Source organism: Rhinatrema bivittatum, chromosome 1 (assembly GCF_901001135.1).
Source record: "Rhinatrema bivittatum chromosome 1, aRhiBiv1.1, whole genome shotgun sequence".
In the NCBI taxonomy this organism is placed as follows: domain Eukaryota; kingdom Metazoa; phylum Chordata; class Amphibia; order Gymnophiona; family Rhinatrematidae; genus Rhinatrema; species Rhinatrema bivittatum.
The window spans coordinates 341066794-342147342 of record NC_042615.1 but is presented as its reverse complement, the minus strand read 5'-3'; the positions used below and the strand labels follow the sequence as shown (position 1 = coordinate 342147342).

At 44.3% G+C, this 1080549-nt stretch overlaps 6 protein-coding genes, 4 long non-coding RNA genes and 1 pseudogene across 25 annotated transcripts in view; 5 read left to right on the top strand and 6 right to left on the bottom strand.

The window, feature by feature from the left end:
- Positions 1-78318: 78318 nt before the first annotated feature.
- On the top strand, positions 78319-81273 carry LOC115090258 (t-SNARE domain-containing protein 1-like). 2 transcript variants are annotated; one of them, XR_003856356.1, is made up of 3 exons: positions 78319-78794; positions 78907-78957; positions 79465-81273. XR_003856356.1 is itself a non-coding variant. In XM_029599138.1 (2 exons), the coding sequence occupies exons 1-2, from the start codon at positions 78323-78325 to the stop codon at positions 79587-79589; spliced, it is 597 nt and encodes a 198-aa protein (XP_029454998.1). In that variant the 5' UTR covers positions 78319-78322; the 3' UTR covers positions 79590-81273. The 2 variants fall into 2 exon arrangements, 1 of the variants encoding a protein (XP_029454998.1); XM_029599138.1 differs by lacking the exon at positions 78907-78957.
- A 39903-nt stretch (positions 81274-121176) lies between these two features.
- On the bottom strand, positions 121177-129413 carry LOC115090251. The gene is made up of 3 exons (XR_003856353.1): positions 129147-129413; positions 121550-121624; positions 121177-121443 (listed from the first exon to the last, which is right to left on the bottom strand). It is a non-coding gene; the product is annotated as an uncharacterized LOC115090251 (long non-coding RNA).
- A 31-nt stretch (positions 129414-129444) lies between these two features.
- On the top strand, positions 129445-433122 carry LIN54 (lin-54 DREAM MuvB core complex component). Of its 2 annotated transcripts, none has more exons than XM_029599095.1 (14): positions 129445-129711; positions 187922-188025; positions 227921-228651; positions 273122-273245; positions 279855-279988; positions 296297-296513; positions 318282-318355; positions 318539-318736; positions 355672-355763; positions 360745-360816; positions 363434-363536; positions 378819-378956; positions 408032-408234; positions 427985-433122. In XM_029599095.1, exons 3-14 carry the CDS (start codon positions 227956-227958, stop codon positions 428184-428186), a joined length of 2253 nt encoding a protein of 750 aa, XP_029454955.1. In that variant the 5' UTR covers positions 129445-129711; positions 187922-188025; positions 227921-227955; the 3' UTR covers positions 428187-433122. The 2 variants fall into 2 exon arrangements, with proteins under 2 accessions (XP_029454955.1, XP_029454947.1); XM_029599087.1 differs by having other exon boundaries at positions 129445-129755.
- Positions 431545-458171, bottom strand: LOC115090253. Its single transcript, XR_003856354.1, has 2 exons — positions 456956-458171; positions 431545-432377 (listed from the first exon to the last, which is right to left on the bottom strand). It is a non-coding gene; the product is annotated as an uncharacterized LOC115090253 (long non-coding RNA).
- Positions 458172-459536: 1365 nt separating this feature from the next.
- Positions 459537-463823, bottom strand: LOC115090248. The gene is made up of 3 exons (XR_003856352.1): positions 463291-463823; positions 462871-462909; positions 459537-460274 (listed from the first exon to the last, which is right to left on the bottom strand). It is a non-coding gene; the product is annotated as an uncharacterized LOC115090248 (long non-coding RNA).
- A 179-nt stretch (positions 463824-464002) lies between these two features.
- On the top strand, positions 464003-700322 carry SEC31A (SEC31 homolog A, COPII coat complex component). Of its 12 annotated transcripts, none has more exons than XM_029598987.1 (29): positions 464003-464136; positions 471515-471594; positions 474450-474573; positions 507326-507524; positions 509738-509833; positions 511700-511840; positions 513291-513433; positions 525570-525669; positions 526341-526502; positions 535680-535832; positions 537662-537889; positions 546654-546728; positions 547545-547595; positions 548675-548752; positions 567477-567549; positions 574217-574395; positions 579637-579763; positions 598748-598893; positions 600653-600826; positions 609115-609279; positions 618139-618231; positions 619021-619147; positions 620359-620715; positions 642280-642318; positions 646711-646769; positions 662108-662383; positions 664173-664292; positions 679081-679152; positions 698959-700322. In XM_029598987.1, exons 2-29 carry the CDS (start codon positions 471516-471518, stop codon positions 699136-699138), a joined length of 3816 nt encoding a protein of 1271 aa, XP_029454847.1. In that variant the 5' UTR covers positions 464003-464136; position 471515; the 3' UTR covers positions 699139-700322. The 12 variants fall into 12 exon arrangements, with proteins under 12 accessions (XP_029454847.1, XP_029454868.1, XP_029454838.1 ...); XM_029599008.1 differs by having other exon boundaries at positions 464003-464222; positions 620359-620670; XM_029598978.1 differs by having other exon boundaries at positions 464003-464222.
- On the bottom strand, positions 612872-612971 carry LOC115082775 (annotated as a pseudogene).
- Positions 700323-706925: 6603 nt separating the features above from the next.
- LOC115090188 lies at positions 706926-720541 on the top strand. Of its 2 annotated transcripts, XR_003856333.1 has the most exons (5): positions 706926-707533; positions 710813-710929; positions 712240-712310; positions 717553-717751; positions 718237-720541. It is a non-coding gene; the product is annotated as an uncharacterized LOC115090188 (long non-coding RNA). The 2 variants fall into 2 exon arrangements; XR_003856328.1 differs by having other exon boundaries at positions 706926-710929.
- A 4825-nt stretch (positions 720542-725366) lies between these two features.
- SCD5 (stearoyl-CoA desaturase 5) lies at positions 725367-852474 on the top strand. The gene is made up of 5 exons (XM_029598957.1): positions 725367-725774; positions 785382-785512; positions 804333-804538; positions 831436-831668; positions 851739-852474. The coding sequence occupies exons 1-5, from the start codon at positions 725573-725575 to the stop codon at positions 851927-851929; spliced, it is 963 nt and encodes a 320-aa protein (XP_029454817.1). The 5' UTR covers positions 725367-725572; the 3' UTR covers positions 851930-852474.
- Positions 852475-889166: 36692 nt separating this feature from the next.
- EPGN (epithelial mitogen) lies at positions 889167-914471 on the bottom strand. Of its 2 annotated transcripts, XR_003856326.1 has the most exons (6): positions 914379-914471; positions 912826-912915; positions 908424-908541; positions 901178-901330; positions 893270-893387; positions 889167-892411 (listed from the first exon to the last, which is right to left on the bottom strand). XR_003856326.1 is itself a non-coding variant. In XM_029598942.1 (5 exons), the coding sequence occupies exons 1-5, from the start codon at positions 914407-914409 to the stop codon at positions 893327-893329; spliced, it is 453 nt and encodes a 150-aa protein (XP_029454802.1). In that variant the 5' UTR covers positions 914410-914471; the 3' UTR covers positions 892928-893326. The 2 variants fall into 2 exon arrangements, 1 of the variants encoding a protein (XP_029454802.1); XM_029598942.1 differs by lacking the exon at positions 889167-892411 and having other exon boundaries at positions 892928-893387.
- Positions 914472-933165: 18694 nt separating this feature from the next.
- The window catches only part of MTHFD2L (methylenetetrahydrofolate dehydrogenase (NADP+ dependent) 2 like), a 342461-nt gene continuing 195077 nt past the window's right edge, over positions 933166-1080549 (bottom strand). The window contains exons 6-8 of the mRNA XM_029598931.1: positions 1008340-1008432; positions 955022-955147; positions 933166-933317 (exon numbers count right to left, since the gene is read on the bottom strand). Coding sequence (XP_029454791.1) covers positions 933205-933317; positions 955022-955147; positions 1008340-1008432 — 332 coding nt within the window. The 3' untranslated portion in view covers positions 933166-933204. The remainder of the gene's footprint in view (positions 933318-955021; positions 955148-1008339; positions 1008433-1080549) is intronic.

Sequence of the window (1080549 nt, the reverse complement as noted above, 5' to 3'; positions counted from 1 at the left end):
GTTAAGAATTATGCATTTATATTAGATTTTACAAGAAAAAGATTATTTAGTCTTCTGAGATTAAAAAAAAAAATAAATATATATATATATATATATATATATATCATGACAAGTATCTTATGTTTACGTGTACTACTATAGTGCCAACCAGAAAAGCCTGCAAAAAAGAAATTTGAACTGTTATGGCATTAGGGTTATTGTAATGCATGATAGGTGTGGGCACTCTCAGAAAGCCATGAGTAAATTACAATTAAAATATAACAAACCTAACACACCAAAACAGCACTAACTTCCAGCACTTAAAAAGTAACAAGCTTACCTATGAAAAGGCAACACTGCAAATATTGTACCAGGCCCTAAAAGACCAATACACCTTTTATTAGGAAAACAGAACAAGCCAAGCTGCTATAGATTCCTACATGCTAGCAAAAGCCCTCTCCTTGGTCACACATGCAGCCCCTCACCAATTACATAAAAATAGAAACCATGAAGTATAATAAACATACAGGCAAAAACTGAACTAGAAACTGCTACATCAGTGCAACAATGGAAAAACAGAACTATCACTAATTCCCAGCCATTAAACAAAATCAAGAAATATATAATAAATATATTAATCATAATAGTATAAACATACTAATAAAACATATTTCAAAACAGTTGAATGGAAGATCCAATAATTAAAATACACAATTTGTTTTAAATTTCCCAAATACCTTTAAAATATTTCAAAACAACAAATAACATCCAAAAATTAAAACTATGATGATAAAATAATGCATGCTCTCCATACCTGGGAACTTTTGATTTCCAGCCACTCTGAGATTATCGTGGATTAGTGGGAGAGGGATACATATACTTTCTGTTCCCTCTCTCATAGATATAGATATACATCTATATATACACATACATATGCTCCCACTTGCATGTGCTCCTTCTTACAAACACATGCTTACACACACCCTATCACACATGCTCCCTCTTACATGCACACACACACACACACACACACACGCTCCCTCTCTCACATATACATGCTCACACACACACAAAGAGAAGTGGCAGGCCTGGACTCCCACCCACTCAGAGAACACCCTATGCTTTAATACCACAACCTTTCCTGCTATAACCTGAATAATTTACTGCTCAGAAGAACTTGCTACTTACTATTTAGACTTCTTACTCCATTTCCCTAGAGCTTGGTCTCTGCACTTGTTTCAGTGCTCCCTCACACACACACATGCTCAGATATACACAGTGACTCTCTCCCTCACAAACACCAAGGTCTCTCTCGTCAGCCTGGGCCCTCCTCTTCTTCACTTCCACTGAGGGGCAGGTTGGGGACTGTCTCATGGACTTTTTTTTTTCTTCTGGCTGCGTGGCTGATTGGGAATCAATGGACAGCCCTGCAGCTCTATCATCTTGGCTATGGGACGCATTGACAACCGCCGGGCAGCCCCGCAGCGCTCTCATCTGGGCCACGCGGTGGGTTGACAACCACCAGGCAGCCCCACAGCTCTATTTTCTTGGCCACACACCGGGTTAGGAACCGCTGGGCAGCCCCGGAACCACTGGACAGCTTTGACATTAGCTTCTTCAGGCTGCTTGTCAGGTTCCCACCAGGTGTGCAGCAGTTTCTTTCTCATCTCGGGCACTTGGTGTATTGCAGTCCAGTGGCAGCGGCATTTTTTCATTTTGTCGCCGGCCCTACGGCTTTCTCTTGACTTTAGGCCCTAGTGCCTCCAGGCTGCTGCCCCCTTCAGGCCACTACCCTGTGCAAGTACCTGGTTTGCATAGAGGGTTGCACCGGCCCTGAGGAAAGCTTCCTGAACTTGACTTGTAATTCACGCAGATGTCTATTGCCCTTTCACCTACAGCTATCTGTTGGTAGCACAGGTTTGTTACTTCCTCCGGTGTCTGTACAGGACTGAGGGGGAAAAAAAACCCCACCCTCCTGCTGATTATATGCATTTATTCCACTGCACTTTCTCTAACTGAGCATGCTCTATGCAAGTCTCTCTCAATGCTTCTTACCATATAAATATGGTGCAAGGAAGTTACACAGAGAACCTGGACCTTTTCCCTTTAAATCCTGGAGTCTCTGGATTAAACATGAAACCCCCAGTATAGAAATGAGGATTAATTCCACAGTTTGGAACTGGTGCAGCTCCAAATGCTTCATTATAAGTTCATTATAGATCAATGTAATGTTATTCTGCCACTTGTGCCACCTCTGGATGAACTGAGCCCATAAGTTTATAAACTGTTTAGGCAGGATTGATAAAACCCATATATGATTTCTTCTATAATACTTGAGTTTAGGATGCCATGTAAATATCATTCAGGCCTGGATTTGCCAATAGGCGCAAAGCCCTGTGCCTAGAGAAGCAGAATTGCTGCCTTCCAACTGTTCTCTCTCTCTGCATCCAGCTCCATCGCCTCCCTTCCTAGGCAGTGTGCAGGGTGTGAGACTGAAGGGGACAGAACAGACCAAGGAAAAAACTACTTTACTCCCTAATCCAGCCACTTCCTTCCTTCCAAATTAAATCCATTGCTCTGCTCTTCTTGTTGGCTGAAAGCAGCTACAGTGATGGAGATATAAACTGGGGATAAGAGGGGAGATCATGTGAGTGGGAGGGAATGGAAAAGGGGGGGGGGGGGGATGAGAGGAAGATCAGCTCAGGGGTAAAGAGAGGCTGAAGGACAAAAGGGGATCTTTATAGGCAGGTTAGGAGTGGCTGAAAGAAGGATTATTGGGGGGCATGTGTGTGTGAGAGAAAGGATCTGCCCTGGGTGTGTGTGTATGTGTGTGTGAGAGAGAGAGGATCTGCCCTGGGTGTGTGTGTATGTGTGTGTGTGTGAGAGAGAGGATCTGCCCTGGGTGTGTGTGTATGTGTGTGTGAGAGAGGAAGGATCTGCCCTGGGTGTGTGTATGTATGTGTGTGCCAGATTGGGTGGGAGGTTAGAACAGGAGAGGGATCCAAGAGGGGAGAACAAGACCCCATAGCAGGGTAGGGGTACCTCCATTGCATCACTCAGTACCTAACCATAATTCGGATCCATCCTCCCTTCATCTTTCTTTTTTTTAATCCACATAATCTTGTTTTTATTATTTTCTTTTGTTGATGCAACAGAGAATATATAAAATTGGTTGAAATGCAACCACTGCAAATCAAAAGTTCAGTTATTACAGCATTTTTTTTTTATAGACCATCTATATCCACCCATTCACTCACACACCCATTTCTCTTCCAAGATATTTAGACATCAAACTAAACCTATAAGCAATAGATTATAATAACCTCTTCTTTACAACTCGATGGAGTTAGACTCCAAAAAAAATCCCATACTTTTCAATAGTCCTTATTTAAAAGGTTTCTGCTACATTTTCAAAATCACAGTTTTCCAATATGCCAGTCTATCGTGCGAAAATCACATCGTCTCTGATGTAGCAATATCTTTTATCCAAACTTTTAAAATACAAAGTTTAGCTAACAATATGGCAACTTGAGCAAATTTAGAAAAACCTTTAGATAGTCCCACTGCATGCAACCCAATAATAAAGGCTCACCTAAAAATGGTGGTTTAAAGGCTACAACTTGCTAAATAATTTATAAAAGAGCTCAGAAATCATACAACTTAACACAAAGTAAAAAAAAATTGGATTAACGACCTTCATTTTACAATTGTGACATAAATTAAACAATCTGTCTGGTGTTTAAGTCCTATGCAAGATTTTAAATTGCATTTCATAGAGCTTTACATTCCCTGATAAAGATTGCAAAGTTTTAAATAATTGACTCAAGGACTCCCCTGTCAGGTGAGATTCCTGCTCAGCATTCCATTTGAAACTAATTTTTCAAGGAGTACAGTAGAAGTCTTTTCCAAACATAATTTATACTAGAACCTAATCTTATTGCTCTTAGTCCCTGAAACACTTAATTGATGAGTCAAAGAATTAAAACAAAACAAATCTTGATTCTGTCAAACAAGTTCAGAAATGTAATGCTAAGCCTGGAGGTATACATAAAACTGTCGAGAGGAAATTGCAAAGTCAGCTTAGAGTTGATCAAAAGAATAAACAGGACTTCAAGCCAGGCAGAATAAATTAGAAATATTTTTAATACCTTTAAGGCGCCATTCTGCAAACGTTCTACTATGGAGACCACGTAGAAAATGTGTTTCTCACTAATGGCAATATGCTGAAACATTCCAAGAAAATCCCCACCTGTAGCAGTAGCTGGTAGAAATTTTACATTTGATTAACAGAATTTAATCTGGTAACCTTAGGCTACAAATTCTTTAGTTTTAGGGAGCAGTCAAATACATTTTAGGAGGTAGTTAGTCAGTTTATTAGCAGCATAAGTAAAATAATTGAATACAGTACAATTATTTTCTTACCTTTTGGTTTGTTACAGTTTACAAGCATAAATCATTGTCATGGGAGATCAACAGAACTTATAAGCATTATCTCCAAGTCCAACTTGCACTTAGGAATTTACGTAATGCCAATTGAAGTAACCCAGTTTATAGGTAATTAAGCCAGTGTGCTCGCCCATATCCAGTCCAGGTTACATTCCTTGTGAAGTCAGGAAAACTGTTTTAATATGCCATGGGGTAATCCAGCAACTCTCCATGCAGGCAAATGACAGAAGGAAACCCAAAAGGTCGCACAGACATCTCCGTGAGAGATGTCAGCAAAATAGCTGATTTACTAGCTTGCCAAAGTTTTTCAGAGGAATAGTTGGCAAAACTTTAATCTGCGACTGCTCATTATCCTACCAAATCGGACACCACTCAAAAAATCCGCCTTTAAGTTTCTCTCAGACCACACAACACAAGATCGCACACAACAAAAGAAGGCTTATCATGATCCCCACTTTCACCCGCAAACAAGCCATCAGTCTCTCACTCATTTCCATCATTTTGCTCAATGCCCAATCCCTTCAGAAGAAAACCCATCTCCTACATGACATTCTCACCGACTCAAAGCCAGAAATATGTGCTGTTACTGAAACCTGGTTTAAACAACATGATACACCCCTCATCAACCAACTGCCCACTGACAACTACGACATTTTCTCAATCCCACGTAAAAAGAAGAGAGGAGGTGGCCTACTCTTAGCTGTAAAAAAGGAGCTCCAACTTCTATCCCAGAAGTGCGATCTCCCAAAACAGTACGAAGTAGGTCTTTTCAAATCTAAGTCGCTTCAAATCTGTCTTATTTACACCCCCCCTGGACTACTAGAGAAAGATTCATCCCCCCTTATTGAATTCTTTGCAAATTCCCTTTCTAATGACATACCCACGATTCTCCTTGGAGACTTTAACTTACACGTGGATGCCCGCCCACAATCCCCGGCCTGTGAAGCCTTCATTTCCTCCCTCGAAGCTCTGGGTTTCTACCAAATTGTTCAATCCCCTACACACAAAGCTGGCCACACCCTAGATCTGATTTTCATCAACTCACCCATCAACATAAGCAATCCCCCCTCATGCCTGGCAGTACCCTGGTCTGATCATTCCTTGATTCTTACTAAACTCACTCTCCCGCAAGCCTCACCCACATTACCTTCCCAGCCCATATCCTTTAGATACCGTAAAACCTGTAATGTGGAAACTATTACACAAGCATGCTCTGACTTAGACAGTCAAATTGACCTCTCCTCCCCAGATAACGCCTTCTCCTCTTGGGTTAACATCACACAGAACATTGCAAACAAGCATTGCCCTATCACAACTAAAACACTCAACCCAAACCGTAGAAACAGAAAACCCTGGTACACACATGATCTCAAAATGCTTAAAACTCAGCTTAGAGCTGCCGAGAGGTGCTGGCGCAAACACCTCTCCCCTGCAGCCAAGACCACCTATTACCAACGCATGCACGAATACAGAAATGCCATCCTCCATACTAAACGCGATTATTATGCCAGAAAAATACACGGTCTCCAACACAACCCCAAGGCCCTCTTTACTATGGTTGCGGACCTTACCACTCCCTCCCACACCCAGCAACCAGCAACCCCCCACAAGAACCGATGCAACGATTTAGCGCACTTTTTCAGAGATAAAGTTGCATCCATCACGGCACACTTCTCACACAATAACAACAATGTTCCTCTACCCAGTATCAGCTCTGCAGCAAATCTTTCCGTTTTCGACTCAACTTCCTCCTTAGAAGTTGAGAACATCCTAAGAAAGATGAAACCCTCCTCTCATCCCTCTGAAACTATCCCCTCTAAGCTTCTCCTATCTATACCCAAAGTTATTGCCAAACCCCTATCCTACATTTTCAGCTGCTCCCTAGAGCAAGGCACAGTTCCTAACTTCCTCAAACAAGCAGTAGTAAAACCGCTACTCAAAAAACCCAATCTCGATCCTGCCACACTGTCCAACTACAGACCAGTTTCCAACCTGCCCCTACTCACCAAAATTCTTGAAAAACTAGTTAACTCTCGCCTCTCTCTCCACCTTGAACAACATAGCATTCTCCCATCTACCCAACATGGTTTCCGGAAGCATTTAAGTACCGAAACCCTGCTACTCTCTCTTTCTGACACTCTTATCAGAGGAACCGACTCAGGATCCTCCTATCTGATTGCCATGCTAGACATTTCTGCTGCGTTTGACACCGTCAACCACTCTATCCTCCTCAACATCCTCAGTAGCATTGGGATTTCTGGAATCGCACTATCCTGGATACAATCCTATCTCCAAAATCGCTTCTTCACCGTCCTAGTTGATAACAATGAATCTGAACCCATTAGTCTCCCCCAAGGTGTTCCCCAGGGCTCTTCCCTCTCCTCCACCCTCTTTAATATCTACATGCTTCCCCTTACCACCCTCCTCTCAAAACTTCACATCAAGCACTTCATCTATGCAGACGATGTGCAAATTCTCTTCCCCTTTTCTGACTCCCTTCAAACTGCCCTACAAAACTGGGAATCATGCCTCTCAGCCATTAACCAACTCTTCACAGACATGCACTTGGCACTAAATCCCAACAAAACTGAACTTCTAATCATCTCTAATAAGCACCCTCTCCCAGCTATCCCACCCTCTCATGCATCTACATCTTTCTCTACACACACTCGCAACCTAGGTGTACTCATTGATAACCATCTCACTTTCAAACCATTCATTAACTCTATCATAAAGGACTGCTACTTTAAGCTACAAACAATAAAAAAACTTAGACCATTACTTCACTTTTCCGACACTTGCACAGTTCTTCAGTCTATTATCCTGTCTAAAATAGACTACTGCAACGCTCTCCTCCTTGGCATCCCCTCAACGCATACTAAACCTTTACAACTTTTGCAAAATGCCGCAGCTCGTATTTTGACTAACTCTAGAAAAAGAGACCACATTACCCCCACACTTATTGAGCTACACTGGCTCCCAATACCCTCCGAATACTTTACAAAGCGCTCTCCCTCATCCATAAAAGTCTGTTGAATGATAACCTTAATTGGATCAACCCCCCCCCCTCCTCCCCCGCACATCTAATAGATCTACTCGCCCAGCCCTACAAGGAACCCTCTGTAAACAATCTATCAAATCTATCAAACTCTCCTCTACCATGAGCAGAGCATTTTCCCTAGCTGGCCCCACTATATGGAACTCCTTACCGCCTGAACTTCGCATTGAGACCTCTACTCCTAAATTCAAAAAAAACCTCAAAACCTGGCTGTTTCTTCAAGCTTACCCACTATCCCCCCCCTCCCACGCAGAAAAATCACCAACAACAAGCGTGTAACAAGTCGAGTAACTGACCAAGAATGCCTTATCGATGTATGACTAAGAATGCCTGCTGATTTTGTACTTTGTACTCTCCTATTTATGTATATAGTTGATGGTATCCATTTAATTATTTGGAATACTGCCTCGCCTAACCAGTATTTTTACCCTCCCCCTGTTTAATGTATTCTTTTGGTTTTTGGTTACATGTAAGGGCCCTGCCCGAAAGTTATTTATATTCTGCTGTTATATGTAAGGGCTCCGCCCAAAAGTTTTTGTTATTTGTGAACCGATGCGATGTGCAAACGAACATCGATATAAAAGAGACTTTAAATAAATAAATAAAACAGTTGCCTCCACTTTACGGAGCAAACTGTACTGAGTATGAAACCCCGTCATAGCTTGCAGGTTCACTGCAGCAATCAAAGTTCTGTTAGCAAAACTCTCTCGGCTGAACTTTGGAGAAAGCCATGGGGAACAGCTCTTAGCAAAGGCTCTTTTGGATAATGTCTGACATCTGGGCAACTGAGTCTTTTTTTTTTTTTTTTCTCTCTCTCTCTGACTCAAACCTCATTGAAGCTCCAGTGTTGATCTGGTACCACCTCCTATAGACACAGGATCAATGGGATGTAAACGATGACGTCTGAGTTCCGATGGACAGGAATATTTCCTGGTGGTTAATGAAGTTCAGAAAGTTCAAAAAGAGGTTCTAGGATAATACCCATTTCATAGCTGGATACAAAGTTTTAACCAAAGACATGCTTCACAGTTTTATTTATTTATTTATTTTTAATTTTTATATACCGAAGTTCTTGTGAGAATTACAAATCACTCCGGTTTACATAAAACGATGAACTGCCCAACAGAGAGAGGGGCTTTACATAGAACCATAGAACAGATGAACAATATAACTGGGTGACAATTTAACATAGTAATAGATAAATATAATATAATATATACGATTTAACTATTTAACGTCGAAATAATGACATGTTAAAGCTACAATATAAATACAATAAAAATATGAATATGATGAACTTTTGGACTCAAAGATTGATTGAACAGTTGCAGAGTCCTGATAGTAGGACTTGGTGAGAACCTTGGACCCAGTTCTTGGGTCCAATGTTCTCCTCTCATTTGGGAGGTGATAACAGCTCTCTGATATGGAGAAACAAATACAATGTTTTCTCCTCTGTATAAATCACAATTTCATATAAAGTTGCCATAATGGCTGCAGATTCCATGTTTGTGTTACTTAGGGCTGCACCTTTAGGGTCAGTTTGTGTGGATAGCAGTAGACTTCAAGTTCATGATGCACATCCTTATTTAGGGTCACTGGCGTTTCTCCTACACACCAGCTACACAAATATTGCCAGGTCTGCTTGACTAGTTGTAGCAATGGATAAGATCCTCTATTCCATGGAACGGTGGCATCCCGCATACATAAGATTCCCCATTTCAAAAATCTTATAGGTCACGGATTCCACCAATCCAGCAGTGCAGAACTCATGAGAATCAACAAATCACTCCCAATAAAATCAAATTTGGCGAGATACATTATAGAATCTAAAAACCAGCAAGAGCAAACAACCCAAAGATCTGTCATTCATGAGATTCTGCTAGCTAATATGCCTCGTCTTTCCCTTCCATAAAAAACAATGACAAGTAATTTTAATTATTATATCTGAGCATTTTAGCCAGCAGGGAAGCATTTGCAACCTATATAATAGTTTAAGGAAAAGCAACATTTTAAACAAAGCTCCTCTGCCATAATGGACAGTGGAAAGTCACTCTAAGCTTGCAGCTGTTGCTGAAAGCTGTCTATTAAAAGCAAGATCTTAAGCCCATAAATATCTTTCCAGCAAGATGTAAACTTTAAAACCAAATATGTTAAGTGAGGAGATGTCCAGCACAAATGAAATTCACCTTGCCAGTTTTCTTTCACCTTGGAATTCAATGGCAATACTTCAAATTTTGCCTGTTCCATTGCTGCATCAACTTTATGGAACTCTTTACCAATAGATATTAAGCAATGTGATTCACTCAAGATGTTTCGAAAACTGATTAAAATATTTTTTATTTAATCTGGCCTACAATTAACATTATTATTCTTTTGTTGTTTTTTTTTTATACATGGTTTTACTTTTATTTAAGTGAGTTTCATTTTAGTATATTTAAGCTGTACATAATTTATTTTGCCACTATATATTACTTATTCTATTATGTTTTTTACATTGTGTATGTCTGGTTGTTTTATTATATTATGTATGTAAATTTTATTCTCTGCCTAGGCCTTTTAGTGTTGGGTGGGTTATAAATCCAAATAAATGAAAATGAAATAAACGTATTCCAGCACATTTACCAAAATCTGAAAAAAATTGTAAAATGAGACTCAAGTAATCTGAGAGATTAACTATAAAAAGTGGAATATCATCTACAAACAAACATACTAAATCTTCTGCTTTGAGGAACTGAATTGGAGTCTGCGGATCATAGAAACATAGATATGACAGCAGAAAATGACCAAACGGTCCATCCAGTCTGCCCAGCAAGCTCATGGCATCATCTGCGCCATACAATTTCCCCCCATACCTAGCAGTCTCCCAGCCCATCAAGCTAGGGGTCATGTTGGTTGCTGTTTGAGACCAATTATCCCATCACATCTTGCCGTTGAAGCAGAGAGAATGATGGAGTTGTATCAACAGTATGAAGGCTTATTGGTTAACCTTTAGGGATCCACAGTATTTATCCCATGCCCCTTTGAAATCTTTCACTGATTTAGTCTTCACCACCTCCTCTGGAAGGGCATTCCAGGCATCCACCACCCTCTATGTGAAGAAATATTTCCTGATGTTCCTGATGAGTCATCCTCCCTGGAGTTTCATTACATGCCCCCCTAGTTCTATTGATTTCTTTCCAACTGAAAAGGTTTGTCAATTGTGCATCATTAAAACCTTTCAGATATCTGAAGGTCTGTATCATAAACCCCCTGCACCTCCTCTCTTCCAGGGTATACATATTTAGGTCCTTCAACCTCTCCTCAAAAGTCATTTGATGGAGACCACCCACCATTTTTATTGCCCATCTCTGAACTGCCTCCATCCTGTCTCTGTCCCTTTTGAGATACGGTCTCCAGAACTGAACACAATTCTCCAGGTGAGGCCTCACCAATGACCAATTCAAGGGAATTCTCCCCTCCTTTTTCTTACTGGTTATTCCTCTCTCTATGCAGCCCAGCATTCTTCTGGCTTTAGCTATCGCCTTGTCACATTGCTTCGCCGTCTTCAGATTGCTAGCCACTATCACCCCAAGGTCTCTCTTTTGCTCCGTGCACAACAGCCCTTCATCCTCCATCACATACAGCTATTTTGGATTACCATACCCCAGATGTATGACTCTGCACTTATTGACATTGAAGCCCAGGTGCCATATCTTTGACCACTGTTCAGCCTCCTTAAATCGCATCTCATTCTCTCTACTCCTGGCGTGTCCACACTGTTGTAGATCTTAGTATCATCTGCAAATAAACAAACTTTACCTTCAGTCCCTTCTGTTATGTCGCTCACAAAGATATTGAACAGAACCGGTCCCAACACCGATCCTTGTGGCATTCCGCTTAACACCATTCTCTCTTCAGAGTAGGTTCCATTTACCATCACACGACACACGCTGTCTTCTGTCCATCAACCAATTTGTAACCAATGCCACCACCTTGGTCCTCTGCAGGACTGTATCAAAAGCTTTTCTGAAATTCAAGTAGATCACATTCTTCCTCGATCCAATTCTTTAGTCACCCAATCAAAAAAATCAATCGGATTTGTATGACAGGACCTTCCCCTGGTGAATCCATGCTGCCTCGGGTCTAGCAATCCTCCTGACTGCAGATAGTTCACTATTCTTTCCTTCAGAAGAGTTTCTAATTTTCCCACCACCAAGATGAAGCTAACCGGCCTGTAGTTTCCAGCCTCCTCTGCTTCTACTCTTGTGAAGAGGGACCACAGTCGCTCTAATCCAATCACTTGGCACCGCTCCTGTTTCCAGGGATCTATTGAACACACAGCAGACCCGGCAGCAGATCTCTGAGCTCCCTCAGTATCCTGGGATGAACCTCATCAGGCTGCATGGTTTTGTCCACTTTCAGTTTTCCTAGCTCTTCCCATAAATTTTCTTCTGTAAATGGAGTTTCGTCTACTCCACTCCCCTCCAGTTTCTTGTTAACTAGCGATCGTCCTCCTCCCGAGTCTTCTTTAGTGAACACCGAACTGAAGTATTTGTTTAATATTTCTGCCATTTCTTTGTCTCTCTCCACACATTGATCCTTGTCACCTTTTAATTTCACTCTACTGCTTCAGACCTTTCTGCTTCTCTGATGTATCTGAAAAATGTTTTGTCACCTCGCTTTACCTCTTAGGCAATCCTTTCTTTCCGCCTTACTTTTTGCTTTCTTGATTACTTTTTGTCTCCCTCAGTTTCACCAGATATGTTTCCCTGTGTCCCACTTTTTGGGAGTCTTTATATTTCTTGAATGCTGTTCTTTTTCTTTTTTTCTGTCAACCACCTCCCTTGAGAACCAGATCAGTTTCTTATTTCTCTTACTTTTGTTTACTTTTCTAACATATAGATTTGTTGCTTTTGTAATTGCTCCTTTTAGTTTGGCCCACTGTTGTTCCACTCTCCCATTTTCTCCCAGTCTTCTAGTTCTACCTCCAGCTACGTCCCCATTTCAACAAAGTGCATATTTTTGAAATTCAAAACTCGAGTCTTTGTGTGACTTCTCCATGTCTTGTTTGCGATGTCAAACCATACCATCTGATGATCACTGGTGCTGAGATGGGCACCCACCCAGACATTAGAGACATTCTCCCCATTAGTGAGCACTAGGTCGAATATAGCTCCCTCCCTCGTGGGTTCTATTACATTGTTTGAAGAGAGCCCCTTGCAGGGCATCCACTATCTCTCTGCGACTGGTAGATTCTGCAGAAGGGATTCTCCAGTCTATGTCCGGCATACTAAAGTCTCCAACAATCAGCATTTCTCCTTTCCTTTCCACCTTTTGGATGTCTTCGACCAGATCTCTGTCCAATTCTTTTGTTTGAGTTTAAGGCCTGAAAGCCACAGCAGTAATGGATGAACCATCATCTTTTTTTAAGACAGCCCATAATGCTTCTTTACCCCACTTTCCTTGCAGTTCAGATGCATAAAGAATTATTCCTCCCTCCTTTCTGGCCTCTCTGTCTTCCTTAACAAGTTTATAGCCCGGTATGGCTGTATCCCAATCATGAGAATCTGTGAACCATGTCTCCGTGACAGCAACAACGTCCAAGTCTGCCTTCACCATTAAGGCCTATAAGTCTGAGATTTTATTGTCCAAACTACGAGCATTTGTAGACACAGCTTTCCAATTTTGTTCCTTTGATTTGTTGCAATTCCTAGGCACCTTTTTTGTGCTGATTGATTTTATTTTCTCCTCCCACATACTGTATTGCTTGGGGATGACATCAATTTCATTGGCCATCTCCTGCCATCCCCATTATTTAATTTAAATGTCTGATAATATATGATCTGAATTTCTTGCTTAGCATTCTCCTTCCTGTAACAAACAATTGTAGGCCATCCTTACCATATAGCCTTTTACCGCTCCATACATGACCCCAGCCTCCAATGTATCCAAACCCATTTTCTGTTCACCACGTTTTGAGCCAGGAATTGAAGTTATTTATATGGCATAGCTTCTCGTTTCGCTTTCCATGAACAGGTAATAACTTCCGAAAAGGAAATAGCCTTTGCAGTGTGAATGGAACCTACTCTGAAGAGAGAACGCTGTAAGTAAGTAGGAGGAGGGGAAAGGGACAGTGTATGTGTGCACCCTCTCACACACGTTTCCACTTACAGGCTCCCCCACCCTTCACACATCTCATACAAGCCCCCACCACTCCTCCATCCCATTCCTCACATGTATGCCCCTCCAACTCCCCCCCCCCCCCCCACAATACACATATCCCACATGCAGCAACACACACACACCACCATGACACCCTTCTCCACCCCTCCTCCACATATACACATAAATATGGGGGAGAAGGGGAGGCAGCAGCCCCTCACACACACGGAGGAGGAAAAGAGGAAAGAGTATGTACACAAACTCATTCCTGCCAATCTTCCACCTCCCCTTCCTGACAACAGCCCCCCCCCCCATAGAAACACACTACCCACACCTCCCACTGCACACATTCTCCCTCCTCTCCCCTTCCCCATGTACACACACAGGATGAGGAGTGAGGAAGAGCATGCCCTGCCATGACAATCAAATTCCCCTCCCACACACACAGGGAAGATATCTTTCAAAACCTTTGCATGTATGTATATGGGAATGCGCAAAGTTGCTACAAGTGTTTTATAACCTGCGCGCAAACAATATACACAGGTTATAAAATACAAGTACATATGCATGTAAACATGATTGCGTATGTAAAAAAAAACCCAACAAAGATGCTACCTAGCTGGATAAGTTGGAATTTAGTGGGATAAGTGTGCATAAATGATATACTCACATATTTGTACTTCAAATTTTAAAGGGATACGCGAGTAGATTTTACCCACATTATATAGATGCATCCCCCCCCCGGAAGTTGGCTTTTACACGTGTAGGTTGGGGGATTTTCTAACATGCACAGCAAAGAAATAACCAGTTTTACTAATTAGTTTACCAATTCACCAAATCTATCCGCAGCCTATTAAGACCCTCCTGACTTTTTAGACTGAAGTCCCCTCATTCCACCCAGACCCCCTACCCAATCATTTTTTTCACTTTATGATGTTTATGATCACTTACTCTTGATATTGAACAGGAGTAAATATATGCGAGTTAGTTGCCACATATATGCGCGGAAATTGCTTATAAAATAGCCACATACTGGCATAAATGGTAGCAGCTGCCCAGAATGCTCTTGGTCTGCCCCTTTTTTTTTTACATGTATACATTTACTCGTGGATCCTTTTTTACATGTGTATGCTGAGGTTTTGAATGGTACTCACTCATATAAGCATCTGCTTCATTATAAGCTCCTGTCCAGTTCCTGACAGTATCCATGCCGCTCCATTTAACAGCATTTTTCAAATAAATGCCACAAATAACATCCTTTTGAACAATAACCCTTGTTGAGTTTTTCACCTTTTTGGTTTTATTTACCGGCATCCTATTAATTAATTTTGGCCCGTTTCACTGACAGCGCTTTTCATCAAAACAAAAATGGCTGCAGAACCTCCCTTTTGGAATCTGCCGACGTTACTTTCCCCCAACAAATTTAATGTGTTACACCTCCATTCTTTAATTTCCTTTTTTCTTTAGGTATGTAGAATGTTTTAGAATAGGTTCCTGTTTATATAGGTCTAATTTTTAATCTATGTTTTTTAATTTGATATTTTAATTTGATATTTAATGTTTTAACTGTTTTATTGTATTCTGTCCTCAAAAGTGTATTTGATGACAATTCTGTTCTGTGTAAACCGATGTGATATTCTGAATTGAATGTCGGTATAGAAAAACAAATAAATAAATAAATAAGGATTAACACCAAAATGGCCGCAACAATGCCAACGCCATTTTCCTTATTTAGATCTCTCCATATTTGGAAGCACTCTGTCACTTCCTGCTGTTCACACAGTTGATGGATTTCCCTTAAATACGGCGTTTTGGCAGCGGCACAGCTGTCAGCCGCGGACAAGAAAAAACGAAGCAGGTAGCATACAGCTGGGCAGACTTAAGTCTCATGAAAAGATTTGTTTTCGGCAACAAGTTTTTCAAAAAAACTCTTTCAACTTTAGCAACTTATTTTAAGAATGTTATTTTATTGTTGTTGCAGCAAAGATAATTTTCATTATCAGCGTGCATAGATGACCACAGCAAAGTGATTTAGTAAGTGTTTCTTCCACTATTAAGCCATATTTATTTATTTTATTTATTTATAACTTTTATATACCGGCATTCGTAAAAAAAAACATCATGTCGGTTTACAGACAACTGAGAAAGGAAATTACAATGATAGATGGAGGAAGGATAGGAAGTTAAAAGGTGACAACTTTACTGTAGAGCCAACGGGCGCCACAGTTATTAAATGAGATTACATGTGGTTAACCAGGTTGGACATAATTAATTATATACAAGAGACGACAAAGTGGGGGGTAGCGCGGGGGTGGGGGATGAAGCGCATAGGGGAGGCGGGGTGGGGTAGGAACTGTACAAGGGGGCAGGGGGTGGCGATGGGAAGGAGAGGTGGTGACTGAATATCAGGAAGCCATAATATGGATGGGGTGGTGAGGGAGGGAGGGTGTGTAGGGGGGCGGGGGACACTGTACTAGGGAGAGGGAAATAATGAGTGTTGAGGAGAAGTCAAATGCTAGGGTTGAGAGGCGTTGGGATAGGCCTGTTTAAATAACCAGGTCTTCATTCCTTTTTTGAATTGATTAAGTGAAGGTTCTAGTCGGAGCTCAGTGGGGAGGGAGTTCCAAAGGGTGGGGCCGGCGATGGAGAAGGCTCTCGCTCTGGTGTTTGTGAGGTGAGCAATTTTGAGTGAAGGGGTGTGGAGGGTGCCCGCAAGGGAGTTTCTGGTAGGACGGTTGGCCTGGTGGAAGTGTGGCATATCTTCAATCCAGGGGGAGTTATTTTTATATAGCGTGTTATGTATGATAGTGAGTGTTTTGTATTGAGAGCGATAGGTGATTGGTAGCCAGTGGAGGTTTTGTAATATGGGAGTAATATGATCAGTCTTTCTTGAGTTTGTAAGGATGCGAGCCATGGCATTTTGTAAGATTTGGAGGGGTTTGATTGTGGAAGCTGGAAGGCCTATTAGCAGTGAGTTGCAATAGTCAAGTTTTGATAGTATAGTGGTTTGCATAACAGTGCGGAAGTCATGTGCGTGGAGGAGAGGCTTAAGTTTTTTGAGGGTTTGGAGTTTATAGAAGCCCCCTTTTAGGAGCGATTTGATGTGGGATTTGAAGCTAAGTTGTGTATCTAAGAGAACTCCTAGATCTCTGACAGTGGACGGAGGTGTGAGATTTTGTGAAGTGTTCTGTTGCAGTTGGTGAATGGATAAGCTGGGTTGATTAGTAATAATTAGGATTTCAGTTTTTGAAGTATTGAGTGCAAGGTGTAGGTTGGAAAGGAGGGCGTTGATAGATGTGAGGCATGTCTCCCAGAAGTGCAGGGTTTCGTTGAGGGAGTTTTGGATGGGGATAAGTATTTGTACGTCGTCAGCGTACAAGAAGAATTTTAGTCCCAGTTTGGATAATAAGTGGCAAAGAGGGAGAAGGTAGATGTTAAAGAGGGTGGAGGAAAGGGAGGAGCCCTGGGGTACGCCTTGTGAAAGAGGAATGTGTGTGGATTCGGATTTATCAAGTTTGACTAAGTACTTTCTGTGGTCAAGGTAGGAGGAGAACCATGATAGGGCTGTGTTAGAGATGCCTATCTCTGCTAAGCGTGATATTAAGATTTTGTGGTTCACCGTATCAAAAGCTGCTGAGATATCTAAGAGGGCTAGAATGTATGATTGGCCGTGGTCCATGCCTTTTAGGATGGTGTCTGTTATTGCAAGTAGGAGCTTTTCCGTGCTTCGGTTTTTGCGAAAGCCGTACTGGGCGGGGGTGGAGGATATTGTTATCTTCTAGGAAGTCGGTAAGTTGTGTGTTGACCACTTTCTCCAGAATTTTAGAAATAAAAGGTAGGTTGGAGATGGGCCTGTAGTTTGCTGGATCATTTTGGTCGAGGGTGGGCTTTTTAGTAGGGGCTTTACGATGGCGAGTTTAAGCGGGTCGGGAACCGTCCCGAAGGTAAGGGAGCAGTTTATGATATCCGCTAACGGTCTTGCTATGACGGAAGGGATAGTGAGGAGGAGTTTAGATGGGATGTTGTCGGCGATGTGGGTGGCTGGCCGCATCTTTTTTAGGATGGAGTTGACTTCCATCGTAGTGGTGAGATCAAGGGATGTGAGGTTAATGTTGTTGGTGGTGGGTGGGAGGTCGATGTGAGTGGGTTTGGGGGGGAGACGATTGAGAATGTTGGTGATTTTGTTTTTAAAGTGATCTGCTAGTTTATTGCATTTCTCTATGCTATTATCTTCCTGGGGGGAAGGAGTGGTGGACTTTGTGAGTTCTGCTACATAGGAGAATAGGGCGGTAGGGTTGAATTTGTAGCTGTGAATTTTTGCTGCATAGAAGTCACGTTTGGCGTGGAGTGTTGCTTGTCGGTATAGGTGTAGGGTGTGTTTGTAGGCTACTTTGAGTGTGGGGGTGGGTTGTTTTCGCCAGGAGCGTTCTTTGGCTCTAAGGTCTTGTTTTAATTTTTTGAGTTCACAGGTGTACCATGGTTTTCTTTCTGTTTGGTTGGGGTTTATTACTTTGTGGATGGTGGGACAGATGTTGTTGGCTATGTCAGCAGTAAGCTTATCCCATGACAGGAGAGCATTATCTGGGTTGGTGAGGTCGAGGTTTTCACTTACGTTATTGAAGGCTTGGGAGAGTTCTTCTGAGGAGCATGGTCTACGGTAGGAAATTGTCTTTTTGTGTGATTTGGTGTTGGAGGCATTTATGTTGGTGTTGGTGTTGATGTTGATGTTGAGCTGGGCGTTGATGAGGCAATGGTCGGACCAGGGGATGGGTGTGGTGATTGGTGCATGGGGTGTAGAGAAGCTAGTATTAGCAAAAAGGAGGTCGAGTGTGTGCCCAGCTTTGTGCGTGGGATTGGTGATGAGCTGTTTAAAGCCCAGGGCTTTGAGAGAGACAAGTAGGGTTTCGCAGGATGTGGTGAGGGGGTGGATGTCTACGTGGAGGTTGAAATCTCCGAGTATTACTGCTGGGGTGTCTGGCTTTATATTGTTAGTAATGTATTCAATGAGGGGGGACGGGTCCTGTTCCAGAATGCCGGGAGGGGCGTAGATGAGGCAGACCTGCAGGGTTTTAGATTTAAAGAGCCCAATCTCGAGTCTCGGGGGGGAGGGGGAGTTGGTCTGTAGTTTGAGGTGCAGGTATTTCTTGGCGGCAAGGAGAATGCCACCTCCTCTTTTATTTTTGGGCCTAGGGATGGAGAAGATGTCATATGTCTGTGTTGGGAGTTGGTTGATGAAGACCTGGTCTGAGTTCTTTAGCCATGATTCAGTAATGGCACAGATATCAGGGCTGGTGTCTGTGAGTAGGTCTTGTAGGATTGGTGCTTTCTTTATGATTGATTGGGCGTTGCAGAGGGTGATGGCTAGGGTGGCCAGACCCAATAGTTGTGTGAGGGGTGTGATCATGATGGGCACTAGTGATCAAACTGATAGCGATTATGCATTATTAATGGGCTCACTCACATTTTCATTTTGTCTCGCATAGTGGGCTAATTAAAGCTGATCTTATCCACACATAACCACGTCCTCCTGAAGCTCCCTGAAGAAGGAGTTTCACACTCTGAAACCCTGCAGCGTCTGAGGACCGACTTCAGGACCACATTAAGGAGATAAGTGCACATTATAAGCCTTTCAATTGTGCACTACTTTGAGATATCTACAGCCACAGCTAGGACAATAAGTGACCGATGATTAAACTAGTCCTCGTGCTTTAAAGGCTTCACCTATAAGCCACTAGCACCAGAGACACCATATGATGGTCACTTTAAATTTTCATTAAGTGATGTAACAAGAGTCTTTTACCATAGCAGAATATTTATTCTAGTGTTGAATTCTTTGTTTCTGCTTTCTTTGGGTTTTATTTCACTTGAGGTTTTGAAAATAGCATACAATTGTGTATAGGCTATTTTAAATGGATAAGTGCTGTTTTTATACATGGGCAACTTTTTAAAAGTCACCTTAAAGTGAGGAGAGGGGAGCAAAATGGAAAGTATGAGGGGGGAGCACACATACATATATCCCCCTCACATGATCACCTCTACCTGCCTCTATATATACACAGGGGTGAGGAGAGAGGGAAACTGTCCCCAGTATACACACATTCTCTTTACCACCCCCCCCCCAACACCACCACCACTGGTAGTCTCCCATTCCCCACACACACATCTACACCACTTTACTCATCCTGTACCTACATCCCTCCCCCCCCCCCCACACACACACAGGGGCGAGGAGACAGCAACAAAGCGGAGAGTGCAAGGGGAAAAGAATGCCCCTAGCCATATATACACACCCCCAACTCACCCCCTACACCCCTTCCACACACATTCTCCCACTGACAAAGTTGGTGAGCAAAGCCAATCTACCCCAGAGCTGCCTCACGAACCAAGCTTCGGGGGAGGGGGGGGGGGAGATAGGAAAGCCCAGTAATTCAACTACTGGGAAAATTTTGAGCTATATTAAAACATTAAGATAAAATCTCTCAAATTGGCAATTGAAAAATATTTTAAAAAAGCTAAAGAGCCTACCCTATACACTGGTATTTTCAGAGCACCATGCTCCTTTTCATGCAATTTGCTTATTGCATCAGCCAGCCTTTGGGCCGGATTTTAAGAATTACGCGCAGGCATAGATTTGTGCGCACAACCCGTCGCGCATGAATCTACGCCCGATTTTATAACATGTGCGCGTGCAGCCGCGCACATGTTATAAAATACAGGGTTGGCGCGTGCAAGGGGGTGCACACTTGTGCACCTTGTAAGCGCCGAGCCCTAGGGAGCCCCGATGGCTTTCCCCGTTCCCTCTGCCCCTCCACCTTCCCATCCCTTCCCCTATCTAACCTGCCCCCCCAGCCCTACCTAAATTCCCCCCTACCTTTATTTTGTTATTTACGCCTGCCTCTGGGCAGGTGTAGGTTGTGCGCACCAGCCAAGTGCCGGCGCATGATCCCCTGGCACGGTCGCTGTGCCGGAGGCCCCAGGACATGCGCGCGTCGCCGGGCCTATGCAAAATAGGCTCGGCACGTGCAGGAGCGGGTTTTAAAGAGTTGCGTGTGTAACCCTTTTAAAATCCACCCCTAAATGTATTGTCATAAACCACACACATCCAATTCAAGATTTGAATAGTAAAACACAATGTTAAGCTTTATAGAAGGGATGGTCAACTCTGGTCCTCGAGAGCCACAAACGGGCCAGGTTTTCAGGATATCCACTATGAATATGGATGAGAAAGATTTGCATACAATAGAGGCAGTGCATGAAAATCTATCTCATGCATAGTCATTGCGGGTATCCTAAAAACCTGGCCTGTTTGTGGCTCTCCAGGATTGGAGTTGGCCATTCCTGCTTTATAGTATAAAAATATAAACATTCATTTGTCAGCCAGCTATTTGAGACCTTGGTTAAACATTCCCTACAAGTGGAGTCCACTCTAGCCTGCAGAGAGGCAAAAGCCCTTGCTAATTGTGCCCTGAAAAGGACTGAGTCCACCTGATGATGGTAAATGTTGGCCATATTTATGTGAAGAGAATCCTACTGGGTCTCCACTAAGAAGACCATACCATTAGGGCAGGTAGAGATAAAACATTTCAAGTGGTTTGCACCTCCCCCAAGTAAGCTGCTGTGTTGGTTGCTTCTTACTGCTATAAAAAGGGGAAACAGCTAGCAAGAGTGTGGATTTTTAGTTAGTCTTCTGAGCAGACAGGATGTTGCTGTTCCTGGTTGTGTTTTGTTTTTGGGCGATGACCCTTTGGGCCTTATGGATTAAGGCCTGGGTATGGTGCCTCTTTTCCCAATTTTAATGAATATTATTTTCTTCTGGTCTTGTGTGCCACTTTTGTTGAAGGATGTTTTTATCCATAACTTCCTTTATTTATTTTTTTGTTTGCATGTTGAAGACTGTTTTTTTTTTTTTTTTTTTAAATTTTGCCAGTTAACTAAATTTCTCTTACCACCATTGGGCGGAGTCCCTGATCCAGAGAAATCCACTGACTCTTCAGAGAGAGTGCAAAGGAATGGATCTTCATTTATTCCTGGAAGAAAGGAGAACTCTGGCAACCCAACCAGTACTGACCGCTACTAATATCAGGATATTCTGGGAGAAGACGGGATAAAAAGTAAAAAGCCTGTTCGTGACATTTGAATGACAAATGGGAATTTGAGATTAATATACCATCTAAACTGAGAATGTAATGGACTGCTTTGAACAAGGACTTGTAAATTGTTATTCATCTCACCTTACAATTAATTAGAAGTAAAGTTATGTTGGAGCCATAGTCATCGTCCAGAGTGATTACTACTGTATAAACTGTTAAGCGATATTGGGGGCCTTGGAAATTATTCTCCCCCCGTACACACAGTGGACTTGTGAAAGGTATAGGAAGTTTGGACATCTTAAGCCTTTGGAACAGACGTTAACCCTTGCACGCCTCAATGAAGACCTCCGCCCAGGCGTTACACATGTTTTGCTTATCATTTAATTTTTGCCTTGCTGCCACTTTCTGTTCCTGGGTTAATCAAATAACTTGATTATCAGTTTCAGGTCATGGTAAAGAAACTAAAAGTTTATGGGAATCCCCAGGGCCGGCTGTAGGCTAATCGGCACCCTATGTGTAAACTGAATATGGTGCCACTCTCCTCCCCCACCCCCCTACCTTTTAGTAGTGGCAGCCGCACCAGCACAGCATCCCCTCTTTTCTCTCCGCTACTCAGTATCCTCTTCTCTCCCCCCCCCCCCTCCTACCCTTTGACCAGCGTTATTATCCTCTCAACCTCCTCTCTTTTTCCTGCCCCCCCTACACAGTGTGGAAGGATGTGGGGAGAGGGGGTGTGGCATGGCACCACCCCCCTCACATGGCGCTCTGTGCAGTCACACACCCCAAACGCCAGCCCTGGTAACCCAAAAACACCCAACTAAAAGGCAGGATATTCATCTTCCATCACCTGATTTTTGTGGGTAGCAAGAGCACTGGGCACCTGTCTGCCATGACTGTGTCATAATCCTGGCGATGTAATAATTCTGGTGATGTGGCACTTCTGTGACACGGCAGGTGTGAGGTGGTTTAAAGTTCTGAATACTTTCAGCATTTTTCTTTCATCAGTGCTGCTGCTTGTGGAAACGTGGGACTGTGTGTTAGTATGAAGGAATAATTTTAAGAGAAGTGATTATCCAAAAGGTAATATAATTGTTGTAATTTATGTCACAGTCCATTTAATACTTGTAGGTGGGCAAGGCATATATTTTTAGTACATTTCAGGAAAGAAATATGCGAATAGTTTCAGATTGTCTATCTGTGACCTGTGCTGGATCAGGGAAAGCTTAAAGCTGCTGCTGCTTCTGGGACAGGAGGCTGGGACTTCTTTGCCTCTCTCCCTTCCCCCTTCGGTTCCTCAGTACAGTTTTCCCTCCTCCAGATGGCCAATACTGGCTCCATGCAGCAGAAGATGATGCAGTATTAAGCACTAACCGTCTTGCTGTCTGCTTTGAGGGAGAATCAGGAGGGAAGGGGGAAGGAGTTAAAGGCAGACTAGAGAGAGGGTTTAGGGCCCATGATTGCAGAGCTGGGGAAGTTCCTGGGTGGTAGTTCCGTATTAGGAGCTACCACCCAACAAAAAGATCTAGGCATCATAGTGGATAATACTTTAAAATTGTCGGCTCAGTGTGCTGCAGCAGTCAAAAAAGCAAATAGAATGTTAGGAATTATTAGGAAGGGAATGGTTAATAAAACGGAAAATGTCATAATGCCTCTATATCGCGCCATGGTGAGACCACACCTTGAATACTGTGTACAATTCTGGTCACCGCGATGGAGAAGGTACAGAGAAGGGCGTCCAAAATGATAAAGGGGATGGAACAGCTCCCCTATGAGGAAAGGCTGAAGAGGTTAGGGCTGTTCAGCTTGGAGAAGAGACGGCTGAGAGGGGATATGATAGAGGTCTTTAAGATCATGAGAGGTCTTGAACAGGTAAATGTGAATTGGTTATTTACACTTTTGGATAATAGGACTAGGGGGCATTCCATGAAGTTAGCAAGTAGCACATTTAAGACTAATTGGAGAAAATTCTTTTTCACTCAACGCACAATAAAGCTCTGGAATTTGTGGTTAGTGCAGTTAGTGTAGCTGGGTTCAAAAAAGGTTTGGATAAGTTCTTGGAGGGAGAAGTCCATTAACTGCTATTAATCAAGTCCATTAACTGCTATTAATCAATCACATAACCCCTGTTCTGAAGAGCCTTCACTGGCTACTGGTCGAACAAAGAATAAAGTTCAAAACCTTAACAATCCTACACAACGCGATTTACAGACCAGATAACACCATCCTCGATAACATGCTCCAAACACACAAACCGCAACGCACAACAAGAACCTCAAGCAAACTGCTCCTAGCCATACCCTCTCTTCCATCAGCTAAGCACTCCAACACTAGGAACAGAGCCTTCTCCATTGCGGGACCAAAAGCATGGAACTCCCTACCTGACTACCTAAGTTCACTCAGAGACATAAAATCCTTCAAAAAGGAACTCAAAACATGGATTTTCAGACAGACTTTCACAGATGATGTTGGCTAAGCATACATCAAACACACACACAAGAGACTCACTGACTTTACCCTGTTTTCATGGAATTTATGCATCAGCACCCGTTTATACCCTGATTAGACAATATTTATACATAGTTTGACATGTTTAACCTCAAATTTTTCTATGATGTTTCCGTTACATCTAGCTAACATGATACCCGTTTTATTGTTCGTTGTCTGTATCAAGTTGTTACACTGTAAACCGGAGAGAAGGCAGATTGCTATACTTCGGTATAGAAAAGACTTTAAATAAATAAATAAATAAATAAGTTTACTTAGGGAATAGCCACTGCTATTAATTGCATCAGTAGCATGGGATCTTCTTAGTGTTTGGGTAATTGTCAGGTTCTTGTGGCCTGGTTTGGCCTCTGTTGGAAACAGGATGCTGGGCTTGATGGACCCTTGGTCTGACCCAGCATGGCAATTTCCTATGTTCTTAAGAAGGAGCCCTGGTGTATGGCTGGTGCAGCAATGACCAGACAAAAGTAAATTGGGAGGGGATATGAACTGGGGGGAAAAAAGTCCCAGGTAGTTATGACTGAAGATTCAGGGCATCAGATCCCAGCCCTGGTTCTGACTGAGATGGAAACCCAAAGGAACAGGAGGAAATTGTTAAAAAAAAAAAACAAAAAAAGAGAAACTTTAACCAATAGACCCACGCCCTAGGCAAAAATCTGGGAGCAGCAGGCTGGTTGAAGATTTTCTGTCTCCTAGCTCACTCAGTAGGGAACAGCCCTCTCCAATGGCTCCCCTCCCCTCCCCAGCAATGTGCAGGGAGCAAGAGAGGAGGAAATGAGGCTGGAGCAGGCAGCACTGAGCAGTAAAGCTGTTCTGTTCACTAATTCAGCTGCTCTCCTCCTGCCCTATGTAGGGAACAGGCCCGGTGCTACTGGATGTGCAAACCGTGCGATTGCAGGAAGAGGCCCGTGCTGCCGCTGTTGGACCTGAGCCCACCGGCGGCAGACGTAGGAGACCACAGCAGAGGAAGCCCGTCCTCCAGCTCCTCCTCTGGTGCTGGCCCCGCAGTATTGAAGACTCACGGTGCTAGAACTTCCTGTATTCTCGTGAGATGAGATTACAGTGAGTGTTGAATTATTGTGGTGCTAGCACAGGAAGAGGAGCTGCAGCATGGCTTTTCTCCACAAAGGAACAGGCTGGCAGCAGCAGCAGAGGAGGAATGACCCATGGACCCTGACTGCCTGGTCTGTATGTGTGTGTGTGTGTGTGAGAACAGGAGGCTGCCTAGAATGAGTGGGTGTGTGAATGGGAGATTGCTAGTGATGGGTGTGTGTTGGGAGGCTGCCTGGTATGGGTGTGTGTGTGTGTGTGTGTGAATGAAAGGCTGCCTGTGATTGTGTGTGTATGGGAGGCTGCCTGGGATGGGTGTGTGTGTGTGAATGAAAGGCTGCCTGTGATTGTGTGTGTATGCAAGGCTGCCTGTGATGGGGGTTTGTATGTGTGAATGGGAGGCTGCCTGGGGTGTATGTGTGTGAGAGAATTGGAGCTTGCCTGGGATGGGTGTGTGTGTGTTGAGAATTGGAGCCTGCCTGGGGTGGGTGAGTATGAGTGTGTGCACATGCATGCATAGAGCCTGCCTGGGATGGGTGTGTGTGTGTTGAGAATTGGAGCCTGCCTGGGGTGGGTGAGTATGAGTGTGTGCACATGCATGCATGGAGCCTGCCTGGGATGGGTGTGTGTGTGTTGAGAATTGGAGCCTGCCTGGGGTGGGTGAGTATGAGTGTGTGCACATGCATGCATGGAGCCTGCCTGGGATGAGCAGGGTGTGTGAGTGTCAGAATGGGGGCCTGCTGGGATTTGGGTGGATGGGAATGGGAGCCTGCCTGGGGTGTGTGCGGGTAAATGGGAGCTTGTCTGGGGGGGTGGGGGGGTGTGTGTGAGAGAGAGAGAAAATGGGGGGTGCAGGTGGATTCCAACCTGCCAGCAGCTGAAATGAAGATGAGGGCTTGGGGCTGCTGGTAGATCCCAGCCAAAGAAGAGCTGGAGATGCTTGCGGGTTTGTCTGAAAGGGGAGCGTATGTGTGTATGTGAATGAGTTTGTGTGTGTATATAAGAAAGAGAGGAGAAAGTTTGTGCATCCCACTCCCACTACTCCATGACAATCCCAGGGTGATGGGAAATCAAAAGTTCCCAGGTATAGAGAGCGTGAATTTTTAAAATAATTTTTAGCTTTATTTTTCAGATGTTATTTGCTGTGTCTGCTGTTTTGAAATATTTTATTGCTGTTTGGGACATTTAAAAAAACTTGTATATGAGTTTTTAATTATTTGATCTTTTATTCATCAGCTTTTTTTGAAATATTATTAGTAGTATGTCTTTTAGTATTATTATGTATTTATTTTATTTCTTGATTTTGTTGTTTGATGTTTAGGAATGGTGATGGTTCTGTTTTTTCATTTTTCATGTTTCCAGTTCAGTTTTTGTCTGTGCATTTGTATTTCTACTTATGATTGCTCTATTCTGTACTTGGTGAGGGTCTGTGTATGTTCTGCATGTGTGACTGAGGTGAGGTATTCTCCTAATAGGAAGTGTTTTAGTGTATTTGGGCTTTCAAAGAGTTAAGCACACATCCACCATTCATCACAATAAGCCTAATACCATATGGTTTCCAAGTGTCTTTTTTGCAGGGATTTCTGGTTGGCATCACAGCAGTCCCTTATAATGTAAGTGATATTTTTACCTCAGAATACTGTACTTTGATATTTTTCATGTAAAATATAAATGCATAACTCTTAACTGTGTGTGTGTAATGGGGCAGGGGTGTGTGTGTGTGGGGGGGGGATGTGCACGTTGTGCAAGGCTATAAGATTTGCCTAGGGCACCAGCCATTGGTATCGGGTTTGTATGTGTGTGAGTTTTTAAAGTTTGTATCAATGAAGGGAGCTGGTCTTTTTTTTTTTTTTGTTGGGCCCGGGACAGAGAATGAATGAAGTGTGTGTGTGTGGGGGCAGCACAGTAATTGTTTGCACAGGGAAGCAAAAAACCTAGCACCTGCCCTGGTAGGGAACAGTAGAGGAGGAGTGATTCTGGAAGGGACAAAGCAGAGCAAATTATTCTGCTCCCCCTACCTTTCTGTCCTTTGCAGGAAAAGGAGAGAACTGGTGAGGCTGATAAAACTGCAGAGAGCAAAGAGCCACTCTGCTCCCTAATCTAGCCCTCCCCTCTTGTCTGCCCTTGATCTCCTCCTCAACATTTCTAGAGCCTGTATAAACAACACATAAGAGACAATCTTGACAGTCCCTGCTCAGTAGAATTTATATGATAGAGGTATAATCTGGGGATGAAAGGGAGGATCAGTGTGGGGGAGAGTAGTTAGGGGCCTAAAGAAAGATAATTTTGGAGAAGCTGAAGACTGAAGAGAGAGGCTGAGTGCATGTGTCTGTGTGAGAGAGAGGGCTCAGGGCCAGTGCATCCCATTAGGCGAACTAGACTGTCGCCTAAGGCACCAACCATTAGGGGGGGGCTGAAGAGCAGCCATGTGGGGCTGCGAGGGGAGCCTATTCTGCTCCCAGCAGAGAGGAGTAGACTCTCCGCGGGCCGCAAGTGGTGCCCATCCTGCTCGCGGCCCAGAGAAGCGCACCCTCAGTGGGCCATGAGTGGCATCTCGGTGAATGAGGTAGGAGTCAGGACCGGGGTTGGGGGCGGGCGCAAGGCAAAAGGTTCGCTTAGGGTTTCTAATACCCCTGCACTGGCCCTGAGAGGGCTATATGGGGTGCAATGTGTGTGTGAGAGAAGGGATCAGTCCTGGTTATGTATATGCATACTTGATTAGGTGGGAAATTAGAGAGGTGGTGGGGGATATAAGGGGAGCAGGAGGACAGCTGGATAGGGCCAACCCTCCTCTCCTCTCCACCCCCACCCCACCTTGATCTCAGATTCTATGGCCCAGATCCTGAATACTTCTTCCTACCTCTTGTTTTCCACAGATCCTGAAACCCTCAGCCCCAACCCTCCCTCCTTTGATTCACCTTCTTACTCCCTCCTTGAAGGGAGTAAGAATTCTTGCAGCAGAGTATACCCTTGAGCTGCTGTAGGAAATCTTAAGGCTGTGCCTTAGACCTTCACTCCCTGTTTCCTGACTTTCCAGAGGGGAAGGGGAATGGTAGCACTAACGCTGTAACTAGGAACAGCAAAGACCTACAAGTGTTTGAGTCAGTGCAGTGTGAATCACCTTAATGTCTGGTCCCCCTTAACAGCAGGCAGGCTCAGCCTGGCGCCCCCTGTTGGCAGTAAACCTCTGCTGCTGCTGTTTCTGCCTGTGGGCTGTTTGTTTTTTGTTTTCTGGAAGGATCTGCAGGAGCAGGACGGGGAAGATTTGGCTCTCTTCCGTCTGAGGTAATTCATCATCAGGAGCTCGGCAGAGGATAGCGGGGAAGCCAGGGAGGCATTTTCTGCTTAAAGGGAGCCTCAGATTGTGAAGTTTGGGGTGAGACCGGGGTTTGGTGGGCACACGTGGCTGCATGGAAAGGATATTGCATGGAGGTAAGAGTAGTGCCAGCCAGCACTCGGTTTCTGGATGTGCCTTTTGATTTTTGAAGAGAGGAGCTGGGACCCAAGTCGTGCTCCCGGCCTTGCAGCACGGTGGGTGCTGCCGAGAGGAGGCAGACTCTGAAATCCCCCATCGGAGAGATTGCTGGAAGAACCTGAGCGGGCCAGACTTCTGAAATGGGGCGACGACCAGGGTGGGGGTTCATCTTTGGCGTTCCCCCATCCTGCCAAATCTTGCTGTTCCGACTCTGTTCCTCTCCTGCCATAGTCAGTAACGGTGTCTGTGCACCCTGAAAGCGCAAGCCCCTCTGAGCAGCCGCCACAGCAGGCATTTTGAAATTGTAAAAACTTTTTTTTTTTTTTTTTTGTACTTGGTTAGACATGGAAGTCCCAATGGTTCAGCACAGCCTGAGATTATATAAGGAGAAAGACACTTTTTGCCAGGGATTACTTTGTAGATTAGGAAGTAGAATTTGTGGGGTGGGGGGGGGGAGAGGGTGAAGAGCTGGATATGACTTGTGTGAGGGAGAAGAGCCTGGGCCGGCTATGATCAAAGGGCTGCCACCTTTTCCACAGAGCACGACTGGACACTGGAGGACGCATCTCCCCTCCTGCGCCAAAGAGTAGCAGGTAGGAGTGCCACCAGGTCGCCACCATGGATTGCCTGCTGGCCTTGCCTGACTGGGTTTTACCAAATCGGGCAGTTGTGCTGGCATAACTGAGAGGCCATGGGGGGGAGAAAGGCCCGAGAGACGGATAATATAGTGTGGCCCACTGCCCCGTCTCGGGATAAACCACTCCAACACACTATCTGCTCTGCCTCCTTTGGGGCCAGAAATGATCCACTCCAAGACCCACTCCCAAGTACTCCTTTCTTGCAGGGGTGCAGAACTGAATTCCACCACTGGCTCTACTCTGTCTCCTCGAGTACCAGAAAAAAGGTGGCAGAAGGCCATTATGGGTTGTTTTGCTAGAAATTAAGCCCTGGGTAACCAGACACAAAAAGAGGTTGAATTAGTACAAGTTAGAAACTTGTGAGCTGTAATGTTAATCATCAAGGCCAGGGCTGAAACCTTGACAACTGGCACTGCTGCTCATAAATTTCAGACTTGCCGCTAATCCAATCTCTTTTGTACTTGTATTTTGCTGTGCAATGTCTGCTTCAGTATCATCCCTACCCCCCTCCCTCCATTCCCTATAGAACAGGAGGGAAGGGGCAGAGTGGCTGTTCTCTGTCTGTTCCAGGCTAATCCCCCCCCTCCTCTCCTCTTCCCTGCAGGCCTCCTGAAGAGGAGAGGAGGGAGACTTTAAGTCCCTGTCATGTCAGTAGAGAACACACACACACAGTAGTTTTTTTTTTTTTGCTCTCCACCTTTCCCTGCCACACCCTTTCTCTGTGCTTGTTTTTTCACCATCCGCCCTTCCTCACTGTATCATGTCTTATCCCTTATTATTCAAACCCCCTTAGACCCTTTCATCCCCTTTTTTGAGTTGTTGTCCATCCTCTTCCATCTTTGCTTCACCCTCTCCTATAAAATGTCTATTTTGGCATTTATGTAGTGCTTTATAGCAAATTAAAAAAATCATACAATCTAAATGGGTACCTGAGGCAGTGTCAGATGAAGCAACACTGACAGTGCCTTCGCCAGCGGCTCAACTCTCTGCCCAGGAATTGCACAAACTATGGGAACGGACCAATTGCCTTCAGCTTTGCCGCCGTCCACCCTGCCTCAGATGTAGCCAAGGCTCACAGAGTGTCAGTGGGAGAAGCAGGGTTTGAAGCCAGGTCTCTGTTCCCAGACAATTACTCTAATCTCTAGGGCAGTGATTCTCAACTGGTGTGTCGCCAAGCACCGGCAGGTGTGTCGCGGCTCCAGGTGTCCCAGTGCCCCACTTGTGCTTCCCTTCTCCCCAGGGGTGAGGCCAGGCCAGCGGCGGCTGATAAGTGGAGGTCAGGCTTATTGGGCCAAACAATGAGAAGAGGCTCCATGTGAGCTTGTGTGTGTTTGAATGGCAGCTTTGTGTGCCTGTGGTAGAATGGATGCATGAGTAGCAGCGCTGTGTGTGCCTGTTGTAGAATGGGTGCCTGGGTGAGAGCTTGTGTGTGTGTATGGTACAATGGGTGCGTGAGTGGCAGCTGTGTGTGTGTGTGGTACAATGGGTGCGTGAGTGGCAGCTGTGTGTGTGTGTGTGTGTGGTACAATGGGTGCGTGAGTGGCAGCTGTGTGTGTGTGGTAGAATGGGTGCGTGAGTGGCAGCTGTGTGGGTTGTAGAATGGGAGGAAGAGCATTTGTGTGTGATTGAGAGCTTGTATGTAAATGAGAGAGTATGTGTATGATTGAGAGAGAGACTGGTCAGGGAGGTGACTGGTGTGAGTGTGGGAGAGACAGACACTGGTCAGGGAGTTGACTGGGGTATGTGTGAGGAAGAGAGACTGTGTGTGAGTGACTGGTTGTGGGCCCTAAGGAAGAGGACTGTGAAGACAGAGCTTCAGCAGCCACTACTGCTTCTGGTGTGTGCTATTGGTCTGGAAGGGAAAGGAGTAGGAGAGTTGCTGGAGAGGGTAAGTAAGGTGGCTTTTTAAGTTTATTTTTCTTGATTGACTACCATTTTAATTATTGGGTATTATGTGATGTGTCTGATGTTTTGAAATATTTTATTGATATTTGGACAATTTTTAATAATTTTTATGAGTTAATTGTTGGATGTTATTCTGTTCGTCATTGTTTTGCAACATTTATTAGTATAGTTTTACAATTATTTCTGTGTGGGGATCTATAGCAGCTTGGCTTGCTCTGTTTTGGGGCCTGGTTAAATATTTGTAGCATTGCCTTTCCATAAATAGGGTTGTTACTGTTTGAGTGTGTTCCATAATGCAGGTGCAACTTTGTGTAGATTAGTTTGTGTGCATTATTATGTTAGATGCTATATTTCTCTTTCCATTTCTCCAGGTTCGCATTGCATGCAGAGTGGTTGTTTTGGTTTTCCATTTCAGTTTGTCACCATATTTATAATTTGTGGTCTTTCTGTATTTGGTGAAGGTAGGTTCTGTGTGTGTGACCGAGGTGAGGTATTTTACCAGCATGTAGGCATTTGATTTAATCTTATGTGTTGTGTTTTCTCAAAAGGACATGCATTAGTGGTAAATTACTGTCTTTTCATAAGGAGGGGTATTGTGCCTGCCAGTAAAGAGTTTGTTTTGCTTTTACTGAGATGTCATCAGAACCAGAATATCTATTTTTGTTTGAGTTGTATGGGCAATGCCCTAGTTCTGCTCTGCACCCATTGTTGGAGGTCGGGGGGTGGTTGGGGTTCCTGAGGATGCAGAATGTGTATTTACATTTAGCCCCGTGACAGTCACATGTTCAGTGTGTCACGCATGTGAGAACCGTCTGTCAGGTGTGTCCCGGCTGAAAAAAGTTTGAGAACCACTGTTCCCTGTACGTACCTGGAGCAGTCCATGCTCCCCTCCAGCAGATGGAGACAGAAAAAGACTTTGAGGACTCTGTCCTGTACCCCTGAGGTGCCACCTAGTGTCTGCCAGTATTTTTCTGTCTCCAGATAGAGGAGGTGCAAAACCTAATGTCTGATAGAGCTGCTGAGTTTAGGATTGGATTTGGTCTGACTTTAGTCTCTTAGCGCTTGATTTTACAAGGGAAGCTTAGTTTAAGGATCCCTTTAAATTAAAAAAAAAAGTTTGGTTAGATCAGTGATCAGACAGTTGCGAATAGCCTCCCAGGGGGTTGGCAGGTCCTGGTGGGACCATCCCCCCTGGTATTTGAGGTTGGAGAGCAACCCTGAAACTGCCACGGCAAGGGCTGATACCGGAGGTCCTGGCTCACTCACCTTCAGCCAGGTAAAAAAAAAATATATATATATATATAAAATTGTGTGTTTGGGGCTCTCCGGCTGTTCGTGCGTTCCATTTTCGCCGCATTTTCATTGATTTTCGCCACTTTCCTGGCCCAGTTTTTGACCGGGAAATTCAGCCGTTGCGGTTCTTTTTCGGGGAGAGCCAAAATCGAGGCTGGGGATATGCCCTGTGGTGCGGCCTGCTTGGCCTGTGGCAGTGCGCGTGGATTTCCCGCGCTGGGGTCTGCACAGCCTGTTTGTCAGGCGGAGAAGGGCTTCCTTCCGATGTCGTTTTTCGCCATCCTTTTCAGTTCCTATGAGCTCCCGGGGGTTTGTCTTGGTCGAGCTGGTTCTTTTTTCGGGCCCCGATCCTAATTTAGCTCGGGGATCATGCCGCATGGTCTGGCCTGCAGGCCGGAGTTCGTACCAGGTGCTTGTTGGGAGGGGAAGGCTCTTCGGGGAAGCCGATTCTGGCGAAATCGCATCGCAGCAGCTCTAGAGCACGCAGGGACCCTGGGAGGGCAGAATTGCTGCGGCAGCCTCAGGTCCTTTTTCTTCTCATCACAGGTACTGAAGCCTTACTGCGAACGTTCAGAGAGCAGGAGAAGACTGCCTTGGGGGAGGGGAGCTCTCCGTCACCTCTTTCGCTGCGTCCTGCTGCCCCTGGGGGGGGGGGGGGGGGCGACTTGCAGGCAGTGCAGAGCTAGGACTCGGATGAGTCTTCTTCCTCGTGCTCCTCCGATTTTGTTTTGTTGCTGCATAAATCCTTCAAAGCTCGAAAAGCAGCAAAGAGCCAGGGTACTAAGGTACCCCATGAGGTCCTGCCATCGCTGGGGTCTGGGACAGGAGCTTCATCACTCCACAAGCATACCAAGTCACACAGTGGCATAGAAGCCCCCAAGGCCAAACATCCTCTCTGGTCCTTTTCCTGTCAGGTGGACAGTTCAGATACAGACGGGGTGGATGAAGGCGAGTCTCCTCCGCAAGCCTCTGGTGAGGGACCGGATGCGGATCAGGATCACCAGCTCCAGCTGGCCAAGCCAGTAGATGCACCTTAGAGGTTTTTGGCTCTTTAAAAAAAAAAAAAATGTACTCGAGATTGTGGAAAACAGCGGCAGAAGGCGCAGCAAGTTCCTTTGAGCCTCCCAGGGGACCATCCCCCCTGGTATCAGAGGCAAAAGAGCAGGGGGTTGAAGACCCGGGGACTGCTACAGCCGGCGGGTGATACTAGGGAGCCCGGTTCACTCACCCGCAGCAGGCAGCCCAGCACAGTCTTCGGAGCACTGTGAAAATAAATAAAAAAAAAAAAAAAAAGGTAAACGTTTTTTTTCTGGTCAGCCGGTCCAGCATTCTCTCCAGCTCCTCTCTGCCTGCCTTACCGCCGCGTTTCAGCTCGTGCGAAGGCCCCTGCCACCTGGTCTATTTTTGGCGCGCTTACCTCAGCTGATCGGAGCTAAATTTAGCCCAAGGCTATGCCTCGTGGTGTGGCCTGTTCCGCGTGCGGCAGTGCGCGCACCCACTTCTCTAGAGCCGGCATGTGTGCAGATTGTGGCTTGGGAGGTGAAGGACCTCTGGGAGGTCCGCTGAGGGGAATCCCTGTGGCAGCAGCAGTTCTTCATGACGCCCAGAGCCTGGGAGGCTTAACAGCTCAGCCGCCTGATCCGTTCTTGCTTAGTGCAGGGACGGAGGCCATTTTGAAAACGTTTAGGGATGCAGAGAGCCGCGATGGAGGCACGGATCGGGCTGATACTTCGGATGGTGATCCTGAGGGGGCCTCAGATGGGTCTTCTTCGTCATTCTCCTCAGACTTGGTGAAGTTTTTTCACAAAATGTTCAAGGCACGGAGAGTGTCCAAACACAAGAGAGGCAAGGTCTCTGAGGTTCACGCCTCCCTTAAGCACCCCAAGTCCCTGCCAGTGAAGGGGGGGGGGGCATACTAAGTCTAAGCGCCCTCTCAGATCCGTGGCAGGTCCGGATGATTCGTCTTCGTCTATCTGATGGAGGAGACCCTTCCCCGCAAGACCTTCAGGGGGTAGACACAGGCCAAGATGGTCAGCCCTTGGTGCCCAAGCAGGGAGGCGCTTCTGCAGTGGACGGTGATGATCCCAAGGTGATACGCTTGTTCCAGAGAGATAAATTGGGTCCACTTATCCCGAATATTCTGGAAGAGCTCGGAATTGAAGTCTCGCAGGAGAATTCGCATATGGGAGCGGTGGATCCAGTGATGTTAGGTCTAAGAGGTCTGGCTCGCTCTTTTCCCTTTCATATGTCTGTCGCTGACCTCTTGTTCCGGGAGTAGGACACTCCGGATCTAGGTTTGAAAGTCAGCTGCGCTATGGATAAGTTGTACCCGCTACCGGAGGATGCGCTGGAGCTGCTCAGGGTACCCAAGGTGGATGCGGCAGTCTCTGTAGTCACTACAGAGACCACCATCCCAGACACGGGAGCGAAGGCCCTAAAAGATTTGCAGGACCAAAAGTTGGAGGTACAGCTTAAAAAAGATATTTGAGACCTCCTCCCTGGGAATGTGGGCGGCCATATGCAGCAGTTTTGCTCTGCGTGTGAGTCTGCGTTGGGTGCAGCACTTACAATCTTTGGTATCCCTTTCGGAAATGGACGCGGCTCAGGCTGGACATTTGGAGGCGGTGGTGGCATACAGTGCGGATGCACTGTATGATCTCCTGCGCACGTCTGGAATAACAATGTTCTCCGCCGTTTCGGCTCGCAGGCTCCTTTGGCTCAGAAATTGGTTGGCGGATGTCTCCTCGAAAGCTCAGCTGAGTTCCTTGCCTTTCAAGGGAAAGCTGCTCTTCGGCCAACAGAGGACATGATTAAGTCTCTGGGAGAGAATATGGTCCACAAGCTGCCAGAGGACAGACCCAGGAGCAGAGGCTCTTTTCCTCAGAGGTCCAGATTCCGGGGGAATTGTCGTTTTTGGGCCTCATGGTCTTCTGGATCCTCCTCTTGTCAGGCTCCCAGCCGTGATGGATTCGGCAAGGTCCAGTCTTCTTTGGTGGCTGTGTCCAGATTACGACGGGGTGTGTGAATTTGGAAATTCCCTCCTGGATAGTGGTAACCACCAATGCCAGCCTCTCCGGGTGGGGAGCGGTTTGTCGAGGAACAGCAGTGCAAGGTCAGTGGATGAGGTTGGAGTCTTCTTGGTCGATCAATCGGTTGGAGACCAGAGCGGTTCAGTTGGCGCTTCAGGCCCTCCTTCCCTTAGTAGAGGGGAGATCAGTGCAGATTCTCTCCGACAATGCGAATACGATGGCTTACAACAATAGTCAGGGCAGAACTCAGAGTCCTCCGGTGGCGAAGGAGGCTCAACTTTTAATCAGCTTGGGCGGAACAGCACTTGTACAGGATAGCAGCCTCTCACATTGCTGGAGTGGACAATGTGCAGGCCGATTTTCTCAGCTGCCACAAGTTGGATCCAGGAGAGTGGGAACTCTCAGACAATTTTTCAGTCTCCTGTGCAACCGATGGACCAGGCCCGTGATGGACCTGTTGGCGAAGTATCACAATGCCAAAGCTCCTCAATTTTTTCAGTCGTCGAAGAGAGCCAGGAGCGAAGGTGTAGTCGCTCTGGTGCTTCCCTGCCAAAGGACATTCTGTTGTACGTCTTTCCGCTGTGGCTGTTGGTCGGCAAGGTTCTACGCCGCATTGAGGCTCATTCAGGCAAGGTGATACTCGTCACGCCAGAGTGGCAGACGCGCCCGTGGTTTGCAGACCTTCTCAATCTGGTGGTAGACGGCCCGCTGAGATTTCATCTGTCCCCGAGTCTGCTGCGACAAGGTCCCGTTTATTTCACAGAGGTAGATCAATTTTGTCTAGCGGCATGGCTTTTGAAAGGCGGAGATTGAGAAATAAGGGTTACTCGGAGGAGGTGATTACTACGCTTTTGCAGACTCATAAACCTTCTACCTCCATAGCCTACGTCAGAGTTTGGGGTATTTTTGAGGACTGGTGCCTGAACCACGCGGTGGAGCCAACCAGGGCTATTATCCGGATGTTCTGGACTTTCTGCAGGCAGGTCTAGTAAAAAGTCTAATTTTCAATTCCCTACAAGTTCAGATGGCAGCCCTTGGTAGTTTTCGGGGAAAGGTACAGGGCCTCGCTCTAGCGTCTTATCCGGATGTGGTTCATTTTCTGCGTGGCATTAAATATCGTCGTCCTCCGATTCGGAAACCCTGTCCTTCGTGGAAGCTAAACCTGGTTCTCCGTGCCCTTTTGTAATGCGCCTTTCGAGCCGCTGACGCAGGCGACCTTGAAAGATCTGACGTTGAAGGTCATTTTCCTTGTGTCTGTCGTATTGGCGCGGTGTGTTTCGGCGCTACAGGCCTTATTTTGTCAGGAGCCCTTCTTAAGAATTTCTAACAATGAAGTTTCTTTACGAACGGTTTCCTCCTTTCTTCTGAAAGTAGTGTCCTCTTTTCATTTGAATCAGACGGTGGTGCTCTCATCCTTGGCGGGCCTAGATCTTTCTACTTCTGAGTCTAGGGAGTTAAGACAGTTGGACGTCATACCTTTACCAGACATTATCGACTGGATGTCCGGGCCCCAGAGCCTGGTTCTTTTGGAGCCCGTGTACTCCGAGCCGGACTCTCTCCCCCCCTGGTTAGGAAAGCTTTGGTACATCCCAGCTGTCCTGGACTGATCCGGGTACGTACAGGAAAAGGAAAATTGGTTCTTACCTGCTAATTTTCGTTCCTGTAGTCCAGATGCCCACCTGGGGGAAAATGGAGAGTCCGCTTGGTAGCTGATCATTTTTTCTGCAAGTTTTATTGAATGCCCCCCTCTTCAGGGAAAGGTTTTATGCATGTTGTTCATTCATTCATAAGGTTTCCGGTGTTTTCATTTCCTCTGCTCTTCAGGGGGAAGTGGTTTTATGGGTTTTCTAATTACTCTTGGGTACAGTATAATACTGGCAGACACTAGGTGGCACCTCAGGGGTATAGGACAGAGTCCGCAAAGTCTTTTTCTGTCTCCATTTGCTGGAGGGGAGGCAAAACCCAACTGTCCTGGACTGATTCGTGGAACTACAGGAAGGAAAATTAGCAGGTAAGAACCAATTTTCCTCTGTAGGGCACCATCTGTTCTCCTAGATTTCTCACCCTTCTATCTTTCCTTTGAATTCTGCAACGTCCCTCCCCTCCCTTTCTGTTCAGGATTTGATCACCCCTGCCCTGAGTCCTCTCCGTGCTCATGGGGGTTGGGGGTGGGGCTGCTGACTGACCCCAGCACTCTGAGCGTCATGCAGGGATCCTGGCATTCTGCATCTTGGATGCTTGGGAGGCAGAGGTGCGGGTGACAGACTTGTCTGTCAGGACACAGAGCTGCCAGAACTAGCTAGTGCAGTAGGGAATAATTGCAGGTGATAGGATTTGGGCTCCTTTGGGAGGGGAATAGGACAGGCTTGTAGTGAGAAATGGAGGGAGAATAAAGAACAGAAAGAAACAAGTCTAGAATTGCATGGCAACTTGGCAAATACATTTTATAACCCCCATAAATTGCTTGTATATGTCTTATAGTTGTACCTGAGGAGTAGGATGGCTGTGTGTATGGAGAAGGGCCTATGGGGTGGGATGGGTGTGGGTGAGGAGTATGTTTTGTGGAGTTGGAAGGGTGTTGATATTTATAGGAGAACCCAAAGTATCTTGCACCCTTCTCCCCACTGTTTCCCCATGCTCTCTGCCTTGCCTACCTACACATTGCCACCTGCAGAGTAGAAAGTGTGTTGGGGTAGGTGGTAGCAGTAGTAGCAGGGCTTCAGCTGCACAAGCTCCAGTTTCTCCAGATCTTGGACTGGCAGGGCCTGGAGATGCTCGACAGCTGCACTGCTTCTCCCTTCCTGTGATGTATGATGGGACAGACAGATGGGCAAAGTGAAAGCAAAGATAGGAGAACTAAAATAGAGAGGAAAAAACAATCCATATGTACACACAGATTAGAAACTTTTTTTATTTTCAATTAAAAGTCTTATAATGAAAGACTTTTAGAGAGAAATACTTTGGTGCATGTTAAATAATGTAGAAAAATACATATATATATATATATATATATATATATATATATATCGGACATATGGGAACAGACACGAAAAGGAATTGAATTAGCACAAATTTGAATCTTGTGAACAGTAGTGCCAGTTGTCAAGACTTCAACCCTTGCTACTGACCATTTGTGTAACATATATAAAAAATGCACAATCTTAAGAGCCTAAAGACTCTCAAATATAAATATGGGCCGTTAGAGTAAAAACTGCGGGAGAGCCGGTGCTCTGAGGTGAGCGCCCGCTCTCCCGACGCGCTGAGGCCACTCTCCTGGGCGCACGATCGAGTATTTAAATGAGGGCCCATGGTAAAAGGAGGCGCTAGGGACACTGGCGCATCCCTAGCGCCTCCTTTTTGACAGAAGCGGCGGCTGTCAGCGGGTTTGACAGCCGACGCTCAATTTTACCGGCGTCTGTTCTCGAACCCGCTGACAGCCAGGGGTTCGGAAAACAGACGCCGGCTCAATTGAGCGTCCATCTTCCAACCCACGGGCAGATTAAAAAAAATTTTTTTTTGTTAAATTTTTGATTTTTTAATTTTGGGGCCTCAGACTTAATATCGCTAGGATATTAAGTCAGAGGGTGTACAGAAAAGCAGTTTTTTCTGCTTTTCTGTACACTTTCCATGTGCAGGCCAAAATTAACGCCTACCTTTGGGTAGGCGCTAATTTCTGAAAGTAAAATAGCGGTGATGTATATCTATACGTACTGCGGTATATAAAAATCTATAAATAAATAAATAAAATGTGCGGCTTGGCTGCACATTTTACTTTCTGTATCGCGCGGGAATAACTAATAGGCCCATCAACATGCATTTGCATGTTGCGGGCGCTATTAGTTTCGGGGGTGGGGGGGGTGGCCTCGCGTTTTCGACGCATTATTACCCCTTACTGTATAAGGGGTAAAAATAGCGCGTTGAAAACACGCGGCCAAACCGGGGCTAAAGGAGCACTCGGCTGAGCGCTCCGTACTGAATCGGCCCGATAGTAAGAGCATGAGAGGTGGCAGGATCGGTGGCAATGTTTGATTTTTTTTTCTTTATCTCTTATGCTTTTAGTTCCATTCCTCAGGACTACATCCCAGCAACTTAAAAAGAAAATATTTCCTCTACCCCCACCCTGGGCAATCGCGTCCACCTAAAAATCTGTTCACATTAATTTTAATTTTCCAAGGAAACTGCTTCAGAGCTGCAGCCTGAATACTGCTTAGCTATTTATGATTGAGAGAGACTCGCTTAGATAGATTTTTTTTTTTTTTAACTTGATTCAGTTAGATATAGTAACATACATATAAATGACGGCAGAAAAAGACCAAATGATCCGGCCACTCTGCCCAGCAAGCTTCTTATGGTAGTATCTGCAGCGCTGATTTTCTCTTAAGGTTAGCAACTGCTGCTCCGTGCAGTTATTCCTAAGCCTTATGCTTGATGTGCTTTGCTTATGGATTTGGCCTAGAAGCAGTCCTGTGTTATGAATGTATATGAAAGATGTATGCATGGACAAAAGCCATTTGGGCTTTCAGTTTATTTGAAACTGGGGTTGAGGTGCAAATGAAGGCTCATGGCACCAAAACTCTCTGGGGATTTCCCCCCCCCCCCCCCCACCCCTCCTTGTCCAGGGCTACAAACTGCACCTCTGAGCAGTAGAAGCCTTAACCTGGGAATAGAACCTAGGTCTTGAGCACTGCCACTGGGCCAGTCCTCTCTGGGCAAGTTTGATTTCCACATAGCTAGAGTTCTTTGTTTTAAAGGTATTTTCAGAGCAGTAGCAGCCCTGGGAAAAGAGGAAGATGGAGAGCCAACATACAAAGTGAGAAAAGGCAAGCAGGGGAGAAGTGGGAAGGAGGGCTGCACAGTGAGATAAAAGGAAAGAGGAAACAAGAAAAGTGAAGATAGGTGTTCAAAGAGAGAAGAAGAAAATATGAAGAGACACAAGGAAGCGACAGAATTTAGATGGAGAGATGAAAAAGTGCCAGAGACTCAGACTGGTTGGGAAAAGGTTTTTGTAATTTTTTTGTCAGCTTCTGTTTACTGTACAAAATGTTGCCTACTGCAGGCCTAAAGCATTTGCCGGTCAGGCTGTGGAGTTGGAGCTGTGGGGATAATGTGCTCCATTTTGACAGGATGGTGCTATTGCTGTGGGCAGGTTACAACTCTAGAGCACATGGTGCCACCCCTCCACAGCCCCCAGCTGTGAGTGTCAGACAAAGAGAAGGGTACAACATATCTCAATGATCTGTTGCTGTGATTGACCTCAGGATAATGCTGAATTTCAGCAGGGCCCAGCAGCTGGCGCTGTATCTTAGTTTGGTGCCTTACTTTTGATTCTAACAATTCATGCTAATTTGTTTTATATTTCCAGTGCTTAGGGCAGTGATGTCTCATCTTATTTGTCACTTAATAATGATGCTGATCTCATGGGGAGTGAATGACTTGATGAGCTGGCCCAGAGGTACAGAGCATTTCACCTCTGTGTTTACCTGTTCAAGGGTATGAAAATCAAACATTCACTGGCTTACATGAAGCAAGTTAGTGGTATCAGTCCAGTTCTAGTTAGCCAGGTATCCATCTCTTTGAAAACCATCCACCAATGTGCCACTAACTGGTACTGTGTTGTTTTGCCAGTCTCCACTGAGAGTGAGAGTCATGCATGGCTGTGGTAACTCCCTATCATTTAGGAACAGTCCTAAAATAGGATACTGGGACACATTGGGGAAATCTTGCACTGACTGTACTATACATATTCTGTGAGTAGTGCTGTCTATCTGGCACCTTCTACAAGCAGAAGGCAGAAATATATATATATATATATATATACCTCATATAGTTGTCTGATTCTGGGCAGCAGAGTCAGGTCCTTCTGCTGTTTCTTGAGTGAGATGTTCTAGATCTGCCAACTAGGCAAACTTTAAGGGAAAAGGTAAAAAAATGAACTGTGAAGAAGTACTTCTGATACAGTGTCGAAAACATGTTCCATACCTTCCAAACTAGTTCACTAAAGAATGTATTTATGTATTTTCAGACTGTGTGTAGTTTGGATGCTCGTTGCTGCCGTTTAAATGAATTGCCTCGCCATGATTACAGTAGCGGTGCACATAAATTGTGGATGATTTACTGCTGAGGCAGAGCTGCTGTGACACGTCTGGTACTGTGACACGTTGACCGTTCTGATAATGTACATGCTTGGTCATTTGCAGCTGGTCCTCATTTGGCAGTGCTGCAGCTTGTGGAAATATGGGGCTGCCATTAGAGTGGAGAAACAGATTGTGAAGGATGAGCAGTTACTTCAGAAGGTAAGCTGCTTACCAGATACTAGTAGTTTGCAGTAGAAAATATTTATTTACATTAATTACTCCTTTAAAATCAAAAGATATCAAGGAGAGTTGCATAATATGGGTAGACATAAAATCTTATTTTACAATACAAAAACAAACCATACAATGAAAACCCACGTTTTACTTTTCAACTGTAAAACTATCATTCCTCTTCATCAAGCCAAACCAGTCCAGACGCATGGGTTATGCCTCCCAACTAGTAGATGGAGGTGGAGACTAACAGATTTGCTGATATCACTCTTTATAGGCTCCCATGCTGACCTCAGCTTGCCGATATATTCTCTGTCTAACAGCAGATGGCAAGCAAGCATCCTGTGCTGTGAGCTGAGGCTTGGTGACGGTGGAAATTTGGATGGCAGCTCTTCAGGTGAAAGTCTGGTACTCCTCTCTGAGCTGAGCACAGCCAGTGGACCCAGGGGGCTTCCAGTTGTTGGAACAGGGTTTTTCCTGGCTACGGTTGCTGGAATTGTCCTCTTCCCCCCCCCCCCCCCCCCCCACCCCATGCTTTATCTCTCCTTTTTTGCGGTCTCTCCTCTCCTTAGAAATAGAAAAAAAAAAAGACTAAACAAGGCACTCTTCTCTCTTTTTTTCCCCCCTTCTTTTTCCTGAGCCCTGTGGTTCCTGCTTGTTAAAGTTGGGTTAAAAAAGTACTCCAGTCACCTCCTTGCCTAGTCTTATCTCTTTCTGTCTCTCACACACACTCCAGTCACCTCCTTGCCCAGTCTTATCTCTCTCTGTCTCTCACACACACTCCAGTCACCTCCTTGCCCAGTCTTATCTCTCTCTGTCTCTCACACACACTCCAGTCACCTCCTTGCCCAGTCTTATCTCTCTCTGTCTCTCACACATACTCCAGTCACCTCCTTGCCCAGTCTTATCTCTCTCTGTCTCTCACACACACCCCAGTCACCTCCCTGCTCAGTCTCTGTGTCTCACACACACTTTGCTTTGAGACCCAATGCTGTGTTCCCCTTTAATTTTGCAGTGGCAGATTTCCTAGTGCTGCCGCTGCCTTCTCAGCCGCACTGAAGCAGCAAACATTCCCTCTACATACCCGGATCAGTCCAGATTCCTGGATTCTGTCCACTCCCTAGCAGATGGAGGCAGAAAAAGTTCCAACTGACTCCGTCCCTTCCGTGAGGTGCACCTACAGTACGTCAGTATTTTTTCTGCCTCCAGCAGATGGTGGAGGTGCAAAACCTACAGTCAGGTTTTTAGTCAGTTTTAAAATAAAAAAGAAAAAATAGCTATTTTTCTTGTAAAATTTAACCTTTTCTTTTAGTATTCCTTATTTTACTTTACTTTCTAAGAAATTTTTTTTGGAAGAAGGGTAAGCGGACATTAGCCTCCCAGGGAGTTGCAGGTCCTGAGGGAACCATCCTCCCTGGTATGGTTCCCTCAGGCTCTTGGCTTTAGGGGTTGAGAACCCTTGGCCTCAGTTTGCTGCAGCTTTTGGGGTGATACTGGAGAGCCTGGTTCTCTCACCCCACGGAGCAGAGGACTCAACTTCTTTCAGGTCGTATAAAAATAAATAAATGAAGTATTACTTAATTATAGCATTTTTACTTTGCCGGTTGGACTCCCTGTTGCCTTTTTCGCTGCTTTGGGCGGTCGGCGGGCTTTTTCTTTCGCTTTCATTTTCTCCTCAGCCGGCTCTTTTTTTTTTACACAAATGTCGCTCGGTCCGGCCTGCTGCGCGTGTGGAGACATGCGGGCGAGAGTCTCTTGCGACGGCTTATGCTCCTCCTGCCTCCCTGGGGGAGGGGGGGGGGGAGGGATCTTCAGGGGCAGCTGGGGGTGCTGTTTCTTTCTCTCTCCGTCGCTCTGTTAGACCGGGACGCTGGCGTCTTTCTGCTGCAGACTCCTTCCCGTTTACTGCTTCATTTCTGGCTCTGTTCGCACTGCTCCAGTCGCAGCGGAGGGGGGGAGGGGGTTTCCTCTCCTTCTCTTTCTCCACAGCAATTAGCCTCTGAGGGAGGTGATTTTTTTGCTAATTCAGCTGCTGCTGCTGCTGAGGAGAGTCTTGAGGGGACTTCAGACTCCTCCTCTTCATTTTCTTCCGACTTTGTTATGGTTTTACATAAAACCTATAAGGCCAGAAAGTCTTCAAAAAAGAATCCTGAGGGGATTTCTTTATTAGTTCAGCTGTCTCATAAAGCAGCTTCTAAAAGGAACAAATCCTCGCAGGGGATGGATGTTCCAAAACTTAAACGCTCTCATAGGACTCCGGTGTCTCGGCCCTTACCTGACACTTCTTCTGACACCTCAGAGTCAGACCAGGGTGACCCAAGTGACATTTCTCCTCAGGATCCTGATTCTGCTGCTGGTCAAGATCCTTTGCCCTCTCAGGGTCCTCATGTGGTCGAAGGCGGTGATCCTAAGGTGGTCCGCCTCTTTAGGAAGGATATGCTTATTCCTCTCATTCCTGCTATTCCTGAGAAGTTGGGAATTGATTCCCAGCCAGAGGATTCTCGTATTGGTTCAATTGACCTGTCATGGTTGGTCTTCATGGTCCAACTCTGTCTTTTCCTTTTCATCTTTCAGTAACAGACTTATTATTTCGCGAATGGGACACTCTGTGACTTGGGATTAAAGGTCAGCAAGGCCATGGATAAGCTATATCCACTGCCTGAGGATGTTTTGGACCTTTTGCGGGTTCCCAAGGTTAATGCAGCGGTCTCTGCTGTTACCAAAAAGACCACAGTCCCGGTTACCTGCTCTACAGCTCTCAAAGATCTTCAGGATCGAAAGCTAGAGGTTCAACTTAAAAAGATTTTTGAAGTTTAGGCTCTTAAGGTCTGAGCTGCTATGTGTAGCAGTTTCGCTTTAAGAGCAGGACTCCGCTGGGTTCAGCTCCTGCAGAATAATTCTTCTCTTTTTGAGTCTGAAGCTATTCAAGCTGGGTGTTTGGAAGCCACTGTTGCTTACAGTGCTGACGCTCTTTATGAATTGTTACGTACCTCAGCCAGATCGATGGTTTCGGCTGTCTCTACCCACAGACTTCTCTGGTTAAGACACTGGTCTGTGGATGTCTCTTCCAAAGCTCAATTGGGATCTTTACCTTTTAAGGGTAAACTTCTCTTTGGGAAAGATCTTGAATACTTGATTCATTCCTTAGGAGAAAATAAGGTACATCGTCTGCCTGAGGATAGGCCCAAGACAAGGGGATCGTTACCTTCCAGATCCCGTTTCCGAGGAAACCACAGGTTTTGCTCCTCCCGCTCTTCAGGTTCTTCTTTTCGGCAACAGCCAGCTAGACAGCAATCTTGGCGTCAGTCCTTTCGAGGACGTTGTTATGGGAGACCTGGTCCCTTCCAATCCTCTGGTGGAGCGAAAACTTCTCAATGAGATGAGGCTGGTCCTTTCCTCGGTTCCGGTAGTGGGAAACAGATTGTCTCTCTATTTCGAGGAATGGGCCAAAATAACATCGGGTCAGTGGCTCCTTACTGTGATAAAACAAGGCTACGCTTTAGATTTTGTATGGCGCCCTCGCAACCGTTTTCTCGTCTCTCCATGCTCTTATGCTCAAAAGTTTCAGGTGGTGTGGGAAACCTTACATCACCTAAGCGAGCTCGGGCCATTGTGCCATTACTTCTGTTGGAGCGACAAACGGGCCGTTATTCCATCTACTTTGTCGTACCCAAAAAAGACGGCACATTTCGTCCCAATCTGGACTTTAAAAGAGTCAATCGATGTCTGCGAATCCCAAGGTTTCGCATGGAAACCTTAAGAGCGGTCTTGGCATCCGTCCACAAAGGCGAGTTCCTAGCTTCCTTGGAGCTGACCGAAGCGTATCTTCACATAGGAATTAGTTCCAACCATCAGACGTTTCTCCGCTTCTCGATACTGGGGGACCACTTCCAATTGTGCGCTCTCCCATTTGGTCTCGCCACAGTGCCCAGGACCTTTAACAAAATAATGGTTGTAGTAGCCGCACAGCTCCGACGAGAGGGATTGTTTGTTCATCCCTACCTAGACAATTGGCTCATTCGAGCAAAGTCGGAACATCTCTGTCACTCAGCTGTGTCTTGAGTTCTTCAGCTACTGCAGTCATTAGGCTGGGTTGTCAACCCGGCGAAGAGCCACTTAGTGCCATCCCAGTCCTTGGAGTTAGACACCCGACAGGGGAACGTTTGTCTCACGGAAGAACGGATCATCAAAATGCAGGGTCAGATTCGAGTCTTGTTGTCCAAGACTCCTCCCAGAGTCTGGCATCAACAGGTTCTAGTCTCCATGGCTTCCACTTTGGACTTAGTTCCGTGGGCCTTTGCTCATTTGAGACCACTTCAGTCAGCATTGCTCTCCTGCTGGAATCCGGTGTTGGAACAGTTTCATCTTCCCCTTCCTCTTCCAGACTCTGCTCGTTCCGGTCTCAATTGGTGGCTCCTATCGCAAAATTTGCATCTTGGAGTAGACCTAGTGGCTCCAGTGTGGACAGTAGTCACTACAGATGCCAGTCTATCTGGCTGGGGGGCAGTTTGTCTCGGCAAGTCTATTCAGGGCCAGTGGTCTCCAGAGGGATCTTGTTGTTCGATCAATCATTTAGAGACCAGAGCGGTGAGGCTGGCCTTACAGGCTTTTCTTCTGCTTCTTCAGGGAAAGTCAGTCAGAATCCTTTCTGACAATGTGAAGACAGTGGCTTATATCAACCGCTAAGGGGGAACCAAGAGCCTTCCGGTGGCATTTGAGGCTCAGCTCTTGATAGCATGAGAGGAACGCATTGCAGCGTCTCACATCGCCGGGCTCGACAACATTCAAGCAGACTTTCTCAGTCGCCATCGTCTAGATCCCGGAGAGTGGGAACTTTCCGAGCAGGTTTTCATCTCATATGCAAAAAGTGGTCCACGCCGAGCATGGACCTGATGGCAACGTTCCAGAACTCCAAGGCTCCACGCTTCTTCAGTTGACGTCAGGAGCCAGGGGCAGAAGGAGAAGATGCCTTGGTTCTTCTTTGGCCAATGAACATTCTGCTTTATGTGTTTCCTCCTTGGCCTCTCATCGGCAAGATTCTTCGGCGCATAGAATCTCATCCGTAGGAGGTGATTGTCAACCACATAGTGGACGGTCTGCTTCACTTTTGGGACCTTCCGAATCTTCTCTGCCAAGGTCCCGTTTGTTTGGAAGAGGCAGATCGCTTCTCTCTAGTGGTCTGAATTTTGAAAGGCATCATTTGAAGGATAAGGGTTATTTTGATGAGGTGGTTACTACTCTTCTCAGGACAAGAAAAACCTCTACTTTCCTGGCTTATGTCAGGGTTTGGGGAGTTTTCAAATCCTGGTGTGAGGAGAATCAGGTGGTTCCTACTCGGGCTTTGATTCCTGAAATTTTGTCTTTTTTGCAGGCTGATCTGGCTAAGGGCTTATCTTACATTTCTCTCAGGGTACAGGTAGCAGCTCTAGGTTGCTTCCGTGGGAAGATTAAAGGAGTCACTCTGACTTTTCATCCTGATGTAGCTCGTTTTCTTTGGGGAGCAAAACACTTGCGTCATCCTTTTAAAAATATTTGCCCTTCATGGATTTTGAATTTGGTTCTTAAAGCTCTTTGTACGGTGCCCTTTGAGCCTCTGAGAAGGGCTACTCTTAAGGATCTCACGTTAAAGGTGATTTTTCTGGTGGCTGTTTCTTCAGCCCGTAGGGTTTCTGAGCTTCAGGCTTTGTCCTGTAGGGAGCGATTTTTAAGGATTACAGATTCTGGAGTTTCTTTGAGGACTGTTCCGTCTTTTCTTCCGAAAGTGGTTTCTTCCTTTCACTTGAATCAGTCGATTGATCTGCCATCTTTTCCTGCTTCACAGCCTTCGGATCCTCAGTCTAGAGACTTGAGAAAGCTAGATGTGTGGCAGAGTCTGTGTGTTACCTCGAGGTCATCCTGATTCAGACAGACAATCAGGTGGCCATGTGGTACATCAACAAGCAGGGAGGCACAGGCTCCTTCCTTCTGTGTCAGGAAGCTGCGCAGATTTGGGCGGAAGCGCTCTCCCACTCGATGTACCTCAGGGCCACCTACTTGCCGGGAGTGGACAATGTCTTGGCAGACAAACTGAGTCGCGTCTTCCAACCACATGAGTGGTCTCTCAACCCCTCGGTAGTGACCTCAATCTTCCGACAATGGGGATACCCCCAGACAGACCTCTTTGTGTCCCCTCAGAACCACAAAGTCGACAATTTCTGCTCCCTCATTCGGAGCGAGTGCTCTCCGCCCAGAGGCGCATTCTCCCTCTCGTGGGCAACCGGTCTGCTCTATGCATTCCCTCCACTTCCTCTTCTCTCGAAGACTCTCGTGAAGCTACGTCGGGACAAGGGAACCATGATCCTGATAGCACCTCACTGGCCACGCCAAGTGTGGTTTCCCATACTTCAGGATCTCTCCATCCGCAGGCACAATCCCTTGGGAACGGACCCACATCTCATTACTCAAAACAATGGATGCCTACACCATCCCAATCTTCAGGCCTTGTCTCTGACGGCATGGATGTTGAAAGGTTAATCCTCCAACCGCTTAACCTTTCAGATTCGGTTTCTCGTGTCCTGATTGCTTCATGGAAGCCTTCCACGAGAAAATCTTATTCCTATAAATGGAAAAGTTACACATCATAGTGCACCTCACAGTCCCTTGATCCCTTTTCCTGTCCAATCCCAAGGTTTTTGGACTATCTCTGGCATTTGTCAGAATCAGGTCTAAAGACCTCTTCCATCAGAATGCATGTGAGTGTGGTAGCCGCCTTCCATAAAGGTGTCGGGGATGTTCCTACAACCCCTCATAACACACTTTTTGAAGGGCTTGCTCCATATCAAGCCACCCTTACATCCTCCGGCCCCTTCTTGGGACCTTAATCTGGTTCTCGGTCGGCTCATGAAACCACCATTCGTGCCTCTTCACTCCTGTGACCTAAAATATCTCACATGGAAAGTGATTTTCCTTTTGGCTTTCACTTCAGCTCGCAGGTTTAGTGAGTTACAGGCCCTAGTTACCTATCCGCCTTACACTAAACTCCTGCAGGACCGGGCGGTACTCTGCACTCACCCTAAGTTTTTACCTAAGGTAGTTTCGGAGTTTCACATTAATCAATCCATCATACTGCCTACCTTCTTTCCCAGGTCCCATTCCAATCCAGGGGAACAGGCTCTGCATACCCTTGACTGTAAACAGGCTCTAGCTTTCTACCTAGACCGTACAGCTGCCCACAGGAAGAGCACTCAGTTGTTCGTCTCTTTCCATCCCAACAAATTAGGGCAACCTGTGGGTAAGCAGACTCTCTCCTCCTGGTTGGCGGACTGCATATCTTTTTGCTATCAGCAAGCAGGCATTCCTTTTCAAGACCTTGTTAAAGCACACTCTGTGAGAGCCATGGCGACTTCAGTAGCACACCTACGATTGGTGCCGCTTCCTGACATTTGCAGGGCTGCCACCTGGAGTTCTCTCCATACTTTTGCAGCCTACTATTGCTTGGTCAAAGCCGGAAAACAAGATTCCATCTTCGGCCAATCTGTCCTGCGTAATTTATTTCCAACGTGTGACGTACCTACACCATTATGCCTGCCCGGTGGGGTTCAGGATGCCCTCTACCAAATTCTACCCCAGTTGTTGTGCCTGTTGCTCGCCATTGGGTACATTTGGTGCATGTTCGGACATCCTCAGCTCGGTACTCACCCATGTGTGAGGACTACCATCCTGCTTGTCCTGTGAGAAAGCAAATGTTGCTTACCTGTAACAGGTGTTCTCACAGGACAGCAGGATGTTAGTCCTCACGAAACCCGCCCGCCACCCCGCGGTGTTGGGTTCATAACGTTTTGTTTTATTTTTTCGGCACTGCCTGTAGCTATCAAATAAGACTGAAGGGGGACCTCTGCTGGCTGCAGGGTTGGTGCCATGCTGGGCATGCCCAGTAGGGGCCAGTCAAAGTTCTAGAAACTTTGATAGAAGTTTTCCGTGATTAGGCTTCAACCTGATGATGTCACCCATATGTGAGGACTAACATCCTGCTGTCCTGTGAGAACACCTGTTACAGGTAAGCAACATTTGCTATATGCAGACTCTGGAATCAAGTAAAAGAGAGACTAAAGCAGCCAAGCGGGCCAAACGCTTTACCGACGTCCATCGTCGGGCCGCACCCCTGTTCTGACTTGGCCAGAAAGTCTGGCTCAGTACAAAACATATTTGATTGCGCCTACCATCTCAACGACTAGCCCCCAGATTCAGAGGGCCTTCCCCAATTCTTCAACGCATTGGTGCAGTCATCTATCAGTTGCAACTCCCTGCCTCCATGGGAATCCACAACACGTTCCACGTGTTGCTATTGAAACCCTTAGTCCTGTCCTGGCCTTCCCGAAGGCCGCCTCCTCCCACATAACATACAGCTGAACCAGAGAATACGCTACAAGTCAAGGAGGTCCTGGAGGTTCGACATCAACGGGGCCATTGGGAGTACCTCCTGTCATGGGAGGGTTTCGGCCCGGAGGAAAACTCCTGGGAACCCTCTCACCACATCTACAACAAGGCCATGCTCCTTCCACAGGGACCATCCAGAGAAGCCTAAGCCGGTAAGGGGGAGGCCTAGAAGGGGGGGTACTGTTGTGCGTCCCGGCTGCGAGGGTGCCGCGACCGGGCCTGCTCACCTGGTGTTACCTTCCACAAGCGCAGGCTTGCCTGCCTGGCGTCCCCGTCGCTCACCGCGACCTCCCTCGGCATTTCCTGAAAGCCTGCTCCCTTTTTTTTTTTTTTTTGCTTAAACAAACCCACAGTAGTTTAATACAGCAATATCAATATCTAGGACAATATAGAGAATATAAGTCTAGCACTGCACAGAACACAGAAAAATATATGCAAGAAGTCCTCTGAAATAAGGATAAAATAAACTTTTTCTCCTTAGCTCTCCCCCAGAAGCTGTAGTTGTGCTGTCTACTTGAAGATCAAAGCAGACATGTTGGGCATGCTCAGTATGCCTAGTCAAAGTTCTAGAAACTTTGACATAAGTTTTCTACATTGGGGCTCCACTGGACAACGTCATCCATGTATGAGGACTAAATCCTGCTGTCCTTGGAGAACACCTGTTAGAGGTAAGCAACTGCTTTTTTAATCATATTATTTTACATTTTTAGATTTTATTTCATGTGCTTACTGTTTTGAAATATTTGGTGTTTGGGAAATATTAGAAAAAATGTATGTGAATTCTTCTCATTATTGGATGTTTTCAAGCTGTTTTGACAATTTGCTTGATGTTTTGTGAGGAATGGTTATTCTGTTTGTCCATTGTTGCGCTGCATAACACAGTTGGATTTGTGGTTTCCAAAGCATTTGTGTGAGCATATGTGTGAGCAAAAGAGAACAAACGAGGCAGTGGGCATATGTATGAGCAAGAGGATTCTTTAAGCCAGTGGGCTTGTGTGTGAGCCTAAGAGAGAGAGAGAGTGAGCATGTGTATGTGAGGAAGAGCGAGTCATTGAACATGCTTCTACTCCCGAAACTTCTTAATACCAAAAAAGACAGGAGGCATTCGCCCTATATTAGACCTTCGTGCCCTAAACAAACATCTTCAGAAAGAAGTTTCGGATGGTAACCTTAGGCTCCTTACTACCGCTTCTCCAACAAGGGGATTGGCTTTCCTCTCTAGATCTCAAAGACGTGTACATGCACATAGCAATTACCCCGTCTCACAGAAAGTACCTCTGGTTCTTTGTCGGAAGCCAACACTTCCAGTACCGGGTACTTCCATTCGGCCTTGCATCAGCCCCTCGTGTCTTCATGAAATGCCTGGCAGTAGTAGCCGCATACTTAAGAAGACTAGGCACTCAGGTCTATCCTTATCTAGACGACTGGTTACTGACTGCTTGGTCACCGGAGAGGGTTCTTCACTCCCTCCATCTTACAGTGCGGCTGCTACTATCCTTGGGATTTCTAATCAGTTATCAGAAGTCCCATCTAATTTCGTCTCAAATCCTCTCCTTTATCAGAGCGGATCTCGACACAATCCAAGCAAGGGCTTTTCTTCCCAGGGACTGAGCTCATATGCTGGTGGTGCTGGCACACACTATACAGTCTCACCGAACCACAACAGCTCGTCATGTACTCGACTTGCTGGGACATATGGCATCCTCAGTCCATGTTACCCCAATGGCTCGCCTTGCCATGAGAGTAACGCAGTGGACATTAAAATCCCAGTGGTCACAGGCACGTCATTCAATGTCCAACATTGTCCATGTCACCAGGCAGCTTCGCCTCTCACTGGCGTGGTGGATCCAGGAGTCCCACCTGCTCAAAGGGCTACTGTTTCAAGCTCCAGAACCTCAGATAGCAAATGTTGCTTACCTGATGTAACAGGTGTTCTCACAGGACAGCAGGATGTTAGTCCTCACAAATGGGTGACATCGAGGATGGAGCCCTGTACGGAAAACTTTTCTGTCAAAGTTTCAACAAGCTTTGACTGACACTGGCACACTGGGTGCACTGAGCATGCCCAGCCTGCAATTATCCCTGTGAGCCACAGGTGTCTCCCTCAGTCTCGTCTTATAGCTAAAAAGCGCAAGCGAAACTAAAATAAAAGTATACAGACCCAACTCCGCGGGGTGGCGGGCGGGTTTCGTGAGGACTAACATCCTGCTGTCCTGTGAGAACACCTGTTACATCAGGTAAGCAACATTTGCTTTCTCACAGGACAAGCAGGATGGTAGTCCTCACAAATGGGTGAGTACCGAGCTGAGGATGCCCGGGAATGCACTAGATACACCGCAGATGCGCAAAGGCGTAACGACTGAGGTGGAAATGGGAACGGAGGGCATCCGCAACACCATAATGGGTTCGTGGAAGGATGTTGGGTAGTGAATTGAAAAAAGTAAGAGTAGGCGGACTGGCCAAACATGGAGCATGCTGGCTAGTCAAATGTAAGCAATAATAGGCTGCGAAGGTATGGAGAGGACTCCAGGCTGCAACCTGATAAAAAAGTACAAGCAGCAGTAACCAAAGGGAAGCTGTTAAGGCTAAGACGGACACAACAGTATGTGGATACCCACAGTGTTGTAGTGAAATGTCTGCTTGTTGGTAGGAAAGGAAATATAGACCACTTAATCAGAAGGATTAGGTCTGTGTGGCCACTGGAAGTAGCAGCTTGACCTTGCATGAAGGAAAGAGTCAAGTGGAATTCACATGGAATGCAGTGCAATGTAGATAGAATGTAAGCGCAGCATTACTGTCCAGGAATGTGGAAAACCCACTCTCTCCCTAGGGCGAGAGAGAGAGGTTAGGAAAAATTAATAGAGTATTTCCTGAGGAAAGGAGATACAACATCTACCTGAAAAGGATAGAAAGTTGAATGCGTAGAACTACTCAGTGGCAGAGGAACGGAGTCAGGTGAGTATGGAAAGAGTGCATAACTCACGGACCCTGCTGGCAGGAATGACATTAAGAGGGAAAGAAGTTCCCTTGCCAAACTGTGGAAGAGAGGAATGGAAAGGCTCAAACGTAGAATGTATGAGACTTATAAGGAGAATATATATGTTCATTCCGTGATTAGAGAAATAGAGGCGGCTTGATCAGTGGATAATCCATGGTAAGCCGACTCAGAGAGGATTACCGAATACGGGAACCCAACTCCCAAAACGATACACCTCCTAAGAGAAAGGTGTATCTATGTGGAGGATGTCTGGAGAACAGAATCCGAGGGAGTAAGAAAAAATGGTGGAAAAGTAAAAGGGGTAATACCTCTTTTTTTTTTTTTTTTTTTTAGCGTCAGGAGGTAAAGCCTGCCATATTAAACGGCAAGATTTATGTTTAGAAGGTTATGTGACGCTACCAGAACCTAAGAACATCAGTAAGTCTATGATTTGGGACTGACTGGTGAGGGAATAAAAGGTTACTGATATGATGGATTGAGAAGTATGGGAAGCATACTGATCTCAGTCAGGGAGTGGGGAAAAGAATACTGAACCCCATCCCAGTTCAACATTAGAAGAATGCTGGCTACGAGAGGCAGCAGAAGAGATATATTGAAGAGGCCTTTGATGGAAGAAAAGGCATCTAAGGGAACGCATAGGAAACATGTGCAGGGAGCAGAACCTGTGCATCGTATGGAATGATGCAGACGCCGAGGAAAGTTTAGTTAAACTCAGCGTTAAAAGATTTGCCCTGTACACATGTAATTGAGACCATTCGAGAGGATAGAACCTACGTGGAGAAGGTCTGATAGAGCGTTCATTAAATCTCTTAGATATGTGGCCCAAGGTCGCATGAAGTGAACAAGGGCCAAGGGTAGAGCTGCGCAGCTGTCTAGCAGAGCAGCTAAGAGGTAATGCGTGCTTATGAGTTGGAAAGCACATTGTCCCTATGCTGTCTGTCTGTATGCACAAAGAATTGTTGCAAAAGCAGTATTGGAAGGCATAAGGGCATAACTCATGGGTGCAACGTCCAGGAAGTTTATGAGAAACTATGCTGGAGTGCAATAGATGCATAATGGGTTGAAAGCTTTCAGGAGAAACTTTATAACCCTAAGGAATTGCGAGCAAGAGTCGAAGGAGACTAGGTCCTAGTTCGAACTGGGATAAGAATCAGGGATGAAAGCAATGAAACCACTTAGGTCCATTGAGTATAGAATGTCACTGAATATAACCCATAGCAGTTTTGAATTATGAGAAAAATGCATAGTGGGAAGAAACCCCATAGCCCAACCATGAAAAGTTGAAAGGCTGAGGTTATGGAAAATATGCGCAGGGACATATAACAATGTATCAGAATGTCTGTGCGCATGCTGGACAAGAGGGTCTTAAGACTGTGGTGTCCAGAAGTGTTACAGAAGGGATTTATGGCAGTGACAGTAATCCCAGTTAGTAAATGTATAGTGAGTCCTGAAAAAAGTGAGAGCTCCTTGCATGTACTGAAAGTGGTTAGCAGTAGTCTATGCAAGGAAAGTGAATGATGTTACACTCCGCAGAGAAAACAGCATTCACCAACAGTGATGCAAGAGACAGTTCACTTACCGAAGCTGGTGCCAGCGGCAGAGCTTGGGGTTGTAATGTTGACTCACCATAAAGCACATAGAAACATTAAAATAATGTACTTACTGCAGTATGGAGTGATGGTAACCAAAGATACCATTGTACCTGTGACGTCTAAAGAAAGTTGGATTTTCTTAGGTCCAGGATGTGCGGAGAGTAACTATTTTCTGTTAAAAGAAAGAATAGTGCAATTAAAACTCCCCAACCCCCCTCCCTTCTCCCCTCTGCACTTCGTAGCGCCTGGGGGAGTGTACCGGGACTTTGGTACAAGGTGGGGTGGCCGCTCTGATATCTGACCAGATGGGAGACCAGGAGGTGTCCCAATGGAGGATATCATGTAGGCTCCTGCAGGTGTGTGAGCGGTAAGTGGTACCCGCATTTCTGTATGCTGTACAAGGAGACACTGAGACCTGTGGCCAGGCCTCAAGGTGGACTTGTACATGGGGCAATGGTTGCTGAATCTCATGTTTAGCAGATCAGCCAATGCAGCTGGACCTTGGTTGGGAGGGAACCAAGAGTCAGAGCATTGGTCGGCACAGGGACTTGTTACTGACAAGAGAAGAAGCCCTGCTGCAATCCCAAGAAGATAGAGGGGTTCTCCTGATATTGTGGCTAACATAGCTAACATAGCGATATGTGACACTAATACAGTTCTAAAAGGCACATGACCCAGAACTTTTCGAACCACGGTCCGAATGGGAGAACACAACTCTATGGGAATGCCGCCGAAGCGGGTACTTACCATCCGACGTGGATCGCCGCAAGACGAGCCGGTGAAGATTGTTGACTCCGACGGTCTCCGGAGTCCTCGAGGGTAAGGCCGGGGACGTAAACGTCCATCTCGCTCTGAAACCCGGTATGGTGGCACAGGTACAGAGGAGACAGGCCAGGCGTGAGTGGCGTTTAGACTGCTAAGTGTAACAGATGGCCATAGTCCCACACCACTTGACGGTGGGGCACGCCAGGAACAGAGGAGCCCTAACGGAACTCATGTTCCCTTCCCTCGTCACAGCGGCTCGATGTGTCATGACGCCAATGCAGAAGCCGTCGGACCTGGATCCGGAAGTTCTGGATCACCAAGGACTGCCAAAACTGTAGGAACAGTGCTGATGGCAGTGGTGATGTCGCTCTGCCCGAGCGTTGTCCAGCCTGGAGAAGGATGGCACCGATGTGCTGGATGGCGTCAGCGGCGGACGATCACGATGTCGGCGATGATGGGTGCCACGGTGCTCGGCCCGGTCTTTCCCCAGCGCCGAGATGGAAGCCCTCGTCGTCCTGGAAGGCGATCGATGACGAACTGTCAGCACGCCTGCTCTGCTCCTGACACAATGGAGTGTCTTAAGCTAATTACGGGGCTTAAAAAAGAACCCAAAGCGTGGAGCAATGTGAGGAGGCGAGGGTATTATGTGGCGGTGCTATGTCGGTATTGACGATATTGAAGGCAACCTAAGGGGCTTCGAGGATATCATCAAAATGGGTATGAAAAATCGTCGATGACTGGCCAGGAGAATGATGACAGTGACGGGCACTGACAGCACTGGCATAGGTATCTTTGAAACGATGTGGAATCGAATAATCGAAAAACATTGCCGTTATTGAAAAAGATACCGGCATCGACTGAGTCGAAGTCGAATCAATAGGGCGTCAAGGACACCGAAGGAAAACGGAGGTGTCGAGGGCATCGATGCATGGAGGCGGGCATTTATGCCGATTGTGGCATGGCCACGGGCATCAACTATAGGGCCACAGACGTTGACGGTATCGATTTGGACAGACTCAGATTTCCAAGTGTACATGGCATCGGTGCCCCAGACACGTGTGTCGGTGTCATCGATATGGACACGTATGGAATCGATGGCATGGATCTCCCAGTCGATGAATTCCATCCCGGCATCAACGCCAGTCCTGGAATCAGCATGGGCATCGATGCCAGCCATAAGGCTGGCATTGGCATCAACACCCATCCACGGAATCGAGCCGGCATGGATACCCACCGATGGGACCCACCTGGGCATCGAATTTCACCGATGGGAGCAGCCTGGCATCGACTGCCCTCGATGGATGCATTCTAACATAGATGCCCATGGATGAAACACCTGGGCATCGGTGTCCATCGATGCAAAAGGACCTGGCACCGATGCCACCGACGGACAAGCCATCCGGCACCGATGCCATTGACGGACAAATCATCCGGCACCGATGTCCATCGATGGACAAGCCATCCGGCACTGATGTCCACCGATGGGGACCATCCAGCATCGATGCCCACCGACGAAATCGATGTGGCACCGATGCCCACCGACGGAAAAGGGCCGGACATCGGTGGGGAGGATGGGGCATCGATGGCATCCCCAAAAAGGGGGTGGCATCGATGAAGTGACCCTGGGATCGTTAAAAAGTGTCTCGGGCAACGGTGGCGGCGACCCGAGTATGCATGGCAGTGACTAACAGCGTGTGCGTCAATGGCATGCATCCGGGTAGGGACGGCACCGAGGAAGCCCAAGGGAAAAAAAACAGTGCGTAGGAGGAAAAAAGCCTGGTAGCACTGAAAAGCAAAAAACATGGATAAAGGCATCAGGGCACCGTGGGGGGAGGGGCGCTGATGACATATAAAAGCCCAGGGCAGTTTAGGAGGGTACCGGTGTAGTGATAGGTATCGACTGCGTGAGGGTACCAGGGAACGAAGAACTTGAAGCTACAGAGGTCCTAAAGTTAAGGAAAAAATCCCTACCCCACTAGCATAAGCAAGCAGAGTGTCACAGAGACACTCGCAAGCTGTTTAAAGTTAACTGAAAAATGGGGGAAGGGAAGGCTTCAGTCGGTTAACAGCCTTAAGATAGTGACAGGAACCGACCGAAAAAATAAGAATTAGTACTCACCGAGCGTCGTAAAAACGTACGCGGAGGGAGACCTGTGCAGGGAAAAGTGTTTTTTGAAGTGAAAAGTTAAGTGTTTCCATGAGGTAATTAGTTAAAAAAATCCTCACAGAGCTCCAACCGCTATGCTTACTGCAGAGCGGAAAAAAGAAGACTGAGGGAGACACCTGTGGCTCACAGGGATAATTGCAGGCTGGGCATGCTCAGTGCACCCAGTGTGCCAGTGTCAGTCAAAGCTTGTTGAAACTTTGACAGAAAAGTTTTCCGTACAGGGCTCCATCCTCGATGTCACCCATTTGTGAGGACTACCATCCTGCTTGTCCTGTGAGAAAATCTTAACAACCGATGCTTCCACTCTAGGTTGGGGAACACATGTCAACCACCTGCAGACTCAGGGAACCTGGTCAGCAGAGAAGTCACAACATCAAATAAATTTTCTGGAGCTCCGAGTGATCAGATATGCTCTCTGCGTGTTCAAGGATTGCTTGTCCAACAAAACAATCCTAATCCAAACGGACAACCAGGTAGCGATGTGGTACATCAACAAGGAGGGTGGGACCAGTTCTTACCTCCTATGTCAGGAAGTAGCACAAATTTGGGCCTTAGCTCTCTCTCATGCCATGCTACTGAGAGAGACCTACCTGGCGCGTGTGGAGAATGTTCTAGCGGACAAACTCAGTTGAACATTTCAGCCCCACGAGTGGTCCCTCAACCCCGCGGTGGTGACTGGATATTTCAGAAGTTGGGGGTATCCGAGCATCAACCTCTTTGCGTCGGTTCACAATTGCAGGCCTTCCACTACAGGGACTCCATTAGAGCAATGGCAACATCAGTAGCACACCTTCGGTCTGTACCTCTTGCTGACATCTGCAGAGCTGCAACTTGGAGTTCTCTCCATACCTTTGCAGCCCATTATTGCCTGGACAAGGCTGGCACACATGATTCTATCTTTGGCCAATCTGTTCTGCGCAATTTATTCTCAGCTTAATACCCAACTTCCTTCCTACATCCCGCTGGGAATTTCAGGCTGCTCGTTACCCAAAATCACCCCTGTTGTTGTGCCTGTTGCACGTCTTTGGGTAACTAAGGGAGAAACGAATTGCAACTCTTACGTTGAATAATTTTCAAAACTACGTGATTTTCAGGGAAAAGGTATCCACAGAAAAAAAAGGTGCAGATCTCTGGGTGTACTTTGCCCCTAGGCACTTTTCAAAAGGGAAAGTACCTGCATATTTTCTTTTGGTGCAAAATCTGCAGAGAAAAGTACCTGCAGATTTTGGAAATATCCTCATAGTTTTGAAAATTGTCTCTCTAATGTGTGCATATATCATCCATCTATATTACTTTTTTAATATTTGGGGGTTTTTACATTTTTTTAACCAGGCAGTATTCTCCTGCTTCTTCTGGTCTTTTCCTCATTCACAACTTGCTCTTCCATGGCTGTGGTCCTATACGCCTTCATTCACAGCTACCTCAGACAATTGCCTCATTTTCAGCCCCCTTCCCATCTAGCCCAGCCTTCGCAGGGATAGTGCTCTGATTTGAGATGCATGGCCTGCAGTTCTCTCCTCATCCCAGCACAAGCGTGCTCTTGAGCTCATCAGTAGATAATTCTATTCTGTGGTGGCTGGCAGGGGAGGACTCCTCCTCCTCAGGTGTTTTGGATATTGTCTCTGCGGCATGGTACAGAAACCGAGTTTGAGAATTCAACTCATCTCTCCCACTTGGTAATGCAGAACCTTTGGGCTTGCCTTTTCCTGCTACATTTTCTTTTTATGATGTGACACGATGTGAGGAGACATTTTTCTTCAGTATACGACAATAGATTACTGATTAGAGCAAGGAAAAATAAAATTTTGAAACTGACAACACAATATGTTTATGGTGGTTACTATGAAACTGTATGGTACTGTAAGTTCCCTGTACATACTAGGATCAGTCCAGACGGTGGGTTATGTCCCCCGTCCAGCAGATGGAGTCAGAGCAAACTTCGAAGGGTGCTGGCATATAAGCCGGTGCGCCCCTCCTGTATCCTCAGTATCTCTATGACTCCAGCAGATATGAGGAGGGGAACCCATTTTTCCCCTACTTAGTGGCTTGTCACTTTTTTCATTATTCTATCTTTCTTCTGGTGGATCAAGCTATTAGCACAGATAAAAAAAAAAAAAAAAATAGAAAAGGATTAAGTTTTGTTCCTTTCTGTGGTGAGCCGGCTCGGCTTGCTTCGCCTTAATACTTGCCATCTGGACTGCCTCTTCTTTCCCTCTCTCCGTCTTTCTTACTACCTCGAAGGGGTACAGGGTAAGTGTTTTGGGGAAGATTTTGTATTTCTTCTTGCAGCTTCCGTTTGGCGTTCTCCTGAGGTGGATGCTGGTGGGGCCAGCCTCTCCCCTCACCCCAGTCGCGGTCTCTCACCCTCTCCCCGTGGTCCCGTGACGTCACATTCCCCGGGACCGCAGGCGGCATGGACGTCTCATTCCCCTGCCGCCCTCGGGGCTGTAGGGGCTGTGTTTGAGTCTAGCTTGGGCGCGGACGGCCCGCTCCTCCCGCGGTGAGATTTCTCGTGGCTGCCTCGGGTGCCTTGTGCCCCCCCCCTCCCCGGACGCTCGTGATGCTGCGCGTCCGTTGCTCAGCTTGTGGCGGCCCGGGACAAGCCGCATCGAGGGACGGCCTCTGCGGCAGGTGCCTCCCCGGGGGGGAGACTAGCACCGCTCCCTCAACTGCTTTCTCCGCCGCGCTCCGAGCGCCGCGGGCCTCGAGGGTTGGCCCCGCCCTCGTCTTTGGCGGGAGCGGTGGCCATCTTGGAATTGGAAAGTTCTGACGCCGAGGAACCCACGGAGGATTTTTTGCCACTGGCGCCCCCGAGCCTGGATCCGGGGCCTCTTCCCTCCACCTCCGGGCTCTCCAGGGACCCCCTTCCCACCCCACCAGCGGGGCCACCCGGTTTCTCGGCGGATTTTGTGGTGCTCATGCACCAAGCGTACCTGCAGAGCCTGAATCCGCAGGGGGGCTCTGTCCCCGCGCCCTCTCCCGCTAAGGTTCCAAGGGTTGCAGGTGTGTCGGTTGCGGGATTGGGGGCCGGGGAAGGCACCCCAGGGCTCCCCCGAGCACGCCCGCGCCCCTGCCGGGCCCGGGGGGCGACCCGGCGTCGCTAGCGGACGACGAGACACTTCTAGCAGCGCACCTGGAATGCGACGACCCACGGGTTCTGCGGATCTTCCGCAAGGAGGAATTGGCGGATCTCATTCCCCACGTGCTTCAAGAATTAGACCTTGACCCCCCGGTCGAGCCCCTGGGGCCTCCAGCGCCTTCCGTGGCCTCCGCTACTTCTAAGGGTGACCCTGTCTTAGCGGGTTTACGTCCCCTGGCGAGAACGTTTCTGATTCATGATTTGTTCCTACAGCTCCTCGTGAGGGAGTGGGATAACCCGGAGGCGTCCCTTCGGGTTGGCAGGGCCATGGATAAGCTCTATCCCCTCCCGAGCGATTTTCTAGATCTTCTGAAGGTCCCCAAGGTGGACTCAGCGGTTTCCGCCGTCACAAAAAGGACCACGATTCCGGTCACGGGGGGCACTGCCCTACGTGATATTCAGGACAGGAAGTTGGAAGTCGCCCTCAAGAAGATTTATGAGGTCTCGGCACTGGGGTCCGAGCGGCCATCTGCGGTTCCCTTATCCAGAGAGCCGGTCTTAGATGGGTCCAACAGCTCCTCACCTCCCAGCAGTTGCCACCGGACGAGGCGGCCCAGGCTGACCGGCTGGAGGCGGTCATTGCTTACGGAGCGGACACTTTACACGACTTGCTGCGGGTCCTGGCGAGGACCATGGCATCGGCGGTGTCCGCCAGGCGCCTCCTGTGGCTTCGGAATTGGGCAGCGGACGCTTCCTCCAAGGCTAGCCTGGGGGCTCTACCCTTCAAGGGCAGGTACCTTTTTGGGGAAGACTTGGATCAGATTATCAAGACCTTGGGAGAAAACTCTGTCCACAAGCTTCCCGAGGACCGTCATCGGTCATTTCGTCCGTCCGCAGGGACTCCTAGGAACAGGTACCGCACTCAGAGGCGCTACAGGGGTTCCAGACAGCAAGGTCTGAGAACACCGTCAACCCGGTCGCAGTCTTGGACTCGGCCCTTTCGGGGCCGCAGACCCTCCAGGGACTCCTCGGCTCAGGGAGCCCCCGGCAAGACAGCACAATGATGCCAGGCCGGCCCTCTCCTCGCTACCCCGGATTGGGGGTCGCATCGCCCAGTTTTACGGGGAGTGGGCCAACATCACCACGGACCGCTGGGTCCTCGACATCCTAAGACATGGTTACGCGTTGGAATTTGTCCGGTTTCCCAGGGACAGGTTCATCTTTTCTCCCTGCGGGTCCAGCATCAAGCGGCTGGGGATACAGCGGACGCTGGACCGGCTCCTGGATCTAGGAGCCATTGCGCCCGTTCCCTCAGGAGAGGTGGGCTCGGGACATTATTCAATTTACTTCGTGGTTCCCAAAAAGGACGGTTCCTTTCGCCCTATTCTGGACCTCAAGGAGGTCAACAGGATGCTGTGGATCTCCAGGTTTCGTATGGAAACGCTCTGCTCCGTCATCGCGGCGGTTCATCAGGGGGAGTTCCTAGCCTCCATCGATCTCATGGAAGCATATCTTCATATTCCGATCCGCCCGGACCATTGGAGGTTCCTTCGCTTCAAGATCTTGGGTCGACACTTCCAGTTCCAGGTGCTGCCCTTCGGTCTGGCAACCGCGCCCAGGACCTTTACCAAGGTTATGGTGGTGGTGGCGAAGGCACTACGGAGGGAAGGCATTCTGGTCCACCCTTATTTGGACGACTGGCTCATCAGAGCGAAGTCCTTGCCGCAGGGGCGGGCGGCGGTCGACAGAGCGGTGTCCTTTCTACAGTCTCTTGGCTGGGTAGTGAACTTCAGCAAGAGCAGTCTGCTACCGTCCCAACAGTTGGACTTCCTAGGAGCGCACTTCGACACGGAACAGGGCAAGGTCTTCCTGCGGCCGGACAAGGCGCAAGCCCTGAGGGAGCTAATCATCAGGTTTTCTGCTCTTCCGGTGCACACGGCGTGGGACTACCTTCAGGTCCTAGGCTCCATGGCGTTCGCGATCAGCCTCGTCCCCTGGGCCTTTGTTCATTTGAGGCCCCTGCAAATGTCCCTTCTCTCGAGATGGAAGCCGGTCTCCCGGGACTATCAGGCGATTCTTCCTCTCCCTCCGGCCGCCAGGGCCAGCTTGCGGTGGTGGCTGGATCCCAGGAACCTATCCCAAGGATGCCCCCTGGAGACACCGGACTGGATTGTAGTCACGACCGATGCCAGTCTGTCAGGCTGGGGGGCAGTGTGTCTCCGGAGCTCGGCGCAAGGCCTGTGGACGAGGGAACAGGCGGCCTGGCCAATCAACCGCCTGGAGACCCGGGCGGTACGGCTGGTTCTCGTGCAGTTCCTGCCCATGATCAGAGGACGAGCGGTCCGAGTTCTCTCGGACAATGCGACTACGGTGGCTTACATCAACCAGCAAGGGGGCACCAGAAGCAGACTGGTGGCGCTGGAAGCGGCTCGATTGATGGCTTGGGCGGAACATTTCCTGGAACGTCTGGAGGCCTCTCACATCGCCGGGGTGGACAACGTCCAGGCGGACTATCTGAGTCGTCAGGTGTTGGATCCGGGAGAGTGGTCTCTCTCCGAGGCGATGGCTCTCATTGTCCGACGCTGGGGGACGCCCGCGTTGGATCTCATGGCGTCAGCGGTCAATGCAAAAGCTCCTCGGTTCTTCAGCCGCCGGCGGGAGCGCGGCGCGGAGGGCGTCGACGCCCTCGTCCTTCCATGGCCTCCTCAGCTGTTGCTCTACGTCTTTCCCCCTTGGCCCCTCGTGGGCAAGGTGCTACGGAGGATCGAGAGACACAGCGGTCGAGTCATCCTAGTGGCTCCGGAGTGGCCGCGGCGCCCGTGGTTCGCGGACCTTCTTCGCCTGGCGGTGGGCGAGCCCCTTCGACTCTCGCACCTCCCACGTCTGCTCCGCCAGGGCCCGGTATTTTCGGAGCAGGCGGAACACTTGTCTTGCGGCGTGGCTTATGAGAGGAGGGGCATCCTGCGCAAGGGCTACGCTGGTCCCGTGGTAGATACGCTCCTCCAGGCGCGGAAGACCTCAACATCGGTCGCGTATGTGCGGGTATGGAAGGTTTTTGAGGTCTGGTGCTCGGCGCGGGGTGCTCTCGCGACAGCGGTCTCCCATCCTCAGGTGCTGGCGTTTCTACAGGAGGGGCTGGAGATGGGCCTCTCCTACAATTCCCTGCGAGTACAGGTCTCAGCGCTCGCCTCGCTGGCTCGTGCTTCGGGAAGGTCTGACCCGTCGTCTCATCCGGACATCTCGCGGTTCCTCCGGGGAGTTAAGCACCTACGCCCGCCGGTGCGTCCGCTCTGTCCTTCGTGGAATCTCAACCTGGTGTTGCGGGCCCTAGGGGGGGCCCCCTTCGAACCGCTGCGGCAGGCTACACTCAAAGACATCACCCTGAAGACGGTCTTCCTGGTCGCCATCGCTTCGGCGCGGCGCATCTCCGAGCTGCAAGCTCTTTCGTGCAGGGAGCCCTTTCTCCGGTTCACGGACTCCGGGGTTCACATCCGGACTGTCCCTTCGTTCCTGCCTAAGGTGGTTTCCTCTTTCCACGTGAACCAGGTAGTGGAGCTGCCAGCCTTCCCGGCTGATGCCCCCATGTCTCTTCAGCGACTAGACGTGAAGCGCTCCCTTCTACGTTATTTGGAGGTGACTAATGAGTTCCGGGTCTCCGATCACCTTTTCGTGCTCTGGTCGGGGCCTAGAAAGGGGCGTCAGGCGTCCAAGACTACGATTGCGCGCTGGCTCAAGGAGGCGGTGACTTCGGCGTACATCGATTCCGGGAAAGAACCCCCGATGGGTGTCAAGGCCCATTCTCTCCGTGCCCAGGCCGCCTCCTGCGCGGAGTCCCAGCTCGTCTCTGTGCAGGAAATCTGTTGAGCGGCGACCTGGAAGTCTCTTCACACGTTCTCCAGACATTACCGGCTTCATGTACAGGTATCTGAGTCTGGTTCCTTTGGGGACAGGGTTCTTCGAGCAGGCTTCCCGGGGACCCACCCGGTTTAGGGAAGCTTTGGTACATCCCACCGTCTGGACTGATCCTAGTACGTACAGGGAAAAGAAAATTACTTCTTACCTGCTAATTTTCGTTCCTGTAGTACTATGGATCAGTCCAGACGCCCTCCCTGGTCGTTTTTGGGATCTAGGGGGGAACCTGCTCGCTCATCTCTCCTGTCTTACTGTTCTCAGGGTATTCGCTCTTCGGGGCTTTCTGACTGCGAGTTTGTGTTTTTTATATGTTTGGACAGTTCTTATTGCACGTTGCATAGTTCTTCACTGTTTACAGTTTATTGTTCAGGGTTTTGCTTGATCCATCTGCCTTGTTCTGTCCAGTATTCTGCCTTGGCTTTGATATTCTCGATACTGAGGATACAGGAGGGGCGCACCGGCTTATATGCCAGCACCCTCCGAAGTTTGCTCTGACTCCATCTGCTGGATGGGGGACATAACCCACCGTCTGGACTGATCCATAGTACTACAGGAACGAAAATTAGCAGGTAAGAAGTAATTTCCTTATGCACTTGTTAAAGATGGTAAATTGAGACTTTATGATAAGCATATGCAATTATATGTGAAAACCTAGTCAAAAGTCTAAAATAAGGTGAATATAAAAGAACTGAACATTATGTCCAGTAAAAAGGTTGTAAAATAAAACAGTTTTATGGTGAATAATATAGTTTAATGGAGAGAGAGATTGATTTCAAGGCTACACATCTAGGAATAAATTAGAAACATTCTACAGGCATTAAATGTTTTTGAAATGACATGTTTTTGTTTCCATAGGTTTAAAAAGAAGTGAAAGGAGACAAATGTGAATATCCTTTTCATATATTTGACATTCCACAGTTATACATTTTAAATTTAAAATTATACTATTGTGTACATATCAGTACGTATTATGATTTAGGGAAAAACCTGTACGTGTCAGTGCCAAGTCTGTGGGCAATTTTACCTGTGGGCTGTGCAGTAATTCTCAAGAGAGTTTATGAGCATACTTTCCCTTTTGATAAACTGCCTCAGAAAAATGTACATTCAGAGATTTGCACCTGCTTTTTGTTGGGATACTTCTTACCCTAAAAAAAAAACCCCATCTAGTTTTGAAAATGTGAAAATAGGTGCATTGTTACATCCCCTGCCTAATCCCACCCCCAGGAATGATTTTGCTCGATGGGGGTAAAAGTACATGCATTGTGGCACAACTCATACATGTTTTTCCCCACATAAAGGGTGGGCAATTTTGAAAATGCCATTTCATCCAGGTAAGATATTATTGCGTCTGTCGGTCTCAGAAGGCTTCGCCCGACATGCCTCACCTCTATTTCAGCCTTCTTCACCAGCCTTAGGAGAATGGCATCCATAGCGTCTCCTTGCCACACCCTCCGGCATCCCTGGAGCGGCTTTGGCGCAGCGTCCCGCCATGTTGACCTGAGGCCTCCTAGGGCGTGCGCATGCCTCATGTCTTTATAGCAGTGTTGGCCCAAACCTCGGGGGCGTCCCCCTCGAGTGACGTCACTGCTTCCAACTACAAAAGGTTGACCATTTGCTGACTTTCGCCGAGTTAGCAACGGATTGGATTCGTTCCGGTCTGAAGCTGCTCTGCTGCTGCTGGAAGCTATCTTCACCCTCCGGGGTTCTACTAACTTGGGTACCTGCTCCTTGGGGGTCCTTTGCTTATTTCCCGGTGCCTATCCTGAACCCAGGTACTGGCTCCTCGAAGGCCTGTGTGTCTATCCTGGTGCCTACTACCAATTCTTCTACCTGCTGGAACACTACCTATCAGCTACAGAGAGTGAGTACTACATCTCTCAGTCTGTTCATCTACAGCTCCTCATTGCCTATCTGCATCGGGCCCTACACCACTATTGCGGAACGGGTCTTCTCTGCTGAGGATCACAGACTTTTGCTTCCTATCCTCTCTCTACTGCTTACTGGGAACTCTATCTACTCAGCTACAAGGGAGTGTGTAATAACATCTGCCAGTCTGTCTCTCCTACAGTTCCTCACTGGATATCTGCATCGGGGCCTTATACCATCATTGTGGGACGGGTCTCCTCTGCCGAGGATCACAGACTGTTGCTAGTTAATACTCTCTACTGCCACCTCTGGTTGAACCATACAAGCTGCTTAATAAAGATATATTCTCTGTGTTTGTGCATCTGAGTCTAGCCTGGTGCTACAGTTCCCTATGGGACTCTTCCCCATGGGAGTCACTATCACTGTTGCCCCTAAGAATTCACCAAACACCTCAATATCATAACAGATTGCTAACTCCATGGATTCGGCTCAGCTCACCGCGTTGCAGGCCATTCTAGGCCTGGCCTAGCAAATCACCGATCAACAGAACCCGCTGGATAGCTTGATTGTGGCCTTACTGCACTCACAGTTGAACACTTCTACTACCTCAGGTAAAGAAGAAATACTGCCAGTAGTGATGGTTAAAACAGTTGTATCCCTCTCCGCTCCTATTCGCTTCTCAGGGGAAGCCTGGAGATGCAGGGGATTCCTCAACCAATGCTGTATGCATTTTGCACTTCAACTTAATAATTTTCCCACAGCTTATGCCAAGACAACATATATCATATCTTATCTGGATGGAAGGGCACTAGCTTGGGCTTCTCCGCTGTGGGAGCAAGATGATCCCGTCCTGAGGGATCTTCCTGGGTTTTTGGAACTGTTCAAATCCATATTTGATGACCCTGCCGGGTAAACAACCACAGGATCCACATTGTTTCATCTACAGCAAAGTAATAAACCTTTACCAGACCGCCACTGAGTATAAAACTTTGGCTTCAGAGTTGAATTGGGACTTGAGATGCTTGAAGACCCTTTTCTTTGAAGGCCTGAACTCCCGCCTGAAAGATGAATTGGCGGCTTGAGAAATGCCTGAGACCTTGGAGGAACTGATGAAGTTAGCCACAAGAATTGACCAACGATTTTGGGATAAGATTAAAGAGGTTAAAGGTTCCAAGAGACCTAGCCAGGGAGAAATCAGAGTCAAAACTATACCTAAGCCTATTCAGTCTAAATCGGTTGCTGGCGAAGAAGACCCTATTCAACTAGGCCATAGTCACCTGACTTCTAAGGAGAGAAGAACGTGGAGAAGATTAGGCCTCTGCATGTATTGTGGTCAAGCAGGCCATGCGGTACAACATGCCCTATCTGTCCGGGAACGGTCAGACTTAAGTCCTGTGGGAGGACTCTTCTTAGGTCTAACTGCACCTTCTCCTCCACTCTCTTCCAGTCTCCTTGATAACCGGACCACTTGAATTCCAGACTCTTGTCCTAGCGGACTCCGGGGCAGAAGGGAATTTTATACTGAGACATCTAGTGGAACATTTGCGAATCTCCACTAAGACTATGAAGCCTCCGCTTCTGTTACTCTCTATCCATGGGGAGCCCTTACCGGGTGAAGTAACCCTACAAACAGAACCGGTCAGTTTAAGGACTGGAGCTCTTCATACGGAATCCATTTCCTTCTTCGTGCTAGAAAAGGCTATGCACCCCTTAGTACTCGGGTTACCATGGCTACAACAGCACATGCCTCAATTCAACTGGGCTTCTCTGGAGCTTTCACGTTGGGGCCCAGATTGTCATGGCAAATGTCTGAAGGAAGTTTCACCATTACCCTGTATGCCTACGACTCCGTTGATGCCTGGGTTACCACCTCAATACGAATCATTTCAAGATGTGTTCTCTAAAGAAGCCACAGATATACTTCCCCCACACAGATCTTATGACTGTGCGATCAATTTGAAACCGAATACCGAACCACCTAAGGGAAGAGTTTACCCCCTCTTGGAGGTGGAAAATAAAGCGATGTCTGAATACATCCAAGAAAATCTGCAAAAAGGTTTCATAAGGCCATCCAAGTCTCCTGCAGGAGCAGGGTTTTTCTTTGTGGGGAAGAAGGACGGTATCCTACGTCCATGCATTGATTATCAAGGTCTAAACGAGATCACGGTCAACGACCGCTATCCCTTACCACTCATCTCAGAGCTGTTTGACCGCTTACAGGGTGCTAATATCTTCTCCAAGCTGGATCTTAAAGGAGCATTTAACCTTGTTCGTATTTGTTCAGGTGACGAATGGAAGACAGCTTTTAACACCAGGGATGGACACTTTGAGTATTTGGTGATGCCCTTCGGCTTATTCAACGCCCCAGCTGTCTTCCAAAACATGATGAACGATATCCTGCGTGACCTACTCTACCAATGTGTCATTGTCTATTTGGACGACATCCTGATCTTCTGTCAAGTTCTGAATACCCACATTATGGAGGTCCAAATGCGAATTCCACAAGGAATCTGTACCGTTCCTAGGGTACATAGTGTCTAACAAGGGGTTCCAGATGGACGCACAAAAACTGGAGAGCATTCAGAAATGGTCCTAATCCACTGGTCTAAAGGCCCTCAGAAGGTTTCTGGGATTTACAAATTACTATTGAACCTTCATTAAGAATTACTCCTCACTGAATGTGCCTTTAACAGCTCTGACAAAGAAGGGTGCCAACGTTGCCAATTGGTCTATAGAGGCTGTCACTGCTTTCCAAAACCTGAAGGACGCTTTCTCCAGCAAGCCATATCTACATCACCCGGATCCTACACACCCCTTTATTGTTGAGGTGGATGCCTCTGATGTTGGCTTAGGGGTTGTTTTAAGTCAAACCAGTGACTCCAAGATCCTACAGCCATGTTCCTTCTTCTCCAGACGATTCACACCGTCTGAGAGGAACTATGGAATCTGAGATAAAGAATTGTTGGCGATAAAGATGGTTTTTGAAGAGTGGAGACCCTGGCTCGAGGGTGCTCAACACCAGATTACGGTTTTTACTGACCATAAAAACCTAGAATACCTTTGTCACGCCTAGTGCCTCAACCATAAACAGGCGAGGTGGTTCCTGTTCTTTATCAGGTTTGATTTCATCTTTAAGTACCGATCTGGAGATAAAAACGTCAGAGCGGATGCCCTATCTCGCTCCTTCTTATCTGAATATGTGCCTGACGCTCTGCAACACATCATTGAACCTGAGAGAGTCATTCTATCTGCTACTCACCCAGTACCTGCGGGCAAAACGATTGTGCCTATCAATCTCCGAAAGAAAGTACTAGCATGGGCTCATGACTGTAGACTGGCTGGACATCCCGGTCAAAGGAGAACACTGGCAAAGCTGCAAAAATTCTACTGGTGGCCGTCTATGAGAGAAGACGCCTTTGCTTATGTAGCGGCCTGTACCAACTTTGCCAGATAAAAACCTCCGTCCGGACGTTCCTGGGGTCAGCTACAACCTTTACCCATACCGCATGAGCTCTGGACACACATCACCACGGACTTCGTGGTGGACTTACCCCTCTCCGGGGGCAACAACACTATCTGGGTAACGGTGGACAGATTCTCAAAGATGGCTCACTTTGTGGTGCTTCCTGGCTTACCATCTGCCAGTGAACTTGCAAAGCTTTTCATCAGCCACATATTCCGCCTGCACAGAATACTGAAGCACATCGTCTCAGACAGAGGCGTACAATTCATAGCCAAATTCTGGAAGGCTCTTTGCAAGAAGTTTGATATGACACTCGACTCCACGTCATCTTTCCATCCGCAGTCGAACGGCCAAACTGAGAGGATGAACCGTACTCTCAAACAGTTCCTCAGAACCTACGTCTCTTCACGCCAGAATGACTGGGCTGAACTTCTACCGTGGGCCGAGTTTTCCATCAACTCTCATCCAGCAACATCTGCTGGATCAACACCATTCGAAGTGGTATATGGACGACTACCTTCACCACCTTTGCTTCTTCCGCTTTCAGTGTTGTCCCCGCCAGCACAAGCCACTGCCGATGAGATTCGCCAACTTTGGAAGAAGACAAAGGAGATGCTCATCAAAGCTGGAATTCGAGCAAAACGAGACTATGACATTCATCACGGCAAGGCTCCTGAACTCAAGCCTGGTGATAAGGTCTGGTTGTCTACAAAGCACCTTAGATTGAAGTTGCCATTTGCTCGCTTCGCTCCACACTATGTCGGACCGTTCCCCATCCTCCGACGTCTGAGCAATGTCTCCTACAGTCTCAAACTTAGTCCAGCAATGAAGATCCATAACGCGTTTCACGTTTCATTATTGAAACCGCTCATTCTCAACAAATTCAGCACCAAGACACCAGATCCCCCTCCTGTTGACGCAGAAGAGGACATTGAGTACAAAGTAGACTCTATACTTGATGTAAGGAAGAGAGGCAGAGTATGGGAATACCTCCTGTCATGGGAGGGCTATGGACCAGAAAATAACTCATGGGAACCTGTGTCTAACATTCTGGACAAAGAGATGCTGAACCAGTATCATCGTTCACATCCTCGGAAACCAAGACCAGGTAGGAGGTCTGGAGGAGGTCCTTTGATGGGGGGTTCAGTTGCGTCCATCGGTCTTAGACGGCTTCGCCCGACATGCCTCATCTCTATTTCAGTCTTCTCCACCAGCCTCGAGAGAATGGCGTCCGTAGCGTCTCCTTGCCGCACCCTCCGGCGTCCCCAGAGTGGCTTTGGCGCGGTGTCCCGCCATGTTGACCTGAGGCCTCCTAGGGCGCGCGCATGCCTCACATGTTATAGCAGTGTTGGCGCGAGCCTCGGGGGCGTCCTCCTCGAGTGACGTCACTGCTTCCGACTACAAAAGGTTGCCCATTTGCTGACTCTCGCAGAGTTAGCAACGGATTGGATTCGTTCCGGTCTGAAGCTGCTGTGCTGCTGCTGGAAGCTATCTTCACCCTCCGGGGTTCTACTAACTTGGGTACCTGCTCCTCGCGGGCCCTTTGCTTATTTCCAGGTGCCTATCCTAAACCCAGGTACTTGCTCCTCTAGGGCCTGTGTTTCTATCCTGGTGCCTGCTACCAATTCTTCTACCTGCTGGAACACTACCTATCAGCTACAGAGAGTGAGTACTACATCTCCCAGTCTGTTCATCTACAGCTCCTCGTTGCCTATCTGCATCAGGCCCTACACCACCATTGTGGAACGGGTCTCCTCCGCCAAGGATCACAGACTGTTGCTATCTAATACACTCTCTACTGCCACCTCTGGTGAACCATACAAGCTGCATAATAAAGATATATTCTCTGTGTTTGTGCATCTGAGTCTAGCCTGGTACTACAGTTCCCTGCGGAGCTCTTCCCCATGGGCGTCACTATCACTGTTGCCCCTAAGAATCCACCAAACACCTTGATTTCATAACAGATATCCATTTGCATAGGTAATTGGTTTTTGAAAATTGCCTCCTTAATGTACAATTGAAGAAGTTAATATCTATTTTATTTACATCTTTCTCTATTTCTTTCTTACCAAAAACAAAGTTTCCATGGTCTTTTTTTTTTTTTAATCACACTGATATTGCAGATATGGCAGTGGTCCTTTTTTACAGCCATGTCAGACAATAAGACCCCTGGTTTTTAAAGGTGCTTAAGCTTCACTGCTTAATGCCCCTCTCAGAAACCCATGCATGCTGCATTAAAAGCCGAGGAGAAGCCCGTGATTTTCTTAATTGTTCCATTTGTTTATGTATGTCTCTCAGGACTTTAAAACAGCATGGACTGCGTTTATAGGATTTATTTTAGACAATTTTGAATCCTATCTCCTGATCCCCAGAGAACCGTTTCAATATGCAGGACTGGGAAAGGATGTATTACTTATCATCCTGCTACACCAGTCCAGAAGCGTGGGTTTACTCCCCCTACTTAGCAGATGGAGACAGAGGATGTACCTTTTTCTGTGATGTCATCACTGATAGTTACCATGGTGTAGCTCCAGTAAAAGGACCATATTCTCTTCAGCAAATGGTAGGACATCTGGTACTGGTGCAGCAGGATTCTATTTCCCAGGTTTTTGATTTTGGTTTGGCTGGTTGAAAATTTCTTGAACAGCTTTTTTTTTTGGCTGTGTGGGTCAAGCTCCTGGTTTTCCAGTTCAGAGACCCTGCCTGTAAACTCCCAACCCCAGAAAGGGTTTGATAGAATTTAGAGGGTGGGAGTTTTTTTTTGTGCCTCAGGAGAATCCTATAGTAAAACTATCCTACCACCCTCCCACATTTTTTTTCTATTCCTTTTTATCTCATTTTCAAGTCTTACTAAAGTTAGAAACAAAACATTAAACCGAAGTTTCATACACTGCTGAAGTAGAAACAGAGGGTTCCTGAATTTTCCAGGGGAGGAAGGGGAGAGCAGCCTCTTAGTGGTTGAACCCTTTCTCCTGCCTCTACCCTTTTTTCCATACCGTTTGCTCCAGCCATGAGGGATAGCTGTTGAGCATGGTCAGTGCTGTGTGGCATGTATTTGAGTGTGTGTTTGAGTAGTGCTGCCGACTTCTCCTGCCCTGTCTCATTTATGAGAAAGCCAGATTCCTCTATTCTCAGGCAGGCCAAGCCCCACAAGTGGGTTATGCACTTCTACCAGGAGATGGAGTAAAAACTGACGTTACGGATATATAGCCCTGCCCCGACATCAGCCCGCCAGTATTTTCTGACTCCAGCAGATGATGGACATACATTTCCCTACTGGGGATTGCTTGTAGTAAAAAAGAAAATGGGAAGCTGGATAGCACTGCTGGCCTCCTGAGGTGATACCGGTGGGTCCCTCTTTCAGTTGAGTGCCTTGTGTCCGATAGCCTTTTTCAGGCATGGACATACAAAAAAAAAAAAGTGGTTGCAGGCCGAAAGAGGCTCAGCGGTGAAGGCTTTCACTCTCTTCCCCCATAGCCAGAGACCCATTCTTGCTTTTAGCCAGGGAGGGCTGAACTCAGGTAAAAAAAACAAAAAACAAACAAAGTTGAACGGTTAGGGAGGTTTTCTTTTCCCCTTTTCTTTCTTATGGGGGGGGGGGGGGTGTGTGTCTTCCTTTCTCAGCGTGGGTGTTTGGCTTCTTCCCGCTCATGTCTCTGGAGAGTTTAGTGAAGTGTGGAGGCAGCGCAGGCTTGGAGGGTTGAGCAGCCTCTGGCTAGGACCCGCTCCCAGGTTTTGTATCTCTGGCCACGAGGTAGGCCACGGTGGCACCTTTGCACGCTTTTGTGTGTGCCTTCTCGCCACACGGCGGTGTGGTGAAATCAGTGTGCTCATGAGAGCCAAATTGTACACACAAAGCTGTGGCCTCCGTTTGTGCACGTAATTCTGTGGTCTGCCGATGTGCGCATTTTGAGCGCGTAGCTGAGTACTTTTTGCGCGTATTGTGTGTGTAGCTGAGCATGTTTTCTGCGCAGATATTCTGCGCATAGCTGAGTGTATTCTTGAGCACATATCTTATTAAGATATGGGGCCGGTGTCAAAGAAGTCTAAGGGCTTAGCAATTTGTGCTGCTTGCTGTATAAGGGCGATATAGCCAAGGCTTTCTGTGAGTCTGTGTCAGTGCTGCCTGGATGCTTGAGGTGACTTGCTCGCTAGTGATTTTGCCGACGCTGTTCCATCCCCTCGGTCAGAGGGGAGTGGGACTGTAGGCGACACAACAAGGATGTCCCCTTCTTCCGTTGATCCAATGGCAGAGACGTCTTCAGGAGATACTCGCTCACAAGACATCAGGTTTGGGTGTTTGGTGTGGACCCAACCTCCTTTTTCTGGGTGGAATTTTTCTAGGGACTATAGACTTTTCTACAGGGGCTCTGTTCAGAGACAGTAATGCCTCCTAAATCAGGGTCTCCACTTGTCCGCCACTGCAATCAAACTCCGCGGTACAGCAGTCCCTGATGGTGTTCAGGAGGATGTGGATCAGGATAACACTGACGACTATTTTGATTTCTCAGCACTTGAGGAAGGGGAAATTCCCCCGGATTTAGAGCCATATAGAACCCTGCTCTGTTTCTTTCATAGAGATAAGTTGCCGGGTCTGTTATCTCAGACTCTGAAGACTCTTGGGGTGGCCGGGAGTGACTCTATGAATGCATAGCAGAAGGACTCAATATTGGTCACCCTATGCAAAGTGTCATGTTTCTTTTCCTTCCTGAATGCGATTCAAGAATTGATCGACCTTGAATGGATATGCCAGAGGCAAGCTTGAAAGGGGAGCACACCTTGGCGGATTTGTATCCCTTGAATTCAAAGGCAAGAGAGCAGTTGTGTTTCCCAAAGGTGGATGCACTGATTTATTCTGTTACTGAGCCTTTGAGGCCATGGCGATCAATTTGCAAATTGCTTCTTGTTGTTCCCTAATGGCTCGAGCTAGTCTGTCTCTCTCTCAGGATTCCTAGGGAGTGGATTCGAATAAACTGATACTTCACGCATAACCAGCACAGCTCTCTGCTTCAACGGCAGGGGAGAAGAAAAACTGATACTTCACGCATGTCCAGCACAGCTCTCTGCTTCAATGGCAGGGGAGAAGAAAAACTGATACTTCACGCATATCCAGCACAGCTCTCTGCTTCAACGGCAGGGGAGAAGAAAAACTGATACTTCACGCATGTCCAGCACAGCTCTCTGCTTCAACGGCAGAGGAGAAGAAAAACTGATACTTCACGCATGTCCAGCACAGCTCTCTGCTTCAACGGCAGGGGAGAAGAAAAACTGATACTTCACGCATATCCAGCATAGCTCTTTGCTTCAACGGCAGGAGAGAAGAAAAACTGATACTTCACGCATATCCAGCATAGCTCTCTGCTTCAACGGCAGGGGGGAAGAAAAATAAGGGCTGAATAACATAGTCTGGGTAAAACAAATAAGCATGGGTGTAGCTTGCTTATTGCGGCGGTTACTACCCCTAACTAATCAAGCTTGATATTTCACTTGGATGCAGCTCCATCACTGCTCTCTACATCAGTGGTGGGGTGGAAGGGAAATAGAACCAAAGAGCTAAGAGAAACAGATAAGTATGAGAAAAAAAAATGTGTGAAGCTTGCTGGGCAGACTGGATGGGCCGTTTGGTCTTCTTCTGCCGTCATTTCTATGTTTCTGTGTTTCTATGAATAGCAGAGCAGTAATGGAACTGGGAGCCGCCTTAGCTGATGTGGACTGTGACCTTGTACGCACCACCGACAGAGGTGTTGCTTCCGTGATAGCGGTTAGACTTCAGCTGTGGCTGCAAATTTGGTTGACAGACAATATTTCTAAGTCCAGTCTCACTAGATTGCCCTTCAAGTATTCTCTTTTGTTTGGCAGTGAGTTGGAGAAGATGGCAAATAGATGGGGGGAAGCCCAGGTTCCTAGTTTGCTGGAGGATAAGAAGCTGGCTTCATGTTCTTTTTGGGCAAGTGGCCACTCTCGAGACTACAGGCGATTTCATCCTTATTGGGGGGGAGGGGTGCGTCTTCTCAGAGACCTTGTCCCTTTGGTGGGTATCTGTCCTTTTGCCCCAGAAGGCCTCAGAAGGATGTAGACTCCAGGAGTAGAGCCTCTCAGTGGTCTAAATGAAAGTTCGCAGACTCACCTGCTGGTGCAGGAAATATGCAGGTGCCTATCTCACTTTTATCAGAGGTGGGTCCCAGATCATGTCAGACCAATGGGTCCTGGAAAAGATACGGGACAGCTAGGCTCTTGAATTACTTCGCATTCCTCTGGATGCCTTTATGATTTCTCCATGCCACTCCCTCAGAACAGGGTGGCAGTGGAGACTACCTTATGGAGGCTATTGAAGGAAAATACAGGCTGCTATTCCATCTATTTTTTGTACCCAAGAAGGAAGGGTGTTTTCAACCCATCCTGGATCTCAAAGGAGTCAATCAACATTTAAGGGTGACTCATTTTTGAATGGAGACTGCATTATGTAATAATGGCAACAAATTCCAGAATTTAATTGTGCGTTGAGTGAAAAAGAACTTTCTCCGATTAGTTTTAAATGTGCTACATGCTAACTTCATGGAGTGCCCCCTAGTCCTTCTATTATCCAAAAGAGTAAATAACTGATTCACATTTACCTGTTCCAGACCTCTCATGATTTTAAACACCTCTATCGCATCCCCTCTCAGTCATCTCTTCTCCAAGCTGAACAGTCGTAACCTCTTTAGTCTTTCCTCATAGGGGAGCTGTTTCATCCCCTTTATCATTTTGGTCGCTCTTCTCTGTACCTTTTTTTGGTCGCCCTTCTCTATACCTTTTTCCAGTATGTTGTAGTGTCACCATCCTCCTGTTCGTTGGGGAGGGGTGGGCTGTTAAATTTTGTATGTTTTACATCTTGGCTTGGATACAGTTCAATACTGAAGGACTTGCAGTGTCAGTAAAAGTTTATCTGTTTTCATCTGCTGGCAGGGATACAAATCCCAGGAGTCTGGACTGATCTGTGGTACTACAAGAACGAAAATTAGCAGTTGAGAACCAGTTTTCCTTTCGGCTACCTACTTATGGGCCAATACAGTACCGACGCGTAAAAAAAAGTGTGGCAGTGCCGGGCGCCTGTGCGTTTGATGCGTGCACATTTTGGTTCGCAATCCGCTCGATTCAGTATTCAAATTAGACTTAAATCTAAGCGGCGCCAAAGGAGCGCCAAAAGCACGCCTATGAAGCAGTAGGCATTCGCAGTCCATTTTACTGTATAGAGCAGTATACAGCGCCTATACAGTATCCAGGGTGCGCTGGCGCCATACCTGTCATTTCAAATGTCATTTCAGCAGGTAAGTGGATAGTTCTTTTCTACAGACCCCGCATGGACACCGGGGCCGCTGCCCTGAGCATCCGAATGTCCTTGATCGGAGACACCCCCCCCCCCCCCCACCTTCCACGTCCGGGCGCTCAAGGATGTGCAAGGACGTCTGGGCGTCTGTGAAGGTCGGGGCTTCCGTTCATGGACGTTCCTGCCTCTTTCCGGACGTCCATGATCGGAGGCCCCGCTGCCTTTGGTTCCCCCATGTCCCTACTGCTACAAACTTTTCAGGCGCTCAAGGCAGCGGCCCCTCCGCCGCAGGCCACGGACATTGGAAGGTTACGTGGCCGGCGAACATGGATGTTCCCGCCTCTTTCTCGCCACTCTCCATGGCCTGGACATCCACGGTGGCAGGTCTGTTTTTCATTTTCCTGATTTCAATATATGTTGCCCCTCTTCTTTCCGGGTAATTCTGTTTTTGATGTTCATGATTTTCACTGTGACTGTTTGCTGTATATGTGCCCCTCTTCTTTCAGGGTTTTGACTCTTCGCTGTATGCTCTCCATGTGCCCCTGTTCCTTTGTGGTCATCCTTTTGTTAATTTTCATTAGTCATTAAACCCTTTCCTCCTTGTTATTTTCTTCGATTCAGACAATGATGCGAGGAAAACATTGCATTGCACAGGTAGAGGTGGAGTCCGGAGATCGGCAACCACTACTGGAAGGCACTTCAGGCTCTTGCTTGATGCTGTCCTTGGGCCTCTCTAGTTTCTGGGTCACTATATTTCATTTATACAGCTTTTGTCAATTTCCGTCATGCTGTCTCCCCATTCATTAATCACCATTCCTTTTTTTTTTTTTTTCCATTCAGGTATTAATATGCCGGGAAAACATACAATTGCTGAGGTCGAGGAGTATTCCATTGATCATGAACAACAGGAAGGCACTACTTCTAGCCAGCCATCCAAAAAGCGAACCCGTAACGCTCGCTTCACGGATGAAGAAAAGGAGTTATTGTGCCGTGCTGTCTGTGAAAAATATAAAGTTCTATTCCAGTCCAAGGTTTTGTGCTCCACGAAGAAAAGGATTTGGGAAAAGATCGCACAGGATGTGAGCTCCCTTTCGGTCACACCCAGGGATGTTAAACAGGTACAGCACTGGTGGCGCGACACCAGAAAAGAGGTGAAAGAGAAGGCCTCAAAAATTGACGCATCGGCAAAGAGGACCAGTGGAGGGCCACCGTGTCATATAGTGCTGACACCAATGGAGGAGCTGGTTCTCCGAACTGTGAGGCCGGAGGTCGTGGTAGGTGTGCAGACCCAGTTCGGCGCTGACACAGCAGCAAGTGAAGGTATGCATTTACATATATCTTGTTAGCATTGCATGTAAACTTTATGGCTCATGAGGGGTTAACTGATGTTTGATCGCTCTTTTTCTTTTCTTGATTTCCACTTTTTTCCTAGAGTTCTTTAGAGATGTGTGGGAATGATTACCCTACCGTCATCCTCCTTATGGTAATACTATCCTAATAAATGTTGACAATATGGCACATCTCTCTTTACTTTTTCTGTTACAAGAATTCTTGTTCGATTTGTTAAATTCATAAATATAAAGAAATATATAATGATATATAAATATATATATTTTGTTCTCCGGATTGAAAATTTGGCTAGACTTAACACATGCATCCATGAGCCACTTGTTTAGAGTATGACAACTGTACTGCTATAACGTCCTATGCACTCTTCAGAGGTTATTGAATAATTATTTCCTGCTTCTGGAATAGCTTCTTCTCTCCTTGGCGATTCTCCCATCAACTGTTCTTTGACCATAAACACATAGAAATTGAACTCTTGCACCTTAAAACCATTAGGCCAACTTTCAGGATATGTTACAAAAAAAGATTATGAAATTTCAAGGTGGCTTGTGATAAGAACACCTGGAGTTGATGAGTAGCCTAATGGTTAGAACAGCAGGCTACAAACTATAACTGCAACCTCTTTCTCTATTTTTATCCACAGATAGAGTGGACGATGGTGACGTAACCAGCGAAGAATCCATTCCCACGCCAGATGAATTTATGTTCCCCATGTCCAACGCTGACTCCCCAGCCAACACATGTCCACAGAGGAAGTGGTTACACTGAACCTGTTTGATGTGTCTTCTGTCAGCCAACCACATGAGGCATCGGTACCCCTGGCACATGGGGATTCAGCAGCCCTGGAACCATTTGTAGAGTCGCAACCATCTCTGCTACAGGCTGATGCTCCACCAGTACTGGAAACTAGCAGGACATATAAATAGTTTAACAGTACATACATGGATATGCAACACTGTGGATTCTCAGGTGTACATAGTTTTACTAAAGTTTGTATTCTTAAATGAGCTATGCGATCTTATCTAAGCTTTTACTACAGTCAGTAGCCTCAGGGATGCCTAATTCTAGACGCCGGAGGAAGGAGTCCGTATAGGCGTCCATGGACCCCCGGAGCCTCAGGGCGCCTAGTAGACGCTGGAGGAAGGCCTGGCGCGGCTTCCATCTCTCCAGCATCCATAGAGGCGTCCATGTCTCCATTGGACCACCGGAGTCTCAGAACGCCTAGTAGATGCCGGAGGAAGGCCTGGCGCGGCTTCCATCTCTCCGGCGTTCGTAGAGGCGTCCATGTCTCTGCTGGACCCCCGGAGCCTCAGAGACGTCCAGAGATGGATGGTACGGTTGAACACATACCTCCTCTGGTCTTGCTGTCGGGTTCTCCTGTTGGCTGGGTTCTCCTGTTGGCCTCTCCAGTCAGCCTTCTAGAATTCGCTTGCTGAACATTTCTTATTCTCCTTCTCAACTGAATGAAAAAGATCGCCAAAGCCAATATATACATGTTGTCCATGACGCTGTCCGGTCCGAAGCTGACTGAACACCACACTAACGCCAGGGTCAGGATAAGCGGTAATATAGAGGTTAAAGACGCGGTAAATATGCTGGTTAAAGACACGATAATTTGGGCACGCGTTACTGTATCGGGGGGAATAGCTAATCTGATCATTATCATACCATATTCATGCGGCGGGCGCAAATGGATACGCGTCTTTTTCGGCACGCACTAAGGACACGTAAAAGCCGATACTGAATCACATGTCCGTCTTACTCGCTCAAAACGTGTGTCTAAAGCTGGTTAAAACCCGCACAACCGCGGCCACGCTTTACTGTATCGGCCCGTTAGTCAGATAAGTACTTACCAGCAAAGTAGCTACCACTGATCGCTGCCAGATATTCAGCTGCCGCTACTTAGCCAGTAAGTCACTACTTAGCTGACTAATTAGCACTGAATATCAGTGCCTCTGTTTTATGTAAGTGTTTTCTATTAAATATTTTAAAACTGTGTTTGTTTTATTGTAATCCTCTTTGGCCAATTGTTTTTGAGAAAGGCAGAATATAAATTTTTTCAAATTTCTTATTGCTTTGACCTAAGAATACTAGCCTTTTGCTGGAGCATCACCATATAAGTACTAGCGGTGATGACAGAAAAAAAGATGTGACCGTTATCTCATGCATCTGGACTGATGTAGCAGGATTCAAGGAAAGGAATTTATCGGTAAGACTAAATTTCTCCTTACACATCAGTGTGAGTACCTCATGCTAATATGAAAAGAAACAGCAGAGTGAACTGTAGGATTCTGTATTATGTGGTGCAGTGGTGCTTGTTGACATGATAATGTGTAGATATTATATACGACAGATTAGTTGCAACTAATTTGTGGGTGAGAATATGAAAACATCTTGTAATGGAAATAAAATATAAATGTTTAATGTAGATTTTTACAGAACAGTGTCAGTGTTACCTGAGAGAGTGCAGCAGTAGATACATTGGTGTGCAGTCACAATTCTGAAGTTTGTATTAGTGTAAAACTGTTATAGAAGATACTAGAAGTATAAAGTAGGATTGAATATAGCTTATCTTGTAGGAGTACTCTAATGCAATTGTTCTTAGCCTGGTCATTGGGACCCATACGGCCAGGCTGGATTGTAGATATCCATAATGAATATCATTTGCATACAATGGAGGCAAATCATACAAATCTGTCTTATGCATGTTCATTGTGGATATCCTGAACATCAGACTGTCCAGGTGGATCCATAAATTACTGCTCAAGTGTGCTTGTACATGGCCTGACATGTGCCCTTAATGTCAGCGCTCAGGGTTGGGTTATAGACTTTGCTTCAAGATAGAAATTAGAGAGACTAGGAAACAGATGAGATAGATAAACAGAGCTATCCCTTACTAACTAGGCTTCAAGTGGAGGCCCTCTGGTCCAGTGGTTCTCTGAGGACAAGCAGGATGGCAGTCCTCACACATGGATGACATCATCCAATGGAGCCCAGCACATAATAAAATTTCTAGAACTTTAACTGAGCCTCACCAAGCATGCCCACAGCCTGCATTATACCTCACATCCACGCGGTGTCCCTTCAGTCTTTTTCTCCTGAGCCTAGTGGTCGCAGTAGCAGTTTTGGAGAGTCTTTTTTCTTCATGGGGTTTTTGCTTTTTGCGTTTTTTCTTGTTTGTTTCTCACCATTCGCAGGATCCTGTGGTCTTCCCAATAGTGTCCCTAGATACGTTTTCCAATGATTTTTATAAGTTTCTTTTCACAGTCATTCCCTTCTGGGCAGTGGTTCCATCACTGCTGACAGCCATCGGTGATCACTGCCATCGAGTTCAATATTGTGTCCCTTTTCTTTCACAGTGCCATGTCTTTAGGGTTCCATCAGTGCCCTCGATGCAACAGGACTATGTCTATCATGGATCCCCATGATAAGTGTGTCTTCTACTTGGGGGCATTGTGTGATATCCGAGGTTACCGCAAATGTGTAGAAATGACCCCAAAAAGACACAGGTCCTGCTTGGAGGTGATGGAATGTCTCTTTCACTACTGGAAGACTGATGCATCGGAGGCATCAACTTTTGATGACCACGGAGGTGAAGTCATTGGCATCGGTGGGGCCATCGGCTCGGCTCTTTCAGTGCCGACGACCGATAAGGAACCAGGAGACAGGATCAACCAGCACATCCCAGTTGCAGAAGGTCTTGGGTTTGTCCTTTTCGAACTCTGCATTGAATAAGACCCATGCCAAGCATTGAGAGAAGCTGAAGAAGCACCGGCATCGGTCTCCACAGTGCACATTACAGAGCACGTTGGCAGTCCAACAGCTGCCGAAAACCCCTCAAAGAAGCCCTGTGGTGAAGAGAGCTCATCCTGAAAGAATCCTAGTGGTTTGCTATTATCTGCAGCAGTCCTGGTGTCAGCCACTGATTCTCCTCTCGTTTCTGAGAAGGACATAGTCACTCCTCATACCTCCCAGTCTGTATTGAGGAGGAGTTGGAGAGATGCATCCATTTGGCTATGGAAAAGGTGGTGCAGAACCTTGGTGCCACGCATCGATGGTACTGAGAGTGGCATCATCGTTTCTTGAGCTGCTGCTTGATTTGCTATAGGTGCTCGCCGATGCTGTACCAGCACCGGTGTCCATGCCCAATCTGTCACTGAGACCTGGAAGAATGTCAGGGTCAGTAACTGCTGGTTTTCCCTGTCTCCTCGTGAGAGGAAACCTCTCTCCAAGGGGATGGGAGTCCTCAGGGTCCTGGGCCCATCATCAGCTATAACGGTCACTGGCCTGTTGGCTGGAGACAGAGCGCTCAGAGATCCCTCCCTTGGACGCTGCAGAAGGTCAGAATCTTATTACTCCTGGGGGTGTGGAGGCTCAGTCGTTGGTTCAGATGATGGATCATCAGCGGGCCTCCCCTTCGACCTCTCACCTCCACCTGAGGACCTCTGCTTTGCAAGTTTTGTATGCTTAATGATGGACACCATCCATTTGTTACAAGATGTTGGATATCCTTCAGTAGGTGGAGCCTCCTAAGAAGATCATGGCAATCCTAGTGCATGAGATCCTCCAGGAGGTGCTGTTGGGAATGTGGGAGGAAAGACTAAAGAGGTTAGGACTTTTCAGCTTGGAGAAGAGACGACTGAGGGGGGATATGATAGAGGTGTTTAAAATCATGAGAGGTCTAGAACGGGTAGATGTGAATCGGTTATTTACTCTTTCGGATAGTAGAAAGACTAGGGGGCACTCCATGAAGTTAGCATGGGGCACATTTAAAACTAATCGGAGAAAGTTCTTTTTTACTCAATGCACAATTAAACTCTGGAATTTGTTGCCAGAGAATGTGGTTAGTGCAGTTAGTATAGCTGTGTTTAAAAAAGGATTGGATAAGTTCTTGGAGGAGAAGTCCATTACCTGCTATTAAGTTCACTTAGGGGCGGATTTTCAGAGCCCTGCTCGCGTAAATCCGCCCAAAACCGGGCGGATTTACGCGAGCAGGGCCCTGCGCGCCGGGAAGCCTATTTACATAGGCCTCCCGGCGCGCGCAGAGCCCCGGGACTCGCGTAAGTCCCGGGGTTCTCGGAGGGGGGCGTGTCAGGGGCGTGTCAGGGGGCGGGCCCGGTCGTCGCGGCGTTCCGGGGGCGTGTCGGCAGCGTTTTGGGGGCGGGTACGGGGGCGTGGCTACGGCCCGGGGGCGTGGCCGCGCCCTCCGTACCCGCCCCCAGGTTGCGGCCCGGCGCGCAGCAGGCCCGCTGGCGCGCGGGGATTTACGTCTCCCTCCGGGAGGCGTAAATCCCCCGACAAAGGTAAGGGGGGGGTGTAGACAGGGCCGGGTGGGTGGGTTAGGTAGGGGAAGGGAGGGTAAGGTGAGGGGAGGGCAAAGGAAAGTTCCCTCCGAGGCCGCTCCGATTTCGGAGCGGCCTTGGAGGGAACGGGGGGAGGCAGCGCGGCTCGGCGCGCGCAGGCTATACAAAATCGATAGCCTTGCGCGCGCCGATCCAGGATTTTAGTGGATACGCGCGGCTCCGCGCGTATCTACTAAAATCCAGCGTACTTTTGCTTGAGTCTGATGCGCAAGCAAAAGTAGGCTGATCGCGCTTCTTTTAAAATCTACCCCTTAGAGAATAGCCACTGCCATTAGTAATGGTTACATGGAATAGACTTAGTTTTTGGGTTCTTGCCAGGTTCTTATGGCCTGGATTGGCCACTGTTGGAAACAGGATGCTGGGCTTGATGGACCCTTGGTCTGACCCAGTATGGCATTTTCTTATGTTCTTATCCCTCTCTCAGTAGTTCCCGTGAACAGGAAGGCAGACGTTTATCTTCTCCAGCAGGCTCTCGGATTCAACAGGCACCAGCTACCGCACCAGTCTGTGGTGGTTGAATCCGCTTTCGAGAAGGCCTTGTGCTTCAGGACCCATTCCTCTGTGCCTCTGTGGAGGGATCCTTGCATCATGGATACTCTTGGAAGGAAAGTTTTGCAGAGCACCATGATCATAGCCCACATAGCTGCCTACCAGCTCTTCCTGGGCTAGTACATGTGGGACATCCTGAAGTAGATGCAGGAACTGGCTGAGCAATTGCCTTAGAATCAGCAAGACACCCTCTAGCCACTGGAGACCAAGAGTCTGGTGTGTGGAAAACATGGGGTCTGTTCGACCTTTGAAGATATTGAGGTGGCATAGAGAGTCTTCCATTGGGATAAGGGCACATAGACTTGCCTGGCTGCACAACTCTAAGCTTCGTTTAGAGGTACAGAAAAAGCTTGTTGATATACTGTGTACTGAAGAGAATCTCTTTGGAGATCAGGTTAAGGACGCAGTGGCACAAATCTGAGATCATTGTCTGACGCTGCAGCAGTTCTCTAGACCTGCCCTCCTTCTCCAGGAGATATTTGATATTTATTTTATTTAAAGCTTCTTTTTTTATACCGGTATTAGGGTTACATCATACCGGTTTACATCCGAACTGAAGGTGGAAAATATATCAAACAGGTACAGGGGATGGGACTACAGAGAACAAGGGAGAAAAATAACCGGAAAATAGCAAACAAGAGATCAGGCTGTATAAAATAACAAGTAAACAATGTAACATAACATAATAAATATGTTCAGATCACGTACTGATGCAGCAAAGGGATTAAGACGCAAAGGATCTAATCTGGGTAAGCCTGTTTGAAAAGCCAGGCCTTTAATTTAATTTATTTTTGAATTTGATGGTACAAGGCTCAAGTCGGAGGTTTGTGGGTAGTAGATTCCAGTGGGTGGGACCAGCAATGGAGAGGGCTCGATCCCTTGTGGAGGTGAGGTGTGCCTTCTTGAGGGATGGGATGTGGAGGGTTCCTTTATTGATTGCTTTGGTGGGGCGGTTAGAGAGTGTGAAGTGGAATGGCTCATCAGGCCAGTTGGAGTTGTGTCTGCAGATGGTTTTGTGAATAATAGTAAGGGTTTTATAGAGGATACGCGAGGGGATCGGGAGTCAATGAAGGTCTTTAAGGGATAGGGGTGATGTGGTCAAGTTTACGGGCATTTGTGATAGTTCTCGCTACTACATTCTGGAGCATTTGAAGCAGTTTTATGGTGGAGTAGGGGGAGGCCTAGGAGTAGGGAGTTGCAGTAGTCCATTTTGGATGAGAGGGTGGCCTGAATGACGGTACGGAAATCATGGGTATGGAGTAAAGATTTTAGTTTTTTCAGAACATTAAGCTTAAAGAAACCTTCCTTGAGGATAGTGTTGATATATTTTTTCAGGTTCAATTGCTGGTCTATCAAGACACCTAGATTTATTTATTTATTTATTTAACACTTTTTTATACCGACCTTCATAGTAAATAAACCATATCGGATCGGTTTTCATAAAACAAGGGTATAACAGAAGCAATAAATAAAAGTAATTAACAAGAAAAGAGAATAAGATAAAGTTACATTTAACAAGGAGTAAAAAACTTGGGAAGCTTAAGAGCTGGAAGGAAGTTAAAGGCCAAAAAAATAATTAAAGAAGCATAGTCCAAAAGGAATTTGGATTAATGCAAAAGATGCTTTATTCAGTAAGTGCCAGAGTTCTTCGTTTGAATGGATGTAGGACTTTAATCTTCTACGTCCAAGTGAGGAAAAAGAAGACTAAGGGTTTGTCTGGAGGATCATCGAAGGCTTGGTGGAATAGCCACGTCTTAAGTCTTTATTTGAACGTAATGAGACAGGGTTCTAGTCGGAGGCTTGAAGGAATGTTGTTCCAAATAGATGGACCTGCTATTGAAAAAGCTCGGTCTTTGGTCGAGGAAAGGCGTGAGGCTTTAGTTGGGGGGTAATTCAAAGTACCTTTATGATTATCTCTAATTGGCCTATTGGAGGAATGAAGTTTGAAGGGTATTTCAAGGCTGAGATGGAGTTGGTGATGGATGGATTTATGTATTAGGGTAATTGCTTTGTAAAGGATTCTGAAATTTACCGGTAGCCAATGTAGGTTTCTGAGGATGGGTGAGATGATCTCATACAAAGGGCTGAGCGGAGATGGAACTATATAATACCGCATCGTTTGCCAGGGATGGTTTAGGGATTTGGTGCTGGGATATGAAGAGAAGTTAAGTTTTGGTGGTGTTTAAGGTGAGGTGGAGATTCGTGAGTAGGGTGTTAATGGAAGCAAGACATTTCTCCCAGAATTTTAGAGATTCTGAGATAGTCATGAATTGGTATGATGATTTGGACATCATCGGCATATAAGTAGAATTTGAGGCTAAGGTCGGATAGGAGCTGGCAGAGGGGTGAGGTAAATATTGAATAGGGTGGATGAGAGGGAGGAACCTTGTGGGACTCCTTGGGAGAGGGAGTAATGGGTAGATTCAGAGTTGCCTATTTTGACAGAGAATTGTCTATTGGACAGGTAGGATTTAAACCAAAGGAGGGCTGAACCTGAGATGGTTATGTCAGATAGGCGGGAGAGGAAGGTGGTTGTGGCTTATTGTGTTGAACGCAGAGGAGATGTCAAGTACAGCAAGAAGGCAGCAGTGACCTTGGGCCAGCGCTGTGCTATTTACTATAATGTAAGTATATTGTTTTATTTTTCCTGTATGTATCGCTCTGTTTGTTTATACACAGTATATGATTTACATTAAAGAATAATAAAGAAAAATAGAATCAGAGTTGTTCTTTTAAACAATTTTAACTTTGCATTGGGTCTTTTGACTGTGCCAAAGGAGAGGGAGCAATTAATGATGTCAGCTAGAGGTTTGGCGATAGTGTTAGGAATAGTTAGGAGTGCTTTGGTGGGGATAGTGTCTGTAGGGTGGGATGCAAGTTTAATCTTTTTAAGAATGGATTCAATTTCCTTGGAGGAGGTGAAGTCAAGGGAGTCGAGGAAAGCAGTTGATAAGCTTGGACCAGGAGGGGTGGGAGGTGGGGTGAGGGGGAATCTGAGGAGGATGTTTGCTATTTTTTTGTGGAAGTACAGTGCTAGTTCTTCACATTTGCTACTAGCTTCGTTGGTAGGGATGGGGGGAGGGGAGGATTTAGTGAGATCCACAACGAAGGAGAAAAGGGCTTTGGGGTTGTACATGTATTCATGTATTTTAGAAGCATAAAAGTCTCGTTTGGACTTGTGTGAAGAGTCTATAGGAGTGCAGGGCAGATTTGTAGAAGGAAGCATGTTGAGGTGAGGGGTCTTTACGCCAGATTCTCTCTCTCCGTCTGAGATGATTTTTCATTATTTTTAACTCAGCAGTGTACCATGGTGTTTTATTTTTTGAAGCTGGGTGCAAATCACATCTGGTGATCAGACATAAATTATTTGCAATGTCATGAGTGAGGTTGCTCCACAAGGCAAGAGCAGCTTCAGGATTGGTGCAGTCGAGTTTGGACAGAGAGTTGGAGAAAGCAGAGATTAGGTCCTCGCTGGAGCAGGATTTTCTGAAGACAATGGTGGTACTTTGTGCAGGGTCGCAAATGGACGGGGCATTTATGGAGAGTAGAGTTTCGATGAGGGAATGGTCCGACCAAGGAACAGGGGTGCATAAGGGTGTGTTAGATGAATGGATACAGGAATTAATGAAGATAAGATCTAGGGTGTGCCTGGCTTTATTAGTGGGGGAGGAGATGATTTGTTTAAAGCCAATGGCGTGCAGTAAATTAAGTAAGATTTCACAGGACGATGAAAGGGGGAGGAGTCTACATGGAGATTAAAGTATCCTAGTATAATGGCTGGGATTTCGATGTTGATGTTATCAGATATGAATTCAATAAGAGGGGAAGGGTTGAGGTTTAAGAGGCCAGGAGGGGCAGATTTGTAGTTCAGGTGATTTGAACAGACCAATTTCAAATCTGGGAGGAGTCAATGTTCACAGGTTTGAGTTTTAGATGCTTTTTAACTGTTAAAGGAGGCCTCCACCTCTTTTCTTAGGACTAGGGATGGTGAGGATATCGTAAGAGAGCGTGGGGAGCTGATTAAGGAGGACAATGTTAGAATCCTTGAGCCAGGTTTTTGTGACGGCGCAAATTTCAGGCTTGCAGTCAAGTAGTAGATCGTTAAGGATTGGGGTTTTTTTTGGAGAGAGATTGAGCATTGAAAAGAACTATGGGATAGGGTTGTGAGTCCTAGTAGCTGTGTCAGGGGGGAGATGAGGATGGGGAGAAGGAATTTGTGATGGGCGGGTGAGTAGGTATGAGGGAGGAATGGGGGGTCTGCGGGATGGGTGGTGAATGCGGGGGATTGGGTAGGTTGTCATGATAAGGCCAGGGAGAGAGAGAAAGGAGGCAAAAGAGAGCAATGATAGCAGTAATAGACAGCCAAGGGGGGAATAGGGGAGGGACAAAGAAGAAGGATGGTTGAGTTAGTAGGGGTCTAGTTAACAGTAATTAGCCTGGTTACATTAGGGATGGCAAATACAATTGTAAGAGATGTACAGTTAACAATGGGAATACTGTAGTAAGGTAGAGGTAAACAATAGTGATGCTGTACTTCAGAGAAGGTATATCTGCAGGGGAGCAGCGGGTTATAGCAACAGTTCTGGTTACAATGGTTTAATCAGATAAGCATTGAGGGATAGGAAGGTTATAGGAGATGAGGGAGAGGAGAGAAGGAAGGAGCTGGGTAGTAGGGAATGTGGAGTAAGGGGGAGCACAAGTCGTGCGACGCCAGGCGCAGTTTTTAAATGTCCTCCAGCCCCGGTGATGACGCTCTCGGGGGGGGGGGGGGGGTGGTTACAGGCCGCGTGCGGAGGAGAGTGGGTCCAAGGGGCCGCGTGGCTCGAGGAGGCTCCTGGGACCCCGGTGGGTCGGTGCCGATAGCACAGGAGGCAGCGGTCCGGGGAACAGGCAAGGGGAGCCAAGAAAGGAGGTACATGCGGTTGGCGCGGTTTTTAAATGTCCTTCGGTCCCGGTGATGAAGCTCTCGGGGGGGGGGGGGGGTTTACAGGCCGCAGGAGTCATTTCTTCCACTGAGGCAACACTATCTTCCACTCCCTCGGTCCCGTGCTCAGCAGGCCCCTTGCAGCTGCCCTGGGATGGGGTTTTGATTGGACCATGGCAAGATCCCAGAATTCATTCTGCAGGACTTGCCAGTCAGGGGCAAGCTACGGGTCTAAGCAAATCGATGGCCCAGTGTGACATCTGACATTTGTGGGTCCTGGGCATTTTCCAGAGAAGGGTACAAATTAAACCTATTGGGAATCCCACCAAATTGCCTTCCGTACCCATCTTGAAGTCGACCAGTGCATCAGGAAATGCTGCTCATGGAGCTCTCTTCCCGCTTAATGGCCAGAGTGGTTGAGACCATTCTACCAGGCGAAAGAGGGCAGGGATTCTACTCCAAGTACGTCCTGATTCCAAAGAAAACAGGGAGATTCCATCCCATCCTCGTCCCGAGGGCCTTGAAAAAGTTCATTAAAAATATATTTTAGATGGTTTGATAGGCACCTTGATCCCTTTTCTGCAAAAAGGGGACTGGCTTTGCTCTTTTGCTCTCAAGGATGCCTATACTCACATTGAGAATATTCCCCAGTCAAAGGAAATATCTTAGGTTCATAGTAGAAAACCAGCACCTCCAGTATCGTGTTCTGCCGCTTGGGCTTGCATCCACCCTGCATATATTCACAAAATGTTTGGCCATGGTGGTGACACGCCTGCACAAGCTGGGAGTGCACGTGTTTCCCTGTCTGGATGATCTGCTAGTCAAGAACACATCTTGGGCAGGAGCTGAAATGTCCATGCGCCTGACCATCCGGGAGTTGGAGTTACTAGTGTTTGTCATCAACTACCCTAAGTCTCATCTCTGCCCATCACCTTAGTTGGAGTTTATAGGAGCTTTGCTAGACACTACTCAGGCAAGATCCTTTCTTCTGCAGCAAAGGGCCACAACCGTGATGGCCACAGCAGAGGAGGTCCAAAAGAACATCAGCTTGGCTCATGTTGAGGCTGTTGGGCCACATGGCCACAACGGAGCATGTTACTCTCATGGCACATCTGTACATGAGAAGAGCCCAATGGACCTTGAGGTCACAGTGGCTTAAAGCCACTCGACCTCCGGCACTACATCCATGTCACTCAGCTGCTAAGGGATTCCCTTTCCTGTTGGCGTAACAATTCCAATCTGGTTTTTGGGAGTACCTTTCAAAATGCCTCAGATTCAAATTGTTCTAACCATAGATGCATCCAATCTGGGTTGGGGAGCTCATATTGATGGGCTCTGCATCCAGGGTTCTTGGTTTGCCAGGGAATGTCATTACAAGTTACAATTATAAAGCTAGTTTTGTACTCAAAACTGATACAGAGAGATTTGGACATGATTTATCACATTTACCAATTAATATTGATTACTAACTATGTTACTGAACCTTTTTGGCACCTGTGTAAACTGATATAGTTTAGCATCATTACTTTTATATGCCTTACTATAAACCGTTGTGACGGTATCCATCTTAATGACGGTATAGAAAAGATTTAAAATAAATAAATATCAAATAAACTTCCTGGAGCTTCAGGCAATTCAATATGCTTTGTGGGCTTTCAGAGATGGGTTATCAACAAAGTTATCCTTGTTGAGATGGACAGTCAAGGAACGATGTACTATATCAGCAGTGGACTCATAACTCCTGTGTCATGAGACTGTCCAACTGTGGTCTTGAGCTATCTCTTGGTGATGGTGCTCTGTGCCACTTATCTGGCTGGCATGGAGAACATGTTGACAGACAGACTGAGTCGGTCCTTAAAACCTCATGAATGGTCCCTAGATCAAGGGGTGGCAAATGGGCTCTTTCGGCTCTAGGGCATCCTGGAGGTGGATCTGTCCATGGCTTCTTGGAACAGAAAGGTTCCCCTCTTCTGCTTCACACATAGGGCATGCAGCAAGCTAGCCTCTGATGCCTTTGCCCTTCATTGAAGTCAGAGACTTCTCTTGCACATATCCTCCAGTTCCACTGGTAGCGAAGACTTTGTTTAAGCTCAAGGTGGATGGGGGAACCACGATCCTCATCGCCCCCTATTAGCCGAGACAGGTTTGGTTTTCATTCTGTGGAAGATATCCGTTCAGGCACTGATCAAACTGGGGACTTCTCAGTTCTCATCACTCAGGTCTAAGGCAAATTGTACCATCCCAACCTCCGTTCCCTCTTGTTCACCACTTGGATTTTGAGAGACTGATTCTGAAACCACTTTCCTTTTCTCAGGATGTGTCTTGTGTCCTCTTGGCTTCCAGAAAGCCATCTACTAGGAAGTCCTATGGACTAAAGTGGTTCAAATTTGCTGCATGGTGTATGCTCAAGACCCTAGATCCTTTCTCTTGCTCCACTCAAAAACTGCTTGACTGCCTTCTACATCTCTCTAAAGCTAGTCTTAAGACCAACTTGGTCAGGGTTCACCTTAGTGCAATTAATTCATATCATCACCATGTAGAAGGTAAGCCCATCTCTGTACAGCCTTTAATCACATGTTTCATGCGGGGTTTGCTTCATTTGAAGTCACCCGTCAGACATCCTGCTGTGCCATGGGAACTCAACATGGTTTTGTCCCAGCTGATGAAAGCTCTCTTTGAGCCACTGCACTCCTGTAACCTGAAGTACCTGACCCCCAAGGTCATATTTTAGGGTGGCAGTTACTTCAGCGCACAGGGTACATGAACTTTAGCTCTTGATGAATTATCCACTTTCACAAAATATTTTCATGAGGGTTGTCTTACGTACGCACCCTAAATTCCTGTTTAAGATAGTGTCAAACTTCCTTCTTTACCAGTTAGTTGTCCTTCCAACATTTTTCCCCAGGCCACATGCTCAGCAAGCTGAATAAGCCCTGTACAGTTTGGACTGCAAGAGAACCTTGGCCTTCCATCTATAGTGTACAGGAGCCCATAGAAAGTCCACTTAGCTTTTTATTTCCTTTTATTAGAACAAGCTGGTGATCGCTATTGCCAAACAGATGCTCTCCAGTTGTCTAATAGTGCTTCTCCTTCTGTTATATCCAAGTGGGCTTGGCTTTGGTGGGCCTTGTCAAGGCTCACTTATTCGGGACATGGCAGCATTGGTGGCTCACTTGTGATCAGTTCCTATGGAGGAGATCTGCAAGGCTTCAATGTGGAGTTCTCTCCACTCATTCACATCAAATTATTGTTTGGATAGGGATGGCCAATATGACAGCAGGTTTGGCCAGTCTGCCTTTTGGAACTTATTTGTGGTGTAGAGCCCTGCTCTGTTCCCACTTAAGGCTTATTTTTTGGAGTTTTTAAAATATTTTTATTGGCAAAAACAAACATTTCCATGACATAGAAACCACAATAACCATAAACAGTGTCCAATATTCTTAAACCTAATGTATTATACTACTGACAATAAACATTTAACTCTCTTTTTAGTTCCCCCCCCCCCCCCCCCCCCCCGGTATGTCACACATCTGAGATTTCCTCTTCATTAAGTACAATAGAACAGCTTTAAAAATAAAACACAATGATTAGAAAAATAAATAAATTTCCCCTTCCGGGTGTCCAGTAACCATCCCCCTTGTTAGGAACCCAAGCACCCTTCCCCTCCGCTGCTGACTTGAAGAACCATTGCGTCATTCTTCAGAAAGTTTTATACCAATGTAGAAACGGTTCCCAGAGTCCGATGTGAAATGCCATCTTGTCCATCTGTCCTGCTCGCAGATAGTACCAATAGTGCACCGACCATAGTCTTTTTATGACTGATTCCGCTGTTGGGGGAACTTCCTTGCACCAGTGTGAGGCCAATCCTGACGGATGGCACAGAATATATGGTTAATCAGACCCCGCACCTGAGATGACCACTCCGTGGGATAAGCAGACAGTAGAAATATTTCAGGGATGAAAAAATTTCCACCCCCAACATCTGCACAATAATGGTCCCAACCCAACTCCAGTAGGGCACTACCTTAGGACACGTCCACCAGATATGCATGAAAGAGTCCTCCTCCATACAGTTCCTCCAACAGGTAGCGACTTTGCCCGGATACATTTTGCTCAGTTTAAGGGGAGTTACGTACCATTGATACAACAATTTGTAGTTCGTTTCCACGGTATTAGCGGAGATAGAACGTTTGGCAATATTCAAATAACGTGTCCATTGTTTAATAGTCCACAAGTGCCCCCAGTCCTGTTCCTATTATAGAAACATAGAAATGACTGCAGAAGACGACCAATGGCCCATCCAGTCTGCCCAGCAAGCTTTCGCACTTTTTTTTTCCTCATACTTACCTGTTACTCTTGGCCCTTAGTAACCTTTTGGTTCTGTTTCCCTTCCCCCCTCCATTAATGTAGAGAGCAGTGTTGGAACTGCACCTAAGTGAAATGTCTAGTTAATTAGTTAGGGATAGTAACCGCCACAATAAGCAAGCTACACCCATGCTTGTTTACCCCGACTATGTAATTCAGTCCTTGTTGGTTGTTGTTTGTATATAGATCCACTTTTCTTCATTCCCCCTAACATTGAAGCAGAGAGCCATGCTGGATATGCATTGAAAGTGAAATATCAGACTTTCTCCCTTGCCGTTGAAGCAGAGAGTAATATGCATTGAAAGTGAAGTATCAGGCTTATTTGGTTTAAAGTAGTATCCGCTGTAACAAGCAAGCTACTACCTGCTTTTTTGTGAATGGAAATCCTTTTTTTTTCCCCCCCACATTACCTCTTGCCATTGAAGCTTAGAGCAATGTTGGAGTCGCATAACTGTGTATGTTTATTGAATGAGGGTATTATCTTCGAGCCACCCACTCTTCATACACATCCTCTAGACTTTATGGATCCACAGTGTTTATCCCATGCCCCTTTGAAGTCTTTCACGGTTCTGGTCTTCACCACTTCCTCTGGAAGGGCATTCCAGGCATCCATCACCCTCTTCGTGAAGAAATACTTCCTGATATTGGTTCTGAATGTTCCTGGAGTTTTAAAACGTGACCCCTGGTTCTGCTGATTTTTTTTCCGACGGAAAAGGCTTGTCGTTATCTTTGGATCATTAAAACCTTTCAAGTATCTGAAAGTCTGTATCATATCACCTCTGTTCCTCCTTTTCTCCAGGATGTACATATTTAGATTCTTCAATCTCTCCTCATAAGACATTCGATGAAGACCCTCCACCTTTTTTGTCGCCCTTCTCTGGACCGCCTCCATCCTGTCTCTGTCCCTTCGTAGATGTGGTCTCCAGAAATGAGCACAGTACTCCAGGTGAGGCCTCACCAAGCACCTGTACAAGGGGATAATCACTTCCCTTTTCTTACTCGATAATTCCTCTTTCTATGCAGCTCAGCAATCTTCTGGCATTAGCTATCGCCGTGTCACATTGTTTCGCCAAATTCAGATCATTAGACACTATCACCCCTAGGTCTCTCTCCTGCTCCGTGGACATCAGCCCTTCACCCCCCATCGAATACAGTTCTTTCGGATTTCCACACCCCATATGCATGACTTTGCACTTCTTGGCATTGAATCTCAGCTGCCATATCTTAGACCACTCTTCCAGCTTCCTTAAATCCTGTTTCATTCTCTCCACTCCTTCTGGCGTGTCCACTCTGTTGCAGATCTTAGTGTCATCCGCAAACAGACAAACCTTACCTTCTATCTCGTCCGCTATGTTGCTCACATAGATAATGAACAGGACCGGTCCCAACACTGATCCTTGCGGCACTCTGCTCAACACCGCTCTCTCTTCAGAGTAAGTTCCATTTACCATCACACATTGTCGTCTGTCCGTCAACCAGTTTGCAATCCAGGCCACCACCTCGGGACTCACTCCTAAGCTTCTCATTTTATTCACCAGCCTCCTGTGCGGGACCGTATCAAAAGCCTTGCTGAAATCCAAGTAGATGTCATCGAGCACTTTTCCTTGATCCAATTGCCTAGTCACCGAGTCGAAAAGTCAATCAGATTTGTCTGACAGGATCTTCCCCTGGTGAATCCATGCTTCCTCTGGTCCAACAATTCTTCAGACTGTAGATAGTTCACTATTCTCTCTTTCAGCATTGACTCCATCACTTTACCCACCTCTGAAGTGAGGCTAACCGGCCTGTAGTTTCCAGCCTCCTCTCTGCTCCCACTCTTGTGAACGGGACCATCACCGCTCTTCTCCAATCACTCGGCACCACTCCCGTTTCTAGTGATGTATTGAACAGGTCTCTCAGCGGACCCGCCAGCACATCTCTGAGCTCCCTCAGTATCCTGGGATGAACCTCATCAGGCCCCATGGGTTTGTCCACTTTGTTTTCCCAGCTCTTCCCACACATTCTTCACTGTAAACGGAGTAACATCTACTCCACTCCCCTCCAGTTTCTTGTTAACTAGTGACGGTACTTCACCTGGGTCCTCTTTAGTGAACACCGAACTGAAGTATTCATTTAGTATTTCTGCCATTTCTTCGTCTCTCTCTACACATTGATCCTTTTCACCTTTCAATTTCACTATACCACTTTGAACTTTTCTCCTTTCTCTGATGTATCTGAAAAATGTTTTGTCACCTCTCCTTACCTCTTTGGCAATCCTTTCTTCCATTTGACTTTTTGCCTTCTTGATTACTTTCTTTGTCTCCCTCAGATGTACCAGATATTCTTCTTTGTGCTCTTCTCTTTGGGATCCTTTATTTCTTGAATGCTGTTCTTTTAGCTTTTATTTTGTCAGCCACTTCCTTTGAGAACCATATAGGTTTCATTTTTCATTTGCTTTTCTTTACTTGTCTAACATATAGATTAGTTGCCTTGATAATTGCTCCTTTTAGTTTGGTCCACTGTTGATCCACATCTCTCTTATTCTCCCAGCCTTTTAGTTCTTCCTCCAGGTACTTCCCCATTTCCTCAAAGTCCGTGTTTTTGAACTGCAAAACTCGGGTCTTTGTGCTTCTTCTACGTATCCTTTGTGCGATATGAAACCATACCGTTTGATCACTTATGCTGAGGTGGGCGCCCACTTGGACATCAGAGACATTATCTCCATTAGTGAGCACTAAATTGAGTATAGCTCCCTCTCTCGTGGATTCCATTACCATTTGTTTAAACAAAGCCCCTTGCGGGGCATCCACTATTTCTCTACTATTGTTAGATTCAGCAGAAGGTATTCTCCAGTCTACATCAGGCAGATTAAAGTCTCCAACGATCACCACTTCTCCCTTCTTTCCCATTTTTTGGATGTCTTCAACCAGATCTCTGTCATGCTCTTCCTTTTGATTTGGAGGCCAGTAAACCACTACAATATAAATGGATGACCCATCATCTTTTTTTAGGTCAGCACATAGTGCTTTTTCATTGCCCCATCTTCCTTGCAGCTCAGATGCTTGGATATTGTTTCTGACATAAAGAGCCACTCCTCCCCCTTTCCTATTCTCTCTGTCCTTAACAAGTTGTAACCCGGTATGGCCGTATCCCAATCATGAGATTCCGTGAACCACGTCTCCGTGACATCAACAATGTCCAAGTCTACCTCCACCATTAGGACTTGCAGATCTGGGATTTTATTGCCCAAGCTATGAGCATTTGTGCTCATAGCTTTCCAGCATTTCTCATTCAGTTTACTGCTTTTCCTGGACTCCTTTTGTGACTTTAGTTGAGTTTTGTTATTCACTTCAACGTTTCCCTTTGCGATTGTGCAAAGGAAAGGATTAGTGCTTCTGATGACAGTCTTACTTCGCAATGAGCTTTTTCCTTTGGTTACTGATCTGGAATTTCCGTATGCATTGGGTTTCTTCTCTCTTCTCAGATAACACTTCAATATTTTTCTCAAGAACTTCTTCAGTATTTAATACAGAGAAGGCTTTTTGTTCTAGTTGTACTTGATACAGTGTGTGTCTCCGCATCACAGGTCTAATTCTACCAGAGCCCACTGTAATCCTGTTGTTTTTTGAGTTCCTTAATGCCCTGTGTGAGTGGAGGGGTAGATTTGTGGGCTGCACAGCTGTCAAGAACGGGTGTCTGTGGGTCACAGATCTTATCCTACCTGAGCCCACTGTGTAACTCTTTTTTCTTGACTCCTGGTTTTTCTGTGGTAATGGGGAATTTAGTCCTGAATATTGAAAAGTGGTCGAGACTTTCTTTATTGTAACTAATTCAGCTTTAACTTCAGCCAGCTCCTTTTTCAAGGAAGAGAGTTCTGCACAGATGGGGCAAGGCCTAAGTTTCCAGATGATTTCCCTCAGAATAAAGGCTCCACAATAGCTACATTGGATAGTCCTCATTTTGGTAATTTATTGATGGTTAACAGCTAAGGAATTACCAATTTACTAATTTGTCTTGTTGCCAATTATGATTTTCTAGCGTGTAGCAGATGGACTCAAAACAAATGGGTATAGTGTGCTCATGCTAGCAGTTGGAGACGGATCTGAAGTCAGCACGGGTACATATACCCCCACAGGAAGTGTAGCAAATCAGTAATTTCCGTCTCCAAAGCAGTTTGGAGCTACCTCACGCTCGCTGAGCGTGTTTCCAAATTCTAACGACTAAATTCATAGAAGAAACCTACTGAAGACAAGCCCCGCACTCCTGTGGTGATACCAGGTGGTCACTCACCCAGTTGAGTTTCCCGAGCTGACTTCCGTGGCCCCTCTGAGGTAAGAGCCTCGGTCCGGTGTCCGGTTCGCGGCAGGGACCCAGCCCCCGAGTGAGAAGGGCTCGGGCGCGGCTTGGCCCCCGAGCGAGACTAGTTCGGGCGCGGCCTAGAGGCAGCCTCTGTCCTGGCGTGGACTTGGCCCCTGAGCAAGACGAGTTCGGGTGCGGCCTAGAGGCAGCGGGTGCACTTCCTTAAGCGCGGCGGTGAAGGTACTCACCCTCTCCCCCCGCAGCCGGAGACCGCCCGGGTCGCAGCTGGGAAGCGCTGAAGACAAGGTAAGGCGTACATCTTTACTTGGTCTCCGAGGAAGTGTGGACTAACTGGGCCTGCCTACGAGGCAGCCCGCCAAGGAGGTCGCCATTTTGCCTGCTTACTCATCTTCGCCAACTAAGTGCACGTTGCTAAGCGCACGCGATAGGCGCACGTCGTTCGCGCACGCGTTAGGTGCACGTTGTTCGCGCACGTTGACTAAGCGCACGCTACTAGGATACGCGCACATTTATAAGACGCCCGTTATAGGCGCACGTTCATAAGACGCCCATTCTAGGCGCATGCTGTTAAGCGCACTTGTTAGGCGCACATCGTTGAGCGACACCGAATTTCAGGCGAATGGAGCATAAGAGAGCCCATGCGTCCACAGAGCTGGCACCTCCAGAATCAGGCATGAAAGCTCTAAGCCTCTGCTCAGCATGCAACCTCAGAGCCCCACAGAGCGAGGAAGCAGACTCACTATGTGTCCAATGTGAGGAGGCCATGGGAGTTCCAGGACAGGACCGGTCCCAGCCCAGCGGTTCCTCAGGGAACACACCGGACTTAGCAGGCCGCGGCGAGCAGCCAGGGAACCCGAGAGACCTGGTGCCCCTACAGCCAGATCCGGCTTCGCTTTCCTGGGTGGAATTATTCAAGGGGATTCACGCCTTTGTCCAGATGCAGTCTGCTCCTCGTATGGGTCTTTCCGTCCCGGTTGGCGCGGCCACTCGCCAGATCAATGAGACGCTTCATCAACTCTCCACCAATACTCAGGACCTGTCCTCCTCCAGGAGGCTGGCGAAATTGGGGCCAAGGAAGTCTTTCTTTCACTAAAGAAAGTACTATCCTCCACCTCCTCGCTCCCGTCAACACCATCAGGGCTCCCATGGCCAGCCTAAGCAGGAAAGAGACCTCAAGCCCAAACGGCTCCTCAGTCAACTCCGGGGATGGGATTTTCACTGGCCCATAGGGAGCATAGGCCAGTTGCCCGTATTCAGGACGATGGACCCTCTGGTCGAGGGAAGGCTGCGGTCTGTTATAAACCTGTTGCCCACTGTAACCTCGTAACAGTGGGTTTTGTCCATTGTCTGTCACGGGTACCAATTGAATCTATTGGGATTCCTGCCAAATTGCCCTCCCTATCCATTTTGGGGGCCAGTAGCCCATCAGAAGGTACTATTAGCGGAGCTCTCTTCCCTCTTAATGGCAGAGCGGTTGTGCCTGTACCACCAGGGCAAAAAGGCTAAGAATTCTACTCCAGGTACTTCCTGATTCCAAAGAGAAAAGGAGGACTCCATCCCATCCTAGACCTAAGGGCCTTGAACAGGTTTCTAAAAAAAAATAAAAGAAAATTTCAAGATAGTTTCCCTGAGCACCTTGATCCCCTTTTGCAAATTAGGGACTGACTATGCATACACACATATTGAGATCTTCCCTGGTCATAAGAAGTATCTCCGATTTGTCGAGGGAAAACAGCACTTCCAGTACTGGGTATTGCCATTTGGGCTTGTGTCAGCCGCACAGGTCTTCACAAAATGCCTGGACGTGGTGGCGATGCACCTCCGCAGGCTAGGAGTGCATGTTTTCCCGTATATGGATTTTTGGCTGATCAAGAGCATGTCTCAGTCAAGCAACGTCAGGTCCATGTGTTTGACCTTTCAGGTGTTGGAATCACTAGAGTTTGTTCTCAACTACCCAAAGTCCTATCTTAGCCTATCGCTTCAGTTGGACTTCATAGGAGCCCTGCTAGACATGGCTTAGGCCAAAGCCTTCCTGCCTCGCCAGAGGGCCGTCACCGTGACGACCTTCACAGCAGAGATCCAACAGATTGAGTAGGTGTCAGTTTGGCACATGTTGAGGTTGTTGGGTCATATGGCCGCAACTGTCCATGTCACTCCCTTAGCACGTTTACACATGCGTGGAACCTGAGGTTGCAATGGCGCAAGGCCACTCAAAGCCTTCAGTATTGCATCCAAGTCACCCTGTCTTTCCAGGACTCACTGTCCTAGTGGTAGGTACTTTCAAATCTGGAACAGGGGATCTCATTTATAAGTCCTCCTACCTGGATGTATCCACCCTGTAATGGGGAGCTCATGTAGGTGGGCTCAGGAATGCTTTTGTCAAATCAACTTCCTGGAGCTTCGGGCAATCAGTTACACCCTATGGGCTTTCAGAGATCGGCTGTTAAACAAAGTTGTCCTGATCCACACAGACAACCATGTAACTATTTATTTATTTGAAAGTATTTATATCCTGCCCCTCCCAAGTTCGGGGCGGGTTACAATGTAACATACATAGCATTATTTAAAATACACATAGTAAAATAAGACACAAAACATCTTAAATGAAATAAAATACAGGTATAGCTTGGAAACAATCAATAAATAAGAGATGAACTAAAAGATAGGACTAATTCACTTGTAAGGTTTTGCATAGATCAGGAAAGGCCTGAATAAAGATATGTCAACAAGCGGGGAGGCATGGGATCCTGTGGATGCAGGCTATGAATTGGATTGTATTGCTGTTTGTTGCGTGGCATCAGTTATTGCAGCCCGAAGGCTCCTTTGGCGACAGAACTGGTCCGTTGATACAATTTCAAAGTCTAATCTTACCAAGTTACCTTTTAAGGGACACTTATTATTTGGGGAGAATTAGAGAAGATGGCGGATCGGTGGGCAGATTCCAAATTTCCTTGATTGCCCAAGGACAGGAGGTCAACTCTCCGGTTTTCCTCTGTGAGGGGCGTTTTCGGAGTTCTTGGCATTTTCGCCCTTCTAGAGGTTCAGGTAATCAGGTCCCGCACATTTTGGAGATCTCAGTCCTTTCAAACAAAAAAGTCAGATAAGGGCAACATCTCTGGTTCTGGAGCTCCTCGATCCTCCCAATGAAATTTTGGGGGTCCATCCTCCGGTTCCAAATATAGGCAGGTGCCTATCTCAATTTTATTGGAGATGGACCCACATCACTACCAACCAGTGGGTTTTGGAGATGATGTGGGATAGGTACGCTCTGCAGCTTATCCGTTCTCTCTGATGCTTTTATGGTTTCCCTTTGCAACTCCGTAGAAAAACGGGCAGTGGTCCAGTCCACATTACAGCGACTGATCACTCTGAAGGCTACTATTGCAGTTCCAAAAATTAAGAAGATACAGGCCGTAATTCTTTTTGCTTTGCGGTCCCCAAGAAGGAGGTATCCTTTTGACCTATCCTAGATCTGAAGGGATTGATTTGATCCCTTCGGGTTACCCATTTTCAGATGGAAACCTTAAGGTCAGTAATTTTGATGGTACAGAAGGGGGAGTTTCTTACTTCACTAGACCTCTGAGGCTTACTTGCATATTCCGATTTGCAAACAGCATCAGCATTATTTGCATTTTACGGTGTTAAGTCAGCATTAACAGTTTCTGGAGTTGCCCTTCGACTTGGCTACAGCACCCAGGACCTTTTCCAAGGTGTTGGTGGTCGTGGCCTCGGTATTTCACAAGGAAGGAATTCTAGTTCATCCGTATTTGGATGACCAGCTAATACGAGCCAAGTTGGAAGCAGAGAGCTGCGTGGTGTTAAGCAGGTTGATTCAGTTGCTGCACCACCTGGAATGGGTAGTGAATTTGGCCAAGAGCAGTCTACAGCCATTTCAGGTTCTGGATTATCTGGGCATCCGGTTCAATCGGCTCAGGGCAAGGTATTTCTTTAGGAGTTGCGCATCCAGAAGATCTGGGAACAGGTCCGGGCCTTGCAGTCGGCGATCTGTCCATTGTTGTGGTATACCTACAGACTCCGGGATCAGTGGCCGTGATGTTAGAGATTGTATCTTGGATGTGTGCACATACGCGTCCTCTGCAAAGGTCTCTCCTGGCCTGATGGAATCCTCAGACTCAGGAGTATAATGTACAATTGACCTTGCTGCCAGAAGTGAGGCAAAAGTTACTCTGGTGGCTACAGATGGAGCATCTTGAAAGAGGAATGGATTTGGAGACTCCCGACTGGTTGGTAGTCACGACAGATGTGAGTCTCCAGGGCTGGGGGACTCACTTTCAGGTGTTAGTGGCATGGGGCAGTGGGCTGCCGAAGAGACGTCTTGATCCATCAACCAACTAGAAGCCTGAACAATTCGGCTAGCCTTCCTGCAGTTCGCAGACCGGTTGGATGGGAAAGCTGTGAGAATGATGTCTGACAATGCTACAGCGGTGGTCTACATAAATCATCAAGGGGGAACTCAAAGTCAGAAAGTCTCCCAGGAAATGGCTATCCTTCTGCTGTGGGTGGAGCAACATTTGCAGGTGTTATCGGGCTCTCATATAGCAGGGGTCGATAACATTTGGGTGGATTATCTCAGTCATCACAAGTTGGATTCGGGAGAATGGGAATTGGTTCCCGAAGTTTTTCGCCGCCTCATGAATCGGTGGGATTGTCCTTTTCTGAATCTGATGGTGAGTTGAAAAATGTGAAGGTGGAGCTGTTGAGCCGGAGGTAGGGTTGACGCTACCTGTAGGAGGGATCCTATGGGTCCCTCGGCAGGCGGAGAGGGTTGACGGACGGAGGCCAGCTGGCTCTTCACCAATATCAGCCCTCGTTTCCTGTGGGTTGAGCTTTTGGGTGCCGGGGCCGGCTGGACTTAGATGGCTTCTATCAGTGGTCGTCGATGGGTGGATCAAGGTCAGCCCAGAGGCAGCAACTAGCATAGGTAACAGTCTGTACTGGACGAGGTGGAGTCCCAGAGACCCGGGCGCCAATAGGAACACAGTCTGACAGAGGGCGCCCGAGCAAGAGCAGGCTGAAGCCTGAATGAACCACGTCCAGGACAAAGGCTGAAGAGGCGTCTTTAAACAAGCTGGGTTCAGGACTGGTGGGAGGCTGGAAGCAGTAGCAAGCAAGGCTGAGGTCTGGACGAGGAGAGAGTCAAAGGATGGTCAGACGAAGCAGAAGTCCAGGGCTGGAGAGAAGCAACGACGTGGTCAGGCGATGCAAAGGTCCGGGGTTGGAGAGAGGCAACGGAGTAGTCAGGCGATGCAGAGGTCTGGGGCTGGAGAGAGGCAACGGAGTAGTCAGGCAATGCAGAGGTCTGGGGCTGGAGAGAGGCAATGCAGACGATGCAGAGGTCAAACCAGGTTAGCAATCCGAAGGAGAGACTAAGGAACAGAAACTCAGGAACAAGGAAACAGGAACGAAGACAATCAGGAACCAGGAACAGTAGAAGTAATGAGCACTTGACTAGCAAGGTGACCTGTTGCAAAGGCGATTTGAGAGAGCGGAGCCCAGGCTTATATACTGGAGCTCTGCCGATGTCATCATCCAGGACCACGGCCAGGTTCCCGCCACGGGCTCTATGAAAGGATCAGCTGTGCGCAGACGCACTCCTAGGGAGGGGCGCGGCACTGGTCGGGACGGCTTCTCTCCGCGCTCCACACGGAAAGCCCCGACACGGAACATCAGGAACTGCGGCAGAGCTGGAGGCCCCTGGGCGGCCCGAGGACGGAGCTGGCGGCCCACAGCCGCCAGAGATGAGGGACCAGGTGCTGGATCACTTTGAAAGAGGTGAGGGGGCCAAGCTGCAGGCCTTCCGTGGCTGGTGCGCGTAACAGGAGTGCTTTTTCAGTCAGACAAGGGATGTACATGCACTCTGAGTGGATGTGCTAGTTCACTTTTGGCTCCTGGAAAAGTTGCTCTGTTTTCCACCGAGGCCCATGATTGCTGGTTGATTCAGAGGAAAGCGCAATATCCAGACTTTGTGCTCTTGGTGGCCCTGGATTGGCTGCACAGATCATGGTACGTGGATCTACGTTGTTTTCTGGTGGAAGGTCCATTGCAGCTCCCTCTTCTTGGCGGGCTTCTGTGGCAAGGTCCAATATTTTGTGACTATCCGGATCAGTTTTATCTTATGTTTTGGCCCTTGAGAGGGCTCAGCTCTTGAAATGGGGCTATTCAGCAGCAGTTGTGGATACTCTCTTAAGAGCACGCTTGTTTTCAACATCATTGGCCTATATTTGGGTGTGGTGAGTCTTTGAGCATTGATGTCAGGAGCTCTCTTGTTTTCCCACCTCAGTGGCTATCCCCTTAATCTTGGATTTTTTATAGGAAGGTCTGAGTAAGGGTTTGGCTATGAACATGCTAAAGTTGCAGGTGGCTGCCATAGCGTGTTATGGGGTCACGTTCAGGGGAGACTCCTCTCTTCGTATCCAGATGTGTCTAGATTTTTGAGAGAGTGCAACACCTTATGCCCCCTTTGTGTTTCCCAGTGCCTTTATGGGATTTGAATCTGGTCCTCCTCTTTCTGGTGGATCTGATGTTTCACCCAATTTGAGGTATTTCTTTGTGGTATTTCTGGTCGCTATTTGTTCGACTAGTCAGATTTTGGAACTACAAGCCTTGTGTTTTTTTTTTTTTCGTTTTTTTTTGTAATTTAAAGTTTACTAAGGTCAACTGAAACTGTCATGCACAACTTTGGTGTACAAAAGCCAACTTAATATAATATACATTATTGACCAGACATTTACATTTCCCCCTGCTCCTCCTTCCCCCTCCCCCTTGACCATCCATCATCTTTTATATAAGTGAATTAGAAAGTAAAGAAAGTATGAAAAAATAAAGCAAGAGGCATCTGAAGTAGAAGAAAACATCTTGTTGTCTGTTGTAATTTTCAGAAAAGCCCTAACCTAGAATGTCATAATTTAGATTTCTTTACCTATTCCTCATATAAATGCCATGATTTGGAGAATGTATCCATAGTGTCCAGTCGTATCGCCATCAGCTTATTCATATAGTAGACAGTAGATAGTTTCTGTAAGATCTCTGTTGTTCCTGGACATACTTCTTGTTTCCATATGGCCGCAATGCCCAGTCATGTTGCTAGTATTATCTGAATTGCTAATGTCTGATGATATTTAAGATCTGAAATAGGAAAAGTTAATCGGCAGCATTTAAGATCTTTCTGGATTTGTTGCACAAATATCTCAGATATTATCTGGAAAATAGAGTCCCAAAGTCTGGATACAACCGGACACGAACACCAAATGTGTTGTGGGGAACACGCCTTCTGGTCGTCACGGCGTTCTCTGTGTCGGGCCGACCACCCCCGGCCTACCACACAGCTCAGAACGCCGCCATCCTGTCCTCGGCGGAGCTCTCCCTAGGCGCACATGCGGGAGGCTCCGCCTCTTTAAGGGCTCAGCGTCGGAATCTCCGGGCCAGGCTCCTATGATGTCAGCTCCTTCTATGACGTCAGGAGGCAGCCCTATATATTTCAAGCTTCTCTGCTGTTGGTTGCCTTTGCAACAGCTTTTCTCCTTGGAGAACTCATTGATCCTGTGCCTGATTCTGTTCTTATTCCAGACTCTGTGCCAGCTCCTGACTCCGCGCCAGCTCCTGACTCTGCTCCAGCTCCAGATTCAGCTCCGTCCTTCATCCTTCAGTCCTGCGTATCTCCTTGACTTGATCTCCTGGTACTGACCCTTGGCTTGCTTCACTTTCTTCCTGTCTGCCGCCCGCATTGACTCCTGGCCTAGTTTCATCGTTTCTGCTCCTCTGCTGCCTGCCTCGGACTCCAGACCGGACTTTCGTGTATTGCACCTTTGCTGCCAGCCCTGACCCAGACATCTGACCTCGTCTCTGCCTCGCCTGTCCTGCTTCATCTAGGCAACCAGCACCTAAGTCCTGCTGGCCCCGGTACCCAAGGGCTCAACCTGCGGGGAATGAGGGCTGGTATAGGTGAAACTCTAGTTGGGTTGACCTTACCGGCTCCACCTACCGGTGACTGGTTCCACGTAGAGCCTTCCCTCTGTGATATACCAACTCCCGTCTCGGCTCAAGGATCCTTGAACATAACAGAAACCGGACACGACCACCAAATGTGCAATGATTTACCCTCTTGGATAGCATTGCAGTCGCTTGAAAAATCAATTGTAGTACTTACCAAGGAATTTATCGATATAAACACATCATACCCCATGCACCATCATACCCCATGCACCATCATACCCCATACCTCATGCACCATCATACCCCAAACACATCATACCCCATGCACCAAAAAGGAACCTTCGATCAACGAACAAAGGCCGCCTCAAAATACCTGATGTAAGATCCACTCATCTGAAGACAACTCGTGAGAGAGCTATTTCTCTCGCCAGCCCCGCCCTTTGGAACACATTACCAAGCGAAATAAGAACGCAACCTGATATCAAAACCTTTAAAAAAGATTTGAAAACCTGGATGTTCACAAGAGCCTATGCAAATGATCTCATCCATCAACACACCAAGAACTCCACACAAACCTCCACACCCTCAAAGAAACATAAAAAACTTCTAAGACAACGCAAGAAAACACTAAGAAAACACCAAGAAAAGTCCACAGCAAAACATAAAGCATCTAAGAAAACCTAAGAATTCACAAGACACTCCACATAGCCACATCCAATGGGCTAGCATAACCACCTAAACTATATAACAACCATGATGTAAATTATATTGTCAAAAAATGATTTAACAATGTTCTCTAATACAACTCAATTTTTGTTTATCTAATGTAATTATTCAGAACTGTTATGACGGCAAATCAACGTTTAACTAATGTAACTATTGTGAACCATTATGATGGTGAAACTGAATGACTGTATACAAAACATGTTAAATAAAAAAATAAAATATAAAAAATAAAATTATTTTGAATGCCAATGGAATAGTACAACAAAACTTAAAACTGGAATCAATGGAAGGACAATTGAAAGAAGTGGAAAAGTTGCAGTCTAATTTAATACAAAGTGAAACTGTGGTTAATAAGAGGCTCGAGAATATTGAAAATTCTCTGAGGGCACATAATTTATGATTCCTGAACTTTCCTGTGTTGAGGAATATTTCTCCTTTAGATTTGTTCAGATTATATATATCACAGATTCTGAAGATTCCAGAAGAGGCAAAGCCACTAGTGACTAAAGCCTATTATCTCCCATATGTTGAAGCTAATCGTGAAAATATTGAGGAACAAATATTGCCTGATGTGACTACATTGCTTGAGTCTTCACAGGAGATGATTGTGGCGCAAACGAGACCGTTGCTTGTGTCTTTCCCATTTCTGATGGATAAGAACAATGTCTTTAAACATTACTTCAGGAATAATCAAGCAATGTTTTTTGGACATAAAATATGGTGTTGCCCAGATTTGGTAAAATGTACTCAAATAAGAAGAAAATTATTTCTTAATATGAGATCGGAAGCACTGCAAAAGGGAGTGCGGTTTAAACTGTGTTTTCTCTGTCAGTGTAGTATTATCTATCAGGACCAAAATTATGTTTTTTGAACCATCACAGCGTAGGGCTTTCTTAGACTCTCGCTCCTAGATTGCTCCACTGTTTGGTAAGAGTAGGAAACAAGGTGTTGAATCTTCTCCGGCTACCTTAATATACAATGATTGTAATATTACTTATTGAAGTTATAACGCTCTGTTACTTAGGGCTCTCCCATATTTCCTTTACTTCATTTAAGTACAGTCTGACAATTAGAAATGTTACAAAGGAAAATTAGTTCTTACCTGATAATTTTCGTTCCTGTAGTACCACGGATCAGTCCAGACACCTGGGTTGTGACTCCGCACCAGCAGATGGAGACAGAGCAAAGCTTGACGGGCTCCCTACATACAGTAAGGTACCACCCACAGCCCCTCAGTAGAACGTAATGTCAAAGCAAAGAAATGCCCGACTAACTAACTATGAACTCTTTAACGTAGGCCAATTCACAAAAACACCCCTGGCTGAAACAGAACAGTCAGAACCAGAAGCGAACGGCCTTGTTCCAAAATTAGAATAATGTAGTATTCGCAACAGGAATAAACGATGATCTAATGCAAACCGAGCGGACTCTCCCTCTCTTCAGCGCTAAACCAGAACAGACGGGCGGGAGCCTGGACTGATCCGTGGTACTACAGGAACGAAAATTATCAGGTAAGAACTAATTTTCCTTTCCCTGTACGTACCCGGATCAGTCCAGACACCTGGGATGTACCAGAGCTAATTACCGAGGGTGGGAAGCAGAGAGTCCCGCTCGGAAAACACTCGCTCCAAACCCTTGAGACTCAGCTGCCTGGACATCAAGCCTGTAATGCCTAGTAAAAGTATGCAACGACTTCCACGTCGCCGCTCTACAGATCTCCTGCGTGGACACCTGAGACACCTCAGCCCAGGACGTGGCTTGCACCCGAGTCGAATGAGCTCGAAGCCCCTTAGGCGCCAACTTGCCCTGCAGAAGATACGCCGACCCAATCGCCTCCTTGAGCCAATGCGCAATTGTGGCACGCGAAGCCGCAGCCCCCCTGCGAGACCCAGAGCAGAGAACAAACAGGTGGTCAGAAACCCGGAACGGATTCGTAACCTCCAGATAACGAATTAGAATCCTGCGAACATAGAGTTTCCTTAACTCTTTTGACCCTTTGTCCATCTGATCCATGGCCGAAAATCCTGGAAGGTCCACAGACTGATTCAAGTGAAAAGAGGACACCACTTTGGGCAAAAAGGACGGAACAGTCCGCAGAGAGACTCCGGCCTCTGAAAATCGCAAAAATGGTTCTCTACAAGACAGAGCCTGTAGTTCTGAAACTCGACGAGCGGACGTAATTGCGACCAGAAACACCGTCTTCAAAGTAAGATCCTTCAGTGTCGCCCGCTTGATTGGTTCAAATGGCGCTCCACAAAGAGCTGAAAGCACGCAGTTTAAATTCCAAGATGGACAAGGACTCCGTACCGGTGGGCGTAAATGTTTAGCCCCACGAAGAAAACGCGTCACATCCGGATGGCAAGCCAAGGAAACTCCTTGGACCTTACCTCTAAGGCAACCAAGTGCAGCTATCTGGACCTTTAGGGTACTCCAGGACAGCCCCTTCGAGAGGCCCTCTTGGAGGAAAGAGAGGACCTCCGGCACAGCTGGCCGTATGGGGTTTACTTCGTGAGAACTACACCAGTCCTCGAAAACTGTCCAAACCCGCATATAGGTTAAGGACGTGGACTGCTTTCTAGCTCTCAACAGAGTAGCTATCACTGCCTCGGAGTACCCCTTAGTCTTCAAGCGCGCCCTTTCAAAAGCCAAGCCGCGAGACAAAAGTGATCCGCATCCTCCAAACAGACGGGTCCTTGACGAAGGATGATTGCGTCTCCGTGAAACTGAAGCGGAGGCTCCGCCGCCAGCTGAATGAGGTCCGCGAACCACGGACGCCTTGGCCACTCCTGCGCAACCAAGATCACCGCCGCCGGATGTAACTCGATTCGCCGCAGAACCATGCCTATCAGGGGCCACGGAGGGAATACATAGAGCAACACGTCCGTGGGCCAGGGAAGCACTATTGCATCGACTCCTTCCGCGCCCCGCTCCCTCCGGCTGAAGAATCGCGGAGCCTTTGAGTTTTGAGCGGTGGCCATCAGATCCAGGTGTGGCTGTTCCCACCTGGCACAGATGAGACGATATGCTACCTCCGGTAGCTCCCATTCTCCTGGATCCAGCCGATGTCGGCTGAGGAAGTCCGCTTGGATGTTGTCTACTCCGGCGATGTGAGACGCCGCTATGCTGCTGAGGTGTTGCTTCGCCCAGCACATCAACTGGCTCGCCTCCTCCGCCACTTGCTGGCTTCTTGTTCCTCCCTGGCGATTGATATAGGCCACCGTGGTTGCGTTGTCCGACAGAACCTGGACCGCCCGGCCCCGTATCCACGGGAGAAAAGCTCGCAACGCCAACGCTACCGCCCTGGTCTCTAACCGGTTGATGGACCACAGCGACTGCTGGATTGACCACTGACCTTGCACCGAGCGTCCCCCACAGACCGCCCCCCAACCAGAGAGACTGGCGTCCGTCGTCACCACCGTCCAAGAGGGCATGAGCAGAGAAACACCGCACGTCAGATGGTCGGTGAAGAGCCACCACTGCAGGCTGGCCCTGGCACGGACTGTGAGGGGCAGCGGCCGATGAAACTCCTCCGATGCCGGCTTCCAGCGGGAAAGTAACGCTGATTGTAACGGTCGCAGATGAGCGAAAGCCCAGGGGACCAAGGCGAGCGTCGATGCCATGGAACCCAAAACCATCAGGTAATCGCATACCAGTGGGCACCTCATGGCCAATAGGCGTCTCACCTGCCTCTGGAGCTTGACCACTCTCTCCTGAGTCAGAGACCCCCTGGCCCTTTCGGTGTCGAACAGGGCCCCCAGGTATTCTAATCTCTGTGTAGGCTGTAGATGACACTTGGATAGGTTGACCACCCAGCCGAGAGACCGCAAGAGCTGCAGGACCCTGGCAATTGCTTGCCGGCACTCAGCTTCGGATTTGGCCCGAATGAGCCAATCGTCTAGGTAAGGGTGTACCAGGAGCCCTTCCCTCCAGAGCTGGACAGCCACCACCACCATAACCTTGGTAAAGGTGCGTGGAGCCGTGGTGAGGCCGAAGGGAAGAGCCCTGAACTGATAGTGTCTGCCTAGGATGCAAAACCTCAAATATCTGTGATAGGCCGGCTGAATCCCGATGTGAAGATACGCTTCCGTAAGATCCAGTGACACAAGGAACTCGCCCGGACGAACCGCGGCCACCACCGAGCGGATCGTCTCCATCTTGAAACGCGGAACGCGAAGACACCTGTTGACTCCTTTTAGGTCGAGAATGGGACGGAACGCGCCGTCTTTCTTTGGGACCACGAAGTAAATGGAGTACCTTCCCATGCCCCGTTGTCTCGATGGCACGGGCGTAATGGCGCCCAGATCTTCCAGGCGCCGGAGGGTCGCCCTTACAGCGGCGCGCTTGTCTATAGCCTTGCAGGGAGATACGAGGAACTTGTCCACCGGCAGACGTGCAAAATCTAACGCGTAACCGCGTCTTACCACGCCGAGGACCCACTGGTCTGAAGTTATCTTGGTCCATTCCTCGTAAAACAACGCGAGCCTCGCCTCCACGCTTGGTATGGCTTCTGGAGGCTGCAGCGAGGAATGAACCCGTCTCGTTTCATTGGGCCGACTTGGACCCCGATCCCGACGAGGGTCCACCTGTTCTGTTGAACTTCTTACCTCGAGAATGGGGTACCCCGGAATTGGGTCTGAAGGTGAGTAAGGCCATGGACAAGCTGTATCCTCTGCCTGAGGATGTTTTGGAATTACTGCGTCTCCCATGAGGAGGATCTGGCAGGGCCTGATCGGTAGGCCTGACCCGCCCCAGCCGATCTCTGCGGCCTTTGGCGCCGGTTAGCCCGAAAACGGTTTCTAGATGAAAAGGTTGAACGAGGTCTGGTCCTGTCCTCCGGCAACTTAAAAGCCTTGTTCTCGCTCAGCAACTGCTTACCAAACAGTAGCTTCCCCTTAAAAGGCAAGGAGCCCAAGTGAGCCTTAGACGTACCATCCGCAGCTCAGTTACGGAGCCAGAGGAGACGGCGAGCAGAGACTGCCGACACCATAGCCCTGGCCAAAGTCCTCAGCAAATCATGCATAGCATCTGCGCTGTAAGCTATCACCGCTTCCAAGTGATCCGCCTGCGAGGCCTCCCCATCTGAGAGGCCTGCATTCGCCTGTAAATTTTGGGCCCAGCGGAGCCCAGCCCGCAACGCAAAATTACTACAAATGGCCGCCCGGACTCCCAGGGCGGATACTTCAAAAACCTTTTTGAGTTGTACCTCCAGCTTCCGATCCTGGATATCTCTGAGCGCTGTGGCACCTGTGACGGGAATGGTAGACCTCTTCGTTACTGCCGACACCGCGGCGTCCACTCGCGGGAGACGCAGTAATTCCAAAACATCCTCAGGCAGAGGATACAGCTTGTCCATGGCCTTACTCACCTTCAGACCCAATTCCGGGGTATCCCATTCTCGAAAAAGAATATCGGATGCCGAAAAATGAAACGGGAAAGCCACCGGGGGCCCAGCTAGGCCTAAGAGTTCCAGATCCATATTAGCACCCTGGCGGGCTTCCACCGGCGGGGCCTCCACCCCGAGCTCCTCGAGGATCGCCGGGATAAGGGGGGACTGCTCATCTCTCCTGAAGAGCCGCACTACCTTGGGATCATCCCCATCCGCTGTCAGCGCTCCCTTGCTTGTTCCCGGCTGGGCTGGACCCTGATCATCGGGCCCCTCAGGCCCTCCTGTGGTCCCCGCGACAGACCCCTCCTCCGAGGAGGAGGTAGACTCCGTTTCCGAGTCCCGAGGGGCTCCTCGCGTCAGTCTCTTTTCCCTGGATGGGCCCGATAAGTCCCTATGTCGGGCCGACCTCTTCTGGGGGTGAGAGCGTCCCTCCCTGCCCCCTGGGACCTTCCTGGGCTTGTGCTTGGACCGCTTATATTTTGCCAACTTTTTAAGCAACAAAGCAAAATCCTCGGAGAAGGACTCCTCTGAGTCAGAGGAGCCCTCCCCCGAGACACAATTTCCCGATTCTAGGCCCCCTGGGGGCTCCCCCTCCGAGGTCCGATGCTGAGGAGAAAGTGGAGGTGGCTGGGTGCCATGTTCTATGGCTTTCCTCGTGGCCTCCCGGACGGAATTCAAAATGGCCGCCATTCCCGCGCTAAGCGGGAACGGATCAGCCCCGTCGACTCCTGAAGACATGGCGCGCGGCGGCGACCGGGACGCCCGAGAACGGCCCCCCCGACCGCCCTCCGACGGACCCTCGCCTCCAGAAACACAATTTGCACATATGCCGTCGCGGGAGACCCGCGCGCGGCAAGCTGCCCCTTTAGGCATCCCGGACCGGAGAAGGAAGAAAACCAAGAAAAGAAAAAAAAATTCGCCGACTCTGATCCTCCTATGCCGCCCCGACAGAGGGAAGAGAGAGAGAGAGACGGCGCGGAAAAAATAAAATCTCAAAACTTTTTTTTTTTTTTTTTGAATACTTAGCCGCTGGCCCAGGTGCTGAAACCTTTCCGCTCCAGCGGGGGTGAGTGAACCGGGCTCCCCGGTGTCACCCCCGACGCTGCTGCCAGGCACGGCCGGGTCCTCGACCCTCAGCAGCGGCCTCAACCAGGGGGGGATGGTCCCCTCAGGACCTGCCAAAAACCCCCCCTGGGAGGCTCCACAGACGGAAGACTTCTTCTAAATTTTTTTTTTTTTTAAATTAAGGTAAGCTTTAACCCCTACAGATATTCTCTATTCTATCTTTTTTTTTTTTTTTTTTAAATTTATTATCCCTGACTAGCTAAACCCCAGGGATCCCAGAGACTGTGGGTGGACCTGCCCCATCTGCTGGAGACAGAGAAAGACTGAGGGGCTGTGGGTGACACCTTACTGTATATAGGGAGCCCGTCAAGCTTTGCTCTGTCTCCATCTGCTGGTGCGGAGTCACAACCCAGGTGTCTGGACTGATCCGGGTACGTACAGGGAATTATATTTAGTAATTTATAAATTTCTTTCTGTACTTTCAATTACAAAGCAAGTGGATACTTGTCTGCATATTAGAATATGATAAAAAAAAAAAACAAACAAAAAAAAACAAAACATTGCAGGCTCACACTTTGAGGAGCGCAGTGCCGGAAAAGGAAGCGTAAGGTAATCAGGCCAAAGGTCATTGCGAGGAAAGAAAGATCATTAGGGATTATGATAGAGGACCTATTGTTGGGGGAGGGTGAGAAAGGGCTGGGAGGTGAAAGAGGTATTATATGTATATGGTGGGGGAGGGAGAAGTGAGGAGGTTCTGAGAGGGGGATCAATAGAGAAATGAGGAAGATGTGGAGGATAAGTATGACAGAGGGGAATGGGATAGCAGTGTGTGTGTGTAGGTGCACAAGCTGAATATGGGCATCCCAGCTTTCAAGATGACCTAGAGCGGCACCTTAAGTAACTGCTTTTGGGGCTGATGCAATAAGACACGTGCAGAAACCAGTAGCTCTTATTGAGCCCTTCTTTCCTAACATGCGTGCAGCCACATCCCCCGACTGCCTGCTACAATATTTAAATGAGAGGTAGTGTTCAAAAGCGCGCACTTACAGAGAATTGAGCATCCATAGCACTCAATAGTTTATTGCAGGGGCGCCCAATTGCAATGGGCGCTCAATGCGAACATCTGTTTTGATCTCACTTCATTTTTTGCTGTAATTCACTTCAACAACCTCAGCAAAATATTAGGCACCCCTTCCAATGGACATGCAAATTGTACGGTGATAAGAAAAGGGTTTTTTTGTTTTTTTTATAAAGTGTAAATATACAATTATTTTTCTCCACCAAAAGCAGTAAATTAAAGGTCTGTAATGATACTAAGGGGGTGGACACACTAATACGGAGAACCTATTTTTTTAATGTTTTTCATGAGTCCTTGACTGCAAGCTGACTTTACTCCATTTCAGAGGCTGGAGTTAAATTTGCCACGTTAAAAAGTGTGTGTTGGGCACCCAGCGCTTAACTGCTAATGTCCTCATCTACATGCAATTGACAACCAGTGGGAGCTGTCAGGTTTGCGTTTGTTAGGGCACATGTTTTGGATGCGCTAATCTCCTTACTGCATCTGGCACTAGCCTAGCACTTCCAACCACCTGTAAACCCGTGCACTAGGCTGGGAGCACTTTATTGCATCGGCCCCTCTTTCTTGCTTCCTGACCTGGCTTGCAAGGCTCAAGAGCAGCTGCTGTGCCCCTTCCTTTCCCTCTACAGCCCATTTCTAACCTCCTCCTGCCCCATGCTCTTCTGTCTCCTGTGGAGTTCAAACAGCTGATTTGCATGGGGGAGAGAAGACCCAGCAGCAAGAAGTTAGAAGCACTGGCCACCAGCTCTATTCTCCAATCAGTCAAGCTGGGTGGGAGGGGCTTGGAACGTGACCAACATAAGAAAGAGGAGGGTTTGGAAAGTGGAGAAGATGCAAGTTGAGTGCATTGAAAGGTGAGGGAGAGGGAGGAATTAATACAGCACTAACATAAAAGATCTCTCTCCTTCCCCATTTAGCAGACTTCAGAGGATGGAAGTTAGACATTGAAAAGGGAGGGAAAGGAGGTGGATGGAAATTGAGGGGAGAAGGAAGTGAGAACCTCTGTTCAGTGCTCCCAGCTGTTGCCCCCTCAACTCTTCTTCATGGTGGGAGCCCCTATCACCCTTTCTCCCCCCTCCCCCCCCCGCAAAGACAAACTCTGAACTCGTTAAGCAGGGCTATGCAGCCCTATTCCTGCTTACCTAGGGCATTTTTTGCTTGGGGTTTTCAGCCCTTTCTACTTATAGAAACTTAGAAAATGACAGCAGAAAAGGATGAAACAGTCCATCCAGTCTGCCCAGGAAGCTTATGGCAGTGGCGTAGCCACGGGTGGGCCTGGGTGGGCAGGTGCCCACCTAACTTAGACCCAGGCCCACCCAACTGGCACCGGAACTGCAAGGCTGTCGCGGGATCCCATCCCCGCGACAGCGAACAAGAGAACCCACGCCTCGCGCGCCATCACGGCACACGTGGGGAAGCGCTGCTGCGGCCGTATGGCCAACCGGTCTTCCTGTTCGGGGGGGGGGGGAGCGGAAGCGCCGCGTGCAGCTTCCGCTTCCTCCCCCCAATGCAGGAAGATCATCTGCCTCTCCTGCTGCCACCTGTTCTCCTGCTATCTTCGGACCAAACGGCCCGCCGAACTTCCTGTTTGGGGGAGCGGAAGCGCTGCGCACAGCTTCCGCTTTCTCCCCCAGAGCAGGAAGATCAGCTGCCTCTCCTGCTGCCACCGGCCTCCTGCTATCTTCGGGCGTCGGGCCGTACTGCCCGCCGATCTTCCTGCTTAGGGGGGGGGGGGGGGAGGAAGCGGACGTTGTGCGCTGCGCTTCCGCTCCCCCCCCCCGACAGGAAGTTCGGCGGGCAGTACGGCCCGACGCCCGAAGATAGCAGGAGGCCGGTGGCAGCAGGAGAGGCAGCTGATCTTCCTGCTCTGGGGGAGAAAGCGGAAGCTGTGCACGTGCTTGAATGTGTATGTGTGGATGAGAATGGGAGTGTGTGTGGGTGAGAATGGAAGCTTGAATATGTGGGTGAATGGGAGCTCGAATGTGTGTATGTGTGGTTGAGAATGGGAGCTTGAATGTGTGTATATATGGGTGAGAATGAGAGCCTGGGTTTGTGTGGGTGGGTGAGAATGGAAGCTTGAATATGTGGATAAGAATGGGTGCTTGAATGTGTGTATGTGTGGGTGAGAATAGTACCTTAAATGTGTATATGTATGGATGAGAATGGGAGCTTGAATATGTGTGGGTGAGAATGGGAGTCTGGGTGAGAATGGGTGCCTGGATGTGCGTCTGTGTGTGCATAAGAATATAAGCCTGGGGAGGGGTGAGAAAGTGAGAACTTGAATGTGAGCTTGTGGGGGGGGGGGGGGGGGGGGAGAGCATATGAGAGTGACAGCTTGAGTGTGTGAGAGGGAGTCTGTGAGAGAAAGCGTGTATGTGTGTGTGTGGAAGGGAAGAAGACAGTAATAGAAGAAAGACACTGAAAAGGAATTAGGAAATGAGCTATAAGGGAAAACATGGGAAAAAGAGACCAGGACCAACTGATTAGAAAAATACAAAGATCAGACGACAAAGGTAAAAATATATATCTATATTTTGAGATGTTAGCAATTTAAATATAAGCAACACAACCGCTCTCTCAAAATTTATGGACAGGTAGGAGCTGTGTATAAAATCGTAATAATAAGAAGGCTAAAGTACCACAAATCACCGTGAATTATGTTTGTATCATTAAGTAAACCTCATACTTAGGCGTAGATGTGAAAGCTATGCTGCATAATTTGGCATTATTTATCAGTAAAAAAAACAACTAGTAGACCTGCATGCCTACAGTCCACCCATGTTAACCTTGTGCCCACCCAAAAAATCAATTCTGGCTATGCCACTGGCTTATGGTAGAATCTGCTGCACCATACAGGTTACCACCTTACTTAGTTTCCCAAATCATCAGTCAGGGCCCTTGTTGGTTGCTGTCTGAGTTTAATTCCCTGTTATCTCTTGTAGTTGAAGCAGAGACACAATGTTTGAGTTGCATCCAAAGTATCAGGCTTATTGGTTATTTATTTTCTACATCCACCTCACATAAACACAACAGTGCTAATATACGGGCCAATTCAGTATGGTATGCTCGGCCGAGTGCACCGTTAGCCCCCATTTGGCTGCGTGTTTGACGCGCTATTTTTACACTTATACAGTAAGGAGAAATAGCACATGTAACATGCGCGGCCAACCCCCCCCCCCCCCCCGAAACTAATAGTGCCTGCAACATGCAAATGCATGTTGATGAGCCTATTAATTATTCCTGTGCAATTCAGAAAGTAACGCCTGCCCAAAGGCAGGAGAGTTAATTTTGGCCAGCACCGGGAAAGTGTACAGAAAAGCAGAAAAAAATGCTTTTCTGTACACCCTCCGACTTAATCTCATAGCGAAATTAAGTCGGAGGCCCAAAAATAAAAAAAAAAATTAAAAATCTGCCCATGCCCGCGGGTTGGAAGACGTATGCTCAATTATGCTGGCGTCCGTTTTCTGAACCTGTGGCTGTCAGTGGGTTTGACAACAGACGCCGGCACAATTATTTATTTATTTTATTTTAAATTCTTTTAATATACCGATGCTCAAGACAAGTCTTATCGTACCGGTTTACAGTAAACGTTGGCTGTCAAACCCGCTGACAGCTGCCGCTTCTGTCAAAGAGGCGCTAGGGATGCGCTAGTGTCCCTAGCGCCTCCTTTTTACCGCGGGCCCTACTTTGCATAGCTTGGCTTAGTGAATCGCGCACCCAGGAGAGTGGGTGCTCACTTGCTCTCCTGTGCGGTTTACTCTCTCAGCCCAATAATAACTATTGAAGTGATAAGTAGTAGGGAATGGAGGTTACAGAGAGAGGAGCACAGGAGACATTTTAGGAAAATAAAATCGGGGGCAGCGGGGTGAAGAGAAAATGGTGGTACACGAAGCAAATATATGCAAATTTATGCAAATATAGGGGTGGGAAGTTCCCCTCCCCCTTTGGTCCTCAAGTGTCAAGTCTTAATCTGTGACAAAAGTTGCCAACCATTGTGCTGCCGCAGAGTGCGTCGAGCCAAAGCTTGAAAAAATTTGTAGGAGTTTAATTCCCGCCGCATTTTAAGTCCCATGTGGAGCATAGGGCAAGGACAGTGAACGTCAGCCGGGAAATGAGTGCGTGCTCCGGCCAGTTAGCTGGCACGCACTGGGAGAAGGGGCAATGCTGCAAAAAATAAACAAAAACAAACCCATGGGCTTGGATCACATTTTATACCAAGATCCTGTCTCTACGAGCAAAGAGAACCAAATACAGTGGCTATCTTGGGAATGAAAAAGCAGTTTATCGGATTTCTTAATACAGACTTTCTCTATAAATTCCAAACAGGCCTACATTCTACGTGTTATATATTGTTCTCAATTTCCATTAACCCTCATTTAACTGATACTTTTATTGCCGATATTTCACATAGACACAACAGGAAATACATCTCTAAAATCAAACATAACTGTTACACAAACGTTGACATTTTTAGAATATATTATTACTTTTTGCATGCAACGTAGTAATCCTTCGCAATTATAATTCACAGTACAATGAAGGCAAACAGAAGAAAATGCAAGAGCAACCCTTTCTAACCCTCGGAACGTACTTGCGAGGTGACGTGAACCACGTTTCCAAGGAGGGCTGCGCAATATTATGGGATGGCGGAGGAGGAATGGCGCTCGGCGCGTGATTTTGAACAAACGGGATTGTGTGTGTAAGAAGCTGCAGGCTGAGCGGTGCGTGCGGGACTCCGGGAGCGGCAGGCGCGCCTGTCTTCATCTCCTTCGCCTCCATACCGGGGTGGTGGAGCAGCGTTGCGCGATGCAGGAGGAAGGTGTGGGGTGGAGGAAGAAAAGTCTGCACCGCGGGGGCCTCCATCTGTCCATCCGGGCAGCGGCGTTTGGAATTGCAGGTAAAAGGAGCTGCCGAGTTTCTGCGAAAAAGCATGGAGGGCGAGCGACATTTGATGTCAGTCTGGGCTGCAGGCAGCTTGATCCGATCCGATCGTGGCAAGATTGTGTACACACACATACACGGGGATACATTCGATCTCGGGAAGGTGACAAGGTGGCATATGGCTGTAGCCGACGTGATTTCACCACTGAAGCTTCAATCCGTCATCTGCAAGCCTTCCACTATATATATACAAAAGCGAAGATTGTCATCTTTCTGCGAAAGTGGTGCTCTGGGGTCTGGATGGTCCACTATCCAAAACCCAACCATAATTTTCAGTGTTTTCACAGCTCATTGCTATAATGTTCTGGTTTTTGTAGGCTTTCTGTTGATGACAGTTTAATTAACGTGGATATTAAGGTTCACCCAAATGGTTTTAGAAAGGGTTGCTCTTGCATTTTCTTCTGTTTGCCTTCATTGTACTGTGAATTATAATTGCGAAGGATTACTACATTGCATGCAAAAAGTAATAATATATTCTAAAAATGTCAACGTTTGTGTAACCGTTATGTTTGATTTTAGAGATGTATTTCCTGTTGTGTCTATGTGAAATATCGGCAATAAAAGTTATCAGTTAAATGAGGGTTAATGGAAATTGAGAACAATATATAACACGTAGAATGTAGGCCTGTTCGGAATTTATAGAGAAAGTCTGTATTAAGAAATCCGATAAACTGCTTTTTCATTCCCAAGATAGCCACTGTATTTGGTTCTCTTTGCTCGTAGAGACAGGATCTTGGTATAAAATGTGATCCAAGCCCATGGGTTTGTTTTTGTTTATTTTTTGCAGCATTGGTCCTCAACTCAGAGCCCCTGGGCTGTTGAATGTTCATCCTGTGTTTTTTTTTTTTTTAAAGACTGATTTGGAAAGGCCTAAAGCCTCCATGGCTCCTAGTGTTTGTTGTTTAAGCCTGAAGATATAAACAACATTTGGAGTAATAGTTTGTAGATTACCTGGATTATGGATTTTCAGATCTTAATATAAATATTCACTGAATCTGAGTTTAAATATGGTTTTAATTTCAGAGGTATCAAAATATATTATTATATTGTGTAACTCTTGGTATTTGTTAATATGATTACATCCACTCTTTTATTCTTAAATTGTAAAGATGGCGTAGGTACCTGCTTCATATTAAGGGTTCAGTTTGTAAAAATCATTCACTCTGATCCGGGGGGGGGGATATAGAAAAGCCCCTGAAATGAGTGGGGTGTCGGCTACACACTTATTCTCCAAATGCCCGGGACTGGGGCGCTCGGTTTTTGTAAGGCAGCAGCTTGGTGCTGTGTAACCAGAGCATGTACCTGGGCCCGAGCTCTCCAAAACCCCACTTGTAGCCTTCCTCTGCCCCGATCCCTCCCGGGAGCAGCAGGACGGCAGGAAGCGGCTGGAGCGCCTTTCTGGCCGCAGCTCCCCCGAGGCCTGCAGTCAGTGCGTGCGTGCAGCTCGGTCCCTGCAATTCCAGAAGGGTTGTGTTGTGTTCCCCTCCCCCCCCCCCGTGTTTGTTTTTGTTTGTGCAGTGCTATGCTCAGGGTGTGCTTCCATGGCTGTCTTGTTGCTGCTGCTCAGGGTTGCCAGGTTTTCATGAAAGAACAAGCACTTTTTTCCAAAAAAACAAGCCCAAAAAAAAAAACCCAAAACAGGTGAAATTGAAACACCAATGTCTGTGAGTCGCATAGATGACAAAGGAGCTTAGCTTTTTGCATGTTTCTCTGTTTTAGCATGTTACAGAAGGTCTGCATGATGTGCACGAATGGCACACTTACAAAATTTGCACGTAGCCTTATTCTCATTGCTGAAAACAGGCTGAATCCATGCTTTTAGTTCACGTTCCTCTTCCCATGCTTTGTAGTACTTTTTACTGTATTTAGCCCAGTTCTTTACTGTAGCCATAGTAGATCAAAACCATTTAGTAGTGTAGCAGCCAAGGATGGAAACAGTAGGTATAGACTGGCTTTCTTACAGAGGTGATCTTCTACAGGGAGAAGAAATGAAAGAAAAAAAAAAAAAAGCAAAATTAGAGGAAAGCAAAAGTGGTGTAGAAAAATAGCATTACAAGTTTCCATGTCACATTTTTTTACCTGTAGTCAGCAGGTATGGACAAGCTTTCTTTTTGTCAAAATAAGGGTTGGTTTTTTTTTATAAAAGGTGATCAGCTACAGGGAAGAAATGAGAAAAAAAAAATAGATGAAATCAAGTGGAGTAGAACAAATTGGAGAAATTACTTACCTGATAATTTTGTTTTCCTTGGTGTAGACAGATGGACTCAGGACCAATGGGTATAGTGTACTCCTGTTAGCAGCTGGAGACGGATCAGATTCCAATCTGACGTCAGCCCCTAGTACAGTGATGGCTAACCTTTTGCGCTCAGTGTGTCAAAATTCATAAAAAAACAGAGCATAACTCGGGTGGTGTGTCACTTCTAGAAAAATCCATAATTTTGTGATTTGTAGCTCTAATATTAATAACAAGTTATAATTTTAATGTTCTGTATTTATTAATAAAGCAAAAACAAATAATTATTTACCTTACCTGCTTAGTGACTTTTTTTTGCTGAATTTCATTGGCTAAATCTTCAATTAAAACACTCTCTCCCCCTCCACCCCCCCCCCCCAAACTTTCACTCCCCTGGATTTTCTCAAACACACTCATGCTCTCACACTCACTGGTTCCCCCCACCCCCACACACACACTGACCCCCAGGCAGGCTCCCATTCATTTTCACACCACTCCCGCTCCATCCTCCAGGCAGGCACCCATGCATTCACACACATACACCCCCATGCAGAGTCCCATTCATTCACATGCACACACTAAAGGCAGACACCCCTCTCTTTTGCCAGCAACCTCAGAACCTCTCTCATTCCTCTGCTGCCACTGTCATTGCTGCCGCATGGCTATTGGGGAGGTGCCAATTGCTGCTACTGGCACTGAAGCCCATTCTGCTGCCTCCTCTGTGCAGGCCCCGTGGGCTTCCACTTTCTCCATGCTGATCTCGTACATTGTGAGATCCACATAGAGAAAGTGCTATTCTTGCACATTCCCAAAGATTACATGTGCCAATCACTAAAAAGTAATTTATTTTGTTTTTTTACCTTTGCTGTCTGATCTTCATTTTCTAATTGGTTGGTCACAGGCTTTTTTTCCCACCTTCCCTTTCTTATTTTTTTTGCCAATTCCTTTTATATTGTCTTTTTTTTCTGTTTCTTTTCTCTCCATCTTCTTCCCTCAAACACACAGGTTCTCATTCTCACATGCTCTTCTCTCTCACACACACACAGGCTCTCACTGTCACATGCATTCTCTCATACAATCATTCATACACACATGCTCTCACTGGCACATGCTGTCTGACTCACACACACAGGCTCTCTCTCACTCCCATATGCTGTCTTGCTCAAGCACATGCCGTCTCTGCAAACATTCAAGTCCTCACTCACACACAATCTCTCAACTCATCTCATACACACACACACACACACCCTCTACAGACCCTCAGCCTCTCTCTCACCTCTGGGCCTCCTTCGCGGGTCATCGCAGGATGGGCTCTGTGGCAGCCCTGCTACCAGGCCTCTTCCTCTTCTCGAGCCGCTGCGACTTGGGATTCGCGGCTGCCCGTAAACGCAAGCGCTGCTCCTCTCCTGCACGCGCCGATGCTTCACCTCCTTCCAGCCCACGTGGCTTCGGCGACGTTTACTTCCGGGGCCGCACAGGCAGGAAGGAGGAGGAGCATCAGCGCGTTTAAACGTGATCTTTTTCTTCGGGCCGCGGCCCTGCCTATCTGCCTATCGCTGCGCCCGGGGGCATTGGGGGGGGGTGGAGGGATACTAAAAAACTAGTTTTAAAGGGTCGGCGCAGCCAATAAAAAAAAAAATTCCCGATAGTCCACGAAACGCTGTGCGTGTCAGCAAAAAGTCTCGGAGTGTCACCTCTGACACACGTGTCATAGGTTAGCCATCACTGCCCTAGTACACATACCCCTGCAGGAAGTGCAGCTCCTCGGTATTCTTCCTTGAAAAGCGTTGTGGATATATATGTGACTGACTGATTGATTAACTTCATATTATGAAGCTGGAGACCGCCAGTGTACTCAACCGGAAAGCGTCGACACCGGACAGGGTGGACATCTTAGGTAAATAAAGACATGGCTTACCCATAACTCATTGGCACAATGCCTCAGGGCAGCCCAGGGTGGGATGCTGAGTCCATCTGTCTACACTAAGGAAAACGAAATTATCAGGTAAGTAATTTCTCCATTTCCTAGCGTGTAGCAGATGGACTCAGGACCAATGGGATGTATAAAAGCTACTCCCGAATCGGGTGGGAGGCTGCCCGTGGTCCACTTAGAATTGTCCTTGCAAATGCCGTGTCCTCCTGAGCCTGTACGTCCAGACGGTAGAATCTGGAGAAAGTGTGGATAGAGGACCACGTTGCCGCTCTACAGATGTCCGCAGGTGAAAGCATTCTAGTCTCTGCCCAGGACACCGCCTGGGCTCTGGTTGAATGGGCCTTGACTTGTAGTGGTGGAGGTTTTCCTGCTTCTACGTAGGCCGCCTTAATGACTTCTTTGATCCAGCGGGCAATGGTTGCCCGCGAGGCCGCTTCCCCTTGCCTCTTTCTGCTGTGAAGGACGAAAAGGTGGTCTGTCTTTCGTACCGGTTCCGACCTTTCCAAATATCTGGCTAGGAGTCTGCCGATGTCGAGGTGACGTAGGCTACGGTCTTTTCCCGAGTTCTTCACACCGTCCATCGTTAGTAGTGCGATGGTTTGAGGTGGAAGTGTGAGACCACTTTGGGGAGGAAGGAGGGAACTGTGCGTAGTTGGATGGACCCCGGGGTGAATCTGAAGAACGGTTCACGGCAGGACAGTGCTTGTAGCTCCGAGATGCGGCGGGCCAAACACACGGCCAGCAAGAACACTGTCTTTAAGGTTAACAGACGGAGAGATAGGCCTCGGAGGGGTCTGAAGGCAGATCCCGCTAGGAACTCCAAGACGAGGTTGAGGTTCCACAGAGGTGTACCGTCCACCTTAGAGGTGGGCAAATGTGTTTGACTCCTTTCAGGAAGCGTGATACATCCGGGTGCGAGGCTATGCTGTTGCCCTCGCTCCTGGAGCCATAGCATGACAATGCTGCTATCTGTACCTTGATGGAATTGAGGGACAGACCCTTCTGTAGCCCATTCTGTAAGAATTCCAGGATCACGGGAACTCTGGAGGGGCATGGCTTGACGTTGTGGTCTTCGCACCAGGCCTTGAAGACTCTCCAAATCCTTATGTACGTTAGAGATGTGGAGAACTTGCGTGCTCGGAGGAGAGTATCTATTACTGCCCCCGAGTATCCGCTCTTCCTCAGTCGAGCCCTCTCAATGGCCAGACCGTAAGCGAGAATTGAGTCGGGTCCTCGTGAAGGATCGAGCCTTGTTGGAGCAGGTGGCAGGGGTAGTGGGTTCCCTGCCAGCAGTCTTCTCATGTCTGCGTACCAGGGTCTTCTTGGCCAATCCGGGGCCACTAGGAGAACTAGTCCCCTGTGTCGCTGTATCTTGTGAATGATTGCGCCCAGCAAGGGCCCCGGCGGGAAGGCGTATAGAAGGGTCCCCGGAGGCCAGGGCTGTACCAGGGCATCGATCCCCTGGGACTGCGGGTCCCGTCTGCGGCTGAAGTATCTGGGTACTTGAGCATTGGATCTGCTTGCCAGAAGGTCCATGTTTGGGATCCCCCACCGATTCACTATCATTTGGAAGGCTGTGTATGACAGTTTCCATTCTCCTGGGTTTAGACTTTCTCTGCTGAGGAAGTCTGCCTCGATGTTGTTTTTCCCGGCAATGTGGATGGCCGAGATCTCCTGGAGATTTGCTTCCACCCACGCCATCAGGAGGTCTATTTCTAGGGACACCTGTTGGCTTCTGGTTCCGCCCTGTCGGTTGATGTAGGCCACCATCATGGCGTTGTCAGACATCACTCTGACCGCTTTGCCTCGAAGTCTGTGGGCAAACCGCAGGCAGGCTAATCTGGCTGCCCCCACTTCTAGGTGGTTGATGTTCCATCCCGCCTCTTCTGCGTTCCACTGCCCTTGGGCGGTCAGCTTTCGCAGTGTGCTCCCCATCCGTGTAGGCTGGCATCTGTGGTGAGCAGGGTCCAGGTCGGGGAGGATAGGCTTGATCCTCGGCTCAGGTGGCTGTTCTGCAGCCACCACCGTAGCTGGGTCTGGACGCTGCCCGGGAGTGGAAGGCGTACGGTGTAGTTCTGGGACCGTGGACTCCACCACGTTAGAAGTGAGCGCTGTAGAGGTCTCATGTGTGCTCGCGCCCATGGCACTACTTCCAGCGTGGACACCATCAGTCCGAGGACTTGCAGGTAATCCCATGCTGTGGGACGAGGAACGCTCAGCAAAGTCTGAAGCCGGCCCTGCAGCTTTGACCTCCTCGCGGGGGTCAGGCTGACCTTGTCTTCCTTGGTGTCGAATTGGACTCCTAGGTATTCCAGCGACTGTGCGGGCTGTAGGGAGCTTTTGTTTATGTTGACCACCCATCCTAGGCTTTCCAGTAGTGCTATGACTCTGCTGGTTGCTTGGTGGCTTTCCTCCGGTGACTTCGCCCTGATCAGCCAATCGTCCAGGTAGGGATGAACGAGGATTCCCTCCTTTCTGAGTGTTGCCGCCACTATTACTATTACCTTGGTGAACGTCTGGGGTGCTGTGGCTAACCCGAAGGGTAGTGCCCGGAACCGATAGTGACGATTCAGGACCTTGAAGCGTAGGAAGCGCTGGTGTTCCTGATGCATTGGGATGTGTAAGTAGGCCTCAGACAGATCCAGGGATGTGAGGAACTCTCCTGGTTGTATTGCCCATATGACGGATCGTAAGGTTTCCATGCGGAAGCGGGGAACCCTTAGGTGGCGGTTGACCGACTTGAGGTCCAGGATGGGCCTGAATGTGCCCTCTTTCTTGGGTACGATGAAGTAAATGGAGTAATGTCCAGTATTCATTTCCCGTATAGGCACCGGGGTTATGGCCTCGAGGGTCAGAAGCCCGTTCAGTGTAGCTTCCACTGCCGCCCTCTTGAGGGGGTCGTGGCAGGGAGATTCCACGAATTTGTCGGGGGGAGTTCGATTGAAGTCCAGGTAGTACCCCTCCCGGATGATGGCTAGGACCCATTTGTCCGTAGTTATCTCGACCCATCTGCGGTAGAATAAGGCTAGTCTGCCCCTATAGCATCTTCCCTTGGATGGGTCGGCTGATTCTCATTGTGGGGTGCGGCCGGAGCCTGCACTCGCACTGGTTCCTCTCTTGGTGTGCTGGTTCCGAAAGGACTGGTTCCTGCCCGTAGGGCAGGGTGCTCGATAGTTGCTTTTGAAAAGGTTGAAGCGCTGTGAGCTTCTGCCTCTGGCGGATCTGTGGAAGGGACGCTGGTTTCTCTTCGTCTTGTTTTCCGGCAGGCGCGGTAATGGGGAGTCACCCCATTTGTTGGCCAGTTTCTCTAGTTCGCTGCCGAAGAGGAGGGATCCTTTGAAGGGCATCTTTGTTAGACTCGTCTTGGAAGAGGCGTCCGCCGACCAATTTCGGAGCCAGAGCTGTCTTCTGGCTGCCACAGTGGACGAGACTCCTTTGGCTGTTGTATGCACTAGATCGGAAGCCGTGCCGGTGAGAAAGGACAGAGCTGATTCCATGTCCTCTCCCGGGGTGCTGTTCCTGGCTTGAGATAGGCAGGCACATGTCACCACGGTGCAGCAGGCCGCAATCTGAAGGGACAGAGCTGCAACCTCGAATGACTGCTTTAGCAAGGCTTCTAGGCGCCGGTCATGAGCGTCCTTGAGCGCCGCTCCTCCCTCCACTGGGATGGTAGTGCGCTTAGCGACCGCGCAGACCATGGCGTCCACCCTAGGGCATGCCAGGAGTTCTTTGGTCGCTGGGTCCAGGGAATACATGGCCAACAGTGCGCGACCCCCTTTGAATGAGGACTCTGGAGCATTCCACTCTAGGTCAATTAGCTGTTGTGCCGCCTGTAAGAGAGGAAAATGGCGAGACGTCTGATGAAGGCCCTCCAGCAGGGGGTTCATTCTAGGTTCCCCTGAGGGCCCTTGGCCCGGGATAGCGAGTTCCGTTAGACATTGGGATACTAGGTCCGGGAGCTCATCCTTTGTGAAGAAGCATCTCATGGTTCGGTGTGGCTCTGTCCCTGGGGGGAGTTCCCCTTCTTCCAGGGGCTCAATTTCCTCTTCAGAGTGGTCTGTGTCCCCGTAGGCGGAACTTCTGGACGGTGTGGACCTGTGCCTAGGCCTTGAGGGTCCTGGGGCATGAGGGTCCTCCGGAGGCGCCTGTGGCTGGACCTCCCGGGGTTCAGTTTGCATCCTGACAAAGGCGTGAATCTCCTTGAACAGCTCCACCCAGGATATCGAAGCTGGGTCTAAGTTGAGGGGCGCCGGTTCTCTGGGAGTCCCTGAGTGCGGGGTGGACTCCCTGGGGCCTGCTAGGTCCGGGGTGCCCCCTGAAGAGCTAGCATTGGGCCCTGGCCTGGATCTCCCAGGACCTCCTCCAACTGTGCGCACAGGGCGTCGGCCTCCTCGCTCTGTGCTGCTCCGACATGGCATGCTTGGCAGAGGCCTTGCGCTTTTATGCCCGACTCTGGAGGTGCCATGACTGTGGCCACGTGAGCTCTTGTGCGCTCCAGTGCGCCTCAGATATGCGCGGAGATGTGCGCCTAGCCGCAGATAGGCGCCTTGTTCCGTGCGCGCAACTTATGCGTGTGAGGTATTATGTGCGCTCGAGTTGAACGGCGAGGCGAGTCTGGTCAAGATGGTAACCTCCTCGGAGGGTCTCCACGGGGGTAGACCCTCTGGAACAGCCGGGGCCTAGCCATGCTAGGGCGGATCAACCTGGCAGCACTGGCTCCAATCGGCGGCCTGTGCTCCTCTTCGATCCTCGGAGACAGTTTACATAGAAGATTTCTACCTTACCTTGTCTGCTGCGCTTCCCGGTTTTGTCCCGGGCGGTCTCCGGCTGCGGGGGGGGAGAGGGCAAATACCTTCAACGCCGCGCTCGAGGAATGCAGCCGCTGCCTCTCAGCCGTGCCCGAAATCGAGGGCTAAGTCCCTGCTGAGATTTGGCCACCGGACTGAGGCTCACCTCTGAGGGACCAGAGGGTATCACCGCAGGAGAGCCGGGCTAGTCTTCAGGTAAACTTTTCTTCTTAAATTTGGGTTTTTCCTTGAATTTTGGTTCTAACACTCAGTGTGCAAATAGTCCCCAACTGCTTTGGAGACGGAACATACTGAGGAGCTGCACTTCCTGCAGGGGGTATATGTATGAGCGGCTGACGTCAGATTGAAATCTGATCGGTCTCCAACTGCTAACAGGAGTACACTATACCCATTGGTCCTGAGTCCATTTGCTACACGCTAGGAAATAAAAGATACCAGCCCCTCTCATTCCCCCCTCCGAGCACATCCCTGGCACCCACACACTCACTCATTCCCCCCTCCGAGCACATCCCTGGCCCCCACACACTCACTCATTCCCCCCTCCGAGCGCATCCCTGGCCCCCACACACTCACTCATTCCCCCCTCCGAGCGCATCCCTGGCCCCCACACACTCACTCATTCCCCCCTCCGAACACATCTCTGGCCCCCACACACTCACTCATTCCCCCCTCCCAACATACTAATTCCTCCCCTCCTGATACCTGGCTGTAGCTGCACAGTCTGAAGATTCCTTTGCTGTTGCCCTCCAATGCCCTGCTGCTGGCCTTCCCGTTCCAGGTCTGCCAACAAAAATGTGCTCCTGAGGTATCCATCAACAAGGCTTGCCGCTCACTATTTGAATCCTGCTCTGATTGGCTTACTGCTGCACTATACGGATAGGGTGTGTCGGATATGGACAGGCTTCATCGCAGCAGCAGCCAATCACTGTAACATCAGAGCACAAGTCCCGCCCAACAAGCCCAAAAAAAAAACGCGACTGGCGGAAAAAATAGCCCAATTAAAAGCAACCAGCGAATCGGAAAAAAAAAAAACGCGAATGACTAGGAAAAGAAGCCCAATCTCGCGGTAAATAAGCGAGGTTGGGCAACGCTGCTCCTGCGAGTTTCTCCCGCTGTTGCCGCCTCATTCTCACCGGCTGGGAGAGGGGCGGTGGAGGGAGGGGGGATGAGGATGACGAAGTGAAAATGGCGGATCTTTCGAAATCCAATCCCGGCCCTTGACATACGGAGAGAGAGGGGGGACAACGAGCGGCGGGCAGAGCCGGAGGTAACTGAGGACCGGGCCGCGGTCTTGCTCTTGTTCTTGTTATGGTGAGGGGCTGCGGCCGCTGCGCCTAGTACCGGGGAGAGGGGGGGAGCCAAGGCCTAACCAACCCCGCCGAGGACAGTGACACACACACACACACTTGCACAAAGGGGGACGCACATAACACCTTTCTTTCTCCCTAAACCCTCTTAAAATTATATTATTCGGAAGTGAGTTGCTTTTTGCCAGCTTATTTTTAGAGCTTTTAGAAGAAAAACAAACTGCTGCTGTATTAAGCCGCAGCCTCTGTTAAGCACTCCTCCCTTTCTTTAGCTTTTTTGATTCTTCGGTGTTTTAATCTTTTTTTTAAATCTAATTATATCGTGGCTGGCATTGGCCCAATGTTGAGCTTTTTTTTTTTTTGTTTTTGTTTTGTCGATTTTACTGGCTTTTTTTTTTTTTCTACCTACCCCCCCCCCCCAGGATGAGTAGGACTGGAACTGGATGCTTCTCTCCAGCTCACACCCTTCCAATTGCTCCTGCAATGGTCAGGGACAAATGGACACTTCACCTCCATAGCCAAACCTGCTCTTGGGACTAGCACAACACTAGTTTTAGTTCCATTTTGTAAGGGCTGTAAGCAATAACAGAATGTGTGCAGTGCATTGTGTCCCTGTCTGGACCCCTTTTCCTACAAAACCGAAAAAGCTAATGGCACTGGCTAGCTGTTTTGGGCTTAAAATGTAACTATTTTTAGAAACAGTTTTTTGTTTATTTTAATCTGATGCCCCCCCCCCCGGAGTTATGTGATGCAAAACTTATTGATCTTGTGTTTCTGGCACCCAGGAAACACGGGTTGAAAACTTTTAAATGAATTCCTTGCTGTGTATTTTCAATTATATTATGTGAGCAAAACTTGCCCTCCAGATGATAAGAGTCTGTGCTTTTAAATTATCTTTTGGTCTTTTATTCATAGTGGTTGCTCAACTGTCTTGGTTAAAATTTCATTGAGACTGGAGTACATTGTGATGTCATTAGGTATTCAGAAAACTGCCTTTCTATTGGTCCTTGTCTGCTGATGTGCTGACCATGTGTCAGCAGAGCTTCTGCCTTTCACATCCTCCTTTTCAGTATCCTTAAAAAACCCCCCCAAAAAACAGACTGCTTGCTGTGCAGTCCTGGAGGCTGCCATTTGAAGTGGCAAACATTTGGGGGAGAGGAAGATATTGTGGTCCTTTCTCTCTCTCTCATTTTTTTTTGTCACATTAGCTGCTGTATAATACCTATATCTAAGGGTCTAGCTCAGGGTGGGCAAACATTTTTGTTTTATTTTAACACTGCCCCTCCCCCACTACTAGACTGGAGCTCTGAGGGGAACCCCCAGTACAGGCAAGAGCCAATAATGAGGCCCTGTTTAAAACAGTTTCCCATTACTGGACTGGCAGAACATTTTGAAGGAAGAGGGTATAAAAAATGGTTTACATTTTGTCCTTATAATATGGAACTGTCTTGTTTTAATGTTGTATCATAGTGGTTACATTCCAGATTTAGGCTGTTATTGGTATGGGTTTTGGTTATTTGTGTTATAGGCTTTTGTTTTTGGTAACTGATTATTCAGTTCTGTTGATCCTGAGCAATAATGTGTCCCTGATTTATCTCATTATTAGAGAATCATTACTTCATCATGTTTTGAATGGCAGGACTTTAAAAACAGAGCAGAATCTGAAATAACTTTATTCTTTTATCTTTCTGGAACTTTTGTAAAAAATGTTTGAAGCATCTTATTAAATATAACTTCTCAAATTGTGTTTTATTTATTTATTTGCTTGCAGTTGTCCCAGGTCATCCTAGCATAGGAATTGAAAGATGTTTTGGTGCTTCCTGTTTCTCCCACATTTGATTAGCAGTAAGGAAACATAAAAATGCCTGGGGCTCGGCGCTCCTCTGATATGTTTCTTAACTTGAATTCCCAAAATTAAATGTCAGCTGCTCAGTTTCATACCAGTGGGAAGTTAAATAAAGAGAGAGCTCACTGGCTCACATCTATTTTTTTTTTTAAGTTCTTTAAGTTCTTGGTGAGATGGTGCTTTGTGGCTTTTTGAATTTGTGATGTAAAATTTCTACAGTCATGCTCAAACAGTTATGGGTTGGACTCTATCATCATCAAGTAAGAATCTGTGATATTTAGATACATTTTCTTATTTCCTTATTTTTTGTTTCAGGTTATTTAGATATATTTTTTAAAGAATGTGGGTTTCTGGATTTGTTTGTTCACATTTACTGTTTTATTGTTACATTAAAAAAAAAAAAAAAGAAGACTGTATGGTCAGTGGGGGCGTTTTCTCTTGCTCTTCCAAGTGCTTCTGCTTGAGGATCCTGAAACGCAGAACTACATACTTTTTGTGTCACTTAAAAAAAACCCCAAACAAACCCCAAAACCCCCCCATGGAATGTGGACTCTGACATAGAGATGCCACCTACTGTCTATATAAATTGGTATGAAGCTTAAGAAAACAGACTCTCCAAAAAAGGAAAAAGATGAAGGGGGATGTTATGGGAGATTTTTCCCCTTCTGAATAGAATGTTTGTTCTTTTTGGTTAAACAAAATAAATAAGACCCAATCAAACAAATCAAGAACTCAACACAAAATCTTTTTGGTTGGCATATCTCAAAATATAGAGTTTTGACTTTGACAGCTGTGTTGCATTTTGGTTGGACTTCTTATACCGTTCAGTTCTGGTACTGTCATGTAGTGCTATAGAAGTGTTAAGTTGTAGTATTAGTGGTGGTGGTAGTAGTTGGCTAGATTCCTCAAAAGATCAATTTTTATTTTTCTTACGTGTACTGTTCCATTATGGGAGCTTATTCTTAGGCCGTCCTTCCTTTCTTTTTTTTTTTTTTGACTCAGCAGTTTCCTTCAGCTTAGTCAGAAGCCGGGCTGGGATTTGGCGCCATGTGCTTTCATCTGCAACATCCTGGCGATTTCTCCCTTATTTTATATCCCTTCGTCCCCAACATAACCTAGTTTGGTCATTGCAGTGACAGTCCTGGGCCAAGGGGGCATACGCCAGGGCTCCCTTTGTGGCTCTGAATCTGTTCACCTGGAGTTGCCTTTGAGCAATGACCATGACTTACCTTTCATTCGGGGCTATGAAACCGCTTCAGTGTTCCCAACTCCAGATGACCCAGGGAGTGGAAGACGTGATTCTATGATCAAGCAGAGGCCTTCCATGTGGCTGTGCACAGCACTTGCCAGCTGATCCACAGAGCTGAACACCTCCTTTTGTCTTAATGTGAGATGCTGTAATCAAGTGATACAAAGGGTAATAAGAAAAACATGCTAGAAATATGCCACAAGTAAGAGGAGTGCCGAGGAATGTGAGACCTTATGCTGAATAGGAAGGAAAAGCTAATAGTTAACACTGAAAAAATGGCTGTGCTTGAGTGAATGTGCACAAGTCACCAAAGATGTTTTATGATAAACGTTTTCCCCCCGAAGAAGAATTATTTTCATTGATAAGCAGGCTTGTTCACCCATGCTGTCTGGGTGATGTCATCTGGTTGTCATGGGGTGGAGCTTTCTCTCTAAGTTTGAAGACTTTTCGTCTGCGGCTATGTGGCTGATTCCTGTGCGCATTGAGCGTTCTCCCCAGTTTTTGTTTTTCCCATGCTTTGCATGGACGTGTGAGGCTGTTCTCTCTACTTTCTCCTCAGTAAAGTTAAAAAAAAAAATCAATTTAAAATGTCCAAGTCGGGATTTAAATTCGGTGAATGTGGAAACATCATGTCGGTGACCAGTGGGCACAAACTGCTATTTGTGCCTTGGTTCCGAGCATGATTAAGCGCTCTGTGAGGAATGCGGGAGAATGTGTCCCAGAGCTCAGCGCCACCGAGCGGCTTGGAGAAGAGACGACTGAGGGGGGATATGATAGAGGTGTTTAAAATCATGAGAGGTCTAGAATGGGTAGATGGGAATCGGTTATTTACTCTTTCGGATAGTAGAAGGACTAGGGGGCACTCCATGAAGTTAGCATGGGGCACATTTAAAACTAATCGGAGAAAGTTCTTTTTTACTCAACGCACAATTAAACTCTGGAATTTCTTGCCAGAGGATGTGGTTAGTGCAGTTAGTATAGCTGTGTTTAAAAAAGGATTGGATAGGTTCTTGGAGGAGAAGTCCATTACCTGCTATTAAGTTCACTTAAAGAATAGCCACTGCCATTAGCAATGGTTACATGGAATAGACTTAGTTTTTGGGTACTTGCCAGGTTCTTATGGCCTGGATTGGCCACTGTTGGAAGCAAGATGCTGGGCTTGATGGACCCTTGGTCTGACCCAGTATGGCATTTTCTTATGTTCTTATGTTTCTTATCCTTCAACTAAGAGAAGAAAGGTCCAGATCTTATGTTCAGTCTCCAGCAGATGGAAGATCAACCCAGTCATCCCCAGGACCGAAGACCTCACATCCAGATCGAGCGAGATGCTCTTCCTTGCTCGGATCCAAATCAAATGCACACAGGAGTGCACCAAATACATTGGCACACAGTGGTGCCTCAATAACATTGACGCACATAAAGGCACAGGAAACATCGGTGCACAACTCTGCGCTGCAGACATCGACGTGCGGGAAGGCACCTTCAGAGCATGTCGCTCCAAACACATTGATGCACATTGGACCTCTGTCTTCGGTGTCCCAAAGAGCCAACTCAGTAAACACAGTCGGAGAAATCTATCTTACTGGTGGAATTCAATCTTATAAAAAATGTATTGTATAACCAGATCTGTCATCATTGGGAAATACAGTGAAATCACCATCTCACAATCCCTTCTTACAGTTGTCTGACCAGGAAATGTCTAATCACCAATGGAGCTGATCTCCTCGCCAGAATCTAGTCAGTACAAAGGGGAGCTCTCATGCCTACATCACCACCCTCTTCTTTACACGAACCCTTATTGGACAAGCCAAAAATACAACTATCAATCTCCAGTGCCTAGACCTGCTGCACCAAGAGAAAACATCTTAAAAGCAGCAATACCTTTGTCTCGGCAACATAGATCCACATCTCATCGATCTACTAGCTATGCATCCTCGTTGGGAAGGTCTCAGCCACCTGTCAGCCTTCATGATCATAAATACAGATCAGTGGCGGATGAAACACTGACACAAAACTTCCATTTTGAAGTCCTTTTTTGATAATCTACCTACTCAGCAGGAGACTGGGACACCCTCATTCCCCACTTCAATCAGAAGCAGGTCATTCTTATCTCTAACCTCACTCCTTCACCTTCAAAGCTGAGCATTAGCCCGCAGGACTCCCAACAGCCCTCCAGGCTCGCCAGTTTTGTCTCACTGTCCTGATGAGACTCCTACCTTCCTTCCTGGGGGACTCAATGGGCATCCCTTCAGAAGAACTGGCTCAACCATCATCACCTCCAGAGGACCTAACTTATTCCAAGTTTTTAGAAAAAGTGGGAATTCTATTAAAAATTGAAACTAGGAAGGTGCCCGATCCTAGGACTGAGATGATGGGCATTTTTGAAGATTTTAGAGGTGCCATTAGAGCCTGCCACACTCCCTTCTCATTTGTTACTGGATTCAGTCATGGATAGAGTTGGGAATCCCCTAACTCTCTGGTCATAATGTCCAGGAAGCTGGCTCTCAAATATAAAATGCAAAAATCCATCCACTACATTATGGTTTAAATTCCGCATGCCTCAATTGTGGTAGAATCTGCAACGAAAAAGGCAAAGAAAACGAGATTGCATTCTGATACACCGCCTGGAAAAGATGGCAAGTTTGCTAAATGAATTTGGCAGGAGGGTTTTTCAGAATTCCATGCTCGATGCTTGAATTCACAAACATCTATTTTATATAATGCAATATTTGTATGAATGCGTTCAAAATCTGATACCCTTTATCTCACAGCAACAAGGAGATACGGGAACACCTCAGCTGCTTGCAGACTTTTATAAGAGGGCTTACATCACTTTTTCAGAACAACCCATAAGGGATTCAGTACTTCAGCCAGATCCTCAGCAGCTTCTCTGGCGGCTAAATGTATAGCATTGCTCCATTCTAGTGCAGAAAGAGGATGTGTATGATAAATTAGCAAACTTACCGTTTCTTTGGTGAGAAACTGAGGGAAACAGTTTCTCAAATGAAAGAGCATAATGTAGCAATGTAATGTTTAACATCTCCAACTGAAACACCATCTTCTAATTGAAAATATTTTCTAACCTACAAGAAAAACTTCTACCCACGTAGATCATACAAGGGCTACCAAAATTATTACCATCCCTACTGACCTCCCGCCTGTCAGCAGCAGCAACAAAAGAACCACCCAAGGGGGTCAATGACCTCAGAAAGTGCAACAATCATAGTCCCAGAAGCAACAGAGTTTTTAAGGGCCAGTCAGCTGCAACACCCACGACATGTTGGGGGAGCAGAATTTCATCCTTCTTTCATGCTTGGTCAAAGAAGATAACTGATTAGAGGGTTCTGAAGATAATTTCCCAAGGTTACAGGCTACAGTTCACTTGAATATGAACCTGTGTTACCACACTTAGTAGCCTGCACCAGCAGGCAGTTTCACATACCATTGCTTCATCAGGAAGTAAGAACTCTATTGGACCAACAAGCAATCTGTCCTCTTCCAACTTACCAGATACACAAGGGCTACTACTCCCAGTGCTTCCCCATTTCCAAGAAATCGGGAGGTCTCAGTCCAATCCTAGACTTTCCTAGCGTGTAGCAGATGGACTTGGGACCAATGGATATAGTGTGCTCTTGATAGCAGTTGGAGACGGAGTCAGATTTCAATCTGACATCAGCACTACATATACCCGTGCACGAGGCTCTGTTCCTCAGTTTTTTCCGTCTCCATAGCAGTTCGGGACTTCACACACGCTTGCAGAACGTTAGAAAACCAAACTCCAAATTCAAAGAAGAAAGAATCTTACCTACAGACTAGCCCCGCTCTCCTGCAGTGATACCTAAGGGTCCCTCCCCCAGTCGAGAATTCCTGAGGTGATTTGCGAGATCCCTCAGAGGTAAGCCTCGGTCCCGGCGTGGACTTAGCCCCCGGTGAAGGGAGAGGCTGAGAGGCAGCCTCGGTCCGGTTGCCGACCCGGCGTGGATTTTGCACCCTGAAAAGGGAGCGGCTGAAAGGCAGCAGGTGCAAGACCGAGTGCAGCGGTGAAGTTTTTCTCCTCTCCCTCACAGCCGGAGATCGCCCGGCAAGAGACCGGGAAGCGCAGAGACAAGGTAAGGTAGAAAACTTTTTTTCTCTAAGTCTCTGGTCTTCAAGGCTCTGATAACCGCACAGATCGTCCCTCCGGCGTCTGTCTAATCGGGTTGAGCAGCCCCGTCCGGGCTAGAACCTGACGGTCCTCCCATGTCGAGACCCTCCGGGGGGGGCACCAACTTGCCCGTGTGGTCGCCAGCTCCATTTCCCCCCTTAGTCGCCGCTTGTCCGCACAACTGAGCCGTGCACAGCAGCGAGCCGGGCGCATAAAATACTTGTGCGCGCAGTGCTGTGCGCATATACGCCGTGCGCACAGCCACGCGTGCATTTTCTGTACCTAGATGCATAACGTAGACGCACCCGGAACGCATAACCAGGCCTCTCAGCATGCACATCTGTACAAGATACACGCACAAATCATGGCACCACCATCCAAGACAGCTAAAGGTCCAGTCCTCTGCCCGGCATGCCACCTGAGAGCGGCACAGCCCGAGGTGACCTCTGCCCTGTGCCTGTTGTGTGAAGAAGCTAGGCAGGAGGCGGGACAAGGTCCCCCTCAGCCTGTAGAGGACTCCGGGTCTACCAGCGAGACTACCCCGGACCTCTCCATTCCTGACTCGGCCCTCCCATAGTCGGGGCCCTTGGGGAGCGCCGCCGGACCCAATGCGGTCTCAGGCAACTTCACCTGGGCAGGATTCTTCGTGGAACTACAATCCTACATCCACGCACAGACAGGACCACCAGCGGCACAACCACAACCACCGCCAGTGGCCCAGAACCTCCCAGGGCCTGCCCGGCCTCCGTCAGATGAGCCGCCTCTGGACAAATACCTCCCCTTAGGGGACACAGATGATTCGGAGGAGGAACCAGAACCCCTGGAAGAAGGGGAACTCCCTCCAGGAACGGAACCGCATCACACTATGACGTGCTTCTTCCCAAAAGACGTATTATCAGATCTAGTAGCCACAAGTCTGAAGCATTGGCCATTCTGGACACATGCAACACAGCAGAGTCCAAGGCTAGCCCCTTCCTGGCCGGGCTCTGCCAAACCTCACGCCATTTCCCTATGCTATCGACCTGGAATGGGACGCCCCAGAGGCCATCTTCAAGGGGAGTCGAGCCCTAGAAGCTCTCTACCCCTTGGACCCCGTGACAAAGGAACTCCTGAGGTTTCCCATGGTCGACGCCTTGGTCTGCGCCAACACAAAGCGCACCACCATACCAGTCAAGGGTGGAGCTTCTCTCAAGGATGCCAATGACAGATGTCAGGAGTCCATCCTCAAGCAGTCTCACGATGTATCAGCTATGACCCTACAGATCGCTGCTTGCTGCGCCATGGTAACACGCGCCTGCCTGGCGATGGCCAGGGACACAACTATGCCAATGGAGGCATTAGACCTGGCAATATCATTCCTCACGGATGCGACCTCAGACCTGGTGCGCACTTCAGCCGGGAGCCTCTAGTCCATAGTGGCAGCCAGAAGACAGCGTCCTCTAAGACGAGGCTCACGAGAATGCCCTTTAGAGGATCACTCCTCTTCGGAAGCGACCTGGACAAACTAGCCGACAAATGGGGCGAGTCCCCAGTACCCCGTCTACCGGAGGACAGGAACAAGAGGAACCAATGCCCCTTTCCCTGGTCACCCAAGGGCAGAGGATCCCAGCATTTATAGACCATACAAAAACACTTACCAAGCCCCCCGCCGGCAAGGGGCAGTCCTTTCGGAACAGACACAAAAAAGGAGCCAGCTCAGGACCAGGCCCCAGCCGCAACACACAATGAGAATCAGCAGACCCATCTACAGGAAGAGATCAGAGGTGGCAGGCTTGCCCTTTTCTACCAAAGATGGGTCGAGAGAACGTCGGACAATTGGGTCCTATCCATCATCCGAGAGGGATACTACCTGGACTTCCACAGCATCCCTCCGGACAAGTTAGTGATTTCTCCGTGCCACGACCCCTCCAAGAGGAAGGCAGTGGAAACCACACATCAAAGCTACTTGCCCTAAAGGCAATAACACCGGTGCCTCCGCACCAACAAAATTTGGGGCACTATTCCATCTACTTCATCGTGCCCAAGAAAGAGGGAACATTCCGGCCCATACTGGACCTCAAGACCGTCATTCGCTACCTGAAGGTACCCCACTTCCACATGGAAACCCTGCATGCAGTCATGAGGGCGGTACAACTGGGAGAATTCCTGACCTCCCTGGATCTGTCAGAAGCCTATCTCCACATACCGATCCATCGCACCCACCAGCGTTTTACGCTTCGATATTGGGCCATCACTACCAGTTCCAGGCCCTACCATTCGGGCTGGCTACAGCTCCCTGAACATTCACCAAGATCATGGTGGGAGTAGCGGCAGCACTGAGGAAAGAGGGAATCCTCGTGCATCCATATTTGGACGATTGGCTGATCAGAGCGAAATCGCCAGAAGAAAGCCAGCAGGCAACCACCAGAGTCAAGGAACTACTGCCGAACCTCGGGTGGGTCGTCAACACACCCAAGAGCCACCTGCAGTCCTCCCAATGCCTGGAATACCTGGGAGTCCAGTTCGACTCCAAAGGGAACAGTCACCCTTCCCCCGAGAAGGAGATTGGAACAACTACGAGCATTGTTGTATTCCACTCTCCCCACGGCGTGGCACTATCTCCAAGTCCTCGGACTCATGGCATCAACCATAGAAGTCATCCCGTGGGCAAGGGCCCACATGCGGCCCTTACAATACTCCCTACTGTCTCGATGGAGCCCAATGTCTCAAAACTTCTCCGCCCCCCCCCCCCCGGCTACCAGTGAAGGTTTGGAACCAACTACAGTGGTGACTACAAGAAGCCCACCTGAGCGAGGGAAAAAGCCTATATCCACCGGAATGGACCTTGCTCACCACGGACGCAAGCCTGCGGGGATGGGGAGCCCGCTGCCAGGAGCTAGCGGCTCAAGGGCAATGGAACGAAGAAGAGTCGGCATGGAACATAAACCGACTGGAAGCCCTAGCAGTCAGACTAGCCTGCCTACGTTTCAGCCACAGACTTCGGGGCAAATCAGTCAGTCATGTCAGACAGCACTACAACAGTGGTCTACATCAACCTCCAGGGGGGAACCAGGAGCCAGCAGGTGTCCCTGGAAATAGAACCCCTAGTGACGTGGGCAGAATCAAATCTACAAGGGATATCAGCTGCCCACATTGCGGGAAAAGACAACGTCATGGCAGACTACCTCTGCAGAGAGAGTCTGGATCCAGGGGAATGGACACTGTTGACGACAGCCTTCCAGCGGATAGTAAACCACTGGGGAACACCAGCCATTCTGGCAACTGGGTCCAATGCCCGGGTTCCCAAGTTCTTCAGCCGAAGACGGGAACCAATGTCCCAGGGAATCGACGCCTTCGTCCAGATCTGGCATCAGGAGGATCTACTGTATGCCTTCCCTCCATGGCCACTACTGGGCAGAATCATCCGTAAGAAAGAGCACCACAGAGGGCTGGTACTTCTAGTGGCCCTGGATTGGCCAAGAAGGCCGTAAGTACATAGATATGCGAAGACTTCTGGCGGGGAAGCCCTCTACGCCTACCTCCATACAGGGATCTACACCAGCAAGGACCAATCCTTCACGAAGACCCAACAAAATTCTCGCTTACGGTCTGGCCATTGAGAGGTCTTGCTTGAAAAAGAGTGGATACTCAGGACCAGTAATTGACACATTGCTCTGAACGTGCAAGTTCTCCACCTCCTTAACATACATACGAGTATGGAGAATATTCTAAGCCTGGTGCGAGGACCACGACATCCTTCCACGGACCGTCAAAATCCCCATGATCCTGGAATTTCTGCAGGACGGTGTGAACAAAGGGTTGTCTCTCAAGTCCTTCAAGGTACAACTGGCCGCCCTGGCCAGCTTCAGACCCAGGGTGAAAGGCAACAGCCTAGCAGCCCACCCAGATGTCTCCCACTTCTTAAAAGGGGTCAAGCACATTCGACCACCTCTAAAGTGGCCGATACCTCTATGGAATCTCAATCTAGTGTTAGACTTCCTAGCAGGAGCCTCGTTCAGACCAACTTGTGGTCTGACCCTATGGCTCCTGACCTTGAAGACGGCGTTCCTTGTGGCGATTTGCTCCAGCCTGTCGAATCTCCGAACTTCATGCCGGGAGCCAATCCTCAGATTCACGCCGGGATCCATACAGCTGCGCACTGTACCCTCCATCCTGCCAAAGGTGGTTTCTCACTTCCATTTAAACCAAACCATCTTGCTGCCATCTCCAGATGAGCATAAGGCCTCAGAAGACTCGCGCCTTCTTCGCCACCTGAACCTCGGCAGACTCCTAGTCCGATACCTGAAAAGATCGGAACCTGTACGAAAGATGGACTATCTGTTCGTTCTTCACAGCGGGAAGAGGCAAGGGGAAGCGACCTCGCTGCAATCATTGCCCGCTGGATCAAAGAAGTAATCAAGACGGCCTACGTAGAGGCAGGGAAGCCCCCACCTCTACAAGTCAAGGCTCATTCCACAAGGGCCCAGGCAGTGTCCTGGGCAGAATCCAAGATGCTGTCACCTGCAGAGATCTGTCGTGCGGCAACGTGGTCCTCCAGCCACACCTTCTCGAGATTCTATCGCCTGGATGTTCAGGCCAAGGAGGACCCAGCATTCGCAAAGGCAATACTAAATGGGCCACGGGCAGCCTCCTGCTCGGTTCGGGAGTAGTTTTTGTACATTCCATTGGTCCTGAGTCCATCTGCTACACGCTAGGAAATGGAGAAATTACTTACCTGATAATTTAATTTTCCTTAGTGTAGACAGATGGTCTCAGCACCCTGCCCATGGCTGCCTCGCAATCAAGAAGCCCAGGGGGCACCTCCCCCGAGTGCAACACAAGCACGGGTAAGCCAACCCTTATTTCTACTTCAGACACCCTTATTATCAGGTGTCTGCGCTTCTTGGTTGAATGCCCCAGCGGTCTCCAGCTAGAAACCTCGTCATCCAATCCGAGTAATCAAGTTTCAAGTTAATCAAGTTAACCAAATTAATCAAAATTATCAAACACACATATATCCATAATTGCTTTTCGAGGAGAAAACTGAGGAACAGAGCCTCGTGTATGGGTATATGTAGTGCTGACGTCAGATTGAAATCTGACTCCGTCTCCAACTATGAGGAGCACACTATACCCACTGGTCCTGAGTCCATCTGTCTACACTAAGGAAAATTAAATTATCAGGTAAGTAATTTCTCCATTAAGTTTTCCCAAGTTTGTCAAGAGATAAAATTCAAGATGACTTCTTTGAAATCAATTCTCCCTTTCCTGCAACCCAACGACTGGATGTGCTCTTTGGACCTAAAGGATGCCTACACTCGCATTCCCATCACAGAGCCTATTGGCTGGCTGTATCTTTGTTTCTAAATTCGGGACCATCTTCAGTACAAGGTACTCCCCTTTGGACTCTCATCTGCCCCGAGAATATTCACAAAATGTTTTGTGGTAGTTGTGGCTCACTTACGGGAACAAGGGATCTGTAAATTCCCATACCTTGACGACTGGCTGATTGTGTCTCCAAATCTGGGCACACTACAGGATCACCTAAAGGAGATAATTCAATGCTTAGACGACTTGGGCTGATCATAAATGATGAGAAAACCTAACTTCACCCAACTCAAACTATTTAGTTCATAGGGGCAAGAATTCACATCCTACTATGCAGGGCTTTTCTACCTTAGGATAGTGCTCAGACCATGTGCTCTCAATGTCAAATTCTCTTCAAATAGAATGTAACAATGGTACGCTGAGTATTTGTCTTATTGGGACACATGACAGCAGCAATTCATGTTGTTCCTCACACTTGACGCCACATGAGATGACTTCAATGGGGGGATTAAAGTTTCAATGGAATAGACGCCGCCAAATGATGTCAAAGAGAATTCAGCTCAGTCTCGATGAAAAAAGATATATAAAGGGGTGGATGAAACCTTTTGGTATTATCCAAGGGAGCACCATTCAGAAATCCTCTCCAACAATTGATCATTACAACAGATGCATCGAAGAGAGAATGGGGAATCACCTACTACAGTGGAAAACCCAAGTCTTATGGTCAAGGGCAGAAAGCCACCTACAGATAAATCTCTTGGAACTAATAGCCATAAAACATGCACTTTACACATTCCATTCAACAATTCGAATATCTATACTGATCTGCACGGGCCATCAAGTAGCTATGTTCTCTGTAATCAAAGGAGGATCAGGTTCCAGGACTCACTGCAAAGAAGTGGTCCAGATCTGCGTATGATCAGAACCGAATGGAATATTTCTCCAAGCATCATACATACGGGGATTGGCAAACACTGAAGTGGACAAACTAAGCAGGATTTTTCATTTATTTTATTTATTTATTTAGCATTTTTATATACCGACGTTCTCGATACAAATATCAAATCAGGTTGGTTTACATAAAACAAAACAATCGCGGTGAGGCGTACATGGCTTCCTTGATCAAAAAATAGCGGGCGATCTATTCGATAGCTGGGGAACACCTTGCGTGGATCTTTTCTCAACAGATTTCAACATGAAGGTGGCGGTCTTCTGTTCGATTCTCCCATCAATCGCAGAATATCCCAGGATGCGTTTCTAATCCCATGGACAGACGGCCTTTTTTTATGCCTATCCTCCAATTCCGCTCATATCTCGAACAATACAGAAATGTATATTGGACAAGGCAGAAAAATAAAATTGTGGTTCTGGCGTGGCCGTGACAACCATGGTTTGCTTATCTAATACAACTCTCGAGTCAACCACCAATGTTTTCTAGGAAACAGTGCAAGAATTCTAACCCAGAAGCTGGGGGCGTTCATTCACCCAATGCACTCCTCTCTTCAGCTCATACCATGGAGATTGAGCAGGAGATATTAGGTCATCTCCAACTGCCACCACAAATCACGGAAGTTTTCATAGCAGCCAGGAAACCATCCACAAAAAGGAACTACTCCTTCAAATGGAACAGATATTCTAATTGGTGTGTCCAATGGAACATCGATACCTTCATTTGCTCCCCAAAAGCTTTACTGACGTAGCTACACTCTTTTTACCTTGGGTTTAATAGTGACTTCAATCCGAGTTCACTTGAGCACTATAGCAGCATATTCCTTCACAGATGAAGGTTCCTCAATCTCTTCTCATCTATTCATTTCGAAGTTTATGAGAGGGTTTTACTGCCTATTCACCTCCCCCCCCCCCCCCCCCCCCCCCAATACAGAAACCTCTGGTTCCATGGGATATGAATGTTGTCCTAGACAGCCTAATGAGGGCTCCCTTTGAACTTATGGAGTTCTCGTCTTTAAAACATATCACTTGGAAGATACTTTTCCTGGGAGTATCATGTTGGCCAGGACAGTAAGTGATCTCCAGGCTCTGATAATTATCCATAGCTTCAGTTTCATCGACAAGGTCCTACTATGGACTTGCACGTCCTTTTTACCGAAGGTGGTTTCAGCTTTTCACTTAAAAAAAAAAAAAAGTCATTACTAACCTTTTTCCCTAAACCTCTTGTGACTAAAAGGGAAAGAGGGGGTGCATTAAGAAAGCGGGTGCTGACTGTTCAGCGCCTGCTTTGTGCGCCAAAGTATTGCATCGGCCCCTAGGTGTTTCCCTTGCATGATGGCTGAGATTCCTTCCTTCCCTCTGCAGCATTGTCAGCCCAGGGAGCAGAAGCTGTGCCTGGGGATTGATCCTGGGCCTACTACATGACAGGGGACACCACTGTATCTGAGCCAGCTGTTTATGCTAATTTTTGTGGGCTTTTTTTTTTTCTGTGCTAATTCTTTTAAACAGACAAGTTATAAGTAGTACAAACTTAGAAGATCATACATACAGGTCGATACAGTAAAGTGTGCTCCGTCGGAGCGCACTGTCAGCCTGCTCTGGACGCGTGTTTTCCCTTACCCCTTATTCAGTAAGGGGAGGAAAACACGCGGCCCACCCGCGGCACCTAATAGCACCCTCAACATGCAAATGCATGTTGATGGCCCTATTAGGTATGCGCGCGGGATCCAGTAAGTAAAATGTGCAGCCAAGCCGCACATTTTACTCTAAGAAATTAGCGCCGACCTCTAATTTCTTCCGGCGCCAGGAAAGTGCACAGAAAAGCAGTAAAAACTGCTTTTCTGTGCACCCTCCGACTTAATATCATGGCGATATTAAGTCGGAGGTCCCCAAAAGTAAAAAAAAGTAAAAAAAAAAAAAAAAAAAAAAATTGAATTCGGCCCGCGGCTGTCGGGCCGAAAACCGGACGCTCAATTTTGCCGGCGTCCGGTTTCCGAGCCCGTGGCTGTCAGCGGGCTCGAGAACAGACACCGGCAAAATTGAGCGTCGGCTGTCAAACTCACTGACAGCCGCCGCTCCAGGCCAAAAGGAGGCGCTAGGGTCGCGCTAGTGTCCCTAGCACCTCCTTTCCCTCGTTTGCACCGCGTCGCCTAATTTGCATGCTGGAGCATACTGGATAGCTCGCACCGGCGAAGGGCCGGTGCGTGCGCCGGGAGAGCGGGCGTTCGTCCGCTCTCCCGCGGTTTTACAGTATCGGGCTGATAATGTGCAGAAAATCACAACAGAAAAGCCAAAACAAATTATACAGTTGCAGAATAATAGTTTGAAAACCTTCCCAAAATCATATTTTGAGCTTAATTTCTCAGTGCGAGCAATCTTAAATAACTGAGAATGCCAGTTAGCAATAGAAGGTGCACCTTTCAAAACTGAGCTGTGGATAATCTGACTGCTAATAATATTTGAAACTCCTTTTAGCTTTAGATGATATCAGTGTAGAGTATCCTAGATCTCCACTGTTCAAGATGGTTTAGTTTAGCTTATTTCTTGATTAATTGCGTATCCTACGTTTGTAAATCAGAGAGATGTACAATAAATTTTAGAAACTAACATAGCATTACTAAGCAATAACAAAACATAACCATAAAATAAATATATTCAGCAAGAATAACAGTAAGCAAAATCTGTAAAAGTAGACAAAATTCTTCCTTTTAACTAAACATAAATATAAAGATACAAGGGGCAATGTTAACTAAAGGAAAAAACGTAACTGTTTGGATAAGCTTTCAAAAACAGAAAACTCTTCAAGGCCTTTCTAAATTTAAGATAATCTTTCTCTAAACGTAATATTTGTGCAAAAGATTTTACAAAGGCTCGTGCTAAATAAGAAAAACTAATTTTCCTGGTTCCTTCCAGCCTGATGTCTTTTGGAGAGGGTAGCACTAACAATTCCTGCTGTGATGAATGGGAGCAGTCATCCTGGAAGATGGGGAACAGCAAGACTGGAAAGAAATGGAAGGGTTTCCTCATCACAGAGCCTTAAAAGTCCCTTAGATCCCCAGACTAGAATTTTTGCAGTTTGCAGACCAGCCTTGCAGGCACTTCCACAGAGGCCTGTCTGGATTGGTCAGCAGTGCATTATAAAAGCAGGCTGTGCACAAGGAGCAGCATGGCATTCTGAGTTGGGTTTTGCGTAAGGAGAGTTGGAGTACTCCCATCTTTGAGTCCCAGAGCGTGATACAGGGATAATGTCTTTTCTGTTTTGTTGAGTTTGGGAGGGTTGAGTTGGGTGGGTAGTGTGGTTGCTGATCCCTATTCTGGCTTTGCAGCTGATTGAAAGGAAAGCACTCTGAACGGTGGATGTTGGGGAGGTACCCGTAATGGAGAAGGTTTTCATGGGTAATGATTCAGATGGACTGAATCAAATCACGGTGAACCTAGAAGATGTGGTAGGCCTGATTGACAAACTGAAGAGTAGTAAATCACCTGGACCGGATGGTATACACCCCAGAGTTCTGAAGGAACTAAAAAATGAAATTTCAGACCTATTAGTAAAAATTTGTAACTTAGCATTAAAATCATCCATTGTACCTGAAGACTGGAGGTTAGCAAATGTAACCCCAATATTTAAAAAGGGCTCAAGGGGCGATCCGGGAAACTACAGACAGGTTAGCCTGACTTCAGTTTCAGGAAAAATAGTGGAAAGTGTTCTAAACATCAAAATCACAGAACATATAGAAAGACATGGTTTAATGGAACAAAGTCAGCATGGCTTTAACCAGGGCAAGTCTTGCCTCACAAATCTGCTTCACTTTTTTGAAGGAGTTAATAAACATGTGGATAAAGGTGAACCGGTAGATATAGTATACTTGGATTTTCAGAAGGCGTTTGACAAAGTTCCTCATGAGAGGCTTCTAGGAAAAGTAAAAAGTTATGGGATAGGTGGCAATGTCCTTTCGTGGATTGCAAACTGGCTAAAAGACAGGAAACAGAGTAGGATTAAATGGGCCATTTTCTCAGTGGAAGGGAGTGGACAGTGGAGTGCCTCAGGGATCTGTATTGGGACCCTTACTTTTCAATATATTTATAAATGATCTGGAAAGAAATACGACGAGTGAGATAATCAAATTTGCAGATGAGACAAAATTGTTCAGAGTAGTTAAATCACAAGCAGATTGTGATAAATTGCAGGAAGACCTTGTGAGACTGGAAAATTGGGCATCCAAATGGCAGATGAAATTTAATGTGGATAAGTGCAAGGTGATGCATATAGGGAAAAATAACCCATGCTATAATTACACAATGTTGGGTTCCATATTAGGTGCTACAACCCAAGAAAGAGATCTAGGTGTCATAGTGGATAACACATTGAAATCGTCGGTACAGTGTGCTGCGGCAGTCAAAAAAGCAAACGGAATGCTGGGAATTATTAGAAAGGGAATGGTGAATAAAACGGAAAATGTCATAATGCCTCTGTATCGCTCCATGGTGAGACCGCACCTTGAATACTGTGTACAATTCTGGTCGCCGCATCTCAAAAAAGATATAATTGCGATGGAGAAGGTACAGAGAAGGGCTACCAAAATGATAAGGGGAATGGAACAACTCCCCTATGAAGAAAGACTAAAGAGGTTAGGACTTTTCAGCTTGGAGAAGAGACGACTGAGGGGGGATATGATAGAGGTGTTTAAAATCATGAGAGGTCTAGAACGGGTAGATGTGAATAGGTTATTTACTCTTTCGGATAGTAGAAAGACTAGGGGGCACTCCATGAAGTTAGCATGGGGCACATTTAAAACTAATCGGAGAAAGTTCTTTTTTACTCAACGCACAATTAAACTCTGGAATTTGTTGCCAGAGGATATGGTTAGTGCAGTTAGTGTAGCTGTGTTTATAAAAGGATTGCATAAGTTCTTGGAGGAGAAGTCCATTACCTTCTATTAATTAAGTTGACTTAGAAAATAGCCACTGCTATTACTAGCAACATGGAATAGACTTAGTTTTTGGGTACTTGCCAGGCACTTGTAGCCTGGATTGGCCACTGTTGGAAACAGGATGCTGGGATTGATGGACTCTTGGTCTGACCCAGTATGGCATGTTCTTAATATCTAGTTAATTTTTTTGGTGAATTGGACTTTAAATATTTTTAGTTGCAGTAAACCTTTTGGTGAAACCCCACCAGTGTCAAGGGTGCCCTCAAGCAAGGACCATCCAGTCATGAGTACTGTGGATTCAGAGAGTTTAAGGGAAGTGAGAGACTGTGCTTTGCTCTTTTAGAGCCCTGGAGGTATGTTTGATTTATTTGAGTAATTTATAGCCCGCACAATTTGCGTGCCTTTGGTGTGTAACACAAGTTACATCACAATCATTACATAAAGCAAAATAACACAATAAAACCTTACAGTAGCAATTAAAATCTACATAAATTAACAGTAAAAACAAAATATAACATGACAAGGTGACAAAAAAATAAAATAACTAAGGCATCATCCAAAAACTTATTTTAAAAATAAATTTAAAACGTTTTCAGCTATTCCAAGAATTTATAGTTAAAAGCTTGTAAGCTAGTTTTAAAATAAAATGTTTCACCTGTTTCCTGAATGTAACATAGCATTCAATTAATCAAAATTTGCCTGGCAGACTGTTCCATAGTAATGACGCAGCTATACAGAAAGTTCTTTCTCTAGTTTCCATGGATTGTGCTTTTTTCATTGATGGAACATCAAGCAAATTACAGCCCGATGACCTCAAACAACTCTGCAGTTTATACATTTTCAAAAGTGAGCCTATGCAAAGGGGAGTGTCTGGACTTAATGTCACAATTTTAAATGAACTTTCCATAGAATGGGGAGCCATTTTAGTGACAATAAAGCTGGCATATGGTCATAAAACCTTGCTCCTGCTAAGAACCTTGCTGCAGCATTGTGAATAGCTTGCAAGTATTCAACCCCCTAAAAATTAGATTTGTGTGGATTACAAATGACACACAGATTGTTCCAGACAGTATGTTTGAAAATTTACTTTAAGAGCATACTGGTTTACAAAGTCACAATTCATTTTCTCTGCATTTTTTGTACAATAAAATAAATTGAAAAAACAAATGCTGCTTGCATAAGTATTCAACCCCAGTGCTGTGGAAGCTCCAAGTTTAAATAGATGAAAGATATTGCCCTAACAATTGGCTGACATTTGGGCACTACCTGTGAATCATAAAAAAAAAACAGTCAGCTTTTCTGGATAAAAATAAATGAAATACTAGCCAGCCTAAAACTCATTCTCAATTTTGACAAGACTGAATTAATACTTCTAGACAGACAGAACAACTTCCCTCAAGTACCACCCCTTAACCTCATGAAACAAAACACAATTATTTCTCCAATCAATGCTGCCCGCAACCTTGGAGTAATTATTGACAAAGAACTCTCTTTCAAAAATCATATCTCAACTAAAATCAAAGATGGTTATCACAAACTACTTATACTCCATCATCTAAAACCTTTCTTATCCAACAACGATTTCAGATCAGTACTTCAATTATTAATTTTCTCCAACATAGACTACTGCAACTCTCTCCTATTCAACTTGCCTCTAAATACCATTCTCCCTCTACAGATCCTGCAGAACGCAGCTGCAAGAATCCTCACAGGATCAAAAAAGCATGACCACATCACTCCAACACTTATTGCACTTCACTGGCTACCAATTAGATACAAGATTGAATACAAAGTCCTAACCATTTTACATAAAATTATATACGAAAAACAAGAAAATTGGCTAAGTCCCTATATACAACTACATACACCAAGAAGAAACCTTAGATCAGCAAATAAGGGACTCCTAAAAGCACCACCAACGCACTCAAATCAACTCACCTCAACCCAAAACAGAGCAATCTCCCTTGGCAGGCCAAAAATATGAAACTCCCTACCAACTGAGCTTAGAACTCAAAACCTAAAAACCTTCAAAAAAGATCTAAAAACTTGGTTATTCAACAAAGCATACCAACTCACCCAATGAACAACAAAATTACTGCACATTCCAATCCTCCTTCAAGAAATGAAATTCATCACATCTATGTTTCTATAAATTTTATGTAACATTATACGTTATAACCTTGCTTAACAACAGTTTGTATATTGAAACCCTGTTTACCCCCTTATCCCTGTAACCTTATATTTTGTAAAGCATTATGATGGCGTTATTTTGATGTTTCCGAATGACGGTATATAAAACTTGTTAAATAAATAAAAATAAATAAATAAAATAACCTAATTCCAGTACCATTGGTCAGAATGTGAATCTGAAGGAAAACTGTGAAAATGAAGACTAAAGAGCATTCTAAGGAAATTAAAATTATAGACATGCACAAGATAAGAAAAGGCTACAAAATAATATCCATGCCCTTGGATGTTCCAGTGAGCACTGTTGGATCAATTTATGAAGAAATGGAAGTTGCATCATACTACTCAGACACTGCCTAGATAAGGCTGTCCCTCAAAACTTGTCAGAGCAAGGAGACTTGTGAGGGAAGCCACAGAGAGGCCAGGAAACACTTTGAAAGAGCTACAGAGTTCTACGACTGAGATTGTAGTGGAGCTGCACCAGTCAACCCTATCAAGAGCTCTGCATCCAACTGGCTTGCGTGGAAGTGTGGCTAGAAAGAAGCCATTACTGAAGAAAAACCACATCAAAGCACATCTGGATTTGTCAGAAAACAGAGTGATCCAGCTAAAATTTGGGATAAGGTTTTGTGGTTAGATAAGACAAAAATGGAGCTTTTTTGGCCAAAATTCACAACGGTATCTGGTGGATAAGCCCTATGTGCGTCCAAACTGGGAGATACTCGCATGTCTCTAGCTGGCATGCACCGTGCAGATTTTAAGAAGCTCCCTTGTTCACGTGTATTTCCCGGTATGCGCACACATCCAAAAGTTCAAAAAGGGAGCATGGGTGTGGCAGGGAAGTCCAAAAGATGGTGTGTAAATACATGCACAAGCACACACCAGAGGTCCCCACTGCATAACTTTATTTATACTATTGCTGGTGTGGAAGTCCAAAAAAAAAAAAATCAAGGCTAGCCAGCAGGATTTTAAGGGTCGGGTCTAACAGGAGAAGGGAGCCTGGGGGGAGGGGTTTAGGAAGTCCTATCCCTACACTGGGCGAGCTAGGAAAAGGGTAAGTAGTCTCGATGCCCACCCGTTATAAAATACTCCCCACTTACATGGTAGATACAGCATTTGAGCGCATCTATATAAAAGTGAGCGCACATGTAGGCACGTACAGCTGATTTTTATAACATACACGCATATGTGCACGCATGTTATAAAATCGCCGCGTCCAGGAAATTCGCATGTGCATGTGCACGCACGCAGGTCTTAAAATTCATCTCTGTGTGGCAAAAACCTAACACTGCCTATTCCTCAGCAAATGCCATCCCAACAGTAAAGTAAGGGACTGGCAGCAGCATGTTGTGGGAATGCTTTTCCTCAGCGGGGACTGGGCATCTTTTAAAATTGAAAGACGGCTAGATGGTGCAACATACAGGGAGATACCGCAAGACAACCTGCTTTAGTCTGCTAGAAAACTAAAACTTTCAGCAGGACCATGATCCCAAGCACAAGGCCAAATCAACACAGGAGTGGTTGAACAACAAAAAGACGAATGTACTACAATGGCTAAGTCAAAAAATCCAGATCTCAATTCAATTGAGAATCTATGGTACAATCTGAAATTGGTTGGATGATGCTTATGGGCTTCAACCTGAGCAACCTGGAGCAAATCTGCCATGAAGAATGGGAAAAAATCATTCCCAAACAGTGTGCAAAGCTGAAAGAAACACCCCAACAGACTTTAAAGCTGTTATTGCAGCAAAAGATGATTCTACCAAGTACTAGTTTGAAAGGGTTGAATACTTATGTAAGCCGCATTTTTCAGTTTTTATTTCTCTGCATTTTTTGTAAAATAAAATTAATAAATTGTGATCTTGAAAATTTACTTTAAGAGCATACTGGTTTGCATTAAATACACTGATTTTTCCAGACAGTATAAGTATCATTTGCAATCCACACATTTAACTTTTTAGGGTGTCGCATACTTTTGCAAGCCACTGTATGCTGGGATCCCCACATACAGAGCATTACAGTAATCCAGTTTTGAGATTACTGGAGAATGGACAATTGTATAAAAATCAGGAGGGTTTAGAAATGGTTTTAACCCTCTCAGTGCACAAAGCTTGATTAATACACACTTGTGGCAACTGTTCTTATTTGTTACTTTAAAGATAAATCAGGTTCAAGCTGCACCTCCAAGTTGTTTTATTACTGATTGATCTTATTTTCCAGTCTTCAAATTTTAAAAGTAGGATAAATATCAGTGGGAATTCTACAGGGGACTATTATGTTTGTTTTTCCGATGTATAATGCTAACTTATGTAAATTTCCTACAAACTCCATAGTTTCTCCTAGACTTGATGTTAATTGGTATAAAAAATTGTATATCATCTGCATATAGTCTGTAGCCTACTCCCAAATTGGCAAGCAGGCTACAGACTGGCCAAAACTAGATATTAAAAAGAAGGGCCAACAAAGTGAATCCCTGAGGCACGCCAGTTAATACCAGGTACCAATCAGATTGCTTACTTTAACTTTGTACATCCAATTTGAAAAGAAGAATGTAATCTAGTCTAGCAAGAGTCTGGAAATTCCCATTCTTCTAAGATGAGATGACAAAACTTGGTGATTAATAGTATTGTATGTGGCTGAGATGTCCAACAGAACTAGGACATTTCTGCTGGACATTTCAAAGCCATGCCTAAACACATCCATCATGGATAGAAGCAGAGTCTTTGTATTATGCTTAAGCGAAAAGCCAAACTGATATGTACCACAAATGTCATTTTCATCCAAGATTTGTTGCAACTGCTTCAGAACTGTTTTCTCCACTATTTTCAACACAAATAAGGATGAGTTGGGACAATAGTAAGTGGATCCAGTTTTTTTTATAATTGACGTAACTATAGCCTTATTTTCTTTGGGGAAAAAAAAAAAGAGGGTCAGTTCCTTCTTCTAAAGAAGCATTTACTATCCTTGAGATAAGTTGCAAAATCATTGCATAAGGATTCAGGTCACATGGGGACATTTTTTTAAGCTTCCAATGATTTGAACTATTTATATTTTGGAGACATTTTCTTTAGAAGAATGTACTCATTCCTGGGAAAATGTGAATATCTTTATGTATAAGGAAAATGTTTTACAAACGTTTTGTATCTTTTGAATAAATCATGGCAAAAGTTTTGAAACTTAACACACTGTCATCAGAATGAGAAAAATAATGATTTTGTATAATGTGGCATAAAGTATTAACTGACTAGTTGATTTGCTGGCAGATTGTATTTATTTTTTTATAGTAATGCTCTTTTTTTTGCTTTCTTACGTAGTTCTATAATGTTTGAAGCAAGTGAGATACAGATTTCTTTCTAAGGATGTCTGATGTTTATACCATTTCCTTTCCTCTTTTCTCATTTTACATTTTGCTTGTCTATATTCTTTATTATATTGGTGCATCATAATGTAACTTTTTTAAAGGGGCAAATTAGTATATTTCTGTAGATAATACATTGTGCTGTGTGGTCACTAGATCAGTCATAGTGCTCTGTGCTGGGAGAGCTAAACTAAGCATCACAAGTTCCTTTAATTGGTAACTGTCTGTATGTCCTTGGGCCATAAATGAGATTCCTGTATTATAGCAGCATTTCTCGCTTATTGGACAGAGCAATTTAAAAGACATCAATCTACGATCAGACCATAGTATTTTATCAATTTGTATAGTGGGAATTCTTGTAATCTAAAAGCCTCACTTAAGAATATAGATCGAGTGTGGGTCCTCGTGTGTAGACTGAATAATTTCTTCCAGGCCTAAGGCCGACATTGATTTAAAAAAAAAAAAAAAAAAGAAAAATCATGACAAGTATTAGGTAATGGCACTTTGTTTACCTGGATAATAAAGTCATCTAGTATCAGCATGGGATTTAGTTTAATTTTTGTAGCTATTGAGGTTTCTATAACTGGTGAAAAATTATATCACCATTTCCTAGCGTGTAGCAGATGGACTCAGGACCAATGGGTAAGGTGTACTCCTGATAGCAGTTGGAGACGGATCAGATTTCAATCTGACGTCAGCCCTAATACATATACCCCTGCAGGAAGTGCAGCTCTTCAGTATTTTCCGTCTCCATAGCAGTTAGGGACTACCTACACGCTCTCACAGCGTTAAAGTAAATTTAACGGAGAAAACCTGAAACAAGAAATCTTACCTGTACAGACGAGCCTCACTCTCTTGCGCTGACACCCTCTGGTCCCTCCCCCGGTTGAGAATTCCCGAGGTGATTTCTGCGATCTCATTTATAACGTAGCATGAAGCTGGTTTCTTCATTGTGTAACTGTTGGCAGATTCTCTTCCAGCTAATACTGCAATATCACCGTTTTTGCAAATATCAAGGCTTTATGCATCCAAAGTCGAACAATCTTCTGTCCAATAGCTATTCCACTCAAATTATCAAAAAGGAGTACCTTAGGTTGAAATGGAAACAATACCCCAGTGACTTGTTGAATATAGTTTACAATAGATTTCCAATATTGGCATATTTTAGGGTACATCCAAAACTGGTGACCTAAAGTACCCAGTACTGGGTTACACTTAATGCAGTTATCTGTTGTAAGCTATTTTAATAAGAAAAGCCATTCCCTGGGGTAAATAATATTGCATAAGGAATTTGTAATGCACTTTTTGCATCCCTACATTAGTGGTGAATGATTTTATTCTCTTACAGCAGTAGGCATACTGAACTACTGTCAGATCAAGTTCCAACCTCGATTTCCAGCCCCCTTAAAATCTTCTCATAATCGACATTGGGCTTTTTACTCATCAGAGTGTGATGGAGAGAATATTGTATGTCTCACTGGATCCTCTGCATCGAACATATCTGATAGAAACTCTCTATTTTCATGTGCTTAATTTTGTATTCGAAGGGTCTGAATATAAATTGTAAATATGTATAAAAGTGTTTATCTAAATCCTCAGATCATGTCTTGAAAAGTTCTTATACCGTAGTTCCCTCCTCAGTTAGGAATTGAGATTGGTTCCCCATATCGCAAACATCTTATCCTGAGTCCCAGGCACAAATTGTGTATTGCCCCTAGTAGACAACAATTGCGAAATAGCGCTATCCAAGTGGAGTAAAGAATATCTCCAGGTATGGACCAATGGGGTATTCAGTGGACTATTTTTAAGACAACTTGGTATAGTTGCTAGTTTAGAATGTAATACAAAATTCACTGTCCTACTCCTGTCCTCTTCCATGCCAACTTGCTTACAAACAGACTGAAATATATTTTCCAGATTGGTTCTCCCAGAACAAGTAGGGCTTGGTCTTTGACAGGAAATCTAGTATCAATGTGCAAAAACTGTTAATAGCCATGGAGCATTGTCATTCGGGGCAAGTCCTGGACCCTCTGTTCATGGGACTTGATACCCAAAAGGCATGTGATCAGGTGTCCTGGTCCTTTTTGAAATATGTTTTGCAGGAAAAAAATCTATGACAGAAAACCGCATTATATTCTAGCCAAATGCCCAAATTTATGCTACTGGCTACCTTTCAAAATCCTTTGCTTTAGAGGAATTAGACAGGAATGTCACTTGCTCCCTCTGCTCTTTATCTTGAATTTAGAGCCTTTGATTCATAAACTTGAAGAGACTCCAAATATTATGGGCCTGCAACTGGGGCTGAGGTGTTTAAAGATCTTACTATTTGCAGATAATATTGATGGTTTTATTAAATGCTCATCTCTTATTACCTGCAGTGCTTGAAATATTTACTAACTATGATAGTTTTTCAGATTTCAAATTTAATCTTGGTAAAACTGAAGCCTTAGATATTGGAGGCACTCTGCAAAAACAATTGGCTTAATTTCCCCTTAAGGTGGACAGAAAATACTATTAAGTATTTATTTATTTAAAAACCTTATATCCCGCTTCCTCCTATGCAATAGTTTAATGCGAGCAACAATCAAGCATTCATAAAATATACATACACTTGTATATACTGTATACCAGAATTCCCAGAAATTTTAAAACCAAATATTCCCCTATTAATAATTCAATCATAAATTCCTAAGCAATTGAACTCAACTGGATTAACTAAGCAAATGCATTGGGAAACTATGTTTTTAGGCCCTTTCTAAAATGTTTTTAAGTCAGACTTCTAACTTAGCTTGATTGGAATAGCATTCCACATAGAGGGGGCTATGAAAGACCAAGCTCTCCTACAAACTAATTGTGAATGAAACTCTCAAGTTGGAGGAAGATTTAACAGCCCTATTCCCTCTAAGCGGTCCTTAAAGAGTTTCAAATTAAACTGACTAATTAGTCCAACTTTCCAGTATCCTTACAAGGTAGGATGGCATTGCTGAAAATATTAACCCCTAAGTTATTCTGGGGTTGATTATAATAAGACCCGTGGCAAATCAGGAGCTAGTTATGTGCACTAGTTTTAATTACCGTGTGCAGCTAAAGCTGGCACCTCCACAAGATGTTAAAAAAAAAAATTATATAAATGATTTGCAGACAGAAATCCACGCAGTCATGAAGAAGCACGCGTACCTAAGCGAGGTAAGGCCCTATGTAATAAATGGCCGCATTCGCGCTGAAAAGCCGCACTGATAATCCATGCATAAAAGCGAGCGACAGAGTCTCTCTATTAAGTGAAAGTATGCCCCTGTAATGTACATAAGAACATAAGATATGCCATACTGGTCAGACCAAGAGTCCATCAAGCCCAGTATCCTGTTTCCAACAGTAGCCTATCCAAGTCACAAATACCTGGTGAGTATCCAAACATTAGATAAAATCACAAGCTACTATTACTTATTAATTACTGTCATAGCAGTTTATGGATTTATCCTCTAGGACCTTATCCAAATCAAACACAGTTACAACTAACTGCTGTAACCACATCCTCTGGCAATGAATTCCAGAGCTTAACTATGCACTGAGTGCAAAAGAAGTTTCTTCAATTTGCTTTAATTGAGCTACTTGCTAACTTCATGGAGTGCCCCCCTGATCTTTCTATTATCTGAGACAGTAAATAACCGATTTACATTAACTTGTTCAAGTCCTTTCATGATTTTGTAGACTTCTATCATATTCTCTCCCCCCCCCCCCCCTCAGTTGTCTGTTCTCCAAACTAAACAGCCCTGACTTCTTTAGCCTTTCCTCATATGGCAGCCATTCCATACCCCTTATTTTGGTCGCCCTTCTCTGCACTTTCTCCAGTGCAGCTATATCCTTTTTGAGATGTGGTGACCAGAACTGCACACAGTGTTCGAGGTGTGGTCTCACCATGGAGCGATACAGAGGCATTATGACATCCTCCGTTTTATTTTCCATTCCCTTCTTAATAATTCCTAATATTCTGTTTGCTTTTTTGATCACTACAGCAGACTAGGCTGATGATTTCAATGTATTGCCCACTGTGACGCCAAGATCTCTTTCCTGGGTGGTAAATCCTAAGATAGAACTTAACATTGTGTAACTACAGCAAGGGTTATTTTTCTCTATGTGCATCAATTGCACTTGTCCACATTAAATTTCATCTGCCATTTGGAAGCCCAATCTTCCAGTCTTCCAAGATCCTCCTGCAATTCATCACAATCCACTTGAGATTTAACTACTCTGCATAATTTTGTGTCATCTGCAAATTTGATCACCTCGCTCGTTGTACCCCTTTCCAGATCATTTATAAATATATTAAAAAGCACCGATCCTAGTACAGATCCCTGAGGCACTCCGCTATTTACCTTTTTCTACTGTGAAAACTGACCATTTAATCCTACTCTCTGTTTCCTGTCTTTTAACCAACTTGCAATCCACAAAAGGAGATTGCCTCCTATCCCATGACATTTTAGTTTTCTTAGAAGCCTCTCATGCGAGACTTTGTCAACACCTTTTGAAAATCCAAATACACTACATCTACCGGTTCACCTTTGTCCACATGTTTATTAACCCCTTCAAAAAAAATATAGGAGATTTGAGAGACAAGACTTCCCTTGGGTAAATCATGCTGGCTGTGTCCTATCAAACCATGTGTATCTACCGTATTTTTCGCACTATAAGACGCACCTGACCATAAGAAGCACCTAGGGTTTAGAGGAGGAAAATAAGAAAAAAAAATATTCTGAACCAAATGGTGTGCTAAAATATTTAATAAAAGAACACTTTATGGCTCTCACCCAATCCCCTTCTCCAATCCACCCACTCAGCAGCATCTCCCTCTGTACCTCCCATCCCCTGTATGCAAATTTCCCTCTCTTGAACTCCCCCTATCCCCAACGTAGCAGCATTCACCCCCACGTTACCAGCAGTGGCTCCAGGCTCTCATGCTGCTCTTTGCCTTTTTGTCCCTCCTTCGGCAGGATGCCTGCACATGCTTGGTCTGGTTCCCACACTCTATAGCACTTCCGCCAGGAGAGGGAGGAGGCAGGATCTGAAATGCCATGTTAGCAGCATGCGCTTGAGCCCACTCTGCCTTCCAGCGGTGGCGAAACCTCTCCCTCGGCGGTTAGCCTGGTTCGGGCATTAAAAAAAGAAAAAAAAAAAGCTCACCGCTTCGCCACAAACCGGCTCCGTTTTCGGGTGGGGGACAGGCGCAAAGCGCAGATTGCCGTGTATGATATGCCGCACTACGCGCCCGTCCCCCGCCTGAAAACGGAGCCGGTTTGCGGCGAAGCGGTGAGCTTTTTTTTTTTTAATTTTAATGCCCGAACTGGGCTATCCGCCAAGGGAGAGGTTTTGCACGGTCTGTGTCGCTATATTTGCTCCATAAGATGCACGGACATTTCCCCTCCACTTTTGGGGGGGAAAAAAGTGCATCTTATGGAGCGAAAAATGCGGTAAATGTTCCTTACAAAACTGAATCCCTCTTCCTTGCACCATCGTCTCATCCAAGCATTGAGACTCCGGAGCTCTGCCTGCCTCTGGGGACCTGCGCATGGAACAGGGAGTATTTCAGAAAATGCTACCCTGGAGGTTCTGGATTTAAGCTTTCTACCTAAGAGCCTAAATTTGGCTTCCAGAACCTCCCTCCCACATTTTCTTATGTCGTTGGTGCCCACATGTACCATGACAGCCGGCTCCTTCCCAGCACTGTCTAAAGTCCTATGTGATGCAAGATTTTTTAAGTCAAAATGACCAGACATTTTGGAAGTGACAAAAACAGGACTCAAAAACCTAGGCTTATCACACCCCTCTCCTTTTCCCCTATCATTGGAATATCTTTGAGTCACTTATTACATCCATACTACTTTAAAGCTCCAGTAATGTCATCTTTTGTTCATTTGAATTCTGACCTGAAGAAAGCTAGTCAAGAAACATTGTTATTCCAATATAAAGGTATCGCCGCACATATTTGGTTTTTTTTGCTTAGGTAAATCAGTATCTGTATGTCATCTTCCACTAGATGAAGGTTAATAAATTAAAATTCAATGCAGAAAAGACAAGTACTATGGGTAGGAAAATAAGAGCATAATAACTATTTCTTCTACTTTAATTTTGGACACTATTTCACTGACATTAAAAGATGAAGTTTGCAACTTGCAAATTATCATAGATGCTCACCTGAAATTTGACAGATTACTAAAGTTTTCAGGAGGCCCCACAGTCAGACTAGTTGGTCAAATTTATATCTGGAATGCAATGTTCTAAACATGGCAATAGAAACACCGGCAGTTTCACATTTGAGTGACTGCAACTCTCTATACGTGGGTATTCCTGAAGTATTAATTTTAAAAAAAAAAATCTGTAAACAAAAACTTTTCCAAAACTGTGCAGAAGAGTTGCAACAGGGACCAAAAAATTGGGAGTATTACTCCTAGAGCTTGGGTGGATTGCAAAGCATACCTAGTGTAGCCAGTATAGAGAAACTCTCATGCTCTGAATCGGGGAGGGAGTGAAATGGAAATCACATGACTATTGCTTTGTCTCCAGTGTCACGCAATGGGCCGATACCCCTGATATCAACATTATCTAGCTGAACGACAACAGGACTGAGCAAAGAAGGAAACTTAGACAAAGTGAATATCCTCCCATGTCTGAGCAAGCAAGAAGAATCTACAGTTCTCAGCAAAGAGATTGCATAATATGTCCATTCTTGGTATTCCATTTCTATGCAATAAAACACTATAATGGTCAACATCAACAGCAAAAGCAGCAGAAACCAGAAGGAAGTTGACGACAACCACCGAGGCATCCTGATCCCAGGCTACTGGTCAGAGTGCGAGATCAGCTGATTGGGTGAGAGGCTTCCTTAGTCTTGAGCTTAACTAGATATATTACAGAGAAAACATGAGTTAAGCAGCTGTATCTAATAGGAATGTGCATTCATTTAAAATTAATGGATAAAACATGATGAATGAGTCCATATTAGTTTTATTTATAATCCCCAAAACAAATGGCAGGGTCCCACAAATGAAGCAAAAAATGTCTCATTTGTTTATGATTCCCATTCAGGTCTATGTCCCATTGACGTTTATGGCTGTTGTACTGCTGTGGGGGAAAAAAAAGGCCACCTGGTAACTATAGCAACCAACTCTTGCTTCTGTGACCTCACAGCCTGGTCAGAGCCAAGGCAGGGCTGGAGGCAGCAAGCAGCAGCAGTAGCTCTCTCCTGAGAGAGGAAACTACAGCTTAGTTTCCCCTCATTTCTGCTGCATCTTATTCTTATTTTTTTGTCTTTTTTACTTTTTTCCCTTAAAGGAAGCAGGATTTTCTGTTTCTTCCCCCCCCCCCCTTTTTTTTTTTTTTTTTTTTTTTTTACCCCTTTCACCTTAGCTTTCCCTAAAGAAACAGGCTTCCTTTTTCTGCTTCTCCCCTCCCCCTATTCCATCCATTCTCTCTTGGCTGTTTTTGCTTTTCTCTTGGGCTCCACACCACCAGGAGTCCTATTGCTCCAGAAGGTAAGCTCTCTGTTTGGGGGTGCTTTTTGGGGTGGCAGCGATGACTGTATACAGTCTTGTGCCATATTAATAACTTGTGCCTGGCCGGGGGGGGGGGGGGAGCAATAGCCAAGTGGAAAATTGGGGGGGGGTGTTTCCTCCTTCCTCCTTCCTTTGATCTTTCTTTCCCCATTTTTCTTCTATTTATTTTATTTAACATTTTTTGTATACTGTTGCTCAGAGTCCATTGAAATGGAATTCTACCTATTCTTTTCCTGCCCATTCAACCTCCCTCCATTTTTTCCTCCTCATTTGAGGAATAATCTCTTCATTTAGTTCTATTTTTAGCCAGAGGGTTAGCTTTTCTCCCTGTGTTTGTATCCATTTGTGTGTTTGAACCCAGCCCTACCCTGCTTTACTAAGTTATTTTTCTTTACTTTTTGCATTCACAAACAGACAAGTTTAAACCAGATTAAAATATATTTTTTAATTTGGTCCCCTCCCCCTTTTGCATTAGTTTCCTCTTTTATAGAATTTAAAAAGCTTACAAGCAGCTGGGTTATCCCTACATTGGGTCTCTTCCCCCCCCCCCCCCCCCCCCCCCCCCCCACTGTCCTTTTTTGACACTTACTGGTTGCACTTAAGTCAACCCACGTACCTGACTGAAGTTAAGTCAAATTAAAATTTTTTATTTAAAAATGTTCCCCCTTCTCTTCCCCACCTTTTTTCATTATTCCCTCTGGCACTTCTTTCAGTGTACTGCCTCCAGATTTTATACAAAAGCCCTGAAAAGCTAAATATGCCTAAAAAAAAAGACTGGAAAACACAAGAACAGGACATTTCTACATTCCTCTCTGTCCAAGAGCAATTAACTGCCTGCCACTATACTCCACAGTTACTGCCAACCACCACCGCTCACCCCTTGGATATGGAAATACAAAATGTTTCTATGGAGCCTTCTCTAACTCAAGAGGACATCCAACCAGCCTCTATAAAACCAAAAACTACCACCACAACAGCTCAAGAACAAGTTCAGCCTCGCATCATTGGGACTGAACCGCCAAAGTTCTTTTTCTATTCCCAACACCAGCATTAGAGAACTTGTTCAAGTGGTCCAGAATCCCAAGACGACCCCACCTAGACCCAATGCCTCATACCCCAAGGTATGCAGTCACTTCTCAGGAAGCAAGCATCAACTACTGATGCCCATTGGGGGTACTATCCAATTCCTGACAGGAGACCAGCCACTATCATCTAAGAGGGGTCCAATAATCTAACCCCAAGTGCTGCACAGACTATTTATTTTATTTATTTATTTCTTTTGTATACCGACATTCGATCAAAATATCACATCGGTTTCCAGATAACAGGTTGAATAGGGCGAGAACTGCCCTATTTTACATTGTAACAAGATAATTAATTAAACAATTAATACAAGAAACATTGTAACAGCTGAATATACTTAAATGTGGGTATAGAGAAATGGCCTATAGCCTATGTACAATATGATTTGGTTACGAGTAGAGAGGGGACAGGGAGGAGGGAGTGCAGGGAGGGGGAGAGGGAGGGAAAGGAGGGGGGAGGGGAGGTGAAGGGGGGGGGGAGGGGGGGGTTATGCGTTAGGGCAAGGTAGTAGTAGACTAATCCAAAACCTACAAAATGTGTCAACCTCAAACCCGCAGGAACTTTGAAATTACTACAAAGCGGGAAAGCACCATCATCTCCAGTAGGGGACATCATTGTGAGAGGAACCTTTGTGCCGAACTGGGAGGGTACCTGACTGCCCCAACAGCCCCGGGTGGGAATGTTACAAACCCTTGCCCTGAACTGGGAGGGCATGTATCTACCCCAACAACCCTGGGAGGGAATATTGTAAACTCCTGTACCAGAATGGGAAGCTACCTCTCAAGCTGTTAGTGGGGGGTGGGGGGAACACCATCAGGGCTCTACTCGGCAAAGGTGGGGAGCCAGGCTCTACTCTGGGGATTAGCCCTGGGATAGTAGGCTGTGAGGGGGAGGAGGGAATGTGTGTGGGGGTCTGGTTGAGTCGAAAGAGGACATGGGGTATATGTTGGAACCAGGGAACGCAGTGCCTGGTCTGGAATTGATAATACTCATCCTCTTCCAGCGGTGGTCATTAACTTCCAGCCCACTGTCCCAGGAGGCACCAACCAAGACATTAAGTCAGCCAGATCCAGGGGGAGGGGTATCCAAAAGAAGGAAACATTTTATTAGAGAGAACAGAGTACAGAATCCTTTCAGTTGTCATCCAGTGCACCCAAGGGAGCATCTCTTAACCCCTTCTTAGTAAGGGGAGCAAGAGAGGTGAATAGCATGGATCCTCTCATCCCACTGGAAGGGCTGGATCTCTTCCTGCGAGCAAGGATGGGCAGACAAAGTAAGGTGGACGCAGCTCTCAAAAGATGGCTTGTCTCGCTTGACCCCATACTACCTGCAAGAGTGCCTTCCCAGTTTCTGGACCAAAATTTTGGAATTCACTTCCCATTGACCTGAGACAAAGTGGCTCACTTAAGATTTTTAGAAAAGAAATGAAAACCTCTCTTTTTAAATTGGCATATTATTAAGTTTACCTTTTTAAGTTGCCTCATTTTAAGTTAACTTTTTTCCTTTTAATTCTGAAATGTATTTTGTTTTATTACTGAGTTATATTATTTATTTGTGGTTTTTATTGGTTTTATTTGATTTCAGTTTTGATATGTGCTGGTTTAGTTTTCTTTTTATAATCATTTAATGTATGTTTTATTTTAATTTATGATTATGTATGTAAAGATGTTCATCGCCTAGGCCTTTTGTGTTAGGAAATCCAAATAAATGTAAATCTTAAAGAGAGCAAACATTTGGGCTTGGAGGACATGAAACGAGTCCAGGGCGTTCTGCAAGCAGCTGGCATCCTTTCCCTAGATGCTAGTATAGCTGCAGACAATACCCTGGAAAGAAATACGACGAGTGAGATAATCAAATTTGCAGATGAGACAAAATTGTTCAGAGTAGTTAAATCACAAGCAGATTGTGATAAATTGCAGGAAGACCTTGTGAGACTGGAAAATTGGGCATCCAAATGGCAGATGAAATTTAATGTGGATAAGTGCAAGGTGATGCATATAGGGAAAAATAACCCATGCTATAATTACACAATGTTGGGTTCCATATTAGGTGCTACAACTCAAGAAAGAGATCTAGGTGTCATAGTGGATAACACATTGAAATCGTCGGTACAGTGTGCTGCGGCAGTCAAAAAAGCAAACAGAATGTTGGGAATTATTAGGGAATGGTGAATAAAACGGAAAATGTCATAATGCCTCTGTATCGCTCCATGGTGTGTACAATTCTGGTCGCCGCATCTCAAAAAAGATATAATTGCGATGGAGAAGGTACAGAGAAGGGCTACCAAAATAAGGGGAATGGAACAACTCCCCTATGAGGAAAGACTAAAGAGGTTAGGTCTTTTCAGCTTGGAGAAGAGACGACTGAGGGGGGATATGATAGAGGTGTTTAAAATCATGAGAGGTCTAGAACGGGTAGATGTGAATCGGTTATTTACTCTTTCGGATAGTAGAAAGACTAGGGGGCACTCCATGAAGTTAGCATGGGGCACATTTAAAACTAATCGGAGAAAGTTCTTTTTTACTCAACGCACAATTAAACTCTGGAATTTGTTGCCAGAGGATGTGGTTAGTGCAGTTAGTATAGCTGTGTTTAAAAAAGGATTGGATAAGTTCTTGGAGGAGAAATCCATTAACTGCTATTAAGTTCACTTAGAGAATAGCCACTGCCATTAGCAATGGTAACATGGAATAGACTTAGTTTTTGGGTACTTGCGAGGTTCTTATGGCCTGGATTGGCTACTGTTGGAAACAGGATGCTGGGCTTGATGGACCCTTGGTCTGACCCAGTATGGCATTTTATTATGTTCTTATGTTTCTTAACATTCTTAACACCAAAAACTGCAAGGAAAGTCTCTGCAGGAGCTGGGTACTCTCCTTCCTTTGGAAAGGAGGGGGGATACTCCATAAACTTCCTGCAGGAGACAGACTCCACTCCAGAGGTGAAGTAACTTTGGATAACATCACTAAATTCAGGTAATTACATAGAAAAAAGAAAAAAATAATCATGTTATTCCAATTAAGTCCACATTATTTGGGAAGCCTTTTCACAAAGAAATTATATTAAGAAATATTCATGACCCTATATGAATAAATGGAGAATTATTTTCTAATTGACCAGCATTATTTATCCAATATAACTATTACAAATCCCTCATCCACCTTTATCAGAAAGGAATACCTCCAGGTGAGAAGGTTCAAGAAATGCGAACTTATTTTTTTGAAGTGTAATAAGACACAGGGAAATTTGCCTCATCATAAGAAATTGTTTTCTTCTCCGCTGTGTATTCCTTGACACATCTGGGAAAACCTGGACTAATTTACCACAAAAAGAAAAACTTTTATTTTTAAAATATTTTTGCAGAACAAGATTTTTATTCTGCTCCAATCCAAAAGCCACTATCAAAGTGGCTTTTGTAGGGATGTCATCAGTTGAAGCCTCTAGGAATGATGTTAAATTTGGACTATTAGTAATTAATACATCTATCCCACCTTCAGGAGCTATACTTTCTCTCTTAAGATATCTTTTACAAATTTTTTAAATAATTCCTGTGCTGACAGTAACCTTGTATATAGAAAATTCAAAAAACATAAGTTTTTACTACGCAAGTTATTTTCCAAACACTCCAAATTTTTATATATTATCAAGGTGTCTTTTATGAAGGTAGTCCCAGTTGCCTTTAAAGATGTTATCTGTGTGCCCAAACTGCACTTGAGGCCTCAGTTTGTTCTATTACCGTGATCCTCCATTTTCCCCTTTATCTCATTAGAAAATTTTGTGGATTGGGTTATGGATTGGGACCACCTCCTCTCCATCTTTGTAATAGCTTTCTAAACATCCACTAGAGCAGTGGTTCTCAACCTTTTTTCTGTCTGGATACACCTGACAGATGGTTCTCACATGCATGACACTGAACCCATGATTGTCACGGGGCTAGATGTAAAAGTACAGTTTGCATCCATGGGAACCCCCCCCTCGCCCCTGACCCACAATAATGGATGTAAAGCAGAATTAGGACATTCCCCATACAACTCACCCTACAAAAAAGATATTTTGGTTCTGGTGTCATCTCAGTAACAGCAACTCAAACTCCTTCTACTTTCATGCTCAATAGCCCTACTTATGAAAAGACAGCAGTTTACCACCAATGCATGTCCTCTTGAGAAAACACAACACATAAGATTGATACAAACACTTACATGCTAGTAAAATATCTCACCTCAGTAACACAAACAGAACCAACCTAACATACTCCCAGGATCTGCAGTTATGTACATAAACTACTCCGCACACAGTTACACCTGTATTATGGAATACACTCAAACAGGAGCAACCCTATCTATGAAAAGGCAATGCTACAAATATTAAATCAGGCCCTGAAAACCAATGCACCTCTTATTAGGAAAACAGAACTAGCAAGCAGCTATAGGTCCCCACACAGAAATAATTGTAAAACTATACTAATAAGCAGAATAAATGTTTCAAAACAGCTATGAACAGAATAACATCCAACAATTAAAAACTCATAAAAACTATTAAAAATTCTCCAAACACCAATAAAATATTTTAAAAAAGCAGACCCATTATATAATATTAAATAATTAAAATGGCAGTCAATCAAGAAAGATAAACTTAAAAAGCCACCTTTACTTACCCCCCTCCAGCAGCTCTCCTACTCCTGTCATTCCCCCCAGCTGCGACAACACCATCTTTGATTAACAACCGTTAACATAGCCAAGAACTATGAGGGTGGGAGGGCAGGAAACATGGTCTGGATCCAGCTGATTGGCTACCCTGACCCAGAGGGAACCAATGAATTCCCGCCCCCCCCCCCCCCCCCCCCCCGGAGGATCGGATTCGTCCTCGGGGACGGCGTCCAATGGGTGAGCAATCCGGCGCGGGCTTGCGCGCATGGCGGCCCATCTCTACCCGGGTGCCAGCGCAGTTTGTGCCTGGCACCCACATTACGCCTGGGCACCCTGGTACCTTATCGGGGTGCCCTTCTCGTCTTGCATTAATAGAACAGACATTCTCCATATAACTTGTTTTGGTCATTTGTCAGTAGATCCTAGCAGATAAGAGACAGAACAATGGTCTGAAATCACTGAGGCTTCTGTCTGAGCCCCCTCCATTCTACCAAACACTTGTTAAGAGACCAACAAATCAGTTTGTGTTTTTGCATAATGGGCCCTTGCCTGGTAAGGATAATCCCCTAAAGGTAGGGTTTAGGATTCTCCAAACATCCAGTAAGACTAGATGCTTGCATAAAAAGGAAATACCCTTTTGAGCCTGCATATTGGTATCATTGCTTTTGGGAAAATGATCCAAATCTGGGTTTGCAATGCAGTGTAAATTCCCACTCAATATAATAGGTAAGTCGACTAAAGATAAAACTGTGAAATTAGAGTAACAAAAAAATTATGCTCATAATAATTAGGTGCAATCACAGGGTCCAATGTAATAAACTATGCAAAACCTGCCACGGGTTTTCTCCGTGCCGAATGTGTTATTACATACACATGCAAGATCAGTGCGGGTTTTGCACAAGTGCATGCAAATGGCATATAAAGGAGACATTTATCCATTCACGGGCTTTGCAGGGAGTTACGCTAGCAGGGAGAATGGTTAGTGTAGGTATTTTTGGGGTTTTTTTTAAGCATGTTTTTAGCACCTGGGTCAGGTCAAGAGTTAAGTGAAAGTGCCTGCCTGGAAGTGGATCACAATTGCTCCTTCTGCTTTGGTGGTTTTTGATCCCAGTCTCTGTGATGCTGTGGCTCTGGGTGGTGTTGGCACTTGTCTGTAGCCTTTAGAGATTGCCAGTTCGTCCATCCTAGCGCCTGCTCTGTCCTGGCAGGGTCGATCCATTTTGAGTATCCCTGAGCACCCAGCAAAGAAAAGTCTGCATGGACATACAACCACACCAATGCCAGCAATGGAGTAAAAGGGCCAAAGCGGTAGGAGCTGAAACAATTTATTTTCGAATAGTAGTAACTTGAAATACTTAGAAATGAGTTTGCAGCATTTTTCCAGTAGTGCCTATTTTAGTGCCTGTTTTTCCCATGCTCTTCTGCATTGGAGCTTTTATGTGGGTATTAGCGCATGTATTAGGTATTATGCAGGTTTTTTTGTGCATATCTCATTTGGATACCATCCCCTTATTATATCCGATGGAGGTATCTGCTTTTGCTATGTGAGCTAAAAAAAAAAAATAAATAAACGCAGGTAAATAATGCTGATTTCAGCACGGGTTTTATTACATCGGCCCCACAGAGAGTAAAATAACATGTTCTCCAAACAATTTCCCCAACTTCCCTGTACGTACCAGGATCAGTCCAGACAGTGGGTTATGTCCCCCAGTCCAGCAGATGGAGTCAGAACAGACTTCGAGGGGGCGTACTCCTATATACCCACACCCCCTCTGCAGGAGTTCAGTATCTTCTGACTCCAGCAGATGAGAGTAGGGGAATCTGTGCTTCCCCAGTTTTAACAGGAATTTCCTTTGCTGTTTTCTGTGTTCTTTTTCTTTAGCTTGTCTTTAACTTTTTCTGCTGTTTTGGTTCACGTATCTACCCTCTTTGTCCACCACAGACTTCTCTAATTTAAAGGGTACTTATATATCAGTATCGTCACTCCCTCAATCTTAGTGGTCCCATGTGCAAAACAGACCTGGGAGACCCACTTCCTTTTTAACTTGAGATGCTCTTCCCTGGAATGATGAGTTTCTTGTAAAAATATAACATTACGATTCAGTTTTGGCAAATGAATAAGTACTTCTTCTCTTTTTAGTGGGGGATGCCAAGCCTTATTCCAAGATATAAAATTAATCCTAGGACAGGTCTTCCTAAATCTGTCCTGGGGACCCCACAGTCAGTTGGGTTTTCAGGATATCCACACTGAATATGCCTGAGATAAATTTGCATACCATGGGAGACTCAGTATATGCAAATGTATGTCATGCATATTCATTGTGGATATCCTGAAAACCCAACTGGCTGTGGGGTCCCCAGGACAGGTTTGGGAAGCCTCGGCCTAGGCATTCATTCCTCCTCGTAGCCAACTATATTCACCCAAAGAACAGTACTTGGTAAGAGGTCTGTACCATTCCAGCTTGAGCTACAGACCTCTCAGTATTGCAAAGAAAGTGCAGTCCACAAGAGAGAGGGAAATGATCCCTTACCTCTTCACACATTGGAAACCACAATCCATCCCATCCCTCCTCTTCACCCAAATTGCCCACCAACATAAACACTTCCAAGTTTCTGAAAAACACCACTCCCACTAGAGTCTGAGTCATTTCAATATGTTCAGGTGCCACTCCCTGCTGATAAAAATGCATTTTTCCCCTGGTGAGCCGTACACTACCTGAGCAGTCTGTGAAGCAACTGGCTGACACATCAGTTGCAAGTGCCAGAAACAGAAGGTCGTATGCATGAGAAAAATCAAATAGTGCACTTTTGTCTTCACAGTCCCCTGCATTACCCTGTGTGTGAGAACTGTAGAAAGTAAAATGAGAGAACACATTGATTACTAATCTTGTCATAAAGTGGAACAAGAGTTCAACTGTTCTACGTTTCCTAGGAAAATTGTTTTGGTTACCCCAACATTATCTCACATTTCCATAAAGTGGTAAAAGGTAAATGATAGCGTCTGATACATAATTCAGTGTTCATATCTTTCCTGTTTGCTTGTAGTTCAACTTTACAGGATTCTCATAGCACAAATCCACTCCATGATCTGGCTAATTAGTATGCACTGGCACACATTTTTTGCCCTTGCTGAGGCTTGGCTCAAAGGATCCTGAGAAACAGCAAGCGTGCTAAATGTATGCACCACAAATAGAATTGTCACTTGCATGTAAAGGCAGTAATTTAAAATAAAACAAGCCAAAACAAAAGAGAACTATCTTTCCGAGGCCCACGATGCAGAGCAGTACAAAAACACAAAATAAACAGTGGGTACGTTCCCATGCACACTATTGTATGATTGTAAAAGCGAAAACTTTCTGCAACACTGTCCGAAATCGTAATTGTAAAACCCAGTATATTGTAGACGCTCCATACCTCGGAAGGAATGCAATTAATTGGACTACACACATTATCCTGAACTTCCATCAAGTTTCTGCAGATATACCTTCGCTTCTGATACAGGTTCTAACATTTGTATCCTGCCATTGTGCCACGATTTTAACTTTGTGGGATAGTATGGTAGTAATACTTTGTGGGATAGTATGGTAGTAATACCGAATGGTTAAATGCATCCCTACGCATACATACTCCGGCACATAATCTAAGATCCTCGGGGAAAGCATTACTTACGATCCCCTTACCTAAATTAGCCCATTTGAGCTCAGTCAGAGAGAGGACTCTCTCCCTGGCTGGCCCAAAAATTTGGAATGCATTACCGCTTGATATCAGAACAGAATCTTGCATTCAGAAGTTTAAAAAACTTATAAAGACCTGGTTATTTGAACAGGCATTCAATGAAGTAACGGGAGTCAATAGGTTAAGCTTGGTCTTATACTATTAAGCTGTTTTACTTCATTTGAGTATTAGTGATATTAAGAAGAGGGTATAAGCCAACTAATATGGGGATTACGAAGGATAGGGTCTACTGTTTTTTAGAGCCAGAGAAACTGGTTGGAATAAGGATACACAATGATAGAACTAGCTGAAGAAGTAATGTTCAGAAATGAATAATGGGGATGAGGTATTAATTAGGATTAGTTCTATCTGTTAATTTTTTTTATTTTTGTTAGTCATGATTTTAATATTTTACCTTATTTTATTTTTATTGTTAACAAATTGAGATGTATTTTAGATACTGATAAATATTTGTTGTACTGTTAACCGACCTGATATCTTGTGAGGAAGGTTGGTATACAAAAATGATCAATAAATAAATAGTTTATAAAGAGCATAAATAGAATAAAGAGTGGAGGAGTAGCCTAGTGGTTAGAGCAGTGAGCTATGAACCAGGAGACCAGGGTTCGAGTCCTGCTGTCGCTACTTGTGACCTTGGGCAAGTCACTTTAACCTCCATTGCCTCAGGTACAAACTTACGGGCAGATACAGAAAGAAGCATGGGAGAGCTGGCGAGTGCCTGCTCTCCCAACATGCACCCAGGCCACTCTCCTGGGCACGCGATTCAGTAAAGAAAGACATGCAAATTAGGGCTGCTTCTGTCTTTTTGACAGAAGGCAGCGGCTGTCAGCGGGTCTGACAGCCAATGCTCAATTTTACCCGCGTCGGTTCTCGAACCCGCTGACAGCCACGGGTTCGGAAAATGGACGCCGGCAAAACTGAGCATCTGTCTTCCAACCCGCGGGCAGATTTTAAATTTTTTTTATTTTTGGGACCTCCGACTTAATATTGCTATGATATTAAGTTGGAGGTCCCAAAAATACACCCTCCAACTCAGGACACAGGCATGGACAATGGTATTTTGGTTTTTACTCTTTTTTTTTTTTTTTTTCTTCTCTGTATAACATTGTATACGAGGCGCAATACAAGGGAAAAATCATAAATGCACTCCAGGCACCTACTGGATGGAGAAGCCAGAGCTGTTGAAGACCCCAGGGCTTTTTTTTCCCCCAAACTCATTACAGAGCACTTGCTCCCTTATTTGTAGACACATGTACTCACAGTCACATGAGCCTTGGTCTCCACACTCATGAACATGCAACCTCCTTCCATATATAACTCTCCAGGCCCTATTGTGTTGGTTTACAGGCAGGGTACTGAAATTTGTTTCAAGACTTGCTTGCCATGTTCTCCTGCTTTCTCTCCCACCCCACCCACATGCAGTCCTCTCTTCCAGCCAACCCCTCAACTACCTCACAATCTGCCTTCTCTCATAAGAACATAAGAAATGCCATACTGTGCTAGACATGGGATTCAGAGTCTCGGAAGACTGCACTTCCCATGTTGGAGGTTGCCTCCTGAACTACATAGATGTTTGAAGTGTTCTCAACCCTCAGCATCTTTACTGTACTGCTTATGGGAGTGTGGAAGTATACAAGTTTGGCAATCTGTGAAAACACATGTTATCTCTTACTGTCCCAGCTACAGCCTAGTCAGCAGCAGTTTGTTGTTTAGGTCATATGAGTATGATTGCGCAACTCAGATTAGCCCACAAACTGTTGCTGGTTAAAGGATGCCTAGTGGCATTACATCTTATACTCTGTAATTGGTTGGAACCGTTAGGTCCGACCTTGTTGTCATGGAAAGCTTCTTTTACGAATGTATAACTGTTAGAGCAGAAAATGGCACGAGGAAGTTACAAGAAATCGCAAAGGCAGGCGCTATAAATATGGGCACCTTATGTGAAAACACTCCCCTTGGAATTTTAAATTAAAGTGGACTCCAACTTGATCAGCAAGTGAGTCTGGCTTAGACCATATGTCGTGTTTGTAATCTGATGCTAAGCATTCTATTATGAGCGTGTACATGTTATGGATGAACGGTGGGGGATGGGGGGGGGGTATTGGTGCTTTGTAAAAGCTTTTGTATATGTTGTTGCATATTATATGATATATTATTTAGAATGTAAATAACTAAAAATATTTCAAACAAATCTTACATGCTATCCCCTAGATTCATCATGTTATAAAATCTGGGGTCGGCACGCGCAAGGGGATCCCCGATGGTTTTTTTTTTTTTTTGCGATTTTCCCCCAGCCCTAACTAAATCCCCCCCTCACCTTTTATTTCCGAAGTTACGCCTGCCGGCTCGCCATTCCCCATGCCGGGGGCCACTGTGCCAGAGGACTCTGGACTCGCCCCCTTTCCGCCCCTTTTTCGAAGCCCTGGGACATACGCGTGTCCTGGGGCTTGCGCGCGCCTCCGAGCCTATGCAAGATAGGCTCGGCGCGCGCAGGGGCAGCTTTTCGGGGGTTACGCGCATATCCCTTTGAAAATCTGCCCCCATCTGTCTAAATGCTAAGAAATGATAAACTACTATTTACCTGATAATTTTCTTTTCTTTAGTATAACAGCTGGATCCACCTTCTTGCCCTTGGGTGCTAGCGGGTTGTGCTATTGGCCTCGTGCGTGGCTGCATGTTTCTAGCGGTAACTGGAAAGTTTTAAGCCAGTCCCTAGACTAGTTTTAATACATTCTTTGTCTGAGCTCGGTGTTTCCTGTTGGCTGAGTGCTGGAATGGTTACCGTATATACTCATGTATAAGTCAAGAAATTTTGTGCCAGAAAATAAGCCCAAAAAGCTGGCTTGACTTATACATCCGTAGTATAGTTTGTCAAAATTTTGTTTAAAAAACCAAAACGAGCTCCAACCCTTATATAGAAACATAGAAATGACGGCAGAAGAAGACCAAACGGCCCATCCAGTCTGCCCAGCAAGCTTCACATTTTTTTCTCATACTTATCTGTTTCTCTTAGCTCTTTGGTTCTATTTCCCTTCCACCCCCACCATTAATGTAGAGAGCAGTGATGGAGCTGCAACCAAGTGAAATATCAAGCTTGATTAGTTAGGGGTAGTAGGGGTAGTAACCGCCGCAATAAGCAAGCTACACCCATGTTTATTTGTTTTACCCAGACTGTGTTATTCAGCCCTTATTGGTTGTTTTTCTTCTCCCCTGCCGTTGAAGCAGGGAGCTATGCTGGATATGCGTGTAGTATCAGTTTTTCTTCTCCCCTGCCGTTGAAGCAGAGAGCTATGCTGGATATGCGTGAAGTATCAGTTTTTCTTCTCCCCTGCGGTTGAAGCAGGATATGCATTGAAAGTGAAGTATCAGGCTTATTTGGTTTGGGGTAGTAACCGCCGTAACAAGCCAGCTACTCCCCGCTTTGTGAGTGCGAATCCTTTTTTCTTCTCCCCTGCCGTTGAAGCAGAGAGCTATGCTGGATATGCGTGAAGTATCAGTTTTTCTTCTCCCCTGCCGTTGAAGCAGAGAGCTATGCTGGATATGCGTGAAGTATCAGTTTTTCTTCTCCCCTGCCGTTGAAGCAGAGAGCTATGCGTGAAGTATCAGTTTTTCTTCTCCCCTGCTGTTGAAGCAGGGAGCTATGCTGGATATGCGTGAAGTATCAGTTTTTCTTCTCCCCTGCCGTTGAAGCAGAGAGCTATGCTGGATATGCGTGAAGTATCAGTTTTTCTTCTCCCCTGCCGTTGAAGCAGAGAGCTATGCGTGAAGTATCAGTTTTTCTTCTCCCCTGCTGTTGAAGCAGGGAGCTATGCTGGATATGCGTGAAGTATCAGTTTTTCTTCTCCCCTGCCGTTGAAGCAGAGAGCTATGCTGGATATGCATTGAAAGTGAAGTATCAGGCTTATTTGGTTTGGGGTAGTAACCGTCGTAACAAGCCAGCTACTCCCCACTTTGTGAGTGCGAATCCTTTTTTCCACATTTCCTCTTGCTGTTGTAGCTTAGAGTGATGTTGGAGTCACAGTAACCATGTGTATGTTTATTGAATAAGGGTATTATCTCCAGGCAGTAGCCGTCATTCTGGCGAGCCACCCACTCTTTATTGACGGCCTCTTGATTTTATGGATCCACAGTGTTTATCCCATGCCCCTTTGAAGTCCTTCACAGTTCTGTGAAGGACTTCAAAGGAACTGTGAAGGACACAGTTACTTCATTAAATGTAAAGCCCCCTCCCCCCCCCCCCCCCGACTCACCCAAAGTCCCTGGTGATCCAGCGGGGGGCCCAGGAGTGATCTCTCGCTCCTGGGCCATCTACTGCAGTAATCAAAATGGTGCTGGTGGCCCTTCAGCCTTACCATGTGTCAGGGCTACTGGTGCCATTGGCCAGCCCGTGTCACATGATAGGAGCAAGAGCTCACTCCTGGGCCCCCTGCTGGACCACTAGGGACTTTGAGTGCATCTTGGGGGGGGGGGGTCGGGAGGGAGGGGGGCTTTATATTTAATGATGTTTAAAGGGTTGGGGTGTTTAGTTTTGTGTTTTTTTTTTCCCATATAAAATTTTATTAGCGAGAGAGTACAATTAACAAACATTCGTTAGTACAATAAATCTTCACCATCAGTATTCATTCAATCCTATACAATATTCCTCCACCCTACCCCATACACTTTGCAATAATGGAATGAATGAAATAAGGTTAAACAGTGTAGACTCCACTGAGTACTCATAATCAATATAACTTCCCCATCATCAACCACAGGTTTCTGTCATCAGCTTTCGGAAGTGCAAGAAGCTCCCTTCCATATGCATTAACTTCATTTACTATGTGTTTCACACCAGGAATTCAGAGGCTCTCAAACCCTTTGGTACATTTTCAAATGATTATAGTGCAGTGCTATAATATTCTAGATTCTGTATGTTATACAATCTTTTAATAACAATCTGTAGAGATGGTGTATCTGAGCGGCTATTTAGATTTGTTGGCATAAATTTATTTTATTTTATTTAGATTTATATTCTACATTTTATGGTGCACGGAGCATGAACCGCATGGACGATGGGTACATACTATAATATCTGAATTATAACCACACGTCACATCCGATCACAAAAATTCTAAGAAAACACTGGGATATTCTGAAAAACCTCGATTGCTTTCCAAATACCAGACTCCTTATTGCAAACAAAAGAGAGCGTATTCTAAAAGATATGTTGGTACCATCTGCCCTTCCACGTCCTTTAGTAAAAGATATCAGACCACCTGGACATCGTCCATGTGGTTCATGCTCAGTCTGTCATGTAAACATGAAGACAGATTGCATTTTGATTAAAGGCCAAAGCAACCCCTTTAAACTAAGAACATTTACGAACTGTAAAAGTGAGGGAGTAGTTTATGCTGCCAGATGCCCATGTGATAAGTGGTACATTGGGAAAACCATACGTCCCTTACACAAACGAATAGTGGAACATAAAAGTGGAATCAAAAGAAAGGTAGAGGGCAAACCTTTGCTTGAACATTCTGTGTCCGCTGATCATAAATTTGAAGATTACAGAGTTTGTGTGCTGTGCAAACCAAAATTGTCATGGAGAGGAGGAGATATGGACAAGTTACTCTTAAGAACAGAGCAAAGACTTATATTTTTAAATTTAATACAATGTATCTAGCTGGCTTGAATCTAGATATTGAATATACTGTATTTTTATGATCTTCAGTAAGGTCCAACAATGTTTTTAAGTTCGATTTTATATTTTCAGCGTTTAATAATTTTTTTCAATTTTACTAGTTTTGATTTTAAATTAAAATTTTTTTAAATGATTTTTTGCAATTTTACATTAGATCAATATCATTTTTAAGACTTTCTTTAAAATATATTTTACCTAAGTTTTGTTTTTAATGACATTCCAATTTGATTTTAGGTTTGTTTTTTTTTAAATCTTTTAACACACTTCTAGTTTTCTTTTTGACTTTTAGACCATTTAAATTTATTTTATTGACTTGTGATATTTGGAATATTGGCTTGCAATCCCTTACCAGCATTATCTTGTTTTCAAGTTTTAAATATTTTTAGTAAATCAATATAACTTTAATAATTAATTTTGGTTGGTTTAATTTTAATTTTTAATCTTTTAGTTAAGGTTGCCTACAAAAGATAATATTCCTAAATAGAGTGGTCAGTGTTTTCGTTTTAGTTTTTTAATGGGAGATATGCAGCGCTAAAATGATTGACAGGAGTATAGAAGGAAATGACGTCACATTTTTGGCACTCTTGTTGAAATGCTGAGACGAGTATATAAGAAACCTTTGTTTATCGCGGTAACCTGCTATTTCGATATCATTGATTGGAGAAATATCGCTATTCCTTCCAAGTTATATTTTAAGGTATGTGGGCAAACTAAATGGTTTTTCGTATGAATGGTTTATGCCTCTACTGTATCACTTGATTGCTGAATCGCCCTATAGTACATTTGCACTGTGTGTTGTTTGACCATTACACAGGTACCGGGTTCAACCGCTGCTGCCTGTATGAGAAGATAAAATGTACTTTTGTAAATATTAACAGGCTCCTGACAATTATATATATTTTTTTCCCCCTAAAGTAATCTTTATTTCCAAATTTTTCGATTCACTTGAGGCACAACTCTCTAGAATGTTTACTGTACAATCACCAGAGCCAAAATTTAAATACTGCATCTTTGAAGAAATGATAGTTATAAATTCTCTTGTGAAAATAGAAGCGGGTCCTCTCCAAGTTATTATTATTTTTATCATTCAAAATTTTATTTTTGTTTTTATCACTTGATTACCGAACCTCATTGCATGTACTTTGACTACTATACAGGTACCGGAGCCATAAGTCAAACGCTGCGGCCGGTATGGGAAGATAAAACTAAAAATGTACCTTCATAAATATTAACAGGCTCCTGATATTTTTTCCCGCTAAAGTCATCTCCATCTGAAAAATTTTCGATTTACTTGAAGCACGACTCACCAGAATGGTTCCTACACAATCACCGGAGCCATAATTTAAATGCTGCAGCTATGATGAAATGATAGTTTCAAACAATCAGATCCCACATAAAGTGTCCTTAAGAAATTTACTCGTGTAAATATGAGCGGGTCCTCTCCAAGTTATTTTTAAATTTTATGATTTAATTTGATATTCTAAGTGACTGCGCCAATTTGATTACCCTATAGTTTTACAGTTACCTTAGTACTTTATCTCTTAATATTTGTTTTATTCTTATTTTATATATAATTTTTTTTTAAAAGGTCATTTTTAACTCTATGGTTTTTAGTATTTGTGTTAAGTTTTTTTTAAGTACCACATCTATTACCCAGATAATAAAAATCAATCTGTACAAGTGGAGGTCTTATGAAAATAAAAATCCTTATTCCCAGCTTTTGTAGGACTAGCCACCAACCTATATCACAAGTGATTAAACAAGGTAAAAAAAAACAACTTTTTCATTATTTTATCATTTTATCATTTTTATTTCATCGATGTACTTTTTAACTTTGTATATTTATTTTTAGTAAAAACATTCCATAATCACATATGGTGCCTTGATACACAATCCATATTTTACTCAGAATCAAGGTAATATTTTATGTAAAATAAGGTCTTTTCTCTGTTCTTGATTTTAACATATAAACTGTCGTCCTCTTTGTTCATAGATTTTAACTGTATTTTGTTCAATTTTATTATTTAACTTAAATTTTAATCTTCCACCCTATCTATTATTATTTAATATTGGGTTGTTTTTAAATTACTATTCACTATTAATAGGTTTGTTTTTAAATTACTATTTGTTATTAATATTAAAATTTATGTAATTTCAGAGCCCCTGATGCAGCCATAAAAGGCGAAACTTTGGCCAGAGTTGGGCTGTGTATAATCAATCAATAAATCTTCTTTCCAAGGCTCGGGTCTTGCTTTGTTTTTTCACATTTGTAATAGCTATTCAGCCTTAGGCGATCAAGTGGAGGAGTAGCTTAATTAGAGCAGCAAGCTGGAAACCAGGGTTCCAACCCTCTTTCTCCCACAGATATTCCCTGTGATTTTGAGCAAGCTACTTCACTCTCTATTGTCTCAGGTTTAGCTAAGATTGTAAGTTTTCTTGGGTAGGAAAATAATTTGCCTTGAGCTTGGATTTCAAAAAGAGTATATCTAAATACCTCTCTATCTAGGTATAGCTGTATCTGTGTATCTATGTATTTATAGATATACTTCTTATCTCCTTGCTGTGATATTGGTCTGGTTCAGAGGAAATTTTAAGAAATCTTAAACCTGTATAGACCTCCTTAAAATTCCTGTGAATCCCCTGTACTTCTGATTTATACTGTATTCCAGTGTTTCCCTGCCAGTGTATCTTCAGACATGATCAGGTGTGCAATAGAAAAGTTGTCATTGCCTGATACGCAGATCCAGACCAGTACCTGGGCTCTGGTCTCAGTACCTCACTGCAACAAGAGTCACTAGTGGTGGCTATAAATGTGTAGGAGCTCCTTTCTGAGAGTATATGTAATCATTCATGTCCCCTTCCTGTCTACAGTATGAGCCCTGTAGTAGGGTAATTAATGGGTGGCATGCAGAGCCATGGATAGCTGGGCCCTGCTGTGTTTGGCATACATATAACCATCATATTTGCCCTCCTGAGCTTCCTCCTTTGAATCCTTCCAGCCTCTGTCTTATCTTCAAGTTGAGTGAGATAGGTAGAGCACGCACTGAACACTGAATATGAATCATTCTGAATTTTGGGAGCAGTAATGAAGGGGCTATAGCAACCAAGCTATGCAGCAACCAAGATAACCAACTGATCCTGCTGCTTGTTCATGCAGACTTCAACCGTTTCCTTTGCTTGTGTATAGAGGGAACTGGCCCATTGTGACAAGTTCATGTGTGTGTCTTTCCCTTCTATACCTTTGTTTAAAATTTGGAAGAGAGACTGGGGGTGGGGGTGGAGGGGTGTGTGTGCTTTTATTGCTTTTCTAGCTCATCTTTTGGCCATACGAGTTCTTTCTATGTCCACATTGCCTACCCCATGGAGGATGGTGTGCCACTCAACATTGTTTATGTAGGTTTGCCTTGGGCTTGAAAAGGTTGGGAAACATAGTCATATTCTATGCAGGGATGGACTTCTCAATAAGTAGAGGGTAGAGGTGCCAGTGCAGCACAATCACTGTTAGTGGAGTAAGATCGCCAGCAGCAATTTCTGTGCGGCTGCATCATGCGCAGGCCAGTAATCATCATTAGAGGGGACTGTGACTTTGTGGGTGAGGGCAGCTGATGTTATAAATCTGCTATTGATTGTATGGTATTTAGCAAATTCTTCACTAATTAGTCCCAAATCTAATATTGTCCCATATTTATTTATTCAATTTATATGCCAATTTTCTGTAGTAGCTCAAGGTGGTAAACAGCATAAACTTAAGATACAAACAATAACCAATAACACAAAGCTAAAAATCACACAACATATAAAATAAGCCATATGCATTTGGAAAGCTCAACACTATATATTTATGTCCAGAATTAGACCCACTAACTCATAAGAATAGCTGTAAAAACATAAAAAACACATTCAAGAAAGTCAATAGTACATAGTGTCAGTAAAACACATAAATTAATAAATTAAAAGGTGAGAACTAGAGGATACATTTAAATTACAAAAGTCTGCTGGAATGTGTCTAAATATTAGACTTTAAGAAGGCGCTTTTCAGCACTTTTTCAAACAAAGATATGACTCAGAATTTTAGAACAAATATAATTTTTAATATATCATATCTTTGGAAGAACAGGAGCTATCCTTCAAGATGGGCATAGCAACGCTGTGTCTTGTAATATCTAGTACACACTGTTTTTTTATACTTTCAACTATACATAGAAAATGCTTGTGAGAAAATCCTTCACCAATTTGTCAATGTCATAAACTAAACTTGTCTATTCTGAAAACAATCTCCTCCCACCATAAAAGTTCCTTTATCAACATGGCTTTGATGCACTTTGTTTCTTCTGATCTCCTTTTGATCTTCTGTGTTGTGTATACAGATAGTAAGTCTGTGTTCTGAATAGATAGTAGGCCTGAATTCTGTTGCTGGTGCCAGACCTTTAATTAAAGCTGTAACCTCTGGAATCTTCAGTTCACCTGGCTCCTGTTAGTTGAGATAGGAATCTGTGAGACACAAGCTTGTATTTTGGTTTCTGTGAGAACCAAGCTTCCTTGTATTATGATTTAAATATTGCCATTGATGCCCACCTGGCCTTTAATTATAGGCTTTGCAGAGCCTACAAGTTTCCCAGATCTTCCACATTCTTGAGTCTGAGGTGGTCAGAAGTTCACAATATTTCAGCAGTGTCAGTCTGAAGCAGCCTGCTGAGGATTCTGGGAATGGCTAAATGAGCCAAAGTTCTGAATCATATCAAATGCCAGGTGTTTACCAATTACCTAAAAGTAAAAACAATAAAAAAAATTCTGAATGTTGGCATATTTCTTTTGCTAATCTGTTCCATTACTTAAGTTAGATTGAGGAAAAGACCCTGATATATATAATCATCTATTTCTTTGCAATTGAACAGAGAAGAAGCCTTCCTGAACTGATTGTAAAGCTCTGGGAAGGGTATATATTGAAAGCCTTTCCTCTAAACATACTGGATCTATCCAATGCAGAGCCTTAAATCAGTATTAGCACTTTAAACTGGACATAAGTGACTAGGAGCCAATGTACTGGCCTTTCATCCTGTTAGTGCCAGTCAACAGCTGAACAGCTGTATTCTGTATTACTTGTAGTTTTTGGGTTATATTTCCTGGTAGTCTGATTTGCAGTGCATTGTAAGCTTTAATTGCAGAATGAGTAATGAGTGCCAAGTTGCCTGTCAAGGAGAGGTTAGAGATGATGTAATTGCCTGAGCAAAAAGTATTCTTCACGATCATAGTAATATGAGGTCCTATAGTAAGCCTGGTATCTAACATGACCTCTAAATTTTCATATCTCATTTCACATGAAGTGTCAGCTCCTTCAATATAAACCGGCTGATGACAGCTAATGACCTAAATTTATTAATCCAAAGCATCTCTGACTTAGATGGATTTAATTTCAATTAATTATTATTCTGTAACAATACTGGCTGCTAGGTGCGCCCCCCCCCCCCCCCCCCCTGACAGCAGGAGCCCTCAGTGGGCCATGTTCGGACCTGCTCTAGCCTCTGCCTTGAAGGCTATATGATACAGCAAGGCCAGTCCTATAAAACTCTCCCTCACAGGTTACCCCCTTCCTCAGTGTGGAATCTCTTCTGTGCTTGTCCACATATTCTTTGATTAGCGTCCCTCTTCTGGGATTCCTTGTTCTTGTATGCCTTACCTAGTTCCATGCTCTGTCTTGTTTTAGGCCTCCCAGTGACTTTTCTTGCCTGTTTATTCCTAGCTTTTCTCCTATCCTGTGTCAGGCCTCCCAGTGGCCCCTTGTCCATGCGACTATCTGTTCTGTGCTTTGTCTTGTTCCTTGTTTGGTCTTTGGATCTACTTTGTGTTATGCTTATTTTCCATTCCTTGCTTTTTGCTGCCTGTTGGTTCCAGTGGGTGCCCTGTCCCTGACTCTATGCACCGCCACCTGCCAGCTACCAGCACTGGAGGGCCCAACCCGAAGGGAAGATAGCTGATTAGGAAGAAGACCTACTGGTATCCTGCCTGCTCTTGACCCCTGCAGAAGACCTCGTGCCTGATCTGCCTGCATACCCCTGCATAGGGGATACCTTCAAATTGGCCAGCATGGCTGTGACATGTTCACCCAGCTGGCAATAGCATTTAGACATGCATTAAGATTTCAAAGATTCCACTCTGTTTGGACCCAAACTAATATGCAGTTGTCTGTCATCTGCAAAACAGACATATCTATCTACTTCCCCAAAGGTCGTAGATAGATATTGAAAAGCATTGGTAATAACTCAGAGCCTTGTGGTATTTGACAAGACAAAGACCATGGCAAGGAAGAACACTTTCCAAAAGACATATTGCATTCTATCAGATAAAAAAAAAAAAAAAAAAGATTCAGATTGGTGAAAAGCAGCTTTTAAATCCCAGGTTTAACAGTCTATACATTAAAATATCATGATTGTGATGAATGTGGATGATATGATCAGAATAGTATCTCAGCCCTTCTTGGAATCTTTATGCAGATCATACAACAGAGTTATAAATGTAGTTTTGGTCCCATAACTAGGTTTAAAGATAGATTGAAGCATATGTAAATAATTTTAAACCCACTAATAAATCTTGGAACTAATTAGTAAACACTTGTTCAATCATTTCTCTTAGGGAAGAGTTGTTAAACATTAAAAGGTGAATTTTAAAAGCCTGGTGCGCACATCAGTTAGGGGATGCATGCACAAATCAGGGTGTGGTAACTTCTTCCACATTCTAGAATGGTTCAGAGAAGATATTCTGATCAAAGGAAGGTAGCCTTTAACTTCTGAAGACAATCATGAATGTATTGCACCACAGATGTTAAGGCTAAATTCCTCTGAACAGAATATCTTCTCTCAACCATTCTGGAATTTGGAAGAAGCTGTTCAACACCTCCTACGTTCTTTATATTGATTGTTTGATTCTGTTTCATGTGCCTCTACAGCCTCTATTAGAGCATGATATATGGTTTGGCTGCAAGACGGCATTCACAAAAAATACATGGAAGACTACCTCTTTGGAGAGAAATTCTGAGAAACAGTCTCCTAGATAAAGGGCCAAAATTTGGCAGTACATTCTTTCTCCTTGTCACCTGAACACCCCGATGCAACGCCCATACAGTCTGTACAAATGACACTGTTTTCACAGATTTTTTTTTTTTGTCCTTTTCAACAGTGCCGGCTTATGGCACAGCATTAATAGTAACTTCTGGCCAAGCCTAGCCAGTGTGAATAATGTTGCCAAAAATCACTCAACAGCCTAGCCCAAGCCAAGGCCTAAGTAGTGCAGCATTACCAAGAACTAATAGAGCAAAAAAATCCCATTTATAATTGTGAGGCTAACTCTTAATAACTCTCCTATATTAAAATTCACTGAAGACTCTAAATCCCAACCTACAAATTTCAGAAAAGGGCCACAAATTCGCAAAACATTTTGATAGTGGTCTCTCACATAGAAATTAACAAGTTCAGTGGTGAAAATCTTCCAGATCATTTGTAGCCACTCATCTATTGATGGAATAATCTGTCGTCTTCACGGTTTGGCTGTTACACCTTGCTGCAGCCAGCAGATAGATCACTAAAGGAATGCCCTCCACCACCGTTACCTCCCTGCCAGGTGGAGCCTGGCCCAACACAGGGAGACCCAATAGAATTTCTGTGTTTCTATGAATTATAGCAGGGCCAAATAGAAGAAATATTAAACTCTATGAATCAACGAGAACACTTCTTTCCAATACATCACTAGTCTAGGGCAAGTCCACCACATATGAAACATAGCCTACTTCCAACCTCTCCAGCACCTATTTGGGTTAATGAGCTCTATTTTATATAGCCTTATGGGAGTGTTGTATCAATGGAACATGATTTTCAATCCATTCTCTTTTGAACAAATTACCCTGATTTAATCGTAATATTATATGCTCCCAATCTTCATCCTTTATTTCTCTGCCAATGTCTTTATCTCATAAATCTTTGTAGACATTAATCAAATCAACTGACTTGGCCATTACCATGTGATATAACTTTGAAAACAAGCCTTTATTGCAAAAAGGAGATTCTCCTTAAAACAGTAGGCACAAGAGAACCTGAAAGGACATACAAGGGGGGAAGGCATGATTTTTCCATTTCAATCCAGTGTTTACTAATAAGTGCTTTGCCCATTACACAATACTTTTCAAATTAACAGCCCTCAAGTACATCCCAAAATCTGGTAAAACTTAAACCCCTTGTGTCTTTAGATCTGTCAATGCTCTATGCCAGACTTGCACTCTTTTTTTTTTTTTTTTTCTCTCCACATAAATTTGGATATAACAGATTTTAGTTTGGATAAAAAATGAACTGAAAGTGTAATTGGGAGTATCTCAAAGAAGAACAAAACTTAGTAATATATTTGTTTTAACAGTAGATACTCTACCAAACCAAGATAGAGAATAAGTTGTCTATGTTTGAAGCTCGAGTTGATGGCCTTTAATAAAGAAATAGTTGTCCAGATGACCTGGAATCTGGACTCCCAGATACTTCAGAAGCCCTGAAGCCTGTTGGAAAGGGGATTTCTTTTTATTGGCTATTCTCTGGATACAGGTTCATCTGAGATTCAGCACCTCGAAGAAAAGTTAGTGAATGCCAGACAATCATCCACTGCCTTCCATATCTGCAGTTCTATCACAACAGGGTGGTTCTTCAAACCCAATCAAAATTTCTACCGAAATTAGTCTCAGCTTTCCATATGAATCCATCCTGTGTACCATGTACTTTCTTCCCTCGGCTCTATGCGCACGAGAGAGAAAAAGCCCTCCATACTCTGGACTGCAAACAGGCCTTGGCATTTTACAAATGATGTAGTCAATGTCATTGTCAAACTAACCAGTTTTTTGTCTTGTATGACCCTAACTTTCTTGGAATAGCAGTTGCCAAATGGATTTTTATCCAGTTGGATAGCCACTTGCATCCATCACTGCTATGATTTAACAGGACTTCTTTGAGTCTGTAAGTTGATTATCCAGTACAAACTGTGGCTTCTTCTGTTAATTTTATTTATTTATTTTATTTATTTAAAAGTGTTCTATACCGATGTTAGTCGAAACATCACCTCGGTTTACATGGAACAAAAGCAACGGAAATTACAAGTAACAGGGGGAGGGTAAGGGGTACAAAAAACCATAAGGAGAGCAGAGAAGCATAGGAACAAACAACAAGTGAACTATAATGTCATAAGAACAAGGTCATAGTCAAATTCAGGTCATGATCCATCACAATTCAATATTCATCAAGGGTGTTGGGGAAAGGCTTGTTTGAATAGCCAGGTTTTGAGCTGGGCTCTGAATTTGGTGATGCAAGGTTCAAGTCTGAGGTGGGTTGGGAGTGAGTTCCAGTGCATAGGTCCAGCAATGGAGAGCGCCCGATCCCTTGTAGCTGTGAGGTGTGCTTTCTTTAGGGATGGCACATGGAGGGACCCTTTGGTGGTGGTCCTTGTCGGTCGATTCAAGCAGGTAAATTGGAGGGGATCTGCCAGCCAGTTGGAGTGATGGGAATATAAGGCTTTATGTATAATGGTTAGGGATTTAAAGAGGATGCGGGAGGGAATAGGGAGCCAGTGTAGGTCCTTCAGTATAGGGGAAATATGGTCGTATTTGTGAGCGTTGGAGAGGGTTCTGGCTACAGTGTTCTGTAGCATTTGGAGGGGCTTTAAGGAGGAGTAGGGTAGGCCAAGAAAGAGGGAGTTACAGTAATCCATCTTGGATGCCAGTGTAGCCTGGACGACAGTGCGCAAGTCACTAGCGTGAAGGAGAGGTTTCAGGTTTTTTAAGACTTTAAGTTTGAAGAAACCCTCTTTGAGTATGGCACTGATATGTTTTTTGAAGTTCAGTTGTTGGTCGATTAGGACCCCCAGGTTCCTTGCGCAGGGCTGTGCATGAGGAATCTTGATAGCAGAGTCAATTGAGAGTGCGGGATTAGTAGGGGGGTGATGGGATATGAGGAGGAGTTCAGTTTTGGCAGTGTTTAGAGCAAGGTGGAGGTTGGTAAGTAAGGAGTTGATGGCAGCGAGATGGTTTCCCCAGGATTCAAGGGTGTCAGATAGGGAGCCTTGAATGGGTATGATGATTTGCACATCATCAGCGTAGAGAGAGAATTTGAGGCCAAGTTCTGATAAGAGTTTGCACAAGGGGGTGAGGTAAATGTTAAAGAGGGTAGAAGAGAGGGAGGAGCCTTGGGGGACTCCTTGGGCGAGGGCGTAGTGGGAGGACTCAGCATTGCCTATTTTCACAGTGAATTTCCTATTGTCGAGGTAGGATGAGAACCACTTAAGGGCTGTGCCGGAAAGGCCAATGTCGGTTAGGCGGGCAAGGAGGTGGGTGTGATTTATGGTGTCAAAAGCTGCTGAAATGTCCAGTAGAGCAAGAAGGTAGCTGTGACCTTGATCCATTCCCCTGAGTAAGTAGTCAAGGAAAGTAAGAGGGTCTCAGTGTTGAGGTGTTTACGGAAGCCAAATTGAGAGGGGTGGAGAAGGTTGTGAGTTTCAAGGAATTCTGTAAGTTGCGAGTTGACGACCTTCTCCATGATTTTTGAGATGAAAGGGAGATTGGAGATAGGGCGAAAGTTGGCGGGGTCCTTGGGGTCAAGTGCAGGTTTTTTGAGCAGTGGTTTGACCACAGCATGTTTGAGTGGGTCAGGGACAATGCCTGAAGAGAGGGAGCAATTGATAACATCTGCAATGGGTTTGGAAATGATGTCAGGTATGGTGAGGAGGGCTTTGGTGGGGATAGTGTCTGATGGATGAGTCGCAGGTTTCATCTTTGAGAAGTACCCATTGAAGATATCTGCAAAGTTGCAACGACATCATCAGTACACATTCATGTCCCACTTGTGTGTTGATAATGTTACAAAGACTGCTAGTAGATTTGGACAAGCAGTTTTGCAAACTCTATTCTTGCTGAAGTCCACAGTCTAGTCTGGGTAGCTTAGTAAGTAATCATTCTGCTGCAACCCTCAGCTTGGGAATCCCCACATGTAATTGCTAATTCAGCCTGCTTATTGATGTAAAAAGCATGTTTGCTTACCATAAACAGTGTTTTCCATAGATAGGATGAATTAGCCATTGAATACTTGCCCACCTCCCTGGAGAGTAGGTGTTACTAACTGAGGAGGCTTAAGAGGCAACACCCGCATGGAAGCTCCCACATTAGAGCTCGGAGTTCTACAGCTTGGAGAGAGAAGTCCATTCAGTGCCACCGGATGACACCCACACACAATGGCTAATTCATTCAGTTATCTACGGAAAACATGTTTTCATGTTCTTGTAATTTCTCAGAGGGCCAGATGTTCCATGTCCACATTAACATTTTTGTCTAAGCTTTCAGATGCAGTCATGATCTTGCTGATTTCTGGTTACTTTGTTCTGGCTTGCACTTAACATCCCTATATGTGCCTCAGTCCCCAGTAGTGCTTTTTTAGAATCTGCAAAGAACTGAGGTGATCTTTATTTATTTCTTTATTTCTTTATTTTTAACCTACAGGTCTACCAGCTGTCATTTCTGTGAAGACGTTTTTACCTCATTCAAATTAAACAGGAACCGATACACTCATACGTGAACACTGATCCAACGATATGGATTAAGAGGTAAAGCTAATCTTTAAAAATGTAGTAAAAACCAATGGTTACCCACAATGTAGTATGGTATGAGGAAAACCATCCTCTCAGTGTGAGTTACAGGCCCACTTCCTCCATGAATTATTTGTCATATGATAACATATTACTTTAGTACATCAAAACTGTAATTATAGCAGAAGTTATATTTTAAGATTTGTATGTTTATTAGTTTTATTTAGATACTCAGTTCAACTAATTCTCTCAAAACAAGCAGAATCACCAGTCACGTATCACTATTACTTTGTGCTACTTGGATTTTTGCAGAGCTAATATTTTTTGGCACAATTCTGGAAATGCACAGAATTTCCTGTGCTCCCACGTCCTGCAGCTTGCCTTAATTCAGTTTTTTCTGCATAGCTGATTGAAAGTGTTTTCCTCGAGAGCAGTGCTATTTTTAGTCTTTTGGCTGCTTTTTTTTTTTTTTCCTGTTTCAGCTGTTTTCTTCATCTTAGTGTGTAATTCAGAATGATTTTTTTGCAACTCTGATAGGAAAATTTCAATATACTGAAAACCTATTTTTTTTTCATACTGTGATCTGCTTTATGCCATGGCTGTAGTCTGACCTCCTAGCTACAGTCAGACCTCCCAGCTGCAGTTTTTCTTCAGTAAGAATTTCTTCTTGATTTCAATTTAATTTTTCATGCCATGTTTGAGAAGACAGCCAGTGACTTTGTTTTTTGCCCCAAGTGCAGACAGAAGATTTTCATCAAGGATCATCACACTGTCTGCTTCGGTGCTTGGGTAAAGATCATAGCTCAACCCATTGTAACCAGAAATGTGGGGTACATTTTCCAAAATGTTCCATTACCATGTTTGGCAAGTTCAATATTTTTCAGGTGATTATCCCTAAGAAGTATATAAGAGTTGCATGAAATATGTATTTTGTATTCATTTGTAAACAGCATGATAAATGCACTCACATTGACATGTTAATCCAAACCAAAAATTAAGTTCTAATTCACTTAATTGGCTGTGCAGGTCAAATCAAAACCAAAACTAAAATTCAGTAAAACTAAAACTGATTCATTTTTGTTTCACTTCAAATACAACAGACACGCAGAGCAGTGTCTCATTTCTTTTCCTGAGCTGGGAAAATTGGAAGTGTTTACTTAAGATGTATTATCTTTTTAGTGCTTTTGATTTGAAGTACTATTTGTAATGCCTCATCAGAAATAAACAAGCATGCGGCATCACTATATTGACGTTGAAGTTACTAAAGGAAGGGAAAAAACTGATATAAATACTGCATACAAGAGTATGCTAATAATGCAATAAGAATGAAAAAGCATTTAATAAAAATGTAGAAACTGTCCTGAAAGAATTCAAGGCACATACAGTAGGTTAATACAATGAAGTGGTGAAACATGGGAAAGCGCTCCTTCAGGATTCCTATGTAAGTAAACAAATTTAGTTAAATAGGGGCTTCTCAACCCCATCCTCAGGGACTGAGAACCCTAGCCAGTCTAGTTTTCAGGATTGCCATAATAAATATGCATATGAGAGATTTGAGTGCAATGCCTCTATTGTATGCAAATCTATGCCATGCATCTTCATTGTGGAGATCCTGAAAACCTGACTGGTTAGGTGTGTCCTGAAGACTGTGTTAAGAACACTTGAATTAAACGGCACACAGTATAGATGCTAACATCTATATTGTTTTAAAATTGTGGTCTTCAACATTTTCAGACTCAGGACCCACCTTTAGCCTGAATATGCTTTGTAATAGAATCCACTCTTTAACATGAGGACGCGGGCTTGGCCTTTCCCTTTCCCTTTCCCTGGAGTGACTCACCTTTCGTTGTCCTGTCCTTCCATCCCACCCCTATCTCTGTAGGCCAATGGGCAAGTGATGTCAGAGGTACGGGGGAGGGAGCAGTCGAAGAGTGTTGTCACCTAGGGCCTTTTTAAACCTGATTTCCTCAGGCGCACATCCTTTGTTTCGCAGACATTCATTCATGTGCTGATGCTCGCGGTCGCTGCTCTTGATTTTGCGGACATTTGTGTGCTGAGGTCTCCTCACGGTTGCTGAAGCATGCTAGGGAACAGGGGACTCGATTTCTGACATCATTAGTTTCCTCCAGATGCACGAAGCTGTGCGGTGCAAAAAGGTCTGGTTGAAGTGGTCCTGCTCAAGTGTACCGAGTGACTGCAGCCCACTTTTGTCAAAAGGCACGATCAGGGTGGAGGAAGTGACGTCATGCGCTCGGATGACTGCTTGATCCATGAGCTCCGGGCCAAAGAATCGTAAATCCCCCTCTATCAGTTGTAATCTGCCAAGAAACTTATCTGCTACCGAAGCGATTTCACTGCTGGGCTTGAACAGCGGTGGATTCCCGATGAAGACCGGCCTAGGGATTCGCCACCCAGGCCGGCCCAGGAGATACCACATGGTCTGCCGAGCGTGGCTCTGTCACGGCCAAGCTCGGCAGACCATGTGGTATCTCCTGGGCCGGCTCGGGCCTGTGTGAGGAGGAGTCTGGCAGTTCAAAGACTGTGCCGGTGAGCGAGCAGAGCCGTGCTTCACTCCTGCCCCCAGCTATCGACCCTGCTATCACTCGGGAGGATTTTTGTAGCTGGTTTCGGGAGATAAAAGACAGCATGGATTCTCTGAAGGAAGAATTGAGGGCAATTGCAGGGGAAATGAGGCGCGAATGTGCAGTGCTAGGAGACTGCGTGGACTCTCTGGAAACCCAAGTCAGTGAGCAGGAGACAGCAACTCAGCGTGGCCTCATTCAAGTCAAACAAGAAATAGCAGATCAGCAAGCCTGGTTAGAAGACCTGGAAAATCGCTCCAGGCGAGTGAATGAGGATCAGGGAAGTCCCTGAAGGGGACACCTATCTGGATTGTGCTAAGATAGTGCAAGAAATATGTGGTCTCATACTCGCTGGCTCCGATATTACAGAATCAGCAGACTTCCCAGTATTAAACCTGAGAGAGCTCACAGGGCTTTGGCCAGACCCAGAGGAAATGCTTCAAGAGACACAATAGTATGCTTTCATGAATATGCTTTAAAAGAACAGATTATGCGTAAAGCAAGACAAATTAAGGATCTACAATGGCATGGAGAAAAAATTGAGAATTTCCAGGATGATTTTCCAGGACGGACGATTCGGAAAAGGAGGGGGTTTCGGGATATCCTGCAAATTTTGAGAGTAAATAATCATCGCTATAAATGGCTTTTCCCATTTGGACTGCAGTTTATGATTCAGGGTGTAACAAACAAGGTGAAATCTGTGCGGGAAGCTGAAGAACGTCTGCGTGCGACGGGCCTTATGAAACCTGGGGATGAAGCAGTGGGTTTTCTCGCTATACACCCAGCCGGAGAAAAATCCCAATGTTGGCAACGTGTTCAGCATGGGGGCAAGCATCTTCGCAGACAATCCGGAGGATCATCACCAGCGGGGGATTCTAACACCTGAAATGTTGAGACTTTTGTTGCTGCATTTTGTATGCAAGTTTCTTCTCTATCTTTTCTCTCAACACTAGTTTTAACACTGCAGGGCTAACATACCAGTCGCAGTAGTCGTTATAGTTGGTGGTTTGCTAACTTTAATCTTTATGAAGCCTGTTTTAAGGGATTTCAATATATGTATTATTTGTTAGTGGCCCCTTGCTTCGGGGGCCTGAGGATACTTCAGATATCTGAGTGTCATGTGTGATGTCAGTACACAGCTTCAGCAATGGAGCACTTGGGGGAGGGGGGCTAGCTGGGTAAATGCTGGGTTGGTACTTAGAGTTGAGTTGTTGGGGATACCTAATGTGTCATGGGGTGACCAGCTGTTTCGGGGTGGGGTAACTTCACAGCAGCTGTACCGGATATATATATCTCGAACTTGGACTGCATATCAGGTGGACGTCTCTGTCTGGGTGAACAAGTCGATAGTCTTTGAGTTTTCACAGTCTCATGGGTGACCCCAAAATTTGCTCCTGGAATGTTAAGGGACTGAATTCAGATTGTAAGAGAAAATATTTAATTCAGGATGCCCTCAGGGACAAAGTTGATATTCTGTTATGTCAGGAAACCCATTTGAAGGGGAGATATGAAAAATTGATGATGTCACATCATTTCCCTATGCAATATTATGCTGCTGCTACCAAAGATAATAAATATGGGGGGTGGGCATTCTCTTCTCTAAGGCCCTAACTGTGAATGTAATCTCCGTTCTTCGGGATACAGCAGGGAGATATCTCATCTTGAAGTTTCTTATAGATAAATCTCTATATACATTGGTGAATATCCATGTTCACAATTCTGGACAAGGGCAGTTTCTGCAGAAGTTATCGGGTACTATGAAAAATTGGGTTGAAGGGACTCTCATCATAGGGGGAGGACTTTAATATGACCAGATATCCTTTCTTAGACTCCAGCGGAGGTAGTGGGGGCTGTTCCGGCTCTCATAGAAAGAGCCTGAAATTTTTTATGAGGGAGTGGAATCTCATTGATGTATGGCGATTACTTAATCCCTCTGAATGAAATTACACCTTTTTTTCTAAAGCACATCAATCCTATTCCTAAATTGATTTCTTTTTAGTAGAAAAGTCTCTGGGGCTATTTCAGCTGATCGGACCTTATTAACCAATCACGTGGTCTGACCATGCAGCCATCTGGATTTTATTTAGAGGATTGGGTATGCAGACGGGGGAAAAATTCTGGAGATTGAATGAAAGTATACTAAATGGTCAGGATTATTGCACACGTCTAGAAAATGAGATGTCCCAATATTTGTTGGAAAATAAAAATGGAGAGGTGACAGCGACCACGGTATGGGAGTGCTTTAAGGCGGTGGCTAGAGGGAAGTTGATTGCGAGGGCCTCCTATCTACGTAAGGAGGAGAATTCGAAGAGGGTGGCTTTGCTCAAACAGATTGGAAAAGTCGAACTTAGACAAACAGGGTCCGAATCCTAGTCTGGGCTCCCATCTGGAACAACTATGCAGGGACTTGCATGATTTATCTTTGAAAGATATTGCATTTCATTTGGATAAGTCTAAGCAGGAGTTCTTTGAGGGGGGTAATAAAGCAGGTCGTTTATTAGCTCGGAAACGTAAGGCGCGAGCGACTCATAATCAAACTTTAAAAATTCGTAACTCTCAAGGTGAGATGATCAGACAATGAGGGGATCTGACACCAATTCACACAGTTTTACCAACAGTTATATACTAGGAGGGCAGATATATCCCGGGCAGCGATTCATGAGTACCTGAGAGATATTCCACACTTGGAGGACTCCCATATGGTAGCTATTAATGATGGGATTACTGAGATGGAGGTGGATCAGGCTATAAAAGATCTGAAATTGGGAAAGGCTCCTAGAATTGATGGCTTTTCGGCCGGCTTTTATAAAAAAATTTAGAACGGTAATAACACAACCTTTAACTGAGGCATTTAACAGCCTTTTGACCGATGGTTGCTTCACACCGCATACTAATAATGCTGGCATAACCAACTTAGCCAAACCGGGCAGGGATACTACACAATGTGGATCTTACCACCCCATATCGCTTATCAATTTGGATATGAAACTGTTGGCGAAAATCCTAGCCACACGGTTAGGTCGGGTGGCTTCACTGTTGATCCATCCAGACCAAACTGGCTTTGTAAGAGGAGGTTAGCTGCTGACAGTGTAAGGAGGGTGGTGGATATCATTGCACGCGCTCAATCCTCTCTACTACTCCCTATGATTTTATTTACAGTGGACGCAGAAAAAGCGTTTGATCTCGTCCATTGGGATTACTTGTTTGTGGTGCTAGAGCGTATGGGGCTCGGAGGGAATTTCCTAACATGGATTCAATGACTATATGACCATCCTAGCGCTTGTATCAAAGTAAATGGGGGATATTCAAAGTCCTTTGGTATTGAGCGTGGGACTCGACAGGGCTGCCCCTTATCCCCGCTTCTTTTTGCCTTATATCTGGAACTGTTAGCCATCAAGATTAGGGGGAACCCTGAGACCGAAGGGGTCAAGGTTGGGGACCAAGAATATACCCTTCCACTGTTTGCTGATGACATTTTATTTACCATCATGCACCCTGTTACTTTCCTTCAACCCCTGGTTGACGAGTTTAAAAGTTTTAGCGCTGTATCAGGTTATAAAATGAATATGGATAAATCTGAAATGCTGAATATTAGCCTGGATGACACTCAATTACGGCAGATAAAATTGGCTTTCCCTTTCAAATTGGTTCCCAATGCTCTAAAATATCTTGGGGTGAAAATTAGTGCAAAGTCGCAGGATCTTTATAAGATTAACTATGAGGTCTTATGGGGGAAGATTCTAGCTGATCTCCAAAACTGGGAATGTACAGATATCTCATGGTTGGGTAGAATATCTACTATCAAAATGAATGTGCTTCCCAGACTGGGCTATTTATTTCAGACTCTTCCAGTTGAAAATCCAGTCAAAGCACTACAAATCTGGCAGAGGAAATTTTCAGTTTATATGGAAAAGACGACCACTTCGCATTAAACATTCAATTATGTACCTCCCCAAACATAGAGGGGGTCTAGGTGTGCCCTGTCTCCAATGGTACTATGTTGCCTCCCAATTATGCCCGCTCATTGACTGGCATTCTCATAATACTAATAAAAGATGGGTACAGTTGGAGAAGGACTTTTTATCTGGGCTAGACCCAGCTTCCCAGGTGTGGCTCCCGTGTTCTGTTTGATCACAACAGCTAGCTAACACTCCCTCTGTGGCACATACTTTAAAAATTTGGGATCATTGGAAATCACATCTGGTGGGTGAAAGAACTTATTGTTTAAGTAGGCCAATATTCCTTAACCCTCAGTTTCCCCCGGGGATGTCTAGAACTTGAGCAATCTGGTGGGAGGATCATAATTGTTTCCAACTAGGGCATTTTTGGCACGGGGCAAGGTACGTGAATTTTCAGACCTGCAGCAGAAACACAATTTACTTCCTTCTGATTATTTCTTTTATTGTCAGGTACGATCTTATATTTCCCAAATACGGATGAAAGAAGACTTGGGCAAGGGTAGATTTTTATTCGAGGAGTTCTGCGAGCATTCTGATAAGAATAAAAGGCATATTTCTCGTATTTATACCCTCCTAAATGGGTCCTATACAGATCGCACCAGTACATATCTGGGCTTGGGAGGCTGATCTGGGGGCAAATCTACTGGTACAACTGTCACAATGCGTCTTATCCATTAGATGTAGCTCCATATCGGCATCTTTGATAGAACATGGTTATAAAATGCTCTACAGGTGGTATTTTACCCCGATTAAGCTGCATAGGATGTATAGTGGTATATCAGCGCAATGCTGGCGAGTATGTGGTAACTTGGGAACTTAAAGTTGTCAAAGTGAGGATATGAACCAATTTTGTACCAAACTGTATCGGAGATCACATGTATCACAACAAAAGAGCCAATACAAATTTGTAAATAATCCCCAAAAAATTCAGACGCTATAACTGGTAATGAGAAAGATCATCTATTATCATGACCTTCATAATAGGCTTCATCGTATGAGCTTTCGCATATATAAACTCTGCCTTATATATAATCATGGGTCATTACAGTCCTGATTTCAACTGTGATGTTAATCTTGCATTTTTTAAAGAATTTTTTCTGCATATAAAATAGAATTTCTTAAAAAATAAAAACTGTATTGTGCTGAATTACTGCACTTATCTTTGAAACACTTTTCACATCATCCACATTCATAGCAATCTTGCTGAAATCCACAAGAAGCTGGTGACCCGACACGGGACCATGTTTCGGACTGCTACTAAATTTCTTCAGTCCTTTTTCAAGGGTGGTTATTTCTGCGTCAAAACACAACATTTCTATGAACATACAATAAAAATATTTCAATGAATATTGCAATGATACTGGACCTCAGTTATTCCGCAAACAGCAAAATGTCTCTATGTACTCATGATTATTTTCATGGTTATTTCAAAATGATCAAGCAAATGGCGACCTGGCGTTTTTTGTGTTCTTGATATCCGGAACCCAACCGGAACCCTCTTAAATGCTGAGTGAAGTTCCGCCTGGTATGCAAATGCTATTACTGACGTCACACTGACCTTTTTTAATGCATATCACATCAAAGAATACCATTCAATGGAGGCATTTAAGCCTTCCGGGATGACTGTGTTGAGCCTAAACATCCACTGTTGTTCCTTCAAGTTTAACACTTTATTAATATCTCCCCCGCGTGGATGTTCGTGCACTTTTTCAAGAATATATTGTGTTGAATAATGAGATCATTTTGTCCTACACTGTGAACATAATGGGGTAGATTTTATAATTGTATGTGCGCGCGTACTTTTGTTCGCGCACCAGGCATGAACAAAAGTACGCCGGATTTTATAAGATACGCGCGTAGCCGCGCTTATCTTATAAAATCCGTGGTCGGCGCGTGCAAGGGGGTGCACATTTATGCAATTTGCACACGCCGAGCCCTCCGTGCGCTGCCCGTTCACCCCGAGGCCACTCCGAAATCGGAGCGGCCTCGGAGGAAACTTTCCTTCCGCCTCCCCCCACCTTCCCCTCCCTTCCCCTACATAACCCAACCCCCCGGCCCTATCTAAACCCCCCCCCTTACCTCTGTTGCAGAAGTTACGCCTGCTCGAAGCAGGCGTAACTTTGCGCGCGCCGGGCCGGCTGCCGCACGCCGTGTTCCAGTCCGGAGGCCGCAGCCACGCCCCTGGAACACCCCCGGGCCAAAACCACGCCCGTGGTACCGTCCCCGGATGATGTGCCAACCGCGTCACGCCCCCCAACATGCCCTCCAATGATGCGCTGCCCGCGTCACACCTCCCAACATGCCCACCCCAAGAAAGCCCCGGGACTTGCGTGCGTCCCGGGGCTTTGCGCGCACCGGAAGCCTATGCAATATAGGCTCGGCGCATGCAAGGGGGTTTTAAAAAGGTTACGCGTGTACCTTATGCGCGTAACCCTTTTAAAATCCGGCCCAGTATTTCTAATTGTACACTGTTCTTTAAAATTATAAAAAAAAAAAAAAAAAAAAAGGCATGATCAGGAAGGCAAACACGAACGCGTGAGTAAATAGCAGGTAAAGGTGACCTGCGCCATTCTTGAGCATGCATTCAGGCCGGCGGCAAGTGAAGGCGACTGAGGCCTTTAGATTGGGGCTCGTAATCAGGACCGACAGCATGGGAAGGCGATCGCAGCAGTGTACGTGCTGCAGGACAAGCTGCATCGGTAAAGGGGGGCCTAGTTGAAGAAGTGAACACCTGCTAGGATGCTCCATGTTTGGTGAAAGACTCCATTATGGCAGATGCGGCATCAGAACACAACCTATGCTCTGGCGGGAGTTATAAGATCCTTCGCAGCCAGGAAGGGGATGCCAGCAGTGAGAGCAGTTCGAAAGAAAAGTGCAGAGGGGGAGGTGCATACAACTCGGAGGGTCCAAACAGCTTCACTTCTTAGTGATCCCGAGCATGTGCAGGCAGCACCGGGTACTGAGCAGGCACAGACCACGCTGTCCCAGCTCAGTGTGGAGCACAGCAACCATCTGGGCGGTGCAACACATATGGGGCCCCCTCATTGTCGGGTTGGCAGGGCAACTCAGTTGGATGCATAGGCTGGTATGACTTTGAACCCCTTATTCCACGGTACACAATGAGCATCTGGTCCAGGGTGGCCTTACCCCCAACAAATACAGCAGTTGCCACAAGCGGCCTGGTCATGGGGCTCTAATCCAAGCATTCCTTCCAGAGAGATGTCGCAGGCTATGGCCATCTCTCAATGGGCCCCAACAGGGCACAGTCAATATATTGTCCCTTCACACCTTTGGGAGTGTTGGCCTCCTCCCGCTTCTGGGGCTTATGGTGCTATTTCGCAGAGTACATGTCAGGGAGTTGAATCAATGGCTGCAACGCTTCCCGAGAGCCATCTGCAGCCAGCAGCTCACTCAGAAGATAGAGCGACGCAGGACTCGTCTCAGCTTGCAAGGCCTGCAATGTCCAATAATGGAGAAACGCCGCAGTTGGATGTTGGATGGCGAGTCACGTATTGCTTCAGCAGACAACACTTCTCGAGACACTGCAGATGACCGCGCAGAATCCACAATGGATGAGTCTTCTAGGGGAGGGGGCAGCAGTAATAGTTCTGGTACTGAGGCAGCACAGGTGAAGTCAGGTGGAATGAAAGGGAAGAGGAAGTGCAGGAATAGATTGGTCTCTAGTTCAGATAACTCTTCTAACATTTCAGACTCTGAGACCCTCCCCGAAGCTAGCCAGAGTAGAACAGGCGAGGATAAGGTCGCGGCATCCAGGGGTCCTCTAGCATTGACTACGTTATCTCAATTGTGGGAGAGCGTTCCCAGGGCACTACGTAAGAAGCTACGAAAGAATCATAGCAGGGAGGAGGAGGGAGACAAAAAGAAGAAGAAGAAAAGAGGGTGTGACATGTGGCTCGGATAAGAAGGTACCTAGGAATATTTTTAACTGGATAAGGGTATTTTTGAGAGTGATGAGTGTCATAGGCCAGGAAGACCTGGCTCAGTCTGGTTCCTTGTTTTATCCTCGAAGCATACAAAGAGTATGATGGGCATGGCTCAATTATGACTTAACACATCAGGGACAAGATGGAAGAGAATTGGTTCATGTACTAGAGACCTCAAGGCATTGGCTTGTGGCTTAAGCAAATGGCTGCTAAAGCTTCAGATGCAGGAGCGTGTACACTGCATTCTGCAAAAGGCGGGCAATAAACAGTGCAGGTAGTGGGGCAAAATTTTGGGTCACACAATATTTGGTGGAGATATAATAAATCATCATGAACTTTCCAGGATTACAGGTTTAAGCACACCTGTTCTATTTGTGCTGCCCTGCATCCTGTGAGCAGATGCCCGAAGAAGAACACTTCCTGGAGTTCTATAAAATCAAGATGAGTTTGGGAAATTTCTCAAGTCCCTGATGAAAGTCAGTGCTATGGAGGATTGGTTGAATCCTTATCTGAGAAGGAAGGAGGCTCAGAAGTTGGCAGAAGGTTTCAGATGAGGGTTCATCATCCCCTTTCAGGGCTCGATTAATCCCATTGATTACAGCAACGCCCCATCATGCAACAGAAGCTTGACTTCGAATTGGCCATAGGAAGGATGGCAGGCCCATTTCGTGGTCCACCACTGAATGCGATGGTGCTTTCTCCATTTGCAGTTGTACCTAAGAAAGAGCCGGGCAAATTCCAGCTCATACAGAATTTGTCATACCCATGGGGAGCAACTGTGAATGATTGTTTGCTGGCGGAGGAATGCACCGTTCAATACGCATCATTCAACTCTGCGATAACCCTATTGCGGGAATGTGGGCAGGGCGCGCAGATGGCAAAAACTGACATCAAATTGGCATTCCCTTTCCTTTCTGTGCATCCTTCCAGTTTTCCCTTGTTGGGTTTTAAGTTTCATGGCATGTACTATTTCGATAAATGCATGCTGATGGGGTGTCCTATATCATGTGCATTCTTCGACCTATTTAATTCCTTTCTTCATTGGGTCAAAGTTCACCGATCAGGTTTGAGCAATGTCAACCATTATCTAGATGATTTCTTGTTCGTAGGCCCAAAGGATTCTGAGGCTTGTGTCGTTTTACTTCACACATTTCAGGATATTGCTTCTAGCTAACAACAAAATAGAAGGCCAGTCTTCCATATTTACATTCTTGGGAATAGAGCTAGATTTGGTCGAGGTTGTCAGCAGACAAATTGCAGAAGCTCCGGTCTCTGTTACATTAGGCTTTGGCAGCAAAGAATTTAATATTGACCTCTGTGCGGTCCCTCATTGATAGCCTCAACTTGGCCTGCAGGGTGATCCATATCAGGAAGGTGCTTTTAAGACTGACTGCAGCAACCACGGGTGTCCAAAGACAGCATCATCTCAACAGCTTGATGAGAACTCTCAAGATGACCTAGTTTTGTGGGTCTCTTTCCTGAACCAATTTAATGGCGCTTCCATGTGACAGGAAGTGCCAGTGTTCAGCCACAATATGAATATATATTCAGATGCCTCAGGTGGATGGGGTTTCGATGTATACCGTCAGGGCTCCTGGTGTGCTGTGCCTTGGCACATGGAGTGGGGCTTTACCGGATTAACAGGGAGCATCATCTTCCTCAAACTATTTCCCATTTTAGTGGCGTTAGTAATTTGAAGTAATAAGTTTTGAAACAAACAGGTTATATTTTGGTGTGATAACCAATCAGTAATACAAGTTATCAACAGACATCCAGAGCAGCAGAACTTTTGCGGGAGGTAATACTTACTTATTTACACTTAAATATGACATACGAACGTGTCATGTCCCAAGAATAAACAATAGTATTGCTGACTTGCTATCTCATGCTAAATGGGATTTTTTTTGAAAATAGGATCCTGAGGCAGATGAGGATGGAATTCTGGTTCCCGACCACCTATGTGCAGTTTGAATGAGACCTTCAGCAACGCTCCATAGCTACTGCAACTTGGGCTGCATACTGCAGAACATACGAGACAGTATCCAAATTTCATTCCCGAAGATCTAATAGTTGAATATTTATCCTTGCCTAATGAGAATGGTCTGTTACGGGCATCTCTTATCAATCATTTAGCTGGGCTGGCTTTCTTCATGAAGGCACGGGGTTGGGAGGATCCCACCAAGACGTTTATGGTACAAAAGATGTTGAAAGGTTGAGCAAAGGTAGCGGGGCCTCCAAGAGATTCGAGGCATCCTACAACACACGAGTTGTTAGTCCAGTTGTGGCACATATTGAAATCAATCTGCGAATCTGAATTTGAAAACTCACATGGCTTAGAGTAAAACCTTGAGCACACACCATGACTGGTAGGTTGGCCAGAGGACAGATGGGCTACCTATCTAGGGAATCTACATACCGGGGCTAGTCAAGATGCCTACCAAACAGCTAATCTGGAAGAGAGGGCCACCTTACCCTGAAGTCAAGGCAGCTATTTTAGGGAGAGCAGGGCTTACTCAGAAGCCTACCAACAGCGATTTCAGTAGGAAATTCTACAGGCTGGACAAAACCCTGGAAAGCTATTCCACAGGCTTAAAGATGCTGCGTGGAAGTGGTTGCACCTGGAAGGGAAAACTGGAGTGGAAGTAGCCAAAGCAGTTCTGCTGAAACAGTTCCAGGACATCCTTGACCCGCCCATGCTGTAGTGGGTTTTTCGACATCCTAGGCTTACAGTTGAAAAGGCCCTGGAAGTAGCAGGGGGGCCTATCATCAGGCCCAGACCATATCTGAATCACTATGTTTCCAAGAGAAACCCCTCAACTTGGATAGAAGTCAGAGGTCCGACTGGACTTTTCACCTCACCTGCAATCCTCAGACGACCATGCTTTAGTCGAGGAGAAAGGGGACATTTTGTCAGGACTGTCTCTGCAGAGAAGATGAGTTGATGGGCATTAATGCTGTAACTCCATACTTTTGTAACTTTGTGGATGTCTCCAACCAGTGAGTTTCTACGTTTGTGATCTTGGTCGAGCTAGATCGTGTTCCAACACAAGCATTGGTGGACTCTGGGAATGTGAAAATGCTCATTTGGAAGGACTTAGTGAAGTGATTCCAAAATGACAAAGTAGTGACCCTGGCATGCATTCATCGGGACCATCTACAATATCCCACAAGCCAGGTACAACTGAAAACCCCAGCAAGCCAAGATACTGTTGATATCGAGAGTACGCCCTTGACTACTAAACCTCATGAGCATTGGACAGGACTGGCCAAAGTTCAAGTGTTTCTGGTACCAGCTTACAACAGGTTTATCCAGCTACAACCAGGAAGAATCGGAGTTTCCAGAACGTTTCATTGTATGACTCTTCTCTTTTCCATAAAGACTCGAAGACTCCTAAGGCTTGGAGGCAACGCCGACAGGACAAATACAACTACACTGCTAATCTTGAGGCAGCCAGGGGGAAGGATTTGAATTTGAGGGAGAGCAACCACCCACCTAGAATGTCCTTACTGGCCCCTTGGAGTGGGATCCATAGGGTGATCTGCGAAGCTTTAGGTGGGTAAAGAGGGAGGATGAATCCTTTAAGTGGACTCAAAAGCATATGCAAAAGGTGGATGGAAAGGTAGTCCCTGGAGCGCAGCTTATAGACCCTGTTCCTCCCTATTTTGTGATAAAAAGGGATTTACTTGACAAACAAAAAGGGAAGTGTGGAAGGGGAAGTGATAGAACAACTCCTGCTTCCCAAACCTTATCATCAGCAAGACATACAGTTAGCACATGGTCTTTTTCTAGGGGATTACCTGTGGGAGAAAGAAACCTGGGAAAAGATTCTGGCACAATTCTATTGGCTGGGCTTTCATAAACAGGTCCAGTTGTATTGCCAGTCCTGCCCTATCTGCCAGCTGACAAAGTCTGCCTGAGTACAGGCGGTACCTCTCAACCTGTAATCAACACTCTTTTTGAAAGAATGGGCATAGATCTTGTGGAGCCACTAGAGAGATCAACTCGAAGAAATAAATACATTCTCATCATACTAGACTATGCCACCAGATATCTGGAAGCAGTGCCACTATAGAATATGAAGACCCAGACGGTGGTGACCGCCCTAATGGAGGATTTTTTCATGACTTGGGCTGCCAAGGAGATCCTGATGGATCAGGGTACCCTTTTCATCTCCAAGGTCATGAAGCAACTTTGCACCTTGCTCAAGGTAAAACTTTCTGTGGACTTCAGTGTATCACCCCAGACTGGTTGAGTGCTTCAATCAGACGCTTAAACAAATGTTGAGGAAATTTGTGGATGAAGACAGTAAGAACTGGGACACATTACTACACTATGTGCTGTTTGCAATCCGCAAAGTACCTCAGAGCTGAATGGGCTTGTCCCCATTTGAATTATCTGGATAAAGATAGAGAGGAATCTTGAACATAGCTCGTGAGACCTGGGAAGATGAAGTGAACCCTGGGCAGAACCTAGTGGACTATGTGCTCTGAGTACAAGATAGCCTCAAAAATGCTGGGGAGGCAGCCCGCCCGTTTCTGGAAAAGGCTCAAGTTCCCAAGCTTGAGCTTACAATCATCCCACAGTCCAACAAGTTTTCCAGTTGGGGGACTGTGTCCTTGTCCGCTTCCCGTTGTAAGAAAGCAAGCTGTTAGTCCATTGGCAAGGACCCTATGAAGTTTTGGAGAAAACAGGGCCTGTGGATTACAAATTAGATCAGCCAGATAAACAGGGGGAAAAAAACCTCAAAACTGCCACATAAACCTCCTGAACAAATGGTTAGCACAGAATTGCAGCATGGTACAGGAAGGAGAGTTTGGCCCAGAAGTGACCGAAGTGAACCGAGCCCAAGTTCCTTTCAGAGAGCAGCTATCCAGTGCCCAGGCAGCTCGCTCTAATAGTGCATACTGCTACTGTTCCTAGTTATATTGTTATATTATCCAAGTTGTTCACTCCCTTGTTCATTGTAAGACATATGTTGTCATTGTTTTCTACTTGTTATAATGTAAACCGGAGTGATAAGTAATTCTGTTACCTGAACTTCGGTATAAAAAAAATGTTATAAATAAATAAATCAGCTAGTAGAGAAAAGCAAGGAAATCTTCTTGAATCTGCCTGTTGTACCCACTTGGTGAAAGATGGCATCATAACGTCTCGTGGAGTTGTGGTATGCCAACAACCCTATCAGATTCCCAAGGCCAGGCGCTGTGTCATCGAGACTGAAGTAAAGGAGCTCAAGGTTAATAGAGGAGTCTATCAGTGATTGTTCCTCACCCATAGTATTGCTGCCGAAGTTAGATGGGAGCATAAAGTTCTGTATCAACTTTAAAATGGTCAACAAAGTCTCATAACTCAATGCCTATCTGATGCCATGAGTGGATGAACTGATTGAACGTCTGAGGTTGACCCAGTTCATTTCTACCCACAGTCTTATCAAAGGGTATTGGCAGGGGCCTCTCATGTCCTTGACAAAAGAGAAGATTGTGTTCTCAACACCCGGTGGATTTTTCCAGTTCACCATACTTCCTTTTAGCCTTCATGGCAACCCCGCAATATTTCAACAATTGGTCGACTGCCTCTCCTCCCACATCAAGGGTACGCAGCCATCTACTTGGATGACATTGTGGTCTACAGTCTTGATTGGAAGACACATCTTAGCCAACTCCAGATCGTACTAACCAGTCTGAAGAAAGCAGGACTAATCTTTAAAAGTGCTTGCTGGGAAGGCAAGAGGTCCAATATCTTGGCTACACCCTGGGGAAGGGTAGGGTCCATCCACAGACCAGGAAGATCGAGGTTATCACCCGGGTACCAGTCCCGCAAACAAGTGAAAGTGAGAGCATTCCTGGGCCTTACGGTATACTACAGAAGGTTTATTCCAAACTACTTAGAGAAGGTTCAGCTCCTCACAAGACTGTTGGTAAAGAAAGCACCAGAGAAGGTCCAGTGGTCAGAGGAAACAGAGAAAGGGCTTCAGGACCCTGAAAGAGGTGATATGCTCTGAGCCGGTCTTGATAAGCCTTGGCTTCACCAAACCCTTCACGGTGCAAACCGGTAACTCAGAAGTCAGCTTGAGAGCAGTCTTAGTCCAGGAGAAGGATGGCCAAGAACATCCTGTGTCATACATAAGCCGGACGCTGATGTCACTCGAGAGGTGTTACTCAACAGTTGTGAAGGAGGCCTTGGCAGTCAAGTGGGCCTTAGAGGCCTTGCGCTATTACTTGCTGGGATGGCAGTTCACACTCATAATGATGAAGATGGTTCCTGGCCCTTGAACTATAAGATCCAAAATACGACAGGAAGGGAGAATGCCATGAAGATTTCCTATCAAGAGAGGTGTCCCTTGTGCAGGTAGAGGCTCATCCGGCAAGGCTGAGCTGAGGGGGGCATATGTGAGGGAGTGTACAGAAAACTCCTTCAGACTAACTTAAAGAAGCGGGCATAGCTAGCTCGCCTGATCTTCCTTAAGGTTGAGACCCACAGGGAATCCCGGGTGAAGGGAGGAGCCTACTACATTTAAAGTTTGAGAGTGACAATTGTTAAGACTTGTCTTAAATCAAGATGAGTTGCCTACATTGTTTTGCTTTGCACTGCACTGTGTTATCTGAGAAAGACCCGAACTCTAAGGCGAGCTGACTGTTTTTTGTTTTGCTGTGTATGTTGCCCAATTTCACTGTAAATAAACTGAACTTAAGGAACAGCTAGAGTCTGCTTCCTTTTTCCTCTGCCAATTCCCAAGCCACTACTGCTTGAGTTACCACAACCTGGCTATTTTAAAATTGGCCGCATAATTTTATTCGGCAAATGTTTATGATAGCAATATGGAACAACCAGAGTTTGCAGGGGTAAGTTATTCAGATAACTCAGCTCTTCCATATAACAACTCTGGAACACCTCTTGCTTATTCGGCCAAATTCTAGTCAGACAATTAGTTATCTGCCTAGAATTTAGCCAAATAAGTGACCACATTTTCATTTAACTGGATAAAGTCTTCGTTATCCACTAAGTGTGTTTGAATATGGACCTCCTCATACCTGTTTACATATAACCTAGTAAACCATCAATTTCGGGCACTGCCACCATATATGTACTGTTGCCCACATTGGCACCAACATAAATCTTTACTGCTAGGGTAAATCCTACTAAACCTATTTGGTGTAAGATATCACCTAAAATACACTTTGTAGTTATTCTCTATAAGATTAGCAGAGATGGATTTATTAATGTATTTTATAATGCTTCACCATTCTTTCTCAGAAAGAATAGTGCGAAAGTCCTTTTCCCAGCTTACCATATGTTTATATTTAAATGTAGCAACAGTGTTAAGAATTTGATATAGTTTGGAAATAAGGCTTTTAGTATATTGCCCACTCTTGCATAATAGTTCAAAGCAAGTCTTATTATTAAGGAGAGCCCCGCCGACGGAGGAGCCGTGCTGAAAAGCGCCCGGGTGAGAAGGACCAACCCGCTTGAGTTTCCAGCTGATTTCTGCATCTGACGTCATTTTGCCCTGCCTGCTGCACATATTTAAATCGGCGTGCAGCAGCCGGCGTGCAGCCGAAGCCGCACGCCCCTGGGGGAAATTTTCTTTGCTGGAAATCGACTGAGATTCGGCCACCAATGGGGAAAACGAGAAAAATAAGATCTTTGGCGTCCACCCCCGTTGGAAATGTGATCAGAGGACTGATGGACCAACACATACTCAGACGGGTGAGTCAGTCCTCTAGAGAGGTTATTCCTGATATCTCCTTCTCCTCCGGAGCCTCTACTAGCCCTGCCCAAAACCAGGACCTCAATACACCCTCTGTGGAAAACAGGGCTAGTAAATGTACTAACCCTGAATTGATGGTTTTAACATCTCTAGTTACCAGAGGGAGTACTCCACCTAGACAGGAAGAAACTTCTCTGTCTACAGATTTAGAGACAGAGATGCCAAACCCTGATAATATAACTTTGGTGGATGTCTGGAGAGCTGTCAATAAAATGGAAAAGATGCTATCTTTGTCCATGGTACAATCTTCCAAATTTTCCAAGGAGACCAGGAATATGCTGGAAGACCACAGCAAGCGTATTGTGCAGTTGGAAGCAGCAAGCGTGACCACCTCTTCACAAATAATGTCATTACAAACATCAGGGACTACTTTTATGAAGGACTCCCTAATGATTTATAAGCAACTAGAAGGGCTTGAGAATGTTATGAGAAACAAAAATTTGAGATTATTGAACTTTCCAATTACCAGATTAATTTCAGGTCAGGAAATGTTTAAAAAATATGTAAAACGTTTTGAGTATTACAAAAGATATTCTTATATCTAAATGTTATTACGTGTCTAGTATGAAAAGAGAGGAGGTTTCACGGGAAGGGGAACTAGATATTATCACCACAGCCCAAATTTAACAGCCTTTTTGGAGTCATCTATGGATGATATTCCAACTAGAGCCACCTTTATATAGTGGCTTTTGCTCTTGAGCAAGATAAAAATCTGGTTCTTCAGAAGTATTTTAAAAGTAAAGATTTATCTTTCTGTGGCCAAAAGGTCCAGATATTCCCAGACGTCTCCAGAAGCACTCAGTTAAGGCGTAAGCAGTTCCTAACAATGAAACAGAGAGTAACTTGGCCTTGGGGCCACATTCTCTCTTAAATTTCCGTGCAAGTGCTTGGTCACTTTTCTTAAAAATAAGTTTATCTTTATGGAACCTGCACACCTAGAGGTATTTCTGTAGATAAGGGAGGGTGAGTACATATTGATAGCTCCAGTTGGGGTTAGTTAACTGGTGAAATTTTTGTTATTCCTCCATTACACAAATATTGTGATCCTTTGTTGTTCTTCTTTTTTGAGCTCCCCTATAATGTGGACTTTAAAACTTGGAATTACAAGTAAAAGTTTTCTTTGATTTTTCCTAGAAATTTTGCTTTTTGTAACCCATAACTATTCTTTGTTTCTATCATTGTAAAATGTATAAGAAATTAATAAACTATAAATAAAAAAAAAACCAAAAACCCCCCCCCCCAAGTCTTATTATGCAATAGGTTTAATTTAACTGCTGTACTACTTAAAAAAAAAATTAATTTTGGTGTAGTGAAAGTGATCACTTGATAGATGATATTTTGCGCACACAGCCTCAAAAAAGAAAAGCTGATTCTGAATATTAAATTGAGCCAACCTACAAAGGCTCTTAGATTCCCACACCCTGATCAACTTTGCTGCCCAGGCAGAAAGGCCAGATTGTAATAAATAGGAGAAATAAATCCTATATCAGTTAAGATCTTTCCTCAGCTGAAATGTATGCTTAATGTATGGACTCATATGTGATAAAATACATGAATTAAAGGCAACCATATGACAGATTTTAATGGTATCCCTTCCACATAGCTCAGTTCTATGGAAACCCACTTTTAACTCCAAAATCAGACTGCCACTCTGCCATTACTCAAAGTTGAGCTGGTAACTAAAAGTTCTTAAGGATCTAATCACCACATTTAATCTAATTGATATATGGTGTCAGCTGCACCCTACTAAAAAGGATTTCATGTTTTATTCGCCCAGACGTATGTTCAGCAGGATTGATTATTTTTTCTGTATCCTCAATTTACTATCGAAAACACCTGATAATGTAAGAGACATATTATCACTATCAGACCCCCACCCGTTGAGAGTCCGTTTGTCTTGAGTCCATTAAATCCAAAATCTTCGCATGGAGACTCAATACTTCCCTATTGGGGGACAAATGCTTTCCTGACCTTCTCAGAGAAGCAGTTGCAGAATTTAACACTTATAATCTTGACCAAGAATATACACCAGTTCTTCAATGGGAAGCCTTTAAAACTTTTTTCTGAGAGAGAATAATTAGTTATGCTAGCTACCTCCAAAAAGAGAGAGAGAAAAAAGGAAATCTCGTTAGTAGCTAAAATTAGAGAATCTGAATTCTAGCACAAACAAACTTGTTCAGTTCGTACCCTTAAATTTTTGAGGCAGTATAGCCAAGAGCTAAAGTCACTTGAAATTGGCAAAGTTGGGAAGGCTGCGAAGTACACTAAGCTAATGTTCTATGAGTATGGGGATAAACCAGGGGCCTTCCTGGCTAGAGCAGTTAAAAGAGGGCTTGTAAATCATACATTACACTAGTAAGGAAGGAATTGGGTAGTCTTACCACAAAATCCCAGGAAATTGAGAATGCCTTTGTGCAATACTTCTCTACTCTCTATAGGGACTCTGATGGGACCACTCGAGCTGATATTGAAAATTTCCTGCAGGGTTTGGGATTCTTTCTCATGAGGTTGTGCAAAAGGACAAGCAGGCTGTATCCATTTCGCTGCTTGAAATACAAGCGGCAGTAAAAGTCTTGCCAGGAAGAAAGTGTCCAGGCCCAGAAGACTCTTCCTAGGCCTGCAAGTTTTGGTTTCAACTGACTTATTAATGAGTATAGTTCTTTACATAAAGCTCTTTTGGATTTCTAATAACAAAAAAACACCAGATATTTAAAACCATTTATAATACTTTAAAATATGAAAGACTTTCTGGGCCCCCGCCCGTCCTCAGATCTATCAGGAATAATTCAGACTTTTCAAAGTTAGCTTTGTATTCTGACATGTTTCCATACTTTGAAAGAAGAGTGAGAAGGGCTGGGCCAGATGTTCAAGGAGCTGTAAAGTACATCAACACATCAGCATGCAGGGATATTTTATGAACTCACCCCTTAAATCGGATCCCCTGGATATCTGGAAGTTGCCTAATAGCAACTGTTAGAGGTTAGACAGCCAGATCAAATAGTAAGGGTGAGAAAGGGCAACTCTGCCTAGTACTCCAAGCAATATTAAAAAAGGAGGACAGAGACCCATTTATATTGAGGCATCCCTTGGCTTAATCATACATGGCCTTAATCCAGGCACTAAAATGGGCAGATAACCCAGTGTGTTCTAAGACTGCAAAGAAGAAAGGCCACGTCAAGTGATCAAACGCCTTTTCTGCATCTAACAACGAGGCCGTGCCCTCTGGAATACCATGCCCCCTGAACTCCGCCTCGAGCCTTGCACATTGAAATTAAAAAAAAACAAAAAACTAAAGACCTGGCTTTTTAAACAGGCATATATATACAGAATAGGTCTTAACAGTTTATCATATTTAAGGCGTATCACCCTCTTCCACTGATACTTTACTCTCCTGACCTTTACCTGAAATCTTCCCCTCTTGACTCCACCCTGCATCGTTCCTACCAACATTTTGCCTTCTCCACCTTGTCTCATCTACCCCTTTATTGTATAATGCAGTTTTCTTTTCGCCCATTGTTATTCTCTATCCCATTTATCCCATGCTTCTCCCTTTGCATATCCCCTTTCTCCCCCTCCCCTCCCTTCAGTACTTTCTTTTTAGACCCCTCCCCATTCCCTTCAAAATTTTAGATAAACCTTACTCTTTTCCCCCTTTTAAGTTATTTGTCTAGTTATATTGAATTATGCTGCTCTCCTGATCACCCCAGTTGTTAATTTACTTTAGTCGCCCCCCTATTCATTTATTTACCTGGTTATATTGTATAATGCAGTTTACTGTTTGCTTCAATTTTATGAACTATCCCTCTGACTTCATGCTCCTCCCTCTTTACATATTCTCTCTTTCTCCCTCTGCTCCCCTTCCCCCCTCCACTGTTTTATGTATTTCAATTTAGTTCTATGTAAACCAATATGATGTACCCACGAATACCGGTATAAAAAAGCTGCTAAATAAATAAAATAACAAGACTATCAGGCCAGACATCACTCATAATTTGGTCAAATGTAAAAAATTGAGAAGTGTCCAAGTATTATTTATTATTATTATTAATTATTTTTATATACCGACATTCGATCTCAATTGAGATATCACACCGGTTTACATTCAGGTACTGTAGGTATTTCTCTATCCCCAGAGGGCTTACAATCTAAACTTTTGTACCTGGGGCAATGGAGGGTAAAGTGACTTGCCCAAGGTCACAAGGAGCGACAGCGGGACTTGAACCCTGGTTTCCTGGTTCATAGTCCACTGCTCTAATCACTAGGCTATTCCTCCTTGAGGTCGGCACGCACAAGGGGTGCACACTAGTGCAAATTGTGTGCGCCGAGCCCTCTGGAAGCCCCGCTGGTTTTCCCTGTTCTCTTCGAGGCTGCTCCGAAATTGAGGCGGCCTTGGAGGGAACTTTCTTTCCCCCCTCCACCTTCCCCTCCCTGTCCTACCCCCCCCCCCCCCCCCCCCCCCCGTACCATTGTTTTGGAAGTTACGCCTTCCAGCCGACTGCTAGCATGCAATCCTCTGCAATGGCTGCTGTTTCGGAGTCCTCGGCCACGCCTCTTGGACTGCACCCTGGACCGCCCAGCCCCGGGACATATGCGCGTCCCGGGGCTTTATGTGCACTGCCAGGCCTTTTGAAAATAGGCCCAGCACACGTAACCCCCCTATGTGTGTAAATCCTCAAATCTGCCCCATTATTCTTTATAGAATCAGATAATAGAGATCTCTGAATCCTTGATTCTAAATATGGCACTTGGTACTTTAGATTTCAATTTCAAAGACAGTATGCCTTAGATACCTACATGCCTCCAGCTTCCACTCACCCCCAACCACCAGGTTTAGTGTTTACAACCAAGCCCTATGGGACAATCACATCTGTTCTGACCCATCAGAGAGGGACCTTCATCTGGAGAAATTACAATGAACATTCTTGGAATTTCAGTACACACCCAATGAGGTGAGAAAAAGCAACAGAGCCAGACAAATATCCAGGCACACTGCTACAGGATCAACCCCCAAAAGAAAACAGAACACCTCTGGTGGTTACCTGTATTCCAGTTGAAACCACTGAAACATATCTATGATCTGCAACCCATCCTGGATAATGATACTACCCTCTCACAGGTCATGAGTGGCAAGCCTATCCTGGCTTACGGGCAGACCCCCAACCTCAAACGGATAATCACAAGCAACCATAAACTGTACAACGACGACACCAACTCAGGAATTAGACCCTGCCAGAAACCCAGATGCCAACTCTGTCTTCATGTTAACCCAGACAACACCATCATAGGACTCAACATCAGCTACAACATCTGGAGCTCATTCACCTGCTCTTCTTCCATTATAATATATGCCATCACCTGCCAGCAATGTCCCTTTTCCTAGCGTGTAGCAGATGGACTCAGGACCAATGGGTATAGTGTACTCCTGATAGCAGTTGGAGACGGATCAGATTTCAATCTGACGTCAGCCCTAGTACATCTACCCCTGCAGGAAGTGCAGCTCTTCAGTATTTTCCATCTCCATAGCAGTTAGGGACTACCTGCACGCTCTCACAGCGTTAAAGTAAATTTAACGGAGAAAACCCGAAACAAGAAATCTTACCTGTACAGATGAGCCCCGCTCTCCTGCGGTGACACCCTCGGGTCCCTCCCCCATTTGAAAATTCCTGAGGTGATTTCTGCGATCCCTCAGAGGTGAGCCTAGGTCCGGCGGCCAACCCACGGCAGGGACCTAGTCCCCGATTTCGGGCGCGGCTGAGAGGCAGCAAGTGCAACCTCGAGCGCGGCGGTGAAGGTATTTCCCCTCTCCCCTCACAGCTGGAGACTGCCCGGAACGAAACCGGAAGCGCCGAGACAAGGTAAGGTAGAAATCTTCTTTAAAGACTCCGGTCTCCGAAACTCGAGGAGTCGCACAGGTCGCCGGCCGGGACCAGTGCCCCACCGGGTTGATCCACCCTAGCAGGGCTACGCTCCGGTTAGATCCAAGGGTCCTCCCATGTGGAGACCCTCCGAGGTGGTCACCATCTTATCCGCGTGGTCGCTGTCGCCATTTGGCCCTGTTCGCCGCCCTGTCCACCGTCTCGATCCGTGCGCACAAAGGGCGAGCCGGGCGCACAACATCGCACGCTCAAGTACCGTGGCCACAAATTATGCGCTTAACACGCGCTTACTGTGCCGGGTGCATATCTACGACTTGTGCGCACACCAGCGTGCACATCCTAAGCGCACACCCATTCCACGCGCTCATAGTCGACGCACTGGAGCGCATAACAGATTTTATGCGCCTACATCCATGGCACCACCAGAAAAGGAGCTCAAGGCTCAGGGCCTCTGCATGCCACAGCAGAGCCGTACAACACGAAGAGGCCAACGCCCTGTGTATCTAGTGCGAGGAGGCCCTGGGGGATCCAGCCCAGGGCCAGCCCCATCTGGGACTGAGAGCTAGCTCCTCAATAAGTACCCCGGACCTAGCAAATTCCAGCGGGATCCCCCCCTCAAACGGGGTCCCCCAGGGACACAGCGCCTCCTAGCTTGGACCCAGCGTCTATCTCCTGGGTGGAATTCTTCAAAGGCCTGCACACCTTCGTCCACATGCAGACGGGGCCTCCGATAACACGGCCACAGCCTTCACCAGAGGACCTTTATGCCCCGGGCCCCTCTAGGCCCAGAGAAGTGAATCCCCACCGCCCAGAAGCCCCACCTATGGGGACACAGACAACTCAGAGGAGGAATCAGAGCCCCTGGAGGAGGGGGAACTACCGGGGACAGAGCCTCACCGGACCATGAGACGCTTCTTCACCATGGACGAACTTCCAGACCTGGTCATCCACAGCCTGAAAGAGCTTGCTATCCCTGGCACAAGTGCCTCGGGGGAGCCCAAGACGAATCCCCTGCTAGAGGGACTCCGTCAGACCTCCCGCTATTTCCCTCTGTTATAAGCCGTTCAACAGCTAATTGATCTGGAATGGATTGCACCAGAGTCTACATTCAAAGGGGAACGGGCTATGGCAGCCATGTATCCTCTGGACCCGGCGGCCAAAGACCTTCTGACATGCCCAAAAGTGGATGCTATGGTCTGTGCGGTCTCGAAGCGCACTACTATCCCAGTGGAGGGAGGTGCAGCACTCAAAGATGCGCAAGACAGACGTCTGGAACCCATCCTTAAACAGTCCTTTGGCGTCGCCACTATGTCCCTACAAATAGCAGCCTGCTGCACCGTGGTGACATGTGCCTGCCTATCACAGATCAGGAGCAACACTCCTGGGGAAGCCATGGAACCAGCAGTATCATTCCTCGTGGATGTTGCGAGGAATTATTTTTTTTCCTGGCACTGAAGTCAGGCTAACTTGTCTTTAGTTTCCTGGATCGCTCCTGGAGCCCTTTTTAAATATTGGGGTTACATTAGCTTTCCTCCAGTCTTCAGGTAGAATGGATGATTTTAATGATGGATTACAAATTTTTACTAATAGATCTGAAATTTCATTTTTTTAGTTCCTTCAGAACCCTGGGGTGTATACCATCCAGTCAGTGTGATTTACTGCTCTTCAGTTTAGCAATCAGGCCTACCACATCTTCTAGGTTTACCGTGATTTGGTTCAGTCCATCTGAATCATTACTCATAAAAACTTTCTCCAGAACGAGTATCTCCCCAACATCCTTTTCAGTAAACACCGAAGCAAAGAAATCATTTAATCTTTCCGCAATGGCCTTATCTTCTCTAAGTGCCCCTTTAACCCCTCAATCATCTAACAGTCCAACTGACTCCCTAGTAGGCTTTCTGCTTTGGATATATTTTAAAAACTTTTTACTGTGAATTTTTGCCTTTACAGCCAACTTCTTTTCAAGTTCTCTTAGCCTGTTTTATCAATGTCTTATATTTAACTTGCCAACGTTTATGCTTTATCGTATTTTCTTCCGTTGGATCCTTCTTCCAATTTTTGAATGAAGATCTTTTGGCTAAAATAGCCTCTTTCTCCTCACCTTTTAACCATGCCGGTAATTGTTTTGCCTTCCTTCCACCTTTCTTAATGTGTGGAATACATCCGGACTGTGCTTCTAGGATGGTATTTTTTTTTTTTAACAATGTCCATGCCTCTTGCACACTTTTTACCTTTGTAGCTCCTCCTTTGTTTTTTTTTAACTATTTTTCTCACTTTATCAACGTTTCCCTTTTAAAAGTTTAGCACTAGAGCTGTGGATTTGCTTACTGTCCCCCTTCCAGACATTAATTCAAATTTGATCATATTATGTCCTTTGTATCTGTCCTTTGTATCTTGTTTGAGGTGTAGAACCCAAGTCTGTTCCTGCCTAGGGCCTTTTCTTTGTTTTTAGGCTGTCCCTCACCCCCAAATACCAACAAAACTAGTTTTTGTGTTTTTGTGCCCCATTGGCACCTAGTTTGGGTGTTTGTTTTGGTCCCCTTCTTTGTTGGGGGTCAGCCTGTAGTTAGGATTCACCCATGTGTGAGGACTACCATCCTGCTTGACCTTTGAGAAAACAGAGTTGTTTACCTGTAACAAGTGTTCTCTGAGGATAGCAAATTTTTAATCCTCATGAAACCTGCCAGCCACCCTGCGGAATTGGGTTTCCACTATGTATGTGTGTTCTCCATTTTTTAAAATTTAATCCTTGTCTATATTATAAGACTGAGGGGACGCCACATGGATGTATGGTATAATGTATGCTGTGCATGCTCAATGAGTCTCAAAAGTTCTAGAACTTTGACATAAGTTTTCCGTGCTGAGCTCCTTTCCGATGTCACCCATGTGTGTGAGGACTAACATCCTGCTTGTCCTTGGAGAGCTCCTGTTACAGGTAAGCAACTTTGCTTTCCAAAAATGTCAGAAGAAAGTATGCCTCAGACTCTGGAGATTTCCCCATAATCTGCATGTTTATGCACTTCTTTCAGTGAGTAAGCAGAGCTGCCTGGCCAGCAGAGTGCATGGTGATTGCTAGGATTCTGTAGCAGGAGGCAGTTGCTGCATTGATAATAACATTAAAAAATTGAATAATACTGTTTAAGCTATGTCAAACACTTTACAAAATTTATACATTTTAACAAAATTTATAACAAACCTGACTATACAATAAAAACTATCTAATTCACACACATTCATACTTCATTAAAAAATACAAAATCTAGGAAATACAAAATATCTGAAATATGTAAACATGGACCATATGAGTGAACATACCAAAGATTGGTTTAACTAAATTTCTAAACAAAATCCTCACTATATATATTTTCCCATATAATTCTTTTAAAAATTCTTCCATAATATAATCCCAACTTTTCTACAGTGTTCTCCTATAGTCGCTCTTCTGTCAATGATGTTTTTGTCATGTTCTCCAATGAAAGCCGTAGTACAATGTCATTCCTTCTATCATTATATCAAGGAAAATCACACACAAAAACGTGGTATGTAATCGGACGTGTTTACCCTCATACGTGAGTGGCTATTCATATACACCAAACCCGGTGTTTCAAACCATTCAAGCACTTAAAATTTAATGTGCAAGCACTCAATAAATAATCACAGGGTATCCCAGAGTCTCCTTTTTTTTGTAATTTTTCAAATTTTTTTGGAGAGTCCTTCTATTACCAAACACGTAGTACAAGTGCCGTACTGAAATAAATACTGTTCCTTCTGAATTTTAACGAAGGTAAACTTCTTTTCTTTTCAGCATGAACTTCTAACGACATTTAAGTATGGAAAAGTCTACTTATCTTAAACTTTTCCAAAAATTAAGAACAATGGCTCCTCAGCCTTGTTCAGCAAAAGCTTTTTTACGTGTTTGGTAATAGAAGGACTCTCCAAAAAAATTGAAAAATTACAAAAAAAAAAGGAGAATCTGGGATACCCTGTGATTTATTTATTGAGTGCTTGCACATTTAAATTTTAAGTGCTTGAATGGTTTGAAACACCGGGTTCAGTGTATATGAATAGCCACTCACGTATGAGGGTAAACCCGTCCGATTACATACCACGTTTTTGTGTGTGATTTTCCTTGATATAGTGTTACCATATCACATACTTTACCAGTTCTTTTGATTTTTGTGATTCCTTCTATCATGTCATCCGACAAAGAATTCTGTTTCACCCTCCATAAAAAGGACTTCTTCAGGGGGATATTCAGTACGACGCCACTATAACATAAATTACTTCAACCAAACCAAAAAATTATTCAAAACACCAACCTTCCTTATATAGACTCATTTACCAATTACAACCATCTTACTATTTTTATGAACGCTGAGCCTTCCGACTCTCTGCACTAAAATTTGTCTGGCTGATATACTATAGATCACTAGTTGATGATGTTTATTATGATGGGGAAACATTTAGACAGCTTAATGACATGGAGTTTTATAAGGAAATAACAGAGGACCCAACTCCCAGTCTACATAGGGAGGTGAAAGTAATATTAGATCAGGCATTGAGGGATAAGATCATCAACCCTAGAGAATTTAATTTTTTACATACTACTCATCTGAAAACACCCTACTTTTTATATCATACTTAAAATTCATAAGTGTTTGGTTAATCCTTCAGGCAGGCCCATTGTATCTGTTATTGGTTCTGTGTTAGAACCCTTAGCCAAATTTATTGACCATACCTTGCAACCCATAGCGACACTAATCCCTTCTCATGTGAAAGATTTGATGGATTTTATCAATCAACTTTCTGCTTTGCCTCCAGTGGAACCCGAGTGGATTTTAGTTACAGTTGACATTGCGTCGTTGAATACAAATATCCCGCAAAAAGAAGTGTTGCATATCATTAATAGAACCACTGACAATATTGAGATGTCTTAGAAGAGATGGGATTTTGTGTTAAAAATTGCCGATGTCACCTTAACTAACAATTTTTTCTCGTATAAAACACGGGATATATATATATATATATATATATATATATATATATATATATATATATATATTTTTTTTTTTTATAGATCAAAGGGATCCCCATGGGATCCTCTATGGCTCCTACAGTGGCTTGTCTTTATGTCGCTCTTTTTGAAGAGAGATTTGTGTATAACACTAACCTATTTGAAAAAGTCATCTTTTGGAAACGTTATGGAAGGGCAGTAGTAGGGATTTGGATACATTTATTGAAATGATAAAATTCTAGGGATAGTAACTTAGGTTTTACAGTGATGTATGACAAAGTATCAATTTCATTTTTGGATATGTCTATATATATATATACATGAAACTTAGTGACGGCAGTTCATCGGAAGTCGGTAGATAAAAATACCTTACTGCATAATTCAAGCTTTCATCCCGTTAAATTAAAAAAAATAAATTTCCTATTGGCCAATTTTTAAGATTTAGACTAATATGTTCAACTGTAGAGGAATATAAGTTTCAAGCGCAGATTCTTAAAGAGAAATTTATGGCCCGGGTATATTCTCGATAAAAGAGGGCTCTATATGCTAACAGAAAATATTTTAGTGAAGTCTGATAAATCAGAGCCCTCTAGAATTATCTGCTCTATTCCCTATTCTACTAGGACATCTTCTATTAAAGAAATTGTGTTAAAGTATTGGCATTTGTTATCCCCTTTGAATAACTTCACGGAACCGCCTGTTTTTGCCATAAAATTTACAGGAATATTTAACTTGTTGAAAGGATGCAGTAGATATAATAGATACACAGAGAGGACAGGGGGCATGTGGCACATGTTCTGTGTGTCCACATGTCTTAAGCTTGTAGACGTTTAATCACCCTAATTTAAAATGGGCTTATAAGGTATCAAAATTATATACGTGATATATGCGATAAATTGCCCATGTGGTCTTATTTATATAGGACAAACTGCATTCCATTAAAAGTAGGATTATTGAACATAAGAGCCACATTAGATCTAGGAAGTCTAGTTGACCATTGAGTTGAGAAACATCATTCTTTGGAGGACTTGAAATTTTTTGTAGTACAGAGGTTACAATTGAAAAATGGAGGGGATTTATATTTAGCATTGAGGCAATTAGAGCAGCATTTTATTTTTGCATGGAGAACGATGTCTCTGAGTCTTAACGGTCCTATTGAGTGATCGACTTTCTTATGAAAGATGTCAGCTTTTATTGTTAGGTCCATTAACAATGTCACATTTGATATAGTTTGGGCTTAGGAACAAATTAATGAGTTTTTGATAAGTAGGCTGGCTTTAAAGCCTTTTTGAGCAGCGCGGCCCATTTAATATCTGTTTGGGAGATGTAGGTTAGTTTATTAATTAATGATTGAGGTTATCGGGGGCATGTGAGACCATTATTGGGTCTAGAGTTGTCTAAATTGATGGTGCAGGTCAGAAGGAATATTTTTGGTTGATTATTTAAGCGTTATAAAGTGATTTAAATTAAATGTTTGTGAGGTCCATATGAGCTATATAAATTATCCTAGAATTGTTTAGATTGGCGATGTAGACTAGTAGGAATATTATTGTTGATCATTTAAGTGTTGTAAAATGATTACAATTAAATGTTCGTGAGCTCTACATGAGCTATATAAATAATCCCTGTGTTGAGAGGTCTATGTTACGTAATTCTGTATACGTGATGTTTCCTACTTCCGGCGGGATGGTAAGCAGTGTTTATGATTTGCGGAAGGTTGTGTTTAATATATGGTTTAGTCTAAGGTTTAAAATTTCGATTTGAAATAGGTGATTTATTAATTTTTTTGTATTTTTTAGTGATCTATAGGATATCAGACAAATTTTAAGTGCAGAGAGTCTGAAAACTCAGTGTTCATAAAAATAGTAAGATGTTTGGAATCGGTAAAAGAAGATAGTCTATGTAAGGAAGGTTGAGGTAAACGTGGTTGTGTGTATGTATATGTGTGTGTTGTTTTGAATTATCTTTTGGTGTAAGTGATAGTTTTTGGTTAATGTAGTTTAGTTTGTTATAGTGGCGTCATATCGAATATGTTCCTGAAGAAGCCCGTTTAATGGAGGGCAAAACAAAGAATTATTTGTCGGATGACATGATAGAAGAGTCTTCACAGGAGAGTACTCTAGAGGAATGACATTGCAGTACAGCTTTCATTGGAGAACATGGCATAAAAATGTCATTGACAGAAGAGTTGCTATAGGAGAACACTGTAGAAAAATTGGGATTATATTATAGAAGAATTTTTAAAAGTATATGGGAACAATATATGTAGTGAGGATTTTGTGTAGAAATTGAGTTAAATCAATCTTTGGTATGTTCACTCATAATATGGTCCATGTTTACATATTTCAGATATTTTATATTTCTGAGATTTTGTATTTTTTAATGAAGTATGAATGTGTGATGGTATGTGTGAGTTAGATTTTATTGTATAGTCAGGCTTGTTATGAATTTTGTAAAGTGGTTGACATAACATTAAAAAATTGAATGATATTGTTTAATCAATTATTTTCTCATTGAGTGGATGGAACATTGATATTAGGAGAAAATATAGACTCTACCTTCAGTGGCATTGATAATAACAGCATATTGTGAGGCAGGATGATTAGTCTTCTCTCCCACAGTGTCTTTCTTAGTTCTGTGACTTGTGCATTGAGGACACAAATGGACCAGTCATTTTGTCAGGACTCTCCGGTATCTTTAACCAGGAGGCTTAAGTTAGTGAGACTGTGTATCATGAATATTAATAGAACCTTTATGCAAATATGAAAAAGGTTGTCGTAGTAGGTATTCCGGAAAGGTATTCCAAGATTTCATGAAAATCTGTTCAGTGAGTGTGTGTATCTTACACATGTGTTGCCTGTTTAAAATATGGCATCTCCTTTACTAGCAATATAAGGTAACACCCTAAGGTTTTCCTCTTGTCCCTCAGAAGGTCATTTTAACAAAAATGTTGACCTAAGCTCCAATTTTTGCCCTAATTACACCTTTATAAAGGCTTAGGCAATGGAAGGATTTAGCACATGCAAATGAAGAGTTATAAGGTAAGTTGTAACTTATAAACCCTTGGGGTAAGACATTCTCTTCTCTAGTATACCACAGGATTTGTGCTACTCATTAATTGTATCGTTCTATTAATATACAGTCCTGTGCATACTATCAGAACTACCTATACAGAACTGCTACTTTGCCAGAACTTAAGGTTTTTCTAATGAATATAAAATGTCAGGAAGTCTTTGGTAAACTGGGATTTGCATTTTTATTACAGTAGCATCCTTGATATTGAAATGCCCAAATCCCACAAAAATTCCTCAGTAGATCTGGAGGTCAGGGTAACCAAAATATGTACCATAATTAACCCTTTATAGTAAATGTTCTCAACCCAATTTTCATGCCTTCTGTATGCATATTCATTGTCATTTTCAAGGTAATCACAATGAATATGCATGAGATGTGTGTGCACATCCCTAATGCAAATACATTTTTGTGTTTTTCATTCATTTTGCTTTATTTTGCCTTATTTTGGTTTGTCTTTTTAGTAACTGGAAGATATCAGATTCGCTTGATGTCCTTCCCCCCCACCCCTTTTCTCCCTTCTGTCTCCCCTTTCCCCTTCACAAATGACAGGAATCTTTGTTTGGAACAATAAAGGCCGCAGTTTATTAACCCTGCCCGAGCCCTCAACCAATTCATACAATACATACCCCATTTTTACACATTTTAATTGTGCCCCCCACCTCTTCCAGTGGTAGAGCTTGATACAATCCTCTGAGCATCGGCCCCCCTCCTGCTCATTGTCAATCTCGTGTAGCAGCCCCCCCGCACCACACGAGATTCCCCCCTTCTTCCAACTTTTAATCATAACATAAATTCAAAACCTTATGGGCTCGGGTTTCCCGCCATAGGAACAATGATGATTCCCTTATCATTGTTCCCCCCCCCACTGCGGCCTCCTGTGTAATTATCATTTGTTCCAAACCCTCCTGTATGTCATTATTAAACAGATCGATGCCTATATCAGATAAATGCACCCCATCTGCCCGGAAGAAACCCGGAATCACCTCCCAGGCCCATTCATGTCGTACCCAAAACCCCCCTTGCTGTACCACCCATTTCCCAATTTGCTTGTTCATCTTCTTCACACTCTTGCACCATAACGGTATTCCCAGAAATTTTATCCTCAAAATGATATCAGACCACCCCAATTTCGTTTCAGGCATCACGTTGAACAATGTACTGAAGTCCTTCTTGATTTTTGCAGTCAAGTCCTTGCATGCCCCCCGTCCAATATCATTGCCCCCCAAATGTATTAACAACAATTTCGGCATCTTCAGCTCCAGCACGCAGTTTTTTAAGAAAGGTAACAGTCCATCCCATGTCATCCCCCGACGACTGAGCCATCTGACATTCCAGTGCCGTCTGTCCAACTCCAAATGTGTTCCATAAGGTCGCCGTTCAGCTCTATGTTGCGCCCAATGAATAAAGGAATGGCCCACTACCCAGGCCCATTCACACTCCCCCTGACTCTTTCTCCTCTCTGCAAGAAACACATCAATATTAATACCAGCCCTCAGTACTGATTTTTCTTTTTTTTTTTTTTTTTTTGAACGCCACTTATTGATCTTTCCGGACATATGTCAAAAATGCATTGGACTTCCAGCGCCCTATCGATTGTATGGCACTGCTGGTAAGACCCCTCTCTGCCGCCGATGGTAAGACCCCTCTCTGCCGCTGATGTCGCCGCCTCAATCCTAAACGAATGGGAAGTATACCTCTGTTCATCCCATCCCACAAACCGCAACACTTTTTTCAAAACTTGTACAAACTGGTAAACCGTAACCGGCGAACCATCCTGGTGTAACAACAGTAAACCGCCCTTCCAAGGCCTTACTGCCACAAAGCGCTGCAGACTCTGTATGGGGCACACCAGTTCATCCACCGCTGGAACTAATGTTACTACTTGCCCTTTTCCTAACTGGTCCACCTTAGAACGATGAATGCAAATCGTCACGTACTTATGACAAATCCACACATTCTCTGATAACAAGCCCGTTCCAGAATCGCTCCATTTAGATGTGGCAACCAACTCATTCACCCGCATAGCGCCAAAAAATGCTTACACAAACGCGGACTGAAATAGGAGCGCTTCATAACTAGACACACAAACCGCCGGCAAACTGCCTACCAACACTCCCAAATCTTCATAACGAATAGGGAGTCTCTTATCAGGCGACCATCCCTTCTCCCTTTTCCACCCTCTTAACACCCGTTGTAAGAGAAAACTCCCTCCGGGATTCCCCCATCCCTTCAACTTCTGAAAAAATGAAAAACCCGCCAAATATGAATGCACTACTGCCACCGAATATCCCTTGGCCTTTGCCCATAACACAAATTCCACCATCCCCTTATCTTGTACCGGACCTCCCTTCCATCCCCTTCCTTCCAAATACTGACTTATCACTCCACATCCTCTCTGATACGTTTTCCAAGTGGCTGGCGCCAACGACTTCTCGATCAACGTCCACGCGGAAACCTTCCCAGCCTCCACATGTGCTCTGGGAACTGCTCCCCTTCGGACCGTGCTCCCGGCGCTAGTGCTCTGAATTCCTGCCACTTAAAACGAGAGAGTGCATCCGCTATTACATTCTGCTCCCCCGGCACATACCTCGCTCTAATAGTGACATTCAAGGTCAAACATTGGAAAACTAATTCCCTCAATTCCGACACTCTGGGACATTTTGCGGACAATCGGTTAATAACTTGAATGACGCCCAAGTTATCACACCAGAACAAGACTTTCTTATTAACTAACCATTTTCCCCATATACAGAGCGCCACTACAATGGGGAATAGTTCCAGAAAATTTATGTTCTCGAGCAACCCATCCGCCTGCCACTCTGCCGGCCATTTTGCAGCGCACCAGCGCCCTTGAAAATAGGCTCCAAAGCCTACTCCACCCGCTGCGTCTGTAAATAATTCTAACTCCCCGTTGGTTACCTCCCCGCTTTGCATAATACATACCCCGTTGAATGTCTGTAGAAATTCCTCCCAAACCCTTAATTCCTCCTTTACCTTCCGCGTCACCCTGATGAAATGGTGACTAGCACGTATACCCGCTGTACTACCCGATAGCCGCCTAATAAATGCTCTACCCATTGGGATCACTCTACAAGCGAAGTTCAATGCCCCTATCAGTGACTGCATTTCACGTAGTGTAACCTTTTTTGCCCTTGCTACTCTCGTGACTAAACTGTGTAATCTCCGCACCTTTTCTTCCGGTAAGCGAGCTTCCATTGCCACGGAATCAAGCTCAATTCCCAAAAATACCAAACTCGATACAGGCCCTTCAGTCTTCTTCTCTGCTACCGGTACCCCAAACTTGTTCGCTACCTGCAAGAAACCCCCTAACTGCCTTTTACAAATGTCCGACTTAACGGGCCCCACAAATAAAAAATCATCTAAATAAGGTACAATGCTGCCCAACCCATTACTTTGTTCGACTACCCAATGCAAGAAAGTGCTGAACGCATCGAAAAAAGCGCACGACACTGCACATCCCATCGGTAAACATTTATCTATATAATGTTTGCCCTCAAACTGAAAACCCAACAATGGAAAGCAGCTCGGGTGAATGGGGAGCAATCGAAACGCCGATTCGATATCTGCTTTCGCTAATAGCGCCCCTTTTCCTGCAGACTGAACCTGGCTCACTGCTTCATCAAACGAGGCGTATCGCACAGAACAAAATTCCCGTGGTATCTGATCATTCACCGAGGAGCCTCTAGGATGAGACAAATTTAATATAAACCTGAACTTACCCCCCTCCTTCGGTATCACTGCTACAGGAGATAGGTACATATCGACGTATGGCTGCGACTCGAACGGCCCCGCCACTCTCCCTAACCTAATTTCCGTCCCTATTTTATCCCGAACTATCTCAGCATATGTTCTGGCAGACCTAGCATTCCTACCCCTCCCCCCACGACTTGAACCCGCAAATGGGATCACAAAACCTTCCTTAAACCCCTCCCATAAGAATTGCCCAACGTTACCCTTGGGATACTTAGCCAACCATGGCCTCATCGCAGTCAACGATACCGGAGAAATGGCCACCTCATTCAAACCCTCAAATTTTTCCGCTTTTTCCTGGTAACCCACTAGCTTGTCCGCATTTGAGTGCAGAATGAGCTCCTCCGCAGGTAGCACACATGTGTCTGAACTTGCAGTCTGGGAATAAGCAGGCTGCCCTATTAAATCTCCAGCACATGTCATTCCCTCCCCCTTTAGGCCTAACTCCCTGCAATCCCTTCCCTGCCAATCCCCCCGTCCGAAAGGACTGCCCTGCCTCGCTAATACCTCGAAACCCCTTAACCTCGCTACCGCCACTATTCCCCACACCAACTGCCTTCTGTCCCCTCACACCCTTATAGGACATTTGTGTTAACCACAAATTAATATCTTGCGATCCCCACAACATTGCTCTATTCCCCGCCATCTTGTCCCGGAATTTCTCGTCATAGTTGAGCCAGGCCCAACCTTCGTAATCCCGGAACGCTCCCAATATGCTATCAGCATATGCTAATAAAGCCCCATACTGTGAAGAGTCGTAATGTCCCACTGCACTTGCTAACCTTAAGAATCCCCTCACCCAATTAACTATATTCTTCGCAACTTTAACCCCACCTGACTTATTTTGTTTCTTTTTGTCCTTCTTTTTACTCTTCTTCACACCTCTCCTCCCTTCCAATACTTTACAAGCCTTCCCGGACGCCAACATAGTCTACTAATCTCCAACTACACCTTGGTTATCCATTCTATTGTTTTACATATGTAATTTAATAACATATCCTTTCTCTTCCTTCTCATCCAAGTTCTTATCACCCTGTTATATGTAACTGCCTTTTCAGCACCTTTGTTATAGTTATGTTTTCTATGCACCCCTGTTTTATGTGAACCAGCATGATGTGACTGCTGTCTCGAATGCCGGTATATAAAAAAATTTGAAATAAAAAATAAAATTCCAATAACCTAAAAATATTCACATATCTTCTCTTACGAATCCGTCTCCGCATTTTCCTAGGAACTCCCTCCCATAGCTCCTCTAATGTCGCACACGCGGACTGCCCTGCCCCATGTAATGGCCCTTCTGCCAACACTGCAGGATATTTCGGACCTGACTCCGAAGACTCCTCCGAGTCAGAGTCACTATCAGACGAACTACTCGAAACCATCACCTTTTTCTTCTTTGCCTTCCCCTTGCTAGACTTTTTCCTTTTTAATGCCTCACCTGAACCTTGTGCTGCCACCCCCACTCGCTGAGCAATTGTATCCCGACTTCCCCTCTCCGGCCTGAACCTCGTCCCGCTTTGTCGTCTTCGAAGTCCCTGTCCCTCCATGCTTCTTGCCGCGATGTCCCCGGCCTTGCATCTTCCTCCGTCTCTGAAAGACAAAATACCTCCCTTCCTTTCCATTTACTAGGCCCTGTCCCACACCAACCCTGCACCTCCCTATTTCCCCCACTACTAATATTAACCTTAAACGACGGGCCCTCTGAACCACTCCTTGCTGCTAGACCCACCGGACCACTGCTGGGCACCTGCGCCCTATTCCCCAAGCTATTCTGTTCCCATGCCAACCATCCCCCAAAATCCTGACCTTCATACCTATTAAAATCACCTTGGATCCCTAACCCCTGCCACCCATACGGAACATCCCCTACCTTGCTGTCCTCAGACGACCCTCCCAATCTACTCCTAACTTCCTTGCCCTCCTGTCCTTGTATTCCAACCCCCACACTTCTCCCCAGACGCTCCTTGAGATCCGCTCCCGGGAACGGGCTTGGGAGGTAAGCCCCCTCCCCCAACCTGGACAACGCTGATCTTCTGGCCGCCCTTCCCATGCTCCTCGGGTTAATTCTGGGCGCCCGACGGGGCAAGGATTCTGTCGCCCCCTGAGCACACCTGCCCCGCCACCCTCCCGCAACGCCCCGAGCTCTCCCCCTCCCCCTGCTCGCTAATTGATTCCGCGGGGTAGCCTGGGACGCCATCACAGGGCGAACCGGCGATTGCCCCGCCCCTAAGGCACGCGAAGGCGTCGCTCGCACGGGGCTTGGCGCTGGAGCGACGGCCACCCCATCCGCTTGCCTGTCCGGGGGGCAGGAAGGCTCGCCCGGGTCCAAAAAACTAAAAGACAAAGAGGAGGCGTTCAGGGACACCTCCGCTATGTCCTCGCTCACTGCGGCCGCAGGGGGCGGAGGCACGTCCGCGGCGTCAGCGCCGACGTCATCATCGACGTCATCGGGCTCAGGGCCGCTCTCACCGGAATCGGCGGCCGCGGCCTCCAGCAAACTTTCTGGGAGAGTGGCAGACGGCCCGACAAAAACAGGACGCGGAGGGGCCAGGAAAGTAAGCGGCGCTCGCGGGGGCGGGTGAAGGGGGCGGGGGGGCGCGCGCGGTCTGGAAGAGGAGGGCTGAGGCGGCAGGCGCAACGGCAGGGGGGTGAGCTCTGGGAGGCCGGGGAAGGGGCCGGCCGCGGGCAGGAGCCTTCTTAGGCGTACTCGCTGAGGGGGGGGTTCCGGCGCAGGAAAAGGAAAATTTGTGATATAAGCTAAAAAACACTATATTTCTTTTACTTATTTTTATTATTTTTTTTTTATGTTTTAAAACGCAACGAAGACAGTCCCCCACTGCAATTATACTAGCGTCGGAACTCTGATAATAGTGCTTGATATCTCCTATAGGTATTATTTATTTTTCTTTAACAAGGTACCTACTATAATTTGCCTCAATGCTGCTCCCTATCAAGAAAAAGCCTCTGCCAGCTGCCTCAGCCGTTCCTCTCAGCCTGAGGCGCGAAACCGCTTTCCCTTTATATCCTCCCCCTTCCACCAATCCCTGTCTCCCCATTCAAAATACGTCTCTTCTATTGGCTAACTTCACCCTACCCCCCCCTTTATCCCTGCATCGACCTTTTCAACTCATCTTTTTTAACCCCTACCGCTCACTTTACTTCAGTTACCAGCGTGGAGCTAGACAAGCTAACTCCACTTCATTTTTGTTAAGTTTTGGTAGTTTGTGCTCAAATGTCATTTTTCAAGCATAAAATTGAATCATTTTATGTGTGCAAAAAATGTGCATACATAAACTACTGAAACAAATGCACATCTTTAATTTGCATACATTACGTCAAAGAGTGAAGTTAATGTGTGCCTTGTCCTCATGTATATTAATTTTGGTTATCCTGATTGGGTGATCTGAGCTGAGAACTGTAATCTAACAAACATTTGCTAACACATCTTCTACATATTTATTGTGGATATCCTGAAAACTAGACCTGTTTAGGAGTTCAAGGATCAAATTTAGGAATGACTCATTTACAGTATATGAATTTAATTTTTATTATGCAAAGCGCACAGGACTTTTTTATGTAGCAGGTGGCACTATGCTTGGTGTACTCCATCTCTCTCTGTCTTACTCATTTTTATAAATATACTATGAAGTAATGATATTTTGTAATAGGAGCTAAAACAGTGACAAAACCGAAGCAATCATGAAATACAAAAGACACAAAGGAATTTTAGTTGGGGAGATAGGGAGAAGACCTCAGACAAAGTATTTTTCTCTTGACATTCTCATTGTTTATATGTTTGTGTAGGAGGAATTATAATTGAAGTTAATTAATTTAGGAGCCACAGCTTGGTCCAATGACTTTTACTATAATATAGAAGGTAGAAAATTGGTAATGCATAACCTGGTTTTAAAATCTTGTTGCAGTGCCTTGTGGTTGACCTGGTGCCAGAAGACTTAACATGGAGGTGGTGTCAGCAGAGGTGAACAGCTTACTTCCAGAGGAGATAATGGACACAGAGATAGCTCTGGGGGATGATGACAGCATTGAGGCAGTCACCGTGGCGTCACCTGTGGGTGAATCTATTCCCATGGAAACAGAGCTAGAGGAAATAGTAGATGTAAACCAAACCAATGATTCTTCAACCATATCAACAACTGCAGAGCCAGTTGCCATGACTAGAAATCATGCTAGTCAAGTTACAGCAATTGCCACAGGCTCTAAACCTGAATCCTCCACTTCTGTAGCCACTGCCTTTCAAGGTGGCCTCCATAAACTTAGTGTTCAAATGCCTGTGAGTCTATCGGCCAATCAGATCATTTTGAATAAGGTGCCTCAGCCATCTGACCTTAAGCCTGGAAGTCCAGTTGTGAAACAGGAGGGTCAAAAACTGATTGTAACAACTTTGGGGAAGTCTGGCCATCCAATTGTCTTGACATTACCACAGAGCCAACTTCCCCTTACACAGAAAGCTACAGCCCTGACCCAGCCTGGCGATACTAAGTTGCCTTCACAGCAGATCAAGGTTGTTACCATTGGAGGGAGATCAGAGGTTAAACCTGTCATTGGTGTTTCGACCCTGACGCCTGGAAGTCAGCTGATCAGTACTGCTGCCAAGTCATCTGTGCTGCAGACCCAGCAGCTGAAGACAGTGCAGGTAAAAGGGTTTGCCGAGGAACCCCAGCTGTGCCACTACTGGTTAGCAGTTGCTGGTGCATTTAGGAGTAATTTTGTTGGCAGGTGTTTGGGGGTTGATAGTGAGGATGTAAACGTTTATAGCTTAGAAGTGCTTCACATGGCATTTTCAGCATATAGGAATGTGTTAGTCTTTGAGTTTAAATGTTTTTATTTATTTTTTTTAATTTTATTCCAGGAGCATAGTAGGTTATCTAAACTTGAACAGTGAATGGACTGAGCATTTTCAGTTGTGGTTTTTTTTTTTTTTTTTGGAAAAGCTTAATGTTAACCAAGATTGAAATGTAAGTAGCAAGCAGCTTTTCTGATGAGGGGTAAAATGAACTTTGCTTATTCTTGCAAATGTAATACAAATAATTTTTGCAAGTCCCTTAGCCCACCTGATGACATATCCTTAGAAATTTTTTTTCCCTCTGGCTTTCCAGTGTTTTGTCTGAAATCACTATTGCTGGAGTATAATTAGCCTAAAGTGTATGAGCAGAGACTGAATACTAACAAGTGAAAGACAATCCCCTTGCCTCCCTCCAAAATTTTAGCATAAATGGGAATCAAGAAAATATGCTTTTAGTATCCATGAAAGCTATTTGGATAGATTTGGACAGAATAAAGAATGTTTTTTTTATTTTTTATTTTTATATTATAAAGCTATTTCACTACCCCCTTTTCTCCACTTTTTCTTCTTTTGTTGTCTCTGCCACTTCCCTTTCCCCAGGTAGCATGCATAGAAAGCACAGGAGACTCTCACTGGCCCGAGGGCTGGAGCGGGGGTGTCTGTTAGGTGATTGGCAGAGGCCACCATTGTAGCAGCAGCTCTGGACCTAAGCTCACCACCTTTGTGGTGGGTGAAGGCCCAGCTAGCCGTAGCAGTTTGGGATTTCAGCCTAGATCACCTATGCTGTAGACCACAGCAATACAATCTGAGCTATGGATAGGCTTTAAAGCTACTTTTATTCACAAATGTGCAGTAATTTCTCTGTTCTGGTAGTTCATTATTTTATAATAACTGTGAAGTCTTCCCTACTATTCACATGAAGGCATACATATGTGCAGTACTGCAGTGTTACTCAACCCCCAAGACCAGGAGCTGCTTAGTGGCTCTTTAAATATGATTGCCTGCTTGTTCAAACCTTTTAGGGTTTGTTTGTATATTTAAATAGTCTTTCTCACTCAGGGGCCAAGTGCACTGTATAACCCACACTCCAACGCGGGTTAAATAGGCACTAATCCCCTTATTGCATTAGGGGGTGGATTAGCGCTTATTTAACCCGCGTCGGATGCGGAGTGAATGTAATAGCGCTCATCACATGCAAATGCATGTGAATGAGGCTATTACTCATTCACTCCGCATGCAAAAAAATAAATGTGCGTCTCAGATGGACATTTATCGCTCAGCTATTAATGCCTGCCTGGAGCCAATATCGGCGGCCATTTTCATTATTGGCAGGTGGCCGGTTATGAAAACTGACGCCGAGTTTACTGGCATCGGTCTTCATAACCGGCAGCCGCAGCAGGGTCGCATTAGTAAGCGACCCTAGCACAACCCCCTAATTTTGGTATTGCATGACTTCACCCTTGTGGGCGCCATGCGCGCATAAGGAAAGCGGGCGCTGACTTTTCGACGCCCGCTTTCCATGCTTTATATTGCATCGGCCCCTCAGTGCTTCCTCTGTTTGCTGGCAAGTTAGATACAGTTTTCAGGGTGTCTGCAGTGAATAATCATGCAATGTGTGTTTGTATGAATTTGCTCTATAGCCTGGGGTAATTTGAATACCAGACTTTGGGAAGGAACTATGATGCTTTTGGCAGTTTGCTATCAAATCACACTCTGCCATTCCCTCAGATGTACTGAATACAGGGCCAATGTTGGTGAGGAGAAGGGTGGGGGATAATAAGGGACCCCCACATACCTGCTCAGAGTTGAAAGAAGCACAGCTCAGGGCTGGAAATGTCTGGTAGAGATCTCCAAGTGGCAGCATAAGAAAGGAAAATCAATACAAAGCCTATGAACCGGTGTGAGCTCACAGACCCTAGGATATCTTTACCATCTCTTCCTGCATGTACGTCCTTTTACTGCTGAAATCTGTTCAAGGGACAGGGCCTGTAAGTACTCATTGGCTCTCAGGCCCTGTTCTGGTTTTCCTTCCTATTGTGCTGCAGCCTAACAATCTTCTTTCGTTCCAACCAGCCAAATTAGGTGAGGGCTGTTTGAGGGTGGGTGGTGGGAAGGAACTATGGAGGCGTGAGAGGATCCAAGAAGAGACTATCCAGAGGGAGCAGCAGGAGGGAGAGAAGATCTTTGTGAGGGGATCTAATAGGATGGAGAGGGCCATTGGGAAAGGGAGGAAGAAGATGAGCTAGGAAGGCACCATGAGCAGGGTGGTAGAGGAGCTTGGAAAAGGCTGGTGAGGTGGGAAGGAAGGATAGGAATAAGAGGGGCCTTGGTGGGGGAGGGGCAGATAGGCAGTTAAAAGGGCCATAGAATGGGAATAAGAGAACCCAGGAAGGGGCCATGGGTGAAGAAGTAGGAGGGAGGTAATAGAGAATGGGGCCATTAAAGGGGAATTATGAGGGAAAGGACTGAGAAGAGGATAAGTAGGTGGTGTTCAAGGATGGGAGGGGAGTGGATGGGGAAGAGAATTAAGAAAGGGGCTATGGCAGGGAGAAATAGGAGCGAGAGGACCTGGGATTGCGTGCCCCCTTCCCAAGTTGCGGCCTTGGGCCCTAGTATGTCTAAAACTGGCTCTGACTGGATGTATCTTAACGCAACACTGTGTGTGTGTCTGTGTGTAAGTATGGAATTGTAACAAACACTGTTATGTTTTAATTAAACAAAATACATTACCTTTTATTAGAAAACAATATTTTATTCTTTTAATTATCACATGCTATAAAGTATTTTAAATAATAATTAGCACATATATACACTCTAATTTACTAGTGTGAGAATCTGTCTGTGTTAAAAGTCCATATAGCAGATTGGTTTATAAATGTCTTTCCAGAACACTGTTGAAGACTCTCAATATCATCCACAAATCCCTGCACACCAAAAAAAAACATGCCCTGGCTCAATGAGCACCTCCAGTTTTGCACCCAGAGCAGACCCACCAGAACCCAACAGTTGGCAACCCTACACTCCCTCCCACAAGGCCGTAAAACTCAAATGCACCGCGGACCACGCCCTCTCCATAACAGGTCCTACACTTTGGAATAAAATGCCGCCTAGCCTTCGCCAGGAACAATGCCCTAAGAAATTTAAGCAGAACCTCAAGACCTGGCTTTTCAAGCAAGCTTACACTTGAACTTTAACTACCCATGCCCCCCTCCCCCTTTTGATCAAATAATTCCTTCCACCGTAGTGATTCTATGGCTGCATGCTTTTACATTGCCATTTTTCAAGATCCAGTAGTGAGTAATTCATCATTATGCCAAGGAGAGAGAATCATTTCTTTGCCAATGATGTTGAAACAACAATAAATCATTTGCCACCATTATGAAGAATAATGACTCTTTATTAGATGTAAAAAAAACCCAAAAAACAATTTACAGTCTGTTTATAGATTTTCCCAGCATTTTTTTCTATCAGTGTCATCACTTGGTTCCAAAAGGCTTGCAATTTATGACACTGAGTAACATGTGGCATAAGTTACCAGTACAATAATTACATTTTAAACAAATATCAGAGTCCCATAAACACATCTTAGCATCCATTGCTCTCGTAATATAAATGTGAAATAGTATTTTATACTCGATTTCTCTAAGGTTAGCAAGTAGTAAATACCGATAGACTGCAATAAAGATGGCACTGATGTCATTATCTAATACTAGCCCAATACTAGCCCCAAATCTGTGCTCCACTGCGACGCCAATTTAAGTAAGTGGAACGTACTAAACAGTTTTTTGATAGACATTATCAAATACCATTTTTGTTGAATTTAGGTAAGGTTTCAATGAAAGCTTCGACTTCTTCAGAAAATGTAATCTGGCTAAAGTCTCCATGACATGTTTTTAAACAGTAATGTCTAGTCTGAAGATAGGCAAAAAATGATTTATAGGAATCTCCCATTGATCTCTGCTGAAACATGTATAGACAGTACAATTCTGGGTGTATCAAATGATTAAAGAAATAAAGCTCCATCTTTCCCCATAAGTAAAATACTGAGCTATTAAGCGCAATAGGAAAATCTCTATTACCTGTTAATAAAAAAAAAAAAAAGCACTTTGTGCATTCTCTCCCTCCACCATTTCCGTGCTTTCCAAAAAGCTGTGATCCAGAATTTGGAAAGATTCAGCAAATGCATAGCATCGCTAGGAAGATGTAATATATTAGTGAGCTTGAAGGGTCAGGACCACTCTTCTGTAGTCCCTCGCTATCAGACTTTTTGTGCAGTGACACCCAATCTTGAATATAGTGAATAAGAGAGGCTACGATAAATAATCGCAGATCAGGTACAGCTAAACCTCCAAACTTTTTATCTCCCATTAGGATATCCAATTTTAATCGATCCCTTTTGTTACCTCAGATAAAAGCAGAGACCATAGTTCTATAAGATCTAATCTTTTAAATTTCTTAGTCACTTGGGAATTGCCTGCAAGCAGTATATTTTGGGCAGAATGACTATCTTCACCAACTCACATGGTCATATATTTAAGGGGAGTGACAAGCATTTATTAAATAGGACTTTCAACTTCCATAGAGTATCATTAACATTATAGTCGTATAGGTCTTGTGCTGTATGGTCAGCTATATACCCAAATATTGCCTTTTATCTAGTGTCTGTTTTAAAGGAAAGAATCCCTGCCATCTGTTTTGTAAGGTTGGGTCTGAAGGAAACACCTCCAATTTACCATAGTTGATTTTTTAGACCCAAAAAAGATCCGAACATTTTGATTCCATAAGACTAGCATGTCATCTGCGAAGAAACTGAGTTTTATTTATTTTCTCTTAATAAAAATGTCTTGAAACATGGGCAAATTTAGCAATTTAATGGCCAAAGTTTCGAAGGCCAAAACATATAGTAATAGAGACAAAGAACAACCTTGTCTTTTTTTTTCCCTTTATATTTCCAAAATATACATCGATACCTTGATTCAAAGAAAAGTCAGAACAATTATAGTCAAGAATATTAGGAAATTATTTTCAACAAGTAATATAACACACTATAAATTGTCTCCAGAAACGGACCACATATCTGGGGAGAAACAAAAAGCAATTAAGAGTAATGAAAAGAAAGAAAACACCACCTAATTATATAAGGACCTATAAAGCTTATGACTGATCATGCATTACACCTAAAGGGGTAGTTCTGTTTTGCAAAGAATTTTCCGAATGGATAGGATCCAAAAATATATATTGCATTCCTTGATTCTTAAGAATGCACTTACAGGGAAACCTCAGTACAAATGATGCACCTAAGGCTAAAACTCTAGGCTTCTTCAAAAGAAAAACCCTACATCTAGTTTACAACATAACATAAATTGCCGTACTGGGTCAGACCAAGAGTCCATCAAGCCCAGCAATCTTGTTCCAACAGTGGCCAATCCAGGCTACAAGTACCTGGCAAGTACCAAAACACTAAGTAGTTCTCATGCTACTGATGCCAGCAATAGCAGTGGCTATTCTCTAAGACAACTTGATTAATAGCAGTTAAAGGACTTCTCCTCCAAGAACTTATCCAAACCTTTTTTAAACCCAGCTACACTAACTGCACTAACCATATCCTCTGGCAACAAATTCTAGAGCTTAATTGCACATTGAGTGAAAAATAATTTTCTCCTATTAATTTTAAATGTGCTACTTGCTAACTTCATGGGGTGCCCCCTAGTACTTCTATTATCCGAAAGAGTAAATAACCAATTCACATTTACCCATTCTAGACCTCTCATTATTTTAAAGACCTCTATCCTATCCCCCCTCAGCCGTCTCTTCTTCAAGCTGAACAGCCCTAACCTCTTTAGCCGTTCCTCATAGGGGAGCTGTTCCATCCCCTTTATCATTTTGGTCATCTTTCTCTGTACCTTCTCCCTCGCAACTATATATTTTTTGAGATGCGGCAACCAGAATTGTACACAGTATTCAAGGTACGGTCTCACCATGGAGCGATACAGAGGCATTGTGACATTTTCTATTTTATTAACCATTGCCTTCCTAATAATTCATTACATTGTTTGCTTTTTTGACTGCTGCAGCACACTGAGCTGACAATTTCAAAGTATTATCCACTATGATGCCTAGATCTTTTTCCTAGGTGGTAGCTCCTAATATGGAAGCTAACATCATATAACTACAGTGAGGGTTATTTTTCCCTATATGCAACACCTTGCACTTGTCCACATTAAATTTCATCTGCCATTTGGATGCCCAATCTTCCAGTCTTGCAAGGTCCTCCTGTAATGTATCACAATCCGCTTGTGATTTAACTACTGTGAATCATTTTGTATCATCTGCAAATTTGATAACCTCACTTATCGTATTCCTTTCCAGATCATTTATAAATATATTGAAAAGCACCGGTCCAAGTACAGATCCCTGAGGCACTCCACTGGTTACCCTTTTCCACTCTTTAGATACAAATCACTAAAGAGTAGCGCTGTCAAACCGTTTCAGAGCTAGATTGCTCCTGAAAGGCAGAGATATCTAAATAAGGAGAAGGAGGTACTCCAACCAAATTAGGAGCTAAAAGTTTCTCAGGGAGTATGAAGAATGTTGATGAGAATACATTTTTTAAATATTGAACTGCTAGCTTAAAACTCAGATAGGTAATGCAATATAACACCAAGTCACAACACACCTTTCCATTTGAGGCGAGTTCTGTAATCCATTGAAAGCAAAGTATGCGCAATGATAGCTATCTATTCATAGGATTTTTGTATCCCCCAATACAAGTTGTGAAAGTATCACACATTCTGTTGCAGCTTATCCACAAAGTCCTTTGCCTCCCAACTCGAAATGAACATCTTGGTCATTTATAAAAAACATTCAGATGGGCAGGAAACTGCAGTGAAAATGTTACTCTTTTGTGATAAAAAAAAATTGGGTGTAATAAGGAGTGAATTCTTTGCGGCTTGCTAGAACCTTGGAAAAATTTAAGAAAATCAAAAGCTTGTTGCTATCGTTCTTTAGTTCTTCTTAATTACGATAGGCCATTAGTATTTTCATTTCATCAGTATTGTTGAGGTATTTAACTATAACTTGACATGACCTACTTTACACTGAAGAACCAGCTCCTAGGGAGCCAGGGTTTACAGAATTTAATCAGAATCTCACCTTACAGGGGCGATCCGGGAAACTACAGACTGGTTAGCCTGACTTCAGTGCCAGGAAAAATAGTGGAAAGTGTTCTAAACATCAAAATCACAGAACATATAGAAAGACATGGTTTAATGGAACAAAGTCAGCATGGCTTTACCCAGGGCAAGTCTTGCCTCACAAATCTGCTTCACTTTTTTGAAGGAGTTAATAAACATGTGGATAAAGGTGAACCGGTAGATATAGTATACTTGGATTTTCAGAAGGCGTTTGACAAAGTTCCTCATGAGAGGCTTCTAGGAAAAGTAAAAAGTCATGGGATAGGTGGCGATGTCCTTTCCTGTCTTTTAGCCAGTTTGCAATCCATGAAACAGAGAGTAGGATTACATGGACAATTTTCTCAGTGGAAGGGAGTGGACAGTGGAGTGCCTCAGGGAACTGTATTGGGACCCTTACTTTTCAATATATTTATAAATGATCTGGAAAGAAATACGAGTGAGATAATCAAATTTGCAGATGACACAAAATTGTTCAGAGTAGTTAAATCACAAGCAGATTGTGATAAATTGCAGGAAGAGCTTGTGAGGCTGGAAAATTGGGCATCCAAATGGCAGATGAAACTTAATGTGGATAAGTGCAAGGTGATGCATATAGGGAAAAATAACCCATGCTATATTACACAATGTTGGGTTCCATATTAGGTGCTACAACCCAAGAAAGAGATCTAGGTGTCATAGTGGATAACACATTGAAATCGTCAGTACAGTGTGCTGCGGCAGTCAAAAAAGCAAACAGAATTTTGGGAATTATTAGAAAGGGAATGGTGAATAAAACGGAAAATGTCATAATGCCTCTGTATCGCTCCATGGTGAGACCGCACCTTGAATACTGTGTACAGTTCTGGTTGCCGCATCTCAAAAAAGATATAATTGCGATGGAGAAGGTACATAGAAGGGCTACCAAAATGATAAGGGGAATGGAACAACTCCCCTATGAGGAAAGACTAAAGAGGTTAGGACTTTTCAGCTTGGAGAAGAGACGACTGAGGGGGGATATGATAGAGGTCTAGAACAGGTAGATGTGAATCGGTTATTTACTCTTTCGGATAGTAGAAAGACTAGGGGACACTCCATGAAGTTAGCATGGGGCACATTTAAAACTAATCGGAGAAAGTTCTTTTTTACTCAACGCACAATTAAACTCTGGAATTTGTTGCCAGAGGATGTGGTTAGTGCAGTTAGTATAGCTGTGTTTAAAAAAGGATTGGATAAGTTCTTGGAGGAGAAGTCCATTACCTGCTATTAAGTTCACTTAGAGAATAGCCACTGCCATTAGCAATGGTTACATGGAATAGACTTAGTTTTTGGGTACTTGCCCGGTTCTTATGGCCTGGATTGGCCACTGTTGGAAACAGGATGCTGGGCTTGATGGACCCTTGGTCTGACCCAGTATGGCATTTTCTTACGTTCTTATGTTCTTACAGTGACTCAGGAACTCGCAGAATATGTAAGTTGTTGTTTTGGCTGTGATTTTCAAGCTCATCAAGTTTATTTTCCAGATTGTTTCTTTCTCTGTGTTTGTGTTACCTAGGGAATCCAGAAGGTCTCATGGATTGAGCCTTTATTTAGTCCCATTAAATTGCATTATAATGTAATACTTTGTCTCTTAGCTCATCAACAGACAATTGTAGCTTTTGCAGTTGATCATTGACTGCAGCTGTGATGGCACTCGTGAGTTCTCTAAGTACCACTTCAGATAAGCCTAGTCTCCAGCGGCATCTTGTCATCTGCGTTGGACACCTTATCCATCTCTAATTGCTTCGATCGCCCAGCCATCTCTCTGAGTTTTTTTTAATAACAAAATTATCTATAAAATCAGGGAGCTTACAATATATAAATCTTGAGGAATTTCAAGGTTCTTATTCCCAGAGGACAAGCAGGAGGGCAGTCCTCATACATGGGTGACATCGGATGAAGCCTGGCATGGAAAACTTATGTCAAAGTTTCTAGTTCTTTGACTGAGCCTTTAAGCTTGCTCAGGCGTGCATTATACCACAAGTCTACGTGGGGTCCCCTTCAGTCTCTTCTCTTCCATGGAACCTGTCATCTCGCAGTTGGGTGAGAGTGTCACTTTTGCCAAATGTTTGGCCTTATTTCTAAAATTTAGCTGTGATTTCTTTTTGGCTGCCTCTTTCGGTCGATACTGGATCCCCGTTGGTTCTCTCTCCTGTTAGCATCCTAGATAGTTTTTTTTTTACATTTATCGGTAAGATTTTTGTTACTGATACCCCCATGGCGGCGGTGTGCTCTGTGCCCACTGACCATGAATGATTGCTGCCATTGATTTTTATCTTGCATCCCTCTTATTTCTTGACATGTCTACTTATGGATTTAAGCAGTGCCCTAGGTGTACAAGGATTTTGTCTATCAGACGCCCCATAATAGATGTGTGTCCTGCATTGCATGACATCTGGGGTTACAGCAAGTGTGCCAGGATGACACCAAAGGAATGAAAGATCTGGCTTGACAAGATGAAGCACCTCTTCAGGCCAGAGGAGACCTATCCATTGGTATCGGAGGCATCAGCATTGAAGGACCTTGGAGCTGCACTGATGAGCACCAAGCCATCAACATCAGCAGGGCCTTCCGTTCTGTTAAGCTTATCAGCAGAGAGAGACATTGGAGACTGGCCATTGTTGAGCTCTTCTAAGTCAAGAATGTCTGGTTTGTCTCCCTTGACACCAGGGAAGGACCGAGCCGAGCATCGCGGCAAGTCGAGGTAGCATTGGCATCCGTTCCCGTCTATACACCAGTTTCTGTTGTGATGCCTTTGAAACGTCCTGGCGACAAGGACAGCTAGTCCTCCATTGATGCTGAAGATGCTCCACAGACTCCATCGGTCTCGATGCCAGCCAATGATCCTCTCTCGGTTATGAGGCGGATCTGGTTACATCTCTTGGCTTCGAGCCTGTTTTGGCATCAGCAATGTTAGAGGAGGAATTGGAGAGATATGGGCAGCTGGCCACTGAGAAGGCAAATGTGCAGGCTTGGTGTTGCGGTACTGACTGCACCGGCACCTTTGCTCCTCGATCTGCTACTGGAATCCCTGGATTTGCTCATTGATGTTACCAACCCAGCCAGCGATGGTTCTTGGGGTGGCATTGATGCCCTGCTGGGCACCACAGTTTCCTGCTGATCCGGTCGTCATTGCCAGTTCCTCGGAGGAGGAAGCTCCCATAATGTCTGAGCCACCACATCCAGTTCCATCGGTGACTGCCCTGCTCGGCAAGAGCGTCCTAGGGCCCGTCCCAGTCAGTGACAATGGGGACAAGGGCACTTATTATCCCTGGGGGGGCTGATACATCTTTGGTCTCTGACAATGCTTCGGAGGGTCTCCTCCAAAATCCATCTCCTCCAGAAGGGTGAATGACGTCTCGCCAGAGGAACTCACCTTCACAGGTTTTGTTCAGTTCGTGGCAGAGGCCATCCTTTTCATTTGATTACTGAAGAGGATACCAGGCACAAAATGCTACATATCCTCCAGTTCATGGAGCCTCCCAAGGATATTGTGCTAGTCCCAGTACATGAGATCCTTGTGGAGTTACTGTTGAGGATGTGGGAACACCCCCTCAGACTGCCTCCTGAAGGAGGGGAGGACACTATCTCATCCAAATGGCTCTCAAGCTACCCCACCAGTCAATGGTCATTGAATCTGCTCTCAAAAAGGCCAGGCACTCTAGAATCCATTCCTCAGTGCTCCCAGGGAAGGATCACAGAGCAATGGATGCTCTTGGGAGGAAGTTGGTTCAGGGTTCTATGCTTATTGCCCTCATAGTGCCTACCAGCTCTATAAGAGCCAGTATGTGCAGGATGTTGCCAAGTATTTTTCTCAGCAGCAGCAAGACACCCCTCCTATCACTGGTGCATGAGGGCCTGGAGTACAGAAAACATGAGGTCCATTCGACCTACAATGTTTTTTAGGCTGCATCGAGGGTTTCTGCAACAGGAGTCAACACCTGCAGGCTTGCATGGTTGCGAGACTTGGATCTCAGACTAAAGGTGCAAGAGTGACTTGCTGAAGTACTGTGTACAGGGGAGAATCTCTTCGAAGATAAGGTCACGGATGCAGGCTGAGACTACCATGCGATCCTTCAGCAGCTCTCCATTAGCACTCCGGACCCACACTCATCCAGGAGGTCATTGATGTCCAGGTCTAGGAAGTCCTTTCGTCCAAGGAATTATTATCCTCCGTCTCCTTGTTCCTATCAGTCTCATCAAGGATCTCGTGGCCGCTCCTTGCAACGAAGAGCCCCGAAGCCCCAGCCGGCACCTCGGTCAACTCCAGGGATGAGGTTTTTACTGCATTATAGGGAACATAGCCCAGTCGCCCATGCCCAGGGCAGTGGATATGCTGTCAGGGAAGGCTGCATTTTTTTTGAACTGGTTGCCAGTGTAACCCTCAGACCAGTGAGTTCTTCCCATTGTCCGCTAAGGGTACCGATTGAACTGATTGGATATCCACCAAATTCTACCCAAGTCTGTTCTAGGACCTCAGTAGCACACCAGGAGATACTAGTAGTGGGGCTCTCCTCTGTCTGATGGCTAGAGCGGTCAAATCTGTTTCACCAGTGCAAAGATGTGCGGGGATTTTACTCTTGGTACTTATTCCTGATACAAAGAAAACAGTAGGACTCCGAATCCTAGAACTAAGGGCCTTGAACAAATTAATCAAAAAGGAAAAGTTCAAGATGGTTTCCCTGGTTACTTTGATCCTTTTCTTGCAAAATGGGGACTGACTATATACTCCCTGGATCTGAAAGTCGCTTACACCCATATCAAGATCTTACCAAGTCACTGGCAGTATCTCAGATTCGTGGTTTGAAAACAGAGCTTCCAGTATCACGTGCTGCTATTTGGGCTCACATCAGCCCCATATGTCTTTTTGAAATGCCTGGCCATGGGTGTGGTACACATTTGCAGGCTGGGAGTTCATGTTTTCTTCTATCTGGATGCTTGGCTCGTCAAGAGCACTTCTCAGGTGGAGGCCAACGAGTCCATGCCCTTGATCATCCAAGTGCTGGAGACACTAGGGTTTGTCATCAACTATGCTAAATCCCATCTTAGCCCATCACTTCACTTGGACTTTATTGGAGCCCTGATAGACATAGCTCAGGCCAAGGCCTTCCTGCCTCAACAAAAGACCAGCAACCTGATGAAGATCGCAGCGGGAATTCAGCAGAGCCGCAGGTGTCAGCTTGGCACATGTTGAGGCTGTTGAACTATATGGCCATAACAGTTCATGTCACTCCGTTGGCATGTTTACACATGCAAAAGGCTCAGTGGACCCTGAGGTTGCAGTGGTATCAGGCAACGCAGAACTCCAGGATTGCATCCCATTCACTTCGTCTTTCCGGGACTCTGTGTCCTGGTGGTGAATAATTTAAAAATTGGAATGAGGGATCTCCTTTCAAAGTCCTCCTATCCAAATTGTCATAACCACAGATGTGTCCACCCTGGGTTGGGGAGCTCACGTATTTGCACTCAGGGTCTATGGTCCTCTCAGGAATGTCTTCATCAAATCAACTTTCTGGAGCTCCACGTGATAAGAGATATGCTCTGGCCATTCAGAGATTGGCTGTCCAACAAAATTGTCCTGATTCAAACCGACAACCAAGTGGCAATGTGGTATGTCAACAAGTAGGGAGGTATGGGATCATACTACTTGTGCCAGGAAGCAGTCCAGATCTGGTCATGAGTCCTCTTGTCACAGGATGATGCTCAGGTCTATGTACCTGGCTGGAACAGAGAATGTAATAGCGGACAGACTGTTGCACCTTCAGACCCCTCGAATGGACTCTGTACCAAGGGGCTGCTAATCAGATCTTATGCCTCTGGGGAACCCCTTATGTGGATCTCTTTGCAACGCCTTGTAGAGGCCATGCTGCAAGCCAGCCTCAGACTCATTAGCCCAGCTTTGGCGCAAGGCTGTCTGGTATGTGTATTATCCAGCTCTGTTGGTAGCGAAGACTCTCTTGAAGTGTCTTGTTGACAAAGGGGCTATGATTTTCACAGCTCTTCATTGGCTGAGACAAGCCTGGTTTTCGCTGCTCAGGAAGATGTCCATATGGAAGCCGATGAGGCTGGGGACTTGCCCAGATCTCATTACACAGGATCGAGGCAGGTTACGACATCCCAACCTCCAGGCCCTGTCGCCTACAGCCTGGATCTTAATAGTGCAACCACTCTATCTCTAGAAAGATGCGACTTGGGTCCTGGTGGCTTTCAGAAGGCTTTCCTATAGAAAGTCCTATGGATGGAAGTGAAGGTGGTTTTCTGTGTGTTGTAAGTAGATCAGTTTTCCTACTCCCCCAAAAAACTTCTTTACTGTCTTCTACACATGTCGAAAGCTGGCTTGAAGACCAACTCTGTTAGAGTTAATCTGAGTGCAATTGGTGCATACCACCTTGGTGTAGATGGCATGCCCATCTCTGTACAGCCTGTAATTGTACATTTTCCTGCCAAGAGATCCCTAAGGCCCTCTGGCTCTGTAAACATATAGTTTTCCCCATCTAACTTAATAATGCACCTGCATGGATATTTTTTTTTTTAATTATCTTTATTTATTCATTTAACATTAATGAAAAGAACGGTGCACAGAACTATCATGACAACACATAACAACCATCCTTGGTAACTGTGCCACAACAACACTATAGCTAAGAACAATATCAGCTGTGTGTCCCCCCCCCCCCCTTACTAACTCCCGCAGATCAAGGCTGTGCTGATGAGCCTCACAAGTCAGGCAAACGCCATCAAGAGTTCTATCCACCTAGCAGTCATCGCAGAGCCAACAAGTTGTTCCGGGCTGTAGTGGGTAGTGCTGTCAAATATGGTCTCCAGACCGACATACCGTAAGCATATGCCTTAGAAGACGTGCGGTGAGCTGTTAGGATTTCAAAAGTTGCCATACGGTGAAGTCGTATTCTCCAGTACGTAGCCGTGGGGGCCTCCAAGACAGTCCAGTGTTCCAAAATGGATTTAACGGCTATCAAAAACATTTTTTGTAACAATAACCTGCATGGATATTTTAGCATAAAATATCCACCTTTATCTAAATACCTCTTTCCTATGAGAGAGGAATTTTTTCCTGCGTATCTGAGTAATTTTAATAAGATCTGGAAAGATACATACTCTTTCCCCATAAAAAGTATTAAGTCTATTTCGGAAGAAAAATTTCAGGATATTATCCCTGTTGGTTGCAAATGCAAACTGGATTAATAATGTTCCCCTTTCTTTCACAACCAAATCTTGCTGAGACTTTTGCAATAAATCAGATAAGTTTATAGAACTATTTTGGGTTACTTCTGTTTCTAGTTTTTCCTTTTCTTTTCCTTTATCGCTCACTATGAGTTGATCTTCCTTTATCACTTTTCTCATGGTCCTCAAATGAAAAGCCTTCACAATAACTGGCAAACATTTATCTGAAATTTTTAATATCTGCAACATATATTCTCTAAATAACTCCAACGGGTCTATTTTTTTGATAATAGGGAAGTTGTTTACTCTTAGATTTAGAGATTTTACTGAGTTTTCAAGATTTTCTAATCTCTTATTTATAGTTCCCTCAGCCGTAATCTGATAACTTTGAACTTTTTCAATTTGTGAAACACGTGTAGTCAAGACATTAATTTCTTTATTTTGTTTTCCTAACTCTTGGGTATTTTGAACCGAAGAGTTGGTCGTTTTCATCACTGCACCAGTTAATTTATTAATCGAATCATCCAGTTTCACCAAATAATTCCACAAACTTTCTAATGTTACATTTGCTGGTTTTTTTAACTGAACATCAGATTTTATAACCACTTCAATATTATCCTGTTTTTCTTCAAATAGTTCAAACAACTTAGGAGTACTAGTCTCTTTTGGGGTCAGCTTTGATTTTTCTAAAATACTCAGATGTTTCAATTGCTCAGATAGATCTAAATCTTTAACAGGCAGCACACTTTCATTTACTAGCTCAGAAGGTCTCTGAGTCTCTGTCTGCAGATTCCCTGGATTTTCTAGAGTAGAACCTTCCACTCTTCCAGCGGGAGGTGGTGTGTCCGGTGCCCCTGGACTTAACGATGTTTCTATGACCTGGGGGGAGGCATTCCGCTCTAATGCTACTCCCCCAGCGGTTTGTTCAACAGGGGTAATTGATATAGAGTCTATCCATTCTGTTACAGTTTTTTGTCCAGAATCTACCATAGCCACCCCAATTGGAGGCCTTAACTTGGCCTTCCTCTTGGTGTGTGGCATGTTTATACAGGAAATATAAGAGAAAAGAAAAATAAGAACTGGACACTAACTCATACAGAGTGGAACAATGCATATAATTCTCACTATGAGGTTCACTTGGGAGGCATTTTAAAGGAGAAAACTAGTAAAATTATGTAATCCTACCTGAGGTAAAAATTTAAACTTGTAAAATTCCAAGCGGCAAATTCGGCAAATCCCGGCAAAGCCCTGCTTTGCCGCGCGCCCCTTAAACGCGCAGCGGCTCTGCTGCGCGCAGCTGGGGATTAGAAATTTAGAGTCTGTTTCCGGGCTCAGGCCACGCCCCTCACTCAACGAATCAGCTGGGGTAGATCTTCTCCGTAGGGGCAGGCAAGGCTTACCCCCGGGACCCTGCTGCAGGTAATAGCGTCTCTCCTTTCTACCTCCTATTCTCAAACAATTCTAAATGCCAATGGATCAAAGCACTATCCTGAGCAGCAGCTATTTTAAAGTCTTGAAAAGATGAATTCTTAGATAACAAAACCTGAATTTTAGCACCATGTTTAATGCTATTTGATTGCATCATGGCTAATTGACCTCTAACCAGATCAACAGAAGTATTGAAGAATGTAATCGCTTTCTACACATCCTCAAGAATAATTGTGGTGTTTTCACCAAAGTAGATTTCCAAGAACATAAAAAAATGCCTTACTGGGTCAGACCAAGGGTCCATCAAGCCCAGTATCCTGTTTCCAACAGTGGCCAATCCAAGTCACAAATACCTGGCAAGTACCCAAACATTAGATCACAAGTTACTATTGCTTATTAATTACCGTAATAGCAGTTTATGGATTAATCTCTAGGAACTTATCCAAACCTTTTTTATACCCAGTAACACTAACTGCTGAAACCACATCCTCTGGCAATGAGTTCCAGAATTTAACTATGCGCTGAGTGAAAAATAATTCTTTGATTTGTTTTAAATGAGCTACTTGCTAACTTCATGGAAATCCCTCTGGTCCTTCTATTATCTGAGAGAGTAAATAACCAATTTACATTAACAAGTTTTTTCATGATTTTGTAGACTTCTATCATATCCTCCCTCAGTTGTCCCTTCTCCAAACTGAACAGCCCTAACTTCTTTAGCCTTTCCTCATAGGGTAGTCTTTCCATGTCCCATATCATTTTGGTCGCCCTTCTCTGCACTTTCTCCAGTGCAGCTATATCCTTTTTGAGATATGGTGACTAGAATTGCACACAGTATTCAAGGTGCAGTCTGACAGAATCCTCAGAATATTGTTGATAAAGTATTGGGGACTGAAAACAGATCCTCACATCAGATATACAACCAACACTGTTCCTCATTGTTAATAGTAATGGAGATGGAAGACTATCATCGCGACTCAAGGTGGTTTATTCTGGCAGTCCCGGTGCTGTGTCTTGCCCAGGGTCTGCAGCGAGCAAAACGACTGATTATCCCAGGCCTCACATATGGGTGACATCATTGATGGAGCCCTATTGCGGAAAACTTTCTGTCAAAGTTTCTAGAAACTTTTGACTGGCCCTGTGAGGCCACTGAGCATGCCCAGCATGCCATGATATTCTCTGCCACAGGGGTTTCTCTTCAGTCTTCGTTTTTCCGTGCTGCTGTAGTCATCACGGAGCAGGAGCCTTTGTGAGTTTCCTCACACTTTTTTGTCTGACTAAAAGTCACTTTTCACATTCATTCTCTCCCACATCGAGATCTCTCAGGTTTCCACCGGCTGGTGAGTAAATCTTTGTCTCGTTTTTACTCTGAGTAAAAATTTTTCCCCTCACATTTTCTTCTCATTCATAGACGGCTGTCAACGTTAAAATGGCCAAGGGATTTAAAAGATGTCCCATCTGTAATTGGACAATGTCCATTACAGACCCACACCTAGAGTGTGTGCTTTGTTTAGGGGAAAAACACGACGTAACAACCTGCGCCAAATGCGCAGAAATGACCGCGAAGGGAAGAAAGGCCCGCCAAGAAAAGATGGAGCATTTATTCCATCTACAACTTCTGCCATCTCCCTCGACATCGACTAAATTGTCTCCGGCCAGAGTCTCAAAGTGTATAATTTTGAAAAAGTGTCATCCGGAAGGGTCGGGGGACCATCCATCGCCAACGTCATTGATAACATCGACGAAGTCAGCGACCGAACACCGTTCAAAGCACTTCCATCGGCACAGACACCCATCGATACCAGAGGCGCTTCTCTTCTTGGAGGAATTGACTGCGAAACGGCCTAGAATCCAGGAAACACCGGTACCTCCGGCGCCGAGGCCTTCATCCCATGGAGACGCACCAGTTGTCGAACCTCCACAGGGCTCTGTGGAAGGAACATCGACACTGCCACCGCATACAGCTGCTCTGCCTGCACCAGCTGTTATGCAGGAATTGTCAGATTTTATCCGTCAAGCAGTGCTCCAGGCCTTAAAGGATCAACAGACGTCGATTCCGGCGTCCGATGCCGGTGCCCCCACCGATGCTGGTACCTGTACTGATGCCTATGGTTCCACCTATGCCAGTGCCTACACCGATGCAGACAACCCCACCGATGCCGGTGCCTGCACCGATGTCGGTACCACAGCCTAAGTCGATGCCGAGGCGACCATCGATACCGACATCGATGCCATCGATGCCGATGTCACCTGGGGCTCCAGGACATCCTGAGGTTGCGCTGTACCAACTTCTTATGAAGAAATTCAATGAAATCATGGGTCCCATCCAAGCCACGAGAAGACATTCCTGGACGGATACCTATAGATGATCCGCAGCCAGGTCCTTCTGGACTTCCTCGTCCACCAAGATCTTCTCCAATGTCTCCACATCTGGACGATCCATATGATACATGGGATGACTGGCATACAGACACTTCCTCTGAAGGATTTATGTCAGATCCTTCCCCTCCAAAACAAAGGAAGAAATCTCCACCGGAGGATTTATCCTTCTCAAACTTTGTTCAGGATATGGCGGACACCATACCCTTCACCCTGGTAACTGAGGAAGATGCTAGACAGCAAACACTGTGGATCCTCCAAAACAAATATTAGCCATTCCTGTCCATGAAGTCCTCCTAGACTTACAGCATAGGCTCTGGAAGCAGTCATGCTCAATACCTGCTATCAATAAAAGAGTGGATACTACTTATTTGGTACAGTCTGTTCCCGGCTACCAAAAAGCACAACTTCCACACCAATTGGTGGTTGTCGAATCCGCACAAAAGAAATCAAAAAGGATAAGGCCGCATTCCTCCACTCCTCCAGGCAAGGATCATAGATTCTTGGATTCCCTGGGTAGGAAAATTTATCAAGGAGCCATGTTAAATACGAGAATTTTATCATATCAGTTATACATGACTCAATATCAAAGGAATCTGTGGAAACAAATGCAGGAATTTTCCACTTCATTACCACAGCAATATCAGGAAGCAGCCCAAACAATTATTCACAAGGGACTTGAAGCTGGCAAGCACGAAGTCAGAGCCGCTTATGATGGCTTTGAAACAGCATCCAGGGTAGCGGCCTCTGGTATAAGTGCGAGACGTTGGGCATGGCTTAAAGCTTCAGACCTCATGCCTGAGGTCCAGGAAAAGTTAGTTGACTTACCATGTATTGGTGACAACCTTTTTGGTTCTAAAGTGCAAGATGCTGTAGCACAATTAAAAGAACACACAGAAACCCTGCACCAACTATCATTAGTTCCACAGGATTCTGCTCCCCAGTCATCTCGCCGGCCTCCAAGAAAAGAATCTAGACGGCCCTTCTATTGACAGAGGCATTATTACCCTCCAGCATCAAGGAGCAGATCTACTAGGCCGCAGCAAAGAGCTCAGCCCAGACAACCTAGGGCGGCTAGGCCTCAACCTCTGCCACAGACGGGACCGGCTGCAGGCTTTTGAGGCTTTTTCCAGAGACCAAAGCTATCTCTTCAATCCTCAACCAGATCTTCCGGTAGGAGGCCGAGTATCCTCCTTCTACAACCATTGGCTACAAATAACAACAGACCAATGGGTACTTGCAATAATATCTCGAGGTTACCAACTCAATTTTCTCTCAATTCCAGGAGATTCTCCTCCGAGACCTCTTCCTCTAAGCAAAAATCACATAATCCACTTACAAGTAGAATTATCCACCCTTCTGAGAGCCAGAGCTGTAGAGCCGGTGCCCCGGACTCAGCTTGGCAGAGGATTCTATTCCCGCTATTTCCTCATTCCAAAGAAAACCGGAGGCCTACGTCCCATCCTAGACCTCAGAAATCTCAACAAATTTCTGAAAAAAGAAAAGTTCAGGATGGTTTCTCTAGGAACCATGCTTCCACTTCTTCAAACAGGAGATTGGCTTTGCTCTCTGGATCTTCAAGACGCTTACACTCACATACCAATATTCCCTCCTCATCGCAAGTATCTGCGCTTCATGGTGGGTCATTAACATTTCCAGTACAGAGTACTCCCTTTCGGACTTGCCTCTGCTCCCAGAGTATTCACCAAATGACTGGCAATAATAGCAGCACACTTGCACAAGGAAAGTGTCCATGTCTTTCCCTATCTAGACGACTGGCTCATCAGAAGTCAATCTCAACAAGGAGCTCTGGCTTCTCTCAGTCAAACAATTACTCTACTTCACTCCATGGGTTTTCTCATCAATTATCAAAAGTCCCATCTCACCTGCTTCAATTCATAGGAGCAGAATTGAACACCAACCTCTCAAAAGCCTTTTTACCCGAGGATCGGGCAGAAACACTTTCCCTATTGGCAAACTCGCTTCACTCAAAGAAACGAGCAACAAGCTCATCAGTTTCTATACCTTACATTATGGCCACATGGCCTCCACAGTTCATGTCACTCCTATGGCAAGGTTAGCCATGAGGGAAACTCAATGGACTTTAAGATCACAATGGATCCAAGCCATTCAACCACTGTCCTCTCCAATTCAAGTAACCCACCAGCTACGTTCATCTCTACTTTGGTGGGCGAACAGGGACAACTTGCGCAAGGGCCTACCCTTCCAACAACCAGTCTCACAGATAACTTTAACTACAGATGCATCCACCTTGGGTTGGGGAGCTCACATAAACAATCTCCAAACCCAGGGTACTTGGACAAAGTTCGAAGCAACATTTCAAATCAATTTCCTAGAACTTCGAGCTATACGTTATGCGCTGCATGCGTTCAAGGACTGCCTTTCACACAAGACTGTTTTGATCCAAATGGACAACACAGTAGCCATGTGGTACGTCAACAAACAGGGAGGTACGGGCTCGTATCTCCTTTGTCAAGAAGCTGCACAGATTTGGGACTGGGCCCTGACCACTCCATGTTTCTGCGGGCCACTTATCTGGCAGGCATTCACAATGGTGGCAGATAGACTCAGTCATCAGTTCCAACCACACGAATGGTCCCTGGACAAATTCTGCGCTAGACCCAGTATTTCTTTGTAATCTTCATAATATACTTTAATGCATTTTTGCTGATCCCATTAAGCAGTTGTTTTGTATCTTAGAAGTCTTTCCTTATCATGGGCCTCCTTTGCCTTTGAACAAAGTGAAAAGCTGCACAGAACAAGGCATTTTTTAAAAACATTTGGTAAGTTTTTGTTTGCTAGCTATTGGAAAGAAAGTGGTTTGCTGAATATAGCTCAATTGTATTCTGAGGCAGTTTACCCTTCCACAACTCCTTAAGAAATGCCTTAGTTTCTGTGCTCTCATCTCGTCTTCCCCCCCCCCCCCCTTTTTTTTTTAACCATTAAAAAAAAAAAAAAAAGCCCAAGATGAGGGAGATGGTTTGAAACTTACAAGTTGTTTTTAAGGAAATGGAAAACAAACACATGTGGGTTGGGTGGCTTATATTTTCATGAAATCATTACATTAACAAGATATAGTGTTCTTAGAATATGCTTGTTAGTAAGTTTTCAGTTCTGGACAGGGACTGAGACAGCTATCAGAGGGTCTGTATAGAGCAGAGCTTTCCAAACTTTTCATGTTGGTGACACACTTTTTAGACAAACATAATTTCACGACACGGTAATTCAGTCTACTAGTAAACCAGAGGTTAAAGGTTAAATGAACGAAACATATTTCGACAATTTATGTATGTTTCCTTAAATATATACATAAATAAAATGTTTCACAACACAACCTATCTCATGAAAACCTTAAATTTATATTAAAAATATATATTCCAAGATTCATGTTGTTGTTATAATTTATGAGAAACAATAATAAAACAAATTCTGTCCCCCACACACTCATCTCTCTCCTCCCCCCAGAACATGTCTGGCCCCCACACACTCATATCTCTCCCCATCAAGCACATGTCTGTCCCCCCAGCACGTTTGCCCCCCACTCACTCATCTCTCTCCCCCCAGCACATGTCTGGCCCCCACACTCATGTACCTCGTCTTTTTGATTGTTGCCAGTTAAGTGCTTCACTCCCTTCCATGATCACCAGACACTGCTGCTTGCAGTCAGTACTCCTCATGGCCAGGCCTCATCGGCAGCAGCAGCCAATGCAAGGATGGCTGGGCTCGTTTCACCCACCAAGCCCCCCAAAAAAAACGCGATTGACAGCAAAAATCACCCAATAATAAGCAACCCATAAACTGAAAAAAAAAAGTGAATCTCTAGAAAAAAAAAAGCCCAAACTCGCATCAGAGTTGACCAGGCTTGCGCGACACACCTGCACACTGCAGGCGACACACTAACGTGTCCCGACACACAGTTTGGAAAGCTCTGGTATAGAGAATAGACCTGTGGGTCTGCATTGGCCTCCAGCCCCAGGCCATTGTGTGTCTGGTTTTTCAGTGCAGGACCTCAGTATTAAACCATAGAAAAATCTTTCAATATCCTTGTTCCTCTGACTGTGAAATAAAGACCGTTTTGATTGTATCCTGTTTTGGAGTACTTTGGCTATGCTACAACTGGCTGTGTACCAAGATCGCACACTGCTCTGATCTGAAATGACCTCACGGTGTTCCTGCTTTGAGCTTGAGTCATGCCATTTGCAGTTGTTTCAGTAAAGCTGCAGCATTAATTACTGGCAATGGAATTCATAGTGGGGTGATTGGTGGTAGAGGATTCACAGGCTCCTGGAATATTAAGATATACGGGTATCCTCCCACCCCATACTCTCACATTTCTCCTGCCATCTCCGAGTCATGTGGTAGTAATAAACCCTAGGAATTATCACTTTCCACTTCACCCTGGTGGTGACTGATAGATTGTTATGCTGAGGGGATTTTTTTTGTTTGTTTTTTTTTTTTATTTTGGCAGGGCACACTAGAGTTGTGATTTGAATACCAAATGTTGATGAGAAGCTTTTTTTCATATTTATCTTCTACTTATCAGTACTTAACCTCTAACTACTTACCAGATAACAAATATGAGTACCATTCAAATTATATTTATCCCTGTAGCAAAGTAACTTTTTAGAGTATAAGGATTTGTCATTTAAAAAAATCCAACAGAATCTTGAATAATTTTCTGCCTTCCCTCAATTCAGTGAATAAATTAGGTGTTCAAATGCATATTCTTTGATATTATCTACATATACATATATATCTGTTTACTCATCTCTGTATAAATTTTCTACAGCTATATATCTATTTACCTATATACTGCATATGTATAGCTGTTCTCTAAATACAGTATTTATCTAGATGTCCAGATTTTCTGTCAAGATAGTTATAGCAGTTTAAACTTGTGTGTGTGTATGTGTGTATATATATATATATATATATATATATATATATATATATATATATAAAATCTAGGACTTGATTTACCCCACATAAATGTGGTTACTGAAGGGTGCCTGCCCAAAAAGTTAAGCCAAGAAACCTAAACATTTGGTGCAACCTGAAAAAAAATTATTTGGGGGCGTAGGAGGAAGAACTATAAAAATTACTCTTTCCCTGTTTCAGAAAGTTTCTCATGCAAGAGATGCTTCTAAGCAATCGGTGCTACTTTTCCCAGCCTGTAAACACCAATATTCAATATAACATGCATTCTTTCTTTTGTCCTTTTATGTCAGTTTTTCCTTTCATTCAATTCTTTATTCCCAGTCTTATACTTATTCAGTCATATCTCAATTAATCACTTCTGAACTCGACACACTTTCTATGTAAAAACATTTTCATGCATCAATTTGTCTATGCTATTAGCATTCCATTGGACTATATTTGCAATGCATTTTATGAATAACAATTCGTATCTAATAGTTATGATTACAACTTGGATGAAGAATTACATATAAGATTAGTGATAGGAAGTCAGAATAAGCTCTCAAAGAATGTTTTATTTGTTTTTAAGAAGCCTCTCATATGGACATTTTTATTTTTGGCCTACCATATAAGCCTTTTTGCAAACAGAAAATAGAAATATCTAAAGTTCCTAATCCTTTCATGGTATCCAGTGGTTGAAAACATTATCGCTTTGTTGGCCTACACACAGATAAGAGAATTAACCGTTATCCTCCCCTAGAATCAAAAGGGTTACCAATTTAATTCTGTTCCTGTACAACCATCATCTGGGGGAGGGTAAGGGTTAATTTTATTATCTGTTTGTAGGCCAACAAAGTTACAATATTGTCAACCACTGGATACCATGAAAGGATTAAGAACTTTAGATATTTCTATTTCTGTTTGCAAAGAGGCTTATATGGTGGTCAAAAATGTCCATATGAGAGGCTTCTTAGAGACAAATTAGGGCATTTATTTTTCTATCAAACAGGCTACTGCACACCCATTTCACTTATGCCCCTCCTTCACATCACATAGACTGCCACTGTTCATTCTTCATATTTTTTTTCTTGCATACATATGCAAGAAATGTTTCTAGGCCCTGATTGCAGTTGAATTAATCTTGATTAATATAGCTATATAATGAAATGATAATATGCACACTGAAATCTGTTTGTAAATCTGATTAACACTTATCTATAGTCAATTCACTGTTTAATTCGTCCCCCTGACCTTTTAAAAACCAGTTAAGAATGTGCGATGTAAGAAAAGATATATACTGTATGATATTACCTTTAAAAATTATCACAGCTTTTAAGTATTTTCTTTATGAAAGCCTCCAGATGATTTCTTTGTTGAAGCTTTGAGAGAATTATTCCTTCAGGAACTGGGAAGTGAGTTTTGAAGTTAAAATCTCCAAGTGAAGCACACTGGGGTTCATGTGAATGTCTTCTAAGGCTACCTTGACCTGGAGTGAAGAAAATGACTGATTACAATGCAAATATAATAAACTAGTTGTGTACATTGTCTAGTTTTCAGTAGTACCACTGGTAGTACATACTAAGACTGTATTATAGTCAGATGATTATAAAAACTTTATTGAAAGCATACCAAAACGTGTGTGTGTGTTGGTGCCCCTAAAGAATATACATATACAGACAGACAGAAATTTGTATGTGATAAATGAGGATGATGCATAGAATTCTAAGGCTGTGGTATAAGACTTCTAAATGATGGATGACACCTTCTGCTTTAGTCCTCTGCCTCAGGGTCACAGAAAAAGGTAGTCACCGCTGCAGCCTCCTACCACCAAGCTATTGAGAGAAGAATCTGCTGATATGCCCAGGCAGGGAGATCAGGTTATTTTGAAGGAAGAACTGGACTGAGAGTGGGGGAAGAGGCTGAATATGAGAGAGGAGGAAAGAGATGCAGAGAGTGTTGGAATGAGGCACTGGAAGAGGGCAGGGAGCAACCCCCCCCCCCCCCAAAACTCCTCAAAAATTACAAAGGGAAAATAAGATAAATTATAAGAAAAATCCAATTTCTTTGTTCCTGTAAAAATTGGTCCAGCACTCCCTTTTACTGTTTTTACCTCTGCCTAGATATGTGGAATGACTCAGTCAAAGAAGTGGAAATGCTGTAAGGATAGTAGTAATAGAATATTGTGCTGTATGTCCAAAAATTGAGGACAGATGGTAGATATTATTTTTTCCTCCATGATTTCAGGTTTGAGTCCCATGATTGGGATATAGCTGTGCCATCCTATAGTCTGTTCAGAAAAGGCAGGAAGAGGGGGAGGATCAGCACTTTTAAAAAAAATAAATATTAAAGCAACTGAAATGTAGGGCTCTCTGAGGGAGGAAGGAAGCATCTTGGGTTATTTTAGAAATAGAGAATGGCACATCCATTTTATAAAGGTATGACGTACAGACTTGATGCAGGGCAGTTAGAAGGCTGCACTTGATGAACCCCTGATTTTCTTTCTAGCTAACCAACTATGGATGCAGCTCCATCACCGCTCTCTACATTAATGGCGGGGGTGGAAGGGAATTAGAACCAAGAGCTAAGAGAAACGGATAAGTATGAGAGAAAAAATGAGGGAAGCTTGCTGGGCAGACTGGATGGGCCATTTGGTCTTCTTCTGCCGTCATTTCTATGTTTTTATGTTTCTATGTTTCTATGTAATGTAAGATGTAGAATTTGTATACATATGCACCCTTGTGATTTACATTTCTTTATTGTGTACTAGCTACACATTGAGACGGTCCACCCAGAAACTGTGTGTCCATCCTTATTGAATAGCTCTGTTTTAGTGAACCCCTTGCAGATTGAATACTGGCATAAAATAGTGTTATGGAATTGAAAGAAGGATGCATTTTAGGCATTACTGAAAGACATTGCAGTACTATGTAACTCACTAAAGTCTCACCTGATACGGTGCTGCTATACACATTATGTAAGTTTTATTTTGTAATATTTCATAGAAACATAAAAATATAGTGGCAGAAAAAGACCATACGGCTTATCCTATCGGCCCATCCTCATAACTGCTCAGCTTTACAATCTGTACCATTCCCTCAGAGATCTCTGTTCGCTTGTCCCATGCGTTCTTGAATTCCGATACTGTCCTTGTCTCCACTGAGAGGCTGTTCTATGAGATTTTCTGTCATCTGCAAAAAGACAAACTTTTCCCGATAGTCCTTCTGCAATATCACTTAGAAAAATGTTGAAAAGATCTGTTCTAAGGATTGATCCCTGCAGCATCCTTCCAGTAACACCTCTTTCTGTGGAGTAAACTCCATTACTACTATTCTTGTCGCCTCCCACTCAACCAGTTTCTAACCCATCAGACACTTTAAGGGCCATACCAATGGCACTTAGTTTATAAGTCTTATGTTAAGTCGCCTATGCAAAACTGTGTTAAAGACCTTATTGAAATCCAAGTACTCTACATCTAATGCTCTCACTGGATCCAAAAGTCACTCAGTCAAAGAAATTTATCAGATTCTTCTGAAAAAAAGACCTACCTGGTAAAACCAATGCTGCCTTGGACCTTGCAATCTGTTGAATTCCAGAAACTACACTATGCTCTGTTTTAGCAGTGATTCCATTAATTTGGTCACTTCAGAGATCAGACTAACCAGCCTTTTCCTAGCACTAAGGCAGATGGATTCAGGACCAGTGGGTTATGCACCTCTGCCAGCAGATGGAGATGGAGCAAACTGATGTCACAGTATATATACTCCTACAGTAACTGCCTGCCAGTATTCACAGTCTCCTGCAGATGGCAGACATACATCTCCCTACTTACTGGGGATTGCTTCAAGTTTCAGAGGAGAAAGAAACAAATTTAATTTGCCCCACTCTCCTGTGGTGATACCAAATAGGTCCCTCTCCAGTTGAGAATTCCTGAGGTGATTTCTGTGGTCCCTCAGATGAGTGCCTCAGTCTGGTAGCTGACCTTTGAGCTGGTGTGGATTTAGCTGAACACCCCCCCCCTCCCCCCCGAAAAAAAACAAAAAAACCCACAGCTGAATGGCAAGCGAGTATAAGAAGCCAAGTGTGGCGGTGATGGTATTTACCCTCTGCCCCCGCAGTTGGAGACCATGCTTGTACTCAGCAGGGACAGGCTGAGCTCAGGTAGTCTTTAAATTTATTTATTTATTTATACATACAACTTTATATACCGACTTTCAAGTACATGTCAAGCCGGTTTACAATTATCGAAATTGCAGTAGCAAAATCAAACTAATAGATAAGTTTTATAACAATTTATTAAGTTTACATTCATTCAATAATAAAATAAAATTATACTTAAAATTTAAACAATAAAAACACTAAATCAATCTCATCAATAAAATAATTCTAAAATTAATAAAAATAAAGACCTCTAATACCACCAGAACAATTACCCCACCCTCTCAAATCCCTGTTCCTCCCACCAAGGAAATGGTAAAAAACCTCACTTCCTCACATAGCCTGCTTAGGTCAATTAATATGACTAAAAGCCTGCTGAAATAGCCAGGTCTTAATCTGCTTCTTGAAATTGGGAAAGTTGTCCTCTAGGCGAATATCAGCTGGGAGAGTGTTCCACAACTTGGGACCTGCCAGGGAGAGAGACCTCTCTCTGACTGATCCCAAGCGCACCAGTTTGGGAGATGGAATTGTTAATAATGCTTGTCCTGCTGATCTCAAATTCCTAGATAGTACATGCAGACGTAAGGAGGCATTCAGCCAATCAGAATTGGAACTATAAATAGCTTTGTGGATAAGTGTAAAACACTTATAATGAATACGGTACTGTACCGGAAGCCAATGTAGCTTCATCAGCACGGGTGAGATATGGTCGCATCTATTTGAATTAGCTAAAAGACGGGCCACAGCATTCTGCAATAGTTGCAATGGGCGAATGGTAGATAATGGAACTCCCAAAAGCAACGCATTGCAATAATCTATTTTCGGTAAAATCAAAGCCTGTAATACAATTCTAAAGTCATTAGTATGCAGTAAAGGCTTCAGTTTTCTTAGAACTCTTAATTTATAAAAGCCATCTTTTATAATAGCTTTTATAAAAGATGGTTTTATATGGTTTAAGGAGAGAAACGGGAGTTGATTATGGATTCCTCCCTTTACCCCTTCCGGTTTCTATGCTCGTCAAGTGATCCGATGGCTGTTCCCACCTCCGATGGTGATGGGGGAGGGGGGGGGCAGCCTGGCAGGTTGAGCAGCCCTTGTAGATAGGCCACGTTCTGAGGCTCAGCTAGTTTGCCACGTGGAAGGCTGCAGAGGTGCCTTAACCTGCTTTCGATGCACCGTATACGGCCCTCTTCAGTTTCGTCGGATCGTGACTGGTGTGGCCTTGTGCGTTTTGTTGTGTGACTAGTTCACCTAGTTAAGAGCATAGGAGTGCCTACAGGGCGCCCAAATTGTGTGCACACGCACATGCCCTTTTTTATGCCCATACGCACGAACGTGCTTGTTTTTATGTGCATTCCCTGAGTGTCCTGTTGAAACTCAAGTGAGCACTTATTTTGGCACAGTGTTGTGATTGGCGCCTTGTCCTGTGTGTGGCGTGCCATATTCTGGCATCTCAGCCTGGCGCTATTTGGAAGCTTAGGGGGAATTACTCCCCTCTGATTTTACTAAGCCCGGTTCTTCCCGGCATAGTGTGGGAATGGAGAAAGAGCTGCCAGAAGAGTCATCTGATCTTGGGATAGCAGGAGAAGGTAGTTCAATGGCTCAAGACCCCTGCTCCCAGGCCTTGGCATGGATCCTTCTGACCTTTCTTCAAGTGCAGCCCTCAGCCCCGACCAATCTTGCAAGGCCAGAGTCACAGGTGGGGACCTCTTTCTCACCTGGTACTATGGTTGAGCGCCGAAGTACGCCTAGATCAGCAGCAGGTCTTCCTGATAGGTATCCAGATGGTATGGATGACAAGGCCGATCCTGTCTCTCTGGAAGATTGGGAATTTTACCTGGGACTAAAATGGTATAGGACCATGTTGCGGTTCCTTCTTAGAGATGTCTGATTTTCTAGACATTAAAGATGCTAGGAATACCTGGGACTGATTCCATGTCTGAGCAAACAAAAAAAAAATTCATTTTGGTTTCTTTGCATAAGGCCATTCAAGAACTGATCTTGAGTGCGGTGCCCTGGAATCTAATTTTGAAGGGGCTCGGGTTTTTGAAGGCCTGGCTCCACTGACGAGAGAGCGCTTGCATTTTCCGAAATTGTATGTGCTTGTCTCTGCTGTCTCCCAGCAGAAGACTATCCCCGTGGAGGGAGGAGTGGTTTTGCAGGACGTGCATGATAGAAGGATTGAGGCCATCCTTAAGCAAGCATTTGATGCAGTGGCAATGACCTTGCAGAGACCTTCTTGTTGTTCTCTGGTGGCGCATTCTTGTTTACTTCTCTCTCAGGAGATCAATGAAACTGCAGTGTGTTCCAGGGCAGTTTGGGGCCAGCAGCTGCCTTTTTGGTAGATGCAAGCTGTGATTTGGTCCGCACCTCAGCCAGAGGGGTGGCTTCAGTAATAGCAAACAGGTGTTAATTATGGATGAGAAATTAGTCTGCCGATGCAGCCTCCAAGGCTAACATCAAGAAATAGCCCTTTAAAGGCTCGCTTTTGTTTGGGAGTGAGTTGGAGAAACCAGCCAGTAAGTGCGGCGAATTCCCGGTTCCTCAGTTGCTGGAGGACAGGAAGCAGACGCCACTATCTTTTGGCATGAGAGGTTGTGCTAGGGGATCCAAGTGTTTTCGACCCTAGAGAGGAGTGATCTTTCAGAGGACTCGACCTTTCATAGGTCTCAGTCCTTTCGTCCCAGACAGCCCAGCTGGAATGTGGGCTCAGGTAGTGAAACCGCCCAAGCCTCCCAATGAAGGTTTGCTGACACACCCCCAGAAGCAGGAGATAGGGGGAGACCTCTGGTTGCCGCATCTCAAAAAAGATATAGTTGCAATGGAGAAGATACAGAGAAGGGCAACCAAAATGATAAAGGGGATGGAACAGCACCCCTATGAGAAAAGGCTGAAGAGGTTAGGGCTGTTCAGCTTGGAGAAGAGACAACTAAGGGGGGGATATGATAGAAGTCTTTAAGATCATGAGAGGTCTTGAATGAGTAGATGTGAATCGGTTATTTACACTTTCTGATAATAGAAGGACTAGGGGCATTCCATGAAGTTAGCAAGTAGCACATTTAAGACTAATAGGAGAAAATTCTTTTTCATTCAAAACACAATTAAGCTCTGGAATTTGTTGCCAGAGGATGTGGTTAGTGCAGTTAGTAGCTGGGTTCAAAAAAGGTTTGGATAAGTTCTTGGAGGAGAAGTCCATTAATTGCTATTAATCAAGTTTACTTAGGGAATAGCCACTGCTATTAATTGCATCAGTAGCATGGGATCTTCTTGGTGTTTTGGTAATTGCCAGGTTCTTGTGGCCTGGTTTGGCCTCTGTTGGAAACAGGATGCTGGCTTGATGGACCCTTGGTCTGACCCATCATGGCAGTTTCGTATGTTCTTATGTTCTCTCTCTCTTTTATCAGAGGTGGGTTGAAATCACATTGGATCACTGGATTCTGGAGGTGATATGAGAGGGATATGCGCTGGAGTTTCGCAGTATTTCCCTGGACATGTTCATGGTATTTCCCTGCCATTCTCCACAGAAAAAGCAGGCAGTGGAGTGTACATTGTCAAGGCTTCTCATTCTGGGGCTGTGGTTCTAGTGTCCACGTCTCAAGAAAATACAGGTCAATTTTCCCTTTATTGCATTATGCCCAAGAAGAAGGGCTATGTTCGTCCTATCCTGGACCTCAAAAGGGTCAATAGTCATTTGAGGGTGACTCATTTTCGCATGGAAACATTGCGCTTAGTGGTAATGGCCGTGCTGTCGGAATTTCTGACCTCCTTGGATCTTCTGAAGCGAACCTGCATATTCCCATCTGACTAGATCACCAACATTTTCTGTGATTTGCAGTTTTGGAAAGCCATTATCAGTTTAGAGCCCTGCCTTTTGGCCTGGCCACCACTTCTAGAACGTTTTACAAGGCTATGGTAGTGGTGGCAGAGTTGAGAAAGGATGGGATCCTGGTACACCTGTATTTGTACGACTGGCTGATTTGGGCCAAGTTTCTGAAAGAGAGCTGCTTGGTGACCCACAAGGTGATCTCCCAGTTACAAGAGATTGGCTGAAGATCAGTCTTCAGCCATCTGAGTTGCTAGAGTATCTCAGTGATTGGTTCGACACAAAGCAGGGCAAGGTTTTCGTGCTGGAAGCTCATATGCAGAAGTTGATGGCGCAGGTGTGTCTTGATGAATACAATATGCCCGACAGTGTGGTCCCATCTGCAGGTACTCTGGTGGCAACCCTGGAAATGGTGCTGTGGGCAAGGGTGCATCTGTGTCCTCTTCAGCGCTTCCTGCTGTCTTGTTGGAGCCCACAGTCTCATAACTATTTGATTCGGCTCCACCTGCCAATGGAGGTCTGCTCTCAACTACAGTGGTGGTTACAAGCGGATTGCTTAAGAAAGGGAGTCTCCCTAAAATCACCGGACTGGCTAGTACTCACGACAGATACGAGCCTCCAGGGTTGGGGAGCTCACCATCAGGAACTGACAGCGCAAAGTTGCTAAAGTACAGAAGAATCTCTCTGGAACATCAGTCATCTGGAAGCTAGGGCAGTCTGGTTGGCATGCTTGTAGTTCAGTGGCAGGTTGCAGGGTCGGGCATTCTAGATAATGTTGGACAGTTCAACGACAGTGGCGTACGTCAATCAGTAGGGAGGAACCAAGAGCCAGCAAGTGTCGCAGGAGATAGAACAACTTATGGAATAGGCGGAACTGCACCTTCAGGAGATTCTGGCCTTGCACATTGCAGGAAAAGACAATGTGAGAGCAGACTTTCTCAGCAGGAAGAGCCTTGACCCAGGAAAATGGATATTGCCAGACGAAGTGTTTCAGCTGATAGTGGATCGCTGGGGCCTTCTGTTTCTAGACCTGCTGGAGAATTCTTGCAATGCGAAGGTTCCTTGATTCTTCAGTCGCAGGAGAGATCCGAAGTCCTTGGGTATCGATGCTCTCATGCAGAAATGCCAGAGGACAAACCTGCTATATGCCTTTCCCCATGTCTCATGTTGGGGTTGAATGGTTCAGAAAGACGAGGGTCACAGAGGGGACGGGGCTTCTGGTGGCACCAGATTGGCCCAGGAGACAATGGTATTTGGATCTGTGAAGGCTCCTGGTGGACTCCCCTCTCCGACTTCCAGCACACAGGAATCTGTTGCAGCAGGGATCTGTTCTTCACGAAGATCTGACTCTATTTTGTCTTACAGTAGGGTTCATGAGAGGGCTCACTTGCTGAAGCATGGATATTCTACTGCAGTGATTGCCACCTTGCTATGAGCGAGAAAGTTCTTCACTTCCTTAGCCTATGTGTGGGTTTGACAAGTGTTTGCAACTTGGTGTGAAGATCAAGGTGTTCTTCCTCATTTGGTTCAGATCCCGCTCATTTAGAATTTTGGCAGGATGGATTGAATAAGAAGTTGATCCTTAATTCCTAAAAGTGCAAGTAGCGGCTCTTGTCTATTTCAGGGGGCAGGTAAATGGTGGTCCCTTTTCAGCTTATCCCAATGTGGCCTGTTTCTTGAAAGGAGTAAAACAACTCCGTCCTCTCTTGCAGTTATCGGTGCCCTTGTGAAGTCTCAATCTGGTTTTCGTTTTCTTAGTGGGCCCTACATTTAGACCGATGCATTACCTTTCCTTGTGCTTACAGACCTTGAAAGTGGTGTTTCTTGTGGTGATTTATTCTGCGCGTAGAATTTCTGAGCTGTAGGCCTTGTCTTGCCGGGAGCCATTCCTCTGAGTGACTCCAGGGGCGATACAGCTACGTTCTGTTCCTTCCGTTTTACCCAAAGTGCTCTTAGATTTTCAGTCGAATCAGTCCATTTTCCTGCTGTCTCTGGATAGGGAAAGAGATGTGAAGGAATATCTGTTGTGACCCTTGTACATCAAGAGGCATATAAGGTATCTGGAAGTTTCTAAACCTTTCTGGTAGATGGACCTGTCCTCCACAGTGGTAGTAAACAGGGCGAGCCGCCTTGGCAGCCTACAATAGCTCACTGGATTAGGGAAGTGGTCACAGCCACGAATATGAATGCTGAACAGCTGTTACCTAGTCAGATTAGGGCTCATTCCACTAGGGCTCAGGCAGTGTCATGGGTGGAAGTTAGATTGTGTCGCCCATTGATATTTGCTAAGTTGCAGCGTGGTCCTCCTTACACAAATTTTTACATGTATTATCGTCTGGATGTGCAGGCCTGGGAGGACTCAGCCTTTGTACGTGTGGTTTTGACTGGACTGCAGGCATCCTCCCGCCCTATTCGGGAGTAGCTTGGGTACATCCTAACGGTCCTGAATCCATCTGTCTGGGTGCTAGGAAATGAGAAATTACTACTTACCTGATAATTTCTTTTTCTTAAACCACACAGATGGATTCAGCTTCCTGTCCTTGGCTGCCAAATGGTTGTGTTATGGTGGTCCTAAGTGGCTAAATATTCTGGGAGTTACTGGTAAATGTTAGTCCAGGCCCTAGCCTAGTTTTAATGCATTCTTTGTCTGAGTTCAGTGTTTTCCTGTTGGCTGAGAGTTGAAATATTTATCTGTTATTAATCAAGTTTTTGCTAGTCTGTCCACAGTTGGCTTTTGAATAGAATACTGGCAGGCTGATGTCACTGCAAGAGTAGATATACTGTGATGTCAGTTTGCTCTGTCTCCATCTGCTGGTAGAAGTGCATAACCCACTGGTCCTGAATCCATCTGTGTGGTTTAAGGAAAAGGAAATTATCGAGTAAGTAGTAATTTCTCAGTAGTTCTCAGCCTCCTCATTTCTACTTTTGTGCATAGGAACCACATTCACCTGTCTTCAGTCCCCAGAAGTACTACTGCCAGAATGTTTAAGTCCCCTTAATATCGTTTGAAGTATCCTGTCTGGTTCCATCATTTTATCTACTTTAGCTCCTTATGAACACTTTTCTGAGAATCAATTGAAGTTTTCTTCATTGACAAGCATGATTAAATCAACCATAAATCAGAAGGTGATGTCATCTGACAGTACTGACATGGACCCAGCTCTCGGAGCTCCAAAATATTTCTGAGCATGCGTAAGAGTTTCTGTGCACAGCAGCTGCCTTGTAAGCCCCTCAGTTTTCCTTCATCCACACTGATGGAATCCCTCTCTTCCTCTATTTTGGCAATTTTTACTATTAGTATCTCATTTCTTTTTTTTTTTTTGTGCCATTGCCTCAGTAGTCCCTCAAAAAGGAATTTTAAGTCCCACCTTTAAGAAAAAAAAATATCAAAACGGAAAATTTTAAACCCAAGATGTTCCCCAACAGCAGGTTTCACATATTTACGGACACCCATTCCAAATGCTATTTCTGCCTGGGCCCAGATCATAATGATTTGAACTGTCCTAGTTGTTTCCGAATATCCCCATGGATGATTCAGTTCCACACCTGGAAGATGGAATTGCAGTGTGTGGCATCGGGCAAGGCTCTGAAGTCCTGGTGTGATGGTAGGCCTTGCAGTCACCCACCTCCTGGAATAAGACCTCTTTGGCTTCCCATTGCCACATGAATCAGCAGAGATCATGTCTGGAATCACTCTCCCCCTTATCCTGCATCTGTTGGGAAAGCTCCCCCTGTTGGTGTCATCTCAAGATCTGCCTATGAATGAGCTTGACACTGAAGCCTAAAGCTCAGGAAGGGATGCTTAGAAGAGCACTTAAACAGCATGAAGGATCCCCCTCTGGAGCTTTCTCTCTCAGCGCAGGACTCTTCTGGAGTGGGTCCCGTCTTGATGGTGCAGAAAATACTTTAGGTCAACTAGAGAACAGCTCTTTGATGCAGATGATGTCTTCCATGGCACAGGGAGGATCCATGGCGGTGGGCAATTTGTTTTTCTTAGTCTTGATGCCATCCATGGTACGTTCAGTTACTTTGGTGTGGAGTGTGCCAGTACTGGCCAAAATATGGAGCACTTGGCACTGAGACAGAAGCATGGAAAGAGGATCTTGGCATGGAGAGAATCCTTGCTGGCGCTGATGGTTTAGCCAGACTTCAGCTAGTGGGGCCCATCAGTGTGGCTGATGTGGAGCATACCAGCATCAAGTGTGTCCAAGTTCCAAGTGTCCACCAAGCTCCTTCAAAGTCCCCATCTACAGCTAGCTGAGGTGCTGAGAAATCTCTTTACTACTTTGATTCCTGAGTATCAGAGAGGTAAAATGAAACTCATATTCAGGATTGAGGAATTTTTCCCACTTGGTGGGTTTCAGGGGATTCTTTAAGATGTCTAAGCGTTGCCTCATGCTTAAAGAGCTTCTCCAGCAGGAGTAAGTCCACTCATCATTATGGCTATTACTTCCCCACCCCTGCAGAAATTTGGAGTTGACTTGGATCAGTCAGAGTTCTTGCTGGTCCTCTCTATTTTGGAGCACCAGAGATCCTCTCCTTATCAGCCTTCTTTGTCCATGTCATATTGGATTGTGTCACGACGGCTGGATGAGGAAGGGTCCACAGGAATGCTTTCCAACCCCTTTCTGGCTTTTACCAAGGCATACCTTACCTCCTGATGACCTAAATTGCTCTCAGTTCTTGGAGATGATGTTGAGCATATTGTTTATTTTCAGGAAGGAAGAAGATTCAATAGTGGATATTTTCAGTCTGTTGTTCATCTGGCCCTAACAGAATCCACCTTGTCCCAGTCCATGGTTTTTTACAGGACCTTCAGCTAAGGATATGGCAGAATCTTCTGTCTTGCTTGCCCATGGCATGCAAGTTCAACTTAATCTACAGAGTTCAGGCCTGTTCAGGATTTTGTGTGGTCCAGTTTCTGCACCATTTGTGATGGGAGAGTTAGCTTTAAAGCATGCAAAACATTCTAGGGAACTTTCTAAGAAGCCTTCTGGGAAGGACCAGAAAGCCCTGGATTCTTTCAGAAAGAAAGTCTTTCAGGCATCAAATGCTGAATGCCAAGATTGCAGCCCACCAGCTTTTCATAGTGCAGTTCCTGCATGAGTGTGTGCAAAACCTTAAACTTCTGGTGAACTCAGAATCCTCCTCAGGCTGAGTTCCAGTGTGCATTGGCAGATGAATGCAAAAACAGCTCATCTGTTCCACTTATGAGGCTTTTGAGCCTGTGGCTAGAACCTTAGCAGTATCTGTTGGAGCCAGGAGGCTCACCTGCCTTTGGGAAGATGTTCCATGCATGGGAGAGAACATGTTTAGAGACAAGGTGCAGAAGAAATGGTTGCTGATCAAGGAGTATCAGTGCACTTTGCAGTTGCTGTCTATGCTGCCAGACCAATCCACTGTGCCCAGATGTCTGTATAAGAATTACAGGTGACCATTTTAACAAAGAAGGCCCTTCCGCTCTTTCCAGAAGTAACTGACGTTGACAACTCCTGTCTTAGAGGTCTTAATGGGCAACTCCTGTCTTAAAGGGAAAGGCAACAGCCTAAGGTTAAACAGCCCTGATGCCCACTTTATCACCCTTTTCCAGTAAGGGGAAGTATCCAATTGTCCTTGCCAGAATAGAGCTGTTTCATGAAGGCTGTGGGTTCTGAGAATTGTGGAATGTGGCTATCTCTTGCAGTTTTCATACCCTCTTCTGTATCAGCAGACTCTGGCTCCCAATTCAACCACACCTAGTTGACTTAGCTACAGCAGAAGGCTATAGTTTGTCCTTTCTTGAGAGTGTGGCACAGAGTTCAATTATTGGTAATTCTTAATTCTCAAGAAATGGGATTGGTTAAGGCCCATCCTGAATCTGTCAAACTTAAGCAAGTTACTAATTTGGGAGAGGTTCAAAATGAATTTGCTTCAGACAATTCTGCTGTTCATTCAGTCAAAGGAGTGGCTGTGCACTCTGGACATGAAAGATGCATATACTCGCATCCCTTTTTAATCTCATCTGAAATTCCTCAGGTTTGTGATGGACCATATTCATTGTCAGTACACTATGCTCTGGTTCGGCCTTTCTGTTGATCTGAGAGTGTTCACGAAGTAACTGGCAGTAGTTACAGTTCAGCTACAGCAGTAAGGAATCTCTGTTCCCATACCTAGATGATTACCGGTAGTTAGAAGTTGGGCCCCTCTTTGACAGGTATCCTGGAGTCCTTCTGCCCAACCATTCAACTTCTTCAATCCCTTGATCCCATCCCAGAGGATCCATTTTAATGGCGTCTATATCAAATTGCTTCTGGAGAAAGCCTTCCTGCCAGTCAAGAGGGAGCTTCAAAGGGGACTGTGTGTCAGCAAGGGCAGTCCTTGAGTCACATGATGTTGTGGTTCATGTAGTTCCTCTGGCTCATCTTCACATGTATGGCCTTCAATAGGCCCTCAAGGATCAGTAGGATTTATTGTTCCAACTTTTATGACATCTGCTATCCTTGTCTCCTAAGATTCTGGTCTCTGCAATGGTGGATAAACTTGAAAGTTCTTGCCCCTAGGACTCCCATTGAGAATCCCAGCATATCAAGTGGTACTGTCTACCAGTGCTTCCACCAGAGGTTTAGGAACACACACAGCAATTTGTAGACCCAGGTAGTGTGGTCCAAAGTGGGAAGTCATCTCATTGCAACCTTCTGGAACTGCGGTTCATTTGGTATGCTTTCATACAAGAGAATCTTGATTTAGACAGATAAATCAGGTGGCCATGTTTTGTATGAACAGACAAGATGGTATGGGCTTGTACGTTCTCTGCAAAGAAGGCCTAGTACATCTGGTCATGGGTTTGTCATCACAGTTCTTAATTCCTAGGCATCCAGAATATACTTACAGACTGGCTCACAAGAGAGAATGTATTTATTTATTTATTTGTGGCTTTTATATACCGAACATCGTAAGGTACATCTGATCGGTTTACAATAGAACTTCAAAATCAGCAACAAGGCTTTACATATAACTTAAAGTTAACAGATTATAATTAAGAACTTGTAATTAACAATTAACAGTGATTACAACAGGATTAAATGGAGGGGCAGTAGCAAGGGAAGGAAAGGGGGAGGGAAAGGAAGAATAGGGAGGAGGGGGAGGCAAGTTGACTAGGGTTGTAAATATTTATTTACATAATTTACAATTATGCATTTGCATAGACAATGATAAAATTGCATAGGCAATGATAAAATGCATAGACAATGATATGTGGGCATTTACCAGCAAATTGAGTTTATAAAATTGGAATTATATGTGAGTCCAATGACTTAGAAGTATAGAATTCATTGGGGTTGAGCTGTAGAAAGGAGGAAAAGTAGTGAGTGAGGGGAGAAAGTAGTGACTGAGGGGAGAAAGAGGTGAATAGAGTGAAAAGGAGGAGAGAAGAGGAGAAAAGAGTGAATGAGGGGCTGTGGATAGGCTGAGTGAGGGGGAAAGGGAATGAAGCTAAGTAGAAAGGACGGGCTGCAAAAGAAGAGTGCAATGTAGTACTAAGAGTATGCTTTGGTGAAGAGCCAGGTTTTGAGTTTTTGTTTGAATGTTTTATGGCAGTCCTCTTGGCGTAAATCTACTGGCATTGTATTCCAGATGGTGGGCCCAGATACTGAGAGTAAACGTGCTCTGGTGGAGGCCAGTTTAGTGGACTTGTGTGGAGGGGTTTGCATAGTTGCAAGGTATTGGTGTCTAGACGGTTTTGAAGCCTGGTAGAATCTAAGGGAGCCGTTAAGCCAGTACATTTCAGGGTTGTGAAGGGCTTTATGAATAAGAGAGAGGATCTTGTATTGAATGCGTGATGTAATAGGGAGCCAATGTAGATCCATGAGTACAGGTGTTATGTGTTCATTGCGGCGCGTATTGGTTAGAATTCGAGCAGCAGTGTTCTGGAGAATTTGTAGGGGTTGGATGGCGTTTTTAGGTAAACCCAGGAGGAGGGAATTACAATAGTCAAGTTTGGAAAGGATTGTTGCTTGAAGTACAGTGCGGAAGTCAGGGGGGTGTAATAGAGGTTTCAATTTTTTTAGGGTTGGAGTTTGAGGAAACCATGTCTTAGAGTATTGCTAATGAACTTCTTCAGGCTAAAGTGATTGTCAAGGATGACCCCTAGGTCTCTGGCTTGTTGGGAGAGCTGTAAAGAAGAAGAGGGTTGGGGAGATGGGAGGGGAAGGGGAAAGGGGTGATTTTGGGGTGTGATTAGCATGATTTCAGTTTTCACGGTATTAAGGGCAAGATGAATAGAATTTAGGAGCTTGTTGATTGAGAGAAGCGTGGAGTTCCAGATTTTCATGGCATTAGGGAGTGTGTCTGATTATAGGGATAAGTATCTGTACATCGTCTGCATAGATGTAATGAGGAAGTTTGAGACTGGAGAGAAGATGACAGGGGTAGGAAATAAATATTGAAGAGGGTGGATGACAGAGAGGAGCCTTGCGGGACTCCTTGGTCAAGTGGAATAGCCTTGGACTCATGGTTTCCTAGTTTAATTCTAAAGTTGCGATTACTGAGATATGAGTGGAACCAGCTTAGGGTGGAACCGGATATTCCAATTTCAGAGAGTCGTTGGAGTAGAACGTTATGACTAATGGTATCAAATGCTGCAGAGATGTCTAGAAAGGCAAGAAGGAATGATTGCCCTTTGTCAAGACCTTTCAGTAGATGATCAGAGAGGGAGAGTGGAAGGGTCTCCATACTGTGGAATTTCCGGAAGCCGTACTGGGAAGGGGAGAGGATTTGATTATCCTTGAGATATTCTGTGAGCTGTTTATTGATAGTTTTTTCAAGAAGTTTAGAGATAAACGGGAGGTTTGAAATGGGGCGGTAGTTGGAAAGGTCAGAGGGATCAAGATTCGGTCTCTTCAAAATAGGCTTAACAATAGCTTGCTTGAGGGAATCTGGTACAAAGCCAGAATTGATCGATGAGTTTATGATATTAGCTATAGGTTTAGCAATAAGTTTAGGTATAGTTAGGAGGAGTTTGGTAGGAATCGTGTCTGAGGGGTGGGAGGATGGCCTGGCCTTCTTGAGGAAGGATTCTATTTCAAGGGCAGTGGTAGTCTAGAGTGGACAAGCCCTTAACAGGGTTTCTAGGAAGTGACTGGTGGATATCATGGTGGGGTGGTGTAGGAGATGTGGGGGTAGGGAAGAGAGTTAGCAGCTTGCTGATTTTATTATGGAAGAATGTAGCCAGTTCTTCGCATTTTGTTTTCGCAACATCCTCAGGTATGTTGGGGGGTGTTGACTTAGTGAGGGAAGAAACATAGTCAAATAGTGCTTTTGGGTTGAATTGGAATTGATGTATTTTGGATGCATAGTAGTCTCTTTTGGTCTTATTTAACTTTTCACTGTAGGTATGTAGGGAGGATTTGAACTGTGCTCGGCATGAAGGGGATGGATTGCTGTGCCAGACCTTTTCTAATTTTCTAAGATGTTGTTTAAGGTTTCTCAGTTCTTGTGTATACCAAGGTTTTTTTCTATTATTGCACTGAGGGTAGATATGCTTAGTTTGCAAGGGGCAGACGGTGTTAGCAATTGAGGTGGTGATGTCCTGCCAGGAGGCAAGAGCTGTGTCCGCGTTTGAGAGATCAAGGTCATTTAGTTTATTGGAAGTAGCTGAAATAAGGTCGTCACTACTACAGATTTTCCTGTAGTGAATTGTCTTGTTGTGTTAGGAGGGCATGGGGGGGGGGGGGGGGTTCTTGATAGAGCAGGATGCTCTAATGAGGTAGTGGTCAGACCAGGGTATTGGAGTACAGGAGGGTATGTTAGTCTGTATCAGGGAGTTGGTGAATAGGAGGTCAAGGGTATGACCAGCCTTATGGGTTGGGCGGTTTATGGACTGTGTGAAGCCTAGGGCAGATAAGGATTCTAGAAATAACTCGCATGAGGTTGTATGAGGTAGACTGTCAACATGTATGTTGAAGTCGCCTAGGATGATTGCTGGGGTATCCATGGTGATGTTTTTGACAATGTGTTCAATAAGGGGTGAAGGATCACTATCAAGAATCAGAGGATCACAAACCATCTGTTCCATCATTGGGGAACCCAGATAATAGACTTATTCGTTTCAGAACCAGAAGGTCAGATGACTCTGTTCCATGAGACTGAGCTGCTATAGGTCAGCTCCTGATGCTTTTGTGCTAGACTGGAATGTATGTTTACCTACTGTATGCATACTTCCACTCATCGCCAGGACTGTCCAGAGGATTCTGCAAAACAGGGTAAGGATTATACTCATAGCCCTGTCTTGGACCTGTCAGGTGAGGTATTCTTACCTCCTCCATCTGTTGGTTCAGCCCCTGTTCTAGCTGGGACTATCTTCGATTCTCATCACCCAGGAGAACAGAAAACTGCCACCCAAATCTTCTTCTTCCATCCTTGGCATTCACGACATGGATGTTGAATACATAGTATGCTGCTTGCTCTTTCTCAGGCTTGTAGAGGACATTTTGATCTCATTTAGGAAAACTTTAACCAGGAGATCTTACAGCTTTAAGTGGAAGAGGTTCTCTGCATAGTGTGAGTCAGTCATCTGGACCCCTTCACTTGTGATCTGAGAGATCTTCTCTGTTTCTTCTTCCTATTGTCATTAGTCTTCAGTCAAGATACATCTCGATGCCATTGCAGTTTATTGTTAGTAAGTGATCAGAAAACCCATCTTGAGGCTTGTCAAACCTCCAGTAAGTAAACCACCAGTACCATGGAATCTTAATGTGGTCCTGGCCCAACTTGTGAGACCTCCCCTTGAACCTGTCAAGTTGGTGGACTTGAAATTTCTCATCTAGAAAGGTCAGTTTCTTGTGGCCATTGCCTCGGTAGGCAGAGTGAGTGAATTTCATTTTCCTGTCTTATTTACTATACTTTTTTCACAAGTTATTTTTCCTCGTCCTAAATTTCTTCTGTATGTGGTATCTGCATTCCACATCAATCAAGCGATTGTGCTGCCTACATTCTTTTTAAAACTGCATGAACCGGCTCTTCACTCTTTGGACTGTAAGAGAGTCCCAGCATATTTCCTACAGAGGACTCTGCCTCTCCATCAAGCTTCTCAGTTTTTTGTCCTTCAATCCCAACAGGTTGGGAAGGACAGTAACCAAAAGAACTCTTTCCAGTTAGCTAGTGTACTGTATAGCACACTGCTACACTCTGGCTGGATTACAGCTTGCAGACTGTGTCAAGGATCCTCAAGCATGAGTGATGGTGAATTCAGTGGCTCATCTGAGGGTGACTTTTATTGAAGATGTCTGCAAAACTGCTACTTGGTTGTCTGCTCACATCTCCACGTCCCACTACTGCTTGGACAGTATCTTTGGCCAAGCAATTTTGCGCAGCCTGTTCATCCAGTAGTCTGCTCTCTACTGGGAGGGTTCTGGGCTGTCATTTCTGCAAGACAACCCCGAATTTGAGACTCCCAGGTCAGTCAGGTTATGGCTAATTTAATCTTGCGTGTCAATGGAGAAAGCAAAGTTGCTTACCTGTAACCAAGGTTCTCTATTGTCAGCAGGCTAAATCAGCAGTATATGTATTACAAACCCACCTCCCTGGAGAGTTGACTACTACGTTTAAGCTTAAACTCTGGAAGAGCATGAGGGACTCATGAGGTAGCGGTTGCATACGGAAATTCCTGCACATGCGCAGAAAGAATTCTGAGCTCTGAAAGCTAAGTCCATGTTGACACCATAGAATATCACCCACTGATTATGGCTGATTTATCTTGCTGTCTGTGGAAAACTTTGCTTTCCTTTCATAGTTTTTATTTTCATCTTACTATTCTGAAACCCCAGAAAAACATGGTGGAGTCCCTTTTTGCGGAGCAGGTTGAGGCAGCTTGGCTCACTCCTGTAAAAACCCCCCTCTCCTATGATGGAGAATAAAACAACCTTTCATGTCCTCTTCTTGCATACAGTATGTTGCGAGTGTCGGCCGCGGAGACCCGCAGCCGGACTCTCCCACCTACCGGCGCAGTCGACCCCCGCCACCTCGGGTCCAGGAGCCTCGCTATGGCCGGCGGCCATGGTTGGTGCGCTCCACCGCGTTCTTCCTCTTCGGTGCTCTTGCAGCGCGCGGGACGGCATGTCAGATCCTGTTCATTTCAGTCGGATTATTATTTTGTATAGCTTGCAGTGCATAAGTCATATTTTTCTTTTGTTTTTATATATTTCATATGAACTTCTCTTTTTTTAATTGTGAATTTTTTTAATTTTTATAACTCATCCTGAACTTTGGAGAGTGTAGGTAACAAGTTCTTTGAAATCAATAAATAAAATACTAGAAGTTGTAAATGGCAGTGTGCAGATAGGTCATTGTTTTTCCCACTCCGCTGTTTGTTTGGTCATGTAACTACAAGAATGTTTACCTTCTGCTGCTGCTCCTAGTGCGTGTGACCTCTACTTGATGCTCATCTGGCTGTTATTGACTAGGCTTCAGTTTATTCAGTAACCAAAGCTTGGGCAATCCTATATTAACCATTTGGTGCTGCCACGACAGAGACAAACTTTTTTAAACTACCATTTTTCCATCACAAAATTCTTGAGAGCATATATATGGGAACTATGTTTTTACACAGTAGCAAAATTTGAGCAAATGAAAGTCCAAACAGTATTATTTTTATTGGCTACCAAGGAGAGCATGCTGTTTTAGAACTATAACTGTACTAATCAATAGATGGGCTTGCTCTGCAATTTTGATTACTACAATTAAAGTTCTAAGGTAAAGAGGAAAAGACAATTGAATTGAACATGTAAATTTTAAGCTCTGAGAGTAGCCAGTTTATCTCTGTCTTCCCATAGTCCATTTATGAATGATGTTCAAAGGCAATACATGGCCTTTTCTTGTGACATACTTGTGCCTGAACTTATTTCTTAAATGTAAGTGAATCTGCATTCTGCTCTTCATGTTCATAAATAGAGCAAGTACATAAATGCAGCCTCAGCACCTATTGGTTGGTAGTAATGAGGGACAGAGATGGATAATGAGCAAGAATAAGAGAGACAGTCACCCTGGCAACACTTTTCAGAAATGGGGGAAAAAAAAAATCTGGGTCCATCTAGTTAGCTCCAGATTGAAATGGAGAGTAACAACATCCCCAATCTTTCTCTGAACACTGCAGAGTGTAACCTAGTATTGAGACAGATCTGTGCCATGAATTAGAGCAGTTGTGGTTTTCATGAATATAAATCCTTGTGTTTTTCAGATTGCCAAGAAGACTCCTGCATCATCATCTGGCCCAATGATCACGAAACTAATCATTGCAAAACCAATAAATAGCAAAGCAGTAACTACGGGACAGACAACTGCAGTGTCTTCAGTACTCACAGGTGGTATTTCAGGACAGATTCTTCAGCTATCTACTGAAAATATTCACAGTGAAATTACTTGCATGTGTTTTATGTACTTGCTGTTCAGGAATTCTATATTTATTGTTAATTGCCATAAATTGGTCTTGAAGATGTCTTGCTCCCCTGATGGTTGGGATGCAGATCTCCCTGTTATAGGGTGTCAAGTTGTCTTTTTGTAAAGGGGAGGCCAAAATATCTGAATGGTTGTTGAGAAACTATGGGGATAAAGAATGGTTGATAAGCAGGTAATAAACATTTTAAATAAAGAGTGCTGAATTGTGCAAGCAGTTTTGATTTTACATTTTCAACTTATTGTTGTGATCATTTGCGGATAAGCCTAATAGAAAACTTAACATACAGAAGTTTACTTCTCAAAAAAAGATACCTATACTTTGAGGTGTGGTTATCTTTTCTTTAATTCAAAACTCAGCCTCTGAAGGTCTTTTCATGCATATTTTAGCATTGCAAACAGTTAATGAGCTGCTTTGCATGAATTTGCATAAAACTGTGCAAGGGTAAACTTATATACATGCATTTACAAATCTTTTTTGTGCACCAAGTAGACTTTGTGAAATTTGGCACATTTCAATACATAGGCATCTATGGCTTAAACTGTTCTGTTTCTCCATAGGCATTTCGTGCTAAGCAATTATTTTTTTGTAGTTTTTCTTTGTTTTGTAGGATCCATGGCATAAAAGTTCTGATTCTTAATGATACAATTTTAGTTTGTTTGAAACAGTGTCTTCTTCGAACCACTCATGGTGGGTGATTATTTGATTCTTATATTTTAAAGAGAGAAAACCTTATGACACATAAACCAGACATGTTCCATAAGAACATAAGAATTTCCATACTGAGACCAAGGATCCATCAAGCGCAGTATCCAATTTCCAGCATTAGCCAACCCAGGTCACAAGTACCTGGCAGGATCCCAAATAGTAAATTGATGCAATGCTGCTAGCCCCCAGGGATAAGTAGTGACTTTCCCCAAGTCTACCTGGTTAATAATGATTTATGGACTTTTCCTCCAGGAACTTGTTCAAACCTTTTTTTAATCCTATGTATGTTAAGTGCCTTTACCACATTCTCTGGCAATGAATTACAGAGCTTAATTGTCCAGTGTGTGAAAAAATATTTTCTCTGTGTAACCCTTTTTCTGAATGTGTACTGTTCTAAGGGCACACACAAGAGTTTTATATCGGGGGCTGTTTTCACTATTTCTCTTCCCCTCCTTTTAGTTCCACAAGGTGTGAGTCCTTTCTCTGGGGTTGAAGGCAGACCTTCTTGGCCCAGGCAGTGGTGTGTATTTTCCTTAAGTGTAAGCACCGCTGGAACTGTTAGATGCTGTGATGAAATGCTGTGGCTGGGACAGACAGGTGGGACATAGATTGGGTGTTCAAAATGACTTTATTGATATGTAGCTCAAATGTCTAATCAAGTTGTATGTGATCCTTTATACAATCACTGCTTTAGTTGAGGACTGTACACTTAGTCTATATACTCTATTCTCCTAGGACAAGCAGGATGGTAGTCCTCACACATGGGTGACATCATCGAATGGAGCCCGGCACGGAAAACTTATGGCAAAATTTCTGAAACTTTCACTAGGCACACTGAGCATGCCCGAATCCTTGCGTCCATGCGGGGTCCCTCTTCAGTCTCTATTTTTTCCACAGCTATCGCATCGCGGTTTCTGAGCTCGTATAAAATCTCTAACACTAACACTAATGTTTTGGAAAACTTTCACCTACTTTTTCGGCCAGGGTCTGTGGTCTGCTCAAGAAGTACAATGGCAGATCAACTTCTTGGAGCTTCGGTGGATCAGGTACGCTCTAGGGACTTTCAGGGATCGACTGTCCAGCAAAATCGTCCTGATCCAAACAGACAACCAAGTGACCATATGGTATGTAAACAAGCAGGTATGCACGGAGTTGTAACTCCTGTGTCAGGAGGCAGTACAGATTTGGTCCTGGGCTCTGTCTGATGGGATGGTGCTCCAGGCCATGTACCTGGATGGAATGGAGAATGGCATAGATGACAGGCTGAGACACACCTTCAGAGCCCACGAGTGGTCACTCGACCAGGGGGTAGTGAACCGGATCTTCTGCCTTTGGGGAAACCCAGACATTGGCTTCTTCACGTCCCCTTACAACAGGATAGTGACTCAGTTCTGCTTCCCTGTACAGGTCGGATGGCAAACCAGCCTCGGACGCCTTAGCCCGTCATTGGAACAAGGGTCTTCTGTATGCGTATCCTCCGCTCCTTCTGGTCGCGAAGATCGCCTGAAGCTCCAACGTTACTGGGGAACATGATCCTTATGGTCCTCCCGTTGGCCAAGACATGTCTGGTTTCCACTCCGGGAGTTATCCTTCCCGAAACCGATCAGTGTAGTTTCTTCCCCAGATCTCATCATGCAGGATCAGGGCAGGCTGTGGCATCCCAATCTCTAGGCCCTGTCGCTCACAACCTGGATGTTGAGAGGCTGATTTTGCAGCCGCTGGATCTTTCTGAGGATGTGTCTCTGGTTCTGGTAGCTTCTAGAAAGCCTTCCACTAGAAAGTCCTACAGACTGAAATGGAGGAGTTTTCCATGTGGTGTGAGCAAAAGGCCCTAGATCAGTGATGGCGAACTCCAGTCCTCGAGTGCCACAAACAGGCCAGGTTTTCAGGATATCCACAATGAATATGCATGAGATAGATTTGCATACATTGGAGACTGACCCCGCTTGGACACGTGGTATAGGGCATGCTGGGCATGCTCTGTGCCAAGTCAAAGTTGTAGAAAATTTGACATACGTTTTTCGTGTCAGGGCTCCACCTGATGATGTCACCCATGTGTGAGGACTAACATCCTGCTGTCCTAGAGAACATCTGTTACAGGTGAGCAACTGTGCTATCTACTTATTCATGTTTGCAGGCAACTATTAAAATATGAAATCTTCCTAATGTAGCTGTTGACTAATGCAACATGAAAACTGCTGAAAAAGAAACGTAATGGAGAAAAAATGTAGCAATCGTGTATTGCACTCACTGCGCCAACCCTCTTCTTTAAAATCTCCCAGATCAGTCCTGTCTTGTTGTGGCGACATTCGATCTCTATGACCTCAGTCAGCAAGGGTGGAGATAGGTAATAAGGGGATGCACATGTTCACTGACTCTGGATTCCGTCACTCAGCAGCTTGGCCAGTGTGATTTTGAAGGGTCTTCCATAAGCAGGGGAGCGGTGCTTGGCAAATCAGTAGTTTTTGAAGGGTTTGCTTTTGCCACATCTTTTTTATAGAATAAAGAGGAAAGTTGCCCTATGCTTGCATCGCTGGTATGCAAATAGAGCTCTGCCTCCTGAGGGAGGAGGTGTAGCTTTATTGCAGATGCAACTTTTTGCATAGAAAAAAAAGATTGATGTAAACAACCCCCTATGCCTGATTTTTATGAACTGAACTTGTACAAAAAAGCATTCTCGAATCAGTCTAGCAACATGTAGGGGCCGATGCAATAAGACTCGCAGCAAAACAGGTGCTAGTTATGAGCGCGGGTTTTGATCACCACTCGCGGTTGAAGCTGCCGTTTTCGCGGGATGTAAAAAAACATAAATTATGCAAATGATGTGTTTGCAGAAATCCACACACAAATGGGAAAATGTGTGTACCTAAGCACGGTAAGGACCTATGTAATAAGCGGCCACATCCACACTCAAAACCTGCGCCGATAATCCACACTTAAAAGTGAGCGAGCGAACAGTTCTTTTTATTTTATATACTGTCAATCTGTAGACAATCTAGATGGTGTACAATTAAGAAAAATACAAAGTATTTTAATATTTCAAATAACTGCTGCAGAAAACATAGCAAATATTTTCATGGATGCTAATTCACACTGTCATAGCAGCATGCTAGGTGTTCAGAGACGGACACCAATCTGGATGTTCGAGTGCCGACATAGGTACTCAGCCGGGAGTGAATATGGGTGCTCAGCAAATGTTAATGCTCAGGTGCTAAGCTAGGCGCTTACTTGGTCGCAAATCTATATGATCAGGCACCCAGAAAAATGCCTAGCTAAGCTGGCCACTCGGATGCCGAGGTAGGCGCTCAGCTTAGTGATTTTCAGGACGCTTGGACGCCGACAAAGCCCCCCTGAGTCAGCACAGACACTTAACTCGTGCCCTGACCATGGAGGTAAAATACCCGCTTTAAAAAACCAACACTAGCATTAGTGCGGCTCCCTGCATTGCTTATCATTAGCTAATCACCTCCTTTGCTTGCCTTTAGCATGCATTTGCGCAGGAAAAAACGTGGGTCTGTGAGCACTTTCATACGTGCTTTTTTCCCCCGCACACAAAACCCTTATTACATCCCCGTATAGGGATTTACGCGGGAAAACGCATGTACAGGCGCGCACAAATCCATACAACCTTTACAACATTCTGTAGCTAGACTAATCGCTGGAACAAAAAAAATATGATCATATCACACCCACTCTCATTAACTTACACTGGCTCCCTATTAGAGCCAGAATTAAATATAAGATATTAACAATAATACATAAACTTGTAAATAATTCTGATACATCATGGGTTGGTTCTAAACTACATATTAATACTCCAACATGCTCTTTAAGATCCCAAAATAAAGGTCTGCTCGAAATTCCATCCATTAGAATTGCTCATAAAGGTGAAGTAAGAGAGAAAGCTTTTTCTATTGCCGGATCAGCACTTTGGAATACACTTCCTGACTGAGATCGATGACTGACTTAAAATTGTTCAGAAAAGGGCTCAAAACATGGCTGTTTAAGGAAGAATATGGTTAAACTGTCAAGACATAACTATATATATATATCCCAGAGTGTAAATTTAGTCTTTTTTTTGTTTTATAGTTTTCTTTTAATATTTTATCATTTGTTTTTTAAAATTCCCTGATTTTTTTTTTTATCTGTTTATGATATGATGATATTGTGAGAGCTGTTTGTTTTTATGTTGCTTTATTATGTATGTTAAGTTGTATACCGTTTTGATCTCCTTTTTTGGAACAGCAGTATTAAAGAGTTTTAAAAATAAATAAATAAAACCCACGGCTGCTTCAGCACACATTATTACATTGACACTTTAAGTTTTATTGTAATGTTGCTTTTTAATTGTTGCTAATGTTTGTTTTTTTGTACCCTGCCCTGAACATAGGAAGGGCAAGTAACACGTTTTAAATAATAAATAATGCCAATGACACATTAAAATCTGTGAATGATGCTTCGTTCTAGTCAGATGTTTTGAGAGAGAGGTCCCCTGCTAATTCCTTTTAAAAAGCCCTTTTATATTCTTTTCAGTTTGATCAGATTCTCCCTCAACAAACTTTTTCCCTGGACAAAAAAAACAGTACAGACTGTATTTTCTTGTTAAATCCTCTAGCCTTGTATTCATTTATTGGCCATTCCCTAAATATGAACCAGGTGATATTGAACTGATTGAACAATATAGTCCAGTTAACAATGAATGAATGAATGTGGAGCCTGCCCTGTCTCACTTATGCTGTTATGTGGACACAGGTGATACCATAGTGCTTGGATTGTTGCTTCTTGTGCAGGATCTTTTGTCTAGAAGTTGAAACTCAGTGTGTGCCATGCTGTCACATTTTCCTGAATAAGCTTTGAATAACTAAGCACTATGCATGTCTGAGCTTGGAAAAAGTATATAGATATAAAAAAATGTACCATCTGTGTTGTTTCTCAGGTACTATTTTTTTTAAATAACTTTCTCATTTGATTTTATGACAAAATTACATGCTTTTAAAGAGTAATGAAATGATGACAATAAAGGGATCATCTCATTTTTCAGCAGCCTAAAACTGCTATATGCATTGCAAGTGATATCACAGTGTTCAAATTTAGAAGAAACATATGAATGTTAGGTATAGGGTGGGAGAGCAATGGTGACACTAATTGTTTTGGTCCAGTAATTGATCTCGAAAGGTTGAAATCATAGTAGTGTGGGACTGGAGAGTTGCCTGCTAAATAAGTGAATTGCCTGCAAAGCTCAGAAATACTGTGACATACAAGATTCTTCTGTCACTGCTGTCATGAGATCATAGTTTAGTCTGTTTTCTAAATTGTATGCCAATATATGCTGCTTTTTAGTGTATAGGATGAATTGGGTCAGCTGCTAGGAAATAGAGAAGTGGATCATAGTAATATTGGGATTGCCTGGATTTTGTGTGGACAACATACAAACTCAAGTCCATTACCAACAAATTCCATAGGAACAACAGCTGCTTTCCCTGAAATAGTCCAGCATTATTGAAATAGATTATGAAAATGGGTAAAAAAAGAAAAAAAGAGCAGGGAAATGTTGGAATACTCCAGAAATAAATGGAGGCCCAATTTGGGTACTTTGTAAAGTACATAAAAGAGAAGGAACTCATTTTTGTGGTAGTACTCTTCTACAATTTTGGTCCTGTGTTGCTGTATTGGATGGTGCATGAGATGTCCATTGCATGACAATGTTGCTTGTCATCGCTATTTATGTATGAAAAGTAAAATTCATACATGAGGGAACTGTGCATTGCAGAGTATAACCAGGTTGACATTGTGGCTGTATTATTTGCAGGTAGGGTCCTGACACACAATATTCCTGGAACACCACCTAAGGCTATTTCCATCTCTGAAAGTGGCGTGATCGGGACAGCAGCACAACAGACAGCCAATAAAATAGCTATATCACCAATGAAATCCCCCAATAAGGTAAATAATGGGTTTCTGGGTGTTAATTGAGCACATTGGAATTTAGAAATAAAATTAAAAAAAAAAAGTTTTAAGATGCAAGATACAGTTTATGTAAAAGATCTTTTTTTCTTGTTTATAGTGTGCTTTTTAAGTTGTGATTACATTTCGATAACTGCCATTAGCAGCAGAACAAAGTTTTAGTATTAATAGGCTTTCATCCCAATTTTAGATACAATTTTGGGTAATAATTAATATCAGTTTTCTTAACATAAAATGATTCGTTCTATGCACTTGATTGAATTCATAGTTGGTAGCCATTGTTTTTCTTTTTCATAAAATTTATATGTTCTCTCCTTTTTGTTTTTTATTTTATTTTTAATGCATTTCAAATTAAACACAAGAATTCCTTGTAACAGAAATAAGAGATAGACAAAATATAAAACAGGTACCATAAATAAACAGGCAAAATAGAAAATTCTAGTCAACCTCGAATGATAAATACAAAACAGGATATCAAGAGAGATATAAGAAGCAAATGTTTAAGACCATGAAAATGAAAAAAAGAAAATGAGAGACAAACACCAGTTATGTCATTAAATATCCGAACTATAAAGAGTGGCAAATAGGCGTGCGAATCTAAGAACGACCAGAATGAAGATGGTTCAAAGAATACATAATTCACATTAAGATGTCTAACAAGGCATTTACAGGGATAACGCAAAATAACCAAAGCGATTTATCTGCCACAAGCCACAGAAGAAGCTGTTGGAATTCAGTCTCAGGAATCTACATTAGACCTTACAAATATTTTGGAAATATCTGAAACTACAGAGATTTCACAGAGAGGAACTCTTGGTGAAGATTATTTTTTTTTTGTCTGATAGGAATAACGTTTTAAAATATTTCTTTCATAATCGATTACTTCTGTTTTCTGGGCAAAATGTATGGGTTTGTCCTGATGTTACTGAGCAATGCAGTTCGTCAGAAAAGATTTCTTTCAATGCCTTCTGAAGTGGTGTCTCCAGACTTGTTTCCTGAAATCCAGGAGCTTTTTGCTCCAGGTGCAGATGTACAGCCTTTCACCAGCTGGTAGACAATCAAACATATGGCACTCAGTACAAAAGACTGGAAGGCCCCCATCTCGCTGCTGGACTATTGTCTGCATCTTAATGTTGTTGAGTTCTTAATTTGGGTTGCTAAGGGAGAAGGGATGCATAAATTAAAGTCCTTTAATTTTATTTGGTGTATTTAATGTTAATTTGGCAGTGACCTGAAGGGGACAATAATTAATCTATTGACAAGGATTGGGTGGTTTCCTTAAATTTGGATAAATCCCTGACTGATTTTTGGTGTGAAAATGTATCTTAAATGGGACAAGAGTCTGTAAATCAAAGAATAAACTTAGTGGTAGGTGGGAGATGGGGTGGATAGGATGGAAAGAAAGACACACTAAAATTTTTCTTTTCTTTTAATCTGGCACATTAACACACAAATTGCCTAGCTTTCTTTTTAATTAAGCCCACAAACTAAAGATTAATTTACTTAATTTCATCTCTCCTCCAAAGTTTAAGACCCAAAATTAGCCAGCAAAGCAATAATCACCAATCCTTTTCAGCAACCAGTAAAATCTTCCACTCTTAATAATCTTTCAGGAGTATTTGCTTTCTTATTGATTCTCTACCATCTTGGGTTGATGACCATACAAGATACCATACTTGATCCAGCACCCCTTGCCCTATATCCTGCCAACAAGCCAAACATTTACCAAAAACTAGTGAGGCTCTTGCCCAACAACAGACCTTCTAGGACCCTGTGACTTTACTGGACAGTACCTGGCACTGACCCAGTTGGTTTCTGAAAAGTTGCAGCATTCCTACAATTTTGGTAGGTCATGTTTCTTCCTATACCCTTTTTTTGCCCTTAACACCTCTCCCTTTGCCTCTGATCTTGAGGTAATGAAGTGTGGGTTTTTTTGCAATACTGCAACCGCCCAAATCTGTTTCTACCACTATTGGTAAATTTGACAGCAGATAAAGATCAATAGGCCCATTTGATCTGCCCAATTTCACTCTTAGAGCAATGCCACAGACTCCAGCCAGCCTCTGGCTTTCATTTTACTATTTTGCCACTAGGGATTCTCTCTGATTTTTTTTTTTTAATTCCTTTTCCTCTTTTGTCTTCACCATGCTACTGGAACGCCCATTCTATACATCTGCCACTCTATACATCTGCCACTCTTAAAAAAAAAATATATATATATATATATTTTTAAAGTTGTGCCTCTGTTTAATGGAACTTTGTATTGTGACCTCCTATTCTTTCTTCTTAAAAAGATTTGCTTCTTGTGCCTGATTTTATACATTTGAGGTATTTGAATGTCTCTATCATACCTCTCATGTTGCTGCTCTTCTCTAGGGCAGTGGTTCTCAACTTTTTTTCTGTTGGGACACACCTGACAGATGGTTCTCACATGTGTGACACACTGCTGCTCGGGGCTGATTCTGCCACTACTTTTAAATGCAGCATGGCTCTTCCTTCTTCCCATTCGCCCCACTACAAATCGCTTACTCTTCCGGGCTGTGGGGTGGGAAGAAGAAAAGGCCATGTCACTGTTACCAGCTTCCACTAACACAGCTGCTGTTCCATCCCCAGGCTTGAACGTGCTGAATGGCAGCAGTGTTAATGGAACAATATCTGCCTCTCGCTGGGGTGGAGGAGAGGGAAGGAAGAGCAGCCAGACCAGCGGGAGACCAGGAAGTACGTGACATACCTGCTGGTATTTGGTGACACACCAGTTGAGAATCACTGCTCTAGGGCAGGGGTGAGCAAACTAGGAGGCAGACCCCCCAGAGGGGACCTGAACAATCCTGAAGGGGGGGCCCACTGGCTGCCCATTCAAGGAAGAAAAAATGGCTTTGCTGTTGAATCTCTTTGATGTGGAGGCACTGCAAACTTATGAGGAAGGGAGCTGCTAGAATGTAGTGACATCATTGTAAGCATTCCATAGCTTAACCATGTGTGTATTGCAGTAGGTCAGGGAGAGGAGCTGCTTCTACTGTGCTGGGCTTGGGTGGAGAGATGTTTATTTTGTGACAGAACTGGACATGGGAGCAGCCATTGCAGTGTTCTACAACGCAGGAAGTTCTGCCACTCACAGACTTCAGCCCAGGAGGACTTCCTGCTGCTGCAGGGTCCCTACCCAGGGAGAGAGATTATAGCTATTGCCCACCAGAGGAGGAGAATGGGCAGAAAGGCCAGAGAGAATGAGGAGACAGAGGAGGGAGAGGGAATAGGTGGATAAGGAAGAAAAAAGGCAAAAAGTTTAAAACAAGTTAAAAAAAAAAAAAAAAAAAAAAAAGCAAATAACATGAGAAAATAAAAAGATGAGTAAACTAAGAATAATTAGTGAACACAGTAAAAATGCAAAAATAAAGTAGGAGGGAGTTTTTCTTAGCTTTTAAAAATGTTGGCTGGCACCTAAGTTTTTTTGAAAAATTTTCCAGCCCTTACTTATTGTGGTGTGTACCCTATGTGTAGTGTGGAGAGTGTCTTTGTTTGTGTGTGTGGTCTATGCCTGTCTCTCTGTGTCTGGGTGGGGTGTGTCTGCCAGTCTTGATATGTTGTCTATGCCTTTCTGTCTGTTTATGGTGTATCTGTGTGTCGGTCTTCTGACTGGGAGTGGAATGCTGGTGTCTCTGTGCTTATCTATCTGAGTGTTTGGTTTTTATCTCTCTATGGGTGTCTATGTCTAGATTTGGGGTATCTTTGTCTCTCCATTTCTCTCTGGGTGTCGGGTAACTATATCTATTTGTCTGGCTGACGACTTGGGTTGCAGTGTTTGTGTCTGTGTATAAGGTATATCTTTCTGTCTCTATCTGGATATAGGGTCTCTGTGTGAGAGCTTATTTCTTTCAGCACCTTGAAAAGAAACAAAATGGGGGCTTTGAGCCATTGATCAGCAGTGAAGCTGGTTGGTGAATATCCTTCATGTGCTTATGTGTGTGTGTGAGTTTATAGACACACATACAGTATATATAGTGTACCCAACTTGGGAGACCCTAACCAATTACATGAATGAAAAGGAGACTGCGGCTGAAAAGGTTTGCTTGCCCCTGATGTAGGGTATATAGATTCAGGCCCTTAAGTCTCATTTCATTTGGCGTTTGATGCAGATCCCACACCATTTTGGTAGTTTTTGTTTGAACCATCTCCAGCCTGTCTCTTTTTTTTTTTTTTTTTTTTTTTTTTTTTTTTGGTGGTGCAGCCTCCAGGACTCAACAAAATATCCTAGGTGAGGTCTTATCACTAACTCTGTACAAATGCATTATCCTCTCCCTTTTTTGCTGGTTATTCCTTTCCCTGTGCACACTAGCATCCCTCTGGCTTTGAGGAATCAAAAAAACAAAGAGTAGCCGAAAGTCCTTTATATTAACTGAAACAACAAAATGTGCTTTACAAACGCTCGAACCTAATAAAAAATTAATTAATTTGTCCCTGTAATGAAAAACCAAAAACAAAATACAATGACAAATTAATTTTTTGTTAGGCTTGAGCATTTGTAAAGCACATTTTGTTGTTTCAGTTAATATAATTAATTTTATATGTGCTTTCATCTTGCTGTAATTCCTTTCTTTTTTTCTCCTTATTTGTCTTCCAGAACATGTCTGTACCCTTCTTTATTTGTAATTTGAATAGATATTTATTTTTATTAATTATTTTATATGATTACTATTTTTCTGTATGCTCAATTGCTTATGTTAAGTAAATTTTGTGTCTGTTTTTTTATTTTATATTTTTAATTTTTTAATTTAAATTCTTAATTTAGATTATTTATTTTATAGCCCCTGAAGCAGCCCCTTGATGGGCGAAACTCAGGCCTAGAGATGGGCAATTAATAAACAGATTTTCAAAGGACTTTCGGCTACTCTTTGTTTTTTTTTTTGATTCCTCACGGCTTTTCTAGATAGTCTTCCTCTCTGTTTTTTTGGATCCACCCCTCTGGCTTTGGCCACCACTGTTTCTCGTTATTTTGCTAATCTGAGATCATCAACACTATCACCCTGAGTTCTCTCTTCCTGGTTGGTGCACCTCAATTTCATGTCCTCTGTTATGTACCTCTCCATTGGTTTTCTCTACTGTTTTGCATCAAATTTTAATTTACAAGCACTCAACTGCCTTGAGCTTTCTTAGATCACATTTCTTTGTTTGCTTCCTCAAGGGTGTTCACGGTATTGTAGATCTTAGTGTCATTTGCAAAAAGACACATTTTTTTTCCATCTCATCTCCCCCCCCCCCCCCCCCCCAAATATTGCTTACAAAGATATTAAACAGAATCAACCCCAGGACAGATTTCTGAAACATTCCACTAATCGACTTTAAGAACATAAGAAAATGCCATACTGGGTCAGACCAAGGGTCCATCAAACCCAGCATCCTGTTTCCAATAGTGGCCAATCCAAGCCATAAGAACCTGGCAAGTACCCAAAAACTAAGTCTATTCCATGTTCCCATTGCTAATGTCAGTGGCTAATCTCTAAGTGAACTTAATAGCAGGTAATGGACTTCTCCTCCAAGAACTTATCCAATCCTTTTTTAAACACAGCTATACTAACTGCACTGACACATCCTCTGGTAACAAATTCCAGAGTTTAATTGTGCGTTGAGTAAAAAAGAACTTTCTCCGATTAGTTTTAAATGTGCCCCATGCTAACTTCATGGAGTGCCCCCTAGTCTGTCTTCTATCCGAAAGAGTAAATAACCGATTCACATCTACCTGTTGTAGACCTCTCATGATTTTAAACACCTCTATCATATCCCCCCTCAGTCGTCTCTTCTCCAAGCTGAAAAGTCCTAACCTCTTTAGTCTTTCCTCGTAGGGAAGTTGTTCCATTCCCCTTATCATTTTGGTAGCCCTTCTCTGTACCTTCTCCATCGCAATTATATCTTTTTTGAGATGCGGCGACCAGAATTGTACACAGTATTCAAGGTGCGGTCTCACCATGGAGCGATACAGAGGCATTATGACATTTTCCGTTTTATTCACCATTCCCTTTCTAATAATTCCTAACATTCTGTTTGCTTTTTTGACTGCCGCAGCACACTGAACCGACGATTTCAATGTGTTATCCACTATGACACCTAGATCTCTTTCTTGGGTTGTAGCACCTAATATGGAACCCAACATTGTGTAATTATAGCATGGGTTATTTTTCCCTATATGCATCACCTTGCACTTATCCACATTAAATTTCATCTGCCATTTGGATGCCCAATTTTCCAGTCTCACAAGGTCTTCCTGCAATTTATCACAATCTGCTTGTGATTTAACTACTCTGAACAATTTTGTGTCATCTGCAAATTTGATTATCTCACTCGTCGTATTTCTTTCCAGATCATTTATAAATATATTGAAAAGTAAGGGTCCCAATACAGATCCCTGAGGCACTCCACTGTCCACTCCCTTCCACTGTGAAAATTGCCCATTTAATCCTACTCTCTGTTTCCTGTCTTTTAGCCAGTTTGCAATCCACGAAAGGACATCGCCACCTATCCCATGACTTTTTACTTTTCCTAGAAGCCTCTCATGAGGAACTTTCTCAAAGCCTTCTGAAAATCCAGGTATACTACATCTACTGGTTCACCTTTATCCACATGATTATTAACTCCTTCAAATAGGTGAAGCAGATTTGTGAGGCAAGACTTGCCCTGGGTAAAGCCATGCTGACTTTGTTCCATTAAACCATGTCTTTCTCTATGTTCTGTGATTTTGATGTTTAGAATAATTTCCACTATTTTTCCTGGCACTGAAGTCAGGCTAACCGGTCTGTAGTTTCCCAGATCGCCCCTGGAGCCCTTTTTAAATATTGGGGTTACATTTGCTATTCTCCAGTCTTCAGGTACAATGGATGATTTTAATGATAGGTTACAAATTTTTACTAATAGGGTCTGAAATTTCATTTTTTAGTTCCTTCAGAACTCTGGGGTGTATACCATCCGGTCCAGGTGATTTACTACTCTTCAGTTTGTCAATCAGGCCTACCACATCTTCTAGGTTCACCGTGATTTGATTCAGTCCATCTGAATCATTACCCATGAAAACCTTCTCCATTACGGGTACCTCCCCAACATCCTCTTCAGTAAACACCGAAGCAAAGAAATCATTTAATCTTTCCGCGATGGCCTTTTCTTCTCTAAGTGCCCCTTTAACCCCTCGATCATCTAACGGTCCAACTGACTCCCTCACAGGCTTTCTGCTTCGGATATATTTAAAAACGTTTTTACTGTGAGTTTTTGCCTCTACAGCCAACTTCTTTTCAAATTCTTTCTTAGCCTGTCTTATCAATGTCTTACATTTTACTTATTTATTATTTATTTATTTATTTAAACAAATTTATATACCGTTTTCCAGTAAAATTTACCGATCAAAGCGGTTTACAGTAATACAAACCTTAAATTATTAAAGGTTAAAATAATTTGTATTAAAACTTAAAATAACTAAGTATGAATAAAAATACATCATGGTTACATTATCAATAAAAATAAAAATGATTAAGAGAGAGAGTGGCCAATTTTCATTAAAAAAATTAAAAGCAGGAAAAGTAAAGTAAGCTATGTAAACACACATGATTTGTCTTATACTTTCTATTAAGGAACTTCTACATCTTTGAACGCTTCCTGAAAAAGATAGGTTTTTAACGCCTTCTTAAAATCCTTACGATTATTTATCAACCTAGGTGGGTCTGGCAGTGAGTTCCACATTATGGGGCCAGCAACCGAGAACGCTCTATTCCTAGTCATGCTTAATGCCGCGTTTTTCACTGAGGGAATTTCTAGCAGATTCTTCCCCGTAGATCTCCGTTCTCGTTGAGGTCTGTAAAAATGTAACGTGAAACACATCCAAGTAGATTCAATGTTATTCAAGAGAGAGTGAATTAACATAATGATTTTATATTGAATCCTGTATTTAACTGGAAGCCAGTGTAAGTTGTACAGAATTGGTGAGATATGTTGCTTTAATGGGGTACCGGTGAGGAGTCTAGCTGCTGAATTCAATATCAATTGTAACGGTCTAATGGAGGAATCTGGCAATCCCAAATATAGACCGTTACAATAGTCTAGACCAGATAAAATTAATGCTTGAAGCACAGAACGATAATCATGAGGAAATAAAAGAGGGTGTAATCGTTTGAGAACATGTAGTTTAAAAAATGAGGTTTTCACCACTTTTGAGATGTGTTGTTTTAAGGATAGATTAGTGTCTACCCACACACCAAGATTACGTGCAAGTTTGGTAACTTGAATGGTTTCTTTGCCAACTACTAAACTAGTAGGCGGTGCGTTATCTTGCCAACGTTTATGCTTTATCCTATTTTCTTCTGTTGGTTCCTTTATCCTATTATCCTATTATCCTATTTTCTTCTGTTGGTTCCTTCTTCCAATTTTTGAATGAAGATCTTTTGGCTAAAATAGCTTCTTTCACCTTCCCTTTTAACCATGCCGGTAATCGTTTTGCCTTCTTTCCACCTATCTTAATGTGTGGAATACATCTAGACTGTGCTTCTAGAATGGTATTTTTTAACAATGACCATGCCTCTTGGACATTTTTTACTTTTGTAGCTGCTCCTTTCAGTTTTTTTCTAACTATTTTTCTCATTTTATCATAAGAACATAAGAAAATGCCATACTGGGTCAGACCAAGGGTCCATCAAGCCCAGCATCCTGTTTCCAAAAGTGGCCAATCCAGGCCATAAGAACCTGGCAAGTACCCAAAAAAAAGTTTATAAAGGTGCCATCTGCCTCATTTTTCCATAATCTTCCATAATAAAAAAAAAAAAAAAAAAAAATCACATCAACACTAGGAATACACTTGCAACCAAAATATTTACAAGTTAGGAGACAAACTGGCTATCACGTGAGAGGAAACTGTGCGTCTCATCCACGCATTGAGACTCCGGATCTCTGCCTGCCTCTGGTGACCTGCGCGTGGAACAGGGAGCATTTCAGAGAATGCTACCCTGGAGGTTCTGGATTTAAGCTTTCTACCTAAGAGCCTAAATTTGGCTTCCAGAACTTCCCTCCCACATTTTCCTATGTTGTTGGTGCCCACATGTACCACGACAGCCGGCTCCTCCCCAGCACTGTCTAAAATCCTATCTAGGTGACGCGTGAGGTCTGCCACCTTCGCACCAGGTAGGCATGTTACCAGGTGATACTCACACCCACCAGCCACCCAGCTATCTACATTCCTAATAATTGAATCACCAACTATGACGGCCGACCTAACCCTTCCCTCCTGGGCAGTAGGCCTTGGGGAGATATCCTCAGTGCGAAAGGACAATGCATTACCTGGAGAGCAGGTCCTTGCTACAGGATCCTTTCCTGCTGCACCTGGTTGGTGCTCTCCCTTCATAAGACCTTCTTCCTCCAAGGCAGCACCAGGGCTGCCAGTCTGAAGTTGGGACTTGACTACTGTGTCCCTAAAGGTCTCATCTATATACCTCTCTGTCTGCCTCAGCTCCTCCAGGTCTGCCACTCTAGCCTCCAGAGATCGTGAAGTTGGCTCAGCTCATGAAAGCTCCTTTTGAGCCACTGCGTTCTTGTGACCTCAAGTACCTGACCTGGATGGTCATGTTTTTGGTTGGGTCATGTCAGCGTGCAGAGTCAGTGAGCTTCAGTCTTAGTGACATATCCACCCTACACGAAGTTCTTCCATGATAGGTTGATTCTGCGCATGCTTCCTAATTTCCTGCCTAAGCTGGTAATTGATTTCTATCTTAACCAATCATCTTGCCCACCTTTTTTCCCAGGCCTCATTCACACCAGGATGAATGGGCTCTGCACAGTCTGGATTGCAAGAGAGCCTTTGCCTATGGCCTGCTGTGTGCTCCAAGCAGAAGGCTGTTTCTGCAACTCTTCAGTCTTTTGACAGGAATAGATTAGGAGTTTCAGTTGTTAAGCAGACCCTGTCCATCTGGCTGGCAGATTGCATCTTCTTCTGCTATGCTCAAGTGGGACTGCAGCTTGAGGGCATGTCAAGGCTTATTCTGTCAGAGCCATGGCAACTTCAGTGGCCCATTTAAGAGCTGTCCCTGTGAACGAGTTCTGCAAGGCTGCAATGTGGGGGTTCTCTCCACACTTTTGCCTCTCACTACTGTCTGGACAGGGATGGCCGATGCGATAGCAGCTTCAGCCAGTCTGTTCTTCAAAATTTTTCAACTGTAGAACCCAACTCTTCCTGCATATGGCCCATTGTTCGGGTTCAGGCTGTCTCCCTCTGTTAACAGCACCAGTGTTGTGCCAGTTGGCACATGGTTAGGTGTCTGTTGGTCTTGCTTGTTGTTCGGGAACAACATGTAGCTAGGGATTTACCCATGTGTGAGGACTACCATCCTGCTTGTCCTAGGAGAAAGCAGAATTGCTTACCTGTAACAGGTGTTCTCCTATGACAGCAGGATGTTAGTTGTCACGAAACCTGCCCGCCACACCACGGAGTTGGGTTTCTCCTATGTTTATTTTATTTCTTTCTAATTCTGTATTGCATGACTAAAGAGGGGACCCTGTGTGCATAGTGGCATGTTGGGCAGCTGATGATGTCATCTATGTGTGATGACTAACATCCTGCTGTCCTAGGAGAACACCTGTTACAGGTAAGGTAAGCAACTCTGCTTTATCAGAACCCCAAATTAGGGGCTCTTCATCCAGATACTCAATTGTAGCAGAGTCTAGTAGCTGTAGACCAGGCTGTTCCTCTAAAGCTTTAATTGGAGCGAACCCCCCCCAATTCCTCTGATCACTGAAGTCCTGGACTTGCTAGCCCGTACCCTTGGGCTCTTATGAGGACTCTACAGGAATACAATCAGATCCTCCAGAGCATATTTTCCCTCTGGAAGATCTCACCTATTCAAAATTCGTGGATAAATTAGAAGCAGCACCTGTCTATGTCCATAAGGATAAAGACCCATGTACCAAACTATTTGGAATTCTCAAAATTCTGAATACTCCTGCTGAACCTGCTGCTTTACCACTTCACTATATTCTCACAATTCTACTCATTAAACTATGGGAAACATCTGTTTCAGAAACCCCCACTACTCAAATGTTAGATCTGAAGTACAGTATTCAATAATCACCAGGCTTTGGTATGGTGCATCTGTGGTGGAATCTACCATGAAAAAATGCAGATTCCAAAGATCATAATCTGGACAATTTTGGCAAAATAATTTTTCAGAATGTTATGCTTTCTGTTCACATTAATGTTCATGAATTCTACAAGGTGCAATGATTGTCTTCAAATGCTAAAACCATACTTACCTTCCTCTGACTAGAATGCACTTCCTCAATCTTTCTGGGATGCAGAAGAGAGGCTGTCTGACACCTGCTCCATTCAGTTTATGAATTGTTTGATTCTGCTGTATATACCTCTGCAGCTTCTATCGGTGTACGACAAATGGCATGGTCGAGAGTCAGTACCATCTGTGAGGATGTCCACAAAACGTTGGCAGATCTCCCATACTTGGGAGAGAAGCTTTGAGAATCAGTCTCCCAGATAAGACTAGAATGTGGCAGTGTAGTCTCTCTGCATGGTGCCTGAGCATCCTGCTACACTGTGGCATCCATATTATCTATACAAATGACCTTATTTTTACAGATGACCTTAACCGGCCTTTTCAGCAGTACTATCTTCCACCATTTCCGGCCCACTGACAGTAGCAACTTTCAGCCAAGCCTAGACAATGCAAACACTTTCAGCCGAAACAAGCTCAACAGGTCCAACCTAAACCAGGGCCATGTTTTTGATTCCATTTCTGTATCCCTACTGGTAATGGGACAAATTCATCATTTTCTGAAAAAATGGTATTCTAACAAAGGACTCTTGGATACTCAAAATTGAGCAGTATGGGTACCAGCTGCATTTCTCCCAAGTCCCATCCCTTCTTCACTATGTGCCTTCCCATCCAAATCTGTTTCATCTCCCTCAGATTCAACTGGAAGTGCAATTGATTCTCAATCATCAGGCAGTAGAGCTGATCAGGGTTTCTACTCCAGATACTTCGTTATCCCCAGGAATTCGGGGGGATTGCGACCAATCCTGGACTTGAGGTGTCTCAACAAACATATGTACCTTCGATCTCAAGGATGCATATACTTGCACCCTAATTTATCCCTCCTATTGGCATTTCCTAGAATTACAGGTAGATTCTTCCTACTACCAGTAGAAAGTCCTTTCTTCCGCTCCCAGGGTTTTCACAAACTGCCTTGCGGTGGTGACAGAACACCTGCATTGTCAGGGAGTGCAAGTCTTTCCCTGCCTTGACAATTGGTTAATCACAGCGCAGTCACGAGAAACAGTTCTCCACTATTGCTTCCTGCAGAGCTAGAATTTCTGATCAACTTCAAGAAGTCAAACCTGGGCCCCAAGCAGTGCCTTCAATTAATAGGGGAACTCATAGGCTTAACATTATTGAAAGCATTCTTGCCCAACAACTGGAAAATTACCATGATTTTGCTAATCCAGCAGCAATTCTCCAATCCAAGAATTATGGCCAGAAAGCTCCTCATATAATTGGGTCACACAGCGGCAGCCATCCATGTAGTTCCACTGACCCGTCTTCACATCAGATACCTTCAGTGGGGTCTCATATCGCAATGTGATTAATTCACGCAATCTCTCTCTTCAATAGTGAGTATCACAAACCAGTGGCACAGGCGTTTACATTGGTAATCACAATCCCATGAGCTTTGGGATGGTACCCCACTTTGACTAAGCCCCCATCAGCTCATCCTTACAAGTAGTGCTATCAGGGGTTGGGGTACTCATGTGGGATTCTTCCACACCCAGGGAACTTGGTCCTATCACGAGAGTTCCTTTTAAATCAGTCTTCTGGAGCAGAGATTGATATGACATGCCTTCACCACAATCACATCCCTCCTCCAAGGGAGGAGAATTCTAATTCATATGGACAATCAGGTCACCATGTTCTGTGTCACCAAACAAGGGGGAATAGAATCATGGCCTCTGTTGAGATGCACTGAAAATATTTATTTATTTTTATTTAAAATCTTTTCTATACCGTCGCTAAGTTATATACCATCGCAACGGTTTACATGTAGGCACATATTTAATGTAAGTAAAAGTGTACTATAGTACATTCTAACAGGTGCCGTCAAAGGTTCGGTTACAATATATCATTAGACAAAATAATTTTTAGAGAAGTGGGTCATGACCGAGTGTACTGAAAGTACTTTTATGGGTAATTTTATTATACATAGTGTTATCAATATGCTAGTTGTGATGTGGGGTTCATAGACTACTCTACTGTATTGTCATAAGTACTGTGTGTCGGTGTTTATCTGCTTATTCCTGAATAATTTCTATTCTCCCGTCTCCTTGTAAAATGCCTGTTTAAAAAGCCATGTTTTTAAACTTTTCTTAAATGCCTTGAGATCACTTTGTAATCTGATCTCTGGAGGCATTGTGTTCCAAATTGTGGGTCCTGCTAATGATAACGCCCTTTCCCTCACTTGGGTTAGTCTTGCTGTTTTAACTGAAGGGATGGTTAGGAGTGCTTTATTTGCTGATCGGAGATTTCTGTGTGGGATGTGTACCCGTAATGCTGTGTTTAGCCATCTGATTTCTCATCATGAATTAGTTTATGGATGGTACATAGGGTTTTGTATTTAATTCTGTGTTCAATCGGTAACCAATGTAGTTCCGCTAGGGTTTCGGTTATGTGGTCCCTCCTCCTTTTTCCGGTTAGTATTCTAGCTGCTGTGTTCTGAAGTATTTGAAGTGGTCTTAACGTAGTATTTGGTAGTCCTAGCAGCAGGGCATTACAGTAATCCATGCTGGAGAAAATTAGTGCCTGTAGAATTGTTCGGAAATCATTTTGAGTTAGTAGTGGTTTTAGTTTTCTGAGTACCATGAGTTTTGAAAATATGGAGCTGGGTTGAATTACATTGGGCAACTCTTTAGGCTACCTACTGGGCATCTCCAACTTTCTAGCAGATTGCCTCAGCAGAGTATTTAGATCTCAATAGTGCAGCAATCAGTAGTAAACAAACTGACTTCTGAGGTCTACAGACAGTGGACTTGTTTACATTACAGCAAAACACAAAACTGTCAATTCTGCTTAGTTCCATCATGTAACTACCACAGGATGCTTTCCTAGTTAATTGGGGCCAAAACCTCATGTTCACTTTTCCACAGATATCCCTTATCGCCAAAATAGTGCAGAAAGTTCTTCAAGACTGCACCTATCTGATCCTAATTACAATGTGTGGCTCAGACAGATTTAGTAAGCATATTTTGTCAACCTTTCCAGCAGGCCTCCCATACCTCTAGACCCTGCTCTTTTAATTCAAAATGAGGGGACACTCTTTCATCCCAATCTGTCAGCCCTCCATCATACAGTTTGGATGTTGAGTGCACAGTGATAGCAGATCCAAAATTACATTGAAAATCAAAGATGTATTAATTTCATAGGAAACCTTCAACCAAAAAAAACAAACTGTATCTTCAAGACTATTCTCCATCTGGTATTAACTGCATGTTTCTGATACTTTTTCATGTGAGCCTCCACAACTATTGCAATACTTGCTTCATTTTTCTAACTCAGCCTTGCCATTCCTCAATGAGTGTTAATCTGAGCACCATCTTGGCATACCATGCCTTTTTGGACAACAAACCAATCTCTATTCACCTGCTTGTATCTTATTCTATGAAAAGGCTCTTGCACATCAGACCCTCGATACAGAAACCACCTCTTTCATGGGATCTCAATGTGGTCCTCTTTCAATTGATGAAGTCTCCTTTTGAGCCATTAGAGTCCGTTTTCTTGAAATTCCTCACTTAGAAGATACTTGCTCATTGTGGACACCACGGTGAGAATAATTACTGAACTCCAAACTCTCATCCACTACCCTCCGTATCAACAGTTTTATCACAACTCTGGACTGCAGATAGGCCCTAGCATATTATAAGAGATGTACACAATCTCATTATTAAACCAACAAGCTCTTTGTCTCCTTTGATCCTAACCATTGGGGATACCAATAGCTAAACAAACTTTATCCAATTGGATAGCTGAGTGCATTCATCACTGCTACAACTAGGCAGGATTGCAACTTAGACTCAATTAAAACTCATCAGGTATGTGCCATGGCTACTTTTGCCACTCATTTCTGAAACGTACCAATCAAAGACATTTGCAAAGCTGTAATGTGGTCTTTTGTTCACATATTTGACTCATTACTGCCTTGAAAATCTTTCAAGGACAGTCAGCAAGTTTGGACATGCAGTTTTTGCTCAATCTATTCTCTCTGTAGTCCACTCTCCACGGTGCTGATGTACTTAAGTGTCTCACCACTGCAATCCTTAACTTGGGAGTTTCTACATGTAATGGTTAATTCAGCCTGCTTATCAATGGAAAAAGCAAGTTTGATCACCATAAACGTTGTTTTCCATAGATGATAGGATGAATTAGCCATGGAATACCCGCCCACCTCTCTGGAAAGTCGTCAACATACCTAGATTCAGCTCTGATACTGAATGAGGAGGCTCACGAGTCAGTGCTCAATAAAGCTCAAAGCTATACAAGTGTGGAGAGACAAGGCTGTTCGGTGCCACCGGATGATGACACCTACATGTAATGGCTAATTCACCTGATAGGGAAAAATATGTGCAGTTTTCAATGAATATATGTTTTTTGAAAATATGTGATTAAAAGATGTTATGCATATTTTTGTGTTAATTTAAATTTGTGGCTCTACTACTGTTTTTTTTTTTTGTAATGTTTTCTTTTTTGTGGAAGGTTGTTTATTATCCAATTATTTTGCAAAAGCTACTTTCCCGAAATGTATGTGTGTGTTTCAGGAACAAACCTGAAGCTTTTTGAACAAATGAATATGATTTACTAATTTTCTGGTTGATTTTACTTGCCTGTGACTTTTTAACTGACTGGTAGATTTTTCTCAAACTTGGAGGAAGAATTTGGCATGGAACACAAAGATAAATTTTATAGTCTTGTGGTAATGGTGATTCTTCAAATCTTTAAGTTCTACAGGCTGCATTCACATTCAGCAAAGACCTACATGTGTTTACTATTAGATGCGTGTGTCTGATGTCCTGATTTGGTGGTAGTTGCAAAATTTTCTCACATTCACCAATCCAAACAGCAATGCAGCCTAACCATTGGCGATGGCCATTTGCTACCTATAAATATCACCAAGGCAAGAGCCTGCAAGTATGGAAACAGATGTCCAGGCAGGTTCATTCTTTGCAAGCTTTCTTGTCCCAATGACTGTGTTGCCTTTTGTTTTTTCTGACAGACAGTGAAATCCAGTGTGCAGACTCTCACAGTCGGAGGAGTGAGTGCCCCTCAGTTTAAGACTATCATTCCTCTGGCCACAGCACCCAATGTTCAGCAGATTCAGGTACCTGGCAGCAAATTCCATTATGTTCGTCTCGTCACCGCCACAACAGCAAACACCTCCAGTCAGTCTGCCAACCAGAATCCCAGCATTAACACTCAGCCTCTCCAGCAAGGTCAGTCCTCTTATTCTTAAGAAGTGTTGTGTGTTCCTCCATCCCCTTGTCAAAAAACAATGTCTCTTGGCAAAATGTTTGTGAGAGAGAGGTTTTCAAAAGAAGTGACTGACAAAATGATTAAAAAAAATAGCATTCTAAATGTACAAAGGATCTCAGGAAGGGAAGCACAGGGAAAAATATCTGAAAAGGCTGAGGGAAGCAGGGAAGTTAGGATAGCACAGGCAGAGAGAGAGAAATAGTTAATGAACTACAGTATTTTCACAAGACAATTTTTAAAGATATTTTAATGAAAGGAAGAAATACCAAAGGTAGGACGTTAAGACTGAGCTGAAAAGGAGGGATGTGTGGATTGTGGTATGAAAAATACAGAAATAATGAATTCATATTTTTGTTCAATGTGTACCAAAGAAAGGGGTTTGAGAGAGCAGATGGCAGGAATACATTTGGTAGAGAGGTAGATATCATTTTATTTATAGAGGGGAGGGGGGGTCACATGGAACTAGCAAAATTGAGAGTCGACAAGATAGCGGAACTCAGAAGTTCTGCCAGCTCCACTGGATAGTTCAGTTTAACAGTCCTTACAGACAGGAATGCTTCCGCAGAACTGGAGACAGGCAAGTATTGTCCCTTTTCACAAAAGTGATTATAGAGAGGAGTCTGGTAACTGCCAATTAATCTGATTTTGGTAGTGGGTAAATGAATAACAGAATGTCTTAAATCCAAAAAAATTTTACAAGATCAAGACAGCATCATTTTACCAGATAGAAATCATGTCAGTCTAATCAATTTTTTTTGATTGGGTGAGAACAGAATTAGATTTGGGGTAAGCACTGGATGTGTGGTATACTTCAGTTTCTGTAAGGCTTTTGACTCTGTTCCACACAGAAGGCTCATAAGTAAACCATGCAGCCCAAGAGTGGATTCAAAATTGGTAAACTGAGTTTAGATACTGTTTAAGTGATAGGCAAGAGAGGAAGAGGTAAATGGAAAGTACTTTAATGAAAAGTGGGTATCAGTAGAGTGCCACAGGGAGCAGTCTTGGGATCAGATTTGTTCAATATTTTCATAAGTGATATTGCAAATTGTCTAATAGGAAAGGAGGTTTTTTTGGATGATACTAAAATCTGTAACTCAAAATGGAATAGAAAAAATGAGACATGATCTGGATAGGCTTGAGAAATAGTTACCAATTTGGCAGTAGTGTTACAAAAAAAAAACAATAGTCATGCATCTGGGGTGCAAAGCTCCAAGAGAACAGGGGTGTGAGACACTTATGTTCCCTAGTCAGAAGAGAAACGGGAAAACAGAGAAATGCAAATTCCACAAAACAAAACTGGAAACAGTCACATATCTCATTGCTGGGTGTTGACATACTGACATCAGAAAGGCACAAATAGATGGCACAGCTCATCCACTGGAAATTGTGTGAATATTATAACATTGCTGTAACAGAAAAGCACTAGGATCAAAACCTTGACAGAATGGCAAAGAATGAAGAAATTGTGATCATTTAGAACATTCCCCTTCCAACAGATAGAAAGCAGGGTACAAGAAAACCAGATACTATGGTAAAGGAGAAAAATCCAAGAACATTGCTAATAGAAGTGTCAGTACCAAGCAACTATTCTGTGGAGCATCTGGAGAGCGAGATAATCCTCCAGTAATTAGAGACCAAGAAAATACGGCAGAATGATACAGATATATTCTTAGTTGTATTGGCACCCACTAGGCTGATTATAAAGAACATCCAAGCATACCATGATATATTACCTGTGCATATTACATCCTATGAACTCCAGAGGGAGTTCATAGGATGTAATATGCAAATATTAAGAATAGCATTAGCAATAAATTTGAAAGACTGAGATCATTTTCAGTATACCTTAGATTAGGAATGCGCAAAACAAACCTATTTGGAGACACTAACCCTGAGAAGAATCTTGAGGTAATTATATTTGATGATCTTAAGGTCGCAAAAAAATGTGACAAGACAATGGCAAGAGGAAGAAGAATGCTAGGATGCATGAGAGGCATTGTAGAAAACAAAATGATAATGTCTGCATTCAAATCATTGTTGGTATTAATCTGGAGTGTTGGTAGTTGTGGAGATCATATCTCAGAAGAAGTAGATAAAACAGTTGAATCCCAGAGCTGATTATCTAAATGGTTCAGAGCCTAGTCAATAAACTATGAAATGAGACTTACGGACCCCTTAACACCGTATATATACCCTTAGGTGTAGGGGTCATCAAACAAATGGAGAAGGGCCACATTGAATTTTTCAAATTACTGAGAGAGCCAAATGAAAATTTTCATGATCTAGATCTGAGGAAATATATCAAGTACAAGTGAAATGCAAACTTCAAAGCATAATAAATTAATATATTCACACCACAGCATTAAACTTCCATTGAGAATGATGTGCCTGCTTCATACTAGCTTTTATTTAGCATAAAAATGTAATAAACCATCTAAATTAGCCGCCAGGTAGGACGCTAAAGAAGAGAGCTCCGTGGCGTTTTTCTTATCTTGGCTAAATTCGGATAAAATATGCCTCACACCAAACGTAAGGGGAAAGTTCGGGGGACCATTACGAGCTCCCCGAACATAGACCCTTACCAGCCACGGATTGAAGGCTTCTTTTCAGGAGCAACAGGAACGCCAGAAGGGCTGGTCGCTGGAGTGGAGTCCGGTGAACGAGCGGACCCCTCCTTGACCCCGGATGTGACACTGAGCCCCGGTGAGCCGACCAAGCCTGCACCACCGAGAAGCACAGCTGACTCTATGCCCGAGGAGACTCCAGGCGTGTTGCAATTTGCGCCGGAGGAATCGTCTTCGGAGGACCTAGGGGTGGAAGGAGAGAGTGTGTACACCCCTCAGTGACGAGGCTGGAGCAGTTTCGGGGACGGGTGGTGGAGGAGAGCAGACGACCCGTTTCGCAGAAAGATCAGCGAGAACCATCAAAACAGCAGCACTGCAGGAAAGGGGTGAGTCAAGTAAAGAAACCCCTCAACTGGAAATACATATTGGGAAACCTGAGGATGTGACCCTTGGGAAAGTTTGGTATGCTTTAAAGGCAATAGACATTGCTTTGAAGTCGATAGCCCAATCTATGACTGAAATAAAAACGCAAGTTCAAGGGAATACTATAAAGATTGGGACTCTGGAAAATAAGATCCATGATCAGGAAGAAAACCTTAAAAAAATGGAGTTTATTCAACAGAACACTATGAAATCAGAAAACGCCATGGAGAGAAGACTGGAGAAAGTAGAAAATAATTTGAGAATGTTAAATTTGAGGGTAATTAACTTCCCAGTGGTGAGATTAATTTCGCCTATAGATTTGTTTAAAACCTATATGAAAGATATTTTAAAAATTCCTGAATCTTCATTTCCTGTATGCACTAGGGCATATTACCTGCCTCAAGGGACCCCTCAGATAGAACAAGTAAATCTACCTGCTATGGCTATTTCTGAAATACTGGAACTATCCATAGAGACTGAAGTCAAAGAAAGGAAAGCTTTATTAATTTCTTTCGCTTTCTTATCAGATCGTAACTATGTTCTGAAAAAATTCCTTAGGAATAGAACAGCTTTGTTTTACGGTGCTAAGTTGTGGATTTATCCTGATTTAGTTAAAATAACCCAGCAACGTAGGAAGGAATTCCTCAATATGAAGCAAAGGGTACTAAATTTAGGTGCCCGATATGTATTAAAATTTCCGTGTAAATGCTGTGTTAGTTATCAAGGAAATAATTATGTTTTCTTTGACCCAAACCAGCTCAGGGAATTTTTAGTTGGTCACCCCATTGAAATACCTACAGTGTGATCGGCTATAATAAATGTAGTTGCTCACCTACCTATTCCACTTGTAAAAAGTATGTTAGTAAAAGTTAGCTTAAATTTGTTCAATTTACTTCTTGCCTCAAATTCTTATATTTAGGAATGCATATGGAAGGCAATTATTTTTCTTATTAGGTTATTTTTCCTTTTTGATATATTGGTTACCTTATTCCAGATATGTACCGTATTTCATCTTAAGAAATAATTCATGATGTATAATTGTGAAATTTTGAAAAAGAAAATAAAAAAAAAAAAACCATCTAAATTAATATCTTCTGTTTTAATATCACTTCACTGGCTACCTATTCATATGTGAATTAAATTTAAGATTTTGATCTTAATTCCAATAAGAACAAAACTCCTCCATGCTAACTAGCTATGTGACCCCTAGCTTTGTTTCTTTTGTTTTTTTATGTATATATATATATATAATGTAAGCCGAGTAGACCTGTGTATAGGCAACCTATAAATTGTGAAATAAATAAATCTATAAGGCTTTGAGTCATGATGTACCTGAATGAATTAGCATTCTGTTGAAATTTTGCATGCCTTTGCAAGCTCTATGATCTGTAAGCAAGAATTTCTTGGATGTTCCCTTTTGTATGATCAGTCCTTCTTGCTGAGATGCATGAGAGTTTTTTCAGTAGCGGGTCCACTGTTTTAGAAATTCATCCTGGAGCACCTAAGAGTTGAAATAGCTTGACAACCTTCAGGAAGCATCTAAAAGCCTTTCTATTTACTCAGCAAGGTTGAGGCAATGAAGAGCGTTTGTTGGTCATATGTGGTAATTTGACCCTTTTGGTTATAGGAGCCAATGTAATAAGCTGTGCTGTGCCTACCCATAGGATTTTACTTCAGTTTTAGTGCAGGTTTTTCGGTGCTGACCTAACTCTGGCACGTAGTATGGGTTCTAGTGCCAAGAAACCTGCACTAAGAAACCCTTAGTGCTTATTGCAGGTGCATGAAAATGAAGTTAATAGCTATTACAAGGCAATGCAGAAAGCTGTGGGGCAGGGAGACATTTTAATGCGTGTCTAACACAGGAAATTTAATGCCAGGGTCAGGGCAGGAATAAAATGTCACATTTCTGGTAGCCATTTTAGTCTGTTGCATTGCTGTGTATAGGTGCTTTTCACAGGACAAGCAGGATGGTAGTCCTCACATATGGGTGACATCACAGGATGGAGCCCAATCACGGAACACTTTTGTCAAAGATTCTAGAACTTTGACTGGCCCCTACTGGGTATGCCCAGCATGGCACCAACCCTGCAGCCAGCAGGGGTCCCCCTTCAGTCTTCTTTTTTTCCTTGCAGCAGGAGCCACACAGTTAAGGAGCTCCACAGAGATTCCTGACAGGAATTTTCCTCACGGAATTACTACAACTTTTCTTAACCCACAGGGTCCCTCCTTCAATTTTTTCAAGCCGTGGTACTCCGGTAAGTTTTCTACCCGATTTCGGTTGATTCCTGTTGACTTAGGCCCTTGTGGCCTACTGGCCATCGACCGTACCGCGGCTCTGATTTTTCATGGCCATGGCATCTGGGTTCTGTTAGTGCCCGGATTGCAATCGCACCATGTCCATAACAGACCCTCATAAGGTCTGTGTAATGTGTCTCTGATGTGAGCTCGATGTCCTGACCTGCACCAAATGTGCCCTAATGACACCAAAAGGTCGCAAGGCCAGAATGGAGAAGATGGAACTTCTCTTCCGTGCTCAAACCCCAACGCCATCCATTGCATCAACGTCGTCAGAACCGGCACCGTCAATTTTGTGCCAGTATCGACCACCGACCGGTGACCGTCCGGCATCGACGACTTCTCTGCCTTCAACCACCTCTACTCCCCCTCAGGACCGAGGGGATCGTAGAGAGAAAATCACCACCAACATTGGAAGTCTCGGACCATCGAGGGAGCGAAATCATCGACCTCGCCATTGTCCAAGCCGCTGTCGAAGAAACCCCGTCCAGAAAAGGCACCGACTTTTTTGGCGACCAGGTCACCGAGGCAATCCTCACCCGAAAGGGGATTGGGAGCTGCGACTCCGCCTTTAACGGTGGGCCCTCCGGCTATACCTCTGCCTCCTTCTTCTGTTCCGGAGCCGGGGCTGCTTGCTCCAGGTCTCCGAGAAGAACTGGACCGGCTGGTTCAGGAGGCCATCGACAAGGCGATGCATCGACTCCAAGTTCCTCCGACACCGGTACCGATCATGGAACTGACCACTGACCCGATTCCGGCAGCATTGGCACCGCTGCTCTTGAAGTTGGAAGCGCTCATTGCCGCTTTTCCACCGATGGATCCTGGGTCATCGATGGCTCCGGTGCCCCCTCCGCTTACCTTGTCATCGGGAGGAGAAACACCGTTCCGCATCCCTTCATCGGGAGTCCTACCGATGCTTCAGCCATCGATGCCGATACGTCCGGCGCTACCGATCCATTCAGCGATGCCCTCGATGCCTGCACCGGTGCCTTCGATGCCTTCATCGGTGCCTCCAATTATTCCTTCGATTCCTTCGGAGCCTAGACCAGGAACCTCATGGATTCCACCTCTCCGTCCCCCTTGGGCTCCTAGAGGGGCAGGTGCTGATCCCTACGATACCTGGACTGATGATTCTTCACCAGACACTGATGACCTGCCTTCACCACCACCTCCTACTGAAAGCAGAAAGTGTTCTCCTCCAGAGGACCTTTCCTTCATAAATTTTGTGAAGGAGATGTCTGAATTGATTCCCTTCCAATTACAGACCGAACAAGATGATAGGCATCAAATGATGGAGCTGTTGCAATTCCTGGATGCACCCAAGGAAATAACCTCCATCCCTATTCACCAGGTTCTTCTGGATCTCCTCAAAAAGAAATGGGAACACCCTGGCTCTGTTGCTCCAGTCAACAGGAAGGCTGACACCACTTATTTGGAACAGTCAGCCCCAGGTTTTCAAAAACCTCAATTGGATCACCAATCTGTGGTTGTAGAATCTGCCCAAAAAAGGGCAAAGAGATCAAAACCCCACACTTCCTTTCCCCCAGGCAAGGAGCAAAAATTTCTAGATGCCATTGGTCTCCGGGTCTTCCAGGGCTCAATGCTCATCTCCCGAATCGCCTCTTATCAGCTCTATATGACCCAATACAACAGGGTCTTATTTAAGCAGATACAAGACTTGACAGACTCCCTGCCTCAGCAATTTCAAGATCAGCTCCAAACCCTAGTAAACAAGGGTTTTGAAGCAGGCAAGCATGAAATAAGATCATCTTACGATATTTGACCCTGCTACCAGGGTATCTGCAGGCAAAAGCTTTTCTACCTCGACAACAAGCTCTCACTCTCTTGTCTCTTGCACACCAGCTGCAGTCTCAGCACTCCACGACTGCACACCACTTTCTCATCCTACTGGGACACATGGCGTCCTCAGTTCAGGTCACCCCAATGGCCCGCCTAGCCATGAGAGACATGCAGTGGACTCTAAGGTTACAATGGACTCAATGCATTCAGCCCCTGTCAACCATTGTCCACGTCACCGACTCACTCCGTCAGTCTCTCGCCTGGTGGAAAAATCAGATCAATCTCCTCCAAGGCTTGCCTTTCCAGGCTCCAGACCCTCAAATAACTCTCACCACCGATGCTTCCAACTTCGGCTGGAGAGCCCATGTGGCCAATCTGCAGACACAAGGAACTTGGTCTCCAGAGGAAGCCAAACACCAGATCAATTTCCTGGAGCTTCAAGCAATCAGAGATGCTCTCAGAGTATTTCAGGATCGCCTCTCCAACCAAGTCATCCTGATTCAGACGGACAACCAGGTGGCCATGTGGTACATCAACAAACAAGGAAGCACGGGCTCCTACCTCCTGTGTCAGGTAGCTGCGCAGATATGGGAGGAGGCCCTCTCCCACTCTATGCACCTCAGGGCCACCTACTTGCTGGGAGTGGACAATGTGTTGGCAGACAAGCTGAGTCGCACCTTTCAACCGCACGAGTGGTCTCTCAACCCCTCAATAGCGGACTCGATCTTCCAACAATGGGGTTACCCTCAAATATACCTCTTTGCTTCACCTCAAAACCGCAAAGTAGAGAACTTCTGCTCTCTCACTCGCAGCCAACACTATCAACCAAGAGATGCATTCTCCCTCTCATGGACACCCGGTCTCCTATATGCATTCTCTCCACTTCCATTTTTCTCCAAGACTCTCATGAAGTTATGTCAGGACAAGGGAACCATGATTCTGATAGCACCTCACTGGCCATGCCAAGTTTGGTTTCCAATACTTAAGGATCTCTCCATTCGCAGGCACATTCCCTTGGGAAAGGACCCGCTTCTGATTAAGCAAAACGATGGGTGCCTGCGCCATCCCAATCTTCAAGCCTTGTCCCTGACGGCATGGATGTTGAAAGGTTAATCCTTCAGCCACTTAACATTTCTGAATCAGTTTCCCGTGTCCTGATTGCTTCACGGAAGCCTTCCACGAGAAAATCCTCCCTTTACAAATGGAACATATTTCAGTCATGGTGCTCTTCTCAATCCCTTGACCTCTTTACCTGTCCAATCACAAAGTTTCTGGACTATCTCTGGCACTTGTCGGAGTCAGGTCTAAAAACTTCCTCCAACAGAATGCATGTTAGTGTGGTGGCCACCTTCCATAAAGGTGTCGGGGATGTTCCCATATCAGTATAACCCCTTGTAACATGTTTTCTGAAGGGCTTGCTTCACAGATTCCTTCGGAGCCTAGACCAGGACCCTCAGGGATTCCACCTTCCCGTCCCCCTTGGGCTTCTAGAGGGGCAGGTGTTGATCCCTACGATACCTCAAGGGCTTGCTTCACCGTGCTGAGAGTAGAGTACTGGTTCTATTGCCTTGGACTGGAGAAGGAGGGAGACATCCTGTTCCAGAAGGATGGAGTGATCGGATGTTCTCCATGTCGGTAGAGGTGGGGAGTCCTCCGGCCCCTTCTTGGGACCTCAACCTGGTTTTGGGTCAGCTCATGAAACCACCATTTGAGCCTCTCCAATCCTGTGAACTTCGCTATCTCACATGGAAAGTGATTTTCCTTTTGGAAATCACTTCGGCTCGCAGAGTTAGTGAATTACAGGCCCTAGTTACCTATCCGCCTCGCATTAAACTTCTGCAGGACTGGGCAGTACTCCACACTCAAAGTTCTTGCCTAAGGTAGTATCAGAGTTCATCTCAATAAATCCATTATACTACCTACCTTTTTTCCCAGGCCCCATTCCAATCCAGGAGAGCAGACTCTGCATACCCTTGACTGTAAACGGGCTCTAGCGTTCTACCTAGACAGTACAGCTGCCCACAGGAAAAGCATTCAATTGTTTGTCTCTTTCCATTCCATCAAATTGGGGCAGCCTGTGGGTAAATAGACTCTCTCCTCCTGGTTAGTGGACTTCATATCCTTTTGCTATCAGCAAGCAGGCATTCCACTTCAAGACCATGTTAAAGCACACTCTGTGAGGGTCATGGCGACTTCAGTAGCACAACTACGCTCGGTGCCGCTTCCTGACATTTGCAGGGCTGCCACCTGGAGTTCTCTCCATACCTTTACAGCCCAAAAGATTCCATCTTCGGCCAACTTCGGCCAATCTGTCCTGCATAACCTATTCACAACTTGACGTACCAACACCCTTCCGCCTGTCCGGTAGGGTTCAGGATGCCCTCGGCCAAATTTCACCCCAGTCCCTAGTGCCTTGCACACCTGGGTACATTTGGTGCATACTCAGACATCCTCAGCTCTGTTCTCACCCATATGTGAGGACTACCATCCTGCTTGTCCTGTGAGAAAGCAAATGTTGCTTACCTGTAACAGGTGTTAAGAACATAAGAACAAGGGTCCATCAAGCCCAGCATCCTGTTTCCAACAGTGGCCAATCCAGGCCATAAGAACCTGGCAAGTGCCCAAAAACTACGTCTATTCCATGTTACAGTTGCTAGTAATAGCAGTGGTTATCTAAATCAACTTAATAGCAGGTAATGGACTTCTTCTCCAAGAACTTATCCAATCCTTTTTTAAACACAGCTATACTAACTGTACTAACCACATCTTCTGGCAACAAATTCCAGAGTTTAATTGTGCGTTGAGTAAAAAAGAACTTTCTCCGATTAGTTTTAAATGTGCCACATGCTAACTTCATGGAGTGCCCCCTAGTCTTTCTATTATCCGAAAGAGTAAAAAAATGATTCACATCTACCCGTTCTAGACCTCTCATGATTTTAAACGCCTCTATCATATCCCCCCTCAGCTGTCTCTTCTCCAAGCTGAAAAGTCCTAACTTCTTTAGTCTTTCCTCATAAGGGAGCTGTTCCATTCCCTTTATCATTTTGGTCACCCTTCTCTGTACCTTCTCTATCGCAATTATATCTTTTTTGAGATACGGACGACCAGAATTGTACACGGTATTCAAGGTGCGGTCTCACCATGGAGCGATACAGAGGCATTATGACATTTTCCGTTTTATTCACCATTCCCTTTCTAATAATTCCCAACCATTCTGTTTGCTTTTTTGGCTGCCGCAGCACATTGAACCAACAATTTGAATGTGTTATCCACTATGACGCCTAGATCTCTTTTTTGGGTAGTAGCACCTAATATGGAACCTAACATTGTGTAACTAATAGCATGGGTTATTTTTCCCTATATGCATCACCTTGCACTTATCCACATTAAATTTCATTTGTCATTTTGATGCCCAATTTTCCAGCCTCACAAGGTCTTCCTGCAATTTATCACAATCTGCTTGTGATTTAACTACTCTGAACAATTTTGTATCATCTGCAAATTTGATTACCTCATTTGTCGTATTTCTTTCCAGGTCATTTATATTATGCTATAATTGTTTTTTGTAAAATAGGGCGGACTACGCCTTATTCCCTTGGTTATCTGGAAACCGATGTGATATCTCGATTGAATGTCGGTATATAAAAGAAATAAATAAATAAATAAATAAATTTTGAAAAATAAGGGTCCCAATACAGATCCCTGAGGCACTCCACTGCCCACACCCTTCCACTGAGAAAATTGTCCATTTAATCCTACTCTCTGTTTCCTGTCTTTTAGCCAGTTTGTAATCCACAAAAGGACATCGCCACCTATGCCATGACTTTTTATTTTTCCTAGAAGCCTCTCATGAGGAACTTTGTCAAATGCCTTCTGAAAATCCAAGTACACTACATCTACAGGTTCATCTTTATCCACATGTTTATTAACTCCTTCAAAAAAGTGAAACAGATTTGAGAGGCAAGACTTGCCTTGGGTAAAGCCATGCTGACTTTGTTCTATTAAACTATGTCTTTCTATATGTTCTGTGATTTTGATGTTTAGAATACTTTCCACTATTTTTCCTGGCACTGAAGTCAGGCTAACCGGTCTGTAGTTTCCCGGATCGCCCCTGGAGCCCTATTTAAATATGGGGGTTACATTAGCTATCCTCCAGTCTTCGGGTAGAATGGATGATTTTAATGACAGGTTACAAATTTTTACTAATAGGTCTGAAATTTCATTTTTTAGTTCCTTCAGAATTCTGAGGTGTATACCATCCAGTCTAGGTGATTTACTACTCTTAAGGACAGCAGGATGGTAGTCCTTATGAAACCCGCCCGCCGCCCCGCGGTGTTGGGTTCGTTGCGTTTCTTATTATATTTTTCAGTACTTCCTGTAGCTTTTTAAACAAGACTGAAAGGGGACCCCTGCTGGCTGCAGGGTTTGTGCCATGCTGGGCATGCCCAGTAGGGGCCAGTCAAAGTTCTAGAAACTTTGACAAAAGTGTTCCGTGATTGGGCCCCATCCTGTGATGTCACCCATTTGTCCTGTGAGAACACCTGTTACAGGTAAGCAACACTTGCTTTTTCTGTGCCAAACACACAGATTATGTAAAGTTTTTTGGTTCTTTTTTTTTTTTTTTTTTGATGGTTTGATATTTTTGGTAGATGAACCAAAGAATTAGAGCAGCAGAAGTTTGAGAGGGAAGAGATAGAAATAAGATGCTTTATCTTCGAAGAAACGAGGAGGGTCCGAGAGCTGTCCTGGCTCAAGCTGCTCTCAGAAGGGCACACAGGCAGTGGATATTTTGCCTGAGGACAACACTGCTGGAGTTACTGGAGACAGATGTAGTGCAGATGTAGTGTATGACATCATCTCTGATTTCTCTATGAAGAAATCAGAGATGATGTCCTCTAACTGATCATGGATGTACAATTCCAGGCTTGTCAAGCTTCTGTCTACCTGCATTTTCTTGCCACTGGCTCATTCCAGAATATAGTGGATTTGGTGGCTGGGATGGACCAGTCATTGTTTTCAAGGCATTTCAGCTAGGTATTAAGAGCTTTGATGAAACAGGTCAGGGAGTTTATCCACAGCAGCTTAGAGTAACAGGAGATGACACATTTTTCTCCATATAGCTGGCATGCCAAATATAATGGGTGTAATTGATTGCACCTTTGTCTTTCTCCCCCTCCCTCCCACGTGAGAGAAAAATGGTATACTGTACCATGAAGCATTTCCACTCCCTGAATGTGCAAGTTATGTGAAATGTGTACATGAAGATCCTTAGAGTTTCCAGGTGTTCTAGAAGCAGCCATGACTCCTTCATTCTTGTGCAATCAGCACTGGCTCAGAATTTCACCGAAAGGAAATACAGCAAAGGCTGGTTGCTCGATAAATTTGAAAGAGAAGTTAGATAAAAAGCATAAGCTAAAATGTCAACATGTAAGCTCTCTAGGCTGGGCGCCAAAAGCAGAATAGTGCACGCTTTCTGCTGCATGGTGCCAAAAGCGTGTACTGTTCTGCCGTACAATGAAATATTGTTTAGGGTGGTTATCAAAGGCAGAATAGTACACGTTTTCTGGTACATAGTATCAAAAAGCGTACTATTCCCACTACACATGTAAGCTCTCAAGGATGGGTGAAAATTTAAAGTCTAAGCTTTTTGGGGTGGGTAACAAAAACAATAGTACGTACTTTCCAATTTTTGCAGGAGATGCTTTTATGGCTGCAAAGCACAGCTGCTCGCATCCCTGTCTGTAACATGTTCAGCAAATGAAATCAGATATAACATGGTGCACACTAGAACCAGAGCGGTCACAGAATGTACATATGGTGTTTTGAAAAGCCAGTTCTGCCGCCTTGACTACTCTGGAGGGAGCACTACAGTAGTGGCAGATATCATCGTGGTTTGCTGTATGCTTCACAATATTGCCCTCTGGCATGGCTTTCCTCAAGACATGGTTCTGGATCTGGAGCCAAAGCTGATATGAATACCTGCCGCATACTGAGATTCTATATATATCACAAAAAACTGCTTCACCTTCGTGTAACACTTAATCACACCACTCACAAAACACTAGGTTTGTATTGGAAGAATCTACCATATTCAGGTAGGACAGACCATTCAACCAGACCTCATACACAATATCCAGTGCTTCAATGCACGGAACTGATACCACATATTTTGAATAAACTTATGTGTGGAGTGGTTCTAATCATTGGTCATTGGTTGTTAGGTTCAATTTCTTATTTTTCATTTTTTACTTTTTTTTCTTTCTTTTGATTTTTGCATTTGTGGAAAGTACTTATCTTAAAAGACGTTTTTGTTTATACGAAGTACTTATCTTAAACAATGTTTGCAGCTGATGTCTTTAAACTTAGGACCGGAACACCGGAGAAAAAGAAACAACTACGCCCGACGCGGCTCACGTTTCTTGTCTTGCTTCTTCAGGGGCTCTTAATAAGTTGTATCAGTTATAACGACTCATGTCTCCCGACTTCCACAGTCTGCAAAACAGGATGGAGGAACAGCTGTTTTGCAGACTGTGGAAGTCGGGAGACATGAGTCGTTATAACTGATACAACTTATTAAGAGCCCCTGAAGAAGCAAGACAAGAAACGTGAGCCGCGTCGGGCGTAGTTGTTTCTTTTTCTCCGGTGTTCCGGTCCTAAGTTTAAAGACATCAGCTGCAAACATTGTTTAAGATAAGTACTTCGTATAAACAAAAACGTCTTTTAAGATAAGTACTTTCCACAAATGCAAAAATCAAAAGAAAGAAAAAAAAGTAAAAAATGAAAAATAAGAAATTGAACCTAACAACCAATGACCAATGATTAGAACCACTCCACACATAAGTTTATTCAAAATATGTGGTATCAGTTCCGTGCATTGAAGCACTGGATATTGTGTATGAGGTCTGGTTGAATGGTCTGTCCTACCTGAATATGGTAGATTCTTCCAATACAAACCTAGTGTTTTGTGAGTGGTGTGGCATACTGAGATTCGGCAATGGGAAAGAGCTCCCTCGCAGGGTCATAGCGGACTATTTTGGAGCTATATATCAACACACGGGGGAGGGGGATGAGTTGGGGGCAGGGAGAGTTGTGTGGAAGAGATAGTATTCTTACTGCAACATTTGTCTTTTCTTAGATTGGCATGAAGCCCAGGGAGAATGAATGTCAGGAGAAATATCCACTGTGGCCATCTACATGTTTTTAATATTTTCTGATTTTAAATGTTTTTGATGTGTTGTGGCCATGTATCAGCTTTTTAATATTTTTAATATGTTTTTGAAGTTAATAAGGTGAAGGTTTTTTTTTAAATTTTCAAATTTTCACATTATTACATGTAATCTTATCAATTTAGAACACGGTACATATTTTCAACATATAATTCTTTTCAATATATAATATTAAACCATATATTTTAACATTTCCGAATATATGTACCTAAATATAAAAATCATGGGGGGCAAAGAAAAATATGAGAGAGTATAAGAAGAAAAAAGTGACATTTTTAATGATAGATTGCTCTGATTCTTCATTGGTGTGACTCGTTTTTATCACAAGCCTGTCATGTTTGGGCCAGAGATTTCTGCACTCTGGCCCAAGGATGCAGCACCTGAGGTACCTGTGACAAGCCCTGAATCCTTGGCCCAAGGAGGCAGCGCCTTTGGCACCCGTGAAAGGGAGGTCCTGTAACCTTGGTACCTGTCAAACAATCAAAAAACCTCTTAAAAAAGTTATGTGGAGTGGAAAAAGTAATCATCATTAACTTCAACAGAAACTGTAAAGCCACATAAATTATCATCTAGGCATCAACACCCAAAGGTGGAATAGAATTTTTTCTTCTCATTTAAATGACCTCATACATAGGCATATTGTGTAATGCTAAATAGCATGTTAGATAGTACGCCATTCAATATAATCATAGGTCAGCCGTGAATGAGCATTTTAAATTTGCTTCGTGAGATAGTCCAGGAAGATTCCCAATTGTTCAAAATGTCACATACAAATTTTGCAAAAAGATATTTCAAATATCGCTGAATTGACTTAGCTTTCAAATAGCGTGAAGAAACGCCATGTTCTTAATGAGAGAGGCTCAGATATTGGAAGCCCGACACAGGATCCGTGTTTCGGCTATGCCTTCATCGGGGGCCGAAATTAACTGCAATGATAAAAAAACATTTTGCACTGAAATTCATAAAGAATTATATACTTGCAATGACTATATACGGAAGTGGGATACCAACTGATGGAACGCGGCTCAGCTTGCCGACCTGCCGGTAATATGTTTCTTCAACCGGAGAACGCTCTCGTGCCAATATTTAAAATACCCCCCAACCAATCAGGTAATGCCACGTGAGAAAAAAAATTGACGTCATAAGTTGCTAGGGGCTCCCCAGCTCTTTAAATGAGAGAATACCATTCCACAATAAGATTTAAACCGTAAGGCTGCACAGAATTTAAATTAAAGATCCATTGTTGTTGCTTTAAGTTTAAAAGTTTTTGTGGATCACCCCTCTTCCCTGAGAGATTGATGATATCTATCACTCTCCACTTTAGATCCACGAATTTATGTTTTTCAGATAGAGTGGGTGCTATAATCGGAGCTTGAACTTTCTCTGTCGCAAGACAACTGCGATGTTCAATGAGTCTGGTACGAATCGAATGTTTAGTCCTGCCCACATAGATATTGTCACAAGGGCAAACAATAATGTAGATGACATAAGAAGAGAGACCATCAAAGTGAAAATTAGTCCATCTTATTCTCCCAGAGTTATATTTCCAAGATGGTCCAGACATTGTTTGGGCACAAACAGAACTTTTCATACAGGGACAAAGACCAGGCGGTAAAGATGGCTGGATGCCAGCGTCAGGTAGTAAAAAAGTGTGTGTGAGTATATCCCTCAAATTCTTGCCCCGATTGTATGCAATTATAGGTTAATCAGAGAATACCGGATGAATCTTCAAAATATGCCAGAATTTTCGAATAATTGATGCAATCTATGTGGGCAGGACTAAACTTTGGATTCGTACCAGACTCATTGAGCATCGCAGTTGTCTTGCGACAGAGAAAGTTCAAGCTCTGATTGTGGAACACTGTCTATCTGAAAAACATAAATTTGTGGCTCTAAAGTGGAGAGTGATAGACATCATCAATCTCTCGGGGAGGGAGGGTGATCCACAAAAACATTTAAACTTAAAGGAACAACAATGGATCTTTAATTTAAATTCTGTGCAGCCTTACGGTTTAAATCTTATTCTGGAATGGTATTCTCTCATTTAAAGAGCTGGGGAGCCCCTAGCAGCTTATGACGTCAATTTTTTTTCTCACATGGCATTACCTGATTGGTTGGGGGGTATTTTAAATATTGGCACGAGAGCATTCTCCGGTTGAAGAAACATATTACCGGCAGGTCGGCAAGCTGAGCCGCGTTCCATCAGTTGGTATCCCACTTCCGTATAAAGTCATTGCAAGTATATAATTCTTTATGAATTTCAGTGCAAAATGTTTTTTTATCATTGCAGTTAATTTCGGCCCCGATGAAGGCATAGCCGAAACACGGATCCTGTGTCGGGCTTCCAATATCTGAGCCTCTCTCATTAAGAACATGGCGTTTCTTCACGCTATTTGAAAGCTAAGTCAATTCAGCGATATTTGAAATATCTTTTTGCAAAATTTGTATGTGACATTTTGAACAATTGGGAATCTTCCTGGACTATCTCACGAAGCAAATTTAAAATGCTCATTCACGGCTGACCTATGATTATATTGATTGGCGTACTATCTAACATGCTATTTAGCATCACACAATATGCCTATTATGAGGTCATTTAAATAAGAAGAAAACATTCTATTTCACCTTTGGGTGTTGATGCCTAGTTGATAATTTATGTGGCTTTACAGCTCCTTGGTACCTGTGACAGGCTGTGCATACTTGGCCCAAGGAGGTAGTGCCTATGGCACCCGTGACATGGAAGCCCTATGTTCTTGGCCCAAGGAAGCAGCACCTGTGGCATTTATAACAGGGAGAATCTGCCTTCTTGGCCCAAGGAGGCAGCGCCTGTGGTGCCTGTGTTATCCTTGGCCTAAGGAGACAGCACCTGTGGCACCTATGAAGCACAGGTCTGGAAACCTTTAGTCTGAGGATTGGACCCTTGGCTCTTAACACAGGTTGATCACCCAGGCCGAAGGGAGGAAAGGAAACGCTCATGAGCAATTTGCAACCAAAAAAAAAAAGAAAAACAAGTAAAATTTTCAGATTGTTTATTTGACTTTAAAAGCTATTGCACAAGTACAAACTAAGACTGACTTACAAGTAATTACATAAAATGCAAAGGTTGCGTATGTAGCAAAAGTCCACAAATTCTAACAGGTCCATAAACTATAGAAATTTTTGGAAGACCCATGTTGACAGCCTGCAAAGTGGATGAAATATTCCCCATCTGAAGGACGAGTTATAGATAATCCACCATTTCAGCAAAACAGCGGCAATGAGCGATGAGAAACAAAACCACTATTTCTGAGGACTGCAGTGATGAGTGCTGATGATGATGTACACCTCCAAAAAGAAGGGAAAAGAAAAACAAAAGTGAGAAATGCAGATCAGAAGCCTAGAAATTTGACCATTCAGTGTCCACTGTGGAACCAGCATGAATAGCACTCTGGATTTTCTGTGCATAAATATTCACGGGAGGAGAGGAGACCAGTGTCAGTGGTGTGGTGAGTTAAAGGCTCAAACAAGGCGTTCAAGTGGGAGAAATATCCACATAGAGACGAGGCATCCAAGTGGTTGAAGCATCTTCGCTGGAAGGAAGAGCAGGAGCATAACCACCCTTTCTGTAAACTGCAGCAAAGAATGTCAATGATGCACCCATCTGGAAAAGAAAGAGAAAAAAAAGCGAGAAATTTAAATCTGAAGTTGTCCAGCACCGAACAGGGAGCCAGCAAGAATAGTACTGTGGAATATTGGAGTGTTAAATACTCACAGGAAGAGAAGAGACAAATGTCTGTAGTGAGTCAAGCAATGACAGAGATGAGAGGGGAAGCATATGTGCAGAGACACAAAGCATTGGAGTGGAAAAAACCTCTGCATTGGAAGGAAAAGCAGGAGCGTAACCACCATTTGTGCAAACTGCAGTGATGAGTGCCGATGATACACCCACCTGCATAAAAAAAAAGTAAAAAAAAAGAAAAGTAAAAATGCAACTTGGGGGCATGAGATTGGCCACTCAATGCCCAGTAATGCACAGAAATGTAGGTTTGCAAATACTCACAGAAGGAGAAGAGACCAGCGTTGGTAGCAAAGTGAGCATTGGCTTAAATGAGGCTTCCAAGTGGGGCTTACTTGGAACTATACCATTGGAAAATAGAGCCTTTTCCACCATGCATCCTTGAGAAGATAGTGCAGTGGAGAAACCCTTCATGTCAATTGTGCAGACCACACCATGATTGACATCCAGTTGTAACCAGACACCTGGACATAAGCATCCTTCACATCAGTGCCACCACTCCAGTTTACCATTGGCAGTTGATAGCTAAGATCCACAAGTTGAGTCGTGTAGCTGTTCCTATGGGAGATTATTCCTGAGACTATCATTGGTGGGCCGGATGGGGGATCAGAGACGGTTATAGGTGGTCCAGCATGGCAGTTGATAGCCAGTGTTTTGCTGTTCCCCTGGGAAATGGTTCCTTTGGCACCTTTCCCTGCTGGTGTGGATAGTCTATTTATTTATTTATTTATTTTCATTTCTTCTATACCGACGTTCCTGTATGGAAATACAGATCACACCAGTTTACAATGAACACATAACAGTCGCTTGGTGGCGATACAAGGAACAATTACAATTTGCAATTTAAAACAAGGAACAATTAAATCAAATAGAAAAATAACTTCAGTACAGGTTAAATCAACAGTTACATCATGTAGATGAATAATTTAGTAAAGAGAAAAAATAACTTCAGAGCATTTCAAGATTATTATTATGTTACAATCAAGAAATGAACCGGAAAAAACTATGGAGCTGTAGAGTTTTAGGTGGAGAACTCACAGCTTGAGGAGCTGGTTAAGGGAGAGCATTAGGTTGTTAAATATCTGCTGAGTTACAGGATAAATACAGGTTAACCTGAGCAGGTAGGATAGTAGATTAGAGTCGAACAGGACTGGGATGCCCTAAGGGAAGGACTATAAGGTACAGGATATGAAGAGGGCAGATGAGCACGCTAGATTTGAAGGGGGGGCCCCTGAAAAGGGCTGGGAGGATTAATTCGAGAGTGAGACATAACCTAGACTGGGAGGCGGCTTCAGAGAGAGCTTAACTCTCCGTCAAAGGCTTGGCTGAAGAGCCAAGTTTTAAGTTTTGTTTTGGTTTTTTTTGAATGTCTGACAGAGTTCTAGTCGGAGATCAGGAGGGAGAGTATTCCAGAGGGTGGGACCCACTGTGGATAAGGCACACTTCCTTAAGGATGTTTTTGCAGGGGGGGGCATAGAGAGTGCCTTTGTAGGCTCTTCTGATGGGTCTGTCCGATGTGTGTGGACGTAGCTGGAAGCTTAGCTTGAGGGGGGAGATGTTGTGAATGTCTTTGTGGATCATCATGAGGACTTTGAAGAGAATCCTGAATTTGATGGGTAACCAGTGGAGTTCCTGAAGGATCGGGGAGATGTGCTCTCTTCTGTTCGAGCTGGTGAGAATCCTGGCGGCGGCATTCTGCACAATCTGCAGGGGTTTAATGGCGATTGCAGGGAGACCGAGGAGGAGGGAGTTGCAGTAATCAACTTTCGATAGGATGATCGATTGAAGCACCAGCCGGAAGTCTCGGAAGTGAAGGAGGGGTTTCAGTTTAAGAACTTGCAATTTGAAAAAACATTCTTTTGTGGTGTTTTGTACAAATTTTTTTAGGTTTAGTTGGTTATCAAGCAGAACCCCTAAATCTCTAACTGATGATGAGTGATTGATAGTTGTTTTGGCGAATTGGGAGGAGCTTGGGGAGTTGAGGAGAACGTTGTTTTCATCCAGCAAGATGATAAGAATCTCCATCTTATTGGTGTTGAGGACGAGGTTAAGGCTGGTGAGGAGGCGGTTGATTGCTTGGAGACAGCTATTCCAGTGAGACCATGTTTTTTGAAGAGAGCACAAGGAAGAGGACCTTTGCTGAATCAGTCCCTATCCTTTGGAACTTCCTGCTTCTGGGCATCAGGCTTACACTTAATCTGACTTTTAGGAAAATTGAAATCTTGGCTATTTGTCAAAGTTTGAGTGCTATGACTTTGGTCTCTGTCAACTGGGATTTCTTGTCTCACCTGACCAATGACTGATTTCCCTACTCTTCCCTCTTCCTCTGACCAATCAAAATTCCTGATTGCTCGATTGTCTCTTTGCTTGTTTCAACCCTGGATTACTTCAGACAGCTTGTCCTCTGCCTACTCAAAAATTCTTAATTGAATTGTTGTATTTCACTCTTAGTTTAGTTTATCTTATTACTGCTTTTCATTATGTTTCTTCCTGAATAATTGTCCTCTTATTACTGCTTTACGTTTGCCTTATCCCTTATCCTTATTTATTACCTACTCATTGTACTCGTTTTTGTACTCTTGGTTCGGGCTATGTAACATGCTGTGATCTCTTCTGTTAGAAGAGCATGAAATAAACAAACGATGATGATGACCAAGAAGAAAAGTGATTGCAACTCAAGTTTTGTTGTCTTAATATGAGGAAAGTCATCCTAATGGGCTGCAAAGATTGCAGCTACAAGGGATAGGAGCAATAGAAAATTCCAGACTTCTTAGGGAAGCTTTGGAGGCAGGGGCGGCCAGATTGATTCCAGCATGCTGTATTTATACCTGATTATATTTTGTACTGGATTTCAATTCTGGAAGAAGTAATTTTTGTCACCTCAATCACTTTTTACATTTTGCATCAGTAAATTTTCATGTGTTTGGAACAGCAATTTGGAGTGAGAAGTATTTTATTTCCTGTACCTTTATCCTGATTCTTAAGGACTTTTAAGCATGTCCTGAAGAATATCGGGGCTGTGCCAAGTTTTGCTTGGTTTCAGCAGCAGCAGTGTTAACCCCCTTTGCCAGGAAGACTGGAGAATGGGTTTACAATGAGAATGTAGCTTTTTTTTTTTTTTTAAATCAGCGTGTTCTTTGTAGAGCACACAGTGCTATTCTAGTGTTTTATGCCTGCGGGGAAGCTTTGCTATGAAGCTAACCTTAAGGTTGATTAGGTAGGAGAGGCTTGTTTGAGCAGCATAACTGTGTTTGTATTATAGTATAGCTGTACCATACTTTACATGTTCTCTGGGTAAAGTGAAGGATGGCTAGCAGTACTGGCTGACACTTGGAGTAAAAGCCAAATGTATTCAAAATGTTAAAAGAAAAAAAGCATATGTGTTAAAATTGAATAAAGTATTTTGACTCACCAGACTGAATGTTCTTTCTGGGCATGTCACCTGGTATGATAACATTGTTGGGGGGGAGAGAGGCCAGGCAGAGGGGGAGGGGTGGGGGGCAAGAGAAATAGGGGAATCAGAAAAATAAATGAGCTTTTTCAGTGTTTAAACATGTGTTCCTGTTTTGTAAATTTAGTGCTTTTTATAATTTAACTGTACATGTATATAGGTGTAATTTATGTGACATGTTGTCTTTTCATTAGCTAAGCCAGTGGTGGTCAATGCAGCGCCAGTCCGGATGTCCGTTCCTATTGTTCCAGCTCAGACTGTCAAGCAGGTGAGAGGTCTTTGAAAGACTTGGCTTTGATCTTGTCTCTGTTCACGATTTTTTTTTTTTTTAACTTCATTGAAATCTAAATAAATACAGTCTTTTCAAACAAAATAATTACTCAACACCTCTCAAGATGATTGAGATATGGCATTCATTATGAGGATTTCCTGTGCATAATTTTCATTCCAGGTGGCTCCAAAACCGGTCAGCACAAGCTCTCAGATCGTGACTACCAGCCAGCCACAGCAGCGGCTTATTATGCCTGCTACTCCCTTGCCGCAGATTCAGCCAAACCTCACTAACTTTCCTCCAGGAACAGTCCTGGCACCAGCACCTGGGGCAGGAAATGTGGGATATGCAGTTCTTCCGGCTCAATATGTCACTCAGGTATCTGGAATATGAAAACATAGTACTACAGCAGACAATGTGAGAAAAAAGTGGTCCAATACTGCCACTCGAGACATGAGTTTGTCTGTCCAGGGCTGAGGATGCTGCAGAAGCAGCATTCACGGCCCCTGGTGAAATAGAGTCCCAGCCATTGTTCAATATTTTGACATTTTCTGGTCAGATTAAGGGTATATGCATGCTGGGTACCAGAGGGAGCTATGCTCTCTGGCCCCTCTGGCTGAGCATTGTCATTATGATGGATGGGCTGGATGAGAAGAGGTTGAAATGGTGGAGGGGTGATGGGTAAGCAAAGGTTGTTGATGAATGCTGATGGCACTACAGCAATAGTAGAAGCCAGTTAAAAGTGAACTGGAAATCCAAATGAGCAGGAAGAAACTACCAGGCCAACTGCACCCTAGACCTCTATGCAAATTCTTGTATCTGTTGGCAATTTTGGGATTGGTGCTAGGGAGAATGGTCTGTTGAAAGCTGCAGGTAGTAAGAGGGCCTTGAAACCTTCACTTCCAGCCTTCTACCTACAGGGAGACCTGAAACATCTGTTATAGTAGTGTTATTGAATGGGGAAAGGGGAGGTAGGGGATAGATAGAAAAAGGGAGTCTAAAAATAAATGAGGCTTAAATACTTGTTCCTGTTTTGTAAACTGTGTTTTTGTAATTTAGCCAGCTTTCTAAGGTTTAGTATAGATAAAGCGTACTAGTTTTTACATTGTGTGTATTGTCAAACGCTAAGAGGTCAAAAATAAGTTTCTGATATCAAGTACTGGTGCACATTTGTGTGCAGGCTTTAATGGTTTTTAAAATCCTGATGTATCTTAGCCTATGGTGGTAATGTACTTAAACAGCTTCTGAATCAGATGCTTGTGATCATCCAGTTATAACCAGTGCTCACTTTTTCTGCCTGGGAAAGACAAAAGACCAAATCAGCCATATTAAGATGAAAACTCTGAGCTCTTCAAGTTTCCACAGATACAGATGCTACTATCTTTAACATAGCTTTTTGTCAGGCCTATATGTTAGGATCTAAAAGTTATAAGAAGATACTGCAAATGGTGTAGTCATCACAACATTAAGCTGCAAGTCTAAAGCTTAAGCCCAGAATAAAACTCCAATCCCAGATTTTGTATGGTGTATGTGAACCTTTTTCTCTTTACTACCTCCTGCTTTATTTTTATGTAATTGCAATTGGTCACAATAATATTTTCCCTCTTCCCTTACCCCATGAAGCTGTGATAAGAAAATAAGATATGCCATGCTGAATCAGACCATTGAGCCCAGCATCCTATCCATCAGTGGCCAGTTCGGGTTACAAGGATCCAGAAGATCCCAAATGTATATCTGTTTCTTGTTACTCACTCCCAGGAATACGTGATGGCTTTCCTAAGTCTGCCTAGCTAATATACAGGTCAATCCAGTAACGAGTGGTTGGAAGAGCTGCGATAGTGCCCGGCGCACCCGCGGTTGCCGCACGCACAGTCCAGCTCACCTACCGCTCGATCCTGTATGAAAATAGCTTGCAAATGCAAGCTGCGTCTAAGAAGCGTCCGTGAAGCGTTAGGCCCGCGCAACCCATTTTACTGTATAGAGCGCTATACAGCGCCTATACAGTAACCTGGATGCGCGGGCCTAACGCTTCACAGACACGCTGGTATCTGTCATTTCAAATGACATTTGAAATGACAGGTAACAGGAAGTGAACGGTTCTCCGACGCTCGGGATTGTCAGCCATCTCTCCCCTCCTCCCGAAGCAAGCAACGAAAGCGGAAAAAAATCGAAAAAAAAAAGTAGGGAGAGAGAGGGGAGAGAGGACAGGCAATCCTACGCTTGGGATTGCCAGTCCTCTCTCCCCTCCTCTCGAAGCAAGGCGCGAAAAGTAGCCTTGCTCCGGGAGGAGGGGAGAGAGGACTGTCAGTGTAAAGCAACGAAGCAACTTACTTTTTTTTGCAGCCCCCCTCCGGAGACGGACATCGGCGACGACTGACGCGGCTCCCCTGCCTCCAGCTGCCCGCGAAGATGGACGAATCGCACGGGCGAAAGCGGCCCCTGTGCGTGCAATTGGGCCGCTCAAGACGTGACGCCAAACGTCGTGATGTCACGCCTTGAGCGGCTCAATTGCACGAACAGGAGCTGCTTTCGCCCATGCGATGCGTCTATCTTCGCGGGCAGCTGGAGGCAGGGGAGGGGAGCCGCGGTCCCTCGTCGCCGATGTCTGTCTCCGGAGGGGGGCTGCAAAAAAAGTAAGTCGCTTTACACTGCCAGTCCTCTCTCCCCTCCTCCCGGAGCAAGGCTGCTTTTCGCGCCTTGCTTCGGGAAGAGGGGAGAGAGGACTGGCAATCTCGAGCGTAGGATTGCCCATCCTCTCTCCCCCCTCTCTCTCTTGCAAATTTTTTTTCCGCTTTTGTTGCTTCGGGAGGAGGGGAGAGGACTGGGGCTGCCCCGGAGACCAGCACCCATGGACGCGGCCAGGGCAGGTGAGCAGGGGCTGGGGGAAAGTTTGCCGCCTACCCTTACCCCTGCCTCTAACGCAGGGGTAAGGGTAGGCGGTAAGTTAGCAGGTTAAACGCGTGGCAAAACGGCAGGGTAAAAAAGCGATAGTCAGGGCGCGCGTTACTGGATGGTAGGGAATAGCTAATTCGATCGTTTACATGTAATATACATGCCGCGTGCGGAAGGGGTTACCCGGGGATTTAAGGACGCGGTAAGAGTAGGTTAAAGGGGATTGTGGATCGCAGGAAGGGCTAACGCGGCCGGAAAGTGAGTAGAAAGCGGGTTAGGAGCGGGGTAAACGCAGCCGCACTTTACTGGATTGACCTGATAGTAATTGTTTATGGACTTTTCCTCCAGGAACTTGCCCAAACCTCTTGAAAATTCTGCTATGTTAGTCTCGTTCACCACATCCTCTGGCAACTCATGTGCTGAGTAAAAAAGTACTTTCTACAATTTGTTTTGTATCTTCTGGTTGTGTGTTTCCTGGCATGTCCCCTTGTTTTAGTATTATTGTAAGGGATAAATATCCTATAATATCCCCGCTGTCTTCTCTTTTCCAAGCTGAAAAGCCGTAACCTGTTTAACCTTTCTTCATAACAGAGCCACTTTATGTTCCCCTTTACTATACCTTTTCTAGTTCTACTATGTCTTCTATAAAATGAATGACCCAGACCTGAATACACTATTCAAGGTGCATCATGTTTCAATACAGAGCCATTATGATAGTCTCAGTTTTATTCTCCATTACTTTCCATATAATTTCTTACATTCCATTTGTATGCTGAGCTGAGGATTTCAGAGTATTGTCTACAAAGACTCTATGGTCCTTTTCTGAGTGGTGAGTTCTGTTACAGAAGCTAGTTTTGTGTATCTGTTATTAGGATAATTTTTCCCTATATGGATCACTTTACACATCCATATTAAATTTCATCTGCCATTCAGATGCCCATTCTAAACTTACAAAGTCCTTCTGCAATTCCTCAAAATCTGTTGCTGTTTTAACAACTTTGAAAAATTTTATGTTGTACAAATTTGATCACCTCACTTGTTCCCTTTTCCAGATCATTCCTGAATATGTTAAACAACATAACTCCCAGTACAGATCCCTGGGACACTCAACTGTTGACCTTTTCCCATTTGGAAAATTGGCCACAGTTAGTCCTACTCTGTTTTCTGTCTTTTAATTATTTTCTAATCAACAGTAGAACACTGCTTCTTATCCCATGACTTTTTAATTTCATGAGAAGAGTCCCTCATGAAGGACTTCTATTTATTTATGTATTTATTTATTTAGAACCTCTTAATAATCGCACAATCCAATGATGTAGGCAATTTACAAACATTCATAAAATATTAATAGAATCAAAACATTAACTCTTAACATATATAATGTTCTTAAAGCAATACATGTCCCTGAGATGCTACAATATCATAAATTAAAAAAAATATATCTCTAATAGGACATAACTTAAAAACATTGGGGCAGATTTTAAAAGCCCTACACGCACCGAGCCTATTTTGCTTAGGCCCGGCGACATGCATATGTCCCGGGGCTTGAAAAAAGGGGCGGGGCGGGGACATGGCCAGAGGCCTCCGAAGGGTCACTAGGCCAGGGGATTGTGCGCCGGCACACGCAACTTGCATAATAAAGGTATGGGATGGTTTTAGGTAGGGCTGGGGGGCGGGTTAGGGTAGGGGAAGGGAGGGGAAGGTGGGGAGGGGGCAGAGGGAACAGGGAAAGCCATTGGGGCTCCCCTAGGGCTCGACGTGCCGACCCCGGATTTTATAACATGCACGCAGCTGCACGCGCATGTTATAAAATCGGGCGTAGATTTGTGCGCGCCGGGTTGCACGCGCAAAGCTACACCCGCACGTGCAACCATTATTGGGACATTATCCTGTTATCCATCTGTTAGGAGAAAAATATTATCCCTAAACCCATGTCATTTATGAATTACTTTTCTAAAAGCTCTGGCATAGAATTCGAGAGCTTTGGACCCACATTAGAAAGAGCTCGTTCTCTCACCAGACTGAGGGGTGTTGCACGTATATTTTGAACTTCAAAGAGACCCTTATCTGCAGATCTAAGTGAGCGAGACAGTGAATTTATTTAAAGCATTGAACCCAGCTATGGCATGCTAGTGTTAAGTGTTTTAAAAATCAAGAATAATATCTTAAGTTCTATTCTCTATATTATAGATAACCAATGAGAGGGGCCGGGGCAGGTTTTATTTGGTCCATATCTACTTAATCCATAAAGAATGCAAGTTGCTAAATTCTGTAAAATTTATAGGTCTCATAAAGTACTCTTTGAAAGACCCAAATAAAAGGATTTACAGTAATTGATACTAGAAAAAATTAACAATTGTAAAACTGTTTGAAAATACTAGATGGCAATAGTGACCTCAGATGGCATAATATTCTCAGTTTATAACAGCCGGATTTTATAACAGCACTGATTTGAGATTTCAGAGGCAAATCTGGGTCAAGAAATACATCATCATGAACACGAAATATTTTTGAAAATTTTATATCTTGACCTTTAAAGGACAACGATAAAGACTCATTGAACACTAACTTTCTTCCAAATTCTATTATCTCTTTCTTAGAGACATTCAAGTCTAGTCTGTCGCGGTATAACAATTTCTGAATCATCCCCAAACAAATCTATATCATCTTCAGGATATATTCCATAGAGTAGGTTATAGGTATTAAGAATTGCAAATCATCTGCAAAACCCTGAAGGTCAGGCCCAGCCCCATCAGCACCTTATAGAATGGTGACATTCTAGATATAAAATAGAGTTGCAGAGAGGGCCAAAGCAGTCGAACCTGTCCCACCAGAGAAAAGAGGGCAGGGATTTTATTCCTGATACCAAAGAAAATAGGGGGACTCCGTCCCATCCTAGACCTAAGGGCCTTCAACAAATTTCTGAAAAAGAAAAAGTTCAAGATGGCTTCCCTCGGCACTAAATCCCTTTCTTGTAAAGAGGAGACTGGCTATGCTCTCTCAATCTCAATACGTTACCCGAACCTAGGAGTTAATTTATGTTTCATTGTTTAACAGGTTATATCTATATTTCTGAGCTCTTGTTTGCCAGTTCCCGGCTAACCTTCTCTTTGTTCCTTGTAGTCGCATCCCCTGTCCCTGTTTGATGTATTTTCTACCTCAGTTCAGATGTAAACCGGTATGATGTAACCACTAATACCGGCACAAATAAACAAATAAATAAATAAACCTGGAGGACATGTATACCCATATCAAATACACCGGAAGTATCTCCAATATGTGGTGGAAATTCAGCACTTCCAGTGTCCACCCCACATGTCTTTACAAAATGCCTAACCATGGCGGCGGCAGACTTACGCAAGCTGGGAGTCCATATTTTCCCCCATCTGGATGATTGGCTGGTCAAGGGCATCTCTTGGGCAGATACTGAGGCATCCATGCATTCGACCATCTGGTACTAGAGTCACTAGGGTTCGTCATCAACTACCCTATCGGAGCACTGCGAGATACGACTCAGGCCAAGGCCTACCTGCTATGGCAATGACCTATCAACCTGATGACCATCACAGCAGGGATTCAACAGAGCCAGCAGGTTTAAGTCTGGAGCCATGTTGAGGTTGCTAGGCCATGTGGCCGCTAGAGTGCATGTTACTCCCCTGGCATGGCTGCCCATGAGGAGCACCCAGTGGACCCTAAAGTCCCAGTGGCATCCGAGACTCCATCCGAATTTCTCCAGTACTCTTTGTCTTTGTGGCAGTACATTTCCAATCTTGAACGGGGGGTTACCTTCCAAAGACCCCAGGTTCAAATTATGTTGGCAATGGATGCGTCCACCCTGGGCTGATGGACATGCCACCCGGAGTTTGTGGTCCACCCAAGAAAAGCATTGTCAGATCAATTTTCGGGAGCTTTGGGTGATCAGGTATGCTCTGTGGGCTTTCAGAGATTGGCTATCCATCAAAATTGTCCTGATACAGACCACCGACTAAGTTGCATTGTGGTAGTCAACAAGCAGGGAGGCAGGGGCTCATATCCCCTGTGTCAGGAAGTGTTTCAAATCTGGTCATGGTCTTATTTCCACAAGATGGTGCTCAGGGCCATGTATCTTGCTGGTGTGGAAAACGTATTGGCAAACAGGCTGAATTGTGCCTTCAGGCCCCATGAATGGGCTCTGTATTAGGGTGTAGTAAATTAGATCTTCTGCCTCTGGGGGAGCCCAGACAGGGATCTATCTACTGCACCTTTGAACAGTAAGGTTCCTCAGTTCTCCTCCCTGTACAGGACTTATGGCAGGCCAGCCTCAAATGCTTTGCCCAGCACCGGGACGAGAATCTTGTGTACGTGAATCCTCCAGCTCAACTTGCAGCAAATACTTTGTTGAAGCTTTGCGAGGACAGGGGGACTATGATTCTCATAGTCCCTCATTGGCCAAGACAGGTCTGGTTTCCACTCCTATGGGAGATATCCATCCGGAAACTGATCAGACTGGGGACTTCCCCAGATCTCATCACACAGGATCGGGGCAGGTTGCATCATTCCAACCTTCAGGCTTTGTCACTGACAGCCTGAATGTTGAGAGGATGACTCTCCAACCTCTCAAGTCTTTCAGAAGGATGTGCCTCATGTCCTGGTGGCTTCCAGAAAGCCTTCCATCAGAAAGTCATATGGGCTAAAGTGCAGGAGATTCTCCATGTGATGTGAGCAAAAGGCCTTAGATCCTTTCTCCTGCCTGACACACAACCTGTTTGACTACCTTTTACACATTTCAGAGGTTGGTCTTAAAATCAGCTCTGTGAGGGATCACCTGAGTGCGATTGGTACATATTATCCCAGTGTAGAGGGTAAGCCCATCTCTGTCCAGCCTATAGTTATAAGGTTCATTGGAGGTCTGCTTCAGTTGAAGCCTCCCCTAAGGCCTCTCTGAAGGTTCTGGGACCTCACTGTGTGGTACAGGTGCAACTGGTGAAAACTCCTTTTAAGTTGCTGTGTTCCTGTGACCTGAAGTACCTGACCTGGAAGGTCATATTTTTGGTGGCAGTCACTTCAGCACATAGGGTCAGCGAGCTCCAGGCTTTAGTGACTTTAACACTGGGAGGTGGTATGAATGCTCCTATCTTGGCTCCCATTTTCAACACCTGAAACGTAATAACAGACTGAGTCTCTGATTGGATATATAAGGCTGCAGCTTTTATTGCTTTTCATAATCAAAAAGTTTCCCTCTGGGTACCCAAGCCATTTTATCACCCCTAACACAAGTCTTGTCACGAATACCTTGTCATCTGCCGTGGTCCTAGCAAGTTGGCCATACTGTATCAGACTCCCCCCCCCCCCCCCCCCCCCCACCTTGTTACCGGAAAACTACAGACCAGTTAGCCTGACTTCAGTGCCAGGAAAAATAGTGGAAAGTGTTCTAAATATCAAAATCACAGAACATATAGAAAGACATGGTTTAATGGAACAAAGTCGGCATGGCTTTATCAAGGCAAGTCTTGCCTCACAAATCTGCTTCTCTTTTTTGAAGGAGTTAATAAACATGTGGATAAAGGTGAACTAGTAGATGTAGTGTATTTGTATTTTCAGAAGGCGTTTGACAAAGTTCCTCATGAGAGGTTTCTAGGAAAAATAAAAAGTCATGGGATAGGTGGCGATGTCCTTTCGTGGATTACAAACTGGTTCAAAGACAGGAAACAGAGTAGGATTAAATGGACAATTTTCTCAGTGGAGGGGGGTGGGCAGTGGCGTGCCTCAGGGATCTGTACTTGGACTGATGCTTTTCAATATAAATATAAATGATCTGGAAAGGAATATGACAAGTGAGGTAATCAAATTTGCAGATGATATAAAATTATTCAGAGTAGTTAAATTACAAGCAGATTGTGATAAATTACAGGAGGACCTTGTGAAATTGGAAAATTGGGCATCCAAATGGCAGATGAAATTTAATGTGCATAAGTGCAAGGTGATGCATATAGTTACATGATGTTAGGTTCCATATTAGGAGCTACTACAGCCCAGGAAAGAGATCTAGGCGTCATAGTGGATAATACATTGTCAGCTCAGTGTGCTGTGGTTGTCAAAAAAGGAAACAGAATGTTAGGAATTATTAGAAAGGGAATGGTGAATAAAATGGAAAATGTCATAATGCCTCTGTATTGCTCCATGGTGAGACCGCACCTTGAATACTATGTACAAATCTGGTTGCCGCATCTTAAAAAAGATATAGTTGCGATGGAGAAGGTACAGAGAAGGGCGACCAAAATGATAAAGGGGATGGAACAGCTCCCCTATGAGGAAAGACTAAAGAGGTTAGGGCTGTTCAGCTTGGAGAAGAGACTGTGGAGGGAGGATATGATAGAGGTGTTTAAAATCATGAGAGGTTTAGAACGGGTAAATGTGAATCTGTTATTTACTCTTTCAGATAATAGAAAGGACTAGGGGGCACTCCATGAAGTTATCATGTAGCACATTTAAAATTAATCGGAGAAAATACTTTTTCACTCAGTTCACAATTAAACTCTGGAATTTGTTGCCAGGGGATGTGGATAGTGCAGTTAATGTAGCTGGGTTTCAAAAAGGTTTGGATAAGTTCTTGAAGGAGAAGTCCATTACCTGCTATTAATCAAATTGACTTAGAAAATAGCCACTGCTATTACTAGCATCAGTAGCATGGGATATACTTAGTGTTTGGGTACTTGCCAGGTTCTTGTAGCCTGGATTGGCCACTGTTGGAAACAGGATGCTGGGCTTGATGGACTCTTGGTCTGACCCAGTATGGCAATTTCTTATGTTCTTATGTTCTAACTGTCGTCTAAGCATTAACAGTATTGCATTAACTTCCATCACCCTTTATTCCACCTTTCTCATTTTGATACCTAGTGACCCCAGGAATAGGGAATAAAGTTGGGTGGATGTGTGGGAACATTTGCTGACCAGGAGAAAAAAGGATATTCCGTTGGCAACATCCAGTATTTAACTGCCGTCCTTCGTCATCTCTAGGCACCATCCTGGCTGCCTCTCCTGCCTGGCCCGTAACCCCCCTCCCTTCGCCAGTTTTCACTGGCTCTCGACAGCCTACTCAACGCACTGTGCAGCGACCCAGGAATATGATGTCTGTGCCCAGCGGACATACCCGCTCTCAGCATCAAGTGAGTGCTGCTGGGAACCTGCTCCTTGCAATATTATCTCTTTTTCCCACTGGCTGTTCTTCTCCCTTCTGGCTTTTGCTGTTGCCTTATCTACCTATTTGGCCACTTCAGCATCATCAGATATGATCACTCCCAGATCCTGCTCTTATTTTGTGTCCAGAATAACTTCATCCCCTAACTGTGTAGGGTTTTTACATTCCAGCATTAAATCTTAGCTGCCAAATTCTAAATACTCCTCAAGCTTTTCTAGTTCTCTCATTATGTTTTCCACGCCTTCTAGGATGTCTACCATGTTACAGGTTTTGGTATCATCCATAAAAAGGCAAACCTTTATCATATAGTCCTTCTGTAATACTGCTTATGAGAATGTTGAACAAAACTGGATGAAGGATTTACCTCTCTGTTCACACCATTAGTAACCCTCCTTTTCTCCAAGCAAACACAGTGTATCACTACCCTTTGTTGACTCTCACTCAACTAGTTTCTAACCCAGTCTGTCACATTAGGACTCATATCTAGGGTATTCAGTTTGTTTGTCACCTATGCAAAATAATGTCAAAGACCTTGCTAAAATGCAATTTCCTAGCATGTAGCAGATGGACTCAGGACCAATGGGTATAGTGTACTCCTGATAGCAGTTGGAGACAGATCAGATTTCAATCTGACGTCAGCCCTAGTACATATACCCCTGCAAGAAGTGCAGCTCTTCGGTATTTTCCGTCTCCATAATAGTTAGGGACTACCTGCACATTCTTACAGCGTTAGAGTAAATTTACCAGAGAAAACCCAAAATAAGAAGAAATCTTACCTCTACAGATGGGCCCTGCTCTCCTGCGGTGACACCCTCTGGTCCCTCCCCCAGTTGAGATTTCCCGAGGTAATTTCCGCGATCCCTCGGAGGTGAGCCTCGGTCTGGCGGCCGACCCTTGGCGGGGACCTAGCCCCCGATTTCAGGCGTGGCTGAGAGGCAGTGGGTGCAACCTCGAGTGCGGCGGTAAAGGTATTTCCCCTCTCCCTCCACAGCCGGAGACAGCCCGGAATGAAACCGGGAAGCGCCGAGACAAAGTAAGGTAGAAATCTTCTTTAAAGACTCCGGTCTCCGAAGCTCGAGGAGTCGCTTACTTCACCGGCCAGGACCAGTGCCACCGGGTTGATGCGCCCTAGCAGGGCTAGGCCCCGGTTAGATCCAAGGGTCCTCCCATGTGAAGACCCTCCGAGGTGGTCGCCATATTGTCCGCGTGGTTGCCGTCGCCATTTTGGCCCTGTTCGTTGCCTGGTCCGCCGTCTCGATCCGTGCGCACAAATTACTTGTGCGCACAACATCGCACGCTCAAGTACTGTGTGCACAAGTTACGCGCGTAACGTGCTTACTGTGCCGGGCGCATATCTGCGACTTTTGCGCACACCCATTCCACGCGCACATATTCGACGCACCGGAGCGCATAACAGATTTTTTACGTGCCTACATCCATGGCACCACCGGAAAAGGAGCTCAAGGCCTCTGTCCAGCATGCCACATCAGAGCCGCGCAACACGAAGAGGCCAACATCCTGTGTATCCAGTGCGAGGAGGCCCTGGGGGATCCAGCCCAGGGCCAGCCCCAACTGGGACTGAGTGCTACCTCCTCCATAAGTACCCCGGACCTAGCGAGTCCCAGTGAGACCCCCTCTCAAACAGGACCCCTCCAGGGACACAGCGCCTCCTAGCTTGGACCCAGCATCTATCTCCTGGGTGGAATTCTTCAAAGGTCTGCACACCTTCGTTCACATGCAGACGGAGCCTCCGATAACATGGCCACAGCCTCCACGAGAGGACCTTTACGCCCCGGGCCCCTCTAGACCCAGAGAAGTGAATCCACCGCCCAGAAGCCCCGCCTACGGGGACACGGACAACTTGGAGGAGGAATCAGAGCCTCTGGAGGAGGGGGAACTCCCTCCGGCGACACAGCCTCACTGGATCATGAGACGCTTCTTCACCAAGGATGAGCTTCCAGACTTGGTCACCCACAGCCTGAAGGAGCTTGCTATCCCGGGCACAAGTGCCTCGGGGGAGCCTAAGACGAACTCCCTGCTAGAGGGACTCCGTCAGACCTCCCACCATTTCCCTCTGTTACAAGCCGTCCAACAGCTAATTGACCTGGAATGGATGGCTCTAGAGTCTACATTCAAAGGGGTCGGGCTATGGCAGCCATGTATCCTCTGGACCCAGCGGCCAAAGACCTTCTGACATGCCCAAAAGTGGATGCCATGGTCTGCGCGGTCTCGAAGCGCACTACTATCCCAGTGAAGGGAGGTGCAGCACTCAAAGATGCTCAAGACAGACGTCTGGAATCCATCCTTAAACAGTCCTTTGACGTCGCCACTATGTCCCTACAGATAGCGGCCTGCTGCACCGTGGTGACACATGCCTGCCTATCACAGACCAGGAGCAACACTTCTAGGGAAAGCCATGGAACCAGCAGTATCATTCCTCGCGGATGCTGCTTCCGACCTGGTGCGCACTGCTGCTAGAGGAGTGTCATCAGCTGTGGCAGCCAGGAGGCAACTCTGGCTCTGAAGCTGGTCGGCTGTCGCATTTTCCAAAACGAGACTCACAAGGATGCCGTTCAAGGGATCCCTCCTGTTCGGCAGCGAACTAGAGAAACTTGCTAACAAATCGGGTGAGTCCCCACTGCTGCGGCTACCGGAAGACAGGAATAAGAAAAACCAGCGAACCTTCCCCCGATCTTCCAGGGGCAGAGGTTCACAGCGCTTCAATCCATACAGAAACACTTATGAAGCGCCTCATCCTACAGGCAGGAACCTGTCCTTTCGGAACAAGCACAACAAAAGGGGAACCAGCTCGGGACCAGGCCCCAGCCGCACCCCACAAGGAGAATCAGCCGACCCGTCCAAAGGAAGAAACCAAAGGGGGCAGACTTGCCCTATTCTACCAAAGATGGGTCGAGATAACCGGACAAGTGGGTCCTAACCATCATTTGAGAGGGGTACTACCTGGATTTCCTCCAAACCCCCCCCCCCCCCCAAGACAAGTTCGTGGAATCCCCCTGCCACGACCTCTCCAAGAGAGTGGCAGTGGAAGCTACACTGTCCAGATTACTGGCCCTAGAGGCCATAACCCCAGTGCCTCCATAACAAATAAATACTGGGCATTATTCCATTTATTTTATCGTCACCAAGAAAGAGGGAACGTTCAGGCCCATCCTGTACCTCAAGTCGGTTAACCGTCACCTGAGGATTCCCCGCTTCCGCATGGAAACCCTACGCTCTGTAATAAGGGCGATACAACCGGGAGAGTTTCTCACATCCCTGGATATGTCGGAAGCCTACCTACACATCCTGATCCATCAAGAACATCAGCGCTTCCTACGCTTCAAAATCCTGGACCGTCACTACCAGTTCTGGGCACTACCCTTTGGGTTAGCCACAGCACCCCGGACGTTCACCAAGATGATAGTGGTGGTGGCAGCAACACTGAGGAAGGAAGGAATCCTCGTACACCTTTACCTAGACGATTGACTGATCAGGGCGAAATCCCCAAAGGAAAGTCACCAGGCAACCAACAAAGCCAAAACTCTACTGGAGAGCCTCGGATGGGTGGTCAACACAAACAAGAGCTGTCTGCAGCCCTCACAGTTCTAGAATACTTAGGAGTCCGATTCGATACCAAAGAAGACAAGGTCATCCTGACACCAAAAAGGAGATCAAAACTGATGAACCAATTATAAGCCCTGCTGAGCGAACCTTGCCCCACAGCATGGGATTACCTACAAGTCCTCGGTCTCATGGCATCCACACTGGAAGTAGTGCCATGGGCACGAGCTCACATGAGACCCCTACAGCGCTCACTTCTATCGCAATGGAATCCACTGTCCCAGAACTACACCGTATGTCTACAGCTCCCAGGCAGAGTTCGGACCCAACTACGATGGTGGCTACAAGATGGCCACCTGAGCCAGGGAACAAGACTATCCTTACCTACCTGGATCCTGCTCACCACAGATGCCAGCCTACGAGGATGGGGAGCATACTGCGAAGAGCTAACCGCCCAAGGGCAGTGGAACGCAGAAGAGTCGGGATGGAGCATCAATCGCCTAGAAGCCCGGGCAGTCAGACCAGCCTGCCTTTGGTTCGGTCACAGACTCAGCAGTCAGAGTAATGTTGGACAACGCCACAACAGTGGCCTACATCAACTGTCAGGGAGGAACCAGAAGCCAACAGGTTATCTCAGCAGAGAAAGTCTAGACCCAGGAGAATGGAAGCTGTCGACCGCAGCGTTCCAACTGATAGTGAACTGTTGGGGAACACCAACCATGTACCTTCTGGCAAACCGGTCCAATGCCCAAGTGCCCAGTTACTTCAGCCGCAGGCGGGGACCTCAGTCCCAGGGGATCGATACCCTGGTACAGGCCTGGAGAGAGGAGACTCTGCTATACGCCTTCCCGCCATGGCCCCTTTTGGGTGCAATCATTTACAAGAGAGAACAACACAGGGGACCAGTACTTCTTGTGGCCCCGGACTGGTCAAGAAGACCATGGTACGCAGATATGCGAAGACTACTGACAGGGACCCCCCTGCCACTATCTCCACACAGAGACCTGCTCCAACAAGGGCTGATCCTCCACGAGGATCCAGCTCGATTCTCTCTTACGGTCTGGCCATTGAGAGGGCTCGCCTGAGAGAGCAGATACTCGGGGGCTGTAATTGACACCCTGCTCTGAGCACGCAAGTTCTCCACATCTCTAACATACATAAGGATTTGGAGAGTATTCGAAGCCTGATGCGAGGACCACGACATCATACCACGCTCAGTCAAAATTCCTGCGGTCCTGGAATTCCTACAGAAGGGATTGTCCCTCAACTCCATTAAGGTACAGGTGGCCGCATTGTCATGCTACGGAACCAAGAGCGAGAGCGACAGCATAATCTCTCACCCGGATGTTTCCCGCTTCCTGAAAGGAGTCAAGCACATCCGACCACCCCTAAAGTGCCGGTACCTCTTTGGAACCTCAACCTGGTCCTGGATTTCTTAGCAGGAGCCTCTTTCAGACCTCTCCGTGGCCTGTCTCTCCGACTATTAACATTGAAGACAGCCTTCCTGATGGCAGTTTGTTCAGCCCGTCGTATATCCGAGCTACAAGCACTGTCCTACCATGAGCCGTTTCTCAAGCTCACCCCGGGAACCATCCAGTTACGCACGGTTCCCTCATTCCTCCCCAAAGTGGTGTCTCACTTCCATCTCAACCAAACCATCTCGCTGCCATCGCCAGATGAGCATAAGAATTCGGAAGAGGCTCGAAGTCTACGACACCTCAACATTGGCAGACTCCTTTCCAGATACCTGGAAATGTCGTAACCCATACGAAAAACGGACCACCTATTCGTCCATCACAGCGGGAAGAGGCAAGGGGAAGCAGCCTCACGAGAAACCATAGCCCGCTGGATCAAAGAAGTCATCAAGGCGGCCTACGTAGAAGTAGGCAAGCCGCTGCCTCTACAAGTTAAGGCCCATTCTACTAGAGCCCAGGCAGTGTCCTGGGCAGAAACCAAGATGCTGTCACCCGCCGAGATCTGCAGGGCGGCGACATGGTCCTCCATCCACACCTTCTCCAGGTTTTACCGCCTGGATGTTCAGGCTCGGGAGGACACAGCATTTGCAAGGGCAGTACTAAGTGGGTCATGGGCAGCCTCCCACCTGGTTCGGGAGTAGCTTTTATACATCCCGTTGGTCCTGAGTCCATCTGCTACACGCTAGAAAATGGAGAAATTACTTACCTGATAATTTCGTTTTCCTTAGTGTAGACAGATGGACTCAGCTTCCCACCCACGGCTGCCGTTACTCATGGAATCCTCAGAGGACATCCCCGGGAGCAAGTGATCAAGGGTTAAGCCATGCTTTCCTTCGTCTAGGACACCCATCCTACCGGGTGTCAACTTTTCCCAGTTGAGGGCACTGGCGATGTCCTGCTATAACCAGTTCAAGTTAATCAAGTTATGAAGTTATTCAAGTTATTCAAATTAGTCAGACAAACATATATCCACAATGCTTTGCGAGGAGAATACTGACGAGCTGCACTTCCTGCAGGGATATATGTACTACGGCTGACGTCAGATTGAAATCTGATCAGTCTCCAACTGCTATCAGGAGTACACTATACCCATTGGTCCTGAGTCCATCTGTCTACACTAAGGAAAATGAAATTATCAGGTAAGTAATTTCTCTAATATACTACATCTAATGCTCTCCCCAATTTAATTCAAGCAGTTAGAAATTGATTAGCATTATCCAACAAGACCATGCTGCTGTGGATACTGTAATAAATTTCAGAAGCTGCACCATTCTTGTTTTAGCAGTGACTCCATTAATTTACTCACCACCAAGGTCAAATTAACCTACCTGTAATTTCCAACTTCCTCATTCCTTGCATTTTTGTACACACATATTTCTGTCTCCAGTCCTTTTGAACCACTCCTGACTCTTTAAAAAAAAAAAAAACCAAAAAAAACAAACAAACAACAAAAACAAACTTGAAAAAGTCAGCCAATGGAGCCACTAGAACATCCCTAAGTTACCATAATACCCTTGGATATATTCCATCCAGCTCCATTGTTTTATCTCCTTTTGCTGGCTCCTCATAAACACAATATTCTGAAAAATGTTTTGAGGTTTACTTCACTTCCTTTCCTATTTGATGCAGTTTTCTGTGGTCCTATTCCAAGACATTCCTGAGTGAATACTTTAAAGGACCAAATGGTCCATCCAGTCTGCCCAGCATGCTTATGGTAGTATGTGCTGTGTCGAGTAGGTTACCCCTATGCTTATCAGTTTCCCATCCCGTACAGGTCCGGGGTCTCAGTTGCTGTTTGAATCCAATTCCATGTTATGCCTTGCCATTGAAGCAAAGATCAGTGTTGGCATGGCATGAAAATATCAGGCTTATTGGTTAAGGGTAGTAACTGATGTATCATGGAGGTAACTTGCTGATGCGAATGTTACTATTTTTTATTTATTATATTTTTAAAACATTTGTTACTCACCCTTCTGTGTTCAGGGGGGGTACAGCAAAACATACATAATTGTTAAAAAGTAAATGGGAATATAAAACAACTCAGCACATATAATAAAATATAACAAAAACATAAAAAACCAGAATCATAAAACTCTAAAAAGACTAACTAAAATGAAATAAAATCTAAAATGTCTAAAAACTAAAAACAGTCTAATATGAGAATGGAAGCCTGCCAAACAGAGGGGATTATGTTTAATCTGTCTGACTCTGGAATGCTTTCTTGAATAAGAAGGTTTTCAAAGCTTTTTTAAAAAAGGATTTTTCAGTAAGCCGTCTCAGTTCAAATGACAGAGAGTTCCATAGTGGAGGGCCTGCAGATGAAAAAGAACGCTCTTGAGTTTCTTCCAAGTGAACATCCCTAGGAGAGGGAACATCAAGGAGTAGTTGAGAAGGAGGATCTTAATGTTCCAATAAGAGCATGAATCTTAAGAATTGATGTGATTCATGGTGAATGAATATTGTGACAATGTACAATTGTTGCCAACTTATAATCTATTTGAAATGAAATGGGGAGCTAATGTAAGGATTCTAAAACAGGTGTATTATGTTCATGAATTGGAGTTCCTGTCAGTAACCTGGCAGTTGCATTCTGAGTGATTTGTAATAGATGTATGGTATGTGCAGATACTGGAATTCCTTATTAATTGGTCTAATCAATACTTGTAATGAGAAGTGACTGTAAAACAGAACAAAAATCAGATGTAGTTAAGAGGTTTTAAATGACGAAGCAGTCTAAGTTTATAAAAAGAGGACTGCATCAGTGCCTTAACATGATCGTGCATTGATAGAGCTGGGTCAATGACGACACCTGGATTGCAAACTTCTGAGAGAATTGAATTGTTTGATTGTTGAAAATAAAATTGTTAGGAATCTTTGGGTTTGGAAAGCTGGACAAAATATCAGTTTTATAAATAATAAGAGCTAGTTTATTACTGTTGAATTGTTGATAAACAGGACCTGAGGAATGATTCAGTTTGTGTCCAGGTTTCTTTAAGAAGAAAGAAAAATTGTATGTCGTCCACATAAAGTGTGAAGCGGCACAAAGATGCGAGATAGATGTTAAACAAGGTGGTGGAAAGAGCAGATCCTTGCAGAACACCAGAAAATTGATGATCCCAAGAGGAGGAGTGAGATTGGAATGAGACCTGTTGAGTTATACTAGAAAGAAACTAAGTGAAACAGGAAAGAACAGCACCAGAAATCCCAAGCAAGCATAGCCTAAATAGAAGGATTTGGTGATCTACAGTGTTGAAAGCGGAAGAGATATCAAGGAGACATAGAAGGGAGGAAGTGACATCTGTCCTTGCAAATGGCGGCTTAAACCAGGAGCTCTGCATTGCTTCTGAATAAAAGTGGTTAAATTAGTGTTCAGGGCATATTTGGAAAGCCTATTTCATCAGACAAGTATCAGGCAGATAATGGTGACCCAGTGGCGTACAATGGACTTGACAGAATTCTCCTATCCTGGGAGCACAGCACATATGAAAGAGACTGACCCCGGCGATGTGGAGGGGAGTGTGTTGGAGCGGAATGCGGCGATTGGGTCCACCATGAATGCCAGTGGCGAGACAGGCCCAACAAGGGAAGAATTCCTTGCCTGGTTCAGGGATTTAAAAACGTATATTGCTGAGGTCAAGCAAGAAATACATGAGGCTGTCGGTGACCTGCGCCGAGAAGTTGACGACCTGGGACAAAGAGTGCACAAGCTGGAGCAAACCTCGGACGAACAAGCTGCAATCATGACGCATGTGAAGCAGCTGAAGCAAACGACAGCTAAGCTTTCTGATGCATCCGTCGGACTCAGACGGCTTCACCCTTTATGCCTCACCTTTATTCACGCTTTCTCCACTAGCCTCGGGAAGATGGCTACCTCCGTGTCTACAAGCCGTGCTCCCCGGCATTCTCAGAACGGCTATGGCAAGGCAATCCGCCATGTTTCTCCTGAGGGCCTCCTAGGGTGCTCACGCCACCCACGTCTTTATCCAAGCTATGGCACGAACCCCGGGGGCGTCCCCCTCGAGTGATATCACGCCATCCGGGTATTTAGCCTGCCCTTCGTTTGCTAACAGATTGAGTTAGCAAGGATTGGATTCGTCCGGTCTGAGCTACTCTACGCTTCCTGCTGCTGCTGGAAGCTCTCTCTGCCCTTCGGGGTTCTTTCACCTACTTGGGTACCTGCTCCTCGGGAGCCCTATGCTTTCTTCCAGGTGCCTGTCCAGGAAACCAGGTACTTGCTCCTCGAGGGCCTGTGCTGTCTGCCTTGGTGCCTGTAAACCAACTACTTCTGCCTGCTGGGATCTACATCTATACAGCTACAAGTTAGTGAATAATCTAACCATTGTCAGTCTGTCTCACCTACAGCTCCTTACTGAGAATCTACATTGGAGCTCCTTACACCACCATTGTGGGACTGGTCTCCTCAGCCGAAGACCCCTAGACTGTCTCTACAGGATCGACTCACTACTGCCACCTCTGGTGGTAACTTCAAGCTGTATAATAAAAGAATATCTTCTGTGTTTGTACGTCCTGAGTCTAGCCTAGTACTGCAGTTCCTCTTGGGGTTCCTCCCCATGTGAGTGGCCATCACTGCAGTACCCAAGAATCCACTCAAACACCTCAAAGCCATAACACTTTCCTCTGAATTAGAGGACTTAGGAAATAGATCACGGAGGAACAATTTTAGAATCAGGGATGTTCCTGAGAAGGAGGGTAATACAGACTATGCTCTACTAGTCAAGGACATCTGCAAAGCAATTTTGAGCTCTGATTCCTCTGGACCTCCATATCAGAATGTGAAGATAGATTGGGCCAATAGGTCACTGGGGAAATAGGTAATAACCAACCTTGAGACATTATAGCCTGTTTGCATGATTTTCCTGTGAAAGAAGCCATTATGCAGAAAGCAAGATCTATGGACATTATTTCTTGGAAAGGAATGAAATTACAAATATTTAATGACGTTTCAGCCCTTACGCTACAAAGGCGCAAGGCTATGAAAAATATCACAGAATCTTTGAGGACTGAAAACATTAGATATAAGTGGATCTATCCATTTGGACTATCTTTCACTATCAGTGGCCATACTCTTGGTGCCACCTTGCCGGAGTCAGCGAAGAGCCTCCTTTGGCAGAAAGGAATTGAAATTAAAGTGATCAAAGATGACAACCAGACTGGTCCGAGGAAGGAAACAACTTAATGGCAATGAATTGATAAAGGTGGCAAGCGGCTGAAGAGAAATTCCAGCGGTTATCTTGCTGTGCTTGGTTCTGGTACTTGAAAAGTGATAAGGACTCCTAGTTATAATGCATTTGTCAACATCTGACTCTTTCACCTGGGAAGCAAAGAACCATAGTCCTGAGGTATCATAGACTGAATCATAGACTGATAGCCTGCTGTCATTCTCTTTTACCTCAGAGGTGGTGAAGTAGATTTTTGATATGTTCCCTCCGGTTACAACAGGAAGGCCCAACACAGAGCAGCCTTGCGCTTCAATATAAGTGTTGGCAAGAAGAAACATGGGAGAAGGGGTGTACTCATCATGAGTATAATCGTCAGTACACTTGAGGTTGCGTCCATAACCAGTAGGGCAGGTTCCTCGAATCCTTTTCTCAGCCTCCATAGGGCACAGCTGGCGAATTGCATGGACTGACTGGTTGCTTCTGCTGTGGTCACATCGAGGTAAAGTCCTGTTGAAGCATGAGGGATAGGTGAGGCATTTATGTTTATAGTCCCCGCAGTATGAAGGATGTGCCCCGGGGAGAGCCACCACCTTGTTGTTGACCTTGTACAGATGAAGTCATGTTTAGTTCATGGTCAAAACATACATGCACAAAACTCCATCGTGCAGACAGACGATATTTCACCACACAATAGTAGCCCCTTTTGTAGGTAACGGTCATCATATTGGTACAGTTTGCCCAGGGTGTGACACCCTCCGGTTGAAAACACCACCCTGCCTGTTTGGTGCGCAGGGGTAGGGCATAAGGGTTAGTGTGGGTAAGAGAGACAGCAGTAGGTGCAATATAAGTATCTCAATTGAGGATGGAGGATTCATTACAAGAACAAACCCAGAGCCATCTGGCTGATGATGATAACATAGCCAGCAATCTGAAAGATTCAAAACTTTTTGCAGTGTTTTAGTATAGGCCAGATAAGTCTGTACATGGGGCCCCAGATAGGGCCATACCTCTGCGGAGTGCAAATGAACCAGAAGGAAAAGCAGGATCATGTCTGTTCCAGTAGCCTTGTGAGAGAGTTCTATGACCCGGAGCTTCCTGCTGTTGTAGTACTGTAGGCCTTTTTACAGTGAGAAAGGTGTATCCAGGTAGGGTGTCCTTCTAATTTTACTGCAGAATGTGAGGTTAAAAGTTTCTGATAGGGGCCCCTCCTCTTGGGGGCCCAAGGAGTTATTTCGTTGGAAAATCTTCAGAAAAACAAAATCACCTGTTTGCACACTCTCAGTAGGCACAGGGTCCACTGGAAGAAAAGATGCTCGTACTTTCTGCCAGTGTGAAGTCAAAACTTTCTGCAACATTACAAATAATGGTTATGATATACCTTCTGGGAAAATATGAGAGCAGTGGAGGGTTTTGGTATTAGACCAATAGCCATTGGTTGTCCAGTGACAAATGGGGTAAGCCCTGTCTTGGAATGAGGTGATGTCCGCAGAGCCATTAGTGCTAAGGGAGAGCTCATAGCCAAGTTACGTGTGTTGCAGCCATGAAAATGCCCAGCTTAGTTTTCAGCCTGCCATTGAAGTTTTTCCTATAAGGGCAGAGGCTTGAGGTCTGTAAGGGGTGTGGAATCTGAGAGAGATGCCTAATGCCCTGCTTAAACTGTCATTAACAAAGTGTGTCCCTTGATCACTATCAATTGATCCTAGGATTCCATATCTTGGAATAAATTCTCTCAGCAAACTCTTAGCTACAGAGATTGCATCTGCCCTCACTACTAGAAAAGCCTCCCCCCCCCCCCCCCCCCCACCCTGAGAGAGAGCAAAAACATTGTTAGTGCCTACTTGTAATTTTGACATAGAGGTAATTTGATAAAATCAATTTGAATTTGTAAGAGGGCCTAGGGGGCGCTTTAGGCATGCAGGAGCGATGACCAAGCCCTTGGAGGCCTTGTACAAAATATATTGCATACACTGAGAACATATGGTAATAGCTAGAGTCCTGACTGCTGAAACCATCCCCCACCAGTGGTGAAAGAACATGGCCATTAATGCTGCAGGAGCTGCATGAGATGCCTGATGAAGAGAAAGTAAAATATGGGGCAGTATATGTCGGGGGGGGGCCACTACTTCGCCATTTGGGCCGAACCATATTTGATCTTGTCTCTGATTTTGGATAGTGGCCCCTCCTTTTGCCCACAACTTCCAATAATCCTTATCTTGTGCCTGCCACTGAATCAAATTTTAATATTAAAGACTTTGTTTTCTCTATGTGGTGTGTGTGTTAGCAAATGGCATCCTGCAATTCCCACAGTATTGTTGGTCAGAGCTGCATGTTTGGCTGTCTGATCTGCCAAGTTATTCCCTCTGGCTACAGTTGAATCTTCCTTGCTATGCCCTGCACATTTAACTACTGCCAGCTCAAGAGGCAACAAGAAAGCTTCTAGCAAAGCTTTAACAAAGGACCCATTCTTAATCATTCCTCCATTAGCTGTTAACCCCCCCCCCCCCTCTCATTCTCCACAATGCCCCATCATCATGGACCACCCCAAAGGCATAATGGGAGTCAGTATAAACAGTGAGACGTAATCCCTTTCCTCTAAAACAGGTCCGAGTAAGGGCTACCAATTCTGCTGTCTGTGCTGAGTGTGCATGAATGAGAGGTTCTGCTTCTAGCACTTCCCACTGGGTACATACAGCATATCCAACTTTCAGTGAACCTGTATCATCATGGAGAGCAAAGCAATCTACAGAATAAACTGCGTTAGCATTAGAAAGAGGGATATCTTTTAAGCCTTTCCTGGGCTGCAGTTCATATTCCATTAGAATTGCACAATCATGGTCTGGGGTTTCTAAGTCACTTATTTCTGGTAGTAAAGTAGCAGGGGTGAGAGCATGACAGTGATGAAAGATAACATTCCCTGATTGTAAAAGGAGTTCGTTTTTTTTTTTCTTTCTTTTTTCTCTTCTTTAGGTAGCAAGAGACCTAAATATTTCATTTATAATTGACATATTTGAAGTTTACCTTTTAATACCTTAAGACCTAATGAATGCAGGAAACACAGCTCTACTTCAGTATGGCCTAGGCAAAACTGTGTGAGACAATACAAGAAGATCATTAACAAACTAAAGTATCTTAACTCTTTGGGATAACTGTCAGGTGAGGTAGAATGCATGAGACTATAAATGATGTAAGTCATGGTTAATTCTGAATCCTTAAATTTAATACTGGCCAGGATTTATTTTTTTGTGTGATTAACTCTAATTACAGACACTTAGAAAAACAGGGGTGTGATGCATCTGGTATCATTAGGATACGACATAATTTTTTTTTTTTTACAAATACTTTAGCATTGCATATATATATAATTAACATTACCAAGCCATAGTTTATTCTTCTAATGCTTCCCATCCTTCTAGATTACTGCACCTATTAATTAATCTTGGGGATACCAAGCATTACTTCCACTGGTTCCAAATTCCACATCATCTAAAACCCATTTACTTTACTATTCCATTTTCTTAAGTGTTTATTAATAGATGAAAATATATATAATGTGAAGCAGTGAAAACTCAGGGGACCCAGAGCACAATTCATGAATACCAATTCTGTTCCCTGTGCAGACATTTCTGATGGTAGTGAGAACTGTTCACATCTAAGCACTTGGTGTGCAGAATTATACTGAACAGCAGCAAATCCTGGGTTTGATTTTGTACAGGACCCATCTGTAAACCAAAAATTTCCTTCTGCTAGGGGTTCATTAGATATAACAACCTTAGGTTGGGGAAGCCCAGTTATTCCATATGGGGAATTGGGTATGCTCCCTCTAGAAGGACCTGAATAAAATTAAATGTGGAATTAATTGTCTAATGGGATACTATAGAAGTCAATAATATGGCTGAATATGTACCAAGTCTCGTAGGTAAAGGAGATGTGGGCATCCCCTAAAAGTATTCTAACTTCATGGGAAGTATGTAAAACAATTAAAATCCCTGGTGCATGTGCTTGCAATTTACAGATAGCTTCTGCACATGCCACAATCCCTAATTCACAATCTGAAAACCCCTGTTCTATCACACCAAACGAACCAGAGAAATAAGCCATGGGGGGTTATATTGTCATGCTGAGAAGCAGCCGCTGCCCATCCTTCAGACCCATGATATACCCAGAAATCAATCTCATAACTTAAATCAACAAGAGCCAAACTAGGTGCATTCAATAGTGACTGTACTAGATCCTGTATAATTTCTGAGTCTTCTGCAGTTAGTCAATTTATTTTCACTAGCAGGGCTCCCTTTAAGATGCCTTCTATGTAATTTGACCTAGCTGACTACAAGCATGCAGCAAGCTGGATATAAGCACTATGGTCACCTGAAAAGATAGGAATTCAGAGCAGCCATAGCAGGAGCATAGGGTGGGGGCATCTTACTCCATTCAGTGTCATCAAGAACAGAATCCCTTTGCCTATAGACTTGCAAATGTTTATCTAACGAATGTCCTTTTACATACTTAAACCAATTTAACAAGAAGGTTGGTTTCCATGAACTTTCCTATTATCTACTAGATGACTCCCTGTCACCACAAAAAAATTAATGAAAAATCAAATATATGTCCTATGTCTGCTCTAAAATCTTATAAGTTTATTGTTTAAAAACCCAATATTTTATTAACTTCTAACCAAATTCAATGTTAGCCAGCCAGAGAAGGCTGACGAAACCAAACTTTCTGAAAGAATCTATTAAATCACTTACTGTAACCTTTCTCCAAAACTTTAATTCCTCATCAGTCTGCTTATATCTTTCAAACAAAAGCAAGTCATGTAAACCAGTTCTCCCCCATTGTGTCCTACTGTGCATATGAATCGCCTGGAGCTTTACCCTTCCACCTTCTCTTTACTTGCTAACCCACAGGTCGATCCAGTAAGGCCGCGGTAGAAACAGTGCGGTAGTGTCAGGTAGTGTCAGGCGCACCCTTCCTCCCCGCACGCACAGTTCTCTTCACTAACTCCCCGATACTCTCCTCTAATCGCATGCAAATTCATGCCGCGGCTTTAAAGCGGTAGGGAAGGGTTATGCCCGCGTAACCCATTTTACTGTATAGGCGCTTAATACAGCGCCTATACATTAACCTGGGTGCGCTGGTACCTGTCATTTCAAATGACATTTGAAATGACAGGCACCAGGAAGTGTAAAAATCAAAATTTTTAAATACCTGTCGGAGGGCCGCGTGGGTCCAGGCGGCCGGCGGGATCCGGGGGGCCGGTGGTCGAGTGTTAAATCTAGGCCGCGGGCGGGTGGACGCGTGTTAGTTTCAGACGGCCGCGTGGGTACAGGCGGGCGGCGGCGGGAGCCGGGTGGTTGCGTGTTAAATCTAGGCCGCGGGCAGGTGGGCGCCTGTTCCAGGCAGCGGCGGCGGGGGGACACGCGTTAGTTCGAGACGGCCGGCGGGTGGTCGCGTGTTAAATCTAGGCCGGGTCCGCACAGGCGCGCATTCATTCATCCAGGCGGAGGAGCCGGTGGCGAAAGCAGCCGGCTCCTCCGCCTGGATGAATGAATTCATTCACTGCCGGTGGGGGCTGCCTCTCCGGCAGCCCCCACCGGCAGTGAATGAATGAATGTGCGCCTGTGCGATCCCTGCGATTCGGCGCTCAAGGCAGTCACATGCCGTGACGTCACGCCGTGGGGGGCTGCCGGCAGTGAATGAATGCGCGCCTGTGCGGACCCGGCCTAGATTTAACACGCGACTACCCGCCGCCCGCCAGCCGTCTCGAACTAACGCGTGTCCCCCTGCCGCCACTGCCTGGAACAGGCGCCCACCCGCCCGCGGCCTAGATTTAACACGCGACCACCCGCCGCCCGCCGGCCGTCTCGAACTAACGCGTGTCCCCCCGCCGCCGCTGCCTGGAACAGGCGCCCACCCGCCCGCGGCCTAGATTTAACACGCGACCACCCGGCTCCTGCCGCCGCCGGCCGCCTGGAACCACGCGGCCCTCCGACAGGTATTTAAAAATTTTTATTTTTTCTTCTGACAGGTTTTATGTGTCCCACATCATTACATTTTCTCGATCATCTCTGTATCGCTTTTTTTTTAAATTGTGTTTTATTGTTTTGAGTATCTTAAGCGGTGTCGATGGATTTGTTACTAGACTCACAGTCCTAACTCCTACTAGGGGGAGGCAGTAAACTAACACGTTACGGCCGCGGCAAAACAGTGCGTTACTAATGAGAGAACCTGAGTGCCCGTTACGGTATCGGAGGGGAATAGCTAATTCCTTCATTATACAGCTAATTCGTTCATTTACATGCCGGGTGCGGGAAGGGTTACGCGTCTGTTTTAAGAAGCGCTACGGACGCGCAAAACTGGAGACTGTATCGCTGGTTTGCCTTACGCGTCCGAATTGTGCGCAGCGAGCTCGTTACAGACGAGAAATCTTCAACTGAACTTTACTGGATCGACCTGCCAGTTAACTCTCCAGCTTCCAGTGCCCTTTCAAGTGCTGAAACTGCCATACAATTGTAATGCAGACCCCATACACTGCAATGCATTACACTACATCAGAAATCAGACATAAATAAAAAACCAGATTGCAAACTACACTTTCCCTTTTTTATGTTTCTCTAATAATCCCTCAGCCTCGCAAGCAGGGCATGGGCTTATAGCCATAGGCTAACTGGCACTGTTGTTAAATCTCCTTGTATAGTTTTTTTCCAGTACACATTTATTTAAAAAATATACAGACAAACAATTCACAGTCACCCTTAATAAGTTCTTCTTAAGTAGAATAGTCTACAATGGGCATTTCCAAAGTAGATCAAAAGAAATAGTGAACTTGGCCAAAAAGAAATCTTTCAAACCAATCTACCATAGCAGAAATTGTGAGGGAACCTTTTTTTTTTAAACTAAAAATCCTTTTAACTGCCGTAATTTTTCTAAATTAAAAGTACCTTCAGCTGGAAATACTCCCTTAGTGGCAAGATGCCATTCAAACATATATCGGACTGATTGTGGTCCATAATTTTTCCACATATAGTGGGCTGGAGTTTGTAATGGTGGTTTTGGTATTTCTTTGCTGGGTACATCTCCCTTTTTTTTTTTTTTTTTTTTTAAAGCAGCTATTCTTTGTCTGATTCAGACACTCCCCTTCCAAGATTTCCGAATAAATCTGGTATCCTCTTGTCTATTCTAGCGTTTTACTTTTTTTTTTTTTTTTTAATCATAAGCAGGGGTGTACTTCCCATAGTTATCCTAGCCTTTTCCTAGGCTATATTCCCAGGGAATTCATTTCTCTGTATCCCAGTCCTAGACTTTCCCAGAGAATTTGTCTCCCTGATTTTGGTCCATCTAGACCAGGGGTGGGCAATTAATTTTCCCATGGGGCCGCATGAGAAATTGGGATGGTTTTAGAGGGCCGGACTAATATAATTAACTCAGTTCTCAATAGCCCTACTTATGAAAAGACAGCAGTTTACCACCAATGTATGTCCTCTGAGAAAACACAACAAATAAGACCGATACAAACGCTTACATGCTAGCAAAATATCTCATCTCGGTAACAGACACAGAACCGACCTAACATACTCCCAGGATCTGTAGTAATGCACATAAACTAATCCGCACACAGTTACACCTGTATTATGGAATACCTATCTATGGAGCAACCCTATCTATGAAAAGGCAACACTACAAATATTACATCAGACCCTAAACACCAATACACCTCTTATTAGGAAAACAGAACTAACAAGCAGCTATAGATCCCCAAACAGAAATAATTGTAAAACTATACTAATAAGCAGAATAAATGTTTCTAAACAGCTATGAACAGAATAACATCCAACAATTAAAAACTCATAAAAACTATTAAACATTCTCCAAACACCAATAAAATATTTCAAAAAAGCAGACATCACACAATTAAAATGGCAGTCAAGAAAAATAAACTTAAAGCCACCTTTACTTACCCCCTCCAGCAGCTCTCCTACTCCCCTTCCCTGCAGGCCATGGCACACACCAGAAGCAGCAGTAGAAGCTAAGCTCTATACTTATGGTCCTCTTCCTTAGTGCCCATGTCTCTCACACACACACACCATACCAGTCATGCCCCCATGACCAGTTTCTGTCTCTCACACACCAATCATCTCCCAAACAGTCTTTGGCACACACACACCAGTCACCTTCCTGAACAGTTTCTCTCATGCCATACACACACACACACACACACACACAGGCTTCCCACTCCCGTGTTCTACTTGCATATATGGTCTTCTCACTCTCATAATCACTTTCTCTGTCTCTCTCTCTCACACACACACACACTCACTCACCAGTCTCTCACTCCCATGCTTGTTCTCTCCACATGCACAGGCTTCTCATTCCCAAAATCACTTTCTTTCTCTCTCTCTCACACACACACACCAGTCTCTCACTCCCATGTTCTCTTTCAGATATACCGGCTTCTCCCTCCCATGATGTGTCTCACACACACCCGGGTTTCTCACTCCCATGCTCACTCTTCACATGCACAGGCTTCTCATTCCCATAATCACTTTTTCTCTCTCTCTCTCACTCACACACACACACACACACACACACACACACACCAGTCACCTGATCTCACTCATGCATACACACACACACAGGCTTCCCACTCCCAAGTTCTCTTTCAGATATACAGGCTTCTCCCTCCCATGCTGTGTCTCACACACACCCAGGTTTCTCACTCTCATGCTCACTCTCTTCACATGCACAGGCTTCTCATTCCCATAATCACTTTCTCTCTGTTACACACACACCAGTCACTCTCATTTCCATGCTCACTCTCCATGTGCACAGGCTTCTCATTCCCTGAATCACATTCTCTCACATTCACACACACCAGTCTTTTTCTCTCACACACACAGTCACCTTACCAAGCAGTCTCTCTCTCTCATGCATGCACACTCACCCAGGTTTCTCACTCCCACAACTCCAGGCTTCTTATGCTCATGCTTTCCCACATACCCAGACTTCTCACTTCCATGCTTTTTCTCTCACACACACACACACACATCAGTCACCTCCCTGAGCAATCACTTTCATTGTCTCTCACATACACACACACATCAGCTCTCTGACCACTCAATCACACACAGGCTGGCTGGCTGCTTCTCACTCTCTCTTACTCACTTCCTCTTCCCCCTACATATGTCACGGAGTTTTTTGCCGGTCCGCGGCGCGCGCTCCCAGTCTCTCCCGCTGCCGTTGCCGCTGGGCTGTCAGCACGTTCAAGCCCAGTGGGAACGGCAGCGGTGTTGGAAGAAGCTGTGGCACCCGCGGCTGGCCTTTTCTTCTTCCCGCGCCTGCCCCCCCCTCCTCCCGTGACCCGAAACAGGAAGTGATACACGGAGCGGTGTGCGGGAAGGAGAAAGAGCCGTGCCGCGTCGGCTGCAGCATCGGCCCCCGAGCAATTGAACCAGCCGGCAATCGAGAAAGGAGTCAGCAGCATGAGCCCCCACAGGCCAAGAAAGAAGAATCCCTTCGGCCGCGGGAGGCTCATGCTGCTGACTCTTCTCGATTGCCGGCTGGTTCAATTGCTCGGGGGCCGATGCTGAAGCCGACGCGGCACGGCTCTTTCTCCTTCCCGCGCACCGCTCCGTGTATCACTTCCTGTTTCGGGTCACGGGAGGAGGGGGGGGGCAGGCGTGGGAAGAAGAAAAGGCCAGCCGCGGGTGCCACAGCTTCTTCCAACACTGCTGCCGTTCCCACTGGGCTTGAACGTGCTGACAGCCCAGTGGCAACGGCAGCGGGAGAGACCGGGAGCCTTGCCCAGCACCGGCCCGATTGGCCGGTGCTGGGCAAGGCTTGCCCAGCACCGGCCAATCGGACAGCGTGCCTTCGCTCGAGTCACTCCCTCCTCCCCCCCGGACGCTGTAAAAAAAAAACCCAGTTCATTCTCCGTTCCTTCGCTCCCCGATTGGCCGGCCAATCGGGGAGCGAGGGAGCGGAGAATGAACTGCTGCCTTCCCTCTGCAAGGGAAGGCAGCAGTGCCTCATTCCCCGTCTGCTCTCAGCAGTGGGCGGGCCGGATTCAGACCGTAGGCGGGCCGGATTCAGCCCGCGGGCCGCCCCTTGCCCAGGTCTGATCTAGACTGTCGCAGCCTATTTACCGTAGGCTGTATACCCAGGGATTCCACTGGGCCCAGTATTTTTTTTCTTGGGAGTCTAACTCCCGAAATTCCGTTTCCTGGAGCCCTGCTCCCTGTAATAGTGCAAAAAACAATAATCAAGCACATTTCCCTTAAAGGTCTCAATGTTAGTGCAATACAAATGGTACAGCACAAAACAAAAACAAGGAGAAAAGGATTAAAAATACCTTCAGGGATCTTGTGTCCTGTATTCCGTTCGAATTGAGAGAGGGGCTCAAGGGCTGTGCTGTCCTGCTTCAGGTCAGCAGGCGTCCTCTTTCCAGCTGCTCTCCTGCAGGCCAGCATCCCCTCTTCGAATCCCAGAACAATGCACAATCTGTAATGAAAAACGTTTACCAAGGACACAACAGACAGTGTATTTCGCATGATCAAAAGCCTTTATTTCTTATACGCATAAGGAAGTCAGCTCCTAAGTTGGAGAAACTGACTTGATTAGATATTCAATTGGCTAGCCTTAAATACAGTTTTGCCCTAGTAATTAAAATAACACTCCTTTGATTTAAGGTCACAAGGTGAAAAGAAACATTTGCTTACATTTAACATTCCAAAGGGTCCTGGGAACACTAGCTAACCTTGAAGACATGCATCTTTTATAATTCTTCATTGTGGGCCTAAGATTACAAAGAGATACACTATTTCTTCTGTTATCTAAACATGAGACAGTTTCAGAGGGGGCCTCAAAATGCAAGCAGTGCCTCCTGGAGTTCCACTAAACAGATGCCTACCATAAATTTTATTATCACAGGAGCCTTTGGCGACGGCGATTAGATGCAATGGTGACATCAAAGGGATTACTGTAGGTCATGCACAATTTAAGGTTTCCCTATTTGTGGATGATATTCTTTTCTATTGTTAATCCACATCTATCTCTATCAGATTTGGTAAAATTTCTGGTTTTAAAGTAAATGAGTAAGTTGGAAATATTGAATGTTTTCTTATCTGAATCCCAAGTCCTTAGACTTAAAGAGAGTTTCTCCTTTAAGTGGATGCATTGCAGCATTCGCTAATTGGGTATTCTCCTAGGGCGGACTGGAGACAGTTGTTTACTCAGAATTATTGTCCTTTATTAGAGAAAACCTTTAAAGATTTGGATATTTGGGTTCCTTATAACTTTTCCTGGATAGGTGTAGAATAGCTATTATTAAAATGACAATTTTGCCCAAATGGCTATACCTTTTCCAGACTCTACCTATTGATATCCTGGCTAAATTTTTGAAATCTTTACATACAAACATCTTTCATTTTATCTGGAGGAGGTGACCACCCAGGGTAGCAAGAAGGATGCTATTTTTGCCTAAACGGAAGGAGGGATTGGCTGTACCAAACTTTACACAAATATTTTTGCTGCATAACTGAGGGCTATTTATGAATGGTCAGCTAGGTCCTCTATGAAGCAATGGATATATATAGAACAAGCTAATGTCCACAGAGGCTCCTTATACTCGAGAACTTGGGGACTGCCAGTGAAAGATGGCTTTAGCGTAGTACCCAATCCTTTTACTAAACTGATTTTAAAATTATGGAGGTCTATCTTGACAGGACACAAATTCCTCTCTTCCCTGTTACCCTTGGGTCTTTGCAAGGGTTTGTACTCCTTGACTAAATTGAGGCATATTCAGGCATTGGCATCAAGTGGGGGTGGGGGGGGGGGGGGTGGCGTGGTGCTGTGGGCAATTGATTGTTTAAAAATGTTACCATTTTCTGATATACAGCTACAGTTTAGCCTCCCTGATTCTGAATACTTTCATTACCTCCAGCTGCAACAGTGTCTTTCTAGCCCAACACTGTAGAGGCATGTGGCTCGAGAAAGGACCGACTTTGAAGATATGTGTTTTCAACATACTGTGACCAAAGGTTTGATTTCCAAGCTGTACACTTGGTTATTGTCTAAGCAGTTATCTTCCTTTAAGCAACTCTTGGGTTGGGAATTAGATTGGAGGCTTACATGGATCGAGAACAATGGGAGAATTGCTACAATACCATAGCAAAAAGTTATATTTCGGCCAATATTGTAGAAACTAACTGACGGGGAGAGGAGAGACCCGAAGAATATTATCTATTACCTTCAACTTGTTTCCTGACCTGAATCAGCTAAGGGTGAGGACGCTATCCTGGCCCCGACGGCATGAAAAGTCACCCCTATGACATCATCAAGGAAGGCCTTTAAAACTGGCCCCTCCTGCCTTAATTCTACGGGGAGAGGAGAGACCCGAAGAATATTGCCTATTACCTTCAACTTGTTTCCTGACCTGAATCAGCTGAGGGTGAGGATGCTATCCCAGCCCCGATGGCGTGAAAGATCTCCCCTGTGACATCATCAAGGAGGAACCGGAAGGCCTTTAAAACTGGCCCCCTCCTGCAGCGCGCAGGTGTCGCTGGCACACTGCCGAAGCCGTGCGTGCCTAAGGAGCGCGTGGCTTTGTCGGAACATCGCTGATTGGCGAGGACTTATGGAAAAAAAGAAGTGGTTTTGAGAATTTCTGTAAATATTATCTTTTTTCTTTTTTGTCTCTTCTCTTTCTTCAATGCCCCCAATCCAGGGGTTTAAAGCAGTTAATCACAGAGATAAACATAGGATCTGATCTTGTTACCTTGAATACTATTTCCTATCCTTATGCCTCATACCAAGAGGAAAGCTCGGAAAAGGGAGTCTCTGACGTCGTCTCCCTTATCTATACCATCTCAGCCTCAAATTTCCTCCTTCTTTATGGCAACAGCTGGTTCGAGGCCGGAGGAAGGGGCTGCAGTGGATGACGCTTTAGAGCGAGAAACGATTCCACAGTCCGAAGTCATCTCTTTAAGTCCTGGCGCTCCTAGTACTCCCTCCCCCGCCACTTGCAAATTCAAAAGTGTTTGTTGTACCCCTTACGTTGGATGAGGGCTCCGAGGATATAAGTATTACCTCAAAGGAAGGCTTGAGGAGAGGAGACCAAGCCGCAGGGGGAGAGGAGGAATTCAGGTTTGAGCCGGAGATAATTCTACAGCAGAAGTCATCGGAGATTACCAGGGATTCGTTATGGTCAGCAGTTAAATCTTTGGAACTGGCAATAATTAAGCTGACTCAAACAGCTACAAATTTCCAGCATAGAGTATCTAATTTGGAAAACAGTTTCTCTATGTAATAATGAATTGGTTACGAGTGATGAGCGGTTGGAAAAGGTGGAAACTGTACAAAAATAATTTGGTTAAGTCTGAAGTAATCAATGTAAAGAAATTAGAATTTCTTGAGAATTCTTAGAAATATTCCAACCTGAGGATCTTGAACTTTCCCATGCAGAATCTAATATCTGCAAGGGAAATGTTCAAGGAATATTTACAATATATATTGAAAATGCCTAGTCAATCAATACCGGCATTAGTGAAAGTTATTATTTGCCTTTAAGATTTGAAAGAGAAAATCATGTGGGAAATTTGCAGCCAGAAGTCACCATCAATATGTCTGAGGTAATAGAAACTTCAATTAATACAGATATACCTGTTGCGGTCCCGGTCGCTAGACTTGCGACCGGGCCCTTACCTTCCTCTCTCGCCGCGGCCTGCAACGGGGTCCGGTGTTTCTCGGCCCTACCTGGCCTCTCCGCGGCGGTGTCTCCACGAGGGAGACGCCGCCGAGTCCCGATTCTGACTCCACCCTTCCCAGGGTGCGTGAGGGAAACTGTTTTAAAGATTCAATTGCAGGAAGCTCCGGCCCGCCTCCTTGATGACGTCAGATGCCGGCAAGGTATTTAAGCCCGGGATCTGGCTAAGGAGGGTGCCTAGCAACGAGGTTCTCTCCTTGGAGGCACCAGTTACTGTGTTTCTGATTCTGGTCCTTCTGTCTTTCTGATCCTGGTTCTGCTGTTCCTGATCCCGCTCATCTTCCAGATTCTTCTCGGCTTATCTCCTTGGTTCCTGTTCCCGGTTCACCTCTGATACTCCATGTCTATCACCTGTCTCGACTCCTGCTCCGTCCTCGCTTTGGTCTCGCTACTGCCACCTAAGTCCCAGCGGTCCGGATCCTCAAGGGCTCCTCCTGAGGGGATCTCTGATCTCCAGGATGAAGATTCTGTTCCTGCGTTCATCTTTGTACCACCTCTCGGCCTGTCTCATCTCCGTGGAGCGCTCTCTTCCAACCATCTTCCTCCACCAGGTCGGCCCAAGGGTCCACTGTCCAGTTCGCAACAGTTTGCAACATATCCCTTAGAGCTACACTTCTTGTATCCTTTCTGTTTTCAACAGAGAGAGATACTGTTCTCCGTTTATTTCTCAGGCATCGCTTAGAGAAATTCCATGGACAACGGGTATGGATATATCCAAACCTAGCAAGGACGGCCCAAATGAAAAGGAAAGAATTCCTGAGATTAAAATCGGAAGTTCTTGCCAGGGGTGCTGGATTTATATTGAAATTTCCATGCAGATGTGAAATAAAGTACTTGGAACATATATATGTCTTTTTTGAGATACCCCAGTTGCAGGCATTCCTGGAATCCCATCCCCCAAATGCGGGAATTGGTTAAGAGCAAATAGAGGTCCAGCTGTTATCTCTGAATAGACAAGAGAGGTGATTTTATCACCTTCTCTGTATTATATGTTTCCTTTAAATCGCTCATTTGAAATTAGAAAAAAGAGAATGTTATTATGAACTATGGAATGTATTACCTTTTTTCATTTATTTCTTTATCTGTCTACAACTACAAATATTTGTTATGATTTTGAAAATGCAGAAATAAAAAATTAAAAAAAAAGAAACTAACTATAATCAAGGTTGGAGTATGTGTAATATGGAAGGTACATTTAACCACGTGTGGTGGTTGTGCCTGAAGATCGTGCCCTTCTGGAGGTGGATTGCTGTGGTGCTCTTTGAGCTGACTGAATTGAAAATACCTTTTGACTTGGGGATATACCTCCTGTCCCAATACCCACAGGCTTGGCCATCTGTTGAGAAGTCTTTAGTAAATCATATTCTTTATGCAGCAAGGCAAGTAATTGCAGTGCATTAGAAGAGGGAGGCAGTCCTATCCATAACATTGCTCCTTCAGAGGCTTTGAAAGGTGCATTCCATATTCGAGTTTGGGAACCCTTTCTTTGTTGGTATCAGCAATTCTAACAGTGACCACCCCTGGAAATGGTAGAAATCTGTTTTGTCATTTCACTTGGTACACTTTATCTATTGTCATATGTCTCATACGTGGTACGTGAAATATCATTTATCTGAGTTTTATATGCCTGTACCTATTGCCATGGATGTTGTTCTGAACTGGCTTAGTTGGGGGAGGGGGGAATAATTTTTGGAATAAAAAATTGTTGGCACTTTGGCAATTATCTATATGCTAATTAGTAGCATTTGCATGGCTGTGGACTGATGCTAACACTGAAATGCTGTATTTTGTATGATTGCTTCTGCTGACTTTAATAAACTTTAAATATTAAAAAAAAAAACTTCTCACCGTGTCAAAGGTAGAAAGAAGAAGTAATTCTGTACTGTGATGTTTCCTGAAGCCAAATTGGTATTAGTCAAGGATATTATTAATTTCGAGAAAATTGAGTTGATGCAGAACAGTCATTTCTACTATTTTTGCTAAAAATGGTAATGAAGAAATAGGGTGGTAATTCAAAAGTAGGGTAGGATCAGCGGAAGCTTTTTTGATTATTGGCCAGATTGTTGCTTCTTTAAGGGAATCTGGAAGAAAGCCAGACTTTAATGAAGATTTAGTGAAATTAGTTATGACAGAGACTATATCTAGATTTAATGCTTTCAATAGCATGGTAGAGCATAGATTAAGGAGAAGGGTTCATTTTATTAATTATACGTATAATCTCTGCCTCTGAGACAGCTTCAAATGCATCCCAAGATGATCCATCAAAATGTAATCATCAAAAACATTACTAGTTACACTAGCAAAGCTGTTAGTCACATTTTTTGTTTTGTTATTAAAATGTAATACACATGTCTCTGCAATGTTCATTCCCTGGGAGGCTGCTGGCAAAACAGCTGCATCGGGGTTGAGTGTGATTACCCTTAACCAATTAGCCTGATACTTTGATGCAACGCCAACATTGCTCTCTGCTTCAATGGCAAGGCGTAACAGGGAATTGGATTCAAACAGCAGCCAACTAGGGCCCTGACCTTTACTGTCTGGGAAACTGATAAGCATGGGGGTAACCTACTTGGCGCAACAGATATTACCATAAGCTTGCTGGGCAGACTGGATGGACCATTTGGTCCTTTTGTGCCGTCGTTTCTGTTTCTATGAACAGAAATATTTATTCCTCTTTCTCCCTATCAGCCTCTACATATTCCCCCCTCCCCCATAGAATACCACTAGCATATCACACAAACAAAAAAAAAAAGTGTTACCATATTTGCTATTTTTTCTTCCATTTGTGCCCTGCCTTTCCCAACTCCTTTAGCAGCTTCTTTTAGCTTTTTCTATCACCTGCCTTTCTCTTTCTTTGATTTCTAATAATTTATGAAGACTAATCTTTATTCCCCTTACATTTCAGCCACTTCCTTAAAAATCCACAGTGGGCTGTCTTTCATCTTGGCTTTAACTTCCCCTGCATTTTTAGCTTTGCCCACTGATCATCTGCTTCCTCTAGATTTTCCCACCCGTTAATGGTGCCTGGAAGTACTTCACCATCTTAACAAAAGTTAGTTTACCTCAAATTTGAAGGAACCACCATTGGGTTGTTCTAGTTCTTCTACTGGTCATCTTATTTTTACAAGAATGGGACATTGTTCAGCGGTATAAGAATGCTAGAATGTAGAATTCTTTGTTTGTTTACATTTATTTGTTTATGCTGTAAACTCTCAAAGTCTTTATGATTTAAAAAATTCACTCTGTATTGATTTTGCTTTGTATTTTATTAGTTACAGCAGTCGTCATATGTGCCTATAGCAAGCAGTGCTGGCTTCACTGGAACATCTAACATTCAGACCCAGGCCAGGATACCATTCAATGGGTAAGTATTAGCGCAGAAATAAAAGCAGGCTGAAAATGATTGACATTCTGTGCTTGATCTTTAAGGACATTCAAAAACAATATATTGGGGTAATTGCCATACATGGGCACAGGGTTCCAAAGTAGTCACAATAGTCAGTCGAAGAGATGGTGTACTGGACCAATGGGATGAATTGCTCACTGCACAAGGCTGATCAAGCCACTTTGTGAGTGGTATTAATGGTTTCTTAAGGCATAAACTGAAATTTTACTACAGGAATCCTCTGTCTCGGTTGTTAATGCTGATGACTAAATATAGACAGACTGTAGGCAAGTAGCTGTGGTTTTGTCAAAAGTCTGTTTATTTACAGAAGTAAATGCACTTCAAGGTCCAATCCATAAGGAAACAATTACAGTAAATGGTCTTCAGTCAAAATTCTGCTACAATATAGTATCCTCCAAACACATTTCTTGGTGACTTGAAAATATGGAGTATTTACTGCCAGGAGATTGAGGAGTAATTACAGCACTGTTGGACGAAGTCCTTGCTTACGAAAGCTAATGGTTTTGATTTCAACCATCTAGGAAATCCCAGTCACCAGTCTCTTACTACAATGCACTCAATTCTCAGCATTAAAATATTACTCAGACAGTACCTCCTTTAGATAGGAAACCTTAGAAGATATATTGCATAATGTGCTTATAAACCAACAAAATAGGCCCAGCCTAGAAGCATACTGAAAACCTGAAACCTTCCATGCCTTGAGTAATAGCCGTGCCAGAAAGACGTTGGTCCTTCAATAAGAACATAAGAAAGAACATAAGAACTTGCCATACTGGGTCAGACCAAGGGTCCATCAAGCCTAGCATCCTGTTTCCAACAGTGGCCAATCCATTGTCTGTTGCAGAACAAATCTTCTATCATCTTTTTTAGATAAGGTAAATTATATCTAGTGCTTTGTTATACAGTGACGTCACGTTTCTGCATTTCCATTGGGCGCACTTGATAGGTTCTGGGAGGATTAGCCACTTTAAAACTGCAGGGGCATTATGTGCATGCGCGGCGTTTTTCCCAGTGGAGATTTTCGCATGTTTATAGGCAGCTGTATGCGCAATCCATAAGTATGTGGACAGTTCATTATTTTATACCAAGATTGGTAACGCAGGAGTTGATGTTTAATGCGGGTTGTTATGTGCATTTTTTTTTAAAAATATTAATAGTAATAGTTTATTGTTTTTGTTTGCGATGGATTGAAGTAAGCCATTTTGGCCATAGTTGGAATGTTCTTTACAGCGCTGTATGTTTTGTCAGTGAGTGCAATGTAAACATTGAGACATGATGGATTAAATAGGTGCAGGGGAACACTAATGTGAATAATTTATTATTTATTTAAATGAGTAAGGAATAGTGACCAATGATATTCAATGAGAATCATTGTGGAAATTTGATGTCCTACAGCATATACTGCAGGAATGAAGATCTATGACAATAGTTGTTGCTTGATTAATATATTGGAGGTATTTCTGAAGTAGGATGAGTTTAATCTTCTCCCTCTGAAGAAGCTGCTTAGATGAAACAGTTGGGCCCATGGTCAGGGCATTTACATTCTCCATTAGTAACTGGAGTGATGTTGTGGTGACACTTATGGTCTCACATTTATGTGATTGATAATTGTGGATATTTTATGAATGAATGTGAATGGTGTATCATGTGAGTGAGTATAAGGATGAAACATAGAAATGACGGCAGAAGAAGACCAAACGGCCCATCCAGTCTGCCCAGTAAGCTTTGCACTTTTTTTTTCTCATACTTCTGTTAGTCTTGGCTCTTAGTAACCTTTTGGTTCTATTTCCCGTCCACCCCCACCATTAATGTAGAGAACAGTGTTGGAAGTGCATCTAAATGAATATCCAGCTTAGTTAGGGGTAGTAACCACCGCAATAAGCAAGCTACACCCATGCTTTTGTTTACTCAGACTATGTAATTCAGTCCTTGTTGGTGGTTGTCTGGATATAGATCCATTTTTCTTCATTCCCCCTGCCGTTGAAGCAGAGAGCTATGCTGGGTATGCGTGAAGTATCGGTCTTTCTCCCCTGCCATTGAAGCAGAGAGCTATGCTGGATATGTATTAAAAGTGAAGTATCAGGCTTATTTGGTTTGGGGTAGTAACCGCCGTAACAAGCAAGCTACTCCCCACTTTTTTTGTGAATGCAAATCCTTTTTTCCACTTTTCCTCTTGCCGTTGAAGTTTAGAGCATTGTTGGAGTCGCATCAACTGTGTGAATGTTAATTGAATAAGGGTATTATCTCCAGGCAGTAGCCGTTATTCCCGCGAGCCACTCACCCTTCATTCACGTCCTCTAGACTTTATGGATCCACAGTGTTTATCCCACGCCCCTTTGAAGTCCTGGTGTGGGGGTTTATTTTAATATGTTATATATTTTTGTGTGTTGTAACCCTATTACACATATATATGCAATTTTATCTTTTGTATAAACTACTTCAGTTAGCTGTGTATGTGACATTTTTCAATAAAAGGTTATTTGTGCTATGTTTGTATAAATAAGGATTCCTTTCTATTGTTATATTTTTTTCTGTTATGCCATCAGACAATTGACAATTGTTACATTGCTAACTAACTGCAATCAGTGGTAGACCACATCCAAAGCTTTGTAATCCAGTTTCACTGGGTAGTAGTTAGCTGGGTAATAAGCTGATCCAAACTAAGCAAATATACACTGGAAGCTATAGAGCAGCCACATGCAAGGAATCAGAAATTTGATTCCTACACTGGAATTTATCACCTGAAGAACACTTCAGTGTTAGCAGGCAAGAATTAGCCAGTAGAATGGTTAAAATTGCCTTATGTCCCAGCCTCCACATTTCATGCTAGTAGTGCTGGGCCTATCTGTTTACGGAGTCAACAGTACTAACATTTAATGCCCTTTCTGCCCTTCTAGAGTCGCTAATAAGCGAAGGTCGCAATATTGTAATTACGAATAAAATTCATAACCTGGGAGTAATATTTAGATACTGGTTTATCAGTGCAATCACACACATCTGAAACTGTAAAATTTGTATTTTACAGATTACAACTTCTTAAATGTCTCAAATCTTTACTAAATGTAAACGATTTCAGACTAGTTTTACAAGCTTTGATTTTCACCAAACTTGATTACTGTAATGCCGTATACTTGGGATTGCCCAAATACATGTTGTACCCACTGCAGGTGGTACAGAATGCAGCAGCACTCATACTAACTAATGTTAGCCACCATAATCATATATACCCCTGTACTAGTCTCCTTACATTGGTTACCAGTATTCTTTCGAATCCAATACAAGGTGTTGACAATTCTTTTTAAGTTAATTCATGATGACTCGCCGGTTTGGACTTGTATTTTACTGCAGATATCCAGACTATCAAGATATCTACGTTCATTAAACAAAAATTTACTCCAAGTATCAACAACAAGAGTCGCAAGGCTTGACATTGCTAGGAATAGAGCATTCTCTATTGCAGGACCTAGATACTGGAATGCTCTATTCGACTTATTGAGAACATGTGCAGATTTGAAAATCTTGAAGCACAATCTGAAAACATTCAAGACAGCATTTGATATTAATACTGGAGCACATTCTTATTTGTGCTGGTAATTTTTATTAATGATTATTTAAGTTTCTTTTGTAATGTTTGTCTCCATCTTGTTTCAGTTGCACCGTAGCTTGGTATAAACTTTGTCTTTGCGTAGGCATCATAAACTATATAAGACAAAGAAAGGCTGAATTGAATCTATCTTGTATCTTTTTTGTAAAGGTTGTTTTAAATTATATATGTAATCATGTAAATCACTACAAACATGTTTGGAAAAGTGGTATATGAATGCTTAAATAAATAAATGACTTCTTCAGTGGTACATTGAATTTAATAAGAAAGATAATGCTGGGGCTGGTGATAGCTGTTTTTCTTAACAAGCATTTTCTATTGAACCTTTCTTCATTAAGTGGGGTATTATTTGTACCTTTCGGGGCTGATATAGAACCACGTAGCAACTAGTTAAGTTAACCAGATATAGCTATCCAGCTAACTTAACGAGGATGTTCAGGGCACGGCTGTACCGCTGAATATATCCGGCTATCTTAAAGTTAGCCAGATAAGTGTATATCTGGCTTATGCGTCTAACTCTGCTCCTCCCTGAAATGCCTCCCGCCTGACCATGGAATGCCTCCAACTTATGCAGCTAAATTCTAGCCACATATGGCTTCTAAAATTGCTGCTTTGCCATTTAGACGGATAACTTTTCAGTTCTCCGTCTAAATGGCTTCTGAATATCGGCCTCTTCTTTTATTGAGCCAGAGCCACAATAAAGTTTAATGTGAAATCCAGAAGCCCTGTATGATATGTATGTGCTGCTGTGGCACACCAGATACTGTTCCTAAATATCTATTTGTAATAGGAATGGTGGACTGTGCACTAATACTCAGGATGATGTTTAAGTTTGCACAGTACAAAAAAAAGATGACTATAGAATAGGTTTCCAGATGACTTTATTTATTTACTCTTTCGGATAGTAGAAAGACTAGGGGACACTCCATGAAGTTAGCATGGGGCACATTTAAAACTAATCGGAGAAAGTTCTTTTTTACTCAACGCACAATTAAACTCTGGAATTTGTTGCCAGAGAATGTGGTTCGTGCAGTAAGTATAGCTGTATTTAAAAAAGGATTGGATAAGTTCTTGGAGGAGAAGTCCATTACCCGCTATTAAGTTCACTTAGAGAATAGCCACTGCCATTAGCAATGGTTACATGGAATAGACTTAGTTTTTTGGGTACTTGCCAGGTTCTTATGGCCTGGATTGGCCACTGTTGGAAACAGGATGCTGGGCTTGATGGACCCTTGGTCTGACCCAGTATGGCATTTTCTTATGTTCTTATGTTCTTATGACTAAAGTAATTAATACGTTATAGAAAAGAAATGGTGTGTTTTTTTCTTTTTCCAGGATAATTCCATCAGAGTCCACAAGCAGACCTAGAAAACCATGCAACTGTACAAAGTCTCTGTGTTTGAAACTGTAAGTAAATATTCTGTTGTCATATTTTCTTTAGTACTGATATATTTTGAATCCTACAGTGGGAAGGGTAACCGATTACTCCAGTCTGCACAAAGAGCATATTACTGCTGGAAAATGGAAATGACCTCTCACAGTTTAAAAATTTGTTTCAAAAAAGGAAATAGCATTTAATGTGTGGAGTCCTTCATTTTCAGTTTTTATTTTTCTCTGTTTTCCCAGGAATTTATCAGGGTTTATTATGACCAGAACAAAAACAGGAGAAAATCAGTGGAGCAAAAATTTTCATCATTTTTCCGGGAGAATATTGGAATTTATTTTGGTAGATAGAAACCTCCCACTGTGTCCCATTCCCTTCCAACCCACCTAAACAGCCTCCTCTCAAATGATTCTTCAGGTGATCCTGAACCCTTTACCCCTCTCCCCAGCATTTCCCCTTTTTCTCCCACTCTTCTGCTCTTTCATTGTCTCCCTTCTTTCCAAAAATCTCCTTCCCTCCTGCCTCCAAGAATACCCAGAAAAAAAACTTCCTCCCTCCCAAGGATTACCCCACCTTTCTCTCGCCCTTCACAGAATCCCCCCTCTCTCTGCCCCTCACAAAATCTGCCTCCCCTCAAACATTATTCATCTTACTGGCTGTGGTGATGCCCAAGCTCCTCGTCCCTCCAATTTCAGCAGAATGCTCATGTTCCCAAGCTCTGCACTGAGCCCAAAAGGCAGGGATCCTGCCAGAAACGTCTTCTGGTGGGGGACTTCCACTCATATGTGCTTGTGTGACTCTGAAATCATGTTCTGGCCAATGCTTCGGTTCCAGCCCTTTCCTGGTGCTAAATCAGCAGCCCAACCTTTCTCTCAATGGCAGCCATGCTTTCCTACAGGACTAAAGAGGAGCCTTGCAGCCTCAGTTCCTTGTGACCCTAGCTCTACCCTGGGAAAGCTAGGGTCACGCAGAACTCCAGGTGCATGGAGCTGATGTAATCAGAACTAAGCTTACAAGGCTCCTCTCAGCGTATGGAGATGAGGTAAACAAAGCTGAGCCTACAAGGCACCTCTTGGCTCCTGTAGGAGAAGCGTGGCTGCCATTGGGAGAAGGTATTAGGCATATTTTCACTTCTTGGGGGAGGAGGGAGGGACTTGAATATTGCAGGCTCTTCTGCCTACACTGGCTTCGGGGAGGTTTGCAAATGCATCCGCAGTTGTTCAAAGTGCACAAAATTAGGGCGAAAACCTGTTTAAACAGATGTTGTCCTTTAGAAAAATCCAGGAATTCACAGGTGAAAACCTGTTTAAACTGAAAATGAAGGTCCCTATTAATGTGGAATCTCCCTTCCTTATTTTCAAAGGGTGTAAGGTATTGGGCTAAATAATGAATGAATTTCTTGGAGCCAGTTAAGCATTCATCATCCTATTCTATAAGACCTCATGTATGACTGCAGAGCATTAATACCCAACTGATGCTGCAATGCTGTTGGTTAAAGTATCTTTCAGGCCGATACAGTAAAGTGCGCTCCGGTGGAGTGCACTGTTAGCCGTGTTTGGCAACGCGTTTTAGACGCGCTGTTTTTACCCCTTATACAGTAAGGGGTAATAGCGAGTCGAAAATGCGCGGCCAACCCCCTCGAAACTAATAGCCCCCGCAACATGCAAATGCATGTTGATGGGCCTATTGGTTATTCCCGCGCGATACAGAAAGTAAAATGTGCAGCCAAGCCGCACATTTCACTTTCAGAAATTAACGCCTGCCAAAGGTTGGCGTTAATTTCGTCCGGCTCCAGGAAGTGTACAGAAAAGCAGAAAAAAATGCTTTTCTGTACACCCTCCGACTTAATATCATAGCAATATTAAGTTGGAGCCCCCAAAATTTAAGAAAAAATCAAAAATTAAAAAAAAAAAAAAATCTGCCCACTGGTTGGAAGACGGATGCTCAATTTAGCCGGCGTCTGTTTTCCAAACCTCTGGCTGTCAGCGGGTTCGAGAACTGACGCCGGTAAAATTGAGCGTCGACTGTCAAACCCGCTGACAGTCGCCGCTTCTGTCAAAAAGGATGCGCTAGTGTCCTTAGCGCCTCCTTTTACCGCGGGCCCTAATTTACATACCTGGGCTTTCTGAATCGCGCGCCCAGAAGAGTGGCCTGTGCGCGCTTCGGGAGAGCGGGCGCTCGCCGGCTCTCTCGCGCGTTTTTCTGTATCGGCCTGTTTGTTGTTTATTTTCTTGTACCGTGTAGTTGATTTTCTCTGTAGTTTCTAAACAGTGAGGTTTAATGGCTTAAAATCTTATTAAAACAGACATCTCGCCTCACCAAAATGTATAATGAAATTATTTTCTTGTTAATTAGACACCTAGCACTTAATGATTTATGCTCTAGCTTACATAGTTTTCTTGATATCCCTTATTTGCTCAATATAAGAATAATCTAGACGTTATAGTATATGAGCATTCAAGGCCACAAAATTCCATTTTTCTGCTGTGACTGCAAGCCTCAGTCAAATATATTTCCATGGTTTTATAGAGAAATCTTTGAAAGAAAAAAACAGTAGTGGGCCTAAAAGTAGGAGAGCTTATAATGGGCAGTAATACGGAACCTAGATTTGTGAGTTCTCCTGTGACCCTGACATTTCAGATACTGCGACTGTTTTGCGAATGGGGAGTTCTGCAACAACTGTAACTGTACAAACTGTTACAACAACTTGGAACATGAAAATGAAAGGCAAAAAGCGATAAAGGTAAATAACTTATTTCTAAAATGTACTTGTCAGTCTTGTAGTTACAGCCCATAATGATGGTTATGATGAAATGAGAAATATTTGTAAAGTTTTTATAGTATTTAAGGTGAACAAAAATGGGAAAAAAAATTTCTAATATAAGCATGTCTAGTAATCAATCTGATCTGTTGTACACTTAGCTGGAAGGAACATCTCACAAGCTTTACAGCTTTCTCAAAATAGTGGCTGGCCTTGAAGTTATTGTGACCAACCAACCTCCTTTGTTATTGAAGGACCATCATTAACAGCTGCATTGCATTTTCTGTGTATTCTTTATCTTTTTCTAGGCTTTTTATTTTTCTCTAGGCCTTTGTGATTTAACATCCTTTTTATCTCATCTGCAGGCTGTGATACTTTTTATTGGCAGTATCTTTTTTTTAAAGTACATTTTTATTGTGTCTCAATAAACCAAACCTAGAACTTTGTAGAACTACAGAAATATATTGACTAAAAATTGGCTTAGTAAATCTGGATACATCTGAATAGTATATGAAGCAACATTAATCACTAAACTTTCTCTAGAAAATAACAGAGAACTTAAAACCGCATAACTCTATTCCCTCATATTACTATATGTCATTACACAAAAGAAAGTCTGTATAACATAGGCAATTTCCAAGAAGAAAAGCAATCTCACCTTTCTATTGCTCATAACTAGCATGATGCAGTCATGCATACTTTGAGATGAATGCAGAAATAAGTCCTCTTAACCAGGGAACTTTCATTTACCTTTTTCCTCCAGAGATGTTAGGTAATATTTACATGGCTCTTCTGTTCAGCTTGGAGAAGAGACGGCTGAGGGGGGATATGATAGAGGTCTCTAAGATCATGAGATGTCTTGAACGAGTAGATGTGAATCGGTTATTTACACTTTTGAATAATAGAAGGACTAGCGGGCATTCCATGAAGTTAGCAAGTCGCACATTTAAGACTAATCAGAGAAAATTCTTTTTCACTCAACGCCCAGTTAAGCTCTGGAATTTGTTGCAGAGGATGTGGTTAGTGCAGTTTGTGTAGCTGGGTTTAAAGAAGGTTTGGATAAGTTCTTGGAGGAGAAGTCCATTAACTGCTATTAATCAAGTTGACTTAGGGAATGGCATCTACTATTATTGGCATCAGTAGCATGGGATGATCTTAGTGTTTGGGTACTTGCCAGGTTCTTGTGGCCTGGTTTTGGCCTCTGTTGGAAACAGGATGTTTGGCTTGATGGACCCTTGGCCTGACCCAGCATGGCAATTTCTTATTTTCTTATGTTCTAGCAAGGAGAGTATATATGGACTCCAAATTTTAAGACAGCTGTTTTATGCTTGAAGTGTTGAAGCTCTTCCAGTCATCATCTCCATAGTCATCATGCAGTGTAACTGTGTCCTTCAAAGGATATGATCAGGAGTAGAAGGTTGCAGCCCACACAGCATAATACACTTCTGGTGATGAGGCTCTTTTTTTCTAACAAATAGGCAAACAAATTTGTTCTGCAATTTAACACAGATTAGATGATCCAGAACATGTAAACTTAACGAAGGTCTTACTTACCTTGTCCACTGACATTCTCCAAAATAATGCTACCATTTGGCACGACTACAGACAGTGAATGTAAATAGCCTCTTTCATTGCATATTTTAGGCATACTTATAAAGTAGCTACACTTAATTTGAATGCCTTTCTGGGGGAAATATAAGTATAAAATCAGTTAGCTGAAATTTTTTTTGTGAGGCTTTTAAATCTCATTTAAGACTGCTAAATTGATTTTATCTGATTGCCAGTTCAGCCATGAACATAAGAATTGTCATACTGGGTCAGATCGAGGGTCCATCAAGCCCAGTATCCTGTTTCCAACAGTGACCAATCCAAGTCACAAGTACCTGTTAAGATCCCAGACAATAAATAGGTCCCATGCTGCTGTTGTGCAATAAGTAATGGCTATTCCCTAAGTCTACCTGGTTAATAATTTATAGACTTCTCCTCCAGGAATTTGTCCAAACCTTTATTAAACCTAGGTAAGGCTAATTGCCTTAACTTCATCCTCCCGCAAGGAATTCCAGAACGTTTTTGTGCGTTAGGTGAAAAATAATATTCTACGATTTGTTTTGAATGTGCAACTTTTTTTTTGAAAGATTAAGTAACTGATTGACATTTATAGACCTCTTATCTTATCCCCTCTCAGCTATCTTTTCTCCAAGCTGAACAGCCCCAACCTCTTTAACCTTTCCTTACATAGGAGCGATTTCATCCCTTTTTATCATTAGGGTAGCCCTTCTCTGTATCTTTTCCAATGCAGCCAGAACGCCACACAGTACTCAAGTGTGGCCTTACCATGGAGCAATACAGAGATGATAGGATATGCTCAGTTTTATTCTCCATTCTTTTCCTAATAATTCCTAATGTTTGCTTATTTGACCACTTCCATACACTGTGCCAAGGATTTCAAAGTATTGTCCACTATCTTTTTTCCTAGGTGGCAACTCCTAATATGGAGCATAACATTGTGTAACTACAATATGGGTTACTTTTCCTCATGTGCATCACTTTGCAGTTGTCCACATTAACTTTCATCTGCCATTTGAATGCCCAGTCTTCCAGTCTCGCAAGGTCCACCTGCAATTTTTCACAATCTGCTTGCGATTTAACACAGGTATAATTTTGTGTTATTACAAATTTGATCACTTCACTCATCTTTTTCCAGATCATTTATAAATATATTAAAAGCACCGTTCCACAGTACAGATCCCTGAGGCACCTCACTGTTTACCCTTCTCCACTGAGAAACTGATCATTTAATCGTATTCTGTATCCTATCTTTTAACTAGTTTGCAGTCCACAATATAGAACCTTACCTCCTATCTCAAGAATTTTTAATATTTTGAAGTCTCCCATTTTGAAAATCCAAATATACTGCATCCACCAGCTTGTCATTTCCACATATTTATTAACCCCTTCAAAAAATGTAGCATAAGAACATAAGACATGCCATACTGGATCAGACCAAAGGTCCATTGAGCCCAGTATCCTGTTTCTAATAGTGTCCAATCCAAGTCACAAGTACTTGACAGGATCCCAAGGGGTGGGTAGATTTCAAGATGCTTATCCCAAGAATAAGTAGTGGATTTCTGCAACTCTACTTTAATAATGGTTAATAGACTTTTCCTCCAGAAACTCGTCCAAACTTTTTTAAATGCAACTGTACTAACAGCTTTCACTGCTTCCTCTGGCAATGAATTCCAGAGCTTAATTATGTGTTGATTAAAAACAAAATTTCTCTTATTAGTTTTAAATGTATTATCTAGTAACTTCATTGTGTGTCCCCTGGTCTTTGTACTTTTTGAAAGAGTAAACAACTTGTTGTTTACTTGTTCCATTCTACTCGTTATTTTATAAACCTCTGTCATATCTCCCCTCAGCCCTCTCTTCTCCAGGCTGAAGAGTCCTAACTTCTTTAGCCTTTCTTCATAGGGGAATTGTTCCATTCCTTTTATCGTTTTGGTCATGCTTCTCTGTACCTTTTCTAATTCTGCTATATCTTTTTTGAGATGTGATGACCAGAGCTGCAAGCATTATTCAAGATGAGGTCGCACATAAAGAAGGAGCGAAACAGAAGCAGTATGATATTCTCTGTTTTATTCCCCTTTCCTTTCCTAACAATCCCTAGCATTCTATTTGCTTTCCTGGCTGCTGCTGCACATTGAGCAGAAGATTTCAATGTATTTTCAATGATGACATCTAGATCATTTTCCTGAATGGTGACTGCTAATGTGGAACCTTGCATTGTGTAGCCATAATTTGGGTTATTCTTCCCTAAGTGCATTATTTTGCATTTGTCCACATTAAATTTCATTTGCTATTTGCATGCCCAGTCTCCCAGTTTTGCAATGTCCTCTTGCAATTTCTCACAATCCTTTTGTGATTTAACAACTTTGAATAATTGTGTCATCAGCAAATGTGATCACCTCACTTGTTGTTTTCATTTCCAGGTCATTTATAAATATATTAAAAATAAGTAGTCCCAGAACATATTCCTGGGGCACTCCACTATTCATCTTTCTCCATTGGGAAAATTTACCATTTAGTCCTACTCTCTGTTTTCTATCTTTTGACCATTTGGCAGGCCACAATAGGACACTGCCACCTATCCCGTGACTTTAAAATTTCCTAAGAAGTCTTTTATGAGAGACTTTATCAAATGCTTTCTGGAAATCCAGCTACGCTATATCAATTGGCTCACCTTTATCCACATGTTTGTTTATGCCCTCAGAAAAATATAGCTAATTTGTGAGGCAAGACTTCCCTTGGTTAAATTCATATTGACTTTGTCCGATTAAACTATGCCTATCTGTATGTTCAGCAATTATGTTCTTTATAATAGTTTCTACCCTTTTGCCTGGCACAGACATCACTCGCTGGTCTGTAGTTTCCTGGGTCACCCTTGATCCCTTATTAAAAATTGGGTTACATTGGCAAGCCTCCAGTTTTCAAGTACCATAGATGATGTTAGTGATCGTTTGCAAATTTCCAATAGCAGGTCTGCAATTTCATTTCTTAGTTTTTTCAGCACTCTGGGATGGATACTATCTGGTCCAGGTGATTTGCTACTCTTTAGTTTGTCAGTTTGCCCTAGTACATCTTCCAGGTTCACTGAGATTTGTTTCAGTTCCTCTGAATCATCACCTTTGAATATCATTTCTGGCATGGGTATATAAACTTTTTTTTTTTTTTTTTAAAGAAGCCATACAGATTAGACTAGGGTAGGCAACTCTGGTCCTTGATTGCCACATGTCAGGCAGGCTTTCAGGATATCCACAGTGAATATGCATGTGGTGTGTTTACATGCCATAGAAGGCAGTGCATGCAAATGCATCTCGTGAATATTGAGTGTAGATATCTTGAAAACTTGGTTTGCGAGACTGGATTTGCCTACCCGTGAATTAGGTAAAGGGATTTTGTTTTGTTTTTCTTTTGACACAGCAACTTCCATTTATGCCAGTGGTTCTCATCCCAGTCCTCAGAGCATATCTAGCCAGTCAGGTTTTCAGGCTATCCACAGTTAATATGCATGAAATAGATTTGCATCCATTGCCTTCATTGTATGCAAATCTGTTTCATTCATATTCTTTGTGGATAGTGTGAAAACCTGACTGACTTGGTTTATCCTGAAGACTAAATGTAGAACCCTTGTATAATACAAACTTTGTAGTGGTAGATCTGGGCCGGGGGCTCTGCATTCATGGCATCTGCATTCATAGATCCGGAATCCAGCCACTAGATGTCAAATTGAAGCAATGACCACATTTCCTCTTCAATAGCTGCAAACATTGCCTTTGCAGCATTCCCGTCCTCTGCCAACCCAGGGAGCAGAAGACCTGAACAGGGATTGTACTGGGGACCTTCTGCATGACAGTGAACAGCATTTGCCAGTGGGCTGGCCTAAGACAAAAATATTTTAATAGAAGAAAGAAAAACAATTTCATGAATCAACTCAAATAATTTGAAAGCCTGGCAATCAACTAAGATTATAGTATTCAAATAATAATAAACTTGTAAATAAGCAAATAAATCATTATTGGAGAGACCAAATTCTTTTTTCAACTTCTGAAATGAGCAAATTGTGCATTCATCAGGTATTAAAATTGAGCTAATTTGTAATAACCTTTGTTGAGCCCATTTCTGGTCATTTGCCTCTGTATATGAGACAGAGAGACTGCCTCTGTATTTGTGTTTGAGAGAGGGTAGTTAGTTCCCTTCACTCTATAACAGTCTCATAGTGTCTGAAAATCTAAAAATCCCAGGTATGGCGAGTGTAGGATTTTTTTTTTATCCTTATTGTTGGGTATTATTTGATATTGGGTGTTTTGAAATATTTTATTGGTGTATGTTAACTTTTTAAATTTTTGAGTGCATTTTTAATTATTGGATTTTGTTCTGTTCATCAGCTGGTTTGACGTATTCATTTTATTGGTATGGTTGATGTATATTTCTTGATTATATTTGATGTTTAACATGGAATAGTGGTGATTCATTTTTTCCCCTTGTTGCATTGCCTAGAGAGTCCAGCTTGTTGTGGTTTCCAGTACAGTTTTTGTCTGCACATTTCTGTTTATACTTTATGGTTTCTCTATTCTGTATTTGGCAAGGATCTGTTTATGTTCTGTCTGTGTGACCGAGGTGAGAAATACTGCTACCATGTGATTTCTGTGTAGGGATGTAAAACAGCCTGAATTATTATGTTTTGTTTTATTTTAAAGAAGGTGTATTGGTGTTTTAGGGCCTAGTGTAATATTTGCAGTGTTGCCTTTTCATGGATAGGGTTGTTACTGTTTGAATCTGGGCAGTTAATGTGTTATGGTATGGCAGGTTTGCTGTAGGTTCTTTTATTTTAATAATCTGTTTGAGAGTCTCAACATCAACAGGATAATCCAATGCAGCACATAAAACATGATGACTGTAAGATATATATTACAAAATAGAAGATCAAAATACTCAACATCAATGATACAAAAGAAAGTAGAGATGGACTCCCTGATTACTAAAATATTTTTGTAGCCCCCCCACCACTACCAATACTAACACTCACACTAACATACCAAACATACTCTGTCATTCAACACATTCTAAGTGATTCAGGACAGTTGTAGCCAAAACAAAATGGCATCAGGCAAATCAATAAAAAAAACAAGAAGGAAACCATATCACCCCTGCTGAATCAGTCACCATATCTGGAAATAGGTCTTAGGGTCAATGTACATTTAGGGTTGGAAACCTTACTTTCAGCAATAGCCTCCATCACTGCCTTAGCTTGCATAGAAGTCAACCATGTACGGAATGAAATCCAAACTTGTAAAATTGTTTTTTTTTTCCCTAAAAATGCACCTCCCCCTTTAGGGAGGGAACATTCCCTGTCAAACAGATGTAAATTAATCATTTTGCCTGACCAGGGAACAGAAATATCAAACCTTTTCCAGTTATGCGCAGATCCAGGATCAATTTGCAACAACCAGTGAACATGTGGCAAAGAATCCCCTCCTGAGCGCCACATTTCGAATAAAAGGCATCATTCCATAATTTCATTCTTGCACCCCTAGACCTGGTAAGGTAATACCTGTGGATGAGTTTAAATTGAGATGCTCTCAAAGTAGCAGTTAAGAGATGCTTATACACCAAAGAAAGAGCCCTGGGTATGTCCCTTTCATCCAAGACAAAGCCCAAGTCTTTGCCCCAGACCAAAGCTAATTTGTGTAGATGATGATCTTTAAAAAGGTTATGGAGCATCAGTACCCATGTTGATTTTTTATTGAATTTAGGAGTGGTGTTTAAAAAAAAAAAAAATTTCTTCATCTGAGAAATATAGTTTCACCATTGAACCCTTCATCTGAGAAATATAGTTTCATCTGAGAAATATAGTTTCACCATTGAACCACTAATGCTGGGCTTGGAAGTAGGCAAAAAATGTGAAACAGGTAGCATCCCTTGATCACTATCTTGGGATAAATTCTCTCAATAGAATCTTAGCAATAGAGCAGGGGTCGGGAACCTATGGCTCGCGAGCCAGATGTGGCTCTTTTGATGGCTGCATCTGGCTCGCAGACAAATTTTTAATAAAAAAGTATGCACTAACGATGGTTTGCTGTTTCTCAGGATGGTGGGGGGGGGGGGGGGGGGGTGCTTTCCCAGTGGTAAAGGCAGATGCAATCTCTATAGCAGGGGTCGGGAACCTTTTTGGCTGAGAGCCATGAACGGCACATATTTTAAAAATGTAATTCCGTGAGAGCCATACAAGACCTACCAAATTAATTTACTACAACCCCCACCCTCCTGACCCCCCCCCCCCAAGATCTGCCATAAGTCCCTGGTGGTCCAGCGGGGGCCTCCAGTAGTAAAATATCAGGTATCCCCCTACATGACCTCAGGCTCACCAGTCTGTAGTTTTCTGAATTACCTCTGGAACCCTTTTAAAAACTGGCTTTACATTGGCTGCCCTCCAATCTTTAGGTACTGTAGCTGATTTTAATGATAGTTTACTGATTGCCAATAGTAGATCTGCAATTTCATTTTTCAGTTATTTCAGCACTCTGGGATGTATACAATCTGATCTAGGTGATTTGCTACTCTAGTTTTGTCATTTTGCCCTATTACATCTTTAAGATTCACTGAGATTTATTTAATTTTCTCTGAATCATCATCTTTAAAAATCTCTTCGATATGGGTATCTGCTTCAGCATAAAACAAGGCAGGTAAAAATCCATACACATATAACACGAAATCCAATCCGTAGCACATTAATTTACAAATTTCTTTATATCTGAAAGTTGACTTATGACAAGAGTTCACGATGTCAGACTGAGAGTATGCAAGTGATTATATACAACTTGAACATACTATTTCCTAGCGTGTAGCAGATGGACTCAGGACCAAGGGGTATAGTGTGCTCCTGATAGCAGTTTGAGACAGATTAGATTTCAATCTGACGTCAGCCCTAGTACATATATCCCTGCAGGAAGCTCTGCTCTTCAGTATTTTCCATCTCCATAGCAGTTCGGGACTCTATAAACACTTGCACAGCGTTAGAGTATTCTAACCAAAGAAATCCAAAACAAACAAGAAAACTTACCTCTACAGACGAGCCCCGCTCTCCTGCGGTGATACCTACGGGTCCCTCCCCCAGTCAAGATTCCTGAGGTGATTTCCACGATCCCTCAGAGGTAGGCCTCAGTCCGGCAGCCGGCTCCCGGCGAGGACTTAGTCCCCGGCAACGGGTGCGGCTGAGAGGCAGCAGGTGCAACTTCGAGCGTGGCGGTGAAGGTACTTTTCCCTCTTCCCCCCACAGCCAGAGACTGCCCGGGAAACGCCGAGACAAGGTAAGGTAGAAAACTTCCTAAAAGTCTCCGGTCTCCGAGGCTCGAATAGTCACACAGATCGTGAACCGGCGTCAGTGCTACCGGGTTGATCAGCCCTATCCAGGCTAGACCCCGGTCTGACACGAGGGTCCTCCCATGTGGAGACCCTCCGAGGTGGTAGCCATATTGCTTGCGTGGTCGCCGTCGCCATTTTCACTTGATCGCTGCCCTGTCCGCCAATTCGATCCGTACACACAGAGGCGAGCCGTGTACACAAAATCACTTGCGCTCACAGCCACACGCTTCACTGTGCCGGGCACATAAGTAAACCCCGTGCACGCACAACTTCGGTGCACCCGGAGCGCATAACTAAGCCTCCTGGCGTACACTTGAACGCACAAACCGGAGTTTTCTGCAATCCTACACACACAAACCATGGCACCACCGGACAAGAAGCTCAAGGCTCAGGGCATCTGCCCAGCATGCCACATCAGAGGTGCGCAGCACGAAGAGGCCACGGCCCTGTGTCTACAGTGCGAGGAGGCTCTGGGTGAACCAGGCCAAGGTCCTCTCCAGCTGGCACTGGGATCCAGATCCACAGACATTATACTGGATCCTGCTACCCCCCCGGCGGAAGCCTCCCCCAGCATCTTTCTCCTGAGTAGAATTCTTCAAAGGCTTACATACCTTTATCCACATGCAACCGGCACCCCCGAAGCCACAGCCTGCCCCAGAGGACCCGAACATCCCGGGGCCCTCTAAACCCACTGCAAGGATGTTGGGACCGGTCCCAACACCGCAAGGATCGGTGTTGGGACCGGTCCTGTTCAATATCTTTGTGAGCGACATTGCGGACGGGATAGAAGGTAAGATTTGTCTTTTTGCGGACGACACTAACATCTGCAACAGGGTGGACACGCCGGAAGGAGTGGAGAGAATGAGACGGGATTTAAGGAAACTGGAAGAGTGGTCGAAGATATGGCAGCTGAGATTCAATGCCAAGAAGTGCAAAGTCATGCATATGGGGAGTGGAAATCCTAATGAACTGTATTCAATGGGGGGGGGGGGGGGGGGGAAGGCTGATGTGCACGGAGCAGGAGAGAGACCTTGGGGTTATAGTGTCTAATGATATGAAGTCTGCGAAACAATGCGACAAGGCGATAGCAAAAGCCAGAAGAATGCTAGGCTGCATAGAGAGGAATATCGAGTAAGAAAAGGGATGTGATTATCCCCTTGTACAGGTCCTTGGTGAAGCTTCACCTGGAGTACTGTGTTCAGTTCTGGAGACCGTATCTACAAAGAGACAGAGACAAGATTGAAGCGGTGCAGAGAAGGGTGACCAGAAAGGTGGAGGGTCTTCATCGGATGTCATACGAGGAGAGATTGAAGAATCTAAATATGTACACCCTGGAGGAAAGGAGGAGCAGGGGTGATATGATTCAGACTTTCAGATACTTGAAAAACTTTAACGATCCAAAGACAACGACAAACATTTTCCGTCAGAAAAAAATCAGCAGAACCAGAGGTCATAAGCTGAGGCTCCAAGGAGGAAGACTAAGAACCAATGTCAGGAAGTATTTCTTCACGGAGAGAGTGGTGGATGCCTGGAATGCCCTTCCGGAGGAAGTGGTGAAGTCCAAAACTGCGAAGGACTTCAAAGGGGCGTGGGATAAACACTGTTGATCCATCAGGTCTAGAGGAAGCGTATAAAGAGGAGGCAGCAAAACACTGTACGGAGCGGCAGTAGCCACAGAGGCATTCACAGAGCGGGATGCCAGTGGCCAGTGGTTGGTGTTCCACCTTCACGGAGCGGAAGGATGGAGGGCTGCCATCTCCAAATTAAAAAAAAAAAGAAAAAAACAACAAAAAAACAGGGATGGGTTCATGGGCTATAGCTATTACCAATTATTAGGCTTATTCAATTACCAATTATTAGGCATTTCAATATTAGATGATAGTTAATGTGACCTTCAAGGCATACTTCACTTTCAATGCATATCCAGCATAGCTCTCTGCTACAACGGCAGGGGAGAAGAAAAACTAATACTTCACGCATATCCAGCATTGCTCTCTGCTTCAACGGCAGGGGAGAAGTAAAACTAATACTTCTCTGCTTCAACGGCAGAGAGCTATGCTGCCGCTTAACCAACTAATCAAACTTAATCTTTCACTTGGAAGCAGCTCCATCACTGCTCTCTATATTAATGGTGGGGGTGAAAGGGAAATAGAACCTAAGGTTACTAAGAGCCAAGAGAAACAGATAAGTATGAGAAAAAAGAAGTGTGAAGCTTGCTGGGCAGACTGGATGGGCCGATTGGTCTTCTTCTGCCGTCATTTTCTATGTTTCTATGTTTCTAAGTGCCCCTCCCATCTCAAAGCCCCAACTTTGGGGACATAGGCACCTTGGACGAGGATCAAGGCTCCCTGGAGGAAGGGGAAATCCCTCCAGGAACGGAACCTTACTGAACCATGAGGCGTTTCTTCGCTAAAGACGAACTATCAGACCTCGTGGCTCACAGCCTGAAAGAGCTTGCTATCCCAGGCACGAGTGCCAATGGGGAACCGAAGATGAACCCCCTCCTCGTGGGACTCCGTCAGGCCTCCCGCCATTTCCCTTTGCTGCAGACCTTTCAATAGCTGATTGACTGAATGGGGGGCTCCGGAGGCCACGTTCCGCAAAGTGGATGCCATGGTCTGCGCGGTCTCAAAGCGTACTACCATCCTAGTAGAGGGAGGAGCGACACTCAAGGATGCCCAGGACAGACGTCTCGAATCCATCCTTAAACAGTCATTTGACGTTTCAGCTATGTCACTACAGATCACAGCCTGCTGTGCCGTGGTGACATGCGCCTGCTTATCAAAGACCAGGAACGCCACCACACCAGTCGAAGCCCTAGAACCAGCAGTATCATTCCTCACGGATGCGACCTCTGACCTGGTGCACACCTCAGCCAGAGGTGTTTCGTCATTTGTGACAGCCAGAAGACAACTCTGGCTCAGAAGCTGGTCAGCCGACGCGACATCCAAAACGAGACTCACGAGAATGCCCTTTAAGAGAAACCTCCTGTTTGGAAGCGAACTGGAGAAGTTAGCCGACAAATCGGGTGAATCCCCAGTACCGCGGCTACCGGAGGACAAGAACAAGAGAAGCCAGCGCCCCTCCCCCCGAACATCTAAGGGCAGGGGATCACAGCGCTTCAAATCGTACAGAAGTACATATCAAGCATCTCGCCCCGCAAGTAGGGGCCAGTCTTCTCGGAACAAACACAACAAAAGGGGAGCCGGCGCTGGTCCAGGCCCCAGCCGCACCCTGCAATGAAGATCAGCCGACCCATCCACAGGAAGAAGCCATAGGGGGCAGGCTTGCCCTATTCTACCAAAGATGGGTCGACATAACTTCGGACAAGTGGGTCCTAACCATCATTTGAGAGGGATATTATCTGGACTTCCACAACATCCCTCCGGACAAGTTTATGAAGTCTCCCTGCCACAACGCTTTCAAGAGGACGGTAGTGGAATCTACACTGACCAAATTGCTCGACTTAAAGGCCATAACGCTGGTGCCCACACAACCAGAAAATACGGGGCACTATTCCATCTGTTTTATCGTTCCCAAGAAAGAGGGTACGTTCTGGCCCATCCTGGACCTCAAGTCAGTCAACCGCCACCTGAGGGTACTTTGCTTCCGCATGGAAACCCTACGCTCAGTCATAAGGGTGATACAGCCGGGAGAATTTCTCACATCCCTAGATCTGTCAGAAGCCTACCTACACATCCCGGTCCATCACGCGCATCAGTGTTTTTTACACTTCGCGATCCTGGACCACCACTACCAGTTCTGGGCACTACCCTTCGGGCTAGCCACAGCACCCTGAACGATCACCAAAATCATGGTTGTAGTGGCGGCGACACTGAGGAAAGAAGGAGTCCTCGTACACCCATATCTGGACGATTGGCTGATCAGGGCAAAGTCCACAGAGGAAAGTCATCAGAATTTGAAAACAATACATTCTGTCAGGCCAATACAGAATGGTGTGCTCGGCTGAGCGCACTGTTAGCCCCCATCTGGACGCGCGTTTTTGACGCGCTGTTATTACCCCTTATACAGTAAGGGGTAATAGCACGAGGAAAACTTATGTCCAACCCCCCAAAAACTAATAGCACCCGCAATGTGCAAATGCATGTTGATGAGCCTATTAGTTATTCCTGCGCCATACAGAAAGTAAAATGTGCAGCCAAGCCGCACATTTTACTCTCAGAAATTAACACCTGCCCAAAGGCAGGTGTTAATTTCAGCTGGCACCAGGAAAGTGTACAGAAAGCAGAAAAAACTGCTTTTCTCTACACCCTCTGACTTAATATCATAGCGATATTAAGTCGGAGGCCCCAAAAATAAAACAAAATAAAAAATCGTAAAAATTTGCCGGCGTCCGTTTTCCAAACCCGAAGCTGTCAGTGGGTTTGACAACAGACGCCGGTAAAATTAAGCGTCTGCTGTGAAACCCGCTGACAGCCGCCGCTTCTGCCGATCAGAAGGCGCTAAGGAGGAGCTAGGGACACTAGCTCATCCCTATTACCGCGGGCCCTCATTGAATACAAAATTGCGCGCCCAGGAGAGTGGCCTGGGTGTACGTCGGGAGAGCGGGCGCTCGCCTTGGAGCGCCGGCTCTCCCGTGCATTTTACTGTATCGGCCCGTATGGTATTATCATCTTTAGACTATTGTAATGCACTTTATTTAGGTCTTCCTCAAAAATCTTTGAGAGCTTTACAACTTGTTCAAAACTCTGCAGTAAGGATCATTTCAGGGACCTCAATATGAGAACACATATCACCGATTCTAGTCAATCTACACCTTTTACCTATTATTTGGAGGATTCACTTAAAAATCAATATATTAGTGTTTAAAGGGCTAAATGGAATAATTCCATCCAGTCTCAATGCAGCTCTGAAACTAGATTGGCCATCTCGATGTCTAAGGTCCTTGCAACAATATCTGCTGTCTGTACCATCTCCAAAGCTTGTTCGGTTAGATGAAACACGGGAAAGGCTATTTTATGTACAAGGTCCACTGCTTTGGAATTCACTTCCTTTAAAATTAAAAGAAGACATTTCTTTAACGAAATTTAGGAAATCTCTTAAGACCTTTTTATTTAGTCAGGCATTTGTCGGTGCATAGCTCTTGTGCACCTATAGGTATGTTTAGTTTTGTAAAATGTCAGATTAATAATCTGTTTTTATGAACTGAAATTAGTTTAAACATATTAGTGTAATGTCTTTTTATTCTTAAAATGTGATTAGATTTTATGTATATATTTTTGTCAACCGCATAGAAATTTTCGATATGTGGTATAGAAATTTTTAAATAAATAAAATGTGGTCCTCCTTATACACTTTTTCCAGGTTTTATCATCTGGATGTGCAGGCCCAGGAAGATGCAGCCTTTGCATGTGTGGTGTTGACTGGACCGTGGGCAGCCTCCCACCCTGTTGGGGAGTAGCTTGGGTACATCCCAGTGGTCCTGAGTCCATCTGTCTGCATGCTAGGAAATGGAGAAATTACTTAACTGATAATTTTGTTTTCCTTAGCGGAGACAGATGGACTCAGCTTCCCACCTATGGCTGCCTAATGAGTGTGTCAATAGCCCTTCTGTGGGACTCTGGGGTCCCAAGGGATTATTAGTAAGTGTTCATCCAGTCCCTAGCTTGGGGTACCTAGAATCTTACATGAGTTCAGTGTTTATGGTTGGTTGAGTACAGTTCTGGTTACCTGCTTTTAATTTTGTTTTTAACCAAGTTTTTTGCTAGTCTGCCCACAGTTGCTTTTGAAGAGAATACTGGCAGGCTGCGGTCACTACAGGGTTATATATATACTGTGATGTCAGCTTGCTCTGTCTCCATCTGCTGGCAAGGGAGCATAAACCCACTAGTCCTGAGTTCATCTGTCTACACTAAGGAAAACAAAATTGTCAGGTAAGTAATTTCTCCATTAGTGCTCATTCTGTTGCAGGTGTGAGAGGAAATGGTTGTCTGCTTGTACTGTGGCACAATTTATTATTCTGCTGGGAATTGCCCCATAATGCAGCAAGGTATGCATTTTATTCATAAATGGTTGTGTATATATTTATATTTTATTTTAAAGAACATTTAGAACTCCCTGGGATTTATATGGGATGTCGTCCTCATTTTGTTTTACAAAAGGAGATCTTCTAGTGGTACGATACAGTAAAGTCAACTATTCTCTAGTGAAGCAATGAAATTGATGTCTGGTAAAGCTGATGACTAATCAGATACTGTGACTACCTGAAAACTTGAGATAGCTGGATTCCTAACAGTTTCCAGTGAGGAAAAATGAAGTGTAAACCAAGCCTGGGTGCTCTTGTTCTATCATTTAATGCACATCTTGGATTTGTATTTCTAGGCATGCCTTGATAGAAACCCAGAAGCCTTTAAACCAAAAATAGGAAAAGGAAAAGAAGGGGAATCGGATCGGCGGCACAGCAAGGGCTGTAACTGCAAACGGTCGGGATGTCTTAAAAATTATTGTGAATGCTATGAGGTAAGCCTTTTGAAAGCAGTACTCCAGTTTCTCCTGTCCAAATGTTATCTTTCCATATTACCTTTTTTCAATGGTGGGGATCATGCTTGTTGCACCCATATACAAATACAAAGTTACAGAGTAGAACAGTTAGTAGTAACTTTATACAATAGCCATTATTACAGCTAGGTATAATCTAAGCCTAGATATAGAATACAAAGATAGGGGGCACTGGTTCCAGTCATGGTCTTCCTCCTGTCCTGGAAGAGGAAATGATCAGGGTATTTACGCATAGAGACACATACACATACAATACTGTCACTATTGTCCCAGTCTAATAACTTTCTACCCCAACATTCGCCCCTCCTCCACCCGTGTACAACTATAAGGCTGGCATGTACACAATTTATCTGCTATACCCGCAAAAGGAAGTGGTGCCGTATAACATATACCTAAATTTATGTGCTACATGTAGTTATTTCTTGTGTGCATTATCTTCAAAGCATCCAAGACACATGCTCATTCCACAGGGGTCTGTTGTCTCCTCTTCAAGGCTGCATAGTGTTCCCAGCCTTGGGGATAGCTGTGATTTCAATACAAAGCACACTTTAGACCTAATCTTCCCTCTTGAAGAAATCACACCAGGGAGGATATTTATAGAAAGATAGAAACATAGAAATGATGGCAGTAAAAGACCAAACGGACCATCAGTCTGCCCAGCAAGCTCCCACACTTACTTTCCCATACTTATCTGTTTCACCGACCACCAAGTTCAGGGCCCTTGTTGGTAACTGTTTGATTCAAATTTCCTGCCACCCCTTGCCATTACTGCAGAGAGTATTGTTGGAGTTGCATCAAAGGTGAAGCATAAGGCTTAATGGTTAAGGGTAGTAACCACTGCATCAAGCAAGTTACCCCGATGCTTCTTTACCCAGACTGCACAGATCAATACCTTGTTGGATGTTGTCTGAATGTAAATCCTCTTTTCCACATTTCCCCCTGCCGTTGAAGCAGAGAGGACGCTGTATATGCATTCAAAGTGAAGTATCAGGCTTAATTGGTTTAGGGTAGTAACCGCCACAATAAGCAAGCTACCCCACGCATATTTGTTTCCCCAGACTGTGTAGTTCAGTCCTTGTTAGTTGTCTGAATGCAAATCCTCTCTTCCACATTTCCCCTTGCTGTTGAAGCAGAGAGCACTGTTGGCGTTGCATTAATCATGTGAAGGGTTATTGATTAAGAGTATCAACAGGTAGTAGCCACCATTTTAGCAAGCCACCCCCATGGCTCTTCTCTTCAGTCCCATCCCTCTAGCCTTTATGGCTCCACAGTATTTATCCCATGCCCCTTTGAAATCCTCCACAGTTTTAATCTTAACACTTCCTTCGGAAGGGCATTCCAGGCATCCACCACCCTCTCCGTGAAGAAATACTTCCTGACATTCTTTGAGTCTTCCTCCCTGGAGTTTCAAATCGTGGCCCTTAGTTCTACTGATTTTTTTCCAACGGAAAAGGTTTGTTGTTGACCATAGATCATTAAAACCTTTCAAGTATCCGAAAGTCTGTATCATATCTCCCTTGCTCCTCCTCTCCTCCAGGGTATACATAGTTAGGTTCTTCAGTCTCTCCTCACAAGTCATTTTATGAAGACCATCCACCTTTTTGGTCGCCCTTCTCTGGACCGCCTCCATCCTGTCTCTGTCTCTTTGGAGATACGGTCTCTACAACTGAACACAGTACTCCAGGTGAGGCCTCACCAAGACCCTGTACAAAGGGGATCATCACTTCCTTTCTCTTACTAGGTATTCCTCTCTCTTTGCAGCCCAGCATTCTTCTGGCTTTAGTTATTGCCTTGTTACATTGTTTCGCCAACTTCAGATCGTTAGACACTATCACCCCAAGGTCTCTCTCCTGCTCCGTGCACATCAGCCCTTCACCCCCCATCAAATACAGTTCTTTCGGATTTCCACACCCCATATGCATGACTCTGCACTTCTTGGCACTGAATCTCAGCTGCCATATCTTCGACCACTCTTCCAGTTTCCTTAAATTCCGTCTCATTCTCTCCACTCCTTCCAGCGTGTCCACTCTGTTGCAGATCTTAGTATCATCCGCAAAAAGACAAACCTTACCTTCTATCCCGTCTGCAATGTCGCTCACAAAAATATTGAATAGGATCGGTCCCAACACCGATCCTTGCGGCACTCCGCTTAACACCGCACTCTCTTCAGAGTAAGTTTCATTTACCATCACACATTGTCTTCTGTCCGTCAACCAGTTTGCAATCCAGGCCACCAGCTTGGCAATCACTCCTAAGCTTCTCATTTTATTCACAAGTCTCCTGTGCGGGACCGTATCAAAAGCTTTGCTGAAATCCAAGTAGATGACATCAAGCGCTCTTCCTCAATCCAATACCCTAGTCACCCAATCAAAAAAGTCAATCAGATTTGTCTGACAGGACCATCCCCTGGTGAATTCATGCTGCCTCTGGTCCAGCAGTTCTTCCGACTGTAGATAGTTCATTATTCTTTCTTTCAGCAGCGACTCCAATACTTTTCCCACCACCGAGGTGAGGCTAACTGGCCTGTAGTTTCCAGCCTCCTCTCTGCTCCCACTCTTGTGAAGAGGGACCACTGCCACTCTTCTCCATTCACTCGGCACCACTCCCGTTTCTAGGGATCTATTGAACAGATGGATCTATTGAACAGGTCACACAGCGGACCCGCCAGCACATCTCTGAGCTCCCTCAGTATGCTGGGATGAACCTCATCAGGCCCCGTGGCTTTGTGCACTTTCAGTTTTCCTAGCTCTTTCCAAACATTCTCTTCTGTAAGCGGAGTTTCATCTATTCCACTCCCCTCCAGTTTCTTGTTAACTAGCGACTGTCCTTCTCCAGGGTCCTCTTTAGTGAACACCGAACTAAAGTATTCGTTTAATATTTCTGCCATTTCTTCATCTTTCTCCATACATTGATCCTTTTCACCTTTCAGTTTCACTATACCACTTTGGACTTTTCTCCTTTCTCTGATGTATCTGAAAGTTGTTTTGTCACCTCACTTTACCTCTTTGGCAATCCTTTCTTCCACTTGACATTTTGCTTTCTTGATTACTTTCTTCGTCTCCCTCATTTCCACCAGATATTCTTCCTTGTGAATCCTCCCTTTGGGATCCTTTATATTTCTTAAATGCTGATCTTTTAGCTTTTATTTTATCAGCCACCTCCTTTGAGAACCAGATAGGGTTATTCAGGCCTGAAACAGGAGTTCCAGAATTCCCAGGTGTCAAAACATTTGCTTGACATGACAGAACAAGAATACTGTCAGGATGGAAAAGACGCATTGTGCAATGATCAGGACAACAATGGGATGTACCATGTAGTGCATGGACCACATGAGCCGATGGAAATCCTAGGAGGCATTTCACCATAGAGTGTTAGCAGAAGCCTCTAAATCAAGAGCAAAGATTGTGAGCTGTATCTGCAAATGGAGAAGAGAAAATTGTAGTTTAAATACGCTGGTAATCACATCTAGTTTACCCCAGTGCCAGTTTTCTCAATCATTAACCCTAGATTTGTTATTTTTCTAACAGTCAGGTGAGTGTCACTTGTAGTCTAATCATACATGAGTCTCAGTGTTATAAACAATTAAACCAAACCCCAAAACTTAGTTCATTGTGATCATAAAACATAAAGATCCCATCATCAGCTAGTGTTTCGTGGCATAAACTGCTTCAGGGGATATATAACCTTTCTGAAAAATGGTGGTTAGAATCGGTGGAACACATCATGTCTTGACGTTTTATGATCACATTGAACTAAGTTTTGGGGTTGGGGCTGGGAGGGGGTGTGATTGGGAAAGGAAGTGGTACATTTTTGTAAATGTATTTTTCCATCGTCAATTGCTTCCCAAGATGGCATCTCCACATGGGATACAGGGATGCTGGCAGACAAATGCAGCTGTTCTGTAACGCAGGACACTGTGCCTGCTTGTGTCACCATCTGCACAGCATGCAATTCCATCAAAGATTTACTGATCCAGGCAGTATTACAGTCTTTGTCCCCAGAATTAACACCTAGAGGTTGGAAAATGGGCGCATTGCTGATACGTCACTGGTTTGCAGATTTTCCTCTTCAATCCTTGAAGTGCTTCATTGGCAGACTCACTATTCCTTTTATTTCTGTTCCAGGTTTTCGCTTCTGTTTTATGTATTTAAATCAGCATGGGAGTCAATGTATACTACTACTTTTTGAGTCACATTTTATTCTTATGATGCTTTTATTAATAGCTAGGCTGGGGGGTTTAGGGGACTTCTCAGATTTGGGTTTAATGGGAAGGAAGTTTGAAATGGGGGTGGCTTAGTATTGCAGAGCCCTTACCTGGAGGATCTCATGTAAGGGCAATATGCTTTTTAAAGTTTGGTTGTTGGTTCTTTTTAGGAGTTTTGGTGATTATGGTGGAATTGAGTTGGACTGTGAGGGATGAAGAGTACCCTGCTTAGCCTCTTCTGAGCTCTGGTTTCATGGGTAGGCTATAGGTTGGTTGGGCTGTTATGTAATTTTAGGTTTCCAGGTTTTAAAAGGCAGACAATGCTTACTTTATCAAGTACCTAACAAGCCATGGGGCTTTTTGTTATTGGCCCTGGTGTATTATATACGGCTGATGGGTATGCAAGTTAATTTTGACCTGCTTAATGTTGGAGGTGTCACCTCCCCTATCGAAAGGAAACAAATCTTTCACTATCTTAAGAGACAACAAGCTCAGGTGGCCATGTTCATGCAAGAGACTAACCTTATCGATGAGTGATACAAAACACTCTGCAGAGATTGGGTGGGACAGGTATTCTGTACCTCATACAAGTCCAAAAGTGGGGGAGTATGCATATTGATGCATAGAGCATTACCTTTCAAGGTTCAAAAGATCAAATGGCAGATGGCAGGCATAGTCTTATAGAGGGGACTTTATATGATCAGGCTGTGGCTATGGGGAATATTTATGGTTCTAACAAAGATCAAAATAACTTTTACCAGCAGTGGTAGAAGGTAATTCCCATATTTAGCTGTAACCTGTACATATTCTCTATTTATTGACTCCCTGTACATATTTTCTCCTCCTGTACCCGTCCTCACCCCCCCCCGCCCCCCCCCTCGTCAAGATCACCCTCACCCCTCCCTCCCCTAGTTTTCGAGTTTTTACTATGTTACTATGCTCATGTTACACACAGTTCTTTGTAAAGGCTCCGCCTATATTTATCTTGGTTTGTAAGTTATCTGTAAACCGGCACGATGTGCAAACGGTTGCCGGTATATAAAATTAAATAAATAAATAAATAAAAAAAAATAATCCCATAGTTGCTGCAGGAGATTGGAATACTTGTCTGGATCCTCATGTTACAGATCCGTTCAATCTAGATTGTTTGTAAAACAAAACAAGGGGCTATGGACTCTGATTCATAGGTTGAGCTTTGTAGATGTTTGGCACGTGCAGTCCCTTTGCTTTGGGAATTATACCCTTTTCCCCCAAGTTTATGAATCTTACAGCCATCTGAATTTCTTTCTCTGCTCCCACTGCCTTTTGGGAAGAGCATACATGGCTGACATTCTATCCTAAAGTTTAAAAAAACAAAAAAAAAACAAAAAAAAAAAAGGATGTGTGGCACAGCGTAGGCTGTTCTGCTTTGTTGCACACTTATACATTTATTTAAAGCAATGAAGATAGCAGCAGTCCTTAGTTGAAAAACATGTACATTCCTCGACAAGGCCTTGTGTCACACAGTAGCTGCATCAGGAGTAACAGCAGACAATCACATCATCAAAACAGAACAATTCATTTTAGTAGTTAATTGTGGTATTCATCTTCTGAACCACCTCAAAAGAATGTAGTAAGGAAAAAAAGGGGGGACTGCTTAGGAATGCAGTCCGGCCAGATGCCATGGGAAGCGCTGCCGCAGTGGTCAGAAACACACCAGGGCTCTCACCGCTCCCCCGAGGAGTTGCCAAAAAATTTTTGTCACTCTTCACAATCATTTTAAGATTTCTTTTTAACTTGTCAAAGATATGCTGCGGTTTCTGCCTTAAGAACATAAGAACATGCCATACTGGGTCAGACCAAGGGTCCATCAAGCCCAGCATCCTGTTTCCAACTGTGGCCAATCCAGGCCATAAGAACCTGGCAAGTTCCCAAAAACTAAGTCTATCGCATGCTACTGTTGCTAGTAATAGCAGTGGCTATTTTCTAAGTCAGCTTAATTAATAGCAGGTAATGGTGACTTCTCCTCCAAGAACTTATCCAATCCTTTTTTAAACACAGCTACACTAACTGCACTAACCACATCCTCTGGCAACAAATTCCAGAATTTTTCCCTTCAAAAATCGTTAGAGAAAAGCTGCAATGCTACCCCCTCCATTTTTTTTCCCCACTTACTACATTCTTTCGAGGTTGGTTCAGAAGATGAATACCACAATTAACTACTAAAATGAATTGTTCTGTTTTGATGATGTGATTGTCTGCTGTTACTCCTGATGCAGCTACTGTGTGACACAAGGCCTTGTCGAGGAATGTACATGTTTTTCAACTAAGGACTGCTGCTATCTTCATTGCTTTAAATAAATGTATAAGTTTGCAAAAAGCAGAACAGCCTACGTTTTGCGACGCATCCTTTCTTTTTTTTACTTGAAATTGCATGTGTGCGCCTTTTACTCCTCATTCCTTTTTGTTCATTGATTTTCTATCCTGTCATATTTCAGATTATAGTCTGGTGGTGCAGTCGTCGAATATCTCCCAGGCCCTAACAGGGCGCACGTGGAAACATAATTTGTTAGTATTGGGCAGAGAAGATTTTGCAGCTATGATGTGCACAGCTATTTAGGAATTTTTCGAAGTTCATTTAACAAATGACCCTACCTCATAGTCTTGTGAGAAACATCAAAGCAGTTCTTAGGGGCAGTATAATCAGTTTTATTATCCATCTCAAAAAGACCAGGTTAAAGAGGGAGAAATCTCATGAGAAGAAGGATTGCTATCCTTGAGAGGAAACATAAGCTTACTTGTCCTGAAAAGGTATGGAAGCAGTTACTGAAGAGTCATTAAGAACTGGAAAGTCTGAAAATTGATCAGCTTGAGAAATTCCTTAGATTTGTGTGTCAAAAATTCTCTGAGATGGCAATAGAGTGGGTAAGCTGCTCGTGAATATGCACTGCAACCAGTCCCTAGGCAATACAGTCACTGTCTACAACAAAAGTGGTCAGATCTCTTACCAACTCTGGGAACTTGATGAAATCTTCAAGTCCTTCTTTGCTGAAATGTATTAAGGAAAGGAAAGTTGTTCTTATTTGATAGAAGCTTACCTTGAAAAGATGGTCCTGCCTAAACTCACTGAGGAGCAAAATAAAAGGTTGGTAGGCCCTATATCATTACTCAAAGTGCAGAAGGCTTTACAGAGTCTCCCGAATGGCAAGTGTCCTGGACCCAGTGACTGTCTTAGACGACTTTAAGGTAAAAGTATTTCTCCCAGAGCTTGCTCCTTTGTTGCTAGATACTTTTGATCACTGGATAGAGCATCCTTTACAGCCATATAGGCGGATAGATGCTAATATAGTTTGATTCACAAGAAGGATCATGATGAGTTAGATCTAGCCCCATACCAGGCCATTTTGCTACTAAACACATGTAAAGATTTTAGCTAAAGTACTACAGCTTAGATTGGAAAATATCATACCATAATTTGTCAAAGATGATCAACAGGGTTCATAAAGGGGCAGCTTTCTATAGAAAACACTAGGAGAGTTTTCAGTATTATGCTGTTGGCCAAGTAATTTAAAATCCCAGAGTTGATTATGGCCCTAGATGCTAAAAAGACCTTTGATAGGCTGAGTTGGCCCTTCCTTTTTGCAGTGTTAACGTCTTTTAACTTTAATATGAGGTTTCTTTAGTGGATAAGAGCTTTATAGTTTTGACTAGTGGATTTCTGTTTGACTTTTCTCATTGGACAGGGACCTGGACAGAGTTGCCCACTCTTCCCTCTCTTGTTTAATAGAGCCATTGGGGCCTTGACTCAAGTGATTAGATCAGATGTTGGTAAAGCTGGCTTCTACTTCTGTGGCAGATCTTAGATTTCATTGTATGCAGATGATGCTCTGTTGTTCTTAACTAATGTTAAAATATCTGCTCTCAGGTTGCTTGAAATTGTTCTTGAATATGGTAGGGTATCCGAGTATAAGATTAACTCTCAAAAATCAGTTTGAAGTGGGTAGGCTGAATGGTGATTATTATGTCATAGTTTATACAACACACTTATTTATAAATATAGAAGTTTTACTTATAATTCTGAAAATCAACAATGAAAGCATACAAGATTAGATTTTACATTAAGAATATATACAAAGATACTTCCCCTCAAATTGCCAGTGTGAGTCATATATATCTTGAAAAATCAGTCACTTTAATATCCATCAAGCTTTTCTTCTGAGATGTTCTTTCTTCTGATCTAACCAGTCTGTCTTGACTTTGGTCTGTTATGTCCCAGTTTCTTCTCTGGACTATTCCCATATGTTCTTGTCATTTGTTGAGGCCTCAACTGTCTGTGCTAATCATATCAGCATCAGTTAGGTGTGGTTAGGTTGCTGCAGATCTGTTTACTCTGATATCTGCACAGTTACCCTCATAAGTAACTGTTCATTAATATATCAGAATGTATGACTTGTTTTTTGTTACAAGCAAGCTAAGAACAATGGCATATTTATTCTCAGATCTTACAGGAGTTTTGTCAAGCAATTGCCCTAGCAATATTAATGGTTATTTATTTATTTGTGTTTTTTCTATACCGGCATTCGCAATAGGTATCACATCATGCCGGTTTACAATTAACAAAGGGGTGTCAAAAGAAGATACAATAAAAACATTAAAAGGTGCTGAACTAAAACGTTACAGTTACAATAAAACAGGGAAATACACAACTGGGAGCAGAAAAGGCGATAGGAATTTAACAGAAACTAACAAAAATTACAAACTTTTGGTATTTACTAAGTTATGGAATTTTGCAATGTTGTTGTTTACCGTGTTAAGGTAAAGTCTGAGAGTCTGTTAATGGAGAGTTAAGGCTCTATTAATGGTTAGTTAAGGTTCAGTTGGGGTCTGGGAAGGCTTTCTTAAATAACCACGTTTTGAGTCTTTTCCTGAATGTTGGAAGGCAGGGTTCCTGTCGTAGATCCGGTGGAATGGAGTTCCAAAGAGGTGGTCCTGCTGTGGAGAATGCCCTGTCTCTGAAGGTTATATGATGAGAGGTTTTAGAGTGTGGTACCTGTAGAGATTCTCTATAGGACTCTCTGATGGGTCTGGAGGAGATGTGTTTTCTGAATGGGATTTGTAGGTTGAGCGGCAAGTATTGATGGATAGCTTTGTAGATAGTGGTAATGGACTTATATATAATTCTATAGTGAATTGGCAACCAATGTAGGTCTTTGAGGATTGGAGATATGTGATCTCTTCTCCTTGTGTTTGTCAATATTCTGGCTGCCGTGTTTTGAACCATCTGAAGAGGTTTAGTGTGAGATGAGGGGAGACCTAATAATATAGCGTTGCAATAATCTAACTTAGAGAAGGTTATTGCTTGCAGGACAGTTCTGTAGTCATGAGAGTGGAAAAGTGGTTTTATTCTTTTTAAGACATGAAGTTTATGAAAGCAGACCTTGGTAGTTTGGTTAATAAATGATTTCAGGTTTAGCCGATTATCAATGATAGCTCCCAGGTCTCTTACTTGTGATATTTGTAAGTTGGCTGGTGGATTTGTAGTGATGTTAATGTTTTCCGGGGATATGAGAAGGAGTTCGCTTTTTGAAGAATTTAGGATTAAGTTTAGGCTGGAGAGGAGGCAGTTGATTTCTAGAAGGCACTTTTTCCAGAATTCTACAGTTTTTGTGATGGATTCTTTGAGGGGGATGACGATCTGGATATCGTCGGCGTATAAAAGGTATTTTAGGTTCAGATTGGTTAACAGCTGACAGAGAGGGAGAAGGTAAATGTTAAAGAGCGTGGGTGAGAGGGTGGAGCCCTGCGGAACTCCTAGAGAGGAAGGATAACGCTGAGATTCTTTGTTATGTATTTTGATCTTGTAGCCTCTGTTCCCAAGGAATGTTTTGAACCAGGCCAGTGCCGTACCTGTTATGCCGATGTTCGCTAACTGATTTAGGAGGATGGAGTGGTTAACAGTATCAAATGCAGAGGAGAGGTCCAGGAGGATCAGTAAGTAGGCATGACCTTTGTCGAGGCCCATGATGAGGTAATCTGTCAGGGATATGAGAAGTGATTCGGTACTTAATGATTTTCGGAAGCCATATTGAGTAGGGAACAGAATTTTGTGGTCTTCAAGGTAGTCCGATAATTTAGTGTTAACTAATTTTTCCATGACCTTGGCTATGAAATGGAGGTTAGAGATTGGACGAAAGTTGGTAGGATCTTTAGGATCTAAGTTTGGTTTTTTTAAGAGTGGTTTGATGGAGGCCATTTTAAGGTCGTCTGGATAGATTACATGGGATAAAGAACAATTGATAATGTATCCCAGAGCTTTGGAGATGGTGTCTGGGATTAGCAGAAGCAGTTTGGTCGGGATATGGTCAAATGGATGCGACGAGGGTTTCATTTTCTTCATTACTGTTTGGATCTCTGAAGTTGTGATGGGTTCGAAGGTTTGGAGAGAAATGCCTTTGTTGGGGTAGAGATATGTGCTAGATGGTGAACAGGTATTAGACTTCAGTTGTGTTAGAAGGTTAGAGATTTTATTGTTGAAGAAGAGGGCCAACTCATCTGCTTTTTCTTGCGCTTGGTTAAGTGGAATGTCAGGTGCATTGGTTTGTGTTAAATTGGATACATAAGCAAAAAGGGCTTTTGAGTCGAAAATAAGGTGATTGATCTTATGAGCGTAGAAGTCCCTTTTTGTTTTTAATGTAGAGCTCTTGTATAAGTGGAGGGTGAGTTTGTAAGCGGAGAGGGAGGTCGCAGATTGTGCTTTACGCCATTTGCTTTCTTTCTGTCGAAGGGAATGTTTGAGTTTTTGAAGTTCTTCGTTAAACCATGGTTGTCTTTTGGATGCGTTGTGTTTGGGTTTTTTTGTTGCCAGTGGACAGAGTTTGTTAGCTGCCGTTTCAGTTATATTGGACCAGGAGAGGAGGGCTAGATTAGAAGTGGAGACGTCTATGAGAGGGAGTTCTAAGACTAGGTGTTTGTGGAGGTCATCGGAGGAGCAAGATTTCCTGTAAGTAAATTGTGGTTGAGGGAAGTGTTTGTTGCTCGTTTGTGCTAATGAGATGGTAGAGATTAATGCATGGTCTGACCAGGGGGACTGGTTTGCAGACATGTTGTGCTGAGTATGAGATGCCTGAGTTCACAAAGATGAGATCCAAGGTGTGACCCGCTCTGTGGGTAGGTTTGTTGATTATCTGCTTGAATCCCATGGCTGACATGGCGGTTAAGAATGTTTCACAGTTGGTTGAGAGACAGGGGTCGCCTACATGTAAGTTAAAATCTCCAAGGATTATGGCTGGGGACTCCAAATTTAGGTGAGTCGCTGTTAATTCCAGAATGGGTGAGGCGTCAGAGTCTAGAAGGCCTGGGGGGAATAGACAAGAAGGATTTGAAGATGGTCTGATTTGAAAAGGCCTGTTTCAATTATGGTAGGTGAATTAACTGGGTATTGTGCGAGTCTCAGGTCTTTTTTGGCTGCTAGGAGAATACCCCCGCCCTTTTTTCTGTCAGGGAATGGAGAAAAAGTCATAGGTTTGTGTTGGTAGTTGGTTTATTAGTGCAGTGTCCGTAGGTTTGAGCCATGTTTCTGTTATGGCGCAGAAGTCCGGATTTGCATCCAGCAAAAGGTCATTGAGTATTAGCATTTTCTTGTAGAGAGATTGGGCGTCGAAAAGGATCAGGGAGAAAAGAGCTAGACCTAGAATTTGTGTAATAGGGGAAATCATGATGAGAATGAGGGATTTGTAGGTGTGTGGATGGGAAATCATGGAGGTTATCTTTGTTCCACTAATTTTTATCAAGTTACAAATTTCTTCCCATTAACTAAATAACTCCTTAATAATTTTTCCACAGAGTTGTTCCCTTTTGGACCTAGAAATAGAGCTTATATCCCTAATTGCCTTTCTCATTTTAAATTAGCTAATGATGGGTTTAAATATCTGGGAATCTTTAACCCTAAAGCATGGTCTGATATTTATAAATCTAATAGTGTACCAATGATTGGTAAGATACGGGAGGATTTGAAGTCCTGTGAAAGCCTCTCAGTATTCTGGGCTGGTCGAATTGGAATGTTTAAGATGAGCCTGCTGCCAAGACTAATATATTTATTCCATCATTTGCCTTTTCCTCTGTTTATGCTTCTTTTTTTTTATAATGTTAATGTTATGATGTCTTAGTTCACATGGCAGGGGAAGGTACCATATTTATTAAAGCTGAGCACCTTATTGCACACAGATGAATGGGATCATGGTGCTTCCTAACTTGCTTGGCTATTACTAGGTATCTAGGCTGGCCTGTCTGCAGGCATGGCTAGTCAGAGGTTATAGACAAGTGTAGCTTTCTCTTGAGGCTGTTGCAGTGAGGGGATGGGCCCTTACTGTTATTGCTCCCCCTTCCTCTCTTCAGGCCTGCCAAGTGTTATGCTCTCATCCCATAGTCGGAAATTAAAAAAAAAAAAAATGTATAATCCAAACAAAATTAACCTCCCAGCTTAATTGTAGCTTTGGGAGGACCTGGTTCTTAAATATCTCCATTGAGCAACTGTTAGTCTGGCTTTTACTTAGAAGAGAAAAAAATGATATGCAATACTTCATCTTTCATTATATGTATTAAAGATAAAATTCTATAAGGCTATGGCATAGTAGCTCTATTCATCTGCTCTCTCCCTCCAGCCCCTGGGGCTTATTCCCTAATCTTTCATTAACAGGGCATGTTAGCCAATCAGTGCTTTATTCCCTGATGACGAGCATTCTTACATCACATCATAATTCTTATTGATACATAATTTGTCCAATCACAGACCTAATTTAGGGTCTGCTACCAATCATTCAACCAAGTCTAAATACTAAAGCAAATGTCCATTTTTCATACATATTACCCTGTTTCCCCGAAAATAAGACATCCCCCGAAAATAAGACCTAGTAGAGGTTTTGCTGAATTGTTAAATATAAGACCTCCCCCGAAAGTAAGACCTAGCAAAGTTTTTATTTGGGAGCATGCCCGTCGCACAGAACACCAGAGCATGCAGCTGTGATTTTTTTACCCTGCAGGATTCACAGTTGTCATCACAAACCAGCATAACCAGACAACTATTCAGAATATGATAAATGTTCATTTTTTTGTTCAACAATATATGTGAATTCTTCTTCATGGAAAAATAAGACATCCCCTGAAAATAAGGCCTAGTGCATCTTTGGTAGCAAATATTAATATAAGACACTGTCTTATTTTCGGGGAAATACGGTAGGTGTCATAACTTGCAAAATCTGATGCTACATAGCACAATCTATCCTTCAAGTCAGCACGTAGCCTGCTCCATATTTTGACTACAAAATGTTCAAAACAAAATTCTAATAGTACATGCACTACTTGAGATAATAGCAACTGAGAACAATAACATGCTTGTTAAGCTCTACAAAATATTTCTTTTTCTTATAAATCCACTGTGCTTCTCTATATAGTCAATCCATCAAATATAAGAGACTTTTTTAAGAAACCAGAAAAAGGTATTTTTAACTCTATTCTAAACCATCAATCACTTGGTCAGGTTATGGTGTGCTCTCTGTAAACAGCTACACATTAACACAGGTCCTTACTCTCCCTTTGTGTTGCTGAAAGACAATCTGAGTATTTCAATTATTACTTTCCACTGTGAATTGACAGATTGATGTAATGCTGGCTTATGATTCCTTGTTCAACTTTGGGATTAAAATGGATGAGTATCTTTCAGATCCTTGAAAAGTAAGTTTGGCCTTGGGATGGAGACACAAGCTGTCTTTGACAGGATTAATCATCCACATAAAAAAATGCAAATCTTGCTCAACTAATCAATCTCAAATAAAAAGAGAGACAAGAACAAAGAATAATGAAAAATGCCACTCTACTTCTTATAAATAGTGTATATAATGAAAGGGTTTCAGTAAGCCGGTAAAAACTGTCTGGCTGTAACTTACAGCCAGACAGTCCTGTCTATCATTAACCCTGAAGTCACTATTTTTTTCAGTGTTTTATATTGATTGTGCAAAGACTCATGCAACATCTAAAACCACTCTTTGTAATTATGCATAAATAAGCAATGACAAAATTTTTTAACAAAAACTGCCCTCTATGTGGATACAGTCACCAACACTGAAATCTCAAAGTCCTGACACCAGATGGTGTTTTGTAATCCGATTGCATCAAGGGAATGTATATATCAAACTTATTTGAAAGGTAGTAGTTGATGTGGGTCTAGACCTCACTGCTTGTCAAAACCATGGTATCCCAGGTAAGGGGCTCCTGAAGGCAATTATCAAAAGGTCAAAGATGTGAATGATGACAGAAACTATCAATGATGTCTCATGAAGAATAGCTAACCGGTCAAAGTCATTAATCTCACACCATGGAGAACATGATCATGTCACTTAGAGCACTATGACATCCCTCCAAAACTGCAATAAGAAAAATAAAATCAATAGCATAGCAAGATAACGGTCTATGTTCAATCTGTCATCTGCAACAGTATTTAGCCAATAAATCCACAGCTGTTCTTTTTGTTGGAAAATTAAGCCATCCCCCTACAAGTCAGGGAACAAGACCTCTATAAAGCAAAATCTCAGGTCATTAATAGAATGCATACAAACCAAGCAGTGTATAACCAGTGGAACAATTAAATGTTTGTTGATAAGCTCCTATGCTGTATTATCCTAGTGCAACACTGAATGTAGTCTTTTCTACACATGCCTTCTGACACGGACATATGATAAGTTAAACCACACCGTACCTGATGGGGTAATCTGCTGATACTGTCCTCACAGTTTCAGTTGGTAATGATATGGTCTTCACAGGTTCAGTTTGTAATGATATACAGCCGACTGAACAAGACCTACATGGACAATGACCTCCTACCATGGCATCTACTATGACTCGTTCACTAAAATCAGAATGGACCAGGCTATCCTGAAGATTGGTCCCACGAATGTAGGAAAATCCTGAATCTCAGGATACAATTGTAGCACATGCCACTGCTTCAAAATGGCTTCCCAAACCACATTCACACGTGCTGAAACTGGTAGGACTCAGGTCAATCTGTAGTCATCTTGCGGGGATCTAGGTATTTAAAAAAAAACCCACGATGGCAATACTTAGCATGAAGAAAGGCTCTGCAGACAATGTGTGCTTGATAACCTTGGTCGATAAATTGCCATAATATAGGCTTGAGAACAAAAATCTTCCTGGGATGTGCAAATCTGACGAATTCTAAGAAATTGACTGATTGAAAGGCTTAGTTTCAAATGCCTTAGATGAGCACTATCAAATCGTAGAAGGCTATTGCAGTCTATGGTTTTACAGAAGAGAGTGGTATAAAAGCCTGTCTCAGTCTTAATAATCATTAGATCCAAAAAGGCTATCTGATGTAGTTTTAAATCTGCTGAAAACTTCAAGTGAGGGTTCAGTCCATTTAACCATTCAACAAAATGAGAAAATTCTGATCGGGAACCCTGTCATAAGACAAAAACATCATCTATATATTGTCTCCAAACCAATAGGTGTCGCTCAAAAGGATGAGATGTTTGCCAGCTGGCCTCAAAGTGGCCCATATAGAGATTAGCCAAAACAGGGGCCATAATAGCCCTCATCACAATCCCTTGGATCTGTTGAAAAAAATGCCTATTAAAAGCAAAAAAACATTTTTATTAAGGCAATATCTAATAGCATAACATAGTAGGTATCTGATGTGGCCGTGAATGAGATTCATAATAAAACTCAGCAATCTCCATGGTTTGCTGTTGGGGGATGATAGTATATAGAGCTGTCACATCAAGTGTGCCCAAATGTGTGTCAGATATGTCTTGGTGAAAAGACTCCAATTGAATTGTCATCACCTAGGAGTGCTTCACATATGATGGAAGAGAAGGCACAAAAGGAGCTCAAAAAAAAAATTATCAATGAACTGTGACAGTGATTCCAACAGGGAACCCCAGCTACACGATATAGGTCACTTGGTGGGGAGGGAGGGGGGCAGGTTGATTACTATTCTTGTGGATCTTAGATAAAATATAAATCACTGGAACGTTTGGATGTTTTTTTCTTGAGTAAATTTCATCTTCTGTATGGGGATCCAAGATGGCCGACTGTATGAGACGCACTTGAGATGCTCTCATCGGGCGCTGGACTACATCAAATATGCCTCAATCTGGCAGGAAGCACTGGGCCAGGGAGTGTGAAGTATTGCCTTTACCTCCTTCATTTCATTTCCTGGGCCCGATGGATGCCCATGTGTGCTGGGGATCTTTCGATCCAGGAGAAAGTTTGCTGGAGGTGAGTCGAGAGGAAGTGGAACCTGACCCCCTCCCTGAAATCCTAACATCTTTTTCCCTGAAGCAACTGACGGCCCCGGTAAATCCCGCGGAGGCTAGAACAGAGAATGTGGTGGCGGTCCGTCTTGAGTCAAACGCTCTAGCCACACGAGTGGTCACTGGACCCAGCAATGGTGGCCTGGATCCACTACGGATGTGGATCTCTTTGCCTCCCCCCAGAACTGCAAGGTGAGCAAATTCTGCTCCCTGTTCCAAAGAGATGGACTTCCAGCCTCGGATGCTTTTGCCCACATTTGGGTCAAGGGTTATCAGTATGCATATCCTCCTTTTCCACTGATCATGAAGACTCTCCTGAAGCTCCAACAGTTCCAGGGAACCATGATCCTGGTAGCTCCTTATTGGCTAAGACAGGTTTAGTTCCTGCTCCTGCGGGACTTGTTAGTCAGAAAGCCCGTTTGTCTGTGGACTTTGCCCAATTTGATTACACAGAATCAGGGCAGACTGCGCCATCTGAACCTCCAGGCGTTAGTCTTGACGGCCTGGATGTTGAGCGACTAGTCCTGCAGTCCCTGGACCTCTGTGATGATGTGTCTCAAGTGCTGGTAGCTTCTAGGAAGCCTTCCGCCAGGGAGTCTTACCAACTGGACATGTACAGGTTTAACACTCATAGACAAAGGGTAAGTTACAAAAGTGTCCCTTCACCTGCCCCACTCCAAAATTGCTGGACTATCTGGCACCGCTCAGAGGCTGGGTTAAAAACCAGTTCAGCGTGCACCTGAGTGCCACCAGCACATACCATAAAGGTATCGTTGGTATGCCCGTTTCTGTCCAGCCCATTGTGGGGCGATTTCTGCAGGGCTTGCTTCAGCTGAAGCCTCCCCTTCGGCCTCCTGTTGCATCCTGGAACTTCAATGTAGTATTGGCGCACCTCATGCGTGACCCCTTTGAGCCCTTGCACTCTTGTGATCTTAAGTTCCTGACCTGGAAGGTTCTCTCACTGGTGGGGGTCAGTTCGGCACACAGGGGTAGTGAACTTCAGGTGTTGGTTACCTATCTGCCCTACATGAAATTCTTTCATGATAGGGTAGTTCTGCGTACGCACCCCAAGTTCCAGCCTAAGGGTGTGACTGATTTCCATCTTAATCAGTCCATCATTCTGCCCATCTTTTTTCAAGGCTCCATTCTCACCAAGGCGAACAAGCTCTGCACAGTTTGGACTGCAAGAGGGCTTTAGCTTTCTATCTCGAGCGCACAGCAGGCCACAGACAGTCCACGCAATTCTTTATATTCTTCGACAGCAACAAGCTGGGTGTTGCAGTGGGCAAACAAACTCTGTCCAACTGGCTAGCGGATTGTATTTCCTTCTGCTATGTGCAGGTGGGCCTTCAGCTTGGAGGCCAAGTAAAGGCTGAATCTGTGAGAGCCATGGCGGCATCGGTTGCCCACTTGTAAGCAGTTCCCATTGCTGAAATCTGCAAGGCCATAACATGGAGCTCCCTACACATGTTCGCTGCCCACTACTGTCTGGACAAGGTTGGTCAACAGGACAGTAGCTTTGGCCAATCTTTTTTTCACAACCTCATCCTGGCTTAAAACCTAACTCTCCTGCCTAGGGCTCATAGTTCAGGTTCAGGCTGTCTCTCTGTTACCAACAGCACCACAGTTATTTTTGTGCCTGTTGGCACCCGGTTCGGTGCCTGTTGGTCATAGTTGTTGTCGGGAGCAGCCTGTAGCTTGGTATTGACCCATCTGTGAGGACTACCATCCTGCTTGTCCTAGGAGAAAGCAGAGTTGCTTACCTGTAACAGGTATTCTCCTAGAACAGCAGGATGTTAGTCCTCAGGAAATCCGCCCACCGCCCCGCGAAGTTAGGTTTTTCCTGTGTTTTGTTATTTTATTTTCTCGCTTATGAATTCTATGTTACGAGATTGGAGGGGGGGACCCTGCGTGGGTGCACAGATAGTGGCATGCTGGGCTTGCTCAGTGTACCAGTCAAAGTTCTAGAAACTTTGAAAAAAGTTTTCTGTACCAGGCTGTATCTGATGATGTCACCCATCTGTGAGGACTAATATCCTTCTGTCCTAGGAGAACACCTGTTACAGGTAAGCAACTCTCCTAATCATATCTGCTAGTTGGCAGTTGACCTCAGCTTCGTAAAAACACCAGTCCATCACTACTGTCTTGCTATCTTTGGTAGCTGATTTAATAACTAGCTGAGGAGAAAGTTGCAATGCATGTAAAGGCTGAAATTCTTCTTTGGTAAAGTTGCAAAACATCCTATGATGATCAGCCACTGCTAGTCTATTGTTATGAAGGACCAGCGAATGTAAAGTTTTAATTGAAGGGATCATCGGGACTTGGGGAGTCCAAGTGGATGGATTGTACATAATTGACCCCAAGGTGTAAAGTCTGGGATATGACAGCAAGACTAAGTGGCAAAAAGACCCCAAGGTATTACAGGATGGGTATAGCAGCAAGGCAGAGTTGCATGAAAGATGTCTGTTTTCCAGTTGAACCACTTACTAGTTGTCAGATTTTATACAAAATAATAATCTGTCATCAGTATCACTTTTGTGGCATAAGCTTTTATTATATTCCTTACTTGAAATAGATCTTGCTGGTGGATGGAATTTTGTTTTTTTTATGAAATTTGCTTTCTGATTTAAATTTTTGTCACAATCAGAACATGCAAATGGTCTCTACTTAGTGTGGTTTTCTTGGTTATTTGTGAGGATTGCTTTATTAAGAAAGCTTTTCCCATATTCTGTAGCTGAAGACAGTCTCCTTTTTTATTTTCTGGTGTTGCATTAGGTCTCTCAACCTACTGAAACCTTAACCACATTCAGAACATGTAAAAGGTCTCTCCTGTGCTTATTTTGTCTTGTGCCTGCATTTCTTCCTTCTGACTGAGGGTTTTTGAAGACAACCCACATCAGCATAACCAAGAAAGAAGAAGAGTGGGAGAACTAGGCTGAGATACAAACAGTAAACTACACTGAGGCACCAAAACTCCCATGCTGGTACATAATAAGCATGTTAGGTAAGTAGAGCGGTAACAAGCAGGATCCCTATGGTAGTACATCTGGTGCCTGCCAGGTAGGCAGAGTAGAAGCAGGACCTTCACTGTGTTTTCACTCATCTTGCCACTCGAAATTCTGGAAACCCAAGCTAAGGCAGATTGATTTAAAAAAACAAACAGCTTTTACATCAACTCTGGAGTCTTAAGTGATGAGGGCTCATGATATACTCTGTCATTGAGAAGACACATACATTGATTGGTTGGCAAGAAAGATAACGCTAAGCCACCTTGGTTAGATCTGGCCAGACTGCAGACGTGTGCCCAATATGCCAGTGCATCGTTATCCTTGTCCTTGATGGACTTTGCAAGCTAGTGTGTGCCAGCTGCTTTAGCTAAGTCTGGAGAGATAGTTCTTTGTGGACAACATGGCTTTGGCATATTGAAGTGGGGGAGGACATGGTAGCTGACATCTCCATTGTGCTTCAGCCTCTGATGTTCCTGTTCACATAGCCTAGCTACCAGCATCTCCTTCATGAATGTGAAATGCTGGGACTAGAAGGTGAGACTCCTTTTCAATGATGGATCACAAAGTGTAGGAAGCATCTATGTATTGTTTTCTGTGAAAGATTTCGTCTCTTGCACCTGCTGCTGCAAAGAATCTAGAAACTGTAACACCTCTTCTTCCATTCCCTTTTCCTCATGGAAGGCCTCTAACTTTTCCTCCAGAATATTTACTCTAGGGATGACCCCATCCAGGTTGGTGCTTCTGGAACTCCTCCATAGTATCTGAAGGGCTTCAGGATTTGTACCAGCTGCTTGATCACTACCCAGTCATGCCCCAGGGGGGCAATGCACACCCATCTCTGTTTCCAGAGACAGATCATGAAGTGGTGACTGCTGTGCCAGTAACCTCTGCAGCATCATATAGGTGGAATTCTAACAGGTGCCAACATCTTGAATCAGATGCTTGTGAGGCATCCCTCACTGCCAAGTGCAAGTGTGCAAAGCAGTGGACACCCTGCAAGCCCTCATCTTCTATTGCCTTTTCCATATTTGCATTACATGCTGTCAAAAAAAAAAAAACCTGCCTGACGACTCCTGCTTCTCCAGTCTAGCTGCCAACCCTCCAGCATCTTGCTTATGTCTGATAGAATATAGCAGAATGTATGAGGTTTATGCATTGTGTGCAGCAAAGCCCTCCTGCACACTGATAATACTTTCCCACTAGAGCTGCTGCCAGTCCCTTTCTCAGCCAGGTCCCCTCAGTGTGCTGTCAAGGAGAGGTAAGAGTCCATAGTATTCATGCTAGCCAGCTGCACCTGCCTGTACAGGGTGAGGATGACCTACCTACTAAATGGAGGGCATTTTGTAATTGGGGGCTAACACATAAAGCCCATTTTTGCCACTACCTGCAGAGGCTGGTCCTCAAGAGCAATCATTTTACCAATGCTCCTTGTTACTACTTTAGATCTGCCTGCCTTTCACCCTGGGACAGTGTTAAGGAGCATTGCCCCATTTCCTTTATGGTGGGTTGCCACTTCGGACACATGGCTGTGGACTCCTGGCCTGCCACCTGACTACTGGAAAGGACCTCAGTTTGGGGAAAAGTGTTCCCCTTTTCAGCTTCTTTCCTCTGACTTTTATTTCGAGTGGCAGAAGAGATCCCTAAGCTAGTACAGCCACCCACCCTTGATGCCAATGCTAGCAGGTGCATACCAGCATTCGTGAGATGCCTCACTTACATCTCTTGACTGATATCTTGACTGAGCAAAATGTGGGTCCTTCCTCACTTAAAAGTGCCTCCAGATCATAAATTTCTTCTGTGATCCCTTTTCTACATCCTTGGAGGTTGATAGTGGCACTGGAGTTCAGGTAGAGGATGAACATTGAGGAAAACTGCCAGGAGCTTCGCTCAAGATCTCTATGGTGCTTCTTGCTCTTCTGGGGGTTGATCTCAACATCGACTGTATCCTCTCCTCTATCACTGAACTAGAGGCTGAGATGCTACGGACTAAACTTTCCAAATCTTCTTTGGCTACCAGTTCTTCAGTATCTTCTGATTCAGAGAATCCCATACAGGATTCTTCTTCTGAATTAGTTGGTGCAAATATTGCCTTCACTGCCGCAGAAGCACAAATGAAAAAGGAGCTCAATGCTGGTTTGGGGCGTTGTCCTTCTGCTATCCCTACCCTGCTTAATGCCACTCTTGGATGACTCTCTTATCTTTTTACTCTGATCTAAAACAAGAGGGAGAGAACAGACAGTGGTGGCACACGCTCTCCAAATTTCAATTTCTTCTGCATTGAGCTGCCTTTCTCTCAGGCCATTCTGGACCTTAAAAAAGTCTCTCTTTAATTTAGGTTCTGGACTGCCTTTTTTTTTTTTTTTTTATTGCTGCCAGCCCTGCCAAGATAGTCTCCTTTCTCTTTTCCTTTCATGATAGAATTTGCTGAAATGCACTGCCTACTAGGGGTTTGGATATTACAAATTAATTTGATACTGTAACTGTACCTTCACTCATAATACCACTTGTTTGAAGAACTGTATCACACAGAAACATATACAGTGTATGTGTGCTGTGCTATGCGTAGTATTTCTGATTGGCTCGCACACAAAAAAATGGTTAAACATTAATAGACAAATAAGACTGGCATTCTGGTAAGACTCTTCTCTTCAGTCTCTGAGTATGCTATGCTTACCTCACTGTCCTGACACAAAACAAATCACTAACACTTCACAACTACAATCTCCATAGTCTCCTACCTGAGCCTCCCCCGGTGAAAAGAAAATTCAGAATCAACAGCAGTGCACTGCCTCTCTTCCTGGAGCAGTGAGTGAGACCACTGCAGTGCAGAGAAGATTAGAAGCAGTCCTTCACCAGTACCTAATCCAAAAGTTAAGCTTTTAATAACAAAAACTGAGAGCTTCTAGCATGTCCTTCTCTGTAAAGAGCTAGAGAGGAAATACAGATTGCTTCTTGCACATGCTCGGACTTTACAGTGGGAGGATATCAGCGTTACTTGATCCAGATAGCAGCTAAAGGCTAGTTAAAAAGATGTTTCTCCATGATTTGTTCTCTGGCTAGTCTCCTTGCCAACTTGTCCTGTCTTGTCTCTGATAAGGAGATGAGGTCACACAGGCAAGAGCTGGTTGCTATAGTTACCATTTTTTTTTCTCGGCAGTACGCAACCAAGATTTCAATGAGCCACTGAATTGAATAGGAAACATAAACAAATGGGACAAAGAATATTAGTTTCATTTGTGGAACTGCTTGTATTTGTTTTTTTTGGGGGAGGGGCATAAATATACAAAAATGGGTTCATTTATTAAATTTTGCCCATTTGTTTCTAATGAATACACATTCCTAATTTGCACTGTGTCCAGAGTAGCAAGAGAACAGAGCAGTGCTTGCCGCAGGAAAATGCAAAGTTAAATGTGGGAGGAGTGAATAAAAATTAATATAAAAAGAATATCTGAAAAGAGAAAGGAAGGTTTAAAAAAATATAGAATCTGTTTATTGTTGCCTTTCAAAGTAGTTTTATTGTTATAATATGAATTTGCATGTTGAATAGTGTGTGTGCCATGTGTAGGCGCCTGCTGGGTGAAATTCTGCAGCTTGCACTTCCCCAGATTGGTCCTTGCTACAGTATCCCTGCGCCCCCCACAAAACCTGGAAATGGCTTGAAGCAGAGTTGAGTCCGGACATACACAGGTTAAATGCAAAGCTGTTCAGTAAGGCTGTGGTTTTTCCCCAGCACAGCTGCTTCCACAAATAGAATCCAATCACACGGTGCCTGCTCCATCACTACTGCTATAACAGCAATTGATTTAAACTAATTTTGTTTTTCCTGGCACAACTGTTCCTCCACAATACAGTTCAATCAGGCTGTGCCTGTCCCAGCACTACAGTGTATAACAGCAAAGGCTTTAAACTCAGTTTCTTAAAGCTGTGCTTGTCCTGGCACAACTGTTCCTTCAAAATACAGTTCAGTCAGGCTTTGCCTAACAGTCCAACCTCAGTCACAAACACTCTGAAATTCCCCTCTCTCAGCTCAGTGCTTCTCCAGAGCTGAGGGGGATTGCCACCTCCCCCTTCTGTAGGAAAACCAAAAACTCACATTTCAAACTCTCATATCTCAGCATTTTCCTACTCCACCCACTGCAATCCAAGGGGCACTTACTCTAATGTCCATTACCAGCTGCTTCCTCCTCCTTCTAGTTTTCCCACCAGCTTTGTATATTGGGTTGCTCTCCTCTAATCAGGTTGCTACCTCGTCCTGATCATGCGCAACTTCCTGGTTTCTCAGCTCCGTAGCCCTCTGGGAGATGTAGACATCCCCTCCCCCACCAGAGCTTCTGCCTGCAGTGGTTTTCTCCTGCGCTCCATTTTCCTCTATCCTCAGAATTGGGATGTACCTCCCATTACATGTTAGTCCTTTTCAATAGTCAATAAACAAAACTATATAAAGTAATACCTTTTTATTAAAATAATTTAATATGTTTCATGATTAGCCTTAGGAAGATAATTCTCCCATTCTCAGGACCAAAAAATATATTGTCTTTACATAAAGTGAAGCATAATTACATTACAAGGAGTGAGGGAGCTGATGTGTTTGCAGAGTGATGATAAAGTGAGAGAGACAGTAGAATATTATAGTTAATATTAAAATCAGTTATTTCTTTCTATGACAGTTTTTGAAGTGTTTGATCAGCCTAATATCAAATGTCTTATGCAACTGCCTGTTTCTGAATCTGATGCAGTACTCAGGTCTCAAAAAACTTTCCCTCACAGATGTATTGCCTTACTCTTTTTTTGGTGATTTTCAACCTTGTGTAGGTTAATTCTTGTCTTTAACATCTGGCCTGTTTGATCAATGTAGCCCCCCTCTTCACTTTTTCTGCATTGAATGATATATTCTACATTAGTGCATTCTGGGTGGAAAGGCTGAAGCTGTGGGTAGAAAGAATTGAGGAGGGAGAGGGCTTGGAGCCCACTTGACTTTGGCAAAAAGATTAATTTTTCATACTCCTGCAGGAAAACCTGGTGTACTGTTTATCTATCATGCAATGTTTGCCGATCTAACCAGACAACTCATAAACAATGTAAATTCCTGGAAACAGTTTGGGGTTTCTATACAGTTATCAACATTAAGGAAGCTTGGACTGGCCTTCAACAGATACAGACTTTAGTGCTGCTTTTCAACTTCTGGACATAATTAAGGCTGTTGGCTCATTCAAGACTGGGAAAAGTGGTAGCCCAGATAATTTAGATCCAGAATATTTTATCCATCTTGGTGATCCTGGTGTCTCATGGTGTTAGCATTTCTATGCCAACTTCCTAAACTGACTAAAAAAAATCCCTTATGTATTTGCTAATATCGTGGCTCAAGAAGAATATATACTGGATGCGATATACAACAATACACCCAACTGGTGTGTAAGCGCCGCATCAACAAGCCTGTCGACGTGTTCAATCTAAAGGACTTGAACCGTCCGGTCTACACATCATTTGCGGCTTGACGGCTGTAAACAGTGTTGAAAAACAAAATAAATTTCAAAATTACAAAAGAGCTCAAAAGAGCTTCTCTCTTGTGTCAATTCAATTGTATCTTCCGACTAGCCCGGCAGATTCATGCCGGTGCTGCTTCAGTTCTCTCTGCGTCTGTCCCAGTTACATAGTCAAGGGTGACCCGAACTAATTTTTATGTGCATTCAGCTGTTTATAATGTTTAATGATGCGGAAATCCTCTGTCCCGATTTGAAGACATCGATGTGAGACCTTTGGTTCACTATCAACAGATATCGACCCCTGATGAAGCTGCTGTTCCGCAGCGAAACACCGGCCACTGTCAGGTTGGCTAAATTGGTACAGTCGGGGTGCACATGATTTTCAGTTGACTCAAGCAGGCTAATATTGCCGCATCATTAAATATTATAAACAGCTGAATGCACATAAAAATAAGTTCGGGTCACCCTCGACTATGTAACTGGGACAGACGCAGAGAGAACTGAAGCTGCACCGGCATGAGTCTGCAGGGCTAGTCAGAAGATACAATTGAATTGACACAAGAGAGAAGCTCTTTTGAGCTATTTTGTAATTTTGAAATTTATTTTGTTTTTCAACACTGTTTACAGCCGTCAAGCCGCAAATGATGTGTAGACCGGGACGGTTCAGGTCCTTTAGATTGAACACGTCGGCAGGCTTGCTGATGCGGCGCTTACACACCAGCTGGGTGTATTGTTGTATATCGCATCCAGTATACATTCTTCTTGAGCCACGATATTAGCAAATACATAAGAGGTGCCTTTTTTGTTTGGTTATTGATTAATTTTCACAAGACCTATTGAGCGCTCTTTGTTTCGTAGAGTTTGTTAAAAAAAAATCCCTAACATCTGGCATATACAACAGGATAAGCCAGCAAAAGATCCTAACAGCTGTAAACCTATTAGCCTCCTCTGTCAGTTTCAAATGAAGTAAAAGGCTGTTGATGTAATGTTCAGATATTGCACTTTAGTGCACATAATTAGTGTGCATCTGCAATTACTACTCTACTGTAATTGTTATGGCATAATCTGATTTCTATATTGACAGTCTGTCAACACCTAGGCTATCCAAAAATAAGATATTCTTTCACCTAATCAGCTGAGGCCACACACACTGGCACTAGGAGATGTACCTTTTAATTGGCTGGAACCTTTCTCCCCTTTGGCTTATCTTTTGTTAGTCTGCTGCTGTTTTTCTGTGGGTGCTGCTAATGTCTGTAAAAGCAGAAGTTTATACTGCGGTTTAGAACATAAGAACAGCCATACTGAGTTAGTCCAAAAGTTCATCAAGCCCAGAGTCCAAGTCACAAGTACCTGGCAGGATCTCAAATAGATGGATTCCATGCTGCTTATCCCAGGGATAAGCAGTGGATTTCCCCAAGTTTATCTAGTTAATGGTTTATGGATTTTCCTCCAGGAACTTGTCCAAACCTTTTTTAAATCCAGCTACACTACTTGCAAATCCCTTGTCAATGAATTCTAGAGTTTAATTGGGTGTTGAGTGAAAAAATATTTTCTCCAGTTTGTTTTAAATGTGCTACTTAGTAACTTCATGGAGTGTCCCCTAAGTCTCTCTATTTTTTGAAAAAGTAAATAACTGATTTGCATTAACCTATTCCCTTCTAGTCATGATTTTATAGACTTCTGTCATATCTTCCCTCAGCTCTCTCTTCTCCAAGCTGAAGAGTCCTAACCTCTTAGCCTTTCCTCATATAGGAGCTGTTACATCCCCTTTGTCATTTTGATCTCCTTTCTCGGTAACTTTTCTGTTTGAGATGTAGTGATCAGAATCTCGTTCAGTACTGTAGATGCTGTTTCACCTGGAGTGATACAGAGGTATTATAATATTCTCCATTTTATTCTCCAGTCCCTTCCTAATAATGCCTAACATTCTTTTTGCCTTTTTGACCACACCGCACAGTGAGCTAATGATTTCAATGTATTGTCCACAATGACGCCTAGATCCTCTTCTGGGTGGAGACTCCTAATATGGAACTTAAGATTCGTTGGGAGTAGTTTTCCCTATGTGTATCATTTTGCCCTTGTCTATATTAAATTTCATCTACCATTTGATTGCCTAGTCTCCTGGTCTCGCAAGGTCCTCCTGCAATTTCTCACAACAATTTGGAATAATTGTATCATCTACAAATTTGATCACCTCACTTTCCAAATAATTTATAAATGCTGTATGTTAAAAAGCTCTAGTCCCAATACAGATCCGTGGGGCATTCACTATTTACCTTCCTCCATTGAGTAAAATTCTCTGTTTCCTATCTTTTAACCAGTTTGCAGTCCACAATAGGACATTGCCTCCTATTCCATGACATTTTAGTTTTCTGAGAAGTCTTTCATGGAGGACTTTGTCAAACACTTTCTGAAAAACCAGATGCACTATATCCACTGGCTCACCATCATCCACATGTTTATTAAGCCTTTCAAAAAATGTAGCAGACTGGTGAGGTAATATTTATTCTGGGTAAATCCATGTTGGCTGTGTCTCATTAAACCATGTCTGACTATATGTTTTGTAATTTTATTTTTGCAGACAGTTGAAAACTGTCATTGGTTCCTTGCAACTTCTGCATCTCCATGAACGTATTCAGCATGCATCTGTTGACTAGGGATTCTCACGATCAACTAAGTCCCACTGGATGTTGATCAGGGAGATGTTTACTTGGTCTATTGTAAAATATGAAGTTGTCATAATGAGTAGATTTCTATTACCCAATTTTCCTATTGACTTTCATTTCGATAATTATTTATTTATTTTATTTCGTTTTATATACCGTCACTCTGAGTCCATTATAACGGTTCACAACAAATCAAAATACAATATTTCTTACAACTAGTGTACATAATAAGGCCTAAAAAACTGCATCATATCATAACAGAAGTAATGTCATAAATTTAGATACAAAGGTTCCTAGAACCATAAAACATCAAAAAAACTCAAATCTCTTCATAAAACTTAAAACTATACTTAGTTTTATTTTGTGATTTATTCATTAATTAAAACAAATATTAATACAGTCAGTAGTTGTTCTTCCATATCATAGTTCTATTATTATATTGTAAACTAGGTATGAAATTTGGGCATCCTATTCAATTCAACTTTTCTTTCAACCTCAAAACTGTTGCACAAAGTGCTTTTTTAAAATTGACTTTTGCGAAGACTGAAGCTCTTACCTGAACCCTACCAATTTTCACAAAGTTCTGCAGTCACTTGTTCTTACTAAACTCCACTATTGCAATTCTGTTTACCTTGTTTTTCCTGCATGTGTATTAAAAGCACTTCAAATAGTTCAAAATTCAGCTGTTAGAATATTGACTCAACTTGCTCCGTTCAATCATATTACCCCTGTTCTTTAGTTTCTTCATTGGTGGCCTGTTCAGTGGAGGATAAGTTTCAAGATTTTGATTTAAAATACAAGGCCTTCAGTAGTGATGCACCATCATGTATTAGTTTGCTTTTAAAAATCTACAGTCTGACTTGGAATCCTTTGTTGGTCGCTGCGTTCTTGATATTCCCACTATATGGTCAATTCTCTTGCCAGTCCTTTGTTGTGGAATGCCCTGCCAGCGCAGCTTTGGAAAGAACCATGCCAAAACCTTCAAAAAGAATTTAAAGTCATTATTATTTAAATAAGTTTTTGAATTACATTAGTCTATCAGTTGCTGATACTTCGGTTGGAGTAGTACCACGAATATCGCACATTTATGTCTCCTCTCTGCAGCAGCTTTGTTTTAATTGGGCTTCATTTTTGAAGCCCAATTAACAATTAATGTAACAATTATAGTAGGCCTGTTGCTGTATCTGTGTCTTATTATAATTATGCATGTTTTTACTTTAAGCTGTCAGAACTTTGGATTGTTCGTCGTATAAATATTCTAAATCATTTAAATAAATCCATAAATCTCACTAAATAGTTTGCAAATACCAAATATATGACCAAACAGTGGATAACTGTTGCCATCACTGAATTGTGCCTTACTTTTTTTCCAGGCTAAAATCATGTGTTCTTCTATATGCAAATGCATTGGATGTAAGAACTTCGAAGAAAGTCCCGAACGAAAGACATTAATGCACTTGGCAGATGCAGCCGAAGTCAGAGTCCAGCAACAGACTGCTGCAAAAACAAAGCTCTCTTCGCAGATTTCAGATCTCCTAACCAGGCCAGCACCAACACTAACTAGTGGCGGGGGGAAGTAAGTTAATGAAACAGCACCAGTTACCATACTTTGCTTCAAGTATAGTTCCTTCTTTTCTTAGCTACATCCTAACAAAAATCTTGCAGCTGTGTCAGAATCTGGCATTAAAATGTAAATGGGAGAACAAACATATTGACATAGGCAATATGCTTTGCTCTATTTCAAGAGACTAAGGATCACATCTCCTGTTCTTTGGAGCCAGATGGAGGTAGGTTCCCACAGAGGCAACATACTTGATCCCGGGGAGGAAGGGACGTCATCTGTCACTACTGCAACAATCTCTCCCAGCCAAAGGAGTGGCAATGAGGAATAGTCTTTGGTGACTTCCTCCAGCCTAGGAAGGAATCTTGAATGTTACCTGGGCATATGGAGGGTTATCAGTGGAGAGTGCCTTAGGAATCAGTGCTGGATCCAGTTTTGTTCAATATTTTCATAAGTAATATTGTAGAGATGTTAGCAGGAAAGATTTATCTCTTTGCAGATGACAAAATCTGCAACAGGGTAGGTATTCCAGGTAGAGTAGTTAAAATGAGGAATGGTATTGGAAGCTTGAGGAGTGGTCAAGATTGTGACAACTAAAATTTAATGTAAAAAAATGAGTCACGCATTTAGGATGCAGAAATCCAAGATGGCAGGAGAGAGATCTCTAAACAGTCATACCTGATGATTTCAACAATACAACAGTGTGACAAGGCAGTGCCAAGAGCTAGAGAAATAACATGCATAGGGAAAGTTGTCACCAGTAGAAAAAAAAAGTGATGATGATTCAGTAAAGGTAATTACTAAGATCTAATCTAGGGCCTGATGTAATAAAATGTGAGTAAAAAGTAAGCTACATTTTAGCTTTTTTTTTTTTTTTTTACTCATGCATAGGGACCTTCGTTTTCAGTTTTTATTTTATTTTGCCTGGGAATTTCAATATTAAAACACAAGAAATCCGTGGAAAAATGATTTTTCTTCTAGGACAAGCAGGATGGTAGCCCTCACACATGGGTGACATCATCAGATGGAGCACGTCACATAACACTTCTGTCAAAGTTTCTAGAACTTTGACTGGCATACTGAGCATGCCCAGCATGCCACTATCCTCATGGCCATGCGGGGTCCCCCTTCAGTCTTTTTCTTTCCATGGTGCTGTTGCCTAGTGGCAGTGGAGCTCTGCTCTGTCTTTTTCAGAGTTGTTCTTGCTTTTGCGGTTTCCATCGCATCCACACTGGGGTCTCTCTTCCTTAGTCAGTAGGGCGGCACGGTAAGTTTTATACCTTCTTTGAGGTCTGTTCTCAGGGTTTTTGGAGTCTGTGGCTACCCAGCCCAAAGCATGGCTTCCTCAGGGTTTCGTCAGTGCCCCCATTGTCCGCGGACCATGTCTCTGACTGATCCGCATGACGTTTGTATACTTTGCCGGGGGGGGGGGGGGGGGGGGGGGGGGGGGCAATCGCACGATGTCCAGTTTGCCGGTTCTACAACCAGATGACCTGAAAGGTCGCCAGGCACGTTTGGATAAAATGGAAATGCTTTTCAGCTCTGGGAAATTGGGGCCGTCCATGCTGGCATCCGGCGTATTGACACCACAGGGTTGGGGGGAGCCCATGGACACCAAATCATCGATGTCCACTCCCACCCCATCTCCTCTTCCTGAGAAGGGTGCCGGGAACTGACTTGTCGTATTGTTGCGGTCCAGGACATCAGATTCCTCTCCTTCCTCAGCACTGGGGAAAGAGCGGGTCAAGCACCATGGGAGATCGAGGAAAGCAGAGTTGCTTACCTGTAACAGGTGTTCTCACAGGACAGCAGGATGTTAGTCCTCACACATGGGTGACATCAGGATGGAGCCCAATCACGGAACACTTTTTTCAAAGTTTCTAGAACTTTGACTGGCACCTACTGGGCATGCCCAGCATGGCACCAACCCTGCAACCTGCAGAGGTCCCCCTTCAGTCTTGTGTATAGTAAAAGTACGTGCGAAAAATAAAATAAATCGCAAGCAAACCCAACTCTGTGGGGTGGCGTGCTGGTTTCGTGAGGACTAACATCCTGCTGTCTTGAGAACACCTGTTACAGGTAAGCAACTCTGCTTTCTCACAGGACAAGCAGGATGGTAGTCCTCACACATGGGTGAACAGCGAGCTGAGGATGCCTGAGCAAAGCACCAAATGCAACCAAAGACGTGCAACAGGCACAACAACAGGGGTGGATTTGGGAGGAGGGCATCCTGAAAACCCATAACGGGTCGCTGGTAGAATGTTGGTTATTAAGCTTGAGAATAGGTTGCGCAGAACAGACTGGCCAAAAATGGAATCTTGCCTGCCAGCCTTATCCAAGCAATAATGGGCTGCGAAGGTATGGAGAGAGAGCTCCAGGTCACAGCTTGACAAATATAGATAAGTGGAATCGAACGGAGGTGTGCCACTGAAGTTGCAACGGCCCTAACAGAGTGTGCTTTCACACGGTCTTGTAGTGGAATGCCTGCTTGCTGGTAGCAGAAGGAGATACAGTCCGCGAGCCAGGAGGAAAGGGGCTGTTTTCCCACTGGATTTCCCAACTTGATGTTATCGAAGGAAACAAATAATTGGGTGGTTTTCCTGTGGACTGACATGTGGTCTAAATAAAATGCCAGGGCACGTTTCCAGCCCAGGGAATGAAGAGCCCTTTCTCCTGGGTTTGAATGGGGCCTTGGAAAGAAAGTAGGTAAAATGATGGATTGATTAAGATGAAATTCCGACACTACCTTTGGTAAAAACTTAGGGTGTGTACGGAGGACTATTCTGTCGTGCAGAAATTTAGTATAAGGCGGGTAGGTGACTAATGCGTGTAACTCACTAACTCTGCGAGCGGATGTTATAGCAAGAAGAAAAATTACTTTCCTGGTGAGATAGCTGAGATCGCAGGATTGGACAGGCTCAAATGGAAGTTTCATGAGCTGTCCCAAGACCACGTTAAGGTCCCAAGCAGGGGCCAGAGGACACAAGGGAGGTTTGAGGTGGAGCAAACCTCTCATGAAGTGTGTGACTACGTGTGGAAATAGAGACATCTCCTACTCCATTGTGGAAAGCGGCTACCGCACTGACATGTACTCTTATAGAGGAAGTTTTCAGGCCCGACTGAGAGATGCCAGAGATAGTCCAGAAACTTCGTGGTGGAACAAGCAAAGGGGTTGAAGGACATAGACGTGCACCAGACCGTAAACCTGTTCCATTTAGAGCAATAAGAGCGCCTCGTGGAAGGCTTTCGTGAAGCTACCAGGACTCGCGATACTGACTCCGAAAGGTTAAGGGGTCAGAGTATCAGCCTTCCAACATCCAGGCCATCAGATACAGGGCCAGGAGGTTGGGGTGGCGCAAGCGCCCGTTGTTCTGAGTTATCAGTAGCGGGTCTGTCCCCAGGCGAAAACACTGGCATACTGAGAGGTCCTGGAGGATTGGGAACCAGGCTTGGCGTGGCCAGTGAGGAGCTATCAGAATCATTGAGCCCTTGTCCCTTCGTAACTTCACAAGAGTCTTGGAGATGAGTGGAAGTGGAGGGTACACATAGAGGAGACCTGTGGACCACGAGAGGGCGAACGCATCCCTCGGCTCTGAGTGGTGGCTGCGAGTGAGCAAGCAGAATTCTATACCTTGCGGTTGTGGATGGATGCAAAGAGGTCCAGTCGTGGTTAACCCCAGCGTTGAAAGAGTGTGTCCGCCACTGTGGGGTTGAAGGACCACCCATGCGGATGAAAGGTTCGACTCAACTCGTCTGCCAGAGCGTTGTCCACGCCCACCAAGTTGATCACCTTGAGAAACATCGCGTGGGAAAGAGCCCATGCCCATATCTGCGCAGCTTCCCACACTGAAGCTAGGAGCCCGTTCCTCCTTGCTTGTTGATGTACCACATCGTCACCTGGCTGTCGGTCTGAATCAGGATGGCTTTGCCTGAGAGGCAATCCTGAAAAACCCAGAGGGCATATCTGATCGCCCGAAGGTCCAAGAAATTTCTGATGTTTGACTTCCTGTAGAGACCAGGTTCCCTGAGTCTGCAGGTTGTTGACATGAGCACCCCACCCTAGGATGGAGGCGTCTTCTGTTAGGATAATTTGAGGTTATGGAGCCTGAAAAGGAAGGCCTTGAAGAAGATTGGAGTGTTGCATCCACCAGGCCAGCGACAGGCGGAGCTGCTTGGTAACGTGGACAATGCTGGACATTGGAAGATGAGCCTGAGCCCACTGGGATCGCAAGGTCCACCGTGTCACTCTCATGGCCAAGCGGGCCATGGGCGTGACATGTACCGAGGATGCCATATGACCCAGCAGGATGAGAAAATGACGAGCTGTCGAGAAATCTCGAGCCTGGAGGTATTGTGCCAGGGACGTGAGAGTGTAAGCTCGATCTCGAGGGAGGAAGGCCTTTACCTGTATGGTGTTCAGATCTGCCCCTGTGAAGGATAGGGTTTGAGATGGAATTAGTTTGGACTTGGCATAGTTGACTAGAAACCCGAGAGACATAAGTGTATTGAGGGTTAGACGTAAGGATTCTAGTGCGTGGTTTTGGGTCGGAATCCTTACCAACCAATTGTCGAGATAAAGGTAGACATGAACTCCTTGACCCCTCAGGTAGGGCGCGACTACTACGAGGCACTTGGTGAAGACTCGAGGTACAGACGCCAGGCCGAAAGGGAGGACCCGGTACTGGAAGTGCCCGGGGCCGACTAGGAACCGAAGGAATTTTCGGTGAGACGGAGTGATGGCAATGTGTGCGTATGCGTCCTGAAGATCTAGAGAGAAAAGCCAATCTTCTCTTTGCAGTAGAGGAAGTAGGGAACCCAGGGTTACCATTTTGAATTTTTCTTTCTGCAGATTCTTGTTCAGGGCAAGTAGGTCCAGGATGGGACGAATGCCCCCTGATTTTTTTGGGATGAGAAAATACCGAGAATAGAACCCCTGCCTCTGCTGGGAGAGGGGCACCGGTTCTATTGCCCAGGATTCGAGGAGGACTGAAACCTCCTCCTCCAGTTGAGAATGGTCGGATGACCCCCACGTCGGCAGAGGTGGGGAGTGCTCTGGCACAATCAGGAAGTTGAGGTGGTACCCTTGGGACACTACAGCCAGGACCCACTGATTGGAAGTGATTGTGTGCCATATATGTTGGTGAAGTGGCACAGTCGACCGCCGACTGGTACGGACGGTAGAAGAGGTTGGCTTATGCTCTCCAGCGAGGAGTCAAAACCCAGCAGCTGGGCCCAGTTGAGGGGCTGGCTGAGTCTTCTGAGGTCGGTCTTGCCTGGGCTGACCTTTCTGGTAAGGCCTGGAAGGACAACCTCGAGCGGCAGGAGGATAATATCTCCGTGGCTTGAAAGACTGTCGCTTAGAGTCCCTTCGGAATGTCCTCTTAGAAGTGGACGGGAAATCAGAAGGTACTGAGGAAAGTTGGCGCAGCGTTTCATGGTGGTCCTTTAGCTGTGCCACTGTTTCCTGGATTTTGTCCTCAAAGAGATTATCTCCAGCGCGCAGGGTAGGTCTGCTAACTGGTCCTGCACCTCTGGTTGTAGGTCTGAGGACTTCAGCCAGGCCCACCTTCTTGCACTAATATACTGGGTCATGTATAACTGGTAGGAAGCAATGCGAGAAATGAGCATTGAGCCATGGAAGACATGCCTGCCAGATGCATCCAGGGACCTCTGTTCTTTCCCTGAAGGTATGGAGGAATGAGGTTTAGAACGTCGAGCCTTCTTCTGGGCTGACTCCACAACCACAGAATGGTGATCCATCTGTGGTCTTTGAAACCCAGGGGCTGTCTGGACAAGGTAGGTGACATCTGTCTTTCGGTTGACAGGTGGCACCGAGCTTGGGTGCTCCCAATTCCTTTTCAGTAGGTCAATTAGGATTTCATGAATAGGAATCGACATGATCTCCTTAGGGGCATCAAGAAACTGGAGTACTTCCAGCATCTTGTGCCTCGAGTCCTCTTCTGTCTGAAGCTGAAATGGAATTGTTTCAGACATTTCTTTTATGAAATTAATAAAAGACAGATCCTCTGGAGGAGATCGTCTTCTTTCCTCAGGAGAGGGCTCTGAAGGCAGATCATCAGAATCCTAGGAAGAATCATCGGTTCAAGGATCCCCAGCCCCCATAGGATTACCAGAGGTAAGAAAAGGCATTAGTCCTGAAGGATCAGGCCTAGGCATCGATGGTACCGGAGGAGGCACAGACGGCATCGATGGTGGCACCGATGGAGGACGATGCAGTACCGATGGCAGTATAGGTACTGATGGGACCGGTGTCATCGGACGAGTCTGTGGCAAGATCCCAGATGGCGGTATGGGTATTGGTGTTTCTTCATCTTCCGATGATAAAGGTATTGGCGTGGAAGGCGGTGGACATACCGGTACTCTTGGTTCCACCAGTGGAAGCGCACCGATCAGCACATCCAGTCTGCCTAAAAGCGGTGCAAGCACATGGGTATTGGGTCGGTGACTGGGGCTGGCATCGGTGACGGCGCCGATGGAGGTCGGAAGCCCTGAAGTGCTTTACCCGATGGCCTCTTGTATCATCCGATCCAATTCCTCGTGGAAGCCTGGGGCATGTAACCCCAGCTCCAGAGTGGGAGGCAATAGTGGCGTAGCCGGAGGGTCCACCAGTAAAAGTGGAGTCGCGGCTCCCTGCACTGATAAAGGTGACCCGGTCGCAGAGGAGGATGGGGCCTTCTCTAGACGGGATTTCTTTGTCGGTGGCTCTGCCGATGCCGAGGGCTTGCCTGGATCAGCGGATTGAGCCTTCCGATGCCGGTGGCGACAGTTTTCACGATGATCTTCTCGATCCTTTTCCTGAGGCGATGAGGAAGAAGTTGACACCTTTAGAGTAGACAATGACGGTCGGGCAGCCCCAGTGTCCCGCTGCTGGCGAGAGGTCGATGGCTCAGACTATGTTGAGGTGGTCGATGGAGTCAGGGGTGTTTTGACTGAAAAAGAAACTCTATCTTCTCTGAACGGGCCTTACGGCCCTTCGGCGTCATTTGGGCACATTTGGTGCAAGTTAAAATGTCATGGTCAGACCCCCAAACACAGTACACAAACTCTATGCGGGTCTGTGATGGACATTGTCTGAGGACAGTCGGGGTACCGACGAAAACCCGACGCCATGGCTTCGACAAAAATTTAGCCGCGGTGTGTTCAATGGCTGTTAGGCCTGAAGGGAAAACTCGAAGGGAATCGACCGCAAACAAGGGGTAAAGCCTTACCTTTCGACTGAGGAGTACATAATCGATAGGGGGACCCCTTTGGGGTAATCTTGAAAGAAGTTCCGTGAGGAAAATTCCTGTCAGGTATCTCTAGAGAGCTCCTTAAACCGTGTGGCTACTGCTGCGCGGAAAAAAGAGACTGAAGGGGGACCCCTGCTGGTTGCAGGGTTGGTGCCATGCTATGCATGCCCAGTAGGTGCCAGTCAGAGTTCTAGAAACTTTGACAAGTGTTCCGTGATTGGGCTCCATCCTGATGATGTCACCCATGTATGAGGACTACCATCCTGCTTGTCCTGTGAGAAACACAATCACTGGTCACCATCGGTGCATGGCATGGTTCTGGGAAGGTACCAGCATTGGCTGTGTTGCACTCAAAGCGGCCCTGCGGAAACGAGGCCTTGCCCTCAATCGAGCCTGGGTGTCTGAGGCACTCCCCACTGATACCCATGTTTGTGCCAGGGACCGATCACCCTCCTTCTGAGGGCGATTCGGTGGTATCTGCTCCTCCTCCACCTGCCTTACCCACAGGAAACTTTGAGGAGGAGCTGGATTGCAGGGTTCAATTTGCGGTGCTCCGAGCTTTTATGGATATCAAACCGCTGGCCCCATCGCTGTCACCGCCGATACCGGAGCCTATTCCCTCGATTCTAGCACCACTGCTGGAGGGCCTCAATGTCCTTCTCAGCATCCTCCCTTCACAGCCGGTACCCGGGGGGTTCTTCGGTACCCCGACAGCCATCATTGCCTCTCCCATATGGAGTGATACTCATCACTGGTTCCTCTGAGGAGGAAGGTTCGGCGTTTCCAGGCCCATCGGGGCTTCTGGCGCCTTGACTGCCACTTCCGGCTCCGGTACCGGGCCCTTCAGGTACCCTCAGTTCCCCCGTAGCCCAGACCACGGGCAGTGAGCACGGATCCCCCACTGACCTTGCCTGGGGATTTCAGTGAGGAGGAAGCTCCGTCTGACCCTTGGGGGGATGATACTTCTGCATCCTCCTCCAATATCTCTGAGGACATTCTCTCGGAACATGCCCCCGGAAGAGTGGTGCTGGTCTCCACTGGAGGACTTAACCTTTGCCGGTTTGTCCACACAATGGCGGAGTCTATTCCCTTCCAACTTCTGATGGAAGAGGATGCCAGATACCATATGCTGGTGGTGCTCCAGTTTGTTGATGCGCCAAAAGAGGTGGTAGCTGTTCCCATGCATGAGATGTCAAGGAGTTGCTCCTATACATCTGAAACATCCTGTATCCGTGTCACCAGTAAATAGGAAGGTGGATGCTGTCTACCTTATACAGACGTCCCTAGATTTTGAGCAGCGTCAGCTCCCCCACCAATCAGTGGTAGTGGAATCCGCCCTCAATAAGGCCAAACGGTTCAGTACCCATGCTTCCACGCCTCCAGGTTGAGAACATAGGGAATGGGATGCATTGGGTAGGAAGGTATCCAGAGGGCAATGTTAGTCCGTATTGCCGCCTCCAGTTATATATGGCCCAAACATTCTGGAAACCATGCTTCCCTCAACAGCAGTAAGATGTATTTCTTGGCACTGGGACAGCAAGGCTTCAAGTGTGGTAAGCACGAAGTGTGTTCCACGTACGACGTTTTCGAGACATCAGTTCGTGTGGCCACAGCGGTCATTGGAGCCTGCAGGATGGCATGGCTCAGAGCTTTGGATCTCTGGACGGAGGTCCAGGAGAAGCTGGTGGACCTTCCCTGTATGGAGGATAACCTTTTTGAGGATAAGGTCCGAGATGCTGTGGTTCAGCTAAAGGACCATCATGAGACCCTCCAGTATCTTTTGACTAGTGCCTCGGATCCCCTCCCCCCCTCCTTGACCAGAAGATTAGCGAGGCAAGGGGCTCGTAGGTCCTTCTGTCGCCAGAGGAGATACTACCCTCCAGTTTCCCACAGACGGTCTCAGAGGGTGCCCTCTAGAGGCCGCCCCAAGCAGCTGCGGACCTCTCAACCAGCACCCCAGCTGAGCCCTGCTAAGGGGTTTTGACTGGGAGAGAGGGAGCGCAAGTCCAGTCACCATACCCTTGGCACCGGGCCCTCCAGTAGAAGGCCAGCTGTGGTTCTTGGATTGCTGGCTAGTGATCACCTTGGAACGATGTGTCCTCTCCATCATTCGCCGGAGGTATTGTTTAAACTTCCAAAGTATGCCCCCGGGGATGCTCTCTTGGAGTCAATCTTCCCATCGGGAAATACTACTGTCTGAGCTCTCCACCCTCGTACAGTCCAGGGCAGTCAAGCCTGTTCCTCTGCGGTAGCAGGGAATGGGATTTTACTTCCAATATTTCCTGATCCCCAAGAAGACCGGGGGACTTTGTCTCATCCTAGACCTGAGAGCTTTGAATCATTTTCTCAAACGAGAAAAATTGGTCTCCCTTGGCACTCTGATCCCTCTTGCAGAATGGGGATTGACTTTGTTCCCTTGATCTTAGACGCTTATGCACACATTGAGATCTCCTGCAGTCACCAGGCATTTTCAATACAGGGTGCTGCTGTTCGGCCTCGCCTCGGCATCTCGCATCTTCAGCAAATTCCTGATGCTGGTGGGAGGGCGCCTGCGCCATCTGGGGGCACAGGTGTTCCTCTGTTTGGACAACTGGTTAATCAAGAGCAGTTCCCAAGAGAGAATGCTTTGATTTCTGTACCTGACCATTCAGATGCTGGAGTCTCTCAGGTTTGTCATCAACAACCCAAAGTCCCATCGTGACCTCTCGCAGTGCCTGAATTTTATCGGCGCTCACCTGAACATGGAGGAGGCCAAAGCCTACCTGCCTTGTGACCAGGCACTCACTTTGGCAGCTTTGGCGGACTCCATACGTCGGAGTCAGCAGGTCACCACCCACCTTATGATGCACTTGGCGGCCACAGTCCATGTCACACACTTTGCTCGTCTGCACATGCGCAGGATGCAGTGGACCCTCCGGTCCCAGTTGAGGCAAGCCTCCCAGGACATCAATGACCGTATCGGGGGCACGCCGCCACGCCAGACCTCCTTGTCCTGGTGGGAGAACCTGGCCAATTTCGAGCAAGGGGTCTTTTTCAAATCCCCCTCCTTCTAGGTTGTTCTCACCATCAATGCATTCACATTGAGGTGGGGGTGCCCATGTGGAGTGGGCTCCGCACCCAGGGCCTGTGGTCGGGTAAGGAAGCTCGGTTCCAGATCAATTTCCTGGAGCTCCCGGCGACTCGTTTCGGTCTGTGGGCATTCAAGGATTGCTTAATGACCAGATCGGTCCTAATCCAGACTAACAATCAAGTAGCCATGTGGTACATTATCAGACAAGGGGGCATGGGGTCATTCTCTCTGTGCCAGGAAACGGTTCAGATTTAGACCTGGGCCTACTCTCGGGGATATTGCTTTGAGCTTTGTACCTGATGGGGACAGAGAATGCAGTGACGGACCATCTCAGTCGGGCCTTTCAGCCCCACGAGTGGACCCTGGACCCAGCAGTAGTGAGCATGATCTTCCATCTTTGGGACACCCCGGACGTGGATCCATTTGCCTCCCCCTGCAACAACAAGGTGGAGTCTTTTTGCTCCCTCTACAGAGAGGACGGCAAACCAACCTCGGATGCCTTTGACCGCCATTGGGGCAAGGGGATTCTGTATGCATATCCTCCACTTCCTCTGGTGATGAAGACACTCCTGAAGCTCTGACAGGACGGGGGAGCCATGATCCTCACAGCCCCCTTTTGGCCGCGGCTGGTTTGGTTCCCTCTCCTGCAGGACCTCTCTGTACAGAACCCGATCAATCTAGGGACCTCCCCGAACCTAGTCACACAGGATCAGAGCAGGCTGCGCCATCCCAACCTCCGGGTGTTGTCTCGAGCAGCCTGGATGTTGAAAGGCTAGTATTGCAGCCCCTGGCATTGTCTGATGATGTATCTCAGGTTCTGGTTGCCTCCAGGAAGCCCTTGACTAGAAAGTCATACAGCTTGAAGTGGAGGAGGATTGCTGTCTGGTGTGAGCAGCATGGGGTGGACCCATTCACTTGCTCCACCCCAAAACTCTTGGACTATCTGTTGAACCTGTCAGAAGCTGGTCTAAAGACCAACTCAGTCAGAGTGCACTCAGCGCCATTGGGGCTTATCACAGGGTGAATGGTACGCCAATCTCAATACAGCCCTTAGTTGGATGTTTCATGTGAGGTCTGCTTCAGTTGAAGCCCCCTCTACATCCTCCGCCTGTATCCTTGGACCTTAATGTGATCTTGATTCACCTCATGAAGGACCCCTTTGAGCCTATGCGCATGTGTAACCTGAAATATCTGACTTGGAAAGTTATATTCTTGATCGCGGTCACCTCAGCTCATCGGGTCAGCGAACGTCAAGCGTTAGTGACATACCCGCCTTATACAAAGTTCTTCCATGATCAGGCAGTTCTCCATACTCACCCTAAGTTCTTGCCTAAGGTGGTATCGGTCTTCCACCTGTCCCAGTCTATCGTCCTACCCACCATTTTTCCCAGTCCTCATTCGCACTCAAGCGAACAGCCTTGCGTACTTAGGATTGTAAGAGGGCCTTGCCAGTCTACCTTGAGAGGACAGCAGGCCATAGGCATTCCACACTACTCTTCATCTTTTTTGATAAGAACAGAATGGGAGCTGATGTTGCCAAACACACCCTGTCTATCTGGCTGGCAGACTGCATCTCTTTTTGCTACTCGTAAGCGGGACTGCAGCTTGGTGGCCATTTTAAAGCTCAAGCCCTCAGAACCATGGCAACTTCAGTGGCTCACTTGAGAGCGGTACCCATGATGGAGATCTGCTGAGCTGCGATGTGGAGTTCTCTCCACATGTTCGCCACTCACTGTTATCTGGACAGAGATGGCTGCCAAGATGATAGGTTATGGAGGGCAGACTGGCCGAAACTTTCTCAGGTCTAAACCCAACTCTTCCGCCTTGGGTCCTGTTTTTCTGGTTCAGGCTGTCTTCCTCAGTTACCAACAGCACCTAGGTTGTTGTGCCCGTTGGCACCCGTTTGTTGGTCCACTCTGTTCGGAAATAGCCTGCAGCAAGGTATTCACCCATGGGTGAGGACTACCACCCTGCTTGTCCTAGGAGAAAGCAGAGTTGCTTATCTGAAACAGGTGTTCTCTTAGGACAGCAGGATGTTTATCCTCACGAAACCCGCCCGCCACCCTGCGGAATTGGGTTTCATTTTACATTTGTTGTTTTAATTTTTCTAATTCTCTATTACGAATGGATAGTGGCATGCTGGTCATGCTCAGTATGCCAGTCAAAGTTCTGGAAATGTTGACAGAAGTTTTCCGTGCCGGGCTTCATCTGATGATATCACCCATGTGTGAGGACTAACATCCTGCTGTCCTAGGAGAACATCTATTACAGATAAGCAAGTCTGCTTTCTACTAATTTTTCTCACGCATGTTATAACTGTCATTTTTCCACTGATTTGTTTTGTTACAACATTGAAATTTCGAAGCCAAGTAAAATAAAAAAAAAATGAAAACTAAGTTTGCAGAAAAGATGCAGATGGCATCCCTCAGAAGTGAATTACGATATCCAATGGAGCCCTGCCCATAACTTTTATGTCAAAATTTCAAGAACTTTGACTGTGCCCTACTGGACATGTGCAGGCTGGCATACTACCTATACATCCACATGTGGCCCCCTTAGTCTGTTCTCTGTGAAGCCCACTGATCGCAAATCTTCACCCTCCTGATATTTTCCTGTGATTTTTTTTCTTCCAGAACAGTCAAATTAATTGTTTGCAAAGCTTCAAGGTATTTTTCTCCCCTTCTAGTCTCCTTAGTTTTTTTCGGTCTTGTTTTTCTTTTTTTTCAAACTTTCATTCAGTTGTCATCTTCAGCTTTTGTCCAGCCATGGACATGTCTACCAGTGGCATTGAGAGATGTCCCCTGTGCAGCAGAGTCATGTCTCTCACGGATCCCCATAATAAATGTATCCTGTCTCTGGAGGAATTGCATGTTATCTCTGGGTGTCATTGATGCACAGCCAAGACCCCTAGGATGGGCCAGTCCCAGTTGAATTTCATGGAGAAGCACTTTGAGCACCATGACTCTTGTGTGTCGGCATTGACACTGAAGACTCAGGAGGTGCACTGATTGCTGGTGATGCATGGAAACCCCTCAATATTGAGCATCTAGAACGACCATGGAGATAGCATGTCATCTGATTTCCTCTTGCCTGATAGCTTAGCCTCTTCGGCTCTAGCATTAAGAGTTCCAATGCAGGGCATCAAGTGAAGGCAAAGAAGTATTGGCATCACTGCCCCCCCTTGTTCTCGTTTTATGTACTTTCCACCTGTCAGTTCGGATGTAAACCGGTATGATGTTGCACACTAATGTCAGTATATAAAAGTGTTAAATAAATCTGTCTCCATCAAAGCATGATGCCAGGAGCAGGGACATTTTGGCTTCAACCTTGAATCCCCTGAAGTATAACCACAGAGAGGAGATGTCCTTGATGCATTCCCAGGAACTGCATCAGTCTCCAGGAGTCCAGGTGTTTTCCATTGATACACCTCTGGCTTCACAGGAAGACATGGCCTCTCTTCCTGCTTCCCATTTGGTGTTGGTATTGGCAGTCTTTGAGGAGGAACTGAATAGGAAGATCCAGCAAACCTTGGTCAAGGTGATGCAGAGCATTGATGACCTGGCATTGAGAGTCTCGGCAACAATGCTAACTGATGTTCAGTCACTGCTGGTGTTTCTACAGCTGCACAGAAGCTCAGTACCGGTATCACCAATGGTGATCTCCAGCCTATCAAGGGAGAAGCTTCCCTGAGGCACAGGAGTTCCTCAGGTTCCAAGCCCAAACAGACAAGTGCTCCCCTCTCTGAGGCCTTGCATGCAGGAATGGCAGCATCTAGGTCTTCTCCCCAAGGGTACCAGTTGGGTTTGGAGTATTCCTGAGGAAACGGTTACAGATTGAAGATGTTCTGAAGCAGAGGAATTGATAGATCTTCCCTCTGATTCCTCTCCTCCTCCTGAAAGTAGGAAGTCTCCACCAGAAGACTTCTCCTTCACCGGATTAGTTCAGATAATGGCAGAAGCCATTCCCTTTGCAGAGGGAGGATGAAACCAGAAATAAGATGCTGGACATCCTCCAATTCATGGAGCCTGCAAAGTAGATCAAGGCAATCCAAATATACAAGGTCATTCTGGAGGGGCAGATGAGGATGTGGGAGAATTCTCTGTGGTTCCCAGGAATAAGAAAACAGATATGATTATTTTTTTTCATTCACAAGTCTTCCAAATTCCAAGAGAGGCAGCTGCTGCACCAATCTGTGGTGCTGAATCTTCTCCCAAGAACCAATTTTTGTCCCTGGGGAAGCATGCCTGAACTTTGGATTCTCTTGGGAGGAAGGTTTTCCAGGGAGCAATGCTCAAAGCCCACATTGCTTCTTAGCAGCTCTTCATGTGCCAGTACATGAGGAACCTGCCGAAACACATATGAAAGATGGCCGAGCAGTTTCCTCAGAAACAGCCTGCTGACTTCCAGTCACTGGAAGATAAGGGAATGAAGTACGTAAACCACATGATCAGGTCAGTCTTTGATGTGTTCAAAATGGCATCAAGAATGTCTGCCATGGGGATTGGTGTCTGCAGACTTACCTAGCTGCGGGCCTCAGACTGCCGACCTGAAGTCCAGGATAGAGTTGCTGACATATTGTGCATTGGAGATAATCTCTTCAGAAATAGGGTCAAGGAAGGATTAGCATAGGTCAGAGAACACTGTGATACCTCAGCAACTCTCCATAGCCACTCCAGACTCCTCATCCTCTGTCAGGAGGTACCCAAGTGAGGATCAAGATTACACTTCTTCCAACCAAGGAGGCATTATCTTCCATCCCCTTGGTCCCATGCATAATAGCACCCTCCCCCGTCCTTAGCTAAGGCAGCAAATGACCTCTAAGCCACAGCCAGTACCTCAGTCAAAATCAGGAACAGGGTTTTAACTGGATTTCAGAGAGCATAGCCTTTATCCTGGTGCCTGTGCTGAAGGATCTTCTGGTCAGAGGCAGGCTAAGATTTTATGTAAACCATTGACCCAGTGTAACTTCAGACCCAAAGGTCCTCAGCATAATACAAAAAGGGTACAGATTAAATTTATTGGCTGTTCCATGAAATCATCCTCCAGACCTAGCTTGGAGGTAGTTTCCACATCAGGACTTGCTACAGAAGGAGTTCTCCTCCCTCTTAAAAATCAATATGGTTTGAGCACATTCTCCCAAGGAAAAGAGGGCAAGGATTCAAGTCAAAGTACTTCCTGATTCCTAGACCTAATGGCTTTAAACAAGTATCTGAAAAGAGAAGAGTTCCCCTGATACCTTGGTTCCCTTCCTATAAACAAGGGACTGGATATACTTTATCTTAAGGATGTTTACACTCACATAGAAATATTTCCAGGTTATAGAAAATATCTCAGATTTGTGGCTGGGGATCATTACCTCCAGTATTGTGTGCTGCGTTTTGGCTTAGCATCAGCCCCCTGTGCTTTCACAAAACGTTCACCACAGTGGAAGTGTGTTTATGCAAACTGGGGGTGTGGGTTATCCCATATCTGGATGATTTGCTGGTCAAGAGCGCATCTCAGGTAGGTACCACAGAATCAGTGTGCAGAACCATCGGGGTGTTGGAGTTATTAGGGTTTGTCATCAACTAGCTTAAGTCCCACTTGAGTCCGTCATCTCATTTGAAGTTTTATAGGAGTTCTGCTAGACCTGACTTGGGCAAGAGCTCCACAACAGAAGGCTATCACGATATCTGCAGTGGAGATGATTCAAATGAGTCAACAGGTGGTAGCATGACACATGTGGAGGTTGTTGGGCCTTATGGCCTCAACAGTGCATGTTATTTCCTTGGCACAGCTATATGAGGAGATCTCAGTGGATTCAAGCCACTCAGGATCTTCAAGACAGCATCTACACTCTACCACTCAGAGATTCCTTGGTGGTGGATCCAATCTAATTTGACCAGAGGTATAGTATTCTATATGTCCTCACCATGGATGTGTCCAACCTAGGATGTGGAGCTCATGTAAAGGGGCTTTATACTTATAATCTTTGATCTGCTCAGAAGAAACTTCATTAGATAAAGTTCCTGGCACTAAGGGCAGTACAATATCCTCTGAGAGCTTTCAGAGATTGATTGGCCAACAGTCGTCATAGTCCAGATGAAATATCGAGTAGTGATTTTTACATCAACATGGAGGGAGGAACCAAATCATATCTCCTGTTTCAGGAAACTGTTTAGATGTGGGATTGGGCCCTCTCACAAGGAATGATCTGCAGGGCAATGTATTGGGGAACTGAGGAGAATGTCCTTGTGGACAAATTGAGTCAGGTTCTGGAACCCCATGAATGGATTCTGGTCTGGGGTTAGCAAATCAGATATTCTGTGAGTGGGGCATGCCCATGGTAGATTTGTTTACATCCCAACAGAATAGGAAGGTCCCAGCTCTTCTGTTCCAGGAAAGGGATGCAAGACAAACTAGCATCAATGTCTTTGCTCTCCATTGGAGCAAGAGTCTGCTGTATGTGTATCCACTTCTGTTGGAGCTCAGATAAGAGTTGGAGGGCCATGATTCTCATAGCCCCCTTTTACAGAGACAGATTTGGTTCCTTCTGAGGGAGCTATCAATTAGAGATCCAATCAGGTTGGGTAAATCCCAAATTTTATCACTCAGGATCAAGGGAGATTGTGCCACTAAATATTCCATTTAACTTAGCTGGATGAGTTATATCTGGCTACGTTACTTAAACAGCCAGCTTTGAATATTGACCTCATGGAAATCTCTTGGTTCTAAGCTTGCCCCAACTCTCCACTTCTTTTTGTAATTTCCTGCAGGCCAGATTCAGCTTAACTCTCATGATCAAAATATAACAGCAGCGCTTCCCAGTGCCTGCAGTATCCCAGCTCTGGAGCGGCCTGCCTCCCTACTTGCTGCACCACCAATCCAGCAGAAAAGCACCTTTTCTTACTAAGTTGGATTGGACAGTTATAGTTCCTATTTTTTGAACCACCTTAACTTTAATTTTTTAAAAGGGAGGGGAAGTGAGCAAAGGGATTCAGTGGCATCTATTTCAAAGTACATTTCTCCATTTGGATAGCAGATTCCATTTTCTTCTCTTATGCCCAGACACATCTAAAGTTGGAGCAATGGCGAAATGTCACCCACCTAATGTCTACCTTCATTGATTTCAGTTTGCAAGGCTATAACATGCCATACACACATACACATCCCATAACTGGACATGGCCTCCCAACAGGATGATAGGTTTGGACTCTCTGTGGTCTCTTTGAGGGTTAGACACCCAACTCCTTCCCTCCTAGGGTCCACTTTATAATTTTATGCTTCATATAATTCCTGCCTATTATCTGTTCAAGTTGTTCCTCTTTTTTGTTGAAGGCAGTCTTATGTGTATGACTATTGAGAACTGCTTGTCTTCAGAGAGAGCAAAGTTGTTTATCTGCAACAGGTGTTGCCTGAAGAGAACAGTTCACCCATCACACACGTCTCCCCTTTGGAGGAGTTTTCCTCACAGTCAAAGGAGCCGATGCAATACAGTGCTCTCAGCTGAGCGCACTGTATAACCCGAAGTCGGACTGGAGTTGAATAGGCGCTAATCAGTCCCCTAATGCAATAAGGGGATTAGTGCATATTCAACGCGGAGTGAATCTAATAGCGCTCATCACATGCAAATGCATGTGAATGAGGCTATTAGGCATTCACTCCCGATGCGAAAAAAAAAAATGTGCGTCTCGGACACACATTTAACTGTCATCTATTAACGCCTGCCTGGAGCAGGCGTTAATAGCTGAGCGCATCTAAAACAAGTACAGAAAAGCAGAAAAAAATGCTTTTCTGTACTGCCTCCTACTTAATATTGTTGTGATATTAAGTAGGATGAAAAATTCAAGAAACAAAGTAAAAAAAAAAAAAATAATAGTCGGGTTCAGGAAATGGACGCTCTATTGACGCTCCTGAACTCTCGGCGTCAGTTTTCCTCACCGGTGGACAGCCATCACGAAAACCCAAACTCTGTGTCTGTTTTCATGACTCAGCCATCCTCCGGTCAGTTTATCGGCATCGGTTTTCCTGACTGGCGGACTGCCGAGTCACGAAAACCGATCGGGTTCTCGTTAGCAAGGAGGCACTAGGATTGTGCAAGCAACCCCAGTGCCTCCTTGCTAATGCAACCCCCTAATTTAAATGGGGGCGCCTGGGGCGCATTAAGAAAGCGTGTGCTGACTGTTCAGCGCCCGCTTTGTACGCTAATTTATTGCATCGGTCCCAAAGCTTTTATATACACGTGAATTGTACTGCAGGGCCACAGTAATGCAGGGACTATGGTGCCTGGGCAGTGCAAAGCTTTTGCCTTTTTTTGAAAACTGTATAAGTGTCTGTCCGATGCTGAGCACAATCACATGACTCATGTGTGTGACTAGTGAACTGTTGTCTTCAGAGAACATCTGTTACAGGTAAGCAACTTCACTTTATTGTAGAAGCAGTTTGAAGCAAGGTAATCATGCTTCAGAGTGACTGTTGACTGCTTTTCTTTATTGGTGAGCTGGGACATGGTGAAAAGACCACCCCCCCACCCAGGGACTTTGGGACATTTTTTTTTCAATTCTCGAATTGTACAAAAATGGCATTTCTCCCCCCCGAAACCTGGACTGCGTTAGGGGGAAAAAAACTTGTCCCAGCATTTCTTTGTCCATGCTGTAGTAAGCTCTGTCTGCTTGCTTTGCAGTGAGTGTGAGGCACTGCTATTTTTAAGTGATCATTTTTGTGCTACATAGTAAATAGCTGTCCGGCACCAATTTTTTTGCCCTGCACTCAGCCTTTTCCAAGCTCCACTTCAGCGTGCCACTATTCTAGTATGTCCATGGCTGTAGGGGGAAGAACCAAAAATGGTCCCAGCAGCCCCTCCTTACTAGCTTATGTACTGACTTTGTTTTCCTTTTTTTTTTTTTTTATTCTTTATTTATGAATTTTTCAATATAATTACAAGAATAAACCTTGACTGAAATTACAGAAATTATTATAACATGAAATAATATAATTACCATTAGCATATATATTCATATCCATTGGATACATCAACAATATTTTTCTTTATTTTTCATAGGCAAAAAAGGGGGGGGAGGAGAACCAAAGGAAAAAATAGAGAAGTACATCATTGAAATAATATTCACTTAACTGTTGGTATCTCTCTATATATTGACTCCGAGCATTTTAACTTAGGCCCTTCCATCCAAAAACTTTCTCAATTGGTCTGGCATAAAGAAAACATATATATTTCCAGCAAATTTTACAATACACCTACAAGGAAAACGGAGAGCAAAGCTAGCCCCTTTGGCCAAGACCTCCGGGCGCATAGCTAAGAATAATCTCCTTCGTTGTTGGGTGGGGCATGATAGGTCAGGATATACCCTCACAACCCCTCCCATGAAAACATCATTAATATTTTGAAAAAATGCTTTCATTAAAAAATTTCTTTCTGTTTCCTTTGATTTCAATTTTCCATTTTCAGGCTGCCATTCACGTTCGTCACCAAGGAAGTTACTGAGGCTACGTGCGACTGCCTCCTGGCACAGGCAGAGCAGGCTGAGAAGGCAGGAAAATCGAAGGCAGCTGCAGAACGCATGATACTGGAGGAATTTGGACGGTGTCTAATGAGAGTTATTAACTCGGCAGGAAAAGCCAAAAGTGACCCTTGCGCCCTGACCTGTTAAATCTTGCACAATGAACCATGCTAAACCCAGAACTCGGAAGCACAGGACAGGACTCTGTGAGAACTGGAGCTCCGTTTTAACAGGAAAGGATGCGGAAAAATGTCGCCCTGCTAACTTAGCGCTTGTTTTAGATTGCCTTGCGAAGCATAATACTGAAGCAAGAAGAGATTTTATGATAAGCAAATCAGTTCTTTTAAATTTTGCAGTTAAACCTTCTTCAACTTATGACGATACCCCGTGGTGAATTTTTTTTTTCTTCCAGCTGTATGAGTTTTAGCTTTCTGCTTGAGATGTGTGGTCACTCTCCCCTGTTATCTAGAGATAAAACTGGCTGAAAGGTAATGGAATGTTTAGGAGAAGAATAAAGTGGCTTTTGTGAGGGGCGGAAGGGATGTAATGTATTCTAGTGTAGAGATAGGAAACCAGATTCCAAAGGGAAAGGAAAGGTACATTCATTACAAGAGTCCATCACCATTACAGGAAACAAAATAAAGTGATGGGCAATTTTTTTCTTCCTGGTGATCATGAACTGAGAAGATTTATACAATCCGGTGTGTGATGTTTTTGTCCATCTGTTCTGAGAAGCTAACATATTTGAGAGAAATAATAACTGTTGCACACAATTTGGCTAAAAAAAATAACCTCAGTAGTAACTGTAATCACATTTTAACCAGGTGCAATAGCTCAATCTACTCTTTAGACTTTTTTTTTTCTGCCCGAACTGTTATGTGTGAGTCTGTCTGTACTATAAGTGTTCCAGCTTTCTGGTTTTCTTACCGCTTGCAGGAGCTGCAGAAGGCGCAGGTGGAATTCAACAGTGCAAGGTGTGACTTGGGACTGATTTTATCGCAGACAGTCCTTTCTACTCTAGAATATACAATGCCTTTAGAAAATTACACTCTTATACAGCTGGCTGTGGTTTATTCCTATCTATATATAGATATATATAGATAGAATATAAATAATTTATATAATATATATAATTATATATGTATTATATATATACATATATATATATAATATATATATATATAATATATGTGTGTGCGTGTGCATATATAGAGGGTTCCCTAACCAGCATCTAAGTACCTTTGTTAGAGCAACAAATTAGATAATCTAGGAGCCATTATATAAAAGTCTTTATTTCTTTACACATTACTCTGAAATTGGAATATATATATATATTTAGCGGACCATCTATAACCAGATGTAATCAATGTCAATCATTCGCTGTCAGTGGTCAACAGCACCACAAAAGCACTTTTGACAGTTACAGTCAGACCCATAGAGCAGGAAACAACCTCAAGAACAATGTTCCTATTAGCCTGCCCAGGGACCTCTGACTCCCTTTTATCCAGTTGAAATAGTGGCAGACAGGTAGAAGGGAGTCAGAAGTCTACGGGCATGCTACTAGAAACATTGATTAGCAGTTGCTCTCTTGCTTCTGAGTAGCATAAAGTATACATCTGTCTGAGTAGCTCAGAAACTTGCCCACTTAATGATTTTATTTTTGCTTAATATGAGTGAGGGGAGGGATTTCTGTAATTCAACAGTGATAAAACCATAAGTTCGTTCTGGAGATCTCTTCTCTTGTGAATAAGCAGTGAAAAGAAAACTTGTAGCTATTGGGCAATTACTATATTTTGTTCTGTTTATGTTCTACTTAAGAGGCAGTTTGTTTTAAAAGATGTGAAATTCAATCCTAGCATAGCCATTTCAAGCTTTTATGATTTGACTGTAAGTGCTGTGGGGGCTTTTGTAATCTTACTAACCATTGTGAAAGCAGCTGACTGAGACCTGCATCACACCTGATTGGTAAGAAATATGTTGCATCAGCGGATTTCAATTCTAGAATGCAATGTTCTGAAACCAAATAAAGGAATTTACATAAGTCTTCATTTAAATGTTGCTCAAATAAAGGACTTTATAAAATGGTTATTGAACACACTATTCATACATATATTTTAGGTAAGTAACATTGTAATGTCTGATTCTCTAAGTACAGTAACATAGTTAAAAAAATTATATTCTACAATGCTACACACTTTTTAAAATGTAAATTATTTTTTGAATTTATTTTAAGGTAAAAATGCTGTTTGATAGTCTAAAATTTTGTTAGGCAAGATGATGCTTTCCATGTTCAGAGAAAAAAATTAAAATGTCAATCACTTTCATTTGAAGCAAACTTTAATATGTATAGTTACATTATAACAAAGCAAAACCAAAATCTTCCTTGATCTGTGAAACCATTCTCTTTAGTCATTAGGTATATTATTTCTGCTAGGGTCAGGGGGTTCTGCAATTTGAGGCTAGTGAAAAAAAAAATACAAAACTAAAATGTGGTTTCATAATGGACTTTATGCCTTAAAATATTTGATTACGCCATCTAGGTAATCTGAGTAAACTCACAAAATCTGAGGCAATGGTGGCCATTTAAAATTAAGGACCTGCCCCAAAACATGTAGTTTTGCATTGTAAGCCTTGTTTTGTCATTATGCTTCACAAGAGATCGCTCTAGGTATTTGTTTATATACATACATACACACACATATTGCTTTGGTGCAAGAGGGAGGCCTCTCTTATGTTGTAAACACTGTAACGCTAACAAATAATTTCAGCATCTATTTTTAGTGCTGTAAATATTTCTCTTAATGTCTTCTTATGACTGATTTTTTTTTAGTATTAGTTTTATGCAAATCCAGACCTTGGAATAATATAAACAAGGTCTTCCAGACAGTAGTAGATAATGCTCTGCATATGCTTACTTCCCAAAGGACTTGAGAGAAAACTAGCTAAAAATTACCTGTGGTAAATGTTGCTACTCGCTCTGCAGAACATGGTCACATTTCAATTTACACCTACACATTTTTCCTACCAATACTATGGAGTATGAATGAGTTTTTAAAAATGTTTTCAGTCCAGGCCCGCCCCGCATTTGGCTTCAGGAAAATGTAGTGGTAGCTGAAAAACACATTTTCCCAGTTCTCCCAGTCTCTCCATCATAGGTTGCAATCTAATGGAATCCATGCTTCCAGTTTCCACAATGTGAATTTGAAAACAAAACTTTTATAAAAATAAATAAGTGGATAAAACTAGCTGATTCTGGAGGATTGAATGTAGGGTAAATTGCCTTTTCAGTTCTTAAGCTGCTCTTAGCATCTTTCTTACCCTTTTTGGGATCAATCATGGCATTGAGTATACGACAGGTAACATTTCTGATATGACAGATTTTTTGATTGGTGGCGTCTCATAGTATTGCACAGCTGTCACACAGCTCCTTTGGTTGCCAAGGAGCGTTTTGTCACATATGTCACTATGGCAACTCCCAGCACTTGCAAAGAAATGTTGGGTTCTTAGATTTTTTTTTTTTTTTTAAAGTTTTAGTTCCTTCAGGAGTAGGTTTATTATTCAAACACCAGCTGGCAGTGCTTGTTTTCTGTGGGCCTGTTCAGAAGGATATGCCAGTATTTGTTGGTATAGGTTTACTATACGCATGCCATGTGAACGCTGGAACTTCTTCCTAGCACATGGTCAAAGTGCTGCTTTCACTTAAAGGCTACATACAGAGCACCAAGGAAAGATATATACACACAATATCTGTTTCTCACTGTTGCATGTTGAACTTATTGTATTGCTTGTAAAGTCCATTTCAACATGCAGTTTCTCGTATTGGGGAGAGGGGACTTGAAATGAGCAGTGGCCACATAATCTCTTTACAACACATGCAAGCCTTAAACCTGCCTTTTATCTATATTGGCTGTTTTGTTGTTTTAATAGAAGCTTTCTGCCAGATCTTAGTTGAGTATTTCTTGGTTTTTTTTATGATGTTTTAACTTACAAGTGCTAAACTTAACCATTTTCTATAATTCAGCAAATGATTCACAAATTGTGTACATGTTGATGAGCTTTCAGATTGTATGAAAAACAACCATGTTGGAATTATAAAATTTTATTTCATGAGTTTAACTTTCTCTAGAATTACCAGAACAAGAACTTTTTTTTTTTTTTTGCGAGATATATTCTGTATATAATATATACACATCCTCATCCATACTGTTGTGACTGCTGAAAAGTCTCATGTGTGAAGCAAGATTTCAGAAGTTGGAGTTTGCATTGTAGATTTCCTGAAGAGTTCACATGTGCTGCTGACACTGTCCAGTGATGGTCTGTGCATCGCTACCTGAGTACAATCTATAAAAAGGAAGGCATTAATGTCGTCATATACCTATTATGATGTATAGTAATGTTGATGCAGTAACTTAAGTTGCTCAGTGGGTATGGACAGACGCCACTTATCTATAGCGACTCACTTGTTTTGTCTAGTGATATTGTATAAATGTAAATTTAGACTTTGTGGATAAAGTAATACCTAATCAAGTTATTTTTCAAAACAGATTGCAATATGTTTTCTTTTGTCTAGGAACTGCTCTGTGTTTTGTATATATTCTGTGTTTTATTCTAACTGCACCTTTTGTGATGTGTATTTATACATTGTGCTAAGAAGGAGGGGAAAAAAAGGTTGGATAAAAGATGTAGATTATGTATGAAAGCACTGCTTGCAAATAGTTTCTTGTAAAAATTTGAAGGTGCAATCAAATGCTTTTTACCTCCAACCTCCCATTTGTGTTCAGTGAGCTATCCCAAGTATTCTGCTTCTTTTTCTGTTTCAAATGTATGGATTTTTTTTGTGGGGGTTTTTTTTTTGTTTGGTTTTTTTTTTAATACTTCCGTAACTATTTACATCAAACTGCTGAACAAGGATCGTAGTCAGATTCATTCAGTTTCTTTTAAGTAAATTACAGTGGGGATTTCATTTTCTAATTCTGTTTACATCTGAAAGTAGAAAGATAAAAATTTATATTTACAAGACCTATTCAAAGAATACACTTTCTATATTGTAAAAACAAAACAGATCAAAGAACAATAAACATTTATACTATTCTGTAGAGAAATGTTTGTGCGGTCTTTTTAAAGTTCTTTGACTACAAAGTTTTACAGTACTGGAATTTATTTGTAGATAATTGAGGAGTTAATCTGTTAAGATCCCTGATTTTTCATTTTTTTTTCCAACTGATTCTGATTTGTGATGAGATATTGGTATTAACTTTTCAGAGCGGTTTCTATTGAGCCTCTTGCACTGTTATACATCTGGATAAATGTAAGGGGTATTGCTGGTTGAACACCCATCAGAACCCCAGGTTGGAATGTCACTAACACAGGTTAGGCAGCAGTGGCACAGACAAGTACATTTGTTTGCGAATTTTTAAACACCCTTGGTCAAACTGTATGTTTCAATGAATCTCTAAGTCGACAGAAGCTGACAAACTTCTACATGGTTCAAAGTTATATTCAATCAAACAAAAATCCAAAAGCAATGAGTGAAAAAATGAATTCAAGAAAAACACTCTTACATTAACAATATACTTCATCGTCAGGCCCTGAAGTAACTTGTAGAATAAAAGGTGATTTAGAGGATGGGGAGGAGAGGGGAAGGGAGGTTAGGGTAGGAGATAGGAAATTTAAGAGCAGACTGGGATGGAACTGGGGGAGCCCGATATCGTCTCCGCACAAATTTGCATATGTTTACCTCCCCCCCCCCCCCCCTTGCGCGCACTGCCTGCACATACGCACGCAGATTATAAAATCTGCGTGCGTATGTGGACACAGCAGCCCACGTATTATATAACATCTAAAACAGGCTCAGCTGAGTGCACTGTTCTGTAAGTTTGTAGCTGAGGCAACAGAGGATAAAGTGACTTGCTTTAGGTCACAAGGAGTGGCAGTGGGATTTGAACCCTGGTCTTCCTGGTTCAGGACCTGCTGTTGTAAGCACTAGGCTACTCCTTCACTCCTAGAGTGAGAGTCCCTGGCCTGGTTTTGTGCTCCTACAATAGCTGCCATTTTCTACAGTGAATGTCAAATGCTTATCATTCCTATTTTAATAGTTGTCTTCAAACTGATTAGCTCTCCAGAGCTGCTGTTTTCTTTGAAATATTCTAGGTTTTTTGGGGTCAGGTGCATAATAGTTTTTCTTTTACACCAGTTTGTGTTGTCATTTGTAAGCAGAGGAATACATTTAATAGGAATCGTCTTGTCAGACTGCACAGCAAGTATATATTTCAGTGCAGTCAGCCAGGGATGCATAATGTATTTAGCGCCATCATATTTGGAGAAGTAGACTTTCAAATCAGGATGGATTATCTGTAATCCCATGATTATTGTGATCTCCAGGAATGTAGGATGTTGATTTTCCAAACCTGTTGGCTCGATTTATAAGAATTCTGTAGTGGGGAGTATTTCTTACATCCTGTTTTTCTGATGAATATTTCTCCCTCAGCCATTCTTCTGGAGCTCTAGCTGTCGCATCCCAGCTGATAATCACTCCTGACTAGCCCAGTGCACTATTACCTGCCCCCTACTAAACTGAAGAAATGCCAGCTTTGGGCTGTGGATTTCTGTCTATTTTGCAAAATAACCAGCTTTTGCATTTTTCTCCACAATAAGGTCACTGTTACTTTGAGCCTTCTCTCGATGATACCAAATTGTTGCTTTTAATATCCATAGCTTTGTCTGGTCTAGCCATGCATCTAGACTCAGTTAAGATTTTCTGAAATGGCTCCAGAAGCAGGTTACTAATCTGCCTCCTTCCTGGTAGCAGCCTGGACTCCTCTTGTAATTTATTTATTTATTTTAAAACTTTTCTATACCGTTGTTAAGTTAGATAACCGTCACAACGGTTTACAGCAAGGCACGATAAAAATGTGAGTGGTATAGATTACAAATTAATCATGTGCCATCATAGTGCGGTAACAATTCATTTCAATAAACTATGTGTGTAAATTAAGCTTGTCTGTTGGGAACATATTAAGCGGATTGAATTTAACATTAATGTGCATTTGTAGCTTACAAGTAACAACTTCTAGTTTGGTGCATCCTTATCAATCAACTGCTTTTTTCCTTCTCTCTATCTTTATAAAAAGCTTGTTTAAAAAGCCAGGTTTTCAGATTGGTTTTGAATATTTTGAAATTACTCTGCATCCTTATTTCGAGTGGCATGGTGTTCCATAGCACGGGGCCAGCCAGTGACAGCGCTCTCTCCCTAACTTGCGTGAGGCGTGCTGTTTTTACAGAGGGGACAGTTAGTAGAACCTTATTAGCAGATCTTAGGTTTCTTTGCGGGACATGTACACGCAGTGCAGTGTTAAGCCAGTCAGCTTTTTCCTCGTGGATTAGTTTGTGTATTATGCATAATCCCTTATATTGGATTCTTTGTTCAGTTGGGAGCCAGTGTAAATCAGCTAGCGTTCCTGTAATGTGTTCATTCTATTTTTTCCCAGTCAAAATTCTAGCAGCTGAGTTTTGTAATATTTGTAGTGGCCGAATTGTAGATTGTGGTAGTCCTAAAAGTAGTGAGTTACAGTAGTCTGTACTTGCGAATATCATTGCCTGCAGAACTGTGCGGAAATTGTTTAGCGTTAGTTGAGGTTTTAGTTTTCTCGGGATCATTAGTTTCGCATATCCTTCTTTTATTTTCAATGAGATCACATAGGGGTAGATTTTAAAAGGTTGCGCGTGGGCGTACTTGTGCGCACGCTACCCGGTGCGCACACATGTACGCCCGATTTTATAAGATGCACGTGCATGTTATAAAATCCGGGGTCAGTGCGCACAAGTGGGTGCACAATTGTGCACCTTGCGTGCACTGAGCCCGCTCAGTCGCGCTGCCTTCCTCCGTTCCCTACCTCCCCACCCCACCTTCCCTTCCTTTACCTCCCCCACCCTTTTCCCCCTATCTTTCTTTTTTTCTTTGTTTCCAAACTTACTTCAGCCAACTGCCAGACCGCGATCCCAAGTACAGCGGTAAATGGCCGCTAAGAACAGGCGTTAATTTATCAGCAGCTTTTCTGTACACCTTCCAACTTAATATCCTAGCATATTAAGTAGGAGAAACCAAAAATGTTAAAAAAAAAAAAAGTGCCGGTCCAGCTAGGAGACAGACGTTCAATTTTGACTGCGTCTGTTTTCCAAACCGATGGCTGTCAGCATGTTCGGAAAACTGACACTCGTAAAATTGAGCGTCTGTTTTCTGATCCTGCTGACAGAACCACCTCTCCTGAGCCAAGGAGGCGCTAGGGGCATGTAATCATCCTTAGTGCCTCCTTTTAGTGCAACCCCTCATTTAAATATATGATTACGTGCCCAGGAGAGGTGGCTGGGCATGCGTTGGGAGAGCGGGCACTCAACGCGGAGCAACCCGTTCCACCGCAATCCTTACTGAATCGGCCTGTTAGTGTAGCTGGGTTTAATAAAGGTTTGGCTAAGTTCCTGGAGAAGTCCATAAACTGCTATTAATCAAGTTGACTTAGGGAATAGCCAGTTTGTTACCGGCTTTGGTAGCATGGGTTCTATTTAATGTTTGGGTACTTGCCAGGTACTTGTAACATGGATTGGCCACTGTTGCAAACAGGATACTGCGTTTGGACCCTTGGTCTGACCCAGAATGGCAACTTTTTATTTTCTTATGTTCTTGACTTATCTGCTGCTTTTGACATTGTTGATCACCCCCTACTCCTTGCTACTCTGTCCTTGCTTGGATTTCAGAACTCCGTCGCATCTTGATTCTTTTCTTACCTCTCCCATCACAATTTTAATGGATCCTCTGGTGGATCCTCTCTAGTGCAGCTCACTATCAATTGGTGTGCCTCAGCGCTCTGTCCTGAGGCTTCTTCTCTCTATATACTAATTCCCTCGGTGCGCTGATCTCATCCCATGGCTTTCAGCACCATCTTTATTATGTTGATTCCCAGATTTACCTTTCTACACCAGATGTTTTATCAGGAACCCAGTCCCAAATCTCAACTTTTTTGTCACATTGTTGTTTGAATTTATCTATTTATTTATTGGTTTTTTTATACCGAAGTATTAGTGTTGGCCTTCGCTCCAGTTTACATTTAGAACAACTCGATACATTAAAATAGAGGTGCAGCGTTAACAGGGAGTAACATAAGAACTTTGGGATAACAATATAGTATAATGTAATATATTGATACTATAACAAGTAAAATAGAATACTATAAACGACATGAGAATGTCCCACTGCCACTTTAAACTCAACATGGCCAAAACAAAACTATTTATCTTTCCTACCAAAACCCACTTTCCCTAACATACGGGCCGATGCAGTACAGTGTGCTCCAACGGAGCGCACTGTTAACCCGCCATTGGACACGCGTTTGACGCGCTAGCATTACCCCTTATTCAGTAAGGGCCGAAAACGCGCATCCAATCCCCCGAACCTAATAGCGTCCGCAACATGCAAATGCATGTTGATGGCCCTATTAGGTATTCCCGCACAATTCGGAAAACAAAATGTGCAGCCAAGCCACACATTTTGCTTTCAGAAATTAGCGCCTACCCAAAGGTAGGCGCTAATTTCTTCGGGCACCGGGAAAGTGCACAGAAAAGCAGTAAAAACTGCTTTTCTGTGCACCCTCCGACTTAATATCATGGCGATATTAAGTCTGAAGTTCCGAAGGGTAAAAAGAGTAAAAAAAAAAATAATAATAAAAAAATTTGAAGTCAGCCCACGGCTATCGGGTCGAAAACCGGATGCTCAATTTTGCTGGCGTCCGGTTTCCGAACCCGTGGCTGTCAGCGGGCTCGAGAACCGACACCGGCAAAATTGAGCGTTGGCTGTCAAACCCGCTGCCAGCTGCCGCTCCGGTCCAAAAGGAGGCGCTATGGACGCGCTAGTGTCCCTAGCGCTTCCTTTTGCCTGTTTTTGGTTTTTTTTTTATATTAAGTTTTATAATAACAAAGATAACTTTGCTTAGAAATACAGCAAAAGAATAACACAAGAAAAAATATTCCTCTTGATAAACAATATAGGAAGTAAATTTAACTTTCACATTTTCTCAGAAAATATTGTGGGAGAGAGGTAGAACACTAGAGGAGTAATTAAGTGGAAAACAGCATAATAAAGGCAAGACTCTCTTGTCATACCATCATTAATTCTGCGCGAGATTATCACGGGGTGACCTTCTTGGCATTTACGAATTCCCTCAAATGCTCAGGATTATAAAACACAAACATTTCCAGAATATTTTATTACACATCTTGCTGGATATCTCAAAAGAAATTCTGCCCCCAGTGTACGAGCCTCTGGGCGCATTTTTAAGAAATCTTTCCTGCATAACTGAGTTACTCTAGATAAATCAGGAAGTATACGGATAAGCCCTCCTGGATAGGTAACATTTATGACTTTAAAGTAATGCTTCATAATTAATGCCTTATCATACTCAGAATATAATGAAACAAACAAGACAGGTCTTTCCAGCACTTCAAGACCTGAACTTTCTAAATAATCAGACAAGTTCTCAAAGTCTCCCATATCCCCTATCGGGGATATCTGAATTTGGCTTTGCCTTTGTTTCAAAAACAAGATTTTCTTCGGCGTTGGCATCTGCTCTTCTGAGTTCTTCAAAATTTCCTTTAAGTACCTTTTAAATGTTATCAATAGTAGTTCACAGACTACCTTAGGGAAATTCAAGATCCTTAAATTTAACTGCCGTAAATAATTCTCCACAGTTTCAAGTCTACGCATTGAGACTGCTTGTTCTTTCATAGACGCCACACTTAATTCAGATAGTTGTTTTAACTCATTTTTCACTTGTGCTAAGTCTTTAGTTTGTTCTTTATTCTTACTCTTAACCTGATTTTCCAAAGAAGTTATTTTCAAGGAGTTTTCATCCATTTCACGGGTAGATTCATTAACTACCCTGGTCATCCCCACCATCAAGTCCCAAAGAGACTCATAGTAATTACAGCCGGTCTTTTTACCTGAAGAGGGCTTCTCAAACCTCCTGATACTCCACTTTCTCCCTCTCGCGCTGGTAATCTCTGGAGTATACTCCCGGCAAGCTCTCCATTCTGTGCCGGCCTCTCCGGAGTCGTGGAGGGAGGAGAGAAGCTCCCTTGATCCACTGCCTCGTCGAGACAGCCACCCAGCAGAGACTGAGCTGAGACGTCATCCGCAGGCGACTATGCTTGCACGGCGGGGCTTGGAGAGGTAGCCCTCTGCTGTTCTCGCAGCTCTGGTGGGGTCAATGTTATGTCCCCAGGCGGCGACGGTTCTCCTGTTTCAGTCCCGCCAGCGGGGCTCAAGACCCCCATTTGAGGTAAGGGCGTCGCATACTGCAAGATGATATGCTGTCTGCTTGGAAGTGAGGGCTCGGGCGGAAAGCAGAAAATTTCGGGAGCATCTGAATGTGCGACCGCTCAAGGAGCCATCTTGGATCTCTCTTCCCTTTTGCCTGTTTTTACTGCCGGGCCTCATTTAAATACAGAATTGCGCGCACAGGAGTGACCTGTGCGCGCGCCGGGAGAGCGGGTGCACAGGTCACTCCTGTTCTGTTTTAGAGTTGCAACTGCTGCTCTGTGCAGGTTACCACCCTGCAAAAATGTCACACCAAAATTACCAACCATTATCTCAGTTTTTCATTTCCTTCTTCCAGCCACTATGGATGATCTTTGTTTATCCTCTGCCCCATTGAATTCTGCTCCCATTCTTGCCCTCACCATGGATTTTGGGAAAACATTCCAGGCATCTATGATCCTTTCTGTGAAAAAGTATTTCCTGACATTGGAGGTTCACATCATGACCACTAGTCCTACAGCTTCCTTTCCATCAGAAAAGGTTTGATTCCTGTGCATTATCAATATTTTTCTCTTTGCACTACCTGTCATATTCGGGCATCTCAGCCAGGAGTGCCCGCTAACTTGTGTCAGCTTTGTTTGGAAGCTTAGGGAGAATTATCTTCCTCTGATATCAGTAAGCCTGGTTCTTCTCAGCCAGATATAGGCATGGGTAAAGACTGCTGAGGTGGGGTGCCTGATTTTGGAACTCCCCTAACTGGTTCCTCAGCAAGGGATGGTACCAGTACCTCCTGGATTGGAGGCTTCTACTTTTTCATGGGTAGAGTTTGTCCAGGGAGTGTAATCCTTTCTCCAGGTGCAATCTTCAGTCCTCTGTAATACTCCCAGACCGGAGTCGCAGGTAGGAGACTTGCTGGGACCTACTGTTAAATACCAGAGTACTCCTAGAGCGGCACTCATCTCTGCCACGCAAATGAGTCCCGACTGAATATAATGTCTGCCTGCAGGTTCTCCAGTTCTCTAAAATATAAGTGCCACTTAAATGGGGAATTAAGCCCCTTTACATTAAGAGAAACCACCTGAAAAGAAGCCATTAATAGTGTCAAGGGGCACTGTTGTGAAATTTGAAACCCAAGACTAGCCATACAACCAAGAACAATTGAGAAATGCCCCAGGGCTATTCTAAAAGGAAAAAATAGTGCTATAATCTAGTGGCATGAAAGCTGGGGAAAGGTTCTACCTCTAGCTATGACTATAGGTAAGGTCTGTAGATACATGAAGAAATCACCGCCAAGGAGTAAAAGGATGTGCAAGTCTCCCCACCCACTGTAAACCCACAACCACCCCCCCCCCACCAAGTAAAAGAGATCTGTGGTAACCTCCGTGCAGATCTAACACTCCCATCCCCAGGGAGGAAGAGGAGGTCTTGAGGCAGAGAGCTCTCTCAGGCCTTAAAAAAATAAACTACAGTAAATAATGGGTAGCCGTAAACATTAACAGTATCTAAGATAAACAGAAGTAAAAGACAAGAAAAAAGGGAGTTATATATGTAGCAAATGATGTATAAAACCCTCCAAACACAATGCAACATGACTGAGAAATAATAGCTCAAGGTGATTTCAATAAGCTGGATGACTAGATATTCCATGATTAAGAAAAAATTAAGTTCATTAAGGGGTGGATTTTAAAAGGGTTACGTGCGTAACCCTTTTAGACACCTCCTGTGCACGCCCCGGAATGTGCGTATGTCCCGGGGCTCGAAAAAAGGGGTGGGATGGGGGCGGGGGAGTGGCCAGAGGTCTCCGAAGGCCTGCTAGGCCAGGGGATTGCGCACCTGCACTCGGCCGGCGTGCGCAATCTACACCTGCCCGGAGGCAGGCACAACTTAATAAAGGTAGGGGGGATTTAGGTAGGGCTGGGGGGCGGGTTAGATAGGGGAAGGGAGGGGAAGGTGGGGGGGGGGGGGGGCGCGAAAGGAAAGTTCCCTCCAAGGCTGCTCTGATTTCGGAACGGTCTCTGAGGGAACGGGGAAAGCCATCAGGGCTCCCCTAGGGCTCGGCACACGCAAGGGAGTGCACACTTGTGCACGCCGACCCTGGATTTTATAACATGTGAGCGGCTGCGCGCGCATGTTATAAAATTGGGCATAGATTCGAAAATCTGGCCCCAAGTGTCCTTGATAGTGGTATGAACTCAGAAATTCCTCGAGACGGCTGTTGCGGGTGCCCACTCTGCCACTTTGGAGGCACATCTTTGGAATTTAAGTTTTAATTGGGCTTTGAATGTGGTACTGAGCTGGAGAATCCTTGCTCCTTTAGGACTTATGTTGCTTCAGATATGGAAGGAATCTTGAAAGATACACCGTCCCAAAAGAAAGAAACACCAAAGGGATGCATCCATCTGTATTTAACATTCTCCTTACGCAGAAAGGAAGTAACTTCATGGAGCTCTTGATGGCTCTGCAGTGTGGCATGTGAGAGATCTGCAAATACTGCTATTTCTTGGTCTTCCCAGGCCCATGTGGCCTGCTTCCTTGCTGCAGCTGCCACCTTCTCTTTCATGGTAAAATCATGAAAGCATACAATTATGTCTCTCATTCGGTTGTTATTAGGAGTACTTAGGGCTCTGTGCGCCCTATCAAGTTTTATGTCAAAAGTAGGCTCTCCTGCTCCCGGCTTGTCCACCTCCAGTAAATACTTGCAAAAGCAGCCTACCAGAGAAACACAGTCCTCATTTATAGAGGATTCCTGAAACCCCCTGAACTGGAGATTCTCCTGATGTGCTCTATTCTGCAGATCAGTTAGTTTTTCTTTTATTGCTGCATTTTCTTCCTGGAATTCCACACAGGTTTCCTCTAGGTGCTTGGAGGATACAGCTTGGGCGTCCATGCTGGCATCAAACTAGTCAACTCTATGGGCCATGGTGGTGAGCTCCTCTCTGAGGTCTTCAAACATCCACCTTATCTCAGATTTGTAGTTTTTTAACTCTTTTGAGGCTGCAGAATCAGTCTCTAAATTCTGCACGAGTTGGGGGTCCTCCGATGTAATATTAAAATTGTCATCCAGGTGTGCGGCGTCCAGGAGGTTATCAGAATCTGTGCCATGACAGTCCTCCTCGCTTTCCACAGCTTCACTCCTCTAAGAGAAGTGCCTGACGTTGCTCCTTGTGACCTTTTAGTCTTTCAATTCTAACTCGTCTTCATCCTTTCTCTGATAAATCTGAAAAATAATTTGTCACCTCAGTTTCTCTTTAGAAACCCTTTCTTCCACTTTAGCCATCCTGATTACTTCCCTTCTTTCTTTCAACTTCACTAGGGTATTCTTCCGTTGACCTGTGAAATTCTTTGACCTATGCGGCTGCTTCTGATATTTTCGTTATGTATATTGTGAAGATTGCAATGAGAAGCTCCAATGAAGCTATACTTATGTCATATAGGAAAATTAGTTCTTACCTGTTAATTTTCGTTCCTGTAGTACCACGGATCAGTCCAGACAGTGGGTTGAGCCTCCTTTCCAGCAGGTGGAGACAGACTAAAACTTGAAGGATGCCCTATATCAGGACAGAGCCTATCCTCTAACCCTTCAGTATAACGTTTGTCAAAACATAAAAGAAGAAACCCAAGAATAGGATCAAGCAAGTAACTATAAAGCTCAACGGAGCAAATATAGAATAATATAGAAAAACATAGTATACCTATATGCTCTTGCATCGACTTGGTATAAGAAAACGACCAAGGTTTCCGGTGTAATTGCTCAGTAATCTTGCACAAAGAAAAACTAGGAAAATCTGCAGACCTGCAAGAAAATAAGCTTCGAGAGGACAGAAGACAGACAGGGAAGGGCGTCTGGACTGATCCATGGTACTACAGGAACGAAAATTAACAGGTAAGAACTAATTTTCCTTTCCTGTACGTACCGGGATCAATCCAGACAGTGGGATGTACCAAAGCTTCCCTAAACAGGGTGGGATCGAAACAGTCCCACTCGAAGCACTTGCCGCCCAAAGGAACCGAACACCGGAGCGTGTACATCCAGACGGTAGTGCAGAGACGTCCAAGTGGCGGCCCTGCAAATCTCCTGTGGAGAGACAGATTGACTCTCCGCCCAAGAAGTAGCCTGATAACGCAGAGAATGGGCCTTCAGACCCTCAGGAAGCGGACGACCTTGACAAAGATATGCCGAGGAAATGGCTTCCTTCAACCACTGCGCAATTGTGGTCTTAGAAACCTGTTTACCGCGGTTGGGACCACGCCAAAGGACGAAGAGATGGTCTAATACCTGGAAGTCATTGGTGACCTGGAGATAGCGAAGCAAGACACTTTTTACATCTAGCCGACTGAGGTCGCCACCCGCCATACCCGCAATCTCCTCCGGAGAGAACGCTGAGAGTTCGACCGACTGGTTGACATGAAAAGCGGAGACAACCTTAGGCAAGAAGAAAGGAACCGTCCTGAGAGAAACCCTGGAATCCGAGAAACGCAAGAAGGGCTCCCGACTGGATAGCGCCTGAAGCTCGGAAATGCGGCAAGTAGAGGAAAATAGAGACCAGAAAGACAGCTTTGAGAGTAAGATCCTTGAGCGTAGCGTGGCGAAGAGGCTCAAAGGGAGCTGCACAGAGAGCACGAAGGACCAGGTTGAGACTCCACGACGGACACGTGGCCCGAGAGGGAGGGCGGAGGTGTCCGACGCCCCTCAGAAAACGAATCACATCCGGGTGAGCCGCTAAGGCATGACCGTCCACCCGACCCAGGAGAGAGCCGAGCGCAGAGACTTGAACGCGTAGAGAACTGAAGGAGAGGCCCTTAGAGAGACCCTTCTGAAGACAAGAAAGAACCAAAGGGATCGAGGCGGAGCGCGCCGGGACACCGCCTCCGTACACGCAGACTCAAAAACCTTCCAGATGCGCACATAGGCCAGAGAAGTTGACTGCTTCCGGGTTCGCAGTCGGGTAGAGATGACCTCCTCCCTATCACCTTTGCGCCTCAGGCGACGCCGTTCAAAAGCCAGGGCGCTAGACAGAAGCGATCGGCCTGGTCGAAAAATACAGGACCCTGCTGGAGGAGACTAGGAAAATGACGGAGGCGCAGGGGCCCGTCCACCGCTAGATTGATGAGATCCACGAACCACGGCCTTCGCGGCCACTCGGGAGCGACGAGAATAACCGGACCCCGGTGGAGCTCGATTCTCCTGAGGATTTTCCCCACCAGAGGCCATGGGGGAAACACGTACAGAAGGACGTCCGCTGGCCACGGCAGAGCATCCACGCCCTCTGCGCCGTGCTCCCTCCAGCGGCTGAAGAACCAATTGGCCTTGGCATTGCGCAGAGTCGCCATGAGATCGAGGTGAGGGGGACCCCACCTGTCCACTATCAGAGCCATGGCCGCATCAGAGAGTTCCCACTCTCCCGGATCGAGCGACTGCCATCTGAGGAAGTTGGCTTGAACATTGTCTTTGCCTGCGAAAAAAGAAAGAGATCCGGCAGTTCCCTGACTAGCTCGAAAGCGTACCTGTCTTTGATAATGGCGAGGACCCACTGATCCGACGTGATCTTGACCCATTCCTCGAAGAACAGGCGGCCGCCGAGGTAAGGGACCGAGGAATGGGTCAGCTGAACTTCATTGCGTGGCACGTTTGGTGGTGGCACGCATGGGCTGGTCCTCGCGAAAGGGCAGTCGGCCACGAAAGGACTGCGACCAGGACTGAGCACAAGCAGACCCCCTCGCAGAACCGCCCCGCCCCCAAGAAGTGAAGCGACGCTGGCCCCTGCAGCGAGAGCGGGAGGACGTGAAGGATCGGGAAGACTTAGGGCGGTCCTCTGGAAGCTTATGGACCTTGTTGTCAGCCAAGGAGTCCATAAGCTTCTAGAGATCCTCGCCAAAGAGCATCTTACCTTTGAAGGGCAGCGTGCCCAGCCGAGTCTTCGAGGACTGATCAGCCGACCAGTGACGTAGCCAAAGGAGCCTCCGGGCAGCGACTGCCGAAACCATCGCCTTCGCCTGCACACGGACCAGATCGTAGAGGGCGTCCGATACGTAGGCGGTTACCACCTCCAGACGTTCGGCTTGTTCTGCCTCACCTGGCGGAAGATCCCGGGCGCAGAGTAACTGTTGAACCCACTAAAGGCCCGCCCGCATCATGAGGCTGCTATAGCAAGACGCTCGGAGCCCGAGGGCCAGAACGTCGAAGATGCGCTTCAGGTGAGCCTCCAACTTACGATCTTGTGGATCCTTCAAAGCCGTGGAACCTTCCACCGGGATCGTGGTGTGCTTGGCCACCGCAGAGACATAGGAATCTACCGAGGGATATCGCAGCAGCTCCAAGCCCTCTTCCGGGAGGGGATAGAGCTTATCCATTGCACGCCCCACCCGGAGCGAACCCTCAGGAGCCTCCCATTCCCGAAGGATAAGGAGCTTGAGCATGGGGTGGAAGGGAAAGGCCGAGCCCGGAGCCCCCCCAGAACCGGGTTCATATCCTTAGGGAGCGAGGCCATGAGATTATCCACGGAGGGCCTTTCCAGACCCAGCTCCTGCAACACAAAGGGAAGGAGGGGCTCTAATTCCTCCTTACGAAAAAAACGAAGGGCTCTGGGGTCATCCCCCTCTGGGGGCGGGGGCATCCGCCGAATCAGAGGAAGCAGCGGGGTCCGAGGACCTGGGAGACACCGGGGGGGGGGGGCACCCCGGGACCATCCGAACTGGTCCTTGGGGCTCCGCAGCCGGTCCAACTGTCAACGGCGCTGAGCGAGGGATTTTTGGGGGGGGGGGGGCTTTCGTCCTGCTCATGCAAGCTAGCTAAGTAAGATTTGTGCATGAGGAGGACGAAATCCGCTGGATTACGTCCTCACCCTGGATTTGCCGGGAGGGGGGGGCGAGGGAAGGTCAGGACCCCCCTCCTGGGAACCCGCGGGGGCCAAATTGGGGGTTAAATCAAAAAAATCTGGCCCTCCAGCCCCAGGGAGCACTGAAATCGGCCCCGATGAAAAATCCAAGATGGCGGCCGTTCCCGGGCTCTGCCGACCCGGGAAAGGCCTGGCCATGCCGGGAGGAGTGGAGCCCCGGGCTAAATTTGCTTGTCCTGCCGAGGAGGGCCCTTCCCCACCCGCCAGGCAAGCATTGCAGAGGCCCTGACGTGAAAAACGCGAAGAAGGCAGCCCACAAGAAAGGCAGGCTGCCTGCCGGGACATAGCTAAGCCACGGCTGAAGAAAAAAAAGCTGAAAAGAAAGCTTGATTGACAGCCTGCACAGCAGGAGAGAGCAGGAGGGAAACCTGCTGCCTTCTGCTTGTCTGGCTGCCGGTTCTAGGCCTACTCTGACCAGAAAAAAAGGAAAAAAGCTGGTCAACTGCTGCCAATAAGTTAGAGGTAGGCGAGTACCTGCAACTTATTTAAAGTTTGAAACTAATGTTTTTTTTTACTGAGCACAGCAGCGGGTTCAAAACCCTCTCGGCAGCCAGATTTGGGGGGGAGGGAACGAGGCCCAGAGAGTGTCGGTCCCCACACCTGGAAGCATCCACGGACTCAGGCTATGCAGGGAACCCCCTCCTGCAAAAGGGGCAAAGCCCCCCTGAGCCGGGCGAGAGCTGGGAGACGGCACCGTCTCCCACACAGAAAAAAATCACTAAAAAGGCAAAATTCCCTTCTAGTTTTTTTTTTTTGTTTTTTTTTTTACAAGAAATACTTGCTTGAGCCTAGCAAAAGAAAGAAGAAAAAGGCTGACTAGCCTACAGTAGAGAACCAAAGGGGAGATGCTGCACCTGCTGGAGACAGACGAATACTGAACATAGAAATGACGGCAGAAGAAGACCAATCGGCCCATCCAGTCTGCCCAGCAAGCTTCACACTTCTTTTTTCTCATACTTATCTGTTTCTCTTGGCTCTTAGTAACCTTTGGTTCCATTTCCCTTTCACCCCCACCATTAATGTAGAGAGCAGTGATGAAGCTGCATCCAAGTGAAATATCAAGCTTGATTAGTTAGGGGTAGTAACCGCCGCAATAAGCAAGCTATACCCATACTTATTTGTTTACCCAGACTATGTTATTCAGCCCTTATTGGTTGTTTTTCTTCTCCCCTGCCGTTGAAGCAGAGAGCTATGCTGGATATGCATTGAAAGCCACATTAACTAACAACAAATATTGAATAAGCCTAATAATTGGTAATACATATAGCCTTTGAACTCTCTGTTAATTTTACATACTCTTACCCTCCCCTGGGTTTTGTTTTGTTTTTTTTTTAATTTGGAGATGGCAGCCCTCCATCCTTCTGCTCCGTGAAGGTGGAACACCAACCACTGGCCACTGGCATCCCGCTCCGTGAATGCCTCTGTGGCTACTGCCGCTCCGTGCAGTGTTTTGCTGCCTCCTCTTTATACACGTCCTCTAGACCTGATGGACCTTATCTGTTACTCTTGACTCTTAGTAACCTTTTGATTCTATTTCCCTTCTACCCCCACCATTAATGAAGAGAAGGGGTAGAGGATAGGCTCTGTCCTGATATAGGGCATCCTTCAAGTTTTAGTCTGTCTCCACCTGCTGGAAAGGAGGCTCAACCCACTGTCTGGACTGATCCGGGTACGTACAGGAATTTTCTATTCTTTTTTTTTTAATTTACTTATTAATTTTCAAAAAATGTTTTTAAGACAAAATCTTGAAAGGAAATAGAACTAGTTACAAGTAATAATTAAAGAAACAATATACAATATTCATTTAGTATTTAAAACCAGCTCCATTAATCCATATTCAGGATCCACCTCTTTGTCGTAATTTTATTGGAGCAGTGTGCATGGATGGGTGTGGAGTTGACAGTGGTTTGGTGGATGGAGCAGTGGTATGGGGATACAATTACTTGGTTAATTGTTGGGAAAGTTGGGCTGCAAACAAATTTGTTGCTTCTGGAATAGGAAGGTGGGGTTAGCCGCCCCCACCCCACTTCAGAAGGTTTTCCCACTTGAAGGGTAAGTGGTTGGAATTTAGTGAGGGGTTTGGCTCTGGGTGAGGAAAAGGGAGAGGGGGGAGGTATGGGAGTTTATATTTTCTTTATTGGCACTGAAATCACAATTTGGAAGAAAAAGGCATATTTATGTTAGGTTAGTAAGATGCACAACGCATAAGGTTCACATCCTAATCTGTGGATTTGCAGGTGTGGATGAAAGGTTTAAATTTAGGTACTTCCATGAAAAAGTATGACGTTATATGGATTGGCGAATATAAATATGTTCATCCTAGCTTTTATTGTGAAGTCAGTTTAAATAAGGTGTCATCAATTGTCTGTCTTTGAATGTACAGGGATTATCTTCTCCAATTGAGAGTGTATTTTGCAGTTACCCAGAAGGAATAAAGCACAAATACTCCTCTTACAGGAAACTCACCCCACTAACGTAGAACATGAAAAGTTTAGGAGTGGATGGGTGGGGTCAGTCTCTTCTCACAGTTCATGTAGCCAGAGAGTTTGTATTCTTATAGACAAATCTCCTGTTCACAGTTAACAAGTCCTGTTTTCCTGGACTGCACATTGGACTCTTAATTTTACTTTTGTTAATGTTTACAAACCTAATGTGGGCCAGGTTGAATTTTTTAAAGGACATTCATCTATCAGCTGTTACTTTTGGATTTAAATCACTGTACATTAGAGGAGACTGGAATGTGTGTTCGGATCCATCGCTAGATAAAACATCCTCTTTGAGGTCTATTATATATATATATATATATATATATATGGAATGATTATTCTCTCTGTTCCCAGGAGCAGGTTCTCAGTTGCGATATTTTGTCTAGCACTATATCTGACTATCGCTCAGTGCAATTATGTATTCAGTTTACAGGTGGTAGCGCTGGGGCCTTTTCGTGGAGGTTAAATACCTCGGTGGGCAATAATCAGTTTCAGAGACTGGCACAGAATGCTATCACATTTATAGTGCATTAATCTCAAGCACGATTATGAGCCAACACTATAGTGGGAGGCATTTAAGGCTTTTTTGAGGGGTAAAATAATTAGCTATGCTCGCATCCTTCAAAGGGAATAGAAAAAAAGGTGATGATCTCATAGTTAAAATATATGCACTTGAAACTCTGCATAAGCAAAATTGCTCTCCTTGTATTTTGAAGGAGTTAGAGGAGACTCTGAGGGAACTTCAGTCTCTGGAGTTGGGTAGAGAAAACCCTGAAATATACGTGGCTTAAATTTTTCTCGTCGATAGCAGGGCTGAATTTAGCCATGCTGTTGATGGGGACTGTCTATCAAGGACAAGGAGGTGAAGCTTTACCGAAGCTTAGTGCAGAGCTTTGCTCTGTGGCTGCACGTGTGTTCCCGCACAGGAAGACAAATTCTCCTCAGTCTGTTTTTTCCGTGCACGGGATCACACGCGGAGCACCTAGTCTCTTCAGACAATTAAAAAAAAACATATCAGGGAAAAACATGCCTCGTCCATCAGGGTTCAAACCCTGCTCCTGTGGCAAAGTAATGTCCGTGACAGACGGACATTCCTTATGTTATGTGTGTCTGGGCTCAGACCACAAACAGGACCAATGTTTACACTGCGGCGAAATGTCACCTAGAGCCCAACGTCAAGGGGGCTGAAAAAATGGAAAGGCTTCGAGGCACCAGCGGCTCATATCTCCCCCCTTCGGAGGTGCATTCGTCGCCAGGGCCTATATCTAAACAGGCCGCCCCGGGAAAACGAGTGACCTTGGTGAGGCCATCTATTGAGCACAGGCCCAGACAAACAAAAACGACGCCAACATGACCGACCCTCGCCGCCAAATAAAGAGCGGTCAGGTAGGACCAGGCCAACATCAGACTCCGCAAAATCGCCAAATTTAGCGCCCCCTGAAACAGGGGGCGCAAGAACAGTCGGCCCAACAAGCATCGAAGCATGCGTCGCAATTGGCTCAACAAAATCAACCAACGCATTTGACGCTGGTACACTCAGCAGCGAAGCAAACTTCATCGACGCCAATGCAACCAGCGCCAAACGACTCATTATGATGCCGATGCAGTTGACACCGGAGTACCAGAAGAAGGTGCATCGTATTCCCAGCTCGACGCATCCGATGCAAATCGACGCAGACGACGCATGAACATAAAAAAATCGATGCATAAATCATCCCATGCGCCACAAACTCTGATACCACAGGTGTATCCCAAGAAGCATCAACCACAAGAGGAGCAGATAGTGGAACCATCGACACCACATCCTGGACCTTCCTCTATGCCTTCATCAATACATTCTCATAAGCATACCGAGCAACCATATAAAAGAAAATCCAAACACAATGTTAGTGAGGACAATCTATCACTTTTGCCAAAAGGGTTTCCTACTCCCACATATCCAGTTCACCCGGATAGGGGCCCCAAAAGAAGAAGACACTACGATGGCATGAGAAAGCATCACGGTCTCTCTCCTCATCATCTTCATCAGAGTGTATTCGGATCTGTCCTTGGCATCCCGAGGACGTAACCTATCTGAACCTCAACAACTCCCACCACCTGGCGATGAAGGTTTACCGAACATTCCTCCACTTCCCCCTGACTTAACACAACAGGCAATTGCTCAGATATCTTCGGCTCTCACAGGTTTATTTGCCTCTATTCAAAATTTACAAATACCACAACCGCCATTACCCAATCTGGAGACACCGAGTGCACCACCAAGTTTACCTCCAGCCGTGCCTCACCTCCCACCTATGTCTCCACCAAGACATTCTAATCCACCTCCAAACCCACAACCTCAAGATTTAACGGAACCATTTCCGCATCCTGTTTCACAGCCTATCTCCCCTGATGATTCCACCGGTTATCCATCCTACCCCACAGAAGAACCATACTCCCCCCCCCCCCCACCCCACCGAGGACCTTTCCTATCCCAAATTCCTTGATAAAGTGGGAACAACTTTAAATCTGGACATGCAAAAGGTGCCAGACCCGACAATGGAGACAGCAAAATTGCTTACCTTGTAATAGGTGTTATCCCAGGACAGCAGGATGTAGTCCTCACATATGGGTGACATCATCAGATGGAGCCCTGATACAGAAAACTTGTCAAAAGTTTCTAGAAACATTTGGCTGGCACACTGAGCATGCCATGATATTCTCAGCCACAGGGGTCTCCCTTCAGTCTCGTTTGTAGCAGTATGCGTGAGCTAAAAAAATAAAAACGTATCTGACCCAACTCTGTGGGGTGGCGGGTGGGTTCTGTGAGGACTACATCCTGCTGTCCTGGGATAATACCTATTACAAGGTAAGCAATTTTGCTTTATCCCAGGACAAGCAGGATGATAGTCCTCACATATGGGTGATTAGCAAGCTACAGGCCGAGTCATTCTTACATTATACTAACAGCATACAACTTGTGCAACAAGCACAACAACTGTTGTACTGTTGGAAAAAATAAGGCAGCCTGAAATCACAGAAGGATGGATGTAGAAAGAGTTGGTGTTATACTGGAAATAAGTTCTTTAAGACAGAGTGTTGAAGGCTGAATCTTGTCGTCCTTCTTTGTCCAAACAATAATGAGCTGCAAAAGTGTGAAGGGAACTCCATTTTGCAGCTTTATATATGTCAAGAATGGGTACTGAACGATAGTGTGTTACTGCTGTAGACATAGCCCTTACTGAATGTGCTTTTTCTCACCCCTGGAGAGGAATTTTTGCTTTTTCATAACAGAATTCGATACAGTCTGCTAGCCAGTTGGAGAGAGTCTGTTTTCCTACCGCAACTCCTGGTTTATTTTTGTCAAAAGAAACAAGAGTTGGGTGGATTTCCTATAGACCGCCGTCTGTTGTGCAAGATTCTCTCTCCCTGGTGAGAGTGAGGTCTTGGAAAGAAAGTAGGCAAGACTATTGACTGATTGATGTGAAAATCCGTTACTACTTTTGGTAGGAATTTGGGGTGAGTGCGAAGGACTACTCTGTCATGCAGGAACCTTGAGAAGGGTGAGTATGTGACGAGAGGTTGCAACTCACTGACCCTCCTAGCCGATGTAATGGCTAGTAAGAAAAATACTTTCCATGTAAGAAATTTTTCATCACAGGAATGTAGAGGCTCGAACGGTGACCGCATGAGTCTCGTAAGTATTATATTTAGGTCCCATTCAGTGACCGGTGGTCAAATGGGAGGCTTAAGGTGAAGTAAGCCTCTCAAACTGAATTACTAAGGGGTTGCGCTGTTATTGGTACATCCCCTATTCCCTTGTGATATGCCGCTATGGCACTTAGGTGTACCCTTACAGAGGATATCTGGAGACCAGAATCCAAAAGGTGGCATAAGTAATCTAGTAAAGAAGGAGTGGGGCAAGAGAAAGGGTCAAAACCTTTGTGTGCACCACTTGGTAAATCTAGACCACTTAAAGTGGTAAGATTTACGTGTGGAAGGCTTTTGTGAAGCTATGAGAACTTTAGAGACTTGTGTTGAAAGATTAAGTGGTTGCAGAATTAAGCTTTCAACATCCAAGCTGTCAGGGCAAGAGTTGTCAGGTTGGGATGACACAACTTGCCCTGATTGAGTTACGAGAGTGGGTGCTGAGCCCAGGCGAATTGGCTCTCTGATTGAGAGGTTGAGGAGTATGGGAAACCATACTTTGAGGCCAGTACGGGGTTATGAGGATCATAGTTCCTCTGTCCTGTTGTAGCTTCATGAGAGTTTTGGCTATGAGCGGGATTGTAGGATACGCATATAGAAGTCCAGTGTTCCAGGGGCGAGCAAAGGCGTCCCTGGGGAATGCTTGTCGACGACCGTGGAGGGAGCAGAACCTTTCCACTTTGTGGTTCAGTTTGGACGCAGAGAGGTCTATGGTTGGGCGATCCCAGCGTTGAAAGATTTTGCTCGCTATACATGGATCCAGAGACCATTTGTGGGGATGGAAATGTTGACTGCGATCGTCCGCTAGGACGTTTGTATGCCCGCCCGATAAGTTGATCGGAGATGCATGGAGTGCTGTAGAGCCCAAGCCCAAATCTGCAACGCTTCTTGGCAGAGCAGATAAGAGCCTGTGCCTCCCTGTTTGTTTATGTACCACATTGCTACTGTGTTGTCAGTTTGTATCAGCAGAGTCTTGTTTGAGAGGCAGTCTTTGAAGGCATAAAGGGCATATCGCATCGCTCGAAGTTCTAAGTTTATCTGACACTTCATTTCGAGCGTAGTCCTCGTCCCTTGTGTTTGAAGATTGTTGACATGAGCTCCCCATACCAAGTTGGAGGCATCTGTGGTCAGGATGACTTGTGGAGTTGACTGTTGGAATGGGAGACCAGCTTTCAATGCAGTTTGATTTGTCCACCAGTGGAGTGATAGGCGTAACTGATGGGTAATTTGAATTGTGTACGACAGTAGTTGGAAAGCTTGGAGCCATTGAGATTTCAAAGTCCATTGAATTCTTCTCATGGCTAATTTCGCCATAGGGGTAACATGTACTGTTGAGGCCATGTGTCCTAGTAGCACTTGAAGTTGATGGGCAGATGTGAACTGGTATTGGGTTATAGAGTTCCCAAATGTGCTAGATTGTTGGCACTGTCATTTGGAAGAAAAGCTTTCGCCACTGTGGTGTCTAGGTCTGCTCCGATGAATGTGAGGAGTTGAGACGGGTCGATGTGGGATTTTTGGTAGTTGATGAGAAATCCCAGGGAGTGTAATAGTATTATCGTGCGTTTTAGGGCAGACAGAGCTCCCTGCCTGGATGGACTTCTGCTTAGCCAATCGTTTAGGTATGGAAAAACATGAATGCTGTGTTTTCTTAGATGTGCAGCAACCACTGCTAGACATTTTGTGAATACTCGAGGAGCAGAGGCAAGTCCGAATGGTAGGACTCTACGATTCCTAGTAAGAAGAAATCATTACCAGTATAAATACTTGCGATGTTGTGTGGAAATTGGTATGTGTGCATAAGCGTCTTGAAGATCTAGAGAACAGAGCCAATCTCCCCGTTGAAGCAATGGAAGGATGGTTCCCAGAGATACCATCCGAAATTTTTCTTTGTGAAGAAATTTGTTGAGATTGCGGAGGTTTAAGATAGGTGGCCTTCACCCTGTTTTCTTTGGAATTAGGAAATAGCGGGAGAAGAACCCTTTTCCTTGTTGAGACCAGGGAACTAGTTCGATAGCCCTGGCAGTCAGCAAAGTAGAGAGTTCTACTTGGAGTTGAGGTGTGATGACCATGTTTGTCCAAAGTGGAATGGGTGGAGAATGCGGGGGTATTGTTTTGAACTTTAGATGGTATCCCCGATTTAGTATGGCTAATACCCACTGTCCTTTGTAATAAGACTCCACTGGTGTTTGAAATGATGGAATCGACCTTCTACTGGTATGTGGGGTATAGGGTTGATGGAAAGACCTCTGTTCTCTTGATTGACTTAAAAAACCCGCTGCTGGACCAGTTTGTGGTGGTGGTGTGGTTGGGTTTTTTGGTGCTTTGGTTGGCGTGCACGTCCTCTTTGTGGTGGACGGTATGAACGCACTGAAGCAGCAGGTGGGTAATATCTTCCAGGTCTATAGAAGGGTCTCCTGGTATCCCTTCTAATTGATTTTCTTAGGGAGGATAGCTGATCTGATGGTAGTTTGGAGAGTTGGCGGAGTGTCTCATGGTGATCTGTTAACTGAGAGATGGTAGCCTGAATCTTTTCTCTGAAGAGATTCTCTCCAGTACAAGGGAGATCTGCCAGTCTTTCCTGGACTTCTTGTCTGAGGTCCGAGGCCTTAAGCCAAGCTCACCTCTTTGCATTAATTGCTGATAGGCAAGTAGATGTTTCAAAAGCATCATAAGCTGCCCGTACCTCGTGTTTGCCAGATTCAAGCCCCCTTGCAATTAGTGTGTTCAAAGCCAGTTGTTGCTGCTGAGGGAGATCTGCTGCAATACCTTGAACTTGCTTCCAGAAGTTTCTTTGGTACTGTGTCATATAAAGCTGGTACGCCGCAATACGAGATACCAGCATGGATCCCTGAAAAACCTTTCTTCCTAAGGTATCTAAGAACTTTTGTTCTTTTCCTGGTGGGACAGAAGAATGTGGCTTCTGTTTCCTGGCTTTTTTCTGAGCTGATTCAACGACTACAGCGTGATGTCAGTTGGGGCTTTTGGAAACCTGGCGCATGTTGCACCAGGTATGTGGCATCTGTTCTTCTATTTACAGCTTGTACTGAACATGGATGTTCTCACATCCTTTGCTGGAGTTCTAACAGGACTTCATGGATTGGTATTGCCATTACCTCCTTTGGTGCATCAACGAATTGAAGGACTTCTAGGGCCTTGTGTTGTGTGTCCTCCTCCGTCAGTAATTCAAAAGGAATTGTGTCCGCCATTTCTTTAATGAAGTTTGTAAATGACAAATCTTCAGGAGGGGACTTTCTTCTCTCTTCTGGTGGAGAAGGCTCAGACTGTAATTGTTCTGACTCAGTATCAGTATCCACATCCTTCCAGGGAGTATACTGAGGATAAGGTGATTCAGGATCATCTGGTTGTAGAAGATGTTTTGTCTTAAAAGCAGATTTTGATGGAATCTGCTTTGGCAGCATAGGAGGTAATGAAGGCATCGATGGAGAATAGATGGGTCTCGAAGGCATCTATGTCAACCGATGTCGGGTATCACCCGATGGACCGGGACGCATTGGCATAGAGGGATCTTTTACTGGCATAGATGGCGGTGAAGGCACAATGGCCCTGGGACAGAATCCGAGTCCCTATCATCTTCCTCCGATGAGCCTGGGATCGGAACGGAAGGAGTCACCGGTGGATGCGCAGTCATCGATGGAGTCGATGGTTGCACCGGAGGCATCGGCCTCGGTGGAGGAAATACACTGGTCAAGTCGTTGATTTTGTTCAGCAAAGGCTGAAATATTGACGGATCTGATGTCGATGCCGGTGTTGGTATCAGTACCGGTGGTACGGAAGGAGGCTGGAAGTTTCGAAAAGACTGAAGAGGGACCTCGCCTGGACAGTGGCATGCTGAGCCTGTTCTGTGTGCCAATCAAAGCGTCTAGACACTTTGACAAAAGGTTTCGGCGCTGGGCTCTATCTGATAATATTACCCGTCTGTGAGGACTATGATCCTGCTTGGCCTAGGCGAAGGTTACCAAATACCAACATAATTTTCTAGATATGTTCATACACAAAGTGATCCTTCTCTATGGACACAAGTAATTTATAACTGAGTGGTCAGGTCACTGGGAATAGACTAAACAGTCTTAAATTATCACTGATCAAACTATATATTTTTTTAAACACTTTATAGCATGCATTTAAAAAAAAAACAAAACAGGTTTTATAACATTGATATCTGCTCAACCTGACACTGATGCCCATGTTTTGGGTATATGACTCTGCAGAGGGGGAATGCAGGATCACCTGCACCACATTAATGGATTCAGTCTGTGCCGATTTTTCTGATGTAGAGAGCCATGTACGCAAAACACTGGCACTACAGGTGGGTGCAGTAGATACCTACATGATACAAAAGCTATGTTTTAAATGCATACTATAAAATATTGTAAAAAATGATTTTGGGGATCAATGATTATATTTTAAGATGCTGTTTGGTGCATGGCAAGTGACCACTCGCTATTCAATGTTAAGAACTTGTTTTGTATATGAAAAACAATCCTATTTCTTTGCTGTGCATAAACATTTATGTATAAATCTTACTTTATAACAAAAGAACAATGTCACAGGTCATCAAAATTAATGCAAGAAATCGCATAAATTGCTTCTGCCACACTTCAGAGATCTGTAACTGAAGACAAAATATTTAGCATGCAATAGTATTTTACATCTGGACATTTTTCCATTAGAGACCTTTAAAAATCTTCATGTGATAGCTGGGAGTCTCAAACTGTGTTTCTTTAGCTTGATTACTTCATAAGGCATGTTTCTAACAGCTGGGAGATCACCACTTCACAACTTTTAATAAAAGATATCACACTAATTATAAGTAGCAAACAATATAGAAGATAAGGCAGTGGCTCAGCATCATAACTGAAGGTTGCCATCAAACCTCATACTGCTCTACTTGAATCCATCACTTCATATTTAGCTTGAACTTTAATACCAATGTATTTTCAGTCCTAGAAAAATTTTAAAATACTAGTCTAGACGTTTTAGATGTCATTTATTATTGATGTGCAGAATTCAAATATGGCAAACAAGCTGATTCACTGGTAAGCACATTTCTGGGAACATTGTTTCCTCCACAATCTTCAGTGAAACAAGTAGATTTTAATAAGCTGAACATAAATATGCATTTATGTCTGTATCATGTACTGTTTGCCAGAAAAGTGAGATATACATTAAGCATTGTTACATGGCTATAGCGGCATAAACTATAATGGCAATGTTGGCACCAGAAAACAAAACTAAAAATGTTTTGCCACAGATTTTAGATTGTAATCACTGTCAGAAGTTCGCGAATGAGAATCCAACAATAGTCACCCAACATGGAGGGGGTTCTACTTGCCTTGATACACTTTCTCCATGGTGACAATGTCTTGATGAAATCTTTCACCATGTTTGTCACTCACAGCGCCAAGGTTGTCTGGGAGGAAGTCCAAGTGGGAATGAAGAAAATGTATCTTCAATGACATGTTGCACTTCATCAATTTGTATGCCTGAAACAGATTTTCAACCTGTTTAACATTTCCTTCCTCAGGAAATGTTATGCTAACAACTGCCTAAGATAAATCTCCAGCCGAATTCAGCAACCTTATGTTAACCTTTATATGTCTCGCTACTTAATTGTTTTTCTGACTATTTTCAGTACTCTCCAGTTGTATTAGTTTGAAATCTTTCCTTTCTTCCAAAGCCCATGTTTATGCTCCCTGTTTAATGTAACTTTACCTTCTATATAGTTAATTTGTTTCGCCTAGTTCCATTGTAAACCGGTACGATAAGACTTCATCTTGAGCATCGGTATATTAAAAGAATTTAAATAAATAAAATAAATAAGTCTACTGCGTAACAGTTACAAATGACATTCTTGAAGGCTGTCCACGCAAGATGTTCTGTACCTTGCAGAAGACCATCAAAGTGGCTGTTTATCACAGCTCGGATTTGTGGGCCAACACCACCTTCTTTTATCTTGGCGTCACTTATGTGTGGAAACATTTGCCACAAATAATCAAAGGCTTTACTTTGCTTGTTCATTGTCATGACTGCTGCGAAATACTAAAATTTTTGTATCAGATGACAAAAGATTCCATCCTTGCAGCCTTGACCCAAGCAGCTCTGCCTGACTCTTTGATAAAGCCAAATCTCTGACCAGATAGTTTAGCTCTGACTGAGATATTAAATGAGGATCGCTGGATGTTGATGGCACAAAGTCAGGATCACCCCCAGCTTCCATCTGTGACGGCTCGCCATCATCGCCTACCTCCTCATCCTCAAGTGTCCACACCTCTGGCGGTTTTGGAACAGGAAGCCTGTAGCCATGCGGCACTGGTCTCATTGCTGATGCAAGGTTAGGGTACTCAATAAACTTCCTGTTCTTTGATGAGTATCCTGACACATTCGTCATGCAGAAGTAACAGTCAGTTATATGATCTTTCTGATCCCTCCATATCATTGGGATGGCAAACGGCATGGATGGTCGCACACCCTTCAGCCAAGCTCGCAGATTACTGGCGCAAGATGCGCAACATATATGAGGAGCCCATGCTCTGTCCTGGTCACCAATTTTGCACCCGAAGTATAACTCGTATGCCTTCTTAATGCGTGCAGTCATACGCCTTTTCTGTGCTTTCAGAGTAAACTCACCACAGATGTAACAAAACGTGTCACGGCTATTACGACATTGGCACGACATTTCATAAAGTATATGAAATTAAATCCACAAGCTTTAAACAACAGTTTCAGTGATTCGATCATTCACACAGACGTCGCATAGGAGACTACTCATTGCTGCTGCTTTATATAAGGCTGCGTCATCATGGAAACAAGTTGGATTGTTGCAGCTGAGCTGGGGCTTGCCCGAGCAAGTTCGGGTATGATCAGGCAGAGTTTCTTGGGTGTATTTTAAAAAAGTTAGTCTGTTATATGTTACTTATAGCCCACGATACAACATGAATTTTAAAAATCAAAAACTGTCCAGCAAGAAAATATGTACACGAGATTGTTTTAAAATTTCACAATTATTGTAACACAAAACTGGCTATTTCTCAAAAATCTTACATAATGTACAAATTTTGAAGTAATATCCGTGATCAGCATCAACAAATCTATTTGGAACACCAAAAAGCCTGAAGGAAACAAACTTTATTTGGACTGATCCTGGTATGTGCAGGGAACAAAAACTGTTTACTAAGTTCTATAATTATAAAAACAAATCATTGAAACAGTAACCATTTTACATCCTTTTGACTGTCACATAACATGGAAATCCTCTATCACTCACCAGGAGATTCCATTGCTGTAGGCTGGAGCCCATCAGCTCTGCCTTACTCTTACATAGTTCCAAATTCCTAACTATCATTTAGTTCACTGTGTTATGAAGTGTGGTTCAGAAGAAGAGAATGGAAGAAAATCTGGGTTATGTGACTGATAGCACAGGACATCATCTTTCCCAGCTGCCTCAAATAAGAATTATTCTGGCACGGACACTGCGGAGAGGTACTGGGCCTATAGCAGCCGGAATGTTTGAATATAGCACCATACACCAGCTTCTTTGACAAACCTCTCTCAACTGGAGTTACCATGCAGAAGTAACAATTGTTATGATCCATTGGCTTTCTCCAAATCATTGTCACTGCAAAAGGCACACATTTCCTTTTCAACCAGTGGTGAAGCTTTGTTGCACAAGTGCTGCAGCAGATGTGGCACTCAGCTCTTGTCCTGATCTCCAATTTTGCAGCCAAAATAGAGGTGGTAGACTTAATCACAGCCTTTATACTGCACTTTTGTGATGTAAAAGTCACTTCACCACATAGTAGAAGTTATCTGCATTGTTCACACAAGTATGAGGCATCTCTGGATCCTGTTCAGACAGAAATAAAATCAAACACTGACAAATGACAGATTTCTAGAGATGATCTAGGGCAATTTGTTTAGCAGTGATGTAAGCAGTTTTGATTGCATCATTGATGCCTAGGAACAACAATGCAATTTATAACATGTATGATGCAATATGAGCTTCATTCATTGGTCTGCCCAAAATGCAAGAACTGTTCCAACCCAGTCAGATTTATTCAGATTCAGTCTGTAGGAAAATCCCAATTCTTGCTAACAAGGCCCAGCAGCTAAACCCTCTGACATCAGCAAAAATGGATATTGACCTATGTACAGCTATGCATAAAACAAAAGGATTCTGTGGTGCTGTGTACATGGCTAAGGCGATGGATTTATTGGCCCTTTCTACCCTAAGTGGCACCCAAGGGAGGGCAAAACCAACATTAGAACCATCTGGTACTGTGTGAATCTATACTGAAATAACATTGGGGCCTCTCTTTGTGGTCTCAAGTCCCCATCCGGGATCAGAGTCCTGTCAAACCTGGGCAACTCATTCAACAGAACTGATTGCTTGCTGCACTGTGCCAGCAAACAAAGGACTGGCCAAAGAGTGGGAAAATTAAAAGCCTTAATTATGCATTCACCTGACTATGCATGAGCTGCTGAATAATGCGTAAGTGAGCCCTTGAAAAGGAGCCAGTACTTATGGCTGCTGTTGTCATTGGATCCTACCCAAAGAGGCGGTAGTCCATCCTATCGCTGATGCCTCCACCCCGGCTAAGGTGCCCGAGCCCACTGCAGACAGAAAAGACCAGTCTCCTCCCGGTATCCCTGAGTTGAGGAGCTGAGTGCACCTTACTGCTAGAAAGTGGAAAAGGTGATGCCCTGACCCTGCCACCTCAGATGCCTGGGTCCTGGTCACAGAGACTAGCCTGCCAAAGAGAAAGTTCAGCTGCAGGGCCCATGTGCTAAGAACTGTAACTTTTATTCCCTAGTCTGGGGGGCAGGAAGCTAGAGCTCATTAGCATTTTATACATGCAAATCATTGCTAGAGAGATAAGAGGTTAGCATTAATTGTAATCTGATAAGCAGAGGATGTCAAATATACTTTTGTAACTATTGCTCTTATTAGAATCTGTGTCCTTAATTGCCTGTGTGTTTCATGATAAATTGTTAAGCTTAGCCCTATGTAGCTTAGAAATAAGAGATTTGTTTTTCTTCAGTCAGTTTATGTAAGTTTTCTAAGAAACGAACAGGAGAGTCTCTGGTAAATTAGGTACATACATAGAGGGAGGTGGGGTTGGAACTCAGTTCTTTTCCCTACAAGTAATGTAGATTAGTCATTTCTGGTTTAATTTAAGATCCTCTCTTTTAACTCATTTATCCTCCATCATTCCCAAGACAAAGGTCATACATACTGACGCAGTAGCATTTCTTGAAAACTAAAGCCAATCAACAATTTTAAGCATTTTCGTTTTCAGTGACCCAGATTTAGTAAAGTTTAACTACATTTATTTCAGAAGAATTTTGGCTGTAGACCACTCATCAAAAGATCTATGCGCCTACTATGCTAACCTATACACAAGCGACTGAATTTACAAATCTAGCTTTCAGGGACTTCATGTTCTCATTCCAAAAAAATAATTACAGCAAGTCATGAATAGGAGTGATAACTTAATCACTGGCCATGAAAATGTAAACCAAATTGTGCATACCACCACAAGCAAATCAGACCTCTGATAGGTACATCTATATGCTACCAGAGTTATCTAAATTTCCATCTAATTAGCAATTTAATGTGCCACAACCCTAGAGAAACAACTATTTAGTAGATTAAACCCACCAGATTCCACTTATGCAGTGGTTCCCAACATGTGGTCCTCCGGACTATAGCAGAGGGTTTGTGGGAAGTACAGATGCAGCACCTGAAAGAGGCCCAACAGGCTGCTGCAGCAGCCAACCTGCCATGGACCCAATCCATCCTGTAGCAACCTAAGAGGAGGTGGCCCTCAGTGAGAACCTGGGCAAGTATGTGTGTGAGATGAATCATCATGAGACCCTATGTCCGTAAGAAAGCGGTAGTTTACCCCTGCAATCCAGCAGCGAAACATGGGCAGTTGGGTTGAAAGATACACTGTACAGTCTGGGTAGATGGACTGTTCAATATTGCTAAAGGCTTTTGAGCCACCACACATCAATATAAAAGTACAAATTTGCAAGCCTCACGGCTATCTTGACTGTACAGTCGGGACAAATTGTTCAATATTGCCACAGGTCTTCAGCCGTGACACCCGGTTTACAGGTTTCATTGCCGTTTTGGACGGAGTACACAAGATCTTTATTGTTACTTTTCTGATATGATTTACGGGCTACACGGCCGCTAAGAGCCGCAGATGATTAGAAGACCGGACGGTTCAACTCCGAAGGGTTGAACACGTTGACAGGCTTGCTGATGCGGCATCTTTAAAAACTTTTGTTACTCGCTTACATATAAAATAGTATATCCTTTGGATTTTTTGAAACTGAGCCACGTTAAATACTTAAGAAGTGGTGCATTTTGCTTATTTATTTTGGCTTATGTGTCTACATCTAACGACGTTACGTTTTACGTTATACCAACTTACCGCTTTCCACCGCAAGGCATCCTCAGAAAGAGATGACACCTATGTGAAAGGAAAATTAAATATTATTTCTCCCGCTTCAGAGTAAGACCAAAACGTATTAACCCGCCCAAGATTTTCTTGTTTCACCATGTCCTCATCAACAAGATAGTAATCACTGGCACTCATGATGTGAACAGCAATATGACGTTTTCATCATCGGACACAGCAATAAAAAAAAATGAACACCCTCCCTCCCCCTCCTATAACAGTTCATCCAATCTTAGAAAAACTATAACGCCACCACGAAAAAAAGATTGTAGCATATTCCTCTCCGCCGTCACATAGCACGAAAAACAATCACTGGATTTGACAAAAATTCTCTGATCTAGAACACGTTAGAAATATCAGAACCAATGCACCAAAAAAAAAACAAAAACTCACCGCCATGCGGTACCTCCCAGACCTCACTTCTGCTTATCCAGCTACACAAAACGAAAAGAAAGAAGAAATAACGCGCGCGCGAATTTATAGGAAACGTCACCGCAGCGCGTGGCACGCACAAGTTTGAACGTTCTCTCACCCTCCCCTCCCAGCGCCGCGCACAATCACTAAAAGGGCAGGCCTTGCACTCCAAGCTATACCGGAGAGGAAAGAAAAACTAGATGGCGCCCAGACTCACGTTTATAACACCATCCCTCCCCATTATCTAACAGCCGACAGCATTCATCGCAGATGTGCACAAAGGCTAGGACTGGACCCTTTTTGTTTCTCTGAGCGCGTTGCAGGCCTCGATCTGGTTCTTTCCCAGCAACCTATTGTTTTTACAGTGTTTGAATCTTTCTTTTCCCACATTACCGCTGTAACGTCATCACCAGCTGATGGGCACCGAGCTCTGTCTACTTGATAAAGAGTGGTCAGCAAGCTCTGGCGTGTGTCACGCTGAGACCGGCGCGCTCTCGGGACTTCCGACCAAGAAACAAAGTACTACCGTACTATAACCCGGAATTATACTTGCAACTTCACCGTCCTCTTTTCAAAATAGGCGGGGCCTCAACCCCAGAGCGCGGCTTGGCACGCACACTTGTCCCTTACGGAAGGGTTCTCCTTGAGCACGCGCAGTGGAGGACTGACGGCGGAGCGGGTAATCGGTGGCGGCCGGGGAGGGAGGGGGGCGGAGTCTGGGCTGCCACGTTGTAGTGGGACGTGGAAGTGTTCGGCGTTTCTTGCTACCGCCTCTGCTGCAGCGCGCGCGCGCGCCGGAGACGGAGAGAAGAGCGTGAAGAACCGGTGCGTGATCTCTCCACCCGGAGCCGTCACGTCAGCGTGTCCCCCCGGCTTGCGCAGCTCTTGTTACCAGCCCCGGAGGAGAGCAGGTGAGGGAGGGAGGAAAGGACCGGTCTAGGGGAGCTCTCGCCATCTGGAGCCGGCGGAGGAACCTCTTATATAGGGTGTTAATTGTTGCCGGCCCGCTCTAGCACTATGTTGACTGCACGAGGGGAGCCTGTTATCACTTCCCTGGCGCGGGAGTGTTGCTGTCGCGCTTTAGTTTAAATCCCCCCCCCCCCCCCTCCCTTATTGCTCGTATTAAGGGCGAGTGAGAGAGATTGCTTTTTTCCGGAGCTGCGGTAGCACATCGCCAGCTCATTGCTGGGACCTCCGCGGCCTTGTCAACATTTGGGAGTTTGCTAGGGGTGGGCCATAACAGCAGGTTTACCTTGCCCTCCTGACACTTGGCTGTCAGTGGCAGGCCTTTGTGCGTGGTAAAACTTTTAGTACTGTCTGTAGGGTTCTGTATTCTGCCTGGGTGGTGGGTCCCGGTTAAGCCCGAACGGTTGGGAAAGAACATGAGTTGGATGGTAGTCTTTTTCCTCTCCCTCTCTGAAGAATGTTGAAACGTTCATTTTTGGGTTAATTAAGGGGGATTTCAAATCAGTTGTTCTTAACTTAGGTGTCAGATTGCTGCATGTAACACACACCACAGTCTGTTCAAAGTCCAAGGAAGAAGCACTTACGACATCTAGGGCTTCCTTTTATGTATATGGGGATAAAGAAAACTCAAGTGACTTGGTCCTTTAGTTTGGCTTTGATTTTGAAATTGCTGCAACATGAAACACCTTTATGTGAAACACAGTTGTAATTTTGCCCTAGCTGTTACATGTAGGCTATTGTTTACTGGTAAGAGGTATAGTATACGGGGGTCATTTACTAAGGCTTTTCTCCCATTCTATGGCTATGGGAAAAATGATTAGTAAATCAGGCTTTTAGTTTGAAAACATTCAGTTCATAAGGTTTTTGTTTTGTATCCAATTTTAAGTTATTTGTCTAGGTTAGAGTTCTAGTATCTGTAATGATCCTGGGGAAAACTGTATGTTGTAACTTTTTATTTGACCAGCATAAGAATTTCTAGAGCTGCTAATGTACATGAGCTTTGGAGACTGCATAGTAATAAAATAGAATTCATAGATACATGACAACAGAAAAAGATCATATGGCTAATCTAGTCTGCTCATCCATTCAGTTAATTTAGTTTACAATTCCCATCACTTCCTTAGAGATTTACTGTATTTCTCCCATGCTTTTTTGAATTCAGATACAGTTTTTGTCTATATCACCTCTACCTGGAGGCTTTTCCATGCATCCACCACTCCTGTAAATAAGTATTACTTAAGATTACCCTTGAGCCTACCCCCTTTCACCTTCATTCCTTTCTGTTGAAAGAGGCTCACCTCCTGTGCCTAGAAACCTTTGAGATATTTAACTGCCTCTATCATATCTCCCCTATCTCACCTTTCCTCTAGGGTGTTTAGATCTTTGTCTATCCCCATATGCTTTAGAACAAAGACCACTGACCATTTTAGTAGCCACCTCTGGACCGACTCCATCCTGTTTATATCCTTTCAGTCTCCACAATTGTACACAGTATTCTAGGGGCAATATCATCTCCCTTTTTTTGCTGACCATTCCTCTCCCTATGCAGCCAAGCATCTTTCTAGCTTTTGCTGTCTTTTTTTATCCATCTGTTTGGTGACCTTAAGATCATTAAATCTGATGATCGTCCAAACCCCAATTCTGCTAAAAAATATTCAGAAAATAGAATTAACTGAAAGTACGAAACCTCGGTGTAATGATTGACACAGAACTTAGCCTCAAACAACACATATCACTAAAAGTCAAAGAAGGGTACACCAAACTTATGGTTCTCAGGAAATTAAAACCTTTACTAACATTAACAAACTTCAGAACAGTCTTACAAGCACTAATATTTGCTAGCACAGACTACTGTAATGCCCTTCTCCTAGGATTACCATACACAACAATAAGACCACTCCAAATGCTGCAAAACTCTGCCGCAAGAATACTTATTGGTAAACGAAGAAATGATCATATTACTGAAACTCTAGCAGAGCTACACTGGCTACCCATTCAATACAGAGTTCAATACAAAACACTTTGCACAATACATAAATTAATTCACGACGAAAAAGCAGAATGGCTGAACACAGCACTACGTGTTCATGTCCCACATAGAAACCTCAGATCTGCTAACCATCCCTTCGGTTAAAACAGCAAGACTGACCCAAGTTAGAGAACGGGCTGTATCCTTAGCCGGACCAATTCTGTGGAACACCATGCCCTTAGAAATTAGACTACAGAGAGTTTTTAAACTATTCAAAAAGAGTTTAAAAACCTGGCTTTTCAAGCAAGCCTTTTACAAAGAGAGCGGTGAATAGTGGAATATGAAATCTGGCAGCAGAACATCAGAACGCAGCACCTTTCTGCTCAATAAGTGTGCTTTATTAAAACAAAACATACACTCCGATAGAGTTATATATGCAATTAAAACTGAGAAACGAGAAAAAGGACAAGATTTTTTAAAAACCTTTTGCAAATAGTCTTTATTACGAAACTATGTTACCGGACTTTAATGGCACTTCCTATAGATAATATTAATTTATACATTTTCCAAAGATGTATATATGTGCCTCACTGTAAACCGTTGTGATGGTATACTGCTTAATGATAGTATAGAAAAGAATTTTAAATAAAAATAAATTAGATACAATTACCCCTGCTCCTCCTTTGTGCTTAGAAGAATTTCCTCTCCCTTGAATGTTTGTATGCCAAACGCATTACTCTGCATTTTTTAGCATTAATATTAGCTGCCAGACCCTAGACCATTTCTTGAGCTTTCCTAGATACACCTCCTGTTTTCCATACCTTCCTGGCTGTCCACCCTGTTTCAGATTTTAGTATTATTGGCAGAAAATCAAACCTTTGCAGACAATCCTTCTTCCAAATCACTTATGAAAATGTTGAAAAGAACCAGTTCCAGAACTGAAAACTCCATTTACCAATACCTTTTTCACCTCGCACTCAGGGGTAGATTTTAAAAAAGATCGTGTACTTTTGTTCGCAGCAGGTGCGAACAAAAGTACGCTGGATTTTATAAGATACGTGCATAGCCGCGCATATCTTATAAAATCCTGGATCGGGGCACGCAAGGCTGCCGAGCCACGCAGCCTGCCTCCGTTCCCTCCGAGGCCGCTCCGAAATCGGAGCGGCCTCAGAGGGAACTTTCTTTCGCCCTCCCCTCACCTTCCCCCTCCCTTCCCCGGCGCTATCTAAACCCCCCCCCTTACCTTTGTCCCTCGATTTACGCCTGCAAGAAGCAGACGTAAATCTACGCGCACCAGCGGACTGCTGGCGCGCCGTCATCCAACCCGGGGGCTGGTCCGGAGGCCTCGACCACGCCCCCAGGCCGGCGCCATGCCCCCGGTCCTGCCCCCGAAACGCAGCATCCTGCCCCAAAACGCTGCATCATTTGGCCCCACCCCCGACACGCCCCCTTAAAAAAACCCCGGGACTTACGAGCGTCCCAGGGCTCTGTGCGCGCCGGCAGCCTATGCAAAATAGGCGCGCCGGCGCGCGAGGGCCCTGCTCGCGTAAATCCGGGCGGATTTACGCGAGCAGGGCATTTAAAATCCGCCCGTTAGTTTCTAACCCAGTCAGTCACTCTAGGTCCCATACCAAGGGTTTTCAGGTTTTTCTTTTTTTTGTTTAAAGTGGATCCATGTCAAAAGCCTTATTGAAATCCAAGTACACTACATCTAGCGCTCTCTGATCATCCAATCAAAAAAAATTTGATCAAATTCATCTGACAAGATTTACATGTGGTAAAACCATGCTTTAATCCATTGAATTCCAAAAACTGCATTATTCTTTGTTTTCGCAGCAATTTCATTAATTTGGTCACACAGAGGTCAGATTAACCAGTCTGTTCAGTTATTTATGTTGGCATGATGCTGAACATAAGAACAGCTAATTGGGTCAGACCAGTGGTCCATCAAGCCTAGCATCCTGTTTCTGACAGTGGCCCCAGAGTCACTGATAACACTAGAGTAATTCCCTGTAGGTATATAGCCACTGCTTCTTGCGAGCATTAATAGCATGCGATCTATTTAATGGTTGGGTACTTGTGACTTGGATTGGCCACTGTTGGAAACAGGATGCTGGGCTTGATGGACCCTTGGTCTGACCCAGTATGGCATTTTCTTATGTTCTTAAGTATAAAGCAACTTGGCCTGCACCCAAACTCTAATATCAGTTTGTCCTTGTCTTACAGGAATGCATCTAGAACCTTCATAAGCCCTGCTGTGCCTACATCTGGCAGCAGCAGATTCCACAATTTAACTACCCATTGACCAAAGAAATATTTTCTTTAATCAGTGTTAGTCTTTAAACTGCTAGCATACAACTTAATTAGGTGCCCTTTGGTCTTAGTATTTTTGAACAGGGCAAACAACTGCTTGCGTGTGGTTTGCTGTATTCTACTAATGAGTTTTGTATATCTCTATCATGTCCCCTCTTAATCTTCTCTTTTCAAAGCTATAAAGCCCCCTTTCAGCCTTTCTTCTATGAGAGAATAACTGGCTCATTGTAGAAACATGAATACTGTTAGAAAAATAACTAGTTTTCTTTTTATGCCAAAAGTTGAAATGTGTTTACCAGTAAGGCATCTGAAATAAGTATATTTATAATTTAAAGCAAATTCTGCCTCAATATTATATTTAAGAACATAAGAAATTGCCATGCTGGGTCAGACCAAGGATCCATTAAGCCCAGCATCCTGTTTCCAACAGAGGCCAAACCAGGCCACAAGAACCTGGCAAGTACCCAAACACAAAGTATATCTCATGCTACTGATGCAATTAATTCTATAACATATACCAATACAAGGGATGCTTGTGTCCTGGTATTACTTATGTACGGTGGCTATTGTTCAAGGACAGCCAATTTTATGGGTGTCCTTCTTTTTAGCCCCGTCTATTAATCTTTATTATCCAAAATTCAATGTAGATTTTCTATTTTGTCTTTTTCTTTTTTATCTAAAAAGATCCCCTTATCTCCCCGTTTTATGAGGCGACCCGCTACTTGTTTGTCAATACTTATCAGGACATCCGTCTCAATTGCTTCTCGCGGGGATCGCGTCTGCCTGCCCGACATGGGCCATGTTTCGGCACTCTTGTGCCTGCTTCAGGGGCTACGGGGGGGGTTGTGCTGTGTCCTAAACAGGTACTCGATATCTGTTAGTTCTCCAGTGTCATGTTGATAATGTTCCTACTCGTGGACGGCGCCTACTCGTTCCTACTCGTGGACACAGAAGGTAGGCGCCGTCCACGAGTAGGAACATTATCAACATGACACTGGAGAACTAACAGATATCGAGTACCTGTTTAGGACACAGCACAACCCCCCCCGTAGCCCCTGAAGCAGGCACAAGAGTGCCGAAACATGGCCCATGTCGGGCAGGCAGACGCGATCCCCGCGAGAAGCAATTGAGACGGATGTCCTGATAAGTATTGACAAACAAGTAGCGGGTCGCCTCATAAAACGGGGAGATAAGGGGATCTTTTTAGATAAAAAAGAAAAAGACAAAATAGAAAATCTACATTGAATTTTGGATAATAAAGATTAATAGACGGGGCTAAAAAGAAGGACACCCATAAAATTGGCTGTCCTTGAACAATAGCCACCGTACATAAGTAATACCAGGACACAAGCATCCCTTGTATTGGTATATGTTATAGAATTATTATTGAAGGGAAGAGGTTGGTTGATGAACACTGATGCAATTAATAGCAGTGGCTATTCCCTAAGTAAACTTGATTAATAGTAGTTAATGGACTTCTCCTCCAAGAACTTATCCAAACCTTTTTCAACCCAGCTATACTAACTGCACTAACCACATCCTCTGGCAACAAATTCCAGAGTTTATGTTCTTATTTAAAGTTTGAGTTCCTGGTCCTTTAGAAAAGTTACCAGTGGGAAATGTGAGTTTAAATAATAATCACAGTGGGTCCCTGTTTGAACAAACAAAGGGTCGTGTCCTTTAAAGCATGTGTACACTTTATCATATTTCTATTATAAAAAGCTATCTTTAACATAAACCAGTGTTGGCTTCCTGGACATTTACTACTGCTGTAGCAGTATACAAGGAAAGGGATAACTGTATCTGATACTGCTTTCTTCACTTTTTTCTTGAGGTCAGAGTAGGAGTGGAAAGGCAAATTCATGGTATACCTAGATATAATTTTTCTGGAGCAATCTGTGATGGAACTTGATTAGTGAAAACTAGTTCCATGTTTTATGAAACTGCTATAATAAGATTCTATTTTTTTTTTTTTTTTTAGCAGTTTTTATCTTTTTACAAACAGAAAACAGAATTGGAACAAGTTTTGAAATTTATGAACAGTAGTTCCAATCAAAACTTTGGCGGTACTGCTCACATGTTTCAAACTTGTCATAATTCAGCCATTTTTCTTTGTGTTACCATGTATTTCTCTCCTTTTTTTGGGGGGGGGGATTTAAAATGCATACAGTCTAGTTATTTGTAGACTTGTAATCAACTTTTGATTAATGTATGTGCATATATAAGTTGTATGACATTTTTGGTACCCAGCTTGCTTGAAATTCACATCTGCTACAGAGTAGGTGATAGTATTACATGTGTCCTGGAGATATGCTGAAAAATAGTAGAATTCCTCAAACACAAGCACATTCCAATCGATAAAGAAAAGCAACGCCATTGAGAAAGCACTGAGCCCACTGTATCTGGGTGGTAGCGATGTCATAATGGAGAGATATGTCACATTGCATTTTGTCAGCAGTTATTGCTAAGAGACAATAACTCTCTTTAATGATAAATCAATGCCACAAGTTTAGTTTGTACGATGAGAATGTAAGGAGAAGATATGGAGGGGATAAATGGAGCCAAAGTCAGGAGAGATGATTATTGTGAAGAGAATGGGGTCGGAGAGGAGTAAATGATGGACTGGAAAATGAAGTGTGAAAGATAAAGGAATCATAGACCTAAATCAAATCTCACAGGGTACACCTAGTAGTTAGAATGCCAGTTAAAGTACAAAATAGTAAAAATCTTCATTTGTCATGCTGATATGAATCCAGAGGTAAGATTGTATTAGGAATTTATACAACTAGCCAGGATTAAAATGTTTTAATTGTTAATCTGAGACGATTCTATGGTAAGTTTCCAAGAGACGGTGGCAAGTGGTATTCAGTAAATGAGGCTATTCTTCAGCGTGCTTTTGTAAGGTATTTCCATTGTTTTTATTGTAATTTCTCAGCACTTGTCTGTTTTTTGTAGGATGAAGTTGAAGGAGATAGAGCGCACTGCTATGCAGGCATGGAGTCCTGCTCAGCATCATCCCATTTACCTAGCCACAGGTGAGGTGTTGCACTGGGGTGTGTGCTTAGTCTGTTTGGGATGATCAGCAAATCTGCTATAAAATTACTGCTAGGTATCTGTTTTTATTTAGTTAAGTCTTTTTAAAAATATCTTAGTTGGACCTTCTCGTCCCAAAACAGAGCAATCTGGTGTCAGTTGGGAGGGGGGATCTGAGAGTCTTGGTCCTGCTGCTTGTTTAATTTGGTATGTAATTACACAAAGGGTACTTGAATACAACTCTCTATAATCTTGTCATAAAATTACACAAATATTAGAGAGCCAAAATGAATGTATCAAACATACAAAATTTATTTAAACACACCACCCATATATAAACCTGTATAGACAATAAAAACTAAGCTAGCACACTCACACATACACACCCACAAAATAAAAAATATGTCTTTTTGAGATACAACATACAAGTATAATCTCTTACTGCTAATGCATTTCACATATGTTTCTTCTTCATAAATACTCAAAAAATACATATATCATGTGTTTCTACAATTTTTTGAACTGGGATGTTTAATTCTGAATGTCCGACAAAAGTAGATACAAGATCTCTTCGTTTCACCCCTCACAAAAGGGGCTTCCTCAGGGACCGTTATGATTCATCTATTCTAAATATGCTGCCGCACTGCAAAAACAAATATCACAAGAATTACCCACAAGAATTGTGGGTAATTTTGTCGGACATTCAGAATTAAACATCCCAGTTCAAAAAATTGTAGAAACACATGATATATGTATTTTTTGAGTATTTATGAAGAAGAAACATATGTGAAATGCATTAGCAGTAAGAGATTATACTTGTATGTTGTATCTCAAAAAGACATTTTTTATTTTGTGGGTGTGTATGTGTGAGTGTGCTAGCTTAGTTTTTATTGTCTATACAGGTTTATATATGGGTGGTGTGTTTAAATAAATTTTGTATGTTTGATACATTCATTTTGGCTCTCTAATATTTGTGTAATTTTATGGCTTGTTTAATTTGGGCAGGAAGGAGGGAAGGATCGGACATTGGAGTGGCTGTCAGCACGGCAGTTAACTTTGCATTCAAGAGAGGGGTGGGGTGGGGGGCTTCCTACATGCTGTTAACTTTTGAATTGGGCAAACAAGTGAAGAGAATTGATGAACACTGGCTGGCCAGATCTAGTCCTCCTAGTTCATCACCTAGTGTTGTCTGGCCAAGTTAGGCGCCTAGCATGGAAAATCAGCAATAGTTGTCTAATTTACTGCCCCAACTTGATCCAGCCCTTGGCTGTGCTCACTTTTCAGGCACCTAAATTTAGGGACTCAACCCCAGTCAATTTAGGGCAATTTAGCTGGCTTACTTCTTTTTGAAAAATAACCTCAGGTAGGACAGTTGTCAAAGGTGAGTGCTTGACAGATACCTACATTTTAGGCCCCGAACATTAGGAGGATTTTCAGTGGAATGGAGGCTCCTAATTTTAGGCTGAAAACTCACCTGAGGAACTTATATTTAGGCCTGCTATTGATTCTCCTAAAGTTAAGCTCGTAGCACTGGAAATCAACACTGACTTCCTACTTAATCCGGGGCCAATGCTGACCTGCTTTCACGCCTGCCCTGCTCCCTTCCATCAGTTGGACTTCACTGGTCACTGTCTGCCATCCCGGCGACTTTGCTGCTGTGATCCAAGCCTTGTGGCCATTAGCCCCGCCCACCCGATGGCATCCATCGAGCACCGGGCATTTAACCCGGGGCCAGACGCCAGAGGAGTGCTGACTTGCTTTCATGCCTGTCCTGCTGCCTTCCATCAGTTGGACTTCACTGGTCACTGTCTGCCATCCCGGTGACTTTGCTGCTGTGATCTGAGCCCTGTGACCATTAGCCTCGCCCACCTGTCATCATCCATCCATCGGGCACCAGACATTTAACCCAGGGCAGGTCGCTGGAGGGGTGCACACACGAAGGAGCGCGACAAAGGGTCTGCCCCCTTTGTGCGCACCTTCGGTGAGTTGCTGTTTTACTAGCCTCTGACTATTTTAGATTTGGCATTTTCAAAATGTTTAACATTTCTGTTGTAATCAGACAAGACCGCTATAATACGCCAAAAATCATACGTCCTTGGCGTCCAACCCCAAACCATCGAGTCCTGAAAAATGTTATCTACAGCTACCTCAGTACTAACCTTAACATCTACTTTCTTGATTTTGTTAATCAATGCCCAGTCTATATATCAAAAAATCAGCAGTAATTCACAACCTCCTATTTGCTCTGCTCCTGTTTGTTTAACTGAAACTTGGCTTAAGGATTATGATATTCCTGTTTTGAATCGTTGTTGCCCTCCAAAGTGGAGGAGAAGAGGGGTAGAATTGACCTTTTTTGAGAACTCTAGACTCATTTTGTAAACCTTGATTTTGGAAGTAGTCATAGTCTGGCTAGAGGAGGAAGGAATTGAGTATAGCAAAGAGTTGATGAAGGTTAGAAGCAAGAGAATCTGTCAGATGGACATAATAGTCTTGCTTGGCAAGTGAAATAGCGGACTTGAAGAGGTCAGCATGCATGTATGAAATGGACATAGGCATGAGATTTTAGCCAGAAACACATCTGCAGAGTGGGCAGCAGAAGCAAATTCTAGGGGAGAGCCAAGGCTGGGGTTTGGTGCATCTTACAGGATGGGTAAGGGGAGGGGCAAGATTTTGGTGGTGTAAGAGGAAACTGCCTCATCAACTGACTCTGACAATGTAGTGGAGTAGAGGAGAAATGAGACAGTAGCAGAGAGGATACAAAAGTTGATAGCTGTGTTTTTGGCTGTGTGTCTGATAAGTGCTGTAAATCTGAATGAGTTTGCAGTGGTTACTTTATTTGTATGTGTTCTTTGTACAGGTACGTCTGCTCAGCAGTTGGATGCTACCTTCAGTACAAATGCTTCTTTGGAGATATTTGAGCTGGACTTGGCTGACCCCTCCTTAGATATGAAGTCCAGTGCCACATTCTCCTCATCCCAAAGGTAAGGGTTTTTGTTCATGCACGTGTGACTGACAGGTCCTTTTTGTTAAGAAGGGGCAAGTCTATAGGGTATCAGATTTCTTGGTCTTTGGGGGCCTGGCTTCCTGCTGTGAATTATCTTACTATTTTTGTCTCCATCATATCACTGGAAGACTGTTTATGTATCCACCAATCTTTCCATGAAGAAATAATTCTTCTGAAGCCCTCTTTAGAAGACCCCATGGCGAGTTAGCAGTCCTCTTCAGATTAACTAAAGCCTTAGTTGTGGCTGATTTTACATAAGTTTGACAGTCGGCAGACGACTACAGTTTACAGTGGATTTATCAAACCCTGAAGAAGAAAACGTGTGTTTTGAAACGCTGCAGCATCAGGTTGGCCAGATATTAGAGATTATTTGTGCTCCACTGTACTTTCTTCAAGATCTGGTTGCTTAAGTTTCTCCTGAAGTCTGCAATTGATACTTGAATGTCTGCAGTTCCTCTTGATTTAAGATAGACCTCTCTATGAAATTTTATTTGCAACAAAAAAAAAACTTAAAATATATATCAGCCTGAGATGTGTGACTTCCACAGATTGATGGTTATACATAAGTTTATATACCCCCTGGCAGAATTTGTAAGATGTGTAGCATTTTAAGAAAACAAGTGATCAGCCAAAACACATCATATTTTTATTGTTTTAAATTAAAACTATTATGCATCACAGAATAGCACAATCATTAAACTATAGCAATAAGGGAAACAATAAAATGGTCCTGTTCAAAAGTTTGCATACCCTTGAATGTTTGGGCTGATAATATATACTCAAGTTGATACACACAGGTTGAGATGTCAGTGAAGGGTTGGTATCCACACCTGTGCTTTGTGTGATTGTAATTAGTGTCTATATATAAATAGTCAATGGTTTTCTTAGCTTTTGAGATAACCTTGTGCATTTCATTTTGGGCTGCACTGACTTTGGTTCATGAAGAATGGGGAAAGCAAAAGAACTGTCAAAGGATCTGTAAGCAAAAGTAGTTCAACTTTTTAAATCAGGAAAAGGATATAAAAAGATAGCCAAAGATTTGACGGTGCCAATCAGTACTGTTCAAATTCTGATCAAGGAGTGAAAAATTAAGGGTTCTGTTAATACCAAAGTAGACCAAGAAAGATTTCAGACACAGCCACCAACAAAATTTGTCTGGGTGCATACTGAAATACAGGCTTCCCTGAAACAAAGTGGTGGGGGTGTTTCAGCATGCACAATAAGGAGATACTTGAACAAAAATGAACTGCATGGTAGAGTTGCCAGAAAAAAGCCATTGCTGCAAAAACGCCACAAAATAGCCCACTTAACAGCACCTAGAGAAGCCTCAATACTTCTGGAACAAAATAATTTGGCATGGTGAGACCAAAATTGAACTTTATGATCACAGCCATAAAAGCTATGAAAGAGAAGCATACCCATCCCTACTGTGAATTATGGAGGTGGATCTCTGCTGTTTTTTTGGGGAGGGGGTGGGGGTGTGAGCTACAGCAGCACTGGGAATTTAGTCAAAATTGATGGCAGGATGAATGCAGCGTCTTATCAGGAAATACTGGAGGAGAATTTGCATTCATCAGCCAGGAAGTTGCGCAAGGGGTGCACTTGAACTTTCCATCATAACAATGATCTGAAACATAAGCCAAGTTGACCCTTCAGTGGCTGCTGCAGAAGAAAGTGAAAGTTCTGGAGTGGCCATCACAGTCTCCTGACCTCAACTACTTTGGGGAGAATTCAAACATGCAGTTTATGCTAGACAACCAAAGAATATACAGGATCAGCAGCCATTTGCCAAGAGGAACAGGCAGCTTCACCACTTGAGAAAATAAAGGGCCTCATTCTCAGCTATCACAAAAGACTGCAGACTGTCATTGATGAAAAAGGGGACAAAACACGATATTAAGAACTTTTGAACAGGACCATTTTATTATTTCCATTATTGCTATGGTTTGTTTAATGATTATGCTATTCTGTGATGCATAAGAGTTTTAATTTGAAACACATTAAAAGTAACAAGATTAAAAGTTAAAATAACTTGCCCAGAGCTACAAATTAAAAAGCTTGAACTAAATTCAAATAGATATATTTTTCCCTTTAAAATATAAAGATGTTTTCAGTAGTAGTAAATTCTGTAAGTGTAAGTAGCACACTCCAGGGTGAACACTAAGGGATAAATTCTCAAAGCTGTTTAACTGTGGAGTAAAATGGCTATATCAAAGCCTTTGAAAATTTACTGGTGCCTAGTGGCTAAATTTAGCCACTCAATTTCTGATTGGTTTTGCGAGCAGTATTAAATTGGGACAAGAAAATTATCTGGTCAGCTCTAATTTTCATAAGAAATTGCCATACTGGGTCAGACCAAGGGTCCATCAAGCCCAGCATCCTGTTTTCAACAGAGGCCATACCAGGCCACAAGAACCTGGCAAGTACCCAAACGCTAAGAAGATCTCATGCTACTGATACCAGTAATACAGAGGCCATTCCCTAAGTCTACTTGATTAATAGCAGTTAATGGACTTCTCCTCCAAGAACTTATTCAAACTTTTTTTAAACCCAGCTACACTACCTGCACTAACCACATCCTCTGGCAACAAATTCCAGAGCTTAATTGTGCGTTGAGTGAAAGAATTTTTCTCCAATTAGTCTTAAATGTGATACTTGCTAACTTCATGGAATGCCCCCCTAGTCCTTCTATTATCTGAAAATGTAAACAACTGATTCACATCTATTCGTTCAAGACCTCTCATGATTTTAAACACCTCTATCATATCCCCCCTCAGCCGTCTCTTCTCCAAGCTGAACAGCCCTAACCTTTTCAGCTTTTCCTCATAGGGGAGCTGTTCCATCCCCTTTTATCACTTTGGACGCCCTTCTCTGTACCTTCTCCATCGCAACTATATCTTTCTTGAGATGTGGCGATCAAAATTGTACACAGTATTCTCACAGGACAAGCAGGATGGTTGTCCTCACAAATGGGTGACATCGAGGATGGAGCCCACCACGGAAAACTTCTGTCAAAGTTTAACAGAACTTTGACTGGCCCCTACTGGGCATGCCCAGCAAGGCACTGACCCTGCAGCCAGCAGGGGTCTCCCTTCAGTCTTCTTTTTTCCGCGCAGCAGTTGCCACGCGGTGAAAGGAGCTCTCTAACCACGTTCCTGACAGGAATTTGGAAATTAATTTCCTAAGAAAATTTGCCCCTCAGGGGTCTCCCTTCGACAAATTTTTTAGTCATCTTTCGGAACCCGGTAAGTTTTTTGCCTTCTTCCATCGACTGCCGTCGATTTTGGCCCTTGAGGCCTGTTGGCACTTACCGATCCCCAGCCTAAATTTTGGCTTCCAGCCATGGCAACGGGGTTCCGCCGTTGTCCGGATTGTACCCGGACTATGTCCATCACAGACCCCCATAGGGTTTGTGTAATGTGTTTGGGTAGTGAGCATGATGTCCTGACTTGCACCAAATGTGCCTTAATGACACCCAAGGGTCGCAAAGCCAGGATGGAGAAGATGGGGCTCCTCTTCCATGCACCCACCCCAACGCCATCGATAGCATCGACGTCATCGGAACCGGCACCGTCGAAGTTGTACCATCATCGCCAACCCTCCGGTGACCGTCCGCCATCGATCGCTTCTCGGCCATCGACTCCCGTTCCTTCCCCGGATGGGCGAGGGGACCGGACAGAAAAGCATCGCCATCGACGGCACAAGTCTCGGCCTGTCGAGGATCCACAGCCATCGACCTCTGTTCAAGCCGAGCCACCGACAAAGAAGCCGCGAACAGACCGGACATCCTCCACGTCTTGTTCGTTGGCATCGAGGAAACCCTCACCCTCCCGGGGTGCGGGGGCCGTGATCCCACCGGTTACGGTGGTACTTCCGGCCCTGCCTCAGCCTCCCTCTCCCGTCGAGCCGGGTATGGTTACCCCTGGTCTCCGGGCAGAACTGGACCGGCTGGTCCAGGAGGCCATCGAGAAAGCAATGAAGAAATTACAACCTCCATCGGCACCGTCTCCGGCACCGGTTCCAGTGCCGCCCTCAGCACCGACACCGGCACCGGCTTCGCCACCGAGGAGGGAACCGACCACCGAGCCGTTGATACAAGCGTTAGCACCGCTACTCAGCCGTATGGAGGCGCTCATGATGGCCCTTCCATCGGTGATTCCAGTGCCATCGACAACACCACCGTCTCCGACTGGATTCTCATCGGCAGGAGAAACACCGTTTCGGATTCCCCCTTCCGGGGTGGTTCCATCGGTACCTCCTGGCATATCTCCACCGATATATCCTTCGGCTCCATCGATTCCGCGCCAGACACCGATTCCATCGGCAGCACTGAAGCCATCGATGCCATTTCTGATTCCACCTACGGCACCGATTCCACCTCGGTTTCCATCGATAACCTCAGCCAGGTCCATCAGGGCTACAAGCCCCACACGATCCCTACGATACCTGGGGTGATGATGATGATACATCTTCTGACACAGATTTGCCTTCGCCGCCATCTCCTACAGAGAGTAGAAAAAGATCTCCTCCTGAGGATCTCTCTTTTATTAATTTTGTAAAAGAGATGTCAGAAGTTGTACCTTTTCAGTTACAATCTGAAGCCGATGATAGACACCAAATGATGGAACTCCTTCAATTTCTGGATGCGCCAAAAATCATCGCTTCCATCCCTATACACCAGGTGTTTTTGGATCTGCTCAAGAAAAACTGGGAATCTCCTTCATCGGTGTCTCCAGTTAATAAGAAAGCTGACTCCACATACCTTGTCCAGTCAGCACCAGGTTTCCAAAAGCCTCAACTGGATCATCGCTCTGTTGTAGTTGAGTCTGCACAGAAGAAGGCCAAGCGTCTTAAGCCGCACTCTTCTACCCCACCTACCAGGGACAACAAATTCCTGGATAGTGTGGGACGAAAAGTGTACCATGGAGCTATGTTGATTTCACGCATAGCTTCATATCAACTCTATATGACTCAATACAACAGAGCTATCCTTAAGCAGATGCAAGACTACGCTGACACGTTGCCGGACCAGTACCAACCGCAACTTCAAGCCCTTCTTCACAAGGGATTTGAAGCAGGGAAGCACGAGATTAGGACTGCCTACGATATATTCGATGCTTCCACGAAGGTTTCAGCCACAGCCATCTCAGCTAGACGTTGGGCTTGGTTAAAGTCATCCAACCTTCGCCCAGAGGTCCAAGATCGTCTTGCTGATTTACCCTGCTTAGGCGACAATTTGTTTGGAGAACAAATTCAACAGATAGTGGCAGAGTTAAAAGACCACCATGAGACGTTGAAACAACTCTCGTCTATCCCACCTGAGGTGATCTCCAAGCAACCGCAAAAGAAGGACTCTAAAAAGTCGTTCTTTCGACCACGCCGCTACTACCCTCCGTCAACTAGGGCTCGTCCTGCACGGTCCTCTAACAGGCCTCAGACTCGTCAGCCGAGAAAGCAAAGGCCTACTGTAGCCCCACCTCCTGGGCCTGCGGCGGGCCTTTGACTTCCCTGTATTGAGCACAAGCCAACTCCCTCTTCCACACATCCCTGTGGGAGGTCGTCTGTACCACTTCTTACACCGTTGGAAACAGATCACCTCAGATTAGTGGGTGCTAGCAATTATCGCACAGGGTTACCACCTCAACTTTATAACACTTCCGCCAGACTCCCCGCCCCTTCAGGCATGGAGTCTAACCAGCCATTTGACTCAATTACAACAAGAAGTATTCCTTCTTCTACAATCAAATGCTATAGAACCCGTCCCTCCTTGTCAACAAGGGAAAGGATTCTATTCCAGGTACTTCCTAATACCAAAGAAATCAGGGGGGCTTCGTCCAATTCTGGACCTTCGGGCCCTCAACAAGTATCTGCAAAAAGAAAAGTTCAAGATGGTAACCCTGGGCGCCTTGCTCCCTCTGTTGCAAAAGGGGGATTGGCTGTGCTCTCTCGACCTCAAGGACGCTTATACCCACATTGCGATAACACAATCTCATCGCAAGTATTTGTGTTTTCTGATAGGCCACGACCATTATCAATACCGGGTACTACCTTTCGGTCTGGCATCTGCTCCACGAGTCTTTACCAAGTGTCTCATAGTAGTAGCAGCATTTCTCAGGAAGGAAGGTGTCCACGTCTACCCCTATCTGGACGATTGGCTCATCAGGGCCTCTACCCCTCAGTTTGCTCAATCCTCCCTAAAATTAACAATTCACACACTCCTTTCCTTAGGGTTTCTTGTCAATTACGAGAAATCCTGCTTGGTCCCATCTCAGACCTTATCCTTCATTGGGGCAGACTTGGACACCTTACAGGCAAAAGCCTACCTTCCAATTCAACGAGTCCACACTCTCATGTCCTTAGCTCGCCAGCTCCAGTCGCAACACACTGCCACGGCTCGCCAGTTCCTCATTCTCCTAGGACACATGGCATCCTTGGTTCAAGTCACTCCCATGACCCGACTAGCCATGAGAGTAACACAATGGACTCTACGACACCAATGGATTCAAGCTTTTCAGCCTCTGTCCTCCATTATCACAGTCACACAGGCGCTACGCCTATCCTTAACCTGGTGGACGACTCAGGTCAACCTCCTTCAGGGCTTACCCTTTCTTCCACCGGATCCGCAAGTAATCCTAACCACCGACGCTTCTCACATCGGTTGGGGAGCCCATGTGGACGACTTCCAAACCCAAGGATTATGGTCCAAAGAGGAAGCCGAACACCAGATAAATTTCCTGGAACTTCGAGCAATCCGCTATGCGCTCCGAACTTTCAAAGATCATCTATTCCATCAGATAATCTTAATCCAGACGGACAACCAAGTGGCCATGTGGTACATAAACAAGCAGGGAGGCACAGGCTCCTTCCTTCTGTGTCAGGAAGCTGCGCAGATCTGGGCGGAAGCCCTCTCCCACTCCATGTACCTCAGGGCCACTTACCTGCCGGGAGTAGACAATGTATTGGCAGACCAGCTGAGCCGTGTCTTCCAACCACACGAGTGGTCACTCGATCCTCTTGTAGCGACCACTCTGTTTCACAAGTGGGGTTTTCCCCGCATAGACCTCTTTGCGTCCCCTCAGAACCACAAAGTGGACGATTACTGCTCTCTCATTCGGAGCCAGCACTCTCGGCCGAGGGATGCATTCTCCCTCAAGTGGACAACCGGTCTGCTCTATGCATTCCCTCCACTTCCTCTTGTGTCAAAGACTCTCGTGAAGCTACGCCAGGACGGAGGAACCATGATCCTGATAGCACCTTACTGGCCACGCCAAGTATGGTTTCCAATACTCCAGGATCTCTCCATCCGCAGGCACATTCCTCTGGGAATGGACCCGCATCTTCTCACTCAAAACGACGGATGCCTCCTCCATCCCAACCTCCAAGCCTTGTCCCTGACGGCATGGATGTTGAAAGGTTAGTCCTTCAACCATTTAACCTTTCAGATTCAGTTTCTCGGGTCCTGATAGCTTCACGAAAGCCTTCCACAAGAAAGTCTTACTCATACAAATGGAAAAGGTACACATCATGGTGCACTTCTCAGTGCCTTGATCCCCTTTCCTGTCCAATCTCTAAGTTCTTGGACTATTTATGGCACCTATCAGAATCCGGTCTAAAGACCTCTTCCATTAGGATGCATGTCAGTGCGGTAGCCACCTTCCATAAAGGTATAGAGGGTGTCCCTATTTCAGTACAACCCCTGGTGACACGCTTTCTTAAAGGCTTGCTCCATCTGAAGCCACCCTTACGTCCTCCGGCCCCATCTTGGGACCTTAATCTGGTTCTTGGTCGTCTTATGAAACCTCCTTTCGAACCTCTGCACTCCTGTGAATTGAAGTATCTCACATGGAAAGTATTATTCCTGTTGGCTATTACTTCAGCTCGCAGGGTTAGTGAGTTACAGGCCTTAGTCACCTATCCGCCTTACACTAAACTCCTGCAGGACAGGGCGGTACTCCGCACTCACCCTAAATTTTTACCCAAGGTAGTTTCTGAATTTCATATCAATCAATCCATCATACTACCTATCTTTTTTCCCAGGCCCCATTCCAACTCTGGGGAACAGACTCTGCATACCCTAGACTGTAAACGAGCTCTAGCGTTTTATCTAGACCGTACAGTTGCTCACAGAAAGAGTACTCAATTGTTTGTCTCCTTCCATCCTAACAAGTTAGGACAACCTGTGGGTAAGCAGGCTCTTTCCTCCTGGTTGGCGGACTGCATTTCCTTCTGTTATCAGCAAGCTGGCATTCCTTTCCAAGACCGTGTCAAAGCACACTCTGTGAGGGCCATGGCGACTTCAGTGGCACACCTTCGATCGGTGCCGCTTCCTGACATCTGTAAGGCTGCAACCTGGAGTTCTCTCCATACCTTTGCAGCCCACTATTGTTTGGACAAAGCTGGAAGACAAGACTCCATCTTCGGCCAATCTGTCTTGCGTAACCTTTTTCCAACATGATGTACCAACACCCTTCCACCTTCCAAGTAGGGTGCGGATGCCCTTTCCCAAATTCCACCCCAGTTGTTGTGCCTGTTGCACATCGTTGGGTACAATTGGTGCAGGTCAGGACATCCTCAGCTCGGTACTCACCCATTTGTGAGGACAACCATCCTGCTTGTCCTGTGAGAAAGCAAATGTTGCTTACCTGATGTAACAGGTGTTCTCACAGGACAGCAGGATGTTAGTCCTCACGAAACCCGCCCGCCACCCCGCGGTGTTGGGTTCGTTTTATTTTTACTTTCTAGGCACTGCCTGTAGCTTTGAAAATCAGACTGAAGGGAGACCCCTGCTGGCTGCAGGGTCAGTGCCTTGCTGGGCATGCCCAGTAGGGGCCAGTCAAAGTTCTGTTAAACTTTGACAGAAGTTTTCCGTGGTGGGCTCCATCCTCGATGTCACCCATTTGTGAGGACTAACATCCTGCTGTCCTGTGAGAACACCTGTTACATCAGGTAAGCAACATTTGCTTTCAAGGTGCGGTCTCACCATGTAGTGATATAGAGGCATTATGACATTTTCCATTTTATTCACCATTCCCTTCCTAATAATTCCTAACATTCTATTTGCTTTTTTTGACTCCTGCAGCACACTGAGCCGACGATTTCAAAGTATTATCCACTATGATGCCTAGATCTTTTTCCTGGGTGGTAGCTCCTAATATGGAACCTAACATCCTGTAACTATAGCAAGGGTAGTTTTTCTCCATATAGTCAACACCTTGCACTTGTCCACATTAAATTTCATCTGCCATTTGTATGCCCAATCTTCCAGTCTTGCAAGGTCCTCCTGCAATGTATCACAATCTGCTTGTGATTTAACTACTCTGAATAATTTTGTATCATCTGCAAATTTTGTGACTTCACTCATCTTATTCCTTTCCAGATCTTTTATATATGTGTATATATATATATATATATATTGAAAAGCACCGGTCCAAGTACAGATTCCTGAGGCCCTCCACTGTTTACCCTTTTCCACTGAGAAAATTGACCATTTAATCCTACTATCTGTTTCTTGTCTTTTAGCCAGTTTGTAATCCACGAAAGGACATCACCTCTTATCCCATAACTTTTTAGTTTTCTTAGAAGCCTCTCATAAGAGACTTTGTCAAACGCCTTCTGGAAATCCAAATACTCTACATCTACCGGTTCACCTTTATCCACATGTTTCTTAACCCCTTCAAAAAAATGAAGCAGATTTGTGAGGCAAGTCTTCCCTTGGGTAGATCCATGTTGACTGTGTTCTATTAAGCCATGTCTTTAAGGGAGATCACGTGATGTCTTGAGAGGGATGGATGTAGCTCTCCCTCTCGGGTCCTGTTTCAGGCCTCAAGCCCCATCCTCTCACAACGTTTCACAGCTGGCCCAATTCGGCAAAGTGAGTAGCTTTTAAGGGACCTCTTTTTTTCGATTCCCATGGCTTCCTGGACGGCTAAGAAGGAACGGGAGAGGGACAAGGCGCATCACGCTGACACCCCCCGCCAGAGGACAACACAGGACCTGCCGAGATGGCGCAGCCGGCAGCGATTCAAGAAATTAAGGTGGCCGTGGTAGAATCGCTAGCGCCTGAATTTAAAAAAAATTTCGGTGCAACTATTAGAACTTTCAGGCGCCCTGGCTGGATTTGAGGCACAAATCAGGGAGGTGGAACACCACGTTTCTGAGAACCAAAATGGCCTCGCGGCAGCTCAGCAGAAAATCGCACGGCTCCAATTCTCCATGTTAAAACATGCAGCGCGCATAGATGACCTTGTGAATGGATCTCATTGCTCCAATCTAAGGTTTGTGGGCCTGTCGGAGACTATTGAGGAAGCGGGTCTCTCTGGCTTCGTAGAAGCATGGCTCCTGAAAGAACTTTGCTTTTCCTGAAACACGGCCCGCTCCGCGTGGATCGTGCGCATCAGCTGGGGCCTCGGAGACCGTCAGCAGACCGGCCCCAGGTGGTTATTGCTAAGATTTTGAACTTCGCCCATAAAGTGGAAATTCTGCGCAGCATGCGAGCGGGGAAGCCTTTAACATATAATAATAATAATATAAAGATACAGGTCTTCCAGGACTTCTCTGCTGCGCTGGTGGCGCAGCGGAGGGCCCTTGCTCCTGCCTGCAGCAAGCTTTTTGTATTGGGGGTCCGTGCAGTCCTTGGGTATCTTGCCAAGGTGCGTGTACAGACCTCGAATAGGGTGTGCTGGTTCACTGACCCCGAAGAGCTCCAGCGTTTTGTGGAGGAGAAGGACCAGGAGAAATCTGGATCTGCTTCCACTGACCAGTAGAGAGAAGATTAATATTTTTGTTTTATTCTTTTTCTGGTACTGCTTGATTACGCTTCCCTGCGTCCGGCTGGACACTGGCAGCCATGCTGGCCAGCTAGGGGTTTTACTAGTGGGGGTTTTTTCTGAGTGGACCTGTCGATGGACCTTCACTAACAAATCTATTGGGTAATGTGAACCCAGTTGTGGACGCTGTTTTTTTTTTTTTTGTTTGTTTTATGGAGGAGATATCCTTTCTTTCTGGGTTGAACAGATTCCTTTTGCTTGGTTGTGATGTTGTGGTTTCAAGCGAGGAACACCTGGAGCGGGTCTGGATGTTTCTTTTTCTACCCTCTTGGGGGACTTTTTGCAAGCCTTAATGTTTTGGTTACTGCGGAAGCCATGTTTCTCACTTATTGTCTGACATCCCCCATGTCTTGAAGGATGGGGTTCATGTTCACATTCTATGTCCTGAATGGGTTGTTAAGCTGTTTAATTCTGACAATAGTGAATGGGGCTGGGTTTCGAGATGGAGCCCAGCATGTTGGGTGGTGATCTCCGGTACCCTATGGGGTATTTTGATGGTAGTGGGTCAAGGGGGGGAGGCTCACCATATCTGGATCCCTGGGCGTTTGGTTTGGTTTGGTTTCTTTTGGGGGTCAGGTTTCATATGTGTGTCACTTTGCCTGGTAGACGGTGAGGCCCCAGCTGGGAGGGTCTCCCTTTCGATTCGTTATATACTCTGTTGTATTGTCTTATGCCTTCAGGCAAATAGATATCTCAGAATGGTTCTAGAATAGTCTAATGGAATGTATGTGGCATACACTCGCCTATTAAACGGACCAAGATTTTGGCGGCTTTAAGGAGGCAGTCTGCCGATTTATAGCCATTTTACAAGAAACACATCTCATGGACCTGGAGCATAAGAAGCTTTGTCAGATTTGGGTTGGAACAATGTATTTTGCCTCAGCAAACACTAAATCTGCGGGGATTGCCATTTTGATCCATTAAAAAGTATCTTTCATGGTCCAGAAAGAAATCAGAGACCCCCATGGGCCGATGCCTTGTCCTTGTGGCAGAGCTAAATAGGAATCCTCTGGTCCTCTGTAACTTGTTTGCCCCCCAACTATGACCCGTTTTTTGTTTTTGTTTTTTTTTTAGGGACCTATATGGCATACTTTTGCCTTATGTTTCACATACACTGTTGGTGGGGGAGGATTTTAATGCGGTCAAGGATTCTACTGGGAGGAGGCCCAGTAAGGGGATAGCATTTTTCGAACAGTCCCTTCATTTGGTCGATACCTGGAGAACGTTACATCCCTCAGAGATGGATTTCACTCATGTCTCTAGAGCTCATGCATCTCATTCCAGGATTGATTTTATGCTGGTTCCTGAACATACCCAGATCAGTCCAGAAAAGTGGGTTGTGTATCCCTACCAGCAGGTGGAGTCAGAGAACAATTAGAACTTTGGGCACTGCTACATAACGAGAGTGCCACCTGCAGTCCCTCAGTATTTCTCTAACTCCAGCGGGTGGTACAGATGCACACCTGCAGTCTTTAGTTATATTTTTATTTAGTTAGTTTGAATTTAATTTTTTTGGTTTACGGTCACTTCCTGAGGTGTTAGGTGCCTTTGTGGGCCATCCCTCAGTAGAAGCCGGTCGTCCGGGGAATTGGATATTCCTGTCAGGGGTTCGCCTGCCACAGTTCGGTGTCTGACGACCAGGGGCTCCCGCTAGTCACCACCGTCTCTGCTATAGCTGCTCCCTTGTCTCCTGCAACAGCTTTTCTCTGTGTCTTGGTAAAGTTTAATTAAAAAAAAAAAAAAAAAAAGCTGTTTTCACTGCGGCTGACTGTCTGACTTCAGTGCTGAGGTAAGGAGAGGTGCAGGAGGGACTGGGTCTTTTAAGGCCGGCCGGGGAAGCTGTCAGCAGTGTTTCCCTCAGCTCCCGGGGCTCCGGGCCCTTTCCTGAGGGCAAGGGTGAGTTTTTCTCCGTGTGCCTTGTTTACTTGCCGCTTCCCTGTTGGGGGCCTTGCGATTTCACTATAGACAGGCTCCTCTCCAGTGGCACGGCTGCGCGCGTTTTTTTTCTCCTAAGCCGGTAGTCTCTTAGCCTGCAGCACAAAAAGTTTGTTTTTCTGGCCCTGCCTGTCTGAAATTTTCTCCGCGTCACGGCACCGAGCGTTTCTTTTTTAATCGCGCCCTTTTTCTATTTCTCTTCAGACTATCAGCGTGCTGCTGCAGATGGAACCAAAAACAGAATTGCAGACCTGCTGCGCATGTGGGTCACGCGGCCAGGCATTAAATGCGGCCTCCTTATGCGCAGCGTGTTCCCCGGGGTTAGAGGGCTCTTCAGGGCTGCTTGCCTCCTCCCTCGGGGAGGGAACATCTGTCTCGCCTTCGGCTTCGCGGGAAGAGGATTCTCCGCCTGTTCTAGCCCCGGTGAGGGAAGACCTCACCGGGGGAACTGATGATATCACCCTAGCCAACTCTGCAGTGGGGGAGGGGGACCCAGAGGGGTTTTCCCCAGAATTTGTCCTTCTTATGCACCAGGCTTTCCTGGCAAGGAAACGCTCGGCAGTAAAGCGACCCAGTCTCCTGGGGGCAGGTTCGGACGCGTCTGAGAAAAGAGGTCGGGGTATGAACCCTCGTCAGCGCCTCTCTGATCAGGCTCACCCCAAGGGATTCTCCCCAGGGTACGCAAGATCCGATCCCAGGGTCTGGGGCGACACTGGCTTCTAGGGTAGTAGGGGCGGCAGACCCGGATCCGCGGCCGGATCAGGCTGATGTGGATACTGATGATCCGGATGAGCCAGATGACCCTCCTGCAGAGGGGGATGACCCCAACATGGTGCGTTTGTTCAAGCGGGATGAGTTAAGACCCCTTATTCCCCAGGTCCTTGAAGTTCTGGGACTTAAGGTTTCTCAAGAAGAGTCTGACAATGAGGGCATCAATCCAGTCCTCGACAGCATTAGGGGTCCCACAACATCCTTTCCTCTGCCTAAGAAGGGTCACAAACTAGTGACCCGGGAGTGGGAGACTCTGGATTCCCGCTTGAAGGTGGGCAGAGCTATGGTGAAACTGTACCCATTATCGTCTAATGTTTTGGATTTACTGAAGATTCCAAAGGTGGACACCGCAGTCTTGGCAGTAACGAAAAAGGCCACTATCCCGGTTGCTGGGGCGGATGCCCTTAAGGATATGCAGGACCGCAAGCTGGAGATCCAGTTGAAGCGAGCATTCGAGGTTGCCACGCTAAGCCTTCGGTTTGCACTAGCCTCATGCAGAGGGCCTGTCTGTGTTGGGTCCAGGAGTCTGCTGCCTGGGCCGGTATGGGCGACAGTGGGGCTCTGCAGTCCGACTGCCTAGAAGCAGGCATCGCTTATGTTGCAGATGCTTTGTATGATCTGGTGAGGACCTCTGCAAGAGGTATGGTGTCCTTGGTGTCAGTACATCGTCTCCTCTGGCTGCGAAATTGGGCAGCGGATTTGTCCTCCAAGTCCTAGTTTTGTAATCTACCCTTTAAGGGCAAGCTCCTGTTTGGGGAGGATCTGGATCAGCTAGTAAAGCTGCTTGCCGAATCCAAGGGCAATCAGTTGCTGGAAGATAAAGATCTTCTAAGAAAGTCTTCCCTCCTCTAGCTAGGTTTTGGGACTGTCGCCGCTTCAGAGCAGGTAGATACTCTGCACCTTTTGCTTCTAAACCTGCTTTGGGGCGCCAGCAGTCCTTTCGAGGGGGTTGCCGACCCGGAAGAGATTTGGGACATCTTGGTGCAGGAAGTAATAAAAACCCCCAATGAAGCCACGAGCACCCATTCCGTCGTCGAAACTGAGGCAGATTTTCCAACTTTTACACGGAATGAGCAAGAATTACATCAGACCGCTGGGTCTAAGAAGTGTTCAAAGACAGGTATGCACTGGAGTTCTCGCGCCCGCTCCGGGAGGTTTTTGTGGAGTCTCGAGTGGCCTCAAGTCTCAAGCAAGAGGCGGTCCAGGTGACTCCACAACGTCTTCTCGAGCTCAAAGCTATTGTCCCAATTCCAGAGGCTCAACAGGGACGAGGTCGGTACTCCGTGTACTTTGTGGTCCCCCAGAAGGAGCGCACGTTTTGGCCCATCCTTGATCTGCAGAAGGTGAACTGTTGCCTTCGGGTTCCTCGCTTTGATATGGAAAACCTGAGGACAGTGATGGCCGTGGTTCAAAATGGGAATTTCTCGCTTCTCTGGACCTCACGGAGGCGTATTTACACATTCCGATATGGCTGAATCACCAGAGGTTTCTGTGATTCAAGGTCTTGGGACAACACTTCCAATTTCGAGCCCTCCCATTTCATCTCGCAACAGCTCCTCGCATGTTCACCAAGGTGATAGTGGTGGTGGTGGCCTTCCTTCATCAGGAAGGGAATCTTGGTCCACCCACACCTGGACGACTGGTTGATTCGCGCGAAGTCTCGGGAGGACTGCGAGAGATCGGTGCACATGGTAATGTTCACATTGCGATTCCCTAGGTTGGGTAATCAATGTGCAGAAGTCACTTGGAACCCACTCAGAAGTTGATTTATCTCGGAGCACAATTCGATATCTTGCTGGGCAAAGTGTTTCTAGCGGCGGACCGAATAGGGAAATTGCAGGAACAAATACATTCCCTTCTTTGAAGGAACAATCCCACAGTGTGGCATCATCTTTAGGACCTGGGCTCCATGGCTTCAACCTTGGACTTGGTTCCTTGGGCGTTCGCTCACTTAAGACCTTTACAGCGTGCGCTTTTGTCTCGCTGGAGCCTGGTGTTGGAGCAATTCCATCTACCAATGCCTCTACTTCCGGAATCCAGAGCTAGTCTGTCATGGTGGCTGTCACTGGACAATCTGGAACAGGGGGTGGATTTGGACACTCCGAATTGGCTGATAATCTCCACCGATGCCAGCCTCTCAGGTTGGGGGGCGGTGTGTGCAGACAGGTTCGCCCAAGGGCTCTGGTCAGCGATGGAAAGATCCTGGTCCATAAACCAGCTCGAGACCAGGGCTGTACGTCTGGCCCTGTGGGCGAATGGTGCGAGTCTTCTCAGACAATGCGACAACAGTGTCGTACATCAACCAGCAAGGCGGGACTCGAAGTCCCGCCGTAGCACTGGAGGCACGTCTTCTGTTCACCTGAGCGGAGCACCATCTCGAGGGCATTGCTGCATCCCATGTCGCAGGAGTAGAGAATGTGCAAGCTGATTATCTCAGCCGTCAGCAACTAGACCCAGGGGAATGGGAGCTATCTCTCGAGGCATGGAATCTCATTTGCGCCAGATGGGGAACTCCTTAGCTGGATCTGATTGCAATACAAGCCAACACAAAAACAGTTCGTTTTTTCAGCTGTCGCCGAGAACAGGGCTCAGTGGGCATAGACGCTCTCGTGTGTCCTTGGCCCTTGAGGATTCTTTTGTATGCCTTCCCACCCTGGCCCCTCATAGGTCAGCTTCTCCATCGCATAGAGCGGCACCCGGGAAGGGTGATTCTGGTGGCGCCGGAGTGTCCATGTCGTCCGGGGTTCGCGGATCTGGTACGCTTGGCTCTAGGGGGTCCACTTCAGCTGGCTCATCTAACGCATCTGCTCCATCAGGGGCCCATATTTTCGGATCAGGAGGATCACTTCTCTCTCACGGCTTGGCTTTTGAGAGGCGACGTTTACGCTTGAGGAGTTATTCAGAATAAGTCATTTCCACCCTCCTACAGGCCTATGTGAGAGTATGGAAGCTTTGAGACGTGGTGTCATCAGCATTCCTGCAACCCTTTAGCGGTGCATGTTCTTTGGGTGCTTGACTTTCTGCAACAGGGCCTCGCTAAGGGCTTGGCGTTCAGTTCCCTTCGTGTACAAGTTGCAGCTCTAGGTGCCTTGCAGGGAAATTTTGATGGCTGTTCGCTGGCAGCGCATCTGGATATTGCTCGGTTTCTTAAGGGGGTCAAACATTTGCGCCCTCCCATCCGTTCGGCGTGTCCGGATTGGAGTTTGAATTTAGTCCTGCGAGTTCTATGTGGCGCTCCTTTCGAGCCTCTTCGTGGAGTTTCCCTGAAAGATCTGACTTTGAAAACGGTGTTTTTGGTGGCCATTTGCTCGGCCCGTTGGATCTGAGTTGCAGGCGCTGTCTTGTAGGGATCCTTTTCTTCGGATTTACAACGATCAGGTACCGTTACGTACGGTTCCGTCCTTTGTCCCTAAGGTGGTTTCAGCCTTTCACGTCAAACTGTGGAGCTTCCGGGGTTCCCTAACTGGTCCCGGGAGTCTTCTCAGAACAGAGACCTTCATCTTTTGGATGTGCGGCGTGCCTTATTGCGTTATCTGGAGGTTACCAATGACTTCAGATGTTCTGATCATTTGTTCGTTCTCTTTGGTGGTCCAAAGAAGGGGGACAAAGTGTCAAAGGCGACCATATCTCGGTGGATTAAGGAAGCCATTTGCGTGGCATACATAGCCCGAGGGCGTCAGGTGCCTTTAGGTCTCAGATCTCATTCCACTAGGGCTCAGGCTACCTCCTGGGCAGAGTGTCAGTTACTGTCGCCTTAGGAGACCTGTAGAGCAGTGGTGTGGTCGTCTATTCACACTTTTATGAAACATTACCAATTGGATGTTAAGGCTGAAGAACTGTCCTTTGGGGAGAGTGTGTTTTGTGCAGGTCTTTCGGGCTCCCGCCCAGTGTAGGGTGGCTTAGGTACATCCCACTTTTCTGTACTGATCTGGATATGTTCAGGAAATGAAAATTGGTTCTTACCTGCTAATTTTCGTTCCTGTAATACCACAGATCAGTCCAGAGGCCCACCCCTTTCTTCAGATACCGAAAGACTGTTTTGGTCAGAACCTGCTTAAGTTTTTTATCATTGAAGCTCCTTTTTTGCAGACATGATTCATGGAGCAGTTTTTTAGTAGTTGTTCGGTCTGGTTTTGCCAGCGTTGAAGTGGTAGTCTGGAAATTTGGTTGGATGCTAACCTTTGTTATTTAGTTCTATTAGCATTGGCTTGGGGACAGGTCAATACTGAGTTGATTGCAGGTGGCACTCTCGTTATGTAGCAGTGCCCAAAGTTCTAATTGTTCTCTGACTCCACCTGCTGGTAGGGATACACAACCCACTTTTCTGGACTGATTTGTGGTATTACAGGAATGAAAATTAGCAGGTAAGAACCAATTTTCATTTAGCACGCGTGCTTTTTCCAAAATTGCAGATACGGGCATTGGAGAGAGAGTAAACTCTGACCACGCGCTGGTTTGGCTTGATTTTTTGGACACTTCCTCTTTTCTTTTTCAGCCTCTCTGGCGATAGCCTTATTTTTTTGGCTGAGGATGTTGCCTTCCAGGCTCATTTGCGAACTAAGTGGTCAGAGTACTTGTCTTTTAATAGCCAACAAATGGACTCTCCTGTACTGTTTTGGTGCTGCCAAGGCGGTCCTCCGGGGCGATATTTCTTAATTGGCCCACCGCAAAAAGACCATGGACCGGCGTCTGTTGGCTCTTACTGCGCAGGTACACCGGGTTCAGCAAGTGGTTAGTGGAGCCCATACTCCGGTGAATAGGGAGCGCTATATGTCTATTCAAATTGCCCTCAAACCTTTAATACATCAGAGGACTCAAAAGAGCCTGGCTGATTATCAATTCAAACCTTTCCAGTATAGTAATAAATCTGGGAAAATGCTGGCGAATTTGGTCCGATCTGCATGGGGGCCTAGGCATGTGGAAGCTCTCCGTGACTCCTCAGGCCAGGTGCTAAATGACACCTCAGCTATTGCGGCCGCTTTTAGACATTACTGTTCAGTGCTTTATGCCTCTGAGGGGGGGGACCCGACGAGGGTTTTGCCAATTTTATGGCACAACGGTTATTACTTTGCTTATCGCCTCAGCAACGGGATTATTTAAATGAACCTATTATCATGAATGAGGTCGTGCAAGTTATTCGTTGTGCTCCCCATCTCAAGGCGCCTGACCCAGATGGGTACATGGCTGAATTTTATAAGACATTGGTAGACGTTTTAGGCCCTCCATTAGCGCTGGCATATAATGAGCTGATTCGCTGGGGCGAATATCCCAAGCACACTAACTTAGCCCGTATTACCTTAATACCCAAGCCAGGTAAGGATCCTCTCTCCCCGGCCTCTTACCAGCCTATCTCATTCTTGAATTTTGACCAAAAATTGATGGCCAAAATATTGGCTGCCCGTTTGGCCACAATACTACCTTTTTTGATTGCTCCAGGTCAAGTAGGTTTTGTGAGATGGCGGTACGCATTAACTAATATTAAACTGGTACTCAATGCTATGGCTCTCTGTGCAAGAGTGGCAGCCCCTTACATGGTGGTAAGTTTTGACGCTGAGAAAGCGTTCGATAGAGTGGCGTGGAATTACTTATTTCAATGTTTGCATGATATGGGATTTGATGGGTTGTTTACTAAGGTGGTAGCCCTGTTGTACAGTAAACCGATGGTTTCGATTATTGTTAATGGTACCAGGTAAGATCCCTTTTACATCCACAGATGGACGAGGCAAGGGTGCCCTTTTTTCTCCATTGCTTTTTATCCTAACCTTAGAGCCCTTTTCCCGTCAATAGCAGGGCTGAATTAGCCATGCTGTCTGGGAAGCGTCGTGACCCAATGTAGGCGGAGTCTCCTCAGCTAGTAACAGAGGTTTGACTCTGCGGCTGTTCTAAAATATCCCTGTAAATGTGTAATAAAATTTGAAGGGAAGATTTTTTTCATCATTTTTTTTCTCATTTTTTCATTGAATCGAATCCCAGATGGCTTCCAAGCCGTCGGGATTCAAATATTGCCAATGTGGCAAAATTATGTCCTTAACGGATGGACATAATTACTGCTACCTGTGCCTAGGCCCGGAACATGACCAATCGTCATGTAGAGACTGCGGCCGCGTGTCTCCCCGGGCCCAGCGCGATAGGGCTCCATCGATTCATCGCCGGGACCGGCAAAGTCGGGTAAGGCCCATAGAAAAAGGGCTTCATCAGTTGACCCCTCTGCAGTATGCTGTAATCTCTCATCGGGATCCCAGAAGCCGAACCTACACTTAAAGCAAGTCGGGGCTCCGACATCTGAGGGTGCGACGCAGGGGAAAGGAGATGCGTCGAAGGGTGTCAGGCCTTCTAAGCCTAAAGAACCCCTCCATTCGGCATCGAAGCAACGGGCGCATTGTGCTTCCACGATGCAACCCGCTTCTACATCGCACGGCATATCCAAGTTGCACAACGCACTCAAGACGCACGAGCATCCATGACGCATGGGGGCAGATTCAACACACGGCGCATCCAAGCCGTACAACGCAGGTCCGAAGCATGGCGCATCTAAACCGCTGGGCGCAGATTCAAAGCACGACGCATCAAAAAAGGTTGCGTTGGACTTGAACCGGGGCGCATTTTTTCATCATAGTGCGGATGAAGTACACCATACTCCCAAGGAGAAAGGGGGATGACCGGTGCACAGCAAAGGTGCTCCTACGACGCAGACCTCGTCAGATCAAACATCTCTATTTTTAGAGAATACTCCTAAGAAAAGGTCTCAAAAAAGGAAACACCAAGAAGTTTCCCCCACTCCTTCTACATTGACGTGGAGATTCTTTCCACAGCAGAAATCTCTTCATCACTACAATCTATTGCAAGTGATCTCTCTCTCTCTCTCTCTCTCTCTCTTATATATGTCATCAAACTCCTTTGACTAAGAGATATCATTTGACTCCGATCATCAAGTCCACATCCCAAATTGTTGAAACTTCTCCAGCTCATTTTCCTTCAAAACATAAAAAGTCAGAGATATACATTCCTCCGCAGGGAACACTTGCAGAATCTGCCATGTCAAAGATCTCAGAGGTGCTATCCTCTTTCTTTCAGGATTTGGAACAGGCTAACCAGTTACCTCCTGAGTCCCCTTCACTGGCTCCTATTCGACAAGAACCTTATTCAGAACTGGAATTTGAACCCACCAGCCCGGTTTCCCAAATTTCAATTGCTTCTTCTAACTCTTCGACAGGACTTCCTTCTGATTCCCCGGAGGGACCACCGCAACCCTATTCCCCCTCCCCCCCCCCCCCAAGAAGACTTAACCTAATCTAAGTTTATTGAAGAGGTGGGTACTTTCCTCCAAGTCCCAACAGGGAAAATACCAGACCCAAGGGCTGACATGATGGGAATTCTAAAGATATTCGAAGCCCCCGCTGAACCAACTGCCCTACCACCACATGATGTCTTACAGAATCTTCTTTTAAAAAATTGGAAGATTCCTTTTTCCACTACAGCAACTTCCAGAAAGATTGATATTAAATACAAAATACGGAATTCCTCCATTTATGAGACTCCTCAACTTCCCCTTCAATCTGTCTTCGCTCTTTCAAGGGCAAAACGCTCCAAACTTCATTCCAACGCCCCCACCAGTTAAAGAGAGTAAATGCTTGGATGACTTTGCAAAGAAGGTGTACCACTCCTCAATGTTAACCTCCAGGATTCAACATCACCAATTTTACACCACGCAGTACCTTTTTGAAACTCTGCAGAAATTGCGCCCACTTTGCATCTCAGAAGACAACACTCTTCCACAACCCTTTCTAGACCTAGAAGAAGGTCTTCGACATTTTCTCCGATCCATTTTTGAATCCTTTGAATCGACAACACGGGCTTCTGCTACGGCCATCGCTGCCAGGCGTCTTGCATGGCTCAAAGTCAGTGCTATTCGAACAGATGTCCATGAAAAACTAGCAGATATTCCATGTGTGGGAAACAATCTTTTTGGTGATCAATTTACAGATATGGTATCTCGTCTCAAGGAGCAATCTGCAGCAGTACAATCACTTACCTACACAGCAGAATCACAAAAACATCAACAGAGATATCAACCATTTTACCGTCGTCGGTATTACCCAAGGGCATATTCTCGGCCCTTTACTCAGTATAGACAACAACCATATACTTCTTCCAGGTCCACACCCCAGGCTGCGACAAGGGGAAGGCCTAGACAACAAAAAAGACACCGGCTGCACAACAAAAACAGCCATCGTCTTTTTGAGTATAATTCAGCCACCACCACCCCCAGATTTCATAGGAGGACGTCTTCAATTCTTCCTTGCCAATTAAGAATCCATTACCTCAGACCAATGGGTAATCAACATTATCAAAGAAGGTTACCAACTAAATTTCAAATCTATCCCACTCTTCCTCACAGATCTTCAATACGGACTGTACCCACTCATACAACATCCCTCAGGACAGAGTTAGCCAACCTGACCCTGCAGCATTCCATACAAACAATACCTCTTCATCTTCAGAATCAAGGATTCTATTCCCAATATTTCCTCATTCCAAAGAAATAAGGAGTAGGGATGTGAATCGTTTTAGGACGATTAAAATTATCGTCCGATAATTTTAATATCGTCTTAAACCGTTATGGAACACAATACAATACAGATTCTAACGATTTATCGTTATAAATCGTTAGAATCGTGAGCCGGCACACTAAAACCCCCTAAAACCCACCCCGACCCTTTAAATTAAATCCCCCCCCCTCCCGAACCCCCCCCCCAATAACTTAAATAACCTGCGGGTCCAGCGGCGGTCTGGAACGGCAGCGGTCCGGAACGGGCTCCTGCTCCTGAATCTTGTCGTCTTCAGCCGGCGCCATTTTCCAAAATGGCGCCGAAAAATGGCGGCGGCCATAGACGAAAAAGATTGGACGGCAGGAGGTCCTTCCGGACCCCCGCTGGACTTTTGGCAAGTCTCGTGGGGGTCAGGAGGCCCCCCACAAGCTGGCCAAAAGTTCCTGGAGGTCCAGCGGGGGTCAGGGAGCGATTTCCCGCCGCGAATCGTTTTCGTACGGAAAATGGCGCCGGCAGGAGATCGACTGCAGGAGGTCGTTCAGCGAGGGTTCCGGCGCCTCGCTGAACGACCTCCTGCAGTCGATCTCCTGCCGGCGCCATTTTCCGTACGAAAACGATTCGCGGCGGGGAAATCGCTCCCTGACCCCCGCTGGACCTCCAGGAACTTTTGGCCAGCTTGTGGGGGGCCTCCTGACCCCCACGAGACTTGCCAAAAGTCCAGCGGGGGTCCGGAAGGACCTCCTGCCGTCCAATCTTTTTCGTCTATGGCCGCCGCCATTTTTCGGCGCCATTTTGGAAAATGGCGCCGGCTGAAGACGACAAGATTCAGGAGCAGGAGCCCGTTCCGGACCGCTGCCGTTCCGGACCGCCGCTGGACCCGCAGGTTATTTAAGTTATTTGGGGGGGGGTTCGGGAGGGTGGGGGATTTAATTTAAAGGGTCGGGGGTGGGTTTTAGGGGGTTTTAATGTGCCGATTTTTCGATTTTTAACGACCCGCAGGTTATTTAAGTTATTTGGGGGGGGTTCGGGAGGGTGGGGGATTTAATTTAAAGGATCGGGGGTGGGTTTTAGGGGGTTTTAATGTGCCGGTTTTTCGATTTTTCGATTTTTAACGATTTTTAACGATATTTTACCCCCCCAAACGGCAACAATACGATTCCCTCCCCCTCCCAGCCGAAATCGATCGTTAAGACGATCGAGGACACGATTCACATCCCTAATAAGGAGGCCTCCGTCCTATCCTGGATCTCAGTCTCCTGAACCAACACATTCAGAGAGAAAAATTCAAGATGACCTCTCTCAAGAACATCCTACCTCTGTTACAACCCAACGATTGGGTTTGCTCCATCGACCTGAAGGATGCCTACTCCCATATCCCAATTCACCCTTCCTCTTGGCAATACCTCTGTTTTCAAATTCAGAATTCGCATTACCAATACAAAGTTCTCCCCTTTGGTCTTTCCTCAGCCCCCAGGGTATTCATGAAATGCCTAGCAGTGGTTGTGGCTCATCTCAGACAGATGTCGATCCAGATATTTCCTTACCTGGACAATTGGTTGATTGTGGCTTCCAATCCATCCACTCTCCAGGAGCACGCATTCCGCACCATCAATTGCCTTCAAACATTGGGATTCCTAATCAACTTTGAAAAATCCCAACTCCAGTCTACACAGATACTTCAGTTTATAGGTGCTCTCATCAATACGATAGAACAAAAAAGCATATCTCCCATCAGACAGAATGCACACTCTTGTGACTTTAGAAAACAGCCTAATTAACAAATGTCAAGCATCTGCACGCCAAATCCTTCAACTTCTGGGACACATGGCGGCAGCCATCTATGTAGTTCCCCCATGCCAAACTTCACAATGGGGACTAAAGACGCAGTGGTCTCAGTTTCTACAACCACTCAGTTCCAAGATTTGCATTACCATCTCAATAAAAGAGGACATTCGTTGGTGGCTCTCTCCTTCCCACCTATCGACGGGAGCCCCCTTCCATCTACCTCCACATCAGCTTGCACTCACTACGGACGCATCCAAGAAGGGTTGGTGTGCCCACCTAGGCGTCCTGAAGACACGAGGTCTCTGGTCTCCCCAAAAGTCTCAGTTCCAGATCAGTCTCTTAGAACTGCAAGCAATATGGAAAGCACTTCAAACCTTCTCCACTCAACTCCGCTGCTCAAACCTCATGGTGTATACCGACAACCAAGTGGCAATGTTTTACATAAACAAGGAAGGAGGGTACAGTTCTTGGATACTGTGTCAGGAAGCATTTTTCAAAAATGGGGGTTTCCATCAATAGATCTCTTCGCCACAGAAAGCAACAGACAAGTTCAAACCTTCTGCTCCATTTATCCCAGCAGCGTACAGTTGGCCCCCGATGCCTTCCTCATTCCATGGACAACAGGCTTGATGTATGCTTACCCTCCCATTCCACTAATTTCTCGGACAATTCAAAAGTGCATACAAGATGTGGGGGGACATGATACTCATCGCTCCAGCATGGCCAAGATAACCATGGTATGCGTATCTGATCCATCTTTCCATACGCCCACCAATACTACTTCAAAACCATCCACATCTTCTGACACAAGAAGGGGGCTCTCTTCTTCACCCGATGAATTAATCGCTTCATCTCACAGCATGGAGATTGAACGGCAGGTATTGAATCACCTTAATTTACCCACTGATGTGGAAGACATCCTCATAGCATCCAGGAAATCTTCCACCAGATGAAACTATACAGGCAAATGGCATCACTGTCTCACCTGGTGCAATCCTAGAAACATAAATCCTTTTTCTGCTATCGCTTCTCAATTACTACAGTATCTGCACACACTGTACGAAGCAGGTTTAGCTACCACTTCGGTCAGAGTACACATTAGTGCTATAGCGGCGTTTCATGACCAGCATCATGATTTGCCTATATCGAATCATCCATTAATATCTAGATTCATGAAAGGTATGTTATGACTTCGCCAGCCGGTGACTAAACCACCGGTACCATGGGATCTCAACGAAGTATTGGAACAGCTTATGCTACCACCCTTTGAACCAATGGACCAGCCACATAAAATATGTGACATGGAAAACTGTGTTTCTAGTGGCCATTACATCAGCACGGAGGGTCAGTGAACTCCAAGCATTGGTTCACTACTCCCCTTCTCTAGAATTTTAACATAAAGTAACTCTCTGACTTCACGCTACCTTTCTCCCAAAGGTGGTTTCCGCTTTTCATATAAATCAAACCATCACTCTCCCCATTTTTATGCCAAAGTCGCATGCCAATGACCGAGAGAAACTTTTACATACCCTAGACTGTAAAAGAGCTCTAGCATACTACAAACAAAAGACTCTGTGCACTTCTAGACACTCTCAGCAGTTCCTTTAACCCCAATGATCCGGGCCAACCTGTTTCAAAAAGGATTATAGCAGTTGGTTATCACAATGTATTCTATTTTGCTACAATAAATGTTCCATAAAACTTGAAGATAAGCCTAAGGCGCATCAGATACGTGCCACAGCAACATCAGTTGCCCACTTAAACAATGTTCCACTACTGGATATCTGCAAAGTGGCAACATGGTCCTCCATTTATACCTTCACAGGTCACTATTCCCTTCAACAACAGACGACCTCTGATGCAGCTCTAGGCACAGCAGTCTTATCAACTACACAAAAGCTATGAGACTGTCTACTACTTCAAGGGTTGCTGTCCAAACCTTCAAAAAAATTACACATGGCCACAACCGGGGAGCTTGGGACTCCCAGACAGCATGGCTAATTCAGCCCTGCTATCAATGGGAAAAAGCAAGTTTGCTTACCATAAACGGTATTTCTGTAGATAGCAGGATGAATTAGCCATGCGTTCCCTCCCTCCTCCCTAGACAGTCAACTACAACACACTAATCTACATTACCTCTCGCTTTGCTATAAAGAAACTGAGGAGAAGAGGGAACACTACCGTGCAGCCGCACAGAGTCAAAGCTCTGTTACTAGCTGAGGAGACTCTGCCTACCTCGGGTTGCGACGCTTCCCAGACAGCATGGCTAATTCATCCTGCTATCTATGGAAATACCGTTTACGGTAAGCAAACTTGCTTTTCTGCATTCCATCCAGGCACATAAGGAGGTCAGGGGGATTAAGTATCAGGATACCATCTTCAAATACGCAGCATTTGCAGATGATATGTTGGTCTTTGATGGAACCAAGGCACTCGCTGCCTCCACTGTTATGGTTGTTTTCTACTTTTGGCGCCTTTTCTGGTTTGAGGATAAATTGGGACAAATCAGAGGCCCTGATTGCCCCCGAGGAGTTAAAACACACATGGGGAGGGGATTTCCCTTTGCAGTGGGCATAAGAGTCCATTCGTTACCTGGGGATCTCCATATCTACTAACTTGACCCAGCTCTATCGTCTCAATATTCCCTGGGTTTTAGATCTTATGATGAGAAAATTACAGGCCTGGCGGGCTTTGCCGCTTTCTTTAGCGGGGCACATCAACCTCTTTAAAATGATCCTCCTCCCCAAGTGGTGGTATCTAATCCATAATTTGCCATTTCATTTTAAATACATGGACATGGCAACTCTAGACAGGGAGTTGCGCTCCTTCATTCGGTGAGGGAAGAAAGCCCGTATCCCCTTGCTCTGGCTTTAAGGAGCGATGGGGGTGGGGTGGTATGGGGGTCCCGGATCTAGCTAGTTATAACTTAGCAGGGAATTTACGGATTATTAGAGACTGGATACTGGGGCAATCGGCATTTATAAACATTTCTGCGGAAGAAGCGCTGGTGGCTCCCTTAGATCTGTGATATGTCCTACAGACTCCCACTCTAGGTCTGCCCGAATCCCTACAAAAGCACGTGCTCTTAGAGCCGATCCGCCACACGTGGTTTCGTATAACAAAATTATTGGGGATTCCCTGCGTGTGTGCCTATTTGCTTCCCATAAGGGGTAACACGGCATTTACCCCTGGATTGGACTCTTGGGCCTTTGACCTTTGGGTGACTAGGGGTATTTTCCAGTTGGGACATGTGCTAGATGGGGAGGGCCTGATCTTAACCTTTCCGGTTTTGAGGGAATTATAAGACCTTCCTAGTTCTCCGGTTTTTCCCTATTTACAGATCTGTCATTATATCTACTCCCTTCCCCTGGTGGAGCGCCAGCCGACCGTGTTTCAGGCCCGTGACACGCTTTTTTTGCTAGACAAAAATAGCGCAATCTCCTTATCGGCCTACTATAAAGGTCTCAGGAAATTACTGCGTGTGGATGTTTGCACAGTACTGGCGGAACGATGGAATAAAGATGGGCAGTTGACCCTTGCTTCCTCCACTCTGCAGGCATGTTTCAGGCACATGTCCACGATGACCACCAATATGTACTACCGGGAAATGCAGTTTAAATTCCTATATAGAGCTTTTATATCCCCTCATGTTATGTTTCTAGCCAAGCTGTCCCCATTGGCGTTGTGCGCTAAATGTATGGTGGCCCCGGGAACTTTATTTCATTTATTCTCGGACTGTCCTTGAATTCGGCATTTCTGGGGCCCTGTTTCGCAATATCTAGCTGACCTTTTGGACATGAATATTTCTTTCTCTCCTGAGGCGGTATTATTTGACCACGTCTCTCCCTCAACTATCCGGGGTGCAGCACCGCGTTGTTGATTCGGAAGGCTGGACTGGTGGGGAAACGCCTCATTCTAGTGCTCTGGAAGGATTTGGAAGCCCCTACCTTTTGGATGTGGAGGAACAGCCTGCACCATCTGATGCACATGGAACACATGGCATCTGCATCCTCTCCTGTTCTTAGGCGTGGATTCATGCTGATTTGGGACTGCTATCTTCAATCACTGCCACATCACTCCCGCAGTATCATTCTGATTGTCTGACTCTCTTATTTTTATGCATACCATAATGTAATATTTGATGAATTTCATTATTGATGTGAGTGAGCGGGGGGGGGGGGGGGAGGGTTTGGGGTGGGTCTCAGGGATGGTAAGTACTGCTATTGTGTACTATACATACAACAAAAGTACCATTTGTATTGTTGCTACCTGCGGAATTGCAGAGTGAACGCTCCCCAGGGATTGTTCTGTTTCTTTTGCACAATAAAAATTGTTCAAACTAAACCATGTCTCTATCTGGCTAACTTCACTGGCCTAATCTAGACACATGGATAGTTGGTCTTAGTGTAGCCATTTATGCCTACATCTGGAGCCAGCAAACCTTCTGCCCAGTCTTTTTTTTTTTTATTATAAATAAAAGTGCCCATCCCTCAATTCTCATAAAAGCAAGAAGTTCCCTGCCAGCCTCCCAATCTCATCTTTTCCCTTGCTCAGTTTCACAAAATAATCAAACCACTGGTCCCTCCTCCTGACAGCTACCCCTCCCCCCTTTTAGATGTTAGAACAGCAGGGTCTCCCACTCAGCTCCCTGGCTCCAGACTCTTGCCACCCCTCCCCCTGCATCTTTCTTCTGCCTCTCTGAAATCTGGACATACCATTCCTAAGGATCCCTGTCTTTACCGGAAGGGGGGGGGGGGGGGACGACAGGAGCACCCTCCTGCCAGCAATGCTGCTGAATAGTGCTGCTTACTGGCGTTGTTCAGCAGAGAGCAGTGCTGGCGTCTGTCCTGTCGGTGAAGGCGGGGACCCTGCATAATTGTAAGTGGAGATTCCGAGAAGGTGAAAGAGGACATGAGTCTGGTTCTTGGGGTGCTGGTGCGTGTATGTGCAGGAGACCTCACTTTTCTGACTTTGGTGGGGATTGAGTTGATCTGCGTGGTGGAAGAGGGGGCTTATTGTACCATCTGGATGCAAGGGTGAGGTTTAATTTTAGTAAGCTACTCAACAGCTAGATAGTTGGCTAAAATACAGCTGCTTAATTTGGTTTAAACCAATTTTCAGCCACAGCCCAGCTGGCTTGTGGCTGACAATTTTCTTAAACTTAGAGTGCTAAATTCATAGCCTACTATTTAGCACTTTCCTAGTACTAAAAGCCTTTGTCCTTTGTCCTTGTGTCTCAAAATGCACCGCAGCACTGAAATGTCTTGAATGTCTTCACATAACATCCTGTGTAGAAAGAGTATTTGTCTGCTTTAAACCTATAATGATCAGAACGTTCTCTATGTTCAGTATATTGAGCTTTGCTTGTACCCAGTAGTAACTGGAGCAGAGGTTTAGCATTCCAGAAGCTGCAGGGGTCACCCCCAATCTGTCCCAACATTAGTGGTTACCAGTTTCTCTCATCCGTATTCTCCTGTAACCTTCCTTCCTGTGTGGTGGTGAGTTGGGGTCTGCCAAGTTCCTAGTTGAGACATCACAATCACTCTTTCATCCTCCATAAATGGCCAGTTAATTAGTATTACAAATTTTTAGGTAAATATTTCTGTGCTTTTTTTTCCCTTGGAAACTTTTCCATTTCCGAAAATGAATTGTTTCACAAAATTCATTTGTAACAATGAATGGATGCCAGTGCAATATGAGGCAAGTTTGGCAATTTGAAGCTTTGAATTTTGTTTCAGTATAACATTTAAACCATCATTAAGAAGGCAGTTTTACAGCAGCCCATATAAGCATGAAGTCTGTCTGTAGAAAATGCACGTGGACATCGACCTGAATTTGGAATGGGCTTGCACATGCGTGCCCACTAGTTGAACTTGAAGGAAATGGCGGAATACAAAATGGTATAAATAAGTCCACTTTAAAATTTAGTAGGTATGCATGTACCCCTGCATGGCATACATGCCCACACCTGCCTTGGGAGCAGATGTAAACGTGGGCACCTGCGTTTATGGGCATTCTTTTGGAAATCAAGTAAAATACATAAATAGGTTTCCCCAACCCTGCCCCCAGAAACGCCTTTATATTACGCTTTTTGGCACTTCAGACCGGATTACATTCAGGTACTGTAGGTATTTCCCTATCCCCAGAGGGCTTAATATCTAATTTTGTACCTGAGGCAATGAAGGGTAAAGTGACTTGCCCAGGGTCACAAGGAGAGAGAGTGGGATTTGAGTTCTGATTTCTCTGGTTCATAGCCCGCTGCTCTAACCACTAAGCGGCTGCTCCACTCCTCTTATACACATTGCTCTTGGGGGATTTCTGTGCAAAAAAAATAAAAAATCTGCAGAAAGTTGTTACTTAAAGATGCAAAGTTTTAAATATTTTGAGCAGAATTTCCCTAGAAGGTCACTGTAAGTGTCTCTTGCACCCTCTCTCCCTACTCCCCTGGCCAGTCTCCTTTCATTTTGCTCTCTCAGGCCCCAACTCCTCCACCTACCACTATTTTTCTCCTCCCCTTCTAGGCTGAATTCCTTCTACTCTTATCTTCACTCCCAGAGTTTGACCCCTCTCTCAGTACTGATCCTCACACAGGCGCTCTCTCTCATGCTCCCACTCTCTAGTGCGCACACACACACCTCATACAGGCTCTTTTCTCTCTTGCACCCACACAGGCTCCCTTTCTCTCTTACGCATACACCCTCACACAGGCTACCTATGTCTCTCACGCACCCCTGCAGGACTGGCTCCCTTTCTGCTCACCCCCCCCCCCCCCCATACATAGGCTCACACACACACACCCCCTTCACACAGGCTCCCTCTCTCACAAACACCTTCACCTACATACAATCCCTTTTTCACACACACACACACACACACACACACACACACAAATACTCCTTCACAATCTCCTCACATAGGCTCCCTCTTTCTGGCATCCACACCCATGCACCCTCACACATGCTCACTCTTACTGAGGCCTGCACCATCTTGGCCGTGAGCGGGATGGCCTCCACTCGCAGCACGTCTGGGCCTGCTCCTTCTTTGCTGCGAGCGGGACTGCTTCCGCTCGAGGCACGCTTGGGCCTGCTTCATCTTCACTGTGAGAGGGCGGGTTCTTTTCATGGCACACCGGGGCCTGCCAAATTCTGCACAGAAAACAATTTCTGCATAGCTGCACAGGAGAGTAATTCTGTGCAAATTCTGCGTGCCACAATAGCGCAGGATTTCTCCAGGACTAGCACACGCGCACCGCACCATCACCGGGGCAATTTGTGTAAAACTCATTTACACGTGAAATCGTGATTTATACTTCCAAATGCGTTTGAAAATCAGTTCCTGAGTGTCTTTATTCATTTCTCCCTCCTAAACCAATATTTGTCTGACTTGGCTATTTGAAAAATTGAGATACAGTGTGGGACATTTTAATAGTGTTTTTATTTATTTTGTTTTTTTACTAAATACTATAGATCAGTTATATATGTGACTTTATGTACCTTGCCCTGAACTTTGGAAAGTATGGGAAATAAAGACTATAAAATACAATAAATATTGCAGAGTGAAACAAGTACTTGGCTGGGAGAGAACGCCAGCTCAGCATACAATGTTTTGATGAAGGATAAAAATACAGGGCCCAGTTTTTTTAAGTTATCAGAGTATATTACGTAGCCAGGTACAACTTATACAGCTAAGTTACAAGGCACATTCAGCGGCATGGCTATGCCACTGAATATCCCCGTACAAGCCGCTACTTAGCCAGATAAGTTGCAAGATATAATTTGTCTGATTAACTTAACCAGCTAAGAGTGAATATCGCTACTTATCCAGTTATATGTTGTGCCTCCTTGATCTGCCCACATTTTATCTGGATATTCAGAAAGCTGAACATAACCGGATTTTCAGTGGCTACTAGATAGCCAGATAAGTCCTACTTATTCTTTCAAAAGATAAGCCATTGTATTTAGATTTCAACTATTCAGAACTGAAATGAAAAGAAGATAATGCAAAAACTCAGAACAAAACTCAAATTGCAAAACCCAAAAATAAAATATTTGCGCAAATAACATTTTTTTTAAAGAAGCATTCCTTTAACAGATACTCACTTGGGAAAAATGGAATCAGATACTTTAGTGCTTGTAAGTTTTTATCTACAGGCTCTTGCCTGCAAGGGGCTTCAACCAGTATCATCAACCAAGCAATTTATTCCTGTCATGTACCATTCCCAAGGGTTATCTTAAAACCAACGTTCTTTATTATACAAATTTATGAAAAAATTCTTTAAAAACTACTTGGCTTTCTGATTCCCGTTCTTCACATATTAAGCTATATCCCAACTTTGTCAATGTTTTGGCATCTTATGAAGCCTGTATCAGGGGAAATTGTGCAATGATTTTATATAATCTCTTTATTGTTTTTTGTTTTTTTTATTATGCAATGTTTAGTTTATTTTTAAGAAGGTAATGCACACACTATAAGTCCTCAATGTAGGGCTTGTGGATGATTCACATAACTGGAAAACAAAGCTCTCCCTGTATCCACAGCCATTCATAGGCTGGCTGCTGTGTCAATTATAGAGTTGTGAGTTTTCCAGAAAATTCTGAAATGGAAGATTTCCCTGCTGCCCTAAATAAATTTGTGATCAGATTTGGTATGTTAAAAGGTACCAGCATTAAACATCATCAACATGTACCTAGCATAAAATGCTGTTAATACAGAAATGAACCTCTGTAAAACAATAAGAGCACAATGTATACCAAAGCATCATGCAGAAGTTGTATGATGAGATGTTATTAAGTTCCTGGAAAGGCTCTTCCTTGGATCTTGGCATGAAACGTTGTATTTCTCTCTGGTTGTGATTATTTGGTAGGTACCATAAGCTGATTTGGGGTCCCCATCGAATGGATTCGGATGGTAGCCTGTCAGGGGTGCTTATCGCAGGAGGAGAAAATGGAAACCTGATTCTCTATGACCCAGCTAAAATCATGTCTGGAGAGAGCGAAGTTGTGATTGACCAGAAAGACAAGCACTCAGGCCCGGTCCGCGCTCTGGATGTAAATCTTTTCCAGGTTAGATTCCTGCTCTTGTGACTACTTTTAACATAATTAGCACTGTCTGTGCCATCCTACTTTAGTGACTCAGCTGATAAAATAGCAAAACGGATTAATTGAAGCACTTTCCCTGCACTATGATGCTGGTAGTGAAACAATGGGACTTTTTCATTGAGAACATGCGTGGTGTTGGTGCTCTGTCATGCAGGTTCTTCTCATTTAAAGGAAAGGTTTCTTGAATGATCTCTAGTTCATTGCTTTGCAGTTGTTTTGTAGGTTTAATGTTTTCTCCCTGTGACCCTAAATTTTTTTTTTTTTTTTATTCAGACCTGATTAGGTGAGATCAGTAAGTTTCTTCTTTCTGTTTTGCAGTGCTTTCTGTTTAGGTGCATTTCGTTATAGTGAGACTGGCCAGTGGAGAGTGCGTCCATTTGTATACATGCGTTTCTGTGGGCATTCGTGCTCACGCACCATTACTAAAGTAATGAAAGTCAGAATTGAAGGGACCTTGCAGGACGCCATGCTCATGCTCGGCGGCGCATGGCAAAAGTTTCTAGAAGCTTTGGAGTAATCTTCACTGGCTGGCTCCATCTGATGACAGAGTCAGGATGAGCAGGGCCGGTGCAAGGGGATTGGGCGCCCTAGGCACCTTCAGCCTTGTGTTGCCCCCAGCCCCGCCCCCGGTCGCAGCCCCGACTCCTCTCCTCCCCCCTCCCCCCAAAAAAAAGAAAACTTACAAAATACCTGGTGGTCCAGGTGGGGCCCTGGGAGGGTTGGCCCCTGTCACATGGTATGGGCTAAAGGCCACCGGTGCCTTTTTGCTTAGTGGCAGCCGAGGCCCCGGGAGTGGCAGATCGCTCCCGGGCCCTCCGCTGGACCACAACGGGGGTGTCGGGAGGGTGGCACGGTGAGGCGGGGCTGGCAGAATTTTGAAAGAGCACTTTTTGCCCTTTCAAAATTCTGCCGCCTGCCGCGGCGCCCCCTAAATAGCGGCGCCCTAGGCACAGGCCTAGCTCGCCTAGTAGTTCCTCCGGCCCTGAGGATGAGAGTGCAAGGAGTAGTGGGCAGTAGTACTGCTACTCTAGCCGCCACTGCCAGAAAGTGAGAGAAGTGGGCATTTCTATTTCCAAAGAGCACAAAGGAGTTGCTATTGATGTTGGCTACAATGTCTGTTGATGTGTTGGGGAGGGAGGGAAGGGTGGAAGAGATGAGTGTAGGGAAATAGGCCTCTGTGCAGACAGTGGTGAAAATCTGCTCTCTTATCATTCTGGCTCACAATTGCATCACAATTATTTTTGAAAGATAAGCAAAATTCAGGATTGCAGATCCATTCATTGTTTAGGATTTGCCCATGGATGAGGCTCAGCAGATCACAAATTTTGTAATTCAAAACCAGGAAATTGAGAGAGAGAGAGAGAGAGTGATTTATTTATTTATTTATTTGATTTATATACTGCTATTCTGTTGGACAATCATATCGGTTTACAGTTTATAAACAAAACCATAATACTTAATTATAATAAGTAAAATAGTAAAATAATGATAGCTTGAAATAAGATAAAATAGAATAATGCAATTACATAATAAATATGCACAATTTAAATAAATGAAAGTGTAAAATAGAATAAATAGGCCGTATAGATTACAACAAAATAAATAGAATGAAGATAAAATATGCCTCATCCCTTTGGCTTGCAGTGATGTTAAGTAACCAGTGAACTCTCATATGCTTGCATAAATAACCATGTTTTAAGATCTTTTTTTGAAGGCTGCAAAATCTTTGTGTTCTTAGATCAGTCGGCATAGAGTTCCATAATTTCAGGCCTTCTACGAGAGTCCCTGATTGTACTGGGGCTTGATACATTTTACTCGAGTTTTCCTGGCTTCTAGTTGTGGTCAATATTGGTGATCTGATAAATTTTACTTGCAAGCAAATACCCAAGTAATGAGCCGGGTTTACGACTGCATCACTGTAAATTTTGGCCTTCTCCTATTCTCCCTCTTTAAGGAGAACTTTCTATTAAGCTTCTCTGTACCTGCAAACTGCCCATAGTGAGCAGCAGTGATGTGTATAGGGCTGCAGCATATCTTTTTAGGGTAGTGTTATTTGGGATCAGTTTCCTCAAGGCTACTGTGATTAGCTGAAAGTTTAAAAAAAAATTTTTTTCTAGTGATATGATGAAGTTTTAGTTTTGGCTGTATTTTTTTTTCTTTTTTTCTTGTTCATTTAGAGTAATCTTGTTGCCTCTGGTGCTAATGAATCTGAAATTTATATTTGGGACTTAAACAACTTTGCTACTCCCATGACGCCTGGAGCTAAATCTCAGGTACTTTTCTTATTTTTTGTTGATATGTAATGGGCCAATGTTGGCCCAAATTAATGACATGCAAATGTCATAAGAAACGATCTAAAAAAAATGGTCATTTTGTTTATCAAAGTAATTAGTATGGTAGTAATTTTCAAAACTATTTAAGCATGTAAGTAGGTATTTGAAAAATTTTACAGTATATACCATTGACTTGTCAATAAAGTTTTATGCACATTAAGTGCAATTTAGCAGGCCTGTGCAATATCGGTGTGGGGAAAACGAATGCTCATGATTGAGTGCCCGCTCTTCCAACTGGTGCTGATTGATCAGTCTGGGATGCTCGATTTAATATTTAAATCGGGTGCCACAGTAAAAAGGAGGTGCTAGGGGAAATTGGGCACCCCTAGTGTCTCCTCGGCAGCAGGTGCCCAGGAGAGGTCTGCTGTCAGCTGGTTAGGAAAATGGACGCTCGTTAATTGAGCATCCCTTTTCCTAACCTGACCACCTGCACATTTAAAAAAAAAAATAATTTTTTTTTGTTCCTCTGACTTAATATTATTACGGTATTAAGTTGGAGGAAGTACAGAAAAGCAGTGTGTTCTGCTTTTCTGTACACTTTTTGGGCTGCTTAGAAATTAATGCCTGCTCTGGGGCATCAGGAGCACACTTATTTTGGGAATTGGGGGAGAATAGTTAATAGCCTCATCAACATGCATTTGCATGTGATGAGCACTATTAGTTTCATGGGTGGCTGGATGCGTGTTTTAGACAGCTAATCCCCCTTAGAATAAGGTGCTATGGATGCTTGTCCAAAATCTGTGTCCAATCTGGTGTTAAACAATGCACTTAGCTGAGTTTACTGTATTACATCAGCCTGATATGCAATTTGTGGGGTAGATTTTAAATACTTGCGCGATCGCGTACTTTTGTTCGCGCACCAGGCACGAACAAAAGTACGCTGGATTTTATAAGATACGCGTGTAGCCGCGCGTATCTTATAAAATCCGGGGTCGGCGCGCGCAAGGGGGTGCACATTTGTGCAACCTGTGTGCGCCGAGCCCAGCGCGAGCTGCCTGTTCCCTCCGAGGTCGCTCCGATTTCGAAGCGGCCTCAGAGGGAACTTTCCTTCGCCCTCCCCCCGCCTTCCCCTCCCTTTCCCTACCTAACCCCACCCCCTACCTTTGTCGGCAAAGTTACGCCTGTCGGCCGGCAGCCCCGCTCCTGTCCCGGGAGCTGGTCCGGAGGCCTCGACCACGCCCCCGGGCCCGCCCCTTTTCGAAAACCCAGGGACTTACGCGCGTGGGCCTTTTAAAATCCGCCCCTTTGTGTGTAACTCTTTTTTAAAATTACATCTTACGTTTTTAATTCCATCTTGTTTTAACATCTACTCACCTCTACTAAGGTACCATTGTAACATGTGGTTTCTTGCTCATTCTGAAACTGGTATATGATCCAGTGCATCAAGGACATTTTTGTACAATCATAAAGGTGGAAGCTTTCCTTAAACTGCATAATGGCAAAATATGCAGATAGTTTCCCTTTGAAAATTAATTACAAGGTACTTGTGTACTTTGTCTCTGCTGTTTCTGTGAATAGGATTAGGTAGGGGGAGACTACACACATTTTGAATATTTAATATACATGCATAGTTTTCTCCCCTGGCTACATTATGCCCTCAGGAACTCTTGTATTTAAAGGGGCAAGGGTATTTTAAACAAGGAATCTAGCTGTCTGCCTCTGTGGCTAAGCAACTATAGATTCCCTTCTCCGTTAGAAAATTGTGGCCCAGTGAGGCCGATAGACTCACTGTATGTATTGATATATTTTGTTACTCCTGTAGAGATGCCATGTGACCTGGGCATTTTACGTTCTGATCTTTTTTAGCCCCTGGAAGATATCAGCTGTATCGCCTGGAACAGGCAGGTTCAGCACATCCTTGCTTCAGCAAGCCCCAGTGGCCGTGCCACTGTATGGGACCTCAGAAAGAATGAGCCCATACTAAAAGTCAGCGACCACAGCAACCGAGTAAGTATGAAAAGTGAAATAAGCAAGGAGTTTACTTCCATTCAGTCTGTGGACACAGTGCTTGAATGAATGTTTGATTTGTAATTGAAAATAAAGTTTAGAGGCCTGTGAGGTCTTGCTCCAGGCTGTTATAGGTCAGGGCCACAGGAAAATGGAGGAGGACAGAAGTAATGTGTCAATAAGGATGATGAGTGCAGAGGGTGATGACCATCACCTGGAAGCCAGGGGATTTTCATTCCGGTCGAGGTATAACAGAGGAGTCCAGGTATAGGCTGTGAAAGCTTTCTGTGGGTACACAGAATATAGAATTTCTGAGCAGCAGAGATAAACAGATACAGTAAAGGCTTTGGGTCCGATTCACCGCCAAATCATTTATGATCTCTGAAAGGGAATAGTGTAGACAACCTGAATAGCAGAGATGAAAAAGCCACTAAAGACATGCCATTTTAGTACTACTGGGAAGGAAATGGGAGTCCTCTGGAAGTGCCCATAAAGTTTAAAAAAAAAAAAAGAGAAAAAAAGAATTATCAAAATGTTTTCTCAGATGTGCATTCACAGAAGGGCATTTTGGATTTGGCTAACTTTTGAACATGTCAAGTGCGAAATGTTTTTCTGAAACAACATTTTTGAGAGACTAAAATAAAAAATGTTTTTCTCAATTTTCAGATGACCGTACTGAAAATCAAAAAATGGTGTTTTCACTGATCACCATGTATAAGTTAAAAAAAAAAAAAAAGGCCATTCTTACCATTTCATTAATAGAAATAGTGGACATGTAATATAAAAAAAAAAAAAAATCAAGGATAGAACAGTCATCCACAGTGAGAGCTTAAAATGAAAGCTACAAAATGTTCTATCTGCTCAAATGTTTACAGCAATGCAGAGTTGGGAATGGTTTTGAAATGCAATTATTTATATAAATTCCATAATTACCTTTCTCACTCACTTGTTAATCCTAACTCTCATGTCGGAGAGTTTACTCAACAATATTGTGTCTACAGTTTGCAGATTGTGGTAGACAGTGTATCTTTGAGGAGCACAAGCATGGTAGCATAGATTTCAAATAAGGTGAAAATAAATATGCAGGAAATTCAAATTTCAACTATCTGTATTTGTGTCTGCAAAACTGGGAAAATAGCAGGATCTGTGCACATGTAATACTTGAGTGAGTGTTCATACAGGGTCATGTGTATTAAAACATTTCCTTTATAGACCCCAATGAGAGAAAACCCTTAGTACATCTGGCCTTTTGTGCGAAATATTGTCAGAGGTTGCATTTTAGACCAGGATACAGGAAATTCAACCTGATGGAGAAAGTGGAAGAGACTTTCTGGGTATCTAACAGTTTGAGTGAAATTAGTACGGTCTGTTTGCCTGTTGCCAGGGGTTTTGGAAATTAATGTTGTTGACTCATGATGCGGGTATGATGTGACCTGAACTGTCTCTGCAGATGCGCTGCTCAGGAATGGCGTGGCATCCTGATGTGGCCACTCAGATGGTGCTTTCCTCGGAGGATGACAGACTGCCTGTCATACAGATGTGGGATCTTCGCTTTGCTTCTTCCCCATTACGTGTTATGGAAAACCACACAAGGTACTGGATACATGGAGCCTTAACATTTTGCAATCAGGCACATAGTAAAGGCAAACCTAGCCATACAGAAAATTAGTACCTATTTTCTTTCTATCCTGCTTCTCCAGGGCTAGAGAGGGAGCATGATACCCCGTCTCAGGAAGTCATCCTAGGTATATGGTGCAGCAAAGTGAAAAGCATGGAGTTCGGAGTTGGCAGTAAAGGATAAGGGCACAGATGAGAACATTTTGCTCGAACTGAGATTATCCAGGAGAGCTGTAAGGGAGATGAGAGGAAAGGTAATGAGGAGCAGTAGAGTTTAATGCGCTTAGAGGAAGATAAATCATTCAGCTGACTTTTGCATAGATTGTAGTGGAGATAGATGATTCAGTGGGAGACCTGTGAGGAGGTGACTTCAGTTGCATAAACGAGAGGTGATGAGAATGGGTAAGGGTTTTCATATTGTGTTCAAAAAGAGTTGGATTTTGGTGGTAGAACTTTCCTTTTTCTCTGACCTCGCCTCCATCTTCAGTCTTCTTCCAATCCCTTTGATTCCCCTCTTTGATATCCGATATCCCTCTTTCCCCCCAACTCAAAAATGCATCTATTTAGAAATGTAAGCGAGTTTGGAAATCTATTTTTTTCCATTGATAAGCAGGCTGAATTGCCATGCTATCTACGGAAAACACCATTTACGGTAAGCAAACTTGCTTCTTATTTTTATAATGTAAAAAAAAGATTTATACTGTTTAATATACAAAATAATGCAAATATGCTGCAAACTTTTCTGACGTTTCCCGCAGAATCTAACCCTGAACTGCTGTAGGAAAAGGGATGGGAGGAGAGTGCTATTAGTAGACACATTAAAGTGGGGTGCAGTGGATTTATAAAAAAGAACTGGCTGACACTTATTCACAGGAGCAGTGCCGCAGCAAAGAATTTGCAAATTGAAACAGAAGATTCGAGAGGTATGGACTTAGCAGGATGGAATGATCCTTTTCTATTTGAGATCTGTACTGCACCACCCAGGAAAATAAAAGTAAAGTGAATTTGAGGAAATTCATATTGCTAGACCAGTGCAGACATGTGGGTTTAAGCCGTGTTCCAGCAGATAGAGAAAGAGGACTCCATTTTTCCAATGATGACTTCACCCTTCTAATACCATCCCTATAGTAAAGCATGGTGGTGGCAGCATTATGTTAAAGGTATGCTTTGCAACAGTGGGGAGGGGGAAGCTTATGAAGATCAAGGGAAAGATGGATGGTGCAAAGTACAGGCATATTCTAGAGGAAAACCTGTTCCAGTCTGCCACAGATCTGGGACTATGGGGAGAAGATTCACTTTTCAGCAGGACAATGATAGTAAGCACAAAGCAGAATGGAGTGGTTCAGCAAGAAGAAAGTGAATGTCCTTGAGTGGCCCAGTCATGACCTGCATTTGTTAGAAAATCTGTAGCAAGAGTTGAAGACTGCAGTCCACAGACAGTCCCCAGCCAACTTGAAAGAGCTTATGTTCTTCTGCTGAGAAGAGTAAGCAAAAACTGCACCATCCCGCTCTGCAAAGTCTCGTGGGTGTTATTGCTGCTAAAACACTTCCACCAAACATTGAGTCAAGGGGTGCGAAGACTTGTGCAATCAAGGCTTTTGGGATTTTTTTTTTCCATAATTACTTTTGGAATATTTCTATATTTGTTCTTTCATGATGAAAGTGTAGACAGAGTGGGTTAGATATTCAAAAGCCAGTTAGATGAATAACTAAAAAGTTATCGGTCTAAATGGCTAAACTACAATTTTAAAAATCCTGATCTGCTATATTCTAGCCAGATAGAGTTGTTCGGCTAGAATAGATATGGTTAAGTTGAAGGAGTTCCGGTGCGGGCAGTGGGCATTCCCGGAAGGAGCGGAGTTAGCCAGTTAGGTTAACCGGATAACTCTGGGGCGAACTGCCAAGAACGGATGGCACAAAGACTGTGCTCGCCAGTGGAAGCACCCTGGTCTATCAATCGCTTGAAAACGAGAGCAGTGTGCAGGGCATTGGTGGAATTCTTTCCACAAGTCCAAGATCAAATGGTCAGTGTTTTCGGACAATGTGACAATGGTGGCTTATATCAATTTGCAAGGGGGAACCAAGAGTTGTGCGGTTGCCCAAGAAGCCCAGGACCTTTTTGCCTGGGTGGAGCAACATTTGCAGGGGATAGCCGCTTCACATGTTACGGGAGTGGACAACGTGCAAGCAGACTATCTCAGCAGGCAACAGTTAGACCCAGGAAAATGGGAGCTGTTAAAAGAGGCCTTCGGCCTTATCCAGTCTCATTGAGGCAGTCCCTGTTTGGATCTGATGGTGTCAAGGAGCAATGCTAAGGCAGCAAGTTTCTTCAGCCACAGACAATAGGTCGCAGCCAAGGGCATAGATGCTCGGGTTCGTCCATGGTCGACAAGGATCCTGCTGTACGAGTTCCCTCTGTGACCATTAACAGGTCAAATGTTTAGGTGCATCGAGAGGCATCCGGGCCAGGTGATGGTACTGGGAGTGCCATAGAGGCTGCGTTGTCCGTGGTTCTTGATTCTGATTCAGCGTGCAATGGACGGGTCTTTGAGATTAACTCATTTGCAGGGGCTGTAAGGCAAGGTCCTGTTTTCTCGGATCAGGCAGATCACTTTTGTCTCGCAACTTGACTTTTGAGAGCAAGTGACAAAATGGATACTCTGATCCCGTGATTTTCAAGGGCTTAGTTTACAATTCCTTGCGGGTTCAGGTGGCAGCCTTGGGATGTCAAAGAGGAATACTCCAGGGAAAAGGTTGTTGGCCTCCCATCTGGATGTTGTGAGGGTTTTTGAAGGGGGTCGAGCAGCTGTGGCTGCCGGTGCATAGATTGGGTCCAGCATGGAGTTTGAACTTGGTCTTGTGGGTGCTTTGTGGGCCTCCATTTTGAACTGTTGAGAAAGGCGTTATTATAGGACCTCACGCTGAAGGTGGTATTTTTGGTGGCAATTTTTTCATTCAGAAGGATCTCTGAGCTGCAGGCTTTGTCATGTAGGGGGAACCATTTCTGAAAATTTTTGACTAGGGGGGTGTCTTTGCGTATGGTATCCTCATTCCTATCTAAGGTGCTATCTTCATTTCATCTGAAATCAAACTCTGGAGATCCTGCCTTCCTGAATTGGTCTGAGTCGCCAGAGGCAAAAGTCACAAACCGTTTTCGGCAATCGGATCAATTATTTATATTGTTTGGAGGTGCAAGGCCTCCAAGGGCACGATAGTGCGTTGGCTGAAGGAAATTGTTTCGGCCTACCTTTGTAAGAGGAGAAAAATTCCAGAGGGGTTGCATGCGCTCAGTGTCAGTGTTGCCGCAGGAGATTTGAGGAGCAGTGACATGGTCTTCTCTTCACACTTTATCTTGCTGTTACCATTTAGATGTTCAGGCTCCAGGAGAGCCGACCTTCTGCGAAAGTGTGTTTAGAGGGGGTCTTTCGCGGGTCCGCCCAGTGTAGGAGTGCTTTGGTACATCCCACTTGTCTAGACTAATCTGGGTTACAAACAGGAAAGGAAAATTGATTCTTACCTGCTAATTTTTGTTCCTGAAGTACCACAGATCAGTCCAGAGACCCAGCCCCTTAATGTTCTCAAGACCGTTAACAGCAAGTCTGTGTTCTGGCATGCTTACTGGGAAGAACTATCAGAATGTATATATACACAGAACTTAAAGAAGTTTGCCAGGTTGTGGTTAGCCCCTTGGGTTGATTTGTGGTTTTTCTGTTTGGGGGGTTCCAACTTTTGGGTTTGGCATTTGCCCTCATTTAGGGGATTGTTACTGCATATCTGTTGTTAAATTACCATCATGCATATTGAGATTGTCAATGCATCTGTTAAGGCTTGGTGGCTCCCTGGGCTAGGGCTAATCCTAGCCCAATATATTACTGAAGATCTATTTCCAAGTGTCCTAGAGTAGCAATGCGCTTTTTGAACCTGTAGGGGCTCCTAAATCTCTGAGATCCCTCTTAGAATCAATAGGGGGATGAGGAGTCAGATGTGGCAAGTATACTGGGGTCCTTGGAGCAGTAATTCTCAAGCCATTCCTTGGGACACATTCTGCCCAGGTTTTCAGTTTAACCATAATGAGTATGCATGAGATTAATTTTCATGCACACTCTCTATTGTATACAAATCTATCTCATGCATGAAGTTAGCATGTCATCATTTGAAAATAATATTAAGCCATTGCCTTTGTAGTCTTACAGTTTGAGACCTCATATATCGTGGCGGGCTTTCAAAGCCATAGCCCTGTGTAGCCACTGTTGGAAATATGCGGTATATAAATGACTGTTACACCGTCTAATATTTATAATCATCAGTCTCTTAATATTATTGTAATGGCGACTTGTGTCAGTTTACCGACAGTAAATATTTGCATTTAGTATTTGCACTTATCGTAGCGGAGTTTTGCAGCTGGGATATCACGCTGGCGATGGCCCTGTCTTGAAGATGTTCAGCCGACACGGCTCGTGTTTCGGTGAACCTTCTTCAGGGGCCGCACTATGCCAATTGATTCCCGGTACTGCCGAACAGGTTCTGCTACTAGGCTGCAGGATTCTCAAACCTGCTGTTGTTGTATTTCCCAAAAAATGGATGCAAAATATAAAACTAGCTTTATATGAAAAGCTTTTAGTAAATACAATTTTTTTATAGTATTCTAGAGAGAGAGATAGGAAAATTGGTTCTTACCTACTAATTTTTGTTCTTGTAGTATCATGAATCAGTCCAGACTTCTGGGTTTATTCATCCCTGCCAGCAGATGCAGACAGAGAAAGCTTCACTGACACTGCTTGATAAGCCTTGGTGCCACCTGCAGTGCCTCAGTATTGATCGGTTCCCAAGCCAAAACATTATGTGCAAAAACTTGATAAAACCTTGTAAAAAAAAAATCTGTAAGTTGTGAATAAACGAAGAAAAGTATCCCGACAGGATTACAGCTGAGCGGAGGACTCTCCCCCTCCAAAACTGGGCAGGTTCTGGACTGATCTGTGGTACTACAGGAACGAAAATTAGCAGGTAAGAACCAATTTTCCTTTCCCTGTACATACCCGGATCAGTCCAGTCTCCTGGGATGTAACAAAGCTTCCTAAAGAGGGTGGAACCTGGAGAGTCCCGCTTGCAAGACACTCTTGCCAAAAGACCGGGAGTTCGGATCTCCCAAATCCAGTCGGTAATGCCTTGCAAAGTTATGCAGTGATTTCCCAAGTCGCCGCTTTGCAAATCTCCTATGGAGACACCAACTGAGCTTCCTCACATGAAGCCGCCTGAGCCAGAGTTGAGTGGGCCCACAAACCCTCAGGAACCTGACAGTCCTTGATAATATACGCCGACCCAATAACCTCCTTAAGCCACCTTGCAATGGTTGCTTTGGAGGCATGGATACCTTTCTTTGATCCGCTCCATAAAACAAAAAGATGATCCAACCTCCTGAGATCATTAGTAACCTTGAGATATTGCAGCAAAGCCCCGCAGGCATCCAATAGCTTGAGCATGCGACACAGAAGCATCCAATTCTGGGGAAGCTGGGAGCTTGACAGCCTGATTAGCATGGAAAGCAGAGACCACCTTCGGAACAAAAGAAGGAACCATACTCAATGAGACTCCTGAATCCGAGATTTGAAGGAAAGGGCCATGACATGACAAAGCCTGCAACTCCGAAATCCTTCTGGCAAAATAGATGGCAACTAAGAAGATGAGCTTGAAAGTCAAGTCCTTAAGGGTCGCTCTCCGAATTGGCTCAAATGGAGCATCACACAACACTAGCAGAAATAGATTAAAGTTCCAGGGGGGAGGGGGGGCAGACCACCTGCACCGGAGGATGCAAATTCTTAACTCCCCGAAGGAACCTCTGCACATCAGGATGGGAAGATAAGGTGTAGCCCTTAACTTTTCCCTGTAAGCAGGCTAGGCTCTAGCACCCTAAGAGTTAAAAGCAAGGCTTTTAGCTAAACCTTCTTGTAGGAAAGACAAAATATGGGATAATGAGGCCTAACTGCTGGTATCCCTTTGGCCATACACCAAGCCTCAAAAACCTTCCAAACCCAAACGTACAAGAAGGAAGTAGACTTCCGCCTAGCCTGCAAAAGCATGGCGATCACCGCCTCTGGGTATCCTTTCCACCTCAAGTGTCTCCTCTCAAAAGCCAAGGTGCTAGACAAAAGCGATCTGCCTGGTTGGAAAATATGGGTCCCTGATGGAGAAGATACGGAAGGTAACTGAGGCGTAGCGGTCCGTCCACAGCTTGATTGACGAGATTTGCGAATCATGGTCGACGCGGCCACTCCGGGGCTACCAGCACCACATCCCCCGGATGCTTTTCTATGTGACGTAACACCTTGCCCACCAGAGGCCACAAGGGGGAAACTTAAAGTAGAATTTCCCGAGGCCAGGGTACCACCAGAGCGTCCCCCCCTTGACCCCGTACTCCTTCCTGCGGCTGAAAAACCAAGGTTCTTTCGCATTGAGCCGAGTCGCCATAAAATTGTCGTGAGGACAACCCCACCGCTTTTGGATGAGCTGCATTGCCGAATCCACCTATTCCCACTCGCCTGGACCTACGCTCTTGCGACTGAGAAAATCGGCCTGCATGTTGTCAATGCCCGTGATATGAGATGCAACTAACCTAGCCAAGTACTGTTCTGCCCAGAGAAACAGCTCTTGAGCTTCCAGGGCCACACTCTGACTCTTGGTGCACCCTGACGATTGATGTAAGCTACTGTCATCGCATTGTCCGAAGAACCCTGACCGAGCGATCTTGAACCAGAGGGAGGAAGGTGAGGAGTGCCAGCCACACTGCCCAGGTCTCCAACCAATTGATAGGATACGAAGCTTCTTCTGAAGACCAAGTGCCCTGGGCTGACTACCATTCTCAGACCACCCCCCAATCAGAGAGACTGGCAACAGTAGTAAGAACCACCCTATCCGGAACATCCAGATTGACACATCCACAAGACCGGTTGATGAAAGGCATCTGACAGCGGATTCCACCTCTCCAACAGAGCCCTTTGAAGCGATCGCATATGCGTGAAGGCCCACTGCACTAGCTCCAGCGGGGAGGCCATCGACCCCAGTACCTGCAAAAAATCCCAGGCTCTGAGGACCTTCAATGTCAACACGCGCCGAACTTGTGACTGTAACTTGGTCATTCTCTCCTCTGTGAGAAACACCTTGCCCTGCCTTATGTTGAAATGAGCCCCAAGGTAGTCGAGTGTCTGAGTCTTTTGTAAGTGACTCTTCGCCCGATTGATCACCCACTGAGAGACTTTAGCAGACTAATAACTTTTTGCACCGTAGCACAGCACCCGTCTAACAACCTCTCCCGAATCAGCCAACCATTGAGATAAGGATGCACCAGCACTCCCTTGTGCCGAAGAGTCTCCGCCACCCCCACCATAACCTTAGTGAATGTGCAGGGAGCCGTGGCCAGCCCAAAGGGGAGAGCCTGGAATTGGACATGCTGACCCTGCAAATCTCAGGAAGTGCTGGTGATCCTGACGCATGGGGATATGAAGATACACCTCCCTCAGATCCAGGGAAGCCAGAAACCCCTGGTTGCACACTGCCGCAATCACTGAATGTAAAGTCTCCATGTGAAACCGCGGGACCTTCAATGCCGCATTTACTTGCTTGAGGTCCAGAATGGGGCGAAATATGCTTTCTTTCTTTGGCACCACGAAATAGATGGTGTATTGACCCGTGCCCCGTTTGTCCAGAGGAACCAGGATTACCGCCCCTAAGTCTCGCAACCTGTGCAAAATCTCCCGAACTGTGTGCCGCTTTTCTGAAAATCTGTAGGGGGAGACTAGGAATGGGGCATGAAGGGGAAGCACAAATTCTAACGCGTAACCTTCTCTTATCACACTGAGGACCCACTGAACCTGCGTAACCTTGATCCACTCCCTGTAAAACCGCACTAGGCAACCTTCTATGCAGAGAATGGCGGAGTGAACCGTCCTCACCTCATTGGGAAGCCTTGGCCCCTGTAGCTCCCCCACCCGTGGGAGCCCTGAAAGGTCTCCGGCTGCCCCAAAAGGGCTGACCCCAAGCCAGGCCTTGAGGCAGAAACGGTTTCTGCGACACTGCAGAACTTCTAGATGGACAAGATCTTCTGCTGTCCCTAAAACGCGATCAGGACTGAAAGGCCTACCTATTCCGCAGTAACTTATGCACCATTGTCTCACCCATCTGTTTCATCAGCTGTTCCAAATCATCACCAAACAGGCGACCCTTGACCCTAACTGGGACTTAGAAGACACATCCGCGGACCAATTATGGAGCCACAGCAAACGCCTGACCGCTACAGTGGAACCCATAATCCGAGATAACGAATGCACGAAATCAGAGAGCATCCGCTATGTATGCGACGGACGGCTTCCACGCAATCTGTGTTAGAAGTCTCGGAACCTGGTTGTGCTTCCCATCCTGAAAATGCTGAACCCAGCGCAGACAGGCCCTCTGCATAAAACTGGAGCAAAAGGCACCCCCCTCAAAAATCCTTTTGAGATGAAGCTCCAACTTCCAATCTTGAACATCCTTAAGGGCCGCTGCGGCCGCAACCGGAATAATGGTCTTTTTTGTCACTGCGGAAATTGCCGCGTCTACCTTCAGAAGCGCAAAAAGCTCCAATGTTTGCTCAGGTAAGGGATAGAGTTTTGACATCGCTCTTCCCACCCTTAAACCGGAGTCTGGAGAATTCCACTCACGCTCCACCAATTGCTTCACAGACCTGTGATAGGGAAAGACGGAAGGAAGAGCCCTAAGGCCATCGGACAGAATCCGCCCCATCTATCTCCAGAACATCCTGAGGGGCCTTCAACCCCATCTCCTCGAAAACTTGAGGGAGCAGAGGTGCCAACTCCTCCCTCTGGAACAACCGGAAAATTATGGGGTCATCCCCCTTTGGAATCGGAGGGGTCCCCAGGACATCTCCCGAATCTATGTTGAATGGCCCCTGATCATTGTCAAGCACTCCTAACACTGCCAGCGTATCTTGGGGGGGGGGGGTGTCTGAGACCTCCAATTCCTTAGCCGCCCCCCCTGGGCGCAACAAACGCTGAACTCCAGAGGGTCTCAAATCTCTCGTCCGGTTGGGCTCTGCCGCAGAACCCGAAGGCAGGAGGCATGGACTATGAGATGCCAGAGCTAACTGTGGACATCCTATACCCTCCTGCTGAGCCAGATAAGCCTGGTGAAACAGGAGTATAAAATCAGAGGAAAATGGGCGAGCTGCCGCAGGCAAGGCAGGGGCCTGATTCGCCACAGGCCCTGGAGCTAGCACATTTTGCGTTCTAGCCCCCACTGAACCCCCTTGCTTCTCTAGGGGGACTCAGGTGGACCGGGAAGAGCCGTGGAGGGAGATCCCCCTCCACCTCCGAACATGGTGGTGCATGCGAATCAGCATTCAAAATGGCCACTGCTCCCGCCACAAGGGAGCCGGCAGGCCCAACGCGATCGGCAGCAGCAATTGTGGGCCCGACTGCGGCTGCCACAAGCCTCTCAATCTTCCTAAATTTCACAATTGGGAGGAGGGAGGATCCTTCCCCAAAACGGACGCAGAGCACAGGCCGGCACGACTGAGACGCGCCGGGACCACACCACAAGCACGGCAAGCCGAGCTGCAAATCATTCCCCCAGAGGTAGGAGAAAAAAAAAAAGAAAAAGCCCTCCTCAGAAAAAAAATAAAACTGGCAAAGCACGGAGGAAAAAAAAGGGGGGGGGGGGTGGCCACGACCCTAGAACCTTACCACTCAGCTGTTTTTTTACAGCTTGTGGAGCTGGGTTTTTTTTTTTTTAAACTTTACCAAACAGAATTTAAAAAAAATAGCAGGGGAACTTCTCTTCTAAGGCTGAAGGGAGCTGTCCAGCTCAGTTCAAGTAGGATCGAGCATACAAAAAGGTCACTGACCTCCAGCTCGTCCACCTCAACCAAACAGGGAAAGGGTCACCTCGGAACCCAAACCCCTGGGAGAAAGGCTCACCCGAAAAAGAAAGAGTAGTAATCGAAGACTGCAGGTTTATGCACCAGCCACCATCTGTTGGAGACAGAGAAATACTGAGGTACTGCAGGTGGCACCAGGGCTTATCAAGCTGTGTCAGTGAAGCTTTCTCTGTCTCCATCTGCTGGCAGGGATGAATAAACCCAGGAGTCTGGACTGAGCCGGGTACACAGAGAACAAATACATGGCAAATCCCAAATGTGGACAAATCCACACATTTGTTGTAATCTACCCAGTCTTGTTTTTACATCTGTAATATATGGATAAAAAAAAATGTACATAAGAACATAAGAAATTGCCATGCTGGGTCAGACCAAGGGTCCATCGAGCCCAGCATCCTGTTTCCAACAGAGGACAAAACCAGGCCACAAGAACCTGGCAATTACCCAAACACTAAGATCATCCCATGCTACTGATGCAATTAATAGCAGTGGCTATTCCCTAAGTAAAATTGATTAATAGCCATTAATGGACTTCTCCTCCAAGAACTTATCCAAACCTTTTTTGAACCCAGCTACACTAACTGCACTAACCACATCTTCTGGCAACAAATTCCAGAGCTTTATTGTGCGTTGAGTGAAAAAGAATTTTCTCCAATTAGTCTTAAATGTGCTACTTGCTAACTTCATGGAATGCCCCCTAGTCCTTCTATTATTCGAAAGTGAAAATAACCGAGTCACATCTACTCGTTCAAGACCTCTCATGATCTTAAAGACCTCTATCATATCCCCCCTCAGCCGTCTCTTCTCCAAGCTGAACAGCCCTAACCTCTTCAGCCTTTCCTCATAGGGAAGCTGTTCCATCCCATTTATCATTTTGGTTGCCCTTCTCTGTACCTGTTGTTGCCCAAAATCTTTGCAAAATAAACATATATATAATTCTTTGCAAGTCTGGTGCAGCTGTAAAAGGGCTGCTTTCTTCTACATTCTCTATCGGGAAGAACAAAAGCTTCTAAAAAGCTTCTCTAAATACTGCTGCTCCACAGACATTCCACTGCGCTGTTCCCACATCCTACAATTTTCTGTACATCAGTTAACTTAGGAGTTCAGGCATGACAGCAGGACTGGATCTGGCAGTTTTTTAGAAATCATGATGTGCTGCTCAGAGCTTTATAACAGTAATTCTGGAATAAGTTGTGCTTACGTGTTTTAAAAGTGCTGTTGTGTGACGGCTAAAGATCCTTCTACCCTGGTGCCAGGTCAGTTGTCTGGCAGGCTTCAGCTTTCCGCAGCTTGCAAATATTTCCTAATTTTCTTTGGTGGGGTGCACTGCCCTATCTCCATAGTAGGGAAAAAGCCATGGTTGTGGTTGGCAACTGCCCAGGCCCCAGAGTTGACATTATCCAGCTTGCACCAACATTTTTAACACAGGTAATTTCAGAAGATATGAGTTGTTATTGCACAGCACTGCCAACCACTACTCCTGTTTTTTTTTTTTCTTTTCTAAAAGGTTGAAGTATTCTTTTCGGTTGATTTTTCACTAGTAGTTTAACATGAGGAGGAAGAGGTAAGGTGAAAAATCAGGTCAGCAGTTGAAGCCAGGCATAGATCCCTGCTTATAACATGCCAGTTGGGAGTCTGTTCATTTGTGTGTTGTAAGGAATTTGTTATAACAGGATGACTTGCTGGAGAAGTAGTTGTTTGTGGGAGCCAAGACATGTTTGTTGTTCAGAGCAGCAGCTGCATGCATGCTGGGTTTGTACGTGCCTGGGTGCAAGAAATGATTTTCAAGTTTGTTAAATGTTGTTCCCTGTACGTACCAGGATCAGTCCAGACTCCTGGGTTTTGCCCCCCCTCTAAAAGAGAAAAAATAGTGAAAATGCTTTCAAGTGTTAATAACATTTTCAAAATAATGTAAAAATGATGCCCCCCCCCCCCCCCCAGATGTCAGTTATGGCGATACTTATCTTGTCTCAAAAATAATGTAACTTGACGAGTGAAGCTGTCACAAAGCTGCAAGTCCCGTCATTGATGTTTTGAAGAAATTCTTCATCAGGAGACTTGCAACAAGGTGTGACAGTGGAAAAATGAATGAATTCACGAGAATGTCATATGGTTAGATTGTGCGCCCAGATACAGGTGTTGGCAGTATATGCCGTATTTAACTCCACGCTGTGCTGTGTTCCACAGGGGGATTCTTACTATTGCGTGGAGCATGGCAGACCCTGAGCTGCTCCTGAGCTGTGGAAAAGATGCCAGGATCCTGTGCTGGAACCCTAATACTGGGGAGGTGTGTAAAGATCCTTTTGCTTGATATTGTATAGCAACTCCATTTACTTGTTTTTCGGAGGTGCTGGGCTGAAAACTGGAATATTATAAAGAGGAGCAGTTTGTTTTACTTCTCTAGCCTTCTTACTGATGGGATGCTATGATAGAGTAATTGTATTGTAATTTGATTTGGACCCTGCATTTTAGCCTCCTTTATTTTCTGATTTCTTCTGTACTCCGTCTTTTTTGCATTTGGCACTATTGATTGTGAGAGACAGTCTATAGTTCCCATTTAGCCAAGCAGGTTGGAAGACTTGCGTGGAGTTGGAACTTTCAATATCAGTCGTGGCCTGTAGGAGGTCACTCAGCTGTGACAATCAACTCTTCCTCATCACACCACTGCCTAGACACTTGGTTTCAACTACAAATCTATACAAACAGATCTTTTATTTTAACACCAAATTACATTTGTGAGTTTAGATCCTATTAAAAAAATATTTATTTATGCATACATACATACTCTCTCATATTCCAGACTTCTGCGTTATTGCTGACAGGTTGAAGAAATGATCCTCAAATAATTTTTAAACTGATGCTACTGTGCCACAGGCCAGTATAAGCCCTAACCCTGCTGATTCTACTTTGCAGCCACTCTCCTGATGTGTGTGTGTGTGTGTGTTTCTCTCTTGGTAGGTGTTGTACGAACTCCCTACAAACACTCAATGGTGCTTTGATGTCCAGTGGTGCCCCAGGAACCCGGCTGTGCTCTCAGCTGCCTCTTTTGATGGACGGATCAGTATCTATTCTATCATGGGAGGAAGTCCTGACAGTCTGAGACAGAAGCAAGTAGATAAGGTAAATAGAAATCCCTTGAAGGGACGCAGTCCGCCCTTTGGATGTCCTGCTACTGATTCTCCTTGGGAACATGAGGAGGAAATAGTTTTTGATGGTTTCATTTTTTTATTGGATAACAGTAGTATCAGTGGAGCCACACCATTCAATCATTTGGTTTCTCTTTTGTGCTGACATGGAGGATTGTCGCAGAGCTTTCTAGGGAGGTTTTATGGGTATTTGTTTCCTGGGCACTGCAGGTCCAATAGCCCCCAGCTTTACTTTTTCCACTGTCAAGTTAGGACATTCTCAGGCTGTTCCGCAGCTGACTGCTTCTACTTTCCACGACATTTTCATACTGGTCAGCACCTCTTTCCTTCATAGTTTGTACCTAGTTAAAGGTGCTTGATCCTTTTCTATTTTGTTTTGTTACACTGTTCACCACCAGGCTAAATTTTGTTTTTCGTGTCATGAACATGTTTGTTGCTTTTGTATAAAGTTAGTTTCTTCGCTGTGCATCTTTTCCTTCTTGAAGATTTCTTTACCTATTGATGTACATCGTTCATGTCACATATTGTGGACAAAAAGCCTGCTAACAGCTTCAACTCACTCAAGTCATCACAGGGATTTGAAGGACTCATCTTGTGAGTTAAAGCAAGCAAGTGCTCAGTCTCGAGTGAAAGTTTTGATTTGATGGTGCTCCTTGTTGATGAATGGCTCCAACAGATTGGATGTGGTAGAGATTGCTCATGCTCTGAAGCAGCTGTATTTGGAGGACTCTCCAGCCTTCCCACTTGGAGGGTGGTCCATGCTGATATTCTAGGGACTATCCTTGGGACTTTAAACAGCACTTTTACACAGCCTTCAAGGATCTGAAGTTTATTAACCAAGTTTACCCAGATCTTGTTACTGGTGAACTTTAGAGCAGCAGTGTACAAATTGATCTCTGAAGCGTTTAATCATGCCTCATATACACCAGGTCACATGCATTGGGTACTTCGTTAACAGGTGAGTGATCCATGTCAAGTGTTATCACTGTGGGTGCCAGATGCCTCAGTGTCAATACCAGGTTGGTCATCTGTGCTTATTCTCAAGCATAAGAACATAAGGTCCAACAAGCCCAGTATCCTGTTTCCAGCAATGGCCAATCCAGATCACAAATATCTGACAGTCTCCCAAGGGGTAGATAGATTCCAGACTGCTTATCCCAGGGTTAAGCAATGGGTTTCTGTAACCCCACTTTAATAGTTTATGGACTTTTTCTCCATGAGCTTGACTAAACCTTTTTTAAATGCAGTTACACTAATAGCTTTCCCATATACTCTGGCAACAAATTTCAGACTTAATTATCTGTCAAGTAAAAAAAAAAAATTATCTTATTAGTTTTAAATATATCATATTGAGGCATGTTGAGAAGAGAATCTACCTCCTTGGCATGAAAAGTCATGCCTATGACCATATCTACCTAAATAAACTGAAGATTAACTTTGAGCCTTTTGCATCCTCTATGCCCACCCAGCCTATTCTCAGACTTTGCTTCCTCTCCTGGAGTCAGTCTGAGGTTTACAAACCTGACTCATCTGAGAGTACTGCTGGAGAGAACTTCTACTCTCTAGACTTCACTTTGGAGCATATATATATATAATCTCACTCTATCTTAATAGATGTATCTAACCTTTAATCTAGAGTTCTCTTTTATGAGAATAATTGGTATTTTGTCAATGCCAGAAATAAGAATTTCAACAGGCCTTATATGAGACTTTGGCTAAAACTTTAAAACAAAACAATGTTTTAGGTATAATGAAATTTAAATTGCAAAGACAGGTTAACCTTTATTTCAGCTTGATGTGTTGCAGATTAGCCTATGTAATTTGTCTCATCTACTAAAGCCATGAGGAGAATTTGCATCTTGCAGAAAACTCTCTGAAGCAATTTACTGTTCTGTAGGCCACCTACTTGGTATTTCATTTGAGAGCACACTATTATTTGTTAGACAAGATTGTCAACACTGTTGCAGAAGATAATCCTAAACAGTGCATTTAATCCATTAAATTCCAAAACAGAGATTTCAAAAAGAAGCAAAATTGATTCTATAGAAGACTTAACACCTTTTTCCCTACATTATATTCTTCTAACAAATAGTTCCTTAATAAAAACCATCATTAAATAACACTGGCCAAAGCCCAACTGTGCATGTTCAGAGGAAGATTACAAAAATTCCACCATACCTGGGAAAATAATTTGACTGGGTATTGGATATTCTAGAATCCAGTTACCTTATAACATTTCAAGCCATTTTAAATCATTATTTCATCACACATTTCAAAGTACAGTCTATGGTGGTCATTTTCAAAATTCAGTTTGCCTATTAAACATTTGTTCTTTCACAGGGGATATTTCTAAGAACATTTTAAAATGTGTTCCTTGTTCCAAAGAAGTCTGTGGTCTAGTGCTGGATTTCAAAAGACCAAAACAATTCAGTCACAAAGGATTTCAGAATGGAATCTGTGAAGCATAATTCGTCATTAAACCTGGAAACTTATTATGCCCTGGGGAAGCCTGTCTACATGTCCCAATAAGCAACTGTCATCTTCTCATTTTTGCCATACTGACTCAACAGCAATATACTTATCCCCTAGAGCAGTCCGGATGATTGGGGTTTTCTCCTCTACCAGCAGTTGGAGACAGAGAAGAAAAGCTTTACTGTACTGCTGGTACATAAAACACTGTGCCACCTGCAGTCACTCACTATTCTCTGTCTCCAGCAGATGGTAGAGGTGTCTAACCTGCAGCTCTATTTGGAATAGAGGCAAGCAGGGGGTCGGTGGCCTCTCTGACTAGTTCCCTGTTCTGGAGGGGGTTTGAAAGCTAGAGATCTGGCTGCTTCAGCACTGCCCCACTTCCCACTTGCTTCCTCTGAGCCCTCTTAGGGAGACTTCTCTCAGGAAAGGCTTCTTTTTTTTTTTTTTTTTTTCCCCCCCACTGGGAGCTTTTGGGATTTAGGGTCCCTTTAAGGATTTAAAAAAAAAAAAAAAAAAAGAAGCAGCTGAGATAAAAAGCTGCCAGTGGGAGTGGCAGAAGGCCTTGGAGGGACCCAAAAAACAACAAGGAAGTTGATCTATCAAAGCCATGAGGTAACCAAAAAGAAGGAGATAGATCCAAAGTCCTTCAATCAATCGCATTGTAATGCAACGAGACTAGTAGCTCAGTAACTTATTGATGGAAATCATTAAAGCTGACGGTTTCACTTTCGAAGCATTTGTTCTCTGCAGCGTGATTCATTCATTCTGACCGCACACGCTTTGACAACGCTGTTCCTTAAACGATACCATCAAGACTATACTATTTTGTAGGAGTCCATCCGACAATAATACTGCCAGCACAGCCCCTAAAACAGCCTCTTAGGCGAAACTTGACCTGAGTCAGGCTTTGGTTGACATATGGATATTTTTAATAATAAAGATTGATTGAAGGACTTTGGATCTATCTCATTCTTTTTGGTTACCTCATGGCTTTGATAGGCCTTGGAGCCCAAGGGCATGGGAAGTTTATCGAGAGCTGATCATGGTGCAGACGTTTTGAGGTCCAGTGCTTGGCTGTCGCAATAAGAGGGCAGCAGGCCCATCAGAGTTTGCAGACTTTGGGGTTATTTTTGGCACACTGATTGGAAAATGGCCACACCTGCTGAGCACAGGAAGTGGTGCTTAGCCTGCAGGGATCGCAGGTCAAAATTGTGCAGCCTGCATGGGCGGTGGAAGTTCTGTTTGGGGAGCCCCTACTCTTCCCACAGATAATAGAAAATGAATTGATAGAAAACAGCAGCTCAAAGTTCTGATTTCAACAGTGTTTGGGAGCTCGGCAACACAGAAACCATGTCCACGTTGTCATCCTCTCCTATAGTACAGGGAATCGCGGGGAGGGGGCAGTTGGTCCACCTCAGTTGTCTCCTATGGCAGGAGCTTCAAATGGTTGCTGGGGCAAATCAGGGGGTCCTTCTGAGTCACAGGAGATGGATTTAGAATCTGAGGAAATGTTTTCCCTGGAATTTGTTTTGATGAAACAAAGTTTTCTTAGTAAAGGAAGGATCTGGTGCAAAAAAGCTTCTTCCAAAAGAGACCGGGGGGGGGGATCTGCAGTCCCTTCCTGAGCAAAGCAAAGGAAGCATGACCCCTAACCAGACTTGGGTCTTGATTCTGAGTGGGACCTGGAAGATCTACCTCTGGATGACCTCCCAGATGACAAGGATAGGGATAAGGACCTCTTAGAGGATGGTGAAATCCCATGACAGAGGGAGATGACCCAAAGGTGGTCCATCTCTTTAGAAGAGAGGAGTTATACCATATGATTTCTCATGAACTAGCAGAACTTGCAATAAAGGAGTCTGTGATGGAGTCTGAACATGAAGTGTAGGATCCCATATTGGAGGGGATTAGGGGTCCTACTAAGGCTTTTCCCTTCCCTTGGACAGTTAGGCCCTGGTTTTTAGGGAATCCGGCATGAAAGTGGGCAAGGCCATGGTAAAGTTATATCTGTTGCTGGAGGATGCTTTGGTGCTCTTAAGGCTGCCCAAGATGGATGCCTTAGTCTCAGCCATTACTAAGATTACTATCCCGGTCGAAGTTTGTGCAGTCCTTAAGGATTCCCAGGATTCAAAGATGGAGCTTCATCTCAAAATAATCAGGCCGATACAGTACAGTGTGCTCCGGCGGAGCGCACTGTTATCCCAGTTTGGACACGCGTTTTCGACGTGCTAGCTTTACCCTTTATTCAGTAAGGGGCAATAGCGCGTTGAAAACGTGCTTCCAACCCCCCCAAAACTAATAGCGCCCGCAACATGCAAATGCATGTTGATGGCCCTGTTAGGTATTCCCGCACGATTCAGAAAACAAAATGTGCAGCCAAGCCGCACATTTTACTTTCAGAAATTAGCGTCTACCCAAAGGTAGGCGTTAATTTCTGCCGGCACCGGGAAAGTGCACAGAAAAGCAGTAAAAACTGCTTTTCTGTGCACCCTCCGACTTAATATCATGGCGATATTAAGTCGGAGGTACCAAAAGTTAAAAATAATTAAAAAAAAAAAAAAAAGTAAAATCGGCTCGCGGGTTGAAAACCGGACGCTCCATTTTGCCGGCATCCGGTTTCCGAACCCGTGGCTGTCAGCGGGTTTGAGAACAGACGCCGGCAAAATTGAGCGTCGGTTGTCAAACTCGCTGACAGCCGCCACTCCTGTCAAAAAAAGAGGCGCTAGGGACGCGCTAGTGTCCCTAGCGCCTCTTTTTACTGCGGGCCCTAATTTGAATAATTTTTTTTTTCTGAATTGCGCGCACAGGAGAGTGGCCTGTGTGCGCACTGGGATAGCGAGCGCTTGCCCGCTCTCTCACAATTTTTACTGTATCGGCCTGTTAGTTTGATGCCTTGGGGATCCAGGTGGTGGGTAGAACAGATTCCAGCAGCGGAGGAAGCAGAGTGCCTGAAAGCTGATTTGGCCTTTATAATGGATGCCTTGTATAATTTTCTTTGTTTGTCAGCTAGAAATATGGTGTTGGTGATTACAGCCAGAATACTTCTTAGGCAGCGTAACTGGGTGTTTGATGTGTGGTCCAAGTCACAGCTGGGTGATGTCCCTTTTTAAAGGGAAACTGTATTTTGGAGAGAATTTGAAGCAATTGATGTAACGCTTTGGAGAGCTGAAGTCTCATAAGTTGCAGGAAGAGAAACCCAAAGGGGGCTGGAAGACCTTCCAGGGAGGCCAGGTATTTTCGTTTGGGCAAAGGTTTCTCTTCACAATGACATGTGGGCAATTCTCAGTCCTGGAGGGGGGCACGTCACATAAGACCTCTCAGAGTTCAGGCCCCAGTTTGGGGGATCTTAAGGGAGCACAATGAGATTGCACATAGGAGGGTGACTGGTCATTTTTATGAAGAATGGACCAAGATAACATTTGATCAGTGGGTTCTTTCTGTCAAAAGGGATGGCTACTGCCTTAGAATTTGCTCATCTTGCTGTCAAGACTTTCATGGTCTCCATATGCTTCAAAGGTGAGAGAGGCCACACTTCAATCCACTTGACGCAGAGCCTATGGTCAGTGTCTGAAGCCTCATGGTCATTAGTTTAGAAACCAGAGTGATCAGGAAAGCTTTAGGATTCTTTCTTCCAGTAGTCCGGAGCAGGGCAGTAAAAGTCTTGTCAGATAATGCGACAGCAGTAGCATATATCAACAGACAGGGGGCACCAAGAGCCCAACTGTTTCTTTGGAGGTTGGGATGTTGTTCCCTTGGGCGGAATCACATCTGAAGGTCTTGTTGGTGTCTCATATGGCCAGGGTGGAGAATGTGCAAGTGGATTTTATGAGCAGGCTCACTTTAGATCCCAGAAAATGGGACTTGGCTTATGAAGTGGTGTTCATCAAGGCCAATTGGGGGTCCCCCTGTTGGATTTGATGGCGACAAGACAATACTAAGGCTGCACAGTTCTTCAGTCGAAGACAGGAGACAGGTTTGGAAGACCTCAACGTGCTTTCCCAACTGTAGTCTCAAGGGATCCTGCTTTTACATTTTTCCTCCTGGGCCTCTGATAGGCAGTGAAGTCAGGCACATTGAAAAAAAACACTGAGGCAGGGTGATCCTGGTGGCTCAGGAGATGGTGTTTGTGGATCTGGTGAATCTCAAGTTAGAGGGTCCCTTGAGACTGTCATATTCCCGGACTGCTGTGTCAGGGTCTGATTTTTCTTGGAACAAGTTGATTGCTTTTGTCTCACAGTCTGGCTTTTGAGAGGAGAAGGTTGAGAGTTAAGGGTTATTTGGAGGAAGTTATCAGAACCTTGCTTCAAGCTAGGAAACCCTAGACTTCCCTGGCATACTTACACATTTGTAAAGTAATCGAGTCTTGATGTCAAGAGGTGGAGATTCTTACTTCAGGCTTTAGTTTCGCGGATACTTTCCTTTTTGCAGAAGGGATTACAGAAATGTCTAGCTCTTAGCTCTCTTAAGTTACAGGTTGTGGCCTATTACAGAGGCAAAATGCATAAGACTTTGTTGGCCTCATATTTGAATGTAGTGAGATTTCTTAAGGAAGTAGAGCATTTGTAGCGTCCATTCAGTGGACAGTTCCACTGTGTAATCTTAATGTGTTTTTGACAACCTTGTGTAAACTTCCTTTTGGAACTATTGAGAAGAGTGTCTTTGAAAGATCTTACCCTGAAGACCATCTTTTTTTTGGTTGCTATTAGCTCAACAAGGCATATTTTGGAGTTGCAGGCTTTGTCATGCAGGGATCCCTTCCTTCAGTTTTCAGATAGGATTTCCATTAGAATGGTGTCATCCTCTTTGCCAAAGGTGGTTCCTTCTTTCCTTTTGAGTTAAACCATTGAATTGCCTGTTTTTGAAAGTTGGAATCTTTTTCTTCACATGCCAGAGAGCTTCATGTTTTGGATGTGTGCAAGTCAGATCATCTTTTTATGTTCAGTGGTGCAGCTCAAGGAGTAGAGGGCATCTATTGCCAGATGCATTAAGAAGTTGATAGCTTCTGCCTACATTTGCAAGGAGCTACAGGTCCCAGTAGGTCTTCAGGCTCATTATACTAGGGCGCAAGCTATGTCTTGGGCTGAATGTTAGTTGGTGTTGCCACAGGAGATCTGCAAGGCAGTGGCGTGGTCTTCTTTGCACACTTTTACCAAGCATTATAGGCTGAATGTTAGGGCTTTATACACAGCAGTGTTTGAAGAAAATATGTTGCGAGCAAGTCTCAGGTTCCTGCTCAGTTTAGAAAAGCTTTGGTACATCCCAATTGTTTGGAGGAAGGAAAAATTGGTTCTTACGTTCTAATTTTCTTTCCTTGAGTCCCACACATCATCCAGAATCCCACCCGGGTTTTCTGAAGATTGGAGGAATTTGCCAGTTGATTTTTGTGGTTTCCCAATAGCTTTTTCTCGCCTGCCCCCCCCCCCCCCCCCCCGCTGTAAATTAAGGAGGTAACTATTTAATTTAGCTTGGTTACAGATTATACTGAGCAACTGCAGGTGGCACAGAATCTTGCATACTAGCAATACAGTAAAGCTTTTTTCTCTGTCTCTTTCTCCTGGTAGGGGAGAAAAACCCAATCATCTGGACTGGTCTGTGGGACTCCAGGAAGGAAAATCAGCAGGAACCAGTTTTTCCTTTGGACTTCTCGGCTCTGAGTATTTACTCAAGTTTCATTTCCCAAATAGCTATGTAAACATATGAACTAGTCTTAAAGTCATGAGGCTCCAGGAAATGACATAAACGGCATATGTATCTCAGATTTAAAAAAAAAAAAAAAAAGCCTGTTGCAATATAGAAGAAATTTGATGAACCATAGTAAGATGCGGCTCAAGAATAGCTCCTAAAGTATTCACAGTATTTTTCAAAGGGATAATAGTTCCTGCCATATCAGGAGTCAATGAAGGAAAAGATCTGAAACTGAACCAGAGTGCTTCTGACATTGCTGGTTTTACTAGTAAATGATGGTCAGATAGCCAAGAAGCAACACGGTCCACACAAGAAATAAGGATGGTAAGATGAAGATTAGAGCACATCATTTGGATGTCCTCTGCGTAAAACGGAGGTCCGCGTCCATGATCCTGAATGAGAGTGGCCAGTGGTGAGATGAAAATGTTGAACAAAAAGGGGAAAATATAGAACCTTGAGAGGAACCCTGTGGGCATTAACCTGATATCAGATAGCTGATCAGACCAATCTACTTGAAATGAGCAATCTGCAAAATAGGATATAAACCAATATAAGGCTCCATCTGCGAGGCTAATTTCTACTTAATAATAAGTAATGAATGATCAATTATGTCGAATGCTGCACTCATGTCTAGAAATAGTGATTACAAAATCACCTAATTCTGAATGAAGCCTAATATTTGTTAATGAAAGCAAAGTGGATTCTGTAGTATGACTAGTACGAAATCCAGGTTGATTGTTGCTTCAACCCTTTTTGTGTCTGATATATACTTTAAAAAAACCAAAGAAACAAAAAAAACTCAGCTAAAAAAAAACAAGTGGAGAAAACACCACAAATAGAACATTGCTGATGGTATATTATTGGAATAATATCGTCTCCTGTCAACGCAGTAGTGACCTTTAGAGATTATATTGGTTTCATCTTTTCAGTTTAATTGAGACAGACGTGTTCACAAAAATTGTTTGTTTTTTTTATGTAATTCCTTCATTTGCAGCTGTCGTCATCCTTTGGAAACCTGGATCCATTTGGCACTGGGCAGCCCTTGCCCCCACTGCAGCTTCCTCAGCCCACGGCTCCACAGAGCACTGTACCTCCTCTGAAGAAACCACCAAAGTGGCTGCGCAAACCCGTGGGTGCCACCTTCTCAGTAAGTGCCCGTCTCTTACTGCCCAATGTAGGTGGCCACTCTTTGGAGGCTGTACCAGCAGGCAGATTCATTATCGAGCCACAGCCAGGACTCTCACACTGCTGGCAGCTGTGAACACCTGGTGAGCTGGAATGGAACCCGGGTCTCCTAAGTGGCAGTGTCCTGATAAAACAGTTTCTGTTCTCTGCATTACAAGTGATATCGCTTACGGTAAAACAGGTCACAAAGTTTGCCGACCTGGATGGCTCTGTCCACCTCAAACTGTGCAGCATGTTATTTCCTCCCGCCTCCCTCCCTTCCCACACACTTTGGTACTCGGTGAAAGGACAGCACAACAAAATGATTATGAAGAAAGTTACTAGCAATTTAAGTGCTCTAGCTAAACATAGCTAGTCCACAGTATATAACAAAACCAAGCACACTGAATAGAAAATGTATTAATTATAGGTTGGATATCAAAGCGTGGATATGTATTCATTTTAAACTTTTGTTTTCTTGTATTTAGTACTAGTGAAAACTGCCTGGCGGCGTTCGGGTTGTCTGGGCCGTAACTGCTCTAAATTTTTAAATTGAACAAACATGAAAATAATAAATATTGGTTTATTTTATGTAATTAACAGAAAGCATATAGACAGGGAACCTCTCTTTGAAGTACATTGACAGTATATACGATGTCTCTCATTGCCCAACTGCAGAGTAGTAATTATCGATTGTTAGAGGAATATTAAAAAGCACTGGTTCCAGTACAGATCCCAGCATTATTTACCATCCTCCAATGAGAGAGCTGTTTCCTGCCTTTTAACTAGCCCACTATTCTCAACAGTTGCATAGCCATGGGTGGGCCATGGGAAAGCATATTAGGGAAAAGTGCCTGGTGGTGTTTGGGTTGTCTAGTTCAGGGGTGGCCAACTCCAGTCCTCGAGAGCCACAAACAGGCCAGATTTTCAGGCTATTGCATGCAGATCTGTCTCATGCACATTCATTGTGGATATCCTGAAAACCTGACTTGTTTGTGGCTCTTGAGGACCGGAGATGGCCACCCTGAGGTTCCGAGTGTTTTATCTCTCCCCTTTTCTGCATATGCTGTGAAATTATATTATGTGGCACAATTTACTGTAGTGGTGGTCTGTTCTCTTACTACATGTAATTTTATTTGGGATAATGAAACATGTATTAATGAGTGTGTATGTGGTTGGGAATGTGTGAGCGTCGATTGGGGGTATGATTATATTTTAATCATTAAGATTGTGGGATAGTTTGTGGAAAACACCGCATGGGGGGTATGAAGAAGATCTTTAAAAAAAAATAGTTTGTATAAGAATGTTAATAAAAAAAAAATTATTAGGTGATTGTGGAAATAAATGTTATTTTAACATATATGTACCTCTGATCATTTTGATGATGTTTATGTGAAATGGAGCTAGACATTGCATCTCACCTGTCCTCGCTTCAAATGTTCTGATGCCGTGTCGGAAGCATAGCAACTTCATTCTTGAGCTGTCCATATCTTTTTTTTATAGACTGTTATCTATGTGGGTTATGTCTTTTATTGGACTAGTGTAAGAACTGTTAAACAGATGATGATTTGCTTGCGCTTTTGAGTATATATAGGTGGCATCTTTAGACATTATATCAAAAGCAGTGTACATCATCTCTGGATAATTCTTACGTTGAGTCAACAAAGGTGGTCAGAGCCTGCAAAAACATGACCTTCTCCAAGACCAGTCCAGCTGCCAGCAGGCCGCACTTCCTTAAGCGCTACGATTGTAAAACTTCTCGAGTCCTGTAGGAAATGTAGTAGCTGTTGTACTGTCTTTCTCTGATTACAGTTCGGAGGCAAGCTGGTAACATTTGAGAATGTAAAGCCGCCGCAGCAGCAGGCGGCTCAGCAGCACTTCCATGTCTACATCAGCCAGGTGGTGACCGAAAGGGAGTTCCTGAGCCGTTCCGACCAGCTGCAGGAAGTCGTGCACGCAGGAGTATTTGTGGAGTATTGTCAGAAGAAAATAGAGGCTTCGCAAACAGATTTTGAGAAGAATGTATGGTCTTTTCTGAAGGTAAGGGCCATGTCCACAGCAGTTTTGAGGTGAAATTGCATGGGGAGAGGAAAGAGTCTTAAAAAGCAGTAACTAAAGGAAGACTGAGTAGGTGCTTCATCTGCATTAAGTTCTTTGGAAAGGCATTTGAATTGCTAATGCAAGACTTAAATATTTTCCATACCATTTTAGAAAAATGCATGCTTTGGCACACTTGCTGCAACTCTACAAGTACATTGTAGACCTGATATAATGCAGAATCACTAATAATGTGGTCAAAGGTTGGCTCCCAATTTTGTCCTTCAAATTTCATAGATACTGAGTGCCATTTAGCAGGATAAGTCCATACTTATCTGGCTAAGTGGCACTGCATATAAACTCAATATAACACAGGCTCACTTATAATGCGGACAACATTTTTAGACCCCATTCCCTGTGTTATATCTGACCTATAGTATAGCTTATTTTTCTGACTGGCATTGGTTTTTAAATATATTTCAGTGTAGACTTTATACCAAAAGAAGGCTTCAGTGAAAGAAATAACATTTTCCTAAAAGGTAGAGGAGTTGGGCTGTTTCTACACCCACTCCCAAAGACTTAGGATGGCCGACTGTCCAGTGATTTTATTTAATTCATTTTTATCCCATCCTCTCAAAAATCATTCAGAATGGGTTACAAATACATATTAATGATAAAATAAAATCACAGACACTTGCAAAAAAAAACCCAAACCCACTTTAAAGCAATAACCAATACTCCATTTTAAACCATTCCATTCTCTCTTCTATATACAAGTCACAAATATGTCACTGAAAATAAGAATGTGCATAACATAAGTGCCATGCTAGGTCAGACCAAGGGTCCCCTGAGCCCAGCATCCTGTCTCTGATAATGGCCAGTCCCTAAAAGTAGATTCAGTTTTTTGATTCTCAAGCCCTACAGCAAATGGTGGATCTCTCAGACTGTTCCATGAACTTGTCCGCACCCTTTTTAAACCCAGCTATGCTAGTTGCCTTGACCACATCCTCCAGCAATGAAGGATTGCTGGAGGATGTGGTCGCCGGCCCCACACGTTGGAACTCCATGCCCATGATGCTACGCTTAGAATCCTGCCCAAATAAATTCAAAAAGAAATTAAAAACTTTGCTGTTTCAACAGGCCTACCCAGATTAGTCTCCTTGCTTCCCTGCCTCTGAGCCCTCCCTCTACACTCTCTTTCCCTTGAAGCCTTCACCCCCCCTGCCTTCTCTTCTCATCTCATGCCCCTCCCCCCCTTTTTCCCTCAATGACCCAACCTTCCTTGCCGAGAACTCCGTGCCCTCTCTTTTCTTTTCCCCCTTCATTAGTTAGTAATCTCTTCATATTATGCCCTTTTCTGTTGTAATTATCATGCTGAATTGTTGTATTTAGTTTCAGTTTTTCCAATTTGCCTTTTGATTTTGTTTATTCTCTCTTTCTTCTCAAACCTGCACTCTCGTTGCCCTGTTGGCTTTGTTTTTTCCCTCCCCATCTCCCTGTTCTAATGTATTTTCCGCTCATTTTCTTAAAATGTGAACTGGCATGATGTCTCGTACTAATGCCGGTATATAAAAGCTATTAAATAAATAAATAAATAAATTTTATAGCTTGATTGTGTGTTGCTTAAAAAAAATACTTGTTTCTAGTTGGTTTTATTTAAATTTTATTTTTTATTTATTTATTTTATTTAACGTGTTTTGTATACCATCATTCGGTTTTGCCATCACAACAGTTTACAGAATCACGAAACAAGGTCAGATAAACATCATCACAGCAGCTTCTCATGCAGATGGGTTGCGGTTTTGGGATCACAGTTTTAGTTGATTACATAAAATTATTACTTATATAGATTATTATATACAGCAAAGTTATTACATACAAACTGGGGGTTAAGAGGGAGAAAGGAATGTCGATCTTTAGCAGTTCTAAGTTTAAATAGGAGGATGTAAATATATACTATGTGAGGCCATTTGCACATCGTCGTAGGTAATCCTATATTAAGAGTTTTTGGTAGATCTTCTTGGTGTGGTTGCATGTGTACTTGGTGACTTGTTAACTTAAAGGAGTGAACCCTAGTCCTAGTGTTATTTGAAAGGATAAATAACCATTCCCTATTTACCTGTTCTACTTCACTCATGATTTTGTAGACCGCTGCCATATCTCCCCTCCATCGTCTCTTCAAGCTTTTCTTCATAGGGGAACTGTTCCAAACTCTTTACCATTTTTATTGCCTTCTCTGTATCTTTTTTTTTCCCTGTACGTACCTGGATCAATCCAGACAGTGGATCAGTCCAGACAGTGGGTTATGTTCCCAGTCCAGCAGTGGGTTATGTCCCCAATCCAGCAGATGGAGTCAGAAGATACTCTGTATCTTTTTTAACTCCGCTATATCTTATTTTGTGATGAGGTGACCAGAATTGCAAACAATACTAAAGGTGCTGCCACATCGTTGATCCTCTACAGAGGTATTATGATGTTCTCAGTTTTATTCTCCATACCTTTCTGAGTCATTTCTAGTATTCTGTTTGCTTTTTGGCCACCACCACCACCACACACTGAGCTGAGGATTTCAATGTATTCTTGATAGTGATTTCTAAATCCTTTTCCTGGGTGGTTATTTCTAATGTGAAACCCATCATCATATAGCTAAAATTAGGGTTATTTTTCCCTAAGTGCATCAATTTGTACTTGTCCATATTAAATTTCATCTACTATTTTCTTGTACAGTTCTCCAGTCTCATATCCTTCTGTAGTTCCTCACAAAATCTGCCTGTGTAGTGCTTTTACCAATGTTCTATTATTTTTATGAAAGTCTGTTTTAGTCCATGTGCATGTTTTATGTATGTGACTTTATACCCCGCCCTGAATTTTGGAGGGAGCGGGCTAGAAATATATTAAATAGCAAAACTACCCTGAATATTTTTGTCATTTGCAGATTTCATCCCTTATCACTCCCTTTTCTAGATCATTAATGAATATGTTGAACAGCACCAGTCCCAGAACAGATCAGTGGGGCACGACACTATTCACCTTTCTCAAACATAGAAACGATGGCAGAAAAGGACCAAATGGTCCATTCAATCTGCCCAGCAGACCCACGGCAGTATCTGTCGTGCCGTGCAGGTTACCCCCATACTTATCAGTTTCTCAAACCATAAAAGTAAGGGCCCTCATTGGTTACTGTATGAATCCAATTCCCTGTTACCCCTGCCGTTAGAGCAGGGAGCAAATGTTGAAGTTGCATCTCCACTGGGAGCACTGACCATTTAGTCGTCCTCTTTCTTTCCTGCCTTTGAACCAGTTACCTATTCATATTGAGACAATACCTCCTATCACATGACTTTTAGTATACCGAGGAGTCTTTTATTAGGGACTTTGTCAGATGCCTTCTGGAAATCCAGGTATATTATATCTATCGGCTCTCCTTTAGTCACATGCTTGTTTACACCTTAAATAATTCTGATAGGTTAGTAAAGTACAATTTACCTTCCCTAAATCAATGCTGGCTCTCTCACATTAAGCCATGTTTATATGACCAGTAGTTTTGTTTTTAATTGTAGTTTCTGCAATTTTACCAGGCACCAGTGTTGGAGCTCACTGGTCTGTAGTTGCTCATGTCACCCCTGGAGCCCATTTTGAAAATTGACATATTTGCTACTCTCCAGTCCTCAGGTTTAGAGGCAGATTTGAATGATAGGTTACAGATTGCCAGTAGTAGATCTGCAGTTTCATATTTGAGTTCCTTTAACACTCTTTGATGAATACCATTGGGTCCCAGTGATTTGCTACTATTTAATTTGTCAGTTTGCTCTGGTACTTCCAGATTCATGTTGATTTGATTCAGTTCCTCAGTCATTACCTAAATAAAATGGTTCAGGTGAGGGTATCTCCCTGTACTCTTCCTCTGCAAAAATAAATAAAGACCAGCGTGAAGAATTCATTTTATTTTTCTGCTATGGCTTTATCTTAAGTGCCCCTTTTATTCCCCGCTCGTCTAACAGCCCAAGTGACTCCCTCGCAGGTTTTATTTTTCGAATGTATTTGTAAATATTTTTATTACTAGCTTTTGCTTCTTTCTCAAATTCCCTCTTGGCCTATTTTTGTTTTACATTTCATTTGGTAGTGTTTACTTACCTTTCTATTTTCCTCAGTAGGTCCTGCTTTCCAGTTTTTAAAATGTGCTCTTTTGTATTAGATGGCCTTTTTTACAGCATTACTTCCTGTTCGTACCCCAGATCAGTCCAGACGAGTGGGTTTTGCATCCCTACCAGCAGATGGAGGCAGAGAACTAAAAACTTTGAGGTACTGCTACATAAGCAAGAGTGTTACCTGCAGTCCCTCAGTATTTCTCTGTCTCCAGCAAATGGTAGAGGTGCAAACCTGCAGTTCAGAAAAAAGAAAGAAAGAAGGGACAGAAGAAAAGTTAGACGCTCCCTGAGGTGTTGGGTTCCTTTGTGGGCCATACCTCAGGATGGGCCGGGCAAGCGAAGGTTGCTAATCCCTGTTCAGCTTTAGCCCGCAGCATATTCAGGGGTCTGACAGCCAGGGGTCCTGATTCCCTCTTATCCTCTGAAGGTTCCTTCCCAGAGGAGTTGCCAGCAGCAGGGAAGTATTCCTTTTTTTTGCTTGAATTTCTTCCTTTGCTGTGGCTGCTGTTTCTTTAAAGAAAAAAAAGTTACATTTTTCTTTCAGCACCAACCGCTCCAGCTGTTTCTGGTTTGATTATCAGGGCAGGCCCAGTCTGGGGGAAGAGAGCAGTGTAGCTCCTCTGTTTGCAGCTTCAGGCTGCTCGGGGAGCCAGAGGCTGCGTTGGGTCGTGTTCCTTTCCTCTCCTCATGCAGCTTCTGTTCCCCTGCAGCAGGCCTGGCCACATGGAGACAAAATGGCACCAACAGCGGTTTACCAGTGCAGGAAAGCTTGTCAGGCTGGCAACCTGGCTCGGGCACAGCTAAATATAGCGGCGCTATGCCGCAATTCATTTCTAGAGTGGAGGGGGCCCTCCGAGAAGGTGGCAACAAGGCTGGTAGGAGAGCCACTGGTTCCCAAGACCCTATCAGGATCAATACTAGGAGCCTAAACAGCCTGTCACACAGGAGAAGAGCTATAGCTCCGGAAGGTGACATACTCCTAGGAGTCCAGGAACTCCCATCCTCGGGTGTTTCCAGAGATCCTTTTTTTTTGGTGGGGGGGGAGAGATGCAAGTTCTGGGCCGGACAGGGGAGAGGATGATGTGTTTTCCTCAGAATTTGTATTGCTTATGCATAAGGCTTCTTTAACCAGGAAAAGCACTGGCTATAAAAGGGCATTTCTGTCAGCCGTCTCATCCTTCTGCAAAGAGGCCGAGGAGCTTCTTGGCTGGGGGTCAGGTAACCTCCTTTGCTGGCTGGGCCTAGACCATTGTGATGATTTGGACCTGGATGATCCGGAAGTTGATCATGGGATTGGTCCAGGGGTGGATCACAATGACCCAGCAGATCCCACGGTGGATGTCAATCAGGCTGATCCCAAAGAGGTCTCGATAACGGAGGGAGATGACCCGCAGTTGAGGCCCCTTATTTCCCATGTTCAGAAGGGAATATAGGTGGTCCAGGAGGAGACTAACCATGAAGGGTTGGAATCTGTGTTTGAACTCCAGGGCCCACCAAAAGCCTTTCCTCTCCCTAAAAGGATCAAGAAGTTGGTGAACCAGGAATGGGGCTTCTCAGAGATGTGATCCCCAAGGTGGCTAGGGCCAAAGTAAAATTGTATCCCCTCATGGAGGATATCCTGCAGCTGCTGGTATTGCTGAAGGTGCAATCTTCCATCTCAGCAGTCACTAACAAGTCGACCATTCTGGTTGCAAATTTGGCAGCGTTAAAAGACACATAGGACTGTAAGCTAGAAATTCATCAGGAGAGGATGTTTGAAGTCTTGGCACTGAGCCTTCATTGTGTCTTATTGCAATGTCTGAGGCAAGCAAGCGGTGATTCAGGACATGTCACCTTCAATTGCTGGCATGACAGTACTGGAGGTGGCCAGGGAAGCGCGGTCATGGGAGGTATTCTATTTATTGTGTTGTGCCAAAAAAGGAAGGAGGATTTCGTCCCATTCTTAATCTGCAAAAGATGAAATGTGAATCTGTTAAGTTCCCCGTTTTTTCTGTATGGAAACATTGCAGACAGTGATAGTGGCAGTTTGTCTCGTGGAGTTTTTTGGGTCTCACTGGACTTGACAGAAGCCTATCTGCACATACCCATTCGGGAAGAACATCACAGTTTCTTTGTGTTATGGTTCTGGAGTAACACTTCCAGTTTCGGGTCCTCCTGTTCGGTTTGGCGACTGCACCTTGCACATTCAGAAAGGTAATAGTGGTGGCAGCAACTCTCCGCAGGGAGGGGATCCTAGTTCATACTTATCCAGATGACTGGCTTATCCGAGGGAAATTGGAGGCGGTATGCCAGTAGTCTGTGCGCACGCTGATGGATATGTTGCAGTCCTTTAGCTGGCTGGTGAATTTGGTGGAGTCACCTGAGCCCTACCCAGATGTTGAAATACTTGGGGGCAAAGTTTGATACTCAGCTCGGCAGAGTGTTTTTCATCTCGGAGAGGATTCGGAAGTTACAATCCCAGGTGGTGTGGATTTTGTGGATGCCAGTGCCCAGGACTTGGAATTATCTTCAGGTCCTGGGTTCAATGGCATCTACATTGAATTTGGTGCCATGGACTTTTGCCCACATGTGACCTCTACAGGAGACATTGCTGTCGCACTGAAATCTGTTGTCAGAGGATTTTCATCGGGCTTTACTGCTGCAGGATACTTCCAGGTCCAGTCTTTCATGGTGGCTGTGCTGGCCCAATTTGGAGAAAGGGACGGGCCTGGAGGTTCTGGACTGGGTTAGAGGGATCATGGATGCCAACCTCAAGGATTGGGAGGCGATCTGTCAAGAGCGGCTGGCACAAGGACTATGGTCACCAGTGGAAGCATCCTGGTTTATCAGTCGCTTGGAAACGAGGGCAGTGTGCAGAGCATTGGTGGAATTCCTTCCACAAGTCCAAGGGTGAATGATCAGAGTGTTATCGGACAATGCAGCAATGGTGCTTATATCAATCGGCAAAGGGGGAACGAAGAGTCGCTCGGTTGCCCAAGGAGCCCAGGACCTTGGGGTCTTTTGCGGGCCCCCCCACCGTAAGACTGCTTTGGTACATCCCACTTGTCTGGGCTGATCTGTGGTACGAACAGGAAAGGAAAATTGGTTCTTACCTGCTAATTTTCATTCCTGAAGTACCACAGATCAGTCCAGAGACCCAGCCCCTTAATGTTCTCAAGACCGTTATGGCAAGTCTGTGTTCTGGCATGCTTACTGGGAAGAACTGTCAGAATGTATATATACACAGAACTTAAAGAAGTTTGCCAGGTTGTGGTTGGCCCCTTGGGTTGATTTGTGGTTTTTCTGTTTGGGGGGGCTCCCAACATTTGGGTTTGGCATTCGCCCTCATTTAGGGGGTTGTTGAGGAATTGTTTCGCTATAGTTGACTTGGATACAGGTGGAGGGACTGCAGGTGGCACTCTCGGTTATGCAGCAGTGCCTCAGAGCTTTTAGTTCTCTGCCTCCATCTGCTGGTAGGGATGCAAAACCATCGTGTCTGAACTGATCTGTGGTACTGCAAGTATGAAAATTAGCAGGTAAGAACCAATTTTCCTTTAGCCATACTGGTGGATACTTGTGCTTCTTTTTCTTTCAATCTTTCTTAATTTGTGGAATACATTTTGTGCAGGCTTCAAAATAGCGTTTTTAAATAGTCTCCATGTCTCATGTAGACTTTTAACCCTTGTAACTGCTTCTTTTAGTTATCTTCTAACTAGAAACACCTACAAGTGATCCACTTGACATAATTCAATCAGAGGTTTATTCCATGTTTGTGAAGCCTCACATTTTAAAACCTGTTTGCAACCCAACAAGATTGTGGCACACAGCTGGAACTACTAGGCAATTACTAATTTGCAAATGTAATAATTGACTAGATTGGTATTCAATCATCTGCCTCTCCATATACATATGCTGGACTCATGCTGAGCCTTAAACCTCAAAACCAAAGAAACTCGCTGGACAATAGGTAACCAATACAGTTCATAAAACAAAAGTGAAATATAATCTCTTAAGCCCACCCTAGCAACTAGTCTAACCTCAGCATTTTGGATATGTTGGAGCCTATTAATAGAGCATCTAGGTAACCCCCAAAATAGAGTTGTAGTAATCAAGGCGGGGCATAGGGCGTATAATAACTTCACAAGTATTCTCCTAACTGTGGTCAGGAGCTGTACATGCATAATTTACAGGAGAAAATCAGCATTGGTGAATTTTAATAAACTATGCAGGTGACAAATATATAAATCTCTCTCTCTCTCTTAGAGATATTTTTAGTGCTATTATTCAGCAGCTTCCTTAACTGGCATGAGGTGAAGCAAACTATGGTGGGTCTCTTCTGCAAGTTCAGTACAACCTTGCCATCCTGTTTGCTTTCACTGGGCTTACAGTTATGTTCAGAGTCCAGCAAAAATGCCTTGCTTTATAATTATGTAGTTGAGGGAAGAGGGGACTGCAGCAGTGCTCAGAGGATCAGTCTTATCTTGCGCAGATGCAAGGGTGACTGGCACAGCATGCCTGCTCATGCCAGCTCAATTTGCCTGAACTCTGCCTGTCTTTCAGTAACCAAGTCACTCATATGTACAGAATCTAATGCATGGAGAGTATGAATTTAGAACATCTTCACTCTTGTTTGTTTTTAGGCGAACTTTGAGGAAGATTCTCGTGGGAAATACCTAGAGCTTCTTGGCTTCAGAAAGGAAGATCTTCGTCAGAAGGTAAGGTGCCATAAATGATCATGGGAAAGTCATGGTTTGATTGAGCAAACCAGGCAAAAAGGGATGCTTGCACTGCTCAGAAATACCAAAAATATTTGCCAAACAGTGGAGTATACCAGTTAAGTAAAAATGTTTAAAGATCTTACCTACTTGTCATTCTCATATGCTGTTCATTATTGGTAGAATGTACAAAATTATTTTTGTGCAATGGGGGAGTGTTCAGTTCTTGGTTTGGAATGAGCTTTTGACAGATGAAGAAGCAGAAATACAACAGGAACATGGTGGACTCAAAGGAATTACTGAAAGTATACTTTTGTATTGGTCTTTCCACTTTACTTAAGCACATCGCCATGCTTTCCCCATCTTTTATTTTATTGTACCATCAATATCTGAATGAATGGTATTCAAATATTTTTGCATGCCTAAAACATGTTCCAAGGGTAAAGGTGATTTCCTATTTGTCTAGAACATGTGATCCATGTCGCTTGTGTTCAAACAGCAGAATTATTATTATTTTTTTATTATATTGTTATGGCAAAAGCTTCCCCACTGCTGTACTCTGCAGCGATTAAAGGCAGTGGCATCTTGGCCACTGAGCAGTTGGGGTGGCCATTCCCTTTTGACTCTTTATAGTGGAAAGTGAAATGCAGGAGTGTTGAAGGAAGAAAGTTCCTTTTGTTTTTATTTGACTGCATTTTCTTTTGTGCATCATATTTACAAGCTGAGTTTGTCTCCATTTGTGCCTTTGTTTAAAACCCCCAAATAACTTGCAACTTAAGAACCTAAAAAATGAAATGTGTACTCTCTTTTCTTTAGATTGCCTCTGCTCTGAATACCGACAATGTTGCAGATTATGAATTTAATGAGGTAAAAAAACCCACAGTAATTACTTCATTTGTGTAAAGGAAATTAAGACAGTCTGACCAGAGCAGGAAAAGGGAGAGAAGAGGATTACTAGGTTGCTGGGCCCAGCAGCCAACATTCCCCGGTATCACATGAAGGGGGAATGTTGGCTGCTGAAATATAAACCTCTGACGGAGTGCACTGTTAACCTGCCCTTGGATGCGCGTTTTCCCTTACCCCTTATTCAGTAAGGGGCGGAAAACGCACGTCCAACCCGCGGCACCTAATGGCACCCTCAACATGCAAATGCATGTTGATAGCCCTATTAGGTATGCCTGCGCGATACAGTAAGTAAAATGTGCAGCCAAGCCGCACATTTTACTTTAAGAAATTAGCACCTACCCAAAGGTAGGCGCTAGTTTCTGTCGGCACCGGGAAAGTGCACAGAAAAGCAGTAAAAACTGCTTTTCTGTGCACCCTCCGACTTAATATCATGGCGATATTAAGGTCCCGAAGAGTAAAAAAAAAGTTTAAAAAAAAAAATTTTAAATGGGCCGGCGGCTGTCGGGCCAAAAACCGGACGCTCAATTTTGCCGGCAGTTTCCAAGCCTGTGGCTGTCAGCGGGCTCGAGAACCGACGCCGGCAAAATTGAGCATCGGCTATCAAACCTGCTGACAGCCGCTGCTCCGGGTCAAAAGGAGGCACTAGGGATGCGCTAGTGTCCCTAGCACCTCCTTTTGCCCATTTCTACCGCACCACCTAATTTACATACTGAATTGCGTGCACCGGCAAGTGGCCAGTGCGCGCGCTGGGAGAGCGGGCGTTCGTCCGCTCTCCCGCGTTTTTACTGAATCGGCCTGTATGTTACTGCATGGGGTTCCACGTTTTATCTGTTCATTTAGACTAAAATAATCCTCTTATAGAGTATGCCAATAGAAGCATGTATGTGATACTAATTTCATTGACTAAGAATCTATCTGTCATTAATGTGCTGTCCTGGGAGAACACCTGTTACAGGTAAGCAACTCTGCTTTCTTTCTTGATTGATTTATTGCATCTCAATGCTTAATTCCTATAAACTTTTTTTCCTGTTGCATATAAGGATCTTAAAGAATCAGACCAGCCAATCTCCAGTGGTGGTGAAGAAAGCCATGTTCCTGAAGAGCAGTTCTTGGTGGAGGTATTTATTTATTTCCACTTAAGCTGCGATAGGCAATTCTGCATTGAACTTAATTTTTTTTAATTTTTATTTATTTATATTTATTTAGGTTTTTTATATACCGGCATTCATGATAAAATCACATCATGCCGGTTTACATTTGAACAAGGGGTGCAGGATAACATAAAACTGAAACTCATGTATAGGAAATGAAATTACAATGAACAAGGGTAATAGAACTAGGAGAAGAGAGAGAAAGACATGAGTAGGATTAACATCATAGTTAATTATTTACAGTGCCGGAGTGGAACACTCTTAGAGTAGAAGGGATGAGATTTAAGATTGTTCTGGGAAGGCTTGTTTAAATAGCCAGGTTTTAAGTCTTTTTCGGAATGTAAGGAGGCAAAGTTCATGGCGAAGATTCGTGGGAATGGAGTTCCAGAGAGAAGGTCCAGCTGTCGAAAAGGCCCGTTCTCTCAGGGTTTTATGCCATGTGAATTTCGTATTGGGTACCTGGAGGGTTTCTCTGTATGCTTCTCTGGTCGGTCTTTTGGAGTTGTGTTGAATGAGAGGGTGTTGAAGGTCGAGTGATGTAAGGTGGTGGATGGTTTTGTATAAGATGGTGATGGACTTATATATAATTCTGAAATGGATGGGGAGCCAATGAAGGTTTTTTAGTATGGGGGAGATGTGGTCTCCTCTTCTGGTGTTGGTAAGGATTCTTGTCGCTGCATTTTGGACCATCTGTAGCGGTTTAGTATACGACGAAAGGAGACCTAGTAGGATAGCGTTACAGTAATCTAATTTAGCAAAAATAATTGCTTGAAAAATTGTTCTAAAGTCATGGAAATGGAAAAGCGGTTTTATCCTTTTCAGCACTTGGAGTTTGTGGAAGCAGTCCTTGGTGGTACGGTTGACAAATGCTTTCATGTTCATCTTGTTGTCAATTAAAACTCCTAGGTCTCTGACTTTGGAGGAGAGTGAGTTGATTGGAGGGGTGTTGTCATTGTGGTTCATTTCTGGAGAGATTAGCATGAGTTCTGTTTTGGTGGTGGTAAGTACCAGGTTTAGGCTGGCGAGCAGGTCATTAATTTTTACGAGGCAGGATTCCCAATGTTCTAGAGTTTTGCCAAGTGTATCTTTAAGAGGGATCACTATCTGGACATCGTCCGCATAGACAAAGTGTTTGACTTTTAAGTCAGTTAGAAGCTGGCACAGCGGAAGAAGGTAAATATTAAACAAGGTGGGTGATAAGGAGGATCCCTGTGGGACTCCTACAGGAGCGTCATGTCGGGAAGATTCTTTGTTGTGAATTTTAACTTTGTAGCCTCTATTGTTGAGGAAAGTTTTGAACCAGGCTAGGGCTGTGCCTACTATTCCAATAGTTGAGAGTTGGTTTATGAGGATGGCATGATTAACGGTATCGAAAGCTGCCGAAAGGTCTAATAGAATCAGAAGGAAAGATTGTCCTTTGTCTAGACCCAAAATAAGGTGGTCTGTCAGTGATACGAGGAGAGATTCTGTGCTGGAATTTTTGCGAAACCCGTATTGGGAGGGGAAGAGGATGTTGTTGTCTTCGATGTAGTCTGTGATTTGCATGTTAACTAGTTTTTCCATGATTTTAGCTATAAGTGGTAGGTTGGCGATCGGTCGGTAGTTGTTCGGGTCGTTGGGGTCTGAGTTTAGTTTCTTTAGAAGTGGTTTGAGGGAAGCCAGTTTGAGATCATCTGGGTATAGGCCTTGAGATAAAGAGCAGTTTATGATATCTGCCAGCGTTTGAGAGATGGATTCCGGGATTGTCAGGAGAAGTTTGGTAGGGATGTAGTCTGTGGGATGAGAGGAGGGCTTCATTTTCTGTAAGAGTGACTGGATCTCTTTGGCTGAGATTAGATCGAACGCATCCATAAATATGGATTTGTTGTTTGTTAGTTGGAGTGAACTCAAGTACTGGGGGGTGCAGTTGGGATAAGAGAATGATGATCTTGTTGTGGAAGAACAGCGCCAGTTCTTCAGCTTTTGATTGAGCTTGATCAATAGCGATAGTTGGTGCGTTGATTTGGGTTAGGTTGGAGACGAAAGCAAAGAGCGCTTTGGCGTCGAAGGTGAGGTCGTGAATCTTGTGTGCGTAGAAGTCCCTTTTGGATTTCTCGGTTGATGTCTTGTACTGGTGAAGTGCCATTTTGTAGGCGGAGAGTGTGCTAGTTGAAGGAGCTTTACGCCATTTGCTCTCCTTCTGTCTTAGGCTTTGTTTTTGTTTTCTGAGTTCATTGGTGAACCAGGGGTGTCTTTTGAGCGCATTGGTGTTGGGCTTTTTGGTTACAAGGGGGCATAAATTGTTTGCTATGGATTCAGTAATTTTGTTCCAGGATTGAAGAGCTGAGTTAGGGTTGGTGAGATCTATGTTGGAGAGTTGTGAGGTGAGTTGATTGCTAAGGTCTTCCGACGGGCATGTTCTTCTGTATTGGAAGGAGGGTTGTGGTCTGATGTGAAGAACTCAATTCCAGTTTAGGGTCAGAAGTGACTGAGCATTGAGAGAATCCGAGGCCTTTTTTTGTTGCTAATAGGATGCCACTGCCTCTTTTTTTTTAGTCTGGGGAGGGAGAAGATGTTGTAGGACTGTGTTGGTAATTGATTTATTATTGCGGTGTCTGTGGGTTTCAGCCATGTTTCAGTTATAGCGCATATGTCTGGCTTGACGTCTACCAGGTAATCATTGAGTATCTGAGATTTTTTGTTAAGGGATTGCGCATTGAAAAGAGGGTGAAAAGAGTAATGCCTAGAAGTTGCGTGATTGGAGCAATCAGGATGGGCGTCAGGGTTATTAATGAGCGATGACAGGCTTGTCTGGAGGGAGTTCCTGTTGTGGGAGTATGGCGTTGGAGGATAGGAATAGTTGAGATTGGTTGCATTTTGGCTTGCTGTGCCTGAAAGAGGTAGGCTGGCTGATAGGTTCAGTAGAGCGTAGAGCCGAACATAGTGGTTAAAGTTAAATAGCAGTGAAGTAGGATGTAGTGAGTGCTTGAAGGAGAGAAAATTTGAGAGTGGTCGGGTTAGGGAAGAGCTGGCCCGGTGTGTGGCGTTTAGCGGTCGCTTGAGATTGAAGGGCTCTGGAGCACTCTCCTGGTTGGTTGCTTGAATGCTGGAGATTATATGGATGAGTGCTGGATGAGGTTAGAGGAGTACTGGATACTGGATGGATGGGTGCTGGAAGAGGGATTAGAAGAATGCTGGAGCCTGGAGATGAATGCTGGAGATGGGTGCTGGAGTTGAATGCTGGAGATAGGTGCTGGAGCCTGGAGTTGGGTGCTGGAGTTGGGTGCTGGAGCCTGGAGTTGAATGCTGGAGTTGAGTGCTGGAGCCTGGAGTTGAATGCTGGAGATGGGTGCTGGAGCCTGGAGTTGGGTGCTGCAGATGGGTGCTGGAGCCTGGAGATGAGTGCTGGGGATGGGTGCTGGGGACTGGATGTATGGATGCTGAATGAAGGTTGGGTGAGTGCTGGAGGATGGTCAGAAGAGATCTTTAGGAAAGAGGCAAAAGTGGCTCTGAAGGCAGGGCAGGGGCGCGTCTGATTGCCTCTGGGAGCGAACCTCGGACCTGTGGCTCACCAAGGGGCGCACTAAGGGGCAGGCCCCTTAGGTCGCGCCCCTTTGGGCGCCTCGCGGGTTTAAAGGGGCTCCAGCCGGCTTCCGATTGGCCTAGTGCCTGTCGGGGGCGTGGCTTGTACTCACGCGGCGAGCAGCGCTGGGGATTTTCTTCTTAGTGTCTCTCCTCCTCCGGTTTCCAAAATTTCTTCTTGCCGCTCGTGTCTGCACGGCTCACCAGGGGGTGATGAGCGGGCTCCTGTCCCCGGGGGACGGCGTGAGCCCCGGCAGAAGGCGAGGTGAGTGCTGGGCCGAGAGAGGAGGCGAAAAGTATTATGTATTATGCATGCTTTTTCAAGTAGCATAATTTTAAATGCAGAAATGCACTGTTTCACAAATGAAAGCTCATCCTGCTGCTTGTAATAGGTCTGTAGCTTTAACTCTTTTATAGTCATGTAATGGCCATGATCACTTTGTCCTGTTTATATGTAATGCCAGTGAAAGGGGAGGTCAAATCTAAGTTTGTGCTCTGCTTTATGTACAGGTCCTTGGATAGTTGCCATTTTTTGTCATCTAAATCAGCAGCTCCCAAATCTGCTCCTTGACTTCCAAATAGGTTTCCTTTTCAAACTATGCATAGTAAATATTGACAAGGTTGATTTGAATACATTTTGATATAGGAGCTAGGTTAATTTGTATATTTTGGTTGTCTTTAAAACTAGACCTATTGGGATTTCTGGAAAGACAGGATTTGTGAGCCCCTTCCCCTTATCTAAATCTTGAGTGAGGTCAGTGGAGATAGAGGTCCTTTTCCCCATAGCATTCATGATAATTAACAGCCCTTTCTGATGTCACTGTTCACAAAATAGCAGGAATAAATCCTGTACACTATAGCTGCAGTTTAAAGAAGGTTTATATTTCATGCTAAAATAAAGAAAACCATTCACATTTATTTATTTATTTGAAGCATTTCTTGCCCGACCCTCCAAAATTTGGGACGGGGTACAAAATAGCATACATAGAAATTTAAAACAATACATATACAAGAAAACAAAAGGCTAATACTGCAGCAGATGTTACATTCCTGATAGAACAGCTCTCATGTGTTAATCAAATTAATCTGCTCTTTCAAAGGCATCCTTGAAAAAGAATGTCTTAAATGCCTTCTTGAATGTCTTATTTTCCTTGATATTTCAAACCTGAGGTGGCATAGTTTCCATTTATATAGGACCAGCAATAAGAAAGCCCTTTCATATTTCCCTGCTTAAGTGAGCCTCACAAGGGGATAGAATATCCAATAATTTCCTAGTGTGTAGCCAGATGGACTCAGAACCAAATGGGTATAGTATGCTCGTGCTAGCAGTTGGAGACGGATCTGACGTCAGCACGGGTACATATACCCCCACAGGAAGTGAAGCAATTCAGTAATTTCCGTCTCCAAAGCAGTTTGGAGCTACCTCACGCTCGCTGAGCGTGTTTCCAAATTCTAACGACTAAATTCTTAGAAGAATCCTACCTGAAGACGAGCCCTGCACTCCTGCGGTGATACCCGAGGGTCCCTCCCCCAGTTGAATTTCCCGAGGTGATTTCCGTGGTCCCTCGGAGGTAAGAGCCTCGGTCCGGTGGCCGAATCGTGGCAGGGATCTAGCCCCCAAGTGAGAAGGGCTCGGGCGTGGCTGAGAGGCGCCTCGGTCCCGATCCGTTCGCCCCCGAGCGAGACGAGTTCGGGCGAGGCCTAGAGGCAGCGGGTGCACTTCCTCGAGCGCGGCGGTGATGGTAATCACCCTCTCCCCCCGCAGCCGGAGACCGCCCAGGTTGCAGCTGGGAAGCGCCGAAGATCAGGTAAGGCGTACATCTTTTACCTTTTGCTGGTCTCCGAAGAGCGAGGATTGGCGGCGTCTGCCTATGGGAGGCCCGCCGAGGAGGTCGCCATTTTGTCTGCCTTGTTCAGGTAACAGGCGAGTATGATAGGCGCCCGAAGTATTGAGCGCGCACTGATAGGTGCACATTGCTAAGCGTACAGTGGTAAGCCGCACACTGATAGGCGCTCCTTCGTAGGCGCACAGTGATAGACGTACATCATTAAGAGCGCACATTGTTAAGCGCCCATTGTTTGTCAGGCGCACATTGTTTGTCAGGCGCACATTGTTTGTCAGGCGCACATTGTCAGGCGCACCTTGTTAGGTTGTTAGGCGCACCTTGTTAGGCGCACATTCATAGGCGCATATACTCAAGCCTCGCGCATGCTGCACAGCGCGTAGCACCGGCGCATAGAGTTAACAGACGCGATGGAGCGTAAGAGAACCCATGTGTCCTCAGAGGCGGCACCTCCGGACTCAGGCATAAAAGCTCTAGGCCTCTGCTCAGCATGCCACCTCAGAGCCACACAGAGCAAGGAAGCAGACTCCTTATGCGCCCAATGTGAAGAGGCTCTGGGAGCTCCGGGCCAGGGCCGGTCTCAGGCCAGGTTAACAGACAGTTCCTCAGGGAACACCCCGGATCTAGCAGGCCGAACTGAGCAGCTGGGGAACCCGAGGGACCTGGTGCCCCTAAGGCTAGAACCTGCTTCCCTCTCCTGGGTGGAATTATTCAAGGGGATTCACACCTTTGTTCAGATGCAGTCTGATTCCCGTCCAGACCCATATGCAGCAGATGACCCTGCCCCGGGTCCTTCTCGATCTCGGCACGGGCACCCGCCACCCGAGAGTCCCACTTATGGGGATCCAGATTTCTCTGAGGACAGAAGCGAGCTCCCCGAGGAGGGGGAACTTCCCTCGGGGATAGAACCTTATCGAACCATGCGACGCTTCTTTTCCAAGGAGGATCTCCCGGACCTGGTTTCTCAATGCCTGTCGGAGTTTGCTATCCCAGGCCAAAGCGCCCCAGGGGAACCTAGAATGAACCCCCTGCTAGAGGGCCTTCGTCAAACGGCCCATCATTTTCCCCTCCTGCAAGCAGCACAACAGCTAATCGATCTGGAGTGGAATGCGCCGGAGGCCTCGTTCAGAGGGGGTCAGGCCTTGTCGGGCATGTACCCCCTGGACCCGGCAACCAAGGAGCTGCTGGCGTGCCCCAAGGTAGACGCCATAGTGAGCGCAATTGTGAAGCGCACCACCATTCCAGTGGAGGGGGGGGGCGGCCCTCAAGGATGTACATGACCTTTGGGGTAACTGCTAACCTGGGTACCTGCTCCTCGGGGCCCCTCTGCTTTATTTCAGGTGCCTTACAGGGAACAGGTACTCAGTCCTAGAGGGCCTGCTCTCCCTGCCTCGGTGCCTGTACCTTCTACAACATACCTGGTGGAATCGCATACCAACAGCAAACACCTAGTGAGTACTCTAACTTTGTCTATCTCATCCACAGTATCTCCTCGTTGGGAGACCTGCTGAGGAACCTCCTGACGTCATCAAGGAGAGAAGGGCTCCCTCTGCCAAGGTCCCTGAGACTGCAACTACTGCCTGCCTCACTACTGCCACCTCTGGTGGCTCTCTTCAAGCTGTCTAATAAAGAACTAATTTGTGTCTTGTGTAGTACGAGTTTAGCCCAGTGCTGTGGTTTCTCACGGGGCTCCTCCCCGTGGGTGTGGTCATCTCCACAGCACCCAAGGATCCACCAAAACAACAACAGTTAAAAGACAGGAAACAGAGTAGGATTAAATGGTCAATTTTCTCAGTGGAAAAGGGTAGACAGTGGAGTGCCTCAGGGATCTATACTTGGACCTGTGCTTTTCAATATATTTATAAATGATCTGGAAAGGAATAAGACGAGTGAGGTTATCAAATTTGTGGATGATACAAAATTATTCAGAGTAGTTAAATCACAAATGGATTGTGATACATTACAGGAGGACCTTGTGAGACTGGAAGATTGGGCATCCAAATGGTAGGTGAAATTTAATGTGGACAAGTGCAAGGTGTTCCATATAGGGAAAAATAACCCTTGCTGTAGTTACACGATGTTAGAGTCCATATTAGGAGCTACCACCCAGGAAAAAGGTCTAGGCATCATAGTGGATAATACTTTGAAATCGTCGGCTCAGTGTGCTGCAGCAATTAAAAAAGCAAACAATGTTAGGAATTATCAGGAAGAGAATGGTTAATAAAATGGAAAATGTCATAATGCCTCTGTATCGCTCCAAGGTGAGACCACACCTTGAATACTGTGTACAATTCTGGTCGCCACATCTCAAAAAAGAAGATACAGAGAAGGGCAACCAAAATAATAAAGGGGTTGGAACAACTCCCCTGTGAGGAAAGGCTGAAGAGGATAGGGCTGTTCAGCTTGGAGGAGAGACGGCTGAGGGGGGATATGATAGAGGTCTTGAACAAGTAGATGTGACTTGGTTATTTACACTTTCGAATAATAGAAGGACTAGGGGGCATGTCATGAAGTTAGCAAGTAGCACATTTAAGACTAATTGGAGAAAATTCTTTTTCACTCTGCACAATTAAGCTCTAGAATTTGTTGCCAGAGGATATGGTTAGTGCAGTTAGTTCTAGCTGGGTTCAAAAAAGGTTTGTCTGCCCCAGCTTCAGATTGCTGCAAAAAAGAATGACAAAGATAAAGTAAGGGTCCATGTATTATAAAGTAACATAGTAAACCCTAATAATGATCCTATCAAGACTGGGCCATATCTCCCCACTGAGTCCATCCTTCAGCCACCCCACCACGTTTCTTGTTCCAGCAAGCAAGAATACACTCAGAGCCGGCATTTAAAGCTGCTACTTACATGGTCATCTCCAGAAGCCACTGCTTTTTTGATGATGTCAGCTGAAGAGAAGCAAATATTTAAAAAAAAAAAGTCCAAGAGCTGCTAATCTCTTATCTGCAGCTGGTGTTCACCTCTTACACAAAGATGCTATAGACATCTCAAGTCCCATCGGTTACCCACAGAAAAAAAACAGGCAGAATTACTCAACCCGAAGTGAGCTGCCATGTTCCATGGGACCTATGATGTCCAATAAGGCTTTGGCTTCCTCCAGTGTGGCATAAATTGTAGTTTTCCCCACGTATGTGACTTTCAGTTTGGCAGGGCATTGAAGAATGAAGTGAACCTGACAACCATGCATGATTAGCTATGTTTCCAGGAGTCCTTTGAGCTCAGTGTCTGCCACAGATTTAGGGATTCCTACCAACCTTAAGTTGTTGTGACACAACCTATTTTCCATGTCTTCAAGCTTGTCATCCATGCGTGCCACTTTGGCCTGAAGTGCGCCGAAATCCGCTGCCATACTACATGCTCCACCTCTGTCGCTCGTCTGTTAAAAGCTTCCTTGGAGGATGTCATGGCATTACATTTAGTAAATATTTGCTCAAACTTTGAATAAAGCACTTTTACCACCACCTCAGCAACAGCTTCCTCTAGCGCATCATCGTGTCAGCTCAGCCATTTTCTGTTTGCCCTCCCGTTCCACCATCTTTATTTTGGTGGGCTTCGTCTTCTCTTTTTTTCTTCTGCATCAGTTTATGGTCATTGGAACTGCAGATATGTCCCTCGGATGTCAGACTACTGATTCAAGCCAGCGGACCTGAGTACAGCTGAGTAATTTTGCTAAGATAATCCCTTATTGGGATGGATGGTACATAGGCTCTGGAAGTAGTGCTGAAGTGCTTCCTGCTCCTACCACAGCATTATGTGATCTTCAGACTGTCTGCAATTAAGTCCTACAATTTTAAATTGAAGAGGTTTTAACAATTTATTTGTTTTATTCTCTTTTATGAGTATTTATTGTAATCCGCTTTGAACCACTGATAGGAATGTGCAGAATATAAAAAATGTATAAATTTATAGGATTTATATCTCGCCTTTTGAGACTTCCTAGGCGATGTACAAAATCCATTCATAATATCTACAGGATTTGGTGAGAGAGGTAACGGTGGTGGGGCCGCTTGGCAATAGTGATCATAATATGATCAAATTTGATTTAATGACTGGAAGGGGGACAGTAAGCAAATCCAAGGCTCTTGTGCTAAACTTTCAAAAGGGAAACTTTGATAAAATGAGAAAAATAGTTAGAAAAAAACTGAAAGGAGCAGCTACAAAAGTAAAAAGTGTGCAAGAGGCGTGTTCATTGTTAAAAAAAAAAAAAGACAACCATCCTAGAAGCACAATCCAGATGTATTCTACACATTAAGAAAGGTGGAAAGAAGGCAAAACGATTACCGTCATGGTTAAAAGGGGAGGAAAAAGAAGCTATTTTAGCCAAAAGATCTTCATTCAAAAATTGGAAGAAGGATCCAACAGAAGAAAACAGGATAATGCATAAACGTTGGCAAGTTAAATGTAAGACAGGCTAAGAGAATTTGAAAAGAAGTTGGCCGTAGAGGCAAAAACTCACAGTAAAAACTTTTAAAAATATATCCGAAGCAGAAAGCCTGTGAGGGAGTCAGTTGGACCGTTAGATGATCGAGGAATTAAAGGGGTACTTAGAGAAGATAAGGCCATCGCGGAAAGATTACATTTATTTATTTATTTATTTTTAATTTTTATATACCGACATTCTTGCATACAATGCAAATCAGGCCGGTTTACAGTGAAACTGAATAAGCAGGAAATATAATTCCTTAGTCTAATACATTGAACATCTAAAACGAAACAAATGATTTCTTTTCTTCGGTGTTTACTGAAGAGGATGTTGGGGAGGTACCCTACTGGAGAAGTTTTCATGGGTAATGATTCAGATGGACTGAACCAAATCACGGTGAACCTAGAAGATGTGGTAGACCTGATTGACAAATTTAAGAGTAGTAAATCACTTGGACCGGATGGTATACACCCCAGAGTTCTGAAGGAACTAAAAAATGAAATTTCAGACCTATTAGTAAAAATTTGTAACCTGTCATTAAAATCATCCATTGTACCTGAAGACTGGAGGATAGCTAATGTAACCCCCATATTTAAAAAGGGCTCCAGGGGTGATCCGGGAAACTACAGACCGGTTAGCCTGACTTCAGTGCCTGGAAAAATAGTGGAAAGTATTCTAAACATCAACATCACACAACACAACATACAGAAAGACATGGTTTAATGGAACAAAGTCAGCATGGCTTTACCCCAGGGCAAGTCTTGCCTCACAAATCTGCTTCACTTTTTTGAAGGAGTTAATAAACGTGGATAAAGGTGAACCTGTAGATGTAGTGTACTTGGATTTTCAGAGGGCATTTGACAAAGTTCCTCATGAGAGGCTTCTAGGAACGATAAAAAGTCATGGGATAGGTGGCGATGTCCTTTCGTGGATTACAAACTGGCTAAAAGACAGGAAACAGAGAGCAGGATTAAATGGACAATTTTCTCAGTGGAAGGGTGTGGGCAGTGGAGTGCTTCAGGGATCTGTATTGGGACCCTTACTTTTCAATATATTTATAAATGATCTGGAAAGAAATACGACAATTGTGGTAATCAAATTTGCAGATGATACAAAATTGTTCAGAGTAGTTAAATCACAAGCAGATTATGATAAATTGCAGGAAGACCTTGTGAGGCTGGAAAATTGGGCATCTAAATGGCAGATGAAATTTAATGTGGACAAGTGCAAGGTGATGCATATAGGGAAAAATAACCCATGCTATAATTACACAATGTTAGGTTCCATATTAGGTGCTACTATCTAAGAAAGAGATCTAGGCGTCATAGTGGATAACACATTGAAATCGTCGGTTCAGTGTGCTGCGGCAGTCAAAAAAGCAAACAGAATGTTGAGAATTATTAGAAAGGGAATGGTGAATAAAACGGAAAATGTCATAATGCCTCTGTATCTCTCCATGGTGAGACCGCACCTTTAATACTGTGTACAATTCTGGTCGCCGCATCTCAAAAAAGATATAATTGCGATGGAGAAGGTACAGAGAAGGGTGACCAAAATGATAAAGGGAATGGAACAACTCGCCTATGAGGAAAGACTAAAGAAGTTAGGACTTTTCAGCTTGGAGAAGAGACGGCTGAGGGGGGATATGATAGAGGTGTTTAAAATCATGAGAGGTCTAGAACAAGTAGATGTGAATCGGTTTTTTACTCTTTCGGATAATAGAAAAACTAGGGGGCACTCCATGAAGTTAGCATGTGGTGCATTTAAAACTAATCGGAGAAAGTTCTTTTTCACTCAATGCACAATTAAACCCTGGAATTTGTTGTCAGAAGATGTGATTAGTGCAGTTAGTTTAAAAAAGGATTGGTGCAGTTAGTTTAAAAAAGGATTGGATAAGTTCTTGGAGGAGAAGTCCATTACCTGCTATTAATTAAGTTGACTTAAATAATAACCACCGCTATTACGAGCAACGGTAACATGGAATAGACTTAGTTTTTGGGTACTTGCCAGGTTCTTATGATCTGGATTGGCCACTGTTGGAAACAGGATGCTGGGCTTGATGGACCCTTGGTCTGACCCAGTATGGCATGTTCTTATAAATCCATAACAGCACACATTATTAAATTAAACATAAAAAGTTAAACTATAAAAACTTGATAATTACACATAATTAAAAAAATAAAGATAAAACTACATTAAAACATAAACATTCTAATCATACCATCTACAATAATAAATATAAACCAAAACAGTTATAAAATACTGCAAATAAAACTGATCTAGATTCATCTTACATGCCTTAGAATGCTTGCTTAAAATAAAATGCCTTAACCTTTTTCATAAAAGACTTCATACAGGTTTCTGCTCTATTTTATTCTGGCAAATCGTTCTATAAGTCAGGTCTGACCACCACGAAGACTGTTCCCTTGTTTCATAAAGCCAATACTGTTTGACTGATGGACTCTCCAGTAGGTTTTTACCCTGAATTTGTAATGATTTAGAAAGTGTGTACACCTTCAGCAGAGATAATAAAGACCCTTTTAGTTATTCCATTGGGGACATTCTTTATCCAATTCAAATTTAAATTCCTCATCTGTATGTCTTCTCCTATGTGCAGTATCTGCTTACCGCGTCTCTATGGACAGAAAATTGATTTCACAGAATGCATTCTATTATTTAACCTTAAACTGCTGTTGCAAAAGCCACCTCCTGAGTAGGATTTGAATGTAGTCCTTGAACAAATGAAGAAACAGCCGTTTGAACTGTTGCAAACAGCTCATATAAAATATCTTTCCTGGAAAGTGCTGTTCTTAATTGTGATCACGTCAGCAAGACGGGTTAGTGAATAAAAAACTTTAGTCATGTACTCTCCATATACTCAGATTTTTCAAGATAAGTTAATATTGGACACATCCAAAATTTTTACCAAAAGTAGTATCAGAGTTTCATATTAATCAAAATATTGTTTTGCCAGCTTTCTTCTCAGAACCTTATTCAAGCTCTGAAGAATCAATTCTACACACGTTGGACTGCAGAATAGCCCTTCTGATTTATTTGGAAAGAACAAATTCATTCAGAAGGGCATCACAGCTAGTTACCTCTTATGATATAAATCGGCAAGACAGATCGGTTCAAAAGCAGACACTCTCAAGACGGTGAAAAGAATGCATATCTGTGTTATCAACTCCAATATTTCAGCATTCCAAAAGAAATACAGGCACATCAAATGCATGCAGTGGCTTCATCTTCAGTATTCGTGAATAACACATCCATTCAAGAAATATGCAAAGCAGCACATGGTCCACGATCCATCTACTGCAATAAAAAAAAAGTTTGTGACATCAGATAAATGGAGGACTTGATCATGCACAACCCTCAGCTAAGGAATCCCCAGATTGTGGTTGTATTGTCCAGCTTGGCCATGGAGAAAACTAAGTTGCTTATCTGTAACAGATGTTCTCTGTGGACAGCAGGACACATGCCCTCCCTCCTCCTCGGTAAACTATCTCATCTAGCAGATAAACCGAAAAGTAGTGCATGGCGGCAAGGGCACCAACACAAGCATGCATGCTCAGGAGAGGTTCTAGTAACTTCTAAGCTGTGAGCAGGCAATACTCAACTTGACACTATCAGATGACATCACCCAGATGTGTGGCTATTTGTCCTGTTATGTTTTCCATAACTATTGCCCTGGATGATGTAAATCTGGAAAGAATCTGGAAAGTTTATGCTAGCCAATAGTCAATATTACCTGACAGGAAAGCTTACAATTGAAAAAGCAGTTGAAAAATGAAAATAGTTTCAAATTGTGTTTTCTGACATTTTTAGAAGTGATATATTTTTAAAAGCAGTAGGCCATCTGATAGCAGGCATTAATGTGATAACTGCCCTTGCATTTTATTAGATGCTTTGGCCTTTGATTCTAAACATGTGATTATACTATTCAGCAGTTATCTGGTTGTGAAGCTTGCAATGCTGGGAACAATCGATTGAATCTTACAGCTAAGTAAGCTAGCAAGTGGGTAAACTATCCATATCATTTTATCTGCGTATTCAACAGAACTTAGTTAAGTGTGCGTTAAATATCCGGTTAAAGTTATCTGGGAAAAGTTATCCAAATAATTTTAGGTTTGATATTTGTGTAGACTGACTTGTTCGCATAAATGTAGGCACAAAGCACACCATATGGTGCTATACTAAACTAGTAGCCTGCCTTCACCAGGCTTCCAGCCCTGCCCCTTTTTTGTCAGTGCAAAGTTACTCAGACAAAGGGTGGCTATTTCTTAAGGGGAAGATTTTATGCAGGTAAAGGCCTTTTTTTTTTAGCTTGCATATATCTTTTGAATATCAACCTCTAAGCATTTTTCCATTGATAACAAAAGTTAGAAAAATCCAGTTTGTACAATTCTTTGCATACAAGAATGGCTGCCTTAGTTATTATACAGAAAAACCTGGAACCTGAAAAAGGAACATTAAATAGAAACATGTATACCAAAGGGAGATTGTAATACGGAAAGTACCAAAGCCTTGCCAGTGGCAAGTTGCAATCACCATGTATTGACCTTCTTACCTTTTCCACTTGGGAGCTTTGTGCAGATCAGCCTTTTCATTTCTTGTTTTTGACTCTCTCCTGTTTCGGGTAGGTGAACATATAAGTTCTTATACCTAGCCCAAAACCCAGGTCTTCACATATTTTTACCCTCCTGCTCTCTTACCTCTGCCCTTTGCCCTTTGTCTATCCTAAGCAGTCTTACATTTTTGTCAGTACTTCTTCCTATTGTAGATATCTATCAACTTCTTAATAAAAAACAATAAAAAATAAAAGTTCTCATTTCCTGTGAGCCTTTCTACCTTCAGCTTCATATCATAAACCTTTTGTCCTTGAATTTCTTATTTTTTTTTCTTATGGAGCATGCCTCTTTGTACTTTATTAAAGTCAACTAAATATTTGAATGTTTCTCTCATATCCCCTGATCTCTACTGTCTTCCAGCAAGTACATTTTGAGTTCCTTAAGTTTGTCTGTGAAGGAATGGTTCTGCAGGCTCTGTACAGGCTTGATAGCCCTTCTCTGATCTGCATTCATCTATCGTCTCTACAAAGGCATGACCTCTAGAATTGAACATAGGATTTGAAGTGAGGGTCTCACTAGTGACTTACATAAGGGCACGGTTACCTTATGTTTACTCTGGTGAACATGCTGTTAGTTTTCCCTGCTGTTTCTTTACAGTAATCGGGAAAACGTCAGATCTTAATCCCTTTTCCATGTGACAATTTCCAGTTCTTGCCATCCTAATTAATTTTTGTGCCCTAGAAGCACAATTTTACATTTTATTTTATTTTTTTACATCGATGTCCAGGCTCCAAACCCTTGACTCTTCAAGATTTTTGAAGTCCCCTTTCATTTTTTCCACCTCTCCTGTTAGGTCTGCTTGTTTTTAGATTTTTGTGCCATGTGTAATCAGGAATATTTTTCTTTGTCCATCAACAATGTCACTAATAAAGATATTAAGAAGAACCAGACGGGGCTCAGTGCTAGGATGTACCCTGCTGGTCACCAGAATGGACTCCATTGATCATCATGCTTTGTTGCTCTCAACCATTTTCTCACTAGGCTGACCACTTTCTTCCCTAATTAGTTTGCCAGTCTTCTCTCTTTTTTTTGGTTTTAATTATCAAAAACATTACTGAACTGTGATGGAACAGTAGTTTTCTTTTTACACTAGCTGTGTCAAAGCTATTTGTTTGAGGAATACAACTCAAAACATTTTAAAAACAAAACCTTACTGAAGTCAACTGATCTGCCCCCTCTTCACTACTTGGTCACCTTATTAAATAACACATTTCCCTCTTGTGCAATTGTTGCTTCATTATCAAGTGTCATTTTCAACATGAAGCTTTGGCAGTTAATGGTGTACCAGATGTGTCTATGCTACGTTTTCCTCTCTTTCTTTACCCATGTTTCCAGATCTTGACCATTTTTTGTCATCTTTTCTTTCTTTATTTAGATTAAGCTTATGACTCTTCATTGGTAGCTCAATGTGAGTTAGCATTTCCTTGCACTGTTCTCTGCTTTCCTCCATCTCTTTTGCTCTGTCATGCTCTTCAGTTCTAAAATAGCTAGTTTGCCCCCAAAACCTCTGAATATATGACCAGCAAATATAATTTTCCTTTTGATCAGATCTTGTCAGGGATCTTTCATTTCCCAATATCTAATGCACCTGATCATTTTAAATGAAGCCTTTACAGCTAATCTTCAGAATTCTCCTATTGCACCACATTTAAAATTAGGGTTGTGTAATCCACATGATAAAGTAATCTGGGTTGAAAAGACTTAATACATTAGCTCATGTAACTCCAAAATGATGCTCTGCCACTCTGTCTCTTGATTTCCTTTTGTTCAAGTAATTGGTCTCTGGCTCTTTGAAGCTAGAGTGATCTTACTTCAAACAAGACAGTTGTGAATTTTGGGGAAAAAGAAAGCCCAGTACTTCTGATAATGTTATAGGAAGTGTACTTGGAATTATAGACAGAAGAATTCTGAGAATGTTTGTTTAATATGCACATACCTTGTTGCAGTAAATACTGTGGAGTAGCCTGCTGTAACTAACTACCCAATAAGGTAAGGACTTATTTTACCCAGTCAGTGACTCTCTCTGTGAGCCAATACCCTGAGATCAGGAAAGCCTCATTGGTATGTGCTGGTTTGCTAGATCTTCTTCCACTTTGCCATTTGCTTTCAGTGTGAGGATATTGTCTTTCACTGACACTTACAATGTAAGTGTGCACCTGTAATGCATGACCATATTTGGGATGGTGCTTTGCTAGTTCTTTGCTCATCTGGCATGGAGGTGGCAGGTATCTGTTTTCTTCTGGCTGGTATCGTTGTTGACAATAACTAAGACAGGCATCTATGGGAGCTCTGGATTGGTAAGAGGTAAATGCCCATGACCAGGGCATAAAAGTTCATGTTGCCATGCGATTATGCCTTTATACCTGCAGACCCTGGGATTTCTTGCTTATGACCTCATGGCAGGGTCTTTCTGGGCACTCCCTGAGTTCTGTTAAGCTTGTGTTTTTTTGTTTGATGGAAACATGCTTTGAGCTCACTTGTTGGAAGAGCATGTAATAAATAAACAATGATGATGATGATCTGTTTTTTCCTTTACAATTTCCTCTATTGCAAGTCAGTTTCCATTTGTGGTAATACACACTGACATCTCCATTTCAGACAGGCATGCTTTCTGCAAAGATGAGAGAGAGGGCACTTTGCACCCTGCGTAACAAGACGCTGTTTACAGATACAAAACCAATCAGTGTCCAGTTCTGTTGTGATTTAGCTCAGTGTTCTATGTTACTTCAAAAGACTGCGTTGAGAGAGAAATAAGGCATCCTATAGTTGCTGGATTGGTCTATGGTGCAGAGAGAGAGAAACCACCTTAATCTTTGTCTGCATGACTGTATACCTTCCACTTATAATCTACCCATGCTTTACTACTAATACCAGTACCCTTATAAGATGCAGAATTCCATAACAGCTTAATTTCAACTTGTGCAGTCTCCAGAGATGCTCTCACATTTACATCTTTTATGGCCATTTCTGTAATTAGGAATTCTGAAGAATAACCAGGAACTTTGGACTGCACAGGGCCTTTTACTGAATTCTTTGTTTTAAATCAGTAGTAGCTGACCAGAACATTCCATGGAATTGAAGATCCACTTTGAAGGAAGTGTATTATATGCTATTTCATGTGTGTGCGCACTTTTTTTTAGTGGTGGCTTATTTCATTGTTGACATTTTGAGTGGCAGTCAGCAATGTTCAATCTAATTTCTGAAAGGCTACGTGCGCACACATTTTCTTTTGTGAAGTTTTTTAATAAGCTAAATTCAAATTTGTGTGGTACGAGCCAAGAGTGGCTAAGCAAATATAATGCAAATGATATCTGGATTTCTTGTGCAAACTGTTTGCCGTTTGCGTGAGATTCACGACCTGTGTGTGCATACACATGCAAAGCTTAGAGGGAACAGTGGCAACCAGATTCCTTAAATAACACATTACAAGGTGCAATCCTTCAATAGCTTGGAAGAGGCTTAATGTTTGACTGACTTTACTACTCATGGAGAAGACTTTTCTGTGTAGTTTGGCCTATGTGGTATGGCTTTGATCAATTGCAGTTGGTCACAAACAGTTGACAGCTGCAATACAGCCAAGTAAACAAAATGCTTTTAGCCTGTGTACAAACATTGAGACAGGTAGTCTGTGTGTAAGTTGCTCTAATTTCCAGCTCTTAGCTGCTCGATTTACTAATTAAAACTTTTTATTGCACAGAGGAAATGGAATATATGTTGGGATGTTTTCTTGTATATCAGTCCATAGAATAGTCCTTGTGTAATGATTAATCGTCTGGACATCAACCACAGAAAGAACACATGCTGATTTTGATACTGCATTTTCACCATGCTGCAATTAAGAGTGCTGAAAGATTTTAACCTGTGAACTAAGCAGGTGAAGAGCCTGAGGGCACAGAGCAGGCACATTCAGGCTGTCAGAGTGTCTTGTTTATGCTGCTGCTCATAATACCATTAGATTGTTACCATCTATAGTTGAGCCTTACCTTTGAATCTTTAGATGCCCTAACTTTTTTGTTTTTCCTGTTGGCTTTCGTCACTGATACTAAATGCAAGATTAAGAGTGACTTGATATTTGCTTCATGCAGGAATATTCAATACTAGCAGCGAGTGATGAGTGATTTGGTTATAGTGTAAAATAGTAATATCGTAAGTCACAGGAGTATAGAATCATGCAGACTGCTGAGATATGCAATCAAACACTAATTATCAGCACATTCCTCCCTTACAGAAGCCAGAGGATGAAGATGAGACTGAAATTCTCAAGTCTACGGAAGAAATCTTTAATATCTCTGTCAGTGGAGGTAAATTGTGTTCAGTTCACATTGCCCTGAGCAATCTGTTTTTTTTCTTTGTGTTGATGGGGTGGTAGGAAGGAGAGGGTATTCTAAGAATAACAGTGATATAAAAATATATAAATGGGTGAGTACTGGGAAGTTTCAATCATTGCAACTTTTGTGGTACCTGGAAGATGATCAAAGATAATTCCATACCAGCAAAGTCCCTACTCTTCTGCATAAACTTAAAACTAAAAGCAATTCAGAATTACTTGGTGAACATATCACCGGGGTGAGCGTAATATCCAGTGTTGTCATAATACTTTGTGACTGTAATCAAAAATTCTCCCACTCTACCCCATTCTCTATCTTTGATTTTCATTGGCCCCAGCTCCCCAGACAGCATGGCCAGATGACTCTGGGACCTTTGCTGTCTCAAGAACTGGAAAAATGCTTTCTGTGAGGCCCACTCCTACTATCGCTTGTTGGCAAGTAGAGCTGCCACAATGGTGATAACTCTCTGTCCTCCCCAAGCATGAACATACACACCACTTTCACTACACATACAGGCTGGACCAGCTCCAATGGACAGCACATAGTTCTGGATCCCAAAGCTGCAGCACACAGAGCTAACCCAATGAAGAACTTAATTTTTTTAAAGAACTTAGTTCAAATTTAGGCTTAGAAATCTATCAGTGCCTCATTCACTAATCTTTCTCCCATTATAGGGGCAATTTTCAGAAAGCTACATGGAGGCAAAGTATGCTGGTACTTTTGTTCCTGCGTAACTTAAGCCTTTTTGTAAAGAGTACATGCACAGTTTCTCTTTGAAAATTGGCTAAAAGTATGTTGGTTCAAAGTACCTGTATACTTTGCCTCTGCTGTTTCTGTTTTTGGGGTTCTGAGGGTGAAATTGCCTGCATATAATTGAAAATGAAATTGAACATGCATAGTTTTCTTACCATCCCAAACAAGCCTTTGGGAACACCTTCTTGAAAAGCAGCTCAATATAGTGCCTTGCACATTTATTTATTTTTAATAATTCGAAGTTTTTATTGGAGGTGTGCAATTAAACATTACAAGAAATCAGGGTACAAAATACAAATATACATCCAAAATTCTCATTGTACAACCCAAGCATTCCCACTCTCATGCGTATAGTATAAAATTAACTGAAAAGCACACTACAGATGCCATTAAAGTAATACATACTCAAGATAGAGGTCTACTGCACTAGGAGCCAGTGCCCAGGGAGGACCCAACAAGATTCTGTCTTATGACTTGGCTTTTGAAAGGGAGACGTTCAGCAGACGAGGCTATTCGGTTCAGGGGCTAGCAATCTTGCTGAGTGTCATGAAAGGTTCTACCTCTCTGGCCTATACCAGATTCTGGAGACTATTTGAGTCGTGGTGTAAGAGGAGAGGGGTACAGCCAAGGAAGGCACAGATACCTTTGATTCTACAATATCTCCAGGATGGATTTTCATAATTGCTTAGCAGTAAACGTGTAAACTCACTGAAGGTTCAAATAGCTGCCATAGCAAGCTACAGGAGGCAAGTTAAAGGGGCTCCATTAGTACCACACCCAGAGATAGCTTGCTTCCTCATGGGAATAAGCCACATTAAGCTGCCAGTAAGTCCACTCGAACCACTGTGGGATCTGAACATGGTACTGACGGCACTAGCAAGGGCACTATTTGAATCTCTTAAGGAAGCCTCAATAAAAAAAATGTAATCCTAAAGACAGTATTCTTGGTAGTAATCTGTTAAACTAGAAATATTTTTAGTTGCATGCACTATCCTGTAGAGACCCTTTTCTCCTTTTCTAAAGTAAGAAAATTACAATTAGGCCAGTCCCATCCTTTTTACCAAAAGTGGTATCAGATTTCCATTTGATTCAAGTAATGACATTACCAGGTTTCACAAGAGGAATGCCAGGGAAAGAGGACAAATCTCAGATTCCTAGATTGTTAGGTGAACCCTTTTAAGATATCTGGAAGCCACAAATGGCTTTTGAGAGTCAGACAAGCAGTTTATGCTATTTTCTGAGGGTAAAGTGAGCTTAAAGGAATCAATTGCAAGATGGAGTAAAGAAGCAATAAGGACAGCCTATATATTAAAGGGCAAAAGGGTACTGGATGGACTAAACGCCCACTCCACAAGAGCTCAGCCAACATCCTGGGCAGAGCACAGACTAGTAACCCCAGGAGATATTTGCAGGCAGCTACGTGGGTGTCCTTGCATTCTTTTACAAAGCATTACAGACTGAATCTTCAAGAAAAAAGAGCCAGCCTTTGCTATAGGAGTACTAGAAGCAGCACTAGGTTCCTCCCACCTGGGATAAGTACTGCTTAGGTATATCCTACTTGTCTGGACGTCTGGCAGGGTGATAAGGAAAGTTCAGTTAGGTTTGAACTGCTAATTGTCTTTCCTTAAATCCTGACAGACCAGTCTAGAACCCACCTCAATAGGGTTTGGACAGGGTGGGGGGGGGGAGGGGGAAGCAAAAAAGATGCACATTTATTGATGGGAGAGAAAATAATTAAAGGGGGGGGGGCATATTAGAAGAAGGAAATTCATTCCAGGAGAAAGAAGAGCAGAACCTTTGCTGATCCTATTCTATATCTGTTTGGTTATTTAATTTGCATAATATGAATATTAAGTTAGTGGAACCTTGCCCTTCAGCTTGGGCAAGACACTACTGATGTCTTCCCTGCTGCACCAGCCTATATAGGAAGAGATGTCAGGACAAAACTGTTTGCCTTCTGCCTCCATCTGCTGCTGGAACAGACAAGACACACTTGTCGGGACTGCTCTGTCAGCACTCAAGGAAAGATACAGGTCTATCCAGTACCGAGCGGTAGGAAGAGCTGCGTTAGTGCCTACGGCACCCGCGGTTACCGCCCGCACAGTGCAGCTCACCTACCGCTCGATCCTGAACCCTAATTACATGCAAATGTAAGCCGCGTCCGTAATGCCTTAGTCCCGCGCAACCCATTTTACTGGATAGAGCGCCTATACAGTATCCTGGGTGCGCGGGCCTAAGGCTTCACGCCAGCTGGTATCTGTCATTTCAAATGTCATTTGAAATGACAGATACCAGGAAGCAAAAAAACCAAAAGCAAAAAGTAAGTTGCTTCGCCGCTTCACTCTTCCCTCCTCCCGGAGCAAGGCTGCTTTTCGCGCCCTGCTCCGGGAGGAGGGAAGAGTGAAGCGTCGTCACGTCTTGAGCGGCCAATTGTAGGCTTCCCCCGTGCAGGCGGCCATCTTTGTCTTCGTCGGGAGGAGCTACGATCGCATGTGTTCCTGATGATGGCTTCAGAAAAGTAAGTTGGCAGGCGTCCAAAAGTGACTTACTTTTGGGATCTTGACAGATCCCAAAAGTAAGTCGCTTTTGGGAAAAAAAACAAAATTGTCGCTTTTGAAAAAAAAAAACCAAAATTGCTTTTGGTTTTTTTTTTGCTTCGCCGCTGTGTCCCTCCTTCTCCCGGAGCAAGGCTGCTTTTCGCGCCCTGCTCCGAGAGGAGGGGGGACACAGCGGCGAAGCAAAAAAAACCCAAAATTGCTTTTGGTTTTTTTTTGCTTTGCCGCTGTCTCCGCCGTTGCTTCGCCGCTGTCAGTGTCCCCCCTCCTCTCGCTCCGAGAGGAGGGGGGACACTGACAGCGGCGAAGCAAAAAAACCAAAAGCAAGAAGTAAGTCGCTTCGCCGCTTCACTCTTCCCTCCTCCCGGAGCAGGGCGCGAAAAGCAGCCTTGCTCCGGAGGAGGGAAGAGTGAAGCGGCGAAGCGACTTACTTTTGCTTTTGGTTTTTTTTTGCTTTGCCGTTGCAGTCTCCGTGGCAGCCCCAGTCCGGACATCGGAGGGGGGCTGCAACGTTTTTTTCGCTTTTTTTTTTTTTTTTTGGGCTTCGGGAGCAGGGGAGAGGACTGGGGCTGCCACGGAGACCGGCACCCATGATCGCGGCGGGGGCAGGTGAGCGGGGGCTGGGGGAAAGCTTTCCACCTACCCTTACCCATGCCTCTACCGCCTGGGTCAGGGTAGGCGGTAAGTTTGCAGGTTAAACGCGCGACAAAACGGCGCGGAAAGATAGCGATAGTCAGGGCGCGGGTTACGGGATGCTAGGGAATAGCTAATTCGCTCGTTTGCATGCAATATCGAGCTAATTCGCTCGTTTGCATGCAATATACATGCCGCGGGCGGAAGGGGTTGCCCGGGGAATTTAGGACGCGGTAGGAGTAGGTTAAAGGGGATTCGGGATCGCAGGAAGGGCTAACGCGGCCGAAAACGGAGTAAAAAGCGGCTTAGGAGCAGGGTAAACGCGGCCGCACTTTACAGGATAGGCCTGTCAATTAGGTAAGACCTAATTGAACCTTTTTGTACCAAAGTTAATTTGTTTGCTTTGACAAAGAGCCTGAATGTATGCAATAAAGACTTTTGGGGTTTTTAATTCTTTCTTATTTTTAGAATATTTCTTTAATTGTTCTTTCACGATGAAAATGTAAAATGTAGTGTAGATCAGTGAAACAAACTCCTACTTTAATGCATTTTGATTTGTATTTTTTAGACAGAAGAATATGAAAAATGTACCAGGGTGTGAAGATTTAAAAGACCTTGTGCATGCAGTGTAAACCTACATAGCTATAATTGGCTGCTCTGCCTGTGACAGTTTTCACATCCAGGGATTTAGGTTCCTAACGCCATGGTTAGGCACTTTGATTCCTTTGAAAACTGCTTCTATAGGTCTATGGGAAAATAGCTTAGTGCAGGGATTCTTAACCCAGTCCTCTGGACATACCTAGCCAGTTAGGTTTTAAGGATATCCACAATGAATATGCATGAGCTAAATTTACATGCACTGCTCCCATTGAATGCAAATCTCTTTCATGCATATTCATTGTGCTTATCCTGATAAACTGACTAGCTAGATGTGTTCTGAACTCTGAGTTGATAACCCCTAGCTTTGTGAGTCAGGCTCAAAGTGAATTACAGGTTGATAACTACATCTTAATGTTTTCATGAATATATTGCCTTTTTAGCTTTTTTATATATTGTTATAATCCACCTTGAATAATTGTTGCATTAAATTACATGTACCGTATTTTTCGCTCCATAAGACGCACTTTTTTTCCCCCAAAAGTGGGGGGAAAATGTATGTGCGTCTTATGGAGCGAATATAAAAAAAAAACTAAAAATCTAACAAACCCCCCCCTCCTTCCTGACTCCCCCAAGACCTGCCAACTTAATTTACTACAACCCCCCACCCTCCTGACCCCCCCAAGACCTGCCAAACGTCCCTGATGGTCCAGCAGGGGTCCAGGAGAGGTCCGGGAGTGATCTCCTGGGCTTGGGCCATCAGCTGCCAGTAATCAAAATGGCACCGACGGCCCTTTGCCCTCACTATGTCACTGGGACCGACCAATGGCAGCGGTAGTCCCTGTGACATAGTAAGGGCAAAGGGCCGTCGGCTGCCAGTAATCAAAATGGCGCCGACGGCCCTTTGCCCTCACTATGTCACTGGGACCGACTGCTGCTATTGGTCGGTCTCAGTGAAATGGAGAGAGCAAAGGGCCGTCGGCGCCATTTTGATTACTGGCAGCCGACGGCCCTTTGCCCTTACTATGTCACAGGGACTACCGCTGCCATTGGTCGGTCCCAGTGACATAGTGAGGGCAAAGGGCCGTCGGTGCCATTTTGTTTACTGGCAGCCGATGGCCGAAGCCGAGGAGATCGTTCCCGGACCACTCCTGGATTCCCGCTGGACCTCCAGGGACGTTTGGCAGGTCTTGGGGGGTCAGGAGGGTGGGGGTTGTTAATTAATTTAAAGGGTTGGGATGGGGGGTTTTTGGGGGGGAGGGGTTCCCAGAGAAAGAAAAGTTTTCTGATCTGGGGAGTGGACCGAAATGGCCCTCCTCAGACCCGAAAACAAAATGGGGAGAGAAAAAAAAAGCTATGCACTCCCCTAATTTGCTCCATAAGACGCCCAGATGCAGAGCCGGTTTAGCACAAATTTATTTTTTTTTTTTTAAAATTTTCCCCCTCTGATTCCTAGGTGCGTCTTATGGTCAGGTGCGTCTTATGGAGCAAAAAATACGGTAAATATTTTGTATTAAAAAAATAAAACTAAATATTTTATCTATCATTCAACTGACAATCCAAATTTGAACTTTTACATATATTTTGTGTTGCAGCCTTTAAATTCTCATTGCAAAGTACAAATTGGTTATGTGGATAGAAATCTAGCAAAAAGCAATTCTGGCAATGCTAGAACCATATTTGTTTTTTGGCTTTTGTTTTTAATGCTTGTACAAAATATTTTTCTCTCCATATCAAGGCTAACAAAATTCCAAAGAATGGTCTGATTAATTAAAGTGCAGTACCATGTTAATATACAATGTGCATTATTAACGCACTTCAGTAGATAGGTGCCATTAGCTGTCATGTAAGCTGAGTTAAAATAATCTATTAATTTGGGATAATGAACATTATAGCGGCTGTCTTTTAGCACAGTTTATTAAATCAGCTCTCTGAAAAGCTGATCATGTGATGCAAGGGGTTTTTTCCCATGTTTGAAACTGAAATGCCTGTTTTTATATCATATTTGTAAATTTTATATATATATATATATATTTCTTAGAAAAAAAAAAAACCTGACAATCTGGAATAGCACACCTTTTTCTTTCTTTCCTTTCCTTCAGATGTAGATGGGTTGATTACACAGGCTTTGCTGACTGGTAACTTTGAAAGTGCTGTTGATCTCTGTTTACATGACAACCGCATGGCAGATGCCATCATATTGGCCATAGCAGGTGGACAGGAGCTTCTGGCTAAGACACAGAAGAAATACTTTGCCAAATCCCAGAGCAAAATCACCAGGGTAAGTAGCGTTTTCTCATACAAATAATGCCTGCATGTTTTCAGTTCTGAAAATGACAGTGTTGATCAGCAAACGGCATGTTTGCAGACCACATAATCACATTTAGAATCCAAATAATGATTTACTATGGAAAAAGGTTTATTTTACAATTTTCTTGCTGAGGTGCACCATAAGACTGAGCAAATTAGGGATCTCATGCTGTTGAATATTTTTCAGGATTACATGTTCTGGCTTATAGGTCTGTATGGTAAGGTTAAGAAACTGCATATTTTTAGCAACATCGTTGGAATATTCTTCTGATATATGTCCTATGTATGTACCCATGGCAGACTAACCAGTTCACAGTATAGTCCTTCCATATTTACTTGAGGCTTGTACCTCTGTGTGCCTTTATAGTAGCGATAGATGTCAGCAGATAAGGACCATTTGGCCCTCTTAGTCTGCCCTGCATGCACTTGTATAGCCAAAGCTGTCTACCAGCTATGCAGCTTGCTAGCCTGACTTTGCCTAAACTATACCACCTCTTCTTATTGCTCTTCTTTACCTTCACCCACTGCCCTAAAGATCTTTCCCTGCTGTTAGCTATCTAACCTTGACCACCTATTGTCCAGCTGAGAAGTGTATCCAAAGCATCTTGCAGCACATGCCAGGATACTTGCTATCTTCATTCAATTATATCTCATAGTAACATAGAAGAAGATGGCATATAAAGATAAAAAAGACGCAGCAATGATTATATGTGCATCTATGTAAAGTAGATTAAGTTCCCACATAGACCCAACCCCCAATCCCTTTGTGTCCCCTTTAGGGTTGCAACTGCTGCTCTTTGCAGGTTACCCCATGCCTTCCAGGAAGCACAATACAGCCATATCATTGCTGCCTTGAGCTGCAATTTTTGCTCAGTGAAGGTGGCCCAGTATTTCATTACCATTCTCTTGCTAAAATATTGCCACAGTTTCATGTTGGTTGACTTTGCCTTCTCTTCTTGGGAGCTCGATGCAGTCATGTTGTGACTCTGTGCAGGTGGTCTTCGTCATCTCTCCTTTATAGCTTGTTTCTGTTCCATGTGGTTTAGCAGTACGGGTCTGAGTAAGTAGTCTCAACATCCAGGTTCCCCTGCCTCTTATCTACCTCTCTCCCACTGACTCTTAAAACTGTCCCTTCTATCTATCCCCGAGCATGCTTAACTTGCTGGGGGGGGGGGGGAGGAGATCCACCAAGGCACAGAAGTTCATCGGGGTCCAGATCCTAACAGGCAAGTGTATCCTTGTCTTTTAGCCAGATGCAGATTCAGACTGAATCTTTGATTCTGACTTAGTCTTAGTATTCCTTGGAGTACACCTATAGATATGAGGACAACTCTAATCAGGAAGCATCAACAGATCTCACCATAGGAAATGAGAAATTCTCTGAAAGTTCACCTCTTCTTTGCTGATTCATGGACCAGTATATGTGAAACATACCAAAAAAGGTGGAGTGTCAAAGCATCTCCCTCAGGAGACACATGACACCATAGAGCAATGATGGCAAACTGCAGTCCTTGAGTGCCCCAAACAGACCAGATTTTCAGGATATCTACAATGAATATGCATGAGAGAGATTTGCATGTACGGTATGCAAATCTGTCTCATGCATATTCATTGTGGATATCCTGAAAACCTGGTCTATTTGTGGCACTCAAGGACTAGAGTTCACCATCACTATCCTAGAGTCACTAGTGAAAATTGTATAGAGTATGGAAAAGACTTCATCCAATATTTATGAAGCAGCAGAGATTGGTCCCTACAGACTGGCATGGTTGCAGGTCTCAGGAAAGATATCCAGGAAAGACTTGCAGATGTGCTATGCCAAGCAATAGAGAATCTCTTTGGAGATAAGGTCAAGGAAGCAGTGGCTCAAATTTAAATACCACTGTGCTACACTTTAGATCCTCTGCTGCCATTCCAGACTCACTTTCCTCATCTATGATATATTTGAGTGGCACGCTGAGGAGACCCTTCTGACCTCTGAGCACGTGTTGCCTTCTGAAGACCCCTCTGAGCACGTGTTACTTTCTGCTCCCTTGCACTTGTCCCAGACAGCAGCGGGTCAAAATATCCACAACCAGCATTCCAGTCAAAATCTGGAACTCAGTTTTGTTTGCATCCAGGAAAGTATAGACGTGATCCCAGTATCCTAGCCAGAGAACCTTCCTGTCCGGGGATAGGCTGAAGTTTTATGTTAACCATTGGCCTAGAATAACATCAGACACAGCATACTCAGAAATGAATACAGATTATATCTACTGGAAGCCCCACCAAATTGCCCTCTGAGAAGCTCTTGATCTGCTGCTGGATTTCGGGAACTACTGCAAAAGGAACTCTTCTCTTAGAGGCCACTAGGATTGAGCCTGTTCTGTCAGGGAAAGAGGATGGAGATTTTATTCTTAATCCTTCCGGATTAAAAAAAAAAAAAATAGGGGGTCTTCATTCCATCTTTGACCTAAGAATTTGAACTAATTCCTGGTAAAGGAAAAGTTTACGATGGTTCACCCTGGATACCTTGATTTCCTTTTACGAAAAAGGGGACTGGCTATCTTAAAGATACTTAAACCCATATAGAGATTTTCGGGTTTTTAATTTTCCTTTTTTTTGTTTTTTAATTTTCCTTTTTTTAATTTTCCTTTTTTTTTAAGTTGTTATAAAAGGTTTTTTTGTAAAGGACAATCACATGGAGATGGTTTTCTCATATTTGCAGAACACATGTACTTTTTACCAACTTTGTAGTGGAGGTGTTCCTGGGTCAAGGCAGAAAACTACACATAGGTAGTTTTTAAAAGGATTTATGTATAAAACTGGATTTTTGAAAATTGCAATGATACATGCTACTTTTATGCACATAACTCCTTTGAAAATTACTTCCATAGTTTTGAATTTTCAAACTTTTATCCACAGTTTTGGGCAGAAAAAGCAGGTACAAATCTCTGCAAGTAGTTTTTCCTTGGGCAGTTTTTACAGTAAATGTATGCACATGATTTTCCTTTGAAAGCTGGTGTAAAAACTGCAAGTAAAAAGAAGCACCTGTGGACTTTGCAGCTATCCAGATATGAAAATTGCCTCTTTGTTTATTCCATGGAGTACACTTTTCCATTGTCACTTTTTCCCCTTTCTGTTTGTCTGCCTTTCTTGCTATGGATCAAGCTCCTGGAGGGAACAGGGAAGGGTTTTGTTTTTGTTTTAAGGAATGGAGCAACCGTCAACATTCAACTGCTTTCTATAGTAAAGCAATAGAATTTTTGGGATGGTTCATTCTTAGAAAATACTCACCTGCTATTTTTGGTATTCGAACTTGTCCAAGATATTCCCATGGTCTTCCTGCATGCCAGATTTGTTGACTTTGTCTCCTTTGTAGACTTATTTTGCCCATGAACGGACAAACACATAGGCATGGGTTATTTTTTATATAATTCTTTCCAACATTCTATATATTGCAAAACATAAAAAAGCCATTTGAAAGTGCTTATCACAGTAGCTAAAAAACCCATACATAGTTACAAAGCATCTGTTTTGGCTTTCTCTAACCCTTAACTTTTTGTATCCTGAAAAAAGTCAGAAACAGCTCAGCAAAGCTGTGCCAGTCCACAACCCTACAAAAAATGAGGTTGTTTGAAAAATTCTTAGTGTATGAATGTCCATCATATGGCACAGGTATAGCCCCATAGTGTGGTGCTTTATAACCCCGTCTTTTTTGCTGAAGGTTTATTCATCAGTCGTTCATAGATGGAAATGCATATGCTCATGCTTTTTTCCTTATTTTTCAAAATTTTTATATTGCATGTAAAATATCAAATTTTAAGTATCTTATCAAGTTTCTTATCAATAAAATGCACTTATCTGTGTGCTTGTTACACTGGGATAATAAATGCTTCTCCAAAATATGTGTCCAAAGAGATCAAATTGCTGTGTGTCTAGTGCCCAAGTTGAAAAGCAACCTTCTTTATTGATCTGACATTACGTTTCGGAAGACATAATTCCTTCCTTCCTTCAGGGGATGGTTAGAACACACTAGAGTATTCAACTGTAAAGCCCAGTATTCTAGAAAAATGAGAAAAATAAAGCATATACATGGTCACATTCTTAAACAACCACGCATTGATAAAAAAGAGCGACGGTAAGATGGACTGACATATAAATAAACATAAGATATAAATGATGTCTTGTTATGGAGGAATAATTGAGATTCAGTAAGGCAACGATACCGATATTGGAAAAGCATTGTAAACTGTCGGGAAAAACACAGTTCCTTTCGGCTACTCAAAGGCAAACAAAACTGGTGCCTTGCATTGCTTGTTGGCAGCATGGTTGCTTGACAACCAGTTCAGTTATGGATTGATTGGTGAGAGACCTTATGATGTCGCTTTTATGGGCATGAGCATGACAGAAGGAAACTGGCTTTCATTAATATAGGATTTTATTTCTGTTTGTTTTTATTTATTTAATTAATTTAATACTTTTTTTTTTTATACCGGCATTCATGGTTATATCATATCGGTTTACATCCGAACTAAAGGTGGAAAATACATAAAACAGGTACTGGGGATGGGACAAGGGAGAAAGAGAGGCCGAGTGGTAGGAAAAACAGAGCAACAAATAATATAATAAAACTAACAAGCAGCAATAAATTCAAGAAGAACACCAGCTTAGAAAGCCCTTAAATCGAAGAGCTTATTCTTAAACTAAAATAAACTAAGGCATTTTGACTGATGCTCCTCTTTAATGCTCCTGTTCATGAAGATGTGTTAAGTACTAATGAGTCAAAATGCCTATACCTAATGTTAGTGAACAGGCCCCACTGCAAATAATGGGGCCTGCAGTAAATAATGCAAGTTTTGGCGTGTTAAGTTAACTCATCTTCATGAATAGGGGCCTAAAGGCCTCCACAGAAAGGAATTTAAATGTTTTTTTGTTCTACATATGCATGTTTTCCAGTGTATGTTGTCAGCCAGATGTGAAATTAACTGAGGAAATATCTCTGACCAATTATGAATGGACATGTCCTACTCCCTGAAACAGTTATTTCCTAAAATTAATTTTTTATCCCTCTTATAGATTGTCCTTTCTTAAATTGTGCTGAATTTTTGGCCTAGTCACAGCAAAATTACTGTTGACTTCCAATATCTTTGTTATATGAAGTACATGGCAAACTTTGTACTGCCTGAGGCTAAAAGCATAGTAACCTAATGTTTTCTTCTTTCTTTTCAAGTTAATCACTGCAGTGGTAACAAAGAACTGGCAGGAGATTGTTCAGTCATGCGACTTGCAGAATTGGAGGGAGGCTTTAGCTGCTGTGTTAACTTATGCCAGACCAGATGAGTTTGCTGGGCTATGTGGTAAGAAGACTTTTTGAATTGGTTTCTACACCAATGGTAAATGTATCTTTTTATAATAAATTTTATTTTTCATTAATGCAATAGGCAACACAGCATTGGTAATCTGCTTGGGAAGAGGAAGACCATGCAATGCTGAACTTACATAAAAGCTTATCTGCTCTAGCCTCTTATAAGTTGAATGTTGTTTTATTACATACTATTTCTGCAATATGAAAACAGCTTGTGAAATTGATGATTAGGAAGAAATAATGTTAAGATTGTGGACCCCTATGTTTGGGTGAGGTTGACACCACCTACAGGGAAGGCCCTGTAGGTCCTCACCAACAACTGGCGGAACAGACCGTAGAGAGACTGAACTGGAATTTCTCTTAGGACAAGCAGGATGGTAGTCCTCACACATGGGTGACATCATCTGATGGAGCCCAGCATGGAAAACTTATGTCAAAATATCTAGAACTTTGACTAGGCATACTGAGCATGCCCTAATCCCTGAGGTGTCCCTCTCTCTTTCCATGGAGCTTTTGCATCATGGTTTGTGAGCTTGTGTTAAGCTAAAAAGTGTCAGTGGAAAACTTTGCACCAATTCATTGATGTGTTTTTTTGCAGTTTTTCTCGATTCGGGCCCCCCTTCGGTTCCCCTTGCTTCCTAGTCAGGTTTTTCGCCGGTTCAGTAAGTTTCTTTTTGCTTTGTTCTCCTGTTAGCGGTGCCTCTATGCCCACTGCTTCCGTGTGTTGTTCTTCGCCCCTCTTAGCTCATGTCATCATGGCCTCGTTGGTTTTTTGCCCTCAGTGCCCATCACAGATCCGCATGAAGTGGGAACCTCTGCCTGGGGCCATCGCATGACATTAGAGGGTGCCGCATGTGACCAAATGACTCTGAAGGGATGTTAAACTTACCTCAAAAGATGGAGAAGCTCTTTTGGGGCAGGCAAGTCCGAGCCATCGATATCAGCATCAATGGCATTGATGCTGAAGGATTGAGGAACCACACTGTTGGACACCAAGCCCTCGACACTGGCAGGGCCCTCTGTTCCATCAATGCCATCAGTGGATAGGGGTGCCAGGGACCAACTGCTGTCTGTCTCCTCCAGGTTGAGGGCGTTAGGTTCATTGTCATCGACCTCGTCACTGGGGAAAGATCGGACCAGGCACCAAGGGAAGCCAAGGAAGCATCAGCACCGGACACCTTCGATGCATGGTGCCAGGCTCAGGTTGTGCCAATGCTTGCTGTGATGCCCCCGAAGTGACTCTTGCAACGAGTGCCCGATGCCAGGGATCTGCAACAGTCTCCACCGGTCCAGGTGTCAGTCGCCAAGTGACCTCGAGGCTCCAAGGAGGATCTGGCCAACCTCCTATCTCCCAGTCCGTTTTGACACCGGCAACCTTCGAAGAGGAGCTAGAGGCAGAATCCAACTGTGGTCAATCGGGCATTCCGGGACAATGAGCTGGTGGCACCAACTATATCGGTGCCCGGGCTCTCCCTGCTGGAACCGCTGCTGGAGCGCCTTGTGCTTATCGATGTCCTACCGACTCAGCTGGCGTTAGTTCCTGGGTAGCCATCAGTGCTTAGCGGGGCACCAATCTTCCCCTAACCGATGCGGTGGTCGTCCCCTGTTCCTCTGAGGAAGAGACCCCGAAGGTACCGGCGGCACTACCACAGTCTGCAGTCTCCTGTCCAGCTTTGCCGCCACCGGTCCGCATGCCCCTGGACGAAGGCCGAGCACCTAGGGCTCCATCCCCTGTAGATTACAGTGAGGATGAGGCACCTTATGATCCCTGGGGATATAACACTGCAGAGTCCTCCTCAGAAGACCCTTTCCTCTAGAGGAGTAAAGGAGGTCTCCCCCTGGGACCTGACCTTCACAGGTTTGGTATGGGCAATGGCGAAGGCAATCCCATTTCAATTAATGACGAGGAGGATGCCCAGAACAAGATGCTGGAGATCCTCCAGTTTGTGGAGGCTCCTAAGGAGATCACGGTGGTCCCGGTTCATGAAATCTTTGAGTTGTTGAGGATTTGGGAGCATCCCCTCACAGTTCTTCCTGTTATCAGGAAGGCGGACGGGGTTTACTATGTCCAACAGGCTACCAGATTCGAGAAGCGTCAGCTGTCACACCAATCGTTAGTGGTTGAATCCAGTCAAGAAGGCAAGCGCTCTCGGACCCGTACCTTTGCACCCCTGGGATGGGATCACAGAGTGCTGGATGCCCTCAGGAGGAAAGTTTTTTTTTCAGGGGGCTATGCTTATTGTCCTACCAGCTCTACATGAGCTAATAGTCTAGCGACCTATGGAAGCAGGTGCAGGAGGCGGCCGAACGGCTGCCTCAACAGTAGCAAGACACCTTTATGTTGCTGATGCGACAGGGCCTTGAGTGCAGGAAACACGATATACGCTCCACCTATGATGTTTTTGAGATGGCAGTGAGAGTTTCTGCAGCGGGAATCTGTGCCCGCAGAATGGCCTCTGATTTCTGACCGGATTTCTCTTCGGAGATAGTGAGAGACATGGTGGTCTAGTTGTGGGATCACCATGAGACCCTCCAGCAACATTGCCAGCACTTCAGACCTGACCTCCTCAGCCAGGTGGTCAACAAGACATTGGTAGAGGAAGTCTTTCTACCGCCAAAGGAAATACTATCCTCCACCCTCTTGCTCCTGTTCTCAGAGGGTGAGCTCTCACGGCTGTCCCAGGCAGCAATGAGCTCCCAAACCCCAACTGACACCCCAGACAAATCCCGGGACTGGAACGTAGGCAGCATAAGCTAGCCACCCATACCCGAGAAGCTAGACACCACCCCCCCCAAACTTCTATGCAAACCGGTAGCCCAGTGTAACCTCAGACCAGTGGGTTTTGTTCATTGCCAGAGGCACCAATCGAACCTATTGGCGTCCCTTCAAATTCTCCTCCATGCCCGTCTTGGGGGCAAGTAGTGCATCAGGAGGTACTGCTTCGGGATCTCTCTGCCCTCTCGATGGCCAGAGTGGTCGAGCCTGACTCACCAAAGCAAAGAGGGCAAGGATTCTACTCTTGGTACTTCTGATACCAAAGAGAACAGGGGTACTCCATCCCATCCTAGACCTAAGGGCCTTGAACAGATTTCTCAATATAGAAAAGTTCAAGATGGTTTCCCTGGGCACTCTGATTCCCCTCCTGCAAAAAGGGGACTGGCTATGCTCTCTCGATTTAAAGGACTCATACACTTTCATCAAGATCTTTCCAGGTCACAGGAAGAATCTCAGATTTGTGATGGGAAACCTGCACTTCTAGTACAGATTGTTGCCGTTTGGGCTAGTGTCAGCCCCATGTGTCTTTACGAAGTGTCTGGCTGTGGTGGGGGCGCACCTCTGCAGACTGGGGGTGCATGTTTTCCCTTATCTGCACAATTGGCTGGTCAAGAATGCGTCATGGGCAGGGGCAAGATCCGTCCTTGCACTTGACAATCTGGGTGTTGGTGTCACCAGGATTACTCATCAACTACCCGAAGTCTCAGCTCAGCCCATCACCTCAATTGGACTTTATAGGAGCCCTGCTAGACACGGCTCAGGCCGAGGCCTTCCTGGAAGCGGTGACTCAACAGAGGCAGCAGGTTTCACCTCACCCTATGTTGAGGCTGTTGGGCCACATGGCCGCAACCGCCCATATCACTCCCTTGGCACGTTTGCACATATGCAGAGTCTAAAGGACCTTAAGGTTGTAGTAGCGCCAAGCCATGCAGAACCTTCAGGATCACATCCGCATTACTCCATCCCTCCGGGACTCTTTGTCCTTGTGTTGGGTTCTTTCAAATTTGGAACAGAGAGTCTTGTTTCAGGCTCTCCCTGATTGTCCTCACCATGGATGCGTCCACCCTGGGTATGGTGCCCATGTAGAAGGGCTTTGCACTCTGTCCATGATCCGCCCAGGAAGTGCAGTGTCAAATCAACTTCTTGGAACTCCGGGCAGTCAGGTGCGCTCTATGGGCTTTCAGAGATCAACTGTCCAACAAAATTGTCCTGATCCAAACAGACAACCAAGTGGCGATGTGGTACGTCACAAGTAGGGAGGCACGGGATTGGTACCTCCTGTGTCAGGAAGCGGTCCAGGTCTGGTCATGGGCCCTGTCCCACGGGTTGGTGCTCAGGGCCGTGTATCTAGCCGGAACAGAGAACATGATAGCAGTCAGAGTCCTGCCATCAGATCTCACAAGTGGTCACTGGACCAGGGGGTAGCAAACCGGATCTTTTGCCTTTGGGGACTCCCAGATGTGGACTTTTTTGCATCCCCCTGCAACAGGAAGGTCAATCGGTTCTGTTCCCTGTACAAGACAGATGGTGAAACCAGTCTTGGACACCTTTGCTCACCTTTGGGGCAAGGGTCTTCTGTGCACATATCTTCTGATTCCTCTAGTAACGAAGACTCTCCTGAAGCTTCAACAGGACCAAGGGACTATGATCCTCATAGCTCCTCATTGGCCGAGAACAGGTCTGGTTTCCATTCCTTCGGGAGTTATCCTTCCGGAAACTAATCAGTCTGGGGACTTCCTGAGATCTCATCATGCAGGATCAAGGCATACTTCGGCATCCTAACCTCCAGACCCTGGCGCTCACAGCCTGGATGTTGAGAGGCTGAACCTACAGCTGCTTGATCTCTCTGCCGATGTGTCCCAGGTCCTAGTGTCTTCTAGAAAGCCTTCTATTAGAATGGCCTGTGGGCTAAAATGGAGGAGGCTTTCCATGTAGTGTGAGCAGAAAGCACTAGATCCATTCTCCTGCTCCACACAAAAACTGCTTGTTTACCTCCTGCACCTGTCGGAGGCTGGCTTAAAAACCAACTCCATTAGGATCCATATCAGTGCAATTAGCGCTTACCACCACGGTGTAGAGGGTAAGCCCATCTCTGTACAGCCCATAGTTGTTCACTTTATGCGGGGCCTGCTTCAGTTGAAGCCTCTCCTAAGACCTCCCACTGTCTTGGGACCTCAACGTGCTGCTCGCGCAGCTGATGAAAGTTCCTTTTGAGCCGCTGAATACCTGTGATCTGAAGTACCTGATCTGGAAGGTCATATTTTGGTGGCAGTTACTTCAGCATGCAGGGTCAGCGAGCTCCAGGCCTTAGTGTCTTATGCACCTTACACTAAGTTTTATCACAATAGGGTGGTCCTCCGTATGCACCCCAAGTTCCTGCCTAAGGTGGTGTCTGATTTCCATATTAATTAGTCGTCCTGCCAGTATTTTTTTCTCAGGCCCCATTCACACCAATGCTGCCAAACACTGCACAGTTTGGATTGCTTCAGAGCCTTAGGCTTCGACCTGGAGCAGACAGAAACCCATAGACAGTCCTCCCAACTTTTTATTTCTTTTGATAGGCATAGCTTGTGAGTTGCCATTGCCAAACAGACATTATCCATTTGGCTGGCAGATTGCATCCCCTTCTCTTATGCCCAGGCAGGGCTGCATCTTGGGGGTCATGTCAAGGCTCATTCTGTCATAACCATGGCAATGTCGTGGCCCACATGCGAGCGGTTCCCGTGGAGGAGATCTGCAAGACTGCAATGTGGAGTTCTTTCCACACATTCTCATCGCAGTACTGTCTGGATAAGGATGGCCAATGTGACAGTAGCATTGGCCAGTCTGTCCTCTGGACTCTGTTTGAGGTGTAGAGCCCAACTCTCCCTACCCTAGGGCCGGTTGTTTAGGTTTAGGCTGACTCCCCCCCTCTGTTACCAACAGTACCGTGGTTATTGTGCCCATTGGCACCTGGTTGGTACTTGTTGGTCCCTTTTTGTGTTGGGGAACAGCCTGTAGCTAAGGATTCACCCATGTGTGAGGGCTTCCATTCTGCTTGTCCTAGGAGAAAGCAGAGTTGCTTACCTGTAACAGGTGTTTTCCTAGTTCAGCAGAATGTTAGTCCTCATGAAAACTGCCCAACACCCCACAGAATTGGGTTTCTCTTTTTGGTTATTTTTTTATCGTAATTCTATGTTACGAGACTGAAGAGGGATCCTGTGTGGCCGCATGGATTAGGGCATGCTGGGCATGCTCAGTGTGCCTAGTCAAAGTTCTAGAAACTTTGACAGAAGCTTTCTTTGCCGGGCTCCATCTGATGTCACCCACATGTGAGGACTGACATCCTGCTGTCCTAGGAGAACACCTGTTACAGGTAAGCAAATCTGCTTTCACTTGTACCCAACCTCTTTCCTCTCTGGTTGAGCCCTTGGGTCCGGGGTCCGGCAGGTCTTATGTGGCAGTCTCTGGGATGTAGGCAGAAGAGCAGATCTGTGGCCAGGCTGAGGTTGGAGGCAGGTGGCAGGCAAGGGTAATGAGAGTACAAGCTCAGGTCAAAGCCAGGAACCTTTCTGAGGGTAGGAATGAGATAGCTAGGTGAGGCTGGAAAGGCAAAGGCAAGGCTGGAGATACTGTGGAGCAGCAGCTCACTCTGCTAGGCAGGTGACCCATTGCTGAGGCATTCCTGTGTTGCTCAGCCGGGGTTTAAATACCCAACCGTGTGATGTCATCAGGGAAAGCTGGGAAAATCTGTTCTTACTGCAGAGCCTTCATAGGTTGGCGTGCGCTGTGTGCGCATGCCTAGAAGGCCCTGATGATGATGGTGACGGCGTTCCTGGCTGAGCAGAGCAGCAATACCAGTGTGGCTGGGCAGCACTGAGTGAGTGAGCTAACTCGCGGGGGCAACCTGTGAGCTGGCAAACGTAATACCTGATTCTCATGATGATAAAAGAAACCTTCCCTGTTGACAGTTAACTTTTAAAGAATTGTAGCCAGTAAAATGTGTAGATGTAGCCTGGATCTCTGTTAAACACAGACTGATGAGCTAAGCTTTCTAGTATACAGATGCTGTAAGTATTCCTTTCCTCTTTTACCTTGGGAGACCTTGCACCAAATCTATTTTGGGAAGATGTTTACTCTAGTGCCAGTGTTAGCAATATTTTTGGGCAAAGTGCCGACTATGCTGCAATATTTACTTGCAAGATGTTGGTGTGCCAGGCAAGGAGAGGGGGAGAGAGAACTCTCCTCCATCCACTCACCCCTTACTGGGCAGTCTCCAGACTTTCAGTCTCCTCTCCTTGACTCTCACTGGCAACTCTGACCCTGATGCTTCTGCTGGCTGCCTAGACTCTCTGTCTCAAGGCCTTTGTTCCCTGGTGGCATACTAACAGTCTTCATGTGCCAGACCTTGGTACATGTGCCAGGAATTTCTGATCCCTGATCTGGTGATTAATGCATTGATCTGTGATTGGGGTGACCTGGTGTCCCGCTTTCTACAGAACAGTCTTTTTAAAGCAAAAACTGGACACACAATTGTCTTACACAGAAGAATAAGAAATTCGACTTGGTTTCATACATAATATACATAGGAGGATACAGAGTTTTAAAAAGGGGCCTGCATGTTCCCCACCACCACCATCTCTCATTTTCCTTTCTGCTCTGCTCCTCCCTTTCTAAATTTTCTGGGCACTGACTTCTTAGCAAATGGTGAAAGGAGCCTTCCTCGGAGCAAACTCCTTTACGAGGCTACATTTAATGGAGGACAGAGTCAGATAGCTGTGGCCAGTCCTTTAAGGAGACCTGACATTAAATAAAGCACTGTGCATCGAGGACAGCAAAGTAAAGCATTTATTTTAATTTGGTTTCCTGGTTGACAAGTTAATTTTGTTTTTGAAACATTTTAAATAAGCACTTCAATTTGAGGTAAAGTGCATTTATTTATGAGAATGAGTTTGGTTATAATTCCCAGTGAGCCACTCACAAATCAGTATGCAGTAATCCCTGAGGCAGTATAACAGGGCATGGTTACATTTTTATAGACCTGTTTGGAAAGCTAATGCTTATGCTTGGCTGTAGTCTAGCTTTCAGGTTTTATTTGTGTGGTTTTTTTTTAATGTTTTAGGAAACAGTGTGTTAAAATAACTTTTAATTGGCTGCCAAATAGCCTGTGCCTTGAAATCACTCCTCAGGGATCACATCCCTTTCTTGAGGGAGATATAGTAAATGAAGAAAATCATTTTATAAACACATCACATTTCATGATTCACAGCACACCCGGTTATGAGATTATTTTAATAGAAAGGGCGATCTTTTCATACAATATTGACTCATTATTTTAAAAGTAGCAACCTCCCCCCCACACACACACACACAAACACTTAAAAAATAAATAAACTACACGCAACCATCTCAGATTTCCATTCTCTTTTCTTACAGTAGATTCTTCTTGACCTCCAATTAAAGGTTCACACTTTTGCTGAATTCTGATGTTTTTGTCTCTACTGTCTCAAGCACAAGACTATTATTTCTCCTAGAACAAGCAGGATGGCACTCCCACACGTGGGTGACATCAGCCGGAGCCCGGCACGGAGAACTTCTATCAAAGTTTCTAGAGCACACTGAGCATTCCCAGCATGCCATTATCCATGCAGGGTCCCTCTTCAGTCTCTTCTTTTCCACGGAGCTGTTGCCTCGTGGACAGGAAGCTCGTGCTCTTTTTTTTTTTCCCTTTCAAAAAGCTTACTTCGAGTCTCTTCTCATTTCTACCCATGCCAGGTCCCTCAATCTTTCCTGGCCTTAGTTAGAGGCGATGTGGTAAGTTAATTGCGTTCTCTGCAGTTGATTATCAACTGTGCAGTTCTCTGGCTTCCGGCCATCAACTGCCCAGCGATTATTTTTCTCGATGGCTTCCTCGGGGTTCCGCCGCTGCCCCCACTGCCCTTGGAGTATGTCCATGATAGACCCCCACAAGGTCTGTGTCCTATACCTGGGGGCCTCACACAATGTGCACTGCTGTTCTGTTTGTGCTCAGATGACACCCAATGGTCGTCGAGCATGCCTGGATAAGATCAACAAATTGTTTGGGGCCAAGAAGTCAGATTCTTTGACCTCTGTGTCGGGGGTGTTGACACCCCATGGCAAGGAAGACCCTGGAGGTGTTGGAGCAGTCTTGTCCTTTCCCTCATCAATCCCCCAGCTTGGAGGTAGGTGCTGAGGATTGGCCCATATCTGTTTCTTCCCTCTCTAGGTCTGGGTCATCGTCGTCATCCTCTGCATCGGGGAAAGACCAGGCCAAGCAATGGTGGAAACCAAGGAAGCACCAACATCGGTCACCTTCCTCTCATGGCTCCAAGCTCAGGAAGGCGCCGGCTTTGCCCATAACACCCTCAAAGCAGCCCCATACCGACGAGGCGTCAACGCCTGTCAAAGTCAAGGGCCCGAGGCAGTCCCCACTGATGGCGGTGCTGGGCACTGGTTCCCTTCAGGGCTCCGAGGAAACCAGGTTACACCGCCTCCTCCTCAGGCTGTACTGTCATCGACAGCATTTGAGGAGGAGTTGGAGTGCAGGGTGCATCTGGTGGGGTGAGCCCTACAGGGTATCGAGCCGCTGGCCTCTGTGCCTCCACCACCGCTGGAGCCTGCACCATCCATGCTAGCACTGTTGCTGGAGTGCTTGGACCTCCTCCTCGGTGCACTGCCGATGCAACCTGTGCCGATACCCTGGGAGCCCTTGCTACCAGGAGGGACACAGATGAGACCACAGTCAGAAACGATTCTCATTGAAGATTTCTCTGAGGAAGGGCCATCAGCTCCAGTGGGCCCCCCCCCCCCGCGGACTGATTCCACGGCCACCAAGCCTCGGGTTACTGGTGCCCGTGACACCATCGATGCCCTTGGTACCTACGATGCCCCCAGGGCCAGATATGCTGTCTGTGCCTGAAGGGCTATCTGTGCCCCCGACGCCCCGGCCCAGGTTTGTAATTCAGGCTCCTGCACCGGTGTCAGCAGGGAGTGAAGTTGACACCCTGTACAACCCCTGGGAAAGTAAGCCTTCTGTCTCTTCCTCTGAGGACTCTGAGGATATACCTTCGGAGCCCTCTCCTCCAGAGGAGAGACGTTGCTCCCCTCCAGAGGACCTGATATTCTCAGGTTTTGTAAGAGCAATGGTGGAGTCAGTCCCTTTCCAGCTCCTTATTGAGGAGGAATCCAGGCATAAGATGCTGGAGATCCTTCAGTTCATGGATGCCCCTAAAGAAGTAGTCGCGATCCCAGTCCACGATATCTTTAAAGACTTGGTTAGCAGACTCTGGGAACACCCAATCTCAGTCCCTCCAGTAAATAGTTTACCTGGTGCAACCATCTATTGGGTTCAAGAGGCGCTACCTCCCACCCCATCTGTGGTTGTGGAGTCCGCCCATAAAAAAGCAAAAAGGTCCCGCAACCATGTCTCCCGCCTGCCCCTCCCCCCCCCCCAAGGCGTGAGCACAAGGCCGTGGATGCCCTGGGCCGCAAAGTCTTCCAGGGATCCATGTTGGCAGCCTGCTTTGCTTGCTACCAGTTATATATAGGCCAATATTCCAGAAATCTCTGGAAGCAGGTGCAGGATTTGGCAGACCGCTTCCTTCAACAATTTCAGGAGAATTTCCTAAAAATTGTGCAGCAGGGATTGGAATGCAACAAACAAAGTTCGATCTGCATATAATGTCTTTGAGATAGCAACAAGAGTGGTCGTGGTGGGCATTGGGGCTCGTCGGATGGCCTGGCTAAGAGCCTCTAACCTCCGGCCCAAGGTATAGCACAGTATCGCTGACCTACCTTGTACTGGAGAGAATCTCTTCGGAGACAAAATCAAGGAGGCAGTAGCGCAACTCAAAGATCATCACGAAACCTTGCAGCATCTGTCAGAAAGCACCTCAGACCCCCAGTCCTCAAGTAAAAGATCCTTGAGGCAGGGTCCTCGACGACCATTCTACCATCTGAGAAAGTACTACCCTCCAGCAAGCAGGGCACAACCTCAGAGGCCTGGACCGAGGTCTCGGCCTAGGCAACAGCATGTCCCCAGAACTCAGCCAGCACCGCATCAGACCCCTGCCACAGGTTTTTTACTGGCTGCGAAGGAGTTTAAGCCAGTCACCAGTGCAGCCAGCGGTGGGTCCTCTGATCGGAGGTCTTTCGCGAACCGTTGGAGAGCCATTACCTCAGATCGGTGGGTCCTGTCCATCATCCGCCAGGGATACTGGTTACATTTCCAGGAGACCCTGCCAGACTCTCCCCCGTGTCTATCTTGGAAGTCTTCCAGGGATCAGGAAATACTTCTCAAGGAGCTCTCCGTCCTCATAATGGCCAGAGCGGTCAAACCCGTACCTCCTGATCAGCGGGGAAGCAGATTCTACTCCAGGGATTTCCTTATCCCGAAGAGAATGGAAGGCTTTCGCTCAATTTTGGATCTGAGGGCCTTGAACAAGTTCCTCACACGGGAGAAGTTCAAGATGGTCGCACTGGGTATCCTTATTTCCCCTCCTGCACCAAGGGGACTGGCTTTGTTCCCTCGATCTACAAGATGCCTATGCTCACATAGGGATTTCCTGTGCCCACCACCAATATCTCCCATTTGTGGTGGACAAACACCATTTTCAGTACAGGGTGCTGCCCTTCAGACTGGCATCTGCACCCCGCATTTTCACAAGGTGCCTTGCGGTGATGGTTGCGCATCTGTGGAGGCAGCACATGCAAGTCTTTCCCTATCTGGACAACTGGCTTATCAAGGGCGCCTCCAGACAGGGAGCGCTGCAGTCCCTTCGGGCCACCATTCGAATCTTGGAGACCTTGGGGTTTTTAATCAATTACCCCAAATCCCAGCTGCTCCCTCCCCCGCATCTGAACTTCATAGATGCCAGCTTCAACACAGCTCAAGCCTGGGTGTTATTGCCCAGGGATCAAGCGATCACCTTGCCTTTGTTGGCGGAGACTATCTCGCGAAGTCGCCAGATCTTGGCGCACATGTTATTGTTTGTAGGTTATGGTAGGTTACTAAGGAGCAATCCACAACGCAAGGTATTGAGTGAAGCAATGAAAATTCCAAATACAAAAAAACTTCACTATACAAAATTGACAATCAACTTTTTGTGTTTTACTACTCAGATGTTAGAAAATGGAGGAAAAAAGACCTCAGAGCCTCATGTTTGTTCTATAAAGAACATTCAACATGTACGAGGTAATTGTAATCTTTGGTCTTTGGAAAACCCAAGATTTAAATTAAAATTTGGATGGTTGGAGGTTTTTCCAAAGACCAGTGATTACAATTACCTCGTACATGTTGAATGTTCTTTATAGAACAAACATGAGGCTCTGAGGTCTTTTTTCCTCCATTTTATAACATCTGAGTAGTGAAACACAAAAAGTTGATTGTCAATTTTGTATAGTGAAGTTTTTTTGTATTTGGAATTTTCATTGCTTCACTCAATACCTTGCGTTGTGGATTACTCCTTAGTAACCTAACATATCATATGTTCCATGTTCCATGGAACATATGATATGAACATATGATATGAACATATGATATGGATTACTCCTTAGTAACCTAACATACCATATGTTCCATGTTCCATGTATGTTCCATGTAAACCGCCTTCCCGGCGATAGTTTTCTCTGTTAATTGTGAACCGGAGTGATATGTATTGTATACAGGAACTTCCGGTATATAAAAACCTAAAAATAAATAAATAAATAAAATATCAAATCTATGATTTTCCTGATTATGTCGGCGGCCATACGTTGTGGGATAAATCCCACCTGGTCGGAGAGGACAAAAGAGGGTAAAAATTTATTTAATCGTAAAGCTAAGACCCTAGCCAATATTTTCAAATCCATATTGATTAATGAAATGGGCCTATATGACTCGCATAAGGAAGGGTCTCTACCTGTCTTTGCTAGAAAGAATATCCCTGCAATTTTTGAGTGCTCGGAGATATTTTCCCCCCTGTCATATATAATTAAAGTAGTTGACTAAAGGTATAGCTAAAGTGGAGGAACATTTCTGATAATAAGCCCTAGTAAAACCGTCAAAACCTGGGGACTTACCAGGTTTGAGGGTTTTTATTATATGTTGGACTTCAGCGATAGTAATGGGGTATCTAAGAATTGTTGTTGAGCGTCAGTGAGTGTCGGCAGGGAGATCGACTGCAAGTATTCTAGAATGTCTACATCAGTTATAGACGTATCCTTGCTATATAATGTAGAATAGAAATTTCAATCTCGCTAGCACCGGCACATCCTTGATTTTGGTGACTAAATTTTGTGTTTTTTGCGGCTTTTTAGCTTTTGCGGCTTTTTAGCTGTTGGTGGGGTTGTGCTAATAGCAGTCCTGACTTATCACCCCTTCATAATTTTGTTTAGTCAAGTCTAAAAGATGCGATATGTGATTATCATCCAGGTTATGTAATTTTGTTTTAGTCGCTATTAATGTATGATAAATACACTGGGATTGGTTGCGCATATGTTGACGGGATAAAGATTTGATATCCGTTAAAAGGGCATTTCGGGCCTTCTCTCTTTCGCATTTGTTGAACGCTATGTGGGAAATAAGCCCTCTAGCTACCATCTTGGAGCAGTCCCAAACGATTCCTTGGATAATAGAGGGTTGGGAATTCATGTAAAAGTAATTCTGTAGATAGTCTTGCAACTTAGTGACAAACACTTCATCACTGAGCAGGGACTCATTCAAACGCCAGTGGCGCATCCCACCCTCTCCTGAGGATGGTAGAAGGTCCAACCAAACAGGAGCATGGTCTGACCATGTTATAGAGCCTATGCCCGCTGCACGGAGTCTGGGTAGTAAAGTTCTATTAACAAGAAAAAAATCAATACGAGAATAAGTGGAGTGCACCATAGAATAAAAAGTGTAGGAACAAGACTGAGGGAAATTGTTGCCAGGCATCAACAAGGCACCAGTCTTCCATACGTGAGTGCAATGTATTCCTAGGTCCCGAAAAATAAGTATGGGAAAAGGAACTATCAAGTTCAGAGCAAGGTGTAAGATTAAAATCTTCCCCCATTATGATAAAATCCTCCCCATATAAAATAAGTAATCTACCAGTCTGGAACAAGAAGGTTTCTTGATTCATCGGGGGGGGGGGATGTTTTCACTCTCATGCAGACATGAGAGTGAAAACAGGAATATGAAACCCCGATCCCAGCCCTTCCCCCTCTATCAAAGTAATAGATGATAAAGCATATAAAATACAAAAACCTCTCCTAAGAAATCTTGAAATACCAATGTAAATAACCCAAAGGCTATACGGTAAAATTTGGAATACCAAAAGTAGATGAAGCATTTAGGTAATGTAGAATTCAGCATAAAATCTCTGGCCTAACTTGCAGAAAAGAAGAAAAAAAATTTCAGCATTGATCGGAGAGTGGCACATCATCTTTATTCAGTTGCCACCTTAGTCTCCGTCTTCCCTGGGCAGCACGCTGCCATCTTGGGGTCGGCTCAGGGGGTTACGTCATAGTAATGAAGCTGGAACCAAAAAGACAAACTCCCGTCCCACCTGCTTGAAGGCAATTGCCGCTTCTGCTGATGTTTTGATCCTGTATGCAGCACCATTATATTGGGAAAAATAGTGTGAGCGGGAAGAGCCATCGGTATTGTATGTTGGCAGATTGCAGTGTGGCGGTTACTTCTCGCAAGCCATATCGTTTACGTAAAGTGGTGGGCGCAAGATCATTATAAATTGAGATTTCCAGGCCCCTCCAGGACCAACTTCCCTTTGTCAACTCTAAGGATCTCCTCCTTCTGGGTAAAGCTGTGCAAATTAAGAACTATGTCTCTAGGCTTGTTGTCCCGTCTAGGCCCCAATGTTCTGTGGGTCCTCTCGATTTTGATACTTGTCTCTAGGCCTGAAACACTGATTCGTGGTTTTGCTTATTCATTAGAAGAAAGCTGCAAACTGCCACAGCAATTTCAGTGCAGTTGTGGAACTCCTCGGTCTCTGGGATTCCCCGAATCCGCAGGTTAGACCTTCAAGAGCAATTCTAGAGGTCTTTGATCTTCTCAGATAGCACTGCAAGTTCAGTATTCCAGGCCTTATTTTGCACCGCAAGAGAACTTAACGCTGCACCATGATTTTCTGTGTGCATGTCGAGATCGTCGACATGGTGGCCCAATGCTGATAAGTGCTCCTTCATCTCAGAAATTGAGATGAGTAAATCTGATTTGTGCTGGCGCATGTCTGCGCAAAGCTCGATGAACCACTCACGAAGTTCGGCCCAGGTTGGTAAGTCGGGCAAGACTTGCGAGCCTGCTGATTCGGTGAGAGGCGGCATAGACTATGCTTCCACATGCTGAGAACTCGAATTCCCGGTTTCACATTCGCCCTGGTCGCCATCTTCTGCTAGCAGCTCAGGTGGTACTTTACTAAATGCAAATTCCTTTAAATTGGCAGTTCTTTTTCTTGTAGCCATCATGGGTACTAAAACTAATAAAGAAGTGCAAACTACACCGAGGTTTAATCGTTTTGGCTGTACTTAAAGCTCAGTTTTTGATTGGGAAAACTCCTAGGGCGGTCAGCAACCCCCAGTCGTAAACATACTCATTGTTCCCTACAGATAGATGATTGCTTAATGACTATCGCCTTTTTGTTTTCCATTTTTCTTTTGGTTGGGGATTGGATCTCTCTCAAATTGAGGACTTGTATTGTGGACATGAGTGTTAAATTTTCCTAGTTTTGTGATGCTTTATTATTTGTTTTCTTACTCTGTCCCATATTTCTGTTCAAGATTATGTCTTGTATAATTTGAAAATGCATAAATAAAAAAAAAAAAAAAGAATGGGCTCCCCTGGGCATCATGTCTGTAACCCATGCAAGGTTTCAGGCAATTTTGGAGATACTTAGCCTTCCCAAGCTTTGTACACCTGCTGCCCAAGAGTAACAGGTTTCGTTTCTCATTATTATATCCTGGTAGTCCTGACAATGGAAGGCATGTCAAAAGTCCATATCGTCAAGGTGATAGTGGTATTTGTTGCCCAAACTAAGGTCAACATTCTTCAAAGAGATTTGCAAGGCTCTAGCATGAAGCTGTGTCTACACAATTGACAACCACATTTATCTCACTGTTGGGATTCAGAGTTGGACTTATAGAACAGAAAGTACATTTTCTGTAGAATAGAGACCAGCTTCTACCCTCCAAGAGTCTGATTTCTGTTGGTTTTCCAGGGTTTTCTTCCTGTTTTTGTCCCATCTTTCAAATTAAAAAAAAAAAAAAGTAGAAAAGATAGTTTTTCCCTCTAGCAAAGACTTTTTTTTTTTTTTGTGGGCTCATCTTGCTGGTATTTTTGTTTTCCCTTTTATTGTTAGACAACCCATAATAGTTCTCCCATCTGTTTGGATCTTTGTCTTGTTGCTATCAGAGAAAATGTAATTGCTTACTTTATAATTATCATTCTCAGATAGCAACAGAATAATGATATGCATGTAGCACCCACTTGTTCATGCTTCTTGGCCTTCACCCAGTGCATATCACCAGAGCTCTCTAATGCTGGAACCAAAGAGGCTGAACTTTCACTCTTTTCAGTTGGAGGGAGGAAGATAACAGTCTCTCTCCCTGGTCCTGTCTGGCTTTTATTCTCCTGATGTTGATGTACTGCCAGCATCAACATCAGGAGGTCAGTGCAGCTCTTGGGTCCCTCGATGTCAGTTCTTCCAGTGTTTTATTTTTATTTATTTATTTCGGATTTTTATATACCGGCATTCGAGATAGCAATCACATCATGCTGGTTCACATAGAACAGGGGTGCAAAGTAAAACATTAACTATAACAATGGTGCGGAAAAATGCAGTTACATTTAACAGGGAGACTAGAACTTGGCGAAGAAGGAAGAGAAAGGACAGATTATTAATTCAAAAAAGGCTAACGATAGTGGATGGAGTTGAGGGATGACGTTGAGTTGTTAAATCAATTGGAGTCCGGGAATGCTTGTAAGAATATCCAGGTCTTTAGTCTTTTTTTGAAGGTTGATAAGCATGGTTCCAGTCTGAGATTAGGGGGGATGGAGTTCCATAATGTTGGACTGGCTGTAGAGAACGCCAGTTGATACCAGTGGGCCAGACTTGCAAATCCTGAAGTGCTTTTCTCTGAAGTCAAGCTGGGAATGCTGCCCTCTAGGGATTATAATCACACGGACGTGACATCCGTAGACATTATGGTCAGCCCCCAGGCAAAGGAACACAACCATCATTAAGATCGTGATAGATATGATCCTTTTGCACAGGGGTACACTTCTCAAGCTGCTGGCTTTCTTCTGAGACATAAAATGACACAATGATGGGGAGGGAAACTGACCAATTGCCACCTCGATGCACCAGAACCAGTGCACCATGCAACTACCAAAAAAAGAGAAAAAGCTTATAAAGGCTTGAAAATCTACCTAAAGCGCAAGTAAAGGGGGGGTAAGAAAAGACCACGGGGCCCTGCAAAGTTGATTGCTGCAAATATGGGAAGCAAAACGTTACCTAGCAAGCAGGAGAGAGAGATGATCTGTCGCTTGTGAGCTCCACAGAAAAAGATGAGACTCCGGGTCCCCCACATGGACATGTGATAGTTTAACATGCTGTACATACCTAGTAGGGCATGCCCAAACTTTCTTGAAACTATGAACTTAAATTTCTGTGTCAGGCTCCATCTGATATCACCCATATGCGAGGACTGCCATCCTGCTTGCCTTGGAGAATTATAGCTAAGCGGCTAACTGTTCCTTATTTTACACCCCTGAGTCTTCTCCTTTCCAGATTCATATCATGAGTTGTCACTGGGGACATTAATTCCATTGAAAGAAATCTTTATAATATAAACTTTTATGTAATACAAAAAGTTATGTTAGAGGAACATCATGGTTCTATTATGAAGAAACTAAAGATAAAGAGATCTAGAGTAATGCATGCAGCCATAATATTGCCCCCAGTTTGGATCATCATAATGTTCTGATGAACCTTTTTTTCCCCCCCCACTGGATTTTTTTCTTGTTTTGTTGTCCCTATTGCTGTTCATACAGTACCATGCTTATGAATGCTACTGTCTGTAAAATATAATGCCTTGCTGTGAACATTCACCTTGTGTGGCATGTCTGTATTGCCCTTCAGGGTGATACCATACCAATACAGAAAATTCAGAAGAAAAGAAGAGATGATGGCAGCCCATTCAAAACCTTATGAGAATGCATGAAAGCAACAGGACTAAATATCAATTTCATAGAAACGCTGTCTCAGCTGGACTTGCCCTAGGGTATAGCTCAGGGCTACCCAAACCTGTCCTGAAGACCCCACAGCCAGTCAGGTTTTTAGGATACCCACAATAAATATACAGGAGATAAATTTGCATATATTTATATGCAAATGCTTCAGAAAATTAATCTAGAAAAATAAAGAATGCAGAGTTTCTGAAACTGATAGGAAAGATTATATATATATATATATATATATATATATATTTTTTTTTTTTTTTCCTTTTCTACTATATCCATTTCACACAGTTAAGTAAATGGAGCAGTGATTTTGATTTTAAGAACATATAAGGAATTGAATAATAATGCTTCATGACTATCTCTTGCTTTTGTACATCTTTATCATAGATGGTGCCTGTTTGGTTAAAATAAAAAATATATATATTTTTGCGCTGTGAAGTATGCAGGTTTTGGAGTTAGGACTTCTAAATTGGCCCTTCTGAAAATTTACTATGCCGGAATACCTGAATTTAGTCTCCTAGTTTCATTAGGTCGCTAAATTTAGGTTCTGATCAAGTGGGTTGCTACAGGAGTAGAGTTAGAGTGGAGAGACAAGTTAGGAGCTTAACACTGATTTTCAGAACTAGATGCCTAACATGGGAGATTAAATGTAGGTAAATAGTGTAGCTGAAAATTGACACCAACTTAGGTGCCCAGTTTTTTTTGGTTTTTATTTTTAAATATCAATCCTTTGTGTTTTACCCCTTTGCTTGGTTTGTGTGGTATTCACTGTCAAAGTGGAATTCTGCTTCAAATGTATGGCATTTTAATTGGTCTTATGGGTTTTGGATTTTCTGAAGTTTAATATTGTGTGCATAAATCAAAATACATTTGAATTTAATAGAATGCGTAGCATTGCACGCATGATATTTTCTGTAAAGAGTCCAAAAAAGTGTTATAAATGCAACAAAACATAAAAATGTGTATTCACTTGTATTCTTTAGATCTGCTGGGTGCTAGACTGGAGAATGAAGCGGACAGCCTTCTGCAGGCACAGGCATGTCTGTGCTATATCTGTGCTGGCAATGTAGAAAAGCTTGTCTCTTGCTGGACGAAGGCTCAGGATAGAAATAACCCATTGTCCCTTCAGGTGAGTGTCTGCATCCTTGTGCGTTTAATTTGTCTTGTTTACTATTAATGTGTATACAGTTTTCTTTTTTCTTAATTTAGCCCTAAATAATGTGTCCACATTCTAGAATACCAGTCATTTTGTGCACCATTGTTCCTGACATATCTGCCCTATCTGCCACTAAATATCAGTGTTTTCTGTTAGATAAAAGTCTATTGAAATCTGCCTTATTTTACAATTGTAAATTTGTTTCAGGGCAGTTTGACTGTAATATGAAATGGTGTTGAAATAGTATATGGCTCAGTACAAGGTGAACGTGGATATATCATTACATAGATGCAATTAATGTATAGTACAAGATGTACAGGTTAAATAAACAAGGATATTCCCTTCCCCATAGGTCTTACAATATGAGTGGGGAGATGGGAGGTATTTGCTGGAATAGCACAGTAGGTCAGAAGAGTGCGCATATTAAAGAAACTGAATATTTCCCTGTGGTAATGGAAAGCAAAGCCAAAGACTTAGAAGCAAAAGTGATCATAGGAGCAAAAATGAGTTAAGAGGGAAATGCATGTATTGAGAGAAGATACAGGAAGGAGTGCAAGGAGAAATAAGGGTTGAAATAGTACAAGACTTTGAAAGACCAGGTGAAGCTTGAATTTAATATGTGAGCAGTTGGGAAACTGATGGAAACCCTCAGTGAGGTAGGGGGGGCATGGGGACGACAAGGAAATTAACCGGAGGGGAAAATGGTTCCTGTTGCATTCTGAATAGAATGCAGAGGGGTAATTATGCAGATGAGGCCAAAGAGTAGGTGGTTACAGGAGTCAGGGTGAGAGAGAATCAGGACTCTGATATTCGGCCCACCGCCGGAAATATCGTATTTCCCACGGTTCGGGCCTTTGAAATTTGGGGGGGACCCGAAAACAATTTTTTCCCGAAATTTTGGGAAAAATTCGAACCAGGACGAATTAGGCAATTTCGTTCTCAACGAATGCACATCCCTATCGGATATGGACTTTGGCAGCAGAAGTAGACAGGGAAAGATGACACTTGTCTATGTTGTGGAGGTACAAGGGAACAAGGTTCAGTAAGAAAGTGGATATGTGGGAGATGAGGAAGAGTCAGATATTACTTGGAGACATAAGTACCTGGTCTGTGGGTGTCTTAGGTGCTTGAATGCCCCCAGTATTCAGCAAACTCCTTCACTATGTCCAGAGATGGGTAATTTATATTGTTTAGTATCCCCAATCATTTTGAAAAGTTGGCTCCAATGCTTGCAGACAAGGGGCCCTGAGTCTGGGAGAATGGTGATGCCTTGTACTGTACTGTCCTAAGTAAGTGATAGGAATTGCCAGAAATCTTCCACTAAAATGTGTTTTTTTTCTGCTTACTGTTGAAAATATGTCCAAAAAAATATTCAGGATGATTCTGGATAATGCTATTGTGATGTTTTACCTATTAGCAATCCCACTCAGTCATGCCAAAATGGGCACTACCGCATGAAGAATGAGTAGCTCATGAACTCAAAAGATAATTATTTCATCCTCTTAGCGTTGTTTACCCTTACTTGTTTTTTAAATTGTTTTCTTTTATATTGGTACTGGCACAACTAGAGCTTGTTGTGGTATATTGATGGCGAGCCTAAGGGATCCATTGTGCCAGGCCTTGGTATAGGCTGCTGCATGTGACCTGCCGACTGTGTGTTTTTCTGAACCATAATGTGCAGGAACTTGGAGTCACATGGTCCCCCTAATTTCTTTCTGCATTGTCTTTGTAGGACCTAATTGAGAAGGTGGTCATCTTGCGTACAGCTGTGCAGATCACACAGACCATAGACACGAATGTCGTAGGTGCTCTTCTTGCTGAGAAGATGAGTCAGTATGCCAATCTGCTGGCTGCACAGGGCAGTCTTGCAGCTGCATTGGCTTTCCTGCCAGCCAGTACCAACCAGGTGAAACGCGTCTTGCTCTTGTTTTGTGTGTTGCTCTCCATACCTCCGGAGTGAAGGAGCAGCCTAGTGATTACAGCAGCAGGCTGGGAACCAGGGAAGCCAGGGTTCAAATCTGTTTCTGCCACTAAAACTCCTTTGTGACCTTGGGCAAGTCACTTAATCCTCCACTGCCTCAGGTACAAATTTGCAGGGTCAGTCATCAAAATGCGTTATAAATGCTAGCGCACAGCGTGAATGCAAATTTTGGGAAGGGGTGGGATTTCAGAGGAGTTTGGGCAGGAATTATTAAAATGAGGGTCTCTCTCTCTCTCTCACCCCCCCCCCCCCCCACTGCGAAAAGTTTATTGCACCATGTCATACTACCTATTTCCATAAACACACCCCTTTTTCTTAGCTTGGGTGTTATGCATCTGTTATCGCATTTTGATAAATCTAAGGGTTAGATTGTAAGCCCTCTGGGGGAGCTGCTTTCTATATATCATGTGTCCAGAGAGGCCTGGACCATTTCCAGCTTTAGAAATCCCTAGCTGTAATAAAAAATAAAAAGTGATGACATATAAAAACAAAATAAGGCACCAAAAAAAAAATCTGTCCCATTTCCGTCCAATAGGGTGCTTATTAAAACAAGTTGTGAAACTTATCAAATGCCAAACAATTAGCCCTTGTCTAAATTTGAGGCCATCTTTGAGGATGAGACTCAGGCCAAATGGCCCTCCTTGCTCTCATCTCTGTTCGGCCGTGACTGAAAATTGCCTCGAGTTTGGGTTTCAAAAGGCAGGTGATCAAATCTAAAGTCCATATCCACTTTCGCCTCTCTTGTGGTCAGTGGAGCAAAAGTTCTTTCTGGATTAGGTGAGTATGGGCCACATTTTCTGTGATCAGTTGAAAATGCAAGTTTGAAGCTCCTTATTGGGCACTAATAGTGAAAACGTTAGTGACTCAAGATAGTGTAGAGTTTTCCACCATGGTATCAACTGACTGCAATCCTGTTATAAGCAGAGACTGCTGCTTTTCTGTAACAACTTGGCTGTCCTCAAATCTGACAGATCTTTCTGCTCCATGCCACCTCCTAGCATTGCACTATTGTGAGTGGTAATGGAGCACCGTATTGAACATGCAGTTCTGTGGTGTGCATGTTTTATTTCCTTAAAAGCTAGTGCCTTGATAGGAGAGCATTCAATGCAGTCCAGCTGTATGCACTATAGCTAAGGGTATTTCTGGCATATGTTCAAGCTCTAAGCGTGTGGGAGAGGGAGATAGCTACATTGTTTGGTCCCTTTGGTTCGATCTGAGTTAGGAGAATTATATTGCTGAATGAGTGGGAGTTAGAGGGAGCAAGAGTGGGAGGACTATCCCAGGTGAGTCTGAAAATTGGAGAGTTTGAAATTTATTCTGAAGTCTGGAAGGAGAGAGGTTATGATGTGGCAGCATAACAAACTGTGTGACTGGGTGTGAACTGTTTTTCTGCTTTGTTATTGGCATTCATTTTATTGCATCTAGGATGGGTTCTGTTCAGCTTATGTTTCCTGATACAGCCTAGCAAGAAGACAAAATATTGGATATAAGTTAGTCTTGGAGGCACCCATTACTGTATGAAGAGTGTTTCTCCTAGGACAAGCAGGATGGTAGTCCTCACATGTGGGTGACTTCATCAGATGGAGCCCGGCATGGAAAACATTTGTCAAAGTTTCTAGACCCAGGAAGTTTCTAGAAACTTTGACTGGCAGACTGAGCATACACAGCCTGCTGCTATCCACACGTCCACGCAAGGTCCCCTTTCAGTCTCTTCTTTTCCGCGGTACAGTAGACTCGCGGTTATGGACCTCGAAACCCTTGAAAGCATTTTTGCTGTATTTTGGGGGGGTTTTCTGCGTTGGGTCCCCCTTCACATTCAGTTCCTCTGGTACGTACCCTTGGCTTTTTGCCATCGCTATTCTCGGTCGATTCCCAACTCCCGTTTCTGGGTCCCTGTCTGTCATCGACCGCGTACCAGCCTCTTTTTCAGTGGCGTCAGGTTTTTGACGGTGCCCCCAGTGCCTGCGGACTATGTCCATCACAGATCCGCATGAGGAGTGTATCTTCGGCCTGGGGGCCTTGCACAATGTCCGAGGGAGTTGTTTGTGTGATTAAATAACCCCAAAGGGCGTTGTGCTCACCTGGATAAATTGTAGAAGCTTTTGGCTGTCCAAAACCCTCCACTTCGGCATCTGTATCTTCCATGCCTAAGGACCACGGTGAACCGTCCCTGTCCTTTCCCCTGGCGGTCCCGCTCTCCAGTACCCCTAAGGATTGCGGAGAGGGAGATTAATCCTCAGTGTTCTGTTCCCTCCCCCTAATCTCGAGGTTGTCGTCATCCTCTGTGCCGGGGAAAGACCGAGCCGAGCACCAGAACCCCAGGAAGCATCGACACCGGTCACTGTCCCGACATGGTTCTGGAGCAGCATTGGTGGCCGCCGAGCCACCATCAAAGCAGCACCGGTCACCGGAAGCCCCATCCTCCGGTGCCCCAGGTAGCCTGAGATGTTCCCCACCAGCACCGGTGCTGGGCACCACGCCCCTTATGATTCCTCAGAGGGTGTACCAGCAATGCCTCGTCCCCCTCCATCAGTCCTTACTACACAGGACCTCCAGGAGGAGTTGGACTGCAGGGTGCAATCGACGGTGCTCAAAGCGCTTCAAAGCATCAAGCTGCCGGTGCCACCGGCCCCGATACCGGAGTCCGAGCCTCTGCCTTCGATGCTCGTGCCCCTGCTGGAGTGTCTGGATGTTATTCTTGGCACCTTACCGATGCAACCAGTGCCCGAGAGGCCTCCGATGCCTCCTTGGCCGCTGATGCCCTCCACTGGAGCAATCCCGATTTCCGGGTCCGAGGAGGAGGATGAAGCCAGGGGGACTTGGGCACCCATGTCCGTGGTTCCCCGGACTGCCGCCTGTCCCCCACAGCCCTCTGTGCCTTTGGTCCCCACCCTTGGCGTCCAGACCCTAGTGAGGAGGAGGGCCCCTATGACCCGAGGGACGATGACTCCTCAGAAGCATCGTCTGAGTTCTCTGACGACCCCCTCTCAGAGCCTTCCCCTCCGGAGGAGCGGCGTTGCTCCCCGCCCGAGGACCTGTTGTTCGCCAGCCTTGTAAGGGCCATGGCTGAAGCCATCCCCTTAAATGTCGAAGGAGAATATCAGTCATAAGATGCTGGCGGTCCTCCAGTTCTTCGATGTCCCAAAAGAGATCGTGGTGGTGCCTGTCCACGACATCTTTAAGGAGTTCCTCCTCCACATGTGGGAACACTCTGTGTCTGTTGCCCCAGTGAACCAGAAGGCTGATGCGACTTATCTCATCCAACAGGCCATGGGCTTTGAACGACCGCACTTATCCCACCAGTCTGCAGAGGTGGAGTCCGCACTCAAAAAGGCCAGACACATGCTTCTGCCCCTCGGGCGTGAACCCAGGGAGCTAGATGGCATTGGGAGAAAGATGTTGCAGGGGGCTATGCTGGAGGCCCATATTGCGGCCTACTAGCTGTACATGACACAGTATGACCGTAACTTATGGAAGCAGGTCAAGAGTTTGCGAAGGGCCTTCCCCCAGCAACAGCAGGAGTCCCTTACGGCCATTGCCACGCTGGGCCTTGAGGCAGATAGACATGAGGTCAGATCTACCTACGACGTCTTTGAAATTGCAGCCCACCTAGCTGCCGGGGGTGTCAGCACCAGATGGCTGGCTTGGCTCCAATCTCTGACCTGAGGTTCAGGACAGGCTTGTGGACCTCCCCTGTATAGGAGAGAACCTGTTTGGGGACAAGGTGAAAGAAGTCATGGTGCAGCTGAAGGATCAGCATGATACCCTTCAGCAACTCTCCGCCAGCCCCTCTGAAGGCCCTTCCACCGCCAGGAAACCTTCCAGGCTGGGCTTTCACAAGCCCTTCTACCGGCCAAGGAAATATTTCCCTCCAGCTGCCCGTACTCTGCCATCTTGGCCCAGCCCCAGAGGCTGCGGTGGGTACCGAGGGCCCAACCAGCCCCCCAGCAGGCCCTATCTGCTGGCTTTTGACTGGTGGCAAGGGGGCACGAGCCAAACGACGGTTCTCATGGCAGCTGATCATCCAGTTGATGGCAGGCTCCTTTGCTTCTCCCGCCATTGGGAAGCAATCACGTCAGACCGTTGGGTCCTCTCCATTATCCGCCAGGGCTACCGCCTGAACTTCAGCAGGCTCCCAGAGATTGCTCCCCCATGTCCATTGTGGGATTCGTCCGCCCATCAGATCGTTCTCCAATCGGAACTTTCCGCCCTTCTAGCAGCGGGTGCGGTAGAACCAGTTCCCCGCGAGCAGTGGGGCACGGCTTCTACTCAAGGTACTTCCTCATTCCAAAGAGGAATGGCAGCTTGCACTCCATTCTCAACCTCCGGGCATTAAACCGTTTTCTCGTAAGAGAAAAATTCAAGATGGTGTCTCTGGGCACGCTGATCCAGCTCCTCCGAAGAGGAGACTTGCTCTGCTCCCTCGACTTAAAGGAGGCTTACGCCCATATTACAATTGTCCCATCGCTTTCTAGTGGGTACGGCACATTTTCAGTACAAAGTGCTGCCCTTTGGGTTGGCATCAGCCCCACGCGTCTTCACAAAATGCTTGGCGGTGGTGGCTGCCTACCTCGGGCATTGCTCAGTCCACATCACGACTGGCTGATCCGAAGCGATTCACACTCCAGGGCCATGAATGCTTTAGCCTTGACGCTCAGCACCTTATAGACTCTAGGGATGTTATCAACTTTCCCAAGTCACAGCCCAATCTGTCTCCACGGCTGGATTTTATCTGTGCCAGGTTGGATATGTCACAAGCAAAAGCTTTTCTGCCCAGGGATCGAGTGGTCACCCTCTCCTTGCTGGCTACCCTCATTCGCAACAAAATGATGGTACCAGCCCTTCTGCTGCTCCGCCTGCTGTGCCACATGGCGGCCTCTGTCCACGTGACCCCCTTGGCCTGCCTCCGCATGAGGGACCCACAGTAGGCCTTGCGGTATCAATGGCAGCAGGCATCCCAGGATCTGAAGCACCAGTGACTGTCACAGACCCTCTCCGTCTCTCCCTAGCCTGGTGAAAAGCCCTGTCCAATCTGGAACTAGGACTCCCATTCCAGCCCGCTCCACCCCAGGTGCCCCTCACCACCGACGCCTCGCCTCAGGGGCGGGGGGGCCTACATGGATGGCCTGCATACTCAGGGCCTTTGGACTGCAGCCGAGTCCCGTTGCCAGATAAACTTTCTAGCGTTGCAGGCGATCCGGTACGCCCTGTGGGCCTTTCAGGACAGGCTGTCCTCCAAGGTCGTCCTCATCAGAACGGACAACCAGGTGGCTGTGGTACATCAACAAGCAGGGAAGTACGACTCCTTCCCCCTCTGCCAGTAGGCGATACAGGTCTGGGATTGGGCCCTCTCCAAGGGGATGTATCTGCAGGCCACATACCTGCCGGGCCACCTAAACACATTGGCAGACCACCTCAGCCGGATCTTCCAGCCACAGGAGTGGTCCCTGAACCCGGCAGTAGCAGTTAGCCTATTCCGTCGCTGGGGCACACCAGACATGGACCTGTTCGCCTCTCCCCACAATCACAAGGTGAACATGTTCTGCTCCCTTATTCCAGGGAAGGACCACCCAGCCTGCGACACGTTCTCCCTTCACTGGAGTCAAGGTCTCATGTACATGTACCCCCCAATTCCGTTCCTCTCGAAGACTCTGACGAAACTACGAGAGGACAGGGGGACCATGATCCTCGTGGCACCCTCCTGGCCAAGGCAGGTGTGGTTTCCTCTGCTCCAGGACCTGTCCATGAGCGCTCCGGTTCCACTGGGGATGGCTCCCAACCTCCTATCACAGAACTAGGGCACCACCCGAACCTCCGGGCCCTGGCCCTCACAGCGTGGATGTTGAGTGTATGATCCTCTAACCCTTGCAGCTCTCAGATGGGGTCTCCAGGGTCTTGATTGAATCCCGGAAACCTTCCACTCAAAGATCTTACTGCTTAAAGTGGAAGTGTTTCTCCACCTGGTGCAGGGGCCACGGACTGGACCCTTTCTCCTGCCCCCCTCCCCCGCCTGCTGGATCATCTATGGCACCTGTCCGAGTCTGGCCTCTAGACCAGCTCGGTCTGAGTACACCTCAGCGCTTACCACTAGGGTATCACCGTGGCGCCCATTTCAGTCTAGCTGCTGGTCGGGCATTTCATACAGGGCCTGGTCCAACTCAAGCCCCCTCTTCACCTGCCAGCAACCCCGTGGGATCTCAACGTCGTCCTGGCGAGGCTCATGCGGCATCCATTCGAGCCTCTCAAATCCTGTGACCTGGAGTTCCTCACCTGGAAAGTTATGTTTTTGGTGGCGATCACTTCCGCTCGCAGGGTTAGTGAGATCCAGGCCCTGGTTACGTATGCTCCCTACACGAAATTTTTCCATGATCGTGTAGTGCTGCGCACGCATCCAAAATTTCTGCCAAAGTTGTTGACTGCTTTTCACATCAACCAGTCAATTATCCTTCCCACGGTTTCATTCTCACCTAGGGGAACATGCCCTTCACACCTTGGACTGAAAGCGGGTGCTCACCTTCTACTTGGACTGTACAGCGAGCCACAGACAGTCCACCCAGCTCTTTATATATTTGACACCAACAGGCTGGGAGCAGCAGTGGGGAAGCAGACCCTATCTAACTGGTTAGCGGATTGCATTGCCTTCTGCTATGAGCAGGCAGGACTCCAGCTGGCCGGTAGGGTGAAGGCTCACTCTGTGTGGGCTATGGCAGCAACAGTGGCCCATCTGTGTGTGGTCCCTGTCTCCGAAATCTGCAGAGCCGTGACCTGGAGTTCACTCCACACATTCACGGCTCACTACTGCCTCGACAAGGATAGTCCCCAGGACAGCACTTTTGCCCAGTCTGTCCTCTGCAGTTTATTCCAGCCTTGAACCCAACTGTTCTCATCGTGCTCTTTGTGGGGCCAGACTCCCTGTTTTTCCCACAGCGCCGCAGTTGTGTTGTGCTCGTTGGCATCTTGTTCAGCTACTGTGGGTCCCTCTGATTGCAGGGGACAGTCTGGAGCTCTGTAATCAACCACATGTGAGGACTACCATCCTGCTTGTCCTAGGAGAAAGTGGAGTTGCTTACCTGTAACAGGTGTTCTAGGAGAATCTAGGACAGCAGGATGTTAGTCCTCAGGAATCCCGCCTGTCTCCCCACGATGTTGGGTTCATCTTCGGTTTGTTGTTTTTTCTCTCTCGTGTTTTTGCTATGTTACGAGACTGAAGGGGGACCTCTCGTAGACGCGCGGATAGCAGGCTGGGCATGCTTAGTCAAGAAACTTTGACAAAAGTTTTCCGTGCCGGGCTCCATCTGATGATGTCACCCACATGTGAGGACTAACATCCTGCTGTCCTAGGAGAACACCTGTTACAGGTAAGCAACTGCGCTTAACTCACATTCCCTCATCTTATAGGTCTGTTGGTTGAAACTTAAGAGCGTTAATTTCTTGTGGACACACCTCTATATATAAATTGAGGTGTGTCCACAAGAAATTAACTTTTATAAAGCACAAATGAATGTCACATTGGTTGGTGTTTTACAGTCTGTGAAGCTTTTGTGCCTTAGTAAATGTTAATTGAAAAAAATGTATGTAGCCCATCATGGGACAGTCCAGCTACTGTTCTAGTGTGCATTATAACACAGCACAAGAAAAGACCATAGAGTGACTGAAGGCTCTTAGTGCCAAATAGTTTCAGAATAACTTGCCTAATTTGTAAATCCAGCAGGTAGGCATTATCCTCCTCCATTGCATGCTATTCAAAAGCTCATTTGCTGCCATTTCCCTGGAGGCTATTCATACTTTTCTAGTTTTATCTAACACAATAAGTATAAACTTTGTTTTGATATTACTATTATTTATATAACAGAACTCAAGAAAACCTAAAAACTTTCAAAAAAGATCTAAAAACATAGATGTTCACCAAAGCATACCAATTCACCCAATGAACAATACAATGCCAATCCCCTCTGGTCTAACCTTAAGAAAACTGAAACTCAACACAAGCATATATTATAACAAAGAATTGAAACGTGAAAAAAACTGAAAAGCATCTAACTTGTATATGATGTCTCTGTTAACAATCATTTGAACCTTTTTTTTGAAAACCTTGTTAACCTCCTCAACCTTGTAATCCATCGTATTTTTGTAAACCGTTATGATGGCGAAACCGAATGACAGAATATAAAACTCGATAAATAAATAAAATATATGTATATATATTTTTGTAGCCAAACATCATGCAGTTGCGTGACAGACTTTACCGAGCACAAGGAGAGCAAGTACTGGGATCCACAACCGCAGTAACAGTACCAGCACCTGAATCCAGAGGAAGACCTGGACCTACTATTGGCCAGATGGAGATGCCACAAGTTCCAGTCGCGCCATATTATCAGGTAAATGTCTCAGGAGATTTTGGTGTAAAACAGGAACCTGTGAGCTTTCTTGGAGTTTGAGGTTCTATAATTTGTAGTCTTTTTTTTGTCACCAGATATAATGCTTAGGTTTCAGGGAACGTGATAAGTGGTGTTTGGACTTGATTGGTGCTGTCACTGAATATGTGTGAAAAAGTCTTTACACAGGACATAAGTAATATAATTGGAAGTGTTTGCTGAGAGCTGCAGCTGTTCATGTGAAACCAGGGGAAGTCACAGAAAAGCTTTCTTTTCATACTAAAATCTTAAGGTAAAGTTTATGGTCTGTCTTCCTTTTTTTATTTTATTTTTTTAATTTTTTTTTCCTAAAGTAGCACTGCTCATTTTGGCTTCAGTCATCTAAGCATGGCACTAATTATACAATTGCACTAGACCCCTTATGACCCCTGGGAAGAGGAGGCGTCCTTATCCTCCACTGAAAAATCTGAGGATCTTCCCTCTGAGCCTTCTCCTCCAGAGGAACAGCAAAATCGGTGCCTTTCCAACTTTAAACTGAACAAGAATCTAGCACAAAATGCTCGAGATTCTGCAGTTTATGGATGCTCCTAAAGAGGTCATGGCAGTACCTGACATTTTCAAAGATTTGGTGGCCTGCCTTTGGGAGCACCCCATATCGGTACCTCCTGTGAACCCTAAGACAGATACCGTTTACCTGGTCCAACCTACCACCAGGTTTGAGCACCGTCAGCTCCCCCATCAATAGGTGGTTGTAGAATCTGCCCTGAAGAAGACAAAGAGGATCCGCACCCATGTCTCTGCTCCCCCAGGGCGAGAGCATAGAGTCCTTGATGCCCTGGGTCGCCATATTTTTCAGGGTGCGATGTTGACGGCCCGTATTGCTTGTTACCAGCTATACATAGGGTCAGTATTCCAGAAATCTGTGGAAGCAGGCCCAGGAGTTCAGTGAGGGCCTGCCACTACAATTCCAGGAGGGAATTCCAAAAGATCATTCAACAGGGCTTTGAGTGCTCTGCACTCAAGTATGCTCTGCTTATGACATGTTCGAGGCAGCTATGAGAACCACTGCAGCAGGCATCAGGGCTCGGCGAACCGCATGACTGTGTGCCTCTGATCTTCGCCCTGAAGTCCAGGACCCACCTGGCTGATTTGCCATGTTCAGGGGACAGTCTGTTTGGTGACAGAATTAGAGGCAGTGGCACAACTGAAGGACTATCAGGAGACTCTTCAGCAACTGTCAGCCAGTTCCTCTGACACTTAGCCACCCAAAAAGCCCCCTTGGCAATACCTGAAGTGCCCTTTTATTGGCCACACAAATACTATCCGCCAGCACCGAGATCCAGGGCCCAACGCCTTCCTGCCAGGGTGAAGCCGAGATAGCCTCAAACCCCACGGACAACTACAGTCCCGCCGCAGAACCCCACTATGAGGTTTTAACTGGCAGTCAGGGAGCATGAGCCAACCTCCTTTGCAGCACACCATTCCCCCTGTCGGGGGTCGGCTCCAGCTGTTCGTAGATCGATGGACCTTGATTACTTCTGACCTTTGGGTCCTGTCCATTGTGCCTCAGGGTTACCAGTTGCACTTCCAGCGATTTCCACCCCGCTTACCTCCGTGTCCCCGGTGGCGGGGAGCAGGGGATTTGCAGATACTTCTGATAGAGCTTTCCACCCTCGTACTGGCTCAAGCAGTCAAACCCGTTCTGCCCAGCTAGCAGGTTCTATTCCAGGTATTTTCTAATCCCCAAGAAAATGGGTGGCCTCTGACCCATTCTGGATTTGAAAGCCTTAAACCGTTTTTTGGTGAAGGAAAAGTTCAAAATTGTTTCGCTGGGCACACTGATCCCCCTTCTCAAAGAAGGAGGCTGGCTCTGTTCCCTCAATCTAAAAGATGTAAACACCCATATACCCATCTTTCAGAGGGATCGACAGTACCTACGATTCCTAGTTGACGGGAATCACTATCAATATCAAGTTCTGCCTTTTGGCCTGGTGTCCGCACCCCGCATCTTTACCAAATGTCTGGCAGTTGTCGGAGCCCATCTTCGAAGGCGGAGGGATTCACGTTTTCCTGTACCTCAACGATTGGCTTGTCAAGAGCAACTCCTGACAAGGGGCACAGGATGCTATGCACATCACGATCCAAATTCTGGAGTTCTTGGGATTTCTGATCAACTTCCCAAAATCCCACCTCCAACCCTCATTACAACTGGACTTCATTGGAGCTCGACTGGACACTGTCCAGGCAAAAACTTTTGTGTCTCGAGACAGGCCGGAGATCCTCACAGCTCTTGCTTGATAGATCTCTGACTGCTCTCTCGCTTCACCAATTCCTTCACTTGTTGGACCACATGGCAGCGATGGTGCATGTCACCCCCCTGGCTCAGCTGCACATGTGCAGAGCACAGTGGACGTTGCGTTCCCAGTGGTGTCAAGCTACTCAGGACCTGCGTGCCCATGTTCTGGTCACAAAACTATTACATCAGTCTCTCCGGTGGTGGGCAACCCCCTCAAATCTGGACCGGGGATGCCCCTTTTGGAGCCCTCAGCACCGACGCATCCCGGATGGAGTGGGGGGCACATGTTGCGGGCCTCCACACCCAGGGGCTTTGATCTGCACAAGAATCGCAGTTCCAGATCAACCTTTCGGAGCTGCAAGCGATTCGGTACGCCCTACAGGTATTCCGAGAGCAGCTCCTAAACAAGGTGGTACTTGTGCAAACCGACAACTAGGTAACCATGTGGTATCTGAACAAACAGGGGGGAACGGGGTCCTTCACCCTCTGTCAGGAGACAGTCCACATTTGGGCACAGGTCATCAACAACGGCATCACCCTCAGGGGACAGTGTACCTCCCAGGGGAGGACAACACTCTAGCAGATGCCTTGAGCCAAGCATTCTGGTCTCACGAATGGTCCCTTGAGGTAGCAAACTGGATTTTTCGCTCCTGGGGGACCCCTGACATAGACTTCTTTGTCTCCCTGGACAACAGGAAAGTACACCACTTCTGCTCCCTAGGTTGGAGGAGCAGCAGCTCGATGGCGGATGGCTTTTCGATTCACTGGGGCAATGGGCTACTGTATGCTTACCCTCCCCTTCCTCTCTTATCGAAAACACTCCAGAAGTTTTCATGATCCTGATCACCCCCTACTGGCCCCGTCAGGTCTGGTTTCCGACCATTCGGGATCTGACCTCATGCCCTCCGATCTGATTGGAAATGGCTCCGGATCTAATCGCCCAGGACCAGGGCAGGCTCCGCCATGCCAACCTATGAGCCCTGGCTTTCACGGCTTGGATGTTGACCGGGTGACTGTGCAGGCTCTCGGCCTTTTGGAGGGGATGTGACGTGTTATTCTGGAGTCCAGAAAACCATCCGATAGAAAATCTTATCTAAAGTGGAAAAGGTTTTCTTCTTTGTGTGAGGGATGTGGTCTGGACCCTTTTTCGTGCTCCCCGCCCTCATTCTTGGACTACCTGTTTCCCATCTCCGAGTCTGATCTGCAGACCACTTCAGTGACAGTTCACATCAGTGCCATCAGGGCATACCATTGGGGTGCAGATGGTACTGTGATTTCTGCCCATCTGCTTGTGGGTCGATTCATGCGGGGCGTATTTACCTATCATCCTTCTGCAGGGGCCATGCTAATCTTCTCTGTATTGTTCCAATTTTAGTATATGTGCTGCCAAAACGAGCACTTACAGCTAAAGCCTCCTACTCGCCCTCCAGCAGTTTCCTGGGATCTCAGTGTGGTTCTCTCTCAACTCATGAAACCTCCAATTGAGCCATTGCGATCTTGCGACCCCAAATACCTTTCCTGGAAAGTTGTATTCTTGGTCGCGGTTACATCAGCTTGCAGGGTCAGTGAACTGCAAGCTCTGGTGTCGTACCCACCTTAAACAAAGTTTTGTCTCAACAAGTGGTCTTGCGAACACACCCGAAGTTCCTTTGCAAGGTTGTTTCAGCGTTCCATCTCAACCAGTCTATTGTGTTGCCTTCTTTTTTCCCCAAGGTCTCACGATCACCAGGGTGAGCATGCTCTACACACTGGATTGCAAGAGAGTGCTTGCCTTTTACTTGGAATGGACAGTGCCCCATCTCGTCTCCACTCAACTTTTTGTCTCCTTCGACAAAAACAGACTAGGAGTCGTGGTCTCCAAGCAGACCCCATCCCATTGACTAGCGGACTGTGTTGCCCTCTGCAATACTCAGGCGGGCTTGTCGCTTGAGGGTCACATCAAAGTCCACTCCAAACTGGCCATGACCATCTTGGTGGTTCATTTACATGCAGTTCCCATCCACGAGATTTGCAGAGCAGTAACTTGGAGTTCCCTCCACACATTCGCCTCACATTATTGCCTGGACAAGGATGGCAGGCAGGACTGTCGATTCGGACAGTCCATCCTCCGTAATCTCTTTCAGCCATAAAACCCAACTCTCCCTCCATGATCCCTATCCTTGGGTGCAGGCCTGCTCCTATGATTGTTGCTGCGCCAGTTGTTGTGCACGTTGGCACCAGTTCTCTGCAGCATATGTTCAGAGTGGCCTGAAGCTACTCATTCACCCATGTGTGAGGACTACCATCCTGATTGCCCTTGGAAAAAGCAGAGTTGCTTACTTGTAACAGGTGTTCTCCAAGGACAACAGGATGTTAGTCCTCACGAAACCCGCCCGCCGCCCCGCAGAGTTGGGTTTCTCTTGGGTTTTTAATTTCCTTTTTCGCAAACTCTGTTATAAGACTGAAAAGGGATCTCATGTGGATGTGTGATTAGCGGTTTTCTGTGCTGGGCTCCATCCTGATGATGTCACCCATGTGTGAGGACTAACAGCCTGCTGTCCTTGGGGAACACCCGTTACAGGTAAGCAATTCCGCTTTACTAGGAGTTGCATATTGTTATTACTGGCCCACGAATCTTGTGAGAACACTGGCACCAATCACCTCAGCGTAAACAAAGTTGTATGATGTCCAAAGGAGCAGGAGCTTCTGCAGAATTAGTGGACTGGGTGAGAGAAGGTAGAGATGATGGACTGCTAGGCTCTCTATTTCCCACGATTCTGCAGAAAAAAGGAAGTTATGCAGCAATTACTTTGGCCACTGAATTGCTGGAAACTTAAGTCATTTGCCTATAGTCCTAGCCTTTAGTTTCCTATAATGCTGCAGCAACTGCTGCAGATTTTACAGCTTGTTGTGGAATGTATCCTTGGCTTAGAGAATCATGGGAGATTGCCTGATTATCTATCCTTTTGCTGCAATTAGATTTAGATGCCCTTTCTCTCTCCCTACTTCTCGAATAGTTCAAGCTGCTCCATCCCATCACATCTTCCTTCCCACTGCCAGCACAAAGCTCATTCCCAGGCCACCCCATCCCATCTCCCTCAGTTCTGCTGCCAATGTAAAGCCTAGACCACTCTGCTCTGATTCTCTTCCTCCCTGCTGCGAAGCCTGACCAGGGCCATCCTACACCATCACCCTCTCTCCTTCACTGATGCAAAGCTTGTCAGGTGTCCCCCCCCCCCCCCCCACCCCCAATCTTCCTCCCCAATGCTGGTGAGAGGCCTAGAGCACCCTATCCCCTCTCTTTCCTTCCTGGTGCCAAGATATTGCCTCTTCCCTCCATCTGTGCCTTCCTGCTGACCCAAGGTCCAGGAAAAGACAGGAAGTGAAGAAAGATGAAGGGAGGTAGAAGTAAGAACAAAAAGAAATGAAAAATCACCTACATTGGTTACCAGTTACTGCAAGAATCACATACAAATCTCTCACTCTCATCCACAAAGCCCTCCACAACCAAAACATGCACTGGTTCAGAGAACATCTCACATTTCACAACACAAACAGACCCGCCAGACAGCAACACAGAGCAACACTGCATATTCCATCACCCAAACAGACTAAGCTTGGCTCCACTAAAGCTCGGGCCTTTCCCTTAGCCGGGCCAGCTCTATGGAACAAGCTCCCTTCTTCCCTACGTCAAGAATCATTTCCAAAAAAATTTAAACAGAATCTCAAAACCTGCCTCTTCAAACAAGCATACCCCTAACAGCACACCTCCCCCCCCCCCCCCCGCCTCCTACCTGTCTACCCCCTAGTTTAACCCCTTCGCCTCATTTCCCCTCCCTTCTCCATCCCTCCAACCCCCCTGTTCGTCCTCCAACCCTAATACCCCTTCCTCTTTTTCTTGCATATTATGCTACATAATCTGTCAATAGTTCAGCCTTTATATTATTTTTTTAGCTGTTATATTACTGTTACTTAATTTATGCTACTAGTTCTGTGTTTCACTGTAAAGCCCGTTCTGCTGCGTTTCGTTTATTGTGAACTGATGAGATGTTCCCAACGTTCATCGGTATATAAAAACTACTAAATAAATATTTTCTTGTTCTGTATTTTTCTCATGGCTTTTGCTTTGCAGGTTAGAGTTAGAGGGGAGGGCATATGGTTTTTATACTGTCTGTGTTGATCTCTTTGTTTTATTTTATATTATAGAACTTTGTAAACTGGTATGATGGTTTTTTCCTAATACCGGTATAGAAAGTTTTAATAAATAAATAAATCCACAATGTACAGTGTTAGATATATCTGTGTTTTATACACACACGTGTATGTACTTACAGGTGCATGCTGATATGACTGAAAAGATATCTGTGTGTATCAATGTCACTGTAATAGAGAAATGCAAGTTTTATATCAATTGTCGTGGTTGTAGCAGAAAATGTTATTTACGTTTTACTCAATCAAAAATATCATTTGAAAATAATTTGAGTATGCATCCCAGATCATGTTATGTTTTTTTCTGCTATGAATTTTGTCAAGTTTAGTCTTTCCAAGGATGTACTTTTCTTAACTTGACATTGTGGCTCAGATTTCCAGCAGTAATTTTTATAGCTCTGGTAGAAGTGTTGGCATTCATGTTATCTGCTCTCTGTCAGGCCGATACAGAAAAACTCGCGGGAGAGCGCACAGGCCACTCTCCTGGGCGCGCGATTCAGGAGGGTGGCCTATGCAAATTAGGGCTCGCGGTAAAAGGAGGCGCTAGGGACACTAGCGCGTCCCTAGCACCTCCTTTTCGATAGGAGCGGCGGCTGTCAGCAGGTTTGACAGCCAACGCTCAATTTTGCTGGCGTCGCTTCTCAAACCCGCTGATAGCCACGGGTTCGGAAAACGGACGCTGCCTAAATTGAGCATCCATCTTCTGACCCGCGGGCCGCAGGCCAATTTTTAAATTTATTTTTTTTTTACTTTTGGGGCCTCTGACTTAATATCGCTATGATATTTAAGTCGGAGGGTGTTCAGAAAAGCAGTTTTTACTGCTTTTCTGTACACTTCCCCGGTGCCGGCCGAAATTAACGCCAGCCTTTGGGCAGGCGCTAATTTCCGAAAGTGAAATGTGCGGATTGGCTGCACATTTTACTTTCTGTATCGCGCGGGAATAACTAATAGGGCCATCAACATGCATTTGTATGTTGCGGGCGCTATTAGTTTCAGGGGGGGGGGGGGGGTTGGACGCGCGTTTTCGACGCGCTATTACCCCTTACTGAATAAGGGGTAAAGGTAGCGCATCAAAAACGTGCGTCCAGCCGCGGGTTAACAGCGCACTGTACTGTATCGGCCTGTGTAACTGGTAATGCTTAGGCTGTGTCTGTATATGAACATTTTTCTCATGTTCTGCCTCTCTACAAGAAAATCTTCATTGAATCAGGATGTTATAGCCTCTTTACTGCAATCTTCATTCTGTAATGTATTTAAGCAGATTTTAACTTTATTTTATCCAGTGATGGATCAAATCATTAAACCCTGCTTTAATCCAGATATTCACTTGAGGCAAGATCACCATAATATAAGGCTAGGAAAACTGTGGTAGGGAGGGGAACTTTGGGGAAAGCATGACAGTGTACTCAGTTGTTTTGATCACTTTGTCATGTTTATCCTAATTTCTTCGGTTCATACCACCATGAGTGAGTATATGCAGTAGAGGAAAGAGTATATTTAGGAATACATTTTGTGATCACAGTTATTTAATTCATATCCCATTTTACGAATAACATGCATCTCTTTCCCAAGCTATTGCATGTAAGAATATTGGGTTGAAAATAGATGGATTCCCTGGATTCTGTAGTTCTTCTCCTCCTCCTGACTTCATTTCTTATAGTTCTTTTCTACCTCCTGCTTTCACAATTCTGTCCACTCTGCTGGGCATTGGAAATGAACTTCGGTCAGGATAAGCAGAAGGATAAAAGGAAAAGTTCCTTTTCTTCAAGCCCACCTAATGGGGGTAGAAGAAGCTTGAATAAAAGGAAACATTCATAATGCAGTTGTGTTCAAATAACTTGCATGCTCTTCCTGAGTGGGTGAAAATAGAGGGCTGCTGGAGAGAGATGAATTGTTTAAGGATTGGGAGTTGTCAGCGACAGCTCAGTCTTATTAGACTCTGGGTTTTAAATCTCACTTGTAAATATTTTATCCTTTACTGGACTCTATCTCCTCCCTTCTTTTAACATCCATTGCTCAAGAAAGGAAGACATCTTAGAGCACATGTAGGAAAAATTGATCTACATTTGGTCCACTGTAAAACATTGCTCCAGTTTTTGCCATGGTGTATCCCTGTTTGGAGGTACATGGATATTTTCATTGATAACTGTGCAGCAAAGGTTCGATACATATGCCCCCTAATCATTTCTATATGTGTGCTTTTGTGATTCAGCTTCTATCTTCAGTTGAAGGCTGCATTTAAAAACATTGGCATGCCTAGACTTTGAATTTTCATGGAATCCCTCGTACTGGCTTCCCGGCATCTGGTGATTTAATACCCTTTTTGTTTTCATTTTTGTTTTGTTTTCCGTGATTTGCTATTTCTTTGTTCGATTCAGGTTAGAACTGCCCCTACAGTCACTGCCTGGAGTAACAAAACTCCTACTGCCCTTCCCAGCCTCTCACCTGCTGCCTCTCCCTCTGACACACAGGTATAATATTCATTGTTCCTCTCTCCACAGACTCATTGCCCCTTCAGACAGATTTTTTTAAAATGTTGTTTTGTTGATTGTTGCATTAGGAGATGTGAAGCAGTTCATTGAGTCTAATTTCTGCAGAATTCACATTGCATGACCTTAAATCAATATATCATCTATAGTAGCTGCACATATATAGCAGCAATAACAATTTAGAGCCGCTAGAGGTTTGAATTCAGCGGTGGAACTGGCTATGCTTTTCCCAGCTTGTAGGGAAGTACGAGGACAAACTGTTAATTTTTTTTTGTACCAACATAATTATATTTAATAAAGCATGAAGTCTGAAAACACCACAGACACTTTATACTGTTTGCATAGTTTACTTTACCAATTTATTTAATATTATTCAACCTCCTGAGTTTCTCCCTGCTGTGCAGTTAGTGGATTATGACTTCCAGCTGCCTTATACTCCCTAGCATGTATTATTAATTTCCTTGCTCTTTTATAACATTAAATGTGGGGCTTCCAAAGATGGTGTTAGAGTAAAGACAGAATTCAGTGATATCTGTTGCCCCGTAATAGCTATATGTATTGATCTGTTAACACTCAAATTATTTAACAAAAAAACAACAAAGTATTTGGGTAGGACTTATTAAGAGCTGGCTTTTGGCACTATTAAAGTTTCCCTTCTTCAGGTTAATACTTTCCTAATTTGTGCAGCCATTATTCTAATGAAATTGTTTTAACATTGCCATTTCTTTGTTTTGGTTTTTTTTTGGTTGTTTTTGCTGCCTTTACCTCCAGAGGGATAATCCTCCACCTCCAGGCTTTATTATGCCTGGTGCTGGTAATCCTAATGTGCCAGCCCAGTCACCCACATCTGCTGTTCCAGGTTACATGTATCCACAGACTCGCCAGATGTACCCCCAGAGTAAGTAAAAACTCATTTTATAGTTTTATTGACATTTCATAAGGCTTGTATTGTGGATTTCCGTGAGATCTCACTTGCTGATCGTCAGGGTCCCTAGCTTGTTTTCAGCTATATAAAATGGAATCCTACTCCCCTAGATAGGGACCACAACTACAGTAGAATCTGCCTAAACAGGTCCTGGGCATCACTACTCAGAGCAATATGCAGCCTGCTGAAGGAAGCTTCAATGACTTATATTGAAATTTGTTTAAAACGTGACTGAAGGGCCCTGAGCCTGATGGCTCATTAGCAGTGCTGTGGCCTGTCATACAGTGTAATTCTCAATCCCAACATCTGCTTATTGGGTTGGCAGGGACTATAGAGGTGGTGTTGGAGGGGAAATCCTAGCCATTGCAGAAGAGCAACACCCCTGAGTGGAATTTAAACTACACTCGTATTTGGCCCTCTACCAAGGCCTATGACTGGCACGTGAGGGAATAACATGGAAGAGAAAACCCATGTAGCTGCAAATGATTGTTCACGTTGCCATAGGCCCTGTTGGAGCAGGTTTTGATTGTTTGGAGTCCAGAAGAGCAGTAGAAAGCTGCTCACCCTCATCACCACCACCTTTCCTTTTCCAAACATCAAAATATTGGAAATTTCAAAAATGGTACTTCTATTTTATGGAGCCAGGATCTCAAACGAAAATCCTCTTAAAGCTTCTGCTGTTTCTTGTGTGTGGAAGAGAGTGATATGTGGCTCTTTGAGGTAATTGACACACTTGCCTCATATTTTACATTTCACTGCCGCTGTAGCTCCTCTTTTTTCAGATTGTTTGTTCTATGACCAGAGAATTTTCTTTCTGGCACCATAGTCTGAAATTCTGTTTGCATTAATCTTCTTTAGAAGTGAGGGTCAGAGAAAGTAGTCTTCCATTGCTTAAAGCAGTAACTGGGGATGAACCTCCCTTACCCCTGCCCTACCCCCACCACAAACATTGTGGACTGCATCTCTCTCTCTGTTGACTTCTGATAGCTTACCAGATTGTGTCAACCCATTTTAATTTTACCATTTTCAATTTTATTGTAAAAAATATATATATATATATATTTATATATATAAATGTTTTATAATATAAATAAAGAGTAGTGGTTTGTGCTTCTGTTTATACAAATGAATGTTTACTAATTTAATTTTTGTTTTTTTTATATTCCCCTCTCCTTCTTGTTTAGCTTACCCACAAACTCAAACTCAGCAGTATTCATTTGGAACAGGGGGACCAGCTGTCTATCAACCCCAACAGCCTAGTGCTCCTCCTTCTTCAGCTTCTTATCCTAACCCTCCTTATGCATCTTCTACTCCTTCCCACTCTGTGGCACCTCCTATGTACCCAGGACAACCCCAGATCTCTCAAACAAGCTTGAATCCTGTATCTTCCTTCCCCCCTCCTCCTGTTGCTGCTGCTTCTGGAGCTCCCTTCCAGCATGGCGGACCCGGGGCTCCAGCATCTTCTCTGACTTATGCACTGCCTCCTGGACCAACAGGTACTCAGCCTGCTGCAAGTGAGCTGCCTGCATCCCAAAGAACAGGTCTGCACTTAAAACTGTGCTGGGAAGGGGGCTGCTTTATACTGCTGTTTTTATTTATGTACTGCCTGAATAGTTTATTAGCACATTATTTTGCTGCATTACCTTTTTCAAGCATCTCTTACATTTTTAGATTCGTAGTTTTTCTTTTCAAGAGAACTAAGGGGGAACCCAACAAGTGCTACAGGAATAGCAACGATTTTAAATAACATTTTATTTTACAGACTTGGTGATTTTATTTATAGTCTGACAGAACTGACCCTCAGGAATAAGGCTAGTTTTCTGCAGGAGTACTACAGAGGATTAGCCAGAATGCAGTGGATCCAGTTCTGGCCTATATGTCAAGGGCCTTTCAGTGGAATAGAAACTGACATCAGCCAACATAGAGAAGCTTTTAAAATTAAAGCATAATGTTGCCCTTTCTGTAGTGCTGCTTGGGTCCCTCAAGTGAGAGAACTAGTTAATATCTACAGTGTTTCCAAAATAAAATTTTTGCAGGTACGATAAGACTTTGTCTTGAATATCGGTATAGTAAAAATTAGTAAATAAATAAATACATATTATACTTCCTTGCCCGGTGGACAACTAGAAACAGCATTTCATTCAGCACATGGCTCACATTTATTCCAGTTCAAAGTCAATTTAAAAGGTTATTTCCATGCTACTAGAAGCTGTTGAGCATGCTACGCTTGTCTTCTGAAAGTGATTGATGGCACCCCAAGCCATACCACCTCATTTTTACGCCCACCACCTTATTAATCAAAGGGTTTCCATAGGCATAGGATAGAAGACAACCCTCTATAAAGTTACTGGAGCCAAGTGAAATGGTATGGTCTGTTGTGAGGTAAAAAAAATCTAGGGCTCCTAACATTTTGTGCTGGCCAGCTCCAGAAAAAGTCATTGCCACTGAGGTTGGCCCAAGCTCAGGAAGAGCCACTACCATCGCTGCAAACATCCTGGAGCTACCCACTACCCATACAGGCAAGGCTGGAAAAGAGGGGAAGGAAGGGAACAAAAGAGAAGCTAGAGGGGAGGAAAAAAACAAAAAAAGCAAGCATAAATGGCAAAATAAATCTCCAAAACCAACAAATATAAGGATTTAAGACAAAACAATAATTTTGGCTGGCAACAGGTTTTCCTTTCCTATTAAAAGAAAAAAAAATAAAAAGAAGAAAAGTTTCCACTCCTGGTGTAATGGTTAGATTTCTCAAAAACAAAAGACCAAAAATATCTTGAGGGAAATTGTAAATTGCAAAATACCTATATTTTTTTGTTTTTAAAAGAACCTAAAATAAACTACAGGGAATGGTATCAGAATGCTTGGTGCTGCAGTCTTGTGGGCTCTTGCCCGCATAGGGCTACAACCCCTCTCTTGTATTAGTACTTACTTATAACGTCATCTACCTATTCCCATGTGTTCTTTTGGCTTTTGTTCTTTTTTGTTCTTTTTATCTTTTAATCCCCTTTTTTTGTGCTAAGTCTCCAATTAAACACCCATTCCCTGTACGTACCAGGATCAGTCCAGGACACCTGGGTTGTGACTCCGCACCAGTAGATGGAGACAGACTAAAACTTGTGGGCGGAGCCTTATATGCCCCTGTGCCAGTCACAGCCCCTCAGTCTTACTCTGTCTCCAGTAGATGGTGCAGGTCCGGTCACAGCCCTGCCTGACCTGATTCTGGTGGTTAGTCAGGTTTGAATTTTGAGTTAGTTTTTGTTAGGCCTAGTTGTTTTATGACCAATTTGGGGTTTGTTTTTTAATCCTTAGTCCTGGGTGCCCTGCCTCCCAGGGGAGTTGAGAGGTCCTGAGGGGACTACCCTCCCCCGGTTGAGGCCGCTGCCAGGGTCGAGGACCCGGCTGGGCTAGTGGCAGCGTCAGGGGTGACACCGGGGAGCCCGGTTCACTCACCCCTGCAGGACTAGGGCTCCAGGACCCGGGACAGCGGCCAGCGTCAGTGTTTAAAAAAAAAAAAAAAAAAGTTTCCTGTTTTATTTTGTTGCGGCCGGCTCTCCGTTGCTTCGGCGTCGCTACTCCTTCGTTTTTCACGCGGGGAGGCGCCGCTGGCAGGGGGGAAGGTTGCCGAATTAGTTTTTATTAATTTTGACGCACGCCTCAGTTTTTTCTTCCCGCGTTCGTCGGCATGCCGCGCGGTTCTTCCTGCAAGCCCGCGGATCAGCGCGCGCGCGTTTGTCCCGGGAGGGCCTCTGCTCGGCCTGAGTCCCGGGCGGTGAAGGAACGTCCGGGGCATCGCGAGGGGCTCGGGCCCGGAGCGCGTGTTCGCCGCCGCGAGGGGTAGTCCAATTAGGCCTCAGGACATTTTCCCGCTCAGCGCGGGAGTGGCGGTCATTTTGGGCCACCGGCAGGGAATTCACGCGGACCGCGGCGGGCAATTCGGCTCTACCTCCTGCGTTTTCCTCGCAGCGGGGCACGGCGGGAGGGGTCGTCGCAGAGGGGCTTCGGCCCCGGGGGGATTCCGGGGCCGATTCTTCTGACTAGGGGTCGTTTTCGGAGGATTTCGCGGTTTTGCTGCGCAAGGTACTTAAGTACAAGCGTAACAAGCGCTCCCGAGGGGGGAGGCTCTGAGGAGGGCCCCCACCAGGCCCCACCGAGAGAGCGCAAGGCAAAGAAAAGAAGAAAAAAAAAAAAATACCGCGGTGCGCGCCCAGGTTCCCTCGCGAGGGAAACGGCGGCCCCAAGGCGTACCCCAGGAGGCAGATTCAGAAGATTCCTCCACGGCGGATACTGATGATCCCGAAGAGTCCCCGAGGGGGGCCGAGGCGTCGGGGGCGGATGATTCCGCCCAGCCCAGCGCGGGAAAAGGTACACAGGCAGCGGACGGGGATGTCCCCAAGGTAGTCCGCCTGTTCCGCAGAGAGGAACTGTCGCCACTCATCCCGGCCATCCTCCAGGAGCTGGGGATAGAGGCTCCACCCGTGGTGGTCCGCCAGGAGGCCAGTATGGATCCAGTTCTGCGAGGTCTCACGGGACCGGCGGTGGCTTTTCATTTTCATTTTTCTTCGGATATCTTGTTCCGGGAGTGGGATACCCCGGAGTTAGGGTTGAAAGTCAGCAAGGCCATGGACAAGCTCTACCCGCTCCCGGAGGAGGCGCTGGAACTTCTTCGACTTCCAAAGGTGGATTCAGCGGTCTCCGCGGTGACGAAAAGGTCCACTATCCCGGTCACGGGGGCGACGGCCCTTCGGGATCTACAAGACAGGAAGCTCGAGGTGCAGCTCAAGAAGATATTTGAGGTATCCGCCCTAGGGGTGCGGGCCGCAATCTGCACTAACTTCGCGGGCCGCAATCTGCACTAACTTCGCCAGGCGAGCTAGTTTACGCTGGGCCCAAGTCCTTCAGGCGAATGCGGGCCTGTCTGCGGAAGAGACGTCTCAGGCTGTTAGATTGGAGGTGGCAATAGCTTATGGAGCTGACGCCCTCCACGACCTTCTGCGCACTTCGGCTAGGTCCATGGTGGCAGCAGTTTCAGCGCGCCGTCTCCTGTGGCTGCGCAACTGGGCAGCAGATGGCTCTTCCAAGGCCCACCTGGGTTCGTTACCTTTCAAGGGAAAGTTGTTGTTCGGTAAGGAGTTGGATGATTTGATGATTTCTCTGGGAGAGAACAGGGCATTCAAGCTGCCCGAGGATAGGGCCAGAGCGCGGTCCTCTTTTCCGGCCTGGTCCCGATACCGGGGGCCCAGGAAATCGCGCCCTCAAAGATCCGCCGGACCTTCGTATAGGCCATCTTCTTCCCAGAACACTCAGTGGCAGCAGTCCTTTCGTGGGAAACGTTACGGGAGGCAAGGAGGAGCCCCGTCGGGTGCAGGGGCCAAGCCCTCCCAATGAAGTCTGGCCGGTCCACCCCTCGTCGCGCCCGCAGCACGCCGTTCCAAATGTAGGGGCGCGATTAACCTTATTCCTTGAGAAGTGGACCAGGGTGACGTCGGATCAATGGGTCCTCGACGTGATCAGCCACGGCTACGAGTTAGACTTGCTCGCATCCCAGCGGACAAATTCCTGGTCTCGCCCTGCAAGGCCTCCGGGAAGAGGGCGGCGGTGTTGGACACCATCCGTCGGCTAGAAAGCTTGGGGGCCATATCCCCCGTCCCTGTCGATCAGCGCGGCACGGGCCGTTACTCCATTTACTTCGTGGTTCCCAAGAAGGACGGCTCTTCAAGACCAATTCTGGACCTGAAAGGAGTAAACAGATGTCTTCGCGTTCCCCACTACAGAATGGAAACGATTCGGTCAGTTATCGCTTCGGTGCGTCCGGGCGAATTTCTGGCTTCTCTGGATCTCACGGAGGCGTACCTTCACGTGAGCATTCAGCCATCGTGCCAGCAGTTTCTGAGGTTCTACATTCTGGGGAGGCACTACCAATTTCGGGCGCTCCCATTTGGCCTTGCAACGGCGCCTCGGACATTCACGAAAGTGATGGTGGTAGTGGCGGCGCAGCGGCGACGGGAAGGTCTCCTGGTTCATCCTTACCTTGACGATTGGCTGATTCGGGCGAAGTCAGAGAGTCAGTGTCGACGGGCGGTGGACAAGGTCCTCCAGCTCTTGCAGTCCCTGGGCTGGGTGGTCAATTACCACAAGAGTCGATCGGATATGCAAGCTGTTGTCTCTTCGCCGTCCCTATGGCTTCAACGCTCGCGTTGGTACCCTGGGCGTTCACTCACCTGCGGCCATTGCAGTCTTCTTTGCTGTCCCGTTGGAAGCCGATTTCGGAGGATTTCTACCCACCGCTCCCGCTTGTGGGTCCGGCACGATCCAGTCTTCTTTGGTGGCTGGATCCAAGTCATCTGTCCTGTGGCGTATCCCTTCTCATTCCACATTGGACGGTGGTGACCACGGATGCCAGTCTCTCCGGCTGGGGAGCAGTTTGCCTAGGGAAGTCGGTGCAAGGCCTTTGGTCAGAATCGCAAGCTCAGTGGTCCATCAACCGCCTCGAGACCAGAGCGGTCCGTCTGGCTCTCCAAGCCTTCCTACCATTGGTGTGGGGACAGGCGGTCCGGGTACTGTCGGACAACGCCATCCCCGTGACCTACATCAATCGTCAAGGCGGGACGAGAAGTCCACTGGTGGCGGAAGAGGCGCAAATGTTGATGGCCTGGTCGGAACAACATCTCAGCAGCATAACAGCGTCTCACATTGCCGGGGTCGACAACGTGCAGGCGGATTTTCTCAGCAGGCATCGTCTAGATCCCGGAGAGTGGGAACTGGCGGACGAAGTGTTTCTTCTCATCTGCAGGATGTGGGGAGTTCCCCACATGGATCTGATGGCCACGTGGCACAACGCGAAGGCTCCGCCTTTTTACAGTCTGCGTCGAGAGAGGGCAGCAGCGGGCGTCGATGCGTTGGTGCTTCCTTGGCCGACGGATGTGCTGCTGTACGTGTTTCCCCCGTGGCCAAGGATCGGCGAGATTCTGCGGCGCATAGAATTGTACCCGTCCAACGTGGTCATGGTGGCACCGGAGTGGCCACGCCGTCCATGGTTCGCAGACCTCATACAGTTGTCTGTGACGGCTCCCCTTCGTCTTCAGGGGTTCACGGGGCTGCTTCATCAGGGCCCCGTCTGTTTGGAGGATGCGGATCACTTCTGTCTCGCGGCATGGCTTTTGAGAGGAATCGGTTGAAGAGAAAAGGTTACTCAGACGCAGTTATTGCTACGCTACTGAGGTCCCGGAAGCAGTCTACGTCCCTGGCTTATGTCAGGGTATGGGTAGTTTTTGAGGATTGGTGTGTGAAGCGAGGTTTGGATCCCACTACCGTTGCGGTCCCTGATATTCTGGCTTTCCTCCGGGCGGGACTGGCCAGAGGATTGGCGTGCAGTTCCCTATGGGTCCAAGTGGCGGCACTTGGTTGTTTGCGGGGGAAGGTCGGGGGATCCTCCCTGGCTCTTCACCCGGATATAGCCCGTTTCCTGAAAGGGGCTAAACATCTCCATCCTCCCTGTCCGGTTTGGAATTTCAATTGGGTTCTTTCGGCCTTATGTTCGGCACCGTTTGAGCCTTTGCAGCGCTCTACTGTCAAAGATCTCACGTTAAAGACCGTGTTTTCTGGTGGCGATTTCTTCGGCTCGCCGTCTCTCGGAATTGCAGGCGTTGTCCTGTAGGGAGCCGTTCTTGCGAATCTCCGACACAGGCGTTTCCTTGCGGACTGTCCCTTCCTTTCTTCCTTAGGTCGTCTCGGCTTTTCATTTGAACCAATCCGTTGAACTTCCCGCTTTAGCGGTCGGGGAGTCGTCGGATCCGAAATTGAGAGATTTACGGAAGCTGGATGTGCGGAGGTCCCTCCTTCGCTTTCTGGAGGTCACTAATCCTTTTCGGGTAACGGATCATCTGTTTGTCCTCTTTTCCGGCCCAAGGAAGGGTGCTGCAGCGTCTCGTACGACGATCGCCCGTTGGCTCAAAGAGGCCATAGGCTCAGCATACATGGTACGGGGAAAGCCTCCGCTGGTGGATGTTTGGGCTCATTCGACAAGGTCTCATGCTGCGTCTTGGGCAGAGGTTTCTCAGGTGTTGCCTCAAGAGATTTGTAGGGCGGCTACCTGGAAGTCGTTGCATACCTTCGTCCGACATTACCGTCTGGATGTTCAGGCCGCTGAGGCCGGAGGTTTTGGGGAGAGGGTACTCCGAGCGGGACTCTCTGCTTCCCACCCTCGGTAAGTTGGCTCTGGTACATCCCAGGTGTCCTGGACTGATCCTGGTACGTACAGGGAAAGGAAAATTAGTTTCTTACCTGATAATTTTCGTTCCTGTAGTACCAAGGATCAGTCCAGGATCCCGCCCGCAGTACTACGCTAAGGTATCGGAGAGTCCGCTCATCGTTGTTTCCGTACGCTCACTGCTTGTTCGCTCTCCCGGTTGGGGAGTCTGGTTCCTGCAAGGGTTGGAATTGTTTCCATTTAAGTAGCGAGTTTGGCTAGTTAGCTATGGTTGCCTAATTGGGTTTCTACTTTGACATTACGTATGACTGAGGGGCTGTGACTGGCACAGGGGCATATAAGGCTCCGCCCACAAGTTTTAGTCTGTCTCCATCTACTGGTGCGGAGTCACAACCCAGGTGTCCTGGACTGATCCTTGGTACTACAGGAACGAAAATTATCAGGTAAGAAACTAATTTTCCTTTAAAAAATGCCCATTGAAAACTCTTTCTTTCTTATTAGTTACAAACACCTTTGTCCTTATTTAACGTCACTTATATCACCAATAGTGTAGCATATAACTTATCTTCTCTGCTCCTATCTTTTGCTGTAGTCGCCTTCGTTACTGTTGTTTATTTGCTCGCCCGACATTGACAATGTTACAGCGTGAAAGGGGCACTCGACACAATTCCTATAAAAAAAAAACAACAACTTTCACTTTCCATTTCATAATTTTAAAGTTTTAATTAATACGGCTACCACAAAGGAACTTGCATTCTAGCTCAACCTGACTTCTCACAGCATTTTCCACAACTCAAAAATGGCACTCAAACGCTTCCTTTCGCCTCCCACCAGAAGTGTGTTATATATAGACTTGTGAGGGATGGTAGATTGTCCTATCAGCATCACCCTACAGGTATACAGACCAATCCACTTCCTTATTAAGCCCCGCAGGGGCAACTATGTTCAATTTAAAAATCCATTTCTGTTCACGTTGCAACAGACGTAGATTTAAATCCCCTCCTCGTGAACGAGGAGGGGATTTAAATCAGCAAAAGATAGGAGCAGAGAAGATAAGCTATATGCTATACTATTGGTGATATAAGTGAAGTTAAATAAGGACAAAGGTGTTTGTAACTAATAAGAAAGAAAGAGTTTTCAACGGGCATTTTTTAATGGGTGTTTAATTGGAGACTTTTAGCACAAAAAAAAGGGGATTAAAAGATAAAAAGAACAAAAGCCAAAAGAACACATGGGAATAAGTAGATGACGTTATAAGTAAGTGCTAACACAAGAGAGGGGTTGTAGCCCTATGCGGGCAAGAGCCCACAAGACTGCAGCACCAAGCATTCTGATACCATTCCCTGTAGTTTCTTTTAGGTTTTTTTAAAAACAAAAAAATATAGATATTTTGCAGTTTCCCTCAAGATATTTTTTGTCTTTTGTTTTTGATACATCAATTTGAGGGGGTGAGCCATTAGTTTTTGTAAAAATAATGGTTAGAGTTCTGACATAAGTCAGGAAGACTCTGGTGGAGCATTTGTCCTGCTCTTACTCTGAGTGACTTTATATTCTCCTTGGCCTTCACTTCCCTATTGAGTAACAGCAGTAATAGTAATGTTAAAGCTTTCATGAAGTCCCGCTGCCCAGAAGTGTGCTTCAAGCCATGCACTCTAGAAGTGATTACATATTTGTTTTCAAGATCCAGAGCACTGGAAATGTATTATATAAATCCAAAATACTATTTGTGTTACGCTTGCTACTAAAAACAAAATAGTCCTTTCTCACAAACCGTTATACAGAGTGAACTCTGAAAGCATAAACAAGTCCACTCCATTTAAAACTGTTACTGGGCACAAATTTTGTTTGAGAAGCACTGTTGTTAAATGCATGCATTTTGGGGAGTCTCTTTGTTGTAGACTACTGTTTTTTTGTTAATGCTGTGAGGAGAGAAGTGTGAGCATGTGACAGGAGGCATGCCTGCTTTATATAGCATGTCTGCATTATGGTGGCCAACTTTCAGATTCAGCTTTGAGGCACATTTTCAGACTTGCATGGTGGCAATGTTACAAATTCTCTTTGAAATGCCCTGGAGCGAATGAATTCTTATTTTTATTTACTACTTTAAAAAAAAACACAACAAAAGACTTTATTTTAACCTTTAACCAAAATGATGGTATCCCTCAAAATGAAGGATAGTTGGCCACCATAATTTGTATATAAAATAAAGAGTAAGGTAGCATGACTGGTATGTAACGTTACAAAATGGAATGAGAAGCAAAATAACTTATTGCTCTAACAAAATTAATTTGTATATTGCATGAGAACTCTTCTCTAGTGCTGAAACTGGTTATTATATAACTACTTTTGGAAAGCTCTCCCATTGTTTGCATGTCTGGAGCAGGAAGCATAGGCAAACCTTTTAGAGATGATAGGCGAGAGTTTCCACTTCTAAAGTCCCTCCTGTATTCTTTCACTTTCCTTGATAGTATCCTAATCCCGATATGCTTTGGCATTCCCTGTAAAATTTAGTTTTCTGTCTGCATCAGCCCTGCTTGTACATAATGTGTCCCCCTCTCTTCACTACTTTCTGCTTCCTCTCTTCAAGATGATTGTACATTGGACTTAGGTGGCATCCGTTACTCGGATGAGCTAAGAGGAAAAGTGGTATACAGATGAACTGGTGCTATGTAGAATAACAAAAAGCAAGAGAAAGTTGAGCAGGGCATGCAGAGTGCCAGGCAGGGTGAAGTTTAGGATAATAAAGTGTTTTAATGTTATACTAAAGATTCCCTGTCAACTAACAGGGTTAAATCAGCCACCATAAGTGGGGTGCCATCATTTGAAGGCACCAACACAGAGCCAGCTCTCAGAGCTCAGATGTTTCTCTGAGCATGTGAAGGAGTTCCACATTTGGTCGCTGCCTTGTGATTCCCCAGTCTTTCTCATTTTTTTTCTGTTTCTGCAAGTTTGCAATATTTATTTCAATCGCTGTCACAGCAACCCCATAAGACACCTTTTATTTTCTACGAAAAAAAAATTCTTTAAGAAATAAGATGGAAAAACAAAGACAAAGAAACCCGTATTCAGTGGGTTCAAAGCCTGCATGTGTGTGCATTGTATGTCAGTCACGGTCACCCACACTGAATGCTATCACTGCTTGGGCCCAGACTACCGATGCTTCAGATTGCCCCAATTGTTGCAAAATATCTCTGTGGGTGCTTCAGACCCATGCCTGGAAGATCTCTGGAAGTTTGCCTCAGTAAGGCCCTGAAGCCTCTGTGCAAAGGTTGGCAGCACAGCCATTCCACCTCCCAAAGTGATGCCTCTTTGATTTCCCGGCACTATAAGAAGCATCAGAGATCAAGTTGGGAGTCAGCCTCTACATCTTCCCGCGTGTTGACCAGGAAGACACCCCTGTTGGTGCCGATTGCTGGATCCATCACAAGTCTGATTTGAGCTTGGCCTGGAAGCCTAAGCTGCTGGAGGAGGCACTGAGAAGAGTGCCTACGTGGCACAAGGGATCCTCTGCACCAAGAAGGACAGTGCTGTCCATGCAGACCTCCACTGAGGTGGGTCCCAACTTGACACCACGAAAAGCGCCTCAATGAGGAGCTGTTCGGCATAGGTGATGTGATATTCCATCTGCAGACAGTCTCCATGGTGCAGGGAAGCTTGTTCTTCCCAGATGCCCCAATCTTGATGCCATCAAGAGCACATTCAGCCACATCAGCACAGAGTATACCAGCATGAGCCAAGATGCAGTCTGATGGCATGAGGGCAGACCACAGTGCCATCAGTTTCATTGGCACAGAGCGCCTCAGAGTTGAAAGCCAGATGGCCATCTGCTATGAAAAGCAAGAAGCTGGTGGTGTGGCCTGACTCCAGTCAGCAGAGTGCATTGGCACAACAGGTGCTGCATGGGTTGGTGCCAAATGTGTTCCATGCCCTGTTGCCTTCCCCACTGAGCTCTTCGGCACTGCCTGCCATTGCGGCACCAGTGAGAATTAACCCATCTGGGTATCAGAGGATGTGCACCTGACTGTTCCTGCCAGAGCTGATGCTAGCTTTTTTGCTGCCCTTTGCAAAAAAATATTGTGTTGCCCCCTCCTCATATTTTCTGAAAAATTATCATGTGCAGCTAAAACAGAAAAATATGTATTGCAGATAAACATCAAGCTTGAAGATTGCTTTAAAAATACATTGTGAACAAAACATCTGAATTTGGACTCAATCTTAAACATTGACAACAGTTCTTTTGAAGATCTTACCCTACATGCTTGCGCTGATCCTGGACTGAGATAGTGTCATAGCCAGAACTGTTGTTTTTGCAGGACACAAGGTTAACAGGGGAGGGTTTTAAGTATATAGATGTGAACCGTACTGGTTACGATTTATCGACAACCCCCTTGCTATCAGCAGCCTCTCTCTCAGTGCCGCCCTTCCCCATAATGAGAGCAAAAGAGAGACAACACTGGTGGGGAGGAGGAAATTGAGAGAGAGACTGATGGGAACAAGGAGGGGCATCTTGTCTTAACCTCTGACCCCTAAAGTCTCTCTCTCTCTCTCTCTCATCTTAAACCTTCTCTTTCAACCTACCATGATCACACCTTGCCCCCGGCAATCTCACTATCAAACTCCCTTCTCTTTCTGCACCTCTTAACAGAACATGCAGTTGAGTCCTCCTAGAGGCATTGCTAGGTACTTAAAAAAAAAAAAAAAAAAAAAACACCAGAAAAAACTTAGGGCTTGGCTCCATAAGCCCCTACCAAAATTTTGATAAAAATGGAACTAAACATTATCCTTTTCCTTAAGAATGATCCTGTAAATACATATAATTGAACATACACAATATGTGAGGATTAATTATGTCTTAACATTTCATCCGTTTGTTTTTCACCTTCAGAAATTGGTATCAGACTGCGTGCTCAATCGCTTAGGCTCTTGCCCTATACAGGGCTACAACCTCTTTCATGATGGCAATGGCACTAGAATAGTAACTTCATTTACCAATTTCACTAATGTACTCTTTTTATTATATATTCCAATTTTTAACTTTTTAATCGTTTAAAAATTTTTTACTTATCTTGCCAAATTCATGACAACCTCTCCGCAATGTTGGGAGGGAAGAATTTTAGCAGTCACACACACATATTGGTTGATAGCACTGCCTGTCAGGCAGTTGATTTGGACATTTACGGGACAAGTTCACACAACTGTGCGGAGAGGTTGTCATGAATTTGGCAAGATAAGTAAAAAAATTTTAAAACGATTAAAAAGTTAAAAATTGGCATATATAATAAAAAGAGTACATTTGGTAAATGAAGTTACTATTCTAGTGCCATTGCCATCATGAAAGAGGTTGTAGCCCTATATAGGGCAAGAGCCTAAGCGATTGAGCACGCAGTCTGATACCAATTTCTGAAAGTGAAAAACAAACGGATGAAATGTTAAGACATAATTAATCCTCACATATTGTGTATGTTTGATTGTATTGAGTGAGGACAGTAGCCCTTCAATTTTGTCATTTGGGTTTTCTTGGTGAATACATATAATTGGACATCAAATTCTGGTGCCACTTCAGTAAGAGCAAGAAACTTCCTCCACTGTCAAGCATTCTGTTAACACACAATCCTGCAAAAAAAAAAAAAAGTCACTCAAGACCTGTAAAGCAAATCTGCCATGCCTTAACAGCCCTCACTCAGCAAGGATCACATCAAGGGGGAATGTAAAGCTTTGAAATTTAAATAAAATGAATATTACCTATGAAAAGGCAGCACTGCCGATATTGAAAGGGGTTCTAGAATACCAATACATTTCCTATTGGGAAAACAGATATAGTCCCTACACAGAACCTACATGCTAGCTGAATCCTCACCTCAGTCACACACACAGGCAGAACACAGACTGACCCTTACCAAACACAGAATAAGTCATCACAGACTTAAAAATAGAACCATGCAATCAAAACTGAAGTAGAAACACCAAGAAGGCAGACTCTGCAGGCAGTGCAACACTGGAGAAACAGAAATGCATTTCATTTGGTATTGTGCAAAATATAAAGATATCAAAGGTACACATTCTCAAACCTAACATATACCAATCACTATACTGAAAATAAAAAGTTTTTTTTCTATCTTTTTGATGTCTGGGCATTTTATTTTTCAAATCAAGTTGGTCCCAATCTCTCTACCACTTTCTTCTTGTCGTTCTCCTAACTTTTCCAATTTTTCTCTCCTCCTGTTTTTGGTTCCTCCCCTACATCACACTCTAACAAATCTTTTCCTTTCATGTCTTTTCTCCATTTTTCTCTTTGCCTCTCTCTCCATTCAGAGCTAGATTTCAGTCCTCAATCTCCTGCTTTTCACCCCTCTCCTATCAGCTTTCCATCACTTTCTAACTCCAGTCCTTCTCTTCACTCTTTTACCACCACCCCAGCCCTTCTGTTCCCCCTTTTGTCTCACTCCTTCCCCAGCCTCTTATTTCCCTTGTCTTTCAACCATTCCCTGTCTTTTCATGCCTTCTCCGGTCCTCATCTATGTTTCTCTGTCATCCCTTCACTAGTTCCAGTGACTTCCCTACATAGTAACACAGTAATGTTGGCAGAAAAAAACCAAATGGTCCATCCAGTCTGCCCAGCAAGTTTCTTATGGTAGTAACTGCCGCTCTGTGCAGGCTACCCTTATGTCTCTGCTGAGGGCAGCAACTGCCGCTCTTTACAGGTTACCCCCCAAGCCTTATGTTAAGGGTAGCAATATTTACAATACAAACCAAGCAACTGTCCAAACCCATTACAAAATTATTGCTAGCAACGCTTTTATAGCAGCCTTCATGATAATTCAGACAATACTGCTTGAATGTGCTTTGCTTTTGGATTTTGCTGTAGAAGCAGTCCTACACTTTGTCCCTAATGTCTGCATATCAGTACCCCCAGATCGTAAAAGTCAGGGCCCAGTGTTGGCTATCGTCTGAATCCAATTTCCCTTTTTCTCCCCTGCTGTCGAAGTAGAAAGTGATATTGCAATTGCTTCCTTGTTGTTAATCTCCTCTGTCTGCAGCCCTTTTCTTCTGTCTCTCATTACTCTCTTTTTTCATCCCCTCACTCCCATCGTTTTCACTGCCTTTCGCCCGTTCCCCATTCCTTATCATTCACATAGGATCATAAATGTTATACTGATTCAGACAAAAGGTCCATCAAGCCCAGCATCTTGTCTCCAACAGTGGCTAATCCAGGTCACAAATACCCAGTAGGATCCCAAAGAATATGTCCAGTCCTTCTTGCTCATAACCAGGGATGAGCAGTAGCTGTCCCATGTCTACATGGTCAATTGTGGTTTATGGACTTTTCCTCCAGGAGCTTATCTAGACCCTTTTTAAATCCAGCTATGCTAACTGCTTTCACCACATCCTTTGGTAACAAATGCCACAGTTTAATTGTGAGGTGTGAAAAAAAAGTTTATCTGATTTGTTTGAAAAGTCAACCCATTAGCTTCATGGTTATTCCCTAGCTCTAGTACTGTTGGAAAGGGTAATAATTGTCAGACTGAGACATGTTGGTGCCCAAGGCAGGCTAGTAATTGAGGGCCCCACCCCCCGGTGAGGTTTCAGTTCCCTATTGGTTGGTGCCCCGGGCAATTGCCCTTTTAGCTTCCCCTTAATCTGGCCCTGATAACTATTCCATCCCAATCATGATTTTATAGACCTCTTGGCCATCTCTTCTCCAAGCTGAAAAGCCCTAGCCTTTCCTCATAGAGGAACCATTCCATCCCCTTTATCATTTTTTTCACCATTCTCTTTAGCTTTTCTAGTTCTGCTTTTTTGTTTGTTTGTTTTTGTTTTGCTTTTGAGCTGGGACAACCAAACTACACACAATACTCGAGGTGCAGTCGTACCATGAATCTATAGAGAGGCATGATGACATCTTCCATTTCATTTTCCATTCCTTTCCTTATACTACCTAACATTTCTATTTTCTTTTTTTGACTGCTGTCACACACTGAGCTGAGGATTTCAAAGTATTGTCCACCGTGATTCCAAGATCTGTTTCCTAGGTGGAGACGTTTAATACAGAACCCTCTATTGTATAACTATAGTTTGTATTGTTTTTGCTATTATACATCACTTTTCATTTGTTCACATTAAAATTTATTTGCCATTTAGACTTCACTGGCTATAAATGGCACAGTACCTCTCATCTCCTGCCCACCCTTAAGTCCCCCATTCTCTTATACCCATCTCACATAGCTCCAGCTCATATTCTCCTAGCCTAACACATCCCTCACTCATTCCCCCATTCAGTCACCAACTTTCTCCCCAATCCCTACTCAGTTTCCAAATTCCTGCTCTTCCCCCAATCCCAGAGTTCCAACTCCTCAACCACTCTCCCTCTCAATCTCTATCCATCCTTAGAGTTCCTACCCTCCTTCCAATCCACACCTAATTCATGGCCCCCCATTCCCACCAATCCCTACCCAATTCCCGAATACTGCCCTCCACCCCAGCCACTCTGAGTTCCCATCTCTGTGTCCTCTCATCCCCAATCCTCAATATCCTCTGGAGGTATAATTTTTTTTCCATGCCTCTCCTATCCCCAAATCCCTGAGACTCCAATCTCCCCTGGATGTTCCACTTCTCCCTCCCCACCCAATCTCTAAGCCCCCAGCTCTCTCACCTTCCTCAGTCTCTGCAACCCCACTTAACCTCTTATCTCTGTCACAGTGTGAATCCTTTGGGCTGTGGCATAGTTGACGCTGCCCAGCACATGGGCACGGCTGAGCACATGCCTATGGTAGGCGAACATGCTCTGGACTGGGATCAAGACAAGGCTTCACCTATACCAGCCTCTTCCCCTGCAAGTTGAACCTTGGGTTCTGAGGCTGGCAGGACCTGGGCGAATACCAGCAGAAGAGCAGTCAGGCAGAGTCAGTAATCAAGTGGAGATCAGGGCAGGCAGAGTCTGTATCCAGTCTGAGGTCAGGGCAGGTGGCAACCAGGCCGAGTTGGTATCTGGGCTGAGGTCAAGGCAGATGGTAATCAGGTAGAGGTCAGGCAACAAGAGTTCAGAAGGAGACAAGGAACTAGGGACAAGGCGAGGACTAGAACAAGATAGGATGAGGCAACAAACACCAACTGAAAGCAAGATGACCTGTTGCTGAGGCACCGGCATACCAGCAGCTAGGATTTAAATCTCGGGTGGGTGGTGACATCATGTTCAGCGTCACGGGACCTACAAAGGAGGGGAGGCCAGTGTCAGCGAAGCAATCAGTGGATCCCAGGGTAAGTGAGGCCAGCCGCAGCATGTATCATGGTCAGCCAAATGTTAAAATCTTCCAGAGTTTACATTTTGTTTTCATCCCCCACTTCTGTAATAACATTATGTGACCCAGTGCATGCAGTGCTGCAGCCCTTCTAGCAGCATTCACTGCACTTCCTCCTCTCATGCAGTTTTAGTGATGTTTTGTTTGAACCATGCCATGCTCTATGGAGCCCCACACAGTTCAAACTAAAAATCAGTGAACCCCCCATGGGAGGGGGAGTAGTAGCACTATTGGAAGAGCCTGCAGCATTATATGAATTGAGTCTTGGCACAGGATCACAAAAAAGGGAGAACTATCAGGAACAAAACTCAGGACCTAGCGATGCTCTATCCTCCAGCTTCTCCAAAGCTATCCCCTGCATTTTCTGGCTGCTGCAAAGCCTTTTCCTTCAGCTCGTGAAAAGGCTGAATTGAGTGGGCCACAGCCCACCTTGGCCTACCCATGGCTTCGCTGATGTGCGGAGTCTCAGAAGAAGAGACTGTCAGCATTCTGTGCTGCTGCTTCTGCTAATTTCTGCTGCTTATGGCAGCTTTGACTTGAATGGTGCAAGCAGAATGGTGGCTGTCTCCACAGTGTCTCAACTCCAGTGTGGCAGCATCTTCCATTTTTCCAATGCTCCACCGCAGCCAACCATTGATGATGCTGCCCCCTTTCTCTATCAGGTGTGTCACCCCATAGAATTGCACGGTTTGCAAACCTAGTTGGTCCACTATCTGTAAAGGCTCTGATTCTTGCACAGAGTCCTCCATAGACAGTGGGTCAACTGTCTGAGATAATGAGGAGTTTGCCTTTTTGGTTCCTGAAGACCAGGATGGAGGAACACTTTCTACACACCAGGTTCAGGGGAGTCCCCTAGAGGTACAAATATTCCCGGGCGAAACTTCACCAATGTAAGCAAGTCCTTGTGTTGCAACATCTAGTTTCCCCCTTTCTTGGTGTCCTTCCTTAAGGGGAGAGAGAGAGAGTGTGAAGTTTGTGTAGTCTTGAGATTCTGCTATTATTCCTCCCCATCAGATGAACAGAAGGCTCCTCCTTAATCACCTTACTCTTTATCTGATTCATGAATGAGAGTACTGCCTGGCAAAGAATGGTCTGTAGGAATGCCTTTTATACCTCTCTCCAGCCCTTCCGCAACATATCTCATCTCCTGAGGACCTCCGTTATTCCCATATTCTGGAGAAAATGATAAATATACTGTCCATTAGCCTCAGAAAAGAAGAGAACCCAAGAATGGATGTTTTTGGGCCATTAGTTTATCCATCCTCCTGCAGCCAGCTTCTGTTCTTGTTTATGGTCTTTTGAAGGAACTCCAGATGAGAATGTGGCAGTCTCAGGTCTTGCCTGTTGGTGGGGCAAAAAATCAACTTAGAGTCTAGGCCTCTCAGGGCTTTTGAGGTGTCCGAACTGCTTGTACCACTCAATAGTGGTGGAATTGGCTTTGAAATGGGTGAAATGCTCAATGAAGCATTCTAACAATTCCCTCCAAGAAAAGACCAAAGAGCATTAGATACCTCTGGAAAGGTGGTTTTTCCAGGGATCAAAGCTTGGTGCAAGGATTGTAGCCCATCAGCTATTCATGGTTCAATATATGCATGAGTGTATGCAAAAGCTAAAACCTCTGTACTTGGAAGATTCCTGTCTACCTGAGTTTCAGCACACTTTGGGGGACATGGAGGACTGCAGAAAGCAACTATTCCAATCCATATATGAGGCCTTCGACAGTGTGGCCAGAACTTCAGCAGTGTCCATTGAAGCCAAATATACCATGCATGGGGAGAATTTGTTCAGGTGCAATGAAAGAGATAGTAGCATTGATTAAGGAACATCAGTTCCATCCTTCATCAGGTGACCAGCCTTCTACAGCCAGGTGCAAGTCTTTCCCATACAAGTTGACCTTTTTCCAGAGGAGACCCTTCTACCGTTTTCAGAGGCATGGAGCTCTACCTTCCCAGATCTATCAATTTCTGCTAGAGGTCAGTAGAGAGTAAGGCGTCGACCTAAGGTTCAACCGTAAGCAGCCCAAACCTGGGGTGAGTTTTTGATGCCTCTGATACCTACCTCCTCCGGTAGGGGGGAGGAGGGGGAGGATCTGCGCTTGTATGCCTTGTGTCTGACCCAGGGAATGTTGATATTCAGCCCATTTTGGTTTTGCAGAACATGAACAAGTTCCTGATCCATAAAATGTTCAAGATTAATTCACTCCAGACAGTTCTTCCATTCATTGAGCCAAAGGTCTGATTGTGCGCACTGGATCTGAAGAATGCTTATGTGCACGTTCCCATTCACCCCGCCCATTGGAAGTTCGTCAGGTATGTGGTGGAAGGTGTGCACTGTCGGTACAAAGTGCTCCCATTTGGCCTCTCGGTTGCAACAGGAGAGTTCTCGAAGTGTCTAGCAGTTGTAGCAGCACAGCTGCAAAAACAGAGGCCACGTGTTTCCATACCTGAATGATTGGTTAGTGACAGGCCCCTCCCCATCAAGCATTCTGGAATCTCTGTACACAACAAATCACCTTCTCCAGTCCCTGGGATACATTGTCAACATATCAGAGTCTAATTTGGTTCTGTCCCAGAGGATCCAGTTCATAGGGACCTAGATCAACTCGCTTCAAGAGGGAAAGTACACTTATGGCATCGCGAGGTCCCTCCTACATCAGATCCATTCATTAACAATGTCTGTCCTTGTCTTATCAAGATTATATTGTAGCAGCAGTACATGTAGTATTTCTGATGCTCCTTCACATGCAGGGCCTCCAGTGGGCTCTCCAGTATCAGTAAGATCAATTGTTTCAACCTTTATCTCATCCGATATTAGTGATTTCCTAGATACAAACCTATCTGCAGTAGTGGATGAACCTGAATGTTCATTCACCTAGGACTTCTGTTGAGTGTCCGAGCACATCAAATGGTGTCATCTACCAACATCTCCACCAAAGGATGGGGTCTCACATCAGTCTTTTGTGGACTCAAGAGGTGTAATTCCAAATGGAAAGTCATCTGCAGATCAACTTGCTGGAACTGCGGACCATCCACATTTTCTGGCAGGAGATTCTTGATCTAGACAAACAGGTGACCATGTTTTATATAAATGAACAAGGAGGCATAGACTCCTATGCCCTCTGCAAAGAGGTCATAAGGATTTGTCAGGGGCCTGTTGTCATATCTCATACCTCCAGGTGACCTATCTTCTAGGCATTCAGAATTCATTGGCAGACTGGCTCAGCAGAGTCCTGCAGCCTAACAAGTAGTCCCATAATCAGGAGGTAAGAGCTGACCTGTTCCTCCATTGGGGAATACTAGTGATCTACCTGTTTGCATCAAGGACAAGTAGTAGGTCACTTGTTTCTGTTCTATAAAACAGAGCAATTGCAGATCAGCTCCTGAGGCTTTTGTGCTAACCCAGAGCATCAATCTTATTTTCGCATGCCCTCCATTTCTTCTCATCAGGACAAATTCTACAGGACAGGACAAAGGATTTTCTTATAGCCCTGGCTTGGCTGTATCAGGTATGGTACCCCTTACTACCATCTTCTGTCAGTTAAGCCTCTGATAAAGTTGGGGATATCTCACTCTTATCATCTGGGAAGATGGAAAACTCTGCAGCCCAAATCTTACATCATTGGTCTTCACAGCATAGATGTGAAGCACAAAAGAGTATTCTTCTTCCTAGGGATGTGGAGGACGTTCTGATATCAGCTGAAAAACCTTTTACCAAGAGCTTTACAGTGTCAAGTGGAAGAGATTCTCTACATGGTGTCATCTGGACCCTTCAATTGTAGTCCTCCAGTACCTCTTCCTCTTTTGTCAGGCCTCAGCACCTCTTCAGTGGAAGTACACCTCTGTGCTATTTTGATTTATCACCAGTGTGTGGACCACTAATCTCTCTCTTCTCCTTTAATTGTCGAAGTTCATGAAGGAACTGTGGCACTTCAAGCCTATAGTCAGTGGACCTGATGTTCCTTACATGAATAGCAAGCAAATTATAGGTGTTGGTTTCATATTTTGCCATACCTTCGGTTTTTTCACCCTCATCTAAAGTTCTTTCTGAAAGTGATATATGCGTTCCACATCAACCAGTCAATTGTGCTGCCTACATTCTTTCCAAGGTGATAAGCACATAAAGGAGAACCAGATTTTCACTCTTTGGACTGAAGATAATCCCTAGTGTATTATCTCAAAAGGACTCAGCCTCACCATCCAGTCTCTCATCTGTTTGTGTTGGGAATGGCAGTTACCAAAAGAATTTTAATTAGCTAGCTGAATTTATTTTTGATTTATATTGTATATTGAATGTATAGCGCATTGCTAAGCACTAGCTGGCTTACAGATTACAGACTGTCAAGGCTCATGAAGTGCAAGCCATCTAAGGACCACTTTTGTTGAATACATATGCAAAGCTGCTGCTTGGTTATCAGTCCATACCTTCATGTCCCACTACTGTCTGGATAATATGTTCAGAAGAGATAGTACCTCTGGGCAAGCAGTTCTGCACAGCCTGTTCATCCAGTAGTCTAACCTGGGTGGGTCCAGGTTGTTCAGTTTTTTTTCGCTCTGCAAGGCAGCCCTTAGCTTGGTACTCCTCACTGGTTATAGCTGATTTAATACTGCTTGTCAGTGGAGAAAGCAAAGTTGCATACCTGCAACAGGGTTTTCTATAGATAGCAGGATAAATTGGCCATACGTGTATTACCCATCCACTATCTTGGAGAGTTGACTACTCAGCTAAAGCTTAAAGCTCTGGAAGAGACTGAAGAGATCATAAGGCAGTGATCAAATGCAGGAACTCCTGTACATGCTCAGACTTTTAGTCGGCACCATCGGATAATGTTAATCCACTGGTTATGGCTGATTTTGTACCTGCTTCAAAGCAGAAGCAAAATATTCCCCTGCCAGCCAGTATTTTGAAAGGGAAATTCCACTGGGAGTTTCCCTTTGAAAATTCTCTTGCAATCTCATAGATACAAAGTACCCTGCAGGTTTGTAAGCACTGTGGACAGTCTCTTAAAATTGCCCTCATGTAAGTTAAACCTGGCCTTTGAATTAAATGTATTTAAATACATCTTATGAATATTCATTATGGAAATGTTAATTCAACCTATTTTGCAGCACTTTGAAGACCAGGTTTCTCCATACGTGCCTTGGGGTTTCAGCTGCCTATGCCTTCAATTTTTCAAATTATTTGATAACAGCTTTAAATAATGGAGCCTATTCTAGTACAGGCCTATCCTTCTCTAATCGCACCTCATTTTTTGTGGTTGATCATGAAAAGTTAAATAACGAAATATCTATAAAGTCTTTTCAGCTCATGCACTGAGGCGCAGGGTGTAGGCATCAGTTGCCTAGCACAGGTGTGCAGGAAGGCAGTGGTCAGTGTGACGACATTACACATGCAAAAAGGAGGTATATAAATTCCAGAAGTGGTTAGAAATGGGGCACAGCGTCCTCCTGAGAAATTCAGTTTGCTAGCTGTCTATTTAAAAAAAAAAAAAAAAAAAAGAAAAGAAAAATTACCTTTGCATACGCAATTAAGTTATTTTGAAAGCACATAAAAGCCAAACTGAATATATTTTTCACAACTTTTGAGTTATTTTTGCATTTCATCCGCAGAAAATCTATCTACTCAAGACATGACGTCTTTCCTGCAAGGTGAATTAGATTTGTAGTGATACTAAAACTATGAAATCAACAAATGATATTTACAAAATTAAATATTAACCTAATTTATTAGCTTCAGATTTGATTTACATTGACTTCAGCTTTTTTTTTTTTAATGATTCAATATAAGTAAAATCTTAACTTGAGTAGCTTTTTAATCACAGTGGCTGATTTTTTTTCTAGCTTAAAATTGCCGTGTTTAGCATAGTTTTAGAAGCTGCTGATTCTGAATCCCAGCCACACTAACAAGAGATGTGGGGGTTGTTGCCTCCCCATGGCTGCTGCTTCAGTCACTGCTGGGTTGCTTCATTTCGGGCAGCTGGTGTATTTCTCGATAATTCTCAGAATGCATTTTACCAACACCTCTGCACACCTAAGTAGTGTTTTCATTATGTGTTAATGATACAGGACTCCCAGCGAGGTACCCGTCTGGAGTGTTACATGTGATATGGGTGAAGGCACCCTATTTCACTCAAGTAGAATGTCACTGATCCCCTGCTTGATGAAGTGGGTTTTGAGCACGATGATCTGATTGCTCCATTTTACCTGGGGCATTTTTATCCTTTTTATCCTTCCTTTCTTTTAACTTAGATGTTTTTATGTCCATTGACTTAGCCAAGAGCTAGAAAAGAGACAGAGTTGTTCAGTGGTGCTTGTGCATTAGCATGAGTGGCTCCTTCAGCGTGTGATTTGCATGACATTCAAGCACCTTCTGCCAGCTGTATATCAAGATCCTACCATAAAAACAAATCCTGATCCCCTGTCTAGCATTCAGTAAATATATTTTCATTCCCAGGCATTCTGAGAAAACAGCTAGAGACCCCAGAATGCTTTCACAGGGGAGTTTAGGAAACAAGAAATTGTGTACTGTCCCTTGTGAACATGGTGAAAACATTTTCCATATTAAGGCCCTGAAGTGAAAAGTTAGATCTGCAATTAAAAACACTGGCATAAAAGTCACATGCATAATAGTTTTTGAAAGGGTGGACTAGTTCAGTGGCTTAGTGGCAATGCTGTGCGTTGTCATATAGGAGATACAGGTTTGGTTCCTAAACCTGATATCTCTTTCTCAGACTGACTGGGGTGAGGAGGAGTCAGAATATGGAATATAATGGCAACTAAGGGCCATATAGCCCATCCATTCTGCCCAACTTATGTCCTGCGATATCATAATCCCCAGAGGATTTCTGGCTTTCCTTTACAACTAAGTATCCGCTGCGCTTATTCCAGGCATGCTTGAATTCTCTACCATCTATCATCTCCACTGGGAGGCCATTCCATGCATCTTTCACCCCCTTTGTGACGAAATATTGTTTTGATGTTATTCCTGACATTGCTTAACAGCAACACCTACTGGCCAGACTTACGATGCATGTATAGTGGTTCCAGAGAGCCAGTGGCAGCTTGACCAAGAATTGTCACTGCAGTGACTTAGCTATTTATTTCTTTATTAAAACTTTATTAGGCTTACACATGAACATTCATAATTAAAAATGAACAGACATATACTAACAAAAATCATCTTAAAAAAGCTTTAAAATCTACACAGATATCTAGGAGCAGCATTTCAGTGATTTACTATAAAATTTCCCTAAATGTAAGTCTTCAATTTCTGTTTAAAAGATTGAAGACAGGCCTCTTCCCTTAGCATCTCAGAGAGACTTCCACAGTAAGGGACTGGCCACAGTAAACATAGTCCCTTGACTCTGCCAGGTGTATGGAGGGGGCTGAGGGGAAAGGCTTTATTTTTTAATAATTTTTATTTAATTTTATCAGTTTACAAATATCATACAATTATCAAAAATCCCTTGTGATATCTTATAAATTCAGGCTTAAAAAGCAAAGAAGATATTAACAATCCATCTTAAGTAATAATTTGATCTCATAATTTAACCCCATAATCGGAAAGGATCCAAGAAGAAAATTGTCCAAGAGAGGCTTTAAAATGAAGGAGACAAGTCCAGGTAGTTACGTTTGAGCTGGAAACCCCTCCAAAAAAAAGTTGTGTTGGAGAGGCTTTGTCCATCGTGTCCAGCCTTGTGGGATTTCAGGGAAAGGCAGAAATAGATACTGGGTAGCAGGCTTTCTTTTCCAGAACAACTGCTGCATGGCCCTGAAATGGCATTTCTGTGGATAAACACCTTAAATCTAAGTAGGTCATTATAAATTTTTGTCCATCAAAAACTCTTCCAGCCACCGCTTAAGATGAGGTCAAAACTGCTTTCTCTGCAAGTGTATTCCATACAGATGAGAAACCCTCCATCTCTCCAATCTCCATACTTAGGAACTTTAGAGTAATGGTCATCCTGAGATTAGCAGCAGGGATGGGGGGTTGAGGGAAGTGTGCACCAGCTTGTTTCCCCCCCATCCCAGATGTTTTCACACACACGTGCACACACTTTCTCGCCACCTGACCCCCAGCAGTTTAGCCCCTTCCCCCTCTGAAGCTGCTGCTGCTGCGCAAGTCATACAGCCATCACTGCCACACAGCCTCTTCCTACAACCACTGCCACCACTGTTTCATCCATCCACATAGGCTGATGTTATTGCCTTCTTCCTGCCCACGTGACTGATTCAGACACAGGCACTGCTTTCTTCCGGTCTGCATGGTGAATTGCTTCAAGCTCCACTGTGTAGCCCAATGTGGGGCAGCTGTAGCACCTAGAGATTTCCTTGATGTCTCTGGAGACCCACATTTCATTGCAATTTGATCATTTTTAGGGCAAGCAGATTTCCTAGGTATGCTGATTTCATATGGGATCTGCCTTTTATTTTAGTTTGCTCTGAGAGGTTTAGTTCTCCTGCATCTGAGTCTCTAAGAAGAAATCTGTATCAGTTTGCTTTTCCTAGTCACTTTGGAAACTGTTCATTAGACCTTGGATGTATGAATAACTTATCTGACTTTTAATAATGTAATCTGCCTCAAATACTAATCAAGTGATGCAATCAGTGACAAGAATTTCTACCCTTCTGCAAAATGATCAAAAAGGAACTTAGGCCTGAGATTCAAACAGATTGCTTTATTTTGCTGAAAATGTCATTGGTCAAATTAATTTAATTTGGGTGCATCAAAGTAAAATCTTTACAAATAATTAATTTACAGTAAATATGCTTTTCTGCATGCCATAACTATAGGTTTGATTTTTGTTGTCTCCTGCATTATATAATTGCTATAATTTACAGATTTTTATTTGTGAATCTTAGATTGCTAGTGACAAAATGAGGTTCTGGTTTCTTTAATGCTGAATATTGAAGATAAATAAAATTATGTATTTCATCTGTATATGAGCTACAAGATTGGCATCAGCAACTTGTAAGTCCTAAGTGTGCCGGTGCTACTAGGTCTTATAACCTGGAGAAGATAAAAATAGGAAAGCATTCTGCAATGCTTTTATTTTTACAGCCATCAGTAATTCTGCCTTTAAAGAGGAATCTTAATTTAGTTGCTAACTTATTTCATTCCATAATAGCCTAAGAATTTTTGAAGCAAGTTCTTAAACTAATATAGTGCTTTTCCTAAACTAGTATAGTTTATTAATAAATGTTATAAAACTAGAGGAATGAGAAGCTAGTTGAATGACTCAGCCATAATACTAACTCTTCTGTAGAGGAGATTTGTGTTTGAGCCCTGTGGAAGGGTTTCTGCTTCAGGTGCTGGTCTTTTTATGATTTGTTTTAATTGAGTTTTACATTGATAAATCTCATATAGAGTATATAGTATATTCAACAAAATCAAATTAATCATGAGATTCTAGCTAGAGAAAATGAAAGACAACAAAAACAAGCAAGCAAATTAAAAAAAAACAAAAATCCAATAGAATAAAGCAGAAAGTATAATGAAGATAGCCAGAGAGTCCAGGGCTGGTTTTGTCACAGTTCATGATAGGAAAGAGGGGCCCACACCTCTGATAACTGAATAGAGTTACAGACTGTTGTCTCATCTCCAGGATGTTGCTGTGCTCTCTGGGGAAAATTCTCTAAAGTGTGCTCACAAAAAAATTCAATAGTTGTTGCCTTCAAACTTCTTACTGACTGATCCAAATGAAGGCTGTAAAGAGCTGCGGAAGAGACTGGGAAAGATAGAGGGAAACAGACTTAAAAAAACAAAATGGACAGATAAGTGGAGTTGCATATTGCTTATATGAGGAATCTGTGTACCTGCCAAGCGAACACCCTCGTGCTGTTCCAGCATCACACACTTGCACTAGTGTTGGAGTGCAACCTTAGCTATTGAGCTGCTAGCTTACCACAGCACTGGATGGATGCCTTATTGGTGCAGCATGTCTGAATGCTGTCAGAACATATTTCAGAACATATTTTATTCGCTTCCAAGTGAATGCAAATTTTGGTTCAGAAATTTTCTGAAGTTTGTTTTTGTTACAGGACCTCAGAACGGTTGGAATGATCCTCCTGCCCTGAGTGGTGGTTCAAAGAAAAAAAAGGTAAAAGATCAGTTAACACCCATTCACCCAACATTTAGGTATTTCTTTTATTTGCCTCCACCAGCTCTTGGACCCAGATTTATTTATTTTTGCTGACAGCTGACATAAGTCTAAGGCCAAACACTGCCGCATACCTGCAGCTCTCATTACTTCCTATGGTAATAATTTTGACACACTTAAAATTTGATTATTCTTGTGCAAAAATGCAACTAGCATGAACAAACCCTTTCTTTTATTATGTCAGGTAACACCCCCAAAAAGAATTTATTTCCTGGCGTGTAGCCAGATGGACTCAGAACGAATGGGTATAGTATGCTCGTGTTAGCAGTTGGAGACGGATCTGACGTCAGCACGGGTATATATACCCCCACAGAAAGCGTAGCAACTTAGTAATTTCCGTCTCCAAAGCAGTTTGGAGTGCCTGCACGCTCGCTGAGCGTGTTTTCCAAATCTACTTTCTACATTCTACTTTCTTTCAACTAAATCTTCTACAGCATCGAGCCCTGCACTCCTGCGGTGATACCCTAAGGTCCCTCCCCCAGTAGAGTTTCCCTGGGTAATTTCCGTGATCTCCCGGAGGTTTAAGCCCTCGGTCCGGTGGCCGATTCGCGGCAGGGACGTAGCCCCTGGGCAAGGTTCGGGTGAGGCATACGAGGCGCCTCGGTCCCGGCGTGGACGAGGCAGCGGGTGCATATCCTCAAACGCGGCGGTGAAGGTACTTGCCCTCTCCCCCCGCAGCCGGAGACCGCCCGGGTTCCAGCCGGGAAGCGCCGAGGATCAGGTAAGGCGTACATCTCTTACTTCTGGTCTCCGAGGAACAGAGGATCGGTGGCGTGGCACGCCGTGGAGGGCGCCATTTTGTGGGCCTTGTTCAGGTATTGAGCGCCCGTAATAGGCGCAGCTCTATGACTAAGCGCATATTATATTCCTTATTGTGCGTATATTGCCTTATTATTGAGAGCATATTGCATACCATTGAGCGTGTATTGCTAACCACTTCTTGCTGAGAGCCTATTGAATGCCATTTGAGCGTGTATTGCTAACCGCTTATTGCTGAGAGCCTATTGAATGTCATTGAGCGTGTATTGCTAACCGCTTATTGCTGAGAGCCTATTGAATGCCATTGAGCGTGTATTGCTAACCGCTTATTGCTGAGAGCCTATTGAATGCCATTAAGCGTGCATTGCTAACCGCTTATTGCTGAGAGCCTATTGAATGCCATTGAGCGTGTATTGCTAACCGCATATTGCTGAGAGCATATTGCATATGGCTGAGCGCTTGTTGTCTATATTGCTGCCGCATATTATTATTATTCTTCAGCGCCTGTTCTATTAAGCGTATATAGCTGCCGCTTATTATTATTATTATTGAGCGCCTGTTGTATTACGCGCATATTGCTGCCGCATATTATTATTGTGCGCCTGTTGTGCTAAGCGCATATTGCTGCCGCTTTTCATTAAGCGCATACTTTTCAATGGAACAGAACGCCTCAGCGTCTTCAGCAGCGCCGCCTGCCTCCGGCATTAAAGCCCTCGGCCTCTGCTCTGCATGCCAGCTTCGAGCCACGCACAGTGAAGAGCCAGACTCCCTATGTGCCCAATGTGAGGAGGCCGTGGGACCCTCGGGCCAGGACCAGTCTCAGCCACGGTTTGCTGACAGTTCCCCAGGGGCTACCCCGGATTTAGCGGTCAGTCTCGACCAATCGGAAATCCCGGGGAATCTTGTACCCCGGCGATTAGAGGCTGCTTCAATTTCCTGGGTGGATCTTTTTAAGGGGATTCATGCCTTTGTACAGATGCAAACGGCTTCACGTCCAGGCCCTGCAGTTCCTGCTGTTCCTGCTGTTTCTGCGGTTCCTGCGGTGGCTGCAACTGCAGCGGCTGCTGCGGTGGCGGCTCCTGCGGATCCTGTTCCTGGACCCTCACGCCCTTATCGTGAGCGGGACCTTCCGCCGCTGGACAGTCCAGATCAGTCGGACCAGGAGGTTTCACTGGACGAGTCCGAACTCCCGGACGAGGGGGAGCTTCCCCCAGGGATTGAGCCATATCGAACCATGAGGCGGTTCTTCATCAAGGAGGATCTCTCCGACCTGGTGTCTCAGTGTCTGGCGGAGTTGGATATTACAGGTCCCAGCGCTACGGTACCCTCTGCGCAGAACCCCCTGCTGGAAGGTCTTCGTCCTACAGCCCGCCATTTTCCATTCTTGCAAGCGGCACAACGACTGATAGATTTAGAATGGGCGGCACCAGAGGCTTCCTTCAAAGGGGGCCGGGCCCTGACTGGCATGTACCCATTGGCACCGGCTATCAGGACCTACTGGCGTGCCCTCAGGTGGACGCCTTGATTAGCGCTGTAGTCAAGCGCACTACCATTCCAGTTGAAGGGGGGACGGCCCTCAAAGAGCCTCATGACCGGCGACTGGACGCCATTCTGAAACAGACCTTTGAGGTGGCAGCTCTATCTTTGCGGATCGCAACCTGCTGCACTGTGGTGACGCGTGCCTGTTTGTCACAGGTCAGGAACAACGCTCCAGCAGCTGACATGGAGTCAGCTCTCTCGTTCCTCACGGATGCTGCATCAGACCTAGTCCGAACAACAGCCAAGGGGATCTCATCCTCCGTAGCTGCCAGGAGGCAGCTCTGGATCCGGAAATGGTCAGCCGATGCGCCTTCAAAGACATGCCTCACCAGATTGCCCTTTAAGGGCTCTTTCCTGTTTGGCAGCGACCTGGATAAACTGGCCAGTACAAGGGGCGCCTCTCCAGTGCCTAGACTGCCGGAAGATCGGTTCAGAAGGAGCCAGCGCGCTTTTCCAAGGCCCTCCAGGGGCAGGAGTTCACAGCGCTTCATTCCTTACAGGAGTCGCTACCAGGCGCCGCGTCCTCAGGCCATGAATCAGTCCTTTCGGACCAAGCAGCGCAAGAGGGGAGCAGGCCCGGGCTCAGGTCCTGGCCGCACCCCACAATGAGAATCCGCCGATCCATCTGGGGGACGGAGCCATAGGGGGCAGGTTAACCCTCTTCTACCCCAGATGGGTCGAGATTACGTCGGACCAGTGGGTCCTCGCCATCATCCGAGAGGGGTATTATCTGGACTTTCATCACCTCCCTCCGGACAAGTTTGTGGAATCTTCCTGTCCCACACACAAGAAGGCAGCATTGGAAGCTACCCTGGCGAGGCTCCTGTCCTTGAAAGCCATCATCCCAGTACCTGCCTGGGAAGTGAATTCTGGACACTATTCCATTTATTTCATGGTACCCAAGAAAGGGGGCACCTTTCGGCCTGTACTGGACCTCAAGTCAGTCAATCGATACTTAAGGGTCCCGAGGTTTCGCATGGAAACTCTGCGCTCCGTCAAGAGTGCAGTTCAGCCAGGAGAATTCCTCACAGCCTTAGACTTAAAGGAAGCCTACCTGCATATCCCGATCCATCCGGATCATCAGCGTTACCTACGCTTCAAGGTTCTAGGACGCCACTTCCAATTCCGGGCTCTGCCCTTCAGGTTGGCCACGTCACCGCGGACCTTCACCAAGGTGGTCGTGGTAGCAGCGGCACTCAGAAGGGAAGGAATTCTGGTCCATCCCTACCTAGACGACTGGCTGATCAGGGCGAAATCTCGAGAGGAGAGCCATCTGACAACCGACAGAGTGATCGCCCTTCTGGAAAGCGTGGGCTGGGTAATCAACCTCTGCAAGAGTTGCCTACAGCCTTCCCAGTCACTGGAATACCTGGGAGTACAGTTCGACACCCAGGCAGACACAGTCAGTCTCACTACCAAGAGAAGGTTAAAACTCCAGACGCGTATCCAGTACTTGATGGGAGCCAGTCGGCCCATAGCTTGGGATTATCTGCAGGTTCTCGGTCTCATGGCATCCACCCTGGAAGTGGTGCCTTGGGCAAGGGCCCATATGAGACCTCTACAACACTCCCTGCTCTCTCGCTGGAGCCCTCGTCTACGGAACTATTCCATGCACCTACCTCTGCCTGCCAGAATCCGGATACAGTTACGGTGGTGGCTGCAGTCCGACCATATGAGCAAGGGGTCGAGGATGTCCTCCCCCACGTGGACTCTGCTCACCACAGATGCCAGCCTGAGCGGCTGGGGAGCACACTGCGAAGGACTCACTGCACAAGGGCGGTGGCACAGAGAAGAGTCAGCGTGGAACATCAACCGTCTAGAGGCTCAGGCAGTCCGATTGGCATGCCTTCGATTTGCTCACAAACTGAAGAACAGAGCAGTCAGAGTGATGTCCGACAACGCCACCACGGTGGCATACATCAACCGTCAGGGCGGAACCAGAAGCCGACAAGTATCTCTGGAGATCGCCCCACTGATGGCTTGGGCAGAGGCGAATCTTCAGGACATCTCCGCCGTCCACATTGCCGGGAAGGACAACACCACGGCAGACTTCCTCAGCAGAAAAAGCCTAAATCCGGGAGAGTGGCAGCTGTCACCCACAGCCTTCCAGATGATTGTGGATCACTGGGGGATTCCGGACATGGATTTACTGGCGGACAAGTCCAGTGCTCAAGTATCCAGATACTTCAGCCGCAAGCGCGACCCGTTCTCACACGAAATTGATGCCCTGGTTCAGCCATGGCCTCCAGGGCCTCTGCTATACGCCTTTCCTCCGTGGCCTCTACTGGGCGCCATCATCCACAAGATTCAGAAACACCGGGGCCTAGTTCTTCTAGTGGCACCAGACTGGCCAAGAAGACCCTGGTACGCAGACATGAGAAGACTACTGGCAGGGGAGCCTCTTCCCCTGCCTCCTCTCCGGGACCTTCTACGTCAAGGTCCCATCCTCCACGAGGATCCAGCTCAATTCTCTCTTACGGTCTGGCCATTGAGAGGGCTAGACTGAAGAAAAGAGGTTATTCGGAGCCAGTGATAGATACACACCTCCGAGCTCGTAAGTTTTCCACATCCCTCACCTACGTAAGGATCTGGAGAGTATTTGAAGCATGGTGCGACACTCATGGCACCAATCCACATGCGACCACAAACCCTATTGTGTTGGATTTCCTGCAGGATGGACTTCAGAAGGGTCTCTCCCTCAGCTTCATCAAGGTTCAGGTGGCTGCGCTGTCTTGCTATGGTCCCAGGAGGGATGGCAAGCCCATCTCCAAGCACCCAGATGTTTCTCGCTTCCTGCAAGGAGTCAAGCATATTCGTCCGCCACTGAAGTGGCCAGTGCCCTTATGGAACCTCAATCTTGTTTTGGATTTCCTCGAGGGATCCACCTTCAGACCCCTTCGGGGCCTGTCTCTCCGTTCTCTAACCTTGAAGATGGTGTTCTTGCTGGCTGTATGTTCAGCACGCCGCATCTCAGAGCTACAAGCACTGTCCTGTCGTGATCCATTTCTCAGTATCACTCCTGAGGCTATCCATCTTCGTACGGTTCCCTCCTTTCTACCTAAAGTGGTTTCACAGTTTCATCTTAACCAAACCATATCCTTGCCTACCACGGCAGGTTTGAAGAAATTTGAAGAAGGGCGTTTATTGCGCCATCTCGACATTGGCAGATTGCTGCCCAGATATCTGGAAGTGACACAAGAACTACGAAAGACGGACCATCTGTTCGTCCTGCACAGCAGGAAGAAGCAAGGTGAAGCGGCCTCGCGGCCCACCATCGCTCGCTGGATTAAAGAAGTTATCAGAGCATCTTACGTGAAGGCCGGGAAGTCTCCGCCTCTACAAGTCAAGGCTCATTCTACCAGAGCACAAGCAGCATCCTGGGCAGAATCCAGGATGCTGTCGCCTGCAGAAATATGTAAAGCGGCGACATGGTCCTCCCTCCATACCTTCTCCAGATTCTACCGTCTGGATGTCCAGGCCAGGGAGGACTCAGCATTTGCGAGGGCGGTACTACATGGTGCCCAGGCTGGGAGTAAAGCTTTTGTACATCCCATTCGTTCTGAGTCCATCTGGCTACACGCCAGGAAATGTTGAGATTACTTACCTGATAATCTCCTTTTCCTTAGTGTAGACAGATGGACTCAGCATCCCGCCCAGTTGCCTGTGTACATGGGTTTCACCGATTCAAGGTAAGCCATGTCATCCGTTTCCATAAGAGCGTACACTCTACCAGGTGTCAACGCCTTCCGGTTGGGAATGCTGGCGGTCTCCAGCTACTATCAATCGGTCAGGGGAATCCTGTTTCACTTTTCACTGAGCGTCAGTACACACATCCATAACAGCTTTTGCAAGGAAGATTACTAAGTTGCTACGCTTCCTGTGGGGGTATATATACCCGTGCTGACGTCAGATCCGTCTCCAACTGCTAACACGAGCATACTATACCCATTCGTTCTGAGTCCATCTGTCTACACTAAGGAAAAGGAGATTATCAGGTAAGTAATCTCAACATTAGCCTTCCCTTTTTAACAAGGTCTGAAGTTTCCCATACAAAAACCACTTTTAAAAATTCAGTGCCTCTTTTCTCCATCAACAAGCAGGAGAATCAGCTTCACAGGTCGATAATATCATCCAGTGGTGCTAAATGTGAAAACATCTAATAATGCCTCTTAGAAGGCTTTTCTGGGTATGCATGGGATTTCCTGTGCAGTTGCCACCACTGTCATGCAAGTGTTTTCAGTCTCCTCTTGTCTGCTTGAGAAGTCAGATATGTGGTCTCTAGTTCTGGTCATTGATTTCCCAGCAGGGTTTTGGGGTTTTTTTCACAGTTTTTTACATAAAGATTTTTCTGATTTGCCTCATGGACATCTTTGGTCATCCCTCTTACCCCTAGATTCATTATTTTGCTATAAAATTTGCAGGCCTAATGTCCACGATAAGATCGCTCCAAGGGCGATCCGGGTAATTATAGACCAGTGAGCCTGACTTCAGTGCCGGGAAAAATAGTGGAAACTATTCTCAAGATCAAAATTGTAGAGCATATAGAAAGACATGATTTAATGGGACACAGTCAACATGGATTTACCCAAGGGAAGTCTTGCCTAACAAATCTGCTTCATTTTTTTGAAGGGGTTAATAAACATGTGGATAAAGGTGAACCGGTAGATGTAGTGTATTTGGATTTTCAGAAGGCGTTTGACAGGCTTCTACGAAAACTAAAAAGTCATGGGATAGGAGGCGATGTCCTTTCGTGGATTACAAACTGGTTAAAAGACAGGAAACAGAGAGTAGGATTAAATGGTCAATATTCTCAGTGGAAAAGGGTAAACAGTGGAGTACCTCAGGGATCTGTATTGGGACCGGTGCTTTTCAATATATATATAAATGATCTGGAAAGGAATACGACGAGTGAGGTTATCAAATTTGCGGATGATACAAAATTATTCAGAGTAGTTAAATCACAGGCAGACTGTGATACATTACAGGAGGACCTTGCAAGACTGGAAGATTGGGCATCCAAATGGCAGATGAAATTTAATGTGGACAAGTGCAAGGTGATGCACATAGGGAAAAATAACCCTTGCTGTAGTTACACGATGTTAGGTTCCATGTTAGGAGCTACCACCCAGGAAAAAGATCTAGGCATCATAGTGGATAATACTTTAAAATCGTCGGCTCAGTGTGCTGCAGCAGTCAAAAAAGCAAATAGAATGTTAGGAATTATTAGGAAGGGAATGGTTAATAGAACGGAAAATGTCATAATGCCTCTGTATCGCTCCATGGTGAGACCGCACCTTGAATACTGTGTACAATTCTGGTCGCCGCATCTCAAAAAAGATATAGTTGCGATGGAGAAGGTACAGAGAAGGGCAACCAAAATGATAAAGGGGATGGAACAGCTCCCCTATGAGGAAAGGCTGAAGAGGTTAGGGCTGTTCAGCTTGGAGAAGAGACGGCTGAGGGGGGATATGATATAGAGGTCTTTAAGATCATGAGAGGTCTTGAACAAGTAGATGTGACTCGGTTATTTACACTTTCGAATAATAGAAGGACTAGGGGGCATTCCATGAAGTTAGCAAGTAACACATTTAAGACTAATCGGAGAAAATTCTTTCTTACTCAACGCACAATAAAGCTCTGGAATTTGTTGCCAGAGAAGGTAGTGGGTGCAGTTAGTGTAGCTGGGTTCAAAAAAGGTTTGGATAAGTTCTTGGAGGAGAGAAGTCCATTAATGGCTGTTAATCAATTATACTTAGGGAATAGCCACTGCTATTAATTGCATCAGTAGCATGGGTTCTTCTTAGTGTTTGGGTAATTGCCAGGTTCTTGTGGCCTGGTTTTTGGCCTCTGTTGAAACAGGATGCTGGGCTTGATGGACCCTTGGTCTGTCCCAGCATGGCAATTTCTTATGTTCTTATGTTCTAGTTGAGAGAGAGAGTGCGAGCCTCAGTATTAGGCAACTGGGTCAGTTTACTATTTATATCACTGTTATGGATGGACCTTTAAATTTGGGGTGAGGTGCTGTCGTACCTTTGTGTACGAACAGCACAGTAGATGTGAAAATTGGGTGTACAAATCTACTTTCCTTTCAACTCGCAGCACTTCGAATGACACTCAATTTTCACAGGTGTCTGCTGTGCTGTGGTTGTACATGTGATGGTGTATCTTAAGCTGCGTTAAGCTATTATAGCAAAATTATGAATGACCCTGTTAGTTTCTTAGCAGGATTTTTGACATTTCTTAACTTTTTCCCTTTTCAATGTCGGTATTGCTGCTCCAGAATTTTTTGCAGGATCTTTTTTTTTTCCTCACCATGTCAAGTGGGTACCCCTCATGCAATTGAGCGTCATGTCCCTAGTTTATTTATTTATTGTGTTTATATACTTCTGTTCTGTAGTCAATCACAACAGTTTACTGTGGCAAGTACAAAAAATCGGGTAAGAGCAAGTAAATAACATCATTAATAAAACAATCAGATAAATGTATTACATTAAAGTAAAAAAAAAAAATAGATTAAAATACATTAAAACTACATAATTAAAATAGGATAAAATTAAATTGCATAAAATTAAAAGAAAAAAGGCCTCAGTTAATAAAAGTCAAATAAAAGAAAGATAGATGGCCTCAATTAAGATTCCAGTTTCAAACGCATTGTGCCAGTCAATATAGAAAGCCTTATTTTAACCATCAGTCTCATAAGCTAACTTAAAAAGTCATGTCTTCAATCCTTTCTTAAAAAAAGAAAAGTCTTTTTGCAACCTTAATTCCTCAGGCAGTGAGTTCCACAGTTAGGAACAGCAATTGAAATGGCTCTCACTCTTACTTCGCTCAAGTGAGCAGTTCGAACTGAGGGAACTGTCAACAAGCCTTTGTTTGTGGATTGTAAATTCCGTTGGGAGTATGTAGATGAATGGCAGCATTAAGCCATTCAACCTTTATTGTACAGAGATTTATGTATTTAACATAAAACTTTGTAGTAGATCCTAGATTTTATTGGTAACCAATGTAGTACGATCAAAGTAGGAGTGATATGGTCATATTTTCTTCCACCGGTTAAAACTCTTGCTGTGTCATTTTGGAGTAATTGGAATGGTCTCAGAGTACTTGCTGGGAGACCCATTAATATAGAGCATTGTAATAATCTAAATTAGAGAAAATTAATGTTTGTAGACACAGCTCAAAAATCAGTATGATCAGTATAATCGTTTTATTTTATGTAATTTACTATAGCCTTCTCTAATTCTAAGGTTAATGTGCTTTTTCATATTGAGGTCAGAATCAGTTAATACTCCAAGGTCTCTGGCATAGATGGGAGACTCAGTTTGTGTTGGACCAAATTTAAAAGAAAATAGGTATGTTCAAAGAGACTTTTCTGTTTAGCAATAAAAATTCAGATATTTTGGTATTCAATATTAATTTCAAATGGGATAAAAGTTGCTAAATTGCAAGCAACTATATTTCAGTGAGTGACATGGGTTTTTTTTCCTATTGATTCATTAATTGGGATCAGTAATTGGACATCATCTGCATAAATATAATAAATAATACCCAGTCCTGATAATAGGTTACAAAGAGGTAGCAAGTAGACATTAAAAAGGGTAGCAGATAAGGATGAGCCCTGTGGCACCCCAGAGAACAGATCACTTTTTTAAGATATAGAGCTACCAAGCATGTCCTGAAACAAACGATCCTTGAGGTAGTTGGTAAACCATTGAATGGTCTTACCACATAGTCCAGTTTCAGATAGCCTTTGAATCATAAACTGGTGGTCAATGGAATCAAAAGCAGCTGATAAATCCAATAAAAATCAATAAATATGATTGACCGTTATCAAAACCTCTTAAAATAGTTGTGGCATCTGCAATAAGATGTTACTTCAGACCATCAAGATACAAGCTGCTAGACATCTTCAGAATGACCTCAAAGTCTGATGCAACTCCAGTGGTACCAGCATCAAATGACTTAGGAGCTGCACATTCAAGGGCTTGATCAACTTACTCAAAGCAGAGACCCAGAAGCAGAGAGCAGTATTGCTTTCACCACTTAAGGAGAAGAATTCCCCTGCGTTGAGTTCAGCCTGAAAGGGACATGACATCAAAAGATTTTGCCATAACTTTTGGGGCATACAGACTTTGACTGCGAGCTTCAGGCCTCGAAGAGGATGTACATGACAGTTTACTTTCTGTAAAGCTGCATCAGATATCAGACAATCAGAGTACTTATAATAAGAGACAGCTGATTAAAACAAGCATGAGTTAAAGGTCAAAGAATACACTGAGATACAAATCAGCATTTAGGCAATTGCATTAAATTTATATATCCAGTGTTGTTCAAGATGTAAGAGTTTTAAATCAGAATCACCACCTCGCCAGTCTATAACTAATTGATCAGTAACACAAAAGTGGAGATCTTCAAAAGAGTGCACATATTCGTCACAATGTCCAACTAAAGGTGTAGTGGCATGATGGAGATTTAAACTAAAGTGATGTCTTTAATCATTCTAGTTTTAATCATCATCTTGATTTTTTTCCCATGTAATATTTAGTGCATGGACATTCAATAATAAGGATAATTCCTGTAGATAGACCAGCGGTAGAATGTTGCAAAAAAATGGTAAAAATTAGCTGATGAAATAAAAAGAGGATACTTTCATAGAAACATGACAAACAGAGCAGCTACCGCAGTGTCGATGTGACTTAACTGTAATATCTTGATTTGAAAATCGCTGATTATGAAAATCAGAATGAACCAGATGATCATGCAAGTTATTGCCTGTATTGTAAGCAAAACATAGAGGATCTTTGAAGATGTCATTTCTTTGACCTTTAACTCATGCTTTTTGTTTTAATCAGCTCTCTGACATTGTAAATACTCTGATCATCCGACATTTCCTGATGTTATCAGCTGTTCTGTAAATGCAGCTTTTTGAAGAAGCTCTCCTGTCTAGGGTCTCCATCTCATGGTGATCTAAAAATCAAAAAAATATTTCTCACTCAAGGTGGATGAATAAGATAACTAGATGGCCCCTGATGTGTTTCTGAGGGCACACAGACAGGCTTGCTGACACTTCGATATAATTTGGGATATGTTTGATAGTCTGCTTTGTTTAAAACAAAAAAAAGTCTTTTTTCTTTGACTTTCCTTTTAAAACCATTTTGGCCTACCTTAATGCATAATTATCCTAAACAACATATACATTGTCTCTAGTTTGACAATTGACTCATTGCATCCAGGGACCGAGCATTTTCAACAGCAGCCCCAGCTATCTGGAACAACCTCCCTGCTGAACTCAGGTTGGAACCTTGCCTGCTAACTTTTAAAAAAAAAACTCAAAACGTGGTTGTTCCGCCTAGCCTTCCCAGAACCCTGGGATACACATTAGACTTTATCTACTCACGAACAATTATACCTCCCCTCATCTGATTCCTGGACAGCATGGATACCAACTCTAACATGTGGACTAATTCTATTCTGAACTATCTCTAGTCCGGAATTTGTTATTTCTCTTTTCTTTACTTAACTTTATCTCTTTTCTTCCAGCTACCTAAGCTTCCAAGTTCACGGTCCTCGTTTAATGTAACTTTGTCTCTTCCTTTACCTAATTATTTTTATCCCTGTTCGATGTAAACCGTCCTGATATGGTATTTAACCATGAAGGTCGGTATAGAAAAATGTTAAATAAATAAATAGTTTTACTTGCATTCACAGCCTTACTCTCTCTCTCTTATGCTTCACATAATCACACTCACCACTTTGTACATTTATACAAACCCTTTATAGAGAAGTTTCAGAAAGATCGAACTGGTTAATGAGAGTTAGTCAGATTTCCCAGGGTAAAAAATCCCTTTCTAAGGAGCTAAATATAGCTGCTTGGTTTCAGTAGGCATCTGTTTATTTATTTTATTTAAAAACTTTTCTATATCGTCATTAAGTTAGATACCATCACAACGGTTTACAATAAGGCACAAACATTAATGATGGAAAAATAATGAATTATATCCACTAAACAGGTGCCATCCATAGGGGTGGATTTATCAAAATGCGGTACGTACCGCATGCGATAGCAAAAGGGGCGTGGTGTATGCTAATGGACCGCATCGCAAATGGCGAAGGTACTCACCGCATGGTCCCGGCTGCTATCGCAGAGCCTAACGCATCTGAAAGAGGTGTTGTTAAAATTGGCGTTATGGCTCTGCGATACCTCTTCGCAGGCAGGCTAACCCAGCCCACTCTCCGCCCAGGTTTTGAATTTGCATCCCCTCTCCGCCCCTACTCCTCCCAGTTTTTGCATTTGCATCGCACCATACGATATGGTGCGATCGCATGCGGTAAACACGTCTTCGCATGCGTTAAAGGCCTATCGCATGCGAAAACGGGGCTTTTTCGCATGCGATAGGCATTTTGATAAATGACCCCCATAGTTTGTTATAATTACTTATAGGTGGGTGTGATATATCATATTTAGCCGTTCTAAATGCAGGTGTTTCCGGAGGTGTAACTTGGGGCAAAATGATGCTTTTATATTGAATATTCCAGTGTACATGCATAGCTCCCCCCCAGTTAACCCATACCACAGGTAAAGCAGAAGCAAAGTACACGAGTACTTTTGTACCCATATAAGTGGTAGCAAATTTTCAAACTAACATGGGTAGTTTCTCTTTGAAAATTCCTAAAATGGGTAGCATAGTACCTCTTGTTTTGCCACTTGACATCTTAGTAAAAATGGCCCCTTTATTTATGCTTATACACATTACATCGTCTCATGTGAACCACATAATATTAAGACACAGTTTCTTGCCATATTGCTGTGCTACATTGTCAAGCAGTATTTATTGAGGGGTAGATGTAAAACATGGCACGCAATTTTATAACATGCACGCATGTTATAAAATGCCAGGCTGGCGCGTGCAAGGGGGGTAGAGGCGTCCAAATACGCGCGGCGATGCATCGGGGCCTTCCCCAATCCGCTCCAGTTAAGGAGCGGACTGGGAGGGAACTTCCCAACCCCCTAGCCTGACCTCCCTTCCCTTTCCCCTATCCTGTCCTCCCCCTATCATGATCCTAAATCCCCCCCCCCCCCCCCCCCAAATCATTGTCCTACCTTTTACTCCTGCTTCTGAGCAGGAGCAAGTTGCGCGCGCCAGCACAGCGGCAAATGGCCGCTGTGCCTCTAGCCCCGCACCTTTCGCTTACCCCAGGACTCACACGCATCCTGGGAGTTTACGTGCATGGCCGGGCCCTTTGAAAATGGGCCCTGCGTGTGTACCCCCGGGATTTACGTGCGTAACCTTTGAAAATCCGGCCCTTAGTCTTACCATTCCTCCAGTCCAATAGTATCGTATTTAGAGCAGTGGGCTGAGACCTAAGGAAGCCAGGGTTCAAATCATACTTCTCCCGTTCACACTTCTGACCTTGAGCAAGTCACTTCATCCTCTTCATCTTCTTCAGGTACAGCCTTAGGACCTGATTCACTAAGGGTTTTTCCCATAGACACTAAATAGAAGAAAAGCCTTAATGAATCTGGCCCTTAGATTGTAAGCCTTCCAGGGCAGGGAAATACATACTGTAGCTGAATGTTAGTCACCTTGAGCTTGGTTTGGAAAAGCAAGTAATTAAATCTAAAAAGCTAAATCCACTAGTAGCACTAGTTCATTATACCCCTATATAAGGTAGAACTCACTATGAGTACATGAACAGTTGTCATCCTTGGCATAGTGTTGCTGATTAGCTGAGGAAGAGAACGAGTCCTTGTGCATAGTGTTCTGTTGGAAATGATGTGAATATTGTAACTCGTGCATTTGCAGATGATAATGGCAACTCCCTCTTGCTTCATGTGTTAACACTCACATGTTGGCTCAGAAGAGATCTTCAGTAGTGCCCCTCTGTCCCCTAGAGAGTCAGTTTTTTAAGGCATCTAGCCAGCTAAGAAAGGACTTAAATGGCTAGATTAAAGCCTTTGAAACTGACGCAACTGAGTGGTTAAATTTTGTCACCTAAGTTTCACTGTGAAGTTACATTTAGCTAGCCTGGGTATGTCCAGATGAGAAAGTTAGACAGCCACATCTAGGTGCAACAATAGCAGGCCTAAATCTGGCTAGCTGGCCGCCCTCCCTCCTGACTGTAATTTATAGCCTGATCTCTTCTCCCTCCCTTCTGACTGTATTTCTTTTAAAGGCCCTGGGGCCTGACCCCTTTGTCATTAAAAAAAAGGACTTGCAATAGAATCCCTCCTACCATCATTGTAATTTTTTAAAAAATGTCCCTCTAACCTGTTCTCTCCCTCCCTCACTGTCATTTTTATTTTTAATGACCCTGCAGCCACATTTCTTTCAACAATCCTCTAGTTATTGCTTAAAAAAACAAACAAAAAAAAAAACAACCCCATGGCTTGTTCTCATTTCACTTTCAAGTAAGTTTGCTAAATCTAACCGGTCAGATTGTCAGACTAGAATTTTCAGCTGAAAATCCATCCTTAGTTGGTTAGATTCAGCTGAAAACTCACCTAAAGATAACAGACTAAATTTAGACTGCTACATTGTGTGCTGAGTAGTTTGAAAATTCACCCGTAGCGCAGTTATTGGCCAAATGTTTGGTCTCTTGGAAAACTGTTACCACTTGAATTACATTGCCAAAGTGTACAAGGTGCATGAAACCCCTGTGTGTGTATTTCTATTTTGGCTTTCAGCATACACCAGACTTTTTTCCCAAGTCCTGCATAACTTTTTTTTTTCTTATTGTGTTATTTGCACAATAAAGTGTGCTCATTTTGCTTCCTTCACCGACTTCCAAATGTTAGTGATGTCAGAAGAACTGCTCTGCATAAGTTAGGAGATAGTAAGGTTAAATAATAGAGGAATAAATATCTAGTTAGCTGCAGACAATATGTTCAGCACACACAATCTTATCAGATTTTTCTGTCACGGAATATTTTGGATTTATGGAAACAGCATGTTAATAGTTGCTAATTTGTCTCTTCACAGAATCAGGATGGTTACATGCGCCCTGTTCCCATCACATCTCCAATAATGACCCCCCTGGCAGATCCTCAGTCACAGATTCAGAAACCACCCACCTCCGCACCAGCCCCAGTGCCACCAACTTTCCAGCCATCCCACCATCCTTCTGCACAGCCAGGACTTCAGAGCCCTTTCCAGACAATATCGCAGCCACTAGCACAGCCATCGATCATGGTACCTGCTGTCTCAAAGCCTAGCACGGAGGGGGCACCAGGAGCCCCAACTGGAAATATCATACAGGTTACAAATATTTTATTTTTGAGCTATGGGTGGGCAGTGGCCATCTGAGCACATGGTGGCATCTGAATAATACATGTCTGCATCCTCCAGTCCCTGAGGACTTGAGCGAGGTGTGTAGTTTTCTATGATCCTTTCTTGTCTGCCATGTTTCTACCTATGTTACCTCTGCTTCCCTCTTTGTACTGCAGCTGTACATATGCTCTCTGTAGATTGTCACCTGCATTGCAGGATAAGCACCATTCTATGAAACTTCAGTGCTGCAGAGCCAAATACGAGGGGATGGTGGAAAGCAGTGCAGACTACCCCCTAGAGCTAGAAAAAAAGAGTGACGCTGGTGTAACTGTAATTTTCTTCAAGGAGGCAAAGTCATAAGTCTAAATGGACTTCCCAAAGTGCACACCTTTCTCTGAAGTCAGCAAATCACCAGTCATACGTGTGAGTGACGTCATTGTTACTTGGTGCTGATCGGACATTTCCAAAGCTTTCCATAAATTAGTAATGTTTAATAAGATGTATTTATGACATGTTTTATCACAAGTGGTGTCCAGAATGTGGCAGAAGTAGTAACATATTACTATATCTATCATAAAATAACATATTACATGGAAAGCATCTTGAGCATGTACGGTTGTTCCATAGAGTAAAGTACCTCACTTGGTCGTCTTTTTTTTTTTTTTCTTCACATGATTGAATCTTAATCAATAGCAGTTCTCTTGTTAACTCCTTGACTGAGGTTTTCTGTGCCTTTTGACTGCTTTTCAGTTATCAGTGTACTTCATGAGGGTTTTTTTGTACTTCTTAGTTTCTTAGGGCTGTATTATTTTTTTGGTGGTTCCTGTCAGCTGGCTGGTTTAGACCCCTATAGGCCTCCCAGTGATGTTTTTTTCTGTTCCAGTCTTTTTTCAGCGCATTGCTTCCTTTTGATTTTACCTTGTAGATTTTTCTCACTATGCCCAAGAAGAAAGCCAGTGTCGTCAAGTTTTGCACCAAAAGCAGACAGAAAATATCTATTACTGATCATCAGTTTTGATACAGGTGTTTGGGGAAGGAACATGATTCCACCCTTTGTGGCATCCACTCAAGAATGTCACCAAGGGAAATCAGGTTTTGCAAGATGAAACTCCAGTCTTATCTTGAAGAGTTGAAGAGCAAATCCAGTGAAGTTTCTCTGAATGTGAAGTCAAAACTTAAAGGACCAAGAAGTTGTACTGTTCACTGGTGGCACTGAAGTGCAGACAGAGGTGCCAAAGCCAAAAGATTGCTCTCATCTCATGGACCTGTCTTGTTCTCCCAGCTCAGTGATGGTTGGGTGAAGACAAAAGGATAGGATAAAGACACCAGGCCCCTTCACATAGCTCAGAGATCAGAGAGATTATGGAGGCTGCTGTCTGAGCCCCGAGAATGGCTGTGCCTGTAGTGGTCTTCATCTTAATTGATCATGCTTCTCGCATTTTTCTCCATTACATAACCACATGCATAACTGGTGACTGCTGTCTTCAGAGAACACCTGTTACAGGTAAGCAGCTTCACTTTATTTGTTCCAGCGAAGACCTGTACAACCTCACATGCTCTATAATTGAAACTAGACTTGGAAGATTTTCTAAAAGTGCTTCTTCTACATTATTCTAAACTCCAGAAGTGCTTTTAAGGCAAACATCCTGTTCTTTAGACAAAGGCTGTTGTGCATCAAGTTCAACTATCTTTCTATTGGCTTTGTCAGCCTATGCAGCTTATTTGCATATTACATCCTGTAAAACCAGATTTTGATAAAAATAAATGTTTCTTGCAGCCTGCCCACTCACTAACAACAGAGAAGATCACCAAAAAACCAATTCCTGATGAGCATCTTATTCTTAAGACCACGTTTGAGGCTCTCATTCAGAGATGTCTGTCAACTGCTTCAGATCCGGTAGGCGTTGTTTCTCTACTTCAGAACAGATATCTTGGTGCAAGTAACATTTACATATGGAAAGATGACTTTTAGTTTTAAAGTGGGTTCCTACTAGTTTTAGTACAAAAATAAATACAAATTGGAAGGTCTGTTTTATGCCCTAAAGCCTTTGGATGAAGTTAGATCTGGATTAGATTTCCATCCTGGGCTCTGGTTCCCGAAATTGATCGAGGCTGGGAGGTGTTGCTGAAGTAGCACTCTTTGACATTGATGGAAAGGCTAAGCCAAGTATTGTTGCTAGATTTATATCAAGTATTTGTTTTCAAACTTATTGACCACTTCTCCCCAGATAAGCTACAAAAACGTTTGCTGAAAAAACATTAATACAATCAGAGACACACTACAAATGACTGTACTGTAAGTAACTTGAAGGAATTGCATTCTGCTCTTGAAAACAGGAGGTCTCCTGCTGTTTTCTCTATGTGAGGAAGTGCAAAAAATCAGGGAGATTGAGAACCCCATGATTGAATAGATGAGGATTTAAAGTTCTAGACAGTGTTTGTGCATGTTTATTTATTTATTTATTTTTTGTTTTTATATACCGATCTTCCTACATTAGATGCAAATCAAACCGGTTTACATAGAACAATAACTTACCAAATGGCATTACATGAAACAATTAACATTTAAACAACATTAAAAACATTGTCAGGAGAATAAACCAATTATACAAATTGAATTAAAGCATGTTAGGTCTATACCATGCTGTTTGTTTTAATATGATGGCAGTTTGTTGTGCAACTGTAAGTGTGGGATCTGCCATGTTAATACAAGGCTGATGCAAGGTATTACATGCCCTAGGTTGACCTGCAACATTGCTGCCCCCCCCTTTCCTGGTTGTATACTTTTGTATCTGCAGTGTCTCTGGCACAGCATCCTTCTCTCCTCCTTCCCCTTCCTGCAACCCCCTGTTTCTTCACCCCTCCACCAGCTCCTGCAACTTCTCTTTCCTACCTCCATCCACAACAGCTCTCTCTTTCCTAAGCCCCCAGCAGCCTTTTTTGCTGCCCATTTCATGCCTAGAACTAGCTATGCATTAATAGAACACTGCATGTTGTATAATCACATCTCAGTTTTTGTGTTATGTACAAGATCCTTTGACATGAACAGAAATGTAGCCTATGGTCATCAGAATCAGTTGATCTAGTCAAGATAATATGTGCCTTTGGTGATGGATGGAAAAAAGAAGTGGGGTCTCAGTGGCAAGTGCCATGAGAGATACCTGGATTTGATTCCCAATAGAGATGCTGTGAGATGATATTCACAGTCCCTAGGGTGGGGGAGGGAGTTTTGGCCATCACTCAGTGATGACACCTACTGCCTAGATTCAGGGTGCACATGTCTTGGTTTCTAGAGAGCTGCAGTCTGTGGCCTTTTGCCTAGGACTGTTGCTGCAATGGTTGATCTTAGTTGAAAGGGGGATATAAAAAAAAAGTAGGAGACAAAACCCCAGGTTGTTACAAATGAAGGCTCTTGACTTTTATAGATCACAGTCCTGGTTTTGACTGAGCTGAAAGTAAAAAGGAATAGTACTTTCTTGTGTAAATTGTGCTAATAATGATTGGAATGGGTATCCTTGCACAGACTGTAATACAATTGCCTAGCCCTTTCCACACTTTCACTGCATGTCTTAGATCCATATCCAACAGCATAGAACCTTATCCAACAGCAGCAGCATGGGAAGAACCATCTTACTGCATAGTATCAAGTTCCTTATGGTTATGCAGGTGTGATGCTTTCTCAGCATGCCACGTTGATTGTGACTGGCCTACTCTAAGGCTTTCTTCAGTGGTAGATGACATGATGAATAAATAGGCCCCTGCATGATTAATCTCTCTCACCGATGAGAACATGCCTTCCCTTACTATTAGCAAGCCTGCCATGAAATGGATAATGATGTAGCATGAAATTGATAATGATATATTGTAAGTGAATAACATTGCTGTAATTTTTAATTAACCTTTTTTAAAGTGATGTTTGCTAATGATCTTGAAGAGTAAAAATATGATTAATCAAGTACTTGTATGAGAGAAGAGCCATATTTCCTCAGCTGATTTAATTTTTGAGTTGCAGTATGCTGTTAAATCCTGATAAGGTTTCTTCTGATTGTTCCTTTGAAAGAAGAGGTGATTTATATCTTGCCAACTAGTTTAGCCAGGAGGTACAGCTGTTGGATTAAGTATAGGGTCCTGTGTACTCATCAACCAGAGAAGGAAGGTGATGCAGAGAGCTAAGGAGGACAAAAACTGATTGGTAAATAGTGATATCCCATAGACAGTCCTACTTCTGTGGTTTGCAGCAGGGGTGTATAATGCAATGTAGACAGGAATATCTGGGCAGACTGGATGGGTCAGTTGATCTTTTTTTTTTTTTTTTTTTTGTCATCAAACAAATGAGGTAAATGAAGTAAAACATCAACAAAATACAAAAAAAAATGTTCACTAAATTTTTAGCCAAAGCACCACATTAAAAGATAATTTTACAATTTTAAACTGTATTTTATTTAAAAAAAAAAAAAAAAAGTGGGGAGGGCACTATAACACTGTGGGCCGGATTTTAAGAATTACACGCAGGCTCGGCGCACAGGAGCAGGTTTTAAAGGGTTAGCACGTAACCCTTTTGAAATCCCCCCCCCCCCCCAAGTGAATAAAAAAAAAATGGAAGCTGCAGTCTATTCAAAATCCAAACTTCAAAATACGTGAATCGTAATTCTTCAAACCAACACCAAAATAGTCTGTATCTTCACATAAAAATAGTCGTCTTTCCTCCTCATCCAGTATGACCAGTCCAGATGAGTGGGTTATTCTCTTCAACCAGCAGATGACACCAACAGATTTGCTGATGTCACCCCTTATATGCATCCATTCTGACCTCAGCCTGCTAGTATTCTTTCTGTCCAGCAGATGGTCAGCAAGCGACCTGTACTGTCAGACTGAGGCCTAGGTAGACAAACAGGATCTATTGGAGAGATGCTTCCGAGAGGAAAAGTATTCATTCCCTCCCTCAGTTGAGTTCGGTCCTGGGTCTGTCTCTATATAGCTCTCAAAGTGAAAGCCTTAACTTCCTCCTTCAGTGGAGCAGTGACAGGACCGGGGGACTTCCAGCATTGCTGCCTTGGATTGTAGGAAACATTTACTTTTACTTGCCCTGATTTCTTCCATCTCCAGTTACCCCCTCCAATACTTCTAGTGCCATCCCTCCTAATTCCTGCCTGGATGAAGGATTCGTTTGTGGAATAAAGTTAAAAAGAAAAAGAGAGAAAAAAGGACTGAGGGTCAGGACTCAGCCAGGATAGTGAACAGGGCAGGCCTGGTGACAGTGCAAGGGCTGAAAGAGAGCTAGTAAGGCATACAAGACTGATTTGGTGCCTGGGGATGTTATGTAGTGGCCGCACAAATGTTTTGGCAGCAATATGGCTTCCCCTGCAAAGTGCAGGAAGAAGCCTCCATTCTGCAGTAGCTGTGAAGGTAGGAAATGCACGGGAGTGGATAAACTCTGCCACGGCTGTTTAGAGCAGCAGGCAATCCAATGTGGCAGCGATCCAAGCATTCCAGGTGGGTCTGCTACCACAGGGGTCAGCAGTAGTTGATTCTCCCACCAATGCAGGCAGTGTTGCAGAGGGCCTGGCAGCCTTTTTAAGTGTATGGGAGTGAGAGAGCATGGAACCTCCCTCCCTTTCCACAGTTGAGAGGTGAAAGCAGGTAGTGAGTTCCTGGGTCAACAACTCCTGCTTTGGAGACCTACGCTGTAGACTGGCCATGGTGTTTCGGGAATTTTTAAAGTGCCTCTAGCAAGTTTTTGCTATGGTGCAGAGCTCAGTTCAAAAGTGTGTGCTGGATTTTTCTGCTACTTCTGATACAGCAGACAAAGGCAAGAATGAAATAGAGACGAAAAAGATACCTTTTCAGGCTCAGGGGATTCTTTAAAGGGTTTTAAGTATTCCAGAGAGGCAGACAGTGAGAAAGAACTTCCTCCAGAGGGAGAAGATGGCTCATCTATGGTGTGTCTCTTCCATAGAGAACAATTTATTCTTTAATTACTCAGTCCTTAAGGAATTTGAATATAGCTGAAGAAAAGAAGAGGAGTTGACTTCTACTTTGGAGGACCCGATTATGGTCAGTATTAAAAAGCTTTCAAATAATTTCCTTTGTATCAGGCAGTTCAGGACCTGATTGGTACAGGTGGCTGTACCTTATCAAAGCTATACCCACTGGTTGCCCTTCATAAGAATCTTTGATCTGGAGTAGGTATCTTCAGAAGCAAATTGTAACGGAGGTTGTTCATTGGCAAAATTATATCCCTTGGTTTCTCAAGAAAGAGAGAACAGCAATCCAGTTAGAGGAAGGTGCTGTGCTTAAGAGTTCTCAGGAAAGAATAATGGTCCGTGCTTAGACAAGTCTTTGAGGATGTTAGCATGGCACTGCGGATAACTGCTTACAACTGTATAATAGCAAGATCTCGCAAGATCTAGTGTAGCATATCCTAGAAGCGACAGTGGGTAATACACTCAGAGACGGACACAGCGTATTAGTGGAAGCAGATTTTGGCCAGTGGTGTACATCCACAGTGGCAGCTAAATGTTTTCTTTGGCTGTGTTTTTTGCTCTGCAGACTCTCTATTTTTAAATTCCAACTTGACAAAACTTCTCTTTAAGGGACAACTTTTGTTTGGAGAAGATCTTGGAAGGATGGCTAAAGCCTGGAGGGAATTCAAGGTGTCAAGACTTCCAGAGGACGGGATTCCCAGAGAGTTCAGCAAGGAAGAGATGCAGGTCCCGGACCTTGGCAAGGAAGGATTTTTGCAGGGTCAGGATCCTCAGAAGATGCATAAGGGCCGGATTTTAAAAGCTCTATGCGCGGTAAATCGCCTTATGCGCGCCGGGCCTATTTATAAAGGCCAGGCGACACACACAAAGTCCTGGGGCTTGGGGGCGGGGCTAGAGGCAGGCGCAAAAGGTTTATAAGAATTCGGGGGGGGGGGGGGGGAGGTTAGGGGGAAGGGAAGTTCTCTTCCAGCCGCTCCGATTTCCCGATTTCGGAGCGGCCTGGGAGGGGAACGGGGGGAAGCACGTGGGCATTGGCACGCGCAAGGTGCACTAGTGTGCACCCCTTGCACGTGCCGACCCCCGATTTTATAACTTGCACGCTCATGCGCGCACAAGTTATAAAATCAGGCGTACATGTGCGCGCACATGTACGCCCACGCGCAGGTCTTAAAATCTACCCCATAGTGAGTGTTTGAGGATCCTATCTCCAGCTCCAGAAATGAGCAGCCTTCTGTCAGGTTCTATCTGTGGTGGGCCCAAGTTACAACAGATCTGTGAATCTTAGAGACTATACAACATGGTTATGCCTGGGAATTTCTCCTGACCCGTTTGACGCCTTTGTGGTTTTCCTCTGTCATTCTGCCAGGAGGAGATAAGCTGTGAAGGTGACACTAGGAAGCTGCCTCGAATTTAAAGCTTGTAGTTCCAGTTCCAAGGGTCATGGTTTTTACTCCATTTACTTTGTGGTTCCTGAGAAGGAAGAGTCCTTCCATCCCGTTTTGGATTGGAAACAGGTCCACAGATCTATAAAGGTAACTCTTATCAGAAGGGCAGTCAGAAGGAGAATCCCTTACCTCCTTGGATCTAACAGAGGTTTATCTTTGCATTCTGATAAGAAAGGATCATCATCGCTTCCTTTGGATTATGATTTTGGGACATTTTTGCTTTAAGCCCTACACTTTGGTTTTGCTGAAGCCCCAAGGACCCTGTCAAAGGGGATGGTGGTTGTTGTGGCGGCTTTATACAAGGAAGGGATTTTGGCTAGAACCTTATCTGTACAATAGGTTAACTAGGACACAGTCACTACATGAAGGTGTACTGGCCATTCAAAGAATGGTTTAATTTTTGCAAGAATTGGGCTGGATATTCAATTTCTCCAATAGTAGTCCACAACCGTTTCAGACTCTTAACTAAGGATGTGGTTTGATGAGAAGATAGGCCAAATTTGGCTAATGGAGAACAAAGGAATCAAAGCTGTGTCATCAAAATCTTAGTTTATCATGTGCCGGGACTCTGATTGTAGGGTCTTGTCCTCAGTTTCTCAGTTCCATGGGCGAGGGTGCATATGAGACCTCTTCAAAGAGCTTTGCTTTCCAGATGGAATTCCCAGTCTCAGAACTATTTCATACGGCTACCAGTGACAGAATCCATTAAGATAAGCTTGCAATGGTGGTTACATTACAAAGACCTGGAGCTGGATATGGATCTGAAGGCCCTGTCCTGGGTGAAGATGATGATGGATGCCAGTTTAATAGGCTGGGAGGCACACTATCTGGGGCAGCTGGCTCAGAGACAGTGTAATTCCAAGAAGGTAAATGGTCTATCAGTCTGTTACAAGCCAAAGCGATTTGATTGGCTCTTCTGGAATTTGTGCATCTGCTTCTGAGACAGGCAATTAGGAGATTGCCAGCAACACCACAGTGGTAGCATATATAAGTCATCAAGGGAGGAACAATGATCCTCGGGTGTCTTGGAGGCAGATTTCTTCTTGCTTCGGCAGCAAAAAATTGAAGGTTTTGCCAGCATCATGCATAGCATGATTCTCAGTCACAGTGTGGTCAACCGAGGGGGGTGGTCTTTGTCTCAAGTAGCCTTCATTCAGATTGTAGCCAGATGGAGAGTCCCCTTGAATCTTTGGCAACCATTAGGTATATGAAGGTACAGAAACTTTTCAGCCAAAAGAGGAATAATGTCACCCGGAATTGTTGCATCAGTCCAGACCTGACTAATAGATGCAGCCTTTCCTCCCTGGCACTTGATAAAGGAGTACCTTGGAAGATCTCGGAACATCCAGGTTTTATGATTCTGGTAGCTCCAGATTGACCACAGTGTTCTTGGTATGTGTATTTCTTGAGATTGATACACTGAAGGCCGTTGGGGCTTCCATCTTACAAGAAATTGCTGTTGCAGGGTATGGTTCTTTGTGAAAATCTGATTTTGTCTTACAGCCTAGCCCTGGTAGAAACATTATTAGTAAAGAAAGAATATTCTTAAGCTGTTGTGGTTACTCTTCTAAAGTTTAGAAAGTTTTCCACTTTCCATCTTTGTGATTTGTCTATCTCCCAAGACTAGTTTTCCCAGATCTTTGTGTTTTCTCTTCCTCCTAAGACTAAACTTTTATTTGTTTTATTATAACGATTTTAGTCGTATTATTTTAATTTGCTTTTATATTTTGATTTACTTTTAACAATTATGTATGTTCCTCTGTAACCCGTCCCAAACACTGGAGGGTGCGGGATATAAATACTTTAAAGTAAATAAATTTGCTTATGTGTGAATTTGGATTGTAATTCTTGCAGGTGCAGGTTGTAGTTCCGCCATGCTACAGCGGTCATATATTGTGTAGGCCTTTGCCTTCTCATCCACATATATCTCCTTTTCTTGAGAGGCCTCAAACATGTTAAGCCTCCACTAAGGATTACTGTTATATCTTCGGATCTGAATCTGGATTTGCTCTTTTTGGTGGTTTTGCATTTGAATCTGTTAGGGACATTTCTCTAAGGTTGCTCACATTGGAAGCTGTATTTTTCTAATGGCTATTTATTCAGTCCAAAGATTTTTATACTTGGCAAGCATTTTCTTGCAGAAAGCCCTTTTTATTGATTACATAAGGTATGGTCAAGATGTGTTCTGTTCATTTGATGTCTGCTAAGGTGGTCACAGCCTTTTGTTTGCCTTCATTCAGCAAAAGTGCAGCATTGGCTGAGTTCAGGCTACTTCACAACTTAGAGGTGAGAACAGCTCTTTTGAGATATCTCAAGGTCATTGATGCCTTTAGGAGGTTTGATCATCTTTTAGTGCTATAAAGTGGAGAGCTGAAAGGTGAGGCAGCAACTGGATTAAAGAGGTTATTACAGGAGCCTACATGCTTTCTGATAGGCCCTTACCAAAACAGGTAAGAGCTTATTACATGAGAGCTCAAGCTACATCTTGGGCAGAGCTTAAGCTGATGTCTCCTTTAGAGGTTTGTAAGGCCATCGCGGAAAGATTAAATGATTTCTTTGCTTTGGTGTTTACTGAAGAGGATGTTGGGGAGGTACCCGTAATGGAGAAGGTTTTCATGGGTAATGATTCAGATGGACTGAATAAAATCACGGTGAACCTAGAAGATGTGGTAGGCCTGATTGACAAACTGAAGAGTAGTAAATCACCTGGACCGGATGGTATACACCCCAGAGTTCTGAAGGAACTAAAAAATGAAATTTCAGACCTATTAGTAAAAATTTGTAACTTATCATTAAAATCATCCATTGTACCTGAAGACTGGAGGATAGCAAATGTAACCCCAATATTTAAAAAGGGCTCCAGGGGCAATCCGGGAAACTACAGACCGGTTAGCCTGACTTCAGTGCCAGGAAAAATAGTGGAAAGTGTTCTAAACATCAAAATCACAGAACATATAGAAAGACATGGTTTAATGGAACAACGTCAGTATGGCTTTAACCCAGGGCAAGTCTTGCCTCACAAATCTGCTTCACTTTTTTGAAGGAGTTAATAAACATGTGGATAAAGGTGAACCGGTAGATATAGTATACTTGGATTTTCAGAAGGCATTTGACAAAGTTCCTCATGAGAGGCTTCTAGGAAAAGTAAAAAGTCATGGGATAGGTGGCGATGTCCTTTCGTGGATTGCAAACTGGCTAAAAGACAGGAAACAGAGAGTAGGATTAAATGGGCAATTTTCTCAGTGGAAGGGAGTGGACAGTGGAGTGCCTCAGGGATCTGTATTGGGACCCTTACTTTTCAATATATTTATAAATGATCTGGAAAGAAATACAAGTGAGATAATCAAATTTGCAGATGACACAAAATTGTTCAGAGTAGTTAAATTAAAAGCAGATTGTGATAAATTGCAGGAAGACCTTGTGAGACTGGAAAATTGGGCATCCAAATGGCAGATGAAATTTAATGTGGATAAGTGCAAGGTGATGCATATAGGGAAAAATAACCCATGCTATAATTACACAATGTTGGGTTCCATATTAGGTGCTACAACCCAAGAAAGAGATCTAGACGTAATAGTGGATAACACATTGAAATCGTTGGTGCAGTGTGCTGCGGCAGTCAAAAAAGCAAACAGAATGTTGGGAATTATTAGAAAGGGAATGGTGAATAAAACGGAAATGTCATAATGCCTCTGTATCGCTCCATGGTGAGACCGCACCTTGAATACTGTGTACAATTCTGGTCGCCGCATCTCAAAAAAAGATATAATTGCGATGGAGAAGGTACAGAGAAGGGCTACCAAAATGATAAGGGGAATGGAACAACTCTCCTATGAGGAAAGACTAAAGAGGTTAGGACTTTTCAGCTTGGAGAAGAGACGACTGAGGGGGGATATGATAGAGGTGTTTAAAATCAGGAGAGGTCTAGAACAGGTAGATGTGAATCGGTTATTTACTCTTTCGGATAGAAGACAGACTAGGGGGCACTCCATGAAGTTAGCATGGGGCACATTTAAAACTAATCGGAGAAAGTTCTTTTTTTACTCAACGCACAATTAGACTCTGGAATTTGTTGCCAGAGGATGTGGTTAGTGCAGTTAGTATAGCTGTGTTTAAAAAAGGATTGGATAAGTTCTTGGAGGAGAAGTCCATTACCTGCTATTAAGTTCACTTAGAGAATAGCCACTGCCATTAGCAATGGTTACATGGAATAGACTTAGTTTTTGGGTACTTGCCAGGTTCTTATGGCCTGGATTGGCCACTGTTGGAAACAGGATGCTGGGCTTGATGGCCCCTTGGTCTGACCCAGTATGGCATTTTCTTATGTTCTTATGTTCTTAGTGACTTGATCTTCATTGCATTCCTTTTCTAAGCTTTCCCACATAGATGTTAGGGTCAGGGAGGTGGCCCCTTTTGCCTCTGAGGTGTTGCTAGCAGGTTTGGCAGTGTTCCATCATATTCAGGAGTAGCTCAGGTATATAGCATTCGTCTGGACTAGTCAGACCAGAACAAATCAATGGTTTATGCGCATTGACTTGCAGATGGAGACAGAGACCAACAGATGTGCTGATGTTACCCTTAAATGTATCCGTGCTGACCTCAAACTGCCATTATAATCTGTAACAAGTTAATTGTGGATAACTTCAATTCAAACAAATGAACATTGTTTGGAGTTTTTGTTTTGTTTTTTTTCATTAATTTCAAAATACCAGTGGACTTCCAGAAAGAACAAGAAAGTAGGTAGGAGACATAGAAAGTTTCATAAACAATCATGAAATCACTCATCTGCATAGGAGGAGAAAATTGCAGATTTATGCTGTCCTTTCCAAATAATGAAGAGACATTTAACTTTGGATAAATTGAAGTTCAGAAACTGCAGTTCATTGGATGACCTGAAGACTTCCAGAAGGCGAGTGCCGATTATCTCAAACCTGAAAACGCTCATTAATTGTAATCCATATCTTTATAAAAATCCAAAATCCGATCTGGCTAACATTTCACCATCATTTGGCTGCATTAGGAATCTCTTGAAAACTTAGCACCCAATCACATCTACAATAAAAAAAAAATAAAAACACATATTGTGGCCAATAAACATCTCATAAAATACTCTTTTTAAAAAAATCCCTTATATTTGCAGCACAAAGCTGCAGTTCTTAACTATCAAATATTTCATATGGCATGCTGCCTACTAAAATTCTGTACAAATGTGAACAATATGGATCCCACTAGATTAAAGATGCTTAAAAAGAATTCATTCAACCAATCAAATGGACACACAGAAACATGTTTTCAAAAACCAATCCAAAGCTTATTCATTGACATTTAAATGATTACATCTTTTTAACATGCATCAATCAAATTCTCTCCTTATTGCATCTACATATGAAAAAAAAATGAAAAAGCAGATTGTAGGTTATAAATACATAACAATCCTCAAAGCAACGTAATCCGCATTACAATCTTTTAACAAATATCAGTTAATTTAAGGTACTCTTTTTAAGCGTCTTTAAAATCTAGCGGTGTCCATAATGTTTCTCATGGCTTAAAATATAAAGTTGATGACTCAATGAAATTTACTGTATGTAAAATTTCTAACTGTATTCATTATAGACAGGTGTCAAACTCTAGAATATTCAGTCACTTTGGCATAAGTCCCCATTTACTACCCTCAAAAAGTCAGAGAAAAATGTACTGACCAACCTACCTCTGCCCATCCTCTCAACAGAAATCGGTCCAGTTCATGTACTTGTAGAGAGGGGTTTTGCTTATTAGAGTGGATAACCAAAGATGATGCCTCAGCGAGACAGGAGACTTCACAGCATGGATTTTCTGAGAACAGAGAAGGTTTTATTTCACCCCTCTCCATTCTTAGCCAGCCATTCTTCTCTAAGCTATTGACCCATCGGATTATTTTGGATCCCTGTTAGTACAAGGGTCAAAATTATCTACACATGGTAGAATATTTAGGTATGCTGAAAACCCTTTGGTAGTTTTATCAGAAATGATCTTTCAGCATGTGTATCTTAACTGAGCCATCTTTGTGTGTGCATCACTTTCAGCAGTCAGCACTGTACATGTTAAACTCTTTATCCATCATTCTCCCAGTCCTAAAGAAGTAAGACAGACTATTATTAATTAGTTAATTCTTGGGATAGTACAATTTGGTGATGAGAATAATAATTTGGGTTTACAAAATTTATTTTAATATCTGGTATACTATATGGTCACAGCCCTTGAAAAAAACTTCAGCAACTGTATGACGGTTTTCAGTGGGAAGTTGGAACTGTCTTAGTACTTGGCTACCGATGAGTAAACTGAGGCACAGGGAGGTGAAAGTGATTGATCTGAAGTCACACATGGACTTCCAGATTCCAAGTTTCTAGCTTCAACCATGTAGCATAAAATATATTGCCTGACGTGTAATCACTTTGAGTATCTCCAACTATTGGAACACTGTGCATATACATTATTTTTGTAATATCCTGCCCTGTAGGCATTGGTTGTATATTTAGTGTTTTGTAAATTATGGCTGCATATTCTTGCTACCAATAAACTAATTTGAAAAAAAAATATGTATATATATATAGCCAGTCATTCATCAGTTCTGGTCTTATTGGGGTGGGGGGGGGGCGGGAAGAGAACTTCGCATGGTCTCCTGTAGATACCATTAGGCAATGGTAATTTGAGAGAATGAACTCTGCTACTGTGTAGGAGTATTTGTCTCATGATTATAGATTGGTACCAGCAGGCTGCAACTCTCCAGAAGGCAACCAGGTCAATGTCAGCAGATTAGTGGTAGCCAGATACCATACAGCAAGGGCACAGAACCTAGGCAGTCAAATGTTCAGGCAACAGCCTTGCAAGTTTTAATAGCCTTTTAGACTGTTACAAAGGTTAATATGGGAAAAGAGGTACTGGGTGTTGGCTTAAGGATGGGAACATTTATGCTTATCTACGCAGGATTGTAGAGAACCCAGGAGAAAAATTACAAAAGTTGACTTGAATAAGGTGTGATATCCTATAAGCATTCAAGCTTCTTTGGTTAAAATTTGGGATGTATCCTTATCATTGCTGACCGGATTAGCTGGGCAGAATAGATGTGCTTAGTGTCTCTTGTTGTTTACTGTTACTGTGATCATTACCCTTCAAACTGACAGCTCACACCATCAGTGATCACCAGTTAAACTAGAGCAAGTAGCTCATTTAAAACAAATCAAAGAAAAGTCTTTCACTCCGTGCAGAGATAAGCTCTGGAATTCATTGCCACAGGATGTGGTTACAGCAGTCAGCATAACTGGGTTTAAAAAAATGTTTGGATAAGTTTCCTAGAGGATAAATCCATAAACTGCTGTGACAGTAATTAGTAAGCAATACCGTGTTTCCCCGAAAATAAGACATCCCCCAAAATAAGACCTAGTAGAGATTTTGCAGAATTCTTAAATATAAGACCTCCCCCGAAAGTAAGGCATCCCTTGTAAACAGGGGCGGATTGACCTATCGGGGGATCGGGCTTCCCCCGGTGGGCCGGTCAATCCTGTGACGTCATTTAAAAAAATTTTTTTTTTTTTTTAAATAAAGTTTCCAAAGTATTAGGGGCAGACGCGAGCAGTGGTATCCCGAGGGGAGCCAATGCCCCCGGGCACAAGGAGGCTCATGCGGCCGCTGAGCCTCCTTGCCCGAAGAAAAAGATCGCGTTCAAATGCGCTGATGCTCTTTCTCCTTCCTGCCTATGCGGCCCCAGAAGTAAACGTTGCCGGAGCCGCGTGGGCAGGAAGAAGAAGGAGCATCAGCGTGTGCAGAAGAGGAGCCGCCGCGGGCTGCTGCGAATCCCAAGTCGCAGCGGCCCAAGAAGAGGAAGAGGCCCGGTAGCGAGGAAGAGGCCCGAGAAGTTCAGGGCCGCTGCAGAGCCCATCCTGCGGCGACCCGCGAAGAGGAGGCCCAGAGGTGAGAGAGAGAGGCTGAGGGTCTGTAGAAGGTGTGTGCGTGCGTGTATGAGATGAGTTGAGAGATTGAGGATCTGAATGTTTGCAGAGGCAGCATGTGAGAGCCTCTGTGTGTGTGAGAGACAGCGTGTGACGGTGAGAGCCTATGCTTGAGCAAGACAGCATGTGAGAGTGAGAGAGAGCCTGTGTGTGTGAGCGTCAGACAGCATGTGCCAGTGAGAGACTGTGTGTATGAATGATTGTTTGAGAGACAGCATGTGACAGTGAGAGCCTGTGTGTGTGTGAGAGAGAGAAATGCATGTGAGAATGAGAACCTGACTCTGTTTGAGGGAAGAACACGGAGAGAAAAGAAATACGGAAGAAAAAAGGACAATATAAAAGGAATTGGCAAAAAAATAAGAAAGGAAAGATGGAAAAAAAAAAGCCTGTGACCAACCGATTAGAAAACTAACATCAGCCAGCAAAGGTAAAAAAAAATAAAAATTACTTTTTAGTGATTGGCACATGTAATCTTTGGGAATGTGCAAGAATAGCACTTTCTCTATGCGGATCTCACAATATACGAGATCAGCAAGGAGGAAGTGGAAGCCCACGGGGCCTGCACAGAAGAGGCAGCAGAATGGGCTTCAGTGTCAGTAGCAGCAATCGGCGCCTCCCCAATAGCCATGTGGCAGCAGTGACAGTGGCAGCAAGATTACTGACATCTGGGGATGGTGGCAGTACCAGTCGGGGGACCCCTTCCAAGCAGTGTGCAGAGGTTCAAAAGCAGCAGAGTCAGCCCAAGCTGACTACCATGAATGCTGCACACTCCTACCTCTCTCTGACAGCACACTGGTGAGGCATGGCTGACGTAGGGGCAGCCAGCAGCTCAACGGTATTAGACATCCCCTGAAAATAAGGCCTAGTGCATCTTTGGTAGCAAAAATTAATATAAGACACTGTCTTATTTTCGGGGAAACAGGGTCGTAGTTTGTGATCTATCTAATGTTTTGGGTGCTTGCCAGGTACTTGTGACTTGGATTGGCCACTGTTGGAAACAGGATACTTGGCATGATGGACCCTTGGTCTGATCCAGTATGGCATATCTTATGTTCTAGAGCCACCATCTATATTGATATGTTTGAACACAGTCTGTTGTGAAAGTGGTAAAACAAAACAGCACAAATGTATATAATGAAAATGTACCCAGGAATATGAATCAGCTGTTGTCATCACCTGCTGCAGTACAAATCAGACTTAAGATCCAGGTTAGCAGCAGAGACAGTATAGAAATACTGTGTGAAATAACATTTCTTTTTCTTCTCCCACAGCAAACCAAGAGGAAGTTAGATGATGCAAACAAACGTTTGGAGTCCCTGTATGATAAACTTAGGGAGCAGACAGTAAGTATAAAAATAGTGTTTTAAATTTTTGCCTAAGCCGTTGAGGTAAACAAGAGTCAGTACAATGATAAATAATTATTTTGAAATAGCTCAAAAGTGTTTTGTAAACATACTAAACTGACAGTTACCACTGTGTATGTTTGCTGAAATGAAACTGAGCCTATGTACTTGTTGACTCATTGTTTTAAACTATAGGTGTCATATATTGTATTGAAAGGGGAGTTCTCACAGGACAAGCAGGATGGTTGTCCTCACAAATGGGTGACATCGAGGATGGAGCCCACCACGGAAAACTTCTGTCAAAGTTTAAACAGAACTTTGACTGGCCCCTACTGGGCATGCCCAGCAAGGCACTGACCCTGCAGCCAGCAGGGGTCTCCCTTCAGTCTTCTTTTTTCCGCGCAGCAGTTGCCACGCGGTGAAAGGAGCTCTCTTACCACGTTCCTGACAGGAATTCGGTATTTTTCTTTCCGAAGAAAATTTGCCCCTCAGGGGTCTCCCTTCGACAAATTTTTGTCACCTCCGCGGAAACCGGTAAGTTTTTTGCCTTTTTTCTTCGACTACCGTCGAATTTGGCCCTCGAGGCCTGTTGGCAATTACCGAGCCCGCGACTAAATTTGGCCTTAAGCCATGGCGACGGGGTTCCGTCGATGCCCGGATTGTACCCGGACTATGTCAATCACAGACCCCCATAGGGTTTGTGTTTTGTGTTTGGGTAGTGAGCATGATGTCCTGACTTGCACCAAATGTGCCCTAATGACACCTAAGGGTCGCAAAGCCAGGATGGAGAAGATGGGGCTCCTCTTCCATGCACCCACCCCAACGCCATCGATAGCATCGACGTCATCGGAACCGGCACCGTCGAAGTTGCACCACCATCGTCAACCCTCCGGTGACCGTCCACCATCGATGACTTCTCGGCCGTCGACTCCTGTCCCCTCCCCGGATGGGCGAGGAGACCGGAAGGACAAGCATCGCCATCGACGGCACAAGTCTCGGCCTGTCGAGGATCCACAGTCATCGACCTCTGAACAAGCCGAGCCACCGACTAAGAGGCCTCGTTCAGACTTGGCACCGTCCACGTCTCGTTCGCAGGCATCGAGGAAACCCTCACCCTCTCGGGGTGTGGGAGCCGTGATCCCACCGGTTACGGTGGTCCCTCCGGCTCTGCCTCAGCCTCCCTCTCCCGTCGAGCCGGGTATTGTTACCCCTGGTCTCCGGGCAGAACTGGACCGGCTGGTCCAGGAGGCCATCGAGAAAGCGATGCAAAGATTCCAACCTCCATTGGCACCGTCTCCGGCACCGATTCCGGCACCGCCACCGGCATCGACCCCGGCACCGACTCCGCCACCGAGGAAGGAACCGACCACCGAACCTTTGGTGGAAGCGCTGGCATCGCTACTACAACGTATGGAGGCACTTGTACATGCCCTTCCATCGATGATTCCAGTAGCACCGACAGCGCCATCGTCTCCGACTGGATTTTCATCGGCGGGAGAAACACCGTTCCTGATTCCCCCTTCCGGGGTGGTCCCATCGGTGCCTTCTCGTATATCTCCACCGATTTATCCTTTGGCTCCATCGGTTCCAAGACCGGCACCGACTCCATCGGCAGCACCGAAACCCTCGATGCCGTTCCCAGTACCGATTGTACCACCGGTTCCTCCAAGGTTTCCTTCGATGCCTTCGGATCCTCAACCAGGTCCATCGGGGCTTCAACCCCCAAGTGATCCCTATGATACCTGGGGTGATGATACATCTTCTGACACAGATTTACCATCACCGCCTTCTCCTACAGAGAGTAGAAAAAGATCTCCTCCAGAGGATCTCTCCTTTATTAATTTTGTAAAGGAGATGTCCGAAATTGTACCTTTTCAGCTGCAATCTGAGACCGATGACAGACACCAGATGATGGAACTGCTTCAATTTTTGGACGCCCCAAAAATCATCGCTTCCATCCCCATTCACCAGGTGTTTCTCGATCTCTTAAAGAAAAACTGGGAATCTCCTTCATCTGTATCACCAGTTAACAAGAAGGCTGACTCCACATACCTCGTCCAGTCAGCACCAGGCTTTCAAAAGCCTCAACTGGATCATCGCTCTGTTGTGGTGGAGTCCGCACAAAGAAAAGCCAAGCGTCTCAAGCCACACTCCTCCACTCCGCCGGTCAAGGACAATAAATTCCTAGACAGTGTGGGACGGAAAGTGTACCATGGAGCTATGCTGATTTCTCGCATAGCCTCATATCAACTCTACATGACGCAATATAACAGAGCCATCCTTAAACAGATGCAAGATTTTGCTGACACTTTACCTGACCAATACCAGCCACAGCTTCAGGCCCTTCTTAACAAAGGGTTTGAAGCGGGGAAGCACGAGATCAGAACGGCTTATGACATCTTCGATGCCTCCACAAAGGTTTCAGCTACTGCCATCTCGGCCAGACGTTGGGCTTGGTTAAAGTCATCCAACCTTCGCCCAGAGGTCCAGGATCGTTTAGCGGATTTACCCTGCTTAGGGGACAATTTGTTTGGAGAACAAATTCAGCAAATAGTAGCTGAATTGAAAGATCACCACGAGACGTTGAAACAACTTTCTTCTGTTCCGTCTGAAGTTTCCTCCAAACAACCACTTAAGAAGGACTCTAAGAAGTCGTTCTTTCGGCCACGCCGTTACTACCCTCCATCGGCCAGGCCTCGTCCAGCTCGATCCTCTACTAGGCCTCAGCCGCGTCAGCCTAGGAAACAAAGGCCTACTGTAGCCCCTCCTCCTGGGCCTGCGGCTGGCCTTTGACTCCCCTGTAGGGAACACATGCCAAACCCCTCTTCCAGACATTCCTGTAGGAGGTCGACTGTACCATTTTCTACATCCTTGGTTGCAGATCACCTCAGATCAGTGGGTGCTAACAATTATCGCACAGGGTTACCACCTCAACTTCATAACTCTTCCGGCAGACTCCCCGCCTCTTCAAGCGTGGAGTCTATCCACCCATTTGGCTCAATTACAACAGGAAGTGTCTCTTCTTCTGCAATCAAATGCTATAGAACCCGTTCCTCCCTCTCAACGAGGCAAGGGATTCTATTCCAGATACTTCCTAATACCAAAGAAATCAGGGGGACTACGTCCCATTTTGGACCTTCGAGCCCTCAACAAATACCTTCAAAAAGAGAAGTTCAAAATGGTAACCCTAGGCGCGCTGCTCCCTCTGCTACAAAGAGGGGATTGGCTGTGCTCTCTCGACCTCAAGGACGCTTATACCCACATTGCGATCACACAATCCCATCGCAAATATCTGCGGTTTCTCGTAGGCCACGACCATTATCAATACCGTGTCCTACCTTTCGGTCTGGCTTCTGCCCCACGAGTCTTTACCAAATGTCTCGTAGTGGTAGCAGCATTCTTAAGGAAGGAAGGTGTCCACGTCTACCCCTACCTGGACGATTGGCTAATCAGGGCCTCCACCCAACAGATAGCTCAATCCTCCCTAAAATTGACAATTCAAAACACTCCTTTCCTTAGGGTTTCTTGTCAATTACGAGAAATCTTGCTTAGTCCCGTCTCAAACCTTATTCTTCATTGGAGCAGACTTGGACACCTTACAGGCAAAGGCTTACCTTCCTCTTCAAAGGGTCCACACCCTAATGTCCCTGGCTCGCCAGCTCCAGTCTCAGAACACTGCCACGGCTCGCCAGTTCCTCATTCTCCTAGGACACATGGCATCCTCGGTTCAAGTCACTCCCATGACCTGACTAGCCATGAGAGTAACACAATGGACTCTACGACACCAATGGATTCAAGCTTCTCAGCCTCTGTCCTCCATAGTCACAGTCACACAAGCGCTGCGCCTATCCTTAACCTGGTGGACGACTCAGGTCAACCTCCTTCAGGGCTTACCTTTTCTTCCACCGGATCCGCAAGTAATCCTAACCACCGACGCTTCTCACATCGGTTGGGGAGCCCATGTGGACGACTTTCAAACCCAAGGGTTATGGTCCAAAGAGGAAGCCGAACACCAGATCAATTTCCTGGAACTTCGAGCAATCCGCTATGCGCTCCGCACTTTCAAAGATCATCTCTTTCATCAGATAATCTTAATCCAGACGGACAACCAAGTAGCCATGTGGTACATAAACAAGCAGGGAGGCACAGGCTCCTTCCTTCTGTGTCAGGAAGCTGCGCAGATCTGGGCGGAAGCCCTCTCCCACTCCATGTACCTCAGGGCCACTTACCTGCCGGGAGTAGACAATGTATTGGCAGACCAGCTGAGCCGTGTCTTCCACCCACACGAGTGGTCACTCGATCCTCTGGTAGCGACCTCTCTGTTTCACAAGTGGGGTTCTCCCCGCATAGACCTCTTTGCGTCCCCTCAGAACCACAAAGTGGACGATTACTGCTCTCTCATTCGGAGCCAGCACTCTCGGCCGAGGGATGCATTCTCCCTCAAGTGGACAACCGGTCTGCTCTATGCATTCCCTCCACTCCCTCTTGTGTCAAAGACTTTCGTGAAGCTACGCCAGGACGGAGGAACCATGATCCTGATAGCACCTTACTGGCCACGCCAAGTATGGTTTCCAATACTCCAGGATCTCTCCATCCGCAGGCACATTCCTCTGGGAAAGGACCCGCATCTGCTCACTCAAAACGACGGATGCCTCCTCCATCCCAACCTCCAAGCCTTGTCCCGACGGCATGGATGTTGAAAGGTTAGTCCTTCAACCATTTAACCTTTCAGATTCCGTTTCTCGGGTCCTGATAGCTTCACGAAAGCCTTCCACAAGAAAGTCTTACTCATACAAATGGAAAAGGTACACATCATGGTGCACTTCTCAGTCCCTTGATCCCCTTTCCTGTCCAATCTCCAAATTCTTGGACTATTTATGGCATCTCTCTGAATCAGGTCTTAAAACCTCTTCTATCAGAATGCATGTCAGTGCGGTAGCCGCCTTCCATAAGGGTATTGGGGGTAATCCTATTTCAGTGCAACCCCTAGTAACACGCTTTCTTAAGGGCTTACTCCATCTAAAGCCACCCTTGCGTCCTCCGGCCCCATCCTGGGACCTTAACCTGGTTCTTGGTCGTCTAATGAAACCTCCTTTCGAACCTCTACACTCCTGTGACTTGAAATATCTCACTTGGAAAGTGTTATTCCTTTTGGCTGTTACTTCAGCTCGCAGGGTTAGTGAATTACAGGCCCTAGTTACCTATCCGCCTTACACTAAGCTCCTGCAGGACCGGGCGGTACTCCGCACTCACCCTAAATTTTTACCTAAGGTAGTTTCGGAGTTTCATATCAATCAATCTATCGTACTACCTATCTTTTTTCGCAGGCCCCACTCAAACTCTGGAGAGCAGACCCTGCATACCCTAGACTGTAAACGGGCTCTAGCTTTTTACCTAGACCGTACAGTTTCCCACAGGAAGAGCACTCAATTATTCGTCTCTTTCCATCCTAATAAGTTGGGACAACCTGTGGGTAAGCAGGCTCTTTCTTCCTGGTTGGCGGACTGCATTTCTTTTTGCTATGAGCAAGCTGGCATTCCTTTTCAAGACCGTGTTAAAGCACACTCTGTGAGGCCATGGCGACGTCAGTGGCACACCTTCGATCGGTGCCGCCTCCTGACATCTGCAAAGCTGCAACCTGGAGTTCTCTCCATACTTTTGCAGCCCATTATTGTTTGGACAAGGCTGGAAGACAGGACTCCATCTTCGGCCAGTCTGTCTTGCGTAACCTTTTTCCAACCTGATGTACCAACACCCTTCCACCTACCCGGTAGGGTGCGGATGCCCTTTCCCAAATTTCTCCTCAGTTGTTGTGCCTGCTGCACACCGTTGAGTACATTTGGTGCAGGTCGGGACATCCTCAGCTCGGTACTCACCCATTTGTGAGGACAACCATCCTGCTTGTCCTGTGAGAAAGCAAATGTTGCTTACCTGATGTAACAGGTGTTCTCACAGGACAGCAGGATGTTAGTCCTCACGAAACCCGCCGCCTCCCCGCGGTGTTGGGTTCGTTTATTGTACTTTCTAGGCACTGCCTGTAGCTTTGAAAATCAGACTGAAGGGAGACCCCTGCTGGCTGCAGGGTCAGTGCCTTGCTGGGCATGCCCAGTAGGGGCCAGTCAAAGTTCTGTTTAAACTTTGACAGAAGTTTTCCGTGGTGGGCTCCATCCTCGATGTCACCCATTTGTGAGGACTAACATCCTGCTGTCCTGTGAGAACACCTGTTACATCAGGTAAGCAACATTTGCTTTCTCACAGGACAAGCAGGATGGTAGTCCTCACATATGGGTGACATCACAGGATGGAGCCCAATCACGGAACACTTCTGTCAAAGTTTCCAGAACTTTGACTGGCCCCTACTGGGCATGCCCAGCATGGCACTAACCCTGCAGCCAGCAGTCTTCAGTCTTCTTTTTTCCGTGCAGCAGTAGCCACGCGGTTAAGGAGCTCTGCAGAGATTCCTGAACCAGAAATTTTCCTCACGGAATTACTAAAATTTAATTTACCCCACAGGGGTCCCTCCTTCAACTTTTTCAAGCCGTGGTACTCCGGTAAGTTTTTACCCGTTTTCCATCTATTACTGTCAAGTTTGGCCCTCGTGGCCTACTGGCCATTGACTCTACTGCGGCTCAATTTTTTCATGGCCATGGCGTCGGGGTTTTGCCGGTGCCCGGACTATAATCGCCCCATGTCCATCACAGACCCTCACAAAGTCTGTGTAATGTGTCTCAGATGTGAGCATGATGTCCTAACCTGCACCAAATGTGCCCTCAGGTCGCATGGCTAGAATGGAGAAGGTGGAACTTCTCTTCTGTGCTCAAACCCCGACACCATCTATTGCATCGACGTCGTCAGAACCGGCACCGTCAACTTCGCGCCAGCATTGACCTCCAGCCGGTGACCGTCCGGCTTCGACGACTTCTCTGCTTTTGACACCCTCTACTCCCCCTCAGGACTGAGGGGAACATGGAGATAAACATCACCACCGGCATCGAAAGTCTCGGACCATCGAGGGAGCGAAATCATCGACCTCGCAATCGTCCAAGCCGCCATCGAAGAAACCCCGTCCAGAAAAGGCACTGACCTTTTCGGTGACCAGGTCACCGAGGCAACCCTCACCTGACAGGGTATCGAGAGCCGCAACTCCGCCTTTAACGATGGTCCCTCCAGCTATGCCTCTGCCTCCTTCTTCTGTCTCGGAGCCGGGGCTGCTTGCTCCAAGTCTCTGAGAAGAACTGGACCGGATGGTTCAGGAGGCCATCGACAAGACGATGCATCGACTCCAGGTTCCTCTGGCACCAACACCAGTACCGATTGCAGAACCGACCACTGACCCGATTCCAGCAGCGTTGGCACTGCTGCACTCGAGGATGGAAGCGCTTATGGCCGTTTTTCCACCGATGGACCCCGGGTCACTGATGGCTCCGGTGCCCTCCCCGATTGCTTTGTCATCAGAAGGAGAAACACCGTTCCGCATCCCTCCATTGGGAGTTCTGCTGATGCCTCAGCCATTGATACCGATAAGTCCGGTGCCACCAATCCTCCCATTGGTGGCAACGCGTCCATCTGCACCACCGAGCCATCCATCGATGCCCTCTTCGGTGCCTCCAGTTATACCTTCGAGTCCTTCGGAGCCTCGACTAAGACCTTCAGGGATCCCACCGCCCCGTCCTCCTCTAGCCCCTAGAGGAGCAGGTACTGATCCCTACGACACCTGGACTGATGATTCTTCACCAGACACCGATGATTTGCCTTCACCACCTTCACCTACTGAAAGCAGAAAGCGTTCTCCTCCAGAGGACCTTTCCTTTATAAATTTTGTGAAGGAGATGTCTGAATTGGTTCCCTTTCAATTGCAGACTGAACAAGATGACAGGCATCATATGATGGAGCTGTTACAATTCCTGGATGCTCCCAAGGAAATAACCTCCATCCCTATCCACCAGATTCTTATGGACCTCCTCAAGAAAAACTGGGAACATCCTGGCTCCATTGCTCCAGTCCACAGAAAAGCTGACACTACCTATTTGGTGCAGTCAGCTCCGGGCTTTCATAAACCACAATTGGATCACCAATGTGTAGTGGTAGAATCTGCACAGAAGAGAGCAAAGAGGTCAAAGCCTCACACTTCTTTTCCCCCTGGCAAGGAACAGAAGTTTCTAGATGCCATTGGTCGCCGTGTCTTCCAGGGATCAATGCTCATCTCCAGAATTGCCTCTTATCAGCTCAATATGACCCAATATAATAGGGTCTTATTTTAAGCAGATACAAGACTTAACTAACTCCCTGCCTCAGCAATTTCAAGAGCAACTCCAAACCCTAGTAAACATGGGTTTTGAGGCAGGCAAGCATGAGATCAGATCATCTTACGATATCTTTGACACTGCTACCAGGGTATCTGCAGCTGCTGTCTCGGGAAGACGATGGGCCTGGCTCAAGTCTTCCGACCTTCGCCCTGAAGTGCAAGACAGATTATCCGACCTGCCTTGTGTAGGAGATAATCTGTTTGGCGATCAGATTCAACGAACAGTGGCGGAACTCAAGGACCATCATGAGACCCTAAGACAGCTCTCTGATGCCCTCTGAGTATTCTTCAAAACAGCCCTTCTGGAAGGACTCTAAGAATTCATTCTTCCGCCCGAAGTCCTACCCACCACCAACTAGAACCTGTTCTATGAGAGAGTTTCAAAAACTCCAGTCTCGTCAGACGCGAAAACAAAAACCGCAAGCAGCTCCTCAGCCGGGCCCTGCTTCCGGTTTTTGATTCCTGCATAGAGAGCAGCAGCCAGCTTCCATTGCCCCACATACCAGTGGAAGGTCGATTGTGCCATTTCAACAACAGGTGGCACTCAATCACCTCAGACCAGTGGGTCCTAGCAATAATTGCTCAAGGTTATCATCTGAACTTTCTCTCCATTCCACCGGACTCCCCACATCTACTGACGTGGAGAAAATCCGATCACGCCATCCTTCTGGAACAGGAGGTCTCCCTCCTCCTCCAGTCCAAAGCAATAGAACCAGTGCCCTACTCTCAGCACGGCCTAGGGTTCTATTCCCGGTACTTTCTAAACCCCAAAAAATCGGGAGGCGTTCATCCAATTCTGGATGTACGTGCCCTCAACAAGTACCTCCACCGAGGGAAGTTCAAAATAGTAACCTTGGGCTCTCCTCTTCCTATTCTACAAAGAGGAGACTGGCTTTGCTCTCTAGACCTCCAGGACGCATACACTCATATCGCAATATTTCCATCTCATCACAAATACCTGAGGTTTCTAGTAGGCCCCAAGCACTATCAGTACCAAGTGCTTCCATTCGGCTTCGCGTCTGCACCACAAGTCTTCACAAAATGCCTTGTCATAGTTGCAGCCTTCCTCAGGACTCAGGGTGTTCACGTCTACCCCTATCTAGACGATTGGTTAATTAGGGCTCCCACTCAGCAAGCTGCTCTGTCGTCCCTACATCTTACTTTACACACTCTAATTTCACTCTGATTTCTCGTCAACTACGACAAATCCTACTTAGTCCCATCTCAAACCTTATCGTTCATTGGGGCAGACTTGGACACCTTGCAGGCAAAGGCTTTTCTGCCTCGACCGCGAGCTCTCACATTCATGTCTTTTGCACACCAGCTGCAGCCTCAGCACTCCACTACTGCACACCACTTTCTCATCCTACTGGGACACATGCCGTCCTCAGTTCAGGACACCCCAATGGCCCGCTTGGCCATGAGAGTCATACAGTGGACTCTAAAGTCATAATGGACTCAATCCATTCAACCCCTGTTGACCGTTGTCCATGTAACCGACTCACTCTGTCAGTCTCTCGCCTGGTGGAGAAATCAGGTCAATCTCCTCCAAGGCTTTCCCTTCCAAGCTCCAGACCGTCAAACAACTCTCAACACCGATGCTTCCAACCTCGACTGGGGAGCCCACGTGGCCGATCTGCAGACACAAGGCTCTTGGTCTCCAGAGGAAGCCAAACACCAAATAAATTTCCTGGAGCTGCGAGCAATCAGATATGCTCTCAGGGTATTTCAGGATCGCCTCTCCAATCAAGTCATCCTGATCCAGACGGACAACCAGGTGGCCATGTGGTACATCAACAAACAGGGAGGGACGGGCTCCTACCTTCTGTGTCAGAAAGCTGCGCAGATATGGGCGGAGGTCTTCTCCCACTCGATGTATCTCACGGCCACCTACTTGCCGGGAGTGGACAATGTGTTGGCAGACAACCTGAGTCGCACCTTTCAACCGCACGAGTGGTCCCTCAACCCCTCAGTAGCAAACTCGATCTTCCAACAATGGGGTTATCCTCAATTAGACCTCTTTGCATCAGCTCAAAATCGCAAAGTAGACCACTTCTGCTCTCTCACTTGCAGCCAACGCTATCAGCCAAGAGATACGTTCTCCCTATCATGGGCAACCGGTCTCCTATATGCATTCCCTCCACTTCCACTTCTCTCAAAGACTTTCGTGAAGTTACGTCAGGACAAGGGAACCGTGATCCTGATAGCACCTCACTGGCCGTGCCAAGTGTGGTTTCCAATACTTCAGAATCTCTCCATCCACAGGCACATTCCCCTGGGAAAGGATCCGCTTTTAATCACTCAAAACGACGGGTGCCTTCGCCACCCCAATCTTCAAGCCTTGTCCCTGCCAGCATGAATGTTGAAAGGTTAATCCTTCAGCCACTTAACCTTTCTGAACTTGTTTCCCGTGTCCTGATTGCTTCACGGAAGCCTTCCACGAGGAAATCGTATTCTTACAAATAGACCAGGTTCACGTCATGGTGCTCTTCTCAATCCCTTGACCCTTTTACCTGTCCAATCACGAAGTTTCTGGACTATCTCTGGCACTTGTCAGAGTCAGGTCTAAAAACTTCTTCCATCAGGATGCATGTCAGTGCGGTAGGCGCCTTCCATAAAGGTATCAGGGATGTTCCCATATCAGTACAACCCCTTGTAACACATTTTTTGAAAGGCTTGCTTCACCTCAAGCCTCCTCTGCGTCCTCCGGCCCCTTCTTGGGTCCTCAACCTAGCTTTCGGTCAGCTCATGAAACCACCATTCAAGCTGCTTCAATCCTGTGACCTTCAATATCTCACATGGAAAATGATCTTCCTTTTGGCAATCACTTCCACTTGCAGAGTTAGTGAATTACAGGCTCTAGTTGCCTCTCTGCCTTACACTAAACTTCTGCAGGACCGGGCAGTACTCCGCACTCACCCTAAATTCTTACCTAAGGTAGTTTCGGTGTTTCATCTCAATCAATCCTTTATACTACCTACCTTTTTTCCCAGGCCCCATTCCAATCCAGGAGAGCTGGCTCTGCATACCCTTGACTGCAAACAGGCTCTAGTGTTCTACCTAGACCGTGGTGAAGACCAAAACTCTGAAGGATTTCAAAGAGGCGTGGGATAAATACTGTGGATCAATAAAGTCTAGAGGATGTGAATGAAGAGAAGAGGCATGGGGGTGGCTCGCGGGAATGACGGTACTACCTGGAGATGAATATCTTTATTCAATAAACATTCAACGGCAGGGGGGAATGAAAGAAGGATTTATATTCAAACAACCAACAAAGACTGAATTCACAGGCTGGATAAACAAGCGTGGGAGTAGCTGGCTTATTACAGCAGGTACTACCCCAAACCAATTAGCTGGATACTTCACTCAAATGCAGCTCCAGCACTGCTATCTACGATGGCGGGGGTGGAAGGGAATAGAACTAAAAAAGTTATTTAAAGGGACAAGAGTAACAGAAAAGTATGAAAAAAAAAAGTGTGAAAGCTTGCTGGGCCATTTGGTCTTCTTCTGCCGTCATTTCTATGTTTCTATGTTTTAAAAAAGGATTGGATAAGTTCTTGGAGGAGAAGTCCATTACCTGCTATTAATTAAGTTGACTTAGAAAATAGCCACTGCTATTACTAGCAACAGTAGCGTGGAATAGACTTAGTTTTTGGGTACTTGCCAGGTTCTTATGGCCTGGATTGGCCACTGTTGGAAACAGGATGCTGGTCTTGATGGACCCTTGGTCTGACCCAGTATGGCATGTTCTTATGTTCCTGCCCCACTTCATCTCTATTAGGCTATATAGGGTACCTTTCGGATTCTGATCTCCAGACATCCTCTGCACAGGTACACCTCAGTGCCATTTCAGCGTACCACCAGGGAGTAGGGGATGTCCTGATAACGGCCCAACCCCTTATGAGTCGGCTTATGGGCTTTCTACAACTTAAGCCTCCTCTACGATCACTGGTAACGGAATGGGACCTAAATGTAGTGCTCACAAAGCTCTTGCATTTCCCCGTTTGAGCCTCTGCATTCCTATGACATTAAAAATTATAACATGGAAAATTCTTTTCCTCGTAGCCATTACATCTGCTAAAAGGGTCAGTGAGTTACAAGCCCTTGTTGCATATTCACCCTACACTAGGTTCCTCCGTGACCGAGTGGTCCTCCGTACTCAGCCTAAATTTCTTCCTAAGGTGGACCCAGTCCCTCCCCTTACTCAGTCTATAGTCTGCCCACTCTTTTCCCAAGGCCTCACTCTCACCAGGGCGAGAGGTTTTTGCACACCTTGGACTGTAAGCATGCACTTGCATTCTATCTAGACCGCACTGCAGTCCAATGGAAATCCACCCAACTGTTTGTTTCTTTTGACAAAAACAAGCTGGGAGTTGCAGTGGGCAAACAACTCTCTCCAACTGGCTAGCAGACTGTATCGAATTCTGCTATGAGGAAGCAGGCCTTCCTCTCCAGGGGTGAGTGAAGGCACATTTTGTAAGGGCCATGGCAATGTTGGTAGCACACTATCGTTCAGTACCAATTGCTGACATCTGCTAAGCTGCGACATGGAGCTCTCTTCACACATTCGCAGCCCACTACTGCTTAGATAAGGAAGGCTGTCAAGACTCTGTCTTTGGACAATCTGTCTTGAAAATTGTTTTTCCAGTATAATGCCCAAACTCCTTCCACAACCACCTGCTGTGATTTCAGGCTGCCTCATCATTACCAATAGCACCCCAATTATTGTGCCTGTCGCACAAGTTGTCTGCTATTGGCCTGTTGTAATATGAGTCAGCCTGTAGCTTGCTAATCACCCATATGTGAGGACTACCATCCTACTTGTCCTGGGAGAAAGCAGAGCTGCGTACCTGTAACAGGTGTTCTCCCAGGACAGCAGGATGTAGTCCTCACGAAACCCACCCGCCACCCCGCGGAATTGGGTCCGCTGATGTTTTGTTTTATTTTTCGCTCGCACTTTTTTGCTATAAATGAGACTGAAGGGAGATACCTGTGGACACAGGGATCATGGCATGCTGGGCATGCTCCGCTTAATGACATCACCCATATGTGAGGACTACATCCGGCTGTCCTGGGAGAACACCTGTTACAGGTAAGCAACTCTGCTGACCTTAGGCTTTGAAAAGCATACCCTTGAAGAAAAGTAGTGCAGCTATATCAAGGTAGTATTTTTATTATAGGGTTTCTGTTTTTAGGTTTAAGATTTTATAAATTCAATATCTATTTTTAGGGATCTTTGTTTTTATTTTATTTGTCCTGGAAATTTCAGTTTTTATTATAATGAAGAAAAACACTGATAAATGCCCAGGGAAAATAAAATAACTGACAATGACTGTCCCTATTTATTTTTGTACTTATTTTGGAGTTAAAATTATAATAGTAATGGGGTTGTTCCCTCCCAGCAACCCATCCATTTCACTCTGCAAAGGCACATTTTTTTCTTACCCCCAACTCCAACGCTAGCCATCAGGTACAGCTATGTAGTGGAGCTGGTGGGAGGACAACGCATGGAGCCTGTCAACTGGTAAGATGTGCAGCTGAGGAGCTGTCAAAATAATATTTATTTATATACCATCATTCTGAACATACAATTTATTTATTTATTTATTTTTGGTTTTTATATACCGGAAGTTCCTGTATACAATACATATCACTCCGGTTCACATTTAACAGAGATAACTATCGCCGGGGAGGCGGTTTACATGGAACATATCGAATAAAACGGATAAACTATAGTAAAGTACAAACTCTTATGAAACAACTAGGGTCAACTTAGAACACAACTTTGAACATATAACTGACGCAATATAAGCAATAGATTATTGCTGTAAGAAGCTTTTAGCTCTTACAGCAATCATGGTGGTTTACAATAAAATAAAACAATCATGGTGTTTTATTTTAAAAAAAATAAAAAAACAATCATGGTGGTTTACAATAAAATAAAACAATCATGGTGTTTTATTTTAAAAAAAATAAAAAAACAATCATGGTGGTTTACAATAAAACAAAGCAATAAAACAATTATACTAAAACAATAAAATGTCATATTCACAAAAAAAATTCATAACATACATATTCTCATCAATTCTTTCAGCAACTCAGCTCTACCTTCTTTTTCTCAGTCAGCATATGCTATAGTACATAGCCAAGTTTTTAAATCTTTTCTGAAAAGCTTATCTCTCTGAATGTGTACATTTTCAGGCATTGTGTTCCACAGTTTTGAGCCAGGAATTGAAAGTGCTCTTTCTCTTACTTTGCTTAAGTGGGCTGAATGCAAAGATGGAACTTGAAGTAAACCCTTGTTAGCGGATCTCAGATTTCTGGATGGAACATACAGATGTAATGAAAAACTTAACCATTTCGTATTATTATGAAGGATGGAGAGTACTTTGTATTGTACTCTAAATTTCACTGGTAACCGATGAAGTGATTTTAAGACAGAAGTAATGTGATCATATCTCCTATTACCCGAAAGGATTCTTGCTGTTGTATTCTATACTGGCATCAGTAGCATGGGATGATCTTGGTGTTTGGGTACTTGCCAGGTTCTTGTGGCCTGGTTTGGCCTCTGTTGGAAACAGGATTCTGGGCTTGATGGACCCTTGGTCTGACCCAGCATGGCAGTTTCTTATGTTCTTATAGTAATTGCAGAGGCCGAATTGTATTAGCTGGCAGATCTAAAAATAGGCATTACATTAATCGAATTTGGTGAAAACAAGCATTTGAAGTACTGTCCTAAAGTCATCATGTGCAAGCAGAGGCTTTAAATATTTTAAGATGTTCAGTTTGTGGAAGCCTTTTCTTATTTTTTGTGTTGTGTTTTTTCATCAGTAAATTGCTGTCATTTAAGACACCAAGGTCACAGGCCTGATCAATCAGTTCTATTTTTATCAGGTTGTTCATTACAGAGATTGGTGAGGTAGTCGGAATTTTTCTATTTAACAATAAGATTTCTGTCTTTTGTGTGTTTTAAAAGGAATTCCATGTATTTTAACAGTTGCTTAAATGATGAAAGGTAAATGTCCAATTTTAATGAATGTTCAGTTGAAATATCTATTGGAATAAGAAACTGTACATCATCTGCGTAAACATAATAAATACCCATCCCTGATGTTAATCAGCACAGTGGTAGCATATATATATTAAAAAGTGTTGCAGAAAGTACAGAACTTTGTGGAAGTCCTATAACCATGTTAATTGTATCTGATAGTCTTCCTCCGAATACCTGATCTGGCTCACTGCTATGTGACCAAACAAGGGGGCCTGCTGCCAGGCATTACCATGCCCTCACCTTTGCTGTATTACCAGACATTTAGGCCCAACATGAAATGAGGTCATGCGGCTTTTGTTTGTTTACCCCCCAGTCCTGAAGGCCAGTGTAAAACCCATGTCCCGCCAATAAAATTGCACACCACTTGGGTACCCCACCCCTCATACTAGTTGCGACAATCAAGACCAACAACAAATAATTTGAGAAACTAGCTAAACATTGAAATCTCTCTGCACACAATGTACATTATAGTAAACATATATATAAACTTTTTTTTTTTTTAAACAGTCGAAGTTCACTCCACCCGCAAAGGTTTCAGTGCTTATTAGGTCTTTGAAATTAACCTTCTGTACTAGGGTGGGCAGGAGGGGAACGCTGCACTGGATAAAAAAGGGGGAAGGTCAGGGCGAACGGCTCTTTAAATTCTGGCCACGTCATCAAAAGCTGCCAGGCCCTCCTCCATCAGGCCGCGTGTTCGGTCATGTCATCGCATCCCTCTCGAAGATGTGTGCCTTGCTGCGTACAGTGGGAGGGAGTGAAAGCCACGCGTACCATGCCAAGCTAGCTACTGGCTCTGGGCATCTGGCTCAGGCCCATGTTCTGATCCATGCAGCGGCAATGAATGCGTCGATCTTGGCCCCTGACCCCACACACACACACACACCTATGCTTAGATGACAAATCACTGAAAATGTGCACACTATTATTTAGGTGTAAAGTCCACGGCCAGATTTATTAATTAATTTCAAGTTGGCAACACCTGCTATCCTAACATATTCGAGCCTGACACCTTTAACTAACCAAGTTGCCCCTATTTCAGCCGCCCACCATGTGGCTGGCAAGGCAACAGCGATGTTTGGCCCATCGTGTTACCAAGCAAGGGGGCCCTTGCCTTTGTTGCATTGTCATCTGTGTAGGCCCAACATGAAATGAGGCAATGCAGCCATTATTTTTCTATGCCCAGTACTGAAAGCCAGTGTAAAACCCTGTCTGTTGTCCTAGGGCAATCAGTCTCCCTGTCTGCCCGCTGATTGATTGTAGACGGCACATTGGTGGCTGGAGCTGGGTTAACAGTTATCTGAGGCCCGTGCTTTGCATCATGTGGTGCACTGCCTTTGTGCCATTGAGAGGGTCTGGCACATGGCTCCCATGCATGGGGTGTGTAGAGGTAGGCTGCCAGGTAAATGGGGTGCATGGTCAGCCATTGCTGTGATATGTACAGTGGTGGAAGGTGTATGCTCGCTAGACCACCTGCACCCCACAGTACCCCTGTGGGCAGTTGGATGCTGCCATAATAGGTGCCCACTTGGTGTCCATGCCACGGTCCCATCCATGGTGCCGGGCCACTCAGATTATAATATACTGCACCCTCATATGCCCACGCTGCGGGGTGTCCACCCACCGCCTGGTAACCGATCTTCTTCCTTTGCTGCAGGGACAGGCAACTGCTATGATGTGCCAGTGCCTCCCTCTACCTGCTGCTGTGGGCCATCCTTCCTCCCTTTGTCTGCTGTAGTCTGATTCAAAGGCCGGGATGAATCTGTGCTCTCTGGCATGGCTGCTGAGTGTTTACCAAAGAAAAGGAAATGGCTATGAACCCAAGACAGAATACAGAGGCATAAATGATTGTATATAGGTTTGTGGTAATTTCACAGGGGAGGAAATACTTGACGTACTTACACAAATGAGAAAAATTCTTCAGAGGGATAGCCGTGTTAGTCTGGTGTAGCAAAAATAGCAAGAAGCAGGTGGTGCCTTATGGACCGGGATGGCCAACTCCAGTCCTTGAGAGCCACAAACGTGCCAGGTTTTCAAGATATCCACAATGAATATGATTGAGATAGATTTGCATATAATGGAGACACTGCATGCAAATCTATTTCATGCATATTCATTATAGATATCACGAAAATGTATCCTGTTTGTGGCTCTCGAGCACCGGAGTTGGCCACCCTTGTTATAGATTAACCAGTTTATTAAGGCATGAGCTTTTGAAGATAGTCCACTTTGTCAGATGCCAGAGGCAGTGAGAATAGGCAATGATGGCAGGAAAAAAGCCAACCCTGTCCTAGAGGCAGTTTGGTTTTCAGATTTGTAATGAATATACGTGAAATAGATTTGCATACATTGGAAACCCAGTGCATACAAACCTCTATCATGCATATTCATTGTGACCATTCAGAAAACTAGGACACGGTTGAGAACTACTGCCTTAATGGAAACTGAGCAGACTGAGTGGGCCATATGGTCCTTAACTGTCATCATCTACTATGTTACTATGTCTCTGTGTGTTCTGATTCATGCCAGAAGCTATGTATTCTACATTGCGGCAGATGGTGGTGTCATTGTTGGTGCTGTATTGTTTGAGATTGTACCTGCAGTGACATCACATTCTACCAATCGATATAGGTCTAGACTTGGTTATCCCTACTAGTTTGTGTAGTTTGGTTGAAAGGTTATTAGCGTATATATCTTAACTTTCAAACTAGTAATATTTCGGCAGTTTTGTGGTGATATAAAGGAAGGAAGAAAATCCACAGTGCTTTGGTTTGTTTATATGTCCAGTTAAAATTATGCTTCCTAACAAAATGGCGGTAACTGGGAAAATCTCAGCATCTATCCATTAGAATCTCAGCAGATCTGTATTAATAGCAATATTTAAGTTCCTGGAACTTGCACAAATGGTTCTTGCTTCTGTAGTAAATTTGTTTTGTTGTTTGTAAATGGTCACACATTTCAAATTCTATAGTAAATACTTTCAGCCTGTAAAGTGAAAGAGCTTGCAGAGGACAGTGAATGAGCTCAGTCATGTGTGACAAAATAGTCTCTCCTCATAGGTGAGATCTCTATCTTAGCTGGAGCCATTCTTCTAAGAACAAGAAAGAGTAACCTGGTTACCAGTTATATTTTATTATTTTGTACTTATAGACCACGTTCTTGTAATGAACAACCTGTAGCGGTTTATAGTGATTAAAAATATAATAGTCATTACATCAAATACAGAATATTTTGTACAAGTATATCAGAAGGCCTTATAGGATATGAGAGACATTTTCAAGTTTAGAATTCTGGAAAAGATAAAATACCCTTTCCTCTGAACTATGAGCCTTCTTTCCAATTCTAATAATGACCCTTTATCCTTCCCACAATTCTTTATACCACAGGTGACCATTTCTTTTAGTAGCGTTCTTTTGTGATACTTATCCAGTATAATTCATAAGAGGATATTTAGTAACATTGACCATAAGGGGTACAGCCTATCAATGTTACTTAAAAAAAAAAAACAATTGCATTCGGGCTAGTCTGGTGACTCAGTGGCAGTGCAGAACAATACCTTGTGGAAAACCTGGATTCAGTTTCCAAGTTTAGGTCTGCCACCCCCTGGGCCAGCCAGGGCTGAGGATGTTGTAAAGTAGGGGTGGCCAACTCTGGTCCTTGAGAGCCACAAATAGGCCAGGTTTTCAGGTTGTCCATAATGAATATGCATGGGATAGATTTGCATACAGTAGAGGCAGTGTTTGCACATCTATCTTGTGCATATTCATTGTAGATATCTTGAAAACAAGACCTGTTAGTTGGTTCTCAAGGACTGGAGTAAGCCACCCCTGCTGCAGAAGGAGTCTTAGTTATCACAACAACACTAGTAGTCAGATTTAGAGACCATAATTGCAGAGTTCTGGAAGGATCCCTGGTGCTTATCCGCAGCTGAGAAATGCCTGTGCATGATGGCTAGGTGAGTTGGGTGGGAATACAAAGTGATGGGAAATCTCCAGGTTGGTACAAATGAAGGTTCCTGGAATCAGATCCCAACTAATATCTAGTTCAGGGGTGGGCAGTTCCGGTCCTCGAGGGCCACAAACCAGTCTGGTTTTCAGGATATCCCTAATGAATATGCATGAGAGAGATTTGCATGCACTCTGCCTCAGTTGTATGCAAATCTATGTCATGCATATTCATTAGGATATCCTAAAACCTCGACAGGTTTGTGGCCCTCGAGGACTAGAATTGCCCACCCCTGAATTGAATTGGAAGCCCAAATGAGCAGTAAGAAACTGCCTGGCCCAAACTTCCACCCTCCGCACCATTCCAAAAATAAAAAACACCATATTTTTCAAATGGGGCTGTTGGGGACTTAGCTGTCTCATCCATTTGATTGGTTAAAAAAACAAACTGTTGTTGGGTGTGCTTTTGTCTTTACCCTTACACTTTTTTTTTTTGCTTTTTATTTCAGCTCTCTCCTACAATAATCAATGGCTTACATAATATTGCAAGGAGCATCGAGGCTCGAAACTACGTGGAAGGGCTGAACATTCATACCCATATAGTGAGCACTAGTAACTTCAGCGAGACATCTGCTTTCATGCCTGTACTCAAAGTAGTTCTCACCCAAGCCAACAAACTGGGTGTCTGAGGTGACACTTCACAACCCCCCAACAATGCGTTCCAGTGAGGGTGCTAGTGCATTTCTGCACCATTGGCAAAAAGCAGACCAAGCACCAGTTCTATTTGCATGTTTTAAATATAGAGCCTGTTAATGACATTGCCCTATTTTCTGCATATTGACTACAAGCCTAGGTGCATTTTACAAAGTATTTTATTACCTGGGATAAAACTTCTCCACATATTACCATATTGTTTTCTTTTTCCTTTTTTTTTTTTTGGGGGGGGGGGGGGAAATAGGCAGAGAGAATTAATTTTGACGCTTTCTCACAGGAGTAGTGCCTCAAAATGTTTTTTTCTTGCACATGACAACAGGAATGAACATCACTCTTAAGCCTGAGAGCCCATCCTCTGTCTCCACCTTTGATTCTGCATGCAGTATTACTGTATGCCTTCATCAGTTTGCATCTTGCCTCAAGATGGTATCCATATAATCATGCTGCATGGAACTCAGTGTTTGCTACTTCCTTTCCACCTTCTCTTCATGCAAGTGTAATAAGATCCTTTGTGTGCAAGGGGGCGTAACTGATCCATCTGGTTCTGCTCTAAAGAAACAGCAAGTTGTTCTAGAAGAGTAATACTTTACTCTGCTTTCCACCAGTAATTTTATATGCTGTCAATATAGCTATCCAAGTCCAAACCTCTCTATGACATGGGTCCTTGAGTCAGGAATGGAAACCCAGGTCTTTGACTTTTGTGAGCTGGCCTGATGCCCAGAGGTTAGCACTCTCCCTATAGATGACTGTATTCTGCACAGTACACTGCATTGCCCATTAACAGAAACACATTGTTCTTAGCAAACATTTAATGCATTTTTTTTAATGCAGTGGTACAAAACTAAAGAAGATAAATATATATTGCTGTGTGTAAAGCAGAGCTAAAGTAAAGTTCCTTATAAACATGACAGCTCTATTAAAATATGTGCTTTCACCGTGAAGTGTTTCCAGTTTTTAATTTTCATAAGTCTGCACCACAGTATATTCAGAATAAGATGTGCTTTGTTTTGCACATTGTTTTTGTAGCCTCACTAGATTCTGTGTTTTTCTTTTTATCTTATGTTGCTATACGATGCCTAATTGGGCACCAGGAAAAAAGATAGGAAATGGGAAAGAAAAGCTAATGCAATATTTTAAATAAACATTTTAATTTATTAAAGTGTGTCTTCTTATAATTAAAATGTTGAACGGGCAAATGAATGATTGCTTTTTAACCTCACATTTAGAACCCAGAGAGGGAAGTTTTCAGTCATTTCTATGAGTTTTCAGTCATTTCCTCTTCATTCAGACAGACTATTTATTTATTTATTTAAAATCTTTTCTATACCGTCGTTAAGTAGAATACCATCACAACGGTTTACATCATTGAAAAGCTGTATAAATTAATTCAATCTATAGGAAGTGCTATTAAGTTCCGGTGGCATAGTTACGTAATATAAACTATTTGCAAAAGTTAAAGATCTTGTCCAGATGAATGAGTTATCTCCACCTACCAGCGGATGAAGACACAGAACAACAGGTTTGCTTATGTCACTCCTTGTATGCATCCGTGCTGACCTCAGCTTGCCAGCATTTTCTGTCTCCAACAGATAGTATTCAAGAATCCCGTGCTGTGGTTAACAGCCTATTAGACTGGATGAACAGGAAAATAAGGCACAGGCAGCTCCTGGGGTAAAATATATATCTCCCTCCCTTAGTTGAACATAGACCTGGCATGGATTGATAGTTGTAGGCAGCTCCCGAGGTGACAGTCTACGTTCCCTCCCTCTGTTGAGCATAGCCCTGAATCAGGTTGGTTATTGGCTGGGCTGGATTTAAGATTATGGCGCCCATAGGCAGAGTTCCAGGGGTGAGAGATTTTGCCTCCAGAAATCAGATAACAGCAGAGGAATATCAGTTTCCTGGTGTGTAGCCAGATGGACTCAGAACGAATGGGTATAGTATGCTCGTGTTAGCAGTTGGAGACGGATCTGACGTCAGCACGGGTATATATACCCCCACAGGAAGCGTAGCAACTCAGTAATTTCCATCTCCAAAGCAGTTTGGAGAGCCTGCACGCTCGCTGAGCATGTTTCCAATCTACTTTCTACTTTCTTCTTACTAAATTTCTACTGCGACATCGAGCCCCGCACTCCTGCGGTGATACCCTTGGGGTCCCTCCCCCAGTCGAGTTTCCCGGGGTGATTTCCGCGATCCCCCGGAGGTGTAAGACCTCGGTCCGGTGGCCGAATTGCGGCAGGGACGTAGCCCCCGGGCGAGGCTCGGGCGTGGCGAGCGAGGCGCCTCAATCCCGGCGTGGACGAGGCAGCGGGTGCATATCCTCAAACGCGGCGGTGAAGGTACTTGCCCTCTCCCCCCGCAGCCGGAGACCGCCCGGGTTCCAGCCGGGAATCGCCGAGGATCAGGTAAGGTGTACATCTCTTACTTTTGGTCTCCGAGGATCGGTGGCGTGGCCTGTAGGCGGCACACCGTGGAGGGCGCCATCTTCTTGGCCTTGTTCAGGTATTGAGCGCCCATGATAGGCGCCTGTCTATGACTAAACGGCCCATCCAGTCTGCCCAGCAAGCTTCACACTTCTTTTTTCTCATACTTATCTGTTTCTCTTGGCTCTTAGTAACCTTAGGTTCTATTTCCCTTTCACCCCCACCATTAATATAGAGAGCAGTGATGGAGCTGCTTCCAAGTGAAAGATTAAGTTGATTTCTGCCGTCATTTTCTATGTTTCTATGTTTCTATATGCATCGTTGTGCCGCTTATTGCTGTGAGCATATTGCATACCATTGTGCGTATATGGCTGCCGCTTATTGCTGAGAGCTGCATATTGCTGAGAGCCTATTGGATATTATTGAGCGTATATAACTGCCGCATAATATTAAGCGCCTGTTGTATTAAGCGCCTGTTCTGTTCAGCGTATATTGCTGTCGCATAGTGTTAAGCGCCTGTTCTATTGGGCGCCTGTGGTATTCAGCGTATATTGCTGCCGCATATTATTGTGCGCCTGTTATATTAAGCGTATATTGCTGCTGCTTATTATTGTGCGCCTGTTATAAGCGTATATTGCTGCCGCATATTATTGTGCGCCTGTTATATTAAGCGTATATTGCTGCCACTTATTATTGTGCGCCTGTTATATTAAGCGTATATTGCTGCCGAATATTATTGTGCGCCTGTTATATTAAGCGTATATTGCTGCCGCATATTATTGTGCGCCTTTTATACGTGTATATTGCTGCCGCATATTATTGTGCGCCGGTTATAAGCGTATATTGCTGCCGCATATCATTAAGCACATACTTTTCAATGGAACAGAACGCCTCAGCGCCTTCAGCGGAGGCACCTCCCGCCTCCGGCATTACAGCCCTCAGCCTCTGCTCCGCATGCCAGCTTAGAGCCACGCACAGTGAAGAGCCAGACTCCCTGTGTGCCCAATGTGAGGAGGCCTTGGGACACTCGGGCCAGGACCAGTCTAAGCCATGGTTTGCTGACAGTTCCCCAGGGGCTACCCCGGATTTAGCGGGCAGTCTCGACCAACCTGGAATCCCAGGGGACCTAGTACCCGGCGGTTAGAGACCGCTTCCATTTCCTGGGTGGATCTCTTTAAGGGAATTCATGCTTTTGTCCAGATGCAACCAGCTTCCCATTCAGGCCCTGCTGTTCCTGCAGCTGCGGTTGCGGCTCCAGCGGATCCTGTTCCTGGACCTTCACACCCTTATCGTGGGCAGGATCTCCCGCCTCCAGACAGTCCGGATCAGGCGGACCCTGATGTTTCACCGGACGAGTCTGAACCCCCGGACGAGGGGGAACTTCCCTCCGGGATTGAGCCATACAGAACCATGAGGAGGTTCTTCCCTAAAGAGGATCTCTCCGACCTGGTGTCTCAGTGCCTGGCGGAGTTGGATATTACAGGTCCCAGCGCTACGGTACCCTCTGCGCAGAACCCCCTGCTGGAAGGTCTTCATCCTACAGCCCGCCATTTTCCATTTTTGCAAGCCGCACAACAACTGATAGACTTAGAATGAGCGGCACCAGCGGCCTCATTCAAAGGGGGTCGGACCCTGACAGGTATGTACCCCCTGGCACCGGCTATCCAGGATCTACTGGCGTGCCCTCAGGTGGATGCCTTGATTAGCGCTGTGGTCAAGCGCACTACCATTCCAGTTGAAGGGGGGGCGGCCCTCAAGGAGCCTCATGACCGGCGACTGGACGCCATCCTGAAACAGACCTTTGAGGTGGCAGCTCTATCTTTGCGGATCGCAACCTGCTGCACAGTGGTGACGCGTTCCTGTTTGTCACAGGTCAGGAACAATGCTCCGGCAGCAGACATGGAGTCTGCTCTCTCGTTCCTCATGGATGCTGCATCAGACCTAGTCCGGACCACAGTCAAGGGGATTTTATCCTCCGTAGCCGCCAGGCGGCACCTCTGGATCCAGAATTGGTTGGCCGATGCTCCTTCGAAGACACGCCTCACCAGAATGCCCTTTAGGGGCTCTTTCCTGTTTGGCAGCGACCTGGATAGACTGGCCGGCACATGGGGCGCCTCTCCAGTACCTCGACTGCCGGAAGATCGGTTCAGAAGGAACCAGCGTGCCTTTCCAAGGCCCTCCGACAGGTGTCCCTAGAGATAGCCCCGCTGATGGCTTGGGCAGAAGCACATCTTCAGGACATCTCCTCCGTCCACATTGCCGGGAAGGACAACACCACGGCAGACTTCCTCAGCAGAGAAAGCCTAAATCCGGGAGAGTGGCAGCTGTCACCCACAGCCTTCCAGACGATTGTGGATCACTGGGGGATTCCGGACATGGACTTGCTGGCAGACAAGTCCAGTGCTCAAGTACCCAGATACTTCAGCCGCAAGCGCGATCCGTTCTCACATGGAATCGATGCCCTGGTTCAGCCATGGCTTCCAGGGACTGCTATACGCCTTTCCTCCGTGGCCTCTGCTGGGCGCCATCATCCACAAGATTCGGAAGCACTGGGGCCTAGTTCTTCTGGTGGCACCGGACTGGCCAAGAAGACCCTGGTACGCGGACATGAGAAGACTACTGGCAGGGGAGCCTCTTCCCCTGCCGCCTCTCCGGGATCTTCTACGCCAAGGTCCCATCCTTCACGAGGATCCAGTTCAATTCTCTCTTACGGTCTGGCCATTGAGAGGGCTAGACTGAAGAAAAGAGGTTACTCGGAGCCCTTGATAGATACACTCCTCCGAGCTCGCAAGTTTTCCACATCCCTCACCTACGTAAGGATCTGGAGAGTATTTGAAGCATGGTGCGACACTCATGGCACCAATCCACATGCGGCCATAATCCCTATTGTGTTGGATTTCCTGCAAGATGGACTTCAGAAAGGTCTCTCCCTCAGCTCCATCAAGGTTCAGGAGGCTGCGCTGTCTTGCTACGGTCCCAGGAGGGATGACAAGACCATTGCCAAGCACGCAGATGTTTCTCGCTTCCTGAAAGGAGTCAAGCATATTCGGCCACCGCTGAAGTGGCCTGTGCCCTTATGGAACCTCAATCTTGTTTTGGATTTCCTCGCGGGATCCACCTTCAGACCCCTTCGGGGGCTGTCTCTCCGTTCTCTCACCTTGAAGATGGTGTTCTTGCTGGCTGTATGTTCAGCACGCCACATCTCAGAGCTACAAGCACTGTCCTGCAGTGATCCATTTCTCAGAATCACTCCTGAGGCTATCCATCTTCGTACAGTTCCCTCCTTTCTACCTAAAGTGGTTTCACAGTTTCATCTTAACCAAACCATATCCTTGCCTACCACGGCGGGTTTGCAGAAATCAGAAGAAGGGCGTTTATTACGCCATCTCGACATTGGCAGATTGCTGACAAGATATCTGGAAGTGACACAAGACATACGAAAGACGGACCATCTGTTCGTCCTACACAGCGGGAAGAAACAAGGTGAAGCGGCCTCTCGGCCTACCATCGCCTGCTGGATTAAAGAAGTTATCCGAGCAGCTTACGTAGAGGCTGGGAAGTCTCCGCCTCTACGGGTCAAGGCTCATTCTACCAGAGCACAAGCGGCATCCTGGGCAGAATCCAGGATGCTGTCGCCTGCAGAAATAGGTAAAGCAGCGACTTGGTCCTCCCTCCATACCTTCTCCAGATTCTACTGTCTGGACGTCCAGGCCAGGGAGGACACAGCATTTGCAAGGGCGGTACTACACGGTCCTCAGGCAGCCTCCTGCCCAGGCGGGGAGTAAAGCTTTTGTACATCCCATTCGTTCTGAGTCCATCTGGCTACACGCCAGGAAATGTTGCGATTACTTACCTGATAATCTCCTTTTCCTTAGTGTAGACAGATGGACTTAGCATCCCGCCCAGCTGCCTGTATACATGAGTTTCACCGATTCAAGGTAAGCCATGTCATCTGTTTACATGAGAGCATCCCCTTTGCCAGGTGTCGCCGCCTTCCGGTTGGGAATGCTGGTGGTCTCCAGCTACTATCAATCGGTCAAGGGAATCCTGTTTCACTATTTCACTGAGCGTCAGTACACACATCCATAACAGCTTTTGCAAGGAAGATTACTGAGTTGCTACGCTTCCTGTGGAGATATATATATACCCATGCTGACGTCAGATCCGTCTCCAACTGCTAGCACGAGCATACTATGCCATTCGTTCTGAGTCCATCTGTCTACACTAAGGAAAAGGAGATTATCAGGTAAGTAATCTCAACATTTCAAATGACATTTGAAATGACAGGTACCAGGAAGTGGACGGTTCTCCTATGCTCGGGATTGCCAGTTCTCTCTACCCTCCTCCCAAAGCAACGAAAAGTGAAAAAGGAGAAAAGCGAAATGACATGTGAAGTGTAACTTACTTTTCTTGCAGCCCTCCTCCGGAGATGCACCGCAACTCCCCTGCCTCCCAGGGGCTGCCCTCTGCCTCCCAGGGGCAGCCGGCGGTGAAAGCGGCCCCGCCGGCGAAGATGGATGCCTGCACGGGTCCTCTGACACGATCGCTCCCGGGATAATCCTTTACTGAGCTGCGGCCACTTCTCCTGGGTGCATTCAGCCTGTGCGTGCAATTTGGCCGCTCAAGGCGTGACGTCACTACGTTTGGCGTCACGACATGGGTGCTCAAGGCAGTGCATTAGCGAACGCCAACGTCACACGCCGTGACGCCAAACGTAGTGACGTCACGCCTTGAGCGGCAAAATTGCACGCACAGGCGCACATTCATTCACCTTCGCCGCCGGCTCCCTCTGCCTGGCTGAATGCACGCCCGCCGGCTCCTGCCTGGCTGAATGCACGCAGGAGAGTGGCCGCAGCTCAGTAAAGGATTCTCCCGGGAGCGATCGTGTCAGAGGGCCCGTGCAGGCATCTATCTTCACCGGCGGGGGCAGCCCCCGGGAGGCAGGGGAGCCGCGGTGCGTCTCCGGAGGAGGGCTGCAAGAAAAGTAAGTTACACTTCACATGTCGTTTCGCTTTTCTCCTTTTTCGCTTTTCGTTGCTTCGGGAGGAGGGTAGAGAGGACTGGGCTGCCTCGGAGACCGGCACCCATGGACACAGCCAGGGCAGGTGAGCGAGGGCTGGGGGAAATTTTGCCGCCTACCCTTACCCCTGCCTCTAACGCAGGGGTAAGGGTAGGCGGTAAGTTAGGTTAAACGTATGGCAAAACTGCAGGTTTAAAAAGCGATAATCGGGGCGCGTGTTACTGTATGGGAGGGAATAGCTAATCTGATCGTTTACATCTCATATACATGCCGCGGGCGGAAGGGGTTACCCATTGATTTAAAGAGGCGGTAAGGATGGGTTAAAAGGGATAGTGAATCGCGGGTTGGACTAATGCAGCCAAATTGTGAGTAGAAAGCGGGTTAGAAGCAGGGTAACCGCGTCCGCACTTTACTGTATTGACCTGCAAGTTAGATCTCTGCTTAGCAAAGGAAAGGAGAGGCACTGCCCTGCCAGGCCCCTTGTGTGGGTCTGGTGGGATTTGAGCGAGAGAGATAGCGAGTATTTTTGTTAGCTTTTTTTTTTATTTTTACCGTTTTGCTCTGCACCATTCCTGGCAGGCTGAATTCCCTGCTCAGGGTGGTCAGGAGGAGTTGTCTACCTTTTTGACCAGACCAAGAGGAGGTTATATAGTGCCCAAGCAAAGTGGAAGAGAGAAGGAGTTTTCTCATTTTGAGTTTTTCCTGCTGCAGAGGGAAGGAAGCAATTTTTCTGTCGCCCTTCTTTACCCAGATCTGGAAGCTGCTTTCAGTGTTTGGCTTTTCCTCCTGGAGGGCTGCACTGGTTATCTTTGAAGAGTCCAGATGAGGACGAACATCTGGCGACCCCTCCTGGGGAGTTTCTAACACTGCACCACTGGGAAGCAAGACAGTGACAAAGTGAAGCTCAGGAGTACTCGTGGACCTCAGGTACTGTGGGGAAAAGACAGGGACTTCCATCCCTAGGAGAACCTGGGCCATTTTGGGACCCTTATTCAATTCACCCTATAGAGAAGAAGAAAGTCTCAAGCCCCTACACTGAGGGACAAATCCACAGAGATAGTGTCCCTAAAAATCTGTACTCCCTCATGGCTGAAGGACCTGGATGTACCTGGACACTCTGTTATTTGCTCCTATTAATTCCTTTGAGATCCAGCGAGTCCAGCTTCTTCTGTCCAAGTCCCTGTCCCAAAAAGTCATGGGAACACACACACAAGGAAGTTCACTATGACCTAGGCCTAGAAGGTTATCTCCCCCCCCCCCCCCCCAACAGAAAGGACCCACCCCTTGGGACAAGAAGAGGTAGAAAGAGATTGTGGAGTTAGCCCCAAAATACAAATTAGTTTATGGACCCTCAGGGTACAGTTTATCCTCTGAAAGAAGGTCACAGTTTAGGGGCCGCATAAAAAAGGCTCAATTTCGAGTGCTCTGGAGCTTAATAGAATTTACTGCTGGAATCTCTAACTGAGCTGACTGTGAGGATCGCACTAATATTTCCCTCACTTAAATTGGAGCCATGTCTTGCAAGGTCTTGAAGACTTTTTGAAGCAACTATTGCTTAATAACATTTGCATATTTACATGTAAAAGTCTCCACAGCCTTGCATCTTTTTCACATTCAGCTAAAAAAAAACAAATAAAAAACATTAAAGTAGGAGTTTGTTTCACTGATCTATTCAACATATGCTACATTTTCATTGTCAAAGAACAATTATAAAAAATAACCCCAAAATAAAAATCTTGATTGCATAAGTCTTCACACCCCTTGTCACAATAAATCCAAATTCAGGGTCAAACAATTGCCTTAACAAGGCCCATAATAAGTTAAATAGAGACCACCCGCATCCAAGCACAGCAGCTGAGCTGATTCGTATACTCCCGGATGAAGAATCATGCTGTTTCTGTTGTATGAAGTGAATCTGACTCAAAAACTCTTGGATGAAGCATCCAGCTGGTTTCTTTCATATGAAGTGAATTTGAAGCAAAGGGCAAAACGTGCCAAGCAAGGTGCTGCCGAAAGAACTCCGGGATAACGCTATTTAAAAGTCTAGGTAGAGACCCCTTGGGTCTCCACTAGATGGTCCTAATTATTTACACCCTGGGGTAGGGAGCACCTCCTCTGAGGACATCTGGGATGGTGAGTGCAGGTAGAATAAGGGAGGAGAAGTTTAGTTTGTGGTGTGGCAGTTTAGCGATTCTTTTAAGAGGATCCAGGAGTGTCTCAGCGTGCTCTCCCAATTTAGGCCCCAGCCTAGAACAAGAGTGGAGAGGCCCGGCCCAACCAGTTCTTTTGCAGGAGTGGATGGGAGTTGGAAGGAAGAGAGAATTTTGCTCCTTTTTTCCAAGTCTGTAAACTTTTTTTTTCTTGTCTGACCTGAGCCTTTCTGGGAAGCAGTCTCCCCTGCCTGGGAGGCCAGGAAGGATCTATGTACCTCTTCACTCTGACCAAGAGGAGGTTGCAGTGACCACCAGGTGAAGAACAAGGGAATTAGGATTCGGGGGTTTTTTTTCTATGAGTTGTGTTCATCTAGAAGAGAAGGAAGCTTTTTTCTGCCGCCCTGCCTCACCCCTGAGCTGGAAATATGCAAGAACTGTTTCCAGCGAGAGGACTTTCCTCTGGAAAGGTCTACTTCCATCTATTTTTGAAGAGGAGTGAAGAACATCTGGAGACCCCTAAAGGAGTTTCCACCCGGGGATGCAGGACAAGGCCAGGTTGGGACGATCGGGAGTACCCTTGGACTTCTAGTACTCTGGGGAAGGGGACCTTATCCACACTTAGGGCACCCCTGCCCCTTCAGGACATTTATCATTCCACCCCAAGGGGAGGATAAGCAAGTCTTAGGACCCAGCACTAAGGGACATCGCCGCAAAGATACAGAGGCAGCAAATCTGTACTCCCAGGCAACAGTAAAACCTGGACATCACATTGTTGATTCATCTTCAGTATTTTACAACAAATAACAGTAAACCTTTTTTTTTTTTTTTTTTTTGAACATCCAGTGAGTCCAGTCTGGTTTGTCAGTGTTCCTGCCCCAAAGAGCTATAGTAACATACAAGGAAGGGACATCACCTATACCCTGAGCATTGAAGGAAATCCTCACCCCCCCCCCCCCCTCAACCAAAAAAATAAATAATTCACACCCCAGGGCCAAAGGAATACAGTGACTGTAATATTTGGGATTTAGCCCTGGGATTTTTATGGCCTCTGCTTGGATTCAGCCCTTATACTGAATTGGGCTTCCATATAGATTGGAGAAAGGCTATAAGAAAATTTCAATGTGTTTGAAAATCCCTTGGGACACTGTCAGCAGAAGTTGCCTCCTGGCTCCAAGTCACAAGGAAAAGGCTAATCCAGTCCTGGTTTTACCCTCTGATTGTCCCAGGTAAATCAATGTGCCTGCATGCAGGAGTGTAAAACCAATACTGGATTAGCCTTTTCCATATTCATGGAGCCAGCTGGACCCTAACTATCAGGTCCATCATTGTAAAGTAGAAACAGTTTGGCACCAACAAGACACTGCCGCAAACAGGCCACCTCTCCAAAGTCAGTGGTTATGGGTTAAGGAAACTGCTGTGAAAAGTCACTGTGAGGCCTAAGATTGCTTAGAACTACAGAAGTCTCTGGCTGGGACTGGGGAAAATGTTGACTCATCATCAATTTCAAGATTATTCCACAAACTTGACCTCTATGGGAGGATAGCCAAGAAGGAAGCCACTCCTGAAGAAAAGCCATAGGATGTGCCACATAGGGCTTGCAAAGAGACTTATGAAGCGGGGACAATGCACCCATCTGGGAGAAGGTTTTGTGGTCTGAGACCAAAGTGAAACTTTTGGTCTCAATGCTTAGCGATATGTGTGGAGTAAACACACACACACACACACACACACACACACGCAGCACAACACCCTGCTAACACCATCCCTTCAGCAAAGTATGGTGGTGTCAGCATTATGTTGTCGGGACATTAGAATGTGAAAAGTGTACAAGAGACTGAAAACTTTTAGAAAGCACTGAAGTAAAAAAAAAAAACCCCAAAACTGAATTTGAGTCTTTAAAGATAAGAAGATTCCACTCGTGTTTTGCTGTCAAGACTTAACCTGCAGCAGCAAAAATATAATTTTGACTGTTTCTTGCATGCATTCTCCTTTTATGTTGCATTTTTATGTAACGTCTATCTTAAATGCTGCAATGTTTTCTTTTCTGCTGCAGTATGTAAATCTCTTTAATCTTCAGAGAGCCTATTAGCACACAGGTACCTGCAGCTGGCATCTGGAGCAGCAAGCAACAGCTGGAATTTGACTGCATGTTATAACTGCTTACATAAAGGTACTGGAGAGAACTTAATTTTGTTGAAGCATAGCAGTTGTTAGGTTCCATATTAGGAACTACCACCCAAGAAAGAGATCTAGGCGTCATAGTAGATAATACATTGAAATCGTCAGCTCAGTGTGCTGCAGCAGTCAAAAAAGCAAATAAAATGTTAGGAATTATTAGGAAGGGAATGGTTAATAAAACGGAAAATGTCATAATGCCTCTATATCGCTCCATGGTGAGACCACACCTTGAATACTGTGTACAATTCTGGTCGCCGTATCTCAAAAAAGATATAGTTGCAATGGAGAAGGTACAGAGAAGGGCAAACCAAAATGATAAAGGGGATGGAACAGCTCCCCTATGAGGAAAGGCTGAAGAGGTTAGGGCTGTTCAGCTTGGAGAAGAGACGGCTGAGGGGGGATATCATAGAGGTCTTTAAGATCATGAGAGGTCTTGAACGAGTAGATGTGACTCGGTTATTTACACTTTCGAATAATAGAAGGACTAGGGGGCATTCCATGAAGTTAGCAAGTAGCACATTTAAGACTAATCGGAGAAAATTCTTTTTCACTCAACGCACAATAAATCTCTGGAATTTGTTGCCAGAGGATGTGGTTAGTGCAGTTAGTGTAGCTGGGTTCAAAAAAGGTTTGGATAAGTTCTTGGAAGAGAAGTCCATTAACTGCTATTAATCAAGTTTACTTAGGGAATAGTCACTGCTATTAATTGCATCAGTAGCATGGGATCTTCTAGGTGTTTGGGTAATTGCCAGGTTCTTGTGGCCTGGTTTGGCCTCTGTTGGAAACAGGATGCTGGGCTTGATGGACCCTTGGTTTGACCCAGCATGGCAATTTCTTATGTTCTTATGTAATGGGCAAGGCTTGACAATATATGACTGGGTGCATCAATTTGTCATTTTTCTGAGCATGGTTGTGTGCTCGGGACGTCCCCAGATCCTGCTTGACTGGTCATGGCATGCCAACTCAACACAGGACGTGTTGGAATCCCAAGTTTCAAAGCCGGTTTGGTTTTTCCCAGATGGGATTTAAAACCAAAACAAAAAAAACCAACCCCAAAACAGAGATTTTATTTGCCTTTCTGAGCAGGAGCCAAGGTGGCAGGAAGATCTTAATGTGATCTGAGCAGATTTCGCCCAGCATGCTTCGCTGTTTAGTAAAAGTGTGCCAAAAATGAGAATCTGAGCCAAGCAGATTTTGGGGATCTGGATTTGATATTAAGCAGCATCAGGATCGAGGTGGATGAAGTTTTGGATAAGCAGATCCCAATTGGATTATACTGTCCTTTGCTCCTCTCCTTCCCAGATTCCAGCACTGAATTAGATCTAAACTGTCATCTTGTCCATCCATAAATGAACCTCTACAGCGATCTTCAGGTACGGTAGCCTGCATAGTTGCAAAGTGCTCTGGTATTTTTACAGTAGGTACTTTGTAGCAAAATTTCAAAAAGGAATTAACCCAGTGATGGTGAATTCTAGTCCTCGAGTGTCACCGACAGGCTAGGTTTTCAGAATATCTACAATGAATATGCATGAGAAAGGCCTGGAGTTCACCATCATGTAAATGGCTTTGAAAATTGTCCTCCACAGGTGAAAAGCCTCTGCTAGAGGTTTGCTGAAACCACTAGTAACATTCTTGGTCCCCTCTGTGGGGAGCGGGATGTTACTGAATGTAGCAATGGATGTGCCACTGCTGGATAAAATGTATTCTTCTAGCATCAGAAGGAGCCTTCTTTTCAAGGCTGGATTTCTGGGGATATGCTTTGGTTTAAAATTTGTATTTCAGTCAATAAGTGCTTCCTTGTTTTATGTGTGAAAATTGTCTGTAAGAGGATGGGTTAGATCATTCTAGTTACGCAAAACTGTTCCATCACCTGCAACACAAGGCTTTATTATTCTGAATGATTGTGCATCCATCACTTACAGGTCGATACAGTAAAGTGTGCTCCGTCGGAGCGCACTGTCAGCCTGCTCTGGACGCGTGTTTTCCCTTACCCCTTATTCAGTAAGGGGAGGAAAACACGCGGCCCACCCGCGGCACCTAATAGCGCCCTCAACATGCAAATGCATGTTGATGGCCCTATTAGGTATGCGCGCGGGATACAGTAAGTAAAATGTGCAGCCAAGCCGCACATTTTACTCTAAGAAATTAGCGCCGACCCAAAGGTCGGCGCTAATTTCTTCCGGCGCCAGGAAAGTGCACAGAAAAGCAGTAAAAACTGCTTTTCTGTGCACCCTCCGACTTAATATCATGGCGATATTAAGTCGGAGGTCCCCAAAAGTAAAAAAAAAAGTTAAAAAAAAAAAAAATTGAATTCGGCCCGCGGCTGTCGAGCCGAAAACCGGACACGCAATTTTGCCGGCGTCCGGTTTCCGAGCCCGTGGCTGTCAGCGGGCTCGAGAACTGACGCTGGCAAAATTGAGCGTCGGCTGTCAAACCCGCTGACAGCCGCCGCTCCAGGCCAAAAGGAGGCGCTAGGGACGCGCTAGTGTCCCTAGCGCCTCCTTTCCCTCGTTTGCACCGCGTCACCTCATTTGAATACTGGATCGCTCGCACCGGCGAAGAGCCAGTGCGTGCACCGGGAGAGCGGGCGTTCGTCCGCTCTCCCGCGGTTTTACAGTATCGATCCGTTAGTTGGGTTTCTGGAAAGCTTTGGAAAGTACCTGGCTGAAAGTACATGCCCTGGTGACTGGGGGCATGGTGTTGACAAGAGTAGAAGAAGGAAAATAAGACCAAGGCTTATTCAAGTCCTCCAGAATAAAATTCCCAAAGGTGGATCTGTAATATTTTAAGGTCAGCCACATTGAAATTACAACTTAAGTACCCCAAAATTCTGTGGATTGTGCTATTCTTGCAGTGAGTGTGTGGGATTGGAGCTTTCACACATCGTGAACATCAGCCAGTGTGTGCTGGTTCTGTGTGCAATGCATTATTTCATCTTGAGCCATAGCTGGAGTTTTTTTTAGCCAGTACACCAAATGGGAAAGTGTGTCACCAGGCTTCTAGGGACCTTATCTCCTATCGTTTACTTGTGTAAATTAATAACCTGTCCTTTCTCTTCCTCTAAGCCAAGTTCTTATCACCTTGTTATATGTAACTGCCTTTTCAGCACCACTGTTATTGTTATGTTTACTTTGCACCCCTGTTTCATGTGAACCAGCATGATGTGACTGCTGTCTCGAATGCCGGTATATAAAAAATCTAAATAAATAAATAAATAAAATAAGATATTCTCCTAGAACAAGCAGGATGGTAGTCTTCACAGATGGGAGACATCATCAAATGGAGCCTGGCACAGAAAAATTTTGTCAGTTTCTAGAAACTTTGACTGGAAGATTGAGCATGCCCAGCATGCCACTATCTGCGCGTCCACGAGGGGTCCCTCTTCAGCCTCATTTTTTTCCGCAAAGCAATTTCCTTGTGGTTCTCGGAGCTCTCTCCTTATTCTTCAACAAAATTTTTATTTCAAGAATTTTTCCTCCAGTATCCTCCGTGCAGGGTCCCTCTCCACTGTTGGACCCTCCAGCATCTCAGTAGGTGTTTTTTCTCTTGTTTCTTGCAGTCGATTCCTGAGTATGTTGCCTCCCGGTGGCCGCTGGCCATCGACTGCTCACCGGCTTGTTTTCATGGTATCATCTGGGTTTCACAAGTGCCCCCAGTGCCCGTGGACCATGTCTCTCACGGATCCGCATGAAGTTTGCATCCTCTGCCTGGGGGCTTCCCATGATATCCACGGGTGCCCTGATTGTGCTCAGATGACCCCCAAGGGCCGTCGTTCCCAGCTGGATAAGATGGAGCAGCTTTTTGTCGCCAAGAAGTAAGTTGATCGATGCCGGCTTCGGAGACTTTGACACTGAAGGGCCGTGGAGACCCCTCAGACTCACCGTCATCTTCTACATCCCATCCAGTTCCTCCTCGTGATAAGAGGAGCTCGGGGGACCGGCCCTCTCCATCATCAGACCGTTCTAAAGCATCTGGATTGTCGGCATCCTTGGCGACGGAGAAGGTCTGAGCCGAGCACAGAGAGAAACATAGACACCAGCACCGGCAGTCATCGTTTGATATTCATCGTGCTGGTGCCGAGGCCAGAGGGGCATCAGCTCATGTCAGCCTCCTCTGAAGCGACCCGGTGGTGAAGAGGCCCTATCCTCTTCCAAACCCGGGAGTCCCAGGAATTGCCCATTGAGTGTGTTGCCGGGCACCGAGCTCCTCGGCCCCCTGTGGAGGCTCCGGTGATGCCTCGACTTCCTCCTCCTCCATTGTTCACATTCTCATCACCAGGCTTTCAAGAGGAGTTGGATTGCAGGGTACAGCAGGCGGTGCTCTGAGCCCTTTGGAGCTTTGAAACAGCGCTGGCCCCTGCGCTGTTAGCACCCCTGCTGGAGTGTCTCAACATCCTGTTGGGTGTCCTATCGTTGCAACCGGTAAAAGGGACTCTTTTGGTTCCCCATCGGCCATCGAAGTTCCCCTCCAGAGTGATACCGATTCCTGGATCCTCCGAGGAGGAAGATTCGCAACCATGCCCGAAGCCCTTGAAGGTGCCTCCACTCCCCGAACCCATTCCTGGGCCATTGGGAGTCTCAGTACAGTTGATTCCCTTGAGGGTCCTTGATGTCCTCAGCACCGTCGATGCCCTCAAGGCCTCCAGCACCAAGGTTGCTGAGACAGCCCTCAATGCTGCTTCTGCTGAGGGACATGGGCTTTGGCCTCCCTCACCGTCCTCCCATGGACAATAGTGAGGAAGATGTCTCATATGATCCCTGGGATGATGGTTCATCAGAGTCTTCTTCCAAGGACTCTAGCGACAAGCCCTCTGAGCCTTCTCTGCCAGATGAGAGGTGTCGCTCTCCCCAGAAGATCTCTCCTTTGTGGGCTTTGTTCAGATGATGGTGTAAGCCATTCCTTTCCAGCTCCTCACGGAGGAGGTTACCTGCCACAAAATGCTGGATGTTCTCCAGTTTGTGGATGTCTCGAAGGAGGTAGTAGCCATCCCAATCCATGAAATTCTCTTAGAACTATACAGGATGTGGGAGCATACGGGATCTGTCCCCCTGGTCAACTGGAAGACAGATGCCCTGTATCTCGTCCAGCAGGCCCTTGTCTTTCAAAAATACCAACTCCCCCACAAGTCTGTGGTTGTGGAGATCTCATACTCATTCCTCCGTCCCTCCAGGCCAAGAACATAGAGCCCTGGACACTCTTGGAAGGAGGGTTTTTCAAGGGGCAATGCTTATTGCCTGTATTGCCTCTTTACCAGCTGTACATGGCTCAGTACAACAGGAACTTGTGGAAGCAAGTTCAGGAGATGATGGAGCACTTGCCTCAATAGCAGCAGGATGCGGTGGAGGCAGTAGTACAGAAGGGCCTGGAAGCTGGGAAACATGAGGTCTTCGAGATAGCAGTCAGGGTATCGGCTGCGGGCATTAGCACCCGACGCATGGCCTGGCTCCAGGCCTCTGATCTTTGGCCTGAGGTCCAGGAGAAACTGGCGGACCTGCCCTGCACTGGAGAAAATCTCTTCAGGGAACAAGGTCAGAGACACAGTTGCTCAGCTCAAGGAGCATCACGAGACCTTGCAGCAGCTCTCGGCCAGCACCTCAGACCCACCATTCTCCATGCACAGGCCCCTGCATCAAGGATCTCACAAGCCCGTCCACCGCCGCAGGAGATACTACCCTTCGGCTTCCCGCACCAGGACACCACATGCTTCAATCAGGGGTTGACCTCGCCAACAGCGTGCCCCCAGGCCCCAGCCCGCACTGCAGCCCAGTCCTAGAAACTTTAACAAAGGTTTTCCATGCCAGACTCCATCTGTTGATGTCACCCATCTGTGAGAACTAACATCCTGCTGTCCTAGGAGAACACCTGTTACAGGTAAGCAACTCTGCTTACTGCATAAAACTGAGGGCAAAACTATTGCAATGGCTGCATCCTACCACCAAAGCCTTTGACTCAGTTATGGCCTGAAATAGCTGCTTTTCTTATGCGGTTCCAAATTGCTGGAATAAGTTTCCTCAGGCTGTGCAACTTAACTGACTTTTCTGTTAGATGTTCTTTAAAAACCTTTCTATTTACTACTGTTTGATATTCATTGATATATTTGATTTTATGTCATCTGTGCCTACTCCTATTATATGTTGTCTGTTTTATGATTTATTTTAACCCGCCCTGTTCAATCTTGGAAAGATGGGATAAACATAGAAATAAAAATATAAATATGATCTTATTGTTGTCCATAGCACATGATTACAGTGGAGAAGATCTCCTTTAAAACATTGCTCATCTCACCCACCTCTTAATCTTTCAAATGTTGGCATGTGCATTCACTTGTTTTTGTTGCCAGAAGTACTGAACATTTTATTTGTGTACAAACATTTATTTAAAAAAATGTATTGGATAATAATGGACTTAGGATACCTGATGATTATATGAAGGCACTCATATGACATTGTCTGGCATGTGGTAGCTGTGGATGAAGATCCCCCAAATTATCATCATTTTGAACTATACGAGTCATTTAACACAGATGGATAAATTCATTAGATGTTCTTTAAGGTTGCCACCTGCCTTATATCAACTCTTCCAGACTGATCTTATGCTGGTTTTGTTTCCTCTTAGATCTGCGTGCAGAGAGATTGGAATAGCAAACCCAAGGCTGCAATAAGGCAAAACCAGGACTGAGTCAGGCAGTCCCTGACCACCCAAGTCAAGTAACAACCCCAGTGAACTTGGACCTGTGAGCTGCCCAACATGTTTTTAACTACCTTCTCTCCAGCCTCCAAATGTCAGAGTGGGACTCGAGTCTGATGGCATACTGGTTTGTAATTGTTTTCTGTTGAGAGTGCTTGAGGGTGAGGTTCATACCCTAGGTTCTTGGAGGAGAAGGCCATTAACTGCTATTAATCAAGTTTACTTAGGGAATAGCCACTGCTATTAATTGCATCAGTAGCATGGGATCTTCTTGGTGTTTGGGTAATTGCCAGGTTCTTGTGGCCTGGTTTGGCCTCTGTTGGAAACAGGATGCTGGGCTTGATGGATCCTTGGTCTGACCCAGCATGGCAATTTCTTATGTTCTTAGGTAAGTGAGGATGAAGAAACAAATTAATATACCTGCAATTGCAGGGTGCACAATAAACCAGAACTAATTAAAATCTATAAATAGCCAAATTACTAATAAAAACTCACGCCATGCCATGTGAGACATCCAAGCTTGTTGATTGCTGTGTGAGCTTGCTGATCGTGGCTGTGCTGATGGAAAGGATGAACTCAGGTTTTGAAACAATGTCTTGCTTTGTCACTCAGAGAACGGAAGACAAGAGGGATAGTTTTACGCACCACAGCTTTTGGAAAAGAACCTGAAAAAAGAAACAAGTAGAGAAGCTATCCATGAAGAATGTAAAACACAGCTGTCTTTTGGGGTGGCAAGGTTTGGGTGCCTCCAGGATTGATGAATGATCATTTTCAAAGCTTCAATTGAGAGTTTTAGGCTCTCTGATAACAGAAAAACGTCTGCCTCTTGAATTCAGCGTCCCTCCTACAGCAGAAATATTCCAAAGGACTTTACCCACAATTGCAGTAGTAATAATATTCTAAGGTAGTCAATAAACCATGAGACTGTTCATCATAAGTAACACAACTAAACAATGATTCTTTTCAGGCCTGGCCCACAATTAGGGGGCCAAGTAGCTCCAGTTAGCAGTGTGTGTTTTGATTCACAGAAGCCTCTCACCCCAGGCCAGTGAATTGAGGAGTGGCCCGTTCACCTGAGACTTACAGGGGTGCACAGCAGGTATGAATGTTGCCCCCCCCCCCCTCTACTTCCAAACGTTTCTCCACCATCTATTAACCCAAATGGTTCTCTGACTCCACAAGGACTTGCGACCAGTGGTAAACTCTTAGGACCTTCTCCTTCAAATACGGCAGCATTAAATTAAGCACTGAATTGATGTGTGGGTCACTGATGAGGTAGTTTCAGCTCTACCCATAGCTTAGAAACAGCAGCCCAAGCAACACTGGACTTTCTCCTTCCCTGCGAGAATGATTTTTCCAAAACTTCAAAAAACCTTTTCCCCTTTTTAGAAGGACTTTCCTGGAGGCACACACTCTCCAGAGGAATCAACTGCAAAAACAACCTTTCATGTAATCGTCTCCCACCCGGCAGTCACACTGTCAACTTAGCTGACGGGTGAACCGGCATGTACTGTTCTCGCTTTAGGATTAGGGAACCAATTCATCCATTCAAATTCTGTCACAGGACCACAAAATAAGAAAACAGTGTAGACTAAAAGCGTGTTTGAAATCATTAGGTAAGCAAATGCCAGCTATTGCTTCATGCAAAGAACTCTTCATGCAGGCGACTGTACGTTGGGTGTGAAAGGATGTGCTTCACGTTTGCTGATGGTGCAATTCAGTGCTGCCAGGAAATGCTTCATCTCATTCCTCCAACTCAGTAAATACCCATTGGAATGTCAATGTAGTGAGCTCAACAGCAGCTTTCTGAGCCCTGGTTAAACACATTTCTCTTTGAGGCTGCTGAGGGGGCAGGCAGGAAGCACCTCAAGTTGTGGGTGGGTCAATATTAAGAGTCTGGTATGGGCTGGAAGAGAGAGAAGATGCACAAAGACCCTAGTTCAGGATTTCAAAAATACAGATTTTGTTAAAATGGGGGATGCACCTTGAGGAGGAAGTAGAAGGCTGGGAGGAGAGGAATAAAGGGGAGCAACAGTGGGCCAAATGAAAGAGTCTAATAAAAGGAGTCCTAATAAAGGCAACACATCTTTATGCAGCAAAAGTAAGAGGAAATGGAAACTGATGTGGTTCACCAAAGAGGTGGCTGAAAAAAAAAATAAAGGCAAAAAGCTTAGCATTCAAAAAGTACAAAGGAACTCAAGAAAGGAAGACAGGGAAGAAGATCAGGTGAAGCTGAAACAGGAGAGGAAAGAAATCAAAAGCTCAAGTGGAAGAAAGGATTGCTAAAGAAACAAAACATGGTGACAAAACATTTTTCAGATCTACCCTTGTGCCCATGAGTTTACAAACCCCTGGCAGAATTTGTAAGACGTGCAGCATTTTAAGAAACACGAGTGATCAGACAAAACACGTCTGTTATTCTTAATGAGTTTCAGATTAAACTATTATACATCGCAGAATAGCACAATCATTAAACAAACCATAGCAATAAAGGAGACATCACAACTTGATCAATGCCCCCCCCCCACCCTAAGATCTGCAACAGAGAGGATGCCCCTGAAAGAGTAGAGAGAATGTGAAGTGAACTCAGAAAGCTCTTAGTGTGTTTTCAAAGATTCGGCAGCGAGGATTCAATGCCAAGAAGTGTGGAGTCATGCGTTTGAGATGCAGCAATCCAAAGGCGTTATAGGTGAGAGTGTCTGGCAATCAGGTAACGAAACACTTTGACAAGGCGGTGGCTAAAGTTAGAAGGATGCAGGGCTGCGTAGAGAGAGGCATAACCAGCAGGGAAAAAAAAAGGCGATAGTGCCCTGTTGTACAGGCATTAGGTGAGGTCTCACCTGGAGTAGTGTTCAGTTCTGGAGATTGTACTTCAAAAAGGATAAACAGAAGAGGGAAGTGTGTTCTGTCTCCACAGTGTGTGTATATATATATATATATATATATATATATATATATATATTTATTATGCTGCCACTTGGTGTCATCTTTTGATATTACAGAGCTTAGATTCTCTGCAGGATTATTGCTGATTGCTGTTTGAATGTTTCTGAGCTTCCTATTGGGTCTGTTCCTGTTTGCTCTCTCTTTTGCTTTTTGCCTTTCTCCTCCTCCTATTGATCCTGCAGAGTCTTTCAGATGGAAGAAGGCTCTTGGCAGGCTAACAGCTTGTTCTCATCATCTTTTCACCTTATTTACTATTAACTCACCTACTTTCAGAGAAAACTTATTACAGCTGTATCTGTCTCTTTAATCTGAGACCTTTTTATTCACAGTGAATGTTGAATTGATCTTCATTCAAAGAAATGTTTTTGGTAATCAAGAACTGATTTTATCTGATCTCTGAAGCTGGGGAAAAGGTTTAGCACAGCGGTCCCCAACCCTGTCCTGGGGGCCCACCAGCCAGTCGGGTTTTCAAGATATCCACAATGAATATGCATGAGAGAAAATTTGCATGCATGCAAATTTTCTCTCATGCATATTCATTGTGGATATCTTGAAAACCCGACTGGCTGGTGGGCCCCCAGGACAGGGTTGGGGACCACTGGTTTAGCAGACTATCTACGTGCTCAAGCCTAGACATCGAGAACTGAGGGCAGTACAAAGCCGGCCAGAGAACTGCCACCACAATGGTGTGGGGTCTGCACCAAAGTACTTATGAGACTGGAAGAACAAAATATGTATTCCAGTGGAGGATTCATGATGTTGGACCGGCCCGTGTATTTGCCTCCCAGGCCGGTCCAGGACACATCACGTGGTCTGCCGAGCGCGGCTCTGTCACAGGCGCGCACGGCAGACCACGTGACTGGAGCGATCGGCCCACCGGGGGATGCCCGATCCCCCGATAAGCCAAGCCGCCCCTGATGTATTCCCTGAAAGAGAGGAGATTCAGGGGAGATATGATACAGACTTTGAAATACCTTAAAGATATAAATGATGCACAAGATTCGTACCTTTTCCAATGGAAAGGAAGCTGTAGACCTAGTGCTCATGTTTTGAAACTACAACGGGTTTAACTCGGGAATACAATTTGGAAATTTTGTGGATGCATGGAATACTTTCATAGAAAAGGTGAAAACAAGAAAGGTAATGGAATTCAAAAGACATGGGATAAACACAGAGGATCCCTAATGGCTAGAAAATGGAAATGAAGAACAGGGGTAACATATTAACTTTAGATGTAACATAAATGAATGGGGAGTGGCATTTACCATCCAAGCAACGTGCTGGGCAAACTAGATGTACCGTTTGGTCTTTATCTGCTGACATTTACTGTGTTACAATTAATACTTTCTCTGTTTCTGGAGATGTTTCTTCTCCACAAAAATGGCTAGTGCTATTGACTAGGGCTATGCCTGTACTAGCAAAGTGTAATGTACATTTATAGGCATACAAAAACATTTCAAAAAAGTTATTTTCAGTACTTTTCAGCTCATCTGCCATGCATTCATACAGTGGTTCAATCTGTCCATCCTTCCAGCCAGAGACACAATAACTTTTTGGTAAAGTTTAGACTGATTAGGATCAAACTTCATGTGAAGGGCACCCATTGTCCTGGATTTTACCCTACTGCATTCACTAGAACCTGCTCAGTGGCCACTACAGCATATACTGAGCTTTGTCAAAAGCTGATTATGCCCTACTTTACTTCCTTGTATTAAAGACAAAAGTTGAAAAGTGGAACAAAATCCATGCAATGCATGATTTAGACGGTGAATTATATGAAGCTTTTTGCTTTCAAAGGGCACAGGGCTCATCACATTGGGTCTGTGAAACCTGTTCTGGTGTCCTTTTGTTCCTTTCAGCCTCTATTCTGCAAACTACCTAAGCTGAATAAAAGGCCAAATATTTAGCAATATTCAACCGATGGCTTTTTTTTTTTTACTATTATTATAATGCCAAATAGAGATTCAAGCCACTTTAGGACATATATGGTAATGTCAAATGTGACTTTACTTCTGTGCATAATTTTTGCACACCGCTGAACGTTGAAGAAATGGAGGTTTCTGCATGTGGTCTGAAAGCAGTGCAGATTCACAAAACTGAAATTTGTTCTTTAGCTTTCTGATTCCCTACTGAGCCCTGTACAACAGATGACACTTCCTCAGCTGGCCCCTAACTACACAATGTCACTGTTCCCCCAGCAGCAAGATAATGCTTGAACTAGTCCCAGGCATTGAGATGACACATTCTCAGCTGATCTGTCACACTGCAACAGCTCTCCCAAAGCCAGGCTCTAGCTGTGTGACATCCCACCCAAGGCCGGTTCCTAGCAAGAAGACAGTACACACACAGCTGCTCATTACTGGGGAGACAGCACTTCTTAAATTGGGCCCTAGTAGGGCCTAACTAGGATTAGAGTTGTTAGATTTTAAACGAGTCCTAGATTATGAAATCTTGCTGAAAATATTTCCTATCCCAGGGGAATTCTAGCAGAGGCATCAAACTTCAGTCCTTGAAGTCCACAAACAGGTCTGGTTTTCAGGATATGCGTCATAAATATTCAGATGATTTATTTGCATGCGTCTGGTCTAAGAACCGGGTTAATTTGCTCACTTTGGTTACTATGAAAACCACCGTACATTTGTTTGTGGCTATCAAAGACGATATTTTGGCAGTCCTGACATATAGAATCAAAAATGAATGCTATACATATGTGGCTGTGCATTTCAACATCAGAGTCATCTTTACTAGTTCTGAAAAAACGCTGCTTCAAAGTACATGCACCAATTGGTAATGGGGTGTGTGGGAAATACCACTTCAAGGCTTTAATCCTGAGGAAGAGAAGAATGCCCACTGACTTTGGAGACTTTAGGGCAGACGAGGAAGCTTGGCAGTTATTTCACCACACTTGGAGTATTGTACAATGGAATGACACAAACTGTTGCTTGGTTATCCACTTTGACCTCAAGCACAATGCTTCCCCTAATTTTATTTGTGAGCTGTGTGCACAAAAAAGGTTCTTGTGTGCAATCTAGCAATCACATTTGTGTGCATGTTTTGTGAAACACCGTTCTATTTTCTTTTTCTTCTGTGCTATGCTTTCCTGTGTGTGCGTGCACAGCTTACACTCAAGTGTAGCATTGCCAACTGGTTCCAGATCTTCTGGAGAGGTTTTAACCCATGAAGTTCTGATTTTCCTACTGCATTGCCTTAGAAAAGCAAGACTACAAGTCCCCACTTGCCGTGGAGTAAAGCCAGGACTGGATCGACCTGTCTGGAAAATCTGGAGTCAGTTGACAACTTTACTAAAGTGCCATGGGGCAGATTTTCAAAGGGGTACGTGCGTACCCCCCCCCCGAAAACCTACCCCAACCCCCCACCCCCCCGCGCGTTCCGAGCCTATCTTGCATAGGCTGCCGGCGCGCGCAAAGCCCTGGGACGGAGTGTCGCAGCCGATGAGTCATTGGGGCGTGTCAGGGGCGTGCCGTGGCTGGTGTGTCATTCAGGGGCGGGGCCATGGGCGTGGTTCTGGCCCAGGGACATTTCGGGGGCATGGCCGAGGTCTCTGAAACAACTCCTGGCTGGGGAATCGCGCGCCGGCACGAGTTACGCCTGCCTCTGGCAGGCGTAACTTTTAAAACAAAGGTGTGTGGGGGGGGGGGGGTTAGATAGGGCTAGGGGGGTGGGTTAGGTAGAGGAAGGGAGAGGAAGGTACAGGGGGATGGAAGGAAAGTTCCCTCCGAGGCCGCTCCGATTTCGGAGCGGCCTCGGAGGGAACGGAGGCAGGCTGCGCGGCACGGCGTGCACAGGCTGCCGATTTTGGGCAGCCTTGTGCGCACCGACCCCAGATTTTAAAGGATATGCGTGGCTACACGCGAATCTATTAAAATCCGGCGTACTTTTGTTTGCGCCTGGTGCGCGAAAGTACGCGCGGGCGTACTTTTATAAAATCTACCCCATAGAGTGCAGTACTAGGTCAAAATCAGTGGTGATTTTTATTAGTTTTCATTGGCAGTGGTGTGTGTTTGAGTACCAGAAGTGGCCGTAACAGCTATTTTGAAAGCTTCCAAGTTACCCAGTTCCAGGAGGGAGACTTTGTGATCATTCCTAGTTTTGAACCTCCATTACAAAGCAGTGAGGTATTTGTAATCCTGATTTACCCATTAAAATCAGTGCTGCAGGTTCCATAATGCATCAGACATGGGCTTATCAAAAATCCAGACCTGGCACAAAATCTCCCGACTGGAATTGGGTAACTTGGCAGCTCTGTACGCATGGGATCCTATGCCATAGTCTGGCATCACTGGCTTTATATGCAATCTGTTTACAAAGTGTGGGGATCTGCTCTATTCCTTTTTGACGGGATAACCACAAACCCCCAGCTGCCAGAGCAGGCAGCAGTCTGTAAATACCATCTCCGAATGCTGGCTGCACAATCTGATGGGAAGCAGCGGGACTGATATTTATTTCAGCACGACTGTGCCCTGACCCAGAAAAAAAAAAAAAAAATCAAGCTGGCCACATGGAGGAAAGCAGTGCAGGCTGCAGGGGATATTATTGGCTGCTGTTGGGTGCCTCGTGCTGGCTTCCTTTAAAAAGACCATTTTGTGATTTTTTTCTGCTCTCATCCTCTCTCTGACCAAAGAGTACCAGCGATGCAGAGAACTGCCTTTTCCTTTAGACAGTCACACTTGCATCTGATTGGCTGTAGCTATGCAGGTCTTTCTCTCTGTCTCTCTTTCTCTGTGTGTGTGTCTCTCTCTCTCTGTTCCCTCCTCTTCTGTTGCTGAGTGGAGTTCTGCACTGACAGCAGCAGCAGCATGGATGAAATTGCAGTGAGAGATGCTTTGCTTTGGTACTCAGCCTGGTAAGCCATAAAAGGCAAGTCCTTCAAAATAGCAACAATAACTCAAAAAAAAAAAAAAAAAAGCCAGGAAAAAAAACCAACCCACCTTGCATTCCGGATCGCGCCTGACGTTGCAGTGCACAGGGCTTTGTCTGTGCCATGGATGAGCAGGGGAAGCTCGCAGCCTCCCGCCGTGCCACAGGAGAGGGCCGCTCGGAGGCAGAGGTCGGAGAGAGGGGGGAAGGCGGATACCGGCAGGAGATCGTCTGGAGGAATGTCATCCTCATGACACTGCTTCACCTGGGTGCAGTGTACGCCCTGCTCCTCATTCCCAAGGCCCAGCTGCTCACGCTGCTCTGGGGTAAGTTGTTTTTTTTACAATCCTCTCTCTCTAACACCCCCCCCCCCCCCCCCATTTTGGGGGGTTTCAAACTACAGATCTATTCAGGTTATTTCTTTTCATTCCCTATCTCCTTTTACCTAAAAATGACAATAGAGGAATTTTCCAAAGTTCCCTTTTAATTTATATTTCCCCAGAAATTCTAACGCTCTACTGGAAGGGGATCTCACTAGGCCAAAAATACTGTTGAACTTGGGTGTTTCTGTATGAATGATTTACGGTGCAGAGCCTTCCAAGTCAGGGTTGTACTGATCTGCTTTGCTTACCCAATTCTTTTCTTGTAAGTGAATCTGTAAGGAAAATTAACTAAAAATGTCCAAAAGAATTGCTGCATGGCAAATGGAAAAATCCTAGCAGGGTTGTTTTTTTTTGGTTTTTTTTTTTTTGTAGAAAACAGATTTTGAAAAGCACAATAGAAACTCCTTCATCCTGCATCCTTAGCGTTATGGGCCATATCTTTGGAAAAATTGTCATTGTGATAGATTGCAAGCCCATGGTTTGAACCTCCCTGGGCTCTTAAAACAAATGATTAACCACAACCTCCCTCTCCATCCTCCCCTCCCCCCCCCCCCCCCTTTCCCAAAAACAATGACAACAGATGCAGTGGGGCTTGATCACGCAAAGATTAGACTGAGAGGGCAGAACCAGGCTGGCGGCAGATACAATCTACAAATGCCTTAATCCTGAGCATCCCCAGAGCATCCCTCAGAGCCCTGTGCTGCCCACTGAGGGGGGCCGGCCAGGCTGGCAGTGGGCTTCACCTTTGGAAGTTGCATTTTCCTGGAAGCCCGTATTGCCGCCTCCTCAGTTTTATTTTTTCACTCTGCAATTATTTACTCAGCCTTTGCTGGCTGCAGGCTCTCGGAGGCAGCCCAGGCATTCTTGGCTAGTTGCTTGTCTGTCTGTCTGTCTCTCTCTCTCTCTTGATTCCTCTATGGGTACACTGTGTTTTCTCCAGATATGCACTTTTAATTGTGCCATTCCTTCTATTTATATCTAATGCGAGTGGCATTGGGGGAACTGTTGGCCTGCTGTTACCCTGCAGAAACCCTGGTATCTGCGCCTAGCTTCCCCCCTGCCTCAGACTTTCCTTCTCTCCCTGCCTGGTAATGTGCTCCGTCGTTGTCCCTCCTCTGTCAGGGAGCTGAGGGCCCCAGTGCTGTTTTTCGCTCCCAGCCCACCCTTACCTTTCTTTAGGCAGGATGGGATCAGCAGGCTGAGCTGGCCCCTGTGTGGTGGGTGGCATGGCCCTCTGGGGCTGCTGGAAGCTCCTGCTCTAATGCAGGAGACTGCAACCGTAGGCTTCTGGGCATCTGGCTGACTAGAGCTGCTGGATTTAGGGATGTGAGTGATGGTGGTGCAGGCTTATCTTACCCCAGTCATAGGAAATTAATCTAAAGAATGCCATGAAGGGGGTATTCTGGGAGTTTGCACAATTCTGTTCTGTGGTGAGATGACAAACAGGACCAGCAAAGGTAAGATTTCCCTTGAACATTTTGGGGGAAGGGGACTACACATTTGCTGAGCTGGGGCTTCCAACTTGCTATTCAGTTCAGCACCTGAGAGATCATTTTAGTGACTAAAAGGTTTACAGATTAAAATCTTCCTAACTTTGAGCATGCGTGGAGTTGTAAAGTACTAGTAGCTCTAGTAGTGCTAGTGTAATGATATGTAAGGGTAATATCTTCCTGAGAATTGTGCAAATGAACATATCGTAGAGGCCTGATTTATGTTTTAGGTAGCCTATGCCTGTGGATATAGCTCCTGAAAGATCCGGCCCTGGTTTATCATTGTGACGCTAGCCTCAGCTTGTCAATACTTAACATCTTCCTGAAAATGTCTTCACCTGTATCACCTATAGAGAACAATGGTCTATATTTTTTAATGCAGTAGAATGGAAATAGGAGGCTTGTGCCTTTAAGCCTTGATAATGTCAGCAGTGACGTCTACTGGATATAAAGTGAGTGAAAGGAGGGCCCATTTTGTCTGCGTTTTTTGTTTTCCTGTTTGTAGTTGAGTTGTTTGCTGTTGCTTTGCTTCCTGGTGCAGAAACCAGTGGAAGCAACCCTTTTAGTATGGAAATCCCATTACTCTGCTCCTAGGCTTAAGGTCTGCCTTCTCTCTGGAAGAACCCCCGGGAAGAATCATGGGAACAAGAGCAGAAGGACCAGCCTGCCTAAGAGAAGTCATCCTTTATCTCATGTTAAAGATCAAGAATTGAAATGAATGGTTTGTGCTGTTGCTGATGTATTGCTTTGGATTTTTCCGGGAATGAATTCTGGGGACTATGGACATTTTTTTTTTTTACTACTTAAACTATTTTTGCTACTGTCTGTCCGACCTTTTACTGTGGAAGCCTGTGAATTGTTAAAGGCACCCTAATTATGTCATTAAACACCTTTGGCATTATTAGAACCACTAACCCTAGGGGTGGACTTAACTTATTCCAGGGTTTGGGTTTGCCAGTGAACTGTTACTGTTCAGAGGAAGACTTTTACTTATGGGGGCACCTGTCAGCCACAGAGGGGAGACGTTGCCCTGTCCAGTAAAGAAATCTGTATTGGGATATTCTTGAGCCTGCTCCACTACACTGTCTGCTCTCCAGCATTTCAAGAACACCCGGGACCAGTGAAAGATTTGGACTCCCAATCACTGGGTATATTTATTTTAAGTTAGGATTCATTACACCATATTTTCTAGGCTCTTTCAAACACAGCAACGGAAAGAATACAAAGTATTTTATCCTCCTTGGTGATTCTGGGGTCTAACTGTTCTGCACTGTCTCTGATTTTGTTCTCGGCCCTCTCTTCCTCTTTTCTCTCTGGGGCTTCGTGACCCTTTTTCGGTTCTGTCTCTATTTAGTGCCCTGCCTTTCCTTCTGTGCATTTTCGAAGGTCGCTGCCTTTCTCTGGGGCCCCTCCTCTGTCCTTGGCCCATAAGAGATGAAGACAGCTGCACATGCAACCCAGTAATGCCACACAGACGGTCCAGGCCAGAAATATGGCAAACAACTCCTAAAGGGCTTGGGAGGTGGAGAAAGAAGGGAAGAGGATGACCAGGCACGGCATTAATCCATGCACGTTTTTTGTTCGTACTAAATCTGGATTAACCAATGTATTGCCTACCTTCTGTTTCACTTGTACCTCCTCTATCAGCTCACATTCTGTATCTCCTCTTTAATTCCAAATCTATTTTTCTTATCTCTTGCCACTGTCTTCTCTTTTGCCTGATGCCTGCTCTTCCCTTTCCTGTTCATCTTTGTAAATCTTTCTCTCTTGTTTAATTTTGACCGTTCTCTTTATCCATATCACCCTTTTTAGATCAGGTTCTGACCTCCTTATTTTCTCTGCTTCTCATCTGCATTTCCCCCTTTTATCCTTATTTGTTTCCTGACCTCCTGGCCTTCTTCTAAATACCACATCGCTCTCTCTGCAGCCATCCCTTCTCCCCCCAGCCTCATATCTCTTTAACATTGTCCTATAACCGTCCCCAGTACTGCTACCCCGAGTGAGCCTGAACCTGTCAGATGCTGGAAATTAGGCAGGGTGAAGCTTGGCTCTACTTGTTTTTGGATACTACCCGGAAAGATCAGGTGCTGTGGTCTGCTGTATCTTGGCAAGAAAATCAGGGTCATATGGAGGTGTGCGATCACCAAATTCACTGTACATACAGTTGAGGAGCAATGACATCTAAAGCATGCTGTAACCAACTGTTTTGTGGTGGTTTTGGAATTTTTGTATATCCCTGTGCTGTGCATTAGTTCTCTATTCTGCTTCTGAAGTGAAGAGAAGCCAGAAGTTGAAGAGCAAACAGATTTTGTGTGTCTGTGGGGTTTCCAGACCATTCTGTCACTTCAGACAGGCAGATCCAGTCATGGGATTTTTCCTTTGTTTGCATGGACTTGAATTTCTAGTTTCCCTGTGTAAAACAGGGCGTCATTTCCATGCATTCAGTGGGGTACAGTCTGGTCTGGATCGGCCTATCCTAAGTGACTTTGAAGTTATCTGGAAACCTCTCTCTGTCCTCTTTATTGGAATACATACAGTAAAGCAGCTCCCATCCTTTCCAGCAAGGTACCAGAGAGAACAGTTTCTCTCCCATGCTGTTAAGCTGAAGCTCTGCTATTACACTATTGGCCCAATTTCTTTTCCATGAAGCTCTAAAAAAGAAGAAACTGAAAGGAAGGGAGAAGATGTCTGCTGTATAACCCTGTATGTTTGTGAGAGGAGCACACATCTGCTCCCTAACTTGTCTGGATTTCAAGCTATCTAGCCATGATTATTCACCAGGTACATCTGCATTCGTTTGGTAAATGTCAGTACCCAGAATGCAATTCAGCAGGCTACATGGCATGACTAGGCCTCATGATTCTCTGAATAATAATGTATTATAATTGACCCTTACTCCTGAGACCTACTGGCTCCAAGTAACTTCTTTGCATTTCAAAGAGAGGAGTTATCACCTTCCATCAGAATCTGTGCATTTTTCTACAGTCTAATTTACCTCATGCCCAGACTGAAATATCAGATCTCTGAGGGAATTACACTCAGATCATACTGCTGATCTGTCTCTGAGCGTGGAGCAGCCAAAACCATAGGAATGACTTCATGCACTAAAGATTTGGGAACATTCGAACCTTCTGCACACTGCCACAGTTTCGGATCAGCCATGTCCACCATCGGATTTAATTGGCTGAAAATATCAGTTCCAATTATCTCCTTGCTTCTTTCACTACAGTGGAGGCAATAGTTTCTAAAACTTCATAGTCTTGTTCACGGTTACACAGGGATACCCCATTTAACTGGGATAGCCACACATTTGGAAATTCATTAACACTCTGAATTTCATTCATTTCTTTATTATTTCTGGTCTGCAGTAGAAAAACTCTGTCTGTAAAACTTATTCCAGTCCCTGTGTCAATTAAAGTTAATTTTTCATTGTCTCCAACCATGGTATAACTGTCGGAGTGCCCACAGGTGTTTAATATGGGGCGGATTTTAAGAGCCCTGCTCGCCGGTGCGCCTATGTTCAATAGGCCTACCGGGGGGTGCAGACCCCGGGACTCGCGTAAGTCCCGGGGTTTTCCGAGGGGGGCGTGTTGGGGGCGTGTCGAGGGGGTGGGCCCGATCCGCGCGGCGTTTTCGGGGCGGGCCGTAGCGTTTCGGGGGCGGAATCGATAGCCTTGCGCGCGCCGATCCCGGATTTTAGCGGATACGTGCGGCTACGCGCATATCTACTAAAATCCAGCGTACTTTTGTTTGCGCCTGATGCGCCAACAAAAGTACGCCAAACCGCGCTATTTGAAAATCTCCCCCTATCAGTGGTGTCACAAATCTTAGTCCTTGATCTGAAGCTTTATTCTTCCTGATCTTGTGTCCAATGCCAAAATGCTTCATGCATTTGTACCCCAGTCCAGATCTAGTTCTCTCACCAGAGGACTCAGCTAATGGATCTACCCGGATGTCTCTAAAGATACCCAAACCAGACTTAAACATTTTCTGGTTTTAGCGAACCAAGCAAGAACTTTTGGTATACAATTAGTGATTAGGTTTCCTTCTAAGTGTATTATGCGAGTTGATGGCATAAGATACATCTATTATGAACCAGATCAACTGGAAAAATTTTTGGAAGCTCTTCGGAACCAACGAACTGAGCCTAGAACATCAATTCCTGAATAGTTGGATTCAAAAATTAACTTTGCAATCACTTATCATTTTGAGTAAAAATGTTTGAATTAAAATTGCTCTAGTATTGGATCTCCCTTATATTTGTTTTGTAACAAGGAATAAGAACATAAGAACATGCCATACTGGGTCAGACCAAGGGTCCATCAAGCCTGGCATCCTGTTTCCAACAGTGGCCAATCCAGGCCATAAGAACCTGGCAAGTACCCATAAACTAAGTCTATTCCATGTTACAGTTGCTAGTAATAGCAGTGGCTATTTTCTAAGTCAACTTAATTAATAGCAGGTAATGGACTTCTCTTCCAAGAACTTATCCAATCCTTTTTTAAACACAGCTATACTAACTGCACTAACTACATCCTCTGGCAACAAATTCCAGAGTTTAATTGTGCGTTGAGTAAAAAAGAACTTTCTCCAATTAGTTTTAAATGTGCCACATGCCAACTTCATGGAGTGCCCCCTAGTATTTCTCTTATCCGAAAGAGTAAATAACCGATTCACATCTACCTGTTCTAGACCTCTCATGATTTTAAACACCTCTATCATATCCCCCCTCAGCCTTCTCTTCTCTAAGCTGAAAAGTCCTAACCGCTTTAGTCTTTCCTCATAGGGGAGCTGTTCCATTCCCCTTATCATTTTGGTAGCCCTTCTCTGAACCTTCTCCATCGCAATTATATCTTTTTTTGAGCTGCGGTGACCAGAATTGTACACAGTATTCAAGGTGCGGTCTCACCATGGAGTGATGCAGAGACATTATGACATTTTCTGTTTTATTCACCATTCCCTTTCTAATAATTCCCAACACTCTGCTTTTTTGACTGCCGCAGCACACTGAACCGACGATTTCAATGTGTTATCCACTGTGACACCTAGATCTCTTTCTTGGATTGTAGCACCTAATATAGAACTTAACATTGTGTAACTATAGCATAGGTTATTTTTCCCTATATGCATCACCTTGCACTTATCCAGATTCAATTTCATGTGCCATTTTGATACCCAATCTTCCAGTCTCACAAGGTCTTCCTGCAATTTATCACAATCTGCTTGTGATTTAACTACTCTGAACAATTTTGAATCATCTGCAAATTTGATTATCTCACTCGTCGTATTTCTTTCCAGATATATTGAAAAGTAAGGGTCCCAATACAGATCCCTGAGGCACTCCACTGCCCACTCCCTTCCACTGAGAAAAATTGTCCATTTAATCCTACTCTCTGTTTCCTGTCTTTTAGCCAGTTTGCAATCCATGAAAGGATATCGCTACCTATCCCATAACTTTTTACTTTTCCTAGAAGCCTCTCATGAGGAACTTTGTCAAACGCCTTCTGAAAATCCAAGTACACTACATCTACCGGTTCACCTTTCTCCACATGTTTATTAACTCCTTCAAAAAAGTAAAGCAGATTTGTGAGGCAAGACTTGCCTTGGGTAAAGCCATGCTGACTTTGTTCCATTAAACAATGTCTTTCTATATGTTCTGTGATTTTGATGTTTAGAACACTTTCCACTATTTTTCCTGGCACTGAAGTCAGGCTAACCGGTCTGTAGTTTTCCGGATTGCCCCTGGAGCCCTTTTTAAATATTGAGGTTACATTAGCTATCCTCCAGTCTTCAGGGACAATGATATTTTAATGATAGGTTACACATTTTTACTAATAGGTCTGAAATTTCATTTTTTAGTTCCTTCAGAACTCTGGGGTGTATACCATCCTGTCCAGGTGATTTACTACTCTTCAGTTTGTCAATCAGGCCTACCACATCTTCTAGGTTCACCGTGATTTGATTCAGTCCATCTGAATCATTACCCATGAAAACCTTCTCCAGTACGGGTACCTCCCCAACATCCTCTTCAGTAAACACTGAAGCAAAGAAATCATTTAATCTTTCCGCAATGGCCTTATCTTCTCTAAGTGCCCCTTTAACCCCTCGGTCATCTAACGGTCCAACTGACTCCCTTACAGGCTTTCTGCTTCGGATATATTTAAAAAAGTTTTTACTGTGAGTTTTTGCCTCTACGGCCAACTTCTTTTAAAATTCTCTCTTAGCCTGTCTTATCAATGTCTTACATTTAACTTGCCAATGTTTATGCATTATCCTATTTTCTTCTGTTGAATCCTTCTTCCAATTTTTGAATGAAGATCTTTTGGCTAAAATAGCTTCTTTCACCTCCCCTTTTAACCATGCCGGTAATCATTTTGCCTTCTTTCCACCTTTCTTAATATGTGGAATACATCTGGACTGTACTTCTAGAATAGTATTTTTTTAACAATGACCACGCCTCTTGCACACTTTTTACTTTTGTAGCTGCTCCTTTCAATTTTTTCTAACAATTTTTCTTATTTTATCAAAGTTTCCCTTTTGAAAGTTTAGCACGAGAGCCGTGGATTTGCATACTGTTCCTCTTCCAGTCATTAATTCAAATTTGATCATATTATGATCACTATTGCCAAGCGGCCCCACGACCGTTATCTCTCTCACCAAATCCTGTGCTCCACTGAGAATTAGATCTCAAATTGCTCCCTCTCTCGTCGGTTTCTGAACCAATTACTCCATAAAGCTATCATTTATTCCATCCAGGAACATTATCTCTCTAGCCAGGGCCGGTGGAAGCACTAGGCGAACTAGGCGATCGTCTAGGGTGCCTAGCATTAGGGGGCGCCGAGCCGCTGGTGGCCGACAAGAAGGCTCATACAGCCGCCGAAGATCGGCAGGGCCGTGGTGGACCTCACGTCACCACAGCCCGAAGAAAAAGGTCGCATCTAAGCCTGCAAATACTCCTCCTCCTTCCTGCCCCCGCGGACCCGGAAGAAAAATGTTGCCGGAGCCACGTGGGCAGGAAGGAAGAGGAGCATCAGCCATGTACAGAAGAGGAGCAGTGCTTACGGGCTGCCGCGAATTCCCACATCGCGGGCGGCCCGAGAAGACCAGGGCCGCTGCAGAACCCATCCTGCGGCGACCCGTGAAGAGGAGGCCCAGAGGTGAGAGAGAGGCTGAGGATCTGTAGAGTGTGTGTGTGTGCGTGCATGAGTTGAGTTGAGAGATTGTGTGTGAGAGTGAGTTGAGAGACTGTATGTGGGAGTGAGGACCTGAATGTTTGCAGAGACAACATGTGAGAGCCTGTGTGTGTGTGAGAGAGACAGCATGTGACAGTGAACCTGTGCTTGAGCAAGATAGCATGTGGGAGTGAGAGAGAGCCTGTGTGTGTGTGTCAGACAGCATGTGCCAGTGAGAGACTGTGTGTATGAATGATTGTATGAGAGAGAGCATGTGACAGTGAGAGACTGTGTGTATGAATGATTGTATGAGAGAGAGCATGTGACAGTGAGAGACTGCTTGTATGAATGATTGTATAAGAGAGAGCATGTGACAGTGAGAGCCTGTGTGTATGAATGATTGATGTATGAGAGAGAGCATGTGACAGTGAGAGCCTGTGCTTGAGCAAGACAGCATGTGCCAGTGAGAGACTGTATGTATGAATGATTGTATGAAAGAGAGCCTGTGTGTGTGTGTGTGTGTGTGTGTGTGTGTGTGAGAGAGAGAGAGAGAAACCATGTGAGAATAAGAACCTGACTGTGTTTGAGGGAAGAAGACAGATGGAGAGAAAAGACAATATAAAAGGAATTGGCAAAAAAAAAAAATAAGAAAGGAAAAGTGGAAAAAAAATCCTGTGACCAACCCATTAGAAAACTAAGATCAGACAGCAAAGTAAAAAAAAATAAATTACTTTTTACTGATTGGCACATGTAATCTTTGGAAATGTGCAAGAGTAGCACTTTCTCTATGCAGATCTCACAATATAGGAGATCAGCAAGGAGGAAGTGGAAGCCCACGGGGCCTGCAGAGAGGAGGCAGCAGAATGGGCTTCAGTGCCAGTAGCAGCAATCAGCACCTCCCCAATAGCCATGTGGCAGCAGTGACAGTGGCAGCAGAGGAATGAGAGAGGCTCTGAGGTTGTGAGGGAGCCAGTGAGAGGGGGAGCATGAGTGTGTATGAGAAAATCCAGGGGAGTAAGAGTGTGTGTGTTGGGGAGAGAGTGTCTTACACCATGAGAGTGTGTAGGTGTCTGTGAGAGCGAGATGTTATGGTGGGTATAAGAGCATGAATGTGTATGCATGTGACAGTGTATGTGTGAGAGAGAATGGACATGTGAGTATGTGTGAAAGAGAGAGGATAACCTCCTAATCCTCGACAACATCAGGGTGACTGGAAATCAAGAGCTCCCATGCATGGACAGCAGGGGCTTTTAAAAATCCTTATTAGTTTTAATTATTGGGTGTTATTTGATATATGTGCTGTTTTGAAATATTTTATTGGTGTTTGGGAAATTGTAAAAAATGTATATGATTTTAATTAATAGAAATTCTATTTATCAGTAGTTTTAAAATATTCTTTTATTAGTATGGTTTTACTATTATAACTGATGCTTTATGTTTCTTGATTTTATTGTTTGATGAGGAATGGTGGTTCTGTTTTTCCATTATTAATACACAGAGTCTGGCTTCTTGGGGTTTCTATTTCAGTTTTTTCTAATTTGTGCTCCTTTATTTTGTATTCTGTATTTGGTGAGGGTCTGTCTCTGCTCTGTGTGTGTGACCATGATGAGAGATTCTGCTAGCATAGGGATCTATAGCAATCAGGTTTGTTTTGTTCCCTCAGTAGGTGGTGTATTGGTATTCTAGGACCCAGTGTAATATTTACCCTTGCTTATTCACAGGTAGGGTTATTGTTGTTTGAGTCCTTGGTGTTATTACTGTTATGTTACGATGGGATTGCAGTATAGATTTTGAGTGTCTTTTTTGCGGGGTTTTGTGTTAGTTCACAATGTGTCTGGCAGTGGAAGGTGTTTGTGCTGCTGTTACTGTGAGGTGACACCAGAATTTGAAAATATCTTTTAGTATGATGAGCTGTAAGGGAAACATCCAAGCTCCATTGTTTGGGGGAATTTCAATGGATGCACAGAGTTACAGAACTGGAGGTGCAGGATTTGTATTGACATTCTGTCCCTTCCTATATATTCCAGACTTCACTTTCATAGCCCTATAGAATTAGTTGAATGAGGCTATCAAAATAATTTTATAGTATACTAGAAATGTGAAACTGGCCAGCTTTTTTAAATTACGCAGAAGACCCTTTGGACTTTTTTATTAACACTTTTTTTTATAACCAGTTTTAAAGCAGGATCCATGCTATAGAGGTGGGTGTAATGAAGAAATGTCATTTTGGCTCCCCCCTCAAAAAAAAGATTCTTCTGTCTAGAGACATCACAGATTTTCTGTGACCTTAAGCATTAGTACAAGAAGGATTACGGGGGGGATGCTGGAGAGGCACACAAATGCATTGGCCCCCGGGCGCCGGAGACCCTTGGTGCACCACTGGGTGTGAGCCATATGGGGCCGCAAGTGAGGGCAAAGAGGAGTGGAGATTTGGCGGGCCGCAAGCAGTGCCCAACTTGCTCGCGATCCAGAAAACCACACAGTCAGCGGGCGTGATCGAGAATGAATAGGAATCGAGGCCAAGACCGGGGGTGGCGGGCAGGGGTGTGCAAGTGAGAAGGCTTGCTTAGGGCGCCAAATCCCCTTGCACCGGCCCTGTCTCTAGCGTGTCCCGATGATACATTTACCCAGTCTATATTGGGGTAATTGAAGTCTCCCATTATTACCACACTACCAATTTGGTTAGCTTCCCTAATTTCTCTTAGCATTTCACTCTCTGTCTCACCATCTTGACCAGGTGGATGGTTGTATACTCTTATCACTATAGTCTTCCCCGACACACAAGGGATTTCTACCCATAAAGATTCAATTTTGCATTTAGTCTCATGCAGGATGTTTATCCTGTTGGACTCTATGCCATCCCGGACATAAAGCGCCACACCGCCTCCCGGGTGCGCCTCTCTGTCATTGCGATATAATTTGTACCCCGGTATAGCACTGTCCCATTGGTTATCCTCTTTCCACCATGTCTCTGAGATGCCAATTAAGTCTATGTCATCATTCACTGCTATACATTCTAATTCTCCCATCTTACTTCTTAGACTTCTGGCATTACCATACAAACATTTCAAAGTTTGTTTTTTGTTTATATTTTAATTCTGCTTTTTAATTGATAGGGATAAGTTAGAATTTTTTAGCTCAGGTGAGTTTTTAGTTACAGGCACTTGGACTACTTTTCTTATTATTGGAACCTCACTGTCTGGATGCATTAATTCTAATGCATCATTAGTATCCTTTAAAGATACCTCTCTCCGAACCATGCGCTGCTGAGCGACTGTCGGCTTTCCCCTTTGTTCTAGTTTAAAAGCTGCTCTATCTCCTTTTTGAAGGTTAGCGCCAGCAGTCTGGTTCCACCCTGGTTAAGTTGGAGCCTATCCCTTCGGAAGAGACTCCTCCTTCCCCAAAAGGTTCCCCAGTTCCTAACAAAACTGAATCCCTCTTCCTTGCACAATCGTCTCATTCAGGCATTGAGACTCCGGAGCTCTGCCTGCCCCTGGTGACCTGCGCATGGAACAGGGAGCATTTCAGAGAATGCTACTCTGGAGGTTCTGGATTTAAGCTTTCTACCTAAGAGTCTAAATTTGGCTTCCAGAACCTCCGTCCCACATTTTCCTATGTCGTTGGTGCCCACATGTACCACGACAGAAAGATTAGAAGGATGGAGGGAGGGTAGAGGGAATGAGATTAGGAGAATCAAGAATAGGGGAGGAGAAAGAGAGGGGACTCTGGATTGGGGAAAGTCCCAGGATGAAGAGAGAGAAGATGATTCGCTCACACCCTTCCTCTCAATATCTATTGCTTCTTTCACACTCCTCTGTTCTCCTCATTTACAGGACACCAATCAATTCACTTTCTCTGCTAATTATCTGTTCCTCATCCCCTCACTCACACCCCACATTTCCTCCATTCTCCTCATGCTTCCTTTCCCCCAATTCCTTCGTTCACACTCTATCCTCCCCTAAATCCCCTCTGATCCCTTTATTCACGCTTGCCCACATTGTCCCAACCCCTCGCTCTTGCTCTCCATCTTCATATTCACTCTCCCTCTTCCCCCCCTGCAAATTCTCAAATTTCCTCACTAACTGCTGCCCCCATTATCCTAAACCCTCATTCTTGCCCTCATTCCCTTTATTCACTGTCCCTCCCCCTGCATCTTCTCTAATTTTTTCATTTACTTTTGCTCCTTACTCTCATTCACAGTCCCTCTCCCCTGAACTCCTCCTTTCTTCCCATATGCCCCTTCCAGTTCCCTCCTGCTCCCGTCCCTCACTCTTGCCCCATCCTAAGCTAATCAGCATGAGGGGAGGAGTTATAGCATACTCAGGGCCGCCATCAGGAATTTTGAGGCCCCATACAGCCAAAATGTCTGGGCCACAAGCCTCCAGCTAGCAAGCAGACAGCGACGGCCCGCGCGCTTTGCCGGCGCATACTGTCTGACGCGGCGGTGACGTCACAGCCACGTCAGACAGTGAACGCTGGCAGGACAGAGCGCGCGGACGAGTCTCTGTCCGCGGTGCTCTGTAAATCAATGCTATGCGTGTCTAAAAGACACGCATAGCATTGATTCTCTCCCTTCTCTGGGGCCCGCACCCAGGGCCGGCTCCAGGTTTCAGTAGGCCCCTGGGCGACAGACTGTCGGAGAGAGCCTCAGTGGGCCTCTTTGCCATGAACTAATACATCCCCCAAGCGCACCTGCCGCCTGGCGGCTGTGGCGGGCCCCCATATGTGGCAGTAGATCCTGGGGCCCCATACTGCAGGCCCAAGAATACTGCCCTGATGGCGGCCCTGAGCATACTAGACAGCCTCTCTGCAACTTGCAGCAAGACACTCTGCCTCTCAACACCTCAGCTTCTCCGTCTCCTGCGGCAATTCTGCCGATATCAGTAAAATCCATTGGACGAGGTGAATTTTGTGGTGGTTCTTATGGCCTTGATATTGTGGGAAACTGAGGACCCTGCTCATTGCTGTGTTTAGCTGTGGCATTATTTTGTTGCACAACAGTGAAATTAGGCCATTTCAGTGCAAGTTTTGCTGGTAATGAAGGAAGGATAGTGAGGAGAGCTTAGCTGGACTTTCCCTTGTAGATTCTGTTGGTGTGGTGCAGCAGCTCAGAAGGACAAGATAAGAGATCCAGTTGAAACAGGAATCTTGTTGCAGTGGCTGCTGCTCTTTCTGCGAATCCATTTGCTTGGGAAAATACTGACTTGCCATCTCATGGCAGATATCAAATTGAGCTAAAAGTCTGAAAATAATTAGGCCTTGAACTGTGGGCTATTGCCAGTTACTTGTGTCTTGGGTCATCCAAATAGGGTGAAAAATTCAGTCTTTTGGTTACTGCTACACACTTAAGAGTAGGAAAGCACAGGATTTCATCCAGCGAGCAATGTAGTCAGGCAGGTTTACTTTTCACTTCACGTAGGTCAGCTAGCACCTTCTGCCAAAGAAGGGCAGCTTTGACATGAGAAGAAGCTCCTTGCCTTGGCAAGGCTTAGGGTTGAGGCAGTGCTTGAAAGAGGGAACCTTCTCTTTTACCTAACATCCAGGGCCTGGCCACAAAATGGTTTCTTTGTACCTTTTCTTGCATTTGATAAATTCTAAATGACTGAGATTGTACTATCTCAACTCTCATTCTCTTGGGGACCATAATGCAGCTATCATCAGTACTCCTAAGTTGTGAATGCTTGTACCCATGCACAACTTTTCCTGCTGGCACACACAACTTTTCTCTCTCAGTGCAGGAAGGCAAGTGGTGCTATGGTGGAGTTTCTCTTATTTTTTCCGGCCTCTCCCACCTTCCCCTCCCCTCCTCCTACCTAACCCACCCCCCAGCCCTAACTAAATCCCCCCTACCTTTGTGCAGAAAGTTACGCCTGCCTCAGGCAGGCTTAACTTGTGCGCGCCGGCGGGCTGCCGGTGTGCCATTCCCCGGCCCGGGGGCTGTTTCGGAGGCCTCGGTCACGCCCCCGGAATGCCTCCGGGCCGGCACCACGCCCACAGAATGCCCCTGAATGCCGTGCCGCCCCGACATGCCCCCGACACCCCCCCCGACACGTCCCCCAAGCAAAGCCCCGGGACTTATGCGCGTCCCGGGGCTTTGCACGCGCCGGTGGCCTATGCAACATAGGCGTGCTGGCGCGCAAGTCCCCTCACGTGTAAATCCGGCTGGATTTACGCATGCGGGGCTTTTAAAATCTGCCCCATGTGGATGTATATGTGTGTGAGAGCCTGTGTATGTATGTGTGTCTGTGTGAGAGCCTGTATGCATGTGTTTGTGTGTGAAAGCCTGCATATATGTGCCTGTGAGAGCCCATGTATCACATATAGGCTGTCATAGGCATACCCACACATATAATGTGTGTGTGTTTGAGGGAGAGAGAGCCTGTGGGTGTAGTGTGCTCCTGCTGGCGGTTGGAGACGGATCGGATTTCGGTCTGGCGTCTGCCTTAGTGCATGTGCCCCTGCGGGACGCCATGCTCTTCAGTATTTTCCGTCTCCATAGCAGTTAGGGACTCTATACATGCTTGCACAGCGTTAGAGTATTCTAACCAAAGAAATCCAAAACAAAGAAGAAAAACTTACCTCTACAGACGAGCCCTGCTCTCCTGTGGTGATACCTACGGGTCCCTCCCCCAGTCTAGATTCCTGAGGTGATTTCCGCGATCCCTCAGAGGTAGGCCTCAGTCCGGCAGCCGGCCCCCTGCGTGGACTTAGCCCCTGGCAACGGGTGTGGCTGAGAGGCAGCAGGTGCAAATTCGAGCATGGCGGTGAAGGTACTTTTCCCTCTCCCCCCACAGCTGGAGACCGCCCTGAACGAGACTGGGAAATGCCGAGACAAGGTAAGGTAGAAAACGTCTTAAAAGTCTCCGGTCTCCGAGGCTCGAATAGCCGCACAGATCACCAGCCGGCGTCAGTGCTACCGGGTTGATCAGCCCTATCCGAGCTAAACCCCGGTTCGATACGAGGGCCCTCCCACGTGGAGACCCTCCGAGGTGTTCGCCATATTGCCCACGTGGTCACCGTCACCATTTCTATTTGATCGCAGCCCTGTCCGCCGATTCATTCTGTGAGCACAGAGGCGAGCCGTGCGCACAAAATCACTTGCTTATGCGCGTGCATAAGTACCAGCGACGTGCACATGGGCGCCGGACGCACAGCCACACGCTCAACTCAAACCGTAAAATGTAACCAGATCACAATCTGTGACCATACATACTTCTGATCCATACATTAGTTAAATGTTATCTGTTATTGTTCCTGTTAAACGTTAGAAGTATTACTGTTTTCTTCTGCATAACGTTATATGTACTGTTCTTTCAGATATAAACCGTTGTGAAGGCCAGTTCCAAACAACAGTATATAAAAACACATAAATAAATAAATAAATAAGAGAGGGAGGTTGTATGATAGCATGGGCATATCTGTGTGAAAGAATGAATGTTTTGGAAAGTGTGTGTGTGTGTGAGAGAGAAGATAAAGTTTGTATGGTCCCATCTCCCCCAATCCACAAACAATTCTGGGTGACTGGAAATCAAAAGGTTCCAGGTATGGAGAGCAGGAGATTTTTTAATCCTTATTTAATTATTGGGTGTTGTTTGATTTTTCTACTGTTTTTGAAGTATTTTATTGGTGATTTGGGAAATTTATAACACTTTTAAATTATTGGATGTTCTATTCATCAGATGCTTTGAAATATTTTATTGGTATTTGGGAAATAGAACAAATTTATGCAAGTTTTTGAAATTATTGGATGTTTGTTGACTGTTCTGACATATTTACTCTTTTTATTAGTATAGTTTTAATATCATGAATAATATTTTATATCTCTTAATTTTATTGCTTGATATTTTGCGAGGAATGATGTTTCTATTTTTCCACTGTTGCACTGCATAATACAGTCGGGCTTGTGGTTTCCAGTTCAGTATTTGTTGGCATGTTTCTATTTATACTTTATGGTCTTTCTATTCTGTATTTGGTGAGGATCTGTCTGCATTTTAAAGTTCTACTTCTTGAGAAACTTTAATTCTTGCTGTGAAAATGATGATATATCATATCATTGGCTATTATGGTAATCTCTTCTCCATTTCTATTTTAACAAAAGTTTGCTATTTATTAATTTCACTTGCATGAGGAAAGCACTTTTGAATGTTTTTACTGAAAATATTTTTTCATAATCATATTTTATTATAACTGCTCTTAGTAGATTAGGCAATTATTTTAAAGACTGGACTTAGTCCTTAGAGGGAATATTGGCTGGGTTGCTGTGAGCATACAAGTCGATAGGCTTTTTGCATGAAAGAAAGTAGTGCTCACAGGATAATGTTGCTCATGTGTAAAAATGTTTGCATACAGCAATTCAATTCATAGAAGGAACACTAGTTATCATATGTCAAAATCCCATCTGACTGACCAAGATGTCCTCTGGCAGAATGATATTCTTTTGATATGGCCAGTACATCTCAAATGTGGTCTGCTTGTAGGGATGTGCATTCGTTTTGAACGATCTGCAATCCGCAACATATAGGTCCCTATTCATTGAATTAGTGGGGTTCCAAAACGTATGGCGAACTCCCACGAATGCAACGTATCACTAACGAATAAAACCCCCACCCTCCTGACCCCCCCAAGACTTGCCAAAAGTCCCTGGTGGTCCAGTAGGAGTCCTGGAGCGATCTCCTGCACTTAGGCCGTCTGCTGCCGTTATTCAAAATGGCGCCGATAGCCTTTGCCCTTACTATGTCACAACCGTTGCCATTGGTCGGCCCCTGTCACATGTTAGGAGCAATGGACGGCCGGTGCCATCTTGTGCTCCTACCATGTGACAGGGGCCGACTAATGGCACCGGTAGCCCCTGTGACATAGTAAGGGCAAAGGCTAACAGCGCCATTTTGAATACTGGCAGCCAATGGCCCGAGTGCAGGAGAATGCTCCAGGATCCCCGCTGGACCACTAGGGACTTTTGGCAAGTCTTGGGGGGGTCAGAAGGGTGGGGGGTTGTAGTTAATTAAATTTAAAGGGTTGGGATGGGGTTTTTTTTAACTTTAATGGGAAACGAATACCATACGTAACTAATGGATGAATTGGGGTCCACCGAAAACGGATGTAACGGATTTGGGTCCCGACGAATACGAATACCAAATCGAACGTATCCGTCCCTGCTGCACATCCCTATTTGCTTGTCATTCTATGTAGCTGTGACCACACCTACCATTATTCGGCTCTTTATTGGTGTATGGGCTTCTTTTTCCTGGAGATAGGTGAAACATACTGGTGCACTTCGTGTGGGGGTTAGTGTCATCTAGGATGCCAGGACAACATGTTATCTGCCTTCAACCTTGAAGACAAATTTCTTGAAGATGAATTCAGCTTAGGGTCCCATTATGTAAATGAGAGCACACCACCTTGTCCTCAGCATGTAGCTTGGTTGGCATCCTATACTTGGCAAACAGCTGGCACCAGTCAGGCCAGGATACCAGATCAGCAGAAGTGAAGCCTGCAGGAGGCTTGAGTTCTACAATCTTGATGCACAGAGAGGCTGATGTAATAAGATGTGCTCAGCAGAGTGCAAGCTTTATCTGCATTGCACACATATTTTGGTGCGCAAATTTTACTGCCAATTCAGCAAGACTCTCTTTTTTTTTTTATTCTTTATTTATCAATTTAAAATAATAACACAAAACAAATATTTTGTGCTTAGAAATACACAGAAATAAAATAAATATATCCAGCAATATACAAAGCAAAATTATATTTCCATTTTTACCAAAAATCATAATTTGGGAGATCCTGGTAATTTTAAAGAGAGATTTAAACATAAATATTTCTCATAACAAGGCATTAACACACTTTTCCAGCATTCATTTTATATTTACATGTCTATTGGAGATGAAGTGGTACGTTTCTTTGAATCTAGAAAAATGTTTAATTGGTCTGGTGAAAAGAAAATATAAGTTTCAACCCCTTTTCTTAATAATCATTTACAGGGAAACCTTAATAGAAATGAAAAACCCAAAGCTATGGTTTCCTGACGAAGGGTTAAAATCCCTCTCCGTCGTACTTGTGTTATTGAGACCCAATCAGGATAAATCGTTATCACAGCATTCATATAGTTTACAGGAAATTTTCTAAAGTAATTTTTCATGACTAACTGTATATCCGAAGTTGTTATAAGTGAGACAAGTAATGTTGCTTCAGCAGATTTTTGTGCATACAAAATGTGTATGTAAAACTGTGGGCTTTGGTTTGCACCCTCACATGTAAACCATAAGCTAATGATGGCATTAGCTGGTACCCCCTCAATGCAGAGAGGTGCACTGGCTTAACTTGTGCTTTCTTAGCACTGGAAACTTAACTGCTAGTCCGCAGCGGAGTAAAGTTTCCAAGACTAATGTCTATGGGTGGAAGTTGGAGTTCCAGTGCTGGGACCTGTAGTCAAGATTTTATGTGCAGAAAACATGCTGTATGCACACACAGCATGTTTTCTGAGCATGAAATAAGTTTTATGCACATAAAACATGAAGAGGAAGGTGGTTTTTCTTCTGCCTCCATGCATTTTTTCCCCTCTGGTGCTGGAGGCTAGATCACATGAACTCCTTTTACCCCTCCCTGACCAAATTAGAATGTGCATTCAGTCTATGCAAAAGGCTGAGCACACAATTTAACTTGAGTTGGCACACTTTTTAAACTCCCGATGCATTAGCATGCCATAAGTTACTGGATCGGGAGTTACATTTTTTTTTAATGGGTGGGTTAAAAAAAAACTGTGCGCTAATTTCAGTGCAGAGTTGTACTGCGCATCTTTTTACATCAGGCCCTTAGAGCACCACTGCAGACTAGAACCTGGCTCCAAGACGGTCCAGCTCACCCGAGGTTCAGACCATGTCACGTTACAGATGCTTTTATGTAAGCTTTCTGGCCCTATTTTTCAGCTTTGCATTTTGGGATCCTCCCCTTGTTTTTTTCACCCCCGCGTTCTCTGTGGGGGGTGTTTCAGGGGTTATATATTGCCCTTGGACCATGTCTTGCCTCCCCAAGAATTGATCGATGAGGTCTTGCTGCATCCCTGGCAGACTGATCAGAGAGGGGTCTTTGTTACCTCACAGTGAGACTGACCCAGGAGTTGGAGTTTTGGAGAAGAGTAGATTTTTGAAGAAGTTTGGAGTGAAGAAGCTTTGCTGTTCTTGACCCTATGATCCAGATCCTAAAGGATAGGCAAACCCCTTCTTTCTAAAGGGCCGGGACTCTGATTTTCACCTTCGCGCCCAGTAAACAGCAAAGGGTGGGGATTAGTTTGAAGAAGACGTTGTTAAAGAATTTTGAGACCGGTTTTTTGCAGTAAGGTCAGTTTTCCCTTGCTGTGGACATTGGAGCTTGGCTGTTTTAACTCACGGCCAGTTAACGGTGGGTGAAGCTGCTGATTTTTTTTAGAGGACCATTGGAACACGTTTTTTGAGACAACTATTTTGGAGAAATTTGGAGTTTCTCCACCCCCCCCCCCCCGCCCCGTATATGATTGTTACTGAGGAAAATCATTCCCCCCTCTATGGGGCAGGGAGAGCGGAGACTGGGTCAGTTAGAGAAGGAGAGTGGCTGCTCAATGCACCATGGTCAAACAGGCCACTCCTTTTCTGCTTATGATTTTTGTCTTGCTCTTTATGGTGTTTACCGTACTTTGGTGGATCATCTTTTTTAAGTTAAAGTAAAGGATTTTCAGTTGAAGACCACTGTTGGCCTCCATGCATCATTTAATGGTGCCTCTGACCTCTGCTACTACCAGCCACTGTGAGTACTTGCTGCCCCAAAAGGGTATGTAAAGTTGGGCTGAGTTGTATTGCCCACGACTGCACTTAGGGGGCCCCCAGGGTTGCAAACCTCCTCCTTGCCGGATGGACCTGGCATTCTAGGGGCTAAGAGATAAGTCGGAGAAGAGTGAGTGATCGAAGAAGGAAGAGAGAGCCCTGGGAACTGTGTAGCAACTTGGATTTAGCCCACCGGTGATCTGGGGGTCCTGCTACCTAGGCATAACCAGGTCCTGGCCCAGAAAGACTCCACCACACATTCTAAGCAAGGAACAGTGAACTCCTTTACTATTTTCCAGGGCGCCCCCTGGTGTCCCGTGACCTTTGCTAATAATTTTATTAGCACAGCCTTTAACTGAACATTATACGCCACCTTATACTGCTTTTTTTATGCCTCATATAATTGAGCAAACTAATCTTCATATCGCTCTCTTAGCACAGGCACACCATATAGCAATCGAGGTGTAACTGGAGAAGGTATTTTGTGAGCCTGCCATGCAGCACAAATGTTGACGGGATAAATGAAAACCAGCACTTGGAGGCATTGACACTTGTTCTGCATGCAGGTTACTCCCAGGAGGCTTGCTGATGACACAGAACTAAGGTTTCTGCTGCAGAGTACCTCCCACACAGCCAGCTCTCTAGACAGCTGCTTCTTTGCCTTCTGTAAAGAAATTGGCACATGATGGGGCCGATGCAGTACAGTGCGCTCAGCCAAGCGCACTGTTTAACACGCAGTTGGACGCGGGTTGTATAGGCGCTAGCTAATCCCCTTCTGCAATAAGGGGATTAGCACATACACGACGTGCGTCCAGTGCACGGTGAAACAAATAGCATTCATCACATGCGAATGCATGTTGATGAGGCTATTAGTGCTCACACACGATGCAAAAAAAAAATGTGCATCTAAGACGCACATTTTTATTCTCAAAAATTAACGCCTGCCTTTCCTTTCCCTGAGAAATGGATTAGCTCCTCCGAGCTGGCTTGCCCCGAACGGGCTATATTGGATATGTGGCACCTACGCCCATTCCTCCTTACCAAAGGGATGGTTTGGAACCTGTACCATGGGTACCATTCGTACCTCATTTTTTCTAATCCCCCTACAAATGGGTCAGCAATTAGGAATGCCCCTGTCCAGCACCTACTCTGGCTCAAGAAGGAAGCGTGACCTCAAAATAGGTAATTGGAAGGATGATGAATGGCCTCCAGAGCTTATCGTGGCCTACTACGACCCTACCTCCTGGGCTCAGGATGGCTCTTGGGGATACAGAACCCCAATATATATGTTAAACTGCATTATAAGATTATAAGCTTTTGTTGAAATAATTACTAATGAAACTGCAAAAGCACTGAGAATACTAGCTACACAGCAAAAGGGTTTCCGGAATGCCATTTACCAGAACCGTCTAGCGTTAGATTACATATTAGCCTCCGAAGGAGGACTCTGGGGAAAGTTTAACCTTAGTAACTGTTGCCTACAAATAGACGACAAAGGTGAACTAATTGAAGAGATCACCCGAAACATGATGTCTATCGCTCACGTGCCGGTGCAGACATGGAAAGGATTCAAAGTCAGTGATCCCTTTAGATTCCTTGGATCATGGTTCTCTGGATTAGGCTCAGGTTTGAAAATTCTGATTGGCTCCATATGTACAATTGCTTTGCTAGGACTTGGTGTCTGTCTATGTCTACCATTTCTCTGTATCTGCCCTCGAAGATGTCGAGATCAAGTGTCTGAAATGTTGGTAACCCAGACCAGCACATGGATAATATTAAATCAAGCAGAAACCCTGAACCTGATGCTCCTGGATTCTAATGACATCAACACACCATTCCCTACCACAAGAAATAGCCACCTGTGAAAAATGAGCACATTGGTACGAAGACGGGTAAGTCTCTAGCCACTAAGGAATAGCCTTGGTCAGGCGGAACAACCTAAGACAGGCGATGTGTGATGCAGATAGGTGTGAAGGATTCCTAGGCAAAACCCATAATGAAGTAATGACAGATGTCAGAACAAGGAAAACAAAACTTAGACAAAGAAGAGAAACCAGCTTCCACATACGTTACAGGCAGCATGAGGAGCAGTGCGATCAACCCTAGTTGCAGGGCAAAGTACATACAAAAATTTAATAATTGGACAAGGGATAAGGGGTGGGGAAACGTAGACACCTCGTGATTGGCTGAAGGCAAACTCTTATAAAGCTGTGCACGAACGATAGATCACTGAGTAGGTTTGAGTTTACACCGCTTGCTTGTATCGCTTGCTACTCCTAAAGAAACCACGCCTTTCTTTATAATAAACTTTTCTGTGTGACTTTTAGAGCTGGTCTTTATTGGTCTTTCTAGTCCGACGTTTTAAACAAAGTGCCGGCGGTCGGATTCAGGAAATATTACACTCAGTTAACAAGTGTCCGTTTCCTGAACCCCTGGCTGTGGTCTGATTAGGGAAACCAACCCCGATAAATTCGGCATCCGTTTTCTAAACAAGTGGACATTTGACCGCTTGCGAGATCCCTTTGTCAAGGAGGCACTAGCAAACTCGGAAGATGCAATAACATCATGGCTAAACATCACAAAAAAAGTAGCAGACAGCATCAATCCCACTTTACAAAGACAAAAAAGCAATCAAAACACATCAACCAATGGTATAATGATAACATCAGAGCAGCCAAACGTATACTCTGGAAAAAAGAAAAAGAATGGAGAAGGAACAAAACTGCAACCACACTAAATATATATCGGAGCCACCTAGCACAATATAAAAACACCATCAACAATGCAAAAAAAGAATTCTTCTCTAACAAAATCACCAAATTTCATCACAACCCCAGAATGTTATTCTCAATAGTACAAAACCTCACTAAAACTACCCAAGAAACTACATGCACCAAACATGGAAGTAATGAATTTGCAGAATTCTTCAACAAGAAAATATCAAACCTAATACAAACCAACTTAAGCAACAACAACCAAAACATCAGACTGAACACTAAGTTAACCTCAACATGGAAAAACTTTGACACCGCCTCCACCCTTGAAATTCAATTTATTATCAAAAAAATGAACCCCGCCAACCATCCCCTAGACAGCATCCCCATAACAACCCTCAAAACAATCAAACCCACCATATCTAAAACTATCACCAAGATCGTCATTTTATCCCTGACTGAAGGTAATTATCCCATATGCCTCAAATCTGCAGTAATCAAACCAATACTAAAAAAGAACTTGGATCCTGAAATCCTTGCAAACTACCGCCCTATTTCAAACCTATCTTTCATAGCCAAGATTATCGAAAAAGTCGTACACTCCCAACTTGATGATTATCTTGAAACAACAACATCCTATCACCAACCCAATACAGATTCAGAAAGAACCTAAGCACAGAAACTCTCCTACTCTTTTTGACACGATACTAAGAGGATTCGACAAAGGCAAAAAATACCTACTCATTCTCCTTGACCTCTCAGCTGCCTTCGACACAGTAAACCACAATATACTCCTAGAATGGCTGACTGAAATCGGTTTAACTGACACCACCTTACAATGGTTCTCATCCTATCTATCCGACAGAACCTACAAGTATCAATTAACAACAGCCCATCCAAAAAGATTAGCCTCAACACTGGATTTCCCCAAGGATCAGCGTTATTGGCCACTCTATTTAACATATACCTTCTTCCCATGTGCCAACTACTAAAAGATAGTGGAATCACCCACTTCCTCTACACTGACGACATTCAACTTCTAATTCCCATCCAAAATTCAATTGAAGAAACGTACAAAGAAACATCTGCTCTACTTGTCTCAAACATCTTCTAATATCACTGAAACTTATAATCAACATTGACAAAACTGAAATAATCCTCATGGATAAAAAACCCAATCCAACACCACCACCCCAACTCATACTTGACAATCAAATGAACCCAATACTCCCTGTCACCCACACCAGAAACCTAAGAATTATTATTGACAAAGAACTTTCATTCAAGAACCATATATCAAACAGAATCAAAGAAGGATATCACAAATTACTAACCCTAAGACATCTGAAACCATTTCTTAACCTTTATGACTTCAGAACTGTACTACAGCTACTCATATTCTCAACCATCAACTAGTGCAACTCTCTACTGATTGGAATACTATCTTCCAACCTCAAGCCTCTCCAAATTTTGCAAAACTCAGCAGCCAGAATTCTGACAGGAATAAAGAAGAATGACCACATAACACCTATACTGATTTCACTACACTGGCTTCCAATTAAAGCCTGAATTGAACACAAATCCATGACCATCATACACAAATTACTAAACAATGAACATCAAGGTCAAATTGGTTTAAACATAACCACCCCAGAATCCCCAAAGAAACTTACGCTCAAACAACACAGGCCGCTTAACAGTCTCCCACAACAGAGATGCTCACTTGACAACAACCAGAGAGAGCATTTTCCATTGCCTGCCCTAAAATATGGAACTCTCTCCCAAAAGATTTGAGAACCCAACCTTACTCAAAACTTTCAAAAAAGATCTAAAAACATGGCTGTTTTACAAAGTCTTCATTGACAATCAAACATCACAACATCCAAACACCCAAAAGATCTACCAACTGAATCCACGAAATAACTTGTCACCAACCAGCACCAAACAAACCCTTCTCATTCAAAAATGATTTTTTTTTCTGGACTATAAAAAAGATTAACTTTTTGTTTTATAATATGTATCCTGTTATACCTTAATTCACAATTGTTAAGAAAATACCTTTTGAATCTTGTAAACTGTTGTGATGGCTTCACCAAATGATGGTATATAAAACTCAACAAATTAAATAAATAAATAAATAGGGTTGCCAATTGTCCAGGACAGCCAGGTTTTCAGGCATTCTGTACAGTATTCAGTCAGAAGTACCGACCAGACGCTAAATGTCCGATTTTGCAGGTGGATCCTTCTTTTTCCCATAGCCTCTTAGATGTAGGAAGAATAAGGCAGGAGCCTATCGAAGGAGAGCTGTGCTGTATCCCTGCCTCCTTTCCCATGCACAGCACAACCCTGAGCTCCCAGTGGTTCTGCAGGTTCACTGGCAGGACCTAAAATTTATGCAAATGAGGGGGATCCATTCCTCAAGTGTTCAGTCCTGCTCTATGGAAAAGTTGGCAACCCTATTGACAACATGATCCCCCAGGCACCCCTGGAGGGGTGCCTGGGGGAGCATTAGGAACGTGGGTGCTGAGTGTTCAGCGTGTTCAGTGCCCGTTTTCAGCACATTTTAATTGTGTCGGCCCCGATATGTTTAAGACATTCAGGCACCGCCTTAAGCTTCTTGCAGTGCAGTCTGCCCCTATCCCCCAAAGCACTTTTTCAGTTTGGGATATCAAAGAACAGTGTCACAGGTGTGCCAGGCTGAGGAATGAGTACAAAAAAATTGATGGCTGTGCCATCGTTTCCAGTCAGGAATATCTTTCCACATGAAACATTTTATTGGACGAAGAATCCCCTGTGCAATTCACGGGCATTCTCTTCAAGGTGGCCAGGGCATCTAATGAGGTGCAGGGTGATTCCTCTGGTGAGAGAGCTCTCTGTTCCTAGCACTATCACGTTCTGAAAAAAGACTGCAGAACTACCATGCTTAATGACAGTATTTTTAAACACCTTCCAGCAGTTACTTTATGCTCTGTAGTTCCATCAGGCTTCTATCAGCATCCCTGGATAAGCGACCGATTGATTTAAATATTCCCTTTTCTAATTTGAAATAGTTGTTTTTTAATACTGGAAAATGGCACAGATCACTTACAGATCAAACCACAACATAATACCGGATAGATACTGGCGTCTGTTGTCGCATGCAGACATAACCTTGTTGCAAGGAGAAGGCCTTGACGCTTTTATAAAAGAGGCATGTCTTCCAGTTTGCTTGAGAGGGAGGTCTCTTTTTGTTACTGTGTTATCCCCACTATTGGAATGTTTCTTTACATTTAAGCACTTTCCAGCAGCGCGTTAATGTCTAAATGCTGGCCCTGCACCAGGTATTGATCTCACGCCTCCACTAAGGACCTACTGGCATGTCCTGTCCCTGCCTCCTGGGGTGTTGGTAGACTGAGTGCAGTAGAGACACACGGATGCACAGAGCAGTGACAGAGACAGCAAGGCTGACTGGTCAGTTCAGCTGACACACACAGTAGCACACAGATTGCATTTGTTTTTAACTCTCTGTGCCTTGTTTTCCGTAGAAGGTCTGCCTGCCTGCAACAAAAAAGCAACTGCAAAGGTCCACAGATACTTTGTACCCGTGGCAAGTTTCAAAGCCAAAGTACATGTGGACTGTCTCTTGGAAACTTGGTACAAAGTCCATGGGAAAAAAAGTGCCTGCAGACTTTGTCCCAAAATGGATGCTTTTAAATTTAATTTTCATTTTTCCCGTTTAACCGTATGTGTGGTGCTGCTTCATGCTGGCTTGCCTTTAACCAGGATCCCTGTAGTGAGTACTGTGAATATAATGGGAATCCCCAGGACATAGGTCTATTGGTCTCAGTTTTGTTGGCAGACTGGATTTCCCGTTAATGGCCCCCGGGTGTAGGTGCAAACTGTAAAAGATAGGAGAGGAGGATCCTCAAAATCTGCTACTGCTTCTCTTGCCAAGAGTCAATCCTTGTCATGAGCAGGTTTCTCATTATTACAGTTCTGGATATTTTTTTTCTCTCTAAGATCTCCGCCTCAGGAGTCATGCTACACACTGTATATATGTAAACTTGGGCCTGATATTTGCATTTCCTTTGTCCTCTCTCTGGCAGTGTTTTACTTGTCTGGTTAATTCTGGGCACTTTGATGTGTTCCTTTATGTAATAGTTGTAAGGAGCCCCCTGGTTCTACGGGCTCCGTCCTGCCTAGGGGTTAACATTGTTTTGACCCTTGCTTTTCCAATCTATTTTGGAGACCGTGTAATTTTTGTTTTATTATTGTGAGGAAATATTCTTTGGTAACTTTGTTGGTTTGTTATGTTTTGATAGACATATGTACATATAATACAGTAACCTGCTTTTTATCACGTGCTTTCTCCAGATTTTATCTTCTTTTAATAATGTTTTAACGTATTTGATTTTTACCTCTACTTTATATATTACTAACATTATTACCTTGGATTTTATTTGCTATTTGTCTTAATTAATTAATTAACTAATAATTTATTCATTTATATATTAGATGTTCTTCCTCTCAGTTGGAGGAGGGGGGAGGAATAGCCTAGTGGTTAGAGCAGTGGACTATGAACCAGAAGACCAGGTTTCAAGTCCTGCTGTCGCTCCTTGTGACCTTGGGCAAGTCACTTTACCCTCCATTGCCTCAGGTACACCTTAGATTGTAAGCCCTCTGGGGATAGGGAAATACCTACAGTACCTGAATGTAAACTGGTATGATATCTCAATTGAGATCAAATGTTGGTAAATAAAAAAATAAAATTATGTGAACTGTTGTGATGGCCCACCCTACAATGGTATACAAAATCAATAAATACATAATAAATGTCAGTTTCAAGGAAATATTTCATGTACAAATGTCACACAAAAATTAACCAAAGAATGAATGTATTTGCATACTATAGTACCAATGTTTCTGTTTCCAAGATTTTTCATCTTGGACTTTAAAGGATTGCTAATATGGGTATGTGAATAATGTTCAATAGAAATGGAGTGTCTGATAGGGATGTGAATCATTTTTGAACGATTAAAATTATAGTCAGATAATTTTAAAATCGTCTTAAATCGTCAGAGTGCACGATACAATACAAATGCCCCCGATTTATCGTCATAAATCGTCCTAAATCATTAAATAGGGCACGGGAATTATTTGGGGGAGGGCGGGAAAACCAGCACACCAAAACAACCCCTAAACCCACCCCGACCCTTTAAAACCAATTCCTTACCCTCCCCCAGCCTCCCGAACCCCCCCCCCCAAATGTTAAATTACCTGGTGGTCCAGTGGGGGGGGGGGGGGGGTCCTGGTGCGATCTCCCGCTCTCGGGCCATCGGCGCCATTTTGGCTGCCACTAATTAAAATGGCGCCGATGGCCCAATTAAAAAAAACAACCCACCCGACCCTTTAAATCGACCCCCCTTAGCCTCCCCCACCCTCCCGACCCCCCAAAACCTTTTAAAATTATCTGGTGGTCCAGGGGGGCCTCGGGGAGCGATTTCCCATTCCCAGGCATCAGCTGCGCTAAAGAAAAATGGCTCCGATGCCCCTTTGCCCTTACCATGTAACAGGGTATCCGTGCCATTGGCCGGCCCCTGTCACATGGTAGGAGCACTGGATGGCCGGCGCCATCTTTAAAGATGGCGCCGGCCATCTTTACTCATTAGCCCCTATTATACTATACTTATACTCACATATCTTATCGATCAGATTTCCCCCCCCCCCCCAGCCGAACCTGATCGTTAAGACGATCTGGCACACGATTCACATCTCTAGTGTCTGATCCCTTGTTGAACATTTGTGATAGAAAAAGATGTTTTATGAGGGCCAACAGTGCATAATCTTGAGTCTCCACTGCAACCGTGTCTTGAGGAAACAAAAAAAAAAAGATTTTATCAAAATGTACCAGAGCAGATATAGATTTGTGCATCTAAATGAGAGATACTGGGATTACAAACAGAAGAAGTAGATGCTAATATGAAAAAAAAAGTATGAGAGAGTCCAGCTACCACTCTGCCCCTTAGGCAATGGCATAGAGAGAAAGTGAAGGCAGACTTTTAGATGTCCTCATGCCTTTGTCCATGCCTCTGACATCAGTTTCAGGAGGCTTTGCTGGTTGCTCCTGCCCATGGTCGACTCTCGGGTGGGTGGAAGGAGGGAGTGCCTTATATCATTCACATCCATGCTAGCTGCACTACAGGTTTCTGCAAATGGAGCGCATCCCGCGACATAAGCGGGCCTTCGTCTTCCCACTCTCCGTTCAAAGCATGCCGGGGTCTCCTTTGCTATTTTATGCCCAGAATTTGGCAGTTCTGCGCAGGAGGGGAGGAATTCTGTGCAAATTCTGTGCTCCACAGTAGCGCAGAGTTCCCCCAGGACTAACTTGCTGTTCTTCAGCCACTGCCCTTTGACTTCGGCCAGTGAGGACGACTTTCTCCAAAGAAGCAGAGTGAATTCAGTTCCTTCCAAAAAGAGGACGCCTTTAGCCTTTGCTGTCTCTAGCGGCAGATCCATTATTGGTGATTGCCTGCCTAGTGTTTAGAGAAGGCTCGCAGGTCTTTGGACACCTGGTGAGAGCCCTTTTACCCTTAAAGTGTATCAGGCTCAACCCTCTGTCTTTCTGTGACTCAAAATATGAAGGACTCTCTGGCAGGGAGTCAGGATGAGGTATCCCCTGTGAAAGAAAACTCCTTAGGGCAAGGCCAGGAGGCCCTACCAGATTGTGCAGAAAATACTTCTTTACTCTGCAGCTGCTCTCTGTAACTGAACCTCCTGATTGTTAAAATGGCTGGGCTAAATAGCACGGAGGCATCCAATCAGAACCTCAGGTGGGAGGGAATGACAGGCCCTTTTCTAAATGTGTTCTAAGGACAAGGATAGTGGCATCTAGTGGCCAGACTGGGGGGGTCTGCCACAATAATATTTTATAACACATGCATATGATATATGTATATACATTTTATACAACATGCATATCTCTACCCCGCAACATACATGCATTGCATATGTAGGCTTATGTGTGACTGCAATCCATGCATTAAGACCACATATATCAATGCAATGAATGCATGTACTTTATTTTAAAAATAAGGGATGGTAAATTTCAAATTGGAGCAAAGGCACACATTGGCGCATATACGTTGGCATGCACCCGGGGACGTGGCCATTTTGTAACTTGTGTGCTTATATGAACAAAAGAACATAAGAACATAAGATTATGCCATACTGGGTCAGACCAATGGTCCACCAAGCCCAGTATTCTCTTTCCAACATTGGCCAATCCAAGTCACAATTACCTGGCAAGTACCCAAATGTTAAATAAATCACAAGCAACTATTGCTTATTAATTAATAGCAGTTTATGGATTTTTCCTCTAGGAACTTATTCAAACCTTTTTTAAACCCAACTACATTACCTGCTGTAACCACATCCTCTGGCAATGAATTCCAGAGCTTAACTATGTGCTGAGTAAAAAAGAATTTTCTTCGATTTGTTTTAAATGAGCTACTTGCTAACTTCATGGAGTGCCCCCTGATCCTTCTATTATCTGAGAGAGTAAATAACCAAATTACATTAACTTGTTCAAGTCCTTTCATGATTTTGGAGACGTCTATCATATCTCCACTCAGTTGTCTCTTCTCCAAATTGAACAGCCCTAACTTCTTTAGCTTTTCCTCATGTGGCAGCTGTTCCATACCCCTTATCATTTTGGTTGCCCTTCTCTGCACTTTCTCCAATGCAACTGTATCCTTTTTTGAGATGCGGTGACCAGAATTGCACATGGTTCCTAAGATGCGGTTTCACCATGGCGCGATAGAGGCATTATGATATCCATCCTTTTATTTTCCATTCCTTTCCTAATAATTCCTAACATTCTGTTTGCTTTTTTTGATCACCACAACATACTGATCTGACAATTTCAATGTATTATCCACTATGCTGCCTAGATCTTTCTCCTGGGTATTAACTCCTTAGATAGAACCTAACATTGTGTAACTACAGCAAGGGTTATTTTGAGCATCACTTTGCACTTGTCCATGTTAAATTTTATCTGCCATTTGGAAGCCCAGTCTTGCAAGGTCTTCTTGCAATTCATCACAATCTGCTTGAGATTTAACTAATCTGCATAATTTTGTGTCATCTGCAAATTTGATCACCTCACTCGTCATATCCCTTTCCAGATCATTTATAAATATATTAAAAAGCACCAATCCAAGTACAGATCCCTGAGGCACTCCACTGTTTACCTTTTTCCACTGTGAAAACTGACCATTTAATCCTACTCTCTGTTTCCTATCTTTTAACCAGCTTGAAATCCACAAAAGGACATCGATTCCTATCCCTTGACTTTTTAGTTTTCTTAGAAGCCTTTATCATGCACCTTCTGAAAATCCAAATACATCACATAGCGGTTCACTTTGTCCACATGTTTATTCACACCGTCAAAAAAATGTAGGAGATTAGTGAGGCAAGATTTACCTAAGGTAAATCCATGTTGGCTGTGTCCCATCAAACCATGTCTATATAAATGTTTTGTGATTTTATTCTTTATAACAGTTTTCATGACTTTTCCTGGCACTGAAGTCAAGCTCAACGGTCTATAGTTTCCTGGATCACCCCTGGATCCCTTTTTAAATATCAGGGTTACATTGCCCATCTTCCAATCTTCAGCTACAATGGATGATTTTAATGATAGGTTACAAATTAATTGAAATAGGTCTGAAATTTCATTTTTTAGTTCTTTCAAAACTCTGGGGTGTATAGCATCCGGTCGAGGTGATTTATTATTCTTCAGTTTGTCAATCAGGCCTACCACACCTTCCAGGTTCACCATGATTTGGTTCAGTTCATATGAATCATCACCTATGAAAACATTCTCCGGAACGGGTATTTCTCCAATATCATCTTCAGTAAACACTGAAGAAAAGAAATCGTTTAATCTTTCCGCATTTCCGTGATGGCCTTATCTTCTCTAGGTGCCCCTTTAACCCCTTGAAACCAACTTCCTCGCAGGCTTTCTACTTCAGATATATTTTAAAAAGTTTTTATTGTGAGTTTTTGCCTCTTTGGCCAACGTCTTTTCAAATTACATTTAACTTGCCAATGCTTATGATATTTTGGCTAAAATTTCCTCTTTTATCTCATTTTTTAACCATGCTGGTAATTGTTTTGCCTTCCTTCCACCTTTTTTTAATGCGTAGAATACATCTGGACTGTGCTTCTAGGATGATATTTTTTAACAATGTCCACATCTGGACAATGTACACACTTTTTACCTTTGTAGCTACAGCTTTCAGTTTTTTTCTAATTATTTTTCTCATTTTATCAAAGCTTCCCTTGTGAAAAATTAGCGCTAGAGCTACGGATTTGCTTACTGTCCCCCTTCCAATCATTAATTTGAATCTGATCATATTATGATCACTATTGTCAAGCAGCCCCACCACTGTTACCTCTCTCACCAAATCCTATGCTCCCTCTCTTGTCTGTTCCTTAACCAATTGCTCCATAAAACTGTCATTTGTTCTATCCAGGAACTTTGTCTCTTTAGCATACCTTGATGTTTCACTTACCCAGTCAATATTGGGGTAATTGAAATCTCGGGATCACTGGTGCAGGTAAACAATCATCAGGAGCGCGCTCCTGATGATTGTTTATAAGATTTTGAATGTCATCCGGTCCCTCCCGATGCAGCCACCGCGAAACACGGGACCGTGTCGGGGGACCTGTAACTCTTGACTGTTACTTTATATGGAGTTGCCACAGTAAGGATATTGGAACCTTTTCAATAATAAAACAGTTATTTACCATTGAATGGAAATATACTTATTTACCTGCACCAGTGATCCCGAGTACTTGCTTATGTGCAAGGTCTGCTTCTGCTTATGATTGGATGGTAATTGAAATCTCCCATTATTACTGTACTACCAATTTGGTTAGCTTCCCTAATTTCTCTTAGCATTTCACTCTCTGTCTCACCATCTTGACCAGGTGGATGGTTGTATACTCTTATCACTATAGTCTTCCCCGACACACAAGGGATTTCTACCCATAAAGATTCAATTTTGCATTTAGTCTCATGCAGGATGTTTATCCTGTTGGACTCTATGCCATCCCGGACATAAAGCGCCACACCGCCTCCCGGGTGCGCCTCTCTGTCATTGCGATATAATTTGTACCCCGGTATAGCACTGTCCCATTGGTTATCCTCTTTCCACCATGTCTCTGAGATGCCAATTAAGTCTATGTCATCATTCACTGCTATACATTCTAATTCTCCCATCTTACTTCTTAGACTTCTGGCATTACCATACAAACATTTCAAAGTGTGTTTTTTGTTTGTATTTTCAGTCTGCTTTTTAATTGATAGGGATAAGTTAGAATTTTTTAGCTCAGGTGAGTTTTTAGTTACCGGTACTTGGACTACTTTTCTTATTATTGGAACCTCACTGTGGGGATGCCCTAATTCTAATGCATCATATTAGTATCCTTTGAAGGTATCTCCCTCCGAACCATGCGCTGCTGAGCGACTGTCAGCTTTCCCCTTTGTTCTAGTTTAAAAGCTGCTCTCTCCTTTTTAAAGGTTAGCGCCAGCAGTCTGGTTCCACCTGCTTAAGGTGGAGCCCATCCCTTCGGAAGAGACTCCCCCTTCCCCAAAAGGTTCCCCAGTTCCTTACAAAACTGAATCCCTCTTCCTTGCACCATCGTCTCATCCACGCATTGAGACTCCGGAGCTCTGTCTGCCTCTGGGGACCTGCACGTGGAACAGGGAACATTTCAGAGAATGCTACCCTGGAGGTTCTGGATTTCAGTTTCCTACCTAAGAGCCTAAATGCGTACATGTTCTAAAATAGCCTGGCTGCGGGCGCAAATCCTGTTACCGCACAAGTCGGGGGATTTTAAAAGGTGCACACGCTCATGGCATTGCTAGTTTCACCAGTTCATCCACCAGTTCCACCCAGTTAAGAGCTAAGTCCTCCAAACCCCCCTAATTTAATAGCCTTCACACCCCCCCCCCCCTCAGATATGGCTAGTTTTCGTTTTGTTTTTTTTTAAACTTACACCTCCTCCATAGCGGAAGTAAACTTACGAGGCCCTTGACCTGGACGCGTGCCCAAGGTGCATTAAGTATGTGAGTGCACACTTCTTGGCTGCGCCCCGGAACGCCCAGACTTCGCCCAAACCAAACCCCTTTTTGACTTGGAATGCGATGTCCGCACAGTGGGAGATGCGCAGGTATCTGGATGGTTTTTAAAATACGGTGGAGGCGCGCAAGCCTGACATGCTCGCACATCCCCTAATTGATGCACGCACCGGGCTTTTAAAATTCACCTTTTTGTGCGTATATTTTACGCGTGAAAGTAAAATAGGACTTACCTGCATAAATCCCGATTTGCGCGTGTAAATTGGTGCATTTTATAACATGCGCGCGTCAGAGAAATTAACAGTTTTACAAATTAGCTGACCAGTTTGCCCAGTCCTTCTGCACCTAATCAAGACCCTCCTGGTTCTTCAGCTTGAACTCCCCTCAGTTCACCCAGTCAGTACTGCACAATAAACACATTTACTATCATGCCAGTTTAGCAGGTGTAAAAATATGCGAGTAAGTTGGAAAATACACATGCATAACAGCCTTTGAAAATAGCAGCTTATGCACAGAATTGTTCGCTCAACCCAGAATGCCTCTAGATCGCCCCTTGTTTACACACGTATATATGTGTGCATAAAAGTGATCATACACATGTATTTTGGACTTTTATAAAAAAGTGAATAAGTAAATGGAGGCTACTTAAGCCCATATATGATCATTTTACACATGTAATGTTTTGAAAATTCACCTTTTAATGTAATATGGTCACCGTATTATTCCACTTAAGAGTGTAGAAATGCATGTCAGTAGACAAGTTTTCAGGCGATACAGTTTATGGAACTAAGTAGTTAATCAGATTACTTTAATAGTTCCACTAAAAGGCATCCCTTCAATTTGCTTGTTGGCATTTATTTCTATCCATGCTTGGTGTTGGAGGCCATCATGCAGTACCAGGCCTCACCTGTTATTTGTCTGCTTATGGCCTGCTGGTGAAATCCAGGCTCTGTGCATCTCTCTGCTCAGTCTTATTCCAGTGACTGTGAAGCTGAGAGGCTTGGCAGCACTGGTAGCAGATACGCCTTGCTGTTGTATTGCTTCTGAATAGCACAAAGGAGTCAATCCAGTCTGAGGCTAGAGGGTCTGGAAAATTATTTTAAGTGTCAATCTGAATTTGAGAGATCCATCCTCCGGAGCCTAAATACTGGCAAATAGACCGTTACTGAAGCCAAATTGAGACATTTGGGGCAGATCTAGCTTTGTGTAGTGCTACGAGGTCCAGTAGCGCTATATATAGTAGTAGAGGATAGTCATGGCTGCCTATATTTATTTGTTAAAATTTGTTTTCGGTTCAGATCTGCTGTGAATGTTTCTCATTGGTAATTGGGTATTTGGCTGCCGGGCACAGGAAGACACATTTATATTTTATATTTATTAGATTTATATTCCCCCATTTGGCACTTCAAAACAGAATGCATTCAGGTACTGTGGGTATTTCCCTATCCCCAAAGGGCTTGCAATCTAAGGAGGTAATTTTAAAAGGAATTACATGTATAAATGTAACATACTATTGCTACAATTTACAAAGCTATTTACATGCGTAAAGTACACTTACAATGTGAATATCCCATGGATAATTCAATGGCATGTATTGTAGCAATTTTCAAAAGCCCACTTACACACGTAAAACCCAATTTAAAGCATATAAATGCTTTCTAAAATCAGGCCCTGAGTGTGTACCTGAGGCAGTGAAATGGCTTGCCCAGGGTCACAAGGAGCCACAGTGGGATTTAGGGATTTAAACCCTGGCTTCCCTGGCTCGTAGCTTCTGCTCTAACCATTAGGCTACTCCTCCTCCACATACGAGTGTGACCCAGGGGCTTACAAGAAAGTGAAAGAATGAATTACTAGTCATATGTCTGGTTCAATCCACAGTCCTAGTACACCGAGTTTCTTTGTCGCAGTTTTGCTTCCTGGATCACACAGAGCTCACCAGCATATACTGTTTGCACACAGCCTACAGTCTCTCATCTCAGCACGCAAGTGCCTTTCATTGGAATGCGTGGCAAGGCAAGAACAAACACCGAGACTAATCAGGAAGAAGCTCCACCCTGACACACTCCCTCACTTGTCCAGCCTTAAGAGGCTCGTAGCTTCTGCTCTAACCAAGGGAAGGCAAGAACAAACACAGAGACTAATCAGGAAGAAGCTCCACCCTGACACACTCCCTCACTTGTCCAGCCTTAAGAGGCTCGTAGCTTCTGCTCTAACCAAGGCAAGGCAAGAACAAACACAGAGACTAATCAGGAAGAAGCTCCACCCTGACACACTCCCTCACTTGTCCAGCCTTAAGAGGCTCGTAGCTTCTGCTCTAACCAAGGCAAGGCAAGAACAAACACAGAGACTAATCAGGAAGAAGCTCCACCCTGACACACTCCCTCACTTGTCCAGCCTTAAGAGGCTCGTAGCTTCTGCTCTAACTAAGGCAAGGCAAGAACAAACACAGAGACTAATCAGGAAGAAGCTCCACCGTGACACACTCCCTCACTTGTCCAGCCTTAAGAGGCAAATAAAGAGGGATGAGCGTTTCTTTTCCCCTTCATACCCCCAACCAAATAAAAAAAAACCCAAACAAACCACTCTTAGGGCCTGATGTTTAAAGTCATTTATGTGTGCAACCCCGGCTAGAGGCACCACAAAATAAAATCCATGTGCAGAGGGGGTTCTCATCCTGCCTGACACTGTTTTGAGGGTTCCAAAGATAAAATAGTGCTTAAGCGGATGGCACAGCAGGCCAGGATCCAGATCTATCTTTCTTTGGTGATCCTCCTGATTAGACAGGAAACCTCTCCCATCTATGGGAGAACAGACCCACCGCCTCAACTACTTAAGCTTCTTCAAACTCGCAGCAGGTCACTCCTAGCGAACCTAAACCCTGAAATTAAGAGTTCAGTCCACAGCTTGGCCGGTGGTTCCAATATTGCCGAATTAATTCACCATACAAGCCCCGCCCCACAGGGTGTCCTCACAAGTTCCACCTCCACAGGATTCCGGCAGTAAGGCAGCCAGACAGTAGCAAAATAGACACGTTAGCAGCACCACACACTCCTCCGCATAAGGAAGTTATTCCTGATGCAGTGCATCCCAGTTCGTCTGAAAACAATCGGTCACCTACTCAACATCAGGATAAACAAGTCAAGCTGCTCTCTTTGCTGGTGTTCTCACAGTTTCTCGCAGGGACTTTTCCAAAAGAAGGTAGGCCTTAGTCCTAGGAGTAGAGTATAAGATTTATTCCCTCCATGGGAATGGTTTCTGCAGGAATAAAAAAAAAAAAGGATAACAAGAAGGCAAAGGACCAAAATAAAAATGGACGGTCTCTTTCTATAAATGTCTCATCTTTTATACCAGCAGATGTCCTTCTATGATGATATCAAGTTTTAAAGGCACAATCCCCATTGTACACCATCTATCACTGAATCTATTGTACTCCATTGATCTACATGGGTGAAGGTTAAGTGAACATTAGGTAGTGGTGAAATACGTGCCATATGAACTCAAAAGACAAAGGTTATAGACAGAGTCATAAGAGCATAAAACCCTTACTAAACAGACTAGGAATTTGTGCTCATAAAACTACCAGATAACTCAGTTACACGTATAGTTTTCTAGCAGTGCCCTTCAACTTTGTGTAAAGGTAAAATACTGTCATAGCAATTTTCAAAAGCGCATTTACACGCTTCAAGTGCATTTATGGAAATCCTATGGATAATTCAATGGCATATATTGATTTGATATTTGTATCGAGAACGTCGGTATATAAAAATGCTAAATAAATAAATAAATAAATATATTGTAGCAATTTTCAAAAGCCCACTTACACATGTAAAACCCAGTTTTAAACATGTAAATCCTTTTGAAAATTACTCCATTCTCTTTAAATGCAGTCACTAGTGAGATTTAAATAATTATCCTCTCTCTTCTCTCTTATCCTTCCTTACATAAGAACATAAGATGTTGCCATACTGAGTCAGACCAAGGATCCATCAAGCCCAGTATCCTGTTTCCAACAGAGGCCAATCCAAGTCACAAGTACCTGGCAAGCACCCAAACATTAGATAGATCACAAGCTATTATTGCTTATTAATTACCGTCAAAGCAGTTTATGGATTTTACCTCTAGGAACTTATCCAAACCTTTTTTTATACCCAGTAAAACTAATTGCTGAAAACACATCCTCTGGCAATGAATTCCAGAGCTTAGCTATGTGCTTAACTTGACATTTTCTCTTGAATTCCCTTCATCATCCTCCTGTCTACTTCCCTTTGTCTCTTTCTGTATTTTGATCTCTCGCTCTCTAAACCCTCCACCTCCACTGCCACAGCCTCTAAGCATCTTTCTTATCCGACCATCTCTCCATCCTTCAGCAGAATTACTTCCAGACAGCCCAAATGTGCAATATTGACTTCAGAGAGACTGGGAGGACAGGGCAACAGAAACTGCACTCTGCAAATTCACCCTTTGAAAACATATTGCAAGAATACTAACAAAAAAGAGAATACTGCCATTCGTCATTTATTACACACACTCAGCTGAAATACTCACTTGTGATAGATCGTATTGAGCCAGTGCTGCCTCCTCGTCTACCTCCACTTTAGCCTCCAGTCTCTCCATGCCTGGTAGGAAAAATGACGCTGGCCCTTTAAGAGCAGATTTTGTATGGGAAAGCTTAGCCCATGCTTAACAATGGCAGAACAGGGCTAAAAAAAATATTGTGGTGTTCTCATTGATAAAGTAAAGGAAGAAGGATTATTTCTATGTGTCTTCCTGTTTTTTAAGTGTCAAACTTACTATTATTAGAAATAGCGAGGCTGCCTGGCACTGGGGGTGTGACAGTTTGACGCAGGGCTAAATATATTCTGTTCTGAAGGCTGCCACGGGCAAATAAAAGATGCATGCGAGTGTTTGGGGGGGAATAGACATTTGTAGGCAGGCCTGCGGGCATTGTGGAGGAGGGCATCAATAGAGAGTATCCATGGTAGCGCTTGCTGGGGTAGCTTTTATAATTTTGTGTGAGTGTGTACTTTTGTTCGCGCACCAGGTGCGAACAAGAGTACGCGGGATTTCAATAGATACGCACGTAGCCATTAAAATCTGGGATCGGCGCGCGCAAGGCTGCCGATTTTGGGCAGCCTTGCGCGCGCCGAGCCGCGTAGTCTGCCTCCGTTCCCTTCGAGGCCGCTTGTTCCCTCTTTCACCCTCCCTTCACCTTCCCCTCCCTTCCCCTACCTAACCCACACCCCCGGCCCTATCTAAACCCCCCCTACCTTTATCGCTGGATTTACGCCTGCCGGAGGCAGACATAAATCTGCGCGCGCCAGCGGGCTGCTGGCGTGCCATCACCTGACCCGGGGGCTGTTCCTGAGGGCGCGGCCACGCCCCCGGGCTGAAACCACACCCGTGGCGCCGCCCCCGAAACGTCGTGGCACGACCGCCACGCCCCCATCACGCCCCCCCGCCATGCCTCTGCATGCAAGCCCCGGGACTTATGCGCGTCCCGGGGCTTGTGCGCGCCGCCGAGCCTATGCAAAATAGGCTCGGTGCGCGCAGGGGGGGTTTGGGGGTAGGTTTTCGGGGGGTACGCGCGTATCCCTTTGAAAATCTACCCCACTGTGTGCAACAAATATCTTATTCCAGTCCATGAGAAATGTTTTTTTTTTCTCATTGCTGAATATCTCCTGAATATCTGCTTTTACCACACTTGCTTTTCTGCTGTTTGCATCTGCTTTCCCTCCAGAAGCCAAAATATAATTTGAGTGAACGGAACCCCTAACCCACAAAGCCTGATGCTGTGGTGGTGGTGGTGGTGGTGGGGGGTAATAATATCAAAGGGGGCAAGAAAACTTGAGAGAGTCTAAGTGGTCCAATACCATGAATCTGTTGCTAGGCATTCCTTTTACTCCTTTTGAGGGCAATGTTCAAAACATTTTCCGCAGATACAAAAAGCATTGTATCTCTGGAAATTGGGGCTTTAAATATTGCCCAGCCTGTCTGTGGGACTTTTCCCCCCCGCAGACTGGACAGGCAGTCCTGAGGCTGTGGAGAGAGGGCATAGATTTCAAACAACGCATGCTCTTTTGATTATTCAAAATGGTGCACACCCAGGCCGATGCAATACCCATGTGCTCAGGCTAGCGCACTGGTTAACCCGTGGTTGGACGCGCGCCCATCATAACCCCGTATGCAGTAAGGGGATTAGCGTGTCCAAACCAGCGCTTAGCTAATAGCAGTCATCACATGTAAATGTCATGTTGATGAGGCTATTAGCTATTCCCCCTTTATGTAAAAAATAAATGTGCTCTCAAAAATTAACGCCAGCCGTGGAGTTTTGAGGAGCCCCAAAAGTTAACAGAAAAGCAGAAGATACTGCTTTTCTGTAGTTCCTCTGACTTAATGTCGTGGCGATATTAAGTCGGAGGAACTGAAAAAAGGAGTAACATAAAAATAAAATTAAAAAAAAAAAAAGCCTTGCTGGTGGTCAGGTTAGGAAAACAGATGCTCAATTTTACCAGCGTCCATTTTCCTAGTCCCCGCACAGCCGCTTCTCCTGGGCACCCGATGCCGAGGAGGCGCTAGGGACGCATGGTTTCCCCTACTGTGTCCTTTTTTAGCGCGGCAGCTCATTTGCCCACTGCACCACGTGCCCAGCAGAGGAGGATGGATGCGCGTTAGAAGAGCAGGGCGCTCACGACTGAGTGCCCGTTTTTCGCGCGCCGATATTGCGCCGGCCGGAACGTTTCCAATGGAAAAATGTAGCCGCAGTTAGAGCGGCCGCAGATCTCTGCGGGTAATTTCTCCTCAGGCAGTAATCGGAGCCCGGCTACCCATGTACTTTTGGTTTCGCCATTGCTGCAAACTCTACGAATACCCCTGGGAGAACTGACCATCGCGGCCTGTACAAATACAGGCATGCGCCATGAGCAAACATGCAGTACTGGGAGAGCCGTCTGTCTCGCTAATGCTACATAGCACCATCACCTTGCACAGCCACTGTGGCAGGCAGCAGCAGAGGTGACCTGCAAAGTAAATTGTTCCTTCCCAGGAGCTTTGGCTTTCTCCACTGGCATGGAAAAGGGCAGGAAATATTGATGGCGTCGTAAAGGGTGGTTTTTAATTCCCTGCCAGAGCGCTATAAAGCCGCAGAATACATTCTCTATGCTATGTTAGCATGAGGGATGTTAGTTACTGTCGGGCTGAAATCATCCTGCACGATAAACCTTGGAATGAGACACACACCAGAAAGGAAATCTTAGCCGGGTGAACTCTTTATTTAAAGCGAGTTGTACCCTCTGTGTACTGGTGCAGTGTTGCAAAACCACACAGATCAAATAGTAATACCCCACTGTCTTTGGTTTATGAACCTCTTTAACCCCTCGGAGCAGCCGTGTGGAGAAGAATGACTCAAATGATCTCATATAGGAGGCACACCTGGGAATTCTGGGTTTTGAAACCCGAGTTTTAGGACCTAGGGTTAAAAAAACCCAAAAACCCAAACGAACAACAAAACAAGAAAACTCCAAAAGGTGCAGCCGCACTCTGAAAGCAACGTGGAAGAGGCCAGCTTTCTCACACATGTGCTATCTTGGTGATCACGCCTGCGCCTCCCTTCCTCTCACTATGTGCAAAAGGGAAGCAGCATTCTCCCCCTGTTACGCTTTTCGAATGCAGCAGCTTTGCTGTTAATTCTGTTTGGAGGGGTCGGGGTAGAGGGGGGGCATAGTACAGAGGAGCACAGGAGAGGATGGAAGGATGGTGAGGCCAAGGAGAAGAACAAAGGGGCTCAAAGCTGGGGGGAGGGGTAGGTAAGGGAGGGACAGAGAGAGGGGGTATCAGGGAATGAGGGAAGAAGGTCAGCGGGTACGGGGAATTAAAGTCAGAACCTGCACAGAGAATGGTTGGAGGTATACTCTTTTTTTTTTTTTTTTTTTTTTTAATTTTGTCTTGGCAGTTCCTCCTGCTCCTTTAGTCTTCCAGTTCGATTGGAAATAGCTCCTGCCAGGCCATGCTGCCATGAGCCGGCATTCACAACCGTCTGGGGATTTCCCCCTTTTCTTTTATATCCTCCCCTGCCCAGTTCAGCCTGGCTATCACAGCCACAAGCCGCCTCTCTTTCCAGCACACAGCTGACGTGGACCCTTGTCTGGGGTACAGTCCTGGCCATGGGCCGCAGGGTCCTTATGTGGTTCGTGATTGGATCAAATGCTGTAGTGGACAAGGGGTGGTGGTGGTGAATCATCTGCTGGATAAGGCTGACCAAACCTTTCTGAGGATGGATGGTCAGGAGCTCTCTTTCCTGTCACAGACTCTGTATATTTTAAGGAGTACGACCTCTAACTCACTGCTGGACTTTCCAGAACTAAGAAAACAAGCCACTGGTTGTGGTTTCAAACAGGTCAGGGGTTCCCCTACCCCCCCCCCAAATAAGAATATATTTGCAGTGCAATCCACAGATAGCTTCAAAGAAGATGTAATTTAGTCTCTGATCTGAGACATTGAGGGTAGAAAGAGCTATTACAACCTTATAGGCATTTTCTGCTGGGGAGTGTTAAACCTGTTTATGATTCAGACTTGCAAGCATTCTCAGCATCTTCAGCTGGATGCTAAGTCCCTGCTTCCATTAGCTGACTGGTGGCATTTTAAAATTACAAAGTCCCTAGAAAGATGACAGTTCGGTTCTAGGGTCCTGACTCCCTATCAGTATCCAGTTAAAGAAAAGTAGTTACTCAGTTTCCAGATGCAAAAAAAAAATAAAAAAATCCAGAAATGATTCTTAGAAGGAGGAGACCCTGGAGGATCTGCTGCATCTTTCCTCCTAGGGGGCACAGCCTGAGTGCGGCCTAGGACCAGAGCTCACCCTTCCATTAGGCGATCCTAGGTGGCCAACTAAAGCAGTGTTTTTCCCCACTGGTGAGCCTTCAGACTTGATCAAGCTTGCTGTAGAAACCAAAATATAGTCAATTCAAGACATGGAGTCATGGGCCCGTGAGATATGAGTAAAATCTCTTTCTTCTGGATGCATAACCCTCCACACATCTGATAAATGTAATTGTTTATACAAAAACGGTATGCCCTTCTTCTGGCCTAATCTGGGAATAGACACCTTAGATTGGCGGTCTAGAGAGGGATCCACTACACAATTAAAATCCCCTGCTAACAATAAAGGCCCCTTAGCATGCATAAGTTCAAATGAAAAACAGATGTGAATATACACTGGGGGCATACACACTGCATATTGTAACTGTCCGTCCAAATATTTTCCCAACAATAAACACACAGCGTCTCTCGCTATCTCCAGACGAGGAGGCAAGTTCAAGAGCTATTCCTTGGCCTAATAAAATAGCAACGCCTGCTTTCCGGTTAACTGCTGAGGAATAGTAGACCTAGCCTACCCAGTTTCTACTTGTGGTGACTTTGATCATTTAAGTGCGTCTCCTGCAAACACACAATCTGGGCTCTATGCCTGTGAAGCGAAGCCAACATTTTGTCCCGTTTCACCGGGGATCCCAAACCAGCTATATTCCAGGAAAAAGTATCTGTAAGGAATCGGCCATATTTATTCCAAAAGAAAAAATCATCAGACTTGCTCTGCCATCCCTCTTGGAAATACTCACTAGGCGGGAATCAGCAGCGTGAAATAGGACTCTCAGCCACCTCCTATACCTCAAGTTCCCCAGTTCCTGCCAGTAAAAACTTCTGCTAAATCCAACTAAACACCACACTTTTCCCCTTCCTCCCCCTTGCCCTCCCTCCCAATTCCCACTGTTCCCACAACTCACTCTCCATCTCCCACAAGCCTCCACAAAAGCAAGGAGGATCGGAGTCCACATTTCAGATCCGTTCCGGTGCTTCCCTCAAACCCTAAAGCCCTGTACATACCAGATAAAACCCATAGCCCAAACCAATGGACATATTCTCCGGAACCCTGCAGCACTAAGACATAAAAGTGAACATGAAGAACAACAAGGATATAGACCAATGCTCAACGTGTAAATATTAAACCATACGCCCAAGCTAAATTAGCCCAGGAGCTAAGCCAAACTAACAGGCCCAACAAACATTATCGAGAAGCAGAACATCACTTAACAAAGAGACCAAAAAGGTCCGTGCGCTGGCTACAGCCTCAAACACCTTCCAGGCTCCATTATGGCTCACACCCAGTCTCACTGGATATTGTAAATTAAATTTCAGCTGGCGATTATAAAGTTCTGCACAAATCGGTGAGAACTCCTTTCTTTTCTGGGAAACTGCAATGGAATAATCTTGGAAAATGAGAATCTTGTGCCCTTCCTGAGACAAGGAGGATTTTTTTTTTCCTGCAGGCCTGAAGTATGGTAAACTTCTGTGCAAAGTTAAAAAAAAAAAAATCTGGTGATCACAACCGGCGGCCTTGCAGAGTCCCCTGTGCGAGCCCCCAGGCGATGGGCACGGTCAACATGGCAGTGCCCCTGGAGATGGTCCAAGCCCACTTCCACCAGCAGCCAGCCTTCCAGTAAAGCATGGGCTTCGTGATCTGAAAGAAACTCAAGGAGACCCACAAACTGGAGAATGTTTCTCCGGGACCGGTTTTCCAGGTCATCTATTTTAGATTCCGTAGCCAAAATTTGCTTTTCTAGTGTCCCCTGTTGCTGCTGCTGCAGTGTGCGCATCTGATTCAATCTCTGCCACCCTCCTTTGAGTATCTTTCACCTGCTTCTTGATCTTATTCAGCATCTCATTTCCTGATGCTATTATTTATTGGGACAAATCATGAGATCGGCCGTTCAGGGCCTGAAGCATGGCCCGAGTTACCTCCTCAACTAGCACGCTATTGTTTGCAGTCGGGTGCGGGCTCGGAGGGCCTTCGGCCATTTTGTTTTCGTTCAGCTTACCCAGCATTTTCTTCTCCCTCTGCGGTTTTCCGGCCTTATCACCGCCACTGGTACTCAGGGAATCAACCTCTGCAGGAAAAAACAAAAAGCCGGAAACAGCTCCCTTTTTTGGTGGAGGCACCGGGAGCGAGCCAGTGTCTCACTCGCTCATCAGATCATGTGGTCTCCAACCACAATCATTTTTAAAATTTGCAGGCCGGCACTTTCTGATTGTTAATTGCTTGCATTATGAGATCGGCAAGTGCCAGCTTGCAAGTTTTAATAGCGATGTGGTGGCAGCACTAGACTGAAGACTGCAGGAGACCTGGGGCTGCTGGTGGTCAAAGAACAGAGCTGCAGCAATTAGGGGGGAGATAGAGAGAGAGAGAGAGAGGGGAATGAATGCTGGGTAGGTGTGGGGGTAAAGAGAGATAAGGTATTCGGCAGGTGAGGGTGGTGAAAAAGAGGAGTTGGAGAGAGAAAGAGAGAATGCTGGCCATGCGAAGGAGATTGTGCTGAGAGTGTGGGGAGTTCTGGGCGAGTGTCATTGTGGAGAGAGCTAGAAGGTGTTGCATGGGTGGGGGATCGAGTGAGAGAGAACTGGGCAAATAAAGGTGGGGTAGAGAAAGAGAGAGAGAGAGAGAGACAGGATGCTGGACACTGCAGAAAGGGCCAAGCGATTGGATGATGATGGCATGCTGGGTCAGGAACGGAGAGAATGCAGCCAAGCCTGAGGATAGTGACAGCACAGGGTGCAGGAGGACAGCAAGGGGGATGCTGTGTCAGAGTCACAGAAGGGAGCGCTGTGTTGGATGGAGCTGCCGTCACCGCTAAGGAAAGAGCGCTGCGCTGGAGCTGCCGCTGGTCGGTGGGGAAGAAGGAGGTTTAAGGCTGAAGGTTTGCCCCAGGGTGCCTGATACCCTTGCATCGGCCCTACCTAGGAGTGGGCTGATAAACTAGAACCTTCCATCACTACCACAGGAAATAGGCTGAGGACCTGCTTTCTCTTCACTGTCTCCTGCAGAAACTGAAACTGTAGTTCTTAAAATAGAGGCCTCTAGCTGTTTTTAAACACATGTTCAGGGTCTCAAAGCCCAATTCACAGAGGTAGATTCATATAAATAAAACTCATTATACTACACCAGTGAGGGTCTCTATAGATATTATGGACCACTGGATACTACTGTGCAAGCGCCACTGAATGATGGCTGACTCCATCCCCCCCCCCCCCCCCCCCCAAAACAGAGGGAGGGCAATCTGGGCATGTAAATCCGTTTTAATGTGGCTACTATGTTTTGAAAATTGGCTTCTCCATAGACTAGCAGGAGATAAAATCTTAAATGATATTAAAATTACAAGCTCAGAAAGCTGTTTCCCTCATAAACACCAAAATAGATCCACTACAATTTTATTCAAAAGCATACTGGGCAGCTTAAGCTTTCTCTTGCCATTTGCATCTGGTTTCTAATTTCAGAAATGCTAGATTTTAATGTGCAATCTGTTAGTGCTCAAGAACCACCATTTAACACTAGCTGCGTTTTCTGATATGGAACCATAATTAAATCATTTATTGGTGATAATCTATTGTAACTTATTCTAGTGATAATTCCCAGTACGTCGTATACTTTAGTTCAAGGGTGGCCAACTTTGATCCATGATCAATATTTTTAAGATGTATTTGTTGATAGTGGCTCCTAATTAGTGAAACAAAAAGGATTCGTTTGTACACTGTGTTACTCAGGAAATCAGACCTGTTTGTGGTCCTTCAGAAATGGACTTGGCAACTTTTGCTCAATGACGTAGTCCAGAAGTTCTCAGCTGTGTCTCCCAAAGGTCAGTAAAACATCCAGTTTTCAGGACATCTACAATGAAAATGTATGTTATATTTGCATGAATTTGATCTAAGGATGTGGTTAATAATAATTAGTATATTTTGGTAATCCTAATGTAAGGCAGTTACTGTAGTCCAATTTCTTCTGTTCTATTAACATAAGAACATGAGAAATTGCCATGCTGGGTCAGACCAAGGGTCCATCAAGCCCAGCATCCTGTTTCCAACAGAGGCCAAACCTGGCAATTACCCAAACACTAAGAAGATCCCATGCTACTGATGCAATTAACAGCAGTGGCTATTCCCTAAGTCAACTTGATTAATAGCAGTTAATGGACTTCTCCAAGAACTTATCCAAACCTTTTTTGAACCCAGCTACACTAACTGCACTAACCACATCCTCTGGCAACAAATTCTAGAGCTTAATTGTGTGTTGAGTGAAAAAGCAGTTTCTCCAATTAGTCTTAAATGTGCTACTTGCTAACTTCATGGAATGCCCCCTGGTCCTTCTATTATTCGAAAGTGAAAATAACCGATTTTCATCTACTCGTTCAAGGCCTCTCATGATTTTAAAGACCTCTATCAGCCGTCTCTTCTCCAAGCTGAACAGCCCTAACCTCTTCAGCCTTTCCTCATAGGGGAGCTGTTCCATCCCCTTTATCATTTTGGATACCCTTCTCTGTACCTTCTCCATCGCAACTATATCTTTTTTGAGATGTGGCGACCAGAATTGTACACAGTATTCAAGGTGCAGTCTCACCATGGAGCGATATAGAGGCATTATGACATTTTCCGGTTTATTAACCATTCCCTTCTTAATAATTCCTAACTTTCTGTTTGCTTTTTTGAGAACTGCAGCACACTGAGCAGACAATTTTAAAGTATTATCCACTATGATGCCTAGATCTTTTTCCTGGGTGGTAGCTCCTAATATGGAACTTAACATTGTGTAACTACAGCAAGGGTTATTTTTCCCTATATGCAACACCTTGCACTTGGCAAAGGTTATTGAGACCGCAGTCCTAAAATAATTCCAAGGGTTCTTTTGATGTGCATAAAATCCTCGACCAGTTCCAATCTGGATTCAGGCCAAAACAGAGTACTGAATTTTTGTTTAGATCCAGTACTGATGTTATTCATCGATATTTTGATGAAAGCACTGACATTATACTGGTTCTACTGGATGTGTTAGCGATATTTGATACCCTGGATCATAATATTTTATTCTCAGCTTGCACACATTGGAATTTATGGCACTCTTCGGGTTTGGTTTCAGTCTTTTAGATTTAGATTTTTTTTTATATTCCACTTTTCACATGTTTTTCAGTGCTTCAAAGTGGATTACATTCAGGAACTGTAGATATTTCCTTGTCCCTAGAGGGCTTGTAATCTAAGGCCTGGATCCATCAAGCTAGGTTGAGAGAACATTGCCCAAATCTCATCTTGGAGTGAGTTTCCTCACTCCGAAGGTCATCAAATCTTCACAAGAGAGCACTGTTCTGTTTGTACGTCTCACTTTGAATGTCAAAGTGGCCCCTAACCCCTACACTAATACCTAAACCTCACCTCAAGCGACTAGGTGGGCCTCCCATAGAGATATAAATATCTATCTAGTGTTGGGGCATTATGGCTAGTCTCTCTCTCTCTCTCTCTCAGTCTCTCTCTCTGTCTCTCTCTCTCTCTCATTGCACTATACATTATAGCATACCTGACATAGCATTTTGATAAATGACCCTATATGTTTGTATCTGAGGCAATGGGGAGGGTAAAGTGACTTGCCCAAGGTCACAAGGAGCGACAGTGGGACTTGACCGGACTCAGGTGAAATGTGGGCTCACAAGCCTCATCATACTTCCCTTCAAGCATAGGGGTGCCTCAGGGGTCATCACTATCTGCACCATTTAAGACCAATTTGTAGGCTATTATCAAGTTTGGGTCTCCATTATTGTCTCTGTGTTTGATATCCAGGTTTTTTTTTCCCCAATCGTAGCAGATATTAAGACTACTCTGGGTCTTATCTCCATTTATTTGACTGCTATAAAAAGTTGGTTAACTAATAAAGAACTCTCTAAATTTATCTAAAACAGAAATTATTAGGCTCAGTAGATTTCCATCCCCTTCATTTCCAGCAGCTTCTACTGTTCAATTCACATTGTTCAGGGAGTGAGGAATTTAGGGTGATATTTGACTTGGAGCTTTCATTTAAATCACGTCAAAGCAGCAGTCCAGAAGTCTTTCCTGAAGTTGTGGGTACTGTGTGAGTTGAAACCTTATCTTGAACCAGCTGTCTTTCGTACAGTTTTGCAATCATTGGTCATGAAAACCTTTGTTGGGGAGTTCTACTTCCCAAGGACACACAAACTAATTTTTTCTCTGGGCTGCTCTGGCTATCGCTTTTCCCTTCTCTCTTTGTGTGGGTCCTTTTTGTCAGGGGAAAGCATAAGCTTATGGTCCAAGTGGTGGCATGTTTCTAGTTTCTTCTTCCTGTTGTGAACCTGCCCACGAGGAGCGCGGGCAGGCTCCCTACCTTTGCGGCCAGTTGGGCTGCTGACTCGCCTCGCAGATCCCCAGCTGTTTCGGCGCGGCAGTCCGCCTCCAACGCCATTCTCCACAGCACAGAGGCCGCGTTCCTTCTTGCCCTGCATGGCAGGGCCGACCCACCACGAGCTCTCCCTTGTGGTCGGGACTGCCGCTCCTGCTCTCCCCAATGCGCTGCTCTGCTCCCGGTGTCCTCAGGATGACAGGGAGTCATCCTCACCGTTGCCGGGGTCTTCGGCCAGCAGGGAGGCCATCCTTGAACCCGGCCATCCAAGAACCCGGCCTGCTACAGCCCGGGTTCTTGCCCGGCAGGGAAGCCATCCCTGCCGGTGCCTGCAGCCAGCCTGGAGTTCTCTCTCTGTCTTCGCGGCTAGAAGCTGCTCCTGCAGCCTGCCTTCCTCCAGCTTCTTAGCAGGGCTGCTCCCGCTGCCTACCTGCTTCTTGGGCCTTCCACGTGGCTGGGAGAATGCCACCAACAATCCTGCTTCTCTCCTCCAGCTCTCCTTAGGCGCGGGCGCACGCCTCTCTCCTGCTCTTCAAAGGCCAGCCAGGTGTGGCCCCCTGCTGACCCCTCCCTGGGCGTTGTCATCTTCAGCCCTACAAAAGGGCTCAGCGTCCATTCAAGTGTTGCCTTCACAAGGAGTTAGACACTACTGGAATCATGCTGTCCTGCGCTCCAGGAGTCGTCCCTGCTCCAGCACTTCTTCAAGGTCCTATGTTTCCTGTTTTTCGTTGGAGCTCCATGTCTTGCCCTGATGTCCGTGATCCAGTTCCTGTTGTCCATGTTCCAGTCTAGATGTCCGCCTGCTGTTTCTGATGTCCGTGATCCAGTCCAGATGTTGGTTCTCCTGATCCTGATGTCAGACTGAGGGTCCATCACAGCCATTATGACTGTATCTTCATTAAGTGCCATGCATTCTTACTCTCCAATCTTATTTCTTAGACTTCTGGCATTTGCATACAGACATTCTAAAATATGTTTTAAAATTTTTATTTCCATTTATTTGCACAAACTTTATTATCAGGTGATACAGGCAGTTTGGAGTCATTTATATCTCTGTCTTCTTCCTTTGAATCCATATGGGCTACGTCAACCATTTATACAAAAAAGGTCCAGTGCCAAAAGTGTATCAATACAACTAATTGCAAAAACACTTGGATTGTGAATTCCTAAGTCTCATGGCACAAATCTTTTTTTTTTCTAACTATTAAGGATCATCATAACATTAGTCAATACAATATTTCTTCTGCTGTAGCAGTCATAAATAATCATTGATCCCAACATTACTTTTATCTTTTTCTTTTTTTAATTGCTCATAAAACATGAATATTTCCCATGTGTATACTTGCAATCCATACTTTTCTCACTCATACTTCGATATTAGCCCACCTCAATCTTGTTTTACCAGTATCTTTGAAAAATACCTCCATCCAAACTGTGCTTTTGAACAGACTATAAGCGTTTCCCCGTGATTTAGTTTAAAACCTGCTCTATTTCTTTTTTTGTTGTCACCAGCAGCTGGATTCCACCCTGGTTATGGTAGAGTCCATCCTATTGGAACAGGTTCCCCCTTCCCCAAAACATATCCCCAACGTAAAGCCCTCTTCCCTGTGCCTTTGACTCATCCATCCATTGAGACTCTAGAGCTCAGCCTGTGCATGGAATGAAGAATATTTCTGAGAATGCTACCCTAAGGGTTCTGGATTTCAATTTCCTACTTAAAAGCTGAAATTTAGCCTCTGGAATCTCCCTCCTGCATCTTTCTATGTTGATGGGATCCACATGTACTATGACAGCCAGCTCCTCTCCAGCACACTAAGACTCTAAGTGATGTGTATGTAACCACCAGGCTGATGTCCAATACCAGACCCCAAGAATCACTTTTTAATTAGGGGTTTCTACAGTTCAAAATTCCTATAATGATGAGAACCCTCTGAATCCAGAATTCCTTGTTGGGGGAGGGAGGGGCAGATTATTCTCCAAGGCTCTGAGCATTGTTGAATCAATATTTAAACATCACAGCAATAATCACGAAGGATTGGTAGTTCCAACTTTACTGATAATTTAATGAGAAATAATGATGTTCATTCACTAAAATCCATTTACACTCTTACCCCATCATTCATCAAAAAAAATGTAATATGGAAATTTGTGCACTAAGAGAGAGAGAGAGAGAGGGTACCATCAAGCTAGGGTGAGAGAACATAGTACAAATTACATCTTTGTGAGACTTTCCTCACTCCAAATGATGTCAAATCTTCACCAAGGTGTTCTGTGCAGTTTGTACATATCCCTCTGCTTGTAAAACTGGCCCTCAAAATCTAACCTACCACCAACACCTCATCTCCAGCTATTAGCTGGCCCTCCTATAGAGATATAAATAGGTGCACAGTGAGGCCCTCCCAAGAGGCTCTTTCTCTCTCTCTCTCCCCCTGCCCCAGCCCAGAAATGGCCAAAATGCAATTCCAAAAATTGATCATGAATTGTGTTATGGCCATTTCAGACATATTACACAGTTTAATGCCAGGGAAAAAGATGTAGTTATTTCTGGCATTAAAACCATGTGATATGGCCCCTAATTTAACTAAAACCCCGCCCACCTAAAAAATTTGCATTCGTGCTAATATACTTTTCGCATGCGTTAATGCGGGTAACGCATTTTGATAAATGATCCTATTAGTTTGCAATTGATCTGTGACTTTATGATTTAAATTCATGTTGCTCTTATATTCTTGAGCATTTCTAATTGTGCAGGTAGTTTTAAAGCTCTCTCCCTGATTTAGTGAATAGGGTTCTTAAATCCAATTTAGATGCAACACATTAAAGTCTCATTGTCATAACTTTATTCTGATGTCTTGACATTACTTCTTATTTCTCATCCATTCTTCTCAGTATCGTTGCTGGTACCTGGAGGGTACTTCTCCATTCCTTCCCAGGAATGATTTGAGGCTCACTCCTTTAGGGCTTTCCAAGGGCCAATGCATTGAGAAAGGAAGGGTGGACACACATTTCCTTTACCCCCAAATCAAAAGTGATACAATCTGGCATCATTAAGATTGGCACAAGGCACCCTTTCTTCCCTTTCAGTTCTAGATATCCTTCCCTGAGGCCTAAGGGTCCTTACCCAAAAGAAAACACAACAGAACCTATGTTACCTGTATGTCATCCGCTTTGAGATGCCAAAAAGCCAGAATATATGTAAATCAAATAAATAAATAACAGAACCAAGAGCAGCAACAGAGAAATCCTGCCCCCCTGTAAGGGAAAACCAGAAATCCACACTGCAAATTGGTGGCATTGGATTTTATACTCTTATCAGGTCACTTTTAAAACGAGCTCATGTGCGCCCATACATTTGCATATCGGTGCATGAGTGAGGATACGCTGGAATTTTTAATTGTGCACACCTATGTTTTAAAATGCACCAATCGTGAGTAAATATGCTCCTAATTTTAAGAAGTTACTCGGATATAGCTAGCATGCGTATATCTTCCATAGGATCTTGTTGGCTTTTATGCATACATGTCAGCAAATTTTAAAACATGCTTGCATGAAGCCAATTCCCAGTTTTTCAAGTAGTCCACTATTTTGTCCTGTTAACGGCGAGGTCTTTCAGACCTCTCTGGTTCTTCATCCTGCGTGCCCCCCAGTTGACCCAGACCCCTCACCCTGTCCTATAAGCCCTAAAACCTGTTCCTCCTCCAGAGCAGCAGTAAAGTTACGCGGATATCTAACGTATGTGCGCTGCGGTTTTCATTTTTAAAATCTGGAGTTTCGTCCGTAAGTCTTGGCCCTCCCCTAACATGCCCATGCCACACCCCCACATATTTTGTGGTTTGTGTTTTTTTTTTAAATCTGTGTTCCTCACGTGCAGCCCACATAAGCGTGTATGTGGGCATTTTTTGCGTGAGCAACATTTTAAAAATCGACCTGTATGGACTCCAACATTTCAGCCTCCAACATGGGGGAAGGTCAAACCCAACCAACATCTATTTTCACAAAAATTATGGTTATAGGCCTCTTAGAAGAGACCCAGTAGGACACGCTACATGTGAAATTCACTCCTTTTGTATCTGGCAGTTAAGTCACTAAGCGATCCTCATGCCTACCAGTCACCTAACTATTTTATTTATGTGATTTGATGTATGTTCTGCTTTTTCAGGCACTTCAAAGCCTTCTGTTCCCAGGAGACTTACAATTTAAGGGGTAGATTTTTTTAAAAAGCGCATTCGCGTACTTTTGTTTGCGCAGCAGGCGCAAACAAAAGTACGCTGGATTTTATAAGATACGCGCGTAGCTTCTAAAATCCTGGATCGGCGCGCGCAAGGCTGCTGATTTTGGGCAGCCGGCGCGCGCCGAGCCGCGCAGCCTGTCTCCGTTCCCTCCGAGGCCGCTCCGAAATCGGAGCGGCCTCGGAGGGAACTTTCTTTCGCCCTCCCCTCCCTTCCCCTACCTAACCCACCCCCCCCGGCCCTATCTAACCCCCCCTTACCTTTATCCACGGATTTATGCCTCCCGGAGGGAGACGTAAATCTACGCGTGCCAGCGGGCTGCTGGCGCGCCGAGACCCGACCCGGGGGCGGTTCCGGAGGGCGCAGCCACGCCCCCGGAACGCCCCGGCCTGAAACCATGCCCCCGGGCCCGCCCCCAAAACGTCACGTCGATCGGCCACGCCCCCGACACGCCCCCTTTCAAAAACCCCGGGACCTACGCGCGTCCCGGGGTTCTGCACGCGCCGGCGGCCTATGGAAAATAGGCCGCCGGCGCGCAAGGCCCTGCTCGCGTAAATCCGGGCGGATTTACGCGAGCAGGGCTTTTAAAATCCGCCCGTAAGTTTGTACCTGAGGCAAAGGAGGGTGAAGTGACCTGCCCAAGGTCATAGAGTGGTAGCAGGATTTGAATCCTGGCTTACCTGGTTCACAACCCACTGCTCTAACCTGTCATGGTTGTGAGCCCTTGTGTTGTGGTGTGGCTGATGCAGCCTAGCAGGCGAACCTACCAGGCCCACGCCAACAGCAGGTGGATTCGTTCTTACTAGGACTGTTGCTGGGGCTTCATCTGTACCAGCCGCAGTAGGATGAGCCCTTAGGTTCCAGGGGCCGGCAGGGATTAGGCGAGAGTCCTGTAAGGAGCAGTGAGCGGAAGTCGAATAGTGGGGAGAGATCAGGGCAGGTAGAGAGCAATAGGTGCTGAGATCCAGTCCAAGGTTGGGGCAAGCGGGAATCAGGCAGTATCGAGGTCCAGACTAAGGTCAAGGCAGTTGGCAGTCCAGCAGGACAGTCAGGGTCTGAGGCAAGGGTCAAAACCAGGAATCAGTCAGAGACAGACAGACGAGAGAAGAACAAGACACTGGGGGGGACCAAGGCATGGCAGGGACCAGGAGGGCAAGGCAGGACAACAAGGAAGCAAGACAAGGCAAAAGGCACAGAGACAAGTAGCAACACACACTGCAGCATGGGAGGACCTGCTGCTGAGGCAAGGTATGGAGCATGACTGGGTTTTAAATACCCAGTTGCACAATGTCATTACTGTGCGCCGGCGGACCAGTTTTGCACCACAGGGTGCACTTGCATTCGTACCTATGGGGAACTAAGGGAGAGGCAGCCTGGCAGCATGCCGACTGCATCAATGGCATTCTGGTGTGAGTACGGCTGGTCACGGGATATCCTGCGGCCGTCCAAAACGTTACATAGCCAAGAGGCTATCCCTCCATAGTCCTAATGATCAAATCACCAACTATAATGGGAGTCCTAAGCCTTCCTTCCTGGGCACATACCCCTGGAGACACATCCTTGGTGTGAGAGGAAAGGCATCACTGGAGGGCAGGTCCTAGCAACAGGATCACTTCCTGCCATAGCAACGCAATGGTCTCCTTCCAGGTGACCTTGCTCATCCAAAGCAGCACAAGGGCTGCTAGACTGGATTTGGGACTGCTCTATTATGTCTCTGAAAGTCTCCCATATGTATCTCTCTCTGCCTGCCTCAGTTTTTACAGGTCTGCCAGTCTGACCTCCAGAGATGATACTTACTCATACAACCTCTCACCAACAGGTAGATAATATCATACCTGTGGCACCCAGTTCATAATACTGGCTAGCCCTCACCTCTGTCTTAAAGTTGTGGAGTTGTTAAAGTTACTTAAAACTGTTTAAGCAGTGGGTATGCTTAATCAAATTTAGTTGTGTTCTAAGTGGGATAAAAATATTTTAAAATAAATGTTAGCTTGTCAATGGCCTGCAACAGAACTAAAATTATCGTACTTCTGCCACTACTTATCATTTCTATAGCGCCACATGACATACGCAGCTCTGTACAAACATACAAAAAGACAGTCCCTGCTCAACAGTGCTTACAGTCTAATAAGACAAACGGTACAGGACAAGATATTTGGGGCATTTCATGAATTAAGACCATGGTTAAAAAGAAAGTCAATGAGGCTAATAGTAGACAATCGGGCCTAGGATTTAAAAGCAGCCACAAAAAGGTGGGTCTTTAGATGGGAATTAAACACGATGAGAGCCAGACATGACGCACCAGTTCAGGAAGACTATTCCAAGCGCATGGTGCAACCAAGTGGAAACCACGGAGTTGGGACTTGGCAGTAGAGGAGAAGGCATGAGATAAATTTGCATATACGTTTGCATATAATGCATACTCATTGTGGATATCCTGAAAACCCGACTGGCTGTGGGGGCCCCAGGACAGGTTTGGGAAGCTCTGCTCTACATGCTACACTCTCAAGTCCTTTTTTCCCTCTCTCCCACCAATCCAGATGGTAAGAGTGCAGCACTGCCTGTGACCTTTCATTCGTTGCCGGGCTGTGCTAGCATTTCAGTCATTTTGCCTCCCACTAAGGTGCTTTTGGCCCAGGGAAGATGGCCCTTTCACCCAGCCCACTAGTTGCAGTCCTGCAGCTCAGATTAGGATGGTTTAATGAGTTCTCAGTAGGACTGTTAAATGGCATGATACATAACTGCTCTCCCCTGACTTTTTTGTGGGTAGCAAGAAACAGCACAGGATACTTGTCTGGCTTGAAGGTTTATAATCCTAATGATGTAATAATTCTGGTGATGTGGCACTTCTGTGACACGGCAGGTGTGAAATACTATAAAGCTCTGAACACTTTCAGCAGTTCTTCATTGGGTAGTGCTGCTGCTGGTGGAAACATGGGAGAGTTTACTAGTGTGGAGAAACCAATTATTTGAAAGGTAACATAATTGTTCATCAGTTTAGTTTAATGTATTTGTTTAATGCTTTAAAGTTTTCACATTTAGATGTTTTTCTTAATCTATAGTAACTACTGATGAGCAGAGAAAAGCAGTGGCAAGATCCTAATGCTGTAAGCACTTAAAGGTAGATTTTTAAAAATACGCGCGTGCGTCCATGCTCGCGGGGTTCCCGGTGCGCGCGCATGGATGTGGCTATTCTATAACATGCGCGCGCACGTTATAAAATACTGGTCCCGCGCGCACGTGCAAGCCGGATTTTCGTGCTCGTGCACGCATGTGTGGGCAGGTGGCCTGCTCCGCATACGGGGGGGGGGGGGGGGGGGATTTTAGAAAAATATGCGCGGCGACGCAATCAGCCCTCCCCCAGTTCCTTCCCAGTCCACTCCAATTAAGGAGAAGACCGGAAGGGAACTTTCCTATCCCTAACCCTACCCTTTCTACCTTTCCCCTCTCTTTCCTGACCCCTAAACTAACCCTAACCTTCCCCATTTTTAAAAAGTTTTTATACTTACTGCTCCTTGAGAGCAGAAATAAACTCCGCGCGTCAGCCGGCTGCTGGGGCGCGCTTCCCCGGAACAGTGGCTAATGGCGCTCTCCCAGCCCGCCCCTCCTCACCCAGACCACGCCCCTGGTCCGCCTCTTTTGCAGGGCCTGGCACTTCTGCGAGTAACGGGGGTTACGCGTGTGGCCGGGCCATGCATGTAACCCTTTTAAAACTGGGCCATTGGTGGCATGGAAGGGATGCACTGTATGTACTGAGAACAAGATTCTAGTGGGATGTAGTATTGAGGAGGGGAAGACCTAAGTATGTCCTAATGATAGTTGATCTAGTCCAACTGGGGGGGGGTAGGGTAAATGATTCACTCCTCTTTTTCTCCAATTTCTTTTTCCCCTTGGAAAACCTCTGTCTTGTCCTAAAAAAACTTCCACCAGTGCTCATTTCATGATCCTCATTGTCAGATGAACTCCCAGATGAACTATCAAATGTCATTCTTTTTGTTTATTTCTTCTCTAGACTCATCCATGGATATATACTCCCTTTTTTTTTTATAATCTTGTTCATCTCTGTTAAACTTGGACTTCTTAAATTGTCTTAATTCTTTTTGTATTGGTAGGTGGAAGTTTTTTAACCAATTATTATTTGAAGCTGGTCCAAACAGAAAACCAATAATTATGACATGAAATATTAATGCACATAACTTACTTAAAATGAGACCACTTACCAAGCTGTGTGTTATCCTGTACTTCTTATCTCGTGTACATTAGCTACTCACCTGTATTCTGTATATTATCCCCCGTTACCTTGTATAATGTACAAGACTCCTCGTATTTAGATTTTATCTTTTGTTATCCTGTACTTTATTTCCTGTGTATATTAGTTACTGTCCTTTATACTATATTTTATCTCTTGTTACCTTATTTAAGGTTCCCGTGTACGTTTTCCCCCTTATTTTATTACCTTATTTAAGGTTCACTTGTACATTTTGTTACCTTATTTAAGGTTCCCTTGTACGTTTTCCCCCTTAATTTGTTACCTTATTTAAGGTTCCCTTGTACGTTTCCCCCCTTATTTTGTTACCTTATTTAAGGTTCCCTTGTACGTTTTCCCCCTTATTTTGTTACCTTATTTAAGGTTCGCTTGTACGTTTCCCCCCTTATTTTGTTACCTTATTTAAGGTTCCCTTGTACGTTTTCCCCCTTATTTTGTTACCTTATTTAAGGTTCCCTTGTACATTTTCCCCCTTTTAATTAGGTGATAATACTGTGCTGCATAAGAAAATGGAAAAACTGGAGAATGCTATCAAGAAGAACCCCATTTGCCTGAATAATTCTCTTCATATCTCCCCTACATCACTGTGAGAATGTTGCCCAAATCTCATCTTGGAGTGAGTTTCCTCACTCCGACGGCCAGCAAATCTTCACTAGAGACCACTGTTCTTTCCGTAGGTCTCATGTTGAATGTGAAAGTGGCCCCCAACCCCCTACGCTCATACCTTATTTAAGGTTCCCTTGTACGTTTTCCCCCTTATTTTGTTACCTTATTTAAGGTTCCCTTGTACGTTTTCCCCCTTATTTTGTTACCTTATTTAAGGTTCACTTGTACATTTTGTTATCTTATTTAAGGTTCCCTTGTACGTTTTCCCCCTTATTTTGTTACCTTATTTAAGGTTCCCTTGTACGTTTTCCCCCTTATTTTGTTACCTTATTTAAGGTTCACTTGTACATTTTGTTACCTTATTTAAGGTTCCCTTGTACATTTTCCCCCTTATTTTGTTCTACCCTTTGCTCCCCTGTTTCCCCCTCCCTGTTCTATGTATCTCATTAAGTTCTTTGTAAACCGATATGATATAATCACAATCCAGTATTACATATAGCTACACATATTCAGATCAGACAAAAGATTTAATTTGGTAAATGTGGCTGATACAACACTTGATTGGGATATCCTGGGCTGGTACATTAATTTACAATATGTACAAATAATGGATTAGGAACAGAGTACAATGCTCTTCTCATGAAGTGTTGGTGAGGGGTTGTTGTGTATCTTCCACTGCTCTCCTCAGGCTCTCCTCAGCGCATGTAAATATATCTCATGTATAATTATTAGGCATATCCTTGAAAACCCAGCTTGCTAAGGGTGGAGAGTCCTGAGAACCACTTTGAGTGCCAATGGTTCAGTTTACAACACATTCATGTTACAAGAATACATTTTTAATTTTTCTTCTCTGCTGTAGATGTTTATAGAATACTTCTCCCTAAAAATTAACCCACCGCCATTGATGTGTGCAACCTCCACATTCTGTCTTGTAGCATACCTGTGTTTTTTGGTGACGGCGCTGGGGGTGACAGCCGGAGCGCATCGCTTATGGAGTCACAGGTCCTACAAAGCAAAGCTGCCTCTGAGGATATTCCTGGCTGCTGCCAACTCCATGGCTTTTCAGGTGGGCACAGAGCTGAGTTGGGTCTCCACGAAGAGAAGGCCCGCTGTGTTTTACATTGATTTGCATGATACACTGATATTTTTCCTGGGGGTGGGGGGAGGAGGATGAGGGGTGGCAGTGTTGAGGAGGTATGTCCTTGTGATTAGAGCACAGAACAGCAAAACCAGAGAGCTTTGGGGAAACCAGTTCCAATATCGTCCTGACAGTAGCACTCTGCTCTCTCCAAGCCTTACATTCTGCAGCTATAACTGGGCTCTAATAACAGTACTAATCTTTCTTCCTTCTTCTCAATAGAAACTCTTCTTACAGATGTGAGAATCTGCTGCCAATTCCTTTCCCACCTCCTCCTCTATGAGGTAGCTGCAGACATGTTCGTGAAGTGGTATAATTGTAAAATACATTGGACTCTTGTTCAGATGAACTCTACTGTTTAAATCCAATGTGGCTAATAATAAACCAGCTATTGTATTTTTCACATGTCCTGAAATAGATAACTGACTGCACAGAAGTTATCCAGACTAGAAGTTGGTGGTTAGCCACCAGAATGAACTTGAGTTCCAGCAGATAGTAGTGGAATGTCCACTTTAAGTTATTGCCTCCATCTTGACCACTTAATAACATTTCTCTCTAGCAATAACTTTCAGCTTATAAATGCAACCAAATGTTCTTGGCCCTCATTTTCTTGAATCAAGATTTTTCCTAAGCCCACCTCTGAGGCCTGTGTTTGAACAATGACAGGACTGTTAAAATTGGGATTCATTAAAACCAGTTCTGAGTGCAGGGCCCCTCCATCAATTCCTGGAAGGCCTCTTTAAGCTACACGGACTGGTTAACATTTTCTGGTGCCTTCTTTGGGGCCGATGCAATAAATGTGCATAGAAAGTGGGCGCTGAACAGTCAGCACCCGCTTTCTTAACACGCCGCAGGCGCCATGCAATATTTAAAAAACCCTTGACAGTCGGGTGGTGCAGGAAATGGACTCTCAACTGACAAGCGTCCGTTTCCTGAACCCCTGTCGTTGGTTTTCCTAACTCGGCGGTCTGCCGGTTATGAAAACCGATACCGAGTTTAACTTGTTTCTTTAAGTTTTTCCTCCTACTTAATATCGCAATGATATTAAGTAGGAGGAAGTACAGAAAAGCAGTTTTTCTGCTTTTCTGTACTTGTTTTAAATGTGCTCAGCTATTAACCCCTGCTCTAGTCAGGCATTAATAGCTGATCGCTAAATGTGCGTCCAAGACACACTTGTTTTTTGCATCAGAGTGAATGCCTAATAGCCACATTCACATGCATTTCATGTGATGAGCACTATTAGATTCACTCCGCATTGGACGCATGCTGAATATGCGCTAATTCCCTTATTGCATTAGGGGATTGATTAGTGCCTAGTCAACCCACATCCGACTGCGGGTTATACAGTGCGCTCGGCTGAGAGCACTGTATTGCATCGGCCCCTTTGGCAGTAAGCAGATCAGAGACTCGGCCCTTTCTGCAAAGTTTGAAATGAACCATCTATAATATCCCAAGAGCCCTGTAAAGGCTTTCACTTGTCTCTTTGGGAAGTAGATAACTATGTAATTGCTTCTGTCTTCCATGTCTATGGGTAGATTCTGAAGACTGTACTTCTTGGTCCAATAGTAGGCACTTCTTTGGCTTGGTGGTCAGTCCCATTTTCTGCAGGTTTGAAAGAACTTTCTATAGTTGCCTTAGGTGGGTTCTCCAGTCTCTGCTACAGACCATGATATTTTTGACATATGTCATGATGGTTGACCAACTGCTAGAACGTGGAGCTTCTGCTACAAAGTCCAAAAGACAAGAGAGGGCTTTTCTGTCTTGACACCATTGGATAATATTACCCACTTGTGTGGCTGATTATTGACCTGCTTCTTTCAAAAATCCCTTTTCTGTGGGTAAAGCACTGTTTTACCCAGAGAAATGACTTTGAAAATTACCCCCCTTAAAACTACTTGCTGTTTTAATATGTTTATTTTTTTGTGGGGTGAATATTAGGGATATTTATTTTAATAATATTTGTCAATGGGTTAAAAGGATTTGAAAAGAGGGCTGTGTCCTGAAAAGCTAAGACCACTGGTTTTGAAATTATAAAGAAGTGAGTCAGGCCTAGCTTGTTGATTCATAGTGCCAACCTTTTCATAGTATAGATATTCTGGCATGTTTGGTAGCACGTTTTGAAAACCTTGAACACATGTACTTCTTTATTATGACACACAACCCTTTTCATTAAGCTTAAAATAATAATGAGCAACCTACATAATTTGTGAATAACAATAAAATTTTGAAAGAAAGGCCAAATAAGTTATATGTGAATATCTTGAAGTCTTCACTTAAGTGGATAATTCAAATATTAATCAGAGGCAGGGCTTCCCAGATCTGTCCTGATGGTACTAAAGCTAGTTGGGTTTTAACAATATCCACAATGAATATGCATGAGACCTATTATATGCAAATTGATCTCATTCAAAATCATTATGGAGTTATCGTAAAAACCCTACTGGCTATGGGGTTGCTAAGACATATTTGTGAAGTTCTGACCTAAGAGGAATGGTTAGATAGGCACCTGACATTTTTAATTATTTTTTTAATTAATGTGTTGTAGTCTAGTAGCTTCATTTCTACTAATTTCTTAGACTTTCCAGCTTAGGCAGCCTCTGAATGCCTTGAGCCATAAGAATATAAGAAATTATCATACTGGGTCAGACCAAGGGTCCATCAAGCCCAACATCCTAACCAGGCTACAAATACCTTGCAAGTACCCAAGGCCTCCTTGTCTCCCCTCCCCCGGCGAGCCCAGACACCGATCGCGCTTCCAGCCAGCCGCGCCGCCCATCCTCGCGGCTCTGGGACCCGCCCACCACCCAGGGGACATCCAATCAGCAGCGGAGAGGGAGGTTTAAATTTTACTACCTGCAGGCGCCGCTTCAGATTGTCCCGGTCCTCCGCTTACACTATTGCCGCCGTTGCTGCTGTGCTCCGAGGGAGTGAAGGCCTGCGCGATCGGCGCCCAGACCCGTCGGGGTAAGGCCTCCTTGTCTCCCCTCCCCCGGCGAGCCCAGACACCGATCGCGCCTCCAGCCAGCCGTGCCGCCCATCCTCGCGGCTCTGGGACCCGCCCACCACCCAGGGGACATCCAATCAGCAGCGGAGAGGGAGGTTTAAATTTTACTACCTGCAGGCGCCGCTTCAGATTGTCCCGGTCCTCCGCTTACACTATTGCCGCCGTTGCTGCTGTGCTCCGAGGGAGTGAAGGCCTGCGCGATCGGCGCCCAGACCCGTCGGGGTAAGGCCTCCTTGTCTCCCCTCCCCCGGCGAGCCCAGACACCGATCGCGCCTCCAGCCAGCCGCGCCGCCCATCCTCGCGGCTCTGGGACCCGCCCACCACCCAGGGGACATCCAATCAGCAGCGGAGAGGGAGGTTTAAATTTTACTACCTGCAGGCGCCGCTTCAGATTGTCCCGGTCCTCCGCTTACACTATTGCCGCCGTTGCTGCTGTGCTCCGAGGGAGTGAAGGCCTGCGCGATCGGCGCCCAGACCCGTCGGGGTAAGGCCTCCTTGTCTCCCCTCCCCCGGCGAGCCCAGACACCGATCGCGCCTCCAGCCAGCCGCGCCACCCATCCTCGCGGCTCTGGGACCCGCCCACCACCCAGGGGACATCCAATCAGCAGCGGAGAGGGAGGTTTAAATTTTAATACCTGCAGGCGCCGCGCGCCGGCGTCGCGCGCCAAAGGAGCGCGACAAAGGGGCTTGCCCCTTTGTGCGCCCCTTCGTGCAGCCTCTGAGTCTCAAGAAAAAGTAGATAATAGAAAAAAAAAAAAAAAAAAGTAACAGTAAGAAGGATATTCATCTCCTGACCTTAACCTCAGTCATCACCCCCTCCTTCGGCTGAGAATCTCCCGACTACAAAGGGAAAGTACCCGCCCTCCTTTTGACCAGAGACCCTCTCTGAATCACAATCCTCTTTCAGAAACCCATAATCAAACCTCCAGCATCCAGCAATCGGACTACACTCAACCTCCAGCTCCCTTCACTCGGACTACACTCAATCTCTACCATCCATCTCTCGGACTTCACTTAACCTCCAGCTCCCTTCACTCGGACTACACTCAATCTCTACCATCCATCACTCGGACTACACTCAATCTCCAGCTTACTTCACTTGGTCCTCTCTCAACCTCAACCTCCAGCATCCATCACTCGGACCCCCCCCTTTGTGCAGCCTCTGAGAACAGAACCTGCTTCATTGGCCACGTCTTTCTCCTTTCATATCTTGAAAAGATCTCAGTTTTTCATCCTCAAAATTGTAGGTTTACATAGGCAACAAGATTCAAGACAGCTGAGTTAACATCAACAATCAACATGCTAACTGGTTTCCCAATCCCCTTACATCACCATTTTTGCCATGGTTCATACTCCATTCCAATCATCAGGAAATTACGCAATCATCAAACTAAACCTCTACCACAACATTACAACCGTCAACAAAGGCTAATTCCAATAATGATTTCACCAGTCACACAATTCCTGGGCCTTTCTCTTCTATCCCTAACACTTTTCAACGCACAATCGCTTTCGAAAAAAACACACATCTTAAATGATTACCTTACAGAAGTAAACCCTGATATCTGTGCAATCACAGAAACATGGCTTAAACCCACAGATATAGCTCTATTAAACCAACTACCTACTCAACTTTACAATTTTTTCTCCATCCCTAGACTCAAAAGAAAGGGAGGAGGTCTTTTCCTAGCATCCAAGAAAGAGCTAGGTTTAACTTTACAATATTCAAACATCACATCGAACATAGAGTTTGCAGTTTTTAAATCCGAGCATCTACAAATTGGACTATTCTATGCTCCTCCTGGAACTATAGACTCTGACCCCTCCCCGGTCATTGAACTTACCGCCAAATATTTCAACCCAGATAAACCTGCCATTTTATTGGGAGACTTTAACATACATGTCGACGCTTCACCACAAACAACAAACTGTGTTACCCTACTCTCATCACTCAGCTATATGGGTTTCACACAAATAATAAAAAGCCCAACCCACAAAGCAGGCCACACGTTGGACCTTATTTTCATTAATCAGTGTATCTTGCCCCCGGATTCACCCTCTTGTTTTCCTGTCCCTTGGACGGACCATCAAATTATTAACACGACACTCAAACTCTCAGGACATCCTCCCACTTCATTCCCAAAAACCACTATTCAATTCAGGAAACCCTGTTCCACAGACCTTCTCAGCAACCATCTCTCTAATGAATTATCTCAACTTGATCTCTCCAACGCTTCTACAGCCATATCTTCATGGTGCAACATCACCAATAAAATCGCTGATCTAACCTGTCCTTCAGTCACCAAAGTAGTACAACCTTCGCCTGACAACAGGAAACCCTGGTTCACCACTGAACTGAAGCTGCTTAAACAAGAACTAAGAAATAAAGAACACACATGGAGAAAAAACCCATCCCCCACAACATTAGCTGTATACAAAACCACTCTCAATGCCTACAGGATCAACATTCTTAAAACAAAGAGAGATTTTTTCTCTAAAAAAATACATCATTTCATCTTTGATTCGAAAGCACTCTTCTCCTACGTTTCTGCCCTCACTAAACCATCCCCACCTACCATTCCAGATGATCAAGCTCTCAACAAAGCCTCCGAACTAGCTGATTACTTCAAGGAAAAAATTGATAAATTGACTGTCTCTTTCTCTTCATCTAGTTCTTCTACTCCATCTCCACACAATACTCCACCCAAACTAAATACGACTCTAGAAACTTTCGAAACCACATCAGCTCTTGAGATTGAAAATATTCTCAAGAAAATGAAACCATCCTCTCATCCCTTAGACACAATTCCAAACAACCTCCTCATCGCTATAAGGAATACCATTTCAAAGCCAATTGCCAATATCATTAATTGCTCTCTTTCCCAAGGTCTAGTTCCTGACCAACTTAAACTAGCAATTCTTAAACCTCTTCTTAAAAAACCTAATCTTCCGGCCACAGATCCAGCTAACTTCCGCCCAATAGCCAATTTGCCAATGATCGCCAAAATTATGGAAAAGATAGTCAATAGACAACTATCAGAGTACCTTGAAGAAAACTACATTCTCGCACCTTCCCAATACGGTTTTCGTAAATCGTTAAGCACTGAATCCCTACTTATCTCTCTCACCGACAATATTCTAACTAATATGGATAAAAAACAACCTCACCTCCTTATTCTTTTAGATCTCTCTGCGGCCTTTGACACTGTCAACCATTCATCCTTATTACAAGGTCTGATAGACATAGGCATTAAGGGAACAGTACTCAGCTGGTTCAAGTCCTTCCTGGTTAATAGACAATTCAAGGTAAAGATAAACAACAAAGAATCACACCCGGTCCCAGCAAATCAAGGAGTCCCTCAAGGTTCCTCCCTCTCTCCAACCCTTTTCAACATTTACCTTCTCCCTCTCTGTCGACTTCTTAAAAATCTAAACCTAACACACTACATTTACGCGGATGACATCCAAATAATCATCCCAATCTCAGAATCCCTTCACAAAACCTTGATTCACTGGAATAATTGCTTGCAACTAATCAATCATCTTCTATCCAGTCTCAGCCTCATTCTCAACAACAACAAAACAGAGATCTTAATTATCAATCATGACGTTAATAACAATCTAATATACCCAGCTGTCCCACTCAATTCTACCACTCCTATAATTAATCATTCACCATATGTACGTGATTTAGGCGTCATGATAGATAATCAGCTTAACTTCAAAAAATTTATAAGCACCACCACTAAAGACTGTTTCTATAAACTTCTTGTCCTGAGAAAATTGAAACCACTTCTCCACTTCAATGATTTTCGGATGGTTCTACAAGCCATTATACTAACAAAAATTGACTATTGCAACTCACTCCTTTTTGGCCTACCAACCTCATCCATCAAACCCCTCCAGATGATTCAAAACTCTGCAGCTAGAATCCTTACCAATACGAATAAAAGAGACCACATAACCCCCATACTAAAACTCCTCCACTGGCTGCCTATTAAGCAAAAGATTCTCTATAAAGTATACACAGCAATTCATAAATCTATTTACAATATATCCCCACTCCACTTAAGCACCCAACTACGTTTTCACTCTTCAACTAGACCTATCAGAGGAGCTTATAAAGGCACACTCTATGTTCCTTCAACAATATCCTTACATCAGAAACGTACCATTTCTTTAGCAGGACCTGTCCAATGGAACATGCTCCCACCAGACATCCGCCTTGAGATCTGCTTTGCCTCTTTCAAAAAGAAAATTAAAACCTGGCTCTTTAGCCAAGCTTTTCCAGAACTTTGATTATTTTTACCTCCAGCTATCAAGATTTTCTCACCATCGCAATCCCTTTTACAGATCACATTTATCTTAGACAATTACGCCTTATTTTATGATTTGATTTCTCAGAGACTTTGCAAGTTTATCAGTGTTATTATTCGAATCTGTTTTCCATGTTTTCCAAGTTCTATAACCTTGTTATATGTACCGCCTCTTGGCATAATTTTTATGTTTCAATGTAAACCGATGTGATCTGTATTTTAATACAGGAACACCGGTATATAAAAATCTAAAAATAAATAAATAAATAAGTACCCAAGCATTAAGTAGATCCCATGCTACTTGATTAATAGCAGTTAATGGACTTTTCCTTCAAGAACTTATCCAAACCTTTTTTAAACCCAACTACATTAACTGCATTAACCACAAATTCCAAAGGTTAATTGTGCATTGAGTGAAAAAGAATTTTCTCTGTTTAGTTTTAAATGTGCTACTTGCTAGTTTCATGGAGTGCCCCCTAGTCCTTCTATTATCTGAAATAATAAATAACGGATTCACATTTACCCATTCTAGACCTCTCATGATTTTAAACACCTCTATCATATCCCCCCTCAGCCATCTCTTCTCCAAGCTGATTAGCTCTAACCTCCTTAGCCTTTCCTCATAATGGAGCCATTCCATCCCCTTTATCTGTACTTTCTCCAGTGCAACTATATCTTTTTTGAGATGCGGCTACACAGTATTCAAGATGCGGTCTCACCATGGAGTGATACAGAGGCATTATGACATTTTACGTTTTCTTCACCATTCCCTTCCTAATAATTCCCAACATTCTGTTTGCTTTTTTGACTGCCTTAGCACACTGAGCTGATTTCTATGTATTATCCACTATGACGCCTAGATCTTTTTCCTGAGTTGTAACTCCTAATAAGGAACATAACATCATGTAACCACAGTATAGGTTATTTTTTCCTATATGCATCACCTTGCACTTGTCCACATTAAATTTCATCTGCCATTTGGATGCCCAATCTTCCAGTCTTGCAAGGTCCTCCTGCAATTTATTACAATCCGCTTGTGATTTAACTACTCTGAATAAATTTGTATCATCTGCAAATTTAATTACCTCACTCATATTCTTTTCAGATCTTTTATAAATATATTGAAAAGCACAAGTTCAAGTACAGATCCCTGAGGCACTCCAGTGTTTACCTTTTTCCACTGAGAAAATTGACCATTTAATCCTACTCTCTGTTTCCTGTCTTTTAACCAGTTTGTAATCCACAAAAGGACATCGCCTCCTATCCCATGACTTTTTAGTTTTCTTAGAAGCCTCTCATGAGGGACTTTGTCAAATGCCTTCTGAAAATCCAAATATACTAACTCTACTGGTTCACCTTTGTTCACATGCCTATTAACCCCTTCAAAAAAATGAAGCAAATTTGTGAGGCAAGACTTGCCTTGGGTAAATCCATGCTGGCTGTGTTCCATTAAAACATGTCTTTCTATAAATTCTGAGAGCCTTCATTCACAGCTCGCAGAATTTCCCTCCAATTTATATCCTTGCTTTAGATATATCATTGCAGCAACATCCTAAGCTGAGAGGTATAGACCTATCTCACTTTGGAGCCTAGTATAAGCTCTTTGATCAGTCTACTGGTATTGATCCTATATAATGGTCAGGATTCCTTGCGTTCCTCTCTCCCAGGGGCCCTGCATACTGACTCTGTAGTATTACAGCTCAAGCCAGCTTGAGGATCAGGAGTCTGGGGCCCAGAATTGATCCCTCATCTTCTACCTGGCCGCATGCAGCATTGCCAATGGGCCTTTAGGTTAGCCCTCTAGACCTCCAGAGATGAGGCATACATTTATAATCAAGTTTTGTCTTAATGACATGTTTTTACATTTCAGCTGTGCTCAGTGATGCGCCAGTGAAAAAATCCTTAATTGTTTGATGATGTGCCTGAAAGTAATTGCGAAATAAAAATGCATTTTCCACATTTGAAACGTTCTAAGAGGTCAATATTCAAACTCCCCTAAAATAGATAACTTATTTGTTCAATGGAATAAACATCCCGCTATATATAGTGAAATATTATTATCCGGCTAACATTAGCCAGATACGTTTTAAACCTTACTGGATAGGTTTCAGTATAGCCAGTTAGGTTTACAGTTATCCAGCTTTGTGTGGCCAGTTAACTTAAGCCTTAACTTGCTATATTCAAAAGAATATAGCCTATTAAGAAGTGACAATCTTAAATGTGGCATGCAGGCCTGGTGGCTCACTTCCCAGCCACCCACTTGCTGTATAAAAAAATGTGGCCTGCTAGGCTGAGCTGCCCCCACCGCCTCAAACCCCTCCAAGTAATTTATAAGAAGAAAAGTTGTGAATCAAATGGGCTGAAATATATTGGGCAGGTGGGGGGGGGGGGGGGGGTTGATACAATGGTGACTTTTGGTCTGTCAATTTAAAGTATCTGAGACCAACCCTTCCATTTACAACCTACTTAAAAAGTCCCTTGTTAAGTTGAAGGATGGAGGCTTGGATCTTAGGCAAATGAACCTGGTAGAATTAGTTTTGTGTAAAAGGGATGTTAAATTGGAAGTGATTTCAGCATTATATCAAGGCCTACTTGAGTCAACAGTAGCTGATTTTAGGCAGCAGTCCTTAATACAGAAATAGAATGAGGACTTACTTTATTAATCTTGACAATAAGGACCAATGCGTTTCATAGGAGGAAAAGCATAGCATATCTATAGGTTGCAAGAGAGCCGATTTCATGATCAGGCTTCTTCATCGATCATATAAATTCCCTGTGCTTTTTCAAAGATTTAATTCAAAGTATAGTCCCCTGTGTTGGAGGATTGCAGGTATAGAAGATCATGGTGGACTTGCCCATGGGTGCAAGATTTCTAGTCGGATGTCTTCAGGGTGATCCATTGAGTGATAGAATTTGAGTTTTCTGCCTCTCTAGGGATGGCTCTGCTAGGATATTGGGACTCTGCTTCAGTGACTGGCAAAATGAAAATGCTGGCAAATAAAACATTATTAGTAGCCAGATTCACTATTACCCAGTATTGGTAGAAAGGGCCCCCCAGTGGATAACTGACAATCGTAGCTCTTGAAATAGTGAGAATCAAAAGGCTGACACAGTCTCTCAAAGGCACACTTAAGACATTTGATTCTGTTTGGGATAAATTTTGGTCCAACATTTTGAAGTTGTGAAGTTATACCTACCTCTTCATTCACTGCTATATACTCTAACGCACCCATCTTATTTTTTAGACTTCTAACATTCGAATACAGACATTTCAAAGTATGTTTTTTGTTTAAATTAACAACCGATTTATTTATTTATTTAAAACTTTTCTATACCGACATTCATGGGAATATCACATCAGTTTACGTTAAACAGGGGTAACTATTGACTTTGGAAAATAGAAATTATATATAACCTAAGGAAGCTAAACTGGGGAGAAAGGGCTAGAGTAGCAGAGTCAGGTAACAGAAGAGGTATGGTTACAACAAAGAGTATTAACAAATTATTTAACGATATGATGATATGACAAATTTACAATATGTACAAAATAAAGTTTGTAGGGCAATTACTTGAATGAATTCGAAACGAGGTTAGATAGTTAAGGGGTAGGGAGGGGGAGGGAGGGGGAGGAAGAGGGGTAATTTGGAATCTGCTCACTACTTAACAGCACATGGACCACTTTTGCCTCACAAATCTGCTTCAGAAGGGGTTAATAAACATGTTGATAAAGGTGAACCGGTAGATGTAGTGTATTTGGATTTTCAGAAGACATTTGACAAAGTTCCTCATGAGAGGCTTCTAGGAAAAGTAAAAAGTCATGGGATAGGTGGCGATGTCCTTTTGGTGGATTACAAACTGGCTAAAAGACAGAAAACAGAGAGTAGGAGTAAATTGGACAGTTTTCTCAGTAGAGGGGAATGGGTAGTAGAGTGCCTCAGGGATCTGTACTGGGACCCGTGCTTTTCAATATATTTATAAATGATCTGGAAAGGAATTCAACGAGTGAAGTAATAAAATTTGCAGATGATACAAAATTATTCAGAGTAGTTAAATCACAAGCGGAGTGTGATAAATTGCAGGAAGACCTCGTGAGAATGGAAAATTGGGCATCCAAATGGCAGTTGAAATTTAATGTGGATAAGTGCAAGGTGATGCATATAGGGAAAAATAACCCATACCATAGTTACACTATTGAGCCGATCCAGTAAGACGCGTGGGAGAGCCGGCGAGCACCTGCTCTCCCGACGTGCGCCCAGGCCACTCTCCTGGGCGCGCAATTCAGTAAATAAAGATATGCAAATTAGGGCTCATGGTAAAAGGAGGTGCTAGGGACACTAGCGCGTCTCTAGTGCTTCCTTTTTGACAGAAGCAGCGGCTGTCAGCGGGTTTGACAGCCGATGCTCAATTTTACCGGCGTCGGTTCTTGAACCCGCTGACAGCCACGGGTTCGGAAAACGGACTCCGGCAAAATTGAGCGTCTGTCTTCCAACCCATGGGCCGTGGGCAGATTTAAAAATTTTTTTATTTTTAGGGGCCTCCGACTTAATATCGCTATGATATTAAGTCAGAGGGTGTACAGAAAAGCATTTTTTTCTGCTTTTCTGTACACTTTCCCATTGCCGGCCGAAATTAACGCCTGCTTTTGGTAGGCGTTAATTTCTGAAAGTAAAATGTGAGGCTTGGCTGCACATTTTACTTTATGTATCGCGCGGGACCAATAGGCTCATCAACATGCATGTTGCGGGTGCTATTAGTTTCGGGGGGGGGGGGGAGGGGTTTGGATGCGCATTTTCCACGCGCTATTACCCCTTACTATATAAGGGGTAAAAATAGTGCATCAAAAACGCGCGTCCAAACCGGGGCTAACAGTGCGCTCAGCCTGAGCGCACTTTACTGCATTGGCCCGAATGTTAGGTTCCATATTAGGAGTTACTAACCAGGAAAGAGATCTAGGCGTCATAATGGATAGTACATTGAAATCAGTTCAGTGTGCTGCAGCAGTCAAAAAAGCAAACAGATTGTTGGGAATTATTAGGAAGGGAATGGTGAATAAAACGGAAAATGTCATAATGCCTCTGTATTACTCCATGGTGAGACCGCACCTTGAATACAATTCTGGTCGCTGCATATCAAAAAAGATATAGTTGCGATGGAGAAGGTATAGAGAAGGGTGACCAAAACGATAAAGGGGATGGAACAGCTCCCCTATGAGGAAAGACTAAAGAGGTTAGGAATGATAGCTTGGAGAAGAGATGGCTGAGGCGTGATATGATAGAGGTCTTTATAATCATGAGAGGTCTAGAATGGGTAAAAGCGAATTGGTCATTTACTCTTTCGGATAATAGAAGGACTAGGGGGCACTCCATGAAGTTAGCATGTAGCACATTTAAAACTAATCGAAGAAAGTTCTTTTTCACTCAACGCACAATTAAACTCTGGAATTTGTTGCCAGGAGATGCGGTTAGTGCAGTTAGTGTAGCTGGGTTTAAAAAAGGTTTGGATAAGTTCTTGGAGAAGTCCATTTCCTGCTATCAATTAAGTTGACTTAGAAAATAGCCACTGCAATTACTAACAACAGTAGCATAGGATAGGCTTAGTTTTTGGGTACTTGCCAGGTTCTTATGACCCGGATTGGCCACTGTTGGAAACAGGATGCTGGGCTTGATGGACCCTTGGTCTGATCCAGTATGGCATGTTCTCTGTCAGGAAGCCCTAAATTCCCTGTTGTATTAGTAACCTTCAAAGATATGTAACCCCTGGGTAGGATAGAACTCTGATGCTGTCCCCAAAGGCTGCTAGAATTAAAATTATTCCTACTTGCTCCAGTTCTCTATGGTTAGCTTTTACGTCTGAGGGCCAAGATTCCTCTGGAAGGAAGCATAACTTCAAGGCACTTTTGCATTAACATACATAACCCTTTTCCAGTCCCTGTAAATAGCACTAATAATCTCCATATTTATAGCAGCAATAATCACACTGAAAGGCAATATGGTTTCCAACTCCTTTACTGATAAGTGATAAATTGACTGAAGATTCTTTAGATAAATTTAATGAATAATAATGAAGAATAAAGATTAATAAATTTGTGACCTCATTCTTCTATTAAAGTCTCTGAATTTATGGAAGCCAATTCCTTAATTTTTCTCCTCCTCCTTTCAGTTACTCAGATTGAAGAAAGCATAATCCTTTTTCTAATTGCAAAATTTATCTGAGCCTTTTAGTTCCAATTATCAGAACTCAGAAAGTGCCAATTCTCATACCTCTCCTGTAGTCTTCTTAAATATCTTGGAGCTCCTTCTGAAAGCACCAGTGGGCACTCTCCTTTCAAGTGCAGGACACTTGAGTCAGTAGAAAAAAAACAACTCTTGAACAATACCTTCAACTCCTTATCTCTGGTAATGGACAGGAATCCATTCCTCTCTGATGAATCCTCAATTCCTCAGGCTCTTCCTAGGTAAAAAAAATCAGCTCCTCTTCCCAAAGATTTAGAAATTGGGTCACTGGTAACAAGGGCACTCAGTTCCAAAAAAAACCCCAAAATAGACTTTGACTCAAAAAGGGAAAAACAAAGCAAGAGAGAGAAAGGGTGGAAAAAAATGTCATTGTCTCTAAAATAAGAAGATAGTCATTAAGGAAAAACAACTTAAAATTGAAGCTGCTCTGCATCAGGGCATTGACTGATCTCTTCACTTAAGGTGAGATAGAGAGCAGAAGAATCTTCTATACTTCTTAATCTAACCTTACACAATGACTCCCCAAATCCTCTGGAGGAGTACCAAGGCTCTCACACGGAAGGTTTCCAGAATGGCTAAAAATGAATAAATGAGCCAAACTAGATCAGACTAGGAAGTTGACCCAAGGAGGGCAACTCAGGAAAATCCTCTGAACTAAGTTAGCAAAATGAATTAACAAGGAGGCAGGAACATCCTGCCTTCTGAAAGATTAAGCAAAAATACACAGCCCAAAATGATGGCAGGGGTTTATATACTGCTAGAACACACAATCTGCAGCTCCTTCTTGGGGGAATCAGACTTAAACCTTTCTTCACTAAATCTCTCTGAACCTCCCCTAGTTCAGAGTTAGTACATTCCTTTTACCAAAGGTTCCTTACACCTACATCATTCTGAACCATGCACTCACCTTTCAGTCATTCATCCCCCTCTCCTCTCACTCACCCCTCCCTATTATTCAATCCCTTTCCCTCTGTCACTCATCTCCTTCCCTCCACTTTGTCACTCACCCTCCCACTCAATCCCCTTACCTTCCCTCTGTCACTCACCCCCTCACTTCCACTCGCCCTTTTCTCTTGCCTCATTCTCACCCCTTTCTTCTCAGTCACTCGCGCGTCACCCCGTCCCCTCCTACCCCTCAGACACTCTCTCCCTCTCATTCACTCCCTTCATTTCCCTCCCTTTCCATTCCCTCTCTTCCCTTACCTCTTACTCCCATTCATTCCCGTCTCTCCCCTCTGTCACTCATCCTCCCACTCAAACCCCTTTTCACTTAGTCACTCAACTCTCCCTACCACTCATTCCCTTCCCCCCGTCACTCACAGCCTGCCCCCATTCCCTTCCCTCACCCCTCAGTCACTCACCTTCTCCCTCCCACTCATTTATGTCCCTTCCTTTTCAGTCACTCACCACCCTCACACCTTTCCCTTCCTTCCCTTTCTGTTCCTTTCCACACCTCACTCTACCCTCTCTTTCATTCCCTTACTCATACCCTTTCCTTTTTATGTAGAACTCATATTACTCACCCCTCCTTCCCAGGATGTCGCCGTCAGTATGATGGCAGGTTTCCATTGGACTTACAGCAGCATGGAGTTTCTCCTCACGGGTGGGGAGTGGGAACACCAACAGTGTGCTGTTGCACTGGGTTCCCCCCTCCTCCTCCTCACTGGCAGGGGGTGGAAACCCCAACAACATGCCGTCTCACAGGGTCTCTTCTTGCTTGCAGGGGGTGCAGATCAGAGCATCATTAAATGGCACTGATGCTCTGATCTGCTTGCTTAAGTGCTTGATGTCGTGCATCATCAAGGGTGACAACTTGTCCTTTGATGATGATGTTGGCCACTTGGGCAGGCAGGACAGAGCTTTGGCAGGTTGTACATAATACAGCATTTGCAATGGACAGGAGGGCTGCAAGAAATGGACAAGATTTGGCTCGTGGGCCTTAGTTTACCCACCACTGGCTTAGACTATTGTAACTTGCTCCTCACAGTAAGACATCTCAGTTTATCAAATTCTTAACACTCATTATACAATGAAAAAGAAAAAGCAAACAAATTAGAGTACATAGAAAAATATCCAGACCTTCAAGCAATGAAAAAAGCCACACATTACAAGATGTTTCCAGTAATTCCAGTCCACATTAAAAACTGGGAAGCTAATCAAAAGGGGAAAAAAGTGCAATTTATCATTGCACTAATTGGGAGAGAAATTTAAACAATTATACCAGTAAGAACTCTCCTAAACAAGCTATTACAAATTTCCCAATCATCCAGCCTTATCAGAAAGAAAAACTTCTAGGTGAGCAGGATCTAGAAATACAAACGTATTCTTCTGAAATGTTATCAAACATTTTCAAGGAAATTTGAGAAAGAAAGTGGCCCCCAAGGCCAAAACTCTGTTTCAAACATAGAAAGTGTTTCCTCCTGAGTTGAGTATTCCTAGACACAAACTTGAACTTTTTGGCCACAGAAACAAAGATCTTTATTTTTAAAATATTTTTGAAGCACTAAGGGCTGGATTTTCTAAGTTTGCAGAACTTAGAAAATCTGGTGGTCACGAGTGGGGGGGGGGCAGTCCTGCGCTAGCCGGCAGCGATCGCACTGAATAACTACACCATAAAAGGTGTAGTTATTGGACGCGAAATAGGCAGCGAAAAGGCTTCTTAGCTTTTTGCTGTCCGCGCCGTCCTCGCAGAGTTGGCCCCAGTGACACCCCGACTCCTTCTCTTCCGGGGCCAACTCAGCCCCGATGTAAGTAGCGCAGGCATGCGCTACCTTTGCTAGCTATCGCAGGCTTGCACTAAGCCTGCGATAGCCTTAGAAAATAAGGCCCTAAGTTTTTATCTTGCTCTAAACTAAAAGCAACTATTAAAGTAGCTCTAGTTTGTATATTATCAACAGATACCTCTAAAAAAGATGTTAAATTAGGGCTTTCTGCCTGCAAAATATCCATATCCTCTTCTGAACGTTGATTACCTTTCTTAAACCTGAGAACATAAAACATTTTTTAAATTAGCATTTCTCTATCACTAGGAATACTCAAAATTCCCTTCACATATTTTTTAAATAACTCTTGAGCTGATAACAATCTAGATATTGGAAAATTCAAAAATTGCAAATTGTTACACCTCATAGCGTTTTCTAGTCCTTCAAGTTGCTTATATATAATTAAGGTATTCTTAATAAAGGAAGTTCCAACAGATTGAACAGATGTAATTTGTGAAGTTAGAGTTGAAGTGGACCACTCTAACTGTATAAGCCGGTTGCCATAGTCTTCAAGTGTTTTCCTAGTCTTTGTAGAACAATTAGCAGATTGGGATATTGATTGAGACAACAACTTTTCCATTTTAGTAACAGCTCTGCATACATCAGCTAAGATAACATTTTCAGGCTCAGCTACTTCAGAGACTAATTCCAATGGCTGAGAGGTAGCAGATGGCGATGAGCCACGCTTAAGAGCTGAAATATTAACCTCAGCCTGTAAGGGTTGCATACTTCCTCTATCAGTAGTTGGTAATAAAGATGATGACTCCACTGAATCAAGATTATTAACTGATGAACTAGCACCAATAAGTCCAGAGGGAGAATGGGAGGACTGGTTATGGCCAGGACTAGCAGAGACCCCCCGATGAAAAAGAAATATCAGGGATAGATTCTCTCATTGTTTGACTCACCCTTCGAGCAAGAAGTGTATCCATCGGTCCCTTCACTGCCCTCATTACTGGCATAGATGTAATTGCTCTAGCTTTCCTTTTCCATCCCATCAAGAAGAAGAGAAGATCCTTTCCAAAATCTCGCCCAAGGGTGTGCCCCTTTGGCACGTGGCTTCGGCTCCAAGATTTAAATAGGTGCAGCAAGTGGGTAAAAATGACGTCAGAGGGGGCGGCAAGATCAGGTGTTCCCGGCGCTGTCACCACTCAGTCCTTTGGCTCGGCACACTCAGGTATGCCCGATTCTTCTCCTGGGAAGGTTTCCACTCTCCATTACATTCTGTCCAAAATTCAGCTGCATGGCTTATCTTTAACCAGCCTGTCTTTAAAATTGTTTGTACACATACATGTGTCAAAAGTACATGCGTACACATGAAATTCCTCCTTCTTAAATTGTAAGCTTTTTGGGGATAGGGAAATACCTACAGTACCTGAATGTAATCCAATTTGAAATGCCTGAAAGTCAGAATATAAATCAAATAAATAATAAATAAATAAATAAATAACAATGGGATAGATATTGAGAGGCTAGCCAGCCATGTACAAAAGGGACTTAGCACATAAGTTATGCGGCTAAGTCCCAATATTGCTATTTAGGTGGATAAGTTATCTGGCTAAATAGCACCACCCTGATCTGCCCACTGCCCACCCACATTTTATCCAGCTAACCAGATAGCCGGATAAGTGACTTATCCGGCTATCTGGCGGCCGCTGAACTTGAGTGGATATTCAGCAGCTACTAAATAGCCAGATAAGTCCTGCTTATCTGGCTACCTACTGGTTGAATATGAGTCCCAATGTTGCTACATCCATATAACCCTTCTTCTCAAGTCATTACACAGGCTCCCAATATGTTTCCACATATAGTTCAAGCTCCTCTTACTTCACATTCTATCTCTCCTCTCTTATCTCTCACTACCCCCCCATGCACTCTGCTCATCAGGAAAGTCACTCCTATCTTTGCCTTTCTCCTCTATTGTCAATTCCTGATTCCGTGCTTTAAACCTGGCTGTGCCTTGTGCTTGGAATAGACTTCTTGCCTTATTTAAATCCCATCTACAATCCACATTTTTGAGGCTGCTTTTAAATTTTAACCCCTGATTGTCCAACTTACAGCCTCATTAATTTTTAACCATTCTCTTAATAAATTAAATTTCCTAATTCTCTTTTGCTCTGTATGTTTGTCTTGATTAGAATGTGGGCTCTACGCACTATGTTATATATGATTTTTATACAGTGCTGCGTACATTGAGTAGTACTATAGAATTGTTAAGAGTAGTAGTAGTAAAATTGAAAATTAAAGTAAAAATAGTAAATATTAAAATGTTAAATATAAAATATTAAAAAGTATGAGATGTAATTTGCTCTTTTGATATTGATGTATAACTGATGTACAAGCTGATTAGTTATGAACTTTACATATGGACTGTGCTTGGTCTTGGGTGCTGTGATACTTGTCTGTCTCATCCGCATTATCTGTTCTGTGCAGAATGACATTTTTGAATGGGCCCGAGACCATCGGGTCCATCACAAGTATTCAGAGACGGATGCGGACCCTCATAATGCCCGCCGTGGTTTCTTCTTTTCCCACATTGGCTGGCTCTTTGTTCGAAAGCATCGAGATGTCATTGAGAAAGGAAGCAAGTTGGATTTCTATGATCTTATGGAAGACCCCGTTGTTCGGTTTCAAAGAAAGTAAGTGACTGGTTTTAATATTGTAACACCCAGTGAGCACGGTCAGACAAGCAATCTAGAGTCACGTTGGAGTCCTTCTGTTATGGGGATAGACTTCTCTGTTAGGCCATCCCAATGAATTTATAGACCTTTTCCCTCTGTTGAAATCACCACGCAAGAGAACAAAGATGGTAGTTTCCAACCAAAAATATTTTTTCTTATCTGAGCTTGATAAAGAAGGTCATGGTCTCATTGGAAAAATACATTGCAAAAGGTAAATTAAATGCTACAGACAGTCCTTCTCCTTATGGTAGAGTACCATGACCTACAGTTGCTAAAGTACTTCCTTTTGGGTTGAGAGGGAGGACAAGAGCTGGGCCCACCAGATATCTCAGTTGATACTGAATCCAGCTAAAATAGTTACAGGGTCCTGTACTGGATCTTTTCATCTCCTTCAGTTTCTCAGCTGCAGATTCTACGGATTAGTAAAACTGAAAACAAGTCTGGCTACTTCTCTAAGTTCCTTCAGATTCTTCAGACATGGTAGAGAACCTTAGAAAAGAGATCTTTGCTAAAAGCAGGTCCATCCCTTTCCCTCAGTATGTTTTCTTCTGCATTTTATGATCCTGGGGGGGGGGGGGGGTGTTTATTTTGGTCTCTTCATCTGCCAAAATAAATCAGCAAGTACTGTGGAGGACAGTATTGCTGTTATCCGAGGTCAAAGCCATTGTGATGACCTCTTAAAGCAATCACTTTGAAGCTCTGCTCCTTATGTACCCTTTTTAATCTGTTTTTTCCATTTACCTGAGATTGTTGCCTTCAAGCAGTTCTCTATAGATTTTAATGTAAATATAGATTATCTTTATATCCATTGAATAAGAAATAAGGGACCATTAGTCCTCAGCTTGATTACAGACCAGAATTTGGTTATTCTCTTTATCATGGAATCATGGCATTCGGAGGCTAATGTAGTGCAGGGCTTCCCAACCAGTGTGCCTTCAGACCTGCTCAGGTATGCCATGGAAAAATCATGGCCTGCTGCTCAGATCCAGACCAACACCTGAGCTCTGCTCTCATTACCTCACTGCAACAAGAGTCAACAGTGGTGGCTCTTAAACATGTAGAAGCTCCTTTCTGAGAACAAGTGCAATCATGCATGTTTCCTCTTCGTAGCTAAAGTATGACCCCTGGAGTGTGGTAGTAAGCAGGACATAGATAGCCACTTGATTATGTTCTGCAGCATCTCATCTTCTACCTCCTGAGCTTCCCCTTTAAGTTTTTCCACCCTTTGTCTGATCCCTAGATTCATCAAAATGCTATGCATGGATAATGCCTGTGATAAGAAAAAGGGACATGTCTATGATAATTTTAGAATTACTGCACTGTGTGCTATGTATAGGTAGTTTATTGCAATGCACCCTGTACTTTGCTACTCATGAAAGCATTTCCTTGCTGAGAGAGAGAGACTGTTTATAAGGCTTTCATAGTAGTCAACTATTTATATTACTATAGGAGGGCCAGCTAGTAATTCGAGGTGAAGATTTGACAACATTTGGCGTGAGGAAAGTCAGACTAAGATGAGATTACTTCAATATTCTCTCACCTTAGCTTGATAGTACCTTGGTAGAGAGTCCATCAAGCTAGGGTGAGAGAACATTGTAGAAATCTCATCTTTGTGTGACTTTCCTCACTCCAAATGATGTCAAATCTTCACTGAGGTCTACTGTGCTGTTCAAACGTCTCACTCTGCTTGTAAAACTGGCCCCAAAACCCTATGCCACCACCAAAACTTCACCTTGAGTTACTAGCTGGCAGTATTAATAGTTAACTCTATGTGTGCCACTCCAGAGGCTCGCTCTCTCTTCCCCCCCCTCCAAAAATGCCCGAAACGAAATTTGTAATATTAATCGCAAATTGTGTTACGGGCATTTTGCACAGCTAGATGCCAGGAAAAAAAAAGTGTAGTTATTTGTGGCACTAAAAGCAAGCAATAATGCCCTTCATTTTCATCAATCCTGCCCCAAACCCCTCCCCAATCCCGCCCCTTTGAATAAAATTTGTATTGGCGCCATGTGCTGCGATAACTATTGTGTGTGTTATGACGTTATTGTGGGCGATAACGCTATAACGCATTTTGATGAATGACCCTGTGAGTGAGATAAGGAGAGCATGCACTGAGCTCTGGATGTGACTGAATGTTGGGAATGCATCAATAATGGACTTTTACTAGCCACATGTGACAGTCAAGGTAACTGAGCTGGCTGCAGACATCACATTGACTTCTCTGGTCCATTGTGACAAGGCCATGTGTATCTCTGCCCCTCTTCTTAATTATAAAATTTGGAAGAAAGACTGGTGGGGCTTTCAGGGCACTGCTTTCTTAGCTCTATTTTGAGTGAGGCCTCTCCATTTTTGCATTGTCTACCTTGTAGAGGTTGGTGTGCCAAACAGCATTTTTCTTAATCTAGATGTTCCATGGGCTTAAAAAGGTTGGGAAACACTGATCTAGTACTTCTTAAATCAGTTATGAATGCAGGTTGTTCCTATGAAAGCCAACTGAAGATAGGGAGATGGGGTAGGTGGAGGAGGATCCTTATACTTTTTAAATCTGCTTTGGCACTTAAAGGGTTCCATTATGTATGGACCAGGATTCTAAAGACCTCTTGGATTAAGCCTCTGGATGGTTTCAATGTTTAGTTTACTGTCCCTTTGGCCCATCTTCTACTGATTCTTTGCTGTTTGTAAAAGACATTTACTTTTCTATAAATTAATGTCTGCAGCTTGAGGATTTTAATCTCCCTGTCAATGATTGCTCTGTGCTGTTTGTTAATTTCTATTTGCTATGAATGCATTAAGGTTGACCCAAATAATAGTCACTCATGTGCAGGTCACACCTTACATTTGTTGTTGCAGTTAATTTTGTGTACCGGTTGGCACAGTGGCGGAGCAATGATCACTTGGGCCCTGATGCAAATTCTCATTTTATGCCACCGCCATCTCCCCCGGCAGCCTGATCACAGCTGACATCCAGAGTGCATAGCCAGTAGCACAGAAGACCCAGTACTTCTCCAACCCATTTTTCCTGCTATTGGCAGCTCTCAGATCAACTGTTTGAACAGCCTGGTGCAACACAAGTTTCTATAGCACGTTGTGTGTTCAACTAGCTGTGAATCAGATGGGACAGGCACCAGTGGCAGGAAGAGCAGGTTAGGAAGCACCGGGCCCGCCACACTACAGAATCCATTCTTCTGCTAATGGCTGGGGATCAGGCTGCTAGATGTGAGGAGGGAATCAGGGAGATAGGAGAGAGAGGCAATGGATGACTCAGGGGACTATGCATCAGTTCTCAAAGGGAACGTAGGTGTGTATTTCCACCTTTGAAAATTGCCTAAACACCTGCTTTTTCTGCAGATACTTTTCTCCTTCAAAACAAGGTGCACACTTTTGAACATGAAATACTATGCACATTGTTGCATTTCCCTCTTTCTATCCCCACCCACAGGAATGCCTCCACTCAGATAAAAGCATGCCCATTTCTGTTCACGGTCCAACTGCTTTAGTAAATAGCATTGAATTTACTAGCAATAGTAAATAGCAATCAGCTCGGATTCCGGTTCCGATTCACATGTGGGTTTTTTGCATCAGGCCTAATCGCAGTTTTGTTTATCGGCTGTGCCTGAGCCGATAAACAAAAAACCCACCCCGACCCTTTAAAACTAACCCCTTAGCTTCCCCCACCCTCCTGACCCCCCCAAAAACATTTTACAGGTACCTGGTGGTCCAGTGGGGGTCCCGGGAGCAATCTCCTGCTCCTGGGCCGTCGGCTGCCACTAATCAAAATGGCACCGATGGCCCTTTGCCCTTACCATGTGACAGGGTATCCGTGCCATTGGCCGGCACCTGTCACATGGTAGGAGCACTGGATGGACCGCGCCATTTTTAAAGATGGCACCGGCCATCCATTACGGCCGGCGCCATCTTTAAAAATGACGTGGTCCATCCAGTGCTCCTACCATGTGACAGGGACCGGCCAATGGCACGGATACCCTGTCACATGGTAAGGGCAAAGGGCCATTGGCGCCATTTTGATTAGTGGCAGCCGACGGCCCGGGAGCAGGTACCTGTAAAATGTTTTTGGGTGGGTCGGGAGTGTGGGGGTAGCTAAGGGGTTAGTTTTAAAGGGTCGGGGTGGGTTTAGGGGTTATATTTGTGTGCCGTTTTTCCTGCCCTCCCCCAAAAAGATAAGAGAACCCCCACGATCAATATCGTGGGGTTTTCCTATCATTTTGGGGGAGCCCCCAATTTCTGACTATTTTGAAAATATCGACGATATTTTCAATCGTCCGAAGCCCGATTCACATCCCTACTGATTATGTGAATGCTCATTTGTGTGTGTGTGTGTGTGTGGGTGTGTGTGTGTGTGGTGCAGGTAGGGATAGTAGCTGGTAGAGCTGGTATTTGGAATGGAAAGGCAAGAAGACATACTAGGAACGGTGAGGCATATATCAAAAGCTCACAGACTACTGATAGAGTATGCTTGGACATTTAAGCTCATTTCATACCTGCTGAGAGTGTGGACAAACCGGAATTGTAATCTGTTTTGACACACTTTGTGCCTTTAAGAAAAAGAGGCATGATAAACTGAAAGAAATCAACAAATTTGGCTCGGTATATTGTTCCTTCTGAGGCAGACTCAGATGTAATGCCCTAATTTTCCAGGCCTGAGCCAGCATCCTATGGCTTGTCTTACAATCACACATTCTCCTATTAAATATTAAATGTGGATGCTTTTAATGTTTGTATAACGTGTTTGCTTCTTAATGTGCATCACCTGGTATTTCCCCATAGGTAGATTTCGATTGAATTTTCATTATGGCAGGAACAGGAAAGCAGCTATTTCATGATCATTTGTTGGTGAAATGTTTTAAATATTTCTTTCTAGTGTTCTCCTACAGCATATTATTAAAACTGATGTGTTTCATTAATGCAATGCCAAGCAACTGTTGTCTTTAGCAAGGAAGAAAACTGTAAAAAAGATATTTCTGCAGGATAAGCGGAAAAACTCTTCACATTAAAATTGTGTTAGACTGAACTTTCTGCTTCAAAGTAATTAATTCCTGAATTTTTTGGGATATAGGAGTTGAGTCTGTTGGAAAAAAAATAGCCTGAAATATACTTCCATAGTATTTCAGCTACGAATGAAATAAGTTATTTCAGCTAAAAAAAAATAAATCTGTTTTTTCCTGAATATGTATTCTTGGCACGATGCCTAAGTTCAGAAAAGCATTTTGTGGAAATATGCTGCGTTTGGTAAGTGCCTGAATGTTAATGAAGCAGAAATAGTATCAGCTTATGTTCATACGTATGACAAATTGTGTTTACTTTAGACATACTGTACTGCAGTTAATCACTTAGCATAAACAATTTGTGCTAGCAAATGAAGTACAAATGCCTAGAAGCAATTATTAATTGTAGCATTAAGATTGTTGAAAAGATAAAGGAATTTAAAACCAAATTATTGCGTTTTGCTCCTGGGCTGGATGGAATTTCTAGTACTGCAAGCTGTTAGATTTTCTCTTTTCTAATTCGCAATTTTCCAAAATTTACATTCTGCGTGTCAAAGTTTGTCATAATAGTTCCTATTTGTAAAAACTGGAATCTTTCTAGGCTGCGATGCCATTTTGTTCTGACAATGATATAACAAATAGGTTTCATTGATTGCAATCAATTTGTGGTACCGTCCATCATAACACATTAAAGGGGGAAATTAGATGAGAAATACCAACTGTAGATCTGTAGATCCAAAACCTATGCATAGCAAAGGTGTTACCAGAATTTAGACAGGAGAAGGGACATTTATAAGATCAGTTAAAGGATGAAATAGGTAAGGTAGCATTGGGAATGAAGATATAAGAAAAGAACTAAATACTTATTCTGTGAATGAGAAACTCAAATATTGTAAAGAATGATGGAAACAATGTCTAGAAAGAATGGAAGGTGAAAGATTCCCAGAAGAAACTCTTCAATATCAGTCTACATGAAAAAGAGATACAGGCAGAGCTAGGAAACGATGGATGGACAGTGATCTATAATAAAGCTGGAACAGGCACTGTTGCCTAACCTGTGATAGATGATGATGATGACACCTTTTAAAGAGCCAACAAAAAAGATGAAGAAAAAGAAGTCTGCAAAATCTTGAAAGCTCATGTGCTATAATCTCCTCCCCTTTTTTTTTTTTGGTCCTTTAAAAAGGTCTCCCAATCTACAAAGACTTCAGTTTTCTCTAGAACCAGTATGGGTGTTAGAATTCTACGTATGTAGGAAAGGGGTACCTACCTTAAAACATATTTTAGTTCTTTAAGAAAGTATTTGGCTTAGGTTATAATCATGGGATTAGGGGATGTTCCAGGTTTTACCACAAATGTACAGAATTTATAATCAAAGCTTGGTTACAGTACCACACAGTAACGTCTTGTGCTCTGTCGTTTTTTATTTGAATCACGTCACACATAAATCAGTTTGTTTTGCAGTATAAAGCTTTGTCCAGCTTTCTCTACCATCACAAATGTCTGTACTATCACCAACATCCAAACAATGTAAACAAATAGTTTTATATTTAAAAGCTACCTAGTAGCACCTCTCGTTATGAGTAAATAAGAAATTAAAGCATAAAGAGACCTTCATTCAGGGATCCAGTTACTTTGATTTCTGAAGCAGAGGCACAGATCCAATAAAGCTTTACAATGGAAAGTTTTGAAACACTGCAAGATTTCAAGTGTATGATAGAATAGTTTGGGTAAGTATGAAGCAGGTTAAGATCTCTAAAGTCAGAAGAGACAAATTGGATTATAAACATATTGGAGTGTATATGTGGTAGAACTGAGAAAAGACAGTAGCCAGTCGAAATGTGACATTCTATTTTTTATCTGATGAATTATCTAGTGGATAAGTTAATAGTCATGAAGGTGGATGGTACAGACAACCTTTATTAAGTACCAATCAATGAGTTTGCAGACCTCACGGATTTGCAAGAGATTATTGGAGCAGTTTTGCCCAAGAGGATGCATTTTGGAGCAGTTCTCAAACCCAATAGAATCGGCAGTAATTGATCTATCAGGTATGGAAGTTTCCACTGCACATGAACAGGTTTTAAATCGGGGTTTGTTTTATGTACCTAAGGCAATTCATGATTCCTTTCAATGCATAGTGTCCATTTTCAGGTTTATTAGAACTTTACAGATTAAATTTTGCAAGTCTTTCACAGTCTAGTATATATATATATATATATATATATGTCATTACTTAAAACAAGATCAAAATGGCTCCCACCAGGCCATTTGGATCCATATATAACAACCTTCCATGATCTGATTTACAAGATCTCCTAACCATAGAATGATCAAAGTGTAAGATATTTCATAATTTGGATTTACAGGCTAGGCAAGCCCTCCAGGATTTACAAGGGGATTCTAGGATAGTTGTGAAACCTGCGGGCAAAGGAGGAGGTATAGTGATTTTACAGGAGGAGAAGAATATTGTGGAGATAGAACAAAATCTCTTGGATTCCCACTTGCTAGTGATCCAACATTAGATATCCAGGCTGATATTCAGGCAATTATTGATGATGCGACTGGTTTGGGGTTTTTGACATTATAAATAAGAGCAATTTTTAATTGTGCAGCATCCTATTATACCAGTTATTTATAGTTTTCTGAGGTCCATAATATTTTAAGTTTATCTCCATGCCAACCCATTGTATCAGCAAAAGAATCATGTTGGAGCCATTATTGGTGTTCGTGCATATATATATTTACAGTGGCAGTAGTATGTGTAAGATATATCTCACATGCTTAGGATTTTAAATCGGACACAGAGAACCACCTCAGACATTATATTGGTCACTATAGATGTGGAATCCCCTTTACACTAATATTTCACAAAATTTAGCATTAAGGATAACCAAGACTGTATTAGAGAATACACTGCAACCTCAGCACATTCCTCTGGCCATGCCCCCATACCACCCTGTCCCCCCCCCCCGCCCCTTTGTGCAAGCCCCGGGATTTACACGCTTCCCGGGGCTTTATGCGCGTCGCCGGTCCTTTTGAAACTAACCTCGGAGGATGTAATCCTTTGAAAATCCGACCCACATTTTTTAACAAAATATTAACTTTTACTTATGGTTAATGTGTTAAAATACACACATAAGACAAAAACAACATTGAGTGTGCAATAGGGACAAACATTATTTATAAAAAAAAAACCCCCCAAAAAACTCCAGAGAGCGTTAGGGAGGCAGGGATGAGGGAGGATGATGAGGACCATGGCATGTGGTTTCCCAGGACCCTTACTTCTGCCCCCAGCAGCTGTATGGCCCTGAGAATTGCTTCCGTTGTCTTTGTCATCCTCCCCTGATAGGCAAGCATAGCCCTCAGTTCTTCTATCACCCTCCTCATGTAAGGTCGAAATTCGCCTCTAGTAAGAGGTGCGTGCATGTTATAAAATTTCTGGTCGGCGAGGGCAAGAGGGAGTAGAGATATGCAAGTACACACAGCGATGCATCGGGCCTTCCCCAGTTCCCTCCCAGTCTGCTCCAATTAAGGAGCGGACTGGGAGGGAACTTCCTAACCTCCCTTCCTCTTCCCCCTATCCTGCCGTCCCCCTATCCTAAATACTTCCAATTTTATTATTTTACCTTTTGCTCCTGCCTCCCAGCAGGTGCCAGCGAGCGATCCCCCGGCACAGCGGCAAATGGCCGCTGTGCCGGGTGCCTCTAGCCTCCCCGTTCCCTCCCAGTCCACCCCGTTGCTAGCCCCCAGACTTACACCCATGGCCGGGCCCTTTGAAAACTGGCCCGGCGCGCATAAGGCCCGGCCACACGCGTAAACCCTGGGCTTTTATGTGCGTTGGTTTTGAAAATCCGGCCCATAGTGTATATTCTAGATCATTATGCCTTCAGGACTATTGTTAATTATTTGTTCTCTATGAAAGATTACTGTAATGATTTGCAAGTAGGCCTTCCTGTTTCTCATTTCCTAGCATTACAGGTTTTACAAAATTCTATGGCTCGCTTTGTTGTAAGAGGGTCCCCATGGGAACATGCTACTCCTCTTTTACAGCAATTACATTCACTTCCTTTACAACAGTGTGTCAGATTTAAGATTTTGACTTTTGTATTTAAGTCCATAAAAATAGATGGTTCATTTTATCTTTCTGCATTGTTGAGTCTCTGTTTTCCTACTTGGACACTTCAATCCCAAGGATAATATCTATTATCTATTCCCTCAGTTAAAATTGCTCGATTAAAAGATACCAGGAATTGGGCTTTTTCGATAATAGGCCCTACTGGGTGGAACTTATTGCCTGAGTCATTGTGATCCCTAGATGATTTGCACACATTCCAGGAACAGTTAAAACGTTTCTCTTTCAAGAAGCATTTAGTCGCATCTCCTACTAGGAAATAATTACTTTTGCTCCTCAGATATAGGATTTATGATTTATTTGATTTATATTAATATTTTTTAATATATTTGAAACAGTTTATTCCTAATGTACTTTGCTTAGCATGATGGGTCTGCTATAAGCAGATATTAAGTGTTTAAAAAAAATTAAATAAATGAACAATGCTGCTCACCCTTAAGCCAACTTCAAATACCCATCATTCTAGCTGCTGAAAATTAAGGGCCTGATTTTAAAAGCATTTGCATGCTTAAAATTGGGTTTTACAAGTGTAAATGCACTTTACCCATGTAAGTGGGCTTTTGCAAAATGCTGTAATATATGCCATTGAATTGTCCATATCTTATATACATAAGAGTGCACTTTACACATATAAATGGCTTTTGAAAATTGCTATGACAATATGTTACATTTACATGCGTAATGCCTTTTAAAATACCTCCCTAGTATATAGATTAGGTAAATCGAATCCACCACAGTCCTTGGGCATAGTCAAAGGAGAATATTTAATTTGGTGGTGGCGGGGGGGGCCTTACATCTCCAGACAAAAGAGGATATTTCCCCACGTAGCAAACTGAACACTTTCATGGTAAATGCTGGAATAAATATAATAATTGAGGTACAGCCAGCATTTTTACCAAACTTGTCAAATTTATTCAAAGCCAAATGACGTCAAACTTTCACTGAGGTCTACTGTGACTTTGCTCTTCCAAGGCAGGAAAGAGGCTTTCTGACTGGAGTTGGGGGGGGGAAGAGAGAGAGAGAACGAGAGAGAGAACCCACCTATAAGGCCCATGTTGTAGTTAGCTACTTATGCTACTATAGGAGGCCCACCTAGTAACTTGAGGTGAGGTTTAGGTAGTAGTGTAGAGGTTAGGAGCCACTTTTACATGCAGAGTGCGACGTACGAATAGAACAGTGCACTCTTGTGAAGATTTGATGTCCTTCGGAAGGAGGAAACTCACACAGCGATGAGATTTGTACAATGTTCTCTCCACCTGGCTTGATGGACTCTCTACCTGGGTAACAAAAGGATGGGCTCCACTTTAAATAGGGTGGAGCTAGGCTACTGGCACTAACCTTTAAAAAGGAGATAGAGCAGCTTTTAAACTAGAACATACGGGAATGCTGACAGTCGCTCAGCATTCCCAATAGAAGAAGGTATATTCAAAGCATACTAAAGAAAGAGAGGAGTTTGAGCACCCCAATAGAGAGGTCCCAATAAAAGCAATATTTGCCAATATACCTATAAGTAAAGAAGAAACAAAAGTTAGATTCCAAATTAATTATGTCAACTGATAAGCAGATTGTTAATACAAACATAAGAACATGCCATACTAGGTCAGACCAAGGGTCCATCAAGCCCAGCATCCTGTTTCCAACAATGGCCAATCCAGGTTACAAGTACTTGACAAGTACCCAAAAACTAAGTCTATCCCATGTTACTGATGCTAGTAATAGCTGTGGCTATTTTCTAAGTCAACTTGATTAATAGCAGGTAATGGACTTCTTCCAAGAACTTATCCAATCCTTTTTTAAACCCAGCTACACTAACTGCACTAACCAATTTCCCTGTCTGTTTGCTAATGCCAGAAGTCTAAAAGGTAAGATGGAAGAATTATAATGTATAACACTGAATGAAGAAAGAAACATAATTGGATTGTGATAAATTGCAGAAAGACCTTGTGAGACTGTTAAATTGGGCATCGAAATGGCAGATGAAATTTAATGTGGATAAGTGCAAGCTTAAATTTCATCTGCAGCACAGTGAACCAACAATTTTAAAGTATTATCCACTATGATGCCTAGATCTTTTTCTTGGGTGGTAGTTCCTAATATGGAACCTAACATTGTGTAACTATAGCATGGGTTATTTTTCCTATATGCATCAGCTTGCATATAGGAAAAATAACCCATGCTATAGTTACACAATGTTAGGTTCCATATTAGGAACTACCACCCAAGAAAAAGATCTAGGCATCATAGTGGATAATACTTTAAAATTGTTGGTTCACTGTGCTGCAGCAGTCAAAAAAGCAAACAGAATGTTGGGAATTATTAGAAAGGGAATGGTTAACCAAACGGAAAATGTCATAATGCTTCTGTATCGCTCCAAGGTGAGACCACAACTTGAATACTGTGTACAATTCTGGTCACCACATCTCAAAAAAGATATAGTTGCAATAGAGAAGGTACAGAGAAGTGTGACCAAAATGATAATGAGAATGGAATAGCTCCCCTTTGAGGAAAGACTAAAGAGGTTAGGGCTGTTCAGCTTGGAGAAGAGACAGCTGAGGGGGGATATGATAAAGGTGTTTAAAATCATGAGAGGTCTAGAACGGGTAGATATGAATCGGTTATTTACTCTTTCAGATAATAGAAAGACTAGGGGGCACTCCATGAAGTTAGCAAGTAGCACATTTAAGACTAATCAGAGAAAGTTCTTTTTCACTCAGTGCACAATTAAACTCTGGAATTTGTTGCCAGAGGATGTGGTTAGTGCAGTTAGTGTAGCTGTGTTTAAAAAAGAATTGGATAAGTTCTTGGAGAAGAAGTCCATTACTGGTATTAATTGAGTTGACTTAGAAAATAGCCACTGCTATTACTAGCAACAGTAACATGAGATAGACTTAGTTTTTGGGAATTTGCCAGGTTCTTATGACCTGGATTGGCCACTATTGGAAACAGGATGCTGGGCTTGATGGACCCTTGGTCTGACCCAGTATGGCATGTTCTTATGGCATCTCAGAAACCTGGTGGAAGGAGGATAACCAATGGCTCAGTGTTATATCATAGTACAACTTATGTCACAATGATAGGGTTGATCAACTTGGTGGGGGTATGGCACTTTATGTTAAGGATGGCATAGAGTCCAATAGTATAAATATCCTGCAAGAGACTAAATGCACAGTAGAATCCTTATGGATGGAAATTCCTTGTGTGATTGGGAGAAACGTATAGTGGTGGAGATATTCTATCGTTCATCTAGGCAAAATGATCAGATGAATGATGAAATGCTAAAAGAAATTAAGGAAGCTAACAAATTTGGTAGCACAGTAATAATAGGATATTTCAATCACCCCAATATTGACTGGTTAAATGTTACATCAGGACATGCTAAGGAAGTAAAGTTTCTAGATGACATAAATGACTGCTTCATGGAGTAGCTAGTACCAGAACTGATGAGAAAGGAAGTCATTTTAGATCTAATTCTTAATGGAACACAGAATTTGATGTAAGAGGTAATAGTGGTGGAGCTGCTCAACAACAGTAATCATAGTGCAATCAAATTTAACTTGATGACTGGAAGGAGGGCACTAAGTAAATGTACAACTCTAGCTTTAAACTTTCAAAGTGAGACTTTGATAAAATGAGGAACATAGTGAGAAAAAAACTAAAATTTGCAACTACAAAGATTAAAGATTTACATTTGGTGCGGTCATTATTTAAAAATACCATCTTGGAAGCCCAGTCCAGATGTATTCCATGCAATTAAAAAAGGTGGAAGGAAGGTCAAACAACTGCCAGTATGGTTAAAAGGTAAGGTGAAAGAGGTTTTTTTTAGCCAAAAGAATTTCTTTCAAAAATTGGATAAAAGATCCATTTGAAGAAAATAGGAAAAAGCATAAGCAAGTTAGATTTTATAAAACTTTTATAAAGTGGGCTAAAAGAGAATTTGAAATTAATTTGGCTATAGAGACAAAAACTCATAATAAAACCTTTTTCAAATATATCTGAAGCAGGAAGCCTGGAAAGAGAGTCTGTTGGACCGTTAAATGATTGAGGAGTTAAAGGGGCACTTAGGGAAGGTAAGGCCATTTTGAAAGACTAAATTAATTATTTGCTTCAGTGTTTACTGAAGAGAATATTGGAGATACCCATACCAGAAATGGTATTCAATGGTGATGATTCGGAAGATCTGAAGCAAATCACTGTGAAGCTCAGGCCTGGTGGAAACACTAGGTAGACTAGGCACCTGCCTAGAGCACCAGATATTTGGGGGTGGTGGCCTAGTGCTCCCAACAGCTTTAAGTGGCATCAGCCCTGCGTGGTTGTAAGAAAGGATTAGAGGCAGGCTGGCGTGATCCAAAGGAAGTGTCGACTGGGGCTGCAGGGCCGGAAGGAGGTGGAGCTGTGGATGCCAGGCCCATGCATTGTAAAGCAGTAGCATTGTCAACCGGGTCACAGCTGATGACAGGACCTCTTTTGCTTTGCATGGAGAGAAGGTGTTTGTATGTATTCACAGAATATTATTTCTATCATCATATTGCAAATGAAAGGTAACTAAAATAATAATGTGGATGCAACAGCTCCCTTATGAGGAAAGGCTAAAGAGGTTAGGGCTATCCAGCTTGGAGAAGAGATAGCTGAGGAGGGTTATAATAGAGTAGGGGTGTGCATTCGGATTGACCGCATTAGTAAAACGCAACTCATATTTTTTTTTTACTTAAAAAATTGATTCGACATAAACGATCGGATTTCCCACATATCGAACATAGATATGTTCGATATGTTGGAAATCGCGATTGTTGAGCCAAAATAAAAATATAAACCCCCTCACCCTCCTTAATCCCCCCCCCCGACTTACCACAACTCCCTGGTGATGGAGCGAGGAGTGAGGACGCCATTTCTGCAATCCTTGGCGAGAAGCATGTGACGTCGGCGGCACGTCGAGTGACGCCGGCGTCACGTGATTCCCGGCTCGTTCGCGCCGGACGGCTCGTTCGGCCCAAAAAGAACTTTTGGCCAGCTTGGGGGGGCCTCCTGACCCCCCCAAGCTGGCCAAAAGTTCTTTTTGGGCCGAACGAGCCGTCCGGCGCGAACGAGCCGGGAATCACGTGGCGCCGCGTCACTCAGACGCGACGTCACGTGATTCCCGGCAAGTTCGCGCCGGACGGCTCGTTCGGCGCGAACAAGCCGGGAATCACGTGACGCCGACGTCACGTGATTCCCGGCAAGTTCGCGCCGGACGGCTCGTTCGGCCCAAAAAGAACTTTTGGCCAGCTTGAGGGGGTCAGGAGGCCCCCCCAAGCTGGCCAAAAGTTCTTTTTGGGCCGAACGAGCCGTCCGGCGCGAACTTGCCGGGAATCACGTGACGTCGCGTCTGAGTGACGCGGCGCCACGTGATTCCCGGCTCGTTCGCGCCGGACGGCTCGTTCGGCCCAAAAAGAACTTTTGGCCAGCTTGGGGGGGCCTCCTGACCCCCTCAAGCTGGCCAAAAGTTCTTTTTGGGCCGAACGAGCCGTCCGGCGCGAACGAGCCGGGAATCACGTGACGCCGCGTCACTCGACGTGCCACCGACGTCACATGCTTCTCGCCAAGGATTGCAGAAATGACGTCCTCACTCCTCGCTCGATCACCAGGGAGTTGTGGTAAGTCTGGGGGGGGGATTAAGGAGGGTGAGGGGGTTTAATTTTTTTTTTGCACATATGTACATATACCCAACTCATTGGATTTTTTTTATGTCCATATTGGCCGCAAGTGGGACCCCCTTTCGGACATAAAAAATATGAACATAAAATTTTGCTCTGCACATCCCTATAATAGAGGTCTATAAAATTATGAGTGGAATAGAACTGATAAATGTAAATCTGTTATTCACTCTTTCAAAATGAACATAGACTACGGGACACTCTTTGAAGATATTAGGTAGCACATTTAAAACATTTGTGCATTGTTTTAGCAGTATCAGAAGATGGAAATCACTAGGCCCAGAAAGCTCATGTACAATAGAATTCATGCATAAAAAGAAATGGATTTTGTTGGTCCAATAAAAAGATCTCACAACCTAGGATCAAAAGGCAACAGAACATTCTAGTCACCTAATCCATGAGAGGATATTTTGATATCTGTCTTTCTATGACATTGTGTGTCTGGGCTTTCACAAACTCCGTTTTTCTTTCCTCTGTTATGACAAGTCTTGGGAACACCATTCTTCTTCCACATGGGCAGTTTGTTGAGCTTTGTAGCCTAGGGGATGAGAACTAGCTCCAGCAATATCTGCCACTTACTTTTAGGACCGCCACAATCACGTTTTTGTGCCGGTGAAGATTTTAAAGGCTTGCACAATCCATGTACATTATTGCACCGGGTAGAAAGTCAGTGACTTTTCAACATTTTTGATGATCTTTGATTCCAGAAAAGTTTAGCCTACCACCCACTTCAGTTTTTGTTCCATATATCATTTACCTTCGAACCACTGCCAGCATGTTTTCATCACTTGAATTTTCTCAATTTTGTTCATCTTGATTCATCTTTTGAGGTGCTTTGACTTCTATCTTCACTCTGATACTTGAGTCTAATAGAGCATCAATTCATTCACCAAAAATATTTGTTTCTTTCACTGATAATGTAGTGGCATAAAAACATGCTGCTGCAGTTCTAAAGGCTTGCATAATCCATTCTTTCTTCTTCACGCGACTGCAGAGTCGACCCCCAGATGCGGATGGAGATGGCAGGCCTGCGCATCCGGCGCTGAAGCCCGTCGGGGTAAGGCCTTGAATCTCGCGCCGCTCTCACCACTCGGGGCTCCAGCGTCAGCCACGAGGCCGCTCCTCTCTCTCTGCCCCCACAAGCTCCCAGCCTACCAATCCGGGGCGCTCCTAGGACATCATCAGCTTCGGCAGGCGGGGGATTTAAATCCTGGCTGCTCCTCCCGGCGTTGCGCGCCGGGCGTCGCTCGCCCCTTAGGGCAGCACATATCCCTATAGGCATCTAATAGACTCTCAACAAATCGTTATCACCAACTTCTTGGGTTCTGTCCACGGCCCAACGCTACTCTGTACTTGGCAAAGCTAGCCTCTGCTTCGGCCCAGTTTCCCACTCACGCAGCTACGGCCCACACCCATAACAGCACCCAGTCTTACCCAACGACAGCAGGGCAACAAATCAGAGGAGGACCAACGAGTTCCACACCACACCACCCCACCTTCAGCCCCACAATCAGCCGTTCTCCTTCTCAAGCAATCTCAGAACACATATCTATCCTTCAAGCATTTGGACTTATCACTTCTAGCATAGCTTCAACCCACCTTCAAAATGCGCTCCTTCTTTATACCCACCATACACACTACCTTCAATCACAGAATCAATAGACCTCGAAAGCTAGGCCTTAGACAACAAAGATTAATACCAATCTTGATCTCCCCAGTCTCTCAAATGCTCGGTTTCACTCTCTTCACACTAACCTTGTTCAATGCTCAGTCCATCTCCAAAAAATCTCACCTATTCAATGACCATCTGACAGACGCTAACCCAGACCTCTGCGCAATCAAAGAAACGTGGTTGAAACCAACGGACACTGTTCTATTAAATCAGCTCCCCAACCATCTATATGATATCCACTCAATCCCCAGACTAAGAAAAAGAGGAGGAGGCCTACTGCTAGCTGCAAAAAAGGGGCTAGGCCTCACTTTGCAACTATCCACCAGATTAAACAACCTCGAATTAGCCTTTTTCAATTCGGACCATCTCCAACTCGTACTTGTCTACGCACCCCCAGGAAATCTGGACTCAGACCCCTCCCCATTGATTGAATTTACGGCCAAACATCTTAACATGGAGAAACCAGCTATACTATTGGGAGATTTTAATCTACACGTGGACGCATCACCGCTATCCCCCAATTGCGAAATCCTTCTAAATGCACTCAGCCACTTGGGCCTAAGACAAATCGTCAACTGTCCTACCCACAAAGCGGGCCACACGTTGGACCTTATTTTCATTAATGAAGGCATTACTATTGACACCTGCCCTACAGGCGTCTCAGTTCCGTGGTCAGACCATCAGATCATCTCTTCAGAGCTACAAATCAAAGATCACCCCTTGCCTGTCTTCCCTAAAACAACAATTCAGTTCAGGAAACCTTGCCCTATGGGCCAACTTAGTAAACTGCTTTCAAAAGGTCTAGATCAACTCGATCTCACGGACACTCACTCAGCCATCTGCTCTTGGTTCAGGATCACAAACAAGGTAGCAGAACAATCTTGCCCAATTGTCACAAAATCTCTTCACCCACCCCATGACAATAGGAAACCTTGGTTCACCCCGAATCTAAAAGCCCTCAAGCAAGAGCTACGTAGTAAGGAGCATAGATGGCGCAAGACCCCATCCACCTCAAATCTATTAAAATAAAGCCCACCTTAATGCCTATAGGAATGCCACACTCAAAGCCAAGAAAGACTTCTTCTCCAAAAAAATCCACCACTTCATTTTTGACTCTAAAGCCTTATTCTTCTATGTCTCATCTCTCACAAAACCTTCTCCCCCTACCATACCGGATGAGCAAGCACTCAATAAAGCTACAGAGCTGGCTATCTTCTTTGAGAACAAGATAACTAACCTCATTAAACCCATCTCCACCTCCCCACCTCCCACCCTCCCCACCAGCATTTCAACACTCAATCGTAGCGTCAGTCTAAATTCCTTTGAGACCCCATCTTCGTTGGAAATCAAAAATATCCTCAAGAAGCTTAAACCTTCATCACACTCGCTGGACGCAATACCCTCCAATCTTCTTCTCTCCATCCCAAACGTTATTTCAAAATTTTTAGCAGATATCATTAACTGCTCCTTGACACAAGGAAGGATACCTGACCAACTAAAACTAGCCATCCTCAAACCCCTACTAAAAAAAACCCAACCTTCTAACTTCTGACCCTGCAAATTTCTGTTCTATAGCAAATCTTCCTCTGATATCCAAAATCATGGAAAGAATTGTAAACAAACAATTGTCAGAATACCTGGAGGAGAAAAACATTCTCTCCCCTTATCAGTTTGGATTCCGAAAATCTCATAACACCGAAGCCTTTTTAACCTCGCTGTTGGACACCATCCTTCTTAATCTGGATAGAAAACAACCATACCTCCTTGCATTACTCGACTTATTGGCGGCATTCAACACCGTGAATCACTCTATCCTTCTGGATCGTCTATCAAACATTGGTATCCAAGGAGTGGCACACAGCTGGTTCAAATCGTTCCTTGAGAATAGATCGTACAAAGTCAGGATCGCCATCAGATCCAACCTGGGAGTCCCACAAGGATCATCCCTCTCTCCCACACTCTTTAACATTTATCTGCTTCCACTTTGCCAATTACTATCCAACCTAAAATTAACATTTTACCTATACGCCGATGATGTCCAGATTCTTCTCCCAATCACAGATTCACTTAAAAAAACCTGGGCCTACTGGAACAGTTGTCTGTAATCGATCAATAGTCTTCTCACCAGCCTAAACCTCATCCTCAATCCAGATAAGACCGAGATCCTCATCATTTCACCAGATGAAAATAAAATTCTCCTCAACTCTCCTGGCGCTTCTCAATTCGCGAAAACAGTTATCAACCATTCCCTTTCTATCAGAGACTTAGGGGTTCGGCTCGACAACAGATTCAACTTAAAATCATTTGTCAACAACACTACCAAAGAATGTTTCTTTAAATTACAAGTACTTAATAAACTGAAACCTCTTCTGCATTTTAGAGACTTCTGTTTGGTACTTCAGTCTATTAAACTCGCTAAATTGGACTACTGTTATGTAAATCCTTGTGGATCATCATGAGAACTTTGATCCTAAATTTGACGGGTAGCCAGTGAAGGGAGTGAAGGATGGGAGTGATATGGTCTCTTTTATTTGAGTTGGTAAGTATCCTAGCAGCGGCATTCTGGACCATCTGTAAGGGTTTGATAGTTATCGCAGGGAGACCTAGTGCAGTGTTATCTCAATAACAGCAAAATAAACTCCCTCCACTACTAGATGCAAAAGCCCTACTTATAAAAAGACAGCAGTTCACCATCAATGCATGTCCTATTGAGAAAACACAACAAATAAGCAGGGTCATTCATCAAAATGCATTATGGCTTTAATGTACACGATAACACAATGCATGCAATAATAATGGTGGTATATGGCGCGAATGCAAATTTCGGGAAGGGGCAGGATAAGGGAGGAGTTTGGGTGGGAATTATGAAAATGAGGGGCAATATCGCAGCATGCGATAGCATAACACATGCTATCGCACAGTTCTAGTGCTGGAAATAACTACACCTTTTTTCCTGGTGTTAAATTGTGCGATATTACCGAAATGGCTGTAAGCAATTTGCAGTACATTTTTAGCATTTTGGCCATTTCTGAGCTGGGGGGAGGGAGAAGCAGTGGAATGGAGTAGGTGGGAGGGGGGGCCTTCACAGTATGTACTATCATATTATGAATTTCTTCCTAAATGGTTATTTTTTCAAATCATTTGGAGATATCGCTTTCATAGCAGAATACATTTTATTATAATTTCTAAATAACAAAAAAATAGCATGAATAATAAATGGTTAATAAAGTAAAGTTGGACCTTAAAGAAGAGGCATTTTTTTAAAATATAGATTATACTCCGATTCGGTACTACAAAAATTTATTAAAAAAAAAAATTAACTTTCTAAAACATATAGTGATTCATTTTGCTTGAAATATTTGATCTTTTATCTATGGTGTTGAGATATTTTACTAGCCTACATGCTACTTAAATACCTCACCTTGGTTATACACACAAAATCGACCTTCACCAAGTACAGAAAGACCACAAATTACAAATATGGAGACAGAAACTGGAATGGAAACCCAAAAAAGCCACTCTGCATGCAGTACAAAACTGGAGAAATGGAAACAGAAATATAGCACCTAACATAATACCAGGATCTGCAATAATGCATACTAACTAATCCGCACAAAGTTACACCTGCATTATGGCATGCACTCAAATGGAACAACCCTACCTATAAAAAGGTAACACTACAAATATTAAACCAGGCCCTAAACACCAATACACCTCCAATTAGGGAAACAGAAAAAGCCAAGCTATTATAGCTTCCCACACAGAAATAATTGTAAAACTATATGAATAAATGTTTCAAAACAGCTGATGAACAGAATAGCATCTAACAAATAAAAACTCTTAAGTTATTAAAAATTCTCCAAACACCAATAAAATATTTCAAAACAGCAGACACATCACATAATAACCAATAATTAAAATGGCAGTCAGTCAAGAAAAATGTAGTAAAAAGCCACCTTTACTTACCCTCTCCAGCAATTCTCCTACTCCTTTCCCTTGGAGGCCACACAGAAGTAGCAGTAGTTGCTGAAGCTGTCCTCATGGTCCTCTTCCTGAGGGACCTCAGCCAGTTTCTTCTCTCTATCTTTCTCTCTTTTTCTCTCCCTCCCTCTCTCTCTCTCTCTCACTCACAAACATGCTTTCAATTACACACATTTTCTTTCTATTTCACTTACACTCAGGCTTTCAGTCACACACATGCTCTCTCTATTTCACTAATATACAAGCTCTCAATCAAACACATGATCTCTCTATCTCACAAACAAGTTCATTCAAACACATGCCTCTTCTCTTTCTCTCTCTCTCATAGCCATAGCCAGCCAGAAACATGCTCCATCTCCCTCTTGCACACACACACACACACACACACACCCTCTCTGTCTCACATACACACCACACATACACACAAGTACTCTCTCTGTCTCACATATACACCACACACCCACACAAGCACCCTCCCTGTCTCACATACACACCATACACCCACACAAGCACCCTCCATGTCTCACATACACGCCTCACACCCACACAAGCACCCTCCATGTCTCACATACACGCCTCACACCCACACAAGCACCCTCCCTGTCTCACATACACACCACACACCCACACAAGCACCCTCCCTGTCTCACATACACACCACACCGGCCCCCAGCTGAACAACTCATCTTCAATCCCGCCAGCCTGGTCTCGGGCAGCAGCAGCCAGTGGCTCAGGTCTTTGGTCCCGCCGGCCTGGTCTCTGGCAGCGGTCAGCAGTGTTGGTCTTCATTTCTTCAGCCCCGCCAGCCTGGTTTCCGGTTGCAGCCAGCACTTCCTGTCTTCTGGTCTTCGGCCCTGTAGGCCTGGTCTCCGGTAGCAGCCACCAGCACCAATCCATGCTGGGTCAGACCAAGGGTCCATCAAGCCCAGCATCCTGTTTCCAACAGAGGCCAAACCAAGCCACAAGAACCTGGCAATTACCCAAACACTAAGAAGATCCCATGCTACTGATGCAATTAATAGCAGTGGATATTCCCTAAGTAAACTTGATTAAAAGCCATTAATGGACTTCTCCTCCAAGAACTTATCCAAACCTTTTTTGAACCCAGCTACACTAAATGCACTAACCACATCCTCTGGCAACAAATTCCAGAGCTTTATTGTGCGTTGAGTGAAAAAGAATTTTCTCCGATTAGTCTTAAATGTGCTACTTGCTAATTTCATGGAATGCCCCCTAGTCCTTCTATTATTCGAAAGTGTAAATAACCGATTCACATCTAGTCGTTCAAGACCTCTCATGATCTTAAAGACCTCTATCATATCCCCCCTCAGCCGTCTCTTCTCCAAGCTGAACAGCCCTAACCTCTTCAGCCTTTCCTCATAGTGGAGCTGTTCCATCCCGTTTACCATTTTGGTTGCCCTTCTCTGTACCTTCTCCATCGCAACTATATCTTTTTTGAGATGCGGCGACCAGAATAATACACAGTATTCAAGGTGCGGTCTCACCATGGAGTGATATAGAGGCATGATGACATTTTCCGTTTTATTAACCATTCCCTTTCTAATAATTCCTAACATTCTGTTTGCTTTTTTGACTGCTATAGCACACTGAGCCGACAATTTTAAAGTATTATCCACTATGATGCCTAGATCTTTTTCCTGGGTGGTAGCTCCTAATATGGAACCTAACATCATGTAACTACAGCAAGGGTTATTTTTCCCTATATGCAACACCTTGCACTTGTCCACATTAAATTTCATCTGTCATTTGGATGCCCAATCTTCCAGTCTTGCACGGTCCTCCTGTAATGTATCACAATCCGCTTGTGATTTAACTACTCTGAATAATTTTGTATCATCTGCAAATTTGATAACCTCACTCATCGTATTCCTTTCCAGATCATTTATATATATATATATATATATATATATATATATATATATATATATATTGAATAGCACCGGTCCAAGTACAGATCCCTAAGGCACTCCACTGTTTACCCTTTTCCACTGAGAAAATTGACCATTTAATCCTACTCTGTTTCCTGTCTTTTAACCAGTTTGTAATCCATGAAAGGACATCGCCTCCTATGCCATGACTTTTTAGTTTTCTTAGAAGCCTCTCATGAGGGACTTTGTCAAACGCCTTCTGAAAATCCAAATACACTACATCTACCAGTTCACCTTTATCCACATGTTTATTAACCCCTTCAAAAAAAAAAGAAGCAGATTTGTTAGGCAAGACTTTCCTTGGGTAAATCCATGTTGATTGTGTTCCATTAAACCATGTCTTTCTATATGCTCTACAATTTTGATCTTGAGAATAGTTTCCACTATTTTTCCTGGCACTGAAGTCAGGCTCACTGGTCTATAGATACCCGGATCGTCCCTGGAGCCTTTTTTAAATATTGGGGTTACATTGGCCACCCTCCACTCTTCAGGTACAATGGATGATTTTAATGATAGGTTACAAATTTAAACTAATAGATCAGAAATTTCATTTTTGAGTTCATTCAGTACCCTAAGATGCATACCATTCAGTCCAGGTGATTTGCTACTCTTTAGTTTGCAATCTGGCTAACTACATCTTCCCGGTTCACAGTGATTTCGTTCAGTTCGTCTGACTCATTACCACGGAAAACCATCTCCGGAACTGGTATCTCCCCAACATCCTCATTAGTAAACACGGAAGCAAAGAATTCATTTAGTCTTTATGCAATGGCCTTATCTTCCCTAAGAGCCCCTTTAACTCCTCGGTCATCTAATGGTCCAACCGACTCCCTCACAGGTTTCTTGCTTCGGATATATTTTTAAAAGTTTTTATTATGAGTTTTTGCCTCTATGACCAACTTCATTTCAAATTCTTTCTTCGCCTGTCTTATCAATGTTTTCACTTAACTTGACAATGCTTATGCTTTATTCTATTTTCTTCAGATGGATTCTTCTTCCAATTTTTCCCGGATGTTTTTTTGGCTAAAATAGCCTCTTTCACCTCACCTTTTAACCATGATGGTAATCGTTTTGCCTTCCTTCCACCTTTCCTAATGTGTGGAATACATATGGACTGCGCCTCTAGGATTGTATTTTTAAACAATGTCCATGCCTGTTGAACACTTTTATCCTGAACAGCTGCACCTTTCAGTTTTTTTCTATTTTCCTCATTTTTTCAAAGTTTCCCTTTTGAAAGTTTAGTGTTAGAGCTGCAGATTTACTTATTGTCCCCCTTCCAGCAGCACCAGTCTTCAGGTCTTCGGCCCCGCCTGCTGCGGGTAGCACGCGACACACCTGCTGGTTCATGGTGACACACTGGTATGTTGCAACACACTGGTTGAGAATCGCTGGCTTAGATGAGAGGAAGTGTAGGGGATTTGATATAGATCTTCAGATATCTGAAAGGTATTAATGATCATCCATGAGACCTTTTCTGTTGAAAAGGAAACTGTAAAACTAGAAGTCACGATATGAAACTTCAGCGGAGCTGACTCAGAACCAACAACAGGAAATGTTTCTTCACAGAGAGGGTGACGGATGCTTGGATTGCCCTCCCAGAAGAGGTGGTGAAGATGAAAACAGTAAAGGGATTCAAAAGGGCATCAGATAAACACTGCGGATCCCTAGAGGATGGAAATGAAAAAATAAAGCAACCTATGTTAACATTAGGTGTAACGTTTTGCATGGGGGTAATTTGCCCGGAGTGGCAGTTACTACGGTAAGCAACTTGCTGAGCATAATGAATGGACCGCTTGCTCAATCTGCTATCATTTATTATGTTACTATGTTAAGTCATGGTAAACAGTCTTTAGAGCTCCATTCACCATGATGCTCGGCTCTGCACAAAACAGTAAGTGATTACCTCTCCCCACAGAAAAAGCTGAGGATTGTGAGCTGAATCCCCAATCACTTCACTGGCTCCATGAGTAGCATGGATCTAGAAAAGCACAAGCACAGTCTCAAGAGGGTTCCTTCTTTCTTCACCAACCATTATTTGAAGTTCCTTGATTCTTCAACCTCAGACCTCCTCACAAGTTTTGCAGTATACGCCATTATGGGCAGACTCTAATAGGGCTAGAAACAAGCTGGAAAATGACTCTGACCAGAAAGAAACTACTATCTAACTGGAATCCATATCAATGTTCCTTCTAATTTTTGAAAGGCTACTTGGGCAGAAATTTTCTTTTGTGCAACTTTTTATAAGCTGAATTCAAATTTGTGCGCCATGAGTCAGTCTAATGCAAATAATATCAGGATTTCTTATTTGCACTATATTTTGACATGTGTGCAGGGCTCACCAGGCGCACCAGGGCTCACCAGGGGCACCAGACGCAAACAAAAGTATGCTGGATTTTATAAGATACGCGCGTATCTTATAAAATCCGGGGTCAGCGCGTACAAGGGGGTGCACATTTGTGCAACTTGCGTGCGCCGAGTCCTGCGCGCGCTGCCCTTTCCCTCCGAGGCCGCTCCGAAATTGAAGCGGCCTCAGAGGGAACTTTCCTTCGGCCTCCTCCCACCTTCCCCTACCTAACCCACCCCCCCAGCCCTATCTACACCCCCCTACCTTTGTCGACAAAATTACGCCTGCCATCACCCGACCCGTGGGCTTTTCCGGAGGCCTCGGCCATGCCCTGGAATGCCCCCGGGCCGGCACCACACCCCCCGACTCGCCCCCAGTACGCCCCGAACGTCGCACCGCGCCCCCCCCCCCCCCCGACACACCCCCTAGCGAAACCCCGGGACTTACGCGCATCCCGGGACTTGTGTGCGCCACCGAGCCTATGCAAAATAGGCTCGGCGCGCACAGGGGGGTTTTAAAAGGGTTACTCGCATAACTTATGCGCGTAACCCTTTTAAAATCTACCCCACAATGCACCCCATATGAATGGGATATCACACCAAAGTAAACTTTTTTTTCCTGAGGGATCCATTTGCAGCCACTATCCGGTTAGTAAAGTTAGCTAAATAAACTTATCTAGCTAACTTTTCTGGGATAAGAAGTCCATTACCTGCTATTAATTAAGTTGACTTAGAAAATAGCCACTACTATTACTAGCAACAGTAACATGAGAGAGACAGTTTTTGGGAATTTGCCAGGTTCTTATGACCTGGATTGGCCACTGTTGGAAACAGGATGCTGGGCTTGATGGACCCTTGGTCTGACCCAATATGGCATGTTCTTATGTTCTTATGATATACAGTGACACACCCATGTCACCGAATATGTACTCAGTTATATTAAAGTTTACTGGCTAAGTTTATCTGGCTAACTTTAGGACTGCTCTTTGGCGGTTGTAAAGTTATCTAGCTATATTAGCCACATAACGCTGAAAATCAGCATTTATCCAGCTAACATCCATAGCCTACTCTGCCCCAGAACACTCTCACCTTTCCCAAGCTATCCGGATAACTTTTTAGCCAAATAAACAGCTATCCGGCTATTTTGGAGCCTGTAAACTCAGTGAGATTTTCAAATCCCACCATTTGTCCGGCTAAGTCTGAACTTAGCCGGACAAATGGCACTGAATAAGGACCTTTGTATATGCAGTTCAGAAAATGGTCCATAACAAATGAAATCACCTGGCAATTTCTAACAGAATCAACATTGAATTGCTAAAGCAGCATGTTTTCCATAAACCGCCATCTCAAAATCTCTATCTCTTATTGTTCAGAAGTCAGTGACCTTTACTACTATATTTTCAAGTGGTCGGTCCACCTCAAAACAAATTACTTTCTGTATCTTGATGTGCTTTCATTATATGAGAATAGATTTGTTTTTTGGTTCTAGGTCAGAACCATTATATCTCTCTTTCTATTTACTTGCCCTAGCCTGGAAATGGATTTTCCTCTTTTAATAGAAGGAATCTGCTTCATTTTTATTTTCACTTTCACTTCATTTGACAACTAAAAGAAAGATTTTTTCCTAAGTCGGGAGAAGTCCTCAGAAGGGAATTAGTTGTCTGTTATCTTTACAAATTCCCCTAAGATTCTCTTCTGGTCATGTTGGAAGACCAGCAGATCTCACCAAGACTAGATGGCTCATACTATGAATTCTCCCTAATATGCCTGATTTAGCACAGCCTTTTGGCCAGCAACAGCAAGTCTAAACCTATAAATGGCATTAATCTACCAGCCTTCTGTTTTAGGGAAGACTGATAGAGTCACACTCTTATATCCAATAACATTTAGTAGAACTAATATTGAAAAATAAACCATGTGGGCAAATAAGTGTATGTTAGACATGACTGAGCTTTTCCTAAAGCAAATGCTCATCTGAGTGATAGAAATAGACTGAATATGCTAGAATATTTATGAGTTGTCAGTGTTGTATATTTTTTCTCATTCATTTGTCTACTAATATATTGTTTTGTTTCCCTGTAGGTACTATAAGACGTCAGTAGTGATCATGTGCTTTATGATCCCTACTCTTGTGCCCTGGTACTTCTGGGGAGAGTCCTTGTGGAATTCCTATTTTCTAGCATCCATTCTTCGTTATGCCATCTCCTTGAATGTCTCCTGGCTGGTCAACAGTGTCGCTCACCTGTATGGCAATCGGCCATATGACAAGTATATTAACCCCCGGGAGAATACCTTTGTCACTTTAGGAGCAATTGGTGAGTACCTGTCTATTGGGGGGGGGGGGGGTGGAAAAGGGGTGTTATGAAGAAGAGATAAAAGCAAAGAGGTTAATTTTCAAAATTGCTCGTGCGTGACCATGTATTCATGTATATGGGCATGCATAAAGTTGCTATAGTATTTTATAACCTGTGCACAAATGATATGTGCAGGTTATAAAATACAAGAACACATACATGCAAACATAAGTATGTAAAAACTGTGAGACATACAAGTTCACACTTATCCAGATAAGTAGTGCCAATTATCTGGTTATGTAAGATAGCTAGATAAGTCTAAAAAGCACTACATATCTGGCCAAATCAGATAGCTGGATAAGTTGTGCTTTTAGAGTTATCCGGCTATCTGACTTAGTTGGATAAGTGGCATTTTCAAGATTTATCCAGCTAAGTAGCACCTGCTGTTACTTAGCTGGATAAATTGGAATTTAGCTGGATAAGTTCGAATTTGTCCATCTAAGTAGTGACAAAGGAGCTACTTAGCCGGATAAATCAGAATTTAACCAGATAAGTGTACGCAAATGATATACCTGTGTGTTTTTACTTCAAATTTTAAAAGGATACGCAAGTAGATTTTACCCATGTTATTTAGACGCATTTACTTCTTGTATGTCGGCTTTTCATGCATACGTCGGGGGATTTTCTAACATTCATGTGACAATGAAATTACCAGTTTTAGCAGGAAGTGATCCTGTAGCAAGGACCTACTCTCTAGGTGATGTATTGTTCTCTCGCGCTGAGGACAAGTCTCCCAGGGCTACTGCCCAGGAGGGAAGGATTAGGCCGGTCATCATAGTTGGTGATTCAATTATTGGAAATGTAGATAGGGTGGCTAGTGGATGTGAGGACCGCCTGGTAACTTGCCTGCCTAGTGCAAAGGTGGCAGACCTCACGCATCACTTAGATAGGATTATAGACAGTGCTGGGGAGGAGCCAGCTGTCATGGTACATGTGGGCACCAACGACATAGGAAAAGGTGGGAGAGAAATACTGGAAGCCAAATTTAGGATTTTAGGTAGAAAGCTGAAATCCAGAACCTCTAGGGTGGCATTCTCTGAAATGCTTCCTGTTCCACGTGCAGGTCCCCAGAGGCAGGCAGAGCTCCAGAGTCTCAATGCATGGATGAGACGATGGTGCAGGGAAGAGGGATTCAGTTTTGTAAGAAACTGGGGAAACGTTTGGGGAAAGGGGGAGACTTTTCCAAAAGAATGGGCTCCACCTTAACCAGAGTGGAACCAAGCTGCTGGCACCAACTTTTAAAAGGAGATAGAGCAACTTTTAAACTAGAACAAGGGGGAAAGCCGACAGTCACTCAGCAGTGCATGGTTCTGAGGAATGTATCCTTGAAGGATGCTAATGAAACAGGAGAGTTAAGGCATTCCAACAGAGAGGTTCCAATAAAAGCAAACATGGTCCATGTGCCTATATGTAAAAAATCACCTGAGTTAAAGATTTCCAAATTATCCCTATCAACTGAAAAGCAAACAAAAAACACACTTTATGTCCAGGAGGGTATAGAGTCCAGCAGAATAAGGATAATACAAGAGACTAAATGCTCCTATATGGGTAGAAATCCCATGTGCGTTGGGTAAGAGTATAGTGATAGGAGTTAGGGATGTGCAGAGCAAAAGTTTAAGTTCATATGTCCATAAGTCGAAAGGGGGTCCCATTTGCGGTCAATATGGACATATGGAGAATTCCATAAGTTGAGTCTATGTCCATATGTGCAAATAAAAATTTAAACCCCTCACCCTCCTTAATCCCCCCCCTCCCCCAAGACTTACCAAAACTCCCTGGTGGTCCAGCGGGGTCAGAACGCCCCCCGGAGCGATCGCGCAGAAAATGTCAAGTTTGGTCATATGATCAGCACTCCAAACATTGCATCATTTCCACATTTTGTCTTTGGCGATTTTTTTTTATAAAGGTTTTTGTGCCTCGCTTTTTCTTTTCCTTCAGTATATCTAAAGGCTACAGGTAGTTTTGTTGATGGTTTGATACACTTTCCCACTTGCAGCAATTTAAATAGTATTGTGTTCCATATTCAGCCTAGAGAAAAGAATCACGTGACGCCGCGTCGGAGTGACGCGGCGTCACGTGATTCCCCGCGCGATCGCTCCGGGACCCTCCGTTCGACCCAAAAGGAACTTTTGGCCAGCTTGGGGGTGTCAGGAGGCCCCCCCAAGCTGGCCAAAAGTTCCTTTTGGGTCGAACGAGGGTCCCCCGAAGCGATCGCGCGGGGAATCACGTGACGTCGGCGCCACGTCGGAGTGACGTGGCGTCACGTGATTCCCCGCGGGACCCTCTGTTCGACCCAAAAGGAACTTTTGGCCAGCTTGGGGGGGCCTCCTGACACCCCCAAGCTGGCCAAAAGTTCCTTTTGGGTCAAACGGAGGGTCCCGGAGCGATCGCGCAGGGAATCACGTGACGCCACGTCACTCCGACGTGGCGCCGACGTCACGTGATTCCCCGTGCGATCGCTCCGGGGGACCCTCGTTCGACCCAAAAGGAACTTTTGGCCAGCTTGGGGGGGCCTCCTGACACCCCCAAGCTGGCCAAAAGTTCCTTTTGGGTCGAACGGAGGGTCCCGGAGCGATCGCGCGGGAAATCACGTGACGCCGCGTCACTCCGACTTGGCGCCGACGTCACGTGATTCCCCGCGCGATCGCTCCGGGGGACCCTCGTTCGACCCAAAAGGAACTTTTGGCCAGCTTGGGGGGGCCTCCTGACACCCCCAAGCTGGCCAAAAGTTCCTTTTGGGTCGAACGGAGGGTCCCGGAGCGATCGCACGGGGAATCACGTGACGCCGCGTCACTCCAACGTGGCGCCGACGTCACGTGCTCCTCGCAAAGGAGTTCAGAAATGGCAGAAATGGCGTCCTGACTCCTCGCTGGACCACCAGGGAGTTGTGGTAAGTCTTTGGGGGGGGGGGGATTAAGGACGGTGAGGGGTTTAAATTTTTATTTTGGATCAACAATCGCGATTTCCAATGTATTCAACATAGCTATGTTGAATAAGTTGGAAATCCGATCGTTTACGTGTTATCACTTTTTTAAGTTAAAAAAAAAAAAAAAGTAGCGTTTTACATTTAAGTTCAAAACGAATGCACACCCCTAATAGGAGTATACTACCGTCCACCTGGAAAAAATGGTCTGACAGATGATGATAATGCTAAGAGAAATCAGGGAAGCCAACCAATTTGGCAGTGCAGTAATAATGGGAGATTTCAATTACCCCAATATTAACTGGGTAAATGTACCATCAAGACATGCTAGAGACATAAAGTTCACTAAAGAAGACCCCAGGAAGGACTGTCGCTAGTTAACAAGAAACTGGAGGGGACTGGAATGGATGAAACTCCATTTATGGAAGAGAATGTATGGGAAGAGCTAGGAAAACTGAAAGTGGACAAGCCATGGGGCCTGATGAGGTTCATCCCAGGATACGGAGGGAGCTCAGAGATGTTCTGGTGGCTCCGCTGCATGACCTGTTTAATAGATGCCTGGAAACAGGAGTGGTGCCGAGTGATTGGAGAAGAACGGCAGTGGTCCCTCTTCACAAGAGTGGGAGCAGAGAGGAGGCTGGTAACTACCAGCCGGTTAGCCTCACCTCGGTGGCGGGAAAAGTATTGGAGTTGCTGCTGAAGGAAAGAATAGTGAACTATCTACAAGCAGCAAAATTGCTGGACCAGAGCAGCATGGTTTCACCAAGGGAAGGTCCTGTCAGACGAATCTGATAGACTTTTTTGATTGGTGACTAAGGAATTGGATCGAGGAAGAGCACTTGATGTCATCTACTTGGATTTTAGCAAAGCACAGGAGGCTTGTGAATAAAATGAGAGCTTGGAAATGAGTGCCTGGATAGCAAACTGGTTGAAGGACAGAAGACAATGTGTGATGGTAAATGGAACTTACTCGGAAGAGAGAACGGTGATGAGCGGAGTGCTGCAAGGGTCGGTGTTGGGACCAGTCCTGTTCAATATCTTCGTTAGCGACATCGCAAACAGGATAGAAGGTAAGGTTTGCTAATTTGCGGTTGATACTAAGATCTGCAACAGAGTGGACACACCGGAAGGAGTGGAGAGAATGAGACAGGATTTAAGGAAGCTGGAAGACTGGTCAAAGATATGGCAGCTGAGATTCAATGCCAAGAAGTGCAGATTCATGCATATGGGGTGTGGAAATCCAAAAAAATGTATTCGATGAGGGGTGAAGGGCTGATGTGCACGGAGCAGGAGAGAGACCTTGGTTTGATAGTGTCTAATGATCTGAAGTCGGCAAAACAATATGACAAGGCGATAGCTAAAGCCAGAAGAATGCTGGGCTGTATAGAGAGAGGAATATCGAGTAAGAAAAGGGAAGTGATTATCCCCTTGTACATGTCCTTGGTGAGGCCTCACCTGGAGTACTGTGCTCAGTTCTGGAGACCGTATCTCCAAAGGGACAGAGACAGGATGGAGGCGATCCAGAGAAGGGCGACCAAAAAGGTGGAGGGTCTTCATCGAATGACTGATGAGGAGAGATTGAAGAACCTAAATATGTATACCCTGGAGGAAAGGAGGAGCAGGGGTGATATGATGCAGACTTTCAGATATTTGAAAGGTTTTAATGATCCAAAGTCAACGACAAACCTTTTCCATTGGAAAAAAAATCAGCAGAATCAGGGGTCACGATTTAAAACTCCAGGGAGGAAGATTCAGAACCAATGTCCAGAAGTATTTCTTCACAGAGAGGGTAGTGGATGCCTGGAATGCCCTTCCAGAGGAAGTGGTGAAGACCAAAACTGTGAAGGATTTCAAAAGGGCGTGGGATAAACACTGTGGATCCATAAAATCTTGAGGATGTGAATGAAGAGAAGAAGCATGGGGGTGGCTTGCAGGAATGACGGCTACTACCTGGTGATTAATACCCTTATTCAATAAACATACACACGGTTAATGTGACTCCAACACTGCTCAATGCTTCAACGACAAGAGGAAATGTGGGAAAAAGGATTTGTATTTATAAATAAATATGGGAGTAGCTTGCTTGTTGAGGTGGCTACTACCCCGAACAAATTAAGCCTGATACTTCACTTTGAATACATATACAGCGCAGCTCACTGCTTTAACAGCAGGGGGAATGAAGAAAAGAGGATTTATATTCAACAACCAACAAGGACTAAATTGCACAGGCTAGGTAAACAAATAAGCGTGGGAGTAGCTTGCTTATTGTGGCGGTTACTACCCCTAACCAATTAGGCTTGATACTTCACTTTGATGTAGCTCCAGCACTGCTCTCTACAACAATGGCGGGGGTGGAAGGAAATTAGAACCAAAAAGTTACCAATAAGGGTCCTGACCTCAGCGGTCAGAGTAACAGATACGTATGAGAAAAATAATGTGAAAGCTTGCTGGGCAGACTGGATGGGCCGTTTGGTCTTCTTCTGCCGTCATTTCTATGTTTTTATGGATGTAATAAACAACTGCTTTATGGAGCAATTGGTTCAGGAACCAACAAGAGAGGAAGCTATTTTAGATTTAATTCTTAGTGGAACGCTGGATTTGGAGAGAGAGGTAATGGTGGTGGGTCCACTTGGCAATAGTGATTATAACATGATCAAATTTAAACTAATAACTGGAAGGGGGTCAATAATTAAATCTACAGTTCTAACACTAAATTTTCAAAAGGGAAACTTTGATAAAATGAGGAAAATAGGAAAAAAAAAAGAAAGGTGCAGCTGCAAAGGTTAAAAGTGTTCAACAGGCATAGATATTGTTTAAAAATACAATTCTAGATGCACAGTCCAGATGTATTCTATGCATTAAGAAAGGTAGAAGGAAGTCAAAACGATTACCGGCATGGTTAAAAGGTGAGGTGAAAAAGGCTATTTTAGCCAAAAAACATCTTTCAAAAATTGGAAGAAGGATCCATCTGAAGAAATTAAGAAAAAGCATAAGCATTGTCAAGTTAAGTATAAAGCATTGATAAGACAGGCGAAGAGAGAATTTGAAATGAAGTTGGCCGTAGAGGCAAAAACTCATAATAAAAATGTTTTTAAATATATCCGAAGCAAGAAACCTGTGAGGGAGTCGGTTGGACCATTAGATGACCAAATGGTTAAAGGGGTTTTTAGGGAAGATAAGGCCATTGCAGAAAGACTAAATGAATTCTTTGCTTCTGTGTTTTTACTAATGAGGATGATGGAGAGATCCAGTTCTGGAGATGGTTTTCAAGGGTGATGATTCAGGTGAACTGAAACCAAATCACTGTGAACCTGGAAGATGTAGTAGGCCAGATTGATAAACTAAAGAGTGGCAAATCACCTGGACTGGATGGTATGCATCCTAGGGTTGTGAAGGAACTAAAAAATGAAATTTCAGATCTATTAGTTAAAATTTGTAATCTATCATTAAAATCATCCATTGTACCTGAAGACTGGAGGGTGGCCAATGTAACCCCAATATTTAAAAAGGACTCCAGGGGTGATCCGGGAAACTATAGACCAGTGAGCCCTGACTTCAGTGCTGGAAAAGAAAAGTGGAAACTATTCTAAAGATCAAAATCACAGAGCATATAGAAAGAAATGGTTTAATGCAGTGGTCCCCAAACCTGTCCTGGAGGGCCACCAGCCAGTCAGGTTTTTGGGATATCCTCAATGAATATGCATGAGAGAAAATTTGCATGCACTGCCTCCACAACATGCAAATTTTCTCTCATGCATATTCATTGTGGATATCCCAAAAACCCGACTGGCTGGTGGCCCTCCAGGACAGGTTTGGGGACCACTGGTTTAATGGAACACAGTCATCATAGATTTAGCCAAGGGAAGTCTTGCCTCACAAACCTGCTTCATTTTTTTGAAGAGGTTAATAAACATGTGGATAAAGGTGAACCGGTAGATATAGTGTATTTAGATTTTCAGAAGGCATTTGACAAAGTCCCTCATGAGAGGCTTCTAAGAAAAATAAAAAGTCATGGGACAAGACGATGTCCTTTCATGGATTACAAACTGGTTAAAAGACAGGAAACAGTAGGATTAAATGGTCAATTTTCTCAGTGGAAAAGGGTAAATAGTGGAATGCCTTAGGGTTCAGTACTTGGACTGTGCTTTTCAATATATTTATAAATGATCTGGAAAGGAATATGACTATTGAGGTTATCAGATTTGCTGATGATACAAAATTATTCAGAGTAGTTAAATCACACGTGGATTGTAATACATTGCAGGAGGACCTTGTGAGACTGGAAGATTGGGCATCCAAATGGCAGATGAAATTTAATGTGGACAAGTGCAAGGTGTTGCATATAGGGAAAAATAACCCTTGCTGTAGTTACACGATGTTAGGTTCCATATTAGGAACTACCACTCAGGGAAAAGATCTAGGCATCATAGTGGATAATACTTTGAAATCATTGGCTCATTGTGGTGCAGCAGTCAAAAAAGCAAACAGAATGTTAGGAATTATTAAGAATGGAATGGTTAACAAAATGGAAATTGCCATAATGCCTCTGCATCGTTCCATGGTGAGACCACACCTTGAATACTGTGTACAATTCTGGTCGCCGCATCTCAAAAAAGATATAGTTGCAATGAAGAAGATACAGAGAAGGGCGACCAAAATGTTAAAGGGGATAGAACAGCTCCCCTATTAGGAAAGACTGAAGAGGTTAGGGCTGTTCAGCTTGGAGAAGAGACGGCTGAGAGGGGATATGATAGAGGTCTTTAAAATAATGAGAGGTCTTCAACGAGTAGATGTGAATTGGTAATTTACACGTTCGGATAATAGAAGGACTAGGGGGCACTCCATGAAGTTAGCAAGCAGCAGATTTAAGACTAATCAGAGAAAATTATTTTTCACTCAATGCACAATTACGCTCTGGAATATGTTGCCAGGGGATGTGGTTAGTGCAGTTAGTAAACTGGGTTTAAAAAAAGTTTGGATAAGTTCTTGGAGGAGAAGTCCATTAACTGTTATTAATCAAGTTGACTTAGGGAATGGCCTCTGCTATTACTGTTATTAGTAGCATGGGTTCTTCTTAGTGTTTTGGTACTTGCCAGATTCTTGTGGCCTGGTTTGGCCTCTGTTGGAAACAGGATGCTGGGCTTGGTGGATCCTTGGTTTGACCCAGCATGCCAATTTCTTATGTTCTTACCACTTAATCTACTAATTTGCCCAGGCCATCTGCAGCTTGTGAAGACCCTCTTGGCTCTTCAGCCTGATGTCCCCCCATTTCACCCAGACCCCTACCCAATCTTTTTTTTATTTTTCATATGTTACTATCACTTACAACTGATACTGAGCAGGAGCAAATATATGCGAGTACTATTCCACCGTTACATGTGTAAATTGCTTATAGAATAGCAACTTACGTAAATGTTGGCCCGTCCCGGAATGCCCTGGCTCATCCCTTTTTTACATGTGTAAATTTACTCACCAGAGGCGGAGCAAGAAGGCTGTGAGAGGCTAGACTGGAAGATGCTGTTCTCTGTTTTTAAAAAATTTCCTTATGGCTCCTGTGAGGAAGGGTAAAGTATGAGTTTTCCCTACTGAATCCACTTACAAATCAGGCCAGCAGACTATCACGTCTTTTATGTCTCAGGAGCTGAATTCTCCCGGGGTTATGATCCCCGTTTTTGGCCCGGGCGAGGAAGAGCCAAGCCAGCTGGGGGCTGCGATTTCTCTCAGCCCCTTGGATCAGGACTATCTACCTCTGCAGAGGTTTGGAGATTCCCCTGATTTTGCGATGGTGCCAGTTGATGATGCTGTCCAGGCATCTGTGTGAGCAGGGACAGAGGGGGCTCCTGAATCTCTGCTATTCATACCACAAATAGCTGCCCTGGTTCCCGCTGCAAGTGTGGAGGATTGTGAATTGATTTTGCTGCCCACTGCTTCTTCAGTTATGGGGGCTGGATACTCCGACGGTGTGGGCCCGGGTGAGTCATCATTTTGATTTAAGAAACCCGTGGTAGTAACACTAGATGCAATGTGGGAATTTCTGGAGCAGTTCAGTCAAGTTTTGACCAACTCAGCTACCAAAATGGACTCTGTGCTTTCTAGACTATATCCTTTGGTTTCACGATATGAGTTAATTATTCAAGAACAATGGAAATTGACTGGATTTTCTTAATCAGGATGTAGCTAAGATACAATTGGTTCAGACTACTATGATTCAGTATTGTGGTTCATTATCCTGAAGAATTGAAGAACTAGAAAATTCTTCACAAAGATTTAACCTGTGACTTTTGAATTTTCCTAAAATTAATGGGGAATTGCCTATGTTGACCTTAAAAGGATATTTCTCAGAGATGTTACATATACCATCTGACAATTTCTACTAATTAATAAGGTTTCCATTTTGCCTACTTCTTCTCAATCTTCAGGTCAAGCAGTGCTTGTTGTGAATCCCAATATACCTATGGATAATCTGACTGAATTTTTGGAATCATCAGGCCCAGAAATAGTTGAAAGAGCAACCCACTTGATCTCCTTTGTTTCTGAAACTGACCTAAGAAATGTTATGTCTCTATACTTTAAGAATTTGAATCTTATTTTTTATAGTCAGAAAATTAGAATTTTTCCTGTTATTTCCAGGATTACTCAGGAAAGGAGGAGGCATTTTTAGCTTTGAGGAAAGATACTTTAGATTTAGGTGCCACATTTACCTTATGTTATCCATGCAAATGCTTAGTGAAATATCTGGCTGATATTTTTATTTTCTTTTCCCCTGAACAGCTTGAGTCCTTCTTGAATGCTAGCAGGGCTGGTGCAAGGAGATTAGGCACCCTAGGCACCTTCTGCCTTGCACCCAACCTCCCCATTGCCTGCCCCCCTGGTCGCGCCCCGCCATCGTGCCACCACCCCAATCTCAGCCCCAATCGTGCTGTGCCGTGAGCAGGTTGGGCGCTGCTCACGGCTGTGCCGCCACCGATCTTGCTGGGCCGCAAACAGTTGAAACTCTACTCCTCCTCCTTGCTGCTGCTCATGGTCGGCGGCCCCAGAAGGCTTGTGCCCCCTAATGGTCAGTGCCCTAGACCCAGGCCTAATTTGTCTAGTGGTTCCGCCGGCCCTGAATGCTAGGAGAATGTTAACATCTTCTCTTGTACCCACAATGTTTTAGACGTCCTGGCTATTTATGTTAAAGCTTCTTTATTTGCCTATCATGAAAGCAAATCGTATAGCAGGTTTCTTTTCTTTCTTTTCTCCCATATTTATCTCTGCCCCCTTTATTCTGAGTTACTTTGTTGGCCTATTGTGAGGACAGTTACTGAAGCTATTGTAACATTTTTCTTTTTTGTGAAGTTTACACTTGTTTTTCTTATGTCCTCTACATGTTTCCTGTACAAAATGTTGTTTGCTTTGATAATAATTAAAATTCATAAATAAAAAGAAAAAAATATACTCGTGATCCTGTTGAGGTGTTTGAAATAGCATATACTCGTGCATATGCTAGATGCATACGTGTTATTTTTTATTGCAAAACTTTTGAAAATTCACCTTAAAGCTTACTAAGAAACACAGACATTATATATTTGCTTTCTTAAAATTATGGCTACAGCATTTTAAAAGAAATGTATTATAAATAATTGTTTTTCTTAAAATAAATATTTGCAAGTTTCCCTATGCTGGAAGGTATTTTTACAGATATACTGGGGTAGAAAAGGTAAAGCAAGTTTTCTTAGTGTAAAAGGTGTTCTCCATAGACAGCAGGATGAACTAGCCATGACATGTGGGGTGATGTTATCCGGTGGGACCGATCGGATCATTCTCTCTTAGCTCAGAGATCTTTTGCTCTACTAAGCATGTACGGGAATTCCGCCATGGATGTTGTCTCATGAGCCACCTCATAAGAACATAAGAAAATGCCATACTGGGTCAGACCAAGGGTCCATCAACCCAGCATCCTGTTTCCAACAGTGGCCAATCCAGGCCATAAGAACCTGGCAAGTACCCAAAAACTAAGTCTATTCCATGTTCACATTGTTAATGGCAGTGGCTATTCTCTAAGGGGCGGATTTTAAAAGGGCCGCGCGCACCGGCAGCCTATTTTGCATAGGCTGCCGGTGCGCGTAAAGCCCCGGGACGCGCGTAAGTCCCGGGGCTTTCGAAAAGGGGCAGGAGGGGGCGTGTCTGGGGGCGTCCCTGAAACGACGCGGCGTTTCGGGGGCGTGCCCCGGCATTTCGGGGGCGTGCCCGGGAGCGTGGCACAGGCCCGGGGGCGTGGTCGAGGCCTCCGGACCAGCCCCCGGGACCGGAGGACGGAGCGGGGCTGCCGGCCACGCGCGCAAAGTTAAGGGGGGGTTTAGATAGGGCCGGGGGGGGGGGTTAGGTAGGGGAAGGGAGGGGAAGGTTGGGGGATGGCGAAGAAAAGTTCCCTCTGAGGCCGCTCCGAAATGGGAGCGGCCTCGGAGGGAACATGCAGCTCGCACTGGGCTCGGCGCGCGCAGGTTGCACAAATGTGCACCCCCTTGCGCGCGCTGACCCCGGATTTTATAAGATACGCGCGGCTACGCGCGTATCTTATAAAATCTAGCGTACTTTTGTTCGCGCTCGCGTATTTTTTAAAAATCTGCCCCTAAGTGAACTTAATAGCAGGTAATGGAATTTTTTTTTTAAACTTTTTATGTTTACTTGACTCCAGCTTGTTCTGCTGAAGGGGGGGGGGGGGGTATTTTGGAGGAGCTTCTGCTGAACTCCTTACCCAGGGAGGCAGATAAGGCTGCATGCCGGGAAGAGAATAGACCGTGGCTTCTAAGAGACTTACATTTTCCATGCCTTTGGCTTCTGGGAACACAGAGACATCTGGACACCGTGGTAACATTGGTTTGGTCCAAGGCAGCAGTAACAAATTTCATGGACATTTTTCTACTGCATATGTAGTCTTTAAAACCATTCACTTTGAGTTTTTCTTACTACACATCTTGAAGAATTATTTTTTTAAGTAGCACTACAAAGTACTGTTTGGGGGCTACTGAGGCAGCAAGGCAACTTTTCAGAGAAAGATATTAAGAAATTTACAGAAAATTGAAGAAAAATTACAGAGATAGAGTACACTTCTATGCTGATGCTCAGATGAAAAAAGACTGAGGAGGCTCACAAGGTAATGAATGTGCGGCAATTCCCACAAATGCTCAGTAGAGCAAACGTTCTACAAGCTTTGGGGCTGATGCAATAAAGTCACTTGGAAAGCGGGAGCTGAACAGTCAGCACCCGCTCTCTTAACGCACAGATGGTACCCCCAAGGGGGGCGCCATGCAATATTTAAATTAGGGGGTCACGTTAGCAAGGAGGCACTAGGCCCCTCCTTGCTAATGTGAACCCAATCGGTTTTCGTGACTGCTGTACACCGGTCACGAAAACAGACGTTGAGTTTATCGGCTTTGGTTTTCCTTACTGGCGTACGGCAGTCACGAAAACGGACGCCGAGTTTATCAGCATCGGTTTTCTTTACCAGCGGACAGCCGTCACGAAAACCAACGCGATAGACTCGATGTCTGTTTTCCTTACCGGCAAACGGTAGTCATGAAAACCAACACCGGATTTATCAGCATTTGTTTTCGTGGCTGTCCATCCGTTTTCGTGACGGGTCCGAGTATCAATTTATTTATTTTTTTTACTTTTGTTTCTTTTATTTTTCAACCTACTTAATATCACAATGATTTCATCCTACTTAACATCACAACAATATTAATTAGTAGGCAGTACCGAAAAGCAGTTTTTTCTGCTTTTCTATACTTTTTTTTGATGCGCACAGCTATTAACGCCTGCTCCAGGCACTATATGCTCAGAATAGACCTCCTGCGTTGGCATGCCACGCTCCCTCTCCAGCCTTCGGTACTGCCTACTAATTAATATTGTTGTGATGTTAAGTAGGATGAAATTATTGTGATATTAAGTAGGTTGAAAAATAAAAGAAACAAAAGTAAAAAAAATAAATAAATTGATACTCGGACCCATCACGAAAACTGATGGACAGCCACGAAAACAAATGCTGATAAATCCAGTGTTGGTTTTCATGACTACCGTTTGCCGGTAAGGAAAACAGACATCGAGTCTATCGCGTTGGTTTTCGTGACGGCTGTCCGCTGGTAAAGAAAACCGATGCCGATAAACTCGGCGTCCGTTTTCGTGACTGCCGTACGCCAGTAAGGAAAACCAAAGCCGATAAACTCAACGTCTGTTTTCGTGACCGGTGTACAGCAGTCACGAAAACCGATTGGGTTCACATTAGCAAGGAGGGGCCTAGTGCCTCCTTGCTAACGTGACCCCCTAATTTAAATATTGCATGGCGCCCCCCTTGGGGGTACCATCTGTGCGTTAAGAGAGCGGGTGCTGACTGTTCAGCTCCCGCTTTCCAAGTGACTTTATTGCATCAGCCCCAAAGCTTGTAGAACGTTTGCTCTACTGAGCATTTGTGGGAATTGCCGCACATTCATCACATGCATTTGCATATGATGAGTGCTATTAGATTCACTCCGCGTTGGACGTGCGTTGAATATGCGCTAATCCCCTTATTGCATTAGGGGATTGATTAGCGCCTATTCTACCTGCGTCCAACTGCAGTTTAACAGTGCGCTCGGCTGAGTGCACCATATTGCATCGACCTCTTTGAGAGAAGGGTTCATTCGATGCTGCCGGATGACATCACCCCACATGTCATGGATAATTCAGCTCAGCTTGACAATGGAGAATGAGTGGTCCGATCACTGCACAGCACAGCATGGTATAAAACATCTACTACCTTGTGATTTAGTATATATTCCTGCAATTGTCTTGTTCTGCCATGTGATATCTCCTGAGAGTTTGGTTTTTTCACACTCATTTTAGGTTATATCTATACTTTATGGAAAAAAATATGTATTATATTTTGAGCAATTGCAGTAGCAATTGTTTAGGCAGTTGTGCAAACACTCCTGATATCAATATCAAAAAAGCAGTGTAAGACTTTTCGGTGAGTTTTTAAGAGTTTTGGGTTAGGTTAGGGTTTATGAAATCAATTTTTCTCATTTTTCCTTATTTGTGCCTTAGAGATATTATATAGTGATTTCCTTTTATGTGATTTACTACTACCACTTAACACTTCGATAGCGCTACTCAATATATGCAGTGCTGTACAAAACTACGTAAGAAGACAGTTCCTGTTCAGTAGAGCTTACAATCTAATTGAGGAATATATACAGGTCAAAAGAGACTTTGGGAATTTAATTTACTAGTAGAACAATGGTTAAAATCAAGACTGTGAGTGGGATAATCATGGTTAAAGTTTAAAAGCAGTCTCAAAAAGTTGGGGGTTTTAGACTGGATTTGAAAAAGGCTGGAGAGGGAGCGTGGCATGCCAACGCAGGAGGTCTATTCTGAGCATATAGTGCAGCCAGGTGGAAAGCAGGAAGTCAGGAGTTAGCAGAGCAGGAGAAGGGCACAGATAAGAGTGACTTGCTGATGAGTGGAGTTCACAAGGAAAAGTGTAGGGAGAGATAGGAAAGGTTGGGAGGAGTTGCAGGCTCTTATCAGTAAGTAATAGGAGCTTGAACTGTATGCAGAAATGGATATGGAGCTAATGTAGTGACTTGAGAAGAGGGGGATGATTTGGTGTAGTGACACTGGCAAAATATAAGTGGCATAATTGAATTTTGAATAGATGAAGTGGAGAGAGATGGTTCACTGGTTGAGCAGTGTGAAGGAGGATGCAAGAAAGACCCTCAGAACACCTTAAGGGACTGGATCCAGATATCAGGTCCAATCTACCTTAAGGAACAGCCCGGAAGGGAATCCTGGTCCAGTGTGTTTTCCTTAGCAGGGAAATAAGAGAGCTGGCTCAGGTGGGAACAGTAAGGCCCCTTAGAATATGCTCAAACTGCCTATGTTTGTTGCGATTACTTTTCTTTAAAGCTTGCTTGTTTCATTTTGTATAAATTATAAAAGTTTGTGAAGAACCGCCAGAGTCCAGACTCCTCTGGCCTCCCCTAAACCATGGACCATTCCCACTGCTTTACATATGGTGGTAGCAGTGGGATCATCTGCTCTAAGTATCAGCACAGAACAGAGGCCCACACCAAAGAAAAAAAAAAGAGAGAGAGAATGTTATTTCTCTTGAGGCCTTGCTACAGTGGAAACTGAATTTTGAATACAATAGACTAAGGGCGTTAGCCCTGCATAGACAGGGGCAGGATTAATGAAAATGAGGGGCATTATTGCATGCTTTTAATGCTGGAAATAACTACACATTTTTTCCTGGTGTTAAGCTGTGCGAAATGCATGAAATGGCTGTAACACAATTTGCGATAAAAATTGCAAATTGCATTTCAAGCATTTTTGGGCTTGAGGGGGGAGGGAGGGAGAGAGAGAAAGAGGGAGGAAGGGAGAGAGAGTCTCTGGGATGGCACACATAGAAGTCATCTATTTATACTGCTGTAGGAGGCCAGCTAGTAACTGGAGGTGAGGTTTTGATGATGGTGTAGGGTTTGGGGGCCAGTTTTACATGCAGAGTGAGATGTATGAACAGCACAGTGAACCTCAGTGAAGATTTGACATCACTTGGAGTGAGTAAAATCACACAAAGATGAGATTTCTACAATGTTCTCTTGCCCTAGCTTGATAGACTCTCTACCAGGGTTCTATCAAGCTAGGGTGTGAGAACATTGAAGAAATCTCATCTTTGTGTGACTTTCCTCACTCCAAATGATGTCAAATCTTCACTGAGGTCTACTGTGCTGTTTGTATGTCTCACTCTGCATGTAAAACTGGCCCCCAAACCCTACACCATCACCAAAACCTCACCTCCAGTTTCTAGTTGGCCCTCCTATAGTTATTACTATGAAGGCCTTATAAAAAGTCTCTCTCGCTAAAATGATCATAACCATGCCCCTTTTTCTTGGGTAATATCCATGCAAAATTATATATTTTGATGAATCTAGGGGTAAATGTGCTAGGGTTAAAGCAGCTACCCTGGTGCCAATGCCCTTTGAAAGAATTGCTATGGACCTACTACAACCTCTGGAAAAGTCCAGCCGAGGAATAAATATATTTTTGTCATCCTAGACTATGCTAACAGGTATCCAGAGGCTGTAACTCTGAGGATTATGAAGACTCAAATGGTAGCAATAAGCTTGATAGAGGTCTTCTCCCAGGTTGGACTACCCAAGGAGGTATTAACCAATCAAGGTACCCCGTTCTTGTCGAAAGTGATGAAGCATGTTTGTGGAAACACTGCAGACCTCAGTTTACCATCTGCAAACGAACCCCTAAAGCAGATGCTGAAGAAGTTCATTGTGGAAGATAGTAAGAACTGGGATTTGTTGTTGCTCTGATTTTGCAGTCCAGAAAGTTCTCCAGAGCTCAACATGCTTTTTTCCCTTTTAAGCTATTATATGAGAGAAGAATGAGAGGAATCCTAGATGCAGCTTGGGCCCTGGACAGAACGTGGTTAACTATGTAATCCAAATGCAGGAACAACTAAGGAGGGCCAGAGAAGCTGCATGTCTACTGATGTAAACGGAATACATATAATTGCAAAACACAGCAGTAAATGTGCAAGAATGTACTCTTACTCAGTAACCTGATAAGTGTAACTACAGGCATCCACATAGTTGGATTTGTCTGAATCTGGAGCAACTCTGGGAATGGACTGGTAGAGGGAGAGAGAGAGAGAGCAAGAGAGAGTTGCAGTTTTTTTTGCAATTGATCACATGGAAAAACATCCCAGGAATGGCAACCGGGATAGAATATTGCTTCAAAGAGAACAAAGATGGATTTTCAAACTGGATAGTTTGGATCCAAATGGATTAAATGCATTTATCGAGTGGGGACATTTTCTGTAGACTTTTTTAAAACTGACAATAGATGTTTTTATGTGACCAATAAACATCATCCACGTGGCGTATTATGATTGGTTGACTTTGGTATTTTAGCACGAATCAAATGTGGCTCACGGGTATCAGCCATTTTTTGAAAAGGAGTTGTTAGACGATTGATTCACACATGAAAGTAAAATGTGGATACGGTCATTGTGAGTATTCTTCTTTGTTTGCTTTGTCATATTTAAATCTGGTCAGCTCATGGTTTTTTTTTTCATTTTTAATACTAGATAATTTGAGTTATATCTGGTAAAGCACACCTGTGGTGAAGACTACCCCCTGAGGCAGCCTGTTTGGGCAAAACACTTGGCGTCGGAATGTTAGTCTCTCCAGGACCGCTTACAGGAATGTTCAAAGTAAAAAAACAAGAAAACATATATAAAAATATGAGCATTGAAATAATGCCATTTATTCATGGAGGTTTTTTATGACTAATGATTTTGCCATCGTCACCAATCCTTAAGGTGGTTGCCTAAGGAATGGCTTCTGAAGTCTTTTTTCTTCCATTTTTAACAAACATATTCAAATCAATTTAAGATCAATCGCGTGCCCGGATACTGCATTTGTTTAGTAACATCAAACAGAAACTCAATCAGATATGTAATTTTAAATAGAATCATTTTGGCATAAATTATATTTTGGATATATTTTTCAGTACCACCCTATGTCAATTGGACATCCACGGACCATATAAGTGAGTTTCTTACTTGGCTGAGTGAGGAAAGGAGTCAAGTGGGCCATGGGCAGACTTTTAATCTTGAGTCAAAGGAATAGGTAGTGCTGCTACACAGGGAAGTTTCTCCTTATGTTAGGGGGTGCGGTGTTACTATTATCACTCAGTGGGGGGGGGGGGGGGGGGTTCTTCCATCATATAGGGAGCTTCTGTTTCAATGAGGGACATTGTGGCCCACACTGGGCCTTTGCATTAGCTGGTGGAAGTTAATGCTAACACTTAACTACATTTCCTGTTCTAACTCATTTAATATTAATCAGCTGCGTTAAATAATTCAAGTATTAACATGAAATATAGCATGATAAGATGGGTTACAAGTTATATTAACTTTAACACACTTTTGTAAATAGATTCCATGATGACAGATTACTGGATTTAGGCTCATGGGGGAATAAATAGGCTTTTTGTGGGACATGCACGATGTTGGATGTAAGGATTAGATAATTGGTGGTTTTTTCAGGTCTCCTGTAGATAACTCGTGGGGCCAAATTTAATTTTATTTATATTTAAACCACTTTTATAAAAATTTGAACGTGCATATTAAAATGTCACTTAACGAGCAATGTAAATGTTTGTTCTAGAGTAATTTTACAGTTTATAATTTGTTCTGCAGAATTCTACAAATGTTTGGTGTATGCTGTTGCTGAATACAAATCTTTTAAAATAAATAAAATAAACACAAAGCTTCTTTTAAGAAAATTCATACTGTTTTGTTTTATTTTTCCACAGGAATTGTTAAAGAATTAATAATTTTTTTAGTTAAGAAAAAGAAGGTTGTGTATTATAAAGGCAGCATGTCCATGTCTTTTTTTTTTGGATTTGCCTCAGGTGATACAAGCATGCTGGAAAAGATTTGTCTTAAATGAAGTCAGAATTTCTTACAATTATCACAATTGTAATATTTTATCCAGTTAAACTGGGTTGTTTCTGCAGGGTGATGTTTATTTGTGCTTATATTATGACCAAGCTAGCAATTTTCTAGTTAAAAACCTGGAACAGAGAAAACAGATTATAGATAACAGTTATGACGATTCCGGCACTGGATTTACATTTGCACCTTCCTTCTCCCCGTCCTCTGTCTCCCACTGCTTTTCAGATCCTCCCTCCCTTGATCTTGGATTCTGTTTTATAGTTCCTGGAACCTCCTTTATTTATTTATTTATAGATAGTTGATATTCTGCCTCCTACCGAGAATGGCCTCCATCCCGATTACAATCAATTTAAAGCAGACAAATTGCAAATGTGATAATTTACAATAGTGTTCAAATTTACACTGGGAATGCAGGGTATAGAATTTCAAGACCTTAATTGGAAGAATAAAGAGTTGGCCAAGGGGGAATGGCATCTCTGCAGAGAAGGCCTGGCTGAAAAAACATTCCTTGGCTTTTATTTTTTCCTGAAAGTGAGGTAGCAAGGCTCACGTCTTAGGGGCGCTGGAACCTTTTTCCACATTGTTGGTGCACAACAGGTACTAGCATGATGTCTAGTGCAGGAAGATCTGGCAGAGGCCAGAGGAGGAGAGGAAAGAATTGCTATTTGGGAGCACCCGAAATCTATTGAGGAGGGTGTGTAGGAGGAGAGAATTCGGGAGAGGTACTCAGTACTTACTTATTTACCCAATTAAAGACAAAGTAGAGAGTTTTGAATGTTATCTTGTTTTTGACTGAGAGCCACTGCAGTTCTTGGAGTATAGGATTTCCTTCCTTCCTTCCTATTTCTCCCTTTTCACAGATCCTGGAATCCCCCTCCAATCCATAATCCCAGATTCTCCCTTCTCTTATCCCCTTCCTACCTCTTTATCCCTCCTCTCCTCTTCTAGTCCTGATCCTCCCCCCTCTTACTCAAACTTCCCCATTTTCCGTCTTCCCTATACCCGTGCCCCCCTCTCCCCTCTCTCTCCAGTTCTCTCTTCTTGCCCTCCTTTACCCAATCCTCCATTTCCTCTCTCTTCTCCCCATTCTTGGTCCTCTCACTAGCTCTTTTGCCTCTCCCCCATCCTTGAGATCTCTTCCCTATACTGATACTTGAGATCCCTTTTCCTCATGCCATAAAAATACAAAATAAAGTCTACAGAGACAAGCAAGTTTGTAAAACTTTTTATAATGTAATATAAAAGATGGAAATGTTTGTATGTGTTTCAGAATTATCTCATTCTTACTGTAGGAAAGTGTGGATTTGTGCCTTAGATCCTTCTGTTTGTTGCCTGTCCTTCTTGGGGGAGGGGGGGGGGGGGGGGGAGGCAAACCACATCAACAGTGCCAAAGGCTGAGAAAAACATAAACCCATCACTGGTGCAATGTTAGCACTCTCTTTGTAGCCCTGGGGGTAATGGTTCAAAGTGAAAATCCTCGTGCATTCTCCTTTTGAAAATTGTTTTAAGGGCCGCAGGCAAAAAGCACCTGTGAACTTTGTACCAGTCTGGACAGTTCTGAAAATTGCCCTCCCACCCTCAATGTATTGACTAAAATCCTCTCTCTCTTTTTCAGGTGAGGGCTTCCACAATTTTCATCACACATTTCCATTTGACTATTCAGCCAGCGAGTTTGGTCTCAAGTTCAACCCCACCACATGCTTCATTGACTTCATGTGCTTGCTGGGGCTGGCCAGCGACTGCAGACGGGCTTCCAGGCAGACGATCCTGGCCCGCAAAGAGAGGACTGGAGATGGTAGCATTTAAAAAAAAATTGCCTGAAAAATGTATGCTCTTGTACCACTTTTTCCCTGTAGGTAGAGTATGTATTTCAGTATTTTGTCAAAGAGGAAACTTTTTATTTATTTATTTTGTATTAGCTTATCCTACTCCAAAAATGAATGAATAAATAAAATGTGTTAATGCTAGATGCAAGCTATTAGTTACCGCTAGAGATAGAACCTTAATTTAATTGTCTTAGCAAATGATGCATCTGGTGTATTCTGTAATGTGCTGGTCCATGTCATTAACATATCCACAGCATGGAGAAGCTATTATTTAAGGTGTGGAAAAGATCCCTATTTTTCATCTTTATTTAACAAAACCATTGATTAATAGCAAGTAATCCTGAGGATCTGACCTACCATTATGATTGTGGAATGCTAACTTATTTATTTACCTATATATATTTATTTATAATACCTGTATAGTTTTGTCTGGTTTGCAAGAATAATGCCCCACTGTCCATGCTTATCATGATATTAATTTATAATTAAGTAAGCTTTATACATAAAAGTTATACACTGCAGCAGGCCAAAAAATTAAATAAATAAATATATATATATATATATATATATATATATATATATATATATATATATATATATATATATATATATATATACACGTATACACACACCACATATGTTTAGCTGGTTCATCTGTTTCCATAAACATTGCAGTTTATGAAAGTGGATAACTGTAACATGCCCTTAAACCAAATAATGCTTCACTTAAAATGCTAGGAGAACAATGATAGCAATATATTTCTTAATCAGAGCTACAAGTGCATGCATAGTTTTGTTAGTTCCGTCTGCACTGTTTGGTTCATTATCCCTTGGCATGCACTGTTCACTATTGTTTTATTGTTTACCGTGCATGTAACATAGTCATTAATTTCAGATGAAACTGTAAAAAAAATAAAACAGCTTTGAATTTTTTAGTGTTTGTAAAAAAAAAAAAAAAAAAAAGCATGTTGTGTCAATAGGATATATATATATATAAACTAGAATTTGTGTGTGTGTATATATATATATAATATATATATATATATGTATAAATTAACACATACAGACCATTTGTGTTAGCTGTTAGCCATTGTAAACTGCAAGATGAGAAAGGCCTTATATTGTTGGCACAGGAGCACTTTGAAGAACGATATTTTCTGTAGCTGGAGAATTTTAAAATATTTTTTTAAAACAATGCCAATATATAAAATGTCCTAATGATGTGCTTCATCCAGCAGGTGTTAACAGTGCTATTTTGCCATTAATGATGTGAAAACGTCTGAGTGATTTACAATAAATATGAATTAATCTGTGTAATTTATCACACTTTGGTATCAGCACGTTAAAAGTAGCAGTGTGTAAAAAGTACTGATGGGGGATCCAGAGGGCCAAGCCGACTCTTCTTGCAGGAAAGGGGGCGGAGGGGAGGGGGAGTCCCATGGCCTGCACTATTTTCTCTCTCTTGCCTGGCTATGGGAAGGGAATCTTCTACGCATTGCACCTCTAAACTACTACAGCAGCATCGCTGCCAGGATGCACAATGAGCGCACTGGTCATTTTTACAATCTATCAGCCATGGTTCAGCCAATTGTATTTGCTTAATTGGTGCGTGAGTAAAGAATTTCTGGAAACCCATACTTTTTTTTTCAGCAACATGGTATGTTTTGCGTTTTTTAAAGTCCATGTGTGCGTAGCGTAATGGAAAGTGCCTTTAGCACCATATCTGCCCAGAGAAGGGAGCGCTCCTTATTGTATATAGATCTTCTGATAAATAGTAAAAGACCAGTCACCTACAGGTCACATGGAGGACAATTTACAAATTGATTTACTTGGGTAAAGGTGTTTTACTCCAGACCAGAGCATTCCCCGGGGGAATGCTCTGGTCTGGAGTGGGGAAAGTACACATTTAGATGACGTTTGCAAATCCTGATGTGTACATTTCCAGCAAAATGTTACCCATAGAAAAATCAGATGCAAGTGTCCATGTGTACTCTGCGCCCGCAGCAAGTTTGGAAGTGAACGATATGCACGTTCATTTAAACTGCTGCCAAGCCCATGCAAAAAGGTTTGCGCAGTCTTTTTTATCCACTTGTGGACAGTTTGAAAACTGCCCTCCCCCCCTTTTATTTTGTAGCTTTATGTATCCAGTGGCTGGGAGTCCAAACCTCTCACTGGTGCCTAGAGTTCTTTGAAAGCAGTCGTGCAGATGGTAAAATGGGACCGGGCTTTAACGTCTCCTGAAGTGCATTTCTTTACTGGACAGGGAAAACTTCCCCCCCCCCTGTGGTTGAACAGATGCCCCTAGGAAAAGGGCTTCCTTAGCAGCACAATACATTCTCTTAACATGAAGAATTAATTTCCGACGACATCCAGCACGGTTCATCCTCAGCAGAAAATGACTCATTTTTTGAGCCGAGATAAAGAAAGAGACTTCCATTAAGCATTGCTGTTCCTTTTGTCTTTGAGGCACCATGATTCTCCCAAGAGCTCTTCCAAAATGAAGCCAGGCTGTAAACCTAAAAATAGAGTAAACGAGTCACTGTCTCCGTGAAAAGGGTTTGATTTTTATCTGCCGTCATTTAGAACATAAGAAATGCCATATTGGGTCAGACCAAGGGTCCATCAAGCCCAGTATCCTGTTTCCAACAGTGGCCAATCCAGGTCACAAGTACCTTGCAAGTACCCAAACATTAAATAAATCTCAACCTACTATTGCTTATTAATTAACAGCAGTTTATGGATTTTTCCTCTAGGAACTTATCCAAACCTTTTTTTAAATAGTTACATTAACTTCTGTAACATCTTCTGGCAATGAATTCCAGAGCTTAACTATGCGCTGAGTGAAAAATAATTTTCTTTGATTTGTTTTAAATGAGCTACTTGCTAACTTCATGGAGTGCTCCCTAGTCCTATTATCTGAGTGTAAATAACCGATTTACATTAAATTTTTCAAGCCCTTTCATGATTCTGTAGACCTCTATCATATCCCCCCCTTTGTGTCATTTTGGAAAGCAAACTGTAGAACTAGATATCTCAGAACCAACATCAGGAAATATTTCTTCACAGAGGGTGCTGGATGCCTGAAATTCTCTTCCAGAAGAGGTGGTGAGGATGAAAACAAAATGCATAAGAGCATGGGATAAACACTGCTAATCCCTAAAGGCTAGAGGTTGGAAATGAAGAAAAAGATGCATGGGGGTAACCTGCACAGAGCAGCAGTTATTACTCTTAACAGAAAGCATGGGGACTACTAGCCTTAACCAGGTATCCTAAATGCTTTTAACGCAACATCAACATTGCTCTCTACTTCAATGGCGGAGGCAAAAAGGGGATTCGATTCAGACGACAGCCAATGATGGGCCCCAGTTTTTACAGTCTGGGGTTCTGATATGCAGACATTAGGGAAAAAGCACAGGACTGCTTCTAAGGCAAAGTCCAAAAGCAAAACACATTCAAGCATTGTCAATATTATCAAGAAAGCTGTTCACCCCATAAAAATGTTCCTAGCATTAATTTTAATGAGTATGATAGTTGCCTCCACTTATTTATGCCCCAAGGAGCAAAAGCAGAAAGAAAACAGGCAAATGCAGGAAAAAGCTCTGCGTCCCAGAAAAATCTCTTAGAAAAAGGGACTCACTGAAAATATCATTCTTTATACCAAGACTGCTAACATCATCAAGGCTTAAACATACCTCATGAAACCTAATAAACACCCTCCACTACTGAAACAAAATACAGTCTATTGTTTTCTATGGGTAAAGGTTAAGTAAGGTCTATATTGAGGATAGGTATGGACCTTTTGGGATCAGCATCATATCCCTGTGCCCCTCTGGAAAACCTAACAGTTTCATAGCAAACGGATCACTAATTGAGATAAAAACGTATTTAAAGATACAAAATATTATTTTAAGATGATCTATATAAAAACATATTTCAAGTTAGGCCCCAACAAGCTAACATAAAAACATCCGTGGAAATTGATGCACTTTTTCTTCGAAGAAGCTAACTATTAGGGTTAGGATGAAGTAAAAATTTCATTTAGTTTTTTGTTTCATTTTTTAGGGGTTTTCCCAATGAACTTCATTTCATTGAATGTTTATTTTGTTTAAAATAAATTAAATAAACATTGAAAAAAATCTCTAAAATAGAAAAAAACAAAAAAGAAATGGGGTCTCCCAAGGCCTCCCATCACCCATCTCTCCCACCTGAAAAAATACCTTTATTTATTTATTTATTTATTTATTTATTTATTTATTTACGGGTTTTTTTATATCCGGGGCACGTAAGTAACATCACCTTGGTTTACATTCAAACATTAAATCAGTATAGTGCTTTACAATATAACATTATAACTGAAAGAATACAAATCCATGTAAAACTTTGTATAATGACCAGGATCCTCCCTAGCCCCTACTTATCCAGTCCAGAGGGAATCCAATGATGGAGCTAGACAGGAAGCAGGTCAGACCAAAGGCACAGGAACTGGATCAAGACAAAATAGGGTCAGGATACCAGATAGAGATGGACAAGTCAGCATTGGGCAACACATGGACAAGGAAGAACACTGAGAGGCCCACAGGGAACAATGAGGGCACTGGGAGGCCCACAGGGAACAAGGGGAACAGACAGACAAAGAGGAAGAAAACAGAACAACACAAGAAGGCCTATAACAGGCCTCACTAGGAGCAAGGACAAGGATTAGACCACCAGAAGAACTAAAAGAGCAGAAATACAGAGCAAAGCAAGGCTAGAAAAGCTCAAGATAGGCTAGAGCAAGGAGCCAAGTTGACTAGATGATGAAGTCTCTGAGGTACCTAGCCACCTGAGGGAGGTTATATAGGGCTGATCTTGCTGTGTCATACAACTTAAAAAGTTTTGGGGAGAGGTAAAATATTGGGGTATATTCTTTGGTGTGTGTTTGTTAAAAAAAGCAAGCCAAAAAGTAGGTAAAGGCTTAAACTGTGTGTGTTATAAAAACTAGCCAAAAGGTAGGAAAAAGTTTAGTTTGTGTGTCTGTTATAATAAGCTACAAAAAAGATAGGAAACAGCTCAAGGCTGGATTTTAAAAGCCCAGCGCGCGTAAAAATCACCACTTATATGCATGGCTGGGCCCTTTGCATGTGGCATGCATTTTCAAAAGAGCCCAGCCACACGTATAAGTGGTAATATCCGCATAAGTGCTGGGTCCTAAAAAAGTGGCAAGCTGGGGGGCATGGTCTGGGCATGGGGTAGTGGGAAAGAGCTGGCCAGGACAGCGGTGTAACTTACATCTGATCCTGACGAGCAGTAAGTAAGAAAATAAAAAAAATGTTTAGGTTAGGTTTAGGGGGTGGGGAGGAGAGGGGAAGGGAAGGAAGGTTAGGCAGGCGGTTAGGGAAGTTCTTTCCCACTCTGCTTCTTAATTAGAGTGGACTGAGAGGGAACTGGGGAAGGCCCCATTGTGTCGCCGCATGAAATTTGCAAACATTCACCCCCCACCCGCCCACGTGCCGCCTGCACATGTGTGCGCGGATTAAGAACATAAGAATATAAGAACAAGCCATACTGGTTCAAACCAAGGGTCCATCAAGCCCAGCATCCTGTTTCCAACAGTGGCCAAACCAGGCCACAAGAACCTGGCAATTACCCAAAAACTAAGTCTATCCCATGCTACTGTTGCTAGTAATAGCAGTGGTTATTTTCTAAGTCAACTTAAGTAATAGCAGGTAATGGACTTCTCCTCCAAGAACTTATCCAATCCTTTTTTAAACCCAGCTACACTAACTGCACTAACCACATCCCCTAGCAACAAATTTCAGAGTTTGTGCATTGAGTGAAAAAGAACTTTCTCCGATTAGTTTTAAATGTGCCACATGCTAACTTCCTAGAGTGCCCCCAGTCCTTCTATTATCCGAAAGAGTAAATAACCGATTTACATTTATCCATTCTAGACCTCTCATGATTTTAAACACCTCTATCATATCCCCCCTCAGCTGACTCTTCTCCAAGCTGAACAGTCCTAACCTCTTTAGTCTTTCCTCATAGGGGAGCTGTTCCATCCCCTTTATCATTTTGGTCACCCTTCTCTGTACCTTCTCCATCACAGAAGGTATAGAATTGTACACCCTCCAGTCTTCAGGTACAATGGATTATAAAATTTGGCGCTTGTGTGTGTGCAGCCAACGGATTTTATAACATGCATGCGTCGTTGCGCCCATGTTATAAAATTGGCGTGTCCATGTGTGCATGCCGGGAACCATACGCATATGGATGCGTGCACAGATGTTTTAAAATTTACCCCTTAGTTTGTGTGTTTGTAATAATAAGCTAGCAAAAAGTAGGAAAAAGTTAAGTTTGCCAAAAGGTACGAAAGATTTGAGTTTGTTTGTTACAATAAGCTAGCCAAAATGTAGGAAAAAGCCTAGGGTTGTGTATATCTTAGTAAAAAGGTTAAAAATGGTCAGTTACTCACCTTGAAAAGGTTTGAGAGTAGTGTGATTGATTTGAGTAGGTTCCAACATTTGTTAAATAGAATAGCAGTTAATCAGTTAGGCTAATTAAATGAAGTGTAAATTACCACAGGATTGTTTTATACTAACTTGATTGGAAGCACAAGATATATTGCAGGGGAAGGGTTCAGTAACCCACAGTCCAGTGTGAGCACTGAGAGGAGAGGATCATCTTGCTGGTGGCTGAAGAGAATTGGTATGTATTGCTTTCAGAAATTTTAGAACTTAAAAGGTTTTATGGAGAGGTAAACCACTGAGGTATATTCTTTAGTATGTGTTTGTGTTTGCTAAACAAAAGCAAGCCAAAAGGTAGGTAAAGGCTTAGTTTTTGTGTGCTTGTTATAAAAAGCTAGCCAAAAGACAGGAAAAAATTTACGGGCGGATTTTAAAAGCCTTGCTCGCCGGCGCGCCTATTTTCCATAGGCCGCCGGTGCGCACAGAGCCCCAGGACGCGCATAGGTCCCAGGGTTTTTGGAAGGGGGCGTGTCGGGGGCGGGACCCGATGATGCTGCGTTTCGGGGGCGGGACCGGGGGCATGGCGCTGGCCTGGGGGCATGGTCCAGGCCTCCGGACCAGCCCCCGGGTCGGAGGACGGCGCGCCAGCAGTCCGCTGGCGCGCGTAGATTTACGTCTGCTTCTCGCAGGCGTAAATCTATGGACAAAGGTAAGGGGGGTGGGTTAGGTAGAGGAAGGGAGGGGAAGGTGAGGGGAGGGCGAAAGAGAGTTCCCTCCGAGGCCGCTCCGATTTCGGAGCGGCCTCGGAGGGAACGGAGGCAGGCTGTGCGGCTCGGCGCGCGCCGACTGCCCAAAATTGGCAGCCTTGCGTGCGCCGATCCAGGATTTTAGAGGATACGCGCGACTATGCGCGTATCTTATAAAATCCAGCGTACTTTTGTTTGCGCAGCCCCCCATCAAAGACAACGTTCTTGAAGGCCAGGCAGGGGCAGTTGGCGTCATTGTAAACAAGGTATAAAAATCTCTGGGAACCACCACCTGTAGCAAGGTCTCTAGTGCAAAGGAAGTAGCCCAGAACAAGGTCCTTGTTGCTGATTCTGGCACAGCATTGGATGTTCTCTGGAGAAGGGATCTTGAGGCTGCAGAGAATTCTCATCTGATGTAGTGTCTTTCTGGGTGCTCAACTGGTGCAGCTTGGAGCAGGGTCTTTGAATCTGTTGTAAGCACTGGCTAGAACAGAGGCTTAGAGGCTGCAGAAGAAGACTGGGCTGGAATTTCAGGAATGGCTATTGGCACTTCTTGGACTGGAGTCTTTAAATGTACTGTGATAGCAGTCTAGACCAGATTCTTTGTAGCTGCATTAGACATATTGCTGGAGGATGGTCTGACTTCCCTTTGGGAGAGACAGATGCTGGCCTTGGAATCTAGATTCTAGGGTCTCTACAAGGGCAGATTCCTTTGCAACAGAGACTGATGCAATGCCTGACCTGGAATATGGATTCAGATTCAGTTTGGCAGATATAAAGATAGTCTGACAGTTTTATTTATGTATTTTATTTATTTAAGGGTTTTTATATACCGCGGCACGTTAGGAAACATCACCTCGATTTACATTGAACATTAACTTAGCAACAGCTTTACAATCCAAATCAAGTAAAAAAGGGTATATCACTTTCTAATCTCATAGCTAGGAACAGCTTTTGCTGGCTGGGACAAAGCATAAAAATAAAAAATATAACTAAACAATTTTCATAATGTATTTTTATTACAAAAATTCTTTTACTGGTACAAAATATCTTACATTTATGAAATACATAAAAAGATTACCCCTTATAGATCTGTATCCCAATATCAGTCATACAGTAACATACCATTTCTATCACATTCAAAAACAAAATCATTTACACACATGCACCATTAAAAATATAACACTACTTCTATGTATTGTTTCCAAATAAAATATTCTTTCTTTACATCATTTTCAACTCTAATCCCAACATGTTTCACTTAACTAAAATCTTCTTCAGGGGATTTTAAATGTAGTTCTTCACAAAAATCTTCTTTCAAGAGTCATTCAAATGATGTAAATGGTATCGGAAAGTATTTTGCCCATGAAGAAAAAAGTGAAACAACAAAACACTATATGATATTTTCTCATGTATCTATAAATAATCAATTTTTAAAAAATTTGTAAAATTATAAATATGAAATACACTTTATCTATATATAACATTCTTACATAACAATATCAAATATATACCAACTGATACTTCAATCGTAATCTTCTATATAGTAAACTTAACTCTGCTGCTTCACAATTCTTATAGAGTTGTACATCAAGGGGTATCATTCTTTTTTTGTCAAAAAAATCTACAAAAAATGCATCACATCAATAGCACTCAAACAAAAAAACTACATTCAACTTAAAGATGTTTCCTATATATAAAGAGAGTGAGAGAAGTCTAAACTTACCTTTTGAAAAGCGGCGAAAGGAAAAAATCACTACTGCCAAACAAATGTTAAACTGGCACCATCTAAGGGGGTCATTTATCAAAATGCGCTATGGCATTTTCGCATGCGAAAATGTGTTTAATGCATGTGATAGCACCATATTGTATGGTGTGATGCAAATCTGGAAAATAGGCTGGGTTTGCCTGTCTGTGAAGAGCTATTGCACAGACTTAACAACATCTTTTTGGATAATGTTAAGCTGTGTGATGCCTCCTGCAAGGCCTATTTCAGGTGAATTGATGGGGAGAGAGAGAGACTGGCCATAATGTCATCTCCCTAGATAGGTATTTGTATCCCTATGGTAGGCCCACCTAGTCTCTCGAGGTGAGGTTTAGGTATTAGTGTAGGAGGTTAGGGGCCCCTTTGACATTCAATGTTAGACGTACGAACAGAACAGTGGTCTCTTGTGAAGATTCGATGACCTACGGAAACTCACTCCAAGATGAGATTTGGGCAATGTTCTCTCAACCTAGCTTGATGGACTCTCTACCTGGGTAACATCAAGCTAGGTGGAGAGAACATTGTACAAATCTCATCTTTGGGTGAGTTTCCTCACTCCGAGGGTCATCAAATGTTCACAAGAGACCACTGTTCTGTTCGTACGTCTAACATTGAATGTCAAAGGGGCCCCTAACATCCTACACTAATACCTAAACCTCACCTCGAGTGACTAGGTGGGCCTACCATAGGGATACAAATACCTATCTAGGGAGATGACATTATGGCCATTCTTTTTCTCTCTCTCTCTCTCTGGTCCCCCAGTGGTTGTATGCAGGAAATACAACAGGTCTGGCACCTATTGCAGGAAAAACAACAGGCCTGGCACCTATTGCAAAGTCTGATAATGTTATCACAATTTGCACTAACTTAGCTCTTCACATAGGTAATTAGCACAAATTGCAAGAAACTGAATATTTGCATAAACCACACCCCTTTTGCTATCACATGCGATACCGCATTTTGATAAATCTAGGCCTTAGTTTGGTTCCTGTGTCACCTGTTTTTGAAATAGCCAATTGGATATTTATATGTTCTACAAAATCACGTACATTATGTGAAAAATACATGAAAGGAAAAACATCTGAAAATAAGAGCCAATCACAATTCTAGGAACAAGAGCCAGACACAAACAATGAATCCATTCTATTGAACCCATTATGAAGGACTACATTTAAAATCCCCTGAAAAAGCTTTTAGTTAAGCGAACATGTTGGGATTAGGGTTGAAAATGAGAAAAAGAAAGAATATTGTATTTGGAAATGGTATATAGAAGTAGCATTATATTGTTAATGATGTGTGTGAGAATGGTTGATTTTTGTTTTTGAATGTGATGGGAATAGTATTTTATTTTAAGACTGATATTGGGATACTGGTTTATAAGAGATAATCTTTTTATGTATTTCATAAATATAAGGTATTTTGTACCAGTAAAAGAATCTTTATAATAAAAATACATTATAGAAATTGTTTAGTTATATTTTTTATTTTTATTCTTTTATGTATATAACTATTGTTAAAGCCAATTTTTTTGTAGTGTGTACTTGGGACAAAGCATAAGCAGGACTGAACCTGGCTTCTGGAACCAGTTCTGGGTTGGCAGTTGTTGGCTTCTGGAAGACTGAGGCAGAATTCATTGCCCCTGGTCTGGAAGCAATCCTAGGAGAAGATGAGCTTGAAACAAGTTTAGTTAAGGCAGAGTCAGAACCACTATGGGAAAAACACAAGCTACCTTTCTTTATGCTACAGCAGACTTCATTAGGATCTGACTAGAAACAAATGGCAAGATAAGGATTTGAGCTTGTATGCAGGAATCAGCTGACTGAGGTGAAATCACACACAATGAACTGAAGCTACCTGGACAGGTAGGGTTCCCAGGCACAGAGTGGGGAGCAGCTGACTGATTAGAGATCCCTAAGGCTGGACTGGCCCCTGGCTAACTTCGACAGAGACCCACAAACAGCAGCAGCACTGAATTCTGGAGCAGGATTCAATTTTGCAGGTAATGATTTCTAGTAGTTTGGTTAGCCTTGACTGGCTGGAATAACAGCTGGTTTAGCACAAGTTTAAACAGATTTAGCTGGCCTGGCTTTTAAGCTGTTTATAGTGGGGTCAGCAATGCATGCTTTCTTTATCATGAACTGTATATGTAAAGCTTGATTGCAGAGCTCTAGTACCTCAGGGTTCTGTTGTGCTGAAATAGTTTCAGACTGAGCTTGAGACTTTTGTGAAGCAGGTTAACAAGTTGTCTGGAAATAGGGTCAGTAGCTCAGGAATTGCTTTAGGTATAAAACAAATGAGGCAGGTTACTTCAGATAAGGTATTCACAAACTGGCACTTCTTACACTCTCTCATGGCAGAATTGGGAAAAACACACCTGAGATACTCTAGTAGCAGCAGCGGATTTCTACATTGACACCTGTTGCAGTCCCAGAAGAGAATAGGAGTTGGAAGAGCTACAGGAGCTGGAGCTGTGGTGGGGATACCAGAGGCTGTGTCAGAGGTTACATCAGGGTTAGGAATCTAGTGTCCAGGTTTTCCACTGGATTACCATGACTTGTATACATTAATCCAACAAGCATTAATTTTGAATTGAGACATTTCTGGAGCAAACATTACCTCTGACTTACAGGGTTTGTGAGAAATCCTGGAACCACTCCTGAGGGGTTTATCTGGCCTCATCATACTGCCAGGGTTGGGAAGGCTGGTTAAGGGTAAATCCCCAGCAGGACTTGGGCAGGTCATAGAGCAGAGTAGGTCAGGTTCTTCACCTTATTGGCAACTTCCCCCATGGATTAAACCTGCAGGTTCTGGTTGCTGGTGGGACTTCTCTAACATGCCTCTGTATCACTCAATGGTTAGACTGCATCTTGAATACCATGTGCAATTCTGATCGCAACATCTCAAAAAAGATGTAGCCGCACTGGATAAAGTACAGAGAAGGGTGACCAAAATGATAAAGAACATGGAATGGCTCCCCTATGAGGAAAGGCTTATGAAGTTTTGGCTGTTCAGCTTGGAGAAGAGACAGCAGAGGGGGGGGGGGGGGGGGGATATGATATAGAGGTCTACAAAATCATGAAAGAACTTGAATGGGTAAATGTGAAATAGTTATTTACTCTTTTGGATAATATAAGAACTAGGGTCTCTCCATGAAGTTGAGAAGTCGCATATTTAAAACAAATCAGAGAAAATTATTTTTCACTCAACGTACAATTAAGCTCTGGAATTCGTTGCCAGAGAATGTGGTTAAGGCAGCTAACATAGCTAGGTCTAAAAGGATTTGAATAAGTTCCTGGAGGAGAAGTCCATAAACTGCTATTAATCAATAGAGAATAACCACTGCTTGCTGCCGGCATTAGTGTCATGGAATCTATTTAATGTTTGGGTACTTGCCAGGTATTTTTGACTTGGATTAGTCACTGTTGGAGACAGGATACTGGGCTTGATGAACCCTTGGTCTGACTCAGTATCTTAGGGATGTGAATCGTGTCCTCGATCGTCTTAACGATCGATTTCGGCTGGGAGGGGGAGGGAATCGTATTGTTGCCGTTTGGGGGGGTAAAATATCGTGAAAAATCGTTAAAAATCGAAAAATCGAAAAACCGGCACATTAAAACCCCCTAAAACCCACCCCCGACCCTTTAAATTAAATCCCCCACCAAATAACTTAAATAACCTGCGGGTCCAGCGGCGGTCCGGAACGGCAGCGGTCCGGAACGGGCTCCTGCTCTGAATCTTGTCGTCTTCAGCCGGCGCCATTTTCCAAAATGGCGCCGAAAATGGCGGCGGCCATAGACGAAAAAGATTGGACGGCAGGAGGTCCTTCCGGACCCCCGCTGGACTTTTGGCAAGTCTCGTGGGGGTCAGGAGGCCCCCCACAAGCTGGCCAAAAGTTCCTGGAGGTCCAGCGGGGGTCAGGGAGCGATTTCCCGCCGCGAATCGTTTTCGTACGGAAAATGGCGCCGGCAGGAGATCGACTGCAGGAGGTCGTTCAGCGAGGCGCCGGAACCCTCGCTGAACGACCTCCTGCAGTCGATCTCCTGCCGGCGCCATTTTCCGTACGCAAAATGGCGCCGGCCATACGCGTATGGCCGGCGCCATTTTCCGTACGAAAACGATTCGCGGCGGGAAATTGCTCCCTGACCCCCGCTGGACCTCCAGGAACTTTTGGCCAGCTTGTGGGGGGCCTCCTGACCCCCACGAGACTTGCCAAAAGTCCAGCGGGGGTCCGGAAGGACCTCCTGCCGTCCAATCTTTTTCGTCTATGGCCGCCGCCATTTTCGGCGCCATTTTGGAAAATGGCGCCGGCTGAAGACGACAAGATTCAGAGCAGGAGCCCGTTCCGGACCGCTGCCGTTCCGGACCGCCGCTGGACCCGCAGGTTATTTAAGTTATTTGGGGGGGGGGTTCGGGAGGGGGGGGGATTTAATTTAAAGGGTCGGGGGTGGGTTTTAGGGGGTTTTAGTGTGCCGGCTCACGATTCTAACAATTTATAACGATAAATCGTTAGAATCTGTATTGTATTGTGTTCCATAAAGGTTTAAGACGATATTAAAATTATCGGACGATAATTTTAATCGTCCTAAAACGATTCACATCCCTAGTATCTTATGTTCTTATGACAAGGACAGACAATACAGGGAAACACATGGACAAGGAAGGCTACTGGGAGGCTCACAGGGAACAAGGGAAATAGACAAACAGGAACAACACAAGAAGGCCTCTAACAGGAAGAAGGACAAGGTTTAGGCCACTGGGAGACCTAAGAGAGCAGGAACACATGAACAAGGCAAGGCAAAGAAAATGCAAGATGGGCCAAAGCAAGGAGTCAAGGCGATTCAATAGTGAGGTCCCAAACTAAGAGTGAGGGAGGGTTATCCAGAGCTGGCCTTGCTGGGTCATGCAGTTTTTAAGGCAGAGGCTAGAGCAGGATTGAGTGAGGCCCACTGAAGGCCCATGCTGGCAGGAGGCTGCCTAGCAGCCAGTATCATTACAAGCAGTCTGGAGTCACTGTATGTTAGAGGATCATCAGCACTGAAATGATTAGAAAAGATAATCAGGACCTTCATCATAACTAGGTACCTGAAAGTACAGACGAGATATTATGTGAGACTTTACAACACTACTTCTTCTCATGTAATTTCTCATCAAAATCTCATGTAATAAATCACTCTTCTCAAACCCCTATATATATTTTAAAAAGAAATATCTACATGTAATCATGTAGAGGGATATTTACTAAACTGCATTATTGCAATAACATGCATTATTGCCCAATTAATGTATGTCATTAACCAATAACGTGTGTGTGTGTGAAGAAATGTATGTTAAACCCTCCTTAAAAGCCTGAGACCAGGCATTTAATCTGGTCCACCTTAAAACACAGACAAGAAGGGAGTTCCACTCTGAGGGCATAAGAAGCTAAGCCCAGGGAGAACAAGGGAGCCTCAGACAGAGCCTAGGGAGGTCCAATACTTCTGCCTTTTGTTTGAGAACTGCTAAGGTAAGCAGAACTGCTTTTGTTACATTTTTATTCAGTGATTAATAAAAAGCTTATGAGAAAACAACCCGACTCCAGTCCGAGTCTGTTCTCTGGCCAGTCACTCGTGATGCCAGATATGGTGTCAATTTGGGGATTTCTGCTCTAAACCTTGTACAGATAAAGAACCATGACAAAAAGAGAAAGAGAAAAGAAGGGACATTTTTGCTTTCTTTCCTGGGGCCTGGTTGCAACTGTGGCTGGAGATTATTTTACAGCAGGCTGTCAGAGCTAAACAGGTAGGATTTATATGTTTTGGTTCCTCCGTGAGGGAACATTTTGTTATATATGTACTTCTAAACAGGGCAGAGCCCTGCAAAAAAAAAAAAAAAGCTTGTGTGTGACTGGAGCTAGTTAACTAACATGAAGCGATTTAAAATAGGCCCTCACAGATGGACAGAAACAGCTTCAAAAACGGGGTAAAACCCTACACAAATACTATGGCCAGCATCTGGGAATGTTGAACCAGCAGCAGGGGTGCTGACACAGATAGCCCAAGCAATGCAAGCTGCAACAACACAGACAACCCCCAGTGCTGTTTAAAATGAAGTCAGGGAAGACCTGGATGTCCTCTTAAAGCACTTTGAAAGAACTGCCCGCATGACTGGCTGGCCAGAAGCTAGCTGGACCACATACTTGGCAAAGCTACTTACCGGCAAGATCCAAGCTGCTTTTCAAGCTGCCAATCCGGATGGCAGAGCCAGCTATTTGGATATCAAAACCGCCATCCTGGAAAGAGCAAACTATGCAACGGAAACATACTGGCAACAATTCTGGAGAAGCATCCTACAGTCCAAAGAAATGCCATGAAGCATTTTTCATTAGCGAAAAGATGTCAGAAGGAAGTGGCTGCAACCAGAGGCAAAGACAGGCCTTGAGGTAGCCAATCATGACCTCCAACAGCAGTTCCTGGATGGGCTGGACCGATCCATGTGAAATTGGTTGCATTGGCAGCCAGGACTCACCGTGGATAAATCACTGGAAGTGACAGACAAAGCAGGAGAGCTCTGGTTCTGTACTCAGGTCACAGCCTCCAGGTTTCCAAACTTGTTTCAATTGTGGAAGGAGAGGTTATTTGGCCAGAGATTGTTGATGCCAGGGAAGCGAAGCCATAGATGTCAACCTGATCCATAGATTAGTTATAGCATAAACCTTAATGTGGTTAGGCTGGAAAATGTTCTGATTATTTAATGTTCTTTTTGTTATTATTCTCACCCTATTGTGGTCTATGTACTGAATGATTATATGGATATATATTTTAATTTTTACCTTGGTTAAATGATTGCTATGTATGATCTTTCTGTTTGGTTCTAATGTCTTGTTCTTGATTTATATTTTTGGTAAAACCAATAAAAAGACTGAACTAAAAAACAAATGAAAATGAAAACATACAAAAAAAACCAAACCCCAAAATGAACAAAAAAACAAAACAAAACCCAGTCCTCCTAAAAACAAACAAACAAACAAACATACAAAAAAAAAACAAATCCCAAAATGAACAAAAAAACAAAATAAAACCCAGTCCTCCTAAAAACAAACAAACAAAAAAAAAACCAATAGAAATGAAATGAGTTTGCTGCACATTCCTAGTACAAAAATATGCGCTGTGAAAACTGCAGGGTACACAAGAACTTATGAACTTTGTATTAACTTTATATCAGGTGCAAAGAGCTCATGGAGATCTCAAAATGAAATTCCTGCATGTATTTTACCTTCCCTTCCTTCCAGCTCTGCTTCTTTTTATCATGCATAAAATTTATGTTGGCTGTTTCACTTGTGACCACTTGGGGGGAAGGGGCAATTTTCAGCCTGGGCAATTACTTACCTAGGCAAATTCCTTTGACAATTGCTTTCTATGATAATAGGTAGTACAAGTCAAGTTGCTGGACTTGTGATTACTTCTGAGCTTTAACAAGAATCAACTTCTAATTGCCAAAAAAATTACAATCCTTCTTCACCGCTGAAAGTTTGGAATTCATGCAAACTGACACACCTTTTGCAAGTTTCAAATACATATTACATTTGAGCAGTGATAATATTCTTGTTGTTGCTGTTATTATTTATATAATCAACACATTAAACATCTGATATATATATTTTTTATAACTTTACTCTGTATCCTTTTCAAAGCAGCACTAAAAGATACTCATATAAATGTTGACATAGCTAAGCCATGTCATTCTTTGAGTGAAAGGGACGTGACATTTTACCTTTTATCTGCAATTTAAAAATGTTTTCTCAAATATTGCTCAATTCAGGGACCTATGATTGTGAATGACCCAGTGTACTAAAAAGGTGTGCATGCATATGCCTATCAGCAGTACACGGGTGTTATGACTGTCCTTACATAAATTCATATGAGTATCTTTGGAGCTGCCTTGAAAAAGGTACAAAGTTACAAAAAAGAAATATATCGGATGCTTAATGTGTTGGCTATATTTTGTGCATCTGATTATTATTTAATTTACATAATGCCATCAGTGCATGTGGTACTGCACAAAATTGCTTGGGTTAATTACATCCTCTATTCTATAAAATTCAAAGGTGAGTAAAACATTTCTGTACAGATGTAAACCTCAGTGGGATATAATTGAATGTCTCCTGAGCTTGGGCCAGTTATCTTTTTCGCAGCAGGAGAAAAAATGCTGAAGGCTGACTACCTGTACGGACCCAGGAGTTTTATAGAAAGACACCAAGTCGCCACACTGTTAATGTGGCCATGGGCACAACACAACATGCTTGCTACTGAATGGCCCGGGACAAACCCCCTTCTAGGGATGTGCAGCCAGAAAGTATTCGTTGGATTCGGGATACGCATTCGTCAGGGCCCAGATACGTTGTATTCGTTCAATGGTGTCCAGATACGTTGATATGTGCATTTGTTTTCCAGTTCCCATTAAAGTCAATGGGGGAAGTATTTGCAGCCTATTTTTGGCTGTTCGTCTAGGATGGACAGGCACAGCAATCGAGGTCTAACCTTGTAGGAACATAAGGCCTGGATGGACAGGCAGAGCAATACAGGACAGAGTCAATCCCACCTAGGGACATAAGGTCTGGATGGACAGGCACAGCAGTCGAGGATAGAGGTCAAGCCCACGTAGGGATATAAGGCCTGGATGGACAGGCACAGCAATACAGGACAGAGTCAATCCCACCTAGGGACATAAGGCCTGGATGAACAGGCACAGCAGTCGAGGCCAGAGGTGAATCCCACCTAGAAACATAAGGCCTGGATGGACAGGCACAGCAGTCGAGGATAGAGGTTAAGCCCACGTAGGGACATAAGGCCTGGACGGACAGGCACAGCAATCGAGGCCAGAGGTCAAGCCCACGTAGGGACATAAGGCCTGGACAGACAGGCACAGCAATCGAGGTCAAACCCTTGTAGGGACATAAGGCCTAGATGGACAGGCACAGCAATCGAGGACAGAGTCAATCCCACCTAGGGACATAAGGCCTGGATGGACAGGAACAGCAATACAGGACAGAGTCAATCCAACCTAGGGACATAAGGCCTGGATGGACAGGCACAGCAGTCGAGGACAGAGGTGAATCCCACCTAGGGACATAAGGCCTGGACGGACAGGCACAGCAGTCGAGGACAGAGGTGAATCCCACCTAGGGACATAAGGTCTGGACGGACAGGCACAGCAATCGAGGACAGAGGTCAAGCCCACATAGGGACATAATGCCTGGATGGACAGGCACAGCAATCGAGGACAGAGGTCAAGCCCTTGTAGGGACATAAGGCCTGGACGGACAGGCACTGCAATCGAGGACAGAGGTCAAGCCCACGTAGGGACATAAGGCCTGGATGGACAGGCACAGCAATCGAGGTCAAACCCTTGTAGGGACATAAGACCTGGATGGACAGGCACAGCAATACAGGACAGAGTCAATCCCACCTAGGGACATAAGGCCTGGATGGACAGGCACAGCAATACAGGACAGAGTCCATCCCACCTAGGGACATAAGGCCTGGACGGACAGGCACAGCAATCAAGGACAGAGGTCAAGCCCACATAGGGACACAAGGCCTAGACTGACAGGCACAGCAATCGAGGTCAAACCCTTATAGGGACATAAGGCCTGGACAGACAGGCACAGCAATACAGGACAGAGTCAATCCCACCTAGGGACATAAGGCCTGGATGGGCAGGCACAGCAGTCGAGGCCAGAGGTCAAACCCTTGTAGGGACATAAGGCCTGGACAGTGGATGGACATGCACAGTGTTTGAGGTCAGGCCCTTGTAGGGACATACGGCCTGGACATCTTGCCATTCACAGGGAAAATTTGGAAACCCAAGCAAAGGCAGGTTTACTTTCAAAAACACTAGCATTGTCAGCCTTGAGCGGTGAGGGCTCATGATATCCCCTGTCATTGAAAAGACATGTTCACTGGGCACACTGGTTGGTGGACATGACAGATATCACTGAGCCACTTTGGCTAGTTGTGGCCAGACATTGGACTTGTGTGCCTAATATGCCAGCGGATCTGTCTGCATGTTCTCTGTCAGCTCTGAGAGATACCGTGTCACTGACAGCTGTGCTGGTGTCTTCTTTGCTTGGGTGGGCTGAGAGTCACTCATGCCATCTGCTTTCTCTCTCGCCCGTTGCACAACAGATGAATCTTTATGGGCAACATGCCTTTGGCTTTCTGAAGTGGAGGAGGAGGTACTATCTGTCGCTGACAGAGTGCTGCTCCTGCTTGGGCTAGCAGCACAACTCTCTGAAGTGCCCGCTGTTTCCACCTCTGCTTCACACCTAATATGTCTCTGCCTATGGCGCTCCTGTTCACGGACTTTTGCTAAAAGCAGGTCCTTTACCAATAAGATACAATTGTACTGTAGGGCAAGTTTCCCTTTCACATGGGGATCACAGACTGTGGCGAGCATGTATGTGTTCTGTTCTGTTAAAGGCCTTAATCTAATTCCACCTGCTGCTGCAAAACGTCCAATCAATGCAGCACCTCAACTGTCATCCCCTCTTCCTGTTTAAAGGCCTCCAAATGTTCATCCAGGAAATTAACTATAGGGATGATGTCAACCAAGGTGGCACTTCTGGAACTCAGCTCCTCCGTGACATCTTTGAAGGGCTGCAGGATTTTTACCAGCTGACTCATGACTAACCAATCATGATGCCTTAGGGGATTCTGCACACCTATGTCCATTGTACCAGAAAGTTCATGAAGGGGTATCTGCAGCTCCACTAACCTCTCCAGCATCATAAAGGTGGAATTCTACCGGGTGGCAATGTCTTGAATGAGATGCTTGTGAGGCATCTCCAAATCAGTCTGCTTTTGCCGGAGAACCTGCCCCGCCTTCACACTTCTGTGGAAGTGCGCTGCTATGTTCCTGCACTTCTGTATTAACCTATGCAGGTATTCATTCTCTTTGTCATTGGAATCCAACCCCAGAGGTGACTTCACTACCAGGTGCAGAGTGTGTGCAAAACATCGGATGTTCTTAAAGTGCCCACCGTTTATTGCCTTAACCATGTTTGCACCATTGTCTGTGAAAAAAGAACCCTGTCTGAGGATTCCTGTCTCGCTGGTGTAGTTGCCAGCCCTCCAGCATCTGTCTGATGCATGCTAGAATATTGGCTGCGGTATGGGCCTGGTCCGTCAGGTGGGTGTGCAGTAAAGCCCACCTCCACCCTGATACTTGTTCAGTAATAGAGCTGCTGCCTGTCCCTGCCTCAGCCAGGTCCCACCAGTGTGCTGTCAGGGAGAGGTCAGAGTGTGCAGCATTCATGGCGGTCCAGATATCGCAGGTGAAATGTACTCTCCCCTCTGCCTTAGCTAGCAGCGCTTGCATGCGACTGCGATACTGCTTGTACAGGCTGGGGATGACCTTTCTGCTAAATGTGGTTCTGGAAGGGACTTTGTAATTTGGAACTACAACCTTCAGAAAACGCTTGAAACCCATATTCTCCACTAACTCATCAAGGGCAATCATTTCCCCAAAGCTCCTGGTTACAACTTTTGAGGCTGCCTGCCTCCTACCCCGGGATAGCGTTACCGCACTCCACCCCATTTCCTCCATGGTGGGTTGTCGCTTCTGCCACATGTCAGGGGGTTGCTGGCCTGCCACCTGACTGCTAGAAGGGGATGAGAGCGTGGGCTGACTCTGCTGCTTTTGAAGCACTTTACGCTGCTTGGAAGGGGTCCCCTGACTGGTACTGCCACCATCCCCAGATGGCAGTACTCTTGTTGGGTGTTGCCTCTTCATATGATACGTCATGCCAAAATTAGATAGATGTTCCATTTGCTTGCCTCTGCTAATATCCCTGCCATAGTAATTACACCAAGCAAAATGCGGGTCATCCATCACTTTAAAGTGGCTCCAGATCGCAGATGTCTTTCATGATCCTCCCCTCTCTAAAGCCTTGGGGGTGGAAGCTGGCACTGGAGCTGAAGTAGTGGGTGCACCCTGAGAAGCAATGCCAGGGGCCTCAGTCACCCTCTGTGCCTGCACTGACTGCTCTTCCTCCTCCTCCTCATCATCAGTTTCATCTCTCCCCTGCTGCACTGAAGTGGAGGCTAAGACAGGACTAACTGATCCTCCTAAAGCTTCGTAAGCTATTACTTCTTCTGTTTCTGATGAGAATCCCACACAATATGATTCTTCATCTGAATCAGAAGCAAACAGTGACTGTGCTACATTGTCAACGCTAAGTGTTAGACAAGACTTCTGTCCCCCTGCTGCTTTTGGGTGTTGACATTTTGTCTGGCATGACTCAGCCTCCACTTCCCTCACCTCCAAAACTACAGGGTCAGAAACAGGTAGTGGCGATGGTGATGCACCATGGTCAGATTTCATTTTTTTTTCTGGATGGAACTGCCTGCCCCTCCAAAGAGTTTAGATTGTGACAGGTCCCTTTTTAACTTTCATGGGGGGGTGGCACTAGTGCCTTTTGAAGTGCCTCCTCTGCCAGTCCCAATCACTCGACTACATCTAGCTTTCCCTGACATTATGGATTTAATGTCACTGCCTAGTGCCAACTGGCTGCCCACTGTCACAGTGCATTGCTATGCATTAATGTAACGTGTGTGGTGTGCACACACACGCAGCTTGCTTGTAAGCACAAAAGAGGCAGACTGGGGATTTCACTGCACAGACTGTCCCAATAATAAAGTTCAGTCTGTTAAACTACCCACTGCCCACTGTCACAGTGCCTTGCTATGCACTAATGTAATGTGTGTGGTGTGCACACACACACAGCTTGCGTTTAAGCACAAAAGAGGCAGACTGGGGATTTCACTGCACAGACTGTCCCAATAATAAAGTTCAGTCTGCTAAACTGCCAGCCCACTGAAGCCCAGTGCTCAGAGAGACTGAGTGAGTTGAATTAAACAAACTCAGTTTAAAAAAGCTGGAATTGTTGGCACAGCAGGAAAATCGATGAAATATATTTTCCAATGGAAATTCTAGCAAAATTGAATATATCTCTCCCAGACACAACACCCAAATGGTGCTTGCTTGCAGCCTAGCCCAGAGGGTGAATGAAACAAAATGGCACTGCTAGCAGCTTCTCTCCCTGGCACAGAAAGACCGTCTCAGATCACCTAAATAAACTGCTTAAAATACAACAGGGCTAGCTGGCACAGGCACTGCAGCCAAATAAAGAATAAATAGCTTTTTTTCCCTACTAACTAGCAATTCAATAGAGATTTCTGAACTCAGACTAGCTCTGAGTGCAGCCTGCTTCCACAGAGACCACCTCCCCACACGACCCCTGCAAAGAAAGTGCGTGGCATGCCACGTGCTTAAGTATATACAGTGCTGGGTCATCAGGAAAATCGTCACCGAGCACGGAATGACAGTGCGATTGGCTGCATTCAGTGCATTTCACAAAATGTTATTGCTAATACGCTGCTTTCCGGTATCCGTGCCAACCTGTCTGACCCTTTCTTGTGAGTCACTGGTGACTCACAGGAAAGGGCTGGTTTTTGGCTCTGGATACACCGAAATGGCATCCTCTGATTGCAAATGGCCGCGAAGAAAAGCACGCACGCCGTGTGCCATGCAACGGATGAAACAGATGATAAGTTATATTTGTGGGGAGTCGCAATACTTTTTGCTTCCCACAAATATAACGAATAGGGACATATACGTTGCGGATTGCCAATACATCGAAAACGAATGCACACCCCTACCCCCTTCTTCCTTCCGCTCAAAGCCAGAAGTACATGCAAGGGACCTACCTATCTGGGAATGTCTTTCAGTTAATATATTGATTTAGCTATGTTGCTATTTATATTATATAACTAGTTTGTTTAGGTGGACTCTTGGAGAAGGGCAGGGACAGTCTGCTTGTTTTTGCTTCTACAGCTGGGGAGGGCCCTTTGTGCACTGCAAAATGAATAAACAAATAAATGCAGGGAGGTGGAAGGTCTTAGCTCTCTCCTGATTTTGCTGCCTAGATGGCTCCTCCTTACTCTTATGCATACAAGGAAAGCTTTGAAAATAGGTGGAAATCTGGCCATTGTTTGCTTTCATGGCTGGGATGGGGGTGTCTCCTTACTGTTAATAAACATATAGGCAAAAGTTTGTAAATGGGTAGAAGTCTGGCTATTCTTTGCATATATGGCTCAGCTGGAGCCCTCTTTACCCGGTGATAATCATAAACACGAAATAAGAATAAGGGGAGGTTGGACTATTCCAGTGTTAACTCTCTGCCCTGGATAAACCTTTTGCGATGGATTTACCAACCAACATGGACTCTTTGATCTCAGCAAAGAGAGCAGCATGATTGTCTGTGACAAGAGGCTGTGCATTCTCTGCGGTTGCACCTTCAATATGGAACACTGTACCTGAAGCAGTAAGACTCATGGAATGTACAAAAAATTTCAAAACATTCCTTAAATTGTTCTTGCTGAGATTGGCCTTTGTATTACTTTCTGTGATGATAACATCTTCTAACTTGCAGATTAACTGTTGACAATCTTTCGGGCCGATACAGTAAAAAATGCGGGAGAGCCGGCGAGCGCCAGCTCTCCCAGCATGCGCACAGGACACTCTCCTGTGCATGCGATACAGTAAATAAATTTATTTAAATTAGGCCCGGCGGTAAAAAGAGGCGCTAGGGACACGCTAGTGTCCCTAGCACCTCTTTTCGGACAGGAACGGCGGCTGTCAGCAGGTTTGACAGCTGACGCTCAATTTTGCTGGTGTTGGTTCTCGAGCCCGCTGACAGCCACGGGTTCAGAAACAGGCAAAATTGAGCGTCCGGTTTTCAACCCGCGAGCCGCGGGCCTATTTCAATTTTTTTTTTTACTTTTTTAAACTTTCGAGACCTCCGACTTAATATCGCCATGATATTAAGTCGGAGGGTGCACAGAAAAGCAGTTTTTACTGCTGTGCACTTTCCTGGTGCCCGGAGAAATTAGCACCTACCTTTGATCTTGGCTGCACATTTTACTTACTGAATCGTGCGGGAATACCTAATAGGGCCATCAACATGCATTTGCCTGTTATGGGTGCTATTAGGTTCGGGGGGGAGGGGGGGGGGGGGGGGGGTTGGACGCGAGTTTTGGACGCACTATTATCCCTTACTGAATAAGGGGTAAAGCTAGCGCGTCAAAAACTGTATCAGCCTGTTTGTGATTGCCTTGTTGTCTATGTAGATTGTTTATGTTATCTGGTTTGTTTTAAATGCGTTTATTTTATTTGTAGATTGTCATGTATATCGCTTAGGGCTTAGGCATCAGCGATTAACAAATTTTAATAAAATACAAATGCAAAACAAATTCCTGTTCCTCAGCATATAAGAATGATAGCTCCTCCATTGGTAGCACTAAAATTGTGTGTGGCTAATGATGATATTTATGTAAAAGCCCAGATGAACCCAGTTTATTATTATGAGAATTTAGAATGTAGAAATAGAAATAAAAAGATGTCATTCTCCAAATCAGAGTCTTCTGGTCATTCTTGATATTGTAACCCTTTTCTTTGAAGGGGCAAGATCCTTCAGGGCACACAAAAGTATTTTTATATCTATGGGGCTGCTTCGCTGCCACTTGTCCCCTCCTGATAATTGTAACCCAGGGGTGAGTCATTTCTGTGGGGAAAAGCTATTGCATGTGGCCCAGGTGGTGAGGTGCTTCCTTTATCAGTGTGTATTTGTTTATCTGAAATGGTGCTGTGATGATGCTTGTCTGGGAACAGATGAATCAGGACACAGGTCTGGGTGTTCAAAAGATCATTTACCGATTATCTTAAAAATTGAATCAATGTCCAATTTGCAAATAAACGGATATTACAGCTGGGTGTCTCTCCTCTCTGTGTATGTGGTGATGACTCAGGTTCCTGGGGTGATTCCTAACACTCCTGAAGTAAGTGTATAAGAGGTTCAATCTTTGCGAGAAATCCTGTTCTCCTTAGGATTCCCTTAAAATATGAAGCAATCCTATCAGAGCTCTAGTTGTTCCCTTCTATCCAGCCTGTGCCTGTGTCCTGGGGGTAGATCCAGTGATGGGTCTCCAGTGTTGGTCCTCTTCCTTCTTCCTCTCAACTTTGTTCTTTGTGATCTTCAAAAAGGAAAGGCCTATTGATGCCAGAGATCAGGCACGCTGCCCAGTCTCCAAGTGAGAGGAAGGGTGACAAAAACCTCCTTGCAACAAAAGGAGGAAAAAAAATACTTTACTTAACTGTACTAAAAACACTTCCTGCAGTGATACTGTCACTTCAGCCCTTCTCTGACCTAGAAGGAAGCTGACAGGTTTTCAGTGTCCTGGCCTCTGGCTACGGGGGATGGCCATCTCTCAGAGAAATCCAGGCTGCACTCCAGAAAAATAACTCATAATTAGGAAATCTTCTTCAATAAAGTCTCTATAACTTTAGTTACATGTGAGGTAGATGCTTAACAAGCAGGTAGTGCCTGGAAAAGACCGTTCTCCAAAAATATCCTCAAAGTGCTCCTCTTTCTACAAAACCTAAACTCAAATGCCACACCTTCTTCTATCCTAGCCCCTACTTATAGTATAAGCTCCATCTACTCAAGCAGCCTCTGGAGGAGGAGCTGAAATGTGGATTTCCTTCTATCTGGTTTGTGGAATTCTAGGGACATCTAGTGTCCAACTGTGTGTGTTTGTGTGTGTGTGTGTGTGTGGGGGGGGGGGGGGGGGGCACAGTATGAACAAAACTCTTAGCAGGAATAGGGATTGGGGGAGGTGGGAATGCGATAACAGGGGAAAGATGGGGGCCAGGCCCATGGGTCCAGCTGGATAGTGTTGTAGAGACCTATATAAATAAATAAGAACATGCTTTTGAAGTATTGGTGTAGAGAAATATGTTAAGGGCCAGATGTACTAAAGAATTTTTTTATTTTTATTTTGTATCTATGGGAAAATTGTTTAGTACATCACAGACAAGACTGAATTCAGACATACTGAGAGACAGTGTCCCATTGCAGGAGGAAGTACATTAGCCACAGTATTGTAGTCTTAACTAGAATACACTTTGCTGCCACATAGCAACTGGAACTAGCATAACATTTTGGGATAAATACACAACACACCACCCTCTACATTATGCAGTTGTTTAAATCAATCCATCACATATTTTTTGGCGTATAAAATAGGTAGTTGGCATCCACTTTGGTTCATAACTTTAGTTACATGTGACAATTAGCTTGTCCGTTTTAAACTTCATTGTATTTTGGATGACTTCTCCTCCATAGCAGAAGCTTACTTCTCTTTAAATCTGCAGCCCAGTCTGTGTTTAGGCAATCTAAGTACGAGTGCTGAATTTCATCCTATTGCTGTGGTTCAGCCAATCTCTATCTTCAGTGACTCTTTGGTCATCTGTACTATTTGCTTGGCTTGATTGTCCTGCAGTGTGCAATGGTACAATGGTTGCATGACAAATCTGATTTTGGTTCACAAAGCCATGTCTTTAATTGTTCAAACATAAACAGAACTTCATTATTCAAGATGATGACAGCTGAAATTCTGTGTACTGTAAACAGCTGGAGTTACTTGCTGAGAGTTGCATTTTCAGACGTTGTCCTGACCAGGGTGACTTCTAACCGGTTGGAGAAAGTCAGCCACCATGAAGAACATGTATTCTTGGAATAGGTTTATGAAGTCTATGTGTGTGTAGTCTTACCATAGTTTTGACTTTCCATGAGTATAATGTTGACTTTAAAGGTGCATTGCACATGCTTTAATATGTGTTGCATTTCTTCATAGTGTAGTCATTTTTATTGTTTCTTTCTGGATGCATAGCCTACAGAACCAGATGTTCAGTCTTCCTTTTCTAAGACAATGATGCAACTTTCTAATGAAGACCTCCTTATAAGCTGAGAATTCATCATCTCAGTAGGTAAAAAAAACGTAATGTGTTCCTCCATTTTCTAAATGGGCATCCCATCTGCAGTGGGCTGAGGACATGTGACAATACCTGGTCTTTTCATGTAATCTTTGTTATATCATTTACTTCTAGAAATGGTCCTGGCATTGATTCTAGTATTAAAGTTTCAGGTAATGGTAAAATATTGATTTCTAGATACATCAGTGGTAATTAGTACAGGGCATCAACATTCCTGATGGATTTCTCAGTTGTAGATTATAGTTACATGCATTTAATAAAAAACTTCCAAAGAAGGATTTAGGGAGATATCAGTTAACATTTGCCAAGTAACCTTAACAGCAGCTTATGATCTGTTCATATCTCTAACTCTAAACCATAGATAGAATTGTGGAATTTCTTGACTCTTGATATGATGAAAAGCTTTGAACCAGTTTTCTCTAGGGAGGCTTTCACAGTGTCCACTTGTGACCAATATTATTTATTTATTTATTTGAAGCTTTTATATACCGATATTAGTGGGAAACATCATACCGGTTTACATTTGGACTAAAAAGGTGGAAAGTACATAAAACAGGAAATGGGGGAGGGGCAAAGAACAGATAGAGGCCGAGAGGTAGCCGGAAACATAACAAAGAGGAGAGAAATGCAAATAACAATGCAAAATAACAAGCAATGTACTGCAATTAACATGAAGGAGTAACAAAAACTTTATACAAACTTTTATACAGTTCACCAAGGCGGATTAGCAAGAAAATGGGGGTGGTAAGTGACTAGTCTGGGTAAGCCTGCGGTAAAGTTTTGTATGTGCCATGTTGGACACTGACAACACAAGATTTTCCAGCACTCATGTTCTGCTGTAGTCATGTAGCAAGATTCATGATGATTATAACTTTGGATAATGTTTGAGACTAGAAAACTTAGTAAATCTCTTGCAAGAGGAGAATGAAAGGAATTTCTGAGTTAAATTCCATCTTATATGATGCTCCTTCCCTGACATCTTGGTGCTCCTTCCCTGACATCTTGGCAGCAGACGTGCTTGAAGTGACCCTTTTTAGAGCACTATAAATCTTTTGTGTGAATGGAAACATGATCACGCGAAGTTTGTTTTTGATGTTTTTAGAGTTAACCTGCAATTTGATCTGTAGTCATTGCAAATTTGTATATTTGTTGACTTGGCCAAATGGATTTCTTGAGTGTGCTGTGACAGACTCAGCTGCAATAGCCTTTTCTTGAATAACCAAAATGTTAGGTTGGTCTCAGTGAGGAAGCAACATTTTTCAGTTTGCAGTGCCAACTTCAAGGAGACAGGGAGGGGTTGAAAAGTTTATAAGTGCACACCTTTCCTCTCCTGCCAAAAATAGAATTTGTTTCATTTTATGCATACTTACTGAAAAAATAGCATAAACAAATATACTTCAGTGCCATTTGCCATTTCTTATAGACATAAATAAAAAAGTTACAAATAACTTGAACATAGAGTATATAATAAATTATATTTTTCTTTAATTATGCTCTAATTACTTCCTTGCTCAGTTTTGTTAAACTTTCCAATAACTGTGAAATTAGTATTCTGTAAATTACCTAATGTGCATCTCTTAAATTGTTTTGCAATAACTGTCTATTATATCTTTTAACTGATTGAATATGTTCATGGATTCTCAACTTTAATTATATAATTGTGCAGTCTACATGCATGCTTTTATAGAGCCAAAGGGCACAATAAATAACAAGACGAGATCTATAATATAAAACTCCCAGCACTAATTATTGTGTGGTATCTATTTTCATAATCTACATGATGTCAATTGGAGAAGATGTTTGTTAAAGTATGAATTTGAACATTATCATTTTTGTAATTAGTTTTTATATTCTTTTTTCTACTTTTTTTCGATTTAAGAAATAAACGTAAATTAATTTTTAGAAATTGTTGATGAAAGGAATCATATTAATTGTGAGTGGCTTTTAAGGTAACATATCATTGCTTGTGGGCTTTTTATATATGAGTGGGTGGCAAAATGGTGTATTAACTCTTGAGGAAATATGTGTCAGACAATTTGTTTCATCTTCCACTTGCTTGCAAGAGCATTGCTGCTCTAATTCATTTCTGGAGATTTTCACCATCACTAATCTATAAAGAATAGAATTTTCTGCTCCTTTATGCTTGCTAGTGTGAGAGTAGGTGCCAATAAGGTTTGTGCTATTAAATGTTATTCTTTGTTTTATTTTTTTTCAGCCATCCCCAGGCTGTTTCAGTTTTGACCACTGGAGATGTTTGCTTTGTAATGGTTGAGAAATATTTTTTCAAAAGTACCATAACCTCATTCTAAATATAAACTGTGGGTGATGTCCAAGACGCAAGTGAGTGCATGAATTCAAATGCCACTGATTCCACGACTGTAGGGTTGCCAATTCAGCCTCTCCAAAACGTGAGGCTGAGATGGTCTTTACTCTCTCCTCTTCTACTCCTAACCCTCCCATCACTGCTATCATCTCCGCAGGCTTCTGCTTCTTCGTCCGCTATTTCCTCCCCACCCCTGTCAAGCCTTCATTCCTTTTTTCTGTACCTTATTCCCTGTGTGGCTCCATCTCCATTCCCTCCCTCCCTCTTCCTGCAGATTCACATCTTTTCTGTTTCAAAGCAGCTAATGAGCAGCTCATGAGATGTGCCTGGCTGCTATCAGGGAACAGTTGCAGTAAGTGTGGGGATTGTAAACCAGCACACTGTACCTCCTTCTCCTCTCTTATAGTCCTCCTGTTTGAAGTGTAATCACTGGGACTGTGAGTCAAGGTGCTCTCTTGGTCCCTGCAATGGCGCCACTGCCCTCTATGCAGATCTTTTGTTTGAAAAGGAAGCCCATGCCTCATGCCAGGGTCCCACTGACAGACTGCATCTAATGCTTTTCCCTGGAAGCATCCAGAGGGGAATTTCTGGACAAATGGGAGAGGTTAGGGTAAGGAAGTGGGGCATTGCTGTGTATTTAAACATTTTCTTTTTCTTTTGGGGGATGAACCATCTTCCTAGTTGGTGGGGATTTAAACTGACCTTTGGGGAGTCATTTTTGCACTGGGGGGAGGGGAGTTTGCGCCTCTTGGCCCTTTATGCTGATGATAGCCCTGGGTGACGGGAATGCCATTGCATATGTTTCCCCTCTCTGCCACATTAATTGTTTATCACAGGATGATGTTGCTGCAAAATTTTGTCGGTGAGGGGCATAATACCGTGAGACCCACCCCTTCGTGATATTTTTCCCCTCCCGCAATAAAACATCATGGCTTAGTAAATAGGTCCCTCACTTTGTAAAATTGAAATTCCTGTATATTGAGATCAAGAATGCCTTATTCATAAAAGTTCTTACATAACCTGTGTCTCTTTAGTTCCAGACCAGGACTGTGTCTCAAGGATAGGGCTGACCTGGGTAGGAAGGGGGCAAGTCAGGTCCAGTTGGGATACCTCTGAGCTTAAAGAGCAGGGAGAGAGAGAAAAATAGCTTCTGGCCTGGCACAGACGTCTCCACACATTGGTTGCTGCAGCTTCTGCCCCACCAGTCCTCATGAGGAATAAGAAATTATGTTGGACATTGGGGAGTGGGCTACCATAGCAGTGAGGGGCTTCCCCAAATCTCTGATTCACTCCCTCTAAGGACAGCCTTGCCCAGTGTAGTGGTGGCGGCACTGGTGGAACTATATAAACCAACTTATAACATAGAAAATGATGGCAGAAAACGACCATATGGCCTATGTAGTCTGCCCAGTCAATGCCATTTTTCCAAATGATGCTGACTTGACTTTGCTCCTGTCACGTGATCTTCCTCAAATTTTACAGGTTTAGGGGATGCAGGAGGATGGTTGGGGGTGCCTGGGGGTGCAGGGTTCCTTGTACACCAATTACTTTTTTTTTTTTTTTACCTTTGAGGGGAGGGGGAAGTCCCCCCACTGAACCCCAATTACTTTTTTTGGATACCTTTGGGAGAAGGGGGTGCCTGATGGGGGAGGCATTATCCCCCAATGTCTTTAATTTAATATTGAACCTTTGGAAGGGTGGGGGGGGGGGGCCCATTGCCATATGTGTAATGGAAATAGGAGTGGTCCCTTGAGATTGGGGCCGCCATCGCACCTAAAGGGCCACTAGTTGCATATATTTATTTATTTATTTATTTATTTAAGGTTTCTTATATACCGAGGCACGTTTGCAAAACATCACCTCGGTTCACAATGTAACATAACTTAGCAACAGGCTTTACAATAATAACATTAACAGGGGGAGTGTTAACAGGGGTAGGAGATAATACAGGACTTATATACAGGAATTATATACAAATGTACATGTTAGTTTTAACAAGGGAGTTAAAACAAGACAGTGAAGAAAATTAGCAGGGGGAAGTAAAAGATGGATGGGAGGAAGAGGAGAATACCTACAGGGGTGGGGGGGAAGGGAGGGCAAAAGGAGAGGTCGCGGATCAGTCAGGCGGTCAAGGCGTATCTTTGGGGAGAATTAGTTCGTTAGTCAGGGTAAGCTAGTTTGAATAGCCATGTTTTAAGATTGTGCTTGAATTTTTTGTGGCAGGGTTCCTGGCGTAGTTGGGAAGGCATTTTGTTCCAGTGGGCGGTTCCTGCGATGATGAAAGATCGCTCTCTAAAGGTGGTATGATTCATGAGTTTAGGAGAGGGTATTTGGAGTTTAGCCTGGTGATATGTTCTTGTGGGTCTTGTCGGAGTGTGAAGCAGGAGATGTTCTGGGAACCATTGCATGTCTTGGTTATGAATGGCTTTGTGTATGAGCGTGAGTACTTCATATATAATCCTAGAGGCTACGGGGAGCCAGTGTAATGATTAGGGATGTGAATCGTTTTAGGACGATTAAAATTATCGTCCGATAATTTTAATATCGTCTTAAACCATTATGGAACACAATACAATAGAGATTCTAACGATTTATCGTTATAAATCGTTAGAATCGTGAGCCGGCACACTAAAACCCCCTAAAACCCACCCCCGACCCTTTAAATTAAATCCCCCACCCTCCCGAACCCCCCCCAAATGACTTAAATAACCTGCGGGTCCAGCGGCGGTCCGGAACGGCAGCGGTCCGGAACGGGCTCCTGCTCCTGAATCTTGTTGTCTTCAGCCGGCGCCATTTTCCAAAATGGCGCCGAAAAATGGCGGCGGCCATAGACGAACACGATTGGACAGCAGGAGGTCCTTCCGGACCCCCGCTGGACTTTTGGCAAGTCTCGTGGGGGTCAGGAGGCCCCCCACAAGCTGGCCAAAAGTTCCTGGAGGTCCAGCGGGGGTCAGGGAGCGATTTCCCACCGCGAATCGTTTTCGTACGGAAAATGGCGCCGGCAGGAGATCGACTGCAGGAGGTTGTTCAGCGAGGCGCCGGAACCCTCGCTGAACGACCTCCTGCAGTCGATCTCCTGCCGGCGCCATTTTCCGTACGAAAATGATTCGCGGCGGGAAATCGCTCCCTGACCCCCGCTGGACCTCCAGGAACTTTTGGCCAGCTTGTGGGGGGCCTCCTGACCCCCACGAGACTTGCCAAAAGTCCAGCGGGGGTCCGGAAGGACCTCCTGCTGTCCAATCGTGTTCGTCTATGGCCGCCGCCATTTTTCGGCGCCATTTTGGAAAATGGCGCCGGCTGAAGACAACAAGATTCAGGAGCAGGAGCCCGTTCCGGACTGCCGCTGGACCCGCAGGTTATTTAAGTCATTTGGGGGGGGGTTCGGGAGGGTGGGGGATTTAATTTAAAGGGTCGGGGGTGGGTTTTAGGGGGTTTTAATGTGCCGGTTTTGCGATTTTTCACGATTTTTCACGATTTTTCACGATATTTTACCCCCCCAAACGGCAACAATACGATTCCCTCCCCCTCTCAGCCGAAATCGATCGTTAAGACGATCGAGGACACGATTCACATCCCTAGTAATGATTGAAGGACGGGTGTGATGTGGTCATGACGGTGAGTGTTCGTAAGGATACGTGCCGCAGCATTTTGTAATAGCTGTAGAGGTTGTAGAGTACTTTTTGGTAATCCTAGGAGGATAGCGTTGCAGTAATCAAGTTTGGATAGGATCATAGCTTGTAGAACTGTGCGGAAGTCAGAGGTGTGAAGGAGAGGTTTGATTCTCTTCACCTGTTCTTTTGTCCTTTTCTTTTGTCCTGCGTTCTTTTGTCCTGCGGTGTTTGGCCGTGAGAGAAAAGAATATGCCCTAATGCCAGATGTTTTTTGGGGGGGAGCGGCCCCACTATCACAGCGACACCCCCATGGGATAGTGGGACCCCTCCCACAAAAAAACATTGCGGCTTAGTGGCTTTCAGTGTTTGGTTGGAAAAATTGCTGCCCTAAGGTTAGATGAATAACTAATGTAGAGTCCCCCTAGGTCTCCACCAGATGGCCTTAGATCCCTGCCCTTTATTTAACCAGCTAGGAGAGAGAGAAACAGTTCCCTACAGCACTTCCCTTAGAGGATAGCTGCACTGTTTTTTTCCCCAGTCCAGAAGTGGGGGGGGGGGGGGGGGGGAGGCGAGCTAGGAGGATAGTGAGTGTAGTCTTTTGGTTTGGCTTTTTGGAGAGTGAGGAGCTGTTTGTGTTATCTCTGTTCAAGTTAGGGCCTACCAACCTAACTTATTATTTCATTGAGGAGATACCTTTCATTCCACCCCCTGCCTGTGAGGATCTGTCTCCTCTTTTTGTAGAGCGACTTTGAGTGAAGATTTGATATTTTTTTGTAATTTGCCTAAGGTGAGGCCCTGGCCCAGTCTGATGTGGGATCCGGAGGCCAGGTCGTGAGCCCCTCTCCCTGCAAGTGAAGGGGATGCAGTGACAGTTTTACATCAGAAGAAATGCTGGGACTCTGAAAGTATTATACCTTTCTGTTTGGCAGGAGATTTGGTATCACCCCCTCCTCACACTGGGGCTGGGCTGCAATAGCCTGGTTCTTTTACACAGCAGACCTTTCCTCAAGAGAGGTCACAGTAGGAAGAATCTGGAGTACTTGGGACAAGAGAGAAAAAAACCAGCTTGTTGGAGACCCATTCCTGGGATTTCCATCACTTGGGGACACAGGACATAGGCTGGGGTAAACGAGTCCCTGTACTTTTGACCCTCAAGCAGGATTTTTCTGGGACTAGGAGGGATCCCTTCACTACTAGGATTTCCCTGCCCAATTGGAACAAGTTTATTCCCTAAATTCAGCAGAGATAAGACTCTTGCCAGGATTTTGAGATTAAGGACTCATACTCAGAGAGAGAGATAGTAAGGAAGTGCAGTGGTTAAGTGAAAGAAACCAGTGTAAACCCAGCTATAATTGGACTTAGAAGGGTATCCTTATCCCCCCCCCCCTTCCCGGTGGAAAGAACCTATTCCTTGGGACCCTGAGAATTGGGGAAGCGTCAGAATTAGCCCCAGAAATAAATTATTTTATGGACCCTTTGGGATATTGCTCACTTGCTAATGAGGAGTTACACTAAAATAAAGAAAAAAACCCAAACCAATCGGGCTCAGCAGTAATGGATCCCCAAGTGAATTCTGAAGGGTGATTGGCAGCTTCCCTATCAGTAAGCAGTGAATGGGGATTGATCTTTTCACCAACAGGGAAGGGACCAATCCCCATTCAGAACTTAGTTTTGAATGAGGATTAGCTGCTTTACCTGGAGTGGTGAACACATTAATACTAAGTGCTGATATCTGTCAGCTGTACTGGCACTTAATATTCAGTCCAGTGGGAGGCAGTAGGACCTTTCCTCTACCCTGGGTTTTCCAGGCACTTTTGGGGCTTCGAGCGTAGGGGTGGAGATGGGAATTTATATAACACTTTTTTAGAGATTAGGAGATGGTGTGTATGGGGGTGAGGGGTGGGAGATTGGCATTTGTTGGGACAGTTTATGCATTCAGCACAACCCAGGAACCTGAAAGGACACATACACCAGAGAGAATCATTAATCTGTGTAACCCCAGCTGTAAGTTGACGTAGTATTAATTGATTGGACATTGATTTCAGTTTTGAAAAATCATCCGAAAATGTTTTTTGAAAACCCACTACTGTGTCCAGCCTGTCTGACCCAGCATCACAGCAAGAGAGAAATATTACATTACACACACACAAGCTGAAAGGGATTTTACTTCACCACTTGGGCCAAGAAAGATAGCCTTCCACTGCACACTAAGGACCCTGTTGCACTGATGGTGGACCCTTGGCCCAAGGTGGGGTTGACGCTACCCGCAGGGCAAGTCCTACGGGTCCCCACTGTCGGGTGGCGGAGCAGGCTAGGAGACAGAAGTCGACTGGAGCTTCGCCGGTACCAGCCCACATTCCCCTTAGGTTGAGCTCTTGGGTGCCGGGGCTGGCTGGACTTAGGCGGGCCTCTGTGTGATGACTCCCAATTGACAAGGGTACGCCAGGAACCAGCAGAGGTATTGGAGGGCTGAAGACGGTCTGGACGAGGCAGGGTTCCAAAGACCCAGACGCCAACAGGAACAAATGAGAGCAGGGGGCGTTCAGGTAAAGATAGGCCGAAGCCTGAGAGGCCAGGTCCGTAGGATACAAGGAGAGTCTAAGGCAAGCTGGAGTCAGAGCAGGCGGCAGGAAGGCACAGTACCGGAAGCAGAGCCGAGGTCAGAGCCAGAAGGTCAGATCAAGCACGGTCCAGACGAAGCGGGGGTCAATACCAGAGAATCAGTCCAAGAGTAGTCCAGGCGAAGCGGGGGTCAATACCAGAGAATCAGTCCAAGGGAACATGGAACAAACGAAGGGACAAGCAGGAACAGGAGACAGGAACAGGAACCAGGATCAAGCAATGAGAACACGAGCAATCGTGGAGACCTGTTGCCAAGGCAGGGAACGAGTGGCTGGGCCCTGCCTTTTATGCAGAGGCTCAGTGATGTCATCATCCGGGGCCGCGGGCTACTTTCCCGCCGTGGCCCCTTTAAGAGTGCACAAGTCGCACTCATGCGGCTAAGTTGGGGTCTGGAGGAGCAGGGCGGCAGCATCACTCCGTGGCCCACGTGGGGAGACGTGTCGGTCACAAAGAGGAACTGCGCAGGAGTCAGAGGTGGCTGTAGGTGCTCGGGGGTGGAGGCGACTGCCCCCCGCCGCGAGCAAAGGTGAACCGGAGCTGGCAGCTGGATTCCTAGGGTGAGTATTTTATTTATTTATTATTTTTATATACCGACATTCGATCTCAATTGAGATATCACACCGGTTTACATTCAGGTACTGTAGGTATTTCTCTATCCCCAGAGGGCTTACAATCTAAGTTTTTGTACCTGAGGCAATGGAAGGTAAATGACTTGCCCAAGGTCACAAGGAGCAACAGCAGGACTCGAACCCTGGTCTCTTGGTTCATAGTTCACTGCTCTAACCACTAGGCTATTCCTAGTGGTTAGAGCCCGGGCGTGGGCCTAGCATGGCCGGGACACGTAACAGACCCATGCCTTGGTTACATATAACTATGGGGTCAGCCCCAGAAATAAATATTTTTGTGTGCCCTTTGGAAATAGTACAATCCACCAAATCCCTTGTAATTTAGCCAAATAAGCCTTATCCTGCTAACTTACTTAGGTGTTTTCTTTTGAATATTTATCTCATGAATAGCATGCATAAATGATGAGTAATATGCACAAACTCTGATTTGTAAACTATTATTTAATATTTATACACACAATGCATAATTTAGGAAAACAAGATATTATTTCTGTGCACAAACCATGTTTTACATGCATAAAGCATGGTTAATGCACAAAAAAATATGTTTTAGGGACATAATCATGATTTCTGCGCACTATGCAGAAAAAAGGACTTAGACAGACTCTTGCCAAAAACAGAATAAATAGACCATAGAGTATAAATAGAAATGTTCAGACAAAAGAACTGAACTGGAAATCACATGAAGTCAGACGTTTTATTCAATGCAACAATGCAAATACAAAATAACACCATTCTTCAGAAAACATAAAACAAAATCAAGAAATATAAAACATAATAATAGTAAAACCATACTAATAAAAACAATAAATATTTCAAAACAGTTGATAAACAGAATAACAGTCAATAATTAAAAACTCATATAATTTTTATTATTTCCCAAATGCCAATAAAATATTTAAAAAATGCAGATACAGCAATCAACGCTCAACAATTAAAACTAATAAGGATTTAAAAAATTCTTTGCTTTCCATACCTGGGAACTTTTTATTTCCAGTCACCCTGAGATTGTTGTGGATTAGCCAAGTGGAAGGGAGGTAGTGCACAAACTTCCCCTGTCTCACACACATATACTCTCCAATACACACATGCTTGATTACTCACACATGTTCATTCATACACACACACACACACACACACACACGCTCGCTATCTCTCACACATACACATACTCTCACACAAACATGCTCTCTCACACACATGCTCATTGTCACACATTCACATATGCTATTCAAGCACACTCTCTCAGACTCTACCTCACATAGACATGCTATCTCACACACGCGCACACACACAAGTGCTTTCTTTCACACATACACATACTGTCTTGCTCACAGACATGTTCTCTTGCTCACACACGCACATGCTCACTGCTACACATTCACACATGCTTATTCAAACACACTCTCTCAGATGCTCACTCACATTGATATGATCTCACACATACACGTGTGCTTTCTCTCGCTCAAACACATACATACCCTCTGACAGATATGCTCTCTCTCACACTTATATATTCTCACACACATGTGCTCTCTCCAATGCTCACATACACACACTTGTTTTCTCTCTTATGCACACACACTCACACTCATTTACCTATTTTTTCCTCAGAACAAGCAGCAGTAGCCTCCTCCTTGGGTATCCTTTGCCTTTGGGGCACTCCTCTTTCTTTTCTTGCAGGGCCGATACTGCTCCTACTCCTGTCTTTAGCTGCATGGACAGGTTGACCTTGCTGCTGCTCCTTCAGGCTCCTTGCCAGACTGACGCTGAGCCTCCTGAGTTCTCCTTTTTTCCAGTCCCATGGATCCAGCACATGCTCATGATCTTGCTGCTTCTTCAGCGTGGGCCGGGCCACTGCTGCTCCCCATCTTAAGTTCTCTTGTCTTCTGTCTGCATGGGTCCAGCCAATGCTGTTTTTTCATCGGCCTGCGCAGCTCAGCTGCTGCTGCTGCTTCTTTGGGATGAGTGAGCCCGGCGGATGCTGCTCCTCCTTCTGGTCCTGCTGCCCCAGCAAATCTTCTTCGCATCGCACCAAACCGGCTTCAGCTGCTTTGCTTCCAGTCCTTCTTTCTTCTAGCCTCGCAGGACTGATGCTGATCAGGGCCAATCGGGGCACTAGGTGAAAACCCCAAACTTGTGGTGCTCTAGGTGGCTGCCTAATTCACTTAGAACTTCCACCAGCCATGCACATGTTCATTCTCATGATCTTTCAAACACATACATGCTCATTATCATATACATGCTTACTCTCATCTCTCATTCACATATACACACACACTCCCCTACACACATGCACACTCACTCACTTCCCTCCTTCTTCCACATACACACATGCACACTGAGACAATGCCTACATATACTAAATTCTCTGCCTCTCACACCCATACTTGCTCATTCTCTCTCTACACCCCCAACCTTCCAGCCATAGCACTATCCTCTTTCTCTAGACCTATGGGGCTGAGACTCCTCCTCTTCTTCCTTCTTCTGTGAGAGCCAATGCTACCTTTGTTTCTTTTTCCCCATGCAGGACCGATGCTCATTCTCTTCTTCCTTCTACCATGGGGGCCCCATGTTGGCCATTTCATGTTCCTGTGTGGGCCTGACACTCCTCCTCCTTCCAGCCCGAGTGGCTAAGGTGATTTTTACTTCAGGGCCTGTTTCTGCAGCAGCACCCAGAGTTTTCAGGTGTTGCCCTGAAGAGCCTGCAATTTTATCAGAATTCCAGAGTCTCCAAGCCAAATCCAGAGAGTTCCCAGGTATGAGCATGTGCTGTCATGTGTGCATAGCTTAGAGCACTTTATTACATTGGGGCCTGACGTATTGAGCAGAAATGTGTATTATAAACACCCTCTTTTTTTCTGCCTCTAAGTTTTGTGGGTAGAATACTGTCCTGAACCTGTGTCTTCTTTTGAGTACTTAATCATGGATTACTATTTCTTGTCTTTTTCACACACAGAACATTATGCAACCTCTTTAATGGCATAGATGTAAACTGCAATGAGTGTTATGTTACAGAGCAATTGTGATCAATTTCAGTTTTGTCAAAAAGAATATTTTTTTCATGCATAAAAGATTACTAAAGTGAATTTTACATTTGGACCAACATCGTTTTGTATACCCAGTGATTTCGTAGAACTCTCAATTTATTTAAAATGTAAACCTTAGGAAGAGGGAATTATTAGGACATTTCAAATAACCGGGAGGTCCTCCTTACAGTTTGCTGAGCTGGGTGGGAGGGAACGAGGGAGAGAGACTTGAAAATGTTTGCTGAGAAGAGTTTGGGGGAAGGGGAGGGGGTGAGGAGATTTGTCTCTTTCGGTGATTTGAGATGCAGGGGAAGGATTTCTCCAAAGTTGGCAACCTTGCCTCCTGTCCTCTTCCCCAATATCTGCTCAGCTAGGGAAGTAGAGGGCAGGAAAGATGGATAGATGGCTGGTGGGAAGAAGGGGTTTATATGTGTGCATGTGTGCGTGTGTTACATTCTCTCACTCTCACCCTCACTCGCCTCCCACCTTGGATTTATCAATAGGTACCTATTATGCCTGTGTCTAGAGTGGTAAACATTTAGGGGCAGCAGGATGACTAAGGTTTGCTATCTTTCAGCTCTGATGAATCTCATACACAGAGCACAACTCTCTGCTACCCTGCAACAGACCCTTACAGGAGGTAGTGGGGAGAGGGGTGATGATGAAAGCAGCAAAAGTGCCCCAGGGTAGCAAGATCCTAAATCCATTCCTGCTCTCTTCCCATGCAATCTTGCTGCCTCTCTATTTTCTTCCCCTTTCTTATCCCTTCCTCCCTTTCCCCTTCTCTCACGCCCCTCTCTTACATCATGCCAGGTTCATGGTGTGAGCAAAAAAATCCCCACTGGAGACTCTAATCCAGGGAGAGACAATTGGACTTGATATCTAGGTCATAATAATAAGGATTTCTGCACTCTATGCCTCCAGAGCCTGCATCCTTAGGGGACAATGCCATGCCCCTTCCCACACATCTCAGAAGAGATTGCGGCATGGTTGGTAACTCCAGGAACCACTATCCTTACTTGGCTTTCCCTGGCATCCCCACAGAACCCTGCCCCACTCTCCCCAGCAGCTGAAAACTACTTATGGCTATGCTGCAGGCTCTCTCCCTGTTTTTGGCTCAAGTGGCTCCTCCTGCCCAAGCAGCACTAATGCCAACAATGCATAATGCAGGCAATCAGTGGCGGCCTTGCACTGGCATGCCCTGCCCTGCCCTGGACGCTTTGACATGCTGCCACTTGCACTTCTGACTTCAAGTATCGGAGCTGGTGGTAGTGGCGGGGATGTGCTCTGGTTGCTGCCATCGGGGGACAGATCAAGCCCCTTCTGCTGTTACTGTCGGGTGCTGGACGAAATTCAGCCAAGGGCTGAATCTGGCCTCGGGCCATAGTTTGGGGACCCCCGACATAGATGGTCTTTATTTGGTTCTCTGCAATAATCGAGAAAGAACCAAGGTAGCCAGTTATAAGTATACTTTATAAGACAGACAAAAATGATGTGGTATCAAAAATTATGCTCTTTACATTTCAGTGTACTTAAAATGTTCTATCACAAGACTCTGCACAGTACATCCTCAGAAATCCCTACAAATATTACCCTACTCCTCCTACCAAGTCATATTGTACATATTGTATATAGGCTATATGCCACTTCTATATATATATATCAAAAATTATGCTCTTTACATTTCAGTGTACTTAAAATGTTCTATCACAAGACTCTGCACAGTACATCCTCAGAAATCCCTACAAATATTACCCTACTCCTCCTACCAAGTCATATTGTATATAGGCTATATGCCACTTCTATATACCCACATTTAATATTTAATTTTAATTTTATCCATATGTTACAATGTTCCTTATATTAATTGTTTAATCAACTGTTATCTTGTTACAATGTAAAAATAGGGCAGTTCCGGCTCTATTCAACCTGTTATCTGGAAACCGATGTGATATCTCGATCGAATGTCGGTATACAAAAGAAATAAATAATAATAATAATAATAAGTTGGTCAGTTCCACTTGCTAAGTAGAGGAGACTGAATCCCGAGGAAATGTGCTCATGCCATTCTCTGTTGATAGCAGATCTTGAATGGAGGCCTCTTAAAAATAGACTGGAACCACTCTGAAGGCTTTCCTTCTGTTTTTACTTGAAATGCTTGATTATATTCATTTCAATGAGATTTTTTTTTAGGTATTAAATTCTAGTCGGCATACACCCAGACCAACCTTTCTCAGATACCCTAGATATCAGAGTAACCGCTGGCATTCTGTCACTACTGTACCTCCTGGCGCTGACAATTCAGCCCATCTTTTACATGCTGCAGATGTGTAAATATGCTTCATCTGTCTCGTGTTGCTTCCTCAGAGCAAATTTTATAAGATGACTTTGATTTTAGGCACCTAAAGAAGAACAGATAATATTATGTGAATTAAGGTGAAATCATACTGCAATGCCGGATCATGAAATGCCCTGTTCTCATTTTTTATCCTTATCTCATAAAAAGTAAGACAATTTAAATAAAATAATGAAAAGCAGTAAAACCAGATGTAAGACAAAGCTTAGCTGTATGCTTCCAGCTAGATAGTCAAAGCACAATTCAATGGCAAAGGTAACTGGTTAATTTTGACTGGTTGACTTTGTCCAGATATTCAGCTTCAGCTAATCAGCTAAAGTTGTGGTTTGAAAATCCTGTCAAATCTAACTGCATAAAATTTGTATGATTAGAATTACAATCATCTTTTGAATGGGCAGAGTTGTCTTTACAAATTTAGGCTTAGATTTATCAAAATGCACTAAATATTGCATGCAATAGGAAAAGGGGCGTGTTTTATGGTAATAGGCAGTTTATCGTAAAGTGCGATATCTTAATGCTTCGCATAAGTATTAGCACAAACTGCGATAACTTTTTCGCACTTTGCGATAAGTGCCAGAATTGTATTTCCTACATACGACCACCGGGGGGGGGGGGGGGGCAATTTTAAGCTTCTGGAAAGCTAGCCTAGCTATCAGGGCCCTCCTCCAACCACGGGGCAGTGGGGGAGAGAGAGAGTGAGAGAGAGAGGTTGGAGGAGGGCCCTGATAGCTAGGCTGGCTCTCCAGAACCTTAAAACTACTAAAAAAACGGCATTTGCGAAAACATCGCAAATCGCGATAAAGCCCTATCGCACGGCTTTACGCAAATGAGAAAGGTGTAGTTAAAATACGCATTAAAGCCGTGCGATATGGCTTCGCAAATCATGAAGCCAGCCCACTGAACCACAAAACGCGCCCCAATCTCCTCCCCTTTTTCTAATTTGCATCGCACTATGTGTTATGGCATTTTCGCATGCGAAAACGCCTTAACACATGCGGAAATGCCATATAGCAGTTTGATAAATGACCCCCTTAGGGCCTTATTTACTAAGCATTTTCTCAATAGAAACAAAATTTCCCCATAGAAGCAAAATGGAAGAAAACCTTTAGTAAATGAATCCCTAGCTGGTTAGTGCTGGATGTTGTGCTAACTGGCTAAAGGCCAGATATATGAAGGCTTTTCTCCCATTTTGTGTTTATGAGGAAAAACCCTTAGGGGTAGATTTTAAAAAAGAGCGCGATCGCGTACTTTTGTTCGTGCAGCAGGCGCAAACAAAAGTACGCTGGATTTTATAAGATACGCCTGTAGCCTATAAAATCCTGGATCGGCGCGCGCAAGGCTGCCGATTTTGGGCAGCCTTGCGCGCGCCAAGCCGCACAGCCTGCCTCCGTTCCCTCCGAGGCCGCTCCGAAATCGGAGCGGCCTCGGAGGGAACTTTCTTTTGCCCTCCCCTCACCTTCCCCTCCCTTGCCCTACCTAACCCACCCCCCCGGCCCTATCTAAACCCCCCCCCCTTACCTTTGTCCCTCGATTTACGCCTGCTAGAAGCAGACGTAAATCTACGCGCGCCAGCGGACTGCTGGCGCGCCGGGGGGCTGGTCCAGAGGCCTCGACCACGCCCCCGGGCCGGCACCGCGTCCTGCCCCCGAAACACCACGTCGTTCGGCCCCGCCCCCGAAACACCCCGACACGCCCCCGGGTGGATTTACGCGAGCAGGGCATTTAAAATCCACCCGTTAGTGAATCTGGTACTAAATCTGAAAAGCCCAGCCCAGGCATGCTCCGACCTAGCCCCTTTGTTGTTGACTTAAATCTGTGTACACAGTGATTTGGTGAGGAAAGATTTTAGCTAGATGGGGGATGGAAGGTGGAGGGCAGGGTAGAGGGATAGAAAGTCTGTGTGAGTTTTTAACATGATTAGATTTATACAGTTAAAAGCTGACTTTAATCACCTAAATGTTTTGAAGTTCCTATCTGACCCAAAAAAGGAGTGCAATGTTAAAGAAATTGGGTTTTATTAATTCCATGCTTCTATGCCAACACAATCAATCAGAAGATCTCATGGATTCTCAACAAACATATGTTTTGCACCACTGACAAGACTTCATATTTCAATAAGATTGAACAGGCAAATAATTCATTTAACTGCTATGTACTAACCCTGATGTCTCAATTATAGAAGTACATTGAGGAAAATATTGTGGTTGCCCTGTTTGTTCTGTTGAATGTACAGAAATAAGGGCCACAAACAAGTCCAACTTTTTATTGGACTAAATACATCTGTGACTAGCTTTTGAGAGCTGTGCTGACTGAGCAAGTCACAAATATATGGAGTTAGCACAAAAAAAATGGTACCATCTGCAATTTGCTTGTTGACCTTTATTCCCACAGAACTACATTGCAGAAATGTATCAAGTTCAAGTGGTGAAAATATTTGATTAGGTTTATAACCAACCATGTAATTTTCACATTTAAAACTATTAGTGAACAAAGTTACTATTAGGGAACAAATAATTTAATCCTTTACATGGAAACTATGTCATAAGCAAGATAATCTTTCAATATGACAGTAATCATTGCTTCACATGGCTCAAACCTGAATCACTTCTGGATGGTATCACAAGAGACAAGAAGGTTCACATTCAGAAAGGTGCTGGTCTGCAAAATATCAAGCTGGGCACTTAGCCTGAGTGCAATTTGAATATGTACATTAATGAAGGGGTGAAACAATTTCAGCCAGCTTGTGCAGTCTGAAGAGGAGTGCGCCTATAGTTCTAACATGGGTTTGCCTAGAATCTTACTGCTTACTGCAGCATTCACGTCATTTGTGGGACAGTCTCTTGTGAGCCCACCAATGGGGGAAAAGCTGTGATATTTGCTGTGAGCTCTATTAATCCAAACTTCTATTCCCAATTGGCAGTACCAAATCCTCTACCTTTCATACAGCATTTGTGTCTCACATTTTGATGAGTCATTACTGTGACCTTGGACTCAAAAGTGTGAAACACAGCTCCACGGGGGTAATTTTTAAAGCCTACAATTTTATATTGAAGGAATTTTCAAAACAGCTTTTCATGTGTAAGCATGCTTTGAAAATTAGCAGGACTGGGTGTATGACTGTGTAATAGTCGTGCACATTTATACCTGCTAAGAAGCAGGTGTAGAGGTTCACGTAAACATTTATGCGCATGCTTTTGACAATCAAAAATACACACTTTGCTCTCGAGCATGCCTCTTTGTAGTACATGGTAAAGTATGCATGCAATCACCTTCGCTCATACTTTTATACATGCAATCCCATGGTCATTTTCCAAAATACCATTTATGTACATAAAACAGCATTTTTTTTTTAAATTACACTCTTAAAACCAAGTTTTATGTATGTAAATGGATGCACTAAAATAGTCTGAGATGCTGTGCATATAAAGGCACCTGCAAACTTTTATGTGAACTGCAGTGAGGCATTCCGGGGGGGAGGGGGCTAGAAATGGGATGCAGTTGAAACTTACTTGCATACTTTTTTTATCCTTAAAAGTAACAAGTAAGTTACTCTGTGTAAGTTATCCCCTCCGAAAAGCTGGTGTAACTTTATGTGAAGTAATGTGTGTGTGTGTACTCAGCCCAATTATCCGAGGATTTTCAAAATGAACTTGTGCACATATTCAAACAATACCGGTTAGGTTTGAAAGTTGTCCGGGTCTTATAACCAAATAATTTTCTGTAGGTATATTTATTTGGAGGGACGTTTATTCCACTGACTATCCCTGACAATTTATGTGGGTAACTTTAACCTAGTAAGTTGTCCACCCGCTGCTTTTCTGAATATTGCGCTCTGTATGTGTAACTTCTACCTGCACTTAACTCTATGCATAGAAAGCAGTGGACTCCTTTTGATCGGACAGGAGTTGCATAAGGAGGTTTGTGTCTTTAAGCCTTGATGATGTCACCAGAGGCATCTAGCAGGTCTAAAGGATGAGACTTTTAGTGAGTAGGTTTTAGCTATTACTTTGTTCACTCGTGCAGAAGCCAGTGGTGTCACATGGTTTTCCAGGAAGGGAGTAAACCATCTACTGTATTCCTAGGCTTCAAGTCTACAGTAGTTTCTTTCTGAAGAGCCCCTGGATGAATTACAAGGACTCAAGTAAAGATCAGAGCTAGTGGAAGTTTCATCATTTATTTCACCTTCTGAAGGGAGTAAGTGAAGCATCTGCTGTTAGGAATGACTTGTACTGATTTTTTCCAGGAGATGAACTATTAACTTTAAGGAGGATTAAATTGCTGCTATATCTACATGTAATAGACCACTACTGGATGGAGCATCTCCAGCCCCTAATATGGAGGCCAAACAATAATATAGATGTTAATACAGAGACTTAGGCCTAGATTTTCTAACATACCGCAGTGTCATGAATCGCGCGGTACAGGGGGGTGAAACGGGGGGAGGACCTGCGATAGCCGGCAGCGATCGCACCTCTGCCCTGCGGTGATATTGTAACCATGCACGCCAAGCAGGCTTCTCTTATAAGCCTCTCTGTTGCCTAGCAACACAGCACATGCCCAGTTCAGAGATGCAGAATCAGATAACTTTATTGGCATGACAATTCAAATATACTCCTGCCTGCCTATTCCTCCAATGCTCCTATTCCCCAGGCCAGAGCAGGGGAAAAAACCCCTCTTTGGGCTCTTTCTTTCTCTTTTTTTTCTTTTTCTTTTGGTTGCATATATTTTTTACTGCCTGTCCGTGAACTTGGCTGTCGAACCTGTGGTTTAGTTTTTGTTGAAGAAACTACATTTTTCTTTTAAATACATTTTGGCAAGTTGGAACTACCAATATGGTTTGGACAGATCTATCTATGCAGAGTTTGAGTTCACTTGAGGTGAAAATGGCCATTTATTTGATGTTCAAAGAAGAAGCCACATACTTAGGGGGTTAACTGATCAGCTACAAAGGTGAAAGTCTTCCTTTCTGGAAGAGAAATCTCCTTGAGAAAAGTCCACTACAAGAATTGCTCAAAAACTCTTTCAAGAACCCAGTAACTGTTACGGGCGCGTCTGCCACGCCGCTGACGGGCCGAGGGTCTGGGCGCCCTCGGGTACATATCGTAGGTGCAGGGAGCACGGCCGTCTAAAGCGGGTGGTGTGAGCCCTTGGGCCACAGCGAGAGCTAGGGAGGAGCCCCAGCCACACCGTGGGAGGTGAGCCGGTGCTGGCATGGAGAGCCAGGCGTGTACCGAAGCAGGAATTCAGGAACGGAGTCTGACCCTCAGCCGGACCTGCACGCCCATGACAACCAGCAATGCAATGTTGGTTGATGAACGGTCCTCCGACTGTTCCAAGCCCTTTCGGACCTGCCGCTGGGTAACGGCAAAGGGCGGCAGGCCGGACAGAGAACGAGGGCAGACAGAGTCCATAGTACACGAAGGACGTCTTAGGCGTAGGCCAGTGCAGAGACAAGGACTGGTGCAGAGACATCAGAGACAAGGACTGGTGCAGAGACATCAGAGGCAGGGATGAGGTAAGATGCATACAGGAAACTCAAGGGCGAGGTAAGAGACTGACAACATGGAGCGCCCTACACAGCCCACCCGCGGGGCTGGTCGCGGACCACTACAGAGGTTGCCTTCAATAATAAGGTAAGGCTTTCTCACAGATATAGGAACGAGGTGCATGGCTTGCATCACGAAGCGCCCTACACAGCCCGCCCACGGGGCTGGTCACGGACCACGACATGGCTTGCCGCAAGGCACCAGGACATCTTGAAGATACAGGAACGAAGTGCTAGCATTCAGGAACAGGGTAAGGCTTTCTCACAGACTCAGGAATGAGGTGCATGGCTTGCATCATGAAGCACCCTACACAGCCCGCCCACGGGGCTGGTCACGGACCACGACATGGCTTGCCGCGAGGCACCAGGACATCTTGAAGGTACAGGAATGAGGTGCTAGCATTCAGGAACAGGGTAAGGCAAGTAGCTGCAGTACAAGCAATCTATAGCAGGGTTTGCTGCACACCGGCAGCCTGAAGCAGGATCATCTGGGAAACTCAGGAACTGGATCAAGCATAGGATCAGGAACAGACATCAGGTAACACATCAAGGCACGGACTGGAACAGACATCAAGACAGGACAAGGCGCCATCAAAACAAGGTAGACCACAGAGGACCTGGATCGAGGAGGAGGTACAGACGACTGTAGCGCTCAATCCAACGGCCAGTTGCAAGTGAAATGAGGGTCATTTTATACTGCAGGATGTAGGCAACTCCCTGGGAGGAGTTTGCCAGGACCACCCCTTGCTGGCCCTATAACTGGGGTAGAGAGCTGCGGGCCGGCCCCTAGGGAGAAGGGCGTCGCCAAACAGGAAGTCCAAACACAGCCATGCAAGCCACAGGCAGGCCTCAGGAACAGCTAGGCCTCCCAGGCCCTGGAGCAAGTCCCGGATGGTGCACCGGCGAGGCCCTGGCTTCGAAGCGGCCTCCAGAGGGAAGGTAAGATACCTCCTGTAGCGAGGCAACAGGGGGGATCGCAACAGTAACTAGTGAAAAGATTTGGATTTTTCCTTCACTCAGCATCTGGTTACATTTTATGTGCCTCAGATTGGGGTTACATTACATAATGGTGTTTTTCTTATCATATTTCACTTTAATATAACTTGGTGATATGAATAATGAAACTAAGCTTTCTACTCACTTTGTTCAATGGTAACAGAATCAATTTGAAAGCAACTTTATTTGTAATCCTACTCAAGCAATAAATGGACCATGAAATATTAACAAATCAGCTTCCAAAGTTATAATATTGTTTTCACATATTGCAAATGTGGCAAATTTAAATAAAATCCTTACAAGGTGATTTATATTCCAGTGTAAATACATATGATTCTAGTGAGATAGGGTTATTAGGGATGTGAATCGTTTTTGAACGATTAAAATTATCGTCCGATAATTTTAAAATCGTTCTAAACCATTAGAGTACACGATACAATACAAATGCCCACGATTTATCATCAGGAGCATTTATATTGTATCGTTAAATAGGGCACGGGAATTATTTGGGGGAGGGCGGGAAAACCGGCACACCAAAACAAACTCTAAACCCACCCCGACCTTTTAAAAGAAATTCCTTACCCTCCCGAACCCCCCCAAAATGTTAAGTTACCTGGTGGTCCAGTGGGGGGGGGGGTCCCCGGCGCGATCTTCCGCTCTCGGGCCATCGGCACCATTTTGGCTACCACTGATAAAAAGGCGCCTTTGCCCTTACCTTGTCACAGGGAGCGACGGTCGCTCCCTGTGACAAGTTAAGGGCAAAGGCGATCGGCGCCATTTTGAAACCTCCAGCACCGGCACCGGCACGATTGAAGGGATGGCTCCAGGACCCCCCGCTAGACCACCAGGTACATGTAAAAGGTTTTTGGGGGGGTCGGGAGGGTGGGAGAAGCAAAGGGGTAATTTGAAAAGGGTCGGGGTGGGTTTTTTTTTTCGGGCCATCGGCGCCTTTTTATCAGTGGTAGCCAAAATGGCGCCGATGGCCCAAGAGCGGGAGATCGCGCCGGGGACCCCCCCCACTGGACCACCAGGTAATTTAACATTTTTTTGGGAGGGGGTTCGGTGGGGTTTTGTTTATCTGCTCAGGCCTCACTAAAAAATTAACAATGTGAATTGGAATCGGAACGATTCCAATTCACAATCTCTAACGATCCGATTTTTCCCTCCCACCATCCGAACCTGATCGTTAAGACGATTGGGCACACGATTCACATCTCTAAGGGTTATCCCTCATTTATCAAAATGAAGATATTTTCTTATACCACACAATTATTTCAATAATATATATCTCATACCTCTTCTCTACAGAACAGTAGATAAAAACAATGATTCCACTTAGTAGTAATCCAACACCAATTCCAACTGCAATATATTTTTCATGTGAATCAATTGAATATGAATTTAACATTAAATGTTCACATCTTTCTCCATTGTAACCAGCAAAACATCTGGCAAAAAAAGAGAGTAATCATAATGACACAATAGAAATAGTGAAGCTAATTTATGATCTTATAAGTTACATTTTGAAATAAAAAAGGCAAGCTAATCTGCAGGTACTAAACGTTTTAACAATATTGGGCACAATATTCCAAACTATTTGGCTATCTAAGGTCTAGATTCACTAAGCTGCAATGTTTTAGCACAGGAGGGGGTCCCACTATTGTGGGGGGGAAGGGATGTCACTGCAATAGTGGGCCCCTCCCCTGAAAAAACATTGTGGCTCTCTGGCACATTCTTTTGTCTCATGGCAAATACCGTGGGCGAAAAGAACGTGCCCAGCGGCCCTTTAACGCGATGGTGACCCCAACGTCACAGGACCACCATCACCTTAGAAGGATGCCAACCCAAAAATAAACAATTGCGACAAAACGGGGAGATAGAGCAGGGGTCAGGGCTGGCATCCATCTCAATCAGGGGCTGCCACTTGAGGCAGCCTCGACTGCCCCAAATAAAAACCCCCATCTAAATTCAGTTGCATTGCAATGGACCCCCCCAAACCAAAGATAAAGTCCCTGTTACGGCCCCCCCTCCCAAAGACCAAAGATAAAGTCATACAGTCCCGGCCCAGTCCCCCCTTCCCTAATTTTCTTTTTACTCTTGGGATTCGGGGTGGGGGGGGTCTTGGGACCTTATTATTGACTTTGGAGTGGGGCGGTGTTGGGACTTGATTACTGACTTCGGGGGGTGGGTATGGGAAGGGGGGCCAGGACTGTATGTCTTTATCTTTGATATTTGGGAGGGGGGCCAGGACCAGGGACTTTATCTTTGGTTTTGGGTGTGGGGGGGAGGCCATCACTGTGCGACTGCATTTAGACTTGTTTTTCTATTTGAGGGAGGAAGGGCCACCTCTAACACTAGAACAGCCAACTTTTTTTACACCCTAGAACAGCTGCTGGCATATTTTTATGCCATTGTATTTTAGGCTCTATCAGTGATGTAAGTAGAAGGAGGGGGAATGGAGTGAGCTGCACCCAGGAGTCATGGATGTGAAGAGAACTCTGAGGAGTGTGATTCTACTGACAACACATAAAAGGTTTATATGTTAGCCAATTACACCCATATGTCCTTTGTAAACCAAAATTGCCACTGTAACCAGTCAAGATGGCCGACTCATAGGACACGCTGTTGGAGCTCTCTTTGCATTTTGAATTACCTTTGTGAATTACTTTGTGAATTTGTAAGACTGCAGGATGCCACACACAAAGCATAAAGCTAAATTAAAGAACATTTTATCTGGAAAAGAAGAAGAAGATCCAGCAGACTAAAATAGAGAGCTTCTTCGAGTCCACCCCTAAGACTCCAGAAACGAGGGTTGCTGAGAGAAAGAATCAGAAGCTCGGTTCTCTATGAACTAGATAATCTCGTTGAGCAAGGGGGCTCCAGAGATGCCATCTCCACCGCGAGGTCAGACTGGGGCTGAGCAGGACGAACTAATGCGATCCCCAAGATCAGGGAAGAGGGAGGTGATGACCCCAGATCAGGATGGAGAAGGAGGAAAAAGAGTGATTGAGGGAGATGTGAGAACCCTGCAAGGAGGAATCACATCTACACCCAGGCCCCCAATGGCTGTATCAGCAAGAAACATCGAGGAAAGCAGTAAGCCTCATGAAATGCTAACATTAATTCCAGGTACTGTTTTCTCTTTGAAAAAAACTCTGATTGTGACTCTGGATTTGATATGGAATGCTTTAGTTTCCATTGAGCCTGTGATATCGACACTAACTCAGGCTTTTCTAGAGACAAATAAACGGGGACTAAATACAGAAAAGATCATTACCCAACATCAGGAAAAACTAGAGAAAGTCCCAGAAAAAATAATATTGATGGAAAATATACAAACAAATTTAATTAAATCTGATAATATAGCTGAAAATAATTGGAAAGTATCGAGAATTTCCTTCAATATCTGAACCTTCAAGTGGTTAACTTTCCAGAAGCGAAGAAAATGCCGCCAGTGGATATGTTTAAAACTTATATGTTGGAATGTCTTAAAATTCCCAAGGAAATCATTCCAGTGGTCACTAAAGCTTTTTTCATATCTTGGAAAACATTGACACCTTTGGGAACAGTAATGCAGGATCAACAATCAATGAATATCACGGAGATGTTGGAGATGTCAGTTCACACAGAAATTGTAACAAGGGGAACGTTGTTAGTTTCATTTGCGTTTGAATATGATAGGAATCTAGTCCTGACATTTTTCTTTATAAATAGGTTGGTTCAGTATCATGGACAACAGGTCTGGATATATCCAGATATAGTCCGTTCTACACAAGAACATAGGAAGAGGTTTATATTAATGAGATCTGAAGTAATAAATCGTGGGGCTAGTATGATACTAAGGTATCCATGCAGGTGCCTAGTAAAATTCCAAAATGAAAAATACATATTTCTAGAACCAGAACAATTAAAGGGTTTTTTGGATGGGAAGGCATGAGGTGTAAAGCTGGGATGTAAAAGGGTGGAGGTATCCTATGAGTGGGTTAGTTCCTATGTCAATTTGGGTGTTATGTGCTCCTTTTTTCCTTGTGCACATTCTTGGCTCCCTATTGCCTTAATAATTAGAGATTTAATATATGGAAATATGTTTGATTATGTTGCTTTATGAGAATTACTGTTGTATAATCTCTACTTCTTTTGATTAATGATATTGTAATATATCAGAAAATGCAAAATTAAAAATAAAAATTAAATTGCCACTGTAACAAACAAACCATAATATCTCAAATCAACTACTGTTTCCCATGCCCCTGAGATTCAGTCTGTTTTGCTTCTTAATTACTCAAACATTGTACCTATCTCATAATCCTATTTCCTAAGTGGGCCGCTCCCTTACTTTTCCACAGAATGACTCCCATAAACCATTAATCATTTAATTTGTTAATTCACATGTTAGTTTTTCCATATTGTATATTTCCCAGAGCCTATTTAGCAATTGTCATCAGCCAATGTTAATGCAATTTAGTACATGGATCATTCCATATCAAGTGGACCAATGGTCCACACTCAACCTCCTCTAAATCAAACAAAATTTTGCATGGATGTTCTCTAGGGTTTCAAATAAAACTGTACTATATTTTTCACCTGGATTTCCATCGGTTGGAGAGCTAGAGGCAATTGAATGGAGGTCACCTCTGAGTACCATGCTCCTAAAATTTTGTGGATTAGTACAATCCCTGTGATAAATCCCAATGCAAAATTTGGAATATAACGTGAGCTTGCCTCCCTTATTTTGGTCCAGCAAAGTACATGAACAATTTTACAAAAGAATTGACTCTCATTGCTCCTGATTTATACTTTGATTTATGTCATAACTAGATCAGTAATCATAGTTCATGACGTACATCATGTTTCGCAGTTAGGTGCCAAAGTTGGCTCTTTTTAACATAGTGCATTCACGCATGCAAATGATGCTTGTCTTTGGGACTGTAATTCTAACCAAAGCAAGGCTGGGTCCAAGACGAAACAGAGTGACTTTTATAGCAAAAAGATGCTCTATCAAATAACATTAGAAAGAAAAAAAAAATAAAAACTACAAAGTAGAGATATTTGCACCCAAAAAATGGCAAACATTTTCATAAAAAGATGACATCATATCTTTATGTAACTATATCTTTGCTTCCAGTTGGGTTGCAAAACCTCCAAGTGAAAATCTGAGATGTAACAATATGGACCATGACTACTGATCCAATTATGTCCTGAATTGAAATATACATCAGGAGCAATGAGGAATCAAAGTAGGCCTTAAATTTATTTTGTAAAATTTTTCATGTACATTGCTGGCCCATAAAAAGGGTGGCAAGTTCATGTTAGGTTCCAAACTTTGCATAAGAATATAAGAACATAAGAAATTGACTATAGGGTCAGACCAAGGGTCCATTGAACCCAGCATCCTGTTTCCAACAGTGGCCAATACAGACTACTAGTACCTGGCAATTACTTAAACACTAAGGGGCAGATTTTCAAAGGATTATGTGCCATGTTCTGGTCCGGGGGCTGGTCCGGAGGCCGCGGCCATGCCCCCAGAACGCTTCTGGGCTGGAACCACGCCCGTGGCCCTGCCCCCGGAACGCCCCCAATGACGTGCCAGCTGCAACACGTCCCCGACACGCCCCCAGGAAAGCCCTGGGACTTACGCGCGTCCCTGGGCTTGCACATGCCGCCAAGCCTATGCAAGATAGGCAGGGTGTGGAAGGGGCAGCTTTTCAGGGGTTACGCGCATATCCCTTTGAAAATCTGCCCCTAAGTAGATCCCATGCTACTGATGCAATTAATAGCAGTGGCTAATCCTTAAGTCAACTTGATTAACAGCAGTTAATGGACTTCTCCTCCAAGAATTTATCTAAACCTTTTTTAAATCCAGCTATACTAACTGCACTAACCACATCCTCTGGCAAAAAATTCCAGAGCTTAATTGTGTGTTGAGTGAAAAAGAATTTTCTTCGATTAGTTTTAAATGTGCTACTTGCTATCTTCATGGAGTGGCCCTTAACCTTCTATCATCTGAAGAGTAAATAACCGATTCACATTTACCCATTCTAGACTTCTCGTGATTTTAAAGACCTCTATCATATCTCCCCCATAGCCGTCTCTTCTCCAAGCTGAACAGCCCTAACCTCTTTAGCCTTTCCTCATAGGGGAGCCATTCTATCCCCTTTATCATTTGGTCTCCCTTCTCTGTACCTTCTCCAGTGCAACTATATCTTTCTTGAAATGTGGTGACCAGATTTGAACACAGCACTTAAGATGGAGCGATACAGAGGCATTATGACATTTTCCATTTTATTCACCATTTCTTTCCTAATAATTCCTAACATTTTGTTTAAGAACATAAGAACATAAGAAATTGCCATATGGGTCAGTCCAAGGGTCTATCAAGCCCAGCATCCTGTTTATAACAGTAGCCAAACCAGGCTACAGGTACCTGGCAAGTACCCAAACACTAAGTAGATCCCATGCTACTGATGCAAGTAATATTAGAGGCTATTCCCTATGGGGCAGATTTTAAAAGCTGCGCGCATCCATGTGCGTGCGCTTCCCGGCGTGCACACATGGACGCACCGATTTTATAACATGCGTGTGCATGTTATAAAATTGTTGGGCCATGAGCACATGCATGCCGGATTTTGTAATTTGCGCAAGTTTCTTGCGGTGACGCATCAGAGTTCCCCAGTTCCCTCCCAGTCCACTCCAATTAAGGAGCGGACTGGGAGGGAACTTCCCTACAACCTACCCTAACCTTCCTTCCCCTTCCCCTTCCCCTCTCCTCCCCACCCTCTAAACCTTTTCTCCTACCTGTAAATTTTTTTATTTTGTTACATACTGCTCTAACGGAGCAGTAGCAACTTGCGCCCGCCTTCTATCCCTTCCCAGTACAGTGGCAAATGGCTGTACCGGCCGCTTCCAGCCCTGCCCCACCCCCCCAGGCAGCCCCTTCCCATTCCTCGGGCTGCCTCTTTAACTGGGCCCGGACTTCGGCACATAACAGGGGTTACGCACATGGCTGGGCCCCTCTGAAGATGAGTGTGGTGCGCACAAGGCCCGGCCACACACATAACCCCTTTTTTTTTTCACGTGCGGGGGATTTAAAATTTGACCGTAAGCCAACTTGATTAATAGCAGTTAATGCACTTCTCCAAGAACTTATCTAAACCTTTTTAAACCCAGCTATACTAACTGCACTAACCACCTCCTCTGGCAACAAATTCCAGAGATTAATTGTGCATTGAGTGAAAACAAATTTTTTCCGAATAGATTTAAATGTGCTACTTGCTAATTTCATGGAGTGTTCCTTAGTCCTTCTATTATCTGAAAGAGTAAATAACTGATTCAAATTAACCCGTTCTAGACCTCTCATGATTTTAAAGACCTCCATTATATCCCCTCTCAGCCGTCTTTTCTCCAAGCTGAACAGCACTAACATCTTTAGCCTTTCCTCATAGGGGAGCTGTTCCATCCCCTTTATCATTTTGGTCACCCTTCTCTGTATCTTCTCTAGTGCAACTATCTTTTTTGAGATATGGCAACCAAAACTGTACAAAGTACTCAGGGTGCGGTCTCACCATGGAGCGATACAGAAGCATTATGACATTTTCCATTTTATTCACCATTCCCTTCCTAATAATTCCTAATATTCTGTTTGCTTTTTTGACTGCCACAGCACACTGAGCTGACGATTTCAATGTGTTATCCACTATGATGCCTAGATATCTTTCTTGGGTGGTAGCTCCTAATATGGAACCTAACATCGTGTAACTACAGCAAGGGTTATTTTTCCCTATATGCATCACCTTGCACTTATCCACATTAAAATTCATCTGCCATTTGGATGCCCAATCTTCCTGTCTCGAAAGGTCCTCCTGCAATATATCACAATGTACTTATGAATTAACAATGAATAATTTTGTATCATCTGCAAAAAGGAACTTAGCACTAGAGGTTGTAATAATGCACAAAATTTCAGGCCCCTAACAGGGGTTTGTTTGGCTGTGGTGGCCGGACAAAGTGGTCGTTTTGCATTGCGCAGCGCACTGTACTCTAAAAGTGACCTTCATTCAGCTGCCTGTAGCTCTTGAACCAATAGAGATGCAGCCGAATAATATTGCATAGTTTTGTTTGAGGCCCTAGCGAATATCCACACACAATTTTATTCAATTTGAAAGATGTCAAGTGTGGATGATTTTCTAAATTCGTCTACTTGACATGGAATGTCCCACATGACCCATTAGGACATTAGAATATTCCATATTTTAAGATTACAATGCTGGGCATCAATCATCATTTCAAGAAGTGCCTCATTAGGTTGATCATCATAATATATTAAAGTAATTATTTTTGTCACAGCTAAATATCATGATGACACAGCTGAAATGAAGTATTGCATGGTAAGAGTTTCCCCACTGTACAGTACCTTTTATAGAAATGATCTCAGAAAAGTCATATGGCTCACTGTATTAGTAGCAACAACAAACAGCATAGCAGTAGCAGCAGCAGCAGCAGCATCTTTTTCCAAATGCAATTATAAAAATGATGAACACTCACCTGCAGATATGTGTATTGAGGTCTTTATGAAAAGCACAGAGACCATGAATACAGTAACTATGGTATTCTTCAAGACAGGGCCTGATAAGTTTGTGGTCCATATATCCCCTTGTTTTATCTATTTGGATAAGAAAATAATGTTAATAATAATGATAAAACATCAGAGTGAGTTAGACAGTCCTAGGAATTTAGACTTGGGGTTCAATTCTAACTTTCTAGGATATCCTCTTTGCCTATTCATTTATTTTCAAGGAGACTGTATAAGCATGAGTGAAGATGTATAATCTAGAAATGGAGCAGCTAAGACGCCCAGTTTTGGAAAGAAGACATTGAGTAATTTGGTACTTGTAGTTTAGAATTGAGACAGACGAAGGACTACATATACAACGACATATTTGAATGTAAATTGAAAAATAGGAATAGTCAAATGTTTCCATTCAGAAACTGAATTGCTTGCTAACTCTGTAGATGGAGTTCTAATTTTAAAAGCATTTTACTAGCAGCAGTCCCACATAAAGACACATCAAGGTGTTCATCTCTTTAGTTCATGCCCTCTTACCTTTCTGTATTAGCTTAAGTCTCCCTCAACAATGGCCTTAGGCAGAGCATGTTTCTCCTTTATGAGATCATCACAATCACCTAGAGGTAAATATTCAGCAGGCTGGTGAGTGGGAAAGTTACCTGTGATTTTAAGGGCTGGAAGGATTTGGCAGAGCACTTTTTTATTTTAGATAGGGGATGGGGAAAGTCTAGACGGAAGCTGCCACAACTTTTCTTTAGTGGGCGGGGAAGAGAGGAGTTTGGGCACTACTGGCCTGTAAACATTTTTTTTTTTATCTTGGGAGAAGTGGGGGGGGGGGGGGGGGCGGGATTGGGAATTGCTTGGCCAGCTACTTTATATCTTTGTGGAGTAGCAGGGAGGGGGAAAAGTGCACCACTTCATCTGTTGCATTTTTTTCTTAGGGGTGAGAGGGAGTGTAAATTTGGTCCCTTTAGGCCACTGCAACAGTTGTCTTAGTTATCTGGATAACTTTAGGGCCACTATTTAGTTGGCTTGAATTAGCAGGATAAATTTAGCAAGGCAGTACTGAATATCAGTGTTGACTTGCTCAAGTTTAACAATGCCCCGGGAATGCCTCCAGAGCCACCTCTTTTGTGGCTGGACAAAATTTGGCTGGTGAGCAAGGGGAAAATTTCAAGCACCAAGGTTTTCCTGGCTAACTCCAAAAATTAGCCAGACAAACCCTTTGAATATGATTTCCATATGCATACAAAAGCTATACAGATGTAATGAAAATATGACAGAAAAATATGTGTGCAAATAAAATATTTACCAAATGGTTTGAGAAAAGGAAAAATTGACACTTTTTCACCAAAATGGTGTACACCAAAGTCAGTTCCAATTTTATAAAAATATTAAATGGCTATTTTTTGGTACTAACAAACTGGCTCAATTTAAAGGATTAATAAACAATCAGTATGTATAACGGGTAAGCAATCTATTGCATGTGAGACTATTTTTACTGACTCGGCATTGGCGATGCCTGCCATCACTGCCGATGCCACAGATACAGCAAACATTAGGCATCCCCGGATATGGTGCAGCTGCAACTGCCATGCCTTACACCCACCACTATCTCTAGGTCCTACCCTAGCCAAAGGCCTAAAATGTCACTATAGTGGGCCTACGGTACCAATAAGGAGGTGACAGGTAGTAGGGAGCCAATCGTATGGAGCCAGATAGGGGCCTTAGTATGAGGGATGAATTGCAGAAGGTGTCCCGATCACTGCTGACAAGGAAGGAGTTAGGAGAATTGGAGGGAGGCTGTGGGCCTGAAGCTGGAGTCCATGCCACGTGGAGGAAGGTTGGCTGTGGGACTGAGAATTGCATGGGCTGAAGCTGTCTCAGGTGTTGATGCCACATAAGGTCGGCCACAGCCAGCATTGTTATCTGTGGGACTCCCATTAAGGAAAATCAGCCAGGAGATGGAAGGAGTAGGATTCAGAAGTGTGTGTGTATAGATGTGAGAGAGCATGTGGGAGAGAGAAGGCATGTGTATGTGTGTGTTTGTGTGTGTGAGAGAGTTTGTGAGTGAGAGAGAGAGAAAGTGTGTGAGAGCATTTGGAGAGAGAGAACAAGTGTATGTGTGGGACAGCATGTGAGAGAGAGAGAGCATGTGTTTTTGGACAGTATGTGGGAGAGAGAATGTGTGTGTGTGACAGCATGTGGGAAATTGAGAATATTTGTGTGTGTGTGTGAGAGGGAGAGAGAGCATGTGGGAGAGAGCATGTGGGAGAGAGAGCATGTAAGCATATGAGAGACAGAACATGTGCGTGTGAGTATGAGGTAGAAAGACAGTATGTGTGTGTGTGTGTGAGACCATGTGGGAGGGAAAGCATACTGTATGTGTATGCAAGAGCATATGGGGGGGAGTGTGTTTTTGTGTAAGAGCATGTGGGAGAGAACATGTGTGTGTGTGTAAGTATGTGGGAGAGAGAACATGTGTGTGAGTATGAGGGAGAGAGATAGCATGTGTGTGTATGAGAGCATGTGGGAGAGAGTGCATAGTGTAAGTGTGTGTGTGTGAGAGCATGTGGGAGGGAGAGAGAAATTGTGTGTGTGTGTGTGTATGTGAGAAAGCATGTAGGAGAGAGAGCACGTGGGAGGGAGAGAATAAAGTTTGGGTGCTCCCTGCCCACCCCACTAGTACTTGATAATCTCAGGGTGAAGGCAAATTAAACTTCCCAGGTATGGAGAGTGAAAGATTTTTTTTTAATACTTAGTTTTGATTATTAGGTGTTTGATGTGTCTGTTTTGAAATATTTTATTGGTGTTTGGAAAATTTTTAAAAATGTATGTATGAGTTTTTAATTATTGGATGTCATTCTATTTGTCTCCTGTTTAGAAATATTTCTTATTTTTATTGGTATGGTTTTATTATTATGATTGATGTTTTATATTTCTTAATTTCATAATTTGCTTTATGAGGAATGGTAATGTTTTTCCATTGTTGCAGTGCACAGAGTCTGCATGTTGCAGTTTCCAGCAGTTTTTGTCTGCATATTTCTATTAATACTTTTTTATGGTCACTTTATTCTGTGTTTGGTGTCTGTATTCTGCATATATAACCAAGGCGAGAAATTCCGCTAGCTAGCATGTAGCTTCTGTGCAGGGATCTGTAGCAGCTTGGCTTGTTCTATTTTCCTATAAAGGGTGTATTAGCAAGGAAGGGGAAGGCGTGAGAAACATTTTGTTCTGCTCCTTTTTATAATTTTGTTCTTACATATTTTTACATAACTCTTGAATATTTTAACTAAAAATTAATGTCAATTAAAATTAATATTCAAGGGTTGTTTGAAAGGAATCTGGGGGATCAAGGTGTTGACTGGCTTGTGGCTCTCAAGGACCGGAATTGCCTACTCCCAGTTTAAATCTTGGCACATCACTTCAAAAAAGAATGAACTATACACTTAAATTAATACAAAGTTTCAGAACTATGTGGACTGTAAATGGTTATTTTTCAAACATATTTGAAATTGAATGTGCAAAAATGCTAATTCTATATATTTATTTTTGTGCACAACTATTACAAACGCCTTCCATTAAGAATTTATCTCAAACAATTCATTTGTAACAGAGTTCCACAATCTTATTGTTCTGTAAAAGTTATGTACTACAGTTCAGTACTACTGAAATAAACAGCCAAAAGGTGGCAGCATTCCTATCCTGTTATAAGCTTTTTTTTTTCCATTTTAGCATATATGATTTTCTTACCTACAGCATGAACCAACCATGTGCAGTAGCTATCTTAACATTTTATTACAAAGAGTTCATTATAAGGCAGATCTTAAAAGCCTTGCACGTGCAAAAATGGCCAGATATGCAAGGGAGCTACGCGAAATGTAAATAGCTGGGAAGGACGTGCGTACATTAATGTACGTGCACCCAGAAAAAGTGGGCAGGATGTTACAGAAATGTAGCAAGAAAGTAAGTATACATGTCATAAACAAAATAAATTCTCTTTTTTTTAAATATAGAACAATCAGTCTATGTTGAGAAAGACTATTGCACAGTAGTTAAACCAAATCTGATAAACTGTGCTAGCTGTTCTTCCTAATTCCTCAACACAAATAGTGCGAATGTACAAAAACATCATTTTCAACCATGTTGAATATTCAAGAGTTTTAAATAGGTACTGTGATATTTACTCTTACAGTTCAAGTTAGTATTTTTTTTAAATTATTGACCACCTATCCAATTATATCTACAAGCTGTTTGCAATGTTTCTCAATTAAGAACAGATGATTATTTAATACATAACATTTGCCACAGTCTGTATTTAGGTTCTTTGTGTCAGGGGCTAATGAAATGTACAAATAAATGAAAAATGAAAATAAATACCTTTGGTATTGCTTAATGTCTGATTATTCCTCGGGACTATGGTTAATGGTGCTATAGTGATCACAGCCTCTTCACTCAAAGTCATCAGTGCTATAGAGTTACAAAATAGATCCAATTTAAAGAATCAACATTCAGAACAGTCCACCCATCAGCATTAGAATTAAGCCATTCATTCAAACCCCTTATTAATTTCATTTCATTTTTTTAATTGTGGCCTTTTATGACATTAAAAAGAACAACTTTCATTTTTTTTCCAGGTAAAGGCTATTTCAGTCACATTGGAAGCCATAGTTTAAACTGAGTACTGTAGTAGCACATAGTTTTCTCAGATAATTCAATTGCCAACTAAAATACAGAAAACCAATAAGATCTTCCTCTTTTTTTTTTTCCAGATATATATTTCATTCTGGAGGACAGAGGTACTGGCTTTTAAAGTTTCCATTAAAGATTTTCCTCTTTAACCATTCCCACCATTTGGAATCTCATTAATTCAGGGAACTACTGTGCCAACCCTCATCAAATACTTACGCTGACATCATATCCGTACATATAGTGTATGAGCAGTGAAGTGGCAGATAGTCTCATGGGAGGAGCTTCTTAACAAGTGGTTGAGGTCATAGTTATTGCATCAATTTTCAAAACTGCCCACTTAGATGTAAGGTCTGGGGATGCTTTACGCATGGGTTTTGCACCAGTTTTCAAGGTCTATCTCTATGGAAAATTGCCAAGGGAAAAGTACCCATCTGTGTTATTTCCCTGCCCTGATGTAACCATGCACTTGAGAATGCCTCTGCCTTACTTGGGTAAAAGTATGCACACTGTTGATCCATGCGCACACTTTTACCCAGGTAAGGAGTGGGCAATTTTCAATATGGGTATACCTTTTATTCAAAACATGTATAAATATAAGAAAATATATTAGAAAAAACACACCTAGTAATAAAAGAACACTAAGAAATTAACAAAGTTGATATTTTCTGGATTCTAGGTTTAGTGTACCATTAATTTAAAATATATTTCCATATCTATTCATTAAATATATTAACATCCTATTCCATATGCCTTTATATGCATCAGTCCATCTTCTTACTAGAGATAAACAATAATGTATACACACAAAAGGGTTTAGCTGCATTTTGATATTTGAAAACCTAAAACTTCAATGTATCTAAACCTGGGTGTGATTTTGTATTTCTGAAAATCAAACTATATAAAGATGAAAGGCTAATGTTGGAAATTAATTGCTTCTATTTTCTAGACCAAGGTTACCTAAAGTCCTTGAGATAGACAGAGAAAAGAGAGACAGACAGGCACACATTCACCCCAGTATTATGCTTCAAGCTGAAACGATTTGTGGCACAAAAATCCAAAGTCAGGAATATTTTGGAAAGAAATGTTCATAGTGCTTGAAATACTTACAATATGTCTAAGTTTATGTGCATTTTTTTTGTCTAGCACTGCTTATTATCAATTGCAGCATTCAACTTTTCAGGAACCAAATTACCAGTTAAAAGACCTTTGTTTAGTACAATATATAAAAAGAAGAAACTTACCAAATATCAAATTATATCTTAGAATTTCCATATCCAATTGCTGCTTAATGTTTCCTTTCCCAGCCTATCGCTGAATTCGCTTTTACTTGTTCCTCTGACTTTCTTCCACTGTCTAAAAATATACATAGATATATACATGTATATACACGCCATGCAACGTCACCTGCCTGTTCTCGCCAATCAAATTATTCAAATTCTTTTACATCTAACACCAACCTACAGCTTCAGGGCAGACACATAGTTATGAAAACTTGCTTTACTAGGGATACAATTAGGTTTTCTTTGAAAACATCTCTTTCCTGTAATCCATGGGTACAAAGCCTGAATGTATGGACACTACTCCTTGCTGTTTTGCTTGATAGTGAAACCAGGGACAGTTGCGTGTGGATGGAGAAACAAGAATCAGGAAAGTCTTTTAAATCGTCACTGTAGGCATAAGCTGATTAGTAGATGCTTAGAGAAGGCATACATAGCAGTGATGTTCAAACAGACAATAACAACTCAGGAAAGAGAACGTAACAGTGGTTCTCCAATGGACAGCAGGATTTCAGCCCTCACATATGGGTTAAATCATTCAATGGAGCCTGGCATGGAAGTTTTATCTCCAAGATGCTAGGACGTTTTGAGCACTCTCTACGGACCATGTGTAGCCCCTGCTTTCTAACCTGCCTTCCAAGCAGGGCCCCTCACTGCATGATAAAACTAAGACTTGGAGAAACTAACTCCAAGGGAAGGTGGAAGGTGCTGTGAGGACTGATATCCTGTTGTTCATCACAGAACCACTGTTATAGGTAAGTAACCTCTCTCTGAGGGCATGCAGGATAGCAGTCCTGACAAATGGGGACTCCCAAGCTACAGGCTGTCTCTAAAAAAAACAAAAGGGAAAAACTAAACAGCGCCAAAGGCACTATTGTTTTAAGTGGCGAAAAGACCAACCTCATATAATCTGTTTCTCCACCCCCTCTTTTTTTTAAGGCAGTCGGACCAATAATGGGCTCTAGGAGAGAATGGAGTTTTGGTTCTACACATCAAACAGACTTTGTTGGACAGAGTGTTTAAAATTCAGTTTTGGATCAGGAGCCCCTTCTAAAACAGGAGTGCCTTGAGAATGTGTGGCGAAATCCCTACTTTGCTGCTTGGAAACACACGTAGGCAGAGCTCCAGAACAGTGAACTTTGACATGCCTTACCAGACCCAGGTCCCCCTGGGCGAGAGAAAGGGCACAATCCACTAACCAAGAGAAATAAAGCTCTTGGCTCAGACATTGGTCTTTTTTTTCCTTTAAGAAAGAAACCTGAGTAGACTGAGGCTTTAGAGCCCTTCAGATGGAAGGCTGTGGACTACTTGTATTCCCTACAGGCTTATGCATGACATTAATCAATGACTAGAAATCATACATAGAAGCAATTTACTTCAAAAGAAACTTTGAAGAAGGTGGGAAAGGCACCAGGGTCTGTGGGAGACCCCATCTGCTAAGTGACTACCAATAAAAACCTGACCTCTGAGGGAGAGCCAGTGCAAGGGTATTAGGCGCCCTAGGTGAACCTTCTGCCCGCCCTCCCTCTGGTTCCTGCCCTGACTTTATTCACTTAAACAGCCCCCTCTCTTACACACACTTAGGTTCCTTGTCTCATTCACACAGGCACCCTTACAGGGGCTCCCTCCCACTCTTTCACTAACATCGTTGCTCTCTCATACACACTCATTCCCTCTCAGTCTCACACATACACACACACAAATAGAGGCACTGCTTGTCGCCCACCAAGACTCTGCTTCTCTCGGCTGCAAGCAGGATGGGTGCTGCTCTTGGTCCGCTGAGTCTCTACTCCTCTCGGCCGTGTGTGGGATAGACTCCGCTCGTGTTCCCATATGGCTACTCTTTACCGCCCCCTAATGGTTGGCGCCCTAGGTGACTGCCTAGTTTGCCTATTGAGACCCACCAACCCTGCTCTGAGGTCAGACATCATGCTAACAAGAGTGCAGAAGCATAAAAGAGCTTCTAACTAGTGGGTGTGCACCATTCTGAGATCCCATGACACAGAGGAAGGCTCAGCCGAGGGCTTTGACTGAAGCCCACCTAACATGAAGCGCATGTAGGCCTGTGCTTTGACAGATTTATCTACCACATGGTGAGATAAACAACAATTTCACCCAAATGGAAGTGATACATACCATTGTGACATGAAAATGAAGAAGGTGAAAGCAAGTAACTGGTTCTTGGACATTTTCTTGAAGCCATACATTAAGACCTTTACTTATCACACCATGGCTCCCCCTGAAATCCCTTCTGGACTCCAGAGGAATAGAAGATATATTAGTAAACAGATTCTACCTGATGAACGCTCACTCAGGGAGATTCCACTGAAGCTCAACAAATAGGATCTAGTTTCTCAGTACACTCATGACCATGTAAATTGAATGATTCTAACAAAAACTAATAAAAACCTCAGATTTCAGTCTAGGGTGAGAATCTCCTTAGGTGTAAATCCAGGACATTTTCTGATAAGAGATAGAACCAGTAATGCCACAGGATTTCACACCTGTGGAAATCTGGACTCCACACCCGACCAGGGATCAGTGAGGGTTTTAGACCTGGGTTCAGTCTGCGCTTCAGAATAGACTCCTCACCCATAGGACTTCAAACCCTACTGCTAAAGATAGCTTTGTTTTTTAATAGAACAGCCTGCTGTCATCCAGAGCAAAGTGAATACCTGTACAGAGAAGGACTACTTTGCCACAAAGTAAACCCTCACCATTTTTAGGTTTATACTTATTAACCTTCACTGAAGGAGGAAAGTGAAAATCCCTAGCGACTCCACTTTGGGTGCGGAGTCTCTAATGAAAGCTTTCAAACTCAGGAGGCATGCAGCCATAGCTAGGGTAAGTTGCACTAGACAACTTTAGAACAAATCAGCCACCAGGACCATGTTTCCCTCGTGGCTGAATGCCACAGATGTTGTTTAAGATGTGGAATAGATGGAGCTATCTATCTCTTGGGGGTCAGCGAGCAACTCAAACATAATACTAATTTGTATGGGATGGTCGCAAAGCGACACGATCATGTTTTTACAAAAAATATTTTAAATGCACTCCCTTTATGCGGGAGAAAGTCTTTACCTGTTCCTTGAGAGTGGATTCCTTCTACAAGGAATCTGTTGCCAATACTGTGAGATGCCACATCATGTGACAGCCTCCTACATGACTTGCAATAATCAAGCTGCACACCTGCTTGAAGTAAAGCAAAATTGCTTACCTTGTAATAGGTGTTATCCCAGGACAGCAGGATGTAGTCCTCACATATGGGTGACATAATCAGATGGAGCCCTGATACAGAAAACATCTATCAAAAGTTTCTAGAAACTTTTGGCTGGCATACTGAGCATGCCCAGCATGCCATGATATGCTCAGCCACAGGGGTCTCCCTTCAGTCTCGTTTGTAGCATTAAGCGTGAGCTAAAAAAATAAAATAATAAAATGTATCGGACCCAACTCCACTCGGCGGGTGGGTTCTGTGAGGACTACATCCTGCTGTCCTGGGATAACACTATTACAAGGTAAGCAATTTTGCTTTATTCCAGGACAAGCAGGATGATAGTCCTCACATATGGGTGATTAGCAAGCTACAGGCTGAGTCATTCTTGCATTATAGCAACAGCATACAACTTGTGCAACAAGCACAACTGGTGTACTGCTGGAAAAAATGAGGCAGCCTGAAATCACAGCAGGATGGATGTAGAAGGAGTTGGTGTTATACTGGAAATAAGTTCTTTAAGACAGATTGTCCAAAGGCTGAATCTTGTCGTCCTTCTTTGTCCAAACAATAATGAGCTGCAAAGGTGTGAAAGGAACTCCATGTTGCAGTTTTACATACGTTAAGAATGGGCACTGAACGATAGTGTGCTACTGATGTAGACATAGCCCTTACTGAGTGTGCTTTTACTCGCCCCTGGAGAGGAATTTTTGCTTTTCATAACAGAATTTGATACAGTCTGCGAGCCAGTTGGAGAGAGTTTGTTTTCCTACCGCAACTCCTGGTTTATTTTTGTCAAAAGAAACAAAGAGTTGGGTGGATTTCCCATGGACCGCCGTGCGGTTCAGGTAAAAAGCTAGTGCACGTTTACAGTCTAAGGTGTGTAAGACTCTCTCTCCCTGGTGAGAGTGAGGTCTTGGAAAGAAAGTAGGCAAGACTATTGATTGATTGATGTGAAAATCCATTACTACTTTTGGTAGGAATTTGGGGTGAGTGCGAAGGACTACTCTGTCATGCAGGAACCTTGTGTAGGGTGAGTATGTGACGAGAGCTTGCAACTCACTGACTCTCCTAGCCGATGTAATGGCTACTAAGAAAAATACTTTCCATGTAAGAACAGGGAGGCACAGGTTCTTATCTGCTTCCTGGCGGAGCAGATAAGAGCCTGTGCCTCCCTGTTTGTTTATGTACCAAATTGCTACTGTGTTGTCTGTCTGTATCAGCACAGTCCTGTTTGAGAGGCAGTCTTTGAAGGCATAGAGGGCATATCGCATCGCTCGAAGTTCTAAGAAGTTTATTTGACACTTCATTTCGAGTGTAGTCCACATCCCATGTGTTTGAAGGTTGTTGACATGAGCTCCCCATCCCAAGTTGGAGGCATCTGTGGTCAGGATGACTTGTGGAGTTAACTGTTGGAATGGGAGACCAGCTTTCAAGGCTGTTTGATTTGTCCACCAGTGGAGTGCTAGACGTAATTGGTGGGTAATTTGAATTGTGTACGACAGTGGTTGGAAAGCTTGTAGCCATTGAGATTTCAAAGTCCATTGAGTTCTTCTCATGGCTAACTTCGCCATAGGGGTAACATGTACTGTTGAGGCCATGTGTCCTAGTAGCACTAGAAGTTGATGGGCAGATGAGAACTGGTATTGGGTTATAGAGTTCGCCAAACATGCTAGATTGTTGGCATGGTCGTTTGGAAGAAAAGCTTTTGCCACTGTGGTGTCGAAGTCTGCTCCGATGAATGTGAGGAGTTGAGATGGCTCGATGTGGAATTTTTGATAGTTGATGAAAAATCCCAGGGAGTGTAATAATATTATTGTACTTTTTAAGGCAGACAGAGCTCCCTGCTTGGATGGGCTTCTGATTAGCCAATCGTCTAGGTATGGAAAAACATGAATGCTGTTTTTTCTTAGATGTGCAGCAACCACTGCTAGACATTTTGTGAATACTCGAAGAGCAGAGGCTAGTCCGATTGGTAGGACTCGATACTGGTAATGATTTCTTCCCACAACGAATTCTAGATACTTGCAATGTTGTGTGGAAATTGGTATGTGTGCGTAAGCAAATTGAAGATCTAGAGAACAGAGCCAATCTCCCTGTTGAAGCAATGGAAGGATGGTTCCCAGAGATACCATCCAAAATGTTTCTTTGTGAAGAAATTTGTTGAGATTGTGGAGGTCTAAGATAGGGCGAAGGCCGCATGTTTTCTTTGGAATTAGGAAATAGCGGGAATAGAATCCTTTTCCTTGTTGAGACCGGGGAATTGGTTCGATAGCCCTGACAGTCAGCAAAGTAGAGAATTGTACTTGGAGTTGAGGTGTGATGACCATGCTTGTCCAAAGTGGAATGGGTGGAGAATGCAGGGGTATTGTTTTTAATTTTAGACGGTATCCCCGATTTAGTATGACTAACACCCACTGGCCCTTTGTGATAAGACTCCACTGGTGTTTGAAATGATGGAGTCGACCTCCTACTGGTAAATGGGGCATAGGGTTGATGGAAAGGCTTCTGTTCTCTTGATTGGCTTCAAAAGCCCACTGCTGGACCAGTTTGTGGTGATGGTTGGATTTTTTGCTGTTTTGGTTGGCGTGCATGTCCCCTTTGTGGTGGACGGTATGAACGCACTGAAGAAGCCAGTGGGTAGTATCTTCTAGGCCTATAGAAGGGTCTCCTGGTTTCCCTTTTAGTCGATTTTCTTATTGAGGATGGCTGATCCGATGGTAATCTGGAGAGTTGGCGGAGTGTCTCATGGTGATCTTTGAACTGAGAGATGGTAGCCTGAATTTTTTCTCCAAAGAGATTCTCTCCAGTACAAGGGAGATCTGCCAGTCTCTCTTGGACTTCTTGTCTGAGGTCCGAGGCCTTAAGCCAAGCCCACCTCCTTGCATTAATTCCCGATGCTGATAGGCGGGCAGATGTTTCAAAAGAGTCATAAGCTGCCCGTACCTCGTGTTTGCCAGATTCAAGCCCCTTTGCAATTAGTGTATTTAGAGCCAGTTGTTGCTGAGGGAGATCATCGGCAATACCTTGAACTTGCTTCCACAAGTTTCTTTGGTACTGTGTCATATAAAGCTGGTACGCCGCAATACGAGATACCAGCAAGAATCCCTGAAAAACCTTTCTCCCTAAAGTATCTAAGAACTTCTGTTCTTTTCCTAGTGGGGTAGAAGAGTGTGGCTTCTGTTTCCTGGCTTTTTTCTGAGCCAATTCAATGACCACAGAGTGATGAGGCAATTGGGGCTTTTGGAAACCTGGGGAATGTTGCACCAGGTATGTGGCATCTGTTCTTCTATTTACAGCTTGTATTGAGCAAGGATGCTTCCACAACCTATGCTGGAGTTCCAACAGGTCTTCGTAGATTGGTATACTCATCACCTCCTTTGGTGCATCAACGAATTGAAGGACTTCTAGAGCCTTGTGTCTTGTGTTCTCCTCTGTCAGTAATTCGAAAGGAATTGTGTCCACCATTTCTTTAATGAAGTTTGTGAATGACAAGTCTTCAGGAGGGGACTTCCTCCTCTTTTGTGGTAGAGAAGGCTCAGACTGTAGTTCTTCTGAATCAGTATCAGTATCCATGTCCTTTCAAGGAGTATACTGAGGATGGAAAGGTGATTCAGGATCATCTGGTGGTTGTTGTAGATGATGTTTTGTTTTTGAAGCATATTTTGATGGAATCTGTTTTGGCAGCATAGGAGGTAATGAAGGCATCGATGGGGAATCGATGGGTATCGATTGGAACCAATGCCGGGTATCACCCGATGGGCCTGGACACATTGGCATCGAGGAGTCCTTTACTGGCATCGATGGTCTTGATGGTATTCAATGATGATGAAGGCCCGATGGCCCCAGGATGGAATCAGAGTCCCTGTCATCATCTTCCGATGAACCCAGAATCGGAATGGAAGGAATCACTGGTGGATGTGTAGGCATCGATGGAGTTGATGGTTGCACCGGAGGCGCTGGTGTCGTCGGTGCCGGTGGAGGAAATATACCAATCAAGGCGTTGATTTTGTTCAGCAAAGGCTGAAAAAACTACAGATCCGATGTCGATGCCGGAGTCGGTGTCGGTACCAATGGTGGCATGGAAGGAGGCTGAAATTTTCGAAAAGTCTTGACGATGGCCTTCTGGACCATGGAAGTCACCTCTTCCCTGGAAACTGGGACTGGGTCTACTGTCACAGGAGAAGGTAGGACTGAGCGTGGTGGCACAGTCTCTAACACCAATCCTGGTGGAGAGCGCCTTGGTTCCTCGGGTACGGAAGGGCATGTTGGTTCCAGTACCCGGACTCGCTTGGGCATCGGCTCGATGTCCTTCAATGCCGATGGCTGTGCCGTTTCATCCGATGGATCAGTGGAATGGTGTCGATGGCATCTTTTTTCTCGATGTTCCTTAGATGCCGAGGAAGATGCTACGGAGGACACTGATGGGGTTGGTGATGGACAGTCACCTCTTTTTTCCTCGATGTTTTGCAACCGAGGGAGATATTCTTCTTGGAGATGATGTCGACGATGACGATGGGGTGATTTTCTTAAATAACTCCTCTATCTTGTCCAATCGGTCACGCCTGCCCTTTGGTGTCATCTGGGCACAAGTTGAACAAGCCCGGACATTGTGGCCTGATCCCAGGCACAAAACATAAACATTGTGCGGGTTGGTAATCGACGTAGTGTGGTTACAATCTGGACATTTTTTGAATCCGGAGGCCATTTTAGAAAGTTAGGCCGAGTGACGGTTGATGACCAGTGGATACCGTTAGTGAGGGTGACCGGAATCGACTGAAAATGACTCAAAAAATGTACTCACTGATACTATGTCGAAGGGAGACCCGATGACAATTTTTTGGGACTGAAAATATTTTCTTTTCCTTGAGGAAAAAGTGAGGGAAATTCCCAGAGCTCCTAATATGCTATGCTTACAGCAAGGCGGAAAAAAAGAGTCTGAAGGGAGACCCCTGTGGCTGAGAATATCATGGCATGCTGGGCATGCTCAGTTGGCTCAGTGTGCCAGCCAAAAGTTTCTAGAAACTTCTGACAGACGTTTTCCGTATCAGGGCTCCATCTGATGATGTCACCCATATGTGAGGACTATCATCCTGCTTGTCCTGGGATAACAGTATGAGTTCTCCTCCCCAGATGGGTCCCTTCATCCCTCAGGATACTGAGTTCAGTTCAAGTAGAAAGCAGCTACCCAGAAGCAAATTCACTAGGAAAAGGGAGAAGAAAACCCTCCAACATACTAAGCTTTCCCTTAGCAGGCCTTAATAACATATTTATATTCAGGATGGGACAAAGTTCTCAACCTTATCAGGATCAGCAGCATATAGGTGACCAGACTCTCTTCCCCTACCTGTGATGTAAGTTGTTTGATGTGGCAGATGACACTGAGGAGCTGCTAAATTATTTCTCAGAGAACAGCTGGGCAGAGTATTGAATAGGGATGCTACGTTTTTGATAAGCTGAGTACCCCAAATTCTCTGGTTTTAATTAAAAACTCCTAGAAGGTAACACAGCGGCAATATTGGGATCTACGCAATAAAATATCTGCTCCAGCAAGTCATCTGCTCTCTGTATGAGAGTAAGGAACAGCCACTGACAAGTGGAAAGATGGAAAATAAGGGGAGGAGGGGCTTCACTATTGTGCTATACTGGCAATGGAGCAAGCAGCTGGGAACCCTAACACTATGTCTCCCTTGACACCAAGAAGTTTACCCTACATTTCTGCTCTCTAGCCCCCTACAGGATATCTGTAAGGAATTGCTCCGATCACATGGTTGACCGAAGGGTATGCCATCCTCAGGCATAGCCCTCGCAAGATAGCAGAGAACTTGTGATAGTATAACCCTTGGGGTTCTCCAGTGATAGAAAATCAGGTTGTAGCAGGAAATCCACGTCACACAGGAGACATCCATTGGAGGCCTTTCCCCTTCTCACAGGAGAGGTAAAAAGGCTCCAATCCTTAACTCTGCTCTCTTGGTATCCATACCAACTGGGTGGACCAACCAGGTGTGAGCAGGAACTCACTCATGCATGTAGGAAACTTGACTCTGGAGATAGCTGAAAATGGCTGTGGATCAACGATCCCCTATCCAACCTGACAGAGCTTGAGAGGATCTGCAGAGAAGAATGGGAGAAAATCTCCAAATCCAGGTGTGCCAAGATTGTAGCTTCAAACCAGAAAGACTTGAGGCTGTAATTGCTGCAAAAGGTGCCTCAATAAAGTACTGGGTAATAGTCTGAATACTTATGTAAATGTGATATTTCAGTTTTGGATTTTGTTTTTAAATTAATTTGCACAAAATTCTACAAACCTGATTTTGCTTTGTCATATGGGGTATTGTGTAACTGAGGAGGGAAAAAATGCAATTTTAGAATAAGGCTGTAATGTAACAAAATGTGGAAAAAGTCAAGGGTCGGAATAATTTCTTAATGCACTGTAATTGTAGCTCACTTTATTCATAGTTTTCTGAGGGCCAAGCCTACACCTAATACATGTTACTATAGACCTAACATTATATGGATTCCAAATGTCTTTTTTGAAGGGTTTTCTGGTTCACACCAAAGCCGTGCATTTGAATATACAGTAATATACATATTATAAGTGGTACTTTTAACTCAAAAGACTGTACTTTGAATGACATTTTTCATGGAAAAATTATTATAATGCATAATTTTAAATTGTGTGTGGAGAGGTCCTTGGGAGTGGAGGGTGGGGTACAAGGCTATAAGGTTTACCTAGGGCTCCTAATACCCTTGAATTAGGCCCTCATTGGAAAAATAAAAATTAAGGGTTAAAAAAATACAGAATGAGGAAGGGACAGCACAGTAATCATTCATAGAGAGCAACAGAAAAGATAGCACTGGCCCTGACAGTGCTTACTTATTCATAATATGCTATTTTCTAGCTTATTGTCAACAAAAGGTATTGACAGCTTGCATATAAGTAAAGTTTTTTTCATTTGATGTTTTTGCAGGAACATGTTTGTGCTGTGACTGTTATATAATTTATTGATTGTTATGGGTCAGTGTTTCTCAACCACCAGTTTGTGGACCAGGCAATATTTCTGCTGGTTTGCTGAGTAATGGTGATTGCAGGAGGGTGAAAGAGAAACAAGTTCTGCCCTGAAGCTGCGTACAATGTATCGCACCCATACCCAGCAGAGATTTTTTTTTTAACCCTTTCCCTCACCCTGCCCTGCAGACCATTTATTTTTCCAGTCCTGAGGCACCCCATCTCTGGGCGGAGAGCAACTGAAGCTTAATATTGATAAGAACATAAGAAGTTACTATACTGGGTCAGACCGAGGGTCCATGAGGTCACTGGACTAGCCACTGTTTCCAACAGTGACCAATCCAGGTTACAAGTACAGGTTTTCTGCTTCAGTTATATTTTAAAACGTTTTTATTATGAATTTTTGCCTCTACAACTAACTTCCTTTCAAATTCTCTCTTAGCCTGTCTTATCAATGTTTTATATTTAACTTGACAATGCTTATGGTTTTTCTTCAGTTGGATGTTTCTTCCAGTTTTTGGAGGACATTTTTTTAGGCTAGAATAGCCTCCTTCACCTTGCCTTTTAACCATGCCGGTAATCGTTTGGCTTTCCTTCCACCTTTCTTAATGTGTGGGATACATCTGGACTGTGCTTCTAAGATGGTATTTTTAAACAAAGTAACTCAATGCTCCCATATAATATGCTAAGGCTTTTGCGATTAACTGCTTGGATATCTTGAGCCTCCCAGGGATGCCGCCCGAAGGGTAACCTCAACTGCTTGCTCCATTCAACAAACAGGGAAAACCCTCCCACCTGTCCTAGCTGCACATCACAGATGCCCCCCCCCCCCCCCTTATGCCCTAGGCTAGTAAGGATAACAAACACTAATCCCTAATACTAAATAAAATTACACATACACTAAACAACCTACAACTTAAAATTTAAGCAAAATTATATCCCAAATAAAACAGAAATGTCTCCCATCTGCTGTGTGGGAAAAAATATTCAGATCAGATGGGAGTCCCACATGAAGGAAGAGGGAAAACAAGGGCTCCCCATCCAGAGAAGTAAGGCAAGGGACAGGCCTTCACTCACCAATCAGGAATGTCATGCTGTTCCTACTTCTCACTCGTGATAAAAACTGTTGTGGGTTATCAAAAGAAACACTTAATACTGGCAGCTTAAAGCAAGATCTTTATTCAGATAAAGTATTGAATATTCCAGGAGAGTATGAGATTGCCAACAAGGAAATTCAAAAGCAGTCTCCCAGAGCATTGTTTACACAATAGATTAAATAGATTCCCACTTCCAATTTATACACCAATGAGCTAGTGGGTTTGTTTGCATAACATTTTCCAAATTGGTTGACATTTTCCTAATTGACTGACATCCTCTTAATAGGGTAGTATTATAATTTTATCTCATATATGTTACTGAGGTTTGGATTCTTGTAAGTCATGTGATTTCTTATAAATTGAGCCCAGAAGACAGGAGCAAAACTTAAGGATGAACTTGGCATACTTTTTTTTACTTCTGGCCTATATTCTAGCATTTCAAAATATTCTGTCATGTCAGCAACTTTGAATAATTTTACAAGTCTGATCAGTGTAATTTCACAGTGCAGTAATAATAGCTTCATAGGAAAATCTTTTCAAAGCATCCTAATATTACCTTTGGTAAGAACCTTTGGTGGGTGCGGAGCCCCACTCTATTGGGAAGAGCTCCAGTTAAGATGAGTAATGAACCAAAGCCTGAAGCTCACTGACTGTTTTGGCTGACATGGTTGCAACAAGGAATAATCCGTTTCATGTGAAAAACTTGAGGGAAGCTCAATCCAATGGCTCAAAGGCTGGCTTCATAAGTTGTGTCAGAACTATGTTAAGGTCCCATGAAACAGGTGGCTTTATCACTGGAGGTTTAGTATGCCATAAGTCTTTCATGAATTTTGATTTTAAAAGGATGACTGGAGATTGGCCTACTCTCAATATGCATATAGCAGGCTGCTATGATACTGAGACAAACTTGTATTGACAAATCCACAGTACTAAATTCAGCAACAGTGCAATCTCACAATGGAAAGAAGGACAAGGTAGGAAAAAACACAATCACTTACAGTCTCTACTCAGTACAAGTCCCAGAGCAGAATTTACTGCAAAAGCTCTCAGTTCTCTGTTAGACCTAGGTTATTAGGTCAAGCTTCCTACATATGGGGGAAGGTATTCAAAGATAATCCTGTTAAGTAAGTTAGCTAGATAAGATTTATCCCATTAACCTACAAGGGATATTCAGCAGCATGGCTATACCCCAAAATCAATCCATTTTACTTCCAATTTTTTCCCAGAGATGGGTCTGGGGGTCTTGCTGCAAAGGAAGTTCATGAAGAGTTCAAGGAGCTGTGCTTAAGCATTGCTCATGAGAGGAGGAACTTTTCCCCTTTTATGGCTATGCTGCTGAATATACCAGTTATTGAGCAGAGAAGACTTATCCTGGTTAACTTAACAGGATATGTTTGAATATAGTTACTTATCCAGCTAAGTTAGCCAGAAAAGTAGATCTTACCCAGAATGCCCATATCCTGCCCACCACTTATCTGGCTATCTACTTAGCTGATTAAGTGGCAGCTGATGTATGGGACCAGATATTCAGCCGCCACCATTTAACTGGATAAATCCTTTCTTAACTGGTTCAGTAGCACTGAATATTGACCTCAGTTTTCTTCAATCTCCCTTCGCTATGTGCTTCCCCAGCCACAATAGACACTCTTTGGAATTCTTATCTCTCTGGATGATTCTCTAGTAATCACAGCAGGAATCTCTCCTTGGGTACTCCAGCGCTCAAAATGTTTTACTAGGGAATCTTTGGCTATGAAACCACTGACACCCTCTCCATCACTTCTCAACTCTACTTTAACAACTCACTCTGTGCCTTATGCATATCCACTATACATCTACACCAACCCAACCTGTAAAGGGAGAAGAACTCTTCATGAATTTCCTTTGCGGCAAGAACCCAGACCCATTTCTGGAAACTTCTTAATGACCCTACGTAGGGTTACATTTGGTAAAAGCTTGCATGGCAGACCAAGTGATGTTTTGCATGTCTTGAATTGGTGTCAAGCATCAAAATGCTACTGAAGCTGCCATTGCTCTTATTTGGTTAGATTTCACTTTTTGTGGCAGATGAAGTCCGGTATTAGAGAAGCAGAAAGAAACACATCGGGATAGCCAACTTGATAAAGTGTGCTGCTTTACTGAAAGGCCTTGTGTGATTGAATCATATGATATAAACAGCTGCTGAGATTTACTAAATTATTTTGTTCTTTCCAAATAAAATAATAGGGCTCTTCTGCAATCCTGGGTATGAAGAGGCTGTTCGGCTCAAGAGGAATGAGATTTTGGAAAAATATTGGAAGCAAAATGGATTGATTTAAATGGAATTGAGGCATTATTTAGGTAAAAATTTTGGGTGCATCCTTAGTGCCACTCTATTTTTATAAATCTGTGTGAAGGTTGTATAAGTTACTAAAGCTTGAAACTCACTTACTATTTGTGCCAAACTTACTGCAATGCGAAATAATTTTCAAGAGAAAAATTTCACATTTCTAGTCACTAAAGGGCTTGTGGCACTTGAGCGGTCAGTGGCGTGGTTACAGCCAAAGGAAAGCACACACAAACTCTGGCTGTGCTTAAAGTGCTCTTTATTTACATTGATCTTAAAGACACACAAGTGGCAGCAAACAATAGAACAGACTCCTTGAACTCAGGTAGTCTCTAAGATTTAAGTACGAGCAGTTTACCAACCTTTAAGATAAGTCCTTAGTTGGTACGTTGGGTATCCATCATCTCTCCAGGGCCCATCTAACCTGTCTAGACCCTCAGGTTTTATGCTCAGGGGTTGGTCTCCTTCCTCCCCCCAGGATACCTTGGGGAGCCCAAGCTTAAGGAGGACCAGGTGGGATATCTGAGCCTGGTCCTTTAAGCTAGATTGAGGGAGATGTCTATACACTCCCTCACATACCACCCTCCCCCCCCCCCCCCCCACTCAGCTCAGCCTTGCTGGGATGAGCATCCCTCTGTATAAGAGAAACCTCCCTTGGTACAGAATCAACTGTGGAGTACTGTCCCTCATATGGCATTAGCTCCTGGCTAATGTAGGCCAGTGGACATCTTTGTTCAACTTTCTTCTGGGCTGATAAGACCTTTTTGGCTTCTTCTGAACCTTGTATCTTCTCTGGCACCTTCTTCAGCCATCACCTTGTGCATGGTTCTGTCTCCCTTTGTGGGGGAGTACTCGGGTGATTGCCTCATTCCTCCAGGCCTGTGGACGGACCTTACCCTTCCCCAGGGCATAATTGTCTTGATGGTGTTGCCACCTGGGCTTATGAATTTAACATCCTTATGAATGAGGTCTGGGTCTTTAGGGTTGTGACTAGGTGGACCCGTTGTATGCTGATCCAATAGGGCTTCGAAACGTGGGCAATCCCACCCAATAATCACGGGGTAGGGTAACCAGGGAAGTACTCCAACCTCCATCATCTCTTGATTGGCCAAGGTCTTCAGGTATATCTGGCTGGTGGGATATCATTGATGGTCCCCCATGAGTACATGCCAATGTCACTACCTTTCCAGTTTAAAAATGGATCCGTTTCAGCAAATCGCTCCGCACCAACCGGAGTACTTTAGCACTTGGGTGGAAACCCCATTCAGCTCCACTGGTATCACACATTTAGAGACTCCCTGGCTGGAGACCCCTACTAAGTTGCAACAGTAAGAAGTTACTGCATTAGTGTTCACTGGCTCAAGTTCCCTGCGGGAACAATCTCTCGCAAAGAGTCCTAGCTCCCCACAATGAAATCAAGTCAAGCAAAATGAAGGTTGCTGCTGGGATAACTGGTTCAGTCAGTCCTGTGCTGGAGGCTTCGGGCTCCACTGTTCCCTCTCTAGGTTGAGGGGTTTCTCAGGGCAAAAGGGTGGTGCGGGCCTGGTCTGGATGGTATGCCTCTGCTACCTCCAGAGCTGCTTCCATTGTCAGGTCCAGATGCCAGTGAATCCACTGCCACATGGGCAGACTGAGACTGTCCTGGAACTGCTCCAGCAAAATGGCTTTGGCCACCTTTTCCCCAGTTTTCCCATCCAGATGCAGCCACTTTCAGGTGGCATCTTTAGGATGATGGAACAAGTTCTGAGGGTTCTCTCCAGCCTGTAGTACTCCACCTCGAAACCATTGCCGGTACGCTTCTGTGATTCCTGCTCTTCGTAGGATCATTGCCTTGATCTCCGGATATGTGGCTGTCCCCTCTGGATTGGCTGTTTGATAAGCTTCTTGACACGGTCCGGTAAGTACATTTTCCAAGTAGATAGCCCACCTATCTTCAGGCCAGCCTGCCAGCCTTGCAGTATGCTCAAAGTTCTTCAAGAATCCTTCCATATCTTCCTTAGGGTCATCTTGAGGAGAGTTGGCGACATTGGCAGTGGACAAGCCATAGCAGTTTGCACCACCTGGGCTATCTGTATAAGCATGGTATATTGCTGCGTTACCTGCACTTATAACGCTTCCTGCTGGGTAATTTGCTATTGCAGCTACTGTTGGCCAGTGGCAAGAATTTGGATCACTTGCTCCATTTTAAATGATTCTCTGGTTTTAGGAGAACAAACAAAACAAAAAAACCTGCTGGTCTCTCCGGCCCTTACTTACTGCTTGACCCCTCTCTAATGAGGTGGGGATAGCCCCCTTGGCTTTCACACAAGCTGGGTTGGAGCTGGGAGGGTCCCAGGAAAATAGAGAGAAAAAAACTAATTATTTTTTTACTTTGGGACCTCCGACTTAATATCGCCATGATATTAAGTCAGAGGGTGTACAGAAAAGAGTTTTTACTGCTTTTCTGTACACTTTCCCGGTGCCGGCAGAAATAACGCCTACCTTTGTGTAGGCGCTAATTTCTGAAATTAAAATGTGCGGCTGACGATGGAGATGTGATGCTACTACAGCTAGGCATTTGGTAAAGACCCTCGGGTGCTGCTGAAAAACTAAGGGAAGTTTCCTATATTGATAATGAGAGGATTCCACCACAAAGCGCAGACAGTGCAAGTGTGAGAGATTGATAGTATGTGGGCATGCATGTCTTTCAGATTCAGGGCACGCATTCACTCCCCCACCTGGATGAAGGGTAGAAGGGTGTTCAGGGAGTTCATCTTGAATTCCTTTGGTAAAAGATTCTTGTTCAGACTTCATAAATCCATGATGGGTCTCAATGTCTCTGATTTCTTGGGGATAAGAAAATAATGGGAGTAGAGCCCCTGCCAAATTTGGTCAGGCGGCACAGATTCTACCGCTCGCTATTTGAGAAGCGACTCCACCTCCATGCATTATTGTGCTGATTGAGATGAATCTGGATTGGGGAAGTGATGGAAGCTGGGGGGAAATACAAGCGGTAACCAGATTTCACAATTATGAGTACCTAGTGGTGATTTTGCACCACTCCTCCTGGTAGAGACAAATTATCCCCTACTGGACGGTCTGAGAGCTGGAGTTGTAGATTGGTCAAAAAGATCCAAGTTTTGGCTGGACCTGCTGTGCTGCCTTTTGTTGGCACCTCTTGCACTGCCAACCAAGAGCCTGAAGTTGTTGTTGTGGAAGCAGAGAGGAGTACAGTTGTAATGCTTGGTCGACCACAGGACGGCCCCATGGCTGCCGTCAACTAGTTGAATGTATCCCAGCAAAGTAGGTTTTGTCAGAACTGCTACAGGTAGGCACCAACGTAGAGAGATATTGTCCTAAGTACCACTGGAACTAGATGGAGGTATGGACTTGTAGAAGTGTAAAGCCCACATCAAATAAATCCAGATTCAAGGAGTAACCAAATATAACACTGACAAATTCATTACACTCTCTTTTGCCACAGCTGTTAGCAAAGATTTGACTGAATATATTGTATTCAAGGAGAACAGGTGATGTCAGAGGTCCTGAAGACACTAATGGAGAAAAAGGATATAGTTGCCAATTTACCAATGCTTTACACAAACACAAATAAGAACAGTGCAAAGCCATCAGGCAATTTGTAGTAGAAAAGGAGATTTGTCTTTGATGTGCCTGGGAGTGTTCTCCCATGCAAATGTTCCCACTATGGAATTTATTAGGGAGGTGCCTGGCATTTGCCAGCTTAATTCTTTGCATACCACTGATATGAACCTGGCATGGAATCCAATCAAACCTCTTGCAGTATATTTTGGCCCTCACCAAAGGAAATATAGGTTGTACTAATTTATCACAATCATGACAAAGCCTTCATCCTTCAGATTTCCTTGTATTCCCTCTCCATCAGAATGGAATGGAACAGCTAATCTCAAGAACTTAATCATGAGGCTGGCTGTTATACCCAGACTACAGGTCAATGTAGCTTACTCTGAATGATAAACAAACTGATCAAAGTGTGTATGAAATTGCAGTACCTAAATCTGAATAAAAGGCTTTCTTCCATATTACTCCTATTGGGAAAATTGAGATTTTATGTTTTGTTTTTTTTAATTTTACTTATTTCCACCTCTGTCTGACAATGGGCTGGAAGAAAAATCAGAATAAACAAACAAAAAGTAACTTTGAAAACAGCATGAAGAAAACAGCCTAGGTATATTCCAATCTAACAAGTACATTTTCATAAAACTGGTAGAGGTATTGGCAAATTGGTGATTTCAATTCTCTGTGCATTTTTTAAAATATACCTACTTCCACATATAAATAAGGGTTTTATGCAAACAACTTCTATTTTTGAGCGTAAAATATAAATGCATATGTAAATAATAGGTAGAAAAAGTATGCACTTTCACTGCATTGCTGATATTTGTTTTATGCGCGGGTTATAAAATACAATAATAGATCTCCACATGCCCATATATATGTGTATATGGGCTGTGTGGAGTTGTCTGAAAATTAACATCCCTGGAAATTTAGTTTTCTTACTGGAAAAAGTGGAAATTATACCCAATAAATTTGGCATTCAAATTCAGAAAACATTGAAATATCTGAATTTTTGTTGATTTTGAATTTAGTTCTTTGCTTATACAAGCTTATAGCAATTCAAAGATAACAAAAAACATAAACATTCAATGACAATGAGCCTCCACTATAATTTACAATATCAGATACAAGCTGCCCTTGTGTTTTTCTCAACAAATTTTATCTTAATTATATTATAATTCATGCATCAAGGATAAAGTTCAACTGTTCATTCATATCAACATAATATACAGAAGACAGATTATTGCTTTAAAACCATGCATATTTTGAATGTGAGCCCTTTACTTTTCTAGTATTGTGCAAAATGTCAAAACTATGAAAGAGTATTATCCACAGGCCAGAGACAGATATATAACAGATGTTAAGTTTCTTTACAAATAAATAATATTCAAGAACATTTGACATCTTACATTGTGCTCTATAAATCATGTGATGTAAGACCAATGTATACATAAAAAAATAAAAAAAACATAGAAATAAATATTTTTGTAGTAAAAATAGATGATCTATGCAACTTGTTATAAAATAATTGGAATGAATCAAATTTACTTTCATTGTGTAACAGTGAGCTTCTAATTAATAAGTTTTTGAGCAGCAATGAGTGTGTTCTTGAGGAGCATTGCAATAGTCACAGGTCCCACACCTCCTGGAACTGGAGTAATAAAGCTTGCTTTCTTCTTTACTTCTGAAAAGGAAAGCAAATCTGATATTTTTATAAGCAACAAATACATAGCACATTGCATAGTAGCTTTTTTGAATACCTGAATATTAGGTGTCATATGTACCCTATACCTAGATTCATCAAAATGCATTAATAAAAGCAGTATGGAGAGAGAGAGAGACTATCTACAAGGCACTCCCGTTTAGGGTTTAGGGGCCTGTTTCTCATGTAGAGTGAGACATACAAATAGCACAGTACACTTTGATGAAGATTTGACATTATTTGGAGTGAGGAAAGTCTCACAAAGATGAAATTTCTACTATGTTCTCTCACCCTAGCTTAATGGACTCTCTAACAGGGTACCATCAAGCTAGGATGAGCGAACATAGTACAACATTTCATCTTTGTGAGACTTTCCTCACTCCAAATGTTGTCAAATCTTCACCAAGGTGTATGGTGCTGTTCGTACGCCTCACTCTACATGCAAAACAGGCCCCCAAACCCTAAACCACCACCCACACCTCACCTCGACCTATTCGATGGCCCTCCTATAGAGATATAAATAGTTGCACACTATGAGCCCCCCCCCCCCCCCCCCAGGCTCGCTCTCTCGCTCTCTCTCTCTCTCACTCTCAAATGGCCATAACGCAATTCAAAAAATGTATCACAAATTGTGTTATGGCCATTTTGGGCATATCGCATGGCCTAATGCTAGGAAAAAAGGTGTAATTTTTAAAAGTGTGTGATAGCATGCATTATGCTATTGCACCATGCGATATTACCCCTCATTTTACTAAATCCCACCCAAGCTCCTCCCTGATCCTGCCCCTCCAAAAAATTGTTCATAACGCATGCATTAACGTGTTATCACGTGCATTAACGCCATAACGCATTTTGATGAATAACCCTATTGAATTGGGAGTTTTACAGTTCTGGTATAACAATGTATCTTAACCCCTTGCTGGGCATTTTCTTCCTTTGCTACTTAAATTAGGGTTGTTTCCTTTTATTTGTGGTGGTGATTTGATTATAAATGCACATAATTTTATTTGTCTTATTTATTAATCTGTATTTTTACTTATTGTAATTTTTATGTTCTTAGTTTATATAATCTGTTGAAAGCAGGTAAAATTGGAAGAGTGAACAATACATATCCTAAATAAAAAATAATACATTTTCAGAATTAAGGATATAATTGAAGTTCATAACTTAGATGGTTACGTGCGTAAATTAAACATTTTCAGAATAAAAACTTTAGATCTATTGTAGTGAGAGATTCAAATGGTGACTACATCAATGCTGTCAGTGTTATATTGAGATCCTACTGTGTAGGAGGCACTTTAATTGAAGGACGAAGATTACAAAGGCCTTTAATAAATTTGCTGATGATAGAATGTTGATACTGTATATTAGTTGGCTTCACAATGGAACTGATCAGCCACTGTAGCACTTAAATGTAGTCTGACTGAATTAGATTTGAGATCTGAAATGGAAAGGTAAAGAAGATAATGAAGTAGCACATTTGTGGAACAACTGAATGGTATGCTTCTTGATCAGAATACAGAATAATACATCTCTTCCATTTAAATTTATATGAAAGCCTAGGAGAAGGTTTTCTTGTTGCTAAGATAACTTCTCTTATTTCTGTGGAAAAAGGCACAATATCCATGCCATCAGGGCTAGTGATGGAAGGTTTGGATGAAGAAGTAATTTATTGTTCTGTGATAATAACGTTGGAAACATATGGAGACATATGGGTGGAGCTATTGCTAATTTCCATATCCACAGAAAGCAGACTCAGTGGGGACGAAAATATGCACTTAGAATCATTATTCCTTTGTTGTCTTAACTTCAAGATAATTTTTGATATGAGAAGAAAGCATGGAAATGCATACAGAAAATCTGTATTCCATGGAATGGCAAAGACATTGGTTGTTAGAGCAGTTAGCTTTTCGAACAACATATAATTTGTTGATTGAGTTGTTTATATCAGAAATGTGGCTGATATTAGCCAGTTGTCCATGTATGGAAATACAAGAGTATTGTTTCTTCTGATATGTGCTGCTACTACTGCAAGACATTTGGCGAAAACACTTTGTGTTTCCCCCTCTCTCATATTAGAACTGATTCTATACTATAGAATCAGTTCTAATATGAGAAATAATATGAAAAAAAATAACCTCCCTATTGGAAGCTATTGCTACAGAATCTATAGCAATAGCTTCCAATAGGGAGGTTATTTTTTTCTTCAGGACTCTGATCCAGGGGCAATGGGTAATGTGCAGAGGATGGATTGGTGGTAGTGTTAGAAAATTAAAATGATAGTCTTTTCAAACTATCCTCAGAACCCAACTATCTGTTGAGATAAGGAACCATTCTAGTCAATTTTCAAAGGCTTGTGCTTTCCAAAACTGAGAGATATGCACGTGACTTGGACCTGCATGCCCCGCGTGGATTTTAAAACATGTGTGGGTATGAGCGTATCTCCTGGTATGTGCATAAAAAGTTTTCTCACCAAAAGGGGCGGGGTATAGGCATGGGCTGGGTGGGGCATGGGTAGGATATGGGTGGGCCAGGACTGCACCATGAAGTCAGCGCATAGGTAGTTACGCACACAAGCATGCACCAGGGCCCCGTACCTCGTAACTTTACTTCTGCTATGGACAGCATGTAAGTCAAAAAACAAAAAAAACTAGGATAGTCAGAGGGATTTTAAGGCTCAAGGTAATAGAGTAAAAGGGAGGCAAGCTAGCTAGGGGGTTTAAGAAGTCCTCTCCTTTATTGGGGCAAACTGGGAGTGAACGGGGGAAAAAGTTTTTTAAGTCACTACAAGTACCTCCACTTACACGCTCGAGACGTCATTTGCACGCACATGCACGCAGCAATATAAAATCGTGACCATGTATGCATGGATAGCTAATTTTATAAAATGCATGCATATATGCACATATATGCCTGTATGTTATAAAATCAGTGTGTCCATATACGTGCGCCGGCAAACGTGCGTACATGTGCGCACGCGTGCGGGTCTTACATTTTACTTCATTGATCTTGGAAATGTTTGAATCTTTCCCCACCAGAAGCAAGAGGAGAGGATAGGATGTTCCAAAATTTAGGTAGTCACAAATGGAGACCTGATTGTTGTCTCTGTTGACTCTGTTGAGTCTTTTCTCTAGGATGAGTTGTTATATGCTATTGTGCTGGCTGTGAAAATTATAGTAGGAATAAGGCTTATATCTTCTCCTGAAGAGGTTGCAGCCCATTTGCATACTTCTTCCAGCAGTCTCAGTGATCAACTCCAGAAGTCACCACACCCTGCCTTGGGCCTGAGCTGCTCCTACCCATGGTCATCAAGCCACTGGCCAGGAACTGGGAAGGTTCCAGCATGTCTGAATAATATTTCCATCTGCCTCAGAGGACACTCCAATCCCCTTGGGCTTCCATCAGTTAGCTGGAGGAGTATGCTATAGCATTACCTCAGGTAAATAGATTTTGTTCCTCTTAATCTCCTATGGCTCCACTTCATCTACTCTTCCTGATGCTAATCCTCCCCATCTTACTCCCTGCTGCTACTAACTACTAACATCAAGTCTACTGTCCCCATTCTCTGCATCACCTGTCATTCTGTCTTCTGCCCTATTCACTGATATTGAGCTTCAAAATTTTCTCTCTCTTATCCAGCCATTTCCTCTCCCTGATAGCATCTTATCCTTGTTGCTGTCAACACACCTCCATCTTTCTTTCTTCTTCTATTTATTTTAAAATACTTGCATTCTGCATATATCCAAATGATAATTCATTAAGACAGACTAAAAACAATACAATAAATACATAAAATAAAATAAAAAAGTTAAAAATAGACAACATAAAATCTAGTTTATATCAAATTGTAACAAAAAAATAACTTCCAATATCACCAAAATAAACACAGTTAAGGAATCTACAATCTGCTGCCTGCAGGCATAACAAACAAGATTGTCTTAGTTTTAAAACCTACTGCAATTAATTAAAAGCATTTTCAAAATAAAAGGTTTTTGCTGCCTTCTTAAATGTAGGTACACAGGTTATTGTTCTGATATGTTTAGGGAGCTCCTCTTTCTACTTTCATTTGGAGACAGCAATCGCAATCCTGGCCCTCCAAGGCAACTTTCATCCCCATCTGTGCAAATCAGTTACCTCTCCAGTCTTATCTTTAATTCCTCTCTTCCCTTCCTCTTATCTTCCCTTTTCATGCTCCCTGTGGAATATCTATTCTATTACAAACAACCTTGCTTACATTCATTCTTTATCCCTCATACTCTTCATTTTCTTTCCTTAACCTTTCTCCCATACACGTTACACAGAAGGCTGCAGTGGCAGTGTTGGACTGCTGCTTTCCCCCTCCTGTATGTTTCAACCCCCTTTTCCATCTCAGTACCACTCTTTCTTCTTTTGAGGCCTACTCCATCTGACTATTCACTATCTCTCCGGGTAGCTGTCATTTATGGAACCCCTGATATATACCCTCCTTCTTTCTGACTGATTCCTGGCTTTCCATCTTCCTCTTCCCTTATTCTTGGGAACTTTAACCACCATGCAGATAAACCCCCCCCCCCTACTCTTATGCCTCAAAACCCCTTGCCTTAAGCTCCTCATTTGATCTCCAACTCTGCTCTACTGCCTTACTCACAAGCATGGCCATTGCACTTTCTTAGTTCATTCTTCCAACTCTTTCAGACTTCTTCAACTGAGTCCTTCCCCCTTTCATACCATCATCTGATAACTTTCACACTAAACCATTCTCCCCACAGCCTTGTTCTGTCACCATCAACACCATCAGGATTCTCCAGGCTGTTGACCCTTGTATCGTCTCCAATATTGTCTCATCTCTCCTTTCTTCCACTACATTGTGTGTCAATTGATAAGGCAGTTTCTTCTTATAACACTATACTCTCTTCTGCTTTAGATATACTTGCCCCTTCCCTTACCTGTCCTATAAGGCACATCAATCCCCAGCCTTGGCTCACCCCCAGAATTTGCTTCCTACATTCCTTTGCCCTTGCTGCAAAATGTCTATGGCTAAAATCCTGTGTCCATACCCACTTCATATAATTCAAATTCAAGCTGACCTCCCTCCTATCTGCTATTGCATTTGTCAAGCAAGACTACTACGTTCATCTGACAAATTCTCTTGTATCCAACCCTCACTATGTTTGCCACACTTAATATTCTCCTCAAATGCTTTTACTACCTTCCTCCTCTTGGCTCTCTGCCTAGATTATGTTCTACTAATCCCATGCCAAGGTTCACATTTCAGTTCTGATTTCTTAACCAGGTCACCTCTACCTTTCTCTCCCCCACTAAATTTATTATTATTTATTCAATGTCCTAAGCAGTTGCAATAAAACCATTCATAAAATAAACAATATATATCACAAAAACAAAACATTCTACACAAACATAATCCACTTTATTTCTCTCTCCTTCCCCTTTCCTCACCACCCTCTCCTTCTTTTCTGAAATCATTGGTGGAAACTGCCCATCTTTTCGCCTCCTCTAAACTCATTATTTGTTCCTCTTACCCCATTCTCATCCAGCTCTTTAGCTCTATTTCCCCAGCAGTCATCTCTTCTATCTGTCACATCCTCAATCTATCGGTTTCCAGTGCAACTGCTCCCACTGCCTTCAAACATGCTGCAATCACACCACACCTCAAAAAATTCACACTGGAGCTTATCTGCCCTGCTGACTAGCATCCCCTCTCATTCCTGCCTTTTGCTGTTCATCTCCGCTGTCTTGACTTTCTTTTATCTCAAGCCATTCTCAATCCACTTAATCGATTCCAGTCTGGTTTTCATCTTCTCATTCCATAGAGCAGTTTCCAATAACCTGTTTATGACTAAAACTAAAGGCCTTTACTCAATCCTTATCCTCTTAAACCTATCTTCTGCTTTTGACACTTTTGAACAACATCTACTCCTTGATACCCTGTCCTCTTTTAGATTTTGGGATGCTATTCTGTCTTGATTCTCTTATTACCTCTTCCATTGCACTTTTAATGTGGTGGATCCTCCTCTATGGCATCTCTCTATCAATTGGTGTGCCTCAGAGATCTGTCCTAGAATCTCTTCTCTTGTCTCTGTTTTTACTGTTCCCTTGGCTCTCTGATCTCATGGCTTTCAGTATCATCTTTATGTTGATGACTCCCAGATTTACCTCTCTACACCAGAAATTTCATCAGGAATCCAGTCCCAAGTCTTATCCTGCTTGTCCGACATTGCTGCCTGGATGTCCCACTGCCATCTTTAAAATCAATAAGGCCAAAACAGAACATGATGGTATTAGGGTCTGATCAGGATGTAGGCAGTCGGAGGTGGCTCAACAGAATCTGCTGCCTGAGGCGAGGGATGAGATGGCGCTCCCTCAGCGCCACCCACCTCACCCCACCAGGGACCGGCACAGGTCAAATCATCAAGAGGGGAGTGTCTATGCATTCTGCCCCTTTTAGTGATTTGAAATGTTGCAGAAAGGGGACAGAGTTCCCAGAGGAGTGGCAGAGTGATAATGTGATAATGTTTCTAGGAAGCTGGCAGCCCGTCATACTCCCAGGAACCCTAAGACCTACCTCCTTTCCCCAGCCCATCCCTCTGGAGAAGTGAGAGATGGATGAATGGTGGTAGTCTGTGTATGATGTACTCTCTGTGAGCTGTTGCAAGGGCACAAGGTAGACTAGGCCCTGTACAACCTTGTGCCCACACCCCCCTGCCCTCACCACCCACAGTTACAAATTCTGCATTTATAATAACTAATTTCACATGAAAATGGACATTCAAAATACAGTCTTTTGAAGTAAAGATATCACAACATATATATTATTTTTACAAGCATTGCTGTGTGCCAACCAGAAAACCATGCAAAAAAGACACTTGGAATGCATATGGTATTAGGCTATTGTAATGCATGTTGGATGTGGCTTTGTCCTCAGAAAGCCATAAGTAAACTGAATTACAGTTTACTTATGTAATTCCACCCTGTTAGGACTTCCAAAAGCAACACTCCGTCCCCTACAGGTTCTTCAAAATACGGTTGCTCGCATCCTTTCGAACACTAGAAAGATGGACCATATTATGCCAGTTTTAAGGGATTTACATTGGTTGCCAGTTGAAAGCAGGATAACTTACAAAGCCTTATGTATTATTCACAAGGTACTATATAGTGACATGTCCGCCTGGTTAAACTCTACACTAAAATTACATGTCCCTCAGCGCAATCTGAGGTCGACAAATAAAGCACTATTGACAATTCCAACAGTCAGGTCTCACACTTAAGTGAAGTCAGAGCACGGGCTATCTCCATCGCTGGGCTGACACTTTGGAACAAATTGCCCTCAGAAATACGGTTGCAAGAAAATTCGAAGAGGTTTAAGAAAGATCTTAAAACATGGCTTTTTAGACAAGCTTTTGAAATGGTCGATGAAGTTTAATCTAGGCCTTCTGTATGATTATGTTTTCGTTCTTAATCTGTTCTTATCTTTTTTAATGTTAATTTAATTCTTATTTTAATTTGATTTTAATTAATATTGTATTTTTTCATTTTATTCTTTTTATCAAGTTCTTATAATATGATCTATGTAAACCGTGGAGATAAAACTTGTTTCTGTGCAACGGTATATAAAAACTGTACAAATAAAATAAATAAAAATAAATATAGAAGCCTTCCATACTAAAAAATAGCATTAATTAAAAAAGTAAAACCTGTATCTATGAAAAGGCAATACTGCAAATATTACAGCAGGCCCTGAACACCAATACACTTCCTATTAGGAAAATGGTACAAGCCAGACTACTGTAGATCCCTACACAAACTTCTCACTAGCAGGATACCTCTCCTCAGTCACACATTTAGGGGTAGATTTTCAAAAAACGCGAATAGGCGTACTTTTGCTGGCGCATCAGGCGCCAGCAAAAGTACGCTGGATTTTAGTAGATACGCACGGAGCCGCGCGTATCCACTAAAATCCTGGATCGGCGCGCGCAAGGCTATGAATTCCGTATAGCCGGCGCGCGCCAAGCCGCACTGCCTACCTCCGTTCCCTCCAAGGCCGCTCCGAAATCGGAGCGGCCTTGGAGGGAATCCTCTAACGCCCTCCCCTCATCTTCCCCTCCCTTCCTCTATCTAACCCACCCGCCCGGCCCTGTCTACACCCCCCCCCTTACCTTTCTCCGGGGATTTACGCCTCCCGGAGGGAGAAGTAAATCCCCGCGCGCCAGCGGGCCTCTTGCGTGCCGGGCCGCGACCTGGGGGCGGGTACGGAGGGCGCGGCCACGCCCCCGGACCGCCCCGGGCCGTAGCCACGCCCCTGTACCCGCCCCCAAAACGCTGCCGACAAGCCCCTGAAACGGCGCGGCGCTCGGCCCCGCCCCGACACGCCCCCGACCCACCCCCTCCGAAAACCCCGGGACTTACGCGAGTCCCGGGGCTCTGCGCGCGCCGGTAGGCCTATGTAAAATAGGCTCACCGGCGAGCAGGGCTCTGAAAATCCGCCCCTTATTTATTTGCCTTTTTATTTTTTACTTAAAAACTTTGTAGTCCGCTAATCTGAAAATCTTAATAGATAACAATAAATGCACATAATAAAATCAGCAAAATGCAAAATAATCATCATAATATCTAAAAGAACAGAACACAAACAAATTAAATGTTACAAAAGATTACAAAGGCGATTCCAAACAATAGGTAAAGCAGCAGAGAAATCCAAAATAAATCTGCAATGAATTTATCAAACACACACATGCAGAACACAGATCCTGTCCCAATACAGAATAAAGAGATCATAAAGCACAAAAAAACATGTAGACAAAAACTGAACTGGAAAGCACAAAGCCAGAATATATGCAGTAAAACAATGGAGAAATAGAAATACCATTCCTCATCAGGGACTTTGGTGAGTCTGGAGAGGTTTGGGAGGGAGGGGGGATTGAAAAGGGAGGGCAACCATAGGGGGGGGAAAGGGAGAGATTTATTGGTAGCTGATGGCCCAGGAGCGGGAGATCGCTCCCGCGCTCCCTGTTGGACCACCACGGATGTTAATGAGTTTTTTTAGGGGGGGGGGGCAGGAGGGTGGGGGGCTGTGCACAACATGCATATAGTACTTGTGTATAAGCTGAGCCACCTAATTTATGCTGATTTTTTGGCATAAATTTCTTGATTTATACATAAGTATACATGGTACATACTGTAGGTCTTTTCTTCAGATGTCAGATCATAGACATTCACATCTGAAGAAGAGACCTATATTCTCTCAATAGCTCACTTACAATATTTTTGGATAATACTTATATAGATCCAGTAAAAGCTATCACAACCTGCCTAGAATACAGTTTACCACAGAAGATAAACCTGCCATACCAAAACAACACTAATTCCCAGGACTCAAATGGCAACAATCCTACTCAGGAAAAAAAAAAAGCACTGCAAATATTTATCCAGGCTCTAGAATAGAGCTTCCTAAACCTTTCCTGGGATTCCCATAGCCAAGCCAGTTAGGTTTTCAGGATATCCACAATGAATAAGCATGAGATAAATTTGTATAACATAGACACTTGGTTATGCAAATTTTTCTCATGCATATTCATAGGGGTAGATTTTCAAAGGGTTACGCACGTAACCCCCGAAAACCTACCCCTGTGCGTGCCGAGCCTATTTTGCATAGGCTCGGCGGCGTGCGCAAGTCCTGGGACGCACGTATGTCCCGGGGCTTTCAAAAATGGGTGGTCCGGGGGCGGGGCTGGGGGCATAGCATCAGTCTGGGGGCGGTCCGGGGCGGAGCAGGGGTGTGGTGGCGGTCTGGGGGCGGTCCCGAGTCCTCCGGCACAGCAGCCTGTGCCGGGGGTTGGCACGCCGGCAGCTGGCCAGAGCGCGCAAGTTACGCCTGCTAGAGGCAGGCGTAACTTGAAGAAATAAGGTAGGGGGGATTTAGGTAGGGCTGGGGGGTGGGTTAGATAGGGGAAGGGAGGGAAAGGTGGGGGAGAGCTAAAAAAATGTTCCCTCCAAGGCTGCTCCGATTTCGGCCTTGGGGCTCAGTGCGAGCAAGGTGCACAAGTGTGCACTCCCTTGCGCGCGCCAACCCCGGATTTTATAACATGCGCACGGTAGCGCGTGCATGTTATAAAATCAGGTGTACATTTGAGCGCGTAGGAATTAAAATCAGCCCCATAGTGAATATCCAGAAAACCTGACTGGCTTTGGGGTTCCCAAGACAAGTTTGGGAAGCCCTGGTCTAGAAGGTCAATATACTTCTTATTGAAAATAAAAACAAGCTGGACTGCTCTAGTCCCCTACACAGAAACTACACTCTAGCAGAATCCCTCACCTCAATCAGAAATGCAGAACACAAACAAACCCTCACTAAATACAGAATAAGGAATCACAAATGAGAAATGGAAAAATGCAAACAAAACCAAATTGGAAATCCCAAGAAGCCAGACTGCAGTGCAGCAGTAGAAAAATAAGTACATTACCACTCCATAAAACTGATGCCTCTTGCCTCTATCCCTGTTTTCTCTAGATCCTGCCAATCCTAGGCCTGAACTAGGGCCAAAGGTGCCTCCTACTCTCACCCCAGAAGATACCCCACCCTCTGTCCCCTCCAACCATCTCCCCCTTTCCCCATCTGCCTAGTCCCCTGACTCTGTTCTCCCCCACCCTCTGCTCCCTGTCCCTCTGACCTCCACTCTTTGCTCACCCTCTCCCTGGCTTCCTCCCTCTGCCCACCATCCCCATCTGCCCACCTCTGCCCACCTCCCATAAGCCCACCTCTCCTAGGCTCTACCCACTATCCCCTAACCATCTTTCCAACATCTCCATTCTTCCTCTTTCCCTCCCTTCTGTCTGTCATGCCACCGATCCCTGCATAACAGCATGAGCATTTCTCTGTTCCTCCTCGCTCCTCCTTACAGCTGGCAGTTTCACCACTGGATGGTTGCTAGTTCCAGGACTGGAAGGAGGTAGTACTCTTTCCTTTCACTTGATGACAGCAAATGGAGATGGGTGGAGGAAAGCTAGCAGCACAGTAAACGGAGGTGGGAGAGAGGAAGGCAGATAGTGGCAGCAAACTGAGGTGGGAGGGAATCAATGATGACAAATGGAGAAGGAGGCAGGCAGGGGCAGAAGCAGTTAAGAACATAAGAACATAAGATATGCCATACTGGGTCAGACCAAGAGTCCATCAAGTCCAGTATTTTGTTTCCAACAGTGGCCATCCAAATCACGAGCTCCTGGCAAGTACCAAACATTAGATAAATCACAAGCTACTATTGCTTACTAATTACCGTAATAGCAGTTTATGGATTTTTCCTCTAGAACATAAGAAATGCCATACTGGGTCAGATCAAGAGTCCATCAAGTCCAGTATTTTGTTTCCAATAGTGGCCAATCCAAGTCACAAGTACCTGGCAAGTACCCAAACATTAGATAGATCACAAGCTGCTATTGCTTATTAATTTCCGTAATAGCAGTTTATGGATTTAACCTCTAGGAACTTATCCAAACGTTTTTTTAAACCCAGTAGCACTAACTGCTGAAACCACATCCTCTGGCAATGAATTCCAGAGTTGAACTATGCACTGAGTGAAAAAGAATTTTCTTTGATTTGTTTTAAATGAGCTACTTGCTAACTTCATGGCGTGCCCCTGGTCCTTCTATTATCTAAAAAGGTAAATTACCAATTTACATTAACTTGTTCAAGTCCTTTCAAGATTTGGTAGACTTCTATCATATCACCCCTCAGTTGACTCTTTTCCAAACTGAACAGCCCTTAATTCTTTAGCCTTTCCTCATAGGGTAGTCATTCCATGCCCCTTATCATTTTGGTCACTCTTCTCTGCACTTTTTCCATTGCAGCTATATCCTTTTTGAGATGCGGTGACCAGAACTGCACACAATATTCAAGGTGCAATCTCATCATGGAGCGATACAGAGGCATTATGACATCCTCTGTTTTATTTTCCATGCCCTTCCTAATAATTCCTAACATTCTGTTTGCTTTTTTGATCGCCACAGCACCTAGGCCGACAATTTCAATGCATTATCCACTATGACGCCTAGATCTCTTTCCTGGGTGGTAACTCCTAAGATAGAACTTAACATTGTGTAACTACAACAAGGGTTATTTTTCCCTATATACATCACTTTGCACTTGTCCATGTTAAATTTCATCTGCCATTTGGAAGCCTAATCTTCCAGTCTCACTAGGTCCTCCTGCAATTAATCACAGTCTGCTTCAGATTTAACTACTTTGCATAATTTTGTGTCATCTGAAAATTTGATCACCTCACTTGATGTACTCCTTTTCAAATCATTTATAAATATATTAAAAAGTACCAGTCCAAGTACAGATCCCTGAGGCACTCCACTCTTTACCTTTGTCCACTGTGAAAACTGACCATTTAATCCCACTCTCTGTTTCCTGTCTTTTAACCAACTTGCAATCCACAAAAGAACATCGCCTCCTATCCCTTGACTTTTTAGTTTTCTTAGAAGTCTCTCATGCGGGACTTTGCCGAACACCTTCTGGAAATCCAAATACATCACATTTACCGGTTCACCTTTGTCCATATGTTTATTCACCCCTTAAAAAAATGTAGGAAATTTGTGATGCAAGATTTCCCTTGGGTAAATCCATGTTGGCTGTGTCCCATCAAACCATGTCTATCTACATTTTTGTGATTTTATTCTTATAACAGTTTCCATGATTTTTCTCAGCACTGAAGTCAGGCTCACCGGTCTATAGTTTCCCGGATCACCCCTGAATCCCTTTTTAAATATAGGGGTTACATTGGCCATCTTCCAATCTTCAGGTACATTGGTTGATTTTGATGATAGGTTACAAATTTTTACTAATAGTTCTGAAATTTCATTTTTAGTTCTTTCAGAACACTGGGGTGTATACCATCCAGTCCAGATGATTTACTGCTCTTCAATTTGTCAATCAGGCCTACCACATCTTCCAGTTTCACCGTGATTTGGGTCAGTTGATCTGAATCATCACCCATGAAAACCTTCTACTGAACAGGTATCTCTCCAACATCCTCTTCAGTAAACACTGAAGCAAAGAAATTGTTTAATCTTCCACGATGGCCTTATCTTCTCTAAGTGCCCCTTTAACCCCTTGATCATTTAACGGTCCAACCGACTCCCTTGCAGGCTTTCTGCTTCGGATATATTTTAAAAAGTTTTTATTGTGAGCTTTTGCCTCTAAATGACAATTTCTTTTCAAATTTTCTCTTAGCCTGTCTTATCAATGTCTTACATTTAACTTGCCAATTCTCTCACCAAATCCTGTGCTCTACTGAGAATTAAATCTAAAATTGTTCCCTCTCTCATTGGTTCCTGAACCATTTGCTCCATAAAACTGTCTTTTATTCCATCCAGGAACTTTATCTCTCAAGCATGCCCTGATGTTTCACTTACCCAATGAATATTGAGGTAATTGAAATCTCCCATTATTACTGCACTATCAGTTTGGTTAGTTTCCCCAATTTCTCTTAGCATTTCACTGTCAATCTCACCATTTTGGCCAGATGGAAGGTAGTATGCTCCTATCGCTATTCTCTTCCCCAACACACAAGGGATTTCTACCCATAGCTCTCTCAAAAGCTATCGAACTCGCTTCCTACTTCCAACAGAAGATCTTAAATACCCTCGCCCTCCTTCCTACTTATACAACTCCCATCAAGTCAGGTGAGAATTCCAATTCTCTAAATAGACCCAAATTTGACTGTTTCGAATCAATCTCCACCAAAGAGATTGAATCCCTTCTAAAAAAACTGAAACCTGCTAACCATCCAGCTGACAATATCCCATCGAGATTCCTGCTTCTCATCCCAAACTTGATCTCAGGACCTCTGACCAGCATAATAAACAGCCTCCTATCCCAAGGAAGCTACCCAGACATCCTAAAAACCGCTTCACTCAAGCCCCTCCTCAAGAAACACAATTTGGACCCAAATGTACCAGCAAATTTCAGACCCATCTCTAACCTCCCTTTCGTCGCTAAACTAACGGAGAAACTGGTAAACACACAGCTTTCTGACTACCTGGAAGACCACAAGATCTTATACCCTTCGCAATATGGTTTCCGTAAATCACGCAACACTGAAACCCTCCTCATTTCACTAACAGACCATATTATTATGGGGTTAGATAAAGGACACTCCTTCTTACTAGTCTTGTTAGATATTTCGGCGGCTTTCGACACCGTCAATCACACCATCCTGTTGGATCGCCTAGCAGATATCGGCATCTCTGGATCTGCGTACAATTGGTTCAAGTCCTTCCTCAGCAATAGGACTTACAAAGTCAAAATCAATAATAAAGAGTCACCCCTAACAAAATCTAATCTTGGCGTACCACAAGGATCTTCTTTATCCCCAACCCTCTTCAACATATACCTCCTCCCCCTCTGCCAAATGTTAACAGATCTCAACCTAATTCATTATCTGTACACAGACGATGTACAGATTCTAATCCCCATAACAGAATCAATCTCAAAAGCGCTCACCCATTGGAATAACTGCCTACTTTCCATCACCAATCTACTCAACAGTTTAAACTTGGTCCTTAACGCTTCTAAGACAGCGCTTCTCCTCATCTCCTCAAATGACAACAATATCCACCAACCTACACCACTCGACTCTCACATCACATGTAAGCAGGTTAGAGATCTTGGGGTGATTCTAGATAACCGACTAAACCTAAGGAAAATGGTCAATACTACAACGAAAGACTGCTTTTACAGATTACAGGTTCTAAAACGACTTAAACCTCTCTTATTCTTCCACGACTTCAGGACAGTCCTCCAAGCGCTACTGTTCGCCAAAATAGACTACTGCAGCGCACTTCTACTAGGACTTCCCAAATCCTCTACTAAACCTCTGCAGATGATTCAAAATGCAGCAGCAAGATTGTTAACCAGTACCAGCCGCTACGATCACATATCACCAATTCTCAGGAAACTACACTGGTTACCAGTAAATTACAGAATTCTATACAAATTGATTACCTTAATCCATAAAACCATCCATCATCAACTTCAACTTGACCTGGAAATATCTTTCAAACTCTACTCTTCTATCAGACCAACTAGAGACATTTACAAAGGCACTCTTAATGTTCCCCCTACTAAAGCCACACGCCTCGCTATAACCAAAGACAGAGCCTTTTCGATAGCAGGCCCATCGATCTGGAACAGTATCCCATCAAACCTCAGACTGGAGCCATGCCTTTTATCTTTCAGAAAAAGTCTTAAAACCTGGCTCTTTCAACAAGCCTTCCCTGAACCACCAGACAATCACTAGTTGGCCTTCATTCCTACCCGGTCTGGCACTCCGTTTCTCAAAGAAAAAATAAATGGACTCTGAGACATTCAGGTTAAAGCACCGTCCTTAAGTTTTTAACTTGTACACTCTATGGTAAAATTTTTTACCGGCCTATCTTCTTTCCAGCTTTTTACAAGCTTCCAAGTTCTCTCCCCCTGTTGATTGTAACTTTGACTTATTCCTACTTATTGTTATCTTTCGTTTACGTGAATTTGTTACTCTAGTTTTTCCCTTTGTTAAATTGTAAACCGATCTGATATGGTAAATTTACTATGAAGGTCGGTATAAAAAACTGTTAAATAAATAAATAAATAAAGATTCGATTGTACATTTAGTCTCATGCAGGATCTTTATCCTGTTGGACTCTATGCCATCCTGGACATAAAGTGCCACCCCACCACCAAGATGCTTCTCTCTGTCATTGTGATATAATTTGTACCCCAGTATAGCACCATCCCATTGGTTATCCTCTTTCTACCATGTCTCTGAGATGCCAATTAGGTCTATGTCATCATTCACTGCTATACACTCTAATTCTCCCATCTTACTTCTTAGACTTCTGGCATTAGCATACAAACATTTCAAAGTGTGTTTTTTGTTTGTATTAACATTCTGCTTTTCAGTTGTCAGGGATAAATTGGAATCTTTTAACTCAGGTGGGTTTTTAATTACAGGCACTTGGACTACTTTTATTATTAGTGGAACCTCTCTGTTGGGATGTCCTAACTCTAATGCCTCATTAGTATCGTTTGAAGATACCTTCCTCTGAACCATGCACTGCTGAGCGACTGTCGGCTTTCCCCTTTGTTCTAGTTTAAAAGCTGCTCTATCTCCTTTTTAAAGGTTAGTGCTAGCAGCCTGGTTCCACCCTGGTTAAAGTGGAGCTCATCCCTTCAGAAAAGACTCCCCCTTACCCAAAAGGTTCCTCAGTTCCTTACAAAATTGATTCCCTCTTCCTTGCACCATCGTCTCATCCACTCATTGAGACTCCGGAGCAGAGGCGGATTCCTGCTGATGACTGGCCCGGGGATTCACTGCCCAGGCCGGCTCTGGAGATACCACATGATCTGCCGAGCACGGCTCTGTCACAGCCACGCTCGGCAGACCATGTGACTAGAGTGACCGGCCCACCGAGGGATGCCCGATCCCCGATAGGGCAATCCGCCCCTGCTCCGGAGCTCTGCCTGCCTCTGGGGACCTCCGCGTGGAACATGGAGCATTTCAGAGAATGCTACCCTGGAGGTTCTGGATTTCAGCTTTCTACCTAAGAGCCTAAATTTGGCTTCAAGAACCTCCCTCCCACATTTTCCTATGCTGTGGTGCCCACATGTACCACGATAGCTGTCTCCTCCCCTGCACTGTCTAAAATCCTATCTAGGTGATGCATGAGGTTCGCCACCTTCACACCAGGTAGGCATGTTAACAAGCGATCCTCACACCCAGCTATCTATATTTCTCTAGGAACTTATCCAAACCTTGTTTAAACCCAGTTACACTAACTGCTGTAACCACATCCTATGGCAATGAATTCCAGAGCTTAACTATACGCTGAGTGAAAAACATTTTTCTTCGATTGTTTTAAATGAGCTACTTGCTAACTTCATGGAGTGTCCCCTGGTCCTTTTATTATCTGAGAGAGTAAATAACTGATTTACATTAATTTGTTCAAGTCCTTTCATGATTTCGTAGACTTCAATCATATCCCCCCTCAGCCGTCTCTTCTCCAAGCTGAAAAGTCCTAACCTCTTTAGTCTTTCCTCATAGGGCAGCTGTTCCATGCCCCTTCTCATTTTGGTCGCCCTTCTCTGCACTTTCTTCAGTGCAGCTATATCCTTTTTGAGATGCGGTGACCAGAATTGCACACAGTATTCAAAGTGTGGTCTCACAATGGAGCGATACAGAGGCAGTATGACATCCTCCGTTTTATTTGCCATTCTCTTTCTAATAATTCCTAACATTCTGTTTGCTTTTTTGATTGCCACAGCTCACTGAACTGACGATTTCAGTGTCCACTATGACACCTAGATCTCTTTCCTGCGTGGTAATTCCTAAGATAGAACCTAACATTGTGTAACTACAACAAGGGTTATTTTTCCCTTATGCATCACCTTGCACTTGTCCACATTAAATTTCATCTGCCATTTGGAAGCCCAATCTTCCAGTCTTACAAGGTCCTCCTGCAATTCATCGCAATCCACTTGAGATTTAACTACTCTGCATAATTTTGTGTCATCCGCAAATTTGATCACCTCTCTCGTCGTATTCCTTTCTAGATCATTTATAAATATATTAAAAAGCACCGGTCCAAGTACAGATCCCTGAGGTACTCCACTGTTCACCTTTTTCCACTGTGAAAATTGACCATTTAATCTTATTCTCTGCTTCCTGTCTTTTAACCAGTTTGCAATCCACAAAAGGACATCGCTTTTTTGTTCCAAGCAGAGTAAGCTGTTGCTGGTACATGTACCTCTCTTGCATTGTTTTTCTACATCTGCATAAGAGGCAGGATTGAGAGCTGTGGGCCAAGTGGAGGTAGCAATAGTATGTGCAGTGCTGTCTGCAGGCAGGATTATTTATTTATTTATTTATTTATTTGAGTTTAAATCAGGAATTTTAAAAAAAGTTAATTGTTGCTGCAGCTGAGACTTAGGGCACTGATCCTTGGATTTGGGGCACCTGGTTCTAGCTATGCCCCTACTTTGAACAGAATGTCTGATATTTTCTGTTTAGAGAAGAAGAAAACAGATCCACCATGGGTTTTCCCCACTTGCAAAACATTCAGCTTGCTGCTCTGACCAGACACTACTTGTGGGGATTTAGACCTGATTGAGTTTGACTGCTTGGACATTCTCTTTTCCTGGCAGATAAGCAGTTCTCAAGGTGAGATGGCCCACTACTACATTCTGGTCCCAAAAAGCAAAGAGGTAGGCAATCTATAATGGCCATCAGGAAAACAAAGGAAATAGATGCCTTGGTCTTTTTTCAAAATATTTATTAACGTAGAGACGTAATTTTTAAAACTGCCCGACTCAGGCCGAGTTTCGCAGCTCAACAGCCACTGCCTCGTAATTTTGCTAATTACGAGTAAAGACTGTACACGGAACGGCGTGGTGTAAGTTACTTGGCATTGCCAATTCACAGAATTTTGTTCTTTGATGTTTCTATATCACTTCAAATTTACTCGTAATTCATGATTGTTCAAGCCCCTGAGGCAGCGGCTGTTGAGCTGTGAAACTCGGCCTGAGTCGGGCAATTTTAAAAATTACATCTCTACTTTAATAAATATTTTGAAAAAAGACCAAGGCATCTATTTCCTTTGTGTTCCACTACTACATTCTGACAGCTTTCTGACACAGGAGATAGTAGATACATCTTATAAGTTTGTTCCACCTGCTTGTTCATGTAGAACATAGCTACTTGATTGTCTGGATTAGGACAATTTTATTGGTTAACTAACTTCTGAAAGTCTAGAGCTTTTAGAATTGCTCTTAGCTCTCAAAATGTATGTGAAGAAGCTTTTCCTGAGCAGTCCATAATTCCTAAGTGTGGATCCCTTCTACATGGACTCTTCCGCCCAAGTTGTATGCATTGATGTTTAGGACAATTTGAATAGGAGAAATCTGAAAGGATACTCCTCTGGCCAGAATTGATTGAACCAGCCACCAGTACAAAGAGTCCCTGAGCTGTTGAATGATTTGGACCCTGGTTTATAGATCTTGAATGACTTGAAGCCACTGGGGATTGTAGGGTCCATTATGCTTATGTGGAGAAGTGCCAAGAGAGTGACATGTACTGTTGACTCCTTAAGGCCCAATATCCTCACCATGTCTGATATTGATGTCTGCTGACTTTTTGTTATTCCTTCCAGTACAGACACCAAATTGATAATTCGTTCCTATGGGAATAAAGTTTTTCCAGAGTTGTGGCTAAGAGCTCCTCTAAATTCTCATTGGGATGATGCTCTCATGTAGGAGTTTGGGTAATTTTTTACAAACCTCAGTAACACCAACACCTGTTGGCTATGAATATTTCTTTTGCATTTTCCTGAAATGTCTATATAGGGAGATGTGTACCCCAGTTTGCGTGCTACGGTGCAATCACAGTTAGATATTTTGAGCCCTAACTTTAAGAGTCGTGTGCCTAGATCTGGCCAATAGAAAATTAACCCCTGCTGAGTCCCTAAATTTAGGGACCTTAATTTAGAAGGCACTTAATTTGGATGTCTTAAAAGTGGGCAAGGCCAGGGAAGGGGTCAGGGAAGGGTAGTGAAATTAGGCACTCAGTACTGAATTCCAGCACTAGAAGTCTAACTTAGGTACTTAAAGTCAGGAGATTTCCTTGATTCTCAGCAGACTGCTATAATTACTAGACTACTCCCTCCACTCCCTAGGTTACTCTCCTTGCCTGCTTTTTGGGCAGATAGTTTTTTTCATGGAAAATAACACACATATATTTGAACATGCAATCTATTTGCATTATTTTCCTCCCCCTCACTTAAACATGTCTCTGGGAATGCCTACTCTACATGCAGCTAAAAGTATGCATGTTGTCTGTACTAAAAGATTTTGTTGGGCACCTGATTTCTGAAAGTCTTAACAGCATTCATCAGAACTGGCCCGAGTTCTAGAGGGTTGATGCGATAGACATTTTTCCAGGACTTTGCCAGAAAGTTCTGGAAATGAGGTCCATCAATGCATGAGGCAGTTAGGTGACCCACTTATGCAGCTATTGATGTTTCAGAGAAATCATAAATTGAAAGATTTCAGCTTCATGTGTAGTAACAAGCTTCCGATATTGAGGATTAAAGTGAAAGAGCAGTTTTAAAAACGTAAGTGCTGTGAACTGCTACAGAGAAAGTACTATGTTTTAACAAGTGGCTACTGTCATAACAAAGTGCAGTCAATGAGTTGCAAAGAACTGAAATACTTTGCACCTTTCTTGTTCATGGCATGTGATAGAGAAGATCAGCAAGACTTGTTTCAGCTAAGTTTGCTATTTTTAGCATGAGATAAAAATAAAATAAGAGATAAAATAATTTCTTTTTTTTTTTTTTTTTAAATTATCTGTTTATACATTTTACAAACATAATCATCAAGCAACCTTACTTGAGTAGAAATACAGGTAGTATAATAGAAACAAAAATTTTCTACAAGGAAATACCATGTTTCAAGAAATCGCTGTCTATCGTACCTGTCTAACAAGCCCACAATTAGATCCAAGATTACACAACTTCAAAAAATATATAATTATAACAAAGCAAGTTAGCTATAGGACAGTTTCAATTCTCTGAGAGATCTAAATTTCACCATAAGAGTGCAGTTATTCAGGGCCTGGTGAAGAGCTAAGCTGCGGTCTACCCTTATTTACTAAGAATTCTGTTAACTGAGATGGCTGAAAAAATATATATGATATACCTCTATGCTTTATTAGGCACTTGCATGGAAACTTTAGTACAAAGAACATCCCTAATTGCACTACTTGAGGTAGAGATAAAATAATTTCTATTGTCTATAATAAGAAGTATGTCACTGCAGCATGGGGCTTTCTTGAGATATCCCATCCCTAACCAAGAGTAAATATATTCTGGCTTTAGATGTTAGGAAGACACTAACTGCGCAGGTGAATAACTCATTCTAGGCCAGTTTATGAGTAGAGTGGAGGGTGTGTATGAAGCGTCTATATGTGGCAATATCTCCTTTGCACCCTGATTATCATTTTTGTTGCTGTGCCAATAATATTTTGACCTTATAAAATAGCTCAGGAATGCCGTCTTTTAAAATATTTGTTATTCAGCAAAACCTAAATAGCCTGAGATATTTGCTCTGCAGAGCCCAAAAAAACAGCAAGGGTGAATGAATACAGCCCTATATATCTGCTAAAGTTAAACAGGCCTGATAAATGCTCAGATGCTGCTGATTTAACATTGGGTCCGATATTCAGCTAGCAAGTAGACGGTTAAGTAAGACTTATCTGGCTATGTAGTGGCTGCAGAATATCCACTTAAGTTCAGCAGCCACTAGATAGCCAGATAAGTCACTTATCTGGTTATCTCTTGGCCGGAGAACTTTGTGGGCGGGCAGTGGGTGGATTGGGGCGGCGCTACTTAGCTGGATAACTTATCTGGCTAAATAGTGATATTTAGACTTAGCTGGATAAGTTGATTCTGTCTAAGTTTGGATAGACAACTTATCCAGCTAAATAGTAACTTCTATGTGGATATCCAGCTGCATAGCCTACCACTGAATAACCACGAAACTTAGCTGGATAAGTTATATCTGGCTCAGTTACTTAGCCAGTTAGACTTTAAATATCTACCTCATTGTCATCAAAATATAATTTCACTAATATTAATATCAAAAGAAATATATTTACCTGCAAAGTCCACATCCCCTACTAATTTGTTCTTGCCAGTTTTTGGGTCTTGGATATGATTGATGCCCACATCAATTACAGCTGCACCTTCTTTAACCATATCGGCTGTAATTAAGTTTGGAATACCTGAAATTAGCAAAACACAACCATAAAGGGAATAGAATATTAACTGTTAAGATTTTAAACAAAACTTAAAAGAAAGAAAGACCTATGACATGCTATGAGAAAATAACTTTTGTTCTTTCCTGGTTTGAATCTTTATCTTTCTGTGTGTTACTTTCAAGTGTCTTTGAAGTAATTACTTAGTTTGCTGTTATTTTTCCCTTTACATTATTCTCTTAAAACCTTTATCTATGAACACAACTCCCTCGGCCTTGAGGGTGCTGCCGAGGACAGCAACAGCTGATGAGAACAGGACTTTGCATTAGGTAAGTGCTGGAATTTATCTATATGCAAATAGTATTCAGTTTACTGAGTGCAAAGTGTTTAAGCTGTAAGGACAGATTATTATTGGAAACTGAGGGGTAGATATTCAAAAGCATTTACAGAGATAACTCACATTATCAATTTAAATGGGTTATACAGTATATTAAGCTTTTTTTCCCACTATATTAGCTGAATATTCTGGTGTTTGGGATGTTCCAGAGAGGGGTCCCATTATCCAGCTAACTTAGCTGAATACTGGGCATATCCGGATAATAGGGTCATTCATCAAAATGCGATAGGCCATTATTGCATGCGTTATGTCGTAAATATGCAAATAAAATATGCATATGCAAATATGCAAATAAAATGTGTATGCAAATAAAAAATTTAATATTTAAGTGGGAGGAGTTGGGACAAGGTAAATGGAAGTAGGAGGTGGTAGCACGATGCATGATACATATCGCACATTATCGTGAGTCAGTAACGTGGCTAATAGTTACACCTTTTTTCTGGGTGGTACAGTCAGATTGCGGGTAGTATTGCGGTCTGCGGTATTATCATGGCACACATCGCGTGCGATAAACACTGCAATCAATGCGCACACCTTCCAAGCATTCCTGGACCAATAAAAATGGCTGTTTTTAGCAGATCAAGCTTCTTAACAGCTTTTGGTGAGTGGCAATTGTACTTTACATGCATTCTTCATGCCTCGCCAGCCTTGCTGCACGCAACAACAAATGGAAGATGAACAACCTGAACAGGACTCAAGGCCACTTCCAAGACGTCCCAAGGAAGTGCCAGCAGCACAGGCAGAGGGTCTGCTGCCATGGGCTCTGAGCCCTGCCCAGCAACGGGCACGCGCCCAGCCACAGGCCAGAAGATACAGGGAGCATATTTTTCCTCCATGAACATCCTTGATGGGCATGCCTGAGGACTTTGTAGTTAGCAGGTATTGTCTCAGCTCTTGGGCAATTCTGGAATTATATGAAAACATCCAAGGGGATCTGGATCCAGGCACGGCAAGATCCTGTACTGTTCCCGGTCTCACCAAACTGTTGGAAAGTGGCTGGAGGGGTGGTAGGGGGAATGTACCAAACCATATTCTCACGCTGTCTTGACCAGGTCATTGCAGCTGTAATTGACCGAATTAATCGATACATAAAATTTCCTCATGACAGGTGTACTTGAAGAGAGGTTTCTATGCTTTCGTACACTTTCCCAGGAGTGGCAAGAGTGCTTTAACAGAGGTGCAAAGCAGCAACGAGAGTGTCAAAAACACACCACAGCTTCAAAAGAGAGCACCGATAACAGTTGCATGAACCCTTGATGTTGTCGGCGCTATCAACTGTATTCACGTGACCATCCTTCCACCCCGTCAGAGGGAGGAGATGTACCGCAACAGAAAGCTCTTCCATTCCATCAACGTGCAAATGGTGTGCAATGCTCAAATGCGCATCCTGGACATGGTGGCCATCTATCCCAGAGCCGCGCACGATTCCTTTATACATAGGCAATCGGGCCTCTTTGACAATTTTGAGGCTGGCCTATACGGTGACGCTTGGCTCGTAGGTAAGACACCATTTTCTTTCTAATTTCCATCAATGCTTATGGGTATGTGGCTAACGGCACCCAAATGGGGGGGGGGGGGGGGTAGAGCTGTGGAGGAGGACATGATCAGTGGCATAACCTGGCTTCTGCAGTTCTGTATGCAGGTCATTGTCCAAGGGCATGCCTTTCTCCACCAATATTTCAGAGGCCTGCCAAATTAGTGCAGGAAAACAAGGCACAGAACCTAAAGTATGAATCTACTATATATATAGCACATATTTATTACCTAAAAGTCCCCATTCCTATTCTCCCCTTGGGAGCTGTTACAATGTGTCATGTGCATCTGAACCATGCACTGTGCACACTGCTGGCACAGCACCTTCACGTGTGGGCTGTTACTGATCCGTCAGGAATATTGTCACCTACACTTTCTGTACAGCCTCACACACCTGTACCATGAGCAGTCTGTAGTGCATGTTGCAGGCCTGCTGTGTTCCCTGTGTGTAGGCTAATGGTTTTCAATGCAGGACAGACTGGAGTGCAGCGACAGAAAATCACAGGCACTGCATGAGGTGCCCCATTTGCTGATAGCAGAGGTTTCTGTCCTCTTACATATGTCTTGAAGGTTGGCAGGCAGCTACACACCAGTACCCTTTGCTGGGTTGCAAGGCCCTGTCATACAATACTTCCAATTGTTACATCAGATGCTGTAGTAATGAACAGATCAGCTCCTTTTGCCTACAGCTTGCCTGCACATCTAGTGGCCAACAACAATAGTTAAACACTCTCAGGCAATGCTCATCAGGTTTGATGGTTCAGCAAAGGTACTGGCTAGCTTATACAGTCTTCCTAGATGTGGTTAGCCGGTCACATCTGCCAGTAACAATGCAAACATTCATGCCTTTCTTCTGTCATTGCCTCAGGAGACTCAGGGTATGGTTGCAGGCCCTGGCTTCTCACCCTCATACACATGCCAAACACGCTTGCAGAGACGAGATATAACGAGGCCTTAAGTGCTACCCTCTGTGTCATAGAACACATCTTCGGTCTTCTGAAAAGTCGCTTTCATTGTTTGGACAAGACGGGTGGAGCTTTAATGCATGCCCCACCCAAAGTAGCAAAGATTATCTTGCTGTGCTGTGTTTTCATAATGTGGCTGTATGCCACCGGTAACCAATGGACATACATCCAGATCTCCCAAGGAATTCCCCATGTCTCCCTGCTGGAGGCCAGGAGAACACGCTGAGTGGCAGTCAGATTTGGCAAAACATTATATGGACACACTTTGCCTGATAGGGCTCACGTTCCTATTCCCCTTCCAGGGGAGGTGCACCTGAGACATGTTAGCTGCTGCAGTACTCGCTATACCTTGTCTTTCTATCACTTCTTGGCTGAGTAGGTCACCGTGTACCATACAAACACATATGGATGATTATGATTTGTCTTAGCAATGGAGCAGAACAGTGTACTTGAAATAAAGTTGTCACTGTAAACATTACATGAAAGACATGTGGCCGTCACCATGTGTTCTGCCTGTTATGACAGAAAATGAGTGACGTTTGGTATGACAGTCAGTGGCCTAGCTAGCATGGTGTGGCCTGACAGCCATCAACAGTGGCCCTCATTCTCACCCTCACATTTGGATGCCACCGTGTCATAAGTGTGTTGGTGGCCCACATGCTCCTAGACCCTGAAGATTAACAGCTGTAGTAATGCAGCAAATGTGAAATAACACTGAAGGTGCAACGTGCATCGTAAAGTATGAAGGGCACACTTAAAAGTAGTATAGGTAGATACACCCTCATCTGGAAGTGCTTATTGGTGTGCAGATGAACTAGTACCTCTATAATGGGTGTGCTTTATGTCACAAGGGCATTCCCAGAACAATCTGTCACCAATTGTAGATCAGTTAAAGAGTGAGATAACTCTAGGATTTAGAACTGCATATCAATATGTACATCTAGCCATCATCTAACTCCCATGCCTGCAGGTGTAGAGAGTGTTGATGTTGCTTCCATTATGATGAAATAGCAGCATGTACATACTTCTCATTCAAGACAGGTGGCCACAAAACTGCACACATCACACAGCCTTGGGTTCACACCTTCCATTACAGCACCCCTACATGCATGCACTGTAGTACATCAGTCATGGAAATGTATCAGAATAGTTGTGCAAAAGTTGAGGGTCTTGGCTGTTGTAATGTTATGTAGGTGGTATCACCTTCTTGGGAAAGCTACAAGAGGATGCACTTGCAGATGAGTGAAGGCAGGAGAGTGAATCTGCTACTGTCCAGCCTTCACTTGATCTGTAACATGTCACCATGCCAGTATAATTTAGAACCACTGTTACTGCAGCCATATCTTTGCTCTTCAACTGCTGACATCATGCAGACCATCATGCAGACCATCATGCAGAATATCACACATAGGGTCATTGTCATCTGCGGATGGCTGATTGCTGGAAGGTAATACTGGAGTTTTACGTCACAGATATTAATGTGTCATAGATAGTCATGTGTTGCAGCAGAATGCACATATGTTTGTTCCTTCCATATAAGCATAATGTTCAGTGTTAATCTACACCTACCACTATTAACAGTGCAGGTGTTATTTCTGAGGCCCTGTAAAGCACAAAGCCTTAGAGGTCCTGTGTAAAACACTTGCGCTCGGACTTTAAAAGCCCTGCGCATGTAAAATCCTGGCTTTATGTATGTGGCTGGGCCTTGTGCGCACTGAGCGAATTTTTGAAGGGGCCTGGCCATGCACGTAAAGCCCGGTATGTGCACAAGTGCTGGGCCTCCTTGAAGGGGTGGGCCGGGGGGGTATGTTCTGGGCGTGGAGGGGCGAGCCGGGTCAGCACCATTGAACACTGTCCTGAAGACTCGCATGCCGGCAGCTGGCTGGTGCGCGCAACTTACTTCAGGTCAGGCCCTGAAGTAAGTTATGAAACAAAGGAATTCCCCCCAAAAAGGTAGGGTTTAGGGGGTGGGGAGAAGAGGGGAAGAGGGAGGGAGTATAGGTAGGGGGGTAGGGAAGTTCCCTCCCAGTCTGCTCCTTAATTGGAGCAGACTGGGAGGGGAAGGCAGGAATGCGTCACCGCGCGGAAATCGCTAAAGTTCCCCTCCCCCCGAGGCTTGAGCCACCCACACATAAGCGCGCGGATTATAAAATCCGGCGCGCATGTGTGCGCGGCCCAGATTTTATAACATGCACGCATGTTATAAAATCGGCGCGTCTATGTGTGTTCACCAGAAAGCGTGCGCACATGGACACACTTTGAGAAGAGATGACAACCCGCAGCATGGAGCCAGCACTTGCAGGAAATGAGAAGAGATGTCAGGATCTTGCAGCATGTTGCCAGCACTTGCAGGAGATGTCTGGAGCCTGCAGCATGGAGCCAGCACTTGCAGGAGATGAGAAGAGATGACACCCCGCAGCATGGAACCAGCACTTGCAAGAAATAAGATGTCAGGATCCTGCAGCATGGAGTCAGCACTTGCAGGAGATGAGATGGTCAGGATCCTGCAGCATGGAGCCAGCACTTGCAGGAGATGAGAAGAGATGTCAGGATCTTGCAGCATGGAGCCAGCACTTGCAGGAGATGAGAAGAGACGTCAGGATCCCGCAGCATGGAGCCAGCACTTGCAGGAGAAGAGACGTCAGGATCCTGCAGCATGGAGCCAGCACTTGCAGGAGATGAGAAGAGATGACACCCCGCAGCATGGAGCCAGCATTTGCAGGAAATGAGAAGAGATGACACTCCACTGCATGGAGCCAGCACTTGCAGGAGATGAGAAGAGATGATACCCTGCAGCATGGAGCCAGCACTTGCACGAAATGAGAAGAGATATCAGGATCCTGCAGCATGGAGCCAGCACTTGCACGAAATGAGAAGAGATATCAGGATCCTGCAGCATGGAGCCAGGACTTGCAGGAGATGAGAAGAGATGACACCCCACCACATGGAGCAGTACTTGCAGGAGATGAGATGTCAGGATCCTGCAGCATGGAGCCAGCACTTGCAGGAGATGAGAAGTAATGACACCCTGCAGCATGGAGCCAGCATGTGCAGGAAATGAGAAGAGATGTCAGGATCTTGCAGCATGGAGCCAGCACTTGCAGGAAATAAGATGTCAGGATCCTGCAGCATGGAACCAGCACTTGCAGGAGATGAGATGATCAGGATCCTGCAGCATTGAGCCAGCACTTGCAGGAGATGAGAAGAGATGACACCCTGCAGCATGGAGCCAGCACTTGCAGGAGATGAGAAGAGATGACACCCTGCAGCATGGAGCCAGCACTTGCAGGAGATGAGAAGAGATGACACCCTGCAGCATGGAGCCAGCACTTGCAGAAAATGAGATATCAGGATCCTGCAGCATGGAGCTAGCACTTGCAGGAAATGAGAAGAGATGACACCCCACAGCATGGAGCCAGCACTTGCAGGAGATGAGAAGAGATGACACCCTGCAGCATGGAGCCAGCACTTGCAGAAAATGAGATATCAGGATCCTGCAGCATGGAGCTAGCACTTGCAGGAAATGAGAAGAGATGACACCCCACAGCATGGAGCCAGCCCTTGCAGGAGATGAGAAGAGATGACACCCTGCAGCATGGAGCCAGCACTTGCAGGAGAGGAGAAGAGATGACACCCTGCAGCATGGAGCCAGCACTTGCAGAAAATGAGATATCAGGATCCTGCAGCATGGAGCTAGCACTTGCAGGAAATGAGAAGAGATGACACCCTGCAGCATGGAGCCAGCACTTGCAGAAAATGAGATATCAGGATCCTGCAGCATGGAGCCAGCACTTGCAGGAGATGAGAAGAGATGACACCCCGCAGCATGGAGCCAGCACTTGCAGAAGATGAGAAGAGATGACACCCTGCAGCATGGAGCCAGCACTTGCAGAAAATGAGATATCAGGATCCTGCAGCATGGAGCCAGCACTTGCAGGAGATGAGAAGAGATGACACCCCGCAGCATGGAGCCAGCACTTGCAAGAAATGAAATGTCAGGATCCTGCAGCATGAAGCCAGCACTTGCAGGAAATAAAATGTCAGGATCCTGCAGCATGGAGCCAGCACTTGCAGGAGATGAGAAGAGATGACACCCCGCAGCATGGAGCGAGCACTTGCAAGAAATGAAATGTCAGGATCCTGCAGCATGCAGCCAGCACTTGCAGGAAATAAAATGTCAGGATCCTGCAGCATGGAGCCAGCACTTGCAGGAGATGAGAAGAGATGACATCCCGCAGCATGAAGCTAGCACTTGCAGGAAATGAGAATAGATGACACTCCGCAGCATGGAGCCAGCACTTGCAGGAGATGAGAAAAGATGACACCTTGCAGCATGGAGCCAGCACTTGCAGGAGATGAGAAGAGATGACATCCCGCAGCATGAAGTCAGCACTTGCAGGAGATGAGAAGAGATGACACCCTGCAGCATGGAGCCAGCACTTGCAGAAAATGAGATATCAGGATCCTGCAGCATGGAGCTAGCACTTGCAGGAAATGAGAAGAGATGACACCCCACAGCATGGAGCCAGCACTTGCAGAAGATGAGAAGAGATGACACCCTGCAGCATGGAGCCAGCACTTGCAGGAGATGAGAAGAGATGACACCCTGCAGCATGGAGCCAGCACTTGCAGAAAATGAGAAGAGATGTCAGGATCTTGCAGCATGTTGCCAGCACTTGCAGGAGATGAGATGTCTGGAGCCTGCAGCATGGAGCTAGCACTTGCAGGAGATGAGAAGAGATGACACCCCGCAGCATGGAACCAGCACTTGCAAGAAATAAGATGTCAGGATCCTGCAGCATGGAGTCAGCACTTGCAGGAGATGAGATGGTCAGGATCCTGCTCATGGAGCCAGCACTTGCAGGAGATGAGAAGAGATGTGTGTTCACCAGAAAGCGTGCGCACATGGACACACTTTGAGAAGAGATGACAACCCGCAGCATGGAGCCAGCACTTGCAGGAAATGAGAAGAGATGTCAGGATCTTGCAGCATGTTGCCAGCACTTGCAGGAGATGAGATGTCTGGAGCCTGCAGCATGGAGCTAGCACTTGCAGGATATGAGAAGAGATGACACCCCGCAGCATGGAACCAGCACTTGCAAGAAATAAGATGTCAGGATCCTGCAGCATGGAGTCAGCACTTGCAGGAGACGAGATGGTCAGGATCCTGCAGCATGGAGCCAGCACTTGCAGGAGATGAGAAGAGATGTCAGGATCTTGCAGCATGGAGCCAGCACTTGCAGGAGATGAGAAGAGACGTCAGGATCCTGCAGCATGGAGCCAGCACTTGCAGGAGAAGAGACGTCAGGATCCTGCAGCATGGAGCCAGCACTTGCAGGAGATGAGAAGAGATGACACCCCGCAGCATGGAGCCAGCATTTGCAGGAAATGAGAAGAGATGACACTCCACTGCATGGAGCCAGCACTTGCAGGAGATGAGAAGAGATGATACCCTGCAGCATGGAGCCAGCACTTGCACGAAATGAGAAGAGATATCAGGATCCTGCAGCATGGAGCCAGCACTTGCACGAAATGAGAAGAGATATCAGGATCCTGCAGCATGGAGCCAGGACTTGCAGGAGATGAGAAGAGATGACACCCCACCACATGGAGCAGTACTTGCAGGAGATGAGATGTCAGGATCCTGCAGCATGGAGCCAGCACTTGCAGGAGATGAGAAGTAATGACACCCTGCAGCATGGAGCCAGCATGTGCAGGAAATGAGAAGAGATGTCAGGATCTTGCAGCATGGAGCCAGCACTTGCAGGAAATAAGATGTCAGGATCCTGCAGCATGGAACCAGCACTTGCAGGAGATGAGATGATCAGGATCCTGCAGCATTGAGCCAGCACTTGCAGGAGATGAGAAGAGATGACACCCTGCAGCATGGAGCCAGCACGTGCAGGAGATGAGAAGAGATGACACCCTGCAGCATGGAGCCAGCACTTGCAGAAAATGAGATATCAGGATCCTGCAGCATGGAGCTAGCACTTGCAGGAAATGAGAAGAGATGACACCCCACAGCATGGAGCCAGCACTTGCAGGAGATGAGAAGAGATGACACCCTGCAGCATGGAGCCAGCACTTGCAGGAGATGAGAAGAGATGACACCCTGCAGCATGGAGCCAGCACTTGCAGAAAATGAGATATCAGGATCCTGCAGCATGGAGCTAGCACTTGCAGGAAATGAGAAGAGATGACACCCTGCAGCATGGAGCCAGCACTTGCAGAAAATGAGATATCAGGATCCTGCAGCATGGAGCCAGCACTTGCAGGAGATGAGAAGAGATGACACCCCGCAGCATGGAGCCAGCACTTGCAAGAAATGAAATGTCAGGATCCTGCAGCATGAAGCCAGCACTTGCAGGAAATAAAATGTCAGGATCCTGCAGCATGGAGCCAGCACTTGCAGGAGATGAGAAGAGATGACACCCCGCAGCATGGAGCCAGCACTTGCAAGAAATGAAATGTCAGGATCCTGCAGCATGCAGCCAGCACTTGCAGGAAATAAAATGTCAGGATCCTGCAGTATGGAGCCAGCACTTGCAGGAGATGAGAAGAGATGACACTCCGCAGCATGGAGCCAGTACTTGCAGGAGATGAGAAGAGATGACATCCCGCAGCATGAAGTCAGCACTTGCAGGAGATGAGAAGAGATGACACCCTGCAGCATGGAGCCAGCACTTGCAGAAAATGAGATATCAGGATCCTGCAGCATGGAGCTAGCACTTGCAGGAAATGAGAAGAGATGACACCCCACAGCATGGAGCCAGCACTTGCAGAAGATGAGAAGAGATGACACCCTGCAGCATGGAGCCAGCACTTGCAGGAGATGAGAAGAGATGACACCCTGCAGCATGGAGCCAGCACTTGCAGAAAATGAGATATCAGGATCCTGCAGCATGGAGCCAGCACTTGCAGGAGATGAGAAGAGATGACACCCCGCAGCATGGAGCCAGCACTTGCAAGAAATGAAATGTCAGGATCCTGCAGCATGGAGCCAGCACTTGCAGGAAATAAAATGTCAGGATCCTGCAGCATGGAGCCAGCACTTGCAGAAAATGAGATATCAGGATCCTGCAGCATGGAGCCAGCACTTGCAGGAGATGAGAAGAGATGACACCCCGCAGCATGGAGCCAGCACTTGCAAGAAATGAAATGTCAGGATCCTGCAGCATGGAGCCAGCACTTGCAGGAGATGAGAAGAGATGACACTCCGCAGCATGGAGCCAGCACTTGCAAGAAATGAAATGTCAGGATCCTGCAGCATGAAGCCAGCACTTGCAGGAAATAAAATGTCAGGATCCTGCAGCATGGAGCCAGCACTTGCAGAAAATGAGATATCAGGATCCTGCAGCATGGAGCCAGCACTTGCAGGAGATGAGAAGAGATGACACCCCGCAGCATGGAGCCAGCACTTGCAAGAAATGAAATGTCAGGATCCTGCAGCATGGAGCCAGCACTTGCAGGAAATAAAATGTCAGGATCCTGCAGCATGGAGCCAGCACTTGCAGGAGATGAGAAGAGATGACACCCTGCAGCATGGAGCCAGCACTTGCAGGAGATGAGAGGAGATGACATCCCACAGCATGAAGCCAGCACTTGCAGGAAATGAGAATAGATGACACTCCGCAGCATGGAGCCAGCACTTGCAGGAAATAAAATGTCAGGATCCTGCAGCATGGAGCCAGCACTTGCAGGAGATGAGAAGAGATGACACCTTGCAGCATGGAGCCAGCACTTGCAGGAGATGAGAAGAGACGACATCCCGCAGCATGAAGCCAGCACTTGCAGGAAATGAGAAATGATGACACTCCGCAGCATGGAGCCAGCACTTGCAGGAGATGAGAAAAGATGACACCTTGCAGCATGGAGCCAGCACTTGCAGGAGATGAGATATCAGGATCCTGCAGCATGGAGCCAGCACTTGCAGGAGATGAGAAGAGATGACACCTTGCAGCATGGAGCCAGCACTTGCAGGAGATGAGAAGAGACGACATCCCGCAGCATGAAGCCAGCACTTGCAGGAAATGAGAAGAGATGACACTCCGCAGCATGGAGCCAGCACTTGCAGGAGATGAGAAAAGATGACACCTTGCAGCATGGAGCCAGCACTTGCAGGAGATGAGATATCAGGATCCTGCAGCATGGAGCCAGCACTTGCAGGAGATGAGAAGAGATGACACCCCGCAGCATGGAGCCAGCACTTGCAAGAAATGAAATGTCAGGATCCTGCAGCATGGAGCCAGCACTTGCAGGAAATAAAATGTCAGGATCCTGCAGCATGGAGCCAGCACTTGCAGGAGATGAGAAGAGATGACACCCTGCAGCATGGAGCCAGCACTTGCAGGAGATGAGAGGAGATGACATCCCACAGCATGAAGCCAGCACTTGCAGGAAATGAGAATAGATGACACTCCGCAGCATGGAGCCAGCACTTGCAGGAAATAAAATGTCAGGATCCTGCAGCATGGAGCCAGCACTTGCAGGAGATGAGAAGAGATGACACCTTGCAGCATGGAGCCAGCACTTGCAGGAGATGAGAAGAGACGACATCCCGCAGCATGGAGCCAGCACTTGCAGGAAATGAGAAATGATGACACTCCGCAGCATGGAGCCAGCACTTGCAGGAGATGAGAAAAGATGACACCTTGCAGCATGGAGCCAGCACTTGCAGGAGATGAGATATCAGGATCCTGCAGCATGGAGCCAGCACTTGCAGGAGATGAGAAGAGATGACACCTTGCAGCATGGAGCCAGCACTTGCAGGAGATGAGAAGAGACGACATCCCGCAGCATGAAGCCAGCACTTGCAGGAAATGAGAAGAGATGACACTCCGCAGCATGGAGCCAGCACTTGCAGGAGATGAGAAAAGATGACACCTTGCAGCATGGAGCCAGCACTTGCAGGAGATGAGATATCAGGATCCTGCAGCATGGAGCCAGCACTTGCAGGAGATGAGAAGAGATGTCAGGATTGTGTTGACATTTTTGCCTGCTGGCTGCCATACTTTGCTGCAGGATCCAGTTTTGACGCTGAACACTTCTTCACTGGACCCTTATTTCTCCCCGCAACTGCTGGATTTCTGCTGACGAAATGGCTGCTGCAGGTGCTGGTGCTGCTGGCAGGGGCCCCGATGGCTGCGCTGTGGGTGCTACTGGTGGGGGCCCCGATGGCTGCGCTGTGGGTGCCCTGATGGTGGCGGTGTGGGTGCTGCTGGTGATTGGCCCAATAGCCGCAGTGTTGGTGCCAGTGGTGAAGTTGATCATGGTATCAGAGGCTACAATGTGGGCATAGCTGAGCTTCTGTCAGAGTTACATGGGTTGCTGGTTCCTGGCTGCTGTTCATCCGAATGTTGCTACTACATTAAGGTATTGAGATCGAGGTCAACATTAATTGCTCTGCCTCCTGCTGCTGCTCCTCCTCCTTCCACTGTGTCTCTGCATCCATGAGTAAGGACCTGAGGAGCATGGGTATTGGGCAGCTTGTCCCAGGAGCATCCTTGCTGGTCCCTGGGCGTTCCTGGCTGAGACAGGCACGTTCTTGCTCGAGAGCTGTGGAAACAGAGAAGGGAAAAAAAAACTACAAGTACATATGCAAGAAAGAATGTTTTTTTTGTTTTTGCCATCAGAGGTGCACTTTGTTTCTTTGCAAAGGGCCTGATTCACTATAGCATGTCTCCCATTCTGTGTCTATGGGAAAATGCCTTGATGAATCAAGCCCAAAGTGATCATCTAATGGCAATTTCTGGGGCAATTTTACTAAAGGTTTTTTGCCATTCTGGGTCAATGGGAAAAACACCTAGTAAAAGACCCCCTATGTATACAGCCATTGCTGTCTGGCCATTTATGGGTGAGGTTAACTTATAGGCAGCGGCTCGTGTGGGGTGTAGCTGCTGATCCATGCTCTTGAACACATCCGGTCCCAGCCTTTCAGTAAGTCGCTGCTCCATTTCTGTGATGACAATGGGACGGGGGCCCCTCTTCCAGTCTGGCGCACATATTTGGATCGCTCTGCTAGCTTGGCCTTCAACTGGGTTTTGATATCCCGGTAGCGATGGGTGATTTGCTCCCCGCTTCTTTGAATGTCACTGTGCTGGGTGATAGCCTGGGCAATGTTGTGCCAAATTTGCCCTTTAGCTGTTTTTGATGTCTTGGCTGCTCTATTTCCGAACAAACTAGCATAGTGCTGCAGGACCCCAGCAATGAGAAGCTCATTCTCTGCCACACTGAACCTGATTGCCCACAGTCTCTGCTGTACTGCTGGCTGGCTGCCCGAAGGGGGTACCACTTCTTCTCCCGGAGAGATGTCCTCCCTGCCCTCATTCTCTGTCCCATTCTCCTTGCCCCTCCTTTCTCCCCCCTCCCCCCACCTCACCCTGCCCTACCAACTCCCTTCCCATCTGCCCTCTCTCTCTAAGCCTATGCTGCCCTACTCCTCCCAATTCTCTTTCCTGCCTAACCCCTTCCCCTATTCCCACTCTCCTATCCCTTCCCTCCTGCCTGTCTCTACTTGTCCCCCTGTCCCTTCTCCTAATCCTATTCCCCCTGTCACTCCTGCCCTCCTCCTCCCACTCCCTCTGCTTCCTCCTCCCCCTGCTATCCTCACCCCTCTTCTCTCTTCTCTTCCCAGGCCTATCATGCTCCATGCTTTCCTCTTCATACACACTCCTCCGCTCCTGACACGACTCCTCACCTGCTCCTGACCTCCTCCTCCACTCCTCACATTCCTCCTCTGCTCCTCACACTCCTCCTCCACTCCTCAGTCCTCCTCTGCTCCTCACACTCATCCTCCACTCCTCACAGTCCTCCTCTGCTCTTCACACTCATCCTCCACTCCTCACAGTCCTCCTCTGCTCCTCACACTCCTCCTCCATTCCAAAGAAAATGACAATCAGGACTTACTGTCTTTCACTCCAAGAAATATCACAAAAGACAAAGATAAAGGGAAACAAATGACAACACAAAACAGCACAACTCAGTCAGAAATCGCAAAACTACACCACCAGAACTCCTCTAACACCACTAACCTCCTCTCCTCTCACTCCAATGCCCGACATACCCTCAAAGAAGGAGGGGGAGGAAGAGAGCATTTATACTAGGAAAGAATATTGCAGTGCGTGATGACTTACCACGCACCGCGATGATGTACCATGGCATGCGTTGCCTCATTGTGCACTGTGGCAAGCCACTGATTTGAATAAACATACTCCTTTTGTTTATTGCTTGCAGTAGGCGCGCGATAAACAAAGCATTTTGATGAATCTAGGGGTAAGTTAGCTGCATAACTTTAGACCTGCTTAGAAGTTATGCTTAGAAGCCAGTTAAGATAGGTTCCATTTAAATGTGAGACACACCTGGCTCAGATCGCAGTAGGATGCTACCGAGGTCCATGTGAAGAAATAAAACTAATGAAGGTACCGGGGAAAGGTTTGGGGTGGCTGGGGAAGGGGGGGGCTGAACGTAATTCTCACACTTAAAATAAAGGGAGTAGGGAGTGGGGGAGGGGGGAATAAATGCCATTGGTCTCGTGGCCCTGATATTTTTTAAAACCTAAAATTGGACTTGTTTGGGGAGGAGACAGCAAGTTTGGCCCTGTAGGGCCTTTGCAGTTCAGGTGGGAAGGAGGCAGGGTCAAATTTGGGCCTGCCAGCCTGCAATTTGTGTGTGGGTTTTTTTGGTTTTTTTTTTAAATGGAGCCTACTTTAACCGGGTATGTACTTTTGAATATTGCTGGTTAAGTGTAATGTTATCTGGCTAATTATAGATGAATAACTTTATACATAACCGGCAATATTCAAAAGAATATTGGGTTATGTTTAAAGTTATCTGGTTATGGATAGTCAGATAACTTTAATCAAGGATATTCAGTGAGATATTTATCCCATTGGATATCTAGGACAAGTTATCCGGTTAACTTTAGCTGGATAATTTGTCCACTAAACATCCTACTGAATATGGATCCCTGAGTGTTTTAAAGTGTACAACTGAATTGTTTATTATAGGGAGCCGAGATTTACATGCGTAACCCTTTGAAAATCTGGCTCATAATGTGGTCTCAGAAAAAATGGGAGAGTTTAAATTTTAGAATTGTGTATCCCCTGAGTGTTGCATTTACGGTGTATGTGGTGTATATGGAGAAACAGCAGAAATAATGCTATAACTGAGATAGCAGTGATTTAGGGCGTCAGGATAGAGAAAAAGAAAAAGCAGAGTTGCTTACCTGTAACAGGTGTTTTCCGAAGACAGCAGGATGCCAATCCTCACACATAATGGCATCATCAGATGGAGCCCAGAATGGAAAATTTATGTCAAGGTTTCTAGAGTCATCTGACAAGTTTTACCTCTAGTAAAACCATGCTGCCTTGAATCTTGCAATGCATTGGATTCCAGAAGTTGCACCATCCTCTGTTTTAGACAGTGATTCCCTTAATTTGCTCACCACAGAGGTTAGACAAACCAGTCTATACTTTCTAGGGATGTGAATCGTGTGATCGATCGTCTTAACGATCGATGTTGGCTGAGGGGGGGAGGGGGGAATCTGATCGTCTTAGTTTTTTAGGTTAAAAATCATTTTATCGGGGGAGGGGGGAGGGCGGGAAAACCTGCACACCAAAACAACCCTAAAACCCACCCCGACCCTTTAAAATAAATCCTCCACCCTCCTGAACCCCCCCAAAATGTTTTAAATTACCCGGGGTCCAGTGGGGGGGGGGGGGGGTCCCGGCACGATCTCCCGCTCTCTGGCTACGGCTGCGTTAAGAGAAATGGCGCCGGTGGCCCTTTGCCCTTACCATTTTGCCCTCACTATGTCGACATAGTAAGGGCAAAGGTAGCGCCGGCGCCATTTTGCCCTCACTATGTCGACATAGTGAGGGCAAAGGTAGTGCCGGCGCCATTTTGAATATTGGCAAATCGGCCCGAGTGCAGGAGGTCGCTCCCGGACCCCCGCTGGACTTTTGGCAAGCCTTGTGGGGGTCAGGAGGCCCCCCCAAGCTGGCCAAAAGTCCCTGGGGGTCCAGCGGGGGTCCGGGAGCGATCTCCTGCACTCGTGACGTCAGGTCACAGGAACCAAAATGGCACCGGGGCTACCTTTGCCCTGTCATATGGTAAGGGCAAAGGGCCACCGGCGCCATTTCTATTAACGCAGCCGTGGCCCGAGAGTGGGAGATTGCGCCGGGACCCCCCCCCCCCACTGGACCCCAGGTAATTTAAAACATTTTGGGGGGGTTCGGAGCGCACTGTACTTTATCGGCCTGTAAAGAAGCATTGAAAAGTCAGCTGGTATTGCTGCTGGGATTTCTCTTAAGTTCCTTCAATACCCTTGGATTTATTCCATCTAGCCCATTACCCTATCTACTTTAAGTTTAGTTAGCTCCTCACAAACACAATGTTTTGAAAATCGATTTGAGTTTTACCTCTTTTCTATTTTATTTGTGTTTGTTTTATGTGATCCTGCTCCAGGCCCTTCCACAGTGAACACTGAACAGATGTATTTAAGCAATTTTGCTTTTTCCTCATCATCCTCTGCATATTCCTTCCTTCACCTGAGACTCTCAGTGCCACTATCACTAACAGATCTAAAAAAAGTCTTGTTCCCCTGTTTTATCTTATTTGCTATTTTTTTCTCCATATGAATTTTTGCAATCCTAACTTCTTTCCCAGCTTCTAGATCTTGTTGCTTGTCTTCCACTTTTTGTGATCTCTTCTTTTTTTATGAATGTTAACCTGTTTCTTATCTTTGCAGCGACTTCTTCAGAAAACTATAGCGGTCTCTTTTTCCTCTTTCCTTTATTTTCTTTACTAACAAAAAGGTTTGTTGCCTGTATAATATCTTTTTTTAGTTTTGCCCACTGCTCTTCTACTTCCACTAAATTTTAGTTTTGCCCACTACTCTTCTACTTCCACTAAATTTTCCCAACCAGCTAACAACTCCTTAAGGTACTCCCTCATTTTAACTAAATTAGTGTTCTTGAAGTCTAGGACCCTAAGGGCCAGATTTTAGTAGGTATGCATGGGCATAGATTTGTGCGCGCAACCTGGCGCAAGAGGGTGCACAATTGTGCAATTTGCGCACGCCGAGCCGTGCAGCCTTCCTCCGTTCCCTCCGAGGCTGCTCCAAAATCAGAGGGAACTTTCCTTCTGCCCCCCCCCCCCCACCTTCCCCTACCTAACCCGCCCCCCAGCCCTACCTAACCCCCTCTTTACCTTTATCCTATAAGTTGCGCCCGCCTCAGAGCAGGCATAGGTAGCGAGTCCATCAAGCTAGTTTGAGAGAACATTGCACAAATCTCATCTTTGGGTGAGTTTCCTCACTCCGAGGGTCATCAAATTTTCACAAGAGAGCACTGTTCTATTCTTACGTCTCACATTGAATGTCAAAGTGGCCTCTAACCCCCTACACTACTACCTAAACCTCACCTCGAGTTACTAGGTGGGCCTCCCATAGAGATATAAATACCTATCTAGGGTGAGGCCATTATGGCTTCTCTCTCTCTCTCCATCTCATGTAGGAAATACCACATTCTGGCACTTATCTCAAAGTGTGAAAAAGTTATCACAATTTGCAGTAACTTAGCTCTTCCATAGGTATTATTGCAATAAACTGCCTATTACCATGAAACACACCCCTTTTTCTACCGCATGCAGTATTTAGTGCATTTTGATAAATCCAGGCCTTAGTTTGATGCAGGAGCTGGCCAGAACCAAGGAAAGCATTTACGATAAAGGAAATTGGGTCATCTAAGGCTAGCAATGGATGTTTCAAAAACTGAAAGGGCATAGGGTCCAACTGAAAAGTGGTGAGGTGAAGAGATTTAAGTAGCAGATTAATGTCAGTAGCTGAGGATAAACTGAAGGTAGAGAAATTACTATTTAAATGGAAAGAAGGAGTTGGAGATGGAGTAAATGATTCCAAATTAACTTGCTTTGAAGTAAAATAATTCTGAATGGAGTTGAGTTTATTCAAATAGTGAGAAGCAAAGCCATCAGGACAGCAAGCAGTATCAGCTGGAGGCAAAGAAGCAGGTTGATTGGAAAGATAAGCAATAGTCTTGAATAACTGTTGGTTATCTGCAGATTTTATCTTATTTGAGATGTATTTTTTCTTTGAGGAGATTATCATTGACTGATTTAGGGATGTGCAGAAGAGAAAAATTAGTTTATTTTTTTTCCATTTGTTTTGTAGGGACCTCAATTCATTTCATTAGTTAAAAAAAAAAAGGAACAAATTCATTTTTATATTTTATTTATTTTTTCATTTGCATTAAAATCAATGGAGGAAGCATTGCTTTGGGCTCCAAAATTGGTGTTTTCTCATCATTTCTTATGAAACTTATATGAAGAAATAATCAGAAGAGAGAAAGAACTCTAAAGTACCTAGACTGTGGAAAAGTGGTACATAAGTGTGGCATGAAAAGTCTAAGGCTCCATAAATGGGCAAAGGCATACCGACATTGGCATGAGCTGTCCATGGCATTGTCAGAGGTGCAAAGAAAAAAGATAGTGTGGGAAGAATACCCCAAAGCTCTACAAGAGGGCTCCAGGTCATCAACTGTGGCATGAACCCGTGATGGCAGCACTAGAGGCAAAGTGGCACCAAAAGTGGCAACAGCATCCTTAGGTACCATGAAGGATGAATGAAGCAGAAAAGGTGGCAAGAAAAAAAAAAACAAGACACTGATAAAGGGGCTAACAGCATAATGAATGGCATCAAGAAACCAAAACAACATCAGAGGTACAAAGCAGCATCATTCCAAGAATGGCAGAAACATCTCAAGGTGTAAAGTCAGTGGCAGAAAGAACTCCAAGGTATAAAGTCTGGTCATGGCAGCAAGGCTGCGTGGCACAAAGACCCCCAAGGTGTGCCATGAGGAGTATAGCAGCAAGGCAGAGTGGCATGGGAGATGCCAGTAATTCTGTGGAAGCAGGCCAATTGTCAGATTCAGGGCAAGAAAAAGAAATGTGCTAAGTACCGTGTAGTTGGCATAGGCTTGTCATTCCCTACTTGAACGTTTTTGTTTGTCTGCTTATTTTGAATTCTTTTATCTTTATGTTTTGTGATGACACATGCTTTTATTTTGTTTTATACATGATGTTATTTTATTGTTATGCTCAGGCTTGTGAACCCTTGGACCGACGGGAGGATGGTATACCTTAGGAGGTGGATCCATAAGTTCTCCCGTCGGGTGGTGAGGCGGAACAGAAGATGCGACCGGCTGACCCTCAGCACTGGAGACTGAGGCGACTGTGGAGGCAGACGAAGAGTCGTGACGTCAAGGAGAGGAACTGTGTCTTTGCCACTGGAAGCCCGCAGTCCCCCCAGGAGGAGCCCGTAGGGACCCGGGCCGCTGGGACTTAGGTGGGCCCTTGGAGATGATGGTCCAGAAGAAGTCCGAGGTCAAGTGCCAGAGGGTCATCACTTACCAGTCCGAGGTCACACCACAAGGGATCGCCACTTGCCAGTCCGAAGTCACACACAAGGAATCACTGCTTGCCAGTCCGAAGTCACACACCAGGAATTACCGCTTGCCAATCCGAAGTGACACACCAGGAATCACCGCTTGCCAATCCGAAGTCAGGAACCAAGAATCACTGAGATGAGACAGGAACCAAGGAGCAAGGATCCAAAGTACAAGAACGCACCGAAGCAAGCAGACCTGACTACGTGGAACGTTGCAAAGTCAAGGAATGAGCAGAGGAAGCCTCCTTTTATACTTCCTCTATTCTGGCTCATTGGAGACAGCTGCAAGTAGTTAAAGGGATCAGGTCCCTTTAAATCTGGTGAGAAGGTGTGGCCTTATGCCTAAGATGGTGGCGGCCATCTTGGATTCCGACCGCAGGGGAGAAGCTGCCTCACGCCGTGCGGGAGGAGCAGGGACAGCTCCCAGCCCAGCGGTTATCCCGGGGGCCCGCGCTGACACGAGGGAACAACAGGCACCGGACCACGGCTCCTCTCCCGAAGCTGCCGCAGCGGGTCGCCATCGCAGTCAGGTAGGGGGGTGCGCCCACGGAAGACCGCGGGCACGGAACACAACATTTATTATATTTATTAGTTTTAATATTACTGTTTTTATGCTTGTTCCTTTATAAACCACCTAGACCTTTTTGTATTAGGTTATCCACAAATTTAATAAATGTAAATGTATCTGCTAAGTGGAATTTTGCTTTTCCTGTGAAATGAGTTTTCTGAAGGAACCTGTTATTACATTCAGAACATATACATGGTTTATCTAATGAGTATGGTTTGGTTTTCTGGGAAGTTGTGAGGGTTGCTTTCTTTAGAAAGCTTTTCCCATATTCTGTAGCTAAACTCTATGTAACAATTGGTTGACAGTGGGATGGTCCTGTGGTTGGACTCACTCACCCCAAAGTCGCCAGCTGCCACTGAAGCTTTGACCATGCCTATGCACGTGTGCGCCTCTGCCTGCTTAATAGGTTCTATGGCGGGAACAGCAGTCGTGGTGCTTGAGAATGACATCACCACGACTGGGTATTTAATTCCCAGCCATGCTCTTAGCCAGTGCCTCACAAGAGGTCCCCTGCCTTGCCTTCAGTGCATGTTGCTTCTTCAGCTTTTCCCCAGCCTTGGCTTATTCCACTCCTTCTCCACTCCTGATTCTCCTGGTCCATGCTTCCTCCTTTTCTCTCTGATTGACCTCTTTTGCCTTGACCTCTGCTCGGATTCTGACTGTGCCATATTGCAACCTGCCCCAATGTCCGCTGTGCTCCGACTCCGCCTGACCACTTTCTTGCTGGAGCCTAAGTCCTGCCAGTCTCAGAACCCAAGGACTCAACCTGCGGGGAAAGAGGCTGATAAAGATGAAGTCTAGTCCTTGTTCCAGATGGAGGCATGTCTGCCTGCAGTTGGTGTGGGCCTTGCTGGTTCACCTGCCAGGCTACACCAGTCACATCCCAGCCAAAGGACTCACACATTGTGACACTCTGGCTGTTCCATGCTTTTATTTTCTGGTTTTGCATGACTTCTCTCTGCCTTTCTGATAGTTTTACCTCACTCAGAACATCAAAATGGTTTCTGTTCTACCTGTATAACTTCCTTCAGACTGAGGGCTTTTGTGGACAATACACCCCAATATAATCAACAAACAAACAAGGTGGGAGAACCAGGCTGGGACTGTGCAGGGATAGAAGAAAAAGAACTTTAGAACAGATTCTGTGGGCGTAGTAACCTGTCCTTTTGCCTTTTTCACATTTTATTTTCTGGGAACAAAACACCCCAGCATGACCAAGAAATAAATCAGGTGGGAGAACCAGGCTGGGATCATTGTGGAGGAGCTAGAACAAAACAAAGAACCATACAATAGGTGGAGGGGGAGGAACATTTAAAAAAAAATTATTTTTCTTTCCTGGGAAAAAATAACCCAGTACAACCAAGAAACAAACAACAGCAAACAACAAGGAGGCACAAAAACTCCCATTCTCATACATAATAGCCATGGCAGACCGGCAGAGCAGTAACAGTCAGGCCCTTGTGATGGTATCAGGGGCATGGCAGGCATGTACTAGAGCAGTGCTTTTCAACCAGTGAGCTGGGACACACTGGTGTATCTTGGGAAAGTTCTTCCTGTGCCTCAGTGCTGGCAGTCTCAGCATGATTCTCTTCCCTGAGCTCTTGCTGGATTCTTGCTTGCTGCTTCAGCCCCTCCTTCCTGTCTGCAAGGTACTGAGCACTGAGGAAGACTGGAGGGGAAGGGGCAGGAGCAGACAGTCCACAGAGCAGAAGTGAATGGTAGAAAGAGCCTCTGCTTCCTGTTCCAGCCTCTTCCCTCCTGTCCACTTCCCTCTCCCACTTGCTGCCTGGAGTACAGGGTTCTTTTCTGATGTGCTCTGTTTACTTGGAGAATCACTGCTCCAGGCCTTAGATATCTGTGGTGCAGGGACTTGGGATTCAGATGACAGCAAAGTTGGGAGTCAGGCGAGAATGATATATGGGTAAGGAAGGGGTGGGGGTGAATGCTGAAAGGGAGTGAGAGAAGAAGGGGCAAATGCTTGGGGGGGGGGGGGGGCAGTGCAAAAGATGGTGAATGTTAAGGGAGGTTAGGAATGTTTGAATGCTTGGGGGGATGCAAAGGATGCTGACATAGTATTATGCACTGCCACTGTAGCCAAGCCTTACTGGCCCCTAGAACCTAATGGCTCAACTTGCAGGGGAGGGAGCTGGTTAGCAGAAGACTGGCCTTTATCCAGCCTTGCAGTTCTACACCACCCCTGGGGGGGGGGGTATCCTGTCTTCAGCCTGGCACCCCATGACAGTGGTGTTCTTATTATTTGACTAGATCTTGTCTCTATCTTGAGTTTTATATCTCTCTGTCTGTGACCTTGAAGTTTTCAGTCTGATTTCTATCAAACTAGGAGAAGGGAAGACTACCTAACTGCCCAGGATTCTGTAATATCTTCTTTATGCTTTCAGCATTGTGTTGCGCCAGGAGGTGGACCCTTGGCCTAGTGCAGGATTGGTAGGCTCCCTGGTCAGACCCAGAAAGCACCTGTCACCAGGAGGTGGAGCACAAGAGGAGATAGAGGCTAGCTGGAGCTTCGCCACTAGCAATCCTAGGTACCCCCGGGTTGAACCCTTGGGGATCTGGGCCGCCTGGTCTTAGGTGAGCCTCGCAGGATCTCCTTGATAGGAAGTTCAGTGGTGTGCCCACCGCGATCAAGGGTGCACGGTCAATATTCAAGCCAGATGTCCTGGGTGCCTGAGAAGGCCAGAAGAGAGTCTCCGAATGTATGGCAAGGATCAAGGCCAGATTTGAGGAAGCATGGTCAGCCAATGCAAGGGTCAGAGCCAGTAATCAGTCCGTGGATAGTCAGGCAAAGCAGAGGTCAAGTTCCAGGATGCAGTCAGACATGGTCGAGTTCAGGCAGAGGTCAGTTCCAGGCAGCGTGCAGGCGTGGTTGAGTTCAGGTAGAAGTCAGTTCCAGGCAGCGTGCAGATGTGGTCGTAGAAACAAGCAGAAGGTCAGAGGCAGGCAGCGATCAACAGAGTCAAAAGGAAGCCGAGGTCAGTACCGAGAAGACAGTCTGAAAGGTACTACCTGGGGAGACGAGGAGACAGGAGGACGCTGGAACAGGACTGGAACAAGACTGGAACAAGACTGGATCAGGACTGGAATGAGACTGGAACAAAGGTTGGAACGAGACTGTAATGCAGAGGCAAACTAGAAATCACTAGGATCGACCCGATTGCCAAGGCAAGGAAGTCAGGGTAGGAGCTTCCAGTTATAGTACCATCAATCACGGCGCGCTGCGGAGCTGGGATCCGCCCCTGGCCCTTTAAGGTGCTGGGTGGTCCGCGTGTGTGTGCCTAGGGGTGGGGCCGACGCCACGGAGGTCACCGAGCTCCGCCGTGAGGCCTGGCTGGAGGACGAAGGCCCGGTGACTGCCGCCGCGGGACGCCGAGGCCTAGCTGTGCTTGCTACCGCTGCAGGGGAGGACGTCCTGGGACCTGGGAGGAGCTGGAGAGGTGAGCAGGCCCGGGCACGGGCCTATCGCGGATGGGACACGCAACACATTGTACCTGCATATAAGCAATACTGTGTCTCCATTAACTTTTCTGGCAGAATATTCAGTTCTTTCCAAGCAAGCTATGTGCTGAGCTTGTACTATAATAATGGAGTATACTATAAGTTGTTCTCTCTCTTTAACATCTTCTTTCATTATTTTACAACATATTTTACCTTCACCCTTTTGTCAGTACTAACTTCTGATCATTCTTTCACACAAAATGGGGCTTACCTGTCCATTTTGTGTACATCTAGGTACTTCCCATCCACTATCTCCTACACTAATACAGTAGTATATATCACTAATATAGATATTGAAGAGAATAGATCTGAAGCTATATTTATGATTTGTTTATTGTTCTGATTTGCATGTTCTTTATTTTCACCTTAAGGCTGATGGATGAATATATAGCTTTAATTACTGTACATCATAGGGTCCTCCTAACCCAATTCCAGTTTGCAGTAGTTTAAAGTGAAGACCTGGATGCCTGAGTCAAATGTTTTCTTAAAGACAATAAAATATTAAAATATGGGGTTTCAGGCTTCAACAAGCACTGTTGTGGACATTCTGGGCTTGTTCCTTTGAGAGCACTATTTCACTGGGCGGCCAGCAGTGTTTGTCAGGCTTGCTACCACTCTTGTTCCTGGCTTCATCAACCACTGCTGTGGACACTCCAGGCTTGGTCCTTTGAAAGCCCTGTTTCATCAGGGGGCCTGTGGCACTTGTTGGTCTTGCTATCACTCTGGTTCTCAGCTTTATCAAGCACTGCTGTGGACACTCTGGACTTGGTTTTTTGAAAGCCCTATTTCATTGGGTGGCCAGTGGCGCTTGTCAGGCTTGCTACCACTCTGGCTCCTGGCTTCGTCAAGCACTGCTGTGGCCACTCCAGGTTTGGTCCTTTGAGAGCCCTATTTCATTGGGCAGACAGCAGCATGCACCAAAGCCACACACATACTTTTTCTTTGCTATGGGAAAGAAGAGGAAGGGGAAAATTGTGTTTCCAGCAGTTGCCTCGACTCCAATGAGTGACCCTCTAGATTCTCATTTTCCTTGTCAGAATATGCCAATTACTGTTGATTTTGCTGAGATTTCTAGTGAAGCCACTTTAAGTTCTGGAGTTCCCATTCCTCCCCCTTCCCTGGGCAATTCCTCCTCAAGATCATACCTCCTCCCAACCCAAGGTAGTTACTGTGGGGGAACAGAGGCCAATCCCTCTAGAGGAAATGGTTTAGACAATGTAAGCTTATTAATTCTGAACCACCTATACCCTCAGAAGATAGGAAGGTGGAAACGTCTATCCCAGAAACCGTCTTGCCTGGAGGTGTCTGTATAGGGGCTAATGTTCCCTTTCCCAATAGTTATTATTCCATCATCAGCTTTAGAAGTCTCTTCTGAGCCTAACAAAGTCACCATAAAAGTCATTTGGAAAGTGGTAACCTGTATAGAGTCATCACTGGCTTCGATAGTACAACAGCTGTATAATTTTTCTATCCAAACCACTGCTACATTGGTGGATTTGGATGGCAAAATTAACACGATGACACATGGTTTGACATCTGTTTCAGAGATGGTTCCAACAATGCAATATTCAACTGTAGCTAATTTGAAAAATTGTTTAACGATTCAAAACAAATTAGAATTATTGGAGAACAATCATACGGCAAAGAATTTGAGTATAGTGAATTTTCCTAAAACTCATCTGTTGTCACCTGAAGAGTTATTCAGAAAATATAGTAAGGAAAACTTGCAGATATTGCAAGATAAGATTATATCTTTGTCTACATGTTATTATGTTCCTGAGTTTAAAAGGGAAGTTAGAGATGAAGGGAGTATGGGACCTTTTAATTCCCCAAGGAAGTGTTAATATAACTGCCTTCCTTCAAAACTCATTTGACAACATCCCTTCTAGGGCTACTTTGATTGTTTCTTTTTTATTAAAACACAACAAAGAGCGTATTCTTACACAATATTTCAAGAATAGAAATTCCCTTTTTTTGTGGTCACATGGTTCAGAAGTTTTCTGATGTATCTCGTGAGACCCAGTTGTGTAGGAGAACATTTCTGCATTTATCTCTTTGGGTGCATCTTACTTTTTTAAATTTCTGTGCAAATGTATAGTTACCCTTTCAGGTAACCAATATGTCTTTACAGATCCAACACATCTTGAGACTTTCATAGCTAACAAATCTGCTATTAATTTGTAAGGGGATGGAGTTATAGAGGAGATAAATAATAGATTAAATTTGCCTTGGGATCCAATAGGTTGTTTTTTTTTTCCTCTTTAACTGTTTCCCTGTGGATTGTTTATCCTCTGTCAGTAGGCTTCATTTAGGTGGACTTGGATTTGCTGACTTACCTATTTTATTTTGTTTTCCTACAACTGATATAGCATATGTATTTGCCTTTTGTTATTTCTCATGTAATTGTGAAAATTCAGTAAATAAAAAAACAAAACAAAACATTAAAATATCTTCCTTCAGTTGGTTATTTTTATTTGTTTGCTAATGTTTGTAAGATAAAGATGTGGTCAGTTGTCTCTTGCTTAGGAAGGAGCTCAATCTGGCTTTTGATTTTGGTTAAGAATTGTAGTACTCTATTTGTTGTGGTCATACAGCTTACTAATATTGTTAATATAATACAGATATTTCTATACGTAACCCCATCCCTAGGTGCAGACTGCACACTGATGGAGCCATAAAAAATGTTGTCTCTTAGGAGCTGGATCCACTTATCAGCTAACTCTCTCACTGTCCCTCTTTTCCTGAGGGCTGGATTCTTTATAGGCGGGGGGAAAGATTTACTTTCATGGCCCAATGTGACAGGGGTGATTCTACTTGTGTTCCCTGTGAGAGATACACTTTTCCCCCTTCTGTGGATGCTGTAGATGCCCGAAAGAATACACTGATAGGTAATCAAATGAAATAATGGCACAATTCAACTTAATTACTTTGCTTTCCACAAGTGGCTGTTATAGTTCTTTCTATTTTCTCTATCTCTCTATCTGTGTGAGGGTCTCTTTATCTTGGTCCAGGGGCAAGGGAAACATTCACTATCTAGGGATTGAATTAATGAGACTCCCAAGTAAGAACATAAGAACATGCCATACTGGGTCAGACCAAGGGTCCATCAAGCCCAGCATCTTGTTTCCAACAGTGGCCAATCCAAGCCATAAGAACCTGGCAAGTACCCAAAAACTAAGTCTATTCCATGTTACTGTTGCTAGTAATAGCAGTGGCTATTTCTAAGTCAACTTAATTAATAGCAGGTAATGGACTTCTCCTCCAAGAACGTATCCAATCCTTTTTTAAACACAGCTATACTAACTGCACTAACCACATCCTCTGGCAACAAATTCCAGAGTTTAATTGTGTGTTGAGTGAAAAAGAACTTTCTCCGATTAGCTTTAAATATGCCATATCCTAACTTCATGGAGTGCCCCCTAGTCTTTCTATTATCTGAAAGAGTAAATAACCGATTCACATTTACCCATTCTAGACCTCTCATGATTTTAAACACCTCTATCATATCCCCCCTCAGCTGTCTCTTCTCCAAGCTGAAAAGTCATAACCTCTTTAGTCTTTCCTCACCTAATATGGATATCCTTGTTGGGATGGGAGACCCCCTTCCAGCTGGCCAAAAATATACTATACAGTCTCTGCACAGTGTTCCCAGTTATCTCTCTTCTCAAGGGCAAAGACTCCAAGTGGGGGTCTTGAGATGTAACTCAAATTTTGGTTTTATTCACAATCTTCTCCATCTCATTCACAATATTCAAATCCCAAGTTGGAGAGGGATTGTTGCGAGCATGGGAGAGTGGTCACTTGCTCGATAGAGTGTGTGCCCTTAGGCCACAGCACGACCCCAGAGGAGAACACCAGGTTGTGTGCCATGGCAAGCGAGGCATATCCGAGCACGGGTGGACAGGCTGAGGACTTGGAGCACTCATACCGCACCTAAAAGAGACCCAGCAACACAATGTTGGTCTTTGTAGTAGCCCTCTGGCTGGGACTTAGGAAGGGCGAGAAGTCCAGGCAGCACTTGGAACGGGGATCCGGACCAGAACAGGGTTCCAAAGACCGGGGACAGGACTCAGGTTCAGATTCAGGTTCAAGAATTCAGATACGGGTTCAGATTCAGATTCAGGCTACAATCACGGGTGATCTTCTGGAGACTAGATCCAGCAGCGGGGAACAAGGCTGATACACCTGGACACAGGGACTGAAAGAACAGGAACATCTGGAGACAGGAACTAACCGGATTGAAGCATCAGGACACAGGAATCGAAGAGACTGGAACATCAGGATGCAGGAACTGAAGAGACTGAAACATTTGGACACAGGAACCAAAGAGAATGGAACAACTGGATGCAGGAACAGACAAGGACACAGGATCTGTCGAGAGACCAGGAATGTACGACGAAGAACAAAGGAGCTCCAATGAAGAACAGAAGATCTTGAAGAAGCGACGAAGGGCCTCAGGAACCTCCTGGAGAGACAGGCTGCAATGAAGAATCCAGGAGCAGACGGCTCCTTGCGAAGGCCCCGAGGAACTGGCAAAAAGCCCTTTTATAAGGCTGAAGATGCACCGAGGAATGATATCATCAGTTGGGGCCGCAGGGCTTATCCCTCTGCTGGTCCTTTAAATTCTGGAGAGAGGCGTGTGTGTACGCCTATGCAGGAACCAGATGGAGCAGCAGCGGCATTGGCAGCACCCGGGCCATGAAGAGGAAAACGGCGGCAGCACTCCTGCCACAGAAGAATGGTGGCGTCAGTGGGAAGGTGAGAGGTTGCTTGCAGTCTGGCCCACAGGCAGCATCGCAACAGGGATTGCCCGCAAACACACAGCTCTCGATGTTCCTTCACAGGGTAGGAAACCGGAACAGCAAAACTCTTTCTCCCAGATCTTCTAACCAAATATCTCTTTATCCCAAAAACTGATATTAACACCGAAGTTGTTCCTTGCATCAGGTTACCACCTCTGAAGGTAGGTCTTCCCTGTATCCCCCATGCTCAGGAGAAGCCAATGTATCTCTCAAGGCTCTTACCACAAAAAAAGTTTTAAACATCATCAAAATTATCCCAAAAACAACCAAGCCAGCCAGGTAGTGGACTGAAAGGGATGTTCCCTCGATCTAGCCCAGGAACTGCAGGCAGATAGTGCCTGAGTCAAAGGGTAGGCCCAAAACCAAACAAAGGAAAAAACTCCTGCACTTCCTCCTAACTTCAGCTCAAAGCTGCACTGCCCTCAGAGCTCACAGTTATAAGCGGCTTTTATTAACTCACTCGAGGCCAGCCTCCCAGCACCCGCAAAGGAAAAGGTTGTATCAAATGGCTCCTCCCCTTTTTCTCTAACCTAACCTAAACTACTTTCTGAATATAGGAATACCCACGGCTTAATGGTACCATGACCATAGGGTCCGTTACATATAATTATTTGGATTAATGGTATTCCTGTATTTTAGATTAGGTGTGATTAACCCTTCTATCCATGTCTCAGAGGAATGGCTATACTGTAAAAGGACAGCATATTTTGTAAATATTTAAATAAATGTGGATTAATTAGTCCAATATCATTTATTTTATTTAAAAAATTTTTTATATACTGTCATTCGTATTCACATCACAACGGTTTACAATATAATAACATCAAAAGCAATTATACAAAGAGATTACAAAATGCAATTATACAAAGAAATTACAATATATGTGTTGTGGAGTGCTAGGAGAGCGATCCCACTCCTGGGTGATGTGTGTCCTTGGGCCACGGCTTGACCCCAGAGGGCTCTGAAGAGGTGCCGCGGGAGGCGTGGCATGCCCAAGCATGGGCTGGACGGGAGCAGGGCTGGAGTGACATGGAAGACAGGCCCTCCTCTGGACCTGCACGCTTCGGAAGACCCAACAACGCAATGTTGGTCTTGTGAACAGTCCTCCGACCGTTCCTAGCCCTTTCGGACCTGCCGCAGGGTACGGCACGAAGCGGCAGGCCGGATGGAGGCCAGGGCAGCGAAGACTGGAACATGGATTCAGACGAGACTCAGGAACGACGTAGACTCAGGCATAGACGTGGACTCGGGACGAGGTGCAGGATCCATAGACGTGGACTCGGGCATAGATGCAGGATCCTTAGACGTGGACTCAGGCAAAGTCGTGGACTCAGGAATGAGGTGTAGGATGCATAGACGTGGACTCAGGCACAGACGTGGACTCAGGACGAGGTGCAGGATGCACAGAGGTGGAGTCAGGAACGAGGGCTGAAGGAAGACATGGGCACCGTCCCTCAGGGCGCCCTACTCAGACCACCTGCGGGACTGAGTCGCGGACCACCCTGTCCCATGCGCGCCCTACTCAGCCCTGGAAGGCTGGTCGCGGACCACGCAGAGAGCGGGAGAGCACAGGAAAGAGGAAGCAGGTTCGCTGCACTCCTGGCAGCACAAGGCAAGAATACGCTGCTCTCCTGGCAGCACAAGGCAAGGATACGCTGCTCTCCTGGCAGCACAAGGCAGGTTAGGCATCAGGATCAGGAACAAGGATATCTGGAACAGCAGGAACAGCAGGACTGGAACACAGATACTGGAACAGGAGACACACCTCAGGGCTGGAACATGGACATCAGGAACAGCAGGAACATCAGGACTGGATCAAGAGACAGACCTTGGGACTGGAACGGCAGGCAGACATCAGGACTGGACGAGGAGCTCCGACAGGTAACACGAAACACAGGACCTTGCAGAAGTGCTGGAACACGGACGACTTCCTGGAGCGAAGGATCTCAGGAGTGACCAACTCCTTGCGAAGGCAAAGACACACTGAAAGCTGAGCCCTTTAGTAGGGCTGAGGTGGACAACGCCCAGGGAGGGGTCAGCAGGGGGCCACACCTGGCTGGCCCTTTAAGAGGAGCAGAGAGGCGCGCGCTCGCGCCCTAGAAAGCTGGAGAGAAGAGCTGGCAGCTGGTGGCGTCCTCAGCCACGTGGAGGGCCCAAGGAAGCCGCGGAGCAACCCTGGACTGGAGCTGGGTGAAGGCAGTTCAGTGGAGCAGCTCCCAGCCGCATGGACAGAAGCAGAGAAGGTAAGGCTGGCTGCAGGCACCGGCAGAGAGAAGTGCTGGCTGCAGGGAACTGTGAGAGAACAGAAGCAGGAGAAGGGCTGACTGCAGGAACGGCTCCATGCCCTGAAGACAGCCCCAGGAGGAGAGGTAAGACTGCAGGCAGAGTAGAGAGCTGCAGGCACCGGCAGGGACGGCTCCCTGCCAGGCAAGGACCCGGGCTGAAGCAGGCACTGGGAGAGACGGTCTCGCTGCTGGCTAAAGGTCCCGGGATCGCAGCAGCACGTCGGGGAAAGGCAGAAACAGGAGCCGACCACATGGCAACAGCTGCGGGGAGTCCCAGCTGATTCAGGGAGAAAGCAAGCAACAGCATCAGCAGCCTGGCTGGCTGTCTGTGAGAAGGTAAGAGCCTGCCCATGCTTCTTGGGGGCAGGAGCGTAACAATATGTCATAAAATAGGTATTTAAAAGTTATAAAACACAGATAGCAATAATAGGTACAGTTAACTTAAAAAGCTAATACTAGAATCTGGATAGTCAGACAAGTTTAAAGAGCCATATAGAACTGTAGTTTATACATCTATATACAGTTTCCAACATCTAGGTGTTATTAACATTGTCATTCCTTGCTTTGTTCTAAATATGCTAGCTCAAAAAGCCAGGGCTTAAGATCCTTCTTGAATTTTTTTGTCTCTGTCTGTAGTCTTAAATCTGCTGGCATATTGTTCCAGAGACTGGGCCCTGCAATTGAGATAGCTCTCTCTCTGATCTGTGACAAATTGTGCTGTATTTACTGTTGGAATGTGTAGTAGTCCTTTGTTTGCTGATCTTAGTGATCTTTGTGGGGTGTGTAATCGAATGGAAAAGTTAAACCAATCAGTTTTAGGCCCATAAATTGCCTTATGTAGAATACAACAAATGTTGTACCAAATTCTCTGCTCGATAGGAAGCCAGTGTAGGTTTATTAATATCGGAGTGATATGCTCTCGTTTTTTACTACCTTTTAGAACTCTGCCTGCTGTGTTCTGTAACACCTGCAGTGGACGTAATGTGGATTGAGGGAGGCCTAACAGCAGAGCATTAGAGTAGTCTATGGATGAGACTAAATTTTCTATTTGCAAAAAGGTATTTAATCATCTATCCACTATCTTTTTGAACTACATTTGATTTATTTCCTCAATCCTATGCATCAAAAGAAAGTTCACCTATAAAATATACGCATACATAATACTCCAAATTTTAAATGGAAGTTACATGTGTGTGGTTTGTTCACTCTTAATGCATTGCTGTAGAGTGATTTCAGTAATGTAATCAGTAGAATGATGTCCTCTTCCAAATTTAGATTTGTTAATAATAAACCTGTAACCGCCCAATATTTAGCAAATGATAGAGGCACTGCTAATTAGAAAAGACTGATTTAGAAAAGAAAGACTTATTTGAGACAATACATTTCTGCAGAAAAGTGAGTTTTATTCTAGGTTGCCCACCCTCCCTGATAAACTAGCTTATAAATTATTCTGCTCAATCTATTTTTATAAAATATGGCATGATGCATTTTGAAACACAAATAGGAATTAGAATAACATAATCATCTTTAAAATACTGATCCTACTTATTAAGGCTAAGATTAGTAGGTTCTAGTCTTGCATAATTCTCTTTATATTAGGAAAGTATAGGTACAAAATGGCTTTGAAAATATGATTAGGCAAATATTTATCAAAATTTCCAAATATTTAAAATTGTCTTGTATGGTTTTAATAGGGTAGTTCATTAAATGGGATTTATTTTGAATATTAAGTAAGAATATAAGGGTAAATTTTCAATATGGCTCCCAACAACAAAAACATGCACATATTTCACAGCCCCCACACACCAATTTGATATTTGGGAACAAACTACCTGTATAGTTTGTATATGAAGATCATGGTGTTATATAGATAAAAAGTACACTCAAATTTTAAGTTGTCTCAAATAAAGGCGTAAAGTTTGCATGCTGGCTATATAACTGTAAGGGGGACTTTGTTCCTTTACTGCTTGTTTACCCTTGTCCAGCTCTAGGGTGAGGGTTTTTGCATTTCAAAGATCATCCCTAAGATTTTTCTCCACCCACGATGCTGTGATTGGTCAAGCTCCCCCTATATAACTTGGGATGAGCATGTGCAATGTGTGGTTTGTTTCTTGAGTTTTGAAAAATGAAGAGGAATGTTTTTGGTGGTTCCTCAAATTCAGGCTCCACAGTCTGTGCCAGTTGCCTTCTGGGACCTGGAAAAGGGACTGTCCAGTTGGAAAGAAGAAGAGAGTTTTTGCCTTTTGATACAGTTGGGTTTAGACCTGTTCTAGCTCAGAAGGGCTAGTATGCGCAGCCTGAGGAGACTATGATGCTCTGCATTCCGTTAAAGTAGGGACTGTAGTTGCCAGAAGTAAGAACTGTTTTGGAGAAATGTTCTTTATTCTTAGATGGGAGGAAATCTTTTTACCACCTCCTTCCTACCCACTTTTTGGAGAAGAGATCTTTCACTCTTTTCTTACTAGGAAGGGACATAGACTCAGAGTTAGAGAGGGCAAGAAAGAGACTAAGATACTTGGAGTTTCATTCTATCTGTATCCAAGTATTTAGTTTTGCATTTTATGAGTTTCCTAGTTTTGCTTTGGATCACGTTTTATGAATTACAGTAAACTTATTATTTGAATACAACTTCAAGTTTCCTGCCTGCTCTTTCTGCATTGGAGGACCCAATTGCTGAGGTTTACTGGAGTGAGTACCATTGGGAGAAAAACGAAATCTGAGAGACTGTGTGGTGATTTCCACCTACCATGCACCTAGGGCCTCAGAGGCTTGTCCTCCTCCCTGCTGGTGAAACCCTGGCATCCCAATAGCTATCTGTGTAATGAATGGAGAGAAAGGTGAGAGGTCCAGGACAGTGAGATTGGCCCTGGAGACTGAATGGCTCCTACATTCTGGCTCTCAACTGAAGAATAGGCTATATAACCTTAATGTACCTATGTAGTTTTCTTCACCAATTAAATTAACCCCCCAATTGGCATGCCTCTTTTACTGCAGTTAAAAGTATTAGCGTACTTTTAGGCATCTGAAAATTCACTTAGGTGGATTCAGTCATTCTATCTACATAATCCATTCTTACTCATATAGATCCTGATTAAGCCTTTGAAAATTGACCTTATAATGGATTTATCATTGTTTATGAAATATCTTGTGTACGTAACAAACCTTTTAATTTTCAATGTCTATTCTTGTTGCCTTTCTGGAAATTATTTAAGATGCAATTTAACAGTATATTTGGTCTTTAGGGAAGTAGGATCATTGTTTGCATTGGGTTTTAGAAATCTGATTCAACAAGTTACTCATCCTTTAGTTGTGCAGAACCTCACAACAGAAGCTAAAAAGAAATAAGCAGAACAAAACTTCCTATATATTCTTGTTTTTGATGAGAGTATATATAGCATTTCACTGGTCCTTCTTAATTTTTGCACTTATTTTGCATTTCATATTTACAAATCATTAAATATTTCCAATTTTATACTTGCTTATGCCATTGACAGCTGCATTTTTTTAGTTTCTAGAAAACTCATTACAAGGTTATAATGCTAATAATTACCTGCGGGTTTGGGCAGTGCCTGGGAACTAATTCTCTAGTTTAAAATCTTTTGGCAAATTAACCTGTCTAGCCAGGGCAGTGATTCCCAGGAAATGCCCTTCCCATCAGCCATTATTACTTAACTCTATCATCAAATAAACATTTAGGGATGTACCCTGCTATAAGGACATTCCATGTTAATTTTATGCTTCCAATACATAAAGGTCAAGAAGAGATTTAAAATCAGTAAGGTACACAGTGATTTACCATGCTTACTTCTGAACTCACTGGCAACGCTTGAAATCAAGGACTGAAAAATAGGATGAGACCTCCAGAGATCATACTTAGCATTTCCATAAATTAAGTTTGAAAGCAAAAAAGCCAAAATAAAATCTGAATAATATATTTACCATAATTCTGATATAATTTACATATTATACCAACTATGGGGGTTAGTTTCCAAGTCGTGTTATGGGCTTTTTGCATGCGAAAAATGCCTAAACACATGAGAAAAGCACCATAACGCATGGTGCGATGCTAATTTGGAAAAGGGGGAGGAGTTTGGGGTGGGATTTTTGTCCAAATGGGCTGGCTTTGCAAATTGCAAAGCCATATTACATAGTTTTAACATCAGAAATAACTACATCTTTTTCATTTGCATTAAGCTGTGTGATATGGCTATATTGCACTTTATGATCTTTTCACAAATAGCATTTTCAGCTGTTGGGGAGAGTGAGAGAAAGCACCCAGCTATAAGGCCTGTAAAGTAGTGAGGTATTTATACCTCTATATAAGGCCTACCTAGTTACTCGAGGTGAGGTTTAGGTAGTAGTGTGGGGGTTAGTGGCCACTTTGACATTCAGAATGAGATGTACAAACAGAACAGTACACACTTGTGAAGATTTGATGACCTTCGGAGTGAGGAAACGCACAAAGATGAGATTTGTACAATGTTCTCTCAACCTAGCTTGATGGACTCTCTCCCTCTCTCTCTCCCCAGTGGTCCCCCTTCCTATTACATGCAAATAGTTGATGAATCCTGGCCTTTGTTTGGAGGAGCTTTGGGGGAGAGGACTGGCTGGGGTTTGGTCTGATAGGCCCTTTTTTTGTGGTGCTGTAGTAGGTGTCGAATGATTGGGCTGCTAGGCCCGTGAAGCTATATATATATATATATATATATATATATATATATATATATATATATATATTTTTTTTTTTTTATTTTTTTTAAAGAAAAATCTCCATTTATGAATATGGCCAGTTAAGCTTAAAGTTATCCGGGAATACATTCCCAGATAACCTTCACCTTGCTCCTCAAGGCAATAGTTGAATAACTTATTTGGCTAACTCAGAATATTGGAGCTGGCTAGATAATGTACCTGGCTAACTCATGCCTAACCCGAAACACCCCCAAAATGCTTCTAAGTTATCAGACTAAATTTTATCCTGATAATGACTTATCTGGATAAAATTTAGCTGGATAAGTGGCAGCAATATTCAAAAGTAGGCATTCACCCAGATAAATGCCTTTGAATATCGGCCTCTTAATATAAGGCGGATAAGTCACTAGGGACAGGAAATCATGGGCTCTGTATGATGAAGTGACTGTCACCAAAAATATGATCTTCCAGGGCAAGTACTTCAGTTTCCAATAATATAATGGCTCAAAGGGAGCTTTTATCAACTGGTTGAGTACCATTTTAGGGTCCCTTGACACAGTGGGAGGCTGAATGGAAGGCTTCATTTGAAGAAAGCCATGCATGAACCTGACAACTAAAGGCTGTACACAGTTGGGTTTATATTCTGCATGATGGGGATAAGCACCAGTTGCAATAAGATTTATTTATTTATTTATTTATTTATTTATATATCCTTATATACCGACTTTCAAGTTCATTTCAAGGCGGTTTACAATAAAATTGAGTTGCAGTAGCAAAACTCAAGTAAATACACAAACATATAACATATCCTGATGCTTCTTACATGGCCATTATATAATTAAACTAGAACATATTACAAAAGATGATTCCTAATGGAGTTAGTCTTCAGACCAGACTCTGAAAGATGTAGAAGGTATTAAAGTAGTTTTTGTGTTGAACATGAGAAAGGGCCTGGGACCTCTTCCTCACACCAGAAGACAAACCTCCTTGCTTTGAAACCACATGATTTCCTTTAGGAATTATTTCTAGAAGCCAGAAGAATTTCAGACATAACCTCAGATATGAGGGAATTTACCCTCTCAACATTCAGGCCTTGAGGGCTAGGGACCTGATGTTGAGATTATTATCTTGGTTTTGAGTGATGAGAGATGGAGGAATTCCCCAACCTGATTGGTTCCCTGTGTAGTAGTGTAGTCAGTTGGAGGTGTGACCTCCAATGCCAAGAGCAGGTGTTGCACAGATAGGGCGAGTCTGGTGGGTTCTAACAAGAATAGAGACACACATCTTCTGCCTGCATTGGCCACCTTCCCCTTGGATTGAGCCCTCGGGTGATGGCAGTTGGCAGGACTTGGATAGGAAATACAATGCACACACTAAGTCAATGTGGAACCCAAACCTGGAGACACGATGGCATCTACCAAAACAGGACAGAACCATTACAGGAAACCTTGAAACACAAGGTTCACACAGAAGCAGTTTAGGACCACTGGAGAAGGACTGGATACATGAAGCAAACTAAGACCAAACTGGAACAATGAATACATAAAGCAATATAGGAGCAAACAGGAGCAAAAAATGTAGGACCAAATTATGGCCAAGTACAGACTGAAATATAACTGTGTCCAGACAGGGACAAGATGGCTGCTAGCAGGAAGTGTGGGTTATAGAGCTGGGAGTATATTGATAGGAGTATACTATTGACCACCTGGCCAAAATGGTCAGACAGATGATGAAAGGCTAAGATAAATCAGTAATAATGGGGATTTCAATTACCCAATATTGACTGGGTAAATGTAACATCAGGACATGCTAGGGACATAAAGTTCCTGGATGGAATAAATGACTGCTTCATGGAGCAATTAGTTCAGGAACCAATGAGAGAGGGAGCTATTTTAGATGTAATTCTTAGTGGAACGCAGGATTTGTTGAGAATGGTAACAGTGGTGGGGCCACTTGGCAATAGTGACCATAACATGATCAAGTTTGAACTAATGACTGGAAGAGGGACAATATGTAAATCTACAGCTCTAACACTAAATTTTCAAAAGGGAAACTTTGATAAAATGAGGAAAATAGAAAAAAACTAAAAGGTGCAGTTGCAAAGGTTAAAAGTGCCACGACCACGCCCCCGGGCCGGCGCCACGCCCCCGGGCCCGCCCCCGAAACGCCGCGTCACTCGCAGCATGCCCCCGACACGCCCCTGTCACGCTCCTCCATGCAAGCCCCAGGACTTACGCTCGTCCCGGGGCTTGCGCGCGCTGCCGAGCCTATGCAAAATAGGCTCGGTGCGCGCAGCGGGGGTTTGGGGTAGGTTTTCGGGGGGTACGCGCGTACCCCTTTGAAAATCTACCCCTAAATGAATTCTTTGCTTCTGTGTTTACTAATGAGGATGCTGAGGAGATACCAGTTCCAGAGATGATTTTCAAGGGTGATGATTCAGATGAACTGAATCAAATCACTGTGAACCTGGAAGATGTAGTAGGCCAGATTGACAAGCTAAAGAGTAGCAAATCACCTGGAATGGATGGTATGCACTCCAGGGTTCTGAAGGAACTAAAAAATGAAATTTCAAATCTATTAGTTAAAATTTGTAACCTATCATTAAAATCATCCATTGTACCTGAAGACTGGACGGTGGCCAATGCAACCCCAATATTTAAAAAGGGCTCCAGGGGTGATCCATGTTGTGCTGGTAGTGGGGTTGAAGCTACCCGTAGGGCAAGCCCCACGGGTCCCCACCTTTGGGAGGCAGAGCAGACTAGGAAGTGGAGGCCAACTGGAGCTTTGCCAATACCAGCCCACGTTCCCCGCAGGTTGAGCCCTTGGGTGCCGGGGCCGGCTGGTCTTAGTTGGGCCTCTGTGAGATGACTCCCAGTAGGTGGTGTAGCAGGTATCCAGGAACCAGCGGAGGTATCAGATGGACCAAGGCAGGTCCAAACGAGGCAGGGCCCAGAGGCCCAGGTGCCAAAGGAGAGTCAGACACTAGAGCAGGTGACGCCGAGACAGCAGAAGGCCGAAGCCTGAGAAGGCCAAGACCAAGAGATACTGAAGGCGTAGTCGGGAACAGGCTAAGTCAAGACAGGCAGTAGAGCTAGCCAAGGTGCAATGGAGCAAGAGTAAAAGCCAGTAATCAGTCCTGAGTGTAGTTCCAACGAAGCAAGGGTCAAAGCCAGAAGTCAGTCCTGAGCGTGGTCCAAACATAGCAGGGATCATAGCCAGAAGTCAGTCCTGAGCGTAGTCCAAGTGTAGCAAGGGTCAAAGCCAGAAGTCAGTCCAAACAAGGCTAGGGAGGAACCAGGAACGGAATCAGGAACTGGGACCAGGAACGAGGTCAGGAACAGGAACCAGGAACGAAGCCAGGACCTAGGACGAGCAATGAGCACAGGACAAGCGTGGAGACCTGTTGCCAACGCAAGGAATGAGTGGCGGGCCCTGCCTTAAGTAGCAGGGCCCGATGATGTCATCATCCAGGGCCGCAGGTTGGATTCCCGCCGCAACTCCTTTAAAAGAGAAAGAGGCGCGTGCATGCCTAGGAGGAAGCAGGCCACTGGACGGCGGCATCTCCCCATGGCACACTTGGGGAGACCTGCCGGGAACTGGAGGAGTCTGTGGAAGAACAGAGAGAGCCCGAGGAGCCCGCATAGTGACCGAGGGAAGTCGAGGAGGCAGTGGGGGTGCGGGAGTGCAAGCAGCTAGCCACCGCCACCAGGGAGGTTGGGCTGGGTCTGAGAGCCAGGTGCCGGAGGAGAGTAGGCCCAGTTGCGGGCCTGCCGCAACAGGGACACGCAACAATCCAGGAAACTATAGATCAGTGAGCCTGACTTCAGTGCTAGGAAAAATAGTAGAAACTATTCTAAAGATCAAAATCACAGAGCATATAGAAAGACAGGGTTTAATGGAACACAGTAAACATAGATTTACCAAGGGAAGCCTTGCCTCACAAATTTGCTTCATTTTTTTGAAGGGGTTAATAAACATGTGGATAAAGGTGAACCAGTAGATGTAATATATTTGGATTTTCAGAAGGCATTTGACAAAGTCCCTCATGAGAGGCTTCTAAGAAAACGAAAAAGTCATGGGATGGGAGGAAATGTCCTTTCATAGATCAAAAACTGGTTAAAAAACAGGAAACAGAGAGTAGGATTTAATGGTTAATTTTCTCAGTGAAAAAGGGTACACAGTAGAATGCCTCAGGGATCTGTACTTGGACCAGTGCTTTTCAATATATTTATAAATGATCTGGAAAGGAATATGATGAGTGAGGTAATCAAATTTGCTGATAATACAAAATTATTCAGAGTAGTTAAATTACAAGTGGATTGTGATAAACTGCAGGAGGACCTTACAAGACTGGAAGATTGGGCATCCAAATGGCAGATGAAATTTAATGTGGACAAGGGCAGGGTGTTGCATAGAGGGAAAAATAACCAATGCTGTAGTTACATGAATTTAGGTTCCATATTAGGAGCTACCACCCAGGAAAAAGATCTAGGCATCATAGTGGATAATACATTGAAATTGTCGGCTCAGTGTGCTGCAGCAGTCAAAAAAGCAAACAGAATTTTGGGAATTATTAGGAAGGGAATGGTGAATAAAATGGAAAATGTCATAATGTTCTGTATAGCTCCATGGTGAGACCACACCTTGAGTGCTGTGTACAATTCTGGTCACCGCATCTCAAAGATATAGTTGAACTGGAGGAGGTACAGAGAAGGGTGACCAAAGTGATAAAGGGAATGGAACAGCTCCCCTATGAGGAAAGACTAAAGAGGTTAGGGCTGTTCAGCTTGGAGAAGAGACGGCTGATGGGGGATATGATAGAGGTCTTTAAGATCATGCGAGGTGTAGAACAGATAGATGTTAATTGGTTATTTACTCTTTCGGATAATAGAAGGAACAGGGGGCACTCTATGAAGTTAGCAACTAGACTAATTGGAGAGAATGCTTTTTCACTAAACGCACAATTAAACTCTGGAATTTGTTGCCAGAGGATGTGGTTAGTGGTTTTAAAAAGTTTGGATAAGTTTTTGGAGGAGAAGTCCATTACCTGTTATTAATCAGGTTTACTTAAAAAGTAGTGAATGCTATTAATAGCATCAGTAGCATGGGATATATTTAGTTTTTGGGTACTTGAGAGGTACTTGTAGCCTGATTTGGCCACTGTTGGAAACAGGATGCTGGGCTTGATGGACTCTTGGTCTGACCCAGTATGGCAATTTCTTATGTTTCACTATATATCTGGTAGTGACCTACAACGGAATTCTTAAACTCTTGATAAGGTGTGGGAAATTTCTGAATTTGAGTTAAAAGGCCGATTAATTTTTTTTTTTTTTATTGTGAAAGTGTCACCTGCCTATAAATTAAAGGATGAGCTAGGGCTGGGTGGGAGAGGGGTGGGATGGTTGGGAAATACAAATATGGCAAGGAGAATGTCCATATGAGAGGAGATAAGGCAGGCAGGGCTGGAGAGATGAGGCAGGCTCAGGAACAAGATCAGGAATGCAGGAAAAGCAGCAACTCACTCTATATACAAGTTACAGGTGACCTGTTGCTGAAGCAAAGAGAGGACGTTCTGGGGAGCCCTTTATAGGGCTGAAGTGATGATGATGTCATCAGTGGGTGCTGCAGGTACTTTCATGCCATGGGCCCTTTAAGTAACATGCAGTCCGGTGTGCATGCACCTAGATGAGCTTTGGGAGGGAACAGCAATTGTGGCATCCTGCCGCAAAGAGAGAGACCGGCTGGTCCGGAAATCAGGTAAGTGGTGTGGCTTGCGGGGCCTACCCGCAAGTTGCAAAATGTAACAGTACCCCTCCTTTTAAGCTCCCCTCCTCAAGGTTCAAGGCTTAGGCTTAAGGAGGAATTGAAGGTGGAATTCTCTCACTAGAAGAGGTGCATTGACGTTGGCTGCTGGCTCCCAGGAATTCTCTTCTGGTCGATAATGTTTCCATGAAATAAGGTATTCTAACCTGCTGCAATATCTGCAAGAGATCAAAATCTCCTAAACCTCATGCTATGCATCTTCTTCCAAGGAGACTTCTGTGGGTTTGGGAGGCCATTGAGATGGCCAGGAGAGAATTAATGAATTCATCAGTGACATATGGAACATATTGTGTACTCTCAACGTGGTGGTAAGTTTAAGTTTATAAGTCACTGATCCCATTTGACACAGGAATGGGAAAGAACCTATAAAATGAGGTGCCAGGTGAAGAGAAGGGATACGAAGGTGTAGATGCCTTGTGCTTAGCCACACTAGATCTCCCAACTGGAGCTGTGGAGCTGGTCTGCATCTGACATCCACATATTTCTTGGCCTGGGTGGCCACCTTGGATATTAGTTGATTTGTTTGTACCCATAGGTCCCAGAGTTCCTGCGTGGTAAGTCTGGCTGCTGGGCAGGCTACCGAAAGAGGAAGTGGTAGAGGAGCTCATGGGTGTTTGCCATAAACTGAAACAGAGAGGAGCCCATTGCACTATTCACATAATTATGTGAAAATTCAGCCCATGGTAGGAGAGTGGCCCAGTCATCTTGTCTCTGATTGATGTATAACTGGAGGAAGGTTTTGAGTACCTGGTTAATTCTCTCCTTCTGCCAGTTGCCTTGGGGATGGAAAGCAGTGGTAAAGTCAAGGGTGATACCAAATTTTTGGCAGAGTTCCTTCCAATAGCAAGCTGTGAATTGGACACCCCTTTCAGATAATATGTGAGAGGGTAATCCATGTAATCTGAAGACATGGTGGTCGAACAGGTGGGCTAACTTAGGAGCCGAAGTTAGTCTGGGGAGAGGTACAAAATGCGCCATCTTGAAAAATATATACACTACAATCCATATTGGAGTGGAGAGGTGGGTCCAGGGTTCCCAGGAGCCTGGCAACTGCTGTAACAGCCCCCAGGATTGGGCACGAACAGGTTTATGCTGCGCACAGACAGGACAAGAATCCACATAGTTTTTCACATCCTTCTTTACCAATAGTGGCATTGAAGCAGATCAAGAGTACAGGTTACTCCAGGATGTCCTGCCTGGCGAGAGTCATGGGCCTATAATACTTTTTCCCAAATTTTTTGGGTACTATCATTTTTTCAGGGGGAATAGCTGTCGCAGAAGGAACCATGATTCTTGCACGATGAATAATGAGTTGAAGGGTCTCAGTTACATCCTCCATCAAAAAGGAACAAGAGAGCGTATCTGTCCACTGATTCTTGGCTGCTAGTTGGTAGCGAAGTTCAAAATCGAACCGGCAGAAGAAGATGGACCAGCAGGCCTATCTAAGGTAGAGTTGTTGCGCTTGTTGAAGGTACTCCAGATTTTTGTAATCTGCGTAGATTGTGATCCAATGCTTGGCACCCTCTAAGAGGTGCCACCATTCCTCTAATGCCAATTTTTTATTGCCAGGAGTTCACAATCCCCAATCGTGTAGTTTCTTTTGAAAGGGGAAAACTTCCTGGAGAAGAAGGAGCATGACAAGAGGGTCCTTTTGGCATTATGTTGACTGAAGACAACTCTGACCCCAAGGGTTGAGGCATCTACCTCTAGCAAGATGGGAAGATCAGGATTTGGATGCTGCAGGCAAAGACCTTGAGAGAAAGCCTACTTAAGGGCCTAGAAGGCTTTGATGGTTTCCAGGGACCAGTTCCGGGTGTCAGCATCTTTTCTGGTCAAGGCAGTGAGAGGAGCTGCGAGGGTGGAATATCCCTGAAAAAACTGATGATAGTAGTTTGCAAATCCTAAGAATAGTTGTAAGGCACAAAGACCGACTGGCTGGGGCCAGTTCAGGATGGCTTTCTGCTTGGCTGGATCCATCAGAATACTGGTCTGAGAAATGATGTAACTCAAGAAGGGGAATTGTTCTTGTTCAAAGAGGCATTTCTTGAGTTTTTCATAGAGATGGTGATCCCACAGTCCTTGGAGAACCTATTTCACATGTTCTGGATGGGAGGCAAGGGATTGCAAGTAGAAGAGAAATCGTTCAGGTACCAGAGATCTTGAAAGATTTTGTTTACTATATTTTGGAACATGAATAGAGCATTGCAGAGTCCAAAAGGCATGTAAAGATATTCATAGTGCCCATCCTGGGCATTGAACGCTGTTTTCTGAGTGTAATTTGTTCCTGTGGTGAGGTTGGCTCAACCCACAGGAAGGGCCCTATAGGTTCTCACCAACAGCTGGCAGACCTAGGCTGAGAAGAAACAAGTAAGTATCTTCAACTGTACCAGTTCCTTTCCCCCTTGGGTTGAGCCCTCGGGTTCCGGGGGCTGGCAGGTCTTAGGCGAGAGGAGAAGGCTAGGGTGCAAGTCCAGAGTCATGCTTGAGTCAGAGGCAGGCGGCAGACAAGAATGGTCAATGGTTGGGTTAAGGTCAGAGGCAGATGGAAGGCAAGAATGGTCGGAGTCCAAGCTAAGATCAAATCCAGAAGTCAGTCAGAGGGTAGGTGAAGGAGGTGAGGAGAAGGACTAACAGGGAAGGCAAGGAGGATGACTGGACAGAAAGAGACAAAGCAGGCAGGGCTGGAGAAATGAGGCCAGCAGGACTGGAGAGATGAGGCAGGCTCAGAACCAAGATCAGGAACACAAGAGAAGCAGCAACTCACTCTACATACAAGATGCGGTTGACCCATTGCTGAGGCGAAGAGAAGACGCCCTGGGAGCCCTTTATAGGACTGAAATGATGATGTCATCAGTGGGCGCTGCAGGCACTTTCCCGCTGCAGGCCCTAAGAATCGTACAGTCCGTTGGGTGCCTAAAACAGCATCTAGAGGGAGCGGCAATGGTGGCATCCTGCTGTGAAAGTGAGGGATTGACTTGTCGATATGTTGGGTGAATGGTGTGGCTCACCTGCGAGCCATGAAATGTAACACTGATTTACACCATTCTGTAAGTCCTGGTGCATTGAGAAGCCTGGAACATTGTCCGAAATTATAGCAGTCTGCCTAGTTGTGGTCCAGTTCCAGACAATGATTCATGACCTTCTCTGGTGGACATTATGTTGCCACAAATGCAGTTCCTAAATCGACTTACTTTAAATTCTTTTTCCAGATATCTCGAGAAGGTAAGCAGATAAAACTTTTTTTTTTTTGCTTTAGAACTCAAAAGTGCTGTTGGGAGTGCTGCTGAGGCAGCAAGGCAACTTAGAAGATAAAATCATCTAAAAAAACAAGAACTGAAGAATTATTTGCTACAGAAAGACTGAGCATTGTCTGTTCAGTGCTCGGACAAAAAAAAGACTGAGGAGGCTCATGAGACAACACCTGCACAGGAATTCCTGCACAGCTAGGAGTTCCTGCACAGCTAGGAATTCCAATTAGCTAGGAGAGATTAGTCCATTTGGTCTGCCATATGACCCCCCCCCCAGGGGTTGCTCAATGCAATCTGCCGCCTGAGGCGAGGGATGAAATGGTGCCCTTTCGCCCCTCCTCCACTCACTCCACCCCCTTCTCGCCCCACCTCCATCTCTCCTCCCTTCATCTGCTGCCGGCCTGGCCTCTGGTGGTGGTGGCCCTCTTCCCTTCAGCCACTGCTGGCCTGGCCTCTGGCATCATTGTCGTCCATCCTCCCTCCTCCATGCCACTGGCCTGGCCTCCGGCGGTGGCCCTCCTCTCTCCTCCACGCCACTGGTCTGGCCTCTGGCAGTGGTGGCATCCCTCCTCCTTGCTGCCAGCCTGGCCTCCAACAGCGGCGGCCCACGGCAGCGACCCTCTTCTTTTCTGCTGTCACCGGCCTGGGTCGGCAGCAGTGGCTGGGTGAGGTGGACGCCACAATGGCGTTCTAAGAGGGGCATTTTTTGCCGCCTCAAAATTCTGCTGCCTGAAGCGGCCGCCTCTCCCTGCCTCATTATAGAACCATCCCTGCATCACCCACATGTCATGGCTAATTCAGCCCTGTTTATTGATGGAAAAATAACATCACATAAATCAGTTTTGACCACTCTCAAAAAGAGAAGACTCCCATTCAATAAAATAACCAGACTGCATAATGAATCATCAAATATCATTAAGAATCCATAAAGATAAAAGAAAAAGAACCTATAAAGACAAAATAGTCTTCTTAAAGCAGCAATACTGAACAAACCTAAAAGTATTTTTTTTTACATTTTTTGATTTATCTTCTGTACTTTTCCACATTAAATTTCACCTGCTGTTTAGATGCCTAGTCTAGTCTCACAACGTGCTTCTGCAGTTCCTCACCATCCACAACTTTGAATAATTTTGTCATCTGCAAATTGGATCATTTAACATAAACAGCACAATTTCCAGTACAATTTCTGTGGTATGCCACTAATGACCTTTCTCCATTTTGGAAACTGACCATTTAGTCCTTTCCTCTATTTCTTGTCTTTTAACCAGTTACCAATCCACAATAGGATACTTCCTCCTAGCCAATGAAATTTTTATTTCCTTGTGTAGTCTCTCATGGAGGACTTTATCAAATGCCTTCTGAAAATCAAAATATACTATTTCAGGGGTAGACAGGGCTGGTGCTAGGATTTTTGCCGCCCTATGTGAACAATTACTATGCTGGCTCCCACCATCTCCTGTGCCCGATTCAATCAGTCTCTGTCCTGGTCCCATCAAAAAGAGCCCAGCTTCCTCCAGCAATCTATATTTTTAAAACTGACACCCCCCCCCCCAAACGGCACCATGGTCAAGAGAAAGGTATTATGTAACCTAAGCAAACCTTACAGCCTTGCACACACACCCCCCCTTTACAGACATACACACAATTAAAAGATGGAAGCGGTACAGAGAAGGGCGACCAGGAAGGTGGAGGATCTTCATCGCATGACGTACGAGGAGAGATTGAAGAATCTAAATATGTACACCCTGGAGGAAAGGAGGAGCAGAGGTGATATGATACAGACTTTCAGATACTTGAAAGGTTTTAATGATCCAAAGGCAACAACAAACCTTTACCATAAGAAAAAAATCAGCAGAACCAGGGGTCACGATTTGAAGCTCCAGGGAGGAAGATTCAGAACCAATGTCAGGAAGTATTTCTTCACGGAGAGGGTGGTGGATGCCTGGAATGCCCTTCCGGAGGAAGTGGTGAAGACCAGAACTGTGAAGGACTTCAAAGGGGCGTGGGATAAACACTGTGGATCCATAAAGTCAAGAGGCCGCCAATGAAGAGTGGGTGACTCGCCAGAATGATGGCTACTGCCTGGAGACAATAGACAATACCCTTATTCAATAAACATACACATGGTTACTGTGACTCCAACATCACTCTAAGCTTCAACAGCAAGAGGAAATGTGGAAAAAAGGATTTGCACTCACAAAGACGGGAGTAGCTGGCTTGTTACGGCGGTTACTACCCCAAACCAAATATCCAAATTACTACCTCCACCTTCCTCTATTCCTGATGCCTTTCAACTAGCTTGATCACTCCATTCTTATACTTCACTTCAATGCATATCCAGCATAGTTCTCTGCTTCAACAGCAGGGGAAAAGAAAAACTGTTACTTCACACATCCAGCAGAGCTCTCTGCTTAAACGGCAGGGGAGAAGAAAAAAGGGTTCGCACTCACAAAGCGGGGAGTAGCTGGCTTGTTACGGCGGTTACTACCCCAAACCAAATGTACCTGATACTTCACTCTCGACGCATATCCAGCATGGCTCTCTGCTTCAACGGCATGGGAGAAAGACTGATACATCACAAATTTCCAACATAGCTCTCTGCTTCAACGGCAGGGGAAAAGAAAAACTGATACTTCACGCATATCCAGCATAACTTCAACGGCAGGGGAGAAGAAAAAAGGATTCACACTCACAAAGCGGGGAGTAGCTGGCTTGTTACGGCAGTTACTACCCCAAACCAAATGTGCCTGATACTTCACTTTCGATGCATATCCAGCATAGCTCTCTGCTTCAACGGCAGGGGAGAAGAAAAAAACTGATACCTCACGCATATCCAGCATAGCTCCCTGCTTCAACGGCAGGGGAGAAGATAAACAACCAATAAGGGCTGTATAACATAATCTGGGTAAAAACAAATAAGCATGGGTGTAGCTTGCTTATTGCGGCGGTTACTACCCCTACTACCTCTAACTAATCAAGCTAGATATTTCACTTGGATGCAGCTCCATCACCGCTCTCTACATTAATGGCAGGGGTGGAAGGGAATTAGAACCAAGAGCTAAGAGAAACAGATAAGTATGGGAGAAGAAATGAGGGAAGCTTGCTGGGCAGACTGGATGGGCCATTTGGTCTTCTTCTGCCGTCATTTCTATGTTTCTATGTTTCTATGTTATAATACTGTTGTATTTTGGACATTGAAGCGTGGGCCCTTGGTCGCTGTAAGAGATGGCACCTCCCACAGGGCGGGCCCTGTGGGGACTTGCAGCAATAGGCTAGCTCAAGGCAGAGATGGACACAGAGAATTAGCTTTACTGTACTGCAACGTAGATGATAACCTGAAGAACGGGTGATGACTCCAGCCAGGAGAGGAGGAACCAGATGGTAATGTTCCTTCAGTAGGTTGCAGGGTGGAAAAGGCAGTTCCACAGTCTCACCAGGTCCCAAGAGGGAGATGGGTCCGGTAGAGGTCATGAAGCGGGGTAGGCCGAGAACCCAAGCTTAGATTGGGAAGCCAATAGATCTGGTAGTGGTCCATGGTGTAGGGTAGGCTGAGGATCTATGGAGAGAGAGATGAGACAATGCAGAGGCAGAACAGGAGCAGCAGTACTCACTCTGATGCTGGTAGTTGTAGTATAAAGGAACCCCCGAGGGGCGGAGGTCCCAGATGAACAAGGCCCCCGAGGAGCAGGTACTGTAGGCGTCCTGGTATTGAGTAGGCAACCCTGAAGGGTAGGTAGGAGCACGGCAAGGCCCCCGAGGAACATACATCTCAGTTCAACTGGACTATCATGGAACTCTCTGAGTGGGGTCCTGGCTGCCATGATCAATGCCTAGCCAAGGTTTCACCACTGCATGTCAACGACTCCCTCACTGCCTGGTCATCTGCCACAATATGTGTCTTTTCAGGATGCCTTCTCCAAGAAAGCAGCAGATGTATTACCTCCGCAGAGGACATTTGATTGTGCGATAAATCTCAAGCCTAATTCAAGACCTCCAGAGATGAGAGAGACGGGGAGAGATAATGGAGGAGAGGGCGCAGTTAGACCTAGGAAGAGTCCTCCAGCAGATCCTAGATCTGGCCTTTTCCCGGACAGATAGGGCAGATCTGAACAGCATGGCCGGATTGGCTGCAGAACATACAGAGACCTGAGCTTCTGTGAAAACGTCTCTCTTTAGAAGTCAGCCTAACTGCATAGGCTCTTCTTCCTCTTCACTGGGCACAGAAGATTGGGTTGAAGTCGTGTGCATGGCTCGAGGGTGATTCCTTCCCATAGGGTGTTTCTTCTGACACTTTGCTTCTTGAGTCCGATTGCGTATCCTGCGATCAACTCTTCCAACTAAATCAATGAGAGATTCCAGAGTGTCCAGCAAGTCACGAGCCGCTATTTCAACTTTTATACGGGTGTTGAGGCCCTCTAGAAATATAGCATGTAGACATCCAAGTCCCAATGACGCTCAGATGCTAGAATCTTGAATTCAATGACATAGTCTGGTAAAGGCTTGCTTCTTTGTTGAAGGTGAAAAAGAGTAGACCCTGCGATGGTCTGACGTGCAGGATCATCAAATACAGATTTGAACAAGTTCAAGAAGTCAGTCAGATCATTTAAAACAGGGTCGCTGCATTCCCAGAGAGATGAAGTCTAGGCCAGGGCTCTTCCATTGAGTAGCGATAGGATATACGTAGTCTTGGAAACAGCACTGGGAAAGTAGTTCGATTGCAATGAGAAGTGCATACAGCACTGATTAATAAAACCCCTGCACATCTGGGCATCACCAGCGAAGTGTGTAGGAGCTGGTAGCGGTACAGTGATGCGGACTGCAACCACTTGAGGAGAAGAATCTTTCTCTGGAACAGTCCGTGTATTCAGTCGGGCGTTTAACTGGTTGAAAGTGGTGGTTAGTGTCTCCAGAGTTTTCTGTTGCTCTATAATCATCTGGGCCTGACCAGGAATGGCCTGCAAGGCTGTGAGCTGAGCCGGGTCCATGGAGTTAGCAATCTGTTGTATTTTGGACATTGAAGCTGTGGCCCTGTGGGGACTTGCAGCGCTAGGCTAGCTCAAGGCAGAGATGGACACAGAGAATTAGCAATGTAGATAATAACCTGAGGAACGGGTGATGACTCCAGCCAGGAAAGGAGGAGCCAGATGGTAATGTTCCATCAGATGCTGGTAGTTGTAGTATAAAGGAACCCCCAAGGAGCGGAGGTCCCAGATGAACAAGGCCCGCGAGGATCGGGTACTGTAGGCGTCCTGGTATTGAGTAGGCAACCCCGAAGGGTAGGTAGGAGCATAGCAAGGCTCCCGAGGAGCATGTACCTTAGGCTTCCTAGTTGGTAGGAGGTAACCCTGGAGGGTAAGGAAGAGCGAGGCAAAGCCCCCATGAAGCGGGTACCTAAGTTGTCCTGGAGCGAGAGTACATAGAGCAGGAGCATCTGGTAACGTGGAGAGATCAGCATGGAGGATTCCTTGCTAACTCATAGAAGGAATCGTGAGCAGGGATTAAATACCAGAGCTAGTGATGTCATGCAGTGGGGATGCCCCTGAGGTTCCTGAGGTTCCTGCCATGACGCACGTAAAGGACGGGGTTTCACATGTGCGTGTGCCCAAAGTGACTCCTGGAGAAGGATGGCGAATGCAATCGCCCATGCCGGACTGAAAACACCGGAGGGTACAGTGAGGAAAAGCGGAAACAGCTATCTTCCCGAAATGAACTGTCAAGTAGAAAAAAGGTGAGCAATAGAGGGCGCAGCCATCTGCGACCAACGGGCGCAACAAATACATTTTACATGAAGAAGAATATTCAAAAGCTTTCTGGGTCAAAAATATCACATAGAACATGCATATTATATTTACATGCACTGCTGTCGTGCCAACCAGAAAAATAGTCCGCAGAGAACCCAGGTCCCAAAGTAACTCGGAGGGCAAGGTTTTAAACTCAATAACATAGTCAGTCAAAGGTTTGGTACCTTGTTGAAGGTGTAGGAGTGCAGATCCAGCGACAGTCTTATGAGCAGGGTCGTCAAACACAGAACGAAATAAGGTAAGGAAACCCATCAAGTCACAGAGGATTGGATCATTACGCTCCCAGAGAGGAGAAGCCCAGGCCAGGGCTTTCCCATCTAACAGAGACAGGGAGTACATAGTTTTGGACACTATGTCTGGAAAATAGGTAGGCTGTAAGGAGAAGTGCCTACAACACTGATTCAGGAAGCCTCTGCATAATAGGGGATCACCTGTAAAACGAGTGGGTGCAGGTAAGGGCACAGAAAATCTTACAGGTGCAGCAGGTGAAGAGGCAGTAGCCTTGTCAGGCAGAGATTGCCTGGATGGCCAGGGATGGCCTGGATGGCTGAGACCTGAGCCTGGTCCATGGAGTTAGCAATCTGTTATGTTTTTGTAAGAATGTGAACTCTGGGCTGAGATGAGAGGTGTCTCTGCCCACAGGAAGGAGCCCTGTGAGCCTCACCGTCAGCAGGCGTAGTCTCAGTGGCGTGGGACACAGCTAGAAGTAGAGACTTTATTATGAAGGAAGGAAAATGTAATGTCCACAGACTAGGAGATGTATTAGTACAGTCCTGTGCAATGGGGAATACCCAGAGCAAAGCCACAGATGAGAAGATCCGGTAGTGACCCGCGGTGTGTTGATACTCTGCAGAGCAGGAAGGCTGAACAGCTTCTACTGAAGACAGGCAGTAGTGGCCCGAGGTACGGGGTACACCACAGGAAATCCTTAATACAGTTTGTATAGTAGAAGTCAGTAGCGGTACTCACACTAGATGGTTCCTGGAGAGAGAGAGACCTGAGAAGCATGTCTAGTAGCAGTCAGGCAAGTAGGTCCTCTGAGGAGCGAATAGCCGGGAATGCAGGGGAACCCCAGAGGTGTGGGTACTCAGAGCGTTAGTTGCCAAGACCAAAGTCAGGAACAGGAAGTCCTTGAGTGAGGTGGATTCAGCAAGACGGAACTCTTTGCTAACTCGGAGAAGGCAAGGGCCTCTCAGATTAAATACACTATTTATTTATTTAAGGTTTTTATATACCGGCATTCATGAAATGATCACATCATGCTGGTTTACAAATAAACAGGGGTGCAATAAATACATCAAAAACAGAAATAACGTGTCGAAGAAAGCAGTTACAATTAACAAGGACCATTGAACTGGGATCAGAGGAAATAAAGATAGTTTAGCAGAGACTAAATTATATACAAGGAGAAGAGGTACAGCTGCTGTGTTGGATATGTTGATGGCGAGGTGCATTAACTTAAGTCCGGGAAAGCTTACATAAACAGCCAAGTCTTGAGTCTTTTTCTAAAGGTTAGGAGGCAAGGCTCCTGTCTGAGATCGGGAGGGATGGAGTTCCATAACAGTGGGCCAGCTGTGGAGAGGGCTCGATCTCTTAAGGTAATGTGACTAGTGGTTTTAGTAGGGGGTACATGGAGGGATCCTCTGTATGCGTCTCTGGTAGGTCTTGTGGAGTTGTGTAAGCGGAGAAGAAATTGTAGGTCAATTGTGGTGTGTTTGACATCATCGGGAGGGGACTAGCGGTTTGACATTATCGGGAATGTGACTAGCGGTTTGACATCATCGGGAGGGGACGCCCCCGAGGTTCTCACCATGACGTGTTTAAAGGAGGCCCTTGCGCGCGCACACCTAAGTAATTCTGGGTCCAAGATGGCGTTTGGCAGCGCCAGAGAGGTCAGCGGGAATTAGCAGAAGCTGCCATTCTTCCCAGACTTGATGGTGCAGGGAAAAAAGAGGTGAGCATGAGAGGTCGTAGCCATCTGCGATCGACAGGCGTAAAACATTCCACCAATTTGATTTACCTTGTTACATTAATATAAGTTATACTTTACCACAGCATTCCATTGGCTATCCTCCTTCCACCATGTTCCTGAAATGCCTATAAGTTATAACCTCATAAAATGCTGTATATTCTGACTCTCTAATCTTACTGTTCAGACCTTTAGTATTTGCATGCATTTTAAGTATGTTTTTTATTTGTACTTTTATTTCTGTTTGAATTCACAACTTGCTTCTTACACAGAAACATGATGACAGAAAAAGACTGTATGGCCCATCTAGTCTGCCCACCCACCCATTAATTTAGCTTTACAATTCCCATCCCCTGTATTTATCTCATTTTCTTAAATTCTGATACTGCTTTTGTCTCAACCACTTCCACTGAGAGGCCATCCCATGCATCCATCATCCTCTCTGTTAAGAAATATTTCCTAAGATTACTCCTGAGTCTACCCCTTTTCACCCTCATCCCATAACTCTCGCTGTAGAGCATCTTTTCTGTTGAAAGAGGGAAGCCTCCAGTGCATGTCTATATCACATCTCCCCTATCTCACCTTTCCTCGAAGGTATATATATTTAGATCATTAAGTCTATCTCCATATGCTTTAGAATGAAGACTACTGGCCATTTTAGTAACCATGTTCTGGACCAACTCCATTCTGTTTATATCTTTTGAAGGTGCGGTCTCCAGAATTGTACACAGTATTCTAAATGAGGTCTCACCAAATGATATAGGCAATGCACAGTCATTCACATGTGTGTGCTCTTTATCTAAATCTATTGGGCTACTTAAGTCTTAACCACAACCTTTTTACTGGGATATTCTAACTTCCCTGCCTTGCAAGTATCCTTGGAAGATACTTCCCTCTGTCCCACGTGCTTCTGAATAACTGTTGCCTTTGCCCCCATTTTATTATTTATTTATTAAAAAGATTTTTAGCCCACACACTCCAACGTACTTGGTGGGTAACAACTATATATACATAAGAAAAACATTCACCAATAAATTAAGCCACTGCCCAGTGCAGAGCTTCCTTGATTTTCTTATGTCTGTCCTTCATTATTAATAGCAAATGACAAAATACTATTCCAGTATTCACGTAAAAAAGGATGGAAATAAAAACACAAAGGTTTACCTGCAGCAACTATAATAATGTCAGCAAGTTGAGTATGGATTTTTAGCTGTTCCTTTGGAGTATATCTGTGAGTCACTGTCACTGTAGCATCACCTGCAATTTAAAATATCCAATATAAAGAATCATCAAACTAGTAAATGTGAATGTTCTAGAGAATGTACTGTATCATAAATTATAATCCAGGTGAAAAGAAGATGTAATATTTTTAATTAGAAGGGGAATAGCTTACAACACATCTAAAATTGAAACCTTTAGTACTGTATTTTTTGGCATTAATGATGAACAGTAAAAATTGTAAATTGTAATTATTCTCATAAATGGGGCAATTTTAAAAACCATGCTGACTGATGCAAAGTTTGCAGGTATTTTTATCTACAGATTTTCCATCAGTTCTCAAAGGAAAAGTATACATGTACTTTGTGTTTGAAAATTGCCCCAGGAAAAGGCACCTACACTTGCTTTTTCTGTAGATATTTTTTCCAGCCAAAACAATGTGTATAGTTTTGAAAATGTAAAACTATGTGCATTGTTGTCTCTTCTAGCCTAATTCAGAACTGGGAATGTCTCCATTAAAATGCAGGTGCATTGTGGAATAATGCATACTTTTACCCACATACAGAGCGGGCAATTTTTAAAAAGCCCTTTTAGCAGGTCAAATAGCCAAAATGGCTTTTGAAAATTACCCTCAAATTGTCTCTCTCTTAGCAGGTCCCTTTTTCCTATAAAATGAAATGGAGCTTAGAAGCAAATATACATTTTAACTTTATTTTACATATACGATACTCCCGCTTCACTAACTGGCTTTTTTAGAAAATATTTTGCAGGTCAATAATGACACATGGAACACAGGTAGCAACGAGAGATGTGTTTAGTTTTTACATGTTGGCTTGGGCTTCGGCTCGGGCAACCCATGGAAAACTTCGTTTTCCAACGGGTTGGGATTTTTTTTTGGCAATTTTTCACAAAAAAAACAAACCACCCCAACCCTTAAAATTTAGTTTATTACAATCTCCCCACCCTCTGGACCCCCCCAAACTTGCCTAAAATCCGTGGCGGTCCAGCGGGGGTCCCGGGAGCGATCTCCCGCTCTTGGCCGTCAGCTGCCAGTAAACAAAATGGTGCCGGTGGCCCTTTGCCCTTACCAAGTGATAGGGGCTACCGGTGCCATTGGTTGGCCCCTGTCACATGGAAGGAGCAATGGATGGCCCGCAATGAGTTACAGAAAGTTGGATCGGTGACAGAAAATGATCAATCCCTTTTCTAAAAAAGGCTCCCCATAATGTGGACTGAATTGTTGATATTACAATTGGGTTTTTCTTTTAGTGAGTAAATGTGTTAAATGCATTATTACAATGTAATTCACAATATTCTTATTTCATTGGAAAATGTGTTAAGAAATTTAATAAACAGTAAAGAAAAAAAAAGAAAATGATCATTCCTTTGTCTTAACCAGATGAGCATGATGCATTGATGGAATATCCAATAGTCTCCTCTGTGAGGATCACAAAACACTAGTAGGGTTATATATGTCAATGATGTACAACTTATTGTACCTGTTGAGCATGACTCAGCGACTACTATGTCTCAGTTGAAAAACTGTATGACGGCAGTTAGTAGATGATTAAGGGAGAATTGTTTGGTTTTGAATTCCAAAAAACAGAAATTTTGCACGTTTGCAATAATTTGGAAAAAATTCATATCTCCATTGATAGAGATATAGTGACTATTATGGAAGAGGTAAGGTCCTGGGAGTTAAATTAGATGCTAGTTGGACCATAGAAAATCAGATTGGTGCAGTTTTAAGAATAGTCTATAATTTTTTCAGCTACATAGGGGAGGCCTAGGCATATTACTACCATATGGACTAGTTCTGAGAATATGGTACATTCCAACTGAGGCACTCGTGCTGCATTTTAGATTTTCTATAAGAAATTGTATACGACATACACTGCAGATGAACATGTTATACAACAATACCTAGATGTGGTGCACATTCCCACCATTGCAATTGCAAGAACTGCGAAGAGATATAAAGCAAATCAAGATACTGAAAGTGCCTGGTTTAGATGGATACCTTGATGGGTTTTACAAGATAATGGTAGACAAAATTCTTTTGCCCCTAGGGGAGTTCTATATTAGTCTGGTGGAGGAGCACGGGTTTCCCTTAGCACCTAACTTGGCTTTAATTACTGTTCTACCAAAACCAGAGAAAGACCCTGGGTTGGTGGGTTCTTATCGACAAATTTGTTAAATTTTGATGTGAAATTATTGGCCAAGGTCATGGCGGATCATATGGCAGGATACTCCCTACTTTGATATGGCCAGATCAGGTGGGATTCATTAAGGGTATGTTTTCGACATCTAATATTTGATGAATATTAGCCTCTATGGAGTGTAGCAAATTTAAAAATTTGATGTCCCTATTCCTTAGTTTCGACATTGAAAAAGCGTTTGATCGAGTTGATTGGTCTTTTATGTTTGGGGTACTTCAAAAGATAGGCATCTTAGACTATTTTCTACAAGTGGTTCAGGCTCTCCAGTAAGCAAAGGGCTTCAGTGTTGGTGATTGACGTTAAATTAGAAGAGATTCAGCTGCAGCATGGTACTCGGCAGAGCTGTCCATTGTCTTTCTTGCTTTTTGTACTAACCCTAGAACTATTTTTAAGATGAATCAGAGACAATGAAAAGATAGAAGGTATCCCTATTGGGCAGTTGGGAAAACATTTTTTTAAATTATCTGCTTTTGTGGATGATATTTTCATTTACATCAGTAATCCTCACACATCTATCCTGCCCCTTCTGGAGGAATTTGGACAATATGATAGGATGGCGGGGCTTCTTCTTAACCTCGATAAATCTGAAGCCCTTTCCATGCATGAGTCAGTGTGACTATCTTGTGGATCCACTTTTCCAGTAAAATGTGTGCAAGGTTCTTTGAAGGGGAGGTGAAAGAAGCTATTTTAGCCAAAAGATCTTCATTCAAAAATTGGAAGAAGGATCCAACAGAAGAAAATAGGATAAAGCATAAACATTGGCAAGTTAAATGTAAGACATTGATAAGACAGGCTAAGAGAGAATTTGAAAAGAAGTTGGCTGTAGAGGCAAAAACTCACAGTAAAAACTTTTTTAAATATATCCGAAGCAGAAAGCCTGTGAGGGAGTCAGTTGGACCGTTAGATGATCGAGGGGTTAAAGGGGCACTTAGAGAAGATAAGGCCATCGCGGAAAGATTAAATGATTTCTTTGCTTCGGTGTTTACTGAAGAGGATGTTGGGGAGGTACCCGTAATGGAGAAGGTTTTCATGGGTAATGATTCAGATGGACTGAATCAAATCACGGTGAACCTAGAAGATGTGGTAGGCCTGATTGACAAACTGAAGAGTAGTAAATCACCTGGACCGGATGGTATACACCCCAGAGTTCTGAAGGAACTAAAAAATGAAATTTCAGACCTATTAGTAAAAATTTGTAACTTATCATTAAAATCATCCATTGTACCTGAAGACTGGAGGATAGCAAATGTAACCCCAATATTTAAAAAGGGCTCCAGGGGCGATCCGGGAAACTACAGACCGGTTAGCCTGACTTCAGTGCCAGGAAAAATAGTGGAAAGTGTTCTAAACATCAAAATCACAGAACATATAGAAAAACATGGTTTAATGGAACAAAGTCAGCATGGCTTTACCCAGGGCAAGTCTTGCCTCACAAATCTGCTTCACTTTTTTGAAGGAGTTAATAAACATGTGGATAAAGGTGAACCGGTAGATATAGTATACTTGGATTTTCAGAAGGCGTTTGACAAAGTTCCTCATGAGAGGCTTCTAGGAAAAGTAAAAAGTCATGGGATAGGTGGCGATGTCCTTTCGTGGATTGCAAACTGGCTAAAAGACAGGAAACAGAGAGTAGGATTAAATGGGCAATTTTCTCAGTGGAAGGGAGTGGACAGTGGAGTGCCTCAGGGATCTGTATTGGGACCCTTACTGTTCAATATATTTATAAATGATCTGGAAAGAAATACGACGAGTGAGATAATCAAATTTGCAGATGACACAAAATTGTGCAGAGTAGTTAAATCACAAGCAGATTGTGATAAATTGCAGGAAGACCTTGTGAGACTGGAAAATTGGGCATCCAAATGGCAGATGAAATTTAATGTGGAAAAGTGCAAGGTGATGCATATAGGGAAAAATAACCCATGCTATAATTACACGATGTTGGGTTCCATATTAGGTGCTACAACCCAAGAAAGAGATCTAGGTGTCATAGTGGATAACACATTGAAATCGTCGGTTCAGTGTGCTGCAGCAGTCAAAAAAGCAAACAGAATGTTGGGAATTATTAGAAAAGGAATGATGAATAAAACGGAAAATGTCATAATGCCTCTGTATCGCTCCATGGTGAGACCGCACCTTGAATACTGTGTACAATTCTGGTCGCCGCATCTCAAAAAAGATATAATTGCGATGGAGAAGGTACAGAGAAGGGCTACCAAAATGATAAGGGGAATGGAACAACTCCCCTATGAGGAAAGACTAAAGAGATTAGGACTTTTCAGCTTGGAGAAGAGACGACTGAGGGGGGATATGATAGAGGTGTTAAAATCATGAGAGGTCTAGAACGGGTAGATGTGAATCGGTTATTTACTCTTTCAGATAGTAGAAGGACTAGGGGACACTCCATGAAGTTAGCATGGGGCACATTTAAAACTAATCGGAGAAAGTTCTTTTTTACTCAACGCACAATTAAACTCTGGAATTTGTTGCCAGAGAATGTGGTTCGTGCAGGTAGTATAGCTGTGTTTAAAAAAGGATTGGATAAGTTCTTGGAGGAGAAGTCCATTACCTGCTATTAGGTTCACTTAGAGAATAGCCACTGCCATTAGCAATGGTTACATGGAATAGACTTAGTTTTTGGGTACTTGCCAGGTTCTTATGGCCTGGATTGGCCACTGTTGGAAACAGGATGCTGGGCTTGATGGACCCTTGGTCTGACCCAGTATGGCATTTTCTTATGTTCTTATGTTCTTATCTAGGTATTTATCTCCCTGAGGATCTGGACAATTTACATGATCTGAATTTCGAAAAATAGTTGACTAAAACAAAAGACATTTTGGCAAACTGGATGGATTTGCCTCTTTGTCTGACAGGGAGAGTAAATTTTTTTGGATGATGGTTCTGCTGAAGTGGCTCTATTTGCTTCAAAACTTACCTCTTTATCTCACGAATGCAGACATTAGTAGGCTGGGGCATCTGGTTCATCAATTTCTCTGGCATAATAAAAAGCCTGAGTGGCATTATCAATATTGACTAGGAATTGGGTCAAGGGAGATCTAGGGTTGGTGGATTTTAAATTATATAATATATAGCGTGTAGGGATGTGCAGAGGAAAAAATTTGTTTCGATTCGTTTTTCGTTTTGCTGGGACCCAAATTCGTTGCATTAGTTTCTTAGGGGAAAAAAAACAATTCGTTGAATAGTTTTATTCATTTTTCGTTTCCCCATTACAGTCAATGGGGGAAATATTTGCAACCTATTTTTTGCTGCAGAATTGGGATCTTCTTATCAATTCTTATGAAACTTCTGGGGAGCAATTATCAGAATGAGAAAAGAGCTCCAAGGTAATTAGACTGTGGCAAAGTGGCACAAAAGTGGCATGAATAGCCTAAGGCACTATAAAGGGGCAAAGGGGTACCAGGAGTGGCAAGAGTGCTTTAACAGAGGTGCAAAGCAGCAGCGAGAGTGTCAAAAACACACCACAGCTTCAAAGAGAGCACCGATAACAGTTACATGAACCCTCGAAGGCAGCACGACAGGCAAAGTGGCAAGACAAGTGGCACAAACATCCTACAGCACAATGAAGGGGGAACATAGCAAGTAGAAAGAGTGTAAAAAAAACCCACAAGGCGCCGATAAAGGGACATAGCAGCAGAAAAACTAGCACCAACACACTGAGGAACCATGATAGTGGCAAGAACACCACAAGGAGTAGATTGAGTCATCTGGTGTATGGCAGCAAGGCAGAGTGGCAGAAAGTTGATAAGGGCAAGACAGGCTGGCAGAGTGGAAGTAGTCTGGTCCCTGTGCTTTTGATAGGGGCAAGACAGGCTGGCAGAGCTGAGGTAGTCAGGTCCCTGTGGTTTTGATAGGGGCAAGACAGGCTGGCCCTGGGGAGAGTTTCCTTTCCTTTGTGTTATTAATCAATTATACTTAGGGAATAGCCATTGCTATTAATTGCATCGGTAGCATGGATTCTTCTTAGTGTTTGGGTAATTGCCAGGTTCTTGTGGCCTGGTTTTTGGCCTCTGTTGGAAACAGGATGCTGGGCTTGATGGACCCTTGGTCTGTCCCAGCATGGCAATTTCTTATGTTCTTATGTTCTTATGCAGGAAAGGGCTCCCTAGAATGGGTTTGCCCCTAGAGTAGGGTGTTTCCATTGGCATCTAGTGAGCTCTCGCTGGTCTTTTAAAATCTGGTGCAAGAATTTTGAAGGTCGAGGCGGAGGAGGTTTCCATGTGAACAGCGGTTCAACATGGCTTGGCGGGTACTAAGAGATAGGCTGGCTACACCCGGGAAGAGTTCCCTTTCTTTTGCACAGGAAAGGGTTCCCTAGAATGGGTTGTTGGCCCCTAGAGTGGAGCATGAGCCTTCAAAGCATGGCGAGTCGACGTGGACGAGGTTTCCATGTGAACAGCGGTTCAACATGGGTCGGTGGGCGTTAAGAGATAGGCTGGCTACACCTGGGGAGAGTTCCCTTTCTTTTGCGCAGGAAAGGGCTCCCTGAAATAGGTTGGCCCCTAGAGTGGAGCACGAGCTTTGAAAGCGTGGTGAGTCGACATGGAGGAGGTTTCCATGTGAACAGCGGTTCTGGTTCAACATGGGTCGGCGGGTACTAAGAGATAGGCTGGCTGCACCCGGGGAGAGTTCCCTTTCCTTTGCGCAGGAAAGGGCTCCCTAGAATGGGTTGGCCCCTACAGTAGAGCACAAGCCTTCAAAGTGTGGTGAGTCGACATGGAGGAGGTTTCCATGTGAACAGCGGTTCAACATGGGTCGGCGGGTACTAAGAGATAGGCTGGCTACACCCGGGGAGAGTTCCCTTTCCTTTTTTTTTTTTTTCAATTCTTTATTTTTCAAGTTTTTTCAAAACTTATTACCAGGAAAACTCCTTACAGAAAATTCAATGTCATTACAAGAAAAAAAAACAATAAAGTCTATCAAGTTATACATATTTCATCATATATATCACTGACATTTAAATTATAAGAAATACTTTGAGCAATTAGGAGGCAGAAGGAGCAAATTTCGTCAAAGAAATTAAATTAAATTTCCAGTAATACAAATGGCACGACTTGGGATCCGCATCTTTTTTTTCTCTTTTCACACCAGTCCTGTTGCAGCTTCAATAGGGATTTTTCCAGCTAAGAATGTTTTCAATTGATCTGCTTCAAGAAAAATATAATTCAAATTTTGATACCTGATGCAAGCTTTGCAGGGATATTTCAAAGTAAATCTGGCCCCTATTTTTAAGGGCCTCAGGCCGCATCAAGAGGAATTCCTTCCTGCGTGTCTGTGTACTTTTAATCATATCTGGAAAAATCCAAATAGGAGACCCATAAAAGGAAAGTTGTTGATTTCTGAAGAATAATCTCATGACATGATTGCGCTCTGAAAGAAATGCAAATAACACCAACAAAGGTTTCCTCTGATTTACCTCCTGCTCAGAAGACATTTCCAATATTTCAGTAAGATTCAAAACAGAAGTTTGTTGTTCCATCTGAGTGGATTGTTGTAAATAGAATGCTTTAACAACTATAGGTAAAGCGAACTCAGGAATTTTTAAATTTTTCTTCATATAAAGTTTAAATAATTCCAATGGTGAAATAGTTTTAATCACAGGTAAATTATGTATACGCAAATTATGAGCTCTTAAGGCATTTTCAATAACTTCTAATCTTTTAGATGTTATACTCTCAGAGACAATTAACTTTTCTTGTTTAATTTCCACTGTATGAATTCTCTTTTCCAATTCTTCTGAGTTACTCATAAAGTTAGTTATGAAATTATTATTTATTACAGTCTGGTTTTGAATTTCCACTGTTGTTTTAGCTAATATTTTCATCGAGCTTTCAATCACACTTAGCATATTCCAAATCCCTTCCAAAGATATAAGATCAGGTCTCACAGTAGGGGAAGTATCTGAAATCACTCGAAGCTGTCTTATTCCCTCATCTCCAACATTTCCCCCGCTCAACCCTGTACCTTGAGCTGATATTATATCGGCTATTTCTTGTTCCCGCGGTATTGAAGTCCTCAGGGGATCCGCTAGACCCACAAGATGTTCCTCTCTCCCCTCTTCTGAGGTCTCCTCACATTGGGATTCGAAACCTCCGTCTCTGGCCATCATCATGGCCGCTCCAGCTTCCACCACAGCCGGGCAAGAGATTGTGATATTTTGGGGGTGAGCAGGTTTTGTCTGTGACAAAGAACCCTGCCTGAAGATTCCTGTCTCGCTGGTGTAGCTGCCAGCCCACCAGCATCTGTCTGATGCAAGCAATAATATTGGCTGAGGTATGGGCTTCATCCATCAGGTGGGTGTACAGTAAAGCCCACCTCCACCCTGATACTTGTTCAGCTGGCTGCCTGCCCCTGCCTCAGCCAGATCCCACCAGTGTGCTGTCAGGGAGAGGTAAGAGTGTGCAGCATTCATGGTGGTCCAGATATCACAGGTGAAATGCACACTCCCCTGTGCCTTAGCTAGCAGCACTTGGATGCGACTGTGACACTGGTTGTACAGGCTGGGGATGACCTTTCTGCTAAATGTGGTTCTGGAGGGGACTTTGTAATTTGGAACTAAGATCTTCAGAAAATGCTTGAAACCCACATTTTCTACTTCCTGCATAGGCTGGTCATCAAGGGCAATCATTTCCCCGATGCTCTTGGTTACTACTTTTGAGGCTGCCTGCCTCCTTCCCCAGGATAGTGTTACCGAATACTACCCCATTTCCTCCATGGCGGGTTGTCACTTCTGACACATGGCAAGGGGCTGCTGGCCTGCCACCTGACTTCTAGAAGGGGCTGAGGGCATGGGGGTGACTCTGCTCCTTTTCATCCACTTTACACTACCTGGAAAAAGGGGTCCCCTGACTGGTACTGCCACCTTCCCCAGATGGCAGTTCTGTTGGGTGTTGTTTTTGCATATGATGCATCATGCCAAAAAATTAGTTAGATGTCCCATTTGCTTGCCTCTGCTAATAGCCCTGGCACAGTAATTACACTGAGCAAAACGCAGGTCCTCTGTCACTTTAAAGTGGCTGCAGATTGTATATTTCTTTCGTGATCCCTTCTCTATAGCCTTCAGGGTGGATGCTGGCACTGGAGTTGAAGTAGTGGGTGCACCCTGAGAAGCAATGCCAGGGGCATCAGTCTCTGTGCCTGCGCTGACTGCTCTTCCTCCTCCTCATCATCAGTTTCATCTCTCCCCTACAGCACTGAAGTGGAGGCCAAGACAGAACTAACTAATCCTCCTAAACCTTCTTCAACTATTAATTCTTCCTTTTCTGATGATGAGAATCCCACGCAAGATGATTCTTCATCGTTATTATTATTATTATTATTTTATATACCGACATTTGATCTCAATTGAGATATCACACCAGTTTACATTCAGATACTATAGGTATTTTTCTATCCCCAGAGGTCTTACAATCTAAGTTTTTGTACCTGAGGCAATGTAGGGTAAAGTGACTTTCCCAAGGTCACAAGGAGCGACAGCAGGACTTGTAATCAGAAGCAAACAGTGCCTGTGCTACATTTTCAATGCTAAGTCGAGCCTGCTGCCGCATTGCAGATTTTGGGTCTCGCCCTTTTGTCTTGCATGACTCAGCCTCCCCTTCCCTCACCTCCAAAACTACAGGGTCAGAAATAGGTAGTGGCGATGCATCATCTTTAAATTTCAGTTTTTTCCGGATGGAACTGCCTGCCCCTCCAGAGATTTTAGATTGGAACAGCTCCCTTTTTAACTTTAATAGGGGACTGGCACTGCCTTTTGAAGTGCCTCCTGTGCCAATCCCAATCACTTGATCACATTTACCTTTCCCTGACATCATGGATTTAATGTCACTGCCTACTGGGGATTTCAATTAAAATAATTATTTCTTTATTGGTGAATGAACACCTCTGTACCAAGATATGTGAGTCTGGAACACTGCCCACAGACACACGGTACAGTGCCTTGATGTTCACTACAACTGAGACCGCTGTATGTGCACACAACAAAATTTTAACTCCAAAAGAGGCCTACTGGGGATTTGGTTTAAAAGAGTACTGCTGTACCAATATAAGTGAGTCTGTAAAACTGCCCACAGATGCAGTGCAGTGCCTTGATGTACACTACAACTGAGACTGCTCTATGTGCACAAAAAAATGAAACAGCAGAGAAAAGACAAGACTGGAAGCCTGAGCAAGCACAATTCCTAGTGATGCTGCTTCTTGTTTGAAAATACCAACTTACACTATCTCCCACCCACACCCTGCCTGTGCCTGCACAAACCTACCCCAGGGGGGTAAGATCAGCAGCAAAATGCCACTGCTGGCAGCTTGTCTCAGTGGGAGAGACAGAGAGACAGTCTGAGTTCAATAAAATAAGTGCAATAAAAAAAAGGCCTGGCTGGCACAGCAGCAAAAACGAACAAATATCTTTTTCAATGGAAAATTCTATCAAAGTAGCTAGCAATTGAATACAGATTTGAGACACTCAGACTAGCTCTGAGTAAAGCTACCTCCCCGGACAACACCCAAAAAGAAAGAGCGTGGCAAGCCGCGTGCTTAAGGTATAAATAGCACAGCGACATCAGGAACAGCATCACAGAGCACTGAGTGAGAGCAGCGATTGGCTGTATTAGAAAAATGCTTAGCTCTAATAGGTTGCATTCTCGTCTCCTTGCCAACATGTCTGACCCAATCTATGACAGGGCTGTGAGGTCACTTATGACTCACAGGAAAGGGCTGGTTTTTGCTATGGATACTCCCACATGGCCTTCTCCTATTTCAAATGGCCACTAAGAAATCACTGCGAACCAAAAGAATGAAACTAATATGATATGTTTTATTTGTGGAGGATCGTCATGCGTTTCGTGAACCCATGAATCAAACGAACAGGGAATTATGTGTTGCGGACTGCACATTCATTGAAAAAGAATGCACATCCCTGATAGCGTGCCTGCTTCGGCATGTGGGAGATTGGATTATGGGAACTTGTTACTATACTCCCTTCCACTTGGAACAAAATTTGTTTTTACCACTCTGTTTGAGGTATGTCTTGCACACTACTTAGATGTCTTTACAGGTACACTTACTACATAGTGTATTAATCTCCCAGTTATGAAAGCCTGGAAATGGTTATGCTATAAGCTAAACTTGAAATATTCAACGCCCCAGTTTTTGCCATTTCTTTATTTTCAATCCTCTTATTGTCTTCTATGATTTATTTGCCATTTAAGACCTGTGATGAAGGTCCTGTGCGGGACCAGGCATTTAGCTCTGTGGGCGAGCCCTGCTGGGAAGGGAATAAGATTTTGAGCTCACCTGGGACCTAGAGGCCCCTGTGTCTTAAGGAGAAGGGATTATGCGGCCGAACCCAGGCTTCCAAAGTTCTTCACTATCATATTTATGATGACCAGAGGACCAGTCCTGAATGTAACACATTAAACAGGCAGAATTATAAGTGCACAAATAAGAGTCATCCAGACCCCCCTGTTTTTTTCCTCTCATTAAAACATCTAATTTAATTCCTGCCTGCTTATTATTCCAAATGAAATCTGAGATCATGGACCTGTACATTAATATCCCTGCATTTCGCACCCAAAATGAAAGCATTTGTAAGTTATAAAGAATTTTAGGCAAAATGTGATCTATTAACGGTAGCTATGGGGGGGGGGGGGGGGGGGGGATGTGATAAATATAACCCATAGTGTTATATTACACTTTTACACTTCCGGGAAGCAAAAAATAACTTTTAAACATAAAATGTTATTTTCTAAAAATGACTGAATTTCATAGATTTGGGGAAATGTTTCAAAGACTTTAGGAGCACTATGAACTCAGGGTGAGGTTTGGGGGTGGGGTAGGTTTTAGGGGGCAATTTTACATATATAGTCAGAGGGAAGAACAGCACAGTTGACATCAGTGAAGATTGGATGTCATTTGGAGTGATGAACAGTAAAAGAAGAGTTGATTTGTGCAATGTACTCTCTACCTAGCTTGATGCACTCTCTACCTAGCTGCAGTCAAACTAGGTAGAGAATACATTGCACAAATCAACTCTTTTTTTACCTTTCATTACTGCAAATGACATCAAATCTTCACTGATGTCAACTGTGCTGTTCATACCTCTGACTGCATATGTAAAACTGCTCCCTAAAGCCTACCCCACACCCAAACCTCATCTTGAGTTCATAATGCCCCCTCTTATAGTGGTATAAATAGTCCACTTATAAGTGGGCCTCTACCGAGGCCCTCTCTCCCTCTCCCCTCTACCAAACCAGCATTTGCAATAAATTAGGTTTTTTAAACTCTATTTAACCCGACCTATCACAAAATTATGGACAGCATATCATAGTAAACTGTCAATTAATGCATACTGCTATTGTACTATAGGCTAATTTGGATTTATGCATCAGTGAAATTTTAGCAAACGATCAGGGTTATCACTCATGAAAATATTTTTTACCACCTTCCAGATTTTTCACAACATAATGTTTTTTTTTACGGATATATGTTTATAACCATCGCCATTTTCCACATAGCTGGACTTGCTGTGCTGCTGAGATTCATACCTTTAGGCACGGATAGACTCTTCAACTCATAAATACTGCAAGCTCACAGATCCTGAACCCTCAGTCCCAGAGACAAAGTGTTGCAGGCCAGCACTTTTGTAGGTAAAAGATTGGCCCGAGTGATGTCATCTCTCAAGAGTGTGTCCACTCACTGGTCAGCACGGTACACCCAAAGCGAGATACAGGAAGAGGATGCCCTGGATTCCCACCCCCCTTCCCCCAGTTAAAGTGCCTAGTAGAACAAAGTAGAACACAATCCAGTACATCCTGCCTAATTGGAGAAATAACTGGATTATGGGTAGGTCTTACAGTTGCAATGCATGTCTGAGATTTCTTGGTTTATGATCATTATATTTATTTATGACACACCTTTCCATTTAAAAAATGTTCACGGTGAGTTACAACAAAAGTAGAATATATCTCTAGGAACAATGAACTTCATTTTTTTGGCTTTAGCAAATTATGAAATTAGCTGAAGATGAAATAACATCTCAGTCAAAGACTAATAACAAAGATGTGTTTCAATTTTTTATATATATTTTCAAGTTCTAAGAAGGTTTCTAGTATGAGAAAAAGCATGGTTAATATCTAAGTTATCAAATGCTTCTTTGAAAAGTGGTAATTTAGGTGATGAGTTATCATTTAGTAATAAATCAGATAATTATAAACTTGCAACCACCCTGAATCCTGCTACTTTGAAGTCACTGATGAAGGCAAAGATCCAGTTTTTAAGTCTAATCTCTAAGAGAGATTTGAGCAGTGTAGAGCTGCAAGTGTTTTAGACTTGTTCCCAATATCTAGAGTGATCAAGTATTTTCAGTTCAGAAAGGAACAAGGAAGAGGGCAATTTTCAAAGCCATTTTGATGAGTAAAAAGTGATTTGCCTGCATAAATCAGGTGTCTGAAAATTGCCCTCCTGAAATGTGGCTAAATGTGTGCACATTTTTGCACAATGGATGGACCTCTGGCCGCATTAAGAGGAGGCATTCCATGGGGAAAATTTTGGTTGGGAGCAAGAAAATAATTTGTCGCATTGTGTTCCAGTCCAAACCAGAATTATATATGAATTATCATGACTGTCAGGAGAGATTTAATAGGGACTTAGAGCCAGATAATACTACCATAAATACATAATGGGAAAAAAAGCTTTCATACATATGACACTTAGAATAGGAGAGTAAATTTGCTTGCTGTTTTAATCCTTCACTTTTGTGGCTTTCTTTTCAAAATAATTTTTCCATAGATACAAGATGAAAAGAGTCTTATGGGATTTTATTGTTTGTTTTTTTTTCCATGAAAATCAGCAACTGATGACACTGACTGAAGTGAGAGAAACTGCAAAAAGGTGCTATGCAATACTCTCCAACACAGCTTTGTCTAATTATGATTTTACCTCTATCATGATCTGAAACCATCTGCAGTTCTTGCAATAACCTCATAAGCAGAGGGTGACAGTTTCCATGCATAGGAAGTGGGAAAGGAGGTTGAAGAATTGAGGGGTCTTGGGATGAGGGTGAACGAGGATAGACTCAGGAATAATCTAAGGAAATATTTCTTTACAGAGAAGATGGCGGATGCATGGAACGGCCTTCCCGTGGAGGTGGTGGAGACAAGAACGATATCTGAATTCAAGGAAGCATGGGATAAACACAGGGGATCTCTGAGGGAGTGGTAGGGATTGTAAAGCCGAAAGCTGGTGTGGATAGGCAGACTTAATAGTTAATAGACCTTTTGTGTTTTATTCTGCCTTCACATTTTTGTACAGGTGACAGTTATCCAATCAGGGATTATCAGACAAGTCATACCACTCATCACCTTGGCAATATTCTATGGCTTTCTATTAAAATGTAATAAGCAGCCTGTTCCTGGAGAGTGATTATGAAATTAATGGAAGTGTCTAGTAGTCACAGCACTGTGATACATCTGAATGGATCATGGTGCTTGATGGTAAAATCATGCAACCAATTGAGAATTGTGAGCCAAGGTGTTGCTGGTTTAATACTTTGACATGGCAAGGTTCTTTGGTTCATTAATGACACATTCAGTAAAGCCATGGGTACAACAATAAAGCAGTAGGTACATCATCATTTTATTTGAGAAAGCCTGCTGCAAATGCTTTCAACCTCCTTCAGCTAAGCCTTCAGCTAAGCCAGGCCTGCAAACAGGTCTGATTACATAATGAATATTCATCAAATATAACCGAATACAACTAATCTAGGCAAAAAAATATTAACGTTTATGTTTACACATATGGTTATGTTGAAAAATCAAACCGGCTTGCTACTTTGAGAACCAGAGTTACATACCCCTGAGATAACCAGTGGAAACTGAACCTAATCCATACTCTTATCTGACGGGATCTTATACTCCTGAGGTTTCTGTAAAAAACAATTGTTTAAGTACAAATTAAGTAATGCAGCATAGTGGCAGATGCTACTCTTCATATCACTTTGTGCTTTTAAACCTAGCATGACCAATTGTAGTTCTGAGCATAAATGAATGCACTCAGACATGTGAAATTATTACCCCTTTGAGCAGGGGCAGATTGGCCTATCGGGGGATCGGGCATCCCCCGGTGGGCCGATCGCTCCAGTCACGTGGTTTGCCGTGCATGGCCGTGACAGAGCTGCGCTCGGCAGACCACGTGATGTATCCTGGGCTGGCCTGGGCGGTGAATACCCAGGCCGGTCCGACATCGTGAATCCACTGCTGCCTCTGAGGAATGTTTCATCACTCTTCGTGCTCAGGTTATCATTCAACAGCTGGTACCCATTCATTTCCTAGAGTTTTGTTAAGATCATAGGATGAAACTGCAGTGTTACCTAGTTAAGGTCTTTGGAAAGTCAGTTTTGTGTTAGCGACTTGCAAAAGAAAATGAATAAAGAAAAGCTGTCATTGTTTTAGAATGCTCATATGCCCAGTGGAATTCCTGTCAAGTTAATACATTGAAAAACATACTAAGGCCTTTAGTTTTGGATTTGATTACTCACTATTCCAAGCGTGAGCTCAAGGCAAGTTACATTCAGGTTCTGTATGAATTTTGTATTGATGTTGATTATGAATTTGCTGTACATTGCCCAGGTTTCTAGACAGGTGATTAAGAAATGCAAATAAATGCACAGTGGCCTATAACACTGATCGGAAAGGACATCCACTTATACAGGAGGGATTTCACTTTGTGAAGTACATTGACTAAATTCAAAGTATACATATCTTTAAGGGAATGCTTAAGCCAAATACCTAGATATTTCAGGGCCTCCACATTCCATTTCAGCAGGAAGTTCTCTCTCCATGTTTCAGTGTATTCAGGATAAAGAGGAAATGCTTCAGATTTACTGTAATTCATTTTCAGACCCGAGAACACACCAAACAGATTTATAGTGTATATGATGTCATATATGCTGTCCCTAGGGTTACCTACAAACAGCAGCATATCATCCGCGAATAGCTAAGTTAAAATTGTTGTCACTGATGAGAAATAACCTAACAATTCAAACTCCTCAATTTAAGAACTAAAGGCTCAAGATCCAGTACATATAAGAATGGGAAAAGGGGGCAACCTTGCCGCGTTCCCCTTTGACATGAGAAAACAGAAGATAATGTATCATTAACCAATATCTGAGCCATGGGTTGCTTATACAACAACTGTACCCAGCTTAAGAACATCTCTCCCATATTATAGGGTAGATTTTAAAAGACACGTGCGCGGCCATAAATGCGCGTATGGCGTGATGCGTTTCAAGGGTAACGTATTTTGCAATGTTCGCGCATATGCACGCGAGTAATGAAAAATATGCACATTTTGGCCTCGACTTAAGTGTATCCTTTGTATGCGGCCTTGTGTGTGCCCCTGTGTGTGCCGAGCAATGGAGCACCTACGTTCATGCGGGACTTTCTGTTCATCTTAATTTTGTGCATGTAAGATGAATGGGAGAGGGAGACAACCAAATTTAACCATCAGGGAAGTTGCCCTTCTGGTGTCCCTGGTGGTGGCAGATGAGAGGCACCTCTTCCCCATCGCAGATTGCTGCACTGACTGTCATCTAATGCCCAGGGCCTTGCGGCACCTTCAGCAAAATTACAACCAGTGTGCCTCCTACTGGCGTAATGTAAGTTGACAATCTTAGCAGTTATCTAAGCCAGTGGTTCTCAACCTTTTTTCTGTCGGGACACACCTGACAGATGGTTCTCAAATGCGTGACACACTGACCCATGATCGTCACGGGGCTAGATGTAAAAGTACAGTTTGCATCCACGGGAACCCCCCTGACCCACAATAATGGAGGTAAAGCAGAATTATGACATTCCCCATACAACTCACCCTACAAAAAAGATATTCTGGTTCTAGTGTCATCTCAGTAACAGCAAATCAAACTCCTTCTACTACCAGGCTCAATAGCCCTACTTATGAAAAGACAGCAGTTTACCACCAATGCATGTCCTCTTGAGAAAACACAACAAATAAGACTGATAAAACACTTACATGCTAGTAAAATATCTCATCTCGGTAACAGACACAGAACCGACCTTACATACTCCCAGGATCTGTAGTAATGCACATAAACTAATCCACACACAGTTACACCTGTATTATGGAATACACTCAAACAGGAGCAACCCTATCTATGAAAAGGCAACACTACAAATATTAAAGCAGGCCCTAAAAACCAATACACCTCTTATTAGGAAAACAGAACTAGCAAGCAGCTATAGATCCCCACATAGAAATAATTGTAAAACTATACTAATAAGCAGAATAAATGTTTCAAAACAGCTATGAACAGAATAACATCCAACAATTAAAAACTCATAAAAACTATTAAAAATTCTCCAAACACCAATAAAATATTTCAAAAAAAAGCAGACACATCACATAATATTAAATAATTAAAATGGCAGTCAATCAAGAAAAATAAACCTAAAAAGCCACCTTTACTTATCCCCTCCAGCAGCTCTCCTACTCCTCTTCCACGCAGGCCGTAGCACACAGCAGAAGCAGCAGTAGAGGCTAAGCTCTATACTCATGGTCCTCTTCCTTAGTGCCCGTGTCTCTCTCACACACACACACACCATACCAGTCATGCCCCCATGACCAGTTTCTGTCTCTCACACACCAATCATCTCCCAAACAGTCTTTGACACACACACCAGTCACCTTTCTGAACAGTTTCTCTCATGCCATACACACACACAGGCTTCCCACTCCCGTGTTCTACTTATATATACGGGCTTCTCACTCTCATAATCACTTTCTCTGTCTCACACACACTCACCAGTCTCTCACTCCCATGCTTGTTCTCTCCACATGCACAGGCTTCTCATTCCCATAATCACTTTCTTTCTCTCTCACACACAAACACACACCAGTCACCTGATCTCTCTCATGCATACACACACACACAGGCTTCCCACTTCCATGTTCTTACATATACAGGCTTCTCCCTCCCATGCTGTGTCTCACACCCAGGTTTCTCACTCCCATGCTCACTCTCTTCACATGCACAGGCTTCTCATTCCCATAATCACTTTCTCTCTGTTACACACACATACACACACAAACACATAACAGTCTCTCTCTCATTTCCATGCTCGCTCTCCACTGCCCAGGCTTCTCATTCCCTGAATCACATTCTTTCTCTCACATTCACACACACCAGTCTCTTTCTCTCACACACACAGTCACCTCACCAACCAGTCTCTCTCTCATGCATGCACACACACACACACAGGCTTCCCACTCCCATGCTCTCTCTCATATAATCAGGCTTCTCACTCCCATGCTTTCTTTCACACACACCCCCACAACACCAGGTTTCTTACTCCCATGCTTTCTCACATACCCAGATTTCTCACTTCCATGCTTTTTCTCTCTTTCACACACACACATCAGTCACATCCCTGACTGTCTCACACTCTCACATACACATCTGTCATCTCCTTGAGCAGTCACTTTCATTGTCTCTCATATATACACATACATCAGCTCTCTGACCAGTTTCTCTCAATCACACACATGCTCTCAATCAAATACATTCTCTCACTTACATACTGGCTGGCTGGCTGCTTCTCTCTCTTTCTCTCCCCTCCCCGAGCACAAATGGTAGCTGCAGCAGCCTCCTCCTCCAGCCCCCACAAGCCAAGAAAGTAGAATCCCATTGGCCGCGGGAAGCTCATGCTGCTGTCTCCTTTCTCGATTACCGGCTGCTTCAATTGCTCGGAGGCCGATGCTGCAGCCGCCGCGACTACTTTATCACGCGGCACGGCTCTTTCTCCTTCCTGCGCACTGCGTATCACTTCTTGTTCCAGGTCACGGGGAGGGAGGGGGGGCAGGCGCGGGAAGAAGAAAAGGCCAGCCACGGCTGCCACAGCTTCTTTTAGCACTACTGCCGTTCCCACTGGGCTTGAACGTGCTGATATCCCGGTGGCAACGGCAGCAGGGAAGAAAGAGCAGCGGGAGAGACCAGGAGCACGCGACACACCAGCCGGTGCTTGGCGACACACTGGTGTGTCGCGACACACCAGTTGAGAAGCGCTGATCTAAGCTACTGCATATGGGGGCACTGTGGGGGTGTGAAGGTTAGGTTATGCCTGTGGGGGTTGCTAGTGGCACCATAGAGTGTATATTATATGTATGTAATTTTATCACCTAAGATTATTTGCGTGGATGATCAAAGCTACAATGAGGTCATACTAGGAAACAAAGACAATAGGCCACATTTACATGAAATGGTTGAAGCCTTAGAGCCATAAGTATTGTAAATGCTGTAATGAAGAGATGATAGTAACTTTACCATGGAATATAAAATTGTTTCCTGCTGTTTTGTCCATCAATATGTTGTGGCCTCAGGACTGGCTGCACCTAGGTAGTCAGCTTTTCAGGGTAGTCACAATTACTGTGCATGAGACAGTCAGCCATGCCCAGCTGACTATATCCCTTAGTCATTAGCATGCATGCTCCTAGATGATAACAAGAAAACCTGCGTGCCTTCATGTTGGCCAAAGAGTGAGAAGAGAAGCACAGACCTTAGGAGAGCAAATAATTAACAATGTATTGAGAAGGCATACATGAGGAGCAGTTGCAGGATTGATGTTACTGCATAAGGATATTCCCACAGCTTCATAACTTGTGAAGCAAAGTAACATGGTCCTTCATGGAGGCTAAATCTAGTAATAGCAATCATTGTCACATACCAGTATGGAGGTCCCATTACCAGCTACACAGTACACTCATGATACTGTTCCTATTTCTTTCCTATAGATAGAGGACCTGAAGAAGAAGGCCCGGTGCTTGCACCTCAAGAAGAGGAGTTGGCTGGAGTGGCTGCGTACTGAGTGGGCTGGGCCTGGTGGTAAGTGTATCTTCCATGCTATTGGGCAATATTCATACATAGATAAAATGTATTTCCATGTTAAAGTATACTTCATTCTAACCCCTGCTTTTGTTTTAAGGTGCTCTTGAACCAGAAGAAGTGGAGGAAGGACCAGGCCCAGCCCCCGCACCAGTAGCAGCGCTGCTGCTGGGGGGGGGGGGGGGGGGAGCAGGATGCTCCTTTCCCAGCCATCAAAGCAGCAGTAAGGGAGCCATCTCCAGTGGAAGAGGCGCAACCTGGGCCTCTTCCTATTCCTCCTTAAGTAGGGCCTCCTCCCTGTTTTGCCCAGGGAGTTAGGAATGTGGGGACACAAACAGACATGCATAGCCCTCTCCCTCCTCTGCACCCCCCCCCCAGCTGAGCAGCATGGAGGCTCATCATCGGTAGCACGTTTTCCCGATGATGAGCCTCTTACTAGGGGCAAATTTCGAGGATCAGAGAAGGATGACCAAGACGACGGATGCGATTATCAGGACCTTTCAGCTTCTGGGGTAGCTGTAAGGGTCCTGGGAAACCACTTGCTGCGGTCCTGAGCATCATCCCTTGTCCCTGCCTCCCTAACTCCCTCGGGGGGTTTTTTGTAACTATTTTTAGTCCCTTGTGCACCCTTCTCCAAATGATATTTTGTATATATCTTATGTATCTCTTAAAATTTTAACACAAAGTAAAAAGTTTTATTTTATTTAAGAAAAGTGTTTATTGCGTATGTAATGACAGAGGTGGTAGGGCGTAGTGATGGATGTTGGGGGGTGTGGGCCGAGAAGGGAGAGGGGGTGGAAGGGATAGATGGAGAAGGGGAGGGGAGGGGGAGGTGAAGGTGGTGAGTGAGAGGGAGGGGAGATGGGAAGGAGGAGATGGAGGTAGAGAAGTGGGTGAGGGCTAGAAGGGGGGATGAGGTGGAGAAGGAAACATGAGGAGGGGGGAAGGGGTAGAGGGGGCAGATCTTAGGAAAATTCCCTGGCCCAACAAATAACAGAGTTCCAACTGTACAATTGTACACATTTATTATAAGTTCAGGTTTCTTTTTTGTCACCTTCTCCAAAGCTTCCAATGGTCAAGGAAGGACAGCCATCTGCCAGAGGAGGTGTGGAGCTGTCAGAAGCATCAGCGTGGGAAAGAAGTTCTGCAGCACCATCACCATCTCCACATACAGCTTCCATGTGCAACTACATGGACATACAACACATACAGAAAAAATAATTACATACTTTTCCCTTGCTATCTTCTTTTAATTATTTCTGCATAGCCTGGGACCCAGGGAGCCACTCAGGGTTGTGTACCAAACATTTTCTATTGTAACATATGTTTACTCTAATATGGCTGAAAGAGGAAAAATTAAAGACTCACAGGGGGTAGGGGGATTGCACATAGGGATCGTTATTAACACAGGGTGAAGGGGGAACTGAGTACACACATTGTAATTATGGAGTGTGGTAGGGATGGTGGTTTTTCATCTGCACAGCAAAGAGAAGGAGGTGTTCTGAGGGACAGAACACAATTGTACTTACCAGCCCTATACCTTTTTTCACTGTTAGAATGCCCAGTCTGCAGTACTCCTGTAGCTCATCCAGTATATACAGACTATGAAGAAATATATAGGGGCCGATGCAATACCATGTGCTAAGCCAAGCGCACTGTATAACCCGCAGTCGGGCGCGGGTTGAATAGGCGCTAATCAATCCCCTAATGCAATAAGGGGATTAGCGCATATTCAATGCGCGTCCAATGCGGAGTGAATCTAATAGCGCTCATCACATGCAAATGCATATGAATGAGGCTATTAGGCATTCACTCCCGATGCGAAAAAAAGATGTGCATCTCCGACGCACATTTAACTGTCATCTATTAACACCTGCCTGGAGCAGGCGTTAATAGCTGAGTGCATCTAAAACAAGTACAGAAAAGCAGAAAAAATTGCTTATCTGAACTGCCTCCTACTTAATATCGTTGTGATATTAAGTAGGATGAAAAATTGAAGAGACCTAATTAAAAAAATGACAGTCGGGTTCAGGAAACGGACGCTCGACTGAAAAGTGTTGGTTTCCTGAACCCTCGGTGTCGGTTTTCCTTACCGGCAGACAGCCATCATGAAAACTGATGCCGATAAACCTGGCGTCGGTTTTCGTGACTCGGCCGTCCGCCGGTAAGGAAAACTGATGCTGGATCTATCGGTGTCGGATTTTGTGACTCAGCAGTCCGTTGGTCACAACGATATTAAGTAGAAGGCAGTACAGAAAAGCAGTTTTTTTCTGCTTTTCTGTACTTGTTTTTGATGCGCTCAGCTATTAACGCCTGCTCCAGGGTTTGTTGGCATCGGTTTTCATGTCTCGGCTGTCTGCCGGTCAGGAAAATCGACGCCGATAAACTTGACGTGGGTTTTCATGACTCGGCCGTCTGCTGGTAAGGAAAACCGATGCCGATAAACTTGGCATCTGTTTTCCTTGCCGGTGAATGGCCGAGTCATGAAAACTGATTGGGTTCTCATTAGCAAGGAGGTGCTAGGGTCGCGCCTGGGGCACATTAAGAAAGCAGACGCTGACTTCAGCGTCTGCTTTCTACGCTAATTTATTGCATTGGCCCCATAGGGTGCGAACTTAAGCAAAAATATCTTTAAATAACAGAGACTTCAAATGTCACAGCACATACATACATTATCATACAAACAGAGTAGTAAGAGCTACCTATCAATTTACCATTCTTTCACATCCATAACTTTAAGCTAGTACGCCCATCCACATGTTCATATTCTTTAGGACAGCAAAAGTCAACAAGTTTATCTAACGTCATACCTTTTATAGAGCTTCAGGCAGTACCCAGCAGAAAGCCATAACTCTGTAATAGCTGGTACGTAACGCAGGTCCCCTCAAACTCTTCAATGTGTTCAGCATACAATGCAGTAGAATACAGTTTTGCTAGAAGATATTTTACAGAGCTAGTATAGTAGCTGGAGCTTCAGGTGATGTAGATTTTCCCTCAGCTAGCTGTCATTGATAGAGTATTGACATCACATAGGGATGGGAGGGAACCAGAAAAGACATGTGTGAAATCTAACATCTGGTATGGATCCTTTTAGAGAGAAAGGCCACATACAACAAAACAGGAGGTACAAACCCTCAACATAAATGTCCCTGAACTGATAAGGTTAATAGACTTGACTCACTAGGCTTTAATTTCCAACTCATAGTTACCAGAATGCTTTTTTTTTTGCTGTTCCTATAACACCTGCATGCAAAACTCCAGTCCAGATATTGGGCACATAATAATCATTCTGAAGACTGCAGGATCTGGACTGCAAGGTCACAGAGAAGATGAATCCAATCATGCACCAGTGTTAATCAGTCCACTCCCCCACACTGCAAGGCAGTCAGGTGTTAATGTTCTCCACAATGATAAAGCATAAGCTTCAAAAGTCTCCCCTTGATTGCTTAAACATCCTCAGCCATTTCAAATTGGACATGGGCCAAGGTATATGATGATGAGTGGGTGGAGCCTCACCATTCCTAAGCCTCAGTCTAATTAACTTGTGAAGGTATAATACATCTTCTTTAGACGTATTGAAATCAATGAGCACGCACATTTGTGGCATCAATATTAATTGCAATGTGTACAAATCAGCGAGCATGCACATGTTAGCCATCAAGTTTAACTGCAATACGCACAAATCAGCCAGTGCGCACATGTCTGTCATCAATTTTAATTGCCCATGCACGCAACTGCTATGTGTGCAGATTGGACCCACCTGTGCCTATGATGTACGCAGGGAGGGGCACAAATTATTTTGTGTACAAAACTATCTTTTGCCCATTCGCTCTTCAACTTACACCATGTCTCAGGTACATGGAGCGATGACCAAGAAGCCTAACTTCCTACCAGCTGAGGTGGGTATGCTTTGTTGAGCATGTCATGGGGTTCCAGAATCTACTGTATCGTCCCCAGTCCAAGAGGGTGGGAGCCTACAGGAAGGAGCAGATCTGGAAGAGGATCAGGCATGCAGTCAACTCTGTGTTCCACCACAACCGTAGCATTGGGAAACAGATGCAGAAGTGGCGGTACCTGAGGAGACATGTCAAGCAGAAGCAGGCCAAGAGGATTGCAGAGGGACAAGGCAGCCACATAAGCTTCACCCCATCTGAGCAGCTGGTACTGAGCACCTTATCAGAAGCAGCTGTGGGTGGAGTTGGGCAGCTAGACACCATGCAATGTCTACGACAAGAAGGTGAGCATTGTATTTTGCATTCTAAAACTAGGCTATGTTTTACTGGTTTTTTATGGATTGTACCTTATCTGAAACATGGTTACCCTTATTTAACACAGGACTGCACACATGTTTATTTTATTTATTTAGGCATTTTTATATACTGAAACTGTTACGGTCCCGGGCCGTGCCCCGGTCCCTCCACCTACCTCAGGGGCGGCCCGAGCCGTTTTGACGCTTCCTCGGGCCTGCAGGCCCTTCAGCGCGTCTCTCCCTCCTTGGGAGAGATGCCGATGGCTCGGCGCGACTGGCCCCACCCCCCTGACGCGCACGCGCAGGGAGGAGCTCCCCTTAAAGGGGCTAGCGCGGGAAAATCCTCTGTGCAGCTGTGGATGACGTCAGACGCCTTCAGGGTATAAGTACCCTGCATCTAGATCACTCCAGTGCCTTGCAACAAGGTTCCTGGTCTCCAGTTGTTGCTGCATTCCTGATTGTCTTCGTTCCGACCCGGCTTGGCTCCTGACTCCTCTCCGCTTCATCCTTGGTTCCGGTTCTTCATCCCGCTTCTGCTCTGCCCTCCTTGCTGGATTGACTCTTCTGGACTCCGACCCCTGGACTGGCTTTGGACCGCTCTCTGGACTCCGACCCCTGGACTGGCTTTGGACCGCTCTCTGGACACCGACCCCTGGACTGGCTGCGGACCGCTCTTTGGACTCCGACTCCTGGACCGGCCTTTGGATTCTCTTCAAAGACTACCTACGACCTGCTGGAGGCGCCAGCCGTCTGGAACCCACGACCTGCAGGAGGCGCCTGCGTCCAGACCATCTTCAACCTTCAGGAATCGCCTAAGTCCCAGCGGCCGAGTCCCTATGGGCTTCTCCTGGGGGGACTTCGGCTTCCAGGGTGAATCTCCAAAAGTCCCAGTGGCTGGACTCCTAAGGGCTCCTTCCGGGGGAGTGCCGGTCTCCAGGGTGAAGACTCTTCAATTCCCAGAGTCCAATGTCATCCGTCCTCCCACGGGGTACCGAGTCCTTGGTCACATAGGGCTCCACCGTAGTCCAGTGTCTCCGCTTGCTCCGAGTCTACGAGCCACCTCCTGGTTGGGACACTTGCTGTGGACCTCTACAGCACTCCATCCTCTGTCCTAACCAGCCCAAGGGTCCACGAATACTAACAGAAACATATTATGTACACTTCATGTCGGTTAACATCATATTTGTGGACAGTCTTTAATGACATGTCCTAAAAGAGAGCATTAGAACAAATAAATAACCCTATAAATACTAAAAAAAAAACCCATCTAAAAATAGTCTATACTTAATTTTACAAAATAATAAAATACATAAAATTCTTCACATATCATACTATTAATAAAATAGGGTTTATAATAAACATTCTTTATAATAATCTAGCTTTACAGGGGGAGTTGCTAGGAGAAACCATACTACATTGTTGAAAGCCTGTGCAAACAACCATGTTTTTAGCTGTTTCTTAAAAGGCTGAATACTCGCCTCTAAACGTATATCTAGTGGAAGAGTTCCACAGTTTTGGGCTGGCTATGGAGAGAGCCCTTTCCCTGACTGCATTTAGGTGTGCTGATTTGGGAGATGGAACTGGGAGGAGTGCTTTGCCTAAGGACCTCAAATTACGGGAGGGTGTATGGATGCGAAGGAATGCATTTAACCATTCATTATTGTTGCCATTGATGGTTTTGTGAATAAGCATCAAACATTTGTGTTCGATTCGAGAATGGATAGGAAGCCAATGGAGGCTCATCAAAATTGGGGTGATGTGATAATATTTTTTGGAATTGGTCAAAAGACGCGCGGCCGCATTCTGCAAGAGTTGCAAGGGGCGAATAGATGATAACATGTCTGCTGAAGGACAGAAAAGCATGCTTTCTTAGAGGAAAAACTGGCTTTCTGTATAGGCTATAGATAGTAGAGCAGTGTACAGCTATCCAACAGGCACTTCTTTATAAGTGAGACAGATCAGGCTTCTGAAAACTAATGAGCCTATGATAATTTAGCTCATGTAGGCTATGCAAACCATTATTGGCTACATCTCTACCTATCAGTATGTACATAGTATAGACCAAAGCAGTTTGTTGTCAGCTCACCACATAGGACAGTTCACCACACAGGACAGTTTTTTTTAAATCTCTAAAAACATTGCAGGACTGGCTGCTCTACACATATAGCTAGAAAGACAGCCTACACCTTTTGTCTGCTGCTGCTGCTCAGACTCCAATGATTTCATTTTCATAAGGTGGTGGTGTACAGAACAAAACGTAAGACAGACAATAATTAAACTAAATAATATACAGAAATCAGACAAACGCTTGAGAAAAAAGCCAAGTTTTACAAAACTTATGAAACTTGGTATAGTCCTCTGTAAGCCTAAGATTTAAGGCCAAGGCATTCCATTATATAGGGCCCACATATGAAAATGTTCATTGTTTAATACAGGGGAATTAAAGTAAGGCCTGCAGTGATAACCACAAAACTTGGCTTGGCTGACAAGAACCAGCAATATCCATTAGATAGGGAGTGGCACAATTATGCACAATATAAAAGATTATGCAGCATAATTTAAAATGTATGAGATAGGTAACAGTAGAGAAATTTGAGTACTAGTTTTTTTATGGTCATATTTTTTTGTTCCTAAGATTAATCGAGTTGCAGTATTTTGGATCATTTGTAATCTATCAAGCGGATAGTTTGGTATGCTTTTCAAAAAAGAATTACAATAATCAATCCAAGTAGTAACACGTGCTTGAACCAAAGTACAGGGATTATCCTTCTCCAGATAAGGGTGGAGGTAACAGTTGGAAAAAATTAGGATTTTACTGTAGTGCTGATATGTTTTTTGATAGTGAAAAATTAAGCAAAATTTTTAAGATCTTGATTTTTGTACTAGGAAATGTTACATTAGGGGTGTTTAGTGTGCCCTTGGGCCTCTGCCCGACCCCAGATGGATCCAGGACCGAACCAAGGGTTGGCGACGTGTCCAAGGATGGCAGAGACATGGTCTTATCCTCTGCCGGGCCTGCAAGCTCCCAGCGCCAACAACATGTTGATGTTGGTAGGAGAACGGTCCTCCGACCGTTCCGAGCCCTTTCGGACCTGCCGCTTGGATCGGCATGGAGCAGCAGGCCGGCCTGAGGATGAGGGCAAACGGAGGCCTTGACATGAAGACATGACACCAAGGTTGATACGACAGCATCACAGATGAGGGTTGAAGCAAAGAAATTACACCAAGGCTATTGAAGACATGACACCAGGGCTGTTGAAGACATGACACCAGGGCTGTTGAAGATATGACACCAAGGCTGATGCAACGGCATCACAGGCAAGACAAGGAACTTGACGAAGTCCAGACAAGACGAGAAGCTGGGCAGGTAGACATTGGCACTGTCTCTCAGGGCGCCCTACTCAGCCCACCTTCACGGGCGGACCCAATGGGCTGGTCGTGGACCAGCCTGTCCCACTAAGCGCCCTACACAGCCCAAGGAGGCTGGTCACGGACCACGAGGAGAGCGGGACAAGTGCAGGGAAGAATCCAGGTGAGGCAGAACTTCGACGACTGAGCCAGATGTCATCCGAAGCACCAGAAAGGCTTGCAGGACAAGACGGCTCAGGAGCACAGAACACCAGTCCACTGCTGGCATCTCCCATGACGAAGCTGCGTCACCTGGAGATCCACGGCTGGCAGAACAGAAGGCTCTGGAGCAAGAATGAACACCAAGGAGGGCTAGAACACCAGGAAGCGAGACATCAGGAGATGAGACACCAGGACACCTGGACTGGGACCTCAGGCAATCAAGACATGGCATGACGAGACGACAAGACGAGACGAGGAGCTCCACGAAGAAGACAGATGACCTGATGGAGCTCTGGCAGGCAGGAGCCTCCAGGACTGAAGACACTCCGATGCAAGGCAACGAGGAAATGCAGGAACAGCCCTTAAATAAAGCTGAAGCAGAAACAGTCACAAAGGTGGGGCCCAGGGCATATCAGGCCGTGGGCCCTTTAAATTCAGAAGAGAGGCGTGGCCGCGCGCCTAGGAGGAAGGAAGCAGGGCTGTGCAGGACCGTGGACAGCGGTCCTGCACCGACGTTGACGACGCAGGGCTGTGCCTGGAGGCAAGCCCTGAAGACGGCAGCGGCTTCAGCCGCTGCAGGAGATCCCGAGGGTGGCTCCAGCTGCCAATCAAGCTCGGGAATGCAGCTCCCTGCCGCGAAGATGATAATGGCGTCGGCGGTGGCTTCCAGCCGCGAAGAAAGGCAGAGAAGTCCATGGCTCTGGCCGCGGTGAAGAAGGCAAAGTGAGTGGCCTCCGGGCTGTGTGATGAAGGCGAGTCCGCGGCTCCAGCCGCACGGGAAGGCCCGACTTCGGCGGCGTCCGTGCCGCGTCGGGCAGCAGCATGGGGGGAAGGTGAGTGCCTGCTCGGTGGGCTTAGCTCTGCGGGCAGTGTTCCTAACAGGAAAGATATCTAAGAGCCAATTTTCAGTTGAGGAATGTCAAGAAATACATGGAGACAATTTAACCAAAGAAGTTCATTTTTATCATGAATGAACTTTAATTTATTAACGAATAGCCAGAGCTCAATGTTTTGCAGGTAGAAGATTATATAAGCTATTGACTTAGGTCTGTTACTACACAAGGAATGACAGATTTGCATATCATGTGCATACATAACATATGAGATATTCCAATATTCTAGCAAGAAGACTAAAGGAGCCACATAAATGTTAAATACAAGAGAAAGAACAGATCCCTGTGGTACCCTTGATAATAACTCCCATGGTTGAGATAAGATATTCTTCCAGAAAAATTGCTGGGTTCTGTTCAATAAAAAAGAAGAGAAGGAGGAAAATGTGTACTACCTTTGACAGTGATAGTAGCCAACCACAGTAACTCATGGTTTACTGTGTCAAAGGTGGTGGACAAATCCGGGGAAATTGACATAGAATCCATACTTAAGATCTCCTGGCTGCTAAGAATGTATTATTCTCCATATATTCAGAAAACTTATGTTTTACTATTCATTCAATTAACCTTCTTCCTATGAAGGGGAGATGAGAAATGGGATGCAATCCAGCAAATTGTGAGAAGTCTGAGAAACCCTTCTTAAAAATAGGAAAGATCACAGCAATAGCCAAACAGGTTTAAGTATGGCCACCTTGTAGCAAGAGCTGGGTAGGCAAATCAATCAAGAGATGTTGAAGATTGGTCCAAGAACAATACTTGAGTATCTTACTTCAAAGAATGAGGAGTTGGGTCATCAAGCAAGGGACTGCCAACCTACTGAAAGTCATTGATCTCAGTGAAAAATTCTTAGATGCAAAGAAAGATGTGATGAGCTTGGAGAAGAATTAGGAATAAAGCTTTGAAGGGAGTCCAGTCATCAGGAGAGGGAGGCTCTATAAACAAAAGGGAGCAGAGGTGGGGAAGGGGGGGGGGGCAGGCTTGATGAAGGTTCACCCAAGGTGGCTAGACCCTGGAAACAGACAAGCCTGCTAACCCTACCTACCTTCAGGATAGAGGGTACAAGGCTGCAGAGACAAGATCTGGGACCTCACACCTGCCAAGAAACCAAAGCCACCACTGTGGAAAGAGAGGCTATTATGCCAGTGGACTGAGGAAGAAGCCATGGACATGAACTTAATGATACCTCACTTTTTCAACTTTGTTGGCACTCTCTGCCCAGGAGCTGGTGTCTTTGTGGTTCCATTTGAGATTACAGACACATACTCTCATCTGGAGGGAACTAGTAAAGAGAACAAAAATCAGTTATGGACAGATGGTGACTCTGGCCTGCATCCATGGGGACCAATGGCAACTCCCCAACATCAAGGTATCACTAGAGACAGTGGATGGACAAGCCAATCTCAGAGTGGGAGTGCCCTCATATTCCATCATCCTTGGGCTGGACTTCCTTGGGACTCTGTGGGCTCAACTTAGTACACAGCCAGGTGACTCTACAACAAAGTTGTCATTTTCTGAGACCTTCCCACTGGAGAATCTAGATATATGTGTCAGAGAACCCAAGATACCCAAACTTCAACAGTAACACTGCCAGAAGAAGACCAAGTATATCAGACACCAGGGGTTTGCCATGGATAAGGGCCCCAGGAATTGCTGAGGATCCAGTGGTGCCCCGGGAACTCTTAATTTTCCCTCAGAATGGGACAGGGAGGATAGCCTGAATAGAACTGGGTCTGACCTGGCACTAGGATCTTTTGCCTGGACTGGCAACCTCCCCCTCCGGTTTAGCCTTCAGGTTCTGGTGGCCAGTAGGACTTAGCAGGAGGTGTACTCAGTGAACAAAGGACATGCAAAAGAGCAGGGCTACAAGAATACAGAGACAAAAGGGTGTCCACAAAACAAACGCAGAATAGAAAGTGCTCCACAAGATGCATGAAAGACAAGAAAACAGACAAAACAAGGTAAAACCAGAGGGTCACATACTGAGGCTTCAATGAAACAAAGAAACAAACAAGCAAAATAACAAACAAGAACAGAATCAGACTAAATAATAGGAAGCCACAGACTTGAGCCAAAAACATACAAGGCTAATTTAAACAAGAACTAGGAAGACCACAGACTTGGGCAAATACACACCCAGCAAGAACAAGAATAAGAGAAACAGAGGCTACAACAAGGATCAGGGTCAACTCCAAGTTGAGGCCCAGTACTCATAGAGAGGCAGGTCTTTAAGCTGTGGGACTGCAGGGAACATGGCCCACTGAGAGAGCTTCTGCCGGTGGGAGGGGAGCACTGCTCACATATTCTCATATATATATCAGTATTTACCCTGGTGTCAATGCCTACCATAGAGACCCTCTTCGAAGAAGTGGATAAGGATCTGGTGGGACCTTTGGAGATCTACCAATACAAAACAATTCATTCCAGTTGTCTTTGATTATGCCACCCAGTATATGGAAACCATACTACTGAGAGATGTGAAGATCTCGACGGTGATAGACATTCATCTCTGAGTTAGGTTGCCAAAAGTAGTATTGACTGACTAGGGGACCCCATTTGTAAATCTATGCCTTGCTGGATATGAAAAACCCTACGTATTTTGATCCACAGACAGGCTCACTGAATGTTTCAATAAAGTCCTCAAGCAGATGTTGAGGAAGTTTGTTGCTGAGGATGCTAATGACTGGGATTCATTATTGCTGTTTTAATATTTGCTGAGAAATTTCCCACAGTTTGACTGGCTTCTCCCTGTTGGAATCGCTCTTGGGCGAAAACTCAGAGGAACCCGGCAGACCTGGGAGGAAGAATCAAGCACAGGTCAAACCTGGTAGATTATGTAATCCAAATGGAAGAATGGCTAAAGAAAGCTAGAGAGGCTACCTGGCTGTGACTAGCAGAAAGTTCAAGCTACCTAAGCCTGAGATTATAACCAGTACACTGTTCAGCAGGTCATCCAAACAGAAGATTACATCTTAATGATGTTACCATGTTTGGGCAGTAAGTTTCTTGTGTGCAGGCAAGGCATTTATGAAGTTATAAAAAAGGTAGAGCCTGTAGACTACAAAGTGGCTCAATCAGACACACAGAAAAGGGTCCAGATCTTCCATGTGAACCTCGTGAAGAAGTAGTACATCAATCTGCAAGGTTCCAGTGATGTGATGAGTGTCTTCTACACCCTCTCAATGGCTATTCTGTGGCATACCTTGATAATATCGCAGTCTACAGCACAGACAGGAGAACCCACCTAATGCAACTAGAGATGATTCTTACCAACCTATGGAAAGTGGGGCTGACAGCCAACCCACAGAAGTGCCTAATAGGTGACCAATAGGTATAACTACTTGGGTTGTTCCCTAGGAAAGAGGTGGGTTCAATTTCAGCTATGGAAGACAGAAGCAATTACAGAAAGTTCATTTCAAACTTTTCAGAAAGGACAGGGCCCTAACCTGCCTATTGATAAAAAAAGAAGCCAGAAAAGTTTATTTGGTTGGCAGCATCAGAAGAAGACTTCCAGGCCTCTGCTCACAACAGGTATTAATGAGCCTTGACTTTAACAATTCCTTAATTGTCCATGCAGATGACTTGGAAGTGCACTTAGGAACAATTTTGCCCATTACTTTTCTACATCCTCTAAATTTTCCCAGCCAACTAACAATTCCTTGAAGTTCTCCGCCATTTTAACAAAGTTAGTTTTTCTGAAGTATAGGACTTTTGCCTTAGAATGAATCTTCGCTGACTGCATTCTAATACTGAACTACCATCTGGTGATTGCTGGATTCCAGGTGATCATCCATTAAGACATCAGAATCACTGTTCCTATTAGCAAGCACCAGGCCAGTATTGCCCCCTCTCATATGGATTCCATTACTAGTTGACGGAACAGTTTTCCCTTTAGAGAAATCCAAGATCTCCCTGCTTCTAGAAGACACTGCAGCTGGGATGATTCAGAAGAAATGAAACAAATCTTAGTGAATCTGGAAGATGTACTAGGGCAAATTGACAAACTAAAGAGTAGCAAATCACCTGGACCAGACTGTATATATCCCATAGTGCTGAAAGAACTGAGAAATTAAACTGTGGACATGCTATTGGAAATTTGTAAACTATCAGTAACATCATCTATGCTACCTGAAAACTGAAGGGTTGCTAATGTAATGCCAATTTTTAGAAAGGGATCAAAGGACAATCCAGGGAACTACAGACCAGTGAGTCTGATGTCTGTGCCAGGCAAAATGGTAGAAGTTATCATAAAGAACAAAGTTGCTGACCATATAGATAAGCATAATTTAATGGGACAAAGCCAACATGGATTTAGCCTAGGGAAATCTTGCCTCATAATTTGCTACATTTTTTTTAAGGGTGTAAATAAACATGTGGATAAAGGTGAGCCAATTGGTATAGTGTATCTGGATTTCCAGAAAGCATTTGACAAAGTCCCTCATGAGAGACTTCTTAGGAAATTAAAAAGTCATGGGATAGGGGGCAGTGTCCTATTGTGGGTTGCCAACTAGTTAAAAGACAGAGAGTATGGCTAAATGGTGAATTTTCCCAATGGCATTAAAGTGAATAGTGGAGTGCGCAGGGATCTGTTCTGGGAAACTAATTTTTAATATATTTATAAATGACCTAGAAATAGGAACAATAAGTAAACATAGAAACAAAGAAGTGTCGGCAGAAAAGGACCTAATGGCCCATCCAGTCTGCCCAGCAAGCTCCCATAGTTATCAGTTTCCCATACTTATCAGTTACTCAGACTGCCAAGGTCAGCTCTTGTTGGTTTCTCTTCCTTTCACCCCCTGCCATTGAAGCAGAGAGCAATGTTGGAGTTGCATCAGAAGTGTAGTATCAGGCTTTTTGGTTAAGGGTAGTAACAGCCACATCAAGCAAGTTACCCCCATGCTTATTTGTTTTCCCAGGCGGTACAGTTCAATGTCCTTGTGTTGTGTTCCGCGCCCGTGGACATCCACGGGCGCAGCCCCCTATCAGGTCCGCGACGGCGACCCGCTGCGGGAGCTCCGGGAGAAGCCCCGGATCCGATGTCCTCCGCTCCGCGGAGGAAATCCAAGATGGCCGCCGCCATCCTTAGGCACGAGGCCGCACCTCCTTCTCAGATTTAAGGGGACCTGATCCCTTTAACTACACTCACCTGTTTCCTATGAGCTAGAGCAGAGGAAGTATAAAAGGAGACTTCCTCTGCTCATTCCTTGACTTGGCAGCTTCCGTGGTTAGTCAGGTCTACTTGTTTCGGTGAGTTCTTGTGCTTTGGATCCTTGTTCCTGTTTCATCTTGATGTTCCTGGTTCCTGACTTCAGATCGGCTAGCGGTGATTCCTGGTGTGTGACTTCGGATCGGCTAGCGGTGATTCCTGGTATTGACTTCGGATTGGCAAGCGGTGATTCTCTGGTGTGTGACTTCGGATTGGCAAGTGGTGATCCCTCGGTGTGTGACCTTGGACTGGTAAGCGACGACCCTCTGGCACTTGACCTCGGACTTCTTCTTGACCATTGTCTCCAAGGGCCCGCCTAAGTCCCAGCGGTCCGGGTCCCTACGGGCTCCTCCCGGGGGGGACCGCGGGCTTCCAGGGGTGAAGCTCCAGTCAGCCCTTGCACCGAACTTCTTGACCTCTCAAACGTCCACCTAAGTCCCAGCGGTCCGGGTCCCTACGGGCTCCTCCTGGGGGGATCGCGGACTTCCAGTGGCGAAGTCACACTTCCTTCCTTCGACGTCATGACGCTTCGTCTGCCTCCTCAGTCGCCTCTGTCTCCAGTGCCGAGGGTCATCTGGTCACGTCTTCTGTTCCTGCCTCGCCACCCGACGGGAGAACCTATGGATCTTCCTCCTAAGGTACTCCATCCTCCCGACAGCCCAAGGGTTCACAAGCCTGAGCATAACACCTTGCTCGTTGTCATCTGAATCCAATTTCTCTTTTCCTCCTGCAGTTGAAGCAGCAAACAATGATGGAGTTGTATCAACAGTATGAAGGCTTGTTAAGGGTAGTATCTACCACACCAGGACGTCACCCCCATGCCTCTTGCTTCATTCCCCTCCCCCTTGCCTTTAGGGATCCATAGTGTTTATCCCATGCCCTTTTGAAATCTTTCACCGTTTTCTCTTCACCACCTCCTCCGGAAGGGCATTCCAGGCATCCCCACCCTCGCCATGAAGAAATATTTCCTGACATTAGTTCTGAGTCATCCTCCCCAGACTTTCATTTTGTGACCCCTGGTTCTATTGGTTTCTTTCCAGTGGAAAAGGTTTATTGTTGATCTTGCATCATTAAAACCTTTCAAGTATCTGAAGGTCTATATCATAACTCCTCTGCTCCTCCTCTCCTCCAGGATATACATATTTAGACCCTTCAACCTTTCCTCATAAGTCATTTGATGGAGACCCCCTACCATTTTGGCTGCCCTTCTCTGCACCACCTCCATTCTGTCTCTGACCCTTTAGAGATACGGTCTCCAGAACTAAAAACCGTATTCCAGGTGAGTTCTCACCAAGGACCTGTACAAGGGAATTATTAGTTCCTTTTTCTTATTAGATATTCCTCTCTCTATGGCATCCTTCTAGCTTTAGCTATCACCTTGTCACAAATTTGCCATTGACACAAAATTATTCAAAGTTGTTAAATTGCAAGAGGATTGTGAGAGATTGCAAGAGGATATTGGAAAACTGGGAAACTGAGAATGCAAATGGCAAATGAAATTTAATGTGGACAAATGCAAAGTGATGCTCTTAGGGAAAAAAAACCCAAATTATTGCTACATAATTCAAGGTTCCATATTAGGAGTCACCACTCAGGAAAAGCATCTAGCTGTCATCATTGAAAATATGTTGAAATGTTCTGCTTGGTGTGCAGCAGCAGCCAAGAAACCAAATAGAATGCTAGGGATTATTAAGAAGGGAATGGAGAATAAAACAGGGAATATCATAATGCCTCTGTATCACTCCATGGTACGGCCTCATCTTGAGTATTATGTGCAGTTCTGGTCATCACATTTCAAAAAAGATATAATAGAATTAGAAAAGATTCAGAGAAGGGTGACCAGAATGATAAAGGGGATGGAACAATTCCCCTATGAAGAAAGGCTAAAGAGATTAGGACTCTGGAATGGAACGAGGAAATGTTAATCAGTTGTTTACTCGTTTGAAAAGTACAAAGACGAGGAGACACACATTGAAGTTACTAGGTAATGCATTTAAAACTAATAAGAGAAAATATTTTTTTACTCAATGCATAATTAAGCTCTGGAATTAGTTGCCAAAGGATATGGTGAAAGCTATTAGCGTAGCTGCATTTAAAAAAATGTGGACAAGTACCTGGAGGAAAAGTCCATTAACCATTATTAAGGTAGAGTTGCAGAAATCTACTGCTTATTCATGGGATAAGCAGCTTGGAATATATTTACCCCTGTCTTGGCCATTGTTGGAAACAGAATACTGGGCTTGATGGACCTTTGGTCTGACCCAGTATGGCAAGTTTTATGTTCTTATGGTTGCCCCAAACATCATCTAGCAGATTGAAATTATCTGGCAATAGAATCTCTCCTTTCATAGCAACTTTGTGAGTATCCTCTATTATAAATCTCTATGCCTTCTGCCTGTATATCATATCAATATAGACAAATGTTCCATTCTGTCTTTCCAGATTAACCCACAGAGTCTCCTCATTACCTTGTAAGTCCTGTAGTTCTGTTGCCTTAATATTATTATTTATACATAGTGCTACTCCTGCTCCCTTTTTCCTATCCTCTCCTTCTCAGAATACATAGATCCCAGTCATGGTTTTCTGTATACCATTTCTCTGACATCTACTACAGCCAAGTCAGCCGCTGATTCTAGGTCTGGGACTTTATTTCCCATGCTATAGGCATTGGTATACATAACTTTCCAGATGTTGCCCTTTTTTCACATTACTATACAAGTGTTTAATGTTTTACTTACCTGAAGACCAGAGTTGGCTACCCCTGCTTTAGACTTTCATCCAATTCCTTTTAGCGAGGATCACTTCTAGAAAAGTCACCAAAGTGGATTTCACCACCTTCTATACCAAAATGTTGACTTTAATATATTCCAAGAACTTCATAGAACTTCATAGATAAGTCTGTTTCTTGCTATATTGTTTTTCTAGCATAGGCCTACATAGTTGCAAGACCCTAAATAACTGTCAGGTCATGCATTTGGGTAATTGCTGGTTGGTAAGAAAAAATCTTGCCCACATTCACTTCTTATTTTGAAAGAAGACCTCATCACCAATTTATACCTTTCTACTTCAATATTCCAGTCATGTGAATTATCCAACCAAGTTTTGGATACTAATAAAATCATAAATTAGACAATGAACCTAAGCTCAATATGCAGTCTAGAAAGAGCACATTAAACATATAGAGGTCAACATTCAATGCTGGCCATATAAGTAACTTAGGCCTGGATTTTCTAAGGTTGCAGACCTTAGAAAATCTGTAGGAATGGGGGGCAGGAGGGCGAAGAGGGGGGCAGGCCTACGAAAGCCGGCAGCCATCGCACCACTGCGGTGCGCTGGCTGCTGGCTTTCGCACCGAATAACTACACCATAAAAAGTGTAGTTATTTGGCGTGAAACTGGCGGCAATAAGGGTCCTTACCTTTTGCCGCCAGCAATGTCTCTGCAGAATCGGCCTCGGTGCCACCCCGACTCCTCCTCTTCCGGGGCCGACTCCGCCCCCATTTAGTGATCGCACGCGAAAAGTCCCTTTTCGCGTGTGATCGCTTTTGAAAAAAAAACCCTTAGCTGGATAGAACTTATCCGGCTAAGTTACAAGGTGTATTCAGCGGCACGACTAAGCATCGAATATGCATATTCAATGGCTGCTACTTAACCGCATAAGCGATAGTTAAGCTACTAAATAGCACAGAAAGTTTTTTGAATATTAACCTCAGAAAATTCCACAGATAGGGCCTGATTTTTTAAAGCATTTACATACTTAAATTGGATTTTAGATGTGTAAATGCACTTTAGCTATATAAGTGGGCTTTTGACAATTGCTACAATATGGACCAGATTTTCAAAGGGGTACGGGCGTAAGATACGCGCGTACCCCCCCCCAAAAACCTGCCCAAAGTTCCCCCTGCGCGCGCCGAGCCTATATTGAGTAGGCTGGGTGGTGCACGCAAGTCCCAGGACGCGTGTATGTCCCGGGGCTTTCCTGGGGAGGGCGTGTCGGGGGGGTTTTGCAGTGGTGCATCATTTGTGGGAGGGGCCGCGGGCATGGTTCTGGCCTAGGGGCGTTTCGGGGCATGGCTGAGGCCTCTGAAACGGCTCCCGGGCCTGGGAATCACGCGCCGGCAGCCGGCCCTGCGCGTGCAAGTTATGCCTGCCTCGGGCAGGCATAACTTGTGCAACAAAGGTAGGGGGGTTTAGGTAGGGCTGGGGGGTGGGTGGGTTAGGTAGGGGAAGGGAGCGGAAGGTGCGAGGGGGGGTGGAAGGAAAGTTCCCTCCAAGGCCACTCCGATTTTGGAGCGGCCTCGGAGGGAACGGAGGCAGGCTGTGCGGCTCGGCGCGCGCAGGCTGCCGATTTTGCACAGCCTTGCGTGCACCGATCCCGGATTTTAATGGCTAAGCACGTATCTATTAAAATCCCACGTACTCTTGTTTGCGCCTGGTGCACGAAGAAAAGTACGTGTATGTGCAAATTTGTAAAATCTATCCCTATATGCCATTGAATTGTCCATATGATATTCATGTGTGAGTACATTTTACGCATGTAAATGGATTTTTAAAATTTCTATGATAGTATGTTACATTTACATGTGTAATTCCTTTTAAAATTCATCTGTCTATGAACAAAACTACTAATCACAACAGGAAAACAGACAAACTAAGCTGAAGGTGTACACACTCTAAAGCACTGCAGCAACAATATTTCTACAAATGTAATTCCTTTTTGAGCTCAATAAAATGCTACTTGGCTGAATCATTTTGCTGTTAGGCAAATGTTTGCAAGCTTATTGTATATGTATAATCTTTCTGCACAATCATGCTGTTCCTTTTTTAATTAATAAGAAATATAATCTTAAGAACCTTGCTAAACAGGTTAACGTTTCCAGAAGTTGCCCAACTTTAAGTACTACTATGCCAAATCTTTTAAAATTATTAATATTCATTAGACTTTCTGCTCACTTGATGAATTATCAGTTTAGCACTCCTATAGTTCTGGCTCATTTTCAAGGTACCAAAGTATAATTTTCTTGAAAAATGTATATTTATGTAGTTACACTGTTGGTGGTATGCTCTCTCTTTGCCTAGATCTCTTCCCTTTCTTCCTGCTTCATTTAAGTCAGTCCAAAAAATTAGACAGCACTTTAGATTGGTTCCTGTGAGGTAGTCAGTCCTAGAGTGAAATCTGTAACTGATGTTGCATCTAGAAATAAAAACGAAAACATAATCTTAATATATTATCCTTGTAGTGAAGGCAAATTGTACTATCAAGGTGCCACTATTTTTTATATCTAGCTCTTCTTGTGATTTTTGTATCAACTCAGAGATATTGATAGAAGATTCTAATAGAGGACCCTGATCGATACCTCCCTGATCTTTTTGTGGAATTACTGGTATTCGTTTTAATCCTACCTGTTCTCTTTGCCTTAATCCTACAAAAAAGCCTTCACAATAACTGGATAGTTTGCATCTGGTATTTTTAGAATCTGTGTAACGTATTCTTTAAATAGTTCCCTTGGGCCCAGCTGTTTTAATATGGGAAAATGTGTTACCCTCAAATTTAAAGACCTATATTGTTCTCTAGATTTTGGAATTCATTTTCTACCTTAATTTGGTGGTGTTGGATTTTTTCTAAATACTCACATCTCTTATCTAACTCCTTAATTTTCTTATGATGACCTTCAACTTTTTCTAAATTTTCTTTAAGGGAATTATTAGTATCTCTAACTTCTGAACAACCAAAATATATCCTTAGAAGGAAATGACCTTGTATATAACTTAAAAAGACATGTTCATAAACAGCTGAACTCTACTTCCCGTTTCAATTTACAGTTTATTTTTTCATTTCACTTAGCAAATAACTCTGTTACAGAAATATATAGTGAGGTCCTAATGTAACATATTAAAATGAAAACAAAGATAAAGAAAACTAACAAATCAAAATCCTCACTTAACAGAAAGCAAGGTGATGCATATAGGGAAAAATAACCCATGCTATAATTACACAATGTTGGGTTCCATATTAGGTGCTACAACCCAAGAAAGATCCTTATCCCCATCAAAGAACCTGTCTCCGACACTCTAAACCAGTGGTTCTCAACCTTTTTTCGGCCGGGACACACCTGACAGATGGTTCTCATATGCGTGACACACTGAACATGTGACCGTCAAGGGGCAAAATGTAAATATACATTCTGCATCCTCAGGAATCCCCTCCACCCCCAAAAATGGGTGCAAAGCAGATCTAGGGCATTACCCTGTACAACTCGCCATACAAAAAAATATATTCTGGTTCTGATGACATCTCAGTAAAAGCAAAACAAACTCTCTTTACTGGCAGGCACAATACCCCTCCTTATGAAAAGAGAGTAATTTACCACTACAAATATTTAACCAGGCCCTAAACACTAATACACCTCCTATTAGGAAAACAGAGTAAGCCAAGCTGCTATAGATAGATACCTACTTAGAAATAATTGTAAAACTATACTAATAAATGTTACAAAACAACTGATGAACAGAATAACATCCAACAATTAAAAACTCATAAAAATTATTAAAAATTGTCCAAATATCAATAAAATATTTCAAAACAGCAGACACATCACATAATACCCAATAATTAAAATGGCAGTCAATCAAGAAAAATAAACTTAAAAAGCCGCCTTTACTTACCCTCTCCAGCAACTCTCCTACTCCTTTCCCTTGCAGACCAATAGCACTCACCAGAAGCAGCAGTGGCTGCTGAAGCTCTGTCCTCACAGTCCTCTTCCTTAGGGCCCACAACCAGTCACAACCAGTCTCTGTCTCACACAGACCAGTATCTCCCTAACTAGTATCTCTTCCTCACACTCACACCAGTCACCTCACTGACCAGTCTGTCTCTCTCTCTCTCACACACACACACACCAGTCATCTTCCTGACCAGTCTGTCTCTCTCTCATAGAAACACACCACCTCTGACCAGTCTCTCTCTCAATCACATACAAATGTTCTTGCTCCCATTCTACCACAACCCACAAAGCTGCCACTCACGCACCCAGGCACCAAATCTACCTCACACACAAAAAACTGCCACTCACGCACCCAGGCACCCATTCTACCACACACACAAAAAGCTGCCACTCATGCACCCTGGCACCCATTCTACCACAACCCACAAAGCGCTGCCACTCACGCACCCTGGCACCCATTCTACCACAACCCACAAAGCTGCCACTCATGCACCCATTGTACCACACACACACAAGCTCTCACTCATGCACCCAGGCACCCATTCTACCATACACACACACACACAAAGCTGCCACTCAGGCACCCATGCTACCACACACACACACAAAGCTGCACTCACACCCCCATTCTACCACACACACACACCCCCATTCTACCACACACACACAAAGTTGCACCCAGGCACACATTCTACCACACACGGAGTTTCTTCTCATTGTTTTCCCCAATAAGCCTGGCCTCCGCTTATCAGCTGCCGCTGACCTGACTTCCGGGGGTGCGCCGGGAATCTCCGCTCTTCAGTCCCTCCGGCTTAGCCTCCAGCAGCGGCGCACAGGTCTCTTCGTTCTTGACTTCAGTCCCGCCGGCGGTGCACGGGTCTCTCCATTCTTCGGCGGCAGCGCACGGGCCTCTCCACTCTTCGGCCGCCGGCGGCGGCGCACGGGCCTCTCCACTCTTCGGCCGCCGGCGGCGGCGCACAGTCCTCTTCACTCTTCGGCCGCCGGCGGCCAAGAAGGAAGAATTCCCGCGGCACGGCCTTTCTTCTTCCCGCGCACCGCGTATCACTTCCTGTTCCGGGTCGGGGGGTGGAATGCAGGCGCGGGAAGAAGAAAATGCCAGCTGCGGATGCCACAGTTGTTTTTTGCACCGCTGCCGTTCCCGCTGGGCTTGAACGTGCTGATAGCCCGGCGGCAACGGCAGCAGGGAAGAAAGAGCAGCGGGAGGGACCGGGAGCCACGCGACACACCTGCCGGTGCTTGGCGACACACTGGTGTGTCGCGACGCACCGGTTGAGAACCGCTGCTCTAAACTACTGGAATAGCTGCCTCCATGCCATCAACCTCCTTCTCACTAGTCTCTGCCTCGTTCTCAATACATCCAAGACCGAACTGCTAGTCATTTCCCCTAATGATAATAACCCGCTAGCCATCAATACTAACACACCTCTAGTAAATCAAGTGAGAGACCTCGGGGCCTTCCTTGGCTCTAGAATGAACTTTAAAAAATTCATCAACAACACCACCAGAGAAGGCTTTTACAAACTACAGGTATTAAAACAGTTAAGACCTCTCCTACACTTCCACGACTACTGTTCGGTCCTTCAAGCCATACTATTCTCAAAGATTGATTATTGTAATGCGCTGTTGCTTGGTCTCCCGGCCTCTTCCACCAAACCTCTTCAAATGCTGCAAAACGCTGCAGCCAGGATCCTCTCAAACTCCCGCCGCATGGACCACATCACCCTGATTCTAAAAATCCTTCATTGGCTACCCATTTGCTACAGAATTCTCTTCAAGACTCTTACTATTATCCACAAAACCTTATTTCAGGAATCCTCGCTCCAACTTACCATACCCCTCAAATCACACTCCTCTGTAAGACCCACCAGAGCTGCATACAGAGACTCCCTCCAGGTTCCCCCCAAAAAATCCGTTCTGCACAACACTTGAAAAACGAGCACTATCAACTGCTGGGCCGCATCTCTGGAACTCTCTCCCGCCAGATCTCCGCCAGGAACATTGCCATATCACTTTCAGAAAAAAATTAAAAACTTGGCTGTTCGCCCAAGCATACCCTTGAAGAAGCCTCAGGGTCACCCACACAATTACATACCCCTTGGTTGCGTCCCTTTCCGCAACTCAAAGGAAATGCTTGCTCGCCATCTTGCTCTTTGATAAAACGTGCTTAATCGTATACACAATGTAAATTTGTATATAATTCAAATGCTGCACTTTGTATATAATTCCTACCTTATAAGCACTTTCTCCTGCTTATATGCCCTCTTCTCTCCAGTTAGAAATTGTTTATCCTATCCTTTTTTTCTAACAAGCCTAGTTCTTCTTTCCCTGTTATAATGTAACTTTTTGCTTTCATTGTTAACTGGTTCCCCCTAGTTTATTGTAAACTGGTACGATAAGACCTGGTCTTGAGCATCGGTATATTAAAAGAATTTAAATAAATAAATAAATAAATAAATAAGAAAGAGATCTAGGTGTCATAGTGGATAACACATTGAAATTGTCGGTTCAGTGTGCTGCGGCAGTCAAAAAAGCAAACAGAATGTTGGGAATTATTAGAAAGAGAATGGTGAATAAAACGGAAAATGTCATAATGCCTCTGTATCGCTCCATGGTGAGACCGCACCTTGAATACTGTGTACAATTCTGGTCTCCGCATCTCAAAAAAGATATAATTGCGATGGAGAAGGTACAGAGAAGGGCTACCAAAATGATAAGGGGAATGGAATGACCCAGTATGGCATTTTCTTATGTTCTTATGGGGGTAACTTGAACAGAACAGCAGTTACTACCCTTAAGAACATAAGAACAAAAGAAAATGCCATACTGGATCAGACCAAGGGTCCATGAAGCCCAGCATCCTGTTTCTAACAGTGGCCAATCCAGGCCATAAGAACCTGGCAAGTACCCAAAAACTAAGTCTATTCCATGTTACCATTGCTAATGGCAGTGGCTATTCTCTAAGGGGTAGATCTTAAAAAAGTACGCTGGATTTTATAAGATACGCGCGTAGCCGCGCGTATCTTATAAAATCCAGGGCTTTTAAAATCCGCCCCTAAGTGAACTTAATAGCAGGTAGTGGACTTCTCCTCTAAGAACTTATCCAATCCTTTTTTAAACACAGCTATACTAACTGCACTAACCACATCCTCTGGCAACAAATTCCAGAGTTTAATTGTGCGTTGAGTAAAAAAGAACTTTCTCTAATAGGTTTTAAATGTGCCATATGCTAATTTCATGGAGTGCCCCCTAGTCTTTCTATTATCCGAAAGAGTAAATAACCGATTCACATCTACCCATTCTAGACCTCTCATAATTTTAAACATCTCTATCATATCCCCCCTCAGCCGTCTCTTCTCCAAGCTGAAAAGTCCTAACCTCTTTAGTCTTTCCTCATAGGGGAGCTGTTCCATTCCCCTTATCATTTTCGTAGCCCTTCTCTGTACCTTCTCCATCGCAATTATATCTTTTTTGAGATGCGGCGACCAGAATTGTACACAGTATTCAAGGTGCGGTCTCACCATGGAGCGCTAAAGAGGCATTATGACATTTTCCGTTGCATTCACCATTCCCTTTCTAATAATTCCCAACATTCTGTTTGCTTTTTTGACTGCAGCAGCACACTGAACCGACGATTTCAATGTGTTATCCACTATGACGCCTAGATCTCTTTCTTGGGTTTTAGCACCTAATATGGAACCCAACATTGTGTAATTATAGCATGGGTTATTTTTCCCTATATGCATCACCTTGCACTTATCCACATTAAATTTCATCTGCCATTTGGATGCCCAATTTTCCAGTCTCACAAGGTCTTCCTGCAATTTATCACAATCTGCTTGTGATTTAACTACTCTGAACAATTTTGTGTCATCTGCAAATTTGATTATCTCACTCGTCGTATTTCTTTCCAGATCATTTATAAATATATTGAAAAGTAAGGGTCCCAATACAGATCCCTGAGGCACTCCACTGTCAACTCCCTTCCACTGAGAAAATTGTCCATTTAATCCTACTCTCTGTTTCCTGTCTTTTAGCCAGTTTGCAATCCACGAAAGGACATCACCACCTATCCCATGGCTTTTTACTTTTCCTAGAAGCCTCTCATGAGGAACTTTGTCAAACGCCTTCTGAAAATCCAAGTATACTACATCTACTGGTTCACCTTTATCCACATGTTTATTAACCCCTTCAAAAAAGTGAAGATTTGTGAGGCAAGACTTGCCTTGGGTAAAGCCATACTGACTTTGTTTCATTAAACCATGTCTTTCTATATGTTCTGTGATTTTGATGTTTAGAACACTTTCCACTATTTTCCCTGGCACTGAAGTCAGGCTAACCGGTCTGTAGTTTCCTGGATCGCCCCTGGAGCCCTTTTTAAATATTGGGGTTACATTTGCTATCCTCCAGTCTTCAGGTACAATGGATGATTTTAATGATAGGTTACAAATTTTTACTAATAGGTCTGAAATTTCATTTTTTAGTTCCTTCAGAACTCTGGGGTGTATACCATCCGGTCCAGGTGATTTACTACTCTTCAGTTTGTCAATCAGGTCTACCACATCTTCTAGGTTCACTGTGATTTGATTCAGTCCATCTGAATCATTACCCATGAAAACCTTCTCCATTATGGGTACCCTCCCCAACATCCTCTTCAGTAAACACCGAAGCAAAGAAATCATTTAATCTTTCTGCGATGGCCTTATCTTCTCTAAGTGCCCCTTTAACCCCTTGATCATCTAACGGTCCAACTGACGCCCTCACAGGCTTTCTGCTTCGGATATATTTAAAAAAGTTTTTACTGTGAGTTTTTGCCTCTACAGCCAACTTCTTTTCAAATTCTCTATTAGCCGGTCTTATCAATGTCTTACATTTAACTTGCCAACGTTTATGCTTTATCCTATTTTGTTCTGTTGGTTCCTTCTTCCAATTTTTGAATGAAGATCTTTTGGCTAAAATAGCTTCTTTCACCTCCCCTTTTAACCATGCCGGTAATCATTTTGCCTTCTTTCCACCTTTCTTAATGTGTGGAATACATCTAAACTGTGCTTCTAGAATGGTATTTTTTAACAATGACCACGCCTCTTGGACATTTTTTACTTTTGTAGCTGCTCCTTTCAGTTTTTTTCTAACAATTTTTCTCATTTTATCAAAGTTTCCCTTTTGAAAGTTTAGCACGAGAGCCGTGGATTTGCACACTGTTCCTCTTCCAGTCATTAAATCAAATTTGATCATATTATGATCACTATTGCCAAGTGGCCCCACCACCATTACCTCTCTCACCAAGTCCTGGGCTCCATTGAGAATTAGATCTAAAATTGCTCCCTCTCTCGTTGGTTCCTGGACCAATTGCTCCAGGAACGTTATCTCTCTAACTTGTCCTGATGATACATTTACCCAGTCAATATTGGGGTAATTGAAGTCTCCCATTATTACCGCACTACCAATTTGGTTAGCTTCCCTAATTTCTCTTACCATTTCACTGTCCATCTCACCATCTTGACCAGGTGGACGGTAGTATACCCCTATCACTATAGTTTTCCCCTGACACACAAGGGATTTCTACCCATAAAGATTCAATTTTGTATTTAGTCTCATGCAGGATGTTTATCCTGTTGGACTCTATGCCATCCCGGACATAAAGCGCCACACCTCCTCCCGGGTGCTCCTCTCTGTCATTGCGATATAATTTGTACCCCGGTATAGCACTGTCCCATTGGTTATCCTCTTTCCACCATGTCTCTGAGATGCCAGTTAAGTCTATGTCATCATTCACTGCTATACATTCTAATTCTCCCATCTTACTTCTTAGACTTCTCGCATTAGCATACAGACATTTCAAAGTTTGTTTTTTGTTTGTATTTTCATTCTGCTTTTTAATTGATAGGGATAAGTTAGAATTTTTTAGCTCAGGTGAGTTTTTAGTTACATGCACTTGGACTATTTTTCTAATTATTGGAACCACACTGTTGGGATGCCCTAATTCTAATGCATCATTAGTATCCTTTGAAGATACCTCTCTCCGAACCATGCGCTGCTGAGCGACTGTCGGCTTTCCCCTTTGTTCTAGTTTAAAAGCTGCTCTATTTCCTTTTTAAAGGTTAGCGCCAGCAGTCTGGTTCCACCCTGGTTAAGGTGGAGCCCATCCCTTCGGAAGAGACTCCCCCTTCCCCAAAAGGATCCCCAGTTCCTAACAAAACTGAATCCCTCTTCCTTGCACCATCGTCTCATCCACGCATTGAGACTCCGGAGCTCTGCCTGCTTCTGGTGACCTGCGCATGGAACAGGGAGCATTTCAGAGAATGCTACCCTGGAGGTTCTGGATTTAAGCTTTCTACCTAAGAGCCTAAATTTGGCTTCCAGAACCTCCCTCCCACATTTTCCTATGTCGTTGGTGCCCACATGTACCACGACAGCCGGCTCCTCCCCAGCACTGTCTAAAATCCTATCTAGGTGACGCGTGAGGTCCACCACCTTCGCACCAGGTAGGCATGTTACCAGGCGATCCTCACGCCCACCAGCCACCCAGCTATCTACATTCCTAATAATCGAATCACCAACTATGATGGCCGACCTAACCCTTCCCTCCTGGGCAGTAGGCGTTGGGGAGATATCCTCAGTGCGAAAGGACAATGCATCACCTGGAGAGCAGGTCCTTGCTACAGGATCCTTTCCTGCTGCACCTGGTTGGTGCTCTCCCAGGGGGAAACCTTTCAGAACGGCAGTCACTAACCTTAACAGAATGCATGGGGGTAACCTGCATGGAAGAGTGGTTACTACCCTTAACAGAACACATGGGGGTAACCTGCACAAAGTGGCAATTACTACCATAAGCAAATTGCTGGGCAGACTGACCATTTGGCCTTTGACTGCCATCATTACTATGTTATCTTAGTCCTCCTTAAATGGTTAAAGAGGGTGGAAGGAAAAACATGGGAAATATCACCCCCAGTAAGAGGAAAATCTTCAAATTGTCAATTAATCACTTAAAATAAAATTCTATTAATCTTGATTTTAATGACTAATTTTAGTCCTGCTGCTGGTCATTCACCAATGTATATAATCACCTAGTTATCAAATTTAAAATGCATAGATTTTAAAAGACGCCTAATAAATTTAATTTAAAAAACTTAATCACATTTAACAACCCTTAAATTGAAACATACCTACTCCTTAAACAGCCTCTAATTCTTTTATCAACTCAACAAATTAAGATGCAGACAGAAGCCTAGCAGTGAGATGGGGGGATCTATCTTTTGCACCTAGTATCTAACTATTGATAAGAGGTTGCATGTGAGCATTCCGATCTAGCAACTTTGTGCTGCTTTGAATGATCAAGGTCACGTGGAAAGAAATTATCCTGTAGCTAAAACCTGTCTTCCAGGTGATGCTTTATCCTCTTGCACTGAAGATGTATCTCCAGGAATCCATGGCCAGGAGGGAAGGATTAGGATGGCTGTTGTAGTGGGTGATTCAATCATTAAGAGGGTTATTTTCTAACCCTATTGCACGCAAAAAGGACATATATAAAAATAGAAATTCAAATAAAACTGCTTTAAAATGTCTGATTGAGAGTGCCAGAAATCTGAAAAATAAGACTGGAGAGTTAGAGAGATCTATATTCAGTAAGCCAGTGATTGGAAAAGTCCCTTTTCACATGCAATAGCTAGTTTGGGCCGGAGTTGGGGCGGTGTCGGCACCGGAAGAGGAGTCGGGGCGGCATCGGGGCGGACGATAAGGTAAGACCCCCATATCGCTGCCAGTAGCGTGCCCAATAGCATCACCTTTCATGATGGCGCTATTGGGTGCGAAAGCTGGCAGTGATAACACCGCGGTGGTGCGATTGCTGCCGGCTTTGGCAGGCCCGCCCCCCACCCCCCGTTACCGCGCGATTTACAAAGCCCTGTGATTTTAGAAAACCCAGGCCTAAGAAAGTAGATAGCTAGGTGGTTGGTGGGCACAAGGATCACTTGGTAACTTGCCTGCCTGGGAGTGAAGGTAATGGACTTTATACGTCTCCTAGATAAGATTTTAGTATGTTGGAGGAGCTGGCTATCTTGGTACATGTGTGTATCAGTGACATAGGAAGGTGCAGGAGAGAGGTTCTGGAGGCTACATTTAGGCTCTTAGCCAGGAAATTGAAACCCAGAACCTCCAAGTTTGCATTCTCAGAATGCTCCCCATTCCATGTTCAAGACCCCAGAGGCAGGCTGAGCTCTAGAGTCTCAATGCATGGATGAGACGATGACGCAGGGAAGAGAGTTTTAGGTTTCTTAGGACGTGGGGAGCTTATTCTGGGGAAGAGGGAGCCGATTCTGATGGGATGGGCTCCATCATAATCAGAGTGCAACCAGGCTGTTGGCACTAACTTTTAAAAGAAGATAGAGCAGCTTTTAAGCTAAAATATGTGGGAAAGCCAACAGTTTCTCAGCAGCTCATGGTTCACAGGGAGGTATCTTCAAAGGATACTAGCATACTATCAGGTCGATTCAGTAAAGTCCACGGGAGAGGGGCGAATGCCCGCTCTCCCGGCGGGCGCACAGGCCACTTGCCTGTGTGCGCGATTCTGTATTAAAATTAGGCCCGATGGTAGAAACGGGAAAAAGGAGGCGCTAGGGACACTAGCGTGTCCCTAGCGCCTCCTTTTTGACAAGAGCGGCGGCTGTCAGTGGGTTTGACAGCCGACGCTCAATTTTGCCGGCGTCGGTTCTCGAGCCCGCTGAAAGCCACGGGCTCGGAAACTGGACGCCGGGAAAATTGAGCATCCGGTTTTCGACCCGACAGCCGCCAGCCAATTTCAAATTTTTTTTTTTTTTTTTTACATTTTTTAGCCTTCGGGACCTCTGACTTAATATCGCCATGATATTAAGTCAGAGGGTGCACAGAAAAGCAGTTTTTACTGCTTTTCTGTGCACTTTCCCGGTGCCGGCAAAAATTAGCGCCTACCTTTGGGTAGGCACTAATTTCCTAAAGTAAAATGTGCGGCTTGGCTGCACATTTTACTTACTGAATCGCACGTGAATACCTAATAGGGCCATCAACATGCATGTTGAGGGCGCTATTAGGTTCTGCGGGTTGGACGCGCGTTTTTCGCCCCTTACTGAATAAGGGTTAAGGAAAAACGCGTGTCCAATCAAGGGTTAACTGTATCGGCCTGCAAGTAAGTTAGAATGTTCAGATAGACAGGTGATTGTAAAAGCTGAAAAAACCCAAATGCATTTAAATACGAGCATGCAGATAAAAATGACTCCAAATTGCCATCTGATATTAGTAGGTTGTGGACATATATAAAAATAGAAATTCAAATAAAACTGCTTTAAAAATGTCTGATTGAGAGTGCCAGAAATCTGAAAAGCAAGACTGGAGAGTTAGAGAGATCTATATTCAGTAAGCCAGTGATTGAACAAGTATCCAAGTAAAGTTAGCCGGATAACTTGTCCTGAATATTGAGCAAGATAAACGATACACTGAAAAATATTTGCCTAATGTTATCTGGCTACATAAAGCTGGATAACTGATAAGCCTAACTGGCTATGGGGCCATTTACTTTGTCATAATATTTTAATATGGGAGGGGCCAAATATTGCTGGGAGGGTGGAATTCTTGTGATACCTGGCCCCTCCGTGAGAAAATATTATGGCAATTGCTTGCGGAAAAAACATTGCAAGAAAAATTATTGTGAGGAAAGGCTGAAAAACGTGCACTGGCAGCCCTTTAGCCCAGGGCTATCATCTTCTAAAAGTGACACATGGCCCAGAAACCCTGCCAATGGTTAAAATCTCCTTGGGGTCTGAGTAGATCCTCACCCATTCGCCACCTCAATTCAAGTTTAAAAATATATCAAAGTGATGGTTAGTGACACCCTGTCCCCTCCCCTCCCCCTCCCCTTTTCATCAGTCTACGCCGCTGTAAATATACTCTTTATCCAAACCCCCCTCCCAATAGCAGGCCTCACCCAAGTCCAACCCTCACTGTAAATAGAACAGATTGCCCTGTAGTCTAGTAGGCTCCCCCCAGGCTCCCTTGTCTAAAAGAATAAACACTGGTGATCCAGTACTGGTCCGGAGCATCCCCTAGACTCCAGGCCTTTTGACAACATTTTGTAAAATGGTGCCAGCCAGTATTTGCCCTATTACATGATAAGGCCAAATGCCAGTTGACACCAATTTGCAAAATGGCGTCGACCAGCCCGGAGCCTAGAAGGATCTCCAGGCCGCCAAAAGACCATCAGGGTGTCTTGTTTTAGGTAAGAGGGAATCTGGGGAGTGGGGTCCAGAGGGATCCACTAGACTACCTCGGATTCTGTTGTATATAAGGGAGTGGGGGAGGCCATCGACTAGCAAGCGTGGAGAGTAGGATGTCCCGGGGGATCGTGTGCTGGCAGGGGTGCTGGCGCACGCAACTTGCTCCTGCTCCTTTGCAGGAGCAAAAGGTAAGTTTAAAAAATGGGGTGGGGGGGGGGGGCGGCTAGGATAGGGATAGGGGAAGGGTAGGAAAGGGGAAGGGGAAGGGAGTTTAGGGTAGGGGGGGTTTGGAACTGGGAAGGCTCCGATGCGTCGCCATGCGAATTTGCTAAATTATACCCTCCCTTGTGCGCACTGACCCAGAATTTTATAACATGCGAGCACTAGCACGTGCATGTTATAAAATCTCGTATTGGCGTGCACACATAGACGCGTGTGCGTATTTTTTGAAAATCTACCCCTAAGTTTTCAGTGTTACATTTGAAAGCCTCTGCTGCAGCCATTAGAAGATGAACCACATTTCGGTCAGAGATTTTGCATCTATCTAGTGCTTCAGACAGATGAGGAGTGAAAAAATCTAAGGCCGGATTTTTATTGGCCTGTGCGCTTAAAACACAGGGGTTACACGCACAAGAGCTGGGCTGGGCCTCAGTAATGGGGCAGTTAGGGGGGCGGGCCAGCGCGTGCATGTTATAAAATCGCGCGTCCATGTGTGCACACCGGGTAGCGCATAAGAACATAAGAACATAAGAAAATGCCATACTGGGTCAGACCAAGGGTCCATCAAGCCCAGCATCCTGTTTCCAACAGTGGCCAATCCAGGCCATAAGAACCTGGCAAGTACCCAAAAACTAAGTCTATTCCATGTAACCATTGCTAATGGCAGTGGCTATTCTCTAAGTGAAATTAATAGCAGGTAATGGACTTCTCCTCCAAGAACTTATCCAATCCTTTTTAAACACAGCTATACTAACTGCACGAACCACATTCTCTGGCAACAAATTCCAGAGTTTAATTGTGCGTGAGTAAAAAAGAACTTTCTCCGATTAGTTTTAAATGTGCCCCATGCTAACTTCATGGAGTGTCCCCTAGTCCTTCTACTATCCGAAAGAGTAAATAACCGATTCACATCTACCCGTTCTAGACCTCTCATGATTTTAAACACCTCTATCATATCCCCCCTCAGTCGTCTCTTCTCCAAGCTGAAAAGTCCTAACCTCTTTAGTCACATGAATGCGCTAGCGTTCTTTTTAAAAAATCTACCCCCTAGTGTACCTCTCATACCGAAGTACTTGGTTCATTCACAATCATGATATCGCTTGAGTCTGGTTGTGTATCTTGAGCAGAATCATTAGAATGTTGGCTGTCGACTTCAGGCAAAGAAGTCTGGAGACTGAGCTCCGTGGTTCCCCTCCGAATTTACCCTGCTAAACTCCTGCAAAAGTGGCAATCCCGCGGTGTTTTTACCTGGATGAGCCTCTGAGGGGTCAATGCCCCCAAAGGAGATCCTTCGGCTCGCTGCGAGTGACAGCAGCTTAAGGCTGGTCCGGCACGGAACAGAACACGGTGAGGCAGGGCCAAGATGGCGGCCGCTCTCGTGACTCCTTCCCGCTAATTAAATGACTTGCCTGGCGACTCTGTGGCGCTTTTACCAGGGAGGGCTTTTGCAGGGCTGGTGCCTCTGACAGGGACCTATCGATGCACCGCAGGTGGCAGGAGGTTGCGGCTGGTGCAAGGCGGCATTAAGCATGGCACAGCACGGCGAAGATGGCGGCCGCCCATGTAAGTTTCCTTTACTAAACAAACTGAACAGATAAGTGATTTAGAGGCGTTTCTGCCTGGGAGGATCTCTGAAAGATCTGGGCCGCCAAAGAAGACCTTTGGGTGCGTCGTGGGTGGCAGAGATTGCGGCCAGTGAGGAACAGGGCAGAGTACAGCACCACAATGGCCAAGATGGTGGCCGACTGTCTGCGTTTCCCCACTAATTAACAGAAAGGACCGGTGATTTTCAGAAGTTTCTGTTCTGGGAGGTATCTGCAGGGGTTCGAGCTCATAACAGAGATTATCAGCACGTCATGGGCGGTATGTGACAGTGGCCTACGAGGAGCGGCGACAAAGCATGGCTAAGATGGCGGCCATGGCAGAAGCCCCTAAGATGTTGGCAGCAGTTTCGGACGAGGTACTCCAGCAGATTTCTCAAAGCGTTTCATCTGCACTGGATGCGCGCCTAATTAAGATCCAGGCCTCTAGGGATGACCTAAAGGAGACATTGGAGGGGCAGGCGAAGCCGCTGGACCAGGCAGAACAGGTGCTTTCTGATTATGGGGATCGGCTGGCAGAGTCAGAGAGGCATGTGGCAGTGCTCCAGGCTCAGCAAAAGGACCTTCTGGACAAGCTGGAAGACCAAGAGAATAGAGCTAGACGAAATAACCTTAAAATAATTGGATTTCCTGAATCAGTGCAAGAGGGGGAGCTGATCAAATTTGTGGAATTTATTTATTTTATTTTTAACTTTTATATAACCGACATTCCTGTATAGAATACAAATCACACCTGTTTACAATGAACATAACATCGCATGTGAGCGTTACATGGAACAAAAGGGAGAGGCAAGTAAATAACTGGGATAAGGGGACTTCGAACTTGCCCGTTGAGATACATAACATTACTCAATAAATAGTTAATACATACTTAATCAGAACTTGATAAATACTTAAAACACAATTAACAAATTTCTGAACCAGAAAATAAATATCAATTCCAGTGGGAAAATGGTGTAGGCAAACTTTCCAGGTTAACAATGGATCTTAACTAGACGTGCGAAACTGAAGGCGATCTTAGACAGAGGTCAGGAACTAAAGTCTGGCACTGAGGGTACGTAAAGATCTATTGGGAATTACTCTCATAAATGAGGGCTCGATTAAAATTAGACACTAGGTGGGAACAGTGAAACCGGAAAAGAAGGAAAACAAAATAAAGATATGGTAGAATGAATTGATCAGGCGAACATGAAATATGGGAATCGTGGCTTCCCGGCGAGTTTGGCCTGATGATATCGGATGACAAGTTGCAGTGCAAACGAGCTCACCTGGTGGGACTGCCCCGCGAAGCATTGGCTAGACCCAGGCAAGACATGGCGTGCATTCTCAACTGGACACACAAAACCCAGCTGCTTCGTGCTTTTCACCAGAAAACCTCGGTGGACTACCAAGGCCACAAAATCTTGCTCTTTAATGACTTCTCCGCAGCCATGGCAGTGCAGAGGAAACAAATGTCACCGGCTTGCTCAGATCTCTATAAAAGGGGAATTCGCTTTGCCCTGCTATATCCGGCCAAATTGGGGTGCACCACGACAATCGGGTGCTTTATCTTAACTTGAAGGAGGAAGCCTCCAATTTTTTGGCAATGCTGGATAACCCCAGTGTGGCTTAAATAAGGGCATCTGGACATATGGGAACTGCCTCAGACTGTGTAACTGATATACGTGGCAATGGAAACTGGCAGTTCATGTTCGAGTGTGGACAGAGTTCTCAGTTCACTGCCTTTTTGGTTATTACCTTTGCAGAATTTGTCTTTGATGGTTCACACAGTTTTCTTGTTCTTCTCTTCTGTCCTTTTGTGGCTGTCACAGTGCCAGGCCCTTTGATTCCATTGCTATAGCGGAACATCTGACCTGGGCCTAGAAGGCCTGAACCTATTGGAGGACCTATAGATTTATGTTGGGTGAAGCAGTGGGAACAAGGAGGGGGGTTGGAGGGGGGTGCCTCTCCCCATCTGGAAGATGGTTCCGGATTGGGAATGTCCCCGTGCCTCTTGGGGCATTTGTTGTGGTTGCATGGGTGAATGGATGTGGTTGTGGATGTGGCTTAGGAGTGTACGGGGGGGAGGGGGGGGAGAGGGGCAGGGGCAGGTGGGGTGGGAAGTTGGATCAGAAGGGGGGCAGAGATAGAGACGAGGGAATAATACTATCTGTATTGGATTTACTAGATCTGAGGGCTCAGGTTGCGGAGCCCCAGGATCAATCTGTAATGTGTTTACAGCGGGGGGGTGAGAACTCCCCTAGTTGGGCAATGCATGTGTGGTGATCATGGCAAAGGTTAAAATTATGTCCATTTAATGTGGACGGTATCCACTCTCCCATAAAGCGATCTAAATTACTATTTTGCGGCGCCAGCATTCCCAGGTAGTGCTTCTCCAAGAAACCCGTCTTAATGATGTAGAGCAAGGGAAACAAAAACTTGATTGGGTGGGGCAATGCATATACTCATCTTTTTCTGCTCGTAAAAGAGGTGTTGCCATTCTCATTCACAAACACTTGCCTTTTCAGCTTACCCGGGTGTGCCACAACAAAGAGGGACGCTATGTGGTAGCTGCAGGAGTCCTCTACCACCAGCAAGTGGTGTTCTGTAATATCTACGTACCTAATGTATACTCCCATGAGTTTTTTTCAGGGCTACTGGGCATTTTGACAAGTTTTTCGGGTCATACTCTGGTGGTAGGGGGCGTTTTCAACTTAGTGGCAAATAAATCACTTCACTGCCGACCACCTAAGATTGCTATGGCCAATGACTCTCAATTGGAGGTAAACGTTTTGTGTTAGGAACTCCATCTGTTGGACATATGGCGGACTCTGCACCCTACTGAGTTGGATTTTACCTTTTATTCTAACCCACATCAGTCATATTCCTGCTTGGATTACCTATTAGTATCAGAAAGCATATTCCCCGGAGTTGTAGATGCTAGCATTGGTGCCATTTCATTTTCCGACCATGCCCCGGTGGCTCTAACGCTAAAAGGGGACTTTGGGGACCTTTCTCATAGTGCATGCGTCCCGACCTGTTTCTAGATAAAGTTTCATGCTCTCCTACAGGCTAAGTGGAGGGAATATGTGGAGTTTAACACTTTCACTGAGGTCTCTCCTGGACTTCTGTGGGAGGCTGGGAAGGCAGTGATGCGCATATTATAGCTTATGTCGCCAAAATAAATCAACAACACAATACAGAAATTTTACGCTTCACTGAGGTGCTCAAAAAAGCGCAGCAACAACACAAGCGCACTATGTCATTAGCCGATAAAGATCTGGTGGACCAAGCGTGTACCACGCTCAATTCTCTACTACATCAGTGAGCCTCTAAATCACTGAAGTACTATCAATTTCAGTTATATAAGTATGGCATAAAGCGAACAGAATGTTAGCTAACTCGGTCCAACCTCGTAATCAACGGTCGGGGTGGAGGGCATAAGACGACAGCAGCGGATATCCCCGCTAGGTTCCTTGATTATTTTAAACAGCTGTATGCCCAAAAGACACCTAACCCGGCTGTCACCGAGCAGTTTTTTTCAGGGGATGACTTGGCCACGGCTGACTGCGGATCAGCTAGTGGCACTGAACCTGCCTATTAGCGATAATGAGGTATACGCAGCAAGACAGGGGTTGAAGATAGGGAAGGTGGTGGGACAGGATGACCTAGGGTCTGAATTTTATAAAATTCTGAAGTTTCAACTTCTGGCCCCCCTGTCCCAATATTATAATTAGCTACTTGTCTGTAAAAGGCTCCCTGAAGAGGCCAACCGTTCGGTTATTGTGGTTCTGCCCAAAAGGATAAGGACCCTTTGGAGGTTGGCTCATACAGGACTATCTCCCTAATTTTTATTTATTTTATTTATTTAAAATCTTTTCTATATCGTCATTAAGTTATTTACCATCACAATGGTTTACAAAAAGGCACATACAGTAAAAAAAATTGTTAATACTTAATAGAAGTGCCAATACATATCCGGTACCATGTAATTACATATAAAGGCTAATTGATTAATGTCATATATTGTCCTTTTGATACATATCTCATGGTTATTTACATGTAATTCATTCTTGTACTATCAAGTTTTATCTACGTTTATCAGTGCGAGTGAAATAATTAACAGGTGAGCATATGTAAACTACATGTTGGGTGCTGATTTGTTGATGCTCACTTTTCCTTACTTACTTTCTCCGTTCTCTTTATAAAAAGCCTGTTTGAAAAGCCAGGTTTTCAGACTTACTTTGAACAGTTTGAATTTTCTCTGTAATCTTATTTCAAGAGGCATTGTATTCCATAAGATGGGTCCAACCAGTGATAATACTCGCTCCCTGACCTGGGTTAGATGTGCTGTTTTAATCGATGGAACAGTTAAGGGAGCTTTATTCGCTGATCTTAGATTTCTATATGGTAATTAATGTAGATGTAAAGCTTCTAACAACCATCCTTGCCAAGCGCTTGAATGGGTGTTTACCTGCTATAATTGATACAGACCAGGCTGGATTCATTAAGGGGAGAGAGGGTGTCCGGAATGTGAGGCGCCTCATAGCAGCACTTAGTTATCATCCGACAACAGAGGCTCTGATACTGAGTCTGGATGCCGAGAAAGCCTTTGACTCCATATCGTGGGAATATATGTTCTGGGCTCTGCGGGAATATGGGCTCTCGGGCACTATATTGTAACCCTAGTGCTTGTATTCTGTTGACTGGTGCCCTTACGGACCCTTTCACATTACAATGTGGGGTGAGGCAGGGATGCCCACTAACCCCACTCTTATTTTTGTTGGCAGTGGAACCTTTAGCTATTCGACTAGGGGGAGAAAAGGAATTTTGGTGACTTAGTGTAAGCAGCCACCCTTTGAAAATAGTACTTTTGCCGATGATATATTATTATTTGTAGGATGACCGCACCATAGCATGCCGGTGATTATCCATATTTTTGACCAATTTCAAAGTATTGCCAGGCTGAAGATTAATTTTTCTAAATCTGAGGCATTGGCACTAGACCCAACACTACCACAATCTTGGGGCAATTCCTTCCCCTTTGCGTGGGCTCCTGGTAAGTTGCGGTACTTGGGGGTCTGGATTCCAAGGGATTTGGGACAAATATATGAACTGAATCTCTCTGCCATTATCATAAGGTACAGACACAGTTATTGACATGGCGGTCTCTCCCACTTCAAATCTCTTTATGCTCAAAATCCAACGTGGGGCATCACGAGCTGATGTTCGTCGTTTCTGGATGGGCCTTACCGACTCCCCGTTTTGTATTAAATGCGGCCAGGAGGAGGGCAATTTATTACATCATCTCCTGAACTGTCCGAAGCTCACAGTTTTGGGCGGCGGTGATGGATACTATTACCTGCTGCACAGGTATGGCTACTCAAGTATCCAGTACTGCTCTGTTGACTCACCCTTTCTTGACATTGTTACCGGGCACTTACTCTAAGGTAAAATTCGGAAGAGTTGCCATCCTGCTGGCATGCCGCACGATCTTATCGGTGTGGGTGGAAACTGAGACATCCCCCAACATAGCGGCCTGGCATATTTGGATGGCTATGTCCATGCGCATGGAACAGATGGACTGTATGGCTGGTAATCACAAAAGAGAGAAGCACTATGAGGGATGCTGGCAAGCACTTTTTGTACTCTTACCAAAGGAAACCCAAATTGGAAGAAGGATCCAACAGAAGAAATAGGATAAAGAATAAACGTTGGCAAGTTAAATGTAAGACATTGATAAGACAGGCTAAGAGAGAATTTGAAAAGAAGTTGGCTATAGAGGCAAAAACTCACAATAAAAACTTTTTAAAATATATCCGAAGCAGAAAGCCTGTGAGGGAGTCAGTTGGACCACTAGATGATCGAGGGGTTAAAGGAGCACTTAGAGAAGATAAGGCCATCGCAGAAAGATTAAATGATTTCCTTGCTTCAGTGTTTACTGAAGAGGATGTTGGGGAGGTACCTGTAATGGAGAAGGTTTCATGGGTAATGATTCAGATGGACTGAATCAAATCACAGTGAACCTAGAAGATGTGGTAGACCTGATTGACAAACTGAAGAGTAGTAAATCACCTGGACCGGATGGTATACACCCCAGAGTTCTGAAGGAACTAAAAAATGAAATTTCAGACCTATTAGTAAAAATTTGTAACCTATCATTAAAATCATCCATTGTACCTGAAGACTGGAGGATAGCAAATGTAACCCCATTATTTAAAAAAGTCCCCAGGGGCGATCCGGGAAACTACAGACTGGTTAGCCTGACTTCAGTGCCAGGAAAAATAGTGGAAAGTGTTCTAAACAACAAAATCACAGAACAATATAGAAAGACATGGTTTAATGGAACAAAGTCAGCATGGCAATGTAAACCGATGAGATGTTCCCACGTTCATCGTATATTTATTTATATATTTATCTCTCTCTAATTGTTTCTTAGTTAAACTCTGTACTGTCTTCCATTGCCCAGGTTGTATGCTCCCTGTTTAAATGTAACTTTACTTTCTACCTTGATGTTAATTGGTTTCCCCTACAGTTACATTGTAAACCGGTAACGATAAGACCTAGTCTTGAGCATCGGTATAGGAAAAGAAATTAAATAAATAAATAAATAAATAAATATATAAATTCCTAAATACATAAATAAATAAATAAATAAGGCAAAGTCTTGCCTCACAAATCTGCCTTCATACTTTTTTGAAGGAGTTATAAACATGTGGATAAAGGTGAACCGGTAGATGTAGTATACTTGGATTTTCAGAAGGCGTTGACAAGGTTCCTCATGAGAGGCTTCTAGGAAAAGTAAAAAGTCATGGGATAGGTGGCGATGTCCTTTCGTTGGATTGCAAACTGCTAAAAGACAGGAAACAGAGAGTAGGATTAAATGGACAATTTTCTCAGTGGAAGAGAGTGGACAGTGGAGTGGCCTCAGGGATCTGTATGGGACCCCTACTTTTCAATATATTTATAAACGATCTGGAAGAAATAACAACAAGTGAGATAATCAAATTTTCAGATGACACAAAGATGTTCAGAGTAGTTAAATAACAAGCAGATTGTGATAAATTGCAGGAAGACCTTGTGAGACTGGAAAATTGGGGATCCAAATGGCAGATGAAATTTGATGTGGATAAGTGCAAGGTGATGCATATAGGGAAAAATAACCCATGCTATAATTACACAATGTTGGGTTCCATATTAGTTGCTACAACCCAAGAAAGAGATATAGGCGTCATAGTGGATAACACATTGAAATTGTCAGTTCAGTGTGCTGCTGCAGTCAAAAAAGCAAACAGAATGTTTGGGAATTATTAGAAAGGGAATGGTGAATAAAACGGAAAATATCATAATGCCTCTGTATCACTCCTTGGTGAGACCGCACCTTGAATACTGTGTACAATTCTGGTCGCCGCATTTCGAAAAAGATATAATTGCGATGGAGAAGGTACAGAGAAAGGCTACCAAAATGATAAAGGGAATGGAACAGCTCCCCTATGAGGAAATACTAAAGAGGTTAGGACTTTTCAGCTTGGAGAAGACACGCTAGATGGGATATGATAGAGATGTTTAAAATTATGAGAGGTCTAGAACGGGTAGATGTGAATCAGTTATTTACTCTTTCAGATAATAGAAAGACTAGGGGGCACTCCATGAAGTTAGCGTGGGGCACATTTAAAACTAATCGGAGAAAGTTCTTTTTTACTCAATGCACAATTAAACTCTGGAATTTGTTGCCAGAGGATGTGGTTAGTGCAGTTAGTATAGCGGTGTTTTAAAAAGGATTGGATAAGTTCTTGGAGGAGAAGTCCATTACCTGCTATAAGTTCACTTAGAGAACAGCCACTGCCATTAGCAATGGTAACATGGAATAGACTTAGTTTTTGGGTACTTGCCAGGTTCTTATGGCCTGGATTGGCCACTGTTGGAAACAGGATGCTGGGCTTGATGGACCCTTGATCTGACCCAGTATGGCATTTTCTTATGTTCTTATGGTCTGTTGGAAATAGGCTATAATGTGTCCTGGCATTGAATTCCTTGGTCTGGGGGGGGGGGGGGGGGCTGATGTTGTGGATGTGGAGGTTGGATGGAGGTATGTCTGGGGGACTGGGATGAATGTGATGTTGGATGTCTGGGATGCTGGAATGCAGGGAAGGCTCTTGATGGAGGGGATGGGGAGGGGGTACAGGGGGGATAAAAGAAAACAAGGGCAGCAAGAATTGCACTATATATATGTGTCTGTTGAATGTTTATTAATTTTTGGAATTGTATGTATACAATATTGATGTTGTGTTAAGCCTTGTTGGCCCCAGTTGTATAATAATTATATTTGGTGTGTGGCTGCATACTCTTGCTGCCAATAATAAAAATTATTTTGAAAAAAAGAAAAAAAAAAAGAATGTTGGCTGTCTTCTTCATCTTCACTATCCGTGCTTGACAATGATGGTAGCTGAACCATGACATTTCATTCCATTTCTTTGTAAGTTCTCTCTCTGTTTCCTTTTCTATGCGTTCCTGTTTGTTTTCTTCACTGGCTTTAAATTTGCGATCAATGCCAACCATGGAACCTAGTTGTCGTTCTTGCATTGCAATAATAAAAATTGCTTATCCTCTTTGTTCTTAATGATGTTAATGCATTCTCATGTGCAACAAATGAATAAATCATCTAATTTATACAGAAATTTCATTAGTTTTTTTGCTTCCAAATCTGAGTCTCTGCCCAACCGCTTTTGTAAATCTTGCCATTCTTTATGTAGTGGTATAACCTTTTCAATGCAATGATTAGTTCATTTTGGGGGAATTCGTCCCTTTTCCCAAAAAATAAGAACTTCTTTTACAACTAAGGTCACATTTTCTTTGATTGATAATTTAACAACACATAAATTGAAGAAAACAACTCTGAGTACTTGCCGATTTGAAGGTAGTTTCACTCCTACAATTTGGTTTGTTATGTTTCCGATGAGACTACATTCGTAATCTTTCTGTAAGCAGTGCAAAAGTTTTGAAGTGGACTTTGATGATGATGATGATGATGATGCCATTATATCACACAAATGAACTACATTTTGCAAAGCACAAACTCACTAATACAAGAACTAACTAAAACTTTAACGAATAGAACTGTAACTTGAAATCTGTGTCTGAACTTAGAAAATTGCATTACTGGCTATAAGACTTGAATTGAACTGACTGAGAGTTGATGAGTGATGCCATCTATATATAGACATCAGAACATTCTTGATGGTTGTAGAACCTTCCACAACCTTCTATAAGCTTCCAGAAGCATTTTTTATTGCAAATTAAATTCTCTTTCAATCATATTATTGATATCAATCATGTTATTGATATCTATTTAATAGTCACGTTCTTATGTTCAGAAACTCTGTTTAATATTTACGTTCTCATGTTCTAAAAAACTCTGTTCTATGTAATGCCTTAACAGCGACTGTTTTGTTCTATGGAAACCGACCTGATTTGATATGTGTATCGAGAATGTCGGTATATAAAAATTCTAAATAAATAAATACATATTCTATACTTCTTTTGAAAATGATATGCTATGATAAAGAAGATAAAAACAGTTTAATATAAAAAATATTGATGTCATTAAAGTCTGAAACTTCAGAGCCTTTGGGGGCCATTTTAATATTATCTGATTGAGCTGAAATTTTAGAGAGAGTACTTTTATATGTATTGGAACAATTTTGGGGGTTGGGAGATGAAAAATATTTCATTTCACAAATCATATACAACAAAGGGCCACCCTAGTGGAGAGGTACTTGAGTTGGGGTTAGACTGAAAAATTGAGGGTTTCTTTAGTGGGCAAGGTGTTGCTGTATGAAACTTTGTTATTTATTTTTTCATTTCAGCTGTTTCGATAGGCAGCGGGTGGGTGGGCAGGAATCTCACTAGACCCATGAGGAGGATGTTACATGGTAGGGAATTTTAGGATCACTGCTAGCCTTTTAATTTTCAGGCCGGGAGCATTGAGTCGTGAGTGAATGTCATAATGCTTCTATGGAAAGTTAGCTGCAACTACTGAATTATAGCTATCTTTCCAGGAAATAATATGGCTTTGGCCAGACATGTTATTTTATTTACATAGGATTACCTATGTATTAGCTGCTTCGCATGCATGTAACTATTTTATGCATGCAAAGCAAATCATCTTATTAAGTGGTTGCTTTTAAGCCAAATATCATATGATATCATAAACAGCATTTTATGTATGATAAATTCTGTTTTTTTGCACCTTATCACAGCTTAGTAAATAAAGCTTTTTGTTTGAATATAATCTTTTAGGTTTTTTGCTATGTGTGATCAGATAACTTGCTACTTCAAAAGACTTCTGGTTAAGTATCAATGTCAAGGAAAAAAAAAAAAAGGAAAGGGGCCTGATTTACTCCTTTCCCCAACCAAATTTAAGAGATGGTCCTGTCGGGCTGTGCACCTCCCCTAGCCCCCTTCTAAATTAGGGAAAACTACTGCAGTCCGCAGGCTTCCCCTGGACCTTCCCCTGGACCTTTCCACCTACCTATCACAGTCCCAACTGCTCGAGCCACATCCCCATGCCTGCTTCTCTTCACCAACACCAAAACCCTCCTGTTGGGTGTGAGGTCTAAACTCACCCACTTTTGCTTTTGTTAGAAGCAGAGCTGCAAGCATAAATTAGTTCTCTTTTTGGAACACAGGATCTGGTACAAAAGAGAAAGTAGTGGATCCACTTGGTAACAGTGATCATAATGTAGTAAAATTTGACATCATCACTAGAGGGTGAATACTAAGAAAACCTACTGCAGTAGCATTTAACTATAAAAAGGAAGACTATGATAAGATGAGGAAATTTGTTTGAAAAAAACTCTTAGAAGTGATCCACAAGGTTAAAAGCTTGCAGGAAGCGATTTGCAAGACATTGTTTAAAATTACCATTCTGGAGGTGCAGACAAAATGTAATCCATGCATTAAAAAAAGATTGAAGGAAAGCAAAACAACTGTGGCGTGATTTAATAGTGATGTGAAAGAGGCAATTAAAGCAAATAGGGCATCATTCAAAAAAATAAGAAGCAGACCCAAATGAGGAAAATAGGGAAAAACTTAAGTTATGGCAAGTTAGATGTAAAAAAGCAGTTAAGCATTTTAAGAGAGAATTTGAAAAGAAGTTGTCACAGAGGTAAAAACAAATAATAAGAACTTTTCCAAGTATATTTAAAACAAAAAGCCTGTGCGTGAATCAGTTGGACCACTAGATAACCGAGGGGTAAAAGTGGTGGTCAGGAAAGACAAGGAAATAGCAGAAAAACAAAATAAATTCTTTGCTTCTGTCTTTACTGAGGAGGATGTTGGGGTCATACTCACAATGGAAACATTTTTTGATGGTGATGACTCTGAGAGATTAGATAGAATCGCTGTGTAATTGGATTATATAAGGAGAAATTACTACTTTCCTAATAATTTCGTTTTCCTTAGTGTACACAGATGGACTCAGAACAAGTAGGTTATGCTCCCCTGCCAGCAGATGGAGACAAAGCAAGCTGACATCACAGTACATATACTCCTGCAGAGACACCAGCCTTTCAGTATTCTTTTCAAAAGCAACTGTGGACAGACTAGCGAAAAACTTGAATACAATCAGTCAACCATTACTGTACTCAACAAACAAGAAACACTGAACTCAAGCAATGAATGTATATTCCCTAAGCTAGGGACTGGTTGAACACTTACCAGTAATCCTCTGGAACATGTAGCCCCACAGGAGGACCATTGACACAAATACTCAGCAGCCAAGAGCAGGAAGCTAAGTCTATCTGTCTACACTAAGGAAAACAAAATTATCAGGTAAGTAGTAATTTCTCCTTTCCAAGCATTTAGACAGATGGACTCAGAACAAGGCCAAAAAACGGAATACAAAAATCTGAATAAATAAATATATAAATAAAGCTACTACCAAATAGGGTGGGAAGCTGGCCACAGACCAGTGAACACCACATGTGCAAAGGCTGTATCCTCACGGGCCTGCACATCCAGATGATAAAACCTGGAAAAAGTGTGTAAGGAGGACCACTTTGCAACTCAGCAAATGTTGACGGGAGACAATAATCTAACCTCCACCATGACACTGCCTGAGCCCTAGTGGAATGAGCCCTAACCTGAGTCAGAAATGGCTTCTCAACATCCACATACACAGCTGTGACTACCTCCTTAATCCAGCAGGCTATTGTAGCCCGCAAAGTTGATTCACCCTGCTTCCTTCCACCAAGAAGGACAAACAGGCGATAGGTCTTCCAGAAAGGTTTAGAAGCCTCCAGATACTGCATGACACGTCTCTTGACATCCAAGGCACACAAGAGGCAATACTCTTCAGCATCCCTGTCCTTATCCAAGGATGGCAAGGAAATGGTATGATTTAAGTGAAAATCCGACACCACTTAGGCAAAAAGGAGGGAACAGTACGGAGTTGCAATGCCCCAGGAGTCATCCAAAGGAACAGCTCCTGGCAAGACAAGGCCTGCAGCTCGGAAAGTTGATGCTCAGAACATATTGTCATCAGGAACACTGTTTTCAGGGTCAATAACTGCAAGGAAAGGCTCCGCAGTGGCCAAAACGTAGGACCGCCAAGAAATCCAAAACCAGGTTAAGACTCCAGAATGGAACCGGTAATCTCAAGGGAGGCCGAAGATGCTTCACCCCTTCCAAAAACATCAACATCAGGATGAGATGACAAGGATTCACCAGGCCCTGAAACAGGCAAGAGCCGCAGCCTATATCTTCAAGGAATTAAGGACCAAGCCTTTATTTAACCCATCCTGCAAAAATTCCAAAATGAACAGGATCTTAACTGAATGAGGGAGAACACCTTGATCCTCACACCAGGCCTCGAACACTCTCCAAACCTGCACATAGGCTAAAGAGGTGGAGAACTTTCGAGCATGAAGCAAGGTGGCAATCACTGCGGAAGAATATGCATGCTTCAAAAGCGAGCCCTCTCAAGGGCCAAACCATAAGTCAAAACTGAGTCAGATCTTTGTGAAGGTCAGGCTCCTGCTGCAACAGATCCTTGTGCGGTGGAAGATGAAGGGGGGCTTCGACAATGAGTCTGTGCAGATCTGCATACCATGATTGGTATAGGGAAAAATAACCCATGCTATAATTATACAATGTTGGGTTCCATATTAGGTGCTACAACCCAAGAAAGAGATCTAGGCGTCATAGTGGATAACACATTGAAATCATCGGTTCAGTGTGCTGCGGCAGTCAAAAAAGCAAACAGAATGTTGGGAATTATTAGAAAGGGAATGGTGAATAAAATGGAAAATGTCATAATGCCTCTGTATCGCTCCATGGTGAGACCGCACCTTGAATACTGTGTACAATTCTGGTCACCGCATCTCAAAAAAGATATAATTGCGATGGAGAAGGTACAGAGAAGGGCTACCAAAATGATAAGGGGAATGGAACAGCTCCCCTATGAGTGTTGTACATGTAAGATGCACGGAAGCAAGAGACGTCAGACAGGATTCTAAGGAAGCCAGGAAGCCATCCTGATGTCACTTCAGGCAGGCCCTTTTATTGTCCTGCATTACATATCATATCTGTATACAATCACATTGTTCATAACAACAATCCTCTTGGAGCCATAGCTGCTACGGGTTATTATGATTAACTCATGTTACTATCTTTGTGAGAGAAAGCAAGCATTCTGTGTTTAGGGCAAAGGTTGTGCTAAGAGCAAGGTCTGTCTGTAAACAGCAAGAGCTTGAGGAATGCAGACACAAACAGGCTCAGTGTATGTTTAATGCAGATAAGCAAATACTGAGAAGTGTTGATGCAGACAGATTCAGTTTTTGTGGTTTGCCAGCCAAAGAGAAAAACTACATCTCCACATCTCATCCTTTCCTTTATATTTTACACGAAATCTTTACGTTGCGATTTAGGTAAAAGTATGTTAGCCAGGTTGAGCAATCATTGAATACAGCAGCAGCAACATATTAAAATAACAATGCAAAGTAATACAATGAGATTTGTCTTTCTGAGACCTCTTCTGTGAGGAGTTTTATGGATTTAATTGTACGGTCGAATAGGGCTGTGGTCCAGTTGGCAAGGGTGCGTAAATCTCGGTAGTTTAGTGCTGCCCCTATTGGGGGAATCAGGCCCCTGTAGACCATGGTGCCTGTGCCTCGCCCAATTGGGTTTTGAACTGACTCTCTCCTGTTTCTGATTCTACCCTTAGGCAATTTGGTAGTAGTATAAAAGGATGGCATGATGTAGCCTAGAGTATATCTACCTGTCTGTCTTGCAGGGATTCTCATATAAGCCCTGCGTCCACACAATATCCAGATGCTTCCCAACAAATTGGTGGCTGTGTTTTGCTTGTTTTGGGTTTGTCTTACCATTTCTGCTCTAGTGTTACACAGATTGAATCCTTCTGTGGTTGTGGGAGTGGGGCAACCCTGTCCAACTGAACACCCTGTGAGCTGATAGTTACACATAAAGTTTGTGAAATTGTGCATCTAATAGAGGAAAATACTGATTGCAATTTTTGAACAAAGGGGTAATACATTCTCATCTAAGCAAGGGAAACACATCTAGAGCAAAACAAATGCAAAGAGAAAATCAGGCAAAAAGTAGCAACAGTTCAGTTCATAATGATGGCTGCAGGATGTCCTCTGTGGGAAAGGCATGACTTCTGTGGTAAAGGCATGGAAAAGGCTTGATGGGATGATTTCTGAAAATCAATGGTGAATTCAGTTCTTTCAATTTTCTTGGATATCGAAGCATAGCCTCTTAACTCTTTATTAAGTGAGATATGTGTGTTTTGTGGATCAAAAAACCTAATATGAGAGATTTAAATTCAAATTAATTAATGAGAAAATTTCATCATGGCTAAAACTTTACTATTACTAATCTATATAATGTTTTCCCACTTTATTATTAAATAACAATGAAGAAACAACTTAAGTGTACAGACAATTACATAAAAACATATATTTCACTCACAGCATTCTTCAGGTGTCAGGACATACACATAGCACAAAAGACAGAATACAAACAATGAACACATATTTTTTAGCTAAAAAAAATTAAACCAAAAAGTGGTTGGAAAATGTTTGGCAAAAAGTGTGGAAAATGTTTGAAAAATGTTTGGAAAATGTTAAAAAAAAATGTTAGGATCGATCCAGTAGAAAACAAAAATCAGAATTCTGTTTAAAAATGAAAAAGAAAATAAGGTGCAAAGTGTTCATCTTCACATCTCTCATGGCGGGAAGGCTGTCAATCTGGAAAATATTAAAATCTGGCACACAGTAAAAAATTAAGGTAATGATTAAAGTGAAATTTTTACTTTTTAACCTTGGAGAATCAATTCTACTATACAATTTAATAAAATCAATTTGGATTTGCAAGAAAAAGGCTTGCGGGGGGGGGGGAGTGCTTTGGATGTACCAACCCCTATCAGTAATTGCTTGTCAAAGAATAGGAATCGTAACTTTTTCAATGTCTCTCTGTACTTTCAAAACAATCCCAATTCTTTGTCTTAAAAAAACCTTAAACTTTCTTGCTAAATTATGGCTATTATTATTCTTAATATCTTTAAATTCTTCAGAAATCTGTTTCTAAACTTAAAGGACTAATTCATTGAAAGGAGTTCTCTCCTCTGTTTATTTTCTCTTGAGAAACCCTGTTCTGCATGCCTACACTAGCCCTCCCTCTCACTCTGTCTTTCTGTTGTTAACCCTTAATTGCCACTCGTAAGGGGAAGGGAGAACTTTTGAAAAGAAAAAAACCTGATACTTAGTACTGCTTGTAACTTTCCTGTATCTGTGATATAATAAATTTAAATATAGAATGCTTTAGGAAAAACAATTTACCAACTTAAAGCTAACAGCCAGTAATGAAACAAGAATTCTGCGAAACGGAAATGAAAAAAAAAATAAAGGACAGATTACACATGCATATAAAATAAGTATCTCAATTATTGAATTGCGTCATTAATGCAAGCGTTGCATTTGCTTCATGCTTTAACTCTACATAAACTGCCTGCTCTGTAATACATTCTGCTTCTGGTTTTTTTTTTTTCTTCTACTACTGAGATAATGGCATTCCTAGGGGTGGGGTAATCTTGGTCACCCAGAGTCCCTGTGCATACAAGAATCGGTTCCTTTGTATGCTTCCCTTCCCGGGGCATTTCCAGTTATGAGGGCTTCCCTTTGATATTCTGAGTCCCAAACCACATACTGAGCAGGGGTAAGGAGCATACAGGCCAGATCTTTCCAATCCTGGGAATGAATTTATAGCCATTCGCAATTTCCGCTAACATCCCACGAGTATAGGTGGAATGAATGCCTGTTTCTGTGATGCTCTTGCAAAGTTCCCTTAAAATAGTATAAGGTAGTGCCGACCACTGATACTGAATCCCACCCTGGGCATTAGGGACCTCTGTGATGGGAAATGCTTGAAGCCCCTCCAATAATTCCTCTCCTGTGAGATTTCCTTTCACCTGTTCTTGGTGAAACCCCATGCGGACTGCACCACATAGGTCGTTACGTGGAGCGGCGTTTTGTGATGGTAATTTATCTGGACAAGTCGGTGATGCAGAATCAACGACTGTCGCAGGCAATGGAAGCTGGGGGTACAGGGAGCTTGTGGGCGGTGAGGGGGTTGGAGGGGAAGACAGAGGGAAGTTAGTGCCTTTGATTTCAGTCTCTTTGGTTTTGGGATTCTTCCCCCGAGGCAGAATCGGAGGATGCCACGGGAGCCTTGGTTAGGGACGGTGCCTTGTGATGTGTGTCCCCAGATATTCTATCGCTTCCGTGCATTTTTGCCAAAGCAATAGATGTTGTATTGAGGCACAGGGGTGCGTGCAAGGCATTCCCTAAGTTGATCCAGTCCTGGATATCCAAAGTACCAGCCTCTGGATACCACGGGCACCGGTTTTCTATTTCTTTCAACATATTTTCTATATCTCCTAGCCTGGCGTTAACTGCCTCTCCTTTTGTAATAAAGAAAGGATTACTTACTATTTTCTGTAACTCTTGTGCATGAAACTTCTGCTAACAGTTCCCTCCCCCTACTCACGAATCTGGGAGCGAATTTCGCTGAGGCGGTGCACCTGGGCTCTTCCGGCCCGGATGAGTAGGGGGAATTCACCAGGCTGATTCAGTAAGGAGATAGTGGGGGTTGGGAGTTGGTGCTCTGAAGTTAAATTAGGAGTATATCCAGCTGCCTTTAAAGGCTGGTCACTAACTTTGTGTCTGCATAGCGGGAAATTCAGTGGTGTATAGGATGGGGGGGGGGGGGGGGGGAGGGGGGAGATAGGGAGGTGCAGTGGAGATAAAGTCTCCTGCTGAGAGAAAGCATCTGAGACTGGCATACATTGTCAGAATTCCTACTCTGCTTTTCTGCTACTGGTATAAGCGTTTCTGCCTGTGTCGGTTCTGAAACCATATCTATATCTCTTACAAGGTTAGCTGCCCTTATTACCTCTCTCGCCCTGTCCTCCGACAGTCGCTCCAGCTCCATCTTCAGATTGTCACCTTCCAGTCTCACCTCCTCCTCCTCCTTGCTCTGGCTGCACTGGTTCACCAGGGCTTCCAGCAGTTCCAGGATGCGGATGATTTTAAACTGCAGCTCGGAGATTCTGCCAGCCTGCCCCTGTGAGTCGCCTCAGATCTTCAGCAGATCCCTGCTGATCATGGAGGAGATGTCATAGACGTCTTCCACTGTCAGCTGGAAGGGATCCTTATCCAGGGCCAGGTCGAGATCCTCCATGGCAAGTAATCACGTCCACATCTGGGTTACCAGATGTTGTAAATGTAAGATGCATGGAAGCAAGAGATGTCAGACAGGATTCTAAGGAAGCCAGGAAGCCATCCCGAAGTCACTTCAGGCAGGCCCTTTTATTGTCCTGGGTTACATATCACATCTGTATACAATCACATTGTTCATAACAACAATCCTCTTGGAGCCATAGCTGCTACAGGTTATTATGATTAACTCATGTTACTATCTTTGTGAGAGAAAGCAATCATTCTGTGTTTAGGGCAAAGGTTGTTTGTGCTAAGAGCAAGGTCTGTCTGTAAAAAGCAAGAGCTTGAGGAATGCAGCCACAAACAGGCTCAGTGTATGTTTAATGCAGATAAGCAAATACTGAGAAGTGTTGATGCAGACAGATTCAATTTTTGTGGTTTGCCAGCCAAAGAGAAAAAGCCTACATCTCCACAATGAGGAAAGACTAAAGAGGTTAGGACTTTTTAGCTTGGAGAAGAGACGACTGAGGGGGGATATGATAGAGATGTTTAAAATTATGAGAGGTCTAGAACGGGTAGATGTGAATCGGTTATTTACTCTTTCGGATAGTAGAAAGACTAGGGGGCACTCCATGAAGTTAGCATGTGGCACATTTAAAACTAATCGGAGAAAGTTCTCTTTTACTCAATGCACAATTAAACTCTGGAATTTGTTGCCAGAGGATGTGGTTAGTGCAGTTAGTATAGCTGTGTTTAAAAAAGGATTGGATAAGTTCTTGGAGGAGAAGACCATTACCTGCTATTAAGTTCACTTAGGGGCGGATTTTAAAAGGCCCGCGCGCTGGTGCACCTATTTTGCATAGGCCACCGGAGCGCGTAAAGCCCAGGGACGCCCGTAAGACCCGGGGCTTTCGAAAAGGGGAGGGAGGGGGCGTGTCTGGGGGCGTGGCACTGGCCCGGGGGCGTGGTCGAGGCCTCCGGACCAGCCCCCGGGACCGGAGGACGGAGCGGGGCTGCCGGCCGGGGGGGGGGGGGGGTTTAGATAGGGCCGGGGGGGTGGGTTAGGTAGGGGGGGGGTAAGGTGGGGGGAGGGTGAAGAAAAGTTCCCTCCGAGACCGCTCCGAAATCGGAGCGGCCTCGGAGGGAACAGGCAGGCCGTGCTGGGCTTGGTGCGCGCAGGTTGCACAAATGGCACCCCCTTGCGCCTGCCGATCCCGGATTTTATAAGATACGCGCGGCTACGCGCGTATCTTATAAAATCCAGTGTACTTTTTTCACGCCTAGTGAGCGAACAAAAGTACGCAATCGCGCAAGTATTTAAAATCTGCCCCATAGAGAATAGCCGCTGCCATTAGCAATGGTAACATGGAATAGACTTAGTTTTTGGGTACTTGCCAGGTTCTTATGGCCTGGATTGGCCATTGTTGGAAATAGGATGCTGGGCTTGATGGACCCTTGGTCTGACCCAGTATGGCAATTTCTTATGTTCTTATTTTCTGGGCCAATCTGGTGCCACCAGGAGCACAATCCCTCTGTGGCCCTTGATCCTGCAAACCATCCTGCTCAACAGGAGCCATGGGGGGAAAGCATAAAGCAG

Excerpts from the sequence above, each read along its gene's own strand:
- LOC115090258 (XM_029599138.1), top strand. The coding sequence starts at position 78,323 with ATGCCGGGAAAACATACAATTGCTGAGGTCGAGGAGTATTCCATTGAT. Across the intron at positions 78,795-79,464 it reads TGACACAGCAGCAAGTGAAG|ATAGAGTGGACGATGGTGAC; the intron begins GTATGCATTTAC and ends TTTTATCCACAG.
- LIN54 (XM_029599095.1), top strand. The coding sequence starts at position 227,956 with ATGGAGGTGGTGTCAGCAGAGGTGAACAGCTTACTTCCAGAGGAGATA. Across the intron at positions 360,817-363,433 it reads AAGTCTCTGTGTTTGAAACT|ATACTGCGACTGTTTTGCGA; the intron begins GTAAGTAAATAT and ends CTGACATTTCAG. Across the intron at positions 408,235-427,984 it reads CTAACTAGTGGCGGGGGGAA|GCTGCCATTCACGTTCGTCA; the intron begins GTAAGTTAATGA and ends TTCCATTTTCAG.
- SEC31A (XM_029598987.1), top strand. The coding sequence starts at position 471,516 with ATGAAGTTGAAGGAGATAGAGCGCACTGCTATGCAGGCATGGAGTCCT. Across the intron at positions 474,574-507,325 it reads ACATTCTCCTCATCCCAAAG|GTACCATAAGCTGATTTGGG; the intron begins GTAAGGGTTTTT and ends ATTATTTGGTAG. Across the intron at positions 548,753-567,476 it reads AAGAGCAGTTCTTGGTGGAG|AAGCCAGAGGATGAAGATGA; the intron begins GTATTTATTTAT and ends CCTCCCTTACAG.
- SCD5 (XM_029598957.1), top strand. The coding sequence starts at position 725,573 with ATGGATGAGCAGGGGAAGCTCGCAGCCTCCCGCCGTGCCACAGGAGAG. Across the intron at positions 785,513-804,332 it reads CCAACTCCATGGCTTTTCAG|AATGACATTTTTGAATGGGC; the intron begins GTGGGCACAGAG and ends TGTTCTGTGCAG. Across the intron at positions 831,669-851,738 it reads TGTCACTTTAGGAGCAATTG|GTGAGGGCTTCCACAATTTT; the intron begins GTGAGTACCTGT and ends TCTCTTTTTCAG.
- EPGN (XM_029598942.1), bottom strand. The coding sequence starts at position 914,409 with ATGGAAATTCTAAGATATAATTTGATATTTG. Across the intron at positions 912,916-914,378 it reads AAGATATAATTTGATATTTG|CACTGATGACTTTGAGTGAA; the intron begins GTAAGTTTCTTC and ends GTAACTCTATAG. Across the intron at positions 893,388-901,177 it reads TACTGTTCTGTAGAGAAGAG|GTGCCTAAAATCAAAGTCAT; the intron begins GTATGAGATATA and ends GTTCTTCTTTAG.